Source organism: Podarcis cretensis, assembly GCF_951804945.1.
Source record: "Podarcis cretensis genome assembly, chromosome: 2".
In the NCBI taxonomy this organism is placed as follows: Eukaryota; Metazoa; Chordata; class Lepidosauria; order Squamata; family Lacertidae; genus Podarcis; species Podarcis cretensis.
Genome location: NC_137171.1, coordinates 15750432 through 16795320, shown reverse-complemented (window position 1 = coordinate 16795320; position 1044889 = coordinate 15750432). Strand labels below are relative to the sequence as shown.

The 1044889-nt window shown below is 43.6% G+C and overlaps 14 protein-coding genes, 5 long non-coding RNA genes and 2 pseudogenes across 46 annotated transcripts; 14 read left to right on the top strand and 7 right to left on the bottom strand.

The window, feature by feature from the left end:
* The first annotated feature begins 10465 nt into the window (after positions 1-10465).
* On the top strand, positions 10466-11563 carry LOC307210178. The gene is made up of 2 exons (XR_013835906.1): positions 10466-10570; positions 11294-11563. It is a non-coding gene; the product is annotated as an uncharacterized lncRNA (long non-coding RNA).
* Positions 11564-46678: 35115 nt separating this feature from the next.
* Positions 46679-131907, bottom strand: LOC307210137. Of its 2 annotated transcripts, XR_013835860.1 has the most exons (5): positions 131524-131907; positions 125474-125542; positions 121895-121967; positions 113051-113198; positions 46679-46861 (listed from the first exon to the last, which is right to left on the bottom strand). It is a non-coding gene; the product is annotated as an uncharacterized lncRNA (long non-coding RNA). The 2 variants fall into 2 exon arrangements; XR_013835861.1 differs by lacking the exon at positions 113051-113198.
* Positions 131908-174395: 42488 nt separating this feature from the next.
* SCN8A (sodium voltage-gated channel alpha subunit 8) lies at positions 174396-284640 on the top strand. The gene is made up of 28 exons (XM_079965330.1): positions 174396-174545; positions 203209-203538; positions 213426-213545; positions 216022-216110; positions 217706-217834; positions 220082-220173; positions 227281-227502; positions 228533-228596; positions 230948-231089; positions 234709-234915; positions 235160-235447; positions 236575-236934; positions 239194-239329; positions 239828-240066; positions 241207-241380; positions 243177-243533; positions 244391-244861; positions 245924-246041; positions 247091-247245; positions 248788-248961; positions 257345-257467; positions 263553-263837; positions 268521-268574; positions 269681-269818; positions 270394-270498; positions 272354-272624; positions 274133-281112; positions 281932-284640. Exons 2-27 carry the CDS (start codon positions 203263-203265, stop codon positions 275275-275277), a joined length of 5934 nt encoding a protein of 1977 aa, XP_079821456.1. The 5' UTR covers positions 174396-174545; positions 203209-203262; the 3' UTR covers positions 275278-281112; positions 281932-284640.
* A 4894-nt stretch (positions 284641-289534) lies between these two features.
* Positions 289535-658794, top strand: LOC307210122. 2 transcript variants are annotated; one of them, XR_013835838.1, is made up of 3 exons: positions 289535-289638; positions 291187-291359; positions 658766-658794. It is a non-coding gene; the product is annotated as an uncharacterized lncRNA (long non-coding RNA). The 2 variants fall into 2 exon arrangements; XR_013835839.1 differs by lacking the exon at positions 658766-658794 and adding an exon at positions 301106-301212.
* On the bottom strand, positions 293266-294009 carry LOC307209799 (thiol S-methyltransferase TMT1A pseudogene; annotated as a pseudogene). The gene has a single exon. The product of its transcript is annotated as a thiol S-methyltransferase TMT1A pseudogene (transcript).
* On the top strand, positions 302631-306188 carry LOC307210113 (thiol S-methyltransferase TMT1A-like). The gene is made up of 2 exons (XM_079965732.1): positions 302631-303170; positions 305927-306188. The coding sequence occupies exons 1-2, from the start codon at positions 302667-302669 to the stop codon at positions 306161-306163; spliced, it is 741 nt and encodes a 246-aa protein (XP_079821858.1). The 5' UTR covers positions 302631-302666; the 3' UTR covers positions 306164-306188.
* LOC307210082 (thiol S-methyltransferase TMT1A-like) lies at positions 649622-654585 on the top strand. The gene is made up of 2 exons (XM_079965689.1): positions 649622-650334; positions 654324-654585. Exons 1-2 carry the CDS (start codon positions 649831-649833, stop codon positions 654558-654560), a joined length of 741 nt encoding a protein of 246 aa, XP_079821815.1. The 5' UTR covers positions 649622-649830; the 3' UTR covers positions 654561-654585.
* An 8827-nt stretch (positions 658795-667621) lies between the features above and the next one.
* LOC307210199 (thiol S-methyltransferase TMT1A pseudogene) lies at positions 667622-668867 on the bottom strand (annotated as a pseudogene). The gene has a single exon. The product of its transcript is annotated as a thiol S-methyltransferase TMT1A pseudogene (transcript).
* Positions 668868-673666: 4799 nt separating this feature from the next.
* Positions 673667-713879, top strand: LOC307210086 (thiol S-methyltransferase TMT1A-like). Of its 2 annotated transcripts, XM_079965695.1 has the most exons (4): positions 673667-673968; positions 707647-708722; positions 711121-711935; positions 713327-713879. In XM_079965695.1, exons 3-4 carry the CDS (start codon positions 711435-711437, stop codon positions 713561-713563), a joined length of 738 nt encoding a protein of 245 aa, XP_079821821.1. In that variant the 5' UTR covers positions 673667-673968; positions 707647-708722; positions 711121-711434; the 3' UTR covers positions 713564-713879. The 2 variants fall into 2 exon arrangements, with proteins under 2 accessions (XP_079821821.1, XP_079821822.1); XM_079965696.1 differs by lacking the exons at positions 673667-673968; positions 707647-708722 and having other exon boundaries at positions 710812-711935.
* Positions 674949-688224, top strand: LOC307210111 (thiol S-methyltransferase TMT1A-like). The gene is made up of 2 exons (XM_079965729.1): positions 674949-675536; positions 686761-688224. Exons 1-2 carry the CDS (start codon positions 675033-675035, stop codon positions 686995-686997), a joined length of 741 nt encoding a protein of 246 aa, XP_079821855.1. The 5' UTR covers positions 674949-675032; the 3' UTR covers positions 686998-688224.
* On the top strand, positions 695511-702200 carry LOC307210085 (thiol S-methyltransferase TMT1A-like). Its single transcript, XM_079965694.1, has 2 exons — positions 695511-696084; positions 701772-702200. The coding sequence occupies exons 1-2, from the start codon at positions 695581-695583 to the stop codon at positions 702006-702008; spliced, it is 741 nt and encodes a 246-aa protein (XP_079821820.1). The 5' UTR covers positions 695511-695580; the 3' UTR covers positions 702009-702200.
* On the top strand, positions 703336-708564 carry LOC307210081 (thiol S-methyltransferase TMT1A-like). The gene is made up of 2 exons (XM_079965688.1): positions 703336-703921; positions 707064-708564. Exons 1-2 carry the CDS (start codon positions 703418-703420, stop codon positions 707298-707300), a joined length of 741 nt encoding a protein of 246 aa, XP_079821814.1. The 5' UTR covers positions 703336-703417; the 3' UTR covers positions 707301-708564.
* Positions 713880-715734: 1855 nt separating the features above from the next.
* On the top strand, positions 715735-738052 carry LOC307210182 (transmembrane protease serine 9-like). The gene is made up of 10 exons (XM_079965758.1): positions 715735-716273; positions 719049-719253; positions 723643-723908; positions 726868-727010; positions 728346-728581; positions 730745-730989; positions 732410-732608; positions 733565-733833; positions 735692-735834; positions 737050-738052. The coding sequence occupies exons 1-10, from the start codon at positions 716171-716173 to the stop codon at positions 737287-737289; spliced, it is 2049 nt and encodes a 682-aa protein (XP_079821884.1). The 5' UTR covers positions 715735-716170; the 3' UTR covers positions 737290-738052.
* Positions 738053-741847: 3795 nt separating this feature from the next.
* Positions 741848-753168, top strand: LOC307210063 (transmembrane protease serine 12-like). 3 transcript variants are annotated; one of them, XM_079965656.1, is made up of 5 exons: positions 741848-742007; positions 745104-745191; positions 747970-748238; positions 748729-748871; positions 752751-753168. In XM_079965656.1, exons 1-5 carry the CDS (start codon positions 741908-741910, stop codon positions 752994-752996), a joined length of 846 nt encoding a protein of 281 aa, XP_079821782.1. In that variant the 5' UTR covers positions 741848-741907; the 3' UTR covers positions 752997-753168. The 3 variants fall into 3 exon arrangements, with proteins under 3 accessions (XP_079821782.1, XP_079821781.1, XP_079821783.1); XM_079965655.1 differs by having other exon boundaries at positions 745104-745305; XM_079965657.1 differs by lacking the exon at positions 752751-753168 and adding an exon at positions 752358-752585 and having other exon boundaries at positions 745104-745305.
* Positions 753169-756307: 3139 nt separating this feature from the next.
* Positions 756308-767072, top strand: LOC307210490 (transmembrane protease serine 12-like; the record flags this gene model as incomplete). Of its 6 annotated transcripts, none has more annotated exons than XM_079966427.1 (7): positions 756374-756507; positions 759167-759368; positions 760571-760772; positions 762696-762771; positions 762877-762955; positions 764707-764849; positions 766699-766935. In XM_079966427.1, exons 2-7 carry the CDS (start codon positions 759257-759259, stop codon positions 766933-766935), a joined length of 849 nt encoding a protein of 282 aa, XP_079822553.1. In that variant the 5' UTR covers positions 756374-756507; positions 759167-759256. The 6 variants fall into 6 exon arrangements, with proteins under 6 accessions (XP_079822550.1, XP_079822553.1, XP_079822552.1 ...); XM_079966426.1 differs by adding an exon at positions 766447-766549 and having other exon boundaries at positions 762696-762955; positions 766699-766800; XM_079966422.1 differs by having other exon boundaries at positions 762696-762955; positions 766699-767072.
* A 3201-nt stretch (positions 767073-770273) lies between these two features.
* On the top strand, positions 770274-787220 carry LOC307210486 (transmembrane protease serine 12-like). Of its 2 annotated transcripts, XM_079966410.1 has the most exons (6): positions 770274-770515; positions 772273-772477; positions 773841-774106; positions 775859-776004; positions 777082-777324; positions 780715-780840. In XM_079966410.1, the coding sequence occupies exons 1-5, from the start codon at positions 770419-770421 to the stop codon at positions 777319-777321; spliced, it is 954 nt and encodes a 317-aa protein (XP_079822536.1). In that variant the 5' UTR covers positions 770274-770418; the 3' UTR covers positions 777322-777324; positions 780715-780840. The 2 variants fall into 2 exon arrangements, with proteins under 2 accessions (XP_079822536.1, XP_079822535.1); XM_079966409.1 differs by lacking the exons at positions 770274-770515; positions 772273-772477; positions 773841-774106; positions 775859-776004; positions 777082-777324 and adding exons at positions 778264-778445; positions 782655-782920; positions 785576-785721; positions 786947-787220 and having other exon boundaries at positions 780715-780916.
* LOC307210508 lies at positions 783628-785569 on the bottom strand. Its single transcript, XR_013836040.1, has 2 exons — positions 784995-785569; positions 783628-784791 (listed from the first exon to the last, which is right to left on the bottom strand). It is a non-coding gene; the product is annotated as an uncharacterized lncRNA (long non-coding RNA).
* A 1138-nt stretch (positions 787221-788358) lies between the features above and the next one.
* Positions 788359-814160, bottom strand: ATF1 (activating transcription factor 1). Of its 4 annotated transcripts, none has more exons than XM_079966412.1 (8): positions 813880-814160; positions 802726-802843; positions 800870-800992; positions 797847-797944; positions 796823-796953; positions 795503-795667; positions 794668-794827; positions 788359-792150 (listed from the first exon to the last, which is right to left on the bottom strand). In XM_079966412.1, the coding sequence occupies exons 2-8, from the start codon at positions 802834-802836 to the stop codon at positions 792006-792008; spliced, it is 933 nt and encodes a 310-aa protein (XP_079822538.1). In that variant the 5' UTR covers positions 802837-802843; positions 813880-814160; the 3' UTR covers positions 788359-792005. The 4 variants fall into 4 exon arrangements, with proteins under 4 accessions (XP_079822538.1, XP_079822540.1, XP_079822539.1 ...); XM_079966414.1 differs by having other exon boundaries at positions 802770-802843; positions 813880-814159; XM_079966413.1 differs by having other exon boundaries at positions 802707-802843; positions 813880-814158.
* Positions 814161-818836: 4676 nt separating this feature from the next.
* Positions 818837-1003909, bottom strand: DIP2B (disco interacting protein 2 homolog B). 4 transcript variants are annotated; one of them, XM_079966337.1, is made up of 38 exons: positions 1003521-1003909; positions 913415-913486; positions 887716-887838; positions 883217-883342; positions 872512-872724; positions 869111-869260; positions 865636-865755; positions 863231-863428; positions 862850-862941; positions 862477-862587; positions 859563-859686; positions 858126-858235; positions 857098-857200; positions 855478-855542; positions 854861-854954; positions 853786-853905; positions 851456-851570; positions 849708-849847; positions 848042-848178; positions 846199-846279; positions 844734-844861; positions 843515-843629; positions 842078-842279; positions 841226-841335; positions 839670-839750; positions 839060-839183; positions 837415-837536; positions 836052-836163; positions 834738-834847; positions 833281-833411; positions 831874-832042; positions 830508-830678; positions 829448-829509; positions 826685-826742; positions 826055-826129; positions 825469-825646; positions 824427-824550; positions 818837-822984 (listed from the first exon to the last, which is right to left on the bottom strand). In XM_079966337.1, the coding sequence occupies exons 1-38, from the start codon at positions 1003621-1003623 to the stop codon at positions 822732-822734; spliced, it is 4722 nt and encodes a 1573-aa protein (XP_079822463.1). In that variant the 5' UTR covers positions 1003624-1003909; the 3' UTR covers positions 818837-822731. The 4 variants fall into 4 exon arrangements, with proteins under 4 accessions (XP_079822463.1, XP_079822464.1, XP_079822465.1 ...); XM_079966338.1 differs by having other exon boundaries at positions 862495-862587; XM_079966339.1 differs by lacking the exon at positions 1003521-1003909 and adding an exon at positions 990605-990742.
* Positions 950702-954190, top strand: LOC307210506. Its single transcript, XR_013836036.1, has 2 exons — positions 950702-951545; positions 951713-954190. It is a non-coding gene; the product is annotated as an uncharacterized lncRNA (long non-coding RNA).
* Positions 1003910-1008790: 4881 nt separating the features above from the next.
* LARP4 (La ribonucleoprotein 4) lies at positions 1008791-1043888 on the bottom strand. Of its 9 annotated transcripts, none has more exons than XM_079966365.1 (17): positions 1043797-1043888; positions 1035800-1035904; positions 1033893-1034040; positions 1031124-1031276; positions 1028356-1028431; positions 1027102-1027238; positions 1026272-1026375; positions 1025178-1025288; positions 1024342-1024395; positions 1022933-1023142; positions 1022001-1022104; positions 1018537-1018770; positions 1017879-1017927; positions 1016671-1016829; positions 1015479-1015597; positions 1014089-1014254; positions 1008791-1013602 (listed from the first exon to the last, which is right to left on the bottom strand). In XM_079966365.1, exons 2-17 carry the CDS (start codon positions 1035800-1035802, stop codon positions 1013261-1013263), a joined length of 2169 nt encoding a protein of 722 aa, XP_079822491.1. In that variant the 5' UTR covers positions 1035803-1035904; positions 1043797-1043888; the 3' UTR covers positions 1008791-1013260. The 9 variants fall into 9 exon arrangements, with proteins under 9 accessions (XP_079822491.1, XP_079822494.1, XP_079822493.1 ...); XM_079966368.1 differs by having other exon boundaries at positions 1033893-1034037; XM_079966367.1 differs by having other exon boundaries at positions 1043793-1043814.
* Positions 1043889-1044889: the final 1001 nt, after the last annotated feature.

Here is a 1044889-nt window from a genome sequence, read left to right as displayed (position 1 = left end):
CCCTTGGCCAATAAAGCGAGATGAGCGCCGCAACCCCAGAGTCGGTCACGATTGGACCTAATGGTCCCTTTACCTTTACCTTAACCTCACCACTACCCAAAGCCTTTTGCCCGACTCAGCTGGAGCGAGATCAGGTGAATGGATGGCACAGCCCCAGCATGCTGTCCGCCACTGCCCTTGGTAGACACTGGGCCCCCAGCATGTGAGGGAGGGATGCAGGGAGGAGATGTACAGGAAGTGGGAGTTACAGATAGGTAGCCGTGTTGGTCTGCCATAGTCAAAACAAAATAAAAAAATTCCTTCCAGTAGCACCTTAAAGACGAACTAAGTTAGTTCTTGGTATGAGCTTTCGTGTGCATGCACACTTCTTCAGATACACTGAAACAGAAGTCACCAGACCCTTCTATATAGTGAGAAGGTGGGGAGGGTCACCTTCCTCTCTCACACATGATGGCAATTGCAGCTGGGGACGGAGAATGAGCGAAAGGGACTTCTGTTGCCATTCCTATGGGAGCTGCCAGGAGCCACCATCTCACCCAAGACAATGTGTATAAGATGACCCCTGATTTTTTACTAAAAAAATGGGGTGGAAAAACAATCTCTTGTACATGGGGAAAATACAGTAGATCAAAAGAGAGGAGAGGATCTTCCTTGTGGTAAGAACTACTGCCATTATCAAAGTTGCACATGGAAGGCATCAAATCACTCTCCCAAGATATTTTTTGTTAAGGCTCAACATTGTTTCAGTGAGTGGATTCCTACCCACACCCAGCAATAGGATCATTGATCTAAACCCTACAAGCCACACATGCCCTGGTCAGTCCACGCAGTACAATGAGATGGTAGAATACTTATGGGGTTGCGGAATGCACTGCACCTCTTCAGAATACAAATGTGGGGTCACATTACTGGATATTCCTTGCAAAGAGGAAACCATAACAAGTAAAGGTCTGGACGCTTTCTCCACAGTGTGCTTTTATTCCATATTAAATACCATATGGAGACCCTGGGATAAATCTCTAATCAGGTGGCTGGGTACCTTACCCCTTTGCTTGCAAGCTGATATAATAGATTGCCCTGGTTTCCATTTGCTGCAAAGAACTTTAAAAGGGGCCAAGGTGTGTCATGGCAAATAGCCATGCAGGAAAAGCAGGTTACTAAAGCAACATTGATACTGCTGGTTTGTGGAGCAAAGAGTGCTTTTTAAGATGCACTGCGTAGCCTTGGGTTCTTTCAACCTCTCAGTATACCAGTGGGGATGAGAGAGCACCACAAAGAAAACCACACATAAGATCCTCATAAAATCCCATCTTTTGCAGCGCAAGGCAAGATGTTGTGAGTATCATTGGGGAGAAAGCATCAACAGGTGGAGTCTTCTTCTGAGCCCCAATCATACGACTTCACATAGTTTAGAAACCTTTACAGATTGGTAGATGATTGCAAGACCCATTCTACCCAGCAAGAAGATGACAAAGGATGAAACTCTGACACGTCTAATATTCCCATCGTTAGCTCTATCAGTACTCAGCGTCATCTGTTCCTGGTTTGCAAATGCAAAGTTTCTAGTCTCTTGTTAGAGAAGTGATTTCCAGACACAACAATAAAAGCAGGAGTAGAAAGACTCCTAATTCTTAACACAGACAACGCCCGATTTGCATGGGAGTTGCGTTCCAGGTCATCATACACTGCATCGGAGCACGCATACACCCCATTATGAGCCTGCCCCCGTTATGCCCCTCCATTCTTCCCCCTTTTCCAGCCACTTCCTGGTTGCCACAAGGCACGCTTGCACCAATCGGATGCATCAATGCATCAATCGGATGCACATAAATCAGTTGCTGCCTTAGATCATGTCTGGTCAATGCTATGTTTTACTGTGCACTGCATCTTGCCTGGAGAAGTCACATCCAGATGAATTCATTCACTTGGGATGTTTGCCTTCAATATAAGGTGAACTTTACAACGTCTGAGTTATTTTCCAGCACGGATTTTAATCTGAGCCTGAGAAGAATTCTGTCCCTCCCCAATTCACCGCTTCACTTTCCTATCTGCAGCTACAGTAGCTTTTGTAGTACTAACAGAGAGGGAGGGAGGTATCTCTCCACACTCCTCTTCTTATTCCTCGAAACTTCTCCAGTTCCTCGCTCCTAGAACACTGCCACAGAAGCATCCCAGACACAAGGCACCCTGGGACATGTTCATATAGATCCCGGGTGCTAGGGAAAATTACATTTCCCATGGATTCTGGCACCCTGAGTACTGTTGTTGCCCCTTTTCAGGTAGAGGGGTGGGAACAGAAGCAGAATGAGAAAGAGGAAAGAGAATGAGAGAGAAGACACACAGAGCTCAACTATGGCCACAGCAACTAAGGAGAGGGAGGGAGGGAGGGAGGGAGAGAGAGAGAGAGAGAGAGAGCGTGCTCCCATCATCACTTAGCACGGAAAACTCACGATGGAGGGAATTGCAGGGGTTATGGACCAGAAGTGACAAGTGAATTTAGAACTCCAGGATTTGGGGGTTTTTCTTCCCGAACATAAATAAGTTTTTCCTGAACATTGTTCACTTTTTCTTATAATTGCTGGTCCCAGCACTAATGGAAGCTAGGCAGGTTAGCCCATCATTACTCTTGTCTTCTGGCTTCTCCAGATCTTGGATTTCATTCCCCTACAACTTCAGTTCTCATCTTGCAGCTGCACAAGGCAGCTCATTTGTCTACAATCCAGACACCAAGGCAGCTGAATTATAACTGAAATCTGCTAGCTCCCAGACTGGTTGGCGAGCAAGGCTTTCTAATATTACCTTGTCATCATTAGCTCAAAATATTCAATCATTAGCAGAGGAGCGGTGTGTTAGGAAATAGTCCATCCGAAAGCATAATCCAAAAAAAGACACACAAGGCATGAGTAAAGACAAATGTTTGCAAAATATTTGGCAAGGCTGAAGGGAGGGTGCCGAGTGTTAGCCTCAGACTCTTTCCTTCCACTCTGTACCACTCAAAAAAATATCCTGAGTATTTCGTATTTAATGATGGCAATAATACAGCAGCAAGCAAGGTTGATTTCCGCTTTCTGCCTCCTTTCAGGCATAATTTGAAATGTGACAGTAATGACTAATCAGAGACATTTTCAGATATTGGATGCCAAAGTTTTCCCAGGCTGAGGGCCCCAATCATTAAACATTTATGCTGTGTGCCTGTGCTCTATGATAAAGCCACAGAAATGAAATTTGGTAGACAACATTTCATCCAAATGCCATTTTCCTGTCTGCACTGGAGGAAATGTTCAAATGAGACAGCCTGTTTTCTTCTATTTTCATTCTCCCATCATGTGATGTGCAAAGGAGAGCTACAAAGTAGTGGCTATTCTTGTGCAAAGTAAGATATTCAAATTATTTCTGAAATGCATCTCTTTTATTTTGTCCCACAAATGGCTGCCCGATTATGAAATCATGTAGATTGGCTTCAGAAGGCCACTAAAAAAAAGAGGAGTGTTTGAGGTCCTTTGTGAGAGATCCTGCCTATAAGTACATAACATGCCTTGCAACATTTTTCTGATGAGATTAGGAATGTCTTATTCTTATTCTTATTCTTATTCTTATTCTTATTCTTATTCTTATTCTTATTCTTATTCTTATTCTTATTCTTATTCCACCACCAATCTGACTGGGTTGCCCCAGCCACTCTGGGTGGCTTCCAACACATATAAAAACATACTAAAACACTAAACATTATAGAGCCCTATACAGTGGAACCTCAGTTTAAGAACAGTCCAGTTTAAGAACGATTCGGTTTACAAACTCCGCAAAACCATAAATAGTGTCCCAGTTTGTGAACTTTACCTCGGTCTAAGAACAGAATCCGAATGGTGGAAGGGCACTGGTGGCGGGAGGCTTCATTAGGGAAAGCGTGCCTTGGTTCAAGAATGGCTTTGGTTTAAGAACGGCCTTCCGGAACAGATTAAGTTCATAAAGTACAGGGCTCCCTTCCAGTGTCTTCTAACGGTTGCATATTTTCTTATATCTTTGGCTCGGAGGTTGCATAACTCCAAACCCTCCAACATTTCTCCAATGAAAATAGGGACGTCTTAAGGAAAAGCAGGACATTCTGGGATCAAATCAGAAACTGGGACGGCTTCTGTAAATCGGGGACTGTCCCTGGAGAATCGGGGCACTTGGAGGGTCTTGCAAAGAGGACTTCCATCTCCCAGGAAACGAAACTGTATGGGCCAGCCAATTCAAACATATTGAATGAAGATTAAAAGAAGGCAATGAAGCGGAAAACGGGTGCAGAGAAGCAACAGTCAGAAAATGAAAGGGTTCAGGAAGAAGGCAAATGTTTGTAACTGTCTGGCTTTGTTGGGTATCCTAATTTCAAAGAAAATAGTGAAAGCACAGAGCCCTTGCCACAGCTCTATGTTTAACCTGTCCCGAAAGCCTGGGTTAGGGTAACTAGGTATAAAGGAAATCAGGCAATGCTGACTGGGGCCCAGGAGGCTGTTTTTCTGTGTGCTTTGAGGCTAACAATGTCTAGTCCAAATTCCACATGGATTTTGGGGTTGTTGTTGTTGTTGTTATCAATAAGTGGCACTCTACCAGCAGGAGCTAGAAACAAGAGTATTATCGCCGTGTGTGCACTTCATTTCACAGAAGTCTCCTATCTACTGCCTTAGGCTGCCGCTCTAAACGAAAGCCAAGTCTCTCACAGACAAGAGTCTCCGCAGCGTTTGCAGAAACACGACATCGAATCAAGCTAAGATAGATGGATGCGCTGCTGTTCCTATTCCCCGCGTGTCACAAGAATGAAACCTGGCAAAAGCTGAGTTTCAGTACACTGGGCAAATCTGGAACAGACCAGCACATCTGACCCAATATGTGAAGCACAGTTACGCATGGTGACTTGATACCCCCTTGTTTTTGCAGTTCAAAGCCAGCAGCAAAGGCAGGAGGTTGATCCAGCCTCATTGCTAGGACAGCATCCATGGCTAGCCAACTGTATCTGACTTGGCCTAACCTAGAATGATTTTACTGCTCGGGAATCGTGGAGCTGCTAGACTAAATGCAATGTTTTGTGCAAGCATAATCCAGAAGCCCTGCAAATGCATGCTGTTTGTCTTATTTTATCCTCTGGGTAAGTCAGAAGTAAGCTTGGCCAGCATAAAGGAGCTTTGTGGGGTTTCAGATCCTTATCATGTTTTAAATTGGTTTCATTACTTTTCTATAACAACACAGAGCAGATAAAGAAACAAGAAGAGACTGATATGCATATTATGATGAGATCTAAAATTACCCTATCAGAGGCTGCCATCCTATTGAACTTGGTGGACTTACAGCACAATCATACACATGTCTACTCAGATGTAACAGTGCAATCCTATGGCATTTCAAGTACAGTGGTACCTCGGGTTACATACGCTTCAGGTTACATACGCTTCAGGTTACAGACTCCGCTAACCCAGAAATAGTATCTCGGGTTAAGAACTTTGCTTCAGGATGAGAACAGAAATTGTGCTTCGGCAGCACGGCGGCAGCGGGAGGCCCCATTAGCTAAAGTGGTGCTTCAGGTTAAGAACAGTTTCAGGTTAAGAACAGACTTCTGGAACGAATTAAGTACGTAACCAGATGTACCACTGTAATGGACTTTTATCCTGGAGACCTTGTTGTGGCCACAGACAAGTCCATGCCCATCCATCGTGTCCCTATTTTCCAGGGACAGTTCCAGATTTATTTTCGTCAGAACAGTGTTGGGGTGCCAACTCAAATAAAATATTGGGGGGCCCAGGTAAGCTCCGCCCAGCATAATCGATCACATGACATGGTACATATGTACCATTTGAATAGCAATGTGCATTAACTTTGGAGGTGCAGCCCCCTCAAATATTTTATTGAGGGCGCTGAAGACGCTACAATTTTTGAAGTCCTTTACCCGCCTCTGTTTTGCTACATTTCATTCCATGGCCGTTTGCACCCAGAACGGCCGGCACGTATCTGAGCGGTTTCATTTACTTCATGTCACATATCTGATGCTCCTGCTGATTGTGGAAGAGCAAACAATCAACTCTATGGTCCCAGCTGAATAAGGAAGGCAGAGTCCATTCTGGGATATTAGCCAAGAATGCCAGATGGACAAGATTGCTGAAACAATTACTATGAATTTACAAATTGTGCCTCTGGAATACATAATGTGTTCTACTGATTTCCTGCCTATGGGGAATTTTAAGTGTTAAAAGCATTCTTTAGCCTGGGGTAGAACTTCTTTGCCCTCCTTTTCAGTTGGAGCAGAGAAAACTTACAGAGTTTTTCATTAGCCAGAAACTGTGCAGTTCATGAGATCCAGGGGCCAGAGCCACTGCAAACGCTATGTGCACTGCAGCCGGGTGATTGCACAAGTAATTGCCATGGGCTGCTTTATGGATCCCACAATGGATTTTGCACATTGTTCTAAAGTTGATGTACAACCAACCTGGGTTTGGCGCAAACCAACTTTGAAACATTGTGGATATGCTTTAAATGGAAGAAGTATACAGCACTAAAACAGAACTGCTGAGCAGAAATGTGGGTAATTGAACAGAAAAAGAAGGGGATAGTTTAAAGGCTGAAAGGCCAAAATTATCAGAATGAAAGAAATTTCAGGCCAAAGTACTGGAGCCTCAGCTTCACGATCTGTCCTTCCAGTGAGCACTTAGGGCTGATTTCCTTAAGAATGGATAGGTTTGTTCTTCTTGCAGTCCATGGGACTCTCAACAGTCTCCTCCAGCACCATAATTCAAAAGCATCAATTCTTCGGCGATCAGCCTTCTTTATGGTCCAGCTCTCAATTCCATACATCACTACTGGGAAAACCATAGCTTTAACTATATGGACCTTTGTCGGCAAGGTGATGTCTCTGCTTTTTAAGATGCTGTCTAGGTTTGTCATTGCTTTTCTCCCAAGAAGCAGGTGTCTTTTAATTTCGTGGCTGCTGTCACCATCTGCAGTGATCATGGAGCCCAAGAAAGTAAAATCTCTCACTGCCTCCATTTCTTCCCCTTCTATTTGCCAGGAGGTGATGGGCCCAGTGGCCACGATCTTCATTTTTTTGATGTTGAGCTTCAGACCATATTTTGCACTCTCCTCTTTCACCCTCAATAAAAGGTTCTTTAATTCCTCCTCACTTTCTGCCATCAAGGTTGTGTCATCTGCATATCTGAGGTTGTTGATATTTCTTCCGGCAATCTTAATTCCGGCTAGGGATTCATCCAGTCCAGGCTTTCGCATGATGAATTCTGCATATAAGTTAAATAGCACCTTAAGCACCTTGTTGTTGTTGTTGTTGTTTAGTCGTTTAGTCATGTCCGACTCTTCGTGACCCCATGGACCAGAGAACGCCAGGCACTCCTGTCCTCCACTGCCCCCCGCAGCTTGGTCAGACTCATGCTGGTAACCTCGAAAACACTATCCAACCATCTCGTCCTCTGTCGCCCCCTTCTCCTTGTGCCCTCCATCTTTCCCAACATCAGGGTCTTCTCCAGGGAGTCTTCTCTTCTCATGAGGTGGCCAAAGTACTGGAGCCTCAGCTTCACAATCTGTCCTTCCAGTGAGCACTCAGGGCTGATTTCCTTCAGAATGGAGAGGTTTGATCTTCTTGCAGTCCATGGGACTCTCAAGAGTCTCCTCCAGCACCATAATTCAAAAGCATCAATTCTTCGGCGATCAGCCTTCTTTATGGTCCAGCTCTCACTTCCATACATCACTACTGGGAAAACCAAAGCTTTAACTATACGGACCTTTGTTGGCAAGGTGATGTCTCTACTTCTCAAGATGCTGTCTAGGCCTGTCATTGCCCTTCTCCCAAGAAGCAGGCGTCTTTTAATTTCGTGGCTGCTGTCACCATCTGCAGTGATCATGGAGCCCAAGAAAGTAAAATCTCTCACTGCCTCCATTTCTTCCCCTTCTATTTGCCAGGAGGTGATGGGACCAGTAGCCATGATCTTCGTTTTTTTGATGTTGAGCTTCAGACCATATTTTGCACTCTCCTCTTTCACCCTCAATAAAAGGTTCTTTAATTCCTCCTCACTTTCTGCCATCAAGGTTGTGTCATCTGCATATCTGAGGTTGTTGATATTTCTTCCGGCAATCTTAATTCCGGCTAGGGATTCATCCAGCCCAGCCTTTCGCATGATGAATTCTGCATATAAGTTAAATAAGCAGGGAGACAAAATGCAGCCTTGTCGTACTCCTTTCCCAATTTTGAACCAGTCAGTTGTTCCATATCCAGTTCTAACTGTAGCTTCTTGTCCCACATAGAGATTTCTCAGGAAACAGATGAGGTGATCAGGCACTCCCATTTCTTTAAGAACTTGCCATAGTTTGCCATGGTCAACACAGTCAAAGGCTTTTGCATAGTCAATGAAGCAGAAGTAAATGTCTTTCTGGAACTCTCTAGCTTTCTCCATAATCCAGCGCATGTTTGCAATTTGGTCTCTGGTTCCTCTGCCTCTTCTAAATCCAGCTTGCACTTCTGGGAGTTCTCGGTCCACATACTGCTTGAGCCTTCCTTGTAGAATTTTAAGCATAACCTTGCTAGCGTGAGAAATTAGTGCAATTGTGCGATAGTTTAGTGCAATTGTGCGATAGTTTTAAGCACCTTAAGGACTAGCAAATTATCATTGCCTGTCATGGGCTGTAATGCATTTAATGTAGATACATTAAGTGTTATCCAGAGTTAAGACAGAGACAGAGACAGAGATGGTGGCTTTCCTTACCAAGAAACTCAAAGCAACGTACATTAAAACTGATTAAAAATAACAATAAAAAGATAAGAACACAGGTAAACAAAAGGCCAGAGGAAACCAAAGCCCTCCAGGTGTTGTTACATTACAATTCCCATACCCAGCCATTAATCATTTTCACTCGGACTGCTGGAAACAGAAGTACAGTACAACATTGGAGAGCACCATGTTTCCAGCCTTCATATATTCTTTATCCAACTAAGGCTCAGAAGGTGTCTGGCCTATCTGGAATCATACTATCAAGAGAACAAATCAAGCACTGAACTACAAAAGAACCAAACTGATGGTCTTCAGAGAAGGCAAATAAACAAAATAAAATGAAAACAACAACCAGCATACAAGTCAAAATGAGGTAAGAGTAGGTGCCCGCATATTGCTGTTTGGGTATACAATTTGCCAGCTCCTGTGAATAGCAACTCCAGACCACCCAAGTGTCCCTGTTTTCCAGTCATGTATTTACAGAAGATGTCCTGATTTTACTGGACGAGAATCACCTAACCAACCCCCATCAGCAGAAGCCCTGTGCAAGGATTTCCAGTCATGCAATGTGACTTTCCACCCCCTCCTCCCTTGCACACACCCCAAAATCGGCTCCATAGGGGGTCAGGAGAAACCCCCCCCCCCCAGAACAGCACACGGAGGTGGTAGAGCTGCAAGCTGCAGTAGTTGCGCGGGTGGGACAACTGGAAGCCTACAATGTCGAATTCCACCCTTCATGCACACAATTTCACAAATACCAGAGATGGGGCATTGTTGTTTTGCTTCCATTCTTAATTTATCTGCATTAATTTCACTATAGCTAGAAATGTATTTACGACGCTGCTAGTTGCCTGTGCATTAGCTGTTTGCAAAAACAAAAGGGAACGTGAGAGATTAAATTTAGTGTTGAATGAATCTGTCTTGTGGAGATCATCTTAATAAAACTCATGTAGTGCAGAAACACAAGCATTCCACCAAGAAAAATGCATTAAATGAGCTTGGGTCATATTCAATAAAACAAATAAACCCAGAGCGAGCGAAGGAACCTCCTCTGATGCTTAAAAAATTGACATTTTAAGGCGTTACAGTTTCACAATTTACCTTTTAATTGAATTTGGTCTGCAAGCTTACCACAGAAATAATGTGCTAGTGTCAGCACTTTTATAATGCTCTAATAGGAAGCAGACTATCTATGACATCTTTGAATAAAAGGGAACACTTTTTTTTAGTGTTCTATTAAACGTGAAAAGATTGCAATTTTTTTTATTATTTTTTTATCTGTTAAAAAAACTCTGCTTCAAATGCTGAAAGTTATTTGAGTTTAAAAATCTCAATGCTATTTGAACCAGGAACAGGAACAGGCTATTTATTCTGGGAATTCAACAGCAAACTTCCTAGTCGCCACTACACATTCAAGGTGTTTTCCTCCACTGTCCACTGCAAAATGCTGCCTCTGAAAATGATTGTTTGTCTTTTCTGTCTGTGTTTTTTATTTGTGTTATAAAATGAATAATTTTTTTTTTGGGGGGGGGAACACATATATAAACATAATAAAACATTAAACTTTTTTTAAAAAAAAAAACACAACCTTCCATATACAGGGCTGCCTCCAGATGTGTTCTAAAGGTTGCATACTTACTTATCTCTTTGGCTTGGGGGTCACATAACTCCACCCCCTCCAACATTTCTCTGATGAAAACGAGGACATCCTAAGGAAAAGCGGAGCATTCCTGGATCAAATCAGAAACCGGGACAGCTTCTGTGAATACAGGACTATCTCTGGAGAATAGGGACACTTGGTGGGTTTTGTGCATGTCTCTTGGTGAGTTTGACAAGAGGGGGCTTCTGGCATAGGGCGCTATGGAATGACCCCCACCCCTTACCAAGTTTCAGTGAGAGCAGGGGGAGGCCCATCTGGGACGCAGGAGAAAGCACATGCCATTTTTGCCTATGGTGGTCAAATGGGACGGGGCGGCCCCTCCTCCAGCCACACAACTGATCGTAGAACAGCAATCTATCCCAATGATCTCAAGCATAAAATCTGCCTTTTTCATTCTGTATAATTGGCAAAACTGTAATTTTAATGTTTTAATGTTGTATTTTAATCTTGTTTTTAAGGTGTATTCATTCAACTTGTTTTTATTATTGCTTGTTAGCCACCCTGAGCCCGGCCTTTGCTGGGGAAGGTGGGGTATAAATAAAATTTATTATTTTTATTAATATTGAGTGAATATCATAAAATTAATAAAAATTTAGGTTGGTTTTTTTTAAATGCCTTTTTCAAAGCAGTGGTATACTTTTATATAACTCCTCCACCTTACTCACTTTCTCTAAGCCAAATACACCCTCCGTCCCTCTCTTTCTCTCACACACACAAACACCACACCATGATTTGGGTTCCCTTTTTATCTACCTTTCCCAGCTCTTCCGTAAGTGCCACCACGGCCAAAACATAAAACCTTTCCTTACAGAAAACGCCTCAAACCTATCTAATATAATCCCGATCCAGTACACTCAAAATATGTGTTTTTATCATTGGTTGCAAGAAGATGCAGAATGCTCCACCACACAATTTTTGACCTGCCAGGAAGGGGAAAGGAATTCTTCTGCCATGTCAAATGGAATTCAGCCTGTGCCAAAGAGCAAAATGAGAGGTTGAAAATGAAGCAGATATAGCACTGCCACTGCAGAAACCGTGCATTTGCAGAGATGGATTTCTCTGGAAACACATAAGTTAGTAGTAAGTGAGGTCAGGATAGCTCAGCAAGACTTTATGAACGGCGTCAAAGTACATAAAACTGTTCCTTTAAGGAACTCAACAGCAATATCAATTAGCTTTATTTACAAGTATACTTTAGCTGTCTGTGTTGTCCACTGATATATAACCGCAAAGCAATGACTCCACTGGCTTATTCAGTTGCCCTCAGCCTCACCCTTTCAATCTTCTGAAGACAAAAATTCTTTCTTCTTGCACCCCTCCATGCACACACCTAACACACACACACATATGGTGTGCACTTGGGGGCTTAGAAATCAATATACATCACTGCATATTTAAAAGAAGTCTTAAGCAGGGCTTTTTTCAGCTGGAACTTACTGGAACTCAGTTCCAGCACCTCTCATGTGGGTGCCATTGCCATTATAAGAGAACAAAGGAGGTGAATTCCTGGTGAGTTCTGGCATGGTGAGTTTCTAGAAAAATAGCACTGGTTTTAAGAAAGAATTCAAAGCAAGAAATAAAAATAACTTCCTATAGTAGAGTAGACGTTTCTCACATTGGCTCTTCTAGAAACACCACCTGAGAAAAAGTGCTATATAATCATCTTTCTTATTTATTTATTTACTTACTTACTTACTTACTTACTTACTTACTTACTTACTTACTTATTTTATCTGTTATACAGCATGCTTTGTGGCATGGGTCACCCAGGTAACTCACAATATTATAAAGGTAAGGGACCCCTGGACGGTTAAGTCCAGTCAAAAGCAACTATGGGGTTGTGGCACTCATCTCGCTTTCAGGACGAGGGAGTCAGCGTTTGTCCACAGACAACTTTCTGGGCCAGCATGACTAAAACGCTTCTGGCGCAACGGGACACTGTGACAGAAACCAGAGCACATGCAAATGCCGTTTACCTTACCTTACCTATTTATCTAGTTGCACTGGTGTGCTTTCAAACTGCTAGGTTGGCAGGAGCTGGCACAGAGCAACAGCAGTACACCACCGTTGAGTGGATTCAAACCGACAACCTTCCGATCGGCAAGCCCAAGAGGCTCAGTGGTTTAGACCACCGCGCCACCTGCTCCAGAGTCACAATATTATAAAACACAGTAAACACTACAAGCTATAGTAAGATTGAGGTATGGAAGTGAGAGTTGGACCAAAAAGAAGGCTGATCGCCGAAGAACTGATGCTTTTGAATTATGGTGCTGGAGGAGAGTCTTGAGAGTCTCATGGACTCCAAGAAGATCAAACCTATCCATTCTGAAGGAAATCAGCCCTGAGTGCTCACTGGAAGGACACATCCTGAAGCTGAGGCTCCAATACTTTGGCCATCTCATGAGAAGATAAGACGCCCTGGAAAAGACCCTGATGTTGAGAAAGATGGAGGGCACAAGGAGAAGGGGACGACAGAGGACAAGATGGTTGGACAGTGTTTTCGAAGCTACCAGCATGAGTTTGACTAAGCTGCGGGAGGCAGTGGAAGACAGGAGTGCCTGGCGTGTTCTGGTCCATGGGGTCACAAAGAGTCGGACATGACTAAACAACAACAACAATTTAGTAAAATCTGTGTGGAAAAGCTCTCTCTCTCCCTTTATCATAAGGACTTGCTCCATAACCTTTTCCTTGCAGCTAATTTTTGTGTGACACTGGGATCCCACCCTGCAGAGATATGGAAATATGGAAGCTCCTGGACATGCCAAAACCACCTATCATCAGATCAATAAGGTAGCTTTGATTGTGTCCTCAATGTGCAACTGTTGGCCAAACTGGCTGGAGCTGATGGAACTCCAATAACAACAATAATCTGGAGGACCGCAGAGTCTTCTCCTCTGGTTTGGAAAGAGATCGTGTCTAAATCAGCTCCCCAGAACCTGTTTTCAGTCTAGGGGACTATCATGGAAATAACATGGGAAAATAACATGCACGTAGAATTAAGGAAGATCTTAGCAGGTGCACCTACTAATCTAGACAGTGCTCACCAGCATCCTTTTCATTTGAAATGAGCCTGTGCACAAGGTTCAAGGTTCTTGTATTAATTTTACAAAGCCCTGAACAATTTAGGTCCTAGGTAGCTTTTATGGACAACCTGAACCCTTATAACCTAGCTCAATCACTGAGATTATCTATAGGAGCCTTGTTGGTTGTGCCCCAAATTGGTACTTACATCAACACAAAAACTTCAATGTTATGAAGTTTGCCTGCTCCATTGGCCTGCTCAATGGAGATTCAGGGGGCATTTTTTAATGTTAATCTTTCAGTCTTTGCCACCAGGATTCTTTAGGCAATTAAGAAAAAGTGGGGGGGGGGTTGTAATAGTTGGCTGGTGATCTGCTTCAAAGAGATATAAAAGCTATCATTAAAAGCTATAGAATGTAGAAAACAGGCAACAGTATAGGAAAATGCTCAAAAAGGCGAAGGCCAAAAGATAATATTAAAAGACAATAGCAACTGCACAACTAAATCACTGAGAGAATACATCCATTAACACTGAGGGGAAATGCAGGCTTTTAATGAAAATCAGCAATGAAAACTCTGTTTCATGAAGAATGATTTGCAACACAAAGTCATAGAGAAAGAAAAAACAAAACTTAAGAGGAAACCTAATGGATGGCAAGGTTGTACATTATTTGCTAATTACTTAATGTTTAATGTTTTATTATGTTTTTATATGCTGGAAGCCACCCAGGGTGGCTGGAGTACCCTGTCAGATGGGCAGGGTACAAATAATAAAAAATATTATTAGTTATCATTATTACTTTGCTATGAGATTATAAAATACACTGACATATATGGCTCTAGTACAACTGATATGCAAAGTCAGATAGGTAGGAGCCTTGACTGTGTTCTGTTCTTTCTGTTCATCCTTATTAATCATTGAGTCCCATGGCTAAAATTGTGGGGGGACATATAAAATACAGTAGAATCAAGAGTGATCCTGGTTTATCATCTCCTGGTTTCTACCTTTCTAGCACATGTGCTGCATTCCTATGCAACCATGGTTAACATTATGAGAATGAGCCTTTATAAGTCTCAGGTAGGATGTGGTTGCTCACCTGCCTTCCGAACACTAAGCACTGCTGCCAGTTCCTAAGGAGGAGAGGGGCAAGGCATGGGGAGTGAGACATGGTGTGGATGTGACAGTGGAGTCAATCTGCCTGGCTCTCCATTCCTCAGCCCTACCTCTCACCCTCTCGGGATATGGTGCTCAGTGTTCAGAAGGCACATGAACAATCCAACTCCATCTGAGCCACCCCACCCAACTGCTGCTGCTTTCCCTCCTTCCATCTCCTACTCCAGTATGGTCACAAGGAGGAGATGGGAATTTTCAACTTCTGTTGCCCATTAACCACGGTTTAGCATATCATCTCAACCCTAAACTATGGTTGATCTGAACTACAAAGTCTGAAGGCGACTTGTTCCAACAAAACACAATGGTCTGCAATTGGACAACACAACAAGCTCCTGAACCTAAAACGATAGCTGGCACTTCTGAACTCCTCCTCATGGCTGCGCAAGAGGATGAGGTGCAGGGACACACAAACTCAAGGCTCCCTGAAGTTCATTATTGTAACCCTTAACCATGGTTTAGTGTTACATCCAATGAGGACCAAAAGGAAGGTGAAAAATGAGGTTCAGGTAAACGAGAAGAGTTTTAAAATATACTCAACACAGTAATCTGGAGTGGGGAAGTGGGTTAGGCTTGTGAGTGATCAAGAACTTAATAGTGCAGGTGTTAGGAACCTTTGGTCCTCCAGATGTTGTTGAACTACAACTCCTAGCATTCCTGACCATTGGTCATGCTTGCTAGGGCTGATGGGAGTTGTAAGTTCAGCCGCAACTGCAGGGCCAAAGGTTCCCCACTCCTGTCATAGAGCAACCAATCCCAGTGGGCCTTGCCTACAGCAACCCTCGTTTTCTAAGGAACAATTGGGAGCACAGTTTAAGGCAGCCACAGTTTTGCCTTCCTCCACACAGGTCATCATATATAGGGCAGGCACATATGGTTTTGGAAAGCAGGTCTCACAAGCCAAATTGGGGGCCCTGCTGGGCCTTATTGGCCCCAGAGGCCAGAGCCTCCCCAGTGCTGCATTACATTACAGTGGTAGCTCGGGTTAAGAACTTAATTCATTCTGGAGGTCTGTTCTTAACCTAAAACTGTTCTTAACCTGAGGCACCACTTTAGCTAATGGGGCCTCCCACTGCCACCACGCCACCGCCACGTGATTTCTGTTCTCATCCTGAAGCAAAGTTAACCCAAGGAATGCTAACCCAAGGAACTATTTCTGGGTTAGCAGAGTCTGTAACCTGAAACGTCTGTAACCCGAGGCGTCTGTAACCCGAGGTACTACTATAAATTATTTGCACATGTGCAGGTTGTAACAGATCTTCCAAGTGTCCCTATTTTCCAGGGACGGTCCTGGAAGTAGGTATACATTTCAGTAATGATAAAAGCACAGGTGGATTGGTGGCCACCTTTCTTATCCACCCTCTTTACCTATATAGATGACACTGGCCGCATCCCAAGGGAATGGGGAACAGCCATAATAGCTCCAATCTATAAAAAGGGCAACAGAGGCGACCCAGCAAATTATAGGCCAATTAGCCTATTAAGTGTGATCAGTAAACTCTACGCAAAGCACCTCCTTAATAAGTTTACAGAATGGCTAAAGAATGAAGATATCCTGGCAATAGAACAAGCAGGCTTCATACCCAGAAGGTTCACGACAGATCACTGCCTAACGCTACAACATCTCATTGACAAATACAAATCAGGAGGGCAGGCCTCACTATATGCTGCCTTCGTTGACCTAAAAGCAGCGTTTGATACAGTCTCCAGAACCAGACTCTGGGACAGACTACAGGGGACCAATATAGATAGAAGGCTCCTGCTTTTAATTCAGGCACTGCACGCAAACACAGCCCTTAGAGTCAGGTGCAGCTGCCTAGGACACCTAACGGACCCAATTAAAACCTTCAAAGGAGTCAGGCAAGGGTGCCTATTGGCCCCTCTATTATTTAATTTTTATCTAAATAACTTAGTATCTGCACTCAATGACTCAGAACTCCACCCGCCGAAGCTTGCAAATCGGCATATTTCGGTCCTGCTATATGCTGATGATGCGGTAATTCTATCTAGAACCCCCACTGGACTCAAAAGAGCACTAAGAAAGCTCGCAGCATACTGCTGTCAGGGACTCAGCGGGAGCGCAGGGAGGGGAGGAGATGGAGAGCGAGGGGGAGCAATCCGAGGGCAGCGTAGGAGAAGATGACAGCAGCCCGAGAGATTCCATGAGCCTCTCCAGCGAATCGGAAGATTCACAGAAGGGGGCGCCGATGGCCAGGGCAAGGGGGGACCCAAGGGGGACACCCCAGAAGCAAGGGGCCAGCGGGGACTCCCAGAGCAGCAGTTGGAAATCAGGACCAGCTTCCCCACCAGAGCGTAGTGGGGGGGAGGAGTCCCAGGTATCAGAGCCCACATATTCACCACCAGCGAGAGAAGATGAGTCAGGGTTGGCCACGCCTCCATCGGAGAGCGAGGGAACGGTCAAGAGGAAAGTTGCCGGCTGGGCGCGTGCGCCAAGTTCAAATGTACAGGCGAGCGGCACAGAAGGTAGCCCGGATAGGGAACCAGGTCCTAAAGCCCGCCGGAAGGAGGGGGAAGAATCAGGGGGGTCAGCGTCAGAGGAGTCCAGAAAGGATGAAACCCTAGCGGGCAGGAGGGCCCAGAGGAGAAAGGAACTTAGGAAGAGGTGGAGCAAAGCGAGAGTCTTAAACTGGTGTGGAAGGGGCGGAGACTCAGACTGGACTTCGCCGGTCTAGGCTTTAAGACGTAGAGCTGCGCGCTGCGGCTTTGAAATGGAAACTAAACCTCAATAAAGACTTTTGTACATAACGACAGCCTGGCGTTGGTCCTCTGTGAGCTGGGACCTAGAGGCAGCTCTGACAACTGCGAATCTGAATGTCTCAAAATCAACAATCAAAAGACCAAGATACCTGCTTTTGGGGAAAAACCAAAGCTTAGAAGCTGGGAACTCCAAGGCCATAAATTAGAACAAGTCACAAACTACAAGTATCTAGGAATGGTGGTACAGGCCTCAGGAACCAACAAACTACACATAAACTCTATCGGGAGTTCAGCGGAAAAAAACGCAAATTGTATTCTTAAATTCTTCAGAGCACAAGGGGGCTTCTTTGTCCCCGCAGCTCTAAAAGGCCAAAACTTTGGCACAACTCCTGTATGGTTCCTTTTTGGGTCCGCCTTCCTCTGCTTTCTCCCCCCTTGAGAGAGTTCAATCTAGACTTCTTAGAGCTCTCCTCCAAGTCCCCAGATGTATCTCAAACGCATGGGTGAGATTGGAAACGGGGATGATGAGAGTGGAGGCTAGCATTTGCTTAACATCAATATACAAATGGCTGACATTGAATCTGCTCCCCCGAGGGATAGCCCCACTGGTCCTCTGCGACCAATTCCAGTTAGGCTGGCAGACTGCAGTTCTGAACACCCTCCAGAAACTGGGTTTTGCCCCTCAAGCCCTTCTAAGTCTGGGCTTGGGCCAGGCAAAAGCCACGGTCAGGCAAAGAATATTAGATACCTAGAGAGACAACAGGACTGCGCAAGGTGCCCCGACTATAAAATTGGAGAAACCGAGAGATACATAGCCGCACCGGCAGCATATCTCTTCGTTCTCGTATCTAGAAATGCAAGAAGGGCCTTTACACTTGCCAAAAGCGTGGCTCTTCCCTCGCCGGTCCTGGATGGAGCCTTTAGAAAAGTCCCCTATGCCCAGAGACTTTGCACCTGTCCATTGGGAGAGATAGGAAGCCCAGAACACTTATTCTTTAAATGTCCCCTTTACGAAGAGGCACGCAGTAAGTTCATTGATCCCCTACTGGTGAGGCTCGCCGACCTCCGCCAAAAAAAAAAAAAGACCTTTTGCTGTTAAGCAAAGACCAGAAGACCTGGATGGTCGTCAGTTTCTGTGCGCAAATCTGTAGACGCAGACCATCGCCCAACTCAAAATAGTCCGGCATGAATATCCCCAAACCCGGTTCCATGGGTGACTCGGAGTCAACTCCCTGGGATAGTTTATTGTTGCACAGTGTGTCTAAATTTATTGTTGTACATTGTTTTAATTGTCTGTTTTAACCATATTTGCACATCAGTTTCTAATACTGTGAGTGTCCTCTATTTCAGAGGCTCCTACTCTGCAGCCTCTTACAGTTGTTTTAACTGTGAGTCTTTTAGTTTTTACGCTCCTAAAGTTGTTTTAACTGAATGTTTTTATTTGTTTTTAGTTTTTACCTGTTTTAATTATCAGTTTTGTTTTTTATCCACTTAATATTCTATTCTCTGACTGCTGGTCTATGACTGTAATAGACTGATTGATTGATATACATTTCAGTAATACCTAGATATATCTGTATTTTGTTTTTCTAGCTTGATCAAAATTATTTATTATTTCATAAAAAGTAGATAGTTAAGAGCTTAGGTGGCTTCAGCGGCAGGCTCCTGGCACTCCCCAGAATTCAGCACCCGGGTGCCCTGCACTCCTTGCACCCCTGGGTAAAGACGGCCCTGCTTAGGATGTCCCTATTTTCATTAGAGAAATGTTGGAGGGTATGGAATAGGACATCTCCAGGGCTTTTCTTCAGCTGGAACTCTGTTCTGTCACCTCTCAGGTATGCTATTGCCATTCTAAGAGAACAAGAGAGGCGTCCATGGTGAGTTCCAGCACCTCTTTTTCTAGAAAAATAGCCCTGGACGTCCCTATTTTCATCAGAGAAATGTTGGAGGGTATGTTGTAAATGTGAAAACTCTCTTGGATCTTATCCTGCACCCTGGTGGAAAAAGGCTGTTACTGAAGGTGATTTGGTGTCAGTATCAAACTTGCATCACTGAATTAAGTCAAAGCAATTTAGTGCTAAGATCAGGAGATAAAAGGCCTTTGCCTGCTCTTTAGAGATACCTGGACTAGAAAATAGTCTCATATCTGTGAGCAAAGTAAGTGTTAAGTCAGCAGGTAATGTACAACAACTTTATATACTATTGAAAACTAAGGAGTCTAATCTTAATAACATCTTTTTATAGGTACCGCCCCATGTGACACAAGTACCACTATAGGTAAAGAGGAAAGTGAAATCACCTTAATGTTTCCAATTCTAAATATTTACACACCGTTATGGCTGAACCATGGCCAAGGCAGCTAACAACAACAAAATTAATCCGAAGATCAATATACAATGAAAAGGTAACAGAGAATCATTCCCTTGTACCTTGGGACGTGGCCACAGAGAGCAATCAGCAAAGCATAAAATTAATAAAAACACCAGAATATCTTTATGATCGGGGATTTATATAAGATGCTACCCCAAGCAACCACATTTAATTAAAGTTCATTTTGTAAGCTGGGCATTAGTACATATCTCTAAGAAGAGGCTTATTCCTTATTCAAATTCACTTCCCAATTAACATGCAGGCTCGTAAAATTCTCCTCCATAACTTTGCATATAGTGGTTGAAACAAAACACACACACACACACACACACAAACGGAGCGCGCTGGTAATAGCCTTATTAAATTATTATATTGCACTTTACAGTGTTATGCAGATTTCCTTCTCAAATTGACTACAGATTTCTCTCCAACCCATCTCATCACTTACACTCATGTAACCAATGATTTGCTTGCAGAGAAACTGGTGTTCGGGAGGCGGACAGCTAACACTTCCCTCTCTCCACCCCCTCCCAAATTTATTCTAATACTTTTCATTATGCACTAATTACTCTGACTGGTGATGGTTGAAGGGGAAAATGTGTGTGGCAGCCACAGCTCTTCCCATAACAGCCAGAGGAATTCATATATCACAGCCATTGTATGCAGATGCTACCAGTCTTTTCGTTTGTGTTTTCCCTGAGCCCCGAGGATTTTCATTTTTTAAGTCTTGGCTGCAATTTTTCATGCTGTCACTTCAAAACATGCATATTGACAAGAATGTCAGGAAGTGGCCTTGCATGCATTTATTTTCTCTCCCACAGCTTTGCAAATAATGAGAAAGATGATATATCCATTAAGGTGCACACTGATTCATTGCTGAGAATGCGTTTACATTCAGGTAATGGCATAATTAGCAGCGGTTGTCTGCAAAGGAGATGCTTTTACAGCCCATTGTTACTCGGCTAATACTCAACCTTTGGGTCCGGATGTGGGCGGCTCCCATATATCACTCTTTTTTGAATGCTGGTGATGCATTTTCAAACCAAGTTGGTCGTAAAAGGCTTAATTAAAAGTTGTAAAAGAGCCACATTGTTTAGCTTTGGGATTGCCTGTGCAAAGAGTTTTGTTGTGTAGTCGTGAGGGTTTGGCAGCAACTTGCCAAAAAACCCCCACAAAAACCCTTCCATTTTCTATCACTTATTCTTCAAATGTAGGGGCTAGACAGAAGAGATATAAAGTTATAAAGCTGTTCATTACCTGCTGTAGAGAGACAGGGCTAGTAAAGCTCTTTCTCTATATATGATCATCTTTTGCACAGTCCTTATCAATAAATAAAATTGTTGTTGTTGTTGTTTATTTACACCTCGCCAATCTGTCTGTGTTTCCCCAGCCACTCTGGGTGGCTTCCAACAGAATATTAAGGTAAAGGGACCCCTGACCATTAGGTCCAGTCGTGACCAACTCTGGGGTTGCGGTGCTCATCTCGCTTTATTGACCGAGGGAGCCGCCGTACAGCTTCTGGGTCATGTGGCCAGCACGACTAAGTCGCTTCTGGCAAACCAGAGCAGTGCACAGAAATGCTGTTTACCTTCCCGCCAGAGCAGTACCTATTTATCTACTTGCACTTTGACGTGCTTTCGAACTGCTAGGTTGGCAGGAGCAGGGACTGAGCAACGGGAGCTCACCCCATCGCAGGGATTCGAACCGCCGGCCTTCAGATCAGCAAGCCCTACGCTCTGTGGTTTAACCCACAGTGCCACAGAATATTAGAATATTGTTAGAATATTAGAATAACAGAATATTAGAAATACGATAAAACTTCCCTAAGCAAGGCTGCCTTCAGATGTCTTCTAAAAGTCAGATAGCTGTTTATTTCCTTGACATCTGATGGGAAGGCATTCCACAGGGCAGGCGCCACTACTGAGAAGGCCCTCTGCCTGGTTCACTGTTGCTACTCTTGCCAAAAGAATCCACTCTTTTAATAACAAACAAAAGAAAACAAATTCTGAAATGCTCTAAATGGCCTCAACAACTGATAGGCCAAATATGCACCCCAGCCATTCAAAACACGAAGCAAATGAGAGAAACATTCTTCCCCTTTTTTCTTTCAATGGAAAGAAAATGGAAGCAAAAGGTAACTTGGCCCCCTTTGGATGTTTTGGACTACAATTCCCATCAATCCCACCCATGTGCTGTAAATAAAGGCAAGATTTTTAAAAATGCAATGAATCAATCAATGCATCTTTCAATGGGACTCTGGATATTTGCCTCCAGTAAATATCCGGAAGGAGTGGGTCACTGCGGAATTGGAGAATGGCGAGACTTCAAGTCTCAGAGAACTCTCAGCTTTTGCAGGACTCAGTGCAAATTGACTTAGAACTTGTGTATGGACCCTGTTCGGCAAGGACTTTGCAGTACAGAAACCCCTGTGGTACCAGACGGAGAAAAGCCTTCAAATAACCCATGGGCAGGCAGACTAAGGCCCGCGGGCCAGATCTGCCCAATTGCCTTCTAAATCCGGCCCACGGACGGTTCGGGAATCAGCGTGTTTTTACATGAGTAGAATGTGTGCTTTTATTTAAAATGCATCTCTAGGTTATTTACGGGGCATAGGAATTCATTTTTTTCCTTCAAAATATAGTCTGGCCCCCCACAAGGTCTGAGGGAAAGTGGATCATCCCCCTGCTGAAAAAGTTTGCTCACCCCTGACCTGTATACAATGTAAATATTGTGTGTGCTACTAAAGCAACTCCACTTAAATCGGCAACTGTTTCTTGTGGGTGAGTGTAACAGCTTGCTGAAGCTTGTGTGGCACACAGGGCAGGCAAAATTTATAGGTGATTGAAGATGATCAAAAACCCCAACATACACTCAAACATTCATTCAGACAGTTCCGCTTCTTCAGAAATTTGCTTACTGCTTTATAAACGCTGGTCAGTAGTCTTAAATAGAGGTAACACTTTGTCAAGCTTGTGAATTTGTCATAGTGGACCTACTTGCCTACCTGCTTTTGCTGATAAACTGAAGGGTTTTTTATTACATATAAAAGAAGATACAAGTGCCCTTTGTTTGAGCTGCTTGCATATTCATAACTTGCTGCAGATTGGTAATGTTTTAGCTACAAACATTTCCAAGACCTAGAACAGTTTGCAGTGGGCTTCCGGAAATATTTGATGGACACTACCCTAACAAACTACAGCTTCAGAATCTAATCACTGTGGAAAAAAATTTCCTATGAAGCTGCAGAAAGCTTTCAACTTCACTGGCAGAGTTGAATCTGCAAACAATCCGTTTGTATTGTGAAGCGGTTAGCTCTCAAAGAAAACTGTTAATCACTTCCCAAAGCCCAGTAGACTTAGTGCCCATCCTTTCATGAATCATTTGATCAGCCAAAGCCATTTTCTTCCAACATTCAACCTGATGCAGCTGCTCATTATCAAGTAAAATACCTTGAGAGAAAGAGGAAAAGTGTAACAGAGGTTTAGATGGAACTTAAAATGATTCCTGTTAGTTTCAGTCCTTTACTCCTTTTGAGGCATGCAAAAGGTGTATTCTGGGGTGGAACAAATATACCGGTACATGTAATTAGAAATGTAGGAACTGTTAGAGACTCAAATTCGTTTTGTACTCCTGGCTGTCTTTATATATATATATATATGTATGTATATAAAAGTACAGACTGAGTCCATTAAATCTTCACCGTCTTTGCCATATTGTACTTTCAGGTACAACACAGGCATAAATATTTAAAGATATTCTAGCATTAATTTTAAGGTTTGCGAAGTACTTGAGAGATTTTTGGGGCTATCAATCTATGCCTAATATAAAGTATCATGAAAAACTCTTGTACCTGCAGCTATGAATATGCACTCATAATAAGTATATGGTCAAGAGAGCAAGATAGGCAGGCATATTTCTTGAACAGAGGGAGAGGAGGGAAAATTACTGAAGTGGACTCTTCTCTCCCTCGAGGACCTCACATTTCATGTGTATGTATTTCTTCCTCCTATTAGCATTCCTGAGCCATGAAAGCCCTTTTTTCTCTTCCTTTATTATAACTAAAATTCTCCCCTGGAGAATATAGTGGGAGGACTGCAGTTGGTTAACTCCAATTATTTCTAGGATGGAGGCGATGCAGGTGAAATAGCAAGGACCTATTTGGAAGATGAAGTGACCGGCCTGAAATCACAGAGCAAAGTCAATGGTCTTTGGAGTTCGCCAAGAATGCCATAACTGCTCATTCTCTGGCAGCCCGGTCCTAAGGGTCCATTTTCGCCCCGGCAATGCAAACACAGTAGCTTCCCTTGCAGCAGTTTAAGTGATGCCCTGTGCTTTGTAAATGAAGTTGAAGCATCAAGCTACAGAGTCTGCAAATCTCTTGGTCCTGAAGGGTCCAAGCAACTCTCATAATGACACATATCTTCATCTCTGCTTCATATTCCTAAGGGTGTAGTTTAGGCAATTTTAGACTCTGGGCTTAATGGTCTTCAGAGCAGGGAGGGGGCGTATTTTTAAGATGGTATTGTGTACTATTTCCATTTGGTGGTGGCTGGTGCCCATTGGGAATGGTAAGGCGGAAGACATCACCTTGCCAAAGGTCAGTATAGTTAAAGCCATGGTTTTCCCAGTAGTGATGTATGGAAGTGAGAGCTGGACCATAAAGAAGGCTGATGGCCAAAGAATTGATGCTTTTGAATTATGGTGCTGGAGAAGACTCTTGAGAGTCCCATGGACTGCAAGAAGATCCAACCTATCCATTCTTAAGGAAATCAGCCCTGAGTGCTCACTGGAAGGACAGATCCTGAAAGCTGAGGCTCCAGTACTTTGGTCACCTCATGAGAAGAGAAGACTCCCTGGAAAAGACCCTGATGTTGGGAAAGATGCAGGGCACAAGGAGAAGGGGATGACAGAGGACGAGACAGTGTTCTCAAAGATACAAGCATGAGTTTGACCAAACTGCGGGAGGCAGTGAAAGACAGGAGGGCCCGGCCTGCTCTGGTCCATGGGGTCACGAAGAGTCGGACACGACTAAACCACTAAACAACAACAAGGCAGAAGGGAGGCAAGTCAATGGAGCCAGAGCAAATTAATTCTCATTTTGCCCCCGTTCTCTTTCGCTGCTGAGTTCGACAAAGGAAAAACTGAGGCTAAGAAAGAGGAAACAGAGAGCCCAAGTCACCACTGTCCTGGAATGGATGGAAGTAATGGAGGCAAACGGGCTTGAGGGAACCAAGACCGTGTTTCATGGGGCAGTGCCTAATGGACCAGCTTCCTGCTTCACAGGAAGTAAGCTATAAGCCAGTCTGCTGCATTTGGGGGTCTGTTAAAGGGGCTTCACAGCCACATAAATGACACCCCAGAAGCAAGGGAATATGTCATCATTTATGTAAATATACAAGGAGGAATTGATAAATCAACAGCTGATGGATAATGGGAAGGTGAAAAAAAAGTATTGTAAATTGAATATAAGGAATGAAATGTGAATTAGAAATAAATATGATATCAAGCAGCAATGGGGGGGGAGTAGGGACACATCTGGGACGAAGTGGGAAGTCCACTTTTCTGGAAAACTTGTATTAAATTTATATCATTTGGCACTCATTTATTAATTTTTTTGAAAACTAATAAATATGATTTGGCAAAAAAAACGGAGAAGTTAGCAATTCAGTGTACAACATAAAAACTTCAGGCACATCTAAGAAACAATAAAAACTGGCGTAGCATATGAAAGGCTCACAAAAGTTTTAGCAAGCAAAGTATCAGTATAACTAGTGATTGAAACATCAGTACTGCGCCTATCAAGTATCCAGGAAGAGATCATTCCACATGGTGGGTACCATCACTGAGAAAGCCCTCCCCGCCCCCGCCCCCAGTCTTAAGTGGATTTTCATTTTATTTTTCATTTTATTATATATCTACATTTGCCTCTGCATGTGCAAATTAGCATATGGACATTTTGTGGAAATCTACATTCTCCTTTGTCTATTTGTTTTAGTAGGTTTTCAATGTGGCAACCTCCCTGCTGCCTCAACCCTCTTCCAGCCGGTAAGTCACAGCAACCCACCTACAAGGTCTTTTTCTGATCAGAAAGTGTGGGCAGCCAGGGAGGCTGCCAAGTCCTGGGGAAAGGCTTAACAGAAAGAGAAAGAAAAATACAACCACCACCCTTGGCCACCTCACAATTCTAAGGTAAGCTCAACTCCACACCCAAATTGATAATAATAAATCCTAGAGTGTCCTGGAAATGAGAGACAAAAACAGAAGCCTCTTTTCTGAGGAAGAAAAGAGACTGGAGGATTGGTTTGGACTCCGAGGCTGGAATCCTATGCCACTTACCTGAAATCAATGGGGGTTTCTTCTGAATAGATGTCTTGAGAATTGAACTATTAATCAATCACCCAAAAGGCAGTAAGTCAACTTTCTCACATGAAGCCCACAGGCCTCTTACATAGATTGCCCACTCAATGACTGCTGTAGTTCTGCTTTTTAAAAAAAATGCAGAAAGGCTAATTTAGGTATTGAGCAGGGCATTATTCCTCCTCACTTCAATGCTTGTCTTTGGCATTTTACAGATCATACCTTTCTTCCAAACCCCTGGGCAGGTTCCCCACCCAACCCCGGCACCAAAGCAACCCACCCACCCACTAAAACTATTTTACAGCATTTATATATTTCGTGATTTATGCACCACTGCATACTCAACAGCTCCAAGCACTTTTTTAAAAAAGCATTTGATGTCTAAAGCTTTGGTGAAATATTTAACTCTTTGCCCTCTTTATTTCTAACAAATTAAATCTCTCTTGGAGTTGAAGGATTCCCCCCCCCCCCTTTGGATAAGATGTGCTTGGCAAGGTATCTCTTCCCTCCATCCCACTGAAAGTAACAAAGTAGTGCAGTGCTTTCCCATGCATGCCTCTTCAGCAGCAGCGGAGGAAGGCTCTCGGGCACCTGGGACAGCATGCCCAGGTGCACGGTGCGCATAGGGACGGAATGTGCGCATAGGGACGGAATGTGACGTACGACGTCCTGGGCCATCCCTATGGGCACCATAGCATGCCCCGTCCCTATGGACACTGCATGCCCCGTGCCATCCCATGCCGTCCCTGTAGGTGCTGCACGCCCCATTCCTAGGGGCACCAGGGAGTGTGCAGCATCCATAGGGACGGGCGCACAGCGGGGCCTCAGCCGCCCTACAGCTGGGGGGGAGGCAGCAGGCAGACAGAGCGGAGCCTGTGGGCACCAAGACGCATGGCTCGTGTGCACTGCAGGCCCCGTGGTGACGAATGCCGCCCACCATTTTGACACCCCCCATCAGGGTGACACCCAGGGCAGCTCACACACTCCACACTCCCCTCCGTATGCCCCTGCTCTTCAGAAAGTCCACTAGGGATTACAGTCAGTAAACAGGTACAGTGGTACCTCTGGATGCGAACAGGATCCGTTCCGGAGCCCCATTCGCATTCAGAAGCGAACACAACCCACGTCTGCGCGTGCGCTGGTCACAATTCGCCGGTTTTGCACATGCGTGTGATGTCATTTTGACCGTCTGTGCATGCGCAAGCGGCGAAACCCGGAAGTAACGCACTCCGTTACTTCCAGGTCGCCGCAGTGTGCAACCCAAAAATACTTATCCTGAAGCTACTTCAATCCGAGGTATGACTGTAGAGGATTACAGCCTTGATTGCTTTAAGAGTCCAACCCACACAACTAGTGTGGGAGATTCTTTCTTTCCATCAGTGGTGCAGGATTTCGGGTATCTCTCCCAACCCTACCTGGGAATGCTGAGCATTGAACCAAAGAATTTACGCACACAAAGCCCATGTTCTACCACCGAGCTTGGATTGGAAGAGATTACGCTCATCTCCAAGGGGAAGGTTCATAGATCAATGGTAGAACCTCTGTATTGCATGCAGATTGTCCCACCTTCAATCGCCAGCATCTGGGAGAGACCCCTGCCTCAACTGCCACTGGTGTCGATTTTGGGCAAGATTGCACTGATTTTGGGCAAGATCTCACCCCAAATTGTGTGAGATCTTGCACGCTACACAAGATCTTAAGCAATTTCTTGCCCCAAATGACCATGATCTTGCCCAAAATAGGCACCAATTGTTGCAGCACTGCTGCTCACAGAGAAGGCAGGGCACCCACAGGCATGCCGTATGAGGAACTTCTACCACCTGAAGCAGCAGCCTCATCTGTCTCATGGCTGGGCCGGCTCTGAACAGAAGTGTGTTTGACACACTCACTCTACAGCTTTTGTCATATGCTGAAGGTGCACCTCTTTGCCTTGACTGTTGTTGCTTGAGATTTCTATTTTTAGGGCCCAAACTATTATTGCGATTGTAATTGGGGTTGAACTGTTTCTAATATTGTACTTTAAATTGTTGTGACCCCCCCTCCCCTTGGGTTGAAAGGTAGATACTATAGGTAGGGAAATTGTTTTGCAAAAGTATGTATATTTGACAAACTTGCATACAAACTAGGTGTGTTAGGAAAAATCTGCAGTAATAAGCCACTGAATTTTCATGAGGACATTTTAGGATGTTGAACCGTGTAGAACTGAACTTTAGAGGTTGGAAAAATGAGAAAGTGAAACTGAACTGGCCAGATCTGCCCATCCCTACTTAGAAGTAAGTCTCATGGAATTAGTTCCATTAAATAGGTATATTGCAGCCTAGGAAAGGAAAATGTAGCTGAAAGAGAGACAGGTTAAGAAAGAAAGAAAATCAGAGTCTCCTCCGTACTTGCTATGGCCTGAATCATTCCTCTCATTGTTGTCACACATTTCAACAAGAAGGATTTCAATGCTCCGAGTGTCGAGGCAAAGGCCGATGTTTCAATTAAAGCTTCTAAATCTTGTGTCTCCAGAAAAGTTCAATATTGCTGTTGCTAATCTCTCTTCCCTCAACATGCTCTGAAAGCTTGATGGGTCTGACCTTCAATCTTTTTCTCTGCTTCCTCCACTTTATCTCTATTCTCCCCATGATTCTGGAAATATTCGCTTTGGCAAAAGTTCATGTCCTCAATTTCCCCAGGAAATTTGCTATCTATACCTTTGCAGAGCCAAAGGAGCTGTCTCCCTGCAATAGGAACTAACTCTGTCTCTCTGTGTTTTGCCCTCCCCACTGCCAAATTCGGAAGATGAACCTGTGATTTGTTATGGAGGGAAAGACCTTTCCGAAGTCCTCTAAGAAATGGGGAGGAGGAGCGAGGAGACTAGCCAGAAGCAATAGTAATAATACCTGGGGATGCATCAGTGTTAAGGAATAGGAGGACTGCCAGCTTATATCATTCAGGGCACAAAATTCCACTGCAGTGTGTCATATTATACAGTGGTACCTCGGGTTAAGAACTTAATTCGTTCCGGAGGTCCGTTCTTAACCTGAAACTGTTCTTAACCTGAAGCACCACTTTAGCTAATGGGCCCTCCTGCTGCTGCCGCCGCGTCGCCGCTGCACAATTTCCATTCTCATCCTGAAGCAAAGTTCTTAACCCAAGGTACTACTTCTGCGTTAGCGGAGTCTGTAACCTGAAGCGTCTGTAACCCAAGGTACCACTGTACAGTTAAAAAGAGGATATCACCATATAATTCTAAATGGTCACTAGAGGTCAGCCACTAAAAGCAGCAAACTCTGTGGACCTTATACACATTTCTGAAGAACCATGAAACATGCACATGAAAGTAATCCTAGAGCATTCTTCCTTGACATCCCAACAGAACAGGTTGCTCAGCTCAAAATGCCGCATTGCAAACCAGTCGTGACCTACAAGGCCAAAGTTAATGTGTGCTTGGTAAGTTTCACCTGATCTCTAAACTGCTTTTTGAACATGGGAGAATTGGTTAAGTTCTAGAAGGTGTTCTGCAACTTCTGGGAAGGGACCTAGGTGTGCATAGGGCATGTACAAATGTATGATTCTGGATCCTGACAAGACTAGAAGCGGCAGCAGTGTAGGGCAAAATGAGGAGAATCTGCCCATCTACAGAGAAACTGCTTTGCATGCAGAACGTCTCAGGGTCAACCCCCAGATCTCCAGGTTTTGGTTGGAAAGACCATGTCTGAAAATATGGAAGGCCATTGCCAATCAACATGGACAACACTGAGCTGGGTGGATAGAGGTCACTAATAATCTATTTAATTTCTGAAGCCAAAAATGAAATAAAAACACTGGAAAACAGCTACTAATTTAACTGTACAGTCATGACAGGATACCCTATGGAATATAGTCCTTATGAAGAACTAACATAGCAACTTTGAGTGCTCAGGAACACAAAGAACAAAGGCAATTTTGAAACTTTATGGTACGTGTTTATTTGATGAACTGGAAAGGACAAGGTTGCCCCCTCACCACCCACAGCTCATTCTGGGACAGGCTATTAAGACAGAGAGTAGCAGATACCTAACTGAAGTGACCGATTCTAAACAATTTACAAACTCACTTAATATTGGATTGCATTATTTACATTACATATGTTTGGAATGCTTCTTGGGCGGTGAGGATATGCGGAGCTTGTTTTCTATATGTATTTTTAGAAACTGAAAAATGAAATCAAGAAGAAAAAGCGGGAAAGAAGAGAGTCCATTTGAGCAAGTTTCACTGTTTACTACAATACCTGTGTAACCACAAAGCAACTGAGAAAGAATGATTTGGGATTAGAGGAAAAGATTTTCATGTACAAAGGTATGGAGCTCAGACAAATTGTATTGTGATGATGCATAAAAGGTAAAGGTAAAAGGACCCCTGGCATTTGAGTCCACTCGCAAACGACTCTGGGGTTGTGGCACTCACCTCTCTTTACAGGCCGAGGGAGCCGGTGTTTGTCCACTTCCACAGACAGTTTTTCCGGGTCATGTGGCCAGCATGACTAAGCCGCTTCTGGCGAACCAGAGCAGCGCACGGAAATGCCATTTACCTTGCCGCCGGAGTGGTACCTATTTATCTACTTGCACTTTGGCGTGCTTTCGAACTGCTAGGTTGGCAGGAGCAGGGACCGAGCAACGGGAGCTCACCCCGTCGCAGGGATTCAAACAGCTGACCTTCCGATCGGCAAGTCCAAGCGGCACAGTGGTTTAAACCACAGCACCACCCAAACCCCGTGATGATGCATACCCTCCAACATTTCTCCAATAAAAATAGGGACATCCTAAGGAAAAGCGGGACATTCTGGGATCAAATCAGAAACCAGGACGACTTCTGTAAATCCAGGACAGTTCCTGAAAAACAGGAATACTTTGAGGGTCTGAGTTTGAGCATGGACATGCCCCTATAACAGGCCCCCACAAACCTTTATATAGATCACAGGTACTTGTCCCCATTTTTTTCTGGGTACATCAAGCAGTTTGCTGTTTCTGAGATCATGTTTTTGAGAATCACCCATGCATCTAGATTGGACTTAGTTGATGTATTATCCTGAATGTAAATCTGAATGTTGGCAACCCCATGCCTGCCACTTATGTGCCTCGGCCCAAGAAATTGGTCCAAGAACAAATGTAACGTCTACTTGCAGTGCCAGTAAAAAAGTACCAGTATTTCAGTTCTGGTGAAAGGAAAGGCCCGCTGGAAGCTAAGAGTGAGACCCACCAGCTGAGCTCACATTTAGTACCATGTTCTCTTTAGGTTGTAACTGATTTATAGCAATGCTTTCTCTTTTGTTTTGTGTTGGCTTTGCATCTATGGTGATGTTTTATGATGATGGCATCCTCCCCAATGCAAGATGTTTGGGGGAGGGAGAGAACCACACACATAGCAACCAACAACAACCAACAACATAATACTGAATGAGTGAAGTGGAAACATAATGCTCAGATGAATTTGGATGGACACAGTATTTGCCTTCACAGATAAGTCAGTGCGGTCCAAACAAAGCTTCCATTTGGAAATGAATGATGGCAACTTTGGTTCTTCAACCGGGACTCAACCTCCTACTTAGCCAAAAGAAGAGAAAGACACTGGTAGCTTAATTAAGTCAACAACAGTCAGAACCAGGTCCCCTTTTCTGGGTATGGAGATTTATTTTGCTCACATGGAGAAATTTCAAGTCATCTGGTGCACAGAGGAATGACAGGATTCAACCCATGCCTGCACCCGCCAAAGAAAACACTCATCATTCATTTTAACTCCTTCACTCCATAAAGGTTTCTAGCAACTAAAGAACTAGCTTCCTTTTCACATTACGGTTTAAAGTGAAGGGGTTTCAGCAACTTTGCTTCATGTTTTGCTTCAAAAAATACATGTTTTGTCCTTCCAGACTGGCTATGATGATAATAATTTTATTATAATAATTTATTATTTATACCCCGCTCATCTGGCTGGGTTTCCCCAGCCACTCTGGGCGGCTTCCAACAGTATATTAAAATACAATAATCTATTAAACATTAAAAACTTCCCTAAACAGGGCTGCCTTCAGATGTCTTCTAAAAGTCTGGTAGTTGTTTTTCCCTGGTTCCACAGGATGGGTGCCACTACCGAGAAGGCCCTCTGCCTGGTTCCCTGTAACTTGGCTTCTCGCAGTGAGGGAACCACCAGAAGGCCCTCGGCGCTGGACCTCAGTGTCCAGGCAGAACGATGGGGGTGGAGACGCTCCTTCAGGTATACTGGACCAAGGCCATTTAAGGCTTTAAAGGTCAGTACCAACACTTTGAATTGTGCTTGGAAACATACTGGGAGCCAGTGTAGGTGTTATGTGGTCTCTTCGGCCGCTCCCAGTCACCAGTCTAGCTGCCACATTCTGGATTAAGTTGTAGTTTCTGGGTCACCTTCAAAGGTTAGGGTCAATCTGTGGGCAGGTAGGGGATACAAACTATCTCCTCCTCATTCTGTTGCAACAACCACCCTGCCTCCAAACCTGATCTTTTGGGGACTAATTAGAAAGCCATTGTGAAGGAATTGTGAAGATCCTTGCAAGGCTGGAAAGTCGTTCCACCTTCCATTCATTACCAAACTACGAATGTGGACAGTAGACCTGGACATGTTGTGTATTCTAAATCTCCCCCCCCCCCATTAATACATACAACACTGATAGAAGAGGGAGTGGATACATCATGTCTCCAAAATAAATTCAAAAGGTGTTTACATTAGTGAAAATTAATTCTTAAGAACCCGAAGCTACACGCAGGTTATAAATAAGGTATGAGCGCTGGGTATTTATTCTCGCAGTCTGAAGGAGGAAGCTCTAGTGGGAAAAGAATGTGACACATACCGTAACTTTGGCATATTTTTATTAGTACAATAAGTCTCTTCAGCTGCATGATACATGAAAATTATGTGTGAGGTACCACTGGGTTGGAATGCAGTAAAACATATAAACACAAATTAGTAGCGCCGCCAGAACGCAGCCAAGCATTTGCCGGTTTCTGAAGGGGTTCAGTAAATACATCCGCAGAGTGACACGTCTGTTTCAGCATGTGAGAGGGCAAAATGTACCCCATAAAGAAATCATTTGAAATGATATGCTCTGCAACTGCTGCCTGCTCTGGGGAAATAAAGCACACTGAAAAGGTACAAGCGGAAAGCGAACCCCATAAAGAAGTATACTGCTAAGAAAAGTTGCCATTTAAGATACTTGTGGTTTAGGAGAAGCGAGGCCCAAATGCTGGGATCCCCAGAGTGGCACCCATGTGCACAACAAAGCCCTTGAGGACGTCCCACAAAGTCTCTGAGCCCTGCATTCTCCTTTTGTCAGGAGTGGTGAGGGCAGTCGGTTATGAAAGGGAGAAACGTGCTAAGAGGAAGGCACGCTTGGCAAACCCTCACCATGATCAACTCCCACCTGGAAACCTATGTTCCCACTGTGGAAGGACGTATGGATCCAGAATTGGCCTCCACAGTCACTTATGGACTCACTGTTAAGACCGTGTTTATGGAAGTCAATCTTACTTGGCTACGAGTGATCGTCAAAGAAGAAGATGATCTATTTCCCGCTTGAAAAGCAAACATAGAATCATAGACTTGTACAGCTGGAAAGGGACCTTAAGGATCATCAAGACTGCAATGCAGGAATGTGCAGCTGTCCCATATGAGAATTGAACCTGTAACCTTGGCATTATTAGTGTCGGGATCTCCGCTCGGCCAAGCTGGTAAAGCTCATTTTCTTCCCCTGAGTCCTTCGGAAGGCACGTTCCATTCAGCAGAGTTTCCAGCACAGGAAAGAGACGAGAGGTTTGGGCTACATTCTATGCTTTATTTCTTACTACGCAGACAAAAAACGCATCCTCTCTCTATGAAAGCAGAGAGCAACTGAAACAAAGGAACAAAGGAAACAGCAAACCACTAATGTCACATCCTGTCTCTCGTCTCCATGAGACTTCCAATAGCCTGGAATCCCTGGAATGTAAACAGAGTCCTGTGACTCCAAAAGCAGCTGATCAGTGGCAAAACAGAAACTAACAATTAGCACCACGCTCTAAGCAGCTGAGCTATCCAGGCACTATACTGTATCTCGCTTTGCTGTTTTGCAAGCGTGACTGGCAGGTGGTTCAAGGGGTCACACATGCACAGGGCCCTAAACTAGCAGGACCCCCTTAGCTTTCATTTTTTTAAAAAAAAAAGTATGTCAAACAGGCAACTACAAATAAAGTTAGAAAATCGAACACAAACGCAGCTGTCCAGGGCTTCAGAAGGCAGAAACATTGGTAATTTCAGTCAGTCATGGTTGCTAAGCAATCAGAGGAAGGAATACCGACCACCCGCACTTGGGACTGAGAAGCGGGTGTTGATTCCCGGAAGTCAAGACCCAAGTTTGGGGTAAGCATCATTTGGCAACAGAACGCCAGTGGAGATTTGACATCACAAACATGCAGCAAAGCAACATGTGGAAATGCAGGCTGTGAAAGCTTTAAAATGTGCCCTCCTAGTGAGTCCCAAAATACCCCTTTCTAAAAGCTCCTTCCAAGCTATCCCACTTCCCTAGCATAGATAGACCACACGCTTTGGAAGTCAAAAAATGGTTTACTTACAAAACTCTCCAAAGATCAGATTCCTGTGCTTTTCCATACTGCAGTCAGAAAAATGGAGGCAAAACGTTGCTTAGCTATGAAAGGCAAAAGTTTCTAAACTATTGGTATGGTGGGGGACTAGTTTCAGACTCCATTATGGTCTGAAACAAAACAGGCTGGTTAAAACCATGCTCAGAGCTCCTTGCGTACAGGGAGAGGGAGAAAAAAAAGGCTTGATGATCCATTTCCCCTCAAGTTGGAAAGTGATTACATAGACTAAGCCTGGCAGAACACCTTACTCTATGTTTTTAACCCCTTCATGTACTAATTAGATTCAAACATTCTAGAGTTTTATTAGGCTGGGACCCTACAGGAGGACTTCCCACAGTACCAGGAAAAAAACAGAAGCCCCTTGTTGTTGCTGCTGCTAGTCTGAAATTGGACAGGAGGAGGATACTGGGGTATGTCTGTTTAAGCACCTTCCTCTGTGTCAACATTATTTCATTCACTCTCCGAGTGTGCTTGCTAACTTTATACTACAAAATACAATTGGATGGATTTGGTATCTTTTACTCAGAAGTAATGCCCTTGACATAACTGACGCTTCCTTCCCCTCCCCGTTTTTTTAATCTTCACACCAGCCCTGCGAGGTGAGTTCGATTAAGAGCTGGTAATTCAAACACCCAAGTGGTGAAGTGTTTTTTGCTTGCTTTTATTTATTACGGTTGGCAAACTTCTGCTCTTTTGTGGGGTTTGGTATTTTGCTGTAAATACTGGAACTCCAAGACGTTAAAGTTAAAGGAAAAGGGGCTGCTTTTGTGCCTTTGTGCATGTTCAATTTTCTTTACGTGAGCAACATATCTCTGTATCTTGCTTTTCCTCTCAGGAGCCGTGTTGTATATATTACTCTCCACCCCCCTTTTATAACTGCAACAGCCCTGTGAGGTAGCTAAGTTAATATGTGTACATAAGCTGTGGTTCTTGTCAATAAATGGGAGGGGACAGGGGCCAGTCCACATACCATGTACCAGACCCAAGAAATCCTATTGGCATCCTCGATTTCAGCTCTATATGATTTCCAAGGTTGAGATCTGGTCCTGAGCTGCTGATGCAAGTCTTGAAAAGCATCTAAAGGTGATAGAGGAAGAGGCTATGGCACAAATCCTGATAATTTTTCCAAGGGACCTCCTCAGAAATCACCATCAAAGCATAAGCCACCTCTGCGTACATTCTTTGATTTGTTGGTGGTTTTGTTTTCATCTTATATAAAACTCACAAAGATCAGTGAGAATTTATGCCTCAGATCAATACCTTTGTGGCGATGTTATTTTTTTTCCTGTGCAGTCTACCACTTTAAGCTTCCGTTTGATGGCGTTTGGGGGGGGGGGGCATGAAAAACCGAATTCAAGATGGTCCATTTTAATTCTCTTGAGTCCAACTTTTACTCAGACCCATTGGGGGAGGGAAGTATGTCTCTTTCAGTCTGTTAGAAGAGAGAGACCTGGTGAGGGAAAAAGCAACCAGACAAAAGTGGTGCCCAGAGCATTCTCTAAATTCCACATGTGTCCATGGGCCTGAAGGTGTTGGCACCCTCTGCATAATGTGTGCATTGTTGTAAAAGAGAACACAAAGGGGGGAAACCCAAATGAGTGGTGGAGGGTTAAGTATGTGCTATGCAAAGAAGTACAGTGGTACATCGGTTTTCAAACGTAATCCATTCCGGAAGATGGTTTGTATTCTGAAACATTCAAAAACCGAAAACTCAGTACGGAAGCTGTGTGGCATGTTCGACTTCCAAGGCGCGTTTGAAAACCAAAGCATTTATTTCCAGGTTTATGGCGTTCAAAAACCAAATGTTCATAAAAGGAGATGTTTGAAAACCTCTGGATATGTATCCTTCAGGTTAAGCACGCGACAAACCCAGAAGTATTTTTCTGGGTTTCGCCGTGCACACATGTACAGGCGCGCTCTACCGCACCGTGCGCATGCGCAGAAGTGCTCTACTGCGCCATGCACAGAACAGGCACCTCCGGTTGTGAAAACCTTGGGATCCAACCGGAGCTCCGGAACAGATCCTGTCCGCAACCACTGTACTTCCTTTTGTCCATCTTGAATCTCCCAACGTTCAGTTTCATGGTTCTACATGATGATGAGAGAAGCAAGAAAACCCCTTCCTTATTCGCTTTCTCTATGCCATGTATCATTTATCCCCAGCAACAACCACCCCCACCAGTTTCCTAAGGGGGAGAAATGAAGCAGTGGAATATTACACCCTCAGCAAGACAGTTTTGCATTTGCAGGATACATCTCTTTCAACCTTCATCACCCTGAATGTAGCTCTACAAAGCATCCTCTCCACGCACTTCCTATTTAATGAAAGGCAAAGTAATTCAGGCCTTCGGCAAGAAGATAAATATTTATCAGCCTCTAAAGGAGAGAAACATTTGGTTGCTCTTTGGGATATTTAAATGTCCCCCTTGGGGCGGGGGAATAATTTTGCTAACAGTTCAGATGGATGACAGCATAAGGAAAAATGGAGGGAACTGTCAACATAACCTGTGCACGTATTATTCATGGCATCAGAGCAGTCGTAAGGTAGCTTCAAAAAAGAGTGAGCCAACAAAGGCATTCTGTGGTCCATAACTAGGTTTTCTTCTCAACGCAAGGTAGGCAAGGCAAAGGTATGCTCAATTTCAAACCATGTTCCTAGGAACCCTGACGTTCTTTGAAAACTTATCAGAGCTTCCTCAGTATTAAGACTGATAATGAACAACGGCTGCATTACTCGCCTTTCCTTACAAAGTTCAGCAGAATTTGGGGGACATTTTAGGGTGGCCTCTCAGAAATACACATTCTGAGACCCATGAGCCTGGTTGCTGCCCAGGACCAACTAAGAATGCACTGTCAAAGACTTCCCCAAATCCTTTGCAGTGTGCAAAGATCCCATGGCTTCTGTGTAAGGATGTCAGCAGGATAGGATCAATGCAATCTCAATCTGGACGGTAGAGGACCTGAAAACCACTGCTGACTTCAAGAAGAATGCACAAGCAGTGTTCTTCCTCTTTGACTTTGAAGGGCCCTGTAAGACTGAGTATGGTTCCCGAGTTTGCAAAAGGAAAACAAACCGGCTCCATCTCTTGAGGCCTCCAATTCCAATATTTGATTATTGACACCCACAAGAGAATATCACAAACTCCTACTCAAGCTGGTCCTAAATATCACAAACACCCCTCTACTGGCCATGATATAGATATTTTAAAATAAAAACCAGTCATGCCTGACATATGGGGAATGTGTCAAGAGCGGCTCCCCCCATCCCCCGTTCACTGAGGTCAGCCTGTGTTGAGAAACATCCCAGGCTCACAGATTGAACATGACAAATGCAGTCTGTTACAGCCACGATTCACAGGTACTGGTGCTTCCCGGCCATCTGGGGTGTCATTTGAAATCAAGCTGTGGTCACGCTGCAAGCAAGACATCATGAGCGAGTCAACGAGATCAAACCCGGGAGCTTTGTCACCGAAAACAACGAGGCGTTAGCCATTTGAGCTGAGGCGGAAAAGGAGGGTGAAAGCATTTTAATGTATTTTAATGCTGCTGCAGTTTACGTTCCCACCATTTTAAACTCTTATCGATATCATTGTTTTCCCCTCTTCCCATTTTATTGTGATTTAACATGTCGGCTTTCCTGTGAGTCAGCCTGATTAAACTACAACTAATCCAGAATACAGCTGCCAGACTGGTGACTGGGAGTGGCCACTGGGACCGTGTGACACGGGTCCTGAAAGACCTTGGCTTGGGAGTTGCGTAACTCCATAGCTTCTGATGAAAATAGGCATGTCCTAAGGTGTGGGTTAAACCACAGAGCCTAGGACTTGCCGCATCAGAGGGTCCGTGGTTCGAATCCCTGTGACGGGGTGAGCTCCCGTTGCTTGGTCCTTGCTCCTGTCAACCTAGCAGTTCGAAAGCACGTCAAAGTGCAAGTAGATAAATAGGTACCGCTCCGGCGGGAAGGTAAACGGCATTTCCGTGCGCTGTTCTGGTTTGCCAGAAGCAGCTTAGTCATGCTGGCCACATGACCCGGAAGCTGTACGTTGGCTCCCTCGGCCAATAAAGCGAGATGAGCGCCGCAACCCCAGAGTCGGGCACGATTGGACCTAATGGTCAGGGGTCCCTTTACCTTTACGGAAAAGCAGGACACTCTGGGATCAAATCAGATACTGGGACAGCTTCTATAAATCTGGGACTGTCCCTGGAAGATAGAGACACTTGGAGGGTGTGGCTATGCCAACAGCTTAAGTGGCACTTATACGGGGATCTATAGAGAGACCTAAGTCCTATCAGCTGCTGTTTGTGCTGATAGAAGCCGTGCTTGAATCCGAACAACATGCTTCAGTGCAGGCTAAATGTGAAAGCAGCTTACAGGAGTGTAGAAATCAATACACCAATGATAGCTCCCACTCAAGCGCTGATACAAGGTGGGAAGAGAGCGCTGGTACACACAGAGACATACACTTACTAAGCCAACCAATATTTGTAAAGAATCCTAACCACCATTTATCATTCCAGAAGCAGTACCTCTGAGGTGTAGTATGTGTTTTGGCTCCTGGGGAGAAAAATAAAAGTTCTCCCACGCTTAATTATAGAGATTTTATCTCTTCGCAGCCCTGAATTGTGTGCCTCGTCGCTTGCTGCCGCTCTCCACATGACAATGCCAAATGGAAAGATTGCAGAGGTACCCTGGAGAGGTCCTCTCAGACACTGCCCTTAACTAGAAGAAATATTAAAGCAGCCTATGCCTAGGTAAAGGACCCCTGGACGGTTAAGTCCAGTCAACGGCAACTATGGGATGCGGCGCTCATCTCGCTTTCAGACCAAGGGAGCCAGCGTTTGTCCACAGACAGCTTTCCGGGTCATGTGGCCAGCAGGACTAAATCGCTTCTGGTGCAACGGGACACCGTGACAGAAACCAGAGCGCACTGAAACGCCGTTTACCTTCCTGCCGCAGGGGTACCTATTTATCTACTTGCACTGCCGTGCTTTCAACCTGCTAGGTTGGCAGGAGCAGGGACCGAACAATGGGAGCTCACCCCGTCGCAGGGATTTGAACCACCGACCTTCTGATCAGCCAGCCCAAGAGGCTCAGTGGTTTAGACCACAGTGCCACCCGTATCCCACTAGACATGCGTTGTGGCTTGTCAGGTGCCTGACACCCTGTTGTTGTTTTTTGGGAGTCCCAGCATGTAGCAGTACCTTCCTGCCGCAGGGGTACCTATTTATCTACTTGCACTGCCGTGCTTTCAACCTGCTAGGTTGGCAGAAGCCTGGACAGAGCAACAGGAACTCACTCCGTCATGGGGATTTGAACCACTGACCTTCTGATCGGCAAGCCCAAGAGGCTCAGTGGTTTAGACCACAGTGCCACCCGCATCACAGCCTATGCCTACCCTAGCCTGAGTCCCTCAAGATGTTTTGGACTACATTTCCCATCACCCCCAGCCAATAGGGGGCAGCCCAGCTCTGGTGTGGTCTGATGTAAGGAGTACCTGCATAAAGCCCAATTTCTCAGCAATATTGCTAAAGTCATGTTCCCACAGAGTACACTGTTTTAAACAACACTTTTATTTTTATTTATATCAATGTATTTACACTGGTTGCATAGAACAGAGACATCTTCCCCATTTCCCTCTTGCTGTTCTATTCAGGGCTCTGGCTCCCACGCCGCAAAGATGATTCAAGGATTAATAGGATCACCAAGCAGAGCAACAAAAGTTTCTTACAAGGGCAGGGTTATACCATATAACAATCCAGAGCCAGAGAAATGGTTTAGCTGGTGTAGCACAACTGATGGTTTAGTGCCATTTGCTTAAATACTGGCTACGCAGGGGGGATTTCTGGTTTCCCACCTTGATCCTTTCAGCATCAATAAATGATAGCAGTAAATTTATATACTGCCCTACACCTGGAGGTCTCAGGGCAGTTCACAGAGCGGTTCAGCTCTTTAAAAAAATATGTATACCTATATATAAAGAGTTCAATTTGTTTTGCAATACTTTTTGTTCACTGAGTTGTATGTGCTCACTCTTTAATATTGCTGGTAACTACAGTATTGGTGCAATATGTGGAGAATTTCTGGATGCTAAGATCCAAGTTTAGGGCAAGTACTCTTTGGTGAGAACCCCAGCAGAGATTTAAAGTCACAAAATATGCAGCAAAGCATGGCAATATGTGCTATTGGACCTTTAAATTACGTCCTCACCAAGTGAGTTGTAAAATGTCCCCTTGAAAGTCCCCACCTCCAACATTTCCCTTTTTCCCCAGCTTAGGAAAAAGACCACAAGTCTGGCAAGTTTTAAAAAAAATGGGTTACTTACAAACTCTTCAAAGGTGAGACTCACATTCTTCAGAAAAGTTGCACAGGCAGTTCAGTTACAAAGTGGTGAAAGTTCCTAAATTATTGGTATAGGTTAGGGACACAAAAGAGGCTTCTGAAAGTCATGCAGCTGAACTGGAACCATCAATGAAGACCTCTTGACACAGCTGAGCTTCTCAAGTAGATTGGTGGAGAACAATAGACTTGATTACTTCTTCCCAAGGCAAGAGAAGCCAGGTGGGACAGCTTACTCTAGGGTATTAATTCGTGCATTAAGTGGTAATACGAGGCTGGTTATTCTACAGCAAGTAAGACCACAAGTGATTCTCAACCTATGGGTGTGTGGTCCACATTTCTCTGGAGATGCATGTACTACATTGCAGTGATCAGTTCCAAACCTAATTCAACTCCTAAATAGCAAGTGAAGTCACAGAAGGGATACCCATTCTCCTCCAACACTTCTGGAAAGCTCACACAGAAGGGCAGAAGGGGCAAAATATAGAAGACCCTTGGTTTGGTTTGGTTTGGTTTGGTTTGGTTTTATTTGCTGGAGCTTCAGAGTTAATCAGAGCTGGGGCAATAGGAAAGGAGGCATTTCTAACCTTTTCTCCCCATACCATGTTTGCCATCCCAGTTTTCCAAAAGCTGCCATTGGCTCTGAAGCACAAATCGTACAGGTAAGGCTGTCTTAAGCATATCCGGCGCCGTGGTGCAAATATCCCTACAGCGCACCCCCCTTTCCCAGAGTTCTCCTCCCGCAGAGGCTTGGGAGCAAGCTGCACCAGCCAGCTATATGGTTGATGGGGTGCAGCTGGTGGGCGCGCAGCGAAAGGGGAGGCCACCGGCAAAGCCGCGCAGCTCCCCCACTCACTGGGGTGCCCCTGAGAGGCCGGTGCCCTGGCGTAACGCACCACTAAGCCCAGTGGGAAAGACGGCTCTGCATACAGGCCCATGGATGTATTTATTCAGACGGGATTTACTCAGAGTATTAAGAGATGTCTTGTCTGCTGTGGTGTATTTTGGAACAATTTCTCTTTAACCACCTTGTGGATTGTAGACCTAGCTCCAGTTAGTTAGGTGCTGGCTGCAGGTGTTTGAAGGCATTTGCATTTTCAGTGTTTTTCGCTATTGCGTTTTGTACTCCTTTAATATTGCAGGGACGCAGGTGGCGCTGTGGGTTAAAGCCTCAGCGCCTAGGACTTGCCGATCGAAAGGTCGGCAGTTCGAATCCCTGCGGCGGGGTGCGCTCCCGCTGCTCGGTCCCAGCGCCTGCCAACCTAGCAGTTCGAAAGCACCTCCGGGTGCAAGTAGATAAATAGGGACCGCTTACCAGCAGGAAGGTAAACGGCGTTTCCGTGTGCGGCTCTGGCTCGCCAGAGCAGCGATGTCACGCTGGCCACGTGACCCGGAAGTGTCTCAGGACAGCGCTGGCCCCTGGCCTCTTAAGTGAGATGGGCGCACAACCCCAGAGTCTGTCAAGACTGGCCCGTACGGGCAGGGGTACCTTTACCTTTACCTTTACCTAATATTGCAGGTGCTTGCTTTTCCTAATGATGTGATAATTCAGCATCATTGTTTTTGCCATTATATCCCGTATCGGCTCCGCGGTTCATTTTTTGTGTAGGGTGGGTGTGCCTTTCTGGGTTTATTCCTGCAGTTCATCCTCTTTCTTCCTCTTCAGGAGAAGCTGTGGGTGGTCCTATTCCCATCTGTACTTGAAAAGTGATCTGAGATCTAAGGCTGCAATTCTAATCCCACTTACCCAAGAGTAAGCCCAGTGAATTCAATAGGACTGAGGAAACATAGTTAGAAATGCACTGTAGGTTCAGATAACTCACCCAGATAGCTCCCAAAGCTATAATCCCAGCCCTGGGCTATAAAGGTTTCTGGTTTAGAACTTTAGAATCCCTGACTACTATGTACTACAACAACAACAGATCACAACCAGTAGCATTAAGTTCTTTGATTTAAATCCTTTCCAGAACTTTCAGTGATTTACTCCTTTGAGAAAAGAAAATAACTCAGAAGGCTGAAAAAAGGAGGCTTGAAAAATGACAAACATTGGTGGTCATTTTGAGCAACTTTTCTTGAAACAAAGAAACAGAAAGCATCCACAACTGAAACTAATATTGTAATTGAAAAGGATATTTCTTCACCAAACAGAGCAGTTATTAGTCCTTTTAACTTTCAGACCACATTTTGTTGCCCTGAAGGAAAATTAAAGCACCAAAAGAAACAACTGTTCCATGATTTGACCCTGGAAAGTCCTGCTTTTTCTTAGGACGTCCCTATTTTCTTCAGAGAAAAGTTGGAGGACATGGAGGTATATGACCCATGAGCCAAGGAGATAAGTAACTATACAATCTTTAGAAGGCATCTGAAGGCAGCCCTGCATAGGCAAGTTTTTCAATGTTTCTTATATATGTTGAAAGCTGCCCAGAGTGGCTGGGGCAACCCAGTCAGATGAGCAGGGTGTGAATTAAAATATTAATATTATATTATTATTATTATTATTATTATTATTATTATTATTATTATTATTATTAAATAGGACATCCCAATTCTCTTCGGATAAATGTTTGATGGTATGATCATCCCATTTTGAGGAAGGCATCAGAAATATACTGCAGCCTAGACAGATGCATATAGGTACCATTTGCTGATGCTGGGCCAGATTGCAGGTAAAAGTGCTGTACCCAAACTGACTGTGCGGCTTTAAACATGCTCCAGAATCTTGAGCAGTCTGCAAAGGACCCCAGTGTGGATGCTCAGGGCTTCTTTAGCAAACAGGGCAATGTAGAACATTGTTCCTAGAGTAGAGAAAGTTTGAAAACTACGGGACTACACCAGCAGGCTATTCAAGCAGGAGCGCTGAGATCAGTGGAAGCGAGAGCTTGTGAGCTTAATTCAAGCATTGTATCAGTGCTTCAGGAAATGCTCAATATTGCAGCGCATGTTGTGCCAGTATTAGAAGGAATTCCAAAGGGTGAGCGGAGCTTTCTGAGAAAATAAACTTCGCTGCAAAGGTGGGAAGATAAATTGCAATGAACCCAGTCAATAAAGTTATATTTAGAAAGTGAGAAAAATGAATTGAGCCCCTCCCCTTCTCATTAAGTATCATTGCAGGAGATGAGAAACCACCTTTAGGGTGTTTTTATTCTCCTGCTTCACCTAGGTACAATATAATGAATTTCAGGTTGAATCTTTTCCCCCTGTAGATCAACTCGGATTCAGGCACATTAATCACTTCACGGGTTACAATAGGTTTAATGTGTTTCAATCGGCAGATCAAGCTAAGAGGGGAGAGAGAGATTTCACACATGGTTCTCAAAGATGAAGGAAGATTCTCAAAGGAATGGGTGCTTTTCTGCTTTCGTTCTGCATTAACGTGCCTGAGCATTTTTTCCTTACTTAATTCCCAATGAGCAGAATTGCTTGAGTGGAGACTTCCTACTTAGGTAACCGCGCAGACACTTACCTGTGCTACAATGCTGAAATTTTGGCTATTCTCGCCTCTTCCCTTTTCAGCTCTTAAAGGATAGCTTCAGAGAATTTGTCAACCCATCACACAACACGATGAATTCAGCAAGCCTCCTAGGCTTATTTGTAACTGAACACACTGGTAGTTGGAAAACGAGGCAATTTGCTGGTTAATAGCCCAGGATGGTCAACCAATGTTTCATTAACAAGAGCTGATGGTTAGGACCAGATCTGCTAATAGCAGGGCAGAGAGAAATAGTTGTGAAATTCTTATTGGGTGCAGTTACATTTAACGTTAAGGCTGATGTTCTGTGTTATTGTATTGTTATTTCAACAGTTTGGAATTTTTGTCATTGTATGTGTTGTAATTTATTACATATATAAGCCATCTTGCATCGAAATATGCCCTGAAATGTGGGACTGAAATTAACGTAAGAAGACGATTATGATAATGATTATGAGTAGTGGCAGTGGAATTATTATTCTTTCATATGAACCTGCCTGGACTTTGAGATTTTTGGTGGCTGCTCCCAGAATCTGGAATTCCCTCCCTGGAGTTCCCTCTTTGTTGCCATTCACCAGCAGGTAAATACTTTCTTGTTCCAACAGGCTTTTGGTAATTTGCTGGTTTTCATTAAAGGGCTGGTGCCATACTGTTTTTATTATATGTTTTAAACATATTTTTTTATATGTATATACTTTTCATTCTATGAATGTTTAGTGGTTTTAAAAATGATTCCCCCCCCCTATGTTTTTAGCGACTCTCGTTTTTATCTGTAAGCTGTCTTCAGTCCCATCAGTTAGGGTATAAACAGATTAATATTAATAATAACAGATATGGATTGTGGCTAGCATCTCATGCACATCACTTTCCAAACCAGGGGTCAGAGTGCATGGGATACAGAGCAATTGGGAGTGTGTACAAAGCTAATAAATGGACTTCTGAGTGCAAGGACTGCGAGTTCCCTAAAAGTTTAATGCTGAAAACATTTTCTTAGGCTCAGAATGTGCTCTATTTGACTCTTGGGTTATTTTGCATCTGGCTGGCAGATCAGGGTGGCAGATGCGACAAGATTTGAATTCTGCCCACCTTTGATGTAGGTCCATATCTGCTTGAGCCAAACATTGTGTGACCCTTCCCCTTCAAAAGGCAGGGAAGAACAATTGTGAATTTGGCCTACTGTGTACGGCATAGCATTTGCATCACAAAGGTTTGTATCCTGTGCAAAGGATGTACGCCCTTTCCTCCACTGCATGTATCAGATTGTTGGAAGACAATCTTACTCGGCTACGAGTGATCACCAAAGAAGAAGAAGAAGTATCAGATTGTTAACTTGGGTGGGTGGGTGTGAACTGGCCCCTGGGACAGGGCTGGAACCGGAAGGCATTAAAGGTCACCTACCTTTTCAACTCCTGGCAAACAGAAGGGGAAGAAATGGAAGCAGTGAGAGATTTTAGTTACTGCAGATGGTGACAGCAGTCACAAAATTAAAAGACGCCTGCTTCTTGGGAGAAAAGCAACGACAAACCTAGACAGCATCTTAAAAAGCAGAGACATCACCTTGCCAACAAAGGTCTATATAGTTAAAGCTATGGTTTTCCCAGTAGTGATGTATGGAAGTGAGAGCTGGACCATAAAGAAGACTGATCGCCGAAGAATTGATGCTTTTGAATTAAGGTGCTGGAGGAGACTCTTGAGAGTCCCATGGACTGCAAGAAGATCAAACTTCTCCATTCTTAAGGAAATCAGCCCTGAGTGCTCACTGGAAGGACAGATCCTGAAGCTGAGGCTCCAATACTTTGGCCACTTCATGAGAAGAGAAGACTCCCTGGAAAAGACCCTGATGTTGGGAAAGATGGAGGGCACAAGGAGAAGGGGACGACAGAGGACGAGATGGTTGGACAGTGTTCTCGAAGCTACCAGCATGAGTTTGACCAAACTGCGGGAGGCAGTGGAAGACAGGAGTGCCTGGCGTGCTCTGGACCATGGGTCACGAAGAGTCGGACATGACTAAACAACAACACCTTTTCAACACCTTGCCGGAAGACTGCTGGCAATCTAAACGCTCTTTTTAGAATGGCTTCGTAGCTCTGAGAACTTTCAAAACTAACACAGACTCCAGATTGCTGTGTGCTTGATAAAATGCATAATGCCATCCTCTCTGCTTCCTAGAATTTACAATACTATTTATTCTTCGTTGGATTCTTATTTATTTTACGTAAACTTCTCTCCCCGCCCCCCAAAAATGCACTGAAAAATCAGTTCCTCCCTTCCCGTCGCTGAAGATTCTCAGTGTCTTGCAGATTGGGGCTCTCTCCAGCGGCTCGTCTTTCATCAATCATTCCTTTTCTCATACGTGCTGTCCAATCGTTGTTCCATAATGCTGTTTACTAAAAAATGAAAAACAGAAAAACCTAAATAAAATGTGCTGAGGTCAACACTGCAGTAATAACAAGAACTATAAAGCATGGAGGCAAACACACACCTCAGCACAAACCATCCTATTATTCTAAGATAAAAACTCAAGAGAGGGGTAGAGGAAATAACCCTGGGCGGGGGAGATGGCAGAGAACCTAAGAACTCTCCTAACATTTTTAACCTCTTTATGTCTCCTTTGTAAAATGTTAGTGGCCCAGTTATATTGATAGACTGTGAATGGGGCAGTGCATTACCCAGAAAGGGGCCGTAAAGAGCAACTTGTTTGTTCAAATTATGGAAACAGTATTTCTTTTTAAAAACGTGTCAGTGTACAGCAGGGACGAAATACAGCTTGTGGAGGCTAAATCTTCTTTTCAGCAACGTACGTGAAATCAAAAGTGGAGCTCAGCCTTTCAGGTGTTCTCAAAAGAAAGCCCAGTTGCTACACATGGTCCTTGCTCGTATCCTTACAGTGCAGAGAGCAGGGGGGACCTGTGGCCCTCCAGACATTGTGGGACCAGGTGTGGTGAAGCCATGAGCGGGGACAGGCACACACACAAACAAGACACAACTGAGACACAGGTCAACAGTGTTGGAAAATTCCATTCCACCTTTAGTTGCCGAAATGGAACTGTTGCATGTCATGTCTGTTTACATACCAGCACAGTCTGCTGGGAACTTCTGTGTGTGTGTAGCTTTTGCCTTAGACTCTGTCTCTCTGAGGAGAAGAAAGGGAGGCGACGTGTTTTCTTTGTCCTGATTTATGCTTAATAAATCTTTAGCTGTTAGTATGTTTCCACAAGCCTCACGCCTGTTCTGTTTGCGCAGTATGCTCTGCTAAAAGGATCTAGGAGTCTTGGTTGACCACAAACTTGACATGAGCCAACAGTGTGACGCGGCCGCTAAAAAAGCCAATGCAATTCTGGGCTGCATCAATAGGAGTATAGCATCTAGATCAAGGGAAGTAATAGTGCCACTGTATTCTGCTCTGGTCAGACCTCACCTGGAGTACTGTGTCCAGTTCTGGGCACCACAGTTCAAGAAGGACAAACTGGAATGTGTCCAGAGGAGGACAACCAAAATGGTCAAAGGCCTGGAAACGATGCTTTATGAAGAACGGCTAAGGGAACTGAGCATGTTTAGCCTGGAGAAGAGGAGGTTAAGGGGTGATATGATAGCCATGTTCAAATATATAAAAGGATGTCACATAGAGGAGGGAGAAAGGTTGTTTTCTGCTGCTCCAGAGAAGCGGACACGGAGCAATGGTTCCAAACTACAAGAAAGAAGATTCCACCTAAACATTCGGAAGAACTTCCTGACAGTAAGAGCTGTTCGACAGTGGAATTTGCTGCCAAGGAGTGTGGTGGAGTCTCCTTCTATGAAGGTCTTTAAGCAGAGGCTTGACAACCATATGTCAGAAGTGCTCTGATGGTGTTTCCTGCTTGGCAGGGGGTTGGACTCGATGGCCCTTGTGGTCTCTTCCAACTCTATGATTCTATGATTTTATGAAGACACAACTGAGACACAGGACAACAGTGTTGGAAAATTCCATTCCACCTTTAGTTGCCGACATGGAACTGTTGCATGTCACATGTCTGTTTACATACCAGCACAGTCTGCTGGGAACTTCCGTGTGTGTGTGTAGCTTTTGCTATAGACTCTGTCTCTCTGAGGAGAAGAAAGGGAGGCGACGTGTTTTCTTTGTCCTGATTTAAGCTTAATAAATCTTTAGCTGTAATATGTTTCCACAAGCCTCACGCCTGTTCTGTTTGCGCAGTTTGCTCTGCTAATATAGCGTGCTCAGGCTTTTGAAGTCTGAGTCACTGATTTACGTCACACCAGAGATCGGGGGATCATCATGGCTGGAAGGGCATGATCCAGCTGGGGGCTAGTGAGCTGGCATCTCGACCCCCGGAGGATGCCGACAAACAGTACTTGGGACACAACTTTTATAGATAACAATTCTGTGAAAACTTGCTTACATTTGTATAGTTGGGAGGGACCCCAAGGGTTCATGCAGGAATCTCAGCTAAAGCATCCATGACAGATGCCCCCCCCCATCTCTGCTTGGAAACCTCCAAGGGAGGAGAGGGAGAGGGAGGCTGTTCCACTGTTAAACAACTTCCACCATTCCTTCTCTTGTGGAATGGCCCTGCACCCAATGTGGGACATGGGTGCTGCTGTGGTCTAAACCACTGAGCTTCTTGGGCTTGCCAATCGGAAGGTGGGCGGTTCAAATCCCCATGACGGGGTGAGCTCCTGTTGCTCTTTCCTGGCTCCTGCCAACCTAGCAGTTCGAAAGCACACCAGTGTGAGCAGATAAATAGGTACCACTATGGCAGGAAGGTAAACGGCGTTTCTGTGCGCTCTGGTTTCCATCACAGTGTCCTGTTGTGCCGGAAGCGGTTTAGTCATGCTGGCCACATGACCCGAAAAGCAGTCTGTGGACAAACGCTGGCTCCCTTGGACTGAAAGCAAGATGAGCCCCACAACCCATAGCCGCCTTTGACTGGATTTAACTGTCCGGGGTCTTTTACCCTTTTTTTACCTTTACCCAATGCACACTGTTCCATTTGCTTCCTCTTGCTTGCAAACCCAGTGAACTCCAATTCAATGCCACCATGCACATGCACACTGCATCAGACGTACACACCTTTGCCTAACTGTGACTTACGTTTTCAAATCGGATGGGAGCTACTTTGAAGGTAAACGTATCAAACATCAGTATTTCTCAATAAACTACGGGAGCTGTATCTATGGATTGTGAGTAACATCATCATGTGTACTCCACTTCAAACACCAGTGGTGGGAGAGCACTGGAGCAGGAGGAGATGGTCACGCGTACAACACTATGGCACCAGGTTTACATGCAGCCTGCCTCTGAATGCCAGGTGATGAGGATCAACAGGAGGTAATGTCTATTGCCTTCAAGCTTGGCTTGGAGGTTTTCTGTAGGCATCTGCGGAAAGTAGGGTGCTAGGCTAGATTAACCTTAATCTAAGCCAGCTTGGTTCTTTTTAAGTTCAGTTCAGGTAATCGGATGAATTGGTTACCACTCGGTGAATATGGCTCCAGAGGGGAACTGTGTTCTCTTGATAAGAAGTACTCTCTCTCTCTCTCTCTCTCTCTCTCTCTCTCTCTCTCTCTCCTAATACAAAAAAGATAAGAAAGGCTTATCGGTGATAGCTGGGTTGTGTTAGCTGTGCCACAGCACAGAGCCATCATTCAATAAGTGCAAGTATCACATGGCGAAACAAGGACTTCGGAATAGATCTTTTCAAACGTATCTGTCAAACGGTGGAATGGAAAGGAATCTGCGGGTTTGCTAAACAAAACTTGAAGCACACAGGAGTTTTGATGCTTTGCTTCCATGTACTTTATTTTAAACCCTTCCTGCCCTGTGAGATTCCACATGTATGCTGGGCCCTCTCACAAACATGCACCTGTAACCTTGGAGGTAGAGAAAACATATTGGAGCAGAGGGAGAGCAGCAGTTTGAGAGATTTTACTTTCTTGGGCTCCATGATCACAGCAGATGGTGACAGCAGCCATGAAATTAAAAGACGCCTGCTTCTTGGGAGAAAAGCAATGACAAACCTAGACAGCATCTTAAAAAGTAGAGACATCACCTTGCCAACAAAAGTCCATATAGTAAACGCTATGGTTTTCCCAGTAGTGATGTATGGACCATAAAGAAGGCTGATCGCCGAGGAATTGATGCCTTTGAATTATGGTGCTGGAGGAGACTCTTGAGAGTCCCATGGACCGCAAGAAGATCAAACCTCTCCATTCTGAAGTAAATCAGCCCTGAGTGCTCACTGGAAGGACAGATCCTGAAGCTGAGGCTCCAGTACTTTGGCCACCTCATGAGAAGAGAAGACTCCCTGGAAAAGATCCTGATGTTGGGAAAGATGGAGGGCACAAGGAAAAGGGGACGACAGAGGGCGAGATGGTTGGATAGTGTTCTCAAAGATACAAGCATGAGTTTGACCAAACTGCGGGAGGCAGTGAAAGACAGGAGGGCCCGGCCTGCTCTGGTCCATGGGGTCACGAAGAGTCGGACATGACTAATCAACTAAACAACAACAACAACAAAGTCTTGACAAGACCTTACAACTGTGCCTTGCAGGTTTGCTGAAAACATGCTGCTTGAGAACATGGTTGTAAACTGTACAAAAATAATAATTGGTATGAGGGCCGAAGTCTAAGCAGGAAAGTAAAGGCAATTCTGAATGGTAGTCTTAAATTCACATTTCTATACAGCTTGATTATTCATCCTAATCCCAGTCCGAGAGAGAGAGAGATCAGAAAATGGGCACATTCATGACTGATTAGACCCTCCAGAAAGAGACGTCCTTAATCTGAACTTTTGTCTCTGAAAATGAAGTAGCTGCGACTATATGACCAGACAGTGGGAAGGGGAGAGATGGGAGCATCAATTTGATGTAGCACTGTGTGGTTACTATGATAATGTGCACATGTAACCCTGATGATAGAAATATGCATCATGTCTTGTTAGTACAAGGGAGAAACAGCTGCACCATGTACAGCTTTTAACCCGGAAGTTGTGTTCTGAGGGACCGTGCTAGTCAGTGAAATCACATCTATTTGAAACCACTGGAAAAACCCTGAAAACACCCCATTCTGCCCCTGCCCCATTCCACCCCTCTCTGTGTCATTTCTGGGTAACCTCCAGGCTCAGCGCAATGCACGTGTGAGCATTCACACACATATTGAACAAGCGCAAATGAGGGGTTGCCTGTACTTAGAAATCTTGCTAGCTTCCTTATGCATAAGCTTTTAGGCAGGCTCCACCATGCTCTCCTGTGCTTCTTGGCATCTTAAGGGCAATGCCCATCTTTTAGGCACAACGATTAAACCTGCTGCTCTGTGGAAACCAGTGCTAGGTAGCAATTAACTTGTTGTTGTTTTTTTTAAAAAAAGAAAGAAACCTCTTCTTTAATCAGCATTCTCCCCATTTATCAGTTTTGCAGAATGGCAGATTGCAAATATCCATGCCCTGTGCTTGTCCAAAATGCTTTTCATTTTACAGCACAGCCTCTGTTATGGCAGCCTTAGGACATGCTACTGTAATTCTGAAAATTACAACACGCAGGAAAAGCATGATACACTGGGGTGCCGTAAAGCAGCCTAATGAAGCTTGGCACTCTAAGCCGGGCATCCGCCCTATAATAAGGACAAGCTACCAACATATTTATTATGGCCTTTTACTAGTCAACCAGCATTAGTTATAGCCTTGGTAGTCACATTAGATTACAGCCACAGCACATATTACTAGAGCTGTCTATCCCGCTCGAACTGTCAATCATGCTGCAATGATTCCTTCATATCGTAATACTTTTACACTGCAGCCAAGCTGAAATAACACAAATGCTGCCTCACTAATAACTCGGTGGTTTCCCCAGCATTCTGTTTCGATACGTTCAGAATAAATTTTAATCTCCACCATCGAGCAGAGTGGGTGAGATCAAGAAATGCATTTTTTTAAAAAAAAATCAGAGCAAAAACTCCGCCAAACTCCAAGACCATCGCATTCTCACAACCTCCTTCCTCAAACTCTAACTCCCCGCAGGCCTCAACGGTTGGTGCAAGGACTCTTGGGATTTCAATTGCAAAGGCCCGTGAATTTGCCAGGTGCTGTCTCTGTGCCTTTTCTGACCTTTCTGGATTCTTCTGGGCTTATTTTGGGGATTTTAAAAATCACTTCTGGGTTTGTTGCGACGCGCAGTTGCGTGCATATTGAATGTGCTTAAATTGGGGGGCTGCCTGTATCATTATCACAGGAAAAAGAGCTGGAGCATTATCAGGAAATGCTAATCCTTCTCCCTATGAAAAACATGAAATCAGAACGCAACCTTTCATGTGCCTTTTCCTTATTATGTCCCTCCTGCTGCTGCTGCAGGAATTGGCCTTCAATTAGCACCATTTAAGACCCAGATTCCCCAATTGCACCTATGACAAATGTATTTTTAAGGCTGTAGTGTTGCCATGTGGAAATACGGACAAACTGGAACGTGTCCAGAGGAGGGCAACCAAAATGGTCAAAGGCCTGGAAACGATGCCTTATGAAGAACGGCTAAGGGAGCTGGGCATGTTTAGCCTGGAGAAGAGGAGGTTAAGGGGTGATATGATAGCCATGTTCAAATATATAAAAGGATGTCACATAGAGGAGGGAGAAAGGTTGTTTTTGCTGCTCCAGAGAAGCGGACACGGAGCAATGGTTCCAAACTACAAGAAAGAAGATTCCACCTAAACATTAGGAAGAACTTCCTGACAGTAAGAGCTGTTCGACAGTGGAATTTGCTGCCAAGGAGTGTGGTGGAGTCTCCTTCTTTGGAGGTCTTTAAGCAGAGGCTTGACAACCATATGTCAGGAGTGCTCTGATGGTGTTTCCTGCTTGGCAGGGGGTTGGACTCGATGGCCCTTGTGGTCTCTTCCAACTCTATGATTCTATGATTCTATGATTCTACTTGTTTGAGCAGATGGCGTGTGTTCGTTGACACACCAAGTAAAGATTTGCAGCACAGAATGTATTCAATAAGACGACTCCCAAGATTCCAAACTCGGTCTATCATGAAATCACAATGAGCCTCTTTGATTTAGGAATGGACCTTTTGGTTTGGTTTGGTTTGGTTTGGTTTGGTTTGGTTTTTTTAAGTGGTTCCAATACCCACATACAGTGGTACCTCGGGTTACATACGCTTCAGGTTACAGACTCCGCTAGCCCAGAAATAGTGCTTCAGGTTAAGAACTTTGCTTCAGGATGAGAACAGAAATCGTGCTCTGGCGGCATGGCGGCAGCGGGAGGCCCCATTAGCTAAAGTGGTGCTTCAGGTTAAGAACAGTTTCAGGTTAAGAACAGACCTCCGGAACAAATTGAGTACTTAACCTGAGGTATCACTGTACTGATAAGTGCTGTGGGTGCCAGCACAAAATGGTGGCTGTGGACATAAAAAGAGGTGCCAATACGGGCGATTACCATGACCAAAAATCTGGAGAATCTGGAGAAATCTGACTATTTTTGTTTTTCATTTTTCCATTTAAAATCTGGGAGCTACTGATGGAAATAGACTAAAATATTACACTATAGAAGTAACTTGGCAAAAGCTGTCACTTTCATTCCCCAGTGTCCATCTCTCTGCTGGCGCATTTCCAAGGCAGAAATGAGACACTGAACTCCAGCAATTAAAAGGATATTAACTGGCTTTTTAGATTTCCAGATACACAGCCAGCATCACCACAGACACTAACGGGAGATGCCACTTTATACAATTAGTCGTTCGGGGAACACATGCCAATAAAGACCTTGCAGAGATTTGCCTGGTGGTGGTATTGAACTGGAAAGCTACTCAGAAAAACCCCTCCAGGTGCTTTGACATTAGCATCTGGATTTAGATGACATGGGACTTGTATTGGCACCAGCCAAGTCCATGCCAATGAACCACACCAATTAAAATGGAACTCTGGGTAAGTAGATGCTTTATTTATAAATCACCCAATTGCAACTGCTTGTCCTGCAGAGAGTGGTAGGTATGCAAAAACCAATCAATCTACTTGTGAGATCTACATAATTGTATATCTCTTATATGAAATTACTTCTGTACTTTAAAAGGTAAAGGTACCCCTGACCGTTAGGTCCAGTCGCAGGCAAGTCTGGGGTTGTGCACTCATCTCGTTCTATAGGCCGAGGGAGCCAGCGTTTGTCCACAGACAGCTTCCGGGTCATGTGGCCAGCATGACTAAGCTGCTTCTGGCGAACCAGAGCAGCACACGGAAACGCCATTTACCTTCCCACCAGAGTGGTACCTATTTATCTACTTGCACTTTTAAGTGCTTTCAAACTGCTAGGTGGGCAGGAGCTGGGACCAAACAACGGGAGCTCACCCCGTCGCAGGGATTCGAACCACCAACCTTAAGATCAGCAAGCCCTAGGCTCTGTGGTTTAGACCACAGCACCACCCATGTCCCTTCTGTACTTCAGAGGAAGTTTATGATGTTTTATGCTGTGTTCTTAAGATGAATTGTATACCGCCCTAGGTACTTTGATTGAAGGGTGTTTTAAAAGCATGACAAATAAATTATAGGCATCTCTATATTTTTTAGATTATTCAAGTCCTTATTTGTATTTTCTGTGTGTGTGTTTAAATGAATAATCTATAGAGCTAATGCACTTATAGTGTTATAAGAGATCTAGGTCCAGGTTTTTGTAGGCTTCTGAAGAAGACAACTGAAGCGACCTATAAGGTATGTGTCAGGGAACTGCCATCAGTGCAGGAGGGAGAGAGCAAAAGCCAAATGGATTATAGAGAGCCTCCAGGGATCGTGGGAAGTAGCTCCTCTTCAACGGAGGAGAGTAAACGCGGCTCCAGTGGAGAGGAGGTGCAGGAGTCGGAAGTGGCGAGGCAGTCCCAGGACTCCTTGCCTGGGAGAAGCAGGGAGGGAAGGGGTCCTCTGCTGCCCACGCCCTCTTTGCGCAGAAAGCATTCGCGCCAAGAGGGGAGGCGCAGATTGGGTATCAGGAAGCTGCTTTGCTGGGGAAAGTTTAAGAACCGCCCACTCACGGATTCTGCCAGCGATTGAGTCAGCCACGGGAGAGTTGTGCTCCGGACAGATAAAGTTTATTTTGGCAGCAAAGCCAAGACTTCACAGCTAAGTAGGGAGGTATTTGCTTGCTTGCTCCCGAGCAACCCCCTTGGAAACATAACAGTATGCTTTATACATTTATCTGGTTTTGTCTAGATAACACTGGTCAGCAGGTCATAATGGTTACCTTCTTGGCACGAGATGCTTCATTTGGATGATTTTTGCAGATCAAGCTGCTATTACCTATTACAAGTATAGGACCAGATCAAACCAAATAAATTTCTGTTTCTGGTCAGTTGCAGCAATTCGGATTGTGATCTTTGTGAAGACCTTTAGATCCCCACATGTTCCAAAAAAAAGGCCATTCTAGATTTCTGCATTTTGTTACTAATGTAAGATCCATAAAGCTTCCAAGCTAAATTTGGTTAATGAACAACTTGCAATCCCCATTTCTTGTATCCCATCAAGGCGTTGTTGCCATCACTAATCTGCCTTCATTCTACATTCTTCAAATGCTGAAAACAATCTGATTCACATTGTTCAGTACTGATATTAAACATATACTTCTCTCTCAAAATGTGCTTTATTTGAAATGTCTCCAGAGATAGATTATATCGAGCAATGAGGTAGTAATTTAAATGTGTCATGCAAATCGGCTTACAGGTCCATTACCACACATCTTTATTTCTACAAAGAACACTTCTTCATAAGCCTCTAATAACAGCTCTTGCAGGAAATAGCTATATATATATTATTTTTTGACTTCAAATATTTAATATGGCACCATTTAAGAGTTCATTTTCTTCACTCTATACCGCAGATCAGTGTCACAGAGTGTAATGATAGGGTTATTTTCTCTTTCAAAAATAAGATTGTGTGGATCTGGAAAAGCCTTCTTTCTTTATTAAACAAGAGCCTTGAGGCCATAATACAAGTTTTCTCATAAATGAGGAAAGTATATTCTTCTTATCCATCCAAGCTAAGGAAGAGATTGCTGTTCATAAAAGCAAAATATACTTTCAGGGATAATTTGAGAGCCAAGTGCATAGCTGACTTGTTCTTCTGACAGGAATACTTCTTAATTGTTGGCAGTTAGGAAAAATCAGGAAGAGATGACCAAGCCATCACTGTTGGGAACGAAGGAGATGAGAAAGGATCAAGCCTGGATAGCTCAGTTGGTTAGAGTGTGTTGCTGATAACGCCAAGGTTGCAGGTTCAATCCCCATATGGGGGTAAATTTTCAATGATGCTTTGTATTAGGATTTCCCCCTCAATTTCTTTCCTTTTTTTTAAATAAATAATTTTTATTGGTTTTTACACATATTTTCCAGCATATCATCCTTTTAAACATCATTTCAAAATCTTTGGCTATCACAGCCTAAGACTTCCTTTAACCTCAACTGATAGTTTTCTAAAATCCTTTCTAATTACCGTATTTTTCGCTCCATAGGGTGCACCGGACCATAGGGCGCACCTAGTTTTTAGGGGTGGAAATAAAGGGGGGGAATTATTTTTCCCCCCCAGCCCCAAAGAGCAAAGAAGCCAAGACAGCGAGCGGGATCCATCCCGCTGGCTGTCTTGGCTTCCTCTTTAGCCGCGCGCAACCTCTCCAGCCGGGAGAGGCTGCGTGCGGCTTTGGCAGAAGCCAAGACAGCGAGCAGGATGGATCCCGCTGGCTGTCTTGGCTTCGTTTTTAGCTGCGGGGCTGGGTCGGGGGAAGCCCAAGCAGGCTCCGAAGGCTTGCGGAGTTGGCGCTGCGCTCCCCGGGCTTCAGGCTGCAGGCTGCTCCCGCCGTGCTCAGAAGGATTGCGGATAGCTGCCTGCATTCGCTCCATAGGACGAATATAAATTTTTTATTGGTTTTTGCACATATTTTCCAACATAACAACTCAAAAAACAACATAACAAATATTTGGCTATCACAGCATAAGACCTTCTTCAATCCCTTCTAATGGTTTTATTAATTCCTTTCTGATTTTGCATTTTGTTACTATACTTACTGCTATAAATCTAAATAAAATTTATTTATACTCCGCCCTCCCCAGCCAGAACCGGGCTCTGGGTGGATAACACCAGTAAAATTACAGTAAACATAATGGGGGGGGGGGAGAATTTAAAATACAGGTTAAAATGCAATTTAAAATGCAGCCTCATTTTAAAAGTAGCCCATAGATCAAAACCATAAGGGGAGGGAAACATAAGGGTCAGACTGAGTCCAAACCAAAGGCCAGGCGGAACAGCTCTGTCTTGCAGGCTATTTTTAATCCTTTTAACAAAAAATTGTAAAGTCCTCCTTACAAAACTTCCTAATAAAATTGTTTCTTGTCCAGCTCCTTTGACCTGCTAAACTTTAAACAGAGAATATTACCATGAATTCCTAAAAAGCTAACTATGTTTTCAATTATTCCATCGCGAAAGATGAGTTTGCCAGCCTGTAATAGGACAAGTGAGTTCTGTCAAAACCATGTCATTGTGGAACTTGGCACTAAACAATCTGGAATAAGTGCACAGTGCTCCTGTGAGTTCACCCCATCACATGCTCATCAAGACTGACCATTGCAAAAGTGTGACTGTGGCTCCGGTTCACAACTAGAATAGATCACAATATCAAAAGACCGGTAAAATGCTGAATTTCAGACACCACAGAAATCAGCAGCAGGCCTAATGAAAAGTTCTAGCAAAACAAAAACAGGGACATCTGGTATCACAGAATCTGGGCAGGCACACAAAACTGACCAAAAATAAAACACAGCAAAAAGCTTGTACAACTGCAGAATACGTGCAAGTGGATAAGAAGCAGTCATGGTGTACATATTTATTCCTTTCGCACCGAAGGTTGATGGTGCAATGCCAAAAATGGTATCGCTTCTAGGATATGGAACACATATGTGAACACATTCCTCATGAGGATCTGTGAAATTCCTGGTTCTGCTACATGCTGGGACTCCCAAAAAACAACAACAGGGTGTCAGGCACCTGACAAGCCACAACGCATGTCTAGTGGGATACGGGTGGCACTGTGATCTAAACCACTGAGCCTCTTGGGCTGGCCAATCAGAAGGTCGGTGGTTCAAATCCCTGCGACGGGGTGAGCTCCCATTGTTCGGTCCCTGCTCCTGCCAACCTAGCAGTTTGAAAGCACACCAGTGCAAGTAGATAAATAGGTACCACTCCGGTGGGAAGGTAAACAGTGTTTCCGTGCACTCTGGTTTCCATCACGGTGTTCCGTTGCACCAGAAGCAGTTTAGTCATGCTGGCCACATGACGCAGAAAGTTGTCTGTGGACAAACACTGACTCCCTTTGCCTGAAAGCGAGTTGAGCGCTGGAACCCCATAGTCGCCTTTGACTGGACTTAACCGTCCAGGGGTCCTTTACCTTTACTTTTTGTGTGTTCTGACCCAGAAACCTCCCCCCTAAATAAATTCACACTTGACTCAAATTTTGGTTTTGGTTTTTGGCAGAATTTAAGCCACAACTTTATTGATTACAGAAAGTGACTGGTTGCATAGGCTCTGGTTCGACTAGCTCCCTGCCACGCAGGTAGTGCTGACCCACGGCTCCAGCATAGATCAGCCAAGGGTGAACACCTGGATAAGCGGAAAGCCAGGAACAGGCTATCTCCGCCACCCAAATGTCCCCCTGTACTCAGGCACAAGCACAACCCTCTCTCAGGGGTTGACCAAACCATTGAGTCCCTGGATTCCTTTAACGGAATACCCTTCACATAGGGATGGCAAGAGGGTTCTCCCATCCCTATCACCTGAACTGGAGCCTATCCGCAACCTTACAAGTTGTGATGATTTGCTACGCGCCAGGTGAAACCCAAATGGCAACAGCCAATCAGCCAAGTGGGGAAATTCCTGCCATGTCCCTGTCCCAACGACAGACAACACACAACGGCATAGCAAGGTCAAGTGCAAAGCCCTAAAAGTCAGGAGAGGTGAGGGACTTCCGGATTAGCGCCAACATCTAATGGCGGATTCCCTCCGAGCTCCGGAGGGGATCGGCTCAGTAGGGATCGGGTTCTGCCGCGCCGGTGACGCGGGGACCCTTAAAAACCACAGGCGCGGATGCCTGTGGACGTGGTGACTCGGCGGGCACCATTAGCGCCCTCCCGACCCGTAAAGGAGCCTTTTTAAAGGCTGCGGAACGGGCGACGGGGAGCGGCGCGGTGCTGAGAGTCCTCTGCTCCCCTGCTGAGCGAAGCCGCATGCCATGGATGGAGAGCGCTGACTTCTTCCTTTAAATATTTGGACTAAAAGCAACAACCCGTGAGTAATACGGACATTGGACTTAAAAGGAAAATTCTTTCTTTTAAATTCGGCACGACCGGGGAAGGTGTAAAAAGGAAGTCCGCCCCCCCCACCTTGTAGATAATCTAAAGCAAGGACCAAATAACTAAAGTTGAGAGAAACGTCTTTGCCTTTTTGGAAGAGAAATTATCATTTTCGCGATTGGACAGTATAACTAATTTTGCTGGAGGACAAGAATCGGTTTAAGTTAAAGTGTAACCCTCCGAGACCCGGGAGTGATCCGGAGAGAGCCTGTTAAAAAGACTCAGAAGACTTTGACAGCTGTCAAACTAGCTGTCAAAGTTGGGGAATAAAAGGAAACTTTGTTTTTGGTGACTCTGCTGGCTAGATTTTCTTTAATTTTGGATACAAATTGTCGGGAGTAAAGGAAAATAAGTTACATTGGATTATTGGATTGAAACTGGAAAGACACTAAGTAAACAGAACCCCCCTAGAGGGGATTGTTGAGATATTGTAAGAAATGGCTGTAAGTGGAAAAATACTGGCTGAGCTGAACAGGACTTTCTATCTCCTGGGAAAGTTCCAGGACCAGAGTGATATTTTGACTACAAGGGCAACAGCATTGAACGACACAGTAAATAATCTTATGGGAACAGGAAGAGACTCGACACAAGTCTTCGTTACTGAACCAAAAGTCCTTGAAGTTGGAACAGAAGCTGCTGCAGCTGGGGAAATGAAATTTGATAAATCCCAAGAGACACATGAGGACTTGCTGGAAAATGAAGGTGAAGCCACAATGTTGTGGAAGACCAAGTTAGACCAGAGGCCTGGCAACATAAATTTGATCAAGATGGAAATTGGAGCTTTTGGGACATATAGATTTAAAAGATTTAAGAAACAAAATCTGAGCTCCATTTTTAAAAATAGAGGCCTGCTTGGAAGAAAAATGGACACTATTGAGACAGAGCTTCTTCGAGAGTTGGTGTTGAAAATAAAGGACGGTCAAAAAAACCGGCAGAGAGAAATTGGGAGAGGTTTAAAAGCCTCAGAAGTTTGGGATCCAGGTTGAGAATAGATGGACTGATGGACATTGGTTTGGGGATCAAAACCGGGAAAGGGAGGGTGGGATCTGGGAATCCAAAGGGTGTTAAAATATAATTTGTTTAGATCTTGTTTATATGTTTATTTTTTGCAATTTTTATGGAATGTGGGGAAATCGTGAAAGGGAAATTTGAGGAAAAAAGTTTAAGTTGAAAATTGGGTTTTTCTTAAATTAAATAGACATAAGGTTTTAAAAATAAATGGAGGAATGAAAGAAAGAAGAAAAAGAAAATAAATAGCATGAGTTAATCAAACTATTAAGTTGAGGTTGAGAAATAAGACAAGAACTTGTTGAGCAGATAAATGGAATTAGAATACAGAAGGGGGAGGTGTGAGGAGGTCGAGGAGATTAGGTTTAAGAAATAAGATTTGAAATTATACATGTTTTCAGTATTGTGTTTGTGTATGTTTTTACTGTTGTTTGTGTTTTTGTGTTAATTGGAAACTTTAATAAATATCATTAAAAAAAAAAAAAGTCAGGAGAGGTGGGCAGGTGTTCCGAATGCATGCGCCGAAAGAGGAAGCTCTGGGTCACGGGCATGGGTTTAAATAGGTCCCTCAAACCGTTTGGACTGCGTCCCATTGGCCAGATTGCACCCAGCTATGAGGAACCTACTAGTCGGGTGTTGTGGCTGACCAATCGTACCCACCCACAACACAGGGTGTCGGTTTCCAGGTCTCACCGCAATATGTGCCCTCTTTAAGAGAGGACCCAATTTACCTAGTGGGTTGCATTTGGCTGGATATGTGAGAAATTGTGCAGGCTTGGTGTAAATATGTTATGCAGGTCCAGGGTCAGTGTGTGAAATCCTTGGACAGGTGCCAGGAGTTCATAAGCCTGGCAAGGGCCCAATACCTGATGCCTACCTCAATTTCCCCTCCTAACCTGGCACTCTGAGCATCACCAGCCAGCTGAGTCTAGCCACACTTTTAATTTCCCACAACATTCCATGCAAGCATTGTGGTTTTACGATTTTATGATTCCCACCTGCCCAGTGCTTCAAAGGAAACAACAGAAAAGTCTCAGAGACAGCACTGGAAAGAATATATTCATCAAATAATAATAGCTCTTAATAAAACAATAAAATGTTGAGTGCATTTTCCCTGATGACAACCTTCCTCGGGGCCAGAAGACTGCACGATTCTCCTGTCAAAGCATCTCTCTCACTGATTTAGTAGGGCTATTATTACCTGATAAAGGCACTTTTCAGAATCATTTTCGGTTTTGCCTCTCCTTTTGCTGCTAACAAACAAATGATACAGCATGGCAGTAACGATGAAACCTCTTTTCTAGTACTGGTTCCTTTTTCCAAAACAGAAGAGAAAGGAGCATCCCGTGATCTCACCACCATTTGAAGGAGCCAAATGTCGAACATGGGTTCCACCAGATAAAACAAGAAATGGCAACCTTTTGTCAGCTCCACTGCTAGGAATGTGTAATTTGCAAACAGCTGGAGCCAGAAACACAGCATTTTCTTAGACAACACCCAGAGGTGATGAGCCCAAAACAGAGATATGAGGGGTAAATAATCAAGCAGGGGAGAGAAGGGGAAGGAAAGCACAGTATGGGGAGTTTGATTGACATCTGCATGACCCTGGGATTTCATACACCCTGATGGAAAATTGAAAAGCTGTGAAGTGTTGGAGGCAAAAAATAAATAAATCTCAGGTGCTGAGACTGCAGGGAAAGCACCCAATTCACTGTTGCCTCCACAGTTGTTTTTAAACAGAAGACAGGTTTCAGTAGCATAAACAGAGAGTGGATAAGCATCAATCTCTCTCACTTTTATTTTTTTCCTAACAAGAAAATCCTTCATCCTTCCTGCCCCAGGTAGGAACCTCAAAGCAACATCTCTCACACCATCTGGCATATTCCTGACGTCTGACGGCTTGTTTGCCTGAAATGCAAAGCTCACTGCAGGCCGGATGAGTTTTTATATTGCAGTCATTTCCACCTCCTCCTCAGGATTTAACATGGTGAAACAAGGTACAAAAGCCAGGACACAACATGTTACAATGTGACAAGATGAAATGATAATTTGTACGAATAGTAATTCCATGGCATCTCAGGTGGAAACGAGATTTGCATAAATCCCATTATGATTTTGGTCTCTGGCTCCTGTTGTTGTTAATGCTATGCTTTACGGTGCTATAAATTGAATTACAGCAATACTGTTCTGCAGTTGCAAGACAGGGAAATCTCATAGAGTCGGGTGTATCAAATTCCCCTCAGACAGGTTTTACGGGAGAAAGGGGTCCTGGGGGAGGTTTCCCCTGAGCTCTGTCCAAATTAGTGGGGGGGGGGACTACGCAGAAAATAAACCTGAATGTATTTTTTTTTTAATCCTCAAAGGAGAGATAACATGATTGAGGCAATAGTTTGAAGTCAAATGATGCAGTTCTACAGGTGAAGCTTAATAATAATAATAATAATAATAATAATAATAATGTCCCTCCATCTGGATGGGTTGCCCCAGAACCTCTGGGCAGCCTCCAAAACATTTAAAAACATAATAAAATATAAAACATCAAAAATTCCAAATACAGGGCTGCCTTCAGATGTCTCCTAAAAGTTGTACAGTTGTTTATCTCCTTGACATCTGCTGGGTGGTCATACCACAGGGTGGGCGCCACTGCAGAGAAGGCCCTCTGCCTGGTTCCCTGTAGGCCCTCAGAGCTGGACCTCAGTGTCCGGGCTGAGCAATGCAGGTGGAGATACTCCTTCAGGTATAATCAAATCAAAACATAAAACCAAAAAATATATAGTCAAAATAAAAACAACAGCCCAGTAACTGCCCCCCCCCTTACCCTTGTCCCAGGGCAGGTTACAACTATTTAGGAGCAGGGAAACCGGGGTTCAAATCTCCACTTAGCTATGAAGCTCACTAGGTGACCCAAACCTAGTCACTTTCTCTCAAATTAGCCAAAACCTCACACGGCTGGTATGACGATAAATTGGGGGGCATTTTTTTAGATTTGCCTTGAGAGAGTCTTTAAGCCTCTTTTGTTGACCACCAGCATTACGCTTTCCATTTTAAAGTTCGGAATAGAGTGGTTGCTTTGGAATCAGGCATTCGCACAACATGACCAGTCCAACGAAGTCGACGTTGAAGAACCATTGCTTCGACATTGGTGATCTTTGCTTCTTCCAGTACACTGGCATCAGTTCGCCTCTCTTCCCAAAGCAACAACATTTCCAAAGCAACAACATCAAGGGCAGCCCCACATAGATTGCATTGCAGAAATCCAGCCGCGAAGTTACCAGTGTTATGAGTCACCATGGCCAGGCTATCCCTGTGTCACTTGTGCTTCCAGTGACAGTATTGGATCTAGGAGCACTCCCAGATTACACAGGGGGAGAGCAACCGCCCCAGAGCAGGCAACTAAGTTGTTGTGCTAATGGAAGCTGCGAACAGGAAACAGGAAAGGATCAGAACGAAATGCCAAACAAAAACAAGACAGAGCAAGTAAGCTCCAGATGCTTCAAGAGTGTGAATTAAGCCACACTATATATAATCATGGAATCGTAGAATTGGAAGGCACCCCGAGGGTCATCTAGTACAATTCCCACAATGCAGGAATCTCAACTAGATCAAACATGGCTGATGGCCATCCAACTTCTGCTTAAAAACCTCCAGTGTGGGCCTAGAGTTTCACAGGAGATCTCTAAAGATGTAAATTGTTTCAGTGGCCATTTTGTCTCCTTAGGGAAAACATGGGGCTATGATTCTGTCAGAGAGGAGGCCGAACTTTAACAGAGAATTCTCAACACCCTCATCAAACTACCGTTCCCAAGATTCTGTGGGGGAAGCTATGGAGATTAAACTGGGATCAACCTGCTTTAAGTGTGTAGCTATAGACGTGTCCTTGGAAACACTAGAATGATATCTGTTAATTAATTCACTTGATTATGCAAGTTTATATTACAGGACAATGTTATAGCACACCTTTGAGTTCATGCCAATATCTAGCCTCATTTATTTCTCACTGCCAGCCACTGAAATATAAGAATTGTAATTGGGTGAAAATATTCAGTGTCATTATTTTACCATAAGAGGTATCAGCTGTTGCTGGCACCCTATAGTTTTTCTTTCTTTCTTGTGCACGCTGATGAACAGCTGCTAATAAAGAAATCGCCACTTATAAGCAGATTTTTTTTTCTTTAAAAAAAGTTATGGATTTAATTTTCCCTGTAGTCGTTGTTGGGAGAACTTCTGATAAATCACAAAGTTGAGCAAATCTCATGTACTTGCAGAAAACAAACACTCAAATGAATATATAGGTTGAGCAGGGGGAAGCCGATGCCCATTATATTATTGAGATATGAACTGCCCCATAAATTCAAAAGCCAACAGCCGGATAATAGCTTTATTAGGCTAACTAAAAGGTCACAAAGTAGTGATGATGAGAGGTCACCAACATGGCTCATGCGTTCCTGCAGAAGGTTGATGTTCAAGTCTCCTAGCTGTTCCTACACTCCATTTTAAGACCGAGACTGAAACCAGTGCAGATTCCAAGCTCCAATCCTACATGTAACTACATAAGATCAATGGGACCTACTTGTGGGTAGAGATGTATAGGATTGGGTTGTAAATCTGTTTAAAACAACAACTGCTGTTTGCATCAACACAGGGCATATCGGGGGAAAGGGCTTCTACAGCTTTCGTTCAGTTCTTAAGGGGGTGCTTGAAGGCTGTCAACTCTGCAGTTGAGTTTCGAACTATGGGGGAAACCACTGTGGTTGACGTGTGCCCCTGACTCATTTGAAAAACAGCAAGAGTCCTGGGGTACTTTAAAGACTTTTATTATGGCATGAGCTTTTGTGAACCACTGATTATGGAGGACCCTGTCCTCAATGTTATTTTCTTTAAGTATTATAGAAACACACAATTACAACACAAGTATACAACACAGGTATACAAAGCATGTATTTTACAAAGCATGTATTTTAAAAATATATTGATTTATAATGAACTTTTCAGGTTTTATGGAAGTGACTATCATTTGTTATTATTTCTATCATAAGCTCAGCCAAATATAATATGCTTAAGTTGAAGAATGACAATGGGAGAGTATGGTAGATCACTGTCAGTTTTTTATACTGGATGGTAGATCACAGCCTACTTGAAGTTGGACATGCCTGCTGTAGCGCTTTTAAGCATCTTTCGTTAAATGTCTGCCCAGCACTGTATTTAAAATTCCAAGCCACCAGGTGGTCTTGTTTTTCTGCAGTCTGCTAACCCACAAAAAAACCAGTTTCCACCCTAAGATGAGCTGTTCTAAAACTATCCAGGCATCAACCCTTATGGAGTTGCTGTGCCACAAAAGTCAAAAGTTTGTATTTTAAAAACAAATTCCTATGGTCAGATGTAGAGCTGAAGGATCAAAAGCAGGGGTTGGCAAACTATGGCCCGTGGGCTGGATCCAGCCCAATTGCCTTCTGAATCCAGCCCGCAAACGGTTCTGCAATCGCCACTTGGGTCGGCGCGATTGCCTTTTCTTTTTCTTTCTTTTTCGGGCACCACTTTTGGAAAAAAACAACAACCCTGGACCACATCTCCCAGCATGCTCTGAGATTGCTCAGACTTCCATGACGCTGGCCAATCCGAAGCCTTAGCAACCTCAGGCCTCCCCTCCATTGGCCTGTTTGATATGAGCCGGCAGCCAATGGTGACCCTTCCTGAGACTCACTGCTCCAATCGGGGTGAGGCGCATGGCAGGGTGCCTTGTTGACGTCTAGCTCCGAGAAGGGAGGAGAAGCGAAGGGTCGGGAAGAAGCGGGAGCAGAGCGCCTGCGAGGAGGGAGGAGGAGGAAGAGGAAGAGGAGGAGGACTCTTCTGTGCTGCTGGGTGGTGGTACATTAGCAGCACGGTCATGGACACCTTGGGGTAGAGGCCCTTCCCGGCAGGGTGGCTGTGGCCCCTCCACGCAAGCCGAGACCCAGTATCAGCGGGGCGCCCCATCCCAGCCCACTCTGTCTGAATGCGGTGAGTGAAGGTATCTCAGCCGCTCTGAGGGAAGGAGGGAGGGAAGGCATGTGCGTTTGCACATGTGTGTGTGTGTGTGTGTGTGCATGCGCACGCATGGTCCGGCCCACCACAAGTTCTGAGGGACAGTGAACCGGCCCCCCGCATAAAAAGTTTGCTGACACCTGATCAAGAGATTTGCTTTAAAAAATAAAAAAGGCAAATCAAACTTTTAATTTACTCTTCATCTGATTAACCACATCATAATTAGTGTTGTCCTGGATTCCAAAACCGAATTAAGAGGAACTTGCAAAGCAATTAATTTGCTTCTATTGTGGGAAAGGTGCTGGCATTCAGAGAGTGAGCCTCAATGTTATTTCCTATAGAAATTCTGACATTGGCAAAGCTTCAAAAGGTTTTGTAAATACATCCTCCAAGGAGTCCACGTTTTTTGTTTAATGTCTTGACTCAGACTGACTCTCACTGTATCCTCCTGAACAAAACTTTCTCCGTTTCCATATCCCTGGTGCTGTCGGTTGCTAAGCAACACATCAAAGGTCACAGTCTTTCTCCAACTAATTAACAGATTTCACCTAAACTTCCAAAAGATTGCTAAGCAACAGCCGCATCAACAATTTCCTTTACCCCGCTTCTGATGCAGAGCATACCTTGAAAAGGTACCTGTGGTCAAGATACATGCTGGGTCCATGTAAATTTGCTCTACAGTCTAGACCAAGAAGCATTGCAGGTGGGAATCTTCTGCAATAAACATCTAAAGATGGATTCCCAAGGGCATGCAATTAATATAACTATCATGTAATAGGCTGTTTTCCCCCCATCTATATTATGCCATTTATCTCAGTTTAATCCTTTTCATTGTACATAATTGGAGCCCATCAATGGGGACAGAACTTGCAAGAGACAGGATTCCCATGTGGTAAATTTCATGAGATCTAAGCCATGTAAATCTACACCAAGTTCACAAATTGAGTGGAAGAGGTACCGCATAAAAAAATCAGTAAGCAGCTCACTTTGTTCCATAGAAGGAAATGGCAGCCACTGAGCCAGCCTTGCCTTCCTCCTTCATTTGCATAACCCTTTATAAATCATGTTCATGGTTGGAAGGAGCCATCCTACCTTGTGCTCCCGAGAATTTAAAGGAACAATTGTATGCCTTTTGGACTTGATATGAAACACTGGAATAGGGGGTCAGTGGCTGTTTTTAGGTTCCATGCCCGAGGAGAAAATGAAAATTAAAACATGCAGGACCAGAAGTATAGGAAACCACTTTATACCGTAGGAACAGTGGCACAGCGTGGCGGGGGGGGGGGCAGGGACATTTGCCCCGGTGCAAAATTGTTAGGGGCACAAAGTTTCAACACCCGGTGCTGCCTCAATACAGCTGCGTGCTTCTGTCACTGTGCTCTGTCGAAATCAGCTTCTCTGTGCGAACCAGGATGTGACCTCTCCAAACAATGCAACAACTCTTGTTATCTCTGTGGCTGTGACTTCCTGGGTGACATGGATGCCATTAGGCAGTTGAATGTGCATGTGTATTCTGTCCGTTTCCCTCTCCCCCCTCCTCCACGCAGTCCCAGGCACTGGCAACCCATGCTACACCACTGCATAGGAAGCTGCACTGAGGGCTTGACACCCATCAGCTACCGCTCAAATGGTTTAGAGAGCCAGTCAAAGGCATTCCCAGTGTGTCACATGCTGACAGCTTCTAGGAGCCACAGGTGAGAGCTGAGTGCTGGGTGGGGACCGAAAGTGGACAAACTACCCCAGAACATGTCTCCCACCAGAGGTACTAACCCTTCTCTAACAGCCCATACACTTCCTACTACAGTGGTACCTCGGGTTAAGAACTTAATTCATTCTGGAGGTCCGTTCTTAACCTGAAATTGTTCCTAACCTGAGGCAGCACTTTATCTAATGGGGCCTCCCGCTGCCACCGTGCCACCGCAGCACGATTTCTGTTCTCATCCTGAAGCAAAGTTCTTAACCCGAGGTACTATTTCTGGGTTAGCGGAGTCTGTAACCTGAAGTGTCTGTAACCCAAGGTACCACTGTACTATGAGTCAGTGGCTTATGTGCTTCTGGCTTGCACTCTTCATAAAGATTTGAGGAGTGAGGTTATTACCCCTCTACTATTGTTCATGCCAAGTCGCTAAACCATTGCTACCATGTCCTTTCTTTTAGCAGTTCAAGATGATCAGGTGACAGCAAAAACTGCAAGGTTTTTAGCGGGGGCAATTAGAATAAGATCTATTATTTGATTATTGATGTAAACCCCCAAAATGAATTTTCTATAGTTAAGTTTTTATCTTCAGTACATTTTATTTTATTGCTATGGCTAGTGGCTGATGCAAATAAAGATTCTTCAGATTCTGATTCTCTACTACTAAACTACTACAGAAGTAAAATCTGAACTCTAAGCGACATCTATGGTACCTGGAAGAGTATTGGACAATGGAGTTAGCGGTCCAATCCTGGAGAGGGAGATCTGATGTAGGAGCCTACCTCTTTGATGCTTCATGCTCTTCCAAAGTGTGCCCCAACCAGTGTCAGAGCTCTGACATCTGAAGGACCACAAAGGGATATGCCAGGGGTATTCTTGGAAGCGGATAGGTTCCAACGGTTTTTAAGGATTCCTGGTCCCTTAGTACACACCCCAAACCAGGTGAAAAAGGCAGGTGTGCCTCTCCTTCTCCTCCCATTGATTTCAATGGAAAGGGCGGGACCAGAAATTGACCCACAGCTTTCCCCCCACCCTCAGTTCCACTCTGCCAACATGCACCAAGCAAGGCATTGGCTGAGGCGCTAAATGCTTTTGCAATTCCCCTGCCACTTTCAATTTCAGCCTAAACCTGCTAAGAGTCCACCATATCTCTCTATTCAGCAGGTTCTCTTTTCATTGATGAACACTTCTGTTTAATGAGCAAAGTTCTTGACTAATTAAATGTTAAGCGCTAACAGCTGAGAGACAAGACCAGCTTACACTGCAGATCCTGATCTGCAAATACAATTAATTCTACACGTTTGCCGAAAGCTTTTCGCTCCCAAATAATTTGTTATAATGATGTGCCAGGTAACGGCATTATCAATAATATATCAGTTGCTATCTGACTTACAAGAGGCTGAAAACGGAATTAAAAAAAGATGCGGGAAATATTTTGTATTAGTTCTTCAAATCACCTTTAAAATGTTATATGTACAGATAGGTCCAGTTACTCAATGAAAGAAAAAGTTTTTTTATATATAAGGCTTCGTCTTTCTTGGTATCACTTTGGTATTGTGTCATAGTTTGAAAGAGGGTTGTAATTTTAATGTATCTGGTGGAACTGTATGGGGGGGTCAATTTAGTTAGCACAGGGGCAGCACATCCTATTTTGCAGCCTGGGGTAAAACAGGAAGGTGCCGTACCCCCAGCACCACCCCAAAGCTCCCCCTTCCCACTGAAGCCTCCCTTACCTGGGTTGTGGGCGGTGCCCACAAACCAGTGCTGATGACGATGGGTTCTGGCAAGATCTTCCATCATAGAGCTTCAGTATGCTGATGACAACGTAGTGTGCACACACTCAGAAGATGACCTCCAAACCATCCTAAATATATCCACTGAAGCTTACAAAAAGCTTGGCCTATCGCTCAACATCCAAAAAACCAAGGTGCTGTACCAACAAGCACAAAACAACCACTCTGCAGCAAATCCAACTCAATGGTGTAATGTTGGACAGTGTCTATCACTTGTCTATCACTTCTCCTACCTGGGCAGTTATCTTTCCACAAGGGCCGACATTGATGCCAAAATCCAGCACCACCTGAGCTCTGCAAGTGCAGCTTTCTCCCAGTTAAAGTGAAGAGTGTTTGAGGACCAGGACATTCACAGGGAAACCAAAATACTTGTTTACAAAGCTATTGTACTACCAACCTTACTGTATGCTTGTGAAACATGGACCACTTATAAACGCCATCTCCAGCTCCTTGAAAGATTCCATCAGCGGTGTTTAACACATCACTTGGGAAGACAGGAGAACTAATGCCAGTGTCCTGGAAGAAATAAATATCACCCGTGTTGAAGCAATGATTCTTCAACATCAACTTCGTTGGACTGGTCATGTTATGCGGATGCCTGATTATCGTCTTCCAAGCAACTATTCCATTCCGAACTTTAAAATGGAAAGCGTAATGCTGGTGGTCAACAAAAGAGGTTTAAAGACTCTCTCAAGGCAAATCTTTAAAAAATGTAGCATAAACAATGACAACTGGGAAACACCGGCCTGTGAGTGCTCCAACTGGAGAACAGCCTTTACCAAAGATGTCGTGAACTTCGAAGATGCTCAAACTCAGGGCAAAAGGGAGAAACATGCTAAGAGGAAGGCATACTTGGCAAACCCTCACCGTGATCAACTCTCGCCCAGAAACCTATGTTCCCACTGTGGAAGGACTTGTGGATCTAGAATTGGCCTCCACAGTCACTTACGAACTCACTGTTCAAATCATGTTCAGGGAAGACAACCTTACTCAGCTATGAGTGATCACCAAAGAAGAAGAAGCTCAAGATATCATGAGATTTCAGTGTGATCTCTAACAATCTTGCTGAAAGCTGCCGCCGCCACTTCTCCAAAGGTAGGGCGGATAGGCTGCCACCTCTTGGTGTTTTACCACCTGAGGCAGGTGCCTCAGCCTGCCTCATGGATAGGCTGGCCCTAACTTAACACCACATAAGATAGAGCATGATATAAACTGTTAAGCATAATGGATTTAATTGACACTGAAATGAAAATGCCTGTGTACTGTATTAAGATCTCTACTTAAAAGGCAGGTTGATATAAGGCATAAGAGCCTAAAGAAAAGATAACTTTTAATTCAAGAAATTCAGGCAAGGATATAGAGTTTTGTCAAATGTAGCACTGCAATGAATTAAATATGGAGAAATGGAAAGGGAAGGGGTACTGGGTTGTATCAAACATGGCGGGAGTAAAAGGCACTCATGAAACCAGTCTTTCTCTTCCTAACTTCCCCACTGCATCCTCTATGCCTCCATGCATCCATCCCAAAAAAGCCTTTCCCAGACCCTCCAAGTGTCCCTATTTTCCAGGGACAGTCCCAGATTTACAGAAACCACCTGGGTTTCTGATATGATCCCATAATGTCCTGCTTTTCCTTAGGACATGTCACGGCTAAAAATTGGCCGCTGTTTCTTTAATGCTAAAAGCATGAGTCAGCGGCCTACAATGACTCATTGCAACCTTTCACCAAATTGTACCTGTATATACAGAGTGGTCAATGTTAGTGTTAGGTGTGGGTTGGTTGGATGGTAGAAAGCTGGTTGCGTTTGGTGTGTGTAAAAGCTGAAATTTAAGCAGCAATACTCTGCAAGAACACTCTTTCTCAAAGACTCTTTTGTGCCAACTATGGTCTGAGGACTAGGCAAAGGAGTAAAAAGGAGGTCAGAACCTTTTCTTTTTTAAACACTGGCAGGACATCCCTATTTTTATTGGAGAAATGTTGGAGGGTGTGGTAGAACATCCCTATTTCCATCAGAGAAATATTGGAGGGTATGGAATAGGATGTCTGTCAGAGCTGCCTCCAGGTCCCAGCTCACAGAGGACCCACGCTAGGCTGTAGTTATATACAAAAGTCTTTATTGAGATTCAGTTTCCATTTTAAAGCCGCAGCGTGCAGCTCTACGTCTCGACCTTAGACCGGCGAAGTCCCGTCTGAGTCTCCTCCCCTTCCACACCAGTTTAAGACTCTCGCCTTGCTCCACCTCTTCCTAAGTTCCTTTCTCCTCTGGGCCCTCCTGCCCGCTAGGGTCTCATCCTTCCTGGACTCCTCTGACGCTGACCCTGACGATTCTTGCCCCTCCTTCCGGCGGGCTTTAGGACCTGGTTCCCTATCCGGGCTACCTTCTGTGCCGCTCGCCTGTACCTTTGAACTTGGCGCGCGCGCCCAGCCTGCAACTTTCCTCTTGACCGTTAACTCGCTCTCCGATGGAGGCGTGGTCAACCCTGACTCATCTTCTCTCGCTGGTGGTGCATATGTGGGCTCTGACACCTGGGACTCCCCCCCCCACTGCGCTCTGGTGGGGAAGCTGGTCCTGATTTCCAACTGCTGCTCTGGGAGTCCCCGCTGGCCCCTTGCTTCTGGGGTGTCCCCCTTGGGTCGCCCCTTGCCCTGCCCATCGGCGCCCCCTTCTGTGAATCTTCCGATTCGCTGGAGAGGCTCATGGAATCTCTCGGGCTGCTGTCATATTCTCCTACGCTGCCCTCGGATTGCTCCCCCTCGCTCTCCATCTCCTCTCCTCCCTGCGCTCCCGCTGAGTCCCTGACAATGTCCCTATTTTCATCAGAGAAATGCTGGAAAGGACAGCACTGTTTTTATCAGAAAAATGTTGGAAGGTATCCTTCCAGAGGGTTAGTAGGCCTACCAAACATTAATGACTGTGTCCTATGGGACTTGAGGGGTGTTTGAAATCTGGCACTACTTACTTGTTGTTTCCAATTGGAGGTGGCCTCCCTAACCCTCTGAGAGGCTTTTGGAAAGACTAGTTTATGTTCATTTTTAAAAATCAAAATTTATTTATTATTACCTTCCCTCCAAGGAGCTCAATGTGGCATACACAGTTCTCTCTCTTTCCATTATAATCCTCACAACAACCCTGCAAAGTAGGTTTGTGCTATGAGGTGGTGACTGGCCCAAGGTTACCCATTGAGCTCCGGAGCAAACTAGGAATTCGAACCCGGGTCTCCAGTGTCCTAGGCCGACCCTCTAAGCACTACACTGACACCATTTATCTACAAATCTAGACTGTTTGGTCGCTTGCTTTTAGCATCATGCTTTTTTTCTCTTTGCAGCCGCAAAGCTATAAAGTTCCACAACAAAAGCTTTTGCAAATCTTTATGGTGAGCAATCTCTAGTCTGGACCTATTGCAGTTCAGCCAAGAGAGGAGTTTGGCTGGAACAGCAGGAATAAGCAGCACAGATGTGTCCATAGCAGCATGGGGTTCAACGGCATCCAGCACGCAAAAGGATCCAGATATGGGAAGTGTGAACACAAGCAGCTTTTGTGATTCGAATAAATCCTTCAAGAGGGGCAATTTAATCCCCTTTGAGGAGGGTGACCAGAGAAAACTATTAGATCTTTTTAAAGGTCATGTAGTCTTTGACTGGTGTTCTCTAAGCTCTGCGCAACAAGCCTTAATGCTCTTGCCTCCACCTCTTTTGTATGATTTAGGGTAGAGCAAAAGCTGACAGCTTATCAGAATCTGGCAGGCTGTTCCGTTCTTGGCCGGTTGGGTTTGTTGTTGGAGACAAAATTAAAGCCATCTGACTCCATTTCCCCAGGATCAGAGGTTGGTGTTTTCAAGGACTCCTTGGATTCTCTTGTTCGTGCAAAAGAAAGAATAAAGCATGAATGATTGTCAGAAAGGGTTCTACTCTGGAACGCTGCTGGAAAACCTGGGACCCAGAAGGATGTGGCTCATGCATCCAGCAAGTCGTAATTGATTTGTTTTCCCCCTGCAACTTCAAATCACCGTTAGAATGTGTGCACTTTGAAGAGGTGGCTTGTTAATGGACTCTGAAACCCAGGCAATGATTTTTCATCTGGCTAACTGTGAGGACAATCAATCTGGCATATGGTAGATGTGCCACTGCTAATTGTACAATTAAAGAAAATGTTATTTCATAAAAAACACGGAGGTTTTAAAACGCCCATAGCTGTAATCTTGTGTTTCTCTTCTCCATCCTCACATAGACATTACCAGAGCTTTGCAAAGAAGACCTGTCTCGGAGGGTGAGGTATCACAAATGCAAAATTACCGTATTTTTCCATGTATAAGACAGTCTTTTTTTATAAAAAAGTGATAAACTGGGGGTCGTGTTAATATGCTAAGTAAGCGAGGGCTGGTGCTGCGGCGGTAGCAGGGGAATGTCGGAGAGAAGGCTGCTTACCTGCTCTTCCCGGCTTAGGAAGAGTATTTGGTGAGTGCCAGTATGTGGTGCATTACGGCACCAGTTTCATCAGCCAGAGTGGCAGATCACCGAAAAGCTGCTCAACAGCTCAGCGAACTTACAGAAGAAGCTCAACAACTGTTGAGGGCTCCCAAAATAGGGGTCATCTTATACATGGAAAAATACGGTATTATTTTTCCAGGGCAATCTCACCAAAAGGGCAAAGACTCCCCCCCACACACACACACACAATAATTCATTCATGTCACTTTTTGAACTTTCACTGTCAACCCATTGAAAGCACCGTGCAGCAGAATTCAACTGGGTCCAACCCAAAGCATTTGGCTACCCGAGATAGACAAGATGGCATGCAAACAACAATTCCACATTCACAATGTGGCTTCTGGTTGTAATGATATTTTCCCCCAGTACAAAAGTATGGATGTGTATATACAAGCTTTTATAGAGGGGAGGCCTAGTTCAGTCCTTGGTAGTCCTCCAGGTGTACTATGTGGCACTGCCAATATCATACACAGAGACCTATTTTGAATTACATCAAGTTACTTCCTGCAGGGGTTACCCCAGATTGGTGCACCATATAAAAGGCGAGACACAATCTCGGCTACAAAAATCTTTAATGTTGGTTCAGCTAAACAGTGGCCCTCTGTGTGATACAAAGTGTTGTTTCTAAATGGGTCACTGAGGCTTCTGAATGTTCAGGCCTTTCCTATACAAGCAGTATTTGCCGTAGGTTTTTTTTAGTCACAAATGTTATGTAAATAATTACATTATTTTCCGTATTGTTTTTGGCATTTTTCCTTGCTGCGGCACAAAAGACAGAAGTCATTTTCCTTACATTGAAATTAATTGCATAATGAATTGTGTTACGTTTGGCCACAGCATACAACAAGACAAACAATGTGGGTTTTTGCGGAAGCCAAACTGCAGCAGAATGGAAACAGTGTTGATTGCGGAAAGGACAGTATAGAAAACGCTGCCCCCTAGGAACAGGCCAATAGGACTTTTGACTCACTGAGCTGAATGCTGTTTATGGATCACATGCACTAGCACACTGAGGGCTCAATAAACCTTCATTCTTACCTATGACAACGACACAATAAAACAGGGAGTGTCGATCATTTGGCAAACCACAGTACATAGCTGGTGGGGTGCATTTGGCTTGAACACTCCCAGGTGTATTGGTTTAGGCCATGGGTAGGCAAACTAAGGCCCAGGGGCCGGATCCGGCCCAATCGCCTTCTAAATCCGGAACGTGGACAGTCTGGGAATCAGCATGTTTTTACGTGAGTAGAATGTGTGCTTTTATTTAAAATGCATCTCTGGGTTATTTGTGGGGCATAGGAATTCGTTCATTTTTTTATTTTTTCCCCAAAATATAGTCTATCCCTCCACAAGGTCTGAGGGACAGTGGACCGGCCCCCTGCTAACGAAGTTTGCTGACCCCTGGTCTAGGCTGAGGAACCATGCATGTATCTCTAACTGTCTGTGCCACTGAAGGTCTCTCACACAAAGTCGTTCCCTTCCTTTCCAGGGAGACCTTCTTGCACATCAGATGTTGTACTGAAACACTGAACCAGAACCCCAGAAGGGCCATGTGTCAATGTGCAACCCACCAAAGGACCATCCCTTTGGGGGGGGGATCAATAGATTAATGCAATTAGCAGAGGATTTTCTCGTCAGTGAGGATGTGGCGGCATTTAAGTGTGTTCCCTTTGACATTGTCAGTGATTTTGTGCCTTGTTTGGTGCCTCAAGCCTTCCTCCTCAGAGAGTTCACGATTCAAAAGGTGTTAACCACAAAGGGACCAACCTGACATGATCGAAAAGGCCAGACCAGAGGCAGGAGAGGCAGAAGCAGTAAAATGCAATCAAAACAAAGGCAATCCAATTTACCTAAGACTTGTGAGATCTTTGCTAATGTGTGGCATGTATCAATGCATTCATTACACATGTCGGCAGCTAACAGGAATTTGTCGTCAATTTTGAAGGGAAATTAAGCTACATTTGTCGCTTCACATATGCTGAGGTGTCTTTTCATGACACAGGCTCATTCCGGAATGAGATTTCCATTATGGGGGGTTTGAATGAAATTCTTCTCCAGATCTATGAAATGCTTTGTGTGCCTGGGGGTTCGGGAGGCCATAGGGCAGAACTGGATGTTACCCTTGGAGGTACAACAGCAGGGACCATTCAGCCAGTAACCCAGTGGGTTAGTTCTCTTTTTTTAAAAAAAAATAAAATCTTTTTATTCATTTTCTATAACCAAATAACGGGGGGGGGGGGAGAAAAAGAAAAACAAACACACCAAAAAAAAAAAGAAAAACATCAACCAAAACAAAAAACATAAACAGACCAGAAGACAAACATTAGTTAACAACAAAAAATGGTTGACTTCCCTCCATCTCGGTTTTGGGTTATGTAAAATAATAATTCCATTCTGCAGTTTTCATTTTATATCATCTACACATCGCAAGGATTATATTAAATCTACTGTGATTTTTATATCTCTAGAATTTGTTTCCATGTATGTTATAAATTTAGTCCAATCGTCAATAAACTTTGTACCTTTTTGCTGTCTGATATTCTGCGTCATTTTTGCCAAATCCATATATTCAAATAATTTAGTTTGCCAATCTTTAACGGTCGGGATATTTGGGGTTTTCCAATTTTGTGCTAACAGGATCCTGGCAGCTACAGTTGCATATTGAAACATTATATGATCTTCTTTCTTAATCTCGTCTCCAATCATTCCCAGAAGGAAGGCTTCGGGTTTTTTAACAAAAGTGTATTTAAGTATTTTTTTCAATTCGTTATATATGGATTCCCAATTTTTTTTAATTTCCTAACACTTCCACCACATGTGGTAGAAACTTCCTTCTTTGGTTTTACACTTCCAACACCTTTTATCTCCAGTCTTATACATTTTTTGCAATTTCACAGGGGTGATATACCAACGGTACATCATCTTTTCCATATTTTCTCTAAGGGTAGTGCAGGCCGTAAATTTCATTCCTTTAGTCCACAACCTCGTCCATTTGTCAAAATCCAAATTATATCAGATGTCTATTGCCCATTTTACCATAACATCCTTGACCTCTTTGTCCTTGGTGTCCCATTCTAATAGCTGATTATACATTTTAGATAGCAGTTTGGTTTTACTTTCTATTATCTCTACCTAGAACTTAGATTTTTTCTCATTCATCCCGATCTTTTTATCTTCCTTCCATAAGGCGTTAATTTGATGATACTGCAACCAGCCTGTTAATTTGCTTAAAGGCTTCTCAAATCATATTATCAGAGGAACATTGTTAGAAGCATGGGAAAAGAATAGAAAACTGTTGGGAAAAAATACCCCCTGGTGGCTATCGCCTATTGATATCTTAACTATTAAAAAAATAAACATAGAAGGTGGAAGATGGACCTACGAAGATCTACTGGAAAGATCAGAAAGAATTCAGTTTGGCTCTTTGACTTGAATAAATTGCTTTGATTCCCTCCATGAAAGCACCTTCTATCCCTGCTGTCTCCATACACTTTAATAGGAACTGCCATGATACATTATCAAATGCTTTTTCTGCATCGATAAAAATTAATACTGCAGGGATTTCATTCTTCCTTTCCAGGTATTCAATGATATTTATTATATGCCTAACATTATCTTTTAGTTGTCTATTAGGAAGGAATCCAGCTTGATCCGTGTGTATTGCATTTTTTAGATATTTCTTAAGTCTGCCATTATTTCAGCAAATATTTTATAATCATTGTTAAGGAGCGATATCGGTCTGTAGTTTTTTATATTCAGTTTGTCTGAGTCCGCCTTAGGTATCAACGTGATGTGAGCATCTTTCCAGGAGTCCGGTATCTTTCCTCCTTGTAGGATATTATTCATTACGTCACATAACACCGGGGCTAAATATTCTCCCAGAACTTTATAATATTTGGCCGATAACCCATCTGGGCCCGGTACTTTCCCTAGTTTCATTCTCTTTATTGCTTCCTGGACTTCATCTGTTGTTATGGACTTGTTCAGTTGGGTTTTCTCTTCCTCCGTTATGGATGTTATTCTGTTATTTTCTAAGTATTTTTCTATTTCTGTTATGTCTTCTTCTTCTTTTTTGTATAATTTTTCAAAGAATTTTAGGAAGTTTTTCTTTATTTTGTTTGGCTCTTCCACAAGCCTTTCTTCTATTTTTATCTTATTAATCACATTTTGCTTTTTGCTTTTTCGTAGTTGCCAGGCCAAGAATTTCCCCGTTTTGTTCGCGGATTCGAAAAAATTTTGCCTCATTGATTTAATTCTCCATTCGACTTCTTGGTTAATTAGCATTGAATATTGTAATTGTAGCAATTTGGATGTTTGTTTATTCTGTTCATCATTAGGATTTGTTATTAATTTTTTCTCACATTCTCTTAATTGGGTCAGAATTCCATCTTTCTTTTGTTCTCTTATTTTTTTCCTATGGCTATTTTGTTGGATTAGAAAGCCTCTTAACACCGCCTTGCTGGCATCCCAGACTATATCAATATTTGTCTCTTTATTAAAGTTTAAATTAATAAAGTTCTCTTATTGGTCTGGCTGATGGAAGACTGGTTGGCTGGAGGTTCTAGTCAATTGGGATTAGCTGACTTCGGGCAACTGCTGTAGCAACTGTCCAGGTGCCAGGGGAGAAAGAGAGACCTTTCCCAGCTCTTTTTTCTCCTGCCACCACCAGAGCAGCAGCCAGATAAGCAGGGTTGGATGCTCACAGTGGGTTGGCAGAAGGATCAGACCTCATAGCATGCTTAATGATGCCATAGAGCAGTGGTTGTCTTCCCACACACACACCCGGGCCGCAGTTCCAGAATAAAAATTTGCTCATGCAAAATTTTTTAGTGATAAGAAATACATTGGAAAACAAAAAGGAACAACAACGAACAGGGCTTGATTTATAACACAGAACGCAACAACTTTAAAATACGGTCATGGGACATCCAGAAAGTATTTTTTAAAAAATGCAGCTACATAAGAACATGATTCATTCCCAAATATAGTATTGATTGTCCTTGAATTCTCCCGCCACACTTGCTACCCTTTCCTTCCACACTACGTGGTGCGGCACACCCTTTGAGAACCACTGCTGTAGAGCATGCAGTGGAGTCCAGTTTAATTCAGAAGTGGACTTGAAATGAACTGCACTACTCCCCAATTTATTTATTTTTTGGAGGGGCAATATCTGATGAACTGAGTTTCTTCTGCATTGCCTTAAAGAAAGCATGTGATAAAATGGGCAAACAATGTTATAAATTAAACCTTATGCTTCTGACCAGATGTTTCGATTGGAGCAGTACGTTTCTGAGCACAATTCAAAGTGTTGGTGCTGACCTTTAAAGCCCTAGACAGCCTCGGCCCAGTATACCTGAAGGAGCGTCTCCACCCCCATCATTCAGCCCGGACACTGAGGTCCAGTTCCAAGGGCCTTCTGGCAGTTCCCACAATGCGAGAAGTGAGGTTACAGGGAAGCAAGTAGAGGGCCTTCTCAGTAGTGGCGCCCACCCTGTGGAACGTCCTCCCATCAGATGTCAAGGAAATAAACAACAATATGACTTTTAGAAGACATCTGATGGCAGCCCTGTTTAAGGAAGTTTTTATGTTTGATGTTTTATCATGTTTTTAATATTCTGTTAGGAGCTGCTCAGAGTGGCTGGGGAGGCCTGGCCAGATGGGTGGGGTGTAAGTAGTAAGTTATTATTATTATAAATTATTATAGTAATGGCTGTGTCACACATTTACAGCATGACACACCTAGGGTGGATCTACACACAGGGGAAAATGCTATAAGTCAGTCATAAATTAAATCGTGATAACAGAAGAAAAAATCTATGCAAAATCGCATAGAAGAGTTTTGTGCTCTACAGCCGCCATCTGGTGTTGCATGTTTATAATGGATTTAAAATGCTGTTTTTTGACTAATGCAGCTGAGTCCCTAGTCTCTGTGTGCTCTAGCTTCCCATTCAAAATGTAAGTGTGGTAAGGAGGTATTGGAATCTTATTTCACATAGCTGTTGAAAGGAGAAATTCCTTGGTCTCTGTGAGGCATGCAATCAATGAACACCATCATTGGGGCATCACAGAAAAATGGATGAACCAAGGTCATTTGTTGTCAGCCGACATTGATCGGAATCTCATATGATTCTATGTAGCAAAATAATACTTTATTCTTCAGCACTCTTTTTCAGCAGGATGCATCTAGAAATATGCCTTGTCTTGAAAAGGGAAAGCAGTGGCAAAGGAATAAAGGAAAGTTTTGTTGTTTATATTGGTCACGTTGGCTTGTGAAGGAATAAAAATGAAACAAACGTGGAAAACACCACAGCTCTCTGGTTATCCAAAGCGCTGAAGGAAATTAAGAAAACTTTTTCCTGGCCTTTTCCATTTTGAGGATTCTGTTAGTCCATATCCAAACCTTATACCTGGTTTTATTATAATTCCCTCTGTTCGGGGAACGGTGATTTCTCAGCATCACCTTGCCATACATGATACAATTCCCAGTGTTATAGGAGTGGACACCGTTACAGTTAAAGTCATGTGAAACCAATGCATCAACCTCGCAAGATAGCTATATATTGCGCATACATACATATATATATACCTTATATTCAGTCCCTCTCTAGCACAAGGTTCTGCACATCTTGTCCCTGAGTGCCCCAAGCTGCATAAGCTGAGACTTCAGATTTCCTACAGCTCTTGAAATAAGCCATGTGGTCTACTTGAGAATCACTGCGATCCTCATGCCGGTCCTGTGTGGTTGAATAGAAGAAGCAGCAACGTTTGGATTTGATCTCCAGCTTTATCACTACCCTAAGGAGTCTCAAAGCGGCTAGCTATCTCCTTTCCCTTACTCCCGCACAACAAACACTCTGTGAGGTGAGTGAGGCTGAGAGACTTCAAGGAAGTGTGACTAGCCCAAGGTCACCCAGCAGCTGCATGTGGAGGAGCGGGGAAGTGAACCCGGTTCACCAGATTACGAGTCTACCGCTCTTAACCACTACACCACACTGGCTGAATACTCTCTCTTAGCGTGTCAGAGTTCTGAAAATGACACTAGGCTACCACTTAATTCCCTTTAACATATGCCTATGTTCCAGTGAGATCAGTGGGTGCATAACTGGGCACAAGGTTGCAGGCACAAGCAGAGAAAGTAGAACGGTGATACAGTAGGCGAGAGAGAAGCTGAGTCACTTATAGGATATAGTTACTCAGCAATTGAAATTATAGAGCAAGGGTGCCAACAGGGGGCAACAGGGGGAGAGATACTTCGAAGGCTGTTTAGGAACTGAAGTCTAAATTAAAAATTCCCTTTATGCGGTATAAGTAAGCCTTGGTTTTTGCTTTTGGTTTGTTTGTTTGTTTGTTGCAGCATGCCCAATATTAAATATTCCTTAAGCAGATTTCTGAAAATTGAATTTCCTTGTGCTGTCATTTGAATCATGTCCAGAAAATCTTCAAGCTAGGCTTAATAAGGATCTAGTGCCCTTGTTCCTGTACAGTGGTACCTCAGGTTAAGTACTTAATTCGTTCCGGAGGTCCATACTTAACCTGAAACTGTTCTTAACCTGAATTTAGCTAATGGGGCTAATGGGGCCTCCTGCTGCCGCCACGCCGCCGGAGCACGATTTCTGTTCTCATCCTGTAGCAAAGTTCTTAACCTGAAGCACTATTTCTGGGTTAGCGGAGTCTGTAACCTGAAACGTATGTAACCTGAAGCGTATGTAACCTGAGGTACCACTGTATTCAGGAACTCCCATACATAATAGATAAATCAGGATCACCTCAGATCATGTCAGTGGCTGCCCGCCTATGGAATCCTATGCCTAAAGTGGACCCCAAATGACATTTTCTCACACTTTCTCCAAGAGCCAACATTTGCTGCCCTATTCAGCCACCAGTTCCTGCTACCCCCCTCTCATTTCAACTCGGTTGCACGGCAGGAGCAGCCCCTGAATGTTGCAAAAGATGCTAGCTGGCTTGGCAGATATGCGCCCAAGCATCAGTGCCTGACCTGAAGGAACTGGTGACAAAATTTACAAAGGGAAAGGCACATAAAGTGCTATTTTGATGCGCCTGAAACAGAATTTTTTAAGAAGCTTACATTTTAACATCACCGTTCACAAGATTATTCAATGCGATTTGTGTGCGAAAGCATTCTTTTTGAGAAAGATCATCAGAGATTGTTGTATTACTTATTCTTGCAATTGAAAATAAATTGAGCAGTTTCACATTTTGTGTTTTTTCTTTTTCCTACAAGGCATCTGATTTTCAAATTTGAATTTTTTTTGGGGGGGGGGGAATTTGGGGTGGTGGTGCAAGTAGTTAGCCTTAAGCCTTACCCAGAGTATAAAATTGCCTGGCACAGGCACTGCCTATACCAGGGGACGGCAAAGTTTACCTCGCCTGGGCTGCTTTACTCCAGTGGAGATCCCTCTGTGGGCCCGATCACGCGCACCCCCGTGATTTCCAGCATTTGTGTCTGTGCAGATGTGATTTCCGGGACTGCGGAAGCAAGTCCCCATGTTGCGCTGATTTAGCACAGCGCACAGGGACTTGCCAAGCAGGTGGCTTGGTTCGGGGGTGGCTCGTGGGTCGGTTAAACAACCCCCGTGGGCTGCTTGTGGCCCATGGGCCTTAGGTTGCCAACCCCTGGTCTACACTTTTCAATACAGTGGTACCTCGGTTTACAGACGCTTCAGGTTACAGACTCCGCTAACCCAGAAATAGTACCTCTGGTTAATAACTTTGCTTCAGGATGAGAACAGAAACTGCACAGCGGCGGCGCAGCTGCAGCGGGAAGCCCCATTAGCTAAAGTGGTACCTCAGGTTAAGAACAGTTTCAGGTTAAAAACGGACCTCCAGAACAAATTACCGGTAAGTTCTTAACCCAAGGTACCACTGTACAATTAACCACATTTTACAAAGAGGGAGCAGGAGACATCTATGGTATCTGTCCCAATTTTATCAATAGGTCTTTTTAATGGGGTGGGGCATCACCAACAAAACTGCAAAGGATTGGTATGGTTTAATGCCTGGTGCGATGACTGTGACATTTTTCATGAGAATTAAAATCCTTCAGAACATCAAATCCATTTTTATTGGAACTGTAATATAGGAGAAGAGAGAGAGAGAGAGAGAGAGAGAGAGAGAGAGAGAGAGAGAGTTCTCTGAAGCTGAGTCTTATATCAACACACATCTACTATTTTGCTGGACATCAGGTAATTGAATGCACCTTCAGAGTGATCTGCATTGTGATGAAGAGGGCTCCCCCCCCCATTCTAAATCAAAGTCAGTTCCCTAATTTTGTGTTTCAAATCAAATGGTCTAGGATCAGCATGCTTTGAATTTTAATAAATCCCTTTGGGGCAGTCACAGGTTATGAATTCAGGAAACGTGTTCTGGGTAGCATTCCGCGGCTAGTAAGCCCATTTAGGCGTTCTTCCATTTGCTGCACTCAGATTCGGAGCATAAAAACATTCTTACAGCCTCATTTTCTGCAAAAATGTCTGCACCAAAACCAAATTAACTTCTAAAACATAATAAAGATTTGGCCTTCCTATAAATCACCTGCATGGCTGAAAAATGTAACTGTGGCATGCCCTTATCCGGTGACATCAAATACGCCGGCAGAAAAAACGACGGTGGCAGAGGCACTCTTTCTTTCATTTAAACTTTGCTGAATTTTTCAAGCGCACAATATACTGCTACAATGAGGCAGCATACGAAGGCAATTTATAATGTACAGTGTTCCATATATCAAAACATTATGTCCTATATTGTAAGGAAATGCCTTCAGCAAAGTGATTGCCCATTCATTTCTGAGCCCAATTCAAGGTGCTCACATTTGGGTTTAAAGCCCTAAATGACTTGGGCCCCAAATACTGTCTCCTTCCCTTCAAACCTTCTTAGGAGTTAAGATTAGCAGAGGTTGGTAGGACTTTTAGTCTGGCGTCATACGAAGGTTAGCTAGTTCCCATTCCTGCTTGAAAGAGCTCGGGGAAGCATACAATGGAGCAAAGAATCAACAGTGTGCCAATCATGAAAGATGTAGGGAGGAGGTGGGGCCCAGTTTGACAAGATGCATCAAAAATTCCCAACCTTTGTCCTTGGAAAGAACAGGTTGCGTGCCATGAAAACTATTCAATCCATTAACAGCTCCCCAGAGTCCAAGGCACTCACCTGTAGAAGAGCCTGTCCACTGAATTTCTGCATGATTTACCGCTCTAGTTTTGCCTCCTTCCAATCAGCCAGCCTCCTCGAGGGGAGGGTAACAGTGCCACAACTCTGCATTTGATGCAGTTGGTACCGTTTCACCACTCCTCATGTAGAAAGCATGGAAGAGGGCAGGATGCCCCAGGACATGCTCTATGGGGAGCTGGCTTCAGGCACCAGGCCCATTGGCAGACCAACTCTGTGTTACAGAGGTGTCTGCAAGCATGACACAAACGCGGGCAACATCCTCGCCGTGCAGAAATCCCTTGCAGACAACCACAGTGTTTGGAGACAGACGGTCAGGTTGTGCATCCCTAAAGGTAAAGGTAAAGGGACCCCTGACCATTAGGTCCAGTCATGGATGACTCGGGGGTTGCGGTGCTCATCTCGCTTTATTGGCCGAGGGAGCCGGCGTACAGCTTCCAGGTCATGTGGCCAGCATGACTAAGCCGCTTCTGGCGAACCAGAGCAGCGCACGGAAACGCCATTTACCTTCCCACCAGAGCGGCACCTATTTATCTACTTGCACATTTTGGGGTGCTTTCGAACTGCTAGGTTGGCAGGAGCAGGGACCGAGCAACGGGAGCTCACTCTGTCATGGGGATTCGAACCGCCGACCTTCTGATCGGCAAGTCCTAGGCTCTGTGGTTTAATCCACAGCGCCACCCACAGTGACAAAAGAAGAAATGACCTCTGGGAGGAATGCAGAGAAGAGACACCACGGTACATCTGCAGCAGCAGAACTGGATGCCTTCCTCTGCCTCAGCTGCAACAAAACATGTCTCTTCCGTATTGGTCTCTACAGCCACAGCAGGTGCTGTAACTCTCCCCCCCCCATTGGTGCATTACTCCATTGTCTCTCGAAACAGACACATGCCAACTGTATGTAGAGAGCAAGGAGAGCTGCTCACAGCTTCATTCCATGCATGGTGGTCCCACCTCCAACACCCCTGGACATTGTGCTCACTTGCAAATAGGGCAATAATTTTGGGAGATGGCTTCTGTTCAACCCTTAACACCCGCCTTCCTTGGTGTCAGGGACCGTGCTGAGGAAGGCTGCACTAAGGAGGAATGGTGGAAGCCACCCCCCTCCCCCTGATCCTGAATCTTCCCAGGAACAGGAGGACAGCGTAGATTTGAAACAGTGGTTTGAAGAGGGGCATAGTTCAGAAGGCAGAAGCTGGGAAATACTGGATGGGGAACAGCTAGAAAAAGAAGAAACACTGGGAGAGAGAGGGTTAACAGATTCACAGTCGTTGGACAGCATTCCTCCACTGCCCTTCCCAAGGTCGAGAAGAGCTCAGAAAATCTCAGAACAGAAAGCACAGAGGGTACAAGCTCAGATTACAAGACACAGGAGTGATGTGGATTAATAGAGCGGGGAGTGAGCCTTAACTGGGAGCACCACGATTTCTAGCAAGACGCAATATTTTGTCTCTCACTATGGTTATTAAAGAATCTAACCGGTACAACGTTCCTTTCGTTTGATCTTCTTATTTACTGCCATGGGGGAAGAAGCCAATTTCCCGAAGCCCGGCACTTGGATATTATTCCAGACTATGCTTCTGAGTTTGGCATTGTTCTGGGGCCCCTTTCAGAGGGTCCTCTCCACCCCCACCCACCCCACTGTGTTTCAGTGCTTGCACTTATCTTCATCATTCCCATGCCCATCAACTTCACCTCCAGACCTTTGTTTGTTGGGCAGAAAGTCTGAAGGAGGTATCTACACATATTGGACTGAATACACATGGGCTCCTTCATACAACTAAGAACTATGGCTGGAATAGAACTCCAAAACACTGTCACTCAGAAGCACAATATATTTTCTCCTCTGAAGATGGGTATTCCTTCCGAAAATCCTCCATCCTATTTACAGACCATCCTATTTTTCAGCCAAAACTTAATTCTAGCATCTCTCTGGTGGGCTCCATTGCCATTATAAGAGAACAAGGGAGGCATTCGTGGTGAGTTGTGGCATCTCTTTTCCTAGAAAAAACAGCACCGTTTACAGAAATTTAAAAACGGGGAGGTTCACTGAATATTTTCCAGGAGGGTGAATGACCCAACATTTTGCAAAAGCAATTTTCTAGAAAAAGTATTTGGAGATTTTCTTCTGCTTAGTTTTGGCTCACTCACTGAATGACACAATGTTGTTCATTCACTCTGTGGGGTGGAGATGTGAAGGAAGGAAGAAATGGAGCAAGACAAGGGTAGGGTGCCTTTCTATCCAGCCCTTAGAGCCAGTGTGGTGTAGTGGTTAAGAGCGGTAGACTCGTAATCTGGTGAACCGGGTTCACTTCCCCGCTCCTCCACATGCAGCTGCTGGGTGACCTTGGGCTAGTCACACTTCCTTGAAGTCTCTCAGCCTCACTCACCTCACAGAGTGTTTGTTGTGAGGGAGGAAGGGAAAGGAGAATGTTAGCCACTTTGAGACTCCTTAGGGTAGTGATAAAGCAGGATATCAAATCCAAACTCTTCTTCTCTCTTCTTATTATTACTCTCCACTGACTGCTCTAAACCCTCCTTGAGTGATTTTGCCTCTCTGGAATCTGTTCTTGAACTGTGATAAAGCCCATTACTTGCCTCGTGGGAGCAGGGTGTGTGTGTGTACAGACTCCTCTGACTTTTGTGTAGTTGTACAGTTAGGGTAAGAGTCACATACACTGACCCACTCATTCCCCCTCCCCCAAGCTCTACCCACCACTTAAACGTGTTCCTTTGAAGGTTGTCCACAAAGAAATGCAGCTCTCATCCTCAGGCTGAGAACTAGAAAGGATAGGAGCCAAGTCTGTTGCTTCATTCAACGAACTACACAAACTACACTGGGCTTGATCCAAAATTCTCCATCCGATTAACAGGAGGTGAGATTGGGAAGACAGTGGGCGATATTCTGCAACAGTTAGAGGGGAGCTCAAAAAAGAAGATTCTCAGAAAATTAGACCGTTTCTTAATAAATAATTTTCGGATGAATTTCAGGGCAACAAAGCTACTCGGGTAAAAGAGTGGATCTTAATTGGGTGCACTGTTGAAGCTTTTAAAATTGCAGTTCCTATTTATCCAAAAGACAGGAGTTTTATACAAACCCAAACAATAAAATACTTGGACGAAATCAAATTGTAAAAAAGCTAATGTACCAAGAAGTTAGTATCCAAAAGGAAACAAAGAGTGCCAGGAAAATAATGAAAAAGGCCCTGCCAGCTTCCAGAAGCTGAGTATATTCCATAAGCACTTTCAAACAATATCTGGTGTTTCTTGGTGCACATTTCCAAAGGTCTTTTTCTTGTTCCAAAAAAGGGCTCCTGGGGTTGTACAAGGCTTACTGCCCTGTAAGTTTTTGAATGAGTCAGCTTGGCCATCATGAGCATCTGCTCTGTTTCTTTCTCCCTTTTTTCTTTAATGCACTGAGACTTTCACTTTTCTTTTTAAATTAATGGTTTTTTTAAGGGAATGTTTGGGAAATCTTGAGGCAGACAACATAGAAAAAGAGGAACATCAAGTGTGATTCTACTATAAAGCCTTTTCTAGCATCAGTGCCCAAAATATTATGCCCCGTTCCTAATTTGTGGACAGAATTCCCTTGACTATCCTTTTGCTAGATCAGGTCTTCATATTAACATCCTTTCTGGCTTCATTCATAGACTGCAGTAAGGCATCAAAGTTGATGAGTTTAACTCACAAATAAGAGCATTTAATGGGTGGATGGGTTGCACATAGGAAGAGCCTGCCGGATCAGTTAAATCGCCCATCTAGTCCACCATCCTGTTCTTAGTGGCCAACCAGATGTGTATGGGCAGTGGCATAGTGTGGGGAGGGCAGGGGGGCCATGGCCCCGGGCACAAATTTATGAGGGGGCACCAGCAGGTGCCCTTACAACAGGCTCCCTCCTCAAGGCCAGAGCTGCGGGGAGGCAAGTCGCACCCAGGCTGTGCCTTTGGGGATGGAACAGCTGTGGGAATGTTCATGGTGTCAGGAGAGGATATATTGTTTATTAATATCCTTCCTAACTTGCGCTAGCAAGTTCGTTCACTTAGCAGAGTGCATTCCCCTTTACACAGGAGAAAACTAGTTGCAAACGCGTGTGAGTTTCTTAAGACAAAACACAATTCAATCTGGCTTGTCCAGATTGAAATGTGTTCTAATATTTTCCTGGTAAGAACCCTTGAATCCTTCCTAAAAGGCAACAAAAAGAAAGTTTACTCACGATCAGGCAGAGCACAGTGTGATCCCTGAAGGCAGATTTTAGGCTTAAAGTTTCAAACGTATACAAACAGGTTTACCCCATAAGGGAGCTTTACCTAGTGACTGCAGGCTAGCAGTCCAGCAGTTCACAGGACGAAAGGAAGATGGAAAAGAGAGAGTGGCAGCATGCCTTGGCCTTTTACTAGGTCTGGAAAGGTAATGCTCACCCACTAGTCACATGCAAGGAAGGATGCTCCAGGCCAGGAGGAACAGGAAGTTTCGACTGGCTGGACCAAACATTCCCTTGCATGTCCACTCTAGCAAAACAAGGAATGTTGTATTTGACTGCTCCCAGTGGATTACATCCCACAACAGCACTGCCTCCTCCTCCTTGTGGCCGGCAAAGGGACTCCCACACCCCTGGCCTGCCGAGATGGAGGGTGAGGGTGCTACCACTGCCCACTGAGGAGCAAAGGAGGAAGAGGAAGGCAGGAAAGCACTGCTGGAACCACGTGCATTGCCCAGACCACCTCGCTACAAGGACAGGAGGGCAAGGTGACACAGTGATTTGCAAGGAGAGACTCCCTTGGTGAAGGGACTGACCACTGCCCATCCGCAGAACTTGCCCCGCCCCAGGTGCCAGCAACCCATGCTACGCCCCTGCCCTTGGGAAGCCCCAAAGCAGAATCTGAGTGCAACATCCCTCTCCTCACTTGTAATTCCTGTCAACTGGTAACCACAGAAGATAGGCATTGCAGACAAAAGGACTGACGTTGGATACCACTCTCAGGCTGATGCAGTGCAAAACAAGAAATACTGTACTTATTCCAGCTTGTCCTTTGGGCATAGATCTCTGGAATCTACAGCCTGAAAGCAGTTTGTATGATAAGTGAATCCAAGTACTGCAAAGCTGCCCTAAAACTGCTTGGACCGAATTAGACTGGCATCAAGTGTTCTGCCGTAAAGCATGGGTACTGCTGAACATGCACACACAAGAGGCTCAGTTCAAATTATTTGTGATGGAGAGCTACAGAAAGCAGATTAGAATCACCACCTACTATATTACACTGTGAGACTTTTAATTTGGGGTTAGCCAAACAAAAACAACTGTTGAAAGGGTCTCTTAATTGAGAAGTAATTGAGCCTGTTTGGAATAAAAGGTTAGATCAGTACCCAGTGCTTCATTAAACTCTCTAGACTAAGCGTTTTAATTAAAAACTTGGATGTTTTCTTCTCGAAAAGCCTTTTCAGTTTACAAAATAATGCCAGAACTAAGAAAAACATTGAGCCGCAAATCCTTTGTGATTGTCTTGGTCCTCGCAGGGACTCCTGACTTGAGTTCCTATCATTCATCACTGCTACCGTCACTGAGGAGAACTATCTTAACAAGGAATTCTACAATATAAACCACATTCAGCAATTTACCACCATTGTGATGGTCCAGGACACCCACCTCTCCAAAGGTACTTCCAGCTATCTAATGTACACTACTGAGTACAGCCACAAAAATGTCATAGGTATAAACCAAAATGGGCCAGCTCAAGATTCTTAAAGCCACTGTTGTATTTATTTCCTTACATTTATATACCTCCTCTCATCCATCATGGAACCCAAGGTGGCATATATATGGTTACCAGGCAGGCACCCATACAGACACTAGCCAGATCTGTTTAGCTTCAGCAAGATGATGATCCCGTATGCCTTCAGACTTTATCCTGGGACCAAAGCACTAGAGAATAGAAAACTTCCCTGCACATATTGAGTGTACATGCCAGAATCCCCTTCAACACTACTGATAATTCTGGAATGGCTATTCATGAGTCTGTCTATTCACAAACCAGTCAGGGCTGGTCCTACCATTAGGCAGAGTGTGACAACCTCCTCAGGTGGCAAAAGCTGTGGGACAAGAGGGGCAGTCCTCCCCCTAGTTGCTTACCAGCACTGAAATAAGATTCAGCTGCCATCTTAGACAGCTTCTGTGTATGTGAAAAGGGTGGTCACTGCTTTGTTCTTCGCCTCAGGTGGAAAAATGTTTAGGGCTGGCCCTGACATCGGCTTTGGTCAGCTCCACCAAACTATATTTGTCGAGGACAAAGACAGAACAAATCTATCTCTGTAGCTCTAAAACAGGGTGTGCCACAAGCACCTGCAGAGCAAATACATATAACTGCCGAACGGATCCAACATTTTCTCCATCAATCATGTCATCTTAAATAAAATAATTCCCCGTGCAATTCCTGCAGGTGGCACTGAAATGGATCAAGTCATCCAAGAAAACATTCTAAGGCACAACATGATTTAAGCTCAATCTTTAATGGGGGGAAGAAGCATGAGGTGGCTAATTCTACAGCCCAGGAAAGTATGGATTTACTACACAACTGCAGGAGAGTATGGATTTACTACATGACCAGAGGCAAAAGTCATATTCATTTTATTAGAAATGTGGAAATTCATTGGCAGTAGAAAGAATTGCTACAAAAGTTCAAATCTTAAATCAAGTGCTGCTTCGAATAATGCCATTAAGCGTCAGGGCTGAAATGCTGCAGAGATTTGTTAACCTAAATGATCTATGGTCATTCGGGGGCGGGGGGGCAGTGGAAGTGAATGGATCAAAAAAGGCTGCATTTGAACTTGTTGCTATGAGGGTGGCAAATAGCACCCCTCTCACTCTCTCACATGTGGAATGCTGGTTCCAATTACTCCAAAGAACCATTCCTCGAAAACAGTCCTATAACAACGAATAAGAGTGCCATCCCTGAAAGAACTAGCCTTGCCTGATAACTGAACAGGAGACCGCCTGGGAACGTCAAAGGAAAAGTTAGATATAAATACGATTTTTAAATGAATGCAAATGGCGCTGGGAAATCTCATAACCAGCCTAGCAGGAAAACCCGTGATGTTGTGGCCTGTACTGCCACAGGCATCAGGACCATGGGATTGGCAGGGTAAGAGAAATAAGCCAAGACCTCGTATTTTTATTGGCTGGGTACAGGTGATCATGGGACGCGGGTGGCGCTGTGGGTTAAACCACAGAGCCTAGGACTTGCCAATCAGAAGGTCGGTGGTTCCAATACCCAGGACGGGGTAAGCTCCCGCTGCTCGGTCCCTGCTCCTGTCAACCTAGCAGTTCAAAGGCACGTCAAAGTACAAGTAGATAAATAGGTACCGCTCTGGCGGGAAGGTAAACGGCGTTTCCGTGGACTGCTCTGGTTTGCCAGAAGTGGCTTAGTCATGCTGGCCACATGACCCGGAAGCTGTATGCCAGCTCCTTCGGCCAATAAAGCGAGATGAGCGCCACAACCCCAGAGTTGGCCATGACCCGACCTAATGGTCAGGGGTTCCTTTACCTTTACCTTTACAGGTGATCATTTTTCAGAGGTCAGGAGGTGGTGTTGTAGAACTGTAGTTTGCACGTTATTTTTTTAACATTTCACCAGGTTGAAGGGTGGAACTCTTTGTTAAAACATATGGGGGTGTAACAGGAGCCCTACAAGCAAGGAAAGTCAGCTTTGGAAGGGGAAAGTCGTGGTGTGTGTGTCGTCTGCACACAAAACATTCACTGCTTTTCTGCCTCAAATTGCCAAGATGCGGTGCAGCCCAGTCCATTAGGGTGAAAGGCACCACTAAGCTCCGTCTATCGTCAGTCAGTCCTCGCAGCCAGCACATAGCTTCCCCCTCAGTCTCTGTGCTGCCCCTGCAGAACTCAACAGGAAGGATAGGGAGAAATCTAGAATTAGTTGGCCCTTCCAGTTATCATCTCTGTCTCCACCTACTGTTGGCCTCCTACCCTACCAGTCCCAACAAGCACCAATCACTACAGCCAAGACATATAGCAGGCATAGGCAAACTCAGCCCTCCAGATGTTTTGAAACTACAATTCCCATCATCCCTGACCACTGGTCCTGTTAGCTAGGGATGATGGGAGTTGTAGTCCCAAAACATCTGGAGGGCCGAGTTTGCCTATGCCTGACATATAGACATGGAAAAGAAGCAAGGGTGATGATTTGAAGCTACTGAACCAGCTGGAGCTGGTAGAAAGCACTCTTGGTGCCATTTGCAGCTAAGAATTGGCAGTATTTCCTTGAAAGGACAGAATGGGCATCTGTCAGTTGTGCGCAAGTTACTTTCCTGGCTAGATTGCTGCAGTACTCTCTACCTGGGGTTATCTTGAGTTCAGAAACTATTGGGGCATGTGCAGAGTGCCTGTTCAACACGTCAGCAGAGTGTACCAATGGAACAGAAAAACACCAGACAGTTCGAGGTAGGGTCAGTCCCCTTAGTAACAGTATGATGCAGCTCCACAGCTTAGCAGTTACATACAGTTGTCATATATAGTGGTACCTCGGGTTACAAACGCTTCAGGTTACATACGCTTCAGGTTACAGACTCCGCTAACCCAGAAATAGTACCTCGGATTAATAACTTTGCTTCGGGATGAGAACAGAAATTGGGCTCTGGCGGCACAGCGGCAGTGGGAGACCCCATTAGCTAAAGTGGTTGTTCAGGTTAAGAACAGTTTCAGATTAAGAACGGACCTCCGGAACGAATTAAGTACTTAACCCGAGGTACCACTGTATAGTCTTTCAATACAGTCTCCTTGCAGTGTCCCAACACAAACTAGGCTCTGGCCAACAAGGGCCTTCTGGCGGTTCCCTCACTGCGAGAAGTGAGGTTACATGGAACCAGGCAGAGGGCCTTCTCAGTAATGGCGCCCGCCCTGTGGAACACCCTCCCATCAAATGTCAAGGAAATAAACAACTATCCAACTTTTAGAAGATATCTGAAGGAAGCCCTGTTTAGGGAAGTTTTTAATGTTCGAAGTTTTATTCTGTTTTTAGTGTTCTGTTGGGAGCCACCGAGAGTGGCTGGGGAAACCCAACCAGATGGGCGGGGTACAGTCAAACCTCAGTTCCCGAATGGCTCTATTTTCGAACATTTCGGCTCCCAAAAGCTGAAAATCCGAAGTAAACGCTCTGGTTTTGAATGTTTTTGGAAGCCCAACGTCCGAAAAGGCTTCCGCTTGAGTGCAGAAAGCTCTTGCAACCAATTGGAAGCCGCGCCTCAGTTGTCAAACATTTTGAAAGTCGAATGGGCTTCCGAATGGATTACGTTTGACAACCGAGGTTTGACTGTATAAATAAATTGTTGTTATGTTTATGTTTACGTTTATGTTTATACTTTAGATTGTGCTGACTCACTCTCACATGCTTAGGTAAAGGTAAAGGGACCCCTGACCATTAGGTCCAGTTGCGGCACTCACCTCGCTTTATTGGCTGAGGGAGCCGGCGTACAGCTTCCGGGTCATGTGGCCAGCATGACTCAGCCACTTCTGGCGAACCAGAGCAGCGCACAGGAACACCGTTTACCTTCCTGCAGGAACGGTACCTATTTATCTACTTGCACTTTGACGTGCTTTCGAACTGCTAGGTTGGCAGGAGCAGGGACCAAGCAACGGGAGCTCACCCCGTCGCGGGGATTCGAACAGCCAACCTTCTGATAGGCAAGTCCTAGGCTCTGTGGTTTAACCCGCAGTGCCACCCGTGTCCCATGCGTAGCTAGTGCTTAACCCAAAATTAACAAGCACACCTAACTTAACCCTTTCTTCTCCTTTTCTCATCTGCATGCATAAACCCTTATACAGTGGTACCTCAGGTTAAGTACTTAATTCGTTCCAGAGGTCCATTCTTAATCTGAAACTGTTCTTAACCTGAAGCACCACTTTGTCTAATGGGGCCTCCCGTTGCTGCCGCGCCGCCGGAGCACGATTTCTGTTCTCATCCTGAAGCAAAGTTCTTAACCCAAGGTACTATTTCTGGGTTAGCGGAGTCTGTAACCTGAAGTGTATGTAACCCGAGGTACCACTGTAATTAACAAATTGGTCCAAAATGTGGACACCAGGCTGTTATACTGGAACATACCTTACCGGAACATAACTAATGTCTAATCTATCTAGCTCAATGTCCTTGAAAACGACTGACAGCAGGTCTCCAGGATTTTAGATAAGAGTCTGAACAGCAGGCATTGGACTGGAGACCTTGTGCATGCAAAGCATGCATTCTAACACTGAACTGAAACCCACCCCTGTTTTCTGAGACCCGGTGATCAGCGCACATAACTCTGATCTTGTTCTGGCTATGCTGGTTACTTGTTTCCCAGCTCAATTTAGAAGTTCACAAACAACAATGCCATCGGTGAAACAAATTGCCCTCTCCCTGGGATATTGCAATCAACCCAGCTAATACAGAGGGCCAATTCCCATTTCATGTGCAATCAGCAGTGTACTCTGGAGTTAATTTGTGGTAACGTAAAAGGTAAAGGTACCCCTGCCCGTACGGGCCAGTCTTGACAGACTCTGGGGTTGTGCGCCCATCTCACTTAAGAGGCCAGGGGCCAGCGCTGTCCGGAGACACTTCCGGGTCACGTGGCCAGCGTGACATCGCTGCTCTGGCGAGCCAGAGCCGCACACGGAAACGCCGTTTACCTTCCCGCTGGTAAGCGGTCCCTATTTATCTACTTGCACCCGGAGGTGCTTTCGAATGCGTGGTATTTATTAGTTGCTTGAATACTTGTAAAAAATACCCCCAGCACCAAACACTCAAAACATCAATCAAGTTTATTAAAGCACAATGATACGATAAAATTAGAATATTGCAACCCAATACCATCTCAAAATACAGCAGCCTATAATTTCAAAATAACCTTTTTAAAAAACACACACACAAACACACACACACACATGAAACCCTGCAGCATTTCATGACATGGAACAAATACATAATGTGGAAACTTTGCAAGGAGACTTTGGCATGCCTCCTGCAGTGCAAGAGCTGAATTTTGGGTCCTCGTTAAGAATTAACTTTTAGTTAACTTACATTACAATGCTATGCATGTCAACTCTGAAATACGATAAGTCTCTTTGTGTTTAAGGGGACTTACTCTCAGGTAGGTGGGCATAGCTCTTTGCCCCTTCAGGCCTAAGATACTTCCTTAGGTATCAATCCCTTAACTCTGGTTAAAGGATCAAATATTTGATGCCAAAGAGACCACGCTCTCAGGAGAGCCAAAAGAGGACATCCCGGGATCCAATCAGAAGCCGAGGTGGCTTCTGTCATTCTGGGATGTCCCACTTAAAGCAGATGGGGGGGTATGAGATAAGTAAAATGCTTTTCATTTGTGTTTTCCTGCACATGCTCAGAATCCTATTTCTTGTCTACTTGAAAGCTTATAATCATAATCAATTTATTAGTCTTTGAGGTGCCACAAGACTTTACTACCTTATCTCATGTGTTCCTTTTGGGAGGGGAAAGAGGGCTATTTAGGGTACTTCACCAGGGCCCCCAATCCCCTTAATTTGCCCTTGTATAGAGCAGACCTGATTTTCAGCATTTGAGGCAAAACGCTTAAAAACACTGTATCCTGAAAAAGCTGGGAGTTTCACCCAGCCACGGCTCAGTCACCTCTCATCCCTTCTGACAAAGAGAAAAATCATTAGTCCTGTGTTGTTCTCCCCAATTTAGTTATATCTCTTGTCAATTCTCGAGGCTGAGGAAGAAGGAAATCCAGACTCAAGAGCAGGCAGCGTACAGACAGCTGAAAACAAATATGCTTTAGGAATGAGAAAGCAGAACTATACCAGCGTGAAGCGTGGCAGCCTGCCGCATAAACATGCCCCCGGGTTGCTAAATCTCCTTTTGCATGTGCAAGGCAATTACATTTTCCCCCAGTCCCCCATTCAGTGCTGCAACATTTTTCTTGCAGAGGTTATGGCGTCTCTCCTGTGCACATATTTGTGTACTTAATCTTGGCATCCCTATTCAAAGCAGCTGCTGAAATGAGTGCGCCTCATCGTCAGTTCGCTATTGGGAGACCACCCCAGGATATCTTAAATATTTGCATTACACATTACATTTCATTAATATTAAAGTACATCTCCTTTGTGCAGGCAGGGAGCATTCTTCCAATAATGTAGATGAGGTTTCGATTCCTAAACATTGCGAGATTAGACACCAGCTTGATAACCAAAGAAAGAGGCTCCTAAATGCTTCATCCTTTTAATGGGGTCAACTGTGATTAGAGGGTGGGCTTCTTTTGGGGAAAAGGGTGTCTAGGTGTTTTAAGAACTTTATAACCTACCAACCCAACTGCTCTCCAAAGGTTTGGGTGATGGAAGTCATTATCTGAAGTATTATGTATTGTTATATTTCAGTTAAGTGAGGAGCCAAAATGGGTAGCGATGTGTATAGATAGATGCTAGCAGAGGACATATTTATTAGGTTATTGGGTTGTTGTTTTTATTTTGAGTATATATTTTGTGGTTTTATATTTTGATTTTGTTCTATGAACTGCCCTGAGACCTCTGGGTGTAGGGAGGTAAAAAGGTAAAGGTAAAGGTACCCCTGCCCGTACAGGCCAGTCTTGACAGACTCTGGGGTTGTGCGCCCATCTCACTCAAGAGGCCGGGGGCCAGCGCTGTCCGGAGACACTTCCGGGTCACGTGGCCAGCGTGACAAAGCTGCATCTGGCGAGCCAGCGCAGCACACGGAAGCGCCGTTTACCTTCCCACCAGTAAGTGGTCCCTATTTATCTACTTGCACCCGGAGGTGCTTTCGAACTGCTAGGTTGGCAGGCGCTGGGACCGAGCAGCGGGAGCGCACCCCGCCGCAGGGATTCGAACCGCCGACCTTTCGATCGGCAAGCCCTAGGCGCTGAGGCTTTTACCCACAGCGCCACCCGCTGTATATAAATTCAATTAATAATAATAATAATATCCTTCCTCATGTTTGTGAGTTCAGCAGAATGCATCCCTTTGCAGATTAAAATGGAAGCTTAGACAGGCTAGTTTTCACCTTTGAGTTAAACTAATCCAGGACGTTTTAAGGCAGTCAGGAATTCTCTTGGTATTTCCCCCTTTTCTCCCCCTTAAAATAATATTCACACAAACAGTCTTGTAAAAGGTAAAAAATAACATTTACTCACTCAGAATACTTGTTGAAGAGGAGAAGATACAGCAGTTTTGCTCAGGCAGGCTTAAAATGGTAATTCCAGTTTCAAAATCTAGTTTAAGATAGTGTCTATGACATGGCATATGTTCTAATCTAAATTGCTAGAATTAAGTGAAAAAGCAAAGAGGAAGTGCCCAGCCAGGGGAGGAGCTTACAGATGGCCACGCCCTTCCCCTATCAGGGCATGGTGGGAGTGTCTCTCAAGAGTTCTTTCTAGGAAACCAACAGGAAAACTCTGTGAGCTCCAGCTCCTTTCATGTGCCTATCTAGCAAACATGCGTTGTTGGTTTGACTGCATTGTAAACATCCCACAAAATGTACAGTGGGACCTCGGGTTTCATACGCTTCAGGTTACATACGCTTCAAGTTACAGACTCTGCTAACCTAGAAATAGTGCTTCAGGTTAAGAACTTTGCTTCAGGATAAGAACAGAAATCGGGCTCCGGCGGCACGGCGGCAGCAGGAGGCCCTATTAGCTAAAGTGGTGCTTCAGGTTAAGAACAGTTTCAGGTTAAGAACGGACCTCCAGAACGAATTAAGTACTTAACCCGAGGTACCACTGTACAGGATTTGAAGCAATTTGCTTATCTCCAAAATCAGAGTCAAATTAGACATTTTGAAATGCCTAGGTTCCCAACTTTTTCTAAATATCAACCACAGTGTGGGGCTCATTAGAATCAGGACCAGAATGTGTGGTGATATTAAAAAAATAGAGGTGGTTGGGTTTTGCCAGAGATGAATAGATGGAGGCAGGATACAGTGATAAGACAATACACCTAAGAAAACAATTTAGAGTTTTTTTGTGTAGCTTGCAGCAACTCATCTCCTAAACAGACAACAACTGGCCTAAGGATTTATTTAACTTTTAGCTTTTCTTTTGGTCTTCATCAACTATAAGGAGCAACTCCAGTTCTGCTGGAGGTTAAGGTTATCAAACCTTCAGTGATTAAACTGATAGATAAATCGGTCAACTGTACCTTTTATTGTAAGTCACTTTGAGGTGCCTCGTGGGAAGTGATTCATAGATAAAATTAACAATATTAACAATAATACAAACCCTCTTCAGGCATGAGGGGGGGTGTTGGATTGTTCTGCTCATCTTTAGTTTATCATTCGGCACAATTTTAAGGCATTTTTGTTTCATTAGGGTTGTGAGCTAAGGGCCCTCCTTTCAGGGGTGTTTTGGTTTCAATGCTGATGCTGACGAATCTTTCTTCATTGGCACTGAAATTGAATTTGCCTCCATGGAAAACTGGAAGCCCGTGGGATCGGTGTTATTGAGGCATCTAATCATAAGCCTGCATTTTTATCAAGCTTATATTTTGATCAGGGCCTGTATCTTAAAATGAGCTTAAAGATTTTCAAATGTTCATGCCAGGCAGAAGACCAGCTGCCTAAGAACCTTGGCAAGATGTTTATTCTCCTAGACAAGGGGGCCCCCTGATTTATAGCAGAAAACAATTCTCAAAGTCAAAGGGAATTACAGGCTGACAGCCAAGGTTACACTGACCCTACATATTACAGAAGATAAAAAAGCAGAGAAAAACATAATTAAGAGTGGGTAAATAGTAAAATAAAACCATGTGCCTCCCATTAAACTTGAGCCATATTTTCCTAAGGTTCAAAGGTCAAGAGCAATGGAAAAGCATCTAGCTGGCAGAAAGGAAGAGAGTATTTTGGGAAGTCTTTTTCTAAAGTTGTTTCTTTCTTAAACTGAGATCCTTTTAAGATTTCTTTTCCTTCTAAAAAGCTATCTATGTTATGCATTAAATATATTGGCTTAAATGTAATTATGCAAAGGAATTAGAAGCTAAGAAATGTTATATCCTTATGCTAGATTCTTATTTCATATAGTTGGAAGAGATCACAGGGGCCATCAGCCACCAGCCCAGCCCCCCTTACCAAGCAGGAAACATCATTAGAGCACATATGGTTGTCAAGCTTTTGTTTAGAGACCTCCAAAGGAAGGAGATCTTTCAATGATGATCCTTGACATCTGTTTAAGATAAAAATTTAAGATTAAACCATTTGTTTTGGAGGGCAATAGGGCGAGGTAGGCTGGTAATTAAGGTTCCTTGTTGAGACACATGTAAGATATATTACTACTTATTTGTCATTTATAGATAGAAGAATATATAGCTTTTTGTTTCCCATAAAAGGGCATGAGGAAATGGGTGTATCTTTTGTGATTGGTTCTAGCAAACAGCCAATAGGAATTTCAACCAGGCTGATTGGACAGAGGCAGCCACAGGAGGAGCAAGGGGGCTGGATTAAGGAAATATAAGTGCTGGCCAGAATGGCAGGAGGCCAGGCCAGAGCTTGGTAACCATATACCACTGTGCCTCATATTTATTTGTCTGACAAATAAATTATTATTTTAATTTCTCTATTGCTGCGTTGAATATTTCATTCCAGCTAAGCGTTAACCACAAGCAGGGTGCTACATTATATGATCCCAGTAGGCAGCTCCACTCAGCTTGCTAACAACATTTTGCACTAGGTGCACCTTCAAAACCATTTTTAAGGGGAAATAGAGTGCATTACAGTGATCCTGCCATGAGATTCCCAGCATATTGGTCACCATGGGAAGGCTATCCCAGTCTATCAATGGCTTTACCTGTAACACTAGCAGAAGCTAATAAAAGGGAGCTGGCTCCTCACTTTCTGAAGCACTCTCAAACTATTCGCCTGCTCTTTCAAGGGCAATGCATCCCAGAACATTCCAACTACCTATGTTCCAAACTTGAGAACCATTCCCCTATAGGACCTCTGGCTTGTTGGGATTCAACTTACCAGCCAGCCCACCAGTGGTCCCCCATGAGGCATGAGTGGCAGCTGCTGGGAGGACTTTTCACCACTTCTCCTGTAACTGATTGGAACTGCTTTCTGCCAATGCGTAAAAGTAAAGGACCCCTGACAGTTAAGTCCAGTCACGGACGACTCTGGGGTTGCAGTGTTCATCTCACTTTACTGGCCGAGGGAGCCAATGTTTATCCGCAGACAGTTTTTCCAGGTCATGTGGGCAGCGTCCCTAAGCCACATCTGGTGAAACTAGAGCAGCACACGGAAACGCCGTTTACCTTCCCGCCGGAGTGGTACCTATTTATCTACTTGCACTGGTGTGCTTTCGAACTGCTAGGTTGGCAGGAGCTGGGACCGAGCAACGGGAGCTCACCCCTTCGTGGGGATTCGAACCACCTACTTTCCAATCAACAAGCCCTAGGCTCAGTGGTTTAGACCACAGTGCCATGGGCTCTAAATCTCACACTGTGTGCATTCTTGGGACCTGGAACAACATAATGGTTTGCACGGTGCTCTTAAAGTTCTCCATTTGTGGAGCTGAACTATTTTTTGTGGAATTGCTTCGCTTTTGCATTGCCTTTTGCATCAGAAGGCAAGAGAAGATCAACTGACTCCACTCCCTGTCAGGCAGGATGTTTCTCACAGATGTTCAAAAACTTAATATTTTATTAAATGGGAAGGATCAAAGAGTAGCATCCAGTAATATTTTCTGCACTCATTGGAACTGGAAGCAAAGCAAAGTTTATTAAGAATGTTCTTCCATAGCTATTAAAAACTTGTGGATTTTTGTTTGTTTGTTTGTTTTGTTTTGTTTAAATGACATTTTACTCTTGCTAAAGGAAAGCAATTACGGTACATATACAGTGACTGCTAGAGCTGGTTGCTAGGCTGCAGTCTTACCTGAGAGTAAGTCCCATTGAACTCTCTAGAGCTTCCTTCTAAATAGACATGAATGGAAGTGCATGGCAAATCTGATTAGTATTTGCTCAGATTTAATTTTGTAATCGGTTTTTGTGGATCCTCCACGGGGCCTATGGCACACAACAGTTAAAGCGAAATGAATTAATTCTGGTGGGCTACTGTTCATTAGGAATGAAAGTGAACAAAAAAGTATATTAAAAATGACCTTTCATTCTTATTGGTAGTAGCTTTTGTATGCTAAATTGTAAGTTTGTGGCTTTCTGTGTCACCTATACTGTACTGAGGTTTTGGCAATATGCAAATATATTTAAATTAATTACTTACTGAGTAATCAGTAAAAGGCAGAACCAATTAAACAATCTTTAATCAGTGTAATTGAAACTAAAATTATACCGCAGCTCAAGCATATACCGGTACATAGTTACATAGAGGTAAGGGCATTTCTGGACTGTCATTGTTTGGGGATGGTATTCAATCATATACCAGTAAATTCAGGTGGATTTGGAGCTGTTGTGCAATAAACCCGCTTCCCCAAAATATTGGACTTTGTGCTATAAGGAAAGTGATGGGGAAACGCACTGGAAATGAGATAACACTTGCACTGCAGGGGGTGGATTGGATGACCTTTGGGGGACCCTTCCAAGTCTATGATTCCATGATGCATCACCATATACCCACCAACAAACAAACAAATCAGAATGCCTTCTCATCAAATAGTCAATGTTGCCTAATGTCCCTGCAAACTATTTTGGATGATTTCTCAATAAATGGATTGTCTGGAAGCCCCAGGGTTCAACAGAGCTTACTCCCTGCATACGATTGTAGTCCAAAAATGCAATGCTGAATACCTCTAAAGATTTCTGGAAAGGGCTTGTGCATTCTTGATGCTCTGCTTGCAAGCCAGTGGTACGCTTATTAACTTGTACAATAAATATTTCCAGTTATTCCGAACCATAAGAGAAATTAAATGATGCATCCCCTCTCTAGGGACAAAAGCTGCAGCTCAAGTTTAGCGACAGATGAAGCAGCCTGGCTTCCCAGCTTAATGGGTCAGGGATAAAACGAGCTTGGCTGTTGTAGTGGAGTCCTGCTCCAGATGATGGTTTTTAACTTCTCTGCTAAACGCTTCCAGTAGGAGATGACGAAGGAAAAAATGAGGCTGAACATAGTGAAATGGGTCCACATCTGCCGGAACTTTGTCCATTCGGGACACACACCCCAGATAGAGAGAGAGAGAGAGTCTGCTAGAGCCAAAGCTATGTGCATTTTACAGAACCCAGGACCCTAAAGCTATAATCCCAACCATGCCCACTTCCTTGGGCGAAAGTCACATTTAAGGTGGTTAGATAACAAGGGCAACACTTGACAGAACCTCAGAAATGAGATCAGGGTGGAGTTGTATTTCTGCTTCTAGTGATCAAGGTTTGGGGATTCAAATAGGGTTGCCATATTTTGAAGAGCAAAAACAGAGGACACATTTGCTGAGTTCTACTTTTAAATATGGATTGCTACGACGACTCTCCCCATGAAAAAGAGGACATGCCCTGGAAAAAGAGGACATATGGCAACCATCATGGTGATTAGCTGAAAGAAACAGATTTAAGGGGGAAAACAAAGATGCAGATTTATTTGACTTGCTTAGCATACTGTAGTTATTTTGTGTGAACTTCATTCCAAGGGAACATGCTTAGGGATCACAGGCCAAAAGAATCCCAACAACAGCCCAGAAGTGTTGTGCAACGGGTCTTCTTAAGTATCGGCTGTGGTGGGAAAGTATATTTCTGAACTCCAAAACAACTCAGCCGAGAAATCTCTCAAATAGTTTTGTTTTTTGATACAGCAATTAATCCGCCCCCCCACCGCACCGAACTGAAACATAATCAGATGCAATTACAGTATGTGGCTTTGAGTGAAAGTGCTAAAATTTGAACTAAACTATTAAATCAGTGTTACAGGAAATAGCGGGCGCAGAAATTATGATTAAATATGTAACATTGTAATGCGCTTCTCCCACCTCCCCACCAAACACACACACACACTCTTACTTCCTTTCTGTATTAAAAGGATGAAGATAAATGGCAAGGAAAGTTACCCTTTGTAAATTATTAAACCCGTTAAGGCTTCATAATGCACATAAACAACGCACAGTTCTTTGTCCCTGCGCTTTGTAAAGAAAGGAATACCTTTTAGGCAAATATATGCATATTTTATATCCCATGCTACATGAGTACCTTTCTCCAGCTGTTACACCATTTTATCTTTTATGACCATCTTTGCAGTTCAAGGAACAGAGTGTTAATTTATGTTGTGCATTTTTGCTGCAGAGACACACACGCAACTCTGGCACGGCAGGTCAGCGCTCTCTGGGCTTCGGCTGCCATCTCGTGGCTGCAGAAATATTCCCCAGGCCCCGCGTAGTATATTAGTTATTCCAGGCACTGGTGTACTTTTACTGTTCTTTGAAATGCGATGGATAAATCCTGGCTTTTGCTGCCAGATCCCATGCTGAGAAGCCCAGCAGCTGAGGCTGAGAGACGGCTCCCCCAAGGGCAACCAAAGGCAAAATGACTCTCGAGGGATGAGAGAGCTGAGCAGTGCGACTTATGGATGGCACGAACAAATATAAACAAAAATTAGCCATATGAACTGCCCCTCGGGGCAATGCAAAGATGAGCTCTGATCTCTCCCTCCCACCCCCTGCCCACCCCCACTGCTTTAATTTGATGTGTCTGGTGCCACTGGATATTTTTATCCCTTTGATTTCATATATTTTCTGGGTGGCCAAATGCACATGAGATTGGACAAGTGTTTGCAATATAATGTATGGTGTGCCAGGAGGGCAAAGCCTTCTGCCAGTCGGCGAAGCCACGGCAGTCATTGGCTGAGATGCTGTGATGTCACAGAATAGCTGCTGAGCAATATGAACTACTAGGAAAGAAGCATAGGGACTACCTCCAGACTTTGTGGTACCCATTGCTCTCCACTCACAACTAGCAGGCATATCATCACAATGTGAGCTCTTGGGGGGGGGGGAGTTGCACCCAAGAATCCACTTAAGAGGCATGCTTATTTAAAATATTATTTTTAAATAAAAGAAATGCACATTTTTAAGTTTTATTGAGATCTTATTTTAGTATTTGTTTGAGTGCAGTGAAATAAATATTTTGGCACAAATTTCAAAATCAGTTAAGAAAACGAAACTAATTTGCTGCTAAAATGGCGTGGATTAGAAAGGCACTTTTTTGTTGTTGCTGTTGCTTTTAATATTCCCTGGGATTTTTATGTTGTCTTTTATTCTTTGCCCTGTAAGCCAAGCAGGAAACATGTGTTGATGGACTGCCATCTAAATCTAGTAATAAATAAATATGCCAGGGTGGTCAGGGTAGTGGTTAGGGTGTCAAACTAGGACCTGGGAGATCCGGGTTCAAATTCCCCCTCAGCCATGAAGCTCACTGAGTGATCTTGGGTCAATCACTATCTCTCTCACACATACTATGTGTCAGGGATTGGACTGGGGAAGAATGGTGGGGACCACCACCCCTTCCTGAACCTTCCTGAGAACAGGAGGACAGTATAGATTTAGAACAGTGGTTTGCAGAAGGCCATAGATCAGAGGCTGCAGAAGGGAGAAGCTGGGGAATATTGGGAAAGGAACAGTAGGAAGAGGAAGAAGCACCAGGGGAGAGACAGCAGACAGACTCAGTATGTTTGGAAAGCATTCCTGACCCCCCTTCTCCTAGAACTAGGCGGGCATTGAGGGTAGTAGAACAGAAAGTTCAGAGGCAGAAAGCTCAGATTAGCCAACTCAGGGATGACATAGAATAGGAGAGGTGGAGCGAGGGTGGGACATTACTTGGAGCAATGCCATTATCTAGGGAAAACTGCATTCCTTCGTCTCGTCCTGTGAATATTAATAAATTATGTGGTAAAGGTAAAGGGACCCCTGACCATTAGGTCCGGTCGTGGTCGACTGTGGGGTTGCACTCATCTCGCTTTATTGGCCGAGGGAGCCGGCGTACAGCTTCTGGTTCATGTGACCAGCATGACTAAGTCGCTTCTGGCGAACCAGAGCAACACACAGAAACGCCGTTTACCTTCCCGCCAGAGCGGTACCTATTTATCTACTTGCACTTTGACGTGCTTTCAAAACTGCTAGGTTGGCAGGAGCAGGGACAGAGCAACGGAAGCTCACCCCGTCGCGGGGATTCGAACAGCCGACCTTCTGATCGGCAAGTCCTAGGCTCTGTGGTTAACCCACAGCACCACCCGCGTCCCCTTAAAATTATGTGGTACGAACTTTTAATTGTTTCTCTGCTTCTTGGCTGCTACCGCGGGAGGGATCAGATTCCCTGAAACCTGACCCTATGCCATTGATGGAGCATGGCCATGCAACATTGAGTTGCTACTGGGGTGGGGAGGTGGGAATGGAACTTTTGGAGGAGGGAGATGGAATGGAGCAGGCTGGACCCCACACTGCAGCCTTTCTTCCACTTGCCCTGGGTTGAAGGGTCAAACATGATCCTTGACCAGCAACCACACCTGAAAAGAAAGAGATGCCTTTTCAGCAAAAAAATGTCTGCCTCGGCATACTACGTTGCAGGCACATAGTCCTTCGGATGATAACTCATTGCTAGTCTTGAAGCTACGTTAGGCTTTGTTTTTCTGCTGTGGATATCAAAAGTATTAAAGCATGCATACTTTTGTCCATCCTGCCCATGGAATCATTTCATCCCTGCTCACAGACTTCTTGTTTTGCTAGCATATCTCTATCATGAAACAAGATAACAACAACAACAACAATAATTTATTATTTATGCCCCGCCCATCTGGCTGGGTTTCCCCCGCCACTCTAAACAGCTCCCAACAGAACACTAAACACAGAATAAAACTTCAAACATTAAAAACTTCCCTAAACAGGGCTGCCTTCAGATGTCTTCTAAAAGTCGGTTTGTTGTTTATTTCCTTGACATCTGATGAGAGGGCATTCCACAGGGTGGGTGCCACTACAGAGAAGGCCCTTTGCCTGGTTCACTGTAGCTTCAGTTCTCACAATGAGGGAACTGCCAGAAGGCCATCGGAGCTGGACCTCAGTGTCAGGGCTGAACAATGGGGTGGAGACACTCCTTCATCTTCTTAATTCTGGGAACCGCAAAACATAGAGGCCAAAGCCTGGAAACGTTCCTAGTTTTGTTATTGTTGCTTTCAGTGCTTTTTTCTGGGGTACGTGGGAGTGCACATACCCCTAAACATTTTCTGAATATAGGTTTGGCCTCATTGAGGAGCAGTATTTCAATATGAGTAGGAAAATGAGAGTACCCCTAAATATATTTTTAGAGAAAAAAGCATTGGTTGCATTAAAAAAAAAAAAGGTAAGGCAGAGAGATAGCCAAACTCTATGGTGCTGATTTAATCATAATAGTGCCTTCCCCCCATAAAAGCTAGGAAGTGTGAATAAAATAAGTTCTGTATCCAGAAGAGTTAGAATTCCCTTTGTGATTTTAGCCAGACTCTGCCAGACTTAATTACAGCAGCAGCATCTTCCCCTCTTCCCTTTATTATCTTTTATGTATTTACCATTCTAAAGACAGGACTGGAACAATGAAGCATACTTACCAAAAGGCTCCATTTTTGTCTCTTGAATACCCCTGGATGGATTGAGGTAGCCTTCTGTGGGGTAGGTGGATCTAGATTACACAAGAGACCTCGATCCAGCTCTAGTTGTGCACTAAAAGCTATTAACCTCTGCAATGTGGGTAAGAATGCCCTGATCTCATTTCTGAGGTTCTGTCAAGTGTTGCCCTTGTTGTCTAACCACCTTAAATGTGCCTTTTGCCCAAGGAAGTGGGCATGGTTGGGATTATAGCCTTAGGGTCCTGGGTTCTGTAAAATGCACATAGCTTTGGCTCTAGCAGACTCTCTCTCTCTCTCTCTATCTGGGGTGTGTGTGTGTGTGTGTGTGTGTAGGGTCAGGGTTCTAATCCCGAATGGACAAACTTTTGAACTACAACTCCCATCAGCCCTCAGGCAGTACAGGTATGTTGGCTAGAGTTGTAGCCCATAGCATTTGGAGAGCACCAGGTTGGTGAAGCCTGCCATAAAAAATTGCCTTCGGCTTCCCAGTAAGGAGAGGTATATTTATGTTAGTTTTTGTCCATCTCAGTTTCTCGTATTTTCCCAGAAAAAGAAGAAGAAGAAGGAGGAGGAGGAGTTTGGATTTGATATCCCACTTAATCACTACCAGAAGAAGTCTCCAAGCAGCTAACATTCTCCTTTTCCTTCCTCCCCGACAACAAACACTCTGTGAGGTGAGTGGGGCTGAGAGACTTCAGAGAAGTGTGACTAGCCCAAGGCCACCCAGCAGCTGCATGTGGAGGAGTGGAGACGCAAACCCAATTCACCAGATTACGAGTCTACCACTCTTAACCACTACACCACACTGGCTCTCACCACTCTTAAGATCAGTTCTCTACTTTTTCGCATCAATTTATTTAAAATATAAATAAATAAATAAGTCCTGATGGAAATCTGTCAGCATCTTACTGCAAATTTCTCCTAATAGACACATTTTTGTATGCAATTTTTGCTTAATAAACTAAATTTGCAAAGCAATTTTAATGCATTTTTGCATTAATACATTTTTGTGTTATTTTATTAATATATATATTGTTCTGCACACTTTACCCTAATATGTGTATTTCTGCATACCTTGCATGGCTGGGGAACGGCATTGCAGAATTCGGGGAAGTGCAAATTTCACAGGCTGGCTGTGCTTTGGTTTGCATATTGTTCCGGAAAGGGAAAATTTGGTGAGTTTGCCTTTAAATGCAAACTGAATCAAATCACCCCTTCCCAGTGCTCAGGGAACAAGGACCATTGAAGATCCCTAGTTGGTACCTGAAAGCACAATAAAAGAATGATAACAGAATTCCAAATGGGGTTCCCCCTCTTCAAAAGATCAATGATATATCCTTGAAGATAGGCACATAAAGGGACAATAAAAGCACAAACAAGAGTTCAGAGGCTGTGAAAACGATGATGTAGACAATAATATGCTACTCTATTTTTCTTGTTCCAATTCCTTTTTCGTTTTCAGAATAGACATTCACCAATTGTGGCATAGTCATTTGGCAACTGAGCTAGAAAGGAAACTGGCATATCTATAGGCAACGGCAAAACAATAAACCAGAGAAAGTACTAGGCATGGCTTCAACAAGATAACAGAAAAGCCTCCCTTTAGGGGACTGTGCAGATTACAAACTGTCAATGGCACTGACAATTGAACAATGCTTCTCTGTCAAATGACCCCACAATATGCAGGCTTTGGGTGCTGGGCAGTCACTGGAAGCCTGCAGTCACTTAAGAAATAAAGATGTAGGCCCACATACGTTTAACCCACATTAAAAACACATCAACAGCCATGGCTTCCCCCAAAAGAATCCTAGGAAATGTAGTTCACCCAGTGCTTTTTTTCTAAAAAAAATATGTTTAGGGGTACTCTCATTTTGACTCAAGAAAATCACCATAGTGGTTTTATAGTTCAAATTGGGATTCACAAAATGTTTAGGGGTATGTCCCCCTGTGTCCCCCCAAGAAAAAAAGCACTGAGCTCACCCCTCACAGAGCTACAATTCCCAGCATCCTTGGTGAACTACAGCTCCCAGGATTCTTGGGGGGGGGGGAGCCACATGCTATATTATATATGCTATACAGTCATACCTCTAGTTGCGTTAGGTTCATGTTGTGGATTTTCGGGTTGCGAATGTGGCAAACCCGGAAGTGTATACTTCCAGGTGTCGCCGCATGTGCAGAAGCATTCTGTGTGCTTCGTGCATGCTCAGAAGCGCTCTATTGCATCACGCGCACGTGCAGAAGCGGCGTTCTACTTACAGACCTTTCGTGATGCGAACGGCACCCCGGAACAGATCGCATCTGTAAGTAGAGGTACCACTGTATATGGTGTGGATGTGATTCAAAGCTGTGATTCTCCCTCTCTCTCTTTCACACACACAAACACACAGAGGGAGAACATCCTGTTGTCCAAATCCACGTGCACACAGATTAGCTCCTTCCACTGAAATGAACAAGGCAGCCTGATGAGTTGTTTGCAGAGCACTCAGATGCCTCTTGAACAGGGCAAACAAGCCTCCTCTGCCAATCCACTTCAAGTTGTGCAGTTTAACGGGCAGAGAACGCAGGAGATTTGCTATACCGCTCTTGGGGTATGAGGTATGTAAAAAAGTAAAGGACCATTGGATGGTTAAGTCCAGTCCAAGGCGACTATGGGGTTGTGGCGCTCATCTCGCTTTCAGGCCGAGGGAGCCGGTGTTTGCCCGACAGACAGCTTGTGGTCATGTGGCCAGCATGACTAAACCACTTCTGATGCAATGGAACACCGTGATGGAAGCCAGAGTGCACGGAAATGCTGTTTACCTTCCTGCTGCAGCGGTACCTATTTATCTACTTGCACTGGCGTGCTTTCGAACTGTTAGTTTGGCAGGAGCTGGGACAGAGCAACGGCAGCTCACCCTGTTACGAGGATTCAAACCACCAACCTTCTGATCAGCAAGCCCAAGAGGCTCAGTGGTTTAGACCACAGCATCACCCACATCCCTTGAAGGGTCCCAATTTCAATTCCTTGGGAAATCCAGCTAAAAGGCTGTCTGGCGGCAGGCTATGGAAAGACATGAGGGCTAAGCTAGACATTGCACAGGAGTTGCATAGAATCATGGAATTGTAGAGTTGGAAGAGACCACGAGGGTCATCTAGTCCGACCCCCTACAACGCAGGAAATTTTTGCCTAACATGGGGCTCAAACCCCATGGGGCTCAACCCTGAGATTAAGAGTTTCATGCTCTACCAACTGAGCTATCCACAGGATCATTGCATGAACAGCTTCCCACCCAGGTCTGGAATCATCTTCACTGGGCATCCAGCAAGATCCTTTGGACTCTACTGGAGGTTTTTAAGCAGAAGTCATGGATGCTTTAGTTGAGAGTCCTGCATTGTGGAGGGTTGGACTAGATGACTTTGCAAATCTATGATTCTGTGATTCTCATCCCTACTCATCACAAAAACTATACTTATAGCATTACATGACTTAAATTATTCTAAAGGCAGATGCCGTTAATGTCCCCAAGTGAATTAATCTTTTTTAAATGCAAGATTTCCACTCGCGACTAAGCAGCCATGGGTAATGTTCTCGGGAGTAAAATATTGCCGATATTATTCTACGGGAGTTAACAATTTGGGGTATAAAAATCATTAAAGCATATAATAAGATACATCAGACAAGTTGAGAGCAAATAGTGCAATTAGAAATGTCACTGCAAATGAGGAAGAAAGGAGAAACAAGGAAAACTAAAGCCTTTAAATAGAATCATCTGCCTCAGCTCCCAGCTCAGTTTACAGTTCAAATCCTTTGCTATTACACACATTGTCTGCGAGATTAATATTGAGCCCCCATCCTAATGTGCTCTCCATTTTCAACAATGTTTCACACGTCATTTGCACAGCAATTGTTGCCGACTTGCAAAAAACGCTGAACTGATGAAATGCCTAAGACTGTATTTCTAAATAGGTTTGAATGGCTTTCAGGAGCGCTGCAGAGATGGGCAACCTGTGGCCAGGAATTTTCCTGCAAAGGAGGAGACAGATTTGCATAAGCTTCACATATATTTTGCGCTGTATGCAAATGTGTGTCCTCTATTGCAGGAAGTTTGGAGTGTCCACAAAATTAATCAGTGGCCACAAACATAATAAAATGTCTGACAGATAGAATGAGAAGGATAAAGCATTCCCTGTGATTCTGTTTCCATACTAGAAAAGACTGAACCTGTTGAATTTCTCCTTGGAATACCCAGTTGTGGCAGAAGAACCCTGCTTTCCCCACAAAGCCAGCCCTATACAAAATCCTGTACCCTCCTACCTGGGAGTAAGCCTCATTAAACACAAAGGAGGCAGACATGTGCTGTATACCATTGTACGTTAAGTTAACTATGCAGTGAATTCTTTGCACGTGCCTGATCTTTAGCTCTTGCAGGAGACCTGCCTAAGCCACTTTGCAAAGTTTTCACCGTTTGCATTTGCCATTTGGGAGACTGAGGATTCATTAAGTTCCACCTGCACTTATTGTGTAGCAGCATTTGCAGAAAATAACTTCTGGGGAGTACCTGATCTCTGACAAACCCACCACCAAAAAGATGCATCCTGGTTGCTAGGGGGGAAAGGAAGGTGAATCCACAGGGACTCCCTGGACTAGAAAAGTGAGACAGAAGCAGGAAAGAAATGTTCGCTAAATAGGAGGGGAAAACAGCAGCTCTTTAGGAGCCCAGGGATTCCTATATTTTGATTTCTAAACAACTCACTTGTCAATCACAGCTCTGACTCCCTGCTCAAAACACTGAAAGGTGGAAGCAGCCAGGTTAGTTCATCTCACAGAAATTGCTTAGATGATACCAGAACATTTTGCTTCTTACCTCTCTTTCAAGGAGAGCTAGAAACTTCCTTATGTTTTGAAAGACAGTTCTGGCTGTGGGCACTGTACATCAGTACCTTCCTCTTGGCAACCCTCCCATCTGTGAACCACCCTGAGACCTCCAGGTATAGGACGGTATATAAATTCTAATAATAATAATAATGTTATGTACTGAAGTTCTCACCCTGGGCCAGCAGGGGGATACTGTAGATAGTTCCGGTCCACATATGCAAATAAGGGATCGAAAGTGACGTTCAGTGATTGGATAGTTACAGAAAGTTGTTACAGTTACATTGTACTGGAGCTCTATATAAGCAGGCTGGCTGAACCCTTCAGTTCAGTTCAGTTCAGTTCTGACCTGTGAATAAACAAGAGCTGTTTGGAGAATCGCTGTGTCGTCTGATATGTTCACCCACAACTTAACAAATAATAACACACACCAGGGACCATGTTGGCTAGCTGTGATGGCAGCTGTTCTCCAGCAACACAAGGAGGGTTACAGGTTTCGCAGAATAGCCTCTTCCTATTCTGAATTCAGATTCAGATAACCAGAATGGCTCCGCTTGGGATTATAACTGTATACTGTATAGACCAAAGTACCTAATCCTGCAAACGTACACAAAGCACCAGAGAACTCACATATGCCTGACTCCTTTATCCCAACATCAGATGCCTGCTGAACATATTCCTGGTGTCCAGTTCAGCTTTTTTTTCCTCACAAGGACTAATGACCTCCTTTCTTCTCGAGCAAGAAATCCTCTGCTTCTCCTCTTCTTTTTGTCAATAGCTGGGAGAGATCATTACAAGACAAAACTGTATCAAAACAGGACGTTGTCCTGTGTTATACAGGACAGGTGGCAAGACCTTAATAGTCAGCTGGCGGAGGGGGACGGGGACAGACTCTTTAGAGGTGGTATTGTCCATTTCTTCACTTTATTTCAAAATGTGGCATGCATGTCCTAATACATTTTGAGGGCCTCCTCATTCTGCCAAGTAGGGCCGGGGCCAGATTTAGGTTTGACGAGGCCCTAAGCTACTGAAGGCAATGGGGCCCTTTATGTATGTCCAGCTGTCCTTTGTCAACAACAAATTGTCGCTGGGGTTTTTTTTGTTGAACATATGCTATATGGTGATTTATGAACCTAGTAAGTATCTAAAGCCATTTGCACATAACCAAATACAGTATGTATTTTGTTAAAGTAATTGCCGACAAAGGTCCGTATAGCTAAAGCTATGGTTTTCCCAGTGGTGATGTATGAAAGTGAGAGCTGGACCATAAAGAAGGCTGATCGCCGAAGAATTGATGCTTTTGAATTATGGTGCTGGAGGAGACTCTTAAGAGTCCCATGGACTGCAAGAAGATCGAACATATCCATTCTTAAGGAAATCAGACCTGAGTGCTCACTGGAAGGACAGATCCTGAAGCTGATGCTCCAATACTTTGGCCACCTCATGAGAAGAGAAGACTCCCTGGAAAAGACCCTGATGTTGGGAAAGATGGAGGGCACAAGGAGAAGGGGACGACAGAGGACGAGATGGTTGTATAGCTACCAGCATGAGTTTGTCCAAACTGTGGGAGGCAGTGGAAGACAGAAGTGCCTGGCGTGCTCTGGTCCATGGGGTCATGAAGAGTCGGACACAACTAAACAACAACAACAACAAATTGTTGAAATGAGCAAACCAGTGATATTTTAGGGAGCAGGATATCAGGCGGGGCCCATTGCTTACATCATAGGAGCCTACATAACAACACAAAACACTGTTGCTGTATGTAGGTTTTATTTTATACAGTGGTGCCTTGCAAGACGAAAACAATCCATTCCGCGAGTCTCTTCGTCTAGCGGTTTTTTCGTCTTGCGAAGCATCCCTATTAGCGGATTAGCGGATTAGCGCTATTAGCGGCTTAGAAAAAGGGGGGGAGGGGAAAAACTTGCAAGACTCATAGGGAAATTCGTCTTGCGAAGCGCCTCGAAAAACGGAAAACCCTTTCGTCTAGCAGGTTTTTCGTCTTGCGAGGCGTTCGTCTTGCGGGGCACCACTGTATCTTATATTTTGGAAACGTACATCCAGGGTTCCCTCCCCCCTTTAAATAATAAATAAATAAAAACTATAGCTTGTTTAGCTTATATGGAAATCCGGCACTGAGTAGGGGCCTGGCCTTCTGCCTTCAGAGCCCTGCCCTGACAGTACCTGTGGCCCAGAATTCAGTTTCCTGAGGAGATCTGCTTTCTTGCTTTGTTTTGTTTTACTTAAGCTATTTATACCTCACCCTGCAGCCTAGGATCCCCAGGTGAGTCATGAATAAAAGAACAAAGTCCTCACAGTTTAAAACACAAATAAAAAGCAAATTTAGTCGTAGTATCAAATGACGGCTGCAAAGGGCGCCCAAAGGCCTGAACAAAACAATGGGAAGAAGCAGAAGTCCCAGGAAAGGAAGAATGAATACAAAAACTTATGGAATATGCAGAAATGGCGAAACTTACCAAAAGAATAAGAAATCAAGATGACAATTTTTTAAAATAAAAGAATGGAAATGGTTCATTGAATATTTACAGATAGATTGTAAACAGATAAGAATATTGGGAGGATTATTGTAATAGGCTGCAGTTTGATAAGAGTGTATATTTAAAGAAGATGAATAAATGGGCAAATTAAGTTAATTTGGATATGCAGAAGGTATTAAAAATAAATGTTAAAATGATGGTAAAATTAGTGAAGTGTATAAACCTGAAAAGTATATTATATATATATATATATATATATATATATATATATATATATGGCCTGAACAAAACAGCCAGATTTTATGTTTTTTCAGCTGAAGGCCAGCAGTGTGGATGTCCACTGAAATTTAGGCAGGAGGGCTTTCCCGAGCCAGGAATCCACTGTATCACCAAGCGTACAGTTCCCAGTGGCAAGACATTAAGGTGGGTCTTCCTGAAAGATCTCTGCTGACAAGAAGGAATTGTGTACACGCCATACACAAAGCATATTTAAAGTGCAGGACTCCCCCCCAAAAAAACAACAACAACAACTGCGAAGTATAGTTTGTCAAGGGTGCCGGAAATTGTAGCTTTGGGTGTAAGCTAGAGAAGAAGAATCTTTATTTGCATCAGCCATTAGCCATAGCAATAAAATAAAATAAAATGTACTAAAGATAGAGGTGGAAACATAACTATAGAAAACATTTTGGGGGTTTACATCAATAATCAAATAATTCTAATTCTAATTCCCCCTGCTAAAAACCTTGCTACAGGGTAATCTAGAGTTCCCGGGATGCTATATGTTTTAAATGTATGGTGTGGATGCAGCCACAGAGCAAGTTACTCTCTCAGAAACATATGGGCAGCATATTTTCTCAGGAGCTCTGAATAAGACGTGAGGCGTTCCCAAAGTAAAGGAAGGATTGAACTCTGATTAATAAGAATACACACAGAGGCTTGAACCAGCAAAACTCTGGGAAGGGTGCTGTCAGGGAACTGCCATCAGAGCCAGAGGCGGAGGGAAGGCTCCAGAGCGATGCCGGAGAGGGTCCCAGCAGGGAGAGAGCCAGCCCATCTGCTGGGGAGGGAAATCAGCGTAACACCAGGAGAAAGGGGGGCAGATGGGGGAGTCGGAGAAAAGGCTCCAGGACTATTCACCGGAGACCAGTGGGGAGAGCATGGGTACTCCGCTGCCCACACCCTCCCTGCGCAGAAGACTTCCGCGCAGGGAGAGTAGGAGGAGACTTGGCGTCAAAGAACTTTTTTGCTGGAAGAAGTTTAAGAAACACCCACTGACGGATTCTGCCAGGTCAGACCCACCCCCATCGCAAGGAAGGTACCGGGGCTGGTACACAAGTTTGGGGGGAAACCCCAGGACTACAATGCGTTCCGAACGGAAATAGAGTACGCTTTGGAACTGCAACATAATGACTTTGCTGATGATGGGGAGAGGGTAGCCTATATTGTGGGGCATCTGGAGGATGGGGCGCGCGAATGGATCAGGCCCCTAATGGCGACGCAAAATGATGCCTTGAAGGACCTTAAGAAATTCTTCCAGGCGATGAATGCGTTGTTCTCCACTCAAGTGGAGCAAAGTGTGACTCGGCGAGAATTGATGGGGTGCAAGCAGGGGAGCCAGTCAGTTAGAGACTACTGGTCACGCTTTGCTATGTTGATCCACCGGCTCGGGTGGGATCTGGACGCTGAACCGATTCAAATGTTGTTTGAGGAGGGGTTGTCACCAACTATGAAGGACGAGCTGTCCCCCGGGGCCCCCCACAGTCGATGGATCAGCTGACCAAGGCTGTGCTTGCGATTGGAGTGCGGCAGGAAGCGCGGGCTCAGGAGAAACGCGAAGTGAGAGGGGAACGTTGCCATGACTACCGCATTCCTGAAATACTGAGACAGCTTTCCCAGGCGGCTGAGCCAATGGAGATAGATGGCGCACGCGAGAGAGAGGTTTCAAACTCCAGTGAAGGTCACAAGAGGGAGGGGAAGGACTGGAAGACCGCCAAAAAGTGTTTCCTCTGCCAACGACCAGGACATTTTGCCAGGGTCTGCCCTCAAAGAAAGGCCTGGCAAGGGATGGTGGGGGCTGCTGGCTGTGAGGAGAAGGGGGAGGAAGGGCAGGCACAGGGAAACGACAATGCCTGGCTGCCAACCATAGGGGGCAGCAGCCAGGCCAGCAACTAATAGAAGTGCCCCAGCCTGACCCTCCCAGGGCAGCTATAGCCATAGAGGTGGTGCTAGAACTCCTGAATGGGCACCCAGTGAAAGTGGAAGGGCTGCTGGATTTGGGGAGCTCCTGCAATTTATTCAGCAGGGACTTTGCTCTGGAGCACCAACTCCACCTACTGCCACTAGATTTTCCCTTGCAAGTGACAACCATAGACGGCAGGGAACTTTTGGGAGGGGAAGTGACACACCAGACCCCTCCAATGCGAATGAGGGTTTCCAGGCACACAGAGACCATTGGCTTTCACGTGGCCACTCTGGCAGGACCCCCAATAATTCTGGGAATGAGCTGGCTAGCACTGCATGATCCAGTAGTGTCATGGCATCAGCGGTCAGTCACCTTTGGGTCAGCCTACTGCTTGGAACACTGTCTGGGGGGAGAGAACCCAAGAATGACAGTGGCCAGGGTGGCTGGGCTGGCGGTGGAAACAAAAGGGGAGGTGCCACCACAATATGCTGACCTGAAGGAAGTCTTCAGCGAGAAGGAGGCTGATAGACTACCCCCCATAGACCCTTTCACTGCCAAATCAACTTACTCCCAGGGGCTTAGCTGCCAGTGGGTAAGCTGCATGCCATGTCTGACCGGGAGATGCAGGAGTTGCGGCAGTTTATTGACAAGAACCTGAAGAGGGGTTTCATAAGGGAATCAAAGGCGGTGGGGGGCAGTCCGGTGTTCTTTGTGGACAAAAAAGACACCAACCAGCCCAGACTTGTATTGGATTTCAGGGCCCTGAACCTGGTGTCAGAACCCGTGACCTTCCCAATGCCCAGGATTGATGACATTTTAACACGGGTGAGGAAGGGGGCAATTTTTTACCAAGCTGGACCTCAGGGGAGCGTACAATTTGATTAGAATATGGGAGGGGGACGAATGGAAAACCACCATGTTCACCCCCCTGGGGGCCTTTGAGTACTTAGTCATGCCATTTGGATTACAATCAGGCTCTGCCTGTTTTCAAGCTTTCATGCACCACGTGTTGGGGCCTCTGCTGTACAAGAACTGCGTAGCCTTTTTGGACAACGTCTTAATCTATTCAGACAATGAGAAGCAACATGTCAGGGACGTCAGGGAAGTGCTAAAGAGACTGCAGAAGCACCAGTTGTGGGTCAAGCTGGAAAAATGCCAATTTCACGCCAGAGAGGTCGAGTTTCTGGGGTACAAGTTGTCAGACAAGGGCCTAGCTATGGACCCAAGCAAGGTGAAGGCAGTGCTGGAATGGAAGGCCCCCAAAACCCAGAAGGATGTGCAGAGGTTCTTGGGGCTCAGCAACATCTACAGGAAGTTCATAAAGAACTTCACTCACCTGACCGCGCCCATCACAGATTGTCTGAGTAGCAAAAAGAAGTTCGCGTGGACCGAAAGTGCCCAGCAATCGTTTGAAAGACTGAAGAAGGCGTTTGCTTTGGAGGAAGAGCTCCTGCACGTGGATCTGGAGAAGCCCATGAGACTGGAGACGGATGCGTCCGACCGAGCCGTTGGGGCGGTCCTGTTGCAGCCGGGGGCCAAGCAGGGGTGGAGACCATGTGCCTTTTTCTCGAGGAAGCTGAGCAAGTCGGAGCAAAACTATACCGTGTATGACCGCGAACTGCTGGCAATCTATGCGGCTTTTCGACAATGGAGACATCTGTTGATAGGGGCACAGCACAAGATTCAGGTCTGTACTGACCACAAGAACTTGGAATACTGGCGGACCGCGCGAGTACTCAAGCAGAGACAGATTCGATGGGCTCAGGAGTTCTCCAAGTTTTCCTTTGAGATACGATACGTGCCGGGAGAGGAAAACGTAAGAGCGGATGCTCTCTCCAGGAAGCCGGAGTACATGGAGGGAGAGGGACCAGCGGAGATCCGACACGTGTTTCCCGAGGACAAATGGGTGGGGGGGGAGCGTTGGTTGGGAAACGAGAACTGGCAGGGCTTACCAGAGACAACACGTTCGCTCAAGCGAAAATCAGAGAACTCCGGGATGGAAGGGAAGACAATGGAGGGTTTGAGGAAAAAGAAGGGCTACTGTACTATAAGGGGGCACTGTATGTACCGGGGGAGACCTTGAGGGGGAAGGTACTCAAACAGCTCCACGACAATCCAACCGCTGGACACTTTGGACAGCACAAGACCATAATGTTCGTCACCAGGCAGTTCTGGTGGCCAAAGGTGAGGGAGGATGCACGGGAATATGTAAGGGGGTGTGACAGATGCCAGAGGGCAAAAGGGGAGAGGGCTGCCCCCGCAGGGTTACTGGAACCTTTACCCACAGCGGGAAGACCCTGGGAGGTGGTGTCCATTGATTTCATGACCGATTTGCCCAAGTCGAGGGGGAAGACAGCAGTCATGGTAGCAGTCTATCTACTGACCAAGATGTGCCATTTCATAGCTTGCTCACATGCGGTGACGGTGGAGGAGACGGCCAGGTTGTTTGTAGATCACATCTTCAGGCTGCATGGGGCTCCCTCGAGGGTCATCTCAGATCGCGGGAAACAATTTACTTCCCGGTTCTGGAGGAAACTCATGAGCTTGCTACAGGTCGAGGTGGGCTTCTCAGCGGTTAGGCACCCGGAAACCAACGGACAAGCAGAAAGAGCGAACAGTATACTCCAGCAATACCTGCGCTGTTATGTCAGCGAGAGACAGAATGATTGGGTAGAGAAACTAGCGTTGGCTGAATTTGCATACAATAACGCTGAACATGTGTCCACGGGAATGAGCCCGTTCATGGCCAATTATGGGTGTCACCCCAGAGCCTTCCTGGGGAGGGGGGAGGAAGCATGGAGTGTGCCCGTGGCAGAGCAGTTTGTAGAAGAAATGGAAGCCTTGCACCAGCAACTCAAAATGAACTTGGAGCGGGCCAAGGAGGTTTACAAAAGGCAGCCGAACAAGCACCGTCGGGAGGGGGAGGCCATACGGGTGGGAGACCGGGTGTGGTTGTCAACCCAAGGGTTACCTCTAAAGGGAGGGTGCAAAAAGTTGCAGCCAAGACAGCTGGGGCCTTTTGAAGTAACACAACAGGTGAACCCAGTGGCATTCAAGCTCAAGTTGCCTGACAGCATGAAGATACATCCGGTGTTCCACAGGTCCTTACTCTCACCGTACCGGGAGGGGCGGGAATTTCCGGGGCGGGAGGGAGGAGTCACCACCCACCCACAGGTAGAGGAGAGGGAACACCGCAACCAGGCCACGGAAATACTTGATTCAAGGTGGCGAGGTCGCCAGGTGGAGTACTTGGTAGCTTGGGAGGGAGAACCCAGGTCAGAAAACATGTGGGTCCCCGCTGAGGTGATCAATGAGGGGTATCTGGTGGAAGAATTCCACAGCCTGTTCCCGGATAAACCAAAACCACTAGCAAGATTCTGGGAGGAAGAATTTGGAACCACAGATGACAAAGAGGACTTTGTGGGTTTTCCTGCCTCTGAAGAGGAGGGAGGGGAGGAGTCCAAGGGAGAAGAATCAGACTGGGAGGCCCACCCTGCGGGAAGAGATCGGAGGGGGTGAGAAGCGGGTTTTGAATCCTCAGAGGATGGCGACAGCTCCTTCAGGGGATTCCCTGCATCGTCGGCCGAGGAAAGGGATGAAGTTGGATCATAAGGTCGGGCCGGGGGTGGAGGGGGTCCTGGGGGGGAGGTGGATGTCAGGGAACTGCCATCAGAGCCAGAGGCGGAGGGAAGGCTCCAGAGCAATGCCGGAGAGGGTCCCAGCAGGGAGAGAGGCAGCCCATCTGCTGGGAAGGAAATCAGCGTAACACCAGGAGAGAAGGGGAGCAGATGGGGGAGTCGGAGAAAAGGCTCCAGGACTCTTCACCGGAGACTAGTGGGGAGAGTACGGGTCCTCCGCTGCCCACACCCTCCCTGCGCAGAAGACTTCCACGCAGGGAGAGTAGGAGGAGACTTGGCGTCAAAGAACTTTTTTGCTGGAAGAAGTTTAAGAAACGCCCGCTGACGGATTCTGCCAGCGACTGAGACAGCCACGCGTGCAAGGCTGTCCAGAGAGAAAGGGTTCAACCAGGCAACCTAGCCAGGAGTGGCAGCAACTTACGCACGAGCAACCCCCTTAGAACCATTACAGGTGCATATAATAATCTCTGCGTCCCTCCACCCCTCAGCCCAGGTCGTTTTATTCACAAATGAACTTTTTACAGAGTGTTCTAAGAACCAGTCAGATTTCTTCTGAGCATTTCAACAAACCCCACGTGGTGACAAAGTTAAACTACAACCACTAGTTAAGCATGCATACTTTTGGGGTAAATGAATGAAAACTACAAAAGAGTGCATTCAGCAACCCCGGAGGTCATAAACAATCAATACACATGATAAGAAGGATGGCCAGGAGGACAGCGATCATCACCTTTATGTGAGACCTGTTTCCTGGCCCTAAGATTAACATCCTAAAATTAACATATCAGAAAAGCTACATAAAAGAAACTGCCCATTGTCTTTGATGACCCAGCATGCCTGCCTGCAGTACTTGACTTGTCAGGCAAGAAAAATGGACAGTAGAGGAAATGGCCAGAGATGCAGAGGGTTATGGGATTTGATAATAAATTATTGTCAATGTCTCAAACCCAGTCAACACAATGCATTCATTGTGGACACAATGGCTTGATGCATATTTTATAATTCCTCATAGTAATCCCACCTGACCCCACACTCTGGATATTTGCACTCCTACAAAGACGTCATGTGCAGTTTCTACAGGAATACTCCTTGCCAGAGTTGAGTCAAGAACCCCACCAGGATTGATAGCCGTCAGTGGAAAGGAGAGAGGTGGACTTACCGAGGGATGCTTTCGAAAGGACTGAACTCAAACGGGTTTGCTTACTAATCCATAACAACTCGTTGGCCTGTTTCTAGAGACAGATGAAAAATTACAGCAATTAATTTGCATTGTGAAAAATAATTCTATTAGCTGGAAACATCGGAGGGTTGTGTTTTATAGCAGCATGCAAGTGCATATTTTATGGACCATGTTCTTCATTAACCTGATGGATTGAGGGAGGCTAATGAGCTTCCATCTACAGTCTTTCCAGTTTCTACATATTGACATCATTATTATATATTTTTATGGCTGGTGCCAGATTTGTAATTTCTGGCTCGGTTCTCTCACATGCCTGTCAAATGGCGATCGTTGCAATTTGACTTGAGCCTTCTTGTTGACAGTGCTTCCTTGCCATCTGCAAAGCCTTTTGCTGTATGGTCCTGGTTCCAATTTGCAGGAAGAATGCCTCAAGTTCAATTCCTGATATCTCCTGGTAGGACTGGGAAAGTCTCCCTGACTGATACCACAAAGAAACATTGCCAGTCCGTGCTGAGACTGAGCTAGTTGGAACAATGGTCTGATCAGGTATCAGGCAGCTTCCTATGTTCCTTTTGAAATCACCTGTATTTGTGTCCGACAGAAACAACCACAGTGACCCCTGCAGAAAAAAAATGATGGTTTCCCCCTCCCTCTTCAGGTGCTTCAAAACCAATAGAGGAAAAGGGGAAAGAGCAGAGCCTCCAAGTGTCTCTTTTTTCCAGGGACAGTCCCAGATTAACAGAAGCCATCCTGGCTTCTTATTCAATCCCAGAATGTCCAGCTTTTCCTTAGGACGTCCCTATTTTCATCGGATAAATGTTGGAGGGCATGGAGTTGAGCAACTCACAAGCCAACAAGGTATGTAACTATACGACCTTTAGAAGACATCTGAAGGCAGCCCTGTAAAGAGAAGTTATTTTTAATATTTCATGTTTCGTTATGGCTGGGGCAACCCAAGACTCAGCTACACAGGTCAATTTATAACCTTAAAATGTGCGATAAAAATGTGACACCAGATGGCGCTGTAGAGCAGAATTGAAAGTCAATGGCAGATTGCCTTGGGAACTCCCCCCCCCCATTAGCTTCTCCCAACCCTCCTCTGACCTGATCAGTCTCTTCCAGCTTCTCTGACATGTCCTGTGCCCTGATCCCTGACAGCTCTGACCTCTCCTCTTGCCCTGGCTCCTGCCTCTGGGGTGGCACTGAAGCCCACAAATCACTGGTTCTGGCTCTCAAGTCAGTCTCCAGCCCCCTTGCCTCCGGCACACACTTATCACAGCCCTGCCAGTCCCTGACAGCAAGTGAGTGGGCTGCCTTAAGGGAAAACCAGGGTGGGAACGGTTGCTAAGGCCACTGGTGGTTTCATCTGTGTGAATGTCTTACGTTGGTTTCTACCTAAGTGTTTCCTTAAATGGGAAAATCTTGATTTTTTTTATTTTTTTACATTCTAGATTTGCTTGTTTACTTTATGACAGAGCTGTCACTTCGTTGTTTCCTGGACCTGTTTATAGGATTTTGTCACTGTTTTATACTGTCCCCCCCCCCCACTTATTTTTATTATTTTGTTCCCTGCTCTGGGGACGCGGGTGGCGCTGTGGTCTGAACCACAGAGCCTAGAGCTTGCCAATCAGAAGATCAGCGGTTCAAATCCCTGTGACGGGGTAAGCTCCCATTGTTCGGTCCCAGCTCCTGCCCACCTAGCAGTTCGAAAGCACGTCAAAATGCAAGTAGATAAATAGGTACCGCTCCGGAAAGAAGGTAAACAGCGTTTCCATGTGCTGCTCTGGTTTGCCAGAAGCGGCTTAGTCATGCTGGCCACATGACCCGGAAGCTGTACACCAGCTCCCTCAGCCAATAAAGCGAGATGAGTGCCACAACCCCAGAGTCGGCCACAACTGGGTCCCTTTACATTTATCATCCCTGCTCTGAGACTGAAAATATTCAGTGAAGAGCAGGCAAGAAATAATGTTAATAATAATAATAATAATAATAATAATAATAATAATACATATTATTATTATTATTAATACAAACAAACAAATAATTTTCTTGTCCACCAATTTTATCCTGCAATTCACACCTCCCATCAGAATTGGGGACAGTCAGACTGGAGATAGATTCCTTCACCTTATTCCACATTCTGCAAACAAGACACAGAGGGAAAGCTGTGGGATGAAAATAATATTTCCCCAAATTCATGGGGCCTTTGTTAACAGTCTTGCGTGGCACCTTAAGACTAAGCACCTCAATCTGCAATCCTGTGCACAACCTTAAAGGTGAAGGTAAAGGGACCCCTGACCATTAGGTCCAGTTGTGACCGACTCTGGGGTTGTGGCACTCATCTCACTTTATTGGCTGAGGAAGCCGGCGTACAGCTTCCGGGTCATGTGGCCAGCATGACTAAGCCACTTCTAGCGAACCAGAGCAACGCATGGAAACACCGTTTACCTTCCCGCCAGAGTGGTACCTATTTCTCTAGTTGCACTATGACGTGCTTTCGAACTGCTAGGTTGGCAGGAGGTGTACAACCTTATAAGGCAGGAAATCCATAGAATTCAATGGGGCTTACTTCTTTGTAACGTATGATGATTGTAGCATCTGCCCACACTATAAATTGTGACAGCAAGGAACCCTCATAGTGATGGAGAAGTGGTTAGTTTTGCCATGGAAATTCAAATATTTACTTGCCTACTCTCTCTCACTATTGTGCAAAAAAACAACCAGTGATTGCCACTAGATGGCAATGTGTCTCAAGGAATAGAGAAACAGAATAAAATTCAGAAAAGATAGTTGGAGCACACCAGAGCATGCTCTGCGTTTGGTTCTAAACTGTGTTTGAAATTATTAGTGTCCAGTGATTTTTTTTTTTGGGGGGGGGGGAACGCAGGGGTATGCATACCTCTAAACATTTTGTGAATCTAAGTTTAGCCTCATTGAGGGGCAGTATTTCAATATGAGTAAGGAAATGAGAGTACCCCTAAACATATATTTTTTTTAGGAAAAAAAGCACTATTAGTGTCCCACATATGTTCGTGTTCCAGTTGCCCAGGCACATGACGAGCTTCTTTCTGAGGTGCTTGCTATGTGTATTAGTCAAACAAAACTTTATTGTGGAGTCAACCTGCTATGACAATTTAGAGCAGTAAATGTGACTGTCAACCCAAACTGCCACTGTACATTGCCAAGGGAAAATAAAAACAAATAAAACTTAACATTTGCATAATCTGATGGTGTGTTTTTTTAAAAAAATGAAAGGCACTACATGATATGCATCTGCATCATAAAGAATAAAAAATGTGATGCCAAATTCACAGCAAATTATCTCCAAATTATCCTGTGTGTTGTGCAGAAATTCCCAGCGGGTTAAATCTGCAAAACTTGCAAAAGAAGCTACTCTTCAAGTCACAGAGACAGACTTCCACCTCAAAGCAGTTGGATCTAATAGCAGAAAGCCACTGAGGAATATTTTAAAGAACTAGATCCAAAAACCAGTTGTTATACATATTTTATACCAAAGATTCTCCTTAATGAGAACAGGATGTCTTCAGTAGGAATTACCAAATGTGTCAATTTTGGCTTCTTTATCTTTTCCATTTTTCCAGTCTTCAGAGTTCCACATCACTTTCCCTTAAAAAAAAATTAAAAAGTGCTTATGAAAATTCATCAGCAGCTTAGTGTGGATTTACCGTATTTTTCACTCTATAAGACGCACCAGACCATAAGACGCACCTAGTTTTTGGAGGAGGAAAACAAGAAAAAAAATATTCTGAATCTCAGAAGCTAGAACAAGAGGGATCGCTGCGCAGCGAAAGCAGCGATCCCTTTTGCTGTTCTGGCTTCTGGGATAGCTGCACAGCCTGCATTCACTCCATAAGACGCACACACATTTTCCCTTACTTTTTAGGAGGGGAAAAGTGAGTCTTATAGAGCAAAAAATACGGTACCCTAATATACGCATGTAGTATGCATTTTCCCTAATACACACAAATCTGAGAAGCCATGTCCCCCCATATAATGCATTTTGTATGTTATTTTGACAAATATATGCATTTCTAGGCACACTTCACCCCGGTATTTGCATTTTTGTACACATTGCAGTACGTGGCTGGAGAGTTGCACTGGAAAATTGGAAGGTGTGCAAATTTCAAAAGATAGTGGATTTCATACGGTTTCAGAAAGTATGGATTAGGCATAGGAGCCAACTCCTAGGGACCGAGGTCCCTTCAGCTCTCTCAATAAAATATTTGAGAGGGCCGCTGCTGCCCCGCCCCCCCAAGTTGAAGGCCATCGCCATTCAAATGGTGTGCATGCACTACATCATGTGATTGATTATGAATAAAGCCTGAATGGAGTCCTCAGTCTCCTTAACCTTGTCAGTAGGAAGCTGCCTCGTATCAGGTTAAACTTTTTCATGTAACCCAGTATTGCTTAATTGTCAGCAGCTGTCAGGAACGTGGCCCCCAGAGCACAGGGAAAGAGTTAGACTCAGAAGTCTGCAGATGAAACCTGGCTGACAGAGTTGAGAAAGGGCAGTTCAACCCCCCTTCCTGGGGAAAACTCTGTTAGTTCTCAAGAAGAGGAAGAGTTGGAAGGCAGCCAGAGAGTTGCTAGGCAATCAGCAAATAAGCAGAGGTCTGAGTCTATGTTGACTGAAAGTGGGGAGGGGGGAGGTTAACCTCTCAGTCCCTGTTGTAGCCGTCTGGATAAGATCAGATGGCAACGGAAGGGCAAGAGGGGAAAGGGTGGAGTTTGCCATCCTTCCTGCTGTGGGAGGGACAAAAAGTCAGACTGACCAACTATTGTAAATTTGAGCAGGCGAGAAGCCGTGCTCTGGGTGTGTCTTTTTGTAAATAAATGTACATAAAACTGCTGGAGAGTCATTACGTCTTATCGGGCTTGCTTGCCTGCCAGAAATCATTACAGCAGCTATCCATGGTTTCAGGCTCAGATCTTTCCCATCACCTGCTCCCTGATTCTTTGAACTGAAAATGCCAGGAAATTGGACCTAGCACCAATATTATGGACCATTTCACATTTGGGTAGTATGGGAATGCATTTCTTCCCAGGCTTTCTTTAAAAGAACCGTTTGCATGGGCTGTTGCATATTATATGCAAGATGCATATCTTACCTGTTTGTTCATTGGGGAGCATAGGGTTAACCAGCTTGCAAATATCAAGGCACAAAACTTGGCATTGCAGTAGTGAGAAAAGCCACAGCCCCGCCTAGGGTAGTCATTTCTTCCTGTGGCCTCCTGGACAGTGCTCATGATTGACATGGGACATTTATATCAGCAGGTGGGCATCCGGAATCTCATTCATTTCATGAGCGTGCTCAACACGATAAGCAGAAAGGCAAACAAAAAGATGCAACTCAAGTAAGAATCCTCTGAAAGCCTGGTGAGTTGAGGGGCTGTTCAGTCCAGGGAAAGCGTATTGCATTTTTATTTGCTTTATTTTGCAGATGTGACCCCGAAAAGCTTTTTCTTTATTTCAGCAGGCTTATGACTTGTATAACGATTGATTTATCTTTTGGTCTTTCCCTTCATTTTTTAAAAAAAATGGTTATTCCTGCTGTGCTATTGTTATTTGTTTTCAAAAATTGCTATGCCTAACTCTTTTTTAGTTGTAAGCTACTTTGGGCTGCTTATACACACCGGAAAAGTGGGATATTACTGTGTTTTAAAGCTCAGATGGTAGAGCATGAGACTCTTAATCTCAGGGTCATGGGTTGGAGCCACACATTGGGCAAAAGATTCCTGCATTGTAAGGTCTTGATGGTGCCTTCCAACTCTACGATGCTAAGGTTAAAAATAAGTGCTCCACTACATAGGAATCTGTGGGGGAATCTACACACAGGGGGGTGGGCACTATAAATAAGTCAGAAATTAAATGGTTAAAACAAAAGGAAAAAACACTGTGGAAAATCATGTCGGATTTCTTTTGATTCTCTGGCGCCATCTGGTGTTGCATGTTTATAACGCATTCAAAATGCAGTTTCCTTACTAATGTAGCTGAGTCCAGAGAAAGCTGCCATTACGGGTCAGACTATTGTTCCATCTAGCTCATTATTGCCACCACTGACTGGAAGAGGCTCTCCAGGATTTTAGATGGGAACCTTTCCCAGCTGTACTTGGAACCATCAATGATTGAGCCTCGGACCTTTGGCGTGGAAATACCATAGAGCTACAGCTATTTCCAAGGTATAGACATGTGATAGGTATAGATGTGTGAGCTGCTCTTCTAATACAGAAGTCTTTGCTGTTGGCATTGCTCAGTTAATTCAGTCTTAATCCTCTTCATGGCCCTTTTCCCTACCCCACTTTCGATTTTCCTAGAATGCAGAATGGGGGAAAGTCACCAGACAGATCTAGCAACTTTAAATTTCAAATTCTGAGTAGATTGTAGATTGTCTTTTCTTTTCTTTTTTCCTTTTGGTTGTTGTGTTTGCATTTTTATGCTTATGCTTATGTTTATTTATTTAAATCATTGCTATGCTATACTTAAACTGTATCATGAATCATTCTGTGTGTGTGTGTGTGCCATGCAAAAATCACAATGTGGGGGAAACTGTGAAGCCAGCCAATGGTTCTCTCGATTCCTGCAGTCCCTGTGACCTCTGCCAGCTCATCTCTCCCCTGCCTCATGCAGGGGTCAGCGAATCACAAGAGCAAGCGCCAGCAAAATCACGATGTCGGGAAAACCATGAAGCCAGCTAATGCCTCTACAGTCGTACCTCTGCTTACGTATCCCTTTGGATATGTAAACTTTGGGTTGCGAATGTGGCAAACCCGGAAGCGCTCTGTGCGTCTCACACATGCGTAGAAGTGCTCTACGGTGTCGCACGCATGTGCAGAACAGGCGCCTTCAGGATGCATCCAGAGCTCCAGAACGGATCCCTTTCACAACCGTACATAGTTCCATCCTTATTTCAGGCATCACAATATAACAGTATATCATGATGTTTAAAGGTAAAGATAAAGGGACCCCTGACCATTAGGTCCAGTCATGGCCGACTCTGGGGTTGCGGTGCTCATCTCGCTTTATTGGCTGAGGGAACCAGCGTACAGCTTCCGGGTCATGTGGCCAGCATGACTAAGCCACTTCTGGTGAACCAGAGCAGAGCACGAAAACGCCGTTTACCTTCCCACCGGAGCGGTACCTATTTATCTACTTGCACTTTGTCGTGCTTTTGAACTGCTAGGTTGGCAGGAGCAGGGACCGAGCAACGGGAGCTCACCCCGTCGTGGGGATTCGAATCGCCGACCTTCTGATCGGCAAGTCTTAGGCTCTGTGGTTTAACCCACAGCGCCACCCACATCCCTTATCATGATGTTTAGCTGGTGATATATTGTGATGTGGAAAACCAGATATTGCCCAGCCCATGGGATGGCTATTGTATTTTTTAAATGTAGGTCTATTCTTAGGAAAGTGGGGGAGAGGGTACAATATTATCTTAATGCAGCCCGCTCCAATGCATATTTATTCAGAAACAGATCCCCCTGAGTTTGAGATTTATTCCCAGATGTCTCCAAAGGATTGTACCCTTAATTCACATGTTCCCGTCTTCAGGATTTTGATGCAATGGGATTCGGGTTCAGGGTGTTAAGTTGTGGGTGAACATATCAGACGACACAGTGATTCTTCAAACAGCTCTTGTTTATTCACAGGCCAGAACAGAACTGAACTGAAGGGTTCAGTCAGCCTGCTTATATAGAGCTCCAGTACAACGTAACTGTAACAATTTTCTAAAACTATCCAATCACTGAACGTCACTTTCGATCCCTTATTTGCATAACTATCTACAGTATCCCCCTGCTGGCCCAGGGTGAGAACTTCAGTACATAACACAGGGCTTGTGTGTGCAGGCGTGCAAATGCACGCTCGCCCACCCTTCTCACCATTTTGCTGTGCCGCCACCACAAACACAGAGATGCGTCTGCTAAAAGCAGCCTCTCTACCTGACAGACTTGACTGGTAGCATCCTGGACAGTCTCCAGTGGTAACTGCCCACTTCCCATCAGAAAGAAAGCTGGCAGGAAAAAGAAAAGGTGACTCAGCCTGATTTCTCATTAGAGGCAATAAATGAGAAACTCTGGAAGAGGACTCCTTATCCCATAATGCACTTCCCTTTCCGCAGGAGCTCCACCTTAGGCAGATCCTGCACATGTCTCTTTAGTGTGTAGGTCTCTTTACATTTGTTTGGTGATTACTCAGAAGGTTCTCTGTGCTTTTTGGTTCATTAGCACTTTCCCAGAATGCTGACTTCATCCTTTGTGTTCCCAGAACCATAATGACTCTGGGTCCTCCTAGCAGCTGCTGATCGATTGTATTTCACCTTTTCCTTGGGCAGGCTAATGTGGCAGCTTTCTGCAGTAAGACTATAGCTCAACCCTCAAATAAGGAGTGGAAGATTTGATCTAAAGAGTTCTATCCAGTGAAGCACCTAAGCATGGAATAACAGGCAATGCAAATGCTAAAATCAGTGCCATAAATAAAGAAACATTTGTATTTCAGTGCTGCCCCTTTCCAACAGTAGTTAATAGCAATGGGAAATAAAATAAACTCTCTGTTTTTTTATTTAAAAACCCCCCACAGAGTATGGTTTGAAGACCCATGAGGCTGATAGGATACTGCCTAGGAACCACATGCATTCTGGCATCATGCCTTTCAGCCTTTCACAACCTGTGGGTCCCCAGATGTTGAACTACAACTCCCATCACCCCTAGCTAGCAAGGCCAGAGCTCAGAGATTATGGAAGTTGTAGTCCAACAATATCTGGGGACCCACAGGTTGAGAACCACTGCAAGGCTTAGGTTCTCTAGTGGGGAAAAAGGCAGGAGATAAACATAAGCATTTTATTTTATTTTTTACGAAACCGCAGCATATACAATAAAAAGAGAGGGCCAGTTAAATTGCAGTGATAAAAGGTGTACAATGTGAGTAACAAGCAAATTTGGTGTCATTTCTACAGGAGAAAGGTTTTTACCTGTGTTCCTAACCTGTACTGGCCATACAGAAGTCAATAAAGCAAAGTTTTGTCTTTGAAATGATGGCTTAAAAAAAGAAAAGTCAAATTGATTTAATAGAGTTTGGAGAAATGGAGGCATTCACAAGACTTTGCCACTAGATGGTGCTCTGTGCACAGTTCTTGAGGTTGGAAGCTAGGTTTGGGTGCACAGAAAGGTTAAGGAGACTGCGGCCCTCCAGATGTTGCCAAACTATGGCTCCCATCATCTCTGGTCATTGGCCATGCTTGCTGGGGCTGATGGGATTTGTAGTCCAACAGCGCCTGAAGAACCATAGACCAAATCCCTGAAATAGAAGGAGAGGTGATCTTCCTGGCTGGAGAAGATGAATAATTACAGTTGATTGCCAGGGCAAAATGAGATTGATTGGTGATTCTGCTTTCTGAGAGGGCAGGAATGCTTAGAGCAGGGTTTTTAAAGAACCTGTCGCCTGGGCATCCATAAATCAAGGAAGCTTTTCAGCCTCCCATGTGTACTTAGGCATACATTGCTCAACTTTTCCTCTCGGCCTTTGAACTGGGAGGTCGGGGGCAGGGGAAAATGCAGAAGACAACGGGTTTATTACAGTAATGTAATATCTACCTCTTGGTTTTGGTGGACTTGTTTGGGTTAAGCCTTGATTCTAAACCGGTGTCTTCAATCTCTTTGGTCACATCTGCCGTGTAATTTGAACGCCCCCTGAAAGCAGAGAGTGCAACTTTAGCTGTTGTTCATTGGGATCTTAGGGATATCTAGACTTTGACCTGAGACCTCAGGATGGGCGGACAGACGTCAGGAGTGGTGGCAGCTTACTACCTCGCAGAATTGGTTTACCCTCAGATTTCGGTGATGTCTGAACCTTGGGTCCTGCTCTCTTGAGAGCCAGTGTGGTGTAGTGGTTAAGGGAAGTAGACTCGTAATCTGGTGAACCGGGTTCGCGTCTCCACTCCTCCACATGCAGCTGCTGGGTGACCTTGGGCTACTCACACTTCTTGAAGTCTCTCAGCCCCACTCACCTCACAGAGTGTTTGTTGTGGGGAAGGAAGAGAAAGGAGAATGTTAGCTGCTTTGAGACTCCTTCGGGATATCAAATCCAAACGACTCTTCTTCTTCTTCCTCTTCCTCTTCCTCTTCCTCTTCCTCTTCCTCTTCTTCCTCTTCCTCTATTTTTATGAAAGTGTAGATTGTACATTCACATACTGAGAAGAAAGGGGGTAGACTTCTTCACCTCCCATCATTTCTCATAATGCTAGAATCCAGGATCATCCCACGATAGGCAGGAAAGCCAAGAAAACTGACAAAAGGAAGTGCTTTTCCACACGACGGATGACTAACTTATGGAACACAGCCACGAGATGTGGCGATGGTCCCTGACGTAGCATGAAGTGTTGCCAAAAACATGGAGGAGAATTCTCTCAATGGCTACTAATCATGCTGGCCATGAGTGACATCTGGGACCGGAAGCTTTTCTTTTGGGAATTATAGGGACAGAACTACCTAAACTGTATAGAAACTTATTCATGTATGTGGCTACAGCGGCAAGAACGTTACTTGCCCCCAAATGGAAAGAAGCAGAAGTCCCAGCAAAGGAAGAATGGGTACAAAAACTTATGGAATATGCAGAAATGGCAAAACTTACCGGAAGAATAAGAAATCAAGATAACAAACTTTTTATAAAATAATGGAAATGGTTTATTGATAAATGCAGATAAATGGTAAACAGATAAGAACATTGGCAGGATTATTGTAATAGCCTGCAGTTTCATAAGAATATATATTTAAAGAAGATGAATAAATAGGCAAATTAAGTTAATTTGGATATGCAGAAGGTATTAAAAATAAATCTAATGAACCGCAGAAAGAGGGGGGAAGGAAGTCAGATTTTGAAATGTTAAAATGATTGTAAAATCAGTGAAATGTGTAAACATGGAAAGTGTATATATATATATATATATATATATTTAAAATGAGTGGCATCTGAGGACCAGTTACTGAGGGAGTAATAGGAAAAGGTATTGCCTTTCTGCCCTGCTGAGTAACATCCCAGAAACATCTGGTTAGCCACTTTGGGAATTAAACACTAGTTCCCATTTGCGGAGTATGCGGAAGATAGCCCTGGGTCGTTTGACCCTTTAATTGGTTTTCTTTTTCCCCTGCAATAAAAAACTACGCAAGACACTTTAAAAAAATGTTTAAAAGAGCATATAACTTTTACTTCGTATACTTGCAGTTGCAAATTAAATATACAATGCAGGTGGGTGTTTCCTAAATTGCTAAGACACCTTACACATAGTTACAGACTAACTACCGTATTTTTCGCTCCATAAGGTGCACCGGACCATAGGGCGCACCTAGTTGTTTGGGTTTTTTTTGGGGGGGGGGGAATCAAGAAAAAAAATCTTATTCCCTCCCCCCAGCCCCAAAGAGCAAAGAAGCCAAGACAGCGAGCAGGATCCATCCAGCGAGCAACCTCTCCGGCCGGGAAAGCTTTGCGCAGCCATCCCCAAGCTAGAGCAGCGCTCCGTCTCACTGTTCTGGCTTCGGGGACAGCCTTTGAAGCCTCCTCAGGGCAGCAGGGTGCCCAGCGCTCCATCTCCCTGTTCTGGCTTTGGGCTTAGCCACGCAGCCTGCATTCGCTCTATAGGACGCACACACATTTCCCCTTAATTTTTGGAGGGGGGGAAGTGCGTCCTATAGAGCAAAAAATACGGTAACTCTGGGGCAGACAGCAGCATAACAGTTTATACCTGCCTCTGTTAAGACTGTTCAACTGCCATAACTGTACCAACTGCCATAACTGTCACAGGGTGTATGGTGTCGCAGAGTCCTACAACTCTTGCAATTAACACTTTACATATGCATTTTGGATGCTTGTTGTTGTTTAGTCGTTTAGTCGTGTCCGACTCTTTGTGACCCCATGGACCAGAGCACGCCAGGCACCTCTGTCCTCCACTGCCTCCCGCAGTTTGGTCAAACTCATGCTGGTAGCTTCGAAGACACTATCCAACCATCTCATCCTCTGTCGTCCCCTTCTCCTTGTGCCCTCCATCTTTCCCAACATCAGGGTCTTTTCCAGGGAGTCTTCTCTTCTCATGAGGTGGCCAAAGTATTGGAGCATCAGCTTCACGATCTGTCCTTCCAGTGAGCACTCAGGGCTGATTTCCTTAAGAATGGATAGGTTTGATCTTCTTGCAGTCCATGGGACTCTCAAGAGTCTCCTCCAGCACCATAATTCAATGGATGCTAACATCCCATAAAAGATGCTGGATTAGATGAAGGTTCTTCTTGCATTTCTTATGGGTGGGTGAAAAGACGCTTCCAGGTGGCATCGATTAGGAGGTACAAAGTGTCCCTTTTTACCTCTGAATCCCAGTCCAGAACATGCACACGCTGCAGATGAGTGCATCTGTGCAGTAGGATGATGTGGAGTAGCTTTAGTGAGGGCACATCAACTCGCTATTTGGAGATGTGTTGAGAAACAACGGCATGGCAAAGTCAGCTCGCATTAGCTTCACCCTGCCATGAATGTGCAAAAAACCTCAGACCGCTCAGCTCTTGGTATAATTGTTTCGACAGCGAGAAATCCATACACCCAGAGTAACCCCCCGCCCCAAGCCAATATTTTAGTGCCATTGCAGTGGCTTTCAAACTGTGTTCCCAGGGACAATGGGGTTCCTTGCTGGTTTAGACTGGCAGTGGCAGGCAAGCTTCCCTGAAACAGCTTGTCCACTGCGACCGATCTTCCTTTTGCAATGTGCAACATCAGGGGAGTGTGTCACTTTCTAGGCCGGAGAGCAGGGAAGGACCCAGGGTGAACTAAGAAGTTGCCTTTGAATGCATCCCAAGATTCTTTGCAAAATGCAGGGATTCTCAGCATGGAAAAGAGGTTTCCTGAGAGCAAGGAATCTGATGCCTACTTTGTTGTAAGATAGGTTCATTAAACATGACATGATCTGCTAGGTAACAAAAAGACTCAGAGTGTAGTCCAATGATGCATACAGTGGAACCTCAGGTTACATACACTTCAGGTTACAGATTCCGCTAACCCAGAAATAGTACCTCGGGTTAAGAACTTTGCTTCAGGATGAGAACACAAATCATGTGGCGGTGGCGTGGCAGCAGCAGGAGGCCCCTTTAGCTAAAGTGGTGCTTCAGGTTAAGAACAGTTTCAGGTTAAGAATGGACCTCTGGAACAAATTTAGTATGTGTCAGGGGCTCGAGAGCAGAGGCACAGGGGAGAGAGGAGGCGGAGAGTGAAGGGGAACAATCCAAGGGCAGCGTAGGAGAATATGACAGTGGGCCGAGAGATTCCATGAGCTTCTCCAGCGATTCGGAAGATTCCCAGAAGGGGGCACCTATGGCCAGGGCAAGGGGGGTCCCGGGAGGGACGCACCAGAAGCAAGGGGCTGTTATTCTAAAGCAGCAATGCTGCAGCAAGCAAAGGCTCCAGCTGCCCAGTCAGCTGCTTGTGGCTGCAAAGCCAGACAGGATGTATGTGACTGTTGCCATGGAAACAAAGGGGCAGTCCATTCTCCTTATTGAGCACAGGATGTGAGCTCAGTGTGTGTCATATGACCTGTACAGGATGTACATGGGTGGAGTTTGGAGTTGACTGCTGAAGACAGGAATAAAACATGTAGATACATTTCTGTCTGAGTCTGATTCCCCTCCCTGGGGATATGCTGGAGAGCAGGGAGGAGGAGGAGCAATTGGTGTGTTTTTCTCACAGCCTGAGGAAAATCGCCGGAACGGACCTCGTGTATTTCGCCTGCCGGGAGTCGCCGGAGGGAGGTCAAAAGAATTCAGCCGGTGCCTGGAGAGATAGGCACATACCTCTGACCGGCCCTGAATTCTGACATTGGTAGCAGTTGACGGTTGCTACGATCCATGGGAGTCTGCATCAAGGAGACTGTATTCATCCCTCTCCATGGAGGCCTGAGATGGATGCTGATTCTCTGCAGCTAGAAGCTGACCAGAAGAAGCTGAAAGCCAAGCTACGGGGCCCAGGTATGAGATTTTCGGGCTTAGAAGTGTGAATGCAGATGGATTAATTCTCTGCTTCATGGGAGCAACGTTTGGGAAAAACAGCTCCGAGAGAGAAGAGTCTGCATTCCAAACATTCTTGTGGTTTTTCCTGTCCAAGGAAAGGAATGTGGTTGCTTAGCAACGCAGATAAGGGCTGGAAGTCAGGCTATGCCCAGAGTGGCAAAAACAGCTCGTGTTTAGTCTAGGCCCTTACAAAGGAACTGTTGGAAAGGGACTTTCCAAGCAGCCAGTGTTATTGCTGCCAGGTGCACAGAGTGTAAACAAGCCAGCTATTGGATTTTAGAGGCTTGTGTTTGAGAGTCAATAAAAGGACTCAAAATGGATGTCAAGAAGGGAAGCCTGCCTTCTCCACCCCTCTTGACCAGTGACAATTATGCATCTTGGTCTATTAAGATGAAGGCCCTGCTGCAGAATCAGAGACTGTTTGGGGTGATTGAGAACCCCATCCCTGCAGCACCAACGCGTCCTTGGGAGTCACAGGATGTGAAGGCCAGAACCGCTATAATTCTGTGCGTGTCAGACTCTCAGCTTATTCATATACAAGATTTAGAGCACGCGAAAGATGTTTGGGACACGCTGAGAAGGACACATCAGAGAGATGCAGGTTCTTCAGCGTTGCTGTATTTTGAAAAGCTGACTAACCTGAGGCTTGCGCCTGATGGAGATGTTCAAGCGCACCTGACGGAAATGAAATTTCTGCGTCAGCAGATGGTGGAACGCAATTTCCGTCTGGATGAGGAAGTGTTTTGCTTCATGGTGATCAACAGCCTGAATCGGACTTACAAAACGGTTGCCAGTCAGCTGGGGTCTCTCCCAGCGCAAGATCTAACGTCGGACAGGGTCTTTGCCGTGGTTCTGAACGAACATGACAGACTTGCCGCCCTGGAAGTCAAGGACAGGGGGAGGGAAGAACGGAGTTCAGACACCCCCACTGCTGTAGCTACTGGAGGAGACGCTGTAGCTTTGAACGTTGTCCGATGCCACAATTGTGAACAGACTGGGCATCTTCAGCGGAACTGCGGGAAGCCACGTCAGAACAAAGGAGCCAAGGGAAGCTCCACGAAGTCTGAGGCGTCAGGCAGAAGTCATGCCAAGTCACAGGCGAAGCCTGCAAAGGCTTTGATGTCCCTAAAAGCCACACCACAAGTGGGGAATTCCTTCATTTTAGACACGGGAGCGACGGTTCACATGACCCATCGTAGAGATTTGTTTTCGTCGTTTAAGAAGCAAAGCTTCGTTGTACAACAAGCCAACGGTCGAGAGCTGGAAGCCACCGGAATTGGGACTGTGTATCTTAAAAGTCTGAACTTGACTATAAACGATGTTTATTTGGTTCCAGAGTTGAAGTACAATCTGCTCAGCGTTTCGCAGATTGCCAAGAAGGGACTAAAACTGTCCTATGATGATCAACACTGCGAGATCTACAAAGATGGAGAGTTGTATCTTTCTGCCGAAGAGAAAGATGGACTGTATTTGTTGACTTTTGATCAAAGTGATTACATGGAATGTAATTCTTGTGATTCTAACATGATTTCTTTTGCAGGTGTAGCCAAGAAGAACGCCAAGCAGGTCACCTCGAGGGTCGACAAGGCATTTCAGCGGGTGTATGCTGATGTGATTGGTCCTTTAGCACCATCTAGAGGCAATGCAAAGTATTACCTAATATGTGTTGATTCTTTTACAGGTTTTGTCTGGATTTATCTTTTGGAGAGACCAAAAGACGCCTTAGAAAGGTTTAAAGAGTTTTGTGACAAGGTTAAAAATATGCATGATGCTGACATAGATTGTCTTTGCACAGATGAGAAGCCAATTTTTCTCTTGCAGGATTTCCAGAGGTTCCTGAAGAAGAAAGGGATAAGACACAGAATTGCAGCTTCCGAAGAAGCTTGGAAGAGATGTGTCTGTGTTAGGGTGAACAAAGAATTGCAAAAGGGAATGGATGCGCAATTGCTTAGTTCACATCTGCCACATGAGTACTGGGCTGAGTCACTAATGTCATTTTGTTACACGTGGTTGAGAAAGGTTTCAAAAGACATGGGATGTTCTCCTTTTGAGAAACTGTTCCACAGAAAACCTTCTGTTGCCCATTTCAAGGTTTTCGGGTCTCATGTGAGAACAGAAGCTCCAGGTGGAGTAAAGAATGCCAGAGGCATTTTTGTGGGTTATGAAAAGGGTCTCTACAGAGTAATTTTGTCTGAATCTGGAAAGGTGATTCTCACAAAATTTCTAGAGAGTGCTCCTGAACAGGAGCGAGTGATTGTTCACACATTTCCCACAGGAGATGATGATGATTCTGATGATGATGATGATGAGTTTGATCTTATTGAGTTCAGTAGTACTGATGATGACAGCGATAGCTCAGACAGCTCAGTTGTCACAGTCATTGAGAGGAAATCTCACGTAATGACTAGACCCTCAGAAGAGGAGGATGAACCACTGATTAAGCTTAGTACTGGTTCTCCAGAGAGTTCAGAGGCTGAACCAGAAAGCAAGGGAGAGCAGCACCTCTTACGTAGGTCTGAGAGAGCAACGAAGGGTGTACCACCCAAGAGGTATTCAAAAGAGTTTGCCAACCAAGCTATTGCATGTGTTGCTGTTGTAAACGACCAAGGTCAAATTGAAGCTGTGTCTGAGTCAGAGACAAAGGCACAACAGAGAGTTGCTAACCAAGGTAATGCAGATGCACTCATTCCTTGGAAGTCACACAACCAGAGAGGTACATTGGTAAAACCAGTGGCGGGTAGTTCCAAGGGTGGAACTGAAACAACAGGGGAGTGTTATAAGTATAACAACTGTTTGTTTTCTTCTCTGGATGACGCTTTGCTCGCGGCACGCATTGATACTTTAGGGGGAGTATGTTATTCTAAAGCAGCAATGCTGCAGCAAGCAAAGGCTCCAGCTGCCCAGTCAGCTGCTTGTGGCTGCAAAGCCAGACAGGATGTATGTGACTGTTGCCATGGAAACAAAGGGGCAGTCCATTCTCCTTATTGAGCACAGGATGTGAGCTCAGTGTGTGTCATATGACCTGTACAGGATGTACATGGGTGGAGTTTGGAGTTGACTGCTGAAGACAGGAATAAAACATGTAGATACATTTCTGTCTGAGTCTGATTCCCCTCCCTGGGGATATGCTGGAGAGCAGGGAGGAGGAGGAGCAATTGGTGTGTTTTTCTCACAGCCTGAGGAAAATCGCCGGAACGGACCTCGTGTATTTCGCCTGCCGGGAGTCGCCGGAGGGAGGTCAAAAGAATTCAGCCGGTGCCTGGAGAGATAGGCACATACCTCTGACCGGCCCTGAATTCTGACAGGGGCCAGCGGCGACTCCCAAAGCAGCAGCTGGAGATCGGGACCAGCTTCCCCACCAGAGCGTAGCGGGGGGGAAGAGTCCCATGTGTCAGGGCCGGCTTCCCCTCCAATGGGGAGAGAAGATGAGTCAGGGCTGACCACGCCTGTATCGCTGAGTGAGGGAACGGGGGGGGGGGGAGTCAGACCCAGCTAGCCCCCCCGAAGGGGGAAGCAGTGACAGGAGCAATGTAACGGTCAGGAGGAAGGTTGCCGGCTGGGCGCGCGCGCCAAGTTCAAATGTACAGGCGCGCGGGACAGCAGGGAGCTCGGATTGGGAGCCAGGTCCTAAAGCACGCCGGAAGCAGGGGGAAGAATCTGGGGAATCAGCATCAGAAGAGTCCAGAAAGGGCAACAGCCCAGCGGGCAGACGGACCCAGAGGAGAAAGGAGCAGAGGAGGAGGTGGAGCAAGGCTAGGGTCTTGAACCGGTGTCGAGGGGGAGGAGATTCAGACGGAACTTCAGCGGTCTAGAGTTAAGACGTAGAGCTGCGCGCCACGGCTTTGGAATCGAAACTGAACCTTAATAAAGACTTTTGTATATAGCAAGAACTGGCGTTGGTCCTTTGTGAGCTGGGACCTTGGGCAGCTCTGACAGAATGTAACCCGAGGTACCACTTTATTTGTTTAAATATAGGCTAATTTAAATGGAGGTACAAAATTTTAGGACAGCTTCTGAAAAGTTAACTTGCTGCCAAGGATTTTTTTTGCTGCCCAGGCTGAAGTTTTTGGGGTGGGTTTTCATACCCATACTGTGGTTTTCCGCACATCCAGCTGTGCCCTATGCCCACACCGGTGCTTCTTAACGTTGTTAATTTTCTTTTAATGGCTGCCAGAATTCTTGTTGCTTCATCGGAAGTAATTAATGGGAGCTTTTCTGGGGGTCTGCTATAGTCCGATTTCTGGAGTTTCTGGAAAAATTGGCCCAAGAGGTGCAGATAAAAAAGGACATATTCAATTCCACTTGGCAAGCTTTTATTAAACACACAGCAAAACAAGGTGCAATCCATGCAATCTGAGGGTGTTTCCATCTGCCGCTATTTTGGGGTGGGATTCAATCACATACCAAGAAATTCAGGTTGCACAAAGACTTGCACAGAGGTTTTGTGATAAGAGATGGGGAAATGTGCTAGAATAACATTTGCCTTGCTTTATCTAACATCCCTGCAAACAAAATGGAATGAATGTGCATTAAATAGCCATGTCAGCTAATCTCTTCAAAGAAATCGTGATGAAAGCTCAGTGAACAGGTCACCTGGAAGTTTCCCCCAGAAAGATGCTCTCGTATGGAGTGGTGGGGTCCTTTGTTGGCTATTTTGCTTTGTAAAAAGTAAAGAGCTGTGGGGCTTGGTCTAAAAGACCTGGGACTTGCCTTCCCCTCTCCCCACCTCTGCCAGGCCACCCACTAATAACATCCCTGCTAATTCGCTCAGCCAGCTCTTGCCAGTTTCTTCTGGGGCATCTGGAATAACTGGAAATGGGACCCTTGGCCAGCAACCACCAAACTACCTGAAATGACAACTCATTCACCTCAGGTTCAACCCACATAAAGACAGCTGGCTTTATCCTTGCCTAGCACCATAAAACAAAGCCAATGAGATTTATGTATCAGCAACAAGGCAGGAATACAAACACATCCCTTGAAATGGGAGGGAAGCTACTATGGGTGGATATCTGCTGGCACAGCCTCACAGCTGTGCGCTCTTAAAGAGACATTGCGCTGTCAGCCAGTTACTGCCAGATCAATAGTTACAGCTCTGCCTTGGTTCTGAGCCTCCCTGAGAGATGAGCACCACTCGTGTGCAGCTTTTGCTTAGAGAAAGGCATCCTTTGCAAAGAGAACGCTATTCTAGAGCTATTAAGAGCCGTTGCAGATGATCTTTCGCCTGTCTGTGCAATTACTTAGCAGTTATGTTACTTGTTTGCTCTAGGGGGATCCCAGATGCGAGGGATTGCTTCTGTGGCAAGCTTGTCGTATTCTCCCAGCACTCAAATCAAGAACATATTGGTGGGCACGGCTGTGTGATTTTGCTTCTCTACCTAGCTAATGTGTCTGTCTGCAGTTGGGAATGCTGCATAGATTGTGGCTGCTTAAAGGATGATCTCCTATTGGATGGTTTTCATTGTGACATCACTGGCAGAGTGCTGTACTTTGAACTTGGAGACCAGGTTTTGATGTCCAGTTGCTATATTTGTATGTTTTCCCATGCCCTCCTATGAAAATGCTTACAAGGTCTCTGCTATTGAACCCATTTTATAGAAGGGAAGAGTGAGGCTGAAAATAGCAACCTGGACATCAAAACCTGGTCTCCAAGTTCAAAGTACAGCACTCTGCCAGTTCCCAAAGCCATGCCAGTCCTGCTCGCATCTGCTTGTTTCCTGAGGTCATATGTAGGCACCCAAAGCTTTCCAGGGCATGATAAATGAGCCCTCAGGTGTAACATTCCCTCTGCCACAAGGTTGCCTGCTCAGCATTTGGCGCCTAGAATTCCCTAAAGCTGAGCTCGGAGGACGAGTCTTCAAAATCCCAAGAGACGGTGCTTAACCTACAAGATGTGCTATTATTTTTATGTAATATCATGACATTGCATTTTCCTGTCTCGGCTGAGACCCATGGTTCTCGGAGCAAGAGGTGGGCCTTGCTAGGAAAATATGGGGCACCTTCCTGGGAGGTATATTGTTCTTCCCTAATGAGAGTTGGAACGTCAGTCAAGTACTGCCAATTGCCTGCTTGTCAAACGTTCTACCAAACCAATATCTCTGTTGCGTAAGCAGTAACCTTTTTATTCTGTCATCATGATATTATCTAGCAGCAAAGGCAGGCTTAGAAGCGCCTGGCCCACGTCAGACCTGCAGGAAGCAAGTACACACACACAGTACAGTACACACTTCAATTAAGTAAAGGTAAAGGGACCCCTGACCATTAGGTAGGAGTACAGGATCAGGTTTAAGGTGCTGGTTTTAACCTCGTACCTACGGGACCTAGGACCCTCATACCTACGGGACCGCCTCTCCTGGTATGTCCCACGGAGGAACTTACAGTCTGCAAATGAAAACATCTTGAAGGTCCCAGGCCTCAGAGAGGTTAGGCTGGCCTCAACTAGAGCCAGGGCTTTCTTGGCTGCGGCTCCAGTCTGGTGGAACGCTCTGTCACAAGAGACTAGGGCCCTGCGGGACCTGACATCTTTCCGCAGGGCCTGCAAGACAGAGCTGTTCCACCAGGCCTTTGGTCAGGGCGCAGCCTGACTCCCTCCTCTGGCAACCTGCACAGAATTTTGCTTAACGGTTGCCATCAATTTGATTTTAATTAATTTGATTTTAATTAATTTTTAGAATGAAATGTTTTTAGAATGTTGGATTATTTGATTATTGTTAGCCGCCCTGAGCCCGGCTTCAGCTGGGGAGGGCGGGATATAAATAAAATTTATTATTTATTGTTATTATTAGGTCCAGTCGTGACCGACTCTGGGGTTGTGGCGCTCATCTCGCTTTATTGGCCGACGGAGCCGGCGTACAGCTTCCAGGTCATGTGGCCAGCATGATTAAACCGCTTCTGGCGAACTAGAGCAGCGCATGGAAATGCCGTTTACCTTCCCGCCAGAGCGGTACCTATTTATCTACTTGCACTTTGACGTGCTTTCTAACTGCTAGGTTGGCAGGAGCAGGGACCGAGCAATGGGAGCTCACCCCATCGTGGGGATTTGAACCGCCGACCTTCTGATCGGCAAGCCCTAGGCTCTGTGGTTTAACCCACAGCACCACCTGCGTCCCTACACACTTCAATTAGGAGTGGGCATTTCTCCTCCAACCTGCTACAACTCTCAGCATCCCGCATCAGGAGTAAACAAAACCAGTTGCCTAGGAGAGTGCCATAGATGTGGGGTGTGGCGGGACTAGCCAGGTTTTTTGCCCCGGGTGAGGCCTCCAGAAAGGCTCCATTGAGGCTCCCAGCCTGTGTTTGTGTGCATAGTGGGGTTGCCAAACTGGATCTTTGACCCGGATGAATAAAGCCTAGTTTTGCCCCTGCCCAGGAATACCTTCTGCTACATTCCTACCTGCTTAACTCAGGAGGGCAAAATTTGGAAATATACCTGGTCTTCAAAGCATCAAGATGAGAGGGCCATAACAGAGGTCAAAAATAACTGTGGTCGTCTCCAGACCATCAGTATTTTGCGAGAGGAATTCAAATGCATGCTAAAAATTTATCGTATTTTTTGCTCTATAAGACTCACTTTTTCTCTCCTAAAAAAGTAATGGGAAATGTGTGTGCTATGGAGCGAATGCAGGCTGCACAGCTATCACAGAAGCCAGAACAGCACAGCGATCCCTCTTGCTGTTCTGGCTTCTGAGATTCAGAATATTTTTTTTCTTGTCTTCCTCCTCCAAAAACTAGGTGCGTCTTATGGTCTGATACATCTTATAGAGCAAAAAATACGGTAGGTTTCTGCAATTAAAGTAGATTAAGTGCACTCAGTCACTACAAATCCAACCCCCCTCCTCTTTTCTTTTCTAAAAAAGAAAAGCAGGGAAATTCACAAAAAAGTGTGGGATGAATGAATTACTAACAGAAAGATGTATAACCAGTGCTTTTTTCTGGGGGTACTCAAGGCTAAACAGTTCCCCCCCCCAAAAAAAAATGTTTAACGTGTGGCACTTACTGTAACAACCTCATGGTGAGTACCAGCACATTTTTTTCCATGAAGAAAAAAAAAGCACTGTGTATAACCACCACACAAGCGAATCGGGATGAATTCAGGATGAATGTGCATTATTGTATAACCTCACCGCAAACAAATCAGAATGAATCCTCAGTAAGGACTAGACATAGTCTAACCTCTCTGTGACCTTTGTGCAGTAGGCATAGAATAGGAATAGACATAGGCATTGAATTGTAGAGTTGGAAGGGACCAACCCCCTGCAATGCAGGTATCTTTCCCCCGGTGTTGGGCTCTAACCAGTGCCAGATTTACGTATAAGCTAAACAAGCTATAGCTTAGGGCCCCACTTTCTTACTCCCCCCTCAAGGAAAAAAACCTGGATGTACATTTCTAAAATATAAGATAAAAAGCAAAGAAAATAAGACCTACATGCAGCAACAGTGTTTTGTGTTGTGTAGACTCCTATTTGTTATGTGCAAATGGCTTTAGATACCTATTATAGTAGGTCTATAAATTAGCATATATTCAACACAAAAAAACAGTGACAATTTGTTGTTGACAAAGGACAGATGGACATATAAAGGGCCCCATTACCTTCAGTAGCTTAGAACATCATCAAACCTAACTCCGGCCCTGGCTCTAATCCATGACCCTGAGATTAAGAGACCTGCTGCTGCCTACCAGGGCCAACCTCTGATATAATAATATTTATTCAGAGCTTAAAAGTTATAAAAAGAAAAAAGAACAGTACAAAATACAAAAAAAAAGAATACAACAGCAACAGAGGAAAAAAAAGAAAATTAAATAAAAATACATTCACTTAAAAAAGAAAAGAAACAGATAAAACCTTTACATAACTTTCTTCCTTTACTTATTTCCTTGACCTCCTCACACCTCCCAATTTTGTATTCTAGTTCAAATCGTTATTTCAGCATATCCTTCCAACCTTATTTTCATTTAAATAATTTAATTTAATATATTATAATTTAACGTCCTCTCTTTCGTCAATTTCATCAACTCATTTTTACTTAATCCTTTATATCATTTCACCAAAACCACCTAATTTTCTTTTTCCAACATCTTTCTAACAGTCCTTGATTTTACAATATACTTTAATTTTTTTCCAATCTTCTTCCACCGACTCTTTTCCTTGGTCCCGGATTCTGCCAGTCATCTCAGCCAGTTCCATCAGGGCCAACCTCTGACTCCTTTCTGTCTGAGTCTGCGCTCACTCTGCGACTTTCAGCCTGTAACCCATGCGTAGGCAAACTAAGGCCTGGGGGCCGGATCCCTTCTAAATCTGGCCCGTGGATGGTCCGGGAATCAGCATGTTTTTACATGAGTAGAATGTGTGCTTTTATTTAAAATGCATCTCTGGGTTATTTGTGGGGCATAGGAATTCGTTCTTCTTTTTTCAAAATATAGTCCACCCCCCCCCCGCAAGGTCTGAGAGACAGAGGACCGGCCCCCTGCTGAAAAAGTTTGCTGACCCTTGCGAACCCTGGAAGGCACTCCTTCTGACCACACCTCCTTGATCGCTCAAGCCCCTTGCTTCTAACATCTCCCAGCTTGTCCCTTATGCAGAATGCTCTTCAGTGTCCCACCACCAGGATCTGGGATCTAAGTCATCTTCTTCTGTGCCTTCCTGGGGGGGGGGGGACTCTAGTGTGGGCAGGCCCCATCCCTCTTCCTCATCCAGCCAGTCCCTGACAGGTTGGTTAGACTGAAAGTTTGTGATGGCACTCTCTCACAATTCCAAATATGCCTCTGCCCTGGGTCTGGTTGGCAACCGCAGCTCTAGAACAAAAGGTTATAATGGTGTGAGATGTTAACTCGGAAAAGGTTTCTTTTCTTTTCTTTATAATTTTATTGTTTCATACTTCCTTCCTTCCTTCCTTCCTTCCTTTTTTAAAAATTTATTTATTTGGTTTTTAAAATTATAGTTTTACAATTACATATCCAAAATACAGGGACGCGGGTGGCGCTGTGGGTAAAAGCCTCAGCGCCTAGGGCTTGCCGATCGAAAGGTCGGCGGTTCGAATCCCCACGGCGGGGTGCGCTCCCGCTGCTCGGTCCCAGCGCCTGCCAACCTAGCAGTTCGAAAGCACCTCCGGGTACAAGTAGATAAATAGGGACCGCTTACCAGCGGGAAGGTAAACGGCATTTCCGTGTGCGGCTCTGGCTCTGGCCAGAGCAGTGATGTCACGCTGGCCACGTGACCCGGAAGTGTCTCCGGACAGCGCTGACCCCTGGCCTCTTAAGTGAGATGGGCGCACAACCCCAGAGTCTGTCAAGACTGGCCCGTACGGGCAGGGGTACCTTTACCTTTACCTATCCAAAATACAACATAGACAAGATTCCATAGAATCTCCTGGACTTCCCTCCTCCCCTTTGTGGGTCCTATTATTAATCGTTTCCTCCTGCATCTTTTATAATAATCCAAGTCTTTTACATCTCCATTATATCCAAAATTCACCATCAAACCACAAGTGTTATTCCAATCCTACTAAAAAAATTAACTGTTTACAATGGTTTTTAAGATAAATTATAAAAAAATTTCCCCATTCTTTATTAACATTTTGGTCTTCCTGATTTCTGATTCTTCGGTTATTTTTGCCATTTCGGCATAATCCATCAACTTCATCTGCCATTGTTCTCTGGTCGGGACTTTTTCTCCTTTCCATCTCTGGGCCAATAGCATCCGGGCAGCCGTGGTCGCATACATAAATGGTCTTTTCTCAGAGAAGGTTTCTAGTTTTATTGGCAATTAAAAGGTATGTCGATAATCTAAGCAGCAGTACACAGAGGAAGTCATGTGTTGAATCTTATGCGATCCCCTTGCCAGGGAAACTCTGCCTTTAAATACACATCCACAATGAGTGGCATTGCACATGTTTTTTTAACTGCGGAAAAAGGGAGATATACCGTAAATCAGCTTCTGGTCCTAGGCCAATTATTTGTAAAGGAAATTATGTAAAACCAAAAGAACTAGCATAGGGAAGTTCCTCAGAACTGAAGCATTTGGTTTTACACAAACTAGATATGGTGCAAGAGGGTGAAAGAGGAGAGCGCAAAATATGGTCTGAAGCTCAACATCAAAAAAACGAAGATCATGGCCACTGGGCCCATCACCTCCTGGCAAATAGAAGGGGAAGAAATGGAGGCAGTGAGAGATTTTACTTTCTTGGGCTCCATGATCACTGCAGATGGTGACAGCAGTCACGAAATAAAAAGACGCCTGCTCCTTGGGAGAAAGGCGATGGCAAACGTAGACAGCATCTTAAAAAGCAGAGACATCACCTTACCAACAAAGGTCCGTATAGTTAAAGCCATGGTTTTCCCAGTAGTGATGTATGGAAGTGAAAGCTGGACCATAAAGAAGGCTGATCGCCGAAGAATTGATGCTTTTGAATTCTGGTGCTGGAGGAGACTCTTGAGAGTCCCATGGACTGCAAGAAGATCAAACCTATCCATTCTGAAGGAAATCAGCCCTGAGTGCTCACTGGAAGGACAGATCGTGAAGCTGAGGCTCCAATACTTTGGCCACCTCATGAGACGAGAAGACTCCCTGGAAAAGACCCTGATGTTGGGAAAGATGGAGGGCACAAGAAGAAGGGGACGACAGAGGGCGAGATGGTTGGACAGTGTTCTCGAAGCTACAAACATGAGTCTGACCAAACTGCGGGAGGCAGTGGAAGACAGAAGTGCCTGCCGTGCATGGGGTCACGAAGAGTCAGACACGACTAAATGACTAAACAACAACAACAAGATATGGTGCATCATATGTACCACCCATCCCAGTCCCCTAAATCAAGGGTGAAGTCCCTGCGGCCCTCCTGGTGCTACTAAACTACAACTCCCATCAGCATGGCCAATGCTCAGGGATGATAGGAGTTAGCGGTTTAGCCACACCTGCAATGTGAAGCTCTCTGCTAACTTTCTGGGCCTTACTTCTAAGCAAAGATGCTTAGGATGCAGCTGAACAGAGTTAAGCGATGCTCTTTACATCTGATGGAGATAAACTGTTATGCTAGCATCACTACTGATCCAGCCTTAAGAGAGTTGCATAAATATTCCAAGCAAACAGCCCTTGTGGCTTTTGCTTTTTTAGCCAGAAACTCTCATTAGTCTCCCCCTCCCCCCAAAAGGCATGTGTTTTAAACCTAGTAAGCTGAATATATTTTTTGCAGATCATTTGTAGTTCACTTTTCTTGAGGGTTAAAGCCTCAGCGCCTAGGACTTGCCGATCGAAAGGTCGGCGGTTCGAATCCCTGCGACGGGGTGCGCTCCCGCTGCTCGGTCCCAGCACCTGCCAACCTAGCAGTTCGAAAGCACCTCCGGGTGCAAGTAGATAAATAGGGACCGCTTACCAGCGGGAAGGTAAACGGCGTTTCCGTGTGCAGCTCTGGCTCTGGCTCTGGCTCTGGCCAGAGCAGCGATGTCACGCTGGCCACGTGACCCGGAAGTGTCTCCGGACAGCGCTGGCCCCTGGCCTCTTAAGTGAGATGGGCGCACAACCCCAGAGTCTGTCAAGACTGGCCCGTACGGGCAGGGGTACCTTTACCTTTACCTTTCTTGAGGAAACAAGGTTTTCAGATGTATAAAAGCTCCCCGAGGCTTTGCAGAATTCACTTTCTTTAATCTATTATTTATGTCTGCATGCAGCATGTGTTCCCTTCCACTGATTTAACCCCGTTTAATTATTATTTTTTTAAAAACCCTCCTTCCCCAGCTAGCTGGCCTTGTTTGTGAGTGAGTGCGTCTGCAGTGGAGATGTGAATCTATGAGCTACATCGCTTGATGCCAGGGGGGCGGGGGGACTTAAGAGAGTTAAATGATATTCCCCTCCCCAAGGGAAGTTCAGCAAATCAGCTTCATTTGGAAGAGAAGATGTTGGTGGCTTATGATTTCGTAAAATTCTTGGCAGGTATGGGAGCAAAGCATCAGGCTCACAGGCAGTGCTAATTCCAAGCTAGTGTTAGCAGAGGTTCCCCAGAAGGTCAAACCAAGACTCAGAGCATAAATCCTTCTCAGTTGTCTTTTTTAGGAAGCCAGCTGTTTTTACAGGTGCATCTGGACCTACAGGACCAGCCCTACCATAAGGCAGAGTGAGGCAACTGCCTCAGACAGCAGATTGCAGCCACTCCACTCTACAAGATCACAGAGCTGTATATGCCACACGGAGTCTATCCGGGGGGGAGGGGGGCTCTAGTGCAGTGGAGGATGCTATTCCTTTTCTGGTGTTGAAGTAAGATTCACCTGCCAGTCTTTTGTACATGGAATGAGGAGAAGGTGCCATCTTCTCCTTTGCCTCAGACAGCAAAATATCTTGAACCAGCCTGTGAACATGCCACAACCCTCCTCCTATAGGTTGGCCAGCCCTGACTAAGGGTGTTGTGACATCAAAAGGCTAACAAACTTATGATGATGATGATGATGATGATAATAATAATAATAATAATAATAATAATAATAATAATTTATTTGTACCCTGCCCATCTGGCTGGGCTTCCCCAGCCACTCTGGGCGGCTTCCAACAAAGATTAAAAATACATTAAAATGTCACACATTAAAAACTTCCCTGAACAGGGTTGCCTTCAGATGTCTTCTAAATGTCAGGTAGTTGTTTCTCTCTTTTACATCTGATGGGAGGGCATTCCACAGGGCAGGCGCCACTACCGAGAAGGCCCTCTGCCTGGTTCCCTGTAGCTTTGCTTCTCGCAGTGAGGGAACCACCAGTAGGCCCTCGGCGCTGGACTTCTGTGTCCAGGCAGAACGATGGGGGTGGAAACACTCCTTCAGGTATACTGGGCCAAGGCCGTTTAGGGCTTTAATGGTTAACACCAACACTTATATCTTCTTCTTCCTTCTCCTCCTCCTCCTCCTATTATTATTATTATTATTATTATTATTATTATTATCCTTCATCTGTAGAACTCAGGGCACTTCACAGCATAAAATTACAATATAAAACACACAAAATGCGTAATAAAAATAAGAACAAAAACACACACACCCCAAACACATTTCAAAGTGCATTGGATGTCATAAGCGCCCATGGACTAGAATCTACTTCATCAGATAATACATTAATAAATTTGTCAGTCCTTAATGTGCCACAAAGCTACCTCCACCCCAGGAAATCCTTTCTGTATGGAGTTTCCTCCTGAGAAAGTTCAAATGGCTAGATAGCTCAGTCGGTTAGAGCGTGGTGCTGATAATGCCAAGGTAGCAGATTCGATCCCCATATGGGAAAACTGCATATTCCTGCATTGCAGCGGATTGGACTAGATAATCCTCAGGGTCCCTTCCAACTTTACAGTCTGATGATTCTATGACATTAAGTACATCCGAGAAAAGTGTATGCTTCAAATGTGCTTGAGGGGGTTCAGAGAGGGCTACAACAACAATAGACCCAAGTACCATCATGAAGATGGCTGGTCCTACATACAGATGCCCATATTGTGTTGACTAGAGCAGGGGCAGCCAACATGACAGATATTGTTAAACTACAAGTCCCATCAGCCCCAGCCAAAATGGCCAATGGTCAGGGATGGTGCAAGTTGTAGTCCAGAACATCTGAATGCCACCATGTTACCTACCGCAGAACTAGAGAGGGATGGAAGGGCGAGAACTCCATCTCTTGGACCAGTGAAGATGCACACACAGAAACTGGGTCAAGAAGGAGCTTGCTATTCTCCCACACAACTGCCCACACCTCATTAGGGAAGCCTCCCTGAATATTTGAAACTCAAAAGCAAATACTTGGCATGGTATTTTTTTTTCTCCCTCCCTAGTTATAAGAAATATTCAGCAATTCCAAGGGGAACGTCTTGCTTAAAGCAAGAGAAGACTTTATTCTTCTATTAATTAAGATGACTTGAGAGAGTCACATGTAAGAATGCATGAAATCTGGCATGGTTAGTCATCCGAAAGCAATCAACTTTTTTTAAAAATAAAAGTTTACAATTGGAAGAAGAATACAACCTGATCAGTATGGTATGAGGGAGGATTATTATGATTTGAGGGGAAAGAATCCCTAAAGAAGCATGGGTGGATTTAGTTATTTGAAGTTGTGTGTTTGTGTGTGTGTGTGTGTGTGTGTGTGTGTGCAACATCCCTAGCACTCCTTATATTTTAATACTGGTTGTGTAGCAAAATTGCAGACTTCTGTGGAAGCTGTAGACCTGCCAGCTGAATAAATGTGCTGTTTCAGCTCAGGTGAAGAGTTATCGCCATACAGGGCAATCTAATACGTGTCTACTCAGAAGAAACTCAATGGGACTTACCTCCAGGGATAGAAAGATGTAAGAATTGCAGCCTTACTAGCTTAAACTGAGACAGACCATTGGCTTAGTGTTGTCTACTCCAGCCTTTGCTCTCCTGCTGTCCTCCACCTGTTTTGGACTACAACTCCCATCCTCTTCGGTCATTGGCCATGCCAGCTAGGACCAATGGGTGTTGGATTCCAAGACATCTGGAGGCGCCAGGTTAATATACAGAGTATACCGGCTGGTAGTGGCTTTCTGGAGCTTCAGACTGGGGTCGTTCTCAGCCCTACTGGTGACTGAACCAGCAATGTTTTGCAAGCAAAGCATGCACTTTCCCACTGAGCTAACTTACCCTTTTGCCAGCTGAGCAAATTTCTGTCTGCGAATGTCTGATTTAGACTAACCTGGCAATGTCCCGTAAGCTCAAAAGTGAGCAGCCAGTTTGGGGTATCTTTTTTTTCTTCTCCTATTGTCTGCCTGGAATGACAATAGAATCTAGTGAAGAAATTTTGCTTTAAAGTCCTGTTCCCACCCACCCACCTCCCCCTCTCGCAGTCCAGCCTGCGTAGCTAGAAGTTGTTAAATTCCAGTGGGTGAGCAGATGTACTGACAGCTCCTTTGAGCGTTCTTCATTTAGCAGTGCAGATTGCTGGGCTACAGACTGCAGTCCAGATGGGATCTGTGCTGTAGGTCCTACAGGCCAAAATCACCCTTCCGTCCACCATTTGCAAGTTCTGCTCCTCACACTAACTGTGGGTGGAGAAACGTGACCACAACACAAAGCGTGCTGGGGCCCTTAGTCAGCAGTTATGATGGATTACATAAACCCGAATGAGTATAGCAGTCAAGTAATACCCAGTGCCCGGAGTTGAGAAGGGATGATCTGCCTATCAGTATGCTGGTTGCTTCTTCTTCTCTCCCCCCCCCCACCCCCAGCACACCTGCAGGAGTCAATATTGTGCCTCATTCACTCAGCTCACCTCTCCTCCCCTATAAATCTTGCAGTAACCCAGTTTCCTAGCCTCAAAAGCTCCTGCCACCTGCCCCTTACCTGCACTGACTCAGCATATTGGCGAGATCACCTCATAAATTCACCTGGGCTGTCACAGATCTCACTGTGTGCTCTCTCGGTCTCTGTCTCTCTCTCACACACACTTACATTCTTTTTATCAGATAAAAGCATTTAGCTTTTGTTGGGCACTGCCATTCAAATGGTGTGTGTAATACCCGTCCTGTGATTATGTGGCCCCCTCCGCAATATTTTATTCAAGTTGGCATCCCTGTGGCTAAAATTCAAGCATCAACGCCAGCGATAACAAGCAATTCTCAATTGTATTTAAACAGCAGCTTTTTCCAGGTAGGATTTCCCCATACAGTTTCTTCTCCCTCAAGCCCAGCATATGGCCAAATCCTCTTTACCTGGAAGCCACCCATCCACTTAGCCCATTGTGTCATTACATGGTTTCCAGTGCTTCTGAAAACCATCCTTCCATTTAGAAAAAAACCCCGGCCATTTTGAAGACGCGGGTGGCGCTGTGGGTAAAACCTCAGTGCCTAGGACTTGCCAATCGTATGGTCGGCGGTTCGAATCCCCACGGCGGGGTGAGCTCCCGTCTTTCGGTCCCAGCTCCTGCCCACCTAGCAGTTCAAAAGCACCCCTAGGTGCAAGTAGATAAATAGGTACCGCTTTATAGCGGGAAGGTAAACGGCGTTTCCATGTGCTGCGCTGGTGCTGGCTCGCCAGAGCAGCTTTGTCACGCTAGCCACGTGACCCGGAAGTGTCTCCGGACAGCGCTGGCCCCCGGCCTCTTAAGTGAGATGGGTGCACAACCCTAGAGTCGGACCGACTGGCCCGTATGGGCAGGGGTACCTTTATCTTTACCTTTAGGCAATCCCTGGTAAAAGTAGTGAGGCTATACATCAGGGGTTGGGAATTTGTGGCCTTCCAGATGTTGGTGGATTACAACTCCCATCATCCCTTAACCATTGGCCATGTTGGCAGATGCAGATGTGAATTAGAATTCTACTAGATCCCAGGGCCGGGTTTAGGTTTGATGAGGCCCTAAGCTATTGAAGGTAATGGGGCCCTTTATATGTCCAGCTGTCCTTTGTCATCAACAAACTGTTGCTGTTTTCGTGTTGAATACAGTGGTGCCCCACAAGACGAATGCCTCACAAGACGGAAAACCCGCTAGACGAAAGGGTTTGTAGGTGCTTCGCAAAACGAATTTCCTATGGGCTTGCTTCCTGCGGGGTTTTTTTTCCTCCCCCCCTTTTTCTAAGCCGCTAAGCCGCTTATCAGCTGATCCGCTAAGCCGCTAAGCTGCTTAACAGCTGATCCGCTAAGCCGCTTATCAGCTGATCTGCTAAGCCGCTAATAGCGCTAATCTGCTAAGCCGCTAATGGGCTTGCTTCGCAAGACGAAAAAACCGCAAGACGAAGAGACTCGCGGAACAGATTCTTTTCGTCTTGCGAGGCACCACTGTATATGCAATATCACGGGTAGGCAAACTAAGGCCCGGGGGACGGATCCAGCCCAATCACCTTCTAAATCTGGCCCGCGGACGGTCCAGGAATCAGCATGTTTTTACATGAGTAGAATGTGTCCTTTTATTTAAAATGCATCTCTGGGTTATTTGTGGGGCATAGGAATTCATTCATTTTTTATGTTTTTCAAAATATAGTCCAGCCCCCCACAAGGTCTGAGGGACAGTGGACTGGCCCCCTGCTGAAAAAGTTTGCTGACCCCTGTGCTATATGGTAATTTATGGGCCTAATGGGTATCTAAAGCCATTTGCACATAACAAAATATGTATTTTATCAAAGTAATTGTATTATATTTTGGAAATGTACATCCAGTTTTTCCCCTTTAATTTTTTTGGGGCCCCCCAAGAGAGTGGGACCCTAAGCTATAGCTTGTTTAGCTTATACGTAAATCTGGCACTGCTACATCCATAGGAGCACAGGTTTCCCATCGCTGCTGCACACAAATGTGCATCTCACTGGTCTGGATCGGGTGTTATCCTATACGAGGGGTTTCTGGTGACTGTTCATGTGCCTGATAAGTGCTAGGCATTTGCACGGAGAGTTCCACTCTTGCTCTGTCTTCTGTGACTCTCATTCCACCTTCCCAACTGCACATACAGCTATCGCTGAAATTGGTTTTCATCCCACGCCGGGATTAAATCCCACACTTGCTCCATCTGTTGTGTGAGATGCGATTCTAATTTCTCACCCTTACATATGTACATCTCTGTGGCAGACTGCTCCTCCCTGCTCCCCATCCATGTATGAAACGATTCGGGATGGATTCAAATGACTTGATTCCCCCACCCCTTCTTTCAACATGGCGAACATCACTGGCCTCAATGCCTGTGATGTAGAATTCAATGCATACGCGGGCAAATAACTGTACAAACCTTTATATAAGGCTGTGATCATAAATTTACTTACCTGCGAATAAATTCCAGCAGAGCATTTATTAATGTTCTTATTTCCAAGTAAATGTGTGTAAGAATCAAGCTTCTAGGATTCTGTTTGGAGGGTCAAAAACAGAGTCAACAATATAGAATATATTAAAGGAGCAAAATGCATATATTTAATGGATGTTTTAATTAAATTGAATGTGAACCTTATTTTACTTACAATATATGACGCCAAAACCTCTTAAATATCCACGTGGAACGGGACATTTAAGTGCATTGTAAAGTATATAGGGACGCGGGTGGCACTGTGGTCTAAACCATCAAAGTGCAAGCAGATAAATAGTTACAGCTCTGGCGGGAAGGTAAATGGCGTTTCCGTGTGCTGCTCTGGTTTCTCCAGAAGCGACTTAGTCATGCTGCCCACATGACCCGGAAAAATTGTCTGTGGACAAATGTCAGCTCCCTCGGTCAGTAAAGCAAGATGAGCGCCACAACCCCAGAGTCGTTTGGGACTGGACTTAACTGTTGTTGTTTTTTATATATATGATATTTATTGAAATTTTCAAAAAGAAATACAATGTAAAACAAAAAAAGGAAACAACAAAAATACAAAAATACAAAAACAGAAACAACTCAAAACATGTATAATTTCCAATTACTTATTTTCTTTTAACTTATTTTCCAGACCTCCTCGTACCTCCCTTTCTTATATTCCAGTTCAAATTATTAATTCAACAAATCCTCACCATTAATCTTTACTTATTTCAAAACCTTATTTTTCATATCTCTTAAGCATTACAGCTGGAAACCACTTAATTTCTATCCAACATCATTCTAACATTCATTAATTTTACAATATTTCTGCAAATAGTCTTTAAACTTCTTCCAGCCTTCTTCCGCCGACTCTTTTCCCTGGTCTCGGATTCTGCCAGTCATTTCTGCCAATCCCATATAGTCGATCATCTTCATCTGCCATTCTTCCAGGGTGGGTAAATCTTGTGTCTTCCAATATTTTGCAATAAGTATTCTTGCTGCTGTTGTCGCATACATAAAAAAAGTTCTGTCCTTCTTTGGCACCAATTGGCCAACCATGCCTAGGAGAAAGGCCTCTGGTTTCTTCAAGAAGGTATATTTAAATACCTTTTTCATTTCATTATAAATCATTTCCCAGAAAGCCTTAATCCCTGGGCACATCCACCAAAGGTGAAAGAATGTACCTTCAGTCTCTTTACACTTCCAACATTTATTATCGGGCGAATGATAAATTTTTGCAAGCTTGACTGGGGTCATGTACCACCTGTAAATCATTTTCATAATATTCTCTCTTAAGGCATTACATGCCGTAGATTTCATACCGGTGGTCCATAACTGTTCCCAGTCAGCAAACATGATATTATGTCCAACATCCTGTGCCCATTTAATCATAGCAGACTTCACCATTTCATCCTGAGTGTTCCATTTCAGCAGCAAGTTATACATCTTTGACAAAACCTTAGTTTTAGGTTCTAGCAATTCTGTTTCTAATTTCGATTTTTCCACCTGGAATCCAATTTTCTTGTCCAGTTTATAAGCCTCCATTATCTGATAATAATGAAGCCAGTCTCGCACTTTGTTTTTTAATTTCTCAAAGCTCTGCAATTTCAGTTTATCTCCCTCTTGTTCCAAAATTTCCCAATATTTTGGCCATTTGGCCTCCATATTGAGTCTTTTAAAAGCTTTCGCTTCCATTGGTGACAACCACCTTGGGGTTTTATTTTCCAATAAGTCTTTGTATCTTATCCAGACATTAAACAATGCTTTCCTGACAATATGGTTTTTAAATGCTTTATGTACTTTAACCTTGTCATACCACAAATATGCATGCCACCCAAAAGCATTATTAAATCCTTCTAAGTCCAGAATGTCTGTGTTCTCTCTTTTTTTTATAATAATTTTTATTAATTTTCCAATTTTAAAACAAAACAACAACAACAACATAAAAACATCAACAAATACAAACAAACACACAAGTATAAATTCTTAACCTCATTTTCATAAACCTCCTTTCTCGGACTTCCCCATACCTCACCCTTTTTGCATCCTTATTTTACAGTTTTTCAGCAACCCTTTTTGCCAATTAAATTTAAACTTGTTATCTTTCTCAGTTTCACCTTAAATCATCAAACAATTTCAGCTGTAATTCTGCATCTTCCTTCCCCTTGACATTTTAGCACTCCTCAATTTTATAACAGTTCTTAAGATATACTTTAAACTTCTTCCAATCTTCCTCCACCGTCTCTTTCTCTTGGTCACGGATTCTGCCAGTCATTTCTGCCAGTCCCATGAAGTCGATCACTTTCGTCTGCCATTCTTCCAGTGTGGGTAATTCTTGTGTCTTCCAATACTTTGCTAGAAGAATCCTTGCTGCTGTAGTGGCGTACATAAAAAAAGTCTTGTCCTTCCTTGACACCAATTGGCCGACCCAGAATGTCTGTGTTCTCAAGAAGCAGCCAGTCTTTCAACCAGCAGAATGCTGCTGATTCATAATAAAGTTTGAAGTCTGGCAGGGCAAATCCACCCCTTTCCTTTACATCAGTTAATATCTTAAATTTTATTCTGGGCTTCTTGCCCTGCCAGACAAATCTAGACTTAACTGTTGGGGTCCTTTATCTTTACCTTTTAAAGTATACAGTGGTACCTTGGGTTACATACGCTTCAGGTTACATACGCTTCAGTTTACAGACTCCGCTAACCCAGAAATAGTACCTCGGGTTAAGAACTTTGCTTCAGGATGAGAATAGTGCCCCGGCAGCGTGGTGGCAGCAGGAGGCCCCATTAGCTAAAGTGGTGCTTCAGGTTAAGAACAGTTTGAGGTTAAGAACGGACCTCTGGAACGAATTAAGTACTTAACCCGAGGTACCACTGTATAGTCACAGTTGAGTTGATCCTATTGATTCCCATATTCATCAGCGTTGGGGTGTGATGCATTTGGTGGGTAAAATGCCAGTCCACACAAATGGAGGATTTGTGTGGTTATTGGGAGGGTGTGCATGTTCATGTATGTGTGTGCAGTAGAGGCTGGTCCTTTTTGATGAATGGGGCACTGTCCCACCAACCTCAATCTGCCCTCATTGTTCCCAACCTGCCTCCTTACTTGGAACCAGTCCAAGGGATGGTACTGCCTGTTAGCTTCCTACTCCTTAATCTTATGCCACATTCACAGCATACATTTAAAACCCTTTTACAGTCATGGCTTCTGCCAAAGAATTATGGGAACTGTAGTCTGCTACAAATGCTGAGAATTGTTAGGAGGCCTGCATTCCGCACACGGAGCTACAATTCCCAGAGTTCCCTGGGAAGAGGGAACATTAAACCACTGAGGGAACTGTAGGTCTTTGAAGAAACTCTTGATCTAAATTGCAACAGAACAGGAGGAAAGAGAGAAACTAGAGCAATGGGAACAGCACGTATAATACATAGAAATACGTATAAATATTGCACTACCAAAGCTGCTGTCATAAGCACACTTAATAGGGGGTAAATCCCAATGAACTCAATGCAACTTACTTCTGAGTTAAGATTGCACTGATAGGCTTTGTTTTTCATGTGGTTGTGTACATACATATGTGTGTACATGCATGTGCTATGATATCCATATATGGATCCTATATGGATCCTTCAGTCTGAGGGAGGAAGGGAAACATTGCAATAGCTCACACTATGAATCAAATTCACTAACCTAAAAGGATGAGAATTAATTTAACAGATAACTAGGAGTTAGGTCAACTCCCCCCCTCCCTTTTGCACAAGCTAATCTTCCTTAAAATAATGTCAGTGTAAGATGACGCTTCTTCATTTGTCTGTGGACACATTTTGGAAACTGGGCCTCACTGGAAAGCCACATTTGTAAATAATGGATTGGATTGGTGTGGAGCTTGTTTGGAAGATGCACTGAATTATAGATAGCCAAATAAATTCCATAGCCTGCAAAAAGTGCTTTCCTTTGAATTGCCAGGCACGTTGTGCTTTGCACTCAGTGATAAATTTCCAAGAACGGAGATACAGCAGCTCAAGCATACCCAGACTCTGCCCCATGCACCTGTACCCTTTTCTCAGATGTGTCTGTCCATGGTAATTTTGAGTCAGTTCATGTATGCATATTCACCACTTGATGACTGTGCTATCCAGTGATGACTTAATGTATGGCTGCACCATTTCAGAACTCACACCACAAATAGAACTTCCATATAATCTCAGATGCAATGCTTTGCAGCAGAGCCAGTTCACACATACAGATGCCAGCAGCAAGTATCCAGTAATCCAGTGCTGAGGGGTGTATCGTTACAAAAGCCCAGTGCCAAGCAGTGGCAAGAGTGCATGGGACCACAGGCACACACACATGGGGTCTGTGTCCCTTTGGAGAATGGATGACATGGCAGAGACTGTCGTGCTTTAAGAAATATGGTTTATTCACCTATTTACACCTTCAGTCTGCATGGAGGGGGTCATATCTTATGGCATAGTCATTGCGTGGACAGGAGCAGTCCCCCCAACCCCAGGCGACTCCCAAGTGGAAAAATGACTCAAGACAACGTGCTATGGGATTAAAATTGTCCACAACTTTATTAAGTTTCAGATGTAGGGAGCCGTTGGCTCAGGCATTGGGCGTTTATCCCCAGCCGGGGATCTGGGGGACATCAGGGTTATCCAGAATGTGTGGGGATTGGGCTGACTCTGGAGAACATACGTTCAAGCAGAGAGCCTGCCCCCCCCCATTTCGCCGTTGTTGCAGGGAAAAGCAATGAGAACTTCTCGCCGTATGGCCGATGCTTCCCCTCAAGACCCCTTTAACAGGGAAACCTGGGGTCGCTGCCACATGAGGGGGTGTGGGTCACCACTTCACCCCCCCCCCCCATTTAGGGAAGATAGACTAAAGGATTCCACCCAAGACCTGAAACCGCCAAATTTGTGATGTTTTGCTATGGGGAAGGCAAAGCCTACCAATGCAGGAAAATTCCTTTCCAGCCCTTCAACAGCGACCATGACATAACAGCACCTGCGTACCTGCGGAGAAGAGGTTAACATGCAAAAGAAGGCTAAACTGAGGGAGGGCAGGGTGGGAGAAGCTATGGAGCCAACTGAAGATTCCCAGGTAAGATCCACCCTCTGTTGTGTGGGCAGGGCGGTCCCTCCCCCTACCTGGTCGATCCCCTGGCAACGCCTCCCTAGGCGGGATTGGACAATTGGCTGAGGTAGGTGGAGACCTTAGGGACGCAGGTGGCGCTGTGGGTTAAAGCCTCAGCGCCTAGGGCTTGCCGATCGAAAGGTCGGCGGTTCGAATCCCTGCGGCGGGGTGCGCTCCCGCTGCTCGGTCCCAGCGCCTGCCAACCTAGCAGTTCGAAAGCACCTCCGGGTGCAAGTAGATAAATAGGGACCGCTTACCAGCGGGAAGGTAAACGGCGTTTCCGTGTGCGGCTCTGGCTTGCCAGAGCAGCGATGTCACGCTGGCCACGTGACCCGGAAGTGTCTCCGGACAGCGCTGGCCCCTGGCCTCTTAAGTGAGATGGGCGCACAACCCCAGAGTCTGTCAAGACTGGCCCGTACGGGCAGGGGTACCTTTACCTTTTACCTAGGTGGAGACCTCCAGGTATCCAGCTGGGGGAGGGCGAAGCCAACCCGTACTGCCAGGAGCTGCATGGGATGGGGGGGGGGCTGCGCACAACCACACAAAAGGTGCCCCCATTTGATGTGGGGAGTGGTCATTCTAAGAGGCAGCAGCTTAAGCTGCCTGCAGCCAGCACACTCCAAAGATGTATCTCAGCCTCACTTCCTCCTCCTCTCTCCCAGAAAACCCTGCTTCCAAGCTCCCTTTTCCTGTCCCCTCAAACATACACCCCATCACCTTTGTAACATCTCACCCCCTAGCCTAGGCTAAAAGATTCCTCTCCACAATGGTCCATTATTGTTCCCTTATTGGCCCTAGCTTGGCCAGGCTGGTTTGCATAAGCTAACCCAGGAATTTCCTGAATTCCCTGTCTGGCACAGTTTTGCACTTTAAGCCATGTCCCAATTAATCAAAATCTTATTATTAATTTTACCTATACCTATAACACCATGCATGCATGAATCAGACCCAAGAGTAGCAAAAAGTGTAGAGTAACCCAGGCATTTGCATACATGATTAGACAGAAAAGGGAGGGAAAATATGTATAAAGCCTCTCTGACTGGTTACTATTTTGCAGCTGCAGTACAGTTTTATATTGGCAAATTTAGGTTGCACAGTTAAAGTTGGTTTGATGCTCTTGCATATCAAAGAAAAGAAAAAGAAAACCGTGGCGTTTTTTGTGGCAAGAAAAGTGATGGGACAGTACACCAGCATGTGTGAGATAAAAATGATGTTGAGCAATGTTCTATAACCTCTGTGCAAGCAAATCACAATGAATGTTCAATGAACAATGACATAACCTCTATGCAGGTTCTCTCCCTCTCCCTACCTCTCTCTCTTTCATTTTCTCATTGATTGCTTCACATGTTCCAGGAATAAACAATAAGTCAACAAATCTAGTGATGTTGAGGGATCATTTAGCACAGGCAATTCTTGTCAAGTCTTAGGCTGGCCCAGCAGTAGGAGCCCAGAGTTCATCTTAACTAAAATATGTTTCTTCCCTGAGCATCAACAGTAGGGTGCTCTGTAGCCCTCCATGCCCATTGCTCGTGGCACATGACAATCTGGATTTATTTTTAAGCCATCTTCTCTCCCTGGGCAAGGGTCAGTATGAATGTTCCTTCCCTGAAGCTTATGGCTGAGAACATGTATAACTCTTACATACCTTCCAGCCTTGTGTTATTGGATGGCTGGTTGTGGGCAACGGTTCATAATTCCAATTGCGTAATGATGCTGTCTAACTAATTAAGTGCAATTTCAAAAAGAAAACGCTTCCTCAGAGAGTTTGGTGTCTTTTGCTCAAGGTGATTTAAACAAAAAAACTTTGCCCACCAATATGCATTTTCAAAGCATGCTTAGATTATTGATTAGTCCCTATTCACTGTGGGCTGCATCTTCTTTTAGTGCTCATGCTGCAGAGAACCTCAAAGGACCACTTGCCGTGCACAGTAGGCCACATTTGTTTCTTTGAAATGTGGTAGGTACGACAGGAGACACAGTGAAAATAGTACCCAAATTCACTGGCTGTGGTTATTACTCGGCATTATTGGCCGCATAGTTGTCACATTTACATCCTAGATGTGGTTCACGTACGCATGCATAATGCTCAATGACTGCAACATCTTTGAGGCACGACATGTGAGATTGGGAGAGGCTGTGGCTCAGTGGCAGAGCATGCATTTCACATGAAGGCAATCCCTACCATCTCCAGTTAAAAGGGTCTCAGAGAGCTGGGCTGGGGAGGACATGTACTTGAGATTTGGAAAACTTCTGATAGCCAAGGTTTAGATAGACAAGAGATCTAGCTTAGCATAAAGCAGCTTCATCTCTGCTGCTTCCCAGCATATGCAAGAGAAGAAGAAGCCTGTACCCCATGTAGTCAGTGGCATAGCATGGGATGCCAGTACCCGGGGCCATGCAGAGGGGGTGGGTGGGGAGCAGGGAAGTGGACAGAGTACACATGCGCATTCACCCAGGAGATTGGAGCCACAGAGATTAAAAAAAGAAGAATCATTCCATTGTTGGGAGAGGTCACTTCCTAGTTTGCATGGGGAAGCGATATTAAGGCAGCACTGGGTGTTGAAATTTTGTGTCCCTGATGCGGGTGGCGCTGTGGGTTAAACCACAGAGCCTAGGACTTGCCAATCAGAAGGTCGGCGGTTCGAATCCCCGCGATGGGGTGAGATCCTGTTGCTCGGTCCCTGCTCCTGCCAACCTAGCATTTCGAAAGCACATCAAAGTGCAAGTAGATAAATAGGTACTGCTCCGGTGGGAAGGTAAACGGTGTTTCCGTGCGCTGCTCTGGTTCGCCAGAAGCGGCTTAGTCATGCTGGCCACATGACCCAGAAGGTGTATGCTGGCTCCCTTGGCCAATAAAGCGAGATGAGCGCTTCAACGCCAGAGTCGGCCACGGCTGGACCTAATGGTCAGGAGTCCCTTTACCTTAACAATTTTGCACCCAGGGCAACTACCCATGTGGCTCCCCCACACTACACTACTGCATGTAGCCCAGCCACGAAAAGCCTCAGTGCTTTACTTCATTTATTTATTGCATTTTTATACCACCTTTTCCACTCAGGAGCTCAAGGTCGTGTAGATGGTTCTTCTCTCCCCATTGTGGCATAGGTGAGGTGGAGAAAAGTGACTATCCTAGGGTCACCCAGTTAACTTCATAGCTGAGTGGGGAGCTGAACCCTGGTCCTCCAGATGCACACACGTTCTCATGGGTATATACTAGAATATGAAGTTTGATAGATGCCATATTGTGCTTAGATGTTCGGGCTTAGTGAATAGTTTGAAGTTTGAAAGGATACAGTGAATGGCCTTAGGCAAGTCACGTTCTCCTTGAAGGGTCTCTAGTGGGTGATGTCTAACGCAAGGCACCATCACAGAAATACATCTTATGAGCTGTGTACATAATGTGTGCCTTTATATGGCTGTATACAGTGCTTTTTTTCTTTAAAAAAAATGTTTAGGGGTACTCTCATTTTCCTACTCATATTGAAATACTGCCCCTCAATGAGGCCAAACTTAGATTCACAAAATGTTTAGGGGTATGTGTACCCCTGTGTACCCCCAGAAAAAAGCACTGGCTGTATGTAACCATGGTTTGAGAATTCAGAACGTTCAGATATTATATAGGCGGGTTACGTGAGCATGTGAAAGTTTCAGTCAGTCTAACAGAAACTCATTCAGTGCTATAATGCTGCAAGCATGTTCCTGGGTTATGCTGAATGGCTCCATCACTTGATGCACAGTAGAACCCAGACTAAGGGCCAGAAGCTACTCTAGGCCCCTGTTATTTTGTGTCTCCCAGCTTGGATGCAGAGCGAAAGAAGCACATCTTCAATCCGAATGTGGAAAGAGAAAAGATAATTAATATGGATTTGGAGGGATGCCAGAGTAAGTTGCCAAGAGGCTTCCGTTGTTCGTAAGATGTAGGGAGTTGAATGGATACTGATCAGGGGCCAGTGATGTGTGCTTTCTTCCCATGTGCTCCACGTATACATTTATAAACAAATAGCTATTACTGGAACAGGAATCAGGGTTAAAGCAATTTTTCTAAACAGGATTGCATAGATTACAATTAATCTCGGGTCAAAAAAAAAATCAAAACTCACCTGGGTGGGGACCTGAACTGAAGCAGTGGCAATGATTAGGCAATCAATCCAAACATTAGGAACTGTGCTGCAGCACAGTTTGAAGGAGAACAAAGTGAAGGGGGAAGCAGGAGCTGAGACCACTGGGAAGGGCTGCAAGACAGCTCACAAGGAAGCAGGCTGAAGGTTGACTGCAGAAGGTTCAACACTGAAGGTTCTTCAGACATAGAAAATTTCTATAAGCCAATCAGAATGCCAGGCTGGGGACCAGTGAGAGACTGAGAAATGCCTGCAGGGGTTTTGAAGGGCAAGGAGAGTCTGTTGCTTGCCAGCTCTCCTGAAATGACTGAGAGGCTGAACCATCTGCTCTTGGACCTTAAGGACCCAAATGCTGATCCCCTACATGACAAAAACCACCTGATAGCTAAGAAGATAAATGTGTGGTTTACTATTGCTTTGCAACTTTAATTTAGCATCAGTGATGGTACTAAATGCACATCCCACAGAAACGACATGATCACAGCCTAGGAGACTGAGAGTACTGTACATGCTGAAGTTTGCAAGACTGGGAGAAATATCAGGTAGTGGGGAGGGTGGGAGGCTTAAAGGGTGCTGAAGGGGCAACTAAGACCAGGCTAAGGTGGGCCAGTGAGCTTTGTTGGCACAACGGGACTTGGAAGAGGCAGCTTGGTGACCAGAGCAGGGCGGGAGGGGGGCTTTCCAAGTGCCATGAGCAGCGTGTCAGAAATGAGACAGAGGGGTCGATGGCAGAAGGGAGAGAGGAGACACGTTTAAAATTCAACCACTAAAAGCTTGATGTTGACGTGAAATCACTGCAAAAAAACATAGGCACATTACTCCATTTTAGACTCACCTTAACGTTTGTCTTCAGCTTAGGTTTGCAGTGAAAATCCCCCTGGGATATGTATGAATTCAACATGAGTTTTTGGGCTCATGGGGCTCACCACCAATCCCCTTCTGGGGTTTCTTCCTGTCATAGCATACCAGAGGACTGAACTTCCATGGAATGGTAAATAGGAACTTCATTGGTTTTTAAAACAAACCCGGAAAATGGCAGTATGGAGATCATAAAGCAAATTCCTATTGGTAGCTCAGTGATGAATAAACAAATAAGTCCCACCTCCCTAAATCTTTTTTCTTCTTCTGGAGTTATCAGAGATGGCTGTATCTTTTTTTTCAGGGGGGTTGGAATTATTTGGTGGAGGCGGGGAAGAGACTGGTGCTGAAACAATTCCTAGGAGAGCAGAAATGATAGAACAATGGTGTCTGTTAAGAGCTTCATATCATCATCACTTCTCCAGGTGTGCAGATTTTAGCTACTACACCGGGCCCCATTCATCTTCATGCATCTGTCTAACAGCAGGCAGTCAAAGGATGGAACTGAGTTAAAGACAAGTGCAGTGTAGCCTTAAGTGGGTTGGATATAACTGACCTTTGGAATTTCAAAATTACAGCCTGACCATGTCTTATAATACAGATGCTGGAGTCATCCGCTAAAACTAAGGTTTCGTTCTGTTTTTGAAAAGCACATGTTGGTTCTACCGAACTGAATTGCCACAGGATATTGTGTTAATACAAATGACCGTCCTAACTGGATTAATTCTGACACACCAAGTGAAACCTTCCTTTGCAGAAATTGCATATCTTGCACCATCACATGCCGGAGGTAAATGATACATCTTCCTAGCATGTGATACATCCATTCAGCTGACCCCATAAGGAGAAAGAATGCTGAGCAAAACTGACTCACACATTGCCAAAAAGAAGAAGAAGCATATGTTGAATGTTCTCCTGTGTAGGAATTGGCATGAAACCCACACGCATATCATTTCTTGAACATTGAGAAGGGGTGATGATAGCATGCACAGGAAACAGTAGCCAGTCTCAGTTTCTCACATCCACATGCAGCTTGGGAAGTGGATGATCATCAGATGTGACAGCCTGCACATGTTAAATCCCACTAGGAAGTACCATCTGTGTCAGAATTTTGTAACTGACTCTGAGGGGCAACGTTTCATTTCGTTTTGTTTCACAGTCTTCTGTGCTATTTCTTCGTTCTCTTTTCCTTTGGATCACATTAGTGGTGAATTGTGTGTGTGCATATTTCATCTAAACAGGACCGTGTTGCACAACTTGCTTGTTTGAGCTACCCGTCGATATTTGGGGTCATTCTTTACCTGCCAGGCACCTCTGGCATCATAGCAGACTCATCAAATCATAGAATCGTAAAGTTGGAAGGGACCACAAGGGCTATCTAGTCCAACCCCCTGCAATGCAGTAATCTTTTGCCCAATGTGGGGCTTGAACCCACAAACCTGAGATTAAGAGTCTTGTGATCTACCAGCTCATACCACACCTTGCAAGTGGATGGTGCAGACTAATGCTTCAGACATTTTGAGGAATAAAGGCAATTCGGTCTTGGGAGACAATCAAGTCTGGAGTGCAGAAAATGTGTCAGAGGCATAGCGGGCGGGAGGGGGCCATGGCTCCAGGAGCACATATTTTTAGGTGACCCAACAGGTAAGGGTCCCTGGCAGCTGAGTCATGGCAGCAGGCAGTTTGGTCTAGTGGGCAGGTGGGTGGAAGCAGCGGGCGCAGAGCCTGTTGAAGGTGAGCTCCATTCACCCTCCAAGCGTGCCCCCCTGGTGCGTGCCCCCACCCCAGCTGCCCAGTCCACCAGGGGGGTGCAACACTTGCCCTGCCCTGGGTACTGGCTACCCACGCTACACCACTGGTGTGTGGAAGTCCCATTGAAATGAATGGAACCGAAGTAACCTCTTGATTTAAAAAAAATATCTGAATTGTAGCCTGTGTGAAGTGTTTGAAGACTCAGTTGATGTACTTTGAGGAAAGCATGTTAAACATTGCTGAAGTGCTACACAAGCATTGCACACAATTTCTGCACCTGCTTATGATTGAAGGATGCACCCAAAAATCACATAAGGTTTAATGTGGATTAGCTAGTTCAGTTCCCTGCTGATATCCTGTCTATAATGCCAGACAATTCCCACAAGTGGAGTCTGTTCTATCTGTGAGGGTTCCTAACCATCTTATACCTTCCTATACTTTAAAATAATTGTGTCAGTTCTGTCCTTGGTTTCCTTCAGACATTCTGTAAATATTTGAAAACTGTCGGCATATTCTAGCTAAACTGTCTTCTCTCTAGACATTTGTTCTAATCCCTTTATGTTTAGAAGTTTCCTTTGGATCTTTTCTAGTTTCCTGTCATCTTTCTTGAACTGTGACACTAGGAACATTTCTCCAGGTAATATGTTCAGGTACTTGAGCTGGGCTTCAAATAAATAAATAAACAGGTATGATTTGGCATTGTGGCTTTCTCTTGTTCTTCTGTAGGAAATCCTTGCAAGCACAAGGTGCTAAATTTGGTACAGTGTTGCCTCGGAAGATGGAATTAATTCGTTCCGTGAATTTTTTCGTCTTGCGATTTTTTCATCTTGCGAAGCACGGACTTTGGAAAAGCTTCAAAAATACCAAAGTCTTCAAAAACCTCAAAAAAGGCTACCACACCGCGTGCTGTGAGTTGCTCCTCGAAGTGAATGCACGGTTTTAAGAAAAAGGAAACAAACTTGCAAGACAAAGGAAACAAATTTGCAAGACGTTTCCATCTTGCGAAGCAACTCAAAAAACGAAAAACTCTTTCGTTTTGCGAGTTTTTCGTCTTTCGAGGCATTCGTCTTGCGAGGTACCACTGTACTTTAAAGGGGTTACCGGTAATTTGCATGCAGCCTCTCCAAAGGAATTTCTCCTTTGAAAGCCAGACCCTTATTTGGGTTCAATAACAAACCTGTGAGATTGGCTCCTTCAACACAGGTGGTGATTTGCTTGAGTAAATTTGGTAAACTTCAAGGATCTGAACTTTAGCTTTCCTCATCCAGCCATAACACACTAACCACCACATCATCATGTTGCGTAATCCAAACAGTGTGTGTTCTTTATAACTAAACGTGGGAAACATAGGATTATTTTCCCTGCAGGGGACTAATTCTTGTTCAGTCAACTAGGATAGTCATGCTCAGATTATCCTTTGACTTTCATTCAGTTAAAAATTTAGGATAAAACGGAATAACCAACTGTCCCAAACCAGCCCAGTTCCTATATTTCCTTTTCTTAATAATAATAATAATAATAATAATAATAATAATAATAAATTTTATTTATATCCCACCCTCCCCAGCCAAAGCCGGGCTCAGGGCGGCTAACAACACTAAAACAGTACAACATTATAAAACATTATAAAAATGAATTAAAATCAAAATTGATGGCAACCATAAACTAAAGTTTTGTAAAGATTGCCAAAGGAGGGAGTCAGGCTGCGCCCTGACCAAAGGCCAGGTGGAACAGCTCTGTCTTGCAGGCCCTCCGGAAAGATGTTAAGTCCTGCAGGGCCGTTGTCTCTTGTGACAGAGCGTTCCACCAGGTTGGAGCCGCAGCCGAAAAAGCCCTGGCTCTAGTTGAGGCCAGCCTAACCTCTCTGTGGCCTGGGACCTTCAAGGTGTTTTTATTTGAAGACCGTAAGTTCCTCTGTGGGGCATACCAGGAGAGGCGGTCCCATAGGTACGAGGGCCCTAGGCCGTATAGGGCTTTGAAGGTTAAAACCAGCACCTTAAACCTGATCCTGTACTCCACCGGGAGCCAGTGCAGCTTGTATAGCACCGGATGAATGTGATCTCTAAGCGAAGACCCCGTAAGGAGTCTCGCTGCGGCATTCTGCACCCGCTGGAGTTTCTGGGTCAGTCTCAAGGGCAGCCCCACGTAGAGCGAGTTACAATAATCCAGTCTGAAGGTGACCGTCGCGTGGATCACAGTGGCTAGGTCAGGGCGAGAGAGGTAAGGAGCCAACTGCTTAGCTTGGCGGAGATGAAAAAATGCCACCTTTGTTATAGCTGCAATCTGCGACTCCATGGAGAGGGAAGTATCGAAGATTACACCCAAACTCTTAACGGACGGTGCTGGCACTAATTGCACCCCCGCAAGAGATGGGAGTTGCCCCCTCAGTCCCATGTCGTCCCGTCCCAGCCAGAGGACCTCTGTCTTCGAAGGATTTAACTTCAACCGGCTCCCACGTAACCATCCAGCCACAGCCTCCAAGCATCTGATCAGTGTATCTGGGGCCAAGTCTGGGTGGCCGTCCATCAACAGACAGAGTTGGTTGTCATCAGCATACTGATGGCAGCCCAGCCCAAAACTCCGGACAAGCTGGGCGAGGGGGCGCATAAAGATGTTAAAAAGCATCGGGGAGAGTATTGCACCCTGGGGCACACCACACACCAAGGAGTGGCGGGATGACAATTCCCCCCCAAGCGCCACCCTCTGTCCCCGACCAGAGAGAAACGAGTGCAGCCATTGAAGGACTGTGCCCTGGATCCCCACGTCGGCAAGGCGGTGGTCCAGGAGTTCGTGATCGACCATGTCGAAGGCTACTGACAGGTCTAGAAGAATCAGCAGCCCCGACCCGCCTCGATCCAGCTGCCTGCGGAGATCATCTGTTAGGGCGACCAGAGCCGTCTCGGTCCCATGACCAGCGCGGAAGCCGGACTGGAATGGATCCAGAGCCGATGTTTCATCCAGAAACCTACCAAGCTGTTCAGCAACCGCTCTCTCAATCACCTTACCCAGGAATGGAAGATTCGAAACCGGGCGGTATTGGATAGATCTAAGGGATCTAATGATGTTTTCTTTAAGAGCGGGCGCACCACTGCCTCCTTCAGTTCCCCTGGGAATGTCCCAGTGCCAAGAGACAGATTGATGATATCCCCCAGGGGGGCCCGCACCTCATCTGGACACGCTCTAATCAGCCAGGACGGGCACGGGTCGAGAGGACAGGTGGTGGGCTTTCCAGCTCGGAGGAGTCTGTCCACATCGGCTGGGGATATCCAGTCAAAGTGGTCTAATACTGAACCTGAGGACAGTCGAGGGGCCTCCAATTCCTTTATTGTATCCAAATTGGCAGGGAGGTCATGGCGGAGCAACAAGACCTTCTCCGCAAAAAAGCTCGCAAATGCCTCACAGCTGTGTGTCAAATTGTTATTTAAATTTGGCTGTCCTTAATTGCCATGTTCTCGTTCCTACCTGAGAAACTATGTTGAGTGATTCAGTGGTGGCTGTTGTCTGCTGGAGTTGATGGGATGGAAGTCAGGGAGCTAAACCATAAGTGGAAACGAAACTACTAAAAGGCAGAGCCAACTAATTCTCATTTTGTTCCCATCCTCTTCCCTGCTGAGTTCTATAAGGGCAGCACTGAAATTAAGGAGGAGGAATCTGACAGACAGTGCCACTCTTGGACTGGCAATTTTGGGGGGATGGCTCTTTGCCCAAATGAACCAGCCCCCACTGGTGTGATTCAGAAGCTTCCCACATTTCCAGTGGTACTTGCCCACCACAAGGTATCTTCTCTACCTTTTGGGATCTCATCAAATATTAGGAGTTGGAGAGGACCTCAAAAGTCATCTAATCAAACCCCTGCTAATGCAGGAAACCCACCTGACAGGTAGCCATCCATCATTTTCTTTAATGTAATAATAATAATAATAATAATAATAATAATTTAAAATGTTATATCCTGCCCAGATTGCTGAGTTTCCCCAGCCACTCTGGGTGGCTTACAACATATATAAAAACACAACAAAACACCAAACATTTAAAAACAAAATATCCTATATGAGCAACAAGCCAACCAATAACTCAATAGAAACCAATAACAACAACAATAATAAAAAATAATAAAGAGTTTACAGTTATATCCAAATTAAAATAACCGCCAACCCCAACTAAATATTTAACCAATATCAACCCGACAAAAACAAAACAGATGAACCAAAATTAGAATCTTTTAAAACATTTTAGCCAGTTGCCCCAACCCAAGAGTGCATGCATGAGAATCAGAAGGTTGGCAGTTCGAATCCCCGCAACAATTAGCTCCCATTGCTGTTCCAGCTCCTGCCAACCTTGCAGTTCGAAAGAACACCAGTGCAAGTAGATGAATAGGTACAGCGGTGGTGGGAAGGTATATGGAGTTTCCGTGTGCTCTGGTTTCCGTCATGTTCCATTGCACCAGAAGTGGTTGTCATACTGGCCACATGAGCCGGAAAGCTGTCTGTGGACAAACACCCGCTCTCTCAGCCTGAAAGCGAGATGAACGCTGCAACCCCATAATCACCTTTGACTGGACTTAACCATTCAGGGGTCCTTTAATGTGGGGGATTTCTAGATCTGAATAACCTGACTTCTAGCTTTGATGATGTTGCATCCTGTTGGCACATGCTTTGGCGATCCTCTAATACGTACCTGGTGCATATATCTTTCCCCCACTATGATATGCGCCATCGATATTATTTCCTTATGCTTTGAGAACATTACAAGTAGCGACAGAACATATCAATGCTGGTTAATGCACAAACGAGATCGTGTACAGAGGAGGGAGCAGGGACTGGAACAGATGGCCTTTGGATCCCTTCTCAGTTTGATGAATCTGTGATCCAGGGAGCCTTTGTAGAGTCATAGACATCCTCTCCCCTGACTTTTTTTGGCATGAGCACAGCAACAAACCTTTTCATTAAAAGCTCAGCCTTACACTGTGGGAATCAGGAATCAGGGGCTAGGTTGTAGCTCTAGCAGATAACCTATAGCTGAATAAACACGGTGGAACCAGGAGACCATGTGGCCCAGCTTCCTGTTGGCAGAGGTACACACAAGTTATTTGAACTGCTGCGTCTAGCACAGACACCCTCCCTTCTTTTGCTATGTCATAATCACTTTGATAAATTTCAGTGTTCAGACCGAGTGACCCACCTGCTTGCATCGGAGATCTCTTTTGGTCATTCACACTGGAGTCAATCCTAAAAAGCGTGTCCCGCACGAATCAATGTATATTTGAGGGAAACCGTAAGTTCATCCTTTTACATACATAAATGTTATATAGTTCTGTAATCTTAATTATATTTTATGGCCATATTGTTATTTTTGTATTCCTCTGCCTTTTAAAATGTTTTTTTTATGTATTCCTTTTCTCTCTCTTTTTACTTTAACTCTCTGTAACCTTCTTAATGAAATAATTAACATTGTGTGTGTGTGTGTGTGTGTGTGTAAAGGGAAGTGTTGGCTCCTCCAGCATTTTGTTCATCTGAGAAGCAATAGGTGCTGTCCCTTGTTCCTCTCCGATATGACTTCAGCACCCCAAGCCTTTCCTGATATATGAAGCATTGTGTGTGCGGAGCGTTCCAAACCAGGTGGACAAATTGTGATGGAAGAGTGCGTTTTTTAAAAACAAAAACAAAACCACAGCAGACTTTATCAACAGCTTCCCCCATCAGCCCTCTTGAATTTGTGCCCAGCATATATACCTACGAATCCCCAGACACTGCCCCAAGTGTACTTAGCACCGGGCAGGGATGGCAAGTCCTCCCTCCGCTGCACATGTGGGCGCCCCCACCCCCAGCTCCTCAGTAATAGCTGGCCTGCTTAGCAAGCGGAACTCACCGCCACCCCCCGGCACATGGTGGGGCTTGCGCGAGCCTCTCTCCATTCTGCCCAGTTTGGCCCGACATGGGCGGGGGGGGGGAGAGATCCGGCCCACCTGCCCCCCCCCCACCAGCGTGCAGCTCGGCTTCCCCTGCCGCTGCGCCCATCGCCGGTGCCGTCGGGCCTGCTGCTCTAACTCCCAAGAACTTCTCCGAAGTGAGTTTCTCTTCTCGCGGGGGTGGGGGAGGTAGAGAGAGAGAGAGATAAGAGACGGAAAGAGAGAGAGAGAGAGAGAGAGACCCTTGCCTCCTTCCGGAGGTCTCCCAACTTTTCTTCCCGCCAACTTTGCTTAGGGGCTGCGGTCCGGCCCCTGGGTTAGGGACCCTGGGTTAGGGAGCGGGGCTGCGTGGGAGGCGGGCAGGCGGGGGCGCGGAGTTTTGCCACGCTCCCTAAGCGTTCTGCTGAGAGTCATCAATTATGCAAGGGAACGGCGCGCTGCACTGGGGGGAAGGCAGGGGAGGCAGCGCACCAAGATGGCGACAACCGCAGTTTCTCCTGCAGCCTCCCCACCTCTGCAGTCCAGCAACGCCTTGCAGGAGTCGCGCTAGCGCCGAAGCCACAGTAAGTTGCACCGCCAGCCCGGGGGGGCACTCCAGCGTGATAGCAGGGACCGGGGGGTGGGCGGTGGGGGGACGGGGACCCGCGGGAATCCCACCCCCCAACAGATCTTCCTCCCCTTGGTTGGGATTTGAATTAAAAAAAAAAACAAAAATAAAAAAACCCTGAACCTGCCTCTTTTCTCCCTCCCTCCTTCATTCCCCCCACCTCACCCCACCGCCCTCCACTTCCAGGCCGGGGCTTTGCCGCAGAGCGATTTCGCCGAAGCAGGGGCCGGTGCTTCTCTTCCAACCCCGCCTAAACAGACGCACACACTTTCCCACCTCCCCACTCTTGGGGGAAGAAGTGTGGGGAAGGGGGCTCATGGGCCCGAGCCTTGATGGTCCCAAGCCCAACAGTGGGAGATCGTTCTCTCTCTTCCCCCATCCCCCAGCCTTTTCAAGCAGTTCCCCAGATCGCGGGGGTGGGGGAATGCTTCCTAGTGCTATTCCTTTCCCCCGTTTTCTTGCTCCCCACTTGGGAAGCCCTCCAAAGAACCGGCTCCTCCTGGGTACTTGGAGGCTGGGTGGAGGGTCTGCTGCGCCCCCTCGCCCTGCGCTCTCCTCTGCAGGGCTGCTGGCCAACTCCTACCTTTCCCCAGCCGAGGGAAGCCGATCCTTGCCTCCCCCCCCCGCCTCCCCCATAGCCCAGCAGCAACCTCTCGAGCGTCTTTTTTTTCTGCATTGGGAGAAGGAGCGCGGCGCCGACTTTCCGTTGCTGCAGGCAAGGCAAGGCAGGCCAGCATCTGGGGCGGGAGGCAGAGAGAGAGAGAGAGGTGAATGTGGCGGCGGTGAGGGGGCTGGTGGAACTGGTGCATTCCCTCCTCCCGTTCCAATCTCCTTTCCTATCCTTTAGCAGGCCACCTTTTTCTTGGCAAGGCTCCCTCATCCTTGAATCTGGGCCCTCTAGACTGTATTGGCCTTCACACGGGGCTCATTTCAGCCCCAGATTGAAAAACAAATAACCCCAAAGCCCTCCCTCCCCCCAGATCCTCCGCAAAACTCCGGGTCTAGAGCCTCCTTCACCACTCCCTCCCTCCCCCATGCTCCCAGTCTCGATCTCTTCCCCCCGATCTTTTTTTCTTCTTCGTCCCAGGGCTGGGGGAGAGGAACAGAGAACGAGGCTTCCTCCCATTAGGGGACTAACTTAGAGCTGTCATTATACACCCCCACACTTCTCTACCTCCCCTCCCTTCCCCCCCCCAAACGCATTCCCAGTGGACGAAGTGAAAGGACGGCAAGTTTTATTCTGAGTTTGGAGGAGGAGCAGGCGGTTGTCTTATTTGGAAATCTCCTTGGCTGGAGCCGGGGTGGGGGAGGCGCTCTCTCTTCCCCCACCCTTACCCCCCCCCTCCCCGCCGCCGCCTCGCTGTGCCTCTTGTGTCCACTCAGCCGATGTGGGGAGGACATAGGGGGCGTGGAGGACTAGAGGAAGTTGGAAAGGCCGGTGGGGGAGAGAGAGGATCCACGTTGCTGGAGATCAAAGGTACATCGGATTTGTTTTATTGTGTTGCAAAGGGCTGGGCAGGGGGGTGCTGAGAAGGAGCGCAGGCGGCGCAGCCCTTCTGGATGGGAGCAGAGACTGCAGAAGTCAGAGATCGCCCGCCTGCCTTCCCCATCTACATCTGCTGAGCGTGTTGCAAGAGCCCAGGGTGATGGGTACGGATGTATCTGGCTTTCTTAGGTGGGATAGGGAGGTGTGGGGCGCGGGGGTTGGACGGCCTGGAGATGTGGCCGCTTCGCGCTCTCGTCTCTTGCGCGCCGACTCCTAGGGAAGCGCTGCTTGCCTCTTGTCACACTGCAGCGTTCTCCTCCGCCGTGCGAACTCATGACCCTGGCGTCCTGCGCTCCATCGGAGACACCTTACCGGGTGTGGGGAAGGGAGGTGGAGAGGGAGGAGTTACAGCGGCTTCCCCAAAAGACTTTCGTTTTGAATGGGGTTGTGGGGGGGGGGAGGTGATTAGCTTTCGCTCTCGGCTGTCGCCGGCGTCTCCCCGTCATTAGAGAGGGGGGGGAATGCTTGTCTACTGTGTTTTACAGGGAAAGGGTTAAATCGAGGAGCGGTGGAAGAAAAGGAATGTTATTTAGGGTGTTTTATTTTTGAGATCTTCTCCCGGCCCCCATAAATTGATCACCTCCTTCGGTATCCGCTTTTGCTTGAGGTTTTTATTCCTCTCCCCCCACCCCCACCCGCTCCGTCTTTCTGCGGCGTTGGACTAAAGGGGAGAGCGGTTTAGGAGCGTGGTGCTGAAACGGACAGCTCCCTGGACTACGACGAGAAGGGGAAGAGATCTTCGTTACAAAGCGCGCAGATTTTTTACAGGACAGGTTTTCTTGCGGGGGGTTATAGTTTTTTTTGTTTGTTTGTTTTTTGTCTTTAATGGGCTGTGTGTTTTCTCTGTGTCGCTTGGGCCTATCCATTAGGACCTCACGCCAATCAACTAGGCTAGGGAAGAGAAGCAATTCCCCTTAAGAAAGCCAGGCTTTATTTATTTCTTTATTTAGTAACGTGGTTGCGTGCAGTTGCTTTTGAAAAGCATCCTCAAAGCGATCCCAGTGTCTTTATCAAATGAAAGAATTTCAAGGCTGTTTGATTCTGGCGTGGAGGTAGCAAAAGGAAACACCCGCATGTCAATAGGAATCTCTCCCCCCCCCCCTTGTAAAAGACGGTTGCATGATTACATCACAGAAGAAACATAATGAAGCCCAGTAAGCCCAGTAGAGATGAAAGGGGAGGACTTGAAAAACGGTTTCAAAAGCCATGGGCCCATTGGGTGCCCTGCTGGAGCAAGTAACTCTCTCTTTCTCTGCCTCAAGACTCCATCTGCAAAATGGAAATGATTCAATAACCCATTTCACAAAATTACTGTAAGGGCCAGTGAGATATGAAATCACAGTGCAAAGCTAAGATTTCATATCAAGTATTAATAAGAAATGGAAATTACAGATACCTTTGTTATAGATGTACAATATGCCTTGTGGGGGCCTCTTGAAGATGCCTCCAGGTAGCAGTGACTTTGTATGGTGAGCTGTGCTGTGTGTACTGGTTTGCTGCGTGGCTCAGGCCTCACTGTATAGTTTCTCTCCGTGTTGCTGCAAGCTGCCGCCCCAGGAAATTGCAGTGGCAGCACAATTTCAGCCCCGGTCAGGGCTGAATTATGTAGTGAGCAACCAGCATCACCTGGTTTGCTGCGTGGAGTTAACTGCCACACAGAATAGCCTCCGTGGTCCTATCACATTGAGAAATGCTCATTGGAGTGCGTTAAGCATCTAGAAAAACGAACTGTTTCTGTCGTAGAGTAGATGCATTCAGCACCTTCTTATAGCCCCTTCATCATTGTCATAGTGAAGAGCCATCACCAGTATACTTCATGACAAACAGACATATGGGCATCTGATCTGTCCAGCTGGAAGTCAACAGCTGTCATGTGGTGGTAGCCAGATGATTTCCTCTTTCATCCTAAACCTTTAAAATGGTATCTTAGCCCTATGTTGGTCCATTCTGCTTGGTGGACCAGACTGGTGTTTGATCCCTCTAGACAATGTAAACATAGTTTATTAGTTTTCTAATTATTTGAAAAGTTATTTGCAGTTCATATTGAATAGGTTTTAGGGTGGAATGTGTAGCCAGTAGCCCAATCTTTTGTAACTAGATATCACTACAGGTTTACACTATCATTTTGTGTTACTGCAGCATGCTTCAGGGAGTGGCAAATTTATTTCAAGGACTTAGTATTTTCAATGCTCTCCAATGGGTTAACATGTCAAGGAGATGGTTAGTAGCACGTATTTGCAGGATGCTGACATTCTCTTACATGTTGATGTTTGACTGTGTGGGGTTAACCCAAACCTCACATGATAATGAAGTCCTTGTTTGGTCTGCCCTCAGACTTTAAAACCCATTCTTTTAAGCCAGTTCCTTAGAGTCGGATTTCCACATTGAATGATATAATATATGGATATATTTAGTCAGTAAGAATCTCCCCGCTGAAATCACTGGTAACGTCAACTGGTAAGTTTCTTCCAGTTACTGCCAGATGAAATCCACTCGCTTGTGTTTGACTAATTTTTTTTCTTTCAGAAAGAATCTATTTCTGATTGGAAATGATGATAAATTGGTTCCTCTTAGGCAGCTTTGTCAATGGTTAATCATCATTGTAAATAGAACTGGATTTCAGTTGCTTGGAAGTAGGTAGTGTGATTTGGTGTAGCTAAGAATTTGGCTTACAAACATGTTCTGCTTTCATTCCAATTTAGAGGAAAATGATGCTTTCAGTGAGACATGTGTAACTCCTCCATAGTGTGCCCAAAAGCACCTGGAGAAGCTATGTTTTGTGGAATTGGTCAACTTTCTATCCCCATGATCTGATTTGTTTTAATATATTGTTTTCTATAACATGGTACTAATATATATTGGTTTTCCCCAGTTACTTTAAAGTTTCAATCATCCATTAATTAACCAGGCTCATTTTAAAAGTACACAATACATGCCAGTCATGCAATTTCCATTCATTATTGATTACCTTCCTGTTACACTCCCTGACCATTGAAATATATTGAACACACTGGAATAAACGTATCCAGTGGTTTGCTCAGAGGAGTTTTGCAAGGTAAGGAGTGAGGTTAATGACACTGTGATAAATGGCGTTTCTGAACCATAGAACCACCAAAGACAGGGTCATCATTAAGTCCTGCCTCAAGGCAAGACCCCACCGATGTAGGATAAACCACATGATCCCAAACTCATTGTGACACAAGCAGAAAGCAATTTTGAACAGATGCCTTCGAAACATACAGTTTCAGCTTACTCTAGCATTAGAAAATAAGTTGCTTAATACAAAAACGTGATAAAACAAGAAAAATGTTGAGGCCACTAGCTAATCTGAATCATGAAGGATTTTTTCTTATGTCCAAATAGCCATGAACATAAATTGGCATTCAGATGATGGTAGGGATGGTGACAGTGGTCTTGGGTGGTCTGATGGGGTTCGGGTGTTTTAGTGTCAAGATAGAAAGTAAACTGTCTTTAAAATACTAGCTTTAATATAATCAAAGAGATTAACACTGACCAGTTCCATTCTCTCCCCCCCTCCCCCATTCACACCATATCACATGTCAGCGATTGTCCTCTTGCTGTTACTATTCCAAAGCCATTTCCACAGCCCTGGTTCATTTTATCTGCTGAAACATTGAGCCTTATTCATAAGTGTTGGAATAAATGCCTCCTTCAGTACTTGTTTTCCACCTTACTGCTACAACCTGAGCTTTATGTTGATTCACCCATTTAACTGGGGTTCTGTCATGTTGTCTTCTGCTTTGATTATCAGCCTCCTTGCTAGCCAGTTCTTCCTTCTCTTGGTTTATAAGGCTTAGGAATGACTAATCTTCACCCAATGGTGCAGCATGATGATCCCAACCCAGTTCTTAAAGTAAAAAATATGTCCCACTTAAAGGTGTTTAGGCAAATACCCCTCAGTAATGAAATAAGGGCTAAGTCTCTCTCACACTCACTCTGACACATACATATATTTTTTGCAACTTGGTGTATTGGTAAGAACTTCCTGAGTATAGTGGCTACTTAGCTAAACATTAATATGTAGTACTCTGAAAGTTTTTGTTTGTTTTGTATCTCAGGGGATAACAAGGCTGCCCAGATCAAGAATAAGAACGTAAGAGAACATCAGACCAGTGGTCTACCTAGTCCAGCATCCTGCTCTCACAGTGGCCCATGGGAAGCCTGTAAGCAGGATGTGACCACAATAGCGCTCTCACCTTCTGCAGTTTCCAGCAACTTATATTCAGAAGTACATTTTCTCTGACAGTGGAGATAATATGCTTTAGAATCTGTGCTAAGATGAGGCTTTCATAAGGGCATGTTATCTTACATTTGTTTCCTGTGGGATTCTAGTACCTTTCTCCAGCGGCGTAGCGTGGGTTGTCAGCACCCGGGGAAAGGCAAGTAATTTGCACCCCTAACCCCTAACCTGCCGCCGCTGCCAGCTTCTTCTTGCTGCTGCCTGGGCTGGGGTATTTACGGTAAGGTAGCCACAGCGGCAGCGACGGCGGGTCCGTGTCAGGTGATCTGAGGCGAGTTGCCGCTGCCGCTGCCGCCCAAACGACGCCGCTTGCCCGGAGGAGGGCAGAGAGGCGAGGAAAATGCAACATGGCCCAGCAGCTGCGGCGGCGGCGGCGGGGCTGTGAGGAGGGGCTGCCTGGCACGCCCTCCGCGGCCCTGACACGCGGGGACCACGGCGAGCGCTGAGAGCCGCTGCCTGCCGGATGCCTTCAGCCCGGACGCGCGCACAGCTCATCGGTTCCGCGAGACATGGGGCTCTGCTACAGCCTGCGCCCGAGGCTCTTCGGCGACTCCGGAGGCGGCGAGCACGCCCCCCCCAGATGTAGCGCCCGGTGCGACCAGCCCCCTCCTGCACCCCCAACGCTACGTCTGCCTTTCTCTAACCCAGTGGTTCCCAATTAGCTAATTACTGAGGAGCCCCTATTTTTCAAAAGCCAAGCCAGGGATCCCCTACTTTTGAAAATGGTGATAACTATATGGTAGTTACCTCTTCAAAGCAACTTTTTGAACAAAATGTGGGGTAGACCCTAAAAAGCAAAGGGTTTAGGTATACTATATAAAAACAACAACACAAACCATAACATGTGGGATATTATCATGCAAAAATGACAAAAAAATAGTTGGGGGGAGGGCAAGGGATGGGCTGTGGACCCCCTGGGTGCTTTCCGTGGACCCCTAATTGGGAACTACTGGTCTAACCCTTACATGATACCAGCGCCAGGGTCAAGAAACTCAGTTTGATAATCCAGTCTGGCATGACTCATGGTTATGATTTTAAGGAAGCCAAGGGAAACTTGTTTAGAGAGGAGATTATCTGTAAAGCAATTGGTATGTAGACCAGCCATCACCTGTTGCTGCCTCAGTGGCCCTTTAGCAAAAAATCTGTCCTGGACCAGGACAGGAATGGGTGGAGGATGCAGGTGCTCATTCACAGCATTCTTCTCATCTAAAGAATGTAGTGGGCCACATACAAAATAAAGAAAAGTGTTAAGAATACACAACAGTGCCATAGCAGCTTAAGCAACACTCTGTCTAGCCCAGTATCCAGGAATAAAGAGCAACCGTTACCAAGTGTTTCAAAGGTTGCCTACAAGGAACAGGAGACAGTTTGGGCAACATCATATGTGCATAAAAGTATATTGTGGACTGTGTGCATGCACACGCCACAGTTCTCAAGAATCACAGCAAAAGTGTAGAATGGGAGACTGTGTTCAGAATCTAGCTTAATGACAGTGTCAGCTTTCACATCCTTAGGGTTTTGTTTTTGTTTTGTTTTGTTTTAGAAGTTTATAGCCCCAAGGGGTATCAAGATGTTGTGGGCAAAGCCTGCTAAAATCTCAGAAGACAGAGGGAGGGCTGAATAATTTTCCTGATAAAACTCAATGTTCTGCATAGATCCTTGTCTCTGCCCTGTGAGCACTGGACCCAAACGAAAACAGTAATAATTTCAGAAAACTCTATGCAAAGTAAAAATAAATTATACTCATTTGCTCAAACTGCATAATATATAGATGCTTTTTCAAAGGTTGCCTTTAATAGGGATTTATTGATTGATTGAGGAGTACATTCAGCCCTGGTAAAGAATAATTTCCCTGAGGAAGAATAATTATATTGGACAATAATATGCGTTCATTCATTCTGAAAGAATTGTATGCCACTTTATCTGCCATAATGGTATTCAAGGCTACCTAGCAAAGTTTCATTAAAAAAATCATAAACGAAAACGGCAACAAACAAGAGAGCATAGCAACAAATAAAAACGCCACCACAAATTTACAAACTTCAGAAACCAATAGGTCGTGTCTGCAGTCCAGACTGAGCATGCAGCATGACTGAGACTAAAGTCAAACACCGCAGTAAATTAAGGATGCAGTTCTGTACCCACATATCTGGAAGTATAGCCTTGCTGAACTCAATAGGATTTGCTTTTGAATAGAGAAGGAGGGGATTCTGCTGTAAGCTACCAAAATCAACCAACCAAAGCCCAAGTAAACGACAAGGTCTTATCCTGGTTCCTAAAAGATAGTAAAAAAGGTGTGAGGTAGGTCTCTCTCTCTTTTTTTATAATAATTTTTATTAATTTCCCAATTTTTAACACAAAACAACAACAACACACAAACATCAACAAATACAAACACATACAAAGATATCATTTCTTAACCTCATTTTCATAAGCCTCCTTTCTCGGACTTCCCCATACCTCACCCTTTTTGCATCCTTATTTTACAGTTTTTCAACAACCCTTTTTGCCAATTAAGTTTAAGCTCATTATCATTCTCAATTTTACCTTGAATCATCAAACAGTTTTAGCTGCAATTCTGCATCTTCCTTCCCCTTGACATTTTATCACTCCTCTATTTTACAACAGTTCTTAAGGTATACTTTAAACTTCTTCCAAACTTCCTCCACTGTCTCTTTCTCTTGGTCGCGGATTCTGCCAGTCATCTCCGCCAGTCCCATAAAGTCAATCACTTTCGTCTGCCATTCTTCCAGTGTGGGGAGTTCTTGTGTCTTCCAATACTTTGCTAAAAGGATCCTTGCTGCTGTAGTGGCGTACATAAAAAAAGTCTTATCCCTCCTTGACACCAATTGGCCGACCATGCCCAAGAGAAATGCCTCCGGTTTCTTGTGAAAAGTACATTTAAGTACCTTCTTAATTTCATTATAAATCATTTCCCAGAAGGCCTTAATCCTTGGGCAGGTCCACCAAAGGTGAAAGAAGGTACCTTCAGCTTCAGTGAGGTAGGTCTCTCTTGGGCACAAAGTCAGGGTGTTGCTACAGCAAAGGGCCTCTCCTTGGTCGTGACCAAATGGTCCCATCATACCCAATGAAGATGTGGCAGATTTACTTAGGCCTAGCTGAGGTTGATTCTGAAGGAGGGCAGGCCAGGCCAGTGACTCACCCAGAGACACAGCAAGCAGCCAAGGTGTTCTGAGTTCCCAGGAGCCTTGATTTAATTTCTTTCTTTCTTGCTGCATACTGGCATTTCTCTCAAGGCTCAACCCTGCACACCATTTCAGAATTGCTGCTTTAGGATGTGTATGTGCACGTTATAACTACTTCTACAGTGGCTATATTGATTTTAAGGACAGCTGTGCACGCACAAAATGTGTCTCAGGGGACCAGTACAAATTCCAGGGTACGTGTGTGCCAGGTCTATTTCCTTCCCTGATTTGGCTTCAATTTAATTTATACTGGCTCGTGCTCTGAGCTACAGCTTTCACCCCATTTGCCATCTTAATACTCATGTATGTGTCTGGACCTGTCCAAATATGTCTAGCCCAAATTAGTTTTAAAATACACAAACTCAATATCTCTCCCAATGAGAATCTCCCTCCCCACATTGCCCTCAAAGAGGAGTTGCTGGTTGCTCATGAGCAACTGGTGCATTTTTTCCATGTAGGAGCGGAGAGAATTTGTTCTCCTTTTTTTCATCGTTTTCTCAGCTTTGATACCCATTTGGGAGCAGATGGGCACCCTGGTGACGTATGGAATTTGTGGGGGAGAAATCCAGAATAGCGCCCAGTACGTTATAAGGCTCAAAGTGTGATTTTTAAGCTGCTTGTTTGAAAGCCAGGTGCATTGAACTCAATGTGACTCCCTGTCAAAGTAAGAGAGCAAGGTTCTTGATTCTTATGTTTCTCATCATAGGCAACTTATAATGCATGAAAACAACTAGTGGCCTAGGACAGGAGATGTGCATTTCTTTAACCAAAGGTCGGAGGGCCTGGATGGCCAATACAATGCAGATGGGAAAACATGGGTCTCTGTATATGGATTTCCTTTGATAAGGGCAATTGTTTTTAAGATTGAGCTGTTAGAAATGCTTTGCTTGTGGTTTTGTTCTTGAAGTGGTTGAATAGCCAACAGCTACAGGAGTTATTGCTTGATACTTCCCGAAGTCTTCAGCTACTATTGTTTTTAAGACTATGGGACACATTTTCATGATGTTCTTCCCTAAAAGTGAGATCTGTTTTTCCTGCTCATGTTGGGGTCCTATTTTAGTATAACATACATACCGTATTGGCCCAAATATAAACCGCACCCGAATATAAGCTGCACCTTTAAAATTCGCGGTGGGGGGGAAGATAGGACCCAAATATAAGCTTCTCTCTTAAATTCCACAGGTACTCACACCCGTTCCCTTTTACCGCATGTCTGTTTCAGCAGCGATATTGTAAAAGCCAATTTTTGTAAGGTTGCAAATTTAAGCTGCACTTTAACTTTTCACGGTCAGAATTTGGAAAAAAGTGAGGCTTATATTCAGGCCAATACAGTATATATACACCAAGTTGGTGCAAGTGATAGGCCAGAAAAGTGAAGCGCTCCCAACCTGTCTGAGTCACTGAGATATTGCGGGGGCAAATGCTGTCTGGATTTTGGTTTCTTTTGGAAAGGAGAAATCACTGGAAACTTAGGCTGTTTTGTAGTATTTGGGTTATTTACAAATATACAAGCAGAGCATAGATGGAGGCAAGTGGCTTATTAAACACTTCTAGTAACAAGGCAACAGAACTGCTGCCTCACATCAAGCCCCCAGAGAGAGTGGGACACAGCACTACCACCCCCACCCCCAGTCTGCTTTCACCTTCAACTTGCCCTTTCTCTGCCTCTGTTCCAAATGGCTTTCCCCTTCCCTTTACACGTACAGATCTTAAGTCAGCATGCCCTCTCCCCCACTCCAGGAATAGAGAAGGATGAGATGAGTCAGCTTTCCCAAATAGCTGCCACATTTCATGCATTCCCTCAATGGCCTCCCATAAAAGAGACATCCATTGAGCATCTTGGCCAATGCAAAAGACATGAGGAAACATGCTAAAGGAGAGTCAGCTTGACTTTTGCCAAGGAAAACTGGGCTTCACCAGTCTTTGCTGACGATTCCTTAGAATTCTCAATCTCATGGATAGTGGCGAGTCTGTGGTTTTTGATAGACAGACCTTTTTCTGCATGGATTGTTGAAGAGCCTTTCAGAAGGAACCTCACAATCGGTCCCTAAGAACTGTAAACTGTTGTGGGACCTTATGTGGGACCATTGCCTGGCCAACAAAGATAGGAACCTAAAGGTAAGGGATAAGGCATATTCAGTTCCTAACATGGACTTCTTATATACCTGCTCACTGGTGTTTTGCAGAAATGCAGGGCTTCACATGGCGCTTCCTCTCCTGTAGGACATACAAGAAGCCCAGTCTGGCAAGCATAGGGATGTTGAGGCAGTGGGAGGTGTCCTCTCACACTTCTCACTTGCCGTCTTCCATAGAATGCAGGGGCTCAACAACACTAGTAAATATTATTGGTTGGATCCAGGTTATTTAGAGTAGACTCACTGAAATAAGTGAGACCAAGACAGTGACCTAATTCAGTTCTTTTGATTGCTAAGCCTTGATCCAACCCAGTCATATTGTTTTCTATCTATAGAGAATGCAATATATATATATAAACCTTTGAAGAACCATTGAGAACACATTCAGCTGCCTAAGACTAGGTCAGACTATCAGCCCATCTAGCCCAGGAATGTCCCACAGCAACTCTTCAGACGGTCTTGGAAAGAGTTTTTGCTGATCTTCTCCTACCTGATTCTTTTGACTTGAGATACCAGATTTGCATGCAGCATGTGTGTTGCACCACTGAGATATGGCTCCTCCATGGAGATGCTGATAGTAGAAGATACACTTGACCAATGACTGCTAAAGTCAAAGCACAGCAGTTATGGAATATCATGGACAGAAGAAAGTTGCACAAACAATTCTTTGTACAGTGGAGCAGGCAGGGGGCTTTAGCATACTCAGAGGCAGAACCCTCGATCAAGCAAGAGAAACAGATGTGATTCTTAGAAAATGCCTCTCCATGTGCTGTAACTAGGTTTCTTTTCTCCCCTACCTCTGCTCTTTCTAACCTTTCTGTAGAACAAGCTGGAGAGTGGCTCCTGGTTATCAGTAAGAATTATTAGGGGATTCGTGCTCTGTATATAGCCTACAGGAGAAGGGGTTGGTAGGGGATTCCATGGGAAAGGCATACTATGATTTAGAATCTGGGTTCAAGTTATGTACCACTGCTCATACAGAAGCCTATAAATAATCTTTTCTTTTTATTGTTGCTTCTCTGCTTTGCAGTTCTGTAACACTAGATACTTCTTAATGCAGACTTATAAAAATGGGATTGTGGTATCCGGCAATATTTCATTTCTTTTCCTTAAAAATTCCCAGTATAATTTGCATGTTTGAGTGACCATGAATGGAGTTTTCTGATGAGCTGACCACAATTATTTCAAGAGATGATCTCCCAGTATCAGTTACCCTTGGAAGGCTGCCTTACATGTGTCAGTATTTTAAGATTATTTTCAGTTATGGTGACAGCAATAGCAACAGGCTACAGTTGGTGATAACAGTGATGTTGGATCCGTACTTTTGTTAGATGAGCAGTCTGTGCCTGGAGTGGAAGTTAAGGCTCATCCCCACTTCTCAAGTGTTCCTGATTAAACACCCCTTTACATCCCTTCCTGGACACCAGTAGCTGCATCCACTTTTGCAAATGGAGGCCCATTGCCTCCCTTTCTCTTGCACAGATGAGACTATTTTTTCCACCAAACCCAGCACTGTCTACTCTGAATGGCAGTAATGCTCCGGGATTATTAAGAACAGGTCTTTTGTATCATTTGGGATCCTTTTAACTGAAGACATGAGGGAATGAATCTGGGACATTCTGCATGTAAAGCAAGGACTCATGGCCAATCCCACAGAGCTATGGCCCTCATTCTGCTTCCCCAAGCCAATTTGCATGGGTTTGCTTAGGAAGAGAGCCCAGGACATCTCCCACCCAACATGAAAATAATTCCACTAGATTCAATTCAATTCATTTTATTAAACGGTCACAGACCAGATTAACTCGTACAGCTAATCAGCGAAGCATCACATCAGAAAAAAAAGGACAATTTCAATACAGATTAGGCCATAACAGCAATTTCAAATTAGACAGCATGAATAAAATTAAGTATTTGCCTTCGCCTGCATGTTGACATTGGAAAGCTCTTGTTTCCTGCGCCTAATAGCGGCTACACAAAATTTAGCAACATTGGTCGTGATTTCAGGAACCTTATCTTCTACCAAGGCTCTCATACATTGGAGTTCTGGCTCATTTTTAAGCTTTTGTAGAACTGGGACAATAAAGGTCAGGCGTAGATCCTTATAATAATTACAGTGCAGCAGTACATGCAAACTTCCACTAGATTAGGGATAGCCTTCCAGTTGTTGGGCTTCCCAACTCCACAGCCCTAGCCGACATTGCCAGTTGCCAGGAATGACAGGGACTGTAGCCCAATTGCACATGTAGGGCCACAGGTTCCCCTAGTTTAGGGGAATCATTGGCATTTGGGGTGTGAAAGGTCGTGGGTTCACTTCCGAGACATGCCCAGGCAATTAGGGGAGAGAGTCTAAGCTCAGTGGGATTGGCAGAAGGTCCAAGCTTCACTCTCTCTCCTCCTCTCCAGTTCAAGGACAACAAGCCTGAGTTTGCAGAGTGCTTGTACCACACAAAATGGAGCTGGGAATAAACCCTCCCTTTAAACATCCATCCTGAAGGCACCAAGACCCTGATAATTGAGGCTTTGGGTATGTGTATCCCCATTCAGTCTAAAACGTAGCACATGCATTCAGAGCACAGAAGCAAGTGTACTAGGTTTTAGTACACACTGTCACTCCTGTGCCTTGCAGTGTTTGAAATTAGCCAGGCGCCAGGTGCATTTTGCTCCTGGCTTTCAACCACTTGTGACCAAAATGAAGATGCCTGGGTTCTAGGATGGCGCCTGCCATCTCCACCATCTGGGGATCGTTGGATCTGGACTGTTTTCACACACTAATGCCCCATCCTGTAGAATTCTATCTATTTTATGTGCTCAATCGGGATGATTTTCTGGAACCCAGTTGCTTTTTCTGTGCAGCATGAGCAAGAGCAGACACCATTCAGAAAAAAGAGGTGGGAATAGGCCAATATATATATATATGGACTGTCCCTGGATCAAGTGATGGTTCTTCTTGTAAGTTCTCAAAGTTCTTAACCTAGCTCAAGGTTGTCGTCTGAACAAGCCAGACATTTAACCGAGAATCCATCACAGTCAGTCCATCATTTGAAAAATAAGACTTGAGAGCCGTCTTGCCCCAAAATGGCAACTAGACATTCTGTTTTAGCAACTGCAAACTTGGTTTATGAAGCCATGTGGCGCCTATCTTATAGATCTGAGTTTCTAACATTGGCTGCCTTGTGTACCCCAAGGTATGCAACTGCCTGCTTCTGGGTGTGCTGTCCCTGGGCAAGAGGGAAGAGGAGAAGGCGGAAGGTAGAAAACCCCTCCTATTTTGCAAGAGTTCGTTTTCTCACCCAACCAGCCCCTTCACTTGCCCTTGCTGCAGATGAGTCTTCGAGGCACGGATGCAAGGCAGATCACAAAATCCCTTGGCTAAGCAAGAATGTGTCCACTAATAGGCGATAACGGTGGGGGCGACATGAGGTGAACTTACGTGATAGGAAGCTGTGAGCACTGTGCTACTTCTAATTAGTGCATTAGGTATGCAGAGGCAGTATGCGAGGAATCACAGGTGGGGAGAGCGCTGTTGTGTTCATGTCTTGCTTGTGGGTTTCCAAGTGGCATCTGGTTGGCCACTGCGAGAACGGATGCTGAACTAGACGAGCCTTTGGTCTGAACCAACAGGGGTCATCTGTTCCTATGCAGGTGAGGACAAGGGGAGAACATTTGGGGTATCATATGCCTGCTATTTCTAAAAGGGGGAAATACATGGCAGAAGGAGAGAAATAAGGAGGAAAAGAAAGTATTGCATACTTGGAGGCTTAGGATTGGAACAGGATCTAATTCCAGCATTTCTTTGTGGGATTCTCTGTCTTTGCATTGAAGAAATGTAATAAAATGGACCTGCCCAATGCACAGAGATGCTGCGAGAATGAATGAAATTGTCTGAGAATATAAATCGCTTTGCCTACTCAAAGGTGTCATAAAAACTACATGTATTAATTTTGTTTAATGAGCATCTAATGTGACACACACAAACACACAGCCAGCTTAGAGACATGAGTATTTGATCATTATTTATTCTGTGGTGAAATGTACATTGCATATGTAAGATTCTCCCCAAGGGAGAATTGTAAAACACATACACAGACACTCACACTCCTCACACTCACACGTGTGTCCTCACTGAAGCATGGATCCGACCTCAAAATTTTCATCTGTTCATTTATTTTGAACAATGGACTTTTAATTATTGATGGTAATAACTTCATAATGCAGCACTAAATGGACTGTAGGGAACACTTGAAAAAATAATGTGATGCTGGTAATGGAAGGAAGGCCTTGCTACAGTGCCCTTTTGAAAATTAAATAATTGAAACAGGCATATACACAGATCTGTTCATGGATAGTGCTTTCCTGAACCCCACAATTCCATCATGGAGGCATCTAGGTAAGCTATCAAACCTTAATCAGTGGTTTTCTAACTCAGCTTCTTAACACATCTCCTTTACTCCAGTCGTACTGCAGTGCATGGCTTTCTACACTGGTTGTTGCAATAGACCCCAGAGGTGAGAAACCTGTGGCTCTGCAGTTTTTGCTGAACTCCAAATCCCATTAGCCCCAGCATGGCAATGGTCATGGATGTTGGGTCCTGTAGTCCAACAACATGTGGTGGACCACAGGTTCCTCATCCTTGCCATAGACCTTTACACGGATTAGCTGCTGATAACTAAAAATCCGATTTCTCAAAATCAAATCAATAGGCCACATTTTAAAGTCAATAAGTTGTGGTCCTTGACAATACCCATATAGAAGTACCGTAAGTCTCGCTGAAATCAAGAGCGTTTACTTTCCAGTATGCAGCTATAGGTACGCATACAGAATCCAAACTCTGGTACAAAGATTGCTGCAAATGGAACATTTTTACTAGCTTTGTCTGGGTTTAGGAACAGTCCTTTGGCAAATTCTGGATGTTAAAGCACTACTTGTATGGCAAGACTCAATTCTTGCTTAACATCCAGATTCTAAATTCATTTCGGTTAGATCCAAGTAACGGCTAATCTGCTTACTTTATATATATTTTTAATTGTTAGGGTTTATTGCAACTGTATCCTTGCAATCTGATCCCGTTTACTCAAAAGTAAACCCCAGAGTATTCAGTGGGGGCATACTTGCAAGTAAACGTGCATAGGACTGCAGCTGGAAGCTCCTCTTGTCATAACGTCTTGGATCAGCTTCAGCCAGTGGTGCTTCGGTGTGGAGCCAGGAGATTTGGAGACGTTCAGCCTCCTACATTCTTGCTCAGCACTTAAGGAGAGCACTTTCCTGCTGGATTAGGCAAAAGCTCCATCAAATCCAGCATCCTGTTTTCCACAGTGGCCAGCCAGGCGCATCTGGAAGACTTTAAGCAGGGTATGGAGGTAATAGCCTCCTCTTGCCATTGCTCCACAGGCACTGAAAGGTATTGATGGACCTATCCTTTTCGGCCTTCTTGATTAATAACGTTCTGCAGATAAATAATGGCAATACCACTTTGAGAAATGGCAGCACCGTCTTTCCTAGAGGACGCACAATTAGGTAAATTGGATAAAGCTGTATGTGAAATGTGTCTCTCCTGATAAACCCAAGGAAAGCACCCGCCAGTTAAATACATGCAGCTACTGACACAGTCAAAACCTAGAAACCATATGCATAGCTGTCAACCGTCCCTTATTTGGCAGGAAACTCCCTTATCCCAGCGCCGTTTCCTGGTGCTGTCCCTTATTGATGATGTCCCTTAAATTTCCCGGGTTTCAAAGGAAGCAGCTCCCCTCCCTCCCTCCCTCCCTGCCGGCCAGGGAGGAGGGAGGCTCCAACTGTGTTGCTTGGCTGCGTTGCTCACCCAATAAGGAGTCTAAGAACGACTGCGGGGTGGAGCTTGCATGCCTTGTGCCGATCAAATCGGCCGCGTTGCCTGGGGACTCGCCTTTGCTCAGTGCTTCCCAGCGGAAAGGTGACGGTGGTTTTCCTTGCTGCATCCCCTTTGCCGGGTTGCTGCGCTGTGGGAACCACCGCTTGAGGCTTCGTTTGGCTGCTGGCTGGGCTTTCTCCCTTTGGCTCTGAGGGGCTCAGAAGTTGAACATACCTGTGCTTGGAATCGGATGGATACGTCATCGACGGCCCACTCACCCTTGCCGGGGAAAAGGTCTGTCTGGAGCAGGGGCACATGGTGGGGGAAAAGGAAAGGAGCTGGTTGAGTACAATGGCGGGCGGCGATCTCGTGTGAGGGGGTGCTTTTGGATTTGTTTTGGAGGCTCCCTCGATTGACTGTTATGGGGGGAAGGGAAGGAGCTGTTTGGCTAAAATCCCTTATTTTGGCGGCTGATCCCTTATTTTCAAATCTGTAAGTTGACAGTTATGCATATATCAAGCGTAACTGAGCTGTAGAAAAGACTTGACAACCTGAAAAAAGGACAATGCACACACTTTTGTAAACCAAGACACTCTTTAATAAAAAATATATTTTTAAAAAAGTGTACAGTAGTTAGGAAGGTGAGCGCAGGCAGGTCTGCATTCTAACATAAACTCACCAAATTCACAGATCCTGATTAAATGGATTGGAATGTGGTCTGCTTTGGAATCTGGTTTGAGAGTTGTCTTTTAGATTCTTCTACCCTGCCTCGGTTTTTCCAGGTCATAGGTCACTTGGAACAGCTGGAAAGGTGTTCTAAGGGAGCAGACATCTTTTCCCCACCTCATACAGTTTACCTGGAAGGGATGACAGGTCATCACAGGTATTTGGGGCCACATTTTTACACATATATGACAGTTCCTGCACTTTCCAGCTAAAATGGGAAGGAGGGAAGGGAAAGAGGCAGCCTCAGGCTAAAATGTTATTATATTTTTTCAAAGAATTTTGTGTGGAATATATATATATAGAGAGAGAGAGAGCTGCATGTGCAAGTGGTATATCAGTATGTGAAATTGTCATGGAGAGAATTTAGACCTGGCCTCGTCTAAATTCAGAGATCATTATTACAGGTATTTATCTGGTTGATCTTTAGATTAACTGGAATTATGTAGGGTCACTCTCGCCCTGTTTCTCCCTCTGACACACACACTGCTTTTTATTTTATTTGGGTGAGGTTGTTGATTATTCTGTTGATGGATTTAATTGGATTGATGAATCTATAGTGTTCATATTTTAATGAGAGGGATTGTTGCGTGTGCGCCTGTGTGCGCTGTTCTTGTAAGCTGTCCTGAATGCCCTTTTGGGGTTGAAAGGGAAAAGCAAACAGCACCGGCAGGTCTGGCCCTACCATAAGGCAGAGTGGCAGAGTTGCCTCAGGTGGCAGATGTCAGGGGAAACAGCAGAAGCCTCCTGCCTACAACTGTTGCTGCTGAGCTTACCTGTATGTGCCGCACAGCTTCTCATGCACCTCCTAAACTAGCCTGCTGACCCCAGTCTGCTACTGTATGTGGAATAGTGGAAGGGGGATCTTGTGCTTTGCCTCAAGCAGCAACATGTGTTGGGACAGTCCTGAGCACTAAAGTCACTTGCTGCATGCACCCCTTTCCTGTCAGAGGGTATGTGATGGCACTTTTCACCAGGCACATTTCACTTCTATATGGTTAACAGTGTTGGAAACTCAGATACAGTGGTACTTAATTCGTTCCAGAGGTCTGTTCTTAACCTGAAACTGTTCTTAACCTGAGGTACCACTTTAGCTAATGGGGCCTCCCGCTGCTGCTGCACCGCCGCCACACGATTTCTGTTCTCATCCTGAAGCAAAGTTCTTAACCTGAGGTACTATTTCTGGGTTAGCGGAATCTGTAACCTGAAGCGTATGTAACCTGAAGCGTATGTAACCCAAGGTACCACTGTATATCATCTAGGTGCCACATGGCTCCTTAAACCAAGGTTGCAGTTGCCAAAACAGAATCCTTAGTTGCCGTTTTGGCATAAGATGGCTCTCAAGTCTTATTTTTCAAAGGATGGACTGATTGTGACAGATTCTCAGATAAGTGTCTGGCTTGTTCAGACAACAACCTTGAACTAGATTAGGAACTTTGAGAACTTGAAGAAGAAAAGTCACTTGATCCAGGGACAGCCCACACACACACACACATATATATATGGGCCTATTCCGACCTCTTTTTCTGAATGGTGTCTGCTCGTGCGGCGCAGAAAAAGCAATTGGGTTCCAGAAATTCATTGTGCGATTTTGAAAATATAACTGATAGAATTCTACAGGAAGGGGCATTAGTGTGTGAAAACAGTCCAGATCCAATGATCCACAGATGGTGGAGGCATCAGGCACCCCCCTGGCACCTAGGCATGCATCCTTATTTGGTCGTAAGTGGTTGAAAGCCAGGTGCAAAATGTGCCTGGCGCCTGGCTGATTTTGAACACTGGATTAGAGATAAAGTATGAATGATAGGATGTGGGTGGTGCTGTGGGTTAAACCACAGAGCCTAGGACTTGCCAATCAGAAGGTCGGCAGTTCGAATCCCCGCAACGGGGTGAGCTCCTGTTGTTCTGTCCCTGCTCCTGCCAACTTAGCAGTTCCAAAGCATTTCAAAGTGCAAGTAGATAAATAGGTACCGCTCCGGCGGGAAGGTAAACGGTGTTTCCGTGCGCTGCTCTGGTTTGCCAGAAGCGGCTTAGTCATGCTGGCCACATGACCTGTACGCCGGCTCCCTCGGCCAATAAAGCGAGATGAGTGCCGCAACCCCAGAATTGGCCACAACTGGACCTAATGGTCAGGGGTCCCTTTATCTTTACCTTTATGAATGATAGTGGCACATTCACAGGGCCGGCCCAAGACCCTTTGGTGCCTGAGGCAAGAAGTGCCACCGATGCTTCCCCTCTTTCTCAGATCTAGGACCACACCCCGGTGGAGTGGGTGTAGTATGTCACTTGAGGTGGGTTAACTCAGGTCACCGCTTGGTGTGCCAGCCATGCTAGTGCAGCAAGCTAGCTTAGGGCTGCAGGGCACACCCTTCTAGCCCTTTTTTGCCCCTCAGAATTTGCTGCCTGAGGCAGCTGCCATACTCTGCCCCATGGGAGGACTGGCCCTGCAAATCCGTGCTCCCCAGGAGACATTGTAGACGAGAGGGTCCTGTCCATTGGTAGTGTTTCATTGATTTCAGCAAAGCCTGGCATTCTCAATATCATGTCCCAGGGTTGCTGCACTAGGGATGTATGCTGAAAACGGCTTTGTGTGCAGGAAGTCACAGGTTCAATATCTGGCATCCCCCAATCAGCGTAAACAGCAGACAGATGGACCGATGGTCTGACTCACTATAAGGCAGCTTCCTATGATTCTTATAACTGTTCTAGTACAGTACAAAGGTATGCACCCAGACTGGAGTCGTATATACAGTAACTAGAAGGTTAGATGCTCTGTTGGTTTGTTGCACAAGGCCAGGTACTATCTGGCACAGAGATTAGCACCTCTAGAATCTTGGATGTCCAAGTTGCAAGTCCTTGTCATTGCAACCCCTCAAAGCATCCCCCCCCAAAAAAAATCTGTCCCTTTTTTATCTGCCTTTCCACTGTTGACAGTTCCTGTGATATTTGAAAACCTGAATGATAGAAACAGATTATATTATGAAGAACTGAGGAGATGTATGCAAATATCCTTAATCTGCATAATATATCACGATCACACAGAACTGTGTATAACCAAAATGCAACAGGACAAAAGACAGATGGAAGGGAAGTCCTGAGCAATGATACAGTAGATGAACACTTACTATTTATGCCTAAGCGCTGTAACAGCCTCTGCTTTACTGGCCACAGCAAGGAATAAGGTAGCATCTAGATCAAGGGAAGTAATAGTGCCACTGTATTCTGCTCTGGTCAGACCTCACCTGGAGTACTGTGTCCAGTTCTGGGCACCACAGTTCAAGAAGGACACTGACAAACTGGAATGTGTCCAGAGGAGGGCAACCAAAATGGTCAAAGGCCTGGAAACGATGCCTTATGAGGAACGGCTAAGGGAGCTGGGCATGTTTAGCCTGGAGAAGAGGAGGTTAAGGGGTGATATGATAGCCATGTTCAAATATATAAAAGGATGTCACATAGAGGAGGGAGAAAGGTTGTTTTCTGCTGCTCCAGAGAAGCGGACATGGAGCAATGGTTCCAAACTACAAGAAAGAAGATTCCACCTAAACATTAGGAAGAACTTCCTGACAGTAAGAGCTGTTCGACAGTGGAATTTGCTGCCAAGGAGTGTGGTGGAGCCTCCTTCTTTGGAGGTCTTTAAGCAGAGGCTTGACAACCATATGTCAGGAGTGCTCTGATGGTGTTTCCTGCTTGGCAGGGGGTTGGACTCGATGGCCCTTGTGGTCTCTTCCAACTCTATGATTCTATGATTCTAGGAGTAGGAATTAAAGAACTGGATCAAGTTCTGAGAGAGGCCATGCTCCGACAATCTTTTGTTCAGATGCACTCTTTCAGACTTCTTTTTAATTTGCCCAATGCTTTCCTGACCAATAATAATGATGATGATGATGATGATGATGATGATGATGATAATACTCCACCAATCATTTACTGTGACTGTTCTGTCATTTAAATGTATTATTTCTGGTGTTGTTGCATACTTATTTTTTGCTTTTTGTACATTGGCTAGATATTTTATAGCGTGAGCAGTTTATAAATCTTCGGAAATAAATAAATAACATAAAGAGCCAGTGTGGTGTAGTGGTTCAGAGCGGTGGACTCGTAATCTGGTGAACCGGGTTTGCTTCCCCGCTCCTCCACATGCAGCTGCTGGGTAACCTTGGGCCAGTCACACTTCTTTGAAGTCTCTCAGCCTCACTCACCTCACAGAGCGTTTGTTGTGGGGGAGGAAGGGAATGGAGAATGTTAGCCGCTTTGAGACTCCTTCGGGTAGTAATAAAGCGGGATATCAAATCCAAACTCTTCTTCTTCTCTTGTGGTACAGTCAAGTGGGAAAAAGAGCACAAAAATGCTGATGCATTGGCAGGAACATCATAATTCCACTTACAGGTATGCAAAGCTTTGCATAAGCACCCACAGAATTAGAATCATGCACCTTGATTTTCCTTGCACCAGCTGCTTGCGCAAGAAGAATCACCCTTGGGGCAGTGAAATTTTAAATGTCAAACTCTACAATTCATAAATCGATTCACTCGATAATCAGTGCAAGATGAAACATTTGCAACAATCTGATTTTATCAACCAACATTTCTTTGGCATTCCAGATATTATGTTCTCTGATAAGTGCTTTTATTGGAATCTGCAGGGGACAGAGAGAAATCTTAGGCCATGAAGCAAATGATGTTGGTATTGATATCAGCAGACAATTTCTCCATGTGTGTGAGGAATATTAAAAAAATCCAGGGAGCAAGAGATGAGAGGCTTCATCCTTGAGATCAAGGGGCAGGTGGTCACCAGAAAAAAAGTGTTAGGCTCACCACTGATGACCTGGCACCCATGCTGGTTGATCTTTGTGTATGTGGGAGTTTGGGTGGCCAGCTTTGCAGAAGGAAGCCCTCAGTTTGGAGGGCTTATCAGGGGGCAGCCCTCTATCTTCTGTCTTTGCAAGGCTGCTTACGTAGTTTGAGTTCAGTTTTAAGATAAAGTGCAATAGGAAGGGAAAGCAGGGAGGGCCTTAAATTTGCCCATCAACAGCCCCAGATTGAAGAGCCACACAGGGTGCCTGGTTCAGCTTCCATGCTATAGAAATATGCATTGAATTTCTATTTTATACTAATTTTATGCAAATACACATACATACACATTCTCTTTTTTTGGGTGATGTGTAAACAAGCACTAGTTAACTACCGAAGCTGTGCAATGTGGTGGCCACTAGTTTAGACTGTTTGAAAAGAGAACAAAGACAAATTGATCGAATACAATGTGGCTACTACAACAGTAGGAGAGGAAAACAACCTTTGAGTTTTGCTGCTGGGCTTCCTGGAGGCAACTGGTTGATTACACTGCTGTTCAGCTCAGTTTCTGCTTTCTGGCGTCCCATAGGCATACTGCCTCCGCCCATGGAATTGGAATATAGCCATTGGGTCTGATAGCTTTATTGTCCGTGAACTGGTCTAATCTTCTAAGGGTCCCATGAGTCATTGAAACGTGTGCTCTCAGCCCAGATGGGCTGTCCTTATACTACCAGTGCTCCCCAGGGAATGGGATTCCACATTCTTGCTCCCTTGCTGGATAGCACTGCGGGCAAATTTCCTTTCCTCATTTCTTCTTAAAGCCCATCTTAAGCCTTTTTGAATCCATTGTTTTCTCTCTGTGGGAACAGTGAACAACTTGCTTTCCTCCTTCTTTCTGACATCCTTTGAAATATTTATGTCTCGTCAGCATATGTCCTTCTTTCCGCCATTTTATTTTCGCAAGACTGAAACCTTAGATTCCCAGTTCCTTTAAGGCTGCTGTCACAGGACCTGACTTCCAGACCGTGCCTCAGAATTCCCTCTCTTCTAGCCTTCCTGAAGTGCCCAGATGTTTGCTTTTTAAACCTCCCAGAGGTTTAGCCAAATTTTACAGTCTTCGTTCATGGTGCAGACGTCTTCCTCTGGTCCCCCATTATCTGATTATTCAGTTGATTTTATTTCCTTTCTAAGTGAACAGTTTGGTTGTTGGGGTAGCAATCAGGAGGAGATATGCAACACCTTACCATCGACTCAGGGCAAGGACAGCTGCGAGATAAATTAAAATGTGAGCAGCACATTTTCAAAATGTTCCCATTTCAAAGCTGCTGTTTGGGTAGCAGGACCAGGAAGGACACAGTTAGAAAAAGTCGCTAACCCAGGCATACACCACTGTTATGGGCCACTTCCCTATTTGGCTAGCATTGGTCACCACCACCCAAATGGCTACATTTTACTTGGAATTAAGAAATGCTGTTCAAATGTCATTGGGACTGGACCCCTGGGGTAACGGCTCTTTATTTTAACATAGTAATGCAGGGGTTTCCAAACTGTGCTCCATGAACTTTCAGGGGCCAGCAAGCTTCTTTCACACTATGTCAGTAAAAACTGAATTTAAAGATCACACAGCATCTAGTACAGCATATTGCAATTGCTACACCAGGCAGAGAAATCTTTTAGTGATCTGCTAAGACCCTCAGCAGTTTTCAAGTGGTCCGTGGTGTTGTGGAGTTTGGGAATCCTGAAGTTGGTGGGTTTATTTTCCTTGTGTCAAACCCCTTTGTTTTCCTTATGTCCAATGGGTTGTTTGATCTGTTCACTCCAAGGAAAACTTGTAAGCGTGTGTGCGGCCATAAAGGATACTCACTGTGGGTTGAGCAACTTCCACTCATGATGAATGAACCAGATGCCCCGTTTGAAAGGACAAGTCCCCACAATTGCACAAAGAACACTGTCATGTAAGAGCGATTCCCCCTTGCTTCACAGCCTAACCAAGAGGCATTGTGGTTCAAGTATTTGTAGCTCCTCCTAGTGTGGGTTCCACACAGGTAGCATGAGAGGTCCCATCAAAGGCTGTAGCAAGAATCTCTGTGTGATTGAGTTGGATCTTTGCCCCATGGTTAAGGAATATTCCAGCTCTCCATTGAGGAAATGATGTGGGTGTGCCCAAGGAGTTCCTCTGGACCCTTGTGAGTCTTTGCCCGTATTTACTTTATGCCTTTACTTGGTGTTTTCTTGAGTGAATCCCAAGAATTCCATCATCGCTTCCCATTTCATTTGTGCCAGTCAAAATAACCGTGGAGTAGACTGAAGACTCCTGCAGCTATAAGGCTCATAAAGTGGCCCTATGCAGTGCCATAACATCACACCCAGATTTATTTTATGTGTTTATTAAATTTGTATACCATCCTTCATCCATAGATCTTAGGGGCAGTTCACAACATAAAAATACAAGATTAAAACTTTGGTCAATGACTGGGGTTGGGGTTTTTTGCAGGGAACAGGTATTTAGATTACAGCAAGGGCAAAGGCCTCTTTAAACCTGTCCTTCCTCAGTGTCAAAAGCAATCCACTGACTGGGAGTAAATAGGGACAGCAGATTTTGAGGGTGGGAGTCAGTCTTTATATAATTTGATGGCTAGGCTACAATTGGTTTATTGGTTTGTGGTTGTTCTTAATTTTATTATTTATTTTGTGGTTTTTATATTGTGATTTTATGTTGTGAACTGCCCTGAAATCTATGGATGAAGGGTGATGTTGTTGTTGTTATTAAATTTCTCATAAGGTAAGGCCCTGCACTTTTTAAAATGGCTTGTCCCATTCATTTCCTTGCATTGTGTATTTGTGTAGTGTTGGAAATTGATTATAGGATTAAACCTCCCTATCTCCTGGGAGACATTGAGAATCTCAGGTGGCAGAATGGTCCTGCAGGGCGTAGTTGACCTGATTAGAGTTCTGCTAGTGTGGCCTTGGGCAAAATCGCTCTGCCTTTCTCTATGATTGCTTGCTCTGTTGGCTTTATAAGGTTGGAGGTGAGGTTTATCGGTGATGCTATAATTGCAGATGAAACGTGCTTCAACTGACTGGTATTGCATGCTTGCTCTGGATAAACTGCAGAAATAAATATTCCACTGTCTCATGCTTAGCACTATCAGCCAATTAAATAAGTTTTGGTTGATTAATCATATGATGTTTAACTGATTAATCTATTAATAAGTCAAATTTAAACACATGGGCATATTACCAAAACCTCATTATAGATGCCTTTTTTAATATGCCAAAGGAGCTAATGGAAAAGAAGAAGAAGAAAGCTGCCATTCTTTGTTAGACGGGACTGGTCATCTTTCCTTTTTTTCTTATCTGTTACAGTAACAAACCAGAGCTAAAATATCCTTAAAGCAAACAGGTAATGCCTTCGCAGCCTTATCAAATAAAATTACTCCCTCTGATGAATCGAGAAAAACTTTAGCCAGCTGATCTGCCAGTTAAAGGCTGCAGCCTTACTCGTTTTGCAGTTGTGTGTCCTCAGACAGTCCAATATGCAGCACCTCTTCACACAACCATTTGATTATGGGGGTGTTGTATTGCTTCCACCCTTCCTCAGTGTGGCATCTCCTCACAACAACCCTGTGAGGTAGGTAAGGCTAGAAGATGGTGACTTGCCCAAGGTCATCCAGTGAGCTTCATGGCTGAGTGGGGATTTCAGCCTGGGTTATCCCAGCAGTCTGCTCGCTACACTACAGTAATAAACTCCTGTTAAGGTGGTGTTAATCTTAGGTGTCTTCAGTGGCGCCAGAGCTAAGAGGGGTACGGAAGGCAAACTAGACCTCTTAATGATGGTGATGACTGACTCCATGCGGCTATAGCTGCATCGTAATGATTTGGCCCCGTAGGGGATCGTTGGCTTCAAGGAATATGTTGAGTCATCATTCCTTATTCAAGGGGTCCTTGCTAGCCAGTTGTTTTCTGCTGTAAGAATTGTACATGAAAAAGCATTTTGTGTTTGCATGTGCCTTTCTCTTATTTGCTGAATATATCTGTATCGTCTCTGTTTGTTTCTACAAGTTAGTCCCTCTGTGTCTGGTGCACGAAGCAACGGGATTATTTCTGCACCTAAAAAAAACCTCTGCCCATCCAGCAGTTAGACGGCTCCCTTAAGTGGCAAAGCTCGTGTGCTCTGTTGTATTTCAGTCTGCAGTGCTGCAGTGCCGTTGCATCAGTGCACAGCTTCTAGAATTCCGCTCCCCTTCCTTCGGAGCGAAAAGCTCTGAATCGTCAGTCCTGAATCACGGTTTAATTCTCCTTCCTGTTTCTCCGGCAAAGGTGTCAAACTACAGAGATGGGGGGGGGGGGCTCTGCTTGTGCATCTCTGTGTGTGTTTGTTCTACATAGGAGCACCAGATGCAGACAAACTCTGTTTTTCTGACTCACACTTATTATTTGGTCTGACAGCACGTCATACCTGGTTGGCGGCCTCTTTGCTGGGGACACTGTGCAGTCCCTGCAGAATGCAAACTTATTTCTCTAGACTCATCCTTCAAACAAATATGTCTTTGTTTGCTTTTCATGATGCATGCCAAAAAGAAGAAATTTTCTTAGTAGCATCTCTGTTTTTAAAATCTTACGTATTTCCTTACTGGCAATGGAATTTGGTTGGCTTTTGGAGGGGGGGGGAGGAGAAGGTTTGCATTAAATTCAGTTTGATTTTAAAAAACACCTACCGGTAGTTTTGGCTTCATATGCATAGGTCCCTATTGAGATCAGACATAGGGTTGCCAACTGATCAGTAAAAAGCCTGAACTGCTCTTGTCCTTGGAGCAGAAACCTTATCTGCAGAAATCGGCAGCAGATGAAGTTTTTTGCTGCATGAAGATAAGGATTATCATCTTCTGCTCATGTCTGCAAGATCAGCCTGCTGTTAACCCCAACCTGTGCAGTTAAGGCATAGAAACAAGCATTCTTTTTAATGGCAATCCTAGAAAAGGTATTCAGCTAGCCACTTCTCCTCCCCCCCAGTAAATACTTGCATGTAATACATAATACAGGAGGTTTCAACAATGCAGGAGGTTGTTGCATTCAGGTTTTGCCTGGTACTGTATGGATGCCGAATAGTGAGAATTATTTGCCATCTATCCATCTTTTTTGGCATGGCCATTCTTTCCCTGATTTCCAAGGCTTGTAAACTCAGGATCCCTCTTGCACCCAAAGCAAGATGCAGGTCCCTAGACTAGAGCTGGGGAACCTGTGGCCTCTAGATGTTGTTGGACATTCTTGGCCATTGGCCATGCTGGCTGCAGCTGGTGGGAGCTGGAGTCTTTAATGATGTTTGGAGGACCATAGTTTCCCCATGCCTGCCCTAGCCAACAAATTAAACCCATAAAATCTTTTAAAGGTTAAAAATCAAAGCATTACTGGTCCAAATTTTACATGGGACACATGGTTTCTTTTACCTGTATACTCTGATCTTAGCACCAATACTTGTGGCTTCCAATGGCATGAGTAATATGAAGAGATTGTGTGGCTTTTTGTGGCCTTGTGTGAACAGTATTGTACTGTTCAAGGGAGAAGTGAAAAAGAAGGTGCTGAGTTAGGATAATCTGCTAGTTTAAAATGCTAGCTGAATCTGTGGATGGCAGAGATTGATTTCTTGCTTAGCGGCCTATAGGATTTCAGGCAGGCAGCTTGACGGAAAGGGAAGAGGAGAAATATACTAGAGCAAATCAGCCAACGTTTGAAGATATTTCATATAGATATGGGTTCCTCCTCAGTCCCCATCTCCATCAAACTCACTAATCCCTGAAATGTATTTTAACATTGGCATTCAGAAAAGCTCCATCACATGCAGATGTTAGCATGTGGTGCATGTGCATTTGTGTCAGGGCCAAAAATTGTATCCTCCTGCCATTACTTCAACATAAAAGTAATAAGAATAATGTTTAAACCATTGATTGACATACATTCGTGCCAAAATTATAGTGTTGGGGTTTTATTGTTCTAATGTTGTATTGACCATGTTCAAACATCATGGTAAGCCATAAACCATGGTTTACCATGTATGAGTTGATCCCACCCTGATTTTTGCTGCCTGCTAGCACTGGAAGGAATCAAACCAAGGTCTTTGACTTAGAGTTACTTTTGAAAGAGGGATTGTGGTTTGTTTCATTTTCAGCAAACCATGATCTGAAGCCAAGGCTTGTTTTGGCTTACTGATTGTGCTTTGTTGGAGTGAAGCAAACCATGCTCATTGTTTTGAACATAACACTAAGCCAGTGGTCATGGCTTGTTTCCTCTGTGTACTAGCAGGGAGAAGCAAAACAACCCATGTAGGGGCATTCATAGTGAATCATTAACTGTGGTTTACAGTGATGGGCCACTGGTTTTGTGTGCTGAACTGTTGCATGCAAAGCTGAAGATGCCTACCTTAATATACTTTAAAAAGAGATGGGTTCATGTGTGGAGCTTTGGTTAAATCTGACACAGTGGTGCTCAGTCTTTCTGCTTTCAGGGAAGTGTTTCCAAATTGAGGACCACACAGGCATTTGCCATGGAACTCCTGTGCATTGTGGTGAATTCTGGGGCATGCTTGATTCATGTTGGACTCTGGTTAAGCTTGTTGGGCCCATACAACTGGGACTACAACACAGAACATTGCTAATCCTACCCTGTAGCTAGACACTGTCCTGGAAGATCAGGGTAACTTGTCCATCATTAGGCATCTTCTTATTAAGGAATCTGCTCTTGCAAACTTTGCCATGTTTCTCTTCAGGCATTAGCGGTTCTTAGAGAAACACCAGTGAACTTTTGGCATCACAAAATGAAGCTGCTCAGAAGGAAAACAGTAATAGGAGGACCATAGGATTTAAAAGTTCTGGAGTGGTTGGCCAGTTTTAATATTAAAAGGCTGTCTCCAGAAGAGGTAGAGTTGTCAGGGTAGTACTAAGTATCATAAAATACAGTAAGTAGTAGAGAGTTCATCCATGTTATCTGCCATTTTACATGAGTTCTATAATGGACCAGTGAACTTGACAACCTTAAGTAGTTTAAGACAGGGATGGGGAACCTGTGGCCCTCAAGATGCTCTTGAACTACAGCTCTTATAATCTCTGAGCATTAACCATGTTGGCTGGGGCTGATGGGAGTTGGAGTCCCAGGACCGCGCTAGGCCCCGAGACAGTCCCAATGGTCGTCTGGCCTTGTGTGACCTTCTCGTGGCCGCTCATCCTCCCCTCGTGAGCAGGAGACCAAAGACAGCAATGATAAGAGAGGGGGGGAACAGGTGGGTGAGGAAGGGGTTAGCAGCATGGAGGGTGAGGGAGGGAGGTGCAGGATGGTGGCGGAGGTGCCCCAGTGGTGATGGTGGGGTGTCTGGGTTTTTGATCCCCGGAATATGGCAACCCTCAACAACATCCAGTGGGTACCATGTCAGCTAGCTCTGGTTTAAGTGAGATACTTGGGAAATGTGTTGAGCTCATTGTCTCAGGCAGCTTGAGACGATGCAAATGGTGAATGGTAAAACCAATGCAACAGTTGTGGTATCTCAGTGGGGATGTGGCTCAACAAGACTCATTCATTCTTCCCTCCAAAAATACTCAATTCACCCACCAGTATGTTGAGGATTTGACTTGTGACCGTCTGTCCTATTCTCTCCTCTACAGAGCTGACCTATCCCGGGCGCATCATAACTAAATAAGTTTCTGCAGGATGAAAAAATGGCAGGGCGGCTGCTTGCACCACCAGGCCCTGATAGTTTTCGACCTTTCACTCCGGAATCTCTGGCTAACATCGAGAAGCGCATCGCAGAAGATAAGAAGAAGAAGCGCCCTAAGCAAGACAGCAGTCACAGAGATGACGACGAAGAGAGCAAACCAAAACCAAACAGTGACCTGGAGGCAGGGAAGAATTTGCCTTTCATCTATGGGGATATCCCAAAAGGCCTGGTTGCTGTGCCACTGGAGGACTTTGACCCTTTCTATTTGACGCAGAAAGTGAGTCACCAAGACCCAGCCTATTAAAAACTCAAGTCTTTTTTGTCCCCAGGAGGAATTACAGGTTTGGGGTGGCAAGAGTCTCTTGCTGCATATGAAAGGGGACCTTTTTCTGTGGGCTTTTCAAATACGAATCTTCTCTTCATTTTTTTCAGGTTTGGGGAAGAAATGTGTCTGATCGTTTGTTGGGGTAGCTGATAGCTCTGCAAAATCTGCACACAGCTCGACACATAGCTTAAGTAATTCTGGAAGTCAGCACATCTAGTAGGGAGGAGGCAGATAAATAAGAGGGGGGAGTGGCAACAGATACTGAGAAAAGGAGTGGCAGTCAGTCCATCTCAGTCACAAAAGAGAAAAACCATGGTGTTTTAGGTCCGGTGTCTCCCAGGCCAATTAGCACCATTTGGAGACTTGTCTTCTATCCATGGTGACTTTTAAAAATTCGTCTTGGACAGAGATGAAATGTATCTAGACCTGACAAAGAGATAGGTGTGGTGTGCCACCATATAATCCAGAACCTGATTTACTTAATTGCATCAAATGCTCCTGAAAGGTTATTGGATCTGGGTTTGTGGTAGTGATGGGACATTTCCTCCATCCTTTCACTGCCTCAGTGTACCATTTAGACTAATAAAAGACCATCACCACCATCACATATTGAGTATAAGCCTCAAAGTGGTTGTGGGACTTGACAGCCCGATTCCCTCTAAAGTGGAAGGGGGTGGGTCTTAAAACTTTGCCATAATGCTTTGCGTGGAAAATTAATGATGCACATTGAAAGCCCTTCCATTTTACTTTACCTAATATACTCTTAACAGTTTTGTTATGCTCTCAGTCAAGAAAGCAAAAGAGCTTGTTTCACAACCGGCTCCTATGTTGTGCTTCCTTTAACTATATGTACAACTGGTACCATAAATGGAGGTGGTTGTGTGATAACCAATAGCCTGCTCAAAAGCATGAGCCTTTTGCATTTTATGAAGCCCCTGCCAATGAGCATAAGAAGAACTCTGCTAGATCAGGCCAAGAGTCCATCTAGTCCCTCTTAACTTCTCATGGAGGGGGCACATGAAGAAGGGCCTCAGATGCTTATTGCAAGCCAGGGAGCCAAGTGGGCTCTACAAAGCAGGAGAGGGCATTCAGATGATCATGTCAGTGGCCCAAGCCATCCAGATGTTCCACAAGTTGGCCAGGGTTTCAACAGGAGCACCAGTCATATCAGCAGGGAAATCCCCCAAGGTTGTCTGAAAACCAATTGGAGCCATCAGCTTCTGAGGTAGACTATCCTCATAGGTCCCCTGCCTCTGCAGAGGTAGAAGGATGCTGAGAGCCTAAATCTCAACAGGAAGTGACCTGACCATGACAAGGGACTGTTGTCAATAAACCCCACTTTCAGATCACCCTCTTCCTGCCCAGCTGAGAAAACAAGGTCCACATATGTTGGGCCAATGATATGTTGGGTCATCATGGCAGCCGTGAAGTCTTTAGCCATGGCAGAGCTAATGGCTTCGGCATGGATGTTGAAGTCCCCCAACACTAGCAGTCTGGGAGTCCTCAACACTCCCTCCAAGACCAGCTCTGTCAGCTCAGGCAGTATACTTCTGGGCAGTCAGGTGGGTGGTAAACCAGCAGAATCCCTAAAGGTAAAGGTAAAGGGACCCCTGACCATTAGGTCCAGTCGTGACCAACTCTGGGGTTGCGGTGCTCATCTCGCTTTACTGGCCAAGGGAGCCGGCATACAGCTTCCGGGTCATGTGGCCAGCATGACTAAGCCGCTTCTGGCGATCCAGAGCAGCACACGGAAATGCCGTTTACCTTCCCGCTGGAGTGGTACCTATTTATCTACTTGCACTTTGATATGCTTTTGAACTGCTAGGTTGGCAGGAGCAGGGACCGAGCAACGGGAGCTCACCCCACTGCGGGATTTGAACCGCCAACCTTGTGATTGGCATGTCCTAGGCTCTGTGGTTTAACCCACAGTGCCACCCATGTCCCTAGCAGAATCCCTAATATGTCCCAATTACCAACACCAGGAACAAACACTCTGGATCCCCACCCAACTGGCCAGAAAGCCTGGAGACAGAGATAGAATCTCTGTGGTCTACAGCAACTCCCCATCCCCAACCCTCAAGTCTGCCCTGGAGCTGTACCAAGGAGCCAGCACCAACTCCACCCTGCTCAACCACCCACATCTCAGTAATATAGATCAGATCAGCCTCCTTATCCACAATCACATCATGGGTGAGGCAGGACCAACCTAACATTGAACAGCCACAGACCCCAGGGCTGGCTGATAGGACAGCCACAATTCCTCAGGTTGAAGGGAGGTCTGGCACATGGCACAGTCACCAACTCCCTGTGCCACGTGTCCCTTACCAGACATGTCCCACCCACTTGTCCAGAACCTCCACCGTGCCCAGAACCACTGCAATCGGAGTGCCACCTGCTTTCCCCAGTTGCTCTCTTCCCAGGCACATTTTACCTCCCTTATTTTGAAAACTCAAAATTAAAAGCATACAAGTTAAAAAGCACTTAAAACAATTTAGGGCAGGGCAATCTCCATAGAAGATGATGTTCTGGGGTGGCCCTTGTCCTTGCTTCCCTCCCACCAAAGCTGCTCCCCAAAAAGGGGGTGACCCTCTGCTGGCCAAAGGTGCAAAAAGGGCAATCCCAGCAGCTGTGAAGGGGAGCCAGGAGAACAGCTCACCTCCTCCACTGATGGTCTCTAGCTGCTGCTACCTCTGAGAGTGAAGCATCCGTTCTCCCAGAACTGGAGGTAGTGCAGGAGGTGTCGTGCAGACTTTAATTAGGTTAGATTAGGCTGGGTGCAAAATAGATTTCATCGCACACCAAGGGATTCTGGGACTCAGAAACGTCGTGGCTGTTCTCCCTTTGAAAATATGATTTATTTGGATCTGCCTTCGTCGGTAAGCAGGATGCCCGAGCCGGTGGCAAGGAAGAGAGCTTTGAAGATGAAGAGGCACCTTGTGTGGTAGCTAGCTGAGGTGGATTTGCAGGGTCCAGTCAGTGTGGAAGGGAAGGAAGGAGATTTCCTCTGGGGGTGATGTCCCTTTCAGCGAGCAGGAGGAAAACAGCAGGCAGGCAGAAGGTGAGACTGCCTGAGGCTGCAGTTGTATGGCTGTTGAGGGACAACACAAGCTTGCGCTTTCAGGTTTAGAATGGTTGGGCCTGCGAGTGGCAGGGGGAGGCAGGAGGCGTGGCTGCTGTGAGGATCTTTTGAGCACCGATTTCTGGATTTAGTAGGCCGTTGTGAGAACAGGGTGCAGGCAGCTAGAGATGGGTTGTGGGTCTGTTGCAACAGGCGTCTTCTGATGCTTGTATGAGCTGGGTAAACAGTTTTTAGCCAGCCTTCTCTACCCACCCAGGAAGGTATTTCCAGACCCTCCAAGTACCCCTGTTTTCCAGGAACAGTCCTGGATTTGCAGAAGCCATCCCAGTTTCTGATCCGATCCCAGAATGTCCCACTTTTCCTTAGGACGTCCCTATTTTCATTGGAGAAACGTTGGAGGGTATGGAGTTATCCAACCCCCAAGCCATCTGAAGGCAGCCCTGTAGGGGGAAGTTTTTTTTTTAATGTTTTATTGTGTTTTCAAAAATGTGGGGAGCTTCCCTGAGTGGCTGGGGCAACCCAGTCGGATTCACGGGTTATAAACAGTAAAATAAGAATAAGAGTAATAAAGAATAGGACGTTCCTATTTTCATCGGAGAAATGTTGGAGGGCGTGCATTTCTCTTTTGCCCGCATGACAGTTTTACTGCACATAGCATAGCGACAACTTAGTACCACACCCTCTTGATAGTGGCTTTGATAGGCTGTTTTGGCAGGTATGCGGGGGTCAACTGAGCTAAGAGGTGCTGTTTGCAAAGCCAAACACATATGAGGAAATGCAGGATTTCTTTTGTGTACAGCACTGGGCACCTTTAGGTGCCCCCACCCACCCATCCAGTGGTGCAAGCCCGAGTGTGTTAAAGGCTGTACTGAAGAAAGCCCTTTATGTTCCCCAGAGAAGGCTTCCCATTTAGAAATATGTGGGAGGCCTCTGGCAGCGCATCTTGTGTGCTGTGCAGAGAACAACATGACTGCCTAGAAGGTTGGGTCTTTTTCTTTTTAGAAATAGTGAGCTACAGACATCATTGGAAATGTTTTTGATGAACAGTTTCTCCCCCAGCTTCCTGTTCTGTATAGCGAGGACTTGTGCATCTTCCCACAAATCCTGGAATGGCACATTTCCTGATTCCATTGTGTTTTACCAGAAAGGATGTGCATTACTTCTCCAAATAACCAGTGGTTCAAGATCATCCCACAAATCCATTTAAAACACACACACACACACACACACACACACACACACACACCTCTCTGAATCATCAAAAGCAGCAGTTCTGCTTGAACAGCTGGAATGTTGCCATGTTTTTTTTTAATGCCAGCTTCTAGCATATGAAAAGCAGTCCTGGCTCTTTCTTTTTAATGCCAGCCAGAGAGCTAAGTGCAGAGGCGTGGCCTGACTGGCACCAGAATTGGAGGATGGCACCTGTCTCTGCCTTATCCCCCAATACTTAGGGAAGATGGCAGTGTTTCTTTATTCCAGTGAACCTCATCACAACTATAAGACACAGAGTCATCAACTGAAGGCCAAAACCAGGCCAAAGCTTAGTGGTAGAGCTTCTTTATAAAAGTCCCAGGTTCTCAAGCTTTTCTAGATTATTATTATTATTTATTATTTATTGAATTTATATGCCACCCTGTACCGGGAGGTCTCAGGGCAGTTCACGGAACAAAATCAAAATTTAAAACCACAAAACATACAATCAAAATAAAAACAACAACCCAATAACACCCCCCAAAAGCCCTAGGAAAGCTCTCTTGCTGAAACCAGCCAGCTATCTTAGCCAGTAGTGCAACCTTTTCATCTAGATGGACCAATTGTCCTGACTTAGTATAATGCAGATCTCCGTTTTGGAATATTTCCCTGCTGATGCAAAAAACCCCACAGCTACAACATCCTTGTTAGGTGGTCACCCAGCTTTTGTTTAAAAAGGGGGAGTCCACTTCCTTCCAAGGAATCCTGTTCCTCTCACCACCCCCAGCCTTTTCCCTTTCCCTTTTGCTATGACTTCCATTTTACAGGTTGGTTAAGTAAGATGAATTGGCATCTTGGTAAACCCAGGGGTTTTGCTTGGGCTGCTGCTCTATATGTTATTGGCATCCCCATTGGGAGCTCCTCAGCCCCTGGCCAAATACTTAATTAGAAATCACTGAATCAGTTGCTGCCCCTGCCAAGAAAATGCCCCCAATATGGACCACTGGCAGAGAAACTCACTACATGACAGCCCCAGCTCTAGACAGTGATCTGTACTAATTCAGTATAATGCGGAACAGAGACACTTGCCATGGAGATGCGTGTCTTAAATATAGACCAGCTCATTGAGAACATTTACCCAGGTGTCCCCAGTCCAAGTTTCAGTTTTTCTCTGGGGGGTGATAATTGATTTTTCAGATTGTCATTCCTTCCCTTGGTCTCTTCCCTTGGTCTTGTTGAGAATGTCTGTATACTAGTGATATTCACTAGGCACTGTGGTCTAAACCACAGAGCCTAGGACTTGCCAATTGGAAGGTCGGCGGTTCGAATCCCCATGACAGGGTGAGCTCCTGTTGCTCAATCCCAGCTCCTGCCAACCTAGCAGTTCAAAAGCACGTCAAAGTGCTTCCGGCGGGAAGGCAAATGGCATTTCTGTGTGCTGCTCTGGTTTTGCCAGAAGCGGCTTAGTCATGCTGGCCATATGACCCAGAAAAACTGTCTGCGGACAAACGTCAGCTCCCTCGGCCAGTAAAGCGAGATGAGTGTCTCAACCCCAGACTCGTTTGTGACTGGACTTAACTGTCAGGGGTCCTTTACCTTTATCTTTACCATACCAACAGGTAAATGATTGGCACCACTGTATTTTTCTCATGTTTTGAATTTCTTGGAGAACATCCCTCAGCGCAGTGCATCTTGACACCCAGTGTCTACAGAATGTCCCTAGGGCACAGGATAATTTTATTGTCCTAGCCAAAGGGAAGCTGTGCTGTACTTGGGAAAGACTAATTTGTTGTTGTTGTTGTTTAGTCGTTTAGTCATGTCCGACTCTTCGTGACCCCATGGACCAGAGCACGCCAGGCACTTCTGTCTTCCACTGCCTCCCACAGTTTGGTCAAACTCATGCTGGTAGCTTTGAAGACACTATCCAACCATCTCGTCCTCTGTCGTCCCCTTCTCCTTGTGCCCTCCATCTTTCCCAACATCAGGGTCTTTTCCAGGGAGTCTTCTCTTCTCATGAGGTGGCCAAAGTATTGGAGCCTCAGCTTTACGATCTGTCCTTCCAGTGAACACTCAGGGCTGATTTCCTTAAGAATGGATAGGTTTGATCTTCTTGCAGTCCATGGGACTCTCAAGAGTCTCCTCCAGCACCATAATTCAAAAGCATCAATTCTTCGGCGATCAGCCTTCTTTATGGTCCAGCTCTCGCTTCCATACATCACTACTGGGAAAACCATAGCTTTTACTATACTGACCTTTGTTGGCAAGGTGATGTCTCTACTTTTTAAGATGCTGTCTAGGTTTGTCATTGTGGGAAAGACTAATAACATAAGATAAAAAAAATCTGCAGGATCAGGCCAATAGTTCACCTAGTCAGCTTCCTTCCTGTTCTCACAGTAGCCAACCAGGTGTTTATGGGAAACCCACAAACAGGAGTTGAGGACAACAGCCCTCTCCCCACTTGTGCGCAGCAACTGGAGCTTGAGCATAACCATCAAGGCTTAGCCAGCTAGGAGAGGACTTGGAAACACCTTGCACCCTGTGCCAAGAGTGAATGAAACGGAAGCCAGTAAACTTGCTTTGTTTCAGAAATAAGCAAGCAAGGGGCCTGATCGTTTGAACAAAATGGCGGATGTTATTCTGGTGTTCCCTGTCACTATTCTGAATGAGCAGGAACTGTACAGAGTACACCCTTCCTTGGATTGCAACACTTCACATCCCAAGTAGTGAATTGCATATTTGAATATTACCCCCTTATAGATAGCTTTCTATAGCCATGGAAAGCTAAGAGATGGGTGAGCTCGATTTTGAAACTGGATTGAACTGTGTGCTTTAAACTGGCTTCATCTCCATACTTTAAAGTCTCTTAAATGTCGTAGAAGAGATTCACAGTGTAATCCTATGCATGTTTATCCAGAAGTCAAGCCGCAGTCCTATGCACGAGTACTCTGTTTTGTTTGTTGGTTTTGTGGTCACGCAGGATCCCACGCTGCCCATGCCTGGTTCATTTCAGAAGTGGCAATATTTATTTATTTATTTATGCATGCATGCATGCATGCCCCTCCCATCTGGCTGGGTTTCCCCAGCCACTCTGGGCGGCTCCCAACAGAATATTAAAAACACAATAAAACATCAAACATTAAAAACTTCCCTAAACAGGGCTGCCTTCAGATGTCATCTAAAAGTCAGATAGTTGTTTATTTCCTTGACATCTGACAGGAGGGCATTCCACAGGGCGGGCGCCACTACTGAGAAGGCCCTCTTCCTGGTTCCCTGTAACCTCGCTTCTTGCAGTGAGGGAACCACCAGGAGGCCCTCGGAGCTGGACCTCAGTGTCTGGGCTGAACGATGGGGGTGGAGATGCTGCTTCAGGTATACTGGGCCAAGGCTGTTTAGGGCTTTAAAAGTTAGCATCAACACTTTGGTTAACCTGTGAGTCCATCTAAGGAGCCTCACTTCCGAGCATAGTAGTCTCCTTACTGGGATAGTGACTAGGAGCACCAGGGCCCTTTGAGCGTTGCTGCCATTTTCTGGAATTCTCTCCATAGGAAAGCCTTTTAGGCCCACTATCTGTTAGCTCTTAGGAGCCCATTTAAGACCTTTGCTGTTTCAATAGATGTTTTTAATAGCCAGCAGGGGTGCTTGCTACACGCCATGTCTTTTCTTGGGTTTAGCTGTTTGATTTTATTGTGGGAGGTTTTTTTAAATGTTCAGGACTTTCAGGTGATCGTTTAAAAAAAGTACAGATATCCGACAACAGGTCAAAATTAAAAATGAACCAACAAATGGGGGTGGGGGTGGAAGCGCTGCAGCACCAGTCAACAACCCACATGGAAATTCCAAGACGTTTCAAAGTCTGGTTTCTTCCGCCGCATTCCTACCTTCCTTATTTTACTGTAGAAGTTCAGGAAATGGGCAAAGGGTTGGTGCCTGACCTGTTTTGCTTCCGAGGTTTCTATCTAAGCAGGCATTTGACGTTATTATAGTAATTGTTAATACCAACTATAGTTGTTTTACAGTTACCTGTTTTGAAACTGCTGAAATGAGTTGCCTTGATTTTATTTCCATTTTGACGCCGTTATGTACTTGGCCATAGTTGACATCCATCTGTCTTAGGAGACAATGGAGGAGTGCACCTTTGGGGGTGAAGTCAATCTCAAACCAGGAAAGATAAAAAGAGATGTTGCAGGGAGGAGAAAGTTAGAGGAAAGGGAGAGGAGATAGACAGAGATGCTTTGGGTGTATGGCAGGAGGAACTTGAGGTCTAGATCCCTGAAAGATGAAAGAAGGCTGGAGAAACCAAGTTAAGGCAGAAAATGAGTGTACTGGTCTTCATTTGTCCATAAGGACAAGTATGTTTCATATGGACAAAAGAATAGAAAGTGGGGTAAGATGGTTAATTAAGTTCTATGGGATGATACCCTACATTATCTTACACTTGCTTCAAACACTCCCACAAAATGTATAGAGGTATTTCTGTATCTCATTTATTAGACTTCTGCATTGGGTTTGCACGCAGTTGGTCCTTTGAGTTTCCTTTGGGAAAGAAAGGTAGTGGTCTGTATAGAAAAAGTAATGGACAGGTAAGGAGCCTGGAGTCACTGGTAGAACATGTGGTTTACATGCAGAAGGTTCCAGATGCAAATTACATCATTTCCAGATAGGGCTGGGGAAAGGCTCCTGTCTAAACTCATGGAGAATCACTTTCTTGTCAGTGTAAACTGATGGTCTGGTGTGGTATAAGACGGCTTCTTAGGTTTGTGTGCTACAATTCATTGAGACTTAAGCAAAAAGGCCTTGTTGCCTCTAACATATGTCCATCTTACAGAGGTAGCATCCTATGCATATTTTAAAATGGGGCTTTATCTGTTGAACATGTTACATGTTGTTGTTGTTTCACACACTTTTCATGAAAGTCAACCAGCGCTGCTTTGGACAATTTCTTAACGGAGGCTTGGGTTTTCATTCTTTCTTTTGTGACTTTGTGAATAGTCAAAACAGCATGAAAACACAACCCTTTATTAAGAAGTTTTCTCTTTGTTGATTTGAGAAATATTTGGCTTTTGTGTTAGATGTGTGTGTGTGTAGTCTTTCAATGCTAGAAACAATAAATGACTAGGTAATGTATAAAATGTTTTAAATAGTTATTTGGGCTGTGTACAGTTTTGTCTACAAACCATAAAATATAAAATTAAGACATGGATATAAAACCAAAACCAGTACAATTCTCTGCACATCTACTCAGAAGTAAGCCCCACTGAAATCAATGAGCCTGACTTCCAGGTAAGTGTGTATGATGATTGCAAACTTCATTTATGTAGTTGTTCTTAAAGTACTACCAACTTTCTGTATTTATTTATCTGTCACATTTCAGCTCTTAAAGGGCCAACAAAGCTGCTTACGACAGACAATGAAACACAACAATATGAACATCAAACATATGAATGCTGTCTTAAAGCTAACCCAAAATACTGGTTTCAAGTTATGGTTAGATTGTATATGTGTGTGTGTGTTTGCTGCTGAGAGGTATATGTGCATAACTTTTTCTTTCTCTCTCTCTCTTTCTCTGCAGACCTTTGTAGTACTAAACAGAGGCAAAACACTCTTCCGATTTAGTGCCACGCCTGCCTTGTACATTTTAAGTCCTTTTAATCTGTTTAGGAGAATAGCTATTAAAATTTTGATACATTCATATCCTTTTTTATGGTAATATCGGTTGCCCATTCTGTAGTCACGTTTCCTGGTATGTAGGGTTGCTGTGTTGACTAAAAATATATGGATTGGGTTTATGGCCCATGACGCATCAATGTTTTGGGGTTTTTTACCCAAACAGTCAGGGGACACCCAAAAAATGTCTGGATCCCTGGACGATCAACTAAAGAAGGACACTTTATTTGGAATTACATTGTTACAGAATTAAATGGGGTGGGTGTATGTATATGCATTTGTGACACAAAAAGTTTGGATTGCTAAGGGTTGTTCATTGTGTGCCAGGAGTTATGTGCCTGCAGAGGCGTTTGCTGGCACCCAGCGGATTCCTGCCCTGTACTCCTGCACTGAAATTGGCACAATTAAGTGATTCCCCACCCCTATTTCAACAAACCAGTGCACTTTTTAATGTCCCTGCCTTCACTTCCTTGGGATATTGGACTGAAAAGTTGACTATAAAATATTAGGAAATGCAAACCTAAAGCTAAAGGCAAAAGAACCCCTGACCGTTAAGTCCAGTCACGGACAACTCTGGGGTTGCTCATCTCGCTTTAATGGCCAAGGGAGCCGGCTTTTGTCCTCAGCTTCCGAGTCATGTGGCCAGCATGACTAAGCCGCTTCTGGCAAAACCAGAGCAGCGCACGGAAACGCTGTTTACCTTCCCTCCGGAGTGGTACCTATTTATCTACTTGCACTTTGACATGCTTTTGAACTACTAGGTTGGCAGGAGCTGGGACTGAGCAACGGAAGCTCACCCCGTCGCGGGGATTCGAACTGCTGACCTTCTGATCGGCAAGCCCTAGGCTCAGTGTTTAGACCACAGCGCCACCCGCATTGAGAACCTAGAGGGCTCTTACTTATGCATCAGCTTTTCTCTGCTTGCATTACAGTTTTACAGCCTTGACATTAGGTGCTAAGTAGTGATGTGTGTCTAATGTTCAAAGGTGAAAGGGGATGTTTTCTTTTTAATGCTTTAATAGTAGATTCAGGCTGTATTCTCACAAGAAATTTAAATCAGCTTGGAATGCGAATGTGAAACCAAAATGGGCCAGAATAAACATCAAGTTTGAAATCCCTCACATCTACGTTCTATCATGCATTCACATTCAATAGAGACTCAAGATGATTTATTATTCCTCATGTATGCAAGCATTTTAAACATATACATATGTTTTACAATAAGCACACAGAGACTTGAATTACATTCTTTCAGATCTTCTTTACTGCAATCACTATTAATTAATATCTTTATTTAAACCTTTATTGCATTAGCATACAGCCATAGCATGGGGGGGGGGGGGGAAATGCTAGAGACAAACAACCAAACAAAATTCAAAGCGATATTACTGCGAATGTATATAAAGCATATAATGGCCCCAAAATAGGCTCGGGACATTAGGTTAAAAAGGTAATAAAATAATTAAGACAGGTCCAGGTCTAGGACACACTACCCCGTCAGAGTAGCCCTGAGTTACAAGGCCTGCACTATAAAGATTGCCACCCCACGTGTAACTTGGGGATTTGCGTCCACAAGAAGCGATTTCAAACAGTCTTCCTTAGATGTGATGGTGGACAGGATCAAGAGGAGGAGCTTAGTTCTTATTAGCTCATAAATAGGGCAGTAGAAAAAGAAATGTATGAAGTCCTCTACTTCATTCATTGTGCATGGACATAGACGCTGAGTAATAGGGGTCTTAGAGTAAATCCCCTGCAGGAAGGCCGTGGGTATAGAATGGAAACGGGCCATGGTAAACGCTCTTCTCAAATTGGGCTCCGTCAGGTCTATCAAGTAGTTGGCAAGTGATCTTACCACTCTCACTTTAGGGAGCCACATGGAGAGGCGAGCTGTGGTGGACTGTGCCCGGTCCATGGCCTCGTCTCTAGTAAGAATCCAGGCCCGGATTTTATGTTGATCCCAAGCTGACAGCGTGTCCAGATCTGGGAGGGAGTAGCGTGCAGTAATAGTCTCAATTTCTTGTATCCACTGTGAGACTTTATGATTCAACACTTGAGAGTCCATAATCTGCACCCAGTATTTGGAACAGTGTGGCTCTTGACTAGAGTTAGACCCAGTTCAGGGGCAACATCCGAGAAGAACGAGCTATATGCCAACTTTCTCCTTCCTCCCCTTTCTGCTTTCCTCTTCACCTCACATGCACAGCTTCAGCAAATCTCTTGTTTTCTTAAACCACAGTTTCCCATTACGTCCTAATTGAGAAACTGTGGTTTAAGAACTTCCTCCAAATCAGGATATTAAACCAGGTATATATACCACTCATATTTAGATGAATAGTAGGACAGTCCACTGCAGCCGCAAACACCTGCTGAAAAACGGTTGCAGTGGTAATTGCTGATGATACTGTTTTCCGATTTAATTCAGTAAGGTTCAGCGGGAGTTTAATGGGATGAAATGAATATGTGATTTCTTATGTTTCATGCTTCCTTGACTTTATTCTACAGTATTTAGCATGATCATTATGTGCACTATTTTGACGAACTGTGTGTTCATGACTTTTAGTAACCCACCAGAGTGGTCGAAACAGGTGGAGTAAGTAGCAATTCATTTGTTTGTTTTGTGGGTGGTGGTGTAAATCTTGCTTAATTCTTTAAAGTGATGGTGGCCTCTCTTTTTTTGGAAAGTATGCTAGGCAGCAAGTTCACAGTATGCTATAATTTGCTGCAAGTTGGCACTTCAGGTTTTTCCTTAAAAATTGAACTTGGATCAATCAGACTTTGAAATGTCTGTCAAATCCTGTGAAAATATGTATTAGAATGTTTAATAATCTAATAGTCTATTCCAAAACCTATCTGTAGTCTAGAAACCAACTATGTTCTTGGTATGAGCTTTCATGTGCATGCACACTTCTTCAGATACCATGTGCATGCACATAAAAGCTAATACCAAGAACAAACTTAGTTGGTCTCTAAGGTGCTACTGGACAATATTTTTCTAAAAAATATATTTCTACTGTGTCAGACCAACACGGCTACCTGCCTGAATCTATCTGCAGTCTCTGATTGGCCAGAATATCTGTGACTGCATTCCCATATCATGGTAACTGTAGTTTTAATGTTTTACTGTGGACATGCTGCATGTAGATAGCTCCTGCTCTGCTCTGCTCCTAGCACATAGAATCATAGAATCATAGAGTTGGAAGAGACCACAAGGGCCATCGAGTCCAACCCCCTGCCAAGCAGGAAACACCATCAGAGCACTCCTGACATATGGTTGTCAAGCCTCTGCTTAAAGACCTCCAAAGAAGGAGACTCCACCACACTCCTTGGCAGCAAATTCCACTGTCGAACAGCTCTTACTGTCAGGAAGTTCTTCCTAATGTTTAGGTGGAATCTTCTTTCTTGTAGTTTGGAACCATTGCTCCGTGTCCGCTTCTCTGGAGCAGCAGAAAACAACCTTTCTCCCTCCTCCATGTGACATCCTTTTATATATTTGAACATGGCTATCATATCACCCCTTAACCTCCTCTTCTCCAGGCTAAACATACCCAGCTCCCTTAGCCGTTCCTCATAAGGCATCGTTTCCAGGCCTTTGACCATTTTGGTTGCCCTCCTCTGGACACGTTCCAGTTTGTCAGTGTCCTTCTTGAACTGTGGTGCCCAGAACTGGACACAGTACTCCAGGTGAGGTCTGACCAGAGCAGAATACAGTGGCACTATTACTTCCCTTGATCTAGATGCTATACTCCTATTGATGCAGCCCAGATTTGCATTGGCTTTTTTAGCTGCCGTGTCACACTGTTGGCTCATGTCAAGTTTGTGGTCAACCAAGACTCCTAGATCCTTTTCACATGTACTGCTCTCAAGCCAGGTGTCACCCATCTTGTATTTGTGCCTCTCATTTTTTTTTGCCCAAGTGCAACAAACTACAAGCCCTGGCTAAGCATTATATCCAAACCAGGTGTTTTTGTTTCACTCCATGCAAGCCATGATGTGAGGCCAGCTATTAATTATGCATCACAATGAATTGTGCACTGAGCCACTGTGAGCAGAAATCCCACCAACTCTTAAATAAATCTGAATCTAATATTTTAATGTGCAACATTGGCCATCTCTCTTAATGAAGATATTGCTGCATATTCTAAACTGTATTCTGTTTTCCTCCACTGCTTTTCCTTGTTCTGATAGGTACACATTCACTGGTATATATACATTTGAATCACTTGTGAAAATTATTGCAAGAGGCTTCTGCATAGACGGCTTCACTTTTCTCCGTGACCCATGGAACTGGCTAGACTTCAGTGTCATCATGATGGCGTAAGTTACGTATTGTGCTCCTTTCCGTGTCTAGATAACTGTATATATTAGTGGAAGGAGAAGGAGAAGCAAGCTGCAAAGGAAGTCCAGGAAGGTGACAAAGCAACTGGGCCTTTTGATCATTCCTGACTAATCACTGGTAAACTCGTACATTGGATATGAAATTCTTCAGGACCGAAAACCTTTCCTGTAAAAGAGCTAAACATTTTTGGACTGCTCTCCATTGATAATCATTTTTGTAATTGTTCTAAATTAGTCTTGAGCTGAAGGTTTCAGCACAAAATGGAAAGCTAGGAATATCCTTAGGAACTTGAATCCTGGCTCTGCTTCAGGGCACTGTTTTCCAACTGATCAGCAAGGAGGAATGAATGAGCAGGCTTGTCTACACAAGGCAGTTTGTTGGCTTGCTCTTGTGCAGCCTATATTTACATCTTTCGACTGGGACAGTTTGCCTTTTCGGATCTGATAAACTATGAACAGCCCAGCTAGAGAGAGAATTCAGATATGCCTTTTCAAGTGTATATCACATTTGGCTGGTGTATCTATTGTTTTTTTCAAATGTTTTACTTAACTCAGTAGAAGCATCCCCCCCCCCCAAAAAAAAACAAACCCCTGGGCATGGTGCAGTTATCATATTTACATCCATGATATTGGCTCAAAAAACTGAAAAGGAACTGGAGAGACAATTTTTGCAATGTGTCCAGAGTGCCTAATTTCAGGAATGATGGTCTACCCTTCTAAAACTCTGGCTGAATTCTTGGACATTGGGCAAGTGTTTCAGACAATGTGTTTGCCTATAGTATGAATCATGATAAGCAGAAAGGAAAGGTTCACAAGTAGATTGATTATGTGCACTTGTACAGGCAAACGGAGCAACAAATTGGGTTGTTCTGCAAATGATCTTTTGGTATACAAATATCATTTTTTATGCTAAATCTGTTGGAGCCCTGAAAATTCCAGTCATTTTCAGTCCTTGCACAGCCTGGGGATAAATTAACCAAGATGGCAAATGTCAACCTTGAAATTATGGCCAGGTCCTTTTTAACAATTTCAGCATTAAAACACTGTGAACTAACTTCTTATGTATCCTTTTCTGTGGAGCTGACTCTAGTGAGGCAGTGAAGGAGGAAACAAGAAAGTAGAGGTTTGGGTTAGGCAACCTGTTTGGGATTGAGGGCCACATTGTTTTGTAGGGGAAGTAGGGGGCACATGTCAGTGGTGGCTGATAGAGCCAAAGTTCTGTATAGGAAAATGGAGGGGGTTGCATGGGGCACAGGGGGCTGCATGGAGCCCACAGACCGCAAGTTGCTCACCTGTGTTCAAGGTAAATCACAGAGCTTAGCAGTACTTTTCCAGCAGACAGAGATGGCCTTCTTCTTTGGCGATCACTCGTAGCTGAGTAAGATTGTCTTCCATGAACATGGTCTTAACAGTGAGTCCATAAGTGACTGCGGAGACCAATTCTGGATCCACATGTCTTTCACGGTGGGGACATAGGTTTGAAGACGGGAGTTGATCATCTTAGCATGTTTCTCCCTTTTGTCCTGAGTTTGAGCGTCTTCAAAGTCCACAACACCTTTGGTAAAGGCTGTTCCCCGATTGGAGCGTTTTCAGGCCAGTGTTTGGCCTAGGACATGTTGGTACCATTGAAGCAGAAAATCCAAGTGCCATCTCCCCCCAGTTGACAACTTCCTGCCCTTTAATGGAACTCTAAAATGTGCCTCTCTCAGGATACCTCTTCCTCCCTACCCTTGTTTTGCCACAAGAGAAATCACAAATGGGAAGCATAACTGAAGAAGAAGCCCTGTGATAATGGAGACGTCTAAAACTGTTTCATTTGCAACCTTAGATTTGTTTCTTTTTTTCTTTTTTCATGCCACTTCCAAAGCAGTTTACATTGTGAATGCTGTTCCCCGCCCCCAACTGAACATTACACTTTTATTTTATTTTTATTTTTGAAAGCTAGGTAACCCCAATCGGTGCCATTAACTCTGGTTTAATTCTGCAGGTATATAACAGAGTTTGTAAACCTAGGCAATGTTTCAGCTCTGCGCACCTTCAGGGTACTGAGAGCTTTGAAAACTATTTCTGTAATTCCAGGTAAGGCTGTTGGTGTTAGGTGTTGGGTCGCAGCTCCCTGTGAGTGATGTATTGCTGTCTGTAGTTGTTGTTTTATTTCCTCCATTCCCGTTTTTCGTGTGTGTTATTGTCATTGTGTCTCTTTGTGTGTGACCTCCCTCGTTGCAGATATGTCACAGAGTTTGTGGACCTTGGGAATGTGTCAGCCTTGAGAACTTTCAGAGTTCTCCGAGCTTTGAAAACTATCTCTGTCATTCCAGGTGAGAAATGCTTCTATACAACGCGCCTTGCATTTCCCCTCCCTTGCCTTCCTGGTCACTTGCCTTTTCAAAAATGGCCCTGGCACATTTTTGATAGGCCTTGCATTCTGCATGAAGTGTAGTGTTTACAACAGTGTAAACAGACGGACCAAAAATACAGCAATAATGCACTTCAGTCAATTCCCCTAAGTACTATAACTGGTGCGAAACAAAGAACTTAAATTTCCCTTTCAGAACTCCTACACATTGTCGTTTCGACTTTTGGGAACTTGGACATAGCCCATGAAATCTCAAACCCAGACCAGTTGAGGACTCTGCAACAATATTTCCCAACATCACCCACGCTGTGCAAATTGCATGATTATACTTATTTTTTAGAAAAAAGAAAAAAGGGGCGTTTGTCGGTATACAACGAAAGTATCAGTTGTTGCCAGTTATGGCACTAGGTGACATTGCGAAACTGCTTGTGTTTTTAAATATGTAAATTTTGAAGTGTGGGAGCTTAGCATGACAACTCCCATAAGACAGTCCCGAGAAGAATAAAAAAAAAAAAAATGCAGCTGTGTTGATCCATTTTACAATTGCACACACACATAGCAGCAGTACACAGCATAACTCCCAGTTTATTAGGATCAGCATGACTATGCTTAGTTTCCTGGAAGTGAGCTCCACTGAGCTCGGTGGTGCTGTACCACTGACCGCATAGCTTCAACTTCTTAAAACACATGCTTTTTTGTGTTTCTGTTTTCAAAACAAAAGAGCTTCAGTCAGCTGAAGGGCAACTTTTTAATTGCAAGTGCAAACAATTGCAAGTGCAACTCATTTAAACTGTTAGCGTGGCGTTGGAACCCGTTTAAAAAATGAAATAGCCTGCATCTTGGGCATTCTCTGACTTCCGCTAATCCAGAGGTCAGCAAACTTTTTCAGCAGGGGGCCAGTCCATGGTCCCTCAGACGTTGTGGAGGGCTGGACTATATGTGGGGGGGGGGGATGAACGAATTCCTATGCCCCACAAATAACCCAGAGGTGCATTTTAAATAAAAGCACACATTCTACTCATGTAAAAACACGCTGATTCCCGGACCGTCTGCGAGCCGGATTGAGAAGGCGATTGGGCCAGATCCGGCCCCCAGGCCTTAGTTTGCTACCCATGCTAACAAACAAACTTGAAAGGCTCGTTATCATTTTATTCACTTGTCAAGTGATGGCATCATCACTGCTGCTCTGAAAAACATCCCTGGTCTTTCCCTCCCCTGTACAGTTGTGCCTACATCTAGGGAGTAACCCACATGTGCCATAATTTGTGGAATTCAGGCATGAGTGTTTATTATTATTAATAATAATAATAATAATAATAATAATAATAATTTTTATTTATACCCCGCCCTCCCCAGCCAAAGCCGGGCTAAGGGCGGCTAACAAGCAATAATAAAAACAAGTTGAATGAATACAACTTAAAAACAACATTAAAATACAACATTAAAATATTGAAACGTTAAAATATTAAAATGTATCCTCATTGCAGGAGGAGAAAGGAAAAGAAAAAAGAAAGAGGGGGAGGGAATCAAATTGGCTCCAAGCCAAAGGGCAGGCGGAACAACTCTGTCCTGCAGGCCCTGTGGAAAGAAATCAGATCCCGCAGGGCCCTGGTCTCATGAGGCAGAGTGTTCCACCAGGCCGGAGCCAGTGTTGAAAAGGCCCTGGCTCTGGTTGAAGCTAATCTAACTTCCTTAGGTCCCGGGACCACTAGGGTGTTGCTATATATGGACCTTGAGGCTCTCCGTGGGGCATACCGGGAGAGGTGGTCCCGTAGGTAGACCTAGAGTACCTGATTTGGCATCCAGATTGGTCTTCTTATGATATAATGAAAGCCAGTCATATCACACTTCCACACAGTAAGCATATGTCTTCCTTCACTGCATTTATCTCTGCTGTGGGAAGCAACCTTTCCTGAAGATGCTTGCCACAATGACTAGGATGTCTGCTTGGGATATGATTGTTCCTTTCAGATGGCTGCTTTGCCCCAGATATTTTATGTGATTTTGGACTGTGTCACACGTTATATTGCGGGCCCCCCCCCCCAAAAAAATATTTAGGCTCGTGCAACTCATCTATTCATGGGAACTCTGCGGATAACCCACTGAGCAGGCTAAAACCCTAGTAACCCATTCTTTGCAGCAGCGACTTCTGTGGTCCAAAACGCATTTTTGTCAATTAATGGAAATGGAAAGTCAGCCCAATGTAACATATGAAGCAGCTCTTTTCCTTTGTTTAAAAATAACGAGCTTAATCCCTCCGCCTCATGTGTTAACATAGTTTTGGGTGGGTAGGGGTATGCAGAAATATGTTAAATGCACTGTAAGTTAATGTCTTGCTGAAATGGGTTAACCGAGGTCTAATGCATGCAAACAAGCCGGCAAAAGTGGGCCTTTCTGGTTATGTAATCACGATGTTCGCTTGAGGAAATGTTTGGAAACATTTGGGATCGAAGCATATGTGCTTTGCTTAGCCTTGGAATATGAATCCTGTGCATGATGTAACATTTCCAGCCTTTGCTTGGGCCCGGCTCATATAATCCAGCTTGCTTCACGTTGTCTAATGCCTGCTGAATACTTGTAAGATCAACCTTTTCCCATTTCCCAGAAGTGAGCGTTTCAGTCACAATGAATAGTTCTATGATCACTTCACTGGAAAAAAGCTTTTAGAAAGGTTATGTTCTCCTCTGTTCCATTGACGGTATTTATATTAGTCATATACTGCTGCTGTAGTCCAAGGTAATTGTCCTCTAGGCTGTAGACTGTATTCAAAGGCAGTCCACATTGATTGACCTCTCCTAAAAGGGCACAGTATAGATTTGCTTCTTTCAAAATGCCAGTGTAGAGTTTTGTGTGTCCTAAAATCCATAGTGATAACATGCAACATGTTCCCTGAAACCGAGGAATGGATAAGGCAATGCTTTCTATAGCTGCGCCACACACAAGCCAAAGGTTGCCATTGAGTGTGTTTTTCCAGAACCTGGGTATAGCCCCTGGAATGATTCTTCTGGCTAGACATTACACTCTGGGATTGTCAAACTCTTGGTGTACTTCTAGCCCTTGTGGCAAAAGACTTCTCCACGACATCTTCACAAATTCTTTCCCCCATTTCTCTATGTATGCCTAATGATATTCTCCCCCATACCCCCAATGGTAGCAACTGGAGGGGCAGCCGTCTCAATTGGGATGCCTTGCTTATGGAATACTCTCCCCCAAGGAGGCTTGCATGGCACCAACTTTGATGTATTGGATGCCAGACAAAGATAGGTTTCAAACTGATTTAGTTTAGTTTAATTGCTGCTTTTCATCCAGCTGCTTACACCTCCTCGTTGTATATCAGCCTACCCCTAATCTGCTGCCCTCCCAGTGCTGGTGCACTCCAAATACCACCCGTCTCAGCTAGCGTGGTCAGAGAGTGAATGGTCTGAGAGGCACTGATATTGTGGCACTGCTGCCGCTAAGGGATTTTGGACCTGATCGATACCTAGGTTGTGGCTCACAAGGAGTTTTTTGCAAGCTGCTCTGAGCCGTCCAAAAAAAGAGCGGCCCATATGCAGATTGCAATAAAATAAAGTATAGTGATCTTTGGGAATGATGGCAGCTGGAGGGCCAAGTTAGATACCTCGTGTATATTACAAGTGACAGGAATAGTGCACTGAGTGCTTGACATAAATGTTCATCCATCACAGAACTGGAGTATCAACACAGCGTGCTTGCAGAATACACTGCAACAAAAGCTATTTATTTGTATACCTTAATCCCACTGGATAGATCAGAAGGTGCTCTTTATTGTCACTTGTGGGAATGTCTTTAGTGAGGAGGGGGTGAGTCATGAGCTTAGAACAAAATGAACGAATGAGCACCCCTTCCAAAGCTTTATAAACTGGAGCCCTTTGGGAACGCTTGAAAGCAGCGACGAGGGGGATGTTAATATCAATTACAGCTGCATGAAAGCACCAAGGGGCTAGAGAGGGAAAGAGACTCAGGGCTCTGAGTCAGGAAATGGATGAAATTTCAGAACTGGGAGTAATAAAATTGTCTGGAAATGCTTGGATCAAGTGGTAGATTGAGGGGAGCAAGAAATTAATAAGTCAGAACATTTAATGGCTCATTAGATGCCACTAATGGGCATAAATTAAAGGAAAGGAGAGTGAGTTAAATGGGTTGGTGTATTAGCTGGGGAGAAAACAGTGCAGCTGGTTACTTTGATTAGAAGGTTGCTGGCTGTACCACATTTTAGGGTTACTTTAAAAATCAGTGTTGTACAACCATTGAGTTAAGATTGGGAGGGTGTTCATTGATGTTGTTGACTAGGAGAAATGGATTGATTTAAAACAGATAGAAGCATTTGAAACAAAATAAACCTAGAAGTCTGAGGGAGCTCAAGAATGCATTTCGACAAAAAATAATAATATCCTATGCTAACTTTTGATTCTACAGACACACTTATGGCTTGATGTAGGAAAGGTACTTTCAGAACATATTTACTGTAGGTATTTGGCCCAGGAATGCAGTTTGGGATTGTGCCAAGTTTATTCCTCCTGCAACATAATGGCAAGGCCTTTGCACAACACACCCTCTGATTCCTCTTGCTTCTCGCCCATTCATGTTCCTTTATCTTCTGCAGCATCTGAAATAAACTGTTCTGTGTTTGGAAATACATAAAATCAAGAAATAAACCCGCCTGAAAGGGCAAAGCATGCCTGTGGAACCTTTGGTTCTCCAGATGTTGCTGGTGTTCATTTTGCTGGTTTCCACCCCCCCAAATTCAGCTTTTTTTTCCCCTGGGGGGGGGGAATTGCTTCCCCCCCATGGTTTCAAAATTTCCAGAAATTTTACATCTCTTCCAGCAACCACTGCTGATGGAATCCACCATGCATTAGATTAATTCATGGAAATTTGTGTAAGCCTGACCACAACAAAAAAATAATGTGCATTCTTTATCTGACTTCATCCTTCTAGCACTATTACCAAATCACTCAGAAAGGTTATAGCAGGCATGTTGTTCCATGTGCTCTTCAGTGCTGTTTCTGGTCTAGTTCATCCATTGGTAAATTATGGGGACTCCAAGCATACAGGCACATGCTGGCGTCACCAGCACTTGTAATACGCAACACTAAGTAGTTGTCCCATCAGCACAATGATTTTCACTTGAGCAACTGGACTCCCCCTTCTCTCTTCTCTCTTCGCACCCCTTAAATCTGTTCCGAGGGGTTCCCCCAAAGCTCTGGATGCTGTTGGGAAATAATGGAACAAATCCTCATAATCTGAATTTCTGCGCATTCAAGCCAAGAAGGCTTTATTAACAGGATAAGTTAAGAAACTATTACCACATAGTTTAGGAGAATGGCTGATTCCCCTCCCCCCCCCCCCAGTACCTGAGATTGTGGAGTCATGTTATATGTTGTTCTTTGAAACTTCCTCCTCATACTTCCAATGCTTGCTTGCTGCTATGGTATCTTTTGTGATACTTTCATCATTTAACCCTCTTGGTATCCCCACATTGAAAACATCAAAGTACCAAGCCTATTTGGGTAAATTCATGAACAAGACAAAGCTTGCTTTCATCACAACTTGTGACCCACAATAAAAGACGCTCTACTTTTGAGTTATAATCTAAGCTCTCATAGTAGAGGATACATTTGATGTGCTTTGCTGTATCTTGCAAAGATGTCGCTTGAAGCTTCACATAGAAGAGGCAGAGCATGGAGTGTATTTCAAAGATTTTCCTTGTTCGTTATCATAAACTGATTTTATCTTTATGGAAGATTATGCTCCCCCCCCCTTAATGGTTCAAAGCAATGTTTTCCTGGAAATAGAGCAGTGATAATTAATAAGTGAGTACTAGTTTGGTGTAGTGAAGCTCACTGGATGAATCCAGTTTATCCTCCCCACAGCAATGTGTGATAGGTTACCCTGAGAGGCCGTGACTATCGCAAAGTCCTCCAGTGAACTTTGGTGGCCAAGTAAGGATTTGAATCAGGAGTCCAGGATTAGGACTGGGAACAGCTGGTTTTTATTTTTTTTACTAAGATCTACCCTCCCCGTTTTTTAAGACACACAAAAAAATCAAAATGCCCCACCACTGAATAGTTTAAAAGTCTCCACAACTGCAAAAAGGATATGGTTTGTGTTGTTTTTAATTTCTCCACAGTGGGGGGAGAAAGATTTTGAATCGGCTGTTCTTATCAGTATATAATATTAGGGAAATTCTCCAAGAATGGGGACACAGCAATGCAGACTGAGTCTCCCCAGCTCTACATTTTCTTAAAACTTATTTTCCCTTTCATGTGAGGGTACCATATGAAATCAGCGAGTTGCACAAACTCTAGCTGCCTTCACTAGATGTTTGTGTTCAGGGACAGTGAATTAAAGGTAAAGGTAAAGGTACCCCTGCCCGTATGGGCCAGTCTTGACAGACTCTGGGGTTGTGCGCCCATCTCACTTAAGAGGCCAGGGGCCAGCGCTGTCCGGAGACACTTCCGGGTCATGTGGCCAGCGTGACATCGCTGCTCTGGCCAGAGCCAGAGCCAGAGCCAGAGCTGCACACGGAAACGCCGTTTACCTTCCCGCTGGTAAGCGGTCCCTATTTATCTACTTTCACCCGGAGGTGCTTTCGAACTGCTAGGTTGGCAGGCGCTGGGACCGAGCAGCGGGAGCGCACCCCGCCGCAGGGATTCGAACCGCCGACCTTTCGATCGGCAAGCCCTAGGCGCTGAGGCTTTAACCCACAGCGCCACCTGCGTCCCTGCTGTGTGCTATTCCCTTAACGTAACCCAACCTTCAGCCTCACCTTAACCTAGGAAAAACTCCCCCTCAGACCAGGGAACTGCACATGTCCCTGTTTAATGAACCTCTTACATTCCCGATACCTGTACAGTGAGGAGTATGAATCCGGTAAATAAGGCTCAGAAGGCAATACAGTCGACTTATTGTGGAATGGGTGGGCAGAGGACCATAGCAAAATACTCCTTGACTTCCCTGTTGTCAAGAAAATGTAGTATGTAGCCCATAGGTAGCTACTTTTCCTAAGATTCCACAGGAATTCCAAGACTGCTTTCCCTTTCCTCAGGCCTGAAGACCATTGTGGGAGCCCTGATCCAGTCTGTGAAGAAGCTGTCAGATGTGATGATTTTGACAGTGTTTTGCCTCAGCGTATTTGCTTTAATTGGGCTACAGCTGTTCATGGGGAATCTAAGGAACAAGTGTGTCATCTGGCCCATTGATCTCAATGAGACCTACCTGGAAAATGGCACCAAGGGCTTTGACTGGGAAGAATACACCAACAATGTTTGTAAGTGTGTGCGGCTGTTTTTTCCTGGCACAATTCTGTCTAAATAATTATGGCTGTGAGATTTGCTGGGTTAACCGTCATGACTTAAAATGTTACTAAAGCCAGAAATGGTTCTTCTCTGGAGGAAAGGTGTTTATTTTGACCAGTATTTCTCTTTTGCACTGTATGCTTCCCTCTTTTCCTTTCATAGAAAAGCCCCTGTGCTTTTGCCATGATACTTAAAATCTGGTTCTGTGTAGAGTCCTTTTTTATTATCTGTTCAAAAAACCTGCCCTGCAGACTGCTCCCCAGTGTTTATTATGAATTGGGCCTCATGAGAGCCAGTGTGGTGTAGTGGTTAAGAGCGGTAGTCTTGTAATCTGGGGAACCGGGTTTGCGTCTCCGCTCCTTCACATGCAGCTGCTGGGTGACCTTGGGCCAGTCACACTTCTCTGAAGTCTCTCAGCCCCACTCACCTCACAGAGTGTTTGTTGTGGGGGAGGAAGGGAAAGGAGAATGTTAGCCGCTTTGAGACTCCTTAAAGGGAGTGAAAGGCAGGATCTCAAATCCAAACTCTTCTTCTTCTTCTCATATTTATAATCTTTTGTTCAGTTTTGCAAAGGGTGTTTGTTTGTTTGTTTGTTTGTTTGTTTGTTTAAAAAATTAAAGTCTCAATAATGACTTTACAAAGTATTGGTCTTGGGGGGAAATACTTAGGAATTCCATATCCCTGTAAGAGAATAAACCTGCCTCATGTAGCAATTGACATAAGAGGTTGTCATCGCGCTAGCATACAGAGTGTCAGAATTATACTCTGCAAAGTGGGAGGATAATTCAATCATATGACAACTGCCCTCCCTACCCAAACACCTGCGCTGTGAAATAGTAAAGTCCCAAATGACCTTGCACTCATGGTACTGTGGTTGTGAAATGCTAATATCCCAGCTTGTGGATCACATTAACTGACTGTGCTCTTGTTTCTTCTTCTTCTTCCTCTTCCTCCTCTTCTTCTCCTTCTTCTATTTTTCTTCCTCCCCCGTACCTTCTGTAGCCAATTTTTACACATTACCTGGGTTTCTTGATCCTTTGTTGTGCGGTAACAGCTCTGATGCAGGGTAAGTTCTCAATTCAGATTATCTCTGTCTCTCTCAATTTGACAAACTACTTTTGAAAGAGAGAAAAAGTCAATAGGTATGGATTACACTCCAAAAGTACTTAAATAAATTCATTTGTAAAGCAATTGGTTTACCTGGTACCTTGTCACCTTAAGTCTTCCCGACTATTTAACTTTTTTTTAATGGAGACGCCTACTGGATCTTAGTTAAAGCATACATTAAGCAGACATGCAGATGTGCACAGAGCTTATACATGATACAGGACTTGGACTGTACCTTTTTTTTTTTACCCAAGTCCACTTAAGAGTCACACAATGGACTTCAGTGTTGGAACAGGGAACAATACGTGTTAGGCCCGATCCAGATTGTTATAACTGCCCTAACTCAGGCAAAGTGGTATAATCATTCCTACATATATTGATTTTTAGCCTATTAAAATGTGAGGATGTATTACAAGCTTGGGGGAGGGGTGTCTACAATCCTAATTTTCCACCATGTGAGCACATCAGCATTGATAGGTCAGTGCTGAAACCAGGAGTGGCTCAACCTGTAGGGCAGAGCTGCAGCAATAACCAACAGAAAGGAAGCGGGCAAAGCAGAATGCAAGGTCAGGGCTGCACAGATGCACCAGCAGAACCAATCCTGACTGATGTACCCATTCCTGTGCATCTTAAACTGCAATATTCCATATATGAACCACATTGGTTGAATGCCTTGCTGTGTGGTTGTTTGCTGGAGAATACGCAGGTTAACACTTGCAGAACAATTATGCAGTATTTATGCAGAGGCAAGTGCAATCAAAACTGCTTCTATTGTGAACTCTTGATTTTTGCTGCGGAAGCTGCCAGTTCAATTCAACTTTGTGTTTTGTTTTAGCATTCCAGAAATTCACATTTGTGTGCTACATTTGTGTACTTGCCTATGAATTGCACAGATGGGACTGTATATGGGTGAATGAATCACTCTTGTAATAAAATTATTCCATGGATGTAAAGAAAATCCATGAAGTCATACAGAAAGTCTACTCTTCCATCACACATTTGTTTTACTTAATATTTCTGACCTGCCTTTCACTGTAAGGTTTCCAGTGCAAGTTCCGACAACAATATACATTTAATTCAGGTAACAGAGTTTAAAATTAGTGCTAATACGCCCAGTAACCTCATCAAAATGCTGAGACACATACCTCCACATGTGGTGGGAATGCCCCAAAATCCAACCATTCTGGACAACAGCCATATGAGAAATATGTAAATTAACTAAGCAACTATTAGAAATCACCCCAGAATTGGCCCTACTAAACATCTTCCAAGACAATAATGTCCACTCACATCACAAAGAACTCATAATCCACCTACTCTCAGCAGCCAGAAACACCATAACCAGACACTGGAGAGACCTGTCAGGAGTAAGCAGGGACCAGTGGTACCAAATAGTATGGGAAACAGCCTTACTAGAAAAATTAACCAATAAACTGAAACTGACACGGGGACAAATAGAAGAAGATGCCTTCACCCTGGTATCACTCCCCTTTATCACATACACAGCCCAACAAGACAACGACAAGAATCCACCAACGGTATACGAATCAATATGGCTAACCTGACTCAAAAACACCCACTCACACATGAAAACTAAGTTCACCACAGCCAATCACAAACAAGAAGACACACCCTAGGCCAACCCCAACTTCTCTCACCACCAAAGGAGCACAATAATAATAATAATAATAATAATTTATTATTTGTACCCCGCCCATCTGGCTGGGTTTCCCCAGCCACTCTGGGCGGCTTCCAACAAGGATGAAAAATACACTAAAATGTCACATATTAAAAACTTCCCTGAACAGGGCTGCCTTCAGAGCACAAGCGAATAGCAAAGAGAACCTGCACAAACGACACTGACACAAAACCTCACACATACATTAAGTAAAATTAGAAACATCCCCACCCCTCCCCACCCCCACTCACCACTCTCCCCTCCACCTCTCCCCCCCCCCCTTTCTTCCTAATGTAACCCTAATGTCTCAACAAATGAAACTGGCCTGCAGAAAATGTAACTTGAAAATAGAGACACAGCACATACTTTTGTAAACCAAGAAATCTTTAATAACACCCTCCCACACACACACACACACACACACACACAAAAGATGGAAGGTAAAAGAGTTTAAATGAGAAACTTTTACAATTCAAGTAAGGAACCAGCACAATACAGTAGTAACATCAGGCTTGCTGAAAGCAGACTGTTGAATTGGGGGCAGCGAAAGCATTCACCATGAGCCTTCCTCGTTCTGGTCTAATAGCTCCTACCATGCCAACTAGCTTAAATTTCTTCCATCTTGTCTGCAGCCAATGCCCCGAGGGCTTTACATGCATGAAAGCAGGGAGGAATCCAAACTATGGCTACACCAGCTTTGATACCTTCAGTTGGGCTTTCCTGGCCTTATTTCGCCTCATGACTCAGGATTTCTGGGAAAACTTGTATCAGTTAGTAAGTATTACATCTCCTATCCTTTACTTATGTGTGAAGAGTCTCCTTCGGCCTGCATCAGGGGCCACCTAGCGGCCTGGAAAAAAAACGAAAGGCGCAGTTGTATGTAATTATGCCTGTGAAAAACGACAGAAGCATTTTCTGGCATCAAATGAATTAGCATCAAGACAGCAGCTGTGATTCGGCTGAGTACAAAGCATTCCTTGCGCTGGCTCAGCTTGAATGTAACCCTAAGCCAAACTATGGCTTAATACAAATATGCAGGCGTATGGCCTCCCAGAGAGGAGACTGCAGCAGCTCTGCTTCTCCAGTCCCACTGCTGGGAGCTAAACTATGGTTTGCATGTCATCCGAATCTGGGTTTGTGGTTTGTCACCTTCGTACAAACCACAAGCCGTAAGCCAAGAACAAACCTTGGTTACAGCTTGTGGGGTGTCTGGAGCAAGGCAAACCACGAGCCTAGGTTCAGATGACACACTGAGCCAAACCATGGTTTAGCTCACAGCAACAGGGCAGCAGCAGAATGGAAGGAGCATCAAAGTGGCCATGTTCCCTTCTCCAGGAGACTGCAAGTTTGTGTGTGCCATGACTAAACAAAGAGTACCAACACACATAGGGAATGCAGAACCATCTACACAAGCCTAGCCAAATTGTCAGGGTGCTGTCAGTGGCTCCCGGCTAGTTGCCCAGGAAAGTATAAAGACAAGGAAAATTTATTACCGTCCTTTTTTATGTCAATCTTTGCAGAGAGAGGCTATAAAACCCAGCTAACTCTTGGATAATGGCATTGTCTCAAGTGAATCTCTACCACCACCACCCCATCTCTCCCACTTCCTCATTCATTACTTCTACGGGTGCTTTGTCTTTGAGGTCTTTGCTCTCCTATTTTTAAGGCTCACCGGGTTCTGGGAGATGGAGGGTCTGGGATGCTTTCTAATGACAACGTGTCAGCCAGGTGTTGTTCTGGTTCTGCCTCCTCCTCTCCCATTATTTCCCAACTTTTTTCCTCATCTGCCTCTGAGCTGTGACCTCCCTCAAACCCCTTGTTGTAAATCTATACTGTCTTCATCTTCCTCCTCCTGGAAGGGTCAAGATGGGGAGGCGGTCTCCGCCATTCCTCCTCTGCCCAGTTCCTGACACCAATGTGCTATAGCAGGGGTGTCCAAGCAGTAGATCTCCAGCTGATCCTGGTAGATCACAGGATCCTTATCGTGTACAAAAAGTTATGGGGGTGGGAAGCTTAAAAACTCTATGCAATCCTCCCCCAAAATGCTCAACAACTCTGGGCAATCCACCTACCCCATGCACACTCCTCCCTCCAATGACAATGAGTAGATCACCACCAGTTTTTTTATACTGGGAGTAGATCACAGTCTCTTGGGAGCTGGATCTGCCTGCGCTATAGCTTTGTAGATTCCCTTTGTCCTGTGCTGATGGATAGAAAACATATGCATGGTGTTGCTCACAAAAGTGCAAATGAGTGGAAGGGGAGGGACCATAGGTATGGCAGCAGGGTTTTCAGGGAAGGGATAGAATATTATATGCAGTGTTGAAATATCCGGTCTTAGACATTTTTGCACCCAAAGTGAAAATGGTTAAAATGATACCTTCCTGTTGGAACATGTGGGTTATTTAAAAAAAAAAGATACACAGAGATGGAGAAAGGAGGCAGGAAACTGATACTCCCTCTGTACACAAGAACTGCTTTGTGTTGCTTTGTTGTAAGTTTGGAATCATAAACCACCCACTCCATATTTTGCAGGGCTCTTTTTTTTTGGTAATTTTTACATTTTCAGAGAGTGGTGGGGCAGGGGGGAAGGCTTACCATTTTGAGAAGATGCGGCAGAGGTTTCTAGTTATTTCCCTTTAACTTGCCAAAGGGAACAGCTGTCTTCCCCCCCCCTTCCTTCAGGCCCATGGGAATAATGCTACATTGTAAGGTAAAGTGTCAGCGTGGTGTAGCGGTTAGAGCGTTGGACTAGGAGTTGGAACACCAGGGTTCAAATCTCCGCTCAGCCATGAAACTCATTGGGTGAGCTTGGGCTAGTCTCAGTTTCTGAACCCAGCCTACCTCGCGGGATTGTTGTGAAAATAAAATGGGCAGGAAGAGGAACATGTATTCCACCTTGAGGAATGGTGGGGTATAAAGGCAATAAACAAACCAACAAATAGGTAGGAAATTGTTACTATTGTCTCAGAGGACAATTAGTACCAGCCATTATGGCTCTTCTCTTAATGGGGAGTCCCTTGCCACCAATTATGAATAGATTTTATCCTCCCACAAAAGTAGTTTGTTCTTTTCCTACCCTTTCTGCCTCACGCTACCCCACCAAAGGGCCAAAAATAATAATTAGGGCAGATATTTCAGCCCAGCAATACGTGAACTCCCATGTTCCTGTACATACTGCAGCAGCAGCATAAATGCTGCCGTTCTGGTTACCCCAATATTTCCAAAGAATCCAAAGAGAGAAGGGATTCCTATTAGGAAAGGCAAAAAGTGATTGCAGTTTTTTCAGCTTAGGAAAGCAATGACAGGAGAGATGTTATGGTTAACGTATACAAAATCAAAGAGCATTCAGAAAAAAAGACACACCCTTTCACATAGTAGTGCTGTAGCTGGCCAGCCATGACACTGCATCGGTCATGAGCAGAGGTGTCATACTTTCACATGCACATAAGAAGACACGGGTGGCACTGTGGTCTAAACCACTGAGCCTCTTGGGCTTGCCGATCGGAAGGTCGGCGGTTCGAATCCCCATGATGGAGTGAGCTCCCATTGCTCTGTCCCAGCTTCTGCTAACCTAGCAGTTTGAAATCACACCAATGCAAGTAGATAAATAGGCACCACTGTGGCAGGAAGGTAAACTGCATTTCCATGTGCTCTGGTTTCCATCACGATGTCCTGTTGCACCAGAAGTGGTATAGTCATGCTGGCCACACGACCCGGAAAGTTGTCTGTGGTCTAAAACCAGCTCCCTCTGCTTGAAAGCAAGATGAGCTCTGCAACCCCATTATCATCTTTGACTGGACTTAACCATCCAGGGGTCCTTTACCTTTACCTTTACCTAGGAGGAAGGGGATACTTTCATTCAAATTACCCTTTGCTTGGTAAAAGTTTCTCTCAACACCCCCTGAGTTTCTGCTTGCCTTATGGGGTTCGCAGCACCTCAAGTGGTCTTCTAACAACTAACATAAAAGGTAAAGGTAAAGGTACCCCTGCCCGTACGGGCCAGTCTTGACAGACTCTGGGGTTGTGCGCCCATCTCACTTAAGAGGCCAGGGGCCAGCGCTGTCCGGAGACACTTCCGGGTCACGTGGCCAGCGTGACATCGCTGCTCTGGCAAGCCAGAGCCGCACACGGAAACGCCGTTTACCTTCCCGCTGGTAAGCGGTCCCTATTTATCTACTTGCACCCGGAGGTGCTTTCGAACTGCTAGGTTGGCAGGCGCTGGGACCGAGCAGCGGGAGCGCACCCCGCCGCAGGGATTTGAACCGCCGACCTTTCGATCGGCAAGCCCTAGGCGCTGAGGCTTTAACCCACAGCGCCACCTGCGTCCCCAACAACTAACATGCCACAAACCAAAATAGGAAACCTCACAATGACCTCTTTTTCTTCGCAGACTTTGCGAGCAGCGGGAAAAACCTACATGATCTTTTTCGTCCTGGTTATTTTCGTTGGGTCGTTCTACCTGGTAAACTTGATTTTGGCTGTGGTGGCCATGGCCTATGAAGAACAAAACCAGGCGACACTGGAAGAGGCGGAGCAGAAGGAAGCAGAATTCAAGGCCATGTTGGAACAGCTGAAAAAGCAGCAGGAGGAAGCTCAGGTTATTCCCTAATGTGCCCCACCATATTGTGCTTTCTCATTTTATAGAGAGCACAGGCTAATGTAATCCTAATAATAAACGCATAATCCAATCTGTGTTCCATTGGAAATTGGAGAGTTTGCTGTTCTCTCCATGGTTAGAGTCTAATTAATCACATTGTTTAGAGGCTGGAAGGAATTCATGCAAGGTGCTTCAATTTGGTTATCTTGTTTCTTCCTACTCCACCCCCCCCCCCCCACTGCAGGCTGCAGCCATGGCCACTTCAGCAGGGACAGTCTCAGAAGATGCTGTGGAAGAGGATGGCGGAGGAAGGATGTCCCAGAGTTCTTCCGAGATCTCCAAGCTCAGCTCTAAGAGCGCCAAGGAGAGGCGGAACAGGAGGAAGAAGCGGAAGCAGAAGGAGCTGTCAGAAGGAGAAGAGAAGGGAGATGTTGAGAAGGTGTTTAAGTCAGAGTCGGAAGATGGCATGAGGAGGAAGGTCTTCCGCTTGCCAGACAACAGGTTGGGGCGGAAACTTTCCATCATGAACCAGGTACAGTTTGCAGGCCCTGCAAGTGAAAACTTGGTGTTGGGTGGAATGTGTCAGAGGAATGGCTGGACTGGAGTCTTTCCTCACCTTCCCTGATAGCACTATTTTCATCCTTTCAGTCTTTCTCGTGCTATATTGCAACCTTTAGGCATAAGGTCAAACATTGCTCTGCTAATTCTAATGGGTTTACTCTGAGCAAAACTTAGTTGGCTATTGCCTATTACATTCCATTGAAAAACTTTGATTGCAAACTATCAAATGCATTCCAGATCAATTTTGGTACAATCAGTTGCCTGACTGACCACGTCATTGCATATCTTGGTGGACATTCTCTTTGTTTTCATGCCGTTGCTAAAAAGCAAAGGTGTTCAGTTACTTTGTCTTGAGAAAGTAGTAAGTGCTCTAGAGAAGTCCCTATTGCTCTTTAAACAATCCATGAATACCCCAAAGGGGACATGTTCAGAGCAGTTAGTTCCCATGGTGAGGCTGAAAACTTGTTGAAAAAGGTTGGTTTAATGGAGAAGAGACATGTATTGGTCAAATCAAAACTGTAGACATTTTCTACCAAAGACTTTTATCTATCTAAATATGTAGAGATACATACAGTGGTACCTTGGTTTGCAACCGTTTGGGATTACAACCATTTTGAATTACAACCACATCAAACCTGGAAGTGTGTGTCCCTTTTTTTGGATTACAACCCATTTTTTTGGATTACAACCCCTTTTTTTCTTTTTTCTTTTCTTTGAGGCCCCATTGGCGAAAGCACGCCTTGGGTTACAACTTGTTTTGCTTTACAACTGGACCTCCGGAACAGATTATGGTTGTAAACCAAGGTACCACTGTAAATGGCAGTTTGGGTTTCTCTGGGCGATCCAAGGGGTAAATGAGGACCACGAAGCAGTGGAGGGTGACATGTGCTATTAAATCCATATATTAATTGAAACTAATCAGCTGATTCCTTTGCTACCAACCTCTAGCGTTTTCACGATGGAGAATTCGCCGCCACCACCCTTTTTTTCTTCTTCATCCGATTGTGCGGTAAATTCTATGTTTTTGCCTGTTGCTGGTGCTTTATAGCTTCCTGTCCGCATTCCTCTTCCATCTTCCTGCTTCCTCTCTCCTTCCAGTCGCTGCTCAGCATCCCAGGATCTCCCTATCTCTCCCGGCACAACAGCAAAAGCAGCATCTTCAGCTTCAAGAGAGGTTTCCGCGACCCGGGTTCAGAAAACGAATTTGCCGATGACGAGCACAGCACAGTGGAAGAGAGCGAGGGCCGGAGGGATTCCCTCTTCATCCCGATCCGGGGCCACGAGAGGAAAAGCAGCTACAGCGGTTACAGTGGCTACAGCCAGGGGAGCAGATCGTCCCGCATCTTTCCCAGCATCCGCCGGAACATGAAGCGGAACAGCACCGTGGACTGCAACGGCGTGGTCTCCCTGATTGGTGGCCCAACCTCCAACATACCCAGCGGACGGCTTCTGCCTGAGGTGAAAATAGATAAGGCAGCTACTGATGACAGCGTAAGGAAGTCAATGAGTAGATAGTCTAGGCATGGAGGCCCACCCTTCTCTCTGCTTTCCTGTATGCCGCCAAAATGGATCCTTTGACGGAATGAAACTTGGTTTGTCTAGCCAACAGATGTTATAGTCTGAACCCTTATCCCAGGCTCCTCTGCTTCTTAATCTTCTTCACTTTCCCTTCTTTCCCAGATTAACCTACTCACATATTTCCTTCTCTTTTCTCTTCTGGCTTCTAAGAAAAAATGGCTTGGAAAGAAATTATGTATTTTTTTGAGGAATGAGAAGTGATCAAGTACACTGTTTGCTAAATCAAATCCCTCAGAAGTTTCAAAACGTGCAGGAACATCTGGGCGTGAATGGGCTAGGCCAGAAATTTCTGAATCCCACTCATGCAATTAGGATTAATTTTGTATAAATCTTGCTCGGCATATTAATATCCTATCTGTTTACTTGCTTTTTATTTTGGACATCTCAGTCCGTTTTTAAAAACGAGATGAATAAGGCAAGTTCTAGTGTAAAAAGAAGTTACAAAAAAACCCCACACACAACCCAAATCGTTTAGGAATTTCTAGGGTAGTGAGAAACAAGACTTTCTCCACGCAGAGTCAGAAGCAGTAAACCTGTGACTGAGCTGCACCATTTCAGAGACTTCAGATCACTGAATACCCCTTAACTACCAAAAAACAAACCATAGATGTCAAAGAGACTGTAGTTTTCTCCATGGGGGATAGTTGTTTGTGTGAAGTGACAGGCCTTGAGGTGAATTTCCCCATATATGAATAGCTGGAACAGGAGCTGGAGCGAGGCTTGGTTTTTCCTACAGGACCAATCAAAATCCTCCTGCACCCCCATCTTGCACCCTCTCCATTTTTAATCTAAACTGATACAGCCCAGGTTCAGGTTTACTGGCTCAGTTAGGTTAGAACTATGCCAGAGAATATAGGCAAACAAAAGATACAGGGTCACCTGTAAGCCAAAACCATTGCCACCAACCCTAAACACACTTGCTCCCATTATGGCCAAAGGAAGTTCCTCCAGAGTGAGTGTTATTTATGAATAGCATCACCGTCTTTGGCCAAAGTGCACATGGGAAGCCTTATTCCTGTGTCCTTAAATTCCAAGCTTTTTTTTCCTTAAAAAAACAAAACCCCTCTTTCTCTAGGTTCTTGCAAACTAAATGAAACTACTCCTTCGCAGTCCTTTTTTTCCCTCCTTAAGAATGTTTGAAACCCTTCCTAGTTACTTTCAGCTTCAGTTACTACCACTTTCTCTAGTTAGCATGCTAGTCTACTGTGCTCTTTCCAGACTTGGTCCTCTAACAGCATGGAAATGTTACAGACTGTTAACTTTAGCATGATGCATGCATGAAAGGCAACCTAAGATACATATCTGTATTGCGTGAAGCCTGTCATCCGATAGTTCTTTGGGACAGTGGCTATACTCTGTTGTTAAACAATAGAAACACCTAATCTTCATCATCACATCTGAGAGACCACATGAGCCATGCAGGCTTTTCACAGAGTAAATATTTTATTTCAAACCTCTATATGCTCAGACCCAGCAAATGCTGAGTTTTGCTTGATTGAAGCAAACAGCATTTGTCGTTCCATAGGTCTGTCCCTGCTCCCATTTACAAAGTAGCATAGAAGGGAGTAGATTCTCAGTTATTTATGTTTACCAGTCACAGTTAAATAGCCAAAGGAAAAGTCAGCTTTAGACAAACCGAATTAAAGAATTAGCTAGTGCTGTTTTTGGACAATCAAGGTAGGCACAGAAGACATGTTCTTCCAACTTTTTTGTTTAATGTGATTTCCAGGGACTCCAAATTTGGCTGGAATAGCAGCAGAACTTGAAGAATTCAGAGTAGATGAACATATCCAATAAAGAGCTCATAAAATATTATACAGGGTGTCTCTATCCTGTGCATTAATGTGAAATCAGCTTTCTGCAGCCTTTCATCTAAGTTCCTTTTACACCCGAATTCCACCCACTGCAATAGTTTTTGAAATGCGCTTCAGAATATCCCTGACTTTTAAAAGTTAGGTGTTAAGTAGAATAGACCTCATTTTTTATAACAGGTTATTATTATCTGGCAAAACCACCATCTTCCACATATATAAAGATTTGACTCAAAACAAATTCTGCCTTTGCAGCTGAGAGCCCATCACATTTTCCCGCGCAGACATGAAAGAGGCCGTACTAATGGGATGTTAATGGATTTTGCAGGGAACCACTGAGGTGGAGATTAAAAAGAAAGCTACTGGGTCACTCTTGGTATCAATGGACCAGCTGAATGCATCCTATGGAAGGAAGGACCGAACCAACAGTATAATGACAGTAATCACAAATACCCTTGTAGAAGGTATGTGTGTTAGAAAGCTGTGGTCCTGTGCCCACTAGCTCAAGGGATTACCCACTTCAGAAGTTAGTATTTGTCTTTCCTTTTCCTATGCTTTAATTTTAAAAACCATCTTACATTTTTGTTGTTGTTGTTCTTAAGATCGCATAGACCCTACTTTTCAGACTCTGCATGCTGCCCTGAGCTCCTTGAAGGAAGGTCAGGATTAAAATGTAACATATACATGATTTAAGATACAGATTTTTTTCTTTATTCCACTCCACCCCCAAATATTAATTTTATGGATTCTTAGATTAATTATTCACGCATAGCTTGTTTTTCCTGTCTCACTGCAGATGTCCTGATTCCTTTTGTTTGTGAAATGTGACCACCCCTTAAACCTAAAACATAACAGCCTGCAAGGCCCAACAAATTGAGAATGACTTAAACCTTGCATAAAATTTCATTGGGCGTGTCTACATTAAATTTGTTAAAGTTGCCCACTTTCTTGTTTTGTTGTAGAACTAGAAGAATCCCAAAGAAAATGCCCTCCCTGCTGGTACAAATTTGCCAACATCTTCCTTATTTGGGAGTGCCACCCATACTGGATGAAGCTGAAAGAAATTGTCAACTTGATTGTCTTCGACCCCTTTGTGGATTTAGCCATTACGATCTGTATTGTTTTGAATACTCTGTTCATGGCAATGGAGCACCATCCCATGACCCCACAGTTTGAGCATGTCTTGGCTGTAGGGAACCTGGTAAGCGTGAAAATGTTCCCAGTGCCTATGGGAGCTCAGCCTTATGTATGGGAAACAGCCTTATTAGAAAAACTAGCCAATAAACTGAAATGGACACGGGGACAAATAGAAGAAGATGCCTTCATCCCAGTATGGTTCCCTTTTATCACATACACAGCCCAACAAGACAACAAGAATCCGCCAACAGCCTACGAATAAATTTGGCTAACCTGATTCAAAAATACACACCTTCGCACACAAAAACAAATCTCACTACAGCCAACCAAAGACAACCAACCACACCCTAGGCCACCCTCAGCATCACTCACCACCAAGGAAATATAATGAGCGAATAGTAAGAGAACCCACACAAGCGACGCTGACACAAAACCCCACACATGCACTAAGTAGAAGAATAGAAGCATTGCCCCCGATCCAACCCCACTCACCATTCCCCCCCCTCTTTTCTTCCTAACCTAACACTGTATGTAACACTAATGTCTCACAACAAATCAAACTGATCTGTAGAAAACGCAACTTGAAAAAAAGAGACAATTCACCTTGGCTAACTGATTACTCTAGTCAAACAGTGACTTGAATTATTGCCAGCTACTTTTGAATATCAGGATAGACTTAGAAAGGCCTACTTATAAATATTTAAATAAATAAAATAAGGCAACCATTGCTGCCCACAAGTATCTAGAGTTTTGGGGCTCTAGCTGGTGCCACTGCCAGTTTTGGAATTGAGGTACCGTATTTTTCGCTCTATAAGACGCACCTTTTCCCTCCTAAAAAGTAAGGGGAAATGTGTGTGTATCTTATGGAGCAAATGCGGGCTGTGCAGCTATCCCAGAAGCCAGAACAGCAAGAGGGATTCAGAATATTTTTTCCCTTGTTTTCCTCCTCCAAAAACTAGGTGCGTCTTATGGTCCGGTGCGTCTTATAGAGTGACAAATACAGAATTCAGTGAAATACTAAGAAAAAGTAGCAGTGGGGCAAAAATTCTGATTATACGAAAAAAAGGGGGGGGGAGACTGTCTCTTCATCCAAACTGATGATATACTGTGGCCTGTTCATTCATTAATTCAATTGAAGGCAAAAACTATTAAGTCAAGTTCAGTGAGACCTTTGAACATTCTGATCCCTTTTCCCCCTTTTTAGGTTTTCACTGGAATTTTCACAGCTGAGATGTTCCTAAAGCTCATAGCAATGGACCCCTACTATTATTTCCAAGAAGGGTGGAACATTTTTGATGGATTTATTGTCTCTCTCAGTTTGCTGGAACTGATGCTGGCAGATGTGGAAGGGCTTTCAGTGTTGCGATCTTTCCGATTGGTACTATTTGCTTATTCTACTGCACTTTTCAATTTCCTGTCTTTCCTCTCCTTTCACCCGATACAACTTTTTAAATAAGGTTATATATCAGAACCCACAGTAAAGGTCCACGAGAGGAATAATTGCCAAATCCTTACTGGCCAGTATTACAAATAAAGACTTGTTCCATGTCCAAGAGTTGGTTTCTATCCCCTTTCAATTGCCATATATTCTGCCTAAATTTGCCTCTAAATAGCTAGAATCTGAAGGCTAGTTGCTGCAAGCAACAACTGCAGAGGTTACATGCAGACCTTAGCAACAAGTCCATTTCAGGAAGCAGTTAATATCCCAAATGCACTCTCAGCATATGGTTTTCTTTAAAAATGGCAGTGAGGATTAGCAGTAGGATCCTACTGGGTTGGAACATGGAAGTGATTGTGGCGGGTGAACTGCCCAATGCAGAGCACAGTCAGGCTTGCACCTGTTATGTGCTCACTTCCAAGAATATGCAGGGTTCCTGCCACCATTTCTGCCTTAGTCAAGAGGACATGAAGGGACTGTCCGTTTGAAAAGCGGGTACTGGGTAGTAGAGTAGTAGAGGTTGTGCTCTGCATGCAAAAGATCTCCAGTTCAATGTCCCTGGCTTCTCCCGGCAGGGCTGGGATACATCCCTGCCCCTCTAAATCTTTGGAAAGCCGCTGCCAGTCTCTATAGACAATATTGTACAAGGTGGACCAATGGCCTGATGCTCTTAAGTCAGCTAGTGGAAATCTGCAGATCCTGACTTTCCAGCTAAAATCCGTAGATTGACAGCTCTGCCTCTAGAAATCTCCCATTCAGTGTTTAGTTCATGATCAGTATTTCTTTTATTATATATACAGTGGCCCCTTCGGGTAATGTAACCTTCGGATTGTGAACGTGGCAAACTCAGAAGTGGGTTTGCCGTTCTCAGGTGTGCAGAAACGCTCTGCGCGCTTCATGCATGCGCAGAAGTGCTCTGCGGCGGCGCAAGTGTGCATAGAAGCGGTCCTCCCGTTATGAAATTTTTGGGATAAGGCTGGGCCTCCAAAACGGATCCCGTTCATAACTGGAGGTACCACTGTACAGTACCTAATTTTTATTAAATTTCGGAAATTTTAACAAATTAACTTCAACTTTTAATACATATTTCCCTTGACGGTTTGACTTCCCACCCTTACCTTCATGATGTTTTTATTCCCTCCCCTTTTTTCTGCTGCATTATGTAGCATACGTATCTCTCATACTTATTTCCTCTATTACAACTGTTGTCGTCTCCCTTCTGCTCTTAAAATTTCGAATCCTGATCACGACTTGATTTGGCTATAATATTTCCTCAGATAATCCCAAAGGGGTTTCCACTCCTCAGTAAAAAGTTTGTCGCTTTGATCTCTTAATCTTGCTGTTCATTTTGCCATTTCTGCATATAGCCCATTAGTTTCTTCCTTGATTTGAACTTCTCCTTCCTTCCATTTCTTCACATAGAGGATTCTGGCTGCTGCTGTTGCGTACATAAATAGTTTAATCATCCTCTTTGGGATGTCCATCCCTATTATCCCTAGATGGAAAGCTTCAGGTTTTTGAGGAGTAACCACTTTTAACATTTTCTTCAGTTCATTATGCATCATTTCCCAAAATCCGTGAGCTTTTTCGCAGGTCCACCACATATGAACACTGCCCCTTTGGTATGTTGTGATCAATATCTCTTTTAAAATCTGGGTTCCCATTGGCAGGACTGTTGCTTTATTAATCATAAATCTGTTTTATCTCTATTTCTCTTTCTTTTTTACATCTTCAAGTTGAGGGTCTTCAAGCTGGCAAAATCCTGGCCAACCCTGAACATGTTGATTAAAATCATTGGCAACTCGGTGGGTGCCTTAGGAAACCTGACCTTGGTGCTAGCCATCATTGTTTTCATCTTTGCCGTGGTGGGGATGCAGCTTTTCGGCAAGAGCTACAAGGAATGTGTCTGCAAGATCAACCCCGAGTGTGAGCTTCCACGATGGCACATGCACGACTTCTTCCACTCTTTCCTTATCGTCTTCCGTGTACTGTGTGGGGAGTGGATTGAAACCATGTGGGACTGTATGGAAGTGGCAGGACAGGCCATGTGCCTTATTGTCTTCATGATGGTGATGGTCATTGGAAATCTGGTGGTCAGTAAATATCTATCTGTGGTTGCTTTTGAGTGGGAAGTGGATGGCTGTCTTGTAATGGGCTGGGACAAGAACTCACTGTTTCTATTCCGTGGCAGGTTCTGCAGCTAATATTCCCTATTTGCTTAGATGTTTTACATATCAATGCTAAGGGTTACCTCACATTCAGGAAACTTTCAGGATTAAGAATAATGACTGCAGCACAAATGCTTTCCTCAGTCAAAATCCTCAATGTTTGCTTTCTCTCCTTGTTGCTTTCTGAGATTCTTTAACCAGTACCCTTTCCTACCATATTTAGAACAAAAAAACTTGCAAGGCTTTGCCCATGTGGTGCGGTCAAATTAATTAAAACATTTCAGATTTCTTCTTTGTAACAAACGTGGGAATTCTACAGGGCTGTCTGTAAGCTCAGGGCTGTCTATGTGTGCTCATGTTTTATTTATTTACTACATGTGTATATCACATTCATGCCAAGGCATTCACAGTGTTTTGCAATTTAAAATAATGCCATGCAATCTAACAGAGATGACACAAAAAGAAAAGGGAAGATAATAAGCAAATTGTCGTACCAATTATTACATAATGATTGCAGTTGTTTATAATGCAAATTGCTTGGAGGTTTTTACAATTAAGTGGTATACACATTCCATAAATAAATAGCTAAACAGGTGGCATGAATGGCTGCGGAAGGAAATGGTTCTGGGATGGGAGGAGCCAATTGGGATGGGAGGAGCCAACAGAGCAAGGCCCACTGCCACCAAGTAGAAGGATGCACTTTGAGGACGATATTGCCAATTCACTGAGCAAAAAGTGGCTAGAGGGAGTCTTGTCTTACAGACCTTTTTCTGCTTCTGCAGGTATTGAACCTGTTCTTGGCCTTGTTGCTGAGCTCTTTCAGCGCAGACAACCTTGCAGCGACAGATGATGACGGCGAGATGAACAACTTGCAGATCTCTGTCATCCGGATCAAGAAAGGCATTGCTTGGGCCAAGATCAGAATGCACGAGTTTGTGCAGACCCACTTCAAGCAGCGGGAGGCAGATGAAGTGAAGCCACTGGACGAGCTGTATGACAAGAAGATGAACTGCATCGCCAACCACACCGGCGCCGACATCAACCGGGAGATCGATTACCAGAAGAACGGCAATGGCACCACCAGTGGCATTGGCAGCAGCGTGGAAAAGTACATCATTGATGAAGACCACATGTCTTTCATCAACAACCCTAACCTCACCGTCCGTGTCCCCATAGCTGTGGGTGAGTCTGACTTTGAGAACCTCAACACGGAAGATTTCAGCAGTGACACCGACCCCGACGGCAGCAAAGAGGTACGGAGCCATGCTTGCTCATAGGCCGCGCCTTCGTGCCTTTGTTTTGGGTGGCCCATTGCATTGCAAGAGGGAAGCAAATTTGGCTTTCTGGCCAGAGCACAAGGCTTTGCAGCCAGCAAATTTCTCAGTGCAAATAAAGTAGGTCCTCTTTACTTTGTTTGGAAAGATGAGAACAAAGGAGGCACAGACTTTTCATGGGTCATATGTATGACTAAGTCATTCATAATAAGAACATACAAAGAACCTGTTGGACCAGCCCAAAGGTCCATCATGTATCATGTAATGGAGATAAATCTTTTTCTTTCTAGTCTGTCACTTCCTCATGTGTTCATAGGCTTTCTACACAGGAGCAGAATGCTAGGCCCTCTGTATTGTGTGCTTGGCTTAACACCACAATCTGTCTGGCTATGTTTCTCCACTTTTAAAAAGGGGGAAATATCTTCCTGGGCAGTGCTGGATTTTCGTATAAACTAAACAAGCTGTAGCTTAGGGCCCCACTCTCTTGGGCCCCTCCAAAAGAAATTAAAGGGGAAAACCTGGATGTACATTTCCAAAATATAAGATAAAAAACAAATAAAAGAAAACCTGCATACAGCAACGGTGTTCTGTGTTGTGTAGGCTCCTGTGATGTACATATTTTGTTATGTACAAATGGCTTTACATACCTATTAGGTCCATAAATTATCATATAGCATATATTCAACACAAAATACAGTGAAAATTTGTTGTTGACAAAGGACAGCTGGACATTTAAAGGGCCCCATTACCTTCAGTAGCTTAGGACCTCATAAAACCTAAATCAGGCCCTGTTCCTGGGAGATATTTGCTCCTTCCAATTGTTTCCTTCTTTACGTCTATTTCAAAAGTCTTAAAGGATGTACCGTATTAAGTTGGGCCGATATTCAGCAGGGGTTAGACTGGGAAAGAGTTTTATTCTTATTTTATTTCTTTCCTGTGCTGCATATTGGCATGAATGTCAACGTTGTTTAAAAAATGGAGCTCTTCATTTCTCCCAGCTCATAATATATGTGTTTGTGATGTTCTTTCCCATTGTTCAAGAAACTGGATGATACGAGTTCGTCGGAGGGCAGTACCATTGATATAAAGCCTGAGGCAGAAGAGGTTCCTGTGGAAGCACCAGAAGAATACCTGGATCCGGACGCATGTTTCACAGAAGGTGATTTTGAACACAGTGGGGCAAAATGGAGCTTTTAACAATATGGCGTCCACTCAGGGCATGTTACCTCTGCAGCGTAGCCTTCCTTGGTAGGGCGGACTTCAGGTTTGAGCGGGCCTTCAGCAAAGTGCCCCCTAAGACTCCTGCTGCTTAGGCAGCCGCTGTGAGATAGGCTATTAATTTATCTCAGTGCCCCCAGTTTGGCATCACTCTGGGACATTCTGGGAAATGTAAATGGCCACTCGCAGATCCAGCAGAGTTAAGAAGCTACTAGGGTTAAGCGGACCTCCTGTGCCTAATTACACTTTTTTTTTTCATTCAAAAACAAGTTAAACATTTCCTGAAATTAATAATAATCTTTCTTTCTTTCTTTCTTTCTTTCTTTCTTTCTTTCTTTCTTTCTTTCCTGCCCACCTGGCTGGGTTTCCAGAATATTAAAAACACAATAAAACATCAAACATTAAAAACTTCCCGAAACCAGGTTGCCTTCAGATGTCTTCTAAAAGTCAGATAGTTGTTTATTTCCTTGACATCGGATGGGAGGGCATTCCACAGGGCGGGTGCCACCACCGAGAAGGCCCTCTGCCTGGTTCCCTATAACCTCACTTCTTACAGGGAGGCCTTCGGAGCTGGACCTCAGTGTCTTAAGGAATATAATAAAAATAACCATTATTAGATTTTTTCAGCCGATCTCTTAAAAGTCTTATTAAGAAATTTGAAGGGTACTCTTGGACCACTTGATAGGGAGCCGCCGATGCATCTTCTGAGTGCAGCAAATTTTGCTGCAACCTTTTATTAGAGAATTAAATCTTCTGCCCTGAGCAATACTATTCTACAGGGTCTTAGCTATGAAAAATTTAAGGTATTATGGACAAATAAAAATATTTTGTAGAGCAATGTCCTTGATGATTATGACAGCGCTGGGGAAATAATCTATTTTGTCCTTTTATTTTTTTGTAACGAAGCTGAATTAATTAATTATTTTTTTATAAAAGGAATAAGGAAATGTTACGGCTCTCGGAAAACCTGTGCTAATTTTACATTTGCAGGCTGCGTTCAGCGGTTCAAGTGCTGCCAAGTTAGCATTGAAGAAGGGTGGGGCAAGTCTTGGTGGAACTTACGAAAGACATGCTTTCTTATTGTGGAGCATAACTGGTTTGAGACGTTCATTATCTTCATGATCTTGCTAAGCAGTGGAGCCCTGGTGAGCAGAGTTATATTATATTGAGTCTTCTCTACGTAATGCTCTTAGCGTCACTTTGGGGGTCAAGCTAGACAATACACGAAATTTGTAAAAAAAGCATTTCAAACAGCTGAGTGTGTGTTTGTTTTCAAAGTTAAAGAGCTGCTGTCAGGAGTGGGAAAGGATTGGGACCACTGAGGTTATCCCTTTGTCTGCATGCTGGGGAAGATTACCCGTCCCCAAAGCTGCTGGCCAGCCAAGGATGGAAGTTTCTATTCGTGCATTTGGTCAATTTACAAACTCAGGAAATTCAGTTGTTGCTCTGTAGCACTGTAGTCTAACCCACTGACCCTTTTGGGCTTGCCAATCAGAAGGCTGGCGGTTCGAATCCCCACAATGGAGTGAGCTCTCGTTGCTCTTTCCCAGCTCCTGCCAACCTAGCAGTTTGAAAGCACGCCAGTGCAAGTAGATAAATAGGTACCACTGTGGCGGGAAGGTAAACTGTGTTTCTGTGCATTCTTGCTTCTGTCACGGTGTTCTGTTGCGCCAGAAGCAGTTTAGTCATGCTGGCCACATGACCCGGAAAGCTGTCTGTGGACAAACAGCCAGCTCCCTCAGCCTGAAAGCGAGATGAGCGCTGCAACCCCATAGTCGCCTTTGACTGGACCTAACCATTCGGGGTCCTTTACCTTAACCTTTTACCTTAGCATCCAGTGCTCCCCCCTTCTTCTATGGGGGCCCCTTGGTGTTCATGAAGGGACCTATGGACTTTTGTGGTACCAGTAACAATCATGTTTTTGTAGCGGTTGTGGTGTTGTTTTTTCCACCACAATGTTCTCGAAGTAAACACAGCTACTGGAACATTTGTTAAAAACTTAAAATGGAGCTGCTATGGGTGTTTGTTGCTATGGGTGTTTGCTTTTAACAGGGTGAAAAGCAAGTGTAAGTATTGTGTATTGGGTCTCCCCAAAGCTGTCTGAGAATGCTTTGGGCTGATGCCAGCTCTGGAGTCACTTACTATATTACTTGTGAAAACACCCTAGGTCTCTTTGACAAGCACGGTGAGCAAGTGACTCCAGATCTTTCGTTTATTTGGAATTGCCTTGGATACAATACTTTAAAAAGAAAATACTAACAACAACCAGTTTCTACACAACCAGAAAAGCATTGGAACCACTTTTGCATGGCCAGATCATACAGGGTAATATCTACTCGAAGGACCAATGAAGTCCAAGCAAATTACCTGCATCTTTCCAATGCCGATATTGCTCCTCCCCAAGGATTGGGCAACACTTGCATGGGAAGAAAAAAACAACCCATATAATCCAGCTGGTGTCTTCCAAGAGATAGACAGAGATAGACTGGAAATGGCATTCCACCCACATGGAAGCAGCTTTTGTGCCTCTCCAACAATGCTTCAAGCGTTGGGAGATGTGTGAACTGTACGTTCCTTGAGAAGTCTGCGTGTCTCCCACGAGTTTTTGGACCCAGTTTTTTAATTTCTAGCTCGCTCTGCTGCCAGGAAAAGAGTGTGATAATCCTTGTTGCCTTGTTACTCCTTAGGCCTTTGAAGATATTTACATAGAACAGAGAAGGACCATACGGACTGTCTTGGAGTATGCCGACAAAGTCTTCACTTACATCTTTATCCTCGAAATGTTGTTAAAGTGGTGTGCCTATGGATTCGTGAAGTTCTTCACTAATGCCTGGTGCTGGCTAGATTTCCTCATTGTAGCAGTAGGTATCATTTTGCTTCTTCCAATCCATGCATTGGTTGTTGTTTTAGCAGGACTGGGGCATTCCTTTGCACAGATAAATGAGGTCCAGCAATACCGTTCCTGTAGCTTTCTAAATCTGGGCTCCAATAACGACAGGGGTGGAGAACCTATGCCCTCGCCCACCCATTGTTGTTAGACTCCAGTTACCATCAGCCCCTGCCAGTTTGGCCCATGGTCAGGGATGATGGGAGTTGTAATCCAGCAAAATCTTGAGGGCCACAGTTTCTCCACTCCTGAACCAAGTGTTGAGAGTTCACCTATATGTGTATACATGTGTGAACAGGACCAATCCATCAAAATAGAATTGTTCTATGCTCTCTGCTCCAGCGATTCAAATTGCACGGTTCCATACTTTCACTTTCAGGCCTGCTTTTTCAGTGGAATCGGAATGTTGACTGAAATTGAGAAAAGGGCACAGAAAGAGCAGACAAAGAAAAATAGTTTTGCAAGAAAATCTGCCTGCTGCTGCTACTGGCTGTCCAAGAGATAATTGAATAAGCTGCCAGAGAGATCCAACAATCGAAGTATTGGTGAATGGTGCAGTTGACAGAATCTTTTGGGATCATCAGTACCCAGTATTGCTGCATTATTCACCCCCCCCCCCCGAATAAAGGGAATAAAATGGAGAAAATTGAAATCTAACCGATCTTATCAGTTTAACAAACCAAAGACCCAGAACATGGAATAATAATAATTAAAAAAATATTTTTTTTTATTTGTACCCCGCCCTCCCCCGCCAAGACTAGGCTCAAGGTGGCTAACAACCAGTAATAAAAACAAGTTGATTAAAATACAATTTTAAAAAACAAGATTAAAATACAACATTAAAACATTAAGATGCAGCCTCTTCACAGGAGGAGAAAGGAAAAAGAAAGAGGGGGAGGGAATCAAACTGAGTCCAGGCCAAAGGCCAGGCAGAACAGCTCTGTCCGCAGGGCCCTGGTCTCATGAGACAGAGCATTCCACCAGGCCAGAGCCAGTGTTGAAAAGGCCCTGGCTCTGGTTGAGGCTAATCTAACTTCCTTAGGGCCCGGGACCACTAGAGTGTTGCTATTTATGGACCCTAAGGTCCTCCGTGGGGCATACTGGGAGAGGTGGTCCTGTAGGTACGAGGGTCCTAGGCAGTGAAGGGCTTTAAAGGTCAAAACCAGCACCTTAAATCTGACCCTGTACTCCACCGGGAGCTAGTGCAGCTGGAAAAGCCCTGGGTGAATATTGTTGTGCTTCACCCCAGAATGCCCAATTTGAGCTTGGAGTTCCAGTACTGATCAAGAATGAACCACATAATTGCACGTCTTCAGTATTACACCTTCCTCAAAAGCAAGGATTCTCTTTCAGTGTTGCCGGAGGAGGTGCAAGTACATGATAGATAAACTCCCCCTGCGCCAAAGCTTCTCCATCTCTCCACCCATCTGCCTCAAGTATTGTAAGATGCTCAACTATGTGCCTCCCTCCATGTTTTAATTGTACTGTGGGGGCAGGGAGGCAGTGGAGGAATGGTATCCTTTCTGCAGGGAATATTTCTTTCCCTCCCTTGCAAGAAGTGTCAAGCAACCCAAGTTCGCTTGACCTGCCCAGCCCACACTGAATGAGGCTGAGGCACAGAGCTTTCATTAGGCTTACTTGGGGAGACAGCACTAAAAACTGGAAATTACCGTATTTTTCGCTCTATAAGACGCACCTTTTCCCTCCTAAAAAGGGGAAATATGTGTTCGTCTTATGGAGCGAATGCAGGCTGCGCAGCTATCCCAGAAGCCAGAACAGCGAGAGGGAATGCTGCGCAGCGCTCCCTCTCGCTTTTCTAGCTTCTGGCTTAGCCGGGCGCAGCCTCTTCAGGGCAGTGGGGAGCCTTCATTCCGCTGCCCTGAAGAGGCTGTGCAGCTATCCCAGAAGCCAGAATAGCGAGAGGGATCACTGCGCTCCCTCTCGCTGTTCTAGCTTCTGGCTTACCTGCACTCTGTCCCTTCCCCCACCTCCCGGAAAAGCCCGCAAGAGCTGTGCTCTCTTTAAAGAGCCGCGTGGAGCGTGTGTGCGACTCTTGGGGGCTTTTCCCTGAGGAGGGAGAAGGGTGACGGGCTCGTGAAAAGGAGCGCTGAGCAGAGCCTGGGATGCATACAGGTTCTGCTCAGCGCTTCCTTTAAAGAATTTTTTTTTTCTTGCAATCCCCCTCTAAAAACTAGGTGTGCCTTATGGTCAGTTGCGTCTTATGGAGCGAAAAATACGTGTCCCATAATGTTTGCAAATACCCCCGTGTAATAGGGTCCAATTGTGAATCCTTGCAAAGATTACAGACAGAGGTAGCTCATAATGGAGATGGGTTGGGTGGAGAGTGCACCAGGCTTCAGTTGCTCTGGGCCATGTCCTTGTCTTCTTTCCTCTGTTGCAGTGTAAGCTTTGAGGAAGCCTAGTATCAAACGACAAGTTTAAATTAAATGTGCACCTGCATTATTATGTCTGTGTCACATCACAATACCTGATTTGGGTAGCAGCCGTGAAGTGGGGGCAGGGGTCCAGATTGGGACCAAGGCATCGGTGGAAGGCTTTTAGGCCCAACCCCCTCCTTCTCACTGCTATTTCCCTGGAAGGGAAGCTGTGATTGGCGTCCATTGCAACTTCCCTCCTAGGAAAACAGCAGCTTCCAGGGACGATTTTCCTCTCAGGGCTGCAGTGCAAGGAAAACTTTAAACCTGCAGCACAGCACCATTCAACAACACAAAGACACAAGCAACCGCCCATATGTATTTAATATAACAATTAGTTTGGCTTGTTGCTTGTAATGGATGGCAGGGGTCTCTGTGACCATACCCCGCAACCTCCATGGGCCAAGATTGCAAAATGTTCTTGTGAATTCATTCCCTCTCTTCGCGGAAAAGAAGATCTGAAAGTGAGGTGATTTTTTTTTAAAAAAACAGCATATACCTTTTTCATGGACGCTACTGTTATGTGATTAGAAAGAAAGAAAATGAAACTTTCAAAGACAGCTACTAAAATATTTTGATATTTGGCTAAAATGAAGTGAAACAAACATCTGCAAAGAGCATCCTGTCTTAATAGCAGGTGTTTGAAATCTTTGGTCCTCCAGAACTACAACTCCCATCATCCCTGGCCATTGGCAATGCTTTCAGAGACTGATGGGAGTTATAGTTCAGAACAATCTGGTGAGCCAAAAGTTTCCCCACTTTTGCTAATAGTATTATACTAAGATATCTAAAATGGCTGCATTATTTCAAACCATATGCAAGTGGTATTTCTGAGGTTTGGAAAAAAAGTTATTCCATGTAGTTCTTTTCTGATTCCTGAAGTTGTGGAATATATTTGTGCATTTCTTTTTCTGAGCAATGATACGTTCTGTTCCTACTGTTCTGTTTTGATTCGTTTGGGAAAATGTGATTACTTTTCAGTTCCATATCAGAAACCCAACCATTATGCATTTTTTCCTGAAATTATTAATCTGAAAATTAACATTATAGGCCAATGTAAATGATCTGTTTGTTTCTTGTTAGTTTACTGCTAGCATTCAAAATTTTAGAAGGAACTGTCTTGGATATATTTAGTGCTATTTGTCTTTTCTTCCCCCAAAGTGTTATGTTTTTTTCAGTAATAAATGTTGACTGTCTGTTTTTATGTTGGGGAAAGTTCATATCTCTAGCACGACTGCACTTCCCCTTGCTATTGTCTCAAAAGACAAGTGGAAAACTAAAATTCCTGTTAAAAGTCAAGCAGAGATTCTTTCCTTTAAACTAATTCCTCATTGTTTAACACAGTGTCAAGTACATAGGGACAATTACTGTAAATCACTTGAGATGCCTCATAGGAAGCAATTCATCAATGAAATTATTATTCATAATAATAATAGCAACAATAATTTAATAAATGAAATCTGTATATACTAGTGTTGGAGGGGTTTTCTACCAGTATCTATTCAGGACTGGCTAAAACACAATTTTTTCATGAATTACAAAAATGATCCATTTATTAAGCACTTTTACTTCTCATTTGTTTCAGCTAGAGAGAGTTAAATGTATGTTTTCTTCACTCACTGAACTCCATGGAACTTAAAAGGGCTTAATTTTGTCTTGAACGTGCCCTATGTGAACACACCTTTGGGGGGGAGATTTTTTATGTGGCCGACTATTAATATATTGTGCTTCAATTGTTTTTTCCAAAGACATTGCAAAAACATTGCTGAAATATAATTCTGGGAAGCTTACTATTTTAACAGTAGAGCTTCTTTTATAATTTCATGGGAAATTTTTAAAGCAGGAGTGGCTAACCCATGGCCCTCCATATTTTTGTTTTGTTTTTTGCTTGACTATAAATCCCATCATCCTTGACCATTGATCATGGTTCCTGGGGCTGATGGGAATTGGAGTCCAACAACATTTAGAGGGACACAGGTCAGCCAACCCCTGGCTTACAAATACTATTTTTATCTGTATCACATATACATGTTGAACTGCCTGCTCCTAATTTAATTTGCATTAAACTCGTGCTTATGCAAGCTTAAGACCCACCGGCTTGTATTGATTTAGATATGTAACACACTTTTCAACCATTAGGTCCTCAAAACAGCTTTAACTTCTACTAAATCCTTCCTTTATTCCCGTACTTTAGCCTTCACTTCTACAGTAACTCATCCCCCCTCAAAACACTGCATAGCCCATTCCTCCTTTCCTTAATTGGTTAAATAAAACCCATACTATTCTTATTCTTTCAGTTCCAAAGCACTCTTACCCAAATTTAGTTACATGCCCTCAATGAGCTGGTACCTTTAGGCATAACCCTTTTGCAGCCGTCTGAAGACTGTTGTCTCCCCAGAGCCACAGGTCTATTTTAATATATCAAGAGACAAAACAGGAAGAAAACCAAGGCCTCCTTCCTTCTTCTACCAGTTAATTCAATATAAATATTAATGGATTGTTAGGTGGGATTTTAAAACATCTCCCTAATAAAGCATACCTTGCCTACTGAATTATCAATCCCTAAACTAGGAGAAAAGTAGGGGGGGCAGTAAGCAAAAATAATATTCCCCTTAGAGATGCTTCATATAAAATTTGTGTCTATATCACCATAGCTGTCAACTTTTTCCTTTTCTTGCGAGGAATCCTATTCGGAATAAGGGAATTTCCCTTTAAAAAAGGGAAACGTTGACAGCTATGCTATATCACCTGTATAAAATTGTAACATTAGTGTGTTTACCACCTGTATAAAGTACAGTGGTACCTTGGGTTACATACGCTTCAGGTTACATACGCTTCAGGTTACAGACTCCGCAAACCCAGAAATAGTACCTTGGGTTAAGAATTTTGCTTCAGGATGAGAACAGAAATCATGCTCCGGCGGCACGGCGGAAGCAGGAGGCCCATTAGCTAAAGTGATGCTTCAGGTTAAGAACAGTTTCAGGTTAAGAGCGGACCTCCAGAATGAATTAAGTATTTAACCCAAGGTACCACTGTAATAAAATTAGTGTGTAAATGACCTGTACCTTGCAGCATCACCATAACATGTGAAAGGGAAACATGGGAGATCAAGATTGGTCTCAGTTCATACACAGTCCCATTTTATGTTACCTTAAAAAGAGAGCGAGAGAGAAGGAGAGCAAAGATTGTTTCTATCATAGAACAGCATTAAAAATATCTTTAACCAGGATTTAGTAAATCAACCTTTCTCCATTCTAAATGCACTTACATTAAAAAAGAAAACCAAAAACCCCTTCATTCTCATATCTGTTGTCAAGGCAAGAGTCAGGATCTGGTCATCAATAACTCACAAGGTGTCGGTGAAGTTAACTCTTTATTCAAAGAAACAAAAGAGCTGAGACCTAGTAGACACAGCCACTCTTCCCAGCAGGTCTTGCTCCAGTTGTGAGGACTGAAGGTCCCTGCCTTCCCACAACTCTCCTCCTCCCCTGGGTCTGTCCCAAGCAACCTGAAACTTCTTTGCCTTGTCTGTTCCACCCTCATTATACCTCCACAGGTTCTGGGGAGACCAGAGTGGGGGGTGGGAGCTGGTCACATCAGGAGGGGGAGACCCTCTGGCTTCATCATCAGCCCACCTGATCTCTGCCTCTTTGTCCCCCTTCTTCTCCAACCTCTGAGTCTGCCTCTGAGTCTGAACTGCTCTCTACCACAGCCTCTTCCTGCTCACTAAACCCTGTTGCCTCTTTGGCTTCTGACATCTCCTCCTCCCAGTCTGCTCCCTCTTCTCCTTCTGACCATTCATCAGCAGTCCATCACCAATCCCCAGGCACTCAGCCTTCTTCCCCTGGGGGTTCCCTTGGGGGGGGGGTGTTCCTCCACTGGTGCATACAGCCAGTCCCCGACACCTGTTATTTACAGAAATAAAACATCCAGTTAACCTCTTCAAAGCATAGTAAGATGTGTCTAGCAAGCTTCAACCACTCCAGTCCCACAGGGCATAGACGACATATAGACATAGTCACTCTATTGACATGATCAGGTCCTATACTTGTTAATAAAGGTAAAGGGACCCCTGACCATTAGGACCTCATTGGACAGGTGAACAACCCAATTACACTCATACACATCAACCGTGCTTGCAGCTGAGTCCTGACAATGCTAAGATGGGAAGTAGCCCCATTGTGTGTCCAGCCCTCATGGTTCCTGTATATAGACTGTAACACAGCAGTGTAGGAATGAACACTGTGGGTGGCACTGTGGTCTAATGCACTGAGCCTCTTGGGCTTGCCAGTTGGAAGATTGGCAGTTCAAATCCCTGCAACGGGGTGAGCTCCCATTGTTGTGTCCCAGCTCCTGCCAACCAGTAGTTCGAAAGCACACCGACACAAGTAGATAAATAGGTACCACTGCAGCGGGAAGGTAAACGGCGTTTCCGTGCACTCTGATTTCTGTCACAGTGTTCCATTGCACCAGAAGCGGTTTAGTCATGCTGGCCACATGACCTGGAAAGCTGTCTGTGGACAAATGCCGGCTCCCTCGGCCTGAAAGCAAGACGAGCGCTACAACCCCATAGTTGCCTTGGACTAGACGTAACCGTCCAGGGGTCCTTTACCTTTTTTACCTTTTAGGAATGAACCACACGGAAGCAACAGCCACACTGCAAATGGTGATCTACACACCGGCCCCCAACTGGCATGCATGCAGTTGCATAGTATATATGTTACTTTATTGATTGACTGAGTCAACACAATTTATATACCATTTGACTGCCAAAAAAAAAAAAAAAATCCTTTCTAGGTAGTTTAATGAAGTATAAAATAAAACACTAAAATGCTCCATTAAAAATGAAACAGTTTAAAACAGGTATTTTAAAACTTTCAAAAGACAATGAAAATAAACAATAGCTAAAAGGAGATTAAAACACATGTAACTTCTACATTTCTGGATAGGCTTGCCTAATCAAAATTGTTATAAGTGGGTGTCAGAAACAATCCTCTGATAATGTTTGAGGATATAGCAGGGATATAGTAGGGCTTTGCCTACTGATTCCATAGTGCATGAAGGTTTGCTCCATCCCAATCATTTTAGCAGTGGGTTTGGGGGCGCAAGGAAATACGTTTCTCTAATTGTACACCACCATTCTTATTCACCATAATGTATAACATCTTACTGGAAGGACTGGTCCCCCTAGAATAATGAATTGCAATCCAGCATCTCAATAAAGAGCTTAAAATGATTTACCCCCAACCCTACCCCTTAACCGCTGCACACTATTCAGTGTGTTTCGCTGTTGGCTTATATTTTTCCCCCAAAGGAGGTGAGAACCTAGACGCTTCCCCTTCTGCCCTCAAATCTCTGCCATGTCACGCCAGTGGAAATGAGCAAGGCAGGCCCTCTATCTGCCCCGTCTGAAAGAGAGAACTAAGGCGGCTTGTGCAGTGTGTGTATTTATCTGTATTCTTTCTCATAGGTACCTTTAAAAATTTGTCTGGCTTAATTTAATGGGAGCTGCTGGGATCCTGCAGACTGTTAAGAGGGCGAGGGTAAGGTTCTTGTCATCCGTTTGGGCTCCTAACCTTCCGACAGACCCCGTTTCCGTCTTGTGTGTCTCTGCCTCTCTTTCTCTTTCTCTATCTCACACATTTTTCCCCCTTTTGTTTTATTCTTATGCCTCTCTCAACCGCATTATTTCCTTCCAGGTCGTTTCAGTGAAGTGAAGTAGGCAGCTGGTGTGGTCATGTCTTCGCTATCAATCTAAACGGGGGTGGACTTTGGGCCTGCCTGCAGTCCACTTTGGGGGATGGATTTTAAAAAAACAAAAAACCTTCAGTGCTAGGGGATTTATTCTAACAGTCTGGAACCTCTTTTTTTTTTCTTCCTTTTTTCCTTTTTTTCTCTTTCTTTTTTCTGTTTTCTGTGTAGGTCTCTTTAGTCAGCCTTGTAGCTAATGCCCTTGGCTACTCGGAACTAGGTGCCATTAAATCCCTTAGGACACTCAGAGCTTTGAGGCCTTTAAGAGCGTTGTCCCGATTTGAGGGGATGAGGGTAAGATGCCATTAGCGAGCTGATCCTTCTGCATGCCTGTGGATTACCGGGGTTTTTATTTTAAAAGCATGCTAGAACTGATCAAACTGGTAGAAAGACATAACGACAAACAGAATCATGATGCAGCTGCTGACTTGATCACCTCCCTCTGTTTATGATTCACCTTCACCCCTGCTGCACACTTCTCCCTTTTTTTTAAAAAATGGTTTATTGGAAGAGAAGAAAAAAAAGGGAGATATATCAAGCTGCCTCATTATTGGCCCAAACCACATGTCATTTGTAGATTCTCTGTTGGCACTTGGCTGCTCTTATTTAGCCTGGCTTCTGATACCTCTAGCATCTGAGGGGGGCATTTTCTGGCTGTAAGTTTTGAAACAGGGAGAATCACTAGGTGCAAAGAAGCAGAATTTGAACCGCCCCTTGTTTTTTCTTCTCCCCTTCCCCATAAAAAAAGGCTACGTCCAAAGGTATCAATCAGAAGAGGTCGAAAACCCATACAGCTTCTATCTCTTCTTGGGGTTATTCATGGCGGTAGGAAAGCACTGGTGGTTGGTGGAGGAGCTTAGCCATCCCAAAAGAAAAGAGTACTGGTTTAATTCCTCTCGTTTGCACCTCGTTGTTCTCAGTCCAGTCGTCAATGACTGGCAGCCTTGACTGGTAGTTCAGCTTCCCTCCCTATTCTCCTTTCCCCTTTTACCATGCTTTATGGTCCCCTTGTCCTGTCACGGCGATGTAAGCAACAAATCACAAGTAAAAGCACAGAACCTGAATTTTCCTGAAATTTTTAGAAGATTCCGCTGCCAAGTGTATCTGGTAATTTCCAGGCTTTAATGGGAAATGGCCATTTTGATATTGCTGTATTAAAACAAAATGTTTGTGTGTGAAATAATCTCATGCAAAACCAGCCCAAGGTTGCCCATCTTGGTCTGTATGCAAAGGAAATAATGCAACAGTTTCAAACCTAAACATGCTTATTAAGGAATAGGCTCCATTGAACATCACGAGACTTACTTCTGAGTAAACATGCATTGAATTATGGGTGTCTGCTGTATTATAAGTCAAGCAAGAATATCATTATAAGTAGAAATGGGATAAAGGTGGGGAGAGAATTGGGAGACGACGTAATGAAGAACTACAACTACTATGCAAAGACCTAAAAAACATGTTTGATTTCAGAGTTCAAGATCTGAGCTATTCACACTCCCAAAATGGGGTTAGATGCAATGTTTAGCATGATCCTCAGCATGTTTAAGGCGTCAATCTTTACCATGTCTGCTCAGGAGTGAGTACTATTTTAATTCAGTGGGGCTTACTCCCAGGTAAGTGGAGTTAGGGTTGCAAATTAAGTCCTGCTGATTTCAATCATATTTGCTCTCCCAAGTAAGTGTTTATAGGATTGCAGCCTCAAAGAGTATAGGTAACTTCTATAAGGGAAAAAAAGTTATTAACAGGTAGCTCAAGCCATTCAGAGAAACCACAGCTATTCTCTATTTGAATTTTTCATCCTAAATATTATGGACAGTGCCCCCCACATAAAACATGCCCTGCAAGCTTCCCCCCTGCAAGCTTCTCCCCCCCCCCAAAGGTTAAATAAGACACTTGACAACAGCATTTTAGGTTAATGGGCTAAAAACGGCCATAACTTTATTGGCTACAGATTGTGAGCGGTATTGGCTTAGGCATTGGATCTAACTGACTATATCTGACTCCTGCCCATCTGCGCGGAGTCCAGGAAAGGGGACTCCCTATCACTAATAGGGGGAGTCCTGCTGACATACATCAACTAGGAGCTCCCCCGGGGTCACCAATAGGGGTCGTGCCTTAGGCCCTAGCCTCCCCAGGCTTCGGACAGGGCCACGCCCCCAGAATCCTTTAACAGAATACCCTTCAATGTGCAGAGCAGGTGATGGCGCTACCTCCCCTCCTGTCTTCTCCAGCAATATTCCAACGCCTAACTGCCTAACCTTACAAAGTTGGGACGATTTGCCATGAGGTAGGCAAAAACCTCATGGGACGCAGGTGGCGCTGTGGGTTAAAGCCTCAGCGCCTAGGGCTTGCCGATCGAAAGGTCGGCGGTTCGAATCCCTGCGGCGGGGTGCGCTCCCGCTGCTCGGTCCCAGCGCCTGCCAACCTAGCAGCTCGAAAGCACCTCCGGGTGCAAGTAGATAAATAGGGACCGCTTACCAGCAGGAAGGTAAACAGCGTTTCCGTGTGCGGCTCTGGCTCTGGCTCTGGCTCTGGCCAGAGCAGCGATGTCACGCTGGCCACGTGACCCGGAAGTGTCTCTGGACAGCGCTGGCCCCTGGCCTCTTAAGTGAGATGGGTGCACAACCCCAGAGTCTGTCAAGACTGGCCCGTACGGGCAGGGGTTCCTTTACCTTTACCTTAGGCAAAAACCAAGTGGCCGGTGCCAATTTGCCAAGTGGAAGAAGTCCTACCAGGCCCCTCAACAGCAGCCAACTGAAGTCCATAGCAAGGTCAAGAGATGAAAAAACCTAAAGGGCAGGAGGGTGGGGGAACCGGAGCAGCTGGAAGCACGGAAAGGGGTGAGATTCCCGCTGCGTCCTGCTTAAATCAAGCAGGCCACACTCCCAGAGTAATCGGCTTGGTTGCCTGGGCAGTGACACAGCCGGGAATCCCCCCCCCCCATCGCGCAGGGCTGACCACACCCTTGCGCATGTGAAGGCATCATGAGTGCCCGGAACTCCACCTCCTCCTAAGGCAGAGGCACTGGCAGAGGAAGAGGAGTGTGGGGGAGCGCACCGCCCCCGGCAGCACGATCCCGGTGGGGTGCCATCACAGCTGCCCCCCTCCCCCCAGGATGCATGCCCCACACCCAGGATGCGCACCATGCCCCGGGATGTGCGCCAGCCCCGTCCCCGCCTGTTCTCTGCCCCCCAGTGCTGGAGCATGAAGCTCCACCACTGGGCGGAAGTGGCTTTCCAGAAACTATGTACTACGTGGTTTATTTCCTAGTATAGATTGTTCTTGCGCCTTCATAATTCAGCAGAGGGTTAATCGTGCCTAAGCCCCATTGATTCGGATGAGATCTGTGCATGTAACCATGCACTGCATTGTGGGTAATCCTAAGGAAGTTGTGGTTGCCTAAATGCCATGGATTTCAGTACGGCTTAAAGCTTCTCCATAATATAGCCAATTATGTTTAGGCTTTGAGTCCCCATGCCCGCTTAGACATGAAGTTGAACTAGATTTACAGAGCAATCTTTCACATATTTACCCAGAAATAAGTCCTGCTCTTTTGAATAGGGTTTACTCCCTAGTAAGTACACATTTAGAATTGCAGTGCCATTTACTAGGGAGTAAGGCCCCTTAGATGTTTCAAGGCAGGACCAGGTGTTTCTAGTGGAAAACCCATCTTTAGCACAAATGTAGCCCATGTCTGAAGGGATGTAAAATCTGAGAAATTTCAGGGAGCCCAGGACACCTTCAGTTTACTGTCACCTTTCAACTGCTGGATATTTGACATTTTTGGAGAAAGGTTAATAAACTAGATGGATCACAGATATGATGAAGGCTAGTTTTTCATTTTCTGCCGGATAATCTGAAGATAGCAATAAAGGATGTACACCCATATAGAGTTGGAAAGGTGTTGTTTTCTTAGTTTAGCAAATCAAAATTCACTTACTGGGCTATTTTGCAGCATTTCCCCATCCTTGTTATTAGCACTGATTCAGTCTTATACCCCTCAAACAATAAAAAAGAATAATCTGAGCCAAAATGAAAGAAAATAAGAGCTGAAATGATCTTGATAAGAAGCACTAAATGTAGGTCTTTTGCTTTCCTCTATGCTCTAATAGGGAAGGGACGCAGGTGGCGCTGTGGGTTAAAGCCTCAGCGCCTAGGACTTGCCGATCGAAAGGTCGGCGGTTCGAATCCCTGCGGCGGGGTGCGCTCCCGCTGCTCGGTCCCAGCGCCTGCCAACCTAGCAGTTCGAAAGCACCTCCGGGTGCAAGTAGATAAATAGGGACCGCTTACCAGCGGGAAGGTAAACGGCGTTTCCGTGTGCGGCTCTGGCTTGCCAGAGCAGCGATGTCACGCTAGCCACGTGACCCGGAAGTGTCTCCGGACAGCGCTGGCCCCTGGCCTCTTAAGTGAGATGGGCGCACAACCCCAGAGTCTGTCAAGACTGGCCCGTACGGGCAGGGGTACCTTTACCTTTACCTTTATGCTCTAATAACTTACATTTCAAAGAATGTACTCAGCTGTATTTTCCTGGGGGAGGGAGGTTGATAGTATTGCTATGAAACATGCATGTACTTCTTGACAATTTCTAACACACAATCACATGAAAAAAGCCATGTTCCCTCTCATAATACTTGATGATGATTTTTTACCATTTGTTTAGGTAAAGCATATATACAGTATATATATTGGTTACATATATTTAAGTGAATGAGTAGAAGAGCGAGAAAACTTAGGTCCTATTTTATGATTAATAGAGCAACCCCAAATGCCAAAGCAGTTTTAAAGTCACAATGCCTGGCCAATAATTGCACTGCTTTACATTTTCACTAGTTGCCCTGTTCCAGATAAATTGTGGCTATAGAAGGGACAAATTCTGAAGCTCATATCAGGATCTGAGATTTAGACTGAAGGTTCTGAATTTAAGCGTATGTATTATTATTATTATTATTACTTTGCAAGTATATGCAGAGAAATCAATTGACTATTGGGTGTGATGATTTTTTTACGCATTCTGCCTTACACATGACGTATTTTTCTGCAGGCAGTGCTGCACATACATATAGATTGCGGTGTGTGACACTGCAAGCGGTTGTCTTTTCCATACCGTATGTAAAGCAACAGTGGCACCTGCTGGCAAGGAAATAAGTGCTCACGCAGTGTCAGTGCTATCCAGTTAACCCTAATTCACTGCAAAAGAAGCCTCAGAGACTGCTGGTTGAGGTGTGAATGGCTTTGGAAGAAACTGTAATTGCTTGGTAATGGGGACTTGATAGCTACTGCACAGAAACCATAAAACTGAAAGGAAGCAAAAAAATTGCTTTGGTCCCCAAAATAGCATTTAATAGCTCCCCATCCTGTGGAATCATAGATTCAGAATGGCACACTTTCAGAATCTGTGTGACAAAATGCATGTCAAACATTGTAGAATACACATGCGGTTTTTTTTAATCCCCCGTTTAAGACGCTGGGAGGAGCGATATATATCTTTAATGTAAGTCAGCTTTCTAAGTCGTTCAAAGTGCAATCAGTTCAACAAGGTTTTCTCCCAGGTGTGTATAGCATTGCAGCCTAAACTCTTCATTCATTCCCAACATAGGAAATCCTAATAAAAATAAATAAATGACAACTCACCTGGCTCTGTTAAAGATGGCTTAACTTTTCTCCATTAGACTTTATTTGTATTTTCACAAATATCATCTCTAGTGGCAGGGACCAAAAAATAAAAAATGGGAGGGAAGCCCTGTTGAAAAAGTATTGATTTCATTTGCTTTGTTTCAGGGGAGGGAATATGGCTTTTCTTTTTGAGCTTGCAAACATGCATGCTCAGCTCTTCAGATATGATTGGCCTTGCTTATCAAACAATAAATATAGCCTTGATTGTTTTTACACTAAGCCACTGCTAAGCCTTAGAGCAACCTTGATACCCATTCCTACTCCCATTTGAAATAAATGGCTCAAAACCCCTCACTTTTCTACATGGGAGTAGGATATACCTTGCCCATAAATTCCATAAGTCTGGTTTTAAAGGGGGAAATTGTTGCTGGCGGAAATTCTTTAAGCCTATTCAATTCCACATTCTCTGACTTAGCTGATGGAGTCAGCCAGCGGTCCTGTTGTTATCAAGATAAGGTATAATCTCTTTCTTTGTCCACCACATATTTTACTGAACGGCAAAACCAAAAGAATAAGTTGCCAAACAATCTCTTGAAATATAAAGTCTTTCTTTTAAAAATTACAGTGGACAGAGAGGGTATATTTTTTTTTATTGCAACTAGCTTTTGATTCCCCCCGTTAAAACTAGGCATGTCTGTTTTGCTTCTAATTCATCCTCTCTTCTGTACTGAAACTTTCTCCTCCTTCCTCCCCACTTCTAATACAGGTGGTTGTGAATGCCTTGGTGGGAGCTATACCATCCATTATGAATGTGTTGTTGGTCTGCCTTATCTTCTGGCTGATTTTCAGCATAATGGGGGTTAATCTTTTTGCTGGGAAGTATCATTACTGCTTTAATGAGACGTCCGAGTATCGATTCGAGATAGAAGAAGTCAACAACAAGTCAGACTGCGAGAAGCTCATGAATCCCAACGAAACGGAGATCCGGTGGAAGAACGTAAAGATTAACTTTGACAATGTTGGTGCAGGGTACCTGGCCCTTCTGCAAATTGTAAGTTCTGCCTTTGTAGCTTGACGTCTCCTAGAAGTAATGGGTTATCTCTGTTCAATGTATGATGGTTGCAAATATTGGCTTCCCCATGTGAAGTCCCATGCAAATGTCAGGAGCTCGTCCTACACTCGAGTAGGACCCTGGTAGAGACACATGCCCGACTGGCATGTTCTCTCCTCCTGGTCGTTCGTTCGGGAGCTTCCAAAGCTTTCTTCAGCCTGAACATCACAGCGACCGATGCCAATAGACATCGGCACACTTAGGAATCTGCAGAGTCTTCGCAGCTTGTGTAACAGACCTCAGCAACTCAGCATTTTGGCTAATCTACTTTATTTACATATAAACACACACGGAGCACTGCAACATGGCTCCCTCTCTCTCTAGCATCAGACAGCAAAGAGAAAGAACAAAGGACAATAGTCCCACTTCACAGAACACAGTAACACAAACATCCTGTCTCCGCCACTTCCCCTTTTGTGGAGTCAAAACATACACCACCATGTGATAGACAAAAATCCCATGACTGCAATTATGGAGCAGGAATTCTAACAGCAAATTCATGAAGTGAATAGTATCTTCTCGCCTGTGGAGAGAGAACAAGACCCAATTTTAATCTTTCGGCTAGTTAGGTTTCAAGGAGGGAAGAGAAGCTTAGCTATTACCACCTCTCTCCCATTTACCAGTCAGGATTCAAGAGGTTGGGTTGTTCTTTACAGTACTTGTGTACTGCGGCAGGTTATCGTCTCCTGAGCAGGGTGAAGTCTGAGCTAGGTGATTGGGAAACTTTGTGAAGAGAGGAATGTGGCAGCAAGGAAATGGGAGAATAGTTGGTTGAGAATTTCGCCCGACCATTTTAGATGTACTGTTCCAGATATTTTGCTTGATGTCCAGATGTGCAAGCGAATTTCCAGTTCACGCAATGAGACTCTGGTTTCGTGTCCTTCATGCTGTGCCCCCAGTATCTTCTACAGAGTGTCAACCAAATAGGTTGGGGGGGGGGAGTGTAGAGGAGGAAGTGAAAGTCCCCTTGTGTGGTAAAAGGTAAAGGTAAAGGTACCCCTGCCCATACGGGCCAGTCTTGACAGACTCTGGGGTTGTGCGCCCATCTCACTTAAGAGGCCAGGGGCCAGCGCTGTCCAGAGACACTTCCGGGTCACGTGGCCAGCGTGACATCGCTGCTCTGGCGAGCCAGAGTCGCACACGGAAATGCCGTTTACCTTCCCGCTGGTAAGCGGTCCCTATTTATCTACTTGCACCCGGAGGTGCTTTGGAACTGCTAGGTTGGCAGGCGCTGGGACCGAGCAGCGGGAGCGCACCCCGCCGCAGGGATTCGAACCGCCGACCTTTCGATCGGCAAGTCCTAGGCGCTGAGGCTTTAACCCACAGCGCCACCTGCGTCCCCCCCCCCCCTTGTGTGGGCGGAAGACTATTCTGCTGGTGGAAGAATACAGTTGGGTGTCACCCTTTATCCACTTCATTTGCATGCCTTCCATCCAATCAAGTGAGTTTAGTTCATGCATGGAGAGGCCTTCCTGCAGCCCTCTATGCTGCCCAACTAGTCATTCACACATCCCAGCCAATATATATCAGGAGTGAGGAATATTCTCTGCCTTAAGGGCCATGGAGAACCTTCCGAGAGCTGCATGCCATCGGTGGGCTTTGTCAGAGGCAAAAGTGGGCCAAGCAATGGATGTGAAATTGTGACCTTTGTACATTCCAGTGATTGACACAAGATAACATCGCCAAGGCAATGATCTGTAAACGTCTATAAGAAAATGACAAAAGTGGCTTCTTTCCCAAATCAGTTTTATCTTAAACAATAGCAAATGCAGTAAATGAAGAGTCCACCTGTAATATGTCAGTGACTCACTAAGGTCACCACCGAAATAAAACTTTGTCACACCAAGTTCAGATACCTAGGGGTACAAATAACCAGAAACCTCAATAAATTACCGTATTTTTCCCTCTATAACACGCAAATTTTTTCTCCTAAAAAGTAAGGGGAAATATCTGTGCGTGTTATAGAGCGAATGTGTGGGCCCTGGAGCCGTTTGTCCCAAGTGCATGGCAAAAATCAGGCAAAAATCATATTGCGCCGTCACGGAGGAGAGGAGGCTGCTGCTTTCCTGCATTCTGCCTCAGGGTCTTACTGCCCACCCTGTTCCGTTTCGGTTGCTGTTTGCTCAGACGGAACAAAGAGCAGTGAAATCCCCTCCCCTCCAGGCAACCCCTCCCCTCCAGGCAAGTAGAGAGGAAAGCAGAGCATCCCTGCTCCGGTGGTGGTGCTGCTGCTGCTGTGTCTGGGGACTCGGCAGGCAGCGGAAAACATGCAGATGAGAGAGAGAGAGAGGGCTGGCTTGAGTGGGTGGGTGGACTTTTGCCTTCCTTCCCCCCCCCCCTTTAAACCCCTCTCCTGCATACTTAGCCAGCTGCTTCTCCGCACACCCCTCTCGTGCTCCTTGTCCCTTCTATATTTTTCCTTCCCTCCCCACTTAAAACGTGGTTACAAAGCACGGATCCACATGGATCCTCAGGATCTTTGCATTGGGTCACCCCAAATTCACCATCAGATCACATAGCATGTCCATGGCTACAGCCTGCCCCCCAAAAATCACGTACCCACTGTTGCCTGGGGCTGCAATGGTGCAAAAACGTGGTTACAAAGCATGGATCCACATGGATCCTCAGGATCTTTGCATTGGGTCAGCCCAAATTCACCATCAGATCACATGTCTGTGGCCACAGCATGAAGCACAAAAATGATACATCCACTGTTTCATTCAGAATGTTTTTTCCCTTGTTTTCCTCCTCTAAAAACGATGTGCGTGTTATGGTCAGGTGCGTGTTATAGAGCGAAAAATACGGTATACCTCCACAACTACAAGCCCCTGTGGAGACAAATTAACAAAGACCTAAAGAGATGGAATAACATGAATTTCACTCTCTCAGACAAAATAGCCATGATCAAAATGATCACCCTCCCAAAACTAACCTACCTATTCCAAACCCTCCCAGTCTGGATCCCCTCAACCCAACTCCGCAGTTGGCAGAGAAAACTACACTCTTTTATCTTCTCACATAAAAAACCAAGAATAAGCCCCAAATACCTGCACCTGTAATATGTCAGTGGTTCAATGCAGTAGTCATTGCATCACCACCCTGTTCGTTGTTTTATTGTTACACTCCAGTGGGGCAAATGCCAGAGGCTTCTACACACACCACAAATACGTCTTGATCTCTCCCTCCACCTTCCAGGAAAGCAAGAGGCATTATCACAGTTCAAATGCTCATTGCAGCCAGGCAGAAGCACCCAGGGAGGATGCAGAACAGGAATGGTGTGTTGTGTGTGACATTGGGAAAGGGGTGTAGCCTAGGGAGACGCCCAAGGGGTGGTTCCCAATATTGATCTATATATGAGGTACAACACAGCAATGTGCAATAACTTCAATGGAGTGAAGAAGCCAAGATGGTGTGTGCTGTGTTAATTTACTGGATATTTATTTCAAGGAAAATGGTCCAAAACCAAAAGCATTTTTATGTATAAACCTTTTGAACTTTGCTTTCTTTAACTCAGCTTTGCGTATAAATCCTTTTTACTGCTCTTTTTTCCTACAGACAAATCACTGTAAAACCAATTTGAATTGTGTAGATTTATGGAAGAGGGGCATCAGATAGATTGATCATTCGTAGTTAGTACCGTATTTTTCGCTCTATTGGACACACCGGACCATAGGACGCACCGGACCATAGGAGGGCTTCAGGCTTCAGACGGCTATCCACAAGCCTTTGGAGCATGGCGTGAACTCCTGCTGCGCGCCGAAGGCTTGCGGATAGCTGCCTGAAGCCCCCGGAGCGCAGCGGAAGTTCCCTGCGCTCCGGGGCTTCAGGCGGCTTCAGTGAAAGCAACGCGAAGCCTCCAGAGCGAAGGGGGAGCTCTCCCTCTGCGCTTCGGAGGCTTCGCATTGCTATCGCTGAAGCCAAGGAGCCTGCATTTGCTCCATAGGACGCACACACATTTCCCCTTCATTTTTGGAGGGGGAAAAGTGCTTCCTATAGAGCGAAAAATACGGTATATTGCAGTAGTAGCACATCCTGTTTTGCCACCCGAGGCAAAATGGGAATGGGACTCCCACACACACACACTGCACCCCACCATTTCTGCCATGCACCAAAATGCAACCCCTCTCACCAAAACCCGGCAAGAAGGGTGCTTGCTTAATGGACAAGCCGGTTCTGGTATATTATACACAGTTTGCAGAGAAGGCTTTTGTTGTAAAGAACTGAGTCTGGTGGCCAAGAGAATTTGCACATGAAATCAGTTGTTTCCGAGCACATTAGTAAATTCCCTCCTAAGGAGAAAAGAAACTTGACCACAATCTGAGCGACATGGATTCATAAGAAATGGCATAACCAATCGAAGGAACCATCAGCCGACAGGAGGGCCCATATTATTAAATTTGCCTTCACCCAAACCGTAGGTGGAAAAGGAAAGATGACCTTGAGCCAGTCACTATCCCGCAGACTATATCCAAACAAATTGTTGAATATTTTTTGTGCCAAATGACCTACAAAGAGATGCTCTTTTATATAGTCCTCCTATACAGATGTTTTGTTTTGTTTTGTTTTGTTTTTTAATGGGAAAAATCATTTTCCTCTAAAAATAATGTGTGTTTCCCTCTATAGGCAACCTTTAAAGGCTGGATGGACATAATGTATGCAGCAGTAGATTCTAGAAAGGTAAAGTACATCCACTTCTGTCAATGTTGTCACAGAGCTGGTATTTGAAACAATGTTTTTCCGTGCCATTTTATACGTACAAAGAATGCCACCTTGCAAGGTCATAGCTGCAAAAAATTTGCTCCATCATCACGATCCGGCTGTCCCTAGGATCCCAAGGACTGCTACTGTATATGAGGAATATACGACGCAGAATCCTGCAACACTGAAGTGGGTGGAATAAACCCAATCCTGCCAGAGCTTTATGTTCACTCTGGGTTACTATGGAACTTTGGGTCAGGGGACGAGCATCGGATTTTAGGATGGTGTGGGCGGTTTCTCTGCACAGGGCTGTCAGGGACTGGGCAGAGGAGGAATGGTAGAGACCGCCTTCTCAGTCTGACCCTTCCAGAGAAGAAGAAGACAGATTAACAACAGGGGTTTGAGGGAGGTTACAGCTCAGACGCAGATGAGGGGAAAAGTTGGGAAATAATGAGAGAGGAGGAGGAGGAATCATGGAGGGGGGGGAGAGGCAACAGCTGACAGACACAGTGTCTTTAGAAAGCATTCCAGACCCTCCATCTCCCAGAACCCGACAAGCCTTGAAAGTAGGAGAGCAAAGAGCTCAAAGACAGAGGGCACCTAGCAGCACCCATAGGAGAGACAATGAGATAGATGAATGAGGAAGTGGGAGAGACGGGGGGTGGAGATTCACTTGGGACAACGCCATTATCCAAGAGGCTGGGTTCTATAGCCTTTCTCCGTAAAGAATGAAATAAAAAAGGACGATCAGAATATTCCTTGTCTTTGTATGTTCCTGGGCAACCAGCCCTGTATGTCCCTGGCAACAGCCTGACCAGGGCGTAGAGCTGACGGGCACAAAATTGGGAAGATCTATAATTAAGAATATCCATTTTGGGGTGCCCAAGTTTGGCCTCGCACGGGGCACTATATTACAAAAGGTTACCAAAGTCTGCCCCTTAGGGGGACAATAACTTCAGAGAGCATATTTAATGATAAAAAAAAAATATGAATGAATGAATGCAAAGATTTTCAAGCCTTTGTTAAATCCCTCTTACAGATTGCAGCTTCTGAAATATGTATATTGTTTTCTCTTATACACACAGCAAGATCAGCAGCCCAAGTATGAGGACAACATCTATATGTACATCTACTTTGTCATCTTCATCATCTTCGGATCCTTCTTCACCTTGAATCTCTTTATCGGTGTCATCATTGACAATTTCAATCAGCAAAAGAAAAAGATAGGTCAACTTTTCATATTGACTAGCGTAAAGGACCTTCAAACCCCCCCCCCTTTTCTCTGAATTAACTTCCAATAAATAACCCATGGAATTCCCTGAAACTTGCAGCTTACGAAAGAACTGATTCACACATGCAGGTTGCCACTGCAGTTGCCACATGGCATGGTTGTATGAATGTGTCTTCTTCACAGAGAGGACTTTTTTGTCCCCCTCAAATGAATGTTTCTGTTTCTGTGATTTTTCACCATACTGGAACAAAACGTTCAAACCAGTCTCACACAAAGAACTTGCTACTTGGAGCTGCCATCACACAGTTCCATTTCAAGCAATTATTGTACCACATTTTGAACTTAGATCCAAAAGCTTCTTCAAAACCACTAAATAGATTCTAAGTCCTGAACTACCAGGGACTAGTGTATCTTCTCTCATTGTCTGCCAGTGACAATGTAATTTTCTCCATTATTATTATTTTTTACCTCATGGAGTAAGAAGAAATGTCTACTTCAGTTGTACCTTCATCTTAAAGCAAAGGTGAACAGATTGTAACCAGCTTTATTTCCTTTTCCTTCCTTTACTTTGGAGGTCAGGATATCTTCATGACAGAGGAGCAGAAGAAATACTACAACGCCATGAAAAAACTGGGCTCCAAGAAACCTCAGAAGCCAATTCCAAGGCCTCTGGTGAGTTTTCAGGCTTATTCCCAATATGCTGCTCCTTGTACACTCAAATAAAGTCTTCACACTTTTCCAGCATCCAGCTCTTGCTCTTTGAGGTTTGATCCCTTCTTATTTTGAGCTGGCGTAGTGTCATGGCTGAGGCACAAAGCTACTTCAGGAAGCCCTTGCTTCAAATCTCACCTACCAGCAGATAGCCTTAGGCCAGCTGCAATCTCTTAGCCTCAGTTCTCCATCCCCAAGCTGGTGGGAATAACAACATGCATCTATCTTACATTGTTGTGATGCACATAATAACACCCAGAGCTGGAACCAGGTTATAGGCCCCACCCCTACTTCAGAGTGCCCCACTGCACCTTGTCACATGGTTATGAGCTTCAAGCCACCCATCATTTTAATTTCCCTGTGGTGTTCCAGAGTGGATACAAAAATCAAGAACATCAGGGCACTGTGGAAAAATCAAAATGGTGGATAATTTCCCTGGCACAGTTACATAATCAAGAGACTGGGAGCAGGCAGGAGGGTCAAATGGCAAGACCAAGCAGCCTTTCTAGGGCTCTTGGACCATGGCACATTGCCTAAGTCACTGCCAGCCCTGAATACTCAGCAATATTATGTTTCTGTTATGTTTAAGTAATCTCCTGAAGCAGCATAACAGGGCTGTGGCTACTCTTCAAAGGTGGTTTAATCGTTTGGGGTCTTAGGAAGAAGGTTTATGAGCTAGAGCCTTTTAACGTTAATCTGCATCCCGCATGTGGGTGGCGCTGTGGTCTAAACCACTGAGCCTCTTGGGCTTGCCGATCAGAAGGTTGATGTTTCAAATCTGCGTGACAGGGTGAGCTTCTGTTGCTCTGTCCCAGCTCCTGCCAACCTAGCAGTTTGAAAGCACATCAGTGCTAGTAGACAAATAGGTACTGCTGCTAAGGGAAGGCAAGTGACGTTTCTGTGCGCTCTGACACTCGTCACAATGTCCCGTTGCGCCAGAAGTGGTTTAGTCATGCTGGCCACATGACCCGGAAAGCTGTCTGTGGACAAACACCAGCTCCCTTGGCCTGAACGCAAGATGAGCACCACACTCCATAGCTGCCTTTGATTGGACTTAACCATCTAGGGGTCCTTTACCTTTCCACACATACCTGGTGATGAACAGGATTGTGCTGTGTGTTTCACCCTTCACTACAAAATGGGATTGTGAGGCCAGATGTGCTTGTTATTATTTATCATGTATTAAATTTGCACACCGGCCTGTTCCCACAACTCTCGGAGCGGTTACAAGATAAAAACACAATATAAGGTAAAGGTAAAGGTACCCCTGCCCGTACGGGCCAGTCTTGACAGACTCTGGGGTTGTGCGCCCATCTCACTTAAGAGGCCAGGGGCCAGCGCTGTCCGGAGACACTTCCGGGTCACGTGGCCAGCGTGACATCGCTGCTCTGGCCAGAGCCAGAGTCGCACACGGAAACGCCGTTTACCTTCCCGCTGGTAAGCGGTCCCTATTTATCTACTTGCACCCGGAGGTGCTTTCGAACTGCTAGGTTGGCAGGCGCTGGGACCGAGCAGCGGGAGCGCACCCCGCCGCAGGGATTCGAACCACCGACCTTTCGATCGGCAAGCCCTAGGCGCTGAGGCTTTAACCCACAGCGCCACCTGCGTCCCAATATAAAATATAAAAACATATATAAAAATATAAAATATACACAATATAAAAACATGCAATACATAATAAAAACAACCCAACAAACCACCCCACGTGATGTAAACACACAAATCAGCTGCAGTAGAGGATGTATGCAGTGAATTGTCCCATACTACAAATACATGCATCTCCCTAACTGTGCGTTCTTCCTGTCCGGTGTAACAGAATAGAGTCCAAGGAGCTGTTTTCGACTTTGTCACCCAGCAAGCCTTTGACATACTGATCATGCTGCTCATCTGCCTCAACATGGTGACTATGATGGTTGAGACGGACACACAGAGCAAACAGATGGAAGAAATCCTCTACTGGATCAACCTGGTCTTTGTTATCTTTTTCACATGCGAGTGTGTGCTGAAAATGTTTGCCTTGCGTCACTACTACTTCACTATTGGCTGGAACATTTTTGATTTTGTGGTTGTCATTCTCTCCATCGTGGGTGAGTATATGGGTGTTTTCTGCGGGGCGCATGCAGCGCAAAGGCCTGCGCTTGCGAGAAGAGAAAATGAGTAGATGTGCATCGGATTCAGAGTAAACTTGCATAGGATTGTGCAGTTAATACAGTGGTACCTCGGTTTTCGAATGTCTCCGTTGACGAACGTTTCAGTTTTCAAATGCCCTAAACCCAAAAGTAAATGCTTCGGTTTTTGAATGCGCCTGAGAAGTCGAACAGGAAACGCGGCTTCAGTATTGAGGCTTCCATATTGAGTTTTCGGTTTTCAAACGTTTCAGAACTCGAACGATCTTCTGGAACGGATTGTGCTCGAAAACTGAGGTACCACTGTACTGCACATTGACTTATCACTGCTTCCCAGCTTGTAAAATCAGAGCCGGTCAGATTTCTGTGGGGAAATAGTTTGGGAAGGAAGTTTGAGTGGGGAAATAGCTGCTTTCCACCCGCACACACCCACCCCCGTTCTTCTGCTTAAACTCTGAAAATTTCTAAAGTTGCTTTCATTTGACTAATTGCATTTGTACCTATAAACTACCCTGCTCCAAATGGTCCTATGCTGGATCACAAAAATATGACGATTAAAAACAAATGCAGATTGACATACAGTAAGCATAATAAAACAAAACCACAAAACAGTAACAAACCAGCAGCACACAGCAATGCAGGAGGAAGACAGCCACCAAACCAAAGGCCTTGGTAATGATTTTTATTAATTGGAAAGTGTTATCAGGAGCATATTGCACCAATTAATCATACTTCATGCCATTAGTTCCTCGGCCCAATTTAAAGTGCTGGTTTTGACCTTTACGGTCCTGAATGATCTTTGTTCTTGAAGGATAGCCTTCTCTCATATGAGCCCACCTTCATATTAAGAGCTCCCTTAGAGGCCCCACACTGTGTGATGGCTCTATTTTTAATGCAGTGGGCATTTATGCAGGGCATTGTCGGTGGTGGCACAAAAGGTGTGAAAATCTCTTTCTAGGGATTGCCTTGCTTCTTCCTTGCTCTCTTTTAGACAATTGGCCAGTAGTTCTGTTGAGCATTTGGGGTTCTCTGGATGACCTAGTTTTGTTCCATATTTTCTGCTGCTGTTGGCAATTGCCCAAAGTGCCAGCGCCTACTTTGAACATGATGTTACATCTAGCCTGATCCTAAACAACAGAGCAAAGTAAACAGAAGGGAAGAGAGATTATACTATTTTATGATTCATGGGTTATAACGAGGCAACAAGCACCGCCTATCATTTTATAATGGTCATAATAAAAAGATGAGGTGCCCTTGTAAAAAGAAATTTGTTGATATGGCTCATGGGCATTTTGCAAAGACTCAAATACTAAGGATATGGAGATAGGAAGACTGCCAGTCTCAACGAACCTAGTATGGCATTTCCCTCTCAAATATGGCCAGTACTACCTGCTTCTGGGCAAATGGTATGTGATTACTTGAAAGAATTGTAACGTTATTTTTTCTTCTTTCCCCCAATCTCATTTAAGGTATGTTCTTGGCTGAAATCATAGAGAAATACTTTGTGTCACCTACTCTCTTCAGAGTCATCCGCCTGGCCCGTATTGGCCGCATCCTGCGCCTGATCAAAGGAGCCAAAGGGATCCGCACCCTGCTTTTTGCCTTAATGATGTCTTTGCCTGCCTTGTTCAACATTGGTCTCCTGCTCTTCCTAGTTATGTTCATCTTTTCCATCTTTGGGATGTCCAACTTTGCCTACGTCAAGCATGAGGCTGGCATCGATGACATGTTCAACTTTGAGACTTTTGGCAACAGTATGATTTGCTTGTTCCAGATCACTACCTCAGCTGGGTGGGATGGTTTGCTTTTGCCCATCCTCAACAGGCCACCGGACTGTGATTTGACTAAGGAACACCCCGGGAGTGGTTTCAAAGGCGACTGCGGGAATCCCTCGGTGGGGATCTTCTTCTTTGTTAGCTACATCATCATCTCCTTTCTGATTGTGGTGAATATGTACATTGCCATCATTCTGGAGAACTTCAGCGTAGCTACGGAGGAGAGCGCCGACCCGCTGAGCGAAGATGACTTTGAGACCTTCTACGAGATCTGGGAGAAGTTTGACCCCGACGCCACGCAATTCATTGAGTACTGCAAGCTGGCAGACTTTGCCGACGCTTTGGAGCACCCTCTCCGCGTCCCGAAGCCCAACACTATTGAACTCATTGCCATGGACTTGCCGATGGTGAGCGGGGATAGAATCCACTGCTTGGACATCCTCTTTGCCTTTACCAAGCGGGTGCTGGGCGATAGCGGCGAGCTGGACATCCTGAGGCAGCAGATGGAGGAGAGGTTTGTGGCTTCGAATCCATCCAAAGTGTCTTACGAGCCTATCACGACCACACTGCGGCGCAAGCAGGAAGAGGTCTCTGCACTGGTCATCCAGAGGGCGTACCGGGCTCGCTTAATAAGGAGGGGCTTTATTTACCGAAAGAACGTCTCCAATAAGATGGAAAACGGAGGGACAAACAGGGAGAAAAAAGAAGGTACCCCGTCCACAGCGTCTCTCCCATCCTATGACAGTGTGACTAAGCCCGAAAAGGAGAAACAGCGAGCCGAGGAGGGGAGACGGGAAAGAGCGAAAAGGCAAAGAGACACCAGGGAACCCAAATATTGAGATGATCCGTAACATTAATAACTCTAGGAAAAAAGTATGAACGGAAAAGATTGTTTACAAACTTCCCGATAAAATATATATCAATAGTGAACAGCTGTGGAGACACTTTACCTGAAGATCCTATACCAAACATAGTCTGCTTACTGTGTGACCATGTTGCATCTCAAAGCAGTGATCTACCACCTGTTTAACGGACCCATCTAGGCAAATATATTAAAAAAAACAGGAAACAATGCAAAGGCGGGGTAAAAAAAAAAGGATTTTATACTGTTTGGGCAGGTGGATACTGCATGTTCCACATCAGTCAATGCAACTTAGGACAAACAAGCAAAATAAAACACACACACACTTAAGGAAAAACAAACAAACCTGCTGCTTTAGGATTCGTATATATTTTTTCCGAAGCAGCCAAAATGGATTTTATTTTTCTCATTTTATTGAAAGGAAACCCAGAACAAAAACAAAACAAAAAAAACCCCATCCCTTTGAAGGGTTGGGTTGCTCATGCAAAACTAGATTTTCATACTTGACATTTAGTTTAAGCACCAAAAAAACAAACAAAAAAACAAAAAAATTAGTACAAGGGGGAAAACAAATTGAGCAACGACAAAAAGCTGAAACGAAACGACACATATTTAGCCCATGTCATTTAATCATCATAGTTCCTTTGGTATTTATTATCTGCATACTTCTTTATTATATGGGCTTCACCATGGTTTGGGAGATGGGGATAATCAGGTTTTTCAGCCTGCCAAAACTTGCTCAGGCTGATTCCAAAAATAAAATAAAATAAAATTGTGCTCGTTTCAATGCATAGAAATGATTTGCATGATGGCATGCTGTGATCAGGAATCATGCATGAGGAATCATAAAATCACAAGACACTCAATATGCTGTCCAGGCCTTGTGTTAAGCCATATGTTTGAGGCACTCCACTGACTACGGCACACTGTATTGGGAGAGTTACTCTTAGCTATATCTATGCCCTTCCGCCAAGTTACCAATCCTTAGATCTTTCCATGCACCTCCTCTAGGAAGAACAAAAATGTGAAACCAACCGACGGAGACCTGTTGATGTGTATGTTTATTAACCATGCAGCCATATATTTTTTGCACTTTTTAAAAGAAACAGCAAATACGGGAAATGCTGCTCTTAAAAGCCTTCTGATGGAAAAAGACCATGCAGCAATGGTTTCTTAATACAATGTCGCTGTCAAAGAGTGCTTTAGGGCTTCAAGAAAACCCACCCGGTAGTTTTGTTTCCTGCAATACTCACAATTACTCTTTAGCCTCCATTCCGCAGTGTAGGTAACTCCCCCCCCCCCCCCGTTAGAGATGAAAAAGTGCTATCGGAAACAGCACGTTATCTTTCAAAGGTGCAATTTTCAGCAGCTCTATAAAGCAATTTTATCGAGGAGGGTAGGGTTATGATAGGGAAGTTTACAGCACTGTGTGCCATATTTACATGCTGACGGTTGCGTCCTTTGGGATCGTTCTGAAGCAAGGAACTCAACAATGGGGCACAAGCTGATTCCCAGAAAAGTGGCCTCTACTTAGCGTTCTTCCATTGACAGATTTCCTGCAGCTTGCAGTCTTGACATTGCACGGTTTTCTTTGGTTTTTGCATTTGTTTGTTTATTTTTTTTACAGGAAAAGCAAACCAAAATGCTAGCAACAATAACCACAATGTTAAAAACCAACGTTTAGTAGAACATCACACATTTGATGAGCAAAATAGCCGTGTGACATGGGTGCAGCGCTGAGAGAGAAAGTGTCCTATATGTCGTGTGCCTTCACCAACTTTGCATTTCATCCCACATTGTTGTCATAATTTTAACCAGTCCTGCAAAATTCAGGTAGGGATGAAAGAGCTACCTCTCAACAAGTCTTAACTCTAAATTGACGGGAGTCTCACCCTGGCGGGGGGGGGGTTGGGGGTGGGTGGAAACATAATTTTTGTGTTTCTAGTTAGTACCTGGGTATCTCAATATTTTGAACTGTTTCATTGTGTCACCTTCAATGAGTCGATCATACTGAGAATTCAGTTGTGTGGGGTTTTCTTTGTTTTTTAAGGGCACAGGCTTGTGGAGTAGTTCTCGCTGATGGGCCAAAGGTTGTATTGCACTATAACCAAGACTCTGTTCCATCATCCAGCTTAAAAGAGAAGGCATAGGCTGCTATGAATCGTTTAGAATGCCTGGTTGCAAAAAGGGAGGTGTACTGAACTTTTTTTAGGGCGCGATGAAAGAAAACAAGCTGTTTGAATGTGGACCAAATAAATTGTATCTATAAAAGGGCAAAAACACACACACACACAAAATAATCACTCAAAATATTCCAAAAGCAAAACAAACAAATAGCAATGCCTTTTAGATAGCTGGCAGAGGCTTGACCTATAGAATCTCGCAGCCTAGATGCCCACAACAAGGGTCATGTAGAAAGCAAGCCATTCGATAGACATCTGTGCCAAGTTGGACTTTTTAAATGCATAGTCTAGCTATCATGAAATCAGTGGAAGAATTCTGCTGTACCAGATACCACAAGGAACAAAACATTTCTATCCTGTTAGACTTACCCCACTTACTCCTACAATGTGTATAATAAAATAAAAATAAAAAAATACATGCATATGTACAGGCAACATTGTAAACAGCACAACAACAACAAAAGCTGAAAAATGTGGTTGAACTTTTTAAAAGAATATTATAAATACTGTAATATATCATTTTATTTTATTGGCATGCCTTTTTGTAAATAACAAAGGACTACAAAAAATTAAATAGAATGGCTTCTGGCGTATGCCACTGTCCATGTTTAATTTTATATCTATATATAATACATTTTTTTCTCTTTCTTTTTTCCACTTTTGAGACAATGTCAACTTATGTACATCCCCACAGGGGGAGGAGATAAAGCCTCCCAAACACACAGAGCAAAGCTTTATTGCAAAGTTACCTTTACAACAAACGGAAATATTTAGACTATATTTTGGTTCTGAGGTGCAATATATTTTGACCACTTCTATGCAAGATTTGGCTAAATGTCATAATTGTTCTTTAGCTGGACTATTGTTCCATATGGAAAGCTCGGTACATGTAGTGTTTGTGCTGTCAAATTTTACTAAGCAATTTTTAGTAAAAATGCCCTGCAATCTATATTTACATTGGGTCATTATTTAGCGATACTTGAACTTTCTTACATTACACTAGCTTTACTAACAAATAAAAGTTATTAACAAACAGCTTCAGAGCTGAGGGCTATGTCCTACTAAAGTGAATACTTTTGCTTTTTCTAGTTGCTACACTACATTTCTTTTTTTTCCATTTATTTTTTGGGGACAATTGTTTAAACAAATGGCCAAACTTCACAGATATTGTGGAACTTGCTCCGTATTTTTATATGCATCGTAATTTAAGCAAAGCTTAGAATATTGGGGAAATCTTACTCAAAAATTAACAATCACAAAAAGGTAGTTTGAGACATACAGACAGCATATAAAGATATATAGAATCAAAGAATTTGGTAATAAAGAAAGTAGCCTATTAGTTTAACAGGCATGGCCAATGCTTTTTCGAGAAAGCATTAGAAAATTAGAAATTAGAGAAATCTCAAAATCGTTGAGAACAGTTAGAAAATGTACATCTAATTTTGATAGTGCTGATTTTTAAGCTCAACGTTTTGTACTCCCCACCACCACCAGAAAAGGTGCTGTATAGAATTTTGTTGAAATGTTGTTTTTCTGAGAATATTTAAATTAGTTTTTGCTTTTCTGTTCATTTATTTATTTTTTTGGAGTGGTAGAATTAGTAAGAAAAAGCAATCTGGTTTTCTGGGCTGTCTGATTAAATGAGCAGTGGAGATTTCTAATCAGCCAACAATGAATGGCAGGTGCTTTGTGAAACTGACATGGAAGATCTTCAATCAAGTCGCAACCAAGGGGAAAAACACTCATACATCAAGTCATTTGGCATAAATACTATGGCTGGGCTTGCAACTTCTCACAAACTCATGCCAAATCCAACCATCCTCTCCCTCACAAAAAACAAAACCAGAACTTGAGGGTATTATTGTTAATACAATTGAATGGTATAAAAGGCCTTGGAAGAAAACATAATTTCAAGTCTGCATTTATTTATTTTTTGAACACGTATAATTCTGACAATATTCTTTAGAACAGTGGTCAGGTTGTGACAAGTTCCTATATCAAAAATGCTTGATATTTTAAAATAATATGACTGACTTCCTTTGTTTTCCTTCTTCAACTACTTGGATTGTTTTTACGAAGACTCCAAGAATTCAAGTTTTCCTTAACCAACAGACAACTTTATGATGCAGAAATGCTTAGTAAAACTATGTAATTGAGAAGATAATCAAAACTGACTTGTGCATGAAGGGGGAAATCTAGAATTCAGAATACCAGTGTTACAGGAAGTATTGTTCTGATCACTGTTGTCACTTTTATCTGTGGAATTTTTCTGGAGGGTATTATGTAAGGAAATCCTGCTTCTTTTACTCTCAACACATTTTATTATTGAGGGTTTAGAATAAATATTACTCCTAACTTCAAATATTTCTAACAGTGCAAAAATGTGCAATCCAATCTCTATATTATTGTTTCACTAGGAGGAATCAGGAGCTTTTCATAAAGTTAGAAAGCAGAAAATGTTTTGCTCTTCAGGTGGGAAGTTGCATCGAGATACATATGTATATCCCTGTTTTCGTCTCTCTATTTTGTAAAGACATAGGGCAAAAATCATATTGCCCCAGTTTCACCCTACACCCAATTCTCCCATTTAAACTTTTAAGATAAAGGGAAAATGCTGAGGAATCTTAAACTCAAGATTCATAGACCCGTTAGGATTTGCATATCTGCCGTAATCCGTCTTGCAAGTGCAGATTGCCAGTAGTGAATTATCCTTGGGGAGAAGCCATTATTCAGTGGTAAAGTACTTTATTTTCCTACAGAAGGTTACAAGTTCAGTCCTAGACTAAGGTTACCAGACGTCCCCATTTCCCGGGGACAGTCCCCAGATGTACAAATCAGTCCCGATACAAAATCCATTGAAGTTGAAAAGTGTCCCCGGATTCACTGAAAAAAATCTGGTAACCTTATCCTAGACATCTCCACATAAAAGGATCAGGTAAGATGTGATGTAAAAGACCCTCTGCCTAAAGTCTTGGAGAGCTACTGCCAGCCCAACTAGAAAACACTGGGCTAAATGAGCAAATAGTCTGACCCCATATAAATTGGCTGCTCCTTATTAGATAGCTTGGTGGCTCATTGTAGTCGTTATAAGAAAACACACTTTAATTAACTATGTTGCTGCCACTGCTAGCCAAAGAACATGAAATGAACATTCCCAGTTCAACTGCACATGGGAAAGTTGGTTTGATGTGTGTGTTCTGCATTTCAGCGGTTAAAAAGTTTCTGTAGCAATCATATTAACTCCTAAGAATGTAAGGGAACTGGGCCTGCTAGGTTGAGAATTAGCATGCAGTTATTCTCAAATAGATAGTTGTGGCAATTATCAAAGAAGCTGGGTCTGGCCATCCAGAAATCGTCAAATATGGTTGACATTTTTTTCTTGCACTGATAGACTGCGCAAAAACCTCTGGTGATTCTCTGAAGCAAAATGCTGTTGACCTAGTGCTATTCTCCAAAACTTTGTAATTCAAAGTTCAGGAAGCAAAGGCAAAATCTTGATAGCTTGGGCATCTGGGTGCGATCTTGCCAATAATTTTTAGTTAAGACGCCAGCTTGAGCATTGAAAAATAGAGATTCGGTTTTATTTTTATTTTATTTTTTACTCTGATACAAAATCCCCTGTCGTACAGGCAGGGGCGCCGACTTATAAAAAATATTGGGGGGGCCCATACCGGGGTCCTGCCCCGGGAAGTTTTCTAAGAGCCGCTCCCGGCCCGTTGCTGCTGCTGCCGCCCGCCTCGTGGCCCCCTCGCCAGCTGAGGGAGGGAGAGAGACCGAGAAGAAGAGAGATGCATGGTGGGCAAGGCAAGTGCCCGCCGCGCCTCGCCTCCCACCGCCCCTCGTGCCCGCCGCCCCCTCCCCTCCTTCCCCCCCCCCCGGCGCGCTCGCTCGCCCTCCTCACCCCAGCTCTTGGCCGTTCGCCCCAGGAACTCGCCGCTGTTGGGGTTGTAGATGAACCTCCGCCACTCAGCCATAGACTGGCTGAAGGGCTTCTTCTCCTCCTTGGCCATAGCAAGAGAGAGAGAGAGAGAGAGGCTGGAAAGAGAGAGGGAGCTCGAGGGTTCGCGGGCGGCGGTTTTTCCCCTGCCGAAACAACAGCGGCTCCTCAGAACCGCTAAGTAACTCTCCCTCAGGCGCCCGGCGGGAGAGCAGAAGAGAGGAAAAGGAAAGAGGGGCTGGGCCAGTCGCACGCACCGAGCAAAACTACTCGCGCCGCCTCTTTTACTACCGTAATAATTATTTGTTTTAACTCATTAATGAATGTATTTTAAAAGGTAACTATCGTCAAACAAGGAAAATAAAAAATACCAACATAATTTTGTGATTTTACAAAGCATAATATAACTAATAATTTTCTTAAATTATTGGGGGGCAGAGCCCCCCCAAACGGATTTTTGAGGGGGCTCGGGCCCCCTCAGGCCCCATGGAGTCGGCGCCTATGCGTACAGGGTACATTCAGGTACAATGAACAGGCCTAAATGTGGCCCAGTGAGAATGTTTTCTTGGGCCGAGAGTCTGATGCTTGAAATTGGTTGCCTCATGGCAACCAGTACAGGGCAACAGCGTGATCTGATATTCATCATCGATGAACTGAAAGGTGGCTTCCTGTACAGGACCAAGGGGCCGCTTCATATTTCATGTTGTAAAGTATTTTCAGTATGAACGTAGCCATGTTTGAAAATGAGGCATATGTGACCTGTTACGTGTTTGCCGGCACACATGCAAGGTTGCGGTGCCAATGTGGCTCCGAAGCATTGCTCAGTCTCCTAAGCACCAGCTGGTTTGAAAAGCCTGTCTAAACACATGAAAGTTCACATGCACCTCTGGGGGGATGAATGGAGAAAATAGCCTGAACTGGCTCTTATGAACTGGAGAATGACATGAAAGTGAAGGGCTCAGATATCATGGTGATGAAGACCGTAGATAGATGGTAGTTTGAAACCCTCTGGTCTCCATCACCATGTTGAGGACTTCAGTTTCAAGACTATGCACCAGCATGAAAAGGCCTTTACCTGGGGATTGCAGGTAAGCACTCACAATCATGTCCCGTCCGCAACCTTGGCCTTCTTCTGCTACGTATGTTATTACTCCTTCCAAGCCAGAAGGTTCTCAGGTTGATACTGCACTTGCCTTGGTACAGGAAATGGGTAGCTCTGTGGTCCTGTGTGTTCCATGTCCTCTCCTCCTTTTGCCGTCTCTTGCATATCGGTAACAGTCTCTCCATAAACAGTATGTGCTAGGGCTTTAGCTGCACATAGGTCAGTGGAAAGCCACTCCTTGGCTTATAGCAGTTCTGAATCCAACCACCAGACGAAAGTAATATGCCTACGCTTTGCACTTTAAATAATTTGTTCCAATCAGCTGCTTGTACATTTCTCTCTCCCCGCCCCCACTTTTAAATCTTTCCATTTAAAGGGCTGAGATGCAACACCTTCCCTTCATCCGCTAGCTATGACTCCCCGGTTGCCAGGTGGTTAAGAGGAAAACAATTTTGTATTATTATTGTGTTTCTACAAGCTCACAGATGATTTGGGGAATCACACCCATGCACCAGTCTCCTTGTCTGTTCTATCAGGCTTTGTTTTGTTTTGTTTTTATTTTTTAAAAAGTGAGGTTGAACTGGGGCATTGAAATTTGCTCAGAAAGTGACTCGTTTGCTGTGGTTATGGATAGTTGTGCATGCCGCAGGTTCGTTTCTCCTCTCATAGTTTTGTGGTTTGGGTTACATGTTTACCCCCGTTTTCCTCCCACAGTTCAGAATATATGGGATCAGGCACACTTGCAGGCAGAGGAATTCACAGCACTAATGAATAGCAAAATAAACATTTTGTGTTTCAAAAGTTACAGTGATCACCTCCATGTGAGGGTGATGGGGGCTACCCTGAGTGAAGAAGCTCTAGAAGGTGAATGGATCGTCATTCATTAGAAGAGATCCCACACCCTAATTTAAAAAAAAGACAAAACATTAATCCAAAAATTGTGAGTCTCCCTTTAGTAGTGAAAGAGAGACTCTACTATTAAACAAGTTTGGACTTTTGTGATGTAGGACGCTTCCAGACAGGTTCTTATTATGGGATGAGTGCTCCTCGTGCTGACAATTTTTTCACAGTGCAATACTAGCCCATGGTCTCTCCATCCCCTTTTCATTCTGGTGTATCCTTTCCAAGGAAAATGTGAAGTTAAAAAACAAATCTGTGGCCAACATCCCATCTGCAATAGTAAGTCCCTATCTGGAAGCACATATAGAGTAATTCAACAAGGACAATTTCACCAAATATCCAAAGTGGCTGAAATTGGCTTGGAATTATGTGTTGTCGCAGATACATATATATCCAAATTTTGCCGTAGGTTGATGCACGTTGCATTTGTATATAGAGGGGTGTGAGGGTGTGAATGTCTCTAGAAAGTGCATTTTGTAGAGGAGGGGATAGAAACTGCTGCTTTTCAGGTGTTAAGAGCTGAATATTGAAAAACAGAACTATTGTGATTACTGTTTTCAGCTCCACGGCTGATCTGGTGTGCGTGTGTGTGTGTCCCCAAACTTGGGAGAGTCACCTAACCTCTCTATGTGCCTCAGTTTTACCCATATGTAAAACGGGTAATTACCTACCTCACAGGGGTGTTGTGAGGCTTAATTTAATTCACGTCTGTTCAAATGCTTTTCTGAGATTCACAACTGCAAGTGCTGTTTAAGTGTGTATAGGGCAGAGCATGGACTAAGGGGAAAGCATAGTGAGATGGCGCCATTAATGCTGCTAATTAAGAAAGTCACTGCTATCGCTTCTTCCCTCCTTCCCCCCCCCCAGCAGATATCAGGGCAACTATTTTCTTGCTGCACTTTGCTTGTTCCCCACCCTACCCCTCAATAATGTCTTTATTTTCAGCCCCTTTAGACCGTAACCCAGTAGATTTTATTCTGCTTTAAGACACACACACACACAAACAAACAAAACAAAGCAAAGGAGGAAAAGGAGGAGTTTTGGGGAGGGGAGAAAGAGCATGTGTGTGGTTTTTTTATATAAAAAAAATACCTACTTCAACAAAATAGCTGGGATGAAAGATGAATACCGTCTGACTTATTTGATTTCCTTTGTACTGTACATCTTTTTACTTTGGAATTTGCAATAAAAAGGTATGTCCATCTTGTTTTAACCTCTTCTCTTGGATGAAATGTCATCTGTCCCTCTTACTTAGCGGTCAGCGCCATTCCTTGCTGTCATCCTAGCTTTCCTTCCCATCCATGTTCACGGTAATCCCCAAGGCTGCAAGCAATTCTGAAGGGTTGGCTCTGGGCTCCATTAGTTCAACTTCAGTGCCACGCTTGCAATGGAAGCCTGAAATCGGGACCAAGTTTTCACAGTGGCTTCAACGGGACTTGACTGCATTTAGCTGAGCCTGGATCCAAAAACCAACCCCTCCCACCATCCAAAAAAAATCAGCAGATTCCAATAAATTCACTAGTCTCAAAGAAAGCAGCCTGATGACTACAAGATGGGACTGGGTGACTAGAGAAAGTGGCTTCTTTACTCTTCTGAGTTTCTGGTGGGGGGGGGTGTTGAATCGAGGTTTCCCCAGCCTTAGTCTCCAGGATTCTAACCCCAACATCATGCTGGCCCTCAATTAGAGTAATAGTTTGAAATTCCAGAGAGCTGCAAATTCACGGTGTCCAACAAAGCTTTTTGATTTTAAGAGCATCCCGTCCAATTTCTCCTGTAGAATCTGCTTCCACATGCATTGCATGCTGCCTTTTACATTCAGGAGAGCTTCAACATTTGCGGGCAGTGCAGCACTGCCGCGGAAATGTTGCTAATGGGCACATGCAAGTCAGCCTGAGCCTTGGTCCCTTCTCCATTGCGCAGCGATGACGCAATTCTTTAGCCTCTCCGTGGATTGCCACATCAGTTAGGGGCACATTTCCTTCTGATGGTGCTGCCCACATACGGCGCACTGAGCAAAAAAGGAGAGGCCCAGCAACATCATCAGACACACCAGTCTGTTAACATGGATTGATCTAATTGCTGATAATTGGTAAAACAGTACCGAGCAGAGCTCAGACGGTTTGACTGGGAAAAACTCGGGTGCCGACACTGCCTCCTGTTGCTTTGCATGGAAGCTGCACACAACATTAGCGCATGCTACTCAGAAATGGCTCCTTCCTGCTTTTCTCTTCCTTTGCTTGTGCATTATTTCCATCCACAGCATGGGCACACTTTGAAGGAATCTACAGAAATTGCTCCAAGCATAAAAGTTATTTAGAGAAGGGTCTTTAGACAAAAACATGCTATAGATCAGGTATTTGACCCTTCACATTGCTGAGCTTCAACTCCATATCACCCCTTGTCACCTGACTATGCTTGCTGGGACTGATGGGAATTGTAGTTTTGCAACAGCTGGAAGGTAAAAAATAAAATAAAAAGCACAACAATGGTTGCACCCATTATAGTCTGCTGCAATGTTCCGAGAAACTCAATAAACCAATCAAGTGACGGTAGGAAAAGAACCAAACAGATTAGCCTAGTGACAGTAAGAACAGACTGAAGCTCAATCCAGATAAGACTGAGGCACTGTGAGTGGGTGGTTCCCTAGATCAGATGAGTGGGAGGTCACCTGCTCTTGATGGGGTTACACTTCCTCTGAAGGAGCAGGTTTGTAGCTTGGGGGTACTCCTGGATCCTTGCTGTCGCTCGAGGCTCAGGTGGCCTCAGTGGCCCAAAGTGCCTTCCATCAGCTTTGGCTGGTGGCCCAGCTACATCCCTATCTGGACAGGGATAGCTTAACTACTGTTGTCTAGGCTCTCGTAACCTTAAGGTTAGATTACTGCAATGCGTTATATGTAGCGCTGTCTCGGAAGACAGTTTGGGAACTTCAGCCAGTGCAGAATTCGGCGGCCAGGTTGCAAACAAGCATATTACACCAATCATGGTCCGACTGCACTGGCTACCAATTAGTTTCTGGGCTCAATTCAAAGTGCTGGTTTTAACCTATACAGTGGTAAAAACAGTAAAGGTACCCCTGCCCATTCGGGCCAGTCTTGCCAGACTCTAGGGTTGTGCGCTCATCTCACTCTATAGGCCGGGAGCCAGCGCTGTCCGCAGACACTTCCGGGTCACGTGGCCAGGGTGACAAGCTGCATCTGGCGAGCCAGAGCAGCACACAGAACGCCGTTTACCTTCCCGCTGGTAAGCAGTCCCTATTTATCTACTTGCACCCGGAGGTGCTTTCGAACTGCTAGGTTGGCAGGCGCTGGGACCGAACGACGGGAGTGCACCCCACCATGGGGATTCGAACCGCCCACCACGCGATCGGCAAGTCCTAGGCGCTGAGGTTTAACCCACAGCGCCACCCGCGTCCCGTATACAGTGGTACTTCAGGTTAAAGACGCTTCAGGTTACAGACTCCACTAACCCAGAAATAGTACCTCGGGTTAAGAACTTTGCTTCAGGATGAGAACAGAAATCGTGCAGCAGCAGCGGGAGGTCCCATTAGCTAAAGTGGTGCTTCAGGTTAAGAACAGTTTCAGGTTAAGAACTGATCTCTGGAACGAATTAAGTTCTTAACCAGTGGTACCACTGTACTGTAAAGCCTTAAATGGCTCAGAACCCCAATACCTCAGGGACCGTCTCTTTCCACATGAACCTACCAGGACCCTGTTATCATCTTCTGAGGCCCTCCTTTATGTGCCTGCTCCTCAAGAGGTGCAGAGGGTGGCGACCTGAGAACGGGCCTTCTCCGCAGTCGTGCCCCATCTGTGGAATGCTCCCCCAGGGACATTTGCCTAGGGGCCAGGCAAAAACGTTCCTTTTAAACCAGGACTTTCATTGATTTGACTGACATCCTATGCCCTTTTAAAACATGGTTCTTGGGGGGGGTGTTATTGGTTTGTTGTTTTTATTTTGATTACATATATTGTGGTTTTATATTTTGATTTTGTTCTGTGAACCACCCTGAGACCTCCAGGTATAGGGTAGTGTGTGTGTCACACAAGCCTTTGGGAGGTACAGAGGGCATCAGAGGAGGGAAAGAAGGAAGGAAAGAGGGACAGAGGCAAGTATTGCGCACAGTACCCCATCATTCAAGGCACCTCAGGGTGCCACAGCACTCTGGTTGAAAACCACTGTCTAAAACCATTGTTCTACACACCAGGCCGCCGGACTATAACCTGCAGCGCCCCCAAACCCAACTTTGGGAGGTATCTCCTGAACAGCGTCCCCAAGAACCAGCACCTGTGCTTTGAGGGCTTCATTGTCACCCCCGGAGAGGATGTGTGCCGTTCCCAAAGGCTCAATGGACTTGGTCATGCGCACGGTGGTCCTGTGCTGGGTGACCAACGTCGCGGCCATCCTCAGCCCTAGCTGTCAACCTTCCCTTTTTTGTGGGAAATTCCCTTATTCCAGCGCCGTTTCCCACTGCTTCCCGCTTCTTAGATATCCCGTAGACTGTCCCCGGGACAGGTGAGGCTGCTGATCCCTTATTTTTGAGGCTCCCCGGGACAGGTGAGGCTGTTGATCCCTTATTTTTTCTGAGCTTCAACTCCACATCACCCCTTGTCACCTGACGAGGCTGTTGATCCCTTATTTTTGCTGAGCTTCAACTCCACATCACCCCTTGTCACCTGACTATGCTTGCTGGGACTGATGGGAATTGTAGTTTTGCAACAGCTGGAAGGTAAAAAATAAAATAAAAAGCACAACAATGGTTGCACCCATTATAGTCTGCTGCAATGTTTCCGAGAAACCCAATAAACCAATCAAGTGACGGTAGGAAAAGAACCAAACAGATTAGCCTAGTGACAGTAAGAACAGACTGCTGATCCCTTATTTTCAAATCTGAAAGTTGACAGCTATGTCCTCAGCGAAGTCCAAGGAGTGCTCAGACCAGGGAGTGGGAGGCACAGGAGCACAGGGAGGCATATTTGAGCCCCACACCCCAAGTTGATGGGCATTGCCATTCAAACGGGGTGTGCGTATAGTGATGAGGAGACATCAGCAAAGGGAGGAAGCTCATGCAGAAGCTAAGGGAACTTTCAGGTGGGAGCTATTTTCAGATGACATCCAGCCCTGCACCTTCCAGGAGTGGCCCTTGCTCTCTCACGCGCGCTTGATTTGAACGTGAGGCGACGGTTGGCCGTCGAGGGGGCGGGCAGAGGCGCCCTCTCGCCCGTCGGGTTCTTCCCGGCTCTTCCTCGGCTCGAAGGCAAAAGGGTAGAGGCGAGGGCGGCCTTCACCGCCTTCGCCTTCCCGAGGTGACACAGCAGTCGTGGGAGCCGCTTCGTACACAGTGGCGTAGCGTGGGGGTGCAGGGGGGGCCGGCCGCACCGGGCGCAACATGGGCGGGGGGCGCGCTCGCACTAGCAGCTCTCTGCCCCCACTAAAATCCACGGGTTAGGGAGCCCGCGCTCGCTCGGCTTGGCGAGGAAGTCGCGGAAGGGGGAGAGCGAAGCCTTCTGCCGCGGGCCAAAAAAGGAGAGGAAGCCGGGCAGGGGGCTGGCTGGCTGGTGGGGGTCTGGCTGCGCCTGCTGCTGCCGTTGCCGCTGCTGCCGGGCTTTGACAGCTTGGCGAAGCAGAGGGAGAGGAGCTTTATGGTAATTGCGGCTCTCTCTCCACTGGCCTTCTGGGTAGTGAGCCGAGCCGAGCAGGGAGTCTGGCGAGGGGGCGGGAAGAGACTTTCCCCCCTTTTTTCCACCTCGCCTGGTCAAAAAGGAGAGCGGAGTCTCCTCAGGGCACCCTCAGGCAGGGCAGGGCAAGGCAAGCAGAGCGAGGAGGAGAGAGAGGGGAAGGGGGGGAGCAGCCAGGAAAGAGAGGGGAAGGGGGGGGGAGCAGCCAGGAAACGTCGCGGTGTGGAGGGGGAATCAATTAAGGAGAGAAAGCGAAAAGCCTTGGAGAAAGGGAAAAAAGGAAAGAAAAGAGGCAGCTCCGGGAGAGCGCAGGGGAAAGAGAAGCCTCGTTGCTGCTGCTTGGGAGAGTAAATTACTGTACTTGCCTTGCCCCGGGTTAGGGGGCGCAAATTACTTGCCTTGCCCCGGGTGCTGATAACCCACGCTACGCCGCTGTTCGTACATCGCAGTGACGCCTCCAAGCGGTGCCCCCAGCTTCCCCTCATTTCCTTCGCTGCTGGGCAAGGGAAAGGTTGGCCGTTTCCAACGCCTCCTGGAAACGGTGAGGTTTGGGCGTCAAATGTACGAATTCATAATCCGGATATGCACATCATCAAGTTACCGACGTGTTAACACGTTGCATTCCGTTTACCTTTTTTAAAAATAATAATAATAATTAAGGGTCAATGTAAGTTCGAGCAGATTCTAAAACTGCCCCAAGAAGCGGGGATGTAAACCTAAACAAACAGTTCCTTCCATAGAAAAAGTTCCTAATAGCAGAGCCAGTGCAGATGCCTTGCAAGGAATTGTGATCTGATCTCCCCTCCTTGTTCATAAAATAGCCACAGAGGGATGTCTGGATGTTTTCTCATATAGATAGATAGATAGATAGATATAGCTATAGATGTATGTAATAATATATCCGTAATAATATATCTGTAATAATATATCTATATTGCAGCATAAAGGTAAAGGTAAAGGTACCCCTGCCCATATGGGCAAGTCTTGACAGACTCTGGGGTTGTGCGCCCATCTCACTTAAGAGGCCAGGGGCCAGCACTGTCCGGAGACACTTCCGGGTCACGTGGCCAGCGTGACATCGCTGCTCTGGCGAGCCAGAGCCGCACACGGAAACGCCGTTTACCTTCCCGCTGGTAAGCGGTCCCTATTTATCTACTTGCACCCGGAGGTGCTTTCGAGCTGCTAGGTTGGCAGGCGCTGGGACCGAGCAGCGGGAGCGCATCCCGCCGCAGGGATTCGAACCGCCAACCTTTCGATCGGCATGTCCTAGGTGCTGAGGCTTTAACCCACAGCGCCACCTGCGTCCCACATATTGCAGCATACCTGGCAGTAATTCAATAAATAATAATAATAATTGCACTTTGGTCAATTCAGGTTGTGCAACAGCAGCTATTTGCACAGCTCTTACACAACAAAGGTGAGACTTTTGCACTATCATGCACTGGGAAGTGTGGAATGATGCAACATTTTATATTCCCCCTGCAAACAAATTGGGATGCATGTTTAAGGGCGAAGGGAGGACCTGGTGATCTGGAAATTGCCCAAGACACAGGATGCTAAGTCTAAAAGGGAGGTTCAGTCTTTGGGAGAAGAGGCATAAACCTAGTGCTTTTCTTGTAAAATTTTATGCCTATCAACTCAGTCACTGGTGCTCTTCCCTGTTTTGCAAAACCTATAGCAATCGCAGACCAGGCTTAAACTTGAAGCTGATACATAGGTGCTGGTGGGCAGTTTTTCTCCTAAGGCAAATGGCCTTAGTCCAACAAAGTTGATGTTGAAAAATTGTTGTTTCAGCACTTTGCTTCTAACAGCTGTGTTGGCAGTAGAGGGTTTCACAGACTTAATAATAACAGCTTTGAAAGGGATTTTGAATTGGTTCCACTGGCTTCCTTATTTTATTTATTTAAAAAATATAATTTCTATATCACCTTTCATGCCAAAGATCACAGGGCAGTTTACAATATAAAGACACAAAAATACAACAACAAAAATCTCCACACAGTTTAATTTTTTTAAAATAAATTTTATTAGAGTTTATAAAGAGAGATACAGAACTTAATACCAAATATCTTTTTTTATCCGACGGTAGTCTAAATAATGTATCCTTGCGAGATGCCTGTGCCACAAGATGAACATACTAGGATGAATAAAGAACCATTGATTTATTCCATGAAATAAAAGAGGAAGGGTATAAAGGGGCTGATTCAGGCAGCAACATTACAGATGTGCAAGCAGCTGTGAGAATTTGCCACAGTACCAAAGGTAAGGTGGTGGTTGGTAGAACTGATTTAGAAGCAAGCAGAGTGCAAAGTTAGGGATAGTGTTATAAGAATTCTAATGTCTTAAATACAGAATAAATATTCATAAATGCTCGCATATCTAAATATATAAACCACCTGTCTGAAGTAGTACAGGAGAGCAATCCTGAAGCCATTTTGACTCTCCCAGTGACCTCAAATATTCCTCTGCTGTTTGAGATTGCTTTTAATATAAAATATGCCCCTCAGTGAATCATGTCAACTGCACAGATGTAGTAGTAAACTAAAAAGTAGTAAACTAAAAAGTTCAGATTGGGGCAACTATGCATGTATCCTGCACTGCAAGCCCCTAAGCGCCATGCCACACACTGCAACCCCATACACCCCACATTGACCCCCACAAAAAACCCTAACTGCTCTGGTACTTATAGCCCCTTCACACAGAAAATCCCCACACATCCTGCTCAGGGCCGGATTTAGGTTTGATGAGGCCCTAAGTTACTGAAGGTAATGGGGCCCTTTATATGTCCACCTGTCCTTTGTCAACAACAAATTGTCACTGTTTTTGTGTTTTGAATATATGCTATATGGTAATTTATAGACCTAATAGGTATCCAAAACCATTTGCACATAACAAAATATGTATATGTATTTTATCAAAGTAATGGTTGGACTGAAATGCAATTAACAAGTACATTAATAGCGAAATAATTATTAACCTCTAACTTTAAATTATTTTTTATTCATAACAAACTTAATAATGCAAACACATTGGCATTTGGCAATAACAAAAGTTCCTTTAGGAGCACAATTTACAAAGACTCATAATCTAGTCTCTAGAAACTTGCTATAACAAGAAATAATAACAGGTGTAAATATATGATGCAAACTACTAATTATAAATAGCAGATTGTAGGCACCCTATATATAGAAAGGAGCAAACCAGTGATATTTTAGGTAACAGGCGGGGCCCATTATTTTCATCACAGGTGCCTACACAACACAAAACACTGTTGCTTTATGTAGGTTTTATTTTATTTGTTTTTTATCTTACGTTTTGGAAATGTGCATCCAGGTTTTTTTCCTTTAAGATTTTTGGGGGCCCCCAAGAGAGTAGGGTCCTAAGCTATAGCTTGTTTAGCTTACACATAATTCCAGCACAGGGACGCAGGTGGCACTGTGGGTTAAACCACAGAGCCTAGGACTTGCTGATCAGAAGGTCGCAGTTCGAATCCCCGCCACGGGGTGAGCTCCCGTTGCTCAGTCCCTGCTCCTGCCAACCTAGCAGTTCGAAAGCACGTCAAAGTGCAAGTAGATAAATAGGTACCGCTCCGGCGGGAAGGTGAACGGCATTTCTGTGTGCTGCTCTGGTTCGCCAGAAGCGGCTTAGTCATGCTGGCCACATGACCCGGAAGCTGTATGCTGGCTCCCTCGGCCAATAAAGCGAGATGAGCGCCGCAACCCCAGAGTCGGTCACGACTGGACCTAATGGTCATGGGTCCCTTTACCTTAAATCCAGCACTGATCCTGCTACAGGGCCCAGTTGTTCTGAAAAGATTGCCATGTGCCTATATTCTCATCTTCTGCACTGGCTAGGGAGATGTATAATTAACCTAAAGTAGGTAATAAAAACCATCAGGTGTCCATGTCTCTCCTGCCACAGAGAGACCCAAAGAACAGCTAGAACGAATAAAAGTAAAGGATTTGCAGGGCAGGGCTGTGCTGCTCAAGTCTGCAGCTGCTTGAGACAAAAAACACACACAAGGGAAGCAAATATATCACTGAAGACTAGTTTCAAATCCTTTCACCCCAACATTTTTCAGCGCAGTTTTGGTGTGAAAGAGTTCTGCCATGGGAAAAAGGTTTCCCCTTATATTTAGGAAAAGCTTGTAACAAATTTAAACCAACATTCACTTTGGGTTTTTTTCCCCACGGCGTGAGCTACTTACCGGTCTCAGCACCCGCAGGACTTCTTTCATAACTTGCTCGGGGCTCTTCACAGAGCATAGCACCAGCGTTGAAACCACCACATCCACCGATGCAGCTGGTACCTGGTGCAGGTCCTCAGCCGGAGCCACCACACAGCGTTCCACCTGCACGTGTGGATTTTCAGCCAGGCTCTTGTTATAAAACTTCTGGAAGTTGGCGTTCGGATCAGTGCATATGATTTTGCATCCCACGGCGTAGAACTGAAAGTTGGTGCCAGTTCCCGCACCAATCTCCAACAGTGTGAGGACCCCCGTAGGACTGGCAAAGTTCTTCAAGTTGCTGAACATTTCCTTTTTCTTGTCAGACATGTGCTTATTATAACAGATGGTCACCACAGCCATGAGGTAGGGGAATAACTTCTTGCAAAGGGGTTCCCAGATACCCAGATACCATAGCAAGTAAGCAGGGAAGGCTAATATATGGACGCATAACCTGAGCAGGACAACGAGGCATGTTGCTTCCATGTTAGCAGGAGGGCAGAAAACAGCAAAGCCAGAGGAGAAGAGAAAGTCAGTCAGTCGCAGAGTCTCGATGGTGGGCCTTGTTATTATCTGTTGCTTCCTGTCCTCAAAGATCTCAAAGGGTGGAAAGAAATATTGTTAATAAACTCCACACACACAAATTCACCAATAACATGGTTTGTGCATGCACTTGTAATCTTGCCTGTCAGAGGAACGTAAAAACTTTAAGAGGGAAATAATCTCATTTAGGGGGTATTATTACACTTTCTTGCAGCATTCGCCCCATAGGACACACACGCATTTCCCCTTCATTTTTGGAGGGGAAAAAGTGTGTCCTATAGGGCGAAAAATACGGTACATTCTCACAAGTTGCAAACGTTGGAATCACTTCCTTGCTTTTCTCCCTAACTACAGTTAGGAAGAAACAATCCCACACTCTGTGTTATTGAGAGCACCTTAGACAGATCTAGACACGCCTCTTATTATTTTGTCTGTTGTTGTTGTGCACTTGTGAAAGATCAAAGCAAATTTTTAAACACGCTTGTCTCTGATGTTGAAACTGATAAGAGGGTTGGGCAGGAACGCCCAGTATACCTGAAGCAGCCTCTCCAGACACTGAGATCCAGCTCCGAGGGCGTTCTGGCGGTTCCCTCACTGTGATCAGTGAAGGAAACCAGACAGAGGGCCTTCTCGGTGGTGGCACCCACCCTGTGGAATGCCCTGCCATCAGATGTCAAGGAAATAAACTTTTAGAAGATATCTGAAGGCAGCCCTGTTTAGGGACGTTTTTAATGTTTGATCTTTTATCGTGTTTTTAATATTCTGCAGGGAGCCATCCAGCGTGGATGGGGAAACCTGTATGTATGCATGTATGTATGTATGTATGTATGTATGAATAAATAAATTATTATTATTCCTCCTCCTCACATTTCAGCCTCTCTGCATTTGTTTTGTGTCTATCCCCACCTGCCTCTTTTAAAAAAATAAAAATAGAATGATTCATGTTTGGGAATGGCTTTTTAAACACATTATAGCCTCTCCTTCCTTTTGAAGTATAGTGAGTAAAATGTATCTGTTTCACCCACTGAGATTTCCTTGACATCTTCCATCTCTGCTTACCAATGAAACTGGCAAAGTCGGGGGCAAACTCAAAATCACCGTTGGCTGAGCTGACTCTAGTGACAGATCCCATACCCTCCAACATTTATTTGATGAAAAAAGGGACATCCTATTAAACAACAACAGCAGCAATTGTATTATTGGTTGCCCCAACCACTCTGGGCTGCTTTCAACATACGTAAAAAAAATATTCACGTTGGCAAAAAGTGGTTGTGAAAAGCTCCAAATGGATTTCTCCAAACCATAGAACCAGCTCCTAGGGGCCGAGGTCCCATTGACCCCACTAATAAAATATTTGAGGGGGCCGGGAACCCCCAAAGGTGATGGGCAATACAGTGGTGCCTCGCAAGACAAAAAGAATCCGTTCCACGAGTCTCTTCGTCTAGCGGTTTTTTCGTCTTGCGAAGCAAGCCCATTGACAGCTTAGCGGATTAGCGCTATTAACCAATATAAAGTTAAAGTCTTTGCCGATGATCTGGTAATTACGGTGGAAGATCCGACAAGTAGTCTAAAAGAAGTTATAAAAGAAATTGATCAATTTGGAAGAGTGGCCGGATTTGTATTAAATAAGAGGAAAACTAAACTTATGGTGAAGAATTTGGACCAAAGTGTGATAGAAGACCCCTTCATGGATCACTGCCTTGCCGTGGCGAAGGGGCTTGAAGAACTCAGAGAAGCTATGAACTATGCCGAGCAGGGCACCCAAGATGAACAGGTCATAGTGGAGAGTTTTGACCAAACGTGATCCACCTGGAGGAGGAACCGGCAAGCCACTCCAGTATCCCTGCCAAGAAAACTCCATGGACAAAGACAACAGGCATATAAAAGTTATGACGCTGGAAGATGAGCCCCTCAGGTCGGAAGGCGTCCAACATGCTACTGGGGAAGAGCGGAGGGCAAGTACAAGTAGATCCAGAGCTGATGAAGCGGCTGGGCCAAAGCCGAAAGGACGCTCAGTTGCGGATATGCCTGGAAGCGAAAGGAAAGTCCAATGCTGTAAAGAAAAATATTGCATAGGAACCTGGAATGTAAGAACCATGAACATGGGTAAGTTGGAGGTGGTCAAAAATGAGATGGCAAGAATAAATATTGACATCCTGGGCATCAGTGAACTAAAATGGACGGGAATGGGTGAATTCAGTTTGGATGACCATCATATCTACTACTGTGGGCAAGAAACCCGTAAAAGAAATGGAGTGGCTCTCATAGTCAACAAAAGAGTGGCAAAAGCTGTACTGGGATGCAATCTCAAAAATGATAGAATGATCTCGATACAAATCCAAGGCAGACCTTTTAACATCACAGTAATCCAAGTTTATGCACCAACTACTGGTGCTGAAGAAACTGAAATTGACAAATTCTATGAAGACTTACAACACCTTATAGAAGTGACACCAAAGAAGGATGTTCTTCTCATTATAGGGGATTGGAATGCTAAAGTAGGGAGTCAAGAGATAAAAGGAACAACTGGCAAGTTTGGCCTTGGAGATCAAAACGAAGCAGGGCAAAGGCTAATAGAGTTCTGTCAAGAGAACAAGCTGGTCATCACAAACACGCTTTTCCAACAACACAAGAGACGACTCTACACATGGACATCACCAGATGGGCAGCATCGAAATCAGATTGATTATATTCTCTGCAGCCAAAGATGGAGAAGCTCTATACAGTCAGCAAAAACAAGACCTGGAGCTGACTGTGGCTCAGATCATCAGCTTCTTATAGCAAAATTCAAGCTTAAATTGAAGAAAGTAGGAAAAACCACTGGGCCGGTAAGATACAATCTAAGTCAAATCCCTTATGAATACACAGTGGAAGTGAGGAACAGGTTTAAGGATTTAGATTTGGTGGACAGAGTGCCTGAAGAACTATGGGTGGAGGCTCGTAACATTATACAGGAGGCAGCAACGAAAACCATCCCAATGAAAAGGAAATGCAAGAAAGCAAAGTGGCTGTCCAATGAGGCCTTACAAATAGCGGGGGAGAGAAGGCAAGCAAAATGCAAGGGAGATTGTGAAACATACAGGAAATTGAATGCAGATTTCCAAAGAATAGCAAGGAGAGACAAGAAGACCTTCTTAAACAAGCAATGCAAAGAAATAGAGGAAAGCAATAGAATGGGAAGAACCAGAGATCTGTTCAAGAAAATTGGAGATATGAAAGGAACATTTCGTACAAAGATTTCCATAATAAAGGACAAAAGTGGAAAGGACCTAACAGAAGCAGAAGACATCAAGAAGAGGTGGCAAGAATACACAGAGGAATTATACCAGAAAGAAACGGATGTCTCATATACCCCAGGTAGTGTGGTTGCTGACCTTGAGCCAGACATCCTGGAGAGTGAAGTCAAATGGGCCTTAGAAAGCACTGCAAATAACAAGGCCAGTGGAAGTGATGGTATTCCAGCTGAACTATTTAAAATTTTAAAAGATGATGCTGTTAAGGTGCTACACTCAATATGCCAGCAAGTTTGGAAAACTCAGCAGTGGCCAGAAGATTGGAGAAGATCAGTCTACATCCCAATCCCAAAGAAGGGCAGTGCCAAAGAATGCTCCAACTATCGCACAATTGCACTAATTTCTCACGCTAGCAAGGTTATGCTTAAAATTCTACAAGGAAGGCTCAAGCAGTATGTGGACCGAGAACTCCCAGAAGTGCAAGCTGGATTTAGAAGAGGCAGAGGAACCAGAGACCAAATTGCAAACATGCGCTGGATTATGGAGAAAGCTAGAGAGTTCCAGAAAGACATTTACTTCTGCTTCATTGACTATGCAAAAGCCTTTGACTGTGTCGACCATGGCAAACTATGGCAAGTTCTTAAAGAAATGGGAGTGCCTGATCACCTCATCTGTCTCCTGAGAAATCTCTATGTGGGACAAGAAGCTACAGTTAGAACTGGATATGGAACAACTGACTGGTTCAAAATTGGGAAAGGAGTACGACAAGGCTGCATTTTGTCTCCCTGCTTATTTAACTTATATGCAGAATTCATCATGCGAAAGGCTGGGCTGGATGAATCCCTAGCCGGAATTAAGATTGCCGGAAGAAATATCAACAACCTCAGATATGCAGATGACACAACCTTGATGGCAGAAAGTGAGGAGGAATTAAAGAACCTTTTATTGAGGGTGAAAGAGGAGAGTGCAAAATATGGTCTGAAGCTCAACATCAAAAAAACGAAGATCATGGCTACTGGTCCCATCACCTCCTGGCAAATAGAAGGGGAAGAAATGGAGGCAGTGAGAGATTTTACTTTCTTGGGCTCCATGATCACTGCAGATGGTGACAGCAGCCACAAAATTAAAAGACGCCTGCTTCTTGGGAGAAGGGCAATGACAGGCCTAGACAGCATCTTGAGAAGTAGAGACATCACCTTGCCAACAAAGGTCCGTATAGTTAAAGCTATGGTTTTCCCAGTAGTGATGTATGGAAGTGAGAGCTGGACCATAAAGAAGGCTGATCGCCGAAGAATTGATGCTTTTGAATTATGGTGCTGGAGGAGACTCTTGAGAGTCCCATGGACTGCAAGAAGATCAAACCTCTCCATTCTGAAGGAAATCAGCCCTGAGTGCTCACTGGAAGGACAGATTGTGAAGCTGAGGCTCCAGTACTTTGGCCACCTCATGAGAAGAGAAGACTCCCTGGAGAAGACCCTGATGTTGGGAAAGATGGAGGGCACAAGGAGAAGGGGGCGACAGAGGACGAGATGGTTGGATAGTGTTTTCGAGGTTACCAGCATGAGTCTGACCAAGCTGCGGGGGGCAGTGGAGGACAGGAGTGCCTGGCGTTCTCTGGTCCATGGGGTCACGAAGAGTCGGACACGACTAAACGACTAAACAACAACAAGTGATAGAAGAAGTGCAAAGAGAAACAGAGATGGAAGTGGCAAAGAAGGTAAAATATTTAGGAATATGGTTAACCCAAAAAAAAATGACTTATTTCAAAACAATTATGTGACAACTTGGAACACTATTAAGAGAGACCTCGAAGTGTGGAGTAGGATGAAACTATCTTTTTGGGGCAGAATCTCTTCAATCAAGATATGCGTGCTTCCAAAGATGTTGTTCTTATCTCAAATGATTCCAATAATTAAGGGGACAAAGATCTTCAGAGAGTGGCAAAGAATGATTTTAAAATATATCTGGCAGGGCAAAAAGCCACGAATACAATTTAAATTACTAACTGATGCGAAAGAAAGAGGTGGCTTCGCCCTGCCGGACCTGAAACTTTATTATGAAGCATCTTGTCTCTGTTGGATAAAGGATTGGATAACACTAAAATACAATAAGTTATTGGATTTGGAAGGGTTTGACAACAGGTTTGGTTGGCACGCCTACTTATGGTCGGGAAAGAAGAAAGCTCATAAAAGTTTTGCCAACCATATTTTCAGAGGTGCCCTAATAGAAATATGGGATAGGTACCAAAATATTTTGGAACCAAATGTACCTCATTGGTTATCCCCACTGGAGGTCATGAGTGTCAAAAAGACAAACATGAGAGAGGATTGGATGACTTACGGAGACATTGTAATTAAAGAAGGGGGGAAATGGAAATTGAAGCCATATGAACAAGTCAAAAAATATGTATATGATTGGTTGCACTACTTCCAAACAAATGAAATGTTTAAAAAGGATTGCAAAGAGAGGAAATATATTGAAGGAGAGTCTAGATTTCAGAAAGAGATAATAAATAATGATTATAAGGTATTGTCAAAAATGTACAAAATGCTATTGGAATAGCAAACAAAGGACGAAGAAGTTAAATCGGTTATGATACATTGGGCCAGGGACTTTGGTTATAATATACAGTTAGCAGATTGGGAGAAGGTATGGAAGGAAAATATGAAATTCACTGCATGCATGACGATAAAGGAAAACATTATGAAAATGGTATACAGATGGTATATCACTCCCGTTAAATTAGCAAAAATGTATAAGACATTTAACAAATGTTGGAAATGTAAGGAAAGGGAAGGGACATTTTATCATATGTGGTGGGAGTGTGAGAAAGTAAAAGGCTTCTGGGAAATGATATATAATGAGTTGAAAAAGATGTTTAAATATACGTTTGTGAAGAAACCAGAAGCCTTTCTGTTAGGAATTACAGGAAGAGAAATTAATAGAAGTGATTATAAACTTTTTCAATATGCAGTGACTGCGGCAAGAATTTTAATGGCTCAAAAATGGAAACAAGAAGAATTACCAACATTGGAAGAATGGAGACGGAAACTGATGGATTTTGCCGAATTAGATAAACTGACAGGAAAAATTAGATACCAGAAAGATCACAAGTTCACACAGGACTGGAGAAAGTTTACGATTTATCTGGAAAATATTTGTGATGAACAGACAACGCTAGTTGGATTTAAAGAGGCTTTGTGAGGAGAAAGGGTATTGTAAGAGGGAAAAGAGCTGTAAAGATTTATTAACTGGCAATACAATTATAAAGGAAATGTGAACTAAATTTAAAATTATGAGGATTGTGGAGGGAGCGGGGGGAAGTCCAAAAGAATTTTGTATTATACTGGATACGAATGTGTTATTTAAATTTGTAAAAGAAAATTTTCTTAAAAAATTTTAAAAAAATAAAAATAAAATGGAGTGTGTCTGTGTACTACTACTTGTGGTTGATTATCTGGGGAGGGGCATACCTGGCCTTCCCCAATATTTTATTCAAGTTGCCATTTCTGCTCCAAACTGAGCGAATGGGCATTAAAAAGGCCTATGAAGATGTTGGTGAAGATGTTGACCCAGCTTGTAGCAGCTGTGAGAAAAGGCAAATGATGGAGATGTGTAATATTATGCTCGGAATGGAGAAAGCGGACAGAGAAATCATAGAATTGTAGAATTAGAAGGGAGCCTGGAGATCATCCACTCCAACCCCCTACAAGGAAGGAATATGCAGCTGTCCCGTACAAGGGTCGAACCTGCAACCTTGGCGTTCTCAGCACCATGCTCTAACCCACTGAGCAGTCTGTGTTCCTCTCATAAGACGAGAACCCCAAAGCCATCCAATGCAGCTGAATGTGGGAAGATTCAGGACAGAATTCAGGGGAACAGTGGCTGTTGCCATGAAAAATTAACAGCACTCTGATACCATTAGCGCTGATTGTGCAAAGGAATATCTGAGGAACTCCAAAGGAGAATAGAAAGTAACTTATATGCATCCATTTCTGTTTCTCCAGGGTGGCGCTTTCTACTTCCTAGAACACGTTGCAGGTGCTCCTTCCAGTTGGACTCTCTTCTGGCAGCAGATCTATGATCCAGTTTGGATATGTCTGTTTGACGGGTGCCACTTGGCCAGAGAAACCTGGAACGTCCTGGAAAAAGCTGGCTTCTCAGTGCTGAAGCTGCAACACATACATGTCCCTTTAAAATGGCAACCGAATAAGCTGCATATCATAGGTTATGCTGTAAAGTAGCTTGGAAATAAATTTCTGAACAAGATCTCCATGCAGGTGTCTCTGGGTTGGGTTGTAGAACCTAACCGTAAAAATTATAGGACAACCCATCACTATGTCACCTATGGCCTGTGAACTTCTTGTGCAATCTGTAATTGGATGCACACACATGTATGTTATCGCCAATCCATTTTTTATTTCCACTTGACCGACTGTCCAGTTACCTTCACTTTCCACAATCCAGCTGCTCCCATGCAGATGTGAATATTGCCATAACACATAGCTTGGGCTTGCCTCAATCACTTACACGTGAGCATGCATGAACTACCATTACTATTCTCCCTGGAAGCATCTGATCCCCATGGAGGTTGGGATATCAGAAGAAGAAGAGTTTGGACTTGATATCCCACCTTTCACTCCCCTTAAGGAGTCTCCAAGCGGCTAACAATCTCCTTTCCCTTCCTCCCCCACAACAAACACTCTGTAAGGTGAGTGAGGCTGAGAGACTTCAGAGAAGTGTGACAAGCCCAAGGTCACCCATCAGCTGCATGTGGAAGAGCGGGGAAGCAAACCCAGTTCACCAGATTACGAGTCCATCGCTCTTAACCACTACACCACACCATTGTCCATTACCTTAAACAGAATTTCTTTCTAATTTGGAAGATGATTGAGAGGTTCCTATCGCCGGTGCTGCCAGTGTGGTGCTTGCAGGCACACGCGTGCTAACAGAGGCCTTTCCTGAAACCCACGGAGTCCCTTCCCTGCACTTAAAGCCTACACAACACAAAACAGTGTTGGTGTATGTATGTTTTGTGGGGGCTCCAAGACAGTGGGGCCCTAAGCTATAACTTGTTTAGCTTATACGTAAATCCGGCATTTAGGACCGTGGAGTACTTCTGCAATAAAGTGTTAGAATACCCCCTAAATGAGATTATTTCCCTCTTAAAGACAGCAAATACAGTTTTTAAATTCCCTCTGACAGGGGCAAGATTACACAAACTTATTGGTGAGTGTGTGTGTGAGTGTGTTTAGTTTATGAACAATATTCCTCTCCACCCTTTGAGATCTCACAGCCAGTGTGGTCACTGCCAAGGGCTCTGGCACAGCGTGTTCTCCCTAACAGAGAGCATGTGTTGCGGTTGTGGGATACAAGCCACCCTGTTGTTGCTGGGCAGATTTGGATAACCCAAGCCATAATTGGTTAAATTGGGTTGCTGGGGAGTTTTGATTGTTGCCAATTCGGAGGAGGGGTCAGAGTCTTTAAATACTCTTGGCTCACCCTCGAGACTCTGCGACTGACTTTCTCTTCGCCTCTGACTTTGCTGATTTCTGCCCTCTTGCTAACATGGAAGCAACATGCCTAGTTGTCCTGCTCAGGTTATGCATCCAGATATTAGCCTTCCCTGTTTACTTACTGTGGTATCTGGGTATCTGGGAACCCCTTTGCAAAAAGTTGTTCCCCTACTTCATGTCTGTGGCGTCCGCCTATTATAATAAGCAGATGTCCGACAAGAAAAAGGAAATGTTCAGCAACCTGAAGGACTTTGCCAGTCCTATGGGGGCCCTCTCACTGCTGGAGATTGGCACAGGATCTGGCACCAACTTTCAGTTCTACCCTCCGGGATGCAAAATCATATGCACTGATCCGAACCCCAACTTCCAGAAGTTTCTCAACAAGAGCTTGGCTGAAAATCCACACGTGCAGGTGGAACGCTGTTTGGTGGCTCCGGCTGAGGACCTGCACCAGGTACCAGCTGCATCGGTGGATGTGGTGGTTTCAACGCTGGTGCTATGCTCTGTGAAGAGCCCCGAGCAAGTTATGAAAGAAGTCCTACAGGTGCTGAGACCGGTAAGTAGCTCACACCGTGGGAAGAACAAGCACAATTCAGTAACTGCAGGGGCATGTGTATTCTCAGGTTTTAGTTAATTCTATATCCATTGGGGAATCACAAATGTAGGTAGATGGATTCGGATTCCTTATTGTTTCTGCGTAAACCAATTTGCTTCTGAGCTATTTACATTCTCATAAATTGCAAACGTTGGAATCACTCGCTTGCTTTTCTCTCTTAACTACAGTTAGGAAGAAACAATCCCACACTGTGTTATTGAGAGCACATTAGACAGATCTAGACATGCCTCTTATTATTTTGTCCGTTGTTGCGCACTTGTGAAATACCAAAGCAAATTTTTAAACATGCTTGTCTCTGATGTTGAAACTGATAAGAGGGTTGGGCAGGAACGCCCAGTATACCTGAAGCAGCCTCTCCACTCCCGTCATTCAGCCCGGACACTGAGATCCAGCTCCGAGGGCCTTCTGGCGGTTCACTCACTGTGAGGAGTGAAGGGAACCAGACAGAGGGCCTTCTCGGTTGTGGCACCCACCCTGTGGAATGCCCTGCCATCAGATGTCAAGGAAATAAACTTTTAGAAGACATCTCAAGGCAGCCCTGTTTAGGGACGTTTTTAATGTTTGATCTTTTATCGTGTTTTTAATATTCTGTTGGGAGCCATCCAGAGTGGCTGGGGAAACCTGTATGTATGAATGAATGAATAAATAAATAAATTATTATTATTATTATTCCTCCTCCTCACATTTCAGCCTCTCTGCATTTGTTTTGTATCTATCCCCACCTGCCTTTTAAAAAAAAATTAAAAATAGAATGATTCATGTTTGGGAATGGCTTTTTAAACACATTATAGCCTCTCTTTCCTTTTGAAGTATAGTGAGTAAAATGTATCTGTTTCACCCACTGAGATTTCCTTGACATCTTCCATCTCTGCTTACCAATGAAACTGGCAAAGTCGGGGGCAAACTCAAAATCACCCTTGGCTAAGCTGTTAACTGACTAGTGACAGATCCCATACCCTCCAACATTTATTTGATGAAAATAGGGACATCCTATTAAACAGCAGCAGCAGCAATTGTATTATTGGTTGCCCCAACCACTCTGGGCTGCTTTCAACATACATAAAAACCTAATAAAACATAAAACTTTTTTTAAAAAATCCCTATACAGGGCTGACTTCAGTTGTCTTCTAAAGGTTGTATAGTTACTTATCTCCTTGGCTTGGGAGTCACATAACTCCATATCCTCCAACATTTCTCTGATGAAAAACTTTTATTGATCCAGCCCAAACAGTTATTATCTTTCTCCCTGCAACACCACCAATTTGGACAGCTGCCACAAAAAATAAAATAAAGTGCAGAGTAGACCTATGAAAATGAATGAACCTCTCTTAGGCACCGGGATTACCGTAATTTCAATAGGTCTACTTAGTTAAACACTTGCCAGGGTACTAGGGTGGATGAAGTTATTTAAACCTCTCCTTCAAGCCCAGTGGCCTGATGTGGATGTAAATTGCCCTCTCCTCGGTCATCAGTTAATTTATTTGATGAACCAGGAAAAGGGATAGCTCCCCTTTTCAACTCTTACATCTGTATAGATCCATACTGAGTTTTGGACCTTCTCAGCATTGGCATGCAGCTCTCAAAGGGTTTGCTAAGCATGACTGCAACCTGCAGCCAAAAAGGTTAGTTACCCCGGCTCATAATCCTAAAAGCACCCAACATAAACAAACTTCGGAGTTTTGAACAGTTTACATACCAGTTCACAATATACTTGAATTTGCAGTTTGCACAATCAGTTATTTGAGAAACGAGCCCTTAAACTCAACCTGTTAATCATTAACATGTCCAAGGACTGAAGTGGGGTCAAGTTTGACAATGATACCCAATTTTTCACGTTGGCAAAAAGTGGTTGTGAAAAGCTCCAAAACGATTTCTCCAAACCATAGAACCAACTTCTAGGGGCCAAGGTCCCATTGACCCCACTAATAAAATATTTGAGGGGGCCAGGAACCCCCAAAGGTGATGGGCATTGCAATTAAAATGGAGTGTGTCTGTGTACTACTACTTGTGGTTGATTATATGCGGAGGGGCATACCTGGCCTTCCCCAATATTTTATTCAAGTTGGCACTCCTGCTCCAGACTGAGCAAATGGGCATTAAAATGGCGAATGAAGTTCAAACTAATCAAGTGTAAAGTGATTTGGGGGTGATAAATAAAAATAAAATAACTTATAACCTCAGGAATCTGAATTGGTGGTAAGTGACCATAGATGAGACTTTGCAGCCATAGCAGATAGCTTGGTGAAGAGGTTGACCCAGCTTGTAGCAGCTGTGAGAAAAGGCAAATGATGGAGATGTGTAATATTATTCTCAGAATGCAGAAAGCGGACAGAGAAATCATAGAATTGTAGAATTAGAAGGGAGCCTGGAAATCATCTAGTCCAGCCCCCTACAAGGCAGGAATATGCAGCTGTCCCATACAGGGATCGAACCTGCAACCTTGGTGTTCTCAGCACCATGCTCTAACCCACTGAGCAGTCTGTGTTCCTCTCATAAGACTAGAACCCCAAAGCCATCCAATGCAGCTGAATGTGGGAAGATTCAGGACAAAATTCAGGGGAACAGTGGCTGTTGCCATGAAAAATTAACAGCACTCTGATACCATCAGCGCTGATTGTGCAAAGGAATATCTGAGGAACTCCAAAGGAGAATAAAAAGTACCAGTAACTTATATGTATCCATTTCTGTTTCTCCAGGGTGGCGCTTTCTACTTCCTAGAACACGTTGCAGGTAGTCCTTCCAGTTGGACTCTCTTCTGGCAGCAGATCTCTGATCCAACTTGGATACGTCTGTTTGACGGGTGCCACATGACCAGAGAAACCTGGAACGTCCTGGAAAAAGCTGGCTTCTCAGAGCTGAAGCTACGGCACATACATGCCCCTTTAATATGGCCCCCTATTAGGCCGCATATCATAGGTTATGCTGTAAAGTAGCTTGGAAATAAATTACTGAACAAGATCTCCATGCAGGTGTCTCTGGGTTGGGATGTAGAACCTAATCATAAGAATTATAGCACAGCCCATCACTATGTCACCTATGGCCTGTGAACCTCTTGCACAATCTGTAATTGGATGCACACACATGTATGTTATTGCCAATCCATTTTTTATTTCCACTTGACAGACTGTCCAGCTACCTTCACTTTCCACAATCCAGCTGCTCCCATGCAGATGTGAACGTTGCTATAACACATAGCTTGGGCTTGCCTCAATCACTTCCACGTGAGCATGCATGAACTACCATTACTATTCTCCCTGGATGCATCTGATCCCCATGGAGATTTAGATATCAGAAGAAGAAGAGTTTGGACTTGATATCCCACCTTTCACTCCCCTTAAGGAGTCTCCAAGCTAACAATCTCCTTTCCCTTCGTTCCCCACAACAAACACTGTGAGTTGAGTGAGGCTGAGAGACTTCAGAAAAGTGTGACAAGCCCAAGGTCACCCAGCAGCTGCATGTGGAAGAGCGGGGAAGCAAACCCAGTTCACCAGATTACGAGTCCACCGCTCTTAACCACTACACCACACCATTCTCTATTAGCTTAAACAGAATTTCTTTTTAATTTGGAAGATGACTGAGAGGTTCCTATCTCCGGTGCTGCCAGTGTGGTGCTTGCAGGCACACGCGTGCTAACAGAGGCCTTTCCTGAAACCCATGGAGTCCCTTCCCTGCACTTAAAGCAACGTTTTATTGCAGCCGGTATAACAGGATGTGGAGTGTGCCCACAACAGTTTATCTGGTTTGCTAATGTGCCCTCAGGCACTTTTTGTAGTCCTTGTTTATTGCTATTTACACAACAGGCAAGAGCCCAACCCTTCTCTTACGTTCCCACGTCTTCTGATATCCGTGTGCACAGAGATTCTGGTCTTTGCTCCTCCTCTGAGCCGGAGCTTAACCCTTGCAACACCTGTGAATCTGTCTGCTCCCTTTCCTGTGTCTCCCCTTCTTACATTTCTTCACAGCCCTGTCTCTCCTCCCCCACCGTGGGCTGGGAATCTCTCTTCACTTCAGTCTCTCCTCCTTTTAAAGCCCTCTTCCCTCAAATCTTCATGTCTCTCATACAGTTCAGGCTCGCTGGTGTAATTTATGTCAGGGAACTCAGACAATTCTGAGGGTGCCCTGACAGCGGTGGCAGCAACTGGTGGAGACTTAAGACTCAACTGTCAGCACTGCAGGGCTGTTGTGCAGCAGCCAGGAAAGGAAGGGGGCATGAGAGGCTCTCCCTTCTCCACACAGCCTTCTCTAACTGAACAAACAGGCAGATTTGCTGTTAAGGTTCCATTCCTCTTAAGAGTACAGTAACATATCTGCAGAACAGGAGGGTTGAGGAGCCATGGGAATGAGAATGGTGCAAGGGGAGTTTGAAAAAATAGAGGAGGAAAGAGGGGTGAAAGTGAAAAGGAGGGAGTGCCAAAGTGGGGCTGCAAAAAAGGAGGTGTGGGACTGGGGATGAAGGTTCAGGCAGTTACTATGAAGTGTGAGAATTTGCTACAGTACCAAAGGTAAGGTGGTGGTTGGTAGAACTGATCCAGAAGCAAGCAGAGTGCAAAGTTAGGGATAGTGTTATAAGAATTCTAAGGTCTTAAATACAGAATAAATATTCATAAATGCTCGCATATCTAAATATATAAACCACCTGTCTGAAGTAGTACAGGAGAGCAATCCTGAAGCCATTTTGACTCTCCCAGTGACCTCAAATATTCCTCTGCTGTTTGAGATTGCTTTTAATATAAAATATGCCCCTCAGTGAACCATGTCAACTGCGCAGATGTGATATCTAGAGTAGTAAACTAAAAAGTTCAGATTGGGGCAACTATGCATGTATCCCGCACTGCAAGCCCCTAAGCGCCATGCCACACACTGCAACCCCATACACCCCGCATTGACCACCACAAAAAAAAAACCCGGACTGCTCTGGCACTGATGGCTCCTTTAACACAGATAATCTCCACACATCCTGCCCAGGGCCAGATTTAGGTTTGAAGAGGCCCTAAACTATTAAAGGTAATGGGGCCCTTTATATGTCCACCTGTCCTTTGCCAACAACAAATTGTCACTGTTTTTGTGTGTTGAATATATGCTATATGGTAATTTATAGACCTAACAGGTATCCAAAGCCATCTGCACATAACAAAATATGTATTTTATCAAAGTAATTGTTGAACTGAAATGCAATTAACAAGTACATTAATAGTTAAATACAATTAAGAAGAAGTATATTAATAGTGAATACCTTAATAGGATTTTTTATTCATAACAAACTTAATAATGCAAACACATTGGCACTTGGCAATAACAAAAGTTCCTTTAGAAACACAGTTTACAAAGAATCATAATCTAGTCTCTAAAAACTTGCCATAAGATGAAATAATAATAGGTGCAAATATATGATGCAAACTACTAATAATTATACATTGCAGATTGTAGGCACCCTATATATAGAAATGAGCAAACCAGTGATATTTTAGGGGGCACCCTAGCAGGTGTGGCCCATTACGGTACTTACTTCACAGGAGCCTACACAACACAAAACACTGTCGCTGTATGTAGGTTTTATTTTATTTTTTTTATCTTACATTTTGGAAATGTACATCCAAGTTTTCTTCCTTTAAATTTTTTTGGGCCCCAAGAGAGTGGGGCCCTAAACTATAGCTTGCTTAGCTTATAAAGTACGTAAATCCAGTGTAGCACCCTGCTTGTGGTTAACGCTTAGCTGGAATGAAATATTCAACGCAGCAATAGAGAAATTAAAATAATAATTTATTTGTCAGACAAATAAATATGAGGCACAGTGGTATATGGTTACCAAGCTCTGGCCTGGCCTCCTGCCATTCTGGCCAGCACTTATATTTCCTTAATCCAGCCCCCTTGCTCCTCCTGTGGCTGCCTCTGTCCAATCAGCCTGGTTGAAATTCCTATTGGCTGTTTGCTAGAACCAATCACAAAAGATACACCCATTTCCTTTTGCCCTTTTATGGGAAATAAAAGCCATATTTATAATTGGCAAACAAGTAGCCATTAACCTCTACAAGGCACCTTAATTACCAAATCACCTTTGCCCCCTTAATTCTAAAATAGAGCAGATGGCTAAAACAGATGGTGGCTAATTCTATTTTAAACAGGTATCAAAGATCTTTTGTACGCATCATCAATGAAAGATCTCCTTCATTGGAGGTTCCTTTAAACAAAAACCTGACAACCATCTGTCTAGAGTGCTCTGATGGTGTTTTCCTGGTTGGCAAAGGGGGGGCTAGGCTGGTGGCTGATGGCCCCTGTGATCTCTTCCAACTATATGAAATAAGAATCTAGCATAAGGATTTAACATTTCTTAGCTTCTAATTCCTTTGCATAATTACATTTAAGCCAATATATTTTTAATACATAATATATATAATTTTTTATAAGCAAAGACGTTTTCGAAGTAAGAAAAAACTTAAAAACACTTTCTTTCCCTATTTCCATTAGCTCTTGCCCTTAGGAAAATGTGGCTCAAGTCTCTAATGGGAGGCACAATAATTCTTACTATTTACCAACTTAATTGTAGCTTAATTGTACTCTGCAATATGCAAGGTCGGTGACCTCGCTCAGCCTTTTATGACCGCAATAAACCAGAGGGCCTCTCTGGCGGAAGAGGATGGACATCTGCCAATATCTTAGCCAGCCTAGTTTCTGCCTGGCATGAATCATTTGTGAATTTGAACTCATTTTTAAGATACAACCTTGATAAAAAAATATAAGCTTGATAAAAATGCAGGCTTATGATTAGATGCCTCACCAGCACTGATCCTGCTACAGGGCCCAGTTGTTCTGAAGGGATCGCTGTATGCCTATATTCTCATCTCAACAGAAGGGTTTTTATCGTATGCTAAGAAATCAGGCCTCAACGCTTTAAGCTGTAGAAAATCTTTTTTTAAAAAAATCGTTAACCCGCAGGGTCAGAATTTCACTAAAATTCTGACATCATCCAATTCACTCAAAAATGGTGCCAAACTGTTGCAAATGCTCCCATGAAAGGTTGGGCCGTGAAAACAGAAGGGTTTTTATCCTAGGCTAAGAAATCAGGCCTCAACGCTTTAATTTGCGGAAAATCTCTTTTTTAAAAAAATCATTAAGAAATCAGGCCTTGACGCCATAAGCTGCGGAAAATAGTTCTTTGGAAAACTCTGAAGTTCAGATGTCAAGGGTTAATTCTTTCCCCAATGATAGAAACACTTCCGTTCCCACCCAAAAAACTTTCAGGAGATCGTTTGCTACACTTTGGCACCATTTTTGAGTGAATTGCAGAACATCAGATTTTTGCTGAAATTGTGACTGCGCGGCTTAGGGATTTTTTCAAAAAATGTTGCTCTGACGTCGAGGGCTAATTCTGTTTCTGATGACAAAAACCCATCGGTTTCCACCGAAAAGCTTTCAGGGGATCCTTTGCAACAGTTTGGCAAAATTTTTGAGTGAATTGCAGAACGTCAGATTTTTGCTGAAATTGTGACCGCGCGGCTTAGGGATTTTTTCAAAAAAACTTGCTCAGATGTCGAGGGCTAATTCTGTTTCCTATGATAAAAACCCATCTGTTTCTACCAAAAAAGCTTTTAGGAGATCGTTTGCAACACTTTGGCACCATTTTTCATTGAATTGCAGAACGTCAGATTGTTGCTGAAATTATGACCTCGCGGCTTAAGAATTTTTTCAAAAAAATGTTGTTCTGCATGTTCAGACGTAAAGGGCTAATTCTGTTTCCGATGATAAAAACCCATCTGTTTCCACCAAAAAACCATTCAGGGGATCCTTTGCAACAGTTTGGAACCATTTTTGAGTGAATTGCAGAACGTCAGATTTTTGTTGAAATTGTGACCGCGTGGCTTAGGGATTTTTTCAAAAAAAAGTTTTTCCGCAAGTTCAGACGTCGAGTGCTAATTCTTTTTCGAATGATAAAAACCCATCGGTTATCACCGAAAAACCTTTCAGAAGATCCTTTCCAACTGTTTCGCACCATTTTTGAGTGAATTGCAGAATGTCAGATTTTTCCTGAAATTATGACCGCGCGGCTTTGGGATTTTTTCAAAAAAACTTGCTCAGATGTCGAGGGCTAATTCTGTTTCCTATGATAAAAACCCATCTGTTTCTACCAAAAAAGCTTTTAGGAGATCGTTTGCAACACTTTGGCACCATTTTTCATTGAATTGCAGAACGTCAGATTGTTGCTGAAATTATGACCTCGCGGCTTAAGGATTTTTTCAAAAAAATGTTGTTCTGCATGTTCAGACGTAAAGGGCTAATTCTGTTTCCGATGATAAAAACCCATCTGTTTCCACCAAAAAACCATTCAGGGGATCCTTTGCAACAGTTTGGAACCATTTTTGAGTGAATTGCAGAACGTCAGATTTTTGTTGAAATTGTGACCGCGTGGCTTAGGGATTTTTTCAAAAAAAAGTTTTTCCGCAAGTTCAGACGTCGAGTGCTAATTCTTTTTCGAATGATAAAAACCCATCGGGTATCACCGAAAAACCTTTCAGAAGATCCTTTCCAACTGTTTCGCACCATTTTTGAGTGAATTGCAGAACGTCAGATTTTTCCTGAAATTATGACCGCGCGGCTTTGGGATTTTTATAAAAAAAAAGTTTTTCCACAAGTTCAGACGTTGAGGGCTAATTCTTTTTCCGATGATAAAAACCCAACTGTTTCCACCAAAAAACCTTTCAGGGAACCTTTGCAACAGTTTGGGACCATTTTTGAGTGAATTTCAGAACGTCAGATTTTTGCTGAAATTGTGACCGCTCAGCTTAGGGATTTTTCTTTTAAAAAGTTGCTCTGACGTCGACGGCTAATTCTGTTTCCGATGATAAAAACCCATCTGTTTCCACCGAAAAACCTTTCAGGGGATCCTTTGCAACAGTTTGGCGCCATTTTTCATTGAATTGCATAACGTCAGATTGTTGCTGAAATTGTGACCGCGCGGCTTAAGGATTTTTTCAAAAAAAAGTTGTTCTGCATGTTCAGACCTAAAGGGCTAATTCTTTTTCCGATGATAAAAACCCATCTGTTTTCACCAAAAAAACTTTCAGGGGAACCTTTGCAACAGTTTGGCACCATTTTTGAGTGAATTGCAGAACACCAGATTTTTGCTGAAATTGTGACCGCGCGGCTTAGGGATTTTTTCAAAAAAAAGTTTTTCCGCAAGTTCAGACGTCGAGTGCTAATTCTTTTTCGAATGATAAAAACCCATCGGTTATCACCGAAAAACCTTTCAGAAGATCCTTTCCAACTGTTTGGCACCATTTTTGAGTGAATTGCAAAACGTCAGATTTTTGCTGAAATTGTGACCGCGCGGCTTAGGGATTTTTTCAAAAAATGTTGCTCTGACGTCGAGGGCTAATTCTGTTTCTGATGACAAAAACCCATCGGTTTCCACCGAAAAGCTTTCAGGGGATCTTTTGCAACAGTTTGGCACCATTTTTGAGTGAATTGCAGAACGTCAGATTTTTGCTGAAATTGTGACCGCGCGGCTTAGGGACTTTTCTTTTAAAAAGTTGCTCTGACAAGGGTTATTCTGTTTCCGATGATAAAAACCCATCTATTTCCACCGAAAAAGCTTTCAGGAGATTATGTGCAACAGTTTCGCACCATTTTTGAGTGAATTGCAGAACGTCAGATTTTTCCTGAAATTATGACCACGCAGCTTAGGGACTTTTCTTTAAAAAAGTTGCTCTGACGACGAGGGCTAATTCTTTTTCCGATGATAAAAACCCAACTGTTTCCACCAAAAAACCTTTCAGGGAACCTTTGCAACAGTTTGGGACCATTTTTGAGTGAATTTCAGAACGTCAGATTTTTGCTGAAATTGTGACCGCTCAGCTTAGGGATTTTTCTTTTAAAAAGTTGCTCTGACGTCGACGGCTAATTCTGTTTCCGATGATAAAAACCCATCTGTTTCCACCGAAAAACCTTTCAGGGAATCGTTTGCAACAGATTGGCACCATTTTTCATTGAATTGCATAACGTCAGATTGTTGCTGAAATTATGACCGCGCGGCTTAAGGATTTTTTCAAAAAAATGTTGTTCTGCATGTTCAGACCTAAAGGGCTAATTCTTTTTCCGATGATAAAAACCCATCTGTTTCCACCAAAAAAACTTTCAGGGGAACCTTTGCAACGGTTTGGCAGCATTTTTGAGTGAATTGCAGAACGTCAGATTTTTGCTGAAATTGAGACCGCGCGGCTTAGAGACTTTTTCAAAAGAAAGTTGTTCGGACGCTGAGGGCTAATTCTGTTTCCGATAACAAAAACCCATGTGTTTCCACCGAAAAACCTTTCAGGGGAGCGTTTGCAACAGTTTGGCACCATTTTTGAATGAATTGCAGAACGGCAGATATTTGCTGAAATCGTGACCGCGCGGCTTAGACATTTTTTCAAAAAAAGGTGTTCGGACATTGAGGGCTAATTCTCTTTCAATGATAAAAACCCATCTGTTTCCCCCGAAAAACCGTTCAGGGGATCGTTTGTAACAGATTGGCACCATTTTTGAGTGAATTGCAGAACGTTAGATTTTTGCTGAAATTCTGACCGCGCGGCTTAGGGATTTTTTTTAAAAAAAGTTGTTTTGACGTTAAGGGCTAATACTGTTTCTGATAACAAAAACCCATCTGTTTCCACCAAAAAACCTTTCAAGGGAGCGTTTGCAACAGATTGGCACCATTTTTGAGTGAATTGCAGAACGTCACATTTTTGCTGAAAATGTGACCGCGCGGCTTCGGGATTTTTTTCAGAAAAAAGTTGTTCGGACGCTGAGGGCTAATTCTCTTTCCGATAATAAAAACCCATGTGATTCCACTGAAAAAACTTTCAGGGGAGCATTTGCAACAGTTTGGCACCATTTTTGAAGGAATTGCAGAACAGCAGATATTTGCTGAAATTCTGACTGAGCGGCTTAGGAATTTTTTTTAAAAAAAGTTGTTCGGACATTGAGGGCTAATTCTGTTTCCAATAACAAAAACCCATCTGTTTCCAACGAAAAGCCTTTCAGGGGATCGTTTGCAACAGTTTGGCACCATTTTTGAATGAATGGCAGAAAATCAGATTTTTGCTGAAATTGAGACCGCGCGGCTTAGAGATTTTGTCAAAAAAAGGTGTTCGGACATTGAGGGCTAATTCTCTTTCAATGATAAAAACCCATCTGTTTCCCCCGAAAAACCTTTCAGGGGATCGTTTGCAACAGATTGGCACCATTTTTGAGTGAATTGCAGAACGTTAGATTTTTGCTGAAATTCTGACCGCACGGCTTAGGGCTTTTTTCAAAAAGAAAGTTGTTCGGACGCTGAGGGCTAATTCTGTTTCCGATAACAAAAACCCATCTGTTTCCACCGGAAAGCCTTTCAGGATTGCATTTGCAACAGTTTGGCACCATTTTTGAGTGAAGTGCAGAACGTCAGATTTTTGCTGAAATTGTGACCACGCGGCTTAGGGATTTTTTCAAAAAAAAGTTGTTCGGATATTGAGGGCTAATTCTCTTTCAATGATAAAAACCCATCTGTTTCCCCCGAAAACCCTTTCAGGGGATCGTTTGCAACAGATTGGCACCATTTTTGAGTGAATTCCAGAACGTCAGATTTTTGGTGAAATTCTGACCGCGCGGCTTAGGGATTTTTTCAAAAAAAAGTTGTTCGGACGTTGAGGGCTAATTCTGTTTCTGATAACAAAAACCCATCTGTTTCCTCCGAAAAGCCTTTCAGGGTAGCATTTGCAACAGTTTGGCATCATTTTTGAAGGAATTGCAGAACGGCAGATTTTTGCTGAAATTCTAACCGCGCGGCTTAGGGATTTTTTCAAAAAAAAGTTGTTCGGACTTTGAGGGCTAATTGTCTTTCAATGATAAAAACCCATCTGTTTCCCCCGAAAAACCTTTCAGCGGATCGATTGCAACAGATTGGCACCATTTATGTGTGAATTGCAGAACGTCAGATTTTTGCTGAAATTCTGACCGAGCGGCTTAGGGATTTTTTCAAAAAAAAGTTGTTTGGACGCTGAGGCTAATTCTGTTTCAATGATGAAAACCCTTTCAGGGGATCGTTTGCAACAGATTGGCACCATTTTTGAGTGAATTGCAGAACGTTAGATTTTGTCTGAAATTGAGACCGCGCGGCTTAGGGATTTTTTCAAAAAAAAGTTGTTCGGACTTTGATGGCTAATTCTGTTTCCGATAATAAAAACCCATGTGTTTCCCCCGAAAACCCTTTCAGGGGATCGTTTGCAACAGATTGGCACCATTTTTGAGTGAATTGCAGAACGTCAAATTATTGCTAAAATTCTGACCGCGCGGCTTAGGGATTTTTTTAAAAAAAAGTTGTTCGGACATTGAGGGCTAATTCTCTTTCAATGATAAAAACCCATCTGTTTCCCCCGAAAAACCTTTCAGGGGGTCATTTGCAACAAATTGGCAGCATTTTTGAGTGAATTGCAGAACGTCAGATTTTTGCTGAAATTCTGACCGCGCGGCTTAGGGATTTTTTTCAAAAAAAAGTTGTTCGGACGCTGAGGGCTAATTCTGTTTCCGATAATAAAAACCCATGTGTTTCCCCCGAAAACCCTTTCAGGGGATCGTTTGCAACAGATTGGCACCATTTTTGAGTGAATTGAAGAACGTCAGATTTTTGCTGAAATGGTGACCGCGCGGCTTAGGGATTTTTTCAAAAAAAAGTTATTCGGACGTTGAGGGCTAATTCTGTTTCTGATAACAAAAACCCATCTGTTTCCACCGAAAAGCCTTTCAGGGTAGCATTTGCAACACTTTGGCACCATTTTTGAAGGAATTGCAAAAAGGCAGATTTTTGCTGAAATTTTGACCGCGCGGCTTAGGGACTTTTTTCAAAAAAAAGTTGTTCGGACTTTGAGGGCGAATTCTCTTTCAATGATAAAAACCCATCTGTTTCCCCCGAAAAACCTTTCAGCGGATTGATTGCAACATATTGGCACCATTTTTGAGTGAATTGCAGAACGTCAGATTTTTGCTGAAATTCTGACCGCGCGGCTTAGGGATTTTTTCAAAAAAAAGTTGTTCGGACGTTGAGGGCAAATTCTGTTTCCGATAATAAAAACCCATGTGTTTCCACTGAAAAAATTTCAGGGGAGCATTTGCAACAGTTTGGCACCATTTTTGAAGGAATTGCAGAACGTCAGATTTTTGCTGAAATTCTGACCGCGCGGCTTAGGGATTTTTTCAAAAAAAAGTTGTTCGGACTTTGACGGCTAATTGTCTTTCAATGATAAAAACCCATCTGTTTCCCCCGAAAAACCTTTCAGGGGGTCGTTTGCAACAAATTGGCACCATTTTATAGTGAATTGCAGAACGTCAGATTTTTGCTGAAATTGTGACCGCGCGACTTAGGGATTTTTTTCAAAAAAAAGTTGTTCGGACGCTGAGGGCTAATTCTGTTTCCGATAATAAAAACCCAAGTGTTTCCCCCGAAAACCCTTTGAGGGGATCGTTTGCCACAGATTGGCACCATTTTTGAGTGAATTGCAGAACGTCAGATTTTTGCTGAAATGGTGACCTCGCGGCTTAGGGAATTTTTCAAAAAAAAGTTATTCGGACGTTGAGGGCTAATTCTGTTTCTGATAACAAAAACCCATCTGTTTCCACCGAAAAGCCTTTCTGGGTAGCATTTGCAACAGTTTGGCACCATTTTTGAAGGAATTGCAGAACGGCAGATTTAATTGCAGAACGTCAGATTTTTGCTGAAATTCTGACCGCGCGACTTAGGGATTTTTTTCAAAAAAAAGTTGTTCGGACATTGAGGGCTAATTCTGTTTCCGATAATAAAAACCCATGTGTTTCCACTGAAAAAACTTTCAGGGGTGCATTTGCAACAGTTTGGCACCATTTTTGAATGAATTGCAGAACGACAGATTTTTGGTGAAATTCCAACCGCGCGGCTTAGGGATTTTTTCAAAAAAAAGTTATTCGGACGTTGAGGGCTAATTCTGTTTCTGATAACAGAAACCCATCTGTTTCCACCGAAAAGCCTTTCAGGGTAGCATTTGCAACAGATTCGCACCATTTTTGAAGGAATTACAGAACGGCAGATTTTTGCTGAAATTGTGACCGCGCGGCTTAGGGATTTTTTCAAAAAAAAGTTATTGGGACGTTGAGGGCTAATTCTGTTTCTGATAACAAAAACCCATCTGTTTCCACCGAAAAGCCTTTCAGGGTAGCATTTGCAACAGTTTGGCACCATTTTTGAAGGAATTACAGAACGGCAGATTTTTGCTGAAATTGTGACCGCGCGGCTTAGGGATTTTTTCAAAAAAAAGTTATTCGGACGTTGAGGGCTAATTCTGTTTCTGATAACATAAACCCATCTGTTTCCACCGAAAAGCCTTTCAGGGTAGCATTTGCAACAGTTTGGCACCATTTTTGAAGGAATTACAGAACGGCAGATTTTTGCTGAAATTCTGACCGCGCGGCTTAGGGATTTTTTCAAAAAAAAGTTGTTCGGACTTTGAGGGCTAATTGTCTTTCAATGATAAAAACCCATCTGTTTCCCCCGAAAAACCTTTCAGCGGATCGATTGCAAAAGATTGGCACCATTTTTGAGTGAATTGCAGAACGTCAGATTTTTGCTGAAATTCTGACCACACGGCTTAGGGATTTTTTCAAAAAAAAGTTGTGCGGACATTGAGGGCTAATTCTCTTTCAATGATAAAAACCCATCTGTTTCCCCCGAAAAACCTTTCAGCGGATCGATTGCAACAGTTTGGAACCATTTTTGAGTGAATTGCAGAACGTCAGATTTTTGTTGAAATTGTGACCGCGTGGCTTAGGGATTTTTTCAAAAAAAAGTTTTTCCGCAAGTTCAGACGTCGAGTGCTAATTCTTTTTCGAATGATAAAAACCCATCGGTTATCACCGAAAAACCTTTCAGAAGATCCTTTCCAACTGTTTCGCACCATTTTTGAGTGAATTGCAGAATGTCAGATTTTTCCTGAAATTATGACCGCGCGGCTTTGGGATTTTTTCAAAAAAACTTGCTCAGATGTCGAGGGCTAATTCTGTTTCCTATGATAAAAACCCATCTGTTTCTACCAAAAAAGCTTTTAGGAGATCGTTTGCAACACTTTGGCACCATTTTTCATTGAATTGCAGAACGTCAGATTGTTGCTGAAATTATGACCTCGCGGCTTAAGGATTTTTTCAAAAAAATGTTGTTCTGCATGTTCAGACGTAAAGGGCTAATTCTGTTTCCGATGATAAAAACCCATCTGTTTCCACCAAAAAACCATTCAGGGGATCCTTTGCAACAGTTTGGAACCATTTTTGAGTGAATTGCAGAACGTCAGATTTTTGTTGAAATTGTGACCGCGTGGCTTAGGGATTTTTTCAAAAAAAAGTTTTTCCGCAAGTTCAGACGTCGAGTGCTAATTCTTTTTCGAATGATAAAAACCCATCGGGTATCACCGAAAAACCTTTCAGAAGATCCTTTCCAACTGTTTCGCACCATTTTTGAGTGAATTGCAGAACGTCAGATTTTTCCTGAAATTATGACCGCGCGGCTTTGGGATTTTTATAAAAAAAAAGTTTTTCCACAAGTTCAGACGTTGAGGGCTAATTCTTTTTCCGATGATAAAAACCCAACTGTTTCCACCAAAAAACCTTTCAGGGAACCTTTGCAACAGTTTGGGACCATTTTTGAGTGAATTTCAGAACGTCAGATTTTTGCTGAAATTGTGACCGCTCAGCTTAGGGATTTTTCTTTTAAAAAGTTGCTCTGACGTCGACGGCTAATTCTGTTTCCGATGATAAAAACCCATCTGTTTCCACCGAAAAACCTTTCAGGGGATCCTTTGCAACAGTTTGGCGCCATTTTTCATTGAATTGCATAACGTCAGATTGTTGCTGAAATTATGACCGCGTGGCTTAAGGATTTTTTCAAAAAAATGTTGTTCTGCATGTTCAGACCTAAAGGGCTAATTCTTTTTCCGATGATAAAAACCCATCTGTTTTCACCAAAAAAACTTTCAGGGGAACCTTTGCAACAGTTTGGCACCATTTTTGAGTGAATTGCAGAACACCAGATTTTTGCTGAAATTGTGACCGCGCGGCTTAGGGATTTTTTCAAAAAAAAGTTTTTCCGCAAGTTCAGACGTCGAGTGCTAATTCTTTTTCGAATGATAAAAACCCATCGGTTATCACCGAAAAACCTTTCAGAAGATCCTTTCCAACTGTTTGGCACCATTTTTGAGTGAATTGCAAAACGTCAGATTTTTGCTGAAATTGTGACCGCGCGGCTTAGGGATTTTTTCAAAAAATGTTGCTCTGACGTCGAGGGCTAATTCTGTTTCTGATGACAAAAACCCATCGGTTTCCACCGAAAAGCTTTCAGGGGATCTTTTGCAACAGTTTGGCACCATTTTTGAGTGAATTGCAGAACGTCAGATTTTTGCTGAAATTGTGACCGCGCGGCTTAGGGACTTTTCTTTTAAAAAGTTGCTCTGACAAGGGTTATTCTGTTTCCGATGATAAAAACCCATCTATTTCCACCGAAAAAGCTTTCAGGAGATTATGTGCAACAGTTTCGCACCATTTTTGAGTGAATTGCAGAACGTCAGATTTTTCCTGAAATTATGACCACGCGGCTTTGGGATTTTTATAAAAAAAAAGTTTTTCCACAAGTTCAAACGTCGAGGGCTACTTCTTTTTCGGATGATAAAAACCCATCGGTTTGCACCGAAAAGCTTTCAAGGGATCCTTTGCAACAGTTTGGCACCATTTTTGAGTGAATTGCAGAACGTCAGATTTTTGCTGAAATTCTGACCGCGCAGCTTAGGGACTTTTCTTTAAAAAAGTTGCTCTGACGACGAGGGCTAATTCTTTTTCCGATGATAAAAACCCAACTGTTTCCACCAAAAAACCTTTCAGGGAACCTTTGCAACAGTTTGGGACCATTTTTGAGTGAATTTCAGAACGTCAGATTTTTGCTGAAATTGTGACCGCTCAGCTTAGGGATTTTTCTTTTAAAAAGTTGCTCTGACGTTGACGGCTAATTCTGTTTCCGATGATAAAAACCCATCTGTTTCCACCGAAAAACCTTTCAGGGAATCGTTTGCAACAGATTGGCATCATTTTTCATTGAATTGCATAACGTCAGATTGTTGCTGAAATTATGACCGCGCGGCTTAAGGATTTTTTCAAAAAAATGTTGTTCTGCATGTTCAGACCTAAAGGGCTAATTCTTTTTCCGATGATAAAAACTCATCTGTTTCCACCCAAAAAACTTTCAGGGGAACCTTTGCAACGGTTTGGCAGCATTTTTGAGTGAATTGCAGAACGTCAGATTTTTGCTGAAATTGTGACCGCGCGGCTTAGGGATTTTTTCAAAAAATGTTGCTCTGACGTCGAGGGCTAATTCTGTTTCTGATGACAAAAACCCATCGGTTTCCACCGAAAAGCTTTCAGGGGATCTTTTGCAACAGTTTGGCACCATTTTTGAGTGAATTGCAGAACGTCAGATTTTTGCTGAAATTGTGACCGCGCGGCTTAGGCACTTTTCTTTTAAAAAGTTGCTCTGACAAGGGTTACTCTGTTTCCGATGATAAAAACCCATCTATTTCCACCGAAAAAGCTTTCAGGAGATTATGTGCAACAGTTTCGCACCATTTTTGAGTGAATTGCAGAACGTCAGATTTTTCCTGAAATTATGACCGCGCGGCTTTGGGATTTTTATAAAAAAAAAGTTTTTCCACAAGTTCAAACGTCGAGGGCTACTTCTTTTTCGGATGATAAAAACCCATCGGTTTGCACCGAAAAGCTTTCAAGGGATCCTTTGCAACAGTTTGGGACCATTTTTGAGTGAATTGCAGAACGTCAGATTTTTGCTGAAATTGTGACCGCTCAGCTTAGGGATTTTTCTTTTAAAAAGTTGCTCTGACGTCGACGGCTAATTCTGTTTCCGATGATAAAAACCCATCTGTTTCCACCGAAAAAGCTTTCAGGGGATCCTTTGCAACAGTTTGGCGCCATTTTTCATTGAATTGCATAACGTCAGATTGTTGCTGAAATTATGACCGCGCGGCTTAAGGATTTTTTCAAAAAAATGTTGTTCTGCATGTTCAGACCTAAAGGGCTAATTCTTTTTCCGATGATAAAAACCCATCTGTTTCCACCAAAAAAACTTTCAGGGGAACCTTTGCAACGGTTTGGCAGCATTTTTGAGTGAATTGCAGAACGTCAGATTTTTGCTGAAATTGAGACCGCGCGGCTTAGAGACTTTTTCAAAAGAAAGTTGTTCGGACGCTGAGGGCTAATTCTGTTTCCGATAAAAAAAACCCATGTGTTTCCACCGAAAAACCTTTCAGGGGAGCGTTTGCAACAGTTTGGCACCATTTTTGAATGAATTGCAGAACGGCAGATATTTGCTGAAATCGTGACCGCGCGGCTTAGACATTTTTTCAAAAAAAGGTGTTCGGACATTGAGGGCTAATTCTCTTTCAATGATAAAAACCCATCTGTTTCCCCCGAAAAACCGTTCAGGGGATCGTTTGTAACAGATTGGCACCATTTTTGAGTGAATTGCAGAACGTTAGATTTTTGCTGAAATTCTGACCGCGCGGCTTAGGGATTTTTTTTAAAAAAAGTTGTTTTGACGTTAAGGGCTAATACTGTTTCTGATAACAAAAACCCATCTGTTTCCACCAAAAAACCTTTCAAGGGAGCGTTTGCAACAGATTGGCACCATTTTTGAGTGAATTGCAGAACGTCACATTTTTGCTGAAAATGTGACCGCGCGGCTTCGGGATTTTTTTCAGAAAAAAGTTGTTCGGACGCTGAGGGCTAATTCTCTTTCCGATAATAAAAACCCATGTGATTCCACTGAAAAACCTTTCAGGGGAGCATTTGCAACAGTTTGGCACCATTTTTGAAGGAATTGCAGAACAGCAGATATTTGCTGAAATTCTGACTGAGCGGCTTAGGAATTTTTTTTAAAAAAAGTTGTTCGGACATTGAGGGCTAATTCTGTTTCCAATAACAAAAGCCCATCTGTTTCCAACGAAAAGCCTTTCAGGGGATCGTTTGCAACAGTTTGGCACCATTTTTGAATGAATGGCAGAAAATCAGATTTTTGCTGAAATTGAGACCGCGCGGCTTAGAGATTTTGTCAAAAAAAGGTGTTCGGACATTGAGGGCTAATTCTCTTTCAATGATAAAAACCCATCTGTTTCCCCCGAAAAACCTTTCAGGGGATCGTTTGCAACAGATTGGCACCATTTTTGAGTGAATTGCAGAACGTTAGATTTTTGCTGAAATTCTGACCGCGCGGCTTAGGGCTTTTTTCAAAAAGAAAGTTGTTCGGACGTTGAGGGCTAATTCTGTTTCTGATAACAAAAACCCATCTGTTTCCACCGGAAAGCCTTTCAGGATTGCATTTGCAACAGTTTGGCACCATTTTTGAGTGAAGTGCAGAACGTCAGATTTTTGCTGAAATTGTGACCACGCGGCTTAGGGATTTTTTCAAAAAAAAGTTGTTCGGATATTGAGGGCTAATTCTCTTTCAATGATAAAAACCCATCTGTTTCCCCCGAAAACCCTTTCAGGGGATCGTTTGCAACAGATTGGCACCATTTTTGAGTGAATTCCAGAACGTCAGATTTTTGGTGAAATTCTGACCGCGCGGCTTAGGGATTTTTTCAAAAAAAAGTTGTTCGGACGTTGAGGGCTAATTCTGTTTCTGATAACAAAAACCCATCTGTTTCCTCCGAAAAGCCTTTCAGGGTAGCATTTGCAACAGTTTGGCATCATTTTTGAAGGAATTGCAGAACGGCAGATTTTTGCTGAAATTCTAACCGCGCGGCTTAGGGATTTTTTCAAAAAAAAGTTGTTCGGACTTTGAGGGCTAATTGTCTTTCAATGATAAAAACCCATCTGTTTCCCCCGAAAAACCTTTCAGCGGATCGATTGCAACAGATTGGCACCATTTATGTGTGAATTGCAGAACGTCAGATTTTTGCTGAAATTCTGACCGAGCGGCTTAGGGATTTTTTCAAAAAAAAGTTGTTTGGACGCTGAGGCTAATTCTGTTTCAATGATGAAAACCCTTTCAGGGGATCGTTTGCAACAGATTGGCACCATTTTTGAGTGAATTGCAGAACGTTAGATTTTGTCTGAAATTGAGACCGCGCGGCTTAGGGATTTTTTCAAAATAAAGTTGTTCGGACTTTGATGGCTAATTCTGTTTCCGATAATAAAAACCCATGTGTTTCCCCCGAAAACCCTTTCAGGGGATCGTTTGCAACAGATTGGCACCATTTTTGAGTGAATTGCAGAACGTCAAATTATTGCTAAAATTCTGACCGCGCGGCTTAGGGATTTTTTCAAAAAAAAGTTGTTCGGACATTGAGGGCTAATTCTCTTTCAATGATAAAAACCCATCTGTTTCCCCCGAAAAACCTTTCAGGGGGTCATTTGCAACAAATTGGCAGCATTTTTGAGTGAATTGCAGAACGTCAGATTTTTGCTGAAATTCTGACCGCGCGGCTTAGAGATTTTTTTCAAAAAAAAGTTGTTCGGACGCTGAGGGCTAATTCTGTTTCCGATAATAAAAACCCATGTGTTTCCCCTGAAAACCCTTTCAGGGGATCGTTTGCAACAGATTGGCACCATTTTTGAGTGAATTGAAGAACGTCAGATTTTTGCTGAAATGGTGACCGCGCGGCTTAGGGATTTTTTCAAAAAAAAGTTATTCGGACGTTGAGGGCTAATTCTGTTTCTGATAACAAAAACCCATCTGTTTCCACCGAAAAGCCTTTCAGGGTAGCATTTGCAACACTTTGGCACCATTTTTGAAGGAATTGCAAAAAGGCAGATTTTTGCTGAAATTTTGACCGCGCGGCTTAGGGACTTTTTTCAAAAAAAAGTTGTTCGGACTTTGAGGGCGAATTCTCTTTCAATGATAAAAACCCATCTGTTTCCCCCGAAAAACCTTTCAGCGGATCGATTGCAACATATTGGCACCATTTTTGAGTGAATTGCAGAACGTCAGATTTTTGCTGAAATTCTGACCGCGCGGCTTAGGGATTTTTTCAAAAAAAAAGTTGTTCGGACGTTGAGGGCAAATTCTGTTTCCGATAATAAAAACCCATGTGTTTCCACTGAAAAAATTTCAGGGGAGCATTTGCAACAGTTTGGCACCATTTTTGAAGGAATTGCAGAACGTCAGATTTTTGCTGAAATTCTGACCGTGCGGCTTAGGGATTTTTTCAAAAAAAAGTTGTTCGGACTTTGAGGGATAATTGTCTTTCAATGATAAAAACCCATCTGTTTCCCCCGAAAAACCTTTCAGGGGGTCGTTTGCAACAAATTGGCACCATTTTATAGTGAATTGCAGAACGTCAGATTTTTGCTGAAATTGTGACCGCGCGACTTAGGGATTTTTTTCAAAAAAAAGTTGTTCAGACATTGAGGGCTAATTCTGTTTCCGATAATAAAAACCCATGTGTTTCCACTGAAAAAACTTTCAGGGGTGCATTTGCAACAGTTTGGCACCATTTTTGAATGAATTGCAGAACGGCAGATTTTTGGTGAAATTCCGACCTCGCGGCTTAGGGATTTTTTTTAAAAAAAGTTATTCAGACGTTGAGGGCTAATTCTGTTTCTGATAACAGAAACCCATCTGTTTCCACCGAAAAGCCTTTCAGGGTAGCATTTGCAACAGATTCGCACCATTTTTGAAGGAATTACAGAACGGCAGATTTTTGCTGAAATTGTGACCGCGCGGCTTAGGGATTTTTTCAAAAAAAAGTTATTGGGACGTTGAGGGCTAATTCTGTTTCTGATAACAAAAACCCATCTGTTTCCACCGAAAAGCCTTTCAGGGTAGCATTTGCAACAGTTTGGCACCATTTTTGAAGGAATTACAGAACGGCAGATTTTTGCTGAAATTGTGACCGCGCGGCTTAGGGATTTTTTCAAAAAAATGTTATTCGGACGTTGAGGGCTAATTCTGTTTCTGATAACATAAACCCATCTGTTTCCACCGAAAAGCCTTTCAGGGTAGCATTTGCAACAGTTTGGCACCATTTTTGAGTGAATTACAGAACGGCAGATTTTTGCTGAAATTCTGACCGCGCGGCTTAGGGATTTTTTCAAAAAAAAGTTGTTCGGACTTTGAGGGCTAATTGTCTTTCAATGATAAAAACCCATCTGTTTCCCCCGAAAAACCTTTCAGCGGATCGATTGCAAAAGATTGGCATCATTTTTGAGTGAATTGCAGAACGTCAGATTTTTGCTGAAATTCTGACCACACGGCTTAGGGATTTTTTCAAAAAAAAGTTGTGCGGACATTGAGGGCTAATTCTCTTTCAATGATAAAAACCCATCTGTTTCCCCCGAAAAACCTTTCAGCGGATCGATTGCAACAGATTGGCACCATTTTTGAGTGAATTGCAGAACGTCAGATTTTTGCTGAAATTCTGACCGCGCGGCTTAGGGATTTTTTCAAAAAAATGTGGTTTGGACGCTGAGGCTAATTCTGTTTCAATGATAAAAACCCATCTGTTTCCCCCGAAAACACTTTCAGGGGATCGTTTGCAACAGATTGGCACCATTTTTGAGTGAATCGCAGAACGTCAGATTTTGGCTGAAATTGAGACCGCGCGGCTTAGGGATTTTTTCAAAAAAAAGTTGTTCGGACATTGAGGGCTAATTCTGTTTCCGATAATAAAAACCCATGTGTTTCCACTGAAAAACCTTTCAGCGGATCGATTGCAACAGATTGGCACCATTTTTGAGTGAATTGCAGAACGTCAGATTTTTGCTGAAATTCTGACCGCGCGGCTTAGGGATTTTTTCAAAAAAAAGTTTTTCGGACGTTGAAGGCAAAAACTTTTTCAATGATAAAAACCCATCTGTTTCCCCCGAAAAACCTTTCAGGGAATCGTTTGCAACAGATTGGCACCATTTTTGAGTGAATTGCAGAACGTTAGATTTTGTCTGAAATTGAGACCGCGCGGCTTAGGGATTTTTTCAAAAAAAAGTTCTTCGGACTTTGATGGCTAATTCTATTCAATGATAAAAACCCATCTGTTTCCCCCGAAAAACCTTTCAGGGGGTCGTTTGCAACAAATTGGCACCATTTTATACTGAATTGCAGAACGTCAGATTTTTGCTGAAATTCTGACAGCGCGGCTTAGGGATTTTTTCAAAAAAAAGTTATTCGGACGTTGAGGGCTAATTCTGTTTCTGATAACAAAAACCCATCTGTTTCCACCGAAAAGCCTTTCAGGGTAGCATTTGCAACAGATTGGCACCATTTTTGAGTGAATTGCAGAACGTCAGATTTTGGCTGAAATTGAGACCGCGCGGCTTAGGGATTTTTTCAAAAAAAAGTTGTTCGGACGTTGAGGGCAAATTCTGTTTCCGATAATAAAAACCCATGTGTTTCCATTGAAAAAATTTCAGGGGAGCATTTGCAACAGTTTGGCACCATTTTTGTTTTTTTTTTTTATAAATATTTATTAAGATTTTTTTTTTTAAAATACAAAATGCAAAAATAATAAACAATATAACATGGGTCATAACATATTTTTCAGAACTTCTTTGGACTCCCTCACGTCTCCCACTCCCACTTACATCGTTATAAATTTTTCCCAGCAATTTATCATCTTGTTTATATTCTTAAATTTTGTTCAATTAATTTGATCTATTCTCCACAAATTTTATATTTCCCTCAATCTCACTTATCGTCAATTTCAAATCTAATTCAGTGATAGGCAATTATTTATGATCTAGCATCCTTCTTAGCCTTCAACCAAATTACAATACTTTTGTAGATATATCTTGAATTTCTTCCAGTCTTCTTCAACCCTCTCTTCTCCCAGGTCTCGGATTCTGCCCGTCATCTCGGCCAGTTGCATATAGTCCATCAGCTGCATCTGCCACTCTTCCAGTGTGGGTAGATCTTGAGTTTTCCAACTCTTGGCAATGAGTATCCTTGCTGCCGTTGTTGCATACATAAAAAATGTTCGGTCCTTCTTTAACACCTTCTGGCCGACAATGCCCAGAAGGAAGGCCTCTGGTTTCTTAGTGAAGGTATACTTAAATACCTTTTTCAACTCATTATAAATCATTTCCCAGAAGGCCTTCACTCTAGGGCAAGTCCACCAGAGGTGAAAGAATGTTCCTTCGTGTTCTTTACATTTCCAACATTTATTATCAGACAAATGGTATATTTTGGCAAGTTTAACTGGGGTCATGTACCATCTGTATATCATTTTCATTACATTTTCCTTCAAAGCATTACATGCAGTGAAGTTCAGCCCAGTGGTCCACAACCTTTCCCAGTCCTCAAACATAATATTATGCCCAATATCCTGAGCCCACTTTATCATAACCGATTTAACCATTTCGTCTTGTGTATTCCATTTCAGCAGCAAGTTATACATTCTTGATAAAACCTTAGTTTTTGGTTCTAACAATTCTGTTTCCAACTTCGATTTCTCCACCTGGAACCCTAGCTTTTTGTCATTTTTAAAAACTTCTTTAATCTGAGCGTAATGTAACCAGTCTCGCACTTTATCCTTCATTTTCTCCAAACTCTGCAATTTCCAATTGTCTCCGTCTTTTTCTAATATTTCCCAATATTTTGGCCAATTGGCCTCCATATTGAGTCTTTTTCGGGCCTTAGCTTCCAGAGGTGAAAGCCACCTCGGAGTTTTGTTTTCCAATAAGTCTTTGTATTTTGTCCAGACTTTAAAAACTGCTTTCCTGACAATATGGTTCTTAAAGACCTTATTAATCTTAACCTTATCGTACCATAGATATGCATGCCAACCAAAGGCATTGTTAAACCCTTCCAAGTCCAATACGTCAGTGTCCTCAAGAAGTAGCCAGTCTTTTAGCCAGCAAAAGGCTGCGGCTTCATAATACAACTTTAGGTCTGGCAGGGCAAAGCCCCCTCTTTCTTTCGCATCAGTTAGTATCTTGAACTTAATTCTGGGCTTTTTGCCCTGCCAGACAAATCTAGATATATCTCTCTGCCACTTCCGGAAACACTCTGTCTTGTCCACAATCTGCAATGTTTGAAACAAAAATAACATCTTTGGCAATACATTCATCTTAACAGCAGCGATTCGGCCTAACAAAGAAAGCTTCAATTTTGTCCAACTATCCAAATCTCTCTTAATTTCAGACCAACATTTTTCGTAATTATCCTTAAATAGACTCAGATTTTTTGCTGATATGTTTACCCCTAGGTACTTTACTTTTTTAACCACAGTTAGTTCCGTTTCTCTCTGAAACTGTGCCGACTCTACATCTGTCAGATTTTTCCCCAACACCTTGGTTTTCTGTTTATTTAGTTTAAATCCTGCCACCCGACCAAAATCTTGAATCAGTTGTAATACTCTTTTTGTACTAGATTCTGGCTCCTGCAAGGTCAAAACTAGGTCATCTGCAAAAGCTTTAAGTTTATATTGTTTCGCTCCGACCTGAATCCCTTCCACCAACCGATCCCCTCTAATCATATTCAAGAGCACCTCCAGAACTGATATAAATAACAAAGGGGAAATCGGGCAGCCTTGTCGTGTTCCTTTTTCAATTTTAAACTCTTCAGTAACCACATTGTTTACTATCAATTTAGCCTTTTGTTCTGAATATATTGCATCAATCCCATTCTCAAAACCCCGACCCACTCCCATTTCTTTTAAATTTCCCTTCATAAATTTCCAAGAGATATTATCAAAGGCCTTCTCCGCATCTATAAAGATTAACACTGCTTTTGTATTTATATCAGTTTGCAAAAGTTCCAAAATGTCAATAATGTTCCTTGTATTAGCAAACATGTGTCTACCTGGGAGAAAGCCTGCCTGGTCTTTATGAATTACTTCATTTAGAACTTTTTTAAATCTACTTGCCAAAACATCTGCAAAAATTTTGTAATCCACATTTAAAAGGGAGATGGGACGGTAGTTCTTAAGTTGCGTCTTTTCAGCTTCCGATTTTGGTATCAATGTGATAAAAGCTTCCTTCCACGATTCCGGCGCCCTCCTCCCCTCCATAATTTCATTGCTAACCTCCATCAGTGGTTGAATCAAATGGTCTTTTAATATCTTATAATACTTGGAGGTTAGCCCGTCTGGCCCTGGAGACTTGCCCGGTTTCATGTTTTGAATGGCTTGTTCAATTTCTTGACATGTTATTTTACTGTTCAGGAGAGATCTATTTTCTTGTGACAGCCTTTTAAGTCCATTTTTCTCCACAAATTGTTTTATCTCGTCCTCATTCTGCGGCCCTTGAGTATATAATTTTTTAAAGTATTTCTGGAAACACTTTCTAATCTCCGTGGGGTTCTGAATGTTTCTTCCTTCAATTTCCAAATTTGTAACTGTATTCAATTTTTGTCTCTTCTTCAACTGCCAAGCTAGCAGTTTCCCACATTTGTTTGCCGATTCAAAAGTTTTTTGTTTCATTAATTTAATCTTCCACTCTATTTCCTGATTTATCAGTTTAGAATACTGTGCTTGATAGAGTTTGATTTCTCTCAAGATCGGCAGGGACTTCGGGTTTGATCTTAACTTCTTCTCCAATTCTTTTATTTTCTCCAAAATCTTATCTTTTCTGTCATTTTGTATCCTCTTCCTTGCCGCATTCTGTTGTATCAAGAACCCCCTCATCACAGCTTTACTTGCATCCCAAATAACTCTTTTTTCCACCGCAGTGTTCATATTTATCTCAAAGTAATCCTTCAATGCTTTCTGGGCCTTCTTAGTAATCTCCTGATCTCTGAACAAATTGTCATTCATCTTCCATCTAAAGGAACCAGTTGGTAATAGTATCATATCCATTTTCAGTGCATTATGGTCGGAGCAGGTTTTTGGGCAGATTTCCACCTTTCTGACCTTCGGTGCCAGACCTCTAGTTATCCATATTTGGTCGATTCTTGTCCAAGTCAGCTGAGCTTCAGAGAAGAATGTTCCTTCTTTTCCCAAGGGATTCTTTGTTCTCCAAATGTCAATCCAGTCCATATTGTCAGTCAGTTCAAAAAAGGTCTTTGGTAGTCTGCCATCTTTAGTAACATTCTGGCTTTGTGACTTATCCATGTTTGTTGATACGACCCCGTTCATGTCTCCCATCATGATGATGTTGTCATAATCCAGATGTTCCAGCATAGTCTCATGCAACTTCTTGAAAAATTCCGACTTCCCTTCATTTGGTGCATAAATTCCTAATATCAGAATCTTTTCTCCTTGATGTTGTATTTCGATTGCCAAAATTCTTCCATATTCATCTTTAAATAAGAATTTAGGTGACAGGCTCTCTTTTGCATATATCACCACGCCTCTCTTCTTTACTTTGTCTGAAGATATAAATTCCTGACCAAGTCTTTTATTTATTAATACTTTCCGGTGGAGCCTAGTCACATGTGTTTCTTGTAAGCAAATAATGTCCAATTGTTCCTTTTTCAATATATGAAAAATTTTCCTTCTTTTTTCCGGAATGTTACAGCCATTTATGTTCCAGCTCAAAAGTTGCAGAGACATCCTGGATAAGTCTGGTTATTTTTCTAGGGGTAGTACCTTGTTCGCTAGATCTTCAGAATCCGAGGGTGCAGGCACCTCTGGTACTACAGGCCCCGAGGGTAATTCCAGTCCTTTTTGAAGGTCCTCTCCGTACGCAGTCAGAAATTTGTCTCTATCTTCCAGTGATCTGATTTTAATCTTCTTCCCTCTAAAAGTAAAAGATAATCCTTGAGGAAAGTCCCACCTGAAGATAATTGTGTTGCTCCTTAACAGTCTTGTTAGTTCCAAATAATCAGATCTAAGGTCCAAAAGTTGTTTAGGAATATCCTTAAAAATTTCAATTCTTTTGTCCAGAATGTCCAGTGACTTTCCGTAATGTAAACCCAAAATCTTGTCCCTTTCCTCCTTTGATCTCAGTATTATTAAGCAATCTCTGGGCTTCTCTCTCTTTATAAGTCTTCCAAGTCTGAAGGCTGATGTAATTTTGAAGTCTTTTTCCTCTAGGTTCCAAAACTTGGAAAATTCTTTAGTCAGGAACTCAGCTAAGTTGCCTTCTTCCACCTCTGGTATCGACCTTATCCTTAAATTAGTCTGTCTATTCTGTAGTTCTATCATAGAAAGATAGGTCTGATGTTCACCTACTTGTTTGCTGAGTGGTCTTACCTCTTTCTCTAAATTTCCCAATCTTTGGCTGGTATCTTCAGCCAATTTCCGATTTTCACCTGCAGTCTCCTTCAGTTCTCCAATTGCTTGCACATTTTGTGCAACTTGTCCAGTTAGTCTATTTAAACATTCAGTATTTTGTTCAATTTTAGCTGTTTGCTGATCAGCTTTTTTATCCAAAGATTCCACTTTTTTATCCAAAGATTCCAGTTTTTCAAGAATTTTCTCTAAAGTAGAACTAATTTCTCCTGAGGCCATCTCTTCCAATTGAAATTCCTCAGTTTCTGCCCTTGGCAGAAAAGCAGCTTCTTTCTCAGAAGTCAGAGTAGGCAAAGTAAGCACAGTAGGCACAGATGATCTGCGTGCCTGGGAGACTGCGGTTAGAGTTGTTTGTCTGGTTCTCGGTCCCTTTCTTCTTGCGCCACTCATTCCAGAGTTATCTAAAATTCAAGGTCAAGCTGAGTTGTTCTCATGAGAAAAGCAGCGGCCCAGATGGTAATAGTCAAACAGGAGGCCGGGAAAGGGAAAGTAAAACAATGTCACTGCTATTAATCCCAAATCCTCTAGGGGGAACTTAAAATGTCTTTAGGGAAGAAGACAATTTCATTAAAACTATTGTAATCCCATTTAATGTCCGAGAGCCTTCAATAAGGTAATTTTTAGCAGAGTTAGTGTTTAAAAAGTCACAGTGTTTCAGACAGTGCTTGCTGGTATTCCAAAAGATGCTTCAAAGTAACCAGTTCAAACTCCCTCAGATTGTTTCAAAGTTTAAGTTCAAAAGTATCCAGCCCTGCAAGCTGGCTACTCAGTTACTCAGGCAGTTCCAGCACCTGGGATTCTTACTTTAATTATAATCCAAATAGAAGAAAGGTATCAAAGTCCACATAAAAGTCATATAATCAATTGCTTAAAGTCCTTATTCAGCTTAAAAATAATTTCCACGGATGTCCAGATCAGTTAGATTAAAAGTTCACTCTTTGCCTTCACTCCTCCGGCTCTTTGCTTAATGATTCAATGACAGCGGAAGACGGACTTCCTATTTTTCGTCACTCCGCTTTCAGCCAAATTAATACTTAAAGTCCCGAAACTTTTAAAGTCCGTTTACTCACGGGTTGTTGTTTTCCGAATCTGAAGTTTAGGAAGAAAGGACAGCGCTCACCGGCAGCAGCAACGCGGCTTCACTCCGCCGATTGCGGAACGATCCTCAGCGCCGCAACCCCCTCCGCGATCCGGAGCCCCTTACGGGGTTCCTTCAACGTTTTGGGGGCTGCTCCTGGCGCCCGCCGGACCCCAAGACCACAGGCTTCTACTGCCTGTGGTTTTCCAGAATGGGTCCCCGCTTCGCCGCAGCGGGAGACCCTTTTTCGGCGGAGCTTCCCTTCCCCGACTAGGAAAGGGCAGCCATTGCCGTTCGCGCCGCCTCCGGAAGTCCCCACTGAAAGAACTTTCAGGGGTACATTTGCAACAGTTCGGCAACATTTTTGAATGAATTGCAGAACGGCAGATTTTTGGTGAAATTCTGACCGCGCGGCTTAGGGATTTTTTCAAAAAAAAAAAAAAAAAAAAAGTTGTTCGGATGTTGAGGGCAAATTCTGTTTTCGATAATAAAAACCCATGTGTTTCCACTGAAAAAACTTTCAGGGGAGCATTTGCAACAGTTTGGCACCATTTTTGAAGGAATTGCAGAACGTCAGATTTTTGCTGAAATTCTGACCGCGCGGCTTAGGGATTTTTTCAAAAAAAAGTTATTCGGACGTTGAGGGCTAATTCTGTTTCTGATAACAAAAACCCATCTGTTTCCACCGAAAAGCCTTCCAGGGTAGCATTTGCAACAGTTTGGCACCATTTTTGAAGGAATTGCAGAACGGCAGATTTTTGCTGAAATTCTGACCGCGTGGCTTAGGGATTTTTTCAAAAAAAAGTTGTTCGGACTTTGAGGGCGAATTCTCTTTCAATGATAAAAACCCATCTGTTTCCCCCGAAAAACCTTTCAGCGGATCGATTGCAACAGATTGGCACCATTTTTGAGTGAATTGCAGAACGTCAGATTTTTGCTGAAATTCTGACCGCGCGGCTTAGGGATTTTTTCAAAAAAAAGTTGTTCGGACGTTGAGTGCAAATTCTGTTTCCGATAATAAAAACCCATGTGTTTCCACTGAAAAAATTTCAGGGGAGCATTTGCAACAGTTTGGCACCATTTTTGAAGGAATTGCAGAACGTCAGATTTTTGCTGAAATTCTGACCGCGCGGCTTAGGGATTTTTTCAAAAAAAAGTTGTTCGGACATTGAGGGCTAATTCTGTTTCCAATAACAAAAACCCATGTGTTTCCACTGAAAAAACTTTCAGGGGTGCATTTGCAACAGTTTGGCACCATTTTTGAATGAATTGCAGAACGGCAGATTTTTGGTGAAATTGTGACCGCGCGGCTTAAGGATTTTTTCAAAAAAAAGTTATTCGGACGTTGAGGGCTAATTCTGTTTCTGATAACAAAAACCCATCTGTTTCCACCGAAAAGCCTTTCAGGGTAGCATTTGCAACAGTTTGGCACCATTTTTGAAGGAATTGCAGAACAGCAGATTTTTGCTGAAATTCTGACCGCGCGGCTTAGGGATTTTTTCAAAAAAAGTTGTTCGGACTTTGAGGGCTAATTGTCTTTCAATGATAAAAACTCATCTGTTTCCCCCGAAAAACCTTTCAGCGGATCGATTGCAACAGATTGGCAGCATTTTTGAGTGAATTGAAGAACGTCAGATTTTTGCTGAAATTCTGACCGCGCGGCTTAGGGATTTTTTCAAAAAAAAGTTGTTTGGACGCTGAGGGCTAATTCTGTTTCCGATAATAAAAACCCATGTGTTTCCCCCGAAAACCCTTTCAGGGGTTCGTTTGCAACAGATTGGCACCATTTTTGAGTGAATTGCAGCACGGCAGATTTTTGGTGAAATTCCGACCGCACGGCTTAGGGATTTTTTCAAAAAAAAGTTTTTCGGACGTTGAGGGCAAATTCTGTTTCCGATAATAAAAACCCATGTGTTTCCCCTGAAAAAACTTTCAGGGGACCGTTTGCAACAGATTGGCACCATTTTTGAGTGAATTGCAGAACGGCAGATTTTTGCTGAAATTGTGACCGCGCGGCTTAGGGATTTTTTCAAAAAAAAGTTATTCGGACGTTGAGGGCTAATTCTGTTTCTGATAACAAAAACCCATCTGTTTCCACCGAAAAGCCTTTCACGGTAGCATTTGCAACAGTTTGGCACCATTTTTGAAGGAATTGCAGAACGGCAGATTTTTGCTGAAATTCTGACCGCGCGGCTTAGGGATTTTTTGAAAAAAAAGGTTTTCGGACTTTGTGGGCTAATTGTCTTTCAATGATAAAAACCCATCTGTTTCCCCCGAAAAACCTTTCAGCGGATCGATTGCAACAGTTTGGCACCATTTTTGAATGAATTGCAGAACGGCAGATTTTTGGTGAAATTCTGACCGCGCGGCTTAGGGATTTTTTCAAAAAAAAGTTGTTTGGACGCTGAGGGCTAATTCTGTTTCAATGATAAAAACCCATCTGTTTCCCCCGAAAACCCTCTCAGGGGATCGTTTGCAAGAGATTGGCACCATTTTTGAGTGAATTGCAGAACGTCAGATTTTTCGTGAAATTCCGACCGCGCGGCTTAGGGATTTTTTCAAAAAAAAGTTGTTCGGACATTGTGGGCTTATTCTGTTTCCGATAATAAAAACCCATGTGTTTCCCCCGAAAACCCTCTCAGGGGATCGTTTGCAACAGTTTGGCACCATTTTTGAAGGAATTGCAGAACGGCAGATTTTTGCTGAAATTCTGACCGCGCGGCTTAGGGATTTTTTCAAAAAAAAGTTGTTCGGACTTTGAGGGCTAATTGTCTTTCAATGATAAAAACCCATCTGTTTCCCCCGAAAACCCTTTCAGGGGATCGTTTGCAACTGATTGGCACCATTTTTGAGTGAATTGCAGAACGTCAGATTATTGCTAAAATTCTGACCGCGCGGCTTAGGGATTTTTTCGAAAAAAAGTTGTTCGGACATTGAGGGCTAATTCTTTTTCAATGATAAAAACCCATCTGTTTCCCCCGAAAAACCTTTCAGGGGGTCGTTTGCAACAAATTGGCACCATTTTATAGTGAATTGCAGAACGTCAGATTTTTGCTGAAATTCTGACCGCGCGACTTAGGGATTTTTTTCAAAAAAAAGTTGTTCGGACGCTGAGGGCTAATTCTGTTTCCGTTAATAAAAACCCATGTGTTTCCCCCGAAAACCCTTTCAGGGGATCGTTTGCAACAGATTGGCACCATTTTTGAGTGAATTGCAGAACGGCAGATTTTTGCTGAAATGGTGACCTCGAGGCTTAGGGATTTTTTCAAAAAAAAGTTATTCGGACGTTGAGGGCTAATTCTGTTTTTGATAACAAAAACCCATCTGTTTCCACCGAAAAGCCTTTCAGGGTAGCATTTGCAACAGTTTGGCACCATTTTTGAAGGAATTCCAGAATGGCAGATTTTTGCTGAAATTGCTTAGGGATTTTTTCAAAAAAAAGTTGTTCGGACTTTGAGGGCTAATTGTCTTTCAATGATAAAAACCCATCTCTTTCCCCCGAATAACCTTTCAGGGAATCGTTTGCAAAAGATTGGCACCATTTTTGATTGAATTGCAGAACGTCAGATTTTTGCTGAAATTCTGACCGCGCGGCTTAGGGATTTTTTCAAAAAAAAGTTGTTTGGACGCTGAGGGCTAATTCTGTTTCAGTGATAAAAAGCTATCTGTTTCCCCCGAAAACCCTTTCAGGGGATCGTTTGCAACAGATTGGCACCATTTTTGAAGGAATTGCAGAACGGCAGATTTTTGCTGAAATTCCGACCGCGCGGCTTAGGGATTTTTAAAAAAAAAAGTTATTCGGACGTTGAGGGCTAATTCTGTTTCTGATAACAAAAACCCATCTGTTTCCACCGAAAAGCCTTTCAGGGTAGCATTTGCAACAGTTTGGCACCATTTTTGAAGGAATTGCAGAACGGCAGATTTTTGCTGAAATTGTGACCGCGCGGCTTAGGGATTTTTTCAAAAAAAAGTTGTTCGGACTTTGAGGGCTAATTGTCTTTCAATGATAAAAACCCATCTGTTTCCCCCGAAAAACCTTTCAGCGGATCGATTGCAACAGTTTGGCACCATTTTTGAAGGAATTGCAGAACGGCACATTTTTGCTGAAATTGTGACCGCGCGGCTTAGGGATTTTTTCAAAAAAAAGTTGTTCGGACTTTGAGAGCTAATTGTCTTTCAATGATAAAAACCCATCTGTTTCCCCCGAAAAACCTTTCAGCGGATCGATTGCAACAGATTGGCACCATTTTTGAGTGAATTGCAGAACGTCAGATTTTTGCTAAAATTATGACAGCGCGGCTTAGGGATTTTTTCAAAAAAAAGTTGTTCGGACTTTGGTGGCTAATTCTGTTTCCGATAATAAAAAGCCATCTGTTTCCCCTGAAAACCCTTTCAGGGGATCGTTTGCAACAGATTGGCACCATTTTTGAGTGAATTCCAGAACGTCAGATATTTGCTGAAATTGTGACCGCGCGGCTTAGGGATTTTTTCAAAAAAAAGTTGTTTGGACGCTGAGGGCTAATTCTGTTTCAATGATAAAAACCCATCTGTTTCCCCCCGAAAACCCTTTCAGGGGATCGTTTGCAACAGATTGGCACCATTTTTGAGTGAATTCCAGAACGTCAGATATTTGCTGAAATTGTGAACGCGCGGCTTAGGGATTTTTTCAAAAAAACGTTATTCGAACGTTGAGGGCTAATTCTGTTTCTGATAACAAAAACCCATCTGTTTCCACCGAAAAGCCTTTCAGGGTAGCATTTGCAACAGTTTGGCACCATTTTTGAAGGAATTGCAGAACGGCAGATTTTTGCTGAAATTGTGACCGCGCGGCTTAGGGATTTTTTCAAAAAAAAGTTGTTCGGACTTTGAGGGCTAATTCTCTTTCAATGATAAAAACCCATCTGTTTCCCCCGAAAAACCTTGCAGCGGATCGATTGCAACAGATTGGCACCATGTTTGAGTGAATTGCAGTACGTCAGATTTTTGCTGAAATTCTGACCGCGCGGCTTAGGGATTTTTTCAAAAAAAAGTTGTTTGGACGCTGAGGGCTAATTCTGTTTCAATGATAAAAACCCATCTGTATCCCCCGAAAACCCTTTCAGGGGATCGTTTGCAACAGATTGGCACCATTTTTTAGTGAATTCCAGAACGTCAGATATTTGCTGAAATTGTGACCGCGCGGCTTAGGGATTTTTTCAAAAAAAAGTTGTTCGGACATTGAGGGCTAATTCTGTTTCCGATATCAAAAACCCATGTGTTTCCACTGAAAAGCCTTTCAGGGTAGCATTTGCAACAGATTGGCACCATTTTTGAGTGAATTGCAGAACGGCAGATTTTTTCAAAAAAAAGTTGTTCGGACATTGTGGGCTTATTCTGTTTCCGATAATAAAAACCCATGTGTTTCCCCCGAAAACCCTCTCAGGGGATCGTTTGCAAGAGATTGGCACCATTTTTGAGTGAATTGCAGAACGTCAGATTTTTCGTGAAATTCCGACCGCGCGGCTTAGGGATTTTTTCAAAAAAAAGTTGTTCGGACATTGTGGGCTTATTCTGTTTCCGATAATAAAAACCCATGTGTTTCCCCCGAAAACCCTCTCAGGGGATCGTTTGCAACAGTTTGGCACCATTTTTGAAGGAATTGCAGAACGGCAGATTTTTGCTGAAATTCTGACCGCGCGGCTTAGGGATTTTTTCAAAAAAAAGTTGTTCGGACTTTGAGGGCTAATTGTCTTTCAATGATAAAAACCCATCTGTTTCCCCCGAAAACCCTTTCAGGGGATCGTTTGCAACTGATTGGCACCATTTTTGAGTGAATTGCAGAACGTCAGATTATTGCTAAAATTCTGACCGCGCGGCTTAGGGATTTTTTCGAAAAAAAGTTGTTCGGACATTGAGGGCTAATTCTTTTTCAATGATAAAAACCCATCTGTTTCCCCCGAAAAACCTTTCAGGGGGTCGTTTGCAACAAATTGGCACCATTTTATAGTGAATTGCAGAACGTCAGATTTTTGCTGAAATTCTGACCGCGCGACTTAGGGATTTTTTTCAAAAAAAAGTTGTTCGGACGCTGAGGGCTAATTCTGTTTCCGTTAATAAAAACCCATGTGTTTCCCCCGAAAACCCTTTCAGGGGATCGTTTGCAACAGATTGGCACCATTTTTGAGTGAATTGCAGAACGGCAGATTTTTGCTGAAATGGTGACCTCGAGGCTTAGGGATTTTTTCAAAAAAAAGTTATTCGGACGTTGAGGGCTAATTCTGTTTTTGATAACAAAAACCCATCTGTTTCCACCGAAAAGCCTTTCAGGGTAGCATTTGCAACAGTTTGGCACCATTTTTGAAGGAATTCCAGAATGGCAGATTTTTGCTGAAATTGCTTAGGGATTTTTTCAAAAAAAAGTTGTTCGGACTTTGAGGGCTAATTGTCTTTCAATGATAAAAACCCATCTCTTTCCCCCGAATAACCTTTCAGGGAATCGTTTGCAAAAGATTGGCACCATTTTTGATTGAATTGCAGAACGTCAGATTTTTGCTGAAATTCTGACCGCGCGGCTTAGGGATTTTTTCAAAAAAAAGTTGTTTGGACGCTGAGGGCTAATTCTGTTTCAGTGATAAAAAGCTATCTGTTTCCCCCGAAAACCCTTTCAGGGGATCGTTTGCAACAGATTGGCACCATTTTTGAAGGAATTGCAGAACGGCAGATTTTTGCTGAAATTCCGACCGCGCGGCTTAGGGATTTTTTCAAAAAAAAGTTATTCGGACGTTGAGGGCTAATTCTGTTTCTGATAACAAAAACCCATCTGTTTCCACCGAAAAGCCTTTCAGGGTAGCATTTGCAACAGTTTGGCACCATTTTTGAAGGAATTGCAGAACGGCAGATTTTTGCTGAAATTGTGACCGCGCGGCTTAGGGATTTTTTCAAAAAAAAGTTGTTCGGACTTTGAGGGCTAATTGTCTTTCAATGATAAAAACCCATCTGTTTCCCCCGAAAAACCTTTCAGCGGATCGATTGCAACAGTTTGGCACCATTTTTGAAGGAATTGCAGAACGGCACATTTTTGCTGAAATTGTGACCGCGCGGCTTAGGGATTTTTTCAAAAAAAAGTTGTTCGGACTTTGAGGGCTAATTGTCTTTCAATGATAAAAACCCATCTGTTTCCCCCGAAAAACCTTTCAGCGGATCGATTGCAACAGATTGGCACCATTTTTGAGTGAATTGCAGAACGTCAGATTTTTGCTAAAATTATGACAGCGCGGCTTAGGGATTTTTTCAAAAAAAAGTTGTTCGGACTTTGGTGGCTAATTCTGTTTCCGATAATAAAAAGCCATCTGTTTCCCCTGAAAACCCTTTCAGGGGATCGTTTGCAACAGATTGGCACCATTTTTGAGTGAATTCCAGAACGTCAGATATTTGCTGAAATTGTGACCGCGCGGCTTAGGGATTTTTTCAAAAAAAAGTTGTTTGGACGCTGAGGGCTAATTTTGTTTCAATGATAAAAACCCATCTGTTTCCCCCGAAAACCCTTTCAGGGGATCGTTTGCAACAGATTGGCACCATTTTTGAGTGAATTCCAGAACGTCAGATATTTGCTGAAATTGTGAACGCGCGGCTTAGGGATTTTTTCAAAAAAACGTTATTCGAACGTTGAGGGCTAATTCTGTTTCTGATAACAAAAACCCATCTGTTTCCACCGAAAAGCCTTTCAGGGTAGCATTTGCAACAGTTTGGCACCATTTTTGAAGGAATTGCAGAACGGCAGATTTTTGGTGAAATTCCGACTGCGCGGCTTAGGGATTTTTTCAAAAAAACGTTATTCGAACGTTGAGGGCTAATTCTGTTTCTGATAACAAAAACCCATCTGTTTCCACCGAAAAGCCTTTCAGGGTAGCATTTGCAACAGTTTGGCACCATTTTTGAAGGAATTGCAGAACGGCAGATTTTTGCTGAAATTGTGACCGCGCGGCTTAGGGATTTTTTCAAAAAAAAGTTGTTTGGACGCTGAGGGCTAATTCTGTTTCAATGATAAAAACCCATCTGTATCCCCCGAAAACCCTTTCAGGGGATCGTTTGCAACAGATTGGCACCATTTTTTAGTGAATTCCAGAACGTCAGATATTTGCTGAAATTGTGACCGCGCGGCTTAGGGATTTTTTCAAAAAAAAGTTGTTCGGACATTGAGGGCTAATTCTGTTTCCGATATCAAAAACCCATGTGTTTCCACTGAAAAGCCTTTCAGGGTAGCATTTGCAACAGATTGGCACCATTTTTGAGTGAATTGCAGAACGGCAGATTTTTGGTGAAATTCCGACCGCACGGCTTAGGGATTTTTTCAAAAAAAAGTTGTTCGGACATTGTGGGCTTATTCTGTTTCCGATAATAAAAACCCATGTGTTTCCCCCGAAAACCCTCTCAGGGGATCGTTTGCAAGAGATTGGCACCATTTTTGAGTGAATTGCAGAACGTCAGATTTTTCGTGAAATTCCGACCGCGCGGCTTAGGGATTTTTTCAAAAAAAAGTTGTTCGGACATTGTGGGCTTATTCTGTTTCCGATAATAAAAACCCATGTGTTTCCCCCGAAAACCCTCTCAGGGGATCGTTTGCAACAGTTTGGCACCATTTTTGAAGGAATTGCAGAACGGCAGATTTTTGCTGAAATTCTGACCGCGCGGCTTAGGGATTTTTTCAAAAAAAAGTTGTTCGGACTTTGAGGGCTAATTGTCTTTCAATGATAAAAACCCATCTGTTTCCCCCGAAAACCCTTTCAGGGGATCGTTTGCAACTGATTGGCACCATTTTTGAGTGAATTGCAGAACGTCAGATTATTGCTAAAATTCTGACCGCGCGGCTTAGGGATTTTTTCGAAAAAAAGTTGTTCGGACATTGAGGGCTAATTCTTTTTCAATGATAAAAACCCATCTGTTTCCCCCGAAAAACCTTTCAGGGGGTCGTTTGCAACAAATTGGCACCATTTTATAGTGAATTGCAGAACGTCAGATTTTTGCTGAAATTCTGACCGCGCGACTTAGGGATTTTTTTCAAAAAAAAGTTGTTCGGACGCTGAGGGCTAATTCTGTTTCCGTTAATAAAAACCCATGTGTTTCCCCCGAAAACCCTTTCAGGGGATCGTTTGCAACAGATTGGCACCATTTTTGAGTGAATTGCAGAACGGCAGATTTTTGCTGAAATGGTGACCTCGAGGCTTAGGGATTTTTTCAAAAAAAAGTTATTCGGACGTTGAGGGCTAATTCTGTTTTTGATAACAAAAACCCATCTGTTTCCACCGAAAAGCCTTTCAGGGTAGCATTTGCAACAGTTTGGCACCATTTTTGAAGGAATTCCAGAATGGCAGATTTTTGCTGAAATTGCTTAGGGATTTTTTCAAAAAAAAGTTGTTCGGACTTTGAGGGCTAATTGTCTTTCAATGATAAAAACCCATCTCTTTCCCCCGAATAACCTTTCAGGGAATCGTTTGCAAAAGATTGGCACCATTTTTGATTGAATTGCAGAACGTCAGATTTTTGCTGAAATTCTGACCGCGCGGCTTAGGGATTTTTTCAAAAAAAAGTTGTTTGGACGCTGAGGGCTAATTCTGTTTCAGTGATAAAAAGCTATCTGTTTCCCCCGAAAACCCTTTCAGGGGATCGTTTGCAACAGATTGGCACCATTTTTGAAGGAATTGCAGAACGGCAGATTTTTGCTGAAATTCCGACCGCGCGGCTTAGGGATTTTTTTCAAAAAAAAGTTGTTCGGACGCTGAGGGCTAATTCTGTTTCCGTTAATAAAAACCCATGTGTTTCCCCCGAAAACCCTTTCAGGGGATCGTTTGCAACAGATTGGCACCATTTTTGAGTGAATTGCAGAACGGCAGATTTTTGCTGAAATGGTGACCTCGAGGCTTAGGGATTTTTTCAAAAAAAAGTTATTCGGACGTTGAGGGCTAATTCTGTTTTTGATAACAAAAACCCATCTGTTTCCACCGAAAAGCCTTTCAGGGTAGCATTTGCAACAGTTTGGCACCATTTTTGAAGGAATTCCAGAATGGCAGATTTTTGCTGAAATTGCTTAGGGATTTTTTCAAAAAAAAGTTGTTCGGACTTTGAGGGCTAATTGTCTTTCAATGATAAAAACCCATCTCTTTCCCCCGAATAACCTTTCAGGGAATCGTTTGCAAAAGATTGGCACCATTTTTGATTGAATTGCAGAACGTCAGATTTTTGCTGAAATTCTGACCGCGCGGCTTAGGGATTTTTTCAAAAAAAAGTTGTTTGGACGCTGAGGGCTAATTCTGTTTCAGTGATAAAAAGCTATCTGTTTCCCCCGAAAACCCTTTCAGGGGATCGTTTGCAACAGATTGGCACCATTTTTGAAGGAATTGCAGAACGGCAGATTTTTGCTGAAATTCCGACCGCGCGGCTTAGGGATTTTTTCAAAAAAAAGTTATTCGGACGTTGAGGGCTAATTCTGTTTCTGATAACAAAAACCCATCTGTTTCCACCGAAAAGCCTTTCAGGGTAGCATTTGCAACAGTTTGGCACCATTTTTGAAGGAATTGCAGAACGGCAGATTTTTGCTGAAATTGTGACCGCGCGGCTTAGGGATTTTTTCAAAAAAAAGTTGTTCGGACTTTGAGGGCTAATTGTCTTTCAATGATAAAAACCCATCTGTTTCCCCCGAAAAACCTTTCAGCGGATCGATTGCAACAGTTTGGCACCATTTTTGAAGGAATTGCAGAACGGCACATTTTTGCTGAAATTGTGACCGCGCGGCTTAGGGATTTTTTCAAAAAAAAGTTATTCGGACGTTGAGGGCTAATTCTGTTTCTGATAACAAAAACCCATCTGTTTCCACCGAAAAGCCTTTCAGGGTAGCATTTGCAACAGTTTGGCACCATTTTTGAAGGAATTGCAGAACGGCAGATTTTTGCTGAAATTGTGACAGCGCGGCTTAGGGATTTTTTCAAAAAAAAGTTGTTCGGACTTTGGTGGCTAATTCTGTTTCCGATAATAAAAAGCCATCTGTTTCCCCTGAAAACCCTTTCAGGGGATCGTTTGCAACAGATTGGCACCATTTTTGAGTGAATTCCAGAACGTCAGATATTTGCTGAAATTGTGACCGCGCGGCTTAGGGATTTTTTCAAAAAAAAGTTGTTTGGACGCTGAGGGCTAATTTTGTTTCAATGATAAAAACCCATCTGTTTCCCCCGAAAACCCTTTCAGGGGATCGTTTGCAACAGATTGGCACCATTTTTGAGTGAATTGCAGAACGGCAGATTTTTGGTGAAATTCCGACTGCGCGGCTTAGGGATTTTTTCAAAAAAACGTTATTCGAACGTTGAGGGCTAATTCTGTTTCTGATAACAAAAACCCATCTGTTTCCACCGAAAAGCCTTTCAGGGTAGCATTTGCAACAGTTTGGCACCATTTTTGAAGGAATTGCAGAACGGCAGATTTTTGCTGAAATTGTGACCGCGCGGCTTAGGGATTTTTTCAAAAAAAAGTTGTTTGGACGCTGAGGGCTAATTCTGTTTCAATGATAAAAACCCATCTGTATCCCCCGAAAACCCTTTCAGGGGATCGTTTGCAACAGATTGGCACCATTTTTTAGTGAATTCCAGAACGTCAGATATTTGCTGAAATTGTGACCGCGCGGCTTAGGGATTTTTTCAAAAAAAAGTTGTTCGGACATTGAGGGCTAATTCTGTTTCCGATATCAAAAACCCATGTGTTTCCACTGAAAAGCCTTTCAGGGTAGCATTTGCAACAGATTGGCACCATTTTTGAGTGAATTGCAGAACGGCAGATTTTTGGTGAAATTCCGACCGCACGGCTTAGGGATTTTTTCAAAAAAAAGTTGTTCGGACATTGTGGGCTTATTCTGTTTCCGATAATAAAAACCCATGTGTTTCCCCCGAAAACCCTCTCAGGGGATCGTTTGCAAGAGATTGGCACCATTTTTGAGTGAATTGCAGAACGTCAGATTTTTCGTGAAATTCCGACCGCGCGGCTTAGGGATTTTTTCAAAAAAAAGTTGTTCGGACATTGTGGGCTTATTCTGTTTCCGATAATAAAAACCCATGTGTTTCCCCCGAAAACCCTCTCAGGGGATCGTTTGCAACAGTTTGGCACCATTTTTGAAGGAATTGCAGAACGGCAGATTTTTGCTGAAATTCTGACCGCGCGGCTTAGGGATTTTTTCAAAAAAAAGTTGTTCGGACTTTGAGGGCTAATTGTCTTTCAATGATAAAAACCCATCTGTTTCCCCCGAAAACCCTTTCAGGGGATCGTTTGCAACTGATTGGCACCATTTTTGAGTGAATTGCAGAACGTCAGATTATTGCTAAAATTCTGACCGCGCGGCTTAGGGATTTTTTCGAAAAAAAGTTGTTCGGACATTGAGGGCTAATTCTTTTTCAATGATAAAAACCCATCTGTTTCCCCCGAAAAACCTTTCAGGGGGTCGTTTGCAACAAATTGGCACCATTTTATAGTGAATTGCAGAACGTCAGATTTTTGCTGAAATTCTGACCGCGCGACTTAGGGATTTTTTTCAAAAAAAAGTTGTTCGGACGCTGAGGGCTAATTCTGTTTCCGTTAATAAAAACCCATGTGTTTCCCCCGAAAACCCTTTCAGGGGATCGTTTGCAACAGATTGGCACCATTTTTGAGTGAATTGCAGAACGGCAGATTTTTGCTGAAATGGTGACCTCGAGGCTTAGGGATTTTTTCAAAAAAAAGTTATTCGGACGTTGAGGGCTAATTCTGTTTTTGATAACAAAAACCCATCTGTTTCCACCGAAAAGCCTTTCAGGGTAGCATTTGCAACAGTTTGGCACCATTTTTGAAGGAATTCCAGAATGGCAGATTTTTGCTGAAATTGCTTAGGGATTTTTTCAAAAAAAAGTTGTTCGGACTTTGAGGGCTAATTGTCTTTCAATGATAAAAACCCATCTCTTTCCCCCGAATAACCTTTCAGGGAATCGTTTGCAAAAGATTGGCACCATTTTTGATTGAATTGCAGAACGTCAGATTTTTGCTGAAATTCTGACCGCGCGGCTTAGGGATTTTTTCAAAAAAAAGTTGTTTGGACGCTGAGGGCTAATTCTGTTTCAGTGATAAAAAGCTATCTGTTTCCCCCGAAAACCCTTTCAGGGGATCGTTTGCAACAGATTGGCACCATTTTTGAAGGAATTGCAGAACGGCAGATTTTTGCTGAAATTCCGACCGCGCGGCTTAGGGATTTTTTCAAAAAAAAGTTATTCGGACGTTGAGGGCTAATTCTGTTTCTGATAACAAAAACCCATCTGTTTCCACCGAAAAGCCTTTCAGGGTAGCATTTGCAACAGTTTGGCACCATTTTTGAAGGAATTGCAGAACGGCAGATTTTTGCTGAAATTGTGACCGCGCGGCTTAGGGATTTTTTCAAAAAAAAGTTGTTCGGACTTTGAGGGCTAATTGTCTTTCAATGATAAAAACCCATCTGTTTCCCCCGAAAAACCTTTCAGCGGATCGATTGCAACAGTTTGGCACCATTTTTGAAGGAATTGCAGAACGGCACATTTTTGCTGAAATTGTGACCGCGCGGCTTAGGGATTTTTTCAAAAAAAAGTTGTTCGGACTTTGAGGGCTAATTGTCTTTCAATGATAAAAACCCATCTGTTTCCCCCGAAAAACCTTTCAGCGGATCGATTGCAACAGATTGGCACCATTTTTGAGTGAATTGCAGAACGTCAGATTTTTGCTAAAATTATGACAGCGCGGCTTAGGGATTTTTTCAAAAAAAAGTTGTTCGGACTTTGGTGGCTAATTCTGTTTCCGATAATAAAAAGCCATCTGTTTCCCCTGAAAACCCTTTCAGGGGATCGTTTGCAACAGATTGGCACCATTTTTGAGTGAATTCCAGAACGTCAGATATTTGCTGAAATTGTGACCGCGCGGCTTAGGGATTTTTTCAAAAAAAAGTTGTTTGGACGCTGAGGGCTAATTTTGTTTCAATGATAAAAACCCATCTGTTTCCCCCGAAAACCCTTTCAGGGGATCGTTTGCAACAGATTGGCACCATTTTTGAGTGAATTCCAGAACGTCAGATATTTGCTGAAATTGTGAACGCGCGGCTTAGGGATTTTTTCAAAAAAAAGATGTTCGGACATTGAGGGCTAATTCTGTTTCCGATAACAAAAACCCATGTGTTTCCACTGAAAAGCCTTTCAGGGTAGCATTTGCAACAGTTTGGCACCATTTTTGAAGGAATTGCAGAACGGCAGATTTTTGGTGAAATTCCGACTGCGCGGCTTAGGGATTTTTTCAAAAAAACGTTATTCGAACGTTGAGGGCTAATTCTGTTTCTGATAACAAAAACCCATCTGTTTCCACCGAAAAGCCTTTCAGGGTAGCATTTGCAACAGTTTGGCACCATTTTTGAAGGAATTGCAGAACGGCAGATTTTTGCTGAAATTGTGACCGCGCGGCTTAGGGATTTTTTCAAAAAAAAGTTGTTCGGACTTTGAGGGCTAATTCTCTTTCAATGATAAAAACCCATCTGTTTCCCCCGAAAAACCTTGCAGCGGATCGATTGCAACAGATTGGCACCATGTTTGAGTGAATTGCAGTACGTCAGATTTTTGCTGAAATTCTGACCGCGCGGCTTAGGGATTTTTTCAAAAAAAAGTTGTTTGGACGCTGAGGGCTAATTCTGTTTCAATGATAAAAACCCATCTGTATCCCCCGAAAACCCTTTCAGGGGATCGTTTGCAACAGATTGGCACCATTTTTTAGTGAATTCCAGAACGTCAGATATTTGCTGAAATTGTGACCGCGCGGCTTAGGGATTTTTTCAAAAAAAAGTTGTTCGGACATTGTGGGCTAATTCTGTTTCCGATATCAAAAACCCATGTGTTTCCACTGAAAAGCCTTTCAGGGTAGCATTTGCAACAGATTGGCACCATTTTTGAGTGAATTGCAGAACGGCAGATTTTTGGTGAAATTCCGACCGCACGGCTTAGGGATTTTTTCAAAAAAAAGTTGTTCGGACATTGTGGGCTTATTCTGTTTCCGATAATAAAAACCCATGTGTTTCCCCCGAAAACCCTCTCAGGGGATCGTTTGCAAGAGATTGGCACCATTTTTGAGTGAATTGCAGAACGTCAGATTTTTCGTGAAATTCCGACCGCGCGGCTTAGGGATTTTTTCAAAAAAAAGTTGTTCGGACATTGGGGGCTTATTCTGTTTCCGATAATAAAAACCCATGTGTTTCCCCCGAAAACCCTCTCAGGGGATCGTTTGCAACAGTTTGGCACCATTTTTGAAGGAATTGCAGAACGGCAGATTTTTGCTGAAATTCTGACCGCGCGGCTTAGGGATTTTTTCAAAAAAAAGTTGTTCGGACTTTGAGGGCTAATTGTCTTTCAATGATAAAAACCCATCTGTTTCCCCCGAAAACCCTTTCAGGGGATCGTTTGCAACTGATTGGCACCATTTTTGAGTGAATTGCAGAACGTCAGATTATTGCTAAAATTCTGACCGCGCGGCTTAGGGATTTTTTCGAAAAAAAGTTGTTCGGACATTGAGGGCTAATTCTTTTTCAATGATAAAAACCCATCTGTTTCCCCCGAAAAACCTTTCAGGGGGTCGTTTGCAACAAATTGGCACCATTTTATAGTGAATTGCAGAACGTCAGATTTTTGCTGAAATTCTGACCGCGCGACTTAGGGATTTTTTTCAAAAAAAAGTTGTTCGGACGCTGAGGGCTAATTCTGTTTCCGTTAATAAAAACCCATGTGTTTCCCCCGAAAACCCTTTCAGGGGATCGTTTGCAACAGATTGGCACCATTTTTGAGTGAATTGCAGAACGGCAGATTTTTGCTGAAATGGTGACCTCGAGGCTTAGGGATTTTTTCAAAAAAAAGTTATTCGGACGTTGAGGGCTAATTCTGTTTTTGATAACAAAAACCCATCTGTTTCCACCGAAAAGCCTTTCAGGGTAGCATTTGCAACAGTTTGGCACCATTTTTGAAGGAATTCCAGAATGGCAGATTTTTGCTGAAATTGCTTAGGGATTTTTTCAAAAAAAAGTTGTTCGGACTTTGAGGGCTAATTGTCTTTCAATGATAAAAACCCATCTCTTTCCCCCGAATAACCTTTCAGGGAATCGTTTGCAAAAGATTGGCACCATTTTTGATTGAATTGCAGAACGTCAGATTTTTGCTGAAATTCTGACCGCGCGGCTTAGGGATTTTTTCAAAAAAAAGTTGTTTGGACGCTGAGGGCTAATTCTGTTTCAGTGATAAAAAGCTATCTGTTTCCCCCGAAAACCCTTTCAGGGGATCGTTTGCAACAGATTGGCACCATTTTTGAAGGAATTGCAGAACGGCAGATTTTTGCTGAAATTCCGACCGCGCGGCTTAGGGATTTTTTCAAAAAAAAGTTATTCGGACGTTGAGGGCTAATTCTGTTTCTGATAACAAAAACCCATCTGTTTCCACCGAAAAGCCTTTCAGGGTAGCATTTGCAACAGTTTGGCACCATTTTTGAAGGAATTGCAGAACGGCAGATTTTTGCTGAAATTGTGACCGCGCGGCTTAGGGATTTTTTCAAAAAAAAGTTGTTCGGACTTTGAGGGCTAATTGTCTTTCAATGATAAAAACCCATCTGTTTCCCCCGAAAAACCTTTCAGCGGATCGATTGCAACAGTTTGGCACCATTTTTGAAGGAATTGCAGAACGGCACATTTTTGCTGAAATTGTGACCGCGCGGCTTAGGGATTTTTTCAAAAAAAAGTTGTTCGGACTTTGAGGGCTAATTGTCTTTCAATGATAAAAACCCATCTGTTTCCCCCGAAAAACCTTTCAGCGGATCGATTGCAACAGATTGGCACCATTTTTGAAGGAATTGCAGAACGGCAGATTTTTGCTGAAATTGTGACCGCGCGGCTTAGTGATTTTTTCAAAAAAAAGTTGTTCGGACTTTGGTGGCTAATTCTGTTTCCGATAATAAAAAGCCATCTGTTTCCCCTGAAAACCCTTTCAGGGGATAGTTTGCAACAGATTGGCACCATTTTTGAGTGAATTCCAGAACGTCAGATATTTGCTGAAATTGTGACCGCGCGGCTTAGGGATTTTTTCAAAAAAAAGTTGTTTGGACGCTGAGGGCTAATTCTGTTTCAATGATAAAAACCCATCTGTATCCCCCGAAAACCCTTTCAGGGGATCGTTTGCAACAGATTGGCACCATTTTTTAGTGAATTCCAGAACGTCAGATATTTGCTGAAATTGTGACCGCGCGGCTTAGGGATTTTTTCAAAAAAAAGTTGTTCGGACATTGAGGGCTAATTCTGTTTCCGATATCAAAAACCCATGTGTTTCCACTGAAAAGCCTTTCAGGGTAGCATTTGCAACAGATTGGCACCATTTTTGAGTGAATTGCAGAACGGCAGATTTTTGGTGAAATTCCGACCGCACGGCTTAGGGATTTTTTCAAAAAAAAGTTGTTCGGACATTGTGGGCTTATTCTGTTTCCGATAATAAAAACCCATGTGTTTCCCCCGAAAACCCTCTCAGGGGATCGTTTGCAAGAGATTGGCACCATTTTTGAGTGAATTGCAGAACGTCAGATTTTTCGTGAAATTCCGACCGCGCGGCTTAGGGATTTTTTCAAAAAAAAGTTGTTCGGACATTGTGGGCTTATTCTGTTTCCGATAATAAAAACCCATGTGTTTTCCCCGAAAACCCTCTCAGGGGATCGTTTGCAACAGTTTGGCACCATTTTTGAAGGAATTGCAGAACGGCAGATTTTTGCTGAAATTCTGACCGCGCGGCTTAGGGATTTTTTCAAAAAAAAGTTGTTCGGACTTTGAGGGCTAATTGTCTTTCAATGATAAAAACCCATCTGTTTCCCCCGAAAACCCTTTCAGGGGATCGTTTGCAACTGATTGGCACCATTTTTGAGTGAATTGCAGAACGTCAGATTATTGCTAAAATTCTGACCGCGCGGCTTAGGGATTTTTTCGAAAAAAAGTTGTTCGGACATTGAGGGCTAATTCTTTTTCAATGATAAAAACCCATCTGTTTCCCCCGAAAAACCTTTCAGGGGGTCGTTTGCAACAAATTGGCACCATTTTATAGTGAATTGCAGAACGTCAGATTTTTGCTGAAATTCTGACCGCGCGACTTAGGGATTTTTTTCAAAAAAAAGTTGTTCGGACGCTGAGGGCTAATTCTGTTTCCGTTAATAAAAACCCATGTGTTTCCCCCGAAAACCCTTTCAGGGGATCGTTTGCAACAGATTGGCACCATTTTTGAGTGAATTGCAGAACGGCAGATTTTTGCTGAAATGGTGACCTCGAGGCTTAGGGATTTTTTCAAAAAAAAGTTATTCGGACGTTGAGGGCTAATTCTGTTTTTGATAACAAAAACCCATCTGTTTCCACCGAAAAGCCTTTCAGGGTAGCATTTGCAACAGTTTGGCACCATTTTTGAAGGAATTCCAGAATGGCAGATTTTTGCTGAAATTGCTTAGGGATTTTTTCAAAAAAAAGTTGTTCGGACTTTGAGGGCTAATTGTCTTTCAATGATAAAAACCCATCTCTTTCCCCCGAATAACCTTTCAGGGAATCGTTTGCAAAAGATTGGCACCATTTTTGATTGAATTGCAGAACGTCAGATTTTTGCTGAAATTCTGACCGCGCGGCTTAGGGATTTTTTCAAAAAAAAGTTGTTTGGACGCTGAGGGCTAATTCTGTTTCAGTGATAAAAAGCTATCTGTTTCCCCCGAAAACCCTTTCAGGGGATCGTTTGCAACAGATTGGCACCATTTTTGAAGGAATTGCAGAACGGCAGATTTTTGCTGAAATTCCGACCGCGCGGCTTAGGGATTTTTTCAAAAAAAAGTTATTCGGACGTTGAGGGCTAATTCTGTTTCTGATAACAAAAACCCATCTGTTTCCACCGAAAAGCCTTTCAGGGTAGCATTTGCAACAGTTTGGCACCATTTTTGAAGGAATTGCAGAACGGCAGATTTTTGCTGAAATTGTGACCGCGCGGCTTAGGGATTTTTTCAAAAAAAAGTTGTTCGGACTTTGAGGGCTAATTGTCTTTCAATGATAAAAACCCATCTGTTTCCCCCGAAAAACCTTTCAGCGGATCGATTGCAACAGTTTGGCACCATTTTTGAAGGAATTGCAGAACGGCACATTTTTGCTGAAATTGTGACCGCGCGGCTTAGGGATTTTTTCAAAAAAAAGTTGTTCGGACTTTGAGGGCTAATTGTCTTTCAATGATAAAAACCCATCTGTTTCCCCCGAAAAACCTTTCAGCGGATCGATTGCAACAGATTGACACCATTTTTGAAGGAATTGCAGAACGGCACATTTTTGCTGAAATTGTGACCGCGCGGCTTAGTGATTTTTTCAAAAAAAAGTTGTTCGGACTTTGGTGGCTAATTCTGTTTCCGATAATAAAAAGCCATCTGTTTCCCCTGAAAACCCTTTCAGGGGATCGTTTGCAACAGATTGGCACCATTTTTGAGTGAATTCCAGAACGTCAGATATTTGCTGAAATTGTGACAGCGCGGCTTAGGGATTTTTTCAAAAAAAAGTTGTTTGGACGCTGAGGGCTAATTCTGTTTCAATGATAAAAACCCATCTGTTTCCCCCGAAAACCCTTTCAGGGGATCGTTTGCAACAGATTGGCACCATTTTTGAGTGAATTCCAGAACGTCAGATATTTGCTGAAATTGTGAACGCGCGGCTTAGGGATTTTTTCAAAAAAAAGATGTTCGGACATTGAGGGCTAATTCTGTTTCTGATAACAAAAACCCATCTGTTTCCACCGAAAAGCCTTTCAGGGTAGCATTTGCAACAGTTTGGCACCATTTTTGAAGGAATTGCAGAACGGCAGATTTTTGCTGAAATTGTGACCGCGCGGCTTAGGGATTTTTTCAAAAAAAAGTTGTTCGGACTTTGAGGGCTAATTCTGTTTCCGATAATAAAAACCCATGTGTTTCCACTGAAAAAACTTTCAGGGGTGCATTTGCAACAGTTTGGCACCATTTTTGAAGGAATTGCAGAACGGCACATTTTTGCTGAAATTGTGACCGCGCGGCTTAGGGATTTTTTCAAAAAAAAGTTGTTCGTACTTTGAGGGCTAATTGTCTTTCAATGATAAAAACCCATCTGTTTCCCCCGAAAAACCTTTCAGCGGATCGTTTGCAAAAGATTGGCACCATTTTTGAGTGAATTGCAGAACGTCAGATATTTGCTGAAATTGTGACCGCGCGGCTTAGGGATTTTTTCAAAAAAAAGTTTTTCGGTCATTGAGGGCTAATTCTGTTTCCGATAATAAAAACCCATGTGTTTCCACTGAAAAAACTTTCAGGGGTGCATTTGCAACAGTTTGGCACCATTTTTGAAGGGATTGCAGAACGGCAGATTTTTGCTGAAATTGTGACCCCGCGGCTTAGGGATTTTTTCAAAAAAAAGTTATTCGGACGTTGAGGGCTAATTGTCTTTCAATGATAAAAACCCATCTGTTTCCCCCGAAAAACCTTTCAGCGGATCGATTGCAACAGATTGGCAGCATTTTTGAGTGAATTGAAGAACGTCAGATTTTTGGTGAAATTCTGACCGCGCGGCTTAGGGATTTTTTCAAAAAAAAGTTGTTCGGACGCTGAGGGCTAATTGTGTTTCCGATAATAAAAACCCATGTGTTTCCCCCGAAAACCCTTTCAGGGGTTCGTTTGCAACAGATTGGCACCATTTTTGAGTGAATTGCAGCACGGCAGATTTTTGGTGAAATTCCGACCGCACGGCTTAGGGATTTTTTCAAAAAAAAGTTTTTCGGACGTTGAGGGCAAATTCTGTTTCCGATAATAAAAACCCATGTGTTTCCACTGAAAAAACTTTCAGGGGACCGTTTGCAACAGATTGGCACCATTTTTGAGTGAATTCCAGAACGTCAGATATTTGCTGAAATTGTGACCGCGCGGCTTAGGGATTTTTTCAAAAAAAAGTTGTTTGGACGCTGAGGGCTAATTCTGTTTCAATGATAAAAACCCATCTGTTTCCCCCGAAAACCCTTTCAGGGGATCGTTTGCAACAGATTGGCACCATTTTTGAGTGAATTCCAGAACGTCAGATATTTGCTGAAATTGTGAACGCGCGGCTTAGGGATTTTTTCAAAAAAAAGATGTTCGGACATTGAGGGCTAATTCTGTTTCTGATAACAAAAACCCATCTGTTTCCACCGAAAAGCCTTTCAGGGTAGCATTTGCAACAGTTTGGCACCATTTTTGAAGGAATTGCAGAACGGCAGATTTTTGCTGAAATTGTGACCGCGCGGCTTAGGGATTTTTTCAAAAAAAAGTTGTTCGGACTTTGAGGGCTAATTCTGTTTCCGATAATAAAAACCCATGTGTTTCCACTGAAAAAACTTTCAGGGGTGCATTTGCAACAGTTTGGCACCATTTTTGAAGGAATTGCAGAACGGCACATTTTTGCTGAAATTGTGACCGCGCGGCTTAGGGATTTTTTCAAAAAAAAGTTGTTCGTACTTTGAGGGCTAATTGTCTTTCAATGATAAAAACCCATCTGTTTCCCCCGAAAAACCTTTCAGCGGATCGTTTGCAAAAGATTGGCACCATTTTTGAGTGAATTGCAGAACGTCAGATATTTGCTGAAATTGTGACCGCGCGGCTTAGGGATTTTTTCAAAAAAAAGTTTTTCGGTCATTGAGGGCTAATTCTGTTTCCGATAATAAAAACCCATGTGTTTCCACTGAAAAAACTTTCAGGGGTGCATTTGCAACAGTTTGGCACCATTTTTGAAGGGATTGCAGAACGGCAGATTTTTGCTGAAATTGTGACCCCGCGGCTTAGGGATTTTTTCAAAAAAAAGTTATTCGGACGTTGAGGGCTAATTGTCTTTCAATGATAAAAACCCATCTGTTTCCCCCGAAAAACCTTTCAGCGGATCGATTGCAACAGATTGGCAGCATTTTTGAGTGAATTGAAGAACGTCAGATTTTTGGTGAAATTCTGACCGCGCGGCTTAGGGATTTTTTCAAAAAAAAGTTGTTCGGACGCTGAGGGCTAATTCTGTTTCCGATAATAAAAACCCATGTGTTTCCCCCGAAAACCCTTTCAGGGGTTCGTTTGCAACAGATTGGCACCATTTTTGAGTGAATTGCAGCACGGCAGATTTTTGGTGAAATTCCGACCGCACGGCTTAGGGATTTTTTCAAAAAAAAGTTTTTCGGACGTTGAGGGCAAATTCTGTTTCCGATAATAAAAACCCATGTGTTTCCACTGAAAAAACTTTCAGGGGACCGTTTGCAACAGATTGGCACCATTTTTGAGTGAATTGCAGAACGGCAGATTTTTGCTGAAATTGTGACCGCGCGGCTTAGGGATTTTTTCAAAAAAAAGTTATTCGGACGTGGAGGGCTAATTCTGTTTCTGATAACAAAAACCCATCTGTTTCCACCGAAAAGCCTTTCAGGGTAGCATTTGCAACAGTTTGGCACCATTTTTGAAGGAATTGCAGAACGGCAGATTTTTGCTGAAATTCTGACCGCGCGGCTTAGGGATTTTTTCAACAAAAGTTGTTCGGACTTTGAGGGCTAATTGTCTTTCAATGATAAAAACCCATCTGTTTCCCCCGTAAAACCTTTCAGCGGATCGATTGCAACAGATTGGCAGCATTTTTGAGTGAATTGAAGAACGTCAGATTTTTGCTGAAATTCTGACCGCGCGGCTTAGGGATTTTTTCAAAAAAAAGTTGTTCGGACGTTGAGGGCAAATTCTGTTTCCGATAATAAAAAGCCATGTGTTTTCACTGAAAAAACTTTCCGGGGTGCATTTGCCACAGTTTGGCACCATTTTTGAAGGAATTGCAGAACGGCACATTTTTGCTGAAATTCTGACCGCGCGGCTTAGGGATTTTTTCAAAAAAAAGTTGTTCGGACTTTGAGGGCTAATTGTCTTTCAATGATAAAAACCCATCTGTTTCCCCCGAAAAACCTTTCAGCGGATCGATTGCAACAGATTGCCACCATTTTTGAGTGAATTGCAGAACGTCAGATTTTTGCTGAAATTCTGACCGCGCGGCTTAGGGATTTTTTCAAAAAAAAGTTGTTCGGACTTTGGTGGCTAATTCTGTTTCCGATAATAAAAAGCCATCAGTTTCCCCCCGAAAACCCTTTCAGGGGATCGTTTTCAACAGATTGGCACCATTTTTGAGTGAATTCCAGAACGTCAGATTTTTGCTGAAATTCTGACCGCGCGGCTTAGGGATTTTTTCAAAAAAAAGTTGTTCGGACATTGAGGGCTAATTCTGTTTCCGATAACAAAAACCCATGTGTTTCCAATGAAAAGCCTTTCAGGGTAGCATTTGCAACAGTTTGGCACCATTTTTGAAGGAATTGCAGAACGGCAGATTTTTGGTGAAATTCCGACTGCGCGGCTTAGGTATTTTTTCAAAAAAACGTTATTCGAACGTTGAGGGCTAATTCTGTTTCTGATAACAAAAACCCATCTGTTTCCACCGAAAAGCCTTTCAGGGTAGCATTTGCAACAGTTTGGCACCATTTTTGAAGGAATTGCAGAACGGCAGATTTTTGCTGAAATTGTGACCGCGCGGCTTAGGGATTTTTTCAAAAAAAAGTTGTTCGTACTTTGAGGGCTAATTGTCTTTCAATGATAAAAACCCATCTGTTTCCCCCGAAAAACCTTTCAGCGGATCGTTTGCAAAAGATTGGCACCATTTTTGAGTGAATTGCAGAACGTCAGATATTTGCTGAAATTGTGACCGCGCGGCTTAGGGATTTTTTCAAAAAAAAATTTTTCGGTCATTGAGGGCTAATTCTGTTTCCGATAATAAAAACCCATGTGTTTCCACTGAAAAAACTTTCAGGGGTGCATTTGCAACAGTTTGGCACCATTTTTGAAGGGATTGCAGAACGGCAGATTTTTGCTGAAATTGTGACCCCGCGGCTTAGGGATTTTTTCAAAAAAAAGTTATTCGGACGTTGAGGGCTAATTGTCTTTCAATGATAAAAACCCATCTGTTTCCCCCGAAAAACCTTTCAGCGGATCGATTGCAACAGATTGGCAGCATTTTTGAGTGAATTGAAGAACGTCAGATTTTTGGTGAAATTCTGACCGCGCGGCTTAGGGATTTTTTCAAAAAAAAGTTGTTCGGACGCTGAGGGCTAATTCTGTTTCCGATAATAAAAACCCATGTGTTTCCCCCGAAAACCCTTTCAGGGGTTCGTTTGCAACAGATTGGCACCATTTTTGAGTGAATTGCAGCACGGCAGATTTTTGGTGAAATTCTGACCGCACGGCTTAGGGATTTTTTCAAAAAAAAGTTTTTCGGACGTAGAGGGCAAATTCTGTTTCCGGTAATAAAAACCCATGTGTTTCCACTGAAAAAACTTTCAGGGGACCGTTTGCAACAGATTGGCACCATTTTTGAGTGAATTGCAGAACGGCAGATTTTTGCTGAAATTGTGACCGCGCGGCTTAGGGATTTTTTCAAAAAAAAGTTATTCGGACGTGGAGGGCTAATTTTGTTTCTGATAACAAAAACCCATCTGTTTCCACCGAAAAGCCTTTCAGGGTAGCATTTGCAACAGTTTGGCACCATTTTTGAAGGAATTGCAGAACGGCAGATTTTTGCTGAAATTCTGACCGCGCGGCTTAGGGATTTTTTCAACAAAAGTTGTTCGGACTTTGAGGGCTAATTGTCTTTCAATGATAAAAACCCATCTGTTTCCCCCGTAAAACCTTTCAGCGGATCGATTGCAACAGATTGGCAGCATTTTTGAGTGAATTGAAGAACGTCAGATTTTTGCTGAAATTCTGACCGCGCGGCTTAGGGATTTTTTCAAAAAAAAGTTGTTCGGACGTTGAGGGCAAATTCTGTTTCCGATAATAAAAAGCCATGTGTTTTCACTGAAAAAACTTTCCGGGGTGCATTTGCCACAGTTTGGCACCATTTTGGAAGGAATTGCAGAACGGCACATTTTTGCTGAAATTCTGACCGCGCGGCTTAGGGATTTTTTCAAAAAAAAGTTGTTCGGACTTTGAGGGCTAATTGTCTTTCAATGATAAAAACCCATCTGTTTCCCCCGAAAAACCTTTCAGCGGATCGATTGCAACAGATTGGCACCATTTTTGAGTGAATTGCAGAACGTCAGATTTTTGCTGAAATTCTGACCGCGCGGCTTAGGGATTTTTTCAAAAAAAAGTTGTTCGGACTTTGGTGGCTAATTCTGTTTCCGATAATAAAAAGCCATCAGTTTCCCCCCGAAAACCCTTTCAGGGGATCGTTTTCAACAGATTGGCACCATTTTTGAGTGAATTCCAGAACGTCAGATTTTTGCTGAAATTCTGACCGCGCGGCTTAGGGATTTTTTCAAAAAAATGTTGTTCGGACATTGAGGGCTAATTCTGTTTCCGATAACAAAAACACATGTGTTTCCACTGAAAAAACTTTCAGGGGTGCATTTGCAACAGTTTGGCACCATTTCTGAATGAATTGCAGAACGGCAGATTTTTGGTGAAATTCCGACCTCGCGGCTTAGGGATTTTTTTAAAAAAAAGTTATTCAGACGTTGAGGGCTAATTCTGTTTCTGATAACAAAAACCCATCTGTTTACACCAAAAAGCCTTTCACGGTAGCATTTGCAACAGTTTGGCACCATTTTTGAAGGAATTGCAGAACGGCAGATTTTTGCTGAAATTCTGACCGCGCGGCTTAGGGATTTTTTGAAAAAAAAGGTTTTCGGACTTTGTGGGCTAATTGTCTTTCAATGATAAAAACCCATCTGTTTCCCCCGAAAAACCTTTCAGCGGATCGATTGCAACAGTTTGGCACCATTTTTGAATGAATTGCAGAACGGCAGATTTTTGGTGAAATTGTGACCGCGCGGCTTAGGGATTTTTTCAAAAAAAAGTTGTTCAGACATTGAGGGCTAATTCTGTTTCCGATAACAAAAACACATGTGTTTCCACTGAAAAAACTTTCAGGGGTGCATTTGCAACAGTTTGGCACCATTTTTGAATGAATTGCAGAACGGCAGATTTTTGGTGAAATTGTGACCGCGCGGCTTAGGGATTTTTTCAAAAAAAAGTTGTTCGGACATTGAGGGCTAATTCTGTTTCCGATAACAAAAACACATGTGTTTCCACTGAAAAAACTTTCAGGGGTGCATTTGCAACAGTTTGGCACCATTTTTGAATGAATTGCAGAACGGCAGATTTTTGGTGAAATTCCGACCGCGCGGCTTAGGGATTTTTTCAAAAAAAAGTTATTCAGACGTTGAGGGCTAATTCTGTTTCTGATAACAAAAACCCATCTGTTTACACCAAAAAGCCTTTCACGGTAGCATTTGCAACAGTTTGGCACCATTTTTGAAGGAATTGCAGAACGGCAGATTTTTGCTGAAATTCTGACCGCGCGGCTTAGGGATTTTTTCAAAAAAAAGTTGTTCAGACATTGAGGGCTAATTCTGTTTCCGATAACAAAAAACCATGTGTTTCCACTGAAAAAACTTTCAGGGGTACATTTGCAACAGTTTGGCACCATTATTGAATGAATTGCAGAACGGCAGATTTTTGGTGAAATTCTGACCGCGCGGCTTAGGGATTTTTTCAAAAAAAAGTTGTTCAGACGTTGAGGGCAAATTCTGTTTCCGATAATAAAAACCCATCTGTTTCCACTGAAAAAACTTTCAGGGGAGCATTTACAACAGTTTGGCACCATTTTTGAAGGAATTGCAGAACGTCAGATTTTTGCTAAAATTCTGACCCCGCGGCTTAGGGATTTTTTCAAAAAAAAGTTGTTCGGACTTTGAGGGCTAATTCTGTTTCCGAAAATAAAAACCCATTTGTTTCCACTGAAAAAACTTTCAGGGGTGCATTTGCAACAGTTTGGCACCATTTTTGAAGGAATTGCAGAACGGCAGATTTTTGCTGAAATTGTGACCGCGCGGCTTAGGGATTTTTTCAAAAAAAAGTTGTTCGTACTTTGAGGGCTAATTGTCTTTCAATGATAAAAACCCATCTGTTTCCCCCGAAAAACCTTTCAGCGGATCGTTTGCAAAAGATTGGCACCATTTTTGAGTGAATTGCAGAACGTCAGATATTTGCTGAAATTGTGACCGCGCGGCTTAGGGATTTTTTCAAAAAAAAGTTATTCGGACGTTGTGGGCTAATTCTGTTTCTGATAACAAAAACCCATCTGTTTCCACCAAAAAGCCTTTCACGGTAGCATTTGCAACAGTTTGGCACCATTTTTGAAGGAATTGCAGAACGGCAGACTTTTGCTGAAATTCTGACCGCGCGGCTTAGGGATTTTTTCAAAAAAAAAGTTGTTCGAACTTTGAGGGCTAATTGTCTTTCAATGATAAAAACCCATCTGTTTCCCCCGAAAAACCTTTCAGCGGATCGATTGCAACAGTTTGGCACCATTTTTGAAGGAATTGCAGAACGGCACATTTTTGCTGAAATTGTGACCGCGCGGCTTAGGGATTTTTTCAAAAAAAAGTTGTTCGGACTTTGAGGGCTAATTGTCTTTCAATGATAAAAACCCATCTGTTTCCCCCGAAAAACCTTTCAGCGGATCGATTGCAACAGATTGGCACCATTTTTGAGTGAATTGCAGAACGTCAGATTTTTGCTGAAATGGTGACCGCGCGGCTTAGGGATTTTTTCAAAAAAAAGTTGTTCGGACTTTGGTGGCTAATTCTTTTTCCGATAATAAAAACCCATGTGTTTCCCCCGAAAACCCTTTCAGGGGTTCGTTTGCAACAGATTGGCACCATTTTTGAGTGAATTGCAGAACGGCAGATTTTAGGTGAAATTCCGACCGCGCGGCTTAGGGATTTTTTCAAAAAAAAGTTTTTCCGACGTTGAGGGCAAATTCTGTTTCCGATAATAAAAACCCATGTGTTTCCACTGAAAAAACTTTCAGGGGAGCATTTGCAACAGTTTGGCACCATTTTTGAAGGAATTGCAGAACGGCAGATTTTTGCTGACATTGTGACCGCGCGGCTTAGGGATTTTTTCAAAAAAAAGTTGTGCGGACATTGAGGGCAAATTCTCTTTCAATGATAAAAACCCATCTGTTTCCCCCGAAAAACCTTTCAGCGGATCGATTGCAACAGATTGGCACCATGTTTGAGTGAATTCCAGAACGTCAGATATTTGCTGAAATTGTGACCGCGCGGCTTAGGGATTTTTTCAAAAAAAAGTTGTTCGGACTTTGAGGGCTAATTGTCTTTCAATGATAAAAACCCATCTGTTTCCCCCGAAAAACCTTTCAGCGGATCGATTGCAACAGATTGGCACCATTTTTGAGTGAATTGCAGAACGTCAGATATTTGCTGAAATTGTGACCGCGCGGCTTAGGGATTTTTTCAAAAAAAAGTTGTTCGGACTTTGGTGGCTAATTCTGTTTCCGATAATAAAAAGCCATCAGTTTCCCCCCGAAAACCCTTTCAGGGGATCGTTTTCAACAGATTGGCACCATTTTTGAGTGAATTCCAGAACGTCAGATTTTTGCTGAAATTCTGACCGCGCGGCTTAGGGATTTTTTCAAAAAAAAGTTGTTCGGACATTGAGGGCTAATTCTGTTTCCGATAACAAAAACACATGTGTTTCCACTGAAAAAACTTTCAGGGGTGCATTTGCAACAGTTTGGCACCATTTCTGAATGAATTGCAGAACGGCAGATTTTTGGTGAAATTCCGACCTCGCGGCTTAGGGATTTTTTCAAAAAAAAGTTATTCAGACGTTGAGGGCTAATTCTGTTTCTGATAACAAAAACCCATCTGTTTACACCAAAAAGCCTTTCACGGTAGCATTTGCAACAGTTTGGCACCATTTTTGAAGGAATTGCAGAACGGCAGATTTTTGCTGAAATTCTGACCGCGCGGCTTAGGGATTTTTTCAAAAAAAAGGTTTTCGGACTTTGTGGGCTAATTGTCTTTCAATGATAAAAACCCATCTGTTTCCCCCGAAAAACCTTTCAGCGGATCGATTGCAACAGTTTGGCACCATTTTTGAATGAATTGCAGAACGGCAGATTTTTGGTGAAATTGTGACCGCGCGGCTTAGGGATTTTTTCAAAAAAAAGTTGTTCAGACATTGAGGGCTAATTCTGTTTCCGATAACAAAAACACATGTGTTTCCACTGAAAAAACTTTCAGGGGTGCATTTGCAACAGTTTGGCACCATTTTTGAATGAATTGCAGAACGGCAGATTTTTGGTGAAATTGTGACCGCGCGGCTTAGGGATTTTTTCAAAAAAAAGTTGTTCGGACATTGAGGGCTAATTCTGTTTCCGATAACAAAAACACATGTGTTTCCACTGAAAAAACTTTCAGGGGTGCATTTGCAACAGTTTGGCACCATTTTTGAATGAATTGCAGAACGGCAGATTTTTGGTGAAATTCCGACCGCGCGGCTTAGGGATTTTTTCAAAAAAAAGTTATTCAGACGTTGAGGGCTAATTCTGTTTCTGATAACAAAAACCCATCTGTTTACACCAAAAAGCCTTTCACGGTAGCATTTGCAACAGTTTGGCACCATTTTTGAAGGAATTGCAGAACGGCAGATTTTTGCTGAAATTCTGACCGCGCGGCTTAGGGATTTTTTGAAAAAAAAGGTTTTCGGACTTTGAGGGCTAATTGTCTTTCAATGATAAAAACTGTTTCCCCCGAAAAACCTTTCAGCGGATCGATTGCAACAGTTTGGCACCATTTTTGAATGAATTGCAGAACGGCAGATTTTTGGTGAAATTGTGACCGCGCGGCTTAGGGATTTTTTCAAAAAAAAATTGTTCGGACTTTGAGGGCTAATTATCTTTCAATGATAAAAACCCATCTGTTTCCCCCGAAAAACCTTTCAGCGGATCGATTGCAACAGATTGGCACCATTTTTGAGTGAATTGCAGAACGTCAGATTTTTGCTGAAATTCTGACCGCGCGGCTTAGGGATTTTTTCAAAAAAAAGTTGTTTGGACGCTGAGGGCTAATTCTGTTTCCGATAATAAAAAGCCATCTGTTTCCCCCGAAAACCCTTTCAGGGGATCGTTTGCAACAGATTGGCACCATTTTTGAGTGAATTCCAGAACGTCAGATATTTGCTGAAATTGTGACCGCGCGGCTTAGGGATTTTTTCAAAAAAAAGTTGTTCAGACATTGAGGGCTAATTCTGTTTCCGATAACAAAAAACCATGTGTTTCCACTGAAAAAACTTTCAGGGGTACATTTGCAACAGTTTGGCACCATTATTGAATGAATTGCAGAACGGCAGATTTTTGGTGAAATTCTGACCGCGCGGCTTAGGGATTTTTTCAAAAAAAAGTTGTTCAGACGTTGAGGGCAAATTCTGTTTCCGATAATAAAAACCCATCTGTTTCCACTGAAAAAACTTTCAGGGGAGCATTTACAACAGTTTGGCACCATTTTTGAAGGAATTGCAGAACGTCAGATTTTTGCTAAAATTCTGACCCCGCGGCTTAGGGATTTTTTCAAAAAAAAGTTGTTCGGACTTTGAGGGCTAATTCTGTTTTTGATAACAAAAACCCATCTGTTTCCACCGAAAAGCCTTTCAGGGGTGAATTTGCAACAGTTTGGCACCATTTTTGAAGGAATTGCAGAACGGCACATTTTTGCTGAAATTGTGACCGCGCGGCTTAGGGATTTTTTCAAAAAAAAGTTGTTCGTACTTTGAGGGCTAATTGTCTTTCAATGATAAAAACCCATCTGTTTCCCCCGAAAAACCTTTCAGCGGATCGTTTGCAAAAGATTGGCACCATTTTTGAGTGAATTGCAGAACGTCAGATATTTGCTGAAATTGTGACCGCGCGGCTTAGGGATTTTTTCAAAAAAAAGTTATTCGGACGTTGTGGGCTAATTCTGTTTCTGATAAGAAAAACCCATCTGTTTCCACCAAAAAGCCTTTCACGGTAGCATTTGCAACAGTTTGGCACCATTTTTGAAGGAATTGCAGAACGGCAGACTTTTGCTGAAATTCTGACCGCGCGGCTTAGGGATTTTTTCAAAAAAAAAGTTGTTCGGACTTTGAGGGCTAATTGTCTTTCAATGATAAAAACCCATCTGTTTCCCCCGAAAAACCTTTCAGCGGATCGATTGCAACAGTTTGGCACCATATTTGAAGGAATTGCAGAACGGCACATTTTTGCTGAAATTGTGACCGCGCGGCTTAGGGATTTTTTCAAAAAAAAGTTGTTCGGACTTTGAGGGCTAATTGTCTTTCAATGATAAAAACCCATCTGTTTCCTCCGAAAAACCTTTCAGCGGATCGATTGCAACAGATTGGCACCATTTTTGAGTGAATTGCAGAACGTCAGATTTTTGCTGAAATGGTGACCGCGCGGCTTAGGGATTTTTTCAAAAAAAAGTTGTTCGGACTTTGGTGGCTAATTCTTTTTCGGATAATAAAAACCCATGTGTTTCCCCCGAAAACCCTTTCAGGGGTTCGTTTGCAACAGATTGGCACCATTTTTGAGTGAATTGCAGAACGGCAGATTTTAGGTGAAATTCCGACCGCGCGGCTTAGGGATTTTTTCAAAAAAAAGTTTTTCGGACGTTGAGGGCAAATTCTGTTTCCGATAATAAAAACCCATGTGTTTCCACTGAAAAAACTTTCAGGGGAGCATTTGCAACAGTTTGGCACCATTTTTGAAGGAATTGCAGAACGGCAGATTTTTGCTGACATTGTGACCGCGCGGCTTAGGGATTTTTTCAAAAAAAAGTTGTGCGGACATTGAGGGCAAATTCTCTTTCAATGATAAAAACCCATCTGTTTCCCCCGAAAAACCTTTCAGCGGATCGATTGCAACAGATTGGCACCATGTTTGAGTGAACTCCAGAACGTCAGATATTTGCTGAAATTCTGACCGCGCGGCTTAGGGATTTTTTCAAAAAATAGTTGTTTGGACGCTGAGGGCTAATTCTGTTTCAATGATAAAAACCCATCTGTATCCCCCGAAAACCCTTTCAGGGGATCGTTTGCAACAGATTGGCACCATTTTTAGTGAATTCCAGAACGTCAGATATTTGCTGAAATTGTGACCGCGCGGCTTAGGGATTTTTTCAAAAAAAAGTTGTTCGGACATTGAGGGCTAATTCTGTTTCCGATATCAAAAACCCATGTGTTTCCACTGAAAAGCCTTTCAGGGTAGCATTTGCAACAGATTGGCACCATTTTTGAGTGAATTGCAGAACGGCAGATTTTTGGTGAAATTCCGACCGCACGGCTTAGGGATTTTTTCAAAAAAAAGTTGTTCGGACATTGTGGGCTTATTCTGTTTCCGATAATAAAAACCCATGTGTTTCCCCCGAAAACCATCTCAGGGGATCGTTTGCAACAGATTGGCACCATTTTTGAGTGAATTGCAGAACGTCAGATTTTTCGTGATATTCCGACCGCGCGGCTTAGGGATTTTTTCAAAAAAAAGTTGTTCGGACATTGTGGGCTTATTCTGTTTCCGATAATAAAAACCCATGTGTTTCCCCCGAAAACCCTCTCAGGGGATCGTTTGCAACAGTTTGGCACCATTTTTGAAGGAATTGCAGAACGGCAGATTTTTGCTGAAATTCTGACCGCGCGGCTTAGGGATTTTTTCAAAAAAAAGTTGTTCGGACTTTGAGGGCTAATTGTCTTTCAATGATAAAAACCCATCTGTTTCCCCCGAAAACCCTTTCAGGGGATCGTTTGCAACAGATTGGCACCATTTTTGAGTGAATTGCAGAACGGCAGATTTTTGCTGAAATTCTGACCGCGCGACTTAGGGATTTTTTTCAAAAAAAAGTTGTTCGGACGCTGAGGGCTAATTCTGTTTCCGTTAATAAAAACCCATGTGTTTCCCCCGAAAACCCTTTCAGGGGATCGTTTGCAACAGATTGGCACCATTTTTGAGTGAATTGCAGAACGTCAGATATTTGCTGAAATGGTGACCGCGCGGCTTAGGGATTTTTTCAAAAAAAAGTTTTTCGGTCATTGAGGGCTAATTCTGTTTCCGATAATAAAAACCCATGTGTTTCCACTGAAAAAACTTTCAGGGGTGCATTTGCAACAGTTTGGCACTGTGGTGGGATAATGAGCTGCTTGTGCGTTGAAACTCGATCCCTCAGAGCTCACTCAGTGTAGTGAAACCCTGCCTTGAGAGGAGCCCTTGAGCATGGCTCCCTCAGTCGCTGGTAGTATCTGACAGTGGGCGTTTGCGGAAGCGTTTCCAACATAAAAGCTGTTTCACAGACATGCGCCTCCTGGATTCCCTGCGTGACAGTTTCCGGCGGGGGGTGGGAGTCCTTAAGGGCTGTTCTGATACCTCCTCGCTGTTCCCACTGGAAGTATCCCAGAGCCTCCCCTCCGACTCCCTTTCCTTTGGAGCTCCCGCACTCCCCCTACTGGTTCCCTCTTCTGCTGAAGAAGAGGCTCTCCTATTCTCCTGAAGCCTTCTCACCACCTGTCCTTCCGATGGCAGTTCCCTGACATCCACCTCCCCCCCAGGGCCCCCTTCACCCCCTCCCGCCTCTTTTCTTACTGGCGGCGAGGACGGAAATCCCTGGAAGGAACTCCCCTCATCCTCCGAGGATTCAAACACTTCTAACCACGGCCTACCGCCTCTTTCCCCCTCTTCCTCTTCTTCGTCGGAATCTGTTTCCACCTCCACTTCCGACTCTGGGAACCCTTCAAATTCCCCTTCCTCATCTGTAGTCCCGAAGTGTTCCCTCCTAAACCTTGCCACTGGTTGTGGTTTACTTGGGAAACGCCGATGAAACGTTTCTATTAAAATCTCGTCTTTGACTTCCTCTGCCGGTACCCATGCGTTTTCTGACTCTTCCTCCCCCTCCCATTCTACCAAGTATTCCACCTGATTCCCCTTCCACCTGGAATCAATGATCCCTGCCACATCCATGTTGCGTTCTCTCTCTTCTATGACGGGTGTCCGGGTGACCTCCCTCTCATGTTCCCCCCACTCACACCCCTCTCTGTATGGCGACAGTAATGACCTGTGAAATACTGGGTGCAATTTCATGTGACTGGGCAATCAGAGTTTGAATGCTACTGGGTTGACCTGCTGTATGACCTCAAAGGGTCCCAACCGTTTGGGTCTCAATTTCTTACACCCTCCCTTGAATGGCAGTCCTTGGGTGGATAGCCACACCCGGTTACCCACCCTTATGGTTTCGCCTTCCCTCCTATTCCTGTCAGCTTGCTTCTTATATTCTTCTTTGGCTTTCTCTAAGTTGAGTTGGAGCTGACGATGGATCGCTTCCATCTCTTCAACAAAATTTTCCGCTGCAGGTACACTCCACCTTCCCCCGCCCTCTCCTGGAAACGCCCGAGGATGACACCCATAATTGGCTAGAAAGGGACTCATCCCTGTGGACACGTTCTCCGCGTTGTTGTAGGCAAATTCTGCCAGAGGTAACCAGTCCACCCAATCCGTTTCTCTGTCCTTTACATAACACCTCAGATATTGTTGCAAAACCCCGTTTGCCCTTTCTGCTTGCCCATTTGTTTCTGGGTGTCTGGCGGTGGAAAAACTTACCTCCACATGCAACATGCTCATTAGTTTCCTCCAGAACCTAGAAGTAAATTGTTTTCCTCTGTCGCTCAAAACCCTCAAGGGGGCGCCATGCAACCTAAAAATGTGCTCCACAAACAACCTTGCGGTTTCTTCCGCTGTCACTGCATGTGAACAAGCTATAAAGTGGCACATCTTAGTTAGTAGATCTACCACCACCATGACCGCGGTTTTCCCTTTGGATCTCGGTAGATCGGTCATGAAGTCTATGGATACCATCTCCCATGGCCTTTCTGGGGTGGGTAAGGGTTCTAATAACCCCGCTGGCGCCAACCTCTCTCCCTTTGCTCTTTGGCACCTGTCGCATCCCCTGACATACTCCCGCACGTCCTCCCGCACCTTGGGCCACCAAAACTCCCTGGTAACCAACCACATGGTTTTGTGCTGCCCGAAGTGCCCCGCCGTGGGGCTGTCATGCAACTGCTTAAGCACCCGCCCTCTTAGTTCCCCACCTGGTATGTAGAGCGCCCCTTTGTAATACAGTTTTCCGTTCTTTTCCTCAAACCCCCCTGCGTTCTCACCTGTCTCCCTGAGTTCCCTAAGTTTCTCTTGGGCATATTCATCGTTTTCAATACCCTCTACCAGTTCTCTTTGCCCCACCAATGCCGCCCCACAAACCCAGTGGTCCTCTGAGATGATATGTCTTTCTTCCGCCCCTCCTTCCCCCTCCAAGTACTCAGGTTTTCTGGAGAGAGCGTCCGCCCTGACATTCTCAGCCCCTGGCACGTAGCGAATCTCAAAATTGAACTTGGAGAACTCTTGCGCCCATCTTACTTGTCTCTGGTTCAACACTCGGGCTGTCCTCCAGTATTCTAGATTTTTGTGGTCTGTCCGCACTTGAACCTTGTGTTGCGCTCCAATCAACAGGTGTCTCCATCTCTTGAACGCTTCGTGGACAGCGAGTAATTCTCTGTCGTACACTGTATAATTCCTCTCAGACTTGTTCAATTTCCTCGAGAAGAAGGCACACGGCCTCCATTCCGACGTATTCGCTCCTGGCTGCAGAAGCACGGCCCCCACCGCTCTGTCAGACGCGTCGGTTTCCACCCTCATCGGCTGCTGCAGATCCACGTGTAAGAGTTGTTCTTCCGAAGCAAACGCCCTCTTTAAACTTTCGAAAGCTCGCTGCGCTTCTTCCGTCCAGACAAATTTCTTCTTACTGCTGAGACAATCCGTGATGGGGGCTGTTAAATGGGCGAAGTTCTTGATGAACTTCCGATAGAAGTTTCCGAACCCCAAAAACCTCTGCACATCTTTCTTAGTTTTCGGTGGCCTCCATTCCAGCACTGCTTGCACCTTGCTAGGATCCATGGCCAGCCCCTTGTCCGACAACCGGTACCCAAGGAATTCCACCTCCCTGGCGTGAAACTGACACTTCTCCAGTTTCACCCACAGCTGGTTTTCTTGCAGTTTGCTCAGTACTTCTCGCACATCTCGCACATGCTGCTCTTCATCCTCCGAGTACACCAGTACATCGTCCAAGAACGCAGCGCAGTTCTTGTACAGCAATGGTCCTAGTACGTGATTCATGAATGATTGAAATACCGCGGAACCCGCCTGGAGGCCGAAGGGCATAACGCAGTACTCAAATGCCCCCAAGGGGGTGAACATAGTGGTTTTCCACTCATCTCCCTTTCTCATACGTATCAGGTTATACGCCCCCCTCAGGTCCAGCTTGGTAAAAATCTTCCCTTTTCTCACCCGGGTCAGAATGTCATCGATTCTGGGCATAGGGAAGCTCACGGGTTCGGACACTGCGTTTAGGGCCCTGAAATCCACAATTAATCTCGGTTTGTCCGAGTTTTTTTTGTCTACAAAGAACACTGGACTACCCCCCACCGCTCGTGACTCCCTGATGAACCCACGCTTGAGGTTTTTGTCAATAAACTCCCTTAGCTCCTGCATTTCTCTGTCAGACATTGCATACACCTTGCCCACTGGCAATTGCGCCCCTGGAAGTAAGTTGATTTGGCAGTCAAAGGGTCTGTGCGGGGGTAGTTTATCTGCTTCCCTTTCGCTGAAGACGTCGGCAAAATCTGCATATTGTCGTGGTACCCTACCTTGTTCCATTGCTTCTATCTTTGCTAACGTGGCCTGAGTCCCTACTTGGCCCCCTCTTTCTGTGCAGTGTCCCATACAATGTGCTGACCCAAAGGAAACCACTCTCTGGTGCCATCCCACAAGCGGATCATGCAGCGCTAGCCAGCTCATCCCCAAAATGATGGGCGCTCCTCCCAACGTGGCTATATTAAACGCTATCCGTTCTGTGTGTCTTGCCACCCTCATTGTCATGGGGACAGTTTGCTGGTCTACTTCTCCCCCCAACAGCGCCCTCCCATCAATCGTGGTCACCTGCAGGGGATTTTTTAAAGGAATGGTTTGTATCTGATGGGCGGCTGCAAACTCCTTACTCATAAAGTTGCAGGAGCTGCCTGAGTCTAGTAACGCCTTCACTTTTAGTGGGTGTCCGTTTGCCAGCTCCAGCAATACCTCTATTACAAGAGCTGGTCTTGGGGGTTCTGGCGTGGGCACATTTACTGTTCCTTGGCCTGGCTGCTGTGCCCCGTCGGTGGCAGCCAGGCGTTGGCTTTTACTTGCTCCTTAGCTCCTTCTCCCTCCTCCCCAACAGCTCCCGCCATTCCTTGCCATTCCTTTCTTTGCGGACAAACTCTGGCAAAATGACCTGGCTGTTGGCAGAGAAAACATTTCTTGGCGCCTTTTCCCTCCTTCTTCCGCCCTTCACTGGGGTTTGAAATTGCGCGCGCGCGCGCTGTTCCAATTTCCATCGGCTCTGCTGGCAGAGAAGGCTGCTCTGGCATCTCTGGAATGCGGAAATCCCTCCAACGCTCCCCTTTCCCTTCCCGCTTCTCCAAGGCTCTGGCCTCCTGACGTGAGCCTATGGCCAGCGCTGATTTAGTCAGAAGGTCCATAGACTCCGCCCTGGGCCCCCGGGAAAGTTCGTCTTTCACTGCCGAAGATAGTCCTTCTTCGAACAGCATTTGTATCGGTTCCGCTGACAAATCCCATCCTAATTTATGGATCAACATGGTGAACTCAGTCCAGTACTCACGGACAGATCGGTTCCCTTGTTTACACGCCATTAACTGCCTGCGCGCCACTCCCTGCTCAATCTCGCTGGAAAACATCAGATCCATGGCGCGAAAAAACTTCCTTGTGTCCCTTAGGGCTTCATTATTGGCTGCCATTAGTGGTCTCACCCAATCTCTGGCCGGGCCTTCGAGATGCCCAATCACAAAAGCAACCCTCGAATCCTCATCAGGAAAATCATCAAACTGCAGATTGAGGGCATATTGCATCTCAGTCCTGAAGGCTTGATAATTCCTGGGATCACCCCCAAACTTCTGCACCAGTCCTGGCACTTTCCTCGAGAGCTGGGCGGCTTTCCCCTTTTCTGCATCATGAGCCCTCCTCTCCTCCAACCTCGCCGTTTGCAGAGCTAACTGTACCTCCAACATCCTGTACCTTTCTTCCAGGCTAGGACCGGCTGCAGCTGCTCCCCCATCTCCGGCTCCGGCTGGGTTGCTCATGATGCCTCTCTTTGCACAAGCTGCTTTCAGGGACTGTCAGATTGCTGTGGTGGGATAATGAGCTGCTTGTGCGTTGAAACTCGATCCCTCAGAGCTCACTCAGTGTAGTGAAACCCTGCCTTGAGAGGAGCCCTTGAGCATGGCTCCCTCAGTCGCTGGTAGTATCTGACAGTGGGCGTTTGCGGAAGCGTTTCCAACATAAAAGCTGTTTCACAGACATGCGCCTCCTGGATTCCCTGCGTGACAGTTTCCGGCGGGGGGTGGGAGTCCTTAAGGGCTGTTCTGATACCTCCTCGCTGTTCCCACTGGAAGTATCCCAGAGCCTCCCCTCCGACTCCCTTTCCTTTGGAGCTCCCGCACTCCCCCTACTGGTTCCCTCTTCTGCTGAAGAAGAGGCTCTCCTATTCTCCTGAAGCCTTCTCACCACCTGTCCTTCCGATGGCAGTTCCCTGACAGGCACCATTTTTGAAGGAATTGCAGAACGGCAGATTTTTGCTGAAATTGTGACCCCGCGGCTTAGGGATTTTTTCAAAAAAAAGTTATTCGGACGTTGAGGGCTAATTCTGTTTCTGATAACAAAAACCCATCTGTTTCCACCGAAAAGCCTTTCAGGGTAGCATTTGCAACAGTTTGGCACCATTTTTGAAGGAATTGCAGAACGGCAGATTTTTGCTGAAATTGTGACCGCGCGGCTTAGGGATTTTTTCAAAAAAAAGTTGTTCGGACTTTGAGGGCTAATTGTCTTTCAATGATAAAAACCCATCTGTTTCCCCCGAAAAACCTTTCGGCGGATCGATTGCAACAGTTTGGCACCATTTTTGAAGGAATTGCAGAACGGCACATTTTTGATGAAATTGTGACCGCGCAGCTTAGGGATTTTTTCAAAAAAAAGTTGTTCGGACTTTGAGGGCTAATTGTCTTTCAATGATAAAAACCCTTCTGTTTCCCCCGAAAAACCTTTCAGCGGATCGATTGCAACAGATTGGCACCATTTTTGAGTGAATTGCAGAACGTTAGATTTATGCTAAAATTCTGACAGCGCGGCTTAGGGATTTTTTCAAAAAAAAGTTGTTCGGACTTTGGTGGCTAATTCTGTTTCCGATAATAAAAAGCCATCTGTTTCCCCTGAAAACCCTTTCAGGGGATCGTTTGCAACAGATTGGCACCATTTTTGAGTGAATTCCAGAACGTCAGATATTTGCTGAAATTGTGACCGCGCGGCTTAGGGATTTTTTCAAAAAAAAGTTGTTTGGACGCTGAGGGCTAATTCTGTTTCAATGATAAAAACCCATCTGTTTCCCCCGAAAACCCTTTCAGGGGATCGTTTGCAACAGATTGGCACCATTTTTGAGTGAATTCCAGAACGTCAGATATTTGCTGAAATTGTGAACGCGCGGCTTAGGGATTTTTTCAAAAAAAAGATGTTCGGACATTGAGGGCTAATTCTGTTTCCGATAACAAAAACCCATGTGTTTCCACTGAAAAGCCTTTCAGGGTAGCATTTGCAACAGTTTGGCACCATTTTTGAAGGAATTGCAGAACGGCAGATTTTTGGTGAAATTCCGACCGCGCGGCTTAGGGATTTTTTCAAAAAAAAGTTATTCGGACGTTGAGGGCTAATTCTGTTTCTGATAACAAAAACCCATCTGTTTCCACCGAAAAGCCTTTCAGGGTAGCATTTGCAACAGTTTGGCACCATTTTTGAAGGAATTGCAGAACGGCAGATTTTTGCTGAAATTGGGACCGCGCGGCTTAGGGATTGTTTCAAAAAAAAGTTGTTCGGACTTTGAGGGCTAATTGTCTTTCAATGATAAAAACCCATCTGTTTCCCCCGAAAAACCTGTCAGCGGATCGTTTGCAAAAGATTGGCACCATTTTTGAGTGATTTGCAGAACGTCAGATATTTGTTGAAATTGTGACCGCGCGGCTTAGGGATTTTTTCAAAAAAAAGTTGTTTGGACGCTGAGGGCTAATTCTGTTTCCGATAATAAAAACCCATGTGTTTCCCCCGAAAACCCTTTCAGGGGATCGTTTGCAACAGATTGGCCCATTTTTGAAGGAATTGCAGAACGGCAGATATTTGCTGAAATTGTGACCGCGCGGCTTAGGGATTTTTTCAAAAAAAAGATTTTCGGACGTTAAGGGCTAATTCTGTTTCCGATAACAAAAACCCATGTGTTTCCACTGAAAAGCCTTTCAGGGTAGCATTTGCAACAGTTTGGCACCATTTTTGAAGGAATTGCAGAACGGCAGATTTTTGGTGAAATTGTGACCGCGCAGCTTAGGGATTTTTTCAAAAAAAAGTTGTTCGGACTTTGAGGGCTAATTGTCTTTCAATGATAAAAACCCTTCTGTTTCCCCCGAAAAACCTTTCAGCGGATCGATTGCAACAGATTGGCACCATTTTTGAGTGAATTGCAGAACGTTAGATTTATGCTAAAATTCTGACAGCGCGGCTTAGGGATTTTTTCAAAAAAAAGTTGTTCGGACTTTGGTGGCTAATTCTGTTTCCGATAATAAAAAGCCATCTGTTTCCCCTGAAAACCCTTTCAGGGGATCGTTTGCAACAGATTGGCACCATTTTTGAGTGAATTCCAGAACGTCAGATATTTGCTGAAATTGTGACCGCGCGGCTTAGGGATTTTTTCAAAAAAAAGTTGTTTGGACGCTGAGGGCTAATTCTGTTTCAATGATAAAAACCCATCTGTTTCCCCCGAAAACCCTTTCAGGGGATCGTTTGCAACAGATTGGCACCATTTTTGAGTGAATTCCAGAACGTCAGATATTTGCTGAAATTGTGAACGCGCGGCTTAGGGATTTTTTCAAAAAAAAGATGTTCGGACATTGAGGGCTAATTCTGTTTCCGATAACAAAAACCCATGTGTTTCCACTGAAAAGCCTTTCAGGGTAGCATTTGCAACAGTTTGGCACCATTTTTGAAGGAATTGCAGAACGGCAGATTTTTGGTGAAATTCCGACCGCGCGGCTTAGGGATTTTTTCAAAAAAAAGTTATTCGGACGTTGAGGGCTAATTCTGTTTCTGATAACAAAAACCCATCTGTTTCCACCGAAAAGCCTTTCAGGGTAGCATTTGCAACAGTTTGGCACCATTTTTGAAGGAATTGCAGAACGGCAGATTTTTGCTGAAATTGGGACCGCGCGGCTTAGGGATTGTTTCAAAAAAAAGTTGTTCGGACTTTGAGGGCTAATTGTCTTTCAATGATAAAAACCCATCTGTTTCCCCCGAAAAACCTGTCAGCGGATCGTTTGCAAAAGATTGGCACCATTTTTGAGTGATTTGCAGAACGTCAGATATTTGTTGAAATTGTGACCGCGCGGCTTAGGGATTTTTTCAAAAAAAAGTTGTTTGGACGCTGAGGGCTAATTCTGTTTCCGATAATAAAAACCCATGTGTTTCCCCCGAAAACCCTTTCAGGGGATCGTTTGCAACAGATTGGCCCATTTTTGAAGGAATTGCAGAACGGCAGATATTTGCTGAAATTGTGACCGCGCGGCTTAGGGATTTTTTCAAAAAAAAGATTTTCGGACGTTAAGGGCTAATTCTGTTTCCGATAACAAAAACCCATGTGTTTCCACTGAAAAGCCTTTCAGGGTAGCATTTGCAACAGTTTGGCACCATTTTTGAAGGAATTGCAGAACGGCAGATTTTTGGTGAAATTCCGACCGTGCGGCTTAGGGATTTTTTCATAAAAAAGTTATTCGGACGTTGAGGGCTAATTCTGTTTCTGATAACAAAAACCCATCTGTTTCCACCGAAAAGCCTTTCAGGGTAGCATTTGCAACAATTTGGCACCATTTTTGAAGGAATTGCAGAACGGCAGATTTTTGCTGAAATTGTGACCGCGCGGCTTAGGGATTTTTTCAAAAAAAAGTTGTTCGTACTTTGAGGGCTAATTGTCTTTCAATGATAAAAACCCATCTGTTTCCCCCGAAAAACCTTTCAGCGGATCGTTTGCAAAAGATTGGCACCATTTTTGAGTGAATTGCAGAACGTCAGATAATTGCTGAAATTGTGACCGCGCGGCTTAGGGATTTTTTCAAAAAAAAGTTGTTCGGACATTGAGGGCTAATTCTGTTTCCGATAATAAAAACCCATGTGTTTCCACTGAAAAAACTTTCAGGGGTGCATTTGCAACAGTTTGGCACCATTTTTGAAGGAATTGCAGAACGGCAGATTTTTGGTGAAATTGTGACCCCGCGGCTTAGGGATTTTTTCAAAAAAAAGTTATTCGGACGTTGAGGGCTAATTCTGTTTCTGATAACAAAAACCCATCTGTTTCCACCGAAAAGCCTTTCAGGGTAGCATTTGCAACAATTTGGCACCATTTTTGAAGGGATTGCAGAACGGCAGATTTTTGCTGAAATTGTGACCGCGCGGCTTAGGGATTTTTTCAAAAAAAAGTTGTTCGGACTTTGAGGGCTAATTGTCTTTCAATGATAAAAACCCATCTGTTTCCCCCGAAAAACCTTTCAGGGGATCGTTTGCAAAAGATTGGCACCATTTTTGAGTGAATTGCAGAACGTCAGATATTTGCTGAAATTGTGACCGCGCGGCTTAGGGATTTTTTCAAAAAAAAGTTGTTCGGACTTTGAGGGCTAATTCTGTTTCCGATAATAAAAACCCATGTGTTTCCACTGAAAAAACTTTCAGGGGTGCATTTGCAACAGTTTGGCACCATTTTTGAAGGAATTGCAGAACCGCAGATTTTTGCTGAAATTGTGACCGCGCGGCTTAGGGATTTTTTCAAAAAAAAGTTGTTCGGACTTTGAGGGCTAATTGTCTTTCAATGATAAAAACCCATCTGTTTCCCCCGAATAACCTTTCAGGGGATCGTTTGCAAAAGATTGGCACCATTTTTGATTGAATTGCAGAACGTCAGATTTTTGCTGAAATTCTGACCGCGCGGCTTAGGGATTTTTTCAAAAAAAAGTTGTTTGGACGCTGAGGGCTAATTCTGTTTCAATGATAAAAAGCCATCTGTTTCCCCCGAAAACCCTTTCAGGGGATCGTTTGCAACAGATTGGCCCATTTTTGAGTGAATTCCAGAACGTCAGATATTTGCTGAAATTGTGAACGCGCGGCTTAGGGATTTTTTCAAAAAAAAGTTATTCGGACGTTGAGGGCTAATTCTGTTTCTGATAACAAAAACCCATCTGTTTCCACCGAAAAGCCTTTCAGGGTAGCATTTGCAACAATTTGGCACCATTTTTGAAGGAATTGCAGAACGGCAGATTTTTGCTGAAATGGTGACCTCGCGGCTTAGGGATTTTTTCAAAAAAAAGTTATTCGGACGTTGAGGGCTAATTCTGTTTCTGATAACAAAAACCCATCTGTTTCCACCGAAAAGCCTTTCAGGGTAGCATTTGCAACAATTTGGCACCATTTTTGAAGGAATTGCAGAACGGCAGATTTTTGCTGAAATGGTGACCTCGCGGCTTAGGGATTTTTTCAAAAAAAAGTTGTTCGGACATTGAGGGCTAATTCTGTTTCCGATAATAAAAACCCATGTGTTTCCACTGAAAAAACTTTCAGGGGACCGTTTGCAACAGTTTGGCACCATTTTTGAAGGAATTGCAGAACGGCAGATTTTTGCTGAAATTGTGACCCCGCGGCTTAGGGATTTTTTCAAAAAAAAGTTATTCGGACGTTGAGGGCTAATTCTGTTTATGATAACAAAAACCCATCTGTTTCCACCGAAAAGCCTTTCAGGGTAGCATTTGCAACAGATTGGCACCATTTTTGAGTGAATTGCAGAACGTTAGATTTTTGCTAAAATTCTGACAGCACGGCTTAGGGATTTTTTCAAAAAAAAGTTGTTCGGACTTTGGTGGCTAATTCTGTTTCCGATAATAAAAAGCCATCTGTTTCCCCTGAAAACCCTTTCAGGGTAGCATTTGCAACAGTTTGGCACCATTTTTGAAGGAATTGCAGAACGGCAGATTTTTGGTGAAATTCCGACCGCGCGGCTTAGGGATTTTTTCAAAAAAAAGTTGTTCGGACTTTGAGGGCTAATTGTCTTTCAATGATAAAAACCCATCTGTTTCCCCCGAAAAACCTTTCAGCGGATCGTTTGCAAAAGATTGGCACCATTTTTGAGTGATTTGCAGAACGTCAGATATTTGTTGAAATTGTGACCGCGCGGCTTAGGGATTTTTTCAAAAAAAAGTTGTTTGGACATTGAGGGCTAATTCTGTTTCCGATAATAAAAACCCATGTGTTTCCACTGAAAAAACTTTCAGGGATGCATTTGCAACAGTTTGGCACCATTTTTGAAGGAATTGCAGAACGGCAGATTTTTGCTGAAATTGTGACCCCGCGGCTTAGGGATTTTTTCAAAAAAAAGTTATTCGGACGTTGAGGGCTAATTCTGTTTATGATAACATAAACCCATTTGTTTCCACCGAAAAGCCTTTCAGGGTAGCATTTGCAACAGTTTGGCACCATTTTTGAAGGAATTGCAGAACGGCAGATTTTTGGTGAAATTCCGACCGTGCGGCTTAGGGATTTTTTCATAAAAAAGTTATTCGGACGTTGAGGGCTAATTCTGTTTCTGATAACAAAAACCCATCTGTTTCCACCGAAAAGCCTTTCAGGGTAGCATTTGCAACAATTTGGCACCATTTTTGAAGGAATTGCAGAACGGCAGATTTTTGCTGAAATTGTGACCGCGCGGCTTAGGGATTTTTTCAAAAAAAAGTTGTTCGTACTTTGAGGGCTAATTGTCTTTCAATGATAAAAACCCATCTGTTTCCCCCGAAAAACCTTTCAGCGGATCGTTTGCAAAAGATTGGCACCATTTTTGAGTGAATTGCAGAACGTCAGATATTTGCTGAAATTGTGACCGCGCGGCTTAGGGATTTTTTCAAAAAAAAGTTGTTTGGACGCTGAGGGCTAATTCTGTTTCAATGATAAAAACCCATCTGTTTCCCCCGAAAACCCTTTCCGGGGATCGTTTGCAACAGATTGGCACCATTTTTGAGTGAATTCCAGAACGTCAGATATTTGCTGAAATTGTGAACGCGCGGCTTAGGGATTTTTTCAAAAAAAAGATGTTCGGACATTGAGGGCTAATTCTGTTTCCGATAACAAAAACCCATGTGTTTCCACTGAAAAGCCTTTCAGGGTAGCATTTGCAACAGTTTGGCACCATTTTTGAAGGAATTGCAGAACGGCAGATTTTTGGTGAAATTCCGACCGCGCGGCTTAGGGATTTTTTCAAAAAAAAGTTATTCGGACGTTGAGGGCTAATTCTGTTTCTGATAACAAAAACCCATCTGTTTCCACCGAAAAGCCTTTCAGGGTAGCATTTGCAACAGTTTGGCACCATTTTTGAAGGAATTGCAGAACGGCAGATTTTTGCTGAAATTGGGACCGCGCGGCTTAGGGATTGTTTCAAAAAAAAGTTGTTCGGACTTTGAGGGCTAATTGTCTTTCAATGATAAAAACCCATCTGTTTCCCCCGAAAAACCTGTCAGCGGATCGTTTGCAAAAGATTGGCACCATTTTTGAGTGATTTGCAGAACGTCAGATATTTGTTGAAATTGTGACCGCGCGGCTTAGGGATTTTTTCAAAAAAAAGTTGTTTGGACGCTGAGGGCTAATTCTGTTTCCGATAATAAAAACCCATGTGTTTCCCCCGAAAACCCTTTCAGGGGATCGTTTGCAACAGATTGGCCCATTTTTGAAGGAATTGCAGAACGGCAGATATTTGCTGAAATTGTGACCGCGCGGCTTAGGGATTTTTTCAAAAAAAAGATTTTCGGACGTTAAGGGCTAATTCTGTTTCCGATAACAAAAACCCATGTGTTTCCACTGAAAAGCCTTTCAGGGTAGCATTTGCAACAGTTTGGCACCATTTTTGAAGGAATTGCAGAACGGCAGATTTTTGGTGAAATTCCGACCGTGCGGCTTAGGGATTTTTTCATAAAAAAGTTATTCGGACGTTGAGGGCTAATTCTGTTTCTGATAACAAAAACCCATCTGTTTCCACCGAAAAGCCTTTCAGGGTAGCATTTGCAACAATTTGGCACCATTTTTGAAGGAATTGCAGAACGGCAGATTTTTGCTGAAATTGTGACCGCGCGGCTTAGGGATTTTTTCAAAAAAAAGTTGTTCGTACTTTGAGGGCTAATTGTCTTTCAATGATAAAAACCCATCTGTTTCCCCCGAAAAACCTTTCAGCGGATCGTTTGCAAAAGATTGGCACCATTTTTGAGTGAATTGCAGAACGTCAGATAATTGCTGAAATTGTGACCGCGCGGCTTAGGGATTTTTTCAAAAAAAAGTTGTTCGGACATTGAGGGCTAATTCTGTTTCCGATAATAAAAACCCATGTGTTTCCACTGAAAAAACTTTCAGGGGTGCATTTGCAACAGTTTGGCACCATTTTTGAAGGAATTGCAGAACGGCAGATTTTTGGTGAAATTGTGACCCCGCGGCTTAGGGATTTTTTCAAAAAAAAGTTATTCGGACGTTGAGGGCTAATTCTGTTTCTGATAACAAAAACCCATCTGTTTCCACCGAAAAGCCTTTCAGGGTAGCATTTGCAACAATTTGGCACCATTTTTGAAGGGATTGCAGAACGGCAGATTTTTGCTGAAATTGTGACCGCGCGGCTTAGGGATTTTTTCAAAAAAAAGTTGTTCGGACTTTGAGGGCTAATTGTCTTTCAATGATAAAAACCCATCTGTTTCCCCCGGAAAACCTTTCAGGGGATCGTTTGCAAAAGATTGGCACCATTTTTGAGTGAATTGCAGAACGTCAGATATTTGCTGAAATTGTGACCGCGCGGCTTAGGGATTTTTTCAAAAAAAAGTTGTTCGGACTTTGAGGGCTAATTCTGTTTCCGATAATAAAAACCCATGTGTTTCCACTGAAAAAACTTTCAGGGGTGCATTTGCAACAGTTTGGCACCATTTTTGAAGGAATTGCAGAACCGCAGATTTTTGCTGAAATTGTGACCGCGCGGCTTAGGGATTTTTTCAAAAAAAAGTTGTTCGGACTTTGAGGGCTAATTGTCTTTCAATGATAAAAACCCATCTGTTTCCCCCGAATAACCTTTCAGGGGATCGTTTGCAAAAGATTGGCACCATTTTTGATTGAATTGCAGAACGTCAGATTTTTGCTGAAATTCTGACCGCGCGGCTTAGGGATTTTTTAAAAAAAAAGTTGTTTGGACGCTGAGGGCTAATTCTGTTTCAATGATAAAAACCCATCTGTTTCCCCCGAAAACCCTTTCAGGGGATCGTTTGCAACAGATTGGCCCATTTTTGAGTGAATTCCAGAACGTCAGATATTTGCTGAAATTGTGAACGCGCGGCTTAGGGATTTTTTCAAAAAAAAGTTATTCGGACGTTGAGGGCTAATTCTGTTTCTGATAACAAAAACCCATCTGTTTCCACCGAAAAGCCTTTCAGGGTAGCATTTGCAACAATTTGGCACCATTTTTGAAGGAATTGCAGAACGGCAGATTTTTGCTGAAATGGTGACCTCGCGGCTTAGGGATTTTTTCAAAAAAAAGTTATTCGGACGTTGAGGGCTAATTCTGTTTCTGATAACAAAAACCCATCTGTTTCCACCGAAAAGCCTTTCAGGGTAGCATTTGCAACAATTTGGCACCATTTTTGAAGGAATTGCAGAACGGCAGATTTTTGCTGAAATGGTGACCTCGCGGCTTAGGGATTTTTTCAAAAAAAAGTTGTTCGGACATTGAGGGCTAATTCTGTTTCCGATAATAAAAACCCATGTGTTTCCACTGAAAAAACTTTCAGGGGACCGTTTGCAACAGTTTGGCACCATTTTTGAAGGAATTGCAGAACGGCAGATTTTTGCTGAAATTGTGACCCCGCGGCTTAGGGATTTTTTCAAAAAAAAGTTATTCGGACGTTGAGGGCTAATTCTGTTTATGATAACAAAAACCCATCTGTTTCCACCGAAAAGCCTTTCAGGGTAGCATTTGCAACAGATTGGCACCATTTTTGAGTGAATTGCAGAACGTTAGATTTTTGCTAAAATTCTGACAGCACGGCTTAGGGATTTTTTCAAAAAAAAGTTGTTCGGACTTTGGTGGCTAATTCTGTTTCCGATAATAAAAAGCCATCTGTTTCCCCTGAAAACCCTTTCAGGGTAGCATTTGCAACAGTTTGGCACCATTTTTGAAGGAATTGCAGAACGGCAGATTTTTGGTGAAATTCCGACCGCGCGGCTTAGGGATTTTTTCAAAAAAAAGTTGTTCGGACTTTGAGGGCTAATTGTCTTTCAATGATAAAAACCCATCTGTTTCCCCCGAAAAACCTTTCAGCGGATCGTTTGCAAAAGATTGGCACCATTTTTGAGTGATTTGCAGAACGTCAGATATTTGTTGAAATTGTGACCGCGCGGCTTAGGGATTTTTTCAAAAAAAAGTTGTTTGGACATTGAGGGCTAATTCTGTTTCCGATAATAAAAACCCATGTGTTTCCACTGAAAAAACTTTCAGGGATGCATTTGCAACAGTTTGGCACCATTTTTGAAGGAATTGCAGAACGGCAGATTTTTGCTGAAATTGTGACCCCGCGGCTTAGGGATTTTTTCAAAAAAAAGTTATTCGGACGTTGAGGGCTAATTCTGTTTATGATAACATAAACCCATTTGTTTCCACCGAAAAGCCTTTCAGGGTAGCATTTGCAACAGTTTGGCACCATTTTTGAAGGAATTGCAGAACGGCAGATTTTTGGTGAAATTCCGACCGTGCGGCTTAGGGATTTTTTCATAAAAAAGTTATTCGGACGTTGAGGGCTAATTCTGTTTCTGATAACAAAAACCCATCTGTTTCCACCGAAAAGCCTTTCAGGGTAGCATTTGCAACAATTTGGCACCATTTTTGAAGGAATTGCAGAACGGCAGATTTTTGCTGAAATTGTGACCGCGCGGCTTAGGGATTTTTTCAAAAAAAAGTTGTTCGTACTTTGAGGGCTAATTGTCTTTCAATGATAAAAACCCATCTGTTTCCCCCGAAAAACCTTTCAGCGGATCGTTTGCAAAAGATTGGCACCATTTTTGAGTGAATTGCAGAACGTCAGATATTTGCTGAAATTGTGACCGCGCGGCTTAGGGATTTTTTCAAAAAAAAGTTGTTCGGACATTGAGGGCTAATTCTGTTTCCGATAATAAAAACCCATGTGTTTCCACTGAAAAAACTTTCAGGGGTGCATTTGCAACAGTTTGGCACCATTTTTGAAGGAATTGCAGAACCGCAGATTTTTGCTGAAATTGAAACCGCGCGGCTTAGGGATTTTTTCAAAAAAAAGTTGTTCGGACTTTGAGGGCTAATTGTCTTTCAATGATAAAAACCCATCTGTTTCCCCCGAATAACCTTTCAGGGGATCGTTTGCAAAAGATTGGCACCATTTTTGATTGAATTGCAGAACGTCAGATTTTTGCTGAAATTCTGACCGCGCGGCTTAGGGATTTTTTCAAAAAAAAGTTGTTTGGACGCTGAGGGCTAATTCTGTTTCAATGATAAAAACCCATCTGTTTCCCCCGAAAACCCTTTCAGGGGATCGTTTGCAACAGATTGGCCCATTTTTGAGTGAATTCCAGAACGTCAGATATTTGCTGAAATTGTGAACGCGCGGCTTAGGGATTTTTTCAAAAAAAAGTTGTTCGTACTTTGAGGGCTAATTGTCTTTCAATGATAAAAACCCATCTGTTTCCCCCGAAAAACCTTTCAGCGGATCGTTTGCAAAAGATTGGCACCATTTTTGAGTGAATTGCAGAACGTCAGATATTTGCTGAAATTGTGACCGCGCGGCTTAGGGATTTTTTCAAAAAAAAGTTGTTCGGACATTGAGGGCTAATTCTGTTTCCGATAATAAAAACCCATGTGTTTCCACTGAAAAAACTTTCAGGGGTGCATTTGCAACAGTTTGGCACCATTTTTGAAGGAATTGCAGAACGGCAGATTTTTGCTGAAATGGTGACCCCGCGGCTTAGGGATTTTTTCAAAAAAAAGTTATTCGGACGTTGAGGGCTAATTCTGTTTATGATAACAGAAACCCATCTGTTTCCACCGAAAAGCCTTTCAGGGTAGCATTTGCAACAATTTGGCACCATTTTTGAAGGGATTGCAGAACGGCAGATTTTTGCTGAAATTGTGACCGCGCGGCTTAGGGATTTTTTCAAAAAAAAGTTGTTCGGACTTTGAGGGCTAATTGTCTTTCAATGATAAAAACCCATCTGTTTCCCCCGAAAAACCTTTCAGCGGATCGTTTGCAAAAGATTGGCACCATTTTTGAGTGAATTGCAGAACGTTAGATTTTTGCTAAAATTCTGACAGCACGGCTTACGGATTTTTTCAAAAAAAAGTTGTTCGGACTTTGGTGGCTAATTCTGTTTCCGATAATAAAAAGCCATCTGTTTCCCCTGAAAACCCTTTCAGGGTAGCATTTGCAACAGTTTGGCACCATTTTTGAAGGAATTGCAGAACGGCAGATTTTTGGTGAAATTCCGACCGCGCGGCTTAGGGATTTTTTCAAAAAAAAGTTATTCGGACGTTGAGGGCTAATTCTGTTTCTGATAACAAAAACCCATCTGTTTCCACCGAAAAGCCTTTCAGGGTAGCATTTGCAACAATTTGGCACCATTTTTGAAGGGATTGCAGAACGGCAGATTTTTGCTGAAATTGTGACCGCGCGGCTTAGGGATTTTTTCAAAAAAAAGTTGTTCGGACTTTGAGGGCTAATTGTCTTTCAATGATAAAAACCCATCTGTTTCCCGGAAAAACCTTTCAGGGGATCGTTTGCAAAAGATTGGCACCATTTTTGAGTGAATTGCAGAACGTCAGATATTTGCTGAAATTGTGACCGCGCGGCTTAGGGATTTTTTCAAAAAAAAGTTGTTCGGACATTGAGGGCTAATTCTGTTTCCGATAATAAAAACCCATGTGTTTCCACTGAAAAAACTTTCAGGGGTGCATTTGCAACAGTTTGGCACCATTTTTGAAGGAATTGCAGAACCGCAGATTTTTGCTGAAATTGTGACCGCGCGGCTTAGGGATTTTTTCAAAAAAAAGTTGTTCGGACTTTGAGGGCTAATTGTCTTTCAATGATAAAAACCCATCTGTTTCCCCCGAATAACCTTTCAGGGGATCGTTTGCAAAAGATTGGCACCATTTTTGATTGAATTGCAGAACGTCAGATTTTTGCTGAAATTCTGACCGCGCGGCTTAGGGATTTTTTCAAAAAAAAGTTGTTTGGACGCTGAGGGCTAATTCTGTTTCAATGATAAAAACCCATCTGTTTCCCCCGAAAACCCTTTCAGGGGATCGTTTGCAACAGATTGGCCCATTTTTGAGTGAATTCCAGAACGTCAGATATTTGCTGAAATTGTGAACGCGCGGCTTAGGGATTTTTTCAAAAAAAAAGATTTTCGGACATTAAGGGCTAATTCTGTTTCCGATAACAAAAACCCATGTGTTTCCACTGAAAAGCCTTTCAGGGTAGCATTTGCAACAGTTTGGCACCATTTTTGAAGGAATTGCAGAACGGCAGATTTTTGGTGAAATTCCGACCGTGCGGCTTAGGGATTTTTTCAAAAAAAAGTTATTCGGACGTTGAGGGCTAATTCTGTTTCTGATAACAAAAACCCATCTGTTTCCACCGAAAAGCCTTTCAGGGTAGCATTTGCAACAATTTGGCACCATTTTTGAAGGAATTGCAGAACGGCAGATTTTTGCTGAAATTGTGACCGCGCGGCTTAGGGATTTTTTCAAAAAAAAGTTGTTCGTACTTTGAGGGCTAATTGTCTTTCAATGATAAAAACCCATCTGTTTCCCCCGAAAAACCTTTCAGCGGATCGTTTGCAAAAGATTGGCACCATTTTTGAGTGAATTGCAGAACGTCAGATATTTGCTGAAATTGTGACCGCGCGGCTTAGGGATTTTTTCAAAAAAAAGTTGTTCGGACATTGAGGGCTAATTCTGTTTCCGATAATAAAAACCCATGTGTTTCCACTGAAAAAACTTTCAGGGGTGCATTTGCAACAGTTTGGCACCATTTTTGAAGGAATTGCAGAACGGCAGATTTTTGCTGAAATTGTGACCCCGCGGCTTAGGGATTTTTTCAAAAAAAAGTTATTCGGACGTTGAGGGCTAATTCTGTTTATGATAACAGAAACCCATCTGTTTCCACCGAAAAGCCTTTCAGGGTAGCATTTGCAACAATTTGGCACCATTTTTGAAGGGATTGCAGAACGGCAGATTTTTGCTGAAATTGTGACCGCGCGGCTTAGGGATTTTTTCAAAAAAAAGTTGTTCGGACTTTGAGGGCTAATTGTCTTTCAATGATAAAAACCCATCTGTTTCCCCCGAAAAACCTTTCAGCGGATCGTTTGCAAAAGATTGGCACCATTTTTGAGTGAATTGCAGAACGTCAGATATTTGCTGAAATTGTGACCGCGCGGCTTAGGGATTTTTTCAAAAAAAAGTTTTTCGGTCATTGAGGGCTAATTCTGTTTCCGATAATAAAAACCCATCTGTTTCCACCGAAAAGCCTTTCAGGGTAGCATTTGCAACAGTTTGGCACCATTTTTGAAGGAATTGCAGAACGGCAGATTTTTGCTGAAATTGTGACCGCGCGGCTTAGGAATTTTTTTAAAAAAAAGTTGTTCGGACTTTGAGGGCTAATTGTCTTTCAATGATAAAAACCCATCTGTTTCCCCCGAAAAACCTTTCAGCGGATCGATTGCAACAGTTTGGCACCATTTTTGAAGGAATTGCAGAACGGCACATTTTTGATGAAATTGTGACCGCGCAGCTTAGGGATTTTTTCAAAAAAAAGTTGTTCGGACTTTGAGGGCTAATTGTCTTTCAATGATAAAAACCCTTCTGTTTCCCCCGAAAAACCTTTCAGCGGATCGATTGCAACAGATTGGCACCATTTTTGAGTGAATTGCAGAACGTTAGATTTTTGCTAAAATTCTGACAGCGCGGCTTAGGGATTTTTTCAAAAAAAAGTTGTTCGGACTTTGGTGGCTAATTCTGTTTCCGATAATAAAAAGCCATCTGTTTCCCCTGAAAACCCTTTCAGGGGATCGTTTGCAACAGATTGGCACCATTTTTGAGTGAATTCCAGAACGTCAGATATTTGCTGAAATTGTGACCGCGCGGCTTAGGGATTTTTTCAAAAAAAAGTTGTTTGGATGCTGAGGGCTAATTCTGTTTCAATGATAAAAACCCATCTGTTTCCCCCGAAAACCCTTTCAGGGGATCGTTTGCAACAGATTGGCACCATTTTTGAGTGAATTCCAGAACGTCAGATATTTGCTGAAATTGTGAACGCGCGGCTTAGGGATTTTTTCAAAAAAAAGATGTTCGGACATTGAGGGCTAATTCTGTTTCCGATAACAAAAACCCATGTGTTTCCACTGAAAAGCCTTTCAGGGTAGCATTTGCAACAGTTTGGCACCATTTTTGAAGGAATTGCAGAACGGCAGATTTTTGGTGAAATTCCGACCGCGCGGCTTAGGGATTTTTTCAAAAAAAAGTTATTCGGACGTTGAGGGCTAATTCTGTTTCTGATAACAAAAACCCATCTGTTTCCACCGAAAAGCCTTTCAGGGTAGCATTTGCAACAGTTTGGCACCATTTTTGAAGGAATTGCAGAACGGCAGATTTTTGCTGAAATTGTGACCGCGCGGCTTAGGGATTTTTTCAAAAAAAAGTTGTTCGGACTTTGAGGGCTAATTGTCTTTCAATGATAAAAACCCATCTGTTTCCCCCGAAAAACCTTTCAGCGGATCGTTTGCAAAAGATTGGCACCATTTTTGAGTGATTTGCAGAACGTCAGATATTTGCTGAAATTGTGACCGCGCGGCTTAGGGATTTTTTCAAAAAAAAGTTGTTCGGACATTGAGGGCTAATTCTGTTTCCGATAATAAAAACCCATGTGTTTCCACTGAAAAAACTTTCAGGGGTGCATTTGCAACAGTTTGGCACCATTTTTGAAGGAATTGCAGAACGGCAGATTTTTGCTGAAATTGTGACCCCGCGGCTTAGGGATTTTTTCAAAAAAAAGTTATTCGGACGTTGAGGGCTAATTCTGTTTATGATAACAAAAACCCATCTGTTTCCACCGAAAAGCCTTTCAGGGTAGCATTTGCAACAATTTGGCACCATTTTTGAAGGGATTGCAGAACGGCAGATTTTTGCTGAAATTGTGACCGCGCGGCTTAGGGATTTTTTCAAAAAAAAGTTGTTCGGACTTTGAGGGCTAATTGTCTTTCAATGATAAAAACCCATCTGTTTCCCCCGAAAAACCTTTCAGGGGATCATTTGCAAAAGATTGGCACCATTTTTGAGTGAATTGCAGAACGTCAGATATTTGCTGAAATTGTGACCGCGCGGCTTAGGGATTTTTTCAAAAAAAAGTTGTTCGGACATTGAGGGCTAATTCTGTTTCCGATAATAAAAACCCATGTGTTTCCACTGAAAAAACTTTCAGGGGTGCATTTGCAAAAGATTGGCACCATTTTTGAAGGAATTGCAGAACGGCAGATTTTTGCTGAAATTGTGACCGCGCGGCTTAGGGATTTTTTCAAAAAAAAGTTGTTTGGACTTTGAGGGCTAATTGTCTTTCAATGATAAAAACCCATCTGTTTCCCCCGAATAACCGTTCAGGGTATCGTTTGCAAAAGATTGGCACCATTTTTGATTGAATTGCAGAACGGCACATTTTTGATGAAATTGTGACCGCGCAGCTTAGGGATTTTTTCAAAAAAAAGTTGTTCGGACTTTGAGGGCTAATTGTCTTTCAATGATAAAAACCCTTCTGTTTCCCCCGAAAAACCTTTCAGCGGATCGATTGCAACAGATTGGCACCATTTTTGAGTGAATTGCAGAACGTTAGATTTTTGCTAAAATTCTGACAGCGCGGCTTAGGGATTTTTTCAAAAAAAAGTTGTTCGGACTTTGGTGGCTAATTCTGTTTCCGATAATAAAAAGCCATCTGTTTCCCCTGAAAACCCTTTCAGGGGATCGTTTGCAACAGATTGGCACCATTTTTGAGTGAATTCCAGAACGTCAGATATTTGCTGAAATTGTGACCGCGCGGCTTAGGGATTTTTTCAAAAAAAAGTTGTTTGGATGCTGAGGGCTAATTCTGTTTCAATGATAAAAACCCATCTGTTTCCCCCGAAAACCCTTTCAGGGGATCGTTTGCAACAGATTGGCACCATTTTTGAGTGAATTCCAGAACGTCAGATATTTGCTGAAATTGTGAACGCGCGGCTTAGGGATTTTTTCAAAAAAAAGTTGTTCGGACATTGAGGGCTAATTCTGTTTCCGATAACAAAAACCCATGTGTTTCCACTGAAAAGCCTTTCAGGGTAGCATTTGCAACAGTTTGGCACCATTTTTGAAGGAATTGCAGAACGGCAGATTTTTGGTGAAATTCCGACCGCGCGGCTTAGGGATTTTTTCAAAAAAAAGTTATTCGGACGTTGAGGGCTAATTCTGTTTCTGATAACAAAAACCCATCTGTTTCCACCGAAAAGCCTTTCAGGGTAGCATTTGCAACAGTTTGGCACCATTTTTGAAGGAATTGCAGAACGGCAGATTTTTGCTGAAATTGTGACCGCGCGGCTTAGGGATTTTTTCAAAAAAAAGTTGTTCGGACTTTGAGGGCTAATTGTCTTTCAATGATAAAAACCCATCTGTTTCCCCCGAAAAACCTTTCAGCGGATCGTTTGCAAAAGATTGGCACCATTTTTGAGTGATTTGCAGAACGTCAGATACTTGCTGAAATTGTGACCGCGCGGCTTAGGGATTTTTTCAAAAAAAAGTTGTTCGGACATTGAGGGCTAATTCTGTTTCCGATAATAAAAACCCATGTGTTTCCACTGAAAAAACTTTCAGGGGTGCATTTGCAACAGTTTGGCACCATTTTTGAAGGAATTGCAGAACGGCAGATTTTTGCTGAAATTGTGACCCCGCGGCTTAGGGATTTTTTCAAAAAAAAGTTATTCGGACGTTGAGGGCTAATTCTGTTTATGATAACAAAAACCCATCTGTTTCCACCGAAAAGCCTTTCAGGGTAGCATTTGCAACAATTTGGCACCATTTTTGAAGGGATTGCAGAACGGCAGATTTTTGCTGAAATTGTGACCGCGCGGCTTAGGGATTTTTTCAAAAAAAAGTTGTTCGGACTTTGAGGGCTAATTGTCTTTCAATGATAAAAACCCATCTGTTTCCCCCGAAAAACCTTTCAGGGGATCATTTGCAAAAGATTGGCACCATTTTTGAGTGAATTGCAGAACGTCAGATATTTGCTGAAATTGTGACCGCGCGGCTTAGGGATTTTTTCAAAAAAAAGTTGTTCGGACATTGAGGGCTAATTCTGTTTCCGATAATAAAAACCCATGTGTTTCCACTGAAAAAACTTTCAGGGGTGCATTTGCAAAAGATTGGCACCATTTTTGAAGGAATTGCAGAACGGCAGATTTTTGCTGAAATTGTGACCGCGCGGCTTAGGGATTTTTTCAAAAAAAAGTTGTTCGGACTTTGAGGGCTAATTGTCTTTCAATGATAAAAACCCATCTGTTTCCCCCGAATAACCGTTCAGGGGATCGTTTGCAAAAGATTGGCACCATTTTTGATTGAATTGCAGAACGTCAGATTTTTGCTGAAATTCTGACCGCGCGGCTTAGGGATTTTGTCAAAAAAAAGTTGTTTGGAGGCTGAGGGCTAATTCTGTTTCAATGATAAAAACCCATCTGTTTCCCCCGAAAACCCTTTCAGGGGATCGATTGCAACAGATTGGCACCATTTTTGAGTGAATTGCAGAACGTCAGATTTTTGCTAAAATTCTGACAGTGCGGCTTAGGGATTTTTTCAAAAAAAAGTTGTTCGGACTTTGGTGGCTAATTCTGTTTCCGATAATAAAAAGCCATCTGTTTCCCCCGAAAACCCTTTCAGGGGATCGTTTGCAACAGATTGGCACCATTTTTGAGTGAATTCCAGAACGTCAGATATTTGCTGAAATTGTGACCGCGCGGCTTAGGGATTTTTTCAAAAAAAAGTTGTTCGGACTTTGAGGGCTAATTGTCTTTCAATGATAAAAACCCATCTGTTTCCCCCGAAAAACCTTTCAGGGGATCGTTTGCAAAAGATTGGCACCATTTTTGAGTGAATTGCAGAACGTCAGATATTTGCTAAAATTGTGACCGCGCGGCTTAGGGATTTTTTCAAAAAAAAGTTGTTCGGACATTGAGGGCTAATTCTGTTTCCAATAATAAAAACCCATATGTTTCCACTGAAAAAACTTTCAGGGGTGCATTTGCAACAGTTTGGCACCATTTTTGAGTGAATTGCAGAACGGCAGATTTTTGCTGAAATTGTGACCGCGCGGCTTAGGGATTTTTTCAAAAAAAAGTTGTTCGGACTTTGAGGGCTAATTCTGTTTCCGATAATAAAAAGCCATCTGTTTCCCCCGAAAACCCTTTCAGGGGATCGTTTGCAAAAGATTGGCACCATTTTTGATTGAATTGCAGAACGTCAGATTTTTGCTGAAATTGTGACCGCGCGGCTTAGGGATTTTTTAAAAAAAAAAGTTGTTTGGACGCTGAGGGCTAATTCTGTTTCAATGATAAAAACCCATCGGTTTCCCCCGAAAACCCTTTCAGGGGATCGTTTGCAACAGATTGGCACCATTTCTGAGTGAATTCCAGAACGTCAGATATTTGCTGAAATTGTGAACGCGCGGCTTATGGATTTTTTCAAAAAAAAGTTGTTCGGACATTGAGGGCTAATTCTGTTTCCGATAACAAAAACCCATGTGTTTCCACTGAAAAGCCTTTCAGGGTAGCATTTGCAACAGTTTGGCACCATTTTTGAAGGAATTGCAGAACGGCAGATTTTTGGTGAAATTCCGACCGCGCGCCTTAGGGATTTTTTCAAAAAAAAGTTATTCGGATGTTGAGGGCTAATTCTGTTTCTGATAACAAAAACCCATCTGTTTCCACCGAAAAGCCTTTCAGGGTAGCATTTGCAACAATTTGGCACCATTTTTGAAGGGATTGCAGAACGGCAGATTTTTGCTGAAATTGTGACCGCGCGGCTTAGGGATTTTTTCAAAAAAAAGTTGTTCGGACTTTGAGGGCTAATTCTGTTTCCGATAATAAAAAGCCATCTGTTTCCCCCGAAAACCCTTTCAGGGGATCGTTTGCAAAAGATTGGCACCATTTTTGATTGAATTGCAGAACGTCAGATTTTTGCTGAAATTGTGACCGCGCGGCTTAGGGATTTTTTCAAAAAAAAGTTGTTTGGACGCTGAGGGCTAATTCTGTTTCAATGATAAAAACCCATCGGTTTCCCCCGAAAACCCTTTCAGGGGATCGTTTGCAACAGATTGGCACCATTTTTGAGTGAATTCCAGAACGTCAGATATTTGCTGAAATTGTGAACGCGCGGCTTAGGGATTTTTTCAAAAAAAAGTTGTTCGGACTTTGAGGGCTAATTGTCTTTCAATGATAAAAACCCATCTGTTTCCCCCGAAAAACCTTTCAGGGGATCGTTTGCAAAAGATTGGCACCATTTTTGAGTGAATTGCAGAACATCAGATATTTGCTGAAATTGTGACCGCGCGGCTTAGGGATTTTTTCAAAAAAACGTTGTTCAGACATTGAGGGCTAATTCTATTTCCGATAATAAAAACCCATGTGTTTCCACTGAAAAAACTTTCAGGGGTGCATTTGCAACAGTTTGGCACCATTTTTGAAGGAATTGCAGAACGGAAGATTTTTGCTGAAATTGTGACCGCGTGGCTTAGAGATTTTTTCAAAAAAAAGTTGTTCGGACGCTGAGGGCTAATTCTGTTTCCGATAATAAAAACCCATGTGTTTCCCCCAAAACCCTTTCAGGGGATCGTTTGCAACAGTTTGGCAACATTTTTGAAGGAATTGCAGAATGGCAGATTTTTGCTTAAATTGTGACCGCGCGGCTTAGGGATTTTTTCAAAAAAAAGTTGTTCAGACATTGAGGGCTAATTCTGTTTCCGATAACAAAAACCCATGTGTTTCCACTGAAAAAACTTTCAGGGGTGCATTTGCAACAGTTTGGCACCATTTTTGAAGGAATTGCAGAACGGCAGATTTTTGCTGAAATTGTGACCCCGCGGCTTAGGGATGTTTTCAAAAAAAAGTTATTCGGACGTTGAGGGCTAATTCTGTTTCTGATAACAAAAACCCATCTGTTTCCCCCGAAAAGCCTTTCAGGGTAGCATTTGCAACAGTTTGGCACCATTTTTGAAGGAATTGCAGAACGGCAGATTTTTGCTGAAATTGTGACCGCGCGGCTTAGGGATTTTTTCAAAAAAAAGTTGTTCGGACTTTGAGGGCTAATTGTCTTTCAATGATAAAAACCCATCTGTTTCCCCCGAAAAACCTTTCAGGGGATCGTTTGCAAAAGATTGGCACCATTTTTGAGTGAATTGCAGAACGTCAGATCTTTGCTAAAATTGTGACCGCGCGGCTTAGGGATTTTTTCAAAAAAAAGTTGTTCGGACATTGAGGGCTAATTCTGTTTCCAATAATAAAAACCCATGTGTTTCCACTGAAAAAACTTTCAGGGGTGCATTTGCAACAGTTTGGCACCATTTTTGAAGGAATTGCAGAACGGCAGATTTTTGCTGAAATTGTAACCGCGCGGCTTAGGGATTTTTTCAAAAAAAAGTTGTTCGGACTTTGAGGGCTAATTCTGTTTCCGATAATAAAAAGCCATCTGTTTCCCCCGATAACCCTTTCAGGGGATCGTTTGCAAAAGATTGGCACCATTTTTGATTGAATTGCAGAACGTCAGATTTTTGCTGAAATTGTGACCGCGCGGCTTAGGGATTTTTTCAAAAAAAAGTTGTTTGGACGCTGAGGGCTAATTCTGTTTCCGATAATAAAAACCCATGTGTTTCCACTGAAAAAACTTTCAGGGGTGCATTTGCAACAGTTTGGCACCATTTTGAAGGAATTGCAGAACGGAAGATTTTTGCTGAAATTGTGACCGCATGGCTTAGAGATTTTTTCAAAAAAAAGTTGTTCGGACGCTGAGGGCTAATTCTGTTTCCGATAATAAAAACCCATGTGTTTCCCCCAAAACCCTTTCAGGGGATCGTTTGCAACAGTTTGGCACCATTTTTGAAGGAATTGCAGAATGGCAGATTTTTGCTTAAATTGTGACCGCGCGGCTTAGGGATTTTTTCAAAAAAAAGTTGTTCAGACATTGAGGGCTAATTCTGTTTCCGATAACAAAAACCCATGTGTTTCCACTGAAAAAACTTTCAGGGGTGCATTTGCAACAGTTTGGCACCATTTTTGAAGGAATTGCAGAACGGCAGATTTTTGCTGAAATTGTGACCCCGCGGCTTAGGGATGTTTTCAAAAAAAAGTTATTCGGACGTTGAGGGCTAATTCTGTTTCTGATAACAAAAACCCATCTGTTTCCACCGAAAAGCCTTTCAGGGTAGCATTTGCAACAGTTTGGCACCATTTTTGAAGGAATTGCAGAACGGCAGATTTTTGCTGAAATTGTGACCGCGCGGCTTAGGGATTTTTTCAAAAAAAAGTTGTTCGGACTTTGAGGGCTAATTGTCTTTCAATGATAAAAACCCATCTGTTTCCCCCGAAAAACCTTTCAGGGGATCGTTTGCAAAAGATTGGCACCATTTTTGAGTGAATTGCAGAACGTCAGATCTTTGCTAAAATTGTGACCGCGCGGCTTAGGGATTTTTTCAAAAAAAAGTTGTTCGGACATTGAGGGCTAATTCTGTTTCCAATAATAAAAACCCATGTGTTTCCACTGAAAAAACTTTCAGGGGTGCATTTGCAACAGTTTGGCACCATTTTTGAAGGAATTGCAGAACGGCAGATTTTTGCTGAAATTGTAACCGCGCGGCTTAGGGATTTTTTCAAAAAAAAGTTGTTCGGACTTTGAGGGCTAATTCTGTTTCCGATAATAAAAAGCCATCTGTTTCCCCCGATAACCCTTTCAGGGGATCGTTTGCAAAAGATTGGCACCATTTTTGATTGAATTGCAGAACGTCAGATTTTTGCTGAAATTGTGACCGCGCGGCTTAGGGATTTTTTCAAAAAAAAGTTGTTTGGACGCTGAGGGCTAATTCTGTTTCAATGATAAAAACCCATCGGTTTCCCCCGAAAACCCTTTCAGGGGATCGTTTGCAACAGATTGGCACCATTTTTGAGTGAATTCCAGAACGTCAGATATTTGCTGAAATTGTGAACGCGCGGCTTAGGGATTTTTTCAAAAAAAAGTTGTTCGGACATTGAGGGCTAATTCTGTTTCCGATAACAAAAACCCATGTGTTTCCACTGAAAAGCCTTTCAGGGTAGCATTTGCAACAGTTTGGCACCATTTTTGAAGGAATTGCAGAACGGCAGATTTTTCGTGAAATTCCGACCGCGCGGCTTAGGGATTTTTTCAAAAAAAAGTTATTCGGATGTTGAGGGCTAATTCTGTTTCTGATAACAAAAACCCATCTGTTTCCACCGAAAAGCCTTTCAGGGTAGCATTTGCAACAATTTGGCACCATTTTTGAAGGGATTGCAGAACGGCAGATTTTTGCTGAAATTGTGACCGCGCGGCTTAGGGATTTTTTCAAAAAAAAGTTGTTCGGACTTTGAGGGCTAATTCTGTTTCCGATAATAAAAAGCCATCTGTTTCCCCCGAAAACCCTTTCAGGGGATCGTTTGCAAAAGATTGGCACCATTTTTGATTGAATTGCAGAACGTCAGATTTTTGCTGAAATTGTGACCGCGCGGCTTAGGGATTTTTTCAAAAAAAAGTTGTTTGGACGCTGAGGGCTAATTCTGTTTCAATGATAAAAACCCATCGGTTTCCCCCGAAAACCCTTTCAGGGGATCGGTTGCAACAGATTGGCACCATTTTTGAGTGAATTCCAGAACGTCAGATATTTGCTGAAATTGTGAACGCGCGGCTTAGGGATTTTTTCAAAAAAAAGTTGTTCGGACATTGAGGGCTAATTCTGTTTCCGATAACAAAAACCCATGTGTTTCCACTGAAAAGCCTTTCAGGGTAGCATTTGCAACAGTTTGGCACCATTTTTGAAGGAATTGCAGAACGGCAGATTTTTGGTGAAATTCCGACCGCGCGGCTTAGGGATTTTTTCAAAAAAAAGTTATTCGGACATTGAGGGCTAATTCTGTTTCTGATAACAAAAACCCATCTGTTTCCACTGAAAAGCCTTTCAGGGTAGCATTTGCAACAATTTGGCACCATTTTTGAAAGGATTGCAGAACGGCAGATTTTTGCTGAAATTGTGACCGCGCGGCTTAGGGATTTTTACAAAAAAAAGTTGTTCGGACTTTGAGGGCTAATTGTCTTTCAATGATAAAAACCCATCTGTTTCCCCCGAAAAACCTTTCAGGGGATCGTTTGCAAAAGATTGGCACCATTTTTGAGTGAATTGCAGAACATCAGATATTTGCTGAAATTGTGACCGCGCGGCTTAGGGATTTTTTCAAAAAAACGTTGTTCAGACATTGAGGGCTAATTCTATTTCCGATAATAAAAACCCATGTGTTTCCACTGAAAAAACTTTCAGGGGTGCATTTGCAACAGTTTGGCACCATTTTTGAAGGAATTGCAGAACGGAAGATTTTTGCTGAAATTGTGACCGCGTGGCTTAGAGATTTTTTCAAAAAAAAGTTGTTCAGATTTTTGCTGAAATTGTGGCTTAGAGATTTTTTCAAAAAAAAGTTGTTCGGACGCTGAGGGCTAATTCTGTTTCCGATAATAAAAACCCATGTGTTTCCCCCAAAAACCCTTTCAGGGGATCGTTTGCAACAGTTTGGCACCATTTTTGAAGGAATTGCAGAATGGCAGATTTTTGCTGAAATTGTGACCGCGCGGCTTAGGGATTTTTTCAAAAAAAAGTTGTTCGGACTTTGAGGGCTAATTGTCTTTCAATGATAAAAACCCATCTGTTTCCCCCGAATAACCTTTCAGGGGATGGTTTGCAAAAGATTGGCACCATTTTTGATTGAATTGCAGAACGTCAGATTTTTGCTGAAATTCTGACCGCGCGGCTTAGGGATTTTTTCAAAAAAAAGTTGTTTGGACGCTGAGGGCTAATTCTGTTTCAATCATAAAAACCCATCTGTTTCCCCCGAAAACCCTTTCAGGGGATCGTTTGCATCAGATTGGCACCATTTTTGAGTGAATTCCAGAACGTCAGATATTTGCTGAAATTGTGACCGCGCGGCTTAGGGATTTTTTCAAAAAAAAGTTGTTCGGACATTGAGGGCTAATTCTGTTTCCGATAACAAAAACCCATGTGTTTCCACTGAAAAGCCTTTCAGGGTAGCATTTGCAACAGTTTGGCACCATTTTTGAAGGAATTGCAGAACGGCAGATTTTTGGTGAAATTCCGACCGCGCGGCTTAGGGATTTTTTCAAAATAAAGTTATTCGGACGTTGAGGGCTTATTCTGTTTCTGATAACAAAAACCCATCTGTTTCCACCGAAAAGCCTTTCAGGGTAGCATTTGCAACAGTTTGGCACCATTTTTGAAGGAATTGCAGAACGGCAGATTTTTGCTGAAATTCTGACCGCGCGGCTTAGGGATTTTTTCAAAAAAAAGTTGTTTGGACGCTGAGGGCTAATTCTGTTTCAATGATAAAAACCCCTCGGTTTCCCCCGAAAACCCTTTCAGGGGATCGTTTGCAACAGATTGGCACCATTTTTGAGTGAATTCCAGAATGTCAGATATTTGCTGAAATTGTGAACGCGCGGCTTAGGGATTTTTTCAAAAAAAAGTTGTTCGGACATTGAGGGCTAATTCTGTTTCCGATAACAAAAACCCATGTGTTTCCACTGAAAAGCCTTTCAGGGTAGCATTTTCAACAGTTTGGCACCATTTTTGAAGGAATTGCAGAACGGCAGATTTTTGGTGAAATTCCGACCGCGCGGCTTAGGGATTTTTTTAAAAAAAAGTTATTCGGACGTTGAGGGCTAATTCTGTTTCTGATAACAAAAACCCATCTGTTTCCACCGAAAAGCCTTTCAGGGTAGCATTTGCAACAATTTGGCACCATTTTTGAAGGGATTGCAGAACGGCAGATTTTTGCTGAAATTGTGACCGCGCGGCTTAGGGATTTTTTCAAAAAAAATTGTTCGGACTTTGAGGGCTAATTGTCTTTCAATGATAAAAACCCATCTGTTTCCCCCGAAAAACCTTTCAGGGGATCGTTTGCAAAAGATTGGCACCATTTTTGATTGAATTGCAGAACGTCAGATATTTGCTGAAATTGTGACCGCGCGGCTTAGGGATTTTTTCAAAAAAACGTTGTTCAGACATTGAGGGCTAATTCCGTTTCCGATAATAAAAACCCATGTGTTTCCACTGAAAAAACTTTCAGGGGTGCATTTGCAACAGTTTGGCACCATTTTTGAAGGAATTGCAGAACGGAAGATTTTTGCTGAAATTGTGACCGCATGGCTTAGAGATTTTTTCAAAAAAAAGTTGTTCAGATTTTTGCTAAAATTGTGGCTTAGAGATTTTTTTAAAAAAAAGTTGTTCGGACGCTGAGGGCTAATTCTGTTTCCGATAATAAAAACCCATGTGTTTCCCCCAAAAACCTTTTCAGGGGATCGTTTGCAACAGTTTGGCACCATTTTTGAAGGAATTGCAGAATGGCAAATTTTTGCTGAAATTGTGACCGCGCGGCTTAGGGATTTTTTCAAAAAAAAGTTGTTCGGACTTTGAGGGCTAATTGTCTTTAAATGATAAAAACCCATCTGTTTCCCCCGAATAACCTTTCAGGGGATCGTTTGCAAAAGATTGGCACCATTTTTGATTGAATTGCAGAACGTCAGATTTTTGCTGAAATTCTGACCGCGCGGCTTAGGGATTTTTTCAAAAAAAAGTTGTTTGGACGCTGAGGGCTAATTCTGTTTCAATGATAAAAACCCATCTGTTTCCCCCGAAAAACCTTTCAGGGGATCGTTTGCATCAGATTGTCACCATTTTTGAGTGAATTCCAGAACGTCAGATATTTGCTGAAATTGTGAACGCGCGGCTTAGGGATTTTTTCAAAAAAAAGTTGTTCGGATATTGAGGGCTAATTCTGTTTCCGATAACAAAAACCCATGTGTTTCCACTGAAAAGCCTTTCAGGGTAGCATTTGCAACAGTTTGGCACCATTTTTGAAGGAATTGCAGAACGGCAGATTTTTGGTGAAATTCCGACCGCGCGGCTTAGGGATTTTTTCAAAATAAAGTTATTCGGACGTTGAGGGCTAATTCTTTTTCTGATAACAAAAACCCATCTGTTTCCACCGAAAAGCCTTTCAGGGTAGCATTTGCAACAGTTTGGCACCATTTTTGAAGGAATTGCAGAACGGCAGATTTTTGCTGAAATTCTGACCGCGCGGCTTAGGGATATTTTCAAAAAAAAGTTATTCGGACGTTGAGGGCTAATTCTGTTTCTGATAACAAAAACCCATCTGTTTCCACCGAAAAGCCTTTCAAGGTAGCATTTGCAACAATTTGGCACCATTTTTGAAAGGATTGCAGAACGGCAGATTTTTGCTGAAATTGTGACCGCGCGGCTTAGGGATTTTTTCAAAAAAAAGTTGTTCGGACTTTGAGGGCTAATTGTCTTTCAATGATAAAAACCCATCTGTTTCCCCCGAAAAACCTTTCAGCGGATCGATTGCAACAGATTGGCACCATTTTTGAGTGAATTGCAGAACGTCAGATTTTTGCTAAAATTCTGACCGCGCGGCTTAGGGATTTTTTCAAAAAAAAGTTGTTCAGACTTTGGTGGCTAATTCTGTTTCCGATAATAAAAAGCCATCTGTTTCCCCCGAAAACCCTTTCAGGGGATCGTTTGCAACAGATTGGCACCATTTTTGAAAGGATTGCAGAACGGCAGATATTTGATGAATTTGTGACCGTGCGGCTTAGGGATTTTTTCAAAAAAAAGTTGTTCAGACATTGAGGGCTAATTCTGTTTCCGATAATAAAAACCCATGTGTTTCCACTGAAAAAATTTCAGGGGAGCATTTGCAACAGTTTGGCACCATTTTTGAAGGAATTGCAGAACGGAAAATTTTTGCTGAAATTGTGACCGCGTGGCTTAGAGATTTTTTCAAAAAAAAGTTGTTTGGACGCTGAGGGCTAATTCTGTTTCCGATAATTAAAACCCATGTGTTTCCCCCGAAAACCCTTTCAGGGGATTGTTTGCAACAGATTGGCACCATTTTTGAGTGAATTGCAGAACGTCAGATTTTTGCTGAAATTCTGACCGCGCGGCTTAGGCATTTTTTCAAAAAAAAGTTGTTCGGACGTTGAGGGCTAATTCTGTTTCTGATAACAAAAACCCATCTGTTTCCACCGAAAAGCCTTTCAGGGTAGCATTTGCAACAGTTTGGCACCATTTTTGAAGGAATTGCAGAACGGCAGATTTTTGCTGAAATTCTGACCGCGCGGCTTAGGCATTTTTTCAAAAAAAAGTTATTCGGACTTTGAGGGCTAATTCTGTTTCCGATAATAAAAACCCATGTGTTTCCACTGAAAAAACTTTCAGGGGTGCATTTGCAACAGTTTGGCACCATTTTTGAAGGAATTGCAGAACGGCAGATTTTTGCTGAAATTGTGACCGCGCGGCTTAGGGATTTTTTCAAAAAAAAGTTGTTCGGACTTTGAGGGCTAATTGTCTTTCAATGATAAAGACCCATCTGTTTCCCCCGAAAACCCTTTCAGGGGATCGTTTGCAAAAGATTGGCACCATTTTTGATTGAATTGCAGAACGTCAGATATTTGCTGAAATTGTGACCGCGCGGCTTAGGGATTTTTTAAAAAAAAAGTTGTTCGGACATTGAGGGCTAATTCTGTTTCCGATAACAAAAACCCATGTGTTTCCACTGAAAAGCCTTTCAGGGTAGCATTTGCAACAGTTTGGCACCATTTTTGAAGGAATTGCAGAACGGCAGATTTTTGCTGAAATTCTGACCCCGCGGCTTAGGGATTTTTTCAAAAAAAAGTTATTCGGACGTTGAGGGCTAATTCTGTTTCAGATAACAAAAACCCATCTGTTTCCACCGAAAAGCCTTTCAGGGTAGCATTTGCAACAGTTTGGCACCGTTTTTGAAGGAATTGCAGAACGGCAGATTTTTGCTGAAATTGTGACCGCGCGGCTTAGGGATTTTTTCAAAAAAACGTTGTTCGGACGTTGAGGGCTAATTGTCTTTCAATGATAAAAACCCATCTGTTTCCCCCCGATAAACCTTTCAGCGGATCGATTGCAACAGTTTGGCACCATTTTTGAAGGAATTGCAGAACGGCACATTTTTGCTGAAATTGTGACCGCGCGGCTTAGGGATTTTTTCAAAAAAAAGTTGTTCGGACTTTGAGGGCGAATTGTCTTTCAATGATAAAAACCCATCTGTTTCCCCCGAAAAACCTTTCAGCGGATCGATTGCAACAGATTGGCACCATTTTTGAGTGAATTGCAGAACGTCAGATTTTTGCTAAAATTCTGACCGCGCGGCTTAGGGATTTTTTCAAAAAAAAGTTGTTCGGACTTTGGTGGCTAATTCTGTTTCCGATAATAAAAAGCCATCTGTTTCCCCCGAAAACCCTTTCAGGGGATCGTTTGCAACAGATTGGCACCATTTTTGAGTGAATTCCAGAACGTCAGATATTTGCTGAAATTGTGACCGCGCGGCTTAGGGATTTTTTCAAAAAAAAGTTGTTCAGACATTGAGGGCTAATTCTGTTTCCGATAGCAAAAACCCATGTGTTTCCACTGAAAAAACTTTCAGGGGTACATTTGCAACAGTTTGGCACCATTTTTGAATTAATTGCAGAACGGCAGATTTTTGCTGAAATTCTGACCCCGCGGCTTAGGGATTTTTTCAAAAAAAAGTTATTCGGACGTTGAGGGCTAATTCTGTTTCTGATAACAAAAACCCATCTGTTTCCACCGAAAACCCTTTCAGGGTAGCATTTGCAACAATTTGGCACCATTTTTGAAGGGATTGCAGAACGGCAGATTTTTGCTGAAATTGTGACCGCGCGGCTTAGGGATTTTTTCAAAAAAAAGTTGTTCGGACATTGAGGGCTAATTCTGTTTCCGATAACAAAAACAGATGTGTTTCCACTGAAAAGCCTTTCAGGGTAGCATTTGCAACAGTTTGGCACCATTTTTGAAGGAATTGCAGAACGGCAGATTTTTGGTGAAATTCCGACCGCGCGGCTTAGGGATTTTTTCAAAAAAAAGTTATTCGGACGTTGAGGGCTAATTCTGTTTCTGATAACAAAAACCCATCTGTTTCCACCGAAAAGCCTTTCAGGGTAGCATTTGCAACAGTTTGGCACCATTTTTGAAGGAATTGCAGAACGGCAGATTTTTGCTGAAATTGTGACCGCGCGGCTTAGGGATTTTTTCAAAAAAAAGTTGTTCGGACTTTGAGGGCTAATTGTCTTTCAATGATAAAAACCCATCTGTTTCCCCCGAAAAACCTTTCAGCGGATCGATTGCAACAGTTTGGCACCATTTTTGAAGGAATTGCAGAACGGCACATTTTTGCTGAAATTGTGACCGCGCGTGTCAGGGACTCAGCGGGAGCGCAGGGAGGAGAGGAGATGGAAAGCGAGGGGGAGCAATCCGAGGGCAGCGTAGGAGAATATGACAGCAGCCCGATAGATTCCATGAGCCTCTCCAGCGAATCGGAAGATTCACAGAAGGGGGCGCCGATGGGCAGGGCAAGGGGCGACCCAAGGGGGACACCCCAGAAGCAAGGGGCCAGCTGGGACTCCCAGAGCAGCAGTTGCAAATCAGGACCAGCTTCCCCACCAGAGCGTAGTGGGGGGGAGGAGTCCCAGGTGTCAGAGCCCACATATGCACCACCAGCGAGAGAAGATGAGTCAGGGTGGACCACGCCTCCATCGGAGAGCGAGTTAACGGTTAAGAGGAAAGTTGCAGGCTGGGCGCGCGCGCCAAGTTCAAAGGGACAGGCGAGCGGCACAGAAGGTAGCCCGGATAGGGAACCAGGTCCTAAAGCCCGCCGGAAGGAGGGGCAAGAATCGTCAGGGTCAGCGTCAGAGGAGTCCAGGAAGGATGAGACCCTAGCGGGCAGGAGGGCCCAGAGGAGAAAGGAATTTAGGAAGAGGTGGAGCAAAGCGAGAGTCTTAAACTGGTGTGGAGGGGAGGAGACTCAGACAGGACTTCGCCGGTCTAAGGTCGGGACGTAGAGCTGCACGCTGCGGCTTTAAAATGGAGACTGAATCTCAATAAAGACTTTTGTACATAACTACAGCCTAGCGTTGGTCCTCTGTGAGCTGGGACCTGGAGGCAGCTCTGACAGTAAGTCCTGTCTCAAATTTCAAAGAACCTCGCAACGTGAGAGGACGCAGCGAGGGGCGAAGATTGGTGCTTCGCGAGCTCACAAAAGCAGCACAAGATGACTACAGAAGAACGACTGGCAGCTTTGCAAGAAGCCGTGGTACAACTTAACGCAGAAATACGAGCGGCAAGGAGGAGAGAAGAGGAATCAGATGCTGTCTGCAAGGATCTGCAAAACAGGTTGGAAATGTTGACTAAACAGGGGCCACCGGCAGCCAAATCAGAAGGGATCGGGCTCGGGAAGAGAGGGGGGAGCCTGGTGTCGCATTTCGATGGGAGTCTGCAGCAATATCCTAACTTCAGAGCAGACGTAGTTTTTGCGCTAAAGTTGCTGGAGAAGGACTTTAGAGATGAGCAGGAGAAAGTAGGCTTCATACTAACGCATCTCCATGGAGAAGCTAAAGCGTGGTTGCGCAATCTGTGGAGAGATAATGATCCAGCCCTCCAAAACGCAAAAGCCTTCATTAAGGCGATGGACGATTGTTTTTTATCGGAGATAGATGTAGATGTCGCTAGAAAAGAGATTCACGGTCTGAAACAAGGCAGAGCCACTTTAAGGCAATATCATTCCCGCTTTTTTGCATTGGTCAACGCGCTGGGATGGGAAAAGGACTCAGCGTCCGTCAGGGACCTGTTCTGGGAGGGGCTCAACGGGGCTGTGAAAGACGAAATCGCAAGGGGGGAGAGGCCACGGAGCACTCAAGAAGTGGTCCAGAAGGCGTTGACGATTGGTGTGCGGCTGGAAGAACGTCCCTGGAGCAAAGATGAAGGGCGTGGGGGACGCACGCCAGCAAGGGCACCTCCTTTCTTCCCCAGAGACTCAGCGCGCGCTCAATCCACGCCTCCACTGGGAGGGGGAGAGGAGCCGATGGAGATAGGTGGTGCCAAGGCTCAGTCAGCGACCAGAGCCCTCACACCAGGAGCAGCCAAGGTGAAGCCTCCTAGAGGGAACAGGAAGTGTTACATCTGCGAAAGTGCTCAGCATATGGCAAAAGAGTGCCCCCAGAGGCTCCACAAGCACAATGCAGCCTCAGCAAAAGTAACAGAAGCAGCTCAGCAGAGGGAACCGCAGCAGGGAAACGACGAAGTCTGGCTGGAAGCAGAGCCGCTGGGGCCCAGCCAGACGAATCAGTGAAGCAGTCCCCAGGAATCTTACAGCCCACAGACCCCCTCCCGCCCAAACCAGTGGTGCAGCTCACCGCAACACTCCAGCTTCCCAATGGGCTCACCATGGAAGTGCCTATTACCATTGACTCTGGTAGCAATGCAGACTTTATGGGGGTGGATTTCATCCAGCAACATAGCATAGCGCTCCTGCCTGCCACGATGCCCCTGAAAGTAGTGACAGTCGATGGAAGAGAATTGCTGGGGGGACAGGTGGTACAGCAAACGCCGCCAATGGTGATGCGCATTGGAAATCACCGCGAAGTCATCAGCTTCAACGTCACCCAACTGTCAGACACGCCCATAGTGTTGGGCATGAGCTGGTTGGACAGGCACAGCCCGGCATTGGCATGGTACCAGCGTAAATTGACCTTCTGCTCCTCCTACTGCGCAGAACATTGCATCATGACTAACCAGGAGGACGAGGGGCAAGAGGATGACCCACAGCTACAACTAGGCATGCTGCAAGCTGTACCCGACAAGTACAAGGCGTTTTTGGAGGTCTTCTGCGAGAAGGAAGCGGACAAGCTGCCTCCCCACAGACCCTACGACTGCAAGATTGACCTCCTGCCGGGGGCAACGCTGCCGACCGGAAAACTGTACTCCATGTCTGAAGACGAACTGCAAGAGCTCAGGGAGTTCATAGATCACAATTTGAAGCGGGGATTCATCCGAGAATCCAAAGCAGTGGGGGGCAGTCCTGTTTTCTTTGTGAAGAAAAAAGACACGCCCCAGAAGAGGCTTGTAGTTGATTTCAGAATTTTAAATTCGAAAACCAAGCCCACGGCTTTCCCGATGCCCAAGATCGACGACTTGCTCGCGACGGTGAGGAAGGGACGCATCTTCACCAAGTTGGATCTACGAGGGGCGTACAATCTTATACGCATGCGGGAGGGCGACGAGTGGAAGACGGCCATGTTCACGCCCTTGGGCACCTATGAGTATAGGGTTATGCCTTTCGGTTTACAAAATGGCTCCCACTGCTTCCAAGCCTTCATGCATCACGTGTTAGCGGGGCTCCTATACAAGAAGTGCGTCTGCTTCCTGGACGACATTCTGATCTTCTCGGAATCGCAGGAGGCTCACGAGAGAGATGTCAAGGAAGTCCTGCAAAGACTACAGGAGCACAGGCTTTACGCCAAGCTGGAGAAATGCCAGTTCGACATGACGGAGGTGGATTTCCTGGGCTACAAGCTGTCCGACAAGGGAATCGCCATGGACAGCGCCAAGGTACGATCAGTACTGGACTGGAGGAGCCCGCGCAATCGGAAGGAGGTCCAGAGGTTTGTCGGCTTTGCTAACTTTTATCGCAAGTTCATCAAGGGTTTCGCTATGCAGACGGCGGCCATCACGGACACCCTCAGCTCCAAGAAGAAGAAGTTCATCTGGACGGACCAGGCGGAGCAGTCCTTTCAGAAACTCAAGCATCTTTTCGCTTCCGAGGAACAACTGCTGCATGTGAACCCCAGCAAGCCCATGAGGGTGGAGACGGATGCCTCCGACAGAGCCGTGGGGGCAGTCCTGTTGCAGCAAGACCCGCAAGGGGATTGGAGGCCGTGTGCTTTCTACTCCAGGAAGCTCAGCAAGTCGGAGCAGAACTACACCATCTGGGACAGAGAGTTGCTGGCCATTCATGCAGCATTCAAGGCGTGGCGGCACTTCCTCATCGGAGCCAAACACACGGTGCAAGTTCGCACGGACCATAAGAACCTGGAGTACTGGCGCACGGCGCGGCTCCTGAACCAGAGACACATCCGCTGGGCGGAGTTCTTTGCGGATTTCGACTTCAGGATAGAATATATCCCCGGAGACAACAACGTCATGGCTGATGCGCTATCCAGGAAGCCGCAGTATCTGGAGGAAGCAGCACCGGTAGAGGCCAAACACATTTTCGCACCCAAGGCGTGGGCATGCGCTTCTGCCACAATAGACCTGGAAGCGATACGGCGCGAGCTGCGAACAGATTCCTTCGCGTGCTCCAAGATGGAGGAGGTGCGCAGCGGCACGGCAAAGGACGACGAGTTCCAGATACGCGACGGACTGCTCCTCCGCAAGGGGGCCATCTACGTACCGGGAGATGAACTCCGCGCGACAGTACTGCAACAGCTACACGACGCACCCAGCGCCGGACATTTCGGCAAGGAAAAGACGGTGGAATTAGTAGCCAGAGACTTTTGGTGGCCCAAGATGCGGGGAGAAGTCGCGGAATACGTCACGAGGTGCGACACCTGCCAAAGGGCCAAGCCAGTACACAGACCGCCGGCGGGACTGTTAGAACCGCTACAGACCCCGTCCGAACCGTGGGAGAGGGTAGCCTTGGACTTTGTCACTGACCTGCCCAGCTCGAGGGGCAAAACAGCAGTACTCGTGGTAGTCGACATGTTCACCAAGATGGCGCACTTCATTCCTTGCGCGAAGGTGGCCACAGCGGAACAGACAGCCAAGCTGTTCATAGACCACGTGTTCAAGGTACACGGCCTGCCACGGTCTATCCTGTCCGACAGGGGGCGCCAGTTCATCTCGAGTTTCTGGCGGAAGCTGATGGGGATCCTGAACGTCAAGGTCAACCTAGCGTCGGCAAGACACCCGCAGACCAACGGACAAGCGGAGAGGGTCAACGCCGTCATGCAGCAGTACCTGAGATGTTACGCCAACCAGCAGCCCTCGACCTGGGTGGACTATCTGCCCCTGGCCGAATTTGCCTACAACAACACACAACACGTGTCCACGGGAGTGACACCGTTTTTTGCCAACCACGGGCGACATCCCAGGACCTTCCCGGGCTTAGAGAAAGAGGGGGAGGGGGAGCCACAGGGAGCAGAGGCATTGGCAGAGGAGTTACAGGAAGTCCATGAACAGCTCCGTAGACAGTTAGACCTAGCAAAACACGTATACAAGATGCAAGCAGACAAACAAAGAAGAGTGGGGGAGGACATACGGGTAGGGGACTGGGTCTGGTTAGCGGCCCAGGCAGTGCCGGCCAGATCCTTAGCTAAGAAGAAGCTAGGACACAAGCAGTTGGGCCCTTACCTAGTCGAGGCACAGATCAACCCAGTGGCTTTCCGTTTGACACTACCGGAGGGTTCCAGAATGCACCCGGTCTTTCATAGATCGGTGCTAACGCCCTACAAGGCACCTCACAGGTTTCAGGAGCCAGGAACAGCTCCCAGTCCGCTTAGAGATGCACCCATGACAGGGGGGTCGCCGAGGGAGGGGCCACTCAACGAGGTGACGGAGATTTTGGACTCGAGATGGGGGGAAGAGGGAGTCGAATATCTCATCGCAAGGGAAGGTGCCCCGGCCAGCGCCAACAGCTGGGTGCCGTACTATGCGGTGGAGGAGCACTACCTCAAAGACGAGTTCCACGCACTCTTCCCACACAGGCCCATGCCGGAGGATTATTTTGACGAATATCTTTTCACCCCCACACTCTCAGCCAGTACGTTTCAGGGGTTCTCCTCGGCTGAGGAGACGGTTCCAGAGACTACCTCGCCGGAGGGGTCGGTCTCAGACTTGGGTGCGGAGCGCTCTTATTGGTGGGACACTCAACCCGAGGAGGAGTGGCGCAGGAGACTGCTCAGAGGGCCCTGGCACGCAGACTACCCAGAGGAAATGGGGGAACAAGGGGGCATGGACGGGTTGGGGGAGGATCCTGGTTTCGAGCACGCCGGCAACGAGATGGAAGCGGAGGAGAGCGACGTCGATGTACCCGTCACGGACTGGCAGCATGCCAGGGGGGAAGACCGGTATCCGGCATGCACCCCCACAGCATTGGAGCACCCGGAACCCACGCCAGAAGTGGGGGAGGGGGGAAGGGGGGGCTTCGAGGGGGGGATGGATGTCAGGGACTCAGCGGGAGCGCAGGGAGGAGAGGAGATGGAAAGCGAGGGGGAGCAATCCGAGGGCAGCGTAGGAGAATATGACAGCAGCCCGATTGATTCCATGAGCCTCTCCAGCGAATCGGAAGATTCACAGAAGGGGGCGCCGATGGGCAGGGCAAGGGGCGACCCAAGGGGGACACCCCAGAAGCAAGGGGCCAGCGGGGACTCCCAGAGCAGCAGTTGCAAATCAGGACCAGCTTCCCCACCAGAGCGTAGTGGGGGGGAGGAGTCCCAGGTGTCAGAGCCCACATATGCACCACCAGCGAGAGAAGATGAGTCAGGGTGGACCACGCCTCCATCGGAGAGCGAGTTAACGGTTAAGAGGAAAGTTGCAGGCTGGGCGCGCGCGCCAAGTTCAAAGGGACAGGCGAGCGGCACAGAAGGTAGCCCGGATAGGGAACCAGGTCCTAAAGCCCGCCGGAAGGAGGGGCAAGAATCGTCAGGGTCAGCGTCAGAGGAGTCCAGGAAGGATGAGACCCTAGCGGGCAGGAGGGCCCAGAGGAGAAAGGAATTTAGGAAGAGGTGGAGCAAAGCGAGAGTCTTAAACTGGTGTGGAGGGGGAGGAGACTCAGACAGGACTTCGCCGGTCTAAGGTCGGGACGTAGAGCTGCACGCTGCGGCTTTAAAATGGAGACTGAATCTCAATAAAGACTTTTGTACATAACTACAGCCTAGCGTTGGTCCTCTGTGAGCTGGGACCTGGAGGCAGCTCTGACAGTAAGTCCTGTCTCAAATTTCAAAGAACCTCGCAACGTGAGAGGACGCAGCGAGGGGCGAAGATTGGTGCTTCGCGAGCTCACAAAAGCAGCACAAGATGACTACAGAAGAACGACTGGCAGCTTTGCAAGAAGCCGTGGTACAACTTAACGCAGAAATACGAGCGGCAAGGAGGAGAGAAGAGGAATCAGATGCTGTCTGCAAGGATCTGCAAAACAGGTTGGAAATGTTGACTAAACAGGGGCCACCGGCAGCCAAATCAGAAGGGATCGGGCTCGGGAAGAGAGGGGGGAGCCTGGTGTCGCATTTCGATGGGAGTCTGCAGCAATATCCTAACTTCAGAGCAGACGTAGTTTTTGCGCTAAAGTTGCTGGAGAAGGACTTTAGAGATGAGCAGGAGAAAGTAGGCTTCATACTAACGCATCTCCATGGAGAAGCTAAAGCGTGGTTGCGCAATCTGTGGAGAGATAATGATCCAGCCCTCCAAAACGCAAAAGCCTTCATTAAGGCGATGGACGATTGTTTTTTATCGGAGATAGATGTGGATGTCGCTAGAAAAGAGATTCACGGTCTGAAACAAGGCAGAGCCACTGTAAGGCAATATCATTCCCGCTTTTTTGCATTGGTCAACGCGCTGGGATGGGAAAAGGACTCAGCGTCCGTCAGGGACCTGTTCTGGGAGGGGCTCAACGGGGCTGTGAAAGACGAAATCGCAAGGGGGGAGAGGCCACGGAGCACTCAAGAAGTGGTCCAGAAGGCGTTGACGATTGGTGTGCGGCTGGAAGAACGTCCCTGGAGCAAAGATGAAGGGCGTGGGGGACGCACGCCAGCAAGGGCACCTCCTTTCTTCCCCAGAGACTCAGCGCGCGCTCAATCCACGCCTCCACTGGGAGGGGGAGAGGAGCCGATGGAGATAGGTGGTGCCAAGGCTCAGTCAGCGACCAGAGCCCTCACACCAGGAGCAGCCAAGGTGAAGCCTCCTAGAGGGAACAGGAAGTGTTACATCTGCGAAAGTGCTCAGCATATGGCAAAAGAGTGCCCCCAGAGGCTCCACAAGCACAATGCAGCCTCAGCAAAAGTAACAGAAGCAGCTCAGCAGAGGGAACCGCAGCAGGGAAACGACGAAGTCTGGCTGGAAGCAGAGCCGCTGGGGCCCAGCCAGACGAATCAGTGAAGCAGTCCCCAGGAATCTTACAGCCCACAGACCCCCTCCTGCCCAAACCAGTGGTGCAGCTCACCGCAACACTCCAGCTTCCCAATGGGCTCACCATGGAAGTGCCTATTACCATTGACTCTGGTAGCAATGCAGACTTTATGGGGGTGGATTTCATCCAGCAACATAGCATAGCGCTCCTGCCTGCCACGATGCCCCTGAAAGTAGTGACAGTCGATGGAAGAGAATTGCTGGGGGGACAGGTGGTACAGCAAACGCCGCCAATGGTGATGCGCATTGGAAATCACCGCGAAGTCATCAGCTTCAACGTCACCCAACTGTCAGACACGCCCATAGTGTTGGGAATGAGCTGGTTGGACAGGCACAGCCCGGCATTGGCATGGTACCAGCGTAAATTGACCTTCTGCTCCTCCTACTGCGCAGAACATTGCATCATGACTAACCAGGAGGACGAGGGGCAAGAGGATGACACACAGCTACAACTGGGCATGCTGCAAGCTGTACCCGACAAGTACAAGGCGTTTTTGGAGGTCTTCTGCGAGAAGGAAGCGGACAAGCTGCCTCCCCACAGACCCTATGACTGCAAGATTGACCTCCTGCCGGGGGCAACGCTGCCGACCGGAAAACTGTACTCCATGTCTGAAGACGAACTGCAAGAGCTCAGGGAGTTCATAGATCACAATTTGAAGCGGGGATTCATCCGAGAATCCAAAGCAGTGGGGGGCAGTCCTGTTTTCTTTGTGAAGAAAAAAGACACGCCCCAGAAGAGGCTTGTAGTTGATTTCAGAATTTTAAATTCGAAAACCAAGCCCACGGCTTTCCCGATGCCCAAGATCGACGACTTGCTCGCGACGGTGAGGAAGGGACGCATCTTCACCAAGCTGGATCTACGAGGGGCGTACAATCTTATACGCATGCGGGAGGGCGACGAGTGGAAGACGGCCATGTTCACGCCCTTGGGCACCTATGAGTATAGGGTTATGCCTTTCGGTTTACAAAATGGCTCCCACTGCTTCCAAGCCTTCATGCATCACGTGTTAGCGGGGCTCCTCTACAAGAAGTGCGTCTGCTTCCTGGACGACATTCTGATCTTCTCGGAATCGCAGGAGGCTCACGAGAGAGATGTCAAGGAAGTCCTGCAAAGACTACGGGAGCACAGGCTTTACGCCAAGCTGGAGAAATGCCAGTTCGACATGACGGAGGTGGATTTCCTGGGCTACAAGCTGTCCGACAAGGGAATCGCCATGGACAGCGCCAAGGTACGATCAGTACTGGACTGGAAGAGCCCGCGCAATCGGAAGGAGGTCCAGAGGTTTGTCGGCTTTGCTAACTTTTATCGCAAGTTCATCAAGGGTTTCGCTATGCAGACGGCGGCCATCACGGACACCCTCAGCTCCAAGAAGAAGAAGTTCATCTGGACGGAGCAGGCGGAGCAGTCCTTTCAGAAACTCAAGCGTCTTTTCGCTTCCGAGGAACAACTGCTGCATGTGAACCCCAGCAAGCCCATGAGGGTGGAGACGGATGCCTCCGACAGAGCCGTGGGGGCAGTCCTGTTGCAGCGAGACCCGCAAGGGGATTGGAGGCCGTGTGCTTTCTACTCCAGGAAGCTCAGCAAGTCGGAGCAGAACTACACCATCTGGGACAGAGAGTTGCTGGCCATTCATGCAGCATTCAAGGCGTGGCGGCACTTCCTCATTGGAGCCAAACACACGGTGCAAGTTCGCACGGACCATAAGAACCTGGAGTACTGGCGCACGGCGCGGCTCCTGAACCAGAGACACATCCGCTGGGCGGAGTTCTTTGCGGATTTCGACTTCAGGATAGAATATATCCCCGGAGACAACAACGTCATGGCTGATGCGCTATCCAGGAAGCCGCAGTATCTGGAGGAAGCAGCACCGGTAGAGGCCAAACACATTTTCGCACCCAAGGCGTGGGCATGCGCTTCTGCCACAGTAGACCTGGAAGCGATACGGCGCGAGCTGCGAACAGATTCCTTCGCGCGCTCCAAGATGGAGGAGGTGCGCAGCGGCACGGCAAAGGACGACGAGTTCCAGATACGCGACGGACTGCTCCTCCGCAAGGGGGCCATCTACGTACCGGGAGATGAACTCCGCGCGACAGTACTGCAACAGCTACACGACGCACCCAGCGCCGGACATTTCGGCAAGGAAAAGACGGTGGAATTAGTAGCCAGAGACTTTTGGTGGCCCAAGATGCGGGGAGAAGTCGCGGAATACGTCACGAGGTGCGACACCTGCCAAAGGGCCAAGCCAGTACACAGACCGCCGGCGGGACTGTTAGAACCGCTACAGACCCCGTCCGAACCGTGGGAGAGGGTAGCCTTGGACTTTGTCACTGACCTGCCCAGCTCGAGGGGCAAAACAGCAGTACTCGTGGTAGTCGACATGTTCACCAAGATGGCGCACTTCATTCCTTGCGCGAAGGTGGCCACAGCGGAACAGACAGCCAAGCTGTTCATAGACCACGTGTTCAAGGTACACGGCCTGCCACGGTCTATCCTGTCCGACAGGGGGCGCCAGTTCATCTCGAGTTTCTGGCGGAAGCTGATGGGGATCCTGAACGTCAAGGTCAACCTAGCGTCGGCAAGACACCCGCAGACCAACGGACAAGCGGAGAGGGTCAACGCCGTCATGCAGCAGTACCTGAGATGTTACGCCAACCAGCAGCCCTCGACCTGGGTGGACTATCTGCCCCTGGCCGAGTTTGCCTACAACAACACACAACACGTGTCCACGGGGGTGACACCGTTTTTTGCCAACCACGGGCGACATCCCAGGACCTTCCCGGGCTTAGAGAAAGAGGGGGAGGGGGAGCCACAGGGAGCAGAGGCATTGGCAGAGGAGTTACAGGAGGTCCATGAACAGCTCCGTAGACAGTTAGACCTAGCAAAACACGTATACAAGATGCAAGCAGACAAACACAGAAGAGTGGGGGAGGACATACGGGTAGGGGACTGGGTCTGGTTAGCGGCCCAGGCAGTGCCAGCCAGATCCTTAGCTAAGAAGAAGCTAGGACACAAGCAGTTGGGCCCTTACCTAGTCGAGGCACAGATCAACCCAGTGGCTTTCCGTTTGACACTACCGGAGGGTTCCAGAATGCACCCGGTCTTTCATAGATTGGTGCTAACGCCCTACAAGGCACCTCACAGGTTTCAGGAGCCAGGAACAGCTCCCAGTCCGCTTAGAGATGCACCCATGACAGGGGGGTCGCCGAGGGCGGGGCCACTCAACGAGGTGACGGAGATTTTGGACTCGAGATGGGGGGAAGAGGGAGTCGAATATCTCATCGCAAGGGAAGGTGCCCCGGCCAGCGCCAACAGCTGGGTGCCGTACTATGCGGTGGAGGAGCACTACCTCAAAGACGAGTTCCACGCACTCTTCCCACACAGGCCCATGCCGGAGGATTATTTTGACGAATATCTTTTCACCCCCACACTCTCAGCCAGTACGTTTCAGGGGTTCTCCTCGGCTGAGGAGACAGTTCCAGAGACTACCTCGCCGGAGGGGTCGGTCTCAGACTTGGGTGCGGAGCGCTCTTATTGGTGGGACACTCAACCCGAGGAGGAGTGGCGCAGGAGACTGCTCAGAGGGCCCTGGCACGCAGACTACCCAGAGGAAATGGGGGAACAAGGGGGCATGGACGGGTTGGGGGAGGATCCTGGTTTCGAGCACGCCGGCAACGAGATGGAAGCAGAGGAGAGCGACGTCGATGTACCCGTCACGGACTGGCAGCATGCCAGGGGGGAAGACCGGTATCCGGCATGCACCCCCACAGCATTGGAGCACCCGGAACCCACGCCAGAAGTGGGGGAGGGGGGAAGGGGGGGCTTCGAGGGGGGGATGGATGTCAGGGACTCAGCGGGAGCGCAGGGAGGAGAGGAGATGGAAAGCGAGGGGGAGCAATCCGAGGGCAGCGTAGGAGAATATGACAGCAGCCCGATAGATTCCATGAGCCTCTCCAGCGAATCGGAAGATTCACAGAAGGGGGCGCCGATGGGCAGGGCAAGGGGCGACCCAAGGGGGACACCCCAGAAGCAAGGGGCCAGCGGGGACTCCCAGAGCAGCAGTTGCAAATCAGGACCAGCTTCCCCACCAGAGCGTAGTGGGGGGGAGGAGTCCCAGGTGTCAGAGCCCACATATGCACCACCAGCGAGAGAAGATGAGTCAGGGTGGACCACGCCTCCATCGGAGAGCGAGTTAACGGTTAAGAGGAAAGTTGCAGGCTGGGCGCGCGCGCCAAGTTCAAAGGTACAGGCGAGCGGCACAGAAGGTAGCCCGGATAGGGAACCAGGTCCTAAAGCCCGCCGGAAGGAGGGGCAAGAATCGTCAGGGTCAGCGTCAGAGGAGTCCAGGAAGGATGAGACCCTAGCGGGCAGGAGGGCCCAGAGGAGAAAGGAATTTAGGAAGAGGTGGAGCAAAGCGAGAGTCTTAAACTGGTGTGGAGGGGGAGGATACTCAGACAGGACTTCGCCGGTCTAAGGTCGGGACGTAGAGCTGCACGCTGCGGCTTTAAAATGGAGACTGAATCTCAATAAAGACTTTTGTACATAACTACAGCCTAGCGTTGGTCCTCTGTGAGCTGGGACCTGGAGGCAGCTCTGACAGAAGGGTTTTTTTATAGGAATAAAAACACAAAATGTTGTTTTAAAGGGGGGGGGGAGATGATATGAATATATACGAAAAGTACCGTAACCCATACATTCTTTGATAAATCTGATATTATCCTATTATAAATTAGTCAACTACATTTTGTATAAATTCATTCGAAATACTGTTGTATTTATCCAAGCAGTCTATGTCTGTAAGCAGTCCGTTCACAGGTTGCAAGTGTTACCATATTATCAATCCACCGATTAAAGGAGATAATCTCTTTACGCTTCCAGTTTATCAATATCAGCCTCTCAATAGAGCGTGTACAATCCATTTCTGTTGTCCAGTTGTTAACTTCCATATAGTAGGCATATAGTTAAGAAAAGTTTCATGTTTTATTGTATATTATTTTATCCTGCAAGCTGCTGAGCGTGGCTGGAACGACCCAGTCAGATGGGTGTGGTATAAGTAATAAAACTATTATTATTATTTATTTAGTATTGAATAGGACATCCCTTTTTTCATCAGAGAAGTGTTGGGGGGTTTGAGAATGAAATATACTCTGAGTCGAGAGTGGATTTCATGCTCTTTATTCAGCTCATAGTGGTGAGGAGGAATGGATGTTCCCTCAAAGTATCTGCTTTATACAGTGGTACCTCGCAAGATGAATGCCTCACAAGACGAAAAACTCACAAGAAGAAAGAGTTTTCTGTTTTTCGAGATGCGTCGCCAGACGAATTTCCCTATGGGCTTGCTTCGCAAGACGAAAGCGCATAGGGAAATTTCGTGGGACAAGCTCCAGGGATTGTGGGGAAGCGAAGCGCGGACCTATTTTGAAGGCTGGCGGTGGGAAGAAAGCATGTGATACTTTCCACCTAGTTTACTCCTAGTTTACTACTACTTTACTCCTAGTTTACTAATACTTTACTCCTGGTTTACTAATACTTTACTCCTAGTTTACTACTGCTTTACTCCTGGTTTACTACTACTTTACTCCTGGTTTACTAATACTTTACTCCTGGTTTACTACTACTTTACTCCTAGTTTACTACTACTTTACTCCTAGTTTACTACTACTTTACTCCTACTTTATGTGTGCTTTAATTAAAAATGCATCTCTGGGTTACCTGTGGGGTATAGGAATTTGTTCATTTTTTCTTCCACCACATGGTCTGAGGGATGGTGGACAGGCGCCCTGCTGAAAAAGGTTGCTGACCCTTGTTTTAGTACAATTCATGCAACACGTTGGTGACTAATATACATACAATAATAATCATCAAAATAATTATACATTCTTTATCAATCTACTGAGAAAAATACAAAACCTTATGCAAAGCCACAGAGACTTGTGAACTACCCAATCTAAGAAGAAATTATAATGCCTGGTTTCAATGGATTTTTCAAATGCTTAACTCATTGTATTTTTCTCAGAAGATTGATAAAGAATGTATAATTATTTTGAGGATGGCTATTGTGTGTATATTATTCACCAATGTGTTGCATGAGTGATACGACCCATGTTTTAGGGCTAGTAGGACACTGCCTCCCACAAATCTCACTTTGTCCACATCCAGCTCCGACTGCCTTCTATTCAACTTACAACTCCGTGTTGAATGATGAGGTATCACCCAAACACCACAAGTCGGCTGTACTGTTGATTTCAAAAGGAAATGTAAGCCAGTGTGGATGGGGGAGGGGTGGAGAATGCAGACACTCCAAGTATCCCTATTTTCCAGGGACAGTCATGGATTTACAGAAGCCATCCCGGTTTCTGATTGGATTCCAGAATGTCTTGCTTTTCCTTAGGATGTCTCTATTTTCATCAGGGAAATGTTGGAGGGTATGGAGTTATGCGACCCTTGAGTCAAGGGGATATGTAACTTTGCAAACTTTATAAGATAACTGAAGGCAAAAAGGAAGTTTTTTTTAAAAAAAACTAACAAAAAAACTAAAAACAAAATGTTGTTTTAAAGGGGGGAAAGACATGATATGAATATATACAAAAAATACCCTAACCCATACATTCTTTTATAAATCTGATATTATCCTAATATAAATTAGTCAACTACATTTAGTATAAATTCATTCGAAATACTGTCGCATTTATCCAAGCAGCTGGATCGAGGTGGGTTGGGGCTGCTGATTCTTCTAGACCTGTCAACAGCCTTCGACATGGTGGATCACGAACTCTTGGACCACCGCCTTGCCGACGTGGGGATCCGGGGCACAGTCCTTCAATGGCTGCGCTCGGTTCTCTCTGGTGGGGACAGAGGGTGGCGCTTGGGGGGAATTGACATCGCGCCACTCCTTGGTGTGTGGAGTGCCCCAGGGTGCAATACTCTCCTTGATGCTTTTTAACATCTTTATGCGCCCCCTCGCCCAGCTTGTCCGGAGTTTTGGGCTGGGCTGCCATCAATATGCTGATGACACCCAACTCTATCTGTTGATGGATGGCAATCCTGACTCGGCCCCAGACACACTGATCAGATGCTTGGAAGCTGTGGCTGGATGGTTACGTGGGAGCCGGTTGAAGTTAAATCCTTCGAAGACAGAGGTCCTCTGGCTGGGACGGGACGATATGGGATTGAGGGGGCAACTCCTATCTCTTGCGCAGGTGCAATTAGTGCCAGCACCGTCCGTTAAGAGTTTGGGTGTAATCTTTGATACCTCCCTCTCCATGGAGGCGCAGATTGCAGCTATAACAAAGGCGGCCTTTTTTCATCTCAACCAAGCTAAGCAGTTGGCTCTGTACCTCTCTCGCCCTGACCTAGCCACTGTGATCCATGCAACGGTCACCTCCAGACTGGATTATTGTAACTCGCTCTACGTGGGGCTGCCCTTGAGACTGACCCAGAAACTCCAGCGGGTGCAGAATGCTGCGGCGAGACTTCTTACGGGGTCTTTGATGCGAGATCACATTCATCCGGTGCTATACCAGCTGCACTGGCTCCTGGTGGAGTACAGGATCAGGTTTAAGGTGCTGCTTTTAACTGTCAAAGCCCAATACGGCCTAGGACCCTCGTACCTACGGGACCGCCTCTCCTGATACGCCCCACAGAGGAACTTACGATCTTCAAATAAAAACATCTTGAAGGTCCCAGGCCACAGAGAGGTTAGGCTGGTCTCAACTAGAGCCAGGGCTTTTTCGGCTGCGGCTCCAACCTGTCACAAGAGACAAGGGCCCTGCAGGACTTGAAATCTTTCCGCAGGGCCTGCAAGACGGAGCTGTTCCACCAGGCCTTTGGTCAGGGCGCAGGCTGACTCTCTCCTTTGGCAATCTTTACAAAACTTTAGTTTATGGTTGCCGTCAATTTTGATTTTAATTAATTTTTAAAATGTTTTTATAATGTTGCACTATGTTAGTGCTGTTAGCCGCCCTGAGCCCGGCTTCGGCTGGGGAGGGCGGGATATAAATAAAATTTATTATTATTTATTTATTTATTTATTTATTTATTTATTTCAAATGAAACGTAAGCCAGTGTGGATGGGGGAGGTGTGGAGGTTTTTTTAAAAACAAAACAAAACAAAATGTTGTTTTAAAGGGGGGAAAGACATGATATGAATATATACAAAAAATACCCTAACCCATACATTCTTTTATAAATCTTATATAAAAGAGTTTTCCGTTTTTCAAGGTGCTTCGCCAGACGAATTTCCCTATGGGCTTGCTTCACAAGATGAAAGCCCATAGGGAAATCTCCGGGGACAAGCTCTGGAGATTGCGGGGAAGCGCAGCGCGTTGTCAGGGGTTCAGGAGCAGAGGCACAGGGGAGATAGGAAGCGGAGAGCGAAGGGAAACAATCCGAGGGCAGCGTAGGGGAGTATGACAGTGGGCCGAGAGATTCCATGAGCTTCTCCAGCGATTCGGAAGACTCCCAGAAGGGGGCACCGATGGCCAGGGCAAGGGGGGTCCCAGGAAGGACGCACCAGAAGCAAGGGGCCAGCGGCGACTCCCAAAGCAGCAGCTGGAGATCGGGACCAGCTTCCCCACCAGGGCGTAGCGGGGGGGAAGAGTCCCATGTGTCAGGGCCGGCTTCCCCTCCAGTGGGGAGAGAAGATGAGGCAGGGCTGACCACGCCCCTATCGCTGAGTGAGGGAACGGAGGGGAAGTCAGACCCAGCCAACCCCCCCGAAGGGGGAAGCAGTGACAGGAGCAGTGTAACGGTCAGGAGGAAGGTTGCCGGCTGGGCGCGCACGCCAAGTTCAAATGTACAGGAGCGCGGGACAGCAGGGAGGTCGGATTGGGAGCCAGGTCCTAAAGCACGCCGGAAGCAGGGGGAAGAATCCGGGCAATCAGCATCAGAAGAGTCCAGAAAGGGCGACACCCCAGAGGGCAGAAGGACCCAGATGAGAAAGGAGCAGAGGAGGAGGTGGAGCAAGGCTAGGGTCTTGAACTGGTGTCGAGGGGGAGGAGATTCAGATGGAGCTTCAGCGGTCTAGGGTTGAGACGTAGAGCTGCATGCCGCGGCTTTGAAATGGAAACTGAACCTTAATAAAGACTTTTGTATATAGTAAGAACTGGCGTTGGTCCTTTGTGAGCTGGGACCTTGGGCAGCTCTGACACGCGTCTTCCCCGCTGTCCTCGGACCTCTTCTGAAGGTTGGCGGCGCCAGCCTTCAGAAGAGGTCCGGGGATAACGGGGAAGCACAGAGCGTCTTCCCCACTGTCCCCGTACCTCTTTTGAAAGCTGGCGGTGGAGAGAAGAGCCCTTTTTATCTACTTGCACGTTGACGTGCTTTCGAATTGCTAGGTTGGCAGGAGCAGGGACCGAGCAACAGCAGCTCACCCCGTCGTGGGGATTTAAACCGCCGACCTTCTGATCAGCAAGCCCTAGGCTCTGTGGTTTAACCCACAGCGCTACCCGTGTCCCCTAGAGGGTATGGTACGATGTCCCTATTTTAATTAGAGAAATGTTGGAGGGTGTGGAGTTATGCGGCCCCTGAGCCAAGGAGATAAGTGCAGATCCTGCACTGAACAAGCAGTTAGGCTAGGTGACTTCTAAGATGTCTTCCAACTCTAAAATCCCATGATTCAATGAAAAGGGATTACAAAGCACAACTAGTCTTTGAACAAATACATCTGATGGCAGCCCTGTATAGAGAAGCTTTGTTTAATGTTTATTTTTTTTTTTTATGTTGGAAGCCACCGAGTGTGGTGGAGCAATCCAATCAGATGGGTGGGGTATAATGGAATATGATGTCACTATTTCCATAAGAAAAACTTTGGAGGGTATGCACAATTGACTTTGCCTTCACTCATTCCAAGTCTAACTAGACCTGATCCATTCACAAAGTAGTTGAGGTAAAGGCAACAATCCAGGGCTTTAGATGCACATGCAAAACTCCATCTCTACAAGACTCTCTCCGTTCTATCATATAAGCAGCCTGAGCTTTCGAGTTTCCTGTTTGAAGCTGAACTACCCCCCCTTTACATTATCTGTTTTTTCTCGGGCTTTTCCTACTTTACTCCTGCTTTACTCCTGCTTTACTCCTGCTTTATTCCTGCTTTCCTACTTTGCGGCTGAACGCCAGTTGCTAGAGATTACAAATGAGGATGAGTTTACTCCTACTTTACGCCTAGTTTACACCTAATTCACTCCTAGATTACTCCTATTTTACACCTTGTTTACTTCTAGTTTTCTCCTAGTTTACACCTACCTTACACCTACTTTACTACTTTGCGGCTGAATGCCAGTTGCTAGAGATCACATATGAGGATGAGTTCTGTGGTGCTCACATCCTGCTTGGAAGTTGATTTTTTAGGGCAGGGGTGGGCAACCTAAGGCCCGGGGGCCGATGCGGACTTCTCAGTCTGGCCCTTGGACGGTCCAGCTGTACTGTTTATTTCAAAAGGAAACGTAAGCCAGTGTGGATGGGGGAGGTGTTGAGAATGCAGACGCACTGTGGATGGGGGAGGTGTGGAGAATGCAGTGTCCCTATTTTCCAGGGACAGTCATGGATTTACAGAAGCCATCCCGGTTTCTGATTGGATTCCAGAATGTCTTGCTTTTCCTTAGGATGTCTCTTTTTTCATCAGAGAAATGTTGGAGGGTATGGAGTTATGCGACCGCTGAGTCAAGGAGATAAGTAAATTTGCAACCTTTAGAAAACATCTGAAGGCAAAAAGGAAGGGTTTTTTTTAAAAAAAAAAAACAAAATGTTGTTTTAAAGGGGGAAAGACATGATATGAATATATATGAAAAGTACCGTAACCCACACATTTTTTGATAAATCTGATATTAAAAAAGGTAAAGGTACCCCTGCCCGTACGGGCCAGTCTCGACAGACTCTGGGGTTGTGCGCCCATCTCACTTAAGAGGCCAGGGGCCAGCGCTGTCCGGAGACACTTCCGGGTCACGTGGCTAGCGTGACATCGCTGCTCTGGCGAGCCAGAGCCGCACACGGAAACGCCGTTTACCTTCCCGCTGGTAAGCGGTCCCTATTTATCTACTTGCACCCGGAGGTGCTTTCGAACTGCTAGGTTGGCAGGCGCTGGGACGGAGCAGTGGGAGCGCACCCCGCCGCAGGGATTCGAACCGCCGACCTTTCGATCGGCAAGCCCTAGGCGCTGAGGCTTTAACCCACAGCGCCACCTGCGTCCCAAAATCTGATATTATCCTAATATAAATTAGTCAACTAAATTTTGTATAAATTCATTCGAAATACTGTCGTATTTATCCAAGCAGTCTATGTCTGTAAGCAGTCCGTTCACAGGTTGCAAGTGTTACCATATTATCAATCCACCGATTAAAGGAGATCAACTCTTTACTCTTCCAGTTTATCAATATCAGCCTCTCAGCTACCATTAGAGTGTGTACAATCCATTTCTGTTGCCCATTTGTTAACTTCCATATAGTAGGCATATAGTTAAGACAAGTTTCATGTTTTATTGTATATAATTTTATTCTGCAAGCTGCTGACCTTGGCTGGAACGACCCAGTCAGATGGGTGGGGTATAAATAATAAAACTATTATTATTATTTATTTATTATTGAATAGGACATCCCTTTTTTCATCAGAGAAGTGATGGAGGGTTTGAGAATCAAATATACTCTGAGTCGAGAGTGGATTTCATGCTCTTTATTCAGCTCATAGTGGCGGGGAGGATTAGATGTTCCCTCAAAGTATCTGCTTTAACAGTGGTTCCTCGCAAGATGAACGCCTCGCAAGACAGAAAACTCGCAAGAAGAAAGAGTTTTCCATTTTTCGAGGTGCTTCCCCAAACGAATTTCCCTATGGGCTTGCTTCGCAAGACGAAAGCGCATAGGGAAATCTCCGGGGACAAGCTCAGTGGATTGCGGAGAAGCGCAGCGCGTCTCTCCCGCTGTCCCCGGAATTCTTTTGAAGGCTGGCTTTGGGGAGAAGAGCCCTGCCCCGCAAGCGCTTTGCGTCTTCCCCGCTGTCCCCGGACCTCTTTTGAAGGCTGGCGGTGGGGAGAAGGGCATGTGATACTTTACTCCTTGTTTACTCCTACTTTACTCCTAGTTTACAACCACTTTACTCCTACTTCACATCTAATTTACTACCACTTTACACTTAGTTTACTCCTACTTTACTCCAACTTTATGTGTGCTTTTATTTAAAATGCATCTCTGGGTTACTGGCTGCATGTGATTGGCTAATTTACTCCTGCTTTACTCCTGCTTTGCACATACTTTACACCTAGTTTACACCTACCTTACACCTAGTTTACACCTAGTTTACTCCTACTTTATGCCTAACTTACTCCCACTTTACACCTAGTTTACTCCTAGTTTACGCCTACTTTACTCCTACTTCATGTGTGCTTTTATTTAAAATGCATCTCTGGGTTACTTGTGGGGCATAGGAATTTGTTAATTTTTTTCTTCCTCCACATGGTCTGAGAGACAGTGGACAGGCGCCCTGCTGAAAAAGGTTGCTGACCCTTGTTTTAGTACAACTCATGCAACACGTTGGTGACTAATATACACACAATAATCATCCTCAAAATAGTTATACATTCTTTATCAATCTTCTGAGAAAAATACAAAACCTTATGCAAAGACTTGTGAACTACCCAATCTAAGAAGATCTTAAAATGTCTGGTTTCAATGGATCTTTCAAATGCTTAACTCATTGTATTTTTCTCAGAAGATTGATAAAGAATGTATAATTATTTTGAGGATGGTTATTGTGTGTATATTAGTCGCCAATGTGTTGCATGAGTGATACGACCCATGTTTTAGGGCTAGTAGGACACTGCCTCCCACAAATCTCACTTTGTCCTCATCCAGCTCTGACTGCCTTCTTTTCAACTTACAACTCCGTGTTGAAAGATGAGGTATCACCCAAACACCACAAGTCGGCTGTACTGTTTATTTCAAAAGGAAACGTAAGCCAGTGTGGATGGGGAGGGGTGGAGAATGCAGACGCTCTAAGTGTCCCTATTTTCCAGGGACAGTCATGGATTTACAGAAGCCATCCCGGTTTCTGATTGGATTCCAGAATGTCTTGCTTTTCCTTAGGATGTCTCTATTTTCATCAGGGAAATGTTGGAGGGTATGGAGTTATGCGACCCCTGAGTCAAGGAGATAAGTAACTTTGCAACCTTTAGAAGACACCTGAAGGCAAAAAGGAAGGGTTTTTAAAAAAACAAAACAAAACAAAACAAAACAAAATGTTGTTTTAAAGGGGGGAAATACATGATATGAATACATACAAAAAGTACCCTAACCCATACATTCTTTGATAAATCTGATATTATCCTAATATAAATTAGTCAACTACATTTTGCATAAATTCATTCGAAATACTGTCGTATTTATCCAAGCAGTCTATGTCTGTAAGCAGTCCGTTCAAAGGTTGCAAGTGTTACCATATTATCAATCCACCGATTAAAGGAGATCATCTCTTTACTCTTCCAGTTTATCAATTTCAGCCTCTCAGCTACCATTAGAGTGTGTACAATCCATTTCTGTTGTCCAGTTGTTAACTTGCATATAGTAGGCATCTAGTTAAAAAAAGTTTCATGTTTTAATCTATATTATTTTATCCTGCAAGCTGCTGAGCATGGCTGGCACGACCCAGTCAGATGGGTGGGGTATAAATAATAAAACTATTATTATTATTTATTTATTATTGAATAGGACATCCCTTTTTTCATCAGAGAAGTGTTGGGGGGGTTTGAGAATGAAATATACTCTGAGTCGACAGTGGATTTCATGCTCTTTATTCAGCTCATAATGGTGAGGAGGAATGGATGTTCCCTCAAAGTATCTGCTTTATATACATTATTTACGCAATGGGCTGCAAGTGATTGGCCAATTTACTCCTGCTTGACTCCTGCTTTACACCTACCTTACACGTAGTTTATTCCTAGTTTACTGCTAGTTTACTCCTAGTTCACACCTAGTTTACTCCTAGTTTACACCTAGTTGAATCCTAGTTTACACCTACTTTACTCCTACTTTATGTGTGCTTTTATTTAAAATGCATCTCTGGGTTACTTGTGGGGCATAGGAATTTGTTCATTTTTTTCTTCCACCACATGGTCTAAGGGACGGTGGAGAGGCGCCCTGCTGAAAAAGGTTGCTGACCCTTGTTGTAGTACGACTCATGCAACACGTTCGTGACTAATATACACACAATAATCATCCTCAAAATAATTATACATTCTTTATCAATCTTCTGAGAAAAATACAAAACCTTATGCAAAGCCACAGAGACTTGTGAGCTACCCAATCTAAAAAGAACTGATTTCAATGGATTTTTCAAATGCTTAACTCATTGTATTTTTCCTGCAAGCTCATTGTATTTGGAAGCTGCTTTGCGTGGCTGGAACGACCCAGTCAGATGGGTGGGCTATAAATAATAGAACTATTATTATTATTTATTTATTATTGAATAGGACATCCCTTTTTTCATCAGAGAAGTGTTGGAGGGTTTGAGAATGAAATATACTCTGAGTCGAGAGTGGATTTCATGCTCTTTATTCAGCTCATAGTGGTGAGGAGGAATGGATGTTCCCTCAAAGTATCTGCTTTATACAGTGGTACCTCGCAAGACAAATGCCTCACAAGATGAAAAACTCGCAAGAAGAAAGAGTTTTCTGTTTTTCGAGATGCGTCACCAGACGAATTTCCCCATGGGCTTGCTTCGCAAGACGAATGCGCATAGGGAAATCTGGGACAAGCTCCGGGGATTGTGGGGAAGTGCAGCGCGAACCTCTTTTGAAGGCTGGCAGTGGGAAGAAAGCATGTGATACTTTCCACCTAGTTTACTCCTAGTTTACTACTACTTTACTCCTAGTTTACTACTACTTTACTCCTAGTTTACTACTACTTTACTCCTAGTTTACTATTGCTTTACTCATAAACTACTCCTAGCCTACATATACTTTACTCCTAGTTTACTCCTGCTTTACTCCTAGTTTACTACTACTTTACTACCACTTTACTCCTAGTTTACTACTGCTTTACTCCTAGTTTACTACTGCTTTACTCCTAGTTTATGTGTGCTTTAATTAAAAATGCATCTCTGGGTTACTTGTGGGGTATAGGAATTTGTTCATTTTTTCTTCCACATGGTCTGAGGGACGGTGGACAGGCGCCCTGCTGAAACAGGTTGCTGACCCTTGTTTTAGTACGATTCATGCAACACGTTGGTGACTAATATACACACAATAATAAACATCAAAATAATTATACATTCTTTATCAATCTACTGAGAAAAATACAAAACCTTATGCAAAGCCACAGAGACTTGTGAACTACCCAATCTAAGAAGAAATTATAATGTCTGGTTTCAATGGATTTTTCAAATGCTTAACTCATTGTATTTTTCTCAGAAGATTGATAAAGAATGCATAATTATTTTGAGGATGGCTATTGCGTGTATATTAGTCGCCAATGTGTTGCATGAGTGATATTTTAAGGCTAGTAGGACACTGCCTCCCACAAATCTCACTTTGTCCTCATCCAGCTCCGACTGCCTTCTATTCAACTTACAACTCCGTGTTGAATGATGAGGTATCACCCAAACACCACAAGTAGGCTGTAAGCCAGTGTGGATGGGGGAGGGGTGGAGAATGCAGACGCTCCAAGGGTCCTTATTTTCCAGGGACAGTCATGGATTTACAGAAGCCATCCCGGTTTCTGATTGGATTCCAGAATGTCTTGCTTTTCCTTAGGATGTCTCTATTTTCATCAGGGAAATGTTGGAGGGTATGGAGTTATGCGACCCCTGAGTCAAGGAGATATGTAACTTTGCAAACTTTATAAGATAACTGAAGGCAAAAAGGAAGGGTTTTTTTAAAAAAAAACTAACAAAAAAACTAAAAACTAAATGTTGTTTTAAAGGGGGGAAAGACATGATATGAATATATACAAAAAATACCCTAACCCATAGATTCTTTTATAAATCTGATATTATCCTAATATAAATTAGTCAACTACATTTAGTATAAATTCATTCGAAATACTGTCGTATTTATCCAAGCAGCTGGATCCAGGCGGGTTGGGGCTGCTGATTCTTCTAGACCTGTCAGCAGCCTTCGACATGGTGGATCACGAACTCCTGGACCACCGCCTTGCCGACGTGGGGATCCAGGGCACAGTCCTTCAATGGCTGCGCTCGGTTCTCTCTGTTGGGGACAGAGGGTGGCGCTTGGGGGGGAATTGTCATCGCGCCACTCCTTGGTGTGTGGAGTGCCCCAGGGTGCGATACTCTCCCCGATGCTTTCTAACATCTTTATGCGCCCCCTCGCCCAGCTTGTCCGGAGTTTTGGGCTGGGCTGCCATCAATATGCTGATGACACCCAACTCTATCTGTTGATGGATGGCGATCCGGACTCGGCCCCAGACACACTGATCAGATGCTTGGAAGCTGTGGCTGGATGGTTACGTGGGAGCCGGTTGAAGTTAAATCCTTCGAAGACAGAGGTCCTCTGGCTGGGACGGGACAATATGGGATTGAGGGGGCAACTCCTATCTCTTGCGCAGGTGCAATTAGTGCCAGCACCGTCCGTTAAGAGTTTGGGTGTAATCTTTGATACCACCCTCTCGATGGAGGCGCAGATTGCAGCTATAACAAAGGCAGCCTTTTTTCATCTCCGCCAAGCTAAGCAGTTGGCTCCGTACCTCTCTCGCCCTGACCTAGCCACTGTGATCCATGCAACAGTCACCTGCAGACTGGATTATTGTAACTCGCTCTACGTGGGGCTGCCCTTGAGACTGACCCAGAAACTCCAGCGGGTGCAGAATGCCGCGGCGAGACTTCTTACGGGGTCTTTGATGCGAGATCACATTCATCCGGTGCTATACCAGCTGCACTGGCTCCTGGTGGAGTACAGGATCAGGTTTAAGGTGCTGGTTTTAACTGTCAAAGCCCAATACGGCCTAGGACCCTCGTACCTACGGGACCGCCTCTCCTAATACGCCCCACAGAGGAACTTACGATCTTCAAATAAAAACATCTTGAAGGTCCCAGGCCACAGAGAGGTTAGGCTGGTCTCAACTAGAGCCAGGGCTTTTTCGGCTGCAGCTCCAACCTGTCACAAGAGACAAGGGCCCTGCAGGACTTGAAATCTTTCTGCAGGGCCTGCAAGACAGAGCTGTTCCACCAGGCCTTTGGTCAGGGCGCAGCCTGACACCCTCCTTTGGCAATCTTTACAAAACTTTAGTTTATGGTTGCCGTCAATTTTGATTTTAATTAATTTTAAAAATGTTTTTATAATGTTGCACTATTTTAGTGCTGTTAGCCCCCCTGAGCCCGGCTTCGGCTGGGGAGGGCAGGATATAAATAAAATTTATATTTATTTATTTATTTATTTATTTATTTATTTATTTATTTATTTCAAATGAAACGTATGCCAGTGTGGATGGGGGAGGTGTGGAGGTTTTTTTAAAACAAAGCAAAACAAAATGTTGTTTTAAAGGGGGGAAAGACATGATATGAATATATACAAAAAAATACCCTAGCCCATACATTCTTTTATAAATCTGATATTATGCTAATATAAATTACTCAACTGCATTCGTATTTATCCAAGCAGTCTATGTCTGTAAGCAGTCCGTTCACAGGTTGCAAGTGTTACCATATTATCAATCCACCGATTAAAGGAGATCATCTCTTTACTCTTCCAGTTTATCAATATCAGCCTCTCAGCTACCATTAGAGTGTGTACAATCCATTTCTGTTGTCCATTTGTTAACTTCCATATAGTAGGTATAATTATTGTATATTATTTTATCCTGCAAGCTGCTGAGCGTGGCTGGAACGACCCAGTCAGATGGGTGGGGTAAAGATAATAAAACTATTATTATTATTTATTTATTATTGAATAGGACATCCCTTTTTTCATCAGAGAAGTGTTGGAGGGTTTGAGAATGAAATATACTGAGTCGAGAGTGGATTTCATGCACTTTATTCAGCTCATAGTGGTGTGGAGGAATGGAAGTTCCCTCAAAGTATCTGCTTTGTACAGTGGTACCTCGCAAGACGAACGCCTCGCAAGACGGAAAACCCGCAAGAAGCAAGAGTTTTCCGTTTTTCAAGGTGCTTCGCCAGACGAATTTCCCTATGGGCTTGCTTCGCAAGATGAAAGCCCATAGGGAAATCTCCGGGGACAAGCTCTGGGGATTGCGGGGGAGCGCAGCGCGTCTTCCCCGCTGTCCTCGGACCTCTTCTGAAGGTTGGCGGTGGGTAGAAAAGCCCTTCTCCCCACCGCCAGCCTTCAGAAGAGGTCCAGGGATAACGGGGAAGCACAGAGCGTCTTCCCCGCTGTCCCCGGACCTCTTTTGAAAGCTGGCGGTGGAGAGAAGTGCCCTTTCCCCCCCCCCCATATCCCATATCCAAGAATCTCCTGAGAAGCTGCTGACTCTCCAGAGAGGAGGAGGCATGTCCTGCTATCTACTTATTCTGCCCAGCACCACATGTGTGTGTGAGAGAGAGTCAGCCAGTGTATCGGAGAGAGAGTGAGTGCTAGAGATCATGTTTAGAGATAAGGTTGCTGCTAAGAGCAGCTGCAGGCACTCAAAGTAGCATTGATTTATGCTCAGAATATTTAGCTCTGTATATAGTTTGTATTATAGCTGTAGTTATAGAATAAAAGGAAGATACTTTACAGAGCTGCTCTCCGAGTGGTTTATACTCTGCAAGACTCTGCAACACGCTGCTGCTCAACGACTGTATTATTGTGCAAGTGAATCCGGTGCTCTCAGCTCTAAGCTGTGAGTCCACAGCACTGTGACCTGTTCCTGTGAGAAAGGTGGTCTCTGGCAGTGCTACACAGCTCGCCTACCCAGTCGGGGTTCAAGTGCATGAGTCCAGTTGGTGCACTGGCTCAAGGGCGATGCTGACACGCCCCACCGCCTGCCCCGCAAGCTGGTCTGAAGGCGTTCTGCCTAGGAACGCATTATTTGTTTTTCAATGCATTCCAATGGGAAACCGTGCTTCGCAAGACAAAAAACTCGCAAGAAGAAAAAACTCGCGGAACGAATTAATTTTGTCTTGCGAGGTACCACTGTATACATTATTTACACAATAGGCTGCAAGTGATTGGCTAATTTATTCCTGCTTTACTCCTGCTTTACTCATACTTTACGCCTACTTTACATCTAGTTTACTGCTACTTTACACCTAGTTTACTTCTAGTTTACACCTACTTTACTCCTTCTTTACTCCTACTTTACTCCTAATTTATGTGTGCTTTTATTTAAAATGCATTTCTGGGTTACTTGTGGGGCAGAAGGAATTTCTTCATTTTTTTCTTCCACCACATGGTCTGAGGGACGGTGGACAGGCACCCTGCTTAAAAAGGTTGCTGACCCTTGTTTTAGTACGACTCATGCAACACGTTGGTGACTAATATACACACAATAATCATCCTCAAAATAATTATACATTCTTTATCAATCTTCTGAGAAAAATACAAAACCTTATGCAAAGCCACAGAGACTTGTGAACTACCCAATCTAAGAAGATCTTATAATGTCTGGTTTCAATGGATCTTTCAATGGATCATTGTATTTTTCTCAGAAGATTGATAAAGAATGTATAATTATTTTGAGGATGGTTATTGTGTGTATATTAGTCACCAAAGTGTTGCATGAGTGATACGACCCATGTTTTAGGGCTAGTAGGACACTGTCTGCCACAAATCTCACTTTGTCCTCATGCAGCTCCGACTGCCTTCTTTTCAACTTACAACTCCGTGTTGAATGATGAGGTATCACCCAAACACCACAAGTCGGCTGTACTGTTTATTTCAAAAGGAAACGTAAGCCAGTGTGGATGGGGGAGGGGTGGAGAATGCAGTGTCCCTATTTTCCAGGGACAGTCATGGATTTACAGAAGCCATCCCGGTTTCTGATTGGATTCCAGAATGTCTTGCTTTTCCTTAGGATGTCTCTATTTCCATCAGAGAAATGTTGAAGGGTATGGCGTTATTCGACCCCTGAGTCAAGGAGATAAGTAACTTTGCAACCTTTAGAAGACACCTGAAGGCAAAAAGGAAGGGTTTTTTTATAAGAATAAAAACACAAAATGTTGTTTTAAAGGGGGGGGGGGAAGACATGATATGAATATATACGAAAAGTACCGTAACCCATACATTCTTTGATAAATCTGATATTATCCTATTATAAATTAGTCAACTACATTTTGTATAAATTCATTTGAAATACTGTTGTATTTATCCAAGCAGTCTATGTCTGTAAGCAGTCCGTTCACAGGTTGCAAGTGTTACCATATTATCAATCCACCGATTAATAGAGATAATCTCTTTACGCTTCCAGTTTATCAATATCAGCCTCTCAGCTACCATTAGAGTGTGTACAATCCATTTCTGTTGTCCAGTTGTTAACTTCCATATAATAGGCGTATAGTTAAGAAACGTTTCATGTTTTATTGTATATTATTTTATCCTGCAAGCTGCTGAGCGTGGCTGGAACGACCCAGTCAGATGGGTGTGGTATAAGTAATAAAACTATTATTATTATTTATTTAGTATTGAATAGGACATCCCTTTTTTCATCAGAGAAGTGTTGGAGGGTTTGAGAATGAAATATACTCTGAGTTGAGAGTGGATTTCATGCTCTTTATTCAGCTCATAGTGGTGTGGAGGAATGGAAGTTCCCTCAAAGTATCTGCTTTATAAAGTGGCACATCGCAAGACGAACGCCTCGCAAGACGGAAAACCCGCAAGAAGCAAGAGTTTTCCGTTTTTCAAGGTGCTTCGCCAGACGAATTTCCCTATGGGCTTGCTTCGCAAGATGAAAGCCCATAGGGAAATCTCCGGGGACAAGCTCCGGGGATTGCGGGGAAGCGCAGAGTGTATTCCCCGCTGTCCCTGTACCTCTTTTGAAGGCTGGCGGTGGAGAGAAGAGCCCTTCTCCCCACCGCCTGCCCTGCAAGCTCCAGGGATAGTAGGGAAGCGCTTCGTGTCTTCCCCGCTAGCGCCGGACCTCTTCTGAAGGCTGGCGGTGGGGAGAAGAGCCCTTCTCCCCACCGCCAGCCCCGCAAGCTGGGAAGCGCAGCGCGTTTTCCCCGCTGTCCCCGGACCTGGTCTGAAGGCGGTCTGCATAGGAACGCATGATTTGATTTTCAATGCATTCCTACGGGAAACAGTGCTTCGCAAGACAAAAAACTCGCAAGAAGAAAAAACTCGCGGAACGAATTAATTTTGTCTTGCGAGGTACCACTGTATACATTATTTGCACAATGGGCTGCAAGCGATTGGCTAATTTATTCCTGCTTTACTCCTGCTTTACGCCTACTTTACAACTAGTTTACTACTACTTTACACCTAGTTTACTCCTAGTTTAACACTTACTTTACTCCTTCTTTACTCCTACTTTACTCCTAATTTATGTCTGCTTTTATTTAAAATGCATTTCTGGGTTACTTTGGGGCATAGGAATTTGTTCATTTCTCTCTTCCACCACATGGTCTGAGGTACGGTGGATAGGCGCCCTGCTGAAAAAGGTTGCTGTCCCTTGTTTTAGTACGACTCATGCAACACGTTGGTGATCATGTCTTTACTCTTCCAGTTTATCAATATCAGCCTCTCAGCTACGATTAGAATGTGTACAATCCATACCTGTTGTCCAGTTGTTAACTTCCACGACCCAGTCAGATGGGTGGGGTATAAATAATGAAACTATTATTATTATTTATTTAGTATTGAATAGGACATCCCTCTTTTCATCAGAGAAGTGTTGGAGGGTTTGAGAATGAAGTATACTCTGAGTCAGCTCATAGTGGTGAGGAGGAATGGACGTTCCCTCAAAGTATCTGCTTTATATACATTATTTACACAATGGGCTGCATGTGATTGGCTAATCCCAGAATTCTCCTGTAGGCCAATCAGGTTGTGGATTCACTTCCATCTGGAGCCGGATTGGGTGGCTCCTGCAGACCAATCATACTGCTGCATTGTTCTAGGACCAATCAGACTGCTGCGTTCTGAATCCTATTGTTCTAGGACCAATCAGACTGCTGCATTTTGGATCCTATTCAACTCAGTACATAACAGAGAATGAACACAAAACAATTCTTTTTATGGCCCAACTTCAGCAGCTGACCTTCTTAGCTAAATGGGGAATTGAAGCTGGGTCCCCCTATTCCTAGTCTGGGGTGTGTGAATTTCTTGCCTTTACATCCAGCCTATGAGAATTCCTTCTCCTTCCCTGATGCTTGTGTGTGTGTGTGTGTGTGTGTGTGTGTGTAAACTGCTGGTACTATTGTAATTTATTTAATATATTTATAGCCTACTCTTCATCTTTATATAGAAACCAGGTTGGGGTGTGTAATCTTAAACAAACCATGCAGTAAAATAGTAAAACAAAAAAAAGTCCAGAAGAGATGCAGTAGAGGCGCCGAAAAAACCAAAACAACAGCAGGAGAGCGAGTTGAACAGGCGACTTCCTGTTGGTTTCCCCCCAAGTTGGGTGAGAGCGGAGACTCCTTGCTCTCTGAACACACCGCTCTGTTCCTGCCCTGGTGCCTTGCTTTCTGTCCATGCAAGATGGGGGTGGAATGAGAGAGAAGCTCCCCCAGCCCCTTGTACCAGCATGAAAAGAAAGCTGAATGAAAAAGAAATGTGTGAATTGTGTGTGGGCAGTGGGGGGCAGGTGTGTGAATGATGTGGAGGGAAGGAAAATGTGCAAACTGAGGAAAAGGAGCATAACTGAATGGAGGGATGGGAATGGAAGGAAGTGGGTGGGACAAAAGGACATAGGTGGCATTGGAGTCTAAACCACTGACTCTCTCGGCTTGCCAACCGGAAGGTCAGCGGTTCGAATCCCTGCGACGGGATGAGCTCTTGTTGCTCTGTCCCAGCTCCCGCCAACCTAGCAGTTCGAAAGCACACCAGTGCAAGTAGATAAATAGGTACCACTGTGGCGAGAAGGTAAACGGCGTTTCCGTGTGCTCTGGCTTCCGTCACGGTGTCCCGTTGTGCCAGCAGCGGTTTAATCTTCCTGGCCACAGTACCCGGAAAGCTGTCTGTGGACAAACGCAGGCTTCCTTGACCTGAATGCGAGATGAGCGCCACAACCGCATAGTCGCCTTTGACTGGACTTAACCATCCAGGGGTCCTTTACCTTTACTTTTACCTTAGACATGTGTGTACGGATGCGGGGGGAGAGAGAGGAGGCGGGAGAGGGAAAGAGTGCAGCAGAGGGGGGTGTCCTTACCCAAACTCAACCCTCCACGTGTTCCTGTTTTCCAGGGAGATTCCCAGGTTTACAATAGCTGTCCTGGTTTCTGATTTGATCCTGGGATATCCTGCTTTTCTTTACGACAACCCTATTTTCATAGTAGAAATGTTAGAGGGTATGGTAAAGGTAAAGGGACCCCTGACCATTAGGTCCAGTCGTGACCGACTCTGGGGTTGCGGCGCTCATCTCGCTTTATTGGCCGAGGGAGCTGCCGATTACCTTCCCGCTGGAGCGGTACCTATTTATCTACTTGCACTTTGACGTGCGTTCGAATTGCTAGGTTGGCAGGAGCAGGGACCGAGCAACGGCAGCTCACCCCGTCGTGGGGATTTAAACTGCCGACCTTCTGATCAGCAAGCCCTAGGCTCTGTAGTTTAACCCACAGCACTACCCGTGTCCCCTAGAGGGTATGGTAGGACGTCCCTATTTTAATTAGAGAAATGTTGGAGGGTGTGGAGTTATGCGGCCCCTGAGCCAAGGAGATAAGTGCAGATCCTGCACTGAACAAGCAGTTAGGCTAGGTGACTTCTAAGATGTCTTCCAACTCTAAAATCCCATAATTCAATGAAAAGGGATTACAAAGCACAACTAGTCTTTGAACAAATACATCTGATGGCAGCCCTGTATAGAGAAGCTTTGTTTAATGTTTATTTTTATTTTTTTTTATGTTGGAAGCCACCGAGTGTGGTAGGGGCAATCCAATCAGATGGGTGGGGTATAATGGAATATGATGTCACTATTTCCATAAGAAAAACTTTGGAGGGTATGCAGAATTGACTTTGCCTTCACTCATTCCAAGTCTAACTAGACCTGATCCATTCACAAAGTAGTTGAGGTAAAGGCAACAATCCAGGGCTTTAGATGCACATGCAAAACTCCATCTCTACAAGACTCTCTCCATTCTATCATATAAGCAGCCTGAGCTTTCGAGTTTCCTGTTTGAAGCTGAACTACCCCCCCTTTACATTCTCTGTTTTTTCTCAGGCTTTTCCTACTTTACTCCTGCTTTACTCCTGCTTTACTCCTGCTTTAATCCTGCTTTACTACTTTGTGGCTGAACGCCAGTTGCTAGAGATTACAAATGAGGATGAGTTGACTCCTACTTTACTCCTAGTTTACACCTAATTTACTCCTAGTTTACTCCTATTTTACACCTTGTTTACTCCTAGTTTTCTCCTAGTTTGCACCTACCTTACACCTACTTTACTACTTTGCGGCTGAATGCCAGTTGCTAGAGATCACATATGAGGATGAGTTCTGTGGTGCTCACATCCTGCTTGGAAGTTGATTTTTTAGGGCAGGGGTGGGCAACCTAAGGCCCGGGGGCCGATGCGGACTTCTCAATCTGGCCCTTGGACGGTCCAGCTGTACTGTTTATTTCAAAAGGAAACGTAAGCCAGTGTGGATGGGGGAGGTGTTGAGAATGCAGACGCACTGTGGATGGGGGAGGTGTGGAGAATGCAGTGTCCCTATTTTCCAGGGACAGTCATGGATTTACAGAAGCCATCCCGGTTTCTGATTGGATTCCAGAATGTCTTGCTTTTCCTTAGGATGTCTCTATTTTCATCAGAGAAATGTTGGAGGGTATGGAGTTATGTGACCCCTGAGTCAAGGAGATAAGTAAATTTGCAACCTTTAGAAAACACCTGAAGGCAAAAGGGAAGGTTTTTTTAAAGAAAAAACAAAATGTTGTTTTAAAGGGGGAAAGACATGATATGAATATATACGAAAAGTACCGTAACCCATACATTCTTTGATAAATCTGATATTATCCTAATATAAATTAGTCAACTACATTTTGTATAAATTCATTCGAAATACTGTCGTATTTATCCAAGCAGTCTATGTCTGTAAGCAGTCCGTTCACAGGTTGCAAGTGTTACCATATTATCAATCCACCGATTAAAGGAGATCATCTCTTTACTCTTCCAGTTTATCAATATCAGCCTCTCAGCTACATTTCTGTTGTCCAGTTGTTAACTTCCATATTGTAGGCATATAGTTAAGAAAAGTTTCATGTTTTATTCTATATTATTTTATCCTGCAAGCTGCTGAGTGTGGCTGGCACGACCCAGTCAGATGGGTGGGGTATTATTGAATAGGACATCCCTTTTCGCGGACCTCTTTTGAAGGCTGGCGATGGGGAGAAAGCATGTGATACTTCCCACCTAATTTACTCCTACTTTACTACTACCTTACTCATGCTTTACTACTACCTTACTCATAATTCACTCCTAGTTTACACCTGCTTTACTCCTACTTTACTCCTATGTTGGAGCCAGCCTCACAAGTGGCACTTCTTTAGGGTAAAATAAAGACGCAGAAAGCTAGCAACATTTCCATGATATGAGAGAGCAGCTCGTTCAGACTTCTCCTCTCCGGTAACTTTTTATTGTCCTTTGTTCTGTCCAGCCGCATGGCCGTTTGCCAATCTCATGTTACCTCATCCGGCCAAGCTTTTATTGCCCCTTTACCATATAACGTAATCATTACCCAGAGGAATGTCAGGGGGCACCCTGCAGTATTTACAAACCTCTGCCTCTGGCTTTATGACTCCCACATGCCCTCTTTCTTTATTTTTTAATCAGAGGCATATATTTCCATTCCAATAGGATTATATCGAGTGCGATAAGTGACTCTTGTGAAACCGGAAGCGGGCCGTGGACTGGATAACCATGCAGTACATATAGAAATTAAAGAAGGAATACATTGTATACAGCAACACAAAATAATGCAAATAACTACTATAATAATCACTAAAATTAATAAATGTCGAAGCCAACTTCCATCCGGAAGCCAAGAATATAAGAATTCTGATTCCAAGCTGCATGGTAGGCTTCCTTTCTCGTTTATAGCCATGCACTGGTGTTGCTTCTATAGCACTGAGATTGGTCACTGAATGTTCCTGTAAGAGAACAAGAGCTATTAAACATGAATTTCAATGTATATTGACAGTTTGGATATATGCCCCATGATTCTTTCCCCTCTCTAATTTGAAAACAAATGGGGGCAGGCATACACACCCAACATTTAGAAGCATACAATAAAACTTAATCATATCTTGCACAAAAATATTATTCCTCCATATCTTATGATAATTTTCTCCCCTAAAAGTCTTATTCAACAAAGCTGTTCTTATAGTTCGATAGTGGCTGAGCCGTGGATGCTGCCAGCCAGAGTAGGATTCTGACGACTGCGGTTTGCCAGCTGATAAGGTGAAATATGGTGGTTTCAACTGGACTGTGTCGTCTGCTCCTCTTCCTTGTATAACGGTGCGGCAAAGGATGGCAAGGCAGATGGTGGGGAAGGCATTTCCGCAATTGAAGGGACTCGCCATGGCTGCACGCATCGAGCTGGAACCCACAAAGGCTTGTCCTCTAGGTGGCGCATGCGGAAAGGTTTCAATGCTTCATCCACAAAATGTTGACAAAGTGTAGGGGAGTTCCACATGCCTTGAGCCAGGACAATCCACTGATATCACTGGGTGGGCTGAGAATTGTTATATACTGGCAATGTAAAAGCAAACCGTTCCCTGTCTGCTGGATCCAATGGGATAGAAAAAAACAGTCCTTTAAATTAATCACTGCCAACTGATATTCTCGTGGGAGCATATTTGGATTTGGCATGCCAGGTTGTAAAGTTCCCATTGGCTGTATTTGTTCCTTGATTTTTACTGACTGCTGCAGCTCTTTCAAGATCTTAAAATCAAAAGGTTGGTGCTCGGCTTGAGTTCCTGCTGGGGCACCAGCAGGGGGCACAATAACAGGGAATGCCATTGTATCCTGTGATAAAGAACAGGCAAGTACTGCACATTGAAAAGGGGTAGCTGATTCTGCTGCTGAAAGAGCAGGGTCATTTCCAGCCAGACCACTGTATTTTTGCAGGATTGGGTCCTCTGGTGAGGAACTGTAGTCAGGAGGCTTGGGGTCTGGGGCTGCTGGCAAAGCAAGTGCTGGAACACATGGCAGGACAGCAGGCTGAATTAAAGAAGTTGAAGGTTGTTTTGGCAATGCAGCCATGGAGATATTTTTTGGTGATAAAGAGCCCATAGCATAACGAATCTTACACCAAGCATTTAAAATTCGAACACTGAAACTGGGGTGTCCATGAAAATGTGCTCCAATCTTATCCCATTGTTTTAGTTCCCATGTCCCATTTGCAGCAAGCCAGGGGCAGTGCTCATTGATGGCTTGAATGAGCTGTATCAAATCGCCATCAGGGACTTCCAATTTGTTGGAGGAGAGTAGAAATTTTAAGTCCTTTAAAAATTTCTGTTGCGGAAATGACAGGGAACTGCCCATATTTCTAAAATCAATATATAAGGGATCGACTCACCGGGATCTTTTTTTAAAGATGTATAAGCGCTTTGAAATCCTTGCCGGACACGGTGAGCCGATGATATCCACTGCTTGGATCAAAAGTCCTCTCACAGTGTCTTTTAAAATCCTCTTAGTCTGCCTCAGACTGTTTCCTTTAAGTTGCTTCTCTCAGTTCTCTTTGAAGTTTGAAGTCAGTCTCACACTGCTTCCTTTAGCCTGCCTCTTTTCTTTTAAGTTTTCCTCTTCTTTTAATTGAGCCTCAGAGAGGGCACCACTTGTTGGAGCCAGCCTCACAAGTTCTTTAGGGTAAAATAAAGACGCAGAAAGCTAGCAACATTTCCATGATATGAGAGAGCAGCTCGTTCAGACTTCTCCTCTCCGGTAACTTTTTATTGTCCTTTGTTCTGTCCAGCCGCATGGCCGTTTGCCAATCTCATGTTACGTCATCCGGCCAAGCTTTTATTGCCCCTTTACCATATAAGGTAATCATTAACCAGAGGAATGTCAGGGGGCACCCTGCAGTATTTACAAACCTCTGCCTCTGGCTTTATGACTCCCACACTCCTAGTTTACTCCTACTTTACTCCTGGTTAACTACTACATTACTCATAATTTACTCCTAGTTTGCACCTACGTTACTCCTAGTTTACGCCTACTTTACTCCTACTTGATGTGTGCTTTTATTTAAAATGCATCTCTGGGTTACTTGTGGGGCATAGGAATTTCTTCATTTTTTTCTTCCACCACATGGTCTGAGGGACGGTGGACAGGCGCCCTGCTGAAAAAGGTTGCTGACCCTTGTTTTAGTACGACTCATGCAACACGTTGGTAACTAATATACACACAATAGTAATCATCAAAATAATTATACATTCTTTATCAATCTTCTGAGAAAAATACAAAACCTTATGCAATGCCACAGAGACTTGTGAACTACCCAATCTAAGAAGAACTTATAATATCTGGTTTCAATGGATTTTTCAAATGCTTAACTCATTGTATTTTTCTCAGAAGATTGATAAAGAATGTATAATTATTTTGAGGATGATTATTGTGTGTATATTAGTCGCCAATGTGTTGCATGAGTGATACGACCCATGTTTTAGGGCTAATAGGACACTGCCTCCCACAAATCTCACTTTGTCCTCATCCAGCTCCGACTGCCTTCTTTTCAACTTACAACTCCGTGTTGAATGATGAGGTATCACCCAAACACCACAAGTCGGCTGTACTGTTTATTTCAAAAGGAAACGTAAGCCAGTGTGGATGGGGGAGGTGTGGAGAATGCAGACGCTCCAAGTGTCCCTATTTTCCAGGGACAGTCATGGATTTACAGAAGCCATCCCGGTTTCTGATTGGATTCCAGAATGTCTTGCTTTTCCTTAAAGGTAAAAGGTAAAGGTACCCCTGCCCGTACGGGCCAGTCTTGACAGACTCTGGGGTTGTGCGCCCATCTCACTTAAGAGGCCAGGGGCCAGCGCTGTCCGGAGACACTTCCGGGTCACGTGGCCAGCGTGACATCGCTGCTCTGGCAAGCCAGAGCCGCACACGGAAACGCCGTTTACCTTCCCGCTGGTAAGCGGTCCCTATTTATCTACTTGCACCCGGAGGTGCTTTCGAACTGCTAGGTTGGCAGGCGCTGGGACCGAGCAGCGGGAGTGCACCCCGACGCAGGGATTCGAACCGCCGACCTTTCGATCGGCAAGCCCTAGGCGCTGAGGCTTTAACCCACAGCGCCACCTGATGTCCCTATTTTCATCAGAGAAATGTTGGAGGGTATGGAGTTATGCGACCCCTGAGTCAAGGAGATAAGTAACTTTGCAACATTTAGAAGACAACTGAAGGAAAAGGAAGGTTTTTTTTATAAGAAAAAAAAAATGTTGTCTTAAAGGGGGGGAAAGACTCCTAATTTACTCCTATTTTACACCTTGTTTACTCCTAGCTTTCTCCTAGTTTACACCTACTTTACTCCTACTTTACTACTTTGCGGCTGAATGCCAGTTGCTAAAGATAACATATGAGGATGAGTGCTGTAGTCCTCACATCCTTCTTGGAAGTTGAATTTTTAGGGCAGGGGTAGGCAACCTAAGGCCCGGGGGCCGATGCGGCCTTCTCAATCTGGCCCTTGGACGGTCCAGCTGTAGTGTTTATTTCAAAAGGAAACGTAAGCCAGTGTGGATGGGGGAGGTGTGGAGAATGCAGACGCAGGGTGGATGGGGGAGGTGTGGAAAATGCAGTGTCCCTATTTTCCAGGGACAGTCATGGATTTACAAAAGCCATCCCGGTTTCTGATTGGATTCCAGAATGTCTTGCTTTTCCTTAGGATGTCTCTATTTCCATCAGAGAGATGTTGGAGGGTATGGAGTTATGCGACCCCTGAGTCAAGGAGATAAGTAACTTTGCAACTTTTAGAAGATACCTGAAGGCAACAAGGAAGGTTTTTTTAAAAACAAAACAAAACAAAACAAAATGTTGTTTTAAAGGGCAGAAAGACATGATATGAATGTATACAAAAAATAACCTAACCCATACATTCTTTTATAAATCTGATATTATCCTAATATAAGTTAGTCAACTACATTTTGTATAAATTCATTCGCAATACTGTCATATTTATCCAAGCAGTCTATGTCTGTAAGCAGTCCGTTCATAGGTTGCAAGTGTTACCGTATTATCAATCCACCGATTAAAGGAGATCATCTCTTTACTTTTCCAGTTTATCAATATCAGCCTCTCAGCTAGATTAGAGTGTGTACAATCCATTTCTGTTGCCAGTTGTTAACTTCCATATAGTAGGCATATAGGTAAGAAAAGTTTCATGTTTTATTGTATATAGTTTAATGCTGCAAGCTGCTGAGCTTGGCTGGAACAACCCAGTCAGATGGGTGGGGTATAAATAATAAAACTATTATTATTATTTATTTATTATTGAATAGGACATCCCTTTTTTCATCAGAGAAGTGTTGGAGGGTTTGAGAATGAAATATACTCTGAGTCGAGAGTGGATTTCATGCTCTTTATTCAGCTCATAGTGGGGAGGAGGAATGGTTGTTCCCTCAAAGTATCTGCTTTAACAGTGGTTCCTCGCAAGATGAACGCCTCGCAAGACGGAAAACTCGCAAGAAGAAAGAGTTTTCCGTTTTTTGAGGTGCTTCCCCAATCGAATTTCCCTATGGGCTTGCTTCGCAAGACGAAAGCCCATAGGGAAATCTCCGGGGACAAGCTCCGGGGATAGCGGGGAAGCGCAACGTGTCTTCCCCCCTGTCCCCGGACCTCTTCTGAAGGCTGGTGGTGGGGAGAAAAGCCCTTCTCCCCACCGCCAGCCTTCAGAAGAGGTCCGGGGATAGTGGGGACCACTTTTGAAGGCTGGCGGTGGGGAGAAGGGCATGTGATACTTTACTCCTACTTTACTCCTACTTTACTCCAAGTTTCTAACCACTTTACTCCTACTTTACATCTACTTTACTACTACTTTACTCATAGTTTACTATTGCTTTACACTTAGTTTACTCCTACTTTACTCCTGCTTTACTTCTACTTTGCCCCTGCTTTACTCCTACTTTACTTCTTAGCGGCTGAATGCCAGTTGCTAGAGAGTACATATGAGGATGAGTTTACTCCTACTTTACACCTAGTATACACCTAATTTACTCCTAGTTTACTATTGCTTTACACTTAGTTTACTCCTACTTTACTCCTGCTTTACTTCTACTTTACCCCTGCTTTACTCCTACTTTACTACTTAGCGGCTGAACGCCAGTTGCTAGAGATTACATATGAGGATGAGTTTACTCCTATTTTACACCTAGTATACACCTAATTTACTCCTAGTTTACTCCTAGTTTACACCTACTTTACTACTTTGCGGCTGAACGCCAGTTGCTAGAGATCACATATGAGGATGAGTACTGTGTTGCATGAGTGATACGACCCATGTTTTAGGGCTAGTAGGACACTGTCTGCCACAAATCTCACTTTGTCCTCATGCAGCTCCGACTGCCTTCTTTTCAACTTACAACTCCGTGTTGAATGATGAGGTATCACCCAAACACCACAAGTCGGCTGTACTGTTTATTTCAAAAGGAAACGTAAGCCAGTGTGGATGGGGGAGGTGTGGAGAATGCAGACGCTCCAAGTGTCCCTATTTTCCAGGGACAGTCATGGATTTACAGAAGCCATCCCGGTTTCTGATTGGATTCCAGAATGTCTTGCTTTTCCTTAGGATGTCTCTATTTCCATCAGAGAAATGTTGGAGGGTATGGAGTTATGCAACCCCTGAGTCAAGGAGATAAGTAACTTTGCAACCTTTAGAAGAGACCTGAAAAACAAACAAAACAAAACAAAACAAAATGTTGTTTTAAAGGGCAGAAAGACATGATATGAATGTATACAAAAAATAACCTAATCCATACATTCTTTTATAAATCTGAAATTATCCTAATATAAGTTAGTCAACTACATTTTGTATAAATTCATTCGCAATACTGTCGTATTTATCCAAGCAGTCTATGTCTGTAAGCAGTCCATTCATAGGTTGCAAGTGTTACCGTATTATCAATCCACCGATTAAAGGAGATCATCTCTTTACTTTTCCAGTTTATCAATATCAGCCTGTCAGCTAGATTAGAGTGTGTACAATCCATTTCTGTTGCCAGTTGTTAACTTCCATATAGTAGGCATATAGGTAAGAAAAGTTTCATGTTTTATTGTATATAGTTTAATCCTGCAAGCTGCTGAGCTTGGCTGGAACAACCCGGTCAGATGGGTGGGGTATAAATAATAAAACTATTATTATTATTTATTTATTATTGAATAGGACATCCCTTTTTTCATCAGAGAAGTGTTGGAGGGTTTGAGAATGAAATATACTCTGAGTCGAGAGTGGATTTCATGCTCTTTATTCAGCTCATAGTGGGGAGGAGGAATGGATGTTCCCTCAAAGTACCTGCTTTATACAGTGGTACCTCGCAAGACGAATGCCTCGCAAGACGGAAAACTCGCAAGAAGAAAGAGTTTTCTGTTTTTCGAGATGAGTCGCCAGACAAATTTCCCTATGGGCTTGCTTCGCAAGACGAAAGCGCATAGGGAAATCTCCGGGGATTGTGGGGAAGGGCAGCGCGGACCTTTTTGAAGGCTGGCGGTGGGGAGAAAGCATGTGATACTTTCCACCTACTTTACTCCTACTTTACTCCTCTTTGCTACTACTTTACTCCTACTTTACTCCTACTTTGCTACTACTTTACTACTAGTTTACTACTATTTACTACTAGTTTACTACTACTTTACTATTACTTTACTCCTACTTTATGTGTGCTTTAATTTAAAATGCATCTCTGGGTTACTTGTGGGGCATACGAATTTGTTCATTTTTTCTTCCACCTCATGGTGTGAGGGACGGTGGACAGGCGCCCTGCTGAAAAAGGTTGCTGACCCTTGTTTTAGTACGACTCATGCAACACGTTGGTGACTAATATACAGGGTCTAAATAATAAAACTATTATTACTATTATTATTATTTATTTATTATTCAATAGGACATCCCTTTTTTCATCAGAGAAGTGTTGGAGGTTTGAGAATGAAATATACTCTGAGTCGAGAGTGGATTTCATGCTCTTTATTCAGCTCATAGTGGGGAGGAGGAATGGATGTTCCCTCAAAGTATCTGCTTTAACAGTGGTTCCTCGCAAGATGAACGCCTCGCAAGACGGAAAACTCGCAAGAAGAAAGAGTTTTCCGTTTTTTGAGGTGCTTCCCCAATCGAATTTCCCTATGGGCTTGCTTCCGCAAGACGAAAGCCCATAGGGAAATCTCCGGGGACAAGCTCCGGGGATAGCGGGGAAGCGCAACGTGTCTTCCCCCCTGTCCCCGGACCTCTTCTGAAGGCTGCTGGTGGGGAGAAAAGCCCTTCTCCCCACCGCCAGCCTTCAGAAGAGGTCCGGGGATAGCGGGGACCACTTTTGAAGGCTGGCGGTGGGGAGAAGGGCATGTGATACTTTACTCCTACTTTACTCCTACTTTACTCCAAGTTTCTAACCACTTTACTCCTACTTTACATCTACTTTACTACTACTTTACTCATAGTTTACTATTGCTTTACACTTAGTTTACTCCTACTTTACTCCTGCTTTACTTCTACTTTGCCCCTGCTTTACTCCTACTTTACTTCTTAGCGGCTGAACGCCAGTTGCTAGAGAGTACGTATGAGGATGAGTTTACTCCTACTTTACACCTAGTATACACCTAATTTACTCCTAGTTTACTATTGCTTTACACTTAGTTTACTCCTACTTTACTCCTGCTTTACTTCTACTTTATCCCTGCTTTACTCCTACTTTACTACTTAGCGGCTGAACGCCAGTTGCTAGAGATTACATATGAGGATGAGTTTACTCCTATTTTACACCTAGTATACACCTAATTTACTCCTAGTTTACTCCTAGTTTACACCTACTTTACTACTTTGCGGCTGAACGCCAGTTGCTAGAGATCACATATGAGGATGAGTACTGTGTTGCATGAGTGATACGACCCATGTTTTAGGGCTAGTAGGACACTGTCTGCCACAAATCTCACTTTGTCCTCATGCAGCTCCGACTGCCTTCTTTTCAACTTACAACTCCGTGTTGAATGATGAGGTATCACCCAAACACCACAAGTCGGCTGTACTGTTTATTTCAAAAGGAAACGTAAGCCAGTGTGGATGGGGGAGGTGTGGAGAATGCAGACGCTCCAAGTGTCCCTATTTTCCAGGGACAGTCATGGATTTACAGAAGCCATCCCGGTTTCTGATTGGATTCCAGAATGTCTTGCTTTTCCTTAGGATGTCTCTATTTCCATCAGAGAAATGTTGGAGGGTATGGAGTTATGCAACCCCTGAGTCAAGGAGATAAGTAACTTTGCAACCTTTAGAAGAGACCTGAAAAACAAACAAAACAAAACAAAACAAAATGTTGTTTTAAAGGGCAGAAAGACATGATATGAATGTATACAAAAAATAACCTAATCCATACATTCTTTTATAAATCTGAAATTATCCTAATATAAGTTAGTCAACTACATTTTGTATAAATTCATTCGCAATACTGTCGTATTTATCCAAGCAGTCTATGTCTGTAAGCAGTCCATTCATAGGTTGCAAGTGTTACCGTATTATCAATCCACCGATTAAAGGAGATCATCTCTTTACTTTTCCAGTTTATCAATATCAGCCTGTCAGCTAGATTAGAGTGTGTACAATCCATTTCTGTTGCCAGTTGTTAACTTCCATATAGTAGGCATATAGGTAAGAAAAGTTTCATGTTTTATTGTATATAGTTTAATCCTGCAAGCTGCTGAGCTTGGCTGGAACAACCCGGTCAGATGGGTGGGGTATAAATAATAAAACTATTATTATTATTTATTTATTATTGAATAGGACATCCCTTTTTTCATCAGAGAAGTGTTGGAGGGTTTGAGAATGAAATATACTCTGAGTCGAGAGTGGATTTCATGCTCTTTATTCAGCTCATAGTGGGGAGGAGGAATGGATGTTCCCTCAAAGTACCTGCTTTATACAGTGGTACCTCGCAAGACGAATGCCTCGCAAGACGGAAAACTCGCAAGAAGAAAGAGTTTTCTGTTTTTCGAGATGAGTCGCCAGACAAATTTCCCTATGGGCTTGCTTCGCAAGACGAAAGCGCATAGGGAAATCTCCGGGGATTGTGGGGAAGGGCAGCGCGGACCTTTTTGAAGGCTGGCGGTGGGGAGAAAGCATGTGATACTTTCCACCTACTTTACTCCTACTTTACTCCTCTTTGCTACTACTTTACTCCTACTTTACTCCTACTTTGCTACTACTTTACTACTAGTTTACTACTATTTACTACTAGTTTACTACTACTTTACTATTACTTTACTCCTACTTTATGTGTGCTTTAATTTAAAATGCATCTCTGGGTTACTTGTGGGGCATACGAATTTGTTCATTTTTTCTTCCACCTCATGGTGTGAGGGACGGTGGACAGGCGCCCTGCTGAAAAAGGTTGCTGACCCTTGTTTTAGTACGACTCATGCAACACGTTGGTGACTAATATACAGGGTCTAAATAATAAAACTATTATTACTATTATTATTATTTATTTATTATTCAATAGGACATCCCTTTTTTCATCAGAGAAGTGTTGGAGCTTTGAGAATGAAATATACTCTGAGTCGAGAGTGGATTTCATGCTCTTTATTCAGCTCATAGTGGGGAGGAGGAATGGATGTTCCCTCAAAGTATCTGCTTTAACATTGGTTTCTCGCAAGATGAACGCCTCGCAAGACGGAAAACTCGCAAGAAGAAAGAGTTTTCCGTTTTTTGAGGTGCTTCCCCAATCGAATTTCCCTATGGGCTTGCTTCGCAAGACGAAAGCCCATAGGGAAATCTCCGGGGACAAGCTCCGGGGATAGCGGGGAAGCGCAACGTGTCTTCCCCCCTGTCCCCGGACCTCTTCTGAAGTCTGGTGGTGGGGAGAAAAGCCCTTCTCCCCACCACCAGCCTTCAGAAGAGGTCCGGGGATAGCGGGGACCACTTTTGAAGGCTGGCGGTGGGGAGAAGGGCATGTGATACTTTACTCCTACTTTACTCCTACTTTACTCCAAGTTTCTAACCGCTTTACTCCTACTTTACATCTACTTTACTACTACTTTACTCATAGTTTACTATTGCTTTACACTTAGTTTACTCCTACTTTACTCCTGCTTTACTTCTACTTTGCCCCTGCTTTACTCCTACTTTACTTCTTAGCGGCTGATCGCCAGTTGCTAGAGAGTACGTATGAGGATGAGTTTACTCCTACTTTACACCTAGTATACACCTAATTTACTCCTAGTTTACTATTGCTTTACACTTAGTTTACTCCTACTTTACTCCTGCTTTACTTCTACTTTACCCCTGCTTTACTCCTACTTTACTACTTAGCGGCTGAACGCCAGTTGCTAGAGATTACATATGAGGATGAGTTTATTCCTATTTTACACCTAGTATACACCTAATTTACTCCTAGTTTACTCCTAGTTTACACCTACTTTACTACTTTGCGGCTGAACGCCAGTTGCTAGAGATCACATATGAGGATGAGTACTGTGTTGCATGAGTGATACGACCCATGTTTTAGGGCTAGTAGGACACTGTCTGCCACAAATCTCACTTTGTCCTCATGCAGCTCCGACTGCCTTCTTTTCACTTTACAACTCCGTGTTGAATGATGAGGTATCACCCAAACACCACAAGTCGGCTGTACTGTTTATTTCAAAAGGAAACGTAAGCCAGTGTGGATGGGGGAGGTGTGGAGAATGCAGACGCTCCAAGTGTCCCTATTTTCCAGGGACAGTCATGGATTTACAGAAGCCATCCCGGTTTCTGATTGGATTCCAGAATGTCTTGCTTTTCCTTAGGATGTCTCTATTTCCATCAGAGAAATGTTGGAGGGTATGGAGTTATGCGACCCCTGAGTCAAGGAGATAAGTAACTTTGCAACCTTTAGAAGAGACCTGAAAAACAAACAAAACAAAATGTTGTTTTAAAGGGCAGAAAGACATGATATGAATGTATACAAAAAATAACCTAATGCATACATTCTTTTATAAATCTGAAATTATCCTAATATAAGTTAGTCAACTACATTTTGTATAAATTCATTCGCAATACTGTCGTATTTATCCAAGCAGTCTATGTCTGTAAGCAGTCCATTCATAGGTTGCAAGTGTTACCGTATTATCAATCCACCGATTAAAGGAGATCATCTCTTTACTTTTCCAGTTTATCAATATCAGCCTCTCAGCTAGATTAGAGTGTGTACAATCCATTTCTGTTGCCAGTTGTTAACTTCCATATAGTAGGCATATAGGTAAGAAAAGTTTCATGTTTTATTGTATATAGTTTAATCCTGCAAGCTGCTGAGCTTGGCTGGAACAACCCAGTCAGATGGGTGGGGTATAAATAATAAAACTATTATTATTATTTATTTATTATTGAATAGGACATCCCTTTTTTCATCAGAGAAGTGTTGGAGGGTTTGAGAATGAAATATACTCTGAGTCGAGAGTGGATTTCATGCTCTTTATTCAGCTCATAGTGGGGAGGAGGAATGGATGTTCCCTCAAAGTATCTGCTTTATACAGTGGTACTTCGCAAGACGAATGCCTCGCAAGACGGAAAAGTCGCAAGAAGAAAGAGTTTTCTGTTTTTCGAGATGAGTCGCCAGACAAATTTCCCTATGGGCTTGCTTCGCAAGACGAAAGCGCATAGGGAAATCTCCGGGGATTGTGGGGAAGGGCAGCGCGGACCTTTTTGAAGGCTGGCGGTGGGGAGAAAGCATGTGATACTTTCCACCTACTTTACTCCTACTTTACTCCTCTTTGCTACTACTTTACTCCTACTTTGCTACTACTTTGCTACTACTTTGCTACTACTTTACTACTATTTACTACTAGTTTACTACTACTTTACTATTACTTTACTCCTACTTTATGTGTGCTTTAATTTAAAATGCATCTCTGGGTTACTTGTGGGGCATACGAATTTGTTCATTTTTTCTTCCACCTCATGGTGTGAGGGACGGCGGACAGGCGCCCTGCTGAAAAAGGTTGCTGACCCTTGTTTTAGTACGACTCATGCAACACGTTGGTGACTAATATACAGGGTCTAAATAATAAAACTATTATTACTATTATTATTATTTATTTATTATTCAATAGGACATCCCTTTTTTCATCAGAGAAGTGTTGGAGGTTTGAGAATGAAATATACTCTGAGTCGAGAGTGGATTTCATGCTCTTTATTCAGCTCATAGTGGTGGGGAGGAATGGATGTTCACTCAAAGTATCTGCTTTAACAGTGGTTCCTCGCAAGATGAACGCCTCACAAGACGGAAAGCTCGCAAGAAGAAAGAGTTTTCCGTTTTTTGAGGTGCTTCCCCAAACGAATTTCCCTACGGGCTTGCTTCGCAAGACGAAAGCCCATAGGGAAATCTCCGGGGACAATCTCCGGGGATAGCGGGGAAGCGCAACGTTTCTTCCCCGCTGTCCCCGGACCTCTTCTGAAGGCTGGTGGTGGGGTGAAAAGCCCTTCTCCCCACCGCCAGCCTTCAGAAGAGGTCCGCGGATAGCGGGGAAGAACAGAGCGTCTTCCCTGCTGTCCCCGGACCTCTTTTGAAGGCTGGCGGTGGGGAGAAGGGCATGTGATACCTTACTCCTACTTTACTCCAAGTTTATAACCACTTTACTCCTACTTTACATCTACTTTACTACTACTTTACTCGTAGTTTACTATTACTTTACACTTAGTTTACTCCTACTTTACTCCTACTTTACTCCTGCTTTACTTCTACTTTACCCCTACTTTACTCCTACTTTACTACTTTGCGGCTGAACGCCAGTTGCTAGAGATTACATATGAGGATGAGTTTACTCCTACTTTACACCTTGTATACACCTAATTTACTCCTAGTTTACTCCTAGTTTACACCTACTTTACAACTTTGTGGCTGAACGCCAGTTCAGGACATCCCTTTTTTCATCAGAGAAGTGTTGGAGGGTTTGAGAATGAAATATACTCTGAGAATGAAATTTACTCTGAGTTGAGAGTGGATTTCATGCTCTTTATTCAGTTCATAGTAGTGAGGAGGAATGGATGTTCCCTCAAAGTATCTGCTTTATAAAGTGGTACCTCGCAAGACGAATGCCTCGCAAGACGGAAAGCTCGCAAGAAGAAAGAGTTTTCTGTTTTTTGACATGAGTCGCCATACAAATTTCCCTATGGGCTTGCTTCGCAAGACTGCTGAGCGTGGCTGGAACAACACAGTCAGATTGGTGGGGTATAAATAATAAAGCCCATAGGGAAATCTCCGGGGACAAGCTCCGGGGATAGCGGGGAAGCGCAACGTTTCTTCCCCGCTGTCCCTGGACCTCTTCTGAAGGCTGGTGGTGGGGAGAGGGGCATGTGATACTTTACTCCTACTTTACTCCTACTTTACTCCAAGTTTATAACCACTTTACTTCTACTTTACATCTACTTTACTACTACTTTACTCATAGTTTACTATTACTTTACACTTAGTTTACACTTAGTTTACTCCTACTTTACTCCTACTTTACCCCTGCTTTACTCCTACTTTACTACTTTGCGGCTGAACGCCAGTTGCTAGAGATTACATATGAGGATGAGTTTACTCCTACTTTACACCTTGTATACACCTAATTTACTCCTAGTTTACACCTACTTTACAACTTTGTGGCTGAACGCCAGTTGCTAGCGATCACATTTGAGGATGAGTGCTGTGTTGCATGAGTGATACGACCCATGTTTTAGGTCTAGTAGGACACTGTCTCTATTTTCCAGGGACAGTCATGGATTTACAGAAGCCATCCTGGTTTCTGATTGGATTCCAGAATGTCTTGCTTTTCCTTAGGATGTCTCTATTTCCATCAGAGAAATGTTGGAGGGTATGGCATTATTCAACCCCTGTGTCAAGGAGATAAGTAACTTTGCAACTTTTAGAAGATACCTGAAGTCAAAAAAGAAGGTTTTTCTTAAAAAAACAAATACAAAAACAAAATGTTGTTTTAAAGGGGAGAAAGACATGATATGAATATATACAAAAAGTACCCTAACCATTACATTCTTTTATAAATCTGATATTATCCTAATATAAATTAGTCAACTACATTTTGTATAAATTCATTCAAAATACTGTCGTATTTATCCAAGCAGTCTATGTCTGTAAGCAGTCCATTCACAGGTTGCAAGTGTTACCATATTATCAATCCACCGATTAAAGGAGATCATCTCTTTACTCTACCAGTTTATCAATATCAGCCTCTCAGCTACATTTCTGTTGTCCAGTTGTTAACTTCCATATAGTAGGCATATAGTTAAGAATAGTTTCATGTTTTATTCTATATTATTTTACCCTGCAAGCTGCTGAGCGTGGCTGGAACGACCCAGTCAGATGGGTGGCGTATAAATAATAAAACTATTATTATTATTTATTTATTATTGAATAGGACATCCCTTTTTTCATCAGAGAAGTGTTGGCGGTTTGAGAATGAAATATACTCTGAGAATGAAATATATTCTGAGTCGGGAGTGGATTTCATGCTCTTTATTCAGCTCATAGTGGTGAGGAGGAATGGATGTTCCCCCAAAGTATCTGCTTTATAAAGTGGTACCTCCCAAGACGAATGCCTCGCAAGACGGAAAGCTCGCAAGAAGAAAGAGTTTTCTGTTTTTTGAAATGAGTCGCCAGACAAATTTCCCTATGGGCTTGCTTTGCAAGACGAAAGCGCATAGGGAAATCTCCAGGGATTGTGGGGAAGCGCAGCGCGGACCTCTTTTGAAGGCTGGCGGTGGGGAGAAAGCATGTGATACTTTCCACCTAGTTTACTCCTACTTTGCTACTACTTTACTCCTAGTCTACTACTACTTTACTCCTAGTTTACTATTACTTTACACCTACTTTACTCCTAGTTTACTACTGCTTTACTCCTAGTTTACTACTACTTTACTCCTAGATTACTACTACTTTACTCATAATTTACTCCTAGTTTACTACTACTTTACTCCTACTTTATGTGTGCTTTAATTTAAAATGCATCTCTGGGAATTTCTTCATTTTTTCTTCCACCACATGGTCTGAGGGACGGTGGACAGGCGCTCTGCTGAAAAAGGTTGCTGACCCTTGTTTTAGTACGACTCATGCAACACGTTGGTGACTAATATGCACACAATAATAATCATCAAAATAATTGTATTTTTCTCAGAAGATTGATAAAGAATGTATAATTATTTTGAGGATGATTATTGTGTGTGCATTAGTCGCCAATGTGTTGCATGAGTGATACGACCCATGTTTTAGGGCTAATAGGACACTGCCTCCCACAATTCTCACTTTGTCCTCATCCAGCTCCGACTGCCTTCTTTCCAACTTACAACTCCGTGTTGAATGATGAGGTATCACCCAAACACCACAAGTCGGCTGTACTGTTTATTTCAAAAGGAAACGTAAGCCAGTGCGGATGGGAGAGGTGTGGAGAATGCAGACGCTCCAAGTGTCCCTATTTTCCAGGGACAGTCATGGATTTACAGAAGCCATCCTGGTTTCTGATTGGATTCCAGAATGTCTTGCTTTTCCTTAGGATGTCTCTATTTCCATCAGAGAAATCTTGGAGGGTATGGAGTTATGTGACCCCTGAGTCAAGGAGATAAGTAATTTTGCAACCTTTAGAAGACACCTGAAGGCAACAAGGAAGGTTTTTTTAAAAAAAAACAAAACAAAACAAAGCAAAGCAAAACAAAATGTTGTTTTAAAGGGCAGAAAGACATGATATGAATGTATACAAAAAATAACCTAACCCATACATTCTTTAATAAATGTGATATTATCCTAATATAAATTAGTCACCTACATTTTGTATAAATTCATTCAAAATACTGACGTTTTTATCCAAGCAGTCTATGTCTGTAAGCAGTCCGTTCACAGGTTGCAAGTGTTACCGTATTATCAATCCACCGATTAAAGGAGATCATCTCTTTACGCTTCCAGTTTATCAATATCAGCCTCTCAGCTACCATTAGAGTGTGTACAATCCATTTCTGTTGCCCAGTTGTTAACTTCCATATAGTAGGCATATAGTTAAGAAAAGTTTCATGTTTTATTCTATATTATTTTATCCTGCAAGCTGCTGAGCGTGGCTGGAACGACCCAGTCAGATGGGTGGGGTATAAATAATAAAACTATTATTATTATTAATTATTTATTATTTAATAGGACATCCCTTTTTTCATCAGAGAAGTGTTGGAGGGTTTGAGAAAGACTCTCCTCCCTGAAAGAGAGGGGAGTGGTTGTGGACGGGAGCCCGAGCACCGCTCCTAGCAGGGGGCGTTGCCCCCTGCCTCCAGCTCACCTGGCTGGCACTCACACCCCCCCGGTGGCTGTCCAACCAGGTGCCATGGGGGGGCGTGTCCAGCAGCCTTTATGCTGCAGTGCCAGCCTCCTCCCCGGCCTCATTTCTCTTTGTCGTCCTGGGCGAGTCACCCACCCTCCACTCCCTTTGAGTTAGGGCTTAGGTCATTGGCCTTGCTATGGACCTTAGGTTGGTCGCCCCGGTTGCCCGGGGGGCCTGGTAGGAGTTTTTCCATTTGGCATTAGGTTTTTTGGTTTTTTCGCCTACCTCGTAGCAATCGTCACAACTTTTTGGTGGTATTGGTGGGTAGGTTAGGCATTGGAATAATGTGTTGTGGTGTGTCGAAGTGCTAGGTGTGGCCATCGCCTATGCCTTCAATTTCTAGGGGTATTCCGTTAATGGAATCTGGCGGTCGTGTATTCCGTCCGAAGCCTGCTTGGCGGGAGGCCATGGCACGACCCTCGGTGACATCAGGGGTGAGCCTATAGTTGGATTAGCATCAACAGGTGATGAACCCCTGGTGAATAAACCCACTTGTTTCGCGATCCAATGCCTAAGCCAATACCTTTTCATTGCTGTAATCAATAAAGTTGTGGCCTTTTCTAGCCCATTAACCTTATATCACGTGTCCCTGTGTCTTCATTTTACTTCGCAGGGGTCGGGTCCTCGAACCACAATGAAATATACTCTGAGTCGAGAGTGGATTTCATGCTCTTTATTCAGCTCATAGTGGTGGGGAGGAATGGATGTTCCCTCAAAGTATCTGCTTTAACAGTGGTTCCTCGCAAGATGAACACCTCGCAAGACGGAAAACTCGCAAGAAGAAAGTTTTCCGTTTTTTGAGGTGCTTCCCCAGACGAATCTCCCTATGGGCTTGCTTCGCAAGACGAAAGCCCATAGGGAAATCTCCGGGGACAAGCTCCGGGGATAGCGGGGAAGCGCAACGTGTCTTCCCCGCTGTCCCCGGACCTCTTTTGAAGGCTGGTGGTGGGGAGAAGAGCCCTTCTCCCCAACGCCTGCCCCACAAGCTCCGGGGATAGCGGGGAAGCACAGAGCGTCTTCCCAGCTGTCCTCGGACCTCTTCTGAAGGCTGGGGAGAAGAGCCCTCCCCACCGCACAGCGCGTCTCCCCAGCTGCCCCCAGACCTATAGGGAAATCGCCGGGGACAAGCTCCGGGGATTGCGGAGAAGCGCAGCGCGTCTTCCACGATGTCCCCGGACTTCTTTTTGAAGACTGGCTTTGGGGAGAAGAGCCCTGCCCAGCAAGCGCTTCACGTCTTCCCCGCTGTCCCCGGACCTCTTCTGAAGGCTGGCGGTGGGGAGAAAAGCCCTTCTCCCCAACGCCTGCCCCACAAGCTCCGGGGATAGCGGGGAAGCACAGAGCGTCTTCCCAGCTGTCCTCGGACCTCTTCTGAAGGCTGGGGGTGGGGAGAAGAGCCCTCCCCACCGCACAGCGCGTCTCCCCAGCTGCCCCCAGACCTATAGGGAAATCGCCGGGGACAAGCTCCGGGGATTGCGGAGAAGCGCAGCGCGTCTTCCACGATGTCCCCGGACTTCTTTTTGAAGGCTGGCTTTGGGGAGAAGAGCCCTGCCCCGCAAGCGCTTCACGTCTTCCCCGCTGTCCCCGGACCTCTTCTGAAGGCTGGCGGTGGGGAGAAAAGCCCTTCTCCCCACCGCCAGCCTTCAGAAGAGGTCCGGGGATAGTGGGGAAGAACAGAGCGTCTTCCCCGTTGTCCCCAGACCTCTTTTGAAGTTGGGTGGTGGGGAGAAGGGTATGTGATTCTTTACTCCTACTTTACTCCTACTTTACTCCAAGTTTATAACCACTTTATTCCTACTTTACATCTACATTACTACTATTTTACTCATAGTTTACTATTACTTTACACTTAGTTTACTCCTACTTTACTCCTGCTTTACTCCTGCTTTACTTCTACTTTACCACTGCTTTACTCCTACTTTACTACTTAGGTTACACCAGTTGCTAGAGATTACATATGAGGATGAGTTTACTCCTACTTTACACCTAGTATACACCTAATTTACTCCTAGTTTACTCCTAGTTTACACCTACTTAATTGCTTTGCGGCTGAACGCCAGTTGCTAGAGATCACATATGAGGATGAGTGCTGTGTTGCATGAGTGATACGACCCGTGTTTTAGGGCTAGTAAGACACTGTCTCCCACAAATCTCACTTTGTCCTCATGGAGCTCTGACTGCCTTCTTTTCAACTAACAACTCCGTGTTGAAAGATGAGGTATCACCCAAACACCACAAGTCGGCTGTACTGTTTATTTCAAAAGGAAACGTAAGCCAGTGTGGATGGGGGAGGTGTGGAGAATGCAGACACCTGAAGGCAACAAGGAAGGTTTTTCTTTTTAAAACAAAACAAAACAAAACAAAATGTTGTTTTAAAGGGCAGAAAGACATGATATGAATGTATACAAAAAATAACCTAACCCATACATTCTTTTATAAATGTGATATCATCCTAATATAAATTAGTCAACTACTTTTTGTATAAATTCATTTGAATTTATTCAAAATATTGACGTATTTATCCAAGCAGTCTATGTCTGTAAGCAGTCCGTTCACATGTTGCAAGTGTTACCATATTATCAATCCACCGATTAACGGAGATCATCTCTTTACTCTTCCAGTTTATCAATATAAGCCTCTCAGCTACATTTCTGTTGTCCAGTTGTTAACTTCCATATTGTAGGCATATAGTAAAGAAAAGTTTCATGTTTTAGTCTATATTATTTTATCCTGCAAGCTGCTGAGCGTGGCTGGAACGACCCAGTCAGATGGGTGGCGTATAAATAATAAAACTATTATTATTATTTATTTATTATTCAAAAGGACTTCCCTTTTCGCGGACCTCTTTTGAAGGCTGGCGATGGGGAGAAAGCATGTGATACTTTCCACCTAATTTACTCCTACTTTACTACTACCTTACTCATGCTTTACTACTACCTTACTCATAATTCACTCCTGGTTTACTCCTGGTTTACTCCTACTTTACTCCTACTTTACTCCTGGTTAACTACTACTTTACTCTTAATTTACTCCTAGTTTGCACCTACGTTACTCCTAGTTTACGCCTACTTTACTCCTACTTTATGTGTGCTTTTATATAAAATGCATCTCTGTGTTACTTGTGGGGCATAGGAATTTGTTCATTTTTTCTTCCACCACATGGTCTGAGGGATGGTGGACAGGCGCCCTGCTGAAAAAGGTTGCTGACCCTTGTTTTAGTACGACTCATGCAACACGTTCGTAACCAATATACACACAATAGTAATCATCAAAATAATTATACATTCTTTATCAATCTTCTGAGAAAAATACAAAACCTTATGCAATGCCAGGTTTATAATGTCTGGTTTCAATGGATTTTTCAAATGCTTAACTCATTTTATTTTTCTCAGAAGATTGATAAAGAATATATAATTATTTTGAGGATGATTATTGTGTGTATATTAGTCGCCAATGTGTTGCATGAGTGATACGACCCATGTTTTAGGGCTAATAGGACACTGCCTCCCACAAATCTCACTTTGTCCTCATCCAGCTCCGACTGCCTTCTTTCCAACTTACAACTCCGTGTTGAATGATGAGGTATCACCCAAACACCACAAGTCGGCTGTACTGTTTATTTCAAAAGGAAACGTAAGCCAGTGTGGATGGGGGAGGGGTGGAGAATGCAGACGCTCCAAGTATCCCTATTTTCCAGGGACAGTCATGGATTTACAGAAGCCATCCCGGTTTCTGATTGGATTCCAGAATGTCTTGCTTTTCCTTAGGATGTCTCTATTTTCATCAGGGAAATGTTGGAGGGTATGGAGTTATGCGACCCCTGAGTCAAGGAGATACGTAACTTTGCAACTTTTAGAAGACAACTGAAGGCAAAAAGGAAGGTTTTTTTTAAAAAAAACACAAAAAACTAAAAACAAAATGTTGTTTTAAAGGGGGGAAAGACATGATATGAATGTATACAAAAAATACCCTAACCCATACATTCTTTTATAAATCTGATATTATCCTAATATAAATTAGTCAACTACATTTTGTATAAATTCATTCAAAATACTGTCGTATTTATCCAAGCAGCTGGATCGAGGCGGGTCGGGGCTGCTGATTCTTCTAGACCTGTCAGCAGCCTTCGACATGGTCAATCACGAAGTCCTGGACCACCGCCTTGCCAACATGGGGATCCAGGGCACAGTCCTTCAATGGCTGCGCTTGGTTCTCTCTGGTGGGGACAGAGGGTGGCACTTGGGTGGGAATTGTCATCGCGCCACTCCTTGGTGTGTGGAGTGCCCCAGGGTGCGATACTCTCCCCGATGCTTTTTAACATCTTTATGAGCCCCCTCACCCAGTTTGTCTGGAGTTTTGGGCTGGGCTGCCATCAATATGCTGATGACACCCAACTCTATCTGTTGATGGATGGCCATCCTGACTCGGCCCCAGACACACTGATCAGATGCTTGGAAGCTGTGGCTGGATGGTTACGTGGGAGCCGGTTGAAGTTAAATCCTTCGAAGGCTGGGATGGGATGATATGGGATTGAGGGGGCAACTCCTATCTCTTGCGGGAGTGCAATTAGTGCCAGCACCGTCCGTTAAGAGTTTGGGTGTAATCTTTGATACCTCCCTCTCCATGGAGGCGCAGATTGCAGCTATAACAAAGGCGGCCTTTTTTCATCTCAACCAAGCTAAGTAGTTGGCTCCGTACCTCTCTCGCCCTGACCTAGCCTCTGTGATCCATGCAACAGTCACCTCCAGACTGTATTATTGTAACTCGCTCTACGTGGGGCTGCCCTTGAGACTGACCCAGAAACTCCAGCGGGTGCAGAATGCCGCGGCGAGACTTCTTACGGGGTCTTTGATGCGAGATCACATTCATCCGGTGCTATACCAGCTGCACTGGCTCCTGGTGGAGTACAGGATCAGGTTTAAGGTGCTGGTTTTAACTGTCAAAGCCCAATACGGCCTAGGACCCTCGTACCTACGGGACCACCTCTCCTGATACGCCCCACAGAGGAACTTACGATCTTCAAATAAAAACATCTTGAAGGTCCCAGGCCACAGAGAGGTTAGGCTGGTCTCAACTAGAGCCAGGGCTTTTTCGGCTGCGGCTCCAACCTGTCACAAGAGACAAGGGCCCTGCAGGACTTGAAATCTTTCTGCAGGGCCTGCAAGACAGAGCTGTTCCACCAGGCCTTTGGTCAGGGCGCAGCCTGACTCTCTCCTTTGGCAATCTTTACAAAACTTTAGTTTATGGTTGCCGTCAATTTTGATTTTAATTAATTTTTAAAATGTTTTTATAATGTTGCACTATTTTAGTGCTGTTAGCCGCCCTGAGCCCGACTTCGGCTGGGGAGGGCAGGATATAAATAAAATTTATTATTATTTATTTATTTATTTATTTATTTCAAATGAAACGTAAGCCAGTGTGGATGGGGGAGGTGTGGAGGTTTTTTTAAAAACAAAACAAAACAAAATGTTGTTTTAAAGGGGGGAAAGACATGATATGAATATATACAAAAAAATACCCTAACCCATACATTCTTTTATAAATCTGATATTATCCTAATATAAATTACTCAACTACATTCGTATTTATCCAAGCAGTCTATGTCTGTAAGCAGTCCGTTCACAGGTTGCAAGTGTTATCAATCCACCGATTAAAGGAGATCATCTCTTTACTCTTCCAGTTTATTAATATCAGCCTCTCAGCTACCATTAGAGTGTGTACAATCCATTTCTGTTGCCCATTTGTTAACTTCCATATAGTAGATATAATTATTGTATATTATTTTATCCTGCAAGCTGCTGAGCGTGGCTGGAACGACCAAGTCAGATGGGTGGGGTAAAGATAATAAAACTATTATTATTTATTTATTATTGAATAGGACATCCCTTTTTTCATCAGAGAAGTGTTGGAGGGTTTGAGAATGAAATATACTGAGTCGAGAGTGGATTTCATGCACTTTATTCAGCTCATAGTGGTGTGGAGGAATGGAAGTTCCCTCAAAGTATCTGCTTTGTACAGTGGTACCTCGCAAGACGAACGCCTCGCAAGACAGAAAACCCGCAAGAAGCAAGAGTTTTCCGTTTTTCAAGGTGCTTCGCCAGACGAATTTCCCTATGGGCTTGCTTCGCAAGATGAAAGCCCATAGGGAAATCTCCGGGGACAAGCTCTGGAGATTGCGGGGGAGCGCAGGAGTTGTCAGGGGTTCAGGAGCAGAGGCACAGGGGAGATAGGAAGCGGAGAGTGAAGGGAAACAATCCGAGGGCAGCGTAGGGGAGTATGACAGTGGTCCGAGAGATTCCATGAGCTTCTCCAGTGATTCGGAAGACTCCCAGAAGGGGGCACCGATGGCCAGGGCAAGGGGGGTCCCGGGAAGGACGCACCAGAAGCAAGGGGCCAGCGGCGACTCCCAAAGCAGCAGCTGGAGATCGGGACCAGCTTCCCCACCAGAGCGTAGCGGGGGGGAAGAGTCCCATGTGTCAGGGCCGGCTTCCCCTCCAGTGGGGAGAGAAGATGAGGCAGGGCTGACCACGCCCCTATCGCTGAGTGAGGGAACGGAGGGGAAGTCAGACCCAGCCAACCCCCCCGAAGGGGGAAGCAGTGACAGGAGCAGTGTAACGGTCAGGAGGAAGGTTGCCGGCTGGGCGCACGCGCCAAGTTCAAATGTACAGGAGCGCGGGACAGCAGGGAGGTCGGATTGGGAGCCAGGTCCTAAAGCACGCCGGAAGCAGGGGGAAGAATCCGGGCAATCAGCATCAGAAGAGTCCAGAAAGGGCGACACCCCAGAGGGCAGAAGGACCCAGATGAGAAAGGAGCAGAGGAGGAGGTGGAGCAATGCTAGGGTCTTGAACTGGTGTCGAGGGGGAGGAGATTCAGATGGAGCTTCAGCGGTCTAGGGTTGAGACGTAGAGCTGCACGCCGCGGCTTTGAAATGGAAACTGAACCTTAATAAAGACTTTTGTATATAGTAACAACTGGCGTTGGTCCTTTGTGAGCTGGGACCTTGGGCAGCTCTGACAGTAAGCTCCATCTCAATAAAACCTTCGCAGCGTGAGTTGGCGCAGCGAGGGGCAAAACTTGGTGTTTTGCGAGCTCACGAAGATCGGCAAGGATGGCTACAGAGGAGAAAGTGACAGCCCTGCAAGAAGCAGTCACGAGTCTTTCCATGGAAGTAGCAGCATCCAGAAAGAGAGAGGAGGAAGCAGTAGCGTTCTGCAAGGATCTGCAAACCAGGTGGGAACTTTTGAGCAAGGAGGGGCTGCCAGCTCCCAAGCCGGAGGGGATTGGCTTCGGAAAGAGGGGGGGGGGCAGCATTGTATCCCATTTCGACGGGAACCTGCAGCAGTATCCTAACTTCGGGGCAGACATAGTTTTCGCGCTCAATTTGCTTCGGAAAGACTTTAGAGATGAGGAGGAGAAAGTGGGGTTCATAATAACTCATCTGCATGGGGAAGCTAAATCGTGGCTGCGCAATTTATGGCGCGAAGATGACCCCGCCCTCAAAGATTCTACAGCTTTTATCAAGGCTATGGACACTTGTTTTAAATCAACGGTTGATGTGGATGTGGCCAGGAGGGAAATGCATGGGTTGAAGCAGGGGAAAGCCACTGTGAGACAATATCACTCCCGTTTTTTTGCGTTGGTAAATGCGCTGGGCTGGGAGAAAGACTCAGCTGCCGTCCGAGACCTGTTCTGGGAGGGGCTGAATGGGGCTGTGAAGGATGAAATTGTGAGGGGGGAGAGACCCAACAGCACCACGGAAGTCATCCAAAGAGCGCTGGCGATAGGGGTGCGTCTGGAAGAACGCCCTTGGAGCAAGGATGACGGACGTTTGGGACGCACACCAGCCAGATCAACTCCTTTCCTACCCAGAGAGACAGCGCGCGCCCAGTCCACGCCTCCACTGGGAGGGGGAGAAGAGCCGATGGAGATAGGTGGTGCCAGGGCTCAGACAGCGACCAGAGCCCTAACACCAGGAGCAGTAAAGGCGAAGCCTCCTAGAGGGAGCAGGAAGTGTTACATCTGCGACAGTGCACAGCACATGGCCAAGGAGTGCCCCCAGAGGCTCCAAAAGCACACTGCAGCCTCAGCAACAGTAAAAGGAACAGTTCAGCAGGAGCAACAGCTACAGGGAAACGACGAAGCCTGGCTGGAGGCAGAGGCACTGGGGCCCAGCCAGGCGAATCAGTGAAGCAGTCCCCAGAGATTTTACAGCCCACAGACCCACTCCCGCCCAAACCGGTGGTGCAACTCACTGCATCGATCCAGCTACCCAATGGACTCACTATGGAAGTGCCCATTACCATTGACTCTGGTAGTAATGCAGACTTTATAGGAGTGGATTTCATCAAGCAACATAGCATAGCACTCCTGCCAGCCACGATCCCCCTGAAAGTAGTCACGGTCGATGGAAGAGAATTGCTGGGAGGACAGGTGGTACAGCAAACACCGCCAATGGTGATGCGAATTGGAAATCACAGGGAAGTCATCAGCTTCAATGTCACCCACCTGTCAGACATGCCCATAGTATTAGGCATGAGTTGGCTGCACAGGCACAGCCCGGCATTAGCATGGTACCAGCGTCAATTGACCTTCTGCTCCTCCTACTGCGCAGAACACTGCATCCTGACTAGCCAGGAGGATGAGGGGCAGGAGGAAGACCCGCAGCTACACTTAGGCATGCTGCAAGTGGTACCCCACAAGTACAAGGCGTTTTTAGAGGTCTTCTGCGAAAAGGAAGCGGACAAGCTGCCTCCCCACAGGCCCTACGACTGCAAGATTGACCTCCTGCCGGGGGCGACGCTGCCGACTGGGAAACTGTATTCCATGTCTGAGGATGAACTGCAAGAACTCAGGGAGTTCATAGATCACAACTTGAAGCTGGGATTCATCCAAGAATCCAAAGCAGTGGGGGGCAGTCCCGTGTTTTTCGTGAAGAAAAAAGACACGCCCCAAAAGAGGCTTGTAGTTGATTACAGGGTCATAAATTCGAGGATGAAGCCCACGGCATTCCCCATGCCCAAGATCGACGACCTACTCGCGACGGATAAGGAAGGGATGCATCTTCACCAAGCTGGATCTTCGAGGAGCGTACAACCTCATACGTGTGCGGGAGGGCGATGAGTGGAAGACAGCCATGTTTACGCCTTTGGGCACCTATGAATACCGAGTTATGCCATTTGGTTTACAAAATGGCTCCCATTGTTTCCAAGCCTTCATGCACCACGTGCTAGCGGGACTCCTCTACAAGAAGTGCGTCTGCTTCCTAGAGGACATCCTGATTTTCTCGGAATCGCAGGAGGCTCACGAGAGAGACATCAAGGAAGTCCTGCAGAGACTACGGGAGCACAGACTTTACGCCAAACTGGAGAAATGCCAGTTCGACATGACGGAGGTGGATTTCCTGGGCTACAAGCTGTCCGACAAGGGACTCGCCATGGACAGCACCAAGGTCCGATCGGTGTTGGACTGGAAGAGCCCGCGCAATCGGAAGGAGGTCCAGAAGTTCGTCGGCTTCGCCAACTTTTATCGCAAGTTCATCAAGGGGTTCGCGATGGAGATGGCAGCCATCACGGACACCCTCAGCTCCAAGAAGAAGAAGTTCACCTGGACGGATCAGGCGGAGCAGTCCTTTCAGAGACTCAAGCGTCTCTTCGCGTCCGAAGAACAGCTACTACACGTCAACCCCAGCAAACCAATGAGGGTTGAGACGGACGCCTCGGACAGAGCGGTGGGGGCGGTCCTGCTGCAGCAAGATCCGCGAGGGGACTGGAGGCCGTGCACATTCTACTCCAGAAAACTCAGCAAGTCGGAACAGAACTACACCATCTGGGACAGGGAGTTGCTGGCCATTCATGCAGCCTTCAAAGCATGGCGGCACTTCCTCATCGGAGCCAAACACACGGTGCAGGTCCGCACGGACCATAAGAACCTGGAGTACTGGCGCACGGCGCGGTTCCTGAACCAGAGACACATCCGCTGGGTGAAGTTCTTTGCGGATTTCGACTTCAGGATAGAATACATCCCGGGAGACAGCAACGTCATGGCGGATGCGCTATCCAGGAAGCCGCAGTATCTCGAGGAAGCGGCACCGGTGGCGGCCAAGCACATTTTCACACCGAAGGCGTGGGCGTGCGCCTCAGCCATCGTGGACCTGGACGCGGTACGTCGCGCGCTGCAGGTGGATTCGTTCCCACAATCCAAGATGGAGGAGGTGTGAAGAGGCACTGCAAAGGATGATGAGTTCCAGATACGTGACGGACTGCTCATCCGCAAAGGGGCCCTCTACGTGCTGGGAGACGACCTCCACGCGAAAGTGCTGCAGCAGTTACACGACGCGCCCAGCGCTGGGCACTTCGGCAAGGACAAGACGGCGGAATTAGTAGCAGAGACTTTTGGTGGCCCAAGATGAGGGGAGAGGTCGCGGATTACGTCACTGGGTGTGACACATGCCAAAGGGCCAAACCAGTACACAGGCCGCCGACGGGACTGTTGGAACCGCTACAGATGCCGCTCAGACCATGGGAGAAAGTGGCCCTGGACTTTGTCACAGATCTGCCCAGTTCGCGAGGCAAAACAGCGGTACTCGTGGTCGTAGACCTGTTCACCAAGATGGCGCATTTCATTCCTTGCGCGAAGGTGGCCACAGCGGAACAGACAGACAAGCTGTTCATAGACCACGTCTTCAAGGTTCACGGCTTACCGCGGTCCATCCTGTCCGACCGCGGTCGTCAATTCATCTCGAGCTTTTGGCAGAAGCTGCTGGGCATCCTGAACGTCAAGATCAACTTAGCGTTGGCTCGCCACCCGCAGACCAACGGACAAGCGGAGAGGGTCAACGCCATCATGCAGCAGTACCTGAGATGCTACGCAAATCAACAGCCCGCGACCTGGGTGGACTACCTACCGCTGGCCGAGTTTGCCTACAACAACACGAAGCACGTGTCCACGGGGGTGACACCATTCTTCGCCAACAATGGACGGCATCCCAGAACCTTCCCTGGATTAGAAAAAGTGGGGGAGGGGGACACACAGGGAGCAGAGGCTTGGGCAGAGGAATTGCGGGAGGTCCACGAGCAGCTCCGAAGGAATTTAGAACTAGCAAAGCAAGCATACAAGGTGCAGACAGACAGGCACAGGAGAGTCGGGTAAGACATCCAGGTGGGGGACTGGGTCTGGTTAGCAGCCCAGGCAGTGCCGGCCAGGACGTTAGCTAAGAAGAAGCTCAGACACAAACAGCTAGGGCCTTACCAAGTCGAGGCACAAATCAATCCGGTAGCCTTCCGGTTGACACTCCCGGAGGGCTCCAGAATGCACCCGGTCTTTCATAGATCAGTGCTCACACCCTACAAGGAACCCCACAGGTTCCAGGCACCAGGGAACGCACCAGACCCACCCCGCAAATCGCCAACAGGGGGGGAGTCACCGAGAGCAGGGCCACTCAACGAGGTCACGGAGATTTTGGACTTGAGATGGGGGGAAGAGGGGGTTGAATATCTCCTCGCCAGGGAAGGTACCCCGGCCAGCGCCAACAGCTGGGCACCGTACTACGCGGTGGAGGAGCACTACCTCAAAGACGAGTTCCATGCACTCTTCCCACACAGACCTATGCCGGCAGATTATTTCGACGAATATCTTTTCACACCCACACTTTCAGCCAGCACGTTCCAGGGGTTCTCATCAGATGAGGAACCAGCACCCGACACATGCTCCCCGGAGGGATCACTCTTGGGGTCTGTTACAGACCGCTCTTTTTGGTGGGACGATCAACCGGAGGTGGGGTGGAGCAGGGAACTGCTGAAGGGGCCTTGGCAGGCAGCATCCCCCGAGGCGACCGGGGGGGAGAAGGACATGGACGTGTTGGGGGGAGGATCCCGGGTTTGAGCACAGCTGCAGAGAGATGGAAGCAGAGGAGATCGACGTCGACGAGCCCATTCTGGACTGGCCGGACCCAGCCGGCCAGCTGCACACCAGAGGGGAAGAACTGTATCCCGCACTCACCCCCACAACAAAGGAGCACCCGGAACCCGCATCCGAAGAGGGGGAGGGGGAAGGGGGGGCTTCGAGGGGGGGATGGATGTCAGGGGTTCAGGAGCAGAGGCACAGGGGAGAGAGGAAGTGGAGAGCGAAGGGGAACAATCCGAGGGCAGCGTAGGGGAGTATGACAGTGAGCCGAGAGATTCCATGAGCTTCTCCAGCGATTCGGAAGACTCCCAGAAGGGGGCACCGATGGCCAGGGCAAGGGGGGTCCCGGGAATGACGCACCAGAAGCAAGGGGCCAGCGGCGACTCTCAAAGCAGCAGCTGGAGATCAGGACCAGCTTCCCCACCAGAGCGTAGCGGGGGGGAAGAGTCCCATGTGTCAGGGCCGGCTTCCCCTCCAGTGGGGAGAGAAGATGAGGCAGGGCTGACCACGCCCCTATCGCTGAGTGAGGGAACGGAGGGGAAGTCAGACCCAGCCAACCCCCCCGAAGGGGGAAGCAGTGACAGGAGCAGTGTAACGGTCAGGAGGAAGGTTGCCGGCTGGGCGCGCGCGCCAAGTTCAAATGTACAGGAGCGCGGGACAGCAGGGAGGTCGGATTGGGAGCCAGGTCCTAAAGCACGCCGGAAGCAGGGGGAAGAATCCGGGCAATCAGCATCAGAAGAGTCCAGAAAGGGCGACACCCCAGAGGGCAGAAGGACCCAGAGGAGAAAGGAGCAGAGGAGGAGGTGGAGCAATGCTAGGGTCTTGAACTGGTGTCGAGGGGGAGGAGATTCAGATGGAGTTTAAGCGGTCTAGGGTTGAGACGTAGAGCTGCACGCCGCGGCTTTGAAATGGAAACTGAACCTTAATAAAGACTTTTGTATATAGTAAGAACTGGCGTTGGTCCTTTGTGAGCTGGTACCTTGGGCAGCTCTGACACGCGTCTTCCCCGCTGTCCTCGGACCTCTTCTGAAGGTTGGCGGCGCCAGCCTTCAGAAGAGGTCCGGGGATAATGGGGAAGCACAGAACGTCTTCCCCGCTGTCCCCGTACCTCTTTTGAAAGCTGGCAGTGGAGAGAAGAGCCCTTTTTATCTACTTGCACTTTGACGTGCTTTCGAATTGCTAGGTTGGCAGGAGCAGGGACCGAGCAACGGCAGCTCACCCCGTCGTGGGGATTTAAACCGCCGACCTTCTGATCAGCAAGCCCTAGGCTCTGTGGTGTAACCCACAGCGCTACCCGTGTCCCCTAGAGGGTATGGTACGATGTCCCTATTTTAATTAGAGAAATGTTGGAGGGTGTGGAGTTATGCGGCCCCTGAGCCAAGGAGATAAGTGCAGATCCTGCACTGAACAAGCAGTTAGGCTAGGTGACTTCTAAGATGTCTTCCAACTCTAAAATCCCATGATTCAATGAAAAGGGATTACAAAGCACAACTAGTCTTTGAACAAATACATCTGATGGCAGCCCTGTATAGGGAAGCTTTTTTTAATGTTTTTTTTTTTATGTTGGAAGCCACCGAGTGTGGTAGAGGCAATCCAATCAGATGGGTGGGGTATAATGGAATATGATGTCACTATTTCCATAAGAAAAACTTTGGAGGGTATGCAGAATTGACTTTGCCTTCACTCATTCCAAGTCTAACTAGACCTGATCTATTCACAAAGTAGCTGAGGTAAAGGCAACAATCCAGGGCTTTAGATGCACATGCAAAACTCCATCTCTACAAGACTCTCTCCATTCTATCATATAAGCAGCCTGAGCTTTCGAGTTTCCTGTTTGAAGCTGAACTACCCCCCCTTTACATTATCTGTTTTTTCTCAGGCTTTTCCTGCTTTACTCCTGCTTTACTCCTGCTTTATTCCTGCTTTAATACTTTGCGGCTGAATGCCAGTTGCTAGAGATTACAAATGAGGATGAGTTTACTCCTACTTTACGCCTAGTTTACACCTAATTTACTCCTAGATTACTCCTATTTTACACCTTGTTTACTCCTAGTTTTCTCCTAGTTTACACCTACCTTACACCTACTTTACTACTTTGCGGCTGAATGCCAGTTGCTAGAGATCACATATGAGGATGAGTTCTGTGGTGCTCACATCCTGCTTGGAAGTTGATTTTTTAGGGCAGGGGTGGGCAACCTAAGGCCCGGGGCCGATGCGGACTTCTCAATCTGGCCCTTGGACGGTCCAGCTGTACTGTTTATTTCAAAAGGAAATGTAAGCCAGTGTGGATGGGGGAGGTGTTGAGAATGCAGACGCACTGTGGATGGGGGAGGTGTGGAGAATGCAGTGTCCCTATTTTCCAGGGACAGTCATGGATTTACAGAAGCCATCCCGGTTTCTGATTGGATTCCAGAATGTCTTGCTTTTCCTTAGGATGTCTCTATTAACATCAGAGAAATGTTGGAGGGTATGGAGTTATGCGACCCCTGAGTCAAGGAGATAAGTAAATTTGCAACCTTTAGAAAACACCTGAAGGCAAAAAGGAAGGTTTTTTTTTAAAAAAAACAAAAAGTTGTTTTAAAGGGGGAAAGACATGATATGAATATATACAAAAAGTACCGTAATCCATACATTTTTGATAAATCTGATATTATCCTAATATAAATTAGTCAACTACATTTTGTATAAATTCATTCGAAATACTGTTGTATTTATCCAAGCAGTCTATGTCTGTAAGCAGTCCGTTCACAGGTTGCAAGTGTTACCATATTATCAATCCACCGATTAAAGGAGATCATCTCTTTACTGTTCCAGTTTATCAATATCAGCCTCTCAGCTACCATTAGAGTGTGTACAATCCATTTCTGTTGCCCATTTGTTAACTTCCATATAGTAGGCATATAGTTAAGACAAGTTTCATGTTTTATTGTATATAATTTTATTCTGCAAGCTGCTGAGCTTGGCTGGAACGACCCAGTCAGATGGGTGGGGTATAAATAATAAAACTATTATTATTATTTATTTATTATTGAATAGGACATGCCTTTTTTCATCAAAGAAGTGATGGAGGGTTTGAGAATAAAAAAATACTCTGAGTCGAGAGTGGATTTCATGCTCTTTATTCAGCTCATAGTGGTGGGGAGGAATAGATGTTCCCTCAAAGTATCTGCTTTAACAGTGGTTCCTCGCAAGATGAACGCCTCGCAAGACGGAAAACTCACAAGAAGAAAGAGTTTTCCATTTTTCGAGGTGCTTCGGCAGATGAATTTCGCTATGGGCTTGCTTCGCAAGACGAAAGCCCATAGGGAAATCTCCGGGGACAAGCTCCAGGGATAGCGGGGAAGCGCAATGTGTCTTCCCTGCTGTCCCTGGACCTCTTTTGAATGTTGGTGGCGGGTAGAAGAGCCCTTCTCCCCACCGCCTGCCCCACAAGCTCCTGGAATAGCGCGTCTTCCCCGCTGTCCCCGGACTTCTTTTGAAGGCTGGCGGTGGGGAGAAGAGCCCTTCTCCCCACCGCCAGCCCCGCAAGCTGGAAAGCGCAGCGCGTCTTCCCCGCTGTCCCCGGACCCATAGGGAAATCTCCGGGGACAAGCTCAGGGGATTGCGGAGAAGCGCAGCGCGTCTCTCCCGCTGTCCCCGGAATTCTTTTGAAGGCTGGCTTTGGGGATAAGAGCCCTGCCCCGCAAGCGCTTTGCGTCTTCCCCGCTGTATCCGGACCTCTTTTGAAGGCTGGCGGTGGGGAGAAGGGCATGTGATATTTTACTCCTTGTTTACTCCTACTTTACTCCTAGTTTACAACCACTTTACTCCTACTTCACATCTACTTTACTACCACTTTACACTTAGTTTACTCCTACTTTACTCCAACTTTATGTGTGCTTTTATTTAAAATGCATCTCGGGGTTACTTGTGGAGCATAGGAATTTGTTCATTTTTTTCTTCCACCACATGGTCTGAGGGACGGTGGACAGGCGCCCTGCTGAAAAAGGTTGCTGACCCTTGTTTTAGTACGACTCATGCAACACGTTGGTGACTAATATACACACAATAATCATTCTCAAAATAATTATACATTCTTTATCAATCTTCTGAGAAAAATACAAAAACTTATGCAAAGCCACAGAGACTTGTGAGCTACCCAATCTAAAAAGAACTTATAATGTCTGGTTTCAATGGATATTTCAAATGCTTAACTCATTGTATTTTTCCTGCAAGCTCATTGTATCTGCAAGCTGCTGAGCGTGGCTGGAACGACCCAGTCAGATGGGTGGGGTATAAATAATAGAACTATTATTATTATTTATTTATTATTGAATAGGACATCCCTTTTTTCATCAGAGAAGTGTTGGAGGGTTTGAGAATGAAATATACTCTGAGTCGAGAGTGGATTTCATGCTCTTTATTCAGCTCATAGTGGTGAGGAGGAATGGATGTTCCCTCAAAGTATCTGCTTTATACAGTGGTACCTCGCAAGACGAATGCCTCACAAGACTAAAAACTCGCAAGAAGAAAGAGTTTTCTGTTTTTCGAGATGCGTCACCAGACGAATTTCCCCATGGGCTTGCTTCGCAAGACGAATGCGCATAGGGAAATCTCCTGGGACAAGCTCCGGGGATTGTGGGGAAGCGCAGCGCGAACCTGTTTTGAAGGCTGGCAGTGGGAAGAAAGCATGTGAAGCTTTCCACCTAGTTTACTCCTGCTTTACTCCTAGTTTACTACTGCTTTACTCCTAGTTTACTACTGCTGTACTCCTAGTTTACTACTACTTTCCTCCTACTTTACTCCTAGTTTACTATTGCTTTACTCATAAACTGCTCCTAGCCTACATATACTTTACTCCTAGTTTACTCCTGCTTTACTCCTACTTTACTTCTTGATTACTACTGCTTTACTCCTAGTTTACTACTGCTTTACTCCTAGTTTACTACTGCTTTACTCCTAGTTTATGTGTGCTTTACTCATAAACTGCTCCTAGCCTACATATACTTTACTTTACTCCTAGTTTATGTGTGCTTTAATTAAAAATGCATCTCTGGGTTACTTGTGGGGTATAGGAATTTCTTCATTTTTTCTTCCACCACATGGTCTGAGGGACGGTGGACAGGCACCCTGCTGAAAAAGGTTGTTGACCCTTGTTTTAGTACTATTCATGCAACACGTTGGTGACTAATATACACACAATAATAAACATCAAAATAATTATACATTCTTTATCAATCTACTGAGAAAAATACAAAACCTTATGCAAAGCCACAGAGACTTGTGAACTACCCAATCTAAGAAGAAATTATAATGTCTGGTTTCAATGGATTTTTCAAATGCTTAACTCATTGTATTTTTCTCAGAAGATTGATAAAGAATGTATAATTATTTTGAGGATAGCTATTGTGTGTATATTAGTCGCCAATGTGTTGCATGAGTGATACGACCCATATTTTAAGGCTAGTAGGACACTGCCTCCCACAAATCTCACTTTGTCCTCATCCAGCTCCGACTGCCTTCTATTCAACTTACAACTCCGTGTTGAATGATGAGGTATCACCCAAAAACCACATGTAGGCTGTAAGCCAGTGTGGATGGGGGAGGTGTGGAGAATGCAGACGCTCCAAGGGTCCCTATTTTCCAGGGACAGTCATGGATTTACAGAAGCCATCCCGGTTTCTGATTGGATTCCAGAATGTCTTGCTTTTCCTTAGAATGTCTCTATTTTCATCAGGAAAATGTTGGAGGGTATGGAGTTATGCGACCCCTGAGTCAAGGAGATATGTAACTTTGCAAACTTTATAAGATAACTGAAGGCAAAAAGGAAGGGTTTTTTAAAAAACCTAACAAAAAAACTAAAACCTAAATGTTGTTTTAAAGGGGGGAAAGACATGATATGAATATATACAAAAAATATCCTAACCCATACATTCTTTTATAAATCTGATATTATCCTAATATAAATTAGTCAACTACATTTAGTATAAATTCATTTGAAATACTGTTGTATTTATCCAAGCAGCTGGATCGAGGCGGGTTGGGGCTGCTGATTCTTCTAGACCTGTCAACAGCCTTCGACACGGTGGATCACGAACTCTTGGACCACCGCCTTGCCGACGTGGGGATCCAGGGCACAGTTCTTCAATGGCTGCGCTCGGTTCTCTCTGTTGGGGACAGAGGGTGGCGCTTGGGGGGGAATTGACATCGCACCACTCCTTGGTGTGTGGAGTGCCCCAGGGTGCGATACTCTCCCCGATGCTTTTTAACATCTTTATGAGCCCCCTCGCCCAGCTTGTCCAGAGTTTTGGGCTGGGCTGCCATCAATATGCTGATGACACCCAACTCTATCTGTTGATGGATGGCCATCCTGACTAGGCCCCAGACACACTGATCAGATGCTTGGAAGCTGTGGCTGGATGGTTACGTGGGAGCCGGTTGAAGTTAAATCCTTCCAAAACAGAGGTCCTCTGGCTGAGACGGGACGATATGGGATTGAGGGGGCAACTCCTATCTCTTGCGCGGGTGCAATTAGTGCCAGCACCGTCCGTTAAGAGTTTGGGTGTAATCTTTGATACCACTCTCTCCATGGAGGCGCAGATTGCAGCTATAACAAAGGCGGCCTTTTTTCATCTCCGCCAAGCTAAGCAGTTGGCTCCGTACCTCTCTCGCCCTGACCTAGCCACTGTGATCCATGCAACGGTCACCTCCAGACTGGATTATTGTAACTCGCTCTACGTGGGGCTGCCCTTGAGCTTGACCCAGAAACTCCAGCGGGTGCAGAATGCTGCGGCGAGACTCCTTACGGGGTCTTCGCTGCGAGATCACATTCATCCGGTGCTATTCCAGCTGCACTGGCTCCTGGTGGAGTACAGGATCAGGTTTAAGGTGCTGCTTTTAACTGTCAAAGCCCAATACGGCCTAGGACCCTCGTACCTACGGGACCGCCTCTCCTGATATGCCCCACAGAGGAACTTACGATCTTCAAATAAAAACATCTTGAAGGTCCCCGGCCACAGAGAGGTTAGGCTGGCCTCAACTAGAGCCAGGGCTTTTTCGGCTGCGGCTCCAACCTGTCACAAGAGACAAGGGCCCTGCAGGACTTGACATCTTTCTGCAGGGCCTGCAAGACAGAGCTGTTCCACCAGGCCTTTGGTCAGGGCGCAGGCTGACTCTCTCCTTTGGCAATCTTTACAAAACTTTAGTTTATGGTTGCCGTCAATTTTGTTTTTAATTAATTTTTAAAATGTTTTTATAATGTTGCACTATTTTAGTGCTGTTAGCCCCCCTGAGCCCGGCTTCGGCTGGGGAGGGCAGGATATAAATAAAATTTATTTTTATTTATTTATTTATTTATTTATTTATTTATTTCAAATGAAACGTAAGCCAGTGTGGATGGGGGAGGTGTGGAGGTTTTTTTTTAAAACAAAGCAAAACAAAATGTTGTTTTAAAGGGGGGAAAGACATGATATGAATATATACAAAAAGTACCCTAACCATTACATTCTTTTATAAATCTTATATTATCCTAATATAAATTAGTCAACTACATTCGTATTTATCCAAGCAATCTATGTCTGTAAGCAGTCCGTTCACAGGTTGCAAGTGTTACCATATTATCAATCCACCGATTAAAGGAGATCATCTCTTTACTCTTCCAGTTTATCAATATCAGCCTCTCAGCTACCATTAGAGTGTGTACAATCCATTTCTGTTGTCCAGTTGTTAACTTCCATATAGTAGGTATAATTATTGAATATTATTTTATCCTGCAAGCTGCTGAGCGTGGCTGGAACGACCCAGTCAGATGGGTGGGGTAAAGATAATAAAACTATTATTATTATTTATTTATTATTGAATAGGACATCCCTTTTTTCATCAGAGAAGTGTTGGAGGGTTTGAGAATGAAATATACTGAGTCGAGAGTGGATTTCATGCACTTTATTCAGCTCATAGTGGGGAGGTGGAATGGAAGTTCCCTCAAAGTATCTGCTTTGTACAGTGGTACCTCGCAAGACGAACGCCTCGCAAGACGGAAAACCCGCAAGAAGCAAGAGTTTTCCGTTTTTCAAGGTGCTTCGCCAGACGAATTTCCCTATGGGCTTGCTTCGCAAGATGAAAGCCCATAGGGAAATCTCCGGGGACAAGCTCTGGGGATTGCGGGGGAGCGCAGCGCGTCTTCCCCGCTGTCCTCGGACCTCTTCTGAAGGTTGGCGGTGGGTAGAAAAGCCCTTCTCCCCACCGCCAGCCTTCAGAGGAGGTCCGGGGATAACGGGGAAGCACAGAGCGTTTTCCCCGCTGTCCCCGTACCTCTTTTGAAAGCTGGCGGTGGAGAGAAGTGCCCTTTCCCCCCCCTCCCATATCCCATATCCAAGAATCTCCTGAGAAGCTGCTGACTCTCCAGAGAGGAGGAGGCGTGTCCTGCTATCTACTTATTCTGCCCAGCACCACATGTGTGTGTGAGAGAGAGTCAGCCAGTGTATGGGAGAGAGAGTGAGTCATGTTTAGAGATAAGGTTGCTTCTAAGAGCAGCTGCAGGCACTCAAAGTAGCATTGATTTATGCTCAGAATATTTAGCTCTGTATATAGTTAGTATTAAGGGACGCAGGTGGCGCTGTGGGTTAAAGCCTCAGCGCCTAGGACTTGCCGATCGAAAGGTCGCGGTTCGAATCCCTGCGGCGGGGTGCGCTCCCGCTGCTCGGTCCCAGCGCCTGCCAACCTAGCAGTTCGAAAGCACCTCCGGGTGCAAGTAGATAAATAGGGACCGCTTACCAGCGGGAAGGTAAACGGCGTTTCCGTGTGCGGCTCTGGCTCGCCAGATGCAGCTTTGTCACGCTGGCCACGTGACCCGGAAGTGTCTCCGGACAGCGCTGGCCCCTGGCCTCTTAAGTGAGATGGGCGCACAACCCCAGAGTCTGTCAAGACTGGCCCGTACGGGCAGGGGTACCTTTACCTTTACCTATAGTTAGTATTATAGCTGTAGTTATAGAATAAAAGGAAGATACTTTACAGAGCTGCTCTCCGAGTGGTTTATACTCAGCAAGACTCTGCAACACGCTGCTGCTCAACGACTGTATTATTGTGCAAGTGAATCCGGTGCTCTCAGCTCTAAGCTGTGAGTCCACAGCACTGTGACCTGTTCCTGTGAGAAAGGTGGTCCCTGGCAGTGCTACACAGCTCGCCTACCCAGTCGGGGTTCAAGTGCATGAGTCCAGTTGGTGCATTGGCTCAAGGGCAATGCTGACACTCCCCACCCCCTGCCCCGCAAGCTGGGAAGCGCAGCGCGTCTTCCCCGCTGTCCCCGGACCTGGTGTGAAGGCGGTCTGCCTAGGAACGCATTATTTGTTTTTCAATGCATTCCTATGGGAAACCGTGCTTCGCAAGACAAAAAACTCGCAAGAAGAAAAAACTCGCGGAACGAATTAATTTTGTCTTGCGAGGTACCACTGTATACATTATTTACACAATAGGCTGCAAGTGATTGGCTAATTTGTTCCTGCTTTACTCCTGCTTTACTCATACTTTACGCCTACTTTACATCTAGTTTACTACTACTTTACACCTAGTTTACTTCTAGTTTACACCTACTTTACTCCTTCTTTACTCCTACTTTACTCCTAATTTATGTATGCTTTTATTTAAAATGCATTTCTGGGTTACTTGTGGGGCAGAAGGAATTTCTTCATTTTTTTCTTCCACCACATGGTCTGAGGGACGGTGGACAGGCGCCCTTCTGAAAAATGTTGCTGACCCTTGTTTTAGTACGACTCATGCAACACGTTGGTGACTAATATACACACAATAAAAACAAAATAAAAAAATTCCTTCCAGTAGCACCTTAAAGACCAACGAAGTTAGTTCTTGGTATGAGCTTTCGTGTGCATGCAGGTATCTGAAGAAGTGTGCATGCACCCGAAAGCTCATACCAAGAACTAACTTAGTTGGTCTTTAAGGTGCTACTGGAAGGAATTTTTTTATTTTGTTTTGACTATGGCAGACCAACACGGCTACCTATCTGTAACTGGAACTATGGGAGGCACCACATTGAGCCGCATGAAATGGAAGTCCATCAACCTCACCAAGAAACTTGCACAGGTACAGATATCTTCTTTCTTACTAAATTCAAGAACCTGGACATTATACTCAAGGGTCTTATAATTAAGACCCCTCTACAATCCACTTATCCCACTGAATATGCAAGGAAACTATGGAGCACTTTCTCTAAGAAGCTGCTCAAACATCTGATCAGCATTCTCTACTCTAAACAGAAGCTAATAAAGGAGGAACTCCTTGTATTGGACAACTCTATCAGGAACCACCAAGCTTGGCAAGATTTCCAAAAGGAAAAACAAAACATATACCACTCTCAACTGCATCTACTGAAAAAACAGAAAAACAAGAAACTCTCTAACCTTTCCAACCTACAGGCTACTAATCAAAACAAGATCAACAATATTGTCAATCTCTCACAGCAAGCACTCAGCCCAGCTGAGGAATCAGTCCTTTCACGTGGACTGTCATTCTGCCCTGCCAAATCCCCACACATGATTCAGTTCTGTGGGGACTTGGAAGCATTTTTCCGCCGTTTACGCCTGAAGGAGTATTTTCAACACACACAACAACAAGACAAAGCAGAACAAGCAACAACTTCACAACACAACACCTCTCAACCCACTGGAGAACAACAACCACCCTCCCAACAGAACACTGACCACCAACTACCACCGAAAAAGTGATACACAAAAAGGGACTCCACATGGACCCCTCCTGATGGACGCAATACCACACTGGACTTGTACATTGACTGCTTCCGCCACAGAATCCAAACAGATGTGACCAGAAAACACCATCGCTTACAACAAAATAGGTATCTGAAGAAGTGTGCATGCACACGAAAGCTCATACCAAGAACTAACTTAGTTGGTCTTTAAGGTGCTACTGGAAGGAATTTTTTTATTTTGTTTTATACACACAATAATCATCCTCAAAATAATTATACATTCTTTATCAATCTTCGGAGAAAAATACAAAACCTTATGCAAAGCCACAGAGACTTGTGAGCTACCCAATCTAAAAAGAACTTATAATGTCTGGTTTCAATGGATTTTTCAAATGCTTAACTCATTTTATTTTTCCTGCAAGCTCATTGTATCTGCAAGCTGCTTTGCGTGGCTGGAACGACCCAGTCAGATGAGTGGGGTATAAATAATACAACTATTATTATTATTTATTTATTATTGAATAGGACATCCCTTTTTTCATCAGAGAAGTGTTGGGGGGTTTGAGAATGAAATATACTCTGAGTCGAGAGTGGATTTCATGCTCTTTATTCAGCTCATAGTGATGGGGAGGAATGGATGTTCCCTCAAAGTATCTGCTTTAACAGTGGTTCCTCGCAAGATGAACGCCTCGCAAGACGGAAAACTCACAAGAAGAAAGAGTTTTCCATTTTTCGAGGTGCTTCGGCAAATGAATTTCCCTATGGGCTTGCTTCGCAAGACGAAAGCCCATAGGGAAATCTCCGGGGACAAGCTCCCAGGATAGCGGGGAAGCGCAATGTGTCTTCCCCGCTGTCCCTGGACCTCTTTTGAATGTTGGTGGCGGGTAGAAGAGCCCTTCTCCCCACCGCCAGCCCCGCAAGCTGGAAAGCGCAGCACGTCTTCCCCGCTGTCCCCGGACCCATAGGGAAATCTCCGGGGACAAGCTCAGGGGATTGCAGAGAAGCGCAGCGCGTCTCTCCCGCTGTCCCCGGAATTCTTTTGAAGGCTGGCTTTGGGGATAAGAGCCCTGCCCCGCAAGCGCTTTGCATCTTCCCCACTGTCCCCGGACCTCTTCTGAAAGCTGGCGGTGGGGAGAATGGCATGTGATACTTTACTCCTTGTTTACTTCTACTTTACTCCTAGTTTACAACCACTTTACTCCTACTTCACATCTACTTTACTACTACTTTACCCATAGTTTACTACTACTTTACTACCACTTTACACTTAAAATGCATCTCTGGGTTACTTGTGGGGAGTAAAATAGTAAGCTAGGAGTAAAGTAGTAGTAAACTAGGAGTAAAGTAGTAGTAAACTGGGATAGATTATGAGTAAAGCAGTAGTAAACTAGGAGTATAGTAGTAGTAAACTAGGAATAGAGTGGTAGTAAACTAGGAGTAAACTAGGTGGAAAGTATCACATGCTTTCTTCCCACCGCCAGCCTTCAAAAGAGGTCCGCGCTGCGCTTCCCCACAATCCCCGGAGCTTGTCCCAGGATATTTCCCTATGTGCTTTCGTCTTGCGAAGCAAGCCCATGGGGAAATTCGTCTGGCGACGCATCTCGAAAAACAGAAAACCCTCTCAAACCCTCCAACACTTCTCTGATGAAAAAAGGGATGTCCTATTCAATAATAAATAAATAATAATAATAGTTTCATTATTTATACCCCACCCATATGACTGGGTCCTGGAAGTTAACAACTGGACAACAGAAATGGATTGTACACATTCTAATCATAGCTGAGAGGCGCGATATTGATTAACTGGAAGAGTAAAGAGATGATCACCAACGTGTTGCATGAGTCGTACTAAAACAAGGGTCAGCAACCTTTTTCAGCAGGGCGCCTATCCACCGTCCCTCAGACCATGTGGTGGAAGAAAGAAATGAACAAATTCCTATGCCCTACAAGTAACCCAGAAATGCATTTTAAATAAAAGCACACATAAATTAGGAGTAAAGTAGGAGTAAAGAAGGAGTAAAGTAGGTGTAAACTAGGAGTAAACTAGGTGTAACGTAGTAGATGAAAGCCCATAGGGAAACAAGCTCTGGGGATTGCGGGGGAGCGCAGCGCGTCTTCCCCGCTGTCCTCGGACCTCTTCTGAAGGTTGGCGGTGGGTAGAAAAGCCCTTCTCCCCACCGCCAGCCTTCAGAAGAGGTCCGGGGATAACGGGGAAGCACAGAGCGTTTTCCCTGCTGTCCCCGTACCTCTTTTGAAAGCTGGCGGTGGAGAGAAGTGCCCTTCCCCCCCTCCCATATCCCATATCCAAGAATCTCCTGAGAAGCTGCTGACTCTCCAGAGAGGAGGAGGCGTGTCCTGCTATCTACTTATTCTGCCCAGCACCACATGTGTGTGTGAGAGAGAGTCAGCCAGTGTATCGGAGAGAGAGTGAGTGCTAGAGATCATGTTTAGAGATAAGGTTGCTTCTAAGAGCAGCTGCAGGCACTCAAAGTAGCATTGATTTATGCTCAGAATATTTAGCTCTGTATATAGTTAGTATTATAGCTGTAGTTATAGAATAAAAGGAAGATACTTTACAGAGCTGCTCTCCGAGTGGTTTATACTCAGCAAGACTCTGCAACACGCTGCTGCTCAACGACTGTATTATTGTGCAAGTGAATCCGGTGCTCTCAGCTCTAAGCTGTGAGTCCACAGCACTGTGACCTGTTCCTGTGAGAAAGGTGGTCTCTGGCAGTGCTACACAGCTCGCCTACCCAGTCGGGGTTCAAGTGCATGAGTCCAGTTGGTGCACTGGCTCAAGGGCGATGCTGACACGCCCCACCGCCTGCCCCGCAAGCTGGTCTGAAGGCGGTCTGCCTAGGAACGCATTATTTGTTTTTCAATGCATTCCTATGGGAAACCGTGCTTCGCAAGACAAAAAACTCGCAAGAAGAAAAAACTCGCGGAACGAATTAATTTTGTCTTGCGAGGTACCACTGTATACATTATTTACACAATAGGCTGCAAGTGATTGGCTAATTTGTTCCTGCTTTACTCCTGCTTTACTCATACTTTACGCCTACTTTACATCTATTTTACTACTACTTTACACCTAGTTTACTTCTAGTTTACACCTACTTTACTCCTTCTTTACTCCTACTTTACTCCTAATTTATGTATGCAAGTGTTACCACCGATTAAAGGAGATGTTCCCTCAAAGTATCTGCTTTATACAGTGGTACCTCGCAAGACGAATGCCTCACAAGACGAAAAACGACTCATGCAACACGTTGGTGACTAATATACATAAAATAATAATCATCAAAATAATTGTATTTTTCTCAGAAGATTGATAAAGAATGTATAATTATTTTGAGGATGGTTATTGTGTGTATATTATTCGCCAATTATTCTCCGACTGCCTTCTTTTCAACTTACAACTCCGTGTTGAATGATGAGGTATCACCCAAACACCACAAGTCGGCTGTACTGTTTATTTCAAAAGGAAACGTAAGCCAGTGTGGATGGGGGAGGTGTGGAGAATGCAGACGCTCCAAGTGTCCCTATTTTCCAGGGACAGCCATGGTTTTACAGAAGCCATCCTGGTTTCTGATTGGATTCCAGAATGTCTTGCTTTTCCTTAGGATGTCTCTACTTTCATCAGAGAAATGTTGGAGGGTATGGAGTTATGCGACCCCTGAGTCAAGGAGATAAGTAACTTTGCAACTTTTTGAAGACAACTGAAGGCGAAAAGGAAGGTTTTTTTAAAAAAACACAAAAAACTAAAAACAAAATGTTGTTTTAAAGGGGGGAAAGACATGATATGAATATATACAAAAAATACCCTAACCCATACATTCTTTTATAAATCTGATATTATCCTAATATAAATTAGTCAACTACATTTTGTATAAATTCATTCGAAATACTGTCGTATTTATCCAAGCAGCTGGATCGAGGCGGGTTGGGGCTGCTGATTCTTCTAGACCTGTCAGCAGCCTTCGACATGGTGGATCACGAACTCTTGGACCACCGCCTTGCCAACGTGGGGATCCAGGGCACAGTCCTTCAATGGCTGCTCTCGGTTCTCTCTGGTGGGGACAGAGGGTGGCGCTTGGGGGGGAATTGACATCGCGCCACTCCTTGGTGTGTGGAGTGCCCCAGGGTGCGATACTCTCCCCGATGCTTTTTAACATCTTTATGCGCCCCCTCGCCCAGCTTGTCCGGAGTTTTGGGCTGGGCTGCCATCAATATGCTGATGACACCCAACTCTATCTGTTGATGGATGGCCATCCTGACTCGGCCCCAGACACACTGATCAGATGCTTGGAAGCTGTGGCTGGATGGTTACGTGGGAGCCGGTTGAAGTTAAATCCTTCGAAGACAGAGGTCCTCTGGCTGGGACGGGACGATATGGGATTGAGGGGGCAACTCCTATCTCTTGCGGGAGTGCAATTAGTGCCAGCGCCGTCCGTTAAGAGTTTGGGTGTAATCTTTGATACCTCCCTCTCCATGGAGGCGCAGATTGCAGCTATAACAAAGGCGGCCTTTTTTCATCTCCGCCAAGCTAAGCAGTTGGCTCCTTACCTCTCTCGCCCTGACCTAGCCACTGTGATCCATGCAACGGTCACCTCCAGGCTGGATTATTGTAACTCGCTCTACGTGGGGCTGCCCTTGAGACTGACCCAGAAACTCCAGCGGGTGCAGAATGCTGCGGCGAGACTCCTTACGGGGTCTTCGCTGCGAGATCACATTCATCCGGTGCTATTCCAGCTGCACTGGCTCCTGGTGGAGTACAGGATCAGGTTTAAGGTGCTGCTTTTAACTGTCAAAGCCCAATACGGCCTAGGACCCTCGTACCTACGGGACCGCCTCTCCTGATATGCCCCACAGAGGAACTTACGATCTTCAAATAAAAACATCTTGAAGGTCCCCGGCCACAGAGAGGTTAAGCTGGCCTCAACTAGAGCCAGGGCTTTTTCGGCTGCGGCTCCAACCTGTCACAAGAGACAAGGGCCCTGCAGGACTTGACATCTTTCCGCAGGGCCTGCAAGATGGAGCTGTTCCACCAGGCCTTTGGTCAGGGCGCAGCCTGACACCCTCCTTTGGCAATCTTTACAAAACTTTAGTTTATGGTTGCCATCAATTTTGATTTTAATTAATTTTTAAAATGTTTTTATAATGTTGCACTATTTTAGTGCTGTTAGCCCCCCTGAGCCCGGCTTCAGCTGGGGAGGGCGGGATATAAATAAAAATTATTATTATTATTATTATTATTATTATTATTATTATTATTATTATTTTATTTCAAATGAAACGTAAGCCAGTGTGGATGGGGGAGGTGTGGAGGTTTTTTTAAAAATAAAACAAAAACAAAATGTTGTTTTAAAGGGGGCAAAGACATGATATGAATATATACAAAAAATACCCTAACCCATACATTCTTTTATAAATCTGATAGTTTCCTAATATAAATTAGTCAACTACATTCGTATTTCTCCAAGCAGTCTATGTCTGTAAGCAGTCCGTTCACAGGTTGCAAGTGTTACCATATTATCAATCCACCGATTAAAGAAGATCATCTCTTTACTCTTCCAGTTTATCAATATCAGCCTCTCAGCTACCATTAGAGTGTGTACAATCCATTTCTGTTGTCCAGTTGTTAACTTCCATATAGTAAGTATAATTATTGAATATTATTTTATCCTGCAAGCTGCTGAGCGTGGCTGGAACGACCCAGTCAGATGGGTGGGGCATAAATAATAAAACTATTATTATTATTTATTTATTATTGAATAGGACATCCCTTTTTTCATCAGAGAAGTGTTGGAGGGTTTGAGAATGAAATATACTCTGAGTCGAGAGTGGATTTCATGCTCTTTATTCAGCTCATAGTGGTGTGGAGGAATGGAAGTTCCCTCAAAGTATCTGCTTTATACAGTGGCACCTCGCAAGACGAACGCCTCGCAAGACGGAAAACCCGCAAGAAGCAAGAGTTTTCCGTTTTTCAAGGTGCTTTGCCAGACGAATTTCCCTATGGGCTTGCTTCGCAAGATGAAAGCCCATAGGGAAATCTCCGGGGACAAGCTCCGGGGATTGCGGGGGAGCGCTTTGTGTCTTCCCCGCTGTCCCTGAACCTCTTTTGAAGGCTGGCGGTGGAGAGAAGAGCCCTTCTCCCCACTGCCAGCCCCGCAAGCTGGGAAGCGCAGCGCGTTTTCCCCGCTGTCCCCGGACCTGGTCTGAAGGCGGTCTGCATAGGAACGCATGATTTGATTTTCCTTGCATTCCTATGGGAAACAGTGCTTCTCAAGACAAAAAACTCGCAAGAAGAAAAAACTCGCGGAACGAATTAATTTTGCCTTGCGAGGTACCACTGTATACATTATTTGCATAATGGGCTGCAAGTGATTGGCTAATTTATTCCTGCTTTACTCCTGCTTTACTCCTGCTTTACGCCTACTTTACAACTAGTTTACTACTACTTTACTCCTAGTTTACTCCTAGTTTAACACTTACTTTACTCCTTCTTTACTCCTACTTTACTCCTAATTTATGTGTGCTTTTATTTAAAATGCATTTCTGGGTTACTTTTGGGGCATAGGAATTTGTTCATTTTTTTCTTCCACCACATGGTCTGAGGGACGGTGGATAGGCGCCCTGCTGAAAAAGGTTGCTGTCCCTTGTTTTAGTACGACTCATGCAACACGTTGGTGATCATCTCTTTACTCTTCCAGTTTATCAATATCAGCCTCTCAGCTACGATTAGAATGTGTACAGTCCATTTCTGTTGTCCAGTTGTTAACTTCCACGACCCATTCAGATGGGTGGGGTATAAATAATGAAACTATAATTATTATTTATTTAGTATTGAATAGGACATCCCTTTTTTCATCAGAGAAGTGTTGGAGGGTTTGAGAATGAAATATACTCTGAGTCGAGAGTGGATTTCATGCTCTTTATTCAGCTCATAGTGGGGAGGAGGAATGGATGTTCCCTCAAAGTATCTGCTTTATATACATTATTTACACAATGGGCTGCATGTGATTGGCTAATCCCGGAATTCTCCTGTAGGCCAATCAGATTGTGGATTCCCTTCGATCTGGAGCCGGATTGGGTGGCTCCTGCAGACCAATCATACTGCTGCATTGTTCTAGGACCAATCAGACTGCTGTGTTCTGAATCCTATTGTTCTAGGACCAATCAGACTGCTGCATTTTGGATCCTATTCAACTCAGTACATAACAGAGAATGAACACAAAACAATCCTTTTTATGGCCCAACTTCAGCAGCTGAGCTTCTTAGCTAAATGGGGAATTTGAAGCTGGATCCCTCAATTCCTAGCCTGGGGTGTGCGAATTTCTTGCCTTTACATCCAGCCTCTGAGAATTCCTTCTCCTTCCTTGATGTGTGTGTGTGTGTGTGTGTGTGTGTGTGTGTGTGTGTAAACTGCTGGTACTATTGTAGTTTATTTAATATATTTATAGCCTACTCTTCATCTTTATATAGAAACCAGGGTGGGGTGTGTAATCTTAAACAAACCATGCAGTAAAATAGTAAAACAATAAAAACTCCAGAAGAGATGCAGTAGAGGCGCCGAAAAAACCAAAACAACAGCAGGAGAGCGAGTTGAACAGGCGACTTCCTCTTGTTTTCCCCTCAAGTTGGGTGAGAGCGGAGACTCCTTGCTCTCTGAACACACCGCTCTGTTCCTGCCCTGGTGCCTTGCTTTCTGTCCATGCAAGATGGGGGTGGAATGAGAGAGAAGCTCCCCCAGCCCCTTGTACCAGCATGAAAAGAAAGCTGAATGAAAAAGAAATGTGTGAATTGTGTGTGGGCAGTGGGGGGCAGGTGTGTGAATGATGTGGAGGGAAGGAAAATGTGCAAACTGAGGAAAAGGAGCATAACTGAATGGAGGGATGGGAATGGAAGGAAGTGGGTGGGACAAAAGGACATAGGTGGCATTGGAGTCTAAACCACTGACTCTCTTGGCTTGCCAACCGGAAGGTCAGCAGTTCGAATCCCTGCGACGGGATGAGCTCTTGTTGCTCTGTCCCAGCTCCCGCCAACCTAGCAGTTCGAAAGCACACCAGTGCAAGTAGATAAATAGGTACCACTGTGGCGAGAAGGTAAACGGCGTTTCCGTGTGCTCTGGCTTCCGTCACGGTGTCCCGTTGCTGGCCACAGTACCCGGAAAGCTGTCTTTGGAGAAACGCAGGTTTCCTTTACCTGAAAGCGAGATGAGCGCCACAACCGCATAGTCGCCTTTGACTGGACTTAACCATCCAGGGGTCCTTTACTTTTACTTTTACCTTAGACATGTGTGTACGGATGCGGGGGGAGAGAGAGGAGGCGGGAGAGGGAAAGAGTGCAGCAGAGGGGGGTGTCCTTACCCAAACTCAACCCTCCACGTGTTCCTGTTTTCCAGGGAGATTCCCAGGTTTACAATAGCTGTCCTGGTTTCTGATTTGATCCTGGAATATCCTGCTTTTCTTTAGGACAACCCTATTTTCATAGGAGAAATGTTAGAGGGTATGGTAAAGGTAAAGGGACCCCTGACCATTAAGTCCAGTTGTGACCCACTCTGGGGTTGCGGCGCTAATCTCGCTTTATTGGCCGAGGGAGCTGCCGATTACCTTCCCGCTGGAGCGGTACCTATTTATCTACTTGCACTTTGACGTGCTTTTGAATTGCTAGGTTGGCAGGAGCAGGGACCGAGCAACGGCAGCTCACCCCATTGTGGGGATTTAAACCGCCGACCTTCTGATCAGCAAGCCCTAGGCTCTGTGGTTTAACCCACAGCGCTACCCGTGTCCCCTAGAGGGTATGGTACGATGTCCCTATTTTAATTAGAGAAATGTTGGAGGGTGTGGAGTTATGCGGCCCCTGAGCCAAGGAGATAAGTGCAGATCCTGCACTGAACAAGCAGTTAGGCTAGGTGACTTCTAAGATGTCTTCCAACTCTAAAATCCCATGATTCAATGAAAAGGGATTACAAAGCACAACTAGTCTTTGAACAAATACATCTGATGGCAGCCCTGTATAGGGAAGCTTTTTTTAATGTTTAATTATTTTTTTTTTATGTTGAAAGCCACCGAGTGTGGTAGGGGCAATCCAATCAGATGGGTGGGGTATAATGGAATATGATGTCACTATTTCCATAAGAAAAACTTTGGAGGGTATGCAGAATTGACTTTGCCTTCACTCATTCCAAGTCTAACTAGACCTGATCCATTCACAAAGTAGTTGAGGTAAAGGCAACAATCCAGGGCTTTAGATGCACATGCAAAACTCCATCTCTACAAGACTCTCTCCATTCTATCATATAAGCAGCCTGAGCTTTCGAGTTTCCTGTTTGAAGCTGAACTACCCCCCCTTTACATTATCTGTTTTTTCTCGGGCTTTTCCTACTTTACTCCTGCTTTACTCCTGCTTTACTCCTGCTTTATTCCTGCTTTCCTACTTTGCGGCTGAACGCCAGTTGCTAGAGATTACAAATGAGGATGAGTTTACTTCTACTTTACTCCTACTTTACGCCTAGTTTACACCTAATTTACTCTTAGTTTTCTCCTAGTTTACACCTACCTTACACCTACTTTACTACTTTGCGGCTGAATGCCAGTCTGCATTATCCGCACCTCCCCCATCCACACTGGCTTACGTTTCCTTTTGAAATAAACAGTACAGCCGACTTGTGGTGTTTGATACCTCATCATTCAACACGGAGTTGTAAGTTGAAAAGAAGGCAGTCGGAGCTGGATGAGGACTAAGTGAGATTTGTGGGAGGCAGTGTCCTACTAGCCCTAAAACATGGGTCGTATCACTCATGCAACACATTGGCGACTAATATACACACAATAATCATACTCAAAATAATTATACATTCTTTATCAATCTTCTGAGAAAAATACAATGAGTTAAGCATTTACAAGATCCATTGAAACCAGACATTTTAAGATCTTCTTAGATTGGGTAGATCACAAGTGTCTGTGGCTTTGCATAAGGTTTTGTATTTTTCTCAGAAGATTGATAAAGAATGTATAATTATTTTGATGATTATTATTGTGTGTATACTAGTCACCAACGTGTTGCATGAATCGTACTAAAACAAGGGTCAGCAACCTTTTTCAGCAGGGCGCCTGTCCACTGTCCCTCAGACCATGTGGTGGAAGAAAAAATGAACAAATTCCTATACCCCACAAGTAACCCAGAGATGCATTTTTAATTAAAGCACACATAAAGTAGGAGTAAAGTAGTAGTAAACTAGGAGTAAAGTAGTAGTAAACTAGGAGTAAAGTAGTGGTAAAGTAGGAGTAAAGTAGTAGTAAACTAGGAGTAGAGTAGTAGTAAACTAGGATTAAACTAGGTGGAAAGTATCACATGCTTTCTTCCCACAGCCAGCCTTCAAAAGAGGTCCGTGCTGCGCTTCCCCACAATCCCCGGAGCTTGTCCCAGGATATTTCCCTATGCGCTTTCGTCTTGCGAAGCAAGCCCATGGGGAAATTCGTCTGGCGACGCATCTCGAAAAACAGAAAACTCTTCTTGCGAGTTTTTCGTCTTGTGAGGCATTCGTCTTGCAAGGTACCACTGTATAAAGCAGATACTTTGAGGGAACATCCATTCCTCCTCACCACTATGAGCTGAATAAAGAGCATGAAATCCACTCTCGACTCAGAGTATATTTCATTCTCAAACCCTCCAACACTTTTCTGATGAAAAAAGGGATGTCCTATTCAATAATAAATAAATAATAATAATAGTTCTATTATTTATACCCCACCCATCTGACTGGGTCGTTCCAGCCACGCAAAGCAGCTTGCAGATACAATGAGCTTGCAGGGAAAATACAATGAGTTAAGCATTTGAAAAATCCATTGAAACCAGACATTATAAGTTCTTTTTAGATTGGGTAGCTCACAAATCTCTGTGGCTTTGCATAAGGTTTTGTATTTTTCTCAGAAGATTGATAAAGAATGTATAATTATTTTGAGGATGATTATTGTGTGTATATTAGTCACCAACGTGTTGCATGAGTCGTACTAAAACAAGGGTCAGCAACCTTTTTCAGCAGGGCGCCTGTCCACCGTCCCTCAGACCATGTGGTGGAAGAAAAAAATGAACAAATTCCTATGCCCCACAAGTAACCTAGAGATGCATTTTAAATAAAAGCACACATAAAGTTGGAGTAAAGTAGGAGTAAACTAAGTGTAAAGTAGTAGTAAACTAGTAGTAAACTATGAGTAAAGCAGTAGTAAAGTAGATGTGAAGTAGGAGTAAAGTGGTTGTAAACTAGGAGTAAAGTATCACATGCCCTTCTCCCCACCGCCAGCCTTCAAAAGAGGTCCGGGGACAGCGGGGAAGACGCAAAGCGCTTGCGGGGCAGGGCTCTTCTCCCCAAAGCCAGCCTTCAAAAGAATTCCGGGGACAGCGGGAGAGACACGCTGCGCTTCTCCGCAATCCCCTGAGCTTGTCCCCGGAGATTTCCCTATGGGTCCGGGGATAGCGGGGAAGACGCGCTGCGCTTTCCAGCTTGCGGGTCTGGCGGTGGGGAGAAGGGTTCTACTCCTCACCGCCAGCCTTCAAAAGAAGTCTGGGGACAGCGGGGAAGACGTGCTATTCGAGGAGCTTGTGGCGCAGGCGGTGGGGAGAAGGGCTCTTCTACCCGCCACCAACATTCAAAAGAGGTCCGGGGACAGCGAGAAAGACTCGTTGCGCTTTTCCGCTATCCCGGGAGCTTGTCCCCGGAGATTTCCCTATGGGCTTTCGTCTTACGAAGCAAGCCCATAGGGAAATTCATCTGCCGAAGCACCTTGAAAAAGGAAAACTCTTTCTTCTTGCGAGTTTTCCGTCTTGCGAGGCGTTCATCTTGCGAGGAACCACTGTTAAAGCAGATACTTTGAGGGAACATCTATTCCTCCCCATCACTATGAGCTGAATAAAGAGCATGAAATCCACTCTCAACTCAGAGTATATTTCATTCTCAAACCCTCCAACACTTCTCGGATGAAAAAAGGGATGTCCTATTCAATAATAAATAAATAATAATAATAGTTTTATTATTTATACCCCACCCATCTGACTGGGTCGTTCCAGCCAAGCTCAGCAACTTGCAGAATAAAATAATATACAATAAAACATGAAACTTGTCTTAACTGTATGCCTACTATATGGAAGTTAACAAATGGGCAACAGAAATGGATTGTACACACTCTAATGGTAGCTGAGAGGCTGATATTGATAAACTGGAAGAGTAAAGAGATGATCTCCTTTAATCGGTGGATTGATAATATGGTAACACTTGCAACCTGTGAATGGACTGCTTACAGACATAGACTGCTTGGATAAATACGTGTTGCATGAGTCGTACTAAAACAAGGGACAGCAACCTTTTTCAGCAGGGCGCCTATCCACCTTACCTCAGACCATGTGGTGGAAGAGAGAAATGAACAAATTCCTATGCCCCAAAAGTAACCCAGAAATGCATTTTAAATAAAAGCAGACATAAATTAGGAGTAAAGTAGTAGTAAAGAAGGAGTAAAGTAGTAGTAAACTAGGAGTAAATTATGAGTAAAGTAGTAGTAAAGTAGGAGTAAACTAAGAGTAAAGTAGGTGTAAACTGGGAGTAAAGTGGGTGTAAACTAGGAGTAAAGTAGTAGTAAACTAGGAGTAAATTATGAGTAAACTAGGAGTAAATTATGAGTAAAATAGTAGTAAACTAAGAGTAAAGTAGGTGTAAACTGGGAGTAAAGTGGGTGTAAACTAGGAGTAAAGTAGGTGTAAACTAGGAGTTAAGTGGGTGTAAACTAGGAGTAAAGTGGGTGTAAACTAGGAGTAAAGTAGGTGGAAAGTATCACAAATGAATTTGTTCATTTTTTCTTTTTCCCAGTGTGGATGGGGGAGGTGTGGAGAATGCAGACGCTCCAAGTGTCCCTATTTTCCAGGGACAGTCATGGATTTAGAGAAACCATCCCGGTTTCTGATTGGATTCCAGAATGTCTTGCTTTTCCTTAGGATGTCTCTATTTTCATCAGAGAAATGTTGGAGGGTATGGAGTTATGCGACCCCTGAGTCAAGGAGATAAGTAACTTTGCAACTTTTTGAAGACAACTGAAGGCAAAAAGGAAGGTTTTTTAAAAAAAACACAAAAAACTAAATACAAAATGTTGTTTTAAAGGGGGGAAAGACATGATATGAATATATACAAAAAATACCCTAACCCATACATTCTTTTATAAATCTGATATTATCCTAATATAAATTAGTCCACTACATTTTGTATAAATTCATTCAAAATACTGTCGTATTTATCCAAGCAGCTGGATCGAGGCGGGTCGGGGCTCCTGATTCTTCTAGACCTGTCAACAGCCTTCGACATGGTGGATCACGAACTCCTGGACCACCGCCTTGCCGACGTGGGGATCCAAGGCACAGTCTTTCAATGGCTGCGCTCGGTTCTCTCTGGTCGGGGACAGAGGGTGGCACTCGGGGGGGAATTGTCATCGCGCCACTCCTTGGTGTGTGGAGTGCCCCAGGGTGCGATACTCTCCCCAATGTTTTTTAACATCTTTATGAGCCCCCTCACACAGTTTGTCTGGAGTTTTGGGCTGGGCTGCCATCAATATCCTGATATATACAAAGAGATATATCCAGAGATATATACAAAAAGTACCGTAACCCATACATTCTTTGATAAATCTGATATTATCCTAATATAAATTAGTCAACTACATTTTGTATAAATTCATTTGAAATACTGTCGTATTTATCCAAGCAGTCTATGTCTGTAAGCAGTCCGTTCACAGGTTGCAAGTGTTACCATATTATCAATCCACCGATTAAAGGAGATCATCTCTTTACTCTTCCAGTTTATCAATATCAGCCTCTCAGCTACCATTAGAGTGTGTACAATCCATTTCTGTTGCCCAGTTGTTAACTTCCATATAGTAGCCATAGAGTTAAGAAAAGTTTCATGTTTTATTGTATATAATTTTATTCTGCAAGCTGCTGAGCTTGGCTGGAACAACCCAGTCAGATGGGTGGGGTATAAATAATAAAACTATTATTATTATTTATTTATTATTTAATAGGACATCCCTTTTTTCATCAGAGAAGTGTTGGAGGGTTTGAGAATGAAATATACTCTGAGTCGAGAGTGGATTTCATTCAGCTCATAGTGATGGGGAGGAATGGATGTTCCCTCAAAGTATCTGCTTTAACAGTGGTTCCTCGCAAGATGAACGCCTCGCAAGACGGAAAACTCGCAAGAAGAAAGAGTTTTCCTTTTTCAAGGTGCTTCGGCAGATGAATTTCCCTATGGGCTTGCTTCGTAAGACGAAAGCCCATAGGGAAATCTCCGGGGACAAGCTCCCGGGATAGCGGAAAAGCGCAACGAGTCTTCCCCGCTGTCCCCGGACCTCTTTTGAATGTTGGTGGCGGGTAGAAGAGCCCTTCTCCCCACCGCCTGCGCCACAAGCTCCTCGAATAGCACGTCTTCCCCGCTGTCCCCAGACTTCTTTTGAAGGCTGGCGGTGAGGAGTAGAACCCTTCTCCCCACCGCCAGCCCCGCAAGCTGGAAAGCGCAGCGCGTCTTCCCCGCTATCCCCGGACCCATAGGGAAATCTCCGGGGACAAGCTCAGGGGATTGCGGAGAAGCGCAGCGTGTCTCTCCCGCTGTCCCCGGAATTCTTTTGAAGGCTGGCTTTGGGGAGAAGAGCCCTGCCCCGCAAGCGCTTTGTGTCTTCCCCGCTGTCCCCGGACCTCTTTTGAAGGCTGGCGGTGGGGAGAAGGGCATGTGATACTTTACTCCTTGTTTACTCCTACTTTACTCCTAGTTTACAACCACTTTACTCCTACTTCACATCTACTTTACTACTGCTTTACTCATAGTTTACTACTAGTTTACTACTACTTTACACTTAGTTTACTCCTACTTTACTCCAACTTTATGTGTGCTTTTATTTAAAATGCATCTCTAGGTTACTTGTGGGGCATAGGAATTTGTTCATTTTTTTCTTCCACCACATGGTCTGAGGGACGGTGGACAGGCGCCCTGCTGAAAAAGGTTGCTGACCCTTGTTTTAGTACGACTCATGCAACACGTTGGTGACTAATATACACACAATAATCATCCTCAAAATAATTATACATTCTTTATCAATCTTCTGAGAAAAATACAAAACCTTATGCAAAGCCACAGAGATTTGTGAGCTACCCAATCTAAAAAGAACTTATAATTTCTGGTTTCAATGGATTTTTCAAATGCTTAACTCATTGTATTTTCCCTGCAAGCTCATTGTATCTGCAAGCTGCTTTGCGTGGCTGGAACGACCCAGTCAGATGGGTGGGGTATAAATAATAGAACTATTATTATTATTTATTTATTATTGAATAGGACATCCCTTTTTTCATCAGAAAAGTGTTGGAGGGTTTGAGAATGAAATATACTCTGAGTCGAGAGTGGATTTCATGCTCTTTATTCAGCTCATAGTGGTGAGGAGGAATGGATGTTCCCTCAAAGTATCTGCTTTATACAGTGGTACCTTGCAAGACGAATGCCTCACAAGACGAAAAACTCGCAAGAAGAAAGAGTTTTCTGTTTTTCGAGATGCGTCGCCAGACGAATTTCCCCATGGGCTTGCTTCGCAAGACGAAAGCGCATAGGGAAATATCCTGGGACAAGCTCCGGGGATTGTGGGGAAGCGCAGCACGGACCTCTTTTGAAGGCTGGCTGTGGGAAGAAAGCATGTGATACTTTCCACCTAGTTTAATCCTAGTTTACTACTACTCTACTCCTAGTTTACTACTACTTTACTCCTACTTTACCACTACTTTACTCCTAGTTTACTACTACTTTACTCCTAGTTTACTACTACTTTACTCCTACTTTATGTGTGCTTTAATTAAAAATGCATCTCTGGGTTACTTGTGGGGTATAGGAATTTGTTCATTTTTTCTTCCACCACATGGTCTGAGGGACAGTGGACAGGCGCCCTGCTGAAAAAGGTTGCTGACCCTTGTTTTAGTACGATTCATGCAACACGTTGGTGACTAGTATACACACAATAATAATCATCAAAATAATTATACATTCTTTATCAATCTTCTGAGAAAAATACAAAACCTTATGCAAAGCCACAGACACTTGTGATCTACCCAATCTAAGAAGATCTTAAAATGTCTGGTTTCAATGGATCTTGTAAATGCTTAACTCATTGTATTTTTCTCAGAAGATTGATAAAGAATGTATAATTATTTTGAGTATGATTATTGTGTGTATATTAGTCGCCAATGTGTTGCATGAGTGATACGACCCATGTTTTAGGGCTAGTAGGACACTGCCTCCCACAAATCTCACTTAGTCCTCATCCAGCTCCGACTGCCTTCTTTTCAACTTACAACTCCGTGTTGAATGATGAGGTATCAAACACCACAAGTCGGCTGTACTGTTTATTTCAAAAGGAAACGTAAGCCAGTGTGGATGGGGGAGGTGCGGATAATGCAGACTGGCATTCAGCCGCAAAGTAGTAAAGTAGGTGTAAGGTAGGTGTAAACTAGGAGAAAACTAAGAGTAAATTAGGTGTAAACTAGGCGTAAAGTAGGAGTAAAGTAGAAGTAAACTCATCCTCATTTGTAATCTCTAGCAACTGGCGTTCAGCCGCAAAGTAGGAAAGCAGGAATAAAGCAGGAGTAAAGCAGGAGTAAAGCAGGAGTAAAGTAGGAAAAGCCCGAGAAAAAACAGATAATGTAAAGGGGGGGTAGTTCAGCTTCAAACAGGAAACTCGAAAGCTCAGGCTGCTTATATGATAGAATGGAGAGAGTCTTGTAGAGATGGAGTTTTGCATGTGCATCTAAAGCCCTGGATTGTTGCCTTTACCTCAACTACTTTGTGAATGGATCAGGTCTAGTTAGACTTGGAATGAGTGAAGGCAAAGTCAATTCTGCATACCCTCCAAAGTTTTTCTTATGGAAATAGTGACATCATATTCCATTATACCCCACCCATCTGATTGGATTGCCCCTACCACACTCGGTGGCTTTCAACATAAAAAAAAAATAATTAAACATTAAAAAAAGCTTCCCTATACAGGGCTGCCATCAGATGTATTTGTTCAAAGACTAGTTGTGCTTTGTAATCCCTTTTCATTGAATCATGGGATTTTAGAGTTGGAAGACATCTTAGAAGTCACCTAGCCTAACTGCTTGTTCAGTGCAGGATCTGCACTTATCTCCTTGGCTCAGGGGCCGCATAACTCCACACCCTCCAACATTTCTCTAATTAAAATAGGGACATCGTACCATACCCTCTAGGGGACACGGGTAGCGCTGTGGGTTAAACCACAGAGCCTAGGGCTTGCTGATCAGAAGGTCGGCGGTTTAAATCCCCACAATGGGGTGAGCTGCCGTTGCTCGGTCCCTGCTCCTGCCAACCTAGCAATTCAAAAGCACGTCAAAGTGCAAGTAGATAAATAGGTACCGCTCCAGCGGGAAGGTAATCGGCAGCTCCCTCGGCCAATAAAGCGAGATTAGCGCCGCAACCCCAGAGTGGGTCACAACTGGACTTAATGGTCAGGGGTCCCTTTACCTTTACCATACCCTCTAACATTTCTCCTATGAAAATAGGGTTGTCCTAAAGAAAAGCAGGATATTCCAGGATCAAATCAGAAACCAGGACAGCTATTGTAAACCTGGGAATCTCCCTGGAAAACAGGAACACGTGGAGGGTTGAGTTTGGGTAAGGACACCCCCCTCTGCTGCACTCTTTCCCTCTCCCGCCTCCTCTCTCTCCCCCCGCATCCGTACACACATGTCTAAGGTAAAAGTAAAAGTAAAGGACCCCTGGATGGTTAAGTCCAGTCAAAGGCGACTATGCGGTTGTGGCGCTCATCTCGCTTTCAGGTAAAGGAAACCTGCGTTTCTCCAAAGACAGCTTTCCGGGTACTGTGGCCAGCAACGGGACACCGTGACGGAAGCCAGAGCACACGGAAACGCCGTTTACCTTCTCGCCACAGTGGTACCTATTTATCTACTTGCACTGGTGTGCTTTCGAACTGCTAGGTTGGCGGGAGCTGGGACAGAGCAACAAGAGCTCATCCCGTCGCAGGGATTCGAACTGCTGACCTTCCGGTTGGCAAGCCAAGAGAGTCAGTGGTTTAGACTCCAATGCCACCTATGTCCTTTTGTCCCACCCACTTCCTTCCATTCCCATCCCTCCATTCAGTTATGCTCCTTTTCCTCAGTTTGCACATTTTCCTTCCCTCCACATCATTCACACACCTGCCCCCCACTGCCCACACACAATTCACACATTTCTTTTTCATTCAGCTTTCTTTTCATGCTGGTACAAGGGGCTGGGGGAGCTTCTCTCTCATTCCACCCCCATCTTGCATGGACAGAAAGCAAGGCACCAGGGCAGGAACAGAGCGGTGTGTTCAGAGAGCAAGGAGTCTCCGCTCTCACCCAACTTGAGGGGAAAACAAGAGGAAGTCGCCTGTTCAACTCGCTCTCCTGCTGTTGTTTTGGTTTTTTCGGCGCCTCTACTGCATCTCTTCTGGAGTTTTTATTGTTTTACTATTTTACTGCATGGTTTGTTTAAGATTACACACCCCACCCTGGTTTCTATATAAAGATGAAGAGTAGGCTATAAATATATTAAATAAACTACAATAGTACCAGCAGTTTACACACACACACACACACACACACACACACACACACACACACATCAAGGAAGGAGAAGGAATTCTCAGAGGCTGGATGTAAAGGCAAGAAATTCGCACACCCCAGGCTAGGAATTGAGGGATCCAGCTTCAAATTCCCCATTTAGCTAAGAAGCTCAGCTGCTGAAGTTGGGCCATAAAAAGGATTGTTTTGTGTTCATTCTCTGTTATGTACTGAGTTGAATAGGATCCAAAATGCAGCAGTCTGATTGGTCCTAGAACAATAGGATTCAGAACACAGCAGTCTGATTGGTCCTAGAACAATGCAGCAGTATGATTGGTCTGCAGGAGCCACCCAATCCGGCTCCAGATCGAAGGGAATCCACAATCTGATTGGCCTACAGGAGAATTCCGGGATTAGCCAATCACATGCAGCCCATTGTGTAAATAATGTATATAAAGCAGATACTTTGAGGGAACATCCATTCCTCCTCCCCACTATGAGCTGAATAAAGAGCATGAAATCCACTCTCGACTCAGAGTATATTTCATTCTCAAACCCTCCAACACTTCTCTGATGAAAAAAGGGATGTCCTATTCAATACTAAATAAATAATAATTATAGTTTCATTATTTATACCCCACCCATCTGAATGGGTCGTGGAAGTTAACAACTGGACAACAGAAATGGACTGTACACATTCTAATCGTAGCTGAGAGGCTGATATTGATAAACTGGAAGAGTAAAGAGATGATCACCAACGTGTTGCATGAGTCGTACTAAAACAAGGGACAGCAACCTTTTTCAGCAGGGCGCCTATCCACCGTCCCTCAGACCATGTGGTGGAAGAAAAAAATGAACAAATTCCTATGCCCCAAAAGTAACCCAGAAATGCATTTTAAATAAAAGCACACATAAATTAGGAGTAAAGTAGGAGTAAAGAAGGAGTAAAGTAAGTGTTAAACTAGGAGTAAACTAGGAGTAAAGTAGTAGTAAACTAGTTGTAAAGTAGGCGTAAAGCAGGAGTAAAGCAGGAGTAAAGCAGGAATAAATTAGCCAATCACTTGCAGCCCATTATGCAAATAATGTATACAGTGGTACCTCGCAAGGCAAAATTAATTCGTTCCGCGAGTTTTTTCTTCTTGCGAGTTTTTTGTCTTGAGAAGCACTGTTTCCCATAGGAATGCAAGGAAAATCAAATCATGCGTTCCTATGCAGACCGCCTTCAGACCAGGTCCGGGGACAGCGGGGAAAACGCGCTGCGCTTCCCAGCTTGCGGGGCTGGCAGTGGGGAGAAGGGCTCTTCTCTCCACCGCCAGCCTTCAAAAGAGGTTCAGGGACAGCGGGGAAGACACAAAGCGCTCCCCCGCAATCCCCGGAGCTTGTCCCCGGAGATTTCCCTATGGGCTTTCATCTTGCGAAGCAAGCCCATAGGGAAATTCGTCTGGCAAAGCACCTTGAAAAACGGAAAACTCTTGCTTCTTGCGGGTTTTCCGTCTTGCGAGGCGTTCGTCTTGCGAGGTGCCACTGTATAAAGCAGATACTTTGAGGGAACTTCCATTCCTCCACACCACTATGAGCTGAATAAAGAGCATGAAATCCACTCTCGACTCAGAGTATATTTCATTCTCAAACCCTCCAACACTTCTCTGATGAAAAAAGGGATGTCCTATTCAATAATAAATAAATAATAATAATAGTTTTATTATTTATGCCCCACCCATCTGACTGGGTCGTTCCAGCCACGCTCAGCAGCTTGCAGGATAAAATAATATTCAATAATTATACTTACTATATGGAAGTTAACAACTGGACAACAGAAATGGATTGTACACACTCTAATGGTAGCTGAGAGGCTGATATTGATAAACTGGAAGAGTAAAGAGATGATCTTCTTTAATCGGTGGATTGATAATATGGTAACACTTGCAACCTGTGAACGGACTGCTTACAGACATAGACTGCTTGGATAAATACGAATGTAGTTGACTAATTTATATTAGGAAACTATCAGATTTATAAAAGAATGTATGGGTTAGGGTATTTTTTGTATATATTCATATCATGTCTTTGCCCCCTTTAAAACAACATTTTGTTTTTGTTTTATTTTTAAAAAAACCTCCACACCTCCCCCATCCACACTGGCTTACGTTTCATTTGAAATAAAATAATAATAATAATAATAATAATAATAATAATAATAATAATAATAATTTTTATTTATATCCCGCCCTCCCCAGCTGAAGCCGGGCTCAGGGGGGCTAACAGCACTAAAATAGTGCAACATTATAAAAACATTTTAAAAATTAATTAAAATCAAAATTGATGGCAACCATAAACTAAAGTTTTGTAAAGATTGCCAAAGGAGGGTGTCAGGCTGCGCCCTGACCAAAGGCCTGGTGGAACAGCTCCATCTTGCAGGCCCTGCGGAAAGATGTCAAGTCCTGCAGGGCCCTTGTCTCTTGTGACAGGTTGGAGCCGCAGCCGAAAAAGCCCTGGCTCTAGTTGAGGCCAGCTTAACCTCTCTGTGGCCGGGGACCTTCAAGATGTTTTTATTTGAAGATCGTAAGTTCCTCTGTGGGGCATATCAGGAGAGGCGGTCCCGTAGGTACGAGGGTCCTAGGCCGTATTGGGCTTTGACAGTTAAAAGCAGCACCTTAAACCTGATCCTGTACTCCACCAGGAGCCAGTGCAGCTGGAATAGCACCGGATGAATGTGATCTCGCAGCGAAGACCCCGTAAGGAGTCTCGCCGCAGCATTCTGCACCCGCTGGAGTTTCTGGGTCAGTCTCAAGGGCAGCCCCACGTAGAGCGAGTTACAATAATCCAGCCTGGAGGTGACCGTTGCATGGATCACAGTGGCTAGGTCAGGGCGAGAGAGGTAAGGAGCCAACTGCTTAGCTTGGCGGAGATGAAAAAAGGCCGCCTTTGTTATAGCTGCAATCTGCGCCTCCATGGAGAGGGAGGTATCAAAGATTACACCCAAACTCTTAACGGACGGCGCTGGCACTAATTGCACTCCCGCAAGAGATAGGAGTTGCCCCCTCAATCCCATATCGTCCCGTCCCAGCCAGAGGACCTCTGTCTTCGAAGGATTTAACTTCAACCGGCTCCCACGTAACCATCCAGCCACAGCTTCCAAGCATCTGATCAGTGTGTCTGGGGCCGAGTCAGGATGGCCATCCATCAACAGATAGAGTTGGGTGTCATCAGCATATTGATGGCAGCCCAGCCCAAAACTCCGGACAAGCTGGGCGAGGGGGCGCATAAAGATGTTAAAAAGCATCGGGGAGAGTATCGCACCCTGGGGCACTCCACACACCAAGGAGTGGCGCGATGTCAATTCCCCCCCAAGCGCCACCCTCTGTCCCCACCAGAGAGAACCGAGAGCAGCCATTGAAGGACTGTGCCCTGGATCCCCACGTTGGCAAGGCGGTGGTCCAAGAGTTCGTGATCCACCATGTCGAAGGCTGCTGACAGGTCTAGAAGAATCAGCAGCCCCAACCCGCCTCGATCCAGCTGCTTGGATAAATACGACAGTATTTCGAATGAATTTATACAAAATGTAGTTGACTAATTTATATTAGGATAATATCAGATTTATAAAAGAATGTATGGGTTAGGGTATTTTTTGTATATATTCATATCATGTCTTTCCCCCCTTTAAAACAACATTTTGTTTTTAGTTTTTTGTGTTTTTTTAAAAAAACCTTCCTTTTCGCCTTCAGTTGTCTTCAAAAAGTTGCAAAGTTACTTATCTCCTTGACTCAGGGGTCGCATAACTCCATACCCTCCAACATTTCTCTGATGAAAATAGAGACATCCTAAGGAAAAGCAAGACATTCTGGAATCCAATCAGAAACCAGGATGGCTTCTGTAAAACCATGGCTGTCCCTGGAAAATAGGGACACTTGGAGCGTCTGCATTCTCCACACCTCCCCCATCCACACTGGCTTACGTTTCCTTTTGAAATAAACAGTACAGCCGACTTGTGGTGTTTGGGTGATACCTCATCATTCAACACGGAGTTGTAAGTTGAAAAGAAGGCAGTCGGAGAATAATTGGCGAATAATATACACACAATAACCATCCTCAAAATAATTATACATTCTTTATCAATCTTCTGAGAAAAATACAATTATTTTGATGATTATTATTTTATGTATATTAGTCACCAACGTGCTGCATGAGTCGTTTTTCGTCTTGTGAGGCATTCGTCTTGCGAGGTACCACTGTATAAAGCAGATACTTTGAGGGAACATCTCCTTTAATCGGTGGTAACACTTGCATACATAAATTAGGAGTAAAGTAGGAGTAAAGAAGGAGTAAAGTAGGTGTAAACTAGAAGTAAACTAGGTGTAAAGTAGTAGTAAAATAGATGTAAAGTAGGCGTAAAGTATGAGTAAAGCAGGAGTAAAGCAGGAACAAATTAGCCAATCACTTGCAGCCTATTGTGTAAATAATGTATACAGTGGTACCTCGCAAGACAAAATTAATTCGTTCCGCGAGTTTTTTCTTCTTGCGAGTTTTTTGTCTTGCGAAGCACGGTTTCCCATAGGAATGCATTGAAAAACAAATAATGCGTTCCTAGGCAGACCGCCTTCAGACCAGGTCCGGGGACAGCGGGGAAGACGCGCTGCGCTTCCCAGCTTGCGGGGCAGGGGGTGGGGAGTGTCAGCATCGCCCTTGAGCCAGTGCACCAACTGGACTCATGCACTTGAACCCCGACTGGGTAGGCGAGCTGTGTAGCACTGCCAGAGACCACCTTTCTCACAGGAACAGGTCACAGTGCTGTGGACTCACAGCTTAGAGCTGAGAGCACCGGATTCACTTGCACAATAATACAGTCGTTGAGCAGCAGCGTGTTGCAGAGTCTTGCTGAGTATAAACCACTCGGAGAGCAGCTCTGTAAAGTATCTTCCTTTTATTCTATAACTACAGCTATAATACTAACTATATACAGAGCTAAATATTCTGAGCATAAATCAATGCTACTTTGAGTGCCTGCAGCTGCTCTTAGAAGCAACCTTATCTCTAAACATGATGTCTAGCACTCACTCTCTCTCCGATACACTGGCTGACTCTCTCTCACACACACATGTGGTGCTGGGCAGAATAAGTAGATAGCAGGACACGCCTCCTCCTCTCTGGAGAGTCAGCAGCTTCTCAGGAGATTCTTGGATATGGGATATGGGAGGGGGGGGAAGGGCACTTCTCTCCACCGCCAGCTTTCAAAAGAGGTACGGGGACAGCGGGGAAAACGCTCTGTGCTTCCCCGTTATCCCCGGACCTCTTCTGAAGGCTGGCGGTGGGGAGAAGGGCTTTTCTACCCACCGCCAACCTTCAGAAGAGGTCCGAGGACAGCGGGGAAGACGCGCTGCGCTCCCCCGCAATCCCCAGAGCTTGTCCCCGGAGATTTCCCTATGGGCTTTCATCTACTACGTTACACCTAGTTTACTCCTAGTTTACACCTACTTTACTCCTTCTTTACTCCTACTTTACTCCTAATTTATGTGTGCTTTTATTTAAAATGCATTTCTGGGTTACTTGTAGGGCATAGGAATTTGTTCATTTCTTTCTTCCACCACATGGTCTGAGGGACGGTGGATAGGCGCCCTGCTGAAAAAGGTTGCTGACCCTTGTTTTAGTACGACTCATGCAACACGTTGGTGATCATCTCTTTACTCTTCCAGTTAATCAATATCAGCCTCTCAGCTACGATTAGAATGTGTACAATCCATTTCTGTTGTCCAGTTGTTAACTTCCAGGACCCAGTCATATGGGTGGGGTATAAATAATGAAACTATTATTATTATTTATTTAGTATTGAATAGGACATCCCTTTTTTCATCAGAGAAGTGTTGGAGGGTTTGAGAATGAAATATACTCTGAGTCGAGAGTGGATTTCATGCTCTTTATTCAGCTCATAGTGGGGAGGAGGAATGGATGTTTCCTCAAAGTATCTGCTTTATATACATTATTTACACAATGGGCTGCTTTTGATTGGCTAATCCCGGAATTCTCCTGTAGGCCAATCAGGTTGTGGATTCCCTTCCATCTGGAGCCGGATTGGGTGGCTCCTGCAGACCAATCATACTGCTGCATTGTTCTAGGACCAATCAGACTGCTGCGTTCTGAATCCTATTGTTCTAGGACCAATCAGACTGCTGCATTTTGGATCATATTCAACTCAGTACATAACAGAGAATGAACACAAAACAATCCTTTTTATGGCCCAACTTCAGCATCTGAGCTTCTTAGCTAAATGGGGAATTTGAAGCTGGATCCCTCAATTCCTAGCCTGGGGTGTGTGAATTTCTTGCCTTTACATCCAGCCTCGGAGAATTCCTTCTCCTTCCTTGATGCGTGCGTGTGTGTGTGTGTGTGTATGTAAACTGCTGGTACTATTGTAATTTATTTAATATATTTATAGCCTACTCTTCATCTTTATATAGAAACCAGGGTGGGGTGTGTAATCTTAAACAAACCATGCAGTAAAATAGTAAAACAATAAAAACTCCAGAAGAGATGCAGTAGAGGCGCCGAAAAAACCAAAACAACAGCAGGAGAGCGAGTTGAACAGGCGACTTCCTCTTGTTTTCCCCTCAAGTTGGGTGAGAGCGGAGACTCCTTGCTCTCTGAACACACCGCTCTGTTCCTGCCCTGGTGCCTTGCTTTCTGTCCATGCAAGATGGGGGTGGAATGAGAGAGAAGCTCCCCCAGCCCCTTGTACCAGCATGAAAAGAAAGCTGAATGAAAAAGAAATGTGTGAATTGTGTGTGGGCAGTGGGGGGCAGGTGTGTGAATGATGTGGAGGGAAGGAAAATGTGCAAACTGAGGAAAAGGAGCATAACTGAATGGAGGGATGGGAATGGAAGGAAGTGGGTGGGACAAAAGGACATAGGTGGCATTGGAGTCTAAACCACTGACTCTCTCGGCTTGCCAACCGGAAGGTCAGCGGTTCGAATCCCTGCGACGGAATGAGCTCTTGTTGCTCTGTCCCAGCTCCCGCCAACCTAGCAGTTCGAAAGCACACCAGTGCAAGTAGATAAATAGGTACCACTGTGGCGAGAAGTTAAATGGCGTTTCCGTGTGCTCTGGCTTCAGTCACGGTGTCCCGTTGCTGGCCACAGTACCCGGAAAGCTGTCTGTGGACAAACGCAGGCTTCCTTGACCTGAAAGCGAGATGAGCGCCACAACCGCATAGTCGCCTTTGACTGGAATTAACCATCCAGGGGTCCTTTACCTTTACTTGTACCTTAGACATGTGTGTACGGATGCAGGGGGAGAGAGAGGAGGCGGGAGAGGGAAAAAGTGCAGCAGAGGGGGGTGTCCTTATGCAGAATTGACTTTGCCTTCACTCATTCCAAGTCTAACTAGACCTGATCCATTCACAAAGTAGTTGAGGTAAAGGCAACAATCCAGGGCTTTAGATGCACATGCAAAACTCCATCTCTACAAGACTCTCTCCATTCTATCATATAAGCAGCCTGAGCTTTCAAGTTTCCTGTTGAAGCTGAACTACCCCCCCTTTACATTATCTGTTTTTTCTCAGGCATTTCCTACTTTACTCCTGCTTTACTCCTGCTTTACTCCTGCTTTATTCCTGCTTTACTACTTTGCGGCTGAACGCCAGTTGCTAGAGATTACAAGTGAGGATGAGTTTACTCCTACTTTACTCCTACTTTACGCCTAGTTTACACCTAATTTACTCCTAGTTTTCTCCTAGTTTACACCTACCTTACACCTACTTTACTACTTTGCGGCTGAATGCCGGTCTGCATTCTCCACACCTCCCCCATCCACACTGGCTTACGTTTCCGTTTGAAGTAAACAGTACAGCCGACTTGTGGTGTTTGGGTGATACCTCATCATTCAACACGGAGTTGTAAGTTGAAAAGAAGGCAGTTGGAGCTAGATGAGGACCAAGTGAGATTTGTGGGAGGATTTGTGTGTATATTAGTCACCAACGTGTTGCATGAGTCGTACTAAAACAAGGGTCAGCAACCTTTTTAAGCAGGGCGCTTGTCCACCATCCCTCAGACCATGTGGTTGAAGAATAAATAAATGAATTCATATGCCCCACAAGTAACACAAAGATGCATTTTAAATTAAAGCAAACATAAAGTAGGAGTAAACTAGGAGTAAATTATGAGTAAAGTAGTAGTAAACTAGGAGTAAAGTGGTAGTAAACTAGGAGTAAATTATGAGTAAAGTAGGAGTAAAGTAGTAGTAAAGTAGGTGTAAACTGGGAGTAAGGTGGGTGTAAACTAGGAGTAAAGTAGGTGTAAACTGGGAGTAAAGTAGGTGTAAACTAGGAGTAAAGTGGGTGTAAACTTGGAGTCAAGTAGGTGGAAAGTATCACAAATGAATTTGTTCATTTTTTCTTTTTCCCAGTGTGGATGGGGGAGGTGTGGAGAATGCAGACGCTCCAAGTGTCCCTATTTTCCAGGGACAGTCATGGGTTTACAGAAGCCATCCCGGTTTCTGATTGGATTCCAGAATGTCTTGCTTTTCCTTAGGATGTCTCTATTTTCATCAGGGAAATGTTGGAGTGTATGGAGTTATGCGACCCCTGAGTCAAGGAGATAAGTAACTTTGCAACTTTTTGAAGACAACTGAAGGCAAAAAGGAAGGTTTTTAAAAAAAAAACACAAAAAACTAAAAACAAAATGTTGTTTTAAAGGGGGGAAAGACATGATATGAATATATACAAAAAATACCCTAACCCATACATTCTTTTATAAATCTGATATTATCCTACTATAAATTAGTCCACTACATTTTGTATAAATTCATTCAAAATACTGTCGTATTTATCCAAGCAGCTGGATCGAGGCGGGTCGGGGCTCCTGATTCTTCTAGACCTGTCAGCAGCCTTCGACATGGTGGATCACGAACTCCTGGACCACCGCCTTGCCGACGTGGGAATCCAGGGCACAGTCTTTCAATGGCTGCGCTCGTTTCTCTCTGGTCGGGGACAGAGGGTGGCACTTGGGGGGGAATTGTCATCGCGCCACTCCTTGGTGTGTGGAGTACCCCAGGGTGCGATACTCTCCCCAATGTTTGTCTGGAGTTTTGGGCTGGGCTGCCATCAATATCCTGATACATACAAAGAGATATATCCAGAGATATATACAAAAAGTACCGTAACCCATACATTCTTTGATAAATCTGATATTATCCTAATATAAATTAATCAACTACATTTTGTATAAATTCATTTGAAATACTGTCGTATTTATCCAAGCAATCTATGTCTGTAAGCAGTCCGTTCACAGGTTGCAAGTGTTACCATATTATCAATCCACCGATTAAAGGAGATCATCTCTTTACTCTTCCAGTTTATCAATATCAGCCTCTCAGCTACCATTAGAGTGTGTACAATCCATTTCTGTTGTCCAGTTGTTAATTTCCATATAATAGGCATCTAGTTAAAAAAAGTTTCATGTTTTATTCTATATTATTTTATCCTGCAAGCTGCTGAGCGTGGCTGGCACGACCCAGTCAGATGGGTCGGGTGTAAATAATAAAACTATTATTATTATTTATTTCTTATTTAATAGGACATCCCTTTTTTCATCAGAGAAGTGTTGGAGGGTTTGAGAATGAAATATACTCTGAGTCGAGAGTGGATTTCATGCTCTTTATTCAGCTCATAGTGATGGGGAGGAATGGATGTTCCCTCAAAGTATCTGCTTTAACAGTGGTTCCTCGCAAGATGAACGCCTCGCAAGACGGAAAACTCACAAGAAGAAAGAGTTTTCCATTTTTCGAGGTGCTTCGGCAAATGAATTTCCCTATGGGCTTGCTTCGCAAGACGAAAGCCCATAGGGAAATCTCCGGGGACAAGCTCCAGGGATAGCGGGGAAGCGCAATGTGTCTTCCCTGCTGTCCCTGGACCTCTTTTGAATGTTGGTGGCGGGTAGAAGAGCCCTTCTCCCCACCGCCTGCCCCACAAGCTCCTGGAATAGCGCGTCTTCCCCGCTGTCCCCGGACTTCTTTTGAAGGCTGGCGGTGGGGAGAAGAGCCCTTCTCCCCACCGCCAGCCCCGCAAGCTGGAAAGCGCAGCACGTCTTCCCCGCTGTCCCCGGACCCATAGGGAAATCTCCGGGGACAAGCTCAGGGGATTGCGGAGAAGCGCAGCGCGTCTCTCCCGCTGTCCCCGGAATTCTTTTGAAGGCTGGCTTTGGGGATAAGAGCCCTGCCCCGCAAGCGCTTTGCATCTTCCCCACTGTCCCCGGACCTCTTCTGAAAGCTGGCGGTGGGGAGAATGGCATGTGATACTTTACTCCTTGTTTACTTCTACTTTACTCCTAGTTTACAACCACTTTACTCCTACTTCACATCTACTTTACTACTACTTTACCCATAGTTTACTACTACTTTACTACCACTTTACACTTAAAATGCATCTCTGGGTTACTTGTGGGGAGTAAAATAGTAAGCTAGGAGTAAAGTAGTAGTAAACTAGGAGTAAAGTGGTAGTAAACTGGGATAGATTATGAGTAAAGCAGTAGTAAACTAGGAGTATAGTAGTAGTAAACTAGGAATAGAGTGGTAGTAAACTAGGAGTAAACTAGGTGGAAAGTATCACATGCTTTCTTCCCACCGCCAGCCTTCAAAAGAGGTCCGCGCTGCGCTTCCCCACAATCCCCGGAGCTTGTCCCAGGATATTTCCCTATGTGCTTTCGTCTTGCGAAGCAAGCCCATGGGGAAATTCGTCTGGCGACGCATCTCGAAAAACAGAAAAATCTTTCTTCTTGCGAGTTTTTCGTCTTGTGAAGCATTCATCTTGCGAGGTACCACTGTATAAAGCAGATACTTTGAGGGAACATCCATTCCTCCCCACCACTATGAGCTGAATAAAGAGCATGAAATCCACTCCCGACTCAGAGTATATTTCATTCTCAAACCCCCCAACACTTCTCTGATGAAAAAAGGGATGTCCTATTCAATAATAAATAAATAATAATAATAGTTGTATTATTTATACCCCACTCATCTGACTGGGTCGTTCCAGCCACGCAAAGCAGCTTGCAGATACCATGAGCTTGCAGGAAAAATAAAATGAGTTAAGCATTTGAAAAATCCATTGAAACCAGACATTATAAGTTCTTCTTAGATTGGGTAGCTCACAAGTCTCTGTGGCTTTGCATAAGGTTTTGTATTTTTCTCCGAAGATTGATAAAGAATGTATAATTATTTTGAGGATGATTATTGTGTGTATAAAACAAAATAAAAAAATTCCTTCCAGTAGCACCTTAAAGACCAACTAAGTTAGTTCTTGGTATGAGCTTTCGTGTGCATGCACACTTCTTCAGATACCTATTTTGTTGTAAGCGATGGTGTTTTCTGGTCACATCTGTTTGGATTCTGTGGCGGAAGCAGTCAATGTACAAGTCCAGTGTGGTATTGCGTCCATCAGGAGGGGTCCATGTGGAGTCCCTTTTTGTGTATCACTTTTTCGGTGGTAGTTGGTGGTCAGTGTTCTGTTGGGAGGGTGGTTGTTGTTCTCCAGTGGGTTGAGAGGTGTTGTGTTGTGAAGTTGTTGCTTGTTCTGCTTTGTCTTGTTGTTGTGTGTGTTGAAAATACTCCTTCAGGCGTAAACGGCGGAAAAATGCTTCCAAGTCCCCACAGAACTGAATCATGTGTGGGGATTTGGCAGGGCAGAATGACAGTCCACGTGAAAGGACTGATTCCTCAGCTGGGCTGAGTGCTTGCTGTGAGAGATTGACAATATTGTTGATCTTGTTTTGATTAGTAGCCTGTAGGTTGGAAAGGTTAGAGAGTTTCTTGTTTTTCTGTTTTTTCAGTAGCTCCAGTTGAGAGTGGTATATGTTTTGTTTTTCCTTTTGGAACTCTTGCCAAGCTTGGTGGTTCCTGATAGAGTTGTCCAATACAAGGAGTTCCTCCTTTATTAGCTTCTGTTTAGAGTAGAGAATGCTGATCAGATGTTTGAGCAGCTTCTTAGAGAAAGTGCTCCATAGTTTCCTTGCATATTCAGTGGGATAAGTGGATTGTAGAGGGGTCTTAATTATAAGACCCTTGAGTATAATGTCCAGGTTCTTGAATTTAGTAAGAAAGAAGATATCTGTACCTGTGCAAGTTTCTTGGTGAGGTTGATGGACTTCCATTTCATGCGGCTCAATGTGGTGCCTTCCATAGTTCCAGTTACAGATAGGTAGCCGTGTTGGTCTGCCATAGTCAAAACAAAATAAAAAAATTCCTTCCAGTAGCACCTTAAAGACCAACTAAGTTAGTTCTTGGTATGAGCTTTCGGGTGCATGCACACTTCTTCAGATACCTGCATGCACACGAAAGCTCATACCAAGAACTAACTTCGTTGGTCTTTAAGGTGCTACTGGAAGGAATTTTTTTATTTTGTTTTTATTGTGTGTATATTAGTCACCAACGTGTTGCATGAGTCGTACTAAAACAAGGGTCAGCAACATTTTTCAGAAGGGCGCCTGTCCACCGTCCCTCAGACCATGTGGTGGAAGAAAAAAATGAAGAAATTCCTTCTGCCCCACAAGTAACCCAGAAATGCATTTTAAATAAAAGCATACATAAATTAGGAGTAAAGTAGGAGTAAAGAAGGAGTAAAGTAGGTGTAAACTAGAAGTAAACTAGGTGTAAAGTAGTAGTAAACTAGATGTAAAGTAGGCGTAAAGTATGAGTAAAGCAGGAGTAAAGCAGGAACAAATTAGCCAATCACTTGCAGCCTATTGTGTAAATAATGTATACAGTGGTACCTCGCAAGACAAAATTAATTCGTTCCGCAAGTTTTTTCTTCTTGCGAGTTTTTTGTCTTGCGAAGCACGGTTTCCCATAGGAATGCATTGAAAAACAAATAATGCGTTCCTAGGCAGACCGCCTTCAGACCAGGTCCGGGGACAGCGGGGAAGACGCGCTGCGCTTCCCAGCTTGCGGGGCAGGGGGTGGGGAGTGTCAGCATTGCCCTTGAGCCAATGCACCAACTGGACTCATGCACTTGAACCCCGACTGGGTAGGCGAGCTGTGTAGCACTGCCAGAGACCACCTTTCTCACAGGAACAGGTCACAGTGCTGTGGACTCACAGCTTAGAGCTGAGAGCACCGGATTCACTTGCACAATAATACAGTCGTTGAGCAGCAGCGTGTTGCAGAGTCTTGCTGAGTATAAGCCACTCGGAGAGCAGCTCTGTAAAGTATCTTCCTTTTATTCTATAACTACAGCTATAATACTAACTATATACAGAGCTAAATATTCTGAGCATAAATCAATGCTACTTTGAGTGCCTGCAGCTGCTCTTAGAAGCAACCTTATCTCTAAACATGACTCACTCTCTCTCCCATACACTGGCTGACTCTCTCTCACACACACATGTGGTGCTGGGCAGAATAAGTAGATAGCAGGACACGCCTCCTCCTCTCTGGAGAGTCAGCAGCTTCTCAGGAGATTCTTGGATATGGGATATGGGAGGGGGGGGAAAGGGCACTTCTCTCCACCGCCAGCTTTCAAAAGAGGTACGGGGACAGCGGGGAAAACGCTCTGTGCTTCCCCGTTATCCCCGGACCTCCTCTGAAGGCTGGTGGTGGGGAGAAGGGCTTTTCTACCCACCGCCAACCTTCAGAAGAGGTCCGAGGACAGCGGGGAAGACGCGCTGCGCTCCCCCGCAATCCCCAGAGCTTGTCCCCGGAGATTTCCCTATGGGCTTTCATCTTGCGAAGCAAGCCCATAGGGAAATTCGTCTGGCGAAGCACCTTGAAAAACGGAAAACTCTTGCTTCTTGCGGGTTTTCCGTCTTGCGAGGCGTTCGTCTTGCGAGGTACCACTGTACAAAGCAGATACTTTGAGGGAACTTCCATTCCACCTCCCCACTATGAGCTGAATAAAGTGCATGAAATCCACTCTCGACTCAGTATATTTCATTCTCAAACCCTCCAACACTTCTCTGATGAAAAAAGGGATGTCCTATTCAATAATAAATAAATAATAATAATAGTTTTATTATCTTTACCCCACCCATCTGACTGGGTCGTTCCAGCCACGCTCAGCAGCTTGCAGGATAAAATAATATTCAATAATTATACCTACTATATGGAAGTTAACAACTGGACAACAGAAATGGATTGTACACACTCTAATGGTAGCTGAGAGGCTGATATTAATAAACTGGAAGAGTAAAGAGATGATCTCCTTTAATCGGTGGATTGATAATATGGTAACACTTGCAACCTGTGAACGGACTGCTTACAGACATAGATTGCTTGGATAAATACGAATGTAGTTGACTAATTTATATTAGGATAATATAAGATTTATAAAAGAATGTAATGGTTAGGGTACTTTTTGTATATATTCATATCATGTCTTTCCCCCCTTTAAAACAACATTTTGTTTTGCTTTGTTTTAAAAAAAACCTCCACACCTCCCCCATCCACACTGGCATACGTTTCATTTGAAATAAATAAATAAATAAATAAATAAATAAATAAATAAAAATTTTATTTATATCCTGCCCTCCCCAGCCGAAGCCGGGCTCAGGGGGGCTAACAGCACTAAAATAGTGCAACATTATAAAAACATTTTAAAAATTAATTAAAAACAAAATTGACGGCAACCATAAACTAAAGTTTTGTAAAGATTGCCAAAGGAGAGAGTCAGCCTGCGCCCTGACCAAAGGCCTGGTGGAACAGCTCTGTCTTGCATGCCCTGCAGAAAGATTTCAAGTCCTGCAGGGCCCTTGTCTCTTGTGACAGGTTGGAGCCGCTGCCGAAAAAGCCCTGGCTCTAGTTGAGACCAGCCTAACCTCTCTGTGGCCTGGGACCTTCAAGATGTTTTTATTTGAAGATCGTAAGTTCCTCTGTGGGGCGTATCAGGAGAGGTGGTCCCGTAGGTACGAGGGTCCTAGGCCGTATTGGGCTTTGACAGTTAAAACCAGCACCTTAAACCTGATCCTGTACTCCACCAGGAGCCAGTGCAGCTGGTATAGCACCGGATGAATGTGATCTCGCATCAAAGACCCCGTAAGAAGTCTCGCCGCGGCATTCTGCACCCGCTGGAGTTTCTGGGTCAGTCTCAAGGGCAGCCCCACGTAGAGCGAGTTACAATAATACAGTCTGGAGGTGACTGTTGCATGGATCACAGAGGCTAGGTCAGGGCGAGAGAGGTACGGAGCCAACTACTTAGCTTGGTTGAGATGGAAAAGGCCGCCTTTGTTATAGCTGCAATCTGCGCCTCCATGGAGAGGGAGGTATCAAAGATTACACCCAAACTCTTAACGGACGGTGCTGGCACTAATTGCACCCCCGCAAGAGATAGGAGTTGCCCCCTCAATCCCATATCATCCCATCCCAGCCAGAGGACCTCTGTCTTCGAAGGATTTAACTTCAACCGGCTCCCACGTAACCATCCAGCCACAGCTTCCAAGCATCTGATCAGTGTGTCTGGGGCCGAGTCAGGATGGCCATCCATCAACAGATAGAGTTGGGTGTCATCAGCATATTGATGGCAGCCTAGCCCAAAACTCTGGACAAGCTGGGCGAGGGGGCTCATAAAGATGTTAAAAAGCATCGGGGAGAGTATCGCACCCTGGGGCACTCCACACACCAAGGAGTGGCGCGATGACAATTCCCACCCAAGTGCCACCCTCTGTCCCCGACCAGAGAGAACCAAGCGCAGCCATTGAAGGACTGTGCCCTGGATCCCCATGTTGGCAAGGCGGTGGTCCAGGACTTCGTGATTGACCATGTCGAAGGCTGTTGACAGGTCTAGAAGAATCAGCAGCCCCAACCCGCCTCGATCCAGCTGCTTGGATAAATACGACAGTATTTCGAATGAATTTATACAAAATGTAGTTGACTAATTTATATTAGGATAATATCAGATTTATAAAAGAATGTATGGGTTAGGGTATTTTTTGTATACATTCATATCATGTCTTTCCCCCCTTTAAAACAACATTTTGTTTTTAGTTTTTGGTGTGTTTTTTTAAAAAAACCTTCCTTTTTGCCTTCAGTTGTCTTCTAAAAGTTGCAAAGTTACGTATCTCCTTGACTCAGGGGTCGCATAACTCCATACCCTCCAACATTTCCCTGATGAAAATAGAGACATCCTAAGGAAAAGCAAGACATTCTGGAATCCAATCAGAAACCGGGATGGCTTCTGTAAATCCATGACTGTCCCTGGAAAATAGGGATACTTGGAGCGTCTGCATTCTCCACCCCTCCCCCATCCACACTGGCTTACGTTTCCTTTTGAAATAAACAGTACAGCCGACTTGTGGTGTTTGGGTGATACCTCATCATTCAACACGGAGTTGTAAGTTGGAAAGAAGGCAGTCGGAGCTGGATGAGGACAAAGTGAGATTTGTGGGAGGCAGTGTCCTATTAGCCCTAAAACATAGGTCGTATCACTCATGCAACACATTGGCGACTAATATACACACAATAATCATCCTCAAAATAATTATATATTCTTTATCAATCTTCTGAGAAAAATAAAATGAGTTAAGCATTTGAAAAATCCATTGAAACCAGACATTATAAACCTGGCATTGCATAAGGTTTTGTATTTTTCTCAGAAGATTGATAAAGAATGTATAATTATTTTGATGATTACTATTGTGTGTATATTGGTTACGAACGTGTTGCATGAGTCGTACTAAAACAAGGGTCAGCAACCTTTTTCAGCAGGGCGCCTGTCCACCATCCCTCAGACCATGTGGTGGAAGAAAAAATGAACAAATTCCTATGCCCCACAAGTAACACAGAGATGCATTTTATATAAAAGCACACATAAAGTAGGAGTAAAGTAGGCGTAAACTAGGAGTAACGTAGGTGCAAACTAGGAGTAAATTAAGAGTAAAGTAGTAGTTAACCAGGAGTAAAGTAGGAGTAAAGTAGGAGTAAACCAGGAGTAAACCAGGAGTGAATTATGAGTAAGGTAGTAGTAAAGCATGAGTAAGGTAGTAGTAAAGTAGGAGTAAATTAGGTGGAAAGTATCACATGCTTTCTCCCCATCGCCAGCCTTCAAAAGAGGTCCGCGAAAAGGGAAGTCCTTTTGAATAATAAATAAATAATAATAATAGTTTTATTATTTATACGCCACCCATCTGACTGGGTCGTTCCAGCCACGCTCAGCAGCTTGCAGGATAAAATAATATAGACTAAAACATGAAACTTTTCTTTACTATATGCCTACAATATGGAAGTTAACAACTGGACAACAGAAATGTAGCTGAGAGGCTTATATTGATAAACTGGAAGAGTAAAGAGATGATCTCCGTTAATCGGTGGATTGATAATATGGTAACACTTGCAACATGTGAACGGACTGCTTACAGACATAGACTGCTTGGATAAATACGTCAATATTTTGAATAAATTCAAATGAATTTATACAAAAAGTAGTTGACTAATTTATATTAGGATGATATCACATTTATAAAAGAATGTATGGGTTAGGTTATTTTTTGTATACATTCATATCATGTCTTTCTGCCCTTTAAAACAACATTTTGTTTTGTTTTGTTTTGTTTTAAAAAGAAAAACCTTCCTTGTTGCCTTCAGGTGTCTGCATTCTCCACACCTCCCCCATCCACACTGGCTTACGTTTCCTTTTGAAATAAACAGTACAGCCGACTTGTGGTGTTTGGGTGATACCTCATCTTTCAACACGGAGTTGTTAGTTGAAAAGAAGGCAGTCAGAGCTCCATGAGGACAAAGTGAGATTTGTGGGAGACAGTGTCTTACTAGCCCTAAAACACGGGTCGTATCACTCATGCAACACAGCACTCATCCTCATATGTGATCTCTAGCAACTGGCGTTCAGCCGCAAAGCAATTAAGTAGGTGTAAACTAGGAGTAAACTAGGAGTAAATTAGGTGTATACTAGGTGTAAAGTAGGAGTAAACTCATCCTCATATGTAATCTCTAGCAACTGGTGTAACCTAAGTAGTAAAGTAGGAGTAAAGCAGTGGTAAAGTAGAAGTAAAGCAGGAGTAAAGCAGGAGTAAAGTAGGAGTAAACTAAGTGTAAAGTAATAGTAAACTATGAGTAAAATAGTAGTAATGTAGATGTAAAGTAGGAATAAAGTGGTTATAAACTTGGAGTAAAGTAGGAGTAAAGTAGGAGTAAAGAATCACATACCCTTCTCCCCACCACCCAACTTCAAAAGAGGTCTGGGGACAACGGGGAAGACGCTCTGTTCTTCCCCACTATCCCCGGACCTCTTCTGAAGGCTGGCGGTGGGGAGAAGGGCTTTTCTCCCCACCGCCAGCCTTCAGAAGAGGTCCGGGGACAGCGGGGAAGACGTGAAGCGCTTGCTGGGCAGGGCTCTTCTCCCCAAAGCCAGCCTTCAAAAAGAAGTCCGGGGACATCGTGGAAGACGCGCTGCGCTTCTCCGCAATCCCCGGAGCTTGTCCCCGGCGATTTCCCTATAGGTCTGGGGGCAGCTGGGGAGACGCGCTGTGCGGTGGGGAGGGCTCTTCTCCCCAGCCTTCAGAAGAGGTCCGAGGACAGCTGGGAAGACGCTCTGTGCTTCCCCGCTATCCCCGGAGCTTGTGGGGCAGGCGTTGGGGAGAAGGGCTCTTCTCCCCACCACCAGCCTTCAAAAGAGGTCCGGGGACAGCGGGGAAGACACGTTGCGCTTCCCCGCTATCCCCGGAGCTTGTCCCCGGAGATTTCCCTATGCGCTTTCGTCTTGCGAAGCAAGCCCATAGGGAGATTCGTCTGGGGAAGCACCTCAAAAAACGGAAAACTTTCTTCTTGCGAGTTTTCCGTCTTGCGAGGTGTTCATCTTGCGAGGAACCACTGTTAAAGCAGATACTTTGAGGGAACATCCATTCCTCCCCACCACTATGAGCTGAATGAAGAGCATGAAATCCACTCTCGACTCAGAGTATATTTCATTCTCAAACCCTCCAACACTTCTCTGATGAAAAAAGGGATGTCCTATTAAATAATAAATAAATAATAATAATAATAGTTTTATTATTTATACCCCACCCATCTGACTGGGTCGTTCCAGCCACGCTCAGCAGCTTGCAGGATAAAATAATATAGAATAAAACATGAAACTTTTCTTAACTATATGCCTACTATATGGAAGTTAACAACTGGGCAACAGAAATGGATTGTACACACTTTAATGGTAGCTGAGAGGCTGATATTGATAAACTGGAAGAGTAAAGAGTTGATCTCCTTTAATCGGTGGATTGATAATACGGTAACACTTGCAACCTATGAACGGACTGCTTACAGACATAGACTGCTTGGATAAATACGTCAGTATTTTGAATGAATTTATACAAAATGTAGGTGACTAATTTATATTAGGATAATATCACATTTATTAAAGAATGTATGGGTTAGGTTATTTTTTGTATACATTCATATCATGTCTTTCTGCCCTTTAAAACAACATTTTGTTTTGCTTTGCTTTGTTTTGTTTTTTTTTTTAAAAAAAAACCTTCCTTGTTGCCTTCAGGTGTCTTCTAAAGGTTGCAAAATTACTTATCTCCTTGACTCAGGGGTCGCATAACTCCATACCCTCCAAGATTTCTCTGATGGAAATAGAGACATCCTAAGGAAAAGCAAGACATTCTGGAATCCAATCAGAAACCGGGATGGCTTCTGTAAATCCATGACTGTCCCTGGAAAATAGGGACACTTGGAGCGTCTGCATTCTCCACACCTCCCCCATCCACACTGGCTTGCGTTTCCTTTTGAAATAAACAGTACAGCCGACTTGTGGTGTTTGGGTGATACCTCATCATTCAACACGGAGTTGTAAGTTGAAAAGAAGGCAGTCGGAGCTGCATGAGGACAAAGTGAGATTTGTGGGAGACAGTGTCCTATTAGCCCTAAAACATGGGTCGTATCACTCATGCAACACATTGGCGACTAATATACACACAATAATCATCCTCAAAATAATTATACATTCTTTATCAATCTTCTGAGAAGATACCCTCCAACATTTCTCTGATGGAAATAGAGACATCCTAAGGAAAAGCAAGACATTCTGGAATCCAATCAGAAACCAGGATGGCTTCTGTAAATCCATGACTGTCCCTGGAAAATAGAGACAGTGTCCTACTAGCCCTAAAACATGGGTCGTATCACTCATGCAACACAGCACTCATCCTCAAATGTGATCGCTAGCAACTGGCGTTCAGCCACAAAGTTGTAAAGTAGGTGTAAACTAGGAGTAAATTAGGTGTATACAAGGTGTAAAGTAGGAGTAAACTCATCCTCATATGTAATCTCTAGCAACTGGCGTTCAGCCGCAAAGTAGTAAAGTAGGAGTAAAGCAGGGGTAAAGTAGGAGTAAAGTAGGAGTAAAGTAGGAGTAAACTAAGTGTAAAGTAATAGTAAACTATGAGTAAAGTAGTAGTAAAGTAGATGTAAAGTAGGAGTAAAGTGGTTATAAACTTGGAGTAAAGTAGGAGTAAAGTAGGAGTAAAGTATCACATGCCCCTCTCCCCACCACCAGCCTTCAGAAGAGGTCCAGGGACAGCGGGGAAGAAACGTTGCGCTTCCCCGCTATCCCCGGAGCTTGTCCCCGGAGATTTCCCTATGGGCTTTATTATTTATACCCCACCAATCTGACTGTGTTGTTCCAGCCACGCTCAGCTGTTTGCGAAGCAAGCCCATAGGGAAATTTGTATGGCGACTCATGTCAAAAAACAGAAAACTCTTTCTTCTTGCGAGCTTTCCGTCTTGCGAGGCATTCGTCTTGCGAGGTACCACTTTATAAAGCAGATACTTTGAGGGAACATCCATTCCTCCTCACTACTATGAACTGAATAAAGAGCATGAAATCCACTTTCAACTCAGAGTATATTTCATTCTCAGAGTATATTTCATTCTCAAACCCTCCAACACTTCTCTGATGAAAAAAGGGATGTCCTATTCAATAATAAATAATAATAATAATAGTTTTATTATTTATACCCCACCCATCTGACTGGGTTGTTCCAGCCAAGCTCAGCAGCTTGCAGGATAAAACTATATACAATAAAACATGAAACTTTTCTTACCTATATGCCTACTATATGGAAGTTAACAACTGGCAACAGAAGTGGATTGTACACACTCTAATGGTAGCTGAGAGGCTGATATTGATAAACTGGAAAAGTAAAGAGATGATCTTTAATCGGTGGATTGATAATACGGTAACACTTGCAACCTATGAACGGACTGCTTACAGACATAGACTGCTTGGATAAATACGACAGTATTGCGAATGAATTTATACAAAATGAAGTTGACTAACTTATATTAGAATAATATCAGATTTATAAAAGAATGTATGGGTTAGGTTATTTTTTGTATACATTCATATCATGTCTTTCTGCCCTTTAAAACAACATTTTGTTTGTTTTTTTTTTAAAAAAAAAAAAAACCTTCCTTGTTGCCTTCAGGTCTCTTCTAAAGGTTGCAAAGTTACTTATCTCCTTGACTCAGGGGTCGCATAACTCCATACCCTCCAACATTTCTCTGATGGAAATAGAGACATCCTAAGGAAAAGCAAGACATTCTGGAATCCAATCAGAAACCGGGATGGCTTCTGTAAATCCATGACTGTCCCTGGAAAATAGGGACACTTGGAGCGTCTGCATTCTCCACACCTCCCCCATCCACACTGGCTTGCGTTTCCTTTTGAAATAAACAGTACAGCCGACTTGTGGTGTTTGGGTGATACCTCATCATTCAACACGGAGTTGTAAGTTGAAAAGAAGGCAGTCGGAGCTGCATGAGGACAAAGTGAGATTTGTGGGAGACAGTGTCCTATTAGCCCTAAAACATGGGTCGTATCACTCATGCAACACATTGGCGACTAATATACACACAATAATCATCCTCAAAATAATTATACATTCTTTATCAATCTTCTGCAAAAAATACAATGAGTTAAGCATTTGAAAAATCCATTGAAACCAGATAATATAAGTTTTTCTTAAATTCGGTAGTTTACAATTCTCTGTGGCATTGCATAAGGTTTGTATTTTTCTCAGAAGATTGATAAAGAATGTATAATTATTTTGATGATTACTATTGTGTGTATATTAGTTACCAACGTGTTGCATGAGTCGTACTAAAACAAGGGTCAGCAACCTTTTTCAGCAGGGCGCCTGTCCACCGTCCCTCAGACCATGTGGTGGAAGAAAAAAATCAAGAAATTCCTATGCCCCACAAGTAACCCACAGATGCATTTTAAATAAAAGCACACATAAAGTAGGAGTAAAGTAGGCGTAAACTAGGAGTAACGTAGGTGCAAACTAGGAGTAAATTATGAGTAAAGTAGTAGTAATCCAGGAGTAAAGTAGGAGTAAACTAGGAGTAAAGTAGGAGTAAAGCACGTGTAAACTAGGAGTGAATCATGAGTAAGGTAGTAGTAAAGCATGAGTAAGGTAGTAGTAAAGTAGGAGTAAATTAGGTGGAAAGTATGCTTTCTCCCAATCGCCAGCCTTCAAAAGAGGTCCGGGAAAAGGGATGTCCTTTTTAAAAAAGAAATAAATAATAATAATAGTTTTATTATTTATACCCCACCCATCTGATAGGGTCGTGCCAGCCACACTCAGCAGCTTGCAGGATAAAATAATATAGAATAAAACATGAAACCTTTCTTAACTATATGCCTACAATATGGAAGTTACAGAAATGTAACAACAGTTACAGAAATGGACAACAGAAATGTAGCTGAGAGGCTGATATTGATAAACTGGAAGAGTAAAGAGATGATCTCCATTAATCAGTGGATTGATAATATGGTAACACTTGCAACCTGTGAACGGACTAATATATATTAGGATAATATCAGATTTATAAAAGAATGTATGGGTTAGGGTATTTTTTTAAAATATTTTATTAGGGATTTTCTTGTTTTACAGACGTGTAATGCCTCGCATTTTTCCCCCCCATGTAACATTTTTACAAATCTGTTTCATTTGTTGAGGCATTAGGGGGAGAAGAAAAAGAAAGGAGAAAGAAAGGGGATGGAGTGAGGGAAGATGGATGAGGGTGGTGTCAGGTGGTGGTGTTTCTATTATGCTTAATGTATGTAGAGTTTGGTGTCAGCGTTGCTTGTGTTGTTCTCTTGTGTTCCTTTGGTGGTGAGAGAGGTTGGGGTTGGCCTAGGGTGTGATAGTTTTGTATATATTCATATCATGTCTTTCCCCCCTTCAAAACAACATTTTGTTTTGTTTCGGTTTTTTTGGTTTTGGTTTTTTTAAAAAACCCTTCCTTTTTGCCTTCAGGTGTCTTTTAAAGGTTGCAAAGTTACTTATCTCCTTGACTCAGGGGTCGCATAACTCCATGCCCTCCAACATTTCTCTGATGGAAATAGAGACATCCTAAGGAAAAGCAAGACATTCTGGAATCCAATTAGAAACCAGGATGGCTTCTGTAAAACCATGGCTGTCCCTGGAAAATAGGGACACTTGGAGCGTCTGCATTCTCCACACCTCCCCCATCCGCACTGGCTTACGTTTCCTTTTGAAATAAACAGTACAGCCGACTTGTGGTGTTTCGGTGATACCTCATCATTCAACACGGAGTTGTAAGTTGAAAAGAAGGCAGTCGGAGCTGCATGAGGACAAAGTGAGAATTGTGGGAGGCAGTGTCCTATTAGCCCTAAAAAATGGGTCGTATCACTCATGCAACACATTGGCGACTAATGTACACACAATAATCATCCTCAAAATAATTATACATTCTTTATCAATCTTCTGAGAAAAATACAATTATTTTGATGATTATTATTGTATGTATATTAGTCACCAACGTGTTGCATGAGTCGTACTAAAACAAGGGTCAGCAACCTTTTTCAGCAGGGCGCCTGTCCACCGTCCCTCACACCATGAGGTGGAAGAAAAAATGAACAAATTCGTATACCCCACAAGTAACTCAGAGATGCATTTTAAATTAAAGCACACATAAAGTAGTAGTGAACTAGGAGTAAAGTAGTAGTAAAGTAGTAGTAAACTGGGAGTAAAGTAGTAGTAAAGTAGTAGTAAACTGGGAGTAAAGTAGTAGTAAAGTAGTAGTAAACTGGGAGTAAAGTAGTAGTAAAGTAGTAGTAAACTGGGAGTAAAGTAGTAGTAAACTAGGAGTAAAGTAGTAGTAAACTAGGAGTAAAGTAGTAGCAAAGTAGGTGTAAAGTAGTAGCAAAGTAGGAGTAAACTAGGTGGAAAGTATCACATGCTTTCTCCCCACCGCCAGCCTTCAAAAAGGTCCGCGCTGCCCTTCCCCACAATCCCCAGAGATTTCCCTATGCGCTTTCGTCTTGCGAAGCAAGCCCATAGGGAAATTTGTCTGGCGACTCATCTCGAAAAACAGAAAACTCTTTCTTCTTGCGAGTTTTCCGTCTTGCGAGGCATTCGTCTTGCGAGGTACCACTGTATAAAGCAGATACTTTGAGGGAACATCCATTCCTCCTCCCCACTATGAGCTGAATAAAGAGCATGAAATCCACTCTCGACTCAGAGTATATTTCATTCTCAAACCCTCCAACACTTCTCTGATGAATAAAAGGGATGTCCTATTCAATAATAAATAAATAATAATAATAGTTTTATTATTTATACCCCACCCATCTGACTGGGTTGTTCCAGCCAAGCTCAGCAGCTTGCAGGATTAAACTATATACAATAAAACATGAAACTTTTCTTACCTATATGCCTACTATATGGAAGTTAACAACTGGCAACAGAAATGGATTGTACACACTCTAATGGTAGCTGAGAGGCTGATATTGATAAACTGGAAAAGTAAAGAGATGATCTCCTTTAATCGGTGGATTGATAATACGGTAACACTTGCAACCTATGAATGGACTGCTTACAGACATAGACTGCTTGGATAAATACGACAGTATTGCGAATGAATTTATACAAAATGTAGTTGACTAACTTATATTAGGATAATTTCAGATTTATAAAAGAATGTATGGATTAGGTTATTTTTTGTATACATTCATATCATGTCTTTCTGCCCTTTAAAACAACATTTTGTTTTGTTTTGTTTTGTTTGTTTTTCAGGTCTCTTCTAAAGGTTGCAAAGTTACTTATCTCCTTGACTCAGGGGTTGCATAACTCCATACCCTCCAACATTTCTCTGATGGAAATAGAGACATCCTAAGGAAAAGCAAGACATTCTGGAATCCAATCAGAAACCGGGATGGCTTCTGTAAATCCATGACTGTCCCTGGAAAATAGGGACACTTGGAGCGTCTGCATTCTCCACACCTCCCCCATCCACACTGGCTTACGTTTCCTTTTGAAATAAACAGTACAGCCGACTTGTGGTGTTTGGGTGATACCTCATCATTCAACACGGAGTTGTAAGTTGAAAAGAAGGCAGTCGGAGCTGCATGAGGACAAAGTGAGATTTGTGGCAGACAGTGTCCTACTAGCCCTAAAACATGGGTCGTATCACTCATGCAACACAGTACTCATCCTCATATGTGATCTCTAGCAACTGGCGTTCAGCCGCAAAGTAGTAAAGTAGGTGTAAACTAGGAGTAAACTAGGAGTAAATTAGGTGTATACTAGGTGTAAAATAGGAGTAAACTCATCCTCATATGTAATCTCTAGCAACTGGCGTTCAGCCGCTAAGTAGTAAAGTAGGAGTAAAGCAGGGGTAAAGTAGAAGTAAAGCAGGAGTAAAGTAGGAGTAAACTAAGTGTAAAGCAATAGTAAACTAGGAGTAAATTAGGTGTATACTAGGTGTAAAGTAGGAGTAAACTCATCCTCATATGTACTCTCTAGCAACTGGCATTCAGCCGCTAAGAAGTAAAGTAGGAGTAAAGCAGGGGCAAAGTAGAAGTAAAGCAGGAGTAAAGTAGGAGTAAACTAAGTGTAAAGCAATAGTAAACTATGAGTAAAGTAGTAGTAAAGTAGATGTAAAGTAGGAGTAAAGTGGTTAGAAACTTGGAGTAAAGTAGGAGTAAAGTAGGAGTAAAGTATCACATGCCCTTCTCCCCACCGCCAGCCTTCAAAAGTGGTCCCCGCTATCCCCGGACCTCTTCTGAAGGCTGGCGGTGGGGAGAAGGGCTTTCTCCCCACCACCAGCCTTCAGAAGAGGTCCGGGGACAGGGGGGAAGACACGTTGCGCTTCCCCGCTATCCCCGGAGCTTGTCCCCGGAGATTTCCCTATGGGCTTTCGTCTTGCGAAGCAAGCCCATAGGGAAATTTGATTGGGGAAGCACCTCAAAAAACGGAAAACTCTTTCTTCTTGCGAGTTTTCCGTCTTGCGAGGCGTTCATCTTGCGAGGAACCACTGTTAAAGCAGATACTTTGAGGGAACATCCATTCCTCCTCCCCACTATGAGCTGAATAAAGAGCATGAAATCCACTCTCGACTCAGAGTATATTTCATTCTCAAACCCTCCAACACTTCTCTGATGAAAAAAGGGATGTCCTATTCAATAATAAATAAATAATAATAATAGTTTTATTATTTATACCCCACCCATCTGACTGGGTTGTTCCAGCCAAGCTCAGCAGCTTGCAGCATTAAACTATATACAATAAAACATGAAACTTTTCTTACCTATATGCCTACTATATGGAAGTTAACAACTGGCAACAGAAATGGATTGTACACACTCTAATCTAGCTGAGAGGCTGATATTGATAAACTGGAAAAGTAAAGAGATGATCTCCTTTAATCGGTGGATTGATAATACGGTAACACTTGCAACCTATGAATGGACTGCTTACAGACATAGACTGCTTGGATAAATACGACAGTATTGCGAATGAATTTATACAAAATGTAGTTGACTAACTTATATTAGGATAATATCAGATTTATAAAAGAATGTATGGGTTAGGTTATTTTTTGTATACATTCATATCATGTCTTTCTGCCCTTTAAAACAACATTTTGTTTTGTTTTGTTTTGTTTTCAAAAAAACCTTCCTTGTTGCCTTCAGGTATCTTCTAAAAGTTGCAAAGTTACTTATCTCCTTGACTCAGGGGTCGCATTACTCCATACCCTCCAACATCTCTCTGATGGAAATAGAGACATCCTAAGGAAAAGCAAGACATTCTGGAATCCAATCAGAAACCGGGATGGCTTTTGTAAATCCATGACTGTCCCTGGAAAATAGGGACACTGCATTTTCCACACCTCCCCCATCCACCCTGCGTCTGCATTCTCCACACCTCCCCCATCCACACTGGCTTACGTTTCCTTTTGAAATAAACACTACAGCTGGACCGTCCAAGGGCCAGATTGAGAAGGCCGCATCGGCCCCCGGGCCTTAGGTTGCCTACCCCTGCCCTAAAAAATCAACTTCCAAGAAGGATGTGAGCACTACAGCACTCATCCTCATATGTTATCTTTAGCAACTGGCATTCAGCCGCAAAGTAGTAAAGTAGGAGTAAAGTAGGTGTAAACTAGGAGAAAGCTAGGAGTAAACAAGGTGTAAAATAGGAGTAAATTAGGAGTCTTTTCCCCCCTTTAAGACAACATTTTTTTTTTCTTATAAAAGAAACCTTCCTTTTTGCCTTCAGTTGTCTTCTAAATGTTGCAAAGTTACTTATCTCCTTGACTCAGGGGTCGCATAACTCCATACCCTCCAACATTTCTCTGATGAAAATAGGGACATCAGGTGGCGCTGTGGGTTAAAGCCTCAGCGCCTAGGGCTTGCCGATCGAAAGGTCGGCGGTTCGAATCCCTGCGTCGGGGTGCACTCCCGCTGCTCGGTCCCAGCGCCTGCCAACCTAGCAGTTCGAAAGCACCTCCGGGTGCAAGTAGATAAATAGGGACCGCTTACCAGCGGGAAGGTAAACGGCGTTTCCGTGTGCGGCTCTGGCTTGCCAGAGCAGCGATGTCACGCTGGCCACGTGACCCGGAAGTGTCTCCGGACAGCGCTGGCCCCTGGCCTCTTAAGTGAGATGGGCGCACAACCCCAGAGTCTGTCAAGACTGGCCCGTACGGGCAGGGGTACCTTTACCTTTTACCTTTAAGGAAAAGCAAGACATTCTGGAATCCAATCAGAAACCGGGATGGCTTCTGTAAATCCATGACTGTCCCTGGAAAATAGGGACACTTGGAGCGTCTGCATTCTCAACACCTCCCCCATCCACACTGGCTTACGTTTCCTTTTGAAATAAACAGTACAGCCGACTTGTGGTGTTTGGGTGATACCTCATCATTCAACACGGAGTTGTAAGTTGAAAAGAAGGCAGTCGGAGCTGGATGAGGACAAAGTGAGATTTGTGGGAGGCAGTGTCCTATTAGCCCTAAAACATGGGTCGTATCACTCATGCAACACATTGGCGACTAATATACACACAATAATCATCCTCAAAATAATTATACATTCTTTATCAATCTTCTGAGAAAAATACAATGAGTTAAGCATTTGAAAAATCCATTGAAACCAGATATTATAAGTTCTTCTTAGATTGGGTAGTTCACAAGTCTCTGTGGCATTGCATAAGGTTTTGTATTTTTCTCAGAAGATTGATAAAGAATGTATAATTATTTTGATGATTACTATTGTGTGTATATTAGTTACCAACGTGTTGCATGAGTCGTACTAAAACAAGGGTCAGCAACCTTTTTCAGCAGGGCGCCTGTCCACCGTCCCTCAGACCATGTGGTGGAAGAAAAAAATGAAGAAATTCCTATGCCCCACAAGTAACCCAGAGATGCATTTTAAATAAAAGCACACATCAAGTAGGAGTAAAGTAGGCGTAAACTAGGAGTAACGTAGGTGCAAACTAGGAGTAAATTATGAGTAATGTAGTAGTTAACCAGGAGTAAAGTAGGAGTAAACTAGGAGTGTGGGAGTCATAAAGCCAGAGGCAGAGGTTTGTAAATACTGCAGGGTGCCCCCTGACATTCCTCTGGGTAATGATTACGTTATATGGTAAAGGGGCAATAAAAGCTTGGCCGGATGAGGTAACATGAGATTGGCAAACGGCCATGCGGCTGGACAGAACAAAGGACAATAAAAAGTTACCGGAGAGGAGAAGTCTGAACGAGCTGCTCTCTCATATCATGGAAATGTTGCTAGCTTTCTGCGTCTTTATTTTACCCTAAAGAAGTGCCACTTGTGAGGCTGGCTCCAACATAGGAGTAAAGTAGGAGTAAAGTAGGAGTAAAGCAGGTGTAAACTAGGAGTGAATTATGAGTAAGGTAGTAGTAAAGCATGAGTAAGGTAGTAGTAAAGTAGGAGTAAATTAGGTGGGAAGTATCACATGCTTTCTCCCCATCGCCAGCCTTCAAAAGAGGTCCGCGAAAAGGGATGTCCTATTCAATAATACCCCACCCATCTGACTGGGTCGTGCCAGCCACACTCAGCAGCTTGCAGGATAAAATAATATAGAATAAAACATGAAACTTTTCTTAACTATATGCCTACAATATGGAAGTTAACAACTGGACAACAGAAATGTAGCTGAGAGGCTGATATTGATAAACTGGAAGAGTAAAGAGATGATCTCCTTTAATCGGTGGATTGATAATATGGTAACACTTGCAACCTGTGAACGGACTGCTTACAGACATAGACTGCTTGGATAAATACGACAGTATTTCGAATGAATTTATACAAAATGTAGTTGACTAATTTATATTAGGATAATATCAGATTTATCAAAGAATGTATGGGTTACGGTACTTTTCGTATATATTCATATCATGTCTTTCCCCCTTTAAAACAACATTTTGTTTTTTTTTTAAAAAAACCTTCCCTTTTGCCTTCAGGTGTTTTCTAAAGGTTGCAAATTTACTTATCTCCTTGACTCAGGGGTCACATAACTCCATACCCTCCAACATTTCTCTGATGAAAAAAGAGACATCCTAAGGAAAAGCAAGACATTCTGGAATCCAATCAGAAACCGGGATGGCTTCTGTAAATCCATGACTGTCCCTGGAAAATAGGGACACTGCATTCTCCACACCTCCCCCATCCACAGTGCGTCTGCATTCTCAACACCTCCCCCATCCACACTGGCTTACGTTTCCTTTTGAAATAAACAGTACAGCTGGACCGTCCAAGGGCCAGATTGAGAAGTCCGCATCGGCCCCCGGGCCTTAGGTTGCCCACCCCTGCCCTAAAAAATCAACTTCCAAGCAGGATGTGAGCACCACAGAACTCATCCTCATATGTGATCTCTAGCAACTGGCATTCAGCCGCAAAGTAGTAAAGTAGGTGTAAGGTAGGTGCAAACTAGGAGAAAACTAGGAGTAAACAAGGTGTAAAATAGGAGTAATCTAGGAGTAAATTAGGTGTAAACTAGGCGTAAAGTAGGAGTCAACTCATCCTCATTTGTAATCTCTAGCAACTGGCGTTCAGCCGCAAAGTAGTAAAGCAGGATTAAAGCAGGAGTAAAGCAGGAGTAAAGCAGGAGTAAAGTAGGAAAAGCCTGAGAAAAAACAGAGAATGTAAAGGGGGGGTAGTTCAGCTTCAAACAGGAAACTCGAAAGCTCAGGCTGCTTATATGATAGAATGGAGAGAGTCTTGTAGAGATGGAGTTTTGCATGTGCATCTAAAGCCCTGGATTGTTGCCTTTACCTCAACTACTTTGTGAATGGATCAGGTCTAGTTAGACTTGGAATGAGTGAAGGCAAAGTCAATTCTGCATACCCTCCAAAGTTTTTCTTATGGAAATAGTGACATCATATTCCATTATACCCCACCCATCTGATTGGATTGCCCCTACCACACTCGGTGGCTTCCAACATAAAAAAAAAAAATTAAACATTAAAAAAAGCTTCCCTATACAGGGCTGCCATCAGATGTATTTGTTCAAAGACTAGTTGTGCTTTGTAATCCCTTTTCATTGAATCATGGGATTTTAGAGTTGGAAGACATCTTAGAAGTCACCTAGCCTAACTGCTTGTTCAGTGCAGGATCTGCACTTATCTCCTTGGCTCAGGGGCCGCATAACTCCACACCCTCCAACATTTCTCTAATTAAAATAGGGACATCGTACCATACCCTCTAGGGGACACGGGTAGTGCTGTGGGTTAAACTACAGAGCCTAGGGCTTGCTGATCAGAAGGTCGGCAGTTTAAATCCCCACGACGGGGTGAGCTGCCGTTGCTCGGTCCCTGCTCCTGCCAACCTAGCAATTCGAACGCACGTCAAAGTGCAAGTAGATAAATAGGTACCGCTCCAGCGGGAAGGTAATCGGCAGCTCCCTCGGCCAATAAAGCGAGATGAGCGCCGCAACCCCAGAGTCGGTCACGACTGGACCTAATGGTCAGGGGTCCCTTTACCTTTACCATACCCTCTAACATTTCTACTATGAAAATAGGGTTGTCGTAAAGAAAAGCAGGATATCCCAGGATCAAATCAGAAACCAGGACAGCTATTGTAAACCTGGGAATCTCCCTGGAAAACAGGAACACGTGGAGGGTTGAGTTTGGGTAAGGACACCCCCCTCTGCTGCACTCTTTCCCTCTCCCGCCTCCTCTCTCTCCCCCCGCATCCGTACACACATGTCTAAGGTAAAAGTAAAGGTAAAGGACCCCTGGATGGTTAAGTCCAGTCAAAGGCGACTATGCGGTTGTGGCGCTCATCTCGCATTCAGGTCAAGGAAGCCTGTGTTTGTCCACAGACAGCTTTCCGGGTACTGTGGCCAGGAAGATTAAACCGCTGCTGGCACAACGGGACACCGTGACGGAAGCCAGAGCACACGGAAACGCCGTTTACCTTCTCGCCACAGTGGTACCTATTTATCTACTTGCACTGGTGTGCTTTCGAACTGCTAGGTTGGCGGGAGCTGGGACAGAGCAACAAGAGCTCATCCCGTCGCAGGGATTCGAACCGCTGACCTTCCGGTTGGCAAGCCGAGAGAGTCAGTGGTTTAGACTCCAATGCCACCTATGTCCTTTTGTCCCACCCACTTCCTTCCATTCCCATCCCTCCATTCAGTTATGCTCCTTTTCCTCAGTTTGCACATTTTCCTTCCCTCCACATCATTCACACACCTGCCCCCCACTGCCCACACACAATTCACACATTTCTTTTTCATTCAGCTTTCTTTTCATGCTGGTACAAGGGGCTGGGGGAGCTTCTCTCTCATTCCACCCCCATCTTGCATGGACAGAAAGCAAGGCACCAGGGCAGGAACAGAGCGGTGTGTTCAGAGAGCAAGGAGTCTCCGCTCTCACCCAACTTGGGGGGAAACCAACAGGAAGTCGCCTGTTCAACTCGCTCTCCTGCTGTTGTTTTGGTTTTTTCGGCGCCTCTACTGCATCTCTTCTGGACTTTTTTTTGTTTTACTATTTTACTGCATGGTTTGTTTAAGATTACACACCCCAACCTGGTTTCTATATAAAGATGAAGAGTAGGCTATAAATATATTAAATAAATTACAATAGTACCAGCAGTTTACACACACACACACACACACACACACACACAAGCATCAGGGAAGGAGAAGGAATTCTCATAGGCTGGATGTAAAGGCAAGAAATTCACACACCCCAGACTAGGAATAGGGGGACCCAGCTTCAATTCCCCATTTAGCTAAGAAGGTCAGCTGCTGAAGTTGGGCCATAAAAAGAATTGTTTTGTGTTCATTCTCTGTTATGTACTGAGTTGAATAGGATCCAAAATGCAGCAGTCTGATTGGTCCTAGAACAATAGGATTCAGAACGCAGCAGTCTGATTGGTCCTAGAACAATGCAGCAGTATGATTGGTCTGCAGGAGCCACCCAATCCGGCTCCAGATGGAAGTGAATCCACAACCTGATTGGCCTACAGGAGAATTCTGGGATTAGCCAATCACATGCAGCCCATTGTGTAAATAATGTATATAAAGCAGATACTTTGAGGGAACGTCCATTCCTCCTCACCACTATGAGCTGAATAAAGAGCATGAAATCCACTCTCGACTCAGAGTATATTTCATTCTCAAACCCTCCAACACTTCTCTGATGAAAAAAGGGATGTCCTATTCAATAATAAATAAATAATAATAATAGTTTTATTATTTATACCCCACCCATCTGACTGGGTCGTGGAAGTTAACAACTGGACAACAGGTATGGATTGTACACATTCTAATCGTAGCTGAGAGGCTGATATTGATAAACTGGAAGAGTAAAGACATGATCACCAACGTGTTGCATGAGTCGTACTAAAACAAGGGACAGCAACCTTTTTCAGCAGGGCGCCTATCCACCGTACCTCAGACCATGTGGTGGAAGAGAGAAATGAACAAATTCCTATGCCCCAAAGTAACCCAGAAATGCATTTTAAATAAAAGCAGACATAAATTAGGAGTAAAGTAGGAGTAAAGAAGGAGTAAAGTAAGTGTTAAACTAGGAGTAAACTAGGTGTAAAGTAGTAGTAAACTAGTTGTAAAGTAGGCGTAAAGCAGGAGTAAAGCAGGAGTAAAGCAGGAATAAATTAGCCAATCGCTTGCAGCCCATTGTGCAAATAATGTATACAGTGGTACCTCGCAAGACAAAATTAATTCGTTCCGCGAGTTTTTTCTTCTTGCGAGTTTTTTGTCTTGCGAAGCACTGTTTCCCGTAGGAATGCATTGAAAATCAAATCATGCGTTCCTATGCAGACCGCCTTCAGACCAGGTCCGGGGACAGCGGGGAAAACGCGCTGCGCTTCCCAGCTTGCGGGGCTGGCGGTGGGGAGAAGGGCTCTTCTCCCCACCGCCAGCCTTCAGAAGAGGTCCGGCGCTAGCGGGGAAGACACGAAGCGCTTCCCTACTATCCCTGGAGCTTGCAGGGCAGGCGGTGGGGAGAAGGGCTCTTCTCTCCACCGCCAGCCTTCAAAAGAGGTACAGGGACAGCGGGGAATACACTCTGCGCTTCCCCGCAATCCCCGGAGCTTGTCCCCGGAGATTTCCCTATGGGCTTTCATCTTGCGAAGCAAGCCCATAGGGAAATTCGTCTGGCGAAGCACCTTGAAAAACGGAAAACTCTTGCTTCTTGCGGGTTTTCCGTCTTGCGAGGCGTTCGTCTTGCGATGTGCCACTTTATAAAGCAGATACTTTGAGGGAACTTCCATTCCTCCACACCACTATGAGCTGAATAAAGAGCATGAAATCCACTCTCGACTCAGAGTATATTTCATTCTCAAACCCTCCAACACTTCTCTGATGAAAAAAGGGATGTCCTATTCAATACTAAATAAATAATAATAATAGTTTTATTACTTATACCACACCCATCTGACTGGGTCGTTCCAGCCACGCTCAGCAGCTTGCAGGATAAAATAATATACAATAAAACATGAAACGTTTCTTAACTATACGCCTATTATATGGAAGTTAACAACTGGACAACAGAAATGGATTGTACACACTCTAATGGTAGCTGAGAGGCTGATATTGATAAACTGGAAGCGTAAAGAGATTATCTCTATTAATCGGTGGATTGATAATATGGTAACACTTGCAACCTGTGAACGGACTGCTTACAGACATAGACTGCTTGGATAAATACAACAGTATTTCAAATGAATTTATACAAAATGTAGTTGACTAATTTATAATAGGATAATATCAGATTTATCAAAGAATGTATGGGTTACGGTACTTTTCGTATATATTCATATCATGTCTTCCCCCCCCCTTTAAAACAACATTTTGTGTTTTTATTCTTATAAAAAAACCCTTCCTTTTTGCCTTCAGGTGTCTTCTAAAGGTTGCAAAGTTACTTATCTCCTTGACTCAGGGGTCGAATAACGCCATACCCTTCAACATTTCTCTGATGGAAATAGAGACATCCTAAGGAAAAGCAAGACATTCTGGAATCCAATCAGAAACCGGGATGGCTTCTGTAAATCCATGACTGTCCCTGGAAAATAGGGACACTGCATTCTCCACCCCTCCCCCATCCACACTGGCTTACGTTTCCTTTTGAAATAAACAGTACAGCCGACTTGTGGTGTTTGGGTGATACCTCATCATTCAACACGGAGTTGTAAGTTGAAAAGAAGGCAGTCGGAGCTGCATGAGGACAAAGTGAGATTTGTGGCAGACAGTGTCCTACTAGCCCTAAAACATGGGTCGTATCACTCATGCAACACTTTGGTGACTAATATACACACAATAACCATCCTCAAAATAATTATACATTCTTTATCAATCTTCTGAGAAAAATACAATGATCCATTGAAAGATCCATTGAAACCAGACATTATAAGATCTTCTTAGATTGGGTAGTTCACAAGTCTCTGTGGCTTTGCATAAGGTTTTGTATTTTTCTCAGAAGATTGATAAAGAATGTATAATTATTTTGAGGATGATTATTGTGTGTATATTAGTCACCAACGTGTTGCATGAGTCGTACTAAAACAAGGGTCAGCAACCTTTTTAAGCAGGGTGCCTGTCCACCGTCCCTCAGACCATGTGGTGGAAGAAAAAAATGAAGAAATTCCTTCTGCCCCACAAGTAACCCAGAAATGCATTTTAAATAAAAGCACACATAAATTAGGAGTAAAGTAGGAGTAAAGAAGGAGTAAAGTAGGTGTAAACTAGAAGTAAACTAGGTGTAAAGTAGCAGTAAACTAGATGTAAAGTAGGCGTAAAGTATGAGTAAAGCAGGAGTACAGCAGGAATAAATTAGCCAATCACTTGCAGCCTATTGTGTAAATAATGTATACAGTGGTACCTCGCAAGACAAAATTAATTCGTTCCGCGAGTTTTTTCTTCTTGCGAGTTTTTTGTCTTGCGAAGCACGGTTTCCCATTGGAATGCATTGAAAAACAAATAATGCGTTCCTAGGCAGAACGCCTTCAGACCAGCTTGCGGGGCAGGCGGTGGGGCGTGTCAGCATCGCCCTTGAGCCAGTGCACCAACTGGACTCATGCACTTGAACCCCGACTGGGCTAGGCGAGCTGTGTAGCACTGCCAGAGACCACCTTTCTCACAGGAACAGGTCACAGTGCTGTGGACTCACAGCTTAGAGCTGAGAGCACCGGATTCACTTGCACAATAATACAGTCGTTGAGCAGCAGCGTGTTGCAGAGTCTTGCAGAGTATAAACCACTCGGAGAGCAGCTCTGTAAAGTATCTTCCTTTTATTCTATAACTACAGCTATAATACAAACTATATACAGAGCTAAATATTCTGAGCATAAATCAATGCTACTTTGAGTGCCTGCAGCTGCTCTTAGCAGCAACCTTATCTCTAAACATGATCTCTAGCACTCACTCTCTCTCCGATACACTGGCTGACTCTCTCTCACACACACATGTGGTGCTGGGCAGAATAAGTAGATAGCAGGACATGCCTCCTCCTCTCTGGAGAGTCAGCAGCTTCTCAGGAGATTCTTGGATATGGGATATGGGGGGGGGAAAGGGCACTTCTCTCCACCGCCAGCTTTCAAAAGAGGTCCGGGGACAGCGGGGAAGACGCTCTGTGCTTCCCCGTTATCCCTGGACCTCTTCTGAAGGCTGGCGGTGGGGAGAAGGGCTTTTCTACCCACCGCCAACCTTCAGAAGAGGTCCGAGGACAGCGGGGAAGACGCGCTGCGCTCCCCCGCAATCCCCAGAGCTTGTCCCCGGAGATTTCCCTATGGGCTTTCATCTTGCGAAGCAAGCCCATAGGGAAATTCGTCTGGCGAAGCACCTTGAAAAACGGAAAACTCTTGCTTCTTGCGGGTTTTCCGTCTTGCGAGGCGTTCGTCTTGCGAGGTGCCACTGTATAAAGCAGATACTTTGAGGGAACTTCCATTCCTCCACACCACTATGAGCTGAATAAAGTGCATGAAATCCACTCTCGACTCAGTATATTTCATTCTCAAACCCTCCAACACTTCTCTGATGAAAAAAGGGATGTCCTATTCAATAATAAATAAATAATAATAATAGTTTTATTATCTTTACCCCACCCATCTGACTGGGTCGTTCCAGCCACGCTCAGCAGCTTGCAGGATAAAATAATATACAATAATTATACCTACTATATGGAAGTTAACAAATGGACAACAGAAATGGATTGTACACACTCTAATGGTAGCTGAGAGGCTGATATTGATAAACTGGAAGAGTAAAGAGATGATCTCCTTTAATCGGTGGATTGATAATATGGTAACACTTGCAACCTGTGAACGGACTGCTTACAGACATAGACTGCTTGGATAAATACGAATGCAGTTGAGTAATTTATATTAGCATAATATCAGATTTATAAAAGAATGTATGGGCTAGGGTATTTTTTTGTATATATTCATATCATGTCTTTCCCCCCTTTAAAACAACATTTTGTTTTGCTTTGTTTTAAAAAAACCTCCACACCTCCCCAATCCACACTGGCATACGTTTCATTTGAAATAAATAAATAAATAAATAAATAAATAAATAAATATAAATTTTATTTATATCCTGCCCTCCCCAGCCGAAGCCGGGCTCAGGGGGGCTAACAGCACTAAAATAGTGCAACATTATAAAAACATTTTTAAAATTAATTAAAATCAAAATTGACGGCAACCATAAACTAAAGTTTTGTAAAGATTGCCAAAGGAGGGTGTCAGGCTGCGCCCTGACCAAAGGCCTGGTGGAACAGCTCTGTCTTGCAGGCCCTGCAGAAAGATTTCAAGTCCTGCAGGGCCCTTGTCTCTTGTGACAGGTTGGAGCTGCAGCCGAAAAAGCCCTGGCTCTAGTTGAGACCAGCCTAACCTCTCTGTGGCCTGGGACCTTCAAGATGTTTTTATTTGAAGATCGTAAGTTCCTCTGTGGGGCGTATTAGGAGAGGCGGTCCCGTAGGTACGAGGGTCCTAGGCCGTATTGGGCTTTGACAGTTAAAACCAGCACCTTAAACCTGATCCTGTACTCCACCAGGAGCCAGTGCAGCTGGTATAGCACCGGATGAATGTGATCTCGCATCAAAGACCCCGTAAGAAGTCTCGCCGCGGCATTCTGCACCCGCTGGAGTTTCTGGGTCAGTCTCAAGGGCAGCCCCACGTAGAGCGAGTTACAATAATCCAGTCTGCAGGTGACTGTTGCATGGATCACAGTGGCTAGGTCAGGGCGAGAGAGGTACGGAGCCAACTGCTTAGCTTGGCGGAGATGAAAAAAGGCTGCCTTTGTTATAGCTGCAATCTGCGCCTCCATCGAGAGGGTGGTATCAAAGATTACACCCAAACTCTTAACGGACGGTGCTGGCACTAATTGCACCCCCGCAAGAGATAGGAGTTGCCCCCTCAATCCCATATTGTCCCGTCCCAGCCAGAGGACCTCTGTCTTCGAAGGATTTAACTTCAACCGGCTCCCACGTAACCATCCAGCCACAGCTTCCAAGCATCTGATCAGTGTGTCTGGGGCCGAGTCCGGATCGCCATCCATCAACAGATAGAGTTGGGTGTCATCAGCATATTGATGGCAGCCCAGCCCAAAACTCCGGACAAGCTGGGCGAGGGGGCGCATAAAGATGTTAGAAAGCATCGGGGAGAGTATCGCACCCTGGGGCACTCCACACACCAAGGAGTGGCGCGATGACAATTCCCCCCCAAGCGCCACCCTCTGTCCCCAACAGAGAGAACCGAGCGCAGCCATTGAAGGACTGTGCCCTGGATCCCCACGTCGGCAAGGCGGTGGTCCAGGAGTTCGTGATCCACCATGTCGAAGGCTGCTGACAGGTCTAGAAGAATCAGCAGCCCCAACCCGCCTGGATCCAGCTGCTTGGATAAATACGACAGTATTTCGAATGAATTTATACTAAATGTAGTTGACTAATTTATATTAGGATAATATCAGATTTATAAAAGAATCTATGGGTTAGGGTATTTTTTGTATATATTCATATCATGTCTTTCCCCCCTTTAAAACAACATTTAGTTTTTAGTTTTTTTGTTAGTTTTTTTTTAAAAAAACCCTTCCTTTTTGCCTTCAGTTATCTTATAAAGTTTGCAAAGTTACATATCTCCTTGACTCAGGGGTCGCATAACTCCATACCCTCCAACATTTCCCTGATGAAAATAGAGACATCCTAAGGAAAAGCAAGACATTCTGGAATCCAATCAGAAACCGGGATGGCTTCTGTAAATCCATGACTGTCCCTGGAAAATAAGGACCCTTGGAGCGTCTGCATTCTCCACCCCTCCCCCATCCACACTGGCTTACAGCCTACTTGTGGTGTTTGGGTGATACCTCATCATTCAACACGGAGTTGTAAGTTGAATAGAAGGCAGTCGGAGCTGGATGAGGACAAAGTGAGATTTGTGGGAGGCAGTGTCCTACTAGCCTTAAAATATCACTCATGCAACACATTGGCGACTAATATACACGCAATAGCCATCCTCAAAATAATTATGCATTCTTTATCAATCTTCTGAGAAAAATACAATGAGTTAAGCATTTGAAAAATCCATTGAAACCAGACATTATAATTTCTTCTTAGATTGGGTAGTTCACAAGTCTCTGTGGCTTTGCATAAGGTTTTGTATTTTTCTCAGTAGATTGATAAAGAATGTATAATTATTTTGATGTTTATTATTGTGTGTATATTAGTCACCAACGTGTTGCATGAATCGTACTAAAACAAGGGTCAGCAACCTGTTTCAGCAGGGCGCCTGTCCACCGTCCCTCAGACCATGTGGAAGAAAAAATGAACAAATTCCTATACCCCACAAGTAACCCAGAGATGCATTTTTAATTAAAGCACACATAAACTAGGAGTAAAGCAGTAGTAAACTAGGAGTAAAGCAGTAGTAAACTAGGAGTAAAGTGGTAGTAAAGTAGTAGTAAACTAGGAGTAAAGCAGGAGTAAACTAGGAGTAAAGTATATGTAGGCTAGGAGTAGTTTATGAGTAAAGCAATAGTAAACTAGGAGTAAAGTAGTAGTAAACTAGGAGTAAAGTAGTAGTAAACTAGGAGTAAAGTAGTAGTAAACTAGGAGTAAACTAGGTGGAAAGTATCACATGCTTTCTTCCCACTGCCAGCCTTCAAAAGAGGTTCGCGCTGCACTTCCCCACAATCCCCGGAGCTTGTCCCAGATTTCCCTATGCGCATTCGTCTTGCGAAGCAAGCCCATGGGGAAATTCGTCTGGTGACGCATCTCGAAAAACAGAAAACTCTTTCTTCTTGCGAGTTTTTCATCTTGTGAGGCATTTGTCTTGCGAGGTACCACTGTATAAAGCAGATACTTTGAGGGAACATCCATTCCTCCTCACCACTATGAGCTGAATAAAGAGCATGAAATCCACTCTCGACTCAGAGTATATTTCATTCTCAAACCCTCCAACACTTCTCTGATGAAAAAAGGGATGTCCTATTCAATAATAAATAAATAATAATAATAGTTCTATTATTTATAGCCCACCCATCTGACTGGGTCGTTCCAGCCACGCAAAGCAGCTTCCAAATACAATGAGCTTGCAGGAAAAATACAATGAGTTAAGCATTTGAAAAATCCATTGAAATCAGTTCTTTTTAGATTGGGTAGCTCACAAGTCTCTGTGGCTTTGCATAAGGTTTTGTATTTTTCTCAGAAGATTGATAAAGAATGTATAATTATTTTGAGGATGATTATTGTGTGTATATTAGTCACGAACGTGTTGCATGAGTCGTACTACAACAAGGGTCAGCAACCTTTTTCAGCAGGGCGCCTCTCCACCGTCCCTTAGACCATGTGGTGGAAGAAAAAAATGAACAAATTCCTATGCCCCACAAGTAACCCAGAGATGCATTTTAAATAAAAGCACACATAAAGTAGGAGTAAAGTAGGTGTAAACTAGGATTCAACTAGGTGTAAACTAGGAGTAAACTAGGTGTGAACTAGGAGTAAACTAGCAGTAAACTAGGAATAAACTACGTGTAAGGTAGGTGTAAAGCAGGAGTCAAGCAGGAGTAAATTGGCCAATCACTTGCAGCCCATTGCGTAAATAATGTATATAAAGCAGATACTTTGAGGGAACATCCATTCCTCCTCACCATTATGAGCTGAATAAAGAGCATGAAATCCACTGTCGACTCAGAGTATATTTCATTCTCAAACCCCCCCAACACTTCTCTGATGAAAAAAGGGATGTCCTATTCAATAATAAATAAATAATAATAATAGTTTTATTATTTATACCCCACCCATCTGACTGGGTCGTGCCAGCCATGCTCAGCAGCTTGCAGGATAAAATAATATAGATTAAAACATGAAACTTTTTTTAACTAGATGCCTACTATATGCAAGTTAACAACTGGACAACAGAAATGGATTGTACACACTCTAATGGTAGCTGAGAGGCTGAAATTGATAAACTGGAAGAGTAAAGAGATGATCTCCTTTAATCGGTGGATTGATAATATGGTAACACTTGCAACCTTTGAACGGACTGCTTACAGACATAGACTGCTTGGATAAATACGACAGTATTTCGAATGAATTTATGCAAAATGTAGTTGACTAATTTATATTAGGATAATATCAGATTTATCAAAGAATGTATGGGTTAGGGTACTTTTTGTATGTATTCATATCATGTATTTCCCCCCTTTAAAACAACATTTTGTTTTGTTTTGTTTTGTTTTGTTTTTTTAAAAACCCTTCCTTTTTGCCTTCAGGTGTCTTCTAAAGGTTGCAAAGTTACTTATCTCCTTGACTCAGGGGTCGCATAACTCCATACCCTCCAACATTTCCCTGATGAAAATAGAGACATCCTAAGGAAAAGCAAGACATTCTGGAATCCAATCAGAAACCGGGATGGCTTCTGTAAATCCATGACTGTCCCTGGAAAATAGGGACACTTAGAGCGTCTGCATTCTCCACCCCTCCCCATCCACACTGGCTTACGTTTCCTTTTGAAATAAACAGTACAGCCGACTTGTGGTGTTTGGGTGATACCTCATCTTTCAACACGGAGTTGTAAGTTGAAAAGAAGGCAGTCAGAGCTGGATGAGGACAAAGTGAGATTTGTGGGAGGCAGTGTCCTACTAGCCCTAAAACATGGGTCGTATCACTCATGCAACACATTGGCGACTAATATACACACAATAACCATCCTCAAAATAATTATACATTCTTTATCAATCTTCTGAGAAAAATACAATGAGTTAAGCATTTGAAAGATCCATTGAAACCAGACATTTTAAGATCTTCTTAGATTGGGTAGTTCACAAGTCTTTGCATAAGGTTTTGTATTTTTCTCAGAAGATTGATAAAGAATGTATAACTATTTTGAGGATGATTATTGTGTGTATATTAGTCACCAACGTGTTGCATGAGTCGTACTAAAACAAGGGTCAGCAACCTTTTTCAGCAGGGCGCCTGTCCACTGTCTCTCAGACCATGTGGAGGAAGAAAAAAATTAACAAATTCCTATGCCCCACAAGTAACCCAGAGATGCATTTTAAATAAAAGCACACATGAAGTAGGAGTAAAGTAGGCGTAAACTAGGAGTAAACTAGGTGTAAAGTGGGAGTAAGTTAGGCATAAAGTAGGAGTAAACTAGGTGTAAACTAGGTGTAAGGTAGGTGTAAACTAGGTGTAAAGTATGTGCAAAGCAGGAGTAAAGCAGGAGTAAATTAGCCAATCACATGCAGCCAGTAACCCAGAGATGCATTTTAAATAAAAGCACACATAAAGTTGGAGTAAAGTAGGAGTAAACTAAGTGTAAAGTGGTAGTAAATTAGATGTGAAGTAGGAGTAAAGTGGTTGTAAACTAGGAGTAAAGTAGGAGTAAACAAGGAGTAAAGTATCACATGCCCTTCTCCCCACCGCCAGCCTTCAAAAGAGGTCCGGGGACAGCGGGGAAGACGCAAAGCGCTTGCGGGGCAGGGCTCTTCTCCCCAAAGCCAGCCTTCAAAAGAATTCCGGGGACAGCGGGAGAGACGCGCTGCGCTTCTCCGCAATCCACTGAGCTTGTCCCCGGAGATTTCCCTATGCGCTTTCGTCTTGCGAAGCAAGCCCATAGGGAAATTCGTTTGGGGAAGCACCTCGAAAAATGGAAAACTCTTTCTTCTTGCGAGTTTTCTGTCTTGCGAGGCGTTCATCTTGCGAGGAACCACTGTTAAAGCAGATACTTTGAGGGAACATCTAATCCTCCCCACCACTATGAGCTGAATAAAGAGCATGAAATCCACTCTCGACTCAGAGTATATTTCATTCTCAAACCCTCCATCACTTCTCTGATGAAAAAAGGGATGTCCTATTCAATAATAAATAAATAATAATAATAGTTTTATTATTTATACCCCACCCATCTGACTGGGTCGTTCCAGCCAAGGTCAGCAGCTTGCAGAATAAAATTATATACAATAAAACATGAAACTTGTCTTAACTATATGCCTACTATATGGAAGTTAACAAATGGGCAACAGAAATGGATTGTACACACTCTAATGGTAGCTGAGAGGCTGATATTGATAAACTGGAAGAGTAAAGAGTTGATCTCCTTTAATCGGTGGATTGATAATATGGTAACACTTGCAACCTGTGAACGGACTGCTTACAGACATAGACTGCTTGGATAAATACGACAGTATTTCGAATGAATTTATACAAAATTTAGTTGACTAATTTATATTAGGATAATATCAGATTTTGGGACGCAGGTGGCGCTGTGGGTTAAAGCCTCAGCGCCTAGGGCTTGCCGATCGAAAGGTCGGCGGTTCGAATCCCTGCGGCGGGGTGCGCTCCCACTGCTCCGTCCCAGCGCCTGCCAACCTAGCAGTTCGAAAGCACCTCCGGGTGCAAGTAGATAAATAGGGACCGCTTACCAGCGGGAAGGTAAACGGCGTTTCCGTGTGCGGCTCTGGCTCGCCAGAGCAGCGATGTCACGCTGGCCACGTGACCCGGAAGTGTCTCCGGACAGCGCTGGCCCCTGGCCTCTTAAGTGAGATGGGCGCACAACCCCAGAGTCTGTCGAGACTGGCCCGTACGGGCAGGGGTACCTTTACCTTTTTTAATATCAGATTTATCAAAAAATGTGTGGGTTACGGTACTTTTTGTATATATTCATATCATGTCTTTCCCCCTTTAAAACAACATTTTGTTTTTTTTTTAAAAAAACCCTTCCTTTTTGCCTTCAGATGTTTTCTAAAGGTTGCAAATTTACTTATCTCCTTGACTCAGCGGTCGCATAACTCCATACCCTCCAACATTTCTCTGATGAAAAAAGAGACATCCTAAGGAAAAGCAAGACATTCTGGAATCCAATCAGAAACCGGGATGGCTTCTGTAAATCCATGACTGTCCCTGGAAAATAGGGACACTGCATTCTCCACACCTCCCCCATCCACAGTGCGTCTGCATTCTCAACACCTCCCCCATCCACACTGGCTTACGTTTCCTTTTGAAATAAACAGTACAGCTGGACCGTCCAAGGGCCAGACTGAGAAGTCCGCATCGGCCCCCGGGCCTTAGGTTGCCCACCCCTGCCCTAAAAAATCAACTTCCAAGCAGGATGTGAGCACCACAGAACTCATCCTCATATGTGATCTCTAGCAACTGGCATTCAGCCGCAAAGTAGTAAAGTAGGTGTAAGGTAGGTGTAAACTAGGAGAAAACTAGAAGTAAACAAGGTGTAAAATAGGAGTAATCTAGGAGTAAATTAGGTGTAAACTAGGCGTAAAGTAGAAGTAAACTCATCCTCATTTGTAATCTCTAGCAACTGGCGTTCAGCCGCAAAGTAGGAAAGCAGGAATAAAGCAGGAGTAAAGCAGGAGTAAAGCAGGAGTAAAGTAGGAAAAGCCCGAGAAAAAACAGATAATGTAAAGGGGGGGTAGTTCAGCTTCAAACAGGAAACTCGAAAGCTCAGGCTGCTTATATGATAGAATGGAGAGAGTCTTGTAGAGATGGAGTTTTGCATGTGCATCTAAAGCCCTGGATTGTTGCCTTTACCTCAACTACTTTGTGAATGGATCAGGTCTAGTTAGACTTGGAATGAGTGAAGGCAAAGTCAATTGTGCATACCCTCCAAAGTTTTTCTTATGGAAATAGTGACATCATATTCCATTATACCCCACCCATCTGATTGGATTGCTCCACCACACTCGGTGGCTTCCAACATAAAAAAAAAATAAACATTAAACAAAGCTTCTCTATACAGGGCTGCCATCAGATGTATTTGTTCAAAGACTAGTTGTGCTTTGTAATCCCTTTTCATTGAATCATGGGATTTTAGAGTTGGAAGACATCTTAGAAGTCACCTAGCCTAACTGCTTGTTCAGTGCAGGATCTGCACTTATCTCCTTGGCTCAGGGGCCGCATAACTCCACACCCTCCAACATTTCTCTAATTAAAATAGGGACATCGTACCATACCCTCTAGGGGACACGGGTAGCGCTGTGGGTTAAACCACAGAGCCTAGGGCTTGCTGATCAGAAGGTCGGCGGTTTAAATCCCCACGACGGGGTGAGCTGCTGTTGCTCGGTCCCTGCTCCTGCCAACCTAGCAATTCGAAAGCACGTCAACGTGCAAGTAGATAAAAAGGGCTCTTCTCTCCACCGCCAGCTTTCAAAAGAGGTACGGGGACAGTGGGGAAGACGCTCTGTGCTTCCCCGTTATCCCCGGACCTCTTCTGAAGGCTGGCGCCGCCAACCTTCAGAAGAGGTCCGAGGACAGCGGGGAAGACGCGTGTCAGAGCTGCCCAAGGTCCCAGCTCACAAAGGACCAACGCCAGTTCTTACTATATACAAAAGTCTTTATTAAGGTTCAGTTTCCATTTCAAAGCCGCGGCGTGCAGCTCTACGTCTCAACCCTAGACCGCTGAAGCTCCATCTGAATCTCCTCCCCCTCGACACCAGTTCAAGACCCTAGCCTTGCTCCACCTCCTCCTCTGCTCCTTTCTCCTCTGGGTCCTTCTGCCCTCTGGGGTGTCGCCCTTTCTGGACTCTTCTGATGCTGATTGCCCGGATTCTTCCCCCTGCTTCCGGCGTGCTTTAGGACCTGGCTCCCAATCCGACCTCCCTGCTGTCCCGCGCTCCTGTACATTTGAACTTGGCGTGCGCGCCCAGCCGGCAACCTTCCTCCTGACCGTTACACTGCTCCTGTCACTGCTTCCCCCTTCGGGGGGGTTGGCTGGGTCTGACTTCCCCTCCGTTCCCTCACTCAGCGATAGGGGCGTGGTCAGCCCTGCCTCATCTTCTCTCCCCACTGGAGGGGAAGCCGGCCCTGACACATGGGACTCTTCCCCCCCGCTACGCCCTGGTGGGGAAGCTGGTCCCGATCTCCAGCTGCTGCTTTGGGAGTCGCCGCTGGCCCCTTGCTTCTGGTGCGTCCTTCCTGGGACCCCCCTTGCCCTGGCCATCGGTGCCCCCTTCTGGGAGTCTTCCGAATCGCTGGAGAAGCTCATGGAATCTCTCGGCCCACTGTCATACTCCCCTACGCTGCCCTCGGATTGTTTCCCTTCGCTCTCCGCTTCCTATCTCCCCTGTGCCTCTGCTCCTGAACCCCTGACAACGCGCTGCGCTTCCCCGCAATCTCCAGAGCTTGTCCCCGGAGATTTCCCTATGGGCTTTCATCTTGTGAAGCAAGCCCATAGGGAAATTCGTCTGGCGAAGCACCTTGAAAAACGGAAAACTCTTTTATATAAGATTTATAAAAGAATGTATGGGTTAGGGTATTTTTTGTATATATTCATATCATGTCTTTCCCCCCTTTAAAACAACATTTTGTTTTGTTTTGTTTTTAAAAAAACCTCCACACCTCCCCCATCCACACTGGCTTACGTTTCATTTGAAATAAATAAATAAATAAATAAATAATAATAATAAATTTTATTTATATCCCGCCCTCCCCAGCCGAAGCCGGGCTCAGGGCGGCTAACAGCACTAACATAGTGCAACATTATAAAAACATTTTAAAAATTAATTAAAATCAAAATTGACGGCAACCATAAACTAAAGTTTTGTAAAGATTGCCAAAGGAGAGAGTCAGCCTGCGCCCTGACCAAAGGCCTGGTGGAACAGCTCCGTCTTGCAGGCCCTGCGGAAAGATTTCAAGTCCTGCAGGGCCCTTGTCTCTTGTGACAGGTTGGAGCCGCAGCCGAAAAAGCCCTGGCTCTAGTTGAGACCAGCCTAACCTCTCTGTGGCCTGGGACCTTCAAGATGTTTTTATTTGAAGATCTTAAGTTCCTCTGTGGGGCGTATCAGGAGAGGCGGTCCCGTAGGTACGAGGGTCCTAGGCCGTATTGGGCTTTGACAGTTAAAAGCAGCACCTTAAACCTGATCCTGTACTCCACCAGGAGCCAGTGCAGCTGGTATAGCACCGGATGAATGTGATCTCGCATCAAAGACCCCGTAAGAAGTCTCGCCGCAGCATTCTGCACCCGCTGGAGTTTCTGGGTCAGTCTCAAGGGCAGCCCCACGTAGAGCGAGTTACAATAATCCAGTCTGGAGGTGACCGTTGCATGGATCACAGTGGCTAGGTCAGGGCGAGAGAGGTACGGAGCCAACTGCTTAGCTTGGTTGATATGAAAAAAGGCCGCCTTTGTTATAGCTGCAATCTGCGCCTCCATGGAGAGGGTGGTATCAAAGATTACACCCAAACTCTTAACGGACGGTGCTGGCACTAATTGCACCCGCGCAAGAGATAGGAGTTGCCCCCTCAATCCCATATCGTCCCGTCCCAGCCAGAGGACCTCTGTCTTCGAAGGATTTAACTTCAACCGGCTCCCACGTAACCATCCAGCCACAGCTTCAGTGTGTCTGGGGCCGAGTCAGGATGGCCATCCATCAACAGATAGAGTTGGGTGTCATCAGCATATTGATGGCAGCCCAGCCCAAAACTCCGGACAAGCTGGGCGAGGGGGCGCATAAAGATGTTAAAAAGCATCAAGGAGAGTATTGCACCCTGGGGCACTCCACACACCAAGGAGTGGCGCGATGTCAATTCCCCCCAAGCGCCACCCTCTGTCCCCACCAGAGAGAACCGAGCGCAGCCATTGAAGGACTGTGCCCTGGATCCCCACGTCGGCAAGGCGGTGGTCCAAGAGTTCGTGATCCACCATGTCGAAGGCTGTTGACAGGTCTAGAAGAATCAGCAGCCCCAACCCACCTCGATCCAACTGCTTGGATAAATGCGACAGTATTTCGAATGAATTTATACTAAATGTAGTTGACTAATTTATATTAGGATAATATCAGATTTATAAAAGAATGTATGGGTTAGGGTATTTTTTGTATATATTCATATCATGTCTTTCCCCCCTTTAAAACAACATTTTGTTTTTAGTTTTTTTGTTAGTTTTTTTTTAAAAAAACTTCCTTTTTGCCTTCAGTTATCTTATAAAGTTTGCAAAGTTACATATCCCCTTGACTCAAGGGTCGCATAACTCCATACCCTCCAACATTTCCCTGATGAAAATAGAGACATCCTAAGGAAAAGCAAGACATTCTGGAATCCAATCAGAAACCGGGATGGCTTCTGTAAATCCATGACTGTCCCTGGAAAATAGGGATACTTGGAGTGTCTGCATTCTCCACCCCTCCCCCATCCACACTGGCTTACATTTCCTTTTGAAATCAACAGTACAGCCGACTTGTGGTGTTTGGGTGATACCTCATCATTCAACACGGAGTTGTAAGTTGAATAGAAGGCAGTCGGAGCTGGATGTGGACAAAGTGAGATTTGTGGGAGGCAGTGTCCTACTAGCCCTAAAACATGGGTCGTATCACTCATGCAACACATTGGTGACTAATATACACACAATAGCCATCCTCAAAATAATTATACATTCTTTATCAATCTTCTGAGAAAAATACAATGAGTTAAGCATTTGAAAAATCCATTGAAACCAGGCATTATAATTTCTTCTTAGATTGGGTAGTTCACAAGTCTCTGTGGCTTTGCATAAGGTTTTTATTTTTCTCAGTAGATTGATAAAGAATGTATAATTATTTTGATGATTATTATTGTATGTATATTAGTCACCAACGTGTTGCATGAATTGTACTAAAACAAGGGTTAGCAACCTTTTTCAGCAGGGCGCCTGTCCACCATCCCTCAGACCATGTGGTGGAAGAAAAAATGAACAAATTCCTATACCCCACAGGTAACCCAGAGATGCATTTTTAATTAAAGCACACATAAAGTAGGAGTAAAGTAGTAGTAAACTAGGAGTAAAGTAGTAGTAAACTAGGAGTAAAGTAGTAGTAAACCAGGAGTAAAGTATTAGTAAACCAGGAGTAAAGTAGTAGTAAACCAGGAGTAAAGCAGTAGTAAACTAGGAGTAAAGTATTAGTAAACCAGGAGTAAAGTATTAGTAAACTAGGAGTAAAGTAGTAGTAAACTAGGAGTAAACTAGGTGGAAAGTATCACATGCTTTCTTCCCACCGCCAGCCTTCAAAATAGGTCCGCGCTTCGCTTCCCCACAATCCCTGGAGCTTGTCCCACGAAATTTCCCTATGCGCTTTCGTCTTGCGAAGCAAGCCCATAGGGAAATTCGTCTGGCGACGCATCTCGAAAAACAGAAAACTCTTTCTTCTTGTGAGTTTTTCGTCTTGTGAGGCATTCATCTTGCGAGGTACCACTGTATAAAGCAGATACTTTGAGGGAACATCCATTCCTCCTCACCACTATGAGCTGAATAAAGAGCATGAAATCCACTCTCGACTCAGAGTATATTTCATTCTCAAACCCCCCAACACTTCTCTGATGAAAAAAGGGATGTCCTATTCAATACTAAATAAATAATAATAATAGTTTTATTACTTATACCACACCCATCTGACTGGGTCGTTCCAGCCACGCTCAGCAGCTTGCAGGATAAAATAATATACAATAAAACATGAAACTTTTCTTAACTATATGCCTACTATATGGAAGTTAACAACTGGACAACAGAAATGGATTGTACACGCTCTATTGAGAGGCTGATATTGATAAACTGGAAGCGTAAAGAGATTATCTCCTTTAATCGGTGGATTGATAATATGGTAACACTTGCAACCTGTGAACGGACTGCTTACAGACATAGACTGCTTGGATAAATACAACAGTATTTCGAATGAATTTATACAAAATGTAGTTGACTAATTTATAATAGGATAATATCAGATTTATCAAAGAATGTATGGGTTACGGTACTTTTCGTATATATTCATATCATCTCCCCCCCCCCTTTAAAACAACATTTTGTGTTTTTATTCCTATAAAAAAACCCTTCTGTCAGAGCTGCCTCCAGGTCCCAGCTCACAGAGGACCAACGCTAGGCTGTAGTTATGTACAAAAGTCTTTATTGAGATTCAGTCTCCATTTTAAAGCCGCAGCGTGCAGCTCTACGTCCCGACCTTAGACCGGCGAAGTCCTGTCTGAGTCTCCTCCCCCTCCACACCAGTTTAAGACTCTCGCTTTGCTCCACCTCTTCCTAAATTCCTTTCTCCTCTGGGCCCTCCTGCCCGCTAGGGTCTCATCCTTCCTGGACTCCTCTGACGCTGACCCTGACGATTCTTGCCCCTCCTTCCGGCGGGCTTTAGGACCTGGTTCCCTATCCGGGCTACCTTCTGTGCCGCTCGCCTGTCCCTTTGAACTTGGCGCGCGCGCCCAGCCTGCAACTTTCCTCTTAACCGTTAACTCGCTCTCCGATGGAGGCGTGGTCCACCCTGACTCATCTTCTCTCGCTGGTGGTGCATATGTGGGCTCTGACACCTGGGACTCCTCCCCCCCACTACGCTCTGGTGGGGAAGCTGGTCCTGATTTGCAACTGCTGCTCTGGGAGTCCCCGCTGGCCCCTTGCTTCTGGGGTGTCCCCCTTGGGTCGCCCCTTGCCCTGCCCATCGGCGCCCCCTTCTGTGAATCTTCCGATTCGCTGGAGAGGCTCATGGAATCTATCGGGCTGCTGTCATATTCTCCTACGCTGCCCTCGGATTGCTCCCCCTCGCTTTCCATCTCCTCTCCTCCCTGCGCTCCCGCTGAGTCCCTGACATCCATCCCCCCCTCGAAGCCCCCCCTTCCCCCCTCCCCCACTTCTGGCGTGGGTTCCGGGTGCTCCAATGCTGTGGGGGTGCATGCCGGATACCGGTCTTCCCCCCTGGCATGCTGCCAGTCCGTGACGGGTACATCGACGTCGCTCTCCTCCGCTTCCATCTCGTTGCCGGCGTGCTCGAAACCAGGATCCTCCCCCAACCCGTCCATGCCCCCTTGTTCCCCCATTTCCTCTGGGTAGTCTGCGTGCCAGGGCCCTCTGAGCAGTCTCCTGCGCCACTCCTCCTCGGGTTGAGTGTCCCACCAATAAGAGCGCTCCGCACCCAAGTCTGAGACCGACCCCTCCGGCGAGGTAGTCTCTGGAACCGTCTCCTCAGCCGAGGAGAACCCCTGAAACGTACTGGCTGAGAGTGTGGGGGTGAAAAGATATTCGTCAAAATAATCCTCCGGCATGGGCCTGTGTGGGAAGAGTGCGTGGAACTCGTCTTTGAGGTAGTGCTCCTCCACCGCATAGTACGGCACCCAGCTGTTGGCGCTGGCCGGGGCACCTTCCCTTGCGATGAGATATTCGACTCCCTCTTCCCCCTATCTCGAGTCCAAAATCTCCGTCACCTCGTTGAGTGGCCCCGCCCTCGGCGACCCCCCTGTCATGGGTGCATCTCTAAGCGGACTGGGAGCTGTTCCTGGCTCCTGAAACCTGTGAGGTGCCTTGTAGGGCGTTAGCACCGATCTATGAAAGACCGGGTGCATTCTGGAACCCTCCGGTAGTGTCAAACGGAAAGCCACTGGGTTGATCTGTGCCTCGACTAGGTAAGGGCCCAACTGCTTGTGTCCTAGCTTCTTCTTAGCTAAGGATCTGGCTGGCACTGCCTGGGCCGCTAACCAGACCCAGTCCCCTACCCGTATGTCCTCCCCCACTCTTCTGTGTTTGTCTGCTTGCATCTTGTATACGTGTTTTGCTAGGTCTAACTGTCTACGGAGCTGTTCATGGACCTCCTGTAACTCCTCTGCCAATGCCTCTGCTCCCTGTGGCTCCCCCTCCCCCTCTTTCTCTAAGCCCGGGAAGGTCCTGGGATGTCGCCCGTGGTTGGCAAAAAACGGTGTCACCCCCGTGGACACGTGTTGTGTGTTGTTGTAGGCAAACTCGGCCAGGGGCAGATAGTCCACCCAGGTCGAGGGCTGCTGGTTGGCGTAACATCTCAGGTACTGCTGCATGACGGCGTTGACCCTCTCCGCTTGTCCGTTGGTCTGCGGGTGTCTTGCCGACGCTAGGTTGACCTTGACGTTCAGGATCCCCATCAGCTTCCGCCAGAAACTCGAGATGAACTGGCGCCCCCTGTCGGACAGGATAGACCGTGGCAGGCCGTGTACCTTGAACACGTGGTCTATGAACAGCTTGGCTGTCTGTTCCGCTGTGGCCACCTTCGCGCAAGGAATGAAGTGCGCCATCTTGGTGAACATGTCGACTACCACGAGTACTGCTGTTTTGCCCCTCGAGCTGGGCAGGTCAGTGACAAAGTCCAAGGCTACCCTCTCCCACGGTTCGGACGGGGTCTGTAGCGGTTCTAACAGTCCCGCCGGCGGTCTGTGTACTGGCTTGGCCCTTTGGCAGGTGTCGCACCTCGTGACGTATTCCGCGATTTCTCCCCGCATCTTGGGCCACCAAAAGTCTCTGGCTACTAATTCCACCGTCTTTTCCTTGCCGAAATGTCCGGCGCTGGGTGCGTCGTGTAGCTGTTGCAGTACTGTCGCGCGGAGTTCATCTCCCGGTACGTAGATGGCCCCCTTGCGGAGGAGCAGTCCGTCGCGTATCTGGAACTCGTCGTCCTTTGCCGTGCCGCTGCGCACCTCCTCCATCTTGGAGCGCGCGAAGGAATCTGTTCGCAGCTCGCGCCGTATCGCTTCCAGGTCTACTGTGGCAGAAGCGCATGCCCACGCCTTGGGTGCGAAAATGTGTTTGGCCGCTACCGGTGCTGCTTCCTCCAGATACTGCGGCTTCCTGGATAGCGCATCAGCCATGACGTTGTTGTCTCCGGGGATATATTCTATCCTGAAGTCGAAATCCGCAAAGAACTCCGCCCAGCGGATGTGTCTCTGGTTCAGGAACCGCGCCGTGCGCCAGTACTCCAGGTTCTTATGGTCCGTGCGAACTTGCACCGTGTGTTTGGCTCCGATGAGGAAGTGCCGCCACGCCTTGAATGCTGCATGAATGGCCAGCAACTCTCTGTCCCAGATGGTGTAGTTCTGCTCCGACTTGCTGAGCTTCCTGGAGTAGAAAGCACACGGCCTCCAATCCCCTTGCGGGTCTCGCTGCAACAGGACTGCCCCCACGGCTCTGTCGGAGGCATCCGTCTCCACCCTCATGGGCTTGCTGGGGTTCACATGCAGCAGTTGTTCCTCGGAAGCGAAAAGACGCTTGAGTTTCTGAAAGGACTGCTCCGCCTGCTCCGTCCAGATGAACTTCTTCTTCTTGGAGCTGAGGGTGTCCGTGATGGCCGCCGTCTGCATAGCGAAACCCTTGATGAACTTGCGATAAAAGTTAGCAAAGCCGACAAACCTCTGGACCTCCTTCCGATTGCGCGGGCTCTTCCAGTCCAGTACTGATCGTACCTTGGCGCTGTCCATGGTGATTCCCTTGTCGGACAGCTTGTAGCCCAGGAAATCCACCTCCGTCATGTCGAACTGGCATTTCTCCAGCTTGGCGTAAAGCCTGTGCTCCCGTAGTCTTTGCAGGACTTCCTTGACATCTCTCTCGTGAGCCTCCTGCGATTCTGAGAAGATCAGAATGTCGTCCAGGAAGCAGACGCACTTCTTGTAGAGGAGCCCCGCTAACACGTGATGCATGAAGGCTTGGAAGCAGTGGGAGCCATTTTGTAAACCGAAAGGCATAACCCTATACTCATAGGTGCCCAAGGGCGTGAACATGGCCGTCTTCCACTCGTCGCCCTCCCGCATGCGTATAAGATTGTACGCCCCTCGTAGATCCAGCTTGGTGAAGATGCGTCCCTTCCTCACCGTCGCGAGCAAGTCGTCGATCTTGGGCATCGGGAAAGCCGTGGGCTTGGTTTTCGAATTTAAAATTCTGAAATCAACTACAAGCCTCTTCTGGGGCGTGTCTTTTTTCTTCACAAAGAACACAGGACTGCCCCCCACTGCTTTGGATTCTCGGATGAATCCCCGCTTCAAATTGTGATCTATGAACTCCCTGAGCTCTTGCAGTTCGTCTTCAGACATGGAGTACAGTTTTCCGGTCGGCAGCGTTGCCCCCGGCAGGAGGTCAATCTTGCAGTCGTAGGGTCTGTGGGGAGGCAGCTTGTCCGCTTCCTTCTCGCAGAAGACCTCCAAAAACGCCTTGTACTTGTCGGGTACAGCTTGCAGCATGCCCAGTTGTAGCTGTGTGTCATCCTCTTGCCCCTCGTCCTCCTGGTTAGTCATGATGCAATGTTCTGCGCAGTAGGAGGAGCAGAAGGTCAATTTACGCTGGTACCATGCCAATGCCGGGCTGTGCCTGTCCAACCAGCTCATGCCCAACACTATGGGCGTGTCTGACAGTTGGGTGACGTTGAAGCTGATGACTTCGCGGTGATTTCCAATGCGCATCACCATTGGCGGCGTTTGCTGTACCACCTGTCCCCCCAGCAATTCTCTTCCATCGACTGTCACTACTTTCAGGGGCATCGTGGCAGGCAGGAGCGCTATGCTATGTTGCTGGATGAAATCCACCCCCATAAAGTCTGCATTGCTACCAGAGTCAATGGTAATAGGCACTTCCATGGTGAGCCCATTGGGAAGCTGGAGTGTTGCGGTGAGCTGCACCACTGGTTTGGGCGGGAGGGGGTCTGTGGGCTGTAAGATTCCTGGGGACTGCTTCACTGATTCGTCTGGCTGGGCCCCAGCGGCTCTGCTTCCAGCCAGACTTCGTCGTTTCCCTGCTGCGGTTCCCTCTGCTGAGCTGCTTCTGTTACTTTTGCTGAGGCTGCATTGTGCTTGTGGAGCCTCTGGGGGCACTCTTTTGCCATATGCTGAGCACTTTCGCAGATGTAACACTTCCTGTTCCCTCTAGGAGGCTTCACCTTGGCTGCTCCTGGTGTGAGGGCTCTGGTCGCTGACTGAGCCTTGGCACCACCTATCTCCATCGGCTCCTCTCCCCCTCCCAGTGGAGGCGTGGATTGAGCGCGCGCTGAGTCTCTGGGGAAGAAAGGAGGTGCCCTTGCTGGCGTGCGTCCCCCACGCCCTTCATCTTTGCTCCAGGGACGTTCTTCCAGCCGCACACCAATCGTCAACGCCTTCTGGACCACTTCTTGAGTGCTCCGTGGCCTCTCCCCCCTTGCGATTTCGTCTTTCACAGCCCCGTTGAGCCCCTCCCAGAACAGGTCCCTGACGGACGCTGAGTCCTTTTCCCATCCCAGCGCGTTGACCAATGCAAAAAAGCGGGAATGATATTGCCTTACAGTGGCTCTGCCTTGTTTCAGACCGTGAATCTCTTTTCTAGCGACATCTACATCTATCTCCGATAAAAAACAATCGTCCATCGCCTTAATGAAGGCTTTTGCGTTTTCGAGGGCTGGATCATTATCTCTCCACAGATTGCGCAACCACGCTTTAGCTTCTCCATGGAGATGCGTTAGTATGAAGCCTACTTTCTCCTGCTCATCTCTAAAGTCCTTCTCCAGCAACTTTAGCGCAAAAACTACGTCTGCTCTGAAGTTAGGATATTGCTGCAGACTCCCATCGAAATGCGACACCAGGCTCCCCCCTCTCTTCCCGAGCCCGATCCCTTCTGATTTGGCTGCCGGTGGCCCCTGTTTAGTCAACATTTCCAACCTGTTTTGCAGACCCTTGCAGACAGCATCTGATTCCTCTTCTCTCCTCCTTGCCGCTCGTATTTCTGCGTTAAGTTGTACCACGGCTTCTTGCAAAGCTGCCAGTCGTTCTTCTGTAGTCATCTTGTGCTGCTTTTGTGAGCTCGCGAAGCACCAATCTTCGCCCCTCGCTGCGTCCTCTCACGTTGCGAGGTTCTTTGAAATTTGAGACAGGACTTACTGTCAGAGCTGCCTCCAGGTCCCAGCTCACAGAGGACCAACGCTAGGCTGTAGTTATGTACAAAAGTCTTTATTGAGATTCAGTCTCCATTTTAAAGCCGCAGCGTGCAGCTCTACGTCCCGACCTTAGACCGGCGAAGTCCTGTCTGAGTCTCCTCCCCCTCCACACCAGTTTAAGACTCTCGCTTTGCTCCACCTCTTCCTAAATTCCTTTCTCCTCTGGGCCCTCCTGCCCGCTAGGGTCTCATCCTTCCTGGACTCCTCTGACGCTGACCCTGACGATTCTTGCCCCTCCTTCCGGCGGGCTTTAGGACCTGGTTCCCTATCCGGGCTACCTTCTGTGCCGCTCGCCTGTCCCTTTGAACTTGGCGCGCGCGCCCAGCCTGCAACTTTCCTCTTAACCGTTAACTCGCTCTCCGATGGAGGCGTGGTCCACCCTGACTCATCTTCTCTCGCTGGTGGTGCATATGTGGGCTCTGACACCTGGGACTCCTCCCCCCCACTACGCTCTGGTGGGGAAGCTGGTCCTGATTTGCAACTGCTGCTCTGGGAGTCCCCGCTGGACCCTTGCTTCTGGGGTGTCCCCCTTGGGTCGCCCCTTGCCCTGCCCATCGGCGCCCCCTTCTGTGAATCTTCCGATTCGCTGGAGAGGCTCATGGAATCTATCGGGCTGCTGTCATATTCTCCTACGCTGCCCTCGGATTGCTTTCCATCTCCTCTCCTCCCTGCGCTCCCGCTGAGTCCCTGACAGATTGCAACAGTTTGGCACCATTTTTGAAGGAATTGCAGAACGGCACATTTTTGCTGAAATTGTGACCGCGCGGCTTAGGGATTTTTTCAAAAAAAAGTTGTTCGGACATTGTGGGCTTATTCTGTTTCCGATAATAAAAACCCATGTGTTTCCCCCGAAAACCCTTTCAGGGGATCGTTTGCAACAGATTGGCACCATTTTTGAGTGAATTGCAGAACGTCAGATTTTTGCTGAAATTCTGACCGCGCGGCTTAGGGATTTTTTCAAAAAAAAGTTATTCGGACGTTGAGGGCTAATTCTGTTTCTGATAACAAAAACCCATCTGTTTCCACCGAAAAGCCTTTCAGGGTAGCATTTGCAACAGTTTGGCACCATTTTTGAAGGAATTGCAGAACGGCAGATTTTTGCTGAAATTCTGACCGCGCGGCTTAGGGATTTTTTCAAAAAAAAGTTGTTCGGACTTTGAGGGCTAATTGTCTTTCAATGATAAAAACCCATCTGTTTCCCCCGAAAACCCTTTCAGGGGATCGTTTGCAACAGATTGGCACCATTTTTGAGTGAATTGCAGAAAGTCAGATTATTGCTAAAATTCTGACCGCGCGGCTTAGGGATTTTTTCGAAAAAAAGTTATTCGGACATTGAGGGCTAATTCTCTTTCAATGATAAAAACCCATCTGTTTCCCCCGAAAAACCTTTCAGGGGGTCGTTTGCAACAAATTGGCACCATTTTATAGTGAATTGCAGAACGTCAGATTTTTGCTGAAATTCTGACCACGCGACTTAGGGATTTTTTTCAAAAAAAAGTTGTTCGGACGCTGAGGGCGAATTCTGTTTCCGATAATAAAAACCCATGTGTTTCCCGCGAAAACCCTTTCAGGGGATCGTTTGCAAAAGATTGGCACCATTTTTGAGTGAATTGCAGAACGTCAGATTTTTGCTGAAATGGTGACCTCACGGCTTAGGGATTTTTTCAAAAAAAAGTTATTCGGACGTTGAGGGCTAATTCTGTTTCTGATAACAAAAACCCATCTGTTCCACCGAAAAGCCTTTCAGGGTAGCATTTGCAACAGTTTGGCAACATTTTTGAAGGAATTGCAGAACGGCAGATTTTTGCTGAAATTGTGACCGTGCGGCTTAGGGATTTTTTCAAAAAAAAGTTGTTCGGACTTTGAGGGCTAATTGTCTTTCAATGATAAAAACCCATCTGTTTCCCCCGAATAACCTTTCAGGGGATCGTTTGCAAAAGATTGGCACCATTTTTGATTGAATTGCAGAACGTCAGATTTTTGCTGAAATTCTGACCGCGCGGATTAGGGATTTTTTCAAAAAAAAGTTGTTTGGACGCTGAGGGCTAATTCTGTTTCAATGATAAAAACCCATCTGTTTCCCGCGAAAAACCATTCAGGGGATCGTTTGCAACAGATTGGCACCATTTTTGAGTGAATTCCAGAACGTCAGATTTTTGCTGAAATTGTGAACGCGCGGCTTAGGGATTTTTTCAAAAAAAAGTTATTCGGACATTGAGGGCTAATTCTGTTTCCGATAACAAAAACCCATGTGTTTCCACTGAAAAGCCTTTCAGGGTAGCATTTGCAACAGTTTGGCACCATTTTTGAAGGAATTGCAGAACGGCAGATTTTTGGTGAAATTCCGACCGCGCGGCTTAGGGATTTTTTCAAAAAAAAGTTGTTCGGACATTGAGGGCTAATTCTGTTTCCGATAATAAAAACCCATGTGATTCCACTGAAAAAACTTTCAGGAGAGCATTTGCAACAGTTTGGCACCATTTTTGAAGGAATTGCAGAACGGCAGATTTTTGCTGAAATTGTGACCGCGCGGCTTAGGGATTTTTTCAAAAAAAAGTTGTTCGGACTTTGAGGGCTAATTGTCTTTCAATGATAAAAACCCATCTGTTTCCCCGAAAAACCTTTCAGGGGATCGTTTGCAACAGATTGGCACCATTTTTGAGTGAATTCCAGAACGTCAGATATTTGCTGAAATTGTGAACGCGCGGCTTAGGGATTTTTTCAAAAAAAAGTTATTCGGACATTGAGGGCTAATTCTGTTTCCGATAAAAAAAACCCATGTGTTTCCACTGAAAAGCCTTTCAGGGTAGCATTTGCAACAGTTTGGCACCATTTTTGAAGGAATTGCAGAACGGCAGATTTTTGGTGAAATTCCGACCGCGCAGCTTAGGGATTTTTTTAAAAAAATGTTATTCGGACGTTGAGGGCTAATTCTGTTTCTGATAACAAAAACCCATCTGATTCCACCGAAAAGCCTTTCAGGGTAGCTTTTGCAACAGTTTGGCACCATTTTTGAAGGAATTGCAGAAGGGCAGATTTTTGGTGAAATTCCGACCGCGCGGCTTAGGGATTTTTTCAAAAAAAAGTTATTCGGACGTTGAGGGCTAATTCTGTTTCTGATAACAAAAACCCATCTGTTTCCACCGAAAACCCTTTCCGGGTAGCATTTGCAACAGTTTGGCACCATTTTTGAAGGAATTGCAGAACGGCAGATTTTTGCTGAAATTGTGACCGCGCGGCTTAGGGATTTTTACAAAAAAAAGTTGTTCGGACTTTGAGGGCTAAATCTTTTTCAATGATAAAAACCCATCTGTTTCCCCCGAAAAACCTTTCAGCGGATCGATTGCAACAGATTGGCACCATTTTTGAGTGAATTGCAGAACGTCAGATTTTTGCTGAAATTCTGACCGCGCGGCTTAGGGATTTTTTCAAAAAAAAGTTGTTCGGACATTGTGGGCTTATTCTGTTTCCGATAATAAAAACTCATGTGTTTCCCCCGAAAACCCTTTCAGGGGATCGTTTGCAACAGATTGGCACCATTTTTGAGTGAATTGCAGAACGTCAGATTTTTGCTGAAATTCTGACCGCGCGGCTTAGGGATTTTTTCAAAAAAAAGTTATTCGGACGTTGAGGGCTAATTCTGTTTCTGATAACAAAAACCCATCTGTTTCCACCGAAAAGCCTTTAAGGGTAGCATTTGCAACAGTTTGGCACCATTTTTGAAGGAATTGCAGAACGGCAGATTTTTGCTGAAATTCTGACCGCGCGGCTTAGGGATTTTTTCAAAAAAAAGTTGTTCGGACTTTGAGGGCTAATTGTCTTTCAATGATAAAAACCCATCTGTTTCCCCCGAAAAACCTTTCAGCGGATCGATTGCAACAGATTGGCACCATTTTTGAGTGAATTGCAGAACGTCAGATTTTTGCTGAAATTCTGACCGCGCGGCTTAGGGATTTTTTCAAAAAAAAGTTATTCGGACGTTGAGGGCTAATTCTGTTTCTGATAACAAAAACCCATCTGTTTCCACCGAAAAGCCTTTCACGGTAGCATTTGCAACAAATTGGCACCATTTTATAGTGAATTGCAGAACGTCAGATTTTTGCTGAAATTCTGACCGCGCGGCTTAGGGATTTTTTCAAAAAAAAGTTGTTTGGACGCTGAGGGCTAATTCTGTTTCAATGATAAAAACCCATCTGTTTCCCCCGAAAACCCATTCAGGGGATCGTTTGCAACAGATTGGCACCATTTTTGAGTGAATTCCAGAACGTCAGATATTTGCTGAAATTGTGACCGCGCGGCTTAGGGATTTTTTCAAAAAAAAGTTGTTCGGACATTGAGGGCTAATTCTGTTTCCGATAATAAAAACCCATGTGTTTCCACTGAAAAAACTTTCAGGAGAGCATTTGCAACAGTTTGGCACCATTTTTGAAGGAATTGCAGAACGGCAGATTTTTGCTGAAATTATGACCGCGCGGCTTAGGGATTTTTTCAAAAAAAAGTTGTTCGGACTTTGAGGGCTAATTGTCTTTCAATGATAAAAACCCATCTGTTTCCCCCGAAGAACCTTTCAGCGGATCGATTGCAACAGATTGGCACCATTTTTGAGTGAATTCCAGAACGTCAGATATTTGCTGAAATTGTGAACGCGCGGCTTAGGGATTTTTTCAAAAAAAAGTTATTCGGACATTGAGGGCTAATTCTGTTTCCGATAAAAAAAACCCATGTGTTTCCACTGAAAAGCCTTTCAGGGTAGCATTTGCAACAGTTTTGCACCATTTTTGAAGGAATTGCAGAACGGCAGATTTTTGGTGAAATTCCGACCGCGCAGCTTAGGGATTTTTTAAAAAAAATGTTATTCGGACGTTGAGGGCTAATTCTGTTTCTGATAACAAAAACCCATCTGATTCCACCGAAAAGCCTTTCAGGGTAGCATTTGCAACAGTTTGGCACCATTTTTGAAGGAATTGCAGAAGGGCAGATTTTTGGTGAAATTCCGACCGCGCGGCTTAGGGATTTTTTCAAAAAAAAGTTATTCGGACGTTGAGGGCTAATTCTGTTTCTGATAACAAAAACCCATCTGTTTCCACCGAAAACCCTTTCCGGGTAGCATTTGCAACAGTTTGGCACCATTTTTGAAGGAATTGCAGAACGGCAGATTTTTGCTGAAATTGTGACCGCGCGGCTTAGGGATTTTTACAAAAAAAAGTTGTTCGGACTTTGAGGGCTAAATCTTTTTCAATGATAAAAACCCATCTGTTTCCCCCGAAAAACCTTTCAGCGGATCGATTGCAACAGATTGGCACCATTTTTGAGTGAATTGCAGAACGTCAGATTTTTGCTGAAATTCTGACCGCGCGGCTTAGGGATTTTTTCAAAAAAAAGTTGTTCGGACATTGTGGGCTTATTCTGTTTCCGATAATAAAAACCCATGTGTTTCCCCCGAAAACCCTTTCAGGGGATCGTTTGCAACAGATTGGCACCATTTTTGAGTGAATTGCAGAACGTCAGATTTTTGCTGAAATTCTGACCGCGCGGCTTAGGGATTTTTTCAAAAAAAAGTTATTCGGACGTTGAGGGCTAATTCTGTTTCTGATAACAAAAACCCATCTGTTTCCACCGAAAAGCCTTTCAGGGTAGCATTTGCAACAGTTTGGCACCATTTTTGAAGGAATTGCAGAACGGCAGATTTTTGCTGAAATTCTGACCGCGCGGCTTAGGGATTTTTTCAAAAAAAAGTTGTTCGGACTTTGAGGGCTAATTGTCTTTCAATGATAAAAACCCATCTGTTTCCCCCGAAAACCCTTTCAGGGGATCGTTTGCAACAGATTGGCACCATTTTTGAGTGAATTGCAGAACGTCAGATTATTGCTAAAATTCTGACCGCGCGGCTTAGGGATTTTTTCGAAAAAAAGTTGTTCGGACATTGAGGGCTAATTCTGTTTCCGATAATAAAAACCCATCTGTTTCCCCCGAAAAACCTTTCAGGGGGTCGTTTGCAACAAATTGGCACCATTTTATAGTGAATTGCAGAACGTCAGATTTTTGCTGAAATTCTGACCGCGCGACTTAGGGATTTTTTTCAAAAAAAAGTTGTTCGGACGCTGAGGGCTAATTCTGTTTCCGATAATAAAAACCCATGTGTTTCCCGCGAAAACCCTTTCAGGGGATCGTTTGCAACAGATTGGCACCATTTTTGAGTGAATTGCAGAACGTCAGATTTTTGCTGAAATGGTGACCTCGCAGCTTAGGGATTTTTTCAAAAAAAAGTTATTCGGACGTTGAGGGCTAATTCTGTTTCTGATAACAAAAACCCATCTGTTTCCACCGAAAAGCCTTTCACGGTAGCATTTGCAACAGTTTGGCACCATTTTTGAAGGAATTGCAGAACGGCAGATTTTTGCTGAAATTCTGACCTTAGGGATTTTTTCAAAAAAAAGTTGTTCGGACTTTGAGGGCTAATTGTCTTTCAATGATAAAAACCCATCTGTTTCCCCCGAATAACCTTTCAGGGGATCGTTTGCAAAAGATTGGCACCATTTTTGATTGAATTGCAGAACGTCAGATTTTTGCTGAAATTCTGACCGCACGGCTTAGGGATTTTTTCAAAAAAAAGTTGTTTGGACCCTGAGGGCTAATTCTGTTTCAATGATAAAAACCCATCTGTTTCCCCCGAAAACCCATTCAGGGGATCGTTTGCAACAGATTGGCACCATTTTTGAGTGAATTCCAGAACGTCAGATATTTGCTGAAATTGTGACAGCGCGGCTTAGGGATTTTTTCAAAAAAAAGTTGTTCGGACATTGAGGGCTAATTCTGTTTCCGATAATAAAAACCCATGTGATTCCACTGAAAAAACTTTCAGGAGAGCATTTGCAACAGTTTGGCACCATTTTTGAAGGAATTGCAGAACGGCAGATTTTTGCTGAAATTGTGACCGCGCGGCTTAGGGATTTTTTCAAAAAAAAGTTGTTCGGACTTTGAGGGCTAATTGTCTTTCAATGATAAAAACCCATCTGTTTCCCCGAAAAACCTTTCAGGGGATCGTTTGCAACAGATTGGCACCATTTTTGAGTGAATTCCAGAACGTCAGATATTTGCTGAAATTGTGAACGCGCGGCTTAGGGATTTTTTCAAAAAAAAGTTATTCGGACATTGAGGGCTAATTCTGTTTCCGATAAAAAAAACCCATGTGTTTCCACTGAAAAGCCTTTCAGGGTAGCATTTGCAACAGTTTGGCACCATTTTTGAAGGAATTGCAGAACGGCAGATTTTTGGTGAAATTCCGACCGCGCGGCTTAGGGATTTTTTCAAAAAAAAGTTATTCGGACGTTGAGGGCTAATTCTGTTTCTGATAACAAAAACCCATCTGTTTCCACCGAAAACCCTTTCCGGGTAGCATTTGCAACAGTTTGGCACCATTTTTGAAGGAATTGCAGAACGGCAGATTTTTGCTGAAATTGTGACCGCGCGGCTTAGGGATTTTTACAAAAAAAAGTTGTTCGGACTTTGAGGGCTAAATCTTTTTCAATGATAAAAACCCATCTGTTTCCCCCGAAAAACCTTTCAGCGGATCGATTGCAACAGATTGGCACCATTTTTGAGTGAATTGCAGAACGTCAGATTTTTGCTGAAATTCTGACCGCGCGGCTTAGGGATTTTTTCAAAAAAAAGTTGTTCGGACATTGTGGGCTTATTCTGTTTCCGATAATAAAAACCCATGTGTTTCCCCCGAAAACCCTTTCAGGGGATCGTTTGCAACAGATTGGCACCATTTTTGAGTGAATTGCAGAACGTCAGATTTTTGCTGAAATTCTGACCGCGCGGCTTAGGGATTTTTTCAAAAAAAAGTTATTCGGACGTTGAGGGCTAATTCTGTTTCTGATAACAAAAACCCATCTGTTTCCACCGAAAAGCCTTTCAGGGTAGCATTTGCAACAGTTTGGCACCATTTTTGAAGGAATTGCAGAACGGCAGATTTTTGCTGAAATTCTGACCGCGCGGCTTAGGGATTTTTTCAAAAAAAAGTTGTTCGGACTTTGAGGGCTAATTGTCTTTCAATGATAAAAACCCATCTGTTTCCCCCGAAAAACCTTTCAGCGGATCGATTGCAACAGATTGGCACCATTTTTGAGTGAATTGCAGAACGTCAGATTTTTGCTGAAATTCTGACCGCGCGGCTTAGGGATTTTTTCAAAAAAAAGTTATTCGGACGTTGAGGGCTAATTCTGTTTCTGATAACAAAAACCCATCTGTTTCCACCGAAAAGCCTTTCACGGTAGCATTTGCAACAAATTGGCACCATTTTATAGTGAATTGCAGAACGTCAGATTTTTGCTGAAATTCTGACCGCGCGGCTTAGGGATTTTTTCAAAAAAAAGTTGTTTGGACGCTGAGGGCTAATTCTGTTTCAATGATAAAAACCCATCTGTTTCCCCCGAAAACCCATTCAGGGGATCGTTTGCAACAGATTGGCACCATTTTTGAGTGAATTCCAGAACGTCAGATATTTGCTGAAATTGTGACCGCGCGGCTTAGGGATTTTTTCAAAAAAAAGTTGTTCGGACATTGAGGGCTAATTCTGTTTCCGATAATAAAAACCCATGTGATTCCACTGAAAAAACTTTCAGGAGAGCATTTGCAACAGTTTGGCACCATTTTTGAAGGAATTGCAGAACGGCAGATTTTTGCTGAAATGGTGACCTCGCGGCTTAGGGATTTTTTCAAAAAAAAGTTGTTTGGACGCTGAGGGCTAATTCTGTTTCAATGATAAAAACCCATCTGTTTCCCCCGAAAACCCATTCAGGGGATCGATTGCAACAGTTTGGCACCATTTTTGAAGGAATTGCAGAACGGCAGATTTTTGGTGAAATTCCGACCGCGCGGCTTAGGGATTTTTTCAAAAAAAAGTTGTTCGGACATTGAGGGCTAATTCTGTTTCCGATAATAAAAACCCATGTGATTCCACTGAAAAAACTTTCAGGAGAGCATTTGCAACAGTTTGGCACCATTTTTGAAGGAATTGCAGAACGGCAGATTTTTGCTGAAATTGTGACCGCGCGGCTTAGGGATTTTTTCAAAAAAAAGTTGTTCGGACTTTGAGGGCTAATTGTCTTTCAATGATAAAAACCCATCTGTTTCCCCGAAAAACCTTTCAGGGGATCGTTTGCAACAGATTGGCACCATTTTTGAGTGAATTCCAGAACGTCAGATATTTGCTGAAATTGTGAACGCGCGGCTTAGGGATTTTTTCAAAAAAAAGTTATTCGGACATTGAGGGCTAATTCTGTTTCCGATAAAAAAAACCCATGTGTTTCCACTGAAAAGCCTTTCAGGGTAGCATTTGCAACAGTTTGGCACCATTTTTGAAGGAATTGCAGAACGGCAGATTTTTGGTGAAATTCCGACCGCGCAGCTTAGGGATTTTTTTAAAAAAATGTTATTCGGACGTTGAGGGCTAATTCTGTTTCTGATAACAAAAACCCATCTGATTCCACCGAAAAGCCTTTCAGGGTAGCTTTTGCAACAGTTTGGCACCATTTTTGAAGGAATTGCAGAAGGGCAGATTTTTGGTGAAATTCCGACCGCGCGGCTTAGGGATTTTTTCAAAAAAAAGTTATTCGGACGTTGAGGGCTAATTCTGTTTCTGATAACAAAAACCCATCTGTTAGCACCGAAAACCCTTTCCGGGTAGCATTTGCAACAGTTTGGCACCATTTTTGAAGGAATTGCAGAACGGCAGATTTTTGCTGAAATTGTGACCGCGCGGCTTAGGGATTTTTACAAAAAAAAGTTGTTCGGACTTTGAGGGCTAAATCTTTTTCAATGATAAAAACCCATCTGTTTCCCCCGAAAAACCTTTCAGCGGATCGATTGCAACAGATTGGCACCATTTTTGAGTGAATTGCAGAACGTCAGATTTTTGCTGAAATTCTGACCGCGCGGCTTAGGGATTTTTTCAAAAAAAAGTTGTTCGGACTTTGAGGGCTAATTGTCTTTCAATGATAAAAACCCATCTGTTTCCCCCGAAAAACCTTTCAGCGGATCGATTGCAACAGATTGGCACCATTTTTGAGTGAATTGCAGAACGTCAGATTATTGCTAAAATTCTGACCGCGCGGCTTAGGGATTTTTTCGAAAAAAAGTTGTTCGGACATTGAGGGCTAATTCTCTTTCAATGATAAAAACCCATCTGTTTCCCCCGAAAAACCTTTCAGGGGGTCGTTTGCAACAAATTGGCACCATTTTATAGTGAATTGCAGAACGTCAGATTTTTGCTGAAATTCTGACCGCGCGACTTAGGGATTTTTTTCAAAAAAAAGTTGTTCGGACGCTGAGGGCTAATTCTGTTTCCGATAATAAAAACCCATGTGTTTCCCGCGAAAACCCTTTCAGGGGATCGTTTGCAACAGATTGGCACCATTTTTGAGTGAATTGCAGAACGTCAGATTTTTGCTGAAATGGTGACCTCGCGGCTTAGGGATTTTTTCAAAAAAAAGTTATTCGGACGTTGAGGGCTAATTCTGTTTCTGATAACAAAAACCCATCTGTTTCCACCGAAAAGCCTTTCACGGTAGCATTTGCAACAGTTTGGCACCATTTTTGAAGGAATTGCAGAACGTCAGATTTTTGCTGAAATTCTGACCGCGCGGCTTAGGGATTTTTTCAAAAAAAAGTTGTTCGGACTTTGAGGGCTAATTGTCTTTCAATGATAAAAACCCATCTGTTTCCCCCGAATAACCTTTCAGGGGATCGTTTGCAAAAGATTGGCACCATTTTTGATTGAATTGCAGAACGTCAGATTTTTGCTGAAATTCTGACCGCGCGGCTTAGGGATTTTTTCAAAAAAAAGTTGTTTGGACGCTGAGGGCTAATTCTGTTTCAATGATAAAAACCCATCTGTTTCCCCCGAAAACCCATTCAGGGGATCGTTTGCAACAGATTGGCACCATTTTTGAGTGAATTCCAGAACGTCAGATATTTGCTGAAATTGTGACTGCGCGGCTTAGGGATTTTTTCAAAAAAAAGTTGTTCGGACATTGAGGGCTAATTCTGTTTCCGATAATAAAAACCCATGTGTGTCCACTGAAAAAACTTTCAGGAGAGCATTTGCAACAGTTTGGCACCATTTTTGAAGGAATTGCAGAACAGCAGATTTTTGCTGAAATTGTGACCGCGCGGCTTAGGGATTTTTTCAAAAAAAAGTTGTTCGGACTTTGAGGGCTAATTGTCTTTCAATGATAAAAACCCATCTGTTTCCCCCGAAAAACCTTTCAGCGGATCGATTGCAACAGTTTGGCACCATTTTTGAAGGAATTGCAGAAAGTCAGATTATTGCTAAAATTCTGACCGCGCGGCTTAGGGATTTTTTCAAAAAAAAGTTGTTCGGACTTTGAGGGCTAAATCTTTTTCAATGATAAAAACCCATCTGTTTCCCCCGAAAAACCTTTCAGCGGATCGATTGCAACAGATTGGCACCATTTTTGAGTGAATTGCAGAACGTCAGATTTTTGCTGAAATTCTGACCGCGCGGCTTAGGGATTTTTTCAAAAAAAAGTTGTTCGGACATTGTGGGCTTATTCTGTTTCCGATAATAAAAACCAATGTGTTTCCCCCGAAAACCCTTTCAGGGGATCGTTTGCAACAGATTGGCACCATTTTTGAGTGAATTGCAGAACGTCAGATTTTTGCTGAAATTCTGACCGCGCGGCTTAGGGATTTTTTCAAAAAAAAGTTATTCGGACGTTGAGGGCTAATTCTGTTTCTGATAACAAAAACCCATCTGTTTCCACCGAAAAGCCTTTCAGGGTAGCATTTGCAACAGTTTGGCACCATTTTTGAAGGAATTGCAGAACGGCAGATTTTTGCTGAAATTCTGACCGCGCGGCTTAGGGATTTTTTCAAAAAAAAGTTGTTCGGACTTTGAGGGCTAATTGTCTTTCAATGATAAAAACCCATCTGTTTCCCCCGAAAACCCTTTCAGGGGATCGTTTGCAACAGATTGGCACCATTTTTGAGTGAATTGCAGAACGTCAGATTATTGCTAAAATTCTGACCGCGCGGCTTAGGGATTTTTTCGAAAAAAAGTTGTTCGGACATTGAGGGCTAATTCTCTTTCAATGATAAAAACCCATCTGTTTCCCCCGAAAAACCTTTCAGGGGGTCGTTTGCAACAAATTGGCACCATTTTATAGTGAATTGCAGAACGTCAGATTTTTGCTGAAATTCTGACCGCGCGACTTAGGGATTTTTTTCAAAAAAAAGTTGTTCGGACGCTGAGGGCTAATTCTGTTTCCGATAATAAAAACCCATGTGTTTCCCGCGAAAACCCTTTCAGGGGATCGTTTGCAACAGATTGGCACCATTTTTGAGTGAATTGCAGAACGTCAGATTTTTGCTGAAATGGTGACCTCGCGGCTTAGGGATTTTTTCAAAAAAAAGTTATTCGGACATTGAGGGCTAATTCTGTTTCCGATAACAAAAACCCATGTGTTTCCACTGAAAAGCCTTTCAGGGTAGCATTTGCAAGAGTTTGGCACCATTTTTGAAGGAATTGCAGAACGGCAGATTTTTGGTGAAATTCCGACCCCGCGGCTTAGGGATTTTTTCAAAAAAAAGTTGTTCGGACTTTGAGGGCTAATTGTCTTTCAATGATAAAAACCCATCTGTTTCCTCCGAAAAACCTTTCAGCGGATCGATTGCAACAGTTTGGCACCATTTTTGAAGGAATTGCAGAACGGCACATTTTTGCTGAAATTGTGACCGCGCGGCTTAGGGATTTTTTCAAAAAAAAGTTGTTCGGACGTTGAGGGCTAATTGCCTTTCAATGATAAAAACCCATCTGTTTCCCCCGAAAAACCTTTCAGCGGATCAATTGCAACAGATTGGCACCATTTTTGAGTGAATTGCAGAACGTCAGATTTTTGCTAAAATTCTGACCGCGCGGCTTAGGGATTTTTTCAAAAAAAATTTGTTCGGACTTTGGTGGCTAATTCTGTTTCCGATAATAAAAAGCCATCTGTTTCCAACGAAAACCCTTTCAGGGGATCGTTTGCAACAGATTGGCACCATTTTTGAGTGAATTCCAGAACGTCAGATATTTGCTGAAATTGTGACCGCGCGGCTTAGGGATTTTTTCAAAAAAAAGTTGTTCAGACATTGAAAGCTAATTCTGTTTCCGATAACAAAAACCCATGTGTTTCCACTGAAAAAACTTTCAGGCGTACATTTGCAACAGTTTGGCACCATTTTTGAAGGAATTGCAGAACGGCAGATTTTTGCTGAAATTGTGACCGCGCGGCTTAGGGATTTTTTCAAAAAAAAGTTGTTCGGACGTTGACGGCTAATTCTGTTTCTGATAACAAAAACCCATCTGTTTCCACCGAAAAGCCTTTCAAGGTAGCATTTGCAACAGTTTGGCACCATTTTTGAGTGAATTCCAGAACGTCAGATTTTTGCTGAAATTGTGACCGCGCGGCTTAGGGATTTTTTCAAAAAAAAGTTGTTCGGACATTGAGGGCTAATTCTCTTTCAATGATAAAAACCCATCTGTTTCCCCCGAAAAACCTTTCAGCGGATCGTTTGCAAAAGATTGGCACCATTTTTGAGTGAATTGCAGAACGTCAGATATTTGCTGAAATTGTGACCGCGCGGCTTAGGGATTTTTTCAAAAAAAAGTTGTTCAGACGTTGAGGGCTAAATCTTTTTCAATGATAAAAACCCATCTGTTTCCCCCGAAAAAACTTTCAGGGAATCGTTTGCAACAGATTGGCACCATTTTTGAGTGAATTGCAGAACGTCAGATTTTTGCTGAAATGGTGACCGCGCGGCTTAGGGATTTTTTCAAAAAAAAGTTATTCGGACGTTGAGGGCTAATTCTGTTTCTGATAACAAAAACCCATCTGTTTCCACCGAAAAGCCTTTCAGGGCAGCATTTGCAACAGTTTGGCACCATTTTTGAAGGAATTGCAGAACGGCAGATTTTTGCTGAAATTGTGACCGCGCGGCTTAGGGATTTTTTCAAAAAAAAGTTGTTCGGACATTGACGGCTAATTCTGTTTCTGATAACAAAAACCCATCTGTTTCCACCGAAAAGCCTTTCAGGGTAGCATTTGCAACAATTTGGCACCATTTTTGAAGGGATTGCAGAACGGCAGATTTTTGCTGAAATTGTGACCGCGCGGCTTAGGGATTTTTTCAAAAAAAAGTTGTTCGGACGTTGACGGCTAATTCTGTTTCTGATAACAAAAACCCATCTGTTTCCACCGAAAAGCCTTTCAGGGGATCGTTTGCAAAAGATTGGCACCATTTTTGAGTGAATTGCAGAACGTCAGATATTTGCTGAAATTGTGACCGCGCGGCTTAGGGATTTTTTCAAAAAAAAGTTGTTCGGACATTGAGGGCTAATTCTGTTTCCGATAATAAAAACCCATGTGTTTCCACCGAAAACCCTTTCAGGGGATCATTTGAAACAGATTGGCACCATTTTTGAGTGAATTGCAGAACGTCAGATATTTGCTGAAATTCTGACCGCGCGGCTTAGGGATTTTTTCAAAAATGTTGTTCGGACATTGAGGGCTAATTCTGTTTCTGATAACAAAAACCCATCTGTTTCCAAAGAAAAGCCTTTCAGGGTAGCATTTGCAACAGTTTGGCACCATTTTTGAAGGAATTGCAGAACGGAAGATTTTTGCTGAAATTGTGACCGCGCGGCTTAGGGATTTTTTCAAAAAAAAGTTGTTCGGACGCTGAGGGCTAATTCTGTTTCCGATAACAAAAACCCATCTGTTTCCACCGAAAAGCCTTTCAGGGGATCATTTGCAACAGTTTGGCACCATTTTTGAAGGAATTGCAGAACGGCAGATTTGTGCTGAAATTCTAACCGCGCGGCTTAGAGATTTTTTCAAAAAAAAGTTGTTCGGACGCTGAGGGCTAATTCTGTTTCCGATAATAAAAACCCATGTGTTTCCACCGAAAACCCTTTCAGGGGATCATTTGCAACAGATTGGCACCATTTTATAGTGAATTGCAGAACGTCAGATTTTTGCTGAAATTCTGACCGCGCGGCTTAGGGATTTTTTCAAAAAAAAGTTGTTTGGACGCTGAGGGCTAATTCTGTTTCAATGATAAAAACCCATCTGTTTCCCCCGAAAACCCATTCAGGGGATCGTTTGCAACAGATTGGCACCATTTTTGAGTGAATTCCAGAACGTCAGATATTTGCTGAAATTGTGACCGCGCGGCTTAGGGATTTTTTCAAAAAAAAGTTGTTCGGACATTGAGGGCTAATTCTGTTTCCGATAATAAAAACCCATGTGATTCCACTGAAAAAACTTTCAGGAGAGCATTTGCAACAGTTTGGCACCATTTTTGAAGGAATTGCAGAACGGCAGATTTTTGCTGAAATGGTGACCTCGCGGCTTAGGGATTTTTTCAAAAAAAAGTTGTTTGGACGCTGAGGGCTAATTCTGTTTCAATGATAAAAACCCATCTGTTTCCCCCGAAAACCCATTCAGGGGATCGATTGCAACAGTTTGGCACCATTTTTGAAGGAATTGCAGAACGGCAGATTTTTGGTGAAATTCCGACCGCGCGGCTTAGGGATTTTTTCAAAAAAAAGTTGTTCGGACATTGAGGGCTAATTCTGTTTCCGATAATAAAAACCCATGTGATTCCACTGAAAAAACTTTCAGGAGAGCATTTGCAACAGTTTGGCACCATTTTTGAAGGAATTGCAGAACGGCAGATTTTTGCTGAAATTGTGACCGCGCGGCTTAGGGATTTTTTCAAAAAAAAGTTGTTCGGACTTTGAGGGCTAATTGTCTTTCAATGATAAAAACCCATCTGTTTCCCCGAAAAACCTTTCAGGGGATCGTTTGCAACAGATTGGCACCATTTTTGAGTGAATTCCAGAACGTCAGATATTTGCTGAAATTGTGAACGCGCGGCTTAGGGATTTTTTCAAAAAAAAGTTATTCGGACATTGAGGGCTAATTCTGTTTCCGATAAAAAAAACCCATGTGTTTCCACTGAAAAGCCTTTCAGGGTAGCATTTGCAACAGTTTGGCACCATTTTTGAAGGAATTGCAGAACGGCAGATTTTTGGTGAAATTCCGACCGCGCAGCTTAGGGATTTTTTTAAAAAAATGTTATTCGGACGTTGAGGGCTAATTCTGTTTCTGATAACAAAAACCCATCTGATTCCACCGAAAAGCCTTTCAGGGTAGCTTTTGCAACAGTTTGGCACCATTTTTGAAGGAATTGCAGAAGGGCAGATTTTTGGTGAAATTCCGACCGCGCGGCTTAGGGATTTTTTCAAAAAAAAGTTATTCGGACGTTGAGGGCTAATTCTGTTTCTGATAACAAAAACCCATCTGTTAGCACCGAAAACCCTTTCCGGGTAGCATTTGCAACAGTTTGGCACCATTTTTGAAGGAATTGCAGAACGGCAGATTTTTGCTGAAATTGTGACCGCGCGGCTTAGGGATTTTTACAAAAAAAAGTTGTTCGGACTTTGAGGGCTAAATCTTTTTCAATGATAAAAACCCATCTGTTTCCCCCGAAAAACCTTTCAGCGGATCGATTGCAACAGATTGGCACCATTTTTGAGTGAATTGCAGAACGTCAGATTTTTGCTGAAATTCTGACCGCGCGGCTTAGGGATTTTTTCAAAAAAAAGTTGTTCGGACTTTGAGGGCTAATTGTCTTTCAATGATAAAAACCCATCTGTTTCCCCCGAAAAACCTTTCAGCGGATCGATTGCAACAGATTGGCACCATTTTTGAGTGAATTGCAGAACGTCAGATTATTGCTAAAATTCTGACCGCGCGGCTTAGGGATTTTTTCGAAAAAAAGTTGTTCGGACATTGAGGGCTAATTCTCTTTCAATGATAAAAACCCATCTGTTTCCCCCGAAAAACCTTTCAGGGGGTCGTTTGCAACAAATTGGCACCATTTTATAGTGAATTGCAGAACGTCAGATTTTTGCTGAAATTCTGACCGCGCGACTTAGGGATTTTTTTCAAAAAAAAGTTGTTCGGACGCTGAGGGCTAATTCTGTTTCCGATAATAAAAACCCATGTGTTTCCCGCGAAAACCCTTTCAGGGGATCGTTTGCAACAGATTGGCACCATTTTTGAGTGAATTGCAGAACGTCAGATTTTTGCTGAAATGGTGACCTCGCGGCTTAGGGATTTTTTCAAAAAAAAGTTATTCGGACGTTGAGGGCTAATTCTGTTTCTGATAACAAAAACCCATCTGTTTCCACCGAAAAGCCTTTCACGGTAGCATTTGCAACAGTTTGGCACCATTTTTGAAGGAATTGCAGAACGTCAGATTTTTGCTGAAATTCTGACCGCGCGGCTTAGGGATTTTTTCAAAAAAAAGTTGTTCGGACTTTGAGGGCTAATTGTCTTTCAATGATAAAAACCCATCTGTTTCCCCCGAATAACCTTTCAGGGGATCGTTTGCAAAAGATTGGCACCATTTTTGATTGAATTGCAGAACGTCAGATTTTTGCTGAAATTCTGACCGCGCGGCTTAGGGATTTTTTCAAAAAAAAGTTGTTTGGACGCTGAGGGCTAATTCTGTTTCAATGATAAAAACCCATCTGTTTCCCCCGAAAACCCATTCAGGGGATCGTTTGCAACAGATTGGCACCATTTTTGAGTGAATTCCAGAACGTCAGATATTTGCTGAAATTGTGACTGCGCGGCTTAGGGATTTTTTCAAAAAAAAGTTGTTCGGACATTGAGGGCTAATTCTGTTTCCGATAATAAAAACCCATGTGTGTCCACTGAAAAAACTTTCAGGAGAGCATTTGCAACAGTTTGGCACCATTTTTGAAGGAATTGCAGAACAGCAGATTTTTGCTGAAATTGTGACCGCGCGGCTTAGGGATTTTTTCAAAAAAAAGTTGTTCGGACTTTGAGGGCTAATTGTCTTTCAATGATAAAAACCCATCTGTTTCCCCCGAAAAACCTTTCAGCGGATCGATTGCAACAGTTTGGCACCATTTTTGAAGGAATTGCAGAAAGTCAGATTATTGCTAAAATTCTGACCGCGCGGCTTAGGGATTTTTTCAAAAAAAAGTTGTTCGGACTTTGAGGGCTAAATCTTTTTCAATGATAAAAACCCATCTGTTTCCCCCGAAAAACCTTTCAGCGGATCGATTGCAACAGATTGGCACCATTTTTGAGTGAATTGCAGAACGTCAGATTTTTGCTGAAATTCTGACCGCGCGGCTTAGGGATTTTTTCAAAAAAAAGTTGTTCGGACATTGTGGGCTTATTCTGTTTCCGATAATAAAAACCAATGTGTTTCCCCCGAAAACCCTTTCAGGGGATCGTTTGCAACAGATTGGCACCATTTTTGAGTGAATTGCAGAACGTCAGATTTTTGCTGAAATTCTGACCGCGCGGCTTAGGGATTTTTTCAAAAAAAAGTTATTCGGACGTTGAGGGCTAATTCTGTTTCTGATAACAAAAACCCATCTGTTTCCACCGAAAAGCCTTTCAGGGTAGCATTTGCAACAGTTTGGCACCATTTTTGAAGGAATTGCAGAACGGCAGATTTTTGCTGAAATTCTGACCGCGCGGCTTAGGGATTTTTTCAAAAAAAAGTTGTTCGGACTTTGAGGGCTAATTGTCTTTCAATGATAAAAACCCATCTGTTTCCCCCGAAAACCCTTTCAGGGGATCGTTTGCAACAGATTGGCACCATTTTTGAGTGAATTGCAGAACGTCAGATTATTGCTAAAATTCTGACCGCGCGGCTTAGGGATTTTTTCGAAAAAAAGTTGTTCGGACATTGAGGGCTAATTCTCTTTCAATGATAAAAACCCATCTGTTTCCCCCGAAAAACCTTTCAGGGGGTCGTTTGCAACAAATTGGCACCATTTTATAGTGAATTGCAGAACGTCAGATTTTTGCTGAAATTCTGACCGCGCGACTTAGGGATTTTTTTCAAAAAAAAGTTGTTCGGACGCTGAGGGCTAATTCTGTTTCCGATAATAAAAACCCATGTGTTTCCCGCGAAAACCCTTTCAGGGGATCGTTTGCAACAGATTGGCACCATTTTTGAGTGAATTGCAGAACGTCAGATTTTTGCTGAAATGGTGACCTCGCGGCTTAGGGATTTTTTCAAAAAAAAGTTATTCGGACATTGAGGGCTAATTCTGTTTCCGATAACAAAAACCCATGTGTTTCCACTGAAAAGCCTTTCAGGGTAGCATTTGCAAGAGTTTGGCACCATTTTTGAAGGAATTGCAGAACGGCAGATTTTTGGTGAAATTCCGACCCCGCGGCTTAGGGATTTTTTCAAAAAAAAGTTGTTCGGACTTTGAGGGCTAATTGTCTTTCAATGATAAAAACCCATCTGTTTCCTCCGAAAAACCTTTCAGCGGATCGATTGCAACAGTTTGGCACCATTTTTGAAGGAATTGCAGAACGGCACATTTTTGCTGAAATTGTGACCGCGCGGCTTAGGGATTTTTTCAAAAAAAAGTTGTTCGGACGTTGAGGGCTAATTGCCTTTCAATGATAAAAACCCATCTGTTTCCCCCGAAAAACCTTTCAGCGGATCAATTGCAACAGATTGGCACCATTTTTGAGTGAATTGCAGAACGTCAGATTTTTGCTAAAATTCTGACCGCGCGGCTTAGGGATTTTTTCAAAAAAAATTTGTTCGGACTTTGGTGGCTAATTCTGTTTCCGATAATAAAAAGCCATCTGTTTCCAACGAAAACCCTTTCAGGGGATCGTTTGCAACAGATTGGCACCATTTTTGAGTGAATTCCAGAACGTCAGATATTTGCTGAAATTGTGACCGCGCGGCTTAGGGATTTTTTCAAAAAAAAGTTGTTCAGACATTGAAAGCTAATTCTGTTTCCGATAACAAAAACCCATGTGTTTCCACTGAAAAAACTTTCAGGCGTACATTTGCAACAGTTTGGCACCATTTTTGAAGGAATTGCAGAACGGCAGATTTTTGCTGAAATTGTGACCGCGCGGCTTAGGGATTTTTTCAAAAAAAAGTTGTTCGGACGTTGACGGCTAATTCTGTTTCTGATAACAAAAACCCATCTGTTTCCACCGAAAAGCCTTTCAAGGTAGCATTTGCAACAGTTTGGCACCATTTTTGAGTGAATTCCAGAACGTCAGATTTTTGCTGAAATTGTGACCGCGCGGCTTAGGGATTTTTTCAAAAAAAAGTTGTTCGGACATTGAGGGCTAATTCTCTTTCAATGATAAAAACCCATCTGTTTCCCCCGAAAAACCTTTCAGCGGATCGTTTGCAAAAGATTGGCACCATTTTTGAGTGAATTGCAGAACGTCAGATATTTGCTGAAATTGTGACCGCGCGGCTTAGGGATTTTTTCAAAAAAAAGTTGTTCAGACGTTGAGGGCTAAATCTTTTTCAATGATAAAAACCCATCTGTTTCCCCCGAAAAAACTTTCAGGGAATCGTTTGCAACAGATTGGCACCATTTTTGAGTGAATTGCAGAACGTCAGATTTTTGCTGAAATGGTGACCGCGCGGCTTAGGGATTTTTTCAAAAAAAAGTTATTCGGACGTTGAGGGCTAATTCTGTTTCTGATAACAAAAACCCATCTGTTTCCACCGAAAAGCCTTTCAGGGCAGCATTTGCAACAGTTTGGCACCATTTTTGAAGGAATTGCAGAACGGCAGATTTTTGCTGAAATTGTGACCGCGCGGCTTAGGGATTTTTTCAAAAAAAAGTTGTTCGGACATTGACGGCTAATTCTGTTTCTGATAACAAAAACCCATCTGTTTCCACCGAAAAGCCTTTCAGGGTAGCATTTGCAACAATTTGGCACCATTTTTGAAGGGATTGCAGAACGGCAGATTTTTGCTGAAATTGTGACCGCGCGGCTTAGGGATTTTTTCAAAAAAAGTTGTTCGGACGTTGACGGCTAATTCTGTTTCTGATAACAAAAACCCATCTGTTTCCACCGAAAAGCCTTTCAGGGGATCGTTTGCAAAAGATTGGCACCATTTTTGAGTGAATTGCAGAACGTCAGATATTTGCTGAAATTGTGACCGCGCGGCTTAGGGATTTTTTCAAAAAAAAGTTGTTCGGACATTGAGGGCTAATTCTGTTTCCGATAATAAAAACCCATGTGTTTCCACCGAAAACCCTTTCAGGGGATCATTTGAAACAGATTGGCACCATTTTTGAGTGAATTGCAGAACGTCAGATATTTGCTGAAATTCTGACCGCGCGGCTTAGGGATTTTTTCAAAAATGTTGTTCGGACATTGAGGGCTAATTCTGTTTCTGATAACAAAAACCCATCTGTTTCCAAAGAAAAGCCTTTCAGGGTAGCATTTGCAACAGTTTGGCACCATTTTTGAAGGAATTGCAGAACGGAAGATTTTTGCTGAAATTGTGACCGCGCGGCTTAGGGATTTTTTCAAAAAAAAGTTGTTCGGACGCTGAGGGCTAATTCTGTTTCCGATAACAAAAACCCATCTGTTTCCACCGAAAAGCCTTTCAGGGGATCATTTGCAACAGTTTGGCACCATTTTTGAAGGAATTGCAGAACGGCAGATTTGTGCTGAAATTCTAACCGCGCGGCTTAGAGATTTTTTCAAAAAAAAGTTGTTCGGACGCTGAGGGCTAATTCTGTTTCCGATAATAAAAACCCATGTGTTTCCACCGAAAACCCTTTCAGGGGATCATTTGCAACAGATTGGCACCATTTTTGAGTGAATTGCAGAACGTCAGATATTTGCTGAAATTCTGACCGCGCGGCTTAGGGATTTTTTCCAAAAAAAGTTGTTCGGACATTGAGGGCTAATTCTCTTTCCAATAATAAAAACCCATGTGTTTCCACCGAAAAAACTTTCAGGGGTGCATTTGCAACAGTTTGGCACCATTTTTGAAGGAATTGCAGAACGGCAGATTTTTGGTGAAATTCCGACCGCGCGGCTTAGGGATTTTTTCAAAAAAAAGTTATTCGGACGTTGAGGGCTAATTCTGTTTCTGATAACAAAAACCCATCTGTTTCCAAAGAAAAGCCTTTCAGGGTAGCATTTGCAACAGTTTGGCACCATTTTTGAAGGAATTGCAGAACGGCAGATTTTTCCTGAAATTGTGACCGCACGGCTTAGGGATTTTTTCAAAAAAAAGGTGTTCGGACTTTGAGGGCTAATTCTCTTTCAATGATAAAAGCCCATCTGTTTCCCCCGAAAACCCTTTCAGGGGATCGTTTGCAACAGATTGGCACCATTTTTGAGTGAATTCCAGAACGTCAGATATTTGCTGAAATTGTGAACGCGCGGCTTAGGGATTTTTTCAAAAAAAAGTTGTTTGGACATTGAGGGCTAATTCTGTTTCCGATAATAAAAACCCATGTGTTTCCACTGAAAAAACTTTCAGGAGAGCATTTGCAACAGTTTGGCACCATTTTTGAAGGAATTGCAGAACGGCAGATTTTTGCTGAAATTGTGACCGCGCGGCTTAGGGATTTTTTCAAAAAAAAGTTGTTCGGACGTTGACGGCTAATTCTGTTTCTGATAACAAAAACCCATCTGTTTCCACCGAAAAGCCTTTCAGGGTAGCATTTGCAACAATTTGGCACCATTTTTGAAGGGATTGCAGAACGGCAGATTTTTGCTGAAATTGTGACCGCGCGGCTTAGGGATTTTTTCAAAAAAAAGTTGTTCGGACTTTGAGGGCTAATTGTCTTTCAATGATAAAAACCCATCTGTTTCCCCCGAAAAACCTTTCAGGGGATCGTTTGCAAAAGATTGGCACCATTTTTGAGTGAATTGCAGAACGTCAGATATTTGCTGAAATTGTGACCGCGCGGCTTAGGGATTTTTTCAAAAAAAAGTTGTTCGGACATTGAGGGCTAATTCTGTTTCCGATAATAAAAACCCATGTGTTTCCACTGAAAAAACTTTCAGGGGTGCATTTGCAACAGTTTGGCACCATTTTTGAAGGAATTGCAGAACGTCAGATATTTGCTGAAATTCTGACCGCGCGGCTTAGAGATTTTTTCAAAAAAAAGTTGTTCGGACATTGAGGGCTAATTCTCTATCCGATAATAAAAACCCATGTGTTTCCACCGAAAAAACTTTCAGGGGTGCATTTGCAACAGTTTGGCACCATTTTTGAAGGAATTGCAGAACGGCAGATTTTTGGTGAAATTCCGACCGCGCGGCTTAGGGATTTTTTCAAAAAAAAGTTATTCGGACGTTGAGGGCTAATTCTGTTTCTGATAACAAAAACCCATCTGTTTCCAAATAAAAGCCTTTCAGGGTAGCATTTGCAACAGTTTGGCACCATTTTTGAAGGAATTGCAGAACGGCAGATTTTTCCTGAAATTGTGACCGCGCGGCTTAGGGATTTTTTCAAAAAAAAGTTGTTCGGACTTTGAGGGCTAATTCTCTTTCAATGATAAAAACCCATCTGTTTCCCCCGAAAACCCTTTCAGGGGATCGTTTGCAACAGATTGGCACCATTTTTGAGTGAATTCCAGAACGTCAGATATTTGCTGAAATTGTGAACGCGCGGCTTAGGGATTTTTTCAAAAAAAAGTTGTTCGGACATTGAGGGCTAATTCTGTTTCCGATAATAAAAACCCATGTGTTTCCACTGAAAAAACTTTCAGGAGAGCATTTGCAACAGTTTGGCACCATTTTTGAAGGAATTGCAGAACGGCAGATTTTTGCTGAAATTGTGACCGCGCGGCTTAGGGATTTTTTCAAAAAAAAGTTGTTCGGACGTTGACGGCTAATTCTGTTTCTGATAACAAAAACCCATCTGTTTCCACCGAAAAGCCTTTCAGGGTAGCATTTGCAACAATTTGGCACCATTTTTGAAGGGATTGCAGAACGGCAGATTTTTGCTGAAATTGTGACCGCGCGGCTTAGGGATTTTTTCAAAAAAAAGTTGTTCGGACTTTGAGGGCTAATTGTCTTTCAATGATAAAAACCCATCTGTTTCCCCCGAAAAACCTTTCAGGGGATCGTTTGCAAAAGATTGGCACCATTTTTGAGTGAATTGCAGAACGTCAGATATTTGCTGAAATTGTGACCGCGCGGCTTAGGGATTTTTTCAAAAAAAAGTTGTTCGGACATTGAGGGCTAATTCTGTTTCCGATAATAAAAACCCATGTGTTTCCACTGAAAAAACTTTCAGGGGTGCATTTGCAACAGTTTGGCACCATTTTTGAAGGAATTGCAGAACGGAAGATTTTTGCTGAAATTGTGACCGAGTGGCTTAGAGATTTTTTCAAAAAAAAGTTCTTCGGACGCTGAGGGCTAATTCTGTTTCCGATAATAAAAACCCATGTGTTTCCACCGAAAACCCTTTCAGGGGATCATTTGCAACAGATTGGCACCATTTTTGAGTGAATTGCAGAACGTCAGATATTTGCTGAAATTCTGACCGCGCGGCTTAGGGATTTTTTCAAAAAAAAGTTGTTCGGACATTGAGGGCTAATTCTGTTTCCGATAATAAAAACGCATGTGTTTCCACTGAAAAAACTTTCAGGGGTGCATTTGCAACAGTTTGGCACCATTTTTGAAGGAATTGCAGAACGGCAGATTTTTGGTGAAATTCCGACCGCGCGGCTTAGGGATTTTTTCAAAAAAAAGTTATTCGGACGTTGAGGGCTAATTCTGTTTCTGATAACAAAAACCCATCTGTTTCCAAAGAAAAGCCTTTCAGGGTAGCATTTGCAACAGTTTGGCACCATTTTTGAAGGAATTGCAGAACGGCAGATTTTTCCTGAAATTGTGACCGCGCGGCTTAGGGATTTTTTCAAAAAAAAGTTGTTCGGACTTTGAGGGCTAATTCTCTTTCAATGATAAAAACCCATCTGTTTCCCCCGAAAACCCTTTCAGGGGATCGTTTGCAACAGATTGGCACCATTTTTGAGTGAATTCCAGAACGTCAGATATTTGCTGAAATTGTGAACGCGCGGCTTAGGGATTTTTTCAAAAAAAAGTTGTTCGGACATTGAGGGCTAATTCTGTTTCCGATAATAAAAACCCATGTGTTTCCACTGAAAAAACTTTCAGGAGAGCATTTGCAACAGTTTGGCACCATTTTTGAAGGAATTGCAGAACGGCAGATTTTTGCTGAAATTGTGACCGCGCGGCTTAGGGATTTTTTCAAAAAAAAGTTGTTCGGACGTTGACGGCTAATTCTGTTTCTGATAACAAAAACCCATCTGTTTCCACCGAAAAGCCTTTCAGGGTAGCATTTGCAACAATTTGGCACCATTTTTGAAGGGATTGCAGAACGGCAGATTTTTGCTGAAATTGTGACCGCGCGGCTTAGGGATTTTTTCAAAAAAAAGTTGTTCGGACTTTGAGGGCTAATTGTCTTTCAATGATAAAAACCCATCTGTTTCCCCCGAAAAACCTTTCAGGGGATCGTTTGCAAAAGATTGGCACCATTTTTGAGTGAATTGCAGAACGTCAGATATTTGCTGAAATTGTGACCGCGCGGCTTAGGGATTTTTTCAAAAAAAAGTTGTTCGGACATTGAGGGCTAATTCTGTTTCCGATAATAAAAACCCATGTGTTTCCACTGAAAAAACTTTCAGGGGTGCATTTGCAACAGTTTGGCACCATTTTTGAAGGAATTGCAGAACGTCAGATATTTGCTGAAATTCTGACCGCGCGGCTTAGAGATTTTTTCAAAAAAAAGTTGTTCGGACATTGAGGGCTAATTCTCTATCCGATAATAAAAACCCATGTGTTTCCACCGAAAAAACTTTCAGGGGTGCATTTGCAACAGTTTGGCACCATTTTTGAAGGAATTGCAGAACGGCAGATTTTTGGTGAAATTCCGACCGCGCGGCTTAGGGATTTTTTCAAAAAAAAGTTATTCGGACGTTGAGGGCTAATTCTGTTTCTGATAACAAAAACCCATCTGTTTCCAAAGAAAAGGCTTTCAGGGTAGCATTTGCAACAGTTTGGCACCATTTTTGAAGGAATTGCAGAACGGCAGATTTTTCCTGAAATTGTGACCGCGCGGCTTAGGGATTTTTTCAAAAAAAAGTTGTTCGGACTTTGAGGGCTAATTCTCTTTCAATGACAAAAACCCATCTATTTCCCCCGAAAACCCCTTCAGGGGATCGTTTGCAACAGATTGGCACCATTTTTGAGTGAATTCCAGAACGTCAGATTTTTGCTGAAATTGTGACCGCGCGGCTTAGGGATTTTTTCAAAAAAAAGTTGTTCGGACGTTAACGGCTAATTCTGTTTCTGATAACAAAAACCCATCTGTTTCCACCGAAAAGCCTTTCAGGGTAGCATTTGCAACAATTTGGCACCATTTTTGAAGGGATTGCAGAACGGCAGATTTTTGCTGAAATTGTGACCGCGCGGCTTAGGGATTTTTTCAAAAAAAAGTTGTTCGGACTTTGAGGGCTAATTGTCTTTCAATGATAAAAACCCATCTGTTTCCCCCGAAAAACCTTTCAGGGGATCGTTTGCAAAAGATTGGCACCATTTTTGAGTGAATTGCAGAACGTCAGATATTTGCTGAAATTGTGACAGCGCGGCTTAGGGATTTTTTCAAAAAAAAGTTGTTCGGACATTGAGGGCTAATTCTGTTTCCGATAATAAAAACCCATGTGTTTCCACTGAAAAAACTTTCAGGGGTGCATTTGCAACAGTTTGGCACCATTTTTGAAGGAATTGCAGAACGGAAGATTTTTGCTGAAATTGTGACCGAGTGGCTTAGAGATTTTTTCAAAAAAAAGTTCTTCGGACGCTGAGGGCTAATTCTGTTTCCGATAATAAAAACCCATGTGTTTCCACCGAAAACCCTTTCAGGGGATCATTTGCAACAGATTGGCACCATTTTTGAGTGAATTGCAGAACGTCAGATATTTGCTGAAATTCTGACCGCGCGGCTTAGGGATTTTTTCAAAAAAAAGTTGTTCGGACATTGAGGGCTAATTCTGTTTCCGATAATAAAAACGCATGTGTTTCCACTGAAAAAACTTTCAGGGGTGCATTTGCAACAGTTTGGCACCATTTTTGAAGGAATTGCAGAACGGCAGATTTTTGGTGAAATTCCGACCGCGCGGCTTAGGGATTTTTTCAAAAAAAAGTTATTCGGACGTTGAGGGCTAATTCTGTTTCTGATAACAAAAACCCATCTGTTTCCAAAGAAAAGCCTTTCAGGGTAGCATTTGCAACAGTTTGGCACCATTTTTGAAGGAATTGCAGAACGGCAGATTTTTCCTGAAATTGTGACCGCGCGGCTTAGGGATTTTTTCAAAAAAAAGTTGTTCGGACTTTGAGGGCTAATTCTCTTTCAATGATAAAAACCCATCTGTTTCCCCCGAAAACCCTTTCAGGGGATCGTTTGCAACAGATTGGCACCATTTTTGAGTGAATTCCAGAACGTCAGATATTTGCTGAAATTGTGACCGCGCGGCTTAGGGATTTTTTCAAAAAAAAGTTGTTCGGACATTGAGGGCTAATTCTGTTTCCGATAATAAAAACCCATGTGTTTCCACTGAAAAAACTTTCAGCAGAGCATTTGCAACAGTTTGGCACCATTTTTGAAGGAATTGCAGAACGGCAGATTTTTGCTGAAATTGTGACCGCGCGGCTTAGGGATTTTTTCAAAAAAAAGTTGTTCGGACGTTGACGGCTAATTCTGTTTCTGATAACAAAAACCCATCTGTTTCCACCGAAAAGCCTTTCAGGGTAGCATTTGCAACAATTTGGCACCATTTTTGAAGGGATTGCAGAACGGCAGATTTTTGCTGAAATTGTGACCGCGCGGCTTAGGGATTTTTTCAAAAAAAAGTTGTTCGGACTTTGAGGGCTAATTGTCTTTCAATGATAAAAACCCATCTGTTTTCCCCGAAAAACCTTTCAGGGGATCGTTTGCAAAAGATTGGCACCATTTTTGAGTGAATTCCAGAACGTCAGATATTTGCTGAAATTGTGACCGCGCGGCTTAGGGATTTTTTCAAAAAAAAGTTGTCCGGACATTGAGGGCTAATTCTGTTTCCGATAATAAAAACCCATGTGTTTCCACTGAAAAAACTTTCAGGAGAGCATTTGCAACAGTTTGGCACCATTTTTGAAGGAATTGCAGAACGGCAGATTTTTGCTGAAATTGTGACCGCGCGGCTTAGGGATTTTTTCAAAAAAAAGTTGTTCGGACGTTGACGGCTAATTCTGTTTCTGATAACAAAAACCCATCTGTTTCCACCGAAAAGCCTTTCAGGGTAGCATTTGCAACAATTTGGCACCATTTTTGAAGGGATTGCAGAACGGCAGATTTTTGCTGAAATTGTGACCGCGCGGCTTAGGGATTTTTTCAAAAAAAAGTTGTTCGGACTTTGAGAGCTAATTGTCTTTCAATGATAAAAACCCATCTGTTTCCCCCGAAAAACCTTTCAGGGGATCGTTTGCAAAAGATTGGCACCATTTTTGAAGGAATTGCAGAACGGAAGATTTTTGCTGAAATTGTGACCGCGCGGCTTAGGGATTTTTTCAAAAAAAAGTTGTTCGGACGTTGAGGGCTAATTCTGTTTCTGATAACAAAAACCCATCTGTTTCCAAAGAAAAGCCTTTCAGGGTAGCATTTGCAACAGTTTGGCACCATTTATGAAGGAATTGCAGAACGGCAGATTTTTCCTGAAATTGTGACCGCGCGGCTTAGGGATTTTTTCAAAAAAAAGTTGTTCGGACTTTGAGGGCTAATTCTGTTTCAATGATAAAAACCCATCTGTTTCCCCCGAAAACCCTTTCAGGGGATCGTTTGCAACAGATTGGCACCATTTTTGAGTGAATTCCAGAAAGTCAGATATTTGCTGAAATTGTGAACGCGCGGCTTAGGGATTTTTTCAAAAAAAAGTTGTTCGGACATTGAGGGCTAATTCTGTTTCCGATAATAAAAACCCATGTGTTTCCACTGAAAAAACTTTCAGGAGAGCATTTGCAACAGTTTGGCACCATTTTTGAAGGAATTGCAGAACGGCAGATTTTGCTGAAATTGTGACCGCGCGGCTTAGGGATTTTTTCAAAAAAAAGTTGTTCGGACGTTGACGGCTAATTCTGTTTCTGATAACAAAAACCCATCTGTTTCCACCGAAAAGCCTTTCAGGGTAGCATTTGCAACAATTTGGCACCATTTTTGAAGGGATTGCAGAACGGCAGATTTTTGCTGAAATTGTGACCGCGCGGCTTAGGGATTTTTTCAAAAAAAAGTTGTTCGGACTTTGAGGGCTAATTGTCTTTCAATGATAAAAACCCATCTGTTTCCCCCGAAAAACCTTTCAGGGGATCGTTTGCAAAAGATTGGCACCATTTTTGAGTGAATTGCAGAACGTCAGATATTTGCTGAAATTGTGACCGCGCGGCTTAGGAATTTTTTCAAAAAAAAGTTGTTCGGACATTGAGGGTTAATTCTGTTTCCGATAATAAAAACCCATGTGTTTCCACTGAAAAAACTTTCAGGGGTGCATTTGCAACAGTTTGGCACCATTTTTGAAGGAATTGCAGAACGGAAGATTTTTGCTGAAATTGTGACCGAGTGGCTTAGAGATTTTTTCAAAAAAAAGTTGTTCGGACGCTGAGGGCTAATTCTGTTTCCGATAATAAAAACCCATGTGTTTCCACCGAAAACCCTTTCAGGGTATCATTTGCAACAGATTGGCACCATTTTTGAGTGAATTGCAGAACGGCAGATTTTTGGTGAAATTCCGACCGCGCGGCTTAGGGATTTTTTCAAAAAAAAGTTATTCGGACGTTGAGGGCTAATTCTGTTTCTGATAACAAAAACCCATCTGTTTCCACCGAAAAGCCTTTCAAGGTAGCATTTGCAACAGTTTGGCACCATTTTTGAAGGAATTGCAGAACGGCAGATTTTTGCTGAAATTCTGACCGCGCGGCTTAGGGATTTTTTCAAAAAAAAGTTGTTCGGACTTTGAGGGCTAATTGTCTTTCAATGATAAAAACCCATCTGTTTCCCCCGAAAAACCTTTCAGGGGATCGTTTGCAACATATTGGCACCATTTTTGAGTGAATTCCAGAACGTCAGATATTTGCTGAAATTGTGACCGCGCGGCTTAGGGATTTTTTCAAAAAAAAGTTGTTCAGACATTGAAAGCTAATTCTGTTTCCGATAACAAAAACCCATGTGTTTCCACTGAAAAAACTTTCAGGGGTACATTTGCAACAGTTTGGCACTATTTTTGAATGAATTGCAGAACGTCAGATTTTTGGTGAAATTCTGACCACGCGGCTTAGGGATTTTTTAAAAAAAAAGTTGTTCGGACGTTGAGGGCTAATTCTGTTTCTGATAACAAAAACCCATCTGTTTCCACCGAAAAGCCTTTCAGTGTAGCATTTGCAACAGTTTGGCACCATTTTTGAAGGAATTGCAGAACGGCAGATTTTTGCTGAAATTCTAACTGCGCGGCTTAGGGATTTTTTCAAAAAAAAGTTGTTCGGACATTGAGGGCTAATTCTGTTTCCGATAATAAAAACCCATGTGTTTCCACTGAAAAAACTTTCAGGAGAGCATTTGCAACAGTTTGGCACCATTTTTGAAGGAATTGCAGAAGGGCAGATTTTTGCTGAAATTGTGACCGCGCGGCTTAGGGATTTTTTCAAAAAAAAGTTATGCGGACATTGAGGGCTTATTCTGTTTCCGATAATAAAAACCCATGTGTTTCCCCCGAAAACCCTTTCAGGAGATCGTTTGCAACAGATTGGCACCATTTTTGAGTGAATTGCAGAACGTCAGATTTTTGCTAAAATTCTGACCGCGCGGCTTAGGGATTTTTTCAAAAAAAAGTTGTTCGGACTTTGGTGGCTAATTCTGTTTCCGATAATAAAAAGCCATCTGTTTCCCCCGAAAACCCTTTCAGGGGATTGTTTGCAACAAATTGGCACCATTTTATAGTGAATTGCAGAATGTCAGATTTTTGATGAAATGGTGACCACGCGGCTTAGGGATTTTTTCAAAAAAAAGTTGTTCGGACTTTGAGGGCTAATTGTCTTTCAATGATAAAAACCCATCTGTTTCCCCCGAAAAACCTTTCAGCGGATCGATTGCAACAGATTGGCACCATTTATGTGTGAAGTGCAGAACGTCAGATTTTTGCTGAAATTCTGACCGTGCGGCTTAGGGATTTTTTCAAAAAAAAGGTGTTCGGACATTGTGGGCTTATTCTGTTTCCGATAATAAAAACCAATGTGTTTCCCCCGAAAACCCTTTCAGGGGATCGTTTGCAACAGATTGGCACCATTTTTGAGTGAATTGCAGAACGTCAGATTATTGCTGAAATGGTGACCTCGCGGCTTAGGGATTTTTTCAAAAAAAAGTTATTCGGACGTTGAGGGCTAATTCTGTTTCTGATAACAAAAACCCATCTGTTTCCACCGAAAAGCCTTTCAGGGTAGCATTTGCAACAGTTTGGCACCATTTTTGAAGGAATTGCAGAACGGCAGATTTTTGCTGAAATTGTGACCGCGCGGCTTAGGGATTTTTTCAAAAAAAAGTTGTTTGGACGCTGAGGGCTAATTCTGTTTCAATGATAAAAAAACCATCTGTTTCCCCCGAAAACCCTTTCAGGGGATTATTTGCAACAGATTGGCACCATTTTTGAGTGAATTCCAGAACGTCAGATATTTGCTGAAATTGTGACCGCGCGGCTTAGGGATTTTTTCAAAAAAAAGTTGTTCGGACATTGAGGGCTAATTCTGTTTCCGATAACAAAAACCCATGTGTTTCCACTGAAAAAAATTTCAGGGGTACATTTGCAACAGTTTGGCACCATTTTTGAATGAATTGCAGAACGTCAGATTTTTGGTGAAATTCTGACCACGCGGCTTAGGGATTTTTTAAAAAAAAAGTTGTTCGGACGTTGAGGGCTAATTCTGTTTCTGATAACAAAAACCCATCTGTTTCCACCGAAAAGCCTTTCAGTGTAGCATTTGCAACAGTTTGGCACCATTTTTGAAGGAATTGCAGAACGGCAGATTTTTGCTGAAATTCTAACTGCGCGGCTTAGGGATTTTTTCAAAAAAAAGTTGTTCGGACTTTGAGGGCTTATTGTCTTTCAATGATAAAAACCCATCTGTTTCCCCCGAAAAACTTTTCAGCGGATCGATTGCAACAGATTGGCACCATTTTTGAGTGAATTGCAGAACGTTAGATTTTGTCTGAAATTGAGACCGCGCGGCTTAGGGATTTTTAAAAAAAAAAGTTGTTCGGACTTTGAGGGCTAATTCTGTTTCCGATAATAAAAACCCATCTGTTTCCCCCGAAAACCCTTTCAGGGGATCGTTTGCAACAGATTGGCACCATTTTTGAGTGAATTCCAGAACGTCAGATATTTGCTGAAATTGTGACCGCGCGGCTTAGGGATTCTTCCAAAAAAAACTTGTTTGGACATTGAGGGCTAATTCTGTTTCCGATAACAAAAACCCATGTGTTTCCACTGAAAAGCCTTTCAGGGTAGCATTTGCAACAGTTTGGCACCATTTTTGAAGGAATTGCAGAACGGCAGATTTTTGCTGAAATTCCGACCGCGCGGCTTAGGGATTTTTTCAAAAAAAAGTTATTCGGACGTTGAGGGCTACTTCTGTTTCTGATAACAAAAACCCATCTGTTTCCACCGAAAGCCTTTCAGGGTAGCATTTGCAACAGTTTGGCACCATTTTTGAAGGAATTGCAGAACGGCAGATTTTTGCTGAAATTGTGACCGCGCGGCTTAGGGATTTTTTCAAAAAAAAGTTGTTCGGACTTTGGTGGCTAATTCTGTTTCCGATAATAAAAAGCCATCTGTTTCCCCCGAAAACCCTTTCAGGGGATTGTTTGCAACAAATTGGCACCATTTTATAGTGAATTGCAGAATGTCAGATTTTTTATGAAATGGTGACCGCGCGGCTTAGGGATTATTTCAAAAAAAAGTTGTTCAGACTTTGAGGGCTAATTGTCTTTCAATGATAAAAACCCATCTGTTTCCCCCGAAAAATCTTTCAGCGGATCGATTGCAACAGATTGGCACCATTTATGTGTGAATTGCAGAACGTCAGATTTTTGCTGAAATTCTGACCGCGCGGCTTAGGGATTTTTTAAAAAAAAAGTTGTTCGGACATTGTGGGCTTATTCTGTTTCCGATAATAAAAACCAATGTGTTTCCCCCGAAAACCCTTTCAGGGGATCGTTTGCAACAGATTGGCACCATTTTTGAGTGAATTGCAGAACGTCAGAATATTGCTGAAATGGTGACCTCGCGGCTTAGGGATTTTTTCAAAAAAAAGTTATTCGGACGTTGAGGGCTAATTCTGTTTCTGATAACAAAAACCCATCTGTTTCCACCGAAAAGCCTTTCAGGGTAGCATTTGCAACAGTTTGGCACCATTTTTGAAGGAATTGCAGAACGGCAGATTTTTGCTGAAATTGTGACCGCGCGGCTTAGGGATTTTTTCAAAAAAAAGTTGTTTGGACGCTGAGGGCTAATTCTGTTTCAATGATAAAAAAAACCATCTGTTTCCCCCGAAAACCCTTTCAGCGGATCGATTGCAACAGATTGGCACCATTTATGTGTGAATTGCAGAACGTCAGATTTTTGCTGAAATTCTGACCGCGCGGCTTAGGGATTTTTTCAAAAAAAAGTTGTTCGGACATTGTGGGCTTATTCTGTTTCCGATAATAAAAACCCATGTGTTTCCCCCGAAAACCCTTTCAGGAGATCGTTTGCAACAGATTGGCACCATTTTTGAGTGAATTGCAGAACGTCAGATTTTTGCTAAAATTCTGACCGCGCGGCTTAGGGATTTTTTCAAAAAAAAAGTTGTTCGGACTTTGGTGGCTAATTCTGTTTCCGATAATAAAAAGCCATCTGTTTCCCCCGAAAACCCTTTCAGGGGATTGTTTGCAACAAATTGGCACCATTTTATAGTGAATTGCAGAATGTCAGATTTTTGATGAAATGGTGACCGCGCGGCTTAGGGATTTTTTCAAAAAAAAGTTGTTCGGACTTTGAGGGCTAATTGTCTTTCAATGATAAAAACCCATCTGTTTCCCCCGAAAAACCTTTCAGCGGATCGATTGCAACAGATTGGCACCATTTATGTGTGAATTGCAGAACGTCAGATTTTTGCTGAAATTCTGACCGCGCGGCTTAGGGATTTTTTCAAAAAAAAAAGTTGTTCGGACATTGTGGGCTTATTCTGTTTCCGATAATAAAAACCAATGTGTTTCCCCCGAAAACCCTTTCAGGGGATCGTTTGCAACAGATTGGCACCATTTTTGAGTGAATTGCAGAACGTCAGATTATTGCTGAAATGGTGACCTCGCGGCTTAGGGATTTTTTCAAAAAAAGGTTATTCGGACTTTGAGGGCTAATTATGTTTCTGATAACAAAAACCCATCTGTTTCCACCGAAAAGCCTTTCAGGGTAGCATTTGCAACAGTTTGGCACCATTTTTGAAGGAATTGCAGAACGGCAGATTTTTGCTGAAATTGTGACCGCGCGGCTTAGCGATTTTTTCAAAAAAAAATTGTTTGGACGCTGAGGGCTAATTCTGTTTCAATGATAAAAAAACCATCTGTTTCCCCTGAAAACCCTTTCAGGGGATTATTTGCAACAGATTGGCACCATTTTTGAGTGAATTCCAGAACGTCAGATATTTGCTGAAATTGTGACCGCGCGGCTTAGGGATTTTTTCAAAAAAAAGTTGTTCGGACATTGAGGGCTAATTCTGTTTCTGATAATAAAAACCCATGTGTTTCCACTGAAAAAACTTTCAGGAGAGCATTTGCAACAGTTCGGCACCATTTTTGAAGGAATTGCAGAACGTCAGATATTTGCTGAAATTGTGACCGCGTGGCTTGGGGATTTTTTCAAAAAAAAGTTGTTCGGACTTTGAGGGCTAAGTCTGTTTCCGATAACAAAAACCCATGTGTTTCCACCGAAAAAACTTTCAGCGGATCGTTTGCAACAGATTGGCACAATTTTTGAGTGAATTGCAGAACGTCAGATTTTTGCTGAAATTCTGACCGCGCGGCTTAGGGATTTTTTTAAAAAAAAGTTGTTTGGACGCTGAGGGCTAATTCTGTTTCAATGATAAAAACCCATCTGTTTACCCCGAAAACCCTTTCAGGGGATCGTTTGCAACAGATTGGCACCATTTTTGAGTGAATTGCAGAACGTCAGATATTTGCTGAAATTGTGACCGGGCGGCTTTGGGATTTTTTCAAAAAAAAGTTGTTCGGACATTGAGGGCTAATTCTCTTTCAATGATAAAAACCCATCTGTTTCCCCCGAAAAACCTTTCAGGGGATCGTTTGCAAAAGATTGGCACCATTTTTGAGTGAATTGCAGAACGTCAGATATTTGCTGAAATTGTGACCGCGCGGCTTAGGGATTTTTTCAAAAAAAAGTTGTACGGACTTTGAGGGCTAATTGTCTTTCAATGATAAAAACCCATCTGTTTCCCCCGAAAAACCTTTCAGCGGATCAATTGCAACAGATTGGCACCATTTTTGAGTGAATTGCAGAACGTCAGATTATTGCTAAAATTCTGACCGCGCGGCTTAGGGATTTTTTCGAAAAAAAGTTGTTCAGACGTTGGTGTCTAATTCTGTTTCCGATAATAAAAAGCCATCTGTTTCCCCCGAAAACCCTTTCGGGGGTTGTTAGCAAAAAATTGGCACCATTTTATAGTGAATTGCAGAACGTCAGATTTTTGCTGAAATTGTGACCGCGCGGCTTAGGGATTTTTTCAAAAAAAAGTTGTTCGGACTTTGAGGGCTAATTGTCTTTCAATGATAAAAACCCATCTGTTTCCCCCGAAAACCCTTTCAGGGGATCGTTTGCAACAGATTGGCACCATTTTTGAGTGAATTGCAGAACGTCAGATTATTGCTGAAATGGTGACCTCGCGGCTTAGGGATTTTTTCAAAAAAAAGTTGTTCGGACTTTGGTGGCTAATTCTGTTTCCGATAATAAAAAGCCATCTGTTTCCCCCGAAAACCCTTTCAGGGGATCGTTTGCAACAGATTGGCACCATTTTTGAGTGAATTGCAGAACGTCAGAATATTGCTGAAATGGTGACCTCGCGGCTTAGGGATTTTTTCAAAAAAAAGTTATTCGGACGTTGAGGGCTAATTCTGTTTCTGATAACAAAAACCCATCTGTTTCCACCGAAAAGCCTTTCAGGGTAGCATTTGCAACAGTTTGGCACCATTTTTGAAGGAATTGCAGAACGGCAGATTTTTGCTGAAATTGTGACCGCGCGGCTTAGGGATTTTTTCAAAAAAAAGTTGTTTGGACGCTGAGGGCTAATTCTGTTTCAATGATAAAAAAACGATCTGTTTCCCCCGAAAACCCTTTCAGGGGATTGTTTGCAACAGATTGGCACCATTTTTGAGTGAATTCCAGAACGTCAGATATTTGCTGAAATTGTGACCGCGCGGCTTAGGGATTTTTTCAAAAAAAAGTTGTTCGGACATTGAGGGCTAATTCTGTTTCCGATAATAAAAACCCATGTGTTTCCACTGAAAAAACTTTCAGGAGAGCATTTGCAACAGTTTGGCACCATTTTTGAAGGAATTGCAGAAGGGCAGATTTTTGCTGAAATTGTGACCGCGCGGCTTAGGGATTTTTTCAAAAAAAAGTTGTGCGGACATTGAGGGCTAATTCTCTTTCAGTGATAAAAACTCATCTGTTACCCCCGAAAAACCTTTCAGCGGATCGATTGCAACAGATTGGCACCATTTATGTGTGAATTGCAGAACGTCAGATTTTTGCTGAAATTCTGACCGCGCGGCTTAGGGATTTTTTCAAAAAAAAGTTGTTCGGACATTGTGGGCTTATTCTGTTTCCGATAATAAAAACCCATGTGTTTCCCCCGAAAACCCTTTCAGGAGATCGTTTGCAACAGATTGGCACCATTTTTGAGTGAATTGCAGAACGTCAGATTTTTGCTAAAATTCTGACCGCGCGGCTTAGGGATTTTTTCAAAAAAAAGTTGTTCGGACTTTGGTGGCTAATTCTGTTTCCGATAATAAAAAGCCATCTGTTTCCCCCGAAAACCCTTTCAGGGGATTGTTTGCAACAAATTGGCACCATTTTATAGTGAATTGCAGAATGTCAGATTTTTGATGAAATGGTGACCGCGCGGCTTAGGGATTTTTTCAAAAAAAAGTTGTTCGGACTTTGAGGGCTAATTGTCTTTCAATGATAAAAACCCATCTGTTTCCCCCGAAAAACCTTTCAGCGGATCGATTGCAACAGATTGGCACCATTTATGTGTGAATTGCAGAACGTCAGATTTTTGCTGAAATTCTGACCGCGCGGCTTAGGGATTTTTTCAAAAAAAAAAGTTGTTCGGACATTGTGGGCTTATTCTGTTTCCGATAATAAAAACCAATGTGTTTCCCCCGAAAACCCTTTCAGGGGATCGTTTGCAACAGATTGGCACCATTTTTGAGTGAATTGCAGAACGGCAGATTTTTGCTGAAATTGTGACCGCGCGGCTTAGCGATTTTTTCAAAAAAAAATTGTTTGGACGCTGAGGGCTAATTCTGTTTCAATGATAAAAAAACCATCTGTTTCCCCCGAAAACCCTTTCAGGGGATTATTTGCAACAGATTGGCACCATTTTTGAGTGAATTGCAGAACGTCAGATTTTTGCTGAAATTGTGACCGCGCGGCTTAGGGATTTTTTCAAAAAAAAGTTGTTTGGACGCTGAGGGCTAATTCTGTTTCAATGATAAAAACCCATGTGTTTCCACTGAAAAAACTTTCAGGAGAGCATTTGCAACAGTTTGGCACCATTTTTGAAGGAATTGCAGAACGTCAGATATTTGCTGAAATTGTGACCGCGTGGCTTGGGGATTTTTTCAAAAAAAAGTTGTTCGGACTTTGAGGGCTAAGTCTGTTTCCGATAACAAAAACCCATGTGTTTCCACCGAAAAAACTTTCAGCGGATCGTTTGCAACAGATTGGCACAATTTTTGAGTGAATTGCAGAACGTCAGATTTTTGCTGAAATTCTGACCGCGCGGCTTAGGGATTTTTTTAAAAAAAAGTTGTTTGGACGCTGAGGGCTAATTCTGTTTCAATGATAAAAACCCATCTGTTTACCCCGAAAACCCTTTCAGGGGATCGTTTGCAACAGATTGGCACCATTTTTGAGTGAATTGCAGAACGTCAGATATTTGCTGAAATTGTGACCGGGCGGCTTTGGGATTTTTTCAAAAAAAAGTTGTTCGGACATTGAGGGCTAATTCTCTTTCAATGATAAAAACCCATCTGTTTCCCCCGAAAAACCTTTCAGGGGATCGTTTGCAAAAGATTGGCACCATTTTTGAGTGAATTGCAGAACGTCAGATATTTGCTGAAATTGTGACCGCGCGGCTTAGGGATTTTTTCAAAAAAAAGTTGTTCGGACTTTGAGGGCTAATTGTCTTTCAATGATAAAAACCCATCTGTTTCCCCCGAAAAACCTTTCAGCGGATCAATTGCAACAGATTGGCACCATTTTTGAGTGAATTGCAGAACGTCAGATTATTGCTAAAATTCTGACCGCGCGGCTTAGGGATTTTTTCGAAAAAAAGTTGTTCGGACGTTGGTGTCTAATTCTGTTTCCGATAATAAAAAGCCATCTGTTTCCCCCGAAAACCCTTTCAGGGGATTGTTTGCAACAAATTGGCACCATTTTATAGTGAATTGCAGAACGTCAGATTTTTGCTGAAATGGTGACCGCGCGGCTTAGGGATTTTTTCAAAAAAAAGTTGTTCGGACTTTGAGGGCTAATTGTCTTTCAATGATAAAAACCCATCTGTTTCCCCCGAAAACCCTTTCAGGGGATCGTTTGCAACAGATTGGCACCATTTTTGAGTGAATTGCAGAACGTCAGATTATTGCTGAAATGGTGACCTCGCGGCTTAGGGATTTTTTCAAAAAAAAGTTATTCGGACGTTGAGGGCTAATTCTGTTTCTGATAACAAAAACCCATCTGTTTCCACCGAAAAGCCTTTCAGGGTAGCATTTGCAACAGTTTGGCACCATTTTTGAAGGAATTGCAGAACGGCAGATTTTTGCTGAAATTGTGACCGCGCGGCTTAGGGATTTTTTCAAAAAAAAGTTGTTTGGACGCTGAGGGCTAATTCTGTTTCAATGATAAAAAAACCATCTGTTTCCCCCGAAAAGCCTTTCAGGGTAGCATTTGCAACAGTTTGGCACCATTTTTGAAGGAATTGCAGAACGGCAGATTTTTGCTGAAATTGTGACCGCGCGGCTTAGGGATTTTTTCAAAAAAAAGTTGTTTGGACGCTGAGGGCTAATTCTGTTTCAATGATAAAAAAACGATCTGTTTCCCCCGAAAACCCTTTCAGGGGATTGTTTGCAACAGATTGGCACCATTTTTGAGTGAATTCCAGAACGTCAGATATTTGCTGAAATTGTGACCGCGCGGCTTAGGGATTTTTTCAAAAAAAAGTTGTTCGGACATTGAGGGCTAATTCTGTTTCCGATAATAAAAACCCATGTGTTTCCACTGAAAAAACTTTCAGGAGAGCATTTGCAACAGTTTGGCACCATTTTTGAAGGAATTGCAGAAGGGCAGATTTTTGCTGAAATTGTGACCGCGCGGCTTAGGGATTTTTTCAAAAAAAAGTTGTGCGGACATTGAGGGCTAATTCTCTTTCAGTGATAAAAACTCATCTGTTACCCCCGAAAAACCTTTCAGCGGATCGATTGCAACAGATTGGCACCATTTATGTGTGAATTGCAGAACGTCAGATTTTTGCTGAAATTCTGACCGCGCGGCTTAGGGATTTTTTCAAAAAAAAGTTGTTCGGACATTGTGGGCTTATTCTGTTTCCGATAATAAAAACCCATGTGTTTCCCCCGAAAACCCTTTCAGGAGATCGTTTGCAACAGATTGGCACCATTTTTGAGTGAATTGCAGAACGTCAGATTTTTGCTAAAATTCTGACCGCGCGGCTTAGGGATTTTTTCAAAAAAAAGTTGTTCGGACTTTGGTGGCTAATTCTGTTTCCGATAATAAAAAGCCATCTGTTTCCCCCGAAAACCCTTTCAGGGGATTGTTTGCAACAAATTGGCACCATTTTATAGTGAATTGCAGAATGTCAGATTTTTGATGAAATGGTGACCGCGCGGCTTAGGGATTTTTTCAAAAAAAAGTTGTTCGGACTTTGAGGGCTAATTGTCTTTCAATGATAAAAACCCATCTGTTTCCCCCGAAAAACCTTTCAGCGGATCGATTGCAACAGATTGGCACCATTTATGTGTGAATTGCAGAACGTCAGATTTTTGCTGAAATTCTGACCGCGCGGCTTAGGGATTTTTTCAAAAAAAAAAGTTGTTCGGACATTGTGGGCTTATTCTGTTTCCGATAATAAAAACCAATGTGTTTCCCCCGAAAACCCTTTCAGGGGATCGTTTGCAACAGATTGGCACCATTTTTGAGTGAATTGCAGAACGTCAGATTATTGCTGAAATGGTGACCTCGCGGCTTAGGGATTTTTTCAAAAAAAGGTTATTCGGACTTTGAGGGCTAATTCTGTTTCCGATAACAAAAACCCATCTGTTTCCACCGAAAAGCCTTTCAGGGTAGCATTTGCAACAGTTTGGCACCATTTTTGAAGGAATTGCAGAACGGCAGATTTTTGCTGAAATTGTGACCGCGCGGCTTAGCGATTTTTTCAAAAAAAAATTGTTTGGACGCTGAGGGCTAATTCTGTTTCAATGATAAAAAAACCATCTGTTTCCCCCGAAAACCCTTTCAGGGGATTATTTGCAACAGATTGGCACCATTTTTGAGTGAATTCCAGAACGTCAGATATTTGCTGAAATTGTGACCGCGCGGCTTAGGGATTTTTTCAAAAAAAAGTTGTTCGGACATTGAGGGCTAATTCTGTTTCTGATAATAAAAACCCATGTGTTTCCACTGAAAAAACTTTCAGGAGAGCATTTGCAACAGTTTGGCACCATTTTTGAAGGAATTGCAGAAGTGCAGATTTTTGCTGAAATTGTGACCGCGCGGCTTAGGGATTTTTTCAAAAAAAAGTTGTGCAGACATTGAGGGCTAAGTCTGTTTCCGATAACAAAAACCCATGTGTTTCCACCGAAAAAACTTTCAGCGGATCGATTGCAACAGATTGGCACCATTTATGAGTGAATTGCAGAACGTCAGATTTTTGCTGAAATTCTGACCGCGCGGCTTAGGGATTTTTTTAAAAAAAAGTTGTTTGGACGCTGAGGGCTAATTCTGTTTCAATGATAAAAACCCATCTGTTTACCCCGAAAACCCTTTCAGGGGATCGTTTGCAACAGATTGGCACCATTTTTGAGTGAATTGCAGAACGTCAGATATTTGCTGAAATTGTGACCGCGCGGCTTTGGGATTTTTTCAAAAAAAAGTTGTTCGGACATTGAGGGCTAATTCTCTTTCAATGATAAAAACCCATCTGTTTCCCCCGAAAAACCTTTCAGGGGATCGTTTGCAAAAGATTGGCACCATTTTTGAGTGAATTGCAGAACGTCAGATATTTGCTGAAATTGTGACCGCGCGGCTTAGGGATTTTTTCAAAAAAAAGTTGTTCGGACTTTGAGGGCTAATTGTCTTTCAATGATAAAAACCCATCTGTTTCCCCCGAAAAACCTTTCAGGGGATCGTTTGCAACAGATTGGCACCATTTTTGAGTGAATTGCAGAACGTCAGATTATTGCTGAAATGGTGACCTCGCGGCTTAGGGATTTTTTCAAAAAAAAGTTATTCGGACGTTGAGGGCGAATTCTGTTTCTGATAACAAAAACCCATCTGTTTCCACCGAAAAGCCTTTCAGTGTAGCATATGCAACAGTTTGGCACCATTTTTGAAGGAATTGCAGAACGGCAGATTTTTGCTGAAATTGTGACCGCGCGGCTTAGGGATTTTTTCAAAAAAAAGGTGTTTGGACGCTGAGGGCTAATTCTGTTTCAATGATAAAAAAACCATCTGTTTCCCCCGAAAACCCTTTCAGGGGATCGTTTGCAACAGATTGGCACCATTTATGTGTGAATTGCAGAACGTCAGATTTTTGCTGAAATTCTGACCGCGCGGCTTAGGGATTTTTTCAAAAAAAAGTTGTTCGGACATTGAGGGCTAATTCTGTTTCTGATAACAAAAACCCATCTGTTTCCACCGAAAAGCCTTTCAGGGTAGCATTTGCAACAGTTTGGCACCATTTTTGAAGGAATTGCAGAACGGCAGATTTTTGCTGAAATTCTAACCGCGCGGCTTAGGGATTTTTTCAAAAAAAAGTTGTTCGGACTTTGAGGGCTAATTGTCTTTCAATGATAAAAACCCATCTGTTTCCCCCGAAAAACCTTTCAGCGGATTGATTGCAACAGATTGGCACCATTTTTGAGTGAATTGCAGAACGTTAGATTTTGTCTGAAATTGAGACCGCGCGGCTTAGGGATTTTTTCAAAAAAAAGTTGTTCGGACATTGATGGCTAATTCTGTTTCCGATAATAAAAAGCAATCTCTTTCCCCTGAAAACCCTTTCAGGGGATCGTTTGCAACAGATTGGCACCATTTTTGAAGGAATTGCAGAACGTCAGATTATTGCTAAAATTCTGACCGCGCGGCTTAGGGATTTTTTCGAAAAAAAGTTGTTCGGACATTGAGGGCTAATTCTCTTTCAATGATAAAAACCCATCTGTTTCCCCCGAAAGACCTTTCAGGGGGTCATTTGCAACAAATTGGCACCATTTTATAGTGAATTGCAGAACGTCAGATTTTTGCTGAAATTCTGACCGCGCGGCTTAGGGATTTTTTCAAAAAAAAGTTGTTCGGACGCTGAGGGCTAATTCTGTTCCCGATAATAAAAACCCATGTGTTTCCCCTGAAAACCCTTTCAGGGGATCGTTTGCAACAGATTGGCACCATTTTTGAATGAATTGCAGAACGGCAGATTTTTGCTGAAATGGTGACCGCGCGGCTTAGGGATTTTTTCAAAAAAAAGTTATTCGGACGTTGAGGGCTAATTCTGTTTCTGATAACAAAAACCCATCTGTTTCCACCGAAAAGCCTTTCAGGGTAGCATTTGCAACAGTTTGGCACCATTTTTGAAGGAATTGCAGAACGGCAGATTTTTGCTGAAATTGTGACCGCGCGGCTTAGGGATTTTTTCAAAAAAAAGTTGTTCGGACTTTGAGGGCTAATTCTCTTTCAATGATAAAAACCCATCTGTTTCCCCCGAAAAACCTTTCAGCGGATCGATTGCAACAGATTGGCACCATTTTTGAGTGAATTGCAGAACGTCAGATTATTGCTAAAATTCTGACCGCGCGGCTTAGGGATTTTTTCAAAAAAAAGTTATTCGGACATTGAGGGCTAATTCTGTTTCTGATAACAAAAACCCATCTGTTTCCACCGAAAAGCCTTTCAGGGTAGCATTTGCAACAGTTTGGCACCATTTTTGAAGGAATTGCAGAACGTCAGATTTTTGCTGAAATTCCGACCGCGCGGCTTAGGGATTTTTTCCAAAAAAAGTTATTCGGACGTTGAGGGCTAATTCTGTTTCTGATAACAAAAACCCATCTGTTTCCACCGAAAAGCCTTTCAGGGTAGCATTTGCAACAGTTTGGCACCATTTTTGAGTGAATTGCAGAACAGCAGATTTTTGCTGAAATTGTGACCGCGCGGCTTAGGGATTTTTTCAAAAAAAAGTTGTTCGGACTTTGAGGGCTAATTGTCTTTCAATGATAAAAACCCATCTGTTTCCCCCGAAAAACCTTTCAGCGGATCGATTGCAACAGATTGGCACCATTTTTGAGTGAATTGCAGAACGTCAGATTTTTGCTAAAATTCTGACCGCGCAGCTTAGGGATTTTTTCAAAAAAAAGTTTTTCGGACTTTGGTGGCTAATTCTGTTTCCGATAATAAAAAGCCATCTGTTTCCCCCGAAAACCCTTTCAGGGGATTGTTTGCAACAAATTGGCACCATTTTATAGTGAATTGCAGAACGTCAGATTTTTGCTGAAATTGTGACCGCGCGGCTTAGGGATTTTTTCAAAAAAAAGTTGTTCGGACTTTGAGGGCTAATTCTGTTTCAATGATTAAAACCCATCTGTTTCCCCCGAAAAACCTTTCAGCGGATCGATTGCAACAGATTGGCACCATTTTTGAGTGAATTGCAGAACGTTAGATTTTGTCAGAAATTGAGACCGCGCGGCTTAGGGATTTTTTCAAAAAAAAGTTGTTCGGACATTGATGGCTAATTCTGTTTCCGATAATAAAAAGCCATGTGTTTCCCCCGAAAACCCTTTCAGGGGATCGTTTGCAACAGATTGGCACCATTTTTGAGTGAATTGCAGAACGTCAGATATTTGCTGAAATTGTGACCGCGCGGCTTAGGGATTTTTTCAAAAAAAAGTTGTTCGGACTTTGAGGGCTAATTCTGTTTCAATGATTAAAAAAACCATCTGTTTCCCCCGAAAACCCTTTCAGGGGATCGTTTGCAACAGATTGGCACCATTTTTGAGTGAATTCCAGAACGTCAGATATTTGCTGAAATTGTGACCTCGCGGCTTAGGGATTTTTTCAAAAAAAAGTTATTCGGACGTTGAGGGCTAATTCTGTTTCTGATAACAAAAACCCATCTGTTTCCACCGAAAAGCCTTTCAGGGTAGCATTTGCAACAGTTTGGCACCATTTTTGAAGGAATTGCAGAACGGCAGATTTTTGCTGAAATTGTGACCGCGCGGCTTAGGGATTTTTTCAAAAAAAAGGTGTTTGGACGCTGAGGGCTAATTCTGTTTCAATGATAAAAAAACCATCTGTTTCCCCCGAAAACCCTTTCAGGGGATCGTTTGCAACAGATTGGCACCATTTATGTGTGAATTGCAGAACGTCAGATTTTTGCTGAAATTCTGACCGCGCGGCTTAGGGATTTTTTCAAAAAAAAGTTGTTTGGACATTGAGGGCTAATTCTGTTTCCGATAATAAAAACACATGTGTTTCCACTGAAAGTACTTTCAGGAGAGCATTTGCAACAGTTTGGCACCATTTTTGAAGGAATTGCAGAACGTCAGATTTTTGCTGAAATTGTGACCGCGCGGCTTAGGGATTTTTTCAAAAAAAAGTTGTTCGGACATTGAGGGCTAATTCTCTTTCAATGATAAAAACCCATCTGTTTCCCCCGAAAAACCTTTCAGCGGATCGTTTGCAAAAGATTGGCACCATTTTTGAGTGAATTGCAGAACGTCAGATATTTGCTGAAATTGTGACCGCGCGGCTTAGGGATTTTTTCAAAAAAAAGTTGTTCGGACATTGAGGGCTAATTCTGTTTCCGATAATAAAAACCCATCTGTTTCCCCAAAAACCTTTCTGCGGATCGATTGCAACAGATTGGCACCATTTTTGAGTGAATTGCAGAACCTCAGATTTTTGCTGAAATTAGGGATTTTTTCAAAAAAAAGTTGTTTCGACGCTGAGGGCTAATTCTGTTTCAATGATAAAAACCCATCTGTTTCCCCTTAAAACCCTTTCAGGGGATCGTTTGCAACAGATTGGCACCATTTTTGAGTGAATTCCAGAACTTTAGATATTTGCTGAAATTGTGACCGCGCGGCATAGGGATTTTTTCAAAAAAAAGTTGTTCAGACATTGAGGGCTAATTCTGTTTCCGATAACAAAAACCCATGTGTTTCCACTGAAAAAAACTTTCAGGGGTACATTTGCAACAGTTTGGCACCATTTTTGAATGAATTGCAGAACGGCAGATTTTTGGTGAAATTCTGACCACGCGGCTTAGGGATTTTTTCAAAAAAAAGTTGTTCGGACGTTGAGGGCTAATTCTGTTTCTGATAACAAAAACCCATCTGTTTCCCCCGAAAAGCCTTTCAGGGTAGCATTTGCAACAGTTTGGCACCATTTTTGAAGGAATTGCAGAACGGCAGATTTTTGCTGAAATTCTGACCGCGCGGCTTAGGGATTTTTTCAAAAAAAAGTTGTTCGGACATTGAGGGCTAATTGTCTTTCAATGATAAAAACCCATCTGTTTCCCCCGAAAAACCTTTCAGCGGATCGATTGCAACAGATTGGCACCATTTTTGAGTGAATTGCAGAACGTTAGATTTTGTCTGAAATTGAGACCGCGCGGCTTAGGGATTTTTTCAAAAAAAAGTTGTTCGGACATTGATGGCTAATTCTGTTTCCGATAATAAAAAGCCATGTGTTTCCCCCGAAAACCCTTTCAGGGGATCGTTTGCAACAGATTGGCACCATTTTTGAGTGAATTGCAGAACGTCAGATATTTGCTGAAATTGTGACCGCGCGGCTTAGGGATTTTTTCAAAAAAAAGTTGTTCGGACATTGAGGGCTAATTCTGTTTCCGATAATAAAAACCCATGTGTTTTCACTGAAAAAACTTTCAGGAGAGCATTTGCAACAGTTTGGCACCATTTTTGAAGGAATTGCAGAACGGCAGATTTTTGCTGAAATTGTGACCTCGCGGTTTAGGGATTTTTTCAAAAAAAAGTTGTTTGGACGCTGTGGGCTAATTCCATTTCAATGATAAAAACCCATCTGTTTACCCCGAAAACCCTTTCAGGGGATCGGTTGCAACAGATTGGCACCATTTTTGAGTGAATTGCAGAACGTCAGATATTTGCTGAAATTGTGACTGCGCGGCTTAGGGATTTTTTCAAAAAAAAGTTGTTCGGACATTGAGGGCTAATTCTCTTTCAATGATAAAAACCCATCTGTTTCCCCCGAAAAACCTTTCAGCGGATCGTTTGCAAAAGATTGGCACCATTTTTGAGTGAATTGCAGAACGTCAGATATTTGCTGAAATTGTGACCGCGCGGCTTAGGGATTTTTTCAAAAAAAAGTTGTTCGGACATTGAGGGCTAATTCTGTTTCCGATAATAAAAACCCATCTGTTTCCCCAAAAACCTTTCTGCGGATCGATTGCAACAGATTGGCACCATTTTTGAGTGAATTGCAGAACCTCAGATTTTTGCTGAAATTAGGGATTTTTTCAAAAAAAGTTGTTTGGACGCTGAGGGCTAATTCTGTTTCAATGATAAAAACCCATCTGTTTCCCCTTAAAACCCTTTCAGGGGATCGTTTGCAACAGATTGGCACCATTTTTGAGTGAATTCCAGAACGTCAGATATTTGCTGAAATTGTGACCGCGCGGCATAGGGATTTTTTCAAAAAAAAGTTGTTCAGACATTGAGGGCTAATTCTGTTTCCGATAACAAAAACCCATCTGTTTCCACCGAAAAGCCTTTCAGGGTAGCATTTGCAACAGTTTGGCACCATTTTTGAAGGAATTACAGAACGGCAGATTTTTGCTGAAATTCTGACCGCGCGGCTTAGGGATTTTTTCAAAAAAAAGTTGTTCGGACATTGAGGGCTAATTGTCTTTCAATGATAAAAACCCATCTGTTTCCCCCGAAAAACCTTTCAGCGGATCGATTGCAACAGATTGGCACCATTTTTGAGTGAATTGCAGAACGTTAGATTTTGTCTGAAATTGAGACCGCGCGGCTTAGGGATTTTTTCAAAAAAAAGTTGTTCGGACATTGATGGCTAATTCTGTTTCCGATAATAAAAAGCCATGTGTTTCCCCCGAAAACCCTTTCAGGGGATCGTTTGCAACAGATTGGCACCATTTTTGAGTGAATTGCAGAACGTCAGATATTTGCTGAAATTGTGACCGCGCGGCTTAGGGATTTTTTCAAAAAAAAGTTGTTCGGACATTGAGGGCTAATTCTGTTTCCGATAACAAAAACCCATGTGTTTCCACTGAAAAAAACTTTCAGGGGTACATTTGCAACAGTTTGGCACCATTTTTGAATGAATTGCAGAACGGCAGATTTTTGGTGAAATTCTGACCACGCGGCTTAGGGATTTTTTCAAAAAAAAGTTGTTCGGACGTTGAGGGCTAATTCTGTTTCTGATAACAAAAACCCATCTGTTTCCCCCGAAAAGCCTTTCAGGGTAGCATTTGCAACAGTTTGGCACCATTTTTGAAGGAATTGCAGAACGGCAGATTTTTGCTGAAATTCCGACCGCGCGGCTTAGGGATTTTTTCAAAAAAAAGTTATTCTGACGTTGAGGGCTAATTCTGTTTCTGATAACAAAAACCCATCTGTTTCCACCGAAAAGCCTTTCAGGGTAGCATTTGCAACAGTTTGGCACCATTTTTGAAGGAATTACAGAACGGCAGATTTTTGCTGAAATTCTGACCGCGCGGCTTAGGGATTTTTTCAAAAAAAAGTTGTTCGGACATTGAGGGCTAATTGTCTTTCAATGATAAAAACCCATCTGTTTCCCCCGAAAAACCTTTCAGCGGATCGATTGCAACAGATTGGCACCATTTTTGAGTGAATTGCAGAACGTTAGATTTTGTCAGAAATTGAGACCGCGCGGCTTAGGGATTTTTTCAAAAAAAAGTTGTTCGGACATTGATGGCTAATTCTGTTTCCGATAATAAAAAGCCATGTGTTTCCCCCGAAAACCCTTTCAGGGGATCGTTTGCAACAGATTGGCACCATTTTTGAGTGAATTGCAGAACGTCAGATATTTGCTGAAATTGTGACCGCGCGGCTTAGGGATTTTTTCAAAAAAAAGTTGTTCGGACTTTGAGGGCTAATTCTGTTTCAATGATTAAAAAAACCATCTGTTTCCCCCGAAAACCCTTTCAGGGGATCGTTTGCAACAGATTGGCACCATTTTTGAGTGAATTCCAGAACGTCAGATATTTGCTGAAATTGTGACCTCGCGGCTTAGGGATTTTTTCAAAAAAAAGTTATTCGGACGTTGAGGGCTAATTCTGTTTCTGATAACAAAAACCCATCTGTTTCCACCGAAAAGCCTTTCAGGGTAGCATTTGCAACAGTTTGGCACCATTTTTGAAGGAATTGCAGAACGGCAGATTTTTGCTGAAATTGTGACCGCGCGGCTTAGGGATTTTTTCAAAAAAAAGGTGTTTGGACGCTGAGGGCTAATTCTGTTTCAATGATAAAAAAACCATCTGTTTCCCCCGAAAACCCTTTCAGGGGATCGTTTGCAACAGATTGGCACCATTTATGTGTGAATTGCAGAACGTCAGATTTTTGCTGAAATTCTGACCGCGCGGCTTAGGGATTTTTTCAAAAAAAAGTTGTTTGGACATTGAGGGCTAATTCTGTTTCCGATAATAAAAACACATGTGTTTCCACTGAAAGTACTTTCAGGAGAGCATTTGCAACAGTTTGGCACCATTTTTGAAGGAATTGCAGAACGTCAGATTTTTGCTGAAATTGTGACCGCGCGGCTTAGGGATTTTTTCAAAAAAAAGTTGTTCGGACATTGAGGGCTAATTCTCTTTCAATGATAAAAACCCATCTGTTTCCCCCGAAAAACCTTTCAGCGGATCGTTTGCAAAAGATTGGCACCATTTTTGAGTGAATTGCAGAACGTCAGATATTTGCTGAAATTGTGACCGCGCGGCTTAGGGATTTTTTCAAAAAAAAGTTGTTCGGACATTGAGGGCTAATTCTGTTTCCGATAATAAAAACCCATCTGTTTCCCCAAAAACCTTTCTGCGGATCGATTGCAACAGATTGGCACCATTTTTGAGTGAATTGCAGAACCTCAGATTTTTGCTGAAATTAGGGATTTTTTCAAAAAAAAGTTGTTTCGACGCTGAGGGCTAATTCTGTTTCAATGATAAAAACCCATCTGTTTCCCCTTAAAACCCTTTCAGGGGATCGTTTGCAACAGATTGGCACCATTTTTGAGTGAATTCCAGAACTTTAGATATTTGCTGAAATTGTGACCGCGCGGCATAGGGATTTTTTCAAAAAAAAGTTGTTCAGACATTGAGGGCTAATTCTGTTTCCGATAACAAAAACCCATGTGTTTCCACTGAAAAAAACTTTCAGGGGTACATTTGCAACAGTTTGGCACCATTTTTGAATGAATTGCAGAACGGCAGATTTTTGGTGAAATTCTGACCACGCGGCTTAGGGATTTTTTCAAAAAAAAGTTGTTCGGACGTTGAGGGCTAATTCTGTTTCTGATAACAAAAACCCATCTGTTTCCCCCGAAAAGCCTTTCAGGGTAGCATTTGCAACAGTTTGGCACCATTTTTGAAGGAATTGCAGAACGGCAGATTTTTGCTGAAATTCCGACCGCGCGGCTTAGGGATTTTTTCAAAAAAAAGTTATTCTGACGTTGAGGGCTAATTCTGTTTCTGATAACAAAAACCCATCTGTTTCCACCGAAAAGCCTTTCAGGGTAGCATTTGCAACAGTTTGGCACCATTTTTGAAGGAATTACAGAACGGCAGATTTTTGCTGAAATTCTGACCGCGCGGCTTAGGGATTTTTTCAAAAAAAAGTTGTTCGGACATTGAGGGCTAATTGTCTTTCAATGATAAAAACCCATCTGTTTCCCCCGAAAAACCTTTCAGCGGATCGATTGCAACAGATTGGCACCATTTTTGAGTGAATTGCAGAACGTTAGATTTTGTCTGAAATTGAGACCGCGCGGCTTAGGGATTTTTTCAAAAAAAAGTTGTTCGGACATTGATGGCTAATTCTGTTTCCGATAATAAAAAGCCATGTGTTTCCCCCGAAAACCCTTTCAGGGGATCGTTTGCAACAGATTGGCACCATTTTTGAGTGAATTGCAGAACGTCAGATATTTGCTGAAATTGTGACCGCGCGGCTTAGGGATTTTTTCAAAAAAAAGTTGTTCGGACATTGAGGGCTAATTCTGTTTCCGATAATAAAAAGCCATGTGTTTCCCCCGAAAACCCTTTCAGGGGATCGTTTGCAACAGATTGGCACCATTTTTGAGTGAATTGCAGAACGTCAGATATTTGCTGAAATTGTGACCTCGCGGTTTAGGGATTTTTTCAAAAAAAAGTTGTTTGGACGCTGTGGGCTAATTCCATTTCAATGATAAAAACCCATCTGTTTACCCCGAAAACCCTTTCAGGGGATCGGTTGCAACAGATTGGCACCATTTTTGAGTGAATTGCAGAACGTCAGATATTTGCTGAAATTGTGACTGCGCGGCTTAGGGATTTTTTCAAAAAAAAGTTGTTCGGACATTGAGGGCTAATTCTCTTTCAATGATAAAAACCCATCTGTTTCCCCCGAAAAACCTTTCAGCGGATCGTTTGCAAAAGATTGGCACCATTTTTGAGTGAATTGCAGAACGTCAGATATTTGCTGAAATTGTGACCGCGCGGCTTAGGGATTTTTTCAAAAAAAAGTTGTTCGGACATTGAGGGCTAATTCTGTTTCCGATAATAAAAACCCATCTGTTTCCCCAAAAACCTTTCTGCGGATCGATTGCAACAGATTGGCACCATTTTTGAGTGAATTGCAGAACCTCAGATTTTTGCTGAAATTAGGGATTTTTTCAAAAAAAAGTTGTTTGGACGCTGAGGGCTAATTCTGTTTCAATGATAAAAACCCATCTGTTTCCCCTTAAAACCCTTTCAGGGGATCGTTTGCAACAGATTGGCACCATTTTTGAGTGAATTCCAGAACGTCAGATATTTGCTGAAATTGTGACCGCGCGGCATAGGGATTTTTTCAAAAAAAAGTTGTTCAGACATTGAGGGCTAATTCTGTTTCCGATAACAAAAACCCATCTGTTTCCACCGAAAAGCCTTTCAGGGTAGCATTTGCAACAGTTTGGCACCATTTTTGAAGGAATTGCAGAACGTCAGATTTTTGCTGAAATTCCGACCGCGCGGCTTAGGGATTTTTTCCAAAAAAAGTTATTCGGACGTTGAGGGCTAATTCTGTTTCTGATAACAAAAACCCATCTGTTTCCACCGAAAAGCCTTTCAGGGTAGCATTTGCAACAGTTTGGCACCATTTTTGAGTGAATTGCAGAACAGCAGATTTTTGCTGAAATTGTGACCGCGCGGCTTAGGGATTTTTTCAAAAAAAAGTTGTTCGGACTTTGAGGGCTAATTGTCTTTCAATGATAAAAACCCATCTGTTTCCCCCGAAAAACCTTTCAGCGGATCGATTGCAACAGATTGGCACCATTTTTGAGTGAATTGCAGAACGTCAGATTTTTGCTAAAATTCTGACCGCGCGGCTTAGGGATTTTTTCAAAAAAAAGTTTTTCGGACTTTGGTGGCTAATTCTGTTTCCGATAATAAAAAGCCATCTGTTTCCCCCGAAAACCCTTTCAGGGGATTGTTTGCAACAAATTGGCACCATTTTATAGTGAATTGCAGAACGTCAGATTTTTGCTGAAATTGTGACCGCGCGGCTTAGGGATTTTTTCAAAAAAAAGTTGTTCGGACTTTGAGGGCTAATTCTGTTTCAATGATAAAAAAAACCATCTGTTTCCCCCGAAAACCCTTTCAGGGGATCGTTTGCAACAGATTGGCACCATTTTTGAGTGAATTCCAGAACGTCAGATATTTGCTGAAATTGTGACCGCGCGGCTTAGGGATTTTTTCAAAAAAAAGTTGTTTGGACATTGAGGGCTAATTCTGTTTCCGATAATAAAAACACATGTGTTTCCACTGAAAGTACTTTCAGGAGAGCATTTGCAACAGTTTGGCACCATTTTTGAAGGAATTGCAGAACGTCAGATTTTTGCTGAAATTGTGACCGCGCGGCTTAGGGATTTTTTCAAAAAAAAGTTGTTCGGACATTGAGGGCTAATTCTCTTTCAATGATAAAAACCCATCTGTTTCCCCCGAAAAACCTTTCAGCGGATCGTTTGCAAAAGATTGGCACCATTTTTGAGTGAATTGCAGAACGTCAGATATTTGCTGAAATTGTGACCGTGCGGCTTAGGGATTTTTTCAAAAAAAAGTTGTTCGGACATTGAGGGCTAATTCTGTTTCCGATAATAAAAACCCATCTGTTTCCCCAAAAACCTTTCTGCGGATCGATTGCAACAGATTGGCACCATTTTTGAGTGAATTGCAGAACCTCAGATTTTTGCTGAAATTAGGGATTTTTTCAAAAAAAAGTTGTTTCGACGCTGAGGGCTAATTCTGTTTCAATGATAAAAACCCATCTGTTTCCCCTTAAAACCCTTTCAGGGGATCGTTTGCAACAGATTAGCACCATTTTTGAGTGAATTCCAGAACGTCAGATATTTGCTGAAATTGTGACCGCGCGGCTTAGGGATTTTTTCAAAAAAAAGTTATTCTGACGTTGAGGGCTAATTCTGTTTCTGATAACAAAAACCCATCTGTTTCCACCGAAAAGCCTTTCAGGGTAGCATTTGCAACAGTTTGGCACCATTTTTGAAGGAATTACAGAACGGCAGATTTTTGCTGAAATTCTGACCGCGCGGCTTAGGGATTTTTTCAAAAAAAAGTTGTTCGGACATTGAGGGCTAATTGTCTTTCAATGATAAAAACCCATCTGTTTCCCCCGAAAAACCTTTCAGCGGATCGATTGCAACAGATTGGCACCATTTTTGAGTGAATTGCAGAACGTTAGATTTTGTCAGAAATTGAGACCGCGCGGCTTAGGGATTTTTTCAAAAAATAGTTGTTCGGACATTGATGGCTAATTCTGTTTCCGATAATAAAAAGCCATGTGTTTCCCCCGAAAACCCTTTCAGGGGATCGTTTGCAACAGATTGGCACCATTTTTGAGTGAATTGCAGAACGTCAGATATTTGCTGAAATTGTGACCGCGCGGCTTAGGGATTTTTTCAACAAAAAGTTGTTCGGACATTGAGGGCTAATTCTGTTTCCGATAATAAAAACCCATGTGTTTTCACTGAAAAAACTTTCAGGAGAGCATTTGCAACAGTTTGGCACCATTTTTGAAGGAATTGCAGAACGGCAGATTTTTGCTGAAATTGTGACCTCGCGGTTTAGGGATTTTTTCAAAAAAAAGTTGTTTGGACGCTGTGGGCTAATTCCATTTCAATGATAAAAACCCATCTGTTTACCCCGAAAACCCTTTCAGGGGATCGGTTGCAACAGATTGGCACCATTTTTGAGTGAATTGCAGAACGTCAGATATTTGCTGAAATTGTGACCGCGCGGCTTAGGGATTTTTTCAAAAAAAAGTTGTTCGGACATTGAGGGCTAATTCTCTTTCAATGATAAAAACCCATCTGTTTCCCCCGAAAAACCTTTCAGCGGATCGTTTGCAAAAGATTGGCACCATTTTTGAGTGAATTGCAGAACGTCAGATATTTGCTGAAATTGTGACCGCGCGGCTTAGGGATTTTTTCAAAAAAAAGTTGTTCGGACATTGAGGGCTAATTCTGTTTCCGATAATAAAAACCCATCTGTTTCCCCAAAAACCTTTCTGCGGATCGATTGCAACAGATTGGCACCATTTTTGAGTGAATTGCAGAACCTCAGATTTTTGCTGAAATTAGGGATTTTTTCAAAAAAAAGTTGTTTGGACGCTGAGGGCTAATTCTGTTTCAATGATAAAAACCCATCTGTTTCCCCTTAAAACCCTTTCAGGGGATCGTTTGCAACAGATTGGCACCATTTTTGAGTGAATTCCAGAACGTCAGATATTTGCTGAAATTGTGACCGCGCGGCATAGGGATTTTTTCAAAAAAAAGTTGTTCAGACATTGAGGGCTAATTCTGTTTCCGATAACAAAAACCCATGTGTTTCCACTGAAAAAAACTTTCAGGGGTACATTTGCAACAGTTTGGCACCATTTTTGAATGAATTGCAGAACGGCAGATTTTTGGTGAAATTCTGACCACGCGGCTTAGGGATTTTTTCAAAAAAAAGTTGTTCGGACGTTGAGGGCTAATTCTGTTTCTGATAACAAAAACCCATCTGTTTCCACCGAAAAGCCTTTCAGGGTAGCATTTGCAACAGTTTGGCACCATTTTTGAAGGAATTGCAGAACGGCAGATTTTTGCTGAAATTGTGACCAAGCGGCTTAGGGATTTTTTCAAAAAAAAGTTGTTCGGACTTTGAGGGCTAATTCTCTTTCAATGAAAAAAACCCATCTGTTTCCCCCGAAAAACCTTTCAGGGAATAGTTTGCAACAGATTGGCACCATTTTTGAGTGAATTGCAGAACGTCAGATTATTGCTAAAATTCTGACCGCGCGGCTTAGGGATTTTTTCAAAAAAAAGTTATTCGGACGTTGAGGGCTAATTCTGTTTCTGATAACAAAAACACATCTGTTTCCCCCGAAAAGCCTTTCAGGGTAGCATTTGCAACAGTTCGGCACCATTTTTGAAGGAATTGCAGAACGTCAGATTTTTGCTGAAATTCCGACCGCGCGGCTTAGGGATTTTTTCAAAAAAAAGTTGTTCGGACATTGAGGGCTAATTGTCTTTCAATGATAAAAACCCATCTGTTTCCCCCGAAAAACCTTTCAGCGGATCGATTGCAACAGATTGGCACCATTTTTGAGTGAATTGCAGAACGTCAGATTTTTGCTGAAATTCTGACCTCGCGGCTTAGGGATTTTTTCAAAAAAAAGTTGTTCGGACTTTGGTGGCTAATTCTGTTTCCGATAATAAAAAGCCATGTGTTTCCCCTGAAAACCCTTTCAGGGGATCGTTTGCAACAGATTGGCACCATTTTTGAGTGAATTGCAGAACGTCAGATATTTGCTGAAATTGTGACCGCGCGGCTTAGGGATTTTTTCAAAAAAAAGTTGTTCGGACATTGAGGGCTAATTCTGTTTCCGATAATAAAGACCCATGTGTTTCCACTGAAAAAACTTTCAGGAGAGCATTTGCAACAGTTTGGCACCATTTTTGAAGGAATTGCAGAACGGCAGATTTTTGCTGAAATTGTGACCTCGCGGTTTAGGGATTTTTTCAAAAAAAAGTTGTTTGGACGCTGTGGGCTAATTCCGTTTCAATGATAAAAACCCATCTGTTTACCCCGAAAACCCTTTCAGGGGATCGTTTGCAACAGATTGGCACCATTTTTGAGTGAATTGCAGAACGTCAGATATTTGCTGAAATTGTGACCGCGCGGCTTAGGGATTTTTTCAAAAAAAAGTTGTTCGGACATTGAGGGCTAATTCTCTTTCAATGATAAAAACCCATCTGTTTCCCCCGAAAAACCTTTCAGCGGATCGTTTGCAAAAGATTGGCACCATTTTTGAGTGAATTGCAGAACGTCAGATATTTGCTGAAATTGTGACCGCGCGGCTTAGGGATTTTTTCAAAAAAAAGTTGTTCGGACATTGAGGGCTAATTCTGTTTCCGATAATAAAAACCCATCTGTTTCCCCAAAAACCTTTCTGCGGATCGATTGCAACAGATTGGCACCATTTTTGAGTGAATTGCAGAACCTCAGATTTTTGCTGAAATTAGGGATTTTTTCAAAAAAAAGTTGTTTGGACGCTGAGGGCTAATTCTGTTTCAATGATAAAAACCCATCTGCTTCCCCTGGAAACCCTTTCAGGGGATCGTTTGCAACAGATTGGCACCATTTTTGAGTGAATTCCAGAACGTCAGATATTTGCTGAAATTGTGACCGCGCGGCATAGGGATTTTTTCAAAAAAAAGTTGTTCAGACATTGAGGGCTAATTCTGTTTCCGATAACAAAAACCCATGTGTTTCCACTGAAAAAACTTTCAGGGGTACATTTGCAACAGTTTGGCACCATTTTTGAGTGAATTGCAGAACGTCAGATTATTGCTAAAATTCTGACCGCGCGGCTTAGGGATTTTTTCAAAAAAAAGTTATTCGGACGTTGAGGGCTAATTCTGTTTCTGATAACAAAAACACATCTGTTTCCCCCGAAAAGCCTTTCAGGGTAGCATTTGCAACAGTTTGGCACCATTTTTGAAGGAATTGCAGAACGTCAGATTTTTGCTGAAATTCCGACCGCGCGGCTTAGGGATTTTTTCAAAAAAAAGTTGTTCGGACGTTGAGGGCTAATTCTGTTTCTGATAACAAAAACCCATCTGTTTCCACCGAAAAGCCTTTCAGGGTAGCATTTGCAACAGTTTGGCACCATTTTTGAAGGAATTACAGAACAGCAGATTTTTGCTGAAATACTGACCGCGCGGCTTAGGGATTTTTTCATAAAAAAGTTGTTCGGACATTGAGGGCTAATTGTCTTTCAATGATAAAAACCCATCTGTTTCCCCCGAAAAACCTTTCAGCGGATCGATTGCAACAGATTGGCACCATTTTTGAGTGAATTGCAGAACGTCAGATTTTTGCTGAAATTCTGACCGCGCGGCTTAGGGATTTTTTCAAAAAAAAGTTGTTCGGACTTTGGTGGCTAATTCTGTTTCCGATAATAAAAAGCCATGTGTTTCCCCCGAAAACCCTTTCAGGGGATCGTTTGCAACAGATTGGCACCATTTTTGAGTGAATTGCAGAACGTCAGATATTTGCTGAAATTGTGACCGCGCGGCTTAGGGATTTTTTCAAAAAAAAGTTGTTCGGACATTGAGGGCTAATTCTGTTTCCGATAATAAAAACCCATGTGTTTCCACTGAAAAAACTTTCAGGAGAGCATTTGCAACAGTTTGGCACCATTTTTGAAGGAATTGCAGAACGGCAGATTTTTGCTGAAATTGTGACCTCGCGGCTTAGGGATTTTTTCAAAAAAAAGTTGTTTGGACGCTGTGGGCTAATTCTGTTTCAATGATAAAAACCCATCTGTTTACCCCGAAAACCCTTTCAGGGGATCGTTTGTAACAGATTGGCACCATTTTTGAGTGAATTGCAGAACGTCAGATATTTGCTGAAATTGTGACCGCGCGGCTTAGGGATTTTTTCAAAAAAAAGTTGTTTGGACGCTGAGGGCTAATTCTGTTTCAATGATAAAAACCCATCTGTTTCCCCTGAAAACCCTTTCAGGGGATCGTTTGCAACAGATTGGCATCATTTTTGAGTGAATTCCAGAACGTCAGATATTTGCTGAAATTGTGACCGCGCGGCATAGGGATTTTTTCAAAAAAAAGTTGTTCAGACATTGAGGGCTAATTCTGTTTCCGATAACAAAAACCCATGTGTTTCCACTGAAAAAACTTTCAGGGGTACATTTGCAACAGTTTGGCACCATTTTTGAATGAATTGCAGAACGGCAGATTTTTGGTGAAATTCTGACCACGCGGCTTAGGGATTTTTTCAAAAAAAAGTTGTTCGGACGTTGAGGGCTAATTCTGTTTCTGATAACAAAAACCCATCTGTTTCCACCGAAAAGCCTTTCAGGGTAGCATTTGCAACAGTTTGGCACCATTTTTGAAGGAATTGCAGAACGGCAGATTTTTGCTGAATTTGTGACCGCGCGGCTTAGGGATTTTTTCAAAAAAAAGTTGTTCGGACTTTGAGGGCTAATTGTCTTTCAATGATAAAAACCCATCTGTTTCCGACGAAAAACCTTTCAGCGGATCGATTGCAACAGATTGGCACCATTTTTGAGTGAATTGCAGAACGTTAGATTTTGTCTGAAACTGAGACCGCGCGGCTTAGGGATTTTCTCAAAAAAAAGTTGTTCGGACTTGATGGCTAATTCTGTTTCTGATAATAAAAAGCCATCTCTTTCCCCTGAAAACCCTTTCAGGGGATCGTTTGCAACAGATTGGCACCATTTTTGAGTGAATTGCAGAACGTCAGATTATTGCTATAATTCTGACCGCGCGGCTTAGGGAATTTTTCAAAAAAAAGTTGTTCGGACATTGAGGGCTAATTCTCTTTCAATGATAAAAACCCATCTGTTTCCCCCGAAAAACCTTTCAGGGGGTCATTTGCAACAAATTGGCACCATTTTATAGTGAATTGCAGAACGTCAGATTTTTGCTGAAATTCTGACCGCGCGGCTTAGGGATTTTTTTCAAAAAAAAGTTGTTCGGACGCTGAGGGCTAATTCTGTTCCCGATAATAAAAACCCATGTGTTTCCCCCGAAAACCCTTTCAGGGGATCGTTTGCAACAGATTGGCACCATTTTTGAGTGAATTGCAGAACGTCAGATTTTTGCTGAAATGGTGACCGCGCGGCTTAGGGATTTTTTGAAAAAAAAGTTATTCGGACGTTGAGGGCTAATTCTGTTTCTGATAACAAAAACCCATCTGTTTCCACCGAAAAGCCTTTCAGGGTAGCATTTGCAACAGTTTGGCAACATTTTTGAAGGAATTGCAGAACGGCAGATTTTTGCTGAATTTGTGACCGCGCGGCTTAGGGATTTTTTCAAAAAAAAGTTGTTCGGACTTTGAGGGCTAATTCTCTTTCAATGATAAAAACCCATCTGTTTCCCCCGAAAAACCTTTCAGCGGATCGATTGCAACAGATTGGCACCATTTTTGAGTGAATTGCAGAACGTCAGATTATTGCTAAAATTCTGTCCGCGCCGCTTAGGGATTTTTTCGAAAAAAAGTTATTCGGACGTTGAGGGCTAATTCTGTTTCTGATAACAAAAACCCATCTGTTTCCACCGAAAAGCCTTTCAGGGTAGCATTTGCAACAGTTTGGCACCATTTTTGAAGGAATTGCAGAACGTCAGATTTTTGCTTAAATTCCGACCGCGCGGCTTAGGGATTTTTTCAAAAAAAAGTTGTTCGGACGTTGAGGGCTAATTCTGTTTCTGATAACAAAAACCCATCTGTTTCCAGCGAAAAGCCTTTCAGGGTAGCATTTGCAACAGTTTGGCACCATTTTTGAAGGAATTGCAGAACGGCAGAGTTTTTGCTGAAATTCTAACCGCGCGGCTTAGGGATTTTTTCAAAAAAAAGTTGTTCGGACTTTGAGGGCTAATTGTCTTTCAATGATAAAAACCCATCTGTTTCCCCCGAAAAACCTTTCAGCGGATCGATTGCAACAGATTGGCACCATTTTTGAGTGAATTGCAGAACGTTAGATTTTGTCTGAAATTGAGACCGCGCGGCTTAGGGATTTTTTTAAAAAAAAGTTATTCGGACGTTGAGGGCTAATTCTGTTTCTGATAACAAAAACCCATCTGTTTCCACCGAAAAGCCTTTCAGGGTAGCATTTGCAACAGTTTGGCACCATTTTTGAAGGAATTGCAGAACGTCAGATATTTGCTGAAATTGTGACCGCGCGGCTTAGGGATTTTTTCAAAAAAAAGTTGTTCGGACTTTGAGGGCTAATTCTCTTTCAATGATAAAAACCCATCTGTTTCCCCCGAAAAACCTTTCAGCGGATCGATTGCAACAGATTGGCACCATTTTGTGTGAATTGCAGAACGTCAGATTTTTGCTGAAATTGTGACCGCGCGGCTTAGGGATTTTTTCAAAAAAAAGTTGTTCGGACATTGTGGGCTTATTCTGTTTCCGATAATAAAAACCCATGTGTTTCCCCCGAAAACCCTTTCAGGGGATAGTTTGCAACAGATTGGCACCATTTTTGAGTGAATTGCAGAACGTCAGATTTTTGCTGAAATGGTGACCTCGCGGCTTAGGGATTTTTTCAAAATAAAGTTGTTCGGACGTTGAGGGCTAAGTCTGTTTCCGATAACAAAACCCATGTGTTTCCACCGAAAAGCCTTTCAGGGTAGCATTTGCAACAGTTTGGCACCATTTTTGAAGGAATTGCAGAACGGCAGATTTTTGCTGAATTTGTGACCGCGCGGCTTAGGGATTTTTTCAAAAAAAAGTTGTTCGGACTTTGAGGGCTAATTCTCTTTCAATGATAAAAACCCATCTGTTTCCCCCGAAAAACCTTTCAGCGGATCGATTGCAACAGATTGGCACCATTTTTGAGTGAATTGCAGAACGGCAGATTTTTGCTGAAATTGTGACCTCGCGGTTTAGGGATTTTTTCAAAAAAAAGTTGTTTGGACGCTGTGGGCTAATTCCGTTTCAATGATAAAAACCCATCTGTTTACCCCGAAAACCCTTTCAGGGGATCGTTTGCAACAGATTGGCACCATTTTTGAGTGAATTGCAGAACGGCAGAGTTTTTGCTGAAATTCTAACCGCGCGGCTTAGGGATTTTTTCAAAAAAAAGTTGTTCGGACTTTGAGGGCTAATTCTCTTTCAATGATAAAAACCCATCTGTTTCCCCCGAAAAACCTTTCAGCGGATCGATTGCAACAGATTGGCACCATTTTTGAGTGAATTGCAGAACGGCAGATTTTTGCTGAAATTGTGACCTCGCGGTTTAGGGATTTTTTCAAAAAAAAGTTGTTCGGACATTGAGGGCTAATTCTCTTTCAATGATAAAAACCCATCTGTTTCCCCCGAAAAACCTTTCAGGGGATCGTTTGCAACAGATTGGCACCATTTTTGAGTGAATTGCAGAACGGCAGAGTTTTTGCTGAAATTCTAACCGCGCGGCTTAGGGATTTTTTCAAAAAAAAGTTGTTCGGACATTGAGGGCTAATTCTGTTTCCGATAATAAAAACCCATCTGTTTCCCCAAAAACCTTTCTGCGGATCGATTGCAACAGATTGGCACCATTTTTGAGTGAATTGCAGAACCTCAGATTTTTGCTGAAATTAGGGATTTTTTCAAAAAAAAGTTGTTTGGACGCTGAGGGCTAATTCTGTTTCAATGATAAAAACCCATCTGCTTCCCCTGGAAACCCTTTCAGGGGATCGTTTGCAACAGATTGGCACCATTTTTGAGTGAATTCCAGAACGTCAGATATTTGCTGAAATTGTGACCGCGCGGCATAGGGATTTTTTCAAAAAAAAGTTGTTCAGACATTGAGGGCTAATTCTGTTTCCGATAACAAAAACCCATGTGTTTCCACTGAAAAAACTTTCAGGGGTACATTTGCAACAGTTTGGCACCATTTTTGAGTGAATTGCAGAACGTCAGATTATTGCTAAAATTCTGACCGCGCGGCTTAGGGATTTTTTCAAAAAAAAGTTATTCGGACGTTGAGGGCTAATTCTGTTTCTGATAACAAAAACACATCTGTTTCCCCCGAAAAGCCTTTCAGGGTAGCATTTGCAACAGTTTGGCACCATTTTTGAAGGAATTGCAGAACGTCAGATTTTTGCTGAAATTCCGACCGCGCGGCTTAGGGATTTTTTCAAAAAAAAGTTGTTCGGACGTTGAGGGCTAATTCTGTTTCTGATAACAAAAACCCATCTGTTTCCACCGAAAAGCCTTTCAGGGTAGCATTTGCAACAGTTTGGCACCATTTTTGAAGGAATTACAGAACAGCAGATTTTTGCTGAAATACTGACCGCGCGGCTTAGGGATTTTTTCATAAAAAAGTTGTTCGGACATTGAGGGCTAATTGTCTTTCAATGATAAAAACCCATCTGTTTCCCCCGAAAAACCTTTCAGCGGATCGATTGCAACAGATTGGCACCATTTTTGAGTGAATTGCAGAACGTCAGATTTTTGCTGAAATTCTGACCGCGCGGCTTAGGGATTTTTTCAAAAAAAAGTTGTTCGGACTTTGGTGGCTAATTCTGTTTCCGATAATAAAAAGCCATGTGTTTCCCCCGAAAACCCTTTCAGGGGATCGTTTGCAACAGATTGGCACCATTTTTGAGTGAATTGCAGAACGTCAGATATTTGCTGAAATTGTGACCGCGCGGCTTAGGGATTTTTTCAAAAAAAAGTTGTTCGGACATTGAGGGCTAATTCTGTTTCCGATAATAAAAACCCATGTGTTTCCACTGAAAAAACTTTCAGGAGAGCATTTGCAACAGATTGGCACCATTTTTGAGTGAATTGCAGAACGTCAGATATTTGCTGAAATTGTGACCGCGCGGCTTAGGGATTTTTTCAAAAAAAAGTTGTTTGGACGCTGAGGGCTAATTCTGTTTCAATGATAAAAACCCATCTGTTTCCCCTGAAAACCCTTTCAGGGGATCGTTTGCAACAGATTGGCATCATTTTTGAGTGAATTCCAGAACGTCAGATATTTGCTGAAATTGTGACCGCGCGGCATAGGGATTTTTTCAAAAAAAAGTTGTTCAGACATTGAGGGCTAATTCTGTTTCCGATAACAAAAGCCCATGTGTTTCCACTGAAAAAACTTTCAGGGGTACATTTGCAACAGTTTGGCACCATTTTTGAATGAATTGCAGAACGGCAGATTTTTGGTGAAATTCTGACCACGCGGCTTAGGGATTTTTTCAAAAAAAAGTTGTTCGGACGTTGAGGGCTAATTCTGTTTCTGATAACAAAAACCCATCTGTTTCCACCGAAAAGCCTTTCAGGGTAGCATTTGCAACAGTTTGGCACCATTTTTGAAGGAATTGCAGAACGGCAGATTTTTGCTGAATTTGTGACCGCGCGGCTTAGGGATTTTTTCAAAAAAAAGTTGTTCGGACTTTGAGGGCTAATTGTCTTTCAATGATAAAAACCCATCTGTTTCCGACGAAAAACCTTTCAGCGGATCGATTGCAACAGATTGGCACCATTTTTGAGTGAATTGCAGAACGTTAGATTTTGTCTGAAACTGAGACCGCGCGGCTTAGGGATTTTCTCAAAAAAAAGTTGTTCGGACTTGATGGCTAATTCTGTTTCTGATAATAAAAAGCCATCTCTTTCCCCTGAAAACCCTTTCAGGGGATCGTTTGCAACAGATTGGCACCATTTTTGAGTGAATTGCAGAACGTCAGATTATTGCTATAATTCTGACCGCGCGGCTTAGGGAATTTTTCAAAAAAAAGTTGTTCGGACATTGAGGGCTAATTCTCTTTCAATGATAAAAACCCATCTGTTTCCCCCGAAAAACCTTTCAGGGGGTCATTTGCAACAAATTGGCACCATTTTATAGTGAATTGCAGAACGTCAGATTTTTGCTGAAATTCTGACCGCGCGGCTTAGGGATTTTTTTCAAAAAAAAGTTGTTCGGACGCTGAGGGCTAATTCTGTTCCCGATAATAAAAACCCATGTGTTTCCCCCGAAAACCCTTTCAGGGGATCGTTTGCAACAGATTGGCACCATTTTTGAGTGAATTGCAGAACGTCAGATTTTTGCTGAAATGGTGACCGCGCGGCTTAGGGATTTTTTGAAAAAAAAGTTATTCGGACGTTGAGGGCTAATTCTGTTTCTGATAACAAAAACCCATCTGTTTCCACCGAAAAGCCTTTCAGGGTAGCATTTGCAACAGTTTGGCAACATTTTTGAAGGAATTGCAGAACGGCAGATTTTTGCTGAATTTGTGACCGCGCGGCTTAGGGATTTTTTCAAAAAAAAGTTGTTCGGACTTTGAGGGCTAATTCTCTTTCAATGATAAAAACCCATCTGTTTCCCCCGAAAAACCTTTCAGCGGATCGATTGCAACAGATTGGCACCATTTTTGAGTGAATTGCAGAACGTCAGATTATTGCTAAAATTCTGTCCGCGCCGCTTAGGGATTTTTTCGAAAAAAAGTTATTCGGACGTTGAGGGCTAATTCTGTTTCTGATAACAAAAACCCATCTGTTTCCACCGAAAAGCCTTTCAGGGTAGCATTTGCAACAGTTTGGCACCATTTTTGAAGGAATTGCAGAACGTCAGATTTTTGCTTAAATTCCGACCGCGCGGCTTAGGGATTTTTTCAAAAAAAAGTTGTTCGGACGTTGAGGGCTAATTCTGTTTCTGATAACAAAAACCCATCTGTTTCCACCGAAAAGCCTTTCAGGGTAGCATTTGCAACAGTTTGGCAACATTTTTGAAGGAATTGCAGAACGGCAGATTTTTGCTGAATTTGTGACCGCGCGGCTTAGGGATTTTTTCAAAAAAAAGTTGTTCGGACTTTGAGGGCTAATTCTCTTTCAATGATAAAAACCCATCTGTTTCCCCCGAAAAACCTTTCAGCGGATCGATTGCAACAGATTGGCACCATTTTTGAGTGAATTGCAGAACGTCAGATTATTGCTAAAATTCTGTCCGCGCCGCTTAGGGATTTTTTCGAAAAAAAGTTATTCGGACGTTGAGGGCTAATTCTGTTTCTGATAACAAAAACCCATCTGTTTCCACCGAAAAGCCTTTCAGGGTAGCATTTGCAACAGTTTGGCACCATTTTTGAAGGAATTGCAGAACGTCAGATTTTTGCTTAAATTCCGACCGCGCGGCTTAGGGATTTTTTCAAAAAAAAGTTGTTCGGACGTTGAGGGCTAATTCTGTTTCTGATAACAAAAACCCATCTGTTTCCAGCGAAAAGCCTTTCAGGGTAGCATTTGCAACAGTTTGGCACCATTTTTGAAGGAATTGCAGAACGGCAGAGTTTTTGCTGAAATTCTAACCGCGCGGCTTAGGGATTTTTTCAAAAAAAAGTTGTTCGGACTTTGAGGGCTAATTGTCTTTCAATGATAAAAACCCATCTGTTTCCCCCGAAAAACCTTTCAGCGGATCGATTGCAACAGATTGGCACCATTTTTGAGTGAATTGCAGAACGTTAGATTTTGTCTGAAATTGAGACCGCGCGGCTTAGGGATTTTTTTAAAAAAAAGTTATTCGGACGTTGAGGGCTAATTCTGTTTCTGATAACAAAAACCCATCTGTTTCCACCGAAAAGCCTTTCAGGGTAGCATTTGCAACAGTTTGGCACCATTTTTGAAGGAATTGCAGAACGGCAGATTTTTGCTGAATTTGTGACCGCGCGGCTTAGGGATTTTTTCAAAAAAAAGTTGTTCGGACTTTGAGGGCTAATTGTCTTTCAATGATAAAAACCCATCTGTTTCCGACGAAAAACCTTTCAGCGGATCGATTGCAACAGATTGGCACCATTTTTGAGTGAATTGCAGAACGTTAGATTTTGTCTGAAACTGAGACCGCGCGGCTTAGGGATTTTCTCAAAAAAAAGTTGTTCGGACTTGATGGCTAATTCTGTTTCTGATAATAAAAAGCCATCTCTTTCCCCTGAAAACCCTTTCAGGGGATCGTTTGCAACAGATTGGCACCATTTTTGAGTGAATTGCAGAACGTCAGATTATTGCTATAATTCTGACCGCGCGGCTTAGGGAATTTTTCAAAAAAAAGTTGTTCGGACATTGAGGGCTAATTCTCTTTCAATGATAAAAACCCATCTGTTTCCCCCGAAAAACCTTTCAGGGGGTCATTTGCAACAAATTGGCACCATTTTATAGTGAATTGCAGAACGTCAGATTTTTGCTGAAATTCTGACCGCGCGGCTTAGGGATTTTTTTCAAAAAAAAGTTGTTCGGACGCTGAGGGCTAATTCTGTTCCCGATAATAAAAACCCATGTGTTTCCCCCGAAAACCCTTTCAGGGGATCGTTTGCAACAGATTGGCACCATTTTTGAGTGAATTGCAGAACGTCAGATTTTTGCTGAAATGGTGACCGCGCGGCTTAGGGATTTTTTGAAAAAAAAGTTATTCGGACGTTGAGGGCTAATTCTGTTTCTGATAACAAAAACCCATCTGTTTCCACCGAAAAGCCTTTCAGGGTAGCATTTGCAACAGTTTGGCAACATTTTTGAAGGAATTGCAGAACGGCAGATTTTTGCTGAATTTGTGACCGCGCGGCTTAGGGATTTTTTCAAAAAAAAGTTGTTCGGACTTTGAGGGCTAATTCTCTTTCAATGATAAAAACCCATCTGTTTCCCCCGAAAAACCTTTCAGCGGATCGATTGCAACAGATTGGCACCATTTTTGAGTGAATTGCAGAACGTCAGATTATTGCTAAAATTCTGTCCGCGCCGCTTAGGGATTTTTTCGAAAAAAAGTTATTCGGACGTTGAGGGCTAATTCTGTTTCTGATAACAAAAACCCATCTGTTTCCACCGAAAAGCCTTTCAGGGTAGCATTTGCAACAGTTTGGCACCATTTTTGAAGGAATTGCAGAACGTCAGATTTTTGCTTAAATTCCGACCGCGCGGCTTAGGGATTTTTTCAAAAAAAAGTTGTTCGGACGTTGAGGGCTAATTCTGTTTCTGATAACAAAAACCCATCTGTTTCCACCGAAAAGCCTTTCAGGGTAGCATTTGCAACAGTTTGGCAACATTTTTGAAAGAATTGCAGAACGGCAGATTTTTGCTGAATTTGTGACCGCGCGGCTTAGGGATTTTTTCAAAAAAAAGTTGTTCGGACTTTGAGGGCTAATTCTCTTTCAATGATAAAAACCCATCTGTTTCCCCCGAAAAACCTTTCAGCGGATCGATTGCAACAGATTGGCACCATTTTTGAGTGAATTGCAGAACGTCAGATTATTGCTAAAATTCTGTCCGCGCCGCTTAGGGATTTTTTCGAAAAAAAGTTATTCGGACGTTGAGGGCTAATTCTGTTTCTGATAACAAAAACCCATCTGTTTCCACCGAAAAGCCTTTCAGGGTAGCATTTGCAACAGTTTGGCACCATTTTTGAAGGAATTGCAGAACGTCAGATTTTTGCTTAAATTCCGACCGCGCGGCTTAGGGATTTTTTCAAAAAAAAGTTGTTCGGACGTTGAGGGCTAATTCTGTTTCTGATAACAAAAACCCATCTGTTTCCAGCGAAAAGCCTTTCAGGGTAGCATTTGCAACAGTTTGGCACCATTTTTGAAGGAATTGCAGAACGGCAGAGTTTTTGCTGAAATTCTAACCGCGCGGCTTAGGGATTTTTTCAAAAAAAAGTTGTTCGGACTTTGAGGGCTAATTGTCTTTCAATGATAAAAACCCATCTGTTTCCCCCGAAAAACCTTTCAGCGGATCGATTGCAACAGATTGGCACCATTTTTGAGTGAATTGCAGAACGTTAGATTTTGTCTGAAATTGAGACCGCGCGGCTTAGGGATTTTTTTAAAAAAAAGTTATTCGGACGTTGAGGGCTAATTCTGTTTCTGATAACAAAAACCCATCTGTTTCCACCGAAAAGCCTTTCAGGGTCGCATTTGCAACAGTTTGGCACCATTTTTGAAGGAATTGCAGAACGTCAGATATTTGCTGAAATTGTGACCGCGCGGCTTAGGGATTTTTTCAAAAAAAAGTTGTTCGGACTTTGAGGGCTAATTCTCTTTCAATGATAAAAACCCATCTGTTTCCCCCGAAAAACCTTTCAGCGGATCGATTGCAACAGATTGGCACCATTTTGTGTGAATTGCAGAACGTCAGATTTTTGCTGAAATTGTGACCGCGCGGCTTAGGGATTTTTTCAAAAAAAAGTTGTTCGGACATTGTGGGCTTATTCTGTTTCCGATAATAAAAACCCATGTGTTTCCCCCGAAAACCCTTTCAGGGGATAGTTTGCAACAGATTGGCACCATTTTTGAGTGAATTGCAGAACGTCAGATTTTTGCTGAAATGGTGACCTCGCGGCTTAGGGATTTTTTCAAAATAAAGTTGTTCGGACGTTGAGGGCTAAGTCTGTTTCCGATAACAAAACCCATGTGTTTCCACCGAAAAGCCTTTCAGGGTAGCATTTGCAACAGTTTGGCACCATTTTTGAAGGAATTGCAGAACGGCAGATTTTTGCTGAATTTGTGACCGCGCGGCTTAGGGATTTTTTCAAAAAAAAGTTGTTCGGACTTTGAGGGCTAATTCTCTTTCAATGATAAAAACCCATCTGTTTCCCCCGAAAAACCTTTCAGCGGATCGATTGCAACAGATTGGCACCATTTTTGAGTGAATTGCAGAACGTCAGATTATTGCTAAAATTCTGTCCGCGCCGCTTAGGGATTTTTTCGAAAAAAAGTTATTCGGACGTTGAGGGCTAATTCTGTTTCTGATAACAAAAACCCATCTGTTTCCACCGAAAAGCCTTTCAGGGTAGCATTTGCAACAGTTTGGCACCATTTTTGAAGGAATTGCAGAACGTCAGATTTTTGCTTAAATTCCGACCGCGCGGCTTAGGGATTTTTTCAAAAAAAAGTTGTTCGGACGTTGAGGGCTAATTCTGTTTCTGATAACAAAAACCCATCTGTTTCCAGCGAAAAGCCTTTCAGGGTAGCATTTGCAACAGTTTGGCACCATTTTTGAAGGAATTGCAGAACGGCAGAGTTTTTGCTGAAATTCTAACCGCGCGGCTTAGGGATTTTTTCAAAAAAAAGTTGTTCGGACTTTGAGGGCTAATTGTCTTTCAATGATAAAAACCCATCTGTTTCCCCCGAAAAACCTTTCAGCGGATCGATTGCAACAGATTGGCACCATTTTTGAGTGAATTGCAGAACGTTAGATTTTGTCTGAAATTGAGACCGCGCGGCTTAGGGATTTTTTTAAAAAAAAGTTATTCGGACGTTGAGGGCTAATTCTGTTTCTGATAACAAAAACCCATCTGTTTCCACCGAAAAGCCTTTCAGGGTAGCATTTGCAACAGTTTGGCACCATTTTTGAGTGAATTGCAGAACGTCAGATTTTTGCTAAAATTGTGACCGCGCGGCTTAGGGATTTTTTCAAAAAAAAGTTGTTCGGACTTTGAGGGCTAAGTCTGTTTCCGATAACAAAAACCCATGTGTTTCCCAAAAAAAACTTTCAGCGGATCGTTTGCAACAGATTGGCACAATTTTTGAGTGAATTGCAGAACGTCAGATTTTTGCTGAAATTCTGACCGCGCGGCTTAGGGATTTTTTCAAAAAAAAGTTGTTTGGACGCTGAGGGCTAATTCTGTTTCAATGATAAAAACTCATCTGTTTCCCCCGAAAACCCTTTCAGGGGATCGTTTGCAACAGATTGGCACCATTTTTGAGTGAATTCCAGAACGTCAGATATTTGCTGAAATTGTGACCGCGCGGCTTAGGGATTTTTTCAAAAAAAAGTTGTTCGGACGTTGAGGGCTAAGTCTGTTTCCGATAACAAAACCCATGTGTTTCCACCGAAAAAACTTTCAGCGGATCGTTTGCAACAGATTGGCACCATTTTTGAGTGAATTGCAGAACGTCAGATTTTTGCTGAAATTGTGACCGCGCGGCTTAGGGATTTTTTCAAAAAAAAGTTGTTTGGACATTGAGTGCTAAGTCTGTTTCCGATAATAAAAACCCATGTGTTTCCACCGAAAAAACTTTCAGCGGATCGTTTGCAACAGATTGGCACAATTTTTGAGTGAATTGCAGAACGTCAGATTATTGCTAAAATTCTGACCGCGCGGCTTAGGGATTTTTTCAAAAAAAAGTTATTCGGACGTTGAGGGCTAATTCTGTTTCTGATAACAAAAACCCATCTGTTTCCACCGAAAAGCCTTTCAGGGTAGCATTTGCAACAGTTTGGCACCATTTTTGAAGGAATTGCAGAACGTCAGATTTTTCCTGAAATTCTAACCGCGCGGCTTAGGGATTTTTTCAAAAAAAAGTTGTTCGGACTTTGAGGGCTAATTGTCTTTCAATGATAAAAACCCATCTGTTTCCCCCGAAAAACCTTTCAGCGGATCGATTGCAACAGATTGGCACCATTTTTGAGTGAATTGCAGAACGTTAGATTTTGTCTGAAATTGAGACCGCGCGGCTTAGGGATTTTTTTAAAAAAAAGTTATTCGGACGTTGAGGGCTAATTCTGTTTCTGATAACAAAAACCCATCTGTTTCCACCGAAAAGCCTTTCAGGGTAGCATTTGCAACAGTTTGGCACCATTTTTGAAGGAATTGCAGAACGTCAGATATTTGCTGAAATTGTGACCGCGCGGCTTAGGGATTTTTTCAAAAAAAAGTTGTTCGGACTTTGAGGGCTAATTCTCTTTCAATGATAAAAACCCATCTGTTTCCCCCGAAAAACCTTTCAGCGGATCGATTGCAACAGATTGGCACCATTTTGTGTGAATTGCAGAACGTCAGATTTTTGCTGAAATTGTGACCGCGCGGCTTAGGGATTTTTTCAAAAAAAAGTTGTTCGGACATTGTGGGCTTATTCTGTTTCCGATAATAAAAACCCATGTGTTTCCCCCGAAAACCCTTTCAGGGGATAGTTTGCAACAGATTGGCACCATTTTTGAGTGAATTGCAGAACGTCAGATTTTTGCTGAAATGGTGACCTCGCGGCTTAGGGATTTTTTCAAAATAAAGTTGTTCGGACGTTGAGGGCTAAGTCTGTTTCTGATAACAAAACCCATGTGTTTCCACCGAAAAGCCTTTCAGGGTAGCATTTGCAACAGTTTGGCACCATTTTTAAAGGAATTGCAGAACGGCAGATTTTTGCTGAATTTGTGACCGCGCAGCTTAGGGATTTTTTCAAAAAAAAGTTGTTCGGACTTTGAGGGCTAATTCTCTTTCAATGATAAAAACCCATCTGTTTCCCCCGAAAAACCTTTCAGCGGATCGATTGCAACAGATTGGCACCATTTTTGAGTGAATTGCAGAACGTCAGATTATTGCTAAAATTCTGTCCGCGCCGCTTAGGGATTTTTTCGAAAAAAAGTTATTCGGACGTTGAGGGCTAATTCTGTTTCTGATAACAAAAACCCATCTGTTTCCACCGAAAAGCCTTTCAGGGTAGCATTTGCAACAGTTTGGCACCATTTTTGAAGGAATTGCAGAACGTCAGATTTTTGCTTAAATTCCGACCGCGCGGCTTAGGGATTTTTTCAAAAAAAAGTTGTTCGGACGTTGAGGGCTAATTCTGTTTCTGATAACAAAAACCCATCTGTTTCCAGCGAAAAGCCTTTCAGGGTAGCATTTGCAACAGTTTGGCACCATTTTTGAAGGAATTGCAGAACGGCAGAGTTTTTGCTGAAATTCTAACCGCGCGGCTTAGGGATTTTTTCAAAAAAAGTTGTTCGGACTTTGAGGGCTAATTGTCTTTCAATGATAAAAACCCATCTGTTTCCCCCGAAAAACCTTTCAGCGGATCGATTGCAACAGATTGGCACCATTTTTGAGTGAATTGCAGAACGTTAGATTTTGTCTGAAATTGAGACCGCGCGGCTTAGGGATTTTTTTAAAAAAAAGTTATTCGGACGTTGAGGGCTAATTCTGTTTCTGATAACAAAAACCCATCTGTTTCCACCGAAAAGCCTTTCAGGGTAGCATTTGCAACAGTTTGGCACCATTTTTGAAGGAATTGCAGAACGTCAGATATTTGCTGAAATTGTGACCGCGCGGCTTAGGGATTTTTTCAAAAAAAAGTTGTTCGGACTTTGAGGGCTAATTCTCTTTCAATGATAAAAACCCATCTGTTTCCCCCGAAAAACCTTTCAGCGGATCGATTGCAACAGATTGGCACCATTTTGTGTGAATTGCAGAACGTCAGATTTTTGCTGAAATTGTGACCGCGCGGCTTAGGGATTTTTTCAAAAAAAAGTTGTTCGGACATTGTGGGCTTATTCTGTTTCCGATAATAAAAACCCATGTGTTTCCCCCGAAAACCCTTTCAGGGGATAGTTTGCAACAGATTGGCACCATTTTTGAGTGAATTGCAGAACGTCAGATTTTTGCTGAAATGGTGACCTCGCGGCTTAGGGATTTTTTCAAAATAAAGTTGTTCGGACGTTGAGGGCTAAGTCTGTTTCCGATAACAAAACCCATGTGTTTCCACCGAAAAGCCTTTCAGGGTAGCATTTGCAACAGTTTGGCACCATTTTTGAAGGAATTGCAGAACGGCAGATTTTTGCTGAATTTGTGACCGCGCGGCTTAGGGATTTTTTCAAAAAAAAGTTGTTCGGACTTTGAGGGCTAATTCTCTTTCAATGATAAAAACCCATCTGTTTCCCCCGAAAAACCTTTCAGCGGATCGATTGCAACAGATTGGCACCATTTTTGAGTGAATTGCAGAACGTCAGATGATTGCTAAAATTCTGTCCGCGCCGCTTAGGGATTTTTTCGAAAAAAAGTTATTCGGACGTTGAGGGCTACTTCTGTTTCTGATAACAAAAACCCATCTGTTTCCACCGAAAAGCCTTTCAGGGTAGCATTTGCAACAGTTTGGCACCATTTTTGAAGGAATTGCAGAACGTCAGATTTTTGCTTAAATTCCGACCGCGCGGCTTAGGGATTTTTTCAAAAAAAAGTTGTTCGGACGTTGAGGGCTAATTCTGTTTCTGATAACAAAAACCCATCTGTTTCCAGCGAAAAGCCTTTCAGGGTAGCATTTGCAACAGTTTGGCACCATTTTTGAAGGAATTGCAGAACGGCAGAGTTTTTGCTGAAATTCTAACCGCGCGGCTTAGGGATTTTTTCAAAAAAAAGTTGTTCGGACTTTGAGGGCTAATTGTCTTTCAATGATAAAAACCCATCTGTTTCCCCCGAAAAACCTTTCAGCGGATCGTTTGCAACAGATTGGCACCATTTTTGAGTGAATTCCAGAACGTCAGATATTTGCTGAAATTATGACCGCGCGGCTTAGGGATTTTTTCAAAAAAAAGTTGTTCGGTCATTGAGGGTTAATTCTGTTTCCGATAATAAAAACCCATGTGTTTCCACTGAAAAAACTTTCAGGGGTGCATTTGCAACAGTTTGGCACCATTTTTGAAGGAATTGCAGAACGGAAGATTTTTGCTGAAATTGTGACCGCGTGGCTTAGGGATTTTTTCAACAAAAAGTTTTTCGGACGCTGAGGGCTAATTCTGTTTTCGATAATAAAAACCCATATGTTTCCTCCGAAAACGCTTTCAGGGGATCGTTTGCAAAAGATTGGCACCATTTTTGAGTGAATTGCAGAACGTCAGATTATTGCTAAAATTCTGACTGCGCGGCTTAGGGATTTTTTCGAAAAATTTGTTCGGACATTGAGGGCTAATTCTCTTTCAATGATAAAAACCCATCTGTTTCCCCCGAAAAACCTTTCAGGGGGTCGTTTGCAACAAATTGGCACCATTTTATAGTGAATTGCAGAACGTCAGATTTTTGCTGAAATTCTGAACGCGCGGCTTAGGGATTTTTTTCAAAAAAAAGTTGTTCGGACGCTGAGGGCTAATTCTGTTCCCGATAATAAAAACCCATTTGTTTCCCCCGAAAACCCTTTCAGGGGATCATTTGCAACAGATTGGCACCATTTTTAGTGAATTGCAGAACATCAGATTTTTGCTGAAATGGTGACCGCGCGGCTTAGGGATTTTTTCAAAAAAAAGTTATTCGGACGTTGAGGGCTAATTCTGTTTCTGATAACAAAAACCCATCTGTTTCCACCGAAAAGCCTTTCAGGGTAGCATTTGCAACAGTTTGGCACCATTTATGAAGGAATTGCAGAACGGCAGATTTTTGCTGAAATTGTGACCGCGCGGCTTAGGGATTTTTTCAAAAAAAAGTTGTTCGGACTTTGAGGGCTAATTCTCTTTCAATGATAAAAACCCATCTGTTTCCCCCAAAAAACCTTTCAGCGGATCGATTGCAACAGATTGGCACCATTTTTGAGTGAATTGCAGAACGTCAGATTTTTGCTAAAATTCTGACCGCGCGGCTTAGGGATTTTTTCGAAAAAAAGTTGTTCGGACATTGAGGGCTAATTCTCTTTCAATGATAAAATCCCATCTGTTTCCCCCGAAAAACCTTTCAGGGGGTCGTTTGCAACAGATTGGCACCATTTTTGAGTGAATTGCAGAACGTCAGATTATTGCTAAAATTCTGACCGCGCGGCTTAGGGATTTTTTCAAAAAAAAAGTTTTTCGGACGTTGAGGGCTAATTCTGTTTCTGATAACAAAAACCCATCTGTTTCCACCGAAAAGCCTTTCAGGGTAGCATTTGCAACAGTTTGGCACCATTTTTGAAGGAATAGCATAACGTCAGATTTTTGCTGAAATTCCGACCGCGCGGCTTTGGGATTTTTTCAAAAAAAAGTTATTCGGACGTTGAGGGCTAATTCTGTTTCTGATAACAAAAACCCATCTGTTTCCACCGAAAAGCCTTTCAGGGTAGCATTTGCAACAGTTTGGCACCATTTTTGAAGGAATTACAGAACGGCAGGTTTTTGCTGAAATTCTGACCGCGCGGCTTAGGGATTTTTTCAAAAAAAAGTTGTTCGGACATTGAGGGCTAATTGTCTTTCAATGATAAAAACCCATCTGTTTCCCCCGAAAAACCTTCCAGCGGATCGATTGCAACAGATTGGCACCATTTTTGAGTGAATTGCAGAACGTCAGATTTTTGCTGAAATTCTGACCGCGCGGCTTAGGGATTTTTTCAAAAAAAACTTGTTTGGACGCTGAGGGCTAATTCTGTTTCAATGATAAAAACCCATCTGTTTCCCCCGAAAACACTTTCAGGGGATCGTTTGCAACAGATTGGCACCATTTTTGAGTGAATTGCAGAACAGCAGATTTTTGCTGAAATTCTGACCGCGCGGCTTAGGGATTTTTTCAAAAAAAAGTTTTTCGGACGTTGAGGGCTAAATCTTTTTCATTGATAAAAACCCATCTGTTTCCCCCGAAAAACCTTTCAGGGAATCGTTTGCAACAGATTGGCACCATTTTTGAGTGAATTCCAGAACGTCAGATATTTGCTGAAATTGTGACCGCGCGGCTTAGGGATTTTTTCAAAAAAAAGTTGTTCGGACATTGAGGGCTAATTCTGTTTCCGATAACAAAAACCCATCTGTTTCCACCGAAAAGCCTTTCAGGGTAGCATTTGCAACAGTTTGGCACCATTTTTGAAGGAATTGCAGAACGTCAGATTTTTGCTGAAATTCTGACCGCGCGGCTTAGGGATTTTTTCAAAAAAAAGTTATTCGGACGTTGAGGGCTAATTCTGTTTCTGATAACAAAAACCCATCTGTTTCCACCGAAAAGCCTTTCAGGGTAGCATTTGCAACAGTTTGGCACCATTTTTGAATGAATTGCAGAACGGCAGATTTTTGCTGAAATTGAGACCGCGCGCCTTAGGGTTTTTTTCAAAAAAATGTTGTTGGGACGCTGAGGGCTAATTCTGTTTCCGATAATAAAATCCCATATGTTTCCACTGAAAAAACTTTCAGGGGTGCATTTGCAACAGTTGGGCACCATTTTTGAATGAATTGCAGAACGGCAGATTTTTGCTGAAATTCTGACCGCGCGGCTTAGGGATTTTTTCGAAAAAAAGTTGTTCGGACATTGAGGGCTAATTGTCTTTCAATGATAAAAACCCATCTGTTTCCTCCGAAAAACCTTTCAGCGGATCGATTCCAACAGATTGGCACCATTTTTGAGTGAATTGCAGAACGTCAGATTTTTGCTGAAATTCTGACCGCGCGGCTTAGGGATTTTTTCAAAAAAAAGTTTTTTGGACGCTGAGGGGTAATTCTGTTTCAATGATAAAAACCCATCTGTTTCCCCCGAAAACACTTTCAGGGGATCGTTTGCAACAGATTGGCACCATTTTTGAGTGAATTGCAGAACGGCAGATTTTTGCTGAAATTCTGACCGCGCGGCTTAGGGATTTTTTCAAAAAAAAAGTTTTTCGGACGTTGAGGGCTAAATCTTTTTCATTGATAAAAACCCATCTGTTTCCCCCGAAAAACCTTTCAGGGAATCGTTTGCAACAGATTGGCACCATTTTTGAGTGAATTGCAGAACGTCAGATTTTGTCTGAAATTGAGACCGCGCGGCTTAGGGATTTTTTCAAAAAAAAGTTGTTCGGACATTGAGGGCTAATTCTGTTTCCGATAACAAAAACCCATGTGTTTCCACCGAAAAGCATTTCAGGGTAGCATTTGCAATAGTTTGGCACCATTTTTGAATGAATTGCAGAACGGCAGATTTTTGCTGTAATTGAGACCGCGCGCCTTAGGGTTTTTTTCAAAAAAAAGTTGTTGGGACGCTGAGGGCTAATTCTGTTTCCGATAATAAAATCCCATGAGTTTCCACAGAAAAAACTTTCAGGGTAGCATTTGCAATAGTTTGGCACCATTTTTGAATGAATTGCAGAACGGCAGATTTTTGGTGAAATTCCGACCGCGCGGCTTAGGGATTTTTTCAAAAAAAAGTTATTAGGACGTTGAGGGCTAATTCTGTTTCTGATAACAAAAACCCATCTGTTTCCACCGAAAAGCCTTTCAGGGTAGCATTTGCAACAGTTTGGCACCATTTTTGAAGGAATTGCAGAACGGCACATTTTTGCTGAAATTGTGACCGCGCGGCTTAGGGATTTTTTCAAAAAAAAGTTGTTCGGACTTTGAGGGCTAATTGTCTTTCAATGATAAAAACCCATCTGTGCCCCCGAAAAACCTTTCAGCGGATCGATTGCAACAGATTGGCACCATTTTTGAGTGAATTGCAGAACGTCAGATTTTTGCTGAAATTCTGACCGCGCGGCTTAGGGATTTTTTCAAAAAAAAGTTGTTTGGACGCTGAGGGCTATTTCTGTTTCAATGATAAAAACCCATCTGTTTCCCCCGAAAACCCTTTCAGGGGTGCATTTGCAACAGTTTGGCACCATTTTTGAATGAATTGCAGAACGGCAGATTTTTGGTGAAATTCCGACCACGCGGCTTAGGGATTTTTTCAAAAAAAAGTTGTTCGGACTTTGAGGGCTAATTGTCTTTCAATGATAAAAACCCATCTGTTTCCCCCGAAAAACCTTTCAGGGGATCATTTGCAACAGATTGGCACCATTTTTGAGTGAATTGCAGCACGTCAGATTTTGTCTGAAATTGAGACCGCTTGTGGCTTAGGGATTTTTTCAAAAAAAAGTTGTCCGGACATTGAGGGCTAATTCTCTTACAATGATAAAAACCCATCTGTTTCCCCCGAAAAACCTTTCAGCGGATCGTTTGCAAAAGATTGGCACCATTTTTGAGTGAATTGCAAAACGTCAGATTTTTGCTGAAATTGTGAACGCGCGGCTTAGGGATTTTTTCAAAAAAAGGGTTGTTCAGACATTGAGGGCTAATTCTGTTTCCAATAACAAAAACCCATGTGTTTCCACTGAAAAAACTTTCAGGGGTACATTTGCAACAGTTTGGCACCATTTTTGAGGGAATTGCAGAACGGCAGATTTTTGCTGAAATTCTGACCGCGCGGCTTAGGGATATTTTCAAAAAAAAGTTATTCGGACGTTGAGGGCTAATTCTGTTTCTGATAACAAAAACCCATCTGTTTCCACCGAAAAGCCTTTCAGGGTAGCATTTGCAACAGTTTGGCACCATTTTTGAATGAATTGCAGAACGGCAGATTTTTGCTGAAATTGAGACCGCGTGGCTTAGGGATTTTTTCAAAAAAAAGTTTTTCGGACCCTGAGGGCTAATTCTGTTTCCGATAATAAAAACCCATGTGTTTCCCCCGAAAACCCTTTCAGGGGTTCGTTTGCAACAGATTGGCACAATTTTTGAGGGAATTGCAGAACGTCAGATTTTTGCTGAAATTCCGACCGCACGGCTTAGGGATTATTTCAACAAAAAGTTTTTCGGACGTTGAGGGCAAATTCTGTTTCCGATAATAAAAACCCATGTGTTTCCACTGAAAAAACTTTCAGGGTAGCATTTGCAACAGTTTGGCACCATTTTTGAAGGAATTGCAGAACGGCAGATTTTTGGTGAAATTCCGACCGCGCGGCTTAGGGATTTTTTCAAAAAAATGTTGTTCGGACTATGAGGACTAATTGTCTTTCAATGATAAAAACCCATCTGTTTCCCCCGAAAAACCTTTCAGTGGATCGATTGCAACAGTTTGGCACCATTTTTGAAGGAATTGCAGAACGTCAGATTTTTGCTGAAATTCTGACCGCGCGGCTTAGGGATTTTTTCAAAAAAAAGGTTGTTCAGACATTGAGGGCTAATTCTGTTTCCGATAATAAAAACCCATGTGTTTCCACTGAAAAAACTTTCAGGGGAGCATTTGCAACAGTTTGGCACCATTTTTGAGGGAATTGCAGAACGGCAGATTTTTGCTGAAATTGTGACCGCGCGGCTTAGGGATTTTTTCAAAAAAAGTTGTGCGGACATTGAGGGCTAATTCTCTTTCAATGATAAAAACCCATCTGTTTCCCCCGAAAAACCTTTCAGCGGATCAATTGCAACAGATTGGCACCATTTTTGAGTGAATTGCAGAACGTCAGATTTTGGCTGAAATTCTGACCGCGCGGCTTAGGGATTTTTTCAAAAAAAAGTTGTTCGGACATTGAGGGCTAATTCTGTTTCCGATAACAAAAATCCATGTGTTTCCACTGAAAAAACTTTCAGGGGTACATTTGCAACAGTTTGGCACCATTTTTGAATGAATTGCAGAACGGCAGATTTTTGGTGAAACTCTGACCGCGCGGCTTAGGGATTTTTTGCAAAAAAAGTTGTTCGGACATTGAGGGCAAACTCTGTTTCCGATAATAAAAACCCATGTGTTTCCACTGAAAAAACTTTCACGGGAGCATTTGCAACAGTTTGGCACCATTTTTGAAGGAATTGCAGAACGTCAGATTTTTGCTGAAATTCTTACCGCGCGGCTTAGGGATTTTTTTTAAAACAAGTTATTCGGACGTTGAGGGCTAATTCTGTTTCTGATAACAAAAACCCATCTGTTTCCACCGAAAAGCCTTTCAGGGTAGCATTTGCAACAGTTTGGCACCATTTTTGAATGAATTGCAGAACGGCAGATTTTTGCTGAAATTGAGATCGTGCGCCTTAGGGTTTTTTTCAAAAAAAAGTTGTTGGGACGCTGAGGGCTAATTCTGTTTCCGATAATAAAATCCCATGTGTTTCCACAGAAAAAACTTTCAGGGTAGCATTTGCAACAGTTTTGCACCATTTTTGAAGTAATTGCAGAACAGCAGATTTTTGCTGAAATTGTGACCGCGCGGCTTAGGGATTTTTTCAAAAAAAAGTTGTTCGGACTTTGAGGGCTAATTCTCTTTCAATGATAAAAACCCATCTGTTTCCCCCGAAAAACCTTTCAGCGGATCGTTTGCAACAGATTGGCACCATTTTTGATTGAATTGCAGAACGTCAGATTTTTGCTGAACTTCTGACCGCGCGGCTTAGGGATTTTTTCAAAAAAAAGTTGTTCGGACTTTGAGGGCTAATTGTCTTTCAATGATAAAAACCCATCTGTTTCCCCCAATAACCTTTCAGGGGATCGTTTGCAAAAGATGGGCACCATTTTTGAGTGAATTGCAGAACGTCAGATATTTGCTGAAATTGTTACCGCGCGGCTTAGGGATTTTTTCAAAAAAAAGTTATTCGGACATTGAGGGCTAATTCTGTTTCCGATAATAAAAACCCATGTGTTTCCACTGAAAAAACTTTCAGGGGTGCATTTGCAAGAGTTTGGCACCATTTTTGAAGGAATTGCAGAACGGAAGATTTTTGCTGAAATTGTGACCGCGTGGCTTAGGGATTTTTTCAAAAAAAAGTTATTCGGACGCTGAGGGCTAATTCTGTTTCCGATAATAAAAACCCATGTGTTTCCTCCGAAAACCCTTTCAGGGTTTCGTTTGCAACAGATTGGCACCATTTTTGAGTGAATTGCAGAACGGCAGATTTTTGGTGAAATTCCGACCGCACGGCTTAGGGATTCTTTCAAAAAAAAGTTTTTCGGACGTTGAGGGCAAATTCTGTTTCCGATAATAAAAACCCATGTGTTTCCACTGAAAAAACTTTCAGGGGAGCATTTGCAACAGTTTGGCACCATTTTTGAAGGAATTGCAGAACGGCAGATTTTTGCTGAAATTGTGACCGCGCGGCTTAGGGATTTTTTCAAAAAAAAGTTGTTCAGACATTGAGGGCTAATTCTGTTTCCGATAACAAAAACCCATGTGTTTCCACTGAAAAAACTTTCAGGGGTGCATTTGCAACAGTTTGGCACCATTTTTGAAGGAATTGCAGAACGGAAAATTTTTGCTGAAATTGTGACCGCGTGGCTTAGGGATTTTTTCAAAAAAAAGTTATTCGGACGCTGAGGGCTAATTCTGTTTCCGATAATAAAAACTCATGTGTTTCCCCCGAAAAACCTTTCAGCGGATCAATTGCAACAGATTGGCACCATTTTTGAGTGAATTGCAGAACGTCAGATATTTGCTGAAATTGTGACCGCGCGGCTTAGGGATTTTTTCAAAAAAAAGTTGTTCGGACATTGAGGGCTAATTCTGTTTCCGATAATAAAAACCCATGTGTTTCCACTGAAAAAACTTTCAGGGGTGCATTTGCAACAGTTTGGCACCATTTTTGAAGGAATTGCAGAACGGCAGATTTTTGCTGAAATTGTGACCGCGCGGCTTAGGGATTTTTTCAAAAAAAAGTTTTTCGGACGTTGAGGGCTAAATCTTTTTCAATGATAAAAACCCATCTTTTTCCCCTGAAAACCCTTTCAGGGGATCGATTGCAACAGATTGGCACCATTTTTGAATGAATTGCAGAACGGCAGATATTTGCTGAAATTGTGACCGCGCGGCTTAGGGATTTTTTCAAAAAAAAGTTGTTCAGACATTGAGGGCTAATTCTGTTTCCGATAACAAAAACCCATGTGTTTCCACTGAAAAAACTTTCAGGGGTGCATTTGCAACAGTTTGGCACCATTTTTGAAGGAATTGCAGAACGGAAGATTTTTGCTGAAATTGTGACCGCGTGGCTTAGGGATTTTTTCAAAAAAAAGTTATTCGGACGCTGAGGGCTAATTCTGTTTCCGATAATAAAAATCCATGTGTTTCCCCCGAAAAACCTTTCAGCGGATCGATTGCAACAGATTGGCACCATTTTTGAGTGAATTGCAGAACGTCAGATTTTTGCTGAAATTCTGACCGCGCGGCTTAGGGATTTTTTCAAAAAAAAGTTGTGCGGACATTGAGGGCTAATTGTCTTTCAATAATAAAAACCCATCTGTTTCCCCCGAAAAATCTTTCAGCGGATCGATTGCAACAGATTGGCACCATTTTTGAATGAATTGCAGAACGGCAGATATTTGCTGAAATTGTGACCGCGCGGCTTAGGGATTTCTTCAAAAAAAAGTTGTTCAGACATTGAGGGCTAATTCTGTTTCCGATAACAAAAACCCATGTGTTTCCACTGAAAAATCTTTCATGGGTGCATTTGCAACAGTTTGGCACCATTTTTGAAGGAATTGCAGAACGGAAGATTTTTGCTGAAATTGTGACCGCGCGGCTTAGGGATTTTTTCAAAAAGAAGTTGTGCGGACATTGACGGCTAATTCTCTTTCAATGATAAAAACCCATCTGTTTCCCCCGAAAAACCTTTCAGGGAATCGTTTGGAACAGATTGGCACCATTTTTGAGTGAATTGCAGAACGTCAGATTTTTGCTGAAATTCTGACCGCGCGGCATAGGGATTTTTTCAAAAAAAAGTTTTTCGGACGTTGAGGGCTAAATCTTTTTCAATGATAAAAACCCATCTGTTTCCCCCGAAAAACCTTTCAGAGATTCGTTTGCAACAGATTGGCACCATTTTTGAGGGAATTGCAGAATGTCAGATTTTGTCTGAAACTGAGACCGCGCGGCTTAGGGGTTTTTTCCAATAAAAGTTGTTCGGACATTGAGGGCTAATTCTGTTTCCGATAACAAAAAACCATGTGTTTACACTGAAAAAACTTTCAGGGGAGCATTTGCAACAGTTTGGCACCATTTTTGAAGGAATTGCAGAACGGCAGATTTTTGCTGAAATTCTGACCGCGTGGCTTAGGGATTTTTTCAAAAAAAAGGTATTCGGACATTGAGGGCTAATTCTCTTTCAATGATAAAAACCCATCTGTTTCCCCCGAAAACCCTTTCAGGGGATCGTTAGCAACCGATAGGCACCATTTTTGAGTGAATTGCAGAACGTCAGATTTTTGCTGAAATTCTGACCGCGCGGCTTAGGGTTTTTTTCAAAAAAAACGTGTTGGGACGCTGAGGGCTAATTCTGTTTCCGATAATAAAATCCCATGTGTTTCCACAGAAAATCTTTCAGGGGAGCGTTTGCAACAGATTGGCACCATTTTTGAAGGAATTGCAGAACGGCAGATTTTTGCTGAAATTGTGACCGCGCGGCTTAGGGATTTTTTCAAAAAAACTTGTTCGGACTTTGAGGGTTAATTGTCTTTCAATGATAAAAACCCATCTGTTTCCCCCAAAAAACCTTTCAGCGGATCGAATGCAACAGATTGGCACCATTTTTCAGTGAATTGCAGAACGTCAGATTTTTGCTGAAATTCTGACCGCGCGGCTTAGGGATTTTTTCAAAAAAAAGTTGTTCGGACTTTGAGGGCTAATTCTGTTTCAATGATAAAAACCCATCTGTTTCCCCCAAAAACCCTTTCAGGGGATCGTTTGCAACACATTGGCACCATTTTTGAGTGAATTGTAGAACGTCAGATTTTTGCTGAAAATGTGACCGCGCGGCTTAGGGATTTTTTCAAAAAAAAGTTGTTCGGACATTGAGGGCTAATTCTCTTTCAATGATAAAAACCCATCTGTTTCCCCCAAAAAAGTTTTCAGGGGATCGTTTGCAACAGATTGGCACCATTTTTGAGTGAATTGCAGAACGTCAGATTTTAGCTGAAATTCTGACCGCGCGGCTTAGGGATTTTTTCAAAAAAAAGTTGTTCGGACATTGAGGGCTAATTCTCTTTCAATGATAAAAACCCATCTGTTTCCCCCAAAAAAGTTTTCAGGGGATCGTTTGCAACAGATTGGCACCATTTTTGAGTGAATTGCAGAACGTCAGATTTTAGCTGAAATTCTGAACACGCGGCTTAGGGATTTTTTCAAAAAAAAGTTGTTTGGACGCTGAGGGCTAATTCTGTTTCAATGATAAAAACCCATCTGTTTCCCCCAAAAACCCTTTCAGGGGATCGTTTGCAACAGATTGGCACCATTTTTGAGTGAATTGCAGAACGTCAGATTTTTGGTGAAATTCCGACCGCGCGGCTTAGGGATTTTTTCAAAAAAAAGTTGTTCGGACATTGAGGGCTAAATCTTTTTCAATGATAAAAACCCATCTGTTTCCCCCGAAAAACCTTTCAGCGGATCAATTGCAACAGATTGGCACCATTTTTGAGTGAATTGCAGAACGTCAGATATTTGCTGAAATTGTGACCGCGCGGCTTAGGGATTTTTTCAAAAAAAAGGTTGTTCAGACATTGAGGGCTAATTCTGTTTCCGATAACAAAAATCCATGTGTTTCCACTGAAAAAACTTTCAGGGGTACATTTGCAACAGTTTGGCACCATTTTTGAAGGAATTGCAGAACGGCAGATTTTTGGTGAAATTCTGACCGCGCGGCTTAGGGATTTTTTCAAAAAAAAGTTATTCGGACGCTGAGGGCTAATTCTGTTTCCGATAATAAAAACCCATGTGTTTCCACTGAAAAAACTTTCAGGGGAGCATTTGCAACAGTTTGGAACCATTTTTGAAGGAATTGCAGAACGGCAGGTTTTTGCTGAAATTGTGACCGCGCGGCTTAGGGATTTTTTCAAAAAAAGTTGTGCGGACATTGAGGGCTAATTCTCTTTCAATGATAAAAACCCTTCTGTTTCCCCCGAAAAACCTTTCAGCGGATCAATTGCAACAGATTGGCACCATTTTTGAGTGAATTGCAGAACGTCAGATATTTGCTGAAATTGTGACCGCGCGGCTTAGGGATTTTTTCAAAAAAAAGGTTGTTCAGACATTGAGGGCTAATTCTGTTTCCGATAACAAAAATCCATGTGTTTCCACTGAAAAAACTTTCAGGGGTACATTTGCAACAGTTTGGCACCATTTTTGAAGGAATTGCAGAACGGCAGATTTTTGGTGAAATTCTGACCGCGCGGCTTAGGGATTTTTTGCAAAAAAAGTTGTTCGGACATTGAGGGCAAATTCTGTTTCCGATAATAAAAACCCATGTGTTTCCACTGAAAAAACTTTCACGGGAGCATTTGCAACAGTTTGGCACCATTTTTGAGGGAATTGCAGAACGTCAGATTTTTGCTGAAATTCTGACCGCGCGGCTTAGGGATTTTTTTTTAAAGAAAGTTATTCGGACGTTGAGGGCTAATTCTGTTTCTGATAACAAAAACCCATCTGTTTCCACCGAAAAGCCTTTCAGGGTAGCATTTGCAACAGTTTGGCACCATTTTTGAATGAATTGCAGAACGGCAAATTTTTGCTGAAATTGAGATCGCGTGGCTTAGAGATTTTTTCAAAAAAAAGTTATTCGGACGCTGAGGGCTAATTCTGTTTCCGATAATAAAAACCCATGTGTTTCCACTGAAAAAACTTTCAGGGGAGCATTTGCAACAGTTTGGAACCATTTTTGAAGGAATTGCAGAACGGCAGGTTTTTGCTGAAATTGTGACCGCGCGGCTTAGGGATTTTTTCAAAAAAAGTTGTGCGGACATTGAGGGCTAATTCTCTTTCAATGATAAAAACCCATCTGTTTCCCCCGAAAAACCTTTCAGCGGATCAATTGCAACAGATTGGCACCATTTTTGAGTGAATTGCAGAACGTCAGATATTTGCTGAAATTGTGACCGCGCGGCTTAGGGATTTTTTCAAAAAAAAGTTGTTCGGACATTGAGGGCTAATTCTGTTTCCGATAATAAAAACCCATGTGTTTCCACTGAAAAAACTTTCAGGGGTGCATTTGCAACAGTTTGGCACCATTTTTGAAGGAATTGCAGAACGGAAGATTTTTGCTGAAATTGTGACCGCGTGGCTTAGGGATTTTTTCAAAAAAAAGTTATTCGGACGCTGAGGGCTAATTCTGTTTCCGATAATAAAAATCCATGTGTTTCCTCCGAAAAACCTTTCAGCGGATCGATTGCAACAGATTGGCACCATTTTTCAGTGAATTGCAGAACGTCAGATTTTTGCTGAAATTCTGACCGCGCGGCTTAGGGATTTTTTCAAAAAAAAGTTGTGCGGACATTGAGGGCTAATTGTCTTTCAATGATAAAAACCCATCTGTTTCCCCCGAAAAATCTTTCAGCGGATCGATAGCAACAGATTGGCACCATTTTTGAGTGAATTGGAGAACGTCAGATTTTTGCTGAAATTCTGACCGCGCGGCTTAGGGATTTTTTCAAAAAAAAGTTGTTTGGACGTTGAGGGCTAAATCTTTTTCAATGATAAAAACCCATCCGTTTCCCCCGAAAAACCTTTCAGGGAATCGTTTGCAGCAGTTTGGCACCATTTTTGAATGAATTGCAGAACGGCAGATTTTTGGTGAAATTCCGACCGCGCGGCTTAGGGATTTTTTCAAAAAAAAGTTGTTTGGACGTTGAGGGCAAATTCTGTTTCCGATAATATAAACCCATGTGTTTCCACTGAAAAAACTTTCAGGGGAGCATTTGCAACAGTTTGGCACCATTTTTGAAGGAATTGCAGAACGGCAGATTTTTGCTGAAATTGTGACCGCGCGGCTTAGGGATTTTTTCAAAAAAAAGTTGTGCGGACATTGAGGGCTAATTGTCTTTCAATGATAAAAACCCATCTGTTTCCCCCGAATAACCTTTCAGGGGTGCATTTGCAACAGTTTGGCACCATTTTTGAAGGAATTGCAGAACGGCAGATTTTTGCTGAAATTGTGACCGCGCGGCTTAGGGATTTTTTCAAAAAGAAGTTGTGCGGACATTGAGGGCTAATTCTCTTTCAATGATAAAAACCCATCTGTTTCCACCGAAAAACCTTTCAGCGGATCGATTGCAACAGATTGGCACCATTTTTGAGTGAATTGCAGAACGTCAGATTTTTGCTGAAATTCTGACCGCGCGGCTTAGGGATTTTTTCAAAAAAAAGTTGTTCGGACATTGAGGGCTAATTCTGTTTCAATGATAAAAACCCATCTGTTTCCCCCAAAAACCCTTTCAGCGGATCAATTGCAACAGATTGGCACCATTTTTGAGTGAATTGCAGAACGTCAGATTTTTGCTGAAAATGTGACCGCGCGGCTTAGGGATTTTTTCAAAAAAAAGGTTGTTCGGACATTGAGGGCTAATTCTGTTTCCGATAACAAAAATCCATGTGTTTCCACTGAAAAAACTTTCAGGGGTACATTTGCAACAGTTTGGCACCATTTTTGAAGGAATTGCAGAACGGCAGATTTTTGGTGAAATTCTGACCGCGCGGCTTAGGGATTTTTTCAAAAAAAAGTTATTCGGACGCTGAGGGCTAATTCTGTTTCCGATAATAAAAACCCATGTGTTTCCACTGAAAAAACTTTCAGGGGAGCATTTGCAACAGTTTGGAAACATTTTTGAAGGAATTGCAGAACGGCAGGTTTTTGCTGAAATTGTGACCGCGCGGCTTAGGGATTTTTTCAAAAAAAGTTGTGCGGACATTGAGGGCTAATTCTCTTTCAATGATAAAAACCCATCTGTTTCCCCCGAAAAACCTTTCAGCGGATCAATTGCAACAGATTGGCACCATTTTTGAGTGAATTGCAGAACGTTAGATATTTGCTGAAATTGTGACCGCGCGGCTTAGGGATTTTTTCAAAAAAAAGGTTGTTCAGACATTGAGGGCTAATTCTGTTTCCGATAACAAAAATCCATGTGTTTCCACTGAAAAAACTTTCAGGGGTACATTTGCAACAGTTTGGCACCATTTTTGAAGGAATTGCAGAACGGCAGATTTTTGGTGAAATTCTGACCGCGCGGCTTAGGGATTTTTTGCAAAAAAAGTTGTTCGGACATTGAGGGCAAATTCTGTTTCCGATAATAAAAACCCATGTGTTTCCACTGAAAAAACTTTCACGGGAGCATTTGCAACAGTTTGGCACCATTTTTGAGGGAATTGCAGAACGTCAGATTTTTGCTGAAATTCTGACCGCGCGGCTTAGGGATTTTTTTTAAAGAAAGTTATTCGGACGTTGAGGGCTAATTCTGTTTCTGATAACAAAAACCCATCTGTTTTCACCGAAAAGCCTTTCAGGGTAGCATTTGCAACAGTTTGGCACCATTTTTGAATGAATTGCAGAACGGCAAATTTTTGCTGAAATTGAGATCGCGTGGCTTAGAGATTTTTTCAAAAAAAAGTTATTCGGACGCTGAGGGCTAATTCTGTTTCCGATAATAAAAACCCATGTGTTTCCACTGAAAAAACTTTCAGGGGAGCATTTGCAACAGTTTGGAACCATTTTTGAAGGAATTGCAGAACGGCAGGTTTTTGCTGAAATTGTGACCGCGCGGCTTAGGGATTTTTTCAAAAAAAGTTGTGCGGACATTGAGGGCTAATTCTCTTTCAATGATAAAAACCCATCTGTTTCCCCCGAAAAACCTTTCAGCGGATCAATTGCAACAGATTGGCACCATTTTTGAGTGAATTGCAGAACGTCAGATATTTGCTGAAATTGTGACCGCGCGGCTTAGGGATTTTTTCAAAAAAAAGTTGTTCGGACGCTGAGGGCTAATTCTGTTTCCGATAATAAAAATCCATGTGTTTCCCCCGAAAAACCTTTCAGCGGATCGATTGCAACAGATTGGCACCATTTTTGAATGAATTGCAGAACGGCAGATATTTGCTGAAATTGTGACCGCGCGGCTTAGGGATTTCTTCAAAAAAAAGTTGTTCAGACATTGAGGGCTAATTCTGTTTCCGATAACAAAAACCCATGTGTTTCCACTGAAAAAACTTTCAGGGGTGCATTTGCAACAGTTTGGCACCATTTTTGAAGGAATTGCAGAACGGAAGATTTTTGCTGAAATTGTGACCGCGTGGCTTAGGGATTTTTTCAAAAAAAAGTTATTCGGACGCTGAGGGCTAATTCTGTTTCCGATAATAAAAATCCATGTGTTTCCTCCGAAAAACCTTTCAGCGGATCGATTGCAACAGATTGGCACCATTTTTCAGTGAATTGCAGAACGTCAGATTTTTGCTGAAATTCTGACCGCGCGGCTTAGGGATTTTTTCAAAAAAAAGTTGTGCGGACATTGAGGGCTAATTGTCTTTCAATGATAAAAACCCATCTGTTTCCCCCGAAAAATCTTTCAGCGGATCGATAGCAACAGATTGGCACCATTTTTGAGTGAATTGGAGAACGTCAGATTTTTGCTGAAATTCTGACCGCGCGGCTTAGGGATTTTTTCAAAAAAAAGTTGTTTGGACGTTGAGGGCTAAATCTTTTTCAATGATAAAAACCCATCCGTTTCCCCCGAAAAACCTTTCAGGGAATCGTTTGCAACAGTTTGGCACCATTTTTGAATGAATTGCAGAACGGCAGATTTTTGGTGAAATTCCGACCGCGCGGCTTAGGGATTTTTTCAAAAAAAAGTTGTTCGGACGTTGAGGGCAAATTCTGTTTCCGATAATATAAACCCATGTGTTTCCACTGAAAAAACTTTCAGGGGAGCATTTGCAACAGTTTGGCACCATTTTTGAAGGAATTGCAGAACGGCAGATTTTTGCTGAAATTGTGACCGCGCGGCTTAGGGATTTTTTCAAAAAAAAGTTGTGCGGACATTGAGGGCTAATTCTCTTTCAATGATAAAAACCCATCTGTTTCCCCCGAATAACCTTTCAGGGGTGCATTTGCAACAGTTTGGCACCATTTTTGAAGGAATTGCAGAACGGCAGATTTTTGCTGAAATTGTGACCGCGCGGCTTAGGGATTTTTTCAAAAAGAAGTTGTGCGGACATTGAGGGCTAATTCTCTTTCAATGATAAAAACCCATCTGTTTCCACCGAAAAACCTTTCAGCGGATCGATTGCAACAGATTGGCACCATTTTTGAGTGAATTGCAGAACGGCAGATTTTTGCTGAAATTCTGACCGCGCGGCTTAGGGATTTTTTCAAAAAAAAGGTTTTTCGGACGTTGAAGGCTAAATCTTTTTCAATGATAAAAACCCATCTGTTTCCCCCGAAAAACCTTTCAGGGAATCGTTTGGAACAGATTGGCACCATTTTTGATTGAATTGCAGAACGTCAGATTTTTGCTGAAATTCTGACCGCGCGGCATAGGGATTTTTTCAAAAAAAAGTTTTTCGGACGTTGAGGGCTAAATCTTTTTCAATGATAAAAACCCATCTGTTTCCCCCGAAAAAGTTTTCAGGGGATCGTTTGCAACAGATTGGCACCATTTTTGAGTGAATTGCAGAACGTCAGATTTTGTCTGAAACTGAGACCGCGCGGCTTAGGGGTTTTTTCCAATAAAAGTTGTTCGGACATTGAGGGCTAATTCTGTTTCCGATAACAAAAAACCATGTGTTTACACTGAAAAAACTTTCAGGGGAGCATTTGCAACAGTTTGGCACCATTTTTGAAGGAATTGCAGAACGGCAGATTTTTGCTGAAATTCTGACCGCGCGGCTTAGGGATTTTTTCAAAAAAAAGGTATTCGGACATTGAGGGCTAATTCTCTTTCAATGATAAAAACCCATCTGTTTCCCCCGAAAAACCTTTCAGGGGATCGTTAGCAACCGATAGGCACCATTTTTGAGTGAATTGCAGAACGTCAGATTTTTGCTGAAATTCTGACCGCGCGGCTTAGGGATTTTTTCAAAAAAAACTTGTTCGGACATTGAGGGCTAATTCTCTTTCAATGATAAAACCCCATCTGTTTCCCCCGAAAAACCTTTCAGCGGATCGATTGCAACAGATTGGCACCATTTTTGAGTGAATTGCAGAATGGCAGATTTTTGCTGAAATTGTGACGGCGAGGCTTAGGGTTTTTTTCAAAAAAAAGGTGTTGGGACGCTGAGGGCTAATTCTGTTTCCGATAATAAAATCCCATGTGTTTCCACAGAAAATCTTTCAGGGGAGCATTTGCAACAGTTTGGCACCATTTTTGAAGGAATTGCAGAACGGCAGATTTTTGCTGAAATTCTGACCGCGCGGCTTAGGGATTTTTTCAAAAAAAAGGTATTCGGACATTGAGGGCTAATTCTCTTTCAATGATAAAAACCCATCTGTTTCCCCCAAAAAACCTTTCAGGGGATCGTTAGCAACCGATAGGCACCATTTTTGAGTGAATTGCAGAACGTCAGATTTTTGCTGAAATTCTGACCGCGCGGCTTAGGGATTTTTTCAAAAAAAAGGTGTTGGGACGCTGAGGGCTAATTCTGTTTCCGATAATAAAAACCCATGTGTTTCCCCCGAAAACCCTTTCAGGAGATCGTTTGCAACAGATTGGCACCATTTTTGAGTGAATTGCAGAACGTCAGATTTTTGCTGAAATTGTGACCGTGCGGCTTAGGGATTTTTTCAAAAAAAAGTTGTTCGGACATTGAGGGCTAATTCTGTTTCCGATAACAAAAACCCATGTGTTTCCACTGAAAAAACTTTCAGGGGAGCATATGCAACAGTTTGGCACCATTTTTGAAGGAATTGCAGAACAGAAGATTTCTGCTGAAATTGTGCCCGCGCCTTAGGGATTTTTTTCAAAAAAAAGTTGTTTGGATGCTTAGGGCTATTTCTGTTTCAATGATAAAAACCCATCTGTTTCCCCCGAAAACCCTTTCAGGGGATCGTTTGCAACAGATTGGCACCATTTTTGAGTGAATTGCAGAACATCAGATTTTTGCTGAAATTCTGACCGCGCGGCTTAGGGATTTTTTCAAAAAAAAGTTCTTCGGACATTGAGGGCTAATTCTGTTTCCGATAACAAAAACCCATGTGTTACCACTGAAAAAACTTTCAGGGGTGCATTTGCAACAGTTTAGCACCATTTTTGAATGAATTGCAGAACGGCAGATTTTTGGTGAAATTCCGACCGCGCGGCTTAGGGATTTTTTCAAAAAAAAGTTGTGCGGACATTGAGGGCTAATTCTCTTTCAATGATAAAAACCCATCTGTTTCCCCCAAAAAAGTTTTCAGGGGATCGTTTGCAACAGATTGGCACCATTTTTGAGTGAATTGCAGAACGTCAGATTTTAGCTGAAATTCTGACCGCGCGGCTTAGGGATTTTTTCAAAAAAAAGTTGTTCGGACATTGAGGGCTAATTCTCTTTCAATGATAAAAACCCATCTGTTTCCCCCCAAAAAGTTTTCAGGGGATCGTTTGCAACAGATTGGCACCATTTTTGAGTGAATTGCAGAACGTCAGATTTTTGCTGAAATTGTGACCGTGCGGCTTAGGGATTTTTTCAAAAAAAAGTTGTTCGGACATTGAGCGCTAATTCTGTTTCCGATAACAAAAACCCATGTGTTACCACTGAAAAAACTTTCAGGGGAGCATATGCAACAGTTTGGCACCATTTTTGAAGGAATTGCAGAACGGAAGATTTCTGCTGAAATTGTGACCGCGTGGCTTAGGGATTTTTTCAAAAAAAAGTTGTGCGGACATTGAGGGCTAATTCTCTTTCAATGATAAAAACCCATCTGTTTCCACCGAAAAACCTTTCAGCGGATCGATTGCAACAGATTGGCACCATTTTTGAGTGAATTGCAGAACGTCAGATTTTTGCTGAAATTCTGACCGCGCGGCTTAGGGATTTTTTTCAAAAAAAAGTTTTTCGGACGCTGAGGGCTAATTCTCTTTACAATAATAAAAACCCATCTTTTTCCCCCGAAAAACCTTTCAGGGGATCGTTTGCAACAGATTGGCACCATTTTTGAGTGAATTGCAGAACGTCAGATTTTTGCTGAAATTCTGACCGCGCGGCTTAGGGATTTTTTCAAAAAAAAGTTGTTCGGACATTGAGGGCTAATTCTGTTTCAATGATAAATACCCATCTGTTTCCCCCGAAAAACCTTTCAGGGGATCCTTTGCAACAGATTGGCACCATTTTTGAGTGAATTGCAGAACTTCAGATTTTTTCTGAAATTGAGACCTTAGGGATTTTTTCAAAAAAAGGTTGTTCGGACGTTGAGGGCTAATTCTGTTTCCGATAACAAAAACCCATCCCTTTCCACCGAAAAATCTTTCAGGGGAGCATTTGCAACAGTTTGGCACCATTTTTGAGTGAATTGCAGAACGTCAGATTTTTGCTGAAATTCTGACCTCGCGGCTTAGGGATTTTTTCAAAAAAAATTGTTCGGACATTGAGGGCTAATTCTGTTTCAAAGATAAATACCCATCTGTTTCCCCGAAAAACCTTTCAGGGGATCCATTGCAACAGATTGGCACCATTATTGAATGAAGTGCAGAACGTCAGATTTTTGCTGAAATTCTGACCGCGCGGCTTAGGGATTTTTTCAAAAAAAAGTTGTTCGGACATTGAGGGCTAATTCTGTTTCAAAGATAAATACCCATCTGTTTCCCCCGAAAGAACTTTCAGCGGATCGTTTGCAAAAGATTGGCACCATTTTTGAGTGAATTGCAGAACGTCAGATTTTTGCTGAAATTGTGACCGCGCGGCTTAGGGATTTTTTCAAAAAAAAGTTGTACGGACATTGAGGGCTAATTCTGTTTCCGATAATAAAAACCCATGTGTTTCCCAGAAAAAACTTTCAGGGGAGCATTTGCAACAGTTTGGCACCATTTTTGAAGGAATTGCAGAACGGAAGATTTCTGCTGAAATTGTGACCGCGTGGCTTAGGGATTTTTTCAAAAAAAAGTTGTTCGGACATTGAGGGCTAATTCTCTTTCAATGATAAAATCCCATCTGTTTCCACTGAAAAACCTTTCAGGGGAGAATTTGCAACAAATTGGCACCATTTTTGAAGGAATTGCAGAACGTCAGATTTTTGCTGAAATTGAGACCAAGCGGCTTAGGGATTTTTTCAAAAAATAGTTGTTCGGACATTGAGGGCTAATTCTCTTTCAATGATAAAAACCCATCTTTTTCCCCGGAAAAACCTTACAGGGGATCGTTTGCAAAAGATTGGCACCATTTTTGAGTGAATTGCAGAACGTCAGATATTTGCTGAAATTCCGACCGCGCGGGTTAGGGATTTTTTCAAAAAAAAGTTGTTCGGACATTGTGGGCTAATTTTGTTTCCGATAATAAAAACCCATGTGTTTCCACCGAAAAAACTTTCAGGGGAGCATTTGCAACAGTTTGGCACCATTTTTGAAGGAATTGCAGACCGGAAGATTTCTGCTGAAATTTTGACCGCGCGGCTTAGGGATTTTTTCAAAAAAAAGTTGTTCGGACAATGAGGGCTAATTCTCATTCAGTGATAAAAGCCCATCTGTTTCCCCTGAAAAACCTTTCAGGGGATCGTTTTCAACAAATTGGCACCATTTTTGAGTGAATTGCAGAACGTCAGATTTTTCTGAAATTCTGACCGCACGGCTTAGGGATTTTTTTCAGAAAAAAGTTGTTCGGACGCTGAGGGCTAATTCTGTTTCCAATAATAAAAACCCATCTGTTTCCCCCGAAAAACCTTTCATGGGATGGTTTGCAACAGATTGGCACCATATTTGAGTGAATTGCAGAACGTCAGATTTTTGCTGAAATTCCGACCGCGCGGCTTAGGGATTTTTTCAAAAAAAAGTTGTTCGGACATTGAGGGCTAATTCTCTTTCAATGATAAAAACCCATCTGTCCCCCCGAAAAACCTTACAGGGGATCGTTTGCAACAGATTGGCACCATTTTTGAGTGAATTGCAGAACTTCAGATTTTTTCTGAAATTGAGACCTTAGGGATTTTTTCAAAAAAAGGTTGTTCGGACGTTGAGGGCTAATTCTGTTTCCGATAACAAAAACCCATCCCTTTCCACCGAAAAATCTTTCAGGGGAGCATTTGCAACAGTTTGGCACCATTTTTGAATGAATTGCAGAACGGCAGATTTTTCCTGAAATTGTGACCTCGCAGCTTAGGGATCTTTTTCAAAAACAAGTTGTTCGGACGCAGAGGGCTAATTCTGTTTCAATGATTAAAACTCATCTGTTTTCCCCGAAAAACCTTTCGGGGTAGCATTTGCAACAGTTTGGCACCCTTGTTGAATGAATTCCAGAACGTCAGATTTTTGCGGAAATTGTGACCGTCCGGCTTAGGGATTTTTTTTTCAATAAAAAGTGTTCGGACGTTGAGGGCTAATTCTGTTTCAATGACAAAAACCCATCTCTTTCCCCGACAAACCTTTCAGGGGATCGTTTGCAACAGATTGGCACCATTTTTGAGTGGGTTGCAGAACGTCAGATTTTTTCTGAAATTCATACCGCGCGGCTTAGGGATTTTTTCAAATAAAAGGTTGTTCGGACATTGAGGGCTAATTCTGTTTCAATGATAAAAACCCATCTCTTTCCCACGAAAAATATTTCAGGGGATCGTTTGCAACAGTTTGGCACCATTTTTGAAGGAATTGCAGAACGGCAGATTTTTGCTGAAATTGTGACCGCGTGGCTTAGGGATTTTTTTAAAAAAAAGTTGTTCGGACACTGAGGTCTAATTCTGTTTCAGATGAGAAAAACCCATCTGTTTCCCCTGAAAAACCTTTCAGGGTAGCATTTGCAACAGATTGGCACCATTTTTGAGTGAATTGCAGATCGTCAGATTTTTGCTGAAATTGAGACCGCGCGGCTTAGGGATTTTTTCAAAAAAAAGTTGTTCGGACGTCGTCGGCTAATTCTGTTTCAGATGAGAAAAACCTATCTGTTTCCCTTGAAAAACCTTTCAGGGGATCGTTTGCAACAGATTGGCACCATTATTGAATGAAGTGCAGAACGTCAGATTTTTGCTATAATTGTGACCGCGCGGCTTAGGGATTTTTTTAAAAAAAAGTTGTTCGGACATTGAGGGCTAATTCTGTTTCAATGCTAAATTCCCATCTCTTTCCCCCGAAAAACCTTTCAGGGGATCGTTTGCAACAGATTGGCACCATTTTTGAGTGAATTGCAGAACGTCAGATTTTTTCTGAAATTCATACCGCGCGGCTTAGGGATTTTTTCAAAAAAAGGTTGTTCGGACATTGAGGGCTAATTCTGTTTCAATGATAAAAACCCATCTGTTTCCCCCGAAAAACCTTTCAGTGGAGCGTTTGCAACAGTTTGGCACCATTTTTGAAGGAATTGCAGAACGACAGATTTTGTCTGAAATTGAGACCGCTCGTCTTAGGGATTTTATCTAAAAAGTTGCTGAGAAAATTGCTCTGACGTCGAGGGCTAATTCTGTTTCCGATTACAAAAAACCATCTGTTTTCACCAAAAACCTTTCAGGGGAGCATTTGAAACAGTTTGGCACCATTTTTTAATGAATTGCAGAACAGCAGATTTTTGCTGAAATTTTGACCTCGCGGCTTAGGGATCTTTTTCAAAAAAAAGTTGTTCGGACGCTCAGGGCTAATTCTGTTTCCGATAATAAAAACCCATGTGTTTCCACCGAAAAACCTTTCAGGGGATCATTTGCAACAGATTGGCACCATTTTTGAGTGAATTGCAGAACGTCAGATTTTGTCTGAAATTGAGACCGCGCGGCTTAGGGATTTTTTTCAGAAAAAAGTTATTCGGCCATTGAGGGCTAATTCTGTTTCAAAGATAAATACGCATCTGTTTCCACCGAAAAACCTTTCAGGCGATCGTTTGCAACAGATTGGCACCATTTTTGAGTGAAATGCAGAACGTCAGATTTTTGCTGAAATTGAGACCGCGCGACTTAGGGATTTTTTTAAAAAAAAGTTTTTCGAACGTTGAGGGCTAAATCTTTTTCAATGATAAAAACCCATCTGTTTCCCCCGAAAAACCTTTCAGGGGATCGATTGCAACAGATTGGCACCATTTTTGAGTGAATTGCAGAACATCAGATTTTTGCTGAAATCGTGACCGCACGGCTTAGGGATTTTTTCAAAAAAAGTTGCTGAGACGTCGAGGGCTATTTCTGTTTCCGATGATAAAAAGCCATCGGTTTCCACCGAAAAAGCTTTCAGGGGATCCTTTGCAACAGTTTGGCACCATTTTTGAGTGAATTGCAGAACGTCAGATTTTTGCTGAAATCGTGACCCCGCATCTTAAGGATTTTTTTTAAAAAAATAATTCCGCAAGTTCAGACGTCCAGGGCTAATTCTTTTTCCAATGAAAGAAACCCTTCCGTTTCCACTGGAAAACCTTTCAGTGGAGCATTTGCAACAGTTGGGCACCATTTTTGAGTGAATTGCAGAACGTCAGATTTTTGCTGAAATTGCGACCGTGCCGCTTAGGGATTTTTTCAAAAAAAAGTTTTCCCGCAAGTTCAGACATCGAGGGCTAATTCTTTTTCCGATTATAGAAACCCTTCTGTTTCCACCAGAAACAGTGGGAAATCTGTGGGAAATCTTTCTTTTTTTTTTGAAAAAAAAACCCTAACCCACGGGGCCACAATTTTTCAAAAAATCTGACATTCTGCGATTCATTCAAAAATGGTGCCAAACTCTTGCAAATGCTGCCCTGAAAGGTTTGGCGGTGAATACAGAAGGGTTTTTATGCTAGGCTAATAAATCAAGCCTCGATGCCTTAAGCTGCGGAAAATCTTTTTCTGAAAAAATCCTTAACCTGCCGGTTCAGAATTTCACTAAAATTCTGACATCATCCAATTCACTCAGAAATGGTGCCAAATTATTGCAGATTCTCCCCTGAAAGGTTTGGTGGTGAAAACAGAAGGGTTCTTATCCTGAAGTAAGAAATCAGGCCTCAACGCTTTAATCGTTGGAACTCCACCTGTGGAATGGCGATCTGGCACTTCTCTCTCTTTACCTTGAGCCCGGCCTCCTGGTACCTGGTCAGCACGGTGCAGAAGCGCTCGAACAGCTGCTGGTGTGTGATTCTGCAGACACCAAGACCTCATCAAAATATGGTACCACACCCGGAAGCCCTTGCAGGAGACGCTCCATAAAGCTTTGGAAGATGCCAGGAGCCACACTCACCCCGAACTGCAAACGGCGGCAACGGAATGCCCCTCAGTGGGTGACAATCGTCTGGGCTTCAGCAGTGGCATCATCGATGGACAGGTGTTGATAGGCTTGGGCAAGGTCCAGCTTAGCAAAGACCTTACCCTCACCCAGGGAATGCAGCAGGTGTTGGACAACAGGAACCGGATAAGCGTGCTGCTGAAGTGCCTTGTTGATTGTGCACTTATAGTCAGCGCAGATCTCACCGACCCGTCTGGCTTGACAGGCGTGATGATGGCGGTTTCCCACTTGGTGTGGTCAACCGGCTCCAAAACTCCTTGGGTGATCAGCTTGTCCAGTTATTCGTCTACCTTAGCCTTGAGAGCAAAGGGAACCTGGCGTGGCTTTAGCTTGATGGGGGCGACTTGTGGATCAAAGCTAAAGGAGATGGGCGTACCTGTATATTGCCCCAAAGTGCTGTCAAAAACCTCAGCAAAGTCTTTGACCATACCCTCAGTCTCTGCGTTAGAGATGCAGATGATGCCGGTGACTTCCAGGCCGAGGGCATCAAACCAGTCTAGCCCTAGGAGGCTTGGCCGCTGACCTTCGACCAGCACCAGTCGGAGCAGGCCCGAAAAATCCTTGAAGGCGATCTAGAACCGGCCAACACCTACCACAGGAATGTCATTTCCCTGGTATTCTCTCAGGTGTACACGGTGAGCGTCGAGTTGCCTTTTAGACACTCTGGGTACCAGTCTTTTGATGGTGCTCCAAGACACGATGGACAGGGCAGACCCGGTGTCGATCTCCATGTCACATGGAGCTCCTTCAATGATCACAATGACGTTCAGCTTGCGTCGCATAGGCGAGTCGATTTAGCCAATCGTGGTTCCAGACGGGCAGTGGCAGTTGGTGAGAGCGAAACAGCTTTCCATGGCAGACTGGAGTGAAGACTTGGACTTGCAAGTCAGTGAAGGGGGGTGTCAGACGGAGCCGATCGGCAGACCTTAGCGATGTGGCCCCTTCTGGAACACCTCCGACAGATGGCATATCTGAATCGACACTTGGCACGGGAATGGTTGCCTCCGCAGCTGCCACATTTCGGTTGGCCCTTGGACTTCTTTTGGAACTTTCTGCACTCCCGCTTTGTCTGATGCACGTCATCGTCTTCACTGGAGGATGCCTCATCACTGCTGGCCTCTTCATGATGCACTGGAACTGGCGTCCTAGCAAGATGCGGGCTGCTGGCCTTGCGGATCTCCTGGGCGGAGCGTTTGGTAGCTTCCGAGGCCACGGCTTCCTCAATGGCTTTCTGCAGCGTGAGGTCTGGCTTCGCGAGGAGACTCTGTTGCAAACGGATGTCCCGGACCCCGCAGATGATTCGATCCATCAGGGCATTGTCTAAGTCTCATAACTCACAGTGCATTGCAGCCTGTTGGAGGACAGTAGTGTAGTTGTTAATTGACTCCCCCTCTGACTGGTTCCGGTGGTAGAATGCACGGCGGGCAGCAATCTTGGACGGCTTTGGCGCGTAGTGGTTGCAGAGCTTCTCTTGAATCGTGCCCCACGGTGCTGCCTGGACTGCTTCAGGTGCAAGCAATGCTTGGGCCGTCTCAAACACCTCAGGCCCACAGAGGCTGAGGAATAGGCCCCACTTCTGCTCCTTTGATACTTCTGTCAGCTCGTTGGCTTGGAGGTAGCAGTCAAACCGAGTGAGGTAGGAGACCCATGATTCAGAGGCTGGCCCAAACGGCAGTAGAGGCACAAGTGAAACCATGATTCCGATGCTGGCGTGGAGGGCGATGGATGGAACACCGTGCTCTAGCCAGAACAGTCAGCTCTGAATTGGTTCTGTTCAGTGATTTCGCTCAGTGATTCAGCTCAGTTCAGAGGGTGGCCGCATCTGGCTGTGCTCTGATGTCCATCAATCCCATCCTCATCGCCAGTGTTAAGTTGTGGGTGAACATATCAGATGACACAGCGATTCTTCAAACAGCTCTTGTTTATTCAAGGGCCACAGCAGAAATGAGCTGAAGGGCTCAGTCAGCCTGCTTATATAGAGCTCCAGTACAACGTTACTGTAGCAACTTTCTAAAACTATCCAATCACTGAACGTCCCTTTCGATCCTTCATTTGCATAACTATCTACAGTATCCCCCTGCTGGCCCAGGGTGAGAACTTAGGTACATAACAGAAAGTTTGGGCGGTGAAAACAGAAGGGTTTTTATCCTAGGCTAGGAAATCAGGCCTCGACGCTGTAAGCTGCAGAAAATCTTTTTTTGAAAAAATCTTTAATCCACGGGGTCAGAATTTCACTAATATCACTAAATTTCACTACATTCAGGTGAATTTGAGTGAATTGCAGAACGTCAAAATTTCACTAAAATTCTGACCCCGCGGGTTAGGGATTTTTTCTAAAAAATAATTTTCCACAGCTTAAAGCGTCAAGGCCTTATTTCTGAGCCTAGGATAAAAACCCTTTGGTTTTCACCGCTAAACCTTTCAGGGGAGCACTTGCAACAGTTTGGCACCATTTATGAGTGAATTGCATAACGTCAGAATTTTAGTGAAATCCTGACCCCCTGGGTTAAGTATTTTTTCAAAAAAAGATTTTCCGCAGCTTCAAGCGTTGAGGCCTGATTTCCTAGCCTAGGATAAAAACCCTTCTGTTTTCATCGCCCAACCTTTCTGTTATGTACTGAAGTTCCCACCCTGGGCCAGCAGGGGGATACTGTAGATAGTTATGCAAACGAAGGATCGAAAGGGCAGCATTTGCAACAGTTTGGCACCATTTTTGAGTGAATTGCATAACGTCAGATCTGAGGTTATGCAATTTAGGTTAATTTATAATTAACCTAAAGTAGGTCATAAAAACCATCAGGTGTCCATGTCTCTTCTGCCACAGAGAGACCAAAAGAACAGCCGGAGCGAATAAAAGTAAAGCATTTGCAGGGCAGGACTGCTGCTCAAGTCTGCAGCTGCTTGAGACAAAAAACCAAACCCACAAGGGAAGCAAACATATCACTGAAGAGTACCGTAGTTTTAACTCAGAGGAGCCAATCCTTCCACCCCAACATTTTTCAGCGCAGTTTTGGTGTGAAAGAGTTCTGCCATGGGAAAAAGGTTTCCCCTTATATTTAGGAAAAGCTTGTAACAAATTTAAACCTGCAGAACTGCCAGGGTCGGATTTAGCTTTGATGAGGCTCTAAGCTGCTGAAGGTAATGGGGCCCTTTATATGTCCAGCTGTCCTTTGTCAACAACAAATTGTTGCTGTTTTTTTGTGTTGAATATATGCTATATGGTAATTTATGGACCTAATAAGTATCTAAAGCCATTTGCGCATAACGAAATAGGAGCCTACACAACACAAAACAGTGTTGGTGCATGTATGTTTTGTTTTATTTGTTTTTTATCTTGTATTTTGGAAATGTACAAGTTTTGTTTCCTTCAAATTGGGGAGGGGCTCCAAGACAGTGGGGCCCTAAGCTATTACTTGTTTAGCTTATACGTAAATCCGGCACTTAGGACTGCGGAGTACACAATAAAGTGTTAGAATACCCCCTAAATGAGACTATTTCCCTCTTAAAGACAGCAAATACAGTTTTTAAATTCCCTCTGACAGGGGAAAGATTACGAGTGCGTGCACACACAAGGTTATTGGGGGGGGGGGTTGTTTATGAGCAATATTCCTCTCCACCCTTTGAGATCTCTCAGCCAGTGTGCTCACTGCCAAGGGCTCTGGCAGCTGTACCTTTAACATATATCAGGCTATTCCTGGAACTTGGTTGCTTCGTTTTAACTGGCTAGTTATTTAGGACTGGAAGCTGCAGATAAAAACAAGCCCCACCCTCGAGACTCTGCGACTGACTTTCTCTTTGCTGTTTTCTGCCCTCCTGCTAACATGGAAGCAACATGCCTAGTTGTCCTGCTCAGGTTATGCGTCCAGATATTAGCCTTCCCTGCTTACTTGCTATGGTATCTGGGTATCTGGGAACCCCTTTGCAAGAAGTTATTCCCCTACCTCATGGCTGTGGTGACCATCTGTTATAATAAGCACATGTCTGACAAGAAAAAGGAAATGTTCAGCAACCTGAAGGACTTTGCCAGTCCTGCGGGGACCCTCACACTGTTGGAGATTGGTGCGGGAACTGGCTCCAACTTTCAGTTCTACCCCGCGGGATGCAAAATCATATGCACTGATCCGAACCCCAACTTCCAGAAGTTTCTTGACAAGAGCCTGGCTGAAAATCCACACGTGCAGGTGGAACGCTGTTTGGTGGCTCCGGCTGAGGACCTGCACCAGGTACCAGCTGCATCGGTGGATGTGGTGGTTTCAACACTGGTGCTATGCTCTGTGAAGAGCCCAGAGCAAGTTATGAAAGAAGTTCTGCGGGTGCTGAGACCGGTAAGTAGCTCACGCCGTGGGAAGAACAAGGACAATTAAGTAACTGCAGGGGCATGCTGTATTCTCGGGTGTTAGTCAATTCTATATCCATTGGGCAATCACAAATGCAGGTAGATGGATTCGGATCCCTTGTTCTTTCTGCGTAAACCAATTTGCTTCTGAGCTATTTACATTCTCACAAGTTGCAAACGTTGGAATCACTCGCTTGCTTTTCTCTCTTAACTCCAGTTAAAGGTAAAAGGTAAAGGTACCCCTGCCTGTACGGGCCAGTCTTGACAGACTCTGGGGTTGTGCGCCCATCTCACTTAAGAGGCCAGGGGCCAGCGCTGTCCGCAGACACTTCCAGGTCACGTGGCCAGCGTGACATCGCTGCTCTGGCGAGCCAGAGCCGCACACGGAAACGCCGTTTACCTTCCCGCTGGTAAGCGGTCCCTATTTATCTACTTGCACCCGGAGGTGCTTTCGAACTGCTAGGTTGGCAGGCGCTGGGACCGAGCAGCGGGAGCGCACCCCGCCACAGGGATTCGAACCACCGACCTTTCGATCGGCAAGTCCTAGGCGCTGAGGCTTTAACCCACAGCGCCACCTGCGTCCCCTACAGTTAGGAAGAAACAATCCCACACTCTGTGTTATTGAGGGCACCTTAGACAGATCTAGACATGCCTCTTATTATTTTGTCTGTTGTTGTTGTGCACTTGTGAAAGACCAAAGCAAATTTTTAAACGTGCTTGTCTCCAACTTTGAAACTGGTAGATGGTTGGGCAGAAAGGCCCAGTATACCTGAAGCAGCATCTCCATCCCACTCATTCAGCCCAGACAGTGAGGTCCAGTGCCGAGGGCCTTCTGGCGGTTCCCTCACTGCGAGAAGTGATGTTACAGGGAACCAGGCAGAGGGCCTTCTCAGTGGTGGCACCCACCCTGTGGAATGCCCTGCCATCAGATGTCAAGGAAACAAACAACTATCTGACTTTTAGAAGATGCCTGAAGGCTGTTTAGGGAAGTTTTTAATGTTTGATGTTTTATTGTGTTTTTAATACCCTGTTGGGCGGATAAATTTATTATTATTATTATTCTCCTGAATGTTTTTGACAGCAGCAGATAGCCATAGTTTTAAAGGAGAATGCTATAAGCAAAACAAAACCGTAACATCTTAACTCCTTTTAAACGAGGAGATCTAAAGAGCAATCAGACTGTGCAAGAATGTGAATAAGAACATGCTTAACTTCAAGTCCCCTTTCGCAACAGCCTAGATTCAAGCTACAGAAGGGCATTTGCAACCAAGGCTATTTTAAAAGAAGTTGGAGAGGTTTTACTGCGCAGACTGTTCCAACACATAAATAAATAGTCAATTAATTTTCCGTTAGTATTTGATGTTACCCTTAAGACTTCTCTTTAACTATCGTTTCTCAGATATGGATGAATAGACAGAAAGAGGAAAGCCAAGGCTGAACTTCTTTTTTAAAACTGACCTCATTGTAAAACATTGTAAAATATGTGAAAGCCCAGAGAATTGTACAGTGCTCCCCAGACACTCAGACACTCCTATTTTCCAGGGACAGTCCTTCATTTACAGAAGCTGTGCTGGTTTTTTATTTGATCCAGGAATGTCCAGCTTTTCCTTAGGATATCCCTATTTTCATTGGAGAAATGTTGGAGTGTATGGAGATCTGCAATCCCTGAATCAAAGGGATAAGTAACTATATAAGTTTTAGAAGAAGTCTGAAGGCAGCCCTGTACAGTACAGGGAAGTTTTTAAATGATTCATCTACTGGCAGAGGGTCATGTCTGCCTTATCCTAAACCTCCCACAGCAGCACAGATTAGGAAACAGAGTTACACAGAAAGTTGTGAGTGTTGAAATTGCTACATCCCTATGGCCTTTACAACAAACTCTGGACAAATCCTTCATGGAATATTCCGATTCACTCTTTGATGCAAGGTCTGATGATGATGTAAGAGTTCATGAGGTGGGGGGGGTATCAGGATTTTCACTTTGAGTCAGCAAACCACAACTGATCTGAAAGGAAAGGAATTTGAATTCTGATATATGATAATAACTGTCAACTGGCTTCGGTGACAAACACCATTTAAACAAATCCCAATTGCTTCCTGCAAACTTGTGAAAATCTTTTTGTCTTCCCACCCCTTTTAGGTTGTTTTTTTTTTTTTTTTGTGGGAGCTGTAGTTTCTGTTGCTGAAAAAAAATGTAAATTTTGGTTTTCAAAATGTTCCAGCTTGCAAAGCAGAATTTTATCAAGCGATGGAAATGATATATTTGTGGGAAACTGATTTTTAAGAAAGAATGAAAGTGCTTTCAGATTATATATATTCCATATACTGTACAGTGGTACCTCTGGTTACGAACTTAATTCATTCCGGAGGTCCGTTCTTAACCTGAAACCGTTCTTAACCTGAGGTACCACTTTAGCTAATGGAGCCTTCTGCTGCCGCCGCGCCCTGCCGCTGCGTGATTTCTGTTCTCATCCTGGGGCAAAGCTCTTAACCCGAGGTACTACTTCCGGGTTAGTGGAATCTGTAACCTGAAGTGTTTGTAACCCGAGGTGTTTGTAACCCGAGGTGTTTGTACAGTGGTTTGTAACCACTGTACTGTATATATATTCCACCATGAGTCATTCTGATTCCTCGAGAGCAATATATTTTAAACTAGCAGTGGTAAATTCTTAGGCTAGGGACATGATCCTGCCCAAACAGCTATTATCTTTCTCCCTGCAACACTGCCAATTTGGACAGCTGCAAATTGGATGTAAATTGCCCTCTCCTCGGTCATCAGATAGTTCATTTGATGAGCCAGGAAAAGGGATAGCTCCGCTTTTCAGCTGATCTGTATGGATCCATACTGACTTTTGGACCTTCTCAGCATTGGCATGCAGCTGTCAAGGGTTTGCTAAGCTTGACTGCAACCTTCGGCCAAAAAGGTTAGTTAGTTATCCCAGTTCATAATCCTAAAAGCACCCAACATAAATAAACTTCGGAATTTTTAGCAGTTTACATTCCAGTTCACAGTGTACTTGAATTTGCAGTTTGCACAATCAGTTATTTGAGAAACGAGCCCTTAAACTCAACCTGTTAATCATTAACATGTCCAAGGACTGAACTGGAGTCAACTTTGACAATTTTTCACGTTGGCAAAAGCGGTTGTGAAAAGTTCCAAAAGGATTTCTCCAAACCATAGAACCAACTCCTAGGGGCCGAGGTCCCATTGACCCCACGAATAAAATATTTGAGGGGGCCGGAAACCCCCATAGGTGATGGGCAATACGATTAAAATGGAGTGTGTCTGTGTACTACTTCTTGTGGTTGATTATATGGGGAGGGGCATACCTGGCCTTCCCCAATATTTTATTCAAGTTGGCACTCCTGCTCCAAACTGAGCAAATGGGCATTAAAATGGCCAATGAAGTTCAAAGTAATCAAGTGTAGAGTGATTTGGGGGTGATAGATAAAAATAAAATCACATATAACCTCAGGAATCTGAATTGGTGGTAAGTGACCATGGATGAGACTTTGCAGCCATAGCAGATAGCTTGGTGAAGAGGTTGACCCAGCTTGTAGTAACTGTGAGAAAAGGCAAATTTGGAGATGTGTAATGTTATGCTCGGAATGGAGAAAGCAGACAGAGAAACCATAAAACTGTAGAATTAGAAGGGAGCCTCATCTAGTCCAACCCCCTACAAGGAAGGAAAATGCAGCTGTCCCGTACAGGGATCGAACCTGCAACCTTGGCGTTCTTAGCACCACGTTCTAACCAACTGAGCTTTCCGTGTTCCTCTCATAAGACTAGAACCCCAAAGCCATCCAATGCAGCTGAATGTGGGAAGATTCAGGACAGAATTCAGGGGAACAGTGGCTGTTGCCATGAAAAATTAACAGCACTCTGATACCATTAGCGCTGATTGTGCAAAGGAATATCTGAGGAAATCCAAAGGAGAATAGAAAGTAACTTATATGCATTCATTTCTGTTTCTCCAGGGTGGCGCTTTCTACTTCCTAGAACACGTTGCAGGTGCTCCTTCCAGCTGGACTCTCTTCTGGCAGCAGATCTATGATCCAACTTGGAAATGTCTGTTTGACGGGTGCCACTTGGCCAGAGAAACCTGGAACGACCTGGAAAAAGCTGGCTTCTCAGAGCTGAAGCTACGGCACATACATGCTCCTTTAAAATGGCACCCTACTAGGCCGCATATCATAGGTTATGCTGTAAAGTAGCTTGGAAATAAATTACTGAACAAGATCTCCATGCAGGTGTCTCTGGGTTGGGGTGTAGAATCTAATCGTAAGAATTATAGCACAGCCCATCACTATGTCACCTATGGCCTTTGAACCTCTTGTGCAATCTGTAATTGGATGCACACACATGTATGTTATTACCAATCCATTTTTTATTTCCACTTGACAGACTGTCCAGCTACCTTCACTTTCCACAATCCAGCTGCTCCCATGCAGATGTGAATATTGCCATAAGACATAGCTTGGGCTTGCCTCAATCACTTACACGTGGGCATGCACCATTACTATTCTCCCTGGAAGCATCTGATCCCCATGGAGGTTGGGATATCAGAAGAAGAAGAGTTTGGTCTTGATATCCCGCCTTTCACTCCCCTTAAGGAGTCTCCAAGCGGCTAACAATCTCCTTTCCCTTCCTCTCCCACAACAAACACTCTGTAAGGTGACTGAGGCTGAGAGACTTCAGAGAAGTGTGACAAGCCCAAGGTCACCCATCAGCTGCATGTGGAAGAGCGGGGAAGCAAACCCAGTTCACCAGATTACAAGTCCACTGCTCTTAACCACTACACCACACCATTGTCCATTACCTTAAACAGAATTTCTTTTTAATTTGGAAGATGACTGAGAGGTTCTTATCGCAGGTGCTGCCAGTGTGGTGCTTGCAGGCACACGTGTGCTAACAGAGGCCTTTCCTGAAACCCATGGAGTCCCTTCCCTGCACTTAAAGCAACTTTTTATTGCAGCCGGTATAACAGGTTGTGGAGTGTGCCCACAACAGCTTATTTGGTTTGCTAATGTGCCCTCAGGCACTTTTTGTAGTCCTTGTTTATTGCTATTTACACAACGGGCAAGAGCTGGCCTAATTTCAATCATCATCACTGCTGCCAGTTGCCTTTACAACCCTTCTCTTACGTTCCCGCAGTCTTCTGATATCCATGAATCTGTCTGCTCCCTTTCCTGCATCTCCCCTTCTTGCGTTTCTTCCCAGCCCCGTCTCTCCTCCCCCACCGTGGGCTGGGAATCTCTCTTCGCTTCAGTCTCTCCTCCTTTTGAAGCCCTCTTCCCTCTCTTCTTCCTGTCTCTCATACAGTTCAGGCTCACTGATATAACTTATGTCAGGGAGTTCTGACATAAGTACCGTATTTTTCACCCCATAGGACACACCGCCCCATAGAATGCACCTAGGTTTTTTTTTGGGGGGGGGAATAAGAAAAAAAATTTATTTCCTCCCCAGGCGCGGGGCTGGCGCGGGGGAAGCCCGAGCTTCCCCCGACCCCAGCCCCCAGAACAGGCTGCTGCCTGCAAGCCTTGCGAGCCTGGCCCGCCGGGCGCGTGAGGCTTGCGGACACCTGCCCGAAGTACAGGGCGTCCTCCAGAGGGCGCCCCGTGCTTCGGGCTGAAGGCTGCTGCCCGCAAGCCTTGCGAGCCCCCAGGAACTCCCCTGGGCTCACAAGGCTTGCGGATAGCTTCCTGAAGCCTGGAGAGCGAGAGGGGTCAGTGCACACTGATGTCTCTCGCTCTCCAGGCTTCAGCAAAAGCCTGCATTCGCCCCATAGGACGCACACACATTTCCCCTTCATTTTTGGAGGGGAAAAAGTGCGTCCTATAGGGCGAAAAATACAGTATATGATGCAAACTACTAATAATTATAAATAGCAGATTGTAGGCCCCTATATATAGAACTGAGCAAACCAGTGATATTTTAGGGGGCAGGCTAGCAGGTGGGGCCCGTTACTTACATCATAGGAGCCTACACAACATAAAATGCTGTTGCTGTATGTAGGTTTTATTTTATTTTTTTATCTTACATTTTGGAAATGTACATCCAAGTTTTTTTCCTTTAATTTTTTTGGGCCCCAACAGAGTTTTTTTTTTTGAAAAAATCCTTAACCCACGTGGTCAGAATTTCACTAAAATCCTGACGTTATGCAATTCACTCATAAATGGTGCCAAACAGTTGCAAATGCCACTCTGAAAGGTTTAGCGGTGAAAACCAAAGGGTTTTTATCCTAGGCTAAGAAATCAGGCCTTGACACCGTAAGCTGCGAAAAATCTTTTTTTGAAAAAATCACAAAAAATCTGACGTTATGCTGTTTAGGTTAATTTATAATTAACCTAAAGTAGGTAATAAAAACCATCAGGTGTCCATGTCTCTTCTGCCACTGAGAAAACAAAAGAACAGCCAGAGCGGCAGCTGCCAAAGATGTTCTTATTTCAGACAATTCCAATAATTAAGGGGACAGCGATATTTAAAGAGTGGCAAAGAGCAATTTCAAGATATATCTGGCAGGGTAAGAAGCCAAGAATTATGTATAAGTTATTAACGGATGCGAAAGAAAGAGGAGGCTTCGCCCTGCCAGACTTGAAATTATATTATGAAGCTTCATGTCTCTGCTGGCTGAAAGAATGGATAAAGTTAAAAAATACTGAGTTATTGGATTTAGAAGGTTTTGATAACAGATTTGGCTGGCACACATATCTATGGTTTGAGAAAAGAAAGATTCACAAAGGCTTCGAAAACCACATCTTTAGAAGATCTCTCATAGAAATATGGGAGAGATATAGAAGTTTATTAGAAACAAAAACTCCCCACTGGCTATCTCCGTTAGAAGTTATGAGTCTTAAGAAAGTTAATATGTGGGGGAACTGGATTACATATAAAGAATTGATTATAAAGGAAGGAGGAAAATGGAAAATGAAACCCTATGAAGAAGTGAAAGAGTATGTGTATGATTGTTTGCATTATTATCAGGTTAATGAAATGTTTTAAAAGGACTTAAAAGAAAGAGGTTATGAGGGAAAAGAATCTAAATTTTAAATAGAAATAATAAACAATGAAAATAAAAATTTGTCCAAAATGTATAAAATCTTGCTAGAATGGTATACAAAAGATGAGGAAGTTAAATCGGTTATGATACACTGGGCCAGAGATTTGGGTTATAATATACAGTTTAACGATTGGATAAAACTGTGGAATGAAAATATAAAATTTACGGCATGTACTGCGTTAAAGGAAAATGTTATGAAAATGATTTATAGATGGTACATCACACCTGTGAAACTGGCAAAAAATGTATAAAACATGTAATAAGTGTTGGAAATGTAAAGAAAAAGACGGAACATTTTACCATATGTGGTGGGACTGTAAGAAGGTGAAGGGCTTCTGAGAAATGATATATAATGAGATGAAAAAGATGTTGAAATATATGTTTGATAAGAAACCAGAGGCGTTTCTTCTAGGAATAGTAGGAAATGAAATAAATAGAATGGATTGTAAACTTTTCCAATATGCAGTAACAGCAGCTAGAATATTATTGGCCCAAAAATGGAAACAGGAACAACTGCCGATGCTGGAAGAATGGAGAATGAAACCAATGGACTATGCTGAACTAGACAAACTAACAGGAAAGATCAGATATATACGAGATCAAAAGTTCATTGAAGACTGGGGAAAATTTTCAGACTATCTGAAATGTGTAGGTGATGAGCAAATAACGCTAGTGGGATTTCAAGAAGTTCTGTAAATGATAGAGGACTATTGTATTGATGAAAACTAAGGGTGTGAAGGTTTATAAAATGCAATATAAAATTAGGAAATGCGTATTTAAAAATTTGAATAATGGATGATTGTCAGAGAGGTTGAAGGAAGTCAAAAAGAGAAAATATGTGATAAAATTTAGATTGGATATTATAAATGTATGTTGGAAAATTTAATTTTATATATATAGAGAGAGAGAGAGAACAGCCATAGCGAATAAAAGTAAAGCATTTGCAGGGCAGGACTGCTACTCAAGTCTGCAGCTGCTTGAGACAAAAAAACAAACCCACAAGGGAAGCAAATATATCACTGAAGAGTAGTTTCAAATCCTTCCACCCCAACATTTTTCAGCGCAGTTTTGGTGTGAAAGAGTTCTGCCATGGGAAAAAGGTTTCCCCTTATATTTAGGAAAAGCTTGTAATAAATTTAAACCAACATTCACTTTGGGTTACTACAGGACCGCGGAGTACAGTGCTGCAATAAAGTGTAAGAATACCCCCTAAATGAGATTATTTCCCTCTTAAAGACAGCAAATACAGTTTTTAAGTTCCTCTGACGGGCAAGATTACAAGTGCATGCACAAATCGTGTAATTGGTGAGTTTGTGTGTGTGTGGAGTTTATTAACAATATTTCTTTCCACCCTTTGAGATCTTTGAGGACTGGAAGCAACAGATAAAGCGTGTTCTCCTTCATGGAGAGCACGTGTTGCGGTGGGGGCCACCAGGACACTCCAAAGTTGGGGGGCGGGCTAATTGAGCGTTGGCCACTGATGCGATTGGGGCTTCCCTTGTTGTTGGGAAGAAGTTAATGTTGCCATTTATTGACTGACAGCCAGAAATAGTAAAACTCCTTGCACAAGGCTAGGGCTTCCTCTTTTCGCCCATGCATTGGATTGCCCGTCCCTCCCTCCCTAGAATAGGGTTGTTCGATCCCTGTACGGGACAGCTGCATATTCCTTCCTTGTAGGGGGTTGGACTAGATGATCCTCGGGCTCCCTTCTAATTCTACAATTCTATGATTTCTCTGTCTGCTTTCTCCATTCCGAGCATAACATTACACATCTCCATATTTGCCTTTTCTCACAGCTACTACAAGCTGGGTCAACCTCTTCACCAAGCTATCTGCTATGGCTGCAAAGTCTCATCCGTGGTCACTTACCACCAATTCAGATTCCTGAGGTTATATGTGATTTTATTTTTATCTATCACCCCCAAATCACTCTACACTTGATTACTTTGAACTTCATTGGCCATTTTAATGCCCATTTGCTCAGTTAGGAGCAGGAGTGCCAACTTGAATAAAATATTGGGGGAGGCCAGGTATGCCCCTCCCCATATAATCAACCACAAGAAGTAGAACACAGACACACTCCATTTTAATCGTATTGCCCATCACCTATGGGGATTCCCGGCCCCCTCAAATATTTTATTTGTGGGGTCAGTGGGACCTCGGCTCCTAGGAGTTGGTTCTATGGTTTGGAGAAATCCTTTTGGAGATTTTCACAACCCCTTTTTGCATTAACCAATGTGAAAAATTTGTTATCATTGTCAAACTTGACCCCAGTTCAGTCCTTGGTCATGTTAATGATTAACAGGTTGAGTTTAAGGGCTCGTTTCTCAAATAATTGATTGTGAAAACTGTAAATTCAAGTACCGGTACACTGTGAACTGGTATGTAAACTGTTCAAAATTCTGAAGTTTATTTACCGGTATGTTGGGTGCTTTTAGGATTGTGAACTGGGATAACTAACTAACCTTTTGAGGCCAAGGTTGCAGTTATACTTAGCAAACCCTTTGATGCCAATGCTGAGAAGGTCCAAAACTCAGTATGGATCTATACAGATGTAAGAGTTGAAAAGGGGAGCTATCCCTTTTCCTGGTTCATCAAATAAATTAATTGATGACCGAGGAGAGGGCAATTTACATCCTCATCAGGCCACTGGGCTTGAAGGAGAGGTTTAAATAACTTCATCCACCCTAGTACCCTGGCAGGTGTTTAACTAAGTAGACCTATTGAAATTACGGTAATCCCGGTGCCTAAGAGAGGTTCATTCATTTTAATAGGTCTACTCTGCACTTAATGCTAACTTATTTTATTTTTTGTGGCAGCTGTTCAAATTGGTGGTGTTGCAGGGAGAAAGATAATAACTGTTTGGTCTGGATCATGTCCCTATGCTGAGTCCTAGATTTACGTCATGGTTTCTGATTTGATCCTGGAATGTCCTGCTTTTCCTCAGTCCCTATTTTCATCAGAGAAATGTTGGAGGATATGGAGTTATGTGACTCCCAAGCCAAGGAGATAAGTAACTATACAACCTTTAGAAGACAACTGAAGGCAGCCCTGTATAGGGATTTAAAAAATGTTTTATGTTTTATTATGTTTTTATGTATGTTGAAAGCAGCCCAGAGTGGTTGGGGCAACCAATAATACAATTGCTGCTGTTGTTGTTTAATAGGATGTCCCTATTTTCATCAAATAAATGTTGGAGGGTATGACAACTGTCACTAGAGTCAGTTAACAGCTTAGCCAAGGGTGATTTTGAGTTTGCCCCCGACTTTTCCAGTTTCATTGGTAAGCAGAGATGGAAGATGTCAAGGAAATCTCAGTGGGTGAAACAAATACATTGTACTCACTATACTTCAAAAGGAAAGATAGGCTGTAATGCGTTTAAAAAGCCATTCCCAAACATGAATCATTCTATTTTTCTTTTTTTTTTAAAGGCAGGTGGGGATAGGCACAAAACAAATGCAGAGAGGCTGAAATGTGAGGAGGAGGAATAATAATAATGTTGTTGTTGTTGTTGTTGTTGTTGTTTAGTCGTTTAGTCGTGTCCGACTCTTCGTGACCCCATGGACCAGAGCACGCCAGGCACTCCAGTCTTCCACTGCCTCCCGCAGTTTGGTCAGACTCATGTTTGTAGCTTCGAGAACACTGTCCAGCCATCTCGTCCTCTGTCGTCCCCTTCTCCTTGTGCCCTCCATCTTTCCCAACATCAGGGTCTTTTCCAGGGAGTCTTCTCTTCTCATGAGGTGGCCAAAGTATTGGAGCCTCAGCTTCACGATCTGTCCTTCCAGTGAGCACTCAGGGCTGATTTCCTTAAGAATGGATACGTTTGATCTTCTTGCAGTCCATGGGACTCTCAAGAGTCTCCTCCAGCACCATAATTCAAAAGCATCAATTCTTCGGCGATCAGCCTTCTTGATGGTCCAGCTCTCACTTCCATACATCACTACTGGGAAAACCATGGCTTTAACTATACGGACCTTTGTTGGTAAGGTGATGTCTCTGCTTTTTAAGACGCTGTCTAGGTTTGCCATCGCCTTTCTCCCAAGGAGCAAGCGTCTTTTAATTTCGTGACTGCTGTCACCATCTGCAGTGATCATGGAGCCCAAGAAAGTAAAATCTCTCACTGCCTCCATTTCTTCCCCTTCTATTTGCCAGGAGGTGATGGGACCAGTGGCCATGATCTTCGGTTTTTTTATGTTGAGCTTCAGACCATATTTTGCACTCTCCTCTTTCACCCTCATTAAAAGGTTCTTTAATTCCTCCTCACTTTCTGCCATCAAGGTTGTGTCATCTGCATATCTGAGGTTGTTGATATTTCTTCCGGCAATCTTAATTCCGGCTTGGGATTCATCCAGCCCAGCCTTTCGCATGATGAATTCTGCATATAAGTTAAATAAGCAGGGAGACAATATGCAGCCTTGCCGTACTCCTTTCCCAATTTTGAACCAATCAGTTGTTCCATATCCAGTTCTAACTGTAGCTTCTTGTCCCACATAGAGATTTCTCAGGAGACAGATGAGGTGATCAGGCACTCCCATTTCTTTAAGAACTTGCCATAGTTTGCTGTGGTCGACACAGTCAAAGGCTTTTGCATAGTCAATGAAGCAGAAGTACCGTAGATGTCTTTCTGGAACTCTAGCTTTCTCCATAATCCAGCGCATGTTTGCAATTTGGTCTCTGGTTCCTCTGCCCCTTCGAAATCCAGCTTGCACTTCTGGGAGTTCTCAGTGCACATACTGCTTAAGCCTGCCTTGTAGAATTTTAAGCATAACCTTGCTAGCGTGTGAAATGAGTGCAATTGTGCGGTAGTTGGAGCATTCTTTGGCACTGCCCTTCTTTGGGATTGGGATGTAGACTGATCTTCTCCAATCCTCTGGCCACTGCTGAGTTTTCCAAATTTGCTGGCATATTGAGTGTAGCACCTTAAGAGCATCATCTTTTAAAATTTTAAATAGTTCAGCTGGAATATCATCACTTCCACTGGCCTTGTTATTTGCAGTGCTTTCTAAGGCCCATTTGACTTCACTCTCCAGGATGTCTGGCTGAAGGTCAGCAACCACACTACCTGGGGTGTACGAGCCATCCATATCTTTCTGGTATAATTCCTCTGTGTATTCTTGCCACCTCTTCTTGATGTCTTCTGCTTCTGTTAGGTCCTTACCACTTGTGTCCTTTATTATGGTAATCTTTGTACGAAATGTTCCTTTCATATCTCCAATTTTCTTGAACAGATCTCTGGTTCTTCCCATTCTGTTGTTTTCCTCTATTTCTTTGCATTGCTCGTTTAAGAAGGCCTTCTTGTCTCTCCTTGCTATTTTTTGGAAATCTGCATTCAATTTCCTGTATCTTTCTTTTTTTTTATTTATTTTTTATAATAATTTTTATTCATTTTTCAGACAGATAATAAAAACAGTATAGAACAATATAGCTTCAAAATCATAATTTCATACCCTTCTTTCTTTTGACTTCCCCATGCCTCCCCATCCCTGCATCCTTGTTTAATGGTTCTTTAGCAACCCTTAGGTCCATTGTCTTAATTCCCTTTCGTAAAGTTTCCTTTAATATTTTTTTTGATTACTGCTGCAATTCTTTACCTCTTACCCCCTGACATCTTAACATTCCTCAATTTTACAATTGTTTTTAAGATATATTTTAAATTTCTTCCAGTCCTCTTCCACTGTCTCTTTCCCCTGGTCACGGATTCTGCCCGTCATCTCGGCCAGTCCCATAAAGTCGATCACCTTTGTTTGCCATTCTTCCAGAGTAGGTAGTTCTTGCATCTTCCAATACTTTGCCAGTAGAATTCTTGCTGCTGTAGTGGCGTACATAAAGAAAATCCTATCCTTCTTTGGCACCAATTGGCCAACCATGCCCAAGAGAAAAGCCTCTGGTTTCTTAGGAAAAGTCCACTTAAGGGCCTTCTTAATTTCATTATAGATCATTTCCCAGAAAGCTTTAACCTTTGGGCAGGTCCACCAAAGGTGATAGAAGGTGCCTTCAGTCTCATTACATTTCCAGCACTTATTATTAGGCAAATGGTAAATTTTTGCAAGCTTGACTGGGGTCATGTACCACCGATAGATCATTTTCATAATATTTTCTTTTAAAGCATTACATGCAGTAAATTTGATACCGGTGGTCCATAACTGTTCCCAGTCAGCAAACATAATATCATGACCAATATCTTGTGCCCATTTAATCATTACTGATTTCACCGTTTCATCCTGAGTATTCCATTTCAACAGCAAGTTATACATTTTTGATAAGTTCTTAGTATTGGGTTCCAACAATTCTGTCTCTAGTTTTGACCTCTCTTTCTGAAATCCTATTTTCCTGTCGTGTTTAAATGTCTCATTTATCTGATGATAATGCAACCAATCTCGGACCTTAGGCTTTAGTTTCTCATAACTCTGAAGTTTCACCCTTTCACCATCATATTCTAGAATCTCATGGTATTTTGGCCATTTAGAGTCCATATTAAGCTTTTTTACTTCCCTAGCTTCCATTGGTGACACCCACCTAGGGGTTTTACTTTCCAGCAGATCTTTATATCTAATCCAAACATTATACAATGCTTTCCTTACAATATGATTTTTAAAACTTTTATACACCTTTACCTTGTCGTACCATAAGTATGCATGCCAACCAAAGCTATTGTCGTACCCTTCCAGGTCCAAAATGTCAGTGTTCTCAAGAAGTAGCCAGTGTTTCAACCAGCAGAAAGCTGCCGATTCATAATAAAGTCTTAAGTCCGGCAGGGCAAACCCCCCTCTATCCTTTGCATCAGTTAAAATCTTAAATTTAATTCTGGGCTTTTTGCCCTGCCAGACAAATTTTGATATGTCTTTCTGCTACTTCTTGAAACAATCCATCTTGTCCAAAATCTGCAACGTCTGGAATAAAAACAGCATTCTAGGCAATACATTCATCTTAATAGTAGCAATTCAGCCTAACAAGGAAAGTTTCAACCTTGACCATATTTCCAGATCCTTCTTTACCTCTGACCAACTTTTTTCATAATTATCCTTAAATAGGTTCACATTCTTGGATGTTAAGTTTAACCCCAGGTATTTTACCCTTTTTGTTATTTCCAAGCCTGTTTCATTCTGAAAACTCTCTCTTTCTTCCATTGTTAAATTTTTTTCCAGCACTTTCATTTTTTGTTTGTTCAATTTGAAACCTGCTACTCGACCAAATATTTCAATTAATTCTAATACTCTTTTAGTACTAGTGTCTGGCTGTTGCAAGGTCAATACTAGATCATCTGCGAATGCTCTTAATTTGTAATGTCTAACTCCGACCTGAACTCCTTTAACCAACTGGTCCTTTCTAATCATGTTTAACAAAACCTCCAGGACTGATATAAAAAGCAAAGGGGATATTGGGCATCCCTGCCGTGTGCCTTTTTCTATGGGTATTTCTTCTGTTACCACATTGTTTACAATTAACTTGGCCTTTTGTTTGGAGTATATTGCACCTATACCGTTTTCAAAACCTTGACCTACCCCCATCCCTTGGAGATTCTTTTTCATAAAAGTCCAACAGATATTGTCAAAGGCTTTCTCCGCATCCACAAAAATCAGAACTGCTTTCCTGTTAATGTCAACATCTAGCAACTCCAAAATGTCTATAATGTTCCTCACATTGTCTGACATATGTCTCCCTGGGAGAAAGCCTGTTTGGTCCTTATGAATCTCCTCTATCAACACTCTTTTCAATCTTTTTGCCAAAATGTCTGCAAAAATTTTGTAATCCACATTAAGTAAAGATATAGGGCGGTAGTTTCTGACCTGGTTCTTCTCAGTTTCTGTTTTCGGTATAAGTGAGATGAAAGCCTCTTTCCACGATTCAGGTGCCTTTTTCCCCTTCAGAATTTCATTGCAAACTTCCTTCAATGGTTGTATCAACCATTCTTTCAGCATTTTGTAGTATTTAGCCGTCAGGCCGTCTGGTCCTGGTGATTTTCCCAATTTCATATTTTGGATGGTACCCTCTATTTCTTGTTCTGTTATTTCCTCATTTAAGATCCTTTTACTTTGTTCTGGAATTTTTGGTAAACCATATTTTCTGATGAATTCTTCTATTTCTTGTTCATTAATTGGCCCTTGTGCATACAATTTCTTAAAGAAACTTTGAAAGCAATTGTTTATTTCATTAGGTTTGTGGATAATTTTTCCATCCATTTCTAGACTTGTCACGGTGTTCATTTTCTGCCTTTTTTTCAATTGCCATGACAGAAGTTTCCCACATTTATCCGCTGATTCGAAAGTTCTTTGTCTCATTTGCTTTATCTTCCATTCTATTTGTTGGTTCATGAGCTCCATGTACTGCATCTGATAAAACTTTATTTCTCTCAAAATCTCATGGGACTTTGGTTTGGACCTCAATTTCTTCTCTCCTTCTTTTATTTTTTCTAGGATTTTTTCTTTCCTCTCGTTTTGTTTCTTCCTCTTTATAGAATTCTGTTGAATTAGGAAACCTCGCATCACGGCTTTGCTTGCGTCCCAAATTGTTCTTTTCTCCACATCTGTTTTCCTGTTAATCTCAAAATAGTCTTTTAATGTTTTAAGGGCCTTCTTGTAAATCTCTTCATCTCTAAATAGGGTGTCATTCATTCTCCATCTAAAGGATCCAGTTGTTGTTAATTTCATCTCCATCTTCACAGCATTATGGTCAGAGCAAGTTTTTGGGCATATTTCTACTTTTTTTGTTCTTGACGCCAGACTGCTAAAAATCCAAATTTGGTCTATTCTTGTCCATGTCATTTTTGCCTCAGAAAAGAAAGTTCCCTCTCTCTCTAGAGGATTCCTTGTTCTCCAAATATCAATCAAGTCCATAGTTTCAGTCATTTCAAAAAAGATCTTTGGTAGTCTCCCTTCTTTTGAGATCACTTGTCTCTGTGCTTTATCCATGTTTGTTGAGACAACTCCATTCATATCTCCCATCATTACGATTTTATAGTCTATAAAGTCAACTAGTGTCTCATGCAACTTCTTAAAAAATTCTGCCTTCCCCTCATTTGGGGCATATACTCCAACAATCAAAATCTTTTCTCCTTGGATTTGTATTTCAATTGCCAGGTATCTTCCTTGTTCATCTTTAAATATCAATTTGGCAATTTCCTGTATCTTTCACTATCTCCCTCGCATTTTGCTTGCCTTCTCTCCCCTGCTATTTGTAAGGCCTCGTTGGACAGCCACTTTGCTTTCTTGCATTTCCTTTTCATTGGGATGGTTTTCGTTGCTGTCTCCTGTATAATGTTGCGAGCCTCCACCCATAGTTCTTCAGGCACTCTGTCCAGCAAATCTAAATCCTTAAACCTGTTCCTCACTTCCACTGTGTATTCATAAGGGATTTGATTCAGATTGTATCTTACTGGCCCAGTGGTTTTTCCTACTTTCTTCAGTTTAAGCTGGAATTTTGCTATAAGAAGCTGATGATCTGAGCCACAGTCAGCTCCAGGTCTTGTTTTTGCTGACTGTATAGAGCTTCTCCATCTTTGGCTGCAGAGAATATAATCAATCTGATTACGATGCTGCCCCTCTGGTGATGTCCACGTGTAGAGTCGTCTCTTGTGTTCTTGGAAAAGCGTGTTTGTGATGACCAGCTTGTTCTCTTGACAGAACTCTATTAGCCTTTGCCCTGCTTCATTTTGATCTCCAAGGCCAAACTTGCCAGTTGTTCCTTTTATCTCTTGATTCCCTACTTTAGCATTCCAATCCCCTATAATGAGAAGAACATCCTTCTTTGGTGTCACTTCTATAAGGTCTTGTAAGTCTTCATAGAATTTGTCAATTTCAGTTTCTTCAGCACCAGTAGTTGGTGCATAAACTTGGATTACTGTGATGTTAAAAGGTCTGCCTTGGATTCGTATCGAGATCATTCTATCATTTTTGGGATTGCATCCCAGTACAGCTTTCGCCACTCTTTTGTTGACTATGAGGGCCACTCCATTTCTTTTACGGGTTTCTTGCCCACAGTAGTAGATATGATGGTCATCCGAACTGAATTCGCCCATTCCCGTCCATTTTAGTTCACTGATGCCCAGGATGTCAATATTTATTCTTGCCATCTCATTTTTGACCACATCCAACTTACCCAGGTTCATGGTTCTAACATTCCAGGTTCCTATGCAATATTTTTCATAATAATAATAATAATAATAATAATAATAATAATAATAATAATTCATACATACATACAGGTTTCCCCAGCCACTCTGGATGGCTCCCAACAAAATATTAAAAACACGATAAATGATCAAACATTAAAAACATCCCTAAACAGGGCTGCCTTCAGATGTCTTCTAAAAGTTTATTTCCTTGGCAGGGCATTCCACAGGGTGAGCGCCACTACCAAGAAGGCCCTCTGTCTGGTTCCCTTCACTGCTCAAAGTGAGGGAACTGCCAGAAGGCCCTCGGAGCTGGATCTCAGTGTCCGGGCTGAACAACAGGAGTGGAGAGGCTGCTTCAGGTATACTGGGCCTTCCTGCCCAACCCTCTTATCAGTTTCAACATCAGAGACAAGCATGTTTAAAGATTTGCTTTGGTCTTTCACAAGTGCGCAACAACAACAGACAAAATAATAAGAGGCATGTCTAGATTTGTCTAAAGTACCCTCAATAACACAGAGTGTGGGATTGTTTCTCCCTAACGGTAGTTAGGGAGAAAAGCAAGCGAGTGATTCCAATGTTTGCAACTTATGAGAATGTAAATAGCTCAGAAGCAAATTGGTTTACGCAGAAAGAACAAGGGATCCGAATCCATCTACCTGCATTTGTGATTGCCCAACGGATATAGAATTGACTAACACCCGAGAATACACATGCCCCTGCAGTTACTGAATTGTCCTTGTTCTTGCCATGGCGTGAGCTACTTACCGGTCTCAGCACCCGCAGGACTTCTTTCATAACTTGCTCGGGGCTCTTCACAGAGCATAGCACCGTCGTTGAAACCACCACATCCACTGATGCAGCTGGTACCTGGTGCAGGTCCTCAGCTGGAGCCACCAAACAGCGTTCCACCTGCACGTGTGGATTTTCAGCCAGGCTCTTGTTATAAAACTTCTGGAAGTTGGGGTTCGGATCAGTGCATATGATTTTGCATCCCGCGGGGTAGAACTGAAAGTTGGAGCCAGTTCCCGCACCAATCTCCAACAGTGTGAGGACCCCCGTAGGACTGGCAAAGTCCTTCAGGTTGCTGAACATTTCCTTTTTCTTGCCAGACATGTACTTGTTATAACAGGCAGATGCCACAGACAAGAAGTAGGGGAATAACTTCTTGCAAAGGGGTTCCCAGATACCCAGATACCACAGTAAGTAAACAGGGAAGGCTAATATCTGGACGCATAACCTGAGTAGGACAACTAGGCATGTTGCTTCCATGTTAGCAGGAGGGCAGAAAACAGCAAAGTCAGAGGAGAAGAGAAAGTCAGTCGCAGAGTCTTGAGGGTGGGGCTTGTTGTTGCGTGTCGAGGTCCCCAGGTCCACCCCAATAACTCACACATCACACAGAAATTTTTGTTTAAGATTTTTGGCATAATTTTGGCCACAACTTTATTAAAATCCAAATTTGTGAGTGGTTGCGTAGGCATTGGTTGCGACTATCTGCTCCCACCATGGGGGACAGACTGACATTCCGCACGATGCGAAAGTCAGAAGAGGGGAATACACTTGGGGGTTACGCAGAGCAGGGAACCTGCCCTCACCCCAAATGCAACCAGGAGCTCATTGCTATGGCCCGAGCCCCCTTGACAGAGTGGACAAGCAATAGTTAGCTCCCAATTCCTTTAAGGGAATCCCTTGCAGCAGCAGCGTTAGAGGGGCAGGCACAGCCAATCCATGCCCCTCAACCAACCAAACCATAAACCAATGCCTAACCGCGAACCTTACAAGTTGTGACGATTTGCTACGCAGTAGGCAAAAACCAAATGGCCCCAGCCAATCAGCCAGATGGACAAAATTCCTACCAGGCCCCCGCTCCAAAGCAGACGGGTGGCGCTTTCTACTTCCTAGAACATGTTGCAGGTGCTCCTTCCAGCTGGACTCTCTTCTGGCAGCAGATCTCTGATCCAACTTGGATACGTCTGTCTGACGGGTGCCACTTGGCCAGAGAAACCTGGAACGACCTGGAAAAAGCTGGCTTCTCAGAGCTGAAGCTGCAACACATACATGTCCCTTTAAAATGGCAACCTAATAAGCCGCATATCATAGGTTATGCTGTAAAGTAGCTTGGAAATAAATTACTGAACAGGAGGACTCTCCTGTGTGGGTGTCTGAGGGCCCTGCTCCTTCCTGCCACTCACCATCTGGCCTAGGGCGGGGCCTGACAGGCCTCACAAGGACGATTGCTGTCACTGCTGCTGCGGCCCAGGGGGATCCGGAGGGGTGCAGAGTTCTTTTTAAAATGTTTTAAAATTTTCCTTTTCCTTTTTATTTCTTTATTATTATTATTATTGTCATTATTATTACTGTATATGCAGGGATGGGGTGGGGGTGGGATGGATGTTTAGTTGGGAATTTGTTTGATTTTGATGGATTTGTAATTTTTACAGTTTTTTATTTGTATTGTTTTTTGTTTTTGGGGTTTCTTTTTTTTTTGTTTTCATTGTTTTAAGGTCTTATTTTGTTCTTAAGGGGAGGGGTCAGGGCTGCCGGGGAGTGGGTCCCAGCCAACAAAATGGCTGCGGCATGTTCCACAGGGGGGGATGCGTTGGGACAACCGATCTCAGTGATCTCGGGTAGGAGGAGGAGTTACGCTAAGACCAGACCATGTCATTACAGAGGAGGCAGGTTTAGTCGTTGTCTGAGGACTATCCCTGCCTCCAGGTCTGGTCCTGACCAGATGGATACTAGAATCAGCAAGGGATACCCATATGACCTGAACGTGCTGCTGTGCAATGCCAGGTCAATGATTCATAAGACCACTGCCATCCATGACCTGATCATGGATGGGGGATTTGACCTGGCATGTGTAACAGAGACTTGTTTCTTTTTGTTGTTGTTTTATTGGTTCTGTATAGTTTGTGTTTTGTTTTTAAGGGGCGGGATCAGGGCTGCCTGGGAGTGGGGCCCCAGCCAACACGATGGCTGGGACAAGTTCCACAGGGGGGGAAGCACTGGGACATCCGATCTCGGTGATCATGGGCAGGAGGCGGAGTTACGCTAAGACCAGACCATGTCATTACCGAGGAGGCAGGTTTAGTCGTTGTTTGAAGACTATCCCTGCCTCCAGGTCTGGCCTTGACCAGATGGATACTGGAATCAACAGGGGAAACCTACATGACCTGAAGGTGTTGCTGTGTAATGCCAGGTCAATGATGAATAAAACCACTGCCATCCACGACCTGATTGTGGATGGAGGATTTGACCTGGCATGTGTGACAGAGACCTGGTTGGAGGAAGCAGATGGGCCTGTCCTTGCCGCTGCTTGCCCACCAGGTTTCTCTTACGCACAGCAACCCAGGCCTTGTGGGCGGGGAGGGGGGGTTGCAGTGATTTTTAGGAAGTCATTAGTTTGCACCAGGTGTCCTATTGGGAAGACCCAGTTTTCTGAGTGCATGTTCTGGAAGTTGGGCAATAGGGGCAGTACAGGATTCCTTTTGGTGTACCGACCTCCCCGCTGCACCAAGGATTCCCTGCCCGAGCTGCTTCAGGTCGTGGCGGATGTTCTCCTGGAGACACCTAGTTTGGTTGTCCTAGGGGATTTTAATATCCATGCCGACACGACCTTACAAGGGGCCGCTCGGGACTTCATGGAAAGCATGGCCTCCATGGGGCTGTCCCTGAATAAGTTTGGCCCAACCCATAGCCGCGGACATGCCTTGGACCTGGTGTTTACCTCTACGGATGTTGGTGACCTGACACTAACTAAAAGTGAAACAAAAGAAGTGCCATGGTCAGATCACTTCCTGGTGCAACTGGACTTCTCCGCGACCCTTCCCCTCTGCAGGGAAGTGGGACCGATCCGGATGGTCCGCCCCCGCCACTTAATGGATCCAAATGGTTTCCAGAGAGTGGTAGGGGATGCTTTATCCCATGTTGATGGCCTTTCAGCTGATTCCCTGGTGGCCCGCTGGAATGTGGAGTTAACCAGGGCTATTGACTGTTTGGCTCCGAAGCGCCCTCTCCGATTGCATGGAGCCCGGAGAGCCCCGTGGTTTTCCACGGATCTGAGGGCAATGAAACAATCGTTGAGACGGCTAGAGCGCCGGTGGCGGATAACTCATTCTGAAGCTGACCGGACACAGGTTAGAGCTCAATGTCGAGCCTACCAAGTGGCAGTAGCGACGGCGAAGAAGACTTTCTTCACCGCCTCTATTGCATCTGCAGAAAACAGCAGCAGGAGACTTTTTCAGGTGGTCCGCAATTTAGCGGAACCACCTGCTACATCGGGGCCCAGTACGGGCCACATGATCTCCTGCAATGATTTTGCAAAGTTTTTTGCAGATAAAGTCGCTCTGATTCGGGAAGAGGTAGACGCCACCGTGGGAGCAGGGCCGGGGCGGGAGAGTGCTAGAGTCCTGTCTAGTCAAATTGCATGGGATCAATTCCAATCTGTTACCTCCGAGGATGTGGACAGGCTGCTTGGACGAGTGAAACCAACCACCTGTCTCCTTGATCCTTGCCCATCCTGGCTTATAAAAGCTAGCCAGGAAGGACTGGGCGATGGGCTTCGTGGGGTGGTGAATGCTTCCCTCCGTGAGGGAGCCTTCCCAGACCCGCTGAAAGAGGCGGTTATCAAACCACTTCTTAAAAAACCATCTTTAGATGCGGCCACGATGGCCAGCTATCGCCCAGTCTCAAATCTTCCATTCTTGGGCAAGGTGATTGAGCGAGTGGTTGCTGAACAACTCCAGGCACGCCTGGAAGAAGCGGACCATTTGGATCCCTTCCAGTCGGGATTCAGGCCTCATCATGGGACTGAAACTGCCTTGGTCGCACTGGTTGATGATCTCCGGCGGGCCAGGGACAAAGGTGAGAGCTGTTTCGTAGTTCTGCTGGATCTCTCAGCGGCGTTTGATACCATCGACCATAACATCCTTCTGGACCGTCTTGAGGGGCTGGGAGCTGGGGGCACTGTCATACAGTGGTTCCGCTCCTTCCTCCTGGGCCGTGTTCAGAAAGTGGTGGTGGGGGATGAGTGTTCAGACCCCTGGGCTCTCACTTGTGGGGTGCCTCAGGGTTCTGTCCTCTCCCCCATGCTTTTCAACATTTACATGCAGCCGCTGGGAGAGATCATCAGGGGGTTTGGGCTGGGTGTTCATCAGTATGCGGATGATACCCAGCTCTACCTCTCTTTCAAATCAGAACCAGTGAAGGCGGTGAAGGTCCTGTGTGAGTGTCTGGAGGCGGTTGGAGGATGGATGGCGGCTAACAGATTGAGATTGAATCCTGACAAGACAGAAGTACTGTTTCTGGGGGACAGGAGGCGGGCAGGTGTGGAGGACTCCCTGGTCCTGAATGGGGTAACTGTGCCCCTGAAGGACCAGGTGCGCAGCCTGGGAGTCATTTTGGACTCACAGCTGTCCATGGAGGCACAGGTTAAATCCGTGTCCAGGGCAGCTGTGTACCAGCTCCATCTGGTACGCAGGCTGAGACCCTATCTGCCTGTGGACTGCCTCGCCAGAGTGGTGCATGCTCTGGTTATCTCCCGCTTGGATTACTGCAATGCACTCTACGTGGGGCTACCTTTGAAGGTGACCCGGAAACTACAACTAATCCAGAACGCAGCAGCCAGACTGGTGACAGGGAGTGGCCACCGAGACCATATAACACCGGTCTTGAAAGACCTACATTGGCTCCCAGTACGTTTCCGAGCACAATTCAAAGTGTTGGTGCTGACCTTTAAAGCCCTAAACGGCCTCGGTCCAGTATACCTGAAGGAGCGTCTCCACCCCCATCGTTCTACCCGGACACTGAGGTCCAGCACCAAGGGCCTTCTGGCGGTTCCCTCACTGCGAGAAGCCAAGTTACAGGGAACCAGGCAGAGGGCCTTCTCGGTAGTGGCGCCCTCCTTGTGGAATGCCCTCCCACCAGATGTCAAAGAGAACAACAACTACCAGACTTTTAGAAGACATCTGAAGGCAGCCCTGTTCAGGGATGCTTTTAATGTTTGATGTATCATAGTATTTTAATATTCTTTTGGAAGCCGCCCAGAGTGGCTGGGGAGGCCCAGCCAGATGGGCGGGGTATAAATAATAAATTATTATTATTATTATTATTATTATTATTATTATTATTATTATCTCCCTGCAGGTGTCTCTGGGTTGGGGTGTCTAACCGAATCATAAGAATTATACCACAGCCCATCACTATGTCACCTATGGCCTGTGAACTTCTTGTGCAATCTGTAATTGGATGCACACACATGTATGTTATTACCAATCCATTTTTTATTTCCACTTGACAGACTGTCCAGCTACCTTCACTTTCCACAATCCAGCTGCTCCCATGCAGATGTGAATGTTGCCATAACACATAGCTTGGGCTTGCCTCATTCACTTACACGTGAGCATGCATGAACTACCATTATTATTCTCCCTGGAAGCATCTGATCCCCATGGAGGTTGGGATATCAGAAGAAGAAGAGTTTGGACTTGATATCCCACCTTTCACTCCCCTTAAGGAGTCTCCAAGCGGCTAACAATCTCCTTTCCCTTCCTCCCCCACAACAAACACTCTGTAAGGTGAGTGAGGCTGAGAGACTTCAGAGAAGTGTGACAAGCCCAAGGTCACCCATCAGCTGCATGTGGAAGAGCGGGGAAGCAAACCCAGTTCACCAGATTACGAGTCCACCACTCTTAACCACTACAACACACCATTCTCCATTACCTTAAACAGAATTTCTTTTTAATTTGGAAGATGACTGAGAGGTTCCTATCGCAGGTGATGCCAGTGTGGTGCTTGCAGGCACACGCGTGCTAACAGAGGCCTTTCCTGAAACCCATGGAGTCCATTCCCTGCACTTAAAGCCTACACAACACAAAACAGTGTTGGTGTATGTATGTTTTGTTTTATTTGTTTTTTATCTTATATTTTGGAAATGTACAAGTTTTGTTTCCTTCAAATTGGGGGGGGGGGGCCTCCAAGACAGTGGGGCCCTAAGCTATAACTTGTTTAGCTTATATGTAAATCCGGCATTTAGGACCGTGGAGTACTTCTGCAATAAAGTGTTAGAATACCCCCTAAATGAGATTATTTCCCTCTTAAAGACAGCAAATACAGTTTTTAAGTTCCCTCTGACAGGGGCAAGGTTTTTGGTGAGTGTGTATGTGTGAGTGTGTTTAGTTTATGAACAATATCCCTCTCCACCCTTTGAGATCTCACAGCCAGTGTGGTCACTGCCAAGGGCTCTGGCACAGCGTGTTCTCCCTAACAGAGAGCATGTGTTGCGGTTGTGGGATACAAGCCACCCTGTTGTTGCTGGGCAGATTTGGATAACCCAAGCCATAATTGGTTAAATTGGGTTGCTGGGGTGTTTGATTGTTGCCAATTCGGAGGAGGGGTCAGTGTCTTTAAATACAGGACACCCAACGCTGGGCACTGGGCGTCCTCTTGGCCCACCCTCGAGACTCTGCAACTGACTTTCTCTTCGCCTCTGACTTTGCTGATTTCTGCCCTCCTGCTAACATGGAAGCAACATGCCTAGTTGTCCTGCTCAGGTTCTGCGTCCAGATATTAGCCTTCCCTGTTTACTTACTGTGGTATCTGGGTATCTGGGAACCCCTTTGCAAGAAGTTATTCCCCTACTTCTTGTCTGTGGCGTCCGCCTGTTATAACAAGTACATGTCTGGCAAGAAAAAGGAAATGTTCAGCAACCTGAAGGACTTTGCCAGTCCTACGGGGGCCGTCACACTGTTGGAGATTGGTGTGGGAACTGGCACCAACTTTCAGTTCTACCCCGCAGGATGCAAAATCATATGCACTGATCCGAACCCCAACTTCCAGAAGTTTTATAACAAGAGCCTGGCTGAAAATCCACACGTGCAGGTGGAACGCTGTTTGGTGGCTCCAGCTGAGGACCTGCACCAGGTACCAGCTGCATCAGTGGATGTGGTGGTTTCAACGACGGTGCTATGCTCTGTGAAGAGCCCCGAGCAAGTTATGAAAGAAGTCCTGCGGGTGCTGAGACCGGTAAGTAGCTCACGCCGTGGCAAGAACAAGGACAATTCAGTAACTGCAGGGGCATGTGTATTCTCGGGTGTTAGTCAATTCTATATCCGTTGGGCAATCACAAATGCAGGTAGATGGATTCGGATCTCTTGTTGTTTCTGCGTAAACCAATTTGCTTCTGAGCTATTAGGATTCTCATAAGTTGCAAACGTTGGAATCACTCCCTTGCATTTCTCTCTAACTACAGTTAGGAAGAAACAATCCCACACTCTGTGTTATTGAGGGTACTTTAGACAAATCTAGACATGCCTCTTATTATTTTGTCTGTTGTTGTTGCGCACTTGTGAAAGACCAAAGCAAATCTTTAAACATGCTTGTCTCTCATGTTGAAACTGATAAGAGGGTTGGGCAGGAAGGCCCAGTATACCTGAAGCAGCCTCTCCACTCCTGTTGTTCAGCCCGGACACTGAGATCCAGCTCCGAGGGCCTTCTGGCGGTTCACTCACTTTGAGCAGTGAAGGGAACCAGACAGAGGGCCTTCTCGGTAGTGGCACCCACCCTGTGGAACGCCCTGCCATCAGATGTCAAGGAATTAAACTTTTAGAAGACATCTCAAGGCAGCCCTGTTTAGGGATGTTTTTAATGTTTGATCATTTATCGTGTTTTTAATATTTTGTTGGGAGCCATCCAGAGTGGCTGGGGAAACCTGTATGTATGTATGTATGAATAAATTATTATTATTATTATTATTATTATTATTAAGAAAAATATTGCATAGGAACCTGGAATGTTAGAACCATGAACCTGGGTAAGTTGGATGTGGTCAAAAATGAGATGGCAAGAATAAATATTGACATCCTGGGCATCAGTGAACTAAAATGGACGGGAATGGGCGAATTCAGTTCGGATGACCATCATATCTACTACTGTGGGCAAGAAACCCGTAAAAGAAATGGAGTGGCCCTCATAGTCAACAAAAGAGTGGCGAAAGCTGTACTGGGATGCAATCCCAAAAATGATAGAATGATCTCGATACGAATCCAAGGCAGACCTTTTAACATCACAGTAATCCAAGTTTATGCACCAACTACTGGTGCTGAAGAAACTGAAATTGACCAATTCTATGAAGACTTACAAGACCTTATAGAAGTGACACCAAAGAAGGATGTTCTTCTCATTATAGGGGATTGGAATGCTAAAGTAGGGAATCAAGAGATAAAAGGAACAACTGGCAAGTTTGGCCTTGGAGATCAAAACGAAGCAGGGCAAAGGCTAATAGAGTTCTGTCAAGAGAACAAGCTGGTCATCACAAACACGCTTTTCCAAGAACACAAGAGACGACTCTACACGTGGACATCACCAGAGGGGCAGCATCGTAATCAGATTGATTATATTCTCTGCAGCCAAAGATGGAGAAGCTCTATACAGTCAGCAAAAACAAGACCTGGAGCTGACTGTGGCTCAGATCATCAGCTTCTTATAGCAAAATTCCAGCTTAAACTGAAGAAAGTAGGAAAAACCACTGGGCCAGTAAGATACAATCTGAATCAAATCCCTTATTGTCAGGGAACTGCCATCGGAAGGACAGGTGGTGAGAAGGCTCCAGGAGAATAGGAGAGACAGTTCAGCAGAAGAAGGAACCAGTAGGGGGAGTGCGGGAGCTCCAAAGGAAAGGGAATCGGAGGGGAGGCTCTGGGATACTTCCAGTGAGAACAGTGAGGAGGTATCAGGACACCCTTTAAGGACCCCCACCCCTCGCCGGAAACTGTCACGCAGAGAATCCAGGAGGCGCATGTCCGTGAAACAGCTTTTATGTTGGAAACGTTTCCGCAAACGCCCACTGTCAGATTCTACCAGCGACTGACGGAGCCACCCCAAAGGGCTCCGCTCAAGGCAGGGCTTCACTACACTGAGTGAGCTCTGAGGGATCAAGCTTTAACGCACAAGCAGCTCATTATCCCACCACAGCAATCTGACAGTCCCTGAAAGCAGCTTGTGCAAAGAGAGGCATCATGAGCAACCCAGCCGGAGCCGGAGATGGGGGAGCAGCTGCAGCCGGTCCTAGCCTGGAAGAAAGGTACAGGATGTTGGAGGTACAGTTAGCTCTGCAAACGGCGAGGCTTGAGGAGAGGAGGGCTCATGATGCAGAAAAGGGGAGAGCCGCCCAGCTCTCGAGGAAAGTGCCTGGACTGGTGCAGAAGTTTGGGGGTGATCCCAGGAATTATCAAGCCTTCAGGACAGAGATGCAATATGCCCTCAATCTGCAGTTTGATGATTTTCCTGATGAGGATTCGAGGGTTGCTTATGTGATTGGGCATCTCGAAGGCGGGGCAAAAGATTGGGTGAGGCCACTAATGGCAGCCAATAATGAAGCCCTAAGGGACACAAGGAAGTTTTTTCGCGCCATGGATCTGATGTTTTCCAGCGAGATTGAGCAGGGAGTGGCGCGCAGGCAGTTAATGGCGTGTAAACAAGGGAACCGATCTGTCCGTGAGTACTGGACTGAGTTCACCATGTTGATCCATAAATTAGGTTGGGATTTGTCAGCGGAACCGATACAAATGCTGTTCGAAGAAGGACTATCTTCGGCAGTGAAAGACGAACTTTCCCGGGGGCCCAGGGCGGAGTCTATGGACCATCTGACTAAATCAGCGCTGGCCATAGGATCACGCCAGGAGGCCAGAGCCTTGGAGAAGCGGGAAGGGAAAGGGGAGCGCTGGAGGGATTTCCGCATTCCAGAGATTCCAGAGCAGCCTTCTCTGCCAGCAGAGCCGATGGAAATCGGAACAGCGCGCGCGCGCGCAATTTCAAACCCCAGTGAAGGGCGGAAGAAGGAGGGAAAAGGCGCCAAGAAATGTTTTCTCTGCCAACAGCCAGGTCACTTTGCCAGAGTTTGTCCGCAAAGAAAGGGATGGCAAGGAATGGCGGGAGCTGTTGGGGAGGAGGGAGAAGGAGCTAAGGAGCAAGTAAAAGCCAACGCCTGGCTGCCACCGTCGGGGCACAGCAGCCAGGCCAAGGAACAGTAAATGTGCCCACGCCAGAACCCCCAAGACCAGCTCTTGTAATAGAGGTATTGCTGGAGCTGGCAAACGGACACCCACTAAAGGTGAAGGCGCTATTAGACTCAGGCAGCTCCTGCAACTTTATGAGTAAGGAGTTTGCAGCCGCACATCAGATACAGACCATCCCTTTAAAAAATCCCCTGCAGGTGACCACGATTGATGGGAGGGCGCTGTTGGGGGGAGAAGTAAACCAGCAGACTGTCCCCATGACAATGAGGGTGGCAAGACACACGGAACTGATAGCGTTTAATATAGCCACTTTGGGAGGAGCGCCCATCATTTTGGGGATGAGCTGGCTAGCGCTGCATGATCCGCTTGTGGGATGGCATCAGAGAGTGGTTTCCTTTGGGTCAGCACATTGTATGGGACACTGCACGGAAAAAGGGGGCCAAGTAGGCACTCAGGCCACGTTAGCAAAGATAGAAGCAACGGATCAAGGTGGGGTACCACGACAATATGCAGATTTTGCCGACGTCTTCAGCGAAAGGGAAGCAGATAAACTACCCCCGCACAGACCCTTTGACTGCCAAATCAACTTACTCCCAGGAGCACAATTGCCAGTGGGCAAGGTGTATGCAATGTCTGACAGGGAGATGCAGGAGCTTAGGGAGTTTATTGACAAAAACCTCAAGCATGGGTTCATCAGAGAGTCACGAGCGGTGGGGGGTAGCCCAGTGTTCTTTGTGGACAAAAAAAATTCAGACAAACCAAGATTAATTGTGGACTTCAGGGCCCTAAACGCAGTGTCCGAACCCGTGACTTTCCCTATGCCCAGAATCGATGACATTCTGACCCGGGTGAGAAAAGGGAAGATTTTTACCAAGCTGGACCTGAGGGGGGCGTATAACCTGATACGTATGAGAAAGGGAGATGAGTGGAAAACCACTATGTTCACCCCCTTGGGAGCATTTGAGTACTGCGTTATGCCTTTCGGCCTCCAGGCGGGATCGGCAGTATTTCAATCATTCATGAATCACGTACTAGGACCATTGCTTTACAAGAACTGCGCTGCGTTCTTGGATGATGTACTGGTGTACTCAGAGGATGAAGAGCAGCATGTGCGAGATGTGCGAGAGGTACTGAGGAAACTGCAAGAAAACCAGCTGTGGGTGAAACTGGAGAAGTGTCAGTTTCACACCAGGGAGGTGGAATTCCTAGGGTACCGGTTGTCGGACAAGGGGCTGGCCATGGATCCTAGCAAGGTGCAAGCGGTGCTGGAATGGAGGCCACCGAAAACTAAGAAAGATGTGCAGAGGTTTTTGGGGTTCGGAAACTTCTATCGGAAGTTCATCAAGAACTTCGCCCACTTAACAGCCCCCATCACGGATTGTCTCAGCAGTAAGAAGAAATTTGTCTGGACGGAAGAAGCGCAGCGAGCTTTCGAAAGTTTAAAGAGGGCGTTTGCTTCGGAAGAACAACTCTTACACGTGGATCTGCAGCAGCCGATGAGGGTGGAAACCGACGCGTCTGACAGAGCGGTGGGCGCCGTGCTCCTGCAGCCAGGACCGAATACGTCAGAATGGAGACCGTGTGCCTTCTTCTCGAGGAAATTGAACAAATCCGAGAGGAATTATACAGTGTACGACAGAGAATTACTCGCCGTCCACGAAGCGTTCAAGAGATGGAGACACCTGTTGATTGGGGCGCAACACAAGGTTCAAGTGCGGACAGACCACAAAAATCTAGAATACTGGAGGACAGCCCGAGTATTGAACCAGAGACAAGTAAGATGGGCGCAAGAGTTCTCCAAGTTCAATTTTGAAATTCGCTACGTGCCAGGGGCTGAGAATGTCAGGGCGGACGCTCTCTCCAGAAAACCTGAGTACTTGGAGGGGGAAGGAGGGGCGGAAGAAAGACATATCATCTCGGAGGACCACTGGGTTTGTGGGGCGGCATTGGTGGGGCAAAGAGAACTGGTAGAGGGTATTGAGAACGATGAATATGCCCAAGAAAAACTTAGGGAACTCAGGGGGACAGGTGAGAACGCAGGGGGTTTTGAGGAAAAGAACGGAAAACTATATTACAAAGGGGCACTCTACATACCAGATGGGGAACTAAGAGGGCGGGTGCTCAAACAGTTGCATGACAGCCCCACGGCGGGGCACTTCGGGCAGCACAAGACCATGTGGTTGGTTACCAGGGAGTTTTGGTGGCCCAAGGTGAGGGAAGACGTGCGGGAGTATGTCAGGGGATGCGACAGGTGCCAAAGAGCAAAGGGAGAGAGGTTGGCGCCAGCAGGGTTATTAGAACCCTTACCCACCCCAGAAAGGCCATGGGAGATGGTATCCATAGACTTCATGACCGATCTACCGAGATCCAAAGGGAAAACCGCGGTCATGGTGGTGGTAGATCTACTAACTAAGATGTGCCACTTTATAGCTTGTTCACATGCAGTGACAGCGGAAGAAACCGCAAGGTTGTTTGTGAAGCACATTTTTAGGTTGCATGGCGCCCCCTTGAGGGTTTTGAGCGACAGAGGAAAACAATTTACTTCCAGGTTCTGGAGGAAACTAATGAGCATGTTGCATGTGGAGGTAAGTTTTTCCACCGCCAGGCACCCAGAAACAAATGGGCAAGCAGAAAGGGCAAACGGGGTTTTGCAACAATATCTGAGGTGTTATGTAAAGGACAGAGAAACTGATTGGGTAGACAGGTTACCTCTGGCAGAATTTGCCTACAACAACGCGGAGAACGTGTCCACAGGGATGAGTCCCTTTCTAGCCAATTATGGGTGTCATCCTCGGGCATTTCCAGGAGAAGGAGGGGGGAGGTGGAGTGTACCTGCAGCGGAAAATTTTGTTGAAGAGATGGAAGCGATCCACCGTCAGCTCCAACTCAACTTAGAGAAAGCCGAAGAAGAATATAAGAAGCAAGCAGACAGAATTAGGAGGGAAGGCGAAACCATAAGGGTGGGTAACCGAGTGTGGCTATCCACCCAAGGACTGCCGTTCAAGGGAGGGTGTAAGAAATTGAGACCCAAACGGTTGGGACCCTTTGAGGTCATACAGCAGGTCAACCCAGTAGCATTCAAACTCCGATTGCCCAGTCACATGAAATTGCACCCAGTATTTCACAGGTCATTACTGTCGCCGTACAGAGAGGGAAGTGAGTGGGGGGAACATGAGAGGGAGGTCACCCGGACACCCGTCATAGAAGAGAGAGAACGCAACATGGATGTGGCAGGGATCATTGATTCCAGGTGGAAGGGAAATCAGGTGGAATACTTGGTAGAATGGGAGGGGGAGGAAGAGTCAGAAAACACATGGGTACCGGCAGAGGAAGTCAAAGACGAGATTTTAATAGAAACGTTTCATTGGCGTTTCCCAAGAAAACCACAACCAGTGGCAAGATTTAGGAGGGAACACTTCGGGACTACAGATGAGGAAGGGGAGTTTGAAGGGTTCCCAGAGTCAGGGGTGGAGGTGGAAACAGATTCCGACGAAGGAGAGGAAGATGGGGAAAGAGACGGAAGGCCGTGGTTAGAAGTGTTTGAATCCTCGGAGGATGAGGGGAGTTCCTTCCAGGGATTTACGTCCTCGCCGCCAGTAAGAGAAGAGGCGGGAGGGGGTGAAGGGGGCCCTGGGGGGGAGGTGGATGTCAGGGAACTGCCATCGGAAGGACAGGTGGTGAGAAGGCTCCAGGAGAATAGGAGAGACAGTTCAGCAGAAGAAGGAACCAGTAGGGGGAGTGCGGGAGCTCCAAAGGAAAGGGAGTCGGAGGGGAGGCTCTGGGATACTTCCAGTGAGAACAGTGAGGAGGTATCAGGACACCCTTTAAGGACCCCCACCCCTCGCCGGAAACTGTCACGCAGAGAATCCAGGAGGCGCATGTCCGTGAAACAGCTTTTATGTTGGAAACGTTTCCGCAAACGCCCACTGTCAGATTCTACCAGCGACTGACGGAGCCACCCCAAAGGGCTCCGCTCAAGGCAGGGCTTCACTACACTGAGTGAGCTCTGAGGGATCAAGCTTTAACGCACAAGCAGCTCATTATCCCACCACACTTATGAATACACAGTGGAAGTGAGGAACAGGTTTAAGGATTTAGATTTGCTGGACAGAGTGCCTGAAGAACTATGGGTGGAGGCTCGCAACATTATACAGGAGACAGCAACGAAAACCATCCCAATGAAAAGGAAATGCAAGAAAGCAAAGTGGCTGTCCAACGAGGCCTTACAAATAGCAGGGGAGAGAAGGCAAGCAAAATGCGAGGGAGATAGTGAAAGATACAGGAAATTGAATGCAGATTTCCAAAAAATAGCAAGGAGAGACAAGAAGGCCTTCTTAAACGAGCAATGCAAAGAAATAGAGGAAAACAACAGAATGGGAAGAACCAGAGATCTGTTCAAGAAAATTGGAGATATGAAAGGAACATTTCGTACAAAGATTACCATAATAAAGGACACAAGTGGTAAGGACCTAACAGAAGCAGAAGACATCAAGAAGAGGTGGCAAGAATACACAGAGGAATTATACCAGAAAGATATGGATGGCTCGTACACCCCAGGTAGTGTGGTTGCTGACCTTCAGCCAGACATCCTGGAGAGTGAAGTCAAATGGGCCTTAGAAAGCACTGCAAATAACAAGGCCAGTGGAAGTGATGATATTCCAGCTGAACTATTTAAAATTTTAAAAGATGATGCTCTTAAGGTGCTACACTCAATATGCCAGCACATTTGGAAAACTCAGCAGTGGCCAGAGGATTGGAGAAGATCAGTCTACATCCCAATCCCAAAGAAGGGCAGTGCCAAAGAATGCTCCAACTACCGCACAATTGCACTCATTTCACACGCTAGCAAGGTTATGCTTAAAATTCTACAAGGCAGGCTTAAGCAGTATGTGCACTGAGAACTCCCAGAAGTGCAAGCTGGATTTCGAAGGGGCAGAGGAACCAGAGACCAAATTGCAAACATGCGCTGGATTATGGAGAAAGCTAGAGTTCCAGAAAGACATCTACGGTACTTCTGCTTCATTGACTATGCAAAAGCCTTTGACTGTGTCGACCACAGCAAACTATGGCAAGTTCTTAAAGAAATGGGAGTGCCTGATCACCTCATCTGTCTCCTGAGAAATCTCTATGTGGGACAAGAAGCTACAGTTAGAACTGGATATGGAACAACTGATTGGTTCAAAATTGGGAAAGGAGTACGGCAAGGCTGCATATTGTCTCCCTGCTTATTTAACTTATATGCAGAATTCATCATGCGAAAGGCTGGGCTGGATGAATCCCAAGCCGGAATTAAGATTGCCGGAAGAAATATCAACAACCTCAGATATGCAGATGACACAACCTTGATGGCAGAAAGTGAGGAGGAATTAAAGAACCTTTTAATGAGGGTGAAAGAGGAGAGTGCAAAATATGGTCTGAAGCTCAACATAAAAAAACCGAAGATCATGGCCACTGGGCCCATCACCTCCTGGCAAATAGAAGGGGAAGAAATGGAGGCAGTGAGAGATTTTACTTTCTTGGGCTCCATGATCACTGCAGATGGTGACAGCAGTCACGAAATTAAAAGACGCTTGCTCCTTGGGAGAAAGGCGATGGCAAACCTAGACAGCGTCTTAAAAAGCAGAGACATCACCTTACCAACAAAGGTCCGTATAGTTAAAGCCATGGTTTTCCCAGTAGTGATGTATGGAAGTGAGAGCTGGACCATCAAGAAGGCTGATCGCCGAAGAATTGATGCTTTTGAATTATGGTGCTGGAGGAGACTCTTGAGAGTCCCATGGACTGCAAGAAGATCAAACGTATCCATTCTTAAGGAAATCAGCCCTGAGTGCTCACTGGAAGGACAGATCGTGAAGCTGAGGCTCCAATACTTTGGCCACCTCATGAGAAGAGAAGACTCCCTGGAAAAGACCCTGATGTTGGGAAAGATGGAGGGCACAAGGAGAAGGGGACGACAGAGGACGAGATGGCTGGACAGTGTTCTCGAAGCTACAAACATGAGTCTGACCAAACTGCGGGAGGCAGTGGAAGACAGGAGTGCCTGGCGTGCTCTGGTCCATGGGGTCACGAAGAGTCGGACACGACTAAACGACTAAACAACAACAACAACAACATTATTATTATTATTATTATTCCTCCTCCTCACATTTCAACCTCTCTGCATTTGTTTTGTGCCTATCCCCACCTGCCTTTAAAAAAAAAAGAAAAATAGAATGATTCATGTTTGGGAATGGCTTTTTAAACGCATTACAGCCTATCTTTCCTTTTGAAGTATAGTGAGTACAATGTATTTGTTTCACCCACTGAGATTTCCTTGACATCTTCCATCTCTGCTTACCAATGAAACTGGAAAAGTCGGGGGCAAACTCAAAATCACCCTTGGCTAAGCTGTTAACTGACTCTAGTGACAGTTGTCATACCCTCCAACATTTATTTGATGAAAATAGGGACATCCTATTAAACAACAACAGCAGCAATTGTATTATTGGTTGCCCCAACCACTCTGGGCTGCTTTCAACATACATAAAAACATAATAAAACATAAAACATTTTTTTTTTAAATCCCTATACAGGGCTGCCTTCAGTTGTCTTCTAAAGGTTGTATAGTTACTTATCTCCTTGGCTTGGGAGTCACATAACTCCATATCCTCCAACATTTCTCTGATGAAAATAGGGACTGAGGAAAAGCAGGACATTCCAGGATCAAATCAGAAACCATGACGTAAATCTAGGACTCAGCATAGGGACATGATCCAGACCAAACAGTTATTATCTTTCTCCCTGCAACACCACCAATTTGAACAGCTGCCACAAAAAATAAAATAAGTTAGCATTAAGTGCAGAGTAGACCTATTAAAATGAATGAACCTCTCTTAGGCACCGGGATTACCGTAATTTCAATAGGTCTACTTAGTTAAACACTTGCCAGGGTACTAGGGTGGATGAAGTTATTTAAACCTCTCCTTCAAGCCCAGTGGCCTGATGGGGATGTAAATTGCCCTCTCCTCGGTCATCAGTTAATTTGTTTGATGAACCAGGAAAAGGGATAGCTCCCCTTTTCAAGTCTTACATCTGTATGGATCCATACTGAGTTTTGGACCTTCTCAGCATTGGCATGCAGCTCTCAAAGGGTTTGCTAAGCATGACTGCAACCTTGGGCCCAAAAGGTTAGTTACCCTGGCTCATAATCCTAAAAGCACCCAACATAAATAAACTTCGGAATTTTGAACAGTTTACATACCAGTTCACAGTGTACTGGTACTTGAATTTACAGTTTTCAGAATCAGTTATTTGAGAAACGATCCCTTAAACTCAACCTGTTAATCATTAACATGTCCAAGGACTGAACTAGGGTCAAGTTTGACAATGATACCAAATTTTTCACATTGGCAAAAAGGGGTTGTGAAAAGCTCCAAAAGGATTTCTCCAAACCATAAAACCAACTCCTAGGGGCAGAGGTCCCATTGACCCCACTAATAAAATATTTGAGGGGGCCGGGAACCCCCATAGGTGATGGGCAATACGATTAAAATGGAGTGTGTCTGTGTACTACTACTTGTGGTTGATTATATGGGGAGGGGCATACCTGGCCTCCCCCAATATTTTATTCAAGTTGGCACTCCTGCTCCTAACTGAGCAAATGGGCATTAAAATGGCCAATGAAGTTCAAAGTAATCAAGTGTAGAGTGATTTGGGGGTGATAAATAAAATCGCATATAACCTCAGGAATCTGAATTGGTGGTAAGTGACCACGGATGAGACTTTGCAGCCATAGCAGATAGCTTGGTGAAGATGTTGACCCAGCTTGTAGTAGCTGTGAGAAAAGGCAAATGATGGAGATGTGTAATATTATGCACGGAATGGAGAAAGCAGACAGAGAAATCATAGAATTGTAGAATTAGAATGGAGCCTGAGGATCATCTAGTCCAACCCCCTACAAGGAAGGAATATGCAGCTGTCCCGTACAGGGATCGAACCTGCAACCTTGGCGTTCTCAGCACCATGCTCTAACCCACTGAGCTGTCTGTGTTCCTCTCATAAGGCTAGAACCCCAAAGCCATCCAATGCAGCTGAATGTGGGAAGATTCAGGACATAATTCAGGGGGACAGTGGCTGTTGCCATGAAAAATTAACAGCACTCTGATACCATTAGCGCTGATTGTGCAAAGGAATATCTGAGGAACTCCAAAGGAGCATAGCAAGTAACTTATATGCATCCATTTCTGTTTCTCCAGGGTGGCGCTTTCTACTTCCTAGAACATGTTGCAGGTGCTCCTTCCAGCTGGACTCTCTTCTGGCAGCAGATCTCTGATCCAACTTGGAAATGTCTGTTTGACGGGTGCCACATGACCAGAGAAACCTGGAACGTCCTGGAAAAAGCTGGCTTCTCAGACCTGAAGCTACGGCACATAGATGCCCCTTTAAAATGGTACCCTATTAGGCCGCATATCATAGGTTATGCTGTAAAGTAGCTTGGAAATAAATTACTGAACAAGATCTCCCTGCAGGTGTCTCTGGGTTGGGGTGTAGAACCTAATCATAAGAATTATAGCACAGCCCATCACTATGTCACCTATGGCCTGTGAACTTCTTGTGCAATCTGTAATTGGATGCACACACATGTATGTTATTACCAATCCATTTTTTATTTCCACTTGACAGACTGTCCAGCTACCTTCACTTTCCACAATCCAGCTGCTCCCATGCAGATGTGAATATTGCCATAACACATAGCTTGGGCTTGCCTCAATCACTTAAACGTGGGCATGCATGAACTACCATTACTATTCTCCCGGGAAGCATCTGATCCCCGTGGAGGTTGGGATATCAGAAGAAGAAGAGTTTGGTCTTGATATCCCGCCTTTCACTCCCCTTAAGGAGTCTCCAAGCGGCTAACAATCTCCTTTCCCTTCCTCCCCCACAACAAACACTCTGTAAGGTGACTGAGGCTGAGAGACTTCAGAGAAGTGTGACAAGCCCAAGGTCACCCATCAGCTGCATGTGGAAGAGCGGGGAAGCAAACCCAGTTCACCAGATTACAAGTCCACTGCTCTTAACCACTACACCACACCATTGTCCATTACCTTAAACAGAATTTCTTTTTAATTTGGAAGATGACTGAGAGGTTCTTATCGCAGGTGCTGCCAGTGTGGTGCTTGCAGGAACACGTGTGCTAACAGAGGCCTTTCCTGAAACCCATGGAGTCCCTTCCCTGCACTTAAAGCAACTTTTTATTGCAGCCGGTATAACAGGTTGTGGAGTGTGCCCACAACAGCTTATTTGGTTTGCTAATGTGCCCTCAGGCACTTTTTGTAGTCCTTGTTTATTGCTATTTACACAACGGGCAAGAGCTGGCCTAATTTCAATCATCATCACTGCTGCCAGTTGCCTTTACAACCCTTCTCTTACGTTCCCGCAGTCTTCTGATATCCATGAATCTGTCTGCTCCCTTTCCTGCATCTCCCCTTCTTGCGTTTCTTCCCAGCCCTGTCTCTCCTCCCCCACCGTGGGCTGGGAATCTCTCTTCGCTTCAGTCTCTCCTCCTTTTGAAGCCCTCTTCCCTCTCTTCTTCCTGTCTCTCATACAGTTCAGGCTCACTGATATAACTTATGTCAGGGAGTTCTGACATAAGTACCGTATTTTTCGCCCCATAGGACACACCGCCCCATAGGATGCACCTAGGTTTTTTTTCGGGGGGGGGAATAAGAAAAAAAATTATTTTCTCCCCAGGCGCGGGGCTGGCGCGGGGGAAGCCCGAGCTTCCCCCGACCCCAGCCCCCAGAACAGGCTGCTGCCTGCAAGCCTTGCGAGCCTGGCCCGCCGGGCGCGTGAGGCTTGCGGACACCTGCCCGAAGTACAGGGCGTCCTCCAGAGGGCGCCCCGTGCTTCGGGCTGAAGGCTGCTGCCCGCAAGCCTTGCGAGCCCCCAGGAACTCCCCTGGGCTCACAAGGCTTGCGGATAGCTTCCTGAAGCCTGGAGAGCGAGAGGGGTCAGTGCACACTGATGTCTCTCGCTCTCCAGGCTTCAGCAAAAGCCTGCATTCGCCCCATAGGACGCACACACATTTCCCCTTCATTTTTGGAGGGGGAAAAGTGCGTCCTATAGGGCGAAAAATACAGTATATGATGCAAACTACTAATAATTATAAATAGCAGATTGTAGGCCCCTATATATAGAAATGAGCAAACCCGTGATATTTTAGGGGGCAGACTAGCAGGTGGGGCCCGTTACTTACATCATAGGAGCCTACACAACATAAAACGCTGTTGCTGTATGTAGGTTTTATTTTATATTTTTATCTTACATTTTGGAAATGTACATCCAAGTTTTTTTCCTTTAATTTTTTTTGGGCCCCAACAGAGTGGGGCCCTAAACTATAGCTTGCTTAGCTTATACAGTACGTAAATCCAGCACTGATCCTGCTACAGGGCCCAGTTATTCTGAAAGGATCGCTGTTTGCCTATATTCTAATCTCAACAGAAGGGTTTTTATCCTAGGCTAGGAAATCAGGCCTTGACACCGTAAGCTGCGGAAAATCTTTTTTTGAAAAAATCCTTAACCCGCGTGGTCAGAATTTCACTAAAATCCTGACGTTATGCAATTCACTCATAAATGGTGCCAAACAGTTGCAAATGCCACTCTGAAAGGTTTAGCGGTGAAAACCAAAGAGTTTTTATCCTAGGCTAAGAAATCAGGCCTTGACACCGTAAGCTGCGAAAAATCTTTTTTTGAAAAAATCACAAAAAATCTGACGTTATGCTGTTTAGGTTAATTTATAATTAACCTAAAGTAGGTAATAAAAACCATCAGGTGTCCATGTCTCTTCTGCCACTGAGAGAACAAAAGAACAGCCAGAGCGGCAGCTGCCAAAGATGTTGTTCTTATTTCAGACAATTCCAATAATTAAGGGGACAGCGATATTTAAAGAGTGGCAAAGAGCAATTTCAAGATATATCTGGCAAGGTAAGAAGCCAAGAATTATGTATAAGTTATTAACGGATGCGAAAGAAAGAGGAGGCTTCGCCCTGCCAGACTTGAAATTATATTATGAAGCTTCATGTCTCTGCTGGCTGAAAGAATGGATAAAGTTAAAAAATACTGAGTTATTGGATTTAGAAGGTTTTGATAACAGATTTGGCTGGCACACATATCTATGGTGTGAGAAAGGAAAGATTCACAAAGGCTTCGAAAACCACATCTTTAGAAGATCTCTCATAGAAATATGGGAGAGATATAGAAGTTTATTAGAAACAAGAACTCCCCACTGGCTATCTCCGTTAGAAGTTATGAGTCTTAAGAAAGTTAATATGTGGGGGAACTGGATTACATATAAAGAATTGATTATAAAGGAAGGAGGAAAATGGAAAATGAAACCCTATGAAGAAGTGAAAGAGTATGTGTATGATTGTTTGCATTATTATCAGGTTAACGAAATGTTTTAAAAGGACTTAAAAGAAAGAGGTTATGAGGAAAAAGAATCTAAATTTCAAATAGAAATAATAAACAATGAAAATAAAAATTTGTCCAAAATGTATAAAATCTTGCTAGAATGGTATACAAAAGATGAGGAAGTTAAATCGGTTATGATACACTGGGCCAGAGATTTGGGTTATAATATACAGTTTAACGATTGGATAAAACTGTGGAATGAAAATATAAAATTTACGGCATGTACTGCGTTAAAGGAAAATGTTATGAAAATGATTTATAGATGGTACATCACACCTGTGAAACTGGCAAAAAATGTATAAAACATGTAATAAGTGTTGGAAATGTAAAGAAAAAGACGGAACATTTTACCATATGTGGTGGGACTGTAAGAAGGTGAAGGGCTTCTGGGAAATGATATATAATGAGATGAAAAAGATGTTGAAATATACGTTTGATAAGAAACCAGAGGCTTTTCTTCTAGGAATAGTAGGAAATGAAATAAATAGAATGGATTGTAAACTTTTCCAATATGCAGTAACAGCAGCTAGAATATTATTGGCCCAAAAATGGAAACAGGAACAACTGCCGATGCTGGAAGAATGGAGAATGAAACCAATGGACTATGCTGAACTAGACAAACTAACAGGAAAGATCAGATATATACGAGATCAAAAGTTCATTGAAGACTGGGGAAAATTTTCAGACTATCTGAAATGTGTAGGTGATGAGCAAATAACGCTAGTGGGATTTCAAGATAGAGGACTATTGTAAATGATAGAGGACTATTGTATTGATGAAAACTAAGGGTGTGAAGGTTTATAAAATGCAATATAAAATTAGGAAATGCGTATTTAAAAATTTGAATAATGGATGATTGTCAGAGAGGTTGAAGGAAGTCAAAAAGAGAAAATATGTGATAAAATTTAGATTGGATATTATAAATGTATGTTGGAAAATTTAATTTTATATATATATAGAGAGAGAGAGAGAGAGAGAGAGAGAGAGAGTTGGTTGGTTGAGGGGCATGGATTGGCTGTGCCTGCCCCTCTAACGCTGCTGCTGCTGCAAGGGATTCCCTTAAAGAAATTGGGAGCTAACTATTGCTTGTCCACTCTGTCAAGGGGGCTCGGGCCATAGCAATGAGCTCCTGGTTGCATTTGGGGTGAGGGCAGGTTCCCTGCTCTGCGTAACCCCCAAGTGTATTCCCCTCTTCTGACTTTCGCATCGTGCGGAATGTCAGTCTGTCCCCCATGGTGGGGGCAGATAGTCGCAACCAATGCCTACGCAACCACTCACAAATTTGGATTTTAATAAAGTTGTGGCCAAAATTATGCCAAAAATCTTAAACAAAAATTTCTGTGTGATGTGTGAGTTATTGGGGTGGACCTGGGGACCTCGACACGCAACAATAATAATAATAATAATAATTTATTATTTGTACCCCGCCCATCTGGCTGGGTCTCCCCAGCCACTCTGGGCGGCTTCCATAAAAACCAAAAATACACTAAAATATCACAGATTAAAAACTTCCCTGAACAGGGCTGCCTTAAGATGTCTTCTGAATGTCAGGTAGTTATTTATTGCTTTGACATCTGATGGGAGAGCGTTCCACAGGGCAGGCGCCACGACCGAGAAGGCCCTCTGCCTGGTTCCCTGTAGCTTTGCTTCTCGCAATGAGGGAACCGCCAGAAGGCCCTCGGCACTGGACCTCAGCGTCCGGGCAGAACGATGGAGGTGGAGACGCTCCTTCAGGTATACTGGGCCGAGGCCGTTTAGGGCTTTAAAGGTCAACACCAGCACTTTGAATTGTGCTCGGAAACGTACTGGGAGCCAATGTAGGTCTTTCAAGACCGGTGTTATGTGGTCTCGGCGGCCGCCCCCAGTCACCAGTCTAGCTGCCGCATTCTGGATTAGTTGTAGTTTCCGAGTCACCTTCAAAGGTAGCCCCACGTAGAGCGCATTGCAGTAGTCCAAGCGGGAGATAACTAGAGCATGCACCACTCTGGCGAGACAGTCCGCAGGCAGGTAGGGTCTCAGCCTGCGTACCAGGTGGAGTTGGTAGACAGCTGCCCTGGATACAGAATTGACCTGCGCCTCCATGGACAGCTGTGAGTCCAAAATGACTCCCAGGCTGCGCACCTGGTCCTTCAGGGGCACAGTTACCCTATTCAGGACCAGGGAGTCCTCCACACCAGCCCGCCCCCTGTCCCCCAAAAACAGTACTTCTGTCTTGTCAGGATTCAACCTCAATCCATTAGCCGCCATCCATCCTCCAACCACCTCCAGGCACTCACACAGGACCTTCACCGCCTTCACTGGTTCTGATTTGAAAGAGAGGTAGAGCTGGGTATCATCTGCATATTGATGAACACCCAGTCCAAACCCCCTGATGATCTCTCCCAGCGGCTTCATATAGATGTTAAAAAGCATGGGGGAGAGGACGGAACCTTGAGGCACCCCACAAGTGAGGGCCCAGGGGTCTGAACACTCATCCCCCACCACCACTTTCTGAACATGGCCCAGGAGGAAGGAGCGAAACCACTGTATAACAGTGCCCCCAGCTCCCAGCCCCTCTAGACGGTCCAGTAGGATGTTATGGTCGATTGTATCAAAGGCCGCTGAGAGATCCAGCAGAACTAGGAAACAACTCTCACCTTTGTCCCTAGCTCACCGGAGATCATCAACCAGCGCGACCAAGGCAGTTTCAGTCCCATGATGAGGCCTGAATCCCGATTGGAAGGGATCCAAATGGTCCGCATCCTCCAGGCGTGCCTGGAGTTGTTCAGCAACCACGCGCTCAATCACCTTGCCCAAGAAAGGAAGATTTGAGACTGGGCGATAGTTGGCCATACTGGCCGGGTCTAAAGATGGTTTTTTAAGAAGCGGTTTAATGACCGCCTCTTTCAGTAGATCTGGGAATGTTCCCTCACAGAGGGAAGCATTCACCACCCCGCAGAGCCCATCGCCCAGCCCTTCCCGGCTTGCTTTTATTAGCCAGGATGGGCAAGGATCCAGGAGACAGGTGGTTGGTTTCACGCGTCCAAGCAGCCTGTCCACATCCTCGGGGGTAACGGATTGAAATTGATTCCATGCAACTTGACCAGACAGAGCTCTAGCACTCTCCCGCCCCGGCACTGCTCCCACGGTGGTGTCTAGCTCCTTCCGAATATGAGTGATTTTATCTGCAAAAAACTTTGCAAAATCGTTGCAGGAGATCTTGGGGTCTTTACAAGGCCCCGGTGGTAAAGGTGGTTCCATTAAATTACGAACCACCTGAAAGAGTCTCCTGCTACTATTTTCTGCAGATGCAATAGAGGCGGTGAAGAAAGTCTTCTTCGCCGTCGCTATCGCCACTTGGTAGGCTCGACGTTGAGCTCTAACCTGTGTCCGGTCAGATTCGGAGTGAGTTTTTTGCCACCGACGCTCTAGCCGTCTCAGCGATTGTTTCATCGCCCTCAGCTCCGAAGAAAACCACGGAGCTGTCCGGGCTCCATGCAATCGGAGAGGGCGCTTCGGAGCCAGACAGTCGATAGCCCTGGTTAACTCTGCATTCCAGCGGGCCACCAGGGAATCAGCTGAAAGGCCATCAACATGGGATAAAGCATCCCCTACCACTCTCTGGAAACCATTTGGATCCATTAAGTGGCGGGGGCGGACCATCCGAATTGGTCCCACCTCCCTGCAGAGGGGAAGGGTCGCGGAGAAGTCCAGTTGCACCAGGAAGTGATCTGACCATGGCACTTCTTTTGTTTCACTTTTACTTAGTGTCAGATCACCCACGTCACTAGAGGTGAACACCAGGTCTAAGGCATGTCCATGACTATGAGTTGGGCCAAACTTATTCAGGGACAGCCCCATGGAGGCCATGCTTTCCACGAAGTCCCGAGCAGCCCCTTGTAAGGTCGTGTCGGCATGGATGTTAAAATCTCCTAGGACAACCAAACTAGGTGTCTCCAGGAGAAAATCCGCCACGACCTGAAGCAGCTCAGACAGGGAGTCCTTGGTGCAGCGGGGAGGTCGGTACACCAAAAGGAATCCTGTACTGCCCCTATTGCCCAACTTCCAGAACATGCACTCAGAAAGCTGGATCTTCCCAGTAGGACGCCTGGTGCAAGCTAGTGACTTCCTAAAAATCACTGCAACCCCCCCTCCCCGCCCACATGACCTGGGTTGTTGTGCGTAAGAGAAACCTGGTGGGCAAGCAGCGGCAAGGACAGGCCCATCTGCTTCCTCCAACCAGGTCTCTGTCACACATGCCAGGTCAAATCCTCCATCCACAATCAGGTCGTGGATGGCAGTGGTTTTATTCATCATTGACCTGGCATTACACAGCAACACCTTCAGGTCATGTAGGTTTCCCCTGTTGATTCCAGTATCCATCTGGTCAAGGCCAGACCTGGAGGCAGGGATAGTCTTCAAACAACGACTAAACCTGCCTCCTCGGTAATGACATGGTCTGGTCTTAGCGTAACTCCGCCTCCTGCCCATGATCACCGAGATCGGATGTCCCAGTGCTTCCCCCCCTGTGGAACTTGTCCCAGCCATCGTGTTGGCTGGGGCCCCACTCCCAGGCAGCCCTGATCCCGCCCCTTAAAAACAAAACACAAACTATACAGAACCAATAAAACAACAACAAAAAGAAACAAAACAATTATACTAAAATTAATCCCAACTAAATATCCATCCCACCCACCCCCAACAATGGAAAAAAGGGGGGGGGGGGAAATTAAATTTAAATTTAAATTTAAATTGCCACCGACTGCTTGAGGACATTTTAAAGCACATTAACCACCTGGAACAGGGAAGAATGGCAGAACACTTCCCACCCTTCCCAAAAAGTTTGTTCCAAATAAGTGCCTGGGCCACGCCCCCTGGGCCAGTTGGAAAAGGCCCTGGAAGGGAGCAGGCCCTGCAGTCCTCACCCAGCCGATGGTCCGAGGCCTCACTGCAGCAGGAGTCCCTTTGTAGCCGGGAGAGAGGTCCTGGGCCACGCCCCCTGGGCCAGCTGGAAAAGGCCCTGGAAGGGAGCAGGCCCTGCAGTCCTCACCCAGCCGATGGTCCGAGGCCTCACTGCAGCAGGAGTCCCTTTGTAGCCGGGAGAGAGGTCCTGGGCCACGCCCCCTGGGCCAGCTGGAAAAGGCCCTGGAAGGGAGCAGGCCCTGCAGTCCTCACCCAGCCGATGGTCCGAGGCCTCACTGCAGCAGGAGTCCCTTTGTAGCCGGGAGAGAGGTCCTGGGCCACGCCCCCTGGGCCAGCTGGAAAAGGCCCTGGAAGGGAGCAGGCCCTGCAGTCCTCACCCAGCCGATGGTCCGAGGCCTCACTGCAGCAGGAGTCCCTTTATAGCCGGGAGAGAGGTCCTGGGCCACGCCCCCTGGGCCAGCTGGAAAAGGCCCTGGAAGGGAGCAGGCCCTGCAGTCCTCACCCAGCCGATGGTCCGAGGCCTCACTGCAGCAGGAGTCCCTTTGTAGCCGGGGGAGAGGGCCTGGGCCACGCCCCCTGGGCCAGTTGGAAAAGGCCCTGGAAGGGAGCAGGCCCTGCAGTCCTCACCCAAGCCCCACCCTCAAGACTCTGCGACTGACTTTCTCTTCTCCTCTGACTTTGCTGTTTTCTGCCCTCCTGCTAACATGGAAGCAACATGCCTAGTTGTCCTACTCAGGTTCTGCGTCCAGATATTAGCCTTCCCTGTTTACTTACTGTGGTATCTGGGTATCTGGGAACCCCTTTGCAAGAAGTTATTCCCCTACTTCATGTCTGTGGCATCCGCCTGTTATAACAAGTACATGTCTGGCAAGAAAAAGGAAATGTTCAGCAACCTGAAGAACTTTGCCAGTCCTACGGGGGTCCTCACACTGTTGGAGATTGGTGCGGGAACTGGCTCCAACTTTCAGTTCTACCCCGCGGGATGCAAAATCATATGCACTGATCCGAACCCCAACTTCCAGAAGTTTCTTGACAAGAGCCTGGCTGAAAATCCACACGTGCAGGTGGAACGCTGTTTGGTGGCTCCAGCTGAGGACCTGCACCAGGTACCAGCTGCATCGGTGGATGTGGTGGTTTCAACGACGGTGCTATGCTCTGTGAAGAGCCCAGAGCAAGTTATGAAAGAAGTTCTGCGGGTGCTGAGACCGGTAAGTAGCTCACGCCGTGGCAAGAACAAGGACAATTCAGTAACTGCAGGGGCATGTGTATTCTCGGGTGTTAGTCAATTCTATATCCGTTGGGCAATCACAAATGCAGGTAGATGGATTCAGATCCCTTGTTGTTTCTGCGTAAACCAATTTGCTTCTGAGCTATTTACATTCTCATAAGTTGCAAACATTGGAATCACTCGCTTGCTTTTCTCCCTAACTACCGTTAGGGAGAAACAATCCCACACTCTGTATTATTGAGGGTACCTTAGGCAGATAAAGACATGCCTCTTATTATTTTGTCCATTGTGCACTTGTGAAAGACCAAAGCGAATTTTTAAACATGCTTGTCTCTGATGTTGAAACTGATAAGAGGGTTGGGCAGGAAGGCTCAGTATAACTGAAGCAGCCTCTCCACTCCTGTTGTTCAGCCCGGACACTGAGATCCAGCTCCGAGGGCCTTCAGGCAGTTCCCTCAATTTGAGCAGTGAAGGGAACCAGACAGAGGGCCTTCTCGGTAGTGGCGCTCACCCTGTGGAATGCCCTGCCAAGGAAATAAACTTTTAGAAGACATCTGAAGGCAGCCCTGTTTAGGGATGTTTTTAATGTTTGATCATTTATCGTGTTTTTAATATTTTGTTGGGAGCCATCCAGAGTGGCTGGGGAAACCTGTATGTATGTATGAATAAATTATTATTATTATTATTATTATTATTATTATTATTATTATTATTATGAAAAATATTGCATAGGAACCTGGAATGTTAGAACCATGAACCTGGGTAAGTTGGATGTGGTCAAAAATGAGATGGCAAGAATAAATATTGACATCCTGGGCATCAGTGAACTAAAATGGACGGGAATGGGCGAATTCAGTTCGGATGACCATCATATCTACTACTGTGGGCAAGAAACCCGTAAAAGAAATGGAGTGGCCCTCATAGTCAACAAAAGAGTGGCGAAAGCTGTACTGGGATGCAATCCCAAAAATGATAGAATGATCTCGATACGAATCCAAGGCAGACCTTTTAACATCACAGTAATCCAAGTTTATGCACCAACTACTGGTGCTGAAGAAACTGAAATTGACCAATTCTATGAAGACTTACAAGACCTTATAGAAGTGACACCAAAGAAGGATGTTCTTCTCATTATAGGGGATTGGAATGCTAAAGTAGGGAATCAAGAGATAAAAGGAACAACTGGCAAGTTTGGCCTTGGAGATCAAAACGAAGCAGGGCAAAGGCTAATAGAGTTCTGTCAAGAGAACAAGCTGGTCATCACAAACACGCTTTTCCAAGAACACAAGAGACGACTCTACACGTGGACATCACCAGAGGGGCAGCATCGTAATCAGATTGATTATATTCTCTGCAGCCAAAGATGGAGAAGCTCTATACAGTCAGCAAAAACAAGACCTGGAGCTGACTGTGGCTCAGATCATCAGCTTCTTATAGCAAAATTCCAGCTTAAACTGAAGAAAGTAGGAAAAACCACTGGGCCAGTAAGATACAATCTGAATCAAATCCCTTATGAATACACAGTGGAAGTGAGGAACAGGTTTAAGGATTTAGATTTGCTGGACAGAGTGCCTGAAGAACTATGGGTGGAGGCTCGCAACATTATACAGGAGACAGCAACGAAAACCATCCCAATGAAAAGGAAATGCAAGAAAGCAAAGTGGCTGTCCAACGAGGCCTTACAAATAGCAGGGGAGAGAAGGCAAGCAAAATGCGAGGGAGATAGTGAAAGATACAGGAAATTGAATGCAGATTTCCAAAAAATAGCAAGGAGAGACAAGAAGGCCTTCTTAAACGAGCAATGCAAAGAAATAGAGGAAAACAACAGAATGGGAAGAACCAGAGATCTGTTCAAGAAAATTGGAGATATGAAAGGAACATTTCGTACAAAGATTACCATAATAAAGGACACAAGTGGTAAGGACCTAACAGAAGCAGAAGACATCAAGAAGAGGTGGCAAGAATACACAGAGGAATTATACCAGAAAGATATGGATGTCTCGTACACCTCAGGTAGTGTGGTTGCTGACCTTCAGCCAGACATCCTGGAGAGTGAAGTCAAATGGGCCTTAGAAAGCACTGCAAATAACAAGGCCAGTGGAAGTGATGATATTCCAGCTGAACTATTTAAATTTTTAAAAGATGATGCTCTTAAGGTGCTACACTCAATATGCCAGCAAATTTGGAAAACTCAGCAGTGGCCAGAGGATTGGAGAAGATCAGTCTACATCCCAATCCCAAAGAAGGGCAGTGCCAAAGAATGCTCCAACTACCGCACAATTGCACTCATTTCACACGCTAGCAAGGTTATGCTTAAAATTCTACAAGGCAGGCTTAAGCAGTATGTGCACTGAGAACTCCCAGAAGTGCAAGCTGGATTTCGAAGGGGCAGAGGAACCAGAGACCAAATTGCAAACATGCGCTGGATTATGGAGAAAGCTAGAGTTCCAGAAAGACATCTACGGTACTTCTGCTTCATTGACTATGCAAAAGCCTTTGACTGTGTCGACCACAGCAAACTATGGCAAGTTCTTAAAGAAATGGGAGTGCCTGATCACCTCATCTGTCTCCTGAGAAATCTCTATGTGGGACAAGAAGCTACAGTTAGAACTGGATATGGAACAACTGATTAGTTCAAAATTGGGAAAGGAGTACGGCAAGGCTGCATATTGTCTCCCTGCTTATTTAACTTATATGCAGAATTCATCATGCGAAAGGCTGGGCTGGATGAATCCCAAGCCGGAATTAAGATTGCCGGAAGAAATATCAACAACCTCAGATATGCAGATGACACAACCTTGATGGCAGAAAGTGAGGAGGAATTAAAGAACCTTTTAATGAGGGTGAAAGAGGAGAGTGCAAAATATGGTCTGAAGCTCAACATAAAAAAACCGAAGATCATGGCCACTGGGCCCATCACCTCCTGGCAAATAGAAGGGGAAGAAATTGAGGCAGTGAGAGATTTTACTTTCTTGGGCTCCATGATCACTGCAGATGGTGACAGCAGTCACGAAATTAAAAGACGCTTGCTCCTTGGGAGAAAGGCGATGGCAAACCTAGACAGCGTCTTAAAAAGCAGAGACATCACCTTACCAACAAAGGTCCGTATAGTTAAAGCCATGGTTTTCCCAGTAGTGATGTATGGAAGTGAGAGCTGGACCATCAAGAAGGCTGATCGCCGAAGAATTGATGCTTTTGAATTATGGTGCTGGAGGAGACTCTTGAGAGTCCCATGGACTGCAAGAAGATCAAACGTATCCATTCTTAAGGAAATCAGCCCTGAGTGCTCACTGGAAGGACAGATCGTGAAGCTGAGGCTCCAATACTTTGGCCACCTCATGAGAAGAGAAGACTCCCTGGAAAAGACCCTGATGTTGGGAAAGATGGAGGGCACAAGGAGAAGGGGACGACAGAGGACGAGATGGCTGGACAGTGTTCTCGAAGCTACAAACATGAGTCTGACCAAACTGCGGGAGGCAGTGGAAGACAGGAGTGCCTGGCGTGCTCTGGTCCATGGGGTCACGAAGAGTCGGACACGACTAAACGACTAAACAACAACAACAACAACAACAACAACATTATTATTATTATTCCTCCTCCTCACATTTCAGCCTCTCTGCATTTGTTTTGTGCCTATCCCCACCTGCCTTTAAAAAAAAAAGAAAAATAGAATGATTCATGTTTGGGAATGGCTTTTTAAACGCATTACAGCCTATCTTTCCTTTTGAAGTATAGTGAGTACAATGTATTTGTTTCACCCACTGAGATTTCCTTGACATCTTCCATCTCTGCTTACCAATGAAACTGGAAAAGTCGGGGGCAAACTCAAAATCACCCTTGGCTAAGCTGTTAACTGACTCTAGTGACAGTTGTCATACCCTCCAACATTTATTTGATGAAAATAGGGACATCCTATTAAACAACAACAGCAGCAATTGTATTATTGGTTGCCCCAACCACTCTTGGGCTGCTTTCAACATACATAAAAACATAATAAAACATAAAACATTTTTTTTTAAATCCCTATACAGGGCTGCCTTCAGTTGTCTTCTAAAGGTTGTATAGTTACTTATCTCCTTGGCTTGGGAGTCACATAACTCCATATCCTCCAACATTTCTCTGATGAAAATAGGGACTGAGGAAAAGCAGGACATTCCAGGATCAAATCAGAAACCATGACGTAAATCTAGGACTCAGCATAGGGACATGATCCAGACCAAACAGTTATTATCTTTCTCCCTGCAACACCACCAATTTGAACAGCTGCCACAAAAAATAAAATAAGTTAGCATTAAGTGCAGAGTAGACCTATTAAAATGAATGAACCTCTCTTAGGCACTGGGATTACCGTAATTTCAATAGGTCTACTTAGTTAAACACCTGCCAGGGTACTAGGGTGGATGAAGTTATTTAAACCTCTCCTTCAAGCCCAGTGGCCTGATGAAGATGTAAATTGCCCTCTCCTCGGTCATCAATTAATTTATTTGATGAACCAGGAAAAGGGATAGCTCCCCTTTTCAACTCTTACATCTGTATAGATCCATACTGAGTTTTGGACCTTCTCAGCATTGGCATCAAAGGGTTTGCTAAGTATGACTGCAACCTTGGCCTCAAAAGGTTAGTTAGTTATCCCAGTTCACAATCCTAAAAGCACCCAACATACCGGTAAATAAACTTCAGTATTTTGAACAGTTTACATACCAGTTCACAGTGTACCGGTACTTGAATTTACAGTTTTCACAATCAATTATTTGAGAAACGAGCCCTTAAACTCAACCTGTTAATCATTAACATGTCCAAGGACTGAACTGGGGTCAAGTTTGACAATGATAACAAATTTTTCACATTGGTTAATGCAAAAAGGGGTTGTGAAAATCTCCAAAAGGATTTCTCCAAACCATAGAACCAACTCCTAGGAGCCGAGGTCCCACTGACCCCCATAGGTGATGGGCAATACGATTAAAATGGAGTGTGTCTGTGTTCTACTTCTTGTGGTTGATTATATGGGGAGGGGCATACCTGGCCTCCCCCAATATTTTATTCAAGTTGGCACTCCTGCTCCTAACTGAGCAAATGGGCATTAAAATGGCCAATGAAGTTCAAAGTAATCAAGTGTAGAGTGATTTGGGGGTGATAAATAAAATCACATATAACCTCAGGAATCTGAATTGGTGGTAAGTGACAAGGGATGAGACTTTGCAGCCATAGCAGATAGCTTGGTGAAGAGGTTGACCCAGCTTGTAGTAGCTGTGAGAAAAGGCAAATATGGAGATGTGTAATGTTATGCTCGGAATGGAGAAAGCAGACAGAGAAATCATAGAATTGTAGAATTAGAAGGGAGCCCGAGGATCATCTAGTCCAACCCCCTACAAGGAAGGAATATGCAGCTGTCCCGTACAGGGATCGAACCTGCAACCTTGGCGTTCTCAGCACCATGCTCTAACCCACTGAGCAGTCTGTGTTCCTCTCATAAGACTAGAAGCCCAAAGCCATCCAATGCAGCTGAATGTGAGAAGATTCAGGACAGAATTCAGGGGAACAGTGGCTGTTGCCATGAAAAATTAACAGCACTCTGATACCATTAGCGCTGATTGTGCAAAGGAATATCTGAGGAACTCCAAAGGAGCATAGCAAGTAACTTATATGCATCCATTTCTGTTTCTCCAGGGTGGCGCTTTCTACTTCCTAGAACATGTTGCAGGTGCTCCTTCCAGCTGGACTCTCTTCTGGCAGCAGATCTCTGATCCAACTTGGATATGTCTGTTTGACGGGTGCCACATGACCAGAGAAACCTGGAACGTCCTGGAAAAAGCTGGCTCCTCAGAGCTGAAGCTACGGCACATAGATGCCCCTTTAAAATGGTACCCTATTAGGCCGCATATCATAGGTTATGCTGTAAAGTAGCTTGGAAATAAATTACTGAACAAGATCTCCCTGCAGGTGTCTCTGGGTTGGGGTGTAGAACCGAATCATAAGAATTATACCACAGCCCATCACTATGTCACCTATGGCCTGTGAACTTCTTGTGCAATCTGTAATTGGATGCACACACATGTATGTTATTACCAATCCATTTTTTATTTCCACTTGACAGACTGTCCAGCTACCTTCACTTTCCACAATCCAGCTGCTCCCATGCAGATGTGAATATTGCCATAACACATAGCTTGGGCTTGCCTCAATCACTTACACGTGGGCATGCATGAACTACCATTACTATTCTCCCTGGAAGCATCTGATCCCCGTGGAGGTTGGGATATCAGAAGAAGAAGAGTTTGGTCTTGATATCCCGCCTTTCACTCCCCTTAAGGAGTCTCCAAGTGGCTAACAATCTCCTTTCCCTTCCTCCCCCACAACAAACACTCTGTAAGGTGAGTGAGGCTGAGAGACTTCAGAGAAGTGTGACAAGCCCAAGGTCACCCATCAGCTGCATGTGGAAGAGCGGGGAAGCAAACCCAGTTCACCAGATTACGAGTCCACCACTCTTAACCACTACAACACACCATTCTCCATTACCTTAAACAGAATTTCTTTTTAATTTGGAAGATGACTGAGAGGTTCCTATCGCAGGTGCTGCCAGTGTGGTGCTTGCAGGCACACGCGTGCTAACAGAGGCCTTTCCTGAAACCCATGGAGTCCATTCCCTGCACTTAAAGCCTACACAACACAAAACAGTGTTGGTGTATGTATGTTTTGTTTTATTTGTTTTTTATCTTATATTTTGGAAATGTACAAGTTTTGTTTCCTTCAAATTGGGGGGGGGGGCCTCCAAGACAGTGGGGCCCTAAGCTATAACTTGTTTAGCTTATATGTAAATCCGGCATTTAGGACCGTGGAGTACTTCTGCAATAAAGTGTTAGAATACCCCCTAAATGAGATTATTTCCCTCTTAAAGACAGCAAATACAGTTTTTAAGTTCCCTCTGACAGGGGCAAGGTTTTTGGTGAGTGTGTATGTGTGAGTGTGTTTAGTTTATGAACAATATCCCTCTCCACCCTTTGAGATCTCACAGCCAGTGTGGTCACTGCCAAGGGCTCTGGCACAGCGTGTTCTCCCTAACAGAGAGCATGTGTTGCGGTTGTGGGATACAAGCCACCCTGTTGTTGCTGGGCAGATTTGGATAACCCAAGCCATAATTGGATAAATTGGGTTGCTGGGGTGTTTGATTGTTGCCAATTCGGAGGAGGGGTCAGTGTCTTTAAATACAGGACACCCAACGCTGGGCACTGGGCGTCCTCTTGGCCCACCCTCGAGACTCTGCAACTGACTTTCTCTTCGCCTCTGACTTTGCTGATTTCCGCCCTCTTGCTAACATGGAAGCAACATGCCTAGTTGTCCTGCTCAGGTTCTGCGTCCAGATATTAGCCTTCCCTGTTTACTTACTGTGGTATCTGGGTATCTGGGAACCCCTTTGCAAGAAGTTATTCCCCTACTTTATGTCAGTGGCGTCCGCCTATTATAATAAGCACATGTCTGGCAAGAAAAAGGAAATGTTCAGCAACCTGAAGGACTTTGCCAGTCCTACGGGGGCCCTCACACTGTTGGAGATTGGTGCGGGACCTGGCACCAACTTTCAGTTCTACCCCGCGGGATGCAAAATCATATGCACTGATCCGAACCCCAACTTCCAGAAGTTTTATAACAAGAGCCTGGCTGAAAATCCACACGTGCAGGTGGAACGCTGTTTGGTGGCTCCAGCTGAGGACCTGCACCAGGTACCAGCTGCATCAGTGGATGTGGTGGTTTCAACGACGGTGCTATGCTCTGTGAAGAGCCCCGAGCAAGTTATGAAAGAAGTCCTGCGGGTGCTGAGACCGGTAAGTAGCTCACGCCGTGGCAAGAACAAGGACAATTCAGTAACTGCAGGGGCATGTGTATTCTCGGGTGTTAGTCAATTCTATATCCGTTGGGCAATCACAAATGCAGGTAGATGGATTCGGATCTCTTGTTGTTTCTGCGTAAACCAATTTGCTTCTGAGCTATTTGCATTCTCATAAGTTGCAAACGTTGGAATCACTCCCTTGCTTTTCTCTCTAACTACAGTTAGGAAGAAACAATCCCACACTCTGTGTTATTGAGGGTACTTTAGACAAATCTAGACATGCCTCTTATTATTTTGTCTGTTGTTGTTGCGCACTTGTGAAAGACCAAAGCAAATCTTTAAACATGCTTGTCTCTCATGTTGAAACTGATAAGAGGGTTGGGCAGGAAGGCCCAGTATACCTGAAGCAGCCTCTCCACTCCTGTTGTTCAGCCCGGACACTGAGATCCAGCTCCGAGGGCCTTCTGGCGGTTCACTCACTTTGAGCAGTGAAGGGAACCAGACAGAGGGCCTTCTCGGTAGTGGCACCCACCCTGTGGAACGCCCTGCCATCAGATGTCAAGGAATTAAACTTTTAGAAGACATCTCAAGGCAGCCCTGTTTAGGGAAGTTTTTAATGTTTGATCTTTTATCGTGTTTTTAATATTCTGTTGGGAGCCATCCACAGTGGCTGGGGAAACCTGTATGTATGAATGAATGAATGAATGAATAAATAATTATTATTATTATTCCTCCTTCTCACATTTCAGCCTCTCTGCACTTGTTTTGTGCCTATCCCCACCTGCCTTTTTAAAAAAAGATAAAATAGAGTGATGCATGTTTGGGAATGGCTTTTTAAACACATTATAGCCTCTCTTTCCTTTCAAAGTATAGTGAGTAAAATGTATCTGTTTCACCCACTGAGATTTCCTTGACATCTTCCTGTTGAATTTGCAGTGTCCCGTGCACAGCGGAATGATGAGGAATACGTGCACATTCTCTATATTGCTTTATTTACATCTCAAAGCTGATAGTTTACAGAAAAACATCTTGCCTCTGCTGGAGCAGAGAAAGCATCCTCTCTCCTCTGAAGCACAGAGAGAAACACACAGTGAACAGTGAAAAACAGGAAACCAGTGTACGTCACATCCAGTCTCCTTTCCCGTGAGAAACTCCAACAGCACAGACTGTGGAATGTAAACACCTGTCTCGTGACAAGCACTTCGCTGCACAGTGAAGAGAGCAGAAACCAACACTTCCATCTCTGCTTACCAATGAAACTGGCAAAGTAGGGGCAAACTCAAAATCACCCTTGGCTAAGCTGTTAACTGACTCTAGTGACAGATCCCATACCCTCCAATGTTTATTTGATGAAAATAGGGACATCCTATTAAACAACAACAGCAGCAATTGTGTTATTGGTTGCCCCAACCACTCTGGGCTGCTTTCAACATACATAAAAACATAATAAAACATAAAACATTTTTAAAAAATCCCTATACAGGGCTGCCTTCAGATGTCTTCTAAAGGTTGTATAGTTACTTATCTCCTTGGCTTGGGAGTCACATAACTCCATATCCTCCAACATTTCTCTGATGAAAATAGGGACTGAGGAAAAGCAGGACATTCCAGGATCAAATCAGAAACCAGGACGTAAATCCAGGACTCTTAGCATAGGGACATGATCCAGACCAAACAGTTATTATCTTTCTCCCTGCAACACCAACAATTTGGACAGCTGCCACAAAAAATAAAATAAAGTGCAGAGTAGACCTATGAAAATGAATGAACCTCTCTTAGGCACCGGGATTACCGTAATTTCAATAGGTCTACTTAGTTAAACACTTGCCAGGGTACTAGGGTGGATGAAGTTATTTAAACCTCTCCTTCAAGCCCAGTGGCCTGATGGGGATGTAAATTGCCCTCTCCTCGGTCATCAGTTAATTTGTTTGATGAACCAGGAAAAGGGATAGCTCCCCTTTTCAAGTCTTACATCTGTATGGATCCATACTGAGTTTTGGACCTTCTCAGCATTGGCATGCAGCTCTCAAAGGCTTTGCTAAGCATGACTGCAACCTTGGGCCCAAAAGGTTAGTTACCCCGGCTCATAATCCTAAAAGCACCCAACATAAATAAACTTCGGAATTTTGAACAGTTTACATACCAGTTCACAGTGTACTGGTACTTGAATTTACAGTTTTCAGAATCAGTTATTTGAGAAACGATCCCTTAAACTCAACCTGTTAATCATTAACATGTCCAAGGACTGAACTAGGGTCAAGTTTGACAATGATACCAAATTTTTCACATTGGCAAAAAGGGGTTGTGAAAAGCTCCAAAACGATTTCTCCAAACCATAAAACCAACTCCTAGGGGCCGAGGTCCCATTGACCCCACTAATAAAATATTTGAGGGGGCCGGGAACCCCCATAGGTGATGGGCAATACGATTAAAATGGAGTGTGTCTGTGTACTACTACTTGTGGTTGATTATATGGGATGGGGCATACCTGGCCTCCCCCAATATTTTATTCAAGTTGGCACTCCTGCTCCTAACTGAGCAAATGGGCATTAAAATGGCCAATGAAGTTCAAAGTAATCAAGTGTAGAGTGATTTGGGGGTGATAAATAAAATCACATATAACCTCAGGAATCTGAATTGGTGGTAAGTGACAAGGGATGAGACTTTGCAGCCATAGCAGATAGCTTGGTGAAGATGTTGACCCAGCTTGTAGTAGCTGTGAGAAAAGGCAAATGATGGAGATGTGTAATATTATGCACGGAATGGAGAAAGCAGACAGAGAAATCATAGAATTGTAGAATTAGAATGGAGCCTGAGGATCATCTAGTCCAACCCCCTACAAGGAAGGAATATGCAGCTGTCCCGTACAGGGATCGAACCTGCAACCTTGGCATTCTCAGCACCATGCTCTAACCCACTGAGCTGTCTGTGTTCCTCTCATAAGGCTAGAACCCCAAAGCCATCCAATGCAGCTGAATGTGGGAAGATTCAGGACATAATTCAGGGGGACAGTGGCTGTTGCCATGAAAAATTAACAGCACTCTGATACCATTAGCGCTGATTGTGCAAAGGAATATCTGAGGAACTCCAAAGGAGAATAGAAAGTAACTTATATGCATCCATTTCTGTTTCTCCAGGGTGGCGCTTTCTACTTCCTAGAACATGTTGCAGGTGCTCCTTCCAGTTGGACTCTCTTCTGGCAGCAGATCTCTGATCCAACTTGGAAATGTCTGTTTGACGGGTGCCACATGACCAGAGAAACCTGGAACGTCCTGGAAAAAGCTGGCTTCTCAGAGCTGAAGCTACGGCACATACATGCCCCTTTAATATGGCCCCCTATTAGGCCGCATATCATAGGTTATGCTGTAAAGTAGCTTGGAAATAAATTACTGAACAAGATCTCCCTGCAGGTGTCTCTGGGTTGGGGTGTAGAACCGAATCATAAGAATTATACCACAGCCCATCACTATGTCACCTATGGCCTGTGAACTTCTTGTGCAATCTGTAATTGGATGCACACACATGTATGTTATTACCAATCCATTTTTTATTTCCACTTGACAGACTGTCCAGCTACCTTCACTTTCCACAATCCAGCTGCTCCCATGCAGATGTGAATGTTGCCATAACACATAACTTGGGCTTGCCTCATTCACTTACACGTGAGCATGCATGAACTACCATTACTATTTTCCCTGGAAGCATCTGGTCCCCATGGAGGTTGGGATATCAGCCATTGTTGATTACCTTAAACAGAATTTCTTTTTAATTTGGAAGATGATTGAGAGGTTCCTATTGCGGGTGCTGCCAGTGTGGTGCTTGCAGGCACACGCGTGCTAACAGAGGCCTTTCCTGAAACCAACGGAGTCCCTTCCCTGCACTTAAAGCAGCATTTTACTGAAGGTTAACAACAGGAAGATTTAAAGGAACTATTAGAAACTCAAGACAGCAGAGATATGAGATGATCATAGCGCCCCCCCCCCCCCCCGAACTTGAAGCATGGGAAGTCCCAATAAAAATTTAAAATTTAGCAGAATATTTGGACTATATGATATTTAATTGTATAATTTGGAATATTTAATGTGATTTGATTGGATTGTTAAAATGGAAAATTGAATAAAAAAATATTTTTTAAAAAAGAGCAACATTTTACTGCAGCCGGTATAACAGGTTGTGGAGTGTGCCCACAACAGCTTATCAGGTTTGCTAATGTGCCCTCAGGCTCAGTGGCAGAGCGTGGCGTGCCAGCGCCTGTGGCTGCATGGAGGGGGTGGGTGGGATGGAGGGAAACAGGTGAGGTATATATGCCTCATGGCATCCGTGTCACCCAGGAGATCGCAGCTGCAGAGATAAGAAGAGTCGTTCCATTGTCTGAAGAGGTCACTTCCTGGTTCACATGGAGAAGTCGTCTTCAACAGAATCCACTGGTGAAAGCACACAGCTGTATTGAAGCAGCACTGGGTGTTAAAATTTTGCACCCAGGGAAACCACCCCGATCCACGCCACGCCACAGCTCAGCCTCAGAAAGTTTGGTGACCCCTGTCCTGCAGCGCTGTGGTTTATTTTTGTATCCTGCTTCCTCTACCTGCTTCCCCTTGCCTTTTATTTCTAATAAAGCTTCACAGTTTGACCGCTTAAGTGTGTGCAGTAACCAGCCTCAGGATTCTGGAATCCCCATGTGCATGGAATTCATGCTAATTTGAATGTTGAGGATCAGCATCGTAAGAAACCAGCACATTCTTCTTTGATCTCGGAAAGACAGGGAGCGTGGGCTGCTTTTACACTGTGAGCAACGTGTAAGCGAACGGTCTGGGAAATGGGGGGTGCATTGGTCCCAATGTTCCAGGGCTTTAAGATGCGGGTGGGTGGGTGGAGCTGCTTTGATCTTGGAGTGGGATAAGGCAGCTGGAAGTTAGCCCTCCTTTCCCCATTACATTGTGTGCAGGTGAGGCGTGCAGGGTGCAGTCGCTAGGAGTCTTTTTTTTCCAAATAAAAAAATGAATTGCTTTGGTGCAGCCCCAGTCCCCCCCCCCCACTTCCAACTCTTGGGTTCTGGGACTGTGGGTGATGCCTAAAAATGAGGCTGGTGGTAAAAGGTAGAAAGATAAAGGACCCCCAGATGGTTAAGTCCAGTCAAAGGTGACTATGGGGTTGTGGCGCCAATCTCGCTTTCAGGCTGAGGATGCCGGCGTTTGTCCACAGACAGCTTTCCAGGTCATGTGGCCAGCATGGCTAAACTGCTTCTGGTGCAACGGACACCGTGACGGAAACCAGAGCGCACGGAAAACCATTTACCTTCCCGTCGCAGCAGTACCTATTTATCTACTTGTGTTGGTGTGCTTTCGAACTGCTAAGTTGGCAGGAGCTGGGACACGGCAATGGGAGCTCACCACCATTGAGCGGATTGGAACTGCCGAACTTCCGATCGGCAAGCCCAAGAGGCTCAGTGGTTTAGACCACAGCGCCACCTGCTCCCCTTATTGGGTGGCGGTGGCAGCAACTGGTGGAGACTTAAGACTCAACTGGCAGCACTGCAGGGCTGTTGTGCAGCAGCCAGGAAAGGAAGGGGGCATGAGAGGCTCTCCCTTCTCCACACAGCCTTCTCTAACTGAACAAACTGGCAGATTTGCTGTTAAGGTTCCATTCCTCTTAAGAGTACAGTAACATATCTGCAGAACAGGAGGGTTGAGGAGCCATGGAAATGAGAATGGTGCAAGGGGAATTTGAAAAAATAGAGGAGGAAAGAGGGGTGAAAGTGAAAAGGAGGGAACAGGAGGCATGGGACTGGGGATGAAGGTTCAGGCAGTTGCTATGAGCATGGTCTGAGCATAAGTGGGGTTGCAGAAAAGGAGGCAGAAAAGAAGCTATGGACAGGAGGGTGAAGATGAAAACAGGTGCAAAATGGGGCTGCAGAACAGGAGGAATTATGTTTTGACAGAACAGACAATCCAGTAATTAAAGTGCCTTTGGGGGGGGGTCGGGCATTGAGTTGGCAAACAGTGGGGTTAAACTGAACTTTCCTTGAAAGGTCCTTTCAAACTAGCTGGCTAATGGCAGCCCTTAGCCCCAAATGACCCGCCGTTCTAACTGCACAAGAGAACTCTCCGTAAAACATGAGCAGAGAAGGTAGGTCTTTAGATCCCTGCCTGAGGCGCAAAAGGTTGCAGTGACATCAAGGGAAAGCTATGGGGAGAGATTGCAAGGCTGCTTTGAGAGAGAGAACTGTACATACTTGAGCTGAACAACTTGGATGAGTTAGAGCAGGAACAAATTGTTCCAGACCCTTCCAAATGTCCCTATTTTCCAGGGACATTCCCAGATTTACAGAAGCCGTCCCGGTTTCTGATATGATTCCGCTTTTCCTTAGCACGTCCCTATTTCCATCAGAGAAATATTGCAGGGTATGGAGTTACGGGACCCTCGAGCCAAGGAGATAAGTAAATATACAACCTTTAGAAGGCATCTGAAGGCAGCCCTATATAGGGAAGTTTTTTAAATGTTTAATTAGGTTTTTATATATGTTAGAAGTGGTCCAGAGTGGCTGGGACAACCCAGCCAGATGGGCGGGGTATAAATGAGAAAAATTATTATTATTATTATTATTATTATTATTATTATTATTTCTATTATTAAATAGGATGTCTGTATTTTCATCAGATAAATGTTTGAGGGTACGTTGTTCTAAACACTTAAGTTTTGGCTACATGTTAATCAGTTATGTGATTATATCCTCCACAGATTTTTTTCTTAACCCCTCCCCCCCAAAAAAATAAACCCTTGGGTTAAGCTGCCTCTGAATGGAAAATGCAGGTAATAATCATACTACTACTACTACTACTACTACTAATAATAATAATAATAATAATAATAATTTTATTATTATTTATACCCTGCCCATTTGGCTGGGTTTCCCCAGCCACTCTGGGAGGCTACCAACAGAATATTAAAAGCATGATAAAACATTAAACATTAAAAACTTCCCTAAACAGGTGTGCCTTCATATCTCTCTGCCCCCAGTTCCAGGCCCTTCCCAAGTTATTCCCCCTCACACAAATATGTACACACTCATGTGTACATGTGTGACAGGTAAGAGAAATCTGAGTAAGCTGTGGGTTAAGCAAAAAAACAAACTGCTTTTGCGCTTCAGAACACCAGAGGAGAAAGAGTTACACAGTCACCCTTCCCTTCTGGCAGATTGCCAAAGACTGCTTTTGGCAGTCAAAACAAAAGGCTCAGGCTGAATGAGGAAGTCAGTGGGTAACGTGATCCTTAGGAAGTTCCTGAACCCAGCAAGAAGTTTGCAGCTTCCTCTCTCCTCGTCCACAACCCTGCTTTGAGATCTGCACTGGAACTAAGCGATGATAGAGGAAAGAAAGCCATCCGCATCCTAACTTTCCCAAGACAGGCTAAATCGACGTTTGCACAGAATTCAAAACTATTTCCCCTGCTTCTGGACTTCCGAGGGAAAAAGAGGGCGAAAGATCCGAGACTGGGCTGGAGGAGCTGAAATGGCAACAACCCTGGTCTTCTGCCTCCGTCTCTGTCTCCAGCTGCTAGCCCTTCCCATATACGTGCTGTCGTACTTGGGCGTATGGCAGCCCTACTGCAAGAAGATCTTCCCGGCCTTCATGGAGAAGTTTGCACCCAGTTACAACAAGAAGATGTCAAGGCAGAAACAAGAGCTGTTCCGCAACTTGTTGGAGTTTGCAGGCCCCTCGGGGCAGCTGCGGCTGCTGGAGATAGGAACCGGCACGGGCTCCAACTTCCAGTTCTTCCCGGCCAACTGCAGGGTCACCTGTACAGACCCCAACCCCCACTTTCAACGGAGTCTAGCCAAAAGCATGGCCCAGAACCAGCACCTTCAGTTTGACAGCTTCTTGGTGACCTCGGCGGAGAATCTGCAGGAGGTGGCCGATTCTTCCGTCGATGTCGTTGTTTCCACTTTGGTCCTCTGCTCCGTGCGGGACATGCAAAGTGTTCTGAGCGAAGTCTGCAGGGTCCTCAAGCCGGTGAGTATTTGAGGGGGAGAGGGCAGCAAAAGAGACATGGTGGGGTAGAGATGCAATTTCAGAGGGGTATAGTAGGCAGCAGGCCGATGCAAAGGAAGGGAGCAGCAGGGTTCACTTGCTCCAGACCTCGAAGATGGCATGGGGGCCCTCGCCAGGGCCTGCCAAACTTACGCTGTCATGCCAATAACAAGACTCCCACCCCAGACAAGCTCTGAACAGGCCTGGTAGGTAGCTATGTGTTACAGTGCAATTGTAAGCACGCTTATCGGGAGGTAAGCTCCATTGAACTAAATGGGACTTTGCTTCTGAATAAACATGCCTAGGATTGCAGACCCTCCAAGTGTCCCTATTTTCCAGGGACAGTCCCAGAGTTACAGAAACCGTCCCGGTTTCTGATTCGATCCCGGAATGTCCCACGTTTCCTTAGGAGGTCCCTATTTTCATCGGATAAATGTCGGCGGGTATGGATTTATGTGATCCCTGAGCCAAGGAAATAAGCAACTATACAACCTTTAGAAGACATCTGTCTTACCAGACTGACTTTGTGTATGTTCCTTTTGACAAAGGCCTAAAGCTTCACTGAAGCCTGTGTCTATTTGGCATTCCTTTTGGGACCCCTGACTACGGACCCCAACCTTGTACTAAATTTCCCTGTCAGACAGAAGGGAGATTGCTAGTGGCAGGTAATCAGCCCTTGGGCTTACATGTTTGCAAATGCCCCAAGTCTAATATTCATTCAGAAGATGTATATTTTGCCTTTTGACTGAATGATCCTCAATGCAGCTTGCAACAGATTGTAATAACATACATATGTAGGAGCTCTTAGACCTTCGAGCTACTGGAATACAGTGGTGCCTCGCAAGACGAAAAGAACCCGTTCCGCGATTCTCTTCGTCTAGCGGTTTTTTCGTCTTGCGAAGCAAGCCCATTGACGGCTTAGCGGATTAGCGCTATTAGCGGTTTAGCGGCTTTTAGCGATCAGCTGTTAAGCGGCTTATCAGCGGATCAGCTGATAAGCGGCTTAGCGGCTTAGGAAAAGGGGGGGGGGAAAACCCGCAGGAACTCGCAAGACATTTTCGTCTTGCGAAGCAAGCCCATAGGGAAATTCGTTTTGCGAAGCGCCTCCAAAACGGAAAACCCTTTCGTCTAGCAGGTTTTCTGTCTTGCGAGGTGTTCGTCTTGCGGGGCACCACTGTATTGACATTTTCGCAGGTTATTTATGCAAGGAAGAAGCAAAGCACAAGTAGGTCAGTCAGATTTTGGGGAAAATAAATATCTGGTGAAATTGATTTTAAGGCACTGAAAGTGGTTTTATATCATGCACAAAACATCCTACACTCTTGATTTCCCTGGAATACTTATTGTTCAAATGGTCTCCTCCTTTCTTTTAGGGTGGAGCATTTTATTTCTTGGAACATGTGGCTGCAGACCATTCAAGCTGGTGCTACTTTTGGCAGCAAGTTCTCTTCCCAACATGGAAACTTCTCTTTGACGGATGCTGCTTAACAAGAGAGATCTGGAGTGATCTTGACAAAGCAAATTTCTCAGATGTAAAGCTGCAACATATATACGTCCCCTTACACTGGACACCGATTCAGCCACATATCATTGGTTATGCTGTAAAGTAATTCTCAATTCACCAGTGCAATCCAATCAGATGAATGTTTACTGAAAAATATGTTCAGCTCCTGTGTCAGACTGCAATACAGTAGTATGCTCAGTTACTTGGGAGAAAGCTCCACTGAACTCAAGGAATTTTTATTTCTGAGTAAACATGCTAAGACTTCTCCTTTTATATACACATTTCAAAGGAAGTTTCCTTCTCTGAAAGGAATTCAGTTCTACTTTCTAAAGTGCAGAGCAGACTGGGAAAATCTTAGAATATAGTCAACAACAGCTTGTTTAAATCAATTAACTGCAAATTAAAGCACTACTAAGACACCATTTTAAAGTTCTCTGCATGCTTTTTTCTCCTAAAAAATATGTGTAAACACATAGCATTGCTAACTGGCCAGAAAAAGAAATCAGCCTGGCCAGCTTGTGCTGATTTGATCTGCAGAAATCAGCTGGTAAAGCTTTTACTGACAGGCACCTAAATATTATCTGAGTGGGGTGTACAGATTGGGGAATTCTCACTACTTGCTTCAAACAATTCCAGGACTGTGAGGGGCAGAGCCATGGCAGATGAACTGGTGGGGAAGGGACCCTCGATCAGTGACAGAGTACAAGGTGCAATCCTTGGGCTTCCTGTTAGGACCCAATTGCAGGTGACATGGAAAAAATATTGTCCAAGACCTCTGGCAGCGTAGTGAGCATGGGCAGAGTTGGACAAAAAGTCTGACCCTATATATGGTTACCTATATTAAGAATTGAAGATGTGTTTGTAATGTAGCTATTACAATTTTTTGTTGATGAAACTGCTGGTAAAGGGGTTGGAACAGGAACCAGTTCAAAAGTTGCGTACTTCAGCAGTAGTTAACTGATGTCAGTATTTAACTTTATCATTTTTGCTTTATGGTTGTTTTATTGCTGCAACCCACCTTGATATATTTTTTATGACATAGCAATACATATTTTATACATAAAACTCTATCCCAAAGGTATTTTAACATGCCTTTAGGACTACCATATTCTACATGTTAAATATGCATTTATACCTGGGTTCTGGAAGTGGTTGATATTGACCCCCTACAGTTTAGGGGGCGAATAAAGAGCCAGGGGTTGAAAATGGTCTAGCAGTAGGAAATCTTAATGACGAATAGTGCAAAAGAATAATAATCATGAGCCTCAGAAATAAACAGTACGGGCATGTATCTTCCTTGCCAATGTGGAACCTTATATTTAACAAGATTTCACAATCCAACAGTATGCCAGATTTATTTTTACATTTTTGCAATTCCTGGTAATGGTGGATGGTTACTAAATGTTCATGATATTCTGGTATTTCTTGACTATATTTCATATGCCTACCTAAATATATGCAGTGGGGTTGATGCCAGCTTCATAAGTTCATCAAAGGGTCAATGAACTCCTAAGCGTAGGAATTAAACATGAGAAGACATGAAGAAATACCAGAATATCATGAACTCCTAAGCGTAGGAATTAAACATGAGAAGACTTGAGCCCTGAACCACTGTCATATTACAAGTGAACTCTTTATTTACTGTGTTTGCTATTGTTTAAGGTAAAACAAATTTGAGAAAGAAACTTTTGCCATTTTTATGGACTTTGATTGTTTACAGATAGTTGCCTTGGTGATATTGTGTTGATTGAGGTAGTCCTTGTATTACCGCCCTCTTCATTGCTTTATTGCTGTTAAGCTTAGCCAGCCATGTTGGGCAGAAGATTCCTGCATCGCAGGCGGTTGGACTAGACGCCCCTCGGGTCCCTTTCCAACTCTATGCTTCCATGCACGGAACAAAGGCGTCTGTATACACACCTGCTTACTGCTGACTTGCTGTTTATTGGAAATTTAATTTGTAACATTCTTTTTTTTAAACCAGACTTTTGGTTGATCTGATTGACATCCTATGCCCTTTTAAAATGTGGCTCCTTTGGGGGGGGGTATTGGGTTGCTTTCATTTTGATTTTTTTATATATTGTGGTTTTTATATTGATCTTTTCTGTGAACCTCCGGGTATAGGGTGGTATATAAATTCAATCATTAATAATAATAATGCAATTGCCACAAATCAAACCAACTGGGTATAGGGCGGTATATAAATTCAAATAATAATAATAATAATAATAATAATAATAATAATAAAGCAATTGCCGCAAATCAAACCAACCGGTAAAGCAAGGAGGTGTGTCGGCGGTGCGGCTGCAATGCAATTCTTTATCGAAAACGAAACAAAAAAAGAAGGATCCGAGTGAAATCGTAACTTTAAATTTCACTTTCAAAAAAGATCTCTCGAAGGCTAGGGATGTATTCCCTCAGCTTTCTTGCAATGGGCTTTAAATCGCGCAGAAATCCCTCGCCACCGCGGCTCGATCGGCCTCGCTGTTATGTTTGCCCCATTACGGAGGGAGGTTTCGTCCCGCCGGAGTTTCGCGCGGACCTCGTTTCCGTCCCGCGCGCCCTTTCCAGGCAAATGCAAGAGCGGGAGGCCGCCGAGCGCAGAATCCTCGCGGCCTCCGTCACGTGACGCTCCCAACGTCACTCCGGCCGAGGAGAGGGAAAGACGGCGAGAGTGGGGCAAAGTTGGCCGCCATTTTTTCTCCCTCGACGGACGATGCGGCGGAGCCTTCGCCCCGCAGCCGGGCCCTCGCTGGCTCTCCTCGCGCTGCTGTACGGACCCCTGCCCGGAGCTCTGCCTTCCAAGGTCCCCGCACACGGTGAGCCCGGCGCGCCCCCTGGTTCCTGTGGGTGCGGCAGCGGGCGCTTGGGCAGGGCAAGTTCCCTCACGCGTTGAGGGCCGAGGGGCGGAAGTGCGCCTGCGCGCGGAGTACCCCTCCGAACTACGACTCCCGGCAGCCTCCAGTGCGACGGACGCAGAGTGCGTAAGGGGCATGTCAAGGAGAGTCGCGCACGTGGAGGGATGCCTCCTGGCGTGGTGGAATCCTTAGCTGTTTCTTCCCGGACGGCTCTTCCTTCTACTCTCGCGATTACTGGGATCTCTTCCCAAGTTAAGCGGCCCTCGGTTTGCCGCTCTGCCTGGGTGCTGTTTTTCCTGGAGGTCGAAGCACGTGGATCTAATGTTAGGCAAAGAAGGCAGCGAAAACTCTACCCTTTTTCCTCCCTTCTGCTCCTGTTAAACGGCGCTTGCTGCTGTACGTGGTGGAGTTTAGGTCCCAAGGGGGAAAAGGCTCCGGGGATCAAACCTGTTTGGAAGCGCCCGCGGAAGTGGATTTAATTCGAGTAATTCCTCCATTTAGTAATTTTCTGAATTTTTGTTGTTGCTTAGTCGTTTAGTCGTGCCCGACTCTTCGTGACCCCATGGACCAGAGCACGCCAGGCACTCCTGTCCTCCACTGCCCCCCGCAGCTTGGTCAAACTCATGCTGGTAGCTTCGAGAACACTATCCAACCATCTCGTCCTTTGTCGTCCCCTTTTCCTTGTGCCCTCCATCTTTCCCAACATCAGGGTCTTTTCCAGGGAGTCTTCTCTTCTCATGAGGTGGCCAAAGTACTGGAGTCTCAGCTTCAGGATCTGTCCTTCCAGTGAACACTCAGGGCTGATTTCCTTCAGAATGGGTAGGATTGATCTTGCAGTCCATGGGACTCTCAAGAGTCTCCTCCAGCACCATAATTCAAAAGCATCAATTCTTCGGCGATCAGCCTTCTTGATGGTCCAGCTCTCACTTCCATACATCACTACTGGGAAAACCATAGCTTTAACTATACGGACCTTTGTCAGCAAGGTGATGTCTCTATTTTCTGAATTACCGTGTAACAATGCCACAGGCGCACGGTCGGTGTCGATCTCTGCCCCTAAAGTTCATATGATTGCAACATTCCTTTTCTAAGCTCTGGAAGAAAGGAGGTTTTGTTAGGTTGTCAGTGCTGCTTTGGGGCGGAAACGGTGTAAGATGTCACTTTCAGCAATTTAAGAATACACGTGAAGTGTACCAGTTCAAGCAGTATTGGCTTGAAATTTAATCAGCTTTGTAAGCATATCTGACCTGTTCAGTAAGGCTGTTGTGCCCTTTTAGAAGCAAGCCACATAGGCCATTAAATCGATTTCCATAATTCATAATAATGGAAATGTTTTAAGAAGAATTGCCTTTCCAAAAGCCTTTTATGTTCAGTTGTTGTTGTTTTAATGTAATGCTGTGTAATCATGTGAAGAAGAAGAAAAACAAGTTCTAGTTTTAATATTGTAAACTAGATCTTGAGCATAGATGAGATTGTGATATTTCCAGGTGGGAATTCTGATTCAAGTTTTTGCAGGGTGCTGCCGCACAGACAAATTGGAAAGAGATCTGCCTCTTCACCTCTGTTTAGACTTTGTTTCTCCTTTGTCATTTTGTTGCAGCAATAAAAAAAAATATTTTTATTTAATTTATTTAATTATTTAATATTTTTATTTAATTTATTTATTTAAAAGCTGTTACACACTGGTGTTGTGGGCCCTTCTCACCTCCTTGCAAGTGAGGGAGGACTCAGGTGCAACAGGAAAATAAAGATCTGCCTTGCTTTGACTGGTTCCTGCCTCCATCCATTCTTCTGTGACCAATAACTGTCTTCAGGAACACTGAATCCCTTGATGGAGAGTTGGACTGTAAAAGCCAACCCCAATTTTTTCTATAACAATATCTTTTTAAAATTGTAATGTTTTGTACTCCTTTGTTTCTGTTCATAAACGTGTGCCTTTTGTAGTAAAAAGAAGAGGGAGAAGCATTTGTGCAAATGGAGCCTTTCCCTTAACTCGAATTGCCTTTTGGGAGAAATTTTCAGGGAACAGTGGCAGCTGAGGTGGGAAAATTTAACAATCCTCTCTTTCCCATGTGCTGCCACCCCCATCCCAGTTAGAGATAAAGGCCCCCATACACAACAACTGGAACCTTTTTATGAAGCTAAATTGCTGTGAGGAGCAGTTGGGAGGGAAACGTTAATAACCCCTCCCCCCCCAAAAAAAAAAACATTGCCAGGAGTCTGGGCAGCAATTCAGCTTAGGAAATAAAACTCCTTTGTAAGGAAGAACAGATATAATTTTAATAAAATTGTATACACACACATTTCATTTGTGTGACTCTGACTTTTTCTCTTAAGCTTGAATGCATCTGGGGAGGGAAGAGGAAGGAGAGAAGGGGATGCATTTAAATTACTGGGTGGATGAATGTGAATGTAATTTGTATGCTACTCTGGTCCCAGTCACATTGACTCCTTATGTTTTGGCTTCTGTTATATGTTTGGCCACCATCCTGGAGGCATGCACTCTGTTAACCTCAATCAAACAAGGTGGTGTGTTCTTTTAGGCCGGCATCTGACAATAAGATTATTTAATTATTCACAGAAGCCTTCATACTTGCATAATCTCCAACAGAAAGCAGTCTGATAACAGAACTGCTGTGTCAGATTGGACGGTTGAAACAATGGCTATGTTGTATTGTTGCTGAATGCCTGCTGTGTTTTACACTGAAATACCAGTACAACTTTTTTTATTTTTAGAATGCGGAAGAAGGCCTCTTGTGGATGACACAGCAGAAGGATCTCGGATTATAGGTGGACATGATGCTCAGCTTGGGGCTTGGCCGTGGCAAGTTAGTCTGCAAGCTCAACCTGCTCCTGGGGAATCTTTTTACCATATATGTGGTGGATCTTTAATTAATAGCAACTCAGTGCTGACAGCAGCACACTGCATTAAAGTAAATATGTATGTATTTTTTTTTGTTCTGAATCTTTTTCTGTCAGTTTTGTGCTTGAGGGACATGTATTGGTCTCTACCCACAAGGGGGGATCTGGAAAAAAATGTTTTAGTACTGTATATTGCCAACCCTTAACAGGGGTGTTTTGGTTCATGTGTCTTCAACTAGCCTAATTGAACCATACCAGAGCAGGAGCCCTATAGCGTTGGCCATGGCTCAGGGGAAAGAAGAGGGAGAAGATTTAAGTTTTTCCTACCATTCTGAAACCTTTCCCCATTATGCCATATAATACTGTGGTTTTCAAGTTCAGGGCTGGTTGCCAGACATAAATCTGAACACTTAATTTAATCCAATCCCTGCAATACTTCTATAGGACAGTCCTTACTGATGACAATTTCCATGTGGTTGATATAGAATACATAGCTTGTAAAAAAAAAAAAAGTTGGGTAGACAGAACCTGCAGGCTGGCATATGTCCATGGAAACCTTCTTTACAAAATAGCCACCAGCCATCCTCCTGCAGCACCTATTTCATGAGCCATAACATCTACATAACAGTTATGTACTTAAGTTTTGGTTGTTTCCTTAATAGCTCATATAGTATTGTATAATAATGCAGTCTTATTAAAGTAATATAATTATGCTAATAATACTCAAAATAGATACAAAAGAAGTGGAGATGTGTACCTCAAACTCTGAGTCCCCAAAAATGATATATCCACACTCCAGGAGAGTCCTCTGCAAGATGGACTGGAATGCCACCTTACTATAGTTATTTTTACACATTTACCTGTTTTTAATTGTATGATTATGTTGTTACCCACTCTGGGACTTTATGGTGAAGGGTAAGAAAACTGGGTTGGGAGGGCAGCACAGGAAAGGAGTGTTTGTTTGTTTGTTTGTTTGTTTGTTTGTTTGTTTGTTTGTAGCTCATGGTGCCTATCTCCAACTCTAATGATCACTTATAGTATACTATTAAATATTAGGGGCTTAAGCAGGCCATCTTGCCCTCTGAATTGACATCTTCACCATTCGACAGCTGAATTAGCCTCAACGATAGATCAGATTTCTGAACTCACGCCATCTGCCCAACATCCATTTATTGAAGGTTCTTTTCTCTCATGAGGTGGGAGTGTAAGTTGCCCAGCAGGCTATTTTTATGTTCTTGTTTTATTTTTTTAATATCCCTGTTTCATTCCCAAACTTAACCACTGAGTTCACTATTAGACAGAACAAGCAAGAAACAAAAAGCTGCAGTGTATCCTCAGTCCCTAAAAGGCCTCCTCCTGTTCAAGGTTCTATCCAGCTTGGAATAAAAACCTTATAGCCCTTTTCAGGTCTGGCTGGTAGAAGGGGGGAGTTTTCAGGAGGGAGGGGCCTCCTCATCTCCCGACCTATCTGCTGCGTTAAAAGGGTCAAGTGTAGGGAAAAACCCGTCTGAGAGAGCCACTATGAATCACAATAAGCACAATACTGATCTAGGTGGACAAATAGACTGATGGTGTATGGCAGCTTAATTTCTTTCTATAGCACTCTGATCCCATAATTATCACGACATACCTACACATTTCCATCATTGGTATTTGCATGCACAGTGAAGGCAGAAATCATTTAGCGTCACTTGAAGCTTGTCCCAAACCCATTTGGTCTTGAGCATGCCAATTCCTTCTTTCCCCCGCCTCAGGTTTTCTTTTTTCTTTTCCTTCTCAGCTAAGATGTTAAGATTCTGTTAGGCCCAAAAATTCAGATTCATGTCAGGCTTTTGCTTCTTTGTCTTTGTGTTTGTAAATATATTTTTTTATTTAACTTTTTTTCATTTAACTTAAATACTGCAGATCTAGGAAGTCCCCGAATATGCAGAAATAATCCGCTTATTTTTGAGTGGCACCAATTCTCTTCCACACAGATGGGCCCTCAAATCACCCATGTTCTAGAGAAAAAATAATGATGTTACTCATAATGATGAACATCTCCTGAATTGCTGTGTCAGTCCATATAGGAATAGTATCATACTGTGAGGGTATAGGCTGAATTTTCGATAGGTGCCATTTTCACAGATCTGCAACTGAGCAGAATCACAGAAAGGCTGTCTAGGTGCAGTCTGTATGCTTCTGTGACATCAGAAGCCAGTGTCAGTCCTTTAAATAACCTTCAAAGCAGGAAGGCATTTTCATTTCTGGGAGAAAGTTGAACAGTTTTTGGGGGAGTGGCGCCTTACTAAAACCAGTTTTCTCCTACTAATTCAAGCAGAGCAGAGCTGCTGTCATTGGCTGTTTTGTGGGTCACCGTGACGCTCCAAAATGCCCTGACAGGAATTACATTCTGTTATGATCTTGTAGTGGCGTTTCAACTGCAGTATTGGGAAATATGGCTTATTTGTCTACTGATTGTAGCAGCTCTGCACCACATGAAGCAGCTGCCCCCACCTAAACAAATTACCCTCCTTTGGCCTACCTCCCCCACCCCACATTGGCCTCCAGATCAGAATCTAGCCCACCTTAATAAGCCACTGTTAACATCATAGGTTGATACTTAATTGCTTTTCGATCACAGCTAGGCTCATTTAGGATTCAGTACCTAGAAGAGAGCTTTCCAAACTGTGTGCCGCGACAAATTAGTGTGCTGGCTGCAGAGTGTAGGTGTGTTGCAGGGGTGCAGGTGGTGCAGTGGTCTAAACCACTGAGCCCCTTGGGCTTGCCGATTGGAAGGGCGGTGGTTTGAATCTGCGGTGGTTTGAATCCGCATGATGGGGTGAGGTCCCATCGCTCTGTCCCAGCTTCTGCCAGCCTAGCAGTTTGAAGGCACACCAGCGCGAGTAGATAGTTATTGGAATTTTTCAACATAAATGTGCCATTTTAACCCTCAGCCATGCATGCTAAGGTAACGTGTAACAGCTGAGAATGGGGATGCTACGAAGGGCACTTTCTCTTTATTTAAAAGCATTTCTAAATTGCTTAATATTCTAAAAACCTAAGTGGCATGCAACACAAAAACAATATCTGTATCACCAACATATTTTGGTGACCAAGAGCAACGGAATTGCAGGGGCCGGAGAACCAGCAATGAAAAGTACATGCAGCTCAGAGCCCATCAGTGGTGCACTTTGCACATCAACCAGTTATATGAATAGGTCACACACACACACCCCAATTAGCTTTTTTTGGATGTATCATCAGTAGGCTTTGCGGGAGAGCAGCCGTGTTAGCCTCTTGCAAGAGAAACAGTAAGCATTGAGGCACCTTAAAGACTTCACAAGTGTTACCGGCATAAGCTTTCGTTGACTCCAGCCCATTTCTACAGATAGTGGAGCCAGTGGCACTGTGGTCTAAACCACTGAGCCTCTTGGGCTTCCCGATTGGAAAGTCGGCAGTTCAAATCCACACGACACAGTGAGCACCCGTTACTCTGTCCCGCCTTCTGCCAACCTAGCAGTTCAAAAGCATGCCAGTGCAAGTAGATAAATATGTACCGCTGCGTCTGGAAGGTAAAAAGCGTTTCTATGTGCTCTGGCACTCGTAATGGTCATCTGTGTGCCAGTAGCAGTTTAGTCATGCTAGCCAAATGACCCAGAAAGCAGTCTGGACAAACACTGGCTCTCTCGGCCTCAAGCAAGATGAGACCACAACCCCATAGTTGCTTTTGACTGGGCTTAAGTAGGGGCTGGAAAGGGTTAGTTTAATCTCCAGTTTGCTAGTAAAACTGGATTACTGTGTCGTGAAATGATGCTTGTCCAAAAAGTGTGCTACCAACTTGAAAAGTCTGAAAAGTGCTGACCTAGAAGTTCCAGTAGGATTTATCAGCAAAAAGATTTTTACCATAGATTCAGGTTTTAAAACAGCCTCGTATCATGAAACTCATACCATTGCAGAATACAAATGACACTTATCTTTTCTCTCTGTATGGCTTCCATGATTCGCTATGGCATGTCCAAAGGGATTGTTTACTTTGAGCAACAGGTGTATATACTGAATCATAAACTGCTTATGCAGCTCTTCCCATTCAAAAGTGCTCTGGAATAGTTTCTACTCAAAAGTTCTAGTGTCAAATGCAAAATTATCTGTGCGGTTCTTTTGCATCGATGGACAATCTTTCAATTACCTCCTAGTTTCTTGTTTTCCCCCCACTTAACTTTATTTTTGATTCTGAATAGAATTTCCAAATAAATTTCCATAAAACTAATATACTACTTAAATGACAGAAAAAGCAAAACTCCTAGGCTAGCTTTTATGAAGAGTGAGCCATGACAAGATTCCAAGTTCATGGTTTGAGTAGAGTTCCTGAAGGGGAATGATTGCATGTGTGTTGACCCGGTTTTGCTGTTGCTCTCAAATTTTAAAGTCTGAAATGGGAACTTCTGCACTAATTATTTACTCTAGAAGGGATTTTATTCTGTCCTAGGAGTCCAGAATCTTGGAGGGCAGTGATTGGCTTGCATCATCTGTATAAACCCCACTTTCGTACTGTAATACAGAAGGTCAGCACTATCACAATCCATTCTGACTTTGAATGGGGCACCTTTGAAAATGATGTTGCCTTGTTTCAACTTGCCAAGTCTGTCAAGTACAATGACTATATTCAGCCCATCTGCTTACCTGACACTCCTCCTCTCCTGTCTCATGAGACCTCGTGTTACATAAGTGGATGGGGAAGCACATATGAACATGGTAAATCATTTATTTTTCCTTTAAACTTTTGTTACTAGTGAGAATTAAGTTATCTCCAGCTGCATACTTAGCTGGAAAGTAAGTCCCATTGAAGCAGTTCAGCTTATTTCATACATGGGGAGAACATGGATCTTCAGATCAGTGGCACTGCCATGAGCACATACATAGCTCCATAGTATGGCAACCTTTTCCTGGCTGACTTAGAACACTTTCGGATTTCCCCAAAAGCTTTTCCTTTACCTACGGGTGCTTCCGGATTGCTGTTATTGCAGGATCAGTGTTCTTCATGTCTGCAAGTATTTTGTAGGTTCCTCTGGATGTCATTATCCCAATGGCAGCTTGTATTTTCCTCATTTAATCCAGATTTGCCATTTCCAGGGAAATAATAATAAATTTTAATTGTTTGTTTGTTTGTACATACATACCTCTCCCATCTGACTGGGTTGCCCTGGGCAGCTTCTAACATAATAAAAACAAAGCAAAACATTAAAAACTTCCTGATACAGGGCTGCTTTCAGATGTCTTTGGAAAGTTTTGTAGTTGTTTATCTCTTTGACATCTGATGGGAGGGCGTTCCACCGGGTGGGTGTCACTACTAAGAAGGCCCTCTGCCTGGTTTCCTGTAACTTCTCAGTGACAGAACCTTTAGAAGGCCCTCGGAGATAGATCTCAGTGTCTGGGCTGAATAATGGAAGTGGAGATGCTCCTTTGGGTGTACAGGGCCGAGGCTGTTTATTGCCAATGGCCCATTTGCAACATTAAGTGAATGTCTGAGATACACTGGTATACATTTATCATTTGGATTATTGGGCAGGAGACTCCTGAGCAGTTCCACCAGGACTTCAGTAACTTTCACTCCATTATTAACCTGGACCTGGACCACTGCATACAATAGGTTAACTGTCTGGACACTACTGTGCAACTGTATAATAGAAATATAAGCATCACCTTATATCGGAAACTCACTAACTGCTGCACATACTTACGTGCTTCTAGCTGCCACTTACACACTGTGGTGTGTCCTCAGGTAGAAGAGAGACTTTGAGGGACAGGACCTGAGGAAGGATTGTTGTCAGTCAGCCATGGAGATGTTTGCATCTTATGGAGCTTTGCGAGCAGAAGATCTGACAATGAATGTTCTCCCCAAAGCTGAAGTATTTGTGAGAAAGTACAAAGTAGCAGGCCTTGGTGGCTAGATGTTCTCTAGCCCCATCAGGGATGCTTCTGATGGCTTGCTGTCCATCTTTGTGGGAGCTGTTGGTGTAAAGAGCTGCAGCATCCATAGTAGCTGGTATGGTGGTTTGGGGGACATTGTCAATGCTGTAGTTTCATCAGTTAGTGGTACCCCATATGTAACTTGTACAGTAATACCACATCTTAACATGTATATTCAAACCATTGGAGCCACTCCAGCAAACCAAGCCATCATGCTGAGTGGGACTTACCTTGCAAGGTGAAGAGCTTAAAACCTTTTTGTACCATGTAACCCAAATGGACCTGCAGCAAAAATAGCTTTTAAGTGCTCTGCCTTGCTGGGGCAGGGGTAGTGGGTGGTAAATTCTGCTCAGTGCACTGGCTCTGAAAGGATAGTGGTGTTCATTTTGCCCTGCAATATCTCATGGGAGCATCTCACAGCCAGCATGCTGAACGGGCCTTACCCAACAAGCAAGGCAGAGAGCTTTAAAGCTATTTTTATGCTGGGTAACCCCAAGCAGACCCAGCACAAAACGACTAAGCTCTCTGCCTTGCTTGGGACTTAACCTGCACAATTTCAACCAGCCCACCTTCAGCTGCGTATGCTTGAAATTGCACAAGTCAAATGTGTGTAGGGTTAAGGATTACTCTGCTGGTGGCATTGAGTCTATATATCCAGGCACCCCCAACTGTGCAGGTACTAATGCCTGAAACAATGAGTTCCCTATGGTTTCCTGGTTTGTGTATTTTGGGTAGTAGATTGAAGATGCCTGGTCAAAGCTCCTGAGATGAGTATGTACAGGTTTGGTCTTGCACATCTGTAGGAAATTCCTCCATCAGGCTGTGTTGTTTCTTCTAAACAGAAAAAAAAAAAAATCCTTCCAGTAGCATCTTAGAGACTAAGTTTGTTATTGGTATGAGTTTTCATGCATCTGAAGAAGTGTGCATGCACACGAAAGCTCATACCAATAACAAACTTAGTTGGTCTCTAAGGTGCTACTGGAAGTATTTTTTTTATTTTGTTTCGACTACGGCAGACCAACATGGCTACCTACCTGTAACTTGTTTGTTCTAGTGGAATCTGAGGATAAAGGCACAATACGTGACTCAATATGAGGAGTAGATGCTGGTCTATTCTACAAAAAAATATGCCAGTTATTCAGATACTCAATTACTCTGGCTTTTGCTCTGACCAAACCTGTGCAAACATCATAATTCTCATATTGTGCACCAAACTAACCTGGCTAATTTGTAAACCTGGCTAATTTGTAAACTGTTTGAACTACCATGCATAATATAGTGATAGCCATAATAAAATCTTTATAATATGTATAGCAGTTCAAACAGTTTACAACTGGCCAAAGCAAATAATGTGACACTGAATCTACTGAATTTACATCTGTTTGCCAAGCCATAATGACATCTTATTGCACAGTAGACACTACTACTAACACTCTCAGTGGTGGGATCTAAATTCAATGTACTATCTTTTCACATAGCCACACTCATTAAACAATTGCACTATTGGAAAAATGAAAAGAAAATTGAGTTCTGCATTAGTTTCTTAAAAGTACACACCGTAACTCTTGAACCTTAGTTTAAGCAACTAATGTAGATTATGCATGGAGAATGGGGGTCTGGTGCAGTAGGCTTAAGAAAGATGTACTGACCCAAGAGCTACTAATATCCCTGTTGTCCTGTACATTCCAGATTATTAAACAACAAATTAGCATACTTCCACCTTTGTCTTGTGTTTTCATTATAGGCAAAGCTGTACGTATATTACAAGAAGCTCGAGTCAACATTATTCCACAGCAAATCTGTAACAAATTTGATTGGTACGCTGGGGCAGTATCATTGAATATGCTTTGTGCTGGTACTGAAAACGGGAGTGTCGATAGCTGCCAGGTAAAATTCCATTTGAAAAACATATTGGCGAAACCTCCAGCCATGTGGTTGCTAAGTCAAACTTTACTACCTGGTAGTAACACAATTATATGTCAGTGTAACACCATAGTCAGTTCCAGAAACATACAAATTTGTTCATTTATTATTTACAATAGTGCATAAGTATCCCTTATACACTGAACAAAAATAATAAAAAGTTCCCCCTTGCAAGTATACACTTGAAAAGACAAAAGGAGAATTGGAGAAAAAGTGGAACTAGGGTTGCCATATTTCAAAAAGTAAAAGCCAGGACACCATGAAAGTTGTTGAGGCTTTTTTAGGAAGACTCCCCCCCCCCAATGAGCTTTTAAAAAGGAAAACCCAGAAATTGTTGCACTTTTTTAAAGACAAACCCCAAAGTTGTTTTGTTGAGCTTTTTGTGTGTGACAAAAACACCAAAAGAATTGCAATTTTTCGTATGGCAGCCCTAGTGGAACTAGATTTCTAATACAGATTTCAAGGAATGTGCAAATCTGGGCATACTTCCAGCTGAAGTAAAAAAGCCTTCACCATGATTTTTAATAACTTGTTTACCTCAGTAAAGACTGCTAAGGGGTGGGATAGGGGATAAAAGCGGAGGAACTTTATAGAATAGTCAGAGTGTGTTCATTTTCTTCCATTCAGAACACTTGGACCACATTATTTGCATTCAAAATAGAGAGCGAGGAATGTTCTTCTCAACACCTGTGTACATAATGCCTTGTTACGAGAGCAAAAACTGGATGGAGCGCCATGCGCACTTCAATGCGTAGAGTAAATTTCTCATCAGGCTTACTGAGCTTGTAGCTGGAATTCCCAGAATAGGCATTACCAATTTTTTGTAAGTGACATAGTTATGGTTAGTGCTGTTCCACAAAGTCCAGCTTTCCCACATCCATCTTTTCTAGCAATCTATTTTTCTTTTGATAACTTTTGTTTATAGTTACTTATTAGTAGCATTTAATCTGTCGCTCAACAATGCCAAAGCTCTCTGGGAGGCTTACATGGAAGGCATAGCTCAGACTTACTGAATTCTATCCAGTGCTGTGTGAGTAGAGTTCCACTCACAAACAGGACTTCCACTTCCTCTCCTCCCCTGCAATGCCCAAAATCGGTTTGGTTTTTCAACCCTACAGAACTGTTTCTGAGAGTGCACACGGAAGGGAGAGGAAGTTCCACTGTGTGCATGGAAGCCTATTGCACCCGTAAAGCTCCAGCATTAGATACAGCCCCTACTATCATAATTTCTATGCACGCTACATCTCCAGAATACCTTCAGCAGCACTCAAGTTATCTTCTTTATTTTTTATCCTCCAGGGAGACAGTGGTGGTCCTCTGATGTGTTATTTCCTAGATGACAAGTATTATCTGGTAGGAATCACCAGCAGTGGTGTTGGTTGTGGCCGACCACAATTACCGGGAATCTATATCCGTGCAGCAAATTACAGAAGTTGGATTGATTCACATGTATCTGACAACAAAACCACCACTGTGAGCATTCAGTTTGTCCTGATCTTTTCAACTGCTGGATGGGTAACTTTCCACCTCATTTTCTAAAAGAGGCAAACTTCTACTCCACTGAACTAGAATAATCTCGAATTGTTTTCTGAATTGACTTCTTCCTCTTGGCAAATGTGTTTTAGCCAAATTCATTGATCTGGATTCAGGCATTAAGATCCCGTTGAAATCAAAGTGTAGTTTGTCCCATGGATTTAATTGGGAATTAAAAGTGACACACAGAGCAACCCAAACTGGACTTAGAAACAGCAGTGGAGTGACAAATATGTTGCCACATCAAAAGTCCTGCTGACTCATGCTGACCAAGGCAGATGTTGGGGAGGGGAGGGATATTTTTTGCTGTGCCAGCTCCAGTCTGCTATAGCCGAGAGGCCTTGAATATCAAACCTCTCAGTGAGTCTGTGGGACTTTGGGTCCAACAGGCCCAAAGCTGCCAATACCCTGACTCTACCCTGCAATGCCTGTTTTGTGGCTGCTAGCTACCACTGGCAGTAACTTTTTGAATGATGCTGGGGCATCTGCAAAGCAACCCCCACCCCATGGCAGAGAGGTGATTACATTTCATCCAATCCCCATCAACGTGTCTTTATGTAAGGGATTGTGTTATTAGTTTGCATCCAGTCCTTTATTTTTAAACAACCTATATGCTTTGTATTTTTATTATTATTTACTTAATTTATATACTGCCCTATACCCAGACACCTCAGTGTGGCTCACAGAACAAAATAAGATTCAAATATATTATTTCACCCTTAATTTAAAAATATTAACCCGAAAGGCGCTTTTCAGTTAACGTGTGATTTACATTGCAACCATCACACTCTTCAAAATGGGCTAACAGGCATGCTCTGAAAACAGTCACTGAGCATACGATACAAACATATTTTTATTAATGTTTAAGCAGAGGACTCATAATTTGTGGAATTCAAATCTTACCCATTTTTTTATTATTCTAGAAAAAATGTACATGACAGTTGCCTAACAAACAATGCCATACAATTATACCGTGTTTGATAATAAATTTTGCAGTTGAATGTCAACCTATTTGAAACTCAAGTGTAGTATTTATGGGAATCCTTCACTTTCCGCTGCTGGTGCCCAACTTAAAGACGGGGCATGGGGGTGTGTGCAGTGAAAATTATTCACCTGGCCTTGGGGGGTGCGGTGAATATTGTTCACTCTGGGCGGCTTTCAGCAGAATATAAAAACATCATAAAACATCCCTAGCAAGAGATAAGAAAACAGCCATGTGTGTTGAACCCTGAGTCAGTCCCTTTTACAGGAACATAGCATTTTGAATACAGGCTTGCTCTTTTGATACAAAGGACAAAAAGTGCTGTGGCATAGTAGAATTATTCTGTTTTGTTACCAACTCTATACAGCAGCCTAAAGTACAGTGTGTCCTTCTGAACATGACAAGAGCATATGTCACCATAAACAAGAGTGTATTCCCATGCTGGGTCCAGTAATGAATGTTAGATAAAACAAAGAAACATCTATATGCTAAAATACTCTTTCTGGAATGGAAAGGCGGCAAAAAAGAAAGCTTAATCTGTTGCGTTTCTGCCTCTCAGCTTGTTAATGGCACAGTAAACCTGCCAGAGGGGACGCAGGTGGCGCTGTGGGTTAAAGCCTCAGCGCCTAGGGCTTGCCGATCGAAAGGTCGGCGGTTCGAATCCCTGCGGCGGGGTGCGCTCCCGCTGCTCGGTCCCAGCGCCTGCCAACCTAGCAGTTCGAAAGCACCTCTGGGTGCAAGTAGATAAATAGGGACCGCTTACCAGCGGGAAGGTAAACGGCGTTTCCGTGTGCGGCTCTGGCTCGCCAGAGCAGCGATGTCATGCTGGCCACGTGACCCGGAAGTGTCTCCGGACAGCGCTGGCCCCTGGCCTCTTAAGTGAGATGGGCGCACAACCCCAGAGTCTGTCAAGACTGGCCCGTACGGGCAGGGGTACCTTTACCTTTAAACCTGCCAGAAAATGAAAGAGAGGAAACCGAAGTTCAAACTCCTGCTAAGTTACGAGCAGTGAAATGAATGGAAATCGCCTTCCCTCCCTCCAGCAAGGCGCTTCCACCGGCTCCCGATACCTCCGCCGACGGGAGGGGAGACCCATTTTGCAGAGGGGCAAGTCGGGACACCCGCCGCCTGGGAGCGAAGGCTGAGGCGCCAACGCGCAGGCGTCGCCGTCGGAAAAACGTAGCGCGCGGTCGTCACGTGACGCTCAGCAGGGAAGGGCGGGAAAAAAGCGGGAGAAGACTCGCTGCCCGCCATTTTGTGTCCTTGACAGACGATGCGGCGTCTTCGTGCGCCGGCTGCTGGCTGGCTGGCGCTGCTCCTGCTGCTGGGCGAGGCCGCCGGCGAGAACCCCGGGATCTCTACAGAGAGTGAGCCCGGCTTCGCTTGACGTTGGGCGGCGGAACCCGCGGGCACATTCTCACGTGTCAGGTTCTCACGTGTCAGGCACGCCCTTCGAGGATGGGGCTGGAGGGAAGCTGCTAGTGGCCTCCGGTGTTAGGGGCTTCCCCTCCCGTGAGAACCGCCCATAAGGAAGGAGGCTGGGGGTGAGGGCTGCACAATGAGACCCTTGGCCGCCATCCGAAAAATAAGGGGATTCTGTTTCTATCGTATTGGAGCAAGCAAAATTATCTGCAGTGTTTTAGGGGTGGGGTGGGGAAATAATTATTTAGAGCCAATCCTTGAATTAATTGACTGGAAGGTAAAGTTAAAGGGCCCCTAGACCAGTGTTTCCCAACCTTAAGTCTCCAGCTGCTGTTGGACTACAATTCCCATCATCCCTGACCATTGGTCTTGCTAGCAAGGGATGATGGGAGTTGTAGTCCAAAAACAGCTGGAGACCCAAGGTTGGGAAACACTGCCCTAGACGGTTAAGTCCAGTCAAAGGCAACTATGGAGTCCATTGACTATGGGACTATTGACTGGAGGGACACAGGTGGTGCTGTGGTCTAAGCCTCTTGGGCTTGCTGATCAGAAGGTCAGCAGTTCAAATCTGTGTGAGGAGGTGAGCTCCCGTTGCTCTGTCCCAGCTCCTGCCAACCTAGGAGTTCGGAAGCACGCCAGTGCAAGTAGATAAATAGGTACCGCTGCAACGGAAGGTAAACAGCGTTTCCGTGCACTTTGGTTTCTGTCACAGTGTCCCATTGCACCAAAAGCAGTTTAGTCATGCTGATCACATGAACTGGAAAGCTGGCTGTGGACAAACACTGGCTCCCTCGGCCTGAAAGCCAGATGAGCACTGCACCCCATAGTCGCTTTTGGTTGGACTTACCCGTCCAGGGGTCCTTTACCTTTACCTTTTTTTACCTAATTGACTGGAAACAAGGCTAGATCCTTTTATGAAGAGCACCTTCGAGAGAAAGAATGAGCTGCCCACATACAAAACAGGAACAGTCTTAGATTTCTTGATGCCCCTTGTCCGTCCACCCTCAGAAAGGGGGAGAGGAAAATCATGAACTCTGGATCTTTCCTTGGAACTAGGATCTTACTCAATTTAGAACATGTGATTTTTACCCATCTTCTTGCAGGTTTAGGTGCCCTGTTGGGGTAAAAAAAGAGAGCATCTTACAATAGTCATATAAGGTAGTCTTCTGTTAACATAGGTTAAAATCAGTGATATTGCAGAGGCTGGGTTTGGTTTGCAACCCAACAATACAATATAACCAGGGTTATCCCCCCCCCCCCCCGCACTGTGAATGTTTCAGGTTTGCATAATGTTTCCATCAGGTGTTCTGGGTATCCCCAACAATTCAAAGAATGTACTAGTGCACAAACACAAGTCCTTGCATAAATGGAAAGGTGCAACCCAATTGCTGGATTGCATCTCACCAATATAAATTTTGATATTTAGAATGTGGAACCAGGCCACTTGTAGATGAGACCACAGAGGAAGAACGGATTGTAGGTGGACATGACGCTGAACTTGGAAGATGGCCTTGGCAAGTTAGTCTTCAAGTTCACCATACTCATGGAAGATACCTTCATGTATGTGCTGGATCTTTAATTGATTATGACTCCGTGCTAACAGCAGCACACTGCATTCAAAAGAGGTATATATTCAGATCTTTATATATTCAATCTTTTTTCTGTGTCTGGTGTGAGAAAAGTATATGGATCAAATATAAGTATATGTACTAACTGAATGTTTTTTGTATGTGTATCCATACATGTGGCTCTTTATCTTATTTCAGCTTTTTTCAAGGCCAGGTGATTTGTAGTGTTATAGCTATATTATGGATATCTGTCGGAGAAAACCCTCTCAAACACACGGAAGAGGCAAAAACGAAGCAAAAGAGAAACCACAAAGACAGTGGTATATAGAATAAGGACCCCCCCCCTTTACCCATAGAAAAAAGGAATCTGCCAACCTGACCAGAGGCAGGGCAGAACTGGAGGGTAGAATGGCTCCTAATCCTGGAAGAGGCAAAAGACTTCAAATGCTTTGCCTATCTGTTCCAGAGGGAGGATCCATCCTATTCACTGAATGTCCGCCAGTCCACTCCAGCAAATTTCTGAATGTAATTCCCTCCTGGGATAATGAGCATCATAAAATCAACTCTCTGCAAAAAAGGCACAGATAGGAAAGGAAATAACATTGCTCTATTTACAGACACAATTGTCATTGTGGCATTCCAAGCAATGCCATAGCTACGGAGGGGCTAGCCCCCAGAGGGGTGCCATTGTGTGCCAAACTCTGTCTTTTACCTGGGTGAAATAAAGCCTAGTTTTGCCCAATTCCAAGTTAGTTGAACTGAATTGAAACTCTTGTTGAGCATGTTTTGAGCTTGCTCTGACTAGTGTTACCTATCTGTATATCTGTTTGGAATGTAAACGATTTGCTGGATATGTTGCTTTTATTATATCTCTTTCATTCTTTTGGTGTTTGATGAGTCTAGCTTCATGTTTATTTTTGAACAGATGGAGAAGCAAGACACAAAGTTCATTGCTCTGAAGTTGCAATCCTAGATTAATGATTGACTCTGCAAGGGCTTTCATTTTGTCCTAGGACAACACCAGAGCTTTGGAGGGCTGTGTTTGGCTTGCGTCGACTTTATGGAGACAAGATTCATTCTGTAAACAGCCAGGTGGTGAAAATCATGCCCCACTGTCGTTATGATGCAAGAAGTCACGTAAACGATATTGCCTTGTTTAAATTAAGCCAGGTTATCACATACAATGACTATATTCAGCCCATCTGTTTACCTAGTACCCCTCTTCTCCTGAGTGACAGGAACCCATGTTATATAAGTGGATGGGGATTGACAAAAGAGAATGGTAAATATTTCCTTTTCCTTTTATTTTTTATTTATTGACTTCATATACCGCCCTATACCTGAAGATCTCAGGGCGGTTCACAGAACAAAATCAGAATATAAAGCCCATATATATATAGAGTGAGAATTAGTTTGGTGATCTTAGAATACCTCCTTGCTGTGAATACATTGGGACTATTTCACATTACAGGTTTCCCAACAAGTATACACTCAGTAGGTGTTCATGGCCAGAACAAATAAACTGACAATGAGCAGAATGAACTTAGGACCACAACATATGCACATTTCACATACAGTGGTACCTTGGTTCTCAAACTTAATCCATTCCGGGAGTCCGTTCCAAAACCAAGGCACGCTTTCCCATAGAAAGTAGTGCAAAATGAATTAATCCATTCCAGACTTCTAAAAACAACCCCTAAAACAGCAATTTAATATGAATTTTACTATTTAACGAGACCATTGATCCATAAAATGAAAGCAATAATCAATGTACTGTACTATAAAATAAATAAGACAGTATTGTAGATGATAAAAAGGAAAATTTATTTTTTTTCTTCCCTGCACTGATGATAGTCAGGATGGGGGGCTTTTATCAATTTCTGCAGTCATACAAACAATCAATCAGTAGCTGAATTGGGTTCCACACAGTCACAAAAACAAATTAACCGAAAAAGCCTCGAAAACAAAAACACAAAATAAATAGCAAAAACAAAAGCACCAAACTTAATCCGTTCTGGAAGTTTCACTTCCGAAATGTTCGAAAACCAAGGCGCAGCTTCTGATTGGTACAGGTGCCCTGGAAACAATAGCCGACAGCCGCATCGGACGTTCAGCTTCCAAAAATAGTTTGAAAACCGGAACACACACTTACCGGTTTTTGGAGTTTGAGAACCAAAGCGTTTGAGAACCAAGATGTTTGAGAACCAAGGTACCACTGTACTTGATCTCAGCTTTACACATTGTGACCGGGGGGGGGGGGACTAGACAGGGGGGTGGGGCAGCCTTGCTTATCAGTGTCCTGGAGACTTGTGAGAACCTCCAGAACCCTTGTGTGACTCAGAGCCCAGTAAGAAAGGCGGAGGACTTAAAAGCTCTTTCCGCAAAGGGTTTTCCCACCACAGAAATAGTTTAAAAACCCTCTGCCTTGCATTCTGGGCTCTGGGAAGGTTGTGTGACATCCCACATAACCCCCACATAAGTTGTGGTCCTATTGTAATTAATTTGATTACAACTTAGTACACTGCTGCCATGACTTCTAACCCTGCCCATGGTGATGCCTAAACTCATTGCACCATCGTTAAGCCCAGCCATTCAGATTGCTCATTTAAAGGTTGCACCACTAGAGAATTTAAAGGAGAATGCAGCACACTCAAAAGATAAATGGGGTTGCATCTATAGCTGAGAGTATACATTGAAAGTAGATGAATAAATGATTAATTTAATTTGGAATATGCAGAAAATATAAAATAAAAATTTAAGGGGGGAAGGAATTCGAGTTTTGAAATGTTAAAATGATTGTAAAATTATTGAAATGTATAAGATTGAAAATCATAAATAATTTTTTTTAAAAAAAGGGGATTGTATCTACAGCTCTGCATTTACCTAGTGTACCAAAAAATTCATCAGTGTACCAAAATTCATCACATCTCCAAGATGGAGGAATAACTTTTGAGCTCCGTTTTAGCAATTGACATAGGTTCTCTGCACTTTAATGGGGATGTGGCTGTGGTGCATGAGGCTTAAGAAAGTTACTTTGGACCAAAATATGTCAACAGCCAGCATTTTTGCATATTGTTCAATATGTTACAGAATGTTAAACAGAGGCATACTACCAGCTGTATTTTATGTATTCATTATAGGTACACCAAGTTATATATTACAAGAAGCTGAAATAAAAGTTTTTCCACACGAAGTCTGTAATAGTTACGATTGGTATAATGGACGACTATCAAGGAATCAGCTTTGTGCTGGCTCTGAAAGTGGACATGTTGACGCTTGCCTGGTAAAATGAAGATAATTCTGTTTCAAAACAAATTGAAGAAACCTGTTGTCTTCTTGTTGGTAGCTCAAATATCATTACTGGATGAGGGTAACACCGGTCACAGTACTACCAAAGCAGTTGGAAAATTCATAGAAATAAGTTGCGGTTTCTTCATTTGATGAAATGGTCTCATTGACAAATCACAGTAAAATTCAAGCAATACCATAATTTCATGTGCCCAATATTGATTTGAGATTGCATGTGGCATAATTCCAGTTAAGATATAGATCCTGTTATCACTATTTTCTTTTTGAGTCCCTTTTTGGCTCACTGAAATATATTAGTAGCTGACGAATGAGAGTGGGAACTTTTGAGTTTATTTTAGAAAGAAAAGTGGGGTATACATTTCAAAACATAAAATAAATGAAAGAAGAGCTGTGCATAAAAATTCAGGGTATTCACTTATTTCCACTATGCTTCCCTCCAAAACAAAATTTGGCAACAGAGGGTTAGGCAAGAATTGTAATAAAAACATGGCTCTTGTTATGGTAGCTAACATTAAATGGAATATCATGTACAGTACTATTATTGTATGACTAGCTTGATGTCTAGAATTCCTCTCCCCACCTGCCCCAAATGATCACATTTTTAAAGTGGCCTGACTGTTGGTACTCGACAGTGGGTGGCGCTGTGGTCTAAACCACAGAGCCTAGGGCTTGCCGATCAGAAGGTCAGCAGTTCGAATCCCCATGATGGGGTGAGCTCCCGTTGCTCGGTCCCTGCTCCTGCCAACTTAGCAGTTCGAAAGCACATCAAAGTGCAAGTAGATAAATAGGTACCACTCCGGCGGGAAGGTAAATGGCGTTTCCGTGCACTTCTCTGGTTCGCCAGAAGCGGCTTAGTCATGCTGGCCACATGACCTGGAAACTATGCTGGCTCCCTGGGCCAGTAAAGCGAGATGAGCGCCGCAACCCTAGAGTCGTCCACGACTGAACCCAACGGTCAGGGGTCCCATTACCTTACCTGTTGGTAGTGCTGTTGAGCCACAAAGGAAGATTACCCAATTCATTACCGGTATTTCCAGACTCATCCTTATTTCCTAGCAATGAGTATTTTCTCTTGATGATTTCTGAGAGGTAAAACTCAAAACGATTATATCTCAGTCCCTCTCCATGTGAAACCTTCCAAATACTGTCAACAACACTTACATTGTCTTCTTTATTTTTCATTTTCCAGGGAGACAGTGGTGGTCCTCTGATGTGTTATTTGCCAGATGATGACAAATTTTATCTGGTAGGAATCACCAGCTTTGGTATTGGCTGTGGTCGACCAAAATTACCAGGAATCTATATACATGCAGCTAATTACAAAAGTTGGATAGATTCACGCCTACTTGACAAAACCTCCATTGTGAGCATTCCATGTGTTCTGATTTTTTCAACTGTGGTGTGGGTAACCATTCATCTTGTTCTGTGAACAGGCAATCTTCTTCCATTGCACTTTTAAACTCAATTATTTCCTCCTGCAAATCTTTACCAAAATGCAATATTTAACAGTTACGATGCTTTATAATCTACTTTGAATTGACAAATTCAAAAACAAGTTTTATCCACAAAGATGTAAACCCAGAAGCACTGTTCATTTATTAATTTCCTTTATGAATCGCTTCTCATAAAGCTTCCCAAAGTGATTTCACAATAAAAAATATGTATATACAGACTGGTTTATCCATGCCTCCCCTTGTTATGCTGCTTCCATCGCCCTCCTGGAAAACCCCCCTGCTCTTTAGTGTTCAATTGGAGCGAACAGGAATCTGGGTTTTCCCCAGATTGCCATTTGTTCTGATATATCACTAAAGAGCGGGTTTTCCCTTGGAAAGGGGAAAACTCCAGTCAAGCGGGAAACTGCCAAGACTTGTGCTTTCTAGGCACAGCACATGCGGAATGTACATATATGTACATTTTTCATTTTTTGATGGGTGGGGTATAAATAATAAAATCATTATTATTATGTACAATTTTAAAAGCTACGGTAGTAAGATCAGTGGTAGCTAATAAATAAGTTTCCTGTGTTTAGGACCAAGCTTTATCTGTACAAGGTAGACTGGTTTGTTGAGTGATACATTATTGTTTCAGCGTTTTGTCACACACCGTTGTAATTTATTGTTTAATACTGATGTGAACTGTTCACAAGTGCTTTAGCTGCGGAAAAGTGGCATATAAATCTTGAAACAAATAGCTGTCATTCTACCATAAGTCCTTCCTAGTGTGCTCTAGTAGTTAAGGGACATGGGTTCAAATCCCCACTTGGTTATGAACCACATGGGGTAACCTTGGGCCAGTCACAAACTCTCATCCTAAAATGTTTCATAGGGTTATTGTGATAATATTGGGGGGGGGGGAGGACAATGTACACCGCCCACCATGGGAAATGTTACACAAAGAGTGCTGTAGAATTACAATACTGTACTGTGCTTCAGTTGGCCAGATGCAAAGCCAACCTTGCATGAGTTTTACACACACCCCAAACACTGAGTTGATTCAGAACGAAATCATTTAAAATACGCTTTCCCCCGCCCTCACTGCATAATGGTCGCCTATAAGAGGCAGTCGTAGGAGGGCACTTGTGTTGCTCTTACACAAGCATTGTCCAGTCCTGACACTAAGGTCTAACTCTGAGGGCCTTTGACGGTTCCCTCACTGCAAGAAGGGAGGTTACAGGGAACCAGGCAAGAAGAGGGCCTTCTCAGTAGTGGCACCCACCCTGTGGAACACCCTCCCATCAGATGTCAAGGAAATAAACAACTACTGGTACCTGACCTTTAGAAGACACCTGAAGGCAAATTTTTAATGCCTAATATTTTACCATTTTTATATCAGGGACACAGATGGTGCTGTGCTCTAAACCACTGAGCCTCTTGGGCTTGCCAATCAGAAGGTTGGTGGTTTGAATCCCTGCGATGGGGTGAGCTCCCGTTGCTCTGCCAACCTAGCAGTTTGAAAACACACCAGTGCAAGTAGATAAATAGGTACCGCTGGAGACTTTCGGGGTGTAGTGGTTAAGAGCGGTAGTCTTGTAATCTGGGGAACTGGGTTTGAGTCTCCGCTCCTCCACATGCAGCTGCTGGGTGACCTTGGGCTAGTCACACTTCTTTGAAGTCTCTCAGCCCCACTTACCTCACAGAGTGTTTGTTGTGGGGGAGGAAGGGAAAGGAGAATGTTAGCCGCTTTGAGACTCCTGAAGGGGAGTGAAAGGCGGGGTATCAAATCCAAACTCTTCTTCTTCTTCCCTCCGAGCTCCGGAGGGAGCCTGCTGGGCAGGGGTTGGGTCCCGCCGCGCCGGCGACGCGGGGACCCTCAAAAACCATAGGCGGTGATGCCCATGGACTTGGTGACTCGGCGGGCACCGTTTGCGCCCCCCCCGACCCGCAAAGGAGCCTTTTTAAAGGCTGCGGAGAGGGTGATGGGGGGTGTGGTGCTATGAGTCCACTGCTTCCCCTGCCTAGCGAAGCCGCATGCCATTCGACGGAGACCACCGACTTCTAAATTTGAAAATTTGGACTAAAAAGAACAACCCGTGAGTAAATTTATCGGACTTAAAAGGGAAAATTTGTCTTACGAATTCGGAGCGAGCGGGGGAGGTGCAAAAAGGAAGTCCGCCCCCCCCCTGTTGTAGATGTTCTAACGCAAGGATTTGACAACTAAGATCGAGAGAAGAATCTGTTTATTTGAAAAAAGTTATCAATTTCAAGAAGGGAAACTACAAGTAATTGTGCTGGAGGAGAAGAGTGGTTTGTGAGAACTAAAGAGTAAGCCCCCGGGAACCGGGAGCGATCCGTTATGAGAGACTGGTGAAGAGATATAGAAATTTTGACAGCTGTCAAAGTAGCTGTCAAAGTGGGAGAATAAAAGAGAACTTTGTTACGATGACTTTGCCGGTTAGATTCATTACAATTTGGATATAAATTTACTGAAAATAAGGGCAACAAGTTAATTTGACTTTTGGGTGTGATCTTGGAAGGAAACTAAGTTACCATAATCCCTCTAGAGGGAGTTCTGGGACATTGCAAGAATGGCAACAAGTGGAAAAATACTCATGGAATTGAACAGGACTTTTTATTTCCTGGGAAAGCTGCAAAAACGAAGTATTATTTTGTCTACAGAGGTCTCTATACTAAAGGAGACAATGGATTTATCTATTGAAGAAAGGAAGGGACTTGACGTAAGTTTGTGTTCCTGAACAAATAAAACCTCTGTAGAGGAACTAGAATTTTTTGAATTAGAAGGTTTTCGCAGCGGAACAGGAAAAGAAACCTGAGGAATAAAAATTGGACCAAGCTCGGAGTTGGAACATTTGGGACATCCAGACTTTAAAAGGATCAAGAAACAGAATTTGAGTTATACTCTTAAATATAGAGGTCTGGATGGAAGAAGAATGATCTTTTCTGAGAGTTTCTCTAAGATTGGGTTTTCTGAAATTAAAGATTACCAAAAGACGGCAAAGTGGAATCGAGAGAGATTTAGACATGGACGTGGGATCTCCAGGCCGGCAGTAGACAGATGGATGGATTTTGGGGATCGAAACCGGGAAAGGGGGGAGGGAGATTTGGAACCCAAAGGCTGTAAAATTATATCTTTTTGTTTTTTCTTGTTTTACTTTGTGTGATAAAAAAAGGGGAATTCATGGAAGGGAGCTGGGGTCGATCTTAGGGATGTACAAAAAATATAAAGAGAAATGGTTATACAAGTTAAACTAAATTTGAATAATGGGCTAATTATAATTATAATAAGGTTTTAAAACTTGGGGTAAGAATTTGTGGAATTAATCTAATGGAAATGGAATACAAGAGGGGGAGGGGGGAAGTCCTGGAAAGATGTTAATGAAAGTAAGGTTTTAAATGCCAATTTTTTCTTTTTCTTTTTTTTTCTTTTTTATTCTGGATTTTTTGAAAATTTTAATAAATATCATTAAAAAAAAAAAAAAAAGATAAATAGGTACCGCTGCAGTGGGAAGATAAACAGCGTTTCTGTGTGCTCTGGTTTCCATCACTGTGTCCCGTTGTGGCAGAAGCGGTTTAGTCATGCTGGCCACATGACCCAGAAAGCTGTCTGTAAACAAACCCGGCTCCCTCGGCCTGAAAGCCAGATGAGCACTGCACCCCATAGTCGCCTTTGACTGGACTTATCTGTCCAGGGGTCCTTTACCTTACCTTTACAATTTTTTAAGCTGCCCAGAGTGGCTGGGGAAACCCTGCCAGATGGGTGGAGTATAAATAATAAAATCATCATCATTATTATTAGGCATATCAATCCTTATTTATCAAAATCCCTTTAACTGCTAAAAGAACCCATGCCCCCCGCCCGTTGCCTCTCTTAGCCCCGATTACTTTAGTAAAATACGATTTATTGTAACGGGCAAAGCCGATATCAGCTGCCGTCGCTGTGACATTTCACCAGGCGGTTTTTTGCTTTCCTTAAAGGTAAAGGTAAAGGTACCCCTGCCCGTACGGGCCAGTTTTGACAGACTCTGGGGTTGTGCGCCCATCTCACTTAAGAGGCCAGGGGCCAGCGCTGTCCGGAGACACTTCCGGGTCACGTGGCCAGCGTGACATCGCTGCTCTGGCCAGAGCCAGAGCCAGAGCCGCACACGGAAACGCCGTTTACCTTCCCGCTGGTAAGCGGTCCCTATTTATCTACTTGCACCCGGAGGTGCTTTCGAACTGCTAGGTTGGCAGGCGCTGGGACCGAGCAGCGGGAGCGCACCCCGCCGCAGGGATTCGAACCGCCGACCTTTCGATCGGCAAGCCCTAGGCGCTGAGGCTTTAACCCACAGCGCCACCTTACGTCGGGTTAAATAATAGGAAGCTTCGCTTTCGTAGGGCTTGGGGAGAGGTCCCCATCCTCCCTCGTTGCCGGCTCTCGGGATTCCCTTATCGATCCCCGACAGGAGACTCCCGCCCCGAGGAGCAAGCGATCCAACCGACGGGCGTAAAGAAGGCGCGGAAGCTCCCGCTGCGCGCTTCGCCCCCCCCCCCACGCCCCCTCCCCCGCGCTAACGTCACTTCGGCCAGAGGAGAAAGTTTCCTCGACGGACGATGCGGCTAAGCCGCCTCAGGGCAGCCGCTGCGCCTCTGCTGGCGCTGCTTCTGGGTCACGCCGTGACCCTGAACAGAACGTCTCTGCTTCCCTCGGAGGGTGAGCCGGGCTTTCCTCGTCCCCCTTGAGTGGTGCGCGGCCCGTCGGAAGCCTTTAGGATCGCTCCGCGTTTAGGATCGCAGGGGCGGAGCTGCGCGTGGAGCGCGCTTTCCCCGAGGAAGGCGGGGAGCGGGAGGGAAGCCGCTTCAAAACCTCCGGTGGGACGTGCGCGGAGCGCGCAACAGGCGGCGCAGCTTCGCCATCGGGGGCGCCGCTGGGGAGGGAAGGCATTGGATCCCTCAAATCAAGGTCGAGGCCCATGGATCCGCCGTGGGGATCCCTCCCCGGGGGTTGCATTTGGGTCTTTGAAACGACCACTGTTTATACTTTTAGACATGTGTGCATTTATAAATATTTATTCTATATTTGAGACTTAAAATACTTATAGCACTATACACTGATCCTTGAAGGTTTATGCCCCCCATAACTAGTCAGTCTGGAAGGCTGCTGCCTCTTTTTTCAGGCACAACTTCTACCACCCAGCCAACTTCTTTGTTGCTACCCTTTCTGCTCTGCTGTGAAATCTATGATCTCTGGCTGACCCAGATTTCACAAGGTGTTGTACAAGATTTAAACACTCTGTTACACATACTGGGAAACGAGTTACCATAAATATCCTAGTTTTGACCTTTTTAATAATACAAAAACAAAAGAACCAACTTGCAGACATAACTAGCCACTTGGCATTCCTCACACAATAGTTTTGGCCTTTTTATAACAAAAACAAAAACACAGGGCCTTGCAGAGCCAGGCAGAGACCCGGGCCAGGTAGATAATGTGCCCCCCCCCTCTTTTTTTTTTTTTTTTTTACCCTGGGGATAACTGAAGTCTTATAAATAAGTAAGTATATAAATAATTTTCACAAAAGTTATGCTGACAAATAATTTTATTTCAAGGCTTGAACCGTATCTGCATATAAAGACAAAATGGAAAATATAGATAAATATGCTGATCAAGGCCCCATTTGGAATCGGAGGCCCGGGCCAAGTGGCCCATATGGGCCTGGTTCCTCACACAATAAAGTTTACACGCAAACACACCCCTGTGTTTGGGGTAGGTAGCATAGTTTGGAATAGCTGAAGTATACACATGTTAACCCTTCAAATTATTGTAGAAATAGTGTATTCCTTCCTTTTAATTAGATTGGATCACATCTTGTGTTATTTTATGTTTTTAAAGGGGTTTTTTTATTTTTTTAAAAAAAAAACATCCCTCCATCTTGAGCCACCCAGCGACACTTGTTGGAAATAAAACATTGGGGAGGGGGACAGCATGCCTCCTGACTCATACGGCCATGATGGGTTCTTCCACGGGGACCCAAATGCCATCCCCAGAGCCACTTGCCAGGAGATGGGGGCTGCGAATGCGGAAGGCAAGCTCTGCAGGGTTCCTACATGTGGGTTTCTGTTTCGCGCTCTCATTCTTGCATTTTTGCAGTTCAGATGGGAAGCGAATCGGGAGCAGGGCAGTCACATGTGAAAGCTTTTCCGGGGCGTCTTGCTACTTCCAAATGGGTGCCGCTCACAAGGCCACTGAAATTTTTGCAGAAGAGCCTCCGTTATAGCAGAAATTTGGGCGTGTGGAGGTGCTGGTTCTCACAAATGATGTCTCCGGTTAAGTGGTATTGTGTAGTCCAGAACCTATGCATGGTAATGGGTGCATTTTGTCAAGGTCATACCTTGGGCTTTATATCCATTGGCACAAGAGAGAAACGGGATTTTAAGGAAGTTGTGGGGGAGCAACACCATGACCAAACAATAAGTGGCAGTGAATACAATAAGGCAGCCCTGTTTAGGGAAGCTTTTAATGTTTGAATCATTATGGTATTTTAATATTTTGTTGGAAGCTGCCCAGAGTGGCTGAGGAAGCCCAGCCAGATGGGCGGGGTATAAATAAATTATTATTAATAATAATATTATTGTTATGATTGTAGTAGTAGTAGTAGTAATAGTAATAATAGTAGTAATAGTAATAATAATAATAATAATAATAATAATAATAATAATAATGTTCTGATTTCATTTGGAAAATAGGCTTTTTTAAATAAACTTTTCTAAAGCAGACTTTAATTGTTTGTTGGGTTTTGGGGCAGGGTAGGCATGCTGTTGTGTCATGACTGATGGTTTGGATTTTCTTTGATCAGTTCTCAAAGTCAAAGTGGTGGTAGGGAGAAAATAGCACCTCATTGAAGCATGGAGCTTTCAATCGATTGTGTGAACTTAAAACCATAAGCAAAGCTTCCTGGATCAGGCCAGCGGCCTATCTAAGCGCAGCAACTTGTCCTCTGTGGCCAATCAGATGCCATTGAAAGCAGTCATCAGGAGTTTGGGGGCACAGCGTCATCAGTGTAATGTGCTGTATGTGGGGTTTGCAGCTAGTGCAGAGCAGACCACAGCTTGGGTGGCGAGTGGGCACATACCATGCCAGCATTGAGGGATCTTGCAGTGACTGCCTAATAGCCACCAAGCTAGTTTTAAGTTTCTGCTTTCCTACATACAAAACCCTATACATTCGTACCTTGGATCCCGAACGCCTTGGTACTCGGACGTTTTGGCTCCCGAATGCCGCAAACCCGGAAGTGAGTGTTCCAGTTTGCGAACGTTCTTTGGAACCTGAACGTCCAACAGGAGCTTCCTGCAGCCAATCAGAAGCCATGCTTTGGTTTCTGAACGTTTTGGAAGTTGAACGGACTTCTGGAACCGATTCCATTCGAGTTCCAAGGTACGAAGGTATAATTGCACCAAATTACCTATATATTTTAAAAAAGCCCCCTGCACTATATGATCAGCTAATGAAGCCTGGTTAGTTTTCTTAAGCTAAAGTTTTGGAGGAAATGAGTGAGACTGAATGGTGGCAGAAGCTTAAGTTTAAGTGGCCAGCAGGAGTGGGAGTTGAGTTTTGTTGTCCAATAAGTAAATAAATACTTCCCTCCACAATGCCCAACAGAAATTCATCCGGTAACAGAATTGTTGTGCCATACCGATCCATTCAAAACAACGGTTCTAAGGATCTGCTTTAAATGTATTTGTTGCTGAACGCCTGCTGTATTTTGAGGGACGTATCTCACCACTAGCATAACTGTGTTTTCATTTCTAGATTGCGGGACAAGGCCTCTGATGGGTGAGATGACAGTATGGAATCGGATTGTGGGTGGACGTGATGCTGAGCCAGGGGCATGGCCATGGCAAGTTAGTCTTCAAGTTTACCGCTTTGGTACAGGATATCACCATGTATGTGGTGGATCCGTGATTAATAACTACTCAGTGCTGACAGCAGCACACTGCATTAAAAAATGGACGTAGGTATATTTCTGTTCTAAATCTTTTTCTTCTTTTTTTGCCAGTTATAGGTGTGAAAAAAGTATATTTGTTAAAACGACTAGCTTATTTTTGAAATCTGTATCTACCGCTAGAGAGAGACCTGGAACAAAACATTTCAGTATATCAATAACAGGAGCAACCCACTTGCGGCAGTAGGCCTGTAACATCAATTCAGAGATCAGAAGCAGGGGGATACTTCAGAAATTGGGGGCCCTTTTTCCTTTCACCCCCCCCCCCATCCCCACCTGAAACCATTCCCTGCTATGCTTTATAGCAAGGGTGGGGAACCTTTCACAGCCCATGGGCAACCAGAGGCAAAAAGTGGATTGAACAATCAATGCAATTCATACATTTCTGGAGTTCACAGGTTTCTACACACACACAAACGTGCTTAGCCCTCCAACCACCAGGCAGTGAATTCCAGCGCAGACATCCAAACGCTTTGCAAATATCAATACAAGGCATGGAAAACCAGATCTCTGCAGCGGAGTTCATTACCAAAAAAAAGGCCATCTGGACCCTGCAGTTAAAAGAACTACCACCCAGTCATAAATACCCCCTTCTTGGGCAAGGTGGTGGACAGATATCTACTAGAATGTTGTAGTTTTTCATATCTGAAAAAGGGGCAAGGAAAGAGCAAGGTCTCTGCTTTCTGTGTACAAAATGAGTTCACATCTGTCTGCAGGAAAATGCCAAGCATTTATTTATTTAGAGCATTTGTACTCTGCTCTTTAGCCAAGAAGCCTCCCAGAGTGGCTTACATGAAATCAAATCAAGATACTTCCTACCTGTAGGCTTACAAACAAAAAAACAAACACACAAGGGAAAAGGGAGGAGGAGGGAAGAGGAAAACAAAACTCAAAACTCAAGCACCGATTTCTAGACAGTTTCTATATTTCTGTATTGACCAGCCAACATAGTTTAGAGGCCTGATGGGACTGGGCTGCCATCAAAGCAGATGCAATGAAACCTGCTTCCTGAATGATTAATTCATGAATCCTATTGGAGACATTTTATACTGCAAAAGAATAACTTCAGTAATTACTTCCTTATCTCTTATGTACAGCATATTTTAAAAGGACATTAAAAGGGGACCTCTGACCGTTAGGTCCAGTCGTGGACGACTCTGGGGTTGTGGCGCTCATCTTGCTTTATTGGCCGAGGGAGACGGCGTACAGCTTCCGGGTTGTGTGGCCAGCATGACTAAGCTGCTTCTGGCAAACCAGAGCAGTGCACGGAAACGACGTTTACCTTCCCGCCGGAGCAGTACCTATTTATCTACTTGCACTTTGACGTGCTTTCGAACTGCTAGGTTGGCAGGAGCAGGGACCGAGCAACAGGAGCTCACCCCATTGTGGGGATTCGAACCGCCAACCTTCTGATCAGCAAGCCCTAGGCTCTGGTTTAGACCACAGCACCACCTGCGTCTCATTACTTCTTCCCAAAATCATGGGAACCATAGTTTGTCTCCTCACTGCCCCAGTACCCTAAACAAACTACAGTCCCCAGGATTATTGGGGGGGGGGGAGAGAGAGTTGTGTGCTTTAAGAGTGCAATGAATGTTTCTTAAATGTGGTGTGGCTCTGTTTACTGCAGATAATCATACTTTTCAACTCAGTTTCTTGCAGGTGTCTCTGGTGCAACTGGTTAGTGCATTTGACTGTTAACCAAAGGTGTATTTGACTTTTCAACTCCAAACAGGGATAGTTTGAAGGTTGGCAGTTCGAATCCGCACGACGGGGTGAGCTCCTGCCCCAGTTCCTGCCAACCTAATAGTTCAAAAGCACGCCAGTGCAAGTAGATAAATAGGTACCACTGTGGCAGGAAGGTACGGTAAATGGCATTTTCGTGCGATCTGGCTTCCATCACGGTGTTCTGTTACGCCAAAAGCGGTTTAGTTATGCTGGCCACATGAACTGGAAAGCTGTCTGCAGACAAAGGCCAGCTCCCTTGGCCTGAAACAAGATGAGCGCCGCAACCCGATAGTCGCCTTTGACGGGACGTAACAGTCCAGGGGTCATTTACCTTTACCTTTATGTTAGCTCAATGAAACTATGATTTAGCCAGAAGTATTTATAATTACATCTGGAAATAAAATAATCAGCATCAAAGAGCAGTAGGTGTAGTTACACTGTGATAAAGAAGTGGCATTAAGAGGTGGTAATTATATTGAGAAGACATGCCCACATTCATGATGGAGACGCAGACAAATATTTTTGCACAAGATCTCCATTATTAAGGTATAAAACAAACAAATGGAAATAGATGTTGCTCACACACAAATCACAAGACTGTTGTGAAGGTGGTAGCATTTGCTTTTGCAGTCTTCCACACTTCTGAATGTTTTTTTACAAGGCAATGGAGTAAAAATGTAGTGGAGGACAGAGAAAGAGTGGTTGGGGTGAGGAACAATATAAAATCCAGAATATTTTTCATCAGGATCTGCTCCAGAATATTTTTCATCAGGATCTGCCTACTGATGTGGACAGTAAGCAGTGGAACAGCAACAAATATGGTGACTGAAGAAGGTATGTGGGTGTCTTATGAACCAATCAGATGTGCAGAAAAATCATTTCTGAACCACCCGTTTGTAAGAAAATTCCTGTTTGTGGACATGATAAAGGGATTCTATTCTCTCTTAGGGATCCAGCATTTTGGAGGGTTGTATTTGGCTTGCACCATCTTTATAACTATGAATCTTCTACCGTAAAGCGCCATGTCAGAGCTATCGTGATGCATTCTGGTTTCAAGAGAAGCACGTACGAAAATGATGTTGCCTTGTTTAAACTAAAAAGGCCTATCAGCTACAGTGATTATATTCAGCCTATCTGCTTACCTAACAGCACTACTCAACTAGTGGCAGAGGAAAACCCATGTTTCATAAGTGGATGGGGAAACACAGAGGAGAAGGGTAAATATCTTATGTGTCCTTTAATCTGTATTAAAAATCAGTTTGGTGATCTAATTGAGATTTGGTGGTCTCAGGAAGAATCTTTGCAGTGAGTTGTATTCAATGCTAGCCCTTCTCAGAGTAGCATTGGATTCACTCCAGTGAGGACATTTGGGATTCTTTCGCACAATGCACAGAAAGAAAACTGAGTTTGCTGTAGAATGTACGGAGGATTCCTTGTACCAGTCAAAGTGCTCTGTGTTTGTTTGTTTGTGTGTGTGTGTGTGTGTTGCATTCACACTGTGTGTTTTTAAATGTACTCTTAAAATGCTTTTTAAAAAGTATTAATCTTCTGTGGAATACTGGAAATAGACTTCACAGGGGATGTGTGGCACAGTTCATGAGTTTTATCATTGTCCTTTCCCAAGAGCTGCTATAGCTAGCAATTTTACATTACACAGCGCTAAAGAAACACAAGCATACTTCTAACAGTGTTTTGTGCTGATTACAGGTAGAGGAAAATTTATATTACAAGAAGCTCAAGTTGACGTTATTCCACTATATATCTGCAATAGATATGACTGGTATGCAGGCGTAGTATCGTGGAATATGCTTTGTGCTGGTTCTGAAACTGGACATGTGGATAGCTGCCAGGTAAAAAGGAAATAATTCTATTTAAAAACATATTGCCAAAAATATATTCACGTGTCATTTTTTACCAGGCTTCCCATCTCCCTTTCTGCATGCGTACACAAACTAGCTTGTACTCACAGAAATGTGGTTTTGGGAATCTTTAATCTGGAGATCATTGCACACCTCAAAGTTATTGAACTATACCATTGCCAAGTTGTTTTTCTTACTTGGGAGAGTTAGCAAAAGATTCATAGATTGCAAGATAAATAGTATTTATTTTAACAAAATGGCAGAGAAAGTGGCTTTGTAGCTAGAAGCGTCAGTTGCAATGGTACAGGATAAAACAGGTAAGTTACTACACAAACGCACATTGCCTAGACCAAAAGCCTACACTTAAGTAAGTGCAAGTGGCAGCACAGTGGTAATGCTCAGATGCTGATGACTGATGTTTGTGAAAATGGGGAGGGCAGAAAGACAGCAAGGTTTAGGAAATGAAGAAGGCAGAAATCAAAGGAACGAATAAAATGTTGGTGTTTAGAGTTAAAAAGCTGACCGAAGGTGAACTGAATACTGAATCCCTGCTAGAGGTGATTATCTTGGATATGATCACATTAAGACTCAGGGTTTTCGGAAAAACACGAAAGCTGTGTTCATTGTAGGAAATACATATGTGATAGGAAAGATCCTAGTTCTAACCCGAATAGCTAACTCTTCCCCCACTATGAGGTAAGGAGAAAGAGTGGAATTGAGGCCAGCAACCCTAAGAGTATTGGTCTAACACTGAGAGAAGATCAATAGGTCAGCATAAGGACGACAAGCTTGGGAGGTTCCTCACTAATCTACCTTTTCCTCATGCAGATACATCAACCTATAGGGCAAGCAGAGTTGCCCCTGACATTGTTAAACACTAATAGTTACCTGTCCTGAGGAAACGATTGGTTCCCTGAGTTTTACTATAATCTGAAGGTGTGAGGGCATGTCTGTGATGGGTGTTCGGCGCACATACAGTGGTACCTTGGTTCTCAAATGCCTTTGTACTCAAATACTTGAGAACCAAACGCCGAAAACCCAGAAGAAAGTGTTCTGTTTTTTGAAAGTTTTTGGAAGCCAAATGTCCAGTGCGGTTGCCAGCTATTTTTTCCAGGGCACCTGTACCAATCAGAAGCTGCGCCTTGGTTTTTGAATATTTCAGAAGTCAAAAGGACTTCCAGAACGGATTAAGTTTGGCGCTTTTGTTTTTGCTATTTATTTTGCGTTTTTGTTTTTGAGGCTTTTTCGGTTGATTTGTTTTTGTGACTGTGTGGAACCCAGTTCAGCTACTGATTGATTGTGTGACTGCGGAAATGGATAAAAGCCCCGCCCCCCTCCAAACAATGACTAACATCAGTGCAGGTAAGAAAAAATAATGATTTTAATTTTTATCACCTACAATACGGTCTTATTTATTGTATAGTACTGTACATTATTGCTTTCATTTTATGGATCAGTGGTCTCGTTAGATGGTAAAATTCATGTTAAATTGCTGTTTTAGGGGTTGTTTTTAAAAGTCTGGAACGGATTAATCCATTTTGCATTATTTTCTATGGGAAAGCATGCCTTGGTTTTGGAACACTTTGGTTTTGGAACGAACTTCCTGAATGGTTTAAGTTTGAGAACCAAAGTACCACTGTATTTTGTTGGCCATTCTACCATTCTACCTATGTGTCAAGAAACATCCGGGGAAAAGGCTCAAGCAATGATATATATATATATATCACTGCTTGAGCCTATATATAGGTCCAAGATAAGCCAGCCTTTGTAGTTTGCTCTTGAGCTAGGCCCATACACGAACCCTGGGTTCCTTGCCTAATGCGGTTCAAAACACATTTTTAAAAGCTTCCTTAAGGGAGAATACTAAGATAATGTTCCTTTAAGAGGCCCTGACTAACCCAAAGAAAATAGCAAACTTGGAGAGGGTCAAGAAGGGCAATCTAACTAAGTTTAACAATGTTTTTTTCCATGGGAATCCACAAGGTCAGGTACCCTGGGGAAGAACTAGAAAAAGCTGGGCAGTTTTGGGGTCTCAGGGAAGTCCAGTTAAATGAAAAAGATAACCTGATTGATGGTGCTTTATAACCAAGAGATGACCATCTTAAAGTCGAAGATGGATGCAAGGACTGCAACATGACAAAGGACACAGGTAACAAGTTGTCAGCAGGCACAACATGATCTCCTGTTACAAGGGGCCCCTGAGACAATTGAAATACCTTTCTAGGTGACCAAGATTTCCCACTTGGGAAGAGGCAGCGGCACTTTCCCAGAGAATGGAAAATGCAACTTAACCAAATTACCAGTGGAAAATGTTATTGCCATTTTATTTTCGAATATCCAATATACTTTGTATATTCCCCCTCAAAAAATGTTAATAAAACCTATTAAAAAGAAAAAGCTACTGCCGTGACATGCCTTTTTGGGGGATGGTGTCATGTGACCCCCCTCTCCGATGATAGCATACTGCTGCAGTTCAATAGGATGAGGTTTTGAAACCCTCAACCAATCAGGAGGGTGGGGGAATTTGGGCTTGAGGCAGGAGAGCTTAGTTGCATACCCAGACATGTTCTGAGGATGAACATGGCAGCATCAAAGCCGGCCGTGGCACCTGTGGTCTTTAGCTACCTACTAGGCACTTTGAAGAAGAGCACTAGGAGAGTACAGTAGGTCAAGAAGGCAGATACTGTGAGTTTATCATACTCCATGGCAGCCATCAGTGTTAAACCTGAAAAGGGAAATCTGAAGTATCTGAAAAGGGAAATCTGTGTATCTGAAGAAGTGTGCATGCACACGAAAGCTCATACCAAGAACTAACTTAGGTGGTCTTTAAGGTGCTACTGGAAGGAATTTTTTTATTTTGTTTTGACTATGGCAGACCAACACGGCTACCTATCTGTAACTGAAAAGGGAAAGTCAGGGATGTTAGGGGGGGAATTACCTGTTTCAACCCAAAGCTTACATGTAACCATGTTTGTAGTGGGTCCAGACCCAGAACTTGAAGCTGCAATCCTTGTAAATGCTGTGATTCTGACCCAGAAGGCTATTGTGGTGTGTGTGTGTGTGTGTGTGTGTGTGTGTGCGTGTGTGTGTACCCATTTCCTGAAGGATGAGGGCAAGGAGCCCACATCAACACGCTTACCTGCAACGATGTTTACAGCAGGACAGGATCCAGACCCTGAAACTATTTCCCTGGCAAATTCCAGCGATTCTGGTCTAGAGTGGGATTGTAGATATATGTCTATATAATATTGATGCTCAACGGATGAGGCCACATCCATTTCCCTACCTGTAGAGGCTGTGGGTGGCAGTGTAACTTTTGAAATCGCAGAAGAGAATAGAGCATGAAGAAAAGGAAGCTTTAACTGAAGAGTTGGAGGAGAAGATTCTGCAGGTGAGAGTTTTGTATCTGAATGATGTGCACGTTTGATTAGTATGTTGGTTTGCCTTGTTACTAAAGAGCTTCTCTGTTTTCTACAGGGTGCTATATAACTAGTGGTAATTTTGATAAAGCATCAATTGATGGAAGAGTACTTTAGAAACTGTAGGAGAAAATGGAGTATGAAGAAAAGGAAGATTTAACTGAATAGATGGATGAAAAGAGCTTGTTGGTTGTTAATATCTGTCCTATGTCCGAGCCCTGAAAGCTGAAGGGTGCATGCATGTGTGTATTTCTGATGTGTGTGAATAAAAATGGTTTGCTTTAAACATCTGTGTGCATACCTGTATCAGAAAGCAACATGGCAAAGCAACATAGCAGAGCATGATTACCGATTCAGGCTTTCCCAACTGATCCATATTTCCTAGAAAACTGTATTTTGTTTTGCCTGTTCATGAGATGCAAATTAAAACTTACTGTTTTTCATGTTACAGGGGGACAGTGGAGGACCTCTGATGTGTTACTTTCCAGATTACACCAAGTTTTATCTGATAGGAATCACCAGTTTTGGTATTGGCTGTGGCCGACCCAAACTTCCTGGAATCTATATACGTGCAAAAAATTATCGACCATGGATAGATAGAGCAGTCACAATATTCAGCAGAACTTCTACTATGAGCTTTCAACACATTCTCATGTTTTTGACCGTTGGATTGGTAACCTTCCATCTTGTTCTATGAAAAGTCCTGTTCTTTTGGAACTTTATACTTTTCCTTTTAAAACGTATTCATTCCTCTTGCAAACAAGTATATGGAGCCATTTGTTTTTATAATAATGAATGCTTTGTACTCAGTTGTTTAACCTTGTCCAAAATGAATGGAAAAATCCTTCATTAAAAACATCAATCCAAAAGGCATTGTTCAGTTACATTTATATGTTTTGGGGGCTGTAAGTTATATTGTGACTATTGTACTGACAGGCTGCAATATGAAAAAAGAGCGTGGTTTCAAAAACATGCAGAAAATTATAATTTAATATGTGAAAGAAATGCTTCAATTCTTCATAGAGGCTTAATTTACAAAATTCAAATGATCCTCTCCCAAATATATATTTCCATATTCTATAAGAAATGTACATGATAGATGCCTCCCATTGCCATGCTTTTCTGTATCATTTAAAAAATAAAACATAATTTACAGTTGAATACAGGCATATTTGAAATTCTAGTGTAATATTTTTTAGTCCTTATCCCCCAAAGGAGAATCTACAAATGAGAATTTTGCCTATAAGTAGTTCCATGTTTATTGTTATTAATTGCTTTCTGCAACTTCTCCTACAGCAAAGCAAAATATTTAATGATTTGGTGTTAAATTAAATGGGTTTGGGGGTCCTCTGCAATACTGTAATTTCATAGTAGTAAGATTGGATTCTGCAGAGGCTATTACTAAAATGGTCAAGCCAGTTTCTTCCTTAAGTAAATACCTAGCCAGGTCTGCTAAGTATATACTTATTTACACTTGGGCCAAGATGTTGCAGTCGGAACTACTGCTCCTGGAAAGTGAGCTGTAGTGGAAAGACCTCTACTGTAGTTGCAGATTAACTCAGCAAGGTCCGAGTGCGAAAAGCAATATGATAGTCTTATCTGTGCTTTGGATGGAAGTATTAAAACCTGAGACATGAAAGCTAGGAGCTAAAGGGCACCTTCAACCTAGGTTATGGGAGCAACAACGGAATGTCTAGGCGCACTTTTTTAATCACAAGAATACAAAGCTGAAAATGAATGAAATGCAGCTACAACATTATGTTCATTTTTCACATGGTCTAGTCCAGGGGTCTGCAACCCGCGGCTCCGGAGCCGCATGTGGCTCTTTTACACCTTTGCCGCGGCTCCGGGGCGGATACTAGCGAGGGGAGAAGGCGCATTGTGCGCCCCGACACTCCCCACTGTGGCGGGCGCTGTACTGGCTGTGACGTCGCATGGGGGTGGTGCGTGCGTTAGTCACGCACCGTCCCGACGTCACCTTCCCGCCCGCCCACTACATTGTAAGGGGCATGTACGCTGGTCACTGCATTGAAAGGGGGCATGTACGCTGGTCACGGTTTTGAAGGGGAGTGAAGAACACACACACAAAAAAGGTAACTTGTTAATTTAACGTTTATTTCTATGAGGAGGAGTAATTCTGAGGGGTCAATCAAAGAAATAATAAAAAAGGGACAAAAAAGTTATTTTTATAATGACGAGTTTTGCGGCTCCGTTTTTTTTTCTTCGGAAACGGGTCCAAGTGGCTCTTTTTGTCTTAAAGGTTGCAGACCCCTGGTCTAGTCCTTCTCCTGCCCACCCCCACCCCTGCATATTCTTAAGAGGGTCTCTTCTCTGGTCTTAAGAGAGTGGCTGAAAGTGGGCAGGCTGAAACAGCTCCTCCTTTCCTTCCACTCTGCAGTTTTAATCGCGCTAATGAGATTCCCTGCTGCAAAATGCTCCTAGGAAAATTGGGGGGGGGACCCCTTGGCCCCTAGGAGTTGGCTCCTGTGAGGGCTGGATTTAGTTTTGATGAGGCCCTAAGCTACTGAAGGCAATGAGGCCCTTTATATGTCCAGCTGTACTTTGTCAACAACAAATTGTTGCTGTTTTTTTGTGTTGAATATATGCTATGTGGTAATTTATGGACCTAGGTGAAGGTAAAGGGACCCCTGACCATTAGGTCCAGTCATGACCGACTCTGGGGTTGCGCTGCTCATCTCGCTTTGTTGGCCGAGGGAGCTGGCGTTTGTCCGCAGACAGCTTCCGGGTCATGTGGCCAGCATGACCAAGCCGCTTCTGGCGAACCAGAGCAGTGAACGGAAACACTGTTTACCTTCCCGCTGGAGTGGTACCCATTTATCTACTTGTACTTTGTGCTTTCGAACTGCTAGGTTGGCAGGAGCTGGGACCGAACAATGGGAGCTTACCGCGTCGCAGGGATTTGAACCGCTGACCTTCTGTTGTTTTTTTTAATAAAATTTTTATTAATTTTCCAATTTTTAACAAACACAACAGAAACAACATGAAAACAAACACAAAAAATCATAATTTCTTAACCTTATTTCCATAAGCCTCTTTTCTCGGACTTCCCCATACCTTCCCCTTTTTGCATCCTTTATTTTTAACAATTGTTCAACAACCCTTGAACCGCTGACCTTCTGATCGGCAAGTCCTAGGCTCTGTGGTTTAACAAAATACGTATTTTATCAAAGTAATTGTTGAACAGAAATACAATTAAGTATACATTCAGCTGTGCTGCACTGCAGTCTGCAGCTGCATGCTGCCATGCAACCAGTCCATGCAGAATGTAGCCACCCTATATATAGAAATGAGCAAACCAGTGATACTTTAGGGAGCAGGCGGGGCCCATTACATACATCACAGGAGCCTACACAACACAAAACACTGTTACTGTATGTAGGTTTTATTTTTTTTGTTTTTTATCTTATATTTTGGAAATGTACATCCAGGGTTTTTTTCCTTTAAATTTTTAGGGGACCCCAAAAGAGTGGGGCCCTAAGCTATAGCATGTTTTGTTTATACGTAAATCTGGCACTGCTTCTATGGCCTTAACCTATATTAATAGTCAAAACAAAATAAAAAAAAATCCTTCCAGTAGCACCTTAAAGACCAACTAAGTTAGTTCTTGGTATGAGCTTTCGTGTGCATGCACACTTCTTCAGATACCTGCATGCACACGAAAGCTCATACCAAGAACTAACTTAGTTGGTCTTTAAGGTGCTACTGGAAGGAATTTTTTTTATTTTTGTTTTGACTATGGCAGACCAACACGGCTACCTATCTGTAACTATATTAATAGGTATGTCTCGGGTCAGCCTCTTGAGGAACCGTAATCCGGTTCCCTCCAGCCGCCTTCTTTCTTGAGAGAACCGCCTCGGCTCCTTTAATAATCTCCCCTCCAGAACCAGAACCCTGCGAGACGTGTGTGTATGTGTTCGGTGTTTGTGCGGGGGAAAGCAGCAAAACGTTCTGTCAGAACGAGCGAAGGAACTCCGCGCCATCTTCGCTCCATTCCCCTCCCTCGCGCCGCCGCCGCCGCCGCAACGTTATTCCCGCCAAGAGAGCGGGGGGGGGGCGCCCGGCCGCCATTTTGTTTCGCCGACGGACGATGCTGCAAAAGCTCCGCCGGGCAGCCACGGCCTCTCTGCTGGCGCTCCTGGGGCTGCTCAACACGCCCACAAACGTCACGTCTCTCTTGTCCATGGAGGGTGAGACCGGCTTTCTCTCCCTCCGGCCGCCCTTTCCACGTTCTCCGCGCGCTGCGCTCGAGCCGCCAAAAAAGACAGGGGTGGAAGTGCGCGTGCGCGTGGGAGGCAGCGAAGGAAGGAGGGGCGGGGATTTCCTCGGAAAGTCCCTGAGAGGACTGGGATTTGCTCCCAAATCGAGCGGGCGGGCGAGGCCTGTGGATCCGCCGTGAGGAGGATCTGGCGGCGGCATTGGGGTCCCCGTGGAAGGACCCATCGCGGCCTCAGGAACCGGAGAAATGTGATTGTTATCCCCAACCCCAACAAATGTTCTCTTTCCAGCAAGCTGTCGCTGGGCGGCTCGAAACGGAGGGGTGTTTTTATATTATTATTATTATTATTAGTGTTTTTATATTATTTTATCATCATCTTAAAAACCATAAAATAATACATCTTGGGCTCCCATCTCATTAAAAGGAAGGGATACAACAACTGGAAAGGATAACATGTGTATACGTACTTCAAGCATTTCAAATTATGTTACCCACCCCAAACACAGGAAGGTGCTTGCGTGTAAACTTTATTGCGTGAGGAACTCCAGAGTGGCTAGTGAGGTCTGCAAGTTGGGTTTCTGCTTCGGTTTTTGTAGCATAAAAAGGCCAAAACTATTGTGTAAGGAACGCCAGAGTGGCTAGTTAGGTCTGCAAGTTGGTTTTTTTTATTTTTGTATTATAAGTAGGCCAGAACTATTGTGTGAGGAACTCCAGAGTGGATTGTTAGGTCTGAAAGTTGATTTGTTTTTGTTTGTTTTTGTATTATTAAAAAGATCAAAACTAGGATATTTATGGTAACTTGTTTCCCAGTATGTGTAACAGAGTGTTTAAATCCTGTTCAACACCTTGTGAAATCTGGGTCAGCCTGAGATAGATTTCACAGCAGAGTAGAAAGAGGTTGGCTGGGTGGTAGAAGGTCTGCCTGAAACGAGGCAGCAACCTTCTAGGCTGATTTGTTTTGGGGGGCATAAATCTTCAATGGTCAGTGTGTAGTTAAATCAGATTTGGGAAAGCAGGGTATAAATAATAAATAATTATTATTACTTGGAAATTGAAGTCCCCTCCTTCCTAAAGTGCTTCCATGGAGGATGCTATTGCCTAATAGACACAGTGACTACTCTCTGGAGTATTTGCTTCCAAGTTAAAATAGTGCTCTAGATTTGGCAGCTCATGAGTGACATTCATTCTTTAGGCTTCATCCCTCTGCAACGTTAGCTTGGAGTAAGCCCTACTGAAGCATGAAACATTGGCTTCTTGTGAACCATGTCCCAGAGAGTAGCTGTGTTAGTCTCTTCCAGCAGCAAGGACAACGGATCTTGTGGCAGCTTTTTAAAAAAAGCACCTTTATTGTGGCAGAAACTTTCACGGACTAAAAATCACTTCAATGGATGCATGGAGGGGCAGAAGGAAGGGTAGAATTTAAATAATAATAATAATAATAATAATAATGGCATTTAAAGATTCTTTAGAAAATCTGGAAGGGGCAGTAGTTATGGTTAAGACCAGGCATCCCCAAACTCGGTCCTCCAGATGTTTTGGGACTATAACTCCCATCATCCCTAGCTAACAGGACCAGTGGTCAGGGATGATGGGAATTGTAGTCCCAAAACGTCTGGAGGGCTGAGTTTGGGGATGCCTGTAAGACCATCATCCTTTGTGGACTAACCTCCAATCTTCAGAGTTTGGGTGAACATGTTGGCAAACCCTTTGCTCTAGTAGTGATGTTAATTGATGCCAGATCAGTTCAAATAAGTCATCTGTTTTCCATGGGGGTGCCCAAGGTGACATATATTACTGAGACCCAGGTGGGTTAGCTGAGCAGACCATATTTATCCTAGCTTTGTCCCCCAGGGTACTTGGTTCAGAACCAGGCCAGGTCAGACGGGAGGGGAGAGATGCTGCTGACCATGAAAATTCCATTGTCCTCACCAGGAAGCCAGTGTGCTCTGTAACTGAGAAGAGGGTTTGTTCCTGGATTTGGGCCCTTGAGATAGAATAAGATACTATTGATGTACTGCCCATCCCGCTGCCCAGTAGTCTTTTTAGCTGAGGTGGTCTCAGAGGTCATGTTGGAGAACATTTCACTGTTGCATTGGAAGACTTCAGTGTCCATGCTGAAGCTGCATTTACTGGGCCCACGGAGGATTTCATGACCTCCATGACAACCATGGGGTTTCTCAGTACATCAAGGTTCAACTCATGTTGTGGGGCATACCCCAGATCTGATTTTTGCGACAGAAGGTATTGTGGATTTGTGGTGAACTGTTTATCATGGATGAATACTTTTTTGGTGTGCTTTGGACTGGTAGCAGCAAGATCCCCCTGTAAGGGTGGGGGGTTAAGATGGTCCACCCCTGAAGACTTAAGGAATCCAAAGGATTCCTGAATGCTTCGTGGGATTTTCTGACTCACATGGTTAGTGTTGCTGTTGAAGCCCTGGTTGGCCACAGGTTTTCATAGTCTGGTTATTTCCAAGTAGGGCTATTGTAATGTGCCCTACATGCCTTTGAAAATGGTCTGGAAGTTGCAACTGGTGCAGAATGCTGATGCCAGAGTTCTAGCTGAATGCCCCAGGGTATCCTCTAACATAAATTCTGAAACAATTGCACTGCTTGTCTATTGTCTTCCAGGCCTAATTTAAGCTGTACAAATTTAAAAGTTAACCTGAATGCCCTGGGCTCCAAATATCTGAAAGTGTGCCTCCTCCCATACTGACCTGCATGAATTTTAAAATCTACGTGGGAAGCCCTGAGGCTTATGGAATAGGGGTCTGTGGACCATCTTTCTCTGCAGTGGCTGCTTTTCTTTGGAACAGTCTCTCCTTTAGTAGTGGTATGGAACCTTTGAAATTATATTGTTGCTGATGGTTTCATTTCCATATATTGTTTTAGAGTGTTTCAATTTCAATTTTTAACTTTTGGTTTGGATTGTGTATATTTCCAACCTAGGACCTTTGGGTAATAACATAAAAAATTACGACACAGTCCAGTCATTGTTCATAGTGCTTCATCATCTGAAGCATGTGTCAAAATTCTGGTGGGCTCCACAATGTCAGAGTGGGCATTTAAGGATAATCACGCTGATGGCCCTAGACTCCTTGCCATTCCTCACTGAGACCAGGACCTCAACAGGGGTGTCAGACATGCCAGTCAGAAAATCCCATACAGCAGGGGACCCCAGACTGTGGCCAATGGACCATGAATGATAGGAGCACTGTCTGTGAACAATGGGTGCAAAGACTGCTTCATCATTCTTAGAACCCAGTGATCCAGTCTGGCCACAAGGTGAGCAGGAAGTGGACCAGAAGTAATGGGAAGAAGACACTTGGAAAGGGTTCTAAGGAATACAAATTGTAATACAATCAATACAATGAAGTACAGTATATGAGAAAAGAAGCAATGAAAGTGCAGTTAAAAATCATACAGCATTTAGCAAATAGCATCACATTTACAACAACAGGCAGAAAAAGTAAGTGGTCCACTAAGACCTTCAGTAATTTTCAAGTGGTCTGTGGGTGAGAGGTTTGGGAACCAGTGCCCTAAAGAATTCCTTATCATCTGTACATTTCTTAACCTGCCCCTCAACTTTACAGGGGGGAACCATCACTGCTAGACCTAACTCACCAAGAAATGGTGTCTATCTTTATTATTTATTTAAGACATTTATATTATACCACTTAATTATTTGCATTTCTAAATGGTATATATAAAGACCAGCTGCAGAAAATAGGTCCAGAGGGTGGGTGCATAACAAAGGTGCTAACACCTCCAACCACAGAGTCAAAACCACTCTGTGGCAAAAACCAGATTGTGATCCACAACGTGTGTCAGAGGGGTAAGTGATTCAAAAGTTTGCAGTCTTGCATAAACTCTCCCATTGGTCCAGAGACAGAAGCGCTATGGCAAACTGGTCGGTTTATAACAATGATCCTTTAGATCTACTTTTAAGTTTGTTTTGGTCGATGGATTGGTGTGTATTAACAGAACATTTACATTCATGGCATCTCATCAGTATATCTGTGTTTTGATTTCTAGACTGCGGAACAAGGCCTCTTATGGATGAGAAAAAAACAGAGTCTCGGATTATAGGTGGACATGATGCCATGGTTGGATCTTGGCCATGGCAAGTTAGCCTTCAGCATTATACCATTGGCCTAGGATATTTCCATCTGTGTGGTGGAAGTTTAATTACAAACAACACGGTGTTGACAGCAGCACACTGCGTTAAAAAAAATAGGCACGTATCTATTCTAAAGTGTGAGAAAGGTGTACTGATTTTTTTTTAAAGCACTTGGTGAATATTCAGAATTCATGGGAGTGGGGACATATTTCAAGGAGGAGTGGGAGAGGAAATGAGACACTGGGACTTCAGGAATACATTTCTCCTCTCATCCTCCCCAAATCTTTTCCCACCCAACAACATAGAAGTAAATGACTGGATGTTTCCTTTTTTAATACTATATAGTTTGGTAGGTAAAACAGTGTGACAAAGTAGATTTTTCATCTCCTGGTGCTCTTCCCCTCTGCTCCCCTTGGCACTTATCAGAAGCCTCTCAGGTCTGAAAGGTGAAGAGGGAAATGGAAGCAGGGGAAGAATTATGAGATTATTTCAGTTGTGTGCACTTCTCCTTTATTACAGTAGGGTTAAAGTTTCGAGCATAAGTTCATGTTTCAAGAAACTCATTGCACGGAATACAATGCAATCTATTTTAGGGCACGCAAGTACGGAGGGCACTAATGTCCTCCCATTTCCAAATTACGGTATGCCCAGGTGTTTTTTTTCCTACTTAGGCAGTAGGCATACATGCTGATTCTGCAAAGTGTTGATGCAACTGCACTCAAGCTTCAGAATATGCTTGTCATGCAGCATGGGTTATCAGCTACTCTTTTGTAGCTGACACATGCCCAAAATCTTGGTGTAGAGTTATTTTTTGCAGTTCTTCGGCTTCTAACCTTAGTATTTGTAACTCTGTGGGGAGTCATCCTCATTATTCTTACTCTGGTTTTCAGGGATGGAGATTTTCTTTAATTCTAAATATATAGGTTAGACTTCAACATCACAGAGATTTGACTGTTCTGTTAGTACAAGTATTTCTGCATGCCGGAAGGAGCAATATCCCATATCCTCTTCCCACATGCTGTTCTGGAGATTTTTCTGAGCTTCCAGACTGGGAGGAGCTCCCTTACACTTACATTTTTGCACTGGCTTCCGCTAGTGCTCCGAGTTACTTGAATCCAACTTGTAGCTTCCTTTTTTATTTTATTTATATACTATCTTATATTTAGATAATTTCATTATGGTTCACAGTAGAGTTATTAAGACCAGTACATTAAAGCAATAAATAACAGCAGCGCCCAAAAAACTAAACAAAAACAGAGCTAGCTAATACAAATGATCTGAGAGAACCATTTTTCAACAAGTCCCATGAGCACATCTCTATTGGTGCTTGTCTTATTTCATAGCTGTGTTGAGTCCATAGGGTCAGTGGCACAACAGGAAAAAAATCCCATACTTAAAGCAAGATGGACCTTAGCAGATGACAGTTTGGCTAGGAAGGTCTCACCTGCAGATCTCGGTGACCTGGAGATTCACACTGGAGAAGGGATAATTGTTATCATAAGACCAGTCCAGAGGCAGAGACAGGCAGACAACTTATAAAGTTGCTGTGCTTATTGATAAGTCCATCATGATAAGATTTTTGGGGAGTTGTGTGTAAATGGAATTATTGTGGCATGTTTCAAGGTTGCTTTGATCAATGTGAGACCCATCAGTTTAGATGACTTTAAAAGTGCATGAGACAAATTTATGGAGGATATGTCTATCAATTGTGAATAGTCATACTGAGCATGGCTCATGCCGCTTCCAGATGCAGAGGCACTATACCTGAGCACCAATTGCTGAGCAGCAACTGTAGGTTCTGCTTGTGAGCTTCCTACAGGCAACCATCTGATTGGCTGTTATAGGGCATGATTTGGTTTGATCTAGCAGGATTCCTCTTATGCATATATGCTTTTACTGGTTATATTACTATTAATGCAGAAACCTTTGTCATTCCCTCACCATTTGACTCTGGCTCCATGCTTGATAGTTTTACACCAGGCTTGAAGTGACTATTCTAAAATAGTTACTGAATCAGTTTTTGATTTTATTCTGTCCTAGGAACGCAGCCTTTTGGAGGGCTGTCATCGCCGTACATCATCTTCATGCACACAACTATTATACTCGAAAGCGCCGGGTCAGTACAATCACGGTCCATTCTGATTATGATTCAGAAAGCTATGAAAATGATATTGCCTTGTTTACGCTAATAAAACATGTAAAATATAATAATCATATTCAGCCCGTCTGCATACCTGAAAATGATACTATTGACATGTACCCATGTTACATAGCTGGCTGGGGAAACACAAAGGAGAAAGGTAAATCTTCTACTTTTCCTTTAAACTATTGTTAAGAGTGAAAATTAGTTATTTCAAAAAGCTTCTTTGCCATTTGATGGTGTATTACACAGAGGTAAACCTAGGTTTGGTTTGCCCGTTAGTGTACACAAGGAATTTCTGATAGTCGTGATGATTAATTTGGTTTTTGTACCCTTACTTTATATATTTTAATGTACAATTAAAGTTTTTAAATATTTAATGTAATTGTGAAATGTTTCTTGCTCATCACCTTTCCTGGGCACTGAACTGTAAAACAGGTGTTCAGGAAGTGTTATCAATATTAGCAGCCCTAACCCTGAGTCAGTTTTTCTGTCAGCAGTAATGATGCAAAATTTTAATCTTGTGTGCAGAATATTGACTAGCTAACCATAAGCAAACTGGGCAGATTTCTTCAGAAGTATTTGCTCTTTTAATCCAGAAAAAGGAGTGTCATTTGTTGGGTCTATAAATTCTTTAGCTGTGTTTATGTTTTTAAACTCTATACAGTGGTACCTCGGGTTAAGTACTTAATTCGTTCCGGAGGTCCGTTCTTAACCTGAAACTGTTCTTAACCTGAAGACCACTTTAGCTAATGGGGCCTCCTGCTGCTGCCGCGCCGCCGGAGCACAATTTCTGTTCTCATCCTGAAGCAAAGTTCTTAACCCGAGGTACTATTTCTGGGTTAGCGGAGTCTGTAACCTGAAGCGTATGTAACCCGAGGTACCACTGTATTAATCAAGATAAAAATATTTAACAGCTTATAACCAAGGTCAGAAAACACAAAATAAAAATTTACTCTGCGAGCATCAAATTTCTGCACTAAGAAAAGCTGGATTCTGCAAGGTCTGCAGACACACCCTCCAGATTTTGCTGAACTGCAACTCCCATTGGCCCTAGCCAGGATGGCCAGTGGGCAGGGGAGGATGGGAGTTGTAGTTCATCATCTGGCTGGCCAAAGGTTCTTTGTATATGATCTGTTGCTTAGACAAAATATTTGTCATGCTTTCTGCACTTATCATATGAGGGCAGTATATGTACTTGTGCCTTGAACCTGCCATGTATTCGTCTCTATCATACTTTTCAGAAATACAGTAAGCACTCAGAAAGTCACTTCTCTGCTTTTTCAAAACTTGCCTGAGATTTGTGCACTTGAGAAAACTATACTTTAATTTTTAAGGTATTTGATCTAGTCTACAAAGCATATATCTTTTGTTATGACTCATAGCTGATGCAGGCATACCGAATTGGGTAAGCCACTGGGCTATATTTAAATGTATTAACCATACCTGGCAGACGCCTATGTACTGATAACCTAATGCACTTTCTTTCAATTCAACCTTGCTGGATAGGGAACACTGAAGGGCTGGTTTTAATTAATTAATACCTCAAACCTTGAACCAATAACAAACAAGTTCAATAACACCTGAAATCATAGATTAAGAAGAAAACAAAATACTGTAATTAAAACACAGACACCCAAATCTCAATGTTGAGCATACACAGCTCCATATATACCTGGGGCCTGCGATGGCTAGCAAACAGAATTCATTACAAGTTCAGTAAGGATTTGTGAGCCTTATTCTGAAAATGAAGGTAGGTTTCATAGACCTACTTGGGAAATACAAACCTGGGTTATTAAGTTTAAGAGTTAGACTAGCTTAAGCGGTTACCCAGCCAGGTTGCATACTTGACAACCTTGTTTCAGAATGTTAAATGCATTCTTCCAGCAGTTTTTTGTGCTTTCCTTTCAGGTGTTGGCAAATTAATATTACAAGAAGCTCAGGTAGACGTTTTTCCGCTGAGATTATGCAATAGATATGACTCGTATGCAGGGAGATTAACAGAAAACATGGTTTGTGCTGGCTCTCTGACTGGACGTGTTGATAGCTGCCAGGTAAAATGGAGAATATACAATAAGTAGTCAAAACATTCTGTCATGTAGTTGCTTGACTAATATATCAAAGCAATATATCAAAGTCGCTGGTAAATGAGGGGGAAATGAATCATTTTTATTTTAAGACATATTGCCAAAACATGCTGTCATACAATTATTTGTCCAGGCTTACTCACTGCTGTGTCAAACTAGCACCAAAGTAGTTAATACATTTTGGAGGGAAATTAGTTGCTGTGAGAAAATGGGACATGAGAAACATCACAATAAAATTCAAGCAGCGACATAACTTCACCTTGTAAATCAGCACAATCAGTTCTTTCTAAAAGCACATAATATACATGAGGCACAGTACAAAAACACAGCACATGAGTTCCTGACTGCAAATTCACAACTGAAGAAAGAAAAATAAATACAAAAGCAGAGGGGAATTGGAGGAAAAGGGGAATGTTCTTTCCTAATATGGATTCGAAGGATTATATAAAGAAGCCATCATCCTTGTTGAGGTTTAAAACATATCACGTTGTGAATACTAATATTAAAATACAGTGGTGCCCCGCAAGACGAATGCCTCGCAAGACGAAAAACCCGCTAGACGAAAGGGTTTTCCGTTTTTCGAGGCACTTCGCAAGACGAATTTCCCTATGGGCTTGCTTCACAAGACGAAAACGGCTTGCTTGGCAAGACGAAAACGTCTTGCGAGTCTTGCGATTTTTTTCGCTTTTTTCTCCCTTTTTCTAAGCCGCTAAGCCGCTAATAGTGCTAATCCGCTAAGCTGCTAATAGGGTTGCTTCGCAAGACGAAAAAACCGCAAGACGAAGAGACTCGCGGAACGGATTCTTTTCGTCTTGCGAGGCACCACTGTGATGATGATGCAGTAATGTCATTTCTTTTATGAATATCTTCCCATGAAACATCCCAAAATTATTTAATGTCAACAATTGAAAAACTTCAACTTTAAAAGCATATTTGAACATATATAAAAACAGATCCAGACTGCGATAAAAATCTCCACTTAGAAAGCTTAAAAAGATGATAGAGACAGTGCTTGTTTGCGTTGCAATAGCAGCGAGATTCAAAGGGTAGGTTCCTACATCATATGAATGGGTCACCTGATGAAGTGGCATGTGCAAGAGACACTCCTTCAGAACGCAGCAATCATTTGGGTATATAAGGGGGTTAGGATTGTTGGTGTTCTGATTACCAAAGTTGAGGGTTATTGATAAAAGTACAGGAGCTTTGCAGAAAAGGTAGGATGTTCATTTCCTTCCATTCGGAACACATTGGACCACTTTGCTTCCATCCAAAACAGACAACATGGAAGCAGGATGGTGCTGTCCCCCCACCTGTGTCATGTCTTGCTCTGATAGCTAAGATTAAATAGCCCTTTTGAGTCTTGAGTTGATTTTCAGGGTCAGCTTATTACTTCCATATATTATTACATGTATCTCTCATCTTTCCTCCAAGGGGTGGTGCACATGATTCTCCTATTCCTTTTCTCCCCACAACAACCCTGTGAGATAGGTTACGCTGAGAAAATGACTCAAGGTCACCTCATGAGCTTCATGACTGATTTGAGATTTAAACCCTGGTTTCCCAGGTCCTTCTCAACACACTAATCACTACACCACACTGTCTTATTGAAACTGTTGCTGGAATTCCTAAAGCATCCATGATCAAATTGTGTCAGCAAGGAAACCAAGGTAAGATACCCAAGTCAGGCTTTCTGGAGGTACTGTTTCTAGAAAAACGTGTTTTCTTTTGATAGTTCATGAGAGACATAACTCAAGATTGATTGGATCCCAATCCTGTTTCCTAAAACTTCAGAGTACCATATTTTTTCATGTTCCAGGGAGACAGCGGTGGACCTCTGATGTGTTATTTTCGAAATGTTAGCAGGTATTATCTGATAGGAGTCACCAGTTTTGGGCTTGGTTGTGGCCGACCAAAATATCCAGGAATCTATGTTCGTACAGTTAATTACAAAAATTGGATAGATGCGCATTTAATTGCTAAGACCACCAATGTGAGCATTCGATGGGTTCTGATCTATTGGATTGTTGCATGGACAGTCTTTTATATTCTATGAAGAGGCAAACTCTCTCCATTGTACTAGAGTGAACTTGGATTGCAAAATTGGAAGCAAAATTCTTCACTTTTATCAACTAATTTACCGTATTCCCCCTTATAAATTAAATATACGTATATATCAGATGTTATTTAAAATATATGTGTTTAATGGTCTGTAAATCACATTATGAAATCATACTCTTCAAAATAAAACATGAAAATTAACAGTTGAAGAAATAAGAACTGAATATGATCATTCAGTACACAATAAAAATGTTAGAAGAATTTTCAGAATTAAACCAATACTATCACAATATTTACATCTTATTTCTTTGCTAGAATATCAGAGTTTACGATAGATGGCAGATGTCATATATACATAGCACTTTAAAATAAAACTTATGTTATACTTGTATACACATACTCCAGTGGAACACTTCCTCACTCAAATGAAGAACTGTTAAATATAAGCACCATATTTTCAAGGATCTATCCTGCAAACAAAATTCATTGTGTTGCATTCTTAAAGTAAATCCACAGTGTTTTGAAGAAGTAGGGCCTAAAGTATTGGACAGATTTATCTTAATCATTGCTCCCTCTGCTGATTTGTTTATTGCAATGTAATCACACCATATTTCTTCTAAGCAGCTTTGTGTTAATCTTTTAAAAACGAAACACCAGCATCTGTTGTAGGGTGCAGTCTGTTAAATACTGACTAGGTGTTAGACTTTACACTAAAGGTGAACTTCTGAGTAAAAGTGCAGTGCCTTGTACTGAAAAAGTTTGGTAAGCTAGTATTTTTTAAGGTTGAACAAAGGCCTGTATCACTTTAAAACTTCAGAACTCTCCATATATTGAATTTGGATTCCTTATTACTTGAAAAAAGAGAGGAGCAGTCACCCATTTGTTTTAAATATATACACAAATCATTGAACTAAGCAGTTGTGTGAAGATTGTTACCTATGTGCAGGGCCCAGTAGATTTAATTTCTGTGACAGAATGGTAGATGTAACATTGGACTTGCCATGAAGCTTCATTTTCTGCCAGGGATGGACGGGATCCTCAGATGGTCTGTCCCTTGTACTAGGCAGCGCTACACAAATTATACCTCATGTTCAAGAGCAACCAAGCTGAACATGCCAAAGACGTAACAGCAAACCTCTAGAAACAGGAGAACATGGCCAAGCAAAAATAATTGTATTGTCCTGCCTAGTGGAGTGAGTGGAAGGGACAAACCATCCAAGGATTCCCTCCTCCATTGCAAGAAAATACATTCTCTTGTTAAATAATTATTTTAAAAGATACTGATGACCATAATAATCTGTGACCATCCACACAGCTGTTTTTATTTTTCCAATACTGCTACACATCAACATGATATCAACTAGATCAATGTGCTGCAACAGAACTAAAAAAAGTTCCTGCCATCTCCCCTCCTCCTCCATTGTGGACCTCCTGCCCCATCCAAAGAATGTAAGATGGGTAATAGGCAACTCATTAAGTAGCTTTATGAAAAGAAGTCTGAGCCAGAAACATGCCAGAATTTGCATGCATCCATCCTCCTGGTCAGCCTCATCCCAGTCCCCTGGCATGTGCTGGTCAATGTCCCTCCAACAGAAGAGAAAGCAAAGGGACAACTCAGCTATTTGTTTCTTTGATGGGACAATCCCATTAAGCTTTTGCCGTGCAGTTGCTTCCATACTGGCATTGCATATAGCACTGGGTGAAGCTCCACCCAAAGCTCAGCCCTCTGTGGTTCCTACATATAGTGAGCCCACCTCCTATTGCCCTCTGCAGTGTGGTGGGCATGCCACTGGTACTGAAGGAGCTTCGGCTGGGCAGTTTCCTTAATTCATAAATGAAATAAAAAATAAAAGGGGGAGGAACTGCCTGGCAGCTGCTTGGGAAAGGAGGAACAGGAAGTGATTACTGTAAATCAAATCACTAGTAATGCTGTCTCTTGGTGCCTGACTCCTCGCTTTGCATTGCAAAAGGGGCCAGCTTCGATCCCAGGCACCTCCAACAATGGTCTGTCTCAGTTTAAGTGTTTCCTATAAGGCAGCCAAAACAGTACTTCCCATCCCTGTTGCCTTAAGCTCCCTGAGGTCCAGCTCCAAGGGCCTTCTAGTGGTTCCCTCACTGCGAGAAGTGAGGTTACAGGGAACCAGGGAGAGGGCCTTCTCAGTAGTGGCGCCCGCCCTGTGGAATGCCCTCTCATCAGATGTCAAGGAATAAACTAACTTTCAGAAGACATCTGAAGGCAGTCCTGTTTAGGGAAGTTTTTAATGTTTGGTGTTTGTGCTTTTAATATTCTGTTGGGAGCTGCCCAGAATGGCTGGGGAAAGCCAACCAGATGGGCAGGGTATAAATAATTTCTCTTTTATTGAATTTATATACCGCACTATACCCAGAGGTCTCAGGATGGTTCACATAAAAGATCACAATATATAAAATCAAAATAAGAACAATAACCCAATAACAACCTCCCAAAAAAGAGCCACATTTTAAAAGTGTATAGGATTTCGATCAGGTCAACCAAAGGCCTGGTTAAAAAGAGAGGTTTTTGCCTGGCGCCTAAAGGTGTATAATGTAGATGCCAGGTGAACTTCGCCGCATTTCACAGACTTAATAAATTAAAGGTAAAGGTACCCCTGCCCGTACGGGCCAGTCTTGACAGACTCTGGGGTTGTGCGCCCATCTCACTTAAGAGGCCAGGGGCCAGCGCTGTCCGGAGACACTTCCGGGTCACGTGGCCAGCGTGACATCGCTGCTCTGGCCAGAGCCAGAGCCAGAGCCGCACACGGAAACGCCGTTTACCTTCCCGCTGGTAAGCGGTCCCTATTTATCTACTTGCACCCGGAGGTGCTTTCGAACTGCTAGGTTGGCAGGCGCTGGGACCGAGCAGCAGGAGCGCACCCCGCCGCAGGGATTCGAACCGCCGACCTTTCGATCGGCAAGCCCTAGGCGCTGAGGCTTTAACCCACAGCGCCACCTGCGTCCCCTAAAGGTGTATAATGTAGATGCCAGGTGAACTTCGCCGCATTTCACAGACTTAATAAATTAGCAGCAGCAAAACCACACCCATCAAGAAAATGCGTAAGGGCCATCAGCCTGACATGAAGATGACAGTTTTATTTATCTATTTATTACATATATTATTACAAAGCACACCACCTTTCCTCCTGATAGGTACTCTGAATGTTGCAAAAGCCAGCTTTCCCCAACTCGCTGTTAATACGCAAGTTCTGCACCTGAACCCTGCCAGCTAGTTATTATAAGAATTGGGGTCGGTATTTAAAATACTTTGTTCTTCCCCTGGTGCCCGGGTCCCGCGCCCCCTTTCCCCTGCGCAGGCTTCCGTCTCCCACAAAGACAACCTGCCGAAAACGCTTGAGCGTGAGGCCGCCGCGCGCCCCGTCACGTGACGCTCCCAGCGTCGCTCCGGCCGAGGAGCGGGAAAGGCGGCGGGTTGGCCGCCATTTTTTTTCTCCCTCGAGGGACGATGCGGCGTAGGCTTCGCCCCGCGCTCTCACTGGCTCTGCTCGTGCTGCTGTATGGACCACCGCCAGGAGCCCGACCCTCCGGGGTCCCTACACACGGTGAGCCCCCGTTCCCGCGAAGGGCGGCGCCGGCGTCGAAACCCTTTGTGGGCCGGGCGGGTTCCCTCACATTTGAGCCCTCGGGCGGGGCGCCGTCACGGCCGAAGCTAGTAACTGCGCCTGCGCATGGAGTACGCGTCACCCTTTCTGAACTACGACTCCCGGCAGGCTCCAGTCCCGGCAGGTGGCGTTTCGGGTGTCAGATGTGAAGGCGCGATCCTTCACGTGGGAGTCACGTGTGCGATATTCGGCGGGCAACGGATTTGCACGCGGTGTTTTGCGTAGAGTTTGAGGCATGTGGAGCTGCTTGTGAGAGTCCATTTCTAGGCAGAGGGACGGGGAATTGCCGCAGTTAAGGTTTAAGTCGCAGCGGAAAGATGTTTCTGAAGCGCGTCTCTGCACGGACACGCTTTTTGCAAAGGACACCATTAAGCCTGTTACGTCCAACGTTGCCCTGTGTCGGCATTTGTCCTAATTTGCCCAAGTTCGGAGAGAAGCGCACGTCAGCAGCAGCCAACACTTTGAGGTGCTGTTTCAAGGGTGCGGCTTCCACAGCCTCTGGGCTTTTGTGCAGGGACAGTGTGATGATCTTAACGATGTGATCATAACCCGGTTTATCTTGACGTTACATTGATAGCAGGCATTTTTGTGAGGGGGGGGGGAATGAAGTGTATGCCAATCAGTATGATGTAGCCTGTTAGCGTTGAACTGTGGCTGGGGAGGGGATGCGGGTGGCGCTGTGGGTTAAGCCACAGAGCCTAGGGCTTGCCAGTCAGAAGGTCGGCGGTTCGAATCCCCGCGACGGGGTGAGCTTCCGTTGCTCGGTCCCTGCTCCTGCCAACCTAGCAGTTCGACAGCACGTCAAAGTGCAAGTAGATAAATAAGTACCGCTCCAGCGGGAAGGTAAACGGTGTTTCTACACACTGCTCTGGTTTGCCAGAAGCGTCTTTGTCATGCTGGCCACATGACCTGGAAGCTGTACGCTGGCTCCCTTGGCCAATAAAGTGAGATGAGCGCCGCAACCCCAGAGTCGGTCACGACTGGACCTAATGTTCAGGGGTCCCTTTACCTTTATGGCTGGGGAGACCTGAGTTCAAATAGACACCAAGAGAGTAATCTTTAGGAGTTAATGGAATTGGACTGACCAAGCTGAGTGAAGCTCCAAGTTCAGCCCTAAAAATGGACAGCCTATGTTGAACTTGGAGCTTCACTCAGCTTGGTCAATCAAGTACCATTAACTCCTTATACTTAAGATATATAGTCCAACTCCTCCATGAATTGACCAGCTGACCTGGAGATCCACTGGATTTTAATTTGCACATCCCTGTGGATCTTGGGTTTGGATTGTCCCCTAAGCCACCAAGCTCCCTGAGCATGACAATGCTGTTATGTGGATAACATAAGGAGGGAAGACTATGAATACTGCCCTAATACTGAATAAATTGTATTATATAAACAAAGCACATGGATTATGCTGTCTTTTGAACATTGGGATATCATCCTGCAAGTATGTGTCCTTTTATTCTGAGAATCAAAGAAGCTGTGAGATTATTTTGGATTCACTTCTGATAACAAGGCATGGTGAGTCAAAATGGGTTTGCTTCAGCTCTCCAACAGGTGGCCTGTTTAGGGAATTGCTGTACTGAAACAAACAGTTTAAAGCAGTGGCTCTAAGCATTTTGTTGGATGCAGATTGTATTTTATGGAACACTTACATACATTGCATCTCACCAATATAACTGTGTGGTTTTTTTTAGGTTGTGGAACAAGGCCTCTTATAGATGAGAAAAAAACTGGGACTCGGATAGTAGGTGAACATGAGGCTCAGCTCGGGGCATGGCCATGGCTTGTTAGTCTTCAAATTTACCGTGTTTTTCAAGGCGGGTATCGTCATAGATGTTGTGGATCTTTAATTAGTAACGACTTAGTATTGACAGCAGCACACTGCATTAAAGAATGGGTGTATGTATCTTTTATCTTGTCCATTTTAGATATAATGGGGAAAATGTGTGGGTTCTTTTTTTTCTCTTTTTTCTTGGTTGCTTGGCTATAGCCTGTCTTGATGTCAGTATTCTGTGCACATCGTTTTGGTAGGCTTCTCACAAATCTTAAATAATATCATTTTATGAATACAGTTTCTGAAAACATACTCAGAGTAAGCTATGTTTAAATCATGGGTCCAGTGCTTTAGAATTACTGCATACTGTATAAGAATGTATTTTACGCTATTTGAGATTTTTGTATACTTTACAAGTCACTTACTCTGCTGCCAGGGGTGTTGTGTGGCACCTTCAATTGTCCATGTTATCCAAGTGATGTGTCATCTCATGAAGACCTGTGTAATTGATCCAGTGCCATCAGTTCAACACTATCTTAAATAATACTCAATCTTTCTTACATTTTCCAAAAGGAATAAGGATGGCGAGTTATACTGGATCTGAAGCGTGTGATTTAGAACTTAAAGATGCACAAGTTCTGAATGGTGATTCATACAACCATCTTGAAGAACTTCCATGGGGGGGGGGACGGACGTTTATTGATTTCACTGGACCTTATGAAGGTGTAGCTACATATGGTGATTCAACAACTTCACCACCAGTATGTGAGGTTACTAGGCAGCTTAGCTTATACATGGCACTCTCAGCACTTACCCCATCCTGCCAGGTTCTTATACTGTGTTTCAAGGGTGATTCTGGACTTTGAGCAGCAGTTTCCCATACCAAATAACTGTTTATGAAGCTTCACTCACTCAATTTCAAAAAACTTACCATGCAGCATGAGACAGCTGCTGCTCAATAAACACAAGGTTAAATTACCTGTTGAGCACATAGAACTTGCTCTGATTCTGATTATAGTTTCCATGAGGAATTACAATGGCACCTCGGTTCTCAAACGTAATCCGTTCTGTAAGACCATTTGACTTCTGAAACATTTGATAACTGAGGTGCAAAGGGCTGGCTGCAAGTTCAAAGAAGAAAATTGAATTGAAAAACATGCAGCAGAAGCTGTTTGACTTCCAAGGGGCGTTTGAAAATGGAAGCATTTACTTCTGGGTTTTCGGTGTTTGGGTTCTGAAAGGTTTGTCAACGGAGATGTTTGAGAACCGAGGTACCACTTTATTGCAGTCATAAAATCAATCCCCTGCTGAATGAAAAGCCAGTTATAACATTGCTATTTGTATGGAATAGTTTGCCAAAATAATTTCAATAATTTCAAGTGGAATTATTACTGCATGTTTTGAGCTTTCTTATGGTGTTGTTCAAAGTTAAAATTCTCTTAAGCAGCAATTATGTATTAACCATACAAGGGTTTTTTTTTGTCCTAGGAACCCAGAGTACTGGAGAGTTGTGATTGGCTTGCGTCAGCTTTATAAACGTCATTCTCATACTATAAATCGCCGGGTGAGAGACATTGTGGTCCATTCTCATTTCAAAGTGAACAGCTATGACAATGACATTGCCTTATTTGAATTAATAAAGTTTGTCGAATACGATGACTATATTCAGCCCATCTGCTTACCTGACATTCCTCTTCTAGTGACAGACAAGAACCCATGTTATATAAGTGGATGGGGGGAAAAAGAGGAGAAAGGTAAATCTTTTGTTTCTGTCCCTTCTGAATAATCTAATATTAGTTTAGTGCAATGTTTCCCAAACTTGGGTCTCCAGCTATTTTCGGACTTTAATTCCCATCATCCCTGACCACTGGTCTTGCTACCTAGGGATGATAGGAGTTGTAGTCCAAAAACAGCTGGAGATCCAAGTTTGGGAAACACTGTTTTAGTGAACACAGAAAGCTTTGTTGATATCAATACATTAAGATTTATATCACCTGAGGAAAACCTGGGTTTTGCTTGCTGCTGGCTGTCAGGATGATACATAAATTTATTGAAGTTCAGTTTTGTTCCTAGTCTCATTATTGACTGGGCAATGTTTTTTTCGGGGGGTAGAACCCCAAATCCTTAAAAAAGCCAAACAATTAAAAACTGGGGGCAGGGATTGAACATGTGGACTCTGTGGCCCCACCTAAACTCAACCACCATCAGTCTCTGCAGTGCTGTCACTGTACACATCCTGTACACATGTACACATCCTGTACACATGTACATGATGTACACATCCTGTACTCTTTCTGCCCTGAAGTGCTTCCATTTGGAACTTAGTTTTGAAAGGAGGCATTCTCAGCATACCTGCAGCCCAGCAGAGAACTTTGAAGTCTGGTTTCTATCTGGATTTTCACTGTGTCCATTTGTTAGTAGGTATCTTCTGCAGGTGCCAGAGGGTGCTTGCAGGTGCAATGGTGTCCCCCACAGATGTAGCCCACGGCCAGCAATTATACCACAAATTGTACTTGCTTACAACTTAATCTCCTCACACGCACACTTTTACATGATCTTTCATCCCAAATACTGGTGGGGTGGGTGGAGTGCCTAGGAACAGATGCCCAAAATTGTCCTGGTCCTGTATTGCCTTATGAAACATCTCAGCCTTATTATACTGCTAGAAGTCTCCTCCTGTGGTTGACCCTTGTCTGTTTGTTGCTTATATCAGTAGCTGGCAGGATGTGTTAAAGTGGGAAATTGTGGACTCCTGATTCAGTAGGGGCAAGAATGATTCCTTGCTAATGACTTTGGAGGTGTAGCCCTGTTTCCTAGCACCATTTGTTGTTGTTGTTTAGTCGTTTAGTCGTGTCCGATTCTTCGTGACCCCATGGACCAGAGCATGCCAGGCACTCCTGTCTTCCACTGCCTCCCGCAGTTTGGTCAGACTTATGTTTGTATCTTCGAGAACAAACAAGCACCATTACAAATGATTATTTTCTCTGATGTCTGAGAAGTATATCCAACCTTTCCTACGGCCTCTAGAATATCCTCAAAGGTACCATAGAATTGCACTGTATTAATGTATGAATTGTTATCCATATGCATGATGTGGTCTCGACTTATTGCACCATCTTTACCCCCAGGCACACAGGCTGCTCACTTAAAGATTGCATCACTGGAAAGATATAAAAGGAAAGTACCACAGTAAAGAAAAAGAAAAATACAGCAGCCTGCCAATCTCATGTACTGTTAACAAAATAAAAAATAATAACCCCCACAGGTCACACAGTATGACACTCACGCAAGGATAAATGAGATCACATCTACAGTTTCATGTTTTAGCTGACAAAATTTTCTGTTTCTCCAAAATGTTAGAAGGAATTCTAAGCCTTGTTTGATAACACATGTAGATTCTGCACAAGGGGATGAAGGTCTGCTGCATCAGGCTTATAACATTTGTACTGGACCCAGAAGGTTGAACACAAACATACTTCTAGTAATACTTTGTGTTTTCTTTACAGGTGATTTGAAATATATATTACAAGAATCTCAGGTAGACATTATACCACTGTACATCTGTGCCAGACATCCCTGGTATTCAGGGCATGGAATATCAAGGGATGTAATTTGTGCTGACTCTGCAAGCGGACACGAAAACACCTGTCAGGTAAAACACGAGATATTTCCACTGTAAACCACGTTGCCAACAGATGCTGTCATGTGGCTTGCTTAGACAAATTATATTGCCCAATAGGATGTCAAAGTAGCACTAAGTAAATTTACAAAATAAAAATTAAGATTACATTGTGTGATAAAATAGACAATAGAGACATCCATGTAAAATTCAAGTGAGATAATATTGTTTGTGAACGTGCTCTCAGCACTGTAAAAATCTAGAACACACACAAGTTCTTGTCTGCAGATTCATAGACTTAAAAAGGGTGGGGAGGAGAGGGGACGTGAAGGGGGAAAGGGCAACTACTTGTTTGTACTATAGATATGGAAAGAAACGGATTCCAGTTGTGGTTGAAAACGTGTTACCATTAATACCAATTTTTCATCAAATATAACTATAGTAAGCTCACAACTTGTGCACATTCAGTTTTATGTATGTGGCAAAAAATAAAAAGGAGATGGGGTTCCAGGGAAAATTATTTTGGCCGTCCCACCTGCCAATGAACCCAGCAGGTTTTGACCGTACGCAATTTTGGCTTTAAGCGTGATCCCTGGAATGTAACCCCCACATAAGTTGCAGACCTTCTTTAGCTGAGTGGTGAAAGGGTAAGATTAGAGGAGCCATATTTTTTTTTCTAATTTTAACACTTGTACCACTTTGCTTCCAAACAAAAAAGCAACTTGAAAGCAAAAAGGGGTGTGTTTGTCTTTCACATAATCTGTGCATCACCACCACCATGTTATGAGAGCTAAGAATTGTTAGAACATACTGTATTCTTAGGATTTTCGCTTGATTTTAAGTCTTAAGTTTATTGACCATGTAGCTGGACTTTTCAGAACACATGATAAGGTTTTGTAAGCAACTTACCTGCAGGTACTATAACCCAGCCAAAGTGAGATTACCCAATCAAAGATTTCAAGATTTATCTGTGTTTCCTAGAAAAGCATTGTTTTCTTTTGACATGAAATGCACTGTTCAGACTGATTAGTTTACAGTCCCTCTGCATACTAAAACTTTAAAATACATAAGCAACACTAAAATTTTCATTTTATATTTTTCATGTTCCAGGGGGACAGTGGTGGACCTTTGATGTGCTATTTCCCAAATGTTTCCAAATATTATTTGATAGGAATCACCATCTCAAGTGTTAGCTGTGGCCAGCAAAAGTATCCAGGAATCTATCTTGGTACAAGTCATTTTTCAGACTGGATAGTTTCACATCTACGTGGTAAAACCAGCACTGTGAACATTAAGTGTGTCCTGATCTTTTTGACTGTGAAGTGGGTAATCTTTCACCTTGTTCTATAAAAGGTAAAGTTCCTCAAAAACCCCACAACTGATTTTAATATATTTAACAATACCAACCCATTAGTCAGCTGTTGGTTTGTTATTTAAATTCAGTCAACCCTAACTGAAAATATTTGTTCTTAATCTGAAAAGAAATAGTCATAAGGCAATTTAGTACCTATTTAGTTGACGGTAAGCTTCACTGAATTCAGTGGGAATCAGTTCTGACTAGATGTAGGATTGCACTGCTATTAGTGCATTTAAAAATATATAATTTGTATAAGGATTATTATTATTTTGATAAAGCAAAGAAGTTGATGTTTACCATTAGTACAGTTAGTGATCTGTGAAATCTTACGTGACAATTTTATTTGCAAATAGCATGGTGGGGACCATTTTTCAGCAGGAGGTGGGGCTTCATTTTTAGAGGTAACCTTTGGGGAACTGCAGACAGGATGGGGCCAAAGCCAAATACACACACTGAGTGGCTGAGTTGGGGTTTCTTCATTTTCTTTCCCTCCACCTCCTCCCAATGGCTAGAGCCCTCACCATTTCATTTCACTTTGGAGCGAGCCATGGAAAAAGAGGGATGATGTGAAGGAGGTTGGTGGAGCGAAGTGAACACATATGAATTATGGGATAGAACATTGCGATTGGGCAGACAGATCAGACTCTTGAGTAGAGGTTCCCTATCTTTGGCACGTAGGGCTCAGTAAATTAGAATCTGAGTAGAGGTTCCCCATCTCTAGCCCCCTTCCTTGCAAGTGCTTCCCATTACACACCTCTCCCTATTTTCCAAGCGTCTTCCTACATTTATTGGGGAGAAATTCGCACACACCAAAGAGAAGATGCGCAGGGAAGCACGATTTCATAAAACGATAAAGGGAAAATGATGGCAAAGGGAAGTGGGGGATGAAAACGCGGTGAAATGTGATTTAAAAGCCTCTCGCGCGGCCGCTTCCTGCCAATCATGGGCCGTTTATGTGACGTCAGGGGGCGGGGAAAGAGCCGCCCGCCGTTTTCCTTGACGATGCCGCGGCGGTGGCGGCTCCTCTCTCGCCCCTCAGCCGCTTCCTTGGTGGCGGCGCTCGTGCTGCTGTGCGAGGCTCCGCCGGGGGTCCAGCCCTCTGTCATCCCTACGAAAGGTGGGCCCGGCTGCCCGGCTTCGGCGTCGAGGAAGCCGGCCTCGGGCAAGGTTCCCCTCACAACAGGGCGTCCCGAAGGCCGGCAGAGGCCGCTCTTGCTGCTGCGCTTGCGCGAGACGTCCTCGTCCGGGTGGGAGGCGGGGGAGCAAGGAGAAAGCTCTCCGAACTACGAGTCCCGGCAGCCACCGGGTCACGTCCGCAGAAGGCGACTTCTACGCTGTATTTGAAAGCGGCGCGCGCGCCCTAGCGGGGACGCTGCTCACATTGCTGGGCCATGTGCATCCGCCGTGAGGGCAGAGCAGCGAAGCCCCGGGCCCTTCCTCCCCTCCGCTGGCAAGCGGCGCTGGCAGCAGTTGGCGGAGTCGAAAAGCCACGGGGCTCACGGCTGGTATCTGCGAACGAGACTGCATGGGTGTTGTTTTGGGGGCGGGGGGGTTCCGTTGTTGAAGTAGCCAGGCCAGCGGGTGGGTCAGGCCAGTGGCCTGGAGTGAGGAGGACAATGGGAGAGAGGGTATTGTGAGCTGGGCTAAAAGCAGGCAGAAGAGGGAGAGCCGCGCCTGGTTCCAGCTTGAGTCCAAGGCTGGGGCTATGGGAGAAGAAAACGCCTCTGGGGTGTTAATGCTTGTGAGGCCCTCCATCTTGGGCCCAGGTTAAATACAGTGGTACCTCGGGTTACGTACGCTTCAAGTGACATACGCTTCAGGTTACAGACTCTGCTAACCCAGAAATAGTGCTTCAGGTTAAGAACTTTGCTTCAGGATGAGAACAAAAATTGTGCTACGGCAGCAGCAGGAGGCCCCATTAGCTAAAGTGGTGCTTCAGGTTAAGAACAGTTTCAGGTTAAGAACGGACCTCCAGAACGAATTAAGTACTTAAGCTTCGTTAAGCTCCGTTCCGGAGCCCCGTTCGCATCCAGAAGCAAACGGTAACTAGTGACGGCATGTCTGCGCACACACGCGTCACTTTTCGCCATTTCTGCGCATGTGCATGATGGTATTTTGAGTGTATGTGCGAGCGGCGAAACCAGGAAGTAACGCGCTCCGTTACTTCCGGGTTGCCGCGGAGCACAACTCGAACGCGTTCAACATGAAGCATATTCAACCCGAGGTATGACTGTATATGTATATGGTGCCTGAACTGAGTTCCAGGGAGTTCCAGCTGAGAAAAAAAGCCCCGCCCTCAAGACACCACGCAGGCTCCTGTATCCCTCATTCCAAGGAAACCGAACCCTGGGTAAAGAGAGGGAATCCTGCACAGCTCGAAAGTTGGGGTGGCAATTAATGCCCATTTTTCTCCCAGTCTCATTCCTTTTAGCATTACAGTTCAGTTTTACAGTGGTGCCTCGCAAGACGAAATTAATCCATTCCGTGAGGCTCTTCGTATAGCGGTTTTTTCGTCTTACGAAGCAAGCCCATTGACAGCTTAGCGGATTAGCGCTGTTAGCGGTTTAGCGGCTTTTAGCGATCAGCTGTTAAGCAGCTTATCAGCGGATCAGCTGATAAGCGGCTTAGCGGCGGGGGAAAAGGGGGGGGGAACCCTGCAGGAACTCGCAAGACATTTTCGTCTTGCGAAGCAAGCCCATAGGGAAATGCGTTTTGCGAAGCGCATCCAAAACGGAAAACCCTTTCGTCTAGCGGGTTTTCCATCTTGCGAGGCGTTCGTCTTGCGGGGCACCACTGTACCTTCCTAATCTCTTTAACACTGAATTGCCTCAAATGGCATATTGTTAGCAATGAAAATAACATCCTTTTACTTTAATATCAAATAATGAAAACAAAACATGATCTACTTGCTTATTCATGTATTTCTGATGCTTGTTTACCAAATGTGTCTCATGCAGTAAACATACACAAACCATTTCTCTTTTAAAGACCTTATTGCTCTTTTTCTCTTAATGGTAGAAATTAAGTCCTCTAACACTGCAGGATAATGCACTTCATATCCTTTTTCAATTCCTTTAATTAAAAATAATTTAAAAATAATTATGTTTCGGGGGGGGGGGACATGGAAAAGTGCAACACAGTCTTCATTAAGTTATGCTATCTGTTTAATCTTACTTTGAATTTCACTCTTTATCTCCTAAAAATATTTTTTGACTTCTTTTTTCTGAATAAAATTAAGTAAAGTTTAGAACAGTCTTTGCATGCTTATCTGAGTTCTTCACCAGCAGGAATATTGCTCCTTTGCCACTTTTTTATCTGAATGCCACATTTTATGAGGCACTTAACAAGCATGACTTTTCACCAGTTTAACTGTGTTTTGTTTCTAGCTTGTGGAACAAGGCCTATTGTGGATGAGATACCAGCAGGGTCTCGGATTGTAGGTGGACATGATGCTCAACTTGGAGCATGGCCTTGGCAAGTCAGTCTTCAAGTTTTCCACTTTGGCATAGGATATCAGCATATGTGTGGTGGATCTTTAATTAACCACAACTCAGTGCTGACAGCAGCACACTGCATTAAAGAGTGGACGTATGTATCCTTTGATTCTGAAAGTTTTCCTATCAATTTTAGGTGAAAGAAAAATATGCAAATACATTGGCTGAACTTGAAAAAATCTGTAAGACAATTAAATATTTGTACATTATTTGTGAATCCATCTTGTCTCCCTGAACTGGTTTGTCAGACTAGACTGCAAAGGTACTGCTTAGAAAGTTATGGCGTGCGTTTGTTGCATCTGCTGCAGTTTGCCTGGGAAAAAATATCAACCTGTTCATGATGATAAGATGCTTTATTATTTGTCCTTTTAAATTCTGCTTTGCAATATTGATCATGCTCACCCTTATAAAAATTCTGAATAGTCAGCTTAGTCTAAAACAAAATAACTTGCCCTGGCTGTATAAAGAGTATATAGCAGAAAAGAGGATGATTCCACATTTTCCTGATAATCTTTTTTATTCAGTGAACTACACTGGTTTTCAATGCTCTTAACACTGCACTCCCTTTTTATATTTTGCTTACATTGTTTTGTCCTCTTCAAGCATTAATAATTTGACTGAAGTAAGCTTGGGAAGGGGAAGAGCATGCATTAGCATTGTTCACACAAGTATAAGACGCTTCCTCTGACAGTTGCCCTGGAACTCATAGAGGGTGGTAGGTTTATTTTGGGGCTGGGGACAGACAGCTAGCAGGCTCTCCCCTTCTCCTATGCTTACTTTAGCCACTTTTGGAATACCTGAAGAGGGCTATAGTACTACAGCACAAAATACACATAATTGACTTGTTACCATCAGCAAGAGTTGCATTCAAGTACATTAACAATGATTTTAAAGTAAATAATAGGTGTAGTAATGGTAAAGTTGGCACTCTAACCCACTGCCCCTGCTGCAGTCCAAATCTGGATTGGGTGCCACCATGCCTGCTATTTACATGGATTTTAAAAAACCTCCCATTCATGCCAATGGAAACTATTCTAATAATATTGGCCATGGTTTCTAGTAAGCAGCTTGGAATAGCCATACCCATATGGATTCACAAGCCACTTGCATAGCTTCTCTCACTTTCAAGAGGTCAGCAGTTTAGGCTTGGACAGCTGCTGCTCAAGAAACTGCTTTGGGAACACACACTTATTCATGCCATTCTTTGGCTATGAACCTTATCTTCCAAGTTGCTGTGATTATTTTAATTTCCAAAAAGAACAGCTATTGATGATTCTGAGTAGAATTTGCATAGGCAGTAATTGGCATGCGAAAACCAGCCTTCTGCTGAATGGCTCAGATAGGAAAAGTATTTGCACTCATCATTAAGCACAGTAATTTTGTGAGCCGGATAGTTCAGTTGGTTAGAACATGGTGCTGATAACACAAAGGTTGCGGGTTTGATCCCCGTAAGGGACGGCTGCATATTCCTGCATTGCAGAGGTTTGGACTAGATCTCCCTTCCAACTCCACGATTCTATTGTACTGTATCATTGTAAGATTCCAAGTTTGCTTGAGGACAATTCTTGAATTTAATTGAATTATTGCTGTTGCACACGTTACGAATTTGTTTTAAGAAGTATTACTCTTATCTGGACGTAATGTATCTGTTACTTGTTATATTTATGTTATCATTTGGAGCAATCTCAGCTATTTTCTCATCGTCTGATCAGAGTCTGTTGCATGCTTAATGGTTTTGCAGGGGATGTGAAGGAAGAGACAACTCTCAAGTCTCAGTCTGTAAAGTTGCAATTTTATAGTGATCATTGACTTCACAAAGGATTTTATTCTAGGTTCCCCGAGTTTTGGAAGGCTGTGTTGGGACTGCATCATCTTTATAGGTACCAACCTTATACTGTGAAGAGCCGGATCAGGGCTATCATTATGCACTCCGATTTCCAGGAGAAAACCTTTGAAAATGATCTTGCCTTGTTTAAATTAATGGACTCTATCAGATTCAATGATTATATTCAGCCCATCTGCTTACCTGAGGCTCCGCTTCTTATGACCAATGAGACTTCATGTTATATAAGTGGTTGGGGGAAAATGCTGGAGAGAGGTAAATCTATACTTTTCTTTTGTTGTTGTTGCCAGCAGTGAGAAAATAAACTTGGATTTAGCCTGCATGTTCTTTATTTGCAGCGGATGGAAGTGATCTAGGAAAGGGTTGCTTTGAAGGTAGAGCTATGCAAATTCTTGGCCCCTTCAGTGAGAGGTCCTTACATAGCTTTAGGAGGTAATGGAGCTAAATAAAAACAAGATTTACAATCTAAAAACCCATTGAAGTGGGAATATTGCCCTCCTCTGCCAAAAACATACGCAGAAGATGGAAGGTTATCCCCAGACTCTTGTTGATATTGAATTGCTACTTCTGGGAGTCAAAGATACTGCTGCCACTTCACTACAACAGCAAGACAACTTTTGGGTGTACAGTATATGTATCTCCATCCAGTGAAGAGAATAAACATTCACAGCAAGTCCAGTGTTCCTACCTTCTTTAGTAAGAATTTTGGATGGATGCTATCCAGCCATGAGACTGAAAACAACGTCACCCCTAGTGAGGTACTTTTCTGTGAACAATTGTACAGAGCACTGCTTGTTAGATCCCCCACGTACTGAACTGATATTTTCAGTTTAAAGCACTGAACAACAGAAGAGATGTCCCAAATGGAGAGATATCTTAGCAAAGTTGTGCTTCATGCACTAGGCAGATAATATGCCTTTACGAACCTTGGCAAAATGTCCTTGAAACTTTTTCTGGTAGTGGAACAAAACGAACAACCCCACTCGCTCAGCAAATGTGCCACAAATAGGAACATAGAAAATTGCCTTGCGCTAGGTCAAACTATTTGTTTCCCATGTCCATTATTGCCTTCTCTGACTGGCAAAAACTGCCGGGTGCCTGGCAAAGATCTTTCTTGAATCACCTGCCTTTGGCTAGAGGTGCCAGGAATTGAACATAGGATCTTGTGCAGGCGCTACCACTGAGCTGCAGCTCCACCTCTGCCTTATCTTTTCCTTTGTGGTGTTTTAAGTTTATAGCAAAAAGGAAGTAACACTTTCTCTTGGCTACTGTGGAATAATGTGTGGGTCTTGGAAGCAACGCACAATGGATATTCTTGTATAGATAAGCAATGTCTCCAGTTACAACCAGCCAAAATAAACCTTCAAGCCTAACACTTTCATGGGTTGGTGGTCTCAAAAGGCTTCTTGTAGGAGCTCCAAGAACCTTATGCAGATTTCATAGGTGATGATATTCTTATAGTTGGAGAAACTTCCATAAGGTACTTCAACTAAAGATAACCAGAGATTATCTACTACCTAGCACAGGATCTGGGACTCTGCATTTGAAGGTGCTTGGATAAATACTATGTTCTAGTTTTCTCTCTAATTGTTGGAGAGTTGGCCCTGGTGTCAGCCAAAATGAAATGTTTCCTGTTTGGGATTTTTTTAAATTTTTTTTGCCGGCGCCTGCCCCTGAGCCCCTTTCACCCCTTTTTGCAGCCAGCTCTGTTTTTCTGCTCTCAGCAGACATGTGGTAGAAGTTTACTTTGTCAAGAGACAGAGAAACTGTCAGGTGGATGAATGTTGCAGCCAGTTGTCAGTACAACAAAATCGTTCACAATGCTGTAAAAGCCTTATCACCTTGTGAACCAGGAAATTATTTGCATAGTCTTACCTTCAAAGCTGGTGGGAAGAGTAAACCTACTTCAGAATAACCACTTCTAGTTGTGGTCAAGTAAGTTTAGTGATTTCAGGTAAGTTTCTTTGCTGTAAGTGCATTTGGGGCTATTTCGAACATTGCTCAGAGGATGTGCTAGAGAATGGCAAGCTAGGAGTCACAGTTCTCTGCTTGGCATACCTGGGTGATATAACAATTTGTCACATTCATACATTATGTTTAAACATATACTAAAACTTCATAGGTACCTTGGGTTACATACGCTTCAGGTTACAGACTCCACTAGCCCAGAAATAGTGCTTCAGGTTAAGAACTTTGCTGCAGGATAAGAACAGAAATCGTGCTCTGGCAACGCGGCGGCAGCAGGAGGCCCCATTAGCTAAAGTGGTGCTTCAGGTTAAGAACGGACCTCCGGAACGAATTAAGTACTTAACCCGAGGTACCACTGTACAATCTTAATCACTGCAATGTGTGAAATAGCTCTTCCTTTCCCTGTGACCTGTTTGTAGCAAACAGTCCCACAAGTCCGCTTTTGTCTGTCTGCAATAACGATGTAAAGTTCAACTTTACTCATCATGTAAATAGAATGAGCAAACTGGGAGGATCCTGACTGACAACTTAATGCAGTGCTGGGATTAGTTCTGGGGATGGTAATATTCATCCAGTCACACTGACTACCCACTTTGAAGATTGTGCTGCTGGAAAGATGAAAGGAGAATAGGGCACACTCAAGGATTAAGGATAGTATATTCAAAGCTTCGTATGCACCCGGGGTCTGTTAGCTGCTGAACAGTATTCGTTACAACCTCAAGGTGTTGGAAGGGTTCTTAAGCTTCATTTTGGCAACAATTGTAGATTATCTTAGTTCTGCACAGGAGATTTAGAAAATCTAGTGCCCAGTGCACTAGATTTAGGAAAACTACTGGCCCAAGAGTTGCCAATATATAAAGCCCTTTTGTGTATTGCTGTGTATATCAGGCAATATTAAACAAAAATAAGCATACTTCCAGCTTTGTCTTGTTTTCCTTACAGGTGGAAAAAGACGTATATTACAAGAAGCCGAAGTAGACATTATTCCAATGCAGCTCTGCAATAGGAATGACTGGTATGGAGGGGCACTCAAAAAAGAAGACATGCTTTGTGCTGGCTCTGAAAGTGGAGGTGTTGACACTTGTCAGGTAAAGATGTCAGGATGTGTATATCATTTTAAGACATGACGTATCACTGTATACTGTGGGCGTTAGGTCAAGTTATTGTTTTGTCCCTTAATAAATAGCAGTAACACTAAAGCAGTTAGGAAACCCAAGACATTCCTTGAATTCTGAGTTAGAATTCTATTCCTCTGTCTGTTTCATGATTATATAAAACCTCATAAGGAATACGCAGGATGCAGTCAAAGCATAGAAATTGGTATATGGTACTTCATGTGATAAAATAAGACATTAAGGGTGACACTGTAAACGCCAAGCAATACCTTAATTTCATACTCTTACTAGTTTTTTTATTAAAGAATTTTCATACTTAGCAAGGGTGCATACATCTGTTTTCAATTCAGAGTCCTTTCTCACTTTCGGTGTCAGAAAGAAGGGAGGTAGTGATTTTTCATTCTTTTGCTTAGTGTATGTGCAGTGTGTTTGTGCCAGTGTTACAAGGATAGGTTTTTTGATTATGTGTTTGTTTTTGTTGACGGTGTGAGAGGTTTGAGCGTCCAGGGCATGGTTAGTTGCATTTAGTTGATTGCAATGAGTTTTGTTTCTGTGTGAGGGGTGTGTGTGTTGGTTACATATGTAATAAAGGGAGTGGGGCAAAGACATCCTCTCTTGTTTGCCCCTATTAGTTTCAGTTTGCTGCTTAGCTTTTATAGTAGGGCTGCTTTCCAATATAGTTTGGTACCAGTGGTCCATGTTTACTCCTGACAGGTCCCGCCAGTGTCTAGTTATGACTCTCCTATCTGCTGAGAGTAAGTGGCTTATGAGTTCTTTGTAGTGTGAGTTGTTGTCTTGGAAAATATTCAATAGGGCTAGTTTTGGAGTGGCTTCTAAGTATGCATGTTTTATTAGTATGCATATTTCTTGTAGGACTGATGTCCAAAAGGGTTGGATTTGGGGGCAGTTTTAATCTGAAATCTTAGGCACAGTACTGCTCTTAGAGCTCAGAAACTGCTTGCACTAATGAAATTCCTTGTCGCAAAACATACTTAGAAAAATGAGTTTCGAATGCTGTCTAAAATTAAGGCTCGGTGGTGGTGAAAAAGTCAGAATATTTATTTTCAGTTGGATCATTTGCACCACTTTTGACAGTTCATGAGACGTAACACCGATTGGGCCACAATTTTCTGCAGCCTAAAGCTTAACAATAACAAAAGAAACACTCATATCCTCATTTTTATTTTTCATGTTCCAGGGAGACAGTGGTGGACCACTTATGTGCTATTTCCCAGATGCCACCAAATATTACCTGATAGGAGTCACAAGCTTTGGCCTTGGCTGTGGCCGACCAACATTTCCAGGAGTCTATATACGTACAGCTCGTTTCAGGAGCTGGATACAATCGCAAGCTATTTTATTTGACAAAACCATCACTATGACCACACCATGTATTCTTATCTTTTTAACTGTGGGATGGGTAATCATCCACAGTGTTCTATAAAGAAGCAAATTAACTTATTGTTCAGGAATGGTGTCCGATTCCTTTTAAAATTTACTGGCTTATATTCAGTTGTGTTCCTCTACACATGGAATAATCTAGCACAGACTTCCATGAACAGAAGGGTGGAGGGAGATGATTTCCACAGACTTCCCCTTCTTTTTGTAACACCACAGGGGAGGAGGGGGAGAGCTTTGGAGGAACACAGGGAGGGCGGTGTGAGGAAGAGAATTTGCAAAAGTCACCTCTGCCCTGCCCCCCACCCCCCATTTCTGTTCCAAATAACCTTGTGTCAGCAATGTGGGACAGAGAGAGATGGGTGACACCCTCCCTTCTTCCATGTTGTAAAAAATAATAGGGGAATTTATTATTTTTAAACAAGCAATATGCTCCGTAAATCAGATAAAGTGGTGCCTTGCAAGACGAAATTAATTCGTTCCACGAGTTACTTCGTCTTGCAATTTTTTCGTCTTGCGGAGCGTGGATTCTCTGGGTATTAACGGCTTTAAGAAAAAGGAGGCAAACCCGCAAGACGTTTTCGTCTTGCGAAGCAAGCCCATAGGGAAAATCGTCTTGCGAAGCAACTCAAGAAACGAAAAACCCTTTCGTCTTGCGCGTTTTTCTTCTAGCGAGGCATTCGTCTTGCGAGGTGCCACTATACTTACTTCCCCCTCCCCAATAGATTCAAACACATTTAACCCTTTATTCTGCATGCTTGGCTATAGAAACTACACGAAGGATGCTAAATGTTGCCATAGCACTTTAAAAATAAAACACAAATTGCAGTTAAGTGCACACACCGTGTTTGAAGTTTAGTTGCAACATGTCTTCAGTCCTCCTTTCCCATCTTCTTGCATTTTTTACATGATTTTTGAGATACAGTATGCTTTGCTCACTAGTAGCTGTGAGCTTTGCTACAACTAGTTCCATAGTATCCAATGGCTTTCAGTATTAGAAAACTTGATCTTGGCTCCCTCTGCAGGTCTTCCTTGAACAAAGTAAACAGCATACTTTCTTTCTCCTGTGTAAATCTACAGATTACACAGTACTAAAAACAACAAACCACATACCTATCAAAAGCTAAAACAAAGTATATGTTTATAATTCAGATACTTTTGTATGAATAAGATCAGCGCCAGACTTTCCCACATGCTGAATTAACAAGGCAGTTTGAAACAGCATTTCAGGGTCTTTATTACTGAAGTCAAGGGGTACAGCCACCTATGTTTTTTTTTAAAAAAAATATTTACAAATATTTTAAGCAAAGCTGCAAAGTTTGAGGATAGTTAGGATCATCAATAACTGTTATATTGCCTGTGCTCACAACCCAGCTTTATAATGACCAGACGATAGGTTGGCAAATAGCACGAATATGCCTCTTTAAATAATGACTGAAAATAAAATTGATGACTGTGTACTTCTGTGATGATATACATGGTTATGGTTCCTGTTTCAAAATAATAGTGCACATTAACAGGTTATCAACCTGCATTTTGCTCTTAAATCAAACACCACGCCCTCCCCTGTTCTTGCTCTGAAATAATAGTAATAATAATAATCAAATGCTCTTTTAATAACATTTGAACAGCAAAATATTTTGTTACTATTAAATATACATATACTTGAGATGTATGGGAAAACTTGCAGATCACACTTTTGTCCTAGAAGCAAAATATAATTTAGTATCATGCTAAAAATGATGCAGCACACCTGAAAGTTTGAATCCTCTGAAACTCACACACAAGAAATTAATAAGTGTACAACAAATAGCTAGAAGATTCCAGGCCAGGTTGTGAAATACTTACATCACACAGTACTTTTTGTTGGTTGCAATCCAGAGGAAGGCACTGACTAGCCCTCATCTGCCTCCACACAAAACATATAACCCACAGCTGAAATGGGATTTTCAAAAATAGATTGACATACAGAATGGAGGTTATGCTGGAAAGCAAAGCTAGAAGCCTATCTGCATGTGCAAAAGCCTATAAGAGACTTTCTGGGTTATGCATGAATATTCCATATTCCACCTTCCTTTCACTTACTTAGGGCCCATGTCCTTATTTGATTTAATATCCAAATGCAACTTTTTTAAAGGACAATAGGAGTTTCTTTTATTTAGAGGGGGTGGGTAAAATCAGGGTCTACTATAGTTCCACAGTTCTTCCCCTTTTCAGCAATAAAGGTTGTGGTGATGAGAAATTTCACAAATGGACTCCTGTTAGAATAAGATTGCTGAGTTCTGGTTCTAAATGAGTCTTGAATCTCAGCATTCTGTTGTGCTGCTACAACAGCCCTACAGTGCAGGCTGCTGAGCTTTAAAAGTACTAGGTGAAATGGAAGATGCTTGCCTAGTTCTGAGCCTTAGTAGTAAGGGTCTATATTTACCTCTTCCTCCCTGTGGTGTATTAGAGAGGTTGCGGGGATAATGGAAACCAGATGTGCTGCTCAGGGTGTGCATTTCCAGTATGACTCCTCCTTCCAGGATACTTTAAGCCATAAACATTCCTCATTATATCTATTAATTTAGAACCCATAATAACAGCATATTGGGTTCAGGGATTAGAAAATAAAGTTGGGGGTTGTTTGCCTCCTCCAAGGCTTATATTGTGAGCCTTAGTCACAATTCCCCAATAGCTACATACAAAGAAAAGGCTCATTATTTTGTAGTTCTCAGAGAGCAAGTGTTATTCTCTATTCTTGAAGGGGGAAGAGTTCTAAAAATGTTTATGAGCAAATATTTTTCTGCATGTCTGGCAGGTCACCAGAGCCACCAAGTATTGGGGGGGAAATGAGATAATGGGACAGTGTGTGGAATGCTGTGCCATGATGGCAATAGATATATAATTTTTTCTCTAATGCATTTAGTGGCAACATTTCAAAGGAATGAAATGAATAGAAATGAATCAAATTGAATTGGAATGAATCAATAACATTAACTAGGGTAAGGCTACATTGCTTGTGTTAATTAGTTCATTGTGTGCTCAAGAATCCAACTGATGTCAAAAGATACTTTAACATCCCTTGAGAACAAGAACCAAAATGACACTATTATTATCCCTGACAGCATCTTTAAAGTGAATTTATAAACGAATGTATCTTCTGTGAATACTAAACTATTTTCTCAAAAATATTTCCAGCAATTTTTGTTAAATTAAATTTGCCTAATGAAATATATAGAAATAGGTTCTAGTTTTCTTGAGCATCTCATAAAAATATAGAATTGATAATCTAAGAGGGAAAATATCTCTGTTTATTGAAACTTTATAAAAATTTAAAATATCCATATAAACTCAATTATAGAATTTGCAAAGGTAACGCTTCAACTACAAAAATATACCTGGTGTCTATGTCAACTGGATTACTTATAAAATTGGAATTGCTTTAAGAAGTCACTGTCAGGTTTACAAATTCAGTTTTGTAATTGAGTGCTTTAACATATATAAACATATTAGATTTTACCTTTGGTATATAATTTTAGCTTCTTTGTGCTTTGAACTGAGACAAAGCTAGGGAATTTGGAGTTTAATGCTTCTGTACAAGCAAAAGAAGTCTATTCAAACAGAATATGGGATGCCTGTTCACTTGAAAGAATCATTTCTGTTTATCTCAAGATGTTTTTTTCTACCTAGTGACATACACACACAAAAGCCCTTTGAAAATATTTTCTGCAGCATTTGTTCTCTTGCATTAAACATTTCAGAGCATCTGTATAAGCAATGATATGTGGGTCTGGTTTTCACGGCACAATAAGCCAATCTTTCATTATAAATACACCCCACCACTCTGCAGGTTTAGACGATATGACAAAGGCGTTCTATGGCTTATTTGACCTGCCTGAGCTCCATACAATGGGAAGAAGCCACATGGGGACCTGCCTGGTGTGGAGAGGGGTTCTTCATGATGAAACCATCATTTAAGATGAACACTGGCTTTTCGTGACATGCAAACGAGGCCATGATATATGTTATCTACTCCTCAAGGAGTCTTATGACCACATCCTAAGACAGAGCACCCTTCTTTTAAACAAGTTGCCTGCCTGCTAAAACCAAATATAATTTCTAGCAAAGTAGTGTGTGTATCTTCTCAACACAGAGATTAGAATTGACAATTTGAAGCAAACACATTGTACGTACAATTAACTGTGACAGCTTTCTTAGGATTCTTCTCCCTGTTGGTGGGCTGCAATAGGTTTTGACCCCCATACGTTGAAATAAAAATTGTGGCAGGTCTCCACCCAACTGGGAACCCTGAAAGACTAGGCCTTCCAATCACAGGTGAGTGCTGCACACTCTGGCACATATGGATCCTTACTATAGTTGTGCATTTCAACACATGGACTGGCGCGAGGGCAGAAACTACTGCTACCTGTGCATTCACTATGTGGTGAAGATCCTTAGCCTGTGAAGGGAGCAGAAAAAAAATATCAGATTTAATAAATTGAACCTATGCTAGCTATATGTTGACAGGCATTAACACCTGAAAGCAAAAGATTCAGCTCTTCTGCATAATGGCAATCAAATGCCATAGGCATTAAAAAATTCAGCTGTAGCACAAGAAATTCAAACATCTTGATTGACAGAATGTACATGTCCCACTTATCCTGATTGAAATGAAGATTCCAGTTGTGCCAGCAGAACTCTTCATGAGTTTTCATACTTCCTTTTTGTACTCTGCCATCAAAGGTTCTAAATAGAATCTCAAGTCTTTGTGGAATTTGGATAGAAGAGATTCATTTTTGACCTTTAATTAAAAAAATTTAATATAAAAAATCCTTCTGAAATTCTTATGTTCACAAAAAGGTGTTTTTTTCCTCCTTTTACACATTTTTATGGCAGTAAAGATCTTTCAAAGTTTTTAGTTCTTCAATTAGAGTTTTGTTCTGGTTTTCAAGAACAGCAACTCGATTTTCAAGACATTTCACATATTCTTTCTTCTTTCTACGGCATTCTCGAGCTGCTTCTCTGAAATTCCAAAGCAAAGTTTGTTAATTATTACATAGAAGTCAAACTAGTTTGGAATTACAAGCATTCTGCTTTTGCTTCATTAGCTGATGTTCATCTAAAGAGGCTTGCCTTTCTTATTTCACGGACTGTAAAAAGTAAAACAAAGCCGCTTTCTTTGAAAAAATACTGATGTATCTACTTGACGTAAAAATATTTAAAGAGCTGCAAGGATTAGCTCTTTGCAAGCTTGCTCTTTTTGCCTGAAGAGTTCAAATTATTTATCATATTAGTGATCTAATGTTTTTTAAAAAATGGTCTGGAAATCTGTAAACAGATAAATTATTTCATCTGCCTGAAGCACACATTTCAGGGGAGTACATTTTGGCTTTGTGAACAATAATGCTTTGGGACTAATGAGAAATTAGTGGGTATCTCATAGGCAACTGGACTAGATGGGCGGTCAGCCTGATTCAGCAGAGCCCTGCACATGTCCTTAAATATGCTTTTAATAAAGTAATGAAGTTTGTCTACAATTACACATTTGAAGAAAAGGAAATACAGGGGCTGCAACAGAGGGTATCAGTGATACATGACCCTCTGAACAAAGTGACACTGTCCTCAGGATAAACATCCACAGCAAATACTTAAATACTTGAAGAGGGATGCGGCCATGGTCCCCTTATCCCATTTCTTATAGCTGGCTAGTTTATTAACACCTTTAAGCTTTCTTTATCGTACCAATAATTTCAAGATTTTAACAAATTGGCGGGGACGCGGGTGGCGCTGTGGGTAAAAGCCTCAGCGCCTAGGGCTTGCCGATCGAATCCCCGCGGCGGGGTGCGCTCCCGCTGCTCGGTCCCAGCGCCTGCCAGCCTAGCAGTTCGAAAGCACCCCCGGGTGCAAGTAGATAAATAGGGACCGCTTACTAGCGGGAAGGTAAACGGCGTTTCCGTGTACGGCTCTGGCTCGCCAGAGCAGCAATGTCACGCTGGCCACGTGACCCGGAAGTGTCTCCGGACAGCGCTGGCCCCTGGCCTCTTAAGTGAGATGGGCGCACAACCCCAGAGTCTGTCAAGACTGGCCCGTACGGGCAGGGGTACCTTTACCTTTAATAAATTGGCACTAGCATTTTGGGGGCAATTTAGTCTCTTCAAATTGTATAATGAGCTTGCAGTGCCTCCAAGGAGATACAAATACAGTATTAGTGACTAGTTGTATTTACCACTCTCATCCTGAGACACAAGTGGGAATTAAGGAGATGCTCACATATGACACCTGTGGATCAGCTGCCAATCAGCTATTGGGTCAAGTTCTAAGTCTTGTTAACATATGAGGCCCTTAACAACGCAGGACCACCTGACCATTAGATCACCTGGGGATTAATTGGTCCGTGCTTTTATATTGCTGCTTTATTGGTTTCAGGTTGTGGTTTTGTTGCAATGTTTTAACTGATCTCTTGGTGGTTGGTTTTAGGCTGCACACAGCTTAGAAATCTTTGAAATATAAAGTACCGTATTTTTCGCCCTATAGGATGCACTTTTTCCCCTCCAAAAATGAAGGGGAAATGTTGTGCGTCCTATGGAGCGAATGCAGGCTTTCGCTGAAGCCTGGAGAGCGAGAGGCGTCGGTGCGCACCGACCCCTCTTGCTCTCCAGGCTTCAGGAGAGCCGCAGCGCCAGCCCCACAAGGTCGGGGGACAGCGGGGAGGTGGAGCGCCGCCATCCCGCTGTCTCCCAATGTGGTTTGGAGGCTGACGGCGGGGAGACGCGTGCTTCTCCCTGCCACCAGCCCCGCAAACTCCGGGGACAGCGGGGAGGCGCAGCGCGTCTTCCCGCTGTCCCCGGACCTGGTTTGCAGGCAGGTGGCGGGGAGAAGAGCGCTTCTCCCCGCTGCCAGCCCCGCAAGCTCCGGGGACAGCTAGGAGGCGCAGTGCGTCTTCCCGCTGTCCCCAGACCTGGTCTGCAGGCGGGCGGCGGGGAGAAGAGCGCTTCTCCCCGCTGCCGGCCCCACAAGCGCCTGTGGGGGGGAAATTATTTTTTTTTCTTTATTTCCCCCCCAAAAAACTTGGTGCGTCCTATGGGCCGGTGCGTCCTATGGGGCGAAAAATACAGTAGTTTAATAAATACTTTTAAATAAATAAATAAATACATTCATACAAGCACAATGCATGTGTCTCTGGTGTTAGAAGGACAGGACTGGCTGAAATCTACTACTCCTTTGAAAACCTCCTGAGTTTCCCTTCTGTTTAACTAATGTATTAGTCTTTCTTAAAAAAGAATTAACAGCCCCCCTCCCACATTGTTTCTTTAAACTGGAAAAGTTTGAAGAAACAAAAGCTGTCAAACACCCCAAATAATTATAGTCTAAATAAGCATTTGTTTAGAAAGGGAAAAAAATATTTCTTGGGTAGTGGGGAAGAGGGCAAAATAAGAGAAGTCTACTGCTAATCTTGGGTGATATGATTCTGTAGCCAAAGATTATTTTATGGGGAATATATTTCAGTGAATGCCTAAGACCAAATGGGAAACCAAATACCTGTTTTTCATCAGCCGTATTTCACGTTTCAACTGTGGATCATCCGTCTTGGTTGACTGAGATGTCAAGGAGACAGGAGCTGTCATCACAACCGTCTGGGGGAGGGAAGTGGTGGTTGGTGTGCTGCGTATCTGGTATGTCTGCATATCTCCTGATGCAGCTGTGGAGGAACCACAGTAAAGAATGCTGTGAAGAAAGGTGTTTTAAAGAAGACCCACATTTCCTGTTTGAATTCAGGCACACACAGCCAAGCACAAAATGTACACAGCAGTGGAGGGTATACATGTAAAAAACTGGATATGGGCTCATAAACAGGAGCCAGATATCTCTTGAGGATAAACATGACACCTTTTCAACAATTTTAGTTTTACTTCCTTCAGAATGTATTTTGACAAAACTATTTTGAAGCGGCAGTTCCTTCAAAATAATGCTGATGAATATACAATATTGGTTAATTACATAATTCTGCTGACTTCATTCCTAGTTAGAAGCTTAAGGAAGCCCAACATGACACTGGCAATGCAGAAACATGATTTGTGTTAAAACTGGGCCCTCAGCTGCTGCATGTGCAATGTTAGTTCACCAGCCCAACTCCTGCCTGGGTCGCAGATCCAAGGCATGCTTAATGCTGTACATGCAGATGAGGACACCTTGTTTTAAGAAGGCTGTGCAGAACCCTGGATTCTGCTTATGTAGTATTGCGTATCAATAAGGCTTTAGGCACAACACATACAATATACAGACTTTTATTTGTAAAGTAGGTATCATCCCTTGGAAAACCACAGTAGCAGGGAGAAATAGGAGCATTTCTGAATTATTTGTAGTAGGTACTTACTCTGCACGACCACCTGGTTGCTTGGCACAAGTATCTGCTGACCATCAGATGTCTGTACATACTGTAATAGCGGAGTCCCGCCAGCATTTGTAAAGGTCTGCAAACCTTGCACACACTCTGTCGCTGGGCTGCTCAGCTGTAATGGTCCATTTGGAGCAATGGCAACTTTAAGACAAGAAATAATGAAACAGAGAAGACACTGATCATTGTGCGGTGGTGTGTACGGTAGGTTTATAACTTCTTGACACCCCCCCCCAATAAAACCCACAATTTCCTGTATCATAAAGGGATGAACTTTTGCTTAAAAACACTGAAAAATTGACTAATTCTTTTCAGTTGCAAAAAAGGTCACCCCAAAATGAAAAGCTGGAATCACCGTATATGTAATGTCATATGACTCAATGAAAATGGCTTCAAGAACTTGGCAGAAATATTGAAACCTTGCAAAAAAAGCATTGCGGGTATTGGAGAATCACTGGAAACGGGAGCCATCCATAACTCCACAGATAACAAGAAGTAATCAGTGCGAAGAACATGCACTCAAAGTGACGCAGGAACTTTCTGGTGCTTGCAGCAGAAACAAAGACAAACTGCAACTTTGATTTATTCTAATCAATAAGAAGTGGTGTACAATGTACAAAACATTGTACAAGCATTAGAAAATTTGCATGCTCTATTTTTCCTGTATTATAATACACAATATAATGCATTATAGTTACATATACAAAAACTGATTTATTGATTTCGGGCAGGACCTCTTTTTCAAAATATTTGGAAATGACGGATGATTGTTTTTAGGCAAAAGTTCAAGCTATAGGACGATGAGGTTGTAAAAAAGTTAAAACCCTAATGTACGGCTATCATGTTCTTTCTGTTGTGCTGATATCACAAAAATCTTCCACCAATTACAGTCTCTTTCCTGTGAACAATTTACTTCATTTTGCAACCAGCACCTTCATTTGCCAAACCACATCATAGAACCATGGAATTGTAAAGTTGGAAGGGGACCCAAGGGTCATCTGGCCCAACCCCCTGCAACGCAGGAATCCAAATTAAGGCACCCATGACAGATGGCCATCCAGCCTCTGCTTAAAAACCTCGAAGGCGAGTCCATAACATTCTCTTCCTTTTGCTGGCCTGCAAATTCTGATTAAACTATTTAGTAATAGATGAAAAGAAAAATAATTCCCAGCAGAATTGTTATAATAATTTCAGAAGAGACCTTTGGATAGCATTATTCTCAGGCTAATACAAAATCCAACTTGAAATATATTTCCAGAAACAGCATTCCTAACACAGATAATTATAAATAATACATACTATATTGTCCAGTGCTTGTTTGGTAAACGGGCGTAGGGACAGACATTGATGTGATAGTAGAGATACCAGGACTTGCTTCATCTCCTTTCCTGTCTCGTGCGTCTTCAGAAGAAAGATCATTGAAGATTTTTCTATAAAAATTACAACAAAAATACCAGACATGGCTGAAAAACCACTTTTTAAAAAATGTAATCATTACTCCCAATGCATAACCCTAGGTATGCAGTACAAGTGACTCGCATCTTATGCTTATTTTACCTAGGCGATTGCAGCTTTGCATGGGTGGTGGTGAAGTAAATAAATGACCAGAGAGCAGAAGAAACCCACTCTCTGTTTACTTATTCCCCTCCGCACACACACCTGCACAAAGCTGTGATCGTGGCAGAGGTGGATTTCAGGAGCATGACCGGTTCTGCTGCACTAGGTGCTGAGCCTAGGGGGCGCTGCAGGGCGTCATAACTGGCATAGTTAAGTAGAACAAGAGAAGGTGGGAGCATGCATTGACTTTGGGCCTCACACAGGGCGCTGCTGAAATCTGGCTTTCCTGGTTTTGGGAAAGCGGCATGAGGACTGTAGCAGTGTCCCGGAGCCCTCAAGCTGCTTTCCATTGGGTGAGGCACCAGGCTTTGGGAAAGAGGCACAAGAGCTCTGGCATGGTCCTAGAGTCCTCCTGCTTCCTTCCCAAAGCTTGGACAAGCATTTTTGCGTATACATGTGGACCCTCATGTAAGATGCGAGTTACTTTTATGTCTTTTCATGGTGGACAGAACCAGAATACAGGGAGAAAGATGCTGCTTTGTGGCTTTGGAGAAAATGACAATTATTTAGCTTTTTTAAAAAAAGTTACATTCCACCTTTCTGCAATACAGGGGTAGGGAACTGGATTGTGTTGGTAGGCCAGATCCTTATCGTGACCACCACTCTGCAGCTTCTGAGGGATCTGTCAAACCCTGTGGACTGCATGCATCTTACCAACCGGAAAAGCTCCACTGAAGAGAACCGAAGAAATGCATAAGGAACTGACCTATAAGATGGACGGCGTGCTAGGATTCCTCTGGCTTTCTGTGAAGAGCCTATGCTATCTGAGGAATCTTGTGAATCGTCACTCTCTGACAAAGACACCTGAAAGAAACACATTTTGTATTATTTTGCTGAATAGCGTAAGAGACAGCAGGACACACCTTTTGGGAATGCCAAGTATAACTGAACCAGCGGGTTTTCAACCATTTGCAAACTTTTTTTATTACATTTAGAGTTAACAAGCTTCTTCAAAAGGAACACACCACTACTGCTATTTAAACTAAAAAAATTAAACACAATCCACTGTAGAGTTTGTTGTTCTGAAGTAATTCATAGGACTGCAATATAAAACAAACACACAAACACTTACTGCAAACTCATGAGAAAAGGGGTTGGTCAAAGTTTCTGGAATAGTTACAAAAATATCTGGTGTTGGGTATGTTGAAAAAGATGGGTTTTAACAGCAGTGCAAATTGTGATAGCATTAAGAAGTCAATAGTCTATCATTCTTCTGTTTGAATAAGTGAATATGTGTGATGAAGATTAGGCTTTGCTGGTACAGGTCTGCTAAGCATTAAAATCAGAACAGCACCAGTTTATTTTAACAATACCTAATTTTGCAGTGAAGCCTGTAGCAATGTAATGATATATATTCAAGGCTCCAAACTGAAAATATGCAGATTTTGATAAGGAAGGAAGAACATAAGGAAACAAAACAGGAATGTTTCAAGGACTCTTGGATTTTCATTCTTTCTGTGCACTTCACCAGTTTGGCAAATGTCAACAGTCCTTCTGGTGTTCCCAAATAAACGTCTTTCATTTACAGCTAACTGGTGAAGCAGCAGCAAAAGCTCCACAGGGCATAGAGCTCTTGCAAAAGTATGTTGGTAAAGTAAAACAAAAAGAAGGCTGCTGTCAGGAGAGAGGGGCAGCTCTAGCTTTTCCTCAGTTTTCAGTGATGAAATTGCAGCATTTATATCCTACAGAACTCCTAAGTGTAAGACGAATTCCTCTATATTAGAAACAAAATGACTGCAAAATGACTGCTTTTAGATCTTTGACATATGTAACAGAGACAATGCACAAACAGAGTTTTAATTATTATTTTTAGGGTGCAATACTATTGCTATCCTCAACTAGGGCTATCATATAGGTGGAACAAATTTGTTTTCTGTTGCTGGAGAGGGCAGGACCCAAACCAATAAGTTCAAATCTCCAAAAAGGGGTTTTCAACTAATCATCTGGAAGAACTTCCTGATAGCATGAATAGTCCAATAGTTAAACAAGCTGCCTTGGGAAAGTGGTGGGCTCTCTTTCATTAGATGTTTTTAAGCAGAGACTGGGTGGCCATCTACCAAGGATGCTGTAGCAGTCCATTTGAATTAGATTACCTTTGAGGTCTCTTCCAATGCTAAGATTGTATTATTAAAAATAACCAACAACATCTTAAGAGAAGGCTTACAAGGCTTTTCAAGACAGCTGAAAACATACACAATTGATCAAAACATGAAAAAATATTTTCGATTGTTTGTTTCTTCCTATACTAGCTTTAGCTTTTCTTGTTTGGTTTTGTGTTGTTTTTGATTTTTTAATCATTGGTGCACATAATCCTGAAGATTTTAAATACTGCATTAAGTTTATGTGAGGTCTTTCTTATATGTCCAACCAGCCATAGTAACTACTGGCTCCAAAGAGTGGATGAGGTAAAAGTTTTACCCACCCACCCAGAGTTCCTCCTATTGGCTCCACCCAAGTTCTGATCGTTGATGCACTTCCTATCAGCCATGTCAAAATGTTGCAATGCAGTCTTTGGCTCATGGGGGAGGGGTAGTTTCAGAATGAGAAAAAGACAAAATTACACCCCCAACCCCCCCCCCTTTCCTTGCTGTGCTATAGAACACTAAAAGGCTCAAGTTTAGGGCTCTCAGTCACAACACTTTATTCCTATGTAACAGGATATGAGGGAGGCTTCCGGAGAGCAAGAAAAGAAGACTGCTTTTTCCTTTCACTCCTGTAATACTCTTAAACAATATATTGTAGCTCAGTAATAGACCATGTGTTTTGCATGCAGCAGGTCCCAGGTTCCACCCCTGGACAACTCCACTCAGCTCTAAGAAACACTCCTGCCTGAAACCTCTGAACAGTCACTGCAAGTTAGTGTAGTCAGTACTGAGCTAGACGGATAAATTGTCTTTCTCAGTGAAGGTAGCTTCCTGTGTTTGTAGACAGCTTTATCTGCCCATTGCTGTAACAGCAGTGAAGTGGTATTGGGGGTTACTCACACTTACACAAGGTGTAATCCTGTGAAGGATGGTAACACTTCATTCTGCCCATGCAACCCTTCCAGGGCTACTTCCTTTTTCATACAATATGTACATAAACGGCTAAACATGGATGAGTTTGCATCATTTTTATGCGAATCAGCATTAGAAACCATAACTTGTACCTCCATTTTGAAGTATCTGTCGGACTGATGCTTTAAATTTATGAACTGGTTACTGCACTTGCCACAAAATGTGAACTCATCCAGATATTATTTTGTATCTAATTAAGTGAATGTGTGAGCAGAGCTTCTGCTTAGGCAACAAACTTCCTTTCCATCTCCAAATCTGCTCTGGGTTTCCCCTCAATCCTTTGGAGCAGATTTGTAGAAGTGTGTGGGTAAAGTTGTGAAGCTCGCACCAAAACACAAAATATGGTGGGGCTGCCCCCCTAAGATCTCTCACTCTCCCCACCCCAATTTTTCCAGTTACTTCTCAGGCCTTCACATCTCTAGATGTGGGGGGCATAGAGGGAAGGCAAGTTTCATTGGACAAGTGGAAGTTGTCCACCGGACTTGGTTTCGACTTTTTAATTAATTGGTGTCTAGAACATTATTAGGCATTTAAATAAATAAGACAAAATAATAGTCCATAATAATGATGTGGAGCTTTGCTGGCTTGCTGCTGTCACCCCACAATAGGCTGAAATGCACTATAGTAAAATTCAGGTGCTGTCAATAAAACTTCCAAAGAAAGTTAACAGTACCTGCACTGATTGCCCTTGTGGTGAGTGAATGACAGATGAGGTTTGAGCTGTATGAATGACTCCCTGGACTTGATCCCCAGAGAGCTGAACCACTGTCAGTGGAGTTTGACCTCTAAGGGACATCTGAAACAAATCAAGAGTTGATTAGCCAAATCACGAAAAACACAATTTAGGCAATAAATCAGTAAGTGCCTACATTTAATGACACTGAGACTGAGCAAGAATAGTACTAAATTTCTAGTAAGACAAGACTTCTTAAGTAAATATCCATTTTTGAATAGTGGTTGCATTTAGCCAGCTATCATATCAAGACACCTCAGTTAACACAAGTTCACACTAGATGTCCTCAGGGGTAATGTGCCACTCAAAACATACATGATTTTCAGCCCAAGTGAGATCGTTTTCCAAATGTAATAACAAAAATGTGGCTATTTTATGTAATTATTCATTTCTGCTTTACAGTAACTAAGACAAAGATGGGCAGCCTGCAGCTTGGGAGCCTTTTCACTGACCTCATTTCATGCAGCCCTAACACTTCCTGAAACTGCCCCCATTCCTCCATGCCATCAGACTTCCCTCTTTTCTGTTCATTTTCTCCTTTTTTTCTTGACCTTTAAAAAGGATTTTGTCCCCCCCCCCCGTTTTTTTCTTCATTATACAACTGGGAGATGCATTATTTATCTATAAAAATAAATAAATCTTGTAAAAGCTTTTTGCTCATTTCATGGCTTGGAGAAAGTAATTCTGTCCATCCCCAACTCAGACCGATAGTCTTGTGCATATATACATTGGGCATAAGCACATCTGTAATAGGGAATTCTACTCTGAGATCACTATGGTGAAAAATGAAGCAGGGCAATCGTTATTCCAAAATAGCTAATTCAGAACACTTTTGTCTCTGGATCTGCCCACTGCCTGTATATGGTTCCCAACAGATTACCCTAGAGAAAATTACCTCCCCCGCCACTGCCGCCAACAAAAAATAAAGGCTGACCACCCATGCTGTAAGAAGTCGTGCTTTTCTAACTTCCACTGACAAGTTACAGAAAGGTAGCCGTGTTGGTCTCCCATAGTCAAAACAAAATAAAAAAAATCCTTCCAGTAGCACCTTAAAGATTCTTCTTCTTCAGAAGAAGTGTGCATGCACACGAAAGCTCATACCAAGAACTAACTTAGTTGGTCTTTAAGGTGCTACTGGAAGGATTTTTTTTATTTTGTTTCCACTGACAAGAAAGTTCTGAAATTCAAACACTCTGCAACAGAACCCAAATTCATTAATTTTCAGTGCCATCTAGCAAGTACAGCCTCTGCTCTTTTCAACTCAGATCAAGCAGAGCACATGCATAAGCACCAATAAAATGAAACTTCACAACATCAGTGCTTGGTGGACTGCACCCTTTGTTTTGCTCCTGTCCTTTGTGCTAAGGTCAGAAAGGCCGTAGGAAGCAAAAATACTGAAGCAAACAACAGCTGATTAACCAGTATTTTTATAGCAGATTTGTTATGATTCTGTGACTGGGAGACAGTTTTTCAGAATTAGCAACTCTTAAGTTAAAAAACATGGAGATGCTCAACTTTCCCATTCTTTGCTTAGCCGGTCAGCCTAGGTGATCCTGGAATAAGATCTAAAGAAAGAACATTTGGATTTTATGAGACATGTCAATATGGATGCATTTTCAGCTCCACACATGAAACACACGATTAACTCAAATTCCTGGAAATTATGTATGCACACACACACACAAATATAAATATAATGCACTGTAAAAAAAACAACCCAATATTGTACAGTAAAATTTCAAATTAACCTACTTAAAAATTCCTCAGAGGATCTGACCTTAGATAGCTTTCTTTACCTGTTGAGAAACACGAGAAAGCTGAGCTGCTTGTAGCGTGGTACCTTGTAAAGATGCTGCTTGTGGGGGTGTTGCTGAATTGTTACTGTTGCTTTTGTGAGCCTCTTCCATAATCAGCCTATAAGAAACCGAAAGACAGCAAAATGCAGAGTTTATTATTACCCAAGAGAGACGGATGCTTTTCAAAGAGTGCCAGAGGACATTATAAAATAATACTGCCTTGTTGGCGATTACTGTCTTGGCTCTACCCACAGTTGTGTCTGCCAGCCATCATAAAGAGGATCTTGCATCAGGAGTTGTCAATATGTGCAATTCAGAGACAGGCCTTGAACCTTGCTGAAAGCAATGGAACTTATGCAGCCTGAAACATTTTAAATCTTGCTGATTTCAACGAGACTTTGGTACACTGAACTTCCCTGGATTATGCCCACTGACAAGTATTCTGGACACCACCATTGCTGCTGCCATGAATTTTGGACCTTCAAGAAATACAATGGCCTTCCACTATGCTAGATGGACCATTAGTTTGAAACTGATACGGTCCTTTATATCCTTGTGAGCGACACCTAGTTGATACAATAGTGTGGTAATTAGTCACATAATGGTCTTTTGTCACTTATAAATTCTATTTTTTACTGAAATGAAAAAATCCATATATAATAGTAGTTTGGATACAGAGCTCCTGTGAACATAACTCAGTACACAGGGTGCTCCTGCCTTGGGGCAAGGAAAGAGGGTTTTTCTGATTTCTTCTCCCCCCCTGAACCCCTCAAAAGAATTTCTAGAACAGAGCACGGAGGACTTGCACAAAGAAAACAGAATGGGTGAAAATCACCTCAACTGTGCCACAGGTTTTTTTTCTCCCACGAGAGAACAATAGGGGAGGAGTGGTGGTGGAGGACAAGTTATTTGTATTCTAGTTTGTTTCAGAACTTTCTGCATCTATGATATGTAACTGCCGTGCATTTTATTACACCTGCTACACAATTAAGCATTTCCTGGTCAACAGCACCAGGGTATGCACAGACAGTGTTCCAATAAAAATAACTCTGAGGCAGTCAAAGATGATCTGCCAGTTCTGAGCATGTTGTTACACAACATTTGAAATAGTTGCAAGAGCTGTTGCTGAGAAACTGGAAATTACATTTCTCTCAATGGAAATATGAGTCATTGATTTTTCCCTGCCGAGACCAACCACAGGAGCTCAGTCCTAAAACCTGAAGAATGCAAGTCACCATAATGAAAAAGAGCTTCACTTCAGCCTTTCCATTCTTAATCAGATGAATCGTGCTATCAAACAGCAGACACCTCTCATGAACACAATGACAACTTAGCATATACTACTCTCTCTCTCTCTCTCTCTCTCTCTCACACACACACACACAGATTCTACAAGTGAACTCAGATGCTGAGTTATAATAGCTACAAAGAGAAAACCAAGCTGCTAAGCAATGAGGGAGGTATCAGCAGCTCAGTGGGATGCCAAGATTTGCAGAACCAGAGAAAATATTTTGGAGGGGAATGTAAGAAGACAACCCCCTACCCCCACAGCCCAATCATATCAGACCATGCTCAGTGACCATAAAATGCTCAGTGGTTTTTTGGAGTGAGGGACATGCTGGTGGTAATAGAGAAATAGAGCCAGCAACGGCTGGCTGACTGGAACACTGAACAAGAACATTCCAAACTGCAACATTTAGTTGCAGCTCCACTTGTACTATTCTACTGCTATGGTTTTCAAACTATCCTCCAAAGAACTCTGGTGTTTCTCAATAAGGAGATCAGTAAAAGTGGGAAAACTTCCCTAAAAGGGAGCTAGCCCATCATTACTGATATGTGCAATGTGCAGCTGCCCAGGAGTTTTGTGAGTGTTCTATAAAGTGCCCTCTCTGTTCACAACGAAAAACAATGAGGCACAATAGGCCTGGTCAGTGCTCTGCAAGAACTGTGCATCCTGGAACATGCCCCACAGTCTTCTGCAATGAGAAGGACTTAATCAGCCAAAAAGTCAATACAGGAGTTCCTTAAAGAGTTTGAAAACTATGTACTTTTTCTAATTACAAAGGAGGGGGGGCGGCTAATTAAGTATTATTGTTTACAAATTGAAAGAACAAAGCTTTTAAAAGCTTGTAAGGAACATGGTCTGGAAATATCTCTTCCATCTCAGGGAATCTCTATTATAACCTTCCACACAAAACGAGACATAAAGGTGTCACAAAATAACGCCATCCAACTACAAAGAACACAGTGTTTGTATTTTGCAGGCTAAGATTGTGACAACTATATTACCTATTATTATTATTATTACTATTATTATTATTATTTCTGTAGCACCCTTTATCCAAGGATTGCATAGCAGATTACAATATAGAAACACAAAATACATCTCATAGTAACAAACGAAAACAATACCCTCCCATTCAGTTTAGAAGGCCATAGAGTGTTTAATTAGTCAAAGGCCTGGGAGAAGAATATTCTTGCCTGATGCCTAAAGATATGTAACAAAGGTGCCAGGTGAGCCTCCCTGGGGGAGAGCATTCCACAAGCAGGGAGCCACCACAGAAAAGCCTTGTTCTCATGTTGCTGCCCTCTGGACCTCTTGCAAAGGAGGCACACAAAGAAGGGTCCAGAGCAATTCACATTGGGAGAGGTGGTCCTTGAGGTCTTGTGGTCCTGAGCCACGTAAAGCTATATAGATCAAAACCAGCCCTTTGGATTGTGCTCAGAACTAACTGGCAGCCAGTGCAGTCGGGCCAGGATTGGCATTATATGCTCAAACCGTTTTGCCCCAGTGAGCAACCTAGCCACTGAATTCTGCACCAGCTGAAGTTTCTGAATCATTTTCAGAGGCAGCCCCACATATAATGTATTGCAGTAACCTAACCTAGAGGTTACCGGAGCATAGACAACAGCAGTTAGGCTATCCCTGTCCAGATAGGAGCGCAGCTGAAGTTGAGGGAAGACACTCCGTACCATTGAGGCCACTTGAGACTCAAATGACAGCAATGGAACTGGAAGGAGCCCCAAGATGCATATCTGCTCCTTCAGATGAAGTTTAAGCCCATCAGGAGCAGGCAACCTCCCATCCATTCTGTCTAGGGATCCACCCACTAACAGCCTCTGTCTTATCTGGATTAAGCTTCAGTTTGTTGGCTGTCATCCAATCCATTATTGAGGCAAGACAACGGTCCAGCACACCCACTGCCTCACTTGCAGATGTTAAAGGAGAAGCAGAGCTGTGTGTCATCAGTACATTGCTGACAATGTACTCCAAAACTCCGGATAACCCCCCTCAGCAGTATCATGTAGATAGATGTTAAACAGCATGTGGGATAAAACTGAACCCTGAGGAACCCTACAATGAAGGCTCCACAAGACGAAAAAGCACTCTCCAAATATCACCCTCTGGAAATGACCAAGGAAGTAGGACTGAAACCACTTTTAGAAGTCACTAACTGCCTGTGCTGTGTGCTGCTCACCCAACCTGTCGCACCTCCTACACCGTACCTCCCTGTCATGGGCTGGCTGGATGCAGAGGAATGGTGGGAAGCACCAGTTGGGGAACCCCCAGAGGAAGAAGGCTCAGAGCCAGGGGATTGATGGTGGGATGATGATGAGTGGTCAAAGGGAGAAGAGTGAGAAGATTGGGGAAAGGAGGTGTCAGAAGCTGCAGGTGCAACAGGGTTGAGTAAACAGGAAGATGCGCTGTGGCAGACAGCAGTGCAGACTCACAGAGGCTTAGTGCAGGCAGGCTGTGGAAGAAGACAGGGAGTCTTCCCCTAATGCTGTGACCAGCTACTAGCCCTGCTGGTCTCCCAGAATGCACAGATAAATGGGCAGAGCAGGCAAGCATGAGGGGCAATGGATGAACAAGTCAGGCTTCCAGTGGTTTGTGGGTTGAGTGAGATGGCTGACAGTGCAGAACAGTCAGCAAAGCAGAGAAGGCAAACTGGGCTTGTGGTGGTGGGGCAAGTCTAATGAGAGGGGTGGCACATATGGGGGCGGAGCAGGCAAGGTGCACTGAGTAAGAGTGGTGGCACAATGGTGTGAGCAAGCTGCAGAGGTTGCAAGGAGTAAGGGGAGGGAACTTTGACAAGGAGTACAGTAATGGGAAGTGGAGGGGCTTTGCGGGAGAAGTGCTTTGGGGTGGGAGTTAGGGAGGTTGCCAAGTGAAGTGAGCAGGGGTGTCCCTTCCTAGTTATAATTAAAACAAAGGCAGAAACTGAGTCAGAACAGGCTGAGTCAATACAGTGGTACCTCGGGTTAAGTACTTAATTCGTTCCAGAGGTCCATTCTTAACCTGAAGCACCACTTTAGCTAATGGGGCCTCCTGCTGCTGCTGCACCACGATTTCTGTTCTCATCCTGAAGCAATGTTCTTAACCTGAAGAACTATTTCTGGGTTAGCGGAGTCTGTGACCTGAAGCGTATGTAACCTGAAGAGTATGTAACCCGAGGTACCATTGTATACTACTTTCACACCTTTATGGGTGCTCACAATTCAAGAAAAAAACCAGGCAAAACGTAATCATACTGGGTTCTGCCTCATAGACAATTTCTAAAATGAATGAAAACATTAAAAGGTGATCAGAGAAAAGGAAAGAAAAACAAAAAACAATAGCAAGTGTCTTAAAATGTCTATTTCACACATTCAACTCTTGACCTAGACAAAAAATAAGCAAGAATTGCAGTTCTCAAGATATTTGCCTAATTCATTATTTTCATTTATATGGACCCTTGCATTTTTTTATTGGAGCGACATAATGTAATTACACAAGAAGCAAGTTTATTACTTAATTGGTAAAAAGCAAATGAAAGTCCCTTTCATATGCTGTTCTTATGATATTACAAAAGCAACAAAACCTTATTATCTTAACTGTTCTTGCAATAAGCTTGGTTTAGCATAGGAACAAGAGTGGCAGGTGGGGTGCCATGCCAACATCCTCCAGGCAGCTATATAGATGTGCCTCTTTGCCCAGTCTTTCCAGTTGATGGGCCAGTGCCACCAGCAAGGGGCAGCTCAATATGCAAGCCCAAGTGGCAGATGGGTAGAAGCTACTGCCAGTGGTGGTCAGCTACAACATGGGAAAGGACAGAGCTGGCCATGCTGCTGTCACATGATGGCAATGGGATCAATTCAGGCCTCTTCAATATACCAGCTTGGGATCTGAGGCAGCAAAGGGGCACCTTTTCCTCCCCCACCTCAACAACTACTTGAAAAGCTTTTCAGACATGTGTACTGTGTACAAAAATAGCACTTTACTGATGTTTCTTAAACATCAGTAAAACAAACATACTAAATCAAATCTCAATTGATTTGGGCAATGGGATGTTACAAAAAAAATGCTCTGATTGAAAATTTTCTAGAAAACCACCATCACTGTTACCGAGTTGAACAATGCAAAACAAGACATTCATCTCTAATATGAAGCCTGTTTTATCTAATCACAATCAATTCTTTCCTACATGAACAAATGAAATGTAGTGCTTAATAGTCTTCTTTTAATTAAGATGAAAAGAAGTCAATATATATTGGCTTGATCTATCTGCAAGTTAAATATTCTATTATTATTTGCTAAACAAAATTTAACCAAACAATGAATAGTGAATTACTGATATTAGTTGACATAACTGACTCTTCTAAATTAAGTCACTTGATGCAACAGAAGCACCATAATCTCTTCATGCAGCCTTATAGTTGTTATTTTAAATACTGTTTCAAGAGTATCTTCCAAAATATTAGTTTTTCAGAGCAGTGAATTCACCCTTCCAAATGTGGTGGTTTCCTACGTACCATCTAGCAGCACTTCTGAATCACCTCTTCTGCTCTAATTTAACCCTATTAATACTTAGTATGCCTACTGCAATTTTGAGTGTTCAAAATGCTTCACATGCATTACATTGTTGTAACCTTACCCCAACCTTACAAGGTAGGCCGTCACACGAATGGGGGGGGGGGCAACAGTGTGAGAGAGTGGTGGCTTAAATAAGGCCATGAAGTGAGTTCATGCCAAAGGAGGAATTTGACTTGTGGCCTTCACTAACCTAACAAAGTGAGAAAGAACAATCTTTTAATTCTTCTTCTTAAAGAGTTTAATAAACTTAGGCTTTTCTTGTCATTATTATATATGTGGCAAGGATTTCTATTAACTTGTTACAGAGTTCCCAATTCTTTGGTATTTTGGAAGAACTATACTTCAGGAGAAAAGAAACTATTCCAGTTAACCACTTTAGATGCTGAGAGAATTCTGTAGCCAACTGGAAAAACATACGTACACTCCAGCTCTTGGCAACTGTAAAATATTTAGATCAAGCCAAAATTTTCAGAACACAGACAAAACTGGAAACAGATAATCATCCAGAAGAGTTTCATAGCTCTCACTAGACGAAGAAATGTAGCTTTCTGTTTCTATAGCACTTTTGGAGAATCATGAAACCTGTACAAACTGCCCAGTCTATATCAGGGATGTAAACATCTCAAGTGCCTGCTGGTGCATGGGTATCTGAAATATTTTTACAACCTTTGTCCAAATGTAAGGCTAACAGGGGAGACGCAGGTGGTGCTGTGAGTTAAACCACAGAGCCTAGGACTTTCCGATCAGAAGGTTGGCGGTTTGAATCCCCGCGATGGGGTGAGCTCCCGTTGCTCAGTCCCTGCTCCTGCCAGCCTAGCAGTTCGAAAGCACGTCACAGTACAAGTAGATAAATAGGTACCGCTCCGGCGGGAAGGTAAACGGCATTTCCGTGCGCTGCTCAGGTTCGCCAGAAGTGGCTTAGTCATGCTGGCCCCATGACCCGGAAGCTGTACGCTGGCTCCCTCGGCCAATAAAGTGAGATGAGCGCCGCAACCCCAGAGTCGGTCACGACTGGACCTAATGGTCAGGGGTCCCTTTACCTTTAAGGCTAACAGGCAATGTTAACAACTAACTGTAGCCCTGAACAGGCACTACTCATGTGAAGGAGCAACAAAGGGACTGCAGGGACTCACTTTTAACCCTAACCCAGTCATCATACAGCTTGTGCCATACTCCCAAGTGCTCAGGGCTAACTTCTGCTGTGGGGAGTAAGTTTCTAAATCATGTGGGGAGCCTACACAATGGACGCAGGTGGCGCTGTGGGTTAAAGCCTCAGCGCCTAGGGCTTGCCGATCGAAAGGTCGCGGTTCGAATCCCTGCGGCGGGGTGCGCTCCCGCTGCTCGGTCCCAGCGCCTGCCAACCTAGCAGTTCGAAAGCACCTCCAGGTGCAAGTAGATAAATAGGGACCGCTTACCAGCGGGAAGGTAAACGGCGTTTCCGTGTGCGGCTCTGGCTCGCCAGAGCAGCGATGTCACGCTGGCCACGTGACCCGGAAGTGTCTCCGGACAGCGCTGGCCCCTGGCCTCTTAAGTGAGATGGGCGCACAACCCCAGAGTCTGTCAAGACTGGCCCGTACGGGCAGGGGTACCTTTACCTTTACCTTTACCTACTTGTGTTGTCCCTTCATACGAGGTCTTACTACTTTTCTTTCTTCCTCTCTTTGTTGTGTTTAATACTGCTAAAAGTTTCCTTTCGTTTCTCCCACACAAAATGTTTGATCGTCTTGATGATGTAATATTTTACTTTCTGATCTTTCTCTATACCACCTTAAACTTTGATCAAGCTTGTAATTTGCCACTACCTGCAGCAGGAAGTAACTGCACCTAAAGAGCAGCCAAGCAGCAAACTGTACCTGTCCCACACTATGCCCCCTTCTAAAGCTGTGTCACGCATATACTCAGCTAAGTCTAGTTGAACGCACAGCTTATATTGTCCCATCTTTACCAAGCCACAAAGAGTTAGCAATGCACAGTATCCATGCAGCCACTTGGTAAACTGGCTGGCTGCAAATATACAATGAGAATTTTATAATTCTGCAGCTTTAGGAGCACACTACAGATAACCATGTTCAGAATGGATCTCAAGGACTGCCTCTCCCCATTTGAATCAATTTGGACCCTCCAATAATAATTTCATGCCCTTCTTTGTGTGTCCCCTCTGTGAGATGTCCAGAGAGCAGCAACACAAAACAGGCCTCTTCCTTTTGGCAATTAATTTTTATTGATTTTCAAACAAATTAACAACCAATTATACAAAACAAGCCTTTTCTGAGGTGGGATGCTGTCCACTGGTAGGCTTGCCTGGCGCCTTAGTTACATATCTTTAGGCACCAGGCAAAAACATTCCTCTTGTCCCAGGCCTTTGGATAACTAAACAATCTTTGGCCTTTTATATTGTAAACCACCCAGTGATCCTCAAGTGATGGGTGACCTAGAAATGTGATTGATTGATCGATTGATTAATAATACAGCATCAATGGGTGGGGTTTTTTTTGCTTCCAAAGGTTATTTATTTTTAAAACTACTACTTATTTTTCAACTTTGATAACAGGCCTCCAAGGTGGCCTGTATTAAAAGAAAATGAACATGCAATTAACTCAGTCAAAGAAGGTACAATTATTTCATGAGTGATGTAAAAGAGAAACTGCAAACACCCCTTTCATAGAATTGTAAAGTTGGAAGGGCCCTAAGGATCATCTAGTCTAACCCCCTGCAATGCATTTTAGATTACTTATTTGGATCACAACATTTTAGACAACTACAGCACTACATTGTCTCTTTAAAACAATTATGAACAAGAATTACTCTTGAAAGACATATTAGAAGTAGCCCCCCAAAGTTGGGCGAACTAGAGTAGATTATTTAAAGGTTCTCTTTTGATTATCTTCAACAAGCTCAGAGCTATTTCACAAGACTTGGTTTGGCACAGAGTATATGGTGAGCTAGAACCTGCAGGCAATTCTGCCTATCCAGAATATGAGATTCATTTTCATACACCTGTCTGCCACTGTTTTCACATTACAACTTCACACACTCCCTTTCAATATACCATTACAGCTGTACACCTTTCTAGAGCTGCTTCCCAGAACCCACTAAAGACCAGTAAAATCAGCAGATTCAAGCACACCTAAAACCAACAGCAGAATAAAAGCAGCTGTCATTGTAATTTGACATCTGTGAACTACCCTGAACATTTTGTTCAAAAGGCAGGATATAAATATTTTAACAATATATCCCCAGCACAGCTTTACAGATAGAATTTTAAAGCCTGGGGGAAATAAAAGAAGATAATCGGAGTTGATGCCAGGCGAGCCTTCCTTTGGAAAAGCACATCTTAAGGATACACCTAAATACACACAGACGACACACAGCACTACGGAAGTTGCACCTGAGCACAAAGGAAGCCGACCTTCCGTTTAAGATTAAGCCCATCACGTGACTCGCTTTAGGTACTTAAAAACTGTACACAGGCGTTCAGGGCAGCCAACGCCAAGGGGCCGAGGTCTCTTTGCCCTGCTCCCCGCACCGATAAAACATCGGAGGGAGCCGTAAAGGTAAAGGTACCCCTGCCCGTACGGGCCAGTCTTGACAGACTCTGGGGTTGTGCGCCCATCTCACTTAAGAGGCCAGGGGCCAGCGCTGTCCGGAGACACTTCCGGGTCACGTGGCCAGCGTGACATCGCTGCTCTGGCGAGCCAGAGCCGCACACGGAAACGCCGTTTACCTTCCCGCTGGTAAGCGGTCCCTATTTATCTACTTGCACCCGGAGGTGCTTTCGAACTGCTAGGTTGGCAGGCGCTGGGACCGAGCAGCGGGAGCGCACCCCGCCGCAGGGATTCGAACCGCCGACCTTTCGATCGGCAAGCCCTAGGCGCTGAGGCTTTAACCCACAGCGCCACCTGCGTCCCCGGAGGGAGCCGAGCCCCCCTCAAAGTTGATGGGCGTTGTCACTCAAAGGGTGGTGCGCGTGCCAGATTGGTTATGTGCGTGTGCCACAATCTTGCGATCGATCATGCAGGGCGGGGGTTAACCTGCACAAACACGCGCACCCCCCCCCAAAAAAAAATATTTTATTCAAGTGGGCAAACCTGGTTGGAAATAAGGCGGCAAGCGCATCTTTTATCAAAGTGCAACCCAAACGCCTGCAAGTCGAAAGCTTGCTTGAGACTTGTGCGAAGGTTTTGGTTGCTTCCCAACTTCCTATTATTATTATTATTATTATTATTATTATTAATATCTTTGCTTTCGAAGCCCCCCCTCGCCTAATAATACTATCTTTGCTTTCGAATAACAATAATAATATCTTTGCTTTCGAAGCCCCCCCTCGCCTAATAATACTATCTTTGCTTTCGAATAACAATAATAATATCTTTGCTTTCGAAGCCCCCTCTCGCCTAATAATACTATCTTTGCTTTCGAAGCCCCCCTCGCCTAATAACAATAATATCTTTGCTTTCGAAGCCCCCCTCGCCTAATAACAATAATATCTTTGCTTTCGAAGCCCCCCTCGCCTAATAACAATAATATCTTTGCTTTCGAAGCCCCCCTCGCCTAATAACAATAATATCTTTGCTTTCGAAGCCCCCTCTCGCCTAATAATACTATCTTTGCTTTCGAAGCCCCCCCTCGCCTAATAATATCTTTGCTTTCGAAGCCCCCCCCCTCGCCTAATAATACTATCTTTGCTTTCGAAGCCCCCCTCGCCTAATAACAATAATAATATCTTTGCTTTCGAAGCCCCCCTCGCCTAATAACAATAATAATATCTTTGCTTTCGAAGCCCCCCCCCCTCGCCTAATAATACTATCTTTGCTTTCGAATAACAATAATAATATCTTTGCTTTCGAAGCCCCCCCTCGCCAACTGTCAGGAGAGGGAGACCAGAGGAGGCGGCGGCGGCAGCAGCAGCAGCCGCCGGCGGGCAAGCGAGCCCGAGGGGAAGCCGAGCCCTCGCCCATAGCCAGCGAGGCGTCCACGGGTGAGACCCGGCGCTTGTGCAACAGCTGCTGCGGCGGGCGAAGGTCTGCCTCCCGCCGGGGCGCCAGGAGACGGGCGAGGGCGCTTCGCCCTCCCTCCCGCCAAATCCCAACCGCCTCGCCAGCGCCTTTTCGAACGGGAACCGCTGGCGAGCGCCCGGCTTCCGCGAGCCGCCTCTCCCTCCTCGCGAGGCGTTTCCCCGACCCGCTCGCTCTCTCGCTCTCTCGCCCGCCCTCCTTCCCTTCCCTCGCGCTCGTTGATTCGGCCGCGTCCGCCTCGCCTCGCGCCCTGATTGAGTCGCCGCCGGTCGCGCCCGCTTTTACCTCAGAGAGACGACACCGCCGCCGGCTTCGCCTCGGCCTCACGCGGCGCCCGTGAGGGGAGGGAGGGGGGACGGAAGGCGGCGGAGGCGGAGGCGGAGGCGCCGCCGCCGCCCTAACGCCTCAGGGAAGCCAGAGCCGCCGCCAGCATTGTCGGGAGTAGGCCCCGCCAGGGAGAAGAAGCACGCACTCCCTCAGACACGCACCCTCTCGCTCTGGAGCTCGGGGTGGGCGGGTTGCGACGATAGAGCGCGCCGGAGGCCAGAGCTAGAGAGGGCTGCTGCCTTTGACGATAGAGCCGCCGCCTTCGCTGAAGCCTAGAGCAGCCGCTGCGCGAGCGCTCGGGGGACCACCGAGGCGCGGGCGTTCGGAGCATAGAGCGGCAGGGCTGCGCGTTCGGTAGAGTTTTCAGGGCGCCGCTAAGATCTTGGCGGTCGTGAAGCTGCGCAGCCCCGCCAGTTATCGCGCGCCTAGCAACAAATGTATTTTGATTAAAAAAAAATTATTGAATGTATATGCCTCCTTTTTCCTTAAGAGGACCCAGGGCGGTTCACAGAATTTTTACTGAATTTATGTGCCGCCTTTCCTTAAGAGGACCCAGGGCGGTTCACAGAGTTTTTATTACATTTATATGCGGACTTTTATTCTTTGAACTGCCCTGGGATCTCTTAAGGAAAGGCTGATTACAGCGAATAAATAAGAGCACAGGGTTGCAGCGCGATCCTATCCGTGTATACTTTATTTGAGCCAAGAGAAAGCATGGGGTTGATCAGGCATTATTTCCTTAACATGGAACGTGTGATAGGAATTTTGAAGTCTTAAAGGTAAAGGGACCTCTGACCATTAGGTCCAGTCATGACTCACGGGTTGCGGTGCTCATCTCGCTTTATTGGCCGAGGGAGCTGGTGTACAGCTTCCAGGTCATGTGGCCAGCATGACTAAGCTGCTTCTGGCGAACCAGAGCAGCGCACAGAAATAACGTTTACCTTCCCGCTGGAGCGGTACCTATTTATCTACTTGCACTTTGATGTGTTTTCGAACTGCTAGGTTGGCAGGAGCAGGGACCGACCAACGGGAGCTCACCCCGTGGCGGGCATTCGAACCACCAGCCTTCTGATCGGCAAGTCCTAGGCTCTGTGGTTTAACCCACAGCACCACCTGCGTCCCATAGTCTTAGATATGTGGTAATGTTCATAAGTGTACCAATCAAGCACGTACATAGATCTGCACAGGAAGACCAACCTGGAACCATTTTGATTCCTAAACTGAGCAAATGTTTTCTCTGCAAGGGCAAAGTGGGAAACCTCCCCATTATCTCTTTCCTCACAAATCCTGTCTTACAGGCAGATTTAAGATACAATAGGGTGTGAGCCTGTGACCTGGCCCAGGAACTAAGTATTTATCATTACAAAAGACTGTCCAGGCTTCCCAGGCAATCCAATCAAGTAACTTGCCAGACAGGAGATAAACAACAACAGGAGAAAAACAACATTCAAATTTCTGTTTTAGACCGCCTTTTCTGTGATGTAGGTATGATGTATCAGGGGGGTGGTCTTAGGTTACACCCCTTCTGTGATGCATGTATGATGTTTCTGGGGGTGGTCTTGATCTACAGGGTGGCAATTTCAAAGGTCTTTATAAGGCCTTGCGTGACATTGTTCTGGGTTCCTCCTCCTTTCCTGTGTGTGAGGGAAGCATCCTGTTGCAACAGATCAATAAAGATCAGGCTTGCAAGCTGGTTTGCTTCTCAATATTCTGGGGTTGGCCTCTGTTATTTTCTCCTACCAATAAGAACCTAATGTAAGGACTCTATATGGGCTCTTGGATACCCCATAAGGGAAAAGGGCATTTTTGTTTACAACAAAGGATAGGGAGCTTCACACATGTTCTCTCTGCTCCAGAAAAGCATCTGATCTGGCAAGAGAGCACAGATTCTATTTGTACTGAAATATTGTCGAAGCCCCATTTTCTTCCCCAGAATATGGCTGCACACAAAAACACCACCTCAGCCGTAGGGTTCTTGTTTTTCCTCCGTAAGCAGTGCTAGAGAAGGCTTAGTATACCAGTGTGGTGTAGTGGCTAAGAGCGGTAGTCTCGTAATCTGGGGAACCGGGTTCGCTTCCCCGCTCCTCCACATGCAGCTGCTGGGTGACCTTGGGCCAGTCACATTTCTCTGAAGTCTCTCAGCCCCACTCACCTCACAGAGTGTTTGTTGTGGGGGAGGAAGGGAAAGGAGATTGTTAGCCGCTTTGAGACTCCTTAAAAGGGAGTGAAAGGCGGGATATCAAATCCAAACTCCTCTTCTTCTTCTCCCCCATAGTTGCCTGCCATTATCTGGCAATAAGTCACCTGCGAATGTGTTTCGCTTTAGCTTGACTTTTGTATGTTGTAATTCTAGCTAGAACTATCTGGGAATGTAAGAAACAAGGAAGCGTTGATGTCATTAGGTATTTGCTACTATCTTATTCAGATCTCGTCAAATTATGTTGCTCCATCTTGACCTTAATGCAATAGGTGAATTCAGCACCGAGTACTTCTCAAAATAATCACCCGAAAGCTGTTACAAAGGGAGGCTTTCTTCTGTGTATAGCTTAATATTATCTTGATTTCTTCCTTAAACATATAAACAATTGAGAAAAATGTTTATTGAATTCAGCATTTTTTTTATCTAAAAGTATTTGCAAATGAATTATTTCTCAGTTCATAAGATGATTTTCAAGTTAATATTTTCTACACATAAACCATATTTTGACTACATATTGGACAGCCTCCTACTCCTGCCAGAAAATAATAATATTAATAGCACATTTGCCTGCAGTACTTCTGTGGACACAATGCTTTCTGGTGTGCTTATAAAGTACTTGTCTACTGATTTGCTACTGTAGTAAATCTGACGATAGGGGCATACATGTCAATCAAGTTAAATGAAATTGTATAGCCTTGAGGCCTGCTTGCTTTTGATTCATTGAAGCAAGCAGCACATATCCCGATTTAGTTCCTGAATCCAGGTCACGGGCCTACCCTATTCATACACAAAATATGTCCTTAAGACAGGATTTGAAGGATTTCTCAAAGGTATTTCCTTCTGCAGAGGAAATATTTAGAGTCACTAGGAGAACCAAGATGGCTTTTTTGGGATTGTTGTGAGTACTAAAATGAAAGCGAAGAGTATTTCCCAAATTTTGAAAGGTGGATTAGTTTTCTGTGGAATGTGTGTCTGCTATGTGTGTGCACCCTAATTTTTTAATAACAATAGCAATAGAGTCATAACTTGGCTCCCGAACGTCTTGCGAGTCGAACGTTCTGGCTCCCGAATGAAAACTGGAAGTGAGTGTTCCAGTTTTTGAACGTAATTTTGGAAGCCGAACGTCCGGCAGAGCTTCCGTGGCTTCCAATTGGCTGCAGGAGCTTCCTGCAGACATTCGGAAGCCGCACTTTGGAAGTCGAATGGACTTCTGGAACGGATTCTGTTCGACTTCCAAGGTACGACTGTACCTAAACATCCTCAAGCTGAAAAGTACGGTAAACAGGAGCTTCTAAAGGTCATGTGGAATCTAGACCAGTCACTTTTTGTTAGTAGACCAGAACTCTTAGCAGAATAATCAAGTTATGCCTGAAAAGACAAACCTGCTTAATGTCCTGATCTTGGACCACTGTTGCGATCATCATAATCCTGGTGGTAGTAGCAGTGGTGGTGGTGATCACACATCATGAAGATTATTGCATTGCGCTTTGAGTGGAGCTACCTTTGAAAACTTCTGAACATACTGCTAGTATAGAATGCTGTTGGTGGGGGCTTTTGTTTCCAGAGCATGGGCTCTATTGTTACCTCTGCATTGACTCCTGGTTTGCTTTTCAAAATGTGGATTCCCACCTTTAAACCCCTATAATCCTAACCTTTTTTTCATTTTGAGGGCCCTCTTGACTCAAACAGTTTGGGACCAGAATATTTTTAAGGACTGCTCGTCCGCTGAGATATGGCAAGGGAGCCATATCCCAACTGCATAAGAAGTATACAGTAGTTGGTGGCACACAAGACAGGGCTTTTTCCTTCTTGTACTGACCCTGGCACTCCCTCCTCTGAAAGCGCCATTTAACCCCTTCTCTTTCATTTCATCCGAGGCTAGTGAAGATTACTATTTTTGACAGTATATGGAGTAATCTGTATGGGTTTGGAGTGATTATCTGGCTTTTAAAATGTCTGCAGCTGCTCTTATGTTGACGCGTGGTTATTGTTGTTACTTTGCTATTTGGAGGGGGGAAGGATCTGTTGAAAAGCAAGTTGCAAAAGTAAGTCTACGGCTCCCTTGACCAACTACATTCTTTCTGCGGTTCCCCTTTGGCACCAGGCACTCAGCTCCCAGGCAGGCATTGCACACAGAAAGCACAAGAAAGGCCAGCGCGGCACCTGCTTGCCTGGTCTCCCTCACCAGCCTCTGGCAACCAGCAACCCCTGGCCAGCTCCAGAGGCACCATTTGCATGGGGAGCTTGTAGCCAGGGCTGCTGCAACAAACAGCTGTGCAAGCCTTTGGGAGGCAGAGACATGAGAGGGCATCAGAGGAGGGAGGGAAGGAAAGAGGGATGGGGTCCAATGTGGCTCGTGGCACCCCTATCATTCAAGGCACCCCAGGGTGCCACGGCACACTGGTTGAAAACCACTGACCTAAACTATTGCACTAGCAGAAGCCAGTGTAACAATTGCCACTAGTGGGATGGGACTTTCTCCCATCTTTTCCTCCTGCACATCCTAATTTGTGCCCTCCCCAAATCTACCCTGGTCAGGAGAACCCCAGAATAGTGCAGTGAAGGGAGAGGGAAGATCATTCCATCAGGCAGATGGAATGGCTCCAGATAGAACGATCTCCTTAGTGCTACATTGAATGTAACCAAAAATGCGCAGCACTCTTGAGCTTGAAGAAAGCCTAGGATAATATATTGGTAAGAATGTAATAAAATAAGTCAGGCATCATTATTTATTAACACAAGACAAAGGAGACACAATCAATGCGTTAATGGAACACTGTCCAGCCAGATGTTAAATTTTTAAAAAAAGTATATCTAAAACCTAATTTCAAATAAATAAAAAACTTTATACATAATTACAGTGTTGTAATTTGAATCTGACAATGGTAAACTTACTGACATCAACAAAAGGAAAAATGCCTTCAGGGCTAAAGACAATGAACATTGGTTTTTGTTTTTTTTACAACCATATCTCCAGCACAGTAGAGCGCGGCCCATCATTCTTGACTACACACTAAAATCAGAAAAGCAGTGTAAAATGAACATGGTTGGAATAGTAAGTACAGTTACAAACATAATTAACAAGAGCAGAAATCGTCTGAAATTAAGACATGTGACATTTTTGTCATTAAGTTGTATGTTCATAGTAGTAAACCGACTCTCAAGATAACAGCTGTTCCAAATTGCTTCATAACCATGGAAATTGTCGAAAACCCATTCTATTTAGGTTCACAATCGTCTGAGCTAATATGGAAATTCAACAAAAACTGGGCTGGCAAAATTGGATTGCCCCATTGCATTCACTAAAAACCACCACCACCACATAGGTCAGTTATGGGGAGCCCACAGCTGTCTGGATGATGTTGGGACTACAACTAGAACATTGGTCCTGCTGGCTGTTGCTGAAAGGAGTTGAAGTCCAACAACCTCTGGAGTGCCTCATCCCTGACATGGGCAGTTATATGGAGGAGAACTAAGGGCAAACTAGCTCCAGATAGATCCCTTAGCAAAACCTATGGAGAAGTGCGTCTTTATTGAATTCCATTTTATAAGCTGCTCTATCTCATGTACTGATGGAGAACATGGAATAACATACCCAAAGCCACGCAGAGCAAATCAGTGTCACAGCTCAGATAAACATGACACTGATTCCACAGTCATTCCTTTGGAATCTCAGCCATTTTGTATAAGTTACCTGAAGGCAAACTATTATGCAGCACTGTGGAGGTCCCAGGCCTAAAAAGCAAAATTGAAATCCCAGGAGTATTAGGTCTTTTGAGAAGATAGCAATCTATGAAAATCACACACTAAGCATCTGTTTTCTTTCTAGTTTAACAATCAGATCAAGGGTGAAGGTCATACTGGTGGAGACTGGTTAAGTTTCTTTCCTCCATAATTCAGAATACAGCTTAGTTCTTCCAGACTGGAAGTTCTAAAATGCCACTCTAGCAAGTTTATCTGTACTGAACACAAAATTGCTATTATGCTACATCTCAGAAGAATTGATAGTGTAAGGGGTGTGGAAAGGTATCACATAGGTGTGGGGCGGAAACCCACCACAATTGTTGCCAAGGGAACACGCTACCGTTCCATTCAGTGGAAAGGCATTAAGACAGTGGTTTATTACAAAAACTGAGACCTCCTAAAAGCCAACATTGCAGTTAAAAATAAGGGCTGGGGTGCACAGGACATTTAGGCTGCAATCCTAAGCACACTTACAAGGGAGTAAGCCACAGTGGGACGTATTTTCAAGTAAACATGCATAGGATTGCACCTATGTTGGATGCTGAAGCCCATCTGTACTGTGTGGTTCACATGCTGAATGATAGCAAGTGTGTGTTTCTTTTCCAAATCATTGCAAATGACATGCCAAAACTATTTCAGCATAGAGGGCTTTGTATTTATGTAGCAGCACCACACTGTGGAAATACTGATAATGCAAAATATTAAAACCGTCTCTGCTATGAGCCAGTAGTTAATATTTCAGCAGTTTGAAGCAATGGACCTCCCCTTCTATCATGTTCCTAGTTTTGCCATAATTCTTTGTTTTATGATACATCCCATCACCATTATGTGTGACCATAGAAGATAACCGTAAATATTTTGTTAATATATTTAAAAGCTTTCTGTCTAAATATCAATACATCAGGTCATAAAAAGAACTATTTGAAAAGTTTGTACAGAAAGTTTTTCAAGTATACATTTGGAATTTGTTTTAAGGGATAGTTGTCAGAGCTGCACTTAATATAGCTGTTGTAGTTTAGGATTTAATCCAAGTTTATATCTCTCTTAAAAATGTCTAAAAACATTAACTTTGTTACAGGGTGGGTAAACAGATATTATTAAAATATTCTAACTATTTACACATAGACCACAAATGGCCCAAGAAGAGTTGTCACCATTTCTGGCATCTGCTTTCAGTGTTCTTTTAACAAACAGACAGAAGGGGAAGTGAGAAAGAATAGGCATAAGGGCCCAACCACAAAAGGGAGGATCTAAATAAAAAGACCGAAATCTTGCTTTTCCCAGCTCACTGAAGACAGGGGACTGCAAACCATTCCCAGACAATGGATGTTCCAGCACATTTTAAGGCATCTATTGTCATCAATTCTTTGAACGCTGGAAACTGATCAGTCACTTGGAGTAGAATAATCACAACAACATATGGAGAGGTATTTCCCCACTATTTTCAACAGAATTGCAACAGTCCCTGCTTTGAAGACATTCTGCCAAAGCTCCTGCTTTGCAGTAACAAGTCTCGCCCAGAAAGCAGCGCAAGCTTCAAGATAACGGGCAGGGCTTTTTTCCAGTTTAAATGAAAGTCGCTCTGGCATTTGCACCTGTTACCATGCACAACCAAGGAAGGAAAAGAAGGAATCATGATTTGGACCATGAATTGAGTGGTTCTGATAAAACTGGTGACCTGCCTACACATCATTCATGACAAAGAGTATGCAGAGGCTATACAGGTTATATTAAACATTCCAGAGTTGCAGAATTTTTCTTGTTGTTTATAAAACGCTTTTAAAGCTTATGGAGGTCAGCCTCTTTTATAAACATGTGCCTTTAAAATATCAGTTTCTTCTACATGCTATGACATACTCTGGCCAGCAACTAAACAGTAAAAACTGAATGGACAACCTATCTGCATTGCTTGCATTAATTGCCAAACACACTTGATTTATTTTAAGGACTTTGGGTGGCGTTCACCTAAGGAGTCCGGTCAGTGCAAGCCCTGTGTGAGGGCTTCTACTTGCACACAACAGGGCTCCCCCCCCCCCCGAAATTTGCCTGTGGGAGGGGTATTGGGTGAACAGTGGGTGGCAGGAGGAGTGGAAGGATTGTTCCGTCTGGTAAAATACACGACTAGTGCCGACGGGGCATTCGCCACAGCATGATGCTGAATTCCACCCAATACTGAAATCCTTAAAACAATGTCTACCTCATATGTCATTATCTAAGCCGATTTTCTAAATAAATGAATTATGCATATTATTATTTACATATTTAAAATATAGGCAAAATCCTTTTTTTTTTTAATTCAAGAAGTATCTATACGAATAAGTAATTCTTCAGTTCAGTGGATTATTTGATTTGGTCATGGCACAATTTTAAGTAAGCAGTGTGATTCCCGTATTAACAGACTACAGAATTAAGCTAACTTACAAGTTGCAAAGCACACTGTTCACCGGGGGTAGGAATGAGCAGGACTCACATGACCTGGTTCTTGCAGGTTGTTATCTTAACTAAATAAACCCTCCCCTCGTATAATCCTAAAACAGTATTAGAAAAAATACAAATATATACAACAGATGAAAAAGTTTACACTACAGTAAAGGCCTTAGTAATTTGCTGTTTTCTCATGCAGGCCAGCTTCCCATTGTCTGTAAAGCCAACATCCTGCAATCCAAATGTTCTTCACTGGCTGCCATCTTCTGCCTTTCGAGAAGTCCATCACTGCCAGCCCACGAGAGAGAAGACAGTAGGATAGCATGATCCAGCTTCACAACGATAATCACTAATTGTTAACCAGGTTTTGTTTGTTTGTTTGCACATACTTCACTGGTCCTTGAATGCTTTGTAAACTGTACTATGCCCCACGGTCCCCAAATTACATATTGTATGCTACGTAGATGGGATCTAGCTGATCAGCCAAGAAGCTGTCACGGAGGTGCATGCGCTGCTTCTCTCCTCTGGAATTGATTGGAATCACCCCGGGATCGACCACTACCACAACTCCCACAATTAGATAATGTTCTTCCAAAACCACGTTGGTAACCAGAGGGACAAGATCGAGGGCCTCCTGCTCACAGCCACATAGCTCCACAACCACCACAAGTAAGTTGGTCCATGTGAATACGGCACTGGGAGAAAAGTTAAGAGATCCACAATTTATTATACACATTTACAGGAACAAAGTCTACATGTCTATCGTAAGGCTTCCACTGTGTCAGGTTTTGCCAGTGAACATAAGGTTCCCCGGCCTTAAATTGTGCCACTGATAAATGCATCTACAGTGGTACCTTGGGTTAAGAACTTAATTCGTTCCGGTGGCCCGTTTTTAACCTGAAACTGTTCTTAACCTGAAGCACCACTTTAGCTAATGGGGCCTCCCACTGCTGGCGCGTCGCTGCTGCGCGATTTCTGTTCTCATCCTGAAGCAAAGTTCTTAACCCGAGGTAATATTTCTGGGTTAGCGGAGTCTGTAACCTGAAGCGTATGTAACCCAAGGTACCACTGTACACTTAAAAAACATTGCACCTTTGGAATATGTTGCCCTTTATTTTCCAGCAACTAGATCTTGATATGCATTTTTCTCTTAGAAGCCCTTTATGTGGCCCAAACTGTCACCAAATCTTTGGATACAAGTCTATGCATCCTCTGAAGACAACAATTTGAAGTAGATGGGTGCTTCCTCGTTTCATTTAGTGCACCTAATTTGAAATTCAAAGCTCATCATGCATTAAAAGGTAACGGTAAAGGACCCCTGACAGATAAGTCCAGTTGTGTATGACTCTGGGGTTGCGGTGCTCATCTCGCTTTACAGGCCGAGGGAGCCGACGTTTGTCTGCAAACAGTTTTTCCAAGTCACGTGGCTGGCATGACTAAGCTGCTTCTGGTGAAACCAGAGCAGCACATGGAAATGCCGTTTACCTTCCCGCCGGAGCGGTACCTATTTATCTACTTGCACTTTTACATGATTTTGAACTGCTAGGTTGGCAGGAGCTGGGACTGAGCAACGGAAGCTCACCCCATCGTGGGGATTCGAACCGCCAACCTTCCGATTGGCAAATCCTAGGCTCAGTGGTTTAGACCACAGCACCACCCGTGTCCCTACACCATGCATTACACAGGGGGGAAATGCACCCACAATGTGCTTTAAGTGTACACCTGAAAATGTTAAGGGTGAATGTAGCTAACAGGAATCTGAAAACGTGTATAATACAAGTATTCCCCTTAGAGAGATGGGATTGACTGCCACTCTTTGACCAGTATATGTTCTGTGGCATACTTGGGTCTGTTGTTGTGTAACATGTGAAATGGACCTTAATGTTTTGCAGTACATTGCATACCAGCACTGAAGAGAGAATGTTTGGAGTTGTCATCCAAAGCTCAGAACTAATATTAGCCTCAGCTTAATAGTGTCCCAGTGTGTAGATGGAAAAGCCAAGAATCCAGATTGCTATGATCCTGCTTTACAATTGGGGTCCCTGTGTTATACTTCCAAACCTTTACCTTAAAAATAATGCATTTTCATTTCAATGTTGGGGGTGGGGGATGGGACACAAGCTTCAGAGCGCCTTACCATTCAGCAATGCTCCTGTGCGTCCGAGAAACTGAGGTCTCTATGTCAATTGGATGATAGCGCAAGCCCCGTAGTTCAAGAGTTTCGTCCAATGCCCCTACGATATACAGTGCATCATGGCGTTCTGGAGAGGAAAGAATAAATATTATATGTACAAATTCTTTAAAACAGAGTTAGTAAGTGATTGTGAGGATAGCAAAAATGCCCTCAATAATTACATTATGAGACAATATGTACATTATAAAGTGAAATAATAATTTAAAAACTTCACTTCTCCCCCCCAAAAAATTACAGTATAAATGGAAAAAATGAGGCAGTTCTGTTAGAAATAAGCAATAAAAGATTTGCCCTCTCTTGTAGTGGTGGGCATGGGTGTAGCCAAGGGGGGGGGCATACTTAACATTGGTTCTGCCTCAGCAAAAGTCCTGCCCCCCCTAACAATAATCCTGGCTACACCCATGGTGGTAGGGACCCTTAAGGCTTCTCTATCTGGCTTCTGTACTCCAGCCCACCCCCTGCCCTTCTCTGTACCCTCCTTGTGGTTTTTTTGTCTAGCTGGAAAGGGTCCTTAAACCGTCGTAATGCCTCTTTGCTTGCTTGGATGGAGAAGGGTATGTGTGTGCAGAAACCACTGACTTCTGCACAGCTGTAGCCTGCTGTACAAAAAGGTATGGGTCACATCCATTGCTCCACCCCCTTTGGGTCTCTGGCCTCAGCCACCAATCATAAGCAATGCCCAGAAAGTGGCCCTTTTTTCCTCCCCTGCCCACCCCCCTGCTATAATAATTTCACCCTAAATACCAACAGCTAAGAAAGAAGCTACACAATATATATATATATTAGATCACATTATTCCATGAAATTGGGAACGCCCTTGCAAGAAAAACAGGTACATGTTCTGAAAAAAACACAAACGAATTCAGGGATAAGCTAGCTGCAAAATGTTGTGTCCCCCCCCCCCCCCCCCCCCGAAGTTATCTGCACACTGCAATCCAAAGTTTATGAACCTTCTCCCAAGGGGAAAAGGACTGTCTTGTCCTACCTCCACTGGCTGCTGTGAGCTCAGTTCGGCGTACAAATCCAAGGTACCCTGTTCGTGCCCAGAGAGTTTGGGCAGCGTCACCAAAGCTCAGGCGGGTGTTGAAATGATCTGCTTGGAGGGTTTCATTATCATAGATTGTGTAGTAACCACTGGCAGTGTGGGGGCTATTCACCCAGATCTGCAAAGTTGAGAAACAAAGAAGTTGATACTTAAAGGAGATCAAACAAAGATATGTCTTGCAATAAAACAGGCTGAAGTGAAAGGAAAAACCTAAAATACAAATGCACATTTGACCTGCAAAACCCTTTAAATTCAAACTTGCCAACATGTATAGATGTTCTTTGGAACGCAGCTTCATTCAGAATGGATGCAATTTTCTAAAACGTATTTACTTTGATTTGAGATTCAAAAGATGCCCACATGCAAACTCAGCCAGCTGAACAAAACACTTGCCTTTAACACTGGTATGCAAATTTTCAGCTTGCAAAAATGTGAAATGATCAACTGAACACCCTTGTGAAACAAAAAGGAGCTCTTCAAGACTGAACTGGATCAAATACATACATAAAACAAAGGCAGAAAATACCTCTCCAAGGTGAGAATCCCCAACTGGTCCTTTGGTCTCAGGATTAACAATTATCACTTTGACCCCGGGCAGTATCTAAGAGAGATGAAAAGTAGGCTTGAAAATTGGCTTCTGTATTAGTGACTCAGGTTTTACAAATCTGTCTTAAACTTTTCAGGGTATGATGCAGCTCTGATGCCCACAAATATAATGTAAGCAATTAGAATAGGGCATTTTATAGCAAAGAAGAGGTATATTTCATTAGGATAACTATTGTTGCCCACCTGACACCAGCTGTCTACTCAGGTGAAAAACACACAGAGAGAAGCCCTATTCTAAATCTAACTCAGAAACATTACTTCAGCCGGTCTAATTCATATATTAAAAAAATATTCAGTACAAGCTACAATAAATGTAATGTGTCAAATGGCACCAAAAGGATAATTTTCAGTCCCAAATACACCAAATCTGTGAAACAACCTTTGTGATAACACAGAGAGGAGTTTGTTTAGCAGTTCTCTATCACATGCAAATAAAACCTGAATTTGTTCCATTGTCCCCTTATTCTACAGGCATGCAGGAAACATTTCTTAAGGACCCAGAGCTGTCTGGTTGTGTGCCAAGACAACTCACAAACAGATGTGACATTACCTTGCCTGACTCTGAGAGCAGCAGGCTCTGTGGAGCACCTCTTTCGACTAACCGCACTCTGGAGAAAGAGATGGATGATTTTTTTTTAAAAAAAGCAAGTGTTTGTAGTTTAGAGCAGTAAGTAAATGATAAAGGTACCCTTCCAGTAAGGTTGCCACCTGTCCTGTAGAATACAGGATTGTCCCATATTTCAATGTAAAATGTTATGTCCTGTATTGATACAGTTTGTCCTGTATGTACAGTTTGTCTTTCTGGACAGTCAAATTTGCAAATTCGTGGGTGGGTGGGTGTGCGTGCCTGTGTATGACAAATTCCAGAGAGGCGATCCTGTTAGGCTGCAATAGATTGTAATGGATCGCTTTGAAGTCACTTCAGCACCAGACTTGGGGGGGGGGCTCTCCCCACCACCACCCCACCCCACCCTGTATATTGTCAGAAGAAAGGTGGCAACCCTACCTTTCAGTATTCTGGACAACTTTTTAATGTAGCCAAGCAAAAAGTGGAGTTCAACGTTATGCTATTACAAATGCATAAATATATCAGCTTCCCAGACAGAACAATCCCACCCCCCCCTTGCCCTGTGTACTTTTCTGGGGGGGTTGGATGGAGGGCAGAAGAGCTGGGAGGACCTCTGCCATGTAAGCAGAAGCTCTTGCACAGAACTTCTGATGACAGGGTTTGTAGGTGAATGCTGCCCAGAGCTTTCTTCCAGTTCAGATTCAAGCCATGTCATTGTGTGTGTGTGTGTGTGTGTAAATGAATCAGTCACAGTCCAGCACCCAAGACCTAAAGAGCAGCCACTTCTGAACAATAGTTTCTGATGCCTATGGAGCAAACGAGGGAGGGAAAGGCTGGTAAAACAGCATTAGCTGGGCTACTTGGAACCAGAACACTGCGGATTAGGGCAAATGCAAATGGCAGCCCAGTTAGCAAGTCCCACAAAAGCTGCTAGCCTACAAAACATTTAACTCTTATGAATAAAAAGCAGGCAAGTAAAAAACGGTGCAGGCTAGACTAGAAATACAGCTTAATGGTAGAGGAGACGTGAAGCACAGTCTGCCTCCTGTGTCTTGGATTGCTCCACTTTTCCATGCCTACTCCGGTGTGTTTCCACTTTCCTTCTGTTGTAAACAAAAATCTGCCCTTTTCCCTTATAGGGTATTCAAGAGCCCATATAGAGTCCTTACGTAGGTTCCCTATTGGTAGGAGAAAATAACAGAGGCCAACCAGAGAATATTGAGAAGCAAAGCAGCTAGTAAGCCTGATCTTTATTGATCTGTTGCAACAGGGTCCTCACTCACCACACGAAGGAGGGAGGAGGAACCCAGAACAATGGCGTGCAAGGCCTTATATGGACTTTTGAAATTGCCACCCTGTAGATTAAGACCACCCCCAGAAACATCACAGAAGGAGTGTAACCTAAGACCACCCCCCAGATACATCCTACCGACATCACAGAAAAGACGGTCTAAAACAGAAATTTGAATGTTGTTTTTCTTCTGTCGTTTATCTCCTGTCTGGCAGGTTACTTGATTGGGGAGCCTGGCCAGTCCTTTGTAATGATAAATACAGTGGTACCTCGGGTTAAGTACTTAATTCGTTCCGGAGGTCCGTACTTAACCTGAAACTGTTCTTAACCTGAAGCACCACTTTAGCTAATGGGGCCTCCTGCTGCTGCCGTGCCGCCAGAGCACGATTTCTGTTCTCATCCTGAAGCAAAGTTCTTAACCTGAAGCACACTTTCTGGGTTAGTGGAGTCTGTAACCTGAAGCATATGTAACCCGAGGTACCACTGTACTTAGTTCCTCGGCCATGTCACAGGCTCACACCCTATTCAAACCCAGACATACCCTTAAGACAGGATTTGTGAAGGAAAAGACAATGGGGAGGATTTTCCATTTTCCTTTGACCTTGCAGAGAAAACATTTGGTCAGTTTGGGACAGTTTGGGAATCAAAAATGGTTCCGGATTGGTCTTCCAGTGCTGATCTATGTACGTGCTTGGTTGGTACACTTATGAACATTTAACATATATCTAAGACCTCAAAATTCCTATCACACTTCCTATATAGCAAGGAAGGGAAAGTGGAAACACACCAGAGTTTGCAAAAGAAAATCTGAGCACTGTTTCTCCTTTGCCAACTTGCTCAGCTTCTTTGCTGTTCACAGGGGAAGGGGCTTCCTTTCCCTCAAGGCCTGCATGAAAGCCAAGCAAATTAGCTAAAGGAGGGACAGGCTGCTCTGTTCCTCTTTTGCCAGCCCACACACTCACCTGCAGGGAATTCCATGCACCTGCCTGTGTGGAATTCCTGGTCATCAAGACCAACCAGGGAAGTAGGTAAATAAAAAAAAAAAAAAAACTGGCAGAGGAGATTCACTATTTGGTTTTTGTAATACTGTACTGTAACTTTTTTGGTGAGGGAGGATGAAGTTCTTCAGATATGGGATGTTAAATACTATGGAGTTGGTGGAGACACTGGTGAATAATTGACTTTAGGCAAAGAATGAGAACAACTGTCTGTGAATGATTTTTGTGTGTGTGTGCTTTCTTCTACCCAGCGTCTCGCCCCTCCTCTCTTTTTCAGAGGCCTTATGCTCTCTCCAAACTGCTTGCCATTACCTTATAGAAGGTAAACACCAGCTTGTTCAAATTCAGTGGCGTTTTCACAAATCTGAGAAATCACTCTGCATCTGCATCATCAATCTTGGTTACAGAATAACAACATAAAACAAATACATAAATAGATAAATATAGTAGTAGTACCTGTCATGTCTTAAGGATTTCAGATCCACATACACTGTGGTAGGATCAGGCCCTGAGGTTCCCTAAAACATTAACAGAGGTTATTTTTAAGTGTATTTAGTTCCTACTCCTAATGAGACAAGTAATAATTAGAAGCTCTTGTGTGGATGATCAAATGCCTAAGGTTCAGAGTGCATGTATTGAGCAAGGAATAGTTTCTCCTGGAAACGTAAGAATATATGGAAGACTTTCCACCACTTCTGACTAATATTACAATCCCCATTTTTCTCAGTCCACAGAAGGACAGACAAGCATCAGAGAGCAGCCCTTTCTCGTGTATAAATATGTGTGTATGTGTCTTGTGTGTGACACATATTGGCATATAAGAAAAGATCACATGGATTTTCATCTGTTATTGGTCACCCACTTCCTTCTATATGTATTTATGCATTGTAAGCTGCCGAGAGTGGCTGGAGAAACCCAGCCAGATGGGCAGGGTATAAATAATAAAATTATTATTACAGTCATACCTTGGTTCTCGAATGGAATCCATTCTGGAAGTCCGCTCAACTTCCAAAAATGTTCAGAAACCAAGGTGCAGCTTCCGATTGGCTGCAGGAGCTTCCTGCACTCAAGCGGAAGCTGCAGAAACTGCGTAGGACTTTCAGCTTTCCAAAAACGCTCGCAGACTGGAACACTTACTTCCAGGCTTCTGGCATTCAGGAACCAAAATGTTTTAGTCACAAGGAGTTCGAGAACCAAGAATCGACTGTACTATTATTATTATTATTATTATTATTATTGACTGATAAAAACCTTCCTGAAGCTCCTTCGAGCAAATGCGATCTCTTGAATTGTTCAGCAGTGTAAGTGGATGTAACTGTTTATGCTCACAGCAGGAAAAACAGCTCTTAGATTATAAAACAATCTAAGGTGTCGAGAGGTCAGTGAAAATAGCGGTGTAAATCAGAACAAAGCGAGTTTCAAAAGCTTCAAAGGCTGCATTTGCAGGTTGGGAATACATCGACTGCGCAGGGCCCCCTGAAACCCAATAAGGAAACCAACAAGGCTTCACTGTTACCTGTAAACAGATAGCAACATTGACTCTTGACCCAAAAGTGGTGCTGACTGCACGAGGTGAGAGGCCAATGTCCTTGAAGAGCTTGGAGAAGGACTGAGTAAGGGCAACACGTGGACGCTCTTCTGCCACAACCACACAGGTCCGGACACCAGACAGGTTAATGCCTCTTGCCTGCCAATACACACAATGAAACGAGTTAGCTTCTAACAGGCAAAGCAAGGACAACGTTAGCCAGTCCTCCATTTAGCGCCCCGGTTTTGTAGCCCGCAATGCATAATTAGGTTCTCTGTTATGTTATCACTGTCTCCTGATCACTAGGAAATCACTGGCACGGCAATATCTGTTTATTATTCCTGATCTACTCCTTTAGAAATGTAGGGACAAAATGTACCAGTGTTACCCTTCCCATATAACCTGTAGTTTTTAGGCAGATATGGGAGTCCAGGGCACACTCGGCATTTTATGGCAGAAGAGAAAAAACCTTGAAGGATCAAAAGATATGAACTGTATTCAAAGAGTCAGATCAGTATGTACCATCAGGGTTGCTGGGTAATCATTAAAACAATATGCATTTTGTGCAAATGGCAAGATAGCCATCTGGTCACACTAACATAGCAAAAAGAAAAAGTTCTAACAATGGGGTCCAATGACTCACCCTTCCCAACTCACCATTGACAAAAATCCAGTTGACACCAAAGAGTGCAGGTCAAGCCTGAATACTGGCCTCATTTTTACAGAACACACCAAGTAATGCTAAGAAGCAAATCATTGGCTGCTGAGTTTTTCTGATCCCACCCCAGCAGAAATCTTACTAGTTTTGTTTGATGAACCAACTGGCTATAACAGGTAATAATCTTGCACCAGAGGACTGAACTAGCAGCATCTGTTACTTTTAAATGCAAAATCTACCATGGTGCTCCATTTTACTCCCAAATTCAAGAGTAGTGATTCTGCCTTCTGAGCTGCTGCGTTTAACATTCCCTTGCCACTATCTTTTCTGGGTTAGACACTGTACTCCATTTATTTATTTAAAATATTTATCAAGTGCACTTTTCCACAGATTTAAACTAAACTGGCAGTACACCGGGAACACAAACGAATAGCAGAGCTCTTGTGCAGCTTCTCCATTCCCTTCAATGGTGCTTATGCAGAATAATTTCTCAGTTGATTGTGCTCGATGTTTCTAAACTGAATTTCAAAGATGCCTACACAAGATAGCCAGAGAAACCTTAAGGAAAAAAAGGCTCCTTACAAAAGGAAGAGAGATCCAAATTTTCAATTGTGACAGTCTGAAAACCAGAATGTATTTTTTAAAATGGAAACAAATTCCCACCAATACCTACTGTAACATGCTTGAGCTTCTTACCTTTAAAACATCAACCTGATTCCCAAGCCCCTTTGTACACATGTCCATGACTGAGTAGGAACAGAAAGTGTCCCGTATTTTATACTGGCTTACAGTGGAGAGCCACAGAAAAAGGTTGGATTCCAGCTCCATAGGAGGAATTAAGATGGATTGGTGACCAGAATACACGCTGCCAAGGAAGATCACAGACAAGAGAATATATATCAGTTTTTGGAAGTGGATGGAGTCCATTCACTTGGCACTGCCTAACCTGTTCTCCTGATGGTGACTTTGGTGCTCACATGCAAACCACCCCCAGCCCCCACTGGTATCTAAATCCAAGCAAATTCCTGGTTTATTGGCATACAGCAGCTTTTGAGACAGATTATTATTAGCTGGGAGTTGTTGTGATTGTTCAGACCATTAACCATAGAAGCATCAGTGACTCTTATACGGCATTTATTTATAAGATCTATTTATATAAATTTTTACCTTGCTGCATAGCTCCACAGAGGCCCTTGGCCATGGTATCTGATCTCAGTATTACCTAGGGATTTCTGGGGCTCAGCTTGTTTGCACTGCTGTAGGGGACAGGGTATTGCAGGTTTGTGGATTGTGAATGTTTCGGGTAAGTGAGTCACCAAATGTAGGTCTCAGGCTTAGAATAGCTCGTGAACAACTAAAATGAATTTTTTCGTGTGTATCCGGAAGGCTACATTTAAATTAAATTATTTGTACTAGATAAACATCATCTCCTTGCAGACATATAATCCCCAAGGGGAAAGTGTCAACACATAGGATATAAAGGGGGGAAAGATTTTGACTCTGCACAGATTTGATGTATGGAGAAGCCTCTGTCAATCTTAATAGCCCAAAGACAAATGTTAAGAATCTAGCTGATGAAATTTGCTTGCTGTTTAGGAGACAGTGCACTTGTACTCTTGGCTCATGTGAACTGGATTCACTTCACAGAAATCCCCAGATGTTCTAATCAGACCCTCCGAACAGACAAAGACCAGTGTTCCTGTTTACACCAGTCAAGGACCATTCCCCTGCAAGTTTATCCATTCTTCTAACTCAGGGGTCGGCAGCCTAAGGTCCAAGGGCCACAAGTGGCCCATGGGGGTCGTTTAACCGGCCCATGGACCCCTGCCGCCTGCTTGGTCAGTTTCCATGCGTTGCGCTAAACTGGCACGGAGCAGAACAGGGACCGCCTTCCGCGATGCTGGCTGGCTTCCCATTGGCTGCAGGAAGCTCCTGCAGCCAATGGGAAGCTGTGAACGCCTCCTCCGTGCCAGAAGGAGCGCCGGAAATAGTGTTTTTGTGTGTGCGTGCACTCCAGCCCACCGCAGTGTCTGCGGGACTGTGAACCAGCCCAAGCCACAAAAACTTTGCTGACCCGTGTTCTAACTGCATCCTGGTTCCTACCTGCAAAGGCACCAAAGTGCAAAACCAAGCCCACAATAGGGATCTAAACAGATGGCAATCTGACGTGAGGAGTATAGTTCGCACTGGAGTTTTATGGCTCTGCAGAGGGCGCTGACTGCTGCATGGGACATCTGGAAAAAGGGAGGGGGGTTAGTGAATCCAAGTGGCACAATAGCAAGAACCTGATAAATACAACCTTACATGCATGCCCATGAGAAACCACATTGTGAGGTTAAGTGATGCTGATTATTTAAAGCATTAGTTTAACTATTTCACTAAACCAGGAAAGCAAGCCCAGAATCATGCCTTAGTATAGATTGGTGCTGCTTTCTTCATAGCAGCATCCAGAGCTGCTTGCTTCCATCATAGACACCCTCAAAGTCTCTTGTTAAGAAAGGCAGGAAAGGATTACTGTCCTCACGGTATGAACAAGTGCACAGGGGGGGAAACGGAGCTCAGGGAGACAAAGGACTTTTGCTCAGCCTTGCACAGGCAGTCTGTGCCCGAGCAAGAAATCCAAGTCTTTAATATGCTCTCCCAATTCTCAGACTACTGAGATGCTGTTGCTCTCCCACAGCATAGGATGTCAAATGCTTTGCAAAGGCTAATGATGACCACCCCACTGCCCAGTGTGCCACAGGAATAGTCCATGGCATCAGACAGGTCCACTCTAACATCAACACTGCTCAGTTCTATCACATACACAGCCCAACAAGACAATGATAAAAATCCACCAACAGCATACAAATCAATATGGCTAACCTGATCCAAAACACCCACCGACCCTACTCATACATGAAAACAAAGATCACCACAGCCAACCCCAAATGAACAGCCACACCCTAGGCCAACCCCAACCTCTCTCACCACCAAAGGAACACAAGTGAACAGCAGAGAACCTGCACAGGCAACGCTGACACAAAACCCCACATATATTAAGTAAAACAGAAACATCACCACCCCACCCCCACTCATCTTTTCCCCCTCCACCTCTTTTCCCTTATTCTTCCTAATATCTCAACAAATGAAACTGATTTCTAAAAAAACCCCACAAAAGTTACATGGGGGAAAAATACGAGAGAGAGAGACATTGCACATACCTTTGTAAATCAAGAAAATCTTTAACAAATGCTGCAATGTGGTTTGGTTTTGTCCCTGCTGAGCCAGGGATCAGGCAGCAGTAAACCGCTGCAAGCCTGGCACAAAAGGAAACCTATCCTATGCATGCATGCCACAAACTCCTGTGTGGTCTAAGCTCTTTCTAATTTCATTTAAACCATTGGAACACCAGGAACATCACTCAAATTATTGACTGAGGTATGGTGCTAAGTAACATGCCAGTCCAATGTATTCATAATCTTGCAGCCAAAGATGTGAAAGCCCCTAAGGTACATCTAGGGCTCAGGCTATAGAACAGGAGCCCAAACACAAAACCGACTAGCGAGACACTACTGTACCTTCACTCCTGTAAGCATCCCTGTTGTGGAAACACTGAAATCCAGGTATGCCAACATTTCTGGAGTTGGTGGTTTATAGACCTGAGGTAGCCGCTTCCTGGGCAAATCATCTGGAGCAGATAAAAAAATGAAAGTGATTAATTTTGTATGTGGTCTTTAAAAATGAGCTTCTCTGGGGAACAAAGCAAGCAGGAGATGCTGGAATGCAATAGAACTACCTTTGGCAACACACTTACAAGGTACCGTATTTTTTGCTCTATAGGACGCACTTTTCCCCCTCCAAAAATGAAGGGGAAATGTGTGTGCATCCTATGGAGTGAATGCAGGCTTTCGCTGAAGCCTGGAGAGCGAGAGGCGTCGGTGCGCACTGACCCCTCTCGCTCTCCAGGCTTCAAGAGAGCCGCAGCGCCAGCCCCACAAGGTCGGGGGACAGCGGGGAGGCGGAACGCTGCCATCCCGCTGTCTCCCAATGTGGTTTGGAGGCTGACGGTGGGGAGACGCGTGCTTCTCCCCGCCGCCAGCCCCGCAAGCTCTGGGGACAGCGGGGAGGCGCAGCGCGTCTTCCCGCTGTCCCCGGACCTGGTCTGCAGGCGGGCGGCGAGGAGAAGAGTGCTTCTCCCCGCTGCCTGCCCCACAAGCTCCGGGGACAGCTGGGAGGCGCAGCGTGTTTTCCCGCTGTCCCCGGACCTGGTCTGCAGGTGGGCGGCGGGGAGAAGAGCGCTTCTCCCCGCTGCCGGCCCCACAAGCGCCTGGGGGGAAATAATTTTTTTTTTCTTTATTTCCCCCCAAAAAAACTTGGTGCGTCCTATGGGGTGAAAAATACAGTAGTCTCTTTGTTTTCCAAATAAATTACAACTGGGACCTGTTTACATATTTTCTAAAAAGAATTTGCCTAAGAAAAGGAGAATGCCCACATCATACAAGAAGCCAATCGGCTCAACTTTTAAGATGACCTATGAGGACACACACATACACATCACCAGGTTGGCGCAGAAGTATCTGATTACTCTGAACTTAATCTGATTTCATCAATCAGCCTATTCATTTTAACTAAACAGAATGTCATGCAGTACTTCACAAGGAAATATGGGCTACAAGCAGACGACCAATGATTTTCTATCATTTGAGAACCTTGCTAAGGTGTGAAATCAGATTTGGACTTGTGTTTTGAAGGCGGCAATAAGCAACTAGAAACTTTAAATGGCTTCTGTTCTCTGTGAATGCTCAACAATTGTGGTATTGGTGAGAAATCCCTCTCTATGAATATGGCTAGCAAGTAAGTAGAACAGCTAGACAGACCAGTAGCTCTCTTACCTGTATCAATGATGGTTGGCCAGGTTTTCACATCAACAGCAGATGCCGCCTCTCTGGATCTCAGTAGCCTCATCAAGGTCTGACTTGTGAGGATACAGGCAGCTTTGCTAACCTAAAACACATTGAACAAGTGACTGCTGTTAGGAAGCAAACAAAGAATTAGCAAACACAGACTACCATAAACTAACCATCTGAAGAAGTGTGCATGCACACGAAAGCTCATACCAAGAACTAACTTAGTTGGTCTTTAAGGTGCTACTGGAAGGAATTTTTTTATTTTGTTTTGACTATGGCAGACCAACACGGCTACCTATCTGTAACTGAGATTTAAGAGCTTGCAAACTAAGGAACTTGGTTGTATCTGAAACCACCACCTATCAGTACAGTGTTTTTTTGAGTGTTCAAAGTGCTTTACACAGTGTGTCATGCAAACCAGGCCAGGGCAAGCCAAACGTTAGTTAAGTGAGACTGTCTTTGTATATTGTCCAAACCAGGACTTGTGCTTAAGCTCGCTCCTCACTAACCAAGAGCTGTAACCACGAGTCCCAGTTGGGACAACAGGCTGAGCTCAGCATGGCACAGCAGCGGAAAGGATCGAGGAGCAGGGCAGTCTCACTAAGCTAATATTTGGCTTAGTGTGTTGTGTGAATGAGGCCATTATCCCAGTATTCCTTAATGGAATCCTGCACAGTATCTCATTATTATTATTAACCCCCTATTAAAGGTAATTTTTTTTGGGGGGGGGGGCAATGCTGAGAGACAGCAGTTTGCCTAACACTACCCAGTGAGTCTGTGGCTGAACTGAGGTTTGAATCTGGAACTCACCAGCCCACAGGTCACACTCTGAGTTTCATGTCCAGTATCTTAAGTTTCATGGACTTAAACGTTTTATGTTTTTCTTGTCCAGCTTTGACCTTACCCTGAGAAGCATCCAGCCCTTTTGCTACTTTGTATATTACAAGAATCGGCAACCACAGAAGGACTATTGTACTAGCATGAAACAGAATACCACATTCTAGTGCAACAGAATACATTAGAATGCAATGATGTTCTTGTTCTGCTTAAGTGTGAAGGACAAGAGCAAGGTGAATGCACAATGTGACCTGGAACATAAAAGGTAAACTAGCTAGCAAGATGCAAACTGTTCCCACTCATTTAATGTTCTGTGAAATATCAGGCAGCAACAAGGTATTTCCACCGCATTTCACTAGTAGCAACATAACAAACATAGAAAATATTTTTCCACGGGATTAACAACACTCTCTACCAGCTAACGTTCAAGAAACAGCTATTTCATTACTCTGAGATAAAAGGCCAACAGCTGATTTGGATGTAAACGGCTTTCAAGCTTTTTGCTACTCACATCTACAATCATCCGCACGGTGGGCAAAGTGGCAGTGAGATTCTGAGCGTGTGGAGGCCGGACAGTCACAGGGATGCAACCAGCATACAAGCAGCCATAAAATGCCGCAATGAGCTCGATGCCTGCAAGAACACAGGAAGATATAGCAGTGAAGTAGCTCAACATCCTCCACCTGTTGTCCAGATTTTCTGCTGCAATGAGCTCCTTAAAGATCGGCAGGGACTGGCAGGAGGCTGACAAGCGTGAGGCAGGGGAAGTGGGGTTGGAGTCTGACTTGGGAGAATGCAGGCAGCAGTTTGTGGGTGCCGGTACCAGCCAGGAGGCAAGAATCGGAGACAAGAGGAAGCTTCAGAGTTGGAAGAGGAGGCAGGCAAGGCAAGTGAAGGCCCAGGTGCTTCCCCACCCTCTTCTACACCACTGTCTCTGAGAACCAGGAGAGAATTTAAGCAGGAAGAGCAGAAGAGGCTTCCATGCAGGCCTAGTCACTGGCTACATGAGTGCAGCCCGTTGTGGGAAGGTACATAAACTGGTGCAAGGGGAGCGATTCCCAGTTGCTGCAACTGCTCCATAGAGTGTGGACTTTGGGAGTAGCTGCCTAGATGCTAGATTGGTTTGTGTATGTATCCAGAGCTGTAGAAGCGGCTGTGTTATCTCTGATGATAAAGAGTGAACTCTCTGCCATGCGCATTCCTTTGGCTGGAAGCGCCCTTGAAAAAGAGTCACAGCTCTAGAGGGCAAAACACTCCTCACCCACAGCTCAAGGTGGAAATGCAAGCCACGCAGGAGAACTGGTGGCAGCAAACCAGACAAGGCAAGAGAGAAATTTTAAGAGGAGCTGCCATGAAGACCCATTCCTAATTTACACTAGGAATGCAGTAAAAACTTGTTGAGTGAATCACTACACAAAATAATCTGGCAAAGCAAGGGAGAACAAAATGCAGATCCAGACTGGGATCACCAATATGATTATTTGTCACAGTGAAAAGCAGTATTAAGCCACACTGGGGAAAAAGGCCACTTCTTGGATTCTCACTCCAAGATTCTGCCTATCGAAGCTAAGCAACTATTTGGCAGAAACCCCAGAAAACTTTGCTGGCGGGGGGGAATGGAGATTCAGAAGCCAGAAAGGGGTCAAGTGGGGAAATGAAACAGAGGACTGAGAATCATTAAAATGCCGATTGTCCAAACTACCACTGAACTTCCCAAATGTATAAAACATCATCTCCTGGGCCTAAACTTGTTGAGAAATGAAAACAGAACATTATTTGACCTGAGTGGAAGTGCAAACAAAAAAGATCCCCTCGATCATTCTTCTCATCTCTCTCTCTTTTTTTATTAAAAAATTAATAATTTTTATTACAGATTTTCTTTCTTTACAAAAGTATGTGCGTCCTCTCTTTCTTCTGGTTGTGTTTTCTGCAGATCAGTTACATTTGTTGCACTCTTCTCATCACTTGAAGAAGAGTTCCTGTTACAATTCACATGATCTTCCCCAAATTTGAATTTGTGATACCAGACACCTCAATTTTGCACATCGTAATGCACTTCTTACATTCCAGGGCACAGCAAAGCTTTGCCGTTTAGAGGTAACAGGATGTACTGAATTCTGTGAAACTCCACACCAACAACTCCAGGCATTGCTTACCAGGAGGATAGAGCAGCACCACGTTATCACCGGCATTGAGGTGTCCCTTTTCATACAGAATCGATGCGATTCGCTCAGCTCGCTTGTGCAGCTGCAGGCAGGTGGCTGTACAGACAGGGGCCCCCTGGAAGAGACAGAAAGAAACATCCTCTAAACAAATGCATGGTGCTTGAAGAGAGTGCTTTGGAAACATATCTGAACAAATACAGGCTGGTCTCTGGAGGATCACTTGATCACTCTCTCAATTCACTTAAACTGCAATGTGCAAAGAGTCTTGGGGGAATGATGCTTTTATTAACACAGCCCCATGACTGGGCAAATGATGACTGTTACACGCTCAAAGGATGCATAGAAACCTCCTGGTTTCTATCTCTGATTATCATGATTTAAACTTATCATGAACCCATCCTCTTCCATTACGTGACTAACCGTCTGAGCCCAGCAAATGCATTGACCTCAGCTGACATGGCACACAACCCTTAAGCCTGAACACACACCCCAAAACGTGGAAGAAGCACGTATCAACTGTGCCCCTACTCTACAGGGAGTACAAGGCACATAAAAGTTTGCTAAATGCATTATTTGTATGTTATCAGAACCCCATCCCTACCTTTGCATTGAGCAGGAGGAAAAGCATGTGCTCAGGCGTTGCTTGTGCTCTCCACTGGAGCACCTCAGACAGGAATTGATGCTGCAAAGAAAAGAAACTGTTAAGCTGCAAAGGCAACCTAAAAATGTGACAGGGCACTGGTGCAAAGAGGGAGATGGTCCTTCGTAGATCAGCCCAGGCTTCTTTGATATAGGACACCCATTGGATGGGAACGGAGAGGCAGAACAATGCTGTTTTAGGTGTGCGGTGGGAGATCCCAGAGGGGTGACCTAAGCACAGGCTGTGGGGCCAGCCTAGGTGGGACTACCTGGGGTCCACATTGAACAGACATCTGGCAAGTATCCAGAGGAAACAGAGCCAGAAGAGACTTTGATTTAAGCAGCTTAAGGAAGCCACAGGGAACTGAGGCAATGTGTGGTTACCTTTTTTGTTTAATAGTTCTGCAGTGTGGCGAGGGCAAAAGTGCCAAGTGTCAAAGCAGTTATGATCCTAACTAGAGATGGGAAGGCCTGGAAAAAAACCGGAGAAAGTGGAAAAACAACAACAGGATTTCCCCTGGTTTTTTCAAAAACCATTTTTTCTGTTTGGTTTTGTCAAATGGCAGTGGTGGTTGCTCGTGAGTAACCAGCCAGGACTCAGACCTGTCTTTTACAGGTTTTATTTTGGTGCAAACTATTTACAGTGCAGAGCCACAAGTTCATGACTGCCTCAATCGCTAGCAGAATCCGGGAGTGGTTGTTTCCTGGACCTCCCCCAACATAAAAGTCTCATTACTCCCAGCCTTTTCCTTCCCTCTTTGCGCTTTAGACCTCTGCGCAGGGTGGGCAATGGAAGGGGCGTGCTTCCCTCCTGGCCGGCTTGGCCAGGAGCGGTGCTGAGGCTCCCTGCAACATCCTCTGGTCCTTTTACCTCTTCCCCACTGGAGGTGAGGCTTTCCTCATCACCGGAAGAGGAACGGCTTCGCAAGATTTTCAGAGGCTCCCTGTAACACAACTGCCCCTCTGTTTCCCGCCCCTGTTCCGATGGCAGTTCCCTGACAGGTTTCCCCCCATCTTTTCCGGTTTTTCCCCAGGTCTTCCCATCTCTAATCCTAACCCTCTTCCCAAAATTATGTAAAACTCTGGATAGCTCAGTTAGTTAGTTTGTGGTGCTGATAACTGCAATTATGCAGGTTCGATCCCCATATGGGACAGCGGGTTGGACTAGAGGATCCTCAGGGTTTCTTCCAACTCTGCAATTCTATGATTCTCCCCCCGCCCCAATGATAGAGCACGCTCTGCTGGAGGATACAGCCCCTGCTTAGACTAGGCCTGTGGCCACCTGGCCAGGCAAACCAGCAATTACCTCTGAGCAAACCAGAGTGATAAATGGCTCTCCTGACTCTTTAGGATTTAATGGGCAGGAGAAAAGCATGTGCATACAAATCCACTTGGGGGCGCTAGCCTGCAAACACCTTTGTCCTACTTTTTTTGACAAGGCCAAGAAAGCAGCTGTGCATAGGATCGCCCGGTTCCAATCCAGGTAGCAGGTTTGGATAGCATGTAACAGAAACTCACCTTTCTCACCAAATCGTTCTCTTCTATCTGTCCAAGGTCTCTCCCAGAGGCCTGTGCAATGCGCTTCCCTGCAACCAGGTTCCCCACCATCACAGAGGCGGGGCCGACACCTGTTGACAGCAGCAGACACTTGATAAAGGAAGGCAAAAACCACACAGCTGTGTACAAAAGCAGTATAGGAGGAAGGGAACTAAATTAGGCACCCCCCTGGTAAGAGGATTCCAAGAATAAGGCATGAGACTGAGCCTTACAGGAGAGGAAACCACACCAGATACATTTAAAAAAAACCCTAAAACACAATGCAAAATAGACACTCAGGGCAAAGACCCATTTATGCTGCTGGGAAAGCCTGTCAAAACAAAAAATATCTTCAATTTCTTCTAGGAAGTGCAGATAATGAGTGTCTGTTGTACGCAACAGGAACACTACTGCATAGAACATGTGCAGCCACACTGAAAGCCCTGCTCCAGGTTACTGCAGAACAGGTTTCTGAGATCTTTTAATTACTTCATGAAAAATAAATTGTTTTCATTTCAGAGTATTCATTATATAGATTTTTTTGGTGGGTGGGGGGCACTATCCCATCCCTGTGTTCTGTCCCAAATAAAGTTCCATCCATTAATTTTCTTGAAAAGAAGTTATAAGGCCTTCCTTCTTTCATGAACAATATCAGTGAAGGAATTTCAACCAAGAATAAGCTTCCAGTCCAATTAGACTGCAGTGCTAAACACAACTTCCTAAATAAGTCCCATTGAACTCAACGAGGCTTACTTCTGAGTAAACGTTTATAGGACTGTGTTGCTAGTGTGGATTTTTTTAAAAAAAGAATGTTATGTTTCCTCACACAATTACCTGGTTGTTTTTGCCTGGGTTTTGGCAGATTAGTCACACACGTGTGCGGGCACATGAGAATGTTGCATGGGTGCAATGACCCCTCCAGGAAGTGTTGTTTGGTCTGAGATATATGGATCCCTCCCAGAGGAGTTTTTGGCAAAGTATTGGCTGGAACAAGAGCGAGGCAATATACTCCCACTTGGTGAATGCTGTCGATCGCCTAGGAATAAGAAAACAAGAGAATGACTTTCCAGTGCAGCTTAATTGTGAATCGCTTCAATTCATTACCTTGGCGGCTCAAGAAGAGATGCTGGCAAACCCATCACTGAGAGCTACAATGTAAATATATCACAAGCTTAATGGTCACTGCTACCTTGCAAGTAAGATATTGAAATAATAAACAACGGGCAGTTAGCAGGCAGTTAGAAATCATCAAGGCAGGCCACATTCTCACAGGAAGCTTTCTGCATTCCTAATTTACAATGAAAGCATATTATACAGTAAAGCTTTTTTTGTGGGGGTGGGGTGGGGGGGATATAAGGTGTGGGGTTGAAGAAATAGGCCTACATTATGTTTTCACCTTTGCAGGTGGGATAGTCAGGGGAGGGGTCATTAACCTTGTGTGCATGGACACTACATGATCTTCAGCTCCTGAGTGCATTGAAAAAGGTTTCTCCTTTTCAATAAAAACACACACCTTCACGCCGTATTGCCATTATTTTGAAACAATTACTTTTAAAAGTGACTTTAGGGGAAACCTTATGCAAATATGTTAATAACAGTAAGAGAAACAAGATGTGTGTGGCTTTGGGTTTGTTTCTTGCATCACTCCTTGTTTTTGAATCCCACACACTTTTGTTGTAATTCAAAATAAAAATAAAGAAAGACATGCACTCCTATACCGAATACATTTACTTGGTATTGAGCTTTATTGGGACAATGGGATCCGCTTCTGAATAAATATACACAACTGCTTTTTAAAAAATACTGAAAGCTGGATTTAACAGCTGTTGCTGGTGGGCTTCCTTTGGCCCTATGAAATTTTAACCTGTACAATAAAATGCTTTGCCTAAGAGGTACCCTACGTTTTAATATTATACCTCTGTTTCTGTATGTAACAGGTGTGACATGCAGAATTATCATCATCATCATCAATTCCATGCGTGCACCCAAATACACATGAATCACTTTTTGCTGGGTGGTGCTGAATTTATTTTGGTTCTCGCCACCTTAGAAGAGGCTGCTTTGTGCAAAAATAAACATGTAGTGGTCCTTAAGAATGCAGAAGTTGGCCATCTCTATTGCATCCCACTTCGTTGATCTAGAAACTCCAGCCACAGACAAGACTCCTCAGTATGTCTGGCAAAGAATGGGCCACTACTAGCTGCTTCTGTTCCTAACAGGATGCCAGGCCATCAAGAGAGAGGAACCAATTTAGCTCAGGGACATTCTAACCTGCAGTACACGGCTCATCCACTGGAAACTGTCCTCTTCCGAAGCATCTGGCCGTTGTTCAGCCACCACCACAATCCTCTCATCGTAGAACACAGTCACAGAGAACACCGCAATCCTAAAAGGGAACAGAAGATGTGCTGTAGCGTGCATTCTTTGCTGGTGTAACCATGTCTGTAAAATGAAACAGCAGTGTCTGTGATGCCTGAACAGGGTAGGCTGAAAGAGATCACAGAGCCTGGCTACAAAGCCACCCCTCCCTTTTTAGGGCAACCAGAAATTCCATCCTACAGTCACACACACCTTACAGCTGCCCGTCCTCCTCACTATTCCCTCCGCTGTGCAATGACCCAAATCTGGAACATCTGCAAAATTTATGGCAGAAAGTGTTTCTAACAAGCGCATGACAGCCTACAATACTGATTACCATGGAATGCGGGCCAAGATGATAATTAAACAAAATTCAAGGCGATTTCAGACATCTCACTGGCCAGTGGGAATCATCCGTGCTGGAATAATTTATACTAACAGTACTGGTTACAGTTACATTCATCAGAGAACCAGGATGTGTGTTGCCGCTACCTATCAAGTGAACACTCAGTGATCACTTTGGCTTCTCCCCACCATGTAGCGTGCGCAATGGTCCTTAGTGTAGGAAAAGTAACTGGGTTGGCAGAGGTGGCAGAGGATATAAGCGGCATCATGGCAAAAAGGCATGAAACAAGAGGAAAGGAACAATGGGAAGCAAATGCAAATATCTCAGGGACTTTCGCCATGTTTTGTGTCACCATCCTCTGCCCTCATAAAACAAAATCCATACTGCATAACAAGGGAATGGCAACTTTCGTAGCAAACAGGTTCTGTATTTGTGTGGCTCTCTAATTACATGCCACTGGATAATGAATTTTAGAAGTAAAACGGTGATCATCCCTTGCGAGAGGGATTCATTAGACACCATCTACAGACATGCCTGTATAATATGCAACTTTTTAGCACCATCAGATAACTAAACAGGTGCCATCTCCCCTACTTTTAAAATGGCCAAGTCTGCTGCTATTGAAAGACTGCCCTGAGATTTCCTGGATTTGAAGGCACAGGGGGAGGGAACAACAACACTTGACGTTCTCCTGCAATTTTGGAACCATGTTCAAAAGAACACTAGTAAACAACAGCTGAACACCCATAATTCATTCGTTATTTTTTTATGGAGATGCAGACTTGCCTTCCTCTGTAAACCGTCTTTATAGATTCAACAGCCAGTCCAGTGGCCACAATGTCATCGGCATTATGTCTGCGTCCACTAACAATGAGCATCCCATCTATTTTTCCAACGACGAATACCAAGCTGCCCTGTATGGGGGAGAAGGGGGGGGGGGAGGCATCAACAAACACAATCCTTCTCCCCATGATCACTGACTGCTTCCCCTTCTGCTATTTTGTTAATTCTTTTCTTTCATGTATTTAAACCACCCTTCCTACCAGGTAGCGTACATGCATCTTACAAGAGCCACAAAAGAAAATTATGACCATTTAAATCAGACCTTTTATTATGGCAAAGACCACAGAAATCCACCCAACGTGAAGTCTAAACTTAGGTTTCCCTCTCAACCTGTTAATTAGTGATTGAAAAACAAGAACTGTGAAATATGAGAAGATACTGAAAGAAAGGAAATTTGGGTGGATGGTTCTAAACTATCCATAAAAACTGGAGTGAGAATCAGATAACATGGGGAAAATAATTGTAGCATCTAAGCCACTCGGTTTCAAAGTGTGGGCCAGGGCACATTAGTATGCCACACAAGTACGTAAATTAAGCCAACATGTTGAATGGATTCACCACATGCAACATTTTTCTTGTCTCTCTCTGCTAATACATGAGAAATAAAGGAGTAAGGCTGCACCAAGATTCCCAAATGCAGCCTGTGCTGCAGATGATAAACTTGGAGGAACTTCAGAAGCAGGTTTACCCAGAAGCATTGCCACTGCCTAGAAACTGCAGCTCAGCTCTACTTTGGGCATAGGGAAAGGCAGAATGCCAGGAAGCAGTCTTAATGGGGATATCTCCTGGCTGCAGTGAGAATGACTATCTGTTTATTGTTCTGAAAACTAACAACTTATATATATAAGTTATATATATATATATATTGGAGGTAGGTGGGTGATTAAAGTAAGAGTGAAGTGTGTCTCTAACTTTAACAATGAAGGAGCAAACACTGTATCCTAGACACCAAAAGTTGAGAAGCAAAGTTCTAACAAATTATAGTTATATGATAAATGCTTGCCTCTTTCAAAATAAGTTGCCAAATGTATATAATAGGATATATTTGTAAAAGGGGGGAAGGGATCACAGGGGGATTCAGGAGGGTTTTGCTTTTGTTTTAAACACAGGCTTGTGTACATCCTGGCCCAGTGACTGCCTACTGTGAGATCCAGTGTGATGTAGTGATTTAGGGTGTTGCACTAGGACCTAGGAGACCAAGGTTCAAGTTCCCATTCAGCTTTGTAGCTCGCTGGGAGACCTTGAGCCAGTCATTGTCCCTCAGCATAATCTACTCCAAAGGGTTGTTGTTGTGAGGGTAACATGTGAAAGGGGAGAAGGTCCCCTTAAACTCCTATGAAGAAAAGCAGGATATTAATGTAAATATTAATGAAAGAAGGAAAAGTGCAATGAATGCAGGTGAACGTACAGGTCCCACAAAACCTAGCAAGCCAGAGCGCACAAACGGTACATCGCCCACAGGAGAGCCAGCAGAATTCATAGGGATGACCTGAAAGAAGAAAAGGAAGGACATCAGGGGACATCATTTCTGTACAGGAAGATGCGCAGTTTATTCCCATTGCAATACAGCAAGAGCCCTTTCCAGATGGAAGTAGCCCAGGAAAAAAAAATCAATCCTTTCCCCTGGAACATGCTTTGCTTACATAACCCAGGCAGTGACATTAATTGGAACAGAGTGCAAACCCAGAAAGCACAAAACAAGGAACGCTGACTCTCACTGACAGGCGCAAGACAGTTTTACTAGTAGGCTTAACAAGATTGGAAACCAGGGCATGATCTGCTGCTGTGATGCTGTGATGCTCAGAAGCATCTTGTTGCTCCTCTGTATTCACTGCTATCAAGGTGATGTGTGTGCCAACCTTTCCTCCCCTGAGTTACCTCAATTTATTTTGAGCACACAAAAATTGCACTCACAAGATCTACGTTTTCAGAGGAAACTGACAAGGATTAACTTGGCGGAAATGAAGGAAGGACAATACAGCTAGCACAGCAGGCAATAACAGACTCTGTCTACAGGATAGGGAGGTTCTCTGTGTATGAAACAGTGTGCACAAGCTGCGCTGGAAAATAAATCACACACCCTGATTGCCTCAATGCCCTCCACAGTACTACTCTGAATCCTACCCCTTTATAACCAATAACATCCCAAATTTCTCAGCCACCATGGCAAGTGGAAACTTGCTTTAAAAAAGTGTTTCTTTTAACTCCAGTCTGCAGAACTGAGTTAGTAACTTCACACTACAGAACAAATACAAAGCCAAAGGCTTGTGCATCTTTGCTATGCATAGGGAGTCTCAGTTAAAGAGCTGGACAGATTAAGAAACACAATTGCTTTTCCACAGCCTCCCATATTCAACCTTTCAACTTCCAAAGCAAGCTGAGTGAATGCAGCCTGCCTGGATCTCTGGAAAGCCTAAAGCTCTCAACTCTAAGAGAAGTGAGCAGAATTATTTATTCAGGTTTGGCATCTGTGATCTCCTATATTCATCATTTCCTATCATGGTGCCACAAAAACAGATTTTTGGTCTTTCAGTGGCTAATTGTAGATGGTTCAACTTTTAGTACAGATACTCCCACACAGTGCTAAATTTGAGACAGTGTTTAATTAAGCTTGTATAGTCAGCTGTTAAGAATGTATGTTCAGCGCAGAAAGTCCTCAGCTGAAGTCTCACCTCAACCATGAGCTCATGGGTGGCTTAAGGAAAGCCACTATGTCAGCCAAAGCTCCACCACTCTTTGCAAATCTGTGATATGGGGAGCATACTGACCTACCCTGCTGGTCGCCATAGGGATTGTTAAGAATATATGCAAAGAAGAGTTTTTAGTACAGTCGTACCTTGTTTTGTGACTGGGATCCGTTCCGGAGCCCCGGCCACTAGCCTAAAAGGACGCAGGGCAAACTGCCACGTCTGCACATGTGTGCATGTGTATGCGCGAAGCGTGATTTAGCGCTTCTGTACGTGCGCAAGCAGCAAACCCAAAAGTAACCTGTTCCGGTACTTATGGGTTTGCCGCGGACGTTTGCTGAAGTGGATGCTAGACAAGGCAGACATTCGCAGAGGTATTACTGTACTTGCAAGAACAATATGAATGCTTAATAAATATAAAAATTAAACACAGAAAGATTCCCTTTTTCTTTCCCATCCACTATCTCAAAAAAGCAAAAAGCTGTGAAAAGCCCAAACAAACCCTCTGCTAACTCAATAAAACAGAGCACGATCCATTTAAAGTCAGAATGCAGAATTACATACCTCAAATGTGCTTTTAGTTACTCCAGTCAGGCCATAATACATCATTCCTCCTGTTCTGGAGCTAACACAGATTTCGCCAATCTCATCTGTCTTGCAGAGCTGAGGAGGTCCATCAGGCTTCACTATGCACATCATCCCTAGAACAAATCAAATGCCATTAGGGAACCTCCCGTTCAGCCTCAGAGATCAACTCCTTTGATGGAAATATAAGAGAAGAAATGGAACAGAACCAGGCTTTTGACCCAAGTACACATTTTAAGAAGCAACTGCTATGCTTACAGCAGCTACAGTCCTATTTAGTCTGTCTCCTTGTTTAAGGTGTTCAAGTTATCAAACACTTAACTTTAATGGGCAAAGCCTAATCTGGACTTTTCTTTCTTTCACAGCTTGTGCTTCCAGCATGTCAATCATTAGTTATCCCAGTAAAAGCTCCTTTACAATGTATTTTTGTTGGTTTCTAACCAGCTGCAAGTTCATTTCTAAGCACAGGAGAGGATAGGATGGGAGATGGGGACTGCAGAAAATTAGATGCACGGACCTGGGAGAGGAAAGGGTTGAAGAAGACTGGAAGAAATTTAGAATTTATTTACAAAAATATTGTAATTTGGTTGAATGTTAAGAAGGATGCCAGACTATAAATAATTGAGCACCACTAAAATAGATGTAATCTGGATGACAAGTGTGATGGAGGGAAACATAAACCTTTGGGAGAACTATTAGACTAAATTAAATGAACGGGATTTAAGAATGTAAACAAGATGATAAATTGCTGGTAAAAGTTTATAATGATGTAAGTGGGAGCGGGAGACGTGAGGGAGTCCAAAGAAGCTTTGAAAATATGTTATGATACATGTTTATTATTTTTGCATTTTGTATTTAAAAAACCTTAATAAATATTTTTTTTAAAAAAAAAAAGAAAATTAGATGCACGGGTATGTCATGGGGTGATATGGGCACAGACAGCAATTTCCCTAAGATGGAATACATATTCTCAAGGTAAATGCTACCACAAAGCTAAATTGTGCTACTGAGACCTTTCCAAGCATGTGCTTTAAAAGGTAATGTGAGCCTTAAGAAGCAAAAGGAATAGAGGAACACAATACCCATTTTCTTTTTGAGTGGGCAGAATAAGCCCAAACAATTTGAATAACCATCAGATGAAAAGGGCTGTTAGCAGTACCCAGAGGATTTTAAGGGTGCAACAGCAAAGGATTACATAGCAGTTGAGGCTACTGCAGGAGCAAAGCAGCCTTTGTGGCAGACAACATGGCTGCCCAACTCCTATATTTATTTGAAGATTTTTACCTTGCTCTTCAGCCAAAGAACCTCCCAAAGTGCTTACATAATATCAGTAAAAATAAGGCACCCCCTTCCCACAAATTTAAAACCTAAAGGACGCAACACGAGAGGAAAAAGTGAGGAGGAGGGCAGAGGAAAACAAACACACCCAGACACCAATTCTTAAAGCTGCTTTTTAATTCTTACAAGGGACAGCAGGATTTGAAAACAGTTCAGGGGAAAGAGGAACAAACCAACCTCTGCTGCAGCCTGAAAGGATAGCTATTGTTAGGTGATAGATGAGAGAGGGAGGAGTCCAAACAGAGAAAGTTTGAAACATTTCAGAGCAGAGCCATGTACTCTCCCCTTCCACCACCATGATCCTCACCTCCTGGCATCACATGTCCAACATCCTGCACAGTGAGAGCCGAGTTCTTATCTTCTGTGTTCACACGTATGACACTATAACTCAACCCATTCATCGATAAGATGGCTCTTCCAGGCAAGGGAGCCCCAGGAACACCAGGTCTAGGAATACAAGAGGCATTAATATACTACAGCACAATATGAGGGACACTGCTGGCTTCCTGCTGATCACGTTGGCCGGGGTGGGGAACTTCACGCTTGGGTATGTATATGAATGTGGCCCTCCTGGCCTCTCTATTTCGCCCTTGACACCCTTACGTGCTCCACGTCCTTCCCAAGCACTTTTAACTGGCTGGAATGTACCCACAAACAATTATAATGCCTCTGGCTTGCCACAAGGGAGATGTGTATGCATGTGAAGGAACCTCTGACTTTCGTGTGGCTGGAATGTGGCCTACTGTACAAAACTAGGACACAGGTTCATTGTTCTGTCCATTTCCCCCTCTGGCCCTACACATCACTGTTAGGAAGGTTCCCCACAAAGGAATGGTCTCCTTTGGACTGCAAAACGCTCTTCACTCCAATTTAGGGAAACTTCCGATAACTAGCTTTTTTCTAATTGCTGAATGGCAGAGAGCCCCACTAGATCTGGGTTTTCTGAAGGCACACAATGCACAATGAAACCCATGGCGACCAATCCTTAGGTATATTACTTGGGTCACTTCATGTAAGGATATTTTAAAAGTCCCCATATTATCTGAAGTGATCCAGGGAGGGTGGGCAGAAGGTTTGGACCCCCATGGTAACAAGGAAAAGGCATGTTTTCCACCTTAAATTAGGCTGCTGAAACAAAACAAGCTTGGGTTAACCGAGTATGAGTGTGTGTGTGTGTACATGGCTGTGGTTGTTAGATCTTGGGGTTCTGGTAAAAAAAACTAAGTAGAACTGATAAGACTAAAGTCTGCCCAACACCAAACCAGGAACTTTATCCAAAGATGGGTGGTCACTGAATCCATGTACCTAGTTCAAATGGATTCTCAACCTCCTGATATATTTGAATGTGAAGAAATTTCTGTATGAACCCAATGAGAGATAGACATAATTCATGCTTCTTGTCAACAGATAAAAATAAAGCTTTAAATGCCATTTAGAATTATAAGGTTTGCTTTCCAATAGCTACAAAAAAAAAAAAAATCAATAATCCAAAAAGACTGCACAGCAATGCCTCAAGAGTATGAAATCATATTCTAGGATCAAAACTGAAACTGATCTGTGTATTTTCATATTTGAACAAAAAGAATACATATATTAGATCATAGCAGAATAATAATAAAAAACTTGTGAGGTTTTTTAAAAGTTATTTTATTAATACTAAAATAGTTAAGCTCTGTTACTTCCGGCACAGTGTAAGGCAAGCATTAAAGACAAATAATTGGGTGGGTGGGTGGAGAAACGTGTAATAAATTAATTACGAAAACAGTAAAATATTTAAATTAGTTGCCTTTGTTCCCCATCAGAACCGGGATACCTATATATGCCCCTCCAGAGTTTTCACCAAGGCCAATATGTCCAAACGAATGAATGGCCATAGAGATATTACCGCCACTTGTGAGAACAGAAGCAATGAATTACTCAGTAAAGTAGCTACGTACTGACTACAACTTTCGTTTCAGATGCCCCAGATAAGAAACGAGCTTGAAGTATTTGTAAATTGGTGGCATCTCTTTAAAACACACAAGAGGGTAGTTGGGAAAACCAGACATCACCTACCTCCGAATTGCCACAGTCATTGCTTCAGGAGATGTCGCGCAAGGACAAATTGCCTCCGGTTTAAGCCCATGGCTCTGGAACAAGCTTAGGAAAGCATCGCAAGAGGACACAGACCCTGGAAGGCAATCATTATCATTTTAAACTGTGAACAGGGCCTGCTAAGAGAAACACAAAGGCTGCTTTAGGAAAGCCATAATATCTACAATTTATATGATGCCTAAATGTAATAATATTTCCTAAAGATTTAGTGCACTGCAGACATGTCTGAGTGCTATAATAGAGTGCCTCTTTCTAAAATCAGACTTCCTCACTTAATTACTGTGCAGTAATATAGTTCTGGAGCCCCAGGCATATTATAATTTGCAGGAGGCCTGTCTGCAGATGAAGTACACCAAAAGGCTGGATAAAAGCATATAATAATAAAACTACAATGCCCACATTATGCTATTTATAAGGCCAGAAGAACCTCCACCTTCCTTTCAAAGCTCTTTGAGCATCCAACCTTTAAAAAGGAATTACAGGAACTGATCTTAATTCTAACTGTACAAAGCATTTCACAATAATTCCTAGGACTGTTAGAACCTCTGTGATTCTGAAAACATTTGTGAAAGAAGACAATTACAAGGTTTAAGTGCTTCCCCCACCACACCCAGAAGATTAAGGCGTATCTTCCCAGTGCATTCTGCCTCCATCTGATCCAGAAGTGCTAATTGCATTCAAATTGTACTGCTTGCCAACACCATCTGGCCAGACACTCAATTAAGCCCCCAAGAGGAGCAGAAGCACCCTGTTGCTCATTTCTTTCAAGGACCCTTTGCCTCATCCCCTGTGAGCAATTTAAAGATGCTCAGGTCTCCTCCTCTGTGCTGCCTGTTAATGGAGGGGGTGATTCCCCCCCCCCCGCCCCCGTGGACAGAAATGGCTGTTGTCCTCTTTTAAAGATACAGTTCTCATAGGACCTCTGCAAAATCTTTGGCCATTTCTCTAGAGGTTGCCTTGAAGTAGACCCCCAATACCATGTCTGTCAGAATATATCCAAGTGTTTTAATTCAATTTCTTTAACTTTGCCAGTATAACTCAAGTTATTACATGCTTAGAAGTAGACAAAAGCAAGTGTTACTCTTATCTGACTACTGCCACTCCAAATTACTGCATCTAAGATGATTTAGCAAGGTGTTAAATACAGAACACCTTTACTCTTTATTATGAGTTTTGGTTTCAGTGTTGTTACCTGTCTCACATACTTAAGGCAGCATCAAGCTAGAATATCTAGGCAAAACTAAAACTGCAATTCAATTCCTCTTATAAAAGCAGCTCTGGAATATTTGGCAACTCACTGTTCTATAAGACAGTAATTATTTGAACAATATTGCAAAAAATACAATGAAGATTGCAAAAAAACACAAAGAAGCAATCCTTTTGTTTACCTCTATTCTACAAAATAAATTGCAACAAATGCAAACAGTACAGGGAAAGTTCTCTTGACTGACATACATACACACACACACACAATCTTTGCTCTCTGTTCTTCTAATTTGAAAATACAGAATAAATAGTTATAACCAATTTCGTGTTGGAGTACAGTGAAATATAGGTAAAAGGTAAAGGACCCCTGAATGGTTAAGTCCAGTCAGAGGCAACTATGGGGTTCCAGCGCTCATCTGAGGGAGCCGGCGTTTGTCCACAGACTGTTTTCTGGGTTATGTGGCCAGCATGACTAAACCGCTTCTGGTGCAACGGAACACCGTGACGGAAACCAGTGTGCACGGAAATGCTGTTTACCTTCCCACTGCAGCGGTACCTATTTATCTACTTGCACTGGCATGCTTTCAAACTGCTAGGTTGGCAGGAGCTGGGACAGAGCAACGAGTTTGAATCCCTCACGGGGATTCGAACCACCAACCTTCTGATCAGCAAGCCAAAGAAGTTCTGTGGTTTAGACCACAGCGCCAAGAATTACTGAATTGCCCCCTCTCTTGCATAGCTCATCAGAAGATTAAGTTACATTTCCTCAAGAGGCAAAGATTTGATCCAAAGCTTTACCCCCTGTGGACTACTCACTTCCATTGTATTGCATCTGGCTGCCCATGCCATAAACCACACAAAACCTTAGATCATGCAGGCAAGTAAGTGTATACAGCCTTAGGCTGCAATCCCATACTTGGAAATAAATCTTACTTGCATCCATGTGTGCACACACTTTTCAATGCTCTACTGCCAAGTATGTGAATAAGTTATCTTCACTGAGCACAGTTCTGAAGACTGTTGGAGGAAAACCTGCTAAATATGCAGGCACTACGGCAGGAAAACAGGCCCAAGTGGATACTCACAAGGGTTAGCACCATCTGTTACAATCAGCATCCGCAGGGAATTTAAGCTGACATCTCTTTGGTCCCGGTGAGCCATCATGGCCCAGTGCAAATCTCGACACTTCACCAAGGCCACCTTAGCTGAAACCAAGAGAATTAGAGAAAGTCAGTGCACCAAAGTGGAGGCTTACTTGTTGCTCCTTTAAGTAAAAGCCACAGGGATATTCTCAGAGATCTGAAGGACAAAACTCTAGGCAGACTTAGGAGGTAAATCCCTTTGGTAAACAAATGCTAAGACTGCAGGGTGAGAAGATAGCAGCCAACCCTCCAAGATCTCCAATGAGAAAGTAGCAGAACCATGTAGCCTAAGGTTATGTTCCCAGTAACAATCAAGAGTCACACATCCCTTTAGCAGCTTCTCTGCACCCCATTCAGCTCCATGGGCATGGGAACAGGACTGGAGACCAGATAGGGGCCAGATATGTTTTTCTATAGGTGTTTTGAATATCAATACTTCCTGCACCTAATAAATGGGGAGAGTGTCAGTTTGCATTTCTTGGTACAGAAAGTATTGAGCGGATGTGTAGAAATCTTTCCTATTCTATTTAATTCAAGAGTAGCTTTTCTGTGTGAAAGAAAGGTTTGTGATGCTGGGTTATTCCTTCAGAGAAGCTGACTACAGCTGGCTTAAACTGGTTCTGTTATCTTTTTCTGTCAAGATCATGCTGACTATAATAATAGGGCAAAAGGAGTCTGGGTTTCTCTTTCTCTTTTCCTTCTGGTGTGATGTTTTGCACGTAGTATGCTTAGTGTTAAGGTTTAGACTTACTGTAAGTTTAAATTAAGTCTGCTGCAACTGGATTTCTTATGGACAGTGCCAATCCTGAATGTATTGGATTTGTGACCATTATGCTCATTTGCATTCAGTAGCAGTAAAACTCTGCTGGATGACATACAATTGCCTCTTGTCTATATTTAGGGAATCCTGAAATGTGTTTTAAGTTTTTACTCTGCTAACTATACATTGTTCTGCTCTGGATCATATCGAGTAGAATTTCATGACAAGTCAGCTGTGCAACGGCCTTTCAATGCCCACCTTTGTGAGTGTGAACCCTCTGTACCCAGGAAAGAGGGCAGGTTTTCATCACTGAGTAGGGCACACTGACGGTGTGCAGCTTGTTCATTACACTCTGAAAGACAGAAAGAGAGCCGGTTTTACACATGCACACACAAAGAATAACCCAGGCGCAAATCAAATAAAAACAAACCACCGGCAAAAATATGTGGTTTCCATGGACATAACCACAATGAATCCAATCCAATAAATCTAAGTGAAAACGCTAATTCATAGGATTTTGAGATAATGCTGATATGTTACACTTCACATCCCAGTGGGGTTGCAGTCATACCATTCTTCAGCGGTCCTTCCACCTTTAAGACTAAGCCGAGTCGGGCGCGTGATGAAATTTTTCATAGGGGAACAGTTAGGGCTAGAGGTGCCAGCTTGCAAGGGCAATGTTGTGGGCATGAGCATCGTGCTTCCCTCCCTAAGCCAGGCAGAAGCTTCCCAGGCTTTGGGAAGGAGGTTCCAGGGGGAGCATTTAGGGGACCAGACTACCCCCCCCCCAGTCCAATAACCACATGCCTCTGTAGCCTATGAAAAGAAGTCACAGTAAAGTTTCTGCAGATCATCTCCTTAAAATACTGACTCACCGTTAGCATGCTATGCCACAAGCCTGCATCTTTCTTGAAATCCAGGACGTTCACTATGGTTTCACCTGCAACAGAAATGTTAACACTTAACTTGTCTGAAATTTTGCTTCCCGAGGTGCAACTTTCTATTCTGCTAAACAAACACAAGGTCTACTCCAGGGTTCCATGAATAATCATATTGTACTGGCCACTTCTCAGACTTGCCATGAAAAACCAAAATCTCTCCCCTCAGATGCTTACAACAAACTTCTTAACAGGAAAATAAATCTCCTTCGTTGATAATGCCAAGCATTTCTCTAACAAGTAATGTACCAACAAAACTTTCTACACACAGTTAAACAGATTTGTATTGATAAAGGGGGCGGGGATGGAATGCTATTTTAATTGTTTTATTCTATTTTATTGCAGTGATGATTGGTATTGGCTGCTTCAAGAGTCCAACAGGGCAGATTAAGATGCCTGTAAATAAACTGCTATGAATGCTCTGTTTTGGTTTAACTGAAGGCCCATCTGTTCCAGGATCCTGTTCTCACAGTGGCCAACCAGAAGACTGCAGAAAGCCTGGAAATAAGACCTGAGCACAACAACACTCTCCCCACTTGTGATTACCAAACAAGTGGCATTCAGAGGAAAGCTGAAGAAAGGCCACTGATGATGTGTACTGAGCATTTAGGGAAGCTAAGAAAATGCCTGGTGAAAGGAATGTTACTGAATTTTTAAAAATAAAAATAAATTGCAACATCCTTCCCCTTTGCATGTAAAAGCTACTAGGGATCAGTTTACAAAGTCAAGCTGCTCCTTGCAATAATTTCATAGACTAAAAGAATTGTAGATTTGGAAGGGACCATGAGGGTCATTTAGTTCAACTCCCTGCAATGCAGGAATCTTTTGCCCAATGTGAGACTCAAACCCACGACCCTGAGATTAAGGGTCCCATGCTCTACCAGCTGATATATGTGGGTCTATTGTTGCAAAATGGCCTAGAATATTCAATGCAGAGTGGCACATAAATGCTTTAATACAATGATTAAAATTTAAGAAACTATATGATTTTGTACAGAGAAACACATCAGTGAACCAAACTGTATACAGTGGTACCTCTGGTTGCGAACGGGATCTGTTCTGGAGCCCCGTTCGCAACATGAGCAGAACACAACCCGCGTCTGCGCGTGCCACGATTCGCCGCTTCTGCGTATGCGCGTGACGTTATTTTGAGCGTCTGCGCATGCGTGAGTGGCGAAACCCGGAAGTAACCCTTTCCGGTACTTCTGGGTCGCCGCAGGACGCAACCTGAAAAGACGTAACTTGAACCAAACGTAACAAGAGCTATGACTGTATACAGGAGATAGCAGCTATCTCACTATGAAATAACACCATTAGCTTACGAGACATACATACAAGTCTCTCTCAGTGTGGCTGGGCAATGAAACCTATATCACACTGAAGCGTTTGGCAGTGTGAACTGGTGCTCCGTTTGCAAACAATCACTTTGATTTAATGGGTGTAGCGCATAACTCCTAAAGACTAGCACTGGGCAGGGTTCACAGTCCTCTGGAGAGAGATGTCCACTAGGACATGACTCCCTGTGCTCATAACGCAGCCAGGCAGGACAGCACTCACCTTCAGAGTAGTTGCAGGCCTGAGACAAAGCCTGGCAGTGAGCCAGCATAGCAATTCGTGACACGGTCACACCCATCACACTCCCCTCCTTGCTGGTCTTGTACTGAGAAAAGCGCACAAATATCAACAATTCAGGGATCAAAGTGCTGTTATATTTGCCTTAACCATTCACAAAGCTGAAGGCAGAGAGCCCTTTACTCTTTCCCATGTATATGCATGTGTCTTTGCATGCAAGGCAGAATATGGGTATGCATAAGCGAGCAAAATTGAGTAGAATAAGAAAAAAGAAATACAATCCTGAATTTGTTGCCAGGGTTTCCCAAACTTGGGTCTCCAGCTGTTTTTGGACTACAATTCCCATCATCCCTAGTTAGCAGGACCAGTGGTCAGGGATGATGGATAATGGGAACTGTAATCTAGAAAACAGCTAGAGACCCAAGTTTGAAAAGCCCTGCTCTACCTATGCTATTCCTGTTCTCTCTCTCTCTCTCTCTCTCTCTCTCTCTCTCTCTTTCTCTCAAAATAAAGTGTGAACAGACTCACCAACAAAGGCAACAGACCATTTGAAATGAGGTTTAGAACTCCCAAAGTATTCCCATAAACCAGGGATAGGGAACCTGTGGCCCTAAAGTAGTAGCTGGGACTCCAACTCCCATTAACCCCAGTTAGCATGACCAATATTCAGGGATGATGGGAAATGTAGTCCAACATCTGGAAGACTACAGATCACCCATCCCACCACAAACTCTTATGACAGAAGCTTTTGCTACTCTTAACATTAAAAAAATATGCTTGAGAAGAACAAAGGGCACTGGAAGAAAAACTTCCGCGTAAATTGCATCCACAATTTATAATTGTGCCAGTTCACAAAGATGCTTAAACTACAACGTCTGGTGAGAAAGGGCACATTAGGAGGACATGAGGTTTTGGCAGCAAGGCACACAGACACTTGAAACATCCTAAATATATTACAAGTTCAATAGCCAAGGCAGCATATGCTGTTTTGTTAATTTTTACTCGCTACATACCTCAATGTAAGCTGGCTCAGTCCCCGCGTTTGAAATGTTGGGCTGCCAGTCCTTTGGTGACTTAGAGAGGTACTTGGAATCTGTTACAACCCACTTGAGCCTAGGCCAACCTAAAATCGAAAGGTAAAAAAGTGACTTCTAGGTTGCAATTTTTTTTTGATGCATTCACACTGCAAATGATGCAATCTGGCTCCCCAAAAGGAACCTGCTGCAATGCTGCAAGCCTCACAAAGCCCTTGAACAAGTTTTCTTGCCCACCTCCCCGCCACCCCAGAAACACAAGGTTTCTAATGCTTATGAAAAGTTTATCTGGGTTTAGGCTGGTGGGGATCATAAAGAGACATGTAAAGAGGCAGAAAGTTAAAGCCGCTTCATTCAGAATATTATTCTGACATAGAGAAGATTTCCATGTACGAAAATTAAGATCATGCATGAATTATTTGGTCCACAATTACATGTACTGAAGCTGTTCTGCGCTGGTAGCTTCCCCAAATGCATCATCACGGCAAAACAAGAAAATGTGTGCTTTTCATACGTAACCACACAGAGGCCATGATTAGTGGGTGTAGAAATGCTTAAGTATGTAACACTCAAGCCATTTACAGCTTCGTCATTCAACAGCAGAATTGGATTGCCCTGTAAACCAGCAATGACAATGAAGTAATGTTGCAGCGTGCTCCCAGCAACCCATTCCCATTGTAAAAAGCATCGGGGCTGTGGCTCAATAGCAGAGCACATGCCTTTCACGAAAGCAGCCCCCATTCCAGTTACTAGTAACCCCAAATATCTCAGGTAGCAGGAATAGGGGGTGGAGTTGTTTGGTTCTTCTGAAAACTGGCTGCAAGCCCTGCTTCTGCCAACCTGGGCTGATGGGTAATTAAGGCTTTGCTTTATCACTTACACAGTCAATAACTACAGCCAAGGAACCTTAATTTATGAACAAGTTAAAAGGTAAAGGGACCCCTGACCATTAGGTCCAGTCGTGACCAACTCTGGGGTTGTGGCGCTCATCTCGCTTTATTGGCCGAGGGATCTGGCGTACAGCTTCTGGGTCATGTGGCCAGCATGACTAAGCCGCTTCTGGTGAACCAGAGTAGTGCACGGAAACACCATTTATCTTCCCGCCGGAGCGGTACCTATTTATCTACTTGCACTTTGATGTGCTTTCAAACTGCTAGGTTGGCAGGAGCAGGGACCAAGCAATGGGAGCTCATCCCGTTATGGAGATTCGAACCGCCGACCTTCTGATCGGCAAGCCCTAGGCTCTGTGGTTTAACCCACAGCGACACCCGCGTCCCATACAAGTTACAAGTTACAAGTCTGCTGCAAAATAGCAATGTCATGTTCGACACTGATCACTCGTCACAAGTGCAAATGCACCCTTGTCATTTCCTGATTGATAAAATGCCACCATTCCATATAAAATCAACAACTAACCTTTGAACTGCACAATTTCTCCATTCTGTGTTTTGGGGAGACCCTTTAAGCAAACCTCAGTAGTGAGAGCCAAAGCAATGCCACAGCTGCCTAGAAGAAAGCCAATTTGTTGGCCACCAGCATCCTGTGGGAGGGAAAAGGGAATCACTGTGATTTGCAGATTGGGGCAAAAAAGAGAGAAAAGGCCAGCTTTAGCCTTACCAAACTTCTAAACGTCGGTAATGGTTTGGTAACTGGATGGTAACATTATGGACAACGCTGAGGGAAATACAGACATTTAGAGTCATCCATCAGTGGTTTGAAACTAAAATGACAACCACCACAGTGACAGCAAGGGGAAGCGGGCACTGCACACAATGGAAAAACACAGGGAGTGGTGATGATTTGAAATAAGATGGGTGGCAACAACGAATGTGGAAGGCACGGCATTCATCCTGTGCTGAAAAGTCCATGAACGAAAGTAACTTGAAACTTGGGAATCAGTGTTCCAGGGAAAAGTCAGCCTTCTGCAACCTGGTGCCCTCTAGACTACAATTTTTGGACTACAACTCCTGTTAGCTTTAGTCACCACAGCTGGAGGGCAACAGGTTGGTTGAAGGCTGACCCGGGTTATAGCCAGAGTTGTGCTTAACTCTGTGCTAAAGAGAGAAATTTCTGCTCCAAGAAAAGCTGAATTCCGCAACCAGCAGAAATTAAACAAGCATATTTGAATAATTCATGTTAATAATAATATTTTTTATTATTTATACCCTGCCCACCTGGCTGGGTTTCCTGAGCCACTCTGGGCAGCTTACAGCATATCTAAAAACATCAAGCATTCAAAACCCCACAATAGAGGGCTGCCTTCAGATGTCTTCTAAAAGTTGTGTAATTCTTTATCTCCTTGACATTTGAAGGGAGGGCGTTCCACTACTGAGAAGGCCCTCTGCCTGGTTATATTTTACTTGCAGGGTCCTGAAGTCCAGTTCTCCAATCCCTTCACCACTAGCTTCTGAAATGTAGCCAAACTGTTGCCCACACAATCTCAAACAGGTCTTTTCTCCTCCAGCCACAGGGGGGAGGAGAAGCATTAGACTGGCAAGACTACCATGTAAGAAGCGAAAGGAAGGGATCTCGGCAGATGAGCTCATAGTCACAGTTTGAAATCATCAGTGGGACAGGTTCCTAAATGGTCCAGGCAGCGGGTGTTTGTGAAATACCCGGCTGGACTTGCTACAGAACATTGCCAGGCCTGTACTCCTTCCTATTTCCCCCAAAATTCAACTTTTTTTAAAAAAAAAAAACTACCCCAAGAGGATAGCAGGCTACACAGTGGTACCTTGGGTTAAGAACTTAATTCATTCTGGAGGTCTGTTCTTAACCTGAAACTGTTCTTAACCTGAAGCACCACTTTAGCTAATGGGGCCTCCCGCTGCTGTGGGATTTCTGTTCTCATCCTGAAGCAAAGTTCTTAACCCGAGGTACTATTTCTGGGTTAGCAGAGGATATAACCTGAAGTGTATGTAACCTGAAGTGTATGTAACCCGAGGTACCACTGCATATCAAAATCCATATTGCACTCAAACTTTATTTGTTAAAATAAAGCTATTTGTCGTTATTTGTTAACTTGATTTGTTAAAAAATGGACTGAACACATGGCATTTCCATACAAAAAAGACCAAACAGAAATCACACACACTAATAATAATAATAATAATAATAATAATAATAATAATAATATAAACAGCATATTAGTAAGAAGCTACCCCTCCTTTTCCAATCCCAGCATCCCTTAACTACAGAAGGGAAATTTACTAAGCTGGAACGAGCTGGAATGAGCAGATGATCAGAGAATCCCCTGCAACACAACAGAAGCGAGGGAAGAAAGCACTGAAATGGACAAGCTGGTTTACTGAGCGTATAGAGTCAGTGCGGGGGCTGGGAGAGAATCCGTTTTCATGTGCAGGTTGTTATGGCAGTTGTCATATTGAGACCACAAATCAAAGAGATGGCCCTAGGAGACCCATAGCATTACCAGGCTAGGTTACCACCTCATTACCACTTCTCTCACCATGCTCCTTGCCAAGCCGGTCTCTTGAAAGACACTCTTAATACCTTAGCATGGCGTGTTATTCCAATTATGGTAAGGGTAGAGGTGACCTTTACGTGACACACGGACTCTGTGAGAACACCAGGACCTATTCTCAGCAGTGCTCAGGACACAAGCTGGCCAGAAAATCTACACTGAAACTCATTTCAATCAGGGCTGCTTCTCAAGCTATCTCCAATAGGCACTGATACAAAACTATGCCCGAAAAGTCTTGAAAAACAATGTCAGAACTTGTTAATACACATATCTGTTTGGGGAAGCGAATTCAAAATGCTACCATCTTTTTGCCTTATACTCACTTTCCCCTCTGCAATGGATATAGTGTCTTATAGTTCTGATCTCTGTAGTTAGCAGTAGCTCGGAAACTGCCTGCATTTCAACTACCGAAATGCATTTCAAGATAATTTTTTTTAAAAAAACAATGAAATATTTGGCTTTTCACCAAGGGAGCAAACCGCAATTCCTATGCAGTAGCACAGTGCCATGGAAATCAGTAGGACTGCGAAATAACAAAATAAGCTCCCCATTGTTGCTGTTTGAATAACGTTCTCTAAAATAAAGGTGCTGAGCCCTGGTGAGAATAAGGCCCAGGGTACTGACCGAGGGAGAGGTGAGATACTTCGATCTCTTTTACCATGTGCTCGACGGAAGAGGGAGGCATGACAGAACACCAGCATTTCGAAATATCAGCCTGGATGTGCAACAGCTGTGAAAGGCAGGCTCTCTAGAACAGGAAGCCGCAAAGTCTAAATGTATCCAAGGCCGACAGCCTGACTTGGTTCTCATCCCACATCCTATCACTCCTCTAAGTTCCATCAACGTTACCTTTCGGGTTAGAGGTACCTCTATCGGCACTGGGATGACTTCAGCTAGCAAACAGCCATAGAACGCCACCATGAACATGACAGGATCATTGTTGGGATAAACAAGGGCTACCTGCGATTCACAGAAATTATTAAGTTAGAGAAGGTAGGACGGACAGCAGTCAAGCTTGGACCATTACACTGCAAAGCACAAAACAGGCTGTTTAACTCAAAAGAATGTTCATTAGATGACTGCAAAATTAACCCATGTGCTGCAATTTTTTAAAGAAGTAATTTTTAAAAACATTTAAAGGGGAAGAGGCACATACATTCATGCCCCACCCCCGTTCATTTTTCACAAGGGGAGCTATAAACCGTTTGTTAAGGCTTCTTACTCTGTCTCCAGGCTTCAAGACAGGCTCATTTTTGGTGCCCAGTTTATTCAACAGCGTATAGGCCAGCTTCAGACTTCTGCTCCACAGCTTGCCTGGAACGTAGAGAGAAAGCAATGAGGCTACACATCAGGCAGGCAGCGGCAGGTGCAGAATCTCCCCACCCCCACCCCCACGACACACGTCTATTATTATTGCTGGAAAATATATGTATCCTGTATCTTAGCCAGTGCACAATCAACGCAGGATCGCCAAAGTGCTGCTTTTCTAATCAAACAGCTTATGTGCCAAGTCAAGGCAGGCAAACCACAAAGACCCACATGCCTTAAAAAAGCCCGCTATGGTAAAGTGTATAGGCTAACAAGACTCTATAAAGATTCTCACCATATGTCAGTGTGTAGACTGGCTTCCCAGTAACATCCAGGGCTGTCAAACAAGGGCATTTGGCCTGCGTCGTCCCCCAGCGTTGCAAAGCGGCTTCTAAAGCAGGAGGCCAGTTACAAACTACTCCCAGGGGTTCTCCCTTCACAGGCGTCATCTGACGTCCCTCTGGCTTGGGCTGATTTGGGTCTGGCTGTGGAACTGCAAAGAAAACACCACCAGATCAAGTGTTAAATCCACTGAGGAAAGGAGCAAGCTGTGTATGGAGGACTAAATGGTGCTAAACAAAGTCTATAGCTCCCTGCATTCATGGTGCAAAGGATTCCCCCTTTCTTCCCCATTTTGGAAATCGCTGTTTCAAAATCCACTTTTAAAAGGTCGAAGCAATTTGAACGTATTTGTTGCTAAGGATAGATACCGCCCAGTAGGAGACAGGAAAACTGTATTATTTTCAAACACAGAAACTGAAGATGTTAACTCGATTGCATTTGGCAAGAACCTACTATTACTGCCGCTGCTACTATACAATTACGTAGCATCAATCTGTGTGCTAGGTACAATACGCAACACAGAAGTGAGAAGAAAGTCTAAAATCTCAGCCAGTGAGCCAAGACAAATATGAACAAACCAAGATTAAGTTTGACTTTAATAAAAGGCACCAAAGACAGAGTAGGACAGAGATAACAGGTAGCAGAAAGAGCAGGAAGGTGTGGTAGAGCAAGGATTTGTATGTGGAGTTTTGAAAAGTTGAAGTGGTAACTTGATAAAGGTTAATCAACACGTAAAGAGCAGCAGGTCAAAAGAGAGAGCAGATGAAGAGAACAAAAAATGTCAAGAGAACCGAGCCATTTACAGGAGGAGAAAATTTGTGGCTTAAAAAAAGGAGGGTGGTATTTAAATCCAGGAGAGGGAAATTAAGCTGAAATAGTTAAAAGCAACTTGCCCCTGTGACAGTGCCTAGGTAGTATATTCATAGATAATGCCGTATACTGGAGTTGCTATAAAGCTGTTTAAGACCAGCAGAGTCAGTACTAGCACAAAAATGTGCCACGGAACACCAAGCAGTTGTTTGAGTAAATAGCCCCTCTAGGGCCACCAGGAGAGCAGCACGCAATGTGAGAGGTGCACCTCACTTGCAGTGTTGATGAGGAAGTCTGAGCACAGCTCCTGGATCACACAACGCAGCTGCGTGGGCCACAAAATCTCTTGGGCCAGCTCTCAGAGGAATCATCCAAATTTACTATTTGCCATCTGTCTCTCAGTGGGAGCTACACATGCCGCACAGAATTTCGGAGTGGAAGTTAAAGATGCATAAATGAAGCAGCAATAACCCAGGTTTCCCCGTTCTCATATTTAAGGCTTGAGCTACCCTCGCCATGTCTGAGGCCCAATTCCATCCTTTTTTTCTTGGGCACCAGCATTTCTGACAAAGTGTCAAGTGTGACCACCTGATTTGAAAAGGGGAGGGGTGTGGGAGGGGAGGGGAGGGAGAAGAGACAACGAAGGAAATTGGGGTGGGGGTGGGGGACATGCTATGCCAAGTGTTGCTCTCCCATCCCTCTTGCAGTACACAGACTGATTTGGCATATATACCCAATGATGGCATGGTATATTCCCAGACTTTCCCAACTCCGGAATGTTGTTGGACCCCAACAACTTGCACGAGTTCTTGCTGACACAGCTGACAATCTGGGTTGATGGGAGCTGCCCTACAGATTGTTGGACTACAAGAAGTTGGGAGAAGCTGGTACACCCTGTTTTAAGCAAGAAGAGCTCATCTTTCCCCCTTTTCCTCTTTAAGAAAACCTGTGGGCTTGACAGAGTAGCTCTCTGCCTACTCCAGAGAAGAGGAACTTTCCAGCCTATGGGCTGAATGTGACCTCCAGGTGCCCCTATCCAGTTCTTCCCAAGCAACAGCTCTCACTATCTGTGCTCTGCACCCTGGAGTGCTTCTGCCTGTCTGAATAGGTCCTTCAATTGTGATGATGCCATTATGTATCTGGAGTGTGTGTGTGTGCAAGAATCTAGTGTACAAAGACTCTCCAATATGCTGTTCCACCCACTGTTTGCCTCTGGCCCCACAACCCCTGACGATGTGGGGCTTGGAAGGTTGTGCATGAGGTTCCCCTTGTGCAGACAGTTACAGAAAAAGCATACGACCAGGAGGAGCTGCATGGAACTCTTGAGCTTTTCTATATAAGAGGCTAAGATACAACAGCACATTTGTTTTCTAATCCATATTGATCTGGAAACCTCATAAAAGGAAGGCACAGATAGAAGGAAGAGGATTCTCCCTTAACTACTGGAGCTTAACAGGCATCGAAAGAAGAAAAGCAAAACCAAGCAAAAGAACAAGACACGCAAAGTTTTCTGCGAATTGCAACCAGCCCATTGGCATATCCAAATACCTTCAACAATTTCTTCAAAATCATCCACAAAAAACTCCTTCAGAGGTGGCCGCTTGGGTCGCTTCAGAGTATTGAGCAGCTGCTGGATTTTTGTTGAGACTCTGCTACTTACAGGGACACCTGCAGTGTAGGAAATTAATTCAGTTTATCAAGGGCTAGGTCACCTGTGGGCAACTGCCACTCTGTATAAAGAGCTACCCAAACCATACCCTTTCTGATGCAGCAAATTACAATATACATGAGCAGAAATTGCAGTGATCAAAGCCTGATGTAAAACATGGGAACACAGATTATCCAGAAGGTTATCTGGAAGGTACGGCTGCTAATAAAAGGACCATTTATTTCCTTTTCAAAGCTGTTTTCAGCATTTGCACAACACTGTCTATATATGTTTTTCATCTCTCAAGACCAGGCCGTATATGGCAAGCTGCAAAGGCCTAGACAAACTTCCCATTCCTTCCTGGGATTGCAGAAGCAGAGTCGGGCACCTCTGAGATCACAATTCTTGACTAATGGGATCTGTTTGGCTTGGTGGGTCACAAATTGTGCATGCCGGATTGAAATGGTCTTTCTAGGATCCTTTTAGGACTTGACCACCAGAGGGCACTATGGGAACTCCTGAGACTTGGCAAAGGTTTTCTCGCAGACTCAAATCAAGGCAGCAGTTTATCCTCAAGGTTATTCTAGTCACCGCAGTTGGGTGCTTTTCTACCTGCATATAACAAACTCCAGCGCAGCAGGCATTTTAGAAGTGCAGGTTCTACTTTACCACTCACTGGCTGCTTTATACTGAAAATAGTTCTACCAACAAATGAGAGCAAAGCCTCTTCTCCAAGGTTAAGAAGACGCTGGCTTTAGGAGTGAAATCTCAGGGCAACACAGCTGAGGCCCTGGAAATTCTGCATAAGAACAACAACAGCTGACCAAAACAGTTCAATGCAAACTGTCAGTAATGCAGATCAGTTAGTTCATGCATTTTTCCTCTCTCTCTGCTAGGTGCGAATTACTTAGTTGAGAATTCACATCTTTAAAGAAAGGAACAAGGGGAAATGAATAGAGCAGCGCTGTGACAAACATAGATCTGGTGTGGCAAAACAAGACCACCTGTAGGTGCTTAGGTGCTGGCGAAAGGAGTTTAAAAAGCTATTTTTGCTTCTGTTTCAACACCTGACACTGTACAACCAAAGAGCTCATTTTACAGCCAGGTTGTGTAATCTGAAAGCTTTTTTAGTGGTAGCTAAAAAAGCCAATGCAATTCTGGGCTGCATCAATAGGAGTATAGCATCTAGATCAAGGGAAGTAATAATGCCACTGTATTCTGCTCTGGTCAGACCTCACCTGGAGTACTGTGTCCAGTTCTGGGCACCACAGTTCAAGAAGGACACTGACAAACTGGAACGTGTCCAGAGGAGGGCAACCAAAATGGTCAAAGGCCTGGAAACGATGCCTTATGAGGAACGGCTAAGGGAGCTGGGCATGTTTAGCCTGGAGAAGAGGAGGTTAAGGGGTGATATGATAGCCATGTTCAAATATATAAAAGGATGTCACATAGAGGAGGGAGAAAGGTTGTTTTCTGCTGCTCCAGAGAAGCGGACACGGAGCAATGGCTCCAAACTACAAGATTCCACCTAAACATTAGGAAGAACTTCCTGACAGTAAGAGCTGTTCGACAGTGGAATTTGCTGCCAAGGAGTGTGGTGGGAGTCTCCTTCTTTGGAGGTCTTTAAGCAGAGGCTTCACAACCATATGTGAGGAGTGCTCTGATGGTGTTTCCTGCTTGGCAGGGGGTTGGACTCGATGGCCCTTGTGGTCTCTTCCAACTCTATGATTCTATGATTCTAATCAAATGACTGTGGGGACTATACAGAACCACAGAACGATCAAATTTGGGACCAAGGAGAGGGTCTGTTGTTCTAAGACTCCTAAGATTCACTTTACTTTAACGCCCAATGCCTCTCAAATACCCAATGCAGGGCTCTCATTCCTTTGTAAAACACATTCTGTACTTTTCTTTTCAACGTACACACAAAATAAAATTGCAATTTCCTCACCAGAACTCCCTGCTCCCCTTTCCTAATCCGTAGTGCTCAGGGGTTAACTCCTGAATCCAGTGTTTGGTATTTAACAATAAAAGCAGTTTCCTGATACTCTGCGTGCATTGAGTTATCACTCTTCTTTAGATTACAAGGCACAGCAAAAGAACCAAAGCTCTTAATGAGATACCCACAATCACTGGTCTCCAGCTATGCTGAGGAAATGCATCAGCGGTGGTATCTGCTTAAAACAACAATAGGAGCCCTTAAGAAACTGCACTCTCTAGGAACCACACACTCATGTCAGAGAGGCTACCTGTTTCCTCTTCAGCCTGTATGAGCCATTTGTGATCTGCCACACTTTTCACAGTGGTGGACTACAGAAACAACACAAAATAGTGAGCAGGGAAAGGGGAGCTTTCCGGGAGCTTTCTGGGAATCCACAAAACTGTTTGGGTTAACAGCAGGGGCTGGAGACAGGATGAAAGTTCAAAGAGCAACTGCCTTCCCTTACTCATACATCAAGAGGCTGGGCCTTGCTGCAGCAGTGGAGATATTCTGAGGTTGGAGCTAGGCTCAGCTTCTCACTTTGCTACTAGCGGAAAGGGCACATAGCGTCTTTGCTCTCTTCCGGGTGGCAAGGGTGCAAGAACCGTTCTATATCAAGGCAATTTTGGTTATTGCATTCAAAGGATTCTTCCTTTGAAGCTGGCTCGCCTGACATCATGTGACTTGGACAGGTGATCTGACAGGTGGGTGACCCCACCTACCTGTCGAAGTGGCCTGCAGGTTATGGAGGACTTGGAGATCTAGCCTGCTGACTGCTTCCACTTTTCCACCCTGTGGTACATGTTCTTTGCCCCTACATGAATCAAACTTGAGAGGGTCTCAGTTGTTTCTTCCCACCTCAATTGTTTCTCAGTTGTTTCTGCAATGCAAAGCAGAATACACTGGCAGGCCGATTCACAATTAAAAGTTGGAGGAAATGCTGATGTTAAGGGCTGGCACTTTTGCTCAAAATCTGGAAGGGCAAAGAGTATTCACACCTTTGCTTCTTCCATGAAGTATGAATGTTGCAGGGTAAGAAGTTAAGAAGCACAGGCTTCTTTTCTAAAAGAAACACACAAAAACAAAGAAACTACCATTGGGGTATTGGACATAAGAGCTTAATGCCAACAGCTGAAACTTAATCAGCTGCCTTTCCCCGCAAGATGCAATTGCCCAACCTGGGTCTCAGGGCCCCATTGTTCTCACAATTTCACAAGAAAACAAACAGAAAAATTTGTTGCTGTGTGAGGCAGGTGCCTACTAATGGCTGACATGGTAGACATTTAAGAGGGATAACATGCATTCTGCAATGCTGCACTGATGAGCTGTAGAAATAAAACCATGTTACTGATGCCCTATTGGCTTTATCCCATAGTTTGGATCTGCAGATGTACCATCGGCTGTGTCCATAAGGCTAGACCGGTTGGATGCTTTGTGCATGCCCTTCACTATTCCTGATGGAGGGAGGTCAATAGCAGATGGGCAGGCAGAGGAAGCAGGTGTGGAGGTAGTTGCAGTAACATCCGGGGGAACTGAGAAATTTTCTAGAAGGAGGATCAAGAAAAAAACAATTGAGATTCATATTATCATTTTGCAACCAGGTGGCCTAAGATGTGATATCACATTTACCCACCTTTCCTTGGTCTGATGCAAAGGCACCTGACTGAACAGCAAGATTGATTCTACTTTCCATTTTCATTACAGAGCCACGGGCTATTTCATACCCCTGTTTCTCTAGGCCACATATTGCACTGCCCATTTCCAAAGCTTAACTAGACTAACTCGCACAAGAGCAGCAAAAATGTTATGGGACATATTACCATTGCCCCATATCTCCTCTTAAGTAAAAATTGGACAAAGGATAAGAACAGGAGAGTTTTGACCATGTAATCTTCAACAGAACTTTCTAGAGTCTCAGAAAAGGCCTCCTGATTTTTCAATTTTTTTGTTTGCCATTTTGCCAACAGAAAAGATTACCCAGCTAGCTGACCATGTTGTCTCTATAGTACACTGAGTGCAAGACTAAGCCCCTTCCTGATCTGTTATGCAAACTTCCAGATCTTGAATACATTTCTGTATCACAACAGAAATAGTGGCACTGAAGGCTGAAATCTGGTCTAATTAACTGCAATACTCTTTAATGAGATACTGCAGCCTAATTTGCATGTCAGGCTGAGCCAAACCATAGCTTAGTGCACATGTGTGAGCTCCCAGAGAGGAAATTGGAGTCACTTTGCTCTTCCCTGGTTGTTCTGCAGCTACACCACACTAAAACCATGGCCTGGGCTTAGCATGTTGTCCAAACATGTCGTTCACAGTTTAGCTCTCCCAGATAAACCTTGGGCCAAATACTGTAGGACAAACATTGGTTTTTTAGCCTGGAGACAATTAAAACACAAGCCTGGGTTTGGATGAACATGCTAAATCAAGCCATTCTTAGTTCAACACAGCACAGCAGAACAAACAGTGAGAAATAAAGCAACCACAATCTCCTCTCTTGGAGCCTACATGCTTGCTTGTGCTCTGCTGCAGTTTAGCTTGGCATAATGTATGAACCAGGCCACTGTGTCCAATCTTCTCCATCCTCTGCTGAACTGCTATGTATTTGTGTGTTTTAAGGAGCTAAGTGGTTCATAATTCAACAAGTTGCATTTCTCTGATGTGAGAATATATATAATTGAAAAGTTTTATATCCCCCCCCCCAAAAAAAAATAGGCTACTGGGAGAGCATTTCAGGGACAGAGTTATCACAACAGATTTAATAAAGGTTAGCAGTCAATTATTTAATTTCTGCAGGCAGCACATTCAGATAACAGCACTGATGTGGAAAAACTCAGCATACAAGTTTGCTTACATCCACGCAATATTGTAAGACACACAGATTGAAAGTTTGCAATGTACTGCATGTGTTCAGTGAGTTTTGTGCACACCAATGTCATCATTAGGTAAATGTACAACCATTCAGAAGAATACCATATTAATTAAAAGTATCCTGCTGAGCTGTTCCCTGACTTCTTAAGCAGAAATGCTTTATGGTGTACTGCAGTTTGGGTAAGGGAACTGATGTCCTTTCCATCATTGTACCAAGATGTACAAAACAGAAATACCTCCCTTGGAACAGAAGGCGGAATAGGATTTAGTGTGCATTTCGAAGTATATGCTAGACACACTCTTGGGGGCTCATCTGATCAGTAATAGCACATACTTCAGTTTTGTCCAAGGACTTGTTCTCACTCTGTGGTGGCCACAGGGAAAATCCTCAATAAATGCATAAAACAAAGCTTTTTCATACAAGCACCCTGTGCTAGAGTTGCGTGAGAGTAAGGCCTCAAAAATCCATGCAACATTAATAGATTTTAGAAATGGCCCTATATCAAACCCAACTTAGATGTATCAAATGTTGACAAAGTGCCGATTTTGTGGTTGATTTTGTGAAGTGGCTTCTTGCCTTGAGCTCTTAAGCCTGAGATAAATAAACTTCAGATCTACTGTGCTGAGTATATATGTGGCTATGTTTTTAAAATGCTCAAAATTTATCGAGGTAGCCGTATGTTTATATGTATCTACCTCTGTGTTGAAAATGTAACAGTACCAGTAGAAACGTTGCTCCTAAGTTAACTGTGCTTCATATTCCCAAGATTGCACTTACAAGAAAGAGCTGTATTTTATAGCACCAATTTGACATTAGCTATTCAGCAACCAAATAGCTGGCTGTTCCAATTTGGGACCATATTTCACCATTGCTTTAATGAGAGTATCTTCCATCTGAAGAAAGCATTATTTATGCTGATGGAATTTCAAACAGGTAAATCTCCCAAGTTTTCCATTTTAGAAAATGAGTTGCATCCCAGTAAGAGACAAAGACATCAGCAACATACAGGTTAAAAGAAATAAAAAGAAGCAATTAAGAGACACCAAACAGCTACACATTGCTTGCCTGAAACCAATTAAGCCAAAGCAGAGAGCACATTGAGACACAGCAATCCCCCTGGGATGCAGCCATATCCTTTGGAACACATTAACAAGAAAACACAAACAAACCCTACAAAAAATTCATACAGCAGCACCAGCAGCAAGGAGCACCTCAGAGCATCAAAAAACTGAGCCTGGGGTATCCAGATCTTGAAATCCCCCAACAAATGTGTACACGTACCTGGGAAAATGGTTCAGGGGTTAAATATGCTTTAAAATTGGGTGTTTGGGGGCTGGGGATGTAATTCCTGGTCTACCAGTTAGGTGGGATAAAGCAAAAAATAATATTATTATTTTTTTTAATTGCCTTGTTATATAGCCACTCACATAGTCACCTATGATGAGTAAAATATCTTGCAGGTAACAAGGAAGTGAAGCTTTTGAAAAGCTTTCCCCATCCCCACAAGTTAGGCCGTTATGCGGAAAGCTGCATTACAGCCTTGTTGGATAAATTTAAAAGAAGCATGGCGATCTTTTTGGCTGGATAAGGGATAGACATCTGCAACACAACACAGGACATGTAGGCTACAGCAATCTTTTTGCTCACCCAGCAGTGAGAACACTTAGTGTAAATAGCAGCCACAAGCATAAAACAACACCCATGTGCATAACGAAAAGTGCCAGGTTACTGTGCACATCTTTCATGACTATTGATGTCACTGGGATCCTTTCTCTCGCCTTCCCTCACTCATGGGTAGGCCTCTACTTATAGCGGGCAGAGTTTTTAAACCGTTTGGCCTTTGACACTGGGAGATTTCTAAACTTTTGACACAAAAAGAAGACGTGAAGCCCTTGGTTTTGCTGTCCGCACCCCAGCTCCTACCTATTCGAGTATTGGCAAATACATCGGCTAGTGACCCACTGGTCCCTTTGCCTTCTCCATGGGATAGTGTAGAAGATGCTGATGAAGATGTGGATGACCCCTGAATAGATCGGTTGATCCATGACTCAGCATTCTGTAAGCTCTGATGCAATGCAGCAGATAGAGAAGCCTGGCGCCTGAGCGACCCTTCATCTTCGGATGCAGAAGACGTGTCTGTGGGGGATCAGAAAAGGGAAGCACACCGCACTTAACATGCTCTCTTTGCAACCGAGGAAACACTGGCAAAGGCTCCGTACCACCCAACGCAGAGTGTGTTCAAACATGGGCCAACGTGGAGGGGAAGCTGGTAGTAAGGCCCCCCCCCCAGTGTGGGCCAGCTTCTTCCTTACTACAAAGGAAAAAGCTGGTACAATTATCCCAAACCCAGTCAAACATTTAACCGCCCACCCATCCTTAAAGGTAAATGCATGCCCTTGTCACAACCCTGCTTTTTGCATGCTATGGAACCTGGCTGCAGTTTTCCCCGACGGCCAACAATTCTGAAATGGAAAACATCAGAATCAGCCCATCTCCATGGAGAGTTTTGGGAATTGGTGTTCTGGGAAATTGCCTGTGTTCTGCGATTACTGGCTTGCAGGAGGACATAGATGAAAGAGAATTTCTTTATAATGCCCAAGGCTGTACACATGGAAGAATTCCTTTGTCACTGTTTTTTCCATACAGAGAAATCAGCATCAGTAGAACAGACTCTTGGTTACAACAGGGGACTCTAAATAATTGCAAACAAAGAATGATGGAAATAGATCTTCAGCTATCCATATAGTGCAACTGATGTAAAATATTTTTTCTGTTTGTGCATCTATTTGCATGTGTACACTCACATTTGTTTGCAAACACCATAGCACCTGCCTGTCGATATCCTGAAAATGTAGGCTGTCTATAACTGCAGTTTGCAATAACAAGGTACAATTGGTTAGGGAATACCAAATCATCAATTTGTCAAATCTTGATAATATGAAAGGAAGAGAAAGACTATACAAATGTTAATTCAGAGATCTGCAGATAATGTATGGGTTTCAGCATACCATGGACTTCTAGGAGATGGCACAACTGAATGAGTAGAGGCCCCATATGGACATAAACCTCTAAGTAGGCATTCATCTGACCCATCAGATGGAAGACCAGACATGTAGAGCTTTAAAACAGAATGTGGCCCACAAGCTATATCAATATGATCCTGAGGCCCTCCAGACAAAGATGTGAAGCAACTGCCCAGTCAGCCTCAAATGTCTTATAGTGATGCTGAAGACAGTTTCTGGGGAAAAAATCTCTCTCACCCATAAGATTATGAATTCATTTGCACATATGGGGCAAATCTGCTTCCTTGTTCCCAAACAACAGGAAATGTGTTTGAATACACATATATTTAACTATAAATGATCCTGTATACCTGAAGGAGCATCTCCACCCCCATCGTTCAGCCCGGACACTGAGATCCAGCGCCGAGGGCCTTCTGGCGGTTCCCTCATTGTGAGGTTACAGGGAACCAGACAGAGGGCCTTCTCGGTGGTGGCGCCCACCCTGTGGAACACCCTCCCTTCAGATGTGAAGGAAATAAGTAGCTATCCTATCTTTAAAATACAAGTTTTTAATATTTAATGCTGTATTGTTTTTAACACTTGATTGGAAGCCGCCCAGAGTGGCTGGGGAAACTCAGCCAGATGGGCGGGGTATAAATAATTTTTTACTATTATTATTATTATTATTATTATTATTATTATTATTATTATCCTCAGCAGCCAGTTGAAAAATGATGTAAAAACCAGAGAAGCAAATGTCAGGAAAAGTGAGGTATAGAGGAGTTCGAAGGGGCAAGCTGTGATCTCTTGGTCACTGAGCATGAAACACAATACTTTTCTTCGTCCTCTATAAGCTTTGGGGAGAAATGTGAATGTTTTGTTGAACATGCAATTTGCAAAAAAGAATTTCCTATGTATGAACCTATGAAGTTGCCTAATCGTCAGACTACTGATGCATCAAGCCCAGCCTTCCTCAACCTGGTACCTTCAGGATGTTATTTGGCTACAACTCTCATCAGCCCCAACCAGCATGGCAAATGGACAGGAATGATGGAAGTGGCATTCCAGGACATCTGCAGGTCCCCAGATGGGGAAGGCTGATCTAGCCCAGTGTTGTCTACTTTGAATGGCAGTGCCTATCCAGAATCACAGGCAGAAAAGGGTATCTCCCTTCTGCTGTTACTTGATAATGATAATGATGATAATAATAATTTATTATTTATTCCCCAGCCACACTGGCGGCTTCCAACAGAACACTAAAATACAACAACCCATTAAACATTAAAAGCTTCCCTAAACAGGGCTGCCTTCAGATGTCTTCTAAAGGTTTGGTAGTTATTTTCCTCTTTGACATCTGGTGGAAGGGCGTTCCACAGGGCGGGTGCCACTACCGAGAAGGCCCTCTGCCTGGTTCCCTGTAACTTGGCTTCTCGCAGCGAGAGAACCGCCAGAAGGCCCTCGGCACTGGACCTCAGTGGCCGGGCAGAATGATGGAGGTGGAGATGCTCCTTCAGGTATCGTTTTATCTGAAGGTGCTGAGGACTGAATGTGGCACTTCTTCATAAAAAGAGTTTACTCTGCCCCAGAATTACAGCCCCTTTCAATATGAATAGCAAAGTCTAGCAAATGAATGTCCAGAATGTGCTGAATGTCAATATACACGTGTTAATACTGACAATCCCAGATAATTTTGAAAAGGTCTGAAAATTCAAGAGACACCAGGAGATTTGCTAAACACGGCTGCCAGCATACTCATTTGAACATCCACATACAGTAAATTTCAAACATTTATTGCAACACAAGTAATTGCCATGGCAAGATAACCAAGCAAGAACCTGAGTAAAGCGACCAGCTGCATCTCAAGACAAGAGCCCAGTCCTAATATCCCAAAATTGTGTACTGAGAGTGCCAAAGCAGCAACATATTCACACTGCCATGTGTAGTAAGCCCAGCTAGCCTAAATTACTTGTCAAAGAGGTAGCAAACTCACTGAGTGCAGCAGCAAACTGAACAATACACCATATAGTAGGGAATTTTGCATCTGTAGAAGAGACAGATTAACCCAAAGCACATTTGTCATACTGTCTGTACTGCAGCTCTGACTAGATACTGAAGTGTAATGAAATTTAATACCAACAGAGTTGTTGGTTTTTTTTTTTAAAAAGGGTACCTCTGTTGATTAAGATGCAACAGAACAAGATTTCCTTCCTGTTACCAGGGCCAACATACTTCAATTAATCAAACTGTTTTCAATTATGTTGGTTTAGGTTTGCAGCCTAAATGTTGTGCAGTGATTTAAGACCTGGCCTTAGAAGGGCTGCTATCAAGAATAAGGTCTCCATTTCCTTGCGATCTGTGACTCACAGATATTGTTGGTACAGGAAATTATGCTGCACTTGCACTGGTCTTGCCAAGAAGAGGCGACTCTTAGACCTAGTTCCTTCCCCGAAGACTGTTCCTCTTTGTAAATAGTGCATGGAAAGGACCATTGTCTTGCTTCTTTAACAACTGTAGAGGAAATGTGCACAAATCTAGAAGCGCTGACCAACAAGTAGCTGAGAATACTTTAAAGGTAAAAGGACCCCTGACCATTAGATCCAGTCGTGACCGACTCTGGGGTTGCGGCGCTCATCTCGCTTTATTGGCCGAGGGAGCCGGCGTATAGCTTCCAGGATGAGGCCAGCATGACTAAGCCTCTTCTGGTGAACCAGAGCAGTGCACGGAAACGCCGTTTACCTTCCCGCCAGAGCGGTACCTATTTATCTACTTGCACTTTGATGTGCTTTTGAACTGCTAGGTTGGCAGGAGCAGGGACCGAGCAACAGGAGCTCACCCCGCCGACCTTCTGATCAGCAAGTCCTAGGCTCTGTGGTTTAACCCATAGCGCCACCTAGGTACACCTAATAGCGCAATGCAACTAATATACTTTCTAAGTTACCTCCCATGAAGTGAGAGACGGTTTCCTTGAACAGTTGACCTCCAGCTGGTAAGCTCAGAATTCTTGGCAGCAGCCCTTCTTATGCATGTGAAATTCATGGCAGGCAGGAAGTGGTAGTGAAGAGAGGGAAACAAAGCTTTGTTTTGTTTTTTGATGGGCAAATGGACCCTGGGAAGGCCACAGGAAGGGTACTGCAGAGTTGGCTCAATTGATGTTAAGTTCAGAAGTTGAGAAGAGAGCAGAACTGTGCCAGCCTCTCCGCCAGGGAGATCAGGGCATCCTACATTGGGGTGGGGAAACCCACTGAACCTTAGAACACCACCGTGGAGTAACATTGCAATTGAATTCATGTCTACTCATAACTACATCCTATTGAATTCAGTGGGGCTCACTTCCAGGTAAGTAGGATTAGAATTCTAGCCTAAGTTAAAAGACGACTGGCCCAAGAGTATCCAGTAAGCAGGGATGAAAGGCTCCCTCCCCATCTACTCCAGCATATAGAAATTACATGCAGAAGATTTAATCTAATTCAGTCTAATCATGGGGAATTCACTTATTTTTTACCACATTCCAAAACAATCTCTGCGCATGAGATCAAGTGGCTGGCGGGACACAAGTAAAAAAAGCTTTGTGCTTTCATTTGACATCTTGACTGGCAACCAATAGATATTTTCCAGTCACGTGACTCAATAGATTTGCCTAAGCCAGCACTCAAATAATAAAAAAATGGTGCTTAAATGGAACACCACAATTAATACAGCCATCAAAAATAAATGCTGAATATTTTTACCATGCAAGAGCAAAGCGATAGATTTTAAGCTTCAAGGCTGGCAAAAGCCTTTGCAAAGTTAATTCTATATGCATCTTTTGCAGGATTATATAACCCAGCTACTAAAAAAAGAGGCCATATAAATAATTAAAACTTGAAACAGGCAGTGCTGGAGAAAGAACTCAGGGCTGGCAAAGATAATGTGTTGCTGGGCATAAAAGTGCACCTCCCTTTAAAAAACCCCACAAAATTGCTGTCGAGCTAGTCAAGAACAAAGTGATAAACTATTAGGAAAATACTTGATTCACTAAAAGCATCCTGTGTTAAATTTGGCTTTTAATAGACTCTGGAGAATTCAAATCACTGGGTGGGAAACATTCCATGTCTGCCCAGCATTCCTAGAGCTGAATGGAAAACACGGAGTGGTAAGTTATTGTAGGGACTATTGCTATATGATAATCAGGTATGGAAAATATCCGCACCAACTGGTTTAATACAAGCCAGATTTTTTGCACTGAGACTGGCATTTGACAAAGGAGGAAAGGATGAGACAGAGGAACAATCAACTCCAACACTCACTCCCAGCTTCACAGACCAGGAAGCTGGAAAATATCATCTAAATTGAGCATTCTCCACTGGGAAGCACACAGAACACAGAGAGCCTGCACCTTTATCCTGCAACCCTAAACATTCTACAGAAAGAGGGAAGGAAGATGCAGGCTGAAGCTATGGAGCACTCCATGAAAGCATTCAATCTTTCCTAACCCTAATCCTAAACTGGATTCATGGTTCAAATGGTAATTTTAATTTGCAATGTCTGGGTACGGTCCGAAGGTGATTACTAGGGAACCACATGCCTGCTGCCCTGCATTCTCTGATGGAAGGCGGACAGGATATATAAATGTAGGTAAATAAATAAAAAAAACATCTTTTAGCTCTCATAGGGCCCTTCAACATCACCTTAGCAGCATGGCAGCAGCTGCTGCACTGCCCATTCTGCCTGTGCCACTCTGTTAACACACTGCAGCAGTTTCTATGCTGCTAAGACAACATCAGAAGGTTCCTTCAGCTGCAGAAGGAAAAGTGTGTGAGGGCAAAAAAATAAAATAAAGCTTGCTGGGTAACAAATTACGAGTAAAAAGATAAACAAATCTGTTTTATTTCATTTAAACTCTTATTATCTAAAATATTTCAAAACGCCAACTCAATTTCTCCCCCCATGTGGACTTCGGAATAATATTTTAGAATAGGAACAGGAGGTCCACCAAATGTACTCTCTACATTTGCAATAAATGGATGCCTTGATTAAGATGAAACTAGAAGATAAAAATTAACTGCAGCCCTCTGGTTCATGATACACTTCCACACTTCCAGTCCAGTCTATAAAGTTCAACACACCCCTGCTGCATATGTGTCTGGTTCAATTTTGCCCCACACCAGTCCATTCTGGGAGAATAGCAATGGGTATTGAGAGGGTCTATAATTTTTTTCAGCTTTTCCTGCAAGGGGAACACATTACATTTAAAGCATCTGGTCTGTCAAAGGTCAAAAGAAATACCCATGAATACATTCTGCTTCAGTCTTCTAAGGTCCTGAGCCCAGGAAATTCTACCCCTGAACCATCATATGAGCATTCATGTGCTCAGCCTCGAAATTACCCTCAATCACCTGATTTAGACGCAACGGAAAACCATGCTTTCCTACTACGAGAGAATGATCTAAAGCAAGCCCCAGGCTTGGATGCTCCCCACCCCCATGCCTACAAGAAAAAGAAGCTTTTGGTTATAAACTAACTACAGTTCCCTGTGGCATCTGAACTCAGAAACTGTTTTAAGCAGAGGTTAGATGCTCAGCTATCAATAATGTTGTAACTAGATTTCCTGTCTTGGCACAAGTTTGGACAAGGTGACCTTTGAGGTTCTTTTCTAGGGTTCCATCTGATGCTATAGACCAGCCCTTGACAACCTGGTGCCTGGCAGATGTTTTGGACTACAACTCCCAGGTGCTGGTTGAGCTGATGGGAGTTGTAGTCCAAAACATAGGAAGGGTACCAAGTTGGCAATGGCTGCTAAGGAGTATTGCCCAATGGAAGCTCATTCCACAGTGAACCATTTGTTTGTAAAGCAAAGCTCCATGCTTTGTGCTGCAAATAGGTTTGTGTTGTGTACACTACTGTTATGTCAGTGTTTTTTGCAGCAAGCAAATACACTGTAGATGATACACAGATACACACTGATGTATGCATGTGCCTGGAAAACTTTACTGGGCCAGGTTATCTAGATACATATACCATGGTGTTTTAATGATGTGTGTGTGCACATGCAAAAACTAAAGGTAGTCATCGTGACCCATAAAAAAGATTAGATAATTCATATTTAGACAGTGCCTTTATTTAGGCCACCCATGATATGTACATAGATGTGTGATGTGCATACTATGCATGTGCTGCAGAGTACTTTATGGTATGCTGGCAGCAAATATATTAGCATAAAACATGGAGCTGCCCTGAGATCACAGAGCAACTTGGTTTCTCTTCCCTGTGAATTCAGGCTGAACAAGTCTCTTGTTTTGGCTCCAAGGAAGTGATATCCTCCATTAAACCTGTCATGTGCTGTGGGTTATGGTTATGCCTTTAAATGTTCAATGTCTTTAAAAACCACTACAAGCCCTACTGGGAGTGGTTAATGAACCTTAATGCTGTCTTTTTCTTCGGATCAAATGCAGAAGACTGCACACATGGGGAGGGGGTTTGTAGTATTTAGCCCAGTATGAGGGCTCCCAAGTTCCTCGTGGGTGACCTAATTGTGTAGAAATTCAGATTCTTTTCAGAGGACTTGAATTACTGCCATCTCATTTCTCAGTGTGAGCCTGAATTCATTCCCTAACGTCATGAGGTTATATTACTTCAGCATCTCTATTTGTAGGGGTCCTTTGTGTGCTTAGATATTACTCAGTATATCAGCATATCAGCAAACAGCCACATGTACAACAAGGATTAAAATCCTGAGGATATTTCTCCTTCGCCCCCCTGTGTGTGAGTTTGTAGTCAAGCCTACATTGTGCTTTTGACTGAGTAAAGTTGGCTGCTGCAGCAGCATTAAAAGGCCAAGGTGGTAGTGATTTCTAAAGGCACTGGGTACAACTGACATCTGAGCTCATGAAACTAGTTTCTTTAAACCAGGATTCTTGAATCTGCGGGGCATTCAGATGATGTTGCATTAGTTCCAACCAGCAGTGCCAATGGCCGGGGTGGTAGTTGTAGTCTATCAGTGTCTGGAGGACTACAAGTTCCCAATTACCTGTTTAAACTATGGTTAGTGAGAACAAGCCAGGATCAAACAGTGGTTTCAGATGTTAGTTTATTCTCACTAGAGATTAAGAGTCTCATGCTCCGAGTGGATTCAGATTTTGGAAGAGGTACCCACACTTACAACCTATCCAATGTTATGATGATGCTGAGGGGTGGGGGGTGCACTAACAGAAAGTTCTACTAAACTTACACATGGCTTCTTATTTATGGAGTGGAAGCTCCATTGCCCAAATGCTGCTCAAAGCTCATGAGCCAAGCAATTATGTCTCCACCACTTTGATCACCATTAATCAGCTATCCTGAGTACCGCTGTCAAGGCTGATCAAAGTCATAAGGAGATTCACTTTTCCCAGGGCTGCTGTCTGTCCCCACTGACAGTTAACAGCTGGTTGGCACCATGAACCCCAAATTCCTGTTAACCAAACACCCAGAAGACTGACAGAAATGAGTGTCCCCAAATCACTTGCACATTAATGAGAATTTTTATGCTGAATAAGCTGCTCAGCTCTGATATCGCAAGTTTACAATAAGGGGAGCAGTAATTGCTCCTGTGAATAGACTATGTTGACTATACAGTATACAGAATTTTTTCAAATGCATAATCAGGGCGCATAAAATCGTGCAGCTTTCCCTGAATTCCACTAGAATGGGAGCATCTGAATGCCATCTTTGTACATTTACTAGCTCATTAGTCATAACGGCGTGTTCAAAAGCAATTAACTTGACCCCACAGTGGCTCTAGTACTTGGGTTCAAGAAATGTCAAATAGGGAAGAGTTTAGCTTATGTGTTGCCATCTAGCTCTGCTCAAAAGAAGGAAATGCAGACCAACCTGCCATATCAACCAAGGAAGCCATCTTGCAACCAGGCCAGAGAGAATCTGATGATACTCCTCATGGCAAACTCACATGGCAAAAAGGTGTGTGGGCCAAAGCTAAAACAGGGTGAGGCCAAAGAAAGAAAGAAAGAAAGAAAGCCCTTTCCAAGGCTAAACTAGAAGTTTAGAGGGCAACCTAAATTAACTCCCTAAATTAACTTGAAGGGCAATCCTAATTAGCGTGGGGTCTCCATTTATTTATTTTTATGATTAAAAAGAATTGAAAACAAATTGACAATAAATGAAACTCAAACTGAAAATTAACTTGTAGATAATTCAAACTCCAACACCACCCAGTGTTTACTTTTTTTTTTTTTACTACATCCTAGGTCAGGAATTCTGCTCCGGCAGGAAGGTAAACGGCGTTTCCATGCGCTGCTCTGGTTCGCCAGAAGCAGCTTAGTAATGCTAGCTACATGACCCGGAAGCTGTACGCCGGCTCCCTCGGCCAATAACGTGATATGAGCGCCGCAACCCCAGAGTTGGTCACGACTGGACCTAATGGTCAGGGGTCCCTTTACCTTTTAGGTCAGGAATTAGTAAGATGTGTAAGATGTTCACTTTGGCCACAGACAGTCCTGAAGACTTTTAAAGTTGGTTAGTGATTTGGAGCTGCGAAAAGGATGTGGGGAGATCACTACTTCCAATTTGGTCCCAAGGCTGGCCATGTTCATATGTTAATTTCTGATCCTCTCAAATGATTTCCATGTATTCCTATAAAAATTCCCAGAAGCACACTGAGCTCTTCTGCTGAACTCTGTTACCCTCGCAAGCCCCCTATGCTGCTATCCTCAATGCTACATCTGACTTTTCTTAGAACAGCACAACTACTGCTGGTAAATATGGCAGGGGGCTGGGGGTCAAGATATGGGCCCCACCTCGACTATAAAGCAACTTATGTCGTAAAAAGGCTGAATAGCTTCACCACCGTCTCACTACAATGCTGATTTTTTTTTTCTATTTTACTTGAATGAGAAGAGTGTAACACCCAGACATTACAGGACTATTGGCATGAGCCTAAGCACACTAAGTGTGTAAAGCTGTTTTTACACAGCCCTTCACTTCACTCACGGCGCAGCCTGAGAAAAAGAAATGTGTACTCATTAATGTTTGATAGCAAAACCACCGGGATCTGTAGCAAAGCCATCTGATCTCTTTTATTGGAGATCTCAGTAAATAAGGACCACCTCAGGCCGCTCTATGAACAGGAAACGCATGCCAACCACATGGTAAGTGGTTGTGGTTAACGTTTAAAAGCCTGCCTGGAAGCCCTGCCCTACCATATGAAAGCCCTGTAGCCTAATCCAGTATAATCTGATGAGACAGCAGTGAGAAAAATCAACTCTGCACACACTCAGGAGCACTCCATTCTTCACTATTTCTTCTTAAGTAGTAGGACTCAGCCCTCCAAACGCTGAAAACAATTGCTGCACTTGAACTGATTAATTGTAAAGTATTTTAATTCTCATTACCCATGTGCAACCTTCAGATCCTTTAGATGTAAGTTATGGATTAAGAGAAAAACACGAAGATTTTTATTTCAGAGCCTTATGAAGAATAAACAGCTTTCACCTCTTACCAAAACAAACACCAACCATAAGTGTGAGGACATAAAGAGAGAAAAGTGGAATTCTTTAACCGCGGCCCAAGTGTCATAGAAGAGCCAACTGAAACGCTATTGCAAATTTAAGATTCCAATCAGGAATTAAAGCAGATACGGGTAGATCTCTAACCTGGAGGGGTGCAGGCATCAGCTGGAGACTGTACAAATGTGGACCGTCTTTTTGTTGGCATGGGCAGGGCCATCTTCTGTTCCTTGTGTTTTGCCAATGCAGCTTGAACTGCCTCCGTATGGATGTCTGCAGATGGGGGTGGAAATCAGTGAGTACATCAGAAATCTGCATGGTAGAAGACGACGTCAAAGCCACCTATTGGGCTATCCTTCTGTAGCTGTGTAAGAAATGCCGGGCATCCAGCCACTTGGGCAAGGTTAGGTGTAATGGAACTGGGCATACTTACAAATCCCACAAAATTGGCCTAAACTGCATCTCTCTCTCTCTCTCTCTCTCTCTCTCTCTCTCTCTCTCTCTCTCTCTCATATACACACACTGCTACACACCTATTTTAACTTGCTTTCTGCTTACTTCGTAAGTGTTGCTAGAAAAATGAAACTTGTGCCATTAATAAAGATAGTGCAACTCGTACAGCACATTGGCAACAAATATTCACACAGTTGTTCGGAAATAATTTTACACCATTTATCAAATATGTGAGAAAGAGACAATTACTTACAAAGTGCCATGAAAACTTACAAACTACCTAAAATAAAGTGAACTTGCAATATCAGATTTTATGCAGTTCTTACAAATTCCTGACTCCCCAAAACTAAAGAGCTCAACAACTTTGTCCAGATTTTCACTTTTGGGAATATGGCAACCCTATAATATAATGAATAGATACAATACATTTTCAAAGGTGCAATTAACATTCTTTCCCCCCGCCCAAAGTGTTTATTTGCAAACCAGAATTGCAGAAAAGAGGAGATTGATTAAAACCAAAAGAGCACAGTCCAAATATGGGACATGAAATCCCAACTGATTACCAATTAAAGTTTTTCTGCCTTCATTCATCCTCACCCATGTCAAGGTCTAGGAAACTTGACTGAGCCATGCCCAAACATTCTAGGGAGTGAGGACCACTTCTAAACAGGGTGCCTGCTATAAGTGAAACTAACCATGAACACCCCTGTATGAAACATGCACATAAAATGCCGCAAGTAGAAAGTTTCTTTAAATTCAGAACCCTGAACGTCTGGGGTTGTTTTCTAACCACATTACAGGGGAACAGCACCAGAACTGCCAGTTGTGGAGAAATTACTTTACTACAAAGGTCCTTCAGTGGGGATATCATTGAGAAAAGTGTATGTTTTTATAGCTGCCTCTTTTTAAATCCAAGCCATGCTAGACAACCAGCTTTCTCTGTACTACAGAGATATAAGAGCCCCAGAATATGGTTCAACATAGGATCCGTATCCTTTAATTCAGTGAAAACCCCCAATGTAAACTGTATAGCAAAACACCCACCCAGGGGACATGCCAGTACAGATTTGAGTTCCTCTTTTCTTACCAGTCTTAAAGTGTGTTTATTTGTCTGTGTGTGTGTGTGTGTGTGTGGTAGAGTTTTGGAACCCTACACAAAAGCATCGCAACTTTGCTATTGGGAAGAAGAGGAGGAAAGTTCACCAATTTGCACAAAGCTAAAATAGTAAGTATGGCTGACAAGCCACATAGCCCATAGACCCCCAAATCATATCCCATGCAAATTGTTGGGCTCTATCCACACACCCACATATAGCTACAGCTGTATGAATGTCTGGAAGATTTCCTCCTAAAACCTGTTAGTCAATTCTGCCCTCAATAGAATTTTTCCTAACAGCATTTGAACATATCTGATGCTTTGGTCTCAAAGGCCTGGTACAGCTTTGTGAGTTCAGCAGCAGCAGCAGCAGCAGCAGCAGCAGCAGCCTGCTCATGTTTGAACACTGTGCTCCAGAAGGGCCATTTCAGCAAGCCGACAGGGACCAGGGGAATTAGCCTGAAGGAGATTAGGCAAAAAGAAAAAGAGTTCATGCTGTAAATGCCAACTACTGAACATGACTCATCTGGACAGGCACAGTAGTTCAATGCTACAGATGAAACAAACGCCACATGATTCATATACTTCAGGAACGACTTCTTTTTCAGGAGCACAATAAGAGGGAACAAATGGTGGTGAGAAGGTTATTTTACCAAGAAAGGCAGGAAAACACTTGTATGCTGAGAGGATTTAGCTGAGCAGGGCTGAAAACAAATCTCCGGATTGGCTGGTGACTTTGGAGTGGTGGTGCACAAATTGGACAAAGGCAGAAAAGCAAATTATGATTCAGGACTCAAGAGTTTAACAATGTTAAACTCCATGAGGGTGGAGCAAGGACATCATCAAAAGCTACCTGCAAGGCACAGAACCGCAGATAACGCAAACAAGCTGAGGAACATAATACTAAAGCTAAGAAAATCATTCCTAATTTTTAATAATGCTCCCTAGTCAGACATGAGCCCCAAAGAGCCAGTATGGAGTAGTGGCTAGAGCGTTGGACTAGGACCTAGCAGATTGGGGTTCAAATCCAAAGCTCGCTGGGTGACCTTGCACCAGTCACAGCCTCTCACCTGACCTACCTCACAGGGTTGTTGTGCAGATTAAATCAGATGTGTGTGTGGGGGGGTGACCACCTATGCCACCTTGAGCTCTTTGGAGGAAAATGCAATCAATACATAAATGAACAGAATTTGGGCACTTCTCCCTGCTACCCAATACCCTCTCACTTGCTGATCCAGCCAATACATGAGATCATCTGAATCCAGAGCTGTGCTAGCGGTGGTGGTTTTAAGTACTGCTATGCAGGATCCTCTGCAGCACTTCCAAAATATAGACAGGAGAGGGAAATGGTTTGTGAGCTGAAAGCGAGTAGCAAATTCAAAGTGGTACCGCATCTTCTCCCTCTGCCTTAGCTAGCACTAAGAAGTAGAAATTTGGACATCAATGAGCCTAAAATCCTAGTTGCAAGATCTTGGCAAGATCTAATACCTGCTGGGTTTGGAGACTCATGGTAGCTGCAGATGCTCACAAGAAGCAGACAGAAGTCTGACTATTTCTCTCATCGCTAGGTGGATGTATGTATCCTTCATACCAAGATGCATGTCTGCAAGGAGCAACACATAACTTGCCACAGAGGATGGATGAATCTCCTCACTCTGCTTTCTCACAAGGAATGGAAACAGCAGAAAGAGGTGCTAAGAGACCCACTTTATGTGAACATCTCAAGTTGCCTTCAGTGGGCAGAGATGACATGTCGAACATGGAAACGTTTTGGATTGCACTGCATTTTGCAGGTTTCTGTCTGATAGGGTGAACCTTCGTTTTTGGTAGAAGATTGTCCCGAGGTCTTGGAAACAAAGGATGAACATCTACATCCAGCGAAACAGAGTTTGAGGTGTGGTAACTGATTCCAAAATGTGAAGAGACATACAGTGGTACCTCTGGTTACGTACTTAATTCGTTCCAGAGGTCCGTTCTTAACCTGAAACTGTTCTTAACCTGAAGCACCACTTTAGCTAGTGGGGCCTCCTGCTGCTGCCGTGCTGCCGGAGCACAATTTCTGTTCTCATCCTGAAGCAAAGTTCTTAACCCGAGGTACTATTCTGGGTTAGTGGAGTCTGTAACCTGAAGCATATGTAACCTGAAGCATATGTAACCCGAGGTACCACCCGAGGTATTTATATATAAAGACAGCATAAATAAAATTCTCATTTTATCCTCACAACCCTGTGAGATAGCTTGTGGTAAGATATAGTGAGTCGCATGGCTGCAGGGGGATTTTAACACGGGTAAACATATCTTCAGAAACCTAAAAGGCTGTCACATGGAGGATGGAGCAAGCTGGTTTTCTCCTGCTCTGGAGGCTAGGACCCAAATTGATGGATTCAAGTTACTAGAAGGGAGATTCTGATGGAACATCGGGAAGAATTTCCTGACAGTAAGAGATGTTTGATAGTGGAACAGACTTCCACAGGAGGTGACAGGCTTTCCTTCCTTGGAGGTTTTTAAGCAGAGGTTGGATGGCCATCTTTCATGTATTGCAGGGGGTTGGACTAGATGACCCTCGGGATACCCTTCAACTCTACAATTCTATTATTCCATTCCCATATCCGAATCCAACATGCTAGACACTGGCCTCTGGTAGTGAATGCTCTACTTAAAGATGTATTTTTAGAAAAGCATTTTAAAAGACTGAAAAAGAAGCATGACACGAAAGGCCTTTTCTCCCTTAAAATCTAAGACTCTAGTAAAGGTAGCTTGAAGGCTTGCCTCTGCAACAATGCTTGAAGTGGGCAACAGAGCAGAACTCAAATCCCAGCCAGAAGAAAGATGCAGCAAATTCTACAGGAAGGATTTGGAATGAAAATGCTAAACTCATAGCCCTAATGTATAAATCCTGGAGCTGCACTGAACTGTGTTTCACTTAGAGTAAACTCATATGAAATCAACAAAGCTAAGTTAGTGATCTCCAATAATTTTCATGGGTCTACTCAGAGGATGACTATCATTGGCTACAATCTCCCGATTTGATTAAAAAAAAAAATGTAAAAAACAACAACCCCTCAATGTTTCTCAGATGAATTTGTAGTAGCCTTACCAGATCGATAGCGTTCATCTCTAGCTCCCCCAGATCGTGCCCGATGATACTTGGATGAAGATGGTGCTGCTGCTGGAGTGGGTGTCTGATTTCGGGGTTCCTTTTGCAGACCTGGGTCGACCCCTGGGGAAATATTACCAAAAAAATACTACTTTATGAAAGAGTCAAAGAAAATAAATGGCTTCTTCTGACCAGCATTCAGGATCTGTACTGGCTGATTGCCCAGTAACGATATAGGTGCTTTTGCACGCAAATGAGAAATTGACAACGGGCAGAATTTTTTCCAGCAAAATCTTACACAATTGCATCAAGTTGTGGGATTTCCTTTACTGAGACTTTTAAGAAGGTAAAAAGGTAAAGGTAAAGGACCCCTGGATGGTTAAGTCCTGTCAAATGCGACTATGGGGTTGCAGTGCTCATCTTGCTTTCAGGCCGAGGGAGCCGGCGTTTGTCCACAGACAGCTTTCCAGGTCATGTGGACAGCATGACTAAACCGCTTCTGGTGCAACGGCACAGAAACGCTCCTTACCTTCCCGCCACAGCGGTACCTATTTATCTACTTGAACTGGTGTGCTTTCAAACTGCTAGGTTGGCAGGAGCTGGGACAGAGCAACGGGAACTCACCAAGTCACAGGGATTCAAACCTTTTAAGAACAGGCTACATGACCATCCACAAAAGATTCTTTGAATATTACAGAACAGGTAGAAAAAATCCCAGGAGTCTTGAATGCCTATATCCATACATATGTTATAGTGCTGTCTAAGCTTATAAAATATTCAACCAAGGGTCAACTTGCTAACTTAAAAATTAGTTGCCAACAGCAAGGAACATGCAACAGCATTCAGCCCTGGTCTAGAATAGCAAACAGCATCCAGCTCATGATGTCAATTTATCTGGTCCTTACACAGTACTTGTAGAGCATGCATAGGGTCCACAAGGTTTTGAGCAGAGGGAAGGATGAAGTGAGGGCAGAAATTGGAGCATGTGCTGACCAGATGCCTGCACATTTAAGCAACATTTGGAGATTCTTAACTCCCACCCCAATTACACTGCCCATGAAGGAACTAATAATTAAGTCATTATGCTTTTATCAGGAAAATGAACAGCAACTGACAGAGTGCAGTGCAGATGACGCACAACTAGGCACAAGCCTTTAGCATTCTGCAGGCTGAAACATAGGCAAAAAATGCATTCTCCTAGCAGCGCAGATAACAACATCTCCCAGCTGAGCAAGTAAGTGGCAGTTTATACCTCCTCTAGGAACAGCAAAGCTATCTCAGCTGCATTTCCCAGCCCTAAAAATCTATGAGGAGCAACCTGAATAACCTTGCAATGTTTTACCCCAGCACGACAGTCGTAGTTGCATATGCTTCCTCCTTCCTTATTCTTTAGGGAAAGGAGAGTATCAGAAGCCATCTGAGTTGGGGCAGAATGAGGAGGTTTGTGGAAAATATTTGCAGCTAGGTTCAGTTTATTCTTGTACGCACATTTATCAGCAAATGTATGCATGTAGATTCATGAACCCAGAAGGATGAGTGCAGTGGAAAAAAAGCATTGGGGGAGGAAAATATTACCCCTGGAACTTGTTACTCTACCCTTCCAAACGTGAGTCAAATAAGAAACTGATCAGAGTATGTCAATCTAATTCCTGATATTTCATACCCTCTAACATTTCTCTGATGAAAATTGGGACGTCCCATTCCATAATGATAATGTTACTATTTATACCCCACACACATCTTACTGGGTTGCCCCAGCTACTCTGGGCAGCTTCCAACATATATAAAAACATGTATAACGTTGTTGTTGTTTTTAAAAAAACCTTCCTTATACAGGTTTGCCTTCAGGCAGCTTGGAGGTTGGAAAACTCCATACCCTCCAACATTTCTCCAATGAAAATAGGAACATCCTAAGGAAAAGTGGGACATTCCAAGATCAAATCAGAAACCAGGATGGCTTTTCTAAATCAGGGACGTCTCTGGAAAATAGGGACACTTGGAGAGTCAGATATTTTTCAACCAAAGCCCTGAAGTCTTATAGGGATAATAAAAGCATTCAAGCACAATAAAGCAAACTACAGAAAGTTTATAAACACGGTGGTATAGGCTTGTTTGGATGTGGGAAGGGAAATGTGTTATTTTAAAAGTTGCTGACCTTTCTGAATGAACAATTGGAATCTGCTATTTTTACTAAGTAGGCCACAATAGAGAAATGGATTATTTCACAGAAGCTACCTGACTTGGAAATCATTTTTAAAAGATTGGCAGGAAGTGCTTGGAAAAATAAGTTGTTTACAATTTGGGAGACGAGGGCCTTAGAGTGGAAGTGGAGGCATTCACTAGTCAGGATGAGTGATATTATCCCCAGTTTAGCAATAAATTCATAGCTTAGATCAGCATTTTTCAAAGTTTCCACCTTCCGCACTGATTTGCCTGTCAAGGAATTGCATTATGAAGAATTCTGTAGCAAGTTCTAGGGTTTTGCTCACACAAGATACTGGCTGTGCTTCATGGTCAGAGTTGGACCAATATCCTAACTCAGCAGTTCTCAAATGGTGGACCAGGGGACATCTGTGGCTGGGTCTCCGTACCACAGCTTGCCCTATCTCTCCTCACTCACCCACCCTGCCCTTGCTAAGTCCCAGTAATTTTCAGTCCTCTCAAATAGGTCCTGGGAGATGGAAATTGGAGAATTCCTGTATTAATACACACAATAAACCATCTCCTAAAGATGCACACGTTACAGAAGAAAATTGGTAGGGAAAGGCAAACTTTGCCTGACACTGCACGCTCACATTAAGCAACTCTATATACAAGGACTCCATGATCACTGCAGATGGTGACAGCAGCCACGAAATTAAAAGACGCCTGCTTCTTGGGAGAAAAGCAATGACAAACCTAGACAGCATCTTAAAAAGCAGAGACATCACCTTGCCATCAAAGGTCCGTATAGTTAAAGCTATGGTTTTCCCAGTAGTGATGTATGGAAGTGAGAGCTAGACCATAAAGAAGGCTGATCGCCGAAGAATTGATGCTTTTGAATTATGGTGCTAGAGGAGACTCAAGAATCCCATGTTGGGAAAGATGGAGGGCACAAGGAGAAGGGGACGACAGAGGACGAGATGGTTGGACAGTGTTCTCGAAGCTACCAGCATGAGTTTGACCAAACTGCGGGAGGCAGTGGAAGACAGGAGTGCCTGGCATGCTCTGGTCCATGGGGTCACAAAGAGTAGGACACGACTACACGACTAAACAACAACAACAACAACAACATATACAAGGAACACAGTTTGAAGACCAATATAATGAGTTCAATATTCTCTGGTATGGCTAAATTCTTTATTGCTTAGGGTCAGGTTTGAAAAATCCAACTGCCTGGGTCACGTAAGTATCTGAAATTCAGTGCTGACTCCTAAAACATAACTTGCTGGCATCAATATAAAATTGATCACATACATAACAAATAACAGTTTCACAACTGAAGAAAATAGCTGCAAACCACAAGATTCCTGCCCCCCTTCAATGAACAGCCCCCAATGACAGTCTATCCAATGAAAACTAGGCTACATTTAGGAGAGTTTGCCATTTAAAAAAAAAATCATTAAATGTGTTTGGGTGGTTTTGGATGAAGAGGTGAACTGTCTCTGAGGAGAAAGTAAGCCTTTACCACTAATACATGGAATCAAACATTTATAGAATTTCATAAATTTCTAATCTTTAAAGCAGTCCCTGAAGAATGAGAGAAGCAGAAAGGGCGGGAGTGGGAATACTTAGAAAAAGTTGTGTGAAATAAAATAAGCAAATCTGAACCAAAGTTAACCCAATTCTGCAACAAGGAAAACCTAGCCCTGTAACTTGTAAAAAAAATATATGCTTATGTTTATAATTTAATTCATTTTATAATTTAATTCATTTCATTTGAATCTTACCTTTCTCCCACCAAGGAAGTTGGCACCACACCAGGAATTTCTAGCCATTCTCCCATCTAGTGGTCCCTCAACAGACACACTTAGCTTCAGCCAAGGTACTGCATTGCAAGCCTTCAGCTCTTGCCCCAGGACATGTTTTTATTACTTTGCATAATCAACTGCATGTTTTTTTTCTATTCTGCATATTTTATTCTGCTTCTACGTGCCACACAAAAGCACAAGAGCCTATACGGTGCTTTGAAGATACAACTTTTGACCACAAGAAAACACACCTGAATAAAGTGTGATTTCAGGAGGCACTGGTTCAATAATTTCAAGCCAACTACAAAATATTAAGGACTATAAACTTGCTTTGTTTTCTAAATACAAGCTTCAACTTCTAAGAAAGCTGATTTCTACATTATGTGCTTTGTCTGTACTTGCACAAGATTGTGGTATACACTAAGCCCTACCTGTATATTCACTCTTCACTTGGTATGCAATTTTCATGTTAAACATACAATGCTCACTCTAACATACCCACATAATTATTTAAGGCCCATCAGTCCATGAACCTAGCACCGTTAATTATAGTTTTCTTCTACTGTCGTTTCAGCTGCTAATTAGCAGTCACACTGGGTATCAGCTCAGTGTTGCATGAAAAGCAGAGGAATTATAAGAAGAGATCAAACTGCTTTTTTGTAGATAAATAACAAGGTTCTAAAATTAGCTGGAAATCCCCAAAGAATAAAATATACTTATTTGTAGCATTGCTGGGGAAAGCTCACCGATGAGCAAGAATGGGAAAATTACAGAGACTATTGAAGCCTGGGGGAGCAGAAAGATTCATAAGTGTTTCTTCCATTTTTTTTTTCTTTCTTGTTTTTCTCTTCTTCTTTTCTGTTCATTGCAATGGGATGAATGTAACATGATAGAGGGATTTTGTGCCAAACATTCAGAGCTGTGACGAACCGACAACTGAAGATGCTGAACGTTCTTTATTGGCTAGCCAAATGGGATGTCCAATGTTTGGTAGCAAATAAATGTAGGGGCTATAGGTAGGGACCTCTTACAAACAGGCAAAATACTACAGGCAAATACAGACAAAGATACAGACATAGTGTGTGTGTGTGTGTGTGTGTGTGTGTGTGTGTGATAGAGAGAGAGAGAGAGAGAGAGAGAGAGAGAGAGAGAGAGAGGGTGTTTACATTTCAACTGTCATTTCTTTCATGGCTTTGGTTCCCAATTTTCACAAGTTTACAAAAAAAAAAAAAAAGTTCTGTAAGAACAGCATGCTTGCCATGTTGATCCCAGAGGGTGAGACTAACAGAGAAGTAAAACATACTGTCATTCATTCAAATGGGCCCAGACATGGATTTTTTTCTACAAAAAATGATGCATCTTTACAATAACATTCAGGTTTGCAGAGGATTACAAAATAATGGAGAACAGTCAGAAATACACTTCATACCCACGGCTCCACTTTCAATCCTAGACATTTTTCTCTTGGGATAACCCACAACATTAAAAAATGACTTCAAAGTAAAGTAAATGAAGTACCGTATTTTTCGCACCATAGGACGCACTTTTCCCGTCTTAAAAACTAAGGGGAAAAGTCTGTGCGTCCTATGGAACGAATGCAGGGGGGAGGCAGGCAGGAAAACCCCCTATAGCCCCACACAGGCTTCGCGCGGCTCTTGCGGGCTTTTCCCCAGGAGGGAGAAGGGACTGACGCGGCCAGTCAGCCCCTTCTCCCTCCTCTAGAAAAGCCTTGCGCAACCTCTCCAGCCGGGGGGAGGCTGCGCAAGGCTAAAGAGGAAGCCAGGGCAGCGGGCGCGATCCATCCCCGCTCGATGGCCTGGCTTCCTCTTTAGCCTTGCGTGCCTCTCCAGCTGCGGGAGGCTGCGCAAGGCTAAAAGAGTGGCAGGTAGGGGGGTACCTACCTAGACACTGAAGCCACATGTCTCTCCGATGAAAATTAGGAGTGGGCATTGTGTGAAGTGGCTGTGGATCTCCTGCCGCAGAAGTGTAGGACTGTATAGAGTTGGGAGGGCCACCCGAGGGTCATCTAGCCCAGCCCCCTCACAATGTAGGAATCACAGCTAAAGAACGCCAGGCAGATGGTCCCCCAACCGCTGCTTAAAAGCCTCCAGTGGTGGAGACCCCCAGCACCTTCCGAGGTCACAGAACTGCAGGGTTGGAAGGGAACCCCCGGAGTCATCTAGTCCAGCCCTGGTGGACAGTGGGCGCGATCCATCCCGTTGTGCAAGGCTAAAGATGCTGTGCAAGGCTAAAGAGGAGGCCAAGGCAGCGAGCAGGATGGATCGTGCTCGCTGCCTTGTCTTCTTCTTTAGCCGCGCTGGAGAGGTTTAGCTCCTGGCTGGAGAGGTTGCGCGGCTATGGATCCCGCTCGCTGTCTTGGCTTCTTTGCCCCCGCAGCCCCGAGAAGCTCTGCGCGCAGCCTGTCCGTTGCTCTTTGGGGCTGGGGGGGGGATAATATTTTTTCCCTTGATTTCCCCCTCTAAAAACTAGGTGCGTCCTGTGGTCCGGTGCGTCCAATAGAGCGAAAAAGACGGTAATGGGGGAAGTACCTGGGGAAAAGAGACAACTACCTTTCTTGAAGCACTTATAATATGTGTCCCATACACAAGGTATTAAGACTTTTAATACGTATACTCAAAAGATTTCCAGAATAGTTGCTTATCCCACTCCAGTATTTATCTCGGAAGAAACTCTATTCAACAATTGTTTTAGTGTATTCTAGAGAGAATGCAACCAATGGATTTATATCAGCACTAATAAAGGGAGCAGTTACAAACCATAGCACTTACTTCCACAAAGGGTTGCATAGCTTACCTTGGATAACCATATGAGATATAAGTGAGAGTAAAAGAGCAAAAAAGTATTTTAGAATGCTTTAATAAAAGTCCTGCAGCTAATGGTACAACTATAAAGTAGCCTAAGCCATGCCTTGGGGAGAGGTTTGTGTAGTCCAAATTCAAAATCATTTAAGAGTTTAGATTCAAGAACAGAATTGCAATTAAATAGTTTGGGACATGTCTTGCCTCAAACTGCTTATTCTGGAAAATCAAAAATGTATTGAGGGCTGCTCAACCCAGACCTCAGATGGCCTCTTCCAGTAGTTTCAGGTACATATTGAAAAGCACAAAGAGAGAGAAACTGAGATTCAATTGTATATCTGTAAGCCCTGAAATTGGTAACAGAAAATCGATTAGCCAGCTCAAAGAATTCTTTTTCTTTTTCTTGGCAGGGATCTCCCTGAATCTTTAGACTATTTCCACCCCCACCCTTATACAGGACTATCTTCAAAATTCTGTTAGGTAGAGCTGGGAAGTCAACTTGGACCAACTCATGCCAGTAAACATTTAAGTACTATACTTGTAAAACAGTGGGGTCAACAATGTCATGGCAGAAATACAATACTGAAAGATTTTAAAAATTAACTATGGTCAGCTCAAGGGCACCTTATACACATTTTTGCCCGCAAAACTGCGGGGGATACTTGATCTCTGCTGGAAATGTCAAATTAAATAAGCATTAACAGCTTCTACAATCCACATAGCAATAACTTCTTTCCAGAAGAGTTTACGCAGTTTGTTTAATGCTAAGAAACCCAAATATTGACTGTAACAATCTTTGGACTAATACCAAGCAAAGGTAATAGGCCACTTTAAAAACAAACAAACTGAAAATAGAGTGCCTAGCAGAGCCTATCGAAGGGCTCCAATCCAGCACACATGTATCTGGGAGTAAGTTCCACTTGAGTTTACAAGCGCTTGCTTCAGAGGGTTGCACTGTATCCTACTTTGGCACTGAAGGTAACCCATTCAAATGCACCCTATTCCCACTCGCAATTTGCCACCTTTTAAAAAAGGTATCCAGAGACAGAGAAGTGAGAGCTGGACCATAAAGAAGGCTGATCGCCGAAGAATTGATGCTTTTGAATTATGGTGCTGGAGGAGACTCTTGAGAGTCCCATGGACTGTAAAAAGATCAAACCTATCCATTCTGAAGGAAATCAGCCCTGAGTGCTCACTGGAAGGACAGATCGTGAAGCTGAGGCTCCAATACTTTGGCCACCTGATGAGAAGAGAAGACTCCCTGGAAAAGACCCTGATGTTGGGAAAGATGGAGGGCACAAGGAGAAGGGGACAACAGAGGACGACAGAGGACGAGATGGTTGGACAATGTTCTCGAAGCTGTGAACATGAGTTTGAAACTGCGGGAGGCAGTGGAATACAGGAGTGCCTGGCGTGCTCTGGTCCATGGGGTCACGAAGAGTCGGACACGACTAAACGACTAAACAACAACAACAACAACAACAACAACATCCAGAGACAGCTGCCAGCCTACAAGCAAAGTGTTCTTGAATGCGAGTGAGCTGCAGGGCAACCAGGTTTCTCTATTTTGGTACCCAAAGCAGCACTAAGCAAGCACTATATCAGAGTTCACATAGGAGAATATAATTCTTTCCCCAAATGCAAGACTGATTTTCACGTACTCTTAGGTACAATTTCAATGCAGTGCTGTCACCCACTGACATTCCCCACACCATGGTTAGCTGCCATTCAACTCACATGCAGTACAGAGCCCTCCACAAGAAAATTAGCCAAGGTTATCCACACATTCAGTGGTAGCCAAGGACTCTTGAATAGCTAAATGCTTTCACAATCCCAAGTTCACACATTATTAAGACACAAACTATAATTGTAATGGAAAGAAACAAATTATGAACCCAGGTTTCAAGCGTGGTTCATTTAATGTGGCATGTGAACCAAACCGTTGTTTTAGAGCAACAAAAGCTGAGTCATTTGGTTTTCAAAACTGTCAAGAAACCAACAATATAGGTATTGCTTGCTGCCTTCGGGAGTCAAAGCCTAGCAAATTTGGCATCAGCAAACCAGGGGAGTGGGGTGGAATTAAGTGCACAAACTACGAGTTATCAGCTATACACTACTGAGGAGGGGAGGGTACCATTACCTTGTCATTGACTAGGAAACTGGTCACAAAATGTGTCCATATTCGAACGGTCTCATGTTTTGGGGACGGCAAAGTGGGAGGGCTCAACCTCTAAACAGGAAAATACAGTGGTACCTCGGGTTAAGTACTTAATTTGTTCCGGAGGTCCGTTCTTAACCTGAAACTGTTCTTAACCTGAAGCACCACTTTAGCTAATGGGGCCTCCTGCTGCCGCTGTGCCGCCAGAGCACGATTTCTGTTCTCATCCTGAAGCAAAGTTCTTAATCTGAGGTATTATTTCTGGGTTAGCGGAGTCTGTAACCTGAAGCGTATGTAACCCGAGGTACCACTGTAAAACAATGAAATACTTTTTACGATGCTTGGTTACTGAGCATAGAAAGACTCTGACTTGTCATGAACTGTGTGCACTAGGCAACAGGTACTTCTCACACCTGCACAACCTTATTCCACACAACAACATTCCAAAGGGCAACCGATACACTACCTGGAGGAAATAATCTCATTACTTTCCAATGGCAAATACTGCAGCTTGAATATAGGGGAAATGCAGTATTTTATATTGGGGAAAAGGAATTTAAGCCCCGCACAACAAATGACCCAATCCTGCACATTTATGGGGCAATTAAAAACAATCTGGCAGGACCTGGAGACAGGGGTGCCAACTTGAATAAAATATTGCCAGGGGGGAGGGAATAAGCCCTGCCTTGCATAATCAATCACAAGATGTGGCACATGCATACCATTTGAATGGCAATGCCCATGAACTTTGGGAGTCCATGGTCCCCTCAAATATTTTACTGGAGGCGGGAGAGACTTCAGCCCCTAGGAATTGACTCCTATGCTTGGATATGACTGCTTTCCTAACTGGAGTTTTCTATAGAATTAAAGATACAAACTTTAAACAAAAACAACAACAACAACAAAAATATAAGCTGTCCAATATATGCCTTTTGGAGCAAACCCAATCCAGAACTACAGGGGAACAAAGAAAGCAGCAATTATACTGCAATGAAGTGGGGAGGAGAGGGAGCTGAACTTCCTGTAGGAAATCTGTATGACATGACATTTATGCTGACTAAAATAAAAGCAGCTGACACCTTGTCTGTATTTTGGCAGGGTTACCAGGTTAGCTATTTACTTGTCTGCTGCCTCCTCTCTACTCCACCCTGAACCCCAGGATCATGACTGTGTCTGGGCTTGCTAGAAACGAGTCAGTTCACTTTTTTTAAAGGAACTTTGGCATGCCATTTGTCATACCCAATCTGTGCACCATAATTGTGTGTGAAACATGTCAAGTAAGGTGTGTGGGCAGCCTTGCCACTAACACACTGCAATGACTCCCCTATTATATAAATGGACATGAAGGAATAAATTCCATCTCTGTGCAGTGCCCGGTTTGCTTTAGCTGGCTGGCAAATGATGATGATGTTTATGAATATCACTCATTCCTTTGGTTGCTCTTACACTACAGCACAGCTATTTAAAAGCAGTAGCTAGGGATGCTTCATTAATGGCAAATGGACACCCTCTATCCACTCCTGGCACGGGGCAAAGTAAAGGTTGATTCACCCTGTGGTAAATGTCACATACCGTATTTTTTGCTCCATAAGACGCACTTTTCCCCTCCTAAAAAGTAAGGGGAAATGTGTGTGCGTCTTATGGAGCGAATGCAAGCGGGAGGCTCTGCTCAGCACTCCCTTTAAAGAGCTGCGTGGAACGGCTGCCCTTCTCCCTCCTTGGGAAAAAGCCCCCAAAAGCTCTTTAAAGGGAGCGCGGCTCTTGGGGGAGCCTTCATCCCGCTGCCCGGGAGAGGCTGCGCGCGGCTATCCCATAAGCCAGGACAGCAAGCGGGATCGCTGCGCAGTGATCCTGCTTGCTGCCCTGACTTCTGGCTTAGCCGCGTGAAGCCTCTTGAGGGCAGGGAGAGCCCTCAGCCCTGAAGAGGCTTCGCGCAACTATCCCAGAAGCCAGAAGAGCAAGAGGCTATGCCAGAAACCAGATCCCTCTTGCTGTTCTGGCTTCTGGGATTCAGAATATTTTTTTTCTTGTTTTCCTCCTCCAAAAACAAGGTGGGTCTTATGGTCTGGTGCATCTTATAGAGCGAAAAATACGGCAATAAAGATGTGAGAACCTATTCCAATTTTGAGATTAATACTGATTTATTATTATTATTATTATTATTATTATTATTATTATTAAACATCACCTTAAATTTAGGAGGATTCATAAAGTGAGGAAGGATTTAAGACTGAGGGTTGGCATGTGTACTGCTTCAGTAGCATTGAAACAATTGTACCCAATAGTTCCAATTGCCACCACGCAGCAACAGTACAGGAAGAAGTCTGTCATTACCTCTGGATAGGTAAAGGTAAAAGGTAAAGGACCCCTGGATGGTTAAGTTCAGTAAAAGGCGACTATGGGGTTGCGGTGCTCAGCTCACTTTCAGGCCAAGGGAGCTGGCATTTGTCCACAGACATATTTCCGGGTCATGTGGCCAGCATGACTAAACCGCTTCTGGAGCAACGGACCACTGTGGCGGAAACCAGAACGAACAGAAACTCCGTTTACCTTCCTGCCACAGTGGTACCTATTTCTCTACTTGCACTGGTGTGCTAAATTGGCAAGAGCTGGGACACAGCAGTGGGAGCTCACCCTGTCACGGGGGTTTGAACCACTGATCGGGAAGCCCAAGAGGCTCAGTGGTTTAGACCAAAGTGCCAACTGCATTCCTACCTCTGGATAAGGTGTATATTAACAGCAGTGAGGAGACCAGGATCTATTGGAAACGCTGGGTGATTTGCCGTAGATCAATAAGGAGACTTCCATATTGTTTAACAACAGCAACAACAAAGCCTTCCCCCCACCTCCCCACCTAAATTAGACAGATGAAATGAAGAAGCCTAACCAGAAGTGGACATTGTGTGTGTGAAAGGACTGTGAGGTAAGTTTCATTCTGGAACTGAAAACCAATTAGGCTTAGAACATCCTCTGAAGGTTAATTCTAAGTGTTTATCTTTTGCATATGGCTCTGGATGGTAGATCTTGGTGTTCTAGTGGTAAAAAAACCAAAGCAGAGCCAACAAACCTGAAGTCTGTCCTTCCCTGCTCTGTTATACTTGCTCACAAACCTAAGGGTAGACTTTTGAGCAAAAGCCACAATAGCGGAGCTAAAGACCTAGGTGACATGCAAAACTGTACTTTTGTGCCTGCATTTATGCATAATGCAAGATTGGGTGGGAATTCTATTCAACCACCTGGATGCTTTGCATAGAATAATTTGCCCATATGGTAAGCCAAAGAGCAAACATGAAAAACACAGAGGATGACCAATCAAAAATACAGAATTAATATCCCCTGCTTATGCGTTAAATGTAGAAATTGCTACCTGCGCTATTTTACAAAGCTTCACCATTCTTGGCCTTCTCCTGAAGCTGGGTGGTTTTACTCCTCTCCTCAAATTTATGCCAGTGTGTACTGAATGCCAAAAAGATCAATGGCAGGAAATTGGCAAGAATCAATGCAAGCATTTGGCTGCCTAGTTTAATTAATAAAGCAAAGGAATATGATATACAACCTTACCCTTGCCCTAATTTCTTCTAGTTTTCCAGAAGGACAATGTGGTTTATTTGTTTATTTATATAACTTGATGTCAGAGCTGCCTCCAGGTCCCAGCTCACAGAGGACCAACGCCAGGCTGTCGTTATATACAAAAGTCTTTATTGAGGTTTAGTTTCCATTTCAAAGCCGCAGCGCGCAGCTCTACGTCTTAAAGCCTAGACCGGCGAAGTCCCGTCTGAGTCTCCGCCCCTTCCACACCAGTTTAAGACTCTCGCCTTGCTCCACCTCTTCCTAAGTTCCTTTCTCCTCTGGGCCCTCCTGCCCGCTAGGGTTTCATCCTTTCTGGACTCCTCTGACGCTGACCCTGATGATTCTTCCCCCTCCTTCCGGCGGGCTTTAGGACCTGGTTCCCTATCCGGGCTAACTCCTGTGCCGCTCGCCTGTACATTTGAACTTGGCGCGCGCGCCCAGCCTGCAACTTTCCTCTTGACCGTTCCCTCGCTCTCCGATGGAGGCGTGGCCACCCCTGACTCCTCTTCTCTCGCTGGTGGTGAATATGTGGGCTCTGATACCTGGGACTCCTCCCCCCCACTACGCTCTGGTGGTGAAGCTGGTCCTGATTTCCAACTGCTGCTCTGGGAGTCCCCGCTGGCCCCTTGTTTCTGGGGTGTCCCCCTTGGGTCCCCCCTTGCCCTGCCCATCGGCGCCCCCTTCTGTGAATCTTCCGATTCGCTGGAGAGGCTCACGGAATCTATTGGATGGCCCATAACTGTGATTCTTTGGGCGATGTACAAAGAAATGTTAAAGCAGGATGAAATCTACATCATTATCAGCCAAGATCCAAAAAAACCCACAATGATAACGCTACTCCGTTGGCACTGGACACCAATAAAACTTCAACTGAGCACTCCTCAGTGCTGGAGCAGATGTAATTCATCAGGCATTTTTGTTCATAAGTGGTGGGATTGCAAACCAAAAGACCTATTCTGAAAGGATATATTCACCACACTCACACTGATTACTAATCATCATCTGGAGTTGGACCCTAATCTAGCTTTTTTTGTCACTGGCTAAAACATTTCTGTACCCTTACATACAAAAACTCTGATAATGCTCCTATTGTCAGCCACCAGGGCAGAAATATACTGCTTTATCCAAGAGCTCTCCAAGCGGTGTACAAATAACATTGTAAATAAAACACAGCTAAAATCCACAAACCAATTAAAAACAAATGTACATAAAACCATCATCATTAAAAACAAATCAATAAAACTTTTTTTAAAAAATAGAGGCCACTCAATTATTTGGGTAAGCTTGCTGAAACAAAAAAAAGCCTTTGACAGGCGTCTAAGATAATAATAACAAGAATGAAGATAACATGATCACTATCAGTACCTGAGTACCTAAACAACTCATGAAGATGATACCAGCAAATTTTGTTAACCACATGCCATTAATTAAGCAAATAAGATGAAATTTTCTAGGACATGATCTACTTCTATCAAGTGCTGAGTAAGCTGCCCATATCTTCACCTTTTAAGGAGAGTGCACTGATTCAGGCCACTAGGACTGATCAGCATGTCTATCTCTAAATATCTCAATTTTGGCTCCGATTTTCAATTATTTGCCTAAAGGTAAGCACAGGGCTGGACCAAGACATTTTAGCACAGGAGGCGAATCACAAAATGTCCCTCCCCATACACACACCAGCCAGAGAAGAAGGGGTGAGTGAAGGTCTACATTGGGAACAGGAAAGGGAGAATCAAATCAGCTTTACCTGATGGTTGAAATGGGAATCAAAGGCTGTTGCAAGGGGGGAAGGGGACCTGCTCTGAACTATGCCAAGTGGGTGAGGAGCTGAGAAGACAGTTGGCTGTAGCAGTTTATTTCCTGGGGTAAAATCCTAAAAAAGTTCAACAACTTTGGTCGGCCCTTCACTTCATCAAATCTGGCCCTCTTTGAAAAAAGTTTGGACACCACTGCCTGAGACAGTCACCTCATATTGCCCAATGGGTGGGCCAGCCCTGGGTAGGAGGATGTGTTGATCTGTTGCGAATCACTCTGTTGTGATTAAAGTTAGTAGAGTCACACAGTCAGGTTAAGCAAGGAGCTGACATGCGAAGCAAGGAGCCACACGTGAAGGATTCTGCTTCCTGGTAGCAGACAAAAGTTGTGCTCAACTTTCGCATCCCTTTCAACATGAGGATTTGGGAGGCTGCTTTTTGCCTGGTGTTTCTCAGTGCAAGGATAACCTCCAAGGGAGTGGGGAGGAGAGAATGTGCACACCCTTGTGTGGAAATCATGCAAGCATTTATTATGCCAGGATAACAGAAAGATGCTGGTTTCTCCCCCACCAGCCGGAGCTTCCCTATATTCCGCATGTCTTAGTAGTGTGGAAAACTACAAGTTCAAATCAAGGATAGAGGAAGGAAGACATTTTGCCTCAACCCCCATGTGAGTTGCTCTTCCTTTACAGCAAGCAGCACATTCAAAAGCTGTGTGCTTCCTCAACAGTTTCTTCAAAGTTCTAAGCACAATTAAACATCTCACTTCCAAGAAGCGATTTGTTTTTTTCCTATTCCAGCCTGGAAGCAAGGCCATTCATTTTCACTGGCAGCTAACACACCTGGACGGGAATGAGACTCACTGATGGCTGGCTCTTTGTCCCTTCTATAACAAAAAGCAGCCAAGCAAGATTTTGAGATTAGGGGAGGAGGCAGGCTGCATAATATTTACAGTAAATCAAGCACTGCTGTACTGCTCCCTGACAAAGCAAACAGGAGTCAGCTAAGCCTGGCAGATGTTAGGTGGCTGTATTTAGAATTCCCTTTAGAATAACCCTGTTGGATCTTCAGTTTCTGCTGGATTCTGCTATTCTGCTAGTACGCGGTAGCAGTAGTTTTGCTGGGGGTTTTATGAGCTGCTGCTGAAGGTTTAACTGCCATTAGTTTTTAGCTGCATCTCCCCTTTAGTACATGGAAAGGCATCTCATAAATAAAATGGCTGACAATTGGGGGGGGGGGTTGGGGGGGGGAAACTGGCAGAACTGTTCCTTTATTAGGCCTCAGTGACAAACAGTCAACAATGTGCTCATTCATAATCAGTAACAAAGCCAGAGAGGCAGATGTGAAAGGAAATGCGTATGGATGTTATAGGTAGATCCATGCTTGTTGGCAATTTTGAGTTTAGTAGCAATTTAAAACACACACACACACACACACACACACACACACACACACCTGTATGAGATATGGACATTTATTTAAAATTCCTAGAAGCCAGCACCACAGTTAGGCTCTCAAGCCTCTACATGCTGGTCTTGCATCTTATAGAAGAAGAAAGATGGAGTTTGAAAGCAGACATATGAGGCATCATGAGGCCTGTACAGTGATCACAACACTGTAGTCTGAAGGTGCAGAACTACACATATGGCAGTTCCTGTAATTCAGGGCAGATTGCACTCGACATTTCTTATTTCAAATCCATGCCTGAACATGTATTTCATGCAGTACAAAAAGTGGGGTGTATAAGAAGCAGCCTTTGTCTTTTTCATCTACATTGAATAGTGATGTTTTTATCCAGTGCAAACCAGTTGTGCTTTGTAAGAATGTACAATATGGGTTAACCGTTAAGGGAAATGATTCCACTAAAGTATGTCTAAATAAGTAGTCTAGTGGCTGAAAAGTATTATTATAAGCTACTATCATAAAACAGTCCCTGTTGTCCAAAGAGTGTTAAAAAAAAAAAAAAGTATATTGGGGAATAAGCATGCAGAAGATAACACAATTGCCTAGTGATGTAGACCAACTTCTTTGGGGGGTGGCTGAAATTATGGTGTATTTTTTATAAAAAAAAATCAATGGCATTGACCTACTTATTGATCCGCCTGCATTTGAGAAAGGTGATAAGAAGACAGGGCTTGCTATGGGCTCTCCTTTTCAGCAAGGCGAAATGGGGGGAGAGGGGAGAGCAAAAAGAAAAGGTAAATGAACAGAGGTTGGTTAATTGAAAAAGTTGCCTAATACAAGCCACAAAGATGCTTGAGAAGAGCCTGCTTGCACCACTATAAATGCTACTCTTAATTTTTACAAAATAAAGGCCTGGTTACCCAAATAACAGTTGTAAAAAGCTAGATCCATTCCCTAAAGGGAGCCATGCAGAAGTAAAATATGCAGTTAGGAACATTGTATTTAAAGAAAACACACAATCAGTTTATGTATGTATGTATGTATGTATGTATAGTATGTGCATCAGGCAAAATGATACACAGTGCTCCAATTTTTTCCAGGAATCTTCTGAATGAATGTACAACACTTTCCAAACACTACATCCCTGCCCCTAATGCACATATTGATCTTGGAATATTTTGATGACTGGGAATGCTATACAGTGGTACCTCTGGTTACGAACTTAATTTGTTCTGGAGGTCCGTTCTTAACCGGAAACCATTCTTAACCTGAGGTACCACTTTAGCTAAAGTGGCCTCCCACCACAGCGCGATTTCTGTTTTCATTCTGAGGTAAAGTTCTTAACCCGAGGTACTACTTCCGGGTTAGCGGAGTCTGTAACCCGAAATGTTTGTAACCCGAGATACCACTGTACTAGAAACTACCACCAGAAAGAGGCAGAACGGAAGGGTTTAGGGGTTCATAGGTTGGGAGAACGGAGAGGTGGACATAGACGAGTCTTTCATCATGATTGCTGGAAGCCTATTGCAGATTCTGCTTTCTGAGACTTTACCATACAAACCACCACATGCGCACTTGTTTCTTCAGTGCCATGTTGCTGAAATTTCTATATAGGATTGTTAAAAAGCAGCATAATAATGGCTGTACACATTTAGAGGTTCTATAAATAAAAAGAGTTAGCAATTAACAAGATGAAAGAAATGAAAGACCCTGGGACTGACTGATGCTTTTAATGAATAGCCCTGAATTGAGTCACTAGCAGGAATACCCCACTGTTAGTAGTTTTACATTGCCCTTCTAAAAAGCTTCATGTCTCATTACAGGGTCTTCTTGGTGGTGGTTCCAGAGCTGTTGAGCTCTCTTCTAGTTAAGCTTCGTTTGGCCCCTTCCATTCCAGAAAGTTGTAAAGGCCACAGCAGCTGTTGCTGCTTCACTATGGTCCTTCCTTCTAATTTAGCATCTCTGTCTAATTTTTATCCACACAATGTTTCATATTTTGCCTGATGTTCTATTGTTTTTCATTTTTCTCTGTATGTCACTTTGTGAATGTTTGGGCCCAGAAAACCAATTGAATTAAACAAATAGGTGGAAAATAATAACCATTCACAAATGTCATTTTCCTTGCACCGTTTGAAACCGCTATTTATATTTTATAAGCACCACTGCTCAACAAAAACTATAGCATACTTTTCTTATTGATCTTTTCTCTACTTCTTAATAAAGACTACTTAAATCCTGATATTTACAGTCTAAAGCGATGGGCAAATCTACCCAGCTACTGACAATCTGCTGAAAGGATAAATTTCCTTCTGCTATGGTAGATCAGATGGGGAGCCGGGTTCTGCAAACATGGCAATATTGCACGCCTAAAGCAGTATTTTCAACTTCAGCCAGTAAGGGGTGCTATTGTAAACAAGGACTCAACCTGCACCAGCAAACCCAAAGGAATGAGATTCTGAAAAGGGAACCAATGCTTTTCACATTGCAGTCTGGAAGCGGCTTCCTGTTAGGACAAGAAGAGGCAAGAAGCAAGCAGGGCAATGAGTACGGTGCTAGGGAACACAGGTGACTAAGTCTGAGAACCAGGAGTGACAGTAAATGTTACCCCACCATCTTGTGAAACCATATCCTTGGGAAGTGCTCTTCTGCAGCCAATCTGACGACAGACAGTCCGTCCCATTCACCCACCCTTCTCGGCATAGCTGTCACTCTGCTGCAGAGATGTCACTGAAGCATTGATTTGCTAACCTAGCAGCCCAAGGAATTGAAGCCAAAGGTGAAGGCTCACGGGATCCTTTGAAGCCCACAATTCGAAGTGTGCATATACACTTGCTACAATTTGATTGCAGGCATACAAAAACAACAATAACCAACCCAGAGGAACAGCACTAGTGAAGAGATTCACGTTGCTGCTTTTCTTCTGCATCCTGTAGAGAATGACAACGCTAATCCTTTGTCCAGAACAGACCAACATTTATCAAGCCAGCTGTGAATACCCATTTGTTTTGTTCCCGATAAATCTGCATGACCGTGTGCTTTCTTCCCTCCCTGCAACAAGGAACCCTGCATTTTAACACTCCCTTTCCTATTTTAGAGTGATCCTTTTTTTCCTTTTATTTTTTGCACTATGGAAGTTTCTTAAATCTGCTGAAAATTAAAAGTAGAAATACACCAGCAATATAATCTGTAAATATGAATATGTAGATCAGCTAACAGGAAATCCAGCGTGAATGACCTCCTAGACAGGGATGCATAATTGAGCTCTACAAGCATGGCAGCAAAAAATCTCAAACTGAAAACTTCCTCACCATGACAGCACAGATAGTCAACTGTCACTTTAGTTTTGGTGCTTTAATCATTATAATTAAAAATACTATGTAAACATGAAAAATAACAGAAACGACCTTCCAAATTAAGTCCAGAACTACTTGCTCATGAAATGATTTACTGGTCTATCTGGCCTCACATAATATTTACATAATATCCACATAGCATCAGAATACTCATAACATCGTAAAACTCATGTAACTTCATAATACTCACATAACATTAAAAACGGGAGGGGAGATAACACAATTTACAGAAAATTCACTTCCTGGTCAACTGGGAGGCAATTCTTACTGTCAACAAACTGACATAAAATGAGGCAGGTTCTTTTCATTTCTTGTTAACATATCTTTGGTACTTTATTTAAAAGGTTTATTTACTACTGCCTTTTATTATCAAATGTCAAAAAGGTTTACAGAACATATTAAAATGATATAAGCATAACAACTGAGCAGAAGCCACTGTTATTATCCCCATATTTAAAAGATGGCACAAGGGCTATGAGTGAGAGCCTATGGCTTATTCTAATGCCACCAGCGAGCTGAAAACGAAACCTGAGAAACTCAGATCATACTGTCAACCAAAGGAGCATTAAAAACCAATGACAGTTAACTGGTGTAGAGACAGCACTGAAGAGGAATGGGTCAGGGGTCCTAGAAAAGCTTTGCCAAAGTAGTGGGTTTTGAGGAAACATTTACAAGAACAATGGGAGATGGGACTGGGAATGTGCAGTGCCTTTGTGGCACCAAAGGAAGTTACATTATACAAGAACCAGGGCTTTTCCCCCAGAAGGTAATCAAGGGTATGCAGTACCGGCACCTCTTTTTTTGTTGTTAAAAAGTGTGGCACTTACTATAACAACTTCACGGTGAGTACCAGAACCAATTTTTACTAGAAAAAAAAAAAAGGACTGACAATAACTACTATTGTTTTTGTTGTTTAGTCGTTTAGTCGTGTCTGACTCTTCGTGACCCCATGGACCAGAGTACACCAGGCACTCCTGTCTTCCACTGCCTCCTGCAGTTTAGTCAAACTCATGCTGGTAGCTTTGAGAACACTGTCCAACCATCTCATCCTCTGCCGTCCCCTTCTCCTTGTGCCCTCCATCTTTCCCAACATCAGGGTCTTTTCCAGGGAGTCTTCTCTTCTCATGAGGTGGCCAAAGTATTGGAGCCTCAGCTTCAGGATCTGTCCTTCCAGAGAGCACTCAGGGCTGATTTCCTTCAGAATGGATAGGTTTGATCTTCTTGCAGTCCATGGGACTCTCAAGAGTCTCCTCCAGCACCAGAATTCAAAAGCTCTCACTTCCATACATCACTACTGGGAAAACCATGGCTTTAACTATACGGACCTTTGTTGGCAAGGTGATGTCTCTGCTTTTAAAAATGCTGTCTATGTTTCTCATAGCTTTTCTCCCAAGAAGCAGGCGTCTTTTATTTATTAAATTTGTATGCTCCCATTCATCCAAAGATCACAGGGTGGTTCACAACAGAAAAATACAAAAAGAGGACATAAAATACAGGATAAAACAAAAAGAAGCCAATAACCGCCCTCCCACAACACGTTTATAGGCCACAGAATGTTAATCAAAGGACTGGTTATAGAGATACGTTTTTGCATGGTACCTAAAGTTATGTAATGAAGGAACCAGGCAAGCCACCCTGGGGAGAGCACTCCACAAATGAGGAGCAGCCATGGAAAAGGCCCGTTCTCATGTTGCCTTCTTTGCTGCCTCCACTGCCGTTAGGTAGACTTGATCATGAGCCCTCACTAGTGTTCGATTGCATTTGTCTGGAATTTTCCTCCACTCACATTCAAGCTATCTCCCAGTTTGTGTTAAACTGCATTTAAACTACATTTGTTTTAAACTGCATTTAAAACAGAGGAGAGGAAATTGAATTGACAGAGATGCGATTCCAAGCAAAGTGAGGCAGAAAGAGGAAGCATAACTGATATAAATTTGCAAATAGGGAAGGGGAGAAAAGAAAGGGTGATAGTCACAGAGTGAGAACAGAATAAAAGCAAGAACCAGAAGTTTAATTGAAGAAAACCATCATTTGGCAGATTATGATCATTCTCTAGCGAGAGGTACAATCGAGTATGAAGTTCTATGGGCTTTAAACTCCACTGATTTCAAAGGGACAAGTATGCACATGTGTGTACAGGTTTGCAAAGTTTTATTTTCTGCAGGGGTGGAGAATGCAAATGTACATATGACTCACATTCAAGAAAGTTGCTTGATTACTGTAGCATGACAAGCCATTTAGTATAGTGCAGAGAGAGGTTTGGATGACAAGCCATCAAGGCTTTGTGAATCTAATCATCATGCATTGGGAAGAGGATTCTACCGCCTGACCATAGGAAACACAAAATTTTGAAGAGTGAGGAAACACACACTTGGCTGAAGCTGAGAAAATGCTGCTCAAACTGGAACTATATTTACTTTCTCTTGACCAAAGAGCACAATATGCTTTGCAAGGCACACCAAGCCATGAGAAAACTGAACTGATCCACTCTTGACAAGAATAGACATTCTACACATTTGGAAGGGGACTTTGCAATTAATAGGGTTTAATATGAGAGGAAAGTTTCAAATCCAGAGATTTGTTTCACACTTCAATTAAATCTCAGCCTCAAGCACCCTCAAATCCCTTCCTGCTCCCTGTACCATGCTGTGTCTGTAATTTAGATTGTTTGCCTGCGGCAGGGGCTGTCTTCTGTTTTAGTCTTACAGCACCTTAGTACATTTTAGACATCTTAGGAATAAATCATAAAATCCAAAACTGTGTGATGATTATATTACAATAGGCACATTATTTCCTATACAATCGTTCAAAGCAAAATCTTAATTTTTACAGCAGCCCATAATGACGTATCTTTTAAGGGTCATTCTGTTGACTCTCGCTGCTAAAGTTAAGCAATTTCCTTAAATCAGAATCCAAAATAGATAAGGTGCTATCTTTTATCAGACCACCTTCGAGGAATTTCCTTGACACAATGCGGCCTGGTACTTTTGCATGAAAAGATGCCTGGAGTTTTAACCATCACTGTGGCACACCTTTCCTGGGTCTTATCTGCTAATTGGAAACAGAAAGGCTTACTGCGTCAGAAGGTGAACAGAGGCCTTAGTTTATAGTGGGAAATGCTTTGATTTCTTTTTTCTTTTTTAAGAAAAAGAGGCAAGCATAATTGAATAGTATCTCTTTCATGTTCCCTACAAAAGTAGAAATACAGCAGATTCCAAAACTAAGGACTTCATTCTACATTACTCATAAATGCTCCGTTGGCACTGAAATAAATGGGAAATCTGTCATCAAGCATTGCTGCACAGGGCACGCCTGAGTTACAACGGCAGCAGTAAACCCCACCTTAATCAGCAACATGGTTTATCCTTCTGCCTTCTGCCAGTGCTCTGGCTGACTCCTTTGGCAATTAAGAAAAAGAAGGTGTGGGGATGGTTCACTTACATTTCTTCTCCTAGTTATTGAATAGCATTTAAGCAAGGAAAATAAAACAAAGTGATAGTGCCAGGGGACAGGTGTGCGAGGGAACAAAGAGCCACACTAGCTTTCAAGAGGTCCTTGGATTTAAACTCCTAAGATGAGAGAAAATTTCCTGAGATTTTAAGGGGCTCAACATGCAAGCTGCAGCTCACTAGATCATGTCCCTATATAGAATCACATACAGAACAAGGTCCGCCTTCCCCAACATAGGGCTCACCCACACTTCCCTTTCTCCCACAGATTTATTCCCTTTGGTCTGTAACTTCTAAACACAGGTCTAAGAGGTTTTTCTTTCAACCTACCACTTTCCCCGGGAAAACCCTCTGTTTACCGCTGAATCGGAACAAATGTCTATCCGCAGAAAAACCCGATAGATGTTTGCTCCAGTTCAGTAGTAAGCAGCAGGTTTTCCCAGGGAAGTGGTGTGACAAAAGAAAAACCTCTCAGCCTAGGAGTCATGGACCAAATGGAAGTGTGGGTAAGCCTATAGCGCCTTTCAGATGTTTAGGACTACAATTCCCATCATCCCTGTCCATTTTGACATGCTTTCTTGAACTGCTGGGAGTTGTGAGTCCAACAACATCAGGGCGTCAGATGTACCCTCTCTGAAAATGAGGTGAGTTATTTCGTGGGAGAAGTTTTAAACACATTTCCATCAAATCACTGTAATGCAGCCTTCACGTGCCAGCACATTCAGTTTGGTTACAGTTCGCTAAGTCCATCCCCAGTGCCCTTAGGCAAAATCCAGACACGCCCAATGTCCACTGAAAGAAACACTTTAAATACTAAACTGTGTACTGGAGCCTTCAGTGCATCTTTCTAAGTTATTCTGGTGAACAACTCTAAACACAGGATGAAATATAAAATGTGTTTACCTTTTGCAGCATATGAAGTTGACAAAGTGGAGTGAGAAAATGTGAGAATTTAAGAGACAAATGTTTTTTTAAGGGTCCAGCTTCTATTCAGGTATAGTGAAACAGCTTATTTGTATGCCAGAAAACCCAGCTGTGCTACTTTCCAGATTTTCCATGCAGCTTAGCACACCTGGTTAAGAAGAAGCTGAGTTGGAATTTCCCACCCCCCTCTCTTAATGCAGCCTGAATTATGAATTCTAAGCTCTTTTGAAAATGCAGCCCTACGGCATATTTAATATAACATGAAAACTGCAAAGTTTTTCTCTTTTCTGCCATTGATGAAATCACCTTGAAGGTAATGATAATCACCATCAGCCCAAATTCACACTGACAAAGCAAAAACAATTTTGAAGCACTGACATTCAATGCCCTTTTACCCTTATTCTTCTTTGGAATAAATTCAGCTAATCAACAGCTAATAACAGTAACAACTGCATCACAAAACTCTCTGCATATACAACCAATTCCCTCCACTGTAAAATGGCCTTGAACTACAGTTTGCCTTAAAAAAACAAAAACAAAAAAACAAAAAAACTGAACGGTAAGCATCAATACTACAGTTATTTTGTGTTAAGCCTCTTCTGCTAATTCTTCCTACTTCTGGGTGGATAGTACTATTATTCTTCATTAATTAGCCACCCCTGCTTGTAGAACATTCTCAATGAAAACTAACAACATTCACAAAGCATTCTCACTGACAGTACAGAATAAGCTCATTGGTATTAATGGACAAGATGATCAAAATGTGTATGAATCATTGGGTGACACTCAACAATTCGCAAGTGGATTTCTTCTCATGTAACAAGATTGCCACTCTGTCTCCCTAAACCACAAAGCCTTGGGCTTGCCGATCAGAAGGTCAGCGGTTCGAATCCCTGTGACGGGGTGAGCTCCCGTTGCTTGGTCCCTGCTCCTGCCAACTTAGCAGTAAAAAGCACATCAAAGTACATCCCGGTGGGAAAGTAAATGGCGTTTCCGTGCGCTGCTCTGGTTTGCCAGAAGTCATGCTGGCCACATGAGCTGTATGCCAGCTCCCTCAGCCATTAAACGAGATGAGCACCGCAACCCCAGAGTCATCCGTGACTGGACCATGGCTGTCAACCATCCATTATTTGGCAGGAAACTCCCTTATCCCAGCGCCGTGTCCCGCTGCTGTCCCTTATTGATAATGTCCCTTGAATTTCCTGGGTTTCAAAGGAAGCAGTTCCCCTCCCCCCCCTCCCTCCCTCCCTGCTGGCCTAAGAATTGCTGAGGAGCCTTGAGAGGAGAGCGAGGGCAACCATAGAGAAAGCAGTTCAGAAAGAGGAGGAGGAGGAGGAGGCGCAGGCAGGTGTTCCAAGGGCTAACCATAGAGAGGAAAAGCAGAGGAAGGACCGCATGCGCTTCTCCCATAGATTTGTAGTGATAGACTAGCATAGATGGTCTGATCTGCACGGGCGCTATTCCCCCCCTCCCTTCCTCCCGCCCCGCCTGATGGAACTGAGAGCTGCAGATGGAGCACGAGAGAAAAGATACAGAACTGCAGCAGCAGCTTCATAGCTTGGACTTCGTTTTGCGCAAAAAGTGGTTGCTGCTTGTAGTTATTTAATTGCAGTGTTTCATCAGCTGGTGTCTTGAGCAGCAACCTCTGGAAACGAAGGGCTAAAAACCAGCGCTGCTCTCCCAAATTATCTGGTCCCTTTTAACTTCATATTTCAGCTGGTTGTCTAAAATCCCTTATTTTGGCTGTTGATCCCTGCTTTTCGAGGCTGCTGGTCCCTTATTTTCAAATCTGTAAGTTGACAGCTATGAACTGGACCTAATGGTCAGGGGTCCCTTTACCTTTACTTTTACCTCCCACCCCATCCCCAGTGGTGTAGTGGAGCAGGGATGGGCACCACCACTTATCTAACAGCCGGGCAATGAGATTATCTCCTGGGATGCTACTTGCCAATCTGCCACATGTGCCAAATAAACAAGCTGTCTCCTGTCCCCCCAAAAATCTACGCTAAGCAGAGGAAGAGGTAGGTTACCCTTAGAATGCATGCTAAGGGTTAAACTCAAGACTTGTTTTGAAAAATTACCCAAGTCCCTTTATTATAACCAATCAAAATGTCACAAAATCATGAACAAGCTCTCATTCTTACTCAGGTGCCAAGCAAAGCGAAGGTGGGAGAGAGAGAAAGAAAAAGCTGTCTTGAAGCCATAATGGCTGCACTGGTCCAAATTTTAGCTTTGTTGAGAATGGGCGTCCCTACCATAAGCATTAACTTTCTGAAGCAAGAGCACGTCTTATTCTGAACTCTTAACACAAGGCTTACCTTGGGTCTGTGGAAAATATGGAGCCAACAGCTTTGCCCTTTTCTTCTCATACCCCTTCTGCGTAATGTCCCCTAAAAGAAACCAAGGAAGCAGAAATCAAACATGTGTTGCCACATTTGGAAAGGAAAAGACCTAAAAAGTGTTTGCATGACATTTGGACCCCTTTTCTTTTTGTCTCCAGCAGCAACAATACTGTATTATACAAGCTATTATATTTGGCAATTACCCTCAAAGCCCTTCACTGTTGTACCAGATGGTCTGAAATGGTTTAAGGTTGCAATTCTAGACATACGTGGCAGGAAGGGAGTAAGTCCCACTGAACTCAATGGGGTTTACTCCTGAGTAGACATCGAAAGGATTGCACTGCCATATTTTTTTTCATTTGCTTTTAACTTTGTATCTCCAACGTCATTATTAATGCATTTATTCAAAGCAGATCAGAAACATCTATGGGGGTGCTGTGAAATTCAAAACGCCGCATAAGTACAGTATATGACTATTATTAAACTATTTTCCCTGACACTGATCTGTCTGATGTACAGGAAGAGCCATCTGGCTGATTGTCTTTCACTCTATAAATTCTCACATTTTTATCTGAATGGCAGGAAAGAGGCTAAAATATGAAAGGATTAAGATAGGGGAGAAAAGCAGGAAACCCATAAACATTTTAGCTATCTCTGCAACGCTGCCTTCTTTCTCAATTTTCCTGCTCTAAGGGTTGAAGGAAGAGGAGATCACAGGGCCCTCCAGACTGGTATTTTATTATGGGTGTATTCGGCAACATGCTTGTGACACAATAATAGCACATCAGTAGTGGGCTGTTTCTGCTTTAGTTTGTTCTGTGATGCTTCTCCAGTGCCACTGCGTCAGTGGAAGGGGGCTATAACACAGTAAGAGCAGAAGAAAAATAAACCAGAATATTTATGGTATTAAAAGTTATGGGATTTCCACGGAAAGTTACGAGACGTGCACTGGTTGGAAATGAAGCAGTGTGACAGCCCCAAAAGATTTGCAGCTGCAAACAGTACTGAAAGCAGGTCTGTGTTTGACCTCCCCAATGGCACCATCAACACAACTCATCATGAATACTTAATACAATGGATATCGGGTGATGTCCTAGATTGGGGGTTCAGGTGGTCTGTGGCATGTTCACATTAAATATTCATAATCATTTAAATTGTATTTGTATTGCTTTTTCTGGTACTGTATGTATTTTGTTGTGTTATAATTTGTATTCAATGGAACACAAACTATTTTTATCATATATATTAAAAGGCAGTGGGTGGGATTTAACCAAGTTGTTCCATGTAAGGAATGAGGTCTGCTTGTGCAACAGAACTTTTCTGCCCTCTCCTCTTCCATGCCCCCTAAATCAACTCTGGAGGATTGGGGGAGAAATCAAGAACACATTTAAGGAATGCACTGGGGTATGACAGAGTGAAAGGTCTTATTGCTTGAGCAGACCTCGTACGCATACTCCACTTAGCACTACACTGAATTCCACCAATAGAAGAAATAAAAGAAGCAACAAGATACAACTAAAAATCAGACACTATCTAGCACAGTGCACAGCAATTGCTACAACAGTCAGAAAAACCATCAAGTGGTCTCTCAAGACTATCAGCCATTTTTAATTGGTCTGTGGAGGGAATTGTTGGGAAATTGCTGATCTAGATCTCTTGGAGAAAGCTTGAACTTTGGTAAAGAGATTCAAGCCTCTCAAATTCTCCACCAAAATGCCTCTGGCCCACCTAATTGATATTTAATGTTTTCTTTTTAATCCTTGCACCTCAAAGCACAGCAACCATTATCTTCATTTTACCAGGTGGACAACAGAAGGGACAAACAACTCACATACCTAGCAAGCCTGTGGAAACCCCAAAATGACATGATCGACCCAATCATTCATAATCACTACCAGTACTTGTTCTGAGACTAAAAATATATGCCTTGAGCTATATTACCTTAAACAACTGGCATTCTCATCTTCAGGTATAAAAGGCAGGAAACACAGAAATGACTGTTGTCTGGGGTTAGGTGAGGGCTTGCTTGTCACTTTAGCCCTGTACTTTCAAGATTCTAGGAGACAGTGTTGGCCTTCAAAACAAGTTTTGCGGATATTGGAATTGTGAAATTGCTATTACACAAAAGCCAACATGACTGCATGTAAAGTGGCTCTCAGGCTCCATTCGCAGTTGAGAAGTGAAGCTTTGTGTCACCTCAGGCAATAACTACATAATCTAAGTCAGACTGCCACACCTCTCCCCTCTGTCATGCTATGGCAAGTCAAAACAAATTTAAGAATGGAAAATGTATTTATTTAACACCTTCCTATACCACCCTTCTTCATTCATTCCAAGGAAACTTGCAACAATTTAAGACTGTCTCTCTCTCTCTCTCTCTCTCTCTCTTGTGTGTGTGTGTGTGAACTACATTAAACAGAAGGCAAAAATTATCACAAGTGAATTCTCTAATCTTCCCCTGGCATCTAAAGGGTAACAAGTTAGGAATGAGGTAGGCCTCCCTGTAGAAGGAGGTCCAGAGAAAGGGCACCACAGTTGAAAAAGCCCTCTTGCCATTCGACACCTCTCTCTCCTCTGATGTTCAGGCCATCGGGAAGAGAGCATCAATGGATGACTGCTGTGTGCAGTGCAGCAATAAGGGAGCAGGCACTCCTTTAGATACCTGGGTCCAAGACAGTGTAGTGCTCACAATTGCCTAGCAGCCAGTGGAGCTCTTTCAACCATGGCAAGGGGTTACCCCAAAGCCAAAGTTCAAGGAGTTTGGGGGCCATCTTCAAAGACAGCCCCACATATAATGCACTGTGAAGCATGTCTATAGAAGACACCCACAGAAAGGTCACTGTTCTTTCTCTCTCCTACAATTGGTACAAGGCAGCTTCCTAAAGTGGCATACTGCTGCTATTGCAAGAACAGCAGGGAACACCAGCAGTGAAAAAAACAGGAGGCCTCTGTTTGTTGGAGCCCACCAATTCCTATGTCTATTGTATTCAATCACATGGGTAAACATCAGCTTCCCATAGCAGTTTCCAAATTGCCATAAGCAATGCTGGCCTGAAGATGAACCATCAACAGCAGAGGAGGGTTGTACTAAAGCTAAACATCAGCCCTTTTGTCTGATTATTACAACTTGTCATGACATGATTCACTTTCTCTCTCTCTCTCTTGTGCATGTCAGAACCATTTTTTCTCTTAACTGCTTTGTGCAATTTTGATTGTGATGGTTGCTTTGAGGGTGTCAATAGAAAGTTTCACAGAAAACACATTTAAAAGAAGAAAAGATATTTCCCTAGCATGCTTAGCCCAGTGGCTTGTTGCATCTCTTTCCTCCCCTCAAGTAACCAATTTTAGTTTTGAAAGTCACTGCTAAGTCACTAGCCTGACCATTCTGTGGTGACACAAGTCATTGTACATTTACCCCATTTGTTTCTGGATTTGTACTAAGCTATTACATATCCTGCTAAGAGTCCGAAGCAGCAACATCCCTTAGTACTGTGGCAATAAAAGTAGCTGAGATTCAACATAAGTAAACAACACCAATGCTATCACTTAATTATATTCACACTAAAGGCAAATCAAATGTGCGGGCCCCTCCAAAACAAAACAAAACAAATCTGCTACAGAGAAAATACTAATGAAGGGAAAGCTGCCTACATTCAGATCAATCCTTGGTTCTAAAAGGAAGTAAACTGCTACTTCAGTAAAAGGACTATCAACTACACAACCAAGAATAAAGGCTGTGAAGGCCTAACAGTTTATGAGAAGGTGGTAAATCAGGCTGAAGGGGGAAGCAGATATGGCTGGATGGTCTTTTATCTGTTTGAGAAACCAGAGCCACAGTTGATGGTGAATCAGAATCAGTAACACATATAAAGAAGTTAAATCTCACTCTCTGCAGGAGGGAAATGCGCACACACTAACTGGAAGACATCAGATTGATTTGGGTTTTCCCCCAAAATGTTCCAGGAGCATAATGTCCTCATTTTCTTTGAAAATTTAAGCTGAATTTTCTGTAACTAACTATAGAAAAACCAACATGTCAGTTAAAGCTCCACTCCTGTAACACAGTCCATCAGAAACAGTTCAAAAGTATTTAAAATACAGGCATAGTTTTAAATAAATCCTCTAAAATTATCCCTTTCATTTCCGATTTCTTCAGTATAGGCTCTGTCAGCAAATTGCTAACTCCACAGTTTGAAATGAGTCTGGGCAACGTAAGCAAACTGCACTTCAGAAATCCGAGGAATGCTAGAACTCGCTTTTCAATGAAGGTACTAGATGATGCCAACTTTACAAGAGAGGATGACTACTGACAAGGGGTTCAGGTTTTGGGCAAAATAGAGCTCAGGGGAAATGCTTTGAGAAAATGCTGCTACAGAACAGAATGGCCCCTGAGAATACTGGCTGAGTATCCATGTTGTAGGATTATGAGCCTGATCTTAAATACGGTCATGGGATGAGGGCTTGCTTGAGCAGTGCTGCAATCAAGTAATGTGAGGTAGAAAATTTTCTGCTGCAGTATCTTTCCACCGAAATGTTTCAGTTTCTGGAAATGCACTGGCATTATTCCACAAAATAAATTGGTAACAATAAATGGATACAATGCCAGTCAAACCAGCCAATTTCAATGTTACAACTAACTTTTCTGATGACTATGCCTAAGAAACTTCTAACACACAGCTCTTTGGGAATACTAATAGGTGATCCAGGCCAGGGTATGTGGAAGATTAAATGCAAGCAGTCTACATATAGCACAGCACAAAGAAAAAAAAGCAGCAGCAGTGACAGTGTAATCTCTGTAGAAAAAGTTTTCAGAAGCAAAACTCCAAATTCCATGGAGTTAATCAGAGGTCCCCTCTCTGGATTGCACTGTCATCAGAGGTGAGGTGGGTGATTAATGGAGAGAATGCCTTTTCAATGAGGGCAACCCAGCTTTGATATACTCTCTCCAGAGAGGCAAGCCTGGCACATAGTCTCAGATACTTTCCTAGTGCCAGTCAAAAGTGTGCTTATTTTCCCAGGCGTTCAATTTTTTAAAAAAAGTCTGTTCTACTCAGATTGTGATATTATTTTTATAGGTTTGCTGTTATTTTATAAGTTTGCTTTATAGTACGGTGTATTAAATCTTTTATGGTAAGCTCCCAATAAACTAAACACACACCAAGTGACTTTCTGTACTCTAAAAAACACTTATGTTTCTTGTTTTACTTAGTCATAGCTTTTTTGATAAGATTACACAGTCCAAGTGTCTGAATCAAGTATTTCATCCCAACTACTGACATACATTATGCACAAATCCCACGCTCAACAGATTATTCGTGAGATACAAAGCAATGAATGAGACAACCAACTGCTTGCAAGATCTTCTGCTGTGGTTTAACTTATCTTTTCCCTTAAATTCCTCAGGACAGTGCCTTATGTACTCTGAAAGTTCTCTATCCTATATAGTGTAATTGTAATTGGCTCATTTACAGAAGTAATAGCATATATAGAAGCCAACAGATGTCCACAGGACTTGGCGATGGGCCTCCTGTTGATGGCGTTCTCTAACAAGACACTAATCCCGCCCATGAAGGCCTCTGAGACGGAGCCCTTGTTGAACAGCATCAAGGGTGGCAGTGACCATGCCATGTCCAGCAGTCGGGTGTACAGTGACAGCATGTTGCAGGCAGAGCATGATGCAGGCAGCATGATGCAGGGGACCAGAGCAGCCCAGCAGATCCAGCAGCCCGACAGCGATGCTCAAGGAGCACTTATGTTTCTTGTTGAATCACTGAAAATCAATGTTTAAGTGAGTACTGTGGATGCCACCCTCCATGGTAACTTTCCAACGCCCTCTCCTGAATCAGCGCCACCCACCTCACATATACAACTCACGTGCAGAGAGAAGGTGTGCATGCACAAACTTTGCTTTTCCAGAGGATCCGGGTAAAAGAAGAATGAATCTTGAGTCTTGGAAAGCACATGGAGCTTAAAGATGAAGCGAGGGAAAGCATTAGACCCTCTTCCAATTTCCTTCTTTAGTTCTATGTACTTTTCAAGGGAGAAAAACAAGGGAACCATCCTCAGCAGCTCATTAAGGAAAGGGAAGTAGGATGGAAAACCTCTGGGGCTTTGTGGGCAGTGAGGAAAGACCTCAAGGACGTCATTGCACCACAGGCACCACATTCACAACACCCCAGTGAGGGCAAATAAAACTTCCTTCAAAAGATCAGCAAACAAGCAGGCAAACATTTTTGTGAGCTTGTAAATTTTCCACATTTCCCTTCCAAGCTAAGTTAACAGCCTGTAACCTACAAGTGTTTATACCAAATAAACCAGCTTGTTTTCACATCAAATCAGTTTTTTTATAAAAAGCAATTGTGCACAGGAAAGAGTGTATTGTAGAAGATTTGCTTAAATCCATGTGATGGATTGTTTGTACACCTGTTCCTCTGCACATACACAGTCATTCCCAACTTCCTGACACATTTATACTCACAAAGACATCACAGTCCAAACATGGCAGCCTACAAGCAATTCTCATATAGCTTTCTACACTGGTGTGGGAAAACTGTGCTCCCCTAAAAAAAAACTGGACTGCAGTTTGCATCATCATTGGCCATGCTGGCTTGTACTCATGGGAGCCAGAAACCCAAGAACATCTGTAGGGCCACAAATTTATCACTCTTGCTCTATGAAGAAAAAATCTGACATTTGAATCAGCTCTTAGTCTAGAAGTACTTTGTCCTCTGATTAGATAAAACCTTGCTGTGAAGTCAAGTCAATAAATGTCCTTGCAAGTAACACGGAAGTGTTGTATCTGCAGATCAAAAAGAATTCTTCTTTAGAAACCGGCTTCAGCATTATGTAAATGAAAGATTTTTTTTAAAAGATCTGCAAGATCAAAAGCCTGGTGGATCATGGTACTTAGTCATCAGGGAATCAAGGACCTCCATGACTAACTGTTTACACTGTCAGGTGTGTAAACTGCTCAAGTGTTTATTCTGCTGCAGTGACATGTTTGGAAGCTGCTGTGAACCCAACATAGCAACTTCCAGTCACTCAACATAAGGAGCAAAGAATCAACCCTACTGAATGGGAGGAAAAGGCAGCCTGGTACTTCCTGGCTTATTCAAGGCACAAATACACAACTGCAAAGAGTTAGGCAAGTGCTTGTTCCTCCCTCAATTTTGGATCCCTATCTGATTGGGGGTGGGAGGGAGACATTCATTTGTCTTGATCCTGCTTTGAGAATTTTCTAACAATACCCCATAGTGTTGAGGAATATATGCATGCCCGGCCAGCAACAAATGTTACTGTTTATTTGCAGCCACTGCATTTATTTATACTCTTTGCTAACCACAGCCCAGACTCTGTGTGTTCTCTTGCATGAGAAAATATTTCTGTGCCATCTGTATGTAGCAAAACTGTTGCAGCAAACATTTGAATTTGCCTTCGCAACTGGTTACCTTGAGTTATTAGCAGAATAAAAATCCACCAGGAAAGAAAGAACGAGCAGAAGAAACCACCACCATACGCAGTAGCTGGTTGCCCACACTGGGAGGTATGATATACATATATAATGATGTGTATTTTCCACAAATATGGTGATACTTTCAATGATATACTCCAACTATTGTGGGTTTATTGTACATACATGTCCTCAGAATTACATGTACTTACTCCTTCCACAGGACGCAGGTGGCGCTGTGGGTTAAAGCCTCAGCGCCTAGGACTTGCCGATCGAAAGGTCGGCGGTTCGAATCCCTGCGGCGGGGTGCGCTCCCGCTGCTCGGTCCCAGCGCCTGCCAACCTAGCAGTTCGAAAGCACCTCCGGGTGCAAGTAGATAAATAGGGACCGCTTACCAGCGGGAAGGTAAACGGCGTTTCCGTGTGTGGCTCTGGCTTGCCAGAGCAGCGATGTCACGCTGGCCACGTGACCCGGAAGTGTCTCCGGACAGCGCTGGCCCCTGGCCTCTTAAGTGAGATGGGCACACAACCCCAGAGTCTGTCAAGACTGGCCCGTACGGGCAGGGGTACCTTTACCTTTACCTTTACCTTACTCCTTCCACACAGTCTGAGGGTGGCTTATTTCCCTTCATCTCTCTTCCCTCCTTTTCTTCAGAAGGGCAAATACAAAATCTGTATTCTGGTAGTACCTTTATTAGGGCCAACCAAAATACCACAAGCTTTTGAGTTCTGCAGAACTCTTCATTAGGCTAGATCATGGGTAGGCAAACTAAGGCCTGGGGGCCGGATCCAGCCCAATCGCCTTCTAAATCCGGCCTGTGGATGGTCTGGGAATCAGCGTGTTTTTACATGAGTAGAATGTGTCATTTTATTTAAAATGCATCTCTGGGTTATTTGTGGGGTACAGGAATTATTATTATTCATTATTATTTTTCAAAATATAGTCCGGCCCCCCACAAGGTCTGAGGGACAGTGGACCGGCCCCCTGCTGAAAAAGTTTGCTGACGAGCAAAGCCTCAATTTGGAGTGTGTGGGGGAAGAGAAAAATATTGGCTGGTGGTAACACCACGAGTGCTTCTTGCGTCAAGGAAGAATGCTGATGGAGAAGGTAGCAGACAATATATATGAGGCTTTTAAAGGGGGCCTTTACACCAGACTCAGTTCCTAAGGAAGAAATGCATGGCCAAAACAATACTAACTTCACCTTGAAAGGAGACAAAAGCATCATCAGAGTAACAAAATGGCTGCATTTCTGCCAAAATGGCATTGTAGACAGGAAAATTACCGTATTTTTTGCTCTATAAGACTCACTTTTTCCCTCCTAAAAAGTAAGGGGAAATGTGTGTGCGTCTTATGGAGCAAATGCAGGCTGCGCAGCTATCCCAGAAGCCAGAACAGCAAGAGGGATTGCTGCTTTCACTGCGCAGCGATCCCTCTTGCTGTTCTGGCTTCTGAGATTCAGAATATTTTTTTTCTTCTTTTCATCCTCCAAAAACTAGGTGCGTCTTGTGGTCTGGTGCGTCTTATAGAGCGAAAAATATGGTAGTTCAAAAGGCAACACTATCTCTATCTTCCTTCAGTCTGGCAGCTGATGATGCCCAGGGGCCTTTGATAGCAGGGTTTCAGAGCTAGGCCTAGACGTGCAAACCTGTAACGAATCCATGACAAAATTCTTACTTTTCCCAGTCTGCATCAAGTTTGGGGAATAATTTGTTTCCCTTTGTTTACACATTACTTTGTCCTTGCACTAGTTTTCAAATATTTGTTTGTGTCAAGAGGATACTGGTCCTTATAGAAGGAAAAAAGTTGTACACATTCACCTCTGGAAACAAGCCCTCTAATTTCCCTACAATGATTTTTTGCTTCATCTTCCTCCCCTTCTGCCCAGCCCAAGAGACTCATCTCATTATGCCCCACTAGAATCAAGAAATGTTTTCAATGGCACCCCTTTTTTAGAAGTCTGGCAAGTTCAAGTAGCAACAAAAGACCGCTCTGAATTTAGACCAGCCTTCCCCAGCGTGGTGCTTTGTACTACAAGTCCCATGAGCCTCATTCAGTAAGATCAATAATCAGGGATTATGGAAGACGTAGTCCAGCAGCACCTGAGGTCCACTAGGACAGGGAAGACCCAATTGGACAGATGATGAGCACGGCTGGTCTGGTTTTTAAATTTTGTTACCCACCCCAAACCCCCCCACCCCCCAAAAAAATATTTCAGTAGAACTCATAAAATGTTGCATAGGTTGTAAAAGTGAACTTGTGAAAACATTCACAGATCAAGTCTGTGGAAGAAAAAAAGAGAAAGATGTGGAGCAAAATTAGGTACGGTTGCATCACAATCCATCTATACCAAAAAAAAGATAGCCAGATGGACAAATGCTTCTCTTTGCCTGCACTTATTTCATCCCTGAAGTAAATAATTTTACCAGATGCTGCTTGGATAATGCCAAGGCACTGCAAAGCCAAATCTTCTGTTATTTCCTTAACAGGCACTGCTTTCAAAACACTCAAAAGATATTGTAGAAACACATCACCACAGGTGATTAAGGGCTGCAAGCAGAGATTCTGAAGCCTATTTTCTACTAAAGGTGCTTCTAACTTAGGGTGGAGGTATATGATTAACCCACAAACTGTCTTCTCTGTGAACAGTTTAAGGGGTCCAAATTTTTTTGACATGCTCACAAAATTTCCTACCTCTTTGCCATCAGTGTCATCTATCATTCATTGTGCACGATGCTAAAAAAATGCAGACATATGACTGAACATTTATCTGCAAATCTGGCTCAAGCGAAATAGTGCGTCAGTCTGACTCCTTCTTACAAGGAATTTTATCCATTTTGTCAGCAGGAGAGCAAATTAAACCTTGAGCTAGTCAGCACCACTCAGCCTAATCTACCTCCCAGGCTCATACCAAGAATAAAATTGGATAGTCCTATGTATGTCACCTGACACTCTTAGGGAAAAGATTATGATACGAGGTATCATCAACTTATCCAATTTATTACTAGTATCACAATATTAGGCAACAACCAGAGAGCGACTTGAATCCTAGCTTGCTCCTCTGCTCATATTCGGAGCGGGGGCACAATTTCCACCCATTCCTTGCTCTCTCTGCAACTTGCTGAATTTATTTTCCACCCCAAAGGGGAAGATTTTCAAGGGGTTGCAGAGAAAACAGGAGCAGGAAAAAACTATTCTGTGAAGTCCATCCCTTCACAGAAGGAAAGTTTGGATCCGAGTCAATGTCTACTAATGTATGATAATGGTATCCAAACATTTGTCAAGTCATGAGTGTTTGTGCTTGTGAAAAATAAATTAAGAGAAATAGCTTGCATCAGTATCTATTTTTTTTTAAATAATAAATCCCAGCTTTTTCCTCACGAGGTTCGGAAGGTGGCAAGATGAGAAGGGGCCTTTCTCTGTTGTAACTCCCTGTCTGTGGAATGCTTTCCTTAAGGAAGTTCACCTGGGGCATTCGTTACAATTTTTTTAGGTGCCGAGTGAAAACGTTCCTCTTCAATCAGGCCTCTGGTTGATTTAATATTCTACAGCCTTTTAAATGTGTGTGTGGGAAGGGGGGGGGTATTGTTTTGCTGTTTTGTTTTACTTACTTGTTTTTACCCTGTATTTTATTCTGTGAACCGCCTTGAGGTCTTATGATAAAGGGGAGCATAACAATCTAATAAATCTAATAAATAAATAATACATTTTGAAAAAAGGAAACACGCGGTACAGTTTTTGAGAAAAGCAGGGCTTTGATTAGCAAAATTAACTTAAAATTACAATTTATCTTAGCCAAAAGGCCAAGAAGCAGGGCTTTGATCAGCAAAATTAACTTAAAAATTAAGGACTCTGGTAAAACTTATCCTAACAACAACTCTGTATTAAAGATCAAATGGACATTGTAAACTAGACCCTTCACTGCTATTAAAAGAGAACCCATAAATATATCTGTTCCAACAGCAACCCCACTATAAGCATGCCAGAATTCTGCTCACATCACCAAAGTTTATGTCATATACAATTCAGCCTCTGGCTCTAAGAGTAATTACATACATTAAGTTCTATCTTGAGGTATAAAGATGGACAGAATAGAGGCTATAATTCTGGGACACAATTTGTAATTTGGATTGGAGCCAAGAGAATAAAAAAACAAAGGCAAGCACATATATATTTGCCAAAGTATATAAAAGATCAAGAAAAGAGGCAGAGGGGAAGGAACAAAATTGAGATATATGTGATGAATGTAAAATATTTTCAGTCTCATGGCGAACAATGAGGAGGATTTAACAGTCATAAAACAATTAGTGCCAAATTAATCCAATTTCCTAGATATTAGAATTCACTCCATTATAGAAGCACAGGGTCCAAAACCCATTAACTTCCTTTTATTTACAAGTATGCTTGTGGGACGCAGGTGGCGCTTGTGGGACGCAGGTGGCGCTGTGGGTTAAAGCCTCAGCGCCTAGGGCTTGCCGATCGAAAGGTCGGCGGTTCGAATCCCTGCGGCGGGGTGCGCTCCCGCTGCTCGGTCCCAGCGCCTGCCAACCTAGCAGTTCGAAAGCACCTCCGGGTGCAAGTAGATAAATAGGGACCGCTTACCAGCGGGAAGGTAAACGGCGTTTCCGTGTGTGACTCTGGCTCGCCAGAGCAGCGATGTCACGCTGGCCACGTAACCCGGAAGTGTCTCTGGACAGCGCTGGCCCCTGGCCTCTTAAGTGAGATGGGCGCACAACCCCAGAGTCTGTCAAGACTGGCCTGTACGGGCAGGGGTACCTTTACCTTTACCTTATGCTTTTAAGGCATTTTTTAAATTAAAAAACAACAACCCTGTAAATCTCTTGTTATATCCTTTGCATTCTTTCACGGTTAATCCAGCTTGATGTGACTCAGTGGGAGAGTCACAGCAGATATATTCCTATATCATGGTTCAAATTCTAGTACAGTCAAGGGCAGGATAGACATGGACAAACTACAAAGGCCATCTTTATGAGCTTAGTTTCTGTGTCTCAGTACAACATTTTTCTTATATGTACCTAGCACATAATGGGATGGAAAGGCAATGGGTGACATCCAGTTATGTCCATCTGCAAGCAAAATGGACTTCTACTTGCATAAGAAGACCCCTCCCTCCTCTCCTCCACCCTGCAGGCCTCCACATATCAGGGCTCGTTCAGCTATAGGTCAACACAGGGACTCAGAGTTGAGCAGCAAAGTTAATTCTTTATTAAATGAAACAGAATACAGAGAAACCTACTGTAAGATTGGCCCCAGTAAAACAACTGCCAGAACTGACAATCTGTGCCTCTTACTTCCCCCGTCTCCTCCCGGTCCAGCTGTTTTCCCAGCCATTGGAAACACCATTGGGGAGCTACATGCAAGGCTCTTCATGCCTTGGAAGAAGGGAAGGTAAATACAGAAGGCAGGGTCTTGTGAATCTGTTGCAGTCTCAGTCCCCACCTCCTCCTCAGCTGCCTCTCCTACGTCTACAGTGCTTTCCCCCTCTTCTTCCTCTTTCTCACTCCAACCATTTTGCCCCCACTTTATCTTCTAAGCTGTCTTCACTGTCTCACCACCACTTCCCTGGCTCTGAGCCTTCCTCTTCTGAGGCTTCTGTAGGGGGTTATCTGGCTTTAACTTTGCACCACTCCTCATCGTCCAGCCAGTCCCTGACACCATGCAACTCCCAAATCTGCTCTGTGTACAGGAGAATGGGAAGTCCCAGAGAGAAAGCAGGAGTACCCCTGTGCAATACTAGATATTGCCCAATATACATTGCAGCACCGCATATGAAAAATATTTTTAAAATAATCATTCGCCAATATACATACAGAACTACCCTCCCCCTAAATACCCCCAAAATCAAAGTATAATCGCTTTCAGTCAGCACTGGATGCTCTTTTGAAAAATCAGGCTTTAATCAGATTTTGGCCACCTCTGGCTGTTAATGGCAAACCATTAACTATGGTTCGGCAAGCTCACCTAGACACAAGCTGTGTGAGAGTGCTTTCAGCCTGAGCACTCCTGCTTCACAGCTCCCTTAGTTGAACAAACCATGGAGGACTGGCTTTATGTTGCATCTGAATTATAGTTCATGGTTTGTTCTCCCAAATGTATCATGTTCAGGAAGCCAAGAGCAACCTGACTTCAGATCTTGGTTTGCCTGAAGAGAAACAAACCAAGCATGCTGGTTCAGATGCTAAACGACTCCATGGTTTCCTCACTCGGCTAAGGAAATAGCAAAGTGGGAGAGTGGAAAATGCTCAGAATAATTTGTTGAACCATAGCTGATGGCTTAGCATTACATCTGATCGTGTCTACTGAATCATCAAACGAAAATAAAATAAGTGTGCTACCAGTGGAAGCATATTCCAAGTATGGGGCCACACCACATAGAAGGTGTCATGTCCTCACAACTTTAGAAGTCTTCACCTCCATACAAGCTGGGACATGGAGTAGTACTTCCCTTGCATATTTAAGTAGGTGGAAATCTATGAGAAAGAGGAGCTCCCAAAAGCTCATAGGCTCCAGGTCATGAAGGTCATGAAGTGCTTTAAAAAAGTAATCATCAGCACTTTGAGCTGGTTCGAGAAGCAGTTGGTGCAGTTGGGCCACAATAAGGTAGATATGTCCCCTGTAGTCTATCGCTGCAATAGGGCAAGCCGCAGCATTCTGTGCTAATTGCAGCTTCTGAACAGGCCTCAAAGGCAATCCCACAAAAAGAGAATTGCAGGAGTCAATATATGAGGTGATTCAAACACAGGCAAGTGAGGATAGTTCCTTGTCAGAGAGATACAAACCAAAAAAGAAAAGAAAAGAAAAAAACAAAGAAAAACCATAACATTCACAATACATAACAAAACATACGCAGACATTTACTTCCTTCCACTGTTTTGGGACTTTAAATTTTAAATCTTCTTAATTGTTGTGTTATACTTACCGTATTTTTTGCTCTATAAGACTCACTTTTTCCCTCCTAAAAAGTAAGGGGAAATGTGTGTGCGTCTTATGGAGCGAATGCAGGCTGCACAGCTATCCCAGAATCCAGAACAGGAAGAGGGATCGCTGCTTTCGCTGCGCAGCAATCCCTCTTGCTGTTCTGGCTTCTGATATTCAGAATATTTTTTTTTCTTGTTTTCCTCCTCCAAAAACTAGGTGCGTCTTATGGTCTGGTGCATCTTATAGAGCAAAAAATACGGTATATTGCTTCTAGTTTTATACCTATTACAACCATTTCTTCACTTCTTTGACCCCGCAGAACTTCATTTATTACATACTGACATTTTTACTCCAGAACAATGTTTTTTCATGTACTCTTTAACGCAGTCCCATTCTTTTATTATTTTTTGTTCTGATTGTGCCCTTAAGACTGCCATTAATCTTGCCAAATCTATATATTCACAAAGTTTAATTTGCCATTCTTTTACTGATGGGATTTTTCCCCCCTTCCATTTTTTTGCTATAAGCCACCATTGTCACATATAGAAATACTTTCTTATTGTTGCTAGGAATATCATCTGTGATTAAGCCCAGAAGAAATGCTTCTGGTTTCTTAATAAAATATATTTTAAACATCTTTTTAATTTCTTCATATATACTGTTCCAAAATTGTTTGTTAAGTCGACACTCCCACCACATATGATACATTGTTCCGATTTCTTTCTTGCATCTCCAGCAAGTATTAGATTTTATAGATTTTTGCCAATTTAACAGGGGTTAAGTACCATTGATACAACATTTTCATCAAGTTCTCTCTAATTGCGTAACATGCTGTAAATTTAATATCACATCTCCATAACTTCTCCCAATGATCCAGCCGAATTGAGTAACCTATGTCACATGCCCACTTAATCATGACTTCCTTTACCTCTTCATCTTTTAATTCCCATTCTAGCAACAGGTTATACCTTTTAGATATGTTCTTTTTTGAGTTTTGTAATAAGTTGGTGAAGATGATGTTAAGTAAGGTGCTCCCTGTCACTTCCTCCACTTGTAAATCCAGTGGCGAGGTTTAGAATACAGTGGTACCTCTGGTTACGTACTTAATTCGTTCCGGAGGTCCGTTCTTAACCTGAAACTGTTCTTAACCTGAAGCACCGCTTTAGCTAATGGGGCCTCCTGCTGCTGCCGTGCCGCTGGAGCACAATTTCTGTTCTCATCCTGAAGCAAAGTTCTTAACCCGAGGTACTATTTCTGGGTTAACGGACTCTGTAACCTGAAGCGTATGTAACCTGAAGCGTATGTAACCTGAGGTACCACTGTAGTCCACATTTATTCAAATCTATAGTATGCAGGAAGGACTTTTTCAGAAGTGGATGAATCACTGCTTCCTGTAACCTCTCCAGAAATTTATTACCCCAGGTGTGAAAACCGCATTGAGCCTGGGCTGAGCATGCCAACATACAGTAAATCACCAAAAGTTTGACTCTGTTTCCACATCCTATGCAGTGTCATTTCCGAAATGCAGGCCTCAATAAGAACTATTGCATGCCTGCTGGTAACATGTTGGACTGGATCTGTGAGGTTTAAGTGCCATCTTTGCCATCCACCCATTGTGTGCTCTTGTACAAGTCACTACTTTTAGAGTTTGTTCTCCTCTGCAGAAAGGGAACCGTAGCAAACCCCATGAGATGTTGCGTGGGTGGAAACAGACTAGAGGCCGCTTGGTTCATTTAAAATGCTATAGAACTAGATTAGCAGTAGCAATCACCGCTGTCTAGCTGCAGGAGAAACATGCAGATTACCCTGGGGTGCAAATTGTTTAAATGCCCACACCTAGCCATTTTGCCACAGGGTTAACTTCTGGGTAGCAACTGATGAGTCACAAGCAATTAAACTAGAGCCAAAATGCTGCAGTCAGAGGAGCCGACATGTCCAGGCTTAACATGAGCCTGCATGTGCACACACAAAATGCTCTGCAACTTAAAGAGCTGCTTTTCCACAACTGGAGCCAAAACTCCTTTCTGAACAGTGGTGTTCAATCCGTGTAAGGTGGTAACACCAGCTAATCCTGCTGTGCTTGCACAATGAGACCCTTTCAACTCCCCCCTCCCCCATGTCCCCATAGAATTAGAACACTGAATCATTTACTGTCTAACAAAGGCATAATTGCGACAATAGAGAAATTACAGAAAAGGATCACGTACAGGCTGAAGCACTCCGCAAAGACAAAAGGCTCCAAACACACCAGTGTTGTGGACAACATACCTGTAGTACTTACAGGATCGGCTGCATTTCAGGAATAATAATAATAATAATAATAATCACATTTTAGAAATGTGCTACAGCTGCTTTTCTGTGTGGAAGAGATCTGTCGGCCACAAAGGATGGTTTGACCACACTAAGCAGAGTTTCCCATCAAAATCTCTCATGGAACACAGGCAATACATTTTTCACAGCTGTGGCTTTCTAGGTGTTATGGATGCTCTAGCCGCTAAGGGTGAAAAGGATTGTCTTCTACACATAACTAATTGCACAATTATTTAAGAACTTGAGTAGCAGGTTCAATATGCACACTAAGCAAGTTTATGCAACATAAGCAAGTTTAGCCCAACACGGAATTTTACTTTCTTAGGAGAGAATATGAGTTCTCTTGGTGCAAAAGTTACACCTATTTCAATATTCTGTACCAGATAACGAAGCGGCCTTGTCTGAAGCAACAAAACCTTTTAACACCATCTCACACAGAACATCCACAGAGAATGCTTCTTACACTGCCATTATAAAATTATAAAATGTGAAGTCTAGGTTTGTGAGTCACTGAACTCAAACAAGTATCAGTTTATATGCCATAAAAAAAAAAATTCTGGTTGTGGCAAACACAGGAAGAGCAGGGGAAAAGAAACTTCTCCTTTTAAATTTTGTGGTCTTTTCTGAACAGGTCACAGAGTTTGCAGCCCTGACTAATGATTTTTCAGCACTTCAGGGTGATGACCTCACTTTAACTTCTACTTTTGAAAAGTTATCGGGATCTTACATTCATCAACACCAGCAATCATGACTCCATTTTCTTTACAATGTAACGTAGAAGAAGTATCCATCGGATTTTGCGTTGAGAATTTTTAACAAGGCCAGCAGAGGGAGTGCCATAGGCACACACTTCACTAAGATACACTACATCAGGCACCTGAATTTGTTTGGGGTACTTAGGACTAGTGGTTAATCACATGCTGCCCACTCGTAACAACTGTATTTGAACTGGACCAAAACGCAAGGGATGATATTCCATCATACTCTGAGTCGACCATCAAACTCAATGGACTTGATTATTTCAGTGGGTCTAAATCTGTGTATGACTTAGTTGACTATCACCCAATATGTTAAGGCATCTGGAGTAACTACACTAACAAAATCAGTTGAAAAGGCAGCAGAAAGTTGGAAGCCATGTTTCAGAAATACCAGTTTGCTAGCAAGATAATAAACAGACAGGAAAGTACTGTAGTAACTGGTCAAACGAAGGATAACTAACACTTTGGTGAAGGCTCAATCTTGATATGCAGTATATGCCCTCCCCTCGAGGTATTTTTCATCAATAATTGAAGAAAATTAGGCCATATGGTCTACCAAATCCAGGTTTTAATGTTTAAGACCATTAACAAGCACTAACACCCCCTTTCTCAGTTATATTCATGGTCACTAGAGCAAGGGTGAGCCAGAACTCATTTGCAGTTCAGAACAAATGGCTACCTGCCCTCAAAAAAAAAGGGGGGGAGAGAAATACATTAATGCAATGTCTGACAAAATACTGACTAGAGAAAGATAGAACAGAGCAAAACAAAATATTTATTTCCAAAATTTCCCTTCAAAAGTTTCATCAGCCTCACTACTTTGGGATAATAAATAAGAATAGGGAACAGGAACATGCCTTTCCCAGAGCCTCTTCATTAGCTTCCTATATTGTGTTGAAAACAGTATTAAAATATAAAAAACAGTTTTAAAAATATCAAAGAAAAGCAAAGTGCCTTTAGGCTAGACTTATGCAAGCACTTGTTCAACTGCCTATTTAATGACAGAGCCCCACTAATGATAGGGATAATAAATAAATAAATCAGAAATTATAATATAAACAAGTTTAAGCGCTTCAGATCATAGCTTTTTAAAGAACTGTTAGCTGCAGACACCAAAACTAGATTAGGCAACAAACTCAATTTATGTAAAAAAAAACAACCCAATAGTACGCATTTAGGATTGGCTTAAGCAAGCTTCTAATTTATAAAATTATACCAACTTCAGCTGTTAAGATATGATGAAGAATTATTAGTCAAACAATCTCAATCTAGCAAAACCATTGCAAAGTTTCAGTAAATGGACTGTCCTTGATTCACCCCACTGTGCTCTGGCATTACAGAACAGTAATCTTGGAGGCTATGAAGAGTTGCATCACTTAACTGGGTGACACAAGGTCAATACTTCAGCTTCACCCCAGAATGCCTTGCATGAGTTTCAGCGCAGGTGAGACAGACCCTAAGAAACCCAAAGTGAATCAAATCAAGAAAGAAATCAAGGAGGTTATGTCATTTTAAATACTTCCAGGCCTGTTTTAGCAACAGAATTAAGAGGATGCCCATATTTAGCAGTATTAAAATTAGACATAATTTAAGTACCACGTTAGAAATCTTGGAAATAAATAGAAATGAGTCACAAGTAAAACAGAGGACATTTAGTCATATATAGTTTATACCACAACTTCTGCAAATAATTGGAGCTAATCCTAGATTGGCTTTCCTGTGGGGAACCCAAATTCTGTTTTGGTGATTTTATACAAATTGGATAGGCTTGCTGTAGAATGCTAGAACAAAATTAACTAGAAATCTATTTTTAACAGCCAGACAGTTTTAAAACATAATTGCAAGTTATTTCTCAGGAAAGGGGGGAAATAAAGGGACGGCAAGCAGTAGGGAGTGTGTTGAAAGGGAATATATGCATATATGTTCAAAACACATCATGTATCACCTTATGTCATTGTTTTCCTACTGCTAGTAAAGTCAGTTTGCAGCAACCCTAAAAACAAGCCTGCTGCACTCCCATGAGTCAGTTACTTTTGAGAAAGTGTCTCAACCTTGGGAAATTTATCCAAAGCTATGATGACTACATAATGCAAACAAAACTTGCTTTTTAAACCTCCAGTGGAAGAATAGTCAGATAGTCCTGACTTGTCAGCAAGCTTCACCTACAGAGCTCCAGTTAGGCAAGCAGAAAGTTGTTAGTGATTATAGCTTTACCAACTTGAAACTATTCTATTGCAATAAACAAATGAAGAAATGCATTTCAGGGCTGCATAATTTAATTTGCTTATGTATGCTATTACTTCTTTGAGGCAAGGTTGTTGTTTTTTTAATGCACAAAGCAATGTCAGTTATCCTTGTACCCAAATAACAAAAAGTACATCACTTCTTCCTCCTGTCTGACACCAGTCAGTGAGGTTAACAACATGTAGGTGGCAAAATAATTAATCCACAATACAAAGCTTTGCAAACTCCTCCATTTTAGGACAATAAAAACTCTAGTTTATGCTGAACAATCTACTCTAATGGGATATTAAAAGGCTGATTTCATTACCCATCTTGTTAGGAGAGGTATTTCAGTGGCAGGTTTGCAGCTCTTGTCTCCAAGGAAACAAGCTCACTAATAAGTAAGATTTGTCCCAGATTAGCTAAAGCAAGCTGAAGTGAGCCAGAATAAAAATGTTGTGAATTAAGAGACGTTTAATTGTGATTACTTATGCCCCTGTATATTATCTTGTTACGAAATATAAGTGAGAAAATTATAAGGTGCAATATATATACATGTTGATTGCTTTGTTATATACAGCTGCTACAAGATACCAAATAAGGGAATTATGCTATAATTTTAATACATATATACATTTTTATAATGTTGTGGTACCAGTCTGAACATATGTGAACATGAACTGGTAGTCAGAGCTGCCTCTAGGTCCCAGCTCACAGAGGACCAACGCTAGGCTGTCGTAATGTACAAAAGTCTTTATTGAAGTTCAATTTCCATTTCAAAGCCGCAGCGCGCAGCCCTACATCTTAAACCCTAGATCGGCGAAGTCCCGTCTGAGTCTCCTCCCCTCTGACACCAGTTTAAGATCCTAGCCCTGCTCCACCTTTTCCGCTGCTCTCTCCTCTTCTGGGTCCTCCTGCCCGCTGGGGCATTGCCCTTTCTGGACTCTTCCGACGCTGAGTCGCTTAGCTCCTCCCCCTGCCTCCTGCGGGCTTTAGGACCCGGTTCCCAATCCTCATTCTCTGCTGTCCCGCGCTCCTGTACATTTGAACTTGCCTCTCGCGCCAACCCAGTGACCTTTCTCCTAACCGTTACACTACTTCGGTCACTGCTTCTCTCTTCCGGGATACTGGCCGGATCTGACCTCCCCTCCGTTGTCCGACTTTCTGATGGAGGCGTGGTCAGCCCTGCCTCATCTTCTCTCCCTGGTGGGGAATGCACTGGCCCCGATCCTTGGGACTCTTCCCCCCCCACTCTGCTCTGGTGGGGAAGCTGGTCCTGATTTCCAACTACTGCTCTGGGAGTCCCTGCTGCCCCCTTGCTCCTGGGGCGTTCCCCTTGGGAACCCCCTACCCCTGGCCACTGGCGCCCCCTTCTGTGAATCTTCCGATTCGCTGGAGAGGCTCATGGAATCCCTCGGTCCACTGTCCTCTTCTCCTACGCTCCCCTCGGATTCTTCCCCTTCGCTCTCCATCTCCTCTCTTCCCTGTGCCTCTGCTCCTGAGCCCCTGACACATATATACATTTTTATAATGTTGTGGTACCAGTCTGAACATATGTGAACATGAACTGGTAATCTTAAAGCTGGTAGTCATACGCAAACCATTTTGAGTTGCTCTTTCAACAGGAAGTTGGGTAAAGTGTGGAATCTGAAGCAATATATTTTTCTCGGAGCATACATAGTCATAAGACCTTCTTCAAGAGCTCTAACAAGTAACAAGGCTAACAACAAAAGTAGCTTTTTTGGGGGTGGAGCCAGTCCTGGAAGAGTACTGCTCAGGTCCTCAAGAAAAAAAGAAGTAAAGGCCAGAAACAAAGAGAGCAAATGGTTTTTCAAATGAACTTCCCTCCACCTAAAGGCTAAACTAGTTTTTAATCAACTCTTCTGAAAAAGTTTGGTTGTAGTCTGCTAAAGCTTTTAAAACTGCCACTGAATTAGAAGTTACCTCTAATAACCCTGTTAAATTTTTGATCTTCTTACTGCCTTTAACCAATGTCAACAGTACAAAATCACTAAAATCTGTTCTTTGCAGACTACTGTGCTCCAAAATGCCAAATCCTAAATGCATAATATAGAAAATTCATCTTATGCACAAACAAAAAGCTATCTTAAGAACTATTTGATGAGTAAAACTGTTACAGGGATGCGCTTTCCAAAGATCTGCAGGAAAGAATATTAGTGTTCAAATTATTACTTCCACAATTCTAAAACCCTGGGCTTTCGCCCAAATGTTGAGCAGCAAAGGAGGTTGTACTTTGGAGAGGGTCCCATCGCTCAGTGGCAGAATTCGTGTTTGCACACAGAAGGCCCTACATTCAATCTCCGGTCTAATCCTTGGCATCACCAGGTACGAGAGGAGCAGGAGCTGCCAGAACTCAAACTAATAGCCTTTGAATCAGTGTGCAACTGCCCTATGGGGTGAGCTACCTGACATCACCTCCATCCACTGCCAGTCAGAACTGTGGCCCAGCCAGGAACAGATGGAAGCTCTGCCATGTAGCCCTGCTGACTGACCACATCAGGTAGCAATACTGAGATCAAACGTACAAGACCTAACAGCCCCCACTCATGGGTAGGGAGACCCTGATACTTAGTGGACCAAGGGTATGACACAATATAAGGCAGTTTCATGTGTTCATAACTTCATTCTAATATTATAATGACAAAAACTGAATTAACTGTGGAGTGAACAAAGACCTTTCAGCTCTCTTAAAGCGTTTTCCATTCACACAATAACATGCATATCCTGCCCTCTGTGGCACAGACGGGACTGCCACAATCAATAACGTGTTCATATTTCAAAAGGTTGCGCACACTAAATATACAATGTATATAAAATATACTATGGGACTTCCCTCCACAAATTTAATCTCACTAAGCAACAAAACTTCAGTGCAGAAAATACCGTATTTTTTGCTCTATAAGACTCACTTTTCCCCTCCTAAAAAGTAAGGGGAAATGTGTGTGCATCTTATGGAGTGAATGCAGGCTGCGCAGCTATCCCAGAAGCCAGAACAGCAAGAGGGATTGCTGCTTTCACTGCGTAGCGATCCCTCTTGCTGTTTTGGCTTCGCTTCTGAGATTCGGAATATTTTTTTTCTTGTTTTCCTCCTCCAAAAACTAGGTGCATCTTGTGGTCTGGTGCATCTTATAGAGCGAAAAATACGGGACCTTCTTGGAGCCCAGGCTACCTCTTTCTCCCCCCCCCCCCAATTTCCAGTCCACATCATTCCATACGTCTCAACTGTCTCAATACTGGGACATCCCATTTTTTCATGCAAGAGCATGGTGCCCAAAAACACGTTGGTCTAAGTGAAAACTGTTTTAACAAGGTTTGGCACAATAACAAAGGTGTCACCAAATGCTGTTCCACACCCATCCTACCAATGCTCCTTTTTGGGGAGGAAGCAATTTCTCCAGTGTAGGCGGAGGTTGCAGTGACCCAATTTCAAAAGCAAAACTTGATCAAAAGTTCCCAAATCCTTCTGCACTGCTGCTCATCTACACTTGGCCACCTGCAAATGCCAACCCCTTTACCAGGAGCACTGGAATCAGAAAGATTAACAAAGGCGTGATTGTGCTTCGTCTTTTGTTCACTTCTATCACTCACCGGTTCAGGCTCCAGGGCCTACAAGCATTAACAAAAGAGCCCTTTAATGCTTTAATATATCGAAGAGAAACCAGGCATCAAGAGTGTTCGTCAAATCTCAAACTGGGCAGCATACAAAATTGCTTTATAAGCAGTAAAAGCACAGCCAGGTACAGCACACAATTCCTGGATCTGTCTTGTCTCCAGTTTATGGGAGGGTTGTGGGGGTTTTTTTCTTTCAAAAAATCATATTGGAGGAGAGTTGTCCTTCGTACATTGGTAGTGTTATGCTACAGAGCATATTGCACCCCAAGATGCTAAATATACATACCATGCTATGTGGTTTAAATGTATCTGCCGTATGTTCCAACTGGGCTTGTGCGTGTGAGAGTGAGGATGACACCGGACTTCCGGGTTGGCGCGATCGACTAATGGACTGAATTTGCTACATTTGAATTAAAGTGCACGGGAACAAAGCAGTTATTAATAACAAAGTAATAGACTGTTGGGAAAGGACTATTAAGTAACCAGAATCCCCCTAGGGGAAACTTTGAAGCATTACAATGGCTACAGATAGAAAATTACAGGCAGAGATAGAAAGAATGTTTTTTCTCGTGGGAATACTGCAAGAGCAGAGCTTGGCTATGAACAAACAACTTATAACCTTGAACTCTAAAACAAGCAACTCTGCTGAATGCATAAAGGATTTAACTGAAATAAAATTTGCAGCTGAGCCAGAGGAGAGATTTTTGGAACTGGAGGAGAGGGAAGAAGGAGTTAAGAAAGTACAGGAGAGTACCAATCTGAAGCCTACATTGTCAGAACATAAAGAAGATGATCTTGGGATTACCAATCTGCGAAAGATGCGAAAGAGGAAAGAGGGAACCCCTGGAACACTTGGAATACTGGAACTTAAAAGAAATAAGAAATATGATTGGGGCTTCCTCTTTGAGTATGGGAGATTACTTGACCTTTTGCAGCAGCTGTTACCAAGTATCTCGGATGGAAGAAAATTTGACAAGACTGTGCCAGAGCTCCTTCGGGACCCGAGGACCAACAAAGAGGGCTACCAACAAAACCGGCAGAGAGAGACTGACAGAGATTTGAAGGCCTCTGATGTGAGGAATCCAGGCTAAGAACTGTTTTTGTGGACATTTATTTGGGAAGGGACAGAAACCGGGGTAGGGAGGGAGGGGAGAACAGAATTTCAAAATTTTTATGACTTTTGTGTTTGGCTATTATGTTTTACATTTAATATAAAAAGGGGGAAATTCGTGGAAGGGAATTTGGGTCGACCTTAGAAAAGGATTTATATTTATAAGAAAATTGGATAATTAAAATTTGGCCAAGTAATAAGAATTAATTTTAAAAATAACAATAATAATATGTTAAAGATGGGAGATAAGAACCTGCTGAGCTAATTATTGGAACTGGGATGTATGAAGGGGGGGTGGGGGGGAGTCAGGGAGTGGGGTTAAGAAAATAAGGTTATGAAATTATACATGTTTTGTTTTTATTTTCTTTTGTGTGTGTGTTGCTAAAATGTGAAAACCTAATAAAAATTATTAAAAAAAAAAAGAGAGTGAGGATGACACCAACAAATAAAAAACAGGATGAGGATATGCAGAAAAAGAGGTGGAGCTATATAAATACTGTGAGGTTACCCTACTACTGTGAATTTTATGAGACAGGCTGCAATTCATTTTGGGGGGAAGGGCATGTACTTTAGGCAGTGATGAGGGAGTGGGTTTTCTCCGCCAGGGCTATATTCTTCTGTGGAAATTTTTCCGTTTTGTAAGGTTATTAGTAACAAAGTATTTAGCTTTGTTTACTAAATACATCTAAAATAAGCATGCAAAGTTGGCTTGCTCCAGGACATCAAAACATTTCCAATGCAAACAGATTTTTTCTGATGCAAACTACCCAATGCAAATTACCGTAATTTGCACATGATTTTTCCCCCCAATGCAAGATTTTCTGGAAAACCCACATCACTGACTTTAGGACAACTTACATGCAATTAATAATAACAACAACAACAACAACAACAACAACAATAATAATAATACAGTGGTACCTCAGGTTAAGAACTTAATTCATTCTGGAGGTCCGTTCTTAATCTGAAACTCTTCTTAACATGAGGTACCACTTTAGCTAATGGGGCCTCCCGCTGCCACCGCGATGCCACCGCCGTGCGATTTGTGTTCTCATCCTGAAGCAAAGTTCTTAACCCGAGGTACTATTTCTGGGTTAGTGGAGTCTGTAACCTGAAGCGTCTGTAACCTGAAGCGTCTGTAACCCGAGGTACCACTGTAATAACAATAAACTCCAGAGGGGGTGCATTGTACACACCTTATACTCAGGACATAGGAGCAGCCCTGCAAAATCACACCAAAGGCCTGTCTACGTCAACATCCTGTTTTTCGTAGATTTTAGCTTGATGCCTATGGAAAGCAGAAGTAGGACATGTGTCCCAGTGGGCTGGTATTCCGAGGTATAATGCCTGACCTTGAAAGCAGCATATAGCCAGCACAACTAGTTCCCATTAATAGCCTTATCCTCCCATGAATTTGTTGAAACCCCATATAAGAACAAAAATGTATCTGCAAAACACACACATTTTCTACTAAATGATATTGTTGTTCTTCCTGAAATGTAAGGTTTCTCTAAAAACTGGCAACATTGAGAGAACATGAAAATCATGGTATTGAAGAAAACACTGCGCCACAAAACTTTTGAAGGATCAGTATATAGAAAAACAAAAGGGTGACAGAAGGAAAGAAAAGTATTTGGGGATATACAGTATGAGGGTGGTTCATGACACGTGCTCTGAATACTGGAGTATTTTGCAGAATCCGGGTTACATGCTAACATCTCTGTGCAGACATTATTATAATTATATCCCACCTTTTTCTCAGGGTGGCTTACAGATTTAAAGATTTCACTTTTTAAATGAAAAGCTGGACTTCTCAGGATCCTTCAATAACACACAATTTCTATGTCAGGTCAGATATATAAATCTTGTGTAAAACACTGAAGATTACCAGTTGATAACATACACCTGGAAGTCTACCAAAACTATACAACCGAAAAATGAACCTGAAACAAACAAACACACACACACACACACAGTGGTTAATACGTGAAAGGTAGCATAACATGTTGTAAGTCAGCTGTCCATGACAGTGGGCAGAAATATATATAGGACTTTTCATCAGAGGCATACACGACTTCCAGCAGATTTCACATCCCATTAGGGTGCAGAGCAGCTTGGCAGGAGGCACTATGCCTTTGAGGTTGACTGTTCAGTGGGTGGCAAAAAGAAAGGCTGTAGGAACTGACAGAAGGACTGACTTCCAAAAGCACACACATTCCATGAATGTAAGAAAAAACGAAGTTTAGGGAGAAAATACAAAATTGTTGTTTCAGAGTCCAAGTGTGCAATTATTTTTGTCCATTTAATTAGAGAAATTATTGCCCTTTACCTTTCAACTGGGGACAAAGAATTACTGAGTTTCGACAATGGCCTTCTGAAGTAAAATACTATTCAAATTGTGCCAAATGGTGAGATCAAGCCCTAACAATAATGGAACAGCCAGTGACATCCCAAACATCCAAAAATTGGGGAGGAAGGGAAGCAGCAAAGATTGCCAGCATTTCGTAGAGCTGCCAAAAGCGCAAGTACAACTGATCACTGAGACTACAATAATTCACGTGGGAAAGGGCATACAAATCATGCAGAAAAAAACTAGGAAGCCCCAGAACCTTGACTCTTGGCAGGGCAGGGCAACGTTCCATTCTCCTTTTTAAATTCAAGAATTCCCCATCCACTGTTGTTAACTATTGGCAATGCCTATTAAATGCAATAATGAGAGCATGTTAAACACAATGCTTTCCAAGATGTGCTTTGCACTGAGCTACAGCAATACTGCACTTTAAAGTGGCATTGATGTGCTTGGAAGTATGAGACAGATACTACTTAAAAAGCCATGGTAGGAAACACCTCTGTGCCAATGCATCGTTTTTGCAGGGCAACTGCCGTCATTCGAGGCAAAACAGAACAGCCCAGAAACAAACCGTGAACCTGATTATTACCACTGTGGAGTCTTGACGCACTGGCTTCCTTTAACTAATAAACAGCAAATGGGATAAGTTAATAAAGTTGCAAGGATGACGGGGGTGAGGAAATTTTGATGAAGTAATTTGCAGTCAGTAGAACCGTCTAGCTTTTACCATGCAGTTGACCAGTAATTGCTACTTCTTCACAGTTAACAAAAGTTCAGTAAGTGGACAATTTAATTCTTCAGCATGTTGTTGTTCAGTCGTTTAGTCGTGTCCGACTCTTCGTGACCCCATGGACCAGAGTACGCCAGGCACTCCTGTCTTTCACTGCCTCCTGCAGTTTAGTCAAACTCATGCTGGTAGCTTCGAGAACAGTATCCAACCATCTTGTCCTCTGTCATCCCCTTCTCCTTGTGCCCTCCATCTTTCCCAACATCAGGGTCTTTTCCAGGGAGTCTTCTCTTCTCATCAGGTGGCCAGAGTATTGGAGTCTCAGCTTCAGGATCTGCCCTTCCAGTGAGCACTCAGGGCTGATTTCCTTCAGAATGGATAGGTTTGATCTTCTTGCAGTCCATGGGACTCTCAAGAGTCTCCTCCAGCACCAGAATTCAAAAGCATCAGCATAAAGGTAAAGGGACCCCTGACCATTAGGTCCAGTCGTGGCTGACTCTGGGGTTGCGGCGCTCATCTTGCTTTATTGGCCGAGGGAGCCGGTATACAGCTTCCGGGCCATGTGGCCAGCATGACTAAGCCACTTCTGGCGAACCAGAGCAGTGCACAGAAACGCCGTTTACCTTCCCAGCGGAGCAGTACTTATTTATCTACTTGCTTTTTGACGTGCTTTTGAACTGCTAGGTTGGCAGGAGTCAGCATAAGGTACCAAGCCTCAATGCATTTTGAGCTAGGACACACTCATAATTATTTATTTATGAATTAAATTACACTAAGGACAGGCATAATTTGAATTAATGCAAGTATTTGCAGATTAATCATAAAAGTATTAAGGATGTAAAGATGCATAGTACGGACAATATGATTTCCTCAGAGTGCATGAACTTTTTGCAAAAATCTGGCTATTTCTGGCTACTAGTTGTATATTTGAGGTGTGGGTTGGCTCTGTGAAGTTTGTTCGCACTGGTGTCTCCGTGGAAATGGAGTCAAAGCTACCTCAGCTCTTAGCAACTTTCCCAGGAGGAGATGGATGCTTGCTGGCAGATGGAGGTGTCAAGAGCCTGCACCTTGGCCAGAGGTGTTAGGCTAGGGGTGTCCAATGTTGCAGTGCAGGACACTCCTCTGAAAACCTGCTTGCTACATCACACTGTTGGCTCATGTTAAGTTTGCGGACTACTAAGACCCCTGTATCACATGGACTATTGGCAAACCAGGAGTCCCCCACTTGTCACTTTTTCCCAAGATGATGAGGAACCATTGGTGAGCACTGTTTAGGTTTGGTCAGCCAACCAGCTACAAATCCCCGCAACAGTAACTTGGTCCAGCCCATATTATACTAGCTTCTCCGCAAGAATATCATGGGGGGGGGGGGTTGTCAAAAGCCTTATTGAAATAAAGATTCACTACGTCCACAACATTCTCCTGATCCATCAAGCTTGTAACTCTATCAAAAAAAGAGAAAGAAAAAAAAAAGAGATTCCTCTGGCATCACCTGTTTTGAGAAACCCATACTGGGTCTTAGTAATCACAGCAACTTTTTCTAAGTGCTCAGAGACTGACTGTAATTATCTATTCTAGGATCTTTCCTGGTATTGATGTCAAGCTCAATGATTGGTAGTTAGCTGAGTCTTCTTTTCTCCTTACTATTCCCACTTCACTTACATATTTTTTCCAGTTATGATTATTGTTATGATTAAACACATAATTTTAAATGTTTATCTGAATTCCTTATGCCTATGATGAGGGCTTTGTCACCTGTCTTATTAATATTTTGGCTTGTTCCTTTGAGACCTGATCTGAGTGTTTTACTCTAGCTATATTAGCTTTTAAAACTACTGATGTTTTAAAGGTTTTTATACCCACTATCTCTGTTAAAATTACAATTACAGTGGTACCTCTGGTTACGTACTTAATTCATTCCGGAGATCCGTTCTTACCTGAAACTGTTCTTAACCTGAAGCACCACTTTAGCTAATGGGGCCTCCTGCTGCTGCGGCCACATGATTTCTGTTCTCATCCTGAAACAAAGTTCTTAACCCGAGGTACTATCTCTGGGTTAGCGGAGTCAGTAACCTGAAGCATGTGTAACCTGAAGCGTATGCAACCTGAAGCGTATGTAACCCGAGGTACCACTGTAGTTGACATTGATACAATGAGATGACACACACTTTGTTCAAATTGCTTATCATTTGTTCAAATTGCTTATCATTTGTTCAAGTTGCTTATAGTTTGTTCAAATTGCTTATCATTTGTTCAAAATGTGTGTCATTTTTCATTCCTCCAGAGTTCTAAAACATAGATGCTATCATTTATACAACAATGTATGAATGGTGATCAGTAAATATTATGAGCTGTTTATGCATTCAGGGGTAATAAACATGGTGCCCTGCAGATGTTGCAGAATTACAATCCCATCATCTCCAGCCAGCATGGCCAATAGTCAGGGATAATGGGAGCTACAGTCCAAGAATATCTGGAGGGCACCATATTGGCTACCCCTAGAATCATATCATTCAATTTTCTATAATTATTTGCTTTAGAACTGTTTGTTCATTTCGGTATTCTTTTTTCACATAGGTGTCATTTGTTTTAGTGCCCCTTTGGGTGCAATATGCCAGGCATTCTTTGCTAGATAAATTACTTGCAACAACTTTCCAAAGCCTGTCCTTCCAGTTTTGGGGTAGTTTTGACGCTGCCAACATTCTCCCCTGCAGAGATTAATTTCTGCCCAAAATTTCCAGATTCCAAATCCTTCTCTGATGCAGAAGTCAGAATCACTCCCAAATTAAATTATCACTTGTTGAGTATGAAGTCAGGAGGTGGAGAAAATGTCAAATACAAACCCATTCTAAACTAAAAGATCTGAGGGTTAAAAGGTTAGTTTCTCAGATTTCCCAGGGCAAATAAAGTAGGCATACTATTCACATGCAACTCGGCCAGTACACTCTTGTGACCACACCCTGTAGATGGGAAGACAAAATGTGGAATACAGTCCCACACCACACAAATTAACAAGTAAATCTCCCAGTGATAAAAATGTTCTGGCCTGTGCCTTTGCCCCACAAGAAAGGGAAAAAAAGCAGGAACCTGTTCTAACCTGCCTTGAAATGAACACCACAAACACAAAGCACACTTTTAAAAGTGGAGGGGGGACGATGACTCTCAGCCTGTATGCAGGGCACACAACACTAAGCTTTCAGTTATGTTTAAATCAGCAACCACTGCTTGAGGAATTTCATTGCTAAGGAAACCATACTGGCACGTAACCAACATGGCTAATATGCCAGAGCCATTATTGTGTCAACTATAATGTTCATTACAGAAAAGATTGTGGCACGAAGGGCTTTCCCTTTTTTTTTTTTCGCTTTCCTTTTTTCAAAACCAGCTTCTCCAAGTTTCAGAAGCATTCTGTTTAAATGGTACATGTCAGGATGTGGCAGGTTTTATGTTTCTTGAAAGACTTTTAAAAGAGCAGCTAACATCAAGATAATGGGTGGGAGGTATTGAACCAGTGTGTGCACTCCAGTAAGAGAATGGTCAAATTCGATCATTTCAGTATGCGCTCTGTATGAAAAGTGATATGAAACACAGCTCATACCCAGTGAACTCTACCATCAATTAGGTGAAATGTTAAGAAATACTACTTGGAGGAGACTGTACTGTATACTTGGTTCTAGGCAGACTGTCCTCTACCATGCTGCACTACAGCCATAACAAAATGTAAAGGGATGCAGTTTACGTCAGTGGGGGCAGATTTCAGGATAATAATAATAATAATAATAATAATAATAATATTTTTTGTTATTTATGCCCCGCCCATCTGGTTGGGTTTTTCCAGAGACTCTGGGCAGCTTACAGCATAAGCTGTAGCATCTACTTTGTTTTTATCAAAACCCGAACCAGTGTCTGGCGCAAGAGGCCTACCCTTATAATTAAGATACAGTGGTGCCTCGCAAGACGAAAAAAATCCGTTCCGCGACTCTCTTCGTCTAGCGGTTTTTTCCTCTTGCGAAGCAAGCCCATTGACGGCTTAGCGGATTAGCGCTATTAGCGGTTTAGCGGCTTTTAGCGGCTTAGAAAAAGGGGGGGAAGGGGAAAAAAACCGCAGGAACTCGCAAGACATTTTCGTCTTGCGAAGCAAGCCCATAGGAAATTCATTTTGCGAAGCACCTCCAAAACAGAAAACCCTTTCATCTAGCGGGTTTTCCGTCTTGCGAGGCATTCGTCTTGCGGGGCACCACTGTAGTCCTTTTGAATCAGGTATGGTCACGGCTGGCATACTAGCCAGAGCTTGGAAAGGGCACTCCTCGCCACCAACACCTCCTGCATATTCAGGAGGAGCGACAATAGGTCATGGAGCACCAACAAACTACAAACCTGATCTTTTATGGAGAGTGCTACTGTATCCAAGACAGGCTGTAACCCTAAACCCTAATCAGAAGGTCTATCAACCATCAGTAGTACATCTTGTCTAGATCAAGTTTCAGCTAACAGCCCAATCCAATCCTTCAAAGCAGATAATCAAGGGTCCAATACTTCCACGGTCTTCCTAGGATCAGTCCTATAAGAGAGATAGAGATGCATAGTACAAACATATTGATAATACTGTGGGTCAAATTTCCAGATCACTTCTTCTAGTGGTTTCATAAAGATGTTGAACAACATAGAGGACCAGATGAAAACTTGTGAAACCCCATAGGTCATGGGGTTTCCCACTGCGAAAGACGAGAAGTCCCCAGTACCACCTTTTAGATTATATCTTGCAAAACTAACCAGAGGTAGTTCAATATCACAACCTTAACGGTCAGCTCCACATGGCAGCCCAGACTGATACAATGTTCAATGGTATCAAATGCTGCTGAGCAGACCAGGAGAACCATCTAGGTTGTACTCCCCCAACCATTTTACGCTGAAAGCCATCCCCTAAGCCAACCGGGGCAGTTTCAGTCTTGAAACTAGGCTGAAAGCCAGGCTAAAAGGAATCTAGGATAGTCAATTTCATCCCAGAATCCCTGGAGTTGTGCCACCACCACATGTTCACAGATCTTGCCCAAAAAAGTACTGTTTGATACCAGATAATAGTCATTCTGCATGTGCCAGTTCATTAAAACATTATGCAAAATTATGCCACTTGGAAGCAACTAAAATCAAGGCAACCCTATCTATCCAATTTGGGATCTACTTCCAATATGCCCATTGGCAGAGAACAAATTGCCACCACTGCTGCAAGGCAAGGCATTAGTATCTTGGATCTGCTGCAGAGACAAGTTTTAACTGCTGCTTGAAAGAGACTTTAACAGAATACTCTAAATAAATTGCAGCTTCACAAACAAAATCAGCATGCCCTTTTAATATGCCAAAGAGAGGGCCATCTGGTTTCACTTCAAGCTGTATGCTGAATGTGGCAGTATTCTTCATCGCAACAGCTGTCCCCTGCCCCACTGTATCTCTAGAAACAGTGCATCTGAGGATTTATTTTCATCCGCTCTCATTAACACATCCACATTGTCAAAAAGCTGTGAACAGCAACAGAAGACATCTTTGCTGTGCAGCCACCAAGCCCTGAACTGTACTGTACTTTCCACCCCCACCCCCATATTGTGGAACATTTAGGAATATACTTTTGTCTCAGTCCTCTCACCTCTCTGAAAGGTGTCTAGCTTCCTACCACCAGAAGAGATTCTATGGGTAAACAACTGTGAATCAATCTAATTGTAAGCTGTTCACCAGTTCCTTTGGTGAAGAGGAAAGCAGGGAATAGGTAAGTTGAAGATCTATTCTTATGGGTCCCAGGAATAGTATAAATTAAAAAAATTGAATAGACATTCAGTAAGGCAATTTGGTGGTGTTGGGGGTTCCAGAGTGAAAACAGACACAACTCCCCCCCACACCCTCAAGGGAGATATTGTGAGCCCCCAAAAGACATATGTTTGTGGGCTCTTCCTTTTCTAACCCCTTGATTTCATCAGGCAAACCTGGCACAGCTACTGAACTAAAACAATACACAAAGGAGCATTACTATTCAGTATAAATTACTGCACTTCTTTGATTCCACCTTGAATTGTGGCAAGCAAATAACACCCCACCCAGCATTACAAGACACAATGACGCAAGCATCAGAGCAAATGCAGAACTGAAAACAATGAGAGGTTTTAAGCATTCCCTACAAAATCAAACAAAGGACTAGATCTGGAACTGCAACTTTTAACACTTAGCATTGCATACTGCTTTACTGGAACTGCTCAGATGAACCTCTTATCACTGGGTTTCAGTGATATGTTAATTTATCTTCCTCTTAACCCACTGTCTAAACTAACAGAATCTGGATCTGGGCTGGTTTTAACAATCCCAATAAACGCAACATTCAGCTCAATTATACAATGCCCCCAAGCATGCTTTATTACTTTAGCAAAGTACTAAAATGTATAGAATCAAAGATAAATAGGCACATTTTAGTCTCAAAGTTATGTCTTATGCAAATTCACATCTCTAGGAGACCCAAGGCAGTTATGGAACAAGAGTTTTCTTATAAATCTTTATTCAGAGCTTCCCTTTAAGAGTCAGAAGGGACAGAAAGTATACACTTCCAACTTCCCCTTTGCATTGCAGTTATTTCTCAGAAATATATAAAGGCAATTTCTTAAGGCATAATCCAACACTGCTCAAGCGAAGTTTGCTTATGCAACCAGACTTCACCTTCCTCTTTTCCCCCAGCAGCTTCCATTGTGCCTCCAAAATCTACTCCAGAGAAGATTTTGAGAATCCAGAGAAGGGCTTAGAGAAGGGAGAAGAGGAAAGCCAAGTCCAACTGCACAAGTGGAAGTCCACTGCACAAATGCACTGCCTCTTGAATACACCCCAGAAATCAAAAGTATATGCAAATGACATTTTCAGATGCTCTGTGCTACATAGTCCTTCGCCTTCTAGTTCAGATGCTGCTTTTCATACTTCTAGGCACATGTACCTCATTAACTCCTGGGCTCTGTTTGAGACACAGTGTGGTAAATATTGTGGTGGTTCAACTGGGCAAGGCAAGCCTCAGGTGTGGATATTCTGGCCTTTTGGCAGAAGCTTGGACTGCTTTGGCTTCTTGGTCACTGTTCTTTCCCTCAAGGCTCAAGTAATTATTTCCCAACAGAACTATATGGAAACCAGAGTATCAACTTCACTGTGGTAGACCAACAGAAGAGACTCCAGGGCTTAAACCAAGCCTGGGATGCAACCCTGAAAGATGCCTAGTTTCAATTCAGGGAGACCTCAGGGAGAAACGATTACAAGTAATTCCTCTAAGCATGTAGTCCAGGCATGTCCAAAGTCCGTTTCGGGGCCTAATCTGGCCCACCAGTCAGTTTAATCTGGCTCCTGTGGCAGTTTATTTCCTGGGGTAAAATCCTAAAAAAAAAAAGCTCAACAACTTTAATCCCCCAAAAAGTTAACAACTTTGGTTGGCCCTCACGGCATCAAATCTGGCCCTCTTTGAAAAAAATTTGGACACCACTGATGTAGTCCTATGGACATGGGGGCACAGGAAAAAGAACAGCAGGCTGGGTTCTCAACTATATCATCAGAAAAAGGGTCATGGAAGTTAGAGTAAGTTCCTTTTATGACAAACAAGTTCTGCAAGAAGTCTTGATGGATCAAGCTCTTGCACAAAGAATACAGGAAAGCCTAGCCATTTATTTTTCCTTAAAGCACACCTTGAGCTGCTCCTAATATACACCACTGTGTTTGACACACTCATGTTTTGTAACACTGTGTACACAACAGAAACATACTATACATGGTATGATCAGGACTGCACCAGTATGGTCCACTGGCTAAAGTTTAGGATTGGGTATTTTTAAAAAGTGACATTTAAACCCAGAGTTATTGGGAAGTTAAAATGAGAGAACCTCACATCTGTAGCAAGAGCCCCTAAAAGGAAATTTGTGATACACAGGTAACATAAGGGGGGGAACCAACAGACTGAGTTCTGGAGTCTAGATATGCAGGACATCCCTGGAAGCACAGAAAATTGATGGATAAAATTTCTAAGATGTATAGTATAGTAGAATATTCTGAGAAACTCAAAATCTAAGGACTGGCTCTTTTTGTTTAGATGACAGACCAGCTTGAAAAATAAGCATCATTTATCACAGCACGAATTTAAACCACCCGAGGTGCTTCAAATGTGCATGTCTGGGATTTTCAACCTCTCTTTCAACAACAACCCACTGCCACTACCCAGGATCCTATCGCGCAGGTATGATAAACCTGTGACTTCAAATGTTGTTGGACTCAGTGGCGTGGCGTGGGTTGTCAGCACCCGGGGCAAGGCAAGTAATTTGCGCCCCCTAACCTGTGGATTTGCACCCCCTAACCTGTGGATTTGCGCCCCCTAACCCCCAGATGTTGCGCCCGGTGCGGCCCGGTGCAGCCGCCCCCCCCTGCACCCCCACGCTACGCCACTGGTTGGACTATATCTTCCATTAGTCTCAGCAAGCATGGTCAGTGGTCAGGGATTATGGGATAAGCAGTCCAGCAACATCTTGAAAGCCAAAGGATCCTCACTTGTTGGAAAGCCACACCATATGAGACATCAGCGCAAGGTTTTCATTCTAGTTTTCCTTGAAAATACCTAAAGGCAGCATGAAGAAGGACTATCCCATTTTATTTCCACAACTGGTGAAAATAGGTAGGCAGGCTGGCAGGTAGATCATTTTCCTTAGCAACAGAGAACCAGGCTTGAAGATTTCCTGATTCTTTACAACCCAATTATTGGCTAAGCCAAGTGAAGCCTTTGATTTAGCTTGCCTGTTTCACATTCATATCAGGCTGAAATTTGATACATACATTCAGGACACAATTCTATCTTTCAAGTTCAGATAACAGCCCAACTCTTGCCTGTTTTTAACGCAACAAAAATATTGTAACACTACATCTCTGGCTGAAGAACCAGAATGGCATTTGGTGTGCTGCTTGGGACACAATTCTCTATTTCAAGTTTGAATCCCAGTTACGAGTCCCATACCCATTTTCAGTAAATGAAATAAATCAAGGGGTGTCAAGTATTGTGATCTAACGGTTCCATGAAAAATGAGTGCATGAAAGGTTATTGCAAGAGTGTCTGTATAAAGGATATTCAATTTGGTTACGAAACCTAGCCGGGGACTTTATAACAGGCTGTATCATCTGCAACAAGCTATTCAGATATGTTGATAAGTATCTACCACATGCCCATGTCAAAACAGAACTGTATTGAGCTCCAACTGATAAAGATTAGGATCAACCACTCATTAAACTCTATTAACATATTTGGAAAGCTGTGGAGGATGGCTTTACCCTGACTTGCAACAGTCGTCTATTTTTCCCCCCAGCAGCAGTTGCAGTCCAAGTGAAAAAATTAGGTAGGAAACCAGTAGATGAAATTCACAAGTACTACCCTGATTCCCTTGAGTTTTAATTAATTATTGGCTCTTCTGTAGGGATTTAGACATACTAGCTAAGGGGGCCACAACAAAAGGTAAGGGGGCCAGGTAACCTCTGGACACTGAGTTATCATGGACCCAAATTTGGAATTAAGTGTTGAAGAAACAGAATGCAGCAGAACCAGCACTGGATTACAATTGCCATCTGCACTCATTAATTTAAAGGTAGTAAAAAATCCATTTATTAAGTTTTGTAAATGGCTGATGATACTGAAAGTACTGAAAATGAATGCAAACAGGCAAACAGGTGCAAGAATAAATCAGGTGTTTTTTTGTGTGCAAAACCCCCCAAAAAACCTGAACTGTTCCTGATGCCCTAAATTATTCAAGATATTAATTAGCATGTTTTATATGCTGTGGAAATAGTTCAAATTTTCCCTCAGGAGCCTACAGTATTGAACTGAAAAATTTACTTACATGAAGCTGGGGCAAACAGAATCACTGTAAATGAGTTGTATAAAAACAAGAACAAACCAAAGCTTTACTTGGTCATTGTCATTAAACAACTTGTAATGTTTTAAAATATGAAGATCAGAAGCATGCCACTTCCCTTACATTGTTTACATTTAAAGAAAAGCGCTGGAAACTATTAATATGCTAATCTTAGCCAAGAGATCTACATGACATAGCACTGTTCACTAATCCACTCCAGAGTTTAGCTTTCACCGAGGTGTGGGAATGGAAAATTTTCAGAGGAGAGAGAGAGAGAGGGGAAAAAAGAGAACAGCTACGAAAATTTTCCATTACAGAAAATTTTCCGCTCCACATCACTGCTAAACACACAGAGCAGTGTCTCATTTCTCATTAGGAGCTAGAGAGAGACTGGAAGCCTTTTGTATCGAAATCAGTTCAGTTTTTGAGAGGATACTGTGTGCTTTTGGACTGTATTCTGAATTAATCATCATGCCTAACCAGAAAAAAACTGGTGTGTGGCACCACTATATAGAAATCATTGAAGGAAGAAAGAGAGTTGGTCAGTGTAAATACTGTGGCCAGACATACGCGAATAATGCAACAAGGATGAAGAGGCATCTGACAATATGCAAGAATTGTCCGGAAAGAATACAATCCTCATACAAGAAGCTACTGCAGTTAAGTGCTGGAACGACATCTGGGAAAAGTCTACTTCAGGAATTAATTGTAAGTAAACCAACTAATATACTTAACAGCAATACAGACTTGTTATCTCTAGCAAATTATTTCTTAAAACCAGAAAGTGCTTTAAGGTAAGGTCGACAAGAGAGCTCCAGATTTAGAGTAGGCTAAAAAAAAAATCCTTCTCTCCCCTCCCCTCCCCTTTGTTCCAGGAACTGGGTAACTCAAGTGAAACAGCGAATTTGCCAAACATGAAAACTGAAAGTGTTGAGCTGCCAGCTCTGGGGAAGAGAGAAGCAGCAGGACCATCTTTTTCAAGGTCAGTGACACAAGATATGCCATCTGTAGGTAGCCACTCAAGACAATCAGATTTTTTAGCAAACTTTGTGGACAAAATGTCAAAGGAAGATCAAGAAAGAGCAGATGAGGCGTTAGCTCGAGCTATATTTGCAAGTAGTACGGCTCTTTCCATAGTTGAAAATCAATACTGGAAGGATCTTTACAAGCTGATTCGCCCATCATATAAATTGCCATCCCATTATCACTTAGCACATCCTCTTTTAGACAGAGAGTACAACAGAGTTCAAACAATGGTAGCTCAAAGGATCAGCAGAGCAGAATCGCTGACACTCATGCCAAAGAGGTGGAATAATACACAAGGAAATTCTCTTCTCAGCATTATGTTTGCAACACCTGAAGCAATATTCCTCAAAGCAATTGCCACCAAAACTTCTCATCATACTGGTGAATACCTAGCCAACATACTGGGTGAAGAGATTGAAAGTGCAGGTCCACCCAGGGTACAAGCCCTTGTAACCGACAATACGAGTAGCATGAGAGGCGCAGGGGAAATATTAAAGTCAACGTACCCACACTTAATAGTATTTGTCTGTTCTGCTCACGGGTTGAACCTTCTGGCAAAAGATATCTTAAGTGCCAGTACGATGAAAACAATATTGGCAAACGGCAAAGCAATTGTGAAGGTATTCAACAATCACCCAATAGCTAATCAGGCACTGAAGAAATTACAGAAAGAGAAGCAGGGGGAGGAAAGTGGCCTTTTATTGCCATCAGAAACTAGATGGAGCTCAGCTACCAAGTGTTTAGAGAGCCTGTTGCATACAATGAACTGTTTGCAGCATGCTTCAGCAGAAGAAACGGTATCCCAGATTATTCCTCAGAACATTCGTAAGCAGATTCTTGATGACGTGTTTTGGGTTAAAGTTCAAGATGCATACAATTTGCTACTACCAATTTCAGAGGCTACTAAGAAGCTTGAAGATGCACCAATCCTTTCATATATTCCAGAGATGTTCAGAAAGCTGAATGAAAATCTAATTCAGCTTTTGCCTTCTTCACCTCTATCTAAAGAAGAGGCGGAAGTAATAAAGCAAGGATTTACTAAAGTATCTGAGATATGCTCCCATCCAGTTCATCTGGCAGCAAATCTACTGGACCCTCAGCACTGTGGACAACATTTATCAGAATCCGATATAGCCACTGCTCTTGATATAATTATGGAACTAGCTAAGAACATCCCTAACATTAATGAAAGAGCTGTGATGGCAGACATTGCTGAGTATCGTGGGAAAGAGAAACTTTGGAGCCAAGACATTGTTTGGCGGGCATCTGAGGCTGTTTCTCCCCTCACATGGTGGAAGGGATATTGTAACACCCGGCAATTGTCCAGGATTGCTGTAAGGATCTTCAGCATTCCACCAACAGCCACTTCCTGTGAACGGAAATGGAGAACTTTTGACGCAATCAAGACAAAGAAGAGGAACAGACTGACAAATGAACGCACTGCTAAGCTTGTTTCTGTTTCTCTCTTGCTGCAGCAGGAGAACCAGTTACAAGCGCAACTAGCGAACAGGATGAAGTGTGATAAATTGCCTATAGACTCGTTGCAGATGAAATCATTGTTCGGTGAAAGAGAACGTGGCTCAACAAGTTCTGAGTCAGATTCACCTCCATTTGGAGTGGAATTCACAAGAAGTGAGAGTGCCTCTACAGACAGTGAAACTGAAGGATCCCCTCAATGAAAGTAGATTGAAGGACTACAGTGACCTACCATGCACAGCTCTCGGTAGAACAGTTTTCTCTACATTCATGATTTCCTCCTTCAAATTTAAACAATGTAAGGGAAGTCAATACTTTTTAGTTCTTGATGTCTAAAAATATTTACAAGTACCCTAATCAAAATAATTTCCAGGTAAAGCTTTGGATTTTTAGATATATAAATAAATAGTCTGTATTAAATATTTTTTCCTAAGTAAATATTGGAAAATCATTTGAGTTGTTCATAAAACATTTAATTCTGAAAAGAGAAGTGTAATGTTTTCTGATTTCTGGAGTCCATGAGGTGTGGAAACAGCTTGTTCCTGATGGGCTCTCACTTTCCTGGAAAAGACACACCTGTAGCTTTGGATTGCTCCTAGATCCAACGTTATTTCTGGAGACTTGGGTAACCTCAATGGCAAAAGGTGCCTATTTCAAGCTACACCTGGTTACCTAGCTATGGCTCGCATTGGACAGAGATGACTTGACCACTGTACTCCACCCAGCTCTTACTGATGCGTTTTATGTTTTTACTGTAATATTGTGGTTCTTTTAGCCTGTATATTGCCTTGTGATGTTTTATATGAAAGTGCAATTTATAAATTTTAAATAAAATAAACAGAACTCTAACACCGGCTGGCAGTTTGTTTCCAGAACCCAATTTAAGGTGCTCACATTCATGTTTAAAGCCCAGCATGACTTAGGCCCCAAGTATCTAAAAGATGACCACCATCCCTACTTTTTAAAAATTAGGATCAGCAGAAGCAGCTCTCTTCATACTTCCACAATCAGAAGTGCAAGGAATGATGGCTTGGGAGAGGGCTTCCTATGTGGCAGCCTCTAAATTGAGGGACTTTCTTCGGACAGAGGTGCATCTAGCATCTTCTTTGTATAGCTTTCTTTGTATGATACACCTGTTTACACTGGCCGTGGATTCTTAAGGTATTCTATTCTGTGGGTCCCACCACTTTTACTTAATTTAAACTTTCATGTTCTGGCTAGAATGGTTTTATCTGTTTTTTATCATTTCAACTACTATATCCGTTTTTATAATTGTATATTATAAAGTCATCTTGAGACCATATGGTAGATCAGATGCCAAAGTATTAAGTGCAACGGAGGAAATTCTGATTCAGTTTTTTCTGTAAAACCCACATCACTGTCTTCATTGCTGATCCTAACACCTATGTCAAGTAATAAATGCAAAATAATAGCCTGACATTAAACTATGAGGACATTGACCATCTTGTTCTTTTTTAATGCTTTGAGCCAGTACAAGGGAATCTTATCACAAAGACGCAGTGTGCAGGAATAGACTACGAGATCTGAAATAGTTTTAAAAAATAAAACCCTCAATGCTTTGAAAGTGAGTTAATAATTACTGAAAATGAACATCAATAATGGAGTAAATGAAAACAAAAGGTGAGAAGTAACTGAGACCAAGATACTAAGTGTTGCCAAAGTCACATGAACAGTAAAATCCATCTTAACATAAAAGCTGATCTTGAGTGTTTTGTACAACAGTTTCCCAGTCTATATTATGCTAGCTGTGGCTCATATAGAACATTATTATGCATGTCTACTTAGAAGTTAAAACCCCATGGAGTTTAATGGGACTTATTCAAAAAAGTGTACATCGCCAATATATTATTGAACTGGTTCTATCGACTCTACCCCAATTAACAATGACACTGTCTCATCATGAAAATAAGAATAGTTGAAAACAGCCAGGCTGAAAGTACCATATTTTTCGCTCTACAAGACGCACCAGACCACAAGACGCACCTAGTTTTTGGAGGAGGAAAACAAGAAAAAAAATATTCTGAATCTCAGAAGCCAGAACATCAAGAGGGATCGCTGCGCAGTGAAAGCAGCAATCCCTCTTGCTTTCTGGCTTCTGGGATAGCTGCACAGCCTGCATTCACCCCATAAGACGCACACACATTTCCCCTTACTTTTTAGGAGGGGAAAAGTGAGTCTTATAGAGCAAAAAATACGGTAATTGAAACAAAAGGCTTTCGGGAAGAGCATCACATTCCTAATCAGAACACAGAACGATTAAGAGGAAAGAGAAATAAGGTGCTGTATATATGCAAATGGATTTTGAAATGTTTAAGGTTATCCTTTGCAGGTAAATCTACACACTAACGTAAACCCACACACCGAGTCATGAAAAGCGACTCAGCTCTAAACATACAAGGTCTTCACTCTTCCATGTACTGTAAGTGAAATATCTCTTTTCTTTACTGAAAGTGTAGCGTCACAGAAATGCTAAGGTGAGCAAGTGTAAAGTATGAGCAAGTATAAAGCACAGGGGATTATTTTAAATTGCGGTACAAGAAAATAAGGTGCCTACATTGAGAATGGTGCTTGGCTATCTAATGGTTTTTGTTGCTGACATCTGTGTGTCTCGAGAGACAATGAAGTGCGCCTCAGGGACTGAAGACAAACTGCTGTGTTAGCAGCCCCAAAGTGACTCCCCTGGGGCACAAGCCTAAGCAGTGTGTATGGAGCCCAGGGCTGCCCAGACAACAAGAACCCCACCCTTGATCTCACTGATGTGGTCCAAAGGAAAGCAGTGAGGAGGGAAGAAGAGAGGAAGGAAATGGTAGACAAACTGAGAAATGGAGAGATGGGCACAGGAAAGGAGGTTAGATACAGAAAACTGAGCTGTACCGGGCGTAAGTATTTAGTATTCCCTTGATTTTCTTTGATTGCATAGTCTAAGCAGACAGGACTAAGACCCCAGACTTCCTCACAAGGCTTTCTGCACTGTATGCCTGCCTGAGAATCCCTCTATCTAGGCTGCCATCTGATCTCCCTGGCAAATGAATGGTGTTGAGAAATAGGCTCTTTCTGGCACCCAATAGGCAAGTTCTCTTTTTCTCTCCGCCATCCAGAGCGTACCCCTATTAGCTTAGAATGCTCCTTTTCCTCAGCGACTCCAACTTGTTTTGTAAAGTTTTGCTCATGTCCACCCACAATCGTCCTGATGCCAGCCTCTAACCTATTACTATAGCCTGTCACTGTCCTAGATGAGAGCTAGGAAGCAGCTGCACACTGCAGCCAGTTATCAGCCTAGAGAGATGCTCCTGCACCACTCACGCGAACAAGAGGAAGGCATCAGCAGGCTTGGAGAAGAACAAAGAATATATTTGGGGGGGGGATCTAAGCGGGGCCCCAAAACAGCCCAACCGGAGGGTGGGCAATGGATGGAAAACAGTATGTGAAGGAATGGAATGAAACAACTAGAATCCTGAACATCAGCATGCTACACTGTGACGTTTTCTTGCAGGTCTGCCTTGTTCTTTACAATCCTCATCATCACTCAGATGGGTGAACACCTATCTCCCGCTACAATATGACTCTCTCTTTTTGTTGAAATCAATGTGTGTTGGGGAAAGTATAATGAATCACAAAAGTCATCCTACTCGTAATGCTTTCAAAGGCCAACAAGAGTCTAGCAAATCTCAAAAATCCAAGTGTGCCAAACAATGAATTGGACTGAGAACATAACACCTGCTGAATCCTTTCTGTGACCATTGTTCTCTCCCAGTAACTGTAAAAAGCCAACATTATAATTTGGGCTGGGGGGGGGGAAGAGATGTTCAGTTGCAACAGCTGAAAATTAAATTCCTATATTGCACATTCCACCCCAGCCAAGGCTATGATCTCATGTTCCATGTACACATGTTGTTTCCACCACTGGCTATGAGTTGTATGACCCTAATGCTCCCTAAAAAGGCCAACAACTGGACGTCACCCCACTTGCATGCACAGAGTTGCATTACTGAAATAAATCAGCATCTGAAGAACAGTACCTTTTCCATCAGGATTCTACTGCTATCTGCTGATATCTGAGGGTGTTTATCAATTTTTAAAGTTCATTGGCTTCAAGTAGATGAGAACTGCTTTGCTATTCCCCTCAGTACAAGCCTACCTTGTGTGTCTTATCTTAAATATTAGATTAAGATTGTTGGAATAGGAACTTTTATACCCGTACAAAGGCCCATGCAGCAATGAATGGTTCTGTGACTTGGAGCTCCCAAGCACTCATTAACTATATCACCATTTCAGAGTTCAACTAAGAACTTGCCACACTCTTTGCTTTGTTTAATCCTAGCATATTTAGCACACAATGACAATCTGGCCTATGAGAATATGCAGAGATATTACTCAGAATAAAAGTTGCACTGAATAATGCATATGTAGCATTATCTCAATGAGCCATATGTGTTGACAACCACGCACTTCCAAAACCATATTCACAGCACCAGCATTAAGTATCAATATGGTTCTACAGTACAGCAGTACATTGGATTACATACGCTTCCGGTTACATATGCTTCAGGTTACAGACTCTGCTAACCCAGAAATAGTACCTCAGGTTAAGAACTTAGCTTCAGGATGAGAACAGAAATAGTGCTCCGGCTGCGTGGCAGCAGTAGGAGGCCCCATTAGCTAAAGTGGTGCTTCAGGTTAAGAACAGTTTCAGGTTAAGAAAGGACCTCCAGAACGAATTAAGTACTTAACCCGAGGTACCACTGTATATAGATGTTTCACTTGGAAAAATTACCAGCTCTGTTTTCATCCGCACACTTCCTTCAATTGGTCTTTAAAGTGCAGTGCTGACAGCAGTAATTTCAAAATGAAAAAGTATTGCCAAGGAAGAAATCAGACCTGGAAGGCCTGCAATTTAGATGAAACCCCGGAAAAAGTGAATCCTAGTAACTAGGGCTGAGTGTGGCACACTGTCATCATTCAGTCTCGCTGGCATTTCACATATGCTAAATCCAGGTTGTAAGTAAATCCTGCAGAAATCTCAGCGCTGGGAAAAATAATGGAACCCCTAACTACAAAAGGCACTGCAGAACATGTCCTGCACCCTGAGCTGAATTAAAAAACTGATTGATTTTAATGGATAAGAAGTGCCCCTCAAACTCTCAGTTAACACAGTAATGTGGCAGTCTACAACACAGCCTACAAATACATACACAAAATCAGGAGTCGGAACTAAATCTGAGGGACACAGAATCCTGAGCAGTAGGTAAGAATGTAAATAAAAGGACTGGACGCTTTGACAAAGCACACAGTACTGCTTCTATGCATAACATGCTCTAATGTAACTTTGAGGAGGGAGGTTTGTAAGGGGCTTCTTCACACACACAAAGTACCCACATGTCCAAGGATAAGTGACTCAAATTTGCTGTTGAGTTTGTTGTTTTCATGAAACCCAGTGTTGTTTCTCCTGTCACCAAGTCTACAGGGCTTTTTAAATTATGATTTACAAGAGTGTTTCTCAAACAGTGGGCCTTGGGCCACTTTCAGGTAGGTTTCAGTATCACAGCCTGCCCAGTGCCTCCTCATTGGCCTGCTCTGACTCCTAGCTCCACCGCCATTATGTGACTGGTGGGCCTTAGTAATTTTCAGTCATTTCAAGGGGGCCCTGGGCGTAGGAAGTTTGAGAATTTAAAATACCGATAGCCCATCTTTCCGCAGAGCACCACACTACACAAGGTACACATTGTAAATTCAAAACTAAGAGCAGTCCAAGAGACACTTTTACTCTCGTCTCCACAGTTTTACTTTTGTCTCTTTCACCCCATGCGCTGTTCCAGGGGTTCTCCTGACTCTCCACAGCAGACCTGGAGGAGGCGCAGGGCACAGGCAGGGGAGGTGGGAGGTAGGAAAGCCCTGTTGCACTAGCGGGAGCTCTTGCACAGGATTACACTAGCATAAACCCAGGCAAAAAAAAAAGAAAATCCCTCTAGATCAGGAATGGGGAACCTATGACTCTCCAGATATGTTTGACTCCAACTCCCATAATTCCTGGCTATTGGCCATGCTGTCTGAGGTTGATGGAAGTTAAGGTCCAACAATATCTGGAGGGTCACAGATTCCTCACCTTTTCTGGACATAGAAATAACAGCATACAGCATCAATTGCAAATATAAAACTTCCCCTCAAATTCCCTACTAAATTTTAGTAATATTTACCCACTTATCTCCTCCTACAGAGCTGTTAGGCTACCTTTGAAAATCTAACCTGATCCCTCAAGAATCAGTTATTATTCCTCATTTGCAAATGATGCTTTGATCTCTATATCTAGAAGAAAAATGTTTAGTTTAGAACTGTGACTAGATTGTGAGTGCCATCTGGTTTGCTTTTTGAAAAATTTCCTTTGCTCAGGCTTCAATGTGATAACTGCAAGCCTTAACATGTCCCAAACTGGCACATCCGATACTTGTCTGTCTGCTTTACGATTGCTCATGACAAAGCAGCTTGTTTAGCTTACCTGAAACTTTATTTTGTTAAAATATTGGTTAGCAAAATTGTGCAATAGGCCTGAGGCATTCAGCTGCAGAACATACCAGTTTGCATTTAAATCCAATTGTGTGTTGAAGTAGGCTTTACTCTGTTGACTGGCAAGAGTCTCCCACCCCACTCTTCTGAATGTACATTACATTCTACATTACATCCAACAAGATTTTAAAGGTTCAGCTGAAAAGCCCTTTGAGGAAAGGGGCTAGTCAAAACTTAAATAAACCACAAGCACTGGCTTGCATGTAAAGCTAAGCCAGAATTCTAGCTTGTTTCCTCCCTGGAGGGCTGAACAAGAAGCAGGGGAAGAACAAAGTAGATGTTCATCTTAAACCATGCTTGTAAGTCAGTATTTGAAATCCATATACCCAACGCCCAGGGCCATGTAGAAGTGGGTAGGTTGGGAGGGAGGGCAATGGACAGAGTTCGCACGTGCATACAACTACCTAGAGGTGTCCATGTCACCCAGGAAATCACAGTCACAGAGATAAGAAGAGTTCTGTTGTCTGGAAAGGTCACTTCCTGGTTTGCATGAAGAAGTTGTTTCTAATGGATCCCAGTGATGGAATCACACAACTGTATTAAGGCAGCACTGGGTGTTGTTATTTTGCGCCCCTAACAATTCTGGGCCTGGGGCAACCGCTCCAATGTGTCCCCCCCAAGCTACACCATTGCCTATGTCTAGCGCTTGGGGCTCAGCCATTTTTAAAGTTTTCAACCTCTTAAAGTCTGAGGATCAAAATATATTTACATGACATTTTTAAATGGGGTAAAATTGTACAATTTTCAGTTCTCATGAAAATCACATACAGTGGTACCTTGGGTTAAGTACTTAACTGTTCTTAACCTGAAGCACCACTTTAGCTAATGGGGCCTCCCGCTCCCACAGGAGCACAATTTCTGTTCTCATCCTGAAGCAAAGTTCTTAACCCGAAGTACTATTTCTGGGTTAGCGGAGTCTGTAACCTGAAGCGTATGTAACCTGACCTGAAGCGTATGTAACCCGAGGTACCACTGTAATTTCAATGTATCAGGTTTGCCAGGTCATATTCCCTCTGAGAACTCAAAATTCAGAACAGGACTGGGAAGCACTGGAGCATGAGGACCCTGGAGGGAAGGAGAGGGCATGAGACTATGCAGAACAGCCCTCCTGATGAAGGCTCCACCTCTGCCCCTAGATCTGACAAGGCAGAAGACCAAGAGCCTGCCCAGCCTGTAGAGAACAAATAGGCAACAGGCATCTCCTACTGTGACAGAGCAGAAGAGGTCTGAGGAGGAGGTGCACCCAGCTATCCCTCTCACAGGGAGAAGGGAGGAGACTCGTTCCCCTTGGAGATGTGCCCACCTCCAGGCCAAGAGTGATCACAGGAAAAGGATAGATGAGTCTTCTCTGCCCCTGCAGGGAAGTAGGGAAACATGTTGGAACAACATTGCAGCTCTCACACAGTCTTGGCACTCTTGAACCTTGGCCTTTGCTCTCAGGCTGGATTTATTGCTGCTACTCCGCTGCCTCTGAAGAGCACACGGATGAGAATCTGCTCTTTCCTACCCAATGAGCCTGAGTCATTAAGGCTGCTATAATAAAAGTTTACTTCTTTACTCCTATGCAAACACCTCCATTGTCTGGCTTTGGACAGGATCCAAGACACACTGCCCATCAAGTATGGCTCCATAGCCAACATTAGGAAAAATTATAATACAGTATAGTAATTTGCATGGAAACAGCGTACACAAATAATGGAAGCCCTCCTTTCAGCTAGCTTCCAAAGTGACTCTGAGAGCTAGATCAAAGAGAAAATACTGCTAGCTACTCTTACAAAAGTGTGACTTCTTAAAGGCGAGTATTAACATTAATAGAAAATTATTAATGCACTCCATCTAATAAACTCCTCTTGCTGTGACTATCCAGTTTTTGAACCTAAAGGGGGAAAATGGAGCATTCTCCAAGAGTGACAACTGTCTATTCTGGGTTTGATTTTTGTACTCTGCATGTGTTATTTGCAAAATTGATTTTCATTATCAAAATGTCCTTAGTGGACATAGCTGGAACAACCATCTGAAATAAATGTGCAAGTATTATGTGAAAAAAACCCTTTATACATTTGTAAAATACCATCATTTTACAGTTTAAGGAAAACCCTTAAACTGAGTTCCTGGCATCAGATGCTACAAGCCATTCCTTGAACAGCAGGAAAGTGCCACAATTTTAGATTTTGGAACAAGAAGACAATGGAGAAAAAATAACACTGTCCCAGAAACCAGTTAAGTCAGATGCTGGATGCCAGCAGTCCCGCACCTGGTTTAAATGGTCACTCCCTAAATTAAAGTAGAAAGTTCCTCTGTTCTCTTAGTATAGTATTAAAGATGGGTAAAACGAAAACCTATCTTGCACTTTTGACAGGCTGACTGCTGCAAGCATCTGAAAAATGTTCCACTCCAGTAATAATAATATAATAATAATAATTTATTATTTATACCCCACCCATCTGGCTGAGTTTCCCCAGCCACTCTGGGCGGCTCCCAATCAGTGTTAAAAACAGTACAGCATTACATATTAAAAACTTCCCTGAACAGGGCTGCCTTAAGATGTCTTCTGAATGTCAGGTAATTCTTTATCTCTTTGACATCTGATGGGAGGGCGTTCCACAGGGCGGGCGCCACTACCGAGAAGGCCCTCTGTCTGGTTCCCTGTAGCCTCACTTCTCGCAATGAGGGAACCGCCAGAAGGCCCTCGGCGCTGGATTTCAGTGTCCGGGCTGAACGATGGGGGTGGAGATGCTCCTTCAGGTATACAGGACCGAGGCCGTTTAGGGCTTTAAAGGTCAGCACCAACACTTTGAACTGTGCTCGGAAACGTACTGGGAGCCAATGTAGGTCTTTCAAGACCGGTGTTATATGGTCTCGGCAGCCGCTCCCAGTCACCAGTCTAGCTGCCGCATTCTGGATTAGTTGTAGTTTCCGGGTCACCTTCAAAGGTAGCCCCACGTAGAGCGCATTGCAGTAGTCCAAGCGGGAGATAACCAGAGCATGTACCACTCTGGCGAGACAGTCTGCAGGCAGATAGGGTCTCAGCCTACGTACCAGATGGAGCTGGTAAACAGCTGCCCTGGATACAGATTTGACCTGTGCCTCCATGGACAGCTGTGAGTCCAAAATGACTCCCAGGCTGCGCACCTGGTCCTTCAGGGGCACAGTTACCCCATTCAGGACCAGGGAATCCTCCACACCTGCCCGCCTCCTGTCCCCCAAAAACAGTACTTCTGTCTTGTCAGGATTCAACCTCAATCTGTTAGCCACCATCCAACCTCCAACCGCCTCCAGGCACTCACACAGGACCTTCACCGCCTTCACTGGTTCTGATTTAAAGGAGAGGTAGAGCTGGGTGTCATCTGCATACTGATGAACACCCAGTCCAAACCCCCTGATGATCTCTCCCAGCGGCTTCATATAGATGTTAAAAAGCATGGGGGAGAGGACGGAACCCTGAGGTACCCTACAAGTGAGGGCCCAAGGGTCTGAACACTCATCCCCCACCACCACTTTCTGAACACGGCCCAGGAGGAAGGAGCGAAACCACTGTATAACAGTGCCCCCAGCTCCCAGCCCCTCTAGACGGTCCAGAAGGATGTTATGGTCGATGGTGTCAAAGGCCGCTGAGAGATCCAGCAGAACTAGGAAACAGCTCTCACCTTTGTCCCTAGCCCGCCGGAGATCATCAACCAGCGCGACCAAGGCAGTTTCAGTCCCATGGTGAGGCCTGAATCCCGATTGGAAGGGATCCAAATGGTCCGTTTCCTCCAAGCGTGCTTGGAGTTGTTCAGCAACCACCCGCTCAATCACCTTGCCCAAGAATGGCAGATTTGAGACTGGGCGATAGTTGGCCAAATTGGCCGGGTCTAAAGATGTTTTTTTAAGAAGCGGTTTAATGACCGCCTCTTTCAGCGGGTCTGGGAAGGCTCCCTCACAGAGGGAAGCATTCACCACCCCGCAAAGCCCATCGCCCAGCTCTTCCCGGCTCGCTTTTATCAGCCAGGATGGGCAAGGATCAAGGAGACAGGTGGTCGGTTTCACTCGTCCAAGCAGCCTGTCCACATCCTCGGAGGTAACAGATTGGAATTGATCCCATATAACAGGACCAGACAGAACTCTAGCACTCTCCCGCCCTGGCCCTGCTCCCACTGTGGAGTCTACCTCCTTCTGAATCTGAGCGATTTTATCTGCAAAAAACTTTGCAAAAGCATTGCAGGAGATCTTGGGGTCCCTACCAGGCCCCGGTGGTACAGGTGGTTCCGATAAACTGCGAACCACCTGAAAAAGTCTCCTGCTGCTGTTTTCTGCAGATGCAATGGAGGCGGCGAAGAAGGCCCTCTTCGCTGTTGCCATTGCCACTTGGTAGGCTCGACGTTGAGCTCTAACCCGTGTCCGGTCTGATTCAGAATGAGTTTTCCGCCACCGGCGCTCTAGCCGTCTCAACGATTGTTTCATCACCCTCAGCTCCGGGGAAAACCACGGGGCTGACCGGGCTCCATGCAATCGGAGAGGGCGCTTCGGAGCCAGACAGTCAATAGCCCTGGTTAACTCCGCATTCCAGCGTGCCACCAGGGAATCAGCTGAAAGGCCATCAACTTGGGATAAAGCATCCCCTATCACTCTCTGGAAGCCAATTGGATCCATTAAGTGGCGGGGGCGGACCATCCGAATCGGTCCCACCTCCCTGCGGAGGGGAAGGGTTGCGGAGAAGTCCAGTTGCACCAGGAAGTGATCTGACCATGGCACTTCTTTTGTTTCGCTTTTAGTTAATGTCAGATCACCAACATCCGTAGAGGTAAACACCAAGTCTAAGGCATGTCTGTGGCTATGAGTTGGGCCAGACTTATTCAGGGACAGCCCCATGGAGGCCATGCACTGCTTATGATATTTCAATATGGCTTCAGTTTGGTCTCCTGTGCAGGTAATGAAAAGGGTTCAATTTGTCCCCTCAAGGGAGGCATTGTTTTAAGTCCAGAAATGCAATCCCATCCAGTCAACTTTACAATGGGGTGCCCCTATAGGAGATGGTCCCTTTAATCAAGTGTCCAAATTTAGCTACACTCGATTTCCACTTGTCTCCACAAAAGAAAAGTAAATTATTTCTAGCAGGGTAGGGAACCACCCTGCTAATTATTACCTTGACCATGCTGGAGAAACTGTACTGCTGTACATATGGATGAACAGGGAAGAAGTAGTGTTTGAAATTGGCCAGGCGCCAGGAGCATTTTGCTACTGGCGAGGGTCCAATTGCCACCATCTAGACATCTCTGGATGCCAGGTTGGAGACCGACATCTCCATCTTTCTTAAGCAACTGAGCAGAAGAGCTTTTTTACTGCATTTATATCCCAGCTTTTTCTCCAAGGAGAATATAGTTCACCTCTCTCCTCAGTTAACTGCTACAATGATCCAGTGAGGTAGGGTCAAGATGCTGTGACTCGCCCAACATCACCCAGTGAGCTTCATGACTGAGTGGGGATTGTGTTATTTGATGTTATAAAACACAAAGTGTTATAGAAATGAAATGAACAGCAGCAGCAGCAGCAGCAGCAGCAGCAGCAGCAGCAGCAACAACAACAACAACAACAACAACAACAATAAAATTCCATTGCAAAAAAAGTTTCAGTGCACCCAAGTTTTATTTCTTCAGACTGTTGGGGCCCAAGAATTGAAATCTTTGCTCCCTGTCCTATGTTCTGAAGGTCCTTTGTCTACACATTGTAGCCTCCATATATGTTCCCACTTCCTATTTTTGCATTGCAACTTAAATCTTTTTTGACTCATCCTTCCTTCATCTGCATGCTTCCAGCTTCTTGTGTGTATACAAGGTGCTGCTAATTGAGTTGTTATGTTTGTTTAGCTAATTCCCCCCAAATAAGTAGTCAATGCTAATACTTTAGTAGACCTCATTTCCCCCAAGAAATGTGTATATTTTGCTGAGCTATTCCCTATTGCAGCAATGAATGTGTATATTTTGATTCTGTGTGTTGAGTAAACATTATTTCTGTGGCTTGGGAAAGACCTGCTGGGTAAGATCTGCCAAGACTCACTATTGCCATGGTTCAAAGATCCTAATAGACAAGAAGCTTAGAACGTGCATAAGGGAAACACAGCTCTACCACAGAGGCCTGTTAAGAGTACTGTTTAAGAGTAGCAAATGGTGAATCAAGAGTTATCCATTAATGCCAACCCTGGCACCCATTAATGGGTGGCAGCGTTAGTAACAGCAAAAACAGAGTTTTCTGGCTCCTTAAAAACTAACCAATTTATTATGGCATAATGTGTGTGGACTATAGCCCTCTTTATTAGAGGCATGAAACATCATCCTGAATTATATATTACCATACACAAGTGGGGGTGGGGGGGCACAAATGCAAACACTGAGGTCAGAGGGAAATGCAATGCAAAAAATATGCAATTAAACACTGATCATTCACGAAACACTTAGCACAGAAATTCTGGCACACAGGTGGTGCTGTGGTCTAAACCACAGAGCCTAGGACTTGCCGATCAGAAGGTTGGCGGTTCGAATCCCCGCGATGGGATGAGCTCTCGTTGCTTGGTCCCTGCTCCTGCCCACCTAGCAGTTTGAAAGCACATCAAAGTGCAAGTAGATAAATAGGTACTGCTCTGGCAAGAAGGTAAACGGTGTTTCTGTGCACTGCTCTGGTTCACCAGAAGCAGCTTAGTCATGCTGGCCACATGACCTGGAAACCGTCTGAGGACAAACGCCAGCTCCCTCAGCCAGTAAAGCAAGATGAGCGTACAACCCCAGAGTCGTCTGCGACTGGACCTAACGGTCAGGGGTACCTTTACCTTTTAAGCCATGGCAGTAATGCCCGCTTGCTGTTATCCCATGGTAATATGTGCGGGGGGTGGGTATCACAAGATGACAATACAAGGTGTTGGAACCAAAGGTTCTCATGCTGGGTGGCTAAACGAAGTATGAAAGTCAACCAGATCCAAGCAATCCTAACCAAACAAGTAGAAAAACAGGAGAAAGGGGAACTGAATTTCACCAGCACACTTCTCTCTGAAACACAGAAAAACCAGAGGACAAGATAAATTTTCCCTTCAGTTGGTTACTGCTTTTGCCCTCATTGCTGTCCTGCCAGACAAAATGCCCTGAAGAAGTAACATACTGAAAAGAACACGTTAGTTTGATAAATTTAAACGCAGCAGCAGAGACCTTGGTGAATCTAATCTTTGGTGACATGCAAAAGTGGGTAATTCTTTCCATGTGGTTGCCTTTTTTCAAAAGGATACATCAAGGAAGCAGCTTGGGCTACGTTGGTTTCTCATTGTAGAAACATTTTTCTCTGACTTGCAAAAGGTTGACCAGGGAACAACTGTCTGCTTCCTTTCACTCTAGGCACGGATGAAGCTGGACTCTCAGCTTACAGTCTCACCCTAACAGAAATTATCAGCAACTTGTGATAGCAGTCAGTGAAGACAGCAAGCCCTTCTCATTTATGTATTTTACAAGAACAAATATTGCATGAAGGCTTCCCAAACTCAATTAAAATGTTCACTATATTATCAGTAAAAAAAGGTAGAGAGACCCCTGACCATTAGGTCCAGTCGTGACCAGCTCTGGGGTTGCAGCGCTCATCTCGCTTTATTGGCCGAGGGAGCCGGGGTACAGCTTCCGGGTGATGTGGCCAGCATGACTAAGCCGCTTCTGGCGAACCAGAGCAGCGCATGGAAACGCTGTTTACCTTCCCGCTGAAGTGGTGCCTATTTATCTACTTGCACTTTGAGGTGCTTTCGAACTGCTAGGTTGGCAGGAGCAGGGACTGAGCAACGGGAGCTCACCCCATCGCAGGGATTCGAGCCGCCGACCTTCTGATCAGCAAGCCCTAGGCTCTGTGGTTTAACCCACAGCGCCACCCGCATCACTTATATTATCAGTAGGTGGGGAGCAAAGAGACACTCTTTCAGAGGGAGGAGGCAAAACGAAGAAAGGCCTCTTGAAACAGTCCGTAAATGTGAACAAATGCCAAAATCTCTCGGGCTCTAGTTTCAGCGAGCCCCCTGCTATCAGAAAAGTGCCTAAAACAGGGGTGCACAACCTGCGACACTCCAGGTTGTGAGTTGTAGTTCAGAAACATCTGGGGGGCTGCAGGTTGTACACCCCTGGCCTAAAAGGAAGAGTTTTCGAAAACTAGTCACATCATTGACATCATTATGTGTGCCCCTGCTTCACTTGGTATTTTCAGCAACAAGCCAAGGTCGACTGTAAAGCACGGTGGATAAAACAACAATTTTAACCCCCCCCCCAATATAATTTAATGTCCTTTAAAAATAACACTTGTTTAAAATGTCATTTGAATGTAATGCATCATAAGCTAATCCTCTCCCATCCGTGTCACACTGCATGCTGCTTAAGCGGGTGCCCTAAACCTTGACAGCAGCTTGCCAGGGGGAGGGGAGAAGGAGCCAGGCTGTACAAGCAGAACTTCGCATGCAGTTTTTTTGAATCCCTGCCTTAATCTCTTACAACTAAGTCCATGACGTAATATCAAGCACAATGAGATAAAGCCTGCTTTTCAAAGCAAAATGAATGCACTCAGGTTTAAAAATCAGAATCCTGAAGTGAAGAATTAGACATATGATCATAGATCAATTACCATATTTATTATTGTGCAAAGTATTTATGACTACCAAGCAAACAGCATGGAAAAATATCATTCTGCCAGGAAACAACCCTCCTTCACTTCTGGAATGTTCTGGGCCCTTAAGTATTTCAAGTGAGTGATCTTGCTTAGCATCCTTGCATGTGCCCTACTGCCGATGAAACAGACATTCTTAATTCCATAACTGCTTTCCTAAGCAGATATAAATTCTGTTGATCAAATGGCGTGTTCACTGTGTGACCAGAGGCTTTAGATTATGCTCTTGGGCAGTACAAAAGCTCTATTTAGTTGCAAGCAGATATGTTTCATTATAGCAACCAAATTATATGCAAGTTTATTTGTGACATATATGAGATAGGAAGCTGGAAGCTTGATTTACATCACTCTACCCTGCAATAACCTAAAAGTAATCATCCAGTTCACAGATTTTAATCAAACTCAAGTGAGTGTAACTGTGGAAAGAAATGAGTTTCTATGTCTGCATTAATATGTAAAATCACTTCACTAACCTGGAAGAATATAAAAAATTTGCCAGCCCACATGTTTTTGCAGCCCACTCCCCTGTATTTCCCTGTACTTCAGTGAGGCTTGAACACTGGGGCTGCAAAAGTACCTGCTTTGGTATCAACTGTTTGCCCTATCAAACAGCTACTACCCTGAGCAACTGCTCCCAATAACGTCAAACTTTCTAGATCTTAGAGGAAGAAGTCGGGATTCAGGAAGCAGGTCCTCCTGCACGGTAACCTGAGTTCCCAATGACTCTTCTGATGAGACTTGAGAGATTCATCTCCAAAACATAGGGTTGCCATATTTCAAAAAGTAAAAACTAGGATACCCCAAAAGTTGTTGGGTTGTTTCAGAAGGACATATTTCAACCCTACAAAAACAACTCTGCTTTCCAAAAAGAAGCCCTTGTTGATGCACTTTCCAAGGTCCTCCCCTGAACTCAGAACATCCAAAGCCTCCATGGCCCCCCAAAAGCCCCAAACTGAAGGCCAAGGAAAAATGGGTGCTAAAAGGAGGGAAGGGGAGATCTATGGAGCTGGGAGAAAGTGAAAACGCGGCAGGAGTATCGGGAGGGAAGCCACAAATAAACAGACAAGGAAGAACAAAAGAAAAATCCCTTCCAATATGGCGTTCCTGCCTCTTCTCCTTTGCTGTGCCTGGAGCAGCCAGTGATACAACCTGCAGTAGAGCTGGCAGGACGTAGAACTTGAGGGGGTTGTCCCAGTCCCCAAGGTGTATTCTCTAAAAGATTTAACTTCCTGCCAGAGCATTCTGCACTAACTTCCTGGAGAGATGAATGGACCCATATCATGAATCACATTCATCCCTACAGGAGAATCCTCTGATGTCTTAAGAGGCAGTACCCTTCCTTCACTACTGCCTTTTCCCACTTTTTCATCCTCAACCCGTGATCCTTTCTTTCATATGTTATATTTTACCCATGTCAATGCAGTCCCCAGAGACTGTCAGGTTTCCTTGTGAAGAAAAAGAACAATGTTTTGTGAACCAGTCTTTGTTACCCCTAAATATGTCCTCTTGCACACAGAAATTAGAGCAATTAAAGAGCTGAAAAGAAAGCATTTCTCTCCATTCTTTAAATGCACTGTACAGCAAAAGTTCCAAAGCACATTCTAAACCCTATGTTCTAAACATAGAAACCAGAGAACAATAGATAGTTCAGATTGAGTTGGTCTGAAGTATGATGTCTTGTAACCCTCTTCTGAATCTTACTGGAGAATAAACTCTTGCACTCAGCGCTACAACATTCCCCGTTTCTTGAGGAATTCTGTTCCATTTCTGACCACCATTAAGTAACATCTCTAATGGCACAAAGTACATAAATGTGTGTAATGAAGCCCAGATCTTTTCTCCACCTTCTTCTTAATGAACAGCAGCCCCTGAAGACTACAGTGTTTAGCATAGGAGGGAAAGCACAACCTTTCCACAAGAAACTTTTGTTAGTTTGTTTAAAATGCCTTTGAATCTTTTTCCCCACTCCCAGAGCTGCATATGTGTAAACACATAGCTAAAAACCTACAGAGAGGAGTAGCTGAGGGAATTTTGAGTGAGGAAATAGCCAGCAGGAAAATTATGCATCCCACTTCTGCTCAGGTTTAGCCTTGTAAAACTATTTTTCATTTTAAATACTTTCAGTATTTTGCAACCAGCATTTGTATATAACATGTAGCTTGACCATATGAAAGCAAGGCCAAAAACAAAACATGCACGATTGCTGTGCAAGCAGGCAGTGACGCTGCTTGAAGTGCTAATGTCTTCCGTGCCACAAGCTTCATGCTGAGATCTGAAGGCAAGAAGGAAATTTATTCTCTTTAAAATGGATCCATCTCTAAGGGAACACTGAAAAGAGTTGCCTTTGCTGCAAGCTGAATGCAGACCAAAAGGAGACTGCAGAAAGAACTTCCCAGGGACATCTACCACACATATATAATTTGGCTGCACTGCCTAGAATTTAATCAAAGGACTCTGAGCTGCAGCAGAAGTATCAGCATTGCCAAGTATCAGCTGACTGAGGAGGACTACACTGCAAAGGGACTGTGCTGCACGTGCAGCTAAAGCCTCTGCAGTTTTTTTCATGCCAGCAGACTGTGCCATTGCAAGTCACCCACAAAGTCCAGCATAACACTGCCAGGAAAAAAGTACAGTGCACCGCAGGGTGAAGACCTGGGCAAGTAATGGCTTCTTATCCTGCAGTTCACAATAAAAATGCAAAGTTTTTACAAACACACACAGAGTGACCAGAAATTCCCATTTACACGATTATGTTTTTATTAGTAAATATTCCATAACTTCCTGGAAATGGGGGAAAGTGAGAAGCAGAAAACAGACACATCCGACTTCAAAGGCTAGATCCAGAAGCTGAAGTTAGTGCAGAATGCTGTGGCACAGTTGCTGACCAGAGTGAGACCCTGTCAACAAGTAACATCTCTGCTCAGAGACCTGCACCTAGTAAGGAGCTACTAGTATTTGTATATAAAGCCCATAACAGCATGGGACCAGTTTACTTACAAAATTGCTTTACCCCAGACATGCCCACTCGGCCACTTCGATCAGAACAGGCACTGTTACAGGTACACATAATAGTCATCCTCCATTCTTTTAGTATGGCAGCATCCACATTCCCTGCTTATTGACACCAGGATGCCTTCACTGTACTCTTTTCGATGCCTGCTAAAAGTATTTTTGTTCAGGCAAGCCTATCCAGTCATGTAGAAGCTGTCAAGTGTTTTAATTTGGTTTTTAGATTATTATCATAGAATTGTGGAGTTGGAAGGGCATACAAGGGTCATCTAGTCCAACCCCTGGTTTCTCCCTCTGCAGCAGTGAGAGGGCCAACCTCTCACTCAGTGGTATAAGTCCCTCTGCCTCCTCCAGCGCCCATCTGAAGCTTGTTTCTCCCTTGGCGCTGGTAGCAGAGGGACTCAGGAGGCAGCGATTTCACCAGCAATATACAATGGTGAAGCCGTCATCACGCTCTTCCCCTATTATTAATAATAATAATAATAATAATAATAATAATAAAAATTTTATTTATATCCTGCCCTCCCCAGCTGAAGCCGGGCTCAGAGCGCCTAACAACAGTAAAATGATACCGGTCCTGGGTGATATATGGCTATATAGTGGTACCTTGGTACTCAAATGGCTTGCCTCCCGAACAAATCGGCTCCCGAACGCCACAAACCCGGAAGTAAGTGTTCTAGTTTGCGAACATTTTTCGGAAGCCAAATGTCCGATGTGGCTTATGCAGCTTACGATTGAGTGCAGGAAGCTCCCACAGCCAATTGGAAGCCGTGCCTTGGTTTTCTAATGGTTTCAGGAGTCAAACAAATTAAGTTCAAGAACCAAGGCACCACTGTATCGCCCAGGTCTACTTCACAGATAGTTCCCAACTTGTGTCTTCTCTATGTCAGTGTCAAGCCATATCAAGAAATATAGGCTACTGGCATGAAAACCTTTCATACATCCAGGGGAACACTATGGCAAATACCTGCACTATTAGGCTGCCTTCTATGGAAGCTATTCCACAAAGGGCTGTGGCAGATGCTGTAACATACATAGTTGCCCAGACTTAACAAACAGCCATGATGCTGTGCACAAGAAACTCCTGTGTCTGGTCCTATATCCTTACCAATATGTAACACCTCCAGAGACCAGCAGGCTCTGAACTGCTTGGCTTAGTTTTTAAATTTACCATTCCTCAACTAATCACCTTCCATCACCATTCTCCTGCCAACAGTCCCACAACGGGTTTTTTGCTCAAAAACTAAAAAGAATACTGCAAACGTATGCATCAACTCTACCCCCACAAGGTTTGAATCCCTAAGAAATCTGACTAAAAAGATATTGAAGATCCTAAGTCTTGTGTGAAAAGAATACAAACCCGACACTATCTAACACAGATTCCCATTTTACTTAATTGTTTGTCAAGCCCCCTTTACAAATCAGATTGACCTCTCCACTCTTGCAGGATATGGAAATCTCAGCCAAGTTCATCATATCTACCCAGACAAGATTAAATCTCTCCACTGCCTGTTTTGTTCCTAAACTTTCAGTGACACTTGCTTTAGCAAGGCAGCAACAATATCTCTTCCTTACACAACCACTGACTCTCCTTGCTCCTGTCTATATCCAATCAGGAATCAAGTTGCTGGTTTTGGATTCTCAGCCAAGTCAAGATTTAATAACTGAAAAGCCTTTCAAATACTAAATCAAAGAGCCTTAAAATATAGGCTATATTTCATCAGCTACTGCCTTCTCTCAACAGGCAAGCAACAAAAAAGCTTAAGCCAGAACTAATTTGTTACTTTTTATTTTGCTATAAATATGAAAAAAGAACATAAACTTACGCTTGCTTTGCATGTTCTCCAACTGAGTTCTATCACCACAGCCCCAGTAGTGTTTTAAGACAGAAATCTTATGTCTAACTAGGATTCAACATACTGTACAGCCATTTGGCTCCATTATAAAAATTTCTGAATCAGTTTGGCAATATTCTGTTTTGCAAAACAGACACTTCAGGGATGCATTTTAAAATCAAGATGTAACAAACAATGGGTTGTATGTAGTACTAGTTCTACCCCAAACAGACCTATTCTTTTCAGTGGATCTACTCTGGGTATAATTTAGCTGGATAATAATAATAATAATAATAATAATTTATTTATACCCTGCCCATCTGGCTGGGCTTCCCCAGACACTCTGGGAGGCTTCCAACAAAATATTAATACAACATCAAATCAGAAGTCTATCAAAAAGAAAAATCCTCACTGTTTTAATTCAGGTTTTCTAGGTGTATAGCCAAGAAACACAATGGAATAATTTGCTTCTGACTCATTCATCCCCAGTTTTCCAAAGGCTGCTCTCATTTTCTACTGAATTAGTTCCAGGAACAACCATGATGTTAAAGCAGCCACTCCCTCTCCTACTTTACCAATATGTTCCTGATATCAGCCACACCTGCATGGTTTCCGCTATGCAACTTATGTCTAACTTAATCATAGTCAAATCAGTTTCCTACTTGGTGGGCCACCTTCAGCAACACTATGGTTTAGAACACGGCTCGGCAAACTAAGGCCTGGGGGTTGGATCTGGCCCAATTGTCTTCTGGATCCGGCCCACGGAATGTCCGGGAATCGCCGCATGGATCGGTGTGGGGATTCTGATCTTTCAGGCTGTGCCATTTCCCACCCACCCACCCACCCACACGGCAGCGGTGCCTCCTCCCTCCCTCCTCCTGGCTTCTCCCTGCCCTGCCGAGAGGAGGAAGGGGGCTGGGCTTTGTTAAGCTGCAGTTGGCTGAGCGCCATTTTAAGCAGCCCCTCTCTGGAGCCTCTAGGGACGCGGGTGGCGCTGTGGGTAAAACCTCAGCGCCTAGGGCTTGCCGATCGCATGATCGGTGGTTCGAATCCCCATGGTGGGGTGAGCTCCCGTCTTTCGGTCCCAGCTCCTGCCCACCTAGCAGTTCGAAAGCACCCTTTAAGTGCAAGTAGAAAAATAGGTACCGCTTTATAGCAGGAAGGTAAACGGCGTTTCCGTGTGCTGCGCTGGTGCTGGCTCGCCAGAGCAGCTTCGTCATGCTGGCCACGTGACCCGGAAGTGTCTCCGGACAACGCTGGCTCCCGGCCTCTTAAGTGAGATGGGCGCACAACCCTAGAGTCAGACACGCCTGGCCTGTACGGGCAGGGGTACCTTTACTTTTACCTCTGGAGCCAGTCCTTTCATGCTGCTCATCATCCTGCCGCCGCTGCCAGCCCCTGCCGCTTGCAAGGCACAGGTAGGCAGCCACTGGGGCTCATCCGGTGCTGTGGAGAAGGGAGGGGAGAGTCGTGGGGAGGGTTCCCCAAAATATAGTCTGGCCCCCCACAAGGTCTGAGTGACAGTGACAGTGGACCGGCCCCCTGCCGAAAAAGTTTGCTAACCCCTGGTTTATAAAGTGACAGAGAACGTCTGCCACCAAGCAAACAAGGACAAATTCAGTGGTACCTCGGGTTAAGTACTTAATTTGTTCCGGAGGTCCGTTCTTAACCTGAAACTGTTCTTAACCTGAAGCATCACTTTAGCTAATGGGGCCTCCTGCTGCTGCCGCACCACCGGAACACGATTTCTGTTCTCATCCTGAAGCAAAGTTCTTAACTTGAAAAACTATTTCTGGGTTAGCGGAGTCTGTAACCTGAAGCGTATGTAACCTGAGGTACCACTGTAGTATGCCCCAATCAAATTGTGGCATCAAATAAGAGAATCAGAAGTAAGCAGAGATGTATTCTGAGACATCGCCAAAATATGTGCCTCAAGCCTTAGAACGCTTTGTGGCACCATTCCTCATTAATGTATTCTGTAGCCTGGGAAGTGACTCTCACATTCCACAATAGCAACAGCAAAAGATCAATCCACAGACACTACAGGGTAATCAATGTTCAAACCACTCATTCCCTACGCTTTCTATGGTGGCTCATAATGGCCTAAAAATACTGAGCCAGCACTACAAACACATTACATACTGCGAATGTACAGCAGTGGAGTGCAAAACACTCAGAGTTTATGTTCTTAGCTCAATCACTGAGACTGAACATAAAAAAAGATTCTTAAATTAGTATCTGTCCCTGTATTTTACCTTCTGTTGAAGTAAGCCAATAATATTCTATTTTCTGAGTCGTTCGAAACATTATGCTGATGTGCTAGATGGAGTCACGTTTCCTGTTTCCACTGCGATGACAACTTATTGTTTCAATCATCATTCTTGAAAATGTGTACTCAAGAACCAGATTTAAGGTAACAGAGGACAAAAGTGCACATATGTCTTATGGAAAGCCATTTTGAGAAAGCCTGTCAAAACCTGCTTCTGCTTGGATAAAGAAATAGTTCCTGTTTTATCACACATGTGCCTAGGGCAAATACTTAAATGTAGTCTGAAAAGCTAAACTAACTGAAAATTGAGTAGTCACACAATTAATGTTCATGGGCAGAGCAGGCATCTAAAAAGCAGTAATTACAGCAAGCTACACTCTGAATTTTGCAAATCACACTCTTTGGAACAGTTCTGGAAAAGAGGGTCTGTTCCGATCACAAGGAACCCCCGCCCCCCAGATGACCCTCGGGGTCCCTTCCTCTATTCTACAATTCTACGAAAATACTATATTCAAATTGTAATCCATCTACCATTCCACTTTTTAAAGGACAAGGGCAAAGAAAGGATAGGGCAAAAAGCATCACTACACAAAATTTAACGAAAACTGTTGCAATGAAATTGAATAGACTCACACTGGTAAGAAGAATGTCCTGAATGATTCCCACCCCTCTTAAAAATTTCTTGCTTTTCCAAGTGCACTATGATAACTTCAAAGCAGTTTTTATACTACATGCAGTGAGTTTTCAGATGAGGAGACCAGTATCCCAAACATGCAAAAACCTATTCCAACTTTTGCTACTTTAGGATTAATCTACCCTAATTTGAAAAGTAGCAACCTACAAGTCATTAGAGCCAGTAAATAAACAGTGGCCCAAAGGCAGCCCTGTTTAGGGAAGTTTTTAATGTTTGATGTTTCATCGTCTTTTAAATATTATAGTTGGGAGATGCCCACAGTGGCTGGGCAAACCCAGCCAGATGGGCGGAGTATAAATAATAAAATTGTTGTTGTTGTTGTTGTTGTTGTTGTTGTTGTTGTTGTTGTTGTTGTTATGGCTGGTGTTACAACACTAGAAGGAATGTGCTAAAGATTTAAACAGAAAGCACTAAAGATTTTTTTAAATCAGTAAAGAACACCTCTTTAAACAAATCAGAGTGCAGGACACCAAGCAAAGACAGACCTTTGGTCTGATCTATCAAAGCAATTTTGTGTAATTTTAGGTTATTTGTTTAAATTCCTGGCACCTTTCACCATGAAACAATCCAGCCAAAGTGTTGTCACTGTTATCTGGCAGAATCAGTAATCTTAGATTCTGCCCCAAGAATATAATTCAATTATTTTATTCAAACAGACCCCAGAACATAATCAAACACCTCTAGATCAGATTTATGGGCCGATCCCAACCATAATGAGAGGTGAGGGTCCTCTCCTTATGCCTATCTCTGTGATCTATGCAACTGATATAAACCATCTACAGTAAGTCATTAAATGTTTTCCCAACCCTGCCTACATGATCAACTCACAGCAGCAACAAAGCATACTGTAAACAGGAATTTCAACCACAAGCTCTTGATGGCAGGAACTTTCACTTTTCTAAAAGAGGCTGTGCAAACACGGCTGCTGCAATGGTTCACAGAGGTGGAAAGCAGATGCAACCGGAATATGAACTTTGCTCTCTGTGCAAGTGTTTGGTGGATCCCCCCACCCAACATATTCATTGTATTCAAAGAGAGTAGGACAGAAACACGAGGCTTCAATAAGAAAAAATTGACAGGAAGTGTGCACCAAGGAAAAGTTAGACTTGGGAGGAGTTGTGCATAAAATATGTGTTAAAATATCTAAACATCTAAGTCTAATCCTAGGAATCCTAGGTGTATTGAAATGATTGACAGGCAATGTCAAATGATGCAATATGACTGGCGAGGGTTGAGTTTGCTTGAAATGATTTTTAAACTCTTACGCGCTTTAGAAACAGTGCTTTTTGGTAAGGTGGTGACTTGGAGACCCTGAATCTTGCATGTGCTTCTCACAAAGAAGTTCATTTACAGTGGTGCCCCGCAAGACGAATGCCTCGCAAGACGAAAAACTCGCTAGACGAAAGAGTTTTCCGTCTTTTGAGGTGCTTCGCAAGACGAATTTCCCTATGGGCTTGCTTCGCAAGACGAAACGTCTTGCGAGTTCTTGCGAGTTTTTCCCCTTCCCCCCCCTTTTTCTAAGCTGCTAAGCCGCTAATAGCCGCTAAGCCGCTAATAGCGCTAATCCGCTAATAGCCGTGCTTCGCAAGACGAAAAAACCGCAAGACAAAGAGACTCGCGGAACGAATTAATTTCGTCTTGCGAGGCACCACTGTATTAGCTTCTAAGAAGCACAGAGAAGGCATCAGTGTTAATCAAACTGTCACTGTGTACCAATGTTCGATACATTTTAACATGACTGATGGAACTAGCCTGGAACTACCTGGAACATATCCTTACCAAGGGCAAATGGACAATAACTGCCAAAACGTGTCTTTGCAACGGGGCTACAAGAACATGAAGTCCCTCCTGCAAACAAATTTCCTCTCTACTTCCCTCAGCCAAGGTTTAGCAATACACAGTTGGGTTGAATCCTAACTTCTTCTTGTTGTTTAGTCGTTTAGTCATGTCCGACTCTTCGTGACCCCATGGACCAGAGCACGCCAGGCACTCCTGTCTTCCACTGCCTCCCGCAGTTTGGTCAAACTCATGCTGGTAGCTCTGAGAACACTATCCAACCATCTCGTTCTCTGTCGTCCCCTTCTCCTTGTGCCCTCAATCTTTCCCAACATCAGGGTCTTTTCCAGGGAGTCATCTCTTCTCATGAGGTGGCCAAAGTATTGGAGCCTTAGCTTCAGGATCTGTCCTTCCAGTGAGCTCTCAGGGCTGATCCTAACTTACCCTTCCACAAATGGAAGGGCTCCTTGTGTCAAGTCTTTTGATCCAGTGGAGGATCCCAATGGAGGCAGTGAATGAAGGTAACTTTCACTGACTCTTCCTCCCTGCAGCCATCCCCTTATCCCAGAGGTTCGCCCAATCCTTTAAATTATTAAAGGGTGTAAGGTGGGGTATCAGCAGAATTTGCCTCCCATCTCCCACTGGCAGGAGCATTGCCTGACCAGAGCTCTACTCAGGGAATACTGTCATTGGTGAAAACTTAGTCTGTATCTATGCCATGTGCAAGTCCTGTTTAATAGTCCTCTAAGCTCCAATTTGGAATGTCTCTTATATAAACAACATTAAAAGTATGAGAACCACTCAATGCAGCTTTTTTTCTTTTTTCTTTTTACAGCCTGAGGATATTGTTACTGTCATGGAGTCTAAAAATATCACAAACTGCAAGGGAAATTATAGATTTCTTGCATGCTTCCTATTGTTCACATCAAATCGATAACTTGGATTGAAAAATATTGCTGTCCAAGCAGAACACACTTCCACTCACACAGTGGTTTGGATGGCTGATTTCCCCTCACTTGAAGTCCCTCAGGAGCCACCTTAGAGGATATCCTAACACCCCAAAGGCAGCTTTTCAAAGGCCACTGGAGGACAGAACTGGTGAATCACTCATACATATTGTGCAAAACAATGCAGTGATAAGGGTAGCAACTTGCCAGGCTTAATGTTTACCAACGATGGGAGCACAATTTTAATTTTCCTCCTGAGATGCTAGACTGCCTTCAGCCAGCCCTGAACAAAACTGGGTTTAAAATGACAATTCAAGAAACCAGTTGAGTAGAAGTGAGAACACACATAAAAGTATGCATTTGCTTGTGCTAAAAAATTTCAGCAGCTCCTTTAAAAGGATGTGTCTCTTAAGACACTGCACATATATCACTGCTGTCTTCAACTTTTTCAGACACAAACCTACCTGTAACCCAAACATGTATCTGGGGATATATTTTTTAATTTTTTCCATATACTTGTATGCCGTCGCAACTCACTTTAGATCTAGTCATGACCCAGTAGCTAGTCCCACCCCATCAGTTGAAGACCAATGCTATACCATAATAAACAAAACCAAGAACAGCTCTCCCAATCACCAAGAGTAGCAAGTGTGCAAGACAAGTCACGGCTCGAAGGTGGCAAGTCAGAGGGCTGAAATTTAAGAATGAGTGGGGAATTCATTCAAGATATATGTGTGACAAGGATGTGTCTGTGCACCAAGCTGGTGCTTGCCTTCTAATTCTCAGCAATCCTGATAAACACAGTTTTCAGCAAGATCTACAGTAAACTGTTTTAGCTTGAACAAAGCAATAGAGCCCAGTCACACAGAGATGTGAACTAGCAATAAAAAATGCTTTTTGTCGCCCTGTATCCAACCCAGCATTGAATGTCAGTCCCTAACCACCCCCACCCCGGACAGACACTACAGAAGTGTTTTTATTCATAAAGTCACCCAATTTCAACAGCTATGGCTGCCTAAAGCATAAAGCATTATTCCTGCATTAAAACATATGTTTTTCAAGGCAGCTAGCCATCCAGCTGTTTCGACAGCAAGATTACAGAGAGCCTACTTATGTCAAGATGCAATACAATTCCTTGCGTTGTTTTTATACCCTGGGGACATGGACTGGGGAAAGCAGGTTGCTTGATTGCTGTACAAGTCTACATAAAGAGCCTCATGCTGGTCACTGAGGCAGGAAATTCCCTTGTATTTCCATCATTACAAAAGTGTTTTAGGGTACGCTTGTAAAAGTTCATAACCTACTTACCGTATCTGTTATTGTGGTCCCAAAAGTTAGAAGAACTGGTGGAGAGGGAAGTGAAAATATCCCACACCCCCATTCCTTAACAGGTTTTATGCCTCACTACAACCTTAGCTTTTTATGTAAACCAGTGATTTTCAAGCAGTGTGCCATGGCACCCTGGGGTGCTTTGAATGATAGTCAGGGGTGCCACGGGCAACACTGACCTCTGTCCTTCTCTTCTTCCCTCCCTCCTCAGATGCCCTCTTGTGTCTCTGCTTCCCAAAGGCATGCACAGCTGTTTGTTGCAGCAGCCCTGGCTATAAGCTCCCCAGGCAAATGGTGCCTCTGGGACTGGCCAGGGGGTGCTTCCCAGGTCCCTGTGGGGCAGTGTGAGGAGGCACTTCTATTTGGGACAGGGGGGCAGCAGTTGTGGCTGCCTGGAGGACTCTCAAGGAGAGGGGAGGAGGCTGAGGGAACACTCAATAATAATAATAATAATAATAATAATAATAATAATAATAATTTATTTGTACCCCGCCCATCTGGCTGGGTTTCCCCAGCCACTCTGGGCGGCTTCCATAAAAACCAAAAATACACTAAAATATCATAGATTAAAAGCTTCCCTGAACAAGGGAAGTTGTTTGAGAAAAGGTGAGAGGCTGCCAGCTCTGCAGGCAAGGGGTGACATAACTGGGCTCCTTGGCCCCACAGGGGTGCCGCAGAAAGAATGTAGTTGGTCAAGGGAGCCATGGACTCAAAAAGGTTGAAAGCCTCTGATGTAAACAGCATGTTTTACAATGCCATTAAGTAAAGATAAAGAGTAAAGGGACCCCTGACCATTAGGTCCAGTCGTGGCTGACTCTGGGGTTGCGGCGCTCATCTTGCTTTATTGGCCGAGGGAGCCAGCGTACAGCTTCCGGGTCATGTGGCCAGCATGACTAAGCCGCTTCTGGCGAACCAGAGCAGTGCACGGAAACGCCGTTTATCTTCCCACCAGAGCGGTACCTATTTATCTACTTGCACTTTGACGCGCTTTCGAACTGCTAGGTTGGCAGGAGCTGGGACCAAGCAATGGGCTCTCACCCCGTCATGGGGATTCGAACCGCCAACCTTCTGATTGGCAAGTCCTAGGCTCTGTTGCTTAACCCACAGCACCACCCGCGTCCCACAATGCCATTAAAGGGGACAGCTAAACAGGGTTCCACAAAACATGGAGATTTGAACCTTGAACAATGCATTCATCATCATTCTTCTCAAGGCTGTGCACCATATTCAAAGCAGTCTGGACACCAGCAACCTAAATATGTGTCAGGCAATAAACAGGAAACTGCTGCCTGCACAACTTCTGTTCAGACGTTTTATACTTCCTTCTAACAGATCAACAAAAGTTGGTTGATTTGGGAATTGTGCAGAGGTCACAGGGTTCAAGACATGTGGTCAGTGAAACTAGTTCTTCAGGGTCATAGTCATACAGAGTTCCCCTCAGGAATGCTGCTTGCCCATTTCCTGAACTTTTAGATATCATTAAAAAGAGGTCTGTTCTGTAGCATAGCAATCTCCATACTGTGCACCAGGGCACACTAGTCAATAAAGCTTACCTTGAAAAAAGTAAATCCACCATGTTGGATGTACCCCTCTATGCCTCTCAGACGAGGGAAGCCCTATGCATCATTTATCCCTGTTGCACACACGCAATATATGAACAATGTCATCTCAGGAGAGGGAATTTGGAAACTCACATGTCTGGGAAACCATGTTGTAGCTTTTATACTTACAACGATATAAAGAAGGGTACTGGAATTAAGAACACTTTTTTGTCTTACTTTACTAACATTAATTTACATTAATTTCAACATTCAAATTATATATTTTGCACTGCCTTTTGATGCCTTTCCTTCTCCAAAAGTATGCAAAGCACACGTACACACACTCAGCAGAAAATCTCTGGCCATGAGCCGGCCTGCAGACTATCAAAACCACAGTTTAACTATTTTAAAAGTACAAAGTCTAAGCAAATTTTGAGTGCATAGTGCACTTGGTAGCTGCGTAAAAAAGATATATGACTCACAAGTGAAGCACAGACAGGACCATAAAACATGACTGGCCCTCAGGACAATGTTGCACTGCCCACACACAGTCAGTTCTTTTGCATGTAAAGAAAATACCAAACTGTACGTCCATGAACAATGCACAGCCTGGCCAATGCAACCTCTTTTCAGTGACAGGCAAGGAAGTAATCAAGTCTGAACTTATATGAACTGAGCCTGCTGAGCTGAGGTTCTCGTCTATACTAACCTAAGTTGATGTTTTTATAAAAACACCTTGGACTTCTCATTCCCTGAACATCATATATAAGTTGCCCAATTGCTCTAGTAAACTGAGAACTAGATTATTTCACATTCTCAATCAAAATGGTTCAACCTTACGACAGAAGGATGCATTTTTCCTCAAGCAGAAAACAAAAATGGTGTATTTCAATATTCCCTACAAAATCTTTTCACAGAAACTACTTTGGGTAGAAGGGCAGATTACAAATCTAATAAATGATTTAGGAATTGTTCAAAAATTGCCAAGTTCTTACAAGTAATCAAGATTTCACAGATCAGATTATTATTTTTTAAAACAAAGAATTCTGCTGAATACCAATTTGTCAACACTCGCAAAACGCTACTGGCAATTTCACACAGTTGAGTGGCTAAAATCCTTAAATACAGATTACCTTACCTTCTTCCTTTAACTTGCCAGTTAACACTATAACCAACTCTGATCTCTCAAGACTTAAATCTTCACTTTAATAGTAACATAGATGCCCAAAAAAATCCACATGCTCAATAGTTATAGGCTACCTGCCTTGGAGAAGTCTTGTACATATTAGCATGTAAACACAGCCAAATGCAACACAAAGCAGGCAGGACATTCATTCTTTGCTATCAGAATGTCACAGAAGTTAAAGCTTATGGTTGCAATACTGGAAAACCTAAATCAAGGAGCTGGGTATGTTTAGCCTGGAAAAGAGGAGACTGAGAGGAGATATTCAGATATCTCAAGGGCTGTCACATGAAGGGAACAACCTTGTTTTCTCCTGCTCTGGAGGGTAGGACCTAAACCAAAGGCTTCAAATTACAAGAAAGGAGATTCTGACTAAACATCAGGAAGAACTTTCTGACAGTAAGAGCTGTTTGACAGTGGAACGGTCTCCCTATGGAGGCTTTGGACTCTCCTTTGGATGTCCCAGCCATAAAAACAGGATGATAATGGCACAGAGACGCCCATGATAGAAATGTAAGAATATGTTTCGAATGTGGTGATCCTGATACAGGAAGAGCTAGTCCTACAGACCTATAATAAAGGCACAGGTCAGTAATGAGACAGAAGGCATTGTGAGTCACATCAGCATTACACTGGAATCCCCAAGATTCAGTAAGACAGGATTTCACCACCACAAAAGTTCTGCAGTCCTCAGGCTCCTGTTTATGCAGGCCAGCACAACAGAAGTGAATCAAAAGTTAGTCAACCTGTTGATGCCATATATTCAAGGCGTCAATCTGCAAGCACTATGGCAAGACACGTACAACATCAGGAATGGTCAGTGGTAGCAAATCTCACATATTCCTCTTTTGCAGAGAGAAACGGGCTCCAACAAGCAGTCACAGCCAGCAAAAATAGAAGCATTTCCAAATTAAATATAACTTCTGAATCTAAGCAGTCTCTCCCGAGGAATAAATAGAAAATGAAAAACATGTCCTATGGCAAACAGTTCTTGAGAAAGAAAGCGAAACAGCATTCTTATTGGTATTTCGGGTATTAAACTGAACCGGCTGCCACTGCAATTTCAGCGGACCTGATGGGGAAAGCGCAAGGCTCCTGCACCTTTAAGAGTTGCCAGGCAAGCTACAGCTGCTGAAATTCAGTCTTCTGTACAGCTATTAAAGGTTCATCTGGCCATTCTATAATTTCCAGTGCTAGGTATATACAACTTTCCCCCACAAAGACGTAGAGATATAAAACATTGCCCCTATCGGAAAGAGAGAGACAGAGAGAGCCCATGGCTAAATGCAGCTTTAAATTTCAATCCAGAAGTTCAGGTTATATAAAACTCTAACCTCATTTCATCTCTGTGATACACACTAGTCTCAGGGCACAATTACTACTCATTGTTCACTGGGACAGCAAACAGTAGGGCAACTAGGCAGACTCGAAAGTAGGAAAATGCTGGCTTGGGCATTTATGTTTAAAGAGTGGTGAAGACTCCTCCTATCAGACATCCTATTAGTGAGGTAGTTTCAGGCCTTGAGGTTGTCCTGCTGGTATTTGTCATCAGCAGAAGTTTTGTATATAGTTTAAACTCCTTGAGCTGATATTTGCTGCAAGGGGGAAAAACAGAACAAAACAAGCACAGATGACTCTGCATGAGTCAGTGCTTATTACCATTGCATCTTGGAGCACCAATGATTAGGAAACAGAGTCATAAGAAGTCAGGACTCACAGCTTCTGTTCCTGACTCTGCCACTGACTCACAAGGCAACCTTTGGAAAGTTGCACAGTCTCTGACTCAAGACGCCCTCCTTTGCAAAGAGATCGGATCATTCCAACAGCCCCCCGTAAGTATGTTGCAAGAATAAATGAATATTATGTAAAGTGGTTGTGGGTGCATGTTCACTATGGAAACTTATGTTTGCCGTCAGATGGTAAAAGTTCTTCAATAACAACCTCCTCCTCCTCAACACCTACGGTTAAAAAAGGTGGGCTTACACCATAAGAATTTGTTTGCCAGTTGAGAGTCCCAGAATCATGTACCAGTCGGCACATCATCATTCTGTGGGCCTGCTGGAACATATTCTCACCCCAGCAGAGGATTGTTTCCAGGTAGGGGTCAGAAGCGGGTCTTGAATAGCCTTTGGCTAAGACAACTGCGAGGGTACCAGCATGAGTTTGACTAGGCTGCGGGGGGCGGTGGAGGACAGGGGTGCCTGGCGTGCTCTGGTCCACGGGGTCATGAAGAGTCGGACACGACTAAACGACTAAACAACAACAAGACAACTGCTTCCCCCGCTCCCTCGATCAAAAGAAGTGATAGAAACTAAGATATATAAGGTAATCACCAAATGGCACCTTAAACCTAGGTTACGGTTGCCACAACGGAAAGTCTAGGCACCATTTTCTTTTATAATGAAATTTATTATTCTTGTTATTATTTTTCATTTCACTTCCACACCACTTTATATTTTAAAGAGAAAATATCTAAGCAGTGGACAACACATTAAAACATCCATCAAACCACCCAGAATAAAACAAATTCAAGTTTCAAGGAAAACATTTCAAATCCTTCTCTAAGTGACATTTAGCTTTCCCCATATTTATTGACTGACTTAATTTATAGAGCTGCCACATAGCAGAAGTACGCTAGGAACCAGTGCGGTGTACTGGTTAAAGTGCCAGACTAGGACCGGAGAGATCAGGCTTCAAATCCCCACTCAGTCCTGAAGCTCACTGGGTGACCTTGGGCCAGTCACAGCTTCCAAACCTACCTCACAGGGTTATTGTAGGGATTAACTGAGAAGCAGGGCAAACCATGTACTCCTTGGAGCAAAAGGTGAGATAGAAATGCAATAAATAAGCTCTTCTGCTCACCTGCTTAAGAAAGTAGGACGGTGCCAGCCAGATGGAGATGTCCTTTGCCAGCGTGGTGCCCAGAGATCTCCGTGTAGTTGCAACTGGACCAGTGCCCATTGCAAAAAGTGCCTGGCTAATTCCTAACACTGATGAAGAGCTATAAACAACCGAAGAGGCCATCCCACCATTATTTGAATAGGGGATCTTCTCTGGCATAAGAGATCAGGAACTTTTTAAAAGGGAGAACCAGAGGGAGAATGCAAGCAGCACAAGCAGAAAGTCTTCAGCTGAGCCCTTGAGTTGCTCTTTGGCATGTTTATTATATATTACAGTTAAAAAATAAAATATTGTGCAGCACCTGATACATTTCTAGACTACCCTTCATTAGAAATAACCTCAGGGTTCACAAACAAATGAAGACCAGTACTAAAATTCATTACCCATTACAAATGGGCACCACTGACTGACCATCTACAAATGCCTTGGTGAAGTGATATATCCTCAGCTGGCATCAACATGCAATTAAAGTAGATGCCAGTTGCATTTCTGATGGGAGGGCATTCCAGAGCTATAGCCACCACAGAAGAAGACCTACCTTGAATCACTGCCTGATGCACTTACTGGTGGGAGCGCCAAAAGGCCCTCTCCTGCAGATTTTAAATCCCAGGATAGTTGAAATACAAAGAGGTGCATGTTCTGAAGCAATCTGAGAACAGCCCACCCATCAAGTTTTCCATTGTGCCATCCCAATATGGCAGTGGCCTTTAGGTTTAAGCTTTAGCATCCTTAATTTGTAATACATTATGAGGCAGTAGTTGTGAGTAAGTAAGTTCTAGGCTTTCCCAGCTGTACTGCTTTAAAAACAACAACAACATGGACCACAGGTTTGAGATTTACGGCATGTAATGCCTTGAAAGAAAACATTATGAAAATGATATATAGGTGGTACATGACTCCAGTCAAGCTTGCAAAGATATACCATTTGTCTGACAATAAATGTTGGAAGTGTAAAGAAGCTGAAGGAACATTCTTTCACCTCTGGTGGACTTGCCCTAGAGTGAAGGCCTTCTGGGAAATGATATATAATGAGCTGAAAAAGGTATTTAAGTATACCTTCCTTAAGAAACCAGAGGCCTTTCTTTTAGGCATTGTCGGCCAGAGTGTGCAAAAGAAGGATCGAACTTTTTTAATGTACGCCACAACAGCAGCAAGGATACTCATCGCTAAATGCTGGAAAACTCAAGATCTGCCCACACTGGAAGAATGGCAGATGCAACTGATGGACTATATGGAACTGGCTGAGATGACTGGCAGAATCCGAGACCTGGGAGAAGAACTGGTGGAGGAGGACTGGAAGAAATTTAAGGATTATCTACAAAAACATTGTAAATTGCATGAATGTTAAGAAAGATGTAAGATTTGTAATAACACGGCTCCAACAAATTAGTAATAAGGAATATAAATTTGAACGTAATTGAAAGAAAAGATAAATTTTGGATTAACAATATTTTAAAACTAAGATTTCAGAAGTGTGAGTTAAATTCTAAAATTTGAGATTTAATATTGGATAATTATATGATATGAATTGAAGTAAGCAAACAATTTGCTAGCAAAATTTATGAGTTCAGAATGCAGGAACAAGAGATGCGAGGAAGTCCAAAGATGAGAATGAAATGTAGAGATTTGAAAAGACTATGTTACTGATGTATGTTTTTCTGTATTGTTCAAAAAATTGTTAATAAATATTATTTTTAAAAAAAAGATTTTGAAATGACAAAAAAAAAATATTTGTAATAAAAGCATTATGAAATCCAAAAAAAATAAAATAAAAAAATAAAATAAAAACAACAACAACATGTCCCTGTATATCTCCAGCTTTCTGTAACAGAATTAAGGGTTTCTGTTACAGCTTTGGAAAGGTATCTTATCTCACAGGACTGATGCAGAGATTGAGATAGCACCTACAGAGTGCTTTGACAATTCTAAAATGCTATATACAGTAAATGATAAGAATTATTCTACCACAATAAAACAGCAGAGGGGCTTGCAGAAGGATGCTCCACCACTTTTTCAGAAGTGTCCAAAGCAGTTTACTTGCAGTTTTACAGAATCCATGCCCAAATCCTTTCTGATAGGCCAGCACAGTCTCTTATAGGCTCCGACACTGGGAATACTTTCATTACCCCTCTTCTCCATGGAGAAGTCATGTATCTCCCCTCCCCATCCCCACCCCCCATAATATTGAGGGTATAAGGCTTCTCTTTATGAGGCTCTGGGTGTGGGGTTGGGAGTTCCCTCTCTAGCGTCTCACTCTTCTGCTTTCCATCTCTACCCCATCCAGAAAGCAACATAAGGTTAGGCTGCTTCTTCCTCCACACCTCTCTGTCTAGGTAGCAGCTGCCAGGACATTACCTTGTTCGTTTCTACATGGTTCCATCCTTATTTCAGACATTGTGATATATCGATATATTGCTATGTTTAGCTGGTGATATATCAGGATGTTGAAAACCCGATATTGCTGGGTTACAACTCAAACTCTTATCCTCAACACACACTCCCTATTGAGCAGTGTTCATATATATAAGCTAGGCGCCAAACCCTGGCTCATTTAACCAGGGTGAAATCAGCCCTGAGTGCTCATTGGAAGGACAGATCGTCAAGCTGAGGCTCCAATACTTTGGCCACCTCATGAGAAGAGAAGACTCCCTGGAAAAGACCCTGAGGTTGGGAAAGATGGAAGGCACAAGGAGAAGGGGACGACAGAGGACGAGATGGTTGGACAGTGTTCTCGAAGCTACCAGCATGAGTTTGACCAAACTGCAGGAGGCAGTGAAAGACAGGAGTGCCTGGCGTGTTCTGGTCCATGGGGTCATGAAGAGTCGGACACGACTAAACAACTAAACAACAACAACAAGAATCACCAAAATGGAATGCCTAGTTGCCATTTTGGAGCCAGACGACTCAAAAGGCGTATTTTTCAAAACAACTTTTTGGTTCCTGAAATCCGTTCTGATTGTGCAGATAAAATAAAATGGATAGAATTCTACAGGATGTGTTGCTGGTGTGTGATCCCCAGGCATGCACCTCCAGATGGTGCAGACGTCAGGTGCCATTCTGGCATCCGGGCATCTTCACTTGGTTGCAAGTGGCCTATAGCCAGGTGCAAAATGTGTCTGGCAAATTTTTAACACTGCTCTTGAGCTTCCAGAAAATGCTTAGGCAAAACTACAAGGGCACTGCTTTACTGTAGTGCTTCCCATCAAAAACATTTCTACACACCCTTTTGTCATACAGGCATAATAAAATATCTAGATTATTGCAACGAGCTTCATAGCTAGCAGAAATAAGAATCTGCTTCGATTAGATCTTGTTTGCACACAATTGTGGCAGCACACAGCTATTCTGTGCTACAGGTTCCCCAGTTAGAGGGCTGCTCTAGTGGTCCTTCTTTGTTCACAAAATGAACAACTCTTCCTGCTCCCCACACAAGCACACCAACATCTGCACAAATTCTGCCACCACCTCTTACTTCTCTGAAGATTCCCAACACAATAAATTGCCCTGGCAGGCAAGCAACCACAATCCAGATTCTTTAGTGAAGACACATGGATAAACAAAGAGGAATGAAGTCACTTGCTGAAATACAGTCAACCACTGTCACCTAGACAGGCTAGCTCATGTTTAGTCTGAAGAGTAAACAGGAACCTTCACTCCTACATGATGAAGCAATCACAAAGCAACAATGACCTGGAGTGTTAAGCTCAGGGGAAGCCTGCCAGCAACGGGAGTGTGAACCAGGGTAGGGCACTGGTTGTGTCTGGATGTTTGAAAGTCAAGTTTGAGTCCTCACACAGCTATGAACCTCACAAGGTAGCACTGGGCAAATCAATGCCCAAGTCTGGTGATGTGACTAGAGATAATTATTTTTAAAAGTCACTATGAGCACCTTGTGAAAAAGGAGGGATGTCAACATGAAAAATGCTGAAGAAGTATCTGAAGAAGTGTGCATGCACACGAAAGCTCATACCAATAACAAACTTAGTTGGTCTCTAAGGTACTACTGGAAGGAATTTTTTAATGAAAAGTGCTGTCAGGTTACAGCAAATGACCTTGAACAAAGGAACACTTACATACAGTGGTACCTTGGGTTAAATACTTAATTCGTTCCGGAGGTCCGTTCTTAACCTGAAACTGTTCTTAACCTGAAGCACCACTTTAACTATGTTGTCGCACCGCCGGGGCACGATTTCTGTTCCCATCCTGAAGCAAAGTTCTTAACCCGAGGTACTATTTCTGGGTTAGCGGAGTCTGTAACCTGAAGCATATGTAACCTGAAGCATATGTAACCCAAGGTACCACTGTATACTAAGCAAAGAAAAGCTGACACATCTTTCCTCCCAGCGTATTATTTCAGAACAAGGTTATGAATTCACTGTTTTATCAAACTCAAAAGATTCCCCTATCCCTTCAATACACTTTCATTTGTTGTAGTTAAGCTGTTCATCATACATGGCAGTGGAAGCAAGCTTGATACTGATATGCGAAGCTTCAAAAGAATCAGAAACCAAAAGCAGGAAAAAGGAAGTGGGGCAGCTTACCTTGAAGCATTTGGGGTTCCCAGCCCTGCATGATCAGAGCTTTACAGTAGAGTTTCAGAAAGGGAGCGCACGATTCATGGACTGCTGATCAGCGTGGCAGTCAGAGGATAAATGAGCACTACTCACAAACTAGTTGCTTCTCGAAGAAAGCCACTCCCTACGTCAGTAGGAGTTGTACGGCAGATTGGAGAATTCATGCTGAAGGGCGGGGTGTAAAGGAAATTTATGACCTAGTCTAGGAACACTGAATCATTCCTCTGCCCCCAAAATGGGTTATCATTTTGGTCTTTCTTATCATGCCTGACACGAGGGCTCAACACCATAACAACCCTCCCTCTCCAGCCCTGGAGAACTAGGTAATGAAGTAAAAATGAATGTATGCTACCAAGTGTACAGCAAATAGCAAGTATGGGAGAGGGGGAGTTCATTGGGATTGTGGGGAAAGTTAGTCCTTTCTTCTCCTGCTGTGGTATACACACAAAAGTTAGGGCTACCAGCAGATTCGGGGGGGGGGCATTGTTGGGACTGCAACACTTGATGAAAGGTTTTGGGTTTTTTTAAAAAAACAAAAAACAAAAAACTCCCCACAGCCCATATTGAATCTGGAGGACAAACCCATTAGTAAATGTTTCATTTAACATCTAGTTTGGCCCCTCACATTCTTTGACGGGGTGGCTAAACAATGGTCCTGCAGATGTTGCAAAACTACAACTTCTATTAATCCTAGCCACCATGGTCATTGATCAGGGATGATGGGTGTTGCAGCTCAACAATATCCAAAGGTCCACAGCTTTCCTATCACTGCTCTAGGATTGTCAGAGTTGTATGTTTACTACCATCACCATTAATAGGATTCCCCTTGTTTATTTTACGTCGCTACATATGACTCCTGCTTCAAGGCTAAATTATGCTATCAAAGATATAAGGGGCTTGTTTCCGTTCTCTATTTTCCTCCATGGACCTGTGATCATTTCTTTTAAAAATTAACAGTGAGAGGGTAGGATACTCTATCTCAATCTGCACTCCTTTGTTTTCCCAAAGTGAAGTTTTCATGGTTGGACTTTTCTATTCCCCCACCCCATTCACCAATTCCCCTCCATATTTATATATAATTTCACCCCCACAGAGCTAGAATACTGAGAAGGGCCAGGTGTAGTGGTGTTTTAACCGGATAATAGATGTACACATACACAGTCCAGACCACAGCTGTGTGTATTTGGAGGTCGGTTATGACAGTAAATCAGTCTTCTTGACGGCCTTTCTAAAAATGTATGTGCGGCATAGAAAGCCACATCCTGTTATCTTTTTAAAAAGTTACGGAAACCCCAACATTATTAAGCAGAAAATAAGCATTTTTATTTAAAAAAATAAAGAAAAACAACAAATACTATGCTAGAAATGCCACTACTCCCAAAGTAAAGCAATAATGGAGCTATGCATTTATATTATGATAGCAGGGAATGACCAGCAATTAAAAGAATTCCTGAATATCAGTTGGTAGATTGTGTGGGAACTAGCCAACTTTAGGGGTGGACACCAGGCAAGAATGGGTCAGCTGGTTTACAGTCAAACCTCGGTTCCCGAATGCCTCCATTTTGGAATGTTTCAGTTCCTGAACACTGAAAACCCGGAAGTAAATGCTCTGGTTTTTTAACGTTTTTCGGAAGCTGAATGTCCGCTGCGGCTTCCGCTTGAGTGCAACCCATCTTGCAACCCATCAGAAGCCACACCTCGGTTGTTGAACATTTCGGAAGCCTAACAGGCTTCTGGAACAGATTACGTTCGACAACCAAGATTTAACTGTACTTGGTTTGGGAGCAAAATCCTTAACATTTATCAGTTATTTGACACCACATAGCATCCGGACAGCTTCACATGTAATTAATTCAGGAACATTTACAGCCTTATTGAGTAGGTCAGTATTATTTTCTACATATAGCAGATAGATTGCTGAAGAATTAAGCTGGGCCTTATGTTAATTGCAACTTTGAAACTTGTGCTTGAGACCCTCCTCTTTCTTTTAACTCTACAAGCCCCCACCCCAGGGCCCCCAGCCAAGGACGGAACCACAGCACAGAGCAAATGTGATAGTGGTGGTGTTTTTTAGCTGTTAAAAATAGCTGTGGAGATGATATTTAGCAGGAAAACAGCATGGAGGAAAAAGTCAAACACACCAGGGACCCAATCCATATCAGGAGATTACACAGATGGGTGGTTTAAAAAAATGAGAAAGGTAATTCCCAGAACAGAATTCAAAGGCATGGCTAAAGACATGTCTAGGTTTAACTCCAAAGTCATCTAGCAAATTTATGTAAGAGGTGAGATTTGAAGCAGTTTTTTCTGGATCACAACACAATCTTATAGCCAATGTGCTGTATAAACTTTTGCTGTAATGCCTATCATAAGGTCCATGACAAGCAGAAGCTACCTATCCCTTCACTGAATAGACAAAATGGCTACAATGCCAGCAGCTTGTACATATTCATGGCACCCTTTTGAGGACACACCTATGACGGCACTGAAAACTTGGGTTAGCTTGGCCTCGCCTATACTTGCCACACAAATCCTGTTGAGAGAAGCTCAATCTCAAAACTGCTGCAACTCAAGTAAGTATGGTTTAGGACTCCCATGCAAACCATCTTAAATGACAGCGTCCCAAGAGGCAAGATTTCCTATATTAGGTGGATGTTTAAAATCCAGGGTTATCAAGTGACCAGGAGATGTACCTCATTTCAACACATCAGTACTGTATTAGAGCAGTGTTTCCCAACCTTGTGCCTCCAGCTGTTTTTGGACTACAATTCCCATCATCCCTTGCCACTGGTCTTGCTAGTCAGGGATGATGGGAGTTGTAGTTCAAAAACAGCTGGAGGCACAAGGTTGGGAAACACTGTATTAGAGCATTCCAGGTCTACATGAGTAAATTGAAGTGTCTGGGAAAGGAACATGCTGGATCATGTCACAGAACTGTACTTATCATAAGCAGGCCTCACCTATGAACGAGGAAATTACCTTACAGTCTGTACTGCATGCAAGCACATTATAATTACAGAGATAGCATCACCAATGTGTCCTTCCTGACTTGGTAGAGCTGTCCATAGAAATTTGCTGCTTCCCACTTCTCTCTCTCACTTAATGCACCTTACTTCTCAGGGTCTGAGTTTTCTTTATGTTCTTTAACCTTAGGGAACTGTCCCATTTGGGGGCATCAGGGCTGCTAGATACTACTGTAAGCAAACTACCATGTCGGAGATACATGAGAAAAAGCAAAGGGAAGCAGCATATTACAGAAGAACTTAACACACGTGATATGCAAAGCACCACCACTCTTTCCTTATGAGAAGATCTGCAGGTGTTATTGACATCAGTTTGCCTCAGATATGGCTGAAATAAGATGTCATGGTGGTTAAGGGACTGCTACTGAAAACCGGAACTCTGTGTCAGTTCCCCCCTCATCTCTCTATAAAGCATAGTTAAGGAAATACATCAAGCAGCCGCATCACTTTCTTAGCTTTCCCATCTAGTTTACCCCAGTGGCAGCCAATAAAAAGTGAAGCGGAAGCAATGAAATTTATGGCATGACATCAGTGTCCCATGTTTCCTTAACTACATGCCTTACAGGGAAGAGGAGGGGAGAGACAATATGAAGATGCCGTTTTCAGCAGAAACACTTTAATCACCATTCCGACTTTATTCCACCCCAATAACTCAATAAACACCGGCATACACATGTTTTTAAAAATGCCCTTTCCCCCTCCTCCATGTACATGCCCTTTCACATTAAGTTCCGTTTCACATTATAAGCTCAAGTCACCATAAGGTCACTGCAAAGCAATTCCCATTCTGAAAAAAATGATAACATGTTCACATCTGGGAAACATTCACAGCACCAATAAGTCAGGAGCAGCCTAGGATGTACTTGACAATTTCCTAAGTGACTATGTATATAAACTTTTTACTGGAACTGACCAAAGCACTCCTTTTACTTTTGTATTGCATTGTTTGATATTTGAAAAATGAATTTATTTGTTGTTTTTAACGAAACCATGTATATAAACTCCTACTAGGGTGATCTTCAGTACAGGAAGGCTCGTAAGACTTCAAGACAAAGTTGGCCTTAAGATGTGATGTGATAACAACTTCCCTTGGGATGCAGCTCACTATGCAACAGTTCCACCTGGATACCAATTACATGCATGCACAGCCATACCTGAAGACAGATTCCTACTGAATGTTTGTTTTGCTATTGGGATTGTAGTTCCATTTGTGTTTCTCAAGCTGGTCTCTGACTGTAATAAATTTCATGTTTCAATCCCAGCAAGCATTTACAGTAGGGGCCAGCAAACTTTTTCAGCAGGGGGCCGGTCCACTGTCCCTTAGACCTTGTGGGGGGCCAGACTATATTTTGAAGGGGGGGAAATGAACAAATTCCTAAGCCCCACAAATAACCCAGAGATGGATTTTAAATAAAAGCACACATTCTACTCATGTAAAAATACCAGGCAGGCCCCACAAATCACCCAGAGATGCATTTTAAATAAAAGGACACATTCTACTCATGTAAAAACACGCTGATTCCCGGACAGTCTGCAGGCCAGATTTAGAAGGCGATTGGGCCGGATATAGCCCCCGGGCCTTACTTTGCCTGCCCATGATTTACATGTTGTAAATCTAGCTAACTCCTTTCCTGCCACTAGGTGTAAAGCCATCAAGCACCCTAAAGCTAATAGTCAATTCACCTTTCAAAAAGAAACACACTACATAATGAGGGGGAAACATACTGGCCTCAGAAATGTTAAGGACATATTACACATTCCCCTCTTGTTATTAGGCCACTCCAGAAAAAGGAGTGTGGCATGGGAGGAGGCTGATTTCTGCTTGGACCTGCACCAAATACTTTGCCAAATACTTTGCCAAAGAAGGTAACGCTTTTCTAACTTCACATGGTTTCAGGACAGGTTAAGGATACTGTGCTTTATAAAATCACCCTTCCGATTGGCTACTACACCAAAGTGGCCAGTACAGTTATGAGAGAAAATGAAACTGGACATATTCTAATCTCGCTGAGGACTAATCTCTCTGTGTAGGGCCACATTCTGCAAGAGCCACAAAAGCCACAAAATATGGGACTGGATGCAGAATTCAGATTCTTAAGAGTATCAGCTCTCATTTATTTATTCTTAAACTTACCATTCCTTAGAGATGTGTAGATATGCTTAGAGAAAATGTATGGACAATGCCAACTAAAATCTCATAAGCCAGAGAGATGCCAAACTGAGACTGCAATCCTAGTCACACTTACATGGAAAAAAACTAATTGAACGCAGTGGTACTTACTTCCAAGTAAATATGAGTAGCATTGCACCAGGGATTGAGACATGGTTGTATTGCCTTTTGCTTTTACCTTTTTTATATTGCCCTGCATTGTGCTTTGCCTGTCAATGGTCTGAAAATGAGAATTATGCATAATAAAATAAATTATGCAGATTTACATAATTTATACAGCCTGTACAGTTTGGTTTCCTCCACCAGTGCAGTATTTCTCCTGGATGGAGATTGTTAATTTGTTTAGCACAGAGTACATACAGCTCTGGCAGTGGCATATTCTACAACTAATAATGTTTTGTAATTGATACTGAGTGGACCCAAGGAGCACAACACAAGGAGGGAATACTGGTTTTATTTTTATTTTATTTCTCCATTTCAGGTGAGGCATCCCAGAGTGGTCGCCAACACTACATTTCAACTGCTGGCTGAGAGGAAAGCAGAAACATGAAACCTGTCTCATTCTTAACTGAACTGGAAGGGAAAACAAAGAGGGGGGGGGAATCAATACTGTGCACACAGGTTAAAGACATTAGCTTGTTAAAAACAGAGCAGAAAATACAAAGCATTTCTCACTGTTAGTATTACTGGGTGCTAAAGTTACAGGGAGGAGAAAAGGAACCACAAAGGGAGAATACGCACAGAAGGCAAACAGCAGCCAATATCACAAAAGTTTGCAAACAAAATTAGCAAAACATTTTTAAAATGCTTATCGTCATGTGTTGCAAACCATTAACAGGTCTCAAATAAAGTTGCTGGAGCAACAGGTGCAGCAGAGATGCCTATACTGCTTCATGGAAGAACATGCACCCAAGAAGCCCCCAAACTCACTTTTCATGGGCACATTGACAGAACACTCTCCAAGGCGATGTGGTTCTCCTCCTATAGAGAAGATAACTAGGACTACTGCTTCCTCTGCAGTCATTGGGGATTTACAAGGCATTACAGATCCCAAACCAAAACAACAGGATACCAGCCACATGACTCACACTGTACTTAACACAAATGTTAACGGTATAGCACTGCATCCTAAGTAAGTTCTACAGAAGTACTTAACAATGTCCAGCTTTTGCTCATGTGAATATGCCTACAAAACAAGTTTGTTTTAGGTAAAGGTAAAGGTAAACGGACCCCTGACCATTAGGTCCAGTCGTGACCGACTCTGGGGTTGCGGAGCTCATCTCGCTTTATTGGCGTACAGCTTCCGGGTCATGTGGTCAGCAGGACTAAGCCGCTTCTGGCGAACCAGAGCAGTGCACAGAAACGCCGTTTACCTTCCCGCCGGAGCGGTACCGATTTATCTGCTTGCACTTTGACGTGCTTTCGAACTGCTAGGTTGGCAGGAGCTGGGACCGAGCAATGGGAGCTCATCCCGTCGCGGGGATTCGAACCGCCGACCTTCTGTTTGGCAAGTCCTAGGTTCTGTGGTTTAACCCACAGCGCAAGAGGGTATAAATCCCACCCACTTTCATTACCCTTTCACTTAAGACATTTGAGTTTTTTGCTTACCACATATATTTAGCATTACTAAAACAGTTGTTCTTTGCGGACTCCCAATGACCCCAGGCCCCAACTCAAGTCCTGCCAATTCCCAATGAAGTAGAGAAGGATGGAGGGAGGGGGGATCTCTAATACAAAGCAGTTTGGGGTGGGAGGTTTAGAGTAAGCTCAGCCTCTCTCTTGCTAATGCTTTTCTCTCAGCAAGTTGCTTTAAGTCAGAGAACCTCTTTGGGACAAAAACAGCTGGGGGAAATTGGGAAAAGTTTCCGCTCCGTTCCCCAGCTTCGTACAAAATCCGTGATGAGCGAGTACTGAAACACAGGCCTGCTGCCATCATGTCTAACTAGGCTTCATATTTTGTGGACATGGGACCCAGTATTTTTTCCTCAATAGGGCACAAGTTTCAGCTATCACAGCATGTATGAACAGAAATCCGGTCAAACACGTATTAGAAGGACAGATGGAGAGAGAGTCTGGGATTTTTAAAAAAAAAAATGTATGCTACAAGCAATTATTTCATAGTTGGGGTGGTTGGGGAGAAGCACACAGGGCCTCAGCCATGTTGCTTTGGGGCCAGTAATTCTAACAGACGCAGAAGCAGAAACTTATCTAGTGCCCATAAGTTCAAGCAAATCACTTGTGATAAAAATATAAAGCAGCTGGGGGTCCAGAGTTTCCTCACTCCTAAACTTCTTGATCTCCAGATAAGAAAACAGCTTAGAGGTTTTGTTGTTTTTTAACAATCCCATCACAGCCTAGCACCCCTTCTCCTTTTTAGAAATGAAATGAGAGGCAGGTGGCTGCTATCATAGCCTAGTCAAAGTCCTAGCTGGGAACACCCACAAAGTAAACAAATTACCTCACCATGGAAAAAAAAGGGAGGTAACTGGGGACAAAACTAGGTGAAAATATTCCTTTTAATCTGCGCAGAAGGAAGATGGAATGTAACCCACCATTTTTCTCCTGTAGTGGACATTGCGCTGGGTAGTCATCTCTATACCAGTACCACATCCCAGGCACTTCTTTGAGATACAGCCTGCTACCACAGGCCTATAGGGACGCAGGTGGCGCTGTGGGTTAAAGCCTCAGCGCCTAGGACTTGCCGATCGAAAGGTCGGCGGTTCGAATCCCTGCGGCAGGGTGCGCTCCCGCTGCTCGGTCCCAGCGCCTGCCAACCTAGCAGTTCGAAAGCACCTCCGGGTGCAAGTAGATAAATAGGGACCGCTTACCAGCAGGAAGGTAAACGGCGTTTCCGTGTGCGGCTCTGGCTCGCCAGAGCAGCGATGTCACGCTGGCCACGTGACCCGGAAGTGTCTCCGGACAGCGCTGGCCCCTGGCCTCTTGAGTGAGATGGGCGCACAACCCCAGAGTCTGTCAAGACTGGCCCGTACGGGCAGGGGTACCTTTACCTTTACCTTTTACCACAGGCCTACCACCCTCCATCTGGGGTGGGTGCTCTTATACCGTCTCCTTTTACTATTTTTCATTTGGGCTGTTTGTATCTCAACTAACAATTTTCAACAATAGATAAAAGTGGCACAACTCAAAGCACCAGTGGAGTGGGGCCACACGGCCTCACAGTAAAAGGTACAGTGGTGCCTCGCAAGACGAAATTAATCCGTTCCTTGAGGCTCTTCGTCTAGCGGTTTTTTCGTCTTGCGAAGCAAGCCCATTGACAGCTTAGCGGATTAGCGCTATTAGCGGTTTAGCGGCTTTTAGCGATCAGCTGTTAAGCGGCTTATCAGCGGATCAGCTGATAAGCGGCTTAGCGGCTTAGGAAAAGGGGGGGAAAGGGGGGGAACCGCAGGAACTCGCAAGACATTTTAGTCTTGCGAAGCAAGCCCATAGGGAAATTCGTTTTGCGAAGCGCCTCCAAAACGGAAAACCCTTTCGTCTAGCGGGTTTTCCGTCTTGCGAGGCGTTCGTCTTGCGGGGCACCACTGTATTAGGTTTTTTTGAGGGGGGGCAAGAAGTGGATATGACAGAGGTGTATAAAATTATGCATAGTGCAAAGAACGTAGATATGCTCCTCCAACATCCTGCTATCATACGCCACACAACATCGGCCCCCACAATCTCCTTCAGAAGCTGGCACCTCTGCAGTGCATTATTTAAAAGTTGTAGTGATAGCTGCAAGCTTGGACAGTTTGGTTTCTGCACATGCACACACATCACTACACAAACACATTTTCATAATAAATTAGTATTCTTGCTGGGCAATGCTGAAAAAGTACTGCAGTGATCAGAGCTGCAGCTTCAAAGCGTATCAGATTCAGATGCTGCATAAACAATGCAGGATTTCCTAAAAACATAGAACAGTATAGGTTGAACCATGTAGAAATAGTTGGGGGTTTTTAAGCCTAGGGTAAAATGACACACGCTGCAGAAAATATAAAAATGTCTTCCCAGCAGTTACAAGCGCCAGTAAATTCAGCAATTTACAATTCTCTCAAAAGGGCATAAGAGGACATTCTCTGTCATTACTTCATATCATCAACATTCACCAAAACGTAATAGCAGACATAATAACAAGCTATACTCTTACATTTTTTTATGAACTTCCCTAGAAACTGGACTAAAATCCCCTCCAGAAATTTTGTGTGCTACAAAGTGACATATCAAAGTAGCTAAGAGTGAACTTTAAAGGCCTGAAGCCTCCTAGGGGGTTAGTACCATTAAGGAAGCCCGTTGTGGTAGGTACACTGATGAATAGGGTCCTAAACTAAGACTTAACACAAATTCCTACTAATTTATTAATAAGAAAAAAACCCAAAGTGAAAGGAACAGCAACGCCACCTTAAAAAAATGCATATGCTACTTCTTGTGAATTGTCTGTTCATAGAACTTTGGCCAGAAAAACTTACTAATACAGTGTGTTTACAGATCAGAAAAAGGCTTGCTTAGCAAAGCAGAGCAGAACAGGATTGTGGAATATTCTTAAATGGTTTTACTGATCATGATCCAGCATGTGGAGAATGTGATTCTACATGTAAAGAGCAAATTAATTGTACAGAAATAGAGCTCAATTTCTGAGTAATTCCCATGGAAATACTTACGGTATCTGATATATAAGGCTTTAAACTAAAAAATAAAAATCTTAAATTTGGCCCAGAAGCATATACGGTAGGCAGCATAATTAGCCAGTAATAGGTGTTACTGTTGTACTAGTGATTACAAGTACTCCCAAACTACTGGTCTGCTCCTTCAGAGGAAGTGTAACCACATCCAGAACAGACAATTGACTAGTCTGTAGTGCAGGACTGGCAACTGACTAATCTCATTACTCCAGTTAGGTAGGTATACACCGCGAAGTAGAGATGTTATGGTATGAGGGCATCTAGACCATATTCTCACCATACACTAGATGACATTTCAAGTGCTCATCTCTTAAATTTCTGTGGCCAAGATTCAAACAACCATTCATTTTTTTCAGTGTTTGCAAGTGCACTTTACGTTTTCTTAAGCAGTCATATTATGAATGACAAAAAAAGATGCAAAGGAGCAAAACAAAAGCAGTTTTTTATGATATCATTGGTTATGTCTGCTGCTGAAAATCAAAAATTCTAGGCAAGTACAAGCCCCTGATCTAATCAATGTAGCTCTTTGGTTGCAAACCCAAGTAACTTATTCCCAGTAAGATAATTCACAAATAATTTCTCTTCTGAAATAACTCACAATGCATTCATGATAAAAAAAGCAAAGGATGTACACAAAAGGGGCTGGCAACTGATTCCCCCCCCCAAAAAAAATGCCCTGTAGACATAATCCCTAATGTTACACCAGAGAGAGAGAGAATGTATACCCTGTAAAAATGACATCTCTTATTCCTCCCCCTATGCAGAGTCAGTCATTTTCTCTCAACTTCAACACACAGTGTCTTCTGTTCTGCAAAAACCATCTATGGGCGTCATTTTCAAGAAAACTGAGGACAATAGCTTAACAGCCAGTGTGCAGAAAGCTCAACATGGAGACTAAAAAAAAAATGCAACCACAGAAAAGAAAAGAGGAAATGTGCCATTTATGGCTCAAACACAATTTAAGGTTTTGTTTTTAGCATAAACAGGAACTTTCTGTTAACTGATTACAGCTGCATGAAACAGCTTGCACAGGTCACATGGAAAATACATTATGCTCCCCCCACCCCTCATTGTTATCCGAGACTCCTCACCCACATGTACACCTCATAAAAAGCAGTTGATTTTTTCCTTGAAGGAGCTATTAAAACCTGTAAGATGACAGGGAATTAAACAGAAGAGGAAACCATCTACAGGAACACATTAAAATTGGTACATTTACATGATATAGAGGGCAAGGGGGAAGGGGGGGGAAGAGAGTGAGCATCAGGTCAGTCTCTTCCCTGGAACTGTATGAAAGGCTTAGAGCTCTCTCTCACTCATACATAGAGCAAGCTACCCAAGGGCATTTGAAAAAGGGGAGATTTACCACTCCAAGACAGCTCTTGTAGCCTCTTTTCAAAGGACAGAGCTATGGAAATATTTTTAAACAAGTATTTTAAGCAAACACAGATTTTTCCCCCCATACCTACTGAACTGTCAGGCTTGGTGGAAAGTAGCAAATCAGAAGAAGGCCGGATGACAGATAAGTGTGTAACAGAAGGGTGGGGGGTGGGGGATTTTATATTACAATAAAGGATCCAGAGGGGACCTTATCCAGAAATGGGGAATCCAAGCCCCATCGGCTCAGTCACACTCTCCCCACACTTCAGTGATGCTCACTGACAGGCACACTGCTGAGGAGTCAGAAGGGATGCCACCCTACCCCTAACGTGGGTATCATTTGCACAATGCATGCAGTATTTTAAACAGCCAGTACATAAAGTGCAGCAACAACCCATACATGCTATAAGGCTGAGCAACGGGCTACAGGGAACCCCCACAGCTCAATACAATGTTTAGCTTTGTGCATTTGCAGATGTCACCAAGACCAGATTCAGAGACGCTTCTGCACCCCAACGGATTACAGTATGAGCAAGGTGGCAATGAGGTAGCAGCCTGGCCTACCCATTTCCACTGACTAACGTGGCAAAGGGACTGCAAAGAAAGAGAATTTAACAAAGTAAGTGCTAAGGTGCAAGCTTCAACTCACAATGAAGTCACACAGGCAGCATGTGAGTGCAGATGGGGGGGGAAGGGAAGGGGATGAAGAAGGAGGAAATCTCTTGTGTGCCTTCGCAAAATTAATACGGACTAAGGGAAGGCAAAGGAGCAGAAGTAAAGGAGCAGAAAATGGAAATCACACACACACACACAAACACACAGAGAGAGAGAGAAATAAAGAAAAGGAGCAGAAAATAGAAAGCACAACAGTAAGAAACACCATAGACAGAATAACTGCCGCACATAGGAAGAACAAGGATATAGTTTGAGCTCCACACTTGCAATTTTATAAATCATTTAATTTGTCAACACAAATAGAAGTTACTAATATTGCAGTTGTTGTATAAGGGATTATGATGATGACCAGAATGTATGGAAACTAGTAACATTTTGGAACACAGAAATATAGCAAATAACCAAGCCATCAATTCTAGCACGTGGGGGGGGGGGACGACGACCACCTTCTCTAAATGATAAAATTCGATATTTGAACTATCGATAATAATAACTGCATTATGAATTGGTATGAATTGGTATTGCTACAATGAGGCTATTATTACTGGATTGTAGTTGAAAGCCAATAAAAAAAAATGAAAAGCACACGCGCGCGCACACTTAAGAAGAATTAAGAAACCCAAAGGCTCGTTTGCACCCTCTCTAACAGCTCCATGCTAACCCTAAACGAGGAAGAAAACGCCATTATCTAGAGAAGGGGGAAACGGGAGGTTGCAAAGAGCGCAGGATTAGGAAAAGGAGAGAAAAGGGCCTCTTCTCCTTCCTCCTCCTCCGCCACCACCACCACCATCATTGCCCCCCAAACCGAAGGGGGGAAATGCCCTCTGCTTAGCCAAACAGGGGGCGATCGATGGAAAGGTGCCAGGAGTGGGAAGGGAAGGGAAGGGAAGGGAAGGGGAGAAGGGCTCCGATCCCCCTTCGCCCTCTCTTCGTTCCCGCCCTGGAAAGAAGAGGCTCACCTTCCGAGAGCTCCAGCTCCAGCTCCGCGAGCTGCTCGCGGACCTCCCGGGGCAAGCTGGCCGGCGGAGACACGGCGCCGTTACCGCCTGGCGGCTCAGCCATGATGGGGAGGGAAAAGTGGCCGACTCCGGCGGCGGCGGCGGCGGCGGCAGCAGCTGCGGCTCCTCCTCCTCCTTCCTCCCCTCAGCGCTGAGGGCTCCGGATCCCGCCGCGCCAAGCATCGGCGCCCGCCGCCATGGCCGTGATCCTCCTCTTCCTCCTCCTCCTCCGAGCGCCGCCGCCTCGTCCTCCTCCCCGCAGCCGAGCTGAGCCCCGGCTAGGTCACATGAGAAAGGCGGGAGGCGGGCAGGCCCAGCCCGGGCTCCGGCAGCAGCAGCAGCAGCAGCAGCGGCGCCGCCACCACCACCGCGCGAACCGAACGAGCGCCGCCTCAGGCAGGGCTAGGCCTAGCCGGCGAAGGCGCCACGGCTAGCTAGGCCGCGGGCGACCTCCGCTGGCCGCCTCGGACAAGCGCACGGCGCCGCGATAGCGTTCGCTCGGGCCATATTTCCCTTCTGAAGAAAGCGCTTACCATTGGTATGGCGCTTGTGAGGCATTTCCAGAAGCTTCCATATCCTCCCACCAGGGGGGACAACTTGATGTAAAATATTGGGGTATCGTCGTCCACGTGACAGGGGACGCAGGTGGCGCTGTGGGTTAAAGCCTCAGCGCCTAGGGCTTGCCGATCGAAAGGTCGGCGGTTCGAATCCCTGCGGCGGGGTGCGCTCCCGCTGCTCGGTCCCAGCGCCTGCCAACCTAGCAGTTCGAAAGCACCTCCGGGTGCAAGTAGATAAATAGGGACCGCTTACCAGCGGGAAGGTAAACGGCGTTTCCGTGTGCGGCTCTGGCTCGCCAGAGCAGCGATGTCACGCTGGCCACGTGACCCGGAAGTGTCTCCGGACAGCGCTGGCCCCTGGCCTCTTAAGTGAGATGGGCGCACAACCCCAGAGTCTGTCAAGACTGGCCCGTACGGGCAGGGGTACCTTTACCTTTACCTTTACGTCCACGTGATGCAGTGCAAAGTTTGAATGGGAATGCCATCAACTTTTTTTTGGGGGGGGGTGGTCAGTGGGACCCCTTCATATATTTTATGGGGGCGTCAAAGCCCCCAGAGCCCCTAGAAGATGGCTCCTATGCCTCCAACATACTTTTGAATTATGGTGCTGGAGGAGACTCTTGAGGGTCCCATGGACTGCAAGAAGATCAAACCTCTCCATTCTGAAGGAAATCAGCCCTGAGTGCTCACTGGAAGGACAGATCCTGAAGCTGAGGCTCCAGTACTTTGGCCACCTCATGAGAAGAGAAGACTCCCTGGAAAAGACCCTGATGTTGGGAAAGATGGAGGGCACAAGGAGAAGGGGATGACAGAGGATGAGATGGTTGGACAGTGTTCTCGAAGCTACAAACAGCCTGACCAAACTGCGGGAGGCAGTGGAAGACAGGAGTGCCTGGCATGCTCTGGTCCATGGGGTCATGAAGAGTCGGACACGACTAAACAACAACATGCTTCCAACATTTATCCAATCAAAATACGAACATCCTATTCAATTAGAAGAAGTGCATTTTTCTAGAAAAATACAAGTTGTTAAAAAGTTTGGCTCCAACTGTAACAACAACAAAAAATAGGTTCCGGTACTGCATGCCTTTGAGTAACCCCTGAGAAAAAGCACTAGGAAGAAGAGGAAGAGGAGGGGGAGCTTTTTTATAGAAAAATAGGTGCTGGTAATCACCATGAAGTTGTTACAGTAAGAGCCAAACTTTTTAACAGCAACAAAAAATAGGTGCCAGTATTGCGTACCCTTGAGTAACCCCTGAAAAAAAGCGCTAACACTAATAATATTCTGAACATCAGACTGGGTTGCTCTAGCCACTCTGGGCAGCTTCCGACGTACAGTGGTACCTTGGTTTACGAACTTAATCCATTCCGGAAGTCCGTTCTTAAACCGAAACTGTTCTTGATCTGAGGCACGCTTTCCCTAATGTGGCCTCCTGCCGCCGTCACCCTCGGATTCCATTTTTAGACCCGAGGTAAAGTTCTCAAACCAGGACACTACTTCCATTTTTGCGGAGTTTGTAAACCAAATTGTTCGTAAACAGGACTGTTCTTAAACCGAGGTACCACTCTATATAAAAACATAAGACACTAAACATGAGAAGACTTCACTATACAGGGCTGCCTTCAGGTGTCTTTGAAAGGTTGTCTAGTTATCTCCTTGACTTGAGGATCGCATAACTCCATCCAATATTTCTCTGATGAAAATAGGGGTGTCATGAGGAAAAGCGGGACATTCCAGGATTAAATCAGAAACCGGGAAGGCTTCTGTAAATCCAGAACTGTCCCTGGAAAATAGGGACACTTGGAGGGTCTGGGCTCTAGAAGCACTGAAGTGGGTCACCCCACATGTGTAGCTCAAGTTTTAGACCCGGGATTGCTAATGATCAATATTAAGATGAAGGGTCTGCCTTGCATGTTGAGCATGCTGCTTTATGGAAGTGAGTTGGGGGCATGTTGATCTCCCTGAAGTGACGCCTCAACATCTTCAATACATGCAAAGTCAAGGAGATTTGGAGCATCACATGGCAGTACAGTTGGGGAAAAAGATGTGCTCTCCCAAGCCCACATTCTCAGCATGTTCACACTTCTGCTGCAGCGACGTCTACACTGGTTCGGTCACGTCCACAGGCACTCTGTGGCCATCCTACAGCTACAGGATCTAGCCTTCTAACCAGCATGCTCAATGGTGACATGCATACAGGAAACCTGACCACAGAAACACCATGCTCAAGAACAGGAATGAATTCTCAGAAATTGAGTAAGCAATGTGGGAGGGATTAACAAGTTGTTCTCAACCTTTTCAGGCCAACACATTTTGGAAAATTTATGACGTGTCATGGACATGAAAAACCTGGCAAATGCTCATAATCACTCATCTCCAAAAAGTCAAAATATCAATGCCTCTGTAACCACCTTTTTGTGTCTAAAGCAAGCTGCTTTGGGGTGGGGCAGGTCATTGGCAAGCAGCAGCTGGGGTGTTTAAGTGCACAGTAGTGCTTGTGGACTCCAGGATTGAGTAGAAAGTATCATTTATTTCACTTTAATAGGCAGGGTTGATATGCAATGTTGTGTGTAGGAAAATGGCTGCTTGTGCATAAGTGCATGGGCGAAAGTTTATTGCAGGGTTCAAGCAGGAAGCGTTGCTTGCATGAACAGCGCGTGAACAGCTCATGCAATCCCAATGATTGGTCCACATAGCATAGCCTGACGGCTGATACAATGTTGTATTTTCCTTAGAGAGTATGTTTTACTGTTGATAATAAATGTTGGGCTCCAGCAGCCCTGGAGTTAGACTCCTTCAACCCATCTTGGCGTGAGACTGATTATTACTGATGACAAGCAGGTTCTCGTCAGTTGTGCGTATCAATATATTGTCAATATCAATATATCAATATCACAAGCTGCATTTAAATCTCAAACCGCTAACTAGATTCCTTTGCTCGTTTGAGATTCCTTTGCTTACTCCAGGACAGGAAATCTGTGGTCCTCCAGATGTATCTATTCCAGTTCCCATCAGCCAACATAAGTGACAAGTCGTAAAACAAGTTATGTATGAAGGTTCCCCATTCCTGGTTTTCATAGTAAGGTTGAAATCGATGCTATTTTGTGTGGTAATGAATCCTCATCTATAAAATGTAGTCAGGAATTGAGGCTTCCCCCAGGCTTTTCACACTTTGTGACAAGGTGGGACGCGGGTGGCGCTGTGGGTAAAACCTCAGCGCCTAGGGCTTGCCGATCACATGGTCGGCGGTTCGAATCCCCGCGGCGGGGTGCGCTCCCATTGCTCGGTCCCAGCGCCTGCCAACCTAGCAGTTCGAAAGCACCCCGGGTGCAAGTAGATAAATAGGGACCGCTTACAAGCGGGAAGGTAAACGGTGTTTCCGTGTGCTGTGCTGGCTCGCCAGAGCAGCTTCGTCACGCTGGCCACGTGACCCGGAAGTGTCTCCGGACAGCGCTGGCCCCCGGCCTTTTAAGTGAGATGGGCGCACAACCCTAGAGTCGGACACGATTGGCCCGTACGGGCAGGGGTACCTTTACCTTACCTTACATGATGGAAACAAATATGGAAATACTTGAGGAAATATTTTAATACAAATAACCAAGTTTTGCATCTTATGTTACCTAAATTGTATAATAATTTTTATACATTATTTGTTCAGGTATGTGTATTTCTTATAGCAAATCAATAAAACTGGCAAACTGATCCCCTTCTGCATGTGAAGACTGGAAAAACCCATATATGCTGTTTTATCCAACGCACAAAATAAGGAGGGGGTTTATCGCTGCTGTCCCAGTACATTCACAAACCTTTCAATGGAGGTTCCACAAAGAATGTTGTCAAATAATGGAGTTTGCTTTTCCATAAATCATCAGGCAACGGCTAGCAAAAGTGTAAATCCAACAAGCATCTCATGTAGTTGTGGGGAATATTCACTTAGGCTGTCATAGGATGTAGGCCTGTGGTTTCCCCCAGCTTCCCAGAATTTTACAAACGCCACAATTCAAAGCAGGGAGGAATTAAGTGACTCAACTCTTCTTACAATCTTTGTGCAGAAAGTCATGCCATCACCAAGTTGTTTTTGCCCCTTCTGGGGAAGACGGGCGATTCTGAGTAGTTGGTGAGGCTCCAACTACATGTAGTTCTATTGTAAAAAAACAGCACAGGATAAAAACCAAAGTGAAATAACGTCGGTGAGGACAGATGTCATAGTTTCCATTGTACTGGGCCAGACTGGCCAACTGAAGTATTGGCTTTATGTTTCAGGATGAAATTTAAAAGAATGAATGCTGTTGTCTTATACATCCTCTATAGTGGGGGGGGGGGCAGATTTGTGGTTCTCCATATAGTCTTGGACTACAACTCCCAAAATCCTCAACCACTGCCCATGCAGCCTGGGGGCAACACCATCTGGAACGCCACAGGTTAGCCTTCCCAATCTACAACTATACTCCCAATGTAGTTAATTAGCCGTATGGGTAAGAACCAACATCCAAAGTAGCCTGTCTGCCATAATGGCATTTAAGATCCACCTATTAGGAATGTCTCAACAATTAGCTTCAGGCATATGGTTCCTGCCCATCCTTCCGTTTTGATCAGTTAGTGGTTTTGAGTAATAGGTCTTCCACTGCCATATATTTGGCATACCAAGTCATTTAGCATCTGGACAAAGGATGTGTGTCTTTTTAAGGTGGATTTTATTATTTCCTTCTAACGGTTATTTCAGTTTCCCATAGCACCTTGGCAATGTCAAAAACAAATACAAATACATGTATAATTTTAACAATTAAGCATGAACCTACTTTACACATTTTTGTTTTAGACAGCTTTGACAACAGGAATAAACCAAACTGACAAAGTAGAGAATCCAGATAATTACTACTTTTTTTTTTTAAACAGAAGTCTCACAGAAAAGTGAGAATATAAATATCAGAAACCAAACTTTTCCAGGAGAGACATAGCTGAGTGGTTTTGACTGAAGAACTGAAACCATTTGTGCACTAGCCAGTTACATCAGAAATATATTTGAGGGGGGGATTTTATCCATGACAATCTTCTGTAAAAAACACACACCCTCCAGCTATTAAATATAAAATTCTTGAAGCTGTTACAGGTTACTTTGAAGACCGATTAGTTTCCATTTAATATCCTCTGAAACCTACATTAATACACTCATCAGGTGTCTTCCAGAGTCCAGGGCTGGAGACCCAGCTAACTTTCATCCAAATAATATTTTTTTAAATGAAATGTACCATCCTAAAGGAAACCCACACAAAGAATATCTGCTCTCTCTCAAACACACATACACACACGCACACAAGAGCATGATAGGCCATTAAAGATTCATGGTAACAATCTTATGTTTCAGAAGGAAATATCAAAAGTTAAAGAAAAAAACCTATTGCATATTTGTTGTAATCACAATTTACAAAAGCTCCCCCCAACCCGAAGTGCATTTCTGTTGCATTTTGTCTGTATATAATGCTGCATTTTACAAATTTGAAATCTGTACACATGTAGCAGGTATTTTTTCTCTCTCATGTGAATATTCACTTGGGTAACAGTAAAAAGAGTGAACATATTCAGACATTTAGCCGATATTGATGAAATAGTAAGGCCATAGCTATTTTACTACAATAAAAGCATTGCTTAAGTCACTTAATTGCTACTGATCTGCCCCAGTTTCATCTTTTAAGTTTTCTTCTGGTCAGTAAGATGGGTTTAGTTTAACCTACTGCTAAATCTGCATCACACTTTCTGCCAAGCTAAATCAAAAAAAGAAAAGAAAGTAGGAATATTAAGTTCCATGCCAACGGAGTATCTCCCCCTTTTTTCCCTTCCAGAACATAAGTACAATAATAGGACCCAGAGTTATTTACCAATCCTAAAAACATGAAAGGAGGAAAACTCAGAACACTCATAAAATCACCAACAAATGAGAGTTGAGGAAACTGAAAGCTGTTTGCCATTATAATGAATTATTATTTCAACTGATAAGACTCAACAGGCATGTCTGTCCATTACTGACCTTTAAGGTGAAAGGTAATGGCATTTAGGTAGACAGCTTTGACACTGATGTTTTATGGATGAAATGCAAACATCAGCTTCATCTCCACTGTTTCAATATTTACAATGAAAATGCTTGTTTTGGTTATTTTACCAGTACAGGCTATGCCGGTATATATTACATTCATCCAGTATTTTTTAATAGGCAAAGGACAAGGGTTCACATGTTGTTGTTCACTGCCTCAATTTCCCAGTAACTATAAGAATGCTTTGTCCATTAACACTTTAATGCAAAACTATGCAGAAAACAAGCACTGCCACATTCAACATTCTTACAATAAAACAGCAGAATTGCCAGCAGTGAATCTAGTTCTAAAGATGTTATTTCTCGTTTCCAAAGTAATATGGGAAGACTGGTGGATGGAGACTCAAGACACTGCCTGAGAATGGACAAGAGCAATAGTGAGCCCAGATAAGTTACTAATCATGCAATAACTGCAAGAAAAGTTAACAGCACACACTGTTCGCTCTCTTTTTAACAGTTGCATTTACTTCATTATTTCCTCTAAACCTAAAAGTTTATAGTAGATTTGAGGGGGGGGGGAAGGCTATGTTAATTGAGTTGATAGTTACCAAATATTGAGCCCTCAAGAGTAGCAACTTTACACTGGAAAAAGCTGTTTTTACACACTTAACACATACATTGAACAAGAGCCATAACCCACACACACACACACACACACACACACACACACGGTGTATAACACATCCCTTCCATAGGTCAACATTTTTAACTCACAAGAAAGCAATTGTGAGCTCTATTTTTTTAACATCCAAAAAAGCAAAGAGCTACACTTTCAAGTTGATCTGCTTTTAAACAAAGATTCTACCCATACGTGGATACATAACGCAGGGTTAGGTTTCACACACTCACATTGCCAGGTAATTTGTTTTGACTAGCCCCTTTCCAAACAACTACATTCTCTCTGAATGACAGACAACCATATATATATTTCCAGAACTCCTGTCAGCTCTTATAAATTCAAATACATCTTTAGTTTGTAATGTCACAATACGTGTCTACCCTAAGGATAACTGTCGCAGTTCAACCTTTTTTTCCAATCCAAGTGCAGTAATTAGATTTATGATCTTAAAAAAGAATTTTTGAAGTACTCTTCCATACATTTTGCAGCGTTCTTAACACTTTTAAATATTGTTCACCTTTTGTGGGTTATGTCCATACAAAAATAGCATTATGAGTAAACCAAAATGGGTTTCTGTGTTAACAGATGTGATCAATGATTTGTGTAAATTTAAAGACTGCCAAACCCAGCACATGTACTTTAAAATGAGTAATGATTAATAACATGCATAGAAAAAAAGAATATCAACTATGTAAGTACATATACACTTTTCAATCAAATAAAAAAGTGATTGCCAAGCTGAATAATAAGTTAGAGAAATGACAAATCTAACTTTATATATATATTTATATACTTATAAAAATAGATATGAGTGTTCTCAAAGCCATTGATAGAGAATGCCTACTGAGTAAAAATTGCCAAGGGTTATCTGGCTAAGAAAATCAGAAGATGAACATTTTCACAGTTAAATTATTTATCTGCCACTGACATTTTAAAGTTATCACTAGCATATATAAACTAGGATGTGGTAGTATCTCGCAACTGCATTTTCCAGTGTTCACAACTAACAACTTTAGATTTGTTATACTTGCTATTAACTAAAGAAAGGTACACTTTGTTGTTGCAAGATACTTTCCCCTAACACTTTAATACAGAACCTTGAACCCTAGCATGCAGATTTTGGCAGATTTAACTTGTAGCTTTCCTATTCCTTTTATGACTTACTACAGTTACCAGCTTATAACCCAGACTGCTCGTTACACAATGTTGTTAATCTAATTAACATAAAGCTATGTAAAAATCCTCTCCAATGTTCTCCAGACTAACTTGGAAGTTTCCGTGGCTATCACCTCTAAAAAACCAAGGAAACCTAGTTACCAAACTTGCTGTTTTAAAAGTCTGCCCTCTACACAAAACCTGATTTCCAGTATAGTATGAAGTGCTTTTTTCAGTAGAAAGAGCTTTTTCAAAATACAGTATCTATCAATGCAAGTCACTCTAGAGGCCCATCCATGTATCATAGCAAGGCCAAACTTCAAACTGACTTGCCTCACTTCTACACAATTAAGCATACTGAAGAGATGAAAATCCAAGGTCAATTAAATGTGATACCAAGAAAAGGACTGCTGTGCACTTTTTCTGTATTAGTCCTGCATCAGTACTGGAATGACTATTCCAGCTAGATGTGCATAATTCTGTAATAAAGATTTAGAGAAAAATACTAAAGCAGTGGGGGAAAATAAAAATAATGCAATCCCTAATTAGGGGGAAAGCAAGCACAAATTAAAACCTTGCCCACTATTCATTTACTAATCTTGCTGTTTGTATAATCCAAAGTAAAACAGAGTTTTAAAAGCTGACCAAAATTAGTAAGTTCAAATACTACATTTCCAAAACACAAAATACTACAGTAGTACATTCAGTTATCAGCAGTGACTAAATCATGACATAACAAGTATGTGGCTACACTCATTCATACTGACCAAGCATGTCAGTTTTGGGGCTGATTTGTAATGCAAGGCCATTAATGGCATACACATCATCCTACAAGCCGTACATTAAATAGATTTAAAAAGTAATTTATAACTTTTACAGAAATGCTTTTTTCAAAAAAGAAAAAAAAGGGAAAAAATATTTAGCCTCTTCTTTCTCCAGGTGAGGAACATGCTATTGTGTGTATGTATTTGTTCCTCATTTTCAACAAACTAATTCATAACCCAAGACTCTACCTTCAGGCAGGAAACCCGCTGCAAATTAAAACAAAAAAAAAAGTTACAAAAATTATAATCTTTTATCATATTTATATTGATTCAATTCCTCCAGCATTTTATATATCACTTTGAGATGAATATTGGGACCTCTTCAAGCACTCTCACACCGCAAACTCTGTGCTCTTGAATTCAGTGTCCGCTTTCCCCACATTTGAATTTCTCACAGCTGGCCAGTTTCTCCTCTACTGCTCATTAGTCCATACTTATGATTAAATAAAAAGTTTGATCAATTTTCCTTTGGTGATCGTGGTGGCACATACTGTTCCTTGCCAACACGCCGAGGCGCTCCCTGAGGAGAAGACCTACGTCCACATTGGCGCCTCTGTTCCCTGATTTTTCCTGCGGCTCCTTTGGGAGGCCCGTTGCCCCTGAAGACCGCAAAGTCCTTAACCCGTCCTTCAGGTTTTTCGCACGCCTTCTCTCCAGCTCTTTCATGGGTGCCATTTTCTTCTGTTTTGGCAGGAGAGGTTACATTGGTACGCAGCTCCCTAAGCGGCTGAACAGGAACTGGAGCCATCTCTTTTGGGGGTTTCTGGCAGACTTCAGCATAGCTGAGCTTCCGGGGTTGCTTTGGGTGTCAAAGAGAAAGGTTTTAGTGTGCCAGAATACAAAAGGACAGCATTTTAAAATAAAAACCAAGTACAGTGGTACCTCGGGTCAAGTACTTCATTCGTTCTGGAGGTCCGTTCTTAACCTGAAACTGTTCTTAACTTGAAGCACCACTTTAGCTAATGGGGCCTCCTGCTGCCACCGCGTCACCAGAGCACGATTTCTGTTCTCATCCTGAAGCAAAGTTCTTAACTTGAAGCACTATTTCTGGGTTAGCAGAGTCTGTAACTTGAAGCGTATGTAACCTGAAGCGTATGTAACCCGAGGTACCACTGTAGTTTCTCTTCAGTCAATGCAAAAGTTTATTTTATTATTTTTTTCAACAGCCCCCTCCATCCGAACACAAACCTTCACTGCAAATACTGGGGTGAAATTCCCACATTCCCCAAGGCTTGGAGGTGTTTATTAAAGCCAATGAAAACCCACTGAAAGCAGACACCCTTACCTGTACTGTCACAGTAGGCATCGTGTCCATACTGGTTGTAGATGAAGTGGCGTTTGTCCTAGGTGATTTTACAGTACTGAGGGGGCACACAGGTGAAGGTGGCGAAGTCTGGCTTGCAACCTCTTTCTGCGCTTGGACCTCTTCCAGCTTATCTGGTTGAGTGGCACTGGTAAATCCAATGAGAGTTTGATATTACACCTTGCACAGGAACTAGCTGGGCTTCTTGAAAATGATTTCTTGCAGGTATGGGAACATATTTAAACATACCTTTTCCAGGTATGGGAACATATTTAAAGGCAGGGGGCACAGATTCCATATGCTCCCTTCCCTGTGTGCATGTTGAACGCATCATCACACACAATGCCAGTCCACTCCCACACAATTAATCATAACATCATAGGTCCATCTCCTTTTGTGTTGTTATGCACTAGTCGTATGAGCAACACATTTTTTTCATTGTTTTTATATTCATTTGTCTGATAAACATTAAAATACAATAGCCCAGTTTGCATGGAATGTAAAGCCAAATAAATGGCTTGGCACAAAACAAGCAAATATGTGGGTGTAGCCACTGCTCTCCTCCCCTGGTCTGGCAGTGCTACCCAGGACTAAGCTATGGTTTGGTTTAGTATTAGGTCTAAACTCAGGCTCGTGATTTGTCTCACTTCAAACCCCAAGCTGTAGGCAAAGGCTTGTTTCTTGGGTTTACCACTTGTGGCTTTTCTAGGGGAAACAAACTATGAGCCCAGATTCAGACTTAACACTAAGCAAACCACGGATTCTCCTTGGCTAACAGAGCAAAACCAGAAGTGTGCTATGGTCTCAATCTTCACTGCAGAGGCTCATCAGCACCAAGTCATTGTTTGGCTTAGAATTATGTTTGAACTGGCTCCAAGTGCAACCATGTTCCTCCATTTAATCTGCTTGCTCTTAAGACTCACACGTGAGCTCTTAGGAACTGTTTACTTATTTTAAGGATATTCAGTATAACCAGATATGGGGACCCAGATTACTGCACAGTACCTTTTAAAATAGAATCATCTGTTACCAGACATCTGAGGAGATAGGCAGCACCATGAACTAGTTCTTACAAACATGAAGAGTACACAAAGCATTCATCAATTAAAGGAAAAAGGGCAGGGCATTCTGAGTATAGCTGCAACTTTCACCCATACTATTATTGATATTTGCTGTTGTCTTTTGTTTAACTAGCTGCCCTGTAATTTGCTTCCCCCCTTGGTTTTCTTTTTATTGATTGCATGTCACTTTGAACAGCCTGCTGGCAGAAAATGCCTCTAGTACTAAAACAAACATAAATATATTTGCCCTTCCCTTTCAATGCAGCTACATAGCTCCAGGTGCAACTTAAAACTAACACTTGTCTCCTTACCTTAATCCAGGAACATCAATCTCACAGGGAGAACTGGCACTCATGACAGGCTGAACAGTACTCTGGCCCTGCTCTTCCTGAGTAGATGTTATACAATCGACTGGCAACTCTTTGTTTTCCTAGAGGAAGCAAAAGAAACAATGTTTTCAACAATACAGACTAAGATAACAACTCACAGATAACAACTCACATGAGTCACAGTCACAAACAAGGGGCACACAAACATTTTAAAATAGGAGTGTCATTCAATCAAGCGCACAGAGTACATACATTAAAATGGACCCTTTACAAGTTTGTAAAAGCAGCTGCACCTGTCTACTCCAGTACTGAACACACCAGCAGCTATAGCAGGGGTGGAATCTGTCTTGTATTTAAAGCACTAGCGTGGTAGCCACAGTGGCCACAAACTGCATGCAGGCGAGTGAGGGAATTGGCAGAGGAGGGATGGAGCTCTCAGTCCCTCCTATGCTCACAGCATAGAAAACTAGACATGCCCTCAGAGGAGGCAAACCATTTCCATACTCAGTGCAAACCTAGAGCAAGCTGCTGTGGGGGACAGGACAGATCTTGTCACATGACTAGTTACAGGTCTGATGGGGCCTTCGGCAAACTTGTATCTAATAGGTCTCCAACTCTTGTCACTGGGCCCGGTGGCAGGCTTAGCTGATAGCAGGCTCCAAAGCGATGCTATATAGGGGCATGGTGGGAAATTTAAATGGTGGCTATACTCAGGTATAAATGATTCAGTATACAAAATAAAGGCGGGCCCAGGGCAAGCATCACTGGTGAAACCTTCCAGGGCACTGGCCTCCTGACCTTCATTCTCCTTCCCTCTTTTGTGAGCCCCTCAGCAGGCAACTAAACATTTTGCAGGCTACTAACCTGTATGGGCTTATTTACAAGGGTGGCTGAAATAATCCTGGCTCAGATTTCTCACCCAGGCATTCAGCCCCACTAGACGTAGTGCTCCTGTATGGACCCCTTGGAGCAAGACAAGGTTATGCACTGTGTAGCAAGCATTCCAAGACAGGGGTGCATTTGTTTTATTATCGGTCACAGGATTTGGGGCCGGGTTGGTGGGAGACAGCCACTTCCTGCTCTCTTCTAACAATCTGTGCCCTTGATTAGGACAAGACTCACTCTAACCTCCCCTTCTTGCTCTGAGATTAGGTCAAGCACTGAGATTAGGTACCTTTTCTTTGCTTATTCCTTTAACAACGTCCGACATCCTACTCTCCAAGACTGGGTCCCCTTGTGTTTTTATCATGCTGCCAGGCAATGGAGGGAAATTCGAGGCTAGCAAGTCAAACTTTGGTGTCAAAGTCTTAGTTTCAGCTGAAGGCGGAGGCCGCTAAAAAAGAAGATAACATGTTAATATACTGTGAAGGAGTAACATACTATGCCCCACCCAATCAATATTCAATCTAGAGAAGAAATTGAGTAACACACCTCTTCCCTCCATCCAGATACCCTTGCAAGCCATATTCATGCAATACAGTGAACTGGTTCACATGCAATGCTAAATCAGACTGCGGCTTTCAATGAAAGCATGAGCAAGTAGATTCCTGCATAGAAGATTGCAGTCCTGCTGCTGCTGCTGCACTGCTGTGAGCTATGCCATGATTTGCCTTAGAATGCCATCCACACCCAGGCTCATCATTTGCATCTTCCAGTAAGCCTAAGAACAAACTGTGGTTACACAGCTTGTGGTTTGTCTGGAGACAAACCACAGGCCTGGGTCCAGACGATATGCTAAACCAAGCAAGCCACGACTTCCCTCACAGCAATCGCAGGACCAAAGGAGAAGCAAAAAGCAGCCACAACATCCTTTTCAGAAGTCCCAAGTGCTTGTATTTAGGTATCGCTGTGATCCATATCAGTGAGAAAATATCCAGGTACTATTGAAATTCGCAGAAAATGAGATTTCAATAAAATATATTTAATGGAAATTGAGAGCAGTATGACTGTGAAATCTAATTCCATTACGTGCAATACAGGTGGGAATGAAGAGAAGGGTCACAGTTCGGGCAGAAGGGACGAATGGTCCAAGCCACTATTTTGGAAATGACAAAACCTCTTTTGGCATATGAAGGGCCATCACAGGGGCTGTTTTACAGTACAGTGGTACCTCTGGATACGAACAAGATCCGTTCCGGAGTCCCGTTCGCATCCAGAGCAGAATGCAACCTGCGTCTGCGCGCGCCGCAATTCGCCGCTTCTGCGCATGCTCGTGACGTCATTTTGACCATCTGTGCATGCGCGAGCGGCGAAACCCGGAAGTAACGCATTCCGTTACTTCCAGGTCGCCACAGAGCGCAACCCGAAAACGCTCAACCTGAAGCAACTTCAACCCAAGGTATGACTGTACAAATATTCCTTTTAGTAAACCCAAAACCTTACCACAAGTCTGTCATCTTCCCGTCTTCTCCGACCTCTGAAAATGTTTCTCCTGTAAATAAGCAAAGAGAAGCGTCCATGAACTTTCTAACTATTTTTAAAGCTGCTAAAACTGCCAACAGCTAATTGATATGATTAAATGCCGACCCATTTTTTATTCCCTGTGTTTTATTGGAGTTTGCCCGGTTTTGTGGACACCCTAGAGCTGGTAGAAAGAAGGTTCCCTCATAGAATTAACACTAATATCTTTCCAGCACCACTGTTAATATTGTGGTGGTTTGGGGGACTATTTTAGCTCAAAGTGTTGGTGATTATCTTTCATGTGTGAGAGAGAGTATTTTCCTTTCTTATTACTCACTTTTAGTCTGCTACTGATTTTGAATTTTAAATTTAAGAACAGCATTTGTATGAATTTCATTTGTTTGTAGAACTTTGTTTTAAGAGTAGCTTTGAGACTTTACTGTCGCAAAGTAGTCCCAAGTTCAAATGCTGACAAACTAGAGCACTGGATGCACTGAGAAAGACCCCTGCCTGACAACAGCTACTGCCTGTCAACACAGACATCCTTGGCTAGATAGACCAATGATCTAGCTCATTATAATGCAGCTTTATATAGCTGGCAGAAACCTTAAAGCACACCTGTAAATGATGTATTCCTTACCTGCCTCGGCTCATGCCATAATCACCATTTTGCTCTATCTGTGTAACAGAAGAATCCTTCGGTGAATAGCTTTGATCTTGGTGTCCTGACAATGAGTTTGCTTGCCGTTCCGTTTGGAAGTTCCTTGAGCTGGCTCTGTGCAGTTGTCCATCTCCTACGGACACAGCACTGACTGCGGATGTTACTTCAGCAGAATGTTCAGAACTACTTGACAATCGGAAATGAGGCTTCACGCTGGATATGTAAAATATGTGGACATAAATTAACCCAAAAGTACAAAAAGATGCTCCTGTCAACAAACTAAACTGGCCACCAACACATTAAGAACTAAGGAAGCCTTAATAAGGGTCTCCATAATTTTTCTTTTTTGGGGTGCAATTAATCATGTTAAAACAGAACATTACTTCCCCCTTTAAAAAAAACAAAAACCACTCAGTTTCAATATGCACTGACTCCCTGTATGGATGTGGTACCCAGTCAACACTAAGCTTACAGCTTGTAAAATAAGGTTCAAAGAAAGCATGCTTATTTGAAGGTAGGAAATGAGTGGTTGGATTTTGAGCTGAACCTGAAAAGGGATTAGAGTGATTATATAGATACACAACTTGACATGCACAAAAAAACCAAGCTGAGTAAAAAAAGTAGCCTTGTTTTTGCTTTCAAGCATTGTATTCTGTCAATTCACAGTATTAGCTGGAAACACTGTAAGGTGGGTTTGAGCAGAACAAACCCTGCTAAACTATTCTGTCTGTTGTGAGTGGAGGGGGTGTACAGCCATCATTTTAGTATCACAGTATTAATAAATCTAATCCTTAATGGAAAAACTCTTTATTGGCCCAAACCGTAAACCGATTCAACTTCAAATGTCACAAATGAGTTTGCAAAAGTCTGAAATATATTTAGAAACCAGTAGGTAGCTACTACTTCTTTCTGCAGTAACTGGAATCAGCTAATCCATCCATCCATCCCCATTTCAAGAAGGTTATTAAAGTCCTCATAGGAGATCAACAAAAACTGCCAAGAGGGTCCAGAATGCTTTAAGACCTAAATGCTTAGAGACTTCTATAGCTTTTCTTTTGAGAAATGACTCCTTGTAGGAAACTGAAGAATTGCAGTGTAGTCCAATACAAATCACACTAGTAATAACCAGATGAACAGTTTACAAATTCCAGAATAATGTTATGACCAAGACACAGTACAATTAAATAGAAATATGAAGCTTTTAAAACCAGATTTCAAAGTGTGAGCCAGCCCTCAGATCTCATAATCTTAGCTGTCATTGAGAAGGGCACACATTCTTAGCCTAAGCAAGTGAAAGAGAGGTCAAAGAAAGAAAACAGCAGGAGAGAAAAGTATGAGAATATTAAGAGATGCTCAGACTTCGATTGTTAGGCCCATTTTCTCTCATGTGCAATATTTATCATCACAGGGCTGATACTCAATCCACATCTCATTCTCGATGCTGCCATAAAATAAAAAATGCACAACCGTCTGATCTGTCAAGAAATATTACTCAGAGGCATATGTATCACCAAAGCTGTGGTGTGATTTAATCCTACAGGATATTCTAAAAGATTATAAATATTTTGTTCAGCTGGGGGGGAGGGGCGCGGCATAGTTAAGGCAGGCCAAGATATTTGTTTTCCTAAATTGTATGCCCACTGACAAAAATACTTTTGTAAGGAGAAAATCACTTTCTAATGTGGTTAGATAATTTTGTACGGCTCTGAAACCAAGCTTTAAAAGCTTACTATATAGTCATGTAATAATATTAAAACAGCTGGAAAAGACAGATACACATTCATACTGCCTAAACCAGAACATCTTCTGGTTTAGATTAAAAACATAAGACCCTGAAACTTTCTAGTCAATCTCCAAGCTATGGCAACTATAAACTAGGATATGAAAGATATTTACCATAATATGCTTTGAAGTGGACTACCCACTTGATGCAAAGCTACATTAAACAGAAAGTTTTTCCCTTTTAAGACAACCTTTCCTAAACACATTAATGTAGGAAGTTTGCATCTGAAACCTGACAGTGCACAACCAAAAATTTTATGTGCACAAGTGAAACTGTTCCATGGGAAGTGCTTATTAAGTTACTTGGACCCAAGATAATCATAAAGAGGACGTCTCAGCATCTTCTACATTTTCCCCAGCTTTTCACTTAGTACAAGCAATTCCATAGAAAGTAGGTTCCACATGCTGGTGGCATCTAAAACTCAGTCCATACCAAAATGTCTCAACCTGTCTTACTAAAGGCTTTAGAAAGCCAAGTGCATGCAGAAACCAAATTTTATTGAGTTTCAGTTAAAATTAAAACAACAGTACCACAGGTCCCGTTGTTGCTGAAACTACCGTATCATAGTCCAACTTCTGTTAGTGATACTGTCTGACGACCCTGAACTTTGGCCTCCCCAAATGTGTACAAAGGCTGTTTGCAAATGAAATCTCACAGAAAGCAATGACTGTGTTAACCTAGCACACTATCATTTTCAGTAATTACGAGTTGCTCCCATTTACTGGATTTTTTCTTCTTTTATGAATGAGCATATCTACACTCAAATCTTTACAGCTGCATCAGAACAGAGTCTAATTTGGTAAATGAATTACAGAGGTGGAGACAATATGTCGGTAACAGAAGTAGCTTGAAATGAACTGGTCATTGAGATGCACTACACCTTCCTCCACTGCACACCCAACTGCAGAGAGCATTCCTTTAAGTGTGTCACTGATAAACACTTCAATACAATGGAAGAATGAGCCTGCAATGCAGGGGTGGGGAACCTCTGGCTCACAGGCCAATTCTGGCCTGCAAGGGGTCCAATTTGGCCCACATAGCCTGTTCCCCTAAACCACATCCACATGCCCATCAGCTGATGCCACTGATTAAGTATTAAATTTTGCATTGGCTGTGCACCTAAGGCAGCAGGATATAATCACTGCTGAACAGTGGGGGTTAAATTCTGCTTAGTTCAAACAGGAGTGGGCAAGGGTGTCTGAAAGTTCCCTACCTTCTCCCTGCTGCTGGTCTCACACCTTGTGGAGCTGCTGTGAAAGTAGCTTCTCCTGAGCACAGCAAGCACGGTAAAAATCTGTGGTTTCTTCCTCCCTTCACAACCCATCATTGCCTTCAGTACAGGGGTGGAGACATGCTTGTAGCCAAGAAGCAGTAAGTGTCCCATGGCCCATGCATATCACAACAGCAGCAGCAAATCTTATTGTGAACTACACCCAAGAGTGGTGAGCTATAGCAAATATAAATTTATGAAGCTGTTTCCCAGCTAATCCTAGGAACAAAGGAAGCAAATTCTAGCTTGGAACTGAAAATTCTCTGAACGGGAATCTGTCTCCGAATGGCTAAACTGACAGAAGGGAGAAATCTGCATTGATTAAAATAATGGCTAACAAGACAGATGCAGTCATAGGACTCCCAAAAAGAGTGTGGCCAGTTTTCTTACCGGTTTCTATGGAATGGGCGAGCTATACTTAATCCAGCAGCATTTGTCTTGTACGATCCTGGTGAATTGAAGCCATTCACAAATCCACCGTTAGGAAATGGAGCCTGCAGCAGAAACAAAGTATATATCAAGAGGTAGCATAGAGGACTCATCCCACTGAAAACAAAGGTTCTTTAACTAGAAAACTGAGGACCACAACAGTATACTCAAAACCAAGTTAAGTATGCTTCCCTACCTCTACATTTCCACCAACTGTATACATTTCCCCTTTTACCAGAATACTTAGCTGTGGCGAGGTAATGCTATACTGAGTGGGGATGTTCTCCTTAGAGTATGTAAAAGCTAGAAAGTCAGGGCTCTCATAAGAAGGCAGGAAAATGGGGACAAGATATGTTAGCTCAAGCAAGGAGAGAAGGAGAGAACCAATGTGGGGTTTCTCTATATTAACAGCAAGAATCCCCAGAGTTTCAAAGACAGGGCTTGCTGAGGATAATCTTGCATAGCGGGGCTTCTTCAACATCTCTCCAAACCCCCATATCCCAGTGGTTGTAGGTGTGAATTTCTGCAGTGATTATCTATCACTAGTTTAAAATTAAAAGGTCTGTGTGTAAAGGCCTCGAATCCTCAGCAGCTTACTTCCAGAGCAACTAGTAGAATGCTGAACATTATTAAACCCACTAATTCTAGTTCATAGCTAGAGAAGGCTCAAATTTATTATTATTCCATTGCAGAATCTCATGGTTTTTCAAGCAGGCCTTTAAAACCACTCAGTAATTTTGAATAAGACAGTTTATCTGTATTTAGTACTGAAAATGCTTAAAGACTATTTTTAAAAATACTCAAGTGGTATTTAATGACATAACAGTGTTCTTCAGCCACCGAAGAAAGATAAACCCAGGTGACTCACACATGAGACTTAAGCATAAACTTACCAGTGGTGTTTCAAAATAAGGTGCAGGGTTTGGAGACCATGTCTGAGGCACAATACTGTAGATGGAGTACTGCTGAGGACTATATACAGGCTGCATAAACAGTGGTGAGGCAAACTGTGCTTGTGTTTGAACAGGCTGAACATACACACTGGAATCCACTACCCGGTAACCATTCTTGGCAAAAAATGTGTTGATGGCTTTTATCCTGGCCTGTAAAAGGAAGATGAAGCATATTTACTATACATGGTGACAAGGCCATTAAAAGGTCTGTATCAGAGTAAAAGAAAAGAGGAAGCCACAATTATTTGTACTACTTCCTTCATCTATCAAGTTAGCCTGCAGAACTAGATTTTACAAATTGCTAAGAATGCACTTTCAACAAAGTTGACAATTTGGTTTGCTTCTGGGATGAAGTTCTATATTTCAAATACCCAATATAAGCCTTCCTTCAAAAATATCACAACAATTAAAACTGACTATTTAATCTAACACTGTCATTCAATATTATTGAGACAGATCTGCTTAGTAGGTATGCTAGCAAGAGCAAGCAGTTCCACTAATGCTGGAATGAGAAGCATGATTGACCAGGATTAGCATGACTGACCAGAAGGTGGGATTGTGCACCTGTCAAAATGCTCTTTGCAGCTTTGCAAAGCACCGCTTGAAGCAGACTCTCCCCCACATCAAGGGTGTGCTACCCTCTTGTCTCCCACTTTCATGGTTTGCTTTGGCCAGTTTAATGTTGTTCGGTTCGGTTGGCACTATGAATAAGACTAAAAAGTGCCTCAAAACCATGTCCGCAATGCAATCCTGATTAGACTTAACTGTAGTCAACTCCAGTAATGCTAACCATGCTTGAAACCAGGGGTGGGCAACCTCTGTTCAAGCCATAACCACTTGCCCTACACCTGACCATCATATACAATGTCGTGTATGTGGCAAGTAGTTGTGACTTGGCCAAAAGTGGGCTGCAGGCACAGACAATCAAAGGTGCCTGCAAAGCTTTCTGCAAGACACTTTGAAGGCCTGGCTATCAGCTGATCGAAGCCCTGACAAAGTGCAGCACACAGCTCTCTGCAAGCAGTGACAATCAGCTGACTGTGGTCCCCTGAAGAGAGCCTACAAAAAACAACAATCAGCTGGGATCAGCTGCACTAGGAAGTTCCCTATCAGTCCCATCCCAATGTTAAAAGTTGGCCTTCTTGGTTGTGGGAGGCGGGGGAGTGGAGACGAGAGAAAGATCAGGATCCCGCTGGTTCCTGACCCTTGCTTTAAACCATGATTAAAATAAATCAATTTGGAGAGAAACATTACACTTACACCAAACTGGTATTAAAACCACAGTGCTGAGCCAATCATTTAAATACTGAAATATAACTTAAGATCTGAGAATACTTGAGACAACTTACCATTATTGGCTTGCCCTGAAAGGTTTTAACTTCTTCCCGTAAATATTTAAATGCCTGTACAGATACAAAAAATTCACTGAGAGACTCACTTTGACAGAATTACACTTCAGAGATATTGGAAAGCTTATGGAACTATCTGCATAAATACAAACTGAACTAAAAAGAAAGAAAAACAATCTGGCTCCTTTTACGGAGGTTACTTGAGGAACAGTTAAGAGCTTTGCCACATAAAGTGTTACATTAAAGCTGGGGTGGCTAGTCTGGTGGCAGTCCTCCAAACCTTTGCCTCTAGCCCTCAGAACTCTTCCCACACAATCTTCACTAGCCTGTGTGCTTTTGCCAGGCTGGAATATGTCCTAGACCTCCTGATAATGCCTCTTATTTGCTTTGATGAAGGACAGAGTGTGAGAGTGTATCTAGAAACCAGCCTACTCTACAATGGTTGCATTTGATTTGTTGCTCCACCCTCCTTTGCTGCCACTCACCATTGGCATGTGGCCTCAGTAAAGTTGCCTGGAAGGTAATGTGCCTCTTGAGCTGAAAGGGTTTCCTACCCATATCAAAGCAGCAAATACACCCCTGGAACAGCTGGAATATGCCCATTCTGCTATGCCACCCACACCCCTCAGGTAACGGGAGGCAATGTTAATCAGTTGTGTGTTCTTAGCTGCCTTCAGTCTTTTAAAGTTCTCTCCCCACTTCTCAACTTCTGGCTGCGTTTACATGATTGCTTTGAGAGACATAGGTTTATAACTGTTCTTGGCTGCCCTCACCCGCTAGCAGAGGACAGAATATAATAGCAGTGTAAAATGTTGGCCACCACATGATTTTCTTACCTGCTGTGCATCAGTGTCTGACTGGAATGTAACGTACCAGTTGTTATTGTGAGCAAATTCACAACTTATCACTTTGGGGCAGCTTTCATTTTTAAACAGTGCCTTTACCTCCTGGAGGGGAAAAAAAAGACTATTTCAGTAAATTACAATTGCTGTATAGGTTTTTGTGACACATTATCAACTGGGACATTGTACCATCTATGAAAAAAGTCAAAGAGAGTGAATTAATATATATGCAGAACTATGTTTATCATCTTTATTTTTAAACATTTTGAATTCCTACTGGAGTACAAAATGCTTAAGTTCAGTGAAGCACTGTTACCTACATTAGCAATGACCTGTACTCCGCTTACATAAATGTGGAACAGTGCATTTAGCAATCACAATAAGAAACATTACTTTACTTCAACTTCCAAACAAGATTGCTAACAATCTGTAAAGCCACCATGTGATCTCCTAAGTCAAATAGGCTTCCTGCAAAACAAAGCAACCTTGTTCCAAAACAAATATCCATATCCTCAGCTATTGTGAACTAATATTTCACAACTAAAAAAATCAACTTCTCAATTTTTTAAAATGCCATTGTTAAGGTGCATTTAGTATAGGTATGGCAAATGCTACTCAGTTATGCTTTACAAAAGCGGTAATGATCGCTACCAAATATTCCAAATCTCCCCGATAGCCTGGAGGGAATTATTGCGATTAACCAAGAATAATGCCTTAGAGAGTATTGCCTTACAACAATGCACATCATTCTAAGTTCTCAATGGGAAAAGGAAAGCTTTCTGCAGGATTGACATCTTAAAATATATTTAATCCTGAGAGGTGATTGGCTGCTGTGGGTGGAACTCAACGCCGTGCTAAGGAGATCTTTCCATCAGGACAATCTCCTCACACCTCAAAGAATGGATTTGAAGGTGGTGCAAGCAGAGGAGAGGGGAAAACCCCATTGTGCTACAATGAGCCCTTGTGCTGACTTCTGCAAGTGCACCAAGCCAGCTGAATCTGGTCCTTTCTATCCAGATGAGTTTCCCTGCAGAATGGTACTTTTTTCCAACTTGTTATATCAATGGAATGCTTGAATGTTTTCTTACCTCTACAGGTGTTGTTTCAGGAATCTCGCGGAGAATAATAATGCATCGTTTGTGGTTTGGCCTAACTTTTTCTCCTCGTTCATCCACTTGGACTATAGGAGTAGCTGAATTTAAAAAGAAGTAGTAGCTAAAGAATAGCTTTTAAACTGCCAGAAACAGATACAACACAACAAGACCCTAAGAACAACATACATGAACCCTTTCGCCCAATTTTCAACTTAAATCCTGAAATGGGTAACTCAGTTCACTTGATTCTCAGTGCCCACAAGCTCTGCTCATTCTCATGTTAATCTTTCCCCTTTTTGGTAAAGAAGTTTCAACCAGAGGAAGCAGAAGCCAAAGTAGGAATTACTCCAGAAAAACCCACTGCAACAAATCTATGGGCAACATCCAGTGATGTTCTCACTTCCACAATGCACTTATGCCACAGGACTTGCAATTCTCCACCTCTCACCAGCCTCCATAACATGAAAATTTGCTCAAGGCCCTTCAGACCTCTGAGGAGAGAAAAGTTAACATGAGAATGAGCCCCACTGCAGAAGGAGACACTCACTGAAGCTACAGTGAACCTCACCCTGGGGCATGAAAGCGGAAGGTAATTATTTCCCTTCAGTTACACATAGCTCAAACATAATAGGTTTATGTATAGGAAGGGCACCAAAGCAGTCCCAAATCAAAGAGTGCAGTTTCACTTTAAGGGAGTGGAAGGCAGTTAAAAACAGCAACAAGTGCCTTAGGTGCAGACATATGTTTCTCAGATACAGAAATGCACCTATTTATCCAGGGGTAAATGCATCTAAAAATACAGCTACGAAAAGAGTTTGACATACATCTTAGTACTTCCACAATTAGATCCATATTAGTTGTCAGTTTCTTAATTCCTTCCATGTTGGCGATTGTCCATATTGGAATAAATTGATCACTGTCCATTTGAGACATCAAGTAAAGATCCTTGGATAGATTCTCACTAGAAATAAATAAATAAGCATCTTTGTAAAATGATACCCAGAAATCAGCGTGGCTTATCATAGGGACAGATATATCAAACACTTCCAAACAGTAAGAAAAAAATAGAAACTTTTAAAGATACAATGTTTTTTGTGTAGGAGTATACTGTAGACATCCATGTAACAGAGACATACCAAGATCACAGGATGGAATCATACACATCATGAAAGCAGCAACATAACATCCTTTTACCAATTTGTTCTAAATATTGATACAGTATTACCAATATGTGTTGCATATTACTACAAAGAAACACCTGGCTTATGGTTTTGGCCTGGTTAGTGCATGCTGAACTGTCAGGAGCAGCTACCTACTGATCTATAGGCATTTATATCCGACCTACTTCACCTTTGGGCAGTTCACAATATCAATTAAAAAATACAAAACAACAGTAAGTTGCATCCAGCAAAGATGTCCTGTTATTGCAAGGATGTCCAGCTCCTCACTGGACTTCCTCTCTCCTCTGCCCTTGGGCCCTCCCACGCCACCCCTCAAAATCTGTTCCGAGGTTTCGCCAACCTTCTGGAGCGTATCTTGGGGGAGCAGGGGGCACATGGAGAGAGAAGGAAAGATGCAGGTTCATTGCAGAGGCAGAGGTCCTTGCTCTAATGGGAGGACTTTGTTGGATGCAAACCTGAAGTAATAGAAAACTAGGCGAGCACAAAAACTAGCAAAAAAACTATCAGGGAGCAATATAAAATCGCTACTAAAACCCAAAGGAGAAAGGAAAACATTTCAACAAGCAAACAAAAACTTTAAAAAGTGACTTGCATTTCTTTTTTACAATAAGAATTTCAGAATCTTGACTGGGTCAGGAGGCACAATGCCAACCTCGTTCTGTCACAATAGCATTGTGCCAAATATTAACAGGAGGATTCAGGAGGAAACATGTGCTTCTTTTTTTTAATTGACCACTTGCATAAGAGTCCTTAAAGCAAAGGGTAAACTGCCCCCCAGTTACTGTTGGACTCCATGCTGGCTGGAGCCAATGGAAGTTGCACTCCCACAAACAAATGGAGTACACCATGGCAAGAGCCCATATCTAGCCCTAGTTACAATACATTAGAGTTCAATACCGTGAGAAACAGAACTCCAATTGTTTCTTCAAACATTCTTTCAAGTCTTCTGGAGAAATGACGGGGCTGCCTTCATCTGAAAAAAATTTATCCGAGAGTGAATTACTAATATTTTTTCTTTTAAAAAAACAAACAAAACAAAAAACAAAACACCCAACGTACAGAGGAGGGGGGCAGAAGTGCAGGTTTAAGAACTGCCATCCTTCTTATCTGATATATGGTACAAGTTTTGCTTTAAGGTATTGGCTATATTATATCCTGTTACTGAGCTTAGAAATGTACAGTATTCTTGTGTATACTTTTCATTGTATATATGTGTCAGGGGACTGCCATCGGAACAGGGGAGGGAGGCAGGGGGGCATTTGGTATACAGAGAGCCTCCTACGCTTCTGAGGAGCAGTTCCTCTTCCAGCGAGGGCAAAAGCCACACCTCCAATGGAGAAGAGAGGGAAGGGGCCAGCCAAGGTCAGAAAGGGCTCGAAGATGCTGCTAAGAGCCACAGCGCCTCACCTAGCCGGGCTGGCCAGGAGGAACGCATGCCACTTCCGTTGCCCAGCTTGCGCAGAGGGGTGAAACACAAAGAAGGGAGGCAGAGATTAGGGGTGTCTTAAGTTCTTATGTTTTGGGGGGGAGCCAGAAGAAGCCACTCCCGGATTCTGCTAGTGACTAAGACAGACATGAAACTTGTGTATCTGCACTGTAAATAATTTGCACAATAAAACCTGTAAAAGACAGGTCGGAGTCTTGCCTGGTTACTCATGAGCTACCACCACGCAGCATCTGACAATACGTTTTTACCATTATATTGCACATAGCTCTAGGTCAGAAGTGATAAACTGGCAGATCATTATCTTCCCAACCTCCTGTGTGGCAGGCCACCCACTGAATAACTAGGAATTAGGTGAAATCAAACTCTGTGGACCAAGGTACAGCCCACAAAGCATCCAATGTCATGACCTGCCCCACACCTGATGCTGTATGATGGCAGCTGGGCATGGCTTGGCCAAATGGGAGGCTGGAGGTACCCCAGCACTGCAACAGGAACTTTTAGTAGAACAACAAAATATAAATTCGTTGTTATTAAGTGGTTTTATTACGATGATCTAGCACGTGGGAAAATCCATTCTGATATTTCTGCTCTAAACAGAGATTCCTGGATTGCTTTATTAATGGCACAATCAGTTTATAGCTCCTCCGCACCTCAGCAAGCAGAAACATTTCAAAGCTTATACTGGACTTATGAAGTCAGGTCTTCTAACCCACAAAAGATTTTACTATTTCACCTACCCTAAACATGTCCAATTAAGTCACTTGTGACACAACCAAAGAAACAGGGATGATGAGTGCGAAAACAACAGCTTTCTGGTTTAGAAAAAATTCACTGCCTGATCGACCAGGCACCATGGTTTAAATGCTGGCATAAAATTAAGAGTTTCTTTTCATTTCAAGTTAACATGAATATTGTAACTGAGGAAAGGTAGCCATTAGTAGCCTCACAATAGAGACATGTTAGACAAGCTATGGTTAATCTGAGTCCAACTGTGAGTTCAAACTGATTCTGGTCTCAGCTCATTCAGCTTTTAAATGATATAAAGGAGACTGCCTGGAAAGGTATAAGACCACTATGACACAAAGGAAGGTGCAAAACATACAGTAATTTGTGGCACATCTTTACCCTGAAGAAGTTGATAAAACATCCAACTATTTACTATGAGGGTGAAAACTGCCATCTTGGGATTTGATAAGTCAATTTTCTCTTTTGGGTAGTTTCAAAGATGCAGAACTCCCATCTTTTCCCCCATCCCAGTCTGTGAAAAGAAACAGTGCCCTGAATATATGCATGATGCCTGCTCTTTGTTATTACAAGTTACATACAGCACAGACATCTCATGGGAAGGAAAAGCATACATGGAGCACCAGTTCCTTCCCAGTCAGAATTTAGTGTCCTGAGACCTAATCCCCACCACCCCTCATTTGAAATATTACACACTGCCAGGTACACAAAGGAAAGTTCATAGCCACATCTGAATAAAGGAACTGGTTTATATGTGCTTCATTCAAAATGCAGTGTGACTATATTGCCTAAGGACTGTAAGCAACCGGGGGGGCGGGGGGAGAGACCATCTTCATAAGGGTTTACTATGTAAAAAAAATACTAGTGTCAGCTGTGTATGTCTATAAACACGATCTTTCAAATTCAATCCAAGGAGAGGAGTCAATACTTTCTGAAGACACCAGGCAAGTCTATAAGGTCACTGACAAAGACAATAACATTGCATGACACTCTTAGAAAGATTGTTTTATTTTCCCCTGAAACAGTACATCACCTGTCGCTTCCCTTCTAGGCTCTCTGAAGCTTTTTCCTAAGTGCCACTGTCAGTAGTTCTTTGATCTCACTCTCAGAATATACCCCACTGTACTACCTCCAAACGTTGTCTTCCAAGATGCTCTTTCACAACCCTACTGGAAGTTTTAAAAGTCATACAAAACCTGAGGGTTCTAGAAATTCAAGGGATTGTCAGACCATCCTGCATCTTTAACAACAAGCATGTGTGTGCATTGTGTGGAAGGAAACAAATAAACCATGTCACTATTCTAAATCTGAGTTTTGCTGATAATCCCCATGCAGTACACATGAATGGACTTTAACACAGAATATATGTAATGGATATCGCTGATGCAAAGGGTAAAACATACAATTTGAATATCCAGAAAAACAGGGAGGTGCCTATATTTAGGGGCTCTCGCAAAGTAGACTGGAAGCTTACCAGAAACATCATAGAGTTGGTATCCAAGTTCTTCATGTGTCAAGACCATTCCATTAGCCGCGGATTCCTCAACACCTGAGCTGTTTGATGTTTCACAAGATGAATACATTGTGTCATACCGCTTAGCACCATCATCTGCAACCTCAGCATTACCTGGCACAAGTACAAAAGCCATAAATGGGAAAAAGCTCAGGTTGCAAGCAATGAAAATGCATTTCCTTCCATTCTTATTGTATCCCACTTTTTTAGACATTTCCTTCACAAAGGAGCTTACAAACGTCAACAAAAACAAACTCCTGGCAACCACCAACGTTACCATTACAAACAATGTAGTTTTATACACCTGTACACACAAACACTGAGTATGCAGGGCCTTTTATATATTATTTGCTCCTTTTATCCAGTTTCAGTCAACTTTGGATTAATGGAGAAGGCTGAATTTAGAAGTCCCTCCTTCCCCCACATACAGACAAATACTAATCGTGGATTCAAAGTACATTATTTAATAAGTAAAAGGTAAAGGTAAAGGTACCCCTGAACGTTAGGTCCAGTTGCAGACAACTCTGGGGTTGCGCGCTCATCTCGCTCTATAGGCTGAGGGAGCCAGCGTTCATCAGCAGACAGCTTCTGGGTAATGTGGCCAGCATGACTAAGCCACTTCTGGCGAACCAGAGCAGCGCACAGAAACACCATTTACCTTCCTGCCCTCTACTTACACTTTGACATGCTTTCGAACTGCTAGGTGGGCAGGAGCTGGGACCGAACAACAGGTGCTCACCCCGTCACGGAGATTCGAACTGCTGACCTTCTGATGGGCAAGCCCTAGGCTCTGTGGTTTAGACCACAGCGCCACCCGTGTCCCTTATATATAAAATAAGCATGTAATACTTATTAAATAATAACAGCTTTGAACTGCTGCTGAGGTTACAAAACATACTGTACTTAAGTAACTGGTCAAGTTCTTATCTAAGAAATGATCACAACTGCCAATAGCCAAGATTAAAATAACCAGTTTTAATACTCAACATGTTTCTGGGAAAGCAAAAAACTGTGTGTGAAACATGCTCATGTGTGTTACAGCGATGTAGAAAATTTTCTAGGTGACATTTTTTATTTCCCAAGTTTCCTAAGATTTTCTAGTAACAATGAATGGATGACACCTGCAAATAAATATCAAGCTTTTACTAAGAGAGCTGTTTATAAGGGCAACCCAGGGGAAAATACCAACAGTAGTTTCCCTTCAAACAGCTTTCTTTCTAAATGCCCAAGTTCTTGACAGGTTTAAGCAGCAATGTGGGAATTTAGAAAAGGGAGGAAGAAAAGACAAGTGCATGGGGTGAGGAATATTAAGGGGAAAGACTGGTTTGTGTGTTGGAGCTGTATGTGCCCCCTCATGCAGCACATGGAGAAAGGAAAAATTTGGAACAGAAAGTCAGGCAAATACAGATTTTGAAGCTACTAAAGCAAACTCCATAAAGACACCAGTTTACCCTACCCACCTTCTCTGGTCTATCTGAACTACCTTCCCTAACAAAATGAATTCCTTCGAAGATCTTGTTTGCACCAGAACCCACTGCATTAGCAGGAAACTGAAACCTGAAACAATTGTTCATTGAAGTATGAGCTTAACAGGCAACAGAACAATCAAGCAAAACAAGGTTAACAGCAACCTTGCTTCTCCCTTGAAAACAGCAACTACTTGCAGCAGAGAATCTCCCATAGGTAGCTTTTATTCCAGTAATTCTACATTTCCCTAAACTTCAAATATGCAAGGGATGATGGGCTACATTTCACACTTCTCGCCACCAAGAACTAGAGGCCACACAACTAGAGGCATTGTGACATTACATGTAGACTGTACATGCTTTAAAATCCTAGGAATGTCTACTTGCATTTCAAAAAATCTATTTCCACTAGAAATATGTGGGAAAGCACTAAAAGTGGCTGGTGCCATAAGAATTCAGAACCAAGTGAGCCAACTTTACTTCTTAAATGCAAATAATTTTCAAGCTGTGCATAATCTTAAATATCACAATTCTGCCTAGGTTTTCACCATTCTTAAATTGTGCAGGCATTATTTTGCCAATGTGTTTACCACGCACATGATCTAAGGAATAACTCAATCAGCTTGGGTTGTATATGGCCCTCAGCTTTCAAACTTTTTGTTCACAGGGTCACATGTTCACTAAAGTTCAGAAATGATGAAAAAAGCTCAAGGAAAGGGTGAGAAAAGAAAACAAAGGGAACAGAAAAAGGCAAAGTGAGAAAGAGATTCATTTCTGTACATTTAGCAACTTGCTTCCCTCTTAGCGCGATACTTGGGTCATCATTGGGCCTTTGTAACTTTTTAGAAACACTCCCATTCAGGAGTACTAACCATGTGAACATCTTCAATACACTTCCTCACAAATTCATATATATTTCTATCAAAGCCAGGGCTGGAGAACCCATGGCTCTCCAGATGCTAGTTCCATCATCCCTAACCACTAGTCATGCTGGCTGGGGCTGATGGGAGTTAAAGTCAAACAACATCTGGAGACCCACATGTTCCCCACTCCTAATCCAAGCTAACCAGCTGCCTCTTCTGGAGCTGAAGTAATGCCTTCTGTTACAGACAACCAGCACCCAGAAGCAGCTACTGTGCTTTCAAGGACAAAAGCACTGGTTGCTTCTTACTGCTGGATTTAGAGTCACACTATAACCACAATCCTAGCTAAGCAAGGGATTAAGCCATTGTTCATATTTAGAAGTATGGTCTTGACATCTTACCCTCTGTACTATTTCCCGGCACAGCTGCTGTTTCTTGCCATGATTGCTCAGTGCCATTAGTTGCTGGTGCAGCTTCAGAGTTTCCTTGCATGCTTTCCTGCCATACTTTTGCATTAGGATTTAAGCTGGCACCTTTCGATGTTACCTGCTGAGAAAACAGAAGATGTGTATTAGCAAATAGCAAGACTTAAAAGGTCAGGAATATTTCTTCTGTTAAGCTTTGGAGATCCATCTCCCATTTAAACAGAAGTGGGCTGTGGCCGTATTACAAACTAGTTAAGACTAATGTGAAAACTCAGTGGGGCAGATAATGGTGTAATTAGGGGATATAAATTTCCCACAATTTCTAAGCAATTCCATGGGGTGAAGGAACCCAGTGTAACAGTATGGCTTTCTTAGATTCTTGTAAATCGCTGTGAAAATATGCAAGCACCATCCCTGCCCCACAGTCCCTTGGTAAGCAATTTTTATCTCCTGCTACCACCGCAATAACTTCTTTGAGTCTGCATGCTGGTATTTACTGCAGTTTGCACCCCCCCCAAAAAAAAACTATAAGAGGTTTCAGGTTTGATAAATACATTCCTTAGTGAGGGCCAAAACCATGTTCCATTCTGCAAGAGGTACCATTAGAATGAAATGTTTCCTGCAGTTTGGACACACTTGTCTTTTGGGAACCCCTCCCTATAAGGCTAGACCACTGCTAGGCTCTTAAAACAAGGGCGGGGAACCTCCAGCCAGATTTGGCCTGGCACAGAACCCAATGTGGCCCCCAATACCATTTTTCGCAAACCCCACAAACATACCTCATGTATGTAAGATGTGGGGCAGAGAGAGATGCTGCTAGATCAGCTGTACAACCCAGCTCCCCATGGAAACTCAATTGCACAGCTAATCCCTGCGGAAAGCAAGGTTGAAATTATCACCTATCACTGTGGGCAATGAGTTCACCCCTGCCTGACCAAATCCCCATGGGGAACTTGGTTGCACAATCAATCCCTGCAGAAGGCAGCTTTGCAAGCCCAATGCTCAGAGCTTTGCTAAGCACAGGGCTGGCAAAGCCCCTTGCATTGCAGTTCCCATGCACCTGATAAACAGCTGGCTGTCAAGAACTTCAGAAGTGCTGTGCAATGGACTTTTTCCACCAGTCATCAGACGACATAATGCTCCAGCAAGGGAAGAATCAGACGTCCACCTTAAGCTCCCAATTGTTCATTTGAAGCTCTACCCTTACTCGCCCCATGCCTGACGTCAGGTAGGTGAGTGTGGCTTATCCAAAATGGCCTGGTGGGTCAGGTTTGGCCCCTGGAGAGCTGGAAACCACAGGAGGGGAGAGCGCTCTTGTGGTCAAATCCTGCTTGTTGGGTTTCCCAAGGGCAACTGTTCAGCCACTGTGAGAAAAGGATGCTGAACCAGATGGGCCATTGGCCTGATCCAGCAGGCTCTTCTCGTTTTCTTAGTAAGTGCCAAATTTAATAAGAACTATGCAGTGTCCTATGGAGTAATTCATCCTATGGATAAGTAAATTTTCATTGTTTTAACAGCACCTCATTGCAAACACCAACATTCAAAATATGTACCTAACATCAGTGTAACCCACAGACAGTTTTTCAATAATGCCCCCTCTCTATCAGTAAGTTTAAAGAACTATGAAGTCCAAGAACCCTCATGTCAGAAACCAAAAATATTATGAGGAGCTTCCAGGTATTCAGTTGTCTGCATGTTTCAAGGGATCAGGCTGGCTTATAACCACACCTTGTCTCATTGGCAATTTAACTTTTCCCCCAGCTTCAAGAACCTGCTCTCTGGAAGATGGGCTCTCCTGAACAACAGAAATATAATCTGCAGCAACACACAGAAAGATATGGCTCTTTATTAAGACAGTATAATGATACTGAACAAGCACTGACCATCTTGCCACAGAGAAGCACAGGCCAGAGAATAAGGAAGTTGAATTCCAGAGTCTAGCCTTCTGGAGTCTCTCTAGCATCAAGGAGTGGCTTTAGTACCATACCCTGTCCATAGAACAGAAAAAAAACAGGGCATAAGGAAGCATTATGGATTGCCACATATATAATTTTGCCCCCACCAAGATCACAGTACAACTAAACATCAGTATAGCTTTGTGAACTAAACACCTATGTCTCCCAAAATATGAACTGGCTTCACCTCCTCCGATCATGTTCAAAAGGCTTAGAACAGAGACATGGGTAAAACAGTGAGTGACTGAGAGGATTCTTGCTCAAGAGTAAGGTACACTCCAACATAGCTGGTTTTTAAATCACAGGTCATAACATTCAGTTTGAATCCAGTCTCAATCAGTTCCGCCTCCCCCCAATGTATCCAGTGTCATACAACTGCATAGTCATGGCAAAACTGTTCTACTTCACTAGCAGGAGTGAAGACTTGTGACAGTACAGAAAGGCAAAAGCAGAAGCCTCAACCAGAAATTGGTACCCCATCTTCCCATTCACACTATTTTTCTTCCTTATATTTTCGACTAGATCTCCGATTCTGCATGCCATTGTCATAAATAATTTAATAGAACTATGTATAAAAGTAGGCATCCCAAAGGCACAAATTCTAACATTAAAAAAAAAATACATAACATATTATCAGGCTTCCCTAATCTACCACCTTCCAGATGCTGGGACTCCAAACCCCATTAGCCCAAGCCAACATGACCAAATCAGAGACTATGGAAGTTGTTATCCAACAAGATATGGAAGACAGAAGATTAAGAAGACTGCTGTAGTTGTTCTGTTATATTAAGAAGGAATCAAAACAATATACAAGCTTTTAACAACTTTACAAGATACACTTAAAAAGTCTTAAAACCTTGTCTTCCTCCCTTCCCAGCCCTGGGGAAAGCTGACATAAGAGTTTTCTGATTACCATTATAGTATATAATAAATAACACCTCAGCCAGAGCTGAACCTATTCCTGCTCCCATAGCAGCCAATGATATATAGCAGGGACAGGGATGTGCACAATGTGATTATCACATCACATGCATTCCTTACTAAACATTATGGTTAAGGAAGGAGGCATAGAACTGGGTCTGCTTTTGAGCAGGACTCATCCACTTCTACCCTGAGAAATCAGTGGAGATAGGAGTGAATCTGTAGATACATTTTGAGAAAATACGGGACCCAACAAAACTACTCTTTTGTCCAAGAATTGCAACTGGATTGCTTTCTTCATGCAAGTGAAAAGTTCCAATAAGGTTATAGCTTCTAGAGTAGCCTTGAAGTTAGGCTGTGTTTATTAACTATTGGAGATGGAGATGAGTAACCTCAAGCTCTCCCTCGTACCTCTTTTTAAAGTTTCCACCTCTCCACAATAATAGATGCCTGAAGTATTGCAAGAATTAACTTTCACACAAAAGGCGTGTGTGAGAGAAGGCAAGAATAACACACACACAATATTCAGTTTACAATGGTATGTCGAAAGGGCTCATAAAACACATCCTCCTGCAGCTGATAAGATTTGTGATTTTTTGCCTTTCTTATTACATTTTCTTTCACCTGTTCCAAGCACTCCAAGTTTGTATCAGCTTTTTAAAGTGTACTTAGCTCCGAATCAGGCTTCGCCCAGGAACTAACTTTGATCAGCAAAAGCGGGGGGGGGGGGGGGGAGGGGGCAGCAAGGACAAAGGTCTTTAAAAAAGTTTTAGTTCTGAATGTTTTGCATATTCTTTGTAGCAGTTTCTACACATATGTGAAATGTGTTCTCTGAGAATAGTGCTGAAGAAAAAAACGCAAAGCCACTAGAGGCTGAAAGCTTCAAGTCCTGTAGTGATTGCTGGTTGCTCATTACATACATACTTATTCTTTCACTATCATGAAATATAAATTCCTTCAACAAGCACTGCAATATAGCTCTTTAAAAAAGGAAAATCTTATTTTAAAAGGTGAGATTACATTGCACATAATGCACAAGCTTCCCAGTGAAACAAGCAAGACTACACAATTTTTTTAATGACTGGCAACCTTTTCACATACCTGTGAAATTATTCTAGAGATCCTCCCAAACTTCTTATAACTGGAATGACAATCTAATAATGGTGCCTTTCGAGGGCTTGCAAAGCCATTTGCAGGCCAATTAAAGTAGTTTCTAAGCACCAATAATCCTCAGAGAGCAAATTCAAACTACAGTTTGGAGGAATGAAGCCTTGCTGCACCAACTTCCTGCTTCCGTTAAATGTCTAAATTTCATACATGAGGACTTAGCTCAGGCTGAAATCCCGTACATGTTACCAGTATGTTACCGCTTATTTCTACTGCTTGTTGCCAAAGCGCGATTGAGCAAAAACAGTAAAAGCAAACAGCAAAATCCTACATGTGCCAGTGTCGAACAGTGTTGAGGTTACAAAACTTGTTACACAAGGATGTCATTCAGTAAATACTTTTCAGTAACAGCTCTGCAGCAGCTTCTTGGTTTACAATGCTTAACTAACAAATTTCAGTAATTTCTTCCTCCTTTGCATCTCTGCAGGTGGTTGGACTAGAAGAACCTCCCAACTCTATCTACAATTCTATGACTAAACCATATACAAATGCAACTTTCCCCATGCCCTTTAGGTATATTAGCATTGTAACAGCTGGACATGAAATATTGTTTTGTGAAGTGACCAGATCTAGCCTTGCTACATGGAATACAAGATTCGCATCCACGCACCAGACCACAAGGCTTAGCAGGCTTGTGTCCTGCCTAGTGACGGCCCAGGTTTCAGAGATCACCTCAGCCACACACACAGAGCCCTGGACTCAGCAGAGGAGTTCTGGGGGAAGCAGAGGTCAGCTTCTGCAATCCCCTTTCTGCATGCTTTTCTCTGGTTCCAACCCAGAGGGTTTAGTAACAAATATACTAAACACCTGCAATCCACAGTCCACCCCTGAACAGATCATCATTATGTATATAATGCATTATTATGTATATAATGAGAATCTGTTATTCAACACTGCTAATTTATAATGAATCAGATTAGGAGATACAAAATATAAACATGAGAAAGCAACCAATATGGTAGCAGTGGGGGCCCAGCCAGGTACACTTGTCCCAGGCCTCAGGGGGCTGGGGAGGGGTAGGGGGTGTTGTTTATAACTTTATTATAACAAGACTCCTGCCCAGGGCCTCAGACAAGCTCTGCATGGAAGGGTCTTCAATATCAAAAACTGCTAATTGACAGTCCATGGGCCAAATCCAATTTATCACTAGCCCAGTGAAAGCATTGAAGGGGGGAATGATTTTGCTTCCCAGTCTTAGCTAACACTTTAAAGCAAGGAGTGGTGGTAACAGCTGCACTTTTTTCAGCCACATTCATGCCAACTGAGCTAGTATGCATTATACAGACAAAGCAGTAGAAGGGGAAACACCCATGCAGTTGCTAAGCAACTATGGAAGCATTCCCCATCACTTCCAGGTTAAGAGGAAGCACCAAGAGATGCTTGTATGGTTGCCAAACGACCACACAGAATCCCCTCTCAGCCTCTTTCCCCAATGAAGCTTACCTAGTTTGAAAGTTGCACAGCTGCCAGAGGCAGAGAAGAAAAAGAGATAGTGACCTCTTAGCACTGTGTTCAGCACTAAATTGACTTCCCAGTTCAATCTCCATGTTATAACAAGATGCCAAAACTTTACTACATAAGTAAATAAAATTGCAGCCATCTTTAAACCAACATGGGCAATTCATTGGATTTGAGGTGTCATTATAGAGGCTAGGGTACAGTGGTGCCTCGCAAGACGAAAAGAATCCGTTCCGCGAGTCTCTTCGTCTAGTGGTCTTTTCGTCTTGCGAAGCAAGCCCATTGACGGCTTATCGGATTAGCGCTATTAGCGGTTTAGCGGCTTATCGGATAAGCGGCTTAGAAAAAGGGGGGGAGGAAAAAAACCCCGCAGGAACTCGCAAGACATTTTCGTCTTGCGAGGCATTTGTCTTGCGGGGCACCACTGTACTGATAAAGAAAAAAGAAATGAAGATTAGCAGAATAAGAAAAATCAGGAATATCAAAAGAAATTCAAAGCTTGCATTCTTGAATGATCCACTGCAATTAAGTATTATTTGCAAGCAAGTATGTTTAAAATTGCATGCCCTCCTAGAACTCTTTTACTTAACCATGAACACTATGGTCATTAGCCAATCAGGAATTGGAAACATCCAGTTCACAGACCAACCTTTGCCCACAAGGTCAAATTTGGCCCAGAAGGCTATTTTCCCAAGCCTACTTCCACCTCTCAGTCAGCTGTTGGTGGGTGGTATCAGCTGATGGTCAGGGTTCAATTCTGCATTGGCTGCACACATCAATTCCCCTGCTGAGAATTGGCATACACAGCCAAAGCAGCAGGATTTAATCCACAATCATCAACTGAGGAAGGGAGATTAAATCCTGCTCAGGTCCCAGCATGGAGCAGGACTGAAGACTCTGCTCATCAGTTGCTGAGCAGACTACAATTCAGTTGGGTGCTGCTTCACCAACACATTCCCTGCAGGAAAAATGCTGTTAAAGCAGAACCCCTCCCCCTAACATCCCACAGGGCAACCTTGAGAGGTGAGGAAGAATGCACACCTATCAAATCGCCTGACAACCTCAACACAAGTGGGTGGCTCCACCCACCTGCAAAAGTAGGCCTGTGGAGAGAGAGGAGATAAAGTTCTGGTTCACTAAATCAAAAAGGTTCCCCACCCGTGAGCTAGAAGATCTTGCACAAGGTACACAAGTTAAACAGCTATCAAAAATATAGCATGTTGGTAACATGCACAGTTGTACCTTGGTTATGGAACAGCTTAGTTCCCGAACGTTCTGGCACCCAAACGCCGCAAACCCAGAAGTGACTGTTCTGGTTTGCAAACTATTTTTGGAAGCCTAACAGGGCTTCTGCGACTTCCGATTGGCTGCAGAAGCCACACTTTGGTTTCTGAACATTTAAGTCGAATGGACTTCCAGAACGGATTTCGGAACAGATTGTATGACTTCCAAGGTACGACTGTACTTGAAATCAAACTCATTTGCACCAGCTCTGTTGCAAACTGATGATCAGAAATGGCTCTGATGTTAAAAGAAAACGCTTCACTGCACTAAAGGGAGCCGTCCAATTGTACTGAAGTTCAAACTACTACCCATTCCACAGTTGTGGAACAAAACAGACTAAAACAGTAAGAATGCACCACAAACATTGTTGTGGGGGCTAGGTTCATCATTATAAACAAAGTTTTTTTAAAAAAATGAAAGGCTCACCATAGGCACACATTTAGAAGAGTTTGGATTTGATATCCCGCTTTATCGCTACCCTAAGGAGTCTCAAAGCGGCTAACATTCTCCTTTCCCTTCCTCCCACACAACAAACACTCTGTGAGTTGAGTGGGGCTGGGAGACTTCAGAGAAGTGTGACTAGCCCAAGGTCACCTAGCAGCTGCATGTGGAGGAGCAGAGACCCGAACCCAGTTCCCCAGATTACAAGTCTATCACTCTTAACCACTACACCACACTGGCTCTCTTTGTATGAATTACAGCACATTTCCAGGCATGTTTACTCAGATGTAAGCGCTCTCAGATAAGTGTGTATAGGATTGCATCCTTAAAAGCATGCATTTTCAGTTATTTTATAAAGTGATAAGCTTGCATGCTTGGGAAAATAAATTTATTAGTAACAAATGACGAGTCATTACAAACAGCCATACCATTATCCCAATAGAAGAAATTAAAACAGGAACAGACTCTTCCTCCTGGTCTGCTTATATCCATTTTGGTTTTGGTTTTTAAGATAGGTAAAGTATTCTAGCACTCCAGGTGTAATGGCTACTACTGCAGCTGCTTATTTATTTCTATGGTAAGTTTTCTTAATTAGTCTCTAGCCTTCATATCACGTTTGCATCTAAATGAATGTGATTCCTTATGTACTTACTGAGGAGTAATGCGATGAATATACATGTATAGGAATGTGCTGTGAATCCATATATTTTCTGACATTTTGCACACCTTGGAACACTAAGAGTCACAAACCCTTTTTACCTAAAGTCAATCTATATTGAATAACCTTTATACTACTGAACAGCCACATTAGTCCACCCTTTTAAGTGCTCATGAGGCCTGTTGGTGAAATAAAAAAAATTATAATGTATGACTTATAAATAGGTTCTAATTACACACCTTTGTCAGAAGTCAATGGTTCTGCTGAAAACGCATTTAAGGCATTCACTCTTTCATCATGCATTATTTTAATGGGTGCCTGAGGCTGTCTTCTAATACATATTTACTTGTTAGTAAGTCCCACTGAAGAAAGTCCCACTGGATTCAAGGCATGTATAAAACTGATCTACAAGTAAGACTCCAAATAAATATTTAACACGAGAAACACTTTTATGCTTTCTTAATCTAAGTAACTGCTTATCTTATCACAAGAAAGATTGGAATTGCATTTGAAAATGTCATTCTCCATTTTGACTTTGCACTGTTTGAAAACAGCCATATGCTACATACAACTCCCATTCACAAACTTTTCCTTCTACAGCAATAGATTTACACAGTACTAGAAGATACAAAGCTATATTGTTTAGTTACGAGTAACAATATTATTGCAATAATCACCACGTGTTAAGTTCTTCAAATAAGAAAAGCGATTAAACCCATCTCGTTAAAAGCACCTTCAGATCCAGAAACTACACCTCTTCACCACTCAAAGCGTGCTGTTTATGGGCACAGTTAAGCCAGCGCCAAGTTGCTAAGTTGCAACATTTCTACAATAAGAACAATACAATCTGGAATCTACTCAAAGCATTAGCTAGGCAAGAGAAAGAGAAAGCCAGGCAGTCAGCTGATTATTTTGCACTCATGCCATGTGCCTGCAGTTGGGGGGGGGGGGAGAGCTATTTGGGCGGAGGGAGTAAAAAAGAAATCTTCCAGGTTTTATTTAAAAAAAAAAAAAGATAGGAGGATATGCTGGTGGGGAAATAGTTGTAGTAGTATCTTCCCTCCCCGGCGCGGGCCTCAATGTGTAACCTTCACACGTGCCCGGCCATGTTCCACGCCGCAATCACAACCAGAGCAACTTTTACAAAAGGTCATTGCAGTGCCTTTCAAGGCCTCCCTTCACCCGGGCTTTCCCCAACCCCCTCCACGCGAAGCAACCAGCCACGCACGGGGAAAAAAAAAAAGCTCCCATTCACACACACGCACAAACGCGGCCGCTCCGTTTCTCAGCCCAGGCCAGCTGGGCCCGGGAGGCCTGCTTCGCCTTCACCCTCCCGAGCCACGCTTCCATCTCTCGGGAGCCTTAAAAGTCACCCAACACGCGCACGCACCGCCGCCGCCGCCGGCATCGAAGGCCTCCAGCTCCTTCCGACGCCTGCCCTTGGGGGGGGGCACACCCACACCACCCGGCTCCCCCCCCCCGCCCCTCGGGACGTCTATGCGAGCCAGCCACCCACCCACCCTGAAGCCCCATATGCACATCTTAAGCCACCGAGGCAAGAGACCACCCCACCCACCGCCGCCACATTACCCGCCCGGCGGCAGCGTGAGCTTCCTGCGCCCGCATGGAGCGCCCGTGGTCTCTGCGTGAGAGCGAGAGCGCGCACGTGCGGCGGGGGGGGGGGGGTGTGAATCAGGGAGTGAGGAAGCGCGCGCGTACTGGGCACCTCCCCTCCTCCTCCTCCTCCTCGCACCCCCCCCCCCGCCCCCACCTTCCCTCAGCTCAGTTGATGATTATCCCAATGTAAAGGGAGAGGGGAGGGTCAGGCGCAGAGATTTGCTGTGTCAGTCCCAACCCCCTCTCTCCCCCCCCCCCAACTCACACGCGCAGCGAGGGCGCGAGCCGCCTCAGAGTCACGTGCCTCAACACGGGCCAACCTCCCCTCCCCTCCCCCCCCGCCGCCGCCTCGCGCGCGCCCGCTCATTCCCTCACTCACCTCCACGAAGAGCAGCATCTTCTTCCTCTCAACCTCCCAACCCCCTCCAGTCTGCGACCCTCCCGACCCCGAGGCCCCACCCCCGCCCACCCCCGTGAATATTCTTCGAGACCCTCCCCGCCCGTCGCTCTCTCCACCGGCGACAGTCCAGACTCGGCTCTAGTAGCCGCGCGAAAAGGGCACAAGCTCCGCCTCCCGCCGTCGCCTCCTCCGGCCTCCCCACCAGGGCTGAGCCTTCCCCCCTTCTCTCTTCTCTTCCGGGGCAACCGCTTAGAAGCGCTTCCGGGCCGCGAGCAGGACATTGAGGCGCCCCATAGCGATGACCCAGCCGGAAGTAATGGCGGCCGCTGGGCCGGGAGCTGCACGCGCGGCAGCCGGAGCGTACCATTCCTTGAAGCGGGGGTGGGGGTGGGGGTGGGGACGTTGCGGATGCTTTTCGCAGGAACCATTCGCCGGACTTGAAGGGGTGGTGGTAACGCAGTGTTTGGGGCCGCGAGAACAGGCGTCCATTCCCAAGTGTCGGAAACTTGCGCGTTTCTATGTGGTGGACATGGATAAAAAGAGTATTGGGAAATGAGCTATAATGAATTGGGGGGCGGGCGGGGAATGTTTAAAAGTACTTTTCTCCACTCCCGCTCCCAGCCTGCGAAGGAAAACAGATTTAAAAGTAATTTCCGCCCCCCAACACCAGAGTCTTTTCTGTTGGGGATAATTCAGACCAAAATTCCCAGGTGTCAGAAAAAGCTATTTATGTATGCTACAACTGCGGCCCGTGTTTTGTTAGCCCAAAAATGGAAAACAAATGAGGTCCCAACCAAATAGGAATGGCAACTTTAATTGACAGAATATGCGCAACTTGCAGACTTAACATATAGAATAAGAGAACAAGAAGAACATACGTTTAGAGAAGATTGGAAAACGTTTATTGAATATATGGAAAATAACTCTACAGCTGAAAACTCTGGCAGCATTAAGATAAATTCAACAGTAAATAGGTTTTTGATGAATGCAGTAATGGAAAACTGATTGGTATGTTTTTGTAAAATATCAAGGGATTTAAGATATGTAATATGAACCGTGGAAAGAGAAAAAG

Coding starts and splice junctions, on each gene's coding strand:
- LOC307210085 (XM_079965694.1), top strand. CDS start 695,581: ATGGAAGCAACATGCCTAGTTGTCCTACTCAGGTTCTGCGTCCAGATA. Junction 696,085..701,771: donor TTCTGCGGGTGCTGAGACCG/GTAAGTAGCTCA, acceptor CTGTTTCTCCAG/GGTGGCGCTTTCTACTTCCT.
- LARP4 (XM_079966362.1), bottom strand. CDS start 1,043,426: ATGCGGGCGCAGGAAGCTCACGCTGCCGCCGGGCGG. Junction 1,027,239..1,028,355: donor TTGGAGTTCTGTTTCTCACG/GTATTGAACTCT, acceptor ATTTATTTCTAG/TGAGAATCTATCCAAGGATC. Junction 1,018,771..1,022,000: donor CGCCCATTCCATAGAAACCG/GTAAGAAAACTG, acceptor TTACATATCCAG/CGTGAAGCCTCATTTCCGAT.
- LOC307210063 (XM_079965655.1), top strand. CDS start 741,908: ATGCGGCTAAGCCGCCTCAGGGCAGCCGCTGCGCCTCTGCTGGCGCTG. Junction 745,306..747,969: donor CACTGCATTAAAAAATGGAC/GTAGGTATATTT, acceptor ATTCTCTCTTAG/GGATCCAGCATTTTGGAGGG. Junction 748,239..748,728: donor GGGAAACACAGAGGAGAAGG/GTAAATATCTTA, acceptor TGCTGATTACAG/GTAGAGGAAAATTTATATTA.
- LOC307210111 (XM_079965729.1), top strand. CDS start 675,033: ATGGAAGCAACATGCCTAGTTGTCCTGCTCAGGTTCTGCGTCCAGATA. Junction 675,537..686,760: donor TCCTGCGGGTGCTGAGACCG/GTAAGTAGCTCA, acceptor CTGTTTCTCCAG/GGTGGCGCTTTCTACTTCCT.
- DIP2B (XM_079966337.1), bottom strand. CDS start 1,003,623: ATGGCTGAGCCGCCAGGCGGTAACGGCGCCGTGTCTCCGCCGGCCAGC. Junction 854,955..855,477: donor TGTGGCATAGCATGCTAACG/GTGAGTCAGTAT, acceptor TCTGTCTTTCAG/AGTGTAATGAACAAGCTGCA. Junction 849,848..851,455: donor ATGACTGTGGCAATTCGGAG/GTAGGTGATGTC, acceptor TTGTATTCCTAG/ACCTGGTGTTCCTGGGGCTC.
- LOC307210182 (XM_079965758.1), top strand. CDS start 716,171: ATGCGGCGGAGCCTTCGCCCCGCAGCCGGGCCCTCGCTGGCTCTCCTC. Junction 719,254..723,642: donor CACTGCATTAAAGTAAATAT/GTATGTATTTTT, acceptor ATTCTGTCCTAG/GAGTCCAGAATCTTGGAGGG. Junction 730,990..732,409: donor GGCACATTCTCACGTGTCAG/GTTCTCACGTGT, acceptor TTTGATATTTAG/AATGTGGAACCAGGCCACTT.
- SCN8A (XM_079965330.1), top strand. CDS start 203,263: ATGGCAGGGCGGCTGCTTGCACCACCAGGCCCTGATAGTTTTCGACCT. Junction 227,503..228,532: donor AGAATACACCAACAATGTTT/GTAAGTGTGTGC, acceptor TACCTTCTGTAG/CCAATTTTTACACATTACCT. Junction 243,534..244,390: donor TGGTCATTGGAAATCTGGTG/GTCAGTAAATAT, acceptor CTGCTTCTGCAG/GTATTGAACCTGTTCTTGGC.
- LOC307210082 (XM_079965689.1), top strand. CDS start 649,831: ATGGAAGCAACATGCCTAGTTGTCCTGCTCAGGTTATGCGTCCAGATA. Junction 650,335..654,323: donor TTCTGCGGGTGCTGAGACCG/GTAAGTAGCTCA, acceptor CTGTTTCTCCAG/GGTGGCGCTTTCTACTTCCT.
- ATF1 (XM_079966411.1), bottom strand. CDS start 803,015: ATGCAAGATCCTCTTTATGATGGCTGGCAGACACAACT. Junction 800,993..802,725: donor TTTCTCGTGTTTCTCAACAG/GTAAAGAAAGCT, acceptor GATTTGTTTCAG/ATGTCCCTTAGAGGTCAAAC. Junction 796,954..797,846: donor GCACGCCGTCCATCTTATAG/GTCAGTTCCTTA, acceptor TAATTTTTATAG/AAAAATCTTCAATGATCTTT.
- LOC307210486 (XM_079966409.1), top strand. CDS start 778,271: ATGGGCCGTTTATGTGACGTCAGGGGGCGGGGAAAGAGCCGCCCGCCG. Junction 778,446..780,714: donor CTCTGTCATCCCTACGAAAG/GTGGGCCCGGCT, acceptor TTTTGTTTCTAG/CTTGTGGAACAAGGCCTATT. Junction 785,722..786,946: donor GAGGTGTTGACACTTGTCAG/GTAAAGATGTCA, acceptor TTCATGTTCCAG/GGAGACAGTGGTGGACCACT.
- LOC307210081 (XM_079965688.1), top strand. CDS start 703,418: ATGGAAGCAACATGCCTAGTTGTCCTGCTCAGGTTCTGCGTCCAGATA. Junction 703,922..707,063: donor TCCTGCGGGTGCTGAGACCG/GTAAGTAGCTCA, acceptor CTGTTTCTCCAG/GGTGGCGCTTTCTACTTCCT.
- LOC307210113 (XM_079965732.1), top strand. CDS start 302,667: ATGGAAGCAACATGCCTAGTTGTCCTGCTCAGGTTATGCATCCAGATA. Junction 303,171..305,926: donor TCCTACAGGTGCTGAGACCG/GTAAGTAGCTCA, acceptor CTGTTTCTCCAG/GGTGGCGCTTTCTACTTCCT.
- LOC307210086 (XM_079965695.1), top strand. CDS start 711,435: ATGGCAACAACCCTGGTCTTCTGCCTCCGTCTCTGTCTCCAGCTGCTA. Junction 711,936..713,326: donor TCTGCAGGGTCCTCAAGCCG/GTGAGTATTTGA, acceptor CCTTTCTTTTAG/GGTGGAGCATTTTATTTCTT.